General features: G+C 38.6%; 6 protein-coding genes, 3 non-coding genes and 5 pseudogenes across 30 annotated transcripts; 5 read left to right on the top strand and 9 right to left on the bottom strand.

Annotated features, from left to right (window-relative positions):
- Window positions 1–1,115: 1,115 nt before the first annotated feature.
- GOT1 (glutamic-oxaloacetic transaminase 1) lies at window positions 1,116–23,092 on the top strand. Its single transcript, XM_053582912.1, has 9 exons — window positions 1,116–1,441; window positions 7,114–7,295; window positions 15,318–15,441; window positions 15,910–16,022; window positions 16,283–16,387; window positions 18,852–19,002; window positions 19,082–19,247; window positions 19,972–20,114; window positions 22,282–23,092. The coding sequence occupies exons 1-9, from the start codon at window positions 1,324–1,326 to the stop codon at window positions 22,419–22,421; spliced, it is 1,242 nt and encodes a 413-aa protein (XP_053438887.1). The 5' UTR covers window positions 1,116–1,323; the 3' UTR covers window positions 22,422–23,092.
- Window positions 23,093–24,214: 1,122 nt separating this feature from the next.
- On the bottom strand, window positions 24,215–114,913 carry CNNM1 (cyclin and CBS domain divalent metal cation transport mediator 1). Of its 3 annotated transcripts, none has more exons than XM_053582910.1 (11): window positions 113,220–114,913; window positions 65,869–66,012; window positions 62,737–62,877; window positions 61,009–61,175; window positions 59,255–59,354; window positions 58,755–58,802; window positions 39,144–39,307; window positions 31,667–31,850; window positions 31,366–31,515; window positions 29,579–29,680; window positions 24,215–28,549 (listed from the first exon to the last, which is right to left on the bottom strand). In XM_053582910.1, the coding sequence occupies exons 1-11, from the start codon at window positions 114,802–114,804 to the stop codon at window positions 28,470–28,472; spliced, it is 2,865 nt and encodes a 954-aa protein (XP_053438885.1). In that variant the 5' UTR covers window positions 114,805–114,913; the 3' UTR covers window positions 24,215–28,469. The 3 variants fall into 3 exon arrangements, with proteins under 3 accessions (XP_053438885.1, XP_053438886.1, XP_053438884.1); XM_053582909.1 differs by having other exon boundaries at window positions 24,216–28,549; window positions 61,009–61,178; window positions 113,220–114,911; XM_053582911.1 differs by lacking the exon at window positions 29,579–29,680 and having other exon boundaries at window positions 61,009–61,178.
- Window positions 114,914–125,692: 10,779 nt separating this feature from the next.
- Window positions 125,693–155,895, bottom strand: LOC128581115 (hyaluronan mediated motility receptor-like; annotated as a pseudogene).
- Window positions 155,896–156,518: 623 nt separating this feature from the next.
- On the bottom strand, window positions 156,519–157,004 carry LOC128581461 (60S ribosomal protein L36a). Its single transcript, XM_053584329.1, has one exon. It carries the CDS (start codon window positions 156,923–156,925, stop codon window positions 156,605–156,607), a length of 321 nt encoding a protein of 106 aa, XP_053440304.1. The 5' UTR covers window positions 156,926–157,004; the 3' UTR covers window positions 156,519–156,604.
- Window positions 157,005–174,745: 17,741 nt separating this feature from the next.
- On the top strand, window positions 174,746–1,015,760 carry HPSE2 (heparanase 2 (inactive)). The gene is made up of 12 exons (XM_053585648.1): window positions 174,746–175,107; window positions 178,031–178,188; window positions 265,895–266,056; window positions 726,181–726,354; window positions 740,576–740,747; window positions 766,827–766,874; window positions 835,581–835,674; window positions 861,861–861,967; window positions 868,697–868,811; window positions 988,204–988,349; window positions 995,463–995,609; window positions 1,014,568–1,015,760. Exons 1-12 carry the CDS (start codon window positions 174,818–174,820, stop codon window positions 1,014,731–1,014,733), a joined length of 1,779 nt encoding a protein of 592 aa, XP_053441623.1. The 5' UTR covers window positions 174,746–174,817; the 3' UTR covers window positions 1,014,734–1,015,760.
- On the bottom strand, window positions 240,876–240,982 carry LOC128582702 (U6 spliceosomal RNA). Its single transcript, XR_008379149.1, has one exon. It is a non-coding gene; the product is annotated as a U6 spliceosomal RNA (small nuclear RNA).
- On the bottom strand, window positions 313,532–313,638 carry LOC128582708 (U6 spliceosomal RNA). The gene has a single exon (XR_008379155.1). It is a non-coding gene; the product is annotated as a U6 spliceosomal RNA (small nuclear RNA).
- On the bottom strand, window positions 360,497–386,927 carry LOC128582543 (alcohol dehydrogenase 1C-like; annotated as a pseudogene).
- On the top strand, window positions 429,437–430,224 carry LOC128582542 (40S ribosomal protein S4, X isoform-like; annotated as a pseudogene). Its single transcript, XR_008379068.1, has one exon. The product of XR_008379068.1 is annotated as a 40S ribosomal protein S4, X isoform-like (transcript).
- Window positions 590,548–590,654, bottom strand: LOC128582690 (U6 spliceosomal RNA). Its single transcript, XR_008379137.1, has one exon. It is a non-coding gene; the product is annotated as a U6 spliceosomal RNA (small nuclear RNA).
- LOC128582097 (zinc finger protein 277-like) lies at window positions 650,082–651,594 on the bottom strand (annotated as a pseudogene).
- Window positions 701,150–701,240, bottom strand: LOC128582977 (uncharacterized; annotated as a pseudogene).
- A 14,517-nt stretch (window positions 1,015,761–1,030,277) lies between the features above and the next one.
- HPS1 (HPS1 biogenesis of lysosomal organelles complex 3 subunit 1) lies at window positions 1,030,278–1,061,759 on the top strand. 5 transcript variants are annotated; one of them, XM_053582931.1, is made up of 20 exons: window positions 1,030,278–1,030,338; window positions 1,031,883–1,032,000; window positions 1,033,638–1,033,754; window positions 1,039,257–1,039,394; window positions 1,039,597–1,039,739; window positions 1,040,895–1,041,003; window positions 1,043,173–1,043,333; window positions 1,043,822–1,043,921; window positions 1,044,511–1,044,609; window positions 1,044,707–1,044,776; window positions 1,049,232–1,049,281; window positions 1,050,329–1,050,493; window positions 1,050,586–1,050,765; window positions 1,051,603–1,051,790; window positions 1,052,283–1,052,417; window positions 1,052,496–1,052,561; window positions 1,053,619–1,053,763; window positions 1,059,215–1,059,328; window positions 1,060,607–1,060,689; window positions 1,061,035–1,061,759. In XM_053582931.1, exons 3-20 carry the CDS (start codon window positions 1,033,638–1,033,640, stop codon window positions 1,061,195–1,061,197), a joined length of 2,226 nt encoding a protein of 741 aa, XP_053438906.1. In that variant the 5' UTR covers window positions 1,030,278–1,030,338; window positions 1,031,883–1,032,000; the 3' UTR covers window positions 1,061,198–1,061,759. The 5 variants fall into 5 exon arrangements, 4 of the variants coding, with proteins under 4 accessions (XP_053438906.1, XP_053438907.1, XP_053438908.1 ...); XM_053582932.1 differs by having other exon boundaries at window positions 1,030,294–1,030,338; window positions 1,051,701–1,051,762; window positions 1,061,035–1,061,758; XM_053582933.1 differs by lacking the exon at window positions 1,044,511–1,044,609 and having other exon boundaries at window positions 1,030,294–1,030,338; window positions 1,051,701–1,051,762; window positions 1,061,035–1,061,758.
- A 352-nt stretch (window positions 1,061,760–1,062,111) lies between these two features.
- On the top strand, window positions 1,062,112–1,106,342 carry PYROXD2 (pyridine nucleotide-disulphide oxidoreductase domain 2). 15 transcript variants are annotated; one of them, XR_008378717.1, is made up of 19 exons: window positions 1,062,118–1,064,023; window positions 1,068,282–1,068,301; window positions 1,070,736–1,070,829; window positions 1,070,919–1,070,992; window positions 1,076,642–1,076,797; window positions 1,078,619–1,078,772; window positions 1,080,597–1,080,658; window positions 1,080,755–1,080,852; window positions 1,085,155–1,085,296; window positions 1,085,684–1,085,818; window positions 1,087,024–1,087,096; window positions 1,087,332–1,087,488; window positions 1,089,574–1,089,728; window positions 1,090,351–1,090,457; window positions 1,091,893–1,092,013; window positions 1,101,018–1,101,137; window positions 1,101,251–1,101,350; window positions 1,101,638–1,101,727; window positions 1,105,962–1,106,342. XR_008378717.1 is itself a non-coding variant. In XM_053582935.1 (16 exons), exons 1-16 carry the CDS (start codon window positions 1,063,897–1,063,899, stop codon window positions 1,092,773–1,092,775), a joined length of 1,746 nt encoding a protein of 581 aa, XP_053438910.1. In that variant the 5' UTR covers window positions 1,063,448–1,063,896; the 3' UTR covers window positions 1,092,776–1,093,009. The 15 variants fall into 15 exon arrangements, 5 of the variants coding, with proteins under 5 accessions (XP_053438912.1, XP_053438913.1, XP_053438914.1 ...); XR_008378716.1 differs by having other exon boundaries at window positions 1,101,251–1,101,389; XR_008378723.1 differs by lacking the exon at window positions 1,090,351–1,090,457 and having other exon boundaries at window positions 1,062,112–1,064,023; window positions 1,101,251–1,101,389.
- Window positions 1,106,343–1,109,126: the final 2,784 nt, after the last annotated feature.

Genomic DNA, 1,109,126 nt, shown 5'->3' with positions numbered 1-1,109,126 from the left:
TGAGTAAGTTCCATCCCGGGACAAATACAGTAAATTGCAGTAATTATTTCTATGTAAAATCTATTTCACAGATATGAAATGTAGTATTTGGAGTGGAAAATGAAAGCATATGTAGTGAGAATAAGATAGAATCATTCAGGCTAGGGCTGAGAGGACACAGCTGGTCTGGTTAGTTTAGGTCTTAGTGACCTTCACTTCATGTCTCCCATTCTTACTGTTTTGTAAATTCAATTTAACCTTAAAGTGTGTACCTTCAGTAGTTTAGGACAATTGATTTAGAAGATTAACTTTTAAATTGTAATGTTATTTTGAGTCCAGGGTAATGCTGATTATTGTTTATTATGGGTTGTAGGTTATGCCGATTATTATTGTTTAAGATAAAGATTAACGTGATTTTTACTTTGAACTTTTATGTATAAAACTGTGATTTTTGGAATGGAAGAACAGAACAGTCTTAAAGAGGCTACTCTCGCTGTTCTCCAGAATCCCCGACTTCTGACAAAATTTGGTGGACCTATCCCGGTCTGTGCATACTGGAGGACAGTGACAGGCAGGAGGGACCCTCTTCATTCAACAACACAACAAATGCGTAGCGAAAATCTCAAAGAGCAGCAGAAGGGAATTCGTCGTCACCTGCCGTTGAAGGATCCCTACCGCCTAACCCGCCTGAGACCAAGGCAGGCAGCACACCCACATCTCCCTGGGGACCCGGCCCAGATGGTCAAGGTTGCCCGCACCGGCTTCGGAGCTGCACGTCCTCGCCAAGGACTCGCATCCAGAGATTTGGCTACCAGCCAAGACCGTCATAAACGTGCCCGCTGCTGGGACTGGCAACAAAAACACCTGCTCAGCGAGTACATGAAGACCTGTCCTCAGGAATTCCCGCCGGCCACCTCCCCCTGGTCTCCGGGCCACCGAAGGTTGTACAGGTTGCAATGACCGCTCGCCGGGCTCCTCCTCTCAGCCAAAGACCCAGGGAATAACAGCCTCCGCAATAGGAGCACACCCTGCCAATCAAGCCTAGCCTCCGCCCACGTCCTGGCTGGTGTAAATGGCATTGGTTGCATCATTACCGCCCCTCCAGAAGATTCTCTTCTTGGATTGGCTAATTGTATCTCCTCCCTTCTGCTCCTCCTTTGTCAGAAGCTCGCAATTGGTTAAGCGTGTTGCCAAGCTCCGTATGCTGCTCGGCCATTGGAGGCCGCCGGCCCGCCCCCGCCGGCTGGGTGAAGGTGAGAGTCTCCTCCGGTCGCCGTGGCCAGCCGGGACCGAGCTGCTCCAGGCGCAGGGTGAGAACTCTGGGCGGATTCTTGCTCTCTCGCCATGGCGCCTCCGTCAGTCTTTGCCGAGGTTCCTCAGAGCGAGCCGGTCCTGGTCTTTAAGCTTACTGCCGACTTTAGGGAGGATCCGGATCCCCGCAAGGTCAACCTGGGAGTGGGAGGTAAGGATGCAGTGCTCGGGAGAGTGAGCAGCTTGGGGAGTGTAGCGGACCCAGCCTGGGGGTGGGAAGGTGGGAGAGGCCGAGGCCCAGTTTGGCGCTGCCTGAATAGGGGGATGCCGGAGAGGAGGCAGGGTCCAGAAAGACTTCGCTCAACCTGCCCATTTTAGAGATGAGGATATGGAGTCCCTGGAAAGGGGAGATGTGTCCAAAGTCACACAGAACAGGTTTAGCAGCCAGGACACAAACTCAGGCTTTATGATTCCCCATCGTATGTTCTTCATACTACATCCTTCAAAGAAATGGGGCGGCCAGGGCTTGTAAGGAGAGGGAGGAAAATAAGAAGCCTAATAGGCTCTGGGTCCTGGGTACTGGAAAAGGGGTAAAGGAGAACTGTTAGTCCTAGGGAGCTCTGGTCTGGGCTAGTAAATATTTGGTTGACTACCAAGTATCAATCAGGGACCTTATTAAGTCTTGTGGGGAAGACTGAGGCTTGGTTTTGCTCTTGAGGATTTTAAAATCTACACTATGCTTTGAGATGGGTTAATGCTTCCTGGAAGGATCTGGGAAGACGGTTTGGCCCTCACAGATGTGGTAGGAATGGGTAGAGATGGTGGGAAGCAGTAGGAAGAAGTATGGATATGAGCATAGAACCTCACTTTCCACACATCCTTCTCTTCATTTCTTGGTTGTATTTCTTGGGCTTTGGACAGATCAGAGCGCAGGCCTCAGTTTCCCCATCTGCCAAGAAGGTTTGTATTGGAGTGCCTCTGAAATTCCTTTGATTCAGATCTTTGATGAATTTGTTATGTTTCTTTCACCATTGTTTGGATATTTGAAGTCCTATAGTCATTTTCTCCATTTGGATTTTGCCATATACAAAGACTAGCCAGAGAGATAAAAATGAGTAGGGTGAAGTCCTATGCTAGGGAACAAACTTAATACAAGGACTAGAAACTTTGAAAGAGCAAATGGAATTATATTGTTGCAGAGGGTGACATGAAGGAGGCTCCCATGGAGAATGTTTGTGTCTGTACATAGCATCTGTTAAGTCTTTCCCCAGAAGTATGAGAGAGGGGTAAAAAAACAAAAACATTAAAAAGTGATTGTTGCTGAAGCTGTTGATTTGTTTGAAGCTGGGTAACAGGCATATGGACATACATTGTATTATTCTCTTAGCTTTCGCAAAGGGTCGAAACTTTTCATAATAAAGCACTTAAAAAATAGTCAATACTATGTAGTTTCACTGATGGAGGGAAAATGATGTTTTTAGCAGGCAGCAGAGTGGGGAAAGTATTAAAAGATTGCCTCGAATTGAATTGGAATGGGCACCATTCAAGCTCTTAATTTAAATCCAATCCAGAATATCCTAAGTATTTCTTTATAGCCAGATATATACTGAAGAACTAATTCATATTGATCTAAATATATCTTTTTATAACATAAGATTTTATTGGCTCATTTACCTTTGAACTATCTTACAGGGTAGTTTACATTTAAAGTGTTTAGATCTGTGTCCGGCACATAAGTAGGATTTATCTAAGTGTTAGCTATTCTGATTATTGCTGTTTTGACATTTGGGTGAATCTCATAAAAGATGTGGAATGAGAATTTTTGGCTTAAGAACTGCAAAATGAAATAATTTGACATTGGGTCAGAAATAAGCTGCTCTTGCAGAGAAAAGACACCTTGATAGCCCAGGCCAGAAGTGCTTGACTCATAATTGTAGTCATTAGTGCACATGGCCACCTCCTCTGTGATGGAGCCTTTGTCAGGTTTTCCTGGAACTCAGAAACTTCACTCCTTACTATGAGCAAATGATTGATCCATGTAATCTCATTTAATGTTCACAGCTCTGGAGGGTTGTTTATTACTATTACTGTTTAGAGGTAAAGAAGCCAAAGCCCTGAGAGATGAAGCAGTTTGCCCCAGGTCATGTGTCCTCAGTGGTAGAGCGGAGACTCCAGGCTAGCTCTCTCAGGCCCCAGATTCTCTATCCACTCCTCTAGTTCAGGTACCTTCATCCTGTCTGGGGGTAGCCAGTGCACTATAGTGGGAAGAGCCAGGAGACTTAGGGACAGACCTACTACTGTGTTCCAATGAGGTGACCTTGGAAGGGTTATTTAATGTGACTGGGGCTCAGTCTGCTAAATGAGAAGCCAAACTGAATAACCTTTCTCTAAATTCTACTCTTAAGATTTAACTCTACTAAAAGTTTACTCCAAGATTCACTAGCATATTCTATTAATATAGTGTAGGATAATTTTACTGGCTTCATCAACTGAGGATTAAATGATAATTATGTGTGAAATGTAATGTAAATGCAAGTGATATATGTGGGTCCCAAAAGTCACCATACATAGGGAAAATGAGAAATTGGAGCTAAATGTACCTTTTTTTTTTACAAAATATTAACAAAATCTTTTGTACACGTTGGCCACCTCTTTCTACACACACACACACACACACACACACACAGTCTTCTCTCCCACTCACGGTGACCATGGTTCAAGATATTTGCCACCATACGTGTTTCCTATGTATGGCAACTTTGGGGTGCCCTGTATATAAACGTTGTTGTTAATCATCATTATGACCTTTTTATGGCTGGCAGATGTTTAGATAAGGGCCTAATGAGAGTAGAATAAAAGGTCTCTTTCTAGCTTTTGTAAGTCCTACCCTTACTTATACACATCCAAAATATACTCATTGTGAAGGAAATGTAATTACAACTGACTTTCGGGAAGAGACTCTTTTTTCCCCCCCAGTTAAGATATAAACCTTAATGGAAACTCTCCAGCTCATGTTCTAGTGATGCTGGGACATATTTAGAATAAACTGCAACTGTAATCTCAGAAAGTTTCTACTTACAGATAGTTTCCTCAGAGATTTTCTTCTTGCTGTGACAATCTCAATAATTCATATATAGTTAAACAGGTAAGTATATAACACTCAAACATAGACCTGTCCAAACTTTGGTATATCCAAGTAGTCTCCTTTGTGGCTAGTCAAAACATGCTTTTTTGTTCAAAGATTTTTTTGAAACTTTCTTTTGGAATGGCCTTGGAAGCAGGTAGGACCCATACAAGAGATCATCACTTTATAATTGTTCTCCATGAATATTATCCACTTTATTTACCCACCTTCTTCTCTGGAGATGATGCAAGTACTATTTCCAAAACTTAAATTGAGTTTCAAAGGATGAAGTGTTGGCCCTATTAAGGATATTCAAAATAATGAAATGTTGCCTTTGAAAACAATTCCAAAAGAAATTTCAAGAACACTTTGAACAATGGTAACATTGTGATCTTAGATAGGGTAATCTGTTTCCGGGAGAACTCTTACTTGGAAGTAGTTATTTTGGTATGCCTATGAGGAAACCAGCCCAAATCCCATCCGGTAAAGGAGGCCTTTTGAATTTGTTGAGAAGGAATTAGTTTGGTGGGTCTAGGGGTAGAATGTGAGTGGTATAAGAGTATTGTGAGTTAGATTCTCCTACCCTGAGACTGTTGGTTGGTAAGTGGCTATGCCAGCCTGTAGCTCCATCTGTATTTTTATTACTAGCTCAATAGGTTTCTCAGTTTGAGAAACTGAGATGACACGGATGACACAATCTTGGAGGGTAGAGTCAGCTGATAGAAGACACAAAAAATTCAAAATGATCTTATAAAGTCTTTTATTGTATACCATTTGACCTAGTAAATTTATATTTAGAGTTTTTTCCCTAAGAAAACAGTTGTGAGTATGCATAAAGATCTAAGAGCATGCATCACAATGTTTATGATAGTGAATAATTCAAAGCAAAACAATTACATGTAGGAAGGGATATTATATAATTACTAAAATGGTGTTGCAAATGGCTCATATGTATAAAAAATACCCAGTTGCATTCATAAGAGAAATGCAAATTAAAATTACCTTGGGATACCATTCGTACCCTGATAATGGCAAAAGTTCATTCAGTGGGTAAGGCTGTGTGGAAGCAGGCACTGTTATATTGTTGTTGGTGGGAATGTGAATTGATATAATTCCTATAGAGGGGAATTTGGAAATATTTGTCAAAATTACAAATACACATAACTTCTTAGCTCCCTCCTCCATTTTTCACCCTGCATGTTAACAGATACAATTGCATTCATATGAGATGACGTATGTACAAGGTTGTTCGCTAAAGTACTGCTTTAAGATTGTAAACAACTTAAATGTCCATCAACAAGAGACTGACAAAATAAAATGTGGTACATTCATCAGTTAGGCAGCTACAAAAAGGAACAAGGACATTCTGTATGCATGAATATAAAAAGATCTTCAAGTGGAAAAAGCAAGGAACAAAACCATGTGTGATATGTGATATGCTACTTTTTGTGTAAAAAGGGCATAGGGAAGAAGGTATATTTGTGTGTGCATAGAGAAATTCTGGAAGGATACATAAGAAAATAACAGTATTTATGGAGGAAGGGATTTGGAAACTAGGTAGACAGAGGATAAGGATGGGAAGGGACCTGCAAACATATCACCTATTAGAAGAATAGTTAATGATGATGAAAAAATATTGGTAATATATATTTAAGTGGGAAAAAGCACATTGCAAATTCTATATACAATATGATTCATATTTTGTAAATAAATATGTTCATAGAAAATAAAGCTTAGAAGGTTGTACCCCAAAATTTTCATATTCCTTATCTCTGAGTGCCGAGATTACATGTTAATTATGATGTTTATTATTTACTTTCTGGCCTTTTCTAATTTTTCTACAATCAGCATGTGTTGTTCACTAAACAATAAAAACTACCCTAAAAAGTGATTTTTTTCATGACAGAGATTAATACAAGATACAACTTAATCAGAATTGTTCTAAAATTTTGTTTCAGTTTCAAAGTCCCTTGCCTAAGTATAGGATTGTTGGAGACCTAAACATTTGAGCAGAGAGGCAAATGACCCCTGTCAGGAATCCTACTCCGAGAGATTATTGGCTTGGGTGCAAGGCCACAGCAGCTGTCCTCTAAAGCTATAATCCTAACATAAGCATAGAGTAGTACAGGGAAAAAGGCAGCAATAGGATAACTCTGAGCTTAGAAATTTACTATAGAGCAAGATTAAATATTGTGAGAGATCAATTTAGATCAATGGAAGGGTGAGGCAGATGAAGTGGGATAAACATTCAAAATGGTAAACATTGCCTGATGTGAAAATACAGAAAGAGGATAGAGAGGTGTGTTAGTGGATCCTGGGCTGATTGTGTAACCCAACCAGTTGTTGGACTCTTCAGTCGCAGGCATGTGCTTACCCTTCATTCTAATTCTGCTCCTCTAGGGCAAGAGGTGGGGTGGCCTGCTAGCAATATCGATGTAGCATTTAGTTTGCAGAGTGCTCTCCCATGCATCCTCTCACGTGACCAGGCTCTGTGATGTCCCAGTCTTATTTCAGCATTCTACTTTTTGGTGGTCGTATAGTTAATGACCTATACTTTTCATAAGGATGTCTGTCTTGTTTGCCCAGCACCTAGCTCATGTTTGGCCCTAATTAGGTACTCAGTGAGTGAATGAACTTTACTTCAATTCCCTTTACTGTTCTAACTGGAAGGTGTCAGAATGCTCCTTGTTCACAGTTAATAAACTCTCATTTGGACACAGACTAAGACTCCTCTGTATCAACTCTTTTCCATTCTCTAGCGTATCGCACAGATGACTCCCAGCCCTGGGTTCTGCCAGTAGTGAGGAAGGTGGAGCAGAGGATTGCTAACGACAGTAGCCTAAACCATGAGTATCTACCCATCCTGGGCCTGGCAGAGTTCCGGACCTGTGCTTCTCGCTTAGTCCTTGGGGACAACAGCCCAGCTATCAAAGAGAAGCGGGTGAGTTTTAGAAATTGTGAAAGTAAAAATAAGTTGAAAATGCGGTTTGCTTTAAAGTATTAGGTGTTATTGAGCTACCAATGAATAAGGGTTTCAGTAGAGTTAAGTTTAAGAACTTGATAGAGCACATAATGTGGTCACACACAGCATGGAATTGTTCAGTAGTAGATCATCAGATTTCAGCTGCCAGGTTTAAAGCAGTCAGTGGAGATGCCAAGTAGAGGAGATTTAAAGGAATGATAAGAGAGACCAGGGTTCTAGACCCAACTTTGCCACTATTTTGACCACAAAAATTCATTTACCCCTCTGGACCCTACAACTACATGTCAGAAAAAGACTTATAATAGTTTGTATTTTGGACCCCATAAGGAACACTTGCATAGGGGATCTTTTAAAGGGCCTCTGAGCCCCCTGAAATTATATGTAGAATTTTGTGTGTACTTAACTCCTGGGGAGAAGGTTGATTCCTTATATCAGCTTTTCAAAAGGTGTCTGTGGCCCGCAAAAGTTCAAGAGCCTCTAGTCTAGAAGCTCTTTGAAGTCCTTGCCGGTTCTAATATTCTTTAATATTTCTAGCCTTGATCTTAGCATCTCTCATTTAAGTACTTCCTGGTATGTATTCTGTGTATAACTAGAGACACATGGAGGAGGAACACGTCTGGAGTGAGGCAGGCTGTACATGACAGGAAGTGGTATGACTTTCAGTGTGATAGGAATTCATGAAGGCTGGAGATGGGACTTGAGCTGAACCTTGGCGAATGTGTGAACAAGGCCAGGACACTGGTTTTCTGGCTCAACAATAGCATCACATAGGGAGTTTATAGAAACATACGAATGGCTGGACTCTGTGGACTCCATGCCAGGCCAGTTAAATCAGAATCTTGGAGGGCACTGCCTTTCCCCTCTCTTTTTTATTCCTCCCCTTTTCCGTCCCTGCCATGGGCATGTTTTTTTAGAAGCTCCCCAGGTGATTTCAAAGTACAGCCAGGTGTGAGAACCAACCACACAGTAAGGAAGAGGGACAAAAGGAGGAGTATTCGCCTTGAGTGTTGAGAGTCCAGGGACAAAGATAAAGGGTAAGCAGATCTAGGTTGTGAAGAGACCTGGTTGACGAGAGCTGGGAACATGCTGGACAAATCAGGCAGACTGATTTTGGCAGCAAGGGCAGGAGAAGTCACCTGAAGGTTTGACAGAGAAGTTACTCAATAAAAGTGTTATTTGAAGAAGATAAAACTGATCAGATGGGTAGGAAAGGTGAGAGCTCAGATTTTTGCAATAGTCCAGTTAGGTATTGTGCAATTGCTCCCCAGGCCAGTGTTGTAGTATAGCCTATGGTTCATTTTTTGAAGGGACCACATCTTAGAGTCATCTGATTTATTCTCCACAAGCTTTTACAGCAGGTTTTTCCTTTTCTATATCATGTTACCCAGATGCCCCAATAAGCAGAATTACTGGATAAATAAAGGTTACACACATGTACATTCTTATGTGTTGAATCAGGAGGCAGGGCAGCTCTGGTGAAGATTTGGGAACTCAGGTCCATGATTAGGCAAGTAATTAATTTGAGTAGGGTTTTGTCTGGATTGTTTTGAGAGACTGATTTTCCTCAAGGAACTGAAGGCATTTGGATAGAAATGTTGAGATTATAGGTCACATTAGGAAGTTGCCCTGAAAATCCAGTGTTTCCACAAAGGTAGTGGAGAGGCCTACTGAGGTCTGAAAGTGAGGAACTGAGGCAACTGGGGGGCCTACCTTCTGAAATTCTGTAAATAAACTAGCTGAATTCTGTCGTTGATAAATGAAAACAGATTCTGTGTTTGAGAGCTTCTTCCTCTAAGATTATGCATTTCTGACACAGTTATTAACTCTGTTGGGCAGATGCTTGCTTTTTGTTGTTGGGCTCATGGATCTGTGTTTGCTCACTTAACACTGTAAGACTTGGAGCCAGTGCTTATGGTCTTGATCTAGGAACATATAGCCCTCCCTTTTAGTCTAGTTCTTCCTGTTGTGTTTTTTTTTTTTGTAGAGACAGAGTTTCACTTTATCGCCCTCAGTAGAGTGCCGTGGCGTCACACAGCTCACAGCAACCTCCAACTCCTGGGCTTAAGCGATTCTCTTGCCTCAGCCTCCCGAGTAGCTGGGACTACAGGCACCCGCCACAACGCCCAGCTATTTTTTGGTTGCAGTTTGGCCGGGGCTGGGTTTGAACCCTCCACCCTCGGTATATATATATGGGGCTGGTGCCCTACCGACTGAGCCACAGGCGCCTCCCCCTGTTGTGTTTTTGATCATAGAACAATTTTAGATGGCAGTCTTTATCATGGCAGCAAGCATTTGAAGGTACTGTTTGGACTGGTTTGGGATGCTCCCTTAGCACCTACATCACTCTCAGTTACTACTGAGTCCTGAGCCTTTCCTCTTTCCTTGGAAGTCTTTACCATCCCCAAACAGCCTCCTAATTGACTTTCCTCCCTCTAGTCTCTTCCCCATTCTAGTACATTTTGCATACTGCAGCTAGAATGACCTTTCTTAGCAAAAAAAGCTAATCATGTCTTCTATTACTTTTGACCTTGAACCTGGGGGTCCTGCCATTCTATGAGCCTTGCTGTTTTCTGGACTCACCAGGCCCTGTCATGGTTAAGAGCCTTTATCTGGCTCTTCCTTCCACTTGGAATGCCTTCCTCACCTCTCCAACTCTCCTGTCCCTACCCCCAAGCCTGTCAAGACCCATTCAGGGATCACTTTCACACTGAATCCTTACCTTCCTCAGGCAGAGCTAGTTGTTGGAGTCCTGTGAGTACTTCAGAGATTTCCAGATGTTTGAATTCACTCATTTATTTAGTCATCAGATGCTCACCATTAAAGCTGGGCACTGTTCCAGGTGCTAGAGCATGGTGGTGACCCAAACATACAGAATTCTCTGGCCTTTCTCTCAGTTATGTGGAAAGAAACATACTATAAACATAATGAGAAAATGACATAGTATATTAAAGATAATGAATGCTATGAAAATAGAGCAAGGGGAGGCATGCTAGGAGTTCTGCGGGTGGATACAGTTTTAACTAGATGGTCATAGTAGAAATAGAATAACATTTTAGCCAAAACTTAAAGGAGATGAGGCATGAATGAAAGAATGAGTGAGAAAACAAACACTATTCTTGTCTTCCCTTAGATTTTTCTAGTGCAGATTTAACATTACCAGATCCTTCACCCGCTTTGAGGGACCTGGTTTCTAGACTTCTCACTGTCCTGTATGTAGTATTAACTTTTCTACTTAAAGAATACAGGATCCAGACAATTCTGTAGGATCCAGATTTTTCATCTCCTATGTAGTGTTATTTCAGCTTCTGAAACTACTGAGCCACTGTAGATAGGATTGTTTGTGGGCTCTCACTTCTATCCAGATTGTTGCAAAAGATATATAATCTACATCTTTTTATGGCTGAATAATATTTCATGGTATACATATATCATAATTTATTAATCCATTCCTGTGTTGAAGGGCACTTGGGTTGTTTCTATATCTGTGTGATTGTGAATTGTGCAGCTGTAAATATTCAAGTGCAAATGTTTTTTATGGTAGAATGCCTTTTTTCCTTTGGGTAAATACCTATTAATGAGATTGCAGAATCAAGTGGTAGGTCTACTTTCATACTCTGTGAGGACTTTCTGCACAGCACAGGACACAGTTAACAAAGCAAAAAGACAGCCTACAGAATGGTAGAAGACATTTGCATGTTACCCATTGGATAACCAGAATCTACAAAGAACTCAGGCAAATCAAAAGAAAAAGAAAATTAAACAACCTCATTAAAAAGTGGGCAAGAGACATGAACAGAAACTTTTCTTGTGATGATAGAGTAGTAGCCAACAACACATGAAAAATGCTCATCATCTCTAATCAACAGAGAAATGCAAATCAGAGTCACACTGAGATATTACCTAACCCCAGAAAGAATGGCTTCCATCATAAAGTCCCAAAACAATACATGCTCGTGTGGATGTGCAGAGAAGGGAACACTTATACAGTATTAGTGGGACTGTAGACAGGTTTACTGTCTTCCTAAATTCTTGTAATGAATTTGCTATCTGGATTGGGGGAGAATGGATGGAGTTAGACTCAGTTGAACACAGGGGCTAGGTGTAATGACTCACGACCGTAGTCCTAGCACTTTGGGAGACCAAGGTGGAAGGCTTGAGCCCAGGAGTTCGAGACCAGCCTGGGCAACATAGCAAGACCCCATCCTGGCAAAAAATATTAAAAAAATTAGGTGTGGTGGTGTGTGTGTATACTCCCAGCTACTCAAGAGGCTGAGGTAGGAAGATCACCCAAGTCTAGGAATCGGAGGTTGTTGTGAGCTATGATTATGCCACTGTACTCTAGCTTGGGTAACACAGTAAAACCCACTCTCTTAAAAAAAATTGTCAGCTGGTGCAGTGGCTCATGCCATAATACTAGCACTCTGGGAGGCTGAGGCAGGTGGATCTCCTGAGCGCAGGAGTTTGGGACCAGCCTGAGCAAGAGCAAGACCCTGTCTCTACTAAAAATAGAAAAACTAGCTCGGCATTGTGGTGGGTGCCTATAGTCCCAGTACTTAGAAGGCTGCGGTAAGAGGATCATTTAAGCCCAAAGAGTTTGAAGTTGCTGTGAGCTATGAGGCCACAACATTCTACCCAGGGTGGTGGGGTGAGACTATGTCTCCCTTCCTCACCCCACCCCAAATAATAAATAAATAAATTGTGAAGTGCAGGAAATGAAAAATTATGCCTGTGAATGTTTTCACTGGCATCCATATGCATTGTCATATTCCCGTAACTTAAAACCATGTTGATGGGAAACCTTGCTCATTTGCATAGAAAGTATTGGCATTCTAGAAATATTACTTAAGTAATGTATGAAATTGACTTTCAATTTAGCTGGATAGCAAATCCATAAAAAATAAATGTACATTTCAGTTTTATCACCTCAATAGCAATTTGCATAAACAATCCAGGTAGACCACGATCTGGGGGCAAAATCTTTCCAGTAATGGTAGAAGACTAGTGCTTAGGATCACTGTAAAGAACAGAGAAGTTAGTGCACCAGATGTGACGTACACTACTGTTTTAGCTCCAGTCCACTGTCTTTGCTTCCCTCTGAAATGTACAGCTGTATTCAGTTCCTCATTCTTTGAATGTCAACTTTGCTTGTATTTTACACTTCAGATAGTGTTATTCCACAGACCTATAAATACAGATAGAACACTGGTGAATAGTACTGGTAATAATTTAGCATTGCTTTGCTCCTAGCTTAAATGGGATTTCTGCTCATAATTCATTGTTTATCATGAAGCTGACTTATGTGTTGAATGAATTTTTAGGAAATATCCATTGTTTTCTGTTTTAGTAAGCATTTATATGAGGAATGGCTAAGCTTTTCTTATCTGTTTTGAGGATTGTTTGAGTTTTCTCTACTAGCAGCATCACAAATTTTATAATATATCTCTTAATTACACATTCATGGGAAGACTCACTTAATCCAAGGGGTACTTTTTAAAGTATTGTTGGATTAATACTGTTCATTAATGTTTATTTGGGAAATTAGTATCAAAACACCTGAAGGAGCTAGGTCTCTCTTTCTCTCCCCTCCTCCTCTCTCTCACTCTTCTCTGTCTCTCTTTTAAAAGACAGTCTTGCTCTGTTGCCCAGGCTGTAGTACAGTGGTGTGATCATAGCTCACTGGAGCCTCAACTCCTGGGCTCAAAACAATCCTCCCACCTCAGCCTTCCTAGTACCTGGGACTGCAGGCATGCACCATTACACCCAGCTAATTTATTCAATTTTGTGTAGAGACAAGGTCTCACCATTGCCCAGCCTGGTGTCAAACTACTGATCCTTCTGACTCATCTCACTTTTCTCTACTTTTTTCCTTTTTTTTTTTTTGAGGCAGAGTCTCATTGTGTTGCCCTTGGTAGAGTGCTGGGGTATACACAGCTCATAGCAACCTCAAACTCTTGGGCTTAAGCGATTCTCTTGCCTCAGCCTCCCAAGTAGCTGGGACTACAGGTGCCCGCCACAACACCTGAATATTTTTTGTTGCAGTTGTCATTGTTGTTTAGCTGGTGGGGTTGGGTTTGAACCGGCTAGCCTCAGTGTATATAGCTGATGCCATAACCACTGTGTTACAGGCACTGAGCCTCCTTTATCATCTTTTAGCATCAGTGTAATGTTAGGTTATTAAAAAGATTTAGGAAGCCTTTCTTCTCTATCTAGGAAGACTTTTTTTTTTTTAACCTTTTTATCATGGAAATTTTCAAATGTATATGAAAGTTAAGAAAATAGGATAATGGATCAGTCCCCTATCACCTAGCTTCAACAATTGTCTGCATGTGGTCAATCTTGTATATTTCTCTCTTTTTACCCTCCTATTTCTCCCCTACTGCCACAGCTGTATTATTTCATAGCAAATCCTAGATGTCTAAATAGGTTTTAAAAATTATTATAAAATTTTACAAATAATACATGAATATATTCTTCTCATTTTTAAAAAACAACTTATAGATTAGGCTAAAGTTTCATTTGACCACTATTTCTACATCCTGGACCCCTCTTCAGGGTTGCTGCTGTTAGAAGATTGGTATGTGCCTGCCTTTTATTTAAATAGATGTTTGGCACACACCAATGTGTCTTCCTTTCTCCTTAACCCTTAGACAAATTAGGCAACATGTGGTTTATGACATTTCTTTACTGAAAGAGTTATGCTGATACCTAATTAGAATTTTGAAGGCACAAAAATCACAGTTCTATAGGCAGAAATCTTATCAATAGGCCATTGAGGAGTAACTTGATCTAGAATGGGAAGACCTGGGTTTGGGCCCAGCTTTGCCACTCACCTCCTTGTATCCTTTTGTAAATCACTTCTAAATCAGTTTCCTTATGTGTGAATTGGGGATCAAATAAGAATATATGCAGAAGCCTTCTATAAATAATAAAACACAAGACTTTTATTTTATTATTATTTTTTTTATTGTTGGGGATTCATTGAGGGTACAATAAGCCAGGTTACACTGATTGCATTTGTTAGGTAAAATCCCTCTTGCAATCATGTCTTGCCCCCATGGCACGCACCATGGCCCCACCCCCTCCCTCCTTCCCTCTCTCTGCTTTTCCTTCCCCCACCATAACCTTAATTGTCATTAATTGTCCTTTGTACTCAATTTTGATATGAAGACTTTTGTTATTGACTATACTAGGTCACTTTAAGATGAGAAGATGCTAAGAGAGGGAAGTAGTATTTGCACATTACCTTCATTTTGTTAGAACATGTGTCTAGGCTTGGAGCCTGTAGCTCAAGCGGCTAAGGCACCAGCCACATACAGAGCTGGAGGGTTCGAATCCAGCCCGGGCCTGCCAAACAACAATGACAGCTACAACCAAAAAATAGCCAGGCATGTCGTGGGCGCCTGTAGTCCCAGCTACATGGATGGCCATTGACATAACCTAACCTATCTAGCCAACATACCTGGCTAATTAAAAATAAAAAAAAAGAACTTGTGTCTAAGGATTAATAAGTGCTAGTTCTAGAGATGAGAAGGAGGAGCACAGGCAGATGTCAGTGGCAAGCTAGAAACTATTTTACAGGCTTCTGCTGGAGGGAAATTTTGATTTTGAGATGGGTGCGAAGAGATGGGTTTTCCTTCCAAGGCACATACACACACTAATGTGGCCTCTTTCTCTGTGTTCAGAAAGGAAGCGCCCCCAGACTCAGACCTCCTAGGTTGAAGAAGATCTGGCCCTCTTGCTCCGTAGCTGCTAACTTTGAGCATGGTGCTTCCCTTCGCTCGGCCTCATTTTTTTTTATTTGTAAACATGGGCAAGTAATGGAACCTTCTTCATGTAGCTGTTGCGGATTTTGGTGAGATAATGCTACTAAAAAGGCTTAGCACAGAGCGGGCAAACATAAAATGCTCTTTATTACCTAATCTTTCAAATATTATATGACTTAACCATTATCAGGCTGAGACTCTGATTCTTCTCTTTCAGGTTGGAGGTGTGCAGTCTTTAGGGGGAACGGGTGCACTACGAATTGGAGCTGAGTTTTTAGCACGATGGTACAATGGAACAAACAACAAGAACACACCTGTCTACGTATCCTCACCAACCTGGGGTGAGTCTTTCAGCTATAGTGAGAGGAGAAACAGAAGTTGGAATTATCCTCATGACTTTCACTGGTTATACAGAAAGTGTAATTCATCCCCGGAGCCACTGTCCCCTGGCAATGGCTTGAGCAGGGGATTATAACGTACATGAGAAACCTGGTGTTCAAATGCAAATTAGGAATACTCTTTCACAAGAGTTTAGGTAGACTTTCATTTTAGTCTTTGTTGAAACTCCCCAGAGGAGGCATAAAATGTAGGTGCAGGAAGTGCCATTGTAGTGGGATATAAGTTTGGCATTAATAATGACTGATTGAACTTGTTCTTGCTTAAATTCATTCTTCTATATGTTCACCCCTAGCTTCAGTAACACCAGCGGACACTGAGCCTGTGAGGGCCCTGGAAGCTAGCTGACTTGGATTCTTTCCAAGTATACCTCCTAGTGTAAAAGCATTTAACATTTTACCTTTTGCTTGCAGAAAATCATAATGGTGTATTTTCCGCCGCTGGTTTTAAAGATATTCGGACCTATCACTATTGGGATGCAGAGAAGAGAGGACTTGACCTCCAGGGTTTCCTGAATGATCTGGAGGTGGGTGATTTAGAAGAAAAAATAAAGAGAGTCCCCTGGTGTCAGGAATAGCAAGGAAAGTCTTTGGATAAGTTGATAAGTGAAAGTCTGCGATGTCTTCCCAAACCAGATACTGGTTTTTGAAATAGCGAGTAAGAGAGAGAGCCCCAAAGAGAGACATGAAAGAGCAATAAGAACACGGTTGCCCGTGGCCCTCCCTGCTGGCTGTGTCCCTCACACTGCTGCTAGTCTCAGATCTGACGTAGCTTCCTTCTCCTCAGAATGCTCCTGAGTTCTCCATCTTTGTCCTCCATGCCTGTGCACACAACCCAACTGGCACTGACCCCACCCCGGAGCAGTGGAAACAGATTGCTTCTTACATGAAGGTAACTACTATGTCAGAGCATCTCTTAAAAAAGATATATTCAAAAACAATACCCGTTTACTGAAGAATTTGGAGTATGGAGAAAAGTCCAAAGAAAAAAATATTAAGTATAAATCCTTCTACTTAAGAAAAGAAAAACATCGTTAATGTTTTGGAAGGTAGAATATCAGGCTTTGTGTGTGTCTGTGTGCGTGCACGCAGTTTTATATATGTATATATACACATTTTACAAAGATGAGATCATTTTGTCTGTACTGTTTTGTAACACTGTTTTTCATTTGAACTTTTTTATATACATGTCAGTAAATGTTTTGCAGCAACATTTTTCATAGCTATGTTATATCTCTTTCTTGGATATTTCATATTAGGATTGGGTAAATCAGGTGATGGAAATTTAGGTTTATTCCAGATTTCTTGATCTTATGAAAAGTTGCATAATAAAACTTCTTTTTATTATTTCTTTGGTATAATTTTCTAGATTGGAATTTCTAGTGTGTATATTCTTCACTGACGTGTTTGTGGAATATTTGGTGAGGAAGTGTTGTGTACTGGGTGTCACTGGGATACAGTAGTGAACACAGCAGACGTCCCTCCCCTCAGTCTGTTTGGGGAGACAGACAGGTACTAAGCAGTTGTGATACTGTGGGATAGTTATGTTGATGGGGCTTATAATGGGATCTGTAGCCCACACTTTTGGCAGCGTATATGGGGACAGATGGCAGGAGCCTTCCTAGAAGAAGGGATATTCATGTTGAGATTTTTAGGATGGGGAGGAGTTAAAAAAGCATCAGGAGGCAGGGGCGGGCAGAGAACTTTCCTTCCCTACAGAGGGAAGAAGAGCCTCGTGAAAAGCAGAGATCATACTCATGTAAGGAAGACAAAGTGATTCTTGCCATGGCCTAGAGTTCAAGGGAGTTGGGGGGTGTGAGTGAGAAAGCTAGAAGTAAATGTCCTGTGCTGGGGAGTTGGACTTTGTTCTGAGGGTAGTAGGAAGCCACTGAAATCTTTGATGTCAGGGAGTGGTGTGATCAGATGTATATTATGTTAGGGTCACCCTGATTGCATAGTAGGGACTGGATTGGAGGGAGGCCAGATTAGGCAGACTGGGGGAGCAGTCAGGGGGCTGCTTCTGTAATCTAGATAGGCATTGATGGTGCCTTGAATAGAGTAGGTGGCAGAGAAGAAAGTGAGATGCAGAAGGATTCTGGAGCTCTCAGGAAATAGGTCTCATAAGACTGGGGTGTAAAAGGACATGGAGAATCAGCTGCAGAGGTAGGAATCATGATACACCACTCACCACAGTTTCACCCAGGCTAGACACAGTTTCACCAAAGCTTGGACAGTTCCAGGGAGGGAAGTGGTGTCCGCTTAGAGATTCCAATAGCAAGAACAGGTTCACTGTGGGCAGCTCTTTGAAGAGATAAGAGTGATAAGATTAGAGACTACTCTGTCCACTTTGTCTGAATACCCAGAATATCCCTGAAGTTGTGGGGTGACCCTGAGGATACTAAGCCTACACGTGACCAAGCTTATTACACAAAGAATTCATGGAGAAGAATCCTCCAACCCAGTACATAACCACCATGCCTCAAAAACAAGCCCTTTTAGCACAGCTGCATGGTGACAAGAACGGTGTGCTTTTTTTTCTTTTTTTTTTTTTTTTTGAGACAGGGTCTTACTCTTCTGCCTGGCCTAGAGAGTGCAGTGGTGTGATCACAGGTCACTGCATCCTCAAAATCCTGGGCTCCAGCGATCCTCCTGCCCCAGCCTCCTGAGTAGCTGGGACTACAGGCATATGCCATCATGTCTGGCTAATTTTTCTACTTTTAGTAGAGATGGAGTCTTCCTCTTGCTCAGGCTGTCTCAAACTCCTGAGCCAAGCAAACCACCTGCCTCGCTCTCCCAAAGTGTTAGAATTACAGACATGAGCCACTATGCCTGGCCTACAATGTAGTACTCTTAAAAAGCAAAGTTTACAGGGCAGCACCCATACCTCAGTGGGTAGGGCGCCGGCTACATACACCCAGGCTCGTGGGTTTGAACCCAGCCCGGGCCTGCTAAACAACAATGACAATTGCAACAACAACAAAAAAACAGCTGGGCATTGTGGTGGGCGCCTGTAGTACCAGCTACTTGGGAGGCTGAGGCAAGAGAATTGCTTAAGCCCCAGAGTCTGAGGTTGCTGTGAGTTGTGATGCCACAGCACTTTACCAAGGGTGACATAATGAGACTCTGTCTCCAAAAAAAAAAAACAAAAGCAAAGTTTACAGAAATCACTACATTTGTGGTTGCTGTTTAGCTGAACAGAGAAAGAGACATAAAGTGGTGGTTGGGTGTGTATAGACGAGAAATAAAAAAGGACAGTGTTAGAAGTTCCTCCCAGGCATCAGTTGGGGAAGGAAGGTCAGTAAATGAAGTTGGTTCCAGAAGGATTTCCTTCCCTGACTCACTCTCCTTCCTTGCAGCGCCGATTTCTGTTCCCCTTCTTCGACTCAGCCTATCAGGGCTTTGCATCTGGAAACCTAGAGAAAGATGCCTGGGCTGTTCGCTATTTTGTGTCTGAAGGCTTTGAGCTCTTCTGTGCCCAGTCCTTCTCCAAGAACTTCGGGCTCTACAGTGAGTGCCCTTCCAAGTTACAGCCCCCTCCCCATATCACCCCCTATCAGCCACTCCTGATTCTCATCTCTTTCTTTAGACGAGCGAGTGGGGAATCTGACTGTGGTTGGAAAAGAAGCTGATGGCATCCTGCGGGTCCTTTCCCAGATGGAGAAGATTGTGCGAGTTACTTGGTCCAATCCTCCAGCCCAGGGAGCAAGAATCGTGGCTCTGACCCTGTGTAACCCTGAGCTCTTTGAGGAATGGTAAGGAGCACACAGCCTGTTGGGCGAGGGGTAGGAAGCAGAGTAGTCATTGTCCAGTTACATTTAACTGCGTCTCTTCCTTTGATTTGGGTAGAGGCAGGATAAAATTACTTTAACCCCTTCAAATATCAGATATTTATGTGAAACAGGACTGATACCTACCTCACATGTGTGGAACACAGCACCTGGGACAGAGGAAGAGGCACTTGGAGTGGTGGCTTCCCCACTCCCCTGCCTCCCAGGCTTCCCATAAAGTTGGAAAACTCATGAAGGAATTCTTGATGGAACAGAATATCCACCTTCAAGGCAGTATGGCAGTTTGGGGGCTCTTCATTTGTATCTCTCATTTACATTTTATCTTATTTTGGTACTGAGTTATTTTTATGTAGTAGCTAAATCTGCAATCTGTATTTAATTAGAGATAAAATATATTATCCTATCTATATCAGTACCTCAATGAAGCCTGAGTTGAAACATTGGTGTTTTACAGCAGTATACCCAAGATGGCACTAGACTCCATCAGTAAATACAGTCCTTTCCTTCCACTGCTAAGTCTGACTCTCTGGTCTGTTCATTCACCTATCCAGGCATCCACATACCTTAAAGGGCAGGTTGTGACTCCATTTTCAGCATGTAGTTTTAAGTTACAGTTTTTAAACCTACAGGTTCTCATGTACCATCTCTCCTGTCTGGACTGATACCTATGTTACTATCCATGCTTTAGGACGGGAAATGTAAAGACAATGGCTGAGCGGATTCTGACCATGAGATCTGAACTCAGGGCACGATTAGAAGCCCTGAGGACCCCTGGAACCTGGAATCACATCACTGATCAAATTGGCATGTTCAGCTTCACTGGGTTGAACCGTAAGTGGCCCCCCACCTCCTTCTGTTCCTCTTAGTTGCAGTCGCTGGTCTTGTGCTCACCTGTTAGCCATGGCTTACTGGGCAGCCATTGCTTTGGATCCAGTTAGGTTTTCTTAAGTGTCTCATCATCTCCTTAAACCCCTTGGGTCTCAGGAAAGCATTGTTGTGGTCTGCCCTGCTGACCCATAGCCAAGATATTTTCATTTTTATAGGCTGGAAAGTAGCTCAGAGCTAGCTGGGAAATAACAGGCTTTATATTTTGGTTTACGAAAAGTATCTTATAAGTGTTCAGGTATCTTTTGTCTTTACCTTAACCCTAAGAATAAATGTATTATTCAGGGATCTAACTTCTTAACAGGTCTTTCCTATTTCCACGTATTGCCTTCACAAAGAAATTACAGAGTTCTCTTTCTGTTTCATAAATAAAACCCGAGATTGGTGGTTGAAATTAAAAGCTGAAAAGTTGGTGGGGAGCCATGTGTGACCTTGGTGAGCCATAAGTAGCACATATCTGCTATCAGTAGGCTTTTGTGATGATAGAGGATTCATTTATTTAATAGTAATTCCAGAGCACTACTGGCCAAGCCACTGGTTGGGTGGTGCAGATGTGGCCACTCACCTGTTCGTCTGAGTGGCTCTAGGGTTAAGCTGGCTTGGGTTGTAGGTAGACTGTCAGAGGTCCCTAGAGATATTACAGTTGGGGCCACTAGAGTGCCAGTGTGAAGTGGACTGAGAAAAAAAGGAAATAAATGTAAGTTAAAGGTGATAGACTTTATATTATAGACCCCTCAAAATACTCTGAGGGGTAAAGTGAGGCTACCCAAGAAGTGAAGGAATATAGCTTAGTTGGCTGTAGGTGTCTTCATGTAAGTGGGACAGAGAATTAGTTGACTAGAACATGTAAAGTCATCCTTATACAATGCATTTTACATTATTCAGTGTTTAATGTAAAAATATTAAGAGTAGTGGAAATAGTCTTTCGTAGTAATATTCTTAAAGCTCACAAGATAGGGATATCTCCCCAATAAAATATCCATATCCTTCTAACTATCCAGATCAGGATATTTGTTTTATTTTTTATTGAAAAATGATGAGAATAGAACTGTACTTATAATACTAAAGTTATATTTTTATCACTTGACATCATTTATCCTTTTTAAAAACTGTTTTTTTCTCCCAACATTTTATAAAATAACATTTTATTATGAAAAGTTTTAAACATCCAGGAAAGTTTGAGGAATTATGCAGTGAATCCCCATATGCCCACCATCTAGTTTCTACAGTTTTCATGTTAAAAGCTCACTACATTTTATCTGTCAGAACAGGAGCTTTTAACCTGGAGTCTGTGGATGTACTTTAACCTGGAATCTATGGATGAAGCCTCTGAAATTATATCTTAAAAATTGTATATGTTTATATTGGCCTTTTTCTAGGGAAGGAGTCCATAACTTTTACTAATTTCTCAAATCATGATATATCCCTTCTCTCCTGAAATAGAAAAGTCTCATTTTTGTTAAAAACAAACAAACAAACAAAAAAACCCAGGGTAGGAGCCCTATAATCACAATAGGATGCATTTCTGCAAACATGGAAAAATCCTCTCGTATCTGAGAGAGTGAGATCTGATAAATGGACTGATGTTGCCAGGACAGAGAGATCTGTGTGGTTTTACTTGGTTCATTCACACAGCATTTATCAAGTGCGCTTATCAAGTATGTGAGGCTTTGTCTGATACAGAAATGTCAAAGGAGGGTTGCTTCTAGGTGCTCAGGGATAAGCAAACACTGGTCAGAAAAGGGCTAAAGGAAGCATTTCATAACCAGTTTTCATATCAATGGAATGTTCTTAAGTCTGATGGTTGTTTTGGTTCATAAGAGTGTCTGGTCAATGTAATGTACAGGCTTGATTAGAAAGTAATCCCAGATTAAAATTCCCACCAGAAGTAGCCATGTTGAAATTTCTGGGCATTAGAAAGTTAACTAATAAGAGTACTTTCTAGAATCTAGTGAGCCTATTTTCCTATTTGTCAACTGAACAAAACAGCTCCTTTTTTTTGCTTCTCTATGTTAAGGGGAAGGAAGGAAAATTTTAATTGTCCTGTAATTGCTGAGCCTCTACTACTTTACGGTTCCCTGCTGCTCTGATTATCATCTTTTGGTTTCAACAGCCAAGCAGGTTGCATACATGGTCAATGAAAAGCACATCTATCTGTTGCCAAGCGGTCGGATCAACATGTGTGGTTTAACCACCAAAAATTTGGATTATGTGGCCACCTCCATCCATGAAGCAGTCACCAAAATCCAGTGAAGAAACACCATCCCGTCCAGCACCACCAAAGCAATTCTGTCATGTGTGTTCCCTGCCTGCACAAACCTAGATGTACATATCATGGATTGGAGACCACTGAAGGACTGGAAGTTTGGTCTGGCGAGGTGGCCTTTGTTTAAATTGGTCCCACGTAAACAGAACATCCCTTGAATTTTTTGGCCTGGGGTTAGCGCCTTTTGGAGGCCAGAGCAAATTAAGGTTTTTATTTAAGAATAAAAAAGTACTTGGATCATGAGCTGTAGGTATCTTGCCCCCCTTGTTAGAGGCAGGAATGTGTGCATGTGTGCTACACGTGGCTCGACTCCGTACAAAGTCCTGTCCCAAAGATCAAGTTGTCTGAAGGAGCCAAAGTACAATTGTAGGAGTTGGTTGTGGGCATTAAAACTCATCATCTCGACCCAGAGTGTCTTTATCTCCCTGCTCTTTCTGCATGGTTGTGTCCCTAGTCCTAAACTTTAGTTCTTTAGGGTGACTGTGATAAGAAATATATTTAATCATGACACATACAAAGATACACACACATATTTAATTGAAAAAAATGTTTCACAAAACAGTATACTCTTGTTATGTGTAGTGCATTCCGGTATTTTCTAGTCTGTTCTATTGTGTTCTACTTCACTAAGAAAATAAAATAAAAATGCTAAGCAAGACCACGGAATTGATTTTGTGATCCACTAATGAGTTGTGATTCACAGTTTAAAATGAATGCTTTAGAGGGATTAACTAGTGTCTACAGGAAAAAGTAAAATGTATTCTCACAATACAGCTCCCTTTAGTGAACTCACCGTATATGACTGTTGGTTTTATGGGCTTGTCATTCAGAGGCCACCCATCATCTTATATTACTTTAGAACATGGACTTCATAGGAGGGGTAACATCACTCAGGAGAAAATATTCTCAGTGTTTATGGACTCATAGGAGGGGTAACTTCACCCAGGGTGATTCTAGTACTCCAGCTCCTCTCCTCCCATTATAGTCAGAGTTCTCTTAGTCTATTGAAACAATTAGGGCCACTTAAATATGGATCACAATTTTCAGAGGGTACAAGGGCAAATGGCAGTTTTGTATAATAGAATTTGGTGGGGTCTAATCTTATTAAAACAAGAGTTACAACTTGGAGTTTAAAAATATTTAGTTAATTCTTGTTATTTTAACAAGGTCTACTCCTTTCTAGGATGCCTTTGAGTTGTAAAATCCTAGTCTTGAGGGATGATTGGGGTCTTAGAAGTCAAGTCTATCCTCTCCCCACCCACTCACCCAGTGAAAACAGTCTCTTCCATGTTGTCCTCGAAGCCTCATCTTCAACTGGGGGTTGAGGGTGGTGGATTCTTTCAGTACTTGGTGAGGCCTCCATCCCATTCTGTTGATAGAGCCCCTTAATAATAAAGATGTTTTACCTTTGACCAGAATTTGATCTCCTTTGTCACACTCCCCTGCCCCTCCCTCCTTCCACAGGCAGTAAGTCTACTGGCACTTCAGATAACCTTTCAAATATTTGAAAGTAGTTGTTCCTTGTGAACCCTCATTCCCCCATTCTTCAGTGTTTCTGCACAGGATATGACTTCCAGATCCTGATTGGGCTGCAGCCCCAGCAGTCCTTCAGAGGACACTTGCTCTGCAGGTGAGTGGGTGGGCTGGTGGGTGTGATTAGATGCTGTCCTCACTGCCTTTTGAAGAAATCTGTTTATTCTTCCAGTTGAAAGATGCTTGTGGCTGGGCACCCATAGTTCAGTGGATAGGGCGCCAGCCACATGCTGTGGGGCTGGTGTGTTGGAACCCAGTCGCGCCTGCTAAACAAACCAAAAAATAGCCAGGTGTTGTGGTGAGCGCCTGCAGTCCCAGCTACTAGGGAGGCTGGGGCAAGAGAATCGCTTGAGCTCAAGAGTTTGAGGTTGCTATGAGCTGTGACACTACAGCACTCTATTGAGGGTGACAAAGTGAGATTCTGTCTCAATAAAAAAAAAAAAAAAAGAAAGATGCTCGTTGTAAGGGAGGCAGCCAAAATAGAAGTTGATTCTGCCTTCTGTCAGTCCTCTGTTCTCTGCATAGTTTTAAATCATGCATTTACCAAAGGGGTGATGGTACCTCCACAGGGGTAAAAGTTGGTTCTTTGAGGCAAAAAAGGCCTGATCTATTAAAGTGATATGTAGCTCTCCAAAAAACCACAAACCTGCCTGAAAAATCTTATTTCTTAGTATTTAATTTCTGCTATTAGGGCAAATTGCAATTTAATTTTTCTCTTTAGAGCAGTGGTTCTCAACCTTCCTAATGCGGTGGCCCTTTTTAATACAGTTGTAGTGGGTCACGACCCACAGGTTGAGAACTGCTGCTTTAGAGGGTACTAAAACTTTAAATGTCTTTAAACCTAAATGCCAATACCAAATAAATGCCAATACCAATACTAAAATGTTTTTGATATTTAAAAAAAGCCCCAGCGTCTCCCATTTTAGCAGCTGTAGCTAAACAAAAAAGCCAAAAAAACAAAACTTCAGTCTTGATGGGAATTTGGTCCTCTTAATTCTATTTTTACAGATACTTCGTATACTGTGGTCCCCACTGTGCTCTAGTTTCCCCTGAGTGTTTATGCAAAAAGGGCTAAGTTTGGGGAAAGCTGCAGGACTCTCTTCAGGGCCTCTAATATGCAGATATTCACCGTGAATTTCAGAGGTAGGACTGTTTCACAGATTTTGCCTGTTCACTCAGACCTCCAGGCCCTGCCAATTCCCAGTGTGTGACCTTGAGCAAGTCATCCAACCTTCAACCTTTCCGTAATACCACCTTCACAGACTAGTTTTGAGGAAGAAATGAGCTAATGGATACTTACCACAATACTTGGCATAAAGCCCTCAACAAAATAGGTATGATTATTATTATTAATGAAATGAATAGCCTTATTGAGGTTCCTGAGGAAGAATCTTAAGCCACCTAGCATTGGTCATGAACTGTCCTATTTGCTGGTTTGAGAAATTAGTAGTAGGTGTCAGATTCCAGGCTTCCTTCAGACATTAAATGCCTATCACAGCTTCCCACCTGTCTGGTTGCTCCCTCCCTCCTGTACTGGCTTAAAACTGACCAATAATCCCCAATCCCATGTTCCTCTCCTTAGCCTTTGACTGGAAACTTCTGGAGTCATACCCTCCTTTCTGAAGGGTCTGCAGAAGCAAGCCAATGTGAACAGCACATTATCTCAGGGACTTTTCTGGGTCCAGCCTCTCAGACTTTGAATTGGATGGCAACGTGTATAGTTTTTCACCTGTCACATGGGCTCAAGAAATGCCAGCCCTTCTCAAAACATTGGTCTCAGGACTCCTTGTCTTCATGCACACTCCAGGTTCTTGTTTGGGTTTTAATTCTCCCATTGCTGGCATTTGCTTCTGCAAAATCTTACCCATCTTGCTTCCCAAAGTAGAATGCCAGGACTTTACTGTAACCTTACTGCAGCCTCGCACCTGGATTTGAGAGGCACGCCTCTTCAGACAGGTGGGCAACAGGTGACATGATTACCCATCTGCGTCACCCAATCTGCATCTCCAATAAAGCATCTTTGAACTCTTGAGATTCCAGAGAAAGGAAAACAGCAACATTCCAGGAAAGGCATTTTCATTTTATTTAAAAATTATTTACAATTATTAAGCCTTCATAAATGCTTTATTTTAAAATTCTTTTTTTTTTTTAAACCTGAAGAAAATCTTTGCTGGGGATGGGGGTTACAGGGAAGGGAATGGTGACAGACTCCTTAGGGATTCTGCAAAGGGATGGATGTAATGCAACAGCAGTGGCCTGAGGTCCGTGGCCTAAGGGGTAACGAAAGGAAGACTAGCCAGGCAGCCCTCCTCCTGCCCCGGGCCATTGGCCAGCTGAGCAAGAAGACTGTATGATGGCAGTTCTTGCTCAAGACTCACCATTTACTGGATCGGGACTGAGGCACCCAACACTGAGGGCTGACACTGTCTATTCCTACCAGGAAAGACCAGGTGTCGGGAAGGGTTGCTGTGAAGTTACCTACGAGAAGTCATGCACTGCTGAGCCTCAGGCCGGGTCCGGCCAGGCAGGGGTACAGTGAAGTCAGTAATACGTTGTTGGAGAAGGCATCTCTAGTTCCAGAGCCTGCTCCCACATGCTGGGCCCTCCTGTCTGCAACACCTGCCCTGGTTGGTTTGGGGAAAGTGGGATGAATTATGTAGGGGTATAGGTTGTACAATATCTAGAATGTGCCAAAAATTTCTGAGGATTCCCACTTCTTGGTGGGTGCCAGCCTCTCTCATTGGCTAATGGTCACTTGGGAAGGCCACTCACAATTAAAAATCTGTCTCTAACTGCCCAGTATTCACTTCACTCTGCATTGCAGAAACTCTGGGCTGAAAGTTCCACTATTTAAAATAGTGGTTTTTAAAAATCCTTTGTAGGTCTGAGACTTTTGAGAACCTTATGAAAGCTTTAACGCTCTGGAAAACACACACAAGAATACATACACTAAATTCTGTTTTAGTGGTTTCACAGACCCTCTGAAGTCCAACTATGGACCCCCCTTGGGTGATGGACCCCAAGTTAAGAACCCCTGAGTTCAAGGTTCCTGTGGGTAAGCATTTTCTTTTGAGATGCAAATAACCCAGAGGAATTATCAGTCTGCAACTTCTCCAGGTGATTATTGATTGAATGGGTGTGGGGAGGTGGAAGTGATGGTTTTGGAGGAAGGGGAGGGAAGGTTTATATACCACAGGGAAACCTTTAGGAATGTTTTTTTTTTAGAGATTCAGCAGACAGCACTCGATCACTGGGTACCTGACTGAGTGAGGGCATCTAAAGGGTGGGAGATAGAAAGGGAGAGAGATGTCCCAAAGACAAACTTCACTTCCAAGATTTCCCTAAGGCTGGCTGTGGTTCCTGATTAGAACTTTTATTCTTGGAAGTAGGTATATGCAGTCTTTCTGCCATCTCCTGGTTATGCATGGAATTGCACCTGCCTCAACAGTGAATAGAAAAACCAGAGATCTAGTAAGTTCTTGGAATAAAATACACCCAGCTGATCTGCTAGGGTGTAGTCAGGGGGAGGGGGCACAGATGAATGAAAAAGTACGACTTTTGAACGTTCCTGTGTAGTGCACACTGAAGTCCCATGAGAGCATGCATCTTTCTTGGCTGACCTGGGCACTCTTTGGTTTGTCATGGCTAAACTTTCTTTTAAGGGCTTAGAATTTTTCCATGTAAGGGTTTTTGTTTCTTTGTTTTGTTTTGGTTTTGCTTTGATTTGCACTTAAAACCTGAAGTTCCATCTCTGGCTCCCACTTGGGTTTCTCTGTTCCTCGCTCCCTTTCCAGAGCAGATTTACGGATTGATCAATAACCATTGATTAGGAGCTGAAACATCTGTCCCTGGGAAAAACAGTGACTTGAGGTTCCATTTCACATTCTTTCCATTCTAGCTAAGGCTTGTACTTCCTCAGGCTGCTGGAACTCTAAACCAACAAGAAACTAGTCACTGACAGTTTTCTGTGCGTAATGTCAGTCACACGTCAACGTGGCTGAGTCCCACTGCTTTGAAGTTCCGGAGGAATTCTCGGTCCATCCCTGAACAAATCTTCGTACCTACTATTCCAGCTTCCCATATGCCTGTCTGCCAGTGGCACCTTCTGAGCTACGCTAAGCATGAAATATGATAGAAAGTTATCATTTTGTTCTGGAGGAAAGAATGGTGAGTTCCAGGACATGGGTGTCATAGGGCATCAGGGGTCCCCGTGGCACTGTCAGCGTGGGGGTCCTCTCTTCTTCAGTCCCATACTGTGCTGTTGGCAAGACCATTTCTAGCATGTTCCATTAAAGGCACTTCCTTCTGTTAGGACCACGGCAAGGCTCTGAGTCAAACTGGAGGAAAGAAGGGAAAATCTGCCAAATTGACAGTGAGGGGTGGAAAGGAAGGCAGAACATTCTGTCACCTGTGGGAGGCCTTGGGGGAAGCAGATGAAGGGAGGGTGGGTTCTCCCCCAAAGCTCTGGAATTGCACGCAGCCAGCAAATGCTGGTTTTCCTGTCATGTGATCAGAGGTGTTAAATTAGAGTTTTCCTCAGAGGTTTTCTCTCCATCTGGTGACCTCTTCCTTTTTTGACCACCTGAAAAGAAAAGGTTTGTAAGTATGAACCTATAAGATTGGGAGGACGTTCATCCTCTCTCCGTGGTCTGAGCTTTCTTCAAAAAAGAAGCAGAAGTGGAGACAAAGCCCTTGACAGCTTGGCTGAAACTAATCTGCATTGGATCCTGGTTCTGATATTGCCATGTTTACATCTTGAAGGATTAAGATGCACCTTCCACATATGATGATGTCCCTGAAAAGCCACAAACCCAGGCTAGTGTGTGGAACTGACATTTCCTGGAGGCGATTGTTGGGTAAAGCTTATGTCACACCTCAAGATCATGCCCTTCCCTCCCCCTGTGGGCCCCAGCCCCACTGGCCGCCAGATATGCTCTGAGAGAGGTTTGATCTCATCATCTTTGATGTCCCATGAGCCAGGGTGGTGGGCGTAGCTGAGAGCCATTCCCAGGGACCTGTATCCTCTAGTTCTGAGGCAACCTTCCTTCTGCATTGGGAAAGGTGGGGATAATTACCTAATTGGTCTCAAGGATGGAATAGGAGTCTGCTGTTTTTAGGAAGGAATATTTGCACCTTGTTCTGTCTCTCATTGACCTCTATGTATGGAGTGGAGGATATTGCTCTCTTTCTATTGAGTTTCCCAGACACAATTTCTTTAAAGGACAAGATAATATACATTATGGGTTTGTGGGCCACATAGTCTCTGTCATAACTACCCAACTCTGCTATTGTGGCCATAGGTAACAAATGGATCTGTCTATGATCCAATAAATATTTACAAAAACAAGTGGAGGAGGGAGGTCAGAATTGACCCAAGGGCAGGGCTTAAAGACTCCTGTCCTAGCAGACCAACAACCCAATGGGATAGATCCCCAAACTATCAAGGGTGCATGCAGGACTGGCTCAAGCCTGTCTGAGGATTTCCATGATTGCACCTCATTAGGGTTTCCAAAAGGAGTGAGTGGTTCTTCCTCCAGGAATAAGATCCTAATATGCTTTCGCTACTAACAGGCTGAAGGGTAGCTTTCATAGTGAAGAACCAGCTACTCACTCAAGGTTCTCAACAGCTTCTTGCCCATGGTTTCCTCAAAGTCGCTACTGAAAGGGCTGGTCTCTGTATCCAGGTTGATGTTACAACATTCACTATCTGATGCTGAGAGAAAGGAAAGAAGAGAGGTCTCAAGTTTTTTCAACCTATAAACTCAGCCATCAAGGCAGGATGATTCTAGGTGATATCCCTCAGCAACTGAAAGTTTAAGACAAGAGCCAAGGCAGGGATAGGCATAAGGAGGGAAGATGTCCAGGAGGTGTTGGCCCTAATAAATTAGCAAGAAGTATTTTAGTGCTACAAAAGAAACAAAGAGATGGATCGGGAATCTAATAATCCATGAAAATTCAGAAGTGATTCCCTCTCTTCAAACACTGGCAAGAGAGAGTGGAAGACAACAATATATTCTCCATCCAATGTCTTTGCCAAACAAAAAGTGCATTTGATGACAGGTGGGGATGTAGCTTTCCTCTCTTTGCACAAACCTGGAAAGCCAAAGGTCTCAATACCAATGAAGCACATGCCCGTCTTCCCCCACAGGATTCAGTGAGGAGTCAGAAGACCACAGAGTCTCAGGGCCCAGAAGGAGGCCAAGCCTTACCACCAATGCAATGCGAACCTAACCAAGAAGGCAAAGTGCCATGTTGGAAACTGCACTGCACTAAAAGCCTGAGGCTGAGTCTGCTTCAAACACAATATTTGGACTTGGGTAAGTCATTCCCCTTCTCTAAGTCTCAAAGGCCCTCATGGATCACATGAGGAGTGTGGACTAGATCCTCTCCAAAGACTACCCCATTGCCCCCATTCTTATTCCTTTGCTACATTTTCTTGCTACATGCATTAGCTACTAAATTTGGTGTGTGGGGGGAATTGAGAACATCAGTTCTAAATTCAGATTCTGGAATGGTGACTATGTGTGTCCCACATTTTTTGAGTTAGCCACAAGTTCAAACATACTGTCTCATTGACCTTAAAGATGCAGAAGTATTTGTTAAGGTCACTGCATTGGACTTGAGGGGTCTCCTACTGTGAAGCTGGTCTGAAAGTTCAGGTCAGGAGTTGTTGGTATGGGAGTGAGCATAGAGGGCTGCTGAAATCTTGGGTAAGTTTACCTTACTGAGACAATCACAGAGGATCTCAGGACTGCTGGAACCCTGGAAACTTTGAACAACACCATTGACAAGGAGGACGCGTTCAATGTCTCTGAGAGAGCTGATATGATCTGAGACCTCGAGAAAAGTCCTACAGACTACCTTTGGTCTCTGGGGCCCAGAGGAAGGGAAGAGCCCTGCCAGTAAAAGTGACTTCAGTTTCCTAATCTGTGAGGTAGGTCTAACAATAACTAATATTTACAGAGCATGCTACCAAACACTGTGATGTGACCTTTATGTGTTACCTCATTTATAATCAAAGCTACTTTATGAGATAGCTAACATGATTTATATCTATTAATACAAAGAAACTTCCGTTTCAGATAAAGATAAAGAAACTGAGTCTTCGGTTAAGATGTGCCTAAAATTGCACAGCCCCTAAATAAAGGAGTCTGGCTCTGAATCCAGGCAGAAATCTAGCTCCGAAACCTGCCCTACTAGTTTTCCTAGGAGAATGAGTTAGATGGAGCCTGGTACATGGTAGGTGGTCAGTTTCCTTTTCCTGGCGTGTAAGGAGATGGGAAATTTAACAGAGGGCTGAGGTCCCAGGGCTCCCCTCACCCAGCTCACCCTGCCAATCCCAGTACCCAAGGACGATGATCCCCCTTGCTCCTCTGGGCCCAGTCCTCCCTCTCTGACCTGCTCTCATGGGCACAGCTGCCGGTGACAGTGAGAGCTGCTGTGTGCTGGGTTCCTCAAAGTCAGTCATTTCCTCTTGGGTGAAGGCCATCTCCTCCATCCTCAGGTACACTACCTCGCCAGGGCTTCTCAGCCCATCTGAACGGCTGCCTGGGGAAGACAGTGAATGCATTACCTTTCAGCTTTGAAGAAGACTCGGGGCTCTGTGAGGTGCAAGAAACCTGCTCTGGGCAGGGCTGGGGGAGGAGGCTGGGTTGTCCTTACCCCACACCAGCCCAGCCCCTCTGTTTGACTGACTTACACGGCAGACTGTTCCTATTGCTCAGGAGCGTGATGGCAGGGTCATCCTTGGGGGTCAGAGGTGTGCCCCGAGTCGTGGGGGCCTTGGTGGAGTCTCCGTCGGTGAAGGCCTCCATGTCAGGGGACTGGGGTGAGCTGTCCATGTGGCAGGCAGTGAGTGCATTCTGATACTGCTGCCGTGTGATCTGGAAAGAGGCAGGCAGAGGCTCAGGAGGAGCCGGGCAGAGCCCTTCCTTGGTGCAGCCAGCATTTCTGAGGTCAAAAGCAGCCCCACTGGGATGCTACGGAACCCCTGGCCCCTGAGGCCTGAGATCCACAAACTGGGGGTCTTCCCAAGTTGTGGGGGGACTAAACGGGAACCCATTGCCTATTTGACACCAGTTCCCACTGTTCTTTTTATTTTTACCGGTACCTGGAAAAGCCAAGCGTTCTTTGGCTTTTGGCTGTACACGGCAGACTGTTCCTGTTTGGGGATGGATGGAGGGCATCTGCATTTAGCAGGGGGGTTGCCCATGGGGAAATTTAAAACACATTTATACTATTGGCAAGGGTCCTTTTCCCAAAAGGTCAGTCGGTGGCGACACTGCAAAACTAAGGCAGAGCTCAGGCAGGGCTGCCTTGCCCAGGTTCACTGTCAGGAATCTGAAGGCTGAGGCCAGAGAGAGTTCGGGGCATCTCTGATTTGGACTTAGCCCATCACTGGAGGTAGGATCATGCTCCTGTGATGGAAAGGTCCATGGCAGGGAAGTCTCTCAGCTATCTCCTCAAATGATGGGAGTCACACTTGTGACCTTCCTCTCAAGTGTCAAGCCTCACTCACAAGTGAGGGCATATGGAAAGCTGAGCCTCAGAGCAGACGGGAACTTCCCTAATTCCAGGCAGGAAAAGTATTCATCAAACGTCCTTGTAACAAAAATAGGAAGAAGGTGTCTCCGTCATCCCTCTTCTCTGGGTGTGTATCACAGACTAGCACTGTGAATCCTTATTTCCAGTGAAAACAGGCACTTTTTAGGCCCCACGATATAGGAAAATGATATTGCTAATCAATGATGGTCACTGGGGGAAAAATGAAAATGGCACACGGCACAATGCTCTTCCCAAGTCCTATTATCTCCTAAAGTGTTTTCATTCCTTCTTCGCTGCGTTAACCCTAGAGAGCTGGCAAAACTACACATTCTGCTCACTTTGCCTTCTCTTTCCTTTAGGGGCAGGATTACGTGTTGGAAGAGTAAAGATTTCTGGCTGGAAATAGGAGAACAGATGGCTCTGGTTTACATACTGGGACTGACAGTGGGTCTAAAGTCGGCTCGCTGGCAGGTAAAGTCTCTTCCCACAGTGGCTTCTTGACTACTGTTGACAAGACCCATTACTTTATTGAACATTATCAATCCTTTCTTCTCAAATGAACTTCAGGATATTTTGTATGAGAACCAAGCAAATCCTAAGCACTTCTAATCTAATTACAAAATACAAATTGAGAATATATGTCTTTTTGCAACACTTATGGGACACATATATGCAGAGACTCCAGGCTTCTCATCACACTATCACCCACTGGAATGTTCAAATATAGTTCTCTTGATGGTTTAAATCTCAAACCTCATTGTCGGAATTACCCAAAGGCTTATTAAAACAAGATTGCTGGGTCCAGTTCTCAAAGTTTCTAATTCACTGGGTCTGGGGCAGAGACCGAGAATTTGCATTTCTAGCAAGTTCCTGGTGATGCTGATGCTGCTGGTCTGGAGATCACACTTTGAGAACACAGACTTAAGACCTACTTGAAGTCAGACACGGGTCCTGAGTTTGCTTGGGTCAAGTTTTGGTTTTCTCCCCCTCAAGCAGAGGTTCTCAACCTGTGGGCCGCGACCCCCTTGGACTGTATTAAAGGTTCGCGGCATTAGGAAGGTTGAGGACCACTGCAGGATCTTAAAGGATAAAGAGCAACAAAGTTTAACAGTTGGAACCATGTGTTTCCACTTGGCACTTGTACCAACTCTTCAATAGTCATTGTTCTTTTTTTTTTCTTTCTTTTTTTTTATTGTTAAATCATAGCTGTGTACATTAGTGCAATCAAGGGGTACAATGTGCTGGTTTCATATACAATCTGAAATATTCTCATCAAACTGTTCAACGTAGCCTTCATGGCATTTTCTTAGTTACTGTATGTAGGCATTTGTATTCTGCATTTAGTAAGTTTCGCCTGTACCCATTCTAAGATGCACCATAGGTGTGGCCCCACCCATTACCCTCCCTCCACCCTAACCTCCCCCCTCTCTTCCCCTTCCTTGGCCCTTTCCCCATATTCTTGTGCTATAGTTGGGTTATAGCCTTCATGTGAAAGCTATAAATTAGCTTCATAGTAGGGCTGAGTACATTGGATATTTTTTCTTCCATTCCTGAGATACTTTGCTAAGAAGAATATGTTCCAGCTCCATCCATGTAAACATGAAAGAGGCAAAGTCTCCATCTTTCTTTAAGGCTGCATAATAATAGTCAGTGTTCTTATCAAAAACACCTGACTTCTGCAGTGCCTTTTGTTAGGAATTGAGACTTCATGTTCCAAAATTTTCCCCAAAGACGAGGAAATTTGGCCCTAATCCCAAAGGACAAGAACATTTCCTAAATGACAATTGATAAGCCCAACCAAGTAGCTGATCTTATTCTATTTGTGTTCTTTAAAGAAATTAGGATTGGGCGGCGCCTGTGGCTCAGTCTGTAAGGCGCCGGCCCCATATACCGAGGGTGGCGGGTTCAAACCCAGCCCTGGCCAAACTGCAAAACCAAAAAAAAAGAAATTAGGATTAGTTGAAGAATACCAAATAACCCTTTACCTAGAAAATGTGCATGAAACACACTGCCTCCTCAAGACTAAGGTTCAAGTCTCAGTTTTGCCATTTTCAAGCTGGGGACTTTGGCCAAATCATTAAAATCTCTGAGCTTGCAAAAGAGGCCCAGAGATGATGAGATCACATCCATTACTCAACCTGTTGGGAATGATTGTTTAAAACGTGTCCACACACGTCTCACAGTTTGACTTTATAAAGGGCACACATTTCAAAGTCAGGGTGAAACTTACCACTCATTACGTCTAACCCTCCATGGCACACCATGAGGTGGGCGTGAGGGAAGCAGCAGTGTCCCCTCTAACCCCAGAGCCAGTGTGACTGGAAGTGCTGTGAAGGCAAGACTGGATGTTGGGAAAGTAAACCCTTAACTGAGAAAATAAAAGAGAAAGTAGAGAAGATTGGGAAATTCCAAGTAGGAACAATGGGAAAAGGAAGATAGAGAAGAAAAGAGACAGTGAGTGAAGAGAGAAGGAAGGAGTGTGTTCTGCTTTTATTTTGAAATGGACTTACTAGCTTAGGGCTCCTATCAGTTGGCACATGGGCTGTGTCCCCTAAGCTAGAAGCCTCTTGGGAGTGACCACTGTTGCGAAATGCTCTCTCTTATTTAACTAACTTATTTATTTCTGAAAAGGTCTGCACAGGTTGTACCAGCAATGAGCTGTACCATTCTCTCCTTGTTCTCATGAAACAAAGACATGCCCCTCCAGTTACTAGAAATCAAGGGTCCAGGAGCTCTAGCCTTCTCTTTAAGCATTGTTATGGAGGAAAGGATGGGAATAAAGTATTACTTTTGGTAATAATACTGAGTAAATAGAACAGGGTTCCTCATAAGGTGCTGAGCTCCCTGTCATTGGAGGCATCCACACAGATGTTAAACCACCACTTGTCAATGATGCTAGAGAGAAAATTCAGACAGCCACAGCTAGGATCTGGTATTAGTGGGAAGAAGCTTGGCAGGGTGTGTGAGGGTGAATGTAGGGGGTGGTCAGCCAAGTAGAAAGGGAGGGACAGGAGTCGGGGGAGGGTCTTCATTGTTGGTGGATGGTTATATAAAAGCAAAGGGACCACCTAATGGTTATTTTCTCTATGTGTTTCACAGCCTTGCTTTCAAACTGCTTCCTCTTTTTAAATGGAAAAAGAAAAAAAATCATGAACTACTGCCATGTCAACACATTGCCTTAAAAGAAATTGTTGACAAGGCATGGCTCTGGAAAATGTATTCAGGAAAGCAACCTCTGCCCTGCCTCTCCCAGCTGCATTTCTAGATTATAAACATTCATCACTTCTTATCTCTTCCTTCTCTTTGTTAAAAACTTATGACAACTTCTTTTTATCTGGCATAGTACCAATAAATAGAAATATAACATAAGTCACATGGGTAATTTAAAATTTTCTACCAGTTGCATTAAAAAAGTGAAAAGAAATGGGTGAAGGTAATTTTCATATTTTATTTAATCCAATATAACCTAAATAATTTCATTTCAACATGTAATTCATTTAATATTATTAATGAGGAATTTTCTTTAAAGTCCAATACAAATTTTATACTTACAGCCCATCAATTTGGACGAGCCACATTTCACATATTCAGCCACCACTTGTGTCTGCTGGCTGCTATAGTGGACAGCAAAGGTCCAGCAGATCAGCCCAAACTGCTGTGCCCAGTTTTGGTAACCTGGCCTTGCCTGGACAGCAGTGTTTCCGCTACTCAGCAGCGCAGGGCCACTGGTCCAGCCTAGCTCCTCGCTCTTCATGGTCCCTTGAGTACGCTGTGGTAACTTGCCTTCTACACTCCTGGTTAGGGGTATACCTAATTACATCGCCTCAACTCCTCTATTATTCTTTCCTAATTCCTAAAGGTCCAGTGTATTCTCCAGCCAATGTAGTGCTTTAAAAAATGCCACATAATTTTGTAGTCAATTAGATACAACCCTGCATTGGTCACTGCTTTTTAATGTAGGCTTCTCCTCCCTAACAAGATCTTTTATCTACTTATGAGGCAGAGGATATACAGTATATTAATATTTTTATTAGGTTTACATTTCTTTAGCGTATCTCACAGTACCCAGAACCATTGTTAAGGCTCAGCTGATTTGCTGATTGAGGGAATCAAAGCCACTTTTCAAAAGGTAACATGCTTTGTTTTCTCCTCATTGCTGTAGATACAGCCATTACTAGAAATAGTTTGAATTCAAATCGTCTTCTCTTATATATTTAGACAGTTAAGAATTCAAGCACCCTCTAAATTACAAAGGAAATGGAAGTCTAATTATAATAGTCTAATAGTGAAAAGGAAGGGGTCACTTTTGGACATTGTGACTTAGCAGCCAAGGTATCCAGAAGTTAACCTTTAGGAGAATGTGGTATCTCCTGTCATTTTATGATGTTCTGCTTACATTTTCAACTTTCAGGAGGTATATTCATCCCTTAAAACATGATGCTGCAATTTAGGGATTCAGCCACCAGATGGTGATGGGCATCTTGGTCAAGGTTACATAATCCAGACTGCAAGATGTGCAAAATATACGTACACTTAGTTTAATAAAATGTGATCCTTACAGAACACATTTCAAAGAAAATTCATAAAGATTCTTTGGTGCCTTCATAATTTAATAACTACTATCTATTTAATACCTTTCCTAGATGGTCATTAGATGTACCTTTCCATCTCAGACCTTCCCCAGAAGTGGGGGTAGGGGGAAATGGGAGAAGAGAGACTCTAACATGCTGATTATTATTGGTTTGTAGTATTAGGCACATGGTTTGTGGGAAAAGAAAAGGAAAGTCATAAAATGAGTATGTGGTTCAACCAATATTTCATGAATGCCTGCTCTGTGCTTGGTATTGATGGGATAATGTGGAGAAGACAGCAAGCGGCTGCCTTTCAGAGGCTGAGATGCTAATGGGGAGAAAAATAATCAATCAATCAATCAAACAAATAATCGTAAAAATAACCAGGGTAATTTCAGGCAGCGATAAGGGCCATGAAGGAAATAAGCAGACAGTGACTGGGCAGAGAAGGAAGGAAGGCTGCTCTTGAAATGAGTGTCAGAGTAGGCTGAGAGAAGGGTGTTTTTGCAGCGACCTGAAAGGGGTGGTGGAGAGAATGTTCAAGATAGAAACATCTGCATTAGCAGTAAAAGGGCTTTGAGACTGGGAGCCCCAGGGAGGAGAGTCATGGGCTGTAGTTTTCCAGGGTTTAACTTCCTTGTCACGTGAGACTGGGTGAATGACCAGTCATGCACACCCATGAGTGTTGCTCATTAGTTCCTAAAGTCACTCCCTCCCTGCTCCTTCAGCTCTGATTTCCTAAAACTCTCTCTAAAGCAAAGTGATTTCAGGGCTTGGACTCTGGAGGCAAGAAGACTCAACTTTTAAAGCCTGGCTTTGCCACTTACTAACCATGTGACCTTACGCTCCCCAATTTTTTCATCTATAAAATGGGAATGAAGTAGTACTTACCTCTTCAGTGGCTGGCTAATTAAATGGATAATTTGGACACAGGGCTCAGCAAAGTGCCTTGGACAGAGCACTCCACAAACTATAGTTATTACCCATCCTATCCTCCAGGTTCTGTCCCTCCCTCTGGCAGCATTCTACGATTACTTGTCATGGTTACTTTTTTAAGGTAGTGTTGTTTTAGCTCAGGTGTTAGCATAATTTTGGAACAAAGAAAGCCAGTCAGCACACACTGGTCTCCAAATAATCAGAGCATGTGTTCTGGACAGAAGGGAAGGAACTTCTCCCACCTTTGTGATTTCAGTACACTTCTCAGTTTGCAACTGGGACAACAGTTACTAAGTGAGCTCACTGGGTGTTTTGTTGGACTTGGAAAAATGGGGCTCTAGCCAGATCTTAGGGCTCCTTTTAAAATGGTTTCCAGAATGCAAGGAAACAAAACAAAACAAACAAACAAAAAACACCCCAAAGCTATGGAAACAAGAGAAAGGGGGAAATTTTAAAAGACTTCTGTGCAACGCCAATCCCAGTGAAGGATATGAAGAAACAGCTCCCCTCCTCTTTAATTATAAGGTAACAACCCTTGCCGCTCTCTCCATGGCATTTGCAGAATGGTTCTTTTCAAAAACAGCTCAGTGCTGTAAAGGGGGTGTTAGTAGTTACTACAAAAGATTTCCAGTTAACATACAGGCTCAATTATGTTTTAGACTTTAACTATTAAGATGTAAAAATATACTATCATATGTAAAATTCTAGCATGGTTTCTTCCATATATGTGGTTTATTAATTACCTGGAAATTTATTTTGAAACAAAAAAATGAACAAAATCAAATGAGAGATCCCACTGGCAGCAACTTGGCAGCAACTTGTGTCACTGTCTCATGCAAGCTCACCTCCTGTGCCTCAGTTTGCTCACCTGAAAAACAATTGCTCTGTGCCTCAGTTTCCCCACATGAAAAACAGGGGTCAAGAGATCTTTAAAAAGTGACAAATTATGATCAGTAACAAAGCTTATGGAAAACAGGGCCTTTAAAAAGCTGGGAGCAATTACTACCCCACATTGCCTTGGAACAGTGGGGAGTGGATTGCACATTCAGCCTGTGATGGTGGTCTCCTCATCCTCCCCAGCCAACTCTGCCCCAAAGAGAGAGGCTCGCCCTCCCGGGGAGTTACCTTCACAAACTGCACATCACTGAGGATGTGCACCGAGTAGTCCGGTGTGTAGAGGTTGTTGTTGCTGCTGTACAGCTGCGTGTTGCTGCCCCCAAAGTCGCTGCGCTCGCGGTTTGGAGACTCAGAGCGATTCAACCCGCTGCAGCGAGAAGGGGACCGGTTTACTGCAGATGGTGAGGGAAGGGGAAGAAAAGACAGGAAGGGGTGGGTGGGGAGGAAGGAGAGGGAATGGAAAGAGGTAGAGAGAGAGGTGTTGTTTGCTGAGGTCCCAGGTGATTTGCAGGCAATAGTAATGATGTATGGTGTAAATGGCCCTCACCCCTCCCATCAGTGCCCAGGACGAGCTGAGGGGCTTTGCTGATGTTGGAGGAGCAAATACCCAAGACAGGAACTCACAGCTCCTCTCTGCTCGGGCTGTTCCCCACAACCTCAGGAGGAGGAGCTTTTGCACTTGTCTCCCCAGTCATAGGCAGAGGGGCCCGTCTTGGTTCCTGTCTTTAGGTGCAAGAGGACCTGGAATGAGATAAGCTCAGGGCTGTGAACACGGTTTGCTACCACAGGCCATGAGACCGGCAAGGTATTTTACATAAACTCTGCTCATACACTTTATTTGAGAAAGGCCAAGGTTCGCCCTCAAAACCACCTCACCAGCACAGACAACCAATCCTCGCTGTGGTGACACATGTTAGTGGGGATAACTCAGGCCTGCTGTAGCACTGTTGGGGCCTGGGGCGGGAGTACGAACAGGCCCACAGACCATATGAATAAATATTTACAAGCTATAACTCACATCAATACACTATTAAAATATGTTTTGTCTTGTCTTTGACCAATGTTTATAACAACCCAGAAGGCCAGGTTTGATTTCTTAGAATTCTATGCCAGAAAACAGGGCTGTGTGGGGGAAAGCCAGCCCTGGCCCTATGGCTTTGGCACCCTTTATCCCCCAAGGCTGTTTTGGGGATTTCTGGGATCCCAGATATCTGAACCATGGCCAAGGACATCCCTTTGGCACTACAGACTCCTTGCCTCACATAGAAGGGCAAGACTGATAAAGGCCAAACTGGGGCCCTCTACAGTGAGGATCCAGGGCTGGGCTCCCTTTTGCATGGGCCTAAGAAGGGGACTGGAGTAATCCACAGGCCTCTGTCAAAGACCTATAAATGTTTGGTCGAAGAAACACTTCTTAGCCAAGTTCAAAGAAGACAATATTACTCAGTTTCAAAATTGGACTATGAAGCCACCTTCCCCAAGAACAGCAGAAGAGAGGGTACTAAAGGTGACCTAACTTTACCTCAACCACAGAATAACCCTCAGTAAAGGACTGCAAAGCCCCTCCCTTCTGTCTCCTTTCCAACTGCTACTACTCTGCATTTCTCCCCAAAAACAGGGAACAAGAGGCTGCCAGCCTCTCATAACACAAATTTAGTTCAGGGTGCTCAAATGAAGAATCAGATTCTTCATAGATTCTGGTCCTTGCTCTTTCAGGGTAGAACCTTGGGAATCTAATTCTGTCTCTTGAGATAATGCTGCCATCAATCAAAATATTTGATTATTGGATGGGCATGGTGGCTCACACCTGTAATCCTAGCACTCTGGGAGGTTAAGGTGGGTGGATTGCTTGAGCTCATGAGTTTGAGACCAGCCTGAGCAAAAAGTGAGACCCTATCTCCGCTAAAAATTGAAAAACTGAGGCAAGAGGATCGCTTGAGCCTGAACTGGAGGTTGCTGTGAGCTATGATGCCACGAAATTCTATCAAGGGCAATAGCTTGAGTCTCTGTCTCAAAAAAAAATTTTTTTTGATTACTATCTATTTGGAATGATCCATGTACTGCTGATGATCTGTTTAGGTGCTAAACTGTTGTTGGCTGGCAAACCATGTAGCAGAAAGATTAAAATAACAACAGGTTAAAATTTTTCTCATTGCCTTGATGTGACTAAAGAATTATGGATTCCATTTCTAGCCTTCCCCCTTCTCAGTAAATACCAGTTGCTGAAACCTGAAACGTGGGGCAGAGGTTACCTTTGACTTGTTCTTCAGTCCCACAGCAAGTGCTGCTGTCTCTGTCTAACACAATGAGCCTGTCTGTCCTATCTGTTTCCACTTAAGTTCCCATTATCATCACCTTCACCTGGGCCACTAATAATTTATAATCTGTTTTTTTTCACCTCAGCTGCTAGAATCACATTTTAAAAACAAATCAGGAGGGCGGTGCCTGTGGCTCAGAGGGTAGGGCGCCGGCCCCATATGCCGGAGGTTGCGGCTTCAAACCCAGCCCTGGACAAAAAAAAAAAAAAAAAAAAAAAAACAAATCAGGAGCCACTATATCTGGGGACATCAAACTCCTTGCTGTGGCCCTTAAAGCCTCATGACATGGGTCGGAGACAAGATGGCGGACTGAAGCCAGCTTTCAACAGAGGCTCCCGTCCAGAAGGAGAGTTAAGGGACAGGAATTTAGTAAGTATCCTGGTGGACTTGAGCCTCACCAAGAGAGAAGGTTGAAGAACGCACATCAACACCGCTGAGGCAAGCTGTGATCACAAGGACGCAAACAAAAGGTACAAAATCCACCACCAAGCGGACGGGAGTCCCTCTCCCCCATGAGACCGGCTCAAGAGCCCCACAATTGAACAAGCGGGCAGAAATTAAAGGCCCTCCCACTACACTCCAGGGAGAGACCTTCTAAAAACTGGACCTACCTTCCCTACTGGGGTGCCGTGGCGTTCTCTTGCCGGGCATAAAACTGAATAAAACTTTGGGAATCCTTTGCCGGCAACCCTGAATCCCCGGCGCTCCCCTCCCGCCCACTGAGGTCTGGAGGCCTGTCCCCCAGGAGTTCAGATCCTTGGGTGATTTCTCAAGGGGAGTGGACAGTCCCGGAGTTGCGACTGGTCAGCATTGACTCTGAGGCTCGCAGAGTGAGGAGAGGGCACCGGGCTGAGGGGGAGTCACGCCTCGCGGCACTTCCCTGCGGTGCAGTCAGCAACCCTCCCCGGGCAACATTACGGGGCACAAGACTGAATAAGACTCTAGCTTCCCCGCTGAGAGCTGAGAGCCCCTACTCTCACTCGGGGTCTGAGGGCCTATCCCCCAGGAGTTCGGATCCTTGGGTGATTTCTCGAGGGGAGTGCACAGTGCCTGAGGTGCGTCAGGTCAGCGCTGACTCTGGGACACGTGAGCGAGGAGAGGGCACTCTGCTGAGGGGAAATCAAGCCTCGGCGGCACTTCCCTGCAGTGCAGTGCAGGAGCCCTCCCCGGGCCGTAGTGTTGCGTAAAACTGAATGAAACTCTAGCTTCCCCCCCTACTCCCAATCGGGGACTGGGGGCCCATCCCCCAAGAGTTCTGATTCTTGGGGGATCTCTTGAGGGGTGTGGACCCAGCACAAACTGCGGCCGCTCAGTGCTGACTCTGGGGTGCGGGACAGAGGAGAAAAGGGTCGCCTGAGTGCCCACACCAGAGCAGCAGTTCCCTGGAGGTAGATCAACAGCCGTTTTTTCTTTAACGGCAGAACGCTCACTTCTGGATATTCTGAGGCCACACCCCCTGTCTCCCTGGGCAACCAGAGGAGGCCACCGGTGAGCCGGGGATTTCCTGACACGGCTCACAAACCCAGGAAGCTTCTAGGGTGGGGCCGACCCAGAGAGGTGTTCGGACGCAAATCTCCAGCAGCAAAGACGTTTGAACTGAAAACAGCCCGTCTTCTGTAGGCGATTTCGACTGGAACAGAGAAAGAACCCCGCAAAGTTGTCTGTTCTGTTCTGTTCTGTTCTGTTAGCAGCATCCATCAGGGACGGGGCTAAGCCTGAGTGAACACCTCCTTCCCATCACCTGCATCAAACACTCAAAGATGTCAGGCCCCATCTCCTCCTGCTAGATAGCGGCAGTCTGTGGGAGCCTGGCAGACTTCCTTGCGATTCAGGCAGGTGCAAACCCCTGGAGTGTCTGTTCACTGCAGGCAACTGGGTTAGCCATCTGCAGAGATACCAGTGACTGGGTCCGACGGAGGGGCAAAGTGGGGAAGGAGACGTCAACCTTCCTAGACTGCTCTGTTTGCTGGGTGGCTCCTCCTGACTCCACGCTGCACTGGGGTGAGCCGTGTCAGAGGAGTCACCAGGCCCCTGTGATCCAGTTCCCAGAGACCTCTTGAACTCTCCCACCCGAGACAAGTGCCGATTGAGACAGTTGATTTGGACCTTTTGAACTGGGCTAATAGACTGAGGACTTTTCAGGCGGTGCCCTGGGTGTGCGATTGTAGGAAGGTTTGATTCTCCTTTTCCAACTGGGCACCTCAGGCACTGTGCACTCCCCTCGAGAAATCACCCAAGGATCCGAACTCCTGGGGGATAGGCCCTCAGACCCCGAGTGAGAGTAGGGGCTCTCAGCTCTCAGCGGGGAAGCTAGAGTCTTATTCAGTCTTGTGCCCCGTAATGTTGCCCGGGGAGGGTTGCTGACTGCACCGCAGGGAAGTGCCGCGAGGCGTGACTCCCCCTCAGCCCGGTGCCCTCTCCTCACTCTGCGAGCCTCAGAGTCAATGCTGACCAGTGGCAACTCCGGGACTGTCCACTCCCCTTGAGAAATCACCCAAGGATCTGAACTCCTGGGGGACAGGCCTCCAGACCTCAGTGGGCGGGAGGGGAGCGCCGGGGATTCAGGGTTGCCGGCAAAGGTGGGGTGACTTAATTGCTGGCGGGGTGACTTAATTGCTGATTTTTCCACACAGCTGAGACTTCAAGCCAGAGTAGAAGTTGCAATAGGATCGAACAGAAACCAGCTGAAAGCAAGACAGAACCACTTTGCTCCACCACACCAGACAGGGCCTCAGTTTCTCAGGCCACAACACTGTACGGGCCCTCGATAAAACCCCAGGGGAAAAACCAAAGGGAATAAAATAACCATGGGGTGGAATCAGCGGAAAAACTCTGGTAACATGAATAACCAGAATAGATCAACCCCCCCAAGAAAAGATACGGCAGATGTGATTGAAGATCCCATTCATAAACAACTGGCTGAGATGTCAGAAATCGAATTCAGAATTTGGATTGCAGACAAGATTAATAAAATGGAATTAGGAATTCGAGGAGAAATTCAAAAATTGTCTCAAGAATTTAACGAATTTAAAGACAAAACCACCAAAGACTTAGACACACTGAAGCAAGAACTTACAGCCCTCAAAGATATGAAAATACAGTAGAATCCCTCAGTAACAGAATGGAGCAAGCAGAAGAAAGGATTTCTGACATTGAAGATAAAGTCTTCGAACGCTCCCAATCTCTCAAAGAGGAAGAGAAATGGAGAGCAAAAACGGATCACTCACTCAGAGAACTCTCAGATAATTCGAAAAAAAGCAACATAAGGATTATAGGGATTTCTGAGAACGATGAAGTCGCCTCCGAGGGCACAGAGGCCCTTCTGCATGAAATTATGAAAGAAAATTTTCCAGACATGCCTAGAGAATCTGAAATTCAGATAGCAGACAGCTTCAGAACCCCAGCACGATTCAACCCCAATAAGTCACCCCCCAGACATGTCATAATTAGCTTCACTAAAGTTAACATGAAAGAGAAGATTCTCAAAGCAGCCCGGCGAAAGAAAACTATAACGTACAAAGGTAAGAATATTAGAATAACTGCAGATCTCTCTGCTGAAACTTTTCAAGCCAGAAGAGGCTGGTCATCAACTTTTAATCTCCTAAAGCAAAAAAACTTTCAACCCAGGATCTTGTATCCAGCTAAACTGAGTTTCATCTATGATGGAGAAATTAAATACTTCAATGACATTCATATGTTGAAAAAATTTGCCATAAATAAACCAGCTCTTCAGGATGTTCTCAGACCTATCCTCCACAATGACCAACCCAATCCTATACCACAAAAGTAAACTCACTCAGAAACTTCGGATCAAACTCCAACTTCCACACTGGCGAAAGGATTAAAAATGTCCACTGGACCTTTGAAAAACTCGATACCCAAAATTCCACCAGACTTATCAATACTCTCCATCAATGTGAATGGCTTAAACTGTCCTCTAAAGAGGCATAGGTTAGCTGACTGGATACAAAAACTCAACCCAGATATTTGTTGCATACAAGAGTCACATCTCAACTTAAAAGACAAATACAGACTCAGGGTGAAAGGATGGTCATCCATATTTCAGGCAAATGGTAATCAGAAAAAAGCAGGTGTTGCAATTTTATTTGCAGATACAGTAGGCTTTAAACCATCAAAAGTAAGGAAGGACAAGAATGGTCACTTCATATTTGTTAAGGGTAATACTCAATATGATGAGATCTCAATTATTAATATCTATGCACCCAACCAGAATGCACCTCAATTTACAAGAGAAACTCTAACAGACATGAGTAACCTGATTTCCTCCAGCTCCATAATCGTCGGAGATTTCAACACTCCCTTGGCAGTGTTGGATCGATCCTCCAACAAGAAGCTGAGCAAAGAAATCTTAGATTTAAACCTAACCATCCAATATTTAGATTTAGCAGACATCTACAGAACATTTCATCCCAATAAAACTGAATACACATACTTCTCATCAGCCCACGGAACTTACTCCAAAATTGACCACATTTTAGGTCACAAGTCTAACCTCAGTAAATTTAAAGGAATAGAAATTATTCCATGCATCTTCTCGGACCATCATGGAATAAAACTTGAATTGAGTAACAACAGGAATCTGCATACCCATACAAAAACATGGAAGTTAAATAACCTTATGCTGAATGATAGCTGGGTCAGAGATGAGATTAAGAAAGAAATCGCCAATTTTTTGGAACAAAACGACAATGAAGACACAAACTATCAGAACCTCTGGGACACCGCAAAGGCAGTTCTAAGAGGGAAATTTATAGCACTGCAAGCCTTCCTCAAGAGAACGGAAAGAGAGGAAGTTAACAACTTAATGGGACATCTCACGCAACTGGAAAAGGAAGAACATTCCAACCCCAAACCCAGTAGAAGAAAAGAAATAACCAAAATTAGAGCAGAATTAAATGAAATTGAAAATAAAAGAATAATACAACAGATCAATAAATCAAAAAGCTGGTTTTTTGAAAAGGTCAATAAAATAGATAAACCTCTGGCCAACCTAATCAGGAAAAAAAGAGTAAAATCTCTAATATCATCAATCAGAAACAACAAAGATGAAATAACCACAGACTCATCAGAAATCCAAAAAATCCTTAATGAATATTACAAGAAACTTTATTCTCAGAAATATGAAAATCTGAAGGAAATAGACCGATACTTGGAAGCACGCCACCTTCCAAGACTTAACCAGAATCAAGTGGAAATGTTGAACAGACCCATATCAAGTTCAGAAATAGCATCAACTATACAAAACCTCCCTAAAAAGAAAAGCCCGGGACCAGATGGTTTCACGTCAGAATTCTACCAAACCTTTAAAGAGGAATTAGTACCTATATTACTCAACCTGTTCCAAAATGTAGAAAAAGAAGGAAGACTACCCAACACGTTCTATGAAGCAAACATCACCCTGATCCCCAAACCAGGAAAAGACCCAACAAGAAAAGAAAATTATAGACCGATATCACTAATGAATATAGATGCAAAAATATTCAACAAGATCCTAACAAACAGAATCCAGCAACACATCAAACAAATTATACATCATGACCAAGTTGGTTTTATCCCAGTTTCTCAAGGCTGGTTCAATATATGTAAATCTATAAATGTAATTCAGCACATAAACAAATTAAAAAACAAAGACCATATGATTCTCTCAATTGATACAGAAAAAGCTTTTGATAATATCCAGCATCCCTTCATGATCAGAACACTCAAGAAAATTGGTCTAGAAGGGACTTTTCTTAAACTGATAGAGGCTATCTACAGCAAACCCACAGCCAATATCATATTGAATGGAGTTAAATTGGAATCATTTCCACTCAGATCAGGAACCAGACAAGGCTGCCCATTGTCTCCATTGCTTTTCAACATTGTAATGGAAGTTTTAGCCACCGCAATTAGGGAAGAAAAGGCGATCAAGGGTATCCATATAGGGTCAGAAGAGATCAAACTCTCGCTCTTCGCAGATGATATGATTGTGTATCTGGAAAACACTAGGGACTCTACTACAAAACTCCTAGAAGTGATCAGGGAATACAGCAGCGTCTCAGGTTACAAAATCAACATTCATAAATCGGTTGCCTTTATATACACCAACAACAGTCAAATTGAAAAAGCAGTTAAGGACTCTATCCCATTCACAGTAGTACCAAAGAAGATGAAATATTTGGGAATTTACCTAACAAAAGACGTGAAAGATCTCTATAAAGAGAACTATGAAACTCTAAGAAAAGAAATAGCTGAAAATGTTAACAAATGGAAAAACATTCCATGCTCGTGGCTGGGAAGAATCAACATTATCAAAATGTCCATACTACCCAAAGCAATATATAATTTCAACGCACTCCCTATTAAAGCTCCACTGTCATATTTTAAAGATCTTGAAAAAACATTACTTCGTTTTATATGGAATCAGAAAAAACCTCGAATAGCCAAGACATTACTCAGAAATAAAAACAAAACAGGAGGAATCACACTACCAGACCTCAGACTTTACTACAAATCGATAGTGATCAAAACAGCATGGTATTGGCACAAAAACAGAGAAGTAAATATCTGGAACAGAATAGAGAACCAAGAGATGAATCCAGCTACTTACCGCTATTTGATTTTTGACAAGCCAATTAAAAACATTCAGTGGGGAAAAGATTCCCTATTTAACAAATGGTGCTGGGTGAACTGGCTGGCAACCTGCAGAAGACTGAAATTGGACCCACACCTTTCACCATTAACTAAGATAGACTCTCATTGTATTAAAGATTTAAACTTAAAACATGAAACTATAAAAATACTAGAGGAGAATGCAGGGAAAACCCTTGAAGAAATTGGTCTGGGTGAGTATTTCATGAGGAGAACCCCCCAGGCAATTGAAGCAGCTTCAAAAATACACTACTGGGACTTGATCAAACTAAAAAGCTTCTGCACAGCTAAGAACACAGTAAGCAGAGCAAGCAGACAGCCCTCAGAATGGTAGAAGATATTTGCAGGGTATATCTCTGACAAAGGTTTAATAACCAGAATCCACAGAGAACTCAAACGCATCGGCAAGAAAAAAACAAGGGATCCCATCGCAGGCTGGGCAAGGGATTTGAAGAGAAACTTCTCTGAAGAAGACAGGCGCAAGGCCTTCAGACATATGAAAAAATGCTCATCATCTTTAATCATCAGAGAAATGCAAATCAAAACTACTTTGAGATATCATCTAACTCCAATGAGACTAGCCTATATCACAAAATCTCAAGACCAGAGATGTTGGCGTGGATGCGGAGAAAAGGGAACACTTCTGCACTGCTGGTGGGAATGCAAATTAATACATTCCTTTTGGAAAGATATATGGAGAACACTCAGAGATCTAAAAATAGATCTGCCATTCAATCCTGTAATTCCTCTGCTGGGCATATACCCAGAAGACCAAAAATCACAACATAACAAAGCTATTTGTACCAGAATGTTTATTGCAGCCCAATTCATAATAGCTAAGTCATGGAAAAAGCCCAAGTGCCCATCGATCCACGAATGGATTAATAAATTGTGGTATATGTATACCATGGAATATTATGCAGTCTTAAAGAAAGATGGAGACTTTACCTCTTTCATGTTTACATGGATGGAGCTGGAACATATTCTTCTTAGTAAAGTATCCCAAGAATGGAAGAAAAAGTACCCCATGTACACAGCCCTACTATGAAACTAATTTGGGACTCTCACATGAAAGCTATAACCCAGCTACAACTTAACAATAGGGGGAAGTGGGAAAGGGGGAGGGGGTGGGTAGAGGGAGGGGGATCGGTGGGATCACACCTGTGGTGCATCTTACAGGGGTATTTGCGAAACTTGGTAAATGTAGAATGTAAATGTTTTGGCACAGTGACTGAGATAACGCCGGAAAGGCTATGTTAACCACTGTGATAAAAATGTGTCAAATGGTTTATGAAGCGAGTGTATGATGCCCCATGATCATATCAATGTATACAGTTATGATTTAATAAAAAATAAATAAATAAATAAATAAATAAATAGTAATGGTGACAGAGGAAAAAAAAAAGCCTCATGACATGGCCCTTGCTTTCCTACCTGATCTCATCTTGGGAGATCCCTTCTCTCTTCTCCTGCTTTGCTGTAGCCCACTGGCCTCTGTGAGCACCCTCAATCACTCAAGGTTCCTCCCTCAGCAGATGCCACATTCCCTGCGCCCCTACTCCAACCCCGACCCCCAGCCCATGGCCACTTGCTTCTTAGGCATTAGCTCTCATCTGAGATTGTACCTGCTCTGAAGACCTTGCACGGCCACCCTAAGAAGATTCCCCCTGTTTTCCCCTATCACTGCTCAACCCCCGTTCAGTCCTTCAGTGCACCTTTTTCTAAGAATTAATTACACATTTTGACTTATTTGTCATGTCTACTTAATTCATCTTTAAATTCCACAAGTTCAGACACCTTTTCTGGTCATTGCCACTGTAGTCTCTAGCACAGTGCTTGGTCTAGAGAAAGTACCCAGTAAAAATGTACAGAATGAATGAATCAGCGGTTTCTTAAGGTAACACTTAAAATTTAGAATCTAAATTTTGTTCAAATCATCTTGGAATCAGGAAGTCTTTCCTTTACAACCTACAGTCATTTGAGGGAAGCTGACTTCTCCAAGAAGTTAGGAATGGAGGTCAGGAAACTCAAGAAATGCAGCTGGGTAGAGTTAAATAGTATGTAGCTGGACTCAAAGGGCACCAATAAGCCTCTGGCCTTGGCTTGGTAATGTGAAGAAGGAGCCAAAGGGAACATCAGGACTTTGTTTAATAAGGGCATCTGAAACAGGGAGTCCTGCGGTCAGGTGTCTAGGGTCCTACTTATCCACTGGGTGATGGGGGCCCAGACTCTCCTCCATGGGGTAATCAAGGACTGAGAGAGACAATGACGGTGCCATGGAGAATAGAGCAAAGCACCAGAGTAAATGGCGGTAGTGTCAGGCAGAAAAAGGTGCCTCTCATTACTGGTCCTTGTCCCTTGAAAACAAACTGGCAAGTTCACCCATCTGTGGCTGGATAGGGAAGTCAATGTTCTTCCCTACTGGCTACTATTGTGGAAAGGGAGACAGGTAGTCCTGCAGGAGGGCAGCTTCTTTGCACAAGAGCAGAATCTGGAAAACCATACCTTTACCTGGTGGGCCTTGACCTTAATTCAATTTGGACATGACCAAGGGGAGAGAGTGAGAGCAGGGCCTGAGGCTTCAGTTACCCCAAGAAGACACCATCCTTCCCCAGCGGCAACTGTGCCTGGCCAAACATGGCTTCATACACCCCATACCTGCTGTTCTACATTCTCAACCCTGATGCCACAATTCATGAAACATTCAGGAAGGATGACAGGGCAACAGCCTTATCTTATCTATTAAACTTCCATTCACAGAAACTTCTGGATCACTCCCTGTTGGAAACAGAGGTAACAATGACATCCCAGTTCCCTCCAAAGTTCTTATTGTCCCATCAGTACCCAGCACAGATATCACACACAGGGGTTTGCATGTCAAACACAAGTTGCATCACCATTATGCTGGGAGGACAAACATGTTTTTCCTTTTAAGCAAAAACAATGCTATTGAAGATTTATTCATAAAATCCTAAAGGATTCCCAACACCAATAAATACAGTTGTCTTACAAAGGCTGGGCCTATAAAAGCAATATTTAAAAGAAAAAAGAACTCTCATCTGATCACAAAGAAGCCTCTGCTCATTCGAGTATTATGCAAGATCAATGTTTTTGTATCCCAGAGTCTGACATTCCTCAATAGGTAGGATGCTGACGACTCTGCATTTTGGTAATTGTGCACATACACTCAGAGGTTCTGAGTGAGGAAAATGGAAATGCTTTTAATAAAAAAGCAGAAGAAATCAGTAACAGACGAGTGTCCCAGCAACATGGCAAACTAGTTAAAGTTGTATAATTCCCCCTTGGCATTTCCTAAGAGGGCAGAGGCACAGCTTGGGGGAGTGAAGCAAGGAAGAAAATCCCAAGTATAGTGCAAGGAGAGCTGAAAGGAGACAGATTTAACAATGACACATAAGACCAACTGCAGGACCTATTAATAGGAGGTACGCCAAACTGCCAACACATCCCTGGCCCACTCTTGTTCTTATATCATACCCTCCAGTTGGCACTGGTGTGACTGGGTGGTGGGCAGCGTGATTTTCTGTTCTAGACTCGCCCCCCAAGAGCTATGGAGAAGTGTAGCAGACCTCATTCCCACAGTCTTTGAGTAGTCTGTCTCTAAGAGGTATCTGTCCAAGGTGGCTACTTGGCGTTACTGAGGTTGGATGGAGAAGACACTGGGGTGAAATTAGAGATGGGGTTGCAGAAGACATAGAGGAAGATGTCACAGTGTAATTGGGGTTGGATGGAAACTTCTCTCCTTCTGCACTAATAGGCAGGTGCTCCCCAAAACCTATACTTAGTTCTGGGACTCTTGCTTTGTTGTGACACCTGTATTAAGGGAACTTTCACAGCCCTACCCTGGAAGCAGGACCTAAGATACAGCAATAGAATGCCCTACTCCCCTTTTCAGTATGGGGATTTGAGGGAAAAGGAGGGTTCAGTGGCTGCCTACCTGCCTACAACCTTTGGTAGCAGCAGTGAGGGGTGAGCAGAATAGCCTACTTTGGTCATGGTCACTATGCCATGGGCCATCTCTGTTCTCCAAAACAGATGGAGGAGTTCAATTGCATATGCTTATGAACGTGCAAACTAGAATTATTAAAATTCATCATTCTGGGGTAGTATTCAACATTAGACAACCAAATGCCCAAGTGGCCCTCTGTCGAAGCTACAGTGTGAATTCTGCAAGTCAGCCCAAGTCAAGATCCCAGATGAACTCACTCATGTTACATGGAGCTTTAATGGTTCCCAAATGTTCACTATACAAGAACAACCCAAAGGAAAATTTCCACTTTCCACATTTTGCAAAGTAAAAAGATTATTTTTAGGGTCTCCCTGTATAATTCTAGGAGAAAACTATCATCACTGATCTCAAATCACATTATAAATGGACAATCGAGCACTGAAATAGAAGCCTTGGTTCCAAGGTGACTCCTGTCTCCATGCTTTTGTGGATTTGAAAGGACAGTTGCTCATAACTCAAAATTATCCCCACCATCAGAAGAAAAAAGAATAAATGCATCTGGAGAGGGAATGATAACAGCAATGGGGTTGTGTACTTTCAGGGGGCCTGATCAGAAATTTCATTTATAAATGGAAGCACCTGCAAAGTTAGCAATTATACTACACTCTGGAGGTAACCCCTAAACCACTATGCTCTTCTTATTTCAAACTAAGGCTCAAATGGAAAGAATCTCCCCTCTGCGAGGCTGAGGTGGGAGGATTGCTTGAGCTCAGGAGTTCAAGACAAGTCTAAGCAAGAGTGAGACTCTGTTTCTACCAAAAAAATAGAAAAATTAGTTGGGTGTTATGGCGGGCATCTGTAGTCCAAGCTACGTGGGAGGCTGAGGCAAGAGAACTGCTTGAGCCCAAGAGTTTGAGATTGCTGTGAGCTATGATGCCACAGCACTCTACCTAGGGCAACTGAGTGAGACTCTGTCTAAAAAAGAAAAAGAATGAAAGAAAGAATAAAAGAAGAAAGAAAGAGAGAAAGGAAGGGAAGGGAAGGGAAGGGGAAGGGGAAGGAGAAGGGGAAAGGAAAGGCAGGAATCCCCTAGGGATTATGATGGCAATATTTGGTGCAGGGGATGGCTGGCCTCAAACCAGTGTGAACACCAGATTCATTAATGTGGGTACTTAAATAAATCATAGCTCTCTAAGGGAGAGTGCTTGTGTTCAGAGATGCAGCCAGTTCGCAGGCAACAGGAGACAGCAGGATCTGAGACTTGACTCCAGTCCTCATTGCTCTGCCTACTTACTACACAAAGGACACTGATTCAATGGGTTACCTTCTCAGAGCCTATTTCCTTACCTCCTGTTTTCCAACAGTAATTTCTGCCTATCTCCCAAGGTGCTTGTGGGGACCAAATAAAACAATGACAGAGTTTTCTCAATGTATCTAGATCAGAAATCAAGTACAGAGATAGAACTTTCTAAAAAAGCTGAGGCATTTTGAGACCTCTTTGGTGATTTGCAACAAAAGCAAAAGTGACAGAAATAGTAACATAGCATAGGTCTTGGGGATGTCACCAAGTCACTGGGAAGGCTTGTTGATTAGCTATAGACACCAGACACAAGAAGGTGGAAAGGAAAGAGGCGAAGGAGAAGCAAGGCACCCTCTACCTCTTGTTTCCCTGTACCTTGCATCGCTCCACCTTGCAGAGTTAAACCAAGAGTGGGAATAAGCTGGTCTTGCTCTTGCCTCTTTATTGTTGGGTTGACCCTATCTGCTGTTGGGTTGAACACCCACAGTCACAGAAAATGGAAAGAGCTCTCGGGGGCACACGGCACTGCACCAGTCAGAGTTGGATCAGAAGTCTCAGCACTTTCTGGAGGGACTGCACAGCAGTCTCTTTCTGACACTGGGTTACCATGAACGTTTTTATAATAAATACTGATGAACTAGAATTAACCTTCCTTTAACTGGAAAGTTACAATTAACCCAGTCATCTGCTTAACTGAAGGTTAATTAAAGAGGAAAATCCACCCCTGCTTTGATCCTTGTGGCTGAAAAGTTTTAAAAATATGCATCTTCCCTTTCTGCAGAACCTTCACAGACAGCATGCTGTTGGCATTCACCAAGATTCACTGCACACGAAGGACTGTGAAGGTCTACGATGTAGTCATTTCTATATTTGCTGATATACAGGAATAGATCATTTAGCTAGTGAAGGCACCAGATTGGCATCTCATACCAACTGTCCTATTCTGTAGTCACCATGAAGGCATGAACTCGCACAAAGCAAGAAAATCTTTCTTTCTTAGGGGAAAATCACCATTACCATCAAGTGAGAGAGAAAACTTTGGTGAAATTTGAGAAGGTGATTAACTTGCCTTGTATGGTTTTTGAAGGAAAAATGTCATTTGGGAAAAAACAGAAGTCACCATAAATACTTAAGAAGTTGCAAATTTGGGGGTTTTAAACATTGAGGGTCTGCTATACAGAGAAACAACTGGACTCTTAATGACTGAGGATATAATTGGGCCTCAGAATTATCCCAGCCTTGGGATAATGGGCACAGATGTACAGGGTGTAGGAAACTGGATTGTGTTCTAACTGCAGGGAAATGTAACAAATCCTAAGTTTTGTCATTCCTTGCTCTATGAACCTAAGAGAACAACCTCTAGAGAGGAAAATAATATGAACAGTTTAATTGGTCATTCAGAGTTACTGCATTTTGCAGTAAGTTATTGTGTAGCTCTATGAGATGCTTTACTTGATTAAAAGGAAACCCAGCAACTTTTATTTAATTCACAAGAGAGATTAAGCTTAATGAAAAGTTGTTTTGAAATTTTTAGATGGAGTGTCCTTTGTATGAGTGGAGCCAGAGAGAGAATGAGCATCACGTGGTAACATCTCTAGGAAGATGAGGATGAACAAAGAAATGTAAAAGGAAAACAGGTGGGAATAAAGCAGAGTATTCCATTATTTCTTCCCATTTCTCTCCTGCTGCATTCCTCATTCCTCCCCCTCTGCAGTCAGACAAATGATGACAAAAAACACTGTTTTTCCAGGTACATACGCAGATACGTCCCTGGAAGGTAAATTCACCAGTGAGGCCACTAAATCCCTGGGCTGTGTGTGCAAATGAGTGTTATTTGTGCAGCGTGTTATGCATTAGTAGTGGGAGTGCCTTTTGGAAACTAGTCCTCATGCAGGACAGTGACAAAGACCAAAGGCTTCTTGCAAACACCACTGAATCTAGGGAGACCCCAAACACCCATGCATGTTTACCTGGGGAGTCTGCCAGAGAGTCCCCTCTGCTGAAGGCGAAGGTACGAGACACAGAGACAGGCACTAAAGAGTCAGGGGCCCAGAATTTGAGAGTGGTGAAGGGAGAGATAAACACAAAAGGAGAGAGACAAAGAGCAAAGTGGGTGAGAGTCTGTTCCTGGATCTTCACAACATCACATTTCTCTGCAAAAAGGAATTTTGCCCTGAAATTCACACCTTCTTACAAAGTTACCCTTCAGAAAGACAAGAAAATAAAACAGGTTTTGCTGAAGGTCTTCTGAAAACATGTGCAACAATCTTGGAGGGAATCAGATGCCAAGGACAAGCATAAGCAGTGGCCCAGTGGGGAGCGTGTAGGCAGCACCCTTTGGGGTGCCTGTTTTGAGCCAGCAAACATGTTGGGAGCCCAGAGCTGCAGCCCCATCAGGTTCTCCCAGCCGCCATGTATCCTGCTCAACTGTAGGAGGTGCCTGCATGAGCATTCAGAGGCCTGAAAGAAAAGTACATGTTCCTGCTTGGGGCCTCCTGAGGAAGCTGGACCTGCCTTGGACCCTTAGGAGCTCCCTCTGTGGTCACAGTGCTGGTGAGGAACTCTGCATTACTAGAGAATACGGACAAAGCAAGGACAATATTTCTAGAAGTTTTCATGTGAATCATATTGATGAACTGAATCACAGTCACTTTGTAGCAGCTGTAAGTGCTCTGAAGCACCTGTCTTTCTACCACTTCTCCTTCTCTTTCCTCACAGAGTCTGAAATGGTGCTGGTTATCACTGGGGGCCTGGGTGTGAAGGGGAATGTATAGCAATAGTCCAGACCTTTCCTCATCTTGATCCTGATCACGTGGTATTTCAGCATGGGAATCTGTCTTCATTTCTCTTATCTGATCATTCCCAGAGTCCTTTTCAAGAAGCTAAATGAAGCTAATGTGCAGGTGATAACACACTGAAACAGGCAGCTTCTGCAGTCTTATTTACTGCACTAAATGAAAATTATCTATACAACCATGGGAGCAGAAGTGGAAAGCTATATAACTACCTGATAATTATTTACTCTGACTTGAAATGTTAGTGAGTATCTGAAGGGGCCTCTAATATTGTGAGACACAAGAGATTAAGAAACCCTATATTCTCAAGAAGGATCATGGTTCTTCTAGAATTAAATGTATACGCTGCCACGCAGATAGGAGACTTGCTATCTTTATGTCAGCACACCTCTGTGTGCATACATCCCAGCTACCCTGAGCTCAGGCAGGGTTTCTTCAGAGTGCCAGGCTCATCATGATCCTCCTGGGCTCCCTGGCAATCAGAACCAAGATAAAGAAGACAGGGTACATTGTGTTCCCCTCACCCCATACAGGAAAACCACAGACTTCCTTGTAGCTTCAAGTTCAACTTTGCAGCACAGGTCAGGGCCAGTTTTATGGCAAACTCATCTTCTCACTCTCAACAACTGATTAAGGCTGGGCATGGCTCTTGCCTATAATGCTAGTACTTTGGGAGGCTAAGGTGGGAGGATTGCTTGAGCCCTGGAGTTTGAGTTTGCTGTGAGCTAGGCTGATGACGCCTCTGTACTCTACCCTGGGCAACAGAGCAAGACACTGTCTCAAAAAAAATGCTGATTAAGTTGCAGGGTGGCTTCAAAGACAGGGGGAGTTGGCTAGGTCAAGACCTTATAAGAATTCATTGCCTTGAGGCTGAGGCTTAAGGTCTCTCTCCACTTATATGCTGAGGTTCTTGGCCTGTGAAAAATGCTGGGTGGCTGGACCCTGGGCTGAGTACCCACCTAGGACAACTGTGGTGTGTGACCTACCTTTGCAGTTATTTCACACTTCACACCACCAAGTAGAGGATATGTGGGGGTGGGGGGACAAAAACTGTCTCTTTACCTTTACTGGCTAACAATATTTCTTTTTTTCTCCTGAAAATTTACAAAGGTTCTCAGAAGCATGGAGAGGAAAAGAGAGGTCAATGTTCCTTTTTAGTTAACTAGCTTTAAAGCAGAGATCAGTGTTGCAAATTTAGTAAAGTCTCACTGATAAAATCAAAGGATTTTGATATAAAGACCTAGAGACAGGAAGGAAGAAAAAGAGGAAATCAAATAATTTTCCTTCTAGTTAATTTTTTTTTTTTTTTAAGGAAGGAAGATCATCTAAATTGGGTAGTCTGGGAGCCTTATGTAGGTCTTTTTTCCCCTGAGAATTCCCACCTCTTTTGATCTTCTGGAAGAGCCAGAACAGGGGACAGCATTTCTAGGTAACATGAGTAGTCCCTAATATGATGGACAATGGAAATCTCCTCTAGAGAACTAAGGTTTACCTAATCTTATTGCCTGTCCCTCACCCATTTAGAGTTCTACTGAGTAATGAGGCTTCCTTCATCAACTTCGATTGATACTTGTTGGCTTCTATAAATATAATATACACATATAATAACATACCAAAGCTTTTAAAAATTTTACAGATCTCCTTCAACTCAAGTTCTGCAGATGCTTAACTCAAATTCTGCATTCAGCCATCTGTTGGGCTAGGATGTGAAATAATACCGTAAATTGTTCCACTATTTCCACAAAGAAATTGCATTCTGGAATATGATGGATCTAAAATCTGTATTTCATTGATCTATGTGAACTAGCGAGGACACCTGATGTGTCTAGGTAAGTCACCAACTTGCTGGATGGTTTGGACCAAGTCATTTCCTTAGTTTCAGTCATGTTAAAATGATCTCTACCCTACTATGTTCCAGAGACTACCAGGTCAAGTTCTGGAACCCTCTGACAAATCCCAATATAAAACACTAAGTAAAATCTTTTTTATGATGAAAGGTAACATCCCATTTGGCCTTAAAATGGGCACTGTAAACACTAAAAGCTGAAAGCAATGCAAAATTCAGATCAATGAATCAAAAAGAAATCCAGAGAAAGAATTCTTTCTGGATCACACTTATATCACAACAAATGCCATGCTCTCTAAACACAAGTGCAATAACTCTACTCTACTCAGGAAATAGCACAGAAGGGGCAGAGCAAACATCAGCCCTGTGCCAGCCTCTACCAACAGCATGCACCGCCAGCTGGCAGACATCCCTCCACCAGCTGAGCAGTGGGGAATCGGGGAAGAGAAGCAGATAAGCCACATATTGCACCAGCCTGGGACTTAAATCCCCAAATCTTTCAGTCACTTCTTACTGAGGACAAGCGCCACAGGCACAATAGTAGCATACACAAGTTTTTAAGTTAAGGCCAGTGGATGAATTGTCACTGCGAAGAAAGAAAGGTTGAACCTTCTTGAAAGCACACAAACCACCTGCCTGCATTCCTGCCGAAGGCAATAAATGGTGCCTCCACTCACAGTGCCCTCCCTGCTACCCCAACCCCCCCAACCCCCGGCCCCACCACTATTCATCACTTGCTTGAGCAAAGATGCTGCAGAAAACATTCCAGATACACAGAACCTAAGCCCCCACGGTCTGTGACTACCTGGCAGGAAGCAGTGTTCCTGGCAGAGCATTACGAAGAGGCTGCCAGCATTTGTCTTAGCCCCAGCCCAGGCTCCAGGGCTTGGTCCAGGTCCCCAGAATGGGCAGAGGCAGAACTATGATAGGGAGGATGAGAAAGGGGATTGAGAGATACATACGAAAGACAGAGGATCCAGCCAGGCTTCCAACCTTCCGCACGTCATTATCTGAGGACAGAAGGATGCAATGGGTTTCAGAGGCAATTCAGAAAACACAGCTTCTTATAGGAAACTTCCTTCTCCCACTCTACCCCCAGGATCAATTAACCTGTAAAACCCAACAATCAAATGGAAGGGGAGGGAACAAGTGTAAAAAGCAAGAAACAAACTTGTTTTTTAACACTGAAATATACCACTCTCCATCCTTAACATTTTATAATGTGATTGCTTTTTCCAATTTAATTCTTTTCTCCCTTATTTTTTAGGCACACACTAACTCAATGAAAAGTGATTATGGTGCCTATTTTATATACTAAGAAACTAAAGTCAAGGAAGTTAAACAGTTTGTCCAGGGTAATGGGAATCAAAAAAAGAATCAAAAGAGGAGTCATGACTTGAACACAGATGTTTTTTCTATAATATCCCATTGTTTCCTCAATAAGCAATGAAAACTGGAATACCTGAGCACGCAGTGGTCATGATGGCTGGGACCCCATAATAGGTGAAGGCTCCATTCTCAAAGCGAAGGCCTTCCTTACCGACCTCCACTTCCACTTTACCCTGGAGAAAGAAGGAAGTATATGAGTGTGTATGGGCACTTCCAGTGCTGTTATTGACCAGAACCCTAAGTACTTGGATAATAAAAGGACTCGTGTTCTTACCTATCACAGGAGGATGTTAATTCTGTCCAGATTTGTGTTTCAGAAATAGCACCTTTAACTTTGGTAGCTCTTTGCTGTTGATTCATTGTTCATAAAGCAGCATCTAGTCATGAGAAACTGAACTGTCCTTGCTACTATAGTGGTCTTTCCTCAGGCAGACCTGAATACCAGCTTACTCAGGGCTCAGTATGCCTTCCCACTGGTTTAGCAGAGATTAGACCATTTCTAAGCCAGGTTGAGTTAAAAATCTAATTCTGTGTGAAGTCTGATTACTTAATGACCAAGAGCAATGACAGCTAATGTTTGGTGCCTAGTGTGTGTCTATGGACCTGATGCTGTGTTATGTGCACTGCACAGATTCTCGTGGAGTCAGTCCCACAACCCTATGACGTCCACAACATTCTTATTCCCAGTTTACAGATGAATCAATTTTGAGGCTCTGAGAGGTCAAGGTTAGTTAGGAAATGGCAGCACAGGAATTATATAGCAGACATTTCTGATTTCTGAGACTTATTACTACACTTTATTCTCTCCATATCTTATCTGAAAACTGTTACATTTGTATTAAGCACAAAACAGCAGATTGCATGTGTTCATTACGCTATTAAATAAGGTAACTGGAAACTTCTCGATTTCCAACAGTAAAGAATCTGACTCCGTTTCTAGAAAACTGAGGTCCTTTTAATTGAGGCCCTTTGGAAGGATATACATGAGGCAACTCAGAATGTAAAAGCAGAGAGGCTGGAGGTGGACTTCAACAAAGAGAGACCATTTGTAGATTAATATGAACTTAGAGATTTTAGAACAATCCCTGTATTTAGGGGCTATAAGATTCTGTAGGGAACAGATGGGGAAGCAGTGACAGAGCTAACAGGGGAGACAGGGCAGGACACCAGCAGTGTTATAAGCTGGAACCATGCCTGCACTTGCTGAAGGCAGGCCTATGCAGGCAGCCAGGGCAGAAGGTGGTCGTACTTATGTGAGTACTGGGAAGATGCTGCACTTCTTTCACTCAGTCATCTTTTTCCTTTCCTGGTCATCTTTAAGGGGAAGACAATTCCAGGGACTGCAAAGGCTGAAATGCAGCAAAGAGGATGAATGGGTCCCACATGCCTCTAGAAAGCACAGCCAGGACCAGTGTAGAAGTTATGAGGGGTAAGATTCTAGTTTGATGTTGAGTTTAAACAGGAGTTGTCTAAAGGTTAGGAGGCAGAGGACAGCTTTATTTTGAAGGATGTTCAAGTAGAGACAAGGAAGTATTAGGAACTCTGGAGGGCAGCAATTTTAAAGTTTAGAGGTAGAACCCCTCTACTGGAAAAGGGCTCACCCACCACAAACATCACTGAGTGGTCACACTAAATGCCAACAAGGATCCCACCAGTCTTCCACATCTAGTCCCCTTCTGTGGCAAATGCACGACTGCCCACCACAACCCACTATTGTCCTGAGGCAGCCAAGCCTTGGAACCTGGCACTGAGAGGGGCATGGCTGTTCCTTTTCACCTGGAGATGACTTCCTCTCACTCTTTCAAGTTCCTTGACTTTCCTACTTACCTGCAGAAGTAACACAAAGTAGTCCACAGGACGGCTGCGCTGGTAGAGGTAGTGTTCTGGGGCCTTCTTGTTCTTCTCATCAAACTTCAGCTCTTGGATCACATTGGGATGTTTCAGGAGCCGGAGGAGGATCTTTTCCGAAAGGTACAGAGACTTAAAGGGCTCCACTTCTAGGGCAGGGAGGGAGGCAGGAAGCAATTAATAACTTCCAGGTCCTAGCCATGCCAGCAGGGGCAGCTGTGGGTGTCAGCGTGCCTACTGGCCCATTCGTGCTCCTGGCACCAGGCTGGCAGGGCTTCTGTGGTCCTTCAGGGAGGGGATCCTAAGGCATCTCAGGGACTTCCTCATGCCCTCTGGAGGGTGTGTCCCTGCACTGGCATCCCAGGTCATCTTATGGAAATGTCATTTTTTTTGTTTTTAATTTTGTTTAAAACTGGGCATGGGTAATAAAGCCATGTGAACTACAAAGGCTTTACTCAAATGAAATACAAATAATTTAATCTGGCTTATTTGTATGACATATACCTGCTGAATGAAATGAAATCCCAACAATAGAGACAGGAAATTATTTAAATAATAAGTTGTTAATAATGTGAAACATCGTTGCCTCATATTTACATATTAGCAGATATTCTTACATATATTATACTAAACAGATACAGCTGGTTTGCTCTGGGAAATCAGACAGCCAGTAGTTAAAAGATATCCGTATATAGAACTAGATAATCTGTTGAAAATTCTAATTTAAAGAAGCTCCAACTTAAAATTTTCTACTTTTTAGCACCTGGAACAGTGCTAGCTCTCATTATATACTTACAAAATATATGAAAGATTAATTTTTTTTTTTTGAGATAGATTCTCACTTTGTCACCCTCGGGAGAGTGCCGTGGCATCATAGCGCACAGCAACCTCTAACTCTTGGGCTTAAGCGATTCTCTTGCCTCAGCCTCCCAAGAGGCTGGGACTATAGGTGCCCCCACAATGCCTGGTTATTTTTTTGTTGCAGTTGTCACTGTTGTTTAGTAGACCTGGGTCGAGTTCGAGTAGGCCTGGCCCTGCTGTATGTGGTGGGTGCCCAAACCATTGAGATACAGGCGCCGAGCCAAGATTAATTAATTATTGACATTGGTGATGGATATGATCACTCTAGGTCAGCACATTAACTAGGGATGGAGGTCAGAGGATTCTAAGACAAACCTCGCTTTCTTCACAAGAAGGAGTTTATCTTTGGATTCTCTCATATTTTCTTCTTTCTAAAGACCCCAAGATTCACAAGCCACTTCTGTATTTTAAGAATTCATAGCTCACAGGCCTATATGGCCTCTGGGGAGAACTGGATTTGTTGTTAGGTAGGAAAGACCTTTCCTCCCCAACAAGTACATGGTGTACCCCAACTCTAACAGGACAGGAGGTGGCCTCGTCCTCCAGTCACGAAGCATGTGGAAGAAGGGAAAGTGCAGTACTGGTTCCTCTACTTCTTTTCACAGTAGAAGAGAAAGTGGGGTTGTACTCACTTCCTCTCCTGGAAGATCAGGAGTGATCTTCACAATATGACAATAAGTGGCACCTCTATCTAAGGTGACCTCCTTCCTAGAATAGTTGTTCTCACTCCCCGCTGTACAGTAGAATCAGACTGAAAGGTATGAACAGGGATCAGTACCTGGGTCCCACTCTAGAGATTTGGCTTTAGCTACTCTGGGGTGGGGACGGAGGTCGGCAGAGTCCTACCTGTGGCCATGAAGCGGTGTGTGGCCAGCAGAAGCTGTGGTGAGATCTTCACCCGCATCTCCGTGTCAGAAAGCTTAAACAAGGAGAAGTCATGCCGTTTCCTTTCCCGGTGTGGGACTCTTTGCTTTTTCCGATTGTCAGCTGCAGGGTCACAGGGGACAGAGTGCAGCTCTCTCAGAATCATTGTTGGTCTTTGGAGCCTTTCCCAGAGCTGCAGGGGACACATCAATCCTTTGGGACTCTACATTTCTGCGGTGTCAATTCTAGGTGACATTACATCTCTTTCCCATGGAGTGGAAGGATGTTGGTGAGGGACAGGCGGTGTGAGATCACCATCATCATCTCTATGTTATGGAAACTTAGCTGGTGTATAGTGGAAAAGGGGGAATGATGCTCAAATCCAGGGTTCTGGGACTGGCAACCCTACTTACTGGTTGTGTAAGTTCTCTAACGATTCGAGTTTTTGTTTGTTTTAGTCTACACAAAGAAGTTAATAATACTTAATAATAGCTCTTCTACTCATCTTGTGTATTTATTGTAAAACTTTAACTAGAAACTACCTGTGAAAGTGGTTTTATAAAGTCATACAAACACAAAGGACTTGCATTCGTAGCATCAAGAAGGTTGGTGTGGCCAGGGATTTCTGACTTTGTCCCCTTTCTTTCCCCAGAACTAGGCTTACCTGGTCTCCTCCTCTTGATTTAAACCAGGCTCTGGTTGGTTCCTGAGGCATGCCACCCATGGCAGGAGAGTGGTCACCACCACCTCTTACTACTACAATTCTCCTGTTTGAACCCCAGCCCCTCCACTGGGAGAGAATCAGGGGAAATACAAGGAAGAGGAGAGAAGAAGAAATAAGACTGGACCTATAATCTATAAAGATGGGTCCTCTGGTTGGGGGACTCGAGTAGGGCCTGGAATCAAAGGCCTATACATTAGACACGGTATTATTGGTTAAGAAAAAAAAATTTCCAATTTAACTTCTGCACAGTTTTTTTTTTTTTTTGCAGTTTTTGGCCAGGGCCAGGTTTGAACCCACCACCTCTGGCATATTGGGCCGACGCCCTACTCCTTTGAGCCACAGGTGCCACCCCTATGCGCAATTTTTTCTTATGGTGAGGATATTTTCTTTGCTCATTTCTCTTTTGTTTTCCCTGAGTTTTGAGTAAAATTTTGAAACTTCTAGACTATCTCATTTGCACTAAGGGAATAGGGAAAGGGATTCTAAGTTTTCTCCAAACTTAGCCGGGAAAAAAAACAGTGCCAAGGGGACTTCTAGTGCAGGCAGGACCGATAGGGAATAATAGGGAATCTGGTTCCCTGGTAAGCTCTCTCTCCTTTTGGAGCTGGTGTCTGCCAGATACTTTGGGTTCCTTCCAGAAGGGGAAGAGCTCCCTTCCACCCACACAGCTCTTTTGTGGCCTGTCTCTGACTCAGCCTCCATAGTCACCTGGCCCCTGCTTTGATATTTTTTTTTTGCTCAGGATGCAACAGTGGGGAGACCCAGACCCAGATGAACAGATCATGTAAGAAGTCAGGGTCATATACAAAGAAGCCCAGTACTCTGGGCTCCTTGGCTTATTTCACAGCTCTTAGAGAATCATGTTGGCAACTTATTAATAAGAGTAGAAAATCCTTGTGTAGAAAGAGGATCACTCAGCAAGAGAGTAGCAAATACAGGTCTTACAGTAGCAAATAGTAGCTCTTTTGTTCTCAATGGTAAGCAAACTTCTGATTTATGTTTCCTGAAATATCTCCTCTCTCTCTTCCATCAGAATGACCTTTAACATTTCATCATTAGGAAATCATTCCTCTGATCTCTCCTTCATTCCTTTGATTTTAATAGTGGGTGTTGGCAGCAAGAAAGTTGTACAAACGCACTCCCTTGGAAGAGCTTATTCATTAGACTGCTATCGGCCACTAACACCTTAGCATGACTGTCTTCATTAGTTCATCTACTGAGACACTTGGGAATTCGAAAGCAAGATTGTGGATGGAGGCAAGGAAGAGAGAGGGTGTTTCTGAGCTCAATCACTGTGTGAAGACAGGCCTGGCCAGGGAGCACAGCAACACCAGGTCCCTGGAAGGGGATGCTGTGACATTCCTTTATGTCACAACTTGGTCCACTTTCTACTTATTCCAAAGGGAGGATATTCATTCTGCACTATTCACTGCCTTATACTTCAGAGTAATAAGACTCTTTCTACTGGGAGCCAGTTTCTAAACAACCGCTGCTAGCAAACTCAGGTCAGAGGCCTGAAATGTGTTATCTGAGGTGGGTGGGGTGGGGTGGGTTATGAGTGTCCCATGAGGTGAAATTCTGAGGAGGCAACATTTCTTGGCCTAGGAACTCCCATGAACTTAGATAACATTGCCATCCCAGAGACAAAGCATGCTTTTGTAATGTTTGCAAGCAAAGCTTTGATAAGGCTCAGTAACCCAAAGTCACTGTCTGCACAATAGAGTCCATATTGTTCCTGAGGCGTTTGGGTAGGAGGGTGAGAAGACCAAAGAGAGGGGGCAGGAACAGGGGAGGATGGCAGATCTAGAGGAGGGAGGGAAAATGTGAAATCCAGGGTGGTGGGGCTAAAACGTACAAGAGGCCAGAGCATGTTTAAGAAGGGATATTTAAGCTTCTGGCTTAGGTCCAGGGTGGGCAATCTTATGACAGTGTCCACTGCTCACTGACGTTCTGATGTCAGTGGACTGTGACTGGAACCCCAGGGGCTGCAGGGGTCTGAGTCTAGGTGGACAAAGAGACAGAACAGGAACAACATAGAAGACAGACCAAGGGCAGAGAGGCCTCTAAGCACCATCCTGGGTACACTTTGTTTCCTTTAGTCCCTCTTCATACAGAGGTGAGGGAGTCTCCTCTTTGGTCTTGGCTCAATTCCTCCTATTGGTTCCCCTGTGATAACCCTTGGTGAATGTGTTCCCAGTGTCTCAGGGGTAATTCTAGCTCGGGGATTCTGCCATGTCAGTACCTGGCACAGGTGGCTGACACACATCAGTGCCCAGCGCTTGCCCTGATACCCTTTCTCTATGTCAACCTGAGCTGTACTTGAGAGTCTTGGAGTCAAATAAGACAACCTTGGAGAATGACCTTGGAGAACAGCAAGGCTGTGCACTTACTGTAGAGATCGGTCTCGTCCAGAATCTCTGACTTGATGATCTCTTCTATGATGTCCTCCAGCGTGACAATGCCCATCACCTCGTAGAAAGGGTCCCCTTCCCCCTCATTATTTACCCGCTGGACAATGGCCAGGTGAGATTTTCCTAGAGAACAAGCAAAATCATTTTAAGTAACTGGGACATCTTCTGAAATCTTTCCTTGTGAGAAAATGATACAAAGTTGCTGTCTGACCAATTTCATGTCAACATCTTAAAATATGAAATTTGCATCTAATCTCAAACACATAACTTTTAGATCTCGGTTTCTTTTTTAGGGAAGTTACTAATGTAACCAAAACCAGTTAGTTTTTTTTTCTTTGAACTTTCACATATTAGCAAGCATACATTAGCTAAAAGAGGTGGGATAATCTAATTGAAAGAACAAGAATTTAGAGTCAGAAGAAGTATGTTAGAAGTTGTTTTTCCTCCTAACCCCCTTCCTCCTCCTAACTATACCAGGTACGATCCCTGGGCAAATTGTTTAATATCTACTGACTTGGAATCTCTCTTCCCGGATTAGGGAATAATCCTAGTATGGTGATTTTAAAGCATGGCCCCAAATTCTTCGCTTTGTCTCCTGTGGAGAGATGTGGTCTGCATCCCCTTCCTTGAATCTGAGCAAGCTTGTGACTGCTTCCACCAAAAGAGAATGGGAATGTCTGCTAGGCTAAGTCATAAAAGGCAGGTAGCTTTTGCTGCAAGAGCGCTGTAACAGAGGTCCCACCACCATCGAGGTCACCATGGAGGAGAGGCCACTTCTAGGTGCTTAGAAGACAGTCCTAACTGAGCCCAGTTTTCCAGGCATCCACTCTCTCTGCTGGCCCTTTGAGCTCCAGCTCAAGTGCCAGTTCTTCAAGAAAGATTTGCCCCATTCTGAACCAACCTCTCCTTGCCTTATGCTCCTACATCTTTGATAACTCCATTACAGCATTTATTAGTTTGCTGCTTCTCATAAGTAGCAATGTATATGTCCTACACTAGATACTAAGATTATGACCTCTTTTAGGACAAAGGATCATATACTTAAACAGGGTTCCTTTTAATACATCAGACAGCCAATCAGTGCCTGGTGAACTGAAGACTGAAAAAAACCCATAGTTTGTACAAAAGATGATATAAAAGCCCGATTTTTAAAAAATAAAATACTGTGTTTAAATTAAAATTTAAACTTCTGCATTACTTGTTCTAAAATTATCCTTTTTTGAAACAACTGCTTTCCATCCAACTAGACTGAAGTACTTTGTAGCTTAAATTAGATTATGTTAATTGTTAAAATGTGCTCAATTTAAAGTTTTTCATTTCCAACACATTTTTCTTAACTTATGGCACCTGTTCTCACTTTTCTGCCAACATGTGCTAGCAGATGATAAAATAAATGACTAATATAATGGAAAAACTTGGAAAAGTGATTTCTTAAAATTGTTTTCCATAATTGGTTATTTTTTTGTAATGTGAAGCCTAAAATATGTATAATACAGCTACACTTCCTGCCACTAAAATGACTAGTTCAAATGATGGAATTAAATAAATTAGCCATTTTTGATATTGTAAAATATCAAAAACTTTAAAAACAAACCACCATTGCTCTGTACTTTAAAAGTTCAATTTGGATTGTTACACGGGGGGCGGAGCAAGATGGCAGCCAAGTAACAGCTTCCTTGCATCTGGGCACCGTGAGTCTGGGGAGATAGGACTCCAGGCATCTCCGGCTGGTGGGAAATGCCTAGCATCACTCCTATGAGGATACAGGGAGTCAGCGAGAGACTTCTGGACCCCAAGTGGAGGACTAAAACAGTGGAAAACCGGCAAGTGGTTGCATGTGTTCAATCCGCCTAAACCCGCCCACAACTGTAAGTTCAGTAGCAGCGAGACTGCAAACCAGAAAGGCCTTACCTGTGAACGGTTTTGATGTCCTTGGACTTGGCACTGAGTTGAACTGCCCTGGGGAAGGCCTGAGCGGGAGTGCGGAGAACTTTGGCCGTTGTCTAGGGCCCCAGTCTGAGCCGCTGAGCCAGACGGAGCTAATAGTCTTTGGCGGTGGGTCACACGGAACCATTGCCAGTGATCTGCCCCGGCAAGCTCCGCCCTCAGGGTCGCAGAGCTAGAAACGGGTGGGAGCTTGTAACCCAGCAACAAAGTAGCCTAAGGGTGGGGTCTGAGCCGCCTTGCAGCCCTAACCCTCAGGGGCAGAGTGAGACCGGTTTTGGCACACTGGGTAAGTGGATAGCCACTTCAGCAGTGATTCCAGCGAGAAAGCTGGGAAAGCTTCTGCTCAGCAAGTTTACAAGTTCAAAGTGCCTTTTAAGTGGGCTGAAGAGAGATTTAGGGTGTCTACCTGCTGGGGTTTGAGAAATCAGCAGCCTCCAGTCGTATCAGAACTGTGACTAACATCTCATACCCCAGAAGACCACGTGTTGCCCAGACAATATTCAATAACATATACAAACTGCTTGGTTTTTGGTTGTGTATTTTTTTCTTTTTTTTTGTTTGTTTGGTTTTTTTTTGTTTGTTTATTTTGACGTTGTTGATGTTCTTTTGTTTTTTAATTTCAATCTTTTCCATACAGATCCCTTTTTCTTTCTCAATTTTTCTAGTTTAATTATAATTTCCCATTGCTGCCTTTTTTAATAACTACAACTTCATTTTTGCTAGTGTTTCTACCCCTATCATTTGGTTTTTCACCCAATTGTATCCCCGTAAAGTTTTCTGTTTGCTTGTTTTGGTTTAATTTATAGCATTTTTGTCTTTCCTCTCTACTTGGTGGAGGTGGGGTACTGTGTCTGATCAGGTTAGCAAAGAGCTGCTGACCTCAAGGGAACCACCCAACTGGGCATCCCCAGAAGGTGGGGTTTTTTAAGGTTGTGTCAAAGTACCCTACTGTATACCTATATTGCCCTGTCTCCCTCTTTCTGTACCTCTCTTCTTTTTGTCAATATTCCTTATCCCCACCCCCTCTCCTTTCTCTATCTTTCTTTTTTTTCTTATCACTCGGTCCTCCTTTCTTTCATCCCATTTTTGCTCCTCAACCTTCTCACCCTTCTGGTCCTGTAACCCTTAGTCCACAGGCACAAGAACTTAAAGAGCAAGAGGAAGTGAAAGGAAAATTAGGGCAAGGAAACAGATAAAAGAAATCACTCATGAGGAAGAATCAGCAGAAAACTCCAGGCAACATGAAGAACCAGTCCAGAACAACCCTGCCGAGGGACCATGAGGTAGCTACTGCAGAGGATTCCACCTATACAGAAATGTTAGGAATGACAGAAAGGGAATTTAGAATACACATGTTGAAAACAATGAAAGAAATGATGGAAACAATGAAGGAAACTGCTAATAAAGTGGAAAATAACCAAAAGGAAATCCAAAAACAGAATCAAATCAGAGATGAACGATATGAAGAATATAAAAAGGATATAGCAGAGCTGAAGGAAATGAAACAGTCAATCAGGGAACTTAAAGATGCAATGGAAAGTATCAGCAACAGGTTAGACCATGCAGAAGAAAGAATTTCAGAGGTAGAAGACAAAGTTCTTGAGATAACTCAGATAGTAAAAGAGGCAGAAAAGAAGAGAGAGAAAGCAGAACGTTCACTGTCAGAAGTATGGGACTTTATGAAGCGTTCCAACATACGAGTTATAGGAATTCCAGAAGGGGAAGAAGAATGCCCCAGAGGAATGGAAGCCATACTAGAGAATATTATAAAAGAAAATTTCCCAAATATCACCAAAGATTCTGACACACTGCTTTCAGAGGGCTATCGGACCCCAGGTCGCCTCAACTCTAACCGAGCTTCTCCAAGACACATTGTGATGAAACTGTCCAAAGTCAAGACAAAAGAAAAGATTCTGCAAGCTGCCAGGAGTAAGCGCGAGTTGACCTACAGGGGCAAATCCATTAGAGTGACCTCAGACTTCTCTAATGAAACTTTCCAAGCAAGAAGACAATGGTCATCTACCTTTGATCTACTTAAACAGAACAATTTTCAGCCCAGAATTCTGTACCCTGCTAAGCTAAGCTTCAAAATTGACGGAGAAATCAAATAATTTACAGATATACAAACATTGAGGAAATTCGCCACAACAAGACCGGCTCTACAGGAAATACTTCAACCTGTTCTGCACACTGACCACCACAATGGATCAGCAGCAAAGTAAGAACTCAGAAATCAAAGGACAGAACCTAACCTCCACACTGATGCAAAAGATAAAACTAAGCAATGGACTCTCACCAAATAAGACGAATAGAATACTACCACACTTATCAATTATCTCCATAAATGTTAATGGCTTGAATTTCCCACTGAAGAGACATAGATTGGCTGACTGGATTAAAAAACACAAGCCATCCATTTGCTGTCTGCAAGAAACACACCTGGCTTCAAAAGACAAATTAAAGCTCCGAGTCAAGGGTTGGAAGACAATTTTTCAGGCAAATGGCATTCAGAAGAAAAGAGGAGTTGCAATCTTATTTTCAGATACATGTGGATTTAAAGCAACTAAAGTCAAAAAAGACAAAGATGGTCACTTTATATTGGTCAAGGGAAAACTACAACAAGAAGACATTTCAATTCTAAATATTTATGCACCCAATTTAAATGCTCCCAGATTCTTAAAGCAGACCTTACTCAGTCTGAGCAATATGATATCTGATAATACCATCATAACAGGGGACTTTAACACACCTCTTACAGAGCTGGACAGATCCTCTAAACAGAAATTAAACAAAGATATAAGAGATTTAAATGAGACCCTAGAACAATTATGCTTGATAGACGCATATAGAACACTCCACCCCAAAAGCCAAAGAATATACATTCTTCTCATCACCCCATGGAACATTCTCCAAAATTGATCATATCCTGGGACACAAAACAAATATCAACAGAATCAAAAGAATTGAAATTTTACCTTGTATCTTTTCAGACCATAAGGCACTAAAAGCGGAACTCAACTCTAACAAAAATGCTCGACCCCACCCAAAGGCATGGAAATTAAACAATCTTCTGTTGAATAACAGATGGGTGAAGGAAGAAATAAAACAGGAAATCATTAACTTCCTTGAGCATAACAACAATGCAGACACAAGCTACCAAAACCTGTGGGATACTGCAAAAGCAGTTTTGAGAGGAAAATTCATCGCTTTAGATGCCTACATTCGAAAAACAGAAGAGAGCACATCAACAATCTCACAAGAGATCTTATGGAATTGGAAAAAGAAGAACAATCTAAGCCTAAACTCAGTAGAAGAAAAGAAATCTCCAAAATCAAATCAGAGATCAATGAAATTGAAAACAAAAGAATCATTCAGAAAATTAATGAAACAAGGAGTTGGTTTTTCGGAAAAATGAATAAAATAGATAAACCATTGGCCAGACTAACTAGAAATAGAAAAGTAAAATCTCTAGTAACCTCAATCAGAAATGATAAAGGGGAAATAACAACTGATCCCACAGAGATACAAGAGATCATCTCTGAATACTACCAGAAACTCTATGCCCAGAAATTTGACAATGTGAAGGAAATGGATCAATATTTGGAATCACACCCTCTCCCTAGACTTAGCCAGGAAGAAATAGAGCTCCTGAACAGACCAATTTCAAGCACGGAGATCAAAGAAACAATAAAAAAGCTTCCAACTAAAAAATGCCCTGGTCCAGATGGCTTCACTCCAGAATTCTATCAAACCTTCAAGGAAGAGCTTATTCCTGTACTGCAGAAATTATTCCAAAAAACTGAGGAAGAAGGAATCTTCCCCAACACATTCTATGAAGCAAACATCACCCTGATACCAAAACCAGGAAAAGACCCAAACAAAAAGGAGAATTTCAGACCAATCTCACTCATGAATATAGATGGAAAAATTCTCAACAAAATCCTAGCCAATAGATTACAGCTTATCATCAAAAAAGTCATTCATCATGATCAAGTAGGCTTCATCCCAGGGATGCAAGGCTGGTTTAACATACGCAAGTCCATAAACGTTATCCACCATATTAACAGAGGCAAAAATAAAGATCACATGATCCTCTCAATAGATGCAGGAAAAGCTTTTGATAAAATCCAGCATCCTTTTCTAATTAGAACACTGAAGAGTATAGGCATAGGTGGCACATTTCTAAAACTGATTGAAGCTATCTATGACAAACCCACAGCCAATATTTTACTGAATGGAGTAAAACTGAAAGCTTTTCCTCTTAGAACTGGAACCAGACAAGGTTGTCCTCTGTCACCTTTACTATTCAACATAGTGCTGGAAGTTCTAGCCAATACAATTAGGCAAGACAAGGAAATAAAGGGAATCCAAATGGGAGCAGAGGAGGTCAAACTCTCCCTCTTTGCTGACGACATGATCTTATACCTAGAGAACCCCAAAGACTCAACCACAAGACTCCTAGAAGTCATCAAAAAATATAGTAATGTTTCAGGATATAAAATCAATGTCCACAAGTCAGTAGCCTTTGTGTACACCAATAACAGTCAAGATGAGAAGCTAATTAAGGACACAACTCCCTTCACCATAGTCTCAAAGAAAATGAAATACCTAGGAATATACCTAACGAAGGAGGTGAAGGACCTCTATAAAGAAAACTATGAAATCCTCAGAAAGGAAATAGCAGAGGATATTAACAAATGGAAGAACATACCATGCTCATGGATGGGAAGAATCAACATTGTTAAAATGTCTATACTTCCCAAAGCAATCTACCTATTCAATGCCATTCCTATCAAAGTACCTACATCGTACTTTCAAGAATTGGAAAAAATGATTCTGCGTTTTGTATGGAACCGGAAAAAACCCCGTATAGCTAAGGCAGTTCTTAGTAACAAAAATAAAGCTGGGGGCATCAGCATACCAGATTTTAGTCTGTACTACAAAGCCATAGTGCTCAAGACAGCATGGTACTGGCACAAAAACAGAGACATAGACACTTGGAATTGAATTGAACACCAAGAAATGAAACTAACTTCTTACAACCACCTAATCTTCGATAAACCAAACAAGAACTTACCTTGGGGGAAAGACTCCCTATTCAATAAATGGTGTTGGGAGAACTGGATGTCTACATGTAAAAGACTGAAACTGGACCCACACCTTTCCCCACTCACAAAAATTGACTCAAGATGGATAAAGGACTTAAATTTAAGGCATGAAACAATAAAAATTCTCAAAGAAAGCATAGGAAAAACACTGGAAGATATTGGCCTGGGGAAAGACTTCATGAAGAAGACTGCCATGGCAATTGCAACAACAACAAAAATAAACAAATGGGACTTCATTAAACTGAAAAGCTTCTGTACAGCTAAGGAGACAATAACCAAAGCAAAGAGACAACCCACACAATGGGAAAGGATATTTGCATATTTCCAATCAGACAAAAGCTTGATAACCAGGATCTATAGAGAACTCAAATTAATCCACATGAAAAAAGCCAACAATCCCTTATATCAATGGGCAAGAGACATGAATAGAACTTTCTCTAAAGACGACAGACGAATGGCTAACAAACACATGAAAAAATGTTCATCATCTCTATATATTAGAGAAATGCAAATCAAAACAACCCTGAGATATCATCTAACCCCAGTGAGAATGGCCCACATCACAAAATCTCAAAACTGCAGATGCTGGCGTGGATGTGGAGAGAAGGGAACACTTTTACACTGCTGGTGGGACTGCAAACTAGTACAACCTTTCTGGAAGGAAGTATGGAGAAACCTCAAAGCACTCAAGCTAGACCTCCCATTTGATCCTGCAATCCCATTACTGGGCATCTACCCAGAAGGAAAAAAATCCTTTTATCATAAGGACACTTGTACTAGACTGTTTATTGCAGCTCAATTTACAATCGCCAAAATGTGGAAAGAGCCTAAATGCCCACCAACCCAGGAATGGATTAACAAGCTGTGGTATATGTATACCATGGAATACTATTCAGCCATTAAAAAAAATGGAGACTTTACATCCTTCGTATTAACCTGGATGGAAGTGGAAGACATTATTCTTAGTAAAGCATCACAAGAATGGAGAAGCATGAATCCTATGTACTCAATCTTGATATGAGGACAATTAATGACAATTAAGGTTATGGAGGGGGAGCAGAAAGAGGGATGGAGGGAGGGGGGTGGGTGGGGCCTTAGTGTGTGTCACACTTTATGGGGGCAAGACATGATTGCAAGAGGGACTTTACCTAACAATTGTAATCAGTGTAACTGGCTTATTGTACCCTCAATGAATCCCCAACAACAACAACAACAACAAAAAAAAAGTTCAATTTGACCTGGCTTATTGTACCCTCAATGAATCCCCAACAATAAAAAAAAAAAAAGTTCAATTTGAGGACACACTATATTATCAACAAGGTATAGAAATTTTAAGTCCTAATTATACAACATTCAAGACAATGTACAATCTATTTAGAAACCTTTTGTAGTTTATTAAGCCCCTAAGATTCCCTCTAAAGCCTGCAGGGATCTTCTGCAAACAAATGAATGCAGCAATCCTTTCTTAGGTATAGCCTAGGACAGGGATTACTATATAACTCTGTTCTAAGTGATCTAAGTGACACTCACAGGGACGAGAGAACCAGCTGGTCCCCTGATACATATACCTGAGTTAAAGAGGCTGTCCTTTAAGACTCCTATGCCTGCACCCATCCTCTTCTTGGGCCCCAGTGGTGTTGGGGTGGCCCCAAGTGAATCCAATCATTTTTTTTTTTAACACAAAATTCTTTTTATTTATTTTTGCAGTTTTTTTTGGCCGGGGCTGGGTATGAACCCACCACCTCCAGCATATGGGGCCGGCACCCCACTCCTTGAGCCACAGGCACCACCCTGAACCCAATCTTAAGACATGGAAAAGTTAATCACTCTCTTTCGCAATACTTTGTAATACTAAAAATAGAAGCTATCATTAGTACATTATTGAAGCTACCATTTGCTATACATATTCTAGAGGCCAGGTACAGTGTCAGGTCCTACATACACATTATTTTGTTCTGTCATTGTTTTCTATTTATATGTGACTCCCTCACTATGAGGTAAGTTTCCTGATGGCAACAGCTCTGTCCTACTTACCTCTGTTTTTCCAGAATCTAGACTAGCACCTGGCACATCATCATTAAGGAAATACAAATTACAATATTAAAATGCATAAAAGACAACTTTTTATGTAGGAGTGAAAACTATAAAACTCTTAGAAGAAAACATAGGCTGGGCATGGTGGCTCATACCAGTAATCCTAGCACTCTGGGAGGCCAAGGTGAGTGGATTGCTTTAGCTCAGGAGTTCAAGACCAGCCTGAGCAAGAGAGAGACCCTGTCTCTAATAAAAAATAGACAAAAAAAAAATGTAGAGCAAACCCTCTCTCCACTAAGAATAGAAAAAAACAACTTGTGGGCTTTGTGGTGGGTGCCTGTGTCCCAGTTACTATGGAGGCTGAGGCAAGAGGATCATATGAGTCTGAGAGTTTGAGGTTGCTGTAAGCTATGATGCCATGGTACTCTACCCAAGGCAACAGAATGAGACCCTGTCTCTGAAAAAAAAAAAAAAAAAAAAAAAACAAGACGAAAACATAGGAATAAATCTTTGTGACCTTAGAGTAAGCAATGGTTTCTTAGAACACCACAAGCATCAAAGAACAAAAATAGATAAATCAGACTTTACCAAAATTAGAAATGTTCATGTATTGAAGGATCTCAGTGAGAAGAAAAAAAGACAACTCACAGTATGAGAGAAAACATTTGTAAATCATCAGATAAAGGACTCATATCCAAAATTTGTAAAGAAATACTTGAACCCATAAAAAGACAACTCAATTAAAATGTAAGCAAAGAATTTGAGTAAATATTTCTCCAAGGAAGATATACAATTAGTCAATAAACACATTAAAAGATGCTTAATATCATCATCATTAGGGAAATTCCAATCAAGATGCCAATGAGGTACTACTTTATACTCATGAGGATGGTAAAGTAATAAAAGTCAGGTAATACAAATGTTGGTAAAGATGTGGACAAACTGAAATCCTCAGACACTGCTGGTGGTATTATAAAATAATTCACCTACTATGAAAAACAGTCTAGCAGTTCCTCAAAATCCTAAACATAAAATTATCATATGATGTAGCAATTACACTTTTAGAGAAATGAAAACATGCCCACACAAAAATCTGTACACAAATGCTCAGAGCAGCACTATTCCTAATAGGCCAAAGTAGAAACAATCCAAATGTTTTCAAACAAATAAGATGTGATACATCAATACATTGGGATATTATCTTACCGTAAAGAGGAATGAAGCTCATGTCACAACATGGATGACCCTTGCAAGCATTACTGAAAGAAGCCAGACAAAAGGCCAGATGTCATATGATTCCATTTATGTGAGATTTCCAGAATAGACTAATTTACAGAGAAGAAAGTAGATTGCTGGTTACCAGGTTACCAGATTGCTGGTAACCAGGAGCTAGGGGAAAGGGGACATGGGGAATGACTTCTAGTGGGCCAGGGTTTCTTTAGGGGTGAGGAAATGTTTGGAATTAGATAGTAGGAATGCTTGTACATCTCTGTATATATTAAAAACCTATTAATCTGTGCACTTTTCAAGACCATATTTTATGGTATGTGAATTTTATTTCAATAAAGCTTTTATTTTTCAAAAAGAAATCCAATTAAAAAGCTATGCCAGAATGAACAGGAAATTGGTGGGGCTGAAAGTTACAACCTACACACAAGTGAGTAAAAGTAGAGACTGCTTCATAAAAAGAGAGTAGGTTGAGATGAAAGAGCAGCACTGGTTTGGACATGGGTAGTAATGCCATTAAATATTAATTTAGAGCACACATTGTCATTTTGTGCTCTAGCATATGGAAACCAAAGTGGCACAGGTAAGCCCATTGGATCAGAAACATGTGAGAAGTCACCACTTTGTTTTCTGTGCAGGCAGAAATGGTGAACAGGGATGAAGGCTTGATCATAAATGCAAAGAAGAGACTTTGAGAACAAAGAGTCTGGGACACAGTAGGTTCACATCTGTGATTATCAGAGACCTCAGTAACTTTCAGGAATGACTTATGAGTATTTAAAACTCCTAAAATGGGTCAAAATGCAGTGGGAGCTCAAATTTCCCAAGTGTTTCCATGTTTCTCTGGGCAAATGCTGGTTTCCAATGTGCATTATTTCCCCTTCCATGCATGAAGTGTTGTGTTTACTTTCTAATGCCATACTTGGGGGAGTGGCTTAAACGTTGTCTGTTCTCCTCTTCTACCTTCCTATGAGATTCTGTGAAATAGGATCTGTGGCCTTTCCCTTGAGCCATCCCTCTACAAACCAGCAGAGATTCTCATATGCCTTCTCACAACTGTTAGTCCAACAATCTCAGTTTCCCTCCAACCTCCTAGAAAAGTGGGATGCCTGTGAAATACTTTAGGCTAACAATAATGATGTTCATTACCATCTGTACTGAACTTCATAGTTTGTCAAGACTTTATATGGGGGGAGGAAGCAAGATGGCCGACTGGAGCCAGCTTTCCACAGAGGCTCCCACCCAGAAGGAGAGTTAAAGGACAGAAGTTTAGCAAGTAAGCTGATGGTTTGGAGCTGAGCCAAAAGAGAAGATTGAAGAATGCACATCACCCCTGCTGAGGTGAGCTGCAACCCCAAGGGAAAAACAATAGGTAAAAAACCCATCACCAAGCAGATGGGAGTCCCTTTCTCCATGAGAACGGTTTGCAGTATACTTTCTACAAACAAGCAAGCAGAGTTCAGATCTCCTCCTATTTCATCCCATGGGAGAGACCCTCTAAAAACCAGAACTCCTTCCCCAGAGAGGACCCACTAGTGTGCCGTCGCACTCTCCTGTCAGGCATAAAACTGAACATATATACTCTATCTGAATAAATTCTGAACTCCCAGCACTCCCCTCCACTCTCACCCTGAGGTCTGGAAGCCTGTCTCCCCTGGAGTCCAAATTCTTGGGTATTTTCTTGAGAGGTGTGGACAGGGCGGAGGTTGTTACATGTCTGTGCTGAATCAGCAGCATGGGTGTAAAGCAGGGACTGTGGAGCAAAGGGGCCATATGGGAGAGGGAGAAATGGTGCCCTGCAGCACAGCACAGCACAGCAGCGGCAGCAGCAGTGGTGGGAACAATAGGGCTTACAGCCCTGGTGATATTTTTCCCACCTCTCTTAGCAACCAGAGGGAGCTGGGCCTCTACTCCAGTGGCAGCCACATGCTGAAAAGATCTGGGATGGAAACGCAGGCCCCTTGAGCAAAGGGTGTGCCTGAGGTGGTATTTGCCCAGGCAGGGTGTGGCGGGATGGAGACTAGAATATGCACAAGCAAAGGTGGCATACTCCCAGGGTGGGGCTGAGTTAGAATTGTGAGCCCAAGGTGAACCTGGCCCCTAGTGGAGCATAGCTGGGACAAAAGCAGGCGTAGCAGCAGCATCTGCCCAGGGAGGGGCAGGAACTGAGAGCTCTTTATGAGCTCTAACCAAGCTGGCCCCAACACAGGATGCAGCAGAGACAGAGATACCAGCTCCATGAGAATTGGTACAGTGGCAGCGGCATAGGGCAGGGCTGAGTCGCAATTTCTGTGAACTCAAACAGTGCCTGGCCCGCAGTGGAATACAGCCAGGACAGAAACGCAAATTCTGCAAGAATATAAGTGACAGCAACATCAATCTGGGGTGGGGCTGGAACTTAGTGACACTCCCTGGCTTCCATTAAGCACCCGAGATAGTCAGGCTTCAGGTCCCCCTGCTGGCTGGTGGCAGAGTGTGGAGGCCTGGCCAAAGAGACACAGATCTCCATGTGACTCAGGCAGGTGCAAATTTCTGGTGCATCTGCTCATTGAAGGGAACTGGGCCACAGCCCTATGGGGTTACTAGTGACTGGGTGTGACAGAGGTGTAAGGTGGGGAAGGAGGCATCAACCTCCCCAGACTAACTCATTTGCTGGGTGGGCCCTTCTGACTCCATGGAGTACCTGAATGAGCCACACTCGAGCTGCCATCAGACCCCTGCTATCTAGTTGCTGGAGACTTTTTGAACTCTCCCACTTGAGACTGGGTGTTGACTGGGACAATTGATTTGGAACTCTTGACCTGGGCCAATCACCCGAGGACCATCCAAGGTGTTACCCTGGTCGTGTTGTTGTGGGAAGGTTTGGTTTTCCTTTTCCAGTTGTTGCCTGTGGGGGGCAGGGTGTCTTGGTTGCTTGTATTTCTCCACAGCTGAGACTTCAACTCAGAGTTACTGATTCACTAGAATTGGACAGAGACCAGCCGAAAATAAGACAGAGACACTTAGCCCCACCACACCAAGCAAGTCCCCAGTGTCTCAGGCTGTAGTACTGTACAGGTCCTTTGCAAAGCTGTAGGGGAAAAGCTGCAGTCACCAGTCCCAGCTCTTGGGCAAAGAGCTAGTTAATCACTATTCCAGGACCCCACAATCCAATTTCACCTTATATGCTCATCTAGCCAAATGGTGAAAAATGATCATGGGATGGAATCAGTGGAACAACTCTGCAAACATGAATAATCAAAGTAGATCAACTTCCCCACAGAATGACAAGACAGACACAACAGAAGATCCCATTCACAAACAAATGGCTGAGATGTCAGAAATCAAGGTAAGAATTTGGACGGCAAATAAGATTAACAGAATGGAAGTAAACTTGGAATTAGAAATTCTAGGAATAATTCAAGAGTTGTCTCAAGAATTCACTGAATTCAAAGATAAAATCACCAAAGATTTTGACATGTTGAGAAAAGAATTTGCAGCTCTCCAAGCTATGAGACTACAATAAAATCCCTCAGTAACAGAATGGATCAGGCAGAAGAAAGAATTTCTGACATTGAAGACAAAGCTTTTGAATGCTCCCAAATGCTCAGAGAGGAAGAGAAGTGGAGAGTAAAAATGGATCACTCTCTCAGAGAGCTGTGGGATAACTTCAAAAAACTAATATTCGCCTTATAGGAATTCCTGAAGGTGACAAGGTTGCTTCGAAAGGCCCAGATGCTCTACTCCAAGAAATAATCAAGGAGAACTTCCCCCAAACGGCAAGAGATTCTGAAATTCAGATAGCAGACAGTTTCAGAAGCCCAGCACGACTTCATTCAAATAAAGCATCTCCCAGACACATTATAATTAGCTTCGCCAAACTTAATATGAAGGAGAAAATTCTGCAAGCAGCCAGATGTAAGAAAACCATAACCTACAAGGGGAAGAATATTAGAATGACTGCAGATCTGTCTGCTGAAACCTTTCAAGCCAGAGGAGGGTGGTCATTGACTTTTAATCTCCTAAAACAAAATAACTTTCAATCCAGGATCCTGTATCCAGCTAAACCGAGTTTCATTTATGATGGAGAAATTAAATACTTTAATGACACTCACATGTTGAAGAAATTTGCCACAACTAAACCAGCTCTCCAGGATATTCACAGACCTATCCTCCATAATGACCAACACAATCCACTACTACCAAAGTAACCTCACTCAGAAACTTTTGATCAAATTCCAACTTCCACAGTGGTGAAAGGATTAAAAATGCCCACTGGACTTTCGAAAAACTCAATACACAAAATACTACCAGGCTTGTCAATACTCTCAACAAATGTGAATGGCTTAAACTGTCCTCTAAAGAGGCTCAGGTTGGCTGACTGAATACAAAAACTCAGGTCAGATATCTGCTGCATATAAGAATCTCATGTTACCTTAAAAGATAAATATAGACTCAGGAGAAGGGATGGTCACCTATAATTTAGGCAAATGGAAATCAGAAAAAAGCAGGTGCTGCAATTTTATTCTCAGATACAACAGGCTTTAAAACAACAAAACAAAAGATAAGGATGGTGACTTCATATTTGTTAAGGGTAACAATCAAAATGATAAGATTTCAATTATTAACATTTACGCAACCAACCAGAATGTGCCTCAATTTATAAGAGGGACTCTAAAAGACATGAGCAGATACTGGGAGGAGACAAGATGGCTGACTGAAGCCAGCTTTCCACAGAGGCTCCCGTCCAGTAGGAGAGTTAAAGGACAAAAATTCAGCAAGTAACCTGGTGGATTTGAGCTGCACTAAGAGAGAAGGTTGAAGAACGCATGTCAACCCTGCTGAGGCGAGCTGCGACCACAAGGATACAAACAAAAGCTGAGACTTCAATCCAGAGTATCTGTTTCACTAGGGTGGAACAGAAACCAGCTGAAAACAAGACAGAACCACTTAGCCCCACCACACCAGACAGGGCCCCGGTTTCTCAGGCCACAACACTGTACAGGCCCTCGACAAAGCCCCAGGGGAAAAAAATCAAAGGGAGTAAAACAACCATGGGGCGGAATCAACAGAAAAACTCTGGTAACATGAATAACCAGAATAGATCAACCCCCCCAAGGAAAGATATGGCAGATGTAATTGAAGATCCTATTCATAAACAACTAGCTGAGATGTCAGAAATTGAATTCAGAATTTGGATCACAGACAAGATTAACAAAGTGGAATTAGGAATTCGAGGAGAAATTCAAAAGTTGTCTCAAGAATGTAACGAATTTAAAGACAAAACCACCAAAGACTTAGACACACTGAAGCAAAAATTTGCAGCCCTCAAAGATATGAAAAATACAGTAGAATCTCTCAGCAACAGAATGGAACAAGCAGAAGAAAGGATTTCTGACATTGAAGATAAAGCCTTTGAACGCTCCCAAACTCTCAAAGAGGAAGAGAAATGGAGAGCAAAGATGGATCATTCCCTCCAAGAGCTCAGGGATAATTTGAAGAAGGTGAATATCCGAATCATGGGAGTTCCAGAAACAGATGAAGTGGCCTCGCTGGGCACAGAGGCCCTTCTGCATGAAATTATGAAAGAGAATTTTCCAGACATGCCTAGAGATTCTGAAATTCAGATAGCGGACAGCTTCAGAACCCCAGCACGACTCAACCCCAATAAGACATCCCCCAGGCATATCATAATTAACTTCACTAAAGTTAATATGAAGGAGAAAATCCTCAAAGCTGCTGGGAGAAAGAAAACCATTACCTTCAAAGGGAAGACTATTAGAATGACTGCAGATCTCTCTGCTGAAACTTTTCAAGCCAGAAGAGGGTGGTCACCGACTTTTAATCTCCTAAAGCAAAATAACTTTCAACCCAGGATCTTGTATCCAGCTAAACTGAGTTTCATTTATGATGGAGAAATTAAATACTTTAATGACATTCATATGTTGAAGAAATTTGCCATAACCAAACCAGCTCTTCAGGATATTCTCAGACCTATCCTCCATAATGACCAACCCAATCCTATACCACAAAAGTAAACTCACTCAGAAACTTCGGATCAAACTCCAATTTCCACACTGGCGAAAGGATTAAAAATGCCCACTGGACTTTAGAAAAACTCAATACCCCAAACTTCACCAGACTTACAATATTCTCCATTAATGTGAACGGCTTAAACTGTCCTCTAAAGAGGCATAGGTTAGCTGACTGGATACAAAAACTCAGGCTAGATATTTGTTACATACCAGAGTCACATCTTAACTTAAAAGACAAATACAGACTCAGGGTGAAAGGATGGTCATCCATATTTCAGGCAAATGGTAATCAGAAAAAAGCAGGTGTTGCAATTCTATTTGCAGATACAATAGGCTTTAAACCAACAAAAGTAAGGAAGGACAAGAATGGTCACTTCATATTTGTTAAGGGTAATACTCAATATGATGAGATCTCAATTATTAATATCTATGCACCCAACCAGAATGCACCTCAATTTATAAGAGAAACTCTAACAGACATGAGCAACTTGATTTCCTCCAGCTCCATAATAGTCAGAGATTTCAACACTCCTTTGGCAGTGTTGGATGGATCCTCCGATAAGAAGCTGAGCAAAGAAATCTTAGATTTAAACCTAACCATCCAACATTTGGATTTAGCAGACATCTACAGAACATTTCATCCCAACAAAACTGAATACACATACTTCTCATCAGTCCACGGAACTTACTCCAAAATCGATCACATCTTAGGTCACAAGTAAACCTCAGTAAATTTAAAGGAATAGAAATTATTCCATGCATCTTCTCGGACCACCATGGAATAAAACTTGAGCTGAGTAACAACAGGAATCTGCATACTCATACAAAAACATGGAAGTTAAATAACCTTATGCTGAATGATAGCTAGGTCAGAGATGAGATTAAGAAAGAAATTGCCAATTTTTTGGAACAAAACAACAATGAAGGCACGAACTATCAGAACCTCTGGGACAGTGCAAAGGCAGTTCTAATAGGGAAATTTAAAGCACTGCAAGCCTTCCTGAAGAGAATGGAAAGAGAGAAAGTTAACAACTTAATGGGACATCTCAAGCAACTGGAAAAGGAAGAACCTTCCAACCCCAAACCCAGTAGAAGAAAAGAAATAACCAAAATTAGAGCAGAATTAAATGAAATTGAAAACAAAAGAATAATACAACAGATCAATAAGTAAAAAAGCTGTTTTCTCGAAAAGGTCAATAAAATAGATAAACCTTTGGCCAACCTAATCAGGAAAAAAAGAGTAAAATCTCTAATCTCATCAATCAGAAACAACAAAGACGAAATAACAACAGACTCCTCAGAAATCCAAAAAATCCTTAATGAATATTACAAGAAACTGTATTGTCAGAAATATGAAAATCTGAAGGAAACAGACCAATACTTGGAAGCACGCCACCTTCCTAGACTTAGCCAGAATGAAGTGGAAATATTGAACAGGCCTATATCAAGTTTTGCAATAGCATCAACTATACAAAATCTCCAGAAAAGTCCAGGGCGAGATGGCTTCACATCAGAATTTTGCCAAACCTTTAAAGAAGAACTAGTACCTATGTTACTTAACCTTTTCCAAAATATAGAAAAAGAAGGAATACGATCCAACACATTCTATGAAGCAAATATCACCTTGATCCCCAAACCAGGAAAAGACCCAACAAAAAAGGAAAATTACACACCAATATCTGTAATGAATATTGATGCAAAAATATTCAGTAAGATCCTAGCAAACAGAATCCAGCAACACATCAAACAAATTATACATCATGACCAAGTGGGTTTTATCCCAGGGTCTCAAGGCTGGTTCAATATATGTAAATATATAAATATAATTCATCACATAAACAAAATAAAAAACAAAGACCGTATGATTCTCTCAATGGATGCAGAATAAGCTTTTGATAATATCCAGCATCCCTTCATGATCAGAACACTTCCGAAAATTGGTATAGAAGGGACATTTCTTAACCTGAAAGAGGCCATCTACAGAAAACTCACAGTCAATATCGTATTGTATGGAGTTAAATTGAAATCATTTGCACTCAGATCAGAAACCAGGCAAGGTTGCCCATTGTCTCCACTGCTTTTTAACACTGTAATGGAAGTCTTAGCTATTGCAATCAGGCAAGAAAAGGCGATCAAGGGTATCCATATAGGGTCAGAGAAGATCAAACTTTCACTCTTTGCGGATGATATGATTGTATATCTGGAAAACACCAGGGATTCAACTATAAAACTCTTAGAAGTGATCATGGAATACAGCAGCATCTCAGGTTACAAAATCAATACTCACAAATCTGTAGCCTTTATTTATACCAACAATAGTCAAGCTGAACAAACAGTCAAGAACTCTATTCCTTTTACAGTAGTGCCAAAGAAGATGAAATATTTGGGAGTTTACCTAACAAGGGACACGAAATATCTCTATAAAGAAAACTATGAAACTCTAAGAAAAGAAATAGCTAAAGATGTTAACAAATGGAAAAACATACCATGCTCATGGCTAGGAAGAATCAACATTGTTAAAATGTCCATATTACCCAAAACAATATACAATTTTAATGCAATCCCTATTAAAGCACCACTGTCATACTTTAAAGGCATCGAAAAAAATAATACTTCATTTTATATGTAATCAGAAAAAACCTCAAATAGCCAAGACATTACTCAGAAATAAAAACAAAGTAGGAGGAATCATGCTACCAGACTTCACACTGTAGTATAAATCGATAGTGATCAAAACAGCATGGTACTGGCACAAAAATGGAGAGGCAGATGTATGGAACAGAATAGAGAACCAAGAGATGAACCCAGCCACTTACTGTTATTTGATCTTCAATAAGCCAATTAAAAACATTCAGTGGGGAAAAGATTCCCTATTTAACAAATGGTGCTGGGTGAACTGGCTGGCGACCTGTAGAAGACCGAAACTGGACACACATCTTTCACCACTAACTAAGATAGACTCTCACTGGATTAAAGATTTAAACTTAAGACATGAAACTATAAAAATACTAGAAGAAAGTGCAGGGAAAACACTTGAAGAAATTGACTTGGGAGAGTATTTTATGAGGAGTACCCCTAGGCAATGGAAGCAACACCAAAAATACATTACTGGGATCTGATCAAACTAAAAAGCTTCCGGACAGGCAAGAACACAGTAAGTAAAGCAAGCAGACGGTCCTCAAAATGGGATTAGATATTTGCAGGTTGTGTCTCTGACAAAGGTTTAATAACCAGAATTCACAGAGAACTCAAACGTATTAGCAAGAAAAGAACAAGTGATCCCATCTCAGTGTGGGCAAAGGACTTAAAGAGAAACTTCTCTGAAGAAGACAGGTGTATGGCCTACAGACACATGAAAAAATCCTCATCATCCTTAATCATCAGAGAAATGCAAATCAAAACCACTTTGAGATACCATCTAACTCCAGTAAGATTAGTCCACATCACAAAATCCCAAAACCAGAGATGTTGGTGTGGATGTGGAGAAAAGGGAACACTTCTGCACTGCTGGTGGGAATGCAAATGAATACATTCCTTTTGGAAAGATGTTTGGAGATCACTTAGGGATCTAAAAATAGACCTGCCATTCAATCATATAATTCCTCTACTAGGTCTATACCCAGAAGACCAAAAATCACTTTATAACAAAGATATTTGCAGAATGTTTATTGCAGCCCAATTCATAATTGCTAAGTCATGGAAGAAGCCCAAGTGCCCATCGACCCATAAATGGATCAATAAATTGTGGTATATGTACACCATGGAATATTATGCAGCCTTAAAAAAGATGGAGACTTTACCTCTTTCATGTTTACATGGATGGAGCTGGAACATATTCTTCTTAGCAAAGTATCTCAAGAATGGAAGAAAAAGTATCCAATGTACTCAGCCCTACTATGAAACCAATTTATAAGCACCCACACTTCCATAAGAAAGCTATAACCCAACTACAGCCCAAGATGAAGGGGAAAGAGAAGGGGAAAGGGAGAGGTGGGGGGAGGATGGGTGGAGGGAGGGTAATTGGTGGGACCACACTTACAGTGCATTTTACAAGGGTACATGTTAACTCTATTAAGGGTAGAATATAAATGTTTTAACACAATAACTAAGAAAATGCAGTGAAGGCTATGTTAACCCGTTTGATGAAAGTATTTCAAATTGTATGTAAAACCAGCACATTGTACCCCATAATTGAATTAATGTACACATCTATTATTTAATAAAAAAATAAATAAATAAAGACTTTATACAGAGTACAGAAGATGAGAAATGTTCTCGAGAATTTCCTGTAACTCTCACTTTGTGAATCAGAAATGACTGGACAAGCTCCCAGCTTTCTACACAATCTACTGAGAGATGTGTGTCTTATCCAAATTATTAAATGAGTTAACCTCTTTTTCAGCTACCATTAAAGAGTTCTATCTTATTTGGTGACTATTTTCTTTGGTAAGGGAGACAACTGTTTTCCTGTCAGATCATCGCTGCAAATAAGACCACACATGGAGAACAGTAAAGCCACGCTAAGTTACCGATGTTGAGGAGTAGACTAAGATAAGTGATTTGCCCTGCATATTCTGAGCCTTGAGAAAGCCCAGGCAAAATCATCACCCTTCCAGTTGCTAAAAATTCTAAAAATAAAGTGATAAACTTTAAGCTTGCTAAGTCCAAGGGCATACTGTATCTTATTAAGATACAATGGAGGCAAAAGGTACTTCTTTAGATAGAAAACTCTTGAATGGTTCTACTTTATGAGAGATGTTTACATGTCTCTTCAGCGTTCTACTGTGGCACCAAAGATCAACAGATGGGATATCTCTGTGCTGAGTTGAAAGGTAATGAAACAGCCGGTTTTATGGCAATGCACTTTCAAAAAATGAAGGCTACATTTGTCTCTGAGTTGTGAGGTTTACCCTAGAATCACTTGTGTCTTGCCTCTTTTTTTTTTTTTTTTTGTAGAGACAGAGTCTCACTGTACCGCCCTCGGGTAGAGTGCCGTGGTGTGACACGGCTCACGGCAACCTCTAACTCTTGGGCTTACGTGATTCCTTCCGAGCAGCTGGGACTACAGGCGCCCGCCACAACGCCGGGCTATTTTTCTGTTGCAGTTTGGCCGGGGTTGGGTCCAAACCCGCCACCCTCGGCATATGGGGCCGGCGCCCTACTCACTGAGCCACAGGCGCCGCCCTGTGTCTTACTTCTTAACTGGCAAGTACTGATCTCTGGCTGCTGGCTTGAATTCCTGCCATATTTCTGGTGATCAACCTCAATAGAAGCCCTGCACTGTCCCGATGGCTTGGCTTGCTGACAGTTGCCTTTCCTGATTTTTAGCTGCTGCTGGGCTTAAGCCTTGGTTTGCTTCCCTCAAGCTTGACTACTTCTTCCTAGCCTCTAGTTTTTACAGTCTCTATCTCCAATCCTGTCCATACCCTGATGAGACGCAAAGTGGAGAGTATTCACTTATGGATTGAACCTTGTTTGGACTACAGTGTTAGAACAGTTTAGAGTGCAACTGGAGAAGTTATCTTCAACAAAGCCTCAAGAGTGGGAATCATGCCTCTCCAGGTTTAAGGGAGACTCATCTTTTTTCAACAGGACCACTTTATAGTGACTCATCTTTATTCAACAGGACCACTTGGTAAGACCCTCCACTCCCAAATGCTTTGGAATGCATTCACCTCAATGGTTCTCAGTGCTGACTGTAGATTACTGATAATCTTTAAATACATTCCATAAATTGGATCTCACATACAGAGATCCGATTGCATTGGTTTGCGACAGAGCCATGGCATAAATAGCTTAAAATATTCCCCAGGTAATTCTAATAATGTTCAGCCAAAATCGAGAACAATTATCTTGGTTAATATTAATAGTTCTCAAAGTGTGTTTAGTCCCTGGACCACGAGTATCAACATCATTCAAAAACTAGTTAGAAATACACATTCACAGGTCCCACCCCAGACTTTTCTCTGGGCAAATGCTTGTTTCCAACATGCACTATTTCCCCTCCCATGCATGGGCGCTGTGTTTACTTACTAATGGCATACTTGGGGGAGTGGGTTAAATTTCTGAATCGCTGAGAGCACAGCCCAGTAATCTGTGGTCTTGATGCAGGCTAATGACTGAAAATGAAGAACACTGGTTTATGGGTAGGCTTTATGTCACTCTGATTATGATGAAGGGAAGTAAGTATTGAGATGTCTAGTAAGTACTGGTCCTTTCAGGGTCACAAAAGACAGAAATGAGCCTCCCAGAACAATGCATAGTTTTAGTGGCAAGTTGATTAATGCTTTCTCTCATACGATATGGGTGGTTATGGCATTTTCTTGGCATGGGGAAAAATGTAATTGTTGACTGCTTAACACTGGGTTTGCGAGGAAGTCTCCTGAGACTTTTGTACCCATCACCTCTGAGGCAGGCTTGAGGTACTTACTGCGCTACCTTTAAGGCTCTCGGCACATCTGAGGTCAATAAAATTCCCCATTATTTAAATTCAAACTAGTCTTTTATGTTGCCTGAAGAATTGAAAGGGCACCCCTAGTACTGGTTACTGGTAGTGCTCTGCCTAAGGCTCTGCCGCATCACCACATTACCTGTGGTATCAATATACCCAAACTACAAGTCAGATTTCTTAGCAGGACGGCGAGGTTTTCAGATGTTGCTTTTAAAGCAGTGGTTCTCAACTGGGGTTATTTGGCTGCCCAGGGGACATTTGGCAATGTCTGCAGACAATTTTGGTTGTCATAACTTGGGGCAGGTGATGTTACTGACCTTTGTGGGTGGAGGCCAGTGATGAAGCTAAACATGCCACAATGCAGAGGACAACCCCCAACAACAAAGGATCATCCAGCCCCAAACATCAATAATGCTGAAAGCTCTGCTTTAAAAAGACAAGAAATGAAGACATGGCAGCAACATCACAACTATATTTTGGTATTTGAAGAAGCTGAAAAATCCTCCAAAGGTCTTTAATAAATATAGTCTCATCTGCTTGACATGGCACATCCAGACAGATGAGCTCTCAAGGACCCTGTTAGCAAACCTCCCAGGCCTTAGGGGAAATAAAAGCAAATCATTGATTTGCCTCCTCTTTCTTTCAAAAATAGCTACAGCACTTTGGTAAGGTAACTGTTCCCAAGACAGAATACAGTAGCTGGGAGGAAAGCATATTGCTTTAAAATAGAGCATTAAGGAAAGCAGAAATCACTTTATGGTTTTATGGTTTCTGCCTCATGAATGACCTTCACCTTGTAAAATATAGTGGCTTTTGCTCTGTTCTTCTTCTCCCTGGTGTCCTTGAAGCATCTTTTATTCATTTAGTAGATAGTATTGAGTCTCTCCTCTTTCTTACTGTGGTCTTGGTGAGTTGCTGCCACTGGCATCGTGTTCCTTGAAGCAGCAGCAAAAACACTACCTGGTCATTTGTTCAAAATACAAGTTTGGGGCAGAGCCTTCCCTATAGAATTCTTCCCTATAGAATCAGGATCTTGTGCTACAGTTGGGTTATAAAATATGGGGAAAGGGCCAAGGGAGGGGAGGGAATGAGAGGGGAGAGGTTGGGGTGGAGGGAGGGTAATTGGTGAGGCCACACCTACGGTGCATCTTAGAATGGGTACAGGCAAAACTTACTAAATGCAGAATTCAAATGTCTTCATACAACAACTAAGAAAATGCCATGAAGGCTACGTTAAACAGTTTGATGAAAGTATTTCAGATTGTATATGAAACCAGCACATTGTACCCCTTGACTGCACTAATGTACACAGCTATGATTTAATAATAATAAAAAAAAGAATCAGGATCTTGGGGAAGGGGTGAATTGGGTCCCCGATAGCTGATTTAATGAGCTTTCTGGGTGATTCTTATGCATACCAAGGTTTGAGAAGTGCTGCTCTTGACATTTGGTACTCAAAGTATGGTCTTTGGGTCAGAAGCACTGGTATCACTTGGGAGCTTATGACAGATGCAGACGTTCAGGCCCGTCTTAGTTCTCTGGAACAGAATCTGCATTTCATCAAGATCTCTAGGTGATTCTTACGCACATTTGAGCACAAGAATTGGCAAGATTACCTTGGCTTTCCTCCCATTCTTATGACTGATATTTCTGTTTCCATTTTAGATTCTTCTATTTTACCTTCACCTAAAGATAAGTGTATCTTAAAGACTCCAGCTCAGCGATTCTCAACTCTGGCTGCATGTTGGAATTACCCCAGGAGTTTTCAAATTACTGTATATGTCCCACCCACAGATTACCTGTGATCTAACTGACCAGGTATGTGGTCAGGGAACTGGGATGTATAAAACTTCTTCAAGTGATTCTAAATAGATAGTTTTAGTTAAGAATTTCTGCTCTGGAATTTTGATACACTGCTCTTCTCACTCAAAGATTCCAGAAGAGTCCATCAATTTAAATGTCACCATCAACTTTCTGGGAACCAGATTTATATCTTAAAATCAGTGACTATTTTGAACTCTCATCTTGTTTTATAAATTTTGCCTGGGCTGTCCTCCTGTCTTGTCAAAATCACTGATCCAAATAGGAACTCTTGATCTTCAAGACCCACCATCACTCTCTTCCCCTCTCTTCACTACAATAAATTATACCATCAGCCTCCTAGTTACCCAGAGGCATAACCCAAGAGTCATCTTTTATCTTTTCATTTACTTCTATTTAGAAAAAAAAAAATCCCCACTTTTTCCAATTCTTCTTCCTTTATTCTTCAACAACTATTTATCAAATGCCTGCCATGTGCCAAGGATGCTTGCATGATATGCAGCAATGAACACAATGTACAAAATCATTTTCCTCCTGCAGCTTACACTCTTTTAAATGGAGGTGAGAAATAACAAACCAGATAGATACATAAAATATATAGCACAATACTAAGGAGAAGAATGACAAGGGGGAGTTTGTGAAAGTAAGTGAGCGGATGTTGACAATTTCAGGTAGGGGTGACCAGGAACAAATTTCCTCAGAAGATCATGTTTGAATAAGGCTGCAGAGGTGGTGAGGTAGGGAGATGTGTGTGTATCTGGGGAGTATCTTTGCAATAGAACAAGATGCTACAGCTGCAAATTGAGCGTGTGACTGATGTGCTTGAGGAATAGCATGGAGGCCAATGAGGTGATTATAGATTGTGGGAGAAGAGAATAGTGGGAGCCAAGGTTAGGGAGGTGAGGAGTTGGGGGATATAAAGATGTGATAGAGCCTGGAAGGCCTTCATAAAGACTTTGGGTCTTATGCTAATATAAAGAAGCCACTGTATAATTGTGTGTGGTAGTGGTGGTTTTCTTTTTTTTGCAAAAAAGTGACATGATTTGACTTATGTTTTAAAAGGAACTATCTAGCTGTATGCTAAGAATAGATACAAAACGGGCAGAGGTAAAAGCAGGGAGACCTGATAGGAAGCTTTGGCAATAATCCAGATGAGAGATGGCTGATGGCTGGGATGAGGATGGCAGTGGTGGAGGCGGGGAGATGCTGTCAGATTCTCTAGATATGTTTCAAAGCAGAGCCTACAGGAGGACTGGATATAGGGTGAGAGAAGTTTGGATTTGAACAACTAGAACACTGGAACTTCAGGTTATAGAGTTTGGGAATATCATGCAAGGAATAAGTTTGGCAAAAAGAGCAGGAGGTCTGTTTAGGACAAGTTTAAGTTTGAGATGCCCTTTTGACTGTTATGTGATAGTTAGAAATATAGTCTGGAGTTCCAGTTGATGATATCTTTGGGAGAATGAATGAGATAAATGAGAGTGAGATAAACAAGGTAGACAGAGAAGAGATCCATTTCTGAGCCCTGAGCACTCCAACATGTAGAGGTCATAGAAATGCAACAAATATGTGAGTAGCTGATATGGGTAGGCACTGTTCCAGATGCTGAGTATATATCAATAGATATGATATAGATAGAACCAGTACAGGGGATGGAGAAATGTTCAGAAGATAATAAAGTCTCAGATTTTTGTTCCCATTCCAATTCCAAGTGTTCTTAATTTCCTCACCCACATCCCATCTTGGACAATTGCACTAATATCCTAACCAATTACTAACCTCTTTTTGGATTTTCTAGCTATAATCCATTCTATACACTAAGCCAGATTAACTGTCCCCCAAACTCTGCATTTGTGAGATGTGAGTTTATTCCCCATCTCAATAATATGTACCAGTTACCAAGGAGGATAGTTTCTGAACTCTTCTTCTTTGCATTAAATGCCCCCGTGGATTTTTGGTATATACTTTGCCTTCTTTCCTACTACTTTATTGAAATATACTGTGATTATTTCTCATTCACAAAATAACTGGTTACGAAGATACTTTAATAAATGGTGGAGCCAATATTTGAACTCAGGGAACTGAATAGGCCCCATCTTGGATAGGATTTCTGGAAAGCTTCAAGACCCACTAGACAAGACTAGATTCTTAACCTCAGGCCTTTCAGACAGAGTTGGTTTTGGAGGCTGAGTAGGGGGCCAGTCTGTCTCTGTCCAGATTTAGATGCAACATAACCAGAATACCTTCTTAAAAATCACCATGATTTCCACTATTCCTTAGTATAGGAACAATGACAACAACAACAAAAAAAAAAATTAAAAAAATTTTTAATTTAAAAATCACTGGTGACTGACCCACAGTGATTTGGCTAAGGTTTGGCAGATGGTGGCATTCTCAGGCCACAAATCAACCTCAGACATGAGGAAGGCATGCTGAAAGACAGACAGGGCTGCCCTTCCTCATACAGCAGATCATTAGTTCTGGGCAGTGGTTGAACTAGGCTAGTCTCTGGAAGAGGAGAGAGGCGCAGTCTCTCAGGTCTTTATTTGAAGTAAGTTAGACACCTGAAATGACTTGAAAACCCTCCTTTTTGAAAGTTCTCATTGCAGGTAAAGACAGCCTACAGCTACTCCAATGTTCTCCATACTTTTTTTTTTTTTCAAGCCAACCCCCAAGAGCATGAGGGTCAACATTCACTCCACTTTCCAGTTTCTGCCATAGTGATGACTGAAAATAACCTACTGTACACTGGATACATATGTTGTTCTATTCTTCATAATACCTTTGCAAAATGGGGATAGGGATTGTTATTACTAATATGTAGATGAGGAAACCAAGACTTGGACAAATAAGTGCCTTGTCCATAGCTGACTGTTAGTATGAGATGGAGCAGGAACAAGCCCAGGTCTGTCTGCCTTCCCAGCCTATGCCCCTTCCAACACAAGGCAGACTCCATATTTCAGGCAAAATCCCCGGTTTACTGTCTCTGATGTGTTAAGAGAAATGCCCAGAGGCTTCAGGAAAGAATGCAGAGCTCTAAGCCCAGCACCTCACTAGTGAGTTAGCAAGGGAGGAGACAGGATTTGAACTGGGAGGGGGAAAGGAATAGCAATCCCACCTTCCCAGTATACTTCTGCCTCCTGGTCCAATCCTTCTTGTGTTTAGCCTGATATTTTATTCTAGTAGACTGCTTGGAGCTTTGAGAGGTTTTGTTCACATGGCTTTAATATTTGTTTATATATTCTTCTTTTTTAAATTTTCCTGAGATTTCTGAGGAAGGGCAGAGTGATGGGGAAGGAAACTTCATTCTCACTGATGACAGGAAAAAAATATGAGGAACCTACCACAGTTCAATTTTGGTCTACTGGGTCCTATTCAAATTAAGAATCTTCTCAATTTTGTTTTCTTGTTACATACAGTGAGTTTACATGGGCTGGATCAGAGAAAAGACTGGTTATATAAGATGACGAACTATATACAATTCAATTACCTAGTCAGGGAGTTGAATGGTGGAGTGTCTTAAGTGTTGTATGGGAATTATATTTAACCTTCACAGTAGACTTACAAAATAGTATCATTATTCCCCTTTTAACAAGAAGGAAGATAAGTCTTTAAGTGGAAAAGTGACCTGCCCTAGTCACAGCTAGTAAACAGAGATGAGTTCTCTGTACAGAGCTCTGGGACCCTGTGTGTTCGTGGCTCCATGGTCTAAGATGGGAAGTCACAGATGTGGGCTATTATTCCACCTGTGTCACTAACATTGAGCACGACACTTGAATCTTCAGATCCTAAGTGCCACATATACAAAACGGGGATAAAAAATGTTGACCTCACATTCACGGTGAGCACAAACTGAACAGCTGAATAGGAAATTTTGTTTATACAGCTGTAACATTTATTTATATGGTCACATTTTTTATTTGCCAATAAATAAATATAAAGGCCTTCCAACTATAAGGGATTATGTCATTGCTGTTTTTGTTATTTGTCCTTTCCAGGCTTCAGTTTTCTCAACCTTAAAATTAAAGGGTGGGACTACGTGATTGACAGGGTTCCTTTTCTGGCCTTACAAGTCTGTATTTTCTAAGTCTAAATAGCTTTAAGCTACAAAACAGTTTGGCTTTACAGGATGTTCTTTATAATGATAAATACTGGAATTGTAACAGTGCCAACAGTTGTAGTTTCTTTTTTTTTTCTCTGCAGTTTTTGGCTGGGGGTGGGTTCGAACTCATATGCCGGTGCCCTACTCCTTTGAGCCACAGGCGCTATAGCTTCTTGTGTTTACAAAGGGCTGTGAGATCCTAATGTTTATATCTTAATATTGAAGAATTCCTTTGGAATGGGATGAGAAAAAGCTACCCTTTGACAGCGGTTTTTATCTATACAATCAAATAAAATCATACTCTACCAACTCAAAGAGAAATGCAAAAATGTTACCTGCCAATTTTGCAGCAAGTACCTTGATTTGTTAAAGTAAAACTGCCCCATTTTCTAGCTTCAAAAGAGGGGGGAGATTCAGTTGGTAGTAACTGTTCCATTTACTTTATAGGAAATAATCAACACCTTTATCACAAAATAATTTCTTGAGCCACTAAAAGGCAATTAAAAAAAAAATGTCACCCAGAGCACCATGGTAACAAACATTACGAAGGCATGAAAAAAATAGTTAACTAGAATCTAAGCTGCTTGGCAGTTGGGCTTGCTAAGCAACACTACAAAAATAGCAGAGTAACAACCTATTATCTTGAGGTTTGATACTACATGGCTTGGAATCTGATCCTACTAGAACCGTCCCAGGTCTCTATACTAACTCCATACCCTAAGCTCTCAATCAAAACCTACTTAATCATTTATCCAGCAAGTATTGATTGAAGCGTAGCGTATACCAGGCATGTGATTCTCAACATGGGTATTTACTTGGCTTCTCAGTTAAATAGAAGCTATAAGTGAGATGAAAACAGGAATACTGCCTTTGTGAAGAGATTTGTGGAGCAGGAATTTTCTGAAGGCTGACTCAAAGAGAACTAACAGCTGTCAACCAGAAGACAGAGAAAGTACTTAAAGTAGACAGAGAACCGCTTTGCAAGCAGCATAAAATAACTGCATTTTGATCACCGTTATTCTGCATCATCAACAAGAGATTAAGTTAATTCAGGATCCTTTGTTCAGAAAAACAGGAATGGTTATAAAACATTGTAGAAATAATCATCAAAAATGGTTAAAACATACATTTTTGGCATTTGAAGGGAAGAGAAATTATGTCTAACAAATCTGTCTGCTTCATTCCCCATTTTGCTGGAAGAAAAGCAACGTCATGATTATGCTGGCTTTACCAACGTTGAAATGCAGTGTTGGCTCCTTCTCTGTCTTCATTTTTCTAGTTTAAACTCCTGTCTCAGCTGGAATGCTCTTTCCCTGCATAATTGCTTATCAGAGTTCCTCTCCTTTCAAGGCCAAGCTGAAATTCTACTTTCTCAGATCACTCAGGGACTTATTTCTTCCTTCCCTTTTCACCCACAGATGTTTTCTGGATGCCCTTGCTTCTACCCCAGGCTGCCTTGTACACGTATCTTCCCTCCTATATGGGTTCTTCCTGCATGTTCCTGGATGGAAAGGTCAACCCACATTTATAAACATGCCAGAGTCTGGTACTCAGTGCATGTTACTGAATTGAAATGCCCTGACAGTGACAGTCACTGGGGCACAGGGAAGGTTGGTTAGAGGAGGTGAGGCTTTTCCTAGTGGATGTCACACAGCCCAGGGGACCCCATGTGACACCAATACCGGCCCACCTTCCTCAGGGCCTTTGCTTGTCTGCTCCCTTCTCCTGGAGCTCTTCCTCCTCCTCTGATGAACAACTTCTCACCACCTTTAAGGATTCAGCTCGAATACCACTTGAGTGGGTCTGTCTTTATGTATAAGACCAGGTCAGGGAGCATTACATGCTCTCATAGCTTCCTATAATTTTTCATTAACTCACTTATCACAGTTTGTAATTATTTATTGGTGACCGTCTCTCTCCCTACTCAGCTGCAAGCTCCAGGAGGGTGTCTGTTTTGTCCATCTTGCACCCCCAGTGCCTAGCAGGGTAAGTATAAATTAGATTTTCTCTTAGTGCCCCTTCCAGCTCAGATTTTATTGTTACCTGGTGTTTCTTTTGCTAGGCTGAAAAGAGAAGGAATATTGTGCACTAACATTATAACAACCCTAATGAAAAAGTTTAAAGGGGGAAAAAAATAAACCCACAAGTTTACTAACTTATGAAATTTATTACTTTTACTTTTTCTCGTTTCTTTTTACTTTCTCCCTGTACATGATGAACTATGCTTCATGTATTATTTGCTCTGTTATTTAAAACCTAAATATCTCATTCTAATTTTTGATTATTATTTAGCAACATTTAAAACATTTTAAAGCACATTACATCTACTTATACCAGTAAACTGTAACTTTGAATGAAAACAAACTTTTAATTTTCTTTTAAGGAAGACAAAGAATATAGCAACAATGTTTTAGCAGGTTTTTATAAAATTAATCAATGGAATGCTTATTCTTCCTGCTAAAATATCTGACATCAGCATTTGAAGTGGAAAATAAAACACTGCTTTTTTTGACCAGATTATTCTTGGCCAGGAGCACCCATAGGCTGGTTGGACATATTTCAGGCAATAGACCACTCACAGGAAGACCAAAGATAGAAGAGAACTTTTCAGTTCCATAATGACTAGTCAATATCTGCCATGCTCACCACAGTATCCCCAGAGCCCAGTACAGTGCCTGGCTCTAAGCAGGAAATATTAAGAAAATACTTACTGAATGAATGAATCAATCAATAATGAAGAAGGACTGAGCATGAAAACTGAAACAGGCCATTTTACAACTGTCTTAGTTTATAGGGAGAGGAACCCAGCAAATGTGGGTTGTGCTGTCTTTTGTTTGGGAAGATGGTGTTACTAACCCATCTAAGCTATTTAACTGAATTAAACACCAGAACTATAATAGAGTCTTTTTACTTCAAAACACTTTTATTACTTTCCCCTGCTATTTATATAGGGCTGATTTTTTTCCTAAAAGCAATCTAATACATACAATAGTAAATTCTTTTTAAGAATTCAAATAAGATTGTTATTATGTCAAATATATTTTTAATATAAGAGTTATTATTTAAGGATGGTGAGAAGATTATCTTCAGATGATTTTCACACTTCTTCATTCTACTATTCTGTTTTAAAATTATAGAACAGAAACTTTTTAAGTACAGTAATAATTTTATAAAAGCAAAACATGCCACCTAATCATAGTTACTCTGTCCACTGTATTCTTATTGGATTTTTATATTTTTATTACATCAGTTTTGTATTAATGGTTTATGAATATCTGTATTACCCATATATTATACCTATATAGCGAGATATGACTTATAAACTGTAACGCCACTGGAAATCAGGGGCCAGGTGAGATCAGTCTGTCATCTAGCTTTGCAAAGGGGAATACTATTTTCTCACTGGGTTCTAGGCTCTTTAAAAGCAGGGATTCTATCTCATATACCTAACTCTTAGCATAGTGCTTTAAACAGGAAAAGGGACTGTTGCAATAAAGAGATGTACCTAAAAAAAGCCAGCAAAACTATAAATGCAAGTTTTCTTCTAACACTTTAAGGCTGATTTGTCTTGCTTTATAGTCCAAAATTATGGAACTGGAGATAATTAATAATACATTTACTAGAGCTCTACAGGTCCCTTCCATTATATTAAAGTTTAACTCCTTTGGTCATTCATTCAGTCTTTCAATAAACATTTACTGAAAATTTCCTGTGTCATAGCTACGATTAGCTGATGGAACTATAAAGATAGATGAGACTGCCTTGCCCTTGAGATGTTCATTATTTGGGTAAGACACACTTATAAACAAATACTGATAGGATGGCTTGTTAGTTAAATAATAGGGACATAAACTTGAAGAAACGAAGATGGGCCAAACTGGGATTTACAGGAGAAGCTTCTCACAGGTGGTAGCCCTTGAGCTGAGTGTTAAGGGAGGAGCTGCAGCTGGATGAACCAGTCAGACAAAGCATACTCCTGACTAAGAGTACAGCAAGAGTAAACAGACAAAGAAAACAAACAGCAAAGTGGTGTGCCATGGAGTTCAGTATTGCTGAAGCACGAAGTTATGGCAGGGAATGTGAACAATGAGGCTGGGGGGTGGGCAGGAAGCAGGTTATAAGGTGTGTTACCGGCTTAGATTCTCTTCTGTAAGCAATGGGGAGCTGCAGAAGGGTTTTAAGCAGGGCATGACACTACTGGAAATTATTTTGGCAATGCCACAGAACACAGAATTAAGGGAGGCAAAATTTGAAGAAGTGTAACTTCTTTTTTTTATTATTAAATCATAGCTGTGTACATTAATGCAATCATGGGGAACCATACACTGGTTTTATAGACCATTTGACACATTTTCATCACACTGGTTAACATAGCCTTCCTAGCATTTTCTTATTGTGTTAAGACGTTTATATTCTATATTTACTAAGTTTCATATGTACCCTTGGAAGATGCACCGCAGGTGTAATCCCACCAATCCCCCTCCCTCGGCCTATCTCCCCCCCCCTTTCTCCCTTCGCCCTATTCTTAGGTTGTAACTGGGTTATAGCTTTCATGTGAAAGCCATAAATTAGTTTCATAGTAGGGCTGAGTATATTGGATACTTTTTCTTCCATTCTTGAGATACTTTACTAAGAAGAATATGTTCCGGCTCCATCCATGTAAACATGAAAGAGGTAAAGTCTCCATCTTGCTTTAAGGCTGCATAATATTCCATGGTGTACATATACTACAATTTATTAATCCATTCGTGGATCGATGGGCACTTGGGCTTCTTCCATGACGTAGCAATTATGAATTGGGCTGCAATAAACATTCTGGTACAAATATCTTTGTGATAATGTGGTTTTTGGTCTTCTGGGTATATACCTAGTAGAGGAATTAAAGGATTGAATGGCAGGTCTATTTTTAGATCTCTAAGTGTTCTCCAAACATCTTTCCAAAAGGAATGTATTAATTTGCATTCCCACCAGCAATGTAGAAGTGTTCCCTTTTCTCCACATCCATGCCAACATCTCTGGTCTTGGGATTTTGTGATACGGGCTAATCTTACTGCAGTTAGATGATATATCAAAGTAGTTTTGATTTGCATTTCTCTGATGATTAAAGATGATGAGCATTTTTTCATATGTCTGTAGGCCATGCACCCGTCTTCTTCAGAGAAGTTTCTCTTCAAGTCCCTTGCCCAGCCTGCGAAGGAGTCACTTGTTCTTTTCTTGCTTATACGTTTGAGTTCTCTGTGGATTCTGGTTATTAAACCTTTGTTGGAGACATAACCTGCAAATATCTTTTCCCATTCTGAGGGCTGTTTGCTTGCTTTACTTACTGTGTTCTTGGCTGTGCAGAAGCTTTTTAGTTTGATCAGGTCCCAGTAGTGTATTTTTGCCCAGGGGGTCCTCCTCATAAAATACTCGCCAAGACCAATTTCTTCAAAAGTTTTCCCTGCACTCTCTTCTAGTATTTTTATAGTTTCATGTCTTAAGTTTAAATCTTTAATCCAGTGAGAGTCTATCTTAGTTAATGGTGAAAGGTGTGGGTCCAGTTTCAGTTTTCTACAGGTTGCCAGCCAGTTCACCCAGCACCATTTGTTAAATAGGGAATCTTTTCCCCACTGAATGTTTTTAATTGGCTTGTCAAAGATCAAATAACGGTAAGTAGATGGATTCATCTCTTGGTTCTCTATTCTGTTCTGGACATCTACTTCTCTGTTTTTGTGCCAATACCATGCTGTTTTGATCACTATTGATTTGTAGTATAGTCTGAGGTCTGGTAGCGTGATTCCTCCTGCTTTGTTTTTATTTCTGAGTGATGACTTGGCTATTCGAGGATTTTTCTGATTCCATATAAAACGAAGTATTATTTTTTCAAGATCTTTAAAGTATGACAGTGGAGCTTTAATAGGGATTACATTAAAATTGTATATTGCTGTGGGTAGTATGGACATTTTAACTATGTTGATTATTCCCAGACATGAGCATGGTATGTTTTTCCATCTGTTAACATTTTCAGCTATTTCTTTTCTTAGAGTTTCATAGTTCTTTTTATAGAGATCTTTCACGTCCTTTGTTAGATAAACTCCCAAATATTTCATCTTCTTTGGCACTACTGTGAATGGAATAGAGTCCTTAACTGCTTTTTCAGCTTGACTATTGTTGGTATATATAAAGGCTACCGATTTAAGAATGTAGATTTTGTAACCTGAGACACTGCTGTATTCCTTGATCACTTCTAAGAGTTTTGTAGTAGAATCCCGGGAGTTTTCCAGGTATACAATCATATCATCTGTGAAGAGTGCAAGTTTGATCTCTTCTGACCCTATATGGATACCCTTGATCGCCTTTTCTTCCCTAATTGCGATGGCTAAAACTTCCATCACAATGTCAAAGAGCAGTAGAGACAATGGGCAGCCTTGTCTGGTTCCTGATCTGAGTGGAAATGATTTCAATTTAACTCCATTGAATACGATATTGGCTGTGGGTTTGCTGTAGATGGCCTCTATCAGTTTAAGAAATGTCCCTTCTATACCAATTTTCTTAAGTGTTCTGATCATGAAGGGATGCTGGATATTATCAAAAGCTTTTTCTGCATCAATTGAGAGAATCATATGGTCTTTGTTTTTTAATTTGTTTATGTGCTGAATTATACTTATGGATTTACGTATATTGAACCAGCCTTGAAACCCTGGGATAAAACCGACTTGGTCATGATGTATAATTTGTTTGGTGTGTTGCTGGATTCTGTTTGTTAGGATCTTGTTGAATATTTTTGCATCTATATTCATTAGTGATATCGGTCTATAATTTTCTTTTCTTGTTGGGTCTTTTCTTGGTTTGGGGATCACGGTGATGTTTGCTTCATAGAACGTGTTGGGTAGTCTTCCTTCTTTTTCTACATTTTGGAACAGGTTGAGTAATATAGGTGCTAGTTCCTCTTTAAAGGTTTGGTAGAATTCTGACATGAAGCCATCTGGTCCCAGGCTTTTCTTTTTAGGGAGGTTTTGTATGGTTGATGCTATTTCATAACTTGATATTGGCCTGTTCAACATTTCCACTTGGTTCTGGATAAGTCTTGGAAGGTGACGTGCTTCTAAGTATTGGTCAATTTCTTTCAGATTTTCATATTTCTGAGCATAAAGTTTCTTGTAACATTCATTAAGGATTTTTTGAATTTCTGAGGAGTCTGTTGTTATTTTGTCTTTGTCGTTTCTGATTGATGAGATTAGAGATTTTACTCTTTTTTTCCTGGTTAGGTTAGCCAAAGGTTTATCTATTTTATTGACCTTTTCAAAAAACCAACATTTTGATTTATTGATCTGTTGTATATTTCTTTTGTTTTCGATTTCATTTAATTCTGCTCTAATTTTGGTTATTTCTTTTCTTCTACTGGGTTTGGGTTTGGAATGTTCTTCCTTTTCCAGTTGCTTGAGATGTCCCATTAAGTTGTTAACTTCCTCTCTTTCTGTTCTCTTGAGGAAGGTTTGCAGTGCTATAAATTTCCCTTGTAGGACTGCCTTTGCGGTATCCCAGAGGTTCTGATAATTCGTGTCTTCATTGTGGTTTTGTTCCAAAAATTTGGCAATTTCCTTCTTAATCTCATCTCTGACCCAGCTATCATTCAGCATATGGTTATTTAACTTCCATGTTTTTGTATGAGTATGCAGATTCCTGTTGTTACTGAGCTCAACTTTTATTCCATGGTGTTCTGAGAAGATGCAAGGAATAATTTCTATTCCTTTAAATTTACTGAGGTTAGACTTGTGACCTAAGATGTGATTGATTTTGGAGTATGTACGTTACGTGGGCTGATGAGAAGTATGTGTATTCAGTTTTGTTGGGATGAAATGTTCTGTAGATGTCTGCTAAATCCAAATGTTGGATGTTAGATTTAAATCTAAAATTTCTTTGCTCAGCTTCTTATCGGAGGATCTATCCAACACTGCCAAAGGAGTATTGAAATCTCCGACTATTACGGAGCTGGAGGAAATCAAGTTGCTCATGTCGGTTAGAATTTCTCTTATAAATTTAGGCGCATACTGGTTGGGTGCATAAATATTAATAATTGCAATCTTATCATATTGAATATTACCCTTAACAAATATGAAGTGACCATTCTTATCCTTCCTTACTTTTGTTGGTTTAAAGCCTATTGTGTCTGCAAATAGTATTGCAACACCTGCTTTTTTTCTGATTACCATTTGCCTGAAATGTGGATGACCATCCTTTCACCCTGAGTCTATGTTTCTCTTTTAAGGTAAGATGTGATTCTTGTATGCAGCAAATATCTGGCCTGAGGTTTTGTATCCAGTCAGGCAACCTGTGACTCGTTAGAGGACAGTTTGAGCCATTCAAATTAATGGAGAATATTGATAAGTCTGGTAAAATTTTGGGTATTTTTTTGAAAGTCCAGTGGACATTTTTAATCCTTTTGCCACGTGGAAGTTGGAGTTTGATCAAAAGTTTCTGAGTGAGTTTACTTTTGTGGTAGAGGTTTGGCCTGGTCATTATGGAGGATAGGTCTGAGAATATCCTGAAGAGCTGGTTTGGTAATGGCAAATTTCTTAAACATATGAATGTCATTAAAGTATTTACTTTCTCCATCATAAATGAAACACAGTTTAGGATCCGGGGTTGAAAGTTATTTTGCTTTAGGAGATTAAAAGTTGATGACCACCCTCTTCTGGCTTGAAAAGTTTCAGCAGAGAGATCTGCAGTCATTCTAATATTCTTCCCTTTGTAGGTAATGGATTTCTTACATCTGGCTGCTTTTAGAATTTTCTCCTTCATATTAACTTTAGTGAAGTTAATTATGATATGCCTAGGGGATGTCTTATTCAGATTGAGTCATGCTGGGGTTCTGAAACTGTCTGCTGTCTGAATTTCAGAATCTCTTGGCATGTCTGGAAAATTCTCTTTCATAATTTCATGGAGAAGGGCCTCTGTGCCTTGCGAGGCCACTTCATCATTTTCAGGGATTCCAATGAGGGGGATATTATCCTTCTTTGAATTATCCCAGAGCTCTCTGAGAGAATGATCCTTTTTTGCTCTACATTTGTCTTCCTCTTTGAGAGTTTGGGAGCGTTCAAAGGCCTTGTCTTCTATGTCAGAAATCCTTTCTTCTGCTTTCTCCACTCTGTTACTGAGGGATTCTACTATATTTTTCAGATCTTTGAGGGCTGCAAATTCTTGCTTCAGTGTGTCAAAAATCTTTGGTGGTTTTGTCTTTAAATTCGTTAAATAACTTTTGAATTTCTCCTCGAAATTCTAATTCCAACTTTTGAATTGCTCCTCGAAATTCTAATTCCAAATTTTCTCCATTCTGTTAATCTTGTTTGCAATCCAAATTGTGAACTCGATTTCTGACATCTCGGCCAGCTGTTTATGAATGGGATCTTCAGTTACATCTGCCATATCTTTCCTTGAGGGGGTTGATCTATTCTGGTTATTCAAAGTTTTTCCACTGATTCCGCCCTATGATAGTTTTACACCATTGATTTTTTCCCCTGGAGCTTTGTCGTGGACCTGTACAGTGCTATGGCCTGAGAAACTGGGGACCTGTTTGGTGTGGTGGGGCTAAGTGGGTCTGTCTTGTTTTCAGCTGGTCTCTGACCCTAGTAAAACAGTTACTCTGGGTTGAAGTCTCAGGTGTGGAGAAATACCAGCAATTAAGTCACCCCACCCCCCACAGGCAACAATTGGAAAAGGAAAATCAAACCTTCCTTCAACCACACAACCAGGGCACCACTTGAATAGTCCTCAGGCAATTGGCTCAGTTCAAAAGGTCCAAATCAATTGTCTCAGTCAGCACCTGTGTCAGGTAGAGAGTTTAAAAGGTCTCTGGCAACTGGACTGCAGGGGTCTGGTGACAACTCAGATATGACTTGCTCCAGTGCTCCATGAAGTCAGGAGGACCCACCCAGCAAATATATTAGTCTGGGAAGGTTGATGCCTCCTTCCCCACCTTGTACCTCTGTAACACCCAGTCACAGATAGCCCCACAGGGTTGTGACTCAGTTGTCTGTAGTGAACAGATACTCCAGGGGTTTGCACCTGCCGAATCACAAGGAAATTTGTATCTGCTCAGCCACACCATTGCGCTCTGCCTCTATCCAGCAGGGGGAGGTGAGGCCTGACAACCTTGGCTGCTTGATGGAGGCTGGGGGGTGTTCACTCAGTTCCAGCCCTGCCCCTGATTGATGTTACTGACAGAACAGAACAGAACAACTTTGCGGGAATTTGTTTCTGTCCCTGCTAAATTCCCCTGCAGAAGAGAAGCTGTTTTGAGCTCCCAGACCCTGCACCTCAGGCCCTGTCTTCACCTCTGCATGTTTGTATTCAGTTAGCTGTCAGTTCTAGCCTCCTGCCTTCCTTTGTCTATAGGCTGACGATCCCCTGAGGGCCGGGTACGTCTTAGGCTCAGTAAAGCGGTCCTCTGGGTCAGCCCTGCCCTGGGAATATCCCGGCTCTGTGCATGTGTTTTCTAGTCTTCACGCTCCACCCAGCCTGGTACTGCCTCAGGCAAACCCTTTACTCACGGGGGCTGCGGTTCCGTCCCAGATCTGTTCCGGGGAGACAGGGGGTGTGGCTTCGGAATATCTGGGAGTGAGCCCTTTTGTTGCCAAAATCGGCCTTTGCTCTGCGCCTTGGGGCACTGCCGCTCCAGTGTGGTTCCCTCTCAGCTGACTGACCTCTCCTAACTCCCATGCCGCAGAATCATCACTGACCAGCTGCAGTCTAGGCCCTGTCCACACCCCTTGAGAAATCACCCAAGAATCTGGACTCCTGGGGGACAGGCCTCCAGACCTCAGAGAGAATTTCAGGTAGAGAATATATACAGTTTTATACAATTTTATGCCTGGCAGGAGAATGCCGTGGCACCCTGGTAGGGGAGGTAGGTCCAGTTTTTAGAGGGTCTCTCCCGTGGAGTGTAGTGGGAGGACCTTTGAACTCTGCTCGTTTGTTTGTGGGGCACTCTGAGCTGTTCTCATGGGGGAGGGGACTCCCATCCACTTGGTGATGGATTTTGTACCTTTTGTTTGTATCCTTGGGGTTGCAGCTAGCCTCAGCAGGGTTGATGTGCGTTCTTCAATCTTCTCTCTTGGTGCAGCTCTAATCCACCAGGTTACTTGCTAAATTTCTGTCCTTTAACTCTCCTTCTGGACAGGAGCCTCTGTGGAAAGCTGGCTTCAGTCAGCCATCTTATCTCTGCCCCCAGAAGCATACCTTCTTAAGAGGCATTTGCACAAACCAGTAATAGATTTTTGTTTATATTTAAAAATCATAGCTAAAATCCACTTAGTACAAATTACGACAGGTACTAAACAAGTATTATAGTGCAATAGTCTTAAATATTTCAAATAACCTATACTGTTATCACCCTTATTTTACAGGTAACAAAACAGACATAAACTGTTAAGGAATTTGTCCAAGGCCAGTATCCCCTCAGGCATTTTGGCAAAGCTTATGTTCTTAATCACCATTCCATTTGTTTAATTTCTGTCTCTTGTATTAGAATGAAATCTCCATGCAGACAGGAATCATGGAGGTGGCATTCTCCACTGTGCCCCACAAGTATTTGTTGAATAAAATCAGTGAATAAGCTAAGTGGAAGAAATCAAATCATGACTAGATTCAAGAAATGCCACTTAATGATAGGAACATTTTCTGAGAAATCTGTCATTAGGTGATTTTGTCATTGTGTGAATATGATAGAATGTACCAACACAATCATAGATGTTATAGCCTACTACACACTTAGGCTATAGGGTACAGCCTATTGCTCTATAGCATGTTACAGTACTGAATGCTGTATGCAAAGGTAACACAATAGTAAGTATCTGTGCATATAAACATAGCTAAACAGAAAAAGTAATGTGTTTCCCTATGATACTATGACAACTACAAAAATTCAGCTCTATTATAATTGTATAAGACCACCCTCACATATGTGGTCCATTGTTGATCAAAACATCATTATGTGGCACATGACTGTAGTTTGAATGCAATATTGGCATCCAACTATTTGCTCAACTTTGCTGATTGGACTAAATATTTGTGTTCCCCTAATATTCATATGTTGAAACCCTAATCCCCAAGAGAGCCTCTAAGATGTACCGTAGTTAAGATTAAATGAGGTCATAAGTGTGAGCTCTAATCCAACAGGATTGGTATCCTAAGAAGAGAAGGAGGACCAGAGGTCTCTTTCTGTATGTGTACATGCACTAGGGAAAGGCCACTGAGAGAAGGCAGCCATTGGAAAGCCAAGAAGAGAGCTTTCATCAGAAATGGAGTTGGCAGGAACTTTCTTCATGGACTTCAAGCCTCCAACAAATGTGAGAACATAAATGTCTGTTGTTTAAACCCTCCATTCTACGGTATTTTGTTATGGCAGCCCAACCAGATTAATACAATAATCAGGCTGGGCGCGGTGGCTTATGCCTGTAATCCTAGCACTCTAGGAGGCCAAGGTGGGTGGATTGCTTGAGCTCATGGGTTCAAGACAAGTCTGAGCAAAAGCAAGACCCCATCTCTACTAAAAAATAGAAAAACTGAGGCAAGAGGATCACTTGAGCCTGAGTTGGAGGTTGCTGTGAGCTATGATGCCACGGCATTCTATCCACAGTGACAGCTAGAGGCTTGTCTAAAAAAAAAAAGAAGACAATGATCAATAGGACCAGGACCAGAGGAAGGTTTCTAGCCTGGGGGATTGGAAGGACAATGGCGTCACTAATTGGGATAGAGACCCACAAAGAGGAAGAGGAGAGATTTGCTGTGGTCACTGGAACAACACCAACTATTCTGTACTCAGAAGTTAGCTATTTAACACCATTTATCCAATAAATGTGTAATTTGTGCTTATGCTGAGAATATCAATAAGATTCATTCTTTGCCCTCAAGGATCTAACAGTCCACAGAGGAGAGAAACAATGAGAGTGGGGAGAAACGATGTTCCCTTCTGTAAAGCTAGCACACTAACTAGAAAGACCATTTTCATTTTCCCTCCTTCTAAAGACCTGCAACTCTTAAGTAAGTAAAGAGATAAAATCCCAAATGGATAAAAAACTTTGGAGTCACATGACCTGGATTTGAAGTTGGGCGTTGGGATATACTAGTTGAATGATGATCTCAGGCAGACTAAATAACCCTTCTGGGTCTTAGGGTTGTCACCTGTAACTACTGACTTGTTTTAAAGATCAGATAAGGGAAGATATATAGAAATGTTCTATAAGGTGCAACACACGTTAGCAATTATTGTAATTATAAAAGTCACATTTCTAACCTGCAGAAACTAGAGGTGAATCAGCCAGGGTAGGAAGTCAAAGGTGAAAAGGCCACCTTTGAACTCTGTGGGTGACAAGAATTCCAGAATGAAGGAAGAAACTAGACTGGTATAACAGAGAACAAAAGAAACAGGCTTTGAGGTCCACAGACCTGGTTCAAATCACAATTCAGCCAGTTATTAGCTATGGAAAGTTGAGGAAATGATGTTATCAATCTGAACTTTAGTTTCTTCATCTGTAAAATGGAGTTAATAATACCTACCCAGGAGGGTTGCTCTGAGTATATAATGGGTCTGGCATAGTTACTATTCAATTAACGGTAACTGTTGCTCTTATTAATATTATCATTATGATATTATTATGATTATTATCATTATCATGTATATTATTATATTATTAATATATCATTATATTATTAATATTATCATTTTCCTCTTTTACCTCCTAAGGGTTTGTTTAGGTGGGTAAGTTACTTGAGATAAAAAGAAGTGAAGGAAATGTAAGACTTGCTTTAAAAAGTCTTATTTTTTTATTTTTTTAGAGTCTCAAGCTGTCACCCTAGGTAGAGTGTGGTGGCGCCACAACTCACAGCAACCTCCAACTCTTGGGCTTAAGTGATTCTCTTGCCTCAGCTTCCCGAGTAGCTGGAACTACAGGCACCTGCCACAATGTCCGGCTATTTTTTTGGTTGTAGTTGTCATTGTTTGGCAGGCCCGGGTTGGATTGAACCCGCCAGCTCTGGAGTATGTTGCTGGCGCCCTAACTGCTGAGGTATAGGCGTTGAGCCAAAAAGTATTTTTAAAGGTAAAGAAAAGAAGCTCAATTCAGGTTTCTCCTCCTAAACTATAGTGCAAACATAACTCTTACAGAAACTGACCACTGCATTATGTAGACTGGAGCTTAATAGCCACCTTGTTAATTACTCCTCGTATTCTATCATAAGTAGGTCTACCAAGCACTGTTCATAAGGGTTCTCTGAAGGTAATGCTTCTCAAACTTTAATGTACACATGAGCCATCAGGGGCTTGTTAAAATGCAGTTTTCCATTTAGTAGAGTTAGGATGGGGCATTTCTAATAAGCTTTGAAGAAAGAGCAAGGTTCCGAAATATCTTCCGTGGTATGTGTGTCCATGTAATGGCCTGCTTCTTAGTGATCTACCTAACTACAAACTGAACACTGAACTACTTGTTCATATAACACTGAACAAGTTTTTTTTTTTTTAGACCAGATTAAGAAATTCTATACAGGGACTCATTCCAGTTCAATATCAACTCTTTTTGAACAGCCTACTATGCACAAGGCACTGGTGCAAGGTGCTGGGGATACAAAGGTTAATGACACAATTCTATTTTATTTTGAGACAGAGTCTCACTATGTTGCCCTGGGTAGAGTGTCGTGGCATCACAGTTCACAACAACCTCAAACTCTTGGGCTTAAGTGATTCTCTTGCCTCAGCCTCCCATGAAGCTGGGACTACAGGTGCCCGCCACAACACCCAGCTGTATTTTTTGTTGTTGTTGTCATTGTTGTTTAGCAGGCCCAGGCCGAGTTCCAACCCACCAGCCCCAGTGCATGTGTCTGGCGCCCTAACCACTGAGCTACAGGTGAACCGCACAATTCTATTTCTAAAGACGGTCTTATTTTTACACTGTATGCCCTCTAGACTATTAGCCTCATGAGGGTAGTTTTGCCTCCCCTGTTGTCTAACGCTGTAATAAATCCTCAATAAATACTGAATGAATGAATGGGTTCACTGGAGTTTCATTAAAATGTCTTCAGGCAACACAGGACCATGAGACACTACCTTTATTTTATTTTATTTTTTAGATAGGATTTTGGTCTGTTGCCCAGGCTGGAGTGCAGTGGCACGATCACAGCTCACTGCAGCCTCAAACTCCTGGGGTTAAGTGATCGTCCCATCTCAGCTTCCTGAATAGCTAGGACTACAGGCACTCACCACCATATGTTACTAACTTCGAAAATTTTTTGTAGAGATGAGGTCTCATTTTGTTGCCCAGGCTGGTCTCAAACTCCTGGCCTCAAACCATTCTCTTGCCCCAGCCTCCTAAGGTGCTGAGATTAGATGCATGAGCCACTGGGCCCAGTGGAGATACTAATTTAACTGCTCTCTGTCTTAACTATCATCTGTCAGAGGTAAAATGAGGCCATTAGAGTGGGCCCTAATTTAATCTGACTGATGTCCTTATAAGAAGAGAAAATTTGGACACATGAGGAGGAACCAGGGATGCACATACACAGAGGAAATACCATGTCAGGACATAATTAGAAGGTGGTGGCATCTGCAAGCCAAGAAGAGGGCCCTTAGAAGAAACCAAACCTGCCAGACACCTTGATCTTTGATTACCAGCCTCCAGAACTGTGAGAAAATTAAGTTTTGCTATTTTAGCCACTTAGTCTGTGGTATTTTGTTATAGCAGGCCTAGCAAATAATACAGTTTTTTCACAGCTTTTATGCCCAGATCCAAGACCCTACTTCTACAAGATACAATCACAGTATAAGCATAATTCTAAGAGAGGACAGATGAATCTCAAAGTACAGTGGGAACTATTAATGCAAGTAATAATGTCAGATAAAGGAGGGTAAAACAGCAGTCCAGATTGGACTAAAACAGCTACCATATACATATTTCTCTCCCCTTCTCATTATACCAACACAAAGCATGGAACTGTTCTCTCCTCAAATCTGACATTGAAAGTAGCTTTTAGAGTTTTTTCCTCCCTTCTCAGGGTACATTTTAATATATAACATGATTTCAAAATATTGTGTAAGGAGGAAGATCCCAGATTTCTCTCTGTAATCAACAAGATTATTTATGATGATAGGTAATGAGATAGACAAATAAGAAAACTGGGCGGTGCCTGTGGCTCAGTGAGTAGGGCGCCGATCCCATATACCAAGGGGGGCAGGTTTGAACCCAGCCCTGGCCAAACTGCAACAACAACAATAAAAAAAATAGCTGGGCATTGTGGCAGGCACCTGTAGTTCCAGCTACTCAGGTGGCTGAGGCAAGAGAATTGCCTAAGCCCAAGAGCTGGAGGTTGCTGTGAGCTGTAACACTATAGCACTCTACTGAGGGTGACAAAGTGAGACTCTGTCTCTAGTAAAAAAAAAAAAAAAAAAAATTTTAAATGCATAAATGGAAATCCTGCTAGATGCAGGGAAGCCTAAAGTAAGGGGATTGATTTTTTTAATATTGTATTTTGTTTTTTGAGACAGAGTCTCAAGCTATCGCCCTGGGTAGAGTGCCGTGGCGCCACAGCTCACAGCAACCTCCAATTCTTGGGCTTAAGCGATTCTCTTGCCTCAGTCTCCCAAGTAGCTGAGACTACAGATGCTTGTCACAAGGCCCAAATATTTTTTTTTTTTTGGTTGTAGTTGTTGTTATTTGGCGGGCCCAGGCTGGATTCGAACCCGCCTGCTCTGGTGTATGTGGCTGGCACCCTAGCTGCTTGAGTTACAGGTGCCGAGCCTTGTTTTTTTGTTAATAAACATGCCAACTGATTTGTACAGATGAGTGCCTCCTTTAGAATAATCATTCTGGAAAATCCTACCCTTATTCTACTCATGCCATTATTCTCAAATTACGTCAAGTTCTTTAAGAACTTTGTGAGATAGTCTTTTGAATGCTCTCAGTATTGACTCTTGACTCTTTTTGATTTCAAAAACAATCAAGGAGGTCGGGCCTGGTGGCTCATGCCTGCAATGCCTGCACTGTGGGAGGCGGAAGGCAGGTGGATTGCTTGAGCTCAGGTGTTAGAGACCAGACTGAGCAAGAACAAGATCCAATCTGTACTAAAAATAGAGAAACTAGCCAGGTGCTGTGGTACACTCCTGAAGTTCCACCTACTTGGGAGGCTGAGGCAAGAGGACCACTTGAGCCCAAGAGTTTGAGGTTGCTGTGAGCTATGACGCCACAGCACTGTACCCAGGGCATGGAGTGAGACTCTGTCTCAAACGAACGAACAATAAACCCAAACACTAGACCATAAAAAACAATCAGCGGTTCTCGTGGGCCAAATCTCTAGTCAACTAGAGGAGCAGTCAAACTGTGTAATGCCAAGAGGATTGAATCTAAAGTATATATCGGCTGACTTTTCTTTAGTGAATTTGTACTCAACCCCAGAAGCCAGTTTCTGAAAACAAACCCCAGACATGCGGTAAACATGTTATAGGCATGGTATCATGTTTGAGGGTGGGAGAAGGGATGGCAACTGCACTGAAGGAAACCCCACCCATTTGGATATGTTAAGTTTTCTAGGGTTTCCTTTCCCCAGAGGATTCCCTCAGGTCCAGATCTATCTTGTTTCATAGATAGGGACACATTCCCAGAAGTACAAGGACTCCACTACCTTAGTCTATCTTTTTTTTTCTTTCCAGTTTTTTCAGTTTTGGGTTTGAACCCGCCACCTCCGGCATATGGGGCCGGTGCCCTACCCCTTTGAGCCACAGGCGCTGCCGCCTTAATCTTTCTTTAAACCTCAATGTGAGTACTTACGGCAGTGGTTCTCAACCTTCCTAATGCCACGGCCCTTTAATACAGTTCCTCATATTGTAGTGACCCCCAACCACAAAATTATTTTCATTGCTACTTCATAACTGTAATTTTGCTACTGTTATGAATCATAATGTAAATATCTGATATGCAGGATGTATTTAGGCGACCCCTGCGAAAGGGTCATTCCACCCCCAATTGGGGTTGCAACCCACAGGTTGAGAACCGCTGACTTAAGATATGTTGAATGAATAACTGGTGGGAAGTTAAATATGGGGAAGAATGTCTAACTGGCTTACTCTATTGTGATGTGAAGGCCAGAACTTGGAGGCTTTGGAGACATAAATTTCTGCTTGATGTGAGGAAGACATTGTCAGCAGCTGGAGCTGTCCAGCAACGGGGTTAGTTTGCTCCAGAAATATTGAGTTTCCAGCGCTGGAAGTTTAAAGCAGAGGTTGCTTGTTATGGGAAACTGTAGATGTGCCCTCTATGATGGGTGAAGAGCTATGCAATGACCTGTAAGGACTACCCCCCCAGAGTCCAACCTACACAGTGCCTGGCACTTGGTAGGCCTTGGAAAACCCCTCATGGAATGGAATGAAAGAGCAATATGGTGCAGCTTGTGAGCCAAGCAAAGGGGAAGAGCCCTGGAGCTCAGTCAGCTGCGAGGACTGACTGAGAAGTGAGATGAAAATAGTCAGAGAGCCAAAAGGTAGGTTCTTTGAGTTTTTGGTAGAAAATAAATTGCTTTGGGTACTTAAAGCCTCACATAGTTATGAAAGGATGATAACCTTTGACGGGGATAAAAATTGGGGGAAGAGACAGACCACTGCTTACCCTTCTTAAACTCCTCCAGCACCGTGTCCAGCCGGGTGTCATTGAAGACGCAGTGCAGGGGCCGGTTGTAGAAGCGGGTCACGGTGAGGAGTGGGGTGCAGTCGTCGGGGTCCACGAAAGCCAAGTCCTTGACAAACAAAATGTCCACAATGTTGTGCCGCTGGTCGCCCTCGTACACGGGGATGCGAGTGTAGCCACTGCGCAGAATCTCTGAGACAGTGGCGAAGTCCAGCACCGCGTCTGAGCGCAGCATGAAGCAGTCTCCGAGGGGGGTCAGCACCTCCTCCACCACCTTGGTGCGCAGCTCCAGGGCACCCTGTATAATATTGAGCTCTTCCTTTACGAGGTCGTTGTAGGGGTCCGCGGCCCGCAGCGTCTCCAGCAGCTTCTCTCTCGTGTAGAAGGTGCTGATTTCCTGGCGCAGCGCCCAATCCAGCAGGCGGCCCAGCGGGTAGCACACAGGAAAGGCGGCCACCAGCAGAAGCCGGGTCAGGCACACGCTGTGTGAGGCGATGGCCAGACCGTGCCGCGAACACACAGAGTAGGGGCAGATTTCAGCCCCCAGGAACACGGCACCGGTGCACACGAGCGCCGGCAGCCATGGGAAGTGAATCGCCCCCTCGCTGTAGTCGTCTTCCTCGCCTCCGACGCCCGGCGGCAGCGAGGCGTACAGCCAGCCGGCCAGGGCCGCGTTGGCTCCCGCTTGGCCCAGGAGCAGAGTGCAGAGCAGATGGGTCCCTCTGCCGCGCACAGCCTGCACGCGGCGAGCCTGCTCCTGCTCCGCCGCCGAGCCGCTGTTCCGCAGCACACGTAACTCCACTGGATCCAGCGAGAGCAGGCTCAGGCGCAGGCCGCTGAACAGCGCGGACAGGGCGAGTAAGAGGAGCGCCCCGAGCGCCCGCAGCCAAGCGGGGGCCAGCAAGTCCCCGCCAGGGCCGTACAGCCGCGGGCGGACGCGCAGCAGGAAGCCTCCTGCGGCACCGTGGTGGTGCCACGCGCGCCCATCCCAGGCGCATAACGAGAAGAGCTTCCCGCCACCGCCCGCGCTTCCACGCTCCGCTTCGCCTTTGCGCAGCTCCCGCACCCGCACCTGGACCAGGGCTGAGCCCGCCACACCCCCGGGGCGCAGGGGCCCCAGAACCTCCACGTCCGATGCCCAGTCGCTCTGCTCACGGCAGCGCTGCGGTCCCGGGGGCCGCGTGGGGACAGCGCTGGGCGCCACGTCGGTGCCGCCTGGGGGCTCCTCGATGAACACTAGCCTCGGAGCCCAGTCGCTGGTGCCGTTCTCCCCCAGGGAGAGGGTGGGGGCGGGTACCCGCGCGGCTGGCGCCTCCGGTCCAGGCTGGAAATAGACCCGTAAGAGGAAGCTGGTGCCTTCGGCCGCACGCAGGGTACCCCCTTCCAGGGACACGCGGCCTCCAGCTGTGTCTTCGGGCCGAAGTCCCAGAAGCCAAGCGGCGGCAGCCGGAGGCCGAGGAGACAGAGAAAAGAAGAGCAGGAGCACAGCGCCCCGGCTGCAGCAATCCCGGAACCTGACACCCACTGCCGCCGCCGCCGCCGCCGCCGCCGCCGCCGCCGCCGCCATCCTGCACCCGGCGCTGCTGCACGTGATACTGCAGAAAGCTGAGCGGGAGCCGGAGGGAGGAGGAGTCCGAGCCGGGAACCCAGCCCCAGGCAGGTCACCACGTGTACGCCTCCGACGCGCGTGGGCTGGGGGTCCTTGCTGTAGGCTGGAGATGGCCACGCATCATGGCACAGTGCAGAGCGGGTACACACTTGAGTATGTCTGAGCCGCAGCCTGAGAAAGGCTCGGCTTGGAGCATGGCCTCCTACTTCGGCAGTGAGGCGCCCCTCCGCGAACTCCTACCCGGCAGTAATTCCCTGCCGGGCCCACTGCTTCCCCATTGGCCCAGGAAATTTCCCAGCTTTTCGTTTCTACTCCTGCCACTTGCATTCCCCCTTCTGGTCAAAAGATATTCTAGAGGCAAGTCTTGAATCTGAAAACTCCAGCCTCATCTTTTCTTTTTATAAAAATTTCCAAATTATTCAAGTTTGATTCTTTAAGATCCGAATGCCCATCAATAAGAAACTTTTGAAATAAATCATGACACGACTATGCAATGTGATATTATGCAGCAAGAAAAAAGAATGAGGGAGTTCCATTTGTAATGTGATATGGAAAAGTCTAAATGTAGAGAAATAGCAAGGTTTAGAATAACGTGTAATACACTACCATTTATGTTAAAAGTACCTTTGTATAAATGTGTATGTGTGTGTGTATATATACACAAACATATGTATATGTATATTTGATTTAAAATACAGAAATTACACAAGCAACTTTTAGCAGTGTTCATCTCTGGGGAGCAGGATTAGCGTCAGGAAGTTTGGTTGAGAGAGACTTTAAAATAATGATAGAGTAACAGGAAGATGCAAAGATAACACAGAGAGACCTCGTACCTTTCACTTCTTTCCCCCCAATGGTTACATCCTAACTACAGTACAATATCAAAAGCAGGGAATTGAGATTGGTATAATGTGTGTGTATAGTTTCATGTCATTTTATCACGTGTATTTATGTAACCATCACTACTATTGCAATACAGATCTATCACCACAAAGAACAGGGAAGGAAGGAGACTTTTTTCTGCATTCCATTTATGGTTTGAATGTACCATAGGCTTATATCACTTTATTTTTATTTTATGCATGTATTTTAAAAATTTATATACTAAAAATCACTTTTTGGTCTACTGTCCTATGAGTTTTGATAAATGTATATACATGTAACCCTTACAGTTAAAAATAGTACCCATTATTCCCTTTCCCCATTCTCTTACTATCTTGCTGTAGCCAACCCCTCTCTCCATCCCATCCTCTTCAAGTTAATTACTGATCTGTTCTTCCTTATAGTTTTCTTTTCCTTAATGTCATATAAATGGCCTTGACAGTCTGGCTTCTCTTACTAAATTAGCACAATGTATTTAAGATTCATCTATGTTTTTGTGTTTTTCAGTTGTTCATGCCTATGAGTTTAGCCATCTGAACAGCATTCCATTATATGGGTGTGTCACAGTTTGTTTATCCCTTCATCAAATAAAGGACGTTTATTTACAGCTTTTAGCAATATAATAAAGCAGCTATAAACAGTTGTATGAAGGCTTTGTGAGAACATAAATTTTTATTTATCTGGGTAAGTTTAGCATTGGCCTATATTTTTATCTTTTCCCCTTTAAAATGCTCTTTATATATTAAAAAGGCAGAACATCCCTCACTTAAAATATTACAGATGTCACCTTTTCTTTGTTTCCAGATTAAAATTAGAGTACATATAATTAGGTTACGTTATTTTTGTTTGTAAGGTAAAGTCCCAATTGTAGGGACTTTTTGTGTTAAATGTGTCAATTTTCGTGGGCTATAGAGTGCTCACGAAAAACTAATTGTGTTTCTCTGTCTTGTGGGCCTACGGTTGTTAAATATATTTTTAAAATATAAAAATAACAATAATTTCACATATTACCTTTGCCTAATGTAAAAAATCATTGCTATGTGTTATTTTCTGCAGCTTTTGTGAGATCTCAAAAGCCTAATACAAATGATCCCAGCTAAAAGTCACCTTTTTTTCATAACAAACTCTCATAACCTAAAGTGGAAATAGGCTTTAGTAGGTTGCTGGTCACATACCTACCTGGGTTGCCTCTCATGTTTTACAGGGTTTGTGAAACAATGTGTCATTGCCTTAGAATACCCTAGACCTTATCCCCTTAAAGCGTGTATTGCATGGACTATTTAAGAAACAGAAGGGAGGTTTAGTCTGAAGAGGGGACACTGAGGCATTTATTGGAAGTATAAGGGAAAGGGAGAACTGGAGTCAACCACATAATAGTTTTTATTAAGTGTTAGCAAAAAAGTTCTCTGTTCTTTCCTGACACTTAGACTTTTCTCCCTTCCCAACCTAAACCTCTCAGCACAAAGATACCATTATCCTAAGGGTTCCTCCTACCTCTTGTAGGCTACAGAACTTTGTCATCATTACAATACCATTTAATACCTTTATTAAGCTTTAAACTTACAAAGGAATTTATATTTATTATTCCGTACACACAAGAGCTCTGTGAAGTAGATATAATTTTCACCCATTTTACAGATCAGAGTATATGACTGATAGAACTTCTTTGGACTCTAGGTTGATGCTTCATCTACCTGGTAGAACTGATCAAAATAAACCTTTCAAAATATTAGAGAGGATTTTAGAAATCTAAATTTCTGATAATAAAGTATTATATACCATGAAAAATAAATTTTAATTCAGAAAAATAAATAAAATAAAAATAAACTATATATTTTGGTGTGCCCTTTTTAATTTTCTACATGAATAAAAATTGAGAAATACACACATACAGATATGTGCTTTCCATATACTTATATGTTGTAATTGAATAGATATTATATATACAGTTCTTGTCTAGATTTTATGTTGATTAATATAAATTTATGGACTAGATGAACAAGAAATAAAATAAAAATATTTTAATGTCATTAAATGTATCTGTTATTTAATGTATCAAGAGCTTTTCTCCAATGTAATAAAAATCCTTTCACAAATATAATTTAATTAAATCATGTATATTATATATGTATTACGTATTTTTCGAGAAACAGAACTATAAGAATGATCCTATTCCCAATGGCATCAGCTCTATTATTAGGGAAATCAATCACTTTTGTTAGCCCATTTCCTCATTTGTGAAATGCAAGACATTTTTAAGGTCCCTAACCTTTCATGAGTCAGTAAGGGTTAATGTACACTGGATGAAGATAATCTAGAGACTGAGTACTTTTCCTTTTACTGGCAAGATGTTCTGGAAAAGTACTGGGTTTCCAGAACTCTGCTGCAAATGAAAGGATTCCTGGGGACAGGTTCAGGCAGTGTGATTCTCTTAAGGCACAGCTGCCAAAAATAGCTCTCCAGAATCCGATGTTCACTGTCTTCTTAGCTAACAAGATGGGTACTTCCTCACTTTTCAGAGAGATGGAGGAAATAATACTTGCCTCTAATATAACTATGCTATTTCAAAAAGTACATGTTCAAATATTTTTGTTTATTTTATTTCTTGTTCATCTATTCCATAAATATATATTAATCAACAAAGCACCGTGCTGGGTATTTGACATATTTGACACCATACTTTCCATCTTGGAACTTAGATTCTACTGAGGAAGATTGGCATGAACTAGAAATTGCTTCCCAGGTAATTAATAAAAGAGATTTTTAATATTTTTTAAGTGTCAGGACAGTGTACGCACTTAGGAGAGTCTGTGAATACTGTTTCTAAAAATGAGATGCTATGAAAATGGAAGAATTTATTTACACTAGGAAGAATATGAAAAATATTGTATTTTATCTTCTATTCCTTTTTTGTACTACTTTTCTTTCTTTCTTTTTTTTTTTTTTTTTTGAGACAAGAGTCTCACTACATTGCCCTCAGTAGAGTACTGTGGTGTCACAGCTCACCACAACCTCAAACTCTTGGGCTTAAGCAATCCTCTTGCCTCAGCCTCCTGAGTAGCTGGGACTGCAGGCACTGGCCACAACGCCCAGCTATTTTTTGGTTTCCTTGTCATTGGTGTATAGCAGGCCCAGGCCGGGCTCGAATCTGCCACCTTTGGGGTATGTGGCCAGTGCCCTACTCATTGAGTTACAAGTGCCAAGCCTATACTACTTTTCAAACTATGACAAAGTAAGGCGATGGATATCCCAATTACACTGATTTGATCTTTACCAGTTATATTGATGTGTTAAATTGTCATATATACCCTGAAGCTATGTGTATCCATTAGTGTAAACTAGGTATACTCTTTAACATTAGTAAAATAAATAAATAAATAAATTGCACCTTTCTATCTTCATGTCCATTCCATGTAATATAATATAATATAATATTCCTAGTAATATAATCTGTTAAAATTTGTTGTTTATTAGGTATCAAGTACATTATTTCTTTTAATCCACACAATAGAAAATTGAGGATGTGATTGAGTGACTTTGTGAATGTCACCTAATTAATGGGTTGTGGAACCCAGTTGGATATACAGTCTGAGTCCAGAGCCTACAGTTTCAAAAGTTAGGAAAATAATAATAACCAGGCAACCCTTATGGAAGGTTTATTGTGAATCAGGCACAAATTAACTCATTTAATTCCCATGAGAACCTTTGAAAGTAGATATTATTATCTATCATTTCCATTTTACACAAAGAAGCTGAACTATAGAGAGACTAAGATCAAGTACATTGGTGGCCAAGATTACACACATGATGGCCAAGACACCGCCAGTATACCCCACTGCCAGTATACCTACGTGAAAGCCATCTGTTGTACTTTTGTTGTTTCCATACATCATTTTTCATAATTGCACTTACAATGTTTCTACAACTGTAATATTCTGTTTCTTTGTATCCATCATTATGGCATAAATATTTCTCTCCTTAAAACTCTAAACATATTTTTCTTTTTTCCTTCCCTCCCCCATCCTCAGTTGTTGTTGGTGGCAATAGTATTTTTTTGTTGGTTTTTACCTCAGGCACAGAGGATTGAGTTAATCAGCTTCATCAGTTGATAGTGGATGGTACACTATCATCGTGGGCTGTGAAAGGCTTCCCCGACGCCATCCTAATCCCCATTCCCATCCTCTCCCCCTTCAGGCAGCCATTCCAATATTGGTATGTTTTTAAATACGTATGTATCCTTATAAAATATTCAGTGTTGGTTTGTGTGTGTGCTTTTCTTTTATTAAGATATAATTCATATATCATACCTCTTGCTTGAGGCCGAGAATTCAAGATCAACCTGGGGAACATAGCAACACTCCATCTCTAAAAATAATAAAAGTTGAAAAAAACAAATATATGGAAAACTGGTGACAGTGGTTGCTCCCTTAGTTACTGGTAGCTAGGGAATAGGAATAAGAGAGAGACTTTAGCTTTTTGACCTTTTGAATTTTGTATAATTAATGTGTATTTCCTATTCAAAAAATTAACATTTAATTTTTAAATGCACATTCTTATATTTAAAAATAGCAAGGAGAGAATAATTCAAATGTTTCCAGCACAGAAAAAATATTTAAGGCGATGAATATCTCAATTACACTGATTTGATCTTTACCAGTTATATTGATGTGTTAAATTGTCATATATAACCTGAAGCTATGTTTACCCAGTAGTGTAAGCTATGTACACCCTTTAGCATTAGTAAAATAAATAAATAAAATGCACATTCCTATCTCCATGTCCATTCCATGTTTCTGGCATAGAACTCAAGAATCTGCATTTCAATAAGCATCTTGTGTGATTTCAATAGAGCTGATACTGGCTCACTTTTTGAGAAACAATGAGATAAAACAGTGGTTCTTATTTTTGGTTCTTATTTTGGGGGGGTGTTCCACATACCCATGAGATTCTGATCAAAGCTATGGCCATTTTCATTAGAAAACTGCATTCTGCTCAAGGACACAACAATGTGCATACAATTGCAAGAAGTTCATGGAAATCCCAGGGCATCATGTTTGTAACTTTCCGCATTAGGGACCTCTGACATAGAAGTTTTATTCATGACAAGGAGTTTTGTGGGGGTTTGGGGGGTTTTTTTGAAAGAGAGGTTCAGAGAACTATGAATATTTTAAGAGAGAGAGTGTGTGTAAGAAAAGAGCAGAGGTGATTCTCCTTTTGATTGAGCGGTTCCTTCTTCGTTTCTAGAACCAGTACCTAACTAATAAAGGAGCAGAAGAGTCCCTCAGCAATTCTCTTCTAGCTACATCCTGTCCACAACTACATTAATGAAATTTTCAGATGACCCTAAAAGAAGACAAGTTGCATGAACACCAGGAAAGCCAAAGAAATTATATAAGATATTAACTATATGGCAAAGAGAATGACACTCAACTTGGACAAACTCCAAATAGAGGCATCTAGGGAAAAGTAATTGGAAAGAAAAGTTTTCATCATGGGGAGGGCAACACCTGGAAAATTGTAATAGCTGTAAGAGGCCCAAGGGTGATGCTAAAGAGCAAATTAGATACATGTCTGCTGTAGAATACTGTGAGAAAAATAGGATGCTGGCCTCTTGTCATAAAGCAGGGAGATAATGGCTCTTTCTGTTTGGCCTTAGTGAAATAGCATCTGGGATGCTGTTTTTAGTTTTGGACACTTCATTTACAGAAAATTGTTGATTATCATTTGGGAATTTGGAAGCAAGAAAAAAGAACAATTTAAAGTGTTTATTTGATACAACTCAACCATTCAACAGGACTGGCACAAAGGGAAAAAAATAATGAAACTCTGTACTTAGAATGTGTTGCTGAGAGATCAACAAAATCAAAGAAAGATCTTTTCAATTTCAGCCTAGAACCACTGATTGTTGGAGCTGAGAGGGATTTTAATGATGAATTTTCATGACCTTTAAGTTCCTGGGTAGCTCTTAAATTTTGTTATCAGGGCAAGTTGCTCTTTCACCTAGATCTAGAAAGGGTCTTACTCAAACATAGACTTGATAATATTATTTACCTATTTAAAACCCTACAATGGATAATGTCTTGGCTATTCAAGGTTTTTTCTGATTCCATATAAAATGAGGTACTATTTTTACCAGATCTTTAAAGTATGACAATGATGCTTTAATAGGGATTGCATTGAATTTGTATATTACTTTGGGTAGTATGGACATTTTAACAATGTTGATTGTTTCCAGCCATGAGCATGGCAAGTTTTTCTATTTGTTAACATCTTCAGCTATTTCTTTTCTCAGAGTTTCATAGTTCTCTTTATAGAGATCTTTCACATCTTTTGTTAGGTAAATTCCAAAATATTTCATCTTCTTTGGAAAAACTACGGATGTTGGTGAGAGAAGGAAACACTTCTGCACTGCTGGTGAGAATGCAAGCTAATACATTCCTTTTGGAAAGAAGTTTGGAGAACACTTAGGGAACTAAAAATAGACCTGCCATTTGATCCTGCAATTCTTCTACTTTGTATATATCCAGATGACCAAAAATCATTTATAACAAAGATATTTACACCAGAATGTTTATTGCAGCCCAATTCACAATAGCCAAGTCATGGAAGCAGCCCATATGCCCATCAACCCTTGAATGGATTAACAAATTGTGGTATATGTATAGCACGGAGTACTATGCAGCCATAAAGAAGATGGAAACTGGAGAGATGTTTGGAGAACACTTAGAGATCTAAAAATAAACCTGCCATTCAATCCTATAGTTCCTTTACTAGATATATACCCAGAAGACCAAAAATCACATTATAACAAAGATACTTGTACCAGAATGTTTATTGCAGCCCAATTCATAATTGCTAAGTCATGGAAAAAGCCCAAATGCCCATCGATCGACGAATGGATTAATAATTGTGGTATATGTACACCATGGAATATTATGCAGTCTCAAAGAAAGGTGGAGACTTTACCTCTTTCATGTTCACATGGATAGAGCTGGAACATATTTTTCTTAGTAAAGTATCTCAAGAATGGAAGAAAAAGTATCCAATGTACTCAGCCCTACTATGAAACTAATTTATGGCTTTCATATGAAGGCTATAACCCAGTTATAACCTAAGAATATGGGGAAGGGGGAGAAGGAGTGGGAGGGGGAGAATGGGCGGAAGGAGGGTAATTGGTGGGATTGCACCTATGGTGCATCTTACAAGGATACATGTGAAACTTAGTAAATGTAGAATATAAATGTCGTAACACAATAACTAAGAAAATGTCAGGAAGGCTATGCTAACCAGTGTGATGAAAATATGTCAAATGGTCTATAAAACCAGTGTATGGTGCCCCATGATTGCATTAATGTACACAGCTATGATTTAATAAAAAAAAAAGAAGATGGAAACTTTACCTCTTTTATATTTACATGGATGGAGCTGGAACATATTCTTCTTAACAAAGTATCTCAAGAATAGAAGAAAAAGTATCCAATGTTCTCAGTACTATTATGAAACCAATATATAATCACCCATGCTTTCATGTGAGTGATAAAACACAACTATAGCCCAGAATGAAGGAGGAAAGAGGAGGATGAGGGGAGGAGGGAGGCCAGATCAAGAGAGGGTTATTGGTGGGACCTCACCTATTACACATAATGCAAGGGTACATGTCAAATCTATTAATAGTAGAGTATAAATGTCTTAACACAACAAATTAAGTGAGGTGAAGGCTACATTAACCAGTTTGATGTAAACATTCTAAGTTATATATAAAATCAGCACATTGTACCCCATAAATGCATTAATGTACACAGTTATGATTTAATTTAAAAATAATAAAACACAAAAACAAAAACAATAAAAAAAATAAAACCCTACAATGGCTTCTCATGGCATTTAGAATAAATCTAGCTTCCTAACAGGGTGCACAAGTTCCTGGCCTTTGCTGGCCTTTGCTTAAACCTTGGTTTTACTTGCTACCACTCTTCCCTGAGCTCACCAATCTTCAGCCACATTGCCTCCTCCCTATTTCTAGAACTCTCCAAACTCTTTCCAACGTTATGGCGTTTTCATTCGCTATTTATTCCTCCAGCTCCTTGCATTGTTATTTCTTTTCTCATTTTTCTTCCTTCCAGGAAGAAAGTCTCCATCTCCACTCCTCAGTCTGTTTCTAACATTATCACAGTCTGTAATTATCTTTATTTACTTGCTTGTTTATTATTTTTCCCACAGTTAAGATGAAGAGTCCGAGAGAGTAAGGCCCCTTTCTATCTCACTCATTCCTATGTTCCCAGTGCCTAATTTGTTCTAATTGCCAACACATTGAATTCTTGCAATATTCCTGACTCTGTTCAGTGTTGTACATGTATCAACTTTTTCAATACTTATAGGAACCCTATGAGATGGGGCTATTATTATTTACACCTTACATGTGGGAAAACTGAAGCACAGAGAGGCCTTAGCTTGATCTGACTAAGGTTACACATAAAGTAAGTTGCTGAGCCAGGATTTGCATCTGAGCAGTATGACTTGCCCAGCGTCTGGAGAGCAGGTAATGGATTAATTACTATGCACTATTATCCTCCCTCCCCATGAGAAATTTTAGTAAAGAAGAATTTGCCTCCATATTTGAGAATGTGTGATGTTGAGTCATTCCTTTTGGGGATAATGAGGAAAAGAGATAATTTAAAGAGATCAGGGACAAAAACAGGAGGTAAAACATATGGTGGAACAAGATTCAAGCTTTCTCTGATACAATCTTGGGAGAGCCATGGGAAGCTAGAAGGAAATAAAACCAGGACTTGTTTTCTGGTCGGTTAGGAAGCAGGGAATTGGGCTAATGTAGGAGGAGTTGAGGGCAGGTGTCTTGAAACAAACTTATTTATCATGGGCTGAAACAATATCTATAACCCTGTATTTGGTGAGAGAATTAAGAAATACCTATTTATCTAGGCAAAACAGACTGACTAAAGTGTGCTCAAGACTTTTCTGTATTGCATATCCAACTGACTTTGTCTCTGGGGAATCTGTGGGATCATGGATACAGGAGTCAATGACACCCTGTGTTATAAAAATCAGAAAGAAATAATTAGATGCAGGAGCCGATAGGGGCAGCATTTTAGTTTGCAGATTATCTACAACCAAGAAAAACAAATTTCCAAGCATCCAGATGTTTTCAGCAAACAAGGGATGCTAAATTGAAATTATTTGGACATACTGCTATTATTCACATAGCTGAATGCTAACATTAACTGCCTTCATTGTTTTCTTTTTTCTTAGCAGAAATAAAAAAATATATATACAGGATGGTTCACTGGTTCACTCATGGTGGCCCTAACTCCTTCAAGCCTATTTCCCCTGATTCCAGTCTTGTTTTGTTTCTTTATTCTTCACAATGCAGAAAGCAGTCTATGAAAAAACATAAATCTGATTATATCAATCTCCTGCTTAAGGCCTTCTTCTCCTGACATATAATTTATCCATTATATTATAGTCGCCAGTTTTATCTACCTCCTTGGCAAGAATTTGGATCCTATGATTTCAGGAACTGTGTTCGTTTTATGCATGCTTTATCTCCAGCATCCACCACAAAGTAAACATTGGGAATGTATTTTTTTTTTTTTTTACGGTATCAACAAACAGATTTAAATTTCCGTAATAGGCTATTTTACTCGGGGAGTTTTTAAAAACAACACTGGGAAGGGAATACTGTAGTTATTTTCTCCATTTGCGATTGTGGGAGCGATTAAAAGCACAAATGAGATAAAAGAAAAAACAGCATCTTGAAAAAAAAAAAGAGCACAAATGAGAGAGATCTCATTGGCAGTGGAGATGGTCAGGAGAAAGGGAGACGAAGATCTGGGACAGGTGGGATCGGAGCTGTTTTGCTTCTAGGGCTGTTCTTTGTGGAGAACTACTTTGTGGAGGGCGTGGGGCTGACACTGCCAGGTGGGAGGGTGCGGCGGCCAAACCGTCCCTAGGGGGCGGTACCCCCCACAGCCAGGACCCCGGCTGCGCCTCCTCGCAGCCAGAGAACGTCTGCCTTCGGGGAGCCTCCCAAGGCTCCTGGGAGGTTCGGGAACTTTCTCACAGGTCGTCGACCTTCCAGCGCGTGTTCCTCTCGTGCCCTGCCTTTCGGTGACAGGAACAGCCCACAACTCCGGACTTGAGCTGACAGAGCCAGCGGAGGAACGAAGGCTCCCGACCCGGGCCCTGAGAGGAACAAGCTCTGGCGCAAGAAGACCCCGCTGAGTCCCAGCGGGACGGCGCTGGGAGCAGCAACCCCGGGCGGGCGTGGGCCTGTGCCCTTGGACGGGGCGGAGGACGGAAAATGAAAGAGAAAAGGATGACTGGTGTCAGAGGGGCGAGAAAGCTCTACTTCCAAAGCTGAGGTGGCGACCCCCGACCCTGGGCTGAGGGACCCTGGGCAGCAGGTGGAGGCTGAGACAATAGGTAAGCAGCCACCTCTTTGAGAACTCCTAGAGGGACTATTGGGGAGGGAGTATCCCGAGAAAACATGGACTCCCTGCTAATTAGGGGTTTTGGGGTATGGCTGTGAAGGCTTTAGGTTTACCCTCGCCATTAAGGAAGACCGCGGAAAATACTGGTTGTGTTTGGACTTGGCAGTTGCTATAACCTGGTGACCCTATCTATGGAACAGAGGACAAGATTAGTGGTAGGACTCAACTGAAAAACCTATATAAAATATTAATATAAAATCACTGTAGAAATAATTACAGCACTGATTATGAATATCCAAGCTTTTTTGCTTAGCCTGAACCTAGAGAATGGAATCTGTTTATTTTCTTGGTTGCCCACAGTTCCATTCCTTCCACTTGTCCTTCTTCCCTTCTTCCTCTCCTCACTTTTTAGGCCTCCATGGATGCGTCTGTTCTCCATCATTCCTTTCATCCTTCCACTAACCCAAGTAACATATGTTACCTATACCATGTGCCAGGCACTATTCTGATTTCTTTATATTTATTAACTCTTAATCTTCTGACAACTCATGATATAGATACTATTATTATCATTTTACAGTGACATTTGAGATACAAAGTTTAAGCAATCTTTCCTAAATCACACAGTTAGTAAGTGCCAGTGTTGGGATTTGAACCCAGGCGGTTTGGCTCCAGAGGCCTCACTTTTCACAGTATACTATATTGTTTTTCCGTATAGTATACAATATATAGCTTTTTGTTATACAGTAGAGCCTTCTTTTCTTGCAGCTGTATGGTAAGAGATAGTCTTTTTCTTTACTCTCTTTCTGAGACTTTTTGGTCTAGTTGTTTGTTTATTTATTTAGAGACAGGGTTTTGCTCTGTCACCCAGACTGTAGTGCACAGGCATGATTATATCCTACTGCAGCCTTGAACTCTTAGGTCAAGTGATCCTCCTGCTCCAGACTTCTGAGTCTGGAACAACAGGCATGTGCCACCATGCTCTGCTTATGTTTATTTCATATATATATATATATTTATATATATATATATTTAGTTTTATTTTATTTATTTATTTTTTTTTTATAGTTTTTTTTTTTTAATTGTTGGGGATTCGTTGAGGGTACAATAAGCCAGGTTACACTGATTGCAATTGTTAGGCAAAGTCCCTCTTGCAATCATGTCTTGCCCCCATAAAGTGTGACACACACCAAGGCCCCACCCACCTCCCTCCGTACCTCTTTCTGCTCCCCCCCATAACCTTAATTGTCATTAATTGTCCTCATATCAAAATTGAGTACATAGGATTAATGCTTCTCCATTCTTGTGATGCTTTACTAAGAATAATGTCTTCCACGTCCATCCAGGTTAATACGAAGGATGTAAAGTCTCCATTTTTTTTAATGGCTGAATAGTATTCCGTGGTATACATATACCACAGCTTGTTAATCCATTCCTGGGTTGGTGGGCATTTAGGCTGTTTCCACATTTTGGCAATTGTAAATTGAGCTGCAATAAACAGTCTAGTACAAGTGTCCTTATGATAAAAGGATTTTTTCCTTCTGGGTAGATGCCCAGTAATGGGATTGCAGGATCAAATGGGAGGTCTAGCTTGAGTGCTTTGAGGTTTCTCCATACTTCCTTCCAGAAAGGTTGTACTAGTTTTCAGTCCCACCAGCAGTGTAAAAGTGTTCCCTTCTCTCCACATCCACGCCAGCATCTGCAGTTTTGAGATTTTGTGATGTGGGCCATTCTCACTGGGGTTAGATGATATCTCAGGGTTGTTTTGATTTGCATTTCTCTAATATATAGAGATGATGAACATTTTTTCATGTGTTTGTTAGCCATTTGTCTGTCATCTTTAGAGAAAGTTCTATTCATGTCTCTTGCCCATTGATATATGGGATTGTTGGCTTTTTTCATGTGGATTAATTTGAGTTCTCTATAGATCCTAGTTATCAAGCTTTTGTCTGATTGAAAATATGCAAATATCCTTTCCCATTGTGTAGGTTGTCTCTTTGCTTTGGTTATTGTCTCCTTAGCTGTACAGAAGCTTTTCAGTTTAATGAAGTCCCATCTGTTTATTTTTGTTGTTGTTGCAATTGCCATGGCAGTCTTCTTCATGAAGTCTTTTCCCAGGCCAATATCTTCCAGTGTTTTCCTATGCTTTCTTGGAGGATTTTTATTGTTTCATGCCTTAAATTTAAGTCCTTTATCCATCTTGAATCAATTTTTGTGAGTGGGGAAAGGTGTGGGTCCAGTTTCAGTCTTTTACATGTAGACATCCAGTTCTCCCAACACCATTTATTGAATAGGGAGTCTTTCCCCCAAGGTATGTTCTTGTTTGGTTTATCGAAGATTAGGTGGTTGTAAGAAGTTAGTTTCATTTCTTGGTTTTCAATTCGATTCCAAGTGTCTATGTCTCTGTTTTTGTGCCAGTACCATGCTGTCTTGAGCACTATGGCTTTGTAGTACAGACTAAAATCTGGTATGCTGATGCCCCCAGCTTTATTTTTGTTACAGAGAACTGCCTTAGCTATATGGGTTTTTTTCCGGTTTCATACAAAATGCAGAATTATTTTTTCCAAATCTTGAAAGTACGATGTTGGTATTTTGATAGGAATGGCATTGAATAGGTAGATTGCTTTGGGAAGTATAGACATTTTAACAATGTTGATTCTTCCCGTCCATAAGCATGGTATGTTCTTCCATTTGTTAATATCCTCTGCTATTTCCTTTCTGAGGATTTCATAGTTTTCTTTATAGAGGTCCTTCACCTCCTTCGTTAGGTATATTCCTAGGTATTTCATTTTCTTTGAAACTATGGTGAAGGGAGTTGTGTCCTTAATTAGCTTCTCCTCTTGACTGTTATTGGTGTATACAAAGGCTACTGACTTGTGGACATTGATTTTATATCCTGAAACATTACTGTATTTTTTGATGACTTCTAGGAGTCTTGTGGTTGAGTCTTTGGGGTTCTCTAAGTATAAGATCATGTCGTCAGCAAAGAGGGAGAGTTTGACCTCCTCTGCTCCCATTTGGATTCCCTTTATTTCCTTGTCTTGCCTAATTGTATTGGCTAGAACTTCCAGCACTATGTTGAATAGTAAAGGTGACAGAGGACAACCTTGTCTGGTTCCAGTTCTAAGAGGAAAAGCTTTGAGTTTTACTCCATTCAGTAAAATATTGGCTGTGGGTTTGTCATAGATAGCTTCAATCAGTTTTAGAAATGTGCCACCTATGCCTATACTCTTCAGTGTTCTAATTAGAAAAGGATGCTGGATTTTATCAAATGCTTTTTCTGCATCTATTGAGACGATCATGTGATCTTTATTTTTGCCTCTGTTAATATGGTGGATAACGTTTATGGACTTACGTATGTTAAACCAGCCTTGCATCCCTGGGATGAAGCCTACTTGATCATGATGAATGACTTTTTTGATGATAAGCTGTAATCTATTGGCTAGGATTTTGTTGAGAATTTTTGCATCTATATTCATGAGTGAGATTGGTCTGAAATTCTCCTTTTTGTTTGGGTCTTTTCCTGGTTTTGGTATCAGGGTGATGTTTGCTTCATAGAATGTGTTGGGGAAGATTCCTTCTTCCTCAATTTTTTGGAATAATTTCTGCAGTACAGGAATAAGCTCTTCCTTGAAGGTTTGATAGAACTCTGGAGTGAAGCCATCTGGACCAGGGCATTTTTTGGTTGGAAGATTTTTTATTGTTTCTTTGATCTCCATGCTTGAAATTGGTCTGTTCAAGAGCTCTATTTCTTCCTGGCTGAGTCTAGGGAGAGGGTGTGATTCCAAATATTGATCCATTTCCTTCACATTGTCAAATTTCTGGGCATAGAGTTTCTGGTAGTATTCAGAGATGATCTCTTGTATCTCTGTGGGATCAGTTGTTATTTCCCCTTTATCATTTCTGATTGAGGTTACTAGAGATTTTACTTTTCTATTCCTCGTTAGTCTGGCCAATGGTTTATCTATTTTATTTATTTTTTCAAAAAACCAACTCCTTGTTTCATTAATTTTCTGAATGATTCTTTTGTTTTCAATTTCATTGATCTCTGATTTGATTTTGGATATTTCTTTTCTTCTACTGAGTTTAGGCTTAGATTTTTCTTCTTTTTCCAATTCCATAAGATCTCTTGTGAGATTGTTGATGTGCTCTCTTTCTGTTTTTCGAATGTAGGCATCTAAAGCGATGAATTTTCCTCTCTAAACTGCTTTTGCAGTATCCCACAGGTTTTGGTAGCTTGTGTCTTCATTGTTGTTATGCTCAAGGAAGTTAACGTTTTCTGCTTTATTTCTTCCTTTACCCATCTGTTATTCAACAGAAGATTGTTTAATTTCCATGCCTTTGGGTGGGGTCGAGCATTTTTGTTAGAGTTGAGTTTCACCTTTAGTGCCTTATGGTCTGAGAAGATACAAGGTAAAATTTCAATTCTTTTGATTCTGTTGATATTTGTTTTGTGTCCCAGGATATGATCAATTTTGGAGAATGTTCCATGGGGTGATGAGAAGAATGTATATTCTTTATCTTTGGGGTGGAGTGTTCTATATGCGTCTATCAAGCACAGTTTTCTAGGGTCTCATTTAAATCTCTTATATCTTTCTGTTTAATTTCTGTTTAGAGGATCTGTCCAGCTCTGTAAGAGGAGTGTTAAAGTCCCCTGTTATGATGGTATTATCAGATATCATATTGCTCAGACTGAGTAAGGTCTGTTTCAAGAATCTGGGAGCATTTAAATTGGGTGCATAAATATTTAGAATTGAAATGTCTTCTTGTTGTATTTTTCCCTTGACCAATATAAAGTGACCATCTTTGTCTTTTTTGACTTTAGTTGCTTTAAATCCACATGTATCTGAAAATAAGATTGCAACTCCTCTTTTCTTCTGAATTCCATTTGCCTGAAAAATTGTCTTCCAACCCTTGACTCGGAGCTTTAATTTGTCTTTTGAAGCCAGGTGTGTTTCTTGCAGACAGCAAATGGATGGCTTGTGTTTTTTAATCCAGTCAGCCAATCTGTGTCTCTTCAGTGGGGAATTCAAGCCATTAGCATTTATTGAGATAACTGATAAGTGTGGTAGTATTCTATTCGTCTTATTTTGTGAGAGTCCATTGCTTAGTTTTGTCTTTTGCATCAGTGTGGAGGTTAGGTTCTGTCCTTTAATTTCTGAGTTCTTACTTTGCTGCTGATCCATTGTGGTGGTCAGTGTGCAGAACAGAGTTGAAGCATTTCCTGTAGAGCTGGTCTTGTTGTGGCGAATTTCCTCAATGTTTGTATATCCGTAAATGATTTGATTTCTCCGTCAATTTTTAAGCTTAGCTTAGCAGGGTACAGAATTCTGGGCTGGAAATTGTTCTGTTTAAGTAGATTAAAGGTAGATGACCATTGTCTTCTTGCTTGGAAAGTTTCATTAGAGAAGTCTGCGGTCACTCTGATGGATTTGCCTCTGTAGGTCAACTGGTGCTTACTCCTGGCAGCTTGCAGAATCTTTTCTTTTGTCTTGACTTTGGACAGGTTCATCACAACGTGTCTTGGAGAAGCTCGGTTAGAGTTGAGGCGACCTGGGGTCCGATATCCCTCTGAAAGCAGTGTGTCAGAATCTTTGGTGATATTTGGGAAATTTTCTTTTATAATATTCTCTAGTATGGCTTCCATTCCTCTGGGGCATTCTTCTTCCCCTTCTGGAATTCCTATAACTCGTATGTTGGAACGCTTCATAAAGTCCCGTAATTCTGACAGTGAACGTTCTGCTTTCTCTCTCTTCTTTTCTGCCTCTTTTACTATCTGAGTTATCTCAAGAACTTTGTCTTCTACCTCTGAAATTCTTTCTTCTGCATGGTCTAACCTGTTGCTGATACTTTCCATTGCATCTTTAAGTTCCCTAATTGTTTCAGTTCCTTCAGCTCTGCTATATCCTTTTTATATTCTTCATATAGTTCATCTCTTATTTGATTCTGTTTTTGGATTTCCTTTTGGCTATTTTCCACTTTATTAGCAGTTTCCTTCATTGTTTCCATCATTTCTTTCATTGTTTTCAACATGTGTATTCTAAATTCCCTTTCTGTCATTCCTAACATTTCTTTATAGGTGGAATTATCTGCAGTAGCTACCTCATGTTCCCTTGGCGGGGTTGTTCTGGACTAGTTCTTCATGTTGCCTGGAGTTTTCTGCTGATTCTTCCTCATGAGTGATTTCTTTTATCTGTTTCCTTGCCCTAATTTTCCTTTCACTTCCTCTTGTTCTTTAAGTTCTTGTGCGTGTGGAATTTTTGGAGGGACTCAAGCTTCTGTGTGAAGGATAGATGCTGGAGAGGGAAGCAGGAGCCGAGAGAGCAGTTGGCAGGCCACAGCAGAGATCCAGCCGAGCAGGGATGCCACTGACATGGCGTGGTGGTAGTGTTGGAGGTGGGACAGCAAAGCAAACAAGACTTCCCGAATGTTCGACCTGCAGTGGTTTTCAAAATGTCTTCAAATTTCTTCACATGCTTCTTACAAAAATGTGGAGATCTCTGTCCTCTCTCCTCGAATTTGGACAGGTTTGCAACTTCTTCAACCACTAACATATCATTGGGAGATATTCTTTTTGCTTTCTATTCAGGGATGTTTTCCTAAGCAGTGGCAAATATTTTCCAGATTTCCCAGAAACAGCAGGTGTCCGCCCTAGCCCAGGCTTATCCTCCACTCCCAGCCGTTCGCCCAGGGACCTGCGCAGAGTTGTGACCATCTTTATCTTTCTTTATCTTTGTTGGTTTAAGGCTAATTGTATCTACAAATAAAATTGCAATCCCTTCTTTTTCCTGATTGCCATTTGCCTATATTATAGATGTCCATCCCTTCACCCTGAGTCTATTTCTTGTATGCAGCAGATATCTGGTCTGGTTTTATGTATCCAGTAAGCCAACCTTATGTATCCAGTCAGCCTCTTTAGAGGACAATTTAAACCATTCACATTAATTGAGAGAATTGATAAGCCTGATAGTGTTTTTGGTGTCATGTTTTTCGGATGTCCAGTGGACATTTTTAATCCTTTCACCACTGTGGAAGTTGGGTTTTGTTCAAAAATTTCTGAGTGTTTTTCCTTTGAGGTAGAGCATTGTGCTGGTCATTGTGGAGGATGGGTCTGAGAATATCGTGGAGAGCTGGTTTAGTTATGGCAAATTACTTTACCATGTGTATGTCATTAAAGTATTTGATTTCTCCATCACAAATGAAACTCAGTTTAGCTGGATACAGGTTGAAAGTTATTTTGTTTTAGGAGATTGAAGGTCGATGACCATCCTCTTCTGGCTTGAAACGTTTCAGCTGAGAGATCTGAAGTCATTCTGATATTTCTCCCTTTGTAGGTGACGCTTTTCTTATGTCTGACTGCTTCCAGAATTTTCTCCTTCATCTTAACTTTGGCAAAATTAATTGCAGTGTGTCTAGGAGATGCTTGACTTGGATTGAGTCTTGCTGGGGTTCTGAAACCGTCTACTATCTGGATTTCCGTGCTTGGAAAGTTCTCCTCCATAATCTCTTGGAGTAGAGCATTTAGGACAATCCTCTTCTCCTTCAGGAATTCCTATAAGACCAATGTTTGATCTTTTGGAGTGATCAACTCTCAACTCTCTCAGGGAATGATCAGTTTTTGCTCTCCATTTGTCTGCCTCTTTGAGCGTTTGAGAATGTTCAAAAGCTTTGTCTTCAATTTCAGAGATCCTTTCTTCTGCCTGGTCAACTCTATTACTGAGGGATTTTACTGTATTTTGGAGGTCCTTGAATAACTTTTTCATTTCCTTGAACTCTGCTGTCTCTTTTCTCATTATGTCCATATCTTTGGTGATTTGTCTTGGAATTCATTAACTTCTTGAGACAACTTTAGAACTACTCTTTGGATTTCAATTTCTAACTTTTCTTCCATTCTATTCATCTTATTTTGCCATCCATAGTCTGAATTTGGGGGTGGTGCCTGTGGCTCAACGGAGTAGGGTGCCAACCCCATAAGCCGGAGCAGGAGGGTTCAAACCCAGCCCTGGCCAAAAAAAAAAAAAAACCTGCAAAAAAACCCAAAAAACAAAACTGCCCCATCTTCTGAATTCAATTTCTGACATTTCAGCCATTTGTCTATGCATGGCATCTTCAGTTGTATCTCCTTTGTCATTCCTTGGAGGTGGGTGGGTGTTGATCTACTCTGGTTATTCATGTTGCCAGAGTTCTTCCATTGGTTCTGCACCATGTTTGTTTTTCACTGTTTGATTATTAGAACTGGTAGGGTGAGATCGAATTGGGGTTCCCAGTTATTAGAGATAATCAGCCCCTTACCAAAGCGCTAGGTTTTGTAATTGTGGTTTATCCCCTACAACCTTACAAAAGCCCTTTGCAGAGTTTTGGCCAGAGACTATGAGGACCTACTTAGTGAGATAGTGCAGCTAGCTCTGTTTTGATATCAACCTCTACCCTATTTTAAGAAGCCATGGTTTTAGGTTTAAATCTTGGCTGTAGAGAGATGCAGACAGCTGTGGTACCCCACCCCCACCCTTCAGTTCTTTTCTGCTACCGAACCTCAAAGTTCAACCTCCGAGTGTCCCTGGGTGGACAGCCCCAGACACAACTTCCAATTAAATTGTCCCAGGCAGTACAAACCCTGCTCAACAGAGAGTGATTCAATGGTCTCCAATAGCACAGTTGGAGCCAGGGGTCCACGCCCCTGCCTGCCAGACTCAGTACACTCTGGTATCCACTTCTCAGCTCACCAGCCCACTTGGAGCTAGGGACCACACCCCTGCCTGCCGTTCCAGTCCACACCTGGCAAGCCTCTGCTGATGGAGTCAGGGGACCATGCCCCTGCCAACAGGTCTCAGTCCACACCTGTAGGCTTGCTGGTTCTGTTGGAGTCAGGAGACCATGTCCTTGCCTTCAGGTCTCAGTCCACACTAGGCAAACCACTCTCCCACCTATGGGTGTTGTCACAGACGGGGATTCTACATCCCCTCTTGACAGACACAGCCCCAACTGAGGGTCAACACCACCACTGGCTGGGCAAAGTCATAACCAGGACGGCTCCTCCTCCCGCTGAGTGTCGCCTTCTTCTCACACCCTCTTTCTTCCCCACTAGTCACAGATTCCATGCTGATGGTCCACACAATCCCCAGATCTTTCAGGAAAAGACCAAACATTCTGCATTCTGCAGGGGGCAGAACTTCAGACCTCCATGCTAGGGGGGAAGGGTGGATTGGGAGTTTGGAATTGTGGGGGAAAGTATTTGTTCAATTTTATATGTGGCAGGGTGGTGATTAGGTTCATAAGTGGGACCTCCCTGGAGAAAGAGACCTGGTGTTTAGTGGCTCTCTCCAGTGAGGTAAATTGAGAGGTCTTTTGTTCCTTGCTCGCTTGCAGAGAGTCGGCAGCGCGCCTTCTGTTTGGGGGAGGGGTCTCCCATCCTCTAGTCGATGGGCTTTGTACCTGTAATTTGTTTTCTTGAATTCTCTTCCTTGGAGTCACAGTTTGTTGAACTTCTTTCTTGGCTCAGCTCCCCACCCTTGGTTTCATAAAGTCTGATTCTGTTAGTTTTTCTCCCTCAGGTCATGAGCCTCTGCTGAGGGTTGCTACTAGTTGGCCATCTTCCAAGAATTCCCAGGATTTCTATCTTTCTTATTCTATATCACCTTACACTGTTTTGTTTTCTTTTTAAAGTTTTTATTTAGATTTCTTTTTTCTTTTTTTATTTTTGGAGACAAGGTCTTTCTCTATTGCCCAGGATAAAATGCAGTGGTTTGATCTTAGCTCACTATAGCCTCAAACTCCCAGGCTCAAACGATCCTCCTGCTGCAGCCTCCTAAATAGCAGGGATTACAGGTGTATGCTATCAGACACAGCTAATTTTTTAATTTTTGTAGAGATTGGGTCTCACTCTGTTACCCAGGCTGGTCTTGAACTCCTGGCCTCAAGTAATCATCTCACCTCAACCTCCCAAAGTGCTGGGATTACAGATGTAAGCCATCATGCCTGGCCTTTTGTTTTCTTTATAGCACTGAATTTTTTATTTGTTTACATTTTGCTTTTACTGCATTATATAACATAAGCTTTATGAGGGCAGGACTTTGTGTTTTTCACTATTATATACCCTCATCATCTAGAACTGTACCTTACACATATGGGCATTTAATCAGTATTTGTTGAGCAAGTAAATAAAATCCCACTTAAGAGAGAAAGAAATTGGAACTCAGGAAATCAAATTGTCTTGTTCGAGGTCATAGAGCTATGAAGTATAGGAGTTTGGATTTGAATCCTGAGTTAGAATTTTAACAACAGAATTGTACTTCTAGCTTGCAATATGAGACAGACATAATCACAGTTAACCATTAACACAGTGTGACAGGAAGTGATTGCTGTGTTACCATGTAGGTTTGGTAGTGTTGTTAGTGAATAGTTACTGAATTTGGTCAGGGATGCTTTTATGCCTCAAATTGTGACTGCTTCACCATCCCCCAGAGTTTGGGAAAGGAAAATTTTGTTGTTGTTTACTCTGATAAAAGGTGTAAAAGAGACGTTGAAGTAATCATTAGGTAATTGATCTTTGGGAGTGCATATGAATCACAAATGTCCATTTTGTTCCTTTTCTCTATTACCAGGGACATTTGAGGCTCTACTATACTGCAAATATTAGGTAAAAATAGTGTGTTTTAAAAGATGCAATGGAATTGGGTATGGTGGTTCATACCTGTAATTCCAGCACTTTGGGGGGCCAAGGTGGGAGGATTGCATGAAGCCAGGAGTTTGAGACCAGCCTGGGCAACATAGTGAGATCCTGAATATATAAAAACATCAAAAAATTTGCCAAGTGTGGTAACACATACCTGGAGTCCCATGTGCTCTGGAAGCTGACTTGGGAGAATTACTTGAGCCCAGGAGTTCCAGGTATAGTCATGTTACTATACTCTAGTATGGATAACAGAGTGAGACCATCTTATTAAAAAAAGGAGGGGACACTGGTATTTTTTGAGACAGGAGTCTCCCAGCCTCACCATTTGTTGGCAAATTAATAAACTTCTTTTCTTCTCCTCAAACTGCTTGTCCCCATTTTTCTGATATGGTTTCAGGGAACAAGTGCCAAACAGATTTTGGCATCCCTGGGTGGATCCATTGACACCCTGATGGAATGGGACCCTACAATTGCTGTAAGAGGCAGGGATCAGCCTTGGTCAAAGCCATGGATCTTTGTGGGTAGGAACAATTTATTTTTGAGGTGAGAGAGCAAGGGACAACCCCAGCAGCTGATGGAGGACTCCTGTCTCTGCCTCCACCAAAGTAGACCAAGGTCCTGCAACTCAAAACTAAGGTGAAGAGAAGGAAATGGATTTGGGAAATGTTCAGATGCCAGGCCTTTTGTTAGCCAGCTGGGGTGAACTACCAGGAGAGGCCACAGGCTATGAGTAGAACTAGTGAAAGAACCTATGCCATGGCCAGCCTCTCAGTGGCACACGGCAAAGGGGAAGGAACACCTGCTATCCTGTGGTCATCTGGGCACCATTGGAGGGCCTGGGGAGGGTGTCATCTGAACTAATTCTTTAACACCACACTCATTAGGTAGTATGATTCAGGTCAGAAATGGTCTCTCCTTATCCAAATGGGAGTTCAGTTTGGCCAGAGGGTATCCCATAGCCAGGGCAAGGCAATTAGTGTGAATCCTTCACAGCTGGTTAATATGGCCTTTAAAGTAAACTAAAAACAGTGCATGTTCTGCTAGCTATACCAGATAAGGAGCCATTGAGACAGTTGAAAGGAAACACCACCCTAGGGTAGGGTGCAATAAGTATGAATTTTTAGGGAAAAAAAAGGACCTTGGAAAGAGCTGTGCCACCCAGTTGCCAAGGCCTCCAGTTAATAAGAAACCGACAGGAAAGCAAATGATTCCTTAAGGTCTAGGCCTCAGATGACAAAGGAGGGGAGCCTGGAGCACTAATAGTTCCAACCCAAATATCCTCATAGAAGCCCAGGGCAAATTAACAGTGGGAACTTGATTAGCAGACATTTATAAATGGGAACCCAAGGCTCCAAGCCTATCCCTTAAAGCCCCAGATGCAAATCGACAGTGGGGATTTGATAGGTGCTAAGATCCCTGTCAAAACCAAAGGCTGTGGCTTTGACATTTGTAATGGCACAGTTAAATGGAGATAGAATTCTTATGGACTTGTTCTCCTACCTAAAGTTTTTTTTGGCCTCTTAGGAGATACTTCTGTAAATGAACACATTAGGGGTGTGATGGCTTAATGGATTTGGGAAACCTATTTGGAAGGACCTCATTTGCAACAAACTGTGTGCTCAAAACTATCCAAAGACAGAGAGGTAACCCACTGCACAGGGAGCTAAACATGAGGAGCCCAACCCTTTTGATGGGTTTCACTTAGTATTAGTAGATAGACTCTCAGGCTGGGTAGAGGCTTGTTCTACCTGAACAGAAAGAATTAAAGTTCCATGATGGGCTCCTACCAGGAGCTGCTGGCTTGGGATAGGGCCTTTGCCAAGTTCTTTTACATGTATGTATGCCAACATGGAGCAATAACAAGGCTCAGAGGATGATGGGATGACCATGAGCTGTCCAGGAAAAGAGGCCAAGCAGATAGAGAATGGCATGCTGTTGATGGATGCCATGGGCAAGCAGCTTAGCAACTCCTCCTTAAGGAATCTCCATGGCTGTGTCCACTGGGGGAAACCTTGCTTTCTTGATACGTACTTGGATATACTCTACAGTGTCCTGTGGTTACCCATGAGCTTATTTGAGGGAACCCTCACTAGAAACCATCCTTTGTAGCAGTGGTAACCTAGCAAGTAAACAAAGCCCTATATCTAGAACGAAAATTACACAGAACCCACCTGAAGTGGAATGAGGTATAGTCATTTGCTCTCTTCTGGCTAAGGGTAGTCCTTTAGAAGGAGGCTTAAGGTAAGCTCCTAAGAAATAGTTTAGGAAAGACCTTACCTAGCACCTGGAGGTAGACTATGTTGTCTCTCCTCCCATAGATATGGAAGGGTAAAATTGACAGTGGAGAATATGAACAGAGAATGGCTTGGGGAAGAAAAACAGGTAAAAATGTTTTTGTCTCTTCAAAATCCTCTTGTGCTTTTTTTTTTGAGGATTAAAACCTACATCCTTGCCTCAGGCCAGTGGTCAGGAGGAGGGCAGGGGAATGTCCTTTGCTCTTATTGCCACAGGAGATAGCTCAAGGGAATTGTTGGGGATGGGGGTGGGGGAGGTCACAAGATCATATTAACTATAGATGGTATTAATCCAGGCAGAGGTCACAAGATTGTTTTAGCCAGAGATGTGATGAATCTGGGCAGAGGACATGAGGTTGTCTTAGCTCTAAATGGGATTATGGGATTTATCAGAACCTTTAAAAGCTCTGTGCTTCTGTTTATAAGGGAACCTTTGAAAACTCTGTGCTGATATTTTTTTGTAACAAGAGTCTGCCAGCTTCCCCATTTGCCAGAAAATTAATAAATTTCTTTTTTCTTCAAAAAAAAAAATTGGTACATTGGCATTCAAAGCTCTTGAAGGTCTGGCCAAACCTCCCTCTTAAACCTTTTCTCTCATTATTACTAATACTGAATCCTTCTGTAGATAATCTGGTTCATTGCTGACCCTCTACTAGACCTTTCACCCTCTCTCTTCCTTGAACTCTTGCCTTATGAGGCTTATAACCCCTTTTGCTGTGAGGTTCACAAACTAATCATTTTGGAGGTAGGAGGGGTTTCGAAGAATTTTTAATCCAGAGAGGTGAAGAGACTTGTTCAAGGTCATACAACAGTTAATGGCAAAGCCGGTCAAGAACCCGGCTTTCCTGGATTGCAGCCACAGGCTCTGTGTACAGCCCCACTCTACCTTACTTTTGGATTGCTGGCAGCAGTCTCTAAAGGATATGCTGAAAGGGCCTCTGGGCTTCCTCTGACATCAACTTTAAAATATTTACCAGTGTGAATTTTCATGTACAGAGTATGGGATTTTTCAAAATAGTCACGTCTATTTTATTTACTTTGTGTAGTCCCTGACAGCAATATGCAAATATAGAATTTATTTAGTCTGCCTTCCCTGGTGACTTGCCAGTCTCTGAGGAGGGAGGAAAACATTTTATGTTTCTCATGGGTTTTGTTTGTCATAGCTCGAGTTCCCATAATGAAAAGAGCCCTGGGTAGCCTCATATGGGACAAAGCTAGAGATTATTAAATGATGCTGTCTTATGTACATTGGGCATTCATATTTACTTACGAAGTTCCTCCATGCCTTAAATTTAGAACTTCCCAAAACTGACCACACAAAAATTGGTTTCTTGAGTATTCTGATGAACCATTATATTTGACAAAGGAAAACTAGTCTTTTAGTTACTGTGTAAGAAATTGGAATCTGGATTTTAATTTACAATTTAGGAATGTCTCTTACTTAAGTATACTCCATCAGGTAAAAGCCTTGATTCTAGCTGAGAACTACAGACTCTTTCACTGCTGTTTTTATTCTGCCAACATATTCTTTATCAGAATGAATTTTCTTGGTTCAAAAATACAGTATCATCTTGTCTTGCTGTATGTAATTTGCTTGTAACATTTCTCTAAGATAGCTCATTTATGTGGTATCACTTTCCCTGGTATCAGTAAAGAACAATGGAACTCTTTCATGAAAAGAAGCCATTTTATTCCTCCTTCCTAATTGGTTCTGTCATCTATCAAAAAGAACAACACTTGCAGCCCTGTTGTTCTGAAATTATTTTTCTTTTTTTTTCTGATGATAAATAAAGATCTGGCGAATTCATATGAACTCAATGACTAGGAGAGAAATATAGTTTTTATAAATTGTGACTTTGATGACTTAATCTTTAGTAGTTTGAAATCTAGACTCTAAACAGGCATTTTTTGAAAGGGAAATACTTCTCTAGAACATTTCATTATTAGGCTATGTTAACCTTTTTGAAGGCTATGTTAACCTTTTTGATGAAAGTATTTCAAATTGTATATAAAACCAGCACAATTTATCCCACAGTTGCATTAATGTACACAACTATGATTTAATAAAAAAAAAAGAAAAAAATTATTATTACTCTTATTCTCTTTTGTGGAATATCCTCTTGGTTTTTTCACTAAGGGAATGACCTGAGCCTTTCATTTTTTGAATACCTACTGTGTGACAGCTACTTTTACATACTCTAACTCATTTTATCCCCTCAATAACATTATTAAGTAACACTTTTAATACGAATTCTTATCGATGAAGAAATAGAAGGTCAGAAACTCCAAGTAATTTACCTATAGTCACACAGTTCAGTAGAGCTGTAATTTAAAAACAGGTTTGTTGACTTCTGTGGCTTTGAATGCCAATTACCTACTGCATATTCATCCTGTTTTCTTTCTTATCAATAGAACCCGAGTTTTATTTGAGGCAGCAAAAGACAGCATTTGTCAGCCTCCTTTTCACCTAGGAGTGGCTTTGAGTAATAAGTGGAAATTATTGGATGGGACATCCATAATGACTTGGCCAGATTTTGTTTTTTCCTCTTTTTGTCTTCTTTATTTCTACATAGATTTTTTTTTGTGATGGCTGGAGTTCCAGCAGCTGTATTATGAATGGAATCTACATGCCAATAAGGATAGTGGAGTTGAAAAATAGGAATTTGAGATCTGGATGACAATATGGCATTGGCACAGCAACCTGGACTATCTACTTTCAGATTTCATGTTAATGAGACCAGGAGGTGAGATATGAGAGAGAGAGAAAAGAGAGAGGAGAGAGTGAAAGAGCGAGAGAGAGGGAGAGTGAGCAATCTATTTGTCAAATCTGTGTAACAAGCAGCTGAATAGTTCTAATAGTTCCTCATTAAAACAGACTTCAAGAACCATTCTGCATTTCTATGTTAGACTGGTAGTGTTGGTTTGTCTGCCACTTTAAAAATAGCTAAATGACTAATTTTAAATTCTGTGCAATTGAGTGTTTTACTATTTAAAGTGTGGTAAATGGACTAGCAGCATCAGCATCACCTGGGAGCTTGCAAGGACTGTCCTATCTCAGGTACTATAATGAACTTGTGAATCAGAATTCACATTTTAATAACATGCCCAGGTGATTTGTATGACTGCTAAATTTTGAGAAGTACTGGTTGTCTTATGGTCACAAGAAGTTCCTGACTGAAGTTCCTGAGTTCTACAAGGTGTATTTTTAGGTGCACCTTGCTTTATGCAACAAATGTATTTATGATAAATAGCAGATCAATCAAAATTTTATAAATGAAATCATATCAAATACACTAGGATAGAGGAGCAATTTCTTTCCTTTTCTTTTTTTTTTTGGTTGACATCTGCTATAGACCAATTGAGTTAAGCACTTTATTTGCATTATTTCTTAAAATAATCCTATGGATATACATATAATAATAAAAATTATTATTTTTACCATTTTACAAGCAAGGAAATGAGGGATCAGAGATTTTTTTTTTTTATTGTTGGGGATTCATTGAGGGTACAATAAGCCAGGTTACACTGATTGCAATTGTTAGGTAAAGTCCCTCTTGCAATCATGTCTTGCCCCCATAAAGTGTGACACACACCAAGGCCCCACCCACCTCCCTCCTTCCCTCTTTCTGTTTTCCCCCCCATAACCATAATTGTCATTAATTGTCCTCATATCAAAATTGAGTACATAGGATTCATGCTTCTCCATTCTTGTGATGCTTTACTAAGAATAATGTCTTCCACGTCTATCCAGGTTAATACGAAGGATGTAAAGTCTCCATTTTTTTTAATGGCTGAATAGTATTCCATGGTATACATATACCACAGCTTGTTAATCCATTCCTGGGTTGGTGGGCATTTAGGCTGTTTCCACAGATTCTAAGTAAGTTGCATACTGACAAACAACTAGTATATAGCAGAACTGGGACTTGAATTCAAATGTCAGACTCTAGATTGAACCTGCATTCTTTCTTTAAAAATTATTTTTGGGAGGAGTATCCCCTCCCTCAGGTTGATGTGCTGCCCCCCCAAATATTTCAATTATTAAGTGCCTTATAACATGGAGGATGGGGGAGGGCATCTAAAGTACCCTCAGAGATAGAAAGACTCATAGAGCTCTCTTGGTGGAGAACAGCTCTCTTCCACTCTTTTGATCTTTTCCTGTCTTCATTCAGTGGGACTGAGCTCACTACCTCATAAGAAATCCATTTCATCTTTGTTGAACAGCTTTACTTGGTAGATTTTTCCTTCTGTTGCCCAGAGAGATAGGGAAAGTCCTTCCAAAATATCCCCAGGGGTGTGACCTTATTGTTCCCACTGCCGCTGCTCTGTGCCAGGGGGCACCACCTCTTCCTTTCCCTGTACGGTTCCTTCAGTCCACCAGTCTCCTTACTCCCATGCTGCAGAATCAGCACAGACCTGCAACAGCCCACGTCCTATCCATACCTCTCAAGAAAATGGCCAAAAATCTGGACTTCATGGGGGACAGGCTTCCAGACCTTGGGGTGAGAGTGGAGGGGAGTGCTGGGAATTCAGAATTGCAGGTAGAGAATATATAGAGTTTTATACAGTTTTATGCCTGGCAGGAGTGTGCCATGGCACCCTAGTAGGAGAAGGAGGTCCGTTTGTTTTTTTTTTTTTTTGTAGAGACAGAGTCTCACTTTATGGCCCTCGGTAGAGTGCGGCGGCATCACACAGCTCACAGCAACCTCCAACTCCTGGGCTTCAGCAATTCTCTTGCCTCAGGAGGTCCGGTTTTTAAAGGGTCTGTCCCGTGGGATAAAATGGGAGGACTTTTGAACTCTGCTCGCTTGTTTGTAGAAAGTATACTGTGAGCCTTTCTCATGGGGGAGGGGACTCCCTTCTGCTTGGTGATGGATTTTGTACCTATAGTTTGTATCCTTGGGCTCTCAGCTCACCTCAGCAGGGTTGATTTGCATTCTTCAACCTTCTCTCTTGGCTCAGCTCCAAACCATCTGCTTAACTTGCTAAACTTCTGTCCTGTAACTCTCCTTGTGGACAGGAGCCTCTGTGGAAAGCTGGCTTCAGTTGGCCTCTGCCCCCTTCGAGATTCTTTTCTTTAATCATTTCCTCTTGAAAAGACCATAGCTTCTGCTGAAGACTAGAAGATAATTCTTTCTCTTGTTGCAGAAGTAACTCATATGTAACTCTTTTTGTTGAAGCTTTTCTTTCTTTCTTTTTTTTTTTTTGTAGAGACAGAGTCTCACTGTACCGCCCTCGGGTAGAGTGCCGTGGCGTCACACGGCTCACAGCAACCTCTAACTCTTGGGCTTAGGCGATTCTCTTGCCTCAGCCTCCCGAGCAGCTGGGACTACAGGCTTTGTTGAAGCTTTTCATATTCTTTTTCAAGAATAAACTTTTCTTTTAAGTTTTGTATCTTGGCATTTAGATTTTCATCCAGTGCTCTATTCCTGTTTACAAGGTCTTCTATTTCTTTTTCAAGCAGCTGAAATTTAGCACTAAGGTCTTCTACTTGTTTAGACAACACAATATTTTCCTCAAGTGACTGCTGAAGGCTTAAAATTTCATAATTCTTCTCTTTCAAATTTTCTTCTAACTGGGCACTATCTAGCTTGTATTTTTCTGGATGCACAAGTAATTTCTTCAATGTATGACAAGAGTTTTTCTGTTTCAGATTTTTCATCAATCTTGTCTTTCTCTGTGGAAACAAGTTTCTGAAGTTGGGCTATTTTCTTTTGAGAATCTTCAAGATTCTTCTGGGTGACTTGCAGCTTCACCTCCATGTCTTCTTCCTTACCTGTCATATTGGTCAACTTTGTTTCTCTTTTGTTTCTAAGTTTCATTAACTCCAGGCTTAGAATTTTTAAATTATTCTGGTTACCATTTTCAGAAAACTTAGATTTTAGTAGTTCATTAGTCTTTGTCAATTCAATAAGCTGTTTTTCCAGTGAAGCATTACTTGCAGAGAGTGACTTTTTTTCCTTTATGGAGGCGTGAAGCTTGGCTTCCAATTTATCCAACTCTGTTTCCAGGTCCCAGATTTTTTTGTTCTGAGCACCACATTCCTGCACAAGAACACGAATCTCTTTTTCCAGGACCCTCAAATCTTTATCATTCTTTTGAGATTCCTTCTTTAATTCCAAAGTCTTAATTAACTTTTCTAGCTGCAGTAGTCAAGGGTAGCTTCTTTGTCAACATTAGAATTTTATTGAGAGTCTTTTTGTTTTTTTAAACTCTCCGATTTCTGAAAGATATTTTGGTCCTTTCAATGCTTCTGACATTTTAACATTATAAGCACCTGGAGATGGGGCACAACCTTTGCAGGAGTAACATTTGTGTAGGCTCACTTTTGCAACTGAAAAGTTGGAAAGTTTGCATTTTGGTGTCATACAGATGAAGGTGTGGTAAATTCTTGCTTCATTGGTTCCAGTCCTCTCCCATCGCTCTTTGGATGTAAACTTTTCTGGATTTCATTTCTTTCAAACAGGTTCTGCTGGTTTCAATGGTAAATGGCCGAGATACCCCTGGGGGATACCTTGATTTGAATGGGGGATACATTCACTTTCAGCTATTTTCCAACATATTTGCTTTAAATATTTTCCCTGTAATTAGATAAAAATCCACAAGATGGCAGTCACTCTCCATTTTCTCCTCTGTCCCATTCTTTTTAGAATTGACCTGGTAATTTACAAGATTATGACTGGGTAATATAACATCATAATTTAATATTTCTGTTCTAACCAGGTGGTATAAGTGTAAATAGTGGCAGTCAGCAGCTTTTTCTTTATTTCAAATTTACAAATACATCCCACGATTCTAGTAGGATAATATTTGTATATTACAGTGTTCTTTTCAGTACCAAAATCACTTCTTAATATCTAATTTGGCACACTAGGACACTTCTATAGAAGTAAATAGCATCCCTGTGGCTTGAAAAAAATGGTTTTGCTTCTTTTGTATTTGTCTCACTATCACTGATTTAATAACTTCTGCAGATAGTAGAATTCAATATTGTTTTTTGCTTGGTGTTAGCAACTAGCAGATTATCCTGTTTGCCAGTTATGGAATTTTTAATATTCTAAGCACAGATTTAAAAAATCCAGAGTTTTAAAAATTCTGGAATGCATAAATGCAAAGACAAGTTGGACAAGGGAATGAATGCTCAGATGAATGTGATGGAGAAAAGAGGGAGGTAATAGGTTATTTGAGAGAGAGACACACACACATATATACATATGATATGTGCACACATATATACATACATGTACATAGAAGGGATTAGTGTATGGTGAAAAACCCTGGGCTAGAAGCACAATTCTTTTAAAAAAAGGTAGCTAGACAATTATGTCATACAGGTACCCAACTATGGAATTTTAACACTCGTCTGTAAGGCTTTGCATGCTAATGAAATAAGGACAGTTAGTGATACAAAGAATAGTTCTTGGGCTATACGGTAAATAGGCATTAGTAGAGAAAATGTATGAAGTACTGAGCATAGTATCTGGCTCATTGTAGTTGTTACTAAATGGAGCTATTTTGATTATTGTTCCAATCAATAATATTGCTATTTACATGTAATAAAATAGTTCAAAAATTAGTTTCATTCATTTTTCAATAAATTTTTATGGGGCACTTACTATAGGCAAAATAGTTTATGTGATAAAATGAATAAGATACTGCTGTTTTGAGCATATAAACCATAGTTAATGATTACTAATAAAACCAAATTTTTAGTATCTATATTTCGCTATTTTTCTTCATAACTATATATATGATACGACATATTTTAGTCAATCATTAATATTATCAGGATTTCACATCATATACATACCCCTTCATGTAGTTATTTATTCCCTTCATTCCCAGTAGGTTCTCTTAATCTCATATCAGTAGGGGATTTTTATGCCTTAGATCTGATTTTCCCAAATTTCAGTATTTTGATTTAGAACCCAAATTTCTTGGATTCCTTATTCTTGCCTGTCATTTGTAATTATTAAATTCTTGCCCATCATTTGTAATCATTAAATTCTTGCCCATCATTTGTGATTATTACATTCAGATGGAAAAATTATGAGGTCATGATTTTTTTTTTTTTACTCTTTCATGGAGTATTTTCAAAAGACCTCCAAAATAGAATCATGTAATGAACCCCCATGGATCTATCACTCAGATTCATTTATAACATTTTGAGAATCTCTTTTTACTTGCCTTCCTTCTCATTTCTTTTTGCTAGGGGCATATTTTCTAAGGCAAATTCCAATGTGTAATTTCATTTGTAAATACTTTAGGTACTTTAGGATGCATTTCTAACTAACCAGGACTTTCTTTTTATTTTTTTTTTAAAGTAATTACTATGTCATACAGTAATTACTATGTCCCATCTTTGACAACCTAGTTTTTGCATAAAGGAAACTTAAGAAGAGTATAAGAAATAATGGAGAAGTTAGGGTTTATAGATGAGAGCCTAGCAGTGAATGTCAGAGTTGTTGTTAAAGGGTATTTTAATTCAGATACAGGTGATCAGATAATTCAAACCTAATTAGTTGCTATTGATATTGTCATGTTATAGTTATTATTTAATCTCACTTGTAAGTAATACTCTTTTTAGGGCTTCCCATTGTTGGTCTAGGCTTTGAAGATATTTTCTTTCTTTCTGTTTTTTTTTTTTCAGTGCTTTGCTTTTGGCTAGCTGTTTATTTTGCAAGTAAAATTCAAAATCAACAGTTGGGTCCAGGGCGAACATTAAAGAAATTGTGACTTCACAATTTCTGCAGGGGCTCCATGAACCGCCTTTGCTGAGTAATTTATTTGTGATTTTCCATATATCCTTAGAACACCACATAGTATTTTTTATATATATATATTTTTATTAATATTAAATCATAGCTGTGTACATTAATGCGACCATGGGGCACCATACATTGGTTTTTTTATAAACAGTTTGACACATTTTCATCACACTGGTTAATATAGCTTTCATGGCATTTTCTTAGTTATTGTGTTAAGACAATTATATTCTACATTTACTAAGTTTCATATATACCCTTGTAAGATGCACCGCAGGTGTAATCCCCCCTATCACCCTCCCTCTGCCCATCCTCCCTTCCCTCCCTCTCCCCATTCCCCATATTCTTAGGTTATAACTGGGTTATAGCTTTCATATGAAAGCCAAAATTTAGTTTCATAGTAGGGCTGAGTACATTGGATACTTTTTCTTCCGTTCTTGAGATACTTTACTAAGAAGAATATGTTCCAGCTCCATCCATGTAAACATGAACGAGGTAAAGTCTCCATCTTTCTTTAAGGCTGCATAATATTGCATGGTGTACATATACCACAGTTCATTAATCCATTTGTGGATCAATGGGCACTTGGGCTTTTTCCATGACTTAGCAATTGTGAATTGGGCTACAATAAACATTCTGGTGCAAATATCTTTGTTGTAATGTGATTTTTGGTCTTCTGGGTATATACCTAGAAGAGGAATTATAGGATTGAATGGCAGGTCTATTTTTAGATCTCTAAGTGTTCTCCAAACATTTTTCCAAAAGGAATGTATTAATTTGCATTCCCACCAGCAGTGTAGAAGTGTTCCCTTTTCTCCACATCCACGCCAACATCTCTGGTCTTGGGATTTTGAGATATGGGCTAATCTTACTGGAGTTAGATGGTATCTCAAAGTAGTTTTGATTTGCATTTCTCTGATGATTAAAGATGATGAGCATTTTTTCATGTTTGTAGGCCATGTGCCTGTCTTCTTCAAAGAAGTTTCTCTTCAAGTCCCTTGCCCTGCGATGGGATCACTTGTTTTTTCTCTTGCTTATACATTTGAGTTCTCTGTGGATTCTGGTTATTAAACCTTTGTTGGAGACATAACCTGCAAATATCTTCTCCCATTCTGAGGGCTGTCTGCTTGCTTTACGTACTGTGTTCTTGGCTGTGCAGAAGCTTTTTAGTTTGATCAGGTCCCAGTAGTGTATTTTTGAAGTTGCTTCAATTCCCTGGGGAGTCCTCTTCATAAAATACTCGCCCAGACCGATTTCTTCAAGGGTTTCCCTGCACTCTCTTCTAGTATTTTTATAGTCTCACATCTTAAGTTTAAATCTTTAATCCAGTGAGATTCTATCTTAGTTAATGGTGAACGGTGTGGGTCCAGTTTCAGTCTTCTACAGGTTGCCAGGCAGTTCACCCAGCACCATTTGTTAAATAGGGAGTCTTTTCCCCACTGAATGTTTTTAATTGGCTTGTCAAAGATCAAATAACGGTAAGTAGCTGGATTCATCTCTTGGTTCTCTATTCTGTTCTGGACATCTACTTCTCTGTTTTTGTGCCAGTACCATGCTATTTTTATCACTATCGATTTATAGTATAGTCTGAGGTCTGTTAGCATAATTCCTCCTGCTTTGTTTTTATTTCTGAGTAATATCTTGGCTATTTGAGTTTTTTTTTTTTATTCCATATAAAACTAAGTATTATTTTTTCAAGATTTTAAAGTATGACAGTGGGGCTTTAATAGGGATTGCATTAAAATTGTATATTGCTTTGGGTAGTATGGACATTTTAACAATGTTGATTCTTCCCAGCCATGAGCATGGTATGTTTTTCCATTTGTTTTTTTTTTTTTTTTGTAGAGACAGAGTCTCACTTTATGTTCCTCAGTAGAGTGCCGTGGCATCACACAGCTCACAGCAACCTCCAGCTTCTGGGCTTAAGCGATTCTCTTGCCTTAGCCTCCCGAGTAGCTGGGACTACAGGTGCCTGCCACAATGCCCAGCTATTTTTTGGTTGCAGTTTGGCTGGGGCCAGGTTTGAACCCGCCACCCTTGGTATATGGGGCTGGCGCCTCACCGACTGAGCCACAGGCGCTGCCCTGTTTTTCCATTTGTTAACATTTTCAGCTATTTCTTTTCTTAGAGTTTCATAGTTCTCTTTATAGAGATCTTTCACCTTTTTTGTTAGATAAACTCCCAAATATTTCATCTTCTTTGGTACTACTGTGAATGGAATAGAGTCCTTAACTGTTTTTTTCATCTTGACTGTTGTTGGTATATATAAAGGCTACTGATTTATGAATGTAGATTTTGTAACCTGAGACACTGCTGTATTCCTTGATCACTTCTAAGAGTTTTGTAGTAGAATCCCTGGTGTTTTCCAGATATATAATCATATCATCTGCGAAGAGCAAAAGTTTGATCTTTTCTGACCCTATGTGGATACCCTTGATTGCCTTTTCTTCCCTAATTGTGATGGCTAAAACTTCCATCACAATGTTAAAGAGCGGTGGAGACAATGGGCAGCCTTGTCTAGTTCCTGATCTGAGTGGAAATGATTTCAGTTTAACTCCATTCAATACGATATTGGCTGTGGGTTTGCTGTAGATGGCCTCTATCAGTTTAAGAAATGTCCCTTCTATACCAATTTTCTTAAGTGTTCTGATCATGAAGGGATGCTGGATATTATCTGCAAAAGCTTTTTCTGCATCAATTGAGAGAATCATATGGTCTTTGTTTTTTAATTTTTTTATGTGCTGAATTATACTTATGGATTTACGTATATTGAACCAGCCTTGAGACCCTGGGATAAAACCGACTTGGTCATGATGTGTAATTTGTTTGATATGTTGCTGGATTCTTTTTGTTATGATCTTGTTGAATATTTTTGCATCTATATTCATTATTGATATTGGTCTATCATTTTCTTTTCTTGTTGGGTCTTTTTCCTGGTTTGGGGATCAGGGTGATGTTGCTTCATAGAACGTGTTGGGTAGTCTTCCCTCTTTTTCTATGTTTTGGAACAGGTTGAGTAATATAGGTATTAGTTCCTCTTTAAAGGTTTGGCAGAATTCTGACATGAAGCCGTCTGGTCCCGGGCTTTTCTTTTAAGGGAGATCTCATATGGTTGATGGTATTTCAGAACTTGATATGGGCATATTCAACATTTCCACTTAATTCTGGCTAAGTCTTGGAAGGTGACGTGCTTCCAAGTATCAGTCAATTTTCTTCAGATTTTCATATTTATGAGAATAAAGTTTCTTGTAATATTCATTAAGGGTTTTTTGAATTTCTGAGGCATCTGTTGTTATTTCATCTTTGTTGTTTCTGATTGATGAAATTAGAGATTTTACTCTTTTTTTTTTTCCTGGGTAGATTAGCCAAAGGTTTATCTATTTTATTGACCTTTTCAAAAAACCAACTTTTTGATTTATTGATCTGTTGTATAATTCTTTTGTTTTCAATTTCATTTAATTCTGCTTTAATTTTGATTATTTCTTTTCTTCTACTGGGTTTGGGGTTGGAATGTTCTTCCTTTTCCAGTTGCTTGAGATGTCCCATTAAGTTGTTAACTTCCTCTCTTTCTGTTCTCTTGAGGAAGGCTTGCAGTGCTATAAATTTCTCTCTTAGGACTGCCTTTGCGGTATCCCAGAGGTTCTGATAATTCATGTCTTCATTCTTGTTTTGTTCCAAAAATTTGGTGATTTCTTTCTTAATCTCATCTCTGACCCAGCTATCATTCAGCATAAGGTTATTTAACTTCCATGTTTTTATATGAACGTGCAGTTTCCTGTTTTTACTGAGTTCAACTTTTATTTCATGGTGGTCCGAGAGGGTGCAAGGAATAATTTCTATTCCTTTAAATTTACTGAGGTTAGCTTGTGACCTAAGATGTGATCATTTTGGAGTATGTTCCGTGGGATGATGAGAAGTTTGTGTATTCAGTTTTTTGGGGATGAAATGTTCTGTTGATATCTGCTAAATCCAAATGATGGATGGTTAGGTTTAAATCTAAAATTTCTTTGCTCAGCTTCTTATTGGAGGATCGATCCAGTACTGCCAAAGGAGTGTTAAAATCTCTGACTATTATGGAGCTGGAGGAAATTAAGTTGCTAATGTCTGTTAGAGTTTCTCTTGTAAATTGAGGTGCATTCTGGTTGGGTGCATAAATATTCATAATTGACATCTCATCATATTGAATATTACCCTTAACAAATATGTAGTGACCATTCTTATCTTTCTTTACTTTTGTTGGTTTAAAACCTATTGTGTCAGCAAATAGAATTGCAACACCTGATTTTTTCTGATTACCATTTGCTTGAAATATGGACGACCATCCTTTCACCCTGAGGCTATATTTGTCTTTTAAGGTAAGATGTGACTCTTGTATGCAGCAAATATCTGGCCTGAGTTTTTGTATCCAGTCAGCTAGTATGTGCCTCTTTAGAGGACAGTTTAAGCCATTCATATTAATGAATATTGATAGTGGTCTGGTAAAATTTTGGGTATCAAGTTCTTTGAAAGTCCAGTGGACAATTTTAATCTTTTCGCCATTGTGGAAGTTGGAGTTTGATCAAAATTTTCTGAGTGAGTTTATTTTTGTGGGAGAGGGTTGGGGTGGTTATTATGGAGGATAAGTCTGAGAATATCCTGGAGAACTGGTTTGGGTATGGAAAATTTCTTCAACATATAAATGTCATTAAAGTATTTAATTTCTCCATCATAAATGAAACTCAGTTTAGCTGGATACAAGATCCGGTGTTGAAAGTTATTTTGCTTTAGGAGATTAAAAGTCAATGACCACCCTCTTCTGGCTTGAAAGTTTTCAGCAGAGAGATCTGCAGTCATTTTAATATTATTCCCTTTGTAGGTAATAGGTTTCTTGTATCTAGCTGCTTTCAGAAATTTCTTCTTCATAGTGACACTAGTGAAATTAATTATGATATACCTGGGGGATGTCTTATCTGGATTGAGTCATGCTGAGGTTCTGAAACTGTCTGCTATCTGGATTTCAGAATCTCTTGACATATCTGGAAAATTTTCTTTCATAATTTCATGGAGAAGGGCCTCTGTGCCTTGCAAGGTCAGTTCGTCACTTTCGGGGATTCCAATGAGGCGGATATTAGCCTTCTTCGAATTATCCAGCTCTCTGAGAGAATGATCCGTTTTTGCTCTCCATTTCTCTTCTTCTTTGAGAGTTTGGGAGCGTTCAAACACCTTGTCTTCAATGTCATAAATTTTTTCTTCTGCCTGCTCCACTCTGTTACTGAGGGATTCTACTGTGTTTTCGGATCTTTGAGGGCTTCAAATTCTTGCTTCAGTGCATCAAAATCTTTGGTGATTTTGTTTTTAAATTCATTAAATTCTTGAGACAATTTTTAAATTTCTCCTTGAATTTCTAATTCTGACATTTGAATTGCTTTTCAGATTTCTAATTCCAAATTTTCCTCCATTCTGTTAATCTTGTTTGCAATCCAAATTCTGAATTTGATTTCTGACATCTCAGCCAGCTGTTTATGAATGGGATCTTCAGTTACATCTGCCATATCTTTCCTTGGGGGGGGTTGATCTATTCAGATTATTCATGTTACCAGAGTTTTTCTGCTGATTGCGCCCCATGATTACTTTATACTGTTTGATTTTTCCCCTGGAGTCTTGTCAAGGACCTGTGTAGTGCTACGGCCTGAGATGTTGGGGACCTATTTGATGTGTTGGGGCTAAGTGGTTCTGTCTTGTTTTCAGCTGGTCTTTGTTCGCCCCTAGTGAAACAGTTACTCTGGGTTAAAGTATCAGCTGTGGAGAAATACCAGCAATTGAGTCACCCCGCTCCCACAGGCAATAATTGGAAAAGGAAAATCAAACCTTCCTACAACCACACACCCAGGGTACCAATTGAGTAGTCCTCAGGCGATTGGCTCAGTTGAAAAGGTCCAAATCAATTGTCTCAATCAGCACCTGTCTGAGGTGGGAGACTTGAAAAGGTCTCTGGCAACTGGAACGCAGGTGTCTGGTGACAACTCAAATATGACTTGCTCCAGTGCTCTGTGAAGTCTGGAGGACCCACCCAGCAAATAGATTAGTCTGGGATGGTTGATGCCTCCTTCCCCACCTTGCAGCTCTGTCATACCCAGTCACTGTTAGCCCTGCAGGGCTGTGACCCAGTCAGTTGTCTCCAGTGAGCAGATACTCCAGAGGTTTGCACCTGCCTAAATCACAAGGAAGTCTGTATCTACTCAGCCAGGCCGCTGCTCTCTGCCTCTATCCAGCAGGGGGTGGTGAGGCCTGTGAACCTTGGGCTCTTGATGGAGGCTGGGGGGTGTTCACTCAGTTCCAGTCCTGCCCTTGATTGATGTTACTGGCACAACAGAACAACCCTATGGGGGTTTGTTTCTGTCCCTGCTGAATTCCTCTGCAGAAGAGGGGCTGATTTGAGTTCCCAGAACCTGTGCCTCAGGCCCTGTCTTTACTCCTGGAGGTTTGTAGTTGCAGCATGGTTAGCTGTCAGCTCTAGCCTTCTGTCCTCCTTTGTCTATAGGCTGATGATCCCCTGAGGTCCGGGTGCGTCTTAGGCTCAGTAAAGCGGTCCTCTGGGTCAGCCCTGCCCTGGGAGTTTCCCAGCTCTGCGTGTGCGTTTTCTAGTCCCCACGTTTGACCCAGGCCAGTACCGCCTCAGGCAAATCCTTTACTCAAGGGACCTGTGTTTCAGTCCCAGGTCTGTTCCATGGTGGTTGCCATCTGAGAAGATGCCTGGCCTCCTCTGTTTGCCCAGGGAGATAGGAGTTGTGGCTTCGGGATATCCGGGGGTGGGCCTTGTTATTGCTAAAGTCGGCTGCTGCTCTGCACCTCGGGGCACTGCCGCTCCGGTGTGATTCCCTCTTAGCTGACCGTCATTTCCTCACTCCTGTGCTGCAGAATCAGCACTGTCCAGCTGCAGTCCAGGTCCTGTCTACACCTCTTGAGAAATCACCCAAGAATCTGGACTCCTGGGGGACAGGCCTCCAGACCTCAGAGTGAGAGTGCAGGGGAGTGCTGGGAGCTCAGAATTGTAGGTCGTAACAGCAAGCTCATTGCGACCAAATAAGCAAATAAACAGATACAAAAGCTACCAGACACACAAGCCCATAAATGCACAGAGAGAGGGAGACACATGTACATACAGATAACACCCACGACAACAACATCAAAAAACAACTACAATAAAAATAGTGATAATCGTGAAATAATTGAAAAAAAGAAAAAAGTGATGTTCATAAAAAAGTTAAAAAGAAGAAAGGAGAAATCAAAAATAGAAAAAATAGAAATAAAAAATATATCTATAAATAATAAAAAATTGACAAGAGCTCCTCCAAGAAAATTGTGAGGAAAAAGCAGAACAACAATAACAAAAAAGGCACCAACCACAAAAATATTATTCTTGTATATATGTAGAAATTATACATCTATATGTATGATGTAGGGATCAACTTTCCTAGGAATATATTTATAATGCAATATACTATCTGGACACCAGGTGGCGCTGTGAGTGGTTCCCAGGCTTATACCCCATTCACAGTTTATACTGTTATCACTGTAACCAACCTACGTGGCCGATTGCCATTTTGGAGTTTCTGTAAAAGTTTGTCACCTAATTGTTGTGCAACCACAGTTGCTCTGTGCCATACGGCTTTCCTATGCGACCTCCCCAGTCAGTGCAGGAGTCCACACTTCACAGATCTTTCCACTCTGCTCCCACATTCTCCTGCAGACTGGCGACTGGAATCGGCTGTGGGGGAGGGTGATGCTGGCGGCTCATGCTGCTGGTAGCAGTCCCCAGCTAATGGCGGTCCTGCGGCTGGAGCACTCAGGGACCTTATTCTCAGTTTTGTGGTTCAGAGTTTCCCTTTTGAATGGGACCTGCCAGTTTGCTGCGCAGCCTGAACCACCAGCCCCCTCCAACATTCCCCATTGGGAATGCTCTGGTCTATTTAATCACCTTTGTCGTTCTGGGGGAAGGCATCTGCCATTTCGGATAGTTCAAAATGTCTGTTTCCTGGTGGGATCCCTTCCCTTCAATTTTCCATTGGGTTGGCCAGCTCCCAGTGGTTTTGAGTGGCTCTCCTTTCGGGTGCCACCCTCAGCTCAGGAATAAATTTTTGTCAATTGGGTTTTGCCATATTTGCAAGCTGCTGTCCTCCGTAAGGGAGGGGACTGCGGGCCAGCATGGCCAAGCAGGGAAAAAATCTCTACAACAGAGTCTGTGGTTTTAAATTACCCCTCATGTACAGTAATCCGCCAATTTTCTGAGCACCTCCAGCTGTCCGTCCACACCAATAATCCACGCCCGGGAAAGGTCTAGACCCCTCTTCCTCTCACCAGTTGACTTGGGAGAGATGGGCTACACGTCCGTCCCGTCCGCCATCATGCTCCATTATCTGAAGATATTTTCTTAAATAGTTGATTATGTATTTAAAAGATAGGGGCTCATTTTAAAAACTGTAACTATAACTACATAGTTAGATAACATATATAGCCATATTACATAAAAGACCTACTAGGTTAGTTAATGTTTTTAGACTATTTTAGTGGCTGTAACTAGGATGATTTTTACTAAAGTAAAAAACATACCCTGAATTCTTTTTTTTTTTTTTTGAATATCATCATATTTATTTCCCTACAGGTAATTTTTGTATAGCTTCAACATTTTCTCCTCAAAAAGACAAAAAGTCTCAAAGTTTAGAACTGGATCACTTGGCCCTTTCTTTTCTTATCTCCTCCCAGTTCAAAATGCTTGCATCTCTTAATGGCCAGCATCCTCTTGGATCTGCAGTTAGGCTCCACACATTCCAGCCTCAGCACAATCTTCTTTGTGGTTTTAGCCTTCTTCCGGAAAATTGGCTTTGTCTGCCCACCATAGCCACTCTGCTTTCGATCATAGCGCCTCTTTCCTTGGGCATACAAGGAATCCTTGCCCTTCTTATACTGGGTCACTTTGTGAGGCTGATGCTTGCCACACTTCTTACAGAAAGTTCTTCGGGTTTTAGGTACGTTGACCATCTCTACAGTAGAACTGTCTCTACGATGAAATCTCACCGCGAAGCTCGGCGTCCACAGCCCTTGCCTCCCGCCGCTGGCGCTCCCCCTGAATTCTTAGTAATACTCTTTATTCAAATTTAGTACTACAGGATTTTTTACTTGACCTCATTCTTTAGTTTGTTTTTTAATATTAGGTGTTCTTCTAATTCTATTTCCTTTTTTCTATTTTGGAGAACTCTAGTTCTCATGAACTTGTACATATGATAGAATAAAATAGAATATTACTTAAAAGTTCACTTGCTTTGTCCACATTATACATGTAACAGTCTAAGAATAATAGCACCAACACAATTACGATCATTAGAGAAGTATGAATTACTGTGCTTTAAAATTATTTGAAATAGTTATAGTCTGGTTATATTCCTACCTTGTTATACATTAGGTTACTTTCTTTTTATTTTCAATTTTTAGGGTCTGTGTAGAAAAAACAATTCACTTTTATATTTAAGTAAAATATTTACATGGTTTTAAAGTTAAATCAATAAAAGAAGTTATATTTTAAAAGTTCGCTTTCTCTATATAATAACTTTGTTTTTTTCCATCTGGCTTCCTGGTGTGAGCATTATTGAGATTAACGATAATTCCTTCTCTTCTTCAGTTCCTTCTTCCTAGCATGTGATTTGAAGTAATATCATTTTATTCCCTTTTGATAACTATGAGTCAATAAGCAAATTTATTCTTTTTTTATCTTCTATTTTTTGATAGTTGTACTAGATGCGCATTTAGAGCATATAGCCTTTGCCTACTGTGTTTTCTCCCTTATAATCATCATTTAGTCTTAGTTCTATAAGTAAATATAAGTCATAGGTTGCTTGACAATGGGGACATTGGTGAGAAATGCATTGTTAGGTGATTTTTGTGCAAATATCATAGAATATACTTAAACCTAGATGATATGGCATACTATACACCTGGGCTATGTGGTATAGCCCAGTGGTCAAGAACCTTTTCATGTGGGAATGCCGCATTAATTTAGCTGTAATCAAATAAGGCTGCAGTCAATTTGATATACTTAAAAATGTACATTATTTTGGGCGGCACCTGAGGCTCAAAGGGGTAGGGCGCCAGCCCCATATGCTGGAAGTGGTGGGTTCAAACCCAGCCCCAGCCAAAAACTGCAAAAAGAAAAATGTACATTATTTTGTAAAAATCTAATTACTATGTACTTAATTTCAAAAAAAGAAAAACTATTGGTTAAATTTTTTTTTTTTTACTCTTGGTTAATTTTAAAGTTAACAAAACTTTAATGACTTTGTTACGTTTGTATTTTGTTGGAAAGGATTTGGATATTTGTTTGCAGCACAGAGGTCCACAGTTTCAGTTGATCCTCTATATCTGTAGTACCAGCTGCTGGGATGCAGACCAGTAACAGCCTATGGCCTGTTAGGAACTGGCTGCATAGAGGAAGAGAGTGACTAGCAAACCAGCGAAGCTTCATCTGTATTTACAACTGCTCCCTATTGCTCCTTGGCATCACCTTCTAAGCTTTGCCTCGTGTCAGATAAGCTGCTGCCATTAGATTCTCATAGGAGTGCAAACCCTAAAAACCGTGTATGTGGGGGATCTAGGTTGCTTGCTTCTTACGAGAATCTAATGCTTGATGATCTGAGGTGGAAATGTAATACACTTGAATCATCCTGAAACCCTTTCTCCTGCCCTGATCCCTCCTGTGAAAAATTGTTTTTCATGAACTCAGTCCCTGGTGCCAAAATGTTTGGGGGGATGATGCTCTAGATCAGGCATCCTCAAACTTTTTAAACAGGGGACCAGTTCACTGTCCTCAGACCGTTAGAGAGCCGGACTATAAAAAAAAATATGAACAACAACAACAAAAAACAAAACTATGAACAAATTTCTGTGCACACTGCACATATCTTATTTTGAACTAAAAAAACAAAACGGGAACAAATATAATCATACTGCTGCATGTGGCCTGCGGGCTGCAGTTTGAGGACCCTTGCTCTAGATAGATACCAGTCATTTGTGACCTTGAGGCCATCTTGATTTGGGTTAGGTAGGAGAGTATAGATAAGCAACAAGTGGTCGAAAACAAGTAGCATTTTTTGAGCATGTCGCCACTGGTGTAGGTATTCTGCAGTTTTCCATACTTCAATGGATCTTTCTTACAGGCAATGACTTACAGGCAATGACTTAAACGTGTCATCTGCTGAGAGCTCCATCACTTCCATCTGTAGTTCTTTAGAAGCTTTGGTGATATCAACTAGATGTGGCTGAAATGCTAATTTGAGTGTGATGTCATGATTCCCAAAGTCAGTGAACCTTTCATAGTATTGCCCAATTAACAGGTCTGTAACAGCTGTATGTTCTTCCAATGACTTGCATATATCATCCTTATCAATGACCTTTGCTAACCAGGGAAAATGTTCATCCGAAATTTCTTTTTTTTTTTTTTAATTTTTATTAAATCATAGCTGTGTACATTAATGCAATTATGGGGTACAATGTGCTGGTTTTATATGCAATTTGAAATACTTTCACAAAACTGGTTAACATAGCCTTCACCACATTTTCTTAGTCGAAATTTCCTTTTGAGGAAAAAGTGTTTTGTTAGTTTTACTTTGCAGAGAAATATTCAAATCATTTTGATTTGACATGCTATCAAATAGAAATGTTGCAATCCTCTAGAAATCTTTCAATACTTCACTTTGCTGATTCTGTTCTTCATGAAGTATAATTATCTGTTCTTGCGGAGACAAAATTTGGCTAACACCTGTCACTCTGATCATCAACACAATTTAGAATGGTATGGCAAATTTACGCTGAATACCTCATTGTTCCACTTTAGCATGTTACAAAACTGACCTTGCTGTGTTGTATTTGCATGAATATAGTTAATAATATTTATAACTTGTTGCAAAGTGTCACTTAAAATAGTAGCTTTAGCACAGACATTTTGCTGATACAAGATACAATGAAAAGGAATAAGAGCATCTCCATCCCTTAATACTGTTTTTTTTTTTTTTTTTTAAGACAGAGTCTCTTACTTTGTTGCCCTGGGTAGAGTGCTGTGGCATCATAGCTCACAGCAACCTCCAACTCTGGGTCTCAAGCGATTGTCTTGCCTCAGCCTCCCGAGTAGCTGGAACTATAGGCACCCACCACAATGCCTGCCTATTTCTAGAGACAGGATGTCCCTCTAGCTCAGGGTGGTCTCGAACTCTTGAGCCTAAGAGATCTGCCCGCCTTGGCCTCCCAGAGTGCCACAATGCTTGGCCCCTTAATACTTTTTTTATCTATGCAATAAACTCTTCATGTTTATCTGTCATGAAAGGTGCATCATCTGTACATACACTCACCAACTTTATAAATTCAGTACAACTTTATGACATTTATCTTGAAAGTTATTGAAGATACCTATTCCCTGTGTTTTGTTCCCAAGAGTGCCCAAAGTGAGTAACTCTTCATAGCAAAGAAAATCTGCTATTATGACTTGAATGAGGTATAAAACCTGCACTGAGTGACTAGTATCAGTTGATTTATCTAAAGCAATTGATTAGTTATCTGTGTTCCTTTTGAAGTGTTGTATGAAGGTGTTCTGTTAAGTGGAAGCTCAGTTCATCTTACCCATCAGTTATGGTTCGCCTTGAAAGATGAGGTTGTTTGTACTCAGGGTCTAAGCATCCTGCAGCTTTGACAATGTATTCGTTCACAATTTCTAAATCAATGAATGTCTTTCTTCTCCCCCTCAAGTATATAAGCTATTTTATATGTTGGTTCAGTGGCATTATTTCCAGGTCTTATTTCTGCTTATAAGAATTGTCTTTGCTTATACTTTTCATCTTTGAATTTCTACAATACAACCTTTTCATGCCTCTCCTTCTAATTTAAAGTATTTGTGGTCCTTATGAGTGTTACAATGTGGATTAACATAGAATTTCTTTAATGTTGATATTGTAGTATCACAAAGCAAGCAAACCATCTTATCTTTAGCAAAAACAAGAGAATATTGCGACGCCTATTCCTCATTAAAAATTCATTTTCTTCTTTCAGAGTTCTTTTGGTCTTTTGTTTTTGCTTTTAACATGATGGCTATTAAGCAGACAGAATTAAAAAATGATGTTGAGATGTGCAACTATTCACAAATACCACTTCAAACAGAAACACGGTGCGTGGTTGTCAAAAACTGATAAAAGACTGGCATACTCAGCCCCCATAAACTCTTGCCAACCAGCCGTATGAGATAGTAGGATCAGTTAGGTGGGGAAGTTAGAACTGAATCAGCAGCAGTCAAGTTAGCCTTTATGGGTTACTAATGTTCTAATTTTCTTGGTCAGTCTGAGGGGATTATTTCATTAAAACTTACTTTATTCTTCTGTATTTTAAATATGTTCATTTAAAAAAATAAAACAAAAATATAAAAGATGAACAAAAATGTATTGATAAAAATGAAAGGATTTGTTCTTTAAAATTTGGATTCAGTCAAAATGTGGCACTTATGGACCTAGAAGGCCACCTGGGGTGCAGGTTCCCCACCCCTGGTTTACCCTATTTGCTCCTAGGCTATAAACCTGAACAGCATGTTATTATACTGAATATTGTAGGCAGTTGTAACACAACAGTAAGTATTTATGTTTCTAAACATCAAAAAGCTGTAGTAAAAATATGGTATTATAATCTTATGGGACTGCCATGGTGTATGTGGTCCATTGTTGACTGAAACGTCATTATGCAGTACAAGACTGTCTAGCGTTACTGCTTGCCATCTTTTCTTATATAGATATGTCTCCAGTCATTTGAGGTATCTAGAGCTTATTATCAATAGATCTGTCTGGAAGGGCTCATAGGAACAATATTCTTTGTGTTTTTACATATTCCTAATAGTTTTTCTGTGAACTTTATATTGAAAGTCAACTTGGGTTGATATAAAATTCTTGGCTCACATTTTCTTTCCTTCAGCACCTTAAGTATGTTATTTTATTGTCTCTTAGAAGTTGCTGTTGAAAACTGAAAATAAATCTGATTTATTTTTCTTTTGCTTATGCCCAAAGGATATTTTATTTTCCTTTTAATCCAGTATTTTACTAGACTATATCTAGTTATTTGTCATTCTGTGATGTAATGTGTCCTTTCAATATGTAGTTAAATTTTTTTTTTCTGGAAAGTTTACTTAATTACAGTTTTTTCTGTTTCATTACTTTGTTTTTTTTTTCTTTAGGAACTCCTATTATACATATATTAGTCTTTCTTTTTCCCTTCCCCTTCCCTTTCCCCTTCCCCTTCTCTGTCATCCATGCTGGACTGCAGTGGCCTCATCATAGCTCATTGTAACCTCAAACTCCTGGACTCAAGCAGTCCTGCTGCCTCAGTCTCCCAAGTAGCTGGGACTACAGACATGTGCCACAGTCTAATTTTTCTATTTTTTGTAGAGACAGGATCTTGGGGTCTCCCTCTTACTCAGACTAGTCTGGAATTTCTGGCTTTAAGTGATCCTCCCACCCGGGACACCCAAAGTGCTAGGATTACAGGCATGAGCCACTACACCCAGCAGAGGTTTTCTGAGATCTATTTTATGTATTTGTCACTTTCTCTAAAATTCCTTTTTCTCTTTTTCTTTCTTTCTTCTTTTTATCTTTTTTTAATTATGTTTAAGGCAGTTTTTAATATTTATTTACTCTTTCAGTTCTTTTGATCTTTATTTCTGAAATAGGATTTTTATTTTATCTCTAATTCCTGTTTAAAAACTATCACTCCATTTCAGAGTTTTTCTGGTTGTGATTTATACTTGTTAAGTACATTTTATCATTTTCTTAATTTCCTTTACTGTGTTTTGCAATATTAGGTTATAGTTTTCATAGTTCTCATGGGCATGTCTTTTCTGGCATGATTTTATTATTTCTAGGGTGATTATCAACTTTTATTTTCTTTTGCTTACAATACTTTTCATGAGGGTGATTATGATCCTTTTTTGTTGCTCATTTTTATGCAAAGTTAGTTTTTCTAAACTCTTTTTAAGAGGGAGTGGTGGGTTAGTAGAGCTTTTCCTAACTTACACAACTGTAGAGCTATAGAACTCACGTGTGTGTGTGTGTGTGTGTGTGTGCGCGTGTGCGTGCGCGCGAGAGAGGTATGGCCTATTGCTTTCTGAGACATTCTGATTTTGTTTCTGTCCTCTAGTTTTTTTCTGAGCTTTCTATTTCCTTTGCTCAGTTTTTTTTCATTTTCTTTTTTTTTTTTTTTTTTTTATTAAATCATAGCTGTGTACATTAATGCAATCATGGAGCACCATACACTGGTTTTATATACCATTTGACATATTTTCATCACACTGGTTAACATAGCCTTCCTGGCATTTTCTTAGTTATTGTATTAAGGCATTTATAGTCTATCTTTATTAAGTTTCACATGTACCCTTGTAAGATGCACTATGGGTGTGGTCCCACCAATTACCCTCCCTCTGCCCATCCTTTCCCCTCCCCTTCCTTTCCCCCGTATTCTTAGGTTATAATTGGGTTATAGCTTTCATATGAAAGCTATAAATTAGTTTCATAGTAGGGCTGAGTATATTGGATACTTTTTCTTCCATTCTTGAGATACTTTGCTAAGAAGAATATGTTCCAGCTCCATCCATGTAAACATGAAAGAGGTAAAGTCTCCATCTTTCTTTAAGGCTGCATAATATTCCATGGCTTTGCCCAGTTTTTAATGTTCTGTCAATATGGAGTCTTTTCTCAAATCTATCTTTCTTTCTTTCTTTCTTTCTTTCTTTCTTTCTTTCTTTCTTTCTTTATTAAATCATAGCTGTGTACATTAGTATGATCATGGGGCACCATACACTTGGTTCATAGACCGTTTGACACATTTTCATCACACTAGTTAACATAGGTTTCCTGGCATTTTCTCAGTTATTTTGCTAAGACCTTTACATTCCACATTTACCAAGATTCACATATACCCTTGTAAGATGCACTGCAGGTGTAATCCCATTAATCCCCCTCCCTCAAATCTTTCTTATTATGGGGTTTTACTTGTGGAAGTTTTGGCTGGTTGGTTTTATGAGTTTACAGGGCGTGTTTCTGATCCCTCAGACTTCCCATGGATATGGATATCCCTCCCACAAATTGGGATATACAAAACCTGCCCACTTTCCTGCTGCTATTTTCAAATACCCTGCTGCTCTATTCAGTGATTATGTGTTTGAGAGCAAGAAAGTGAATGAACATGTGCATGAGAATAGGGGATTTCTAGGATGACTTTTAGGGGCCAGATTCTTTATACCTTACTCTCTAATCTTAGTATGCTCAGTGAAAATGAACATAATAATAGGTATATACTTAGTTTCTATGTATTAGTAAATGTTATGTATAAAATTTAAACTCTATGGAGAAAACTAAATTATCAACTTCGCTTTTGAAAAGGAATAAAATTTGTTTATATAAAATATATGCTGTGTGTTGGCGGCGCCTGTGGCTCAGTGAGCAGGGCGCCGGCCCCATATGCCGAGGGTGGCGGGTTCAAACCCAGCCCCGGCCAAACTGCAAAAAAAAAAAAAAATATATGCTGTGTCATACAGAAGTGAGTCCCAAGGAAGTAAAGTTGATTAAAATGTTAAAAGACATGCTACATTGACTCTAACTAACTATATGACTGCAGTTAGTTGTTATATAGACTAATTCATAATATCCCAATAATTGAGAGCTTAGCCTAGAATCACAGACCTAGATTTGAATTTCCAAGCTACTATTTACTAGTTATTGACTTCTGGTGAGTTAATTAATTGCCCAAATCTTTAATTTTTTATTCTTTAAAATGGGGCAACTATAACATTTATGTCTATTGAAGTTATTATAAAGATTAAACGATGCAGTGCATGAAAATGCTTTTTATAATACCTGGTATTTAATAGATGTTTAAGAAAGCTGGTTATTTAAGTTTTATTCTTGGTTTGTGTGTATGGTTAGAAAGTTGTTTTTTTTTTTTTTTAACCAGCGACGATGAGGGAAGAGTTTACAGTGACATTATTTTCATATTGAGTCTTCCTTTAGCAATAATAGTTTTTGTCTGCTTGCACAGTCTTATGTACATATTCTTTCCCCATGATTTATTTTTTTGAGACAAGGTCTCACTTTGTTACCCTGGCATCCATGGCATTTTCATCACTGGCACTTTCAGTCTTCCCAGGTTTTTTTTTTTTTTTTTTGCAGTTTTTGGCAGGGTCTGGGTTTGAACCCACCACCTCCGGCATATGGGGCAGGCACCCTACTCCTTTGAGCCACAGGCGCCGCCGTTTGTTTTTCTAGGAACTGATGGCTGTTGGTAGATTTGACATTGCTGCCTCATCTATCATTACTCTAACAAAGATGCATAGGCACATCCGTGGACATTAATTTTCATGATATTTCTGACTAATCTATTCCATATTTTACAGTTGCTTATCCACCATCAATGACAGAAATCCTGAAATTCTGTATTCCTTGGAGTGTTTACCTGTTCAATTTCTGTTTTGTCATTGACTTTGGAACATCATTTTATTAAGACATATTGGCATTGCATATTCCTTTCTTCTCTTTCTACCATCTGTATGTAGATGCTATGTGGAATGCAAAGGTGAGTTTGACTATAATTTTAAAGAATTGAAGAAGTTACATTGATTAAAACTTATATAAATTTAGCAAAGCACAGCATAGCATGGGTGGTGCCTGTGGCTCAAAGGGGTAGGGCGCCGACCCCATATGCTGGAGGTTCAAACCCAGCCCCGGCCAGTAACTGCAAAAAAAAAAAAAAAAAAAGCACAGCAGAGGTAGGTAGTTCAGGAAGATCTTCTAAAATAATGGAGTGAGGTTATATTTAGTATCCAGGTGATGCTGAGAATGCTGGGTCTGTGGATTACACTTTGAATAGCAAGACCTTATGAGCAAAACTATGATTTGATTAAATATGCAATGAAATAGGAAAACACATTTTGCCTTCCATTTACATTTTTATGGAAATTTTATGAAATATCTTAGAGCTGGCAAATTATTTATATTAAATATAAATATCAAAGATAAATAAGAATAAGATCTCTTATTTCTAGTTTTTATCTTTATTGAGGTTGATTAGAAGCATATTTAACCTATCAATTTTTTTTGACATTGTCAGATATTTTGTTTTTACATGTACTCCAATGAATTATTATAAGAACCGTATAAGTTAGATTGCTGTATCTATTTCCATTTAAAGAAATTGAGATTCAAGAAATTTAAACAACTTCCTTAAAGCTTCTTACTATATAGTGAAGCTGGGATGAACTTAGGTCTCACATTAAAGCTAATTCTTTTTGCATTGCAGTCAGCTGCCTTCTTAAGATGGTTTTTCTGAGAAATCGTCTTTGTATTAAGGTTTTTAAATGTCTTGTGGAAGTGACCCTTTAAAGGAGCTTACATGTTTGTCTATCTGAGAAAGTTTATACAGTTTATGTTTGTGAGTCTTTACTGTATAGGGTCTGTGATCCTTACAGTAGCGATAGAAGGGTGTGTGTGTGTGAGCACATGAGGTTGCTTTCCTTTTTTTTTTTTTTTTTTTTTTTTGTAGAGACAGAGTCTCACTCTATGGCCCTTGGTAGAGTGCCGTGGCCTCACACAGCTCACAGCAACCTCCAACTCCTGAGCTTAGGCGATTGTCCTGCCTCAGCCTCCCGAGTAGCTGGGACTACAGGCGCCTGCCACAACGCCCGGCTATTTTTTGGTTGCAGTTCAGCCGGGGGCCGGGTTTGAACCCACCACCCTCGGTATATGGGGCCGGCGCCTTACCAACTGAGCCATAGGCACCGCCCGAGGTTGCTTTCCTTAAGTGAGATGAAATATTTTAAGGAGGCACTTCCTCCTTTCGGCAACCAGGAGCCTGAACTAGATGATTTCTCAGATTGCTTCAAGCCCAAACATCCTACTATGGATATGATATTTTTGTTTTAGAAAATAGATTGTGTGGTAGATTTGGTAGATGTAAAACATTTCCACCAGCAGATGGCACTCCAGCATTTCTGTAGCCGGCAATCTTTAGCTAGCTCCAAAGTAGAAACTAGGAAAAACTGGACACATAAAAACCAAAACCAAAAACAATAAAAAAAGGGAAATATTTCAGTCATTTTTGTGATACAGAATTACATATATATCAAATAACATGTTCCTATATATACAAATTGATAGTAAGTCATAATCCTTTACTGTGTTCTGCAGCATTTTTCACCATACTATTAATAGCACTTATCAAATAGATTTGTTAACCTGTTCATTTTTCCAGCTAGAACTTTGAGGTTCCCAAGGGTAGGATGTTCTTATTTATCTTTAAATCCCAGGGTCAGAGGAGAAGACACAATACCTGGCTTATAGTCAGCACTTAATAAATATTTCTCCCTTTCATTCCCCAGAAAATTGGTTAAGTATTGCCATGAATGCGGGAGAATATTTATGAACACTGGTCTGTGTAAAGCCTTTTGTTTCATATTCTTTTCAACAGTTACCTTATAGGCATCAACTCTAATATGTTTCATGACTGTTCTTTGATATTTTTGTATCCTTGTAAAATATATTTTATGTATGTATTATATTTACAATAGCATTTAGTGCTATAGATAACATTGTTTTTTTTGAGCATGTTTCTCACTTATCCTTGATTTTAAAATCTATTTTATTTTTTGCAGTTTTTGCCTGGGGCTGGGTTTGAACCCACCACCTCCAGCATATGGGGCCGGTGCTCTACTTCGTTGAGCCACAGGCGCCACCCAACCTATTTATGTTGTTTTATGTACATTTAGTTCATTGCTTCTAACAGTTGCTCATCTAATTTTACCTATTCCATTTCCCTTGTGATGGACGTCTGGGTGCCTCTGATTCCTCACCATTAAACTCAATACTTTATTGATCATCCTCATTCACATCTTTTAAAAAACCTTCTGCAAATTTTACTACTGGGGTTTATGCATGCCCAGTAGTGGGATTGCTGGCTCTCAGGGAATACAGATGCTTCACTAAATATTGCCATATCACTTTCCAGAATGGCACAATTAGTTTACAATATCATGGCATGTAAGAAGGTTTTGATCTTCCTACATTCACAATTAGTGTTACCCAATATTTCAGAATTTTCCAATCAGGTGGTATAAAGCAAAAATATTTCTTAAGTGAAAGAATCATCACTTGAAGAACCCATTAAAGCTAATAGGATGTTATGGTATTTATTTGCATAATTTTCTTCCTTAAAGGATGGTCCCTCATTACTTGAACTTTTATTGTCTAACTTTAGTAATAGAATAGATTTATATTCTATTGAGATATATCTCAATATATCCCTTAGAATCTGAATACTAACTCCTCATTACCTGAAACCTAAGAATCACATAGATTCAAATAACATGGTATCCCTGGTTGTCTAAATTGGCTCTCTGAAAATAAAAACCAAATAAAGTTGTTTAGTGAGGAATCCCAAGATGTGCTCAGGACCTACTCCAAATCAGTTATTAAAAAGCTCCTCAGATGATTTTAGTGCATAGCCAGGGATGAGAATCACTGGACTCTAACATCAACATTTCTACCTGAAAGGGAAAAAGGTTATTTTTATACTTAAACATAGGAAATACTATTTTGTTGTGATGGCCAGGCTTCATAAAATCAAAACAAGAATTTAAAGTTTAAGTGTGTGATAGAAATTAAACATACTTCCTAAGAGTCATCAGCATATGATTGTCATCGAAAGGACTGGAAGAATTAGAAAATTTTGGTGAGATTGTTAAGGCTGATAAGGTTTAACATGACCAGCATGGAAATAAAGACAGACTTGAATCTCTTTTATGTGGAGACAAAACTACTCCAAAGAATTAGGGGTCTAGATGTTAATTCTGCCAAAGGTAAAATATTAAGTTGAGTAACTATGTACTAGTAAGGTGTATCAGCTGATTTTGATTATTGAAGAGTGGATTGAATCATTGGTAAGCTTTTTATTGTCAACATTTGCTTAATTCTCACTATTATGAACTAAATACATTAGGCTGTTTAAAAAGGTCAAAGTGTGCCATTACCCTAAGGAACAAAAGAAATACAATGACAATTAGTCACTTTTTTGGATTCAACAAACAATTATGTTCTGGGCAAATGTTTTATTACAGGTCAAATTTCTCAAAGTTGAGATAAATATATGATTTATATATTATGCTTTCTTAGACATTATCTTTAGTATTAATTAATGCCTATGAATTATCTAACTAGGAAAATGGTATGTATAAACAACTTATACATATATAGTGAATGAAGTTATAAAACATGAGAAAGGCAATCTGATTTTTTTTCTCTAGGTTATCTTACATGTAAAGATAGGACTCAGCCAGGATAAATGACTTGTTTAACAAAGATCACGTTATCATCTACTAAATTGTAAATTAGATTTTAATCAGGCTTTTTCCAGACTCTAAAGTCCAGATGATTTTCGAGGCTTACCTGGATATACAAAAGGGAAAATGGGATAGGATGGTAAAAGATAAATTCTTCAATATATGTGACTAAGACTTGGATAATTTTAATATGTTTTTGTTAGTTGGTTTTTCATCTATAGCAGTTCCTCAAATAACTGTCATCCCTACCCCCAAACATGCTAAAGGATTTCATACTGAACTCATTAAACACATTTATTATGATTGTGATCTTCCCCACATATTAAGTTTACTCCTTGATGGCAGTAATGGGGACAAAGAATAATCTTATACGATGAGGTGTATCAATCACAGAGTTATAAATTCCTTTCTCCTTCGACTTTCTATATGGAGAAAATGCTGTCATCCCTTGCTCCTCAAGGCAGGTCAGAGACACAGTCTTTGACAGTAAAATAACATACTTTGTAACCAGAGTTTCCCAGCACTGTCCTTTGCCTACTCTTGTTTTGCCTCTATTAGTGAAACATTGGTGACATGTAAAGTCTACTTAACCTTTCTTCCTTTTTAAGATGTTAGTCACAAGAAGAATCCACATGGTTAAAGTATGCTATGGATTTCTTTGACTACTACATTTATTGACACCATATTATATAATAATGTTGAGCTTTTGTTTGAAGTTTACCACTAAAATATTTACATATAACAATTCTTACCATAGTCATCAATTAAGAGGATGAATTTGTGGCAAGTGTGGGAGACAGGGAATAAGTGTGAACAAAAACAAATAGCATAATGGTATAATATTTTAGAATTTATAAAACAGTTTCTTTATACATAACATTACTCAATTCTTACTCTACTCTTGGGTATTATATTAATTTTACAAAATAGGAAGCTGAGGCTTAGAACCTTTAAAAAATGTACCCAAGGACACAAAACTAGATCTGGCAAATTAGGCCTTAAACCTAAGTCCTCTTTTAATCCAAATTTGTTTTCCCATCATACATTAGTAAATTGTAGAGGATTATGCAATGTCTTAGCCACTGACAGTTGATTGTGATGATTAAGAACACAAACATAAGCTTTGAAGTCAGGGGGCTCTGGGTTTAATCTTGTGTTGCTCCTTATTAGCTGTGTACCATGAACCTATGTAAACTAGGTATAATATGGAATTATAGATAACCTCTCAGAATTATTTGAGAAAACTAGTAAGATAATATATGTAAAACCCTGAGCTCCATGCCTGAACCATAAGATCTCAGTAAATCGTAGTCATCATGGATAAATATATAAGCAGGGAGTAATGAAACAGTGGACTGGCTATTATGTCTTCATGCTTCCTTGTCCTGCTTATAGTGTGAGGTATTTTTTTCCTTGCTATTAGACAGCTAGGTGTAATTATTTAAGAAGAGGATAATAAGAATAGTGATAACTAGACTTTGAAAGTTGAAGGAAAGGGAGGAGCTCTGAGTCAAGGCATAGAGTCAATGGATTTGTATCAGGTTGAAAGTGAGAAAAAAGTATAGGAAAAGTCAAAAGACATCATTGTAGTTAAAGTGTTCACCAATAAAAAGTATATATATCTTGCAGCAACACTATATCTGACAGAGTAGAATTTAACTGTAAACACAGGATGTATCAGTAGACTCAGTCACTAGTCCTAGTACCCATGTTGTTCACTGGTATATATTTCCACTTATCTAAGATGAAATGATAAAAATTATAACATGATGATTTTTTATAAAGCTATACTTATTTAGACACTTGCTACTTATTTTCACATATCAACTCAGTTTTTCTGGAAGTTGAAATGTTCTTTTATTTTGGAAAATTAAGAGTGATAAGTAGTTGATAGTTTTTTTTAAGGTCCTTACTAGACAAAAATAAAATGTTGGCAAACGTATGTTCATTCCTCACCATTAACTAATATTTATTTTGAAACTCCAAAGTCTAGAAATCACCAAATCAGTTAATCTTCAAGTTTTCTTCCAGTTCTGGGAAACTAGGCTCCTAGATATCAAAGGAATTTATCTGTGAAGACCATTCAGTAGACACCAAGCAGAATGTTACCAAGGAGACCTCAATACATCTAGTTCTGAACAGTTCATATTTTATACAGATGTCCAATTCTTGTCCCCTAGGAAATTACAGTCTAGATAGAACAGAGATGCAGATTGTTGTCACCCAGCACACAGAAGATAGGATAGAAATATTAATATTAGTATACAGATTAATAATAAGCTTATAGCGTATAATTTAGGGCTTGGATGAGAGGCAGGACAAAATCCATGATATGATATATGTATATGTGTGTGTTGGGGATCTATTTGCAAAGAGTAGCTTTGGAGAGATCTATACCCCAAGACTAGACCAAAGGACCAAACAATCAGATCATCTTGGAGCCATCTAGGGCTGTTTGTAACTCCTTAAGTATTATTGAATTGATTTCTTTCCTCTGATGGCCTACGATTGGATGTGACTACAGAATTTCAATGGCTAGACTAGAGAAATGGTTTTTTATCAGGAATTAAGAAAGCAAATGCTTTGTTTTGTTGGCTTCTATTTCAATAGTACATACAGGTTCTGATGAAAACATTAAACACTGCTTAACTAGGCCACCATACGATTATAGAAAAGTTCAGTCAGTAAGCAAAAATTGTGAAAATTTGTAACTAAGCAGATTCCCATTATGTACCCAAGTCCATCCTTAGTCACAGGAGTAGGTATTATTGATCAGTACATTAATTATAGGTATCTAGTTAGTAAATGATTTATTCATTCATATAATCTTCCACTGGTCCCAATTAATAATATGGGTCCTAAAAGTGCATTCTCTTAAAAGCCAGGGGATGTTTAAGGCCTTGGAAAAAAAATCAGGTTTATTGTTAAAAATATATAATTTGTTTTGATTCTCAATATAGCAAATGAACTAATGGCTTTACAAGGTAAGTATTTCCTGAAGGAGATGGCTAGGAAACTGTTAATAACTAGGGAAACAAATTACTGAACAGAGAATGAAAACATACTTTACTGTGACAAATAAAAGTATTTATTTTTCATATTCTTTCAGAGAGTAGCATATGATTTCATTGTGTAGAGCATGAGTTGATTTATTGTTAAAATTATTTCACAGCTATTTATTGAGTGCTTACTGAGTACCTGGGTTTGGGGATGGAAAGATAGAAGACTTTGGTTACTAGGCTGAAACCATCTCTAAACGGTGTTCAGTACACATTTAAACATTAAAATAATTTCGGCAGGAACTTACACCACAGTGTGCGCACGTACACACACACACACACACACACACACACACATTTTAAAGTAGTAGTCTCTAACCTTTTTGACACCAGGGATCAGTTACATGGAAGACAATTTTTCCACAGATGGTGGGGAGGAGGATGGTTTGGGGATGATTCAAGCATGTTACATTTCCATCTCAGATCATCAGGCATTTGATTCATGTAAGAAGTATGCAACCTAGATTCCTTGCATGCACAGTTTACAGTAGGGGTTGTTACACCTATGAGAATCTACTGATGCTGCTGATCTGACAGGAGGTGGAATGCAGGTGGTGGTGCCATCTCGTGACAGGGAGTGGCTGTAAATATGGACGAAGTTTAGCTGCCTCACCAGCCACTCATGTCCTGCTGTGCAGCAGGTTCCTAACAGGCCACAGACTACTACCAGTCCATGGCCCCAGGGGGTGAGGACTGAAGTTTTAAAGGATCTCAGTATGTTAGAAATTCACAGGAACTAAAGGAACCAGGTCTTAGGGCTGGTAACAACATCTAATACTTCGTGTAACAGCTTGATTTTAAAAATTGTCTTTAAACAATATGACTTGGATTTTCTTTTTCCATTAGTCTAATTTTATGCAGTCCTATTTCTACAAGGTCTTCATGGTACTTTCCAGTGTAATGCAACATAATTTTTGGATTTCTTGGATGCTTAGGTTGGCAGAGGCTCTTCAGGCAATCTCTGTTGAAGGTCACTGCTCCAGCCCTTTTCAGATTTGCTAATCCTATCTAGGCAGAGGGAAGGGGAGACAGGTTGCTGTTACAGCATTTGCTGGGCTCCTAGACTGCCCCTTGTGTATCCTCTGGGGAACACCCTCGTTTTACGTTTTAGAGTTTTGTTTGTTTAATACCGAGGAGGTCCCAGGCCTCTCCTGGATGCTCACACTGGCTAAAGTAGCTCTCTTTATCTGCCAAGTAGAAGGCCCATTTTGTTCCAGAAAGAAGCTGAAAAAGGGGCCCAGCAAACTATGCCCACCCTCAAGTTTTAGAAGAGGATGCAGAGCTTAATCTCTGAGCTGTTGTGTCTTGGGGATTGATGAGCAAGGGAGGGTTATATGGCTTCCTCTGTTCCCCAGCATCCAGCAGCTACTGCCACCAGACTGAACCCCTACAGTGTCACTCTGTTCACTCTGGCACCATATGGGAACACTTCCATGCAGAAGGGTTAAGCCCAAGGATTGACCTTGAGGAGGGACTGGAGGAGCAGCTCTGCTTGTGCAGTGAAATAGAGCAGTCAAGCAGTGGCACAAATGGGCACAGAGCTGCTCTGACTAGCCAAGCACAGTTGAAGTCGCTTGGACTTGGCCAAAGACAGCTGTATATTAAAGCTTCCTGAGACCTTACGCTTCGGTTGCAGAGAGAGCACAGAAGAGCCAGGTACAAAACTGGTCCCTTTTGCCCCTTGGAGAAGCCCTTTAACTGGTCACTCTGCGTTTTTCTTCTGGCCACTCTATGCTCTTTGGAGGTCAGAAGACACTTTTGTGTGGCTGCTTAGCGCGTTGCAGAGGTCTAGGCTTTTTTCTGTTCATGGAGTCTGCTTCTGAGCTCCAAACTTGGCAAAAATCACTATCGCAAGACCCATTTGCGACTTAGCCAACCTTCCTATTGCTGCTTGAACACAAAGGGAAAGTCCCCTGGGCGGTCGATATGCCTACTGCTGTCAGGACAAACAAGCCAGCGACTAGTGCACACTTCTTACCCCAGTGCAGCGGGGGACAGTGCTGGGGCTTTCGCGTCTGGGTTAGAGCTGGAACCACCCTTCCTAGAGGAGAGAAACAAAAAACGTCTCGCCCTATACCCAAGAAGTTTCAATACTTCTGTTTGGATCCCTCTCTCGGTTTCCAGACTCCAGAGGGTTAAATGGGGGAGGGGGTACAACGCCATCCTCTCCTCCTCCTTTCCGCCTCCCCCGTTCGCCTTACCTTTAAAAAGTTAAAAAATGTCTGCAGTGGAAATCTGTTAAAGGGGCGGTGCTGGTGTACGAGCTCTCTTGGCACGAGTCGCTGGGAAGGCTGGCTAGGGGCGTGAGTTCGCTCCACCAGCACCAAAACACTGAAAAATTGAGAGCGAGAGAAAGAGAGAGAGATCAGAGTTGGGGGGTGGGGGGAAAAGCAGGCAGACACACACTTTAGATAAGGACAATTAGTCACTAGCAAAACTCAGTAGAAGAGAGGTTTGAGTCAGAGAGATTGAATGAGGGAGCTCTGTGCCTTCCCTGAAGCCATGCCCTCCAGCAACTCCCGCCCCTCTGCGTGCCTAGCCCCGGGGGCTCTCTACTTGGCTCTTTTGCTCCATCTTTCCCTTTCCTCCCAAGCTGGAAACAGGAGATCCTTGCCTGTAGACAGAGCTCCACGTTTGAAGGAAAAGACCCTGATTCTACTTGATGTGAGCACCAAGAACCCAGTCAGGACAGTCAGTGAGAACTTCCTCTCTCTGCAGCTGGATCCGTCCATCATTCATGATGGCTGGCTCGATTTCTTAAGGTAAGGCAGGGGCTTCGATGGATCATTTTGAATTTTTTTAGTAACACCCTCAACCCCTTCCTACACTCCATTCAAAAAGGGGAAGAAGAGAAGAAGAGGAAGAAGAAGAAGAAAAAAAACAAGAAGAAGAAGCTGCTGCCTCCAAAGCCAAGAGGATCTCTCAAAGAGAAGAATGGTTTTCCTTCTCCTGGAATATTTGCTGAGGCTGTAACTAGTGATTGAGAAAAGCAGTGTTTTCTATTAAGATGCACATGTTTGCAATGCAGAAGGCATTTCAGAAACTTATCAGTTATGACTGAAAAAATGTTGTGCTTACATATATTCACAATTAGCCTCCCCTTCTCCTTCTGAAAAAGAAACAAGAGGTTCAGGTCAGTTACAAATCTAAGAAAAGGTCTTCAGCAACAAAGACCCGAAAGAAATAAGTGTGTGTGTGTGTGTGTGTGTGTGTGTGAGAGAGACAGAGAGAGAGAGAAGAGAGAGAGTTCATGTGTGTCTGTGAGTGTTCAAGGCGGAATTGCATGAGAGTGGAATTTTCCACGGAAAGATCATTTTGTCAGTTCTCTCCCACTCCCAGACCGAAAATGAATTGAAGGAAAGGCTTGAGAGGTAGGCAAACTGGATCCGAGTTTTAAAATTTTATTTTATATCCTCTGTTGTCATCGCCAGACTTCAGGACTTTGTAAGGCACTTTTTATAGAAGGAATCCCACCCCTCCCCCTAGTTCCTCCTCCTCCTCCTCAAATCTCTTGCGGTAACGGCATACTTTAGTTTTTCTTTAAAAAAAAAAATTCTCGCTGGGGTCATAGCATTTATAAGGGGAACTGTAAGGGTCTTAGAAATACTCCAGAGATGTTTCAGAGGTCTGAACCCGGCGTTGGCAGATTAGCAAACTGGGAGGTTTGTGATCTCCTGTGCTCTGGGGCTTGGAATCTAACTGGGCTCACCCTTTCCCGGCTTGTCACAGTTTAGCAGTTAGGCAACCGCGATCCTTTCCCTTCAGGACAGAGTTGCAGTGTAAAAATAAATAAATAAATAAATTGTATGCAATGTCCAATCCAAGTGTTGAGTTTTTAAAAATTTCCTACAAGTTGGAGCCTCAGCTGTGGCTGCCCCCAGGCCTGAGCGCTCTCAGTCCTACTCTGCCCGGAGGCCGCGTCTACTGTGCACCTTTCGTGAGTATTTTTCAGTTCGAACTTTGCTTCTTGGGATGCGGCCGCCCTTGAGTGTCCCCCTGACAGCAGTGGGGGCTGAAGACGCGGCAGGTAGCCGGAGGCGCCACGTGGAGCGCTCCTTCCACGTGAAAGGAACGTAGCCGGAGTTTTGAGTGGTTGTCGCCGCCACGGCGGAGGCTGTTTCGGTTCCCTGCGGGTGCAGCCACTGGAAGGGCGGAACAGCTCCGCGCGGCCAGGCTTCTGCTCTAAAACGTCTTTGCCGCAGAGCTTGTCTGAAGGTCGTCCGAAGGTGGAGTGCTACAGGCGTTTTCCGAAATGCACGCCCTACTCTAGCTTCATAAACTCCGGGTTTCTTTCTTCCTTTAAAAAATCAGCCTGTTCGCGCTAAATGTTTGCCTGCCTCAGAAAAGATTCTGGAAGGCAGCTTTTCGGGAAAAGAAGCTTGGCGGGGCGCATTTGCATTGGCTGTGCAGGCTTCCGGATGGAAGGTTGTTGGAAATGCCCTTCCCGCGGGACAAGATTCGCTCAGACCTCTGTTCGGCCCACGTTACACCTCTACTGCGCCCGCCTAAGCCAAAACGGCCCCAGTGACCACACGATCTCTGGGTGGCCACGTTCTCTTTTCAAAACCTAAGATCGGAGTCGACGGTGTTTTCTTTCTGGAATACACATTCTTTATGATGCTCTTTACTTTCTACATTTGGATTTGGATTTTCAAAACCGAACCAGCAAAGCTTTGAAAGTAATGTACAGATCCGGAACTCAATAGCTTATCCCCTATTATCAGCACGTAGATCCCTCCTTCCCTACTCGTTTCCAAACATAGCAGTTAGGCTTTAAAGCAACCTACGGATGGAAATCCCGAACTTAATTACATGTAAATGATGTATTGTTCTGTTGCTTCTTGAGTTTCCTCAGACCCGCTGAGCGAAAAACTTCACTTTACCCAGCGCTTCCAAATGGCCTCAAAGGAAAAGAAAAAAAAAAAAAAAAGGAGCCCAGTGTGGGTGGGGAAGAGATGAGGATATAACTGTCTTGAGATTAGCCAAAGTGACTTTGCTGTTATTGTTAGGGGGTGGTTGGGGAAAGCGTTCTCGGAAAGGCTAGGATTTAGCCCGGAGACTCAACCCGGAATTTGGGAACAGTGAGTTTGTTACAATGTAGTGAAAAAGGAAAATAAATCCAGGCATTAAAAGAAAAGAAAATCAGAATCCACCTGACCTTGGGCGTCCTATTCGGAAGTTGCGGGGTTCCTCGGGCCAAGGAGGCAAGGCCAGCTTTCGTGGTAGAAGTTTGGCAATGGTTGGAAGCTGGCGGTCAGTGCGCCTTGCGCGTCTCCGCTAGGAGCGCTTTTCTGGCAGTGGCAGGAGCCGGGCAACTGCGCCTTGGCGCCGCGTTAGCAGCACGTATCCCCCAATCCCATACACACAACCTGTGAACGAAGACCATCTCTAAACTCTTTGGAAGTGGTCTGGATATCTGCAGGAAAGGTCGGCTGCATATGGCTGGGCGCAGGAGGCATATCCCACGGGGAACTGGGTGGTGGAGGGCTGGGCTGGTTGGGGTGCAAGGCGCACGAGAAACGTTCCAGAGCGGCGGGGGCTCGTGTGGACCATGGGCTGGGGAGGGCGCAGTGCCCCTGGCCCCGGCTAGGTCACCTGCAGAGTGGGAAGTGGGCCCTTCTCGGTCCCCCAGCACTCTCGCCTTCTCCCGGGATCCTTTCCTCTTCCCTTTCTCTACCTCTGCAGCTCCAAGCGTCTGGTGACCCTAGCCCGGGGACTTTCTCCCGCCTTTCTGCGCTTCGGGGGCAAAAGAACCGACTTCCTGCAGTTCCAGAACCTGAGGAACCCGGCGAAAAGCCGCGGGGGCCCGGGCCCGGATTACTATCTCAAAAACTATGAGGATGGTGAGAAACTTGATTACCATTCTTGCAGGGTGGGGGGAAATCTGGGTAGCGGAAGAGAGCACCGTGTGTGCGTGTGCGTGTGCGTGTGTGTGTGTGGTCTGTGAGTCTGTGTGCACAAGAGAGGCAAATTTGGAGGAGGGCCTGGTTGAAGCTCCCCTGAAAAGCTGGAAGCTGCGGGCGAGAGGATACCGGAACATGGGACCCTGACGTGATTATGAAAAAAGCGCTATTTTGTCCCCTTTCCAGCGGCTGGCGTGTCGCTGGTCAGCTAAATCTTGGAGGCTGAGAACTGGAAGCCAGAACTGGCAGGGGGTTCCGGGAACGACAAGATCAGCAAGTTTCTTGAGAAAATTTAGACAGGTTCATAGGTTACTAAAGGGTTATAGTCGCGTTTCATTCCTAAAATTGGCAAAAAGTATCCTTTTGTTTTTATTTTTTCGCCTTCCTGGGATGAGGGTACCGAGGGATTAATCCTTTTTTTTTTTTTTTTTTGGAAAATCCAATCTTAAAGTTTTAAAAAATGATCCTTTTAGATTGATCCTTTCATAAGGAAAATTTGAAAGTCCCCAAAGTGGGGTCTCCTTCAGACTGGCTAATCTCAGAATCGCATTTTTTTTTTCTTTCTGTTTTTAAATGGGATTATAAGTACCAGCCTTCTTTCCTGCCAGGATCAGATGAATTAAGTGTTGGGTGTTTAAACTTGAAATCCTTTGGCAATGTGAGAATCTGATCTTTTTTGATTTGAACAGTCTGAATTTTTACTAGGGAAAAAATGAAAGTGCTATTTAAAAATTTTTACTTAAAAGGTTTGGTGTTGATATCTATGAACTTTGTGTTTGAGTAAAGGGACATGCTTTCAAAGGGAGATGATGGGAATTGGTGTCTCTTTAGCTACTGTTAAGATTGAAAAGGAGAAGCTTTAGTATCCATTCCCAGAGGGCTATCTCTGTCCTGCCTTTTCTTCTTATAAGTAAGCTACAGTTTTATTTTTAAAGGGCTCAGGGGAAGGTTTTCAACCCCCCCTGGATTTTGTTACATCTTGTATTTATAAACAGCTAAAGGAGGAAATGTTCTTGTGTTTTCTGGGACTTTCACTGATTAGGACTTCTGGAGAGGTATTGGAATCTGTTTTAAGGGTAAATGAGGAAATATTTTTTACAGTGCCAGAATAAAGAAAGAGGGCTAGGCTGAGGCTTCTTGAATTTGAAGCAGCATGACTAGGACTTACTTTTTTATAATGTATTCAAAAGCATGCAGGTGTTTAAGGCTGTATCTTTTCAAAGGTAAAAGTCATTACCATAAAAGTGGGAGTAGATTTTGGTGTCACTCAGTGTAAATGCTGAAGCCTGATAGTAATTTGACTCAGCAACTTTTAGCTCCCAGGGTCACTGTCAGCTTTGTGATCAGACACAGAAGGGAGAATATTGATGGTTGTCCTGATAAGATTGTTCTTCTTCTAATCCATTTGTACTACTTTAGATCCTCAGGAATTTCTGGGGGAAAAGCCTATTATAAATTTAGAAATTGACTTATTTTCCCTAACCTTGTATCTGGGATTATATTACTGATTCATTTATAACATGAGATCTGCTTAAATGAAGGCTATAATTTGTTTTCCTTTGTAAAAGGGGAAACAGGCATAGGGGAGAAAAGAAATTAGTAGAAGGCTGTGCCCCCTCCATTTAACAGAATTGAAAAAATCAGAAATGGAAAAGATCTAAGAGATCGTCTTCTGCCCTACCACTTCAGGGGCCTTTATAGGATCATTCATTATGGACTCTTTTTCTTATTTTGCCCACTTGGTATTAAATATCTCTAGGAATGTAATTTTCACCACTCTGAGGGACAGAGTTCTATCCCACAGGTTTTTGCCAAAAACTTATTCCTGAATTTTCTCTTTATAAATATTTACAGTTGTTTGTAAAAATTTACAGTTATTCTTATTTTCATTTTTTAAACAACTACCTTCAAAATACTTTCATCTTTGGTATGGGTGTTAGCTTCATAAAATGGTTTTCTCATAGCTGTTTTTTATCGAGAATACCTGGACCTAAATCTTTTAAAACGTTCTTTAAAGTCAGTCTTTCTAGACAATAATCTGTTTTATTTCTCCTAGCTGAACTCCTTTTGATTTATGTTTCCCTGGTAATAAGATGCTCTGAACTATATCAGTATTTGAGGCGTTAGCAGCATTAAAGAGAATAGAATGTCCTATTTTTGCCCTTTGATGCTCACATATCCTTAAATCACCCATCCTATCTTTGTTGTTGCATGTTGCTTTGCAGAATTTAAGGCAAAAATGCTTTTGGTATAGTTTCAGCAGTATTGCAAATATTATACTTAAGTTGTCACTTTTTGTCCAGTCGTAACTGTTGTCATCAAGAACATCTTAAGATAATTAGATTTCTTAGTAAATGGCCCTGTAATAAGCACTTGTGCACAAAGACACCTTATTAAAAGTGTATTTCCTTAAACATAATATAGAATAACAAAATACATTTAGAGTAATAAGATATACTATTGGCACGTTATGAAACAATGATAGGGTAATGAGAAAATGGAATTTGAAAACCTGCATCGTAAGGCCTGGCTCCATCACTTAAGGAATGTGTGGCCCTGGGTTTACTGTTTCTCTGTAATATGTGGATAATGATACTACTGGCTGTACATTGCTTTCCCTGAGGGTTCTAGGAGGTAATGTTTATAAAATATTTTGTTGACTGAAAAACAAAAGAAAGATACTTTTATTAAAGGCAACTTCAGGAAATTTGTAACATGCATATGTGTATTTCATGTATCCAAGTGGGATTAAGAAGTGAGTAAGATTAGGTGAGAAAGAGGTAGATTTAGGGAATCATTTGAGAGGATTAAGAATATGTAGGGAGAATTATCTTTAAGGGACAGAGAATAGAACTTAAGGTGATTTTTTTTTTTTTTTGCATGTATGTATGTGTATGGTGATGAGAGAAGAGTTTAATCTTAAATTTTGTTAGATTAGTTCCAGGTTGGGCAAAGAAACCTATTTTCTGGTTTATTCATGCCTATTGCTACCTGATGTGGTTTATTATTGTTGTTTCCCTCTGAATTATTATTATTTTTTTGTTTATTTATTTATTTCCAGAGACAAAGTCTTACTCTCTTGCCCAGGCTAAGGTGCAGTGTACTGTAGCTTCAAACTCCTGGGCTTAAGTGATTCTCCTGCTTTAGCCTCCCCAGGAACTTGGGTTACACATGCATACTACCATGCCTAACTATTTATTTTATTTTATTTCTTGTAGAGACAGAGTCTTGCTTCTTGCTCAGGCTGGTCTTGAACTCTTGGGCTCAAGTGGATCCTCCTGCTGGGATTACAGGTGTGAACCACTAGGCCCAGCCTCCTTGAATTAATAATGCAATAACAAGCTTCCATTTTTCAAATATTTTTTGAGCATATTAATGCAAATGCACATATCTAACTTTGTAAAATCATTTTTTTAAAATTTTTTTTATTAAATCATAACTTTGTACATTGATGCATTTATGGGGTTCAGGGTACTGCTTCAATATACAATCTGAAATGCTTACATTGAACTAAATAACACATCCATCACAATTATACTCCTTTCTTAATAGTTTTGAAATGTACCATTGCATCATGCACATTAGGTGAGGTCCCCCCTGAATACCATCCCTCTCCTATAACCCCCTCCCCTCCCTCTCTCTCCTGTTCCCTCTACTTTCTGAACTATGGTATGTTTTGCCATCTGTATGAGTGTGTAGATTGTTATATATTGACTTCATAATAGATTGAGTACATTGGATACTTTTTTTTTCATTCTTGAGATACTTTACTAAGAAGAATATGTTCCAGCTCCATCTAGGTAAGTATAAAAGATGTGAAGTCCCCATCCTGTTTTATGACCGCATAGTATTCCATAGTGTACATATACCACAATTTGTTAATCCATTCATGGGTCGATGGGCACTTGGGGTGTTTCCATGTCTTGGCTATTATGAATTGGGCTGCAATAAACATTCTGATGCAAATGTCTTTGTTGTAAAATAATTTTTGATCATCTGGGTATATACCTAGTAGAGGAATTGCAGGATCAAATGGTAGGTCACTTTTAGTTCCTTGAATGTTCTCCAAACTTTTTTCCAAAAAGGTTGTATTAGCTTGCATTCCCACCAGCAGTGTAGAAGCGTTCCCTTCTCGCCACATCCTTGCCAGCATCTGTAGTTTGGGGATTTTGTGATGTGGGCTAATCTTACTGGAGTTAGATGATATCTCAAAGTAGTTTTGATTTGCATTTCTCTGATGATTAAGCATGATGAGCATTTTTTCATGTGTTTGTAGGCCATGTGCCTGTCTTCATGAGAGAAGTTTCTGTTCAAGTCTCTTGCCCATATAGAAATAGGGTTATTTGTTCTTTTCTTATTGATTAGTTTGAGTTCTCTATAGATTCTAGTTATCAGACCTTTGTCAGAAGCATAACCTGCAAAAATCTTCTCCCATTCTGAAGGTTGTCTGTTTGCTTTAGTTACTGTGCTCTTGGCTGTGCAGAAGGTTTTTAGTTTGATCAGATCCCAGTAATGTATTTTTGGTGTTGCTTCAATTGCCCTAGGGGTCCTACTCATAAAATATTCTCCCAGTCTGATTTCTTCAAGTGTTTTCCCTGCACTCTCTTCTAGTATCTTTATAGTTTCATGTCTTAAGTTTAAATCTTTTATCCAGTGAGAATCAGTTTTTGTTAATGGTGAAAGGTGGGGGTCCAGTTTCAGTCTTCTACAGGTTGCCAGCCAGTTCACCCAGCACCATTTGTTAAATAGGGAGTCTTTCTCCCACTGAATATTTTTGATAGGCTTGTCGAAGAGCAAATGGTGATAAGCAGCTGGGTTCATCTCTTGGTTCTCTATTCTGTTCCATAAATCTACTGCTCTGTTTTTGTGCCAGTACCATACTGTTTAGATCACTATAGATTTATAGTATAGCCTGAAGTCTGATTTGTCCTTAAATCTGAGTAATGTATTTGGTATTTGAGTTTTTTTCTGATTCCATATAAAATGAAGTACTAGTTTTTCAAGTTCTTTAAACTGTGACAGTGGTGCTTTAATAGGGATTGCATTAAATCTGTAGATTGCTTTGGGTAGTATGGGCATTTTAACAATGTTGATTCTTCCCAGCCATGAGCATGGTATGTTTTTCCATTTGTTAACATCTTCAGCTATTTCTTTTCTCAGAGCTTCATAGTTCTCCTTATAGAGGTCTTTCACATCCTTCATTAGGTAAATTCCCAAATATTTCATCATCTTTGGCACTATTGTAAAGGGAATAGAGTCCTTGATTGTTTTTGCAGCTTGACTATTGTTGGCATATATAAAAGCTACTGACTTGTAAGTAATGATTTAGTATCCTAAGACCCTGCTTTATTCCTTGATCATTTCTAAGAGTTTCGAAGTTGAGTCCCTGGGGTTTACCAGGTATAGGATCATATCATCAGCAAAAGGTGATAGTTTGATCTCCTCTGACCCTATTTGGATACCCTTGATCACCTTCTCTTTCCTGATTGCTATGGCTAAGACTTCCATTATTATGTTGAATAACAGTGGAGACAGTGGGCACACTTGCCTGGTTCCTGGTCTGAGTGGAAATGTTTTCAATTTTACACCATTCAATATGATTTTGGCTGTAGGTTTGCTGTAGGTGGCCTCTATTAGTTTAACAAATGTCCCTTATGTCTATTTTCTTAAGAATTCTGATCATCAAAGGAAGGTGGATATTATCAAAGGCTTTTTCTGCATCAATTGAGAGAATCATATGGTCTTTGTTTTTTATTTTATAGATGTGATGTATTATATTTATAGATTTGTGTATGTTGAACCAACCCTGTAACCCTGGAATAAAACCAACTCGATCATGGTGTATAATTTTTTTGATGTGTTGTTGAATTCTATTTGCTAAGATCTTATTGAATATTTTTGCATTGATATTCATTAATGATACAGGTCTATAATTTTCTTTCTTTGTTGGATCCTTTCCTGGTTTGGGGATCAGGGTGATATTTGCTTCATAGAATGTGTTGGGAAGTATTCCTTCTTTTTCTTTGCTTTGGAGAACGTTGTATAATATAGGTACTAGTTCCTCTTGAAAGGTTTGATAGAATTCAGATGTGAAGCCTTCTGGTCCTGGACTTTTCTTTTCAGGGAGATTTTGTATTGTTGATGCTATGTCAGTGGTTCATATAGGTCAGTTCAAGGTTTCTAATTCTTTCTAGTTGAAGGCGGTGTGCTTCCAGGTATTGGTCCATTTCCTTCAGATTTTCATATTTCTGAGAATAGAGATTTTTGTAGTAATCATTGAGAATTTTTTTGAATTTCTGAAGTGTCTGTTGTTATTTCTCCTTTATCATTTCTGATAGACAATATTAGAGATTTTACTGTTCTGTTTCTGGTTAGGTTGGCCGAAGGTTTATCAATTTTGTTAATCTTTTCATAAAAACCTAATTTTGTTTTGTTGATCTTCTGAATGATTCTGTTGTTTTCAATTTCATTTAATTCTGCCCTAATTTTGGTTATTTCTTTTATTCTGCTGGGTTTGGGGTTGCACTGTTCTTTCTTTTACAGTTGCTTGAGATGATCCATGAAGTTGTTGGCTTCCTCTCTTTCTGTTTTCTTGATGAAGGCTTCCAATGCTATAAATTTCCCTCTTAGGACTGCCTTTGCAGTATTCCACAGGTTTTGATAATTTGTTTCTTCGTTGTCATTTTGTTCCAAAAATTTGGTGCTTTCCTTCTTAATCTCATCTTTGACCCAGCTATCATTCAGTCTAAGATTATTTAGCTTCCATGACTTTGAGTATGAAGATTTTTGTTGCTGTTGAGTTCAACTTTTATTCCATGGTAGTCCAAGAAGATACAAGGAATAATTTCTACACTTTTAAATTTGCTGAGGTTAGACTTGTGTCCTAGGATATGATCTATTTTGGAGGATGATCCATGGGCTTATGAGAAGAATGTATATTCAGTTTTATTAGGGTGAAATGTTCTGTAGAGATCTGTAAAGTTCATTTGTTCTATGGTCAGTTTTAAGTCTAATATTTCTTTGTTTAGTTTCTTCTTGGAGGATCTATCCAAAACTGTCAAAGGGGAGTTAAAATATCCAGCTATTATAGTGCAGGAAGATATCAAGTTGTTCATATCCATTAGGGTCTGCTTTATGAATTGAGGAGAATTTTGGTAGGGTGCATAAATGTTTATTATTGAAATCTCTTCATATTGGGTGTTTCCCTTGAGAAATATGTAGTGACCTAACTTATCTTTCTTTATCTTTGTTGGGTAAAAGCCAATTGTATCTGCTACTAAAATTGCAATTCCTGCTTTTTTCTGGTTTCCATTTGCCTGTAATATACAAGTCCATCACTTTGCCTTGAGTCTATTTTTATCCTTTAAGGTAAGATGAGATTCTTGAAAATAGCAGATATCTGGTCTGAGTTTAATGTATTCAGTCAGCCAGCTTGTGCCTCTTTAGAAGACAATTTAAACCATTCACATTAATTGAGAGAATTGATAATCCTGGTTGTATTTTGGGTGTCATGATTTTCAGATGTCCATTGGACATTTTTAATTCTTTCACCACTGTGGAAGTTGTGTTTTGTTCAAAAATTTCTGGGTGAGTTTACTTAGGAGGTAGAGCATTGTGCTGGTCATTGTGGAGGATGGGTCTGGGAATATTCTGGAGAGCTGGTTTAGTTATGGCAAATAAGTTGTTTTGTTTTAGGAGACTGAAGGTCGATGTCCATCTTCTTCTGGCTTGAAACGTTTCAGTTGAGAGATCTGCAGTCATTCTGATATTTCTCCCTTTGTAGGTGATGCTTTTCTCACATCTGGCTGCTTGCAGAATTTTCTCCTTCATCTTTACTTTGGCAAAGTTAATCACAACGTGTCTAGGAGATGCTTTATTTGGATTGAGTCTTGCTGGGGTTCTGAAACTGTCTGCTATTTGAACTTCTGTATGTCTTGCAATGCTTGGGAAATTCTCCTCCAACATCTCTTGGAGTAGAGCATCTGTACCTTTAGGACCATCCTCTTCTCCTTCAGTAATTCCTATAAGATGGATGTTTGATCTTTTGGAGTGATCCCACAACTCTCTTAGGGCATGATCAGTTTTTACTTTCCATTTGTCTGCCTCTTTGAGTGTTTGGGAACATTCAAAAGCTTTGTCTTCAGTTTCAGAGATCCTTTCTTCTGCCTGGTCATCTCTATTACTGAGAGATTCTACTGTGTTTTGGAGCTCCTCAACTAACTTTATCGTTTCCTTGAGCTCTGGTATCTCTTTTCTCATTATGTCCTTATCTTTGGTGACTTGGACTTTGAATTCATTAATTTATTGAGACAACTTTAGAACTACTCATTAGAATTCAATTTCTATGTTTTCTTCCATTCTATGTATCTTATTTGCAATCCTCATTCTGAATTCAATTTCTGACATTGCTGCCATTTGTTTATGAATGGCATCTTCAGTTGTATCTCCTTTGTCATTTCTTGAGGGCGGATGGTGGTTGATCTACTCTGGTTATTCATGTTACCAGAATTCTTCTGTTGGGTCCACACCATGTTTATTTTCCACTGTTTGGTTATTAGAACTGGTAGGGTGAGATTGAATTGGGGTTCCCAGGTAGTAGAGATAGCCCCTTACCAAGTGCTAGGCTTTGTAATTGTGGCTTGTCTCCTACAAAGGCCTCTTTCAGAGTTTTAGCCAGAGATTCTGAGGACCTACTTGGTGAGATAGCACATGCTAGCTCTGTTTGATATCAGCCAACCTCTACCCTATCCTAAGAAACCACAGTATTAGGTTTAAATCTTGACTGTGGAGAAATAGAAACAGCTATGGCACCCAGCCCCGACCCTTCAGTTCTTTTCCTCTACAGAACTTGAAGATCAACCTCAGAATGTCCCCCAGTGGACAGCCCCAGACATGGGTTCCAATCAAATTGTCTCCGGCAGTGCAAACCCTGCCCAATGGACAGGGATTCAAGGGTCTCCAACAGCACAATTGGAGCCAGGAATCCACACTCCTGCCCACCAGACTCAGTCCACAGTGTTGTTCCCTTCTCTGCTCATAGGCCCAGCTAGAGCCAGGGGCCTCATCCCTACCCACCCGTCTCAGTCCACATCTAACTAGCCTCTGCTTGCCAGACCAGTTGGGGTCAGGTGACCACGCCCCCACCTGCCAGTCTCAGTGTACTGCCTGGCAAGCCTCTGTTCGCAGGCTTTGTTGGAGTCAGGGCACTGGGTCCCACCCTTTGGTCTCGGTCCTCACACAGCTAGCCTTTGCTTGCCAGAGCAGTTGGAGTCAGGGGACCATGCCTCTGCCTGCCAGTCTCAGTCCACTGCCTGGCAAGCCTCTGTTCGCAGGCTCTGTTGGAGTCGGGCACTGGGCCCTACCCTCCCGTCTCAGTCCACACACAATTAACCTCTGTTTGCCAGATGAGCTGGAGTCAGGGGACCATGCCTTCACCTGCCAGTCTCTGTCCACTGCCTGGAAAGCCTCTGTTTGCAGGCTCTGCTAGAGTCAGGGCACCTCACTCTGCCCGCAGATCTCAGTCCTCACCTGGTAAGCCTCTGCTCACCAGCCTTGCTAGAGACAGTGGGACACGCCCTAGCCCTCAGGTGTTGATTCACATCCAGTAAGCCACTGCTCGAGGGTTCTGTTGGAATCAGGGATCACACCCTAGTTCTCAGGTCATAGTCCACACTTATCAAGCCTCTGCCTGTAGGCCCAGCAGGGGCTGGGAACCAGCCCTGTCTGCTGAACTCAGTCGACATGGGCAACCTGCTGTGGGTGCCGTCAGAGCTGGGGGTTCTGCACCCCTTCCCACTAGACACAGCCCGAACCCAGGGTTAACACTACCACTGACTGGGCATAGTCATAACTGGGGGACTGCTCCTCCTCCTGCCGAGTGTCCCTTTCTTATCACACCCTCTTTCTTACCCCGTTAGTCACAGTTTCCATCCTGATGGTTGGCGGTCCACACTATGCCCAGTTCTCTCAGGACAAGACCAAACACTCTGCGTTCTGCAGGGGGCAGAACTTCAGACGGCCATACAAGGGGGAAAGGGTGGACTGGGAATTTGGACTTGTGGGGGAAAGTATCTGGTTCAATTTTATGCCTTGTGGGGTGGTGTTGAGGTTCATGAGTGGGACTTCCGTGGAGAAAGAGACCTGGAGTTTAGTGGCTCTCTCCAACAAGATAAAATGAGAGGTCATTTGTTCCTTGCTCCTTTGCAAATAGCCTGCGGCAGGTCTCCTGCTTGGGGGAGGGGTTTCCTGTTCTCTAGTCGATAGGCTTTGTACCTGTAATTTGGTTTCTTGAATGATATTCCTTGGAGTTACAGCTTGCCTAACTTCTTTCTTGGCTCAGTTCCCCATCTTTGGCTTCATAGAGTCTGATTCCATCCAGTTTTTCTTCCTCTGCTTAGGAGCCTCTGCCGAGGATTGCTACTAGTCGGCCACCTTCCTGTAAAATCACTTTTTATGTAACACCTTGGGAGTATCTCTGGTTACTGCTATAATACAGTTAACTATTTCACTCTGTGCTTAGACGACTTGAATTTCATGTAAACACAGTGATGATGGAGGAAGTAAAAATAGAGTTGTTATTCATATGCTAGGAATTTTACCTTTGTCTAACTTTCATTCTGTTTTGTGTGATGTTATACTTTACTTACTCCCAACAAAGAAATCTTGGCTTAATCTTCTTTTCTTAAATTGATTTTTTTCTAGTTTGTCCCTCTTTATTATATATTCAGTGTGCCTTATTTGTTTGTCCATTTATTTATGGCCATAGCAGTATCTTTAATGAAGATGTACATGTCACTCTTTTGCTAAAAAATATTGGGTATTTTGGGATTGCTTGTAAAAAATGTTCAAACTCCTTAACTTGACATTCAAAACCTTTCACATTTCTGTCTCAGCTTACTTTTCCACCCTGCATTTCTATATACCTGTTATTATAGCCCCATTTGATTATTCACTGTCTCCTTTGAAGTACCCCATACCTTTGTTCAGCTAGCATATCACTGCCTTGAATGTCTTTCTCTGGGCTCTGTTATTATATCATCCCATCCTATCCAGTTTTTGAAGGCCTGTTGCAAATGTTTCTCATTTGTACAAAACCTTTCTTGAACAAGTCTTTCCACAATGGTCTCTTCTTTCTCTAGACTTTTGTAGCTTTTATTCTTTATGCTGTTTCTTGGCCCCTTCTGCCTTGTTTTGCTATTTAACTTTACATATATCTATATCTATATTTAATTTATTTGTTTTACCTTTCCAAATAAAATGCAAGTTCTTACAGGAAGAGACTGTATCTAATTATTGTATATTCCTCAGTGTCTAGCATATATGAACCATGGTAGCTCTTCAGCAAATATTTTTTGGTACTTAATAGGTTAAGAACACTATGAAAGGCCCTGGGAAAATGGAAGTGACCAGTGAAGAAATGGTGAAGGCATAAATGAAGATTTTGTTAGGCTTATGTGAAGATTTTTGCTTGCAATATATATTCCAATAAAACATATTACTGATTTATTTATTTATTTGCTCGGGGCTGGGTTTGAACCCACCACCTCCGGTATATGGGGCCAGCGCCTTATTCCTTTGAGCCACAGGTGCTGCACCTGATGCTTATTTTTAATGATATTTTTTTGGTATCTTAATCATGTACTCCTTATTTTTTGTTCTCTAAGTTGCCTTAGTTTTATACTATGTATGAAATTATCATCCAATTGAAAGCCTTGCATTGAAACTCCACTATTTATTGTTTTTTTAAATTTTGTCTGTTTCTTCCTTGCTTTTACTTTTGCTTTTCCTGGTTAGTCTTATATAATTTCTATCCCTGATTTTCCAATTCCTGATATAATAATGCCTTTTCATAACTTTCAAATATCTTTTATCTCTATCTCCTAAAGATTTTTCTCTTCAGAGTTATTAAATGCTAAGTGATGAATACAAGTACACTTCAGAAACTCTAAGGAACTATACAATTATTATTGTTCTCTTTTATCCAGGAAGTTTTCCTAGTTTTCACAGGTATGGCAGTTAATTGTTTTTATTTCAATTCTCATTCTATCAGTCAAGACATATGACATAAGCACAGCACAACTGCCAAAATACATATTTATCTTGAATTTATCTATCTTTCATTATCTCATTTTATTTCACATAATGTTTCTTGAAATTCAGTACATTTAACAAATATTTAGTGATTACCTACTTTGTGTCCAGGTTCATGTTGAACAAAAATATTGCAGAATATAAAATAAATAATAGATGTTATTCAAAATCACTATTAGAACACAGCAATAATGATTACTTTAGGCAAGATCAGCTCATCAGTGTTGAAATTAGTAGGCAAAACTTTAAAATAAAAGAGGATATTTGCATAGCTTCAAAGCATCTTCCTCATAGTATTTATGAATTTATTACTGCGATGGTTTTAGTGTTGTCATAAATTTTCTTCTCCCTTAGAATATGGGTTGGATTTAATGACTTGCTTCTAAAGAGGAGAGTCTGGAACGGGGAAAAATAGTAACCTTACAGAGGGGAAACTGACAGATACCATTTCAATGGTGATTAAAGTCAGCAGCTGAGTCATATTGATATCATGGATGCCCTGATATGATGAGAAGGACACTTTATCTTGGGATATTCTTTCCTCATATCCATAACTCTCAGTATACTTGAGAAAACATCAGTCTCCAAAGGAGGGATGCTCCATAAGATGCCTGAAATGTACTCTTGAAAAGACAACATCTGTGCTGCTACTGATCTGATGGAATAGTTTGTGAGGTAATATTTATACTGATGAAAGTGAAGAGTAACAGAAAAACAATATAGAATTAAGTGATAATTGGAATATAATAGTTTGCCAGGGTGTGACTGGAAAAGCAGAGATGAATGCTGGGCAGACTGAGGTGGACACAAGAAGAGAAGATATTTTAGCTCAAGGGAAGGAACATGAGGCAGAGCCTTGTGTGTATTCGGGCAGGAAGGAGACCACCTTGGCTGTGTAGAAAGTACATGTTAGAAATTATCTAAGTTCACATGCTAGAATCATGTTGAATTCCTTTTTGTAAAAGCCTATTTGCACATTTTGTTCATTCAGAAATATTTATAATTAAAAATATATATAAAATAAAGCACATATTAGAAATTACCCCAAGTTCTTACTGCTGGAATTATGTTTAATTGACTTTTAAGACATCCTAATGTATTTTCGTTAGCTCTAAGATATGTAATTTAAAATGAAGAAGAAAGTACATGTGTCAGAATAATGGTTGGTTGGGTAAATCCAGATAAGATTATGGGAATCTTGTATTTTAGGCATAGTAATGTGGAATTGGCCCAATAGGAAAAGAGAGGCTGTTATAACTTCCTTTACTCCTTTGGAGAAGGGAAGGACATATTTTCAGCATGGGCTTTCCATGACATTTGCATTCTCTAATCCTCCCTTTCTAAATCACTGAACATGTTCATGCCCTCTAACTAAAATATGTTATATTAACTAGACCTGGCAAGATTTAAGTTATAAACCATGCCTTGAAAGACAGATGATTTAAAATTGAATTATTAATTAGATTCTTATATTATGGTTATATAATAAAGATCTTAAAGATTGCTTTATAATTTTTATGTTATCTTTCTCTATATAGTAAACATAGCCAGTATTTTATAATATTCATTTATTCATTCATTTATTTACTGAGTGAGCATTCACTTCCAGGTCCCTATTTGGCACTGAGGCTGGGAAGATGAATAATGCCCAGATATTATCATCAAATTACTTATTACTGACCTCTAAAAGCAGTTTCTAGAGACTTTTAGGCCCAAGAAAAGCCTTCATTCCAGCTTTATCATTTGGCATTTGATAATTGGTCTGTCAGTAACTTTAGAAGGATTTCATATAATTTAGTAATTGTATTAAAGAGTATCAGTAATCACCTGGAGTTTTACATATGTCTTATCCCATCTTTTCGAATAAAAATGGATGCACATCTGTAACATCATTGAAATTTGGTACCTGGGTCCTGGGTGTGAGCTGCAGATCTCTGTACCTCTGTGAATTTGAATTTGATATCATACAAAAATTTAGTCATCATGTCATTTAATCACAATTTAGTCATTTGTGGCAATGTATATAGTGCTGGAAGTGGCAGAGATCAAGAAGCACTGTTCAATTGCTTACAGAGGTGGCTTAATATTAATTCCAGTGACTCAAAAAAGTCAGTAAATAAATCTTTCAGTGTTGACTACATTTGTATAACTTATCACTTGGCCATTAGGGACAAAGGTAATCTATCAAATTTCCTGTACAAAACAAACTGTACTACTGTTGCTGATACCAAATATCATTATCTCTCCTGCTAAATTCATTTAAATTCTCTTAACTGTCCTCTCAATCCCTACTGATGGGATGTGGAAACCTCATGGGAAAAAAGCAGTTTCAAAGTTCCTGGGCCTGTTTAGCTGGCCAGTCACATGGTCTGGGCTCCTGGAGTCAGGAGCCTTTTCTGAGAATCCTTCAGCAAAATAGATCAGATGTTAAGAATCTGATAATAACTTCACTGTTTCTTAGGGCTTTAAGTTAAGCTTTCAGTTGTTTCAGGCTATGAGGCAAGGGATTTAAATGTTGAGCACTGTGTGTGTGTGTGTGTGTGTGTGTGTGTGTGTGTGTGAAGGCTGGGAGGAAAGGAAGGGAGAGACAGAATAGAATATGAAAATGAGATAATTTTGTGTTTTATCCCATGCATTTGTCAATTGATGGCAATTTAGCCAATATGAATAGACATTTTCAAACTAGTGCTTATTGCTATTTAAGGTATAGATACCTTGTACAAGTTTGTTGAACTCCTGTATCCTTTGGCTTTCGTGATCTTGTTGAGTTCAGTCCCATTCTTTCTTTACTTCAGTATGGTAAATTGTAACTTTGGTTAATTAATTAAACATTTCAATTATGAATTATATGTCAGCCTTAGTGCTAGATGTTGGAGCTATAAGAGGTCTAAAATATGACCTGTACTGCAAAATTCTGTGGTCTTATATATTTGGTGTAATTTCATAATCATCTCTCAGCTTTAATCAGACTAATCTTTGTTTAGCCATGCTGCCTCTTCCCTTCACATATACTATACCTTCTACATTGAACACACATCTCCCCTCTCCAAATTCAAAATTTTACTTGTCCTTTAAAGCTTTAAGTCTCCTCTTTCATTAAGTTTTTTGCTATGTCAATCCATATTAATCTCTCCCTCTTTCTCTAAATTTTTCCAAAATTCTTCTCTGAATATGCAATCTAATTTAGTGCAAGTGCCTGGAATTTATGTATGGCGTAAGTAGATCATTTTGACCCTAGGAATTTATAGTCTAAACACATTGGGATTGATATGCATGTACACACACAACCATATAGATATAACCATCACCATACTGCACGGAATAGACACATTAAGTCAAGCAAAGGATTATGTTATTTAAAAAACTAAGTGTTTTGTTTTTTGTGTGACAAATAATGAAGAGTGAAAGATACAAGCTCCATATTTAGAGACAATAGGGTACATGTATCTATCTATAAGTTTGTGCTGAGGGAGTTGTGAGTTAAACCAGTATCTTATTTTCATTTACTTTGGAAAGCCAAAAAAGGCTTAAAAGGATGGAAAGGGAAGTTGGAAAGATGAGAAAAAGTAAAAGATGTGGAGTATTATCTCTAAAATACTGTGGAAGACTGGATGTTTCTTTGTAGTCTATTAATAGTAATACTGTAATAACTGTATTACCTAACATTAGAGTGATTATTTTATGCCAGATACTATTTTAAGCAATTTACATGCATTAACACATTTAATCCTCTTATCAGCCCTATGAGGAAGGTATTGTTTATCACATTTGACAAATGGGAAGAGAGGTTAAGTCACTTGCTCAAGATCACTTAGATAATGTGTTGCTGAGCTGGACCCAAGGATATCAGTTAATAAGCCTAGAGTACTTATTGTCTAAAAAGCACTCCCTTGGCTATTTTTATATTGTTATTCTTCAGTAAATACTTGTTCACTGGTTATTTTCCACTTATTTGGTAGCCTAACATGCTACCTAACAATAATTTTCCATTTATTGTTCCTGATTTTAAGAAAAATATATAGGATATTTCTGGTTGGTGTTTAACATCTTTATTCACACTGTAACATGTTTGGCTTTTTATTAATTTTTTTACCAGTATAATACATGCACATTAATATACATTTAATAAGACATATATCAAATAAAAAATCTTTCTTCATGTCTAACCTCAATCCTTCTCCGTAGGTATAAACACATATAAATCCCTCTCCATAGGTTCAGCAGTCATGTATCATTTTAGAGTTTTTGCTATTCATACAGAATTACATAATGAAACAATTTTGATTTTATTAAATTAATTTTTATTTCTTTATTTTTTATTTCAATAGATTTAGTAGATACGAGTGGTTTTGGATACATGGCATAGTGGTGAAGTCCAAGCTTTAAGTGTACCTGTCACTAGAATAGTATACATTGTACTTGATAGGTAGTTTTTAATCCCCTATCCTTCTGTCACCCTCTGGCCTTCCACCTCTCAAAAGTCCCTTATTCCACTCATGTGACCATGTATACCCATCATTCAGCTCCATTTATAAGTGAGTATATGCTGTGTTTGTTTCTTGTTTCTGAGATAATGTCATTTGGGATATATCATTTAGGATTATGACTTCCATGGTTCCATCCACGTCTCTGCAAAATATATTATTTCTGTTTTTTTAAATGGCAGAATAGTATTCCATGCTCTGTGTGTGTGTGTATATATATATATATATATATTTTGTGTGTGTGTATAGAGAGAGCACATCTTCTTTATCCATTCATCAGTTGATGGGCACTTAGTTTCATATCTTTGCAACTGTGAATTGTGCTGAGATAAACATGTAGGTACATGGCATCTTTTTATTATAATGAATTCCTTTCCTTCAGGTACCAAATAGTGGGATTGCTGGATCAGAATGATAAGTCTACAACTTTTTTTTTATTGATGGGGACTCAATGAGGGTACAATAAGCCAGGTTACACTGATTGCATTTGTTAAGTAAAGTTCCTCTTGCAATCATGTCTTGCCCCCAGAAGGTGTGGCACACACCAAGGCCCTATTCCCTCCCTCCTTCCCTCTCTCTGCTTTTCCTCCCTCACTATGACCTTAATAGTCATTAATTGTCCTCATATCACAATTGAGTACATAGGATTCATGCTTCTCCATTCTTGTGATGCTTTACTAAGAATAATGTCTTCCAGTTCCATCCACGTTAATACAAAGGATGTAAAGTCTCCATTTTTTTTAAAATAGCTGAATAGTATTCCATGGTATACATATACCACAGCTTGTTAATCCATTCCTGGGTTGGTGGGCATTTAGGCTGTGTCCACATTTTGGCGATTGTAAATTGAGCTGCAATAAACCGTCTAGTACAAGTGTCCTTGATAAAAGGATTTTTTTCCTTTTGGGTAGATGCCCAGTAATGGGATTGCAGGATCAAATGGGAGGTCTAGCTTTGATATTTCTCCATACTTCCTTCCAAAAGGGTTGTACTAGTTTGTAGTCCCACCAGCAGTGTGAAAGTGTTTCCTTCTCTCCATATCCACGCCAGCATCTGCAGTTTTGAGATTTTGTGATGTGGGCCATTCTCGCTGGGGTTAGATGGTATCTCAGGGTGGTTTTGATTTGCATTTCTCTAATAGATAGTGATGATGAACATTTTTTCATATGTTTGTTAGCCATTCGTCTGTCTTCTTTAGAGAAGTTTCTATTCATGTCTCTTGCCCATTGATATATGGGTTTGTTGGCTTTTTTCATGTGGATTAATTTGAGTTCTCTATAGATCCTAGTTATCAAGCTTTTGTCTGATTCAAAATATGCAAATATCCTTTCTCATTGTGTAGGTTGTCTCTTTGCTTTGGTTGTTGTCTCCTTAGCTGTACAGAAGCTTTTCAGTTTAATGAAGTCCCATTTGTTTATTTTTGTTGTTGTTGCAATTGCCATGGCAGTCTTCTTCATAAAGTCTTTCCCCAGGCCAATATCTTCCAGTGTTTTTCCAATGCTTTCTCTGAGGATTTTTATTGTTTCATGCCTTAAATTTAAGTCCTTTATCCATCATGAATCAATTTTTTGTGAGTGGGGAAAGGTGTGGGTCCAGTTTCAGTCTTTTACATGTGGATATCTAGTTTTCCCAACACCATTTATTGAATAGGGAGTCTTTCCCCAAGGTATGTTCTTGTTTTGTTTATCAAAGATTAGGTGGTTTTAAGATGTTAGTTTCATTTCCTGGTTTTCTATTCAACTCCAAGTGTCTATGTCTCTATTTTTGTGCCAGTACCATGCTGTCTTGACCACTATGGCTTTGTAGTACAGCCTAAATCTGGTATGGTGATGCCCCCAGCTTTATTTTTATTACTAAGAACTGCCTTAGCTATACGGGTTTTTTTCTGGTTCCATACAAAACGCAGAATCATTTTTTCCAAATCTTGAAAGTACGATGTTGGTATTTTGATAGGAATGGCATTGAATAGGTAGATTGCTTTGGGAAGTATAGACATCTTAACAATGTTGATTCTTCCCATCCATGAGCATGGTATGTTCTTCCATTTGTTAATATCCTCTGCTATTTCCTTTCTGAGGATTTCATAATTTTCTTTATAGAGGTCCTTCACTGCCTTTGTTAATTATATTCCTAGGTATTTCGTTTTCTTTGAAACTGTGGTGAAGGGAGTTGTGTCCTTAATTAGCTTCTCATCTTAACTGTTATTGGTGTATACAAAGGCTACTGACTTGTGGACATTGATTTTATATCCTGAAACATTAATGTATTTTTTGATGACTTCCTGGAGTCTTGTGGTTGAGTCTTTGGGGTTCTCTAAGTATAAGATCATGTTGTCAGCAAAGAGGGAGAGTTTGACCTCCTCTGCTCCCATTTGGATTCCCTTTATTTCCTTGTCTTGCCTAATTGTATTTGCTAGAACTTCCAGCACTATGTTGAATAGTAAAGGGGAAGCACTATGTTAAAAGTAAAGGTGACAGAGGACAACCTTGTCTGTTTCCAGTTCTAAGAGGAAAAGCTTTCAGTTTTACTCCATTCAGTAAAATATTAGCTGTGGGTTTATCATAGATAGCTTCATTCAGTTTTAGAAATGTGCCACCTATGCCTATACTCTTCAGTGTTCTAATTAGAAAAGGATGCTGGATTTTATCAAATGCTTTTTCTGCATCTATTGAGAGGATCATATGATCTTTATTTTTGCCTCTGTTAGTACGGTGGATAATGTTTATGGACTTGCGTATGTTAAACCAGCTTTGCATCCTTGGGATGAAACCTACTTGATCATGACGTATGACTTTTTTGATCATAAGCTGTAATCTATTGGCTAGTATTTTATTGAGAATTTTTGCATCTATATTCATGAGTGAGATTGGTCTGAATTTCTCCTTTTTAGTTGGGTCTTTTCCTGGTTTTGGTATCAGGGTGATGTTTGCTTCATAGAACATGTTGGGGAAGATTCCTTACTCTTCAATTTTTTGGAATAATTTCTGCAGTACAGGAATAAGCTCTTCTTTGAAAGTTTGATAGAGTTCTGGTGTGAAGCCATCTGGACCAGGGCATTTTTTGGTTGGAAGCTTTTTTATTGTTTTTTTTTTTTTTGTAGAGATAGAGTCTCACTGTACCGCCCTTAGGTAGAGTGCCGTGGCGTCACACAGCTCACAGCAACCTCTAACTCTTGGGCTTATGCGATTCTCCTGCCTCAGCCTCCCAAGCAGCTTGGGCCACAGGTGCCTGCCACAATGCCTGGCTATTTTTTTGTTGCAGTTTGGCCGGGGCTGCGTTTGAACCCGCCACCCTCGGCTTATGGGGCTGGCGCCCTACTCACTGAGCCACAGGCGCCGCCCTGTTTTTTTTTTAATCTCAGTGGTTGAAAGTGGTCTGTTCAGGAGCTCTATTTCTTCCTGGCTAAGTCTAGGGAGAGGGTGTGATTCCAAATATTGATCCATTTCCTTCCCATTGTCAAATTTCTGGGCATAGAGTTTCTGGTAGTATTCAGAGATGATCTCTTGTATCTCTGTGGGATCAGTTGTTATTTTCCCTTTATCATTTCTGATTGAGGTTACTAGAGATTTTACTTTTCAATTTCTAATTAGTCTGGCCAATGGTTTATCTATTTTATTAATTTTTTCAAAAAACCAACTCCTTGTTTCATTAATTTTCTGAACAATTCTTTTGTTTTCAATTTCATTGATTTCTGATTTGATTTTGGATATTTCTTTTCTTGTACTGACAATTAGGCTTAGATTGTTCTTCTTTTTCCAATTCTATAAGATGGCTTGTGAGTTTGTTGGTGCGCTCTCTTTCTGTTTTTCGAAAATAGGCATCTAAAGTGATAAATTTTCCTCTCAAAACTGCTTTTGCAGTATCCCACAGGTTTTGGTAGCTTGTGTCTTCCTTGTTGTTATGCTCAAGAAAGATAATGATTTCCTGTTTTATTTCTTCCTGTACCCATCTGCTTTTCAACAGGAGGTTGTTTAATTTCCATGCCTTTATGTGGGGTCGAACGTTTTTTGTAGAGTTGAGTTCCACCTTTAATGCCTTGTGGTCTGAGAAGATACAAGGTAAAATTTCAATTCTTTTTATTCTGTTGATATTTGTTTTGTGTTCCAGGATATGATCTATTTTGGAGAATGTTCCATGGGGTGATGAGAAGAATGTATATTCCTTATCTTTGGGATGGAGTGTTCTATATGCGTCTATCAAGCACAGTTGTTCTAGGGTCTCATTTAAATGTCTTATATCTTTAATTTCTGTTTAGAGGATCTGTCCAGCTCTGTAAAGGGAGTGTTAAAGTCCCCTTTTATTATGGTATTAGTGGATACCATATTGCTCAGACTGAATAAGGTCTGTTTCAAGACTCTGGGAGCATTTAAATTGGGTGCATAAATATTTAGAATCGAAACATCTTCTTGTATTTTTCCATTGACCAATATAAAGTGACCATCTTTGTTTTTTTGACTTTAGTTGCTTTAAATCCACATGAATCTGAAAATAAGATTGCAACTCTTCCTTTCTTCTGAATTGCATTTGCCTGAAAAATTTTCTTCCAACCTTTGACTTGGAGTTTTAATTTGTCTTTTGAAGCCAGGTGTGTTTCTTGCAGACAGCAAATGGATGGCTTGTGTTTTTTAATCCAGGCATCAAATCTATGTCTCTTCTTTGAGAATTCAAGCCATTAACATTTATTGAGATAATTGATAAGTGTGGTAGTATTCATTGCTTAGTTTCATCTTTTGCATCAGTGTGGAGTTTAGGTTCTGTCCTTTAATTTCTGAGTTCTTACTTTGCTGCTGATCCATTGTGGTGGTCAGTGTGCAGAACAGGGTTGAAGCATTTCCTGTAAAGCTGTTGTGGTGAATTTCCTCAATGTTTGTATATCCATAAATGAGTTGATTTCTCCATCAATTTTAAAGCTTAGCTTATCAGGGTACAGAATTCTGGGCTGGAAATTGTTCTGTTTAAGTAGATTATAGGTGGATGACCATTGTCTTCTTGGTTGGAAAGTTTCACTAGAGAAGTCTGCAGTCACTCTGATGGATTTGCCCCTAGGTCAACTGGTGCTTACTCCTGGCAGCTTGCAGAATCTCTTCTTTTGTCTTGACTTTGGACAGGTTCATCACAATGTGTCTTGGAGAAGCTCAGTTAGAGTTGAGGCGACCTAGGGTCCAATATCCCTCTGAAAGCAGTGTGTCAGAATCTTTGGTGATATTTGGGTAATTTTCTTTTATAATATTCTCTAGTATGGCTTCCATTCCTCTGGGGCATTCTTCTTCCCCTTGTGGGATTTCTATAACTCGTATGTTGGAACGCTTCATAAAGTCTCATAATTCTGACAGTGAATGTTCTGCTTTCTCTCTCTTCTTTTCTGCCTCTTTTACTATCTGAGTTATCTCAAGAACTTTGTCCTGTACCTCTGAAATTCTTTCGTCTGCATGGTCTAACCTGTTGCTGATACTTTCCATTGCATCTTCAAGTTCCCTAATTGACTGCTTCAGTTCCTTCAGCTCTGCTATATCCTTTCTATATTCTTCATATCGTTCATCTCTTATTTGATTCTGTTTTTGGATTTCTTTTTGGTTATTTTCCACTTTATTAGCAATTTCCTTCATTGTTTCCATCATTTCCTTCATTATTTTCATGATGGGTATTCTAAGTTCCCTTTTAGTCATTCCTAACAGTTCTTTGCAGTAGCTACCTCATGGTCCCTTGGAGTGTTTGCTCTGGACTGGTTTTTCATGTTGCCAGGAGTTCTCTGCTGATTCTTCCTCATGGGTGATTTCTTTTATCTATTTCCTTGCCCTAATTTTCCTTTCACTTCCTCTTGCTCTTTAAGTTCCCATGCCTGTCGGCCAAGGTTTCAATTAGTCCTTTTGGTACAGGACCAGAAGGATGAGAAGCTTGAAGAGCAAGAAGGGATAAAAGAAAGGAAAAGAAGGAAAGAAAAATAGAGAGAGAGGGGGTGGGTGAAAGGGAATATTGACAAAAAGAAGAGAGGCACAGAAAGAGGTAGACAGAACAATATAGGTGTATAGTAGCATACTTTGACACAATTTTAAAAAAAAACCCACCTCTGGGGGTGCCCGGTTGGGTGGTTCCCTTGAGGTCAGTAGCTCTTTCCTAACCTGATCAGACATAGTAACCCACCTCCACCAAGTAGAGAGGAAAGACAAAAATGCTATAAATCAAACCAAAATGAACAAACAGATAACTTTATGGGATAAAATTTGGTGAAAAACCAAATAATAGGGGTAGAAACACTAGCAAAAATCAAGTTCTAGTTATTGAAAAAAGGCAGCAATGGGAAATTGTATTTAAACTAGAAAAATGGAGAAAGAAAAGAAAGAAAGAAAAAGAAAAGAAAAAATCTGTACGGAAAAGGTTGAAATTAAAAACAAAACAACAATAACATCAAAATAAACAAAAAACAAACAAACAATTAAAACAACCAAAAACAAAGCAGTATATATATCTTGTTTATATTGTCTGGGCAACAGGTGGTCTTCTGGGGTATGAGATGTTAATCACAATGCTGATACAACTGCAGGCCTCTGCTGATTTCTCAAACCCCACAGTGTAGACACCCTAAATCTCTCCTCTGCCCTCTTAAAAGGCACTTTAATCTTCTAAACTTCATAAGCAGAAGCTTTCCCAGGAAAGTGCTTGTCGCTGGGATCACTGCTGAAGTGGCTGTCCACTTACCCAGTGTGCCAAAACCGGTCTCACTCTGCCCCTGAGGGTTAAGGCTGTAAGGCGGCTCAGTCCCCGCCTTTAGGCTGCTTAGTCACTAGGTTACTAGCTCCAGTCCGATCCTTGGTCTGCAACCCTGAGGGTGGAGCTTGCCGGGGCAGTTCTCTCACAATTGCTCCCTGGGTTCCATAGCCAAACACCATTAGCTCCGTCTGGCTCAGCGGCTCAGTCTGGGGCCCTAGACAATCCCCAAATTTCTCCACACTCCTGCTCAAGCTCTCCCCAAGGCAGTTCAACTGAGTGCCAAGTCCAAAAACACCAAAACAGTTCACAGGTAAGGCCTTTCTGGTCTGCAGTCTCACTGCTACTATACTTATAGCTGCCAGTGGGATTAGACTGAGCGAACATATGTGACTACTTGCTACTGTTTTTGTCCTCCTCTTGGGGTCCAAAAGTCTCTCTGACTCCCTGTATCTTCAAAGGGATGATTATAGGCAGATCCCACCACCCAGAGATGTCTGGAGTCTTATCTCCCCAGACTCACGATGCCCTGATGCAGGGAAGCTGTTACTAGGCCGCCATCTTCAAGTCTACAACTTTTTAATAATGGTTGCTCTGACAAGAGCAAGGTGATATTTCTTAGTGGTTTTTATGGGCATTTCCCTGATGATTAATGTTGTTAAACATTTAAATTTTTAAAGTATAAGTGAAATAATATTTTTGTACAACTTGCTTATCTGGATAACCTTTTAGTTGATAATTATGGTCTGTTTTTCAGTGGCTAAAGAATCATCCATATATGGAGGAACTGTTATTTCCATACTCTTTCACTGGTACTTTTTCCTTGTTTACAAAACTTACCTGTTTGCTATTTGTCTATAGTTTCTAACAAAGCAGTGCTGTAGTATCATATTTCTCTGATTTAAATTATTTCTTTTCCTCTAATGTCTTTTTAAACACCATTATCCATCTTAATTCTTTTAATTATAATACATTCTTTTGGATAAATGTCATGAAAATGGCCACAGCAAAACTAGCTGTTAAGTGTCAAAGTATGGTTTCCTTTAATGAAGCAAGTGTGTTGTAAAGTTTTGGATACAGATGGAAAGTGACACTAAAGCTATTTTGACTTTTGGTTCAAATGGGATATCACTAAGTAATTTGTAAGAGACCCTGGCTGAGGATTTTTTGATACTCTTTGGATGTCACTTATTTCATTAAAGCTGTTCTGTGAATTTGAATACTAGTCAGTCCTCAGGGATTGATAAAGACTTGGCATAATATTTAGTTAGAAAGAAACTAAAGAAGGCAGAAGGTAGCCACTTTTGAATAGCTCTCTAATCACTTGTTGGCAAGAGCAAAAGAATTACACTTCACATTTGTAATTTTCTTTAAAGATTGTAAAGACTTCTCTCATCCTCATAGTGCAGTAACCTTATTTTAAATTGACAACTTCATTTTATAAATGAGAAAACAGACTCAAGAAAGTTTCTCAAAGTAACATGACCTTTAAGTGGCAGAGCTGGGATCAGTCTGATATTCTTAAATGAAGTCTCACAGCTAAAGGTAATTCTGCCATTCCAATGAATTAAACTGGGGTGTTTAGTACTTGTGTTTTGTGGTGGTTGTGCCAGTCTGAAACATGTTCTCTGGGAAGCTAGAATGGGATTGTGGTTTCTAGAAGGGAATACTTATGCTTTCGCCATGTTGAGGTCAGTCCTGGATTCACCCATGTTTCTGAACTGTTCCTTATTGATAAACTCCTAAACAGGCTGCAGAATGCCATTCCTGGAGACCCAGGACTTGAATTTCAAACCCTCTTTAGTATAGGCCCCAAATCTACAGGTGTAGTTAGAACCAGTCCTGAGAATGAAACAGAGGAGACGGTGAGAGCACTCTGTGAGATGCCAGAATCACGTCATGGACTCCAACAGAGATTTTTTCTTTCTTTTTTTTTTTTTTTTGCAGTTTTCGCTGGGGCTGGGTTTGAATCCACCACCTCTGCAATATAGGGCTGGCACCCTATTCCTTTGAGCCACAGGCGCCGCTCTCCAACCGAGATTTTAAAAGCCTTTTAAATGCTGACATTCATTATCTATTACTGCACACCCAGTGAGAGGGGGAAGAGTCTGTTTCATTTGCTACAGAGGAGATCCCACACTGAGTAAGCAAAGGAGCTGGAAATAGAACTTGAGTTTCCAGTGACATAGCCCGTAAACCATGCATACTTTAAAAACATGCATGTAATCACTGAGATAATTTTTTGTGTTATTTCTCACACAAAAAATTGGTTTGATAGGTATGCTATTCTCCTTTGATGTTTATTTCCTTGTAATTGTTGGAAAATCAGAACATGGACTTATTTATGTGGCCATTATAAATTTTCTTGGAAGAGTAGAGTCTGTAAATTCTGTGAGATATAGATTCAGAAAGAACTATAGGCCAGGCTTAGCCAAATTAAAATCCACAGGTGAAACTAAACATGTAACCTAAAACTATTAGAAAAATAAGAGCTATTGTTTCCTAGAACATTTATAGAAGCAAATGAATGGCACCACAGTCCAAACGTCAGGATTTTCAACAACTTGCAGCAGAAAACTTACACTTTTTAAATGTCTTCACTGGAGTTTTTGTGTTAGTGGATGACTGAGGTCTTTTGTTTTATTTGTTTTCCTCGTGGTAATAAAGTTGAAATTTAGCAAGCTTTCAAAATGAAATTTCTCAAAGAAGTTATAAGCACAGGTTTTAAGTTTTCATCACCTAAATGTGGAATAGAATGATTGAAAACTTAGGGGGAGGGGAAAGGAGCGTTGAGGACACATGTGGTGTGTATCAAGAATCAGTATAAATCAAGAAGGTATGGTAAAGGGGATTTCCTACATTACAGACTTGCTGAAATAATGCTGCCCCACGTTCCATCAATAAATTCCAAATGAAGTTGCTGACCTTTCTGATACCTTGCAGAGGTGGTTTGCCTCTTACCTGACACTCTGAGTTTTCTTTCTTTTTTTTTATATATTTTTTTTATTAAATCATAACTGTATACATTGATATGATCATGGGGCATCATACACTCGCTTCATAAACCATTTGACACATTTTTATCACAGTGGTTAACATAGCCTTTCCGGCGTTATCTCAGTTACTGTGCCAAAACATTTACATTCTACATTTACCAAGTTTCGCAAATACCCCTGTAATATGCACCATAGGTGTGATCCCACCGATCCCCCTCCCTCTACCCACCCCCCCTTTCCCACTTCCCCCTATTGTTAAGTTGTAGCTGGGTTATAGCTTTCATGTGAGAGTCCCAAATTAGTTTCATAGTAGGGCTGTGTACATTGGGTACTTTTTCTTCCATTCTTGGGATACTTTACTAAGAAGAATATGTTCCAGCTCCATCCATGTAAACATGAAAAAGGTAAAGTCTCCATCTTTCTTTAAGGCTGCATAGTATTCCATGGTATACATATACCACAATTTATTAATCCATTCGTGGATCGATGGGCACTTGGGCTTTTTCCATGACTTAGCTATTATGAATTGGGCTGCAATAAACATTCTGGTACAAATATCTTTGTTATGTTGTGATTTTTGGTCTTCTGGGTATATGCCCAGCAGAGGAATTACAGGATTGAATGGCAGATCTATTTTTAGATCTCTGAGTGTTCTCCATATATCTTTCCAAAAGGAATGTATTAATTTGCATTCCCACCAGCAGTGCAGAAGTGTTCCCTTTTCTCCGCATCCACGCCAACATCTCTGGTCTTGAGATTTTGTGATATAGGCTAGTCTCATTGGAGTTAGATGATATCTCAAAGTAGTTTTGATTTGCATTTCTCTGATGATTAAAGATGATGAGCATTTTTTCATATGTCTGAAGGCCGTGCGCCTGTCTTCTTCAGAGAAGTTTCTCTTCAAATCCCTTGCCCAGCCTGCGATGGGATCCCTTGTTTTTTTCTTGCTGATGCGTTTGAGTTCTCTGTGGATTCTGGATATTAAACCTTTGTCAGAGATATACCCTGCAAATATCTTCTCCCATTCTGAGGGCTGTCTGCTTGCTCTGCTTACTGTGTTCTTAGCTGTGCAGAAGCTTTTTAGTTTGATCAAGTCCCAGTAGTGTATTTTTGAAGCTGCTTCAATTGCCCGGGGGGTTCTCCTCATGAAATACTCACCCAGACCAATTTCTTCAAGGGTTTTCCCTGCATTTTCCTCTAGTATTTTTATAGTTTCATGTCTTAAGTTTAAATCTTTAATCCAATGAGAGTCTATCTTAGTTAATGGTGACAGGTGTGGGTCCAATTTCAGTCTTCTGCAGGTTGCCAGCCAGTTCACCCAGCACCATTTGTTAAATAGGGAATCTTTTCCCCACTGAATGTTTTTAATTGGCTTGTCAAAAATCAAATAGCGGTAAGTAGCTGGATTCATCTCTTGGTTCTCTATTCTGTTCCAGATATCTACTTCTCTGTTTTTGTGCCAATACCATGCTGTTTTGATCACTATTGATTTGTAGTAAAGTCTGAGGTCTGGTAGTGTGATTCCTCCTGTTTTGTTTTTATTTCTGAGTAATGTCTTGGCTATTCGAGGTTTTTTCTGATTCCATATAAAACGAAGTAATGTTTTTTCAAGATCTTTAAAATATGACAGTGGAGCTTTAATAGGGAGTGCGTTGAAATTATATATTGCTTTGGGTAGTATGGACATTTTGATAATGTTGATTTTTCCCAGCCATGAGCATGGTATGTTTTTCCATTTGTTAACATTTTCAGCTATTTCTTTTCTTAGAGTTTCATAGTTCTCTTTATAGAGATCTTTCACGTCTTTTGTTAGGTAAATTCCCAAATATTTCATCTTCTTTGGCACTACTGTGAATGGGATAGAGTCCTTAACTGCTTTTTCAATTTGACTGTTGTTGGTGTATATAAAGGCTACCGATTTATGAATGTTGATTTTGTAACCTGAGACGCTGCTGTATTCCTTGATCACTTCTAGGAGTTTTGTAGTAGAGTCCCTAGTGTTTTCCAGATACACAATCATATCATCTGCGAAGAGCGAGAGTTTGATCTCTTCTGACCCTATATGGATACCCTTGATCGCCTTCTCTTCCCTAATTGTGGTGGCTAAAACTTCCATTACAATGTTGAAAAGCAATGGAGACAATGGGCAGCCTTGTCTGGTTCCTGATCTGAGTGGAAATGATTCCAATTTAACTCCATTCAATATGATATTGGCTGTGGGTTTGCTGTGGATAGCCTCTATCAGTTTAAGAAAAGTCCCTTCTAGACCAATTTTCTTGAGTGTTCTGATCATGAAGGGATGCTGGATATTATCAAAAGCTTTTTCTGCATCAATTGAGAGAATCATATGGTCTTTGTTTTTTAATTTGTTTATGTGCTGAATTACATTTATAGATTTACGTATATTGAATCAGCCTTGAGACCCTGGGATAAAACCAACCTGGTCATGATGTATAATTTGTTTGATGTGTTGCTGGATTCTGTTTGTTAGGATCTTGTTGAATATTTTTGCATCTATATTCATTAGTGATATTGGTCTATAATTTTCTTTTCTTGTTGGGTCTTTTCCTGGTTTGGGGATCAGGGTGATGTTTGCTTCATAGAACGTGTTGGGTAGTCTTCCTTCTTTTTCTACATTTTGGAACAGGTTGAGTAATATAGGTACTAATTCCTCTTTAAAGGTTTGGTAGAATTCTGACGTGAAACCATCTTGTCCCGGGCTTTTCTTTTTAGGGAGTTTTTGTATAGTTGATGCTATTTCTGAACTTGATATGGGTCTGTTCAACATTTCCACTTGATTCTGGTTAAGTCTTGGAAGGTGGCGTGCTTCCAAGTATCGGTCTATTTCCTTCAGATTTTCATATTTCTGAGCATAAAGTTTCTTGTAATATTCATTAAGGATTTTTTTGATTTCTGATGAGTCTGTGGTTATTTCGTCTTTGTTGTTTCTGATTGATAATATTAGAGATGTCATCTCTCTTTTTTTCCTGATTAGGTTGGCCAGAGGTTTATCTATTTTATTGACCTTTTCAAAAAACCAGCTTTTTGATTTATTGCTCTGTTGTATTATTCTTTTGTTTTCAATTTCATTTAATTCTGCTCTAATTTTGGTTATTTCTTTTCTTCTACTGGGTTTGGGGTTGGAACGTTCTTCCTTTTCCAGTTGCGTGAGATGTCCCATTAAGTTGTTAACTTCCTCTCTTTCCGTTCTCTTGAGGAAGGTTTGCAGTGCTATAAATTTCCCTCTTAGAACTGCCTTTGCAGTGTCCCAGAGGTTCTGATAGTTTGTGTCTTCATTGTCGTTTTGTTCCAAAAAATTGGCGATTTCTTTCTTAATCTCATCTCTGACCTAGCTATCATTCAGCATAAGGTTATTTAACTTCCATGTTTTTGTATGGGTATGCAGATTCCTGTTGTTACTCAATTCAAGTTTTATTCCATGATGGTCTGAGAAGATGCATGGAATAATTTCTATTCCTTTAAATTTACTGAGGTTAGACTTGTGACCTAAAATGTGGTCAGTTTTGGAGTAAGTTCCGTGGGCTGATGAGAAGTATGTGTATTCAGTTTTGTTGGGATGAAATGTTCTGTAGATGTCTGTAAATCTAAATATTGGATGGTTAGGTTTAAATCTAAGATTTCTTTGCTCAGCTTCTTTCTGGAGAATCGATCCAACACTGCCAAGGGAGTGTTGAAATCTCCGACGATTATGGAGCTGGAGGAAATCAAGTTACTCATGTCTGTTAGAGTTTCTCTTATAAATTGAGATGCATTCTGGTTGGGTGTATAGATATTAATAATTGAGATCTCATCATATTGAGTATTACCCTTAACAAATATGAAGTGACCATTCTTGTCCTTCCTTACTTTTGATGGTTTAAAGCCTACTGTATCTGCAAATAAAATTGCAACACCTGCTTTTTTCTGATCACCATTTGCCTGAAATATGGATGACCATCCTTTCACCCTGAGTCTGTATTTGTCTTTTAAGTTGAGATGTGACTCTTGTATGCAACAAATATCTGGCTTGAGTTTTTGTATCCAGTCAGCTAACCTATGCCTCTTTAGAGGACAGTTTAAGCCATTCACATTGATGGAGAGTATTGATAAGTCTGGTGGAATTTTGCGTATCGAGTTTTTCAAAGGTCCAGTGGACATTTTTAATCCTTTCGCCAGTGTGGAAGTTGGAGTTTGATCCGAAGTTTCTGAGTGAGTTTACTTTTGTGGTATAGGATTGGGTTGGTCATTGTGGAGGATAGGTCTGAGAACATCCTGAAGAGCTGGTTTATTTATGGCAATTTTTTTCAACATATGAATGTCATTGAAGTATTTAATTTCTCCATCATAGATGAAACTCAGTTTAACTGGATACAAGATCCTGGGTTGAAAGTTTTTTTGCTTTAGGAGATTAAAAGTTGATGACCAGCCTCTTCTGGCTTGAAAAGTTTCAGCAGAGAGATCTGCAGTTGTTCTAATATTCTTACCTTTGTACGTTATAGTTTTCTTTCGCCGGGCTGCTTTGAGAATCTTCTCTTTCATGTTAACTTTAGTGAAGCTAATTATGATATGTCTGGGGGGTGACTTATTGGGGTTGAATCGTGCTGGGGTTCTGAAGCTGTCTGCTATCTGAATTTCAGATTCTCTAGGCATGTCTGGAAAATTTTCTTTCATAATTTCATGCAGAAGGGCCTCTGTGCCCTCGGAAGCCACTTCATCGTTCTCAGAAATCCCTATAATCCTTATGTTGCTTTTTTTCGAATTATCTGAGAGTTCTCTGAGTGAGTGATCCGTTTTTGCTCTCCATTTCTCTTCCTCTTTGAGAGATTGGGAGCGTTCGAAGACTTTATCTTCAATGTCAGAAATCCTTTCTTCTGCTTGCTCCATTCTGTTACTGAGGGATTCTACTGTATTTTTCACATCTTTGAGGGCTGTAAGTTCTTGCTTCAGTGTGTCTAAGTCTTTGGTGGTTTTGTCTTTAAATTCGTTAAATTCTTGAGACAATTTTTGAATTTCTCCTCGAATTCCTAATTCCATTTTATTAATCTTGTCTGCAATCCAAATTCTGAATTCGATTTCTGACATCTCAGCCAGTTGTTTATGAATGGGATCTTCAATCACATCTGCCGTATCTTTTCTTGGGGGGGTTGATCTATTCTGGTTATTCATGTTACCAGAGTTTTTCCACTGATTCCGCCCCATGGTTATTTTACTCCCTTTGGTTTTTCCCCTGGGGTTTTATCGAGGGCCCGTACAGTGTTGTTGCCTGAGAAACTGGGGCCCTGTCTGGTGTGGTGGAGCAAAGTGGTTCTGTCTTGTTTTCAGCTGGTTTTTGTTCGATCCTATTGCAACTTCTACTCTGGCTTGAAGTCTCAGCTGTGTGGAAAAATCAGCAATTAAGTCACCCCGCCCGCCCACCTCTGGCCCCAGTTGGAAAAGGAGAATCAAACCTTCCTACAATCGCACACCCAGGGCACCGCCTGAAAAGTCCTCAGTCTATTAGCCCAGTTCAAAAGGTCCAAATCAACTGTCTCAATTGGCACTTGTCTCGGGTGGGAGAGTTGAAGAGGTCTCTGGGAACTGGATCACAGGGGCCTGGTGACTCCTCTGACACGGCTCACCCCAGTGCAGCGTGGAGTCAGGAGGAGCCACCCAGCAAACAGAGCAGTCTGGGAAGGTTGACGTCTCCTTCCCCACTTTGCCCCTCCGTCGGACCCAGTCACTGGTATCTCTGCAGATGGCTAACCCAGTTGCCTGCAGTGAATAGACACTCCAGGGGTTTGCACCTGCCTGAATCGCAAGGAAGTCTGCCAGGCCCCCGCAGACTGCCGCTATCTAGCAGGAGGAGATGGGGCCTGACATCTTTGAGTGTTTGATGCAGGTGATGGGAAGGAGGTGTTCACTCAGGCTTAGCCCCGTCCCTGATGGATGCTGCTAACAGAACAGAACAGAACAGAACAGACAACTTTGCGGGGTTCTGTCTCTGTTCCTGTCGAAATCGCCTACAGAAGACGGGCTGTTTTGAGTTCAAACATCTTTGCTGCTGGAGATTTGCGTCCGAATACCTCTCTGGGTCGGCCGCCCTGGAAGCTTCCCGGGTTTGTGAACCGTGTCAGGAAATCCCCCGCTCACCGGTGGCCTCCTCTGGTTGCCCAGGGAGACAGGGGGTGTGGCCTCAGAATATCCAGAAGTGAGCGTTCTGCCGTTAAAGAAAAAACGGCTGTTGATCTACCTCCAGGGAACTGCTGCTCTGGTGGGGGCACTCAGGCGACCCTTTTCTCCTCTGTCCCGCACCCCAGAGTCAGCACTGAGCGGCCGCAGTTTGTGCTGGGTCCACACCCCTCAAGAGATCCCCCAAGAATCAGAACTCTTGGGGGATTGGCCCCCAGAGCCCGATTGGGAGTGGCGGTGGGGAAGCTAGAGTTTCATTCAGTTTTAGGCAACACTACGGCCCGGGGAGGGCTCCTGCACTGCACCGCACGGAAATGCTGCCAAGGCTTGATTTCCCCTCAGCAGAGTGCCCTCTCCTCGCTCACGTGTCCCAGAGTCAGCGCTGACCTGGTGCAGCTCAGGCACTGTGCACTCCCCTCGAGAAATCACCCAAGGATCCAAACTCCTGGGGGATAGGCCCTCAGACCCCGAGTGAGAGTAGGGGCTCTCAGCTCTCAGCGGGGAATCTAGAGTCTTATTCAGTCTTGTTCCTGCCCCATAATGTTGCCCGGGGAGGGTTGCTGCACTGCACCGCAGGGAAGTGCCACGTGGCATGACTCCCCCTCAGCCCGGTGCCCTCTCCTCACTCGCACGCCTCAGAGTCAATGATGACCAGTCGCAACTCGGGGACTGTCCACTCCCCTTGAGAAATCACCCCAGGATCCGAACTCCTAGGGGACAGGCCTCCAGACCTCAGTGGGCGGGAGGGGAGTGCCGGGAGGATTCCCAAGTTTTATTCAGTTTTATGCCTGGCAGGAGAACACCACAACACCCCAGTACGGGAGGTAGGTCCAGTTTTTAGAAGGTCTCTCCCGTGGAGTGTAGTGGGAGGGCCTTTAATTTCTGCCCGCTTGTTTAATTGTGGGGCTCTTGAGCTGGTCTCATGGGGGAGGGGGACTCCCGTCCGCTTGGTGGTGGATTTTGTACCTTTTGTTTGCGTCCTTGTGATCACAACTTGCCTCAGCGGTGTTGATGTGCGTTCTTCAACCTTCTCTCTTGGTGAGGCTCAAGTCCATCAGGATACTTACTAAATTCCTGTCCCTTAACTCTCCTTCTGGACGGGAGCCTCTGTTGAAAGCTGGCTTCAGTCCGCCATCTTGTCTCCCCTCTCACTCTGAGTTTTCTTGAAGCAGTTTGCAGCTAGAAAAAAACATCTTCTGGGAAAATGTATTATTTGATTTTGGCAGTTATCTACCTGTAGCATGGAGCCAGACTAGTATGTTTGAGCCTGTTTTTTTAAAAATCCCTGCTATAGCAGTATTTATTTCCAGGTAAAGCACTGCTACAGAAATACATTATTTCCAAGTATAATAATAAATAACTATGACTTATTGAGCACTTAAAAGTCCTAAGTACTAGGCCAAGAACTTTTCAAAGGTGATCAGATTTGGTCTTCACAACCCCATGGGGCAGGTACTATTTATTAACTGTCGCATTTGATTGAAGCTAACAGAAGTTAATGAGTGGTTCTCAATGCTAGTGGTCTGTTACTGTTAGGTAGGGGAGCTTTAAAAAATACTGGGTCCTGGCGGTGCCTGTGGCTCAGTCGGTAAGGCGCTGGCCCCATATACTGAGGGTGGCGGGTTCAAACCCGGCCCTGGCTGAACTGCAACCAAAAAATAGCTGGGCGTTGTGGCAGGCACCTGTAATCCCAGCTGCTCGGGAGGCTGAGGCATGAGAATTGCTTAAGCCCAGGAGTTGGAGGTTGCTGTGAGCTGTGTGATCCCACGGCACTCTACTGAGGGCCATAAAGTGAGACTGTCTCTACAAAAAAACAAACAAACAAACAAACAAAAAATACTGGGTCCTAAGCCAATTAGTCTTTAGGGTGGAGCTGAGGTATTATGAGTATAAAATCTCCCCAGTTACTTCTAAAGTGCACACGAGTGTAAGAACTTCTGGGTGCAGTGATTTGCCAAAGGTCTAACGGCATCCTTGCTGGTCTGTAGTGGAATTCAAATCCAGAATCCGAGGATAGCTGGTGAATCTAAAGACCAGGCATAAGCCAACCCTACTGCAGAGATGCCTAAACTTTTAATGTACTTATGAATCACATGGGGAATCTAGTTAAAAATGATATGTTGCATTTTTTTTTTTTGAGACAGAGTGTTACTATGTCACCCTAGGTAGAGTGCCGTAGCATCACAGCTTACAGCAACCTCAAACTCTTGGGATTAAGCAATTCTCTTGCCTCAGCCTCCCAAGAGGCTGGGACTACAGGCACCCACCACAACGCCCAGCTATTTCTTTTTTTGCAGTTGTCATTGTTGTTTAGCTGGCCTGGGCCAGGTTCAAACCCGTCAGCCTGGATGTATATGGCCAGAGCCCTACGCACTAAGCTATGGGTGCCACTGAGATGTTGCATTTCTGATAAACTTCCAGGTGATGTCCTCCTGCTAGCCTGGAAGCCACACTTGGAACAACAAAGCTTTGCTACTGGATACTAATATTAGTACTTATTTCTCCAGAAGGAGAAAATGTTCACTGAAAGGCAGCTACAAGATGGGGAGATGCTTAACTATTTTGCTTTTGTTATCATAGGAGGATTTCAGGCTGATATATTTAATATAAACTTCTCAGTGTTTACCACAGGTAAACAAGTTTATCCTAAACTTGCCTAGGGCTTAAATAACCTGTTGCAGGTTATCTCCCTACTCTTGAGAAGCTTGGATCTTTGAATGTGGTGAAACTCGTAATTAACTTATTGAAGGCCTTTTCATTTGTCAGGTAAAGATGTAGTTATAATTGCTAAATTGGTCAGTTGTGAAAACTCTTTCCCCCATTCTTAAAGGAGGCTGAAACAGAAATTCAGATCTGTGAAAAATTATTAGAAATCCCATGGCCAAGTATGGTAGTCCTGTAGTCCTAGCAACTTGCAGCCTGGGCAACAGAGTGAGACCCTATCTCTAAAAAAGAGATGCCAAAAAATATACAATAGAGAAATGATAGTCTTTTTAGATGGTCTTTTAGCAGTTTGTAGGAAAAACTGGATACCTACTTGCAAAAGAATGAAAGTGGGCCCTTATACCATACACAAAAATCAAGTCAAATTGGACTGAAATGTAAGATATGAAAGTTGTAATTATTAGGCAATTTATGATGTCAATTCTGGTAATGATTTCTTGGTTATGACATTCAAACCATAAGCAACAAAAGCAAAAGTCGGCAAGTGAGACTACCTTAAACTTAAAAGTTTCTGTACAGCAAAGGAAACAACATAATGAAAAGACAACTTGTAGAGTGAGAGAAAACATTTACAAACCATATATCTGGTAAAGAGTTAATATTTAAAATATACAAGGAACTCTTTGAAGTCAATAGCAAAAAATCCAAATAATGTGATTTTAAAAAGGACACAGGACTTGAACAGACATTTCTTCAAAGAAGATGTGCAGATGGCCAACAAGTATATGAAAAGATACTCAATATCACGAATCATCAGGGAAATGCAAATTAAACCACAGTAAGATATTACCTTATACTTGTTAGCATGGCTATTTTGTTTGTTTGTTTGTTTAGAGACAGGGTCTTGCTCCATCATATAGTCTTTTTTTTTTTTGCAGTTTTTGGCCGGGCCTGGGTTTGAACCTGCCACCTCCGGCATATGGGGCCGGCACCCTACTCCTTTGAGCCACAGGCGCCACCCATCTATCATATAGTCTTGAGTGCAGTGGTGCAATCAAAGCTCACTGCAGTCTTGAACTCCTGGACTCAAGCTGTCTTCCTGTTTCAGCCTCCCACATAACTAGGACTATAAATTGTGCATTGCCACGCCTGGCTAAGTTTTAAAATATTTATAGAGACAAATATTTTGCTATCTTGCCCAGGCTTGTTTCAAACTCCTGGACTCAAGTGATCCTCCCGCTATGACCTCCCAAAGTGTTGGGGTTATAGGTGTGAGCCACCATGCCTGGCTTAGGCTGGTTATTTTATATATAGAGGGTGCCAAAAAATTTATACACACTTTAAGTAAGGAAAAAATTGTATTAAATTTGTAATAATATGTAACGATTACAAAAGATGAATACAATTCACATCAAGCATCTCTTGTAATTGCCAAAGTCAAGCATAACTTGAGTATATAATGGAATGTTATTCAGCCTTGTAAAGGAGGCAGTCTGCTGTATGTGACAACATGGATGAATCTGGAGTACATTATGTTAAGTGAAACAACCCAGGGATGGAAGGATAAAAATTCCATGATTCCATTTGTATGAGGTATCTAAAATTATCAAACTTGTAGAAACAAAGAATGATGATTGCCAGAAACTGGGAGAAAAAATAAGCAGTTGTTATTCAATGGATATAAAGTTTCAGTTATGCAAAATGATTACATTGTAGAGATCTACTATACAACATTGTACCTATAGTTAACAACACTATATTGTACACTTAAAAATTTGTTAAGAAGGTGGATCTCATTTTGAATGATTTTACCTCAGTAATACAAAAAATATTTCCATCAGAATCTTCATATTATAAAATCCTAAAGTTTACTATCTATACAGAGAGTGCCAAAAATGTATATACATTTTTTTGTTTTTTGAGACAGAGTATCATTCAGTCACCCTGGGGTTAAGTGCCATGATGTCATAGCTCACAGCAACCTCAAACTCTTGGGCTCAAATAATCCTCTTGTCTGAGCCTCCTGAGTAGCTAGAACTACAGGTGCTTGCCACCATGCCTGGCTAGTTTTTCTATTTTTAGGAGAGACGGGGTCTCCCTTTGCTCAGGCTGGTCTCGAACTCCTGAGCTCAGGCAGTCCACCTGCTTCGGCCTCCCGGAATATTAGAATTATAGGCATGAACAACCACACCTGGTCTATATACATTTTAAGAAAGGAAAAACTGGCTCAGCACCCCTAGCACAGTGGTTACTGGTGCCAGCCACATACACCAAAGGTGACGAGTTTGAACCGGGCCTGAGCCAGCTAAACAACAATGACAACTGCAACAAAAAATAGCTGGGCCTTGGCAGGTGCCTGTAGTCCCAGGTACTTGGAAGGCTGAGGCAAGAGAATCACTTAAGTCCAAGAGTTAGAAGTTGCTGTGAGCTGTGATTGCCAGAGCACTCTACCAAGGACAACATAGTGAAACTGCCTCAAAACAAAAAACAAAAAAACAAAGAAAAAAAAAAGGAAAAACTGTATTACATTTGTGATACTCAAGTTATGTTTGAGTTCTGCAATTACAAGAGGGCTCAATGTGACTTGTGTTCATCTTTTGTTAGCAGTATAGTATACTGAGTATTATAATTTTAATACAGTTTTTTTCCTTCTTAAAAGGTGTATACATTTTTACGTTTTGACACCCTTTGTTTGTGTGGTGTGTGTGTATAAAGTTTTAATATGTTTTGCTATAAGTATTAGCAATAGTTGGGTCATGAGTGATGATTTGCCATTTCAATAAAATTATATCATCTGTCATATTAATTTGATGATAATTTAAATTTTATGTTTTTCAGCTTGTTTCTATTTAACTTATACATTTATTTGATTTTTGTAGTTTCTTAAGAATTATAAGTAAAGGCTGATTTTCATATTTTTTTAAATATTAAGGGAAGATGATAATGAAAATAGTTTATTTCAAGGTTGGGGGTAGTCCATGAGAATTTTTTTTTCATTGTCTTTTAAAGGGGGATATGAATCTTAGATTTGGAAGATGCTGCTAAGGAATGTCATAGATATTTTTCTCAGCCCTCTGTCGTCCTCAGTTATAGCAACATGCTACTCTCTAGGTCTAGAGATTTAAAAGGTGGACTTTCAACTTTTTTGATAGTATTGTCTGTAGTAAAAACTTAACACATTTCATTTGTGTATTTATTTTAAAATTATAATTTGTATTAATGTGTTAATTATATGGTATACTAATACAGTATATATACAAAAACAAAAATTTTAACAGATTAAGTATATAAATAGATAATATATTATTTTCTGCTCATATTCCTGGTACACAGATAACCCTTTCTGGAGACGACTGGCGTAGAAGAAATTGTTAGATTAAGTCAGAAGTCTGGGTTCTGTTTCTGGCTCTATTGCCTTAGCCAATAATTTCTTATTTCTAGGCCTCTCTGTATTCTTAAAACTTGGATTGAATTTCACAGGCTTTTTTGGGGTGGAGGTAAACAACTTATAAACAAATGTAAATTTTTATTACCAAGTTTAGGATTGTAAGAGAAAATATCAATTGTAGGAGTTACGATATTTGAACATAATTCTTGCCAACATTACCCACAATTTAGGGTAATGTTTGGATGTTTTTTTACCAAAGGATGTTTCTGTGATCTTGAATATCTTTGTATTGTCAAGCATGTTTGTGAAATATTGGGTTAAGCCAAGTTAAATAGGTTTCATCGAGGAACTTTTAATATACTAACATGCAGTGTAAATCTCTAAGAGAAGGGGTAGAGTATATTATTTCATGAGACCAGTGTTCCACAGAACATGGTTTGAGAAACTCTGGGTTTGAGAACTTTTTTGGGCGTTAAAGTGGTATAGGAGTTAAGGACATTGAGTTTAGAGTCAGAAAGACCTATCATATTCGACCTGTATGTTTTTATGGCCTCTTTTTACATTTTTTAAATTATTTTTTAATGTATTTTTAATTTTTATTATTTGGGATTAAAGGTACAAAGAATTAGGTTACACTGATTGCATTTGTTAGATAAAGTCCGTCTTATACTTGTGTCTTGCCCCCAAGAGGTGTACCATTTACTGTGACTCCCATCCTTCTCTCTCCTCTCTCCCCATTTGCTCATTCCCCTACCCTCTCCTTTCTATTAGCTCATCTACTGCCTTCATATTAGAACTGAGTATGTTGGATTCTTGCTTCTCCATTCTTGTGATGCTTTACTAAGAAGAATGTGTTCTACTTTTATCCAGGTTAATACAAAAGATGTAAAGTTTCTGTCTTTCATGGCTGAATAGTATTCTATGGTATATGTATACCACAGCTTGTTAATCCATTCCTGGATTGGTGGACATTTATACTGTTTCCACATTTTGGCTATTGTAAATTGAGCTCTGGTAAATAGTCTAGTGCAATGTCTTTATGATAAAATTATTTCCTTTCTTCTGGGTAGATGCCTAGTAATGGGATTGCAGGATCAAATGGGAGGTCTAATTTGAGTTCTTTGAGGATTCTCCATACTTCCTTCTAAAAATGTTTCCTTCTCTCAACATCCATACCAGCAACTGCTGCTTTGAGACTTTGTAATGTGGGCCATTCTCACTGGAGTTAGGTGATATCTCAGGATAGTTTTGATTTGGATTTTTCTGATGCTTTTTCATTCTGTGATGATGAGCATTTTTTGGTATGTTTGTTAGCCATTTGTCTGTGTTCTTTAGAGAAGTTTCTATTCATGTCTCTTGCCCAGTGATATATAGGATTGGTGTTTTTTTTGTTGTTGTTAATTAATTTCAGTTCTCCGTAGATCTTAGTTATCAAGCTTTTATCCAATTCATGATAAGTAAATATCTATTCCCATTCTGAAGATTGTCCGTTTGCTTTGCTTTGGTTGTTGTCTGCTTAGCTTTAGAGAAGCTTTTCAGTTTAATTAAGTAGTAATTAATTAAGTAATTATTTATTTTTGTTGTTGTTGCAATTGCTACAGAAATCTTCTTCATAAAATTTTTCCCCACTCCAATATCTTTAAGTGTTTTCCCCATGCTTTCTTTGAGAATTTTTATTGTTTCATGCCTTATGTTTAAATCTTTGATCCATCTTGAATCAATTTTTGTAAGTGGTGAGAGTTATGGGTCTGGTTTCAGTCTTTTATATGTGGTTATCCAGTTTTCCCAGCACCATTTATTGAACAGGGATTCTTTTCCCCAGTGTACATTCTTGTTTGGCTTATCAAAGATTAGGTGGCTGTTAAGATGTTAGTTTCATCTCATGGTTTTCTATTTGGTTTAACGTCTCTATTTTTATGCCAATACCATGTTGTTTTGATCACTGTGGCCTTGTAGTATAGCCTGAAGTCTGGTTGGGTGATACCTCTGGCTTTTTTTTTCTTTTTTTATTTCATTCAAATTAATATGAGGGTACAATATTTAGGTTACATTGTTCTCACTTTCAGGGTAAAGTTCCATTTGTAGAAGAGCCCCTCACCCAGGGGGAGTGTTATACACCTTCACAATGTGCACATTAGGTGAGATCCCACCTCATGCCCTCCCTACTTCTGTGATACGTTCTCCCCTCTTCCCCTGCCCTCTTCCCTTTAACCCTGAGCTGGACTATAATAGTGTTTTAGTGTTCTTAGGAACATGTAATCATTTATATATTGATTTCATAATAGTATGGAGCACATTGGATATTTATTTTTGCATTCTTGCAATACTTTACTAAGAAGAATCTATTTCAATTCCATCCAGGTAAATGTAAAAGATGTAAAGTCTTCATCATTTTTTCCTTTCTTTCTTTTTTTTTGAGACAGAGTCTCACTATGTTGCCCTCAGTAGAGTGCTGTGGTGTCACAGCTCACAGCAACCTCAAACTCTTGGGCTTAAGCCATTCTCTTGCCTCAGCCTTCTAAGTGGCTGGGACTACAGGCACCTGCCACAACGCCCAGCTATTTTTGTTGTTATTGTGTGGTTATCATTGTTATTTAGCAGGCCTGGGCTGGTTCAAAACTGCCAGTCCCAGTGTATGTGGTTGGCACCCTAACCACTGAGCTACATGTCTAAGCCAGGTCTCCATCTTTTTTAATATCTGAATAATATTCCATGGTATACATATACTACAGTTTGTTGATCCATTCATGGGTTAATGGCAACTTAGGTTGCTTTCATGACTTGGCAATTATGAACTGAGCCACAGTAAACATTCTAGTGCAAATGTGTGGTGAAATGATTTTTGATCTTTTGAGTAGATACCTGGTAATGGGATTGCAGGGTTAAATGGAAGGTTTACTTTTAGATCTTTGAAGATTCTCCATACTTCTCTCCAAAAGGGCTGTATTAGTTTGTAATCCCCCCAGCAGTGTAGAAAATTTCCCTTCTCTCTATATGCACACCAGCATCTGGTGTTCTGGGATGTTGTGATGTGGGCTAATTTTGCTGGGGTTAGGTGATATCTTTGAGTGGTTTTGATTTGCATGTCTCTAATGATTAAAGATGATGAGCATTTTTCATGTGTTTGTTGGCCATTTGTCTGTCATCTTTGGAGAAGTTTCTGTTCAAATTTCTTGGCCACTTACAAGGAGGGTTGTTTGCACTTTTCTTATCATTTAATTTGAGTTTTCTATAGATTCTATTTATCAGGGCTTTGTCAGATTCCTAACATGAAAAAATCTTCTCCCATTATGAGGGCTGTCTGTTTGTTCTGTTTGTGGTACTCTTAGCTGTGCAAAAGCTTTTTAGCTTGATCAAGTCCCAGTTATTTATTTTTGGTGTTGCTGCAATTGCTGAGGGGGGGGGGTCTTCCTCATAAAGTTTTTTCCCACACTCTCTTGTAGAATTTTTGGTGTTTTGTGTCTTAACTTTAAATCTTTTATCCAACAAGAATCAATTTTTGTCAATGGTGAGAGGTGCAGGTCCAGTTTCAATCTTTTGCATGTGGATAACAAGTTCTCCCAGCACCTTTTGTTAAATAAGGATCCTTTTCCCCATTGCATGTTTTTGTTAGGCTTATCAAAGACTAAATGACGATATGTGGTTTGGTTCATCTCTAGATTCTCTATCCTATTCCATAGATCTGTGTCTTTATTTTTGTGACAGTACCATGCTATTTTGATCACTATAGCCTTGTAATATAACCTGAAGTCTGGCAATGTGATGCCTCCAGATTTGTTTTTATTTCTGAAAACTGTATTTGCTATTCAAGTTTTTTTCTGGTTCCATATGAATCGAAGTACTATTTTTTGAAGATCTTTAAAGTATGACATTGGTGCTTTGATGAAGATTGCATTAAATCTATAGATTGCTTTGGGTAGTATGGACATTTTAATGATGTTGATTCTTCCCAGCCATGAGCATATTATGTTCTTCTATTTGTTGACATCTTCTGCTATTTCCTTTCTCAATGTTACATAATTCTCTTTATAGAGACCTTTCATGTCTTTTGTTAGATATATTCCCAGTATTTTATCTTCTTTAGTGCTATTGTAAAAGGAATAGAGTCTTTGCTTTTATTCTTGGCTTGACAGTTGTTGGTGAAGGCTACTGATTTGTGGGTATTGATTTTGTAACCTGAGATGCTGCTATATTCCTCGATCACTTGTAAGAGCTTTGTAGCTGAGTCCTTGAGGTTTTCCAGGTATAAGAACATGTCATTTGTGAAGAGGGAGAGTTTGACCTCCTCTGCCCCCATTTGGATTCTTTGATCTCCTTCTCTTGCCTGATTGTGATTGGTAGGACTCCCAACACGGGTGTTAAATACTATTGGAGACAGTAGGCATCCTTGTCTGGTTCCAGATTTGAGTGGGAATACTTTCAGTTTTACTCCATTCAATTTTATCTTGGCTGTAGGTTTGCTATTGATATTCTCTATCAACTTAAGGAATGTTCCTTCTAACCCTACTTTCTTGGGTGTTTTTATCATGAAATGATTCTGGATATTGTCAAAAGCCTTTTCTGTATCATTTGAAAGAATCGTATAATCTTTGTTTTTGATTCTATTTCTGTGGTGTATTATATTTATAGATTTGTGAATGGTGAACCAAACTTGTGTCTCTGGGGTAAAACCTACTTGATCATTGTGTATAACCCTTTTAATGTGTTACTGTATTCTATTTGCTAATATCTTGTTGAATATTTTTGCAACGGTATTCATTAATGATGTTCGTCTATAGTTTTTTGTTTTTTTAAATTGGGTCCTTTCCTTGTTTACTGACCTGGGTGATCATTGCTTCATAGAATGTGTTGGGGAGGGTTCCTCCTTTCTCTATATTTTTGAAAAGTTTAGGCATTATAGGAACTAATTCCTCTTTGAAGGTTTGATAGAATTCTGTTTTGAAACCATCTGGTTCATGGCTTTTCTTTTTTGGGAGATATTGTCGATGCTATTTTAATACTTGATATTGGTGTATTCAAGATTTTTAAATCTTTCTGGGTGAGTTTTGGAAGGTATTGTGCTTCCAGATATTGGTCCATCTCCTCTACATTTTCATATTTCTGGGAATAGAATTTTTGTAGTAATTGTTGAGAATCTTTTGTATTTCTGCGGCATCTGTTGTTATTTCCCCTTTATCATTTATGATTGTAGTTATTAGAGATCTTGTTTTTCTGTTTCTGGTTAGTCTAGCCAAGTGTATCATTTTAAAAAATCTTTTCAAAGAAGCAGCTTTTTGTTTTGCTGATCTTCTGTATAATTATTTTGTTTGCAATTTTATTTAATTCTGATCGAATTTTGGTTATTTCTTTTCTTCTGCTGGGTTTGGGAGTAGGTTGTTCTTCCTTTTCCAGTTGCTTGAGATGGCCTAGTAAGTTGCTAACTTGTTCTCTTTCTGTTTTCTTGGTGAAGTCATCTAATGCTATAAATTTCTCGCAAAGGACTGCCTTTACAGTATCCCACAGATTTTGGTAGTTTGTGGTTTCATTATCATTTTGTTCCAGAAATCTAATGATCTCCTTCTTAATCTTGTGTATGACCAAGCTATCATTCAGCATAAGGTTATTTAGTTTCCATGATTTTATTTGAATATGAAAATTCCTGTTGCTGTTAAGTTCAAACAAACTTTCATGATGGTTTGAGAAGATACAGGGGATAATTTCTGTTTTTATGAATTGGTTGACGTTAGCCTTGTTACCTAAGATATGATCAATTTTGGAGGATGATCTGTGGACTGATGAGAAGAATGTGTATTTGGTTTTGTTAGGATAAAGTGTTCTATGAATGTCTGTTAAGTCCATTTGTTCTACTGTCTTAATTCCATTATTTCTTTGTTTAGTTTCTTCTTGGAGGATCTGTTCAGTACTGCCAATGGGTGTTAAGTCCTCCAACTATTATAGTGTGGGAAGATATCATATTGTTCAGATCCGTTAGGATTTGTTATATATATCAAGGAGGATTCAGATAGGGTGCATAGATATTAACTGTTGAATCTCTTCATATTGTGTTTCCCTTGACCAGTATATAGTGTCCATCATTGTCATTATTTTTGTTGATTTGAATCTGCATACAAGATTGCAACCCCAGCTTTTTTCTGCTTTCCATTTGCCTGGAATACCCTTGCCCATCCCTTCATCCAAGGTCTTGTTTTATCTTTTGAGGTAAGGTGAGTTTCTTGTAGGCAACAGATATCTGGCCTGAGGTTTTTTTTTTTTTTTTTTTTTGAGACAGCCTCAAGCTGTCACCCTGGGTAGAGTGCCATGGTGTCATAGCTCTCAGCAACCTCCAACTCTAGAGCTTAAGTGATTCTTTTGCCTCAGCCTCCCAAGTAGCTGGGACTACTGGCGCCTGCCACAATGTCTGGATATTTTTTGGTTGCAGTTGTTGTTTGGCAGGCCCAGGCTGGATTTGAACCTGCCAGCTGTGATGTATGTGGCTGGCGCCTTAGCTAGAGCTACAGGTGCCAAGCCTGGCCTGAGTTTTTGTATCCAGATGGCCAGCCTATGCTCCTTTAAAGGAGAGTTCGAACCATTCACATTAATTGAGAGAATTGATAAATGTGGCGGAGTTCTGGTCACCTTGTTTTTCAGAAGTCCAGAGCTTAATTTTATGCTTCTCACCATTGTGGAAGAAAGGCTTTGTTTGATTTCTGGTTTACTTTGGTTGTGTACCCTCCTGTTGATTGTTATGAAGAAGGGTCTGTGTCTTATCTGTAGAGATGGTAGAGTCATGGCAAATTTCCTCACCATGTGGATGTCAGTGAAATATTTGATTTCTCCATCACAAATGGAACTCAAGTTAGCATGTTATATGATCCTGGGCTGGAAAATGTTTTGTTTAAGAAGGTTGAAGGTTGGTGACCATCCTTTTCTGGCTTGGAAAGTTTCAGCTGCAAGATCTGCAGTCATTCTTATACTTTTCCCTTTGTAAGTAATAGTTTTCCTATGCCTGGCTGCTTGCAGAAATTTCTCCTTCATATTAATATTGGCAAAATTAATTACAATTGGTCTAAGAGATGTTTTGTTTGGATTGAGTTGTTTTGGGGTTCTGAAACAATCTACTATCTGAATTTCTGTGTCTCTTGTGATACTTGGGAAGTTTTCCACCATAATGTCTTGGAGCAGAGAATTTGTGCCTTTGGAACCATCCTCATTTCCTTCAGGAATCCCTATAGTTCAGATGTTTGATGTCTTGGAATGATCTCATAACTCTCTCAGGGAATATTCTGTTCTTTTTCTCCATTTATGTGCCTCTTTGAATGCTTGGGATAGTTCAAAGGTCTTGTCCTCTATATCTGAGATTCTTTCTTTGCACTGCTAAACTCTATTTCTGAGGGACTCTACTGTAGTTTGAAGCTCCTCAGATACCTTTTTCAATTCTCTAAGCTCTGCCATATCTTTCCTCATTATGTCCATATCCTTGATGACTTTATCTTTGAAATCTTTAATTTCTTTTCTTTTTTTTTGCAGGTTTTGACTGGGGCTGGGTTTGAACCCACCACCTCTGGTTTATGGGGCCAGTGCCTTACTCCTTGATGAAATTAATTTCTTGAGACAACTTCTGAACTGTTTTGTGGTTCTCTATTTCCATCTTTTTTTCCACTCCAATTATCTTATTTGCCATCCATATCCTAAATTCTATTACTGAAATTTCAGCAATTTCTCTGTGGGTGGAATTCTCTGTTTTATTTTCTTTCATGTCCCCAGGAGGCATTGATATGCTGTGATTTTTCATGTTGCCAGAGTTCTTCAGCTGATTCCTCCTCATGAGTATTTTCAGCCTTTTGCTCTTTTTCTCCTTCTTAGTATGTTAATTATACTCTTTTAGTTAAATTGACAGGTTGTCCCTGATTTGTCCACTCCTCACCATTGTGGTGCCACCACTCCACTAACAAAGGCAGACAAGCGGTGAATCTGCAACCCCAAATGATGTTTCCAAGGGGAAAAGAATCATTAGGCAGTACTGGCCTAGAGTTCCAATCAAAGTCACTCTGCCAGTGCTGGCTCCACCCACCAAATCAAGCTCATTAGGCTGCCCACCTGACAGCGCTGGCCCAGAGTTCAGGAGAGATGCTTATGTGGTGGGTACTATTCAGCCATTTTAGTGCTGAGGACTGCAGCTCTGTGGACAGTGTAGGCCCAGAGCTCAGACAAAGTCACAAAGGCAGTGGGCACCACCTACTCAGTCAAGCTCAGGTGGCTGCCGCCTGGTGTTAGTGGGGTGCAGGTCTAAAGTTCAGATAAGAGTTGCTCCATCATCAGGCACAGCCCACCTAATGGAGCTCAGAGAGCCTCTACCCAGCAGAGAGTGTTAATCCGAAGTTTAGTTCAAAATTGCTTAAACACGGCCACACCCACCCATTTGAGCTCAGAGAGACTCTGCCCATTGGAGAGTGCTAATCCAAAATTCAGTCCAAAGTCACTTAAACCTTGGCTCCATCCACCTAATTTAGCTCAGAGAGCCTTGCCTGGTGGAGGCCAGAGGCCCAAAGTTTAGTTCAAAGTTACTGAGACATCTATCTGTCCATCCAGTAAAGCTCAGAGAGCCGTGCTTGGCATAGGGGGCAGGTCCAAAGTTCAGTCACTTGTGAAAATCATTTAAGCACTGGTCTCACCCACCCAATGGGGCTCAGAAGTTGTCCTGAAGGGCAGAAAACAGAACTGCCTGAGAATTCCTGAGGAGCTGGTGATGGGTAGTTTACCATCTTCCCCCAAACGGTTGGACTTCTGTGCTATTGTTTTCATGCTATAGCTCGGTGGTTGGCAGACTTACCAGTGAGCTCGTCAAACACTCTGGACTCTATAGGGGGCAGTCCTTCCAGCTACTAGGGTGGAGGAAGGGCGATCTGGGTACTCAGGATCGCAGGAAAAAGATTTGGTCTTTTGTGCCAATGGGGCCTAGTCTCAGTGGTGGGACCTCAATAATGAAGGAGGACTGGGACTTAGCAACTGTTCTCCCATTCGATGAGGTGAGGAGACTTTTGAACCCAGTTTGCTGGCTTACTCGTTGCTCACCATGGAGCTCCAGTCTTGGGGGATGAATCTCTATTCCTCTGGGAGCTGGGCTCGTACCTGTTTTTTTTTTTTTTTTTTCCACCTTCTTGTTTCTTCCTTTTGGTTCAGCCTGGGTGATGTGTACCTCATGCAGTCCTCTTAGTGAGGAGCTCCTCTCATTTGGCTTCCATCTGCTTCAGTCCAATATCTCTTCCTTTGGGGATGAGCCTCTGGTGAAAGCTGCTTCTAGTCAGCTATCTTCCCCCAATTCCTCCTGCCTTTTTTTTTTTTTTTTTTTTACTACGAATTGCCTTAGCTATATGGGGTTTCTTCTTGTTCTGTACAAAATGAAGAATTATTTTTTCCAGTTCTTTAAAGTATGACATTCATATTTTAATGGGGATTGCATTCAATATGGGTAGTATAGTTTTGGGTATTATAGCCGTTTTAACAATTTAGATTTTTCCCAGCCATGAGCATGGTATGTAACTTCTTCCATTTGTTAATATCCTTTGCTATTTCTTTTCTTAGTGTTTTGTAATTTTCTTTGTAGAGGTCCTTTGCCTCTTTTCTTATGTATATTCCTAGGTATTTCATTTCTTTTGAAGCTACTGTGAAGGGAATTGTTTCCTTGATTAGCTTCTCAACTTGGTTGTTATTGGCATATACAATGGCTACTGATTTGTGGAAATTAATTTTATATCCTGAGACATTGCTGTATTCTTTGATCACTACCAGGAGTCTTGTGGTTGAGTTTTTGGGGTTCTCTAAATACAAGGTTATATTGTCCACAAAGAAGGAGAGTTTGACCTCCTCTACACCCATATGAATGTCCTTTATTACTTTCTTTTGCGTGATTGTATTGGCTAGAACTTCCAACACTATGTTGAATAGTAGTGGTGATAGAGGATAACCTTGTCTGGTACCAGTTCAAAGTGGAAAGCTTTCAGTTTTAATCCATTCAGTATAATATTAGGTATAGGTTTGTCATAGATGGCTTTGATCAGTTTAAGAAATGTGCCACCTATGCCTATGTTTTCCCGAGTTCTTCTGTTTATTTATTTATTTATTTATTTTTATTGTTGGGGATTCATTGAGGGTACAATAAGCCAGGTTATACTGATTGCATTTGTTAGGTAAAGTCCCTCTTGCAATCCTGTCTTGCTCCCAAAAGGTGTGGCACACACCAAGGCCCTAACCCCCTCCCTCCTTCCCTTTCTCGGCTCTTCCTTTCCCCACCCCTCCCTTTTTCTTTCTCTTGCTGCTCTCCCCTTCGCCCACTCCCACCGTGCAACCTTAATTGTCATTAATTGTCCTCATAACAAAATTGAGTACATAGGATTCATGCTTCTCCATTCTTGTGATGCTTTACTAAGAACAATGTCTTCCAGTTCCATCCACGTTAATACAAAGGATGTAAAGTCTTCATTTTTTTTAAATGGCTGAATAGTATTCCATGTTGTACATATACCACAGCTTGTTAATCCATTCCTGGGTTGGTGGGCATTTAGGCTGTGTCCACATTTTGGCGATTGTAAATTGAGCTGCAATAAATAGTCTAGTATAAGTGTCCTTATGATAAAAGGATTTTTTTCCTTCTGGGTAGATGCCCAGTAATGGGATTGCAGGATCAAATGGGAGGTCTACCTTTGATATTTCTCCATACTTCCTTCCAAAAGGGTTGTACTAGTTTGTAGTCCCACCAGCAGTGTGAAAGTGTTCCCTTCTCTCCACATCCACACCAACATCTGCAGTTTTGAGATTTTGTGATGTGGGCCATTCTCGCTGGGGTTAGATGGTATCTCAGGGTGGTTTTGATTTGCATTTCTCTAATAGATAGTGATGATGAACATTTTTTCATATGTTTGTTAGCCATTTGTCTGTCTTCTTTAGAGAAGTTTCTATTCATGTCTCTTGCCCATTGATATATGGGTTTGTTGGCTTTTTTCATGTGGATTAATTTGAGTTCTCTATAGATCCTAGTTATCAAGCTTTTGTCTGATTGAAAATATGCAAATATCCTTTCCCATTGTGTAGGTTGTCTCTTTGCTTTGGTTGTTGTCTCCTTAGCTGTACAGAAGCTTTTCAGTTTAATGAAGTCCCATTTGTTTATTTTTGTTGTTGTTGCAATTGCCATGGCAGTCTTCTTCATGAAGTCTTTCCCCAGGACAATATCTTCCATTGTTTTTCCTATGCTTTCTCTGAGGATTTTTATTGTTTCATGCCTTAAATTTAAGTCCTTTATCCATCATGAATCAATTTTTTGTGAGTGGGGAAAGGTGTGGGTCCAGTTTCAGTCTTTTACATGTGAATATCTAGTTCTCCCAACACCATTTATTGAATAGGGAGTCTTTCTCCAAGGTATGTTCTTGTTTTGTTTATCAAAGATTAGGTGGTTTTAAGATGTTAGTTTCATTTCCTGGTTTTCTATTCAATTCCAAGTGTCTATGTCTCTATTTTTGTGCCAGTACCATGTTGTCTTGCCCACTATGGCTTTGTAGTACAGCCTAAATCTGGTATGGTGATGACCCCAGCTTTATTTTTATTACTAAGAACTGCCTTAGCTATACGGGTTTTTTCTGGTTCCATACAAAACACAGAATCATTTTTTCCAAATCTTGAAAGTACAATGTTGGTATTTTAGTAGGAATGGCATTGAATAGGTAGATTGCTTTGGGAAGTATAGACATTTTTTTTTTTTTGTAGAGACAGAGTCTCACTTTATGGCCCTCAGTAGAGTGCCATGGCATCACACAGCTCACAGCAACCTCCAACTCCTGGGCTTAAGCAATTCTCTTGCCTCAGCCTCCCGAGTAGCTGGGACTACAGGTGCCCACCACAACGCCCAGCTATTTTTTGGTTGCAGTTCAGCCGGGCCGGGTTTGAACCGGCCACCCTTGGTATATGGGGCCGGCGCCTTACCGACTGAGCCACAGGCGCCGCCCGGGAAGTATAAACATTTTAACAATGTTGATTCTTCCCATCCATGAGCATGGTATGTTCTTCCATTTGTTAATATCCTCTGCTATTTCCTTTCTGAGGATTTCATAATTTTCTTTATAGAGGTCCTTCACTGCCTTTGTTAATTATATTCCTAGGTATTTCGTTTTCTTTGAAACTGTGGTGAAGGGAGTTGTGTCCTTAATTAGCTTCTCATCTTGACTGTTACTGGCGTATACAAAGGCTACTGACTTGTGGACATTGATTTTATATCCTGAAACATTACTGTATTTTTTGATGACTTCCTGGAGTCTTGTGGTTGAGTCTTTGGGATTCTCTAAGTATAAAATCATGTCATCAGCATCGAGGGAGAGTTTGACCTCCTCTGCTCCCATTTGGATTCCCTTTATTTCCTTGTCTTGCCTAATTGTATTTGCTAGAACTTCCAGCACTATGTTGAATAGTAAAGGTGACAGAGGACAACCTTGTCTGTTTCCAGTTCTAAGAGGAAAAGCTTTGAGTTTTACTTCATTCAGTAAAATATTAGCTGTGGATTTGTCATAGATAGCTTCAATCAGTTTTAGAAATGTGCCACCTATGCCTATACTCTTCAGTGTTCTAATTAGAAAAGGATGCTGGATTTTATCGAATGCTTTTTCTGCATCTATTGAGAGGATTATATGATCTTCATTTTTGCCTCTGTTAATACAGTGGATAACGTTTATGGACTTACATATGTTAAACCAGCCTTGCATCTCTGGAATGAAACCTACTTGATCATGATGTATGACTTTCTTGATTATAAGCTGTAATGTATTGGCTAGTATTTTGTTGAGAATTTTTGGATCTATATTCATGAGTGAAATTGGTCTGAAATTCTCCTTTTTGTTTGGGTCTTTTCCTGGTTTTAGTATCAGGGCGATGTTTGCTTCATAGAACGTGTTGGGGAGGATTCCTTTTTCCTCAATTTTTTGAAATAATTTCTGCAGTACAGTAATAAGCTCTTCTTTGAAAGTTTGATAGAATTCTGGTGTGAAGCCATCTGGACCAGGGCATTTTTTGGTTAGAAACTTTTTTATTGTTTCTTTAATCTCAGTGCTTGAAATTGGTCTGTTCAGGAGCTCTATTTCTTCCTGGCTAAGTCTAGGGAGAGGGTGTGATTTCAAATATTGATCCATTTCTTTCACATTGTCAAATTTCTGGGCATAGAGTTTCTGGTAGTATTCAGAGATGATCTCTTGTATCTGTGAGATCAGTTGTTATTTCTCCTTTATCATTTCTGATTGATGTTACTAGAGATTTTCCTTTTCTATTTCTATAGAGTTAGTCTGGCCAATGTTTTATCTATTTTATTAATTTTTTCAAAAAACCAACTCCTTGTTTCATTAATTTTCTGAATGATTCTTTTGTTTTCAATTTTATTGATCTCTGCTTCAATTTTGCATGTTTCTTTTTTTCTACTGGGTTTAGGCTTAGATGTTCTTCTTTTTCCAATTCCATAAGGTGGCTCTTGAGTTTGTTGATGCGCTCTTTTTCTGTTTTTCACAAATAGGCATTTAAAGCGATAAATTTTCCTCTCAAAACTGCTTTTGCAGTATCCCACAGGTTTTGGTAGCTTTTGTCTTCATTGTTGTTATGCTCAAGAAAGATAATGATGTCCTGTTTTATTTCTTCTTGTACCCATCTGTCATTCTACAGAAGGTTGTTTCATTTCCATGCCTTTGTGTGGGGTTGAACATTTTTGTTAGAGTCGAGTTCCACCTTTAGTGCCTTATGGTCTGAGAAGTTATAAAGTAAAATTTCATTTCTTTTTATTCTGTTCATACTTATTTTGGGTCCCAGGATATGATCAATTATGGATAGTGTTCCATGGGGTGATGAGAAGTATGTATATTCTTTATCTTTGGGATGGAGTGTTCTATATGTGTCTATCAAGCACAGTTGTTCTAGGGTCTCATTTAAATCTCTTATATCTTTCTGTTTAATTTCTGTTTAGAGGATCTGTCCAGTTATGTAAGAGGAGTGTTAAAATCCCCTGTTATTATGGTATTATCGGATGTCATATTGGTCAGACTGAGTAAGGTCTGTTTTAAGAATCTGGGAGCATTTAAATTGGGTGCATAAATATTTAGAATTGGAACGTCTTATTGTTGTATTTTTCCCTTGACCAATATAAAGTGACCATCTTTGTCTTTTTTGACTTTTGTTGCTTTAAACCCACTTGTATCTGAAAATAACATTGCAATTCCTCTTTTCTTCTGAATTGCATTTGCCTGAAAAATTTTCTTCCAACCCTTGACTTGGAGTTTTAATTTGTCTTTTGAAGCCAGGTGTGTTTCTTGCAGACAGCAAATGAATGGGTTATATTTTTTAATCCAGTCAGCCAATCTGTGTCTCTTCAGTGGGAAATTCAGGCCATTAACATTTATTCAGATAATTGATAAGTGTGGTAGTATTCAGTTCATCTTATTTTATGAGGGTCTATTGGTTAGTTTCATCTTTTGCATCAGTGTGGAGTTTAGGTTCTCTCCTTTAATTTCTGAGTTCTTACTTTGCTATTTATCCATTATGATGGTCAATGGAAGAGGTTGAAGTATTTCCTGTAAAGCTGGTCTTGTTGTGGTGAGTTTCCTCAATGTTTGTATATCTGTAAATGATTTGATTTCTCTAAAGCTTATCTTAGCATGGTATGGAATTCTGGGCTGGAAATTGTTCTGTTTAAGTATATTAAAGGTAGATGACCATTGTCTTCTTGCTTAGAAAGTTTCATTAGAGATTTCTGTAATCACTTTGATGGATATGCCCCTGTAGTTCAACTGGTGTTTACTCCTGGCAGTTTGCAGAATCTGTTCTTTTGTCTTGACTTTGGACAGGTACATCACAATGTATCTTGGAGAAGCTCGGTTAGAGTTGAGGTGACCTGGAGTCTGATATCCTTCTGAAAGCAGTGTGTCAGAATCTTTCGTGATATTTAGGAAATTTTATTTTATAATATTCTCTAGTATGGCATTTTTCCCTCTGGGGCATTCTTCTTCCCGTTCTGGGATTCCTATAACTCGTATGTTGGAACGCTTCATAAAGTCCCATAATTCTGACAGTGAACGTTCTGCTTTCTCTCTCTTCTTTTCTGCCTTTTAAACTATCTGAGTTATCTCAAGAACTTTGTCCTCTACCTCTGAAATTCTTTCTTCTGCATGGTCTAACCTGTTGCTGATAGTTTCCATTGCATCTTTAAGTTCTGTAATTGACTGCTTCAGTTCCTTCAGCTCCGCTGTCTCCTTTCTATATTCTTCATATCGTTCATCTTTTATTTGATTCTGTTTTTGGATTTCCTTTTGGTTATTTTCCACTTTATTAGCAGTTTCCTTCATTGTTTCCATCATTTCCTTCATTGTTTTCATCATGCATATTTTAAATTCCCTTTTAGTCATTCCTAACAGTTCTTTATAGGTGGAATCCTCTGCAGTAGCTACCTCTTGGTACCTTGGAGTGTTTGCTCTGGACTGTTTTTTTATGTTGCCAGGAGTTTTCTGCTGATTCTTCATCATGAGTGATTTCTTTTATCTATTTCCTCGTCCTAATTTTTCTGTCACTTCCTCTTGCTTTTTAAGTTACTGTGCCTGTGGGCCAAGGTTTTGATTAGTCTTTTTGGTATAGGACCAGAAGGATGACAAACTTGAGGAGGAAGAAGGGATAAAAGAAAGAAAAAGAGAGAAAGAAAGAGGAAAATGGAGAAAGGAGAGGGGGTGGGTAATAGGGAATATTGACAGAAAGAAGAGAGGCACAGAAAGAGGGAGACAGAGCAATATAGGTGTATAGTAGGGTACTTTGACACAATCTTAAAAAAACCCCAACCTCTGGGGTTGCCCATTTGGGGGATCCCTTGAGGTCAGCAGTTCTTTGTTAACCTGATCGGACACAGTACCCCAGCTCCACCAAGTAGAGAGGAAAGACAAAAATGCTATAAATCAAACCAAAACAAGCAAACAGAAAACTTTACGGGATAAAATTGGTTGAAAAACCAAATACTAGGCATAGAAACACTAGCAAAAATGAAGTTCTAATTATTGAAAAAGGCAGCAATGGGAAATTGTATTTGAACTAGAAAAATGGAGTAAAAAAGGGAAGAAAAAGAAAAAAAGGTAAAAATCTGTACGGAAAAGGTTGAAATTAAAAACAAAACTAAAACAACAAAATAAACAAACTAACAACAACAACAAATACAACCAAAAACAAAGCAGTATATATATCTTGTTTAATATTGTGTTGGCAATAGGTGGTTTTCTGGGGTATGAGATGTTAATCACAATGATGATACGACAGGAGGCCTCTGTTGATTTCTCAAACCCCACAGTGTTGTGACCCTAAATCTCTCTTCAGCCCTCTTAAAAGTCACTTTGAACTTCTTAACTTGGCTAAGCAGAAGCTTTCCCAGGAAAGTGCTTGTCGCTGGGATCACTGCTAAAGTGGCTATCCACTTACCCAGTGTGCCAAAACCGGTTTCTCTCTGCCCCTGAAGGTTAAGGCTATAAGGTGGCTCAGTCCCCGTCTTTAGGCTGCTTAGTCTCTAGGTTATTAGCTCCCACCTAATCCTTGCTCTGCAACCTTGAGGGCGGAGCTTGCCAGGGCAGTTCTCTCACAATGGCTCTCTGTGGCCCAGACCTGAATACTATTAGCTCCGTCTGGCTCAGCGGCTCAGTCTGGGGCCCTAGACAACGCCCAAATTTCTCCACACTCCTGCTCAAGCTCTCTCCAAGGCACTACAACTGAGTGCCAAGTCCAAAAACACCAAAACATTTCACAGGGAAGGCCTTTCCAGTTTGCAGTCTCACTGTTGCTGTACTTACAGCTCCTGGTGGGATTAGACTGATGGAACACACGTAACCACTTGCCTGTTTTCCACTGGTTTTGTCCTCGTGTTGGGGTCCAGAAGTCTTTTACTGACTCCGTGTATCCTCAAAGGGATGATTATCTCCTGGACTCACGGTATCCAGTTGCAGGAAAGCTGTTACTTGGCCACCATCTTCCAGAGGAAACCTTTTACAGAGTTCTAATTAGAAAAGGATGTTGAATTTTATTGAATGCTTTTTCTGTATCTATTGAGAGGATCATATGGTCTTTGTTTTTCCTTCTTTTGATATGGTGAATTACATTTATGGACTTGTGTATGTTAAACCAGCCTTGCATCCCTGGGATGAAACCTAGTTGTTTGTGATGAATTTTTTTTTTTTTTTTAATGTGTAGCTGTAATCCATTGGCTACGATTTTATTGAGTATTTTTGCATCTATATTTATTAGTGAAATTGGGCTGTTTTTCTCCTTTATAGTTGGGTCCTGTCCTGGTTTTGGTGTCAGGGTGATTTTTGCTTCATAGAATGTGTTGGGGTAGATTCCTTTCTTCTCAATGTTTAGGAATAGTTTCTGCAACATAGGTGCAAGGTCTTCTTTGAAGGTTTGATAGAATTCTGGTGTAAAGTCATCTAGTGAAGGGCAGTTTTTTCATTGGGAGATTTTTTTATTGTTTCTTTGATCTCAATTCTTGAAATTAGTTCAAGAGATCTGTTTCTTCTTGGTTAAGTCTAGGGAGAGGTTGTGGTTTCAGGTATTGATCCACTTCTTCCACCTTGTCAAATTTCTGGGCATAGAGTTTCTTGTAGTACTCAGAAATAATCTCTCGTATCTCTGTGACATCTGTTGTTATTTCCTCTTTATTGTTTCTGATTGAGGTTGTTAGAGATTTTACTTTTCTCTTTCTAGTTAATCTAGGAAAAGGTTTACCAATTTTATTTATTTTTTTGAAAAGCCAACTTTTTATTTCGTTAATTTTCTGAATGATTCCTTTGTTTCCAATTTCATTAATCTCTGATTTAATTTTGGTTATTTCTTTTCTTTTGCTGGGTTTAGTATTAGATTGTTCTTCTTTTTCCAATTATGTAAGATTGTTTGAGGGTTTGTTGATGTACTCTTTTTCTGTTTTTCAAATGTATGCATCTAATGCGATAAATTTCCCTCTTAAGACTGCTTTTATTGTATCCCACAGGTTTTGATAACTTGTGTCTTCATTGTTACTATGTTTGAGGATAATTTCCTCCTTTATCTCTTCTTGGACCCAACTATCATTCAGCATAATATTGTTCAATTTCCAAGTGTTTGTATGGGGATGAGTGTTGTTTTTTTTTTTTGTTCTTTTTGAGACAGAATGTTGTTATGTCATCCTCAGTAGAGTGCTGTGGCATTACAGCTTGCAGCAACCTCAATTCTTGGGCTCAAGTGATTCTCTTTTCTTAGCCTCCCATGTAGCTGGGACTACAGGCACTCACCACAATGGCCATCTATTTTTTGTTGTTGTAGTTGTTATTGTTGTTTGGCAGGTCTGGGCTGGATTTGAACCTGCCAGCACCAGTGTACATGGCTGGTGTCCTAGCTGCTGAGTTACAGGTGCTGAGCTGGGATGAGTGTTTTTGTTGGAGTTGAGTTCCAGCTTTATTGCCTTGTGGTCTGAGAAGATACAAGGTATAATTTCTATTCTTTTAATTTTGCTGAGGTTTGATTTGTGTCCTTCGATGTGGTTCATTTTAGAGTACACATCTTGGGCTGATGAGAAAAATGTATTCCTATTTTCAGGATGGTTTGTTCTGTATATGTCTATCAATCCCATTTGTTCTAGGGTCACATTTAAGTTCTTTGTATCTTTGTTTAGTTTCTGTTTATAGGATGTTAAAGGGGTGTTAAAGTCCCCAAATATTATGGTGTTATGGGATAGCATATTTCTCAGACCCATCAGTGTCTGTTTCATAAATTTGGGAGCATTTAAGGTGGGTGCATAAATATTTAAAATTGAAATGTCTTTTTGTTGTATTGTTAGTTTGATTGGTATTAAGTCTACATTTTTTTCTTTCTTAACTTTAGTTGCCTTAAATCCACTTGTATCTGAAAATAAGATTGCAATTACTCCTTTCTTCTGATTTCCATTTGCTTTGAAATACTGTTTTCCATCCCTTAACCCCAAGTCTTTATTTGTCCTTCAAGGCTAGGTGTGTCTGCTGGAGACAGCCTATGTTTGATTTGTGCTTTTTTACCCAATCAGCCGGCCTGTGCCTCTTCAGTGGTGTATTCAGTCCATTGACATTTATTGAGAGAATTGTTAAGTGTGATGGAGTTCTGTTCATCTTATTTTGTGAGAGTCCATTGTGTAGTTTTATCCTTTGCTCCATTGTGGAAGCTAAGTTTTGACCTTTAACTTCTGGGTGTTTACTTTTCTGGTGGTCCATTGTGATGGTCAGTGTTGAGAATAGGTCTGAGTATTTCCTGTATAGCTGTTCTTGTTGTGGCGAATTTCCTCAGTGCTTGTATATCCGCAAAAGATTTGATTTCTCCATCAGTTTTGAAGCTTAGTTTAGCAGGATACTGAATTCTTGGCTGAAAATTGTTTTGTTTAAGTAGCAGGTACAGAATTCTCAGCTGAAAATTGTTTTCTTTAAGAATGTTGAAGTTGGATGACCATGCTCTTCTGGCTTGGAATGTTTCTGTTGAAAAGTCTGCTGTCATCCTACTGGCTTTGCCTCTGTAAGCCAGTTGGCTCTTACTCTTTGGGGCTTGAAGAATTTTTTCTTTGATCTTGACTTTGGGCAGGTTCTTTACAATGTGTCTTTGAGAGGCTCTGTTTGATTTGAGATGACATGGGGTATGACATCCATCTTACTGGAGTGTGTTGGGGTCCGGTGTCTTTAGTAAAACTTGGGTAGTTTTCATTTATGATAGTTCCAGTAGGGCTTCCATTCCTTTGGGACAATCTTCTTCCCCTTCAGGAATTCCTATTATTCAAATGTTTGAATGCTTCATGGAGTCTCATAGTTCTCTAAGCTCCTGTTCTACTTTCTCTCTCTTCTTTTCTGCCTCTTTAATTGCCTCAGTTAATTCAAAAACTTTATCCTCTAGTTCTGAGGTTCTTTCTTCTTCATGGTCTAATCTATTTTTGATACTTTCTAGTGCATCTTTACATTCCTTGATTATCTCCTTCATTTCTTTAAGCTCTGCCATATCCTTTCTATATTCTACATGTCTCTTGTCTTTCCATTTTCTTGTCCTTTTCTTTTATTGTCTTTAATATCCATATTTTAAATTCCCTTTCTGTCAAGTTTTATAGGTAGTAACTGCCTCATAGTCCTTTGGGGGAGTTCCTCTGTTTTGGCTTTTCATGTTGCCCATATTTTTCTGTTGGTTCCTCCTTATGTGTTATTTCTACTTGTTCATCTCCTTGTCCTCCTTTTTCTTCTTCACTGCCTTTTTTGCTTCAAATTACCTCATCCCAGAGCTTAGGTCTTGAAGTGGCCTTAGCCTGAGCAAAGCCAAACTCTCCCTTAAGGCCAAATAAACAGATGTCCTTGCTCTTGATGACAATATGTTTCTGGGACACCAGTTGGCCCTGTGTTTTTTTTTTTAGGAGACAGAAAGCATAGCCAGCAACCTCTGTGGTCCTTATCCCAAAGTTAGTTGCCTTCAATGATCGCCTGGTTGTTTCCCTGAGCATTCATATCCTGCTGGGTTGGGATCTTAAAGCTCCCAAGAATGTTTCAGGGGCAGGTCTCACAGTGCTCCCTGACTCCAGTTTCTGTGGGGTTCTGGAGTCCCTCAGCATCACCCAAGAATGGCGGTCTAATCCCAGCAGGCGGAATTAAGATGGCTATGCTTTTGGCCCCTGCTAACACCTTCCCATGACCTTCCCACAATGGCAGTCCCCTGGCCCTGGAGACATTCTTAGTATGGCTGCCTTGCCAGCTCCAAACCTATGGCAAATCCACTGCAACTGGAATTCAAATGTGATTTCTGTATACTGTTTGAGTCCACCCATTCTTCCAAGTTTTCCACTCAATATGCATCTTCTCCCAAGATCTGAAAACTCCAGAATGGCTTCTTTCTATCTTGGGCCTCTGTGTAGGGAGGTGGCAGCTGAACCCAGCTGGCTGTAATCACTTGCCTAATTCATCAGAGTTCCACCCCTCTGGATCATACACTGTATCCAGCTGATCACTTCCGGACAGTGCTCCCTGAGCTATGACTCTGGGTAAGGTGCCTGCATCAGATATGGGTGGTTTTCCCTCCTCCCCCAGTTGTTCTAGGCAAGCTCAGTTGGACGATCCTTCTGATCTGCCATCTTGCTCTGCCTCCTCTCAAATTCTTAACTGTGTGATCTTGGACAAATCATTTCATCTTTCTAGGCCTTAGTTTTTAAAAAAATATGTACAACAGAAATAATAAATGGCTTACATTTAGTGAGCAACTCATTAAACTTCACAGAAATTCCGTGAAAGAGTCTCTTATTATCTCTCTTTCTTAGATTGATGTGGAAACTAAGGAACAAAGAGGTTATGTGACTTTTCCAAGGTCATTCATTTTATAAATGATGAAGTGAAAAAGAATCTAACTCAAGTAGGCTGAGTCTGTGGTCTGAATTATTACTCTGTAATACCACATTCTGTTAATGTAGAATGACATCATATTATATATGTAAAGCATTAACACATTGCTCAGTACATAGTAGGTACTTAGGTAATGGTAGTGATTCTGTTCTTTTAGATGAATCACTACATGGTTGCCCCATAAAGTGATCTTTGACATGAAGGACTTGTACTGAAAGAAATTAGAAAAACCTCAGAGAGAGGGAGAGAGAGAGAGACAGACACACACAAAGGGGGAGATTAATATAGGATTATAGAAACATCTATCTAGTTCTCAGAGGGTTAGAAGTACTCTCTCTGCTGCTGAAGCTGCCCACAGTGGCCCTTGAGCCCCTGCAGGAGAAGGGAAGGGCAAGAGCTTCCTATAAGGCAGTGTGGTCAATTAATTCAGAGGTAAGTAAACACTCTAGGATCTTTCAAGAATTTACCTCTGTCTCAAAAAGGAACCACTGTTTTCTTTAAAGCCACAGTCAGAACCAATTTAGAAGATTACATTCTACAAAAACAAAAACAGTTAAATAAGACAACAGAAAAAACCCTTGTTTGACAAGGCATTGGTTATCTATACGATGTCATCAAGTGAGTTCTTTCAGGGCACTAACTTTTGCACTTCCTAATTTAGGAGTAAGCTGCAGTTCTCATGTGGATATGATGTCCTTTTTTTGTAAGCTCCCACTGGGCAATCATCAAACTTTGTAGCAGAGAGCACTTTATTAGAATTTCAACACAATGAAAACTATTTAAATAAGTTCATACTTTTTTTTTGAGATCCTCTCTCCCCAAACTTGGGTCTTTTTCTCCCCTATTGCCTACTCTGACACGTGGAAAATAAGAGAAAGGTAGGTGTTTCTGCCTTTTGGGGAAATGTGAGATCTTCCACTTAAACTTGCTCTCATTTGTGTTTTTCTTTCTTGGCTTGTTTATATAAGAAGCCAGAAGCTGTGAAAATAAAAATCATGAAGTTATCCATGAGACATGCAGAAGCAGCCTCCTTGATGATAAACAAGCTCAGCTGCAGAAAGATCTGCAGTCTGATACTTATTACTGAAAAACTTCCACTGGATGGACAGTTTGCCCAGATGAGTTAATTAATTTTAAGAGTTCTCTGTCTTCTTAGAAATATACCATTCCAGATCAGCTCAAAGCATGTTTATTTTGAACATTCATCAGTAATCTGGGTCAGCCACCCCACAGCTTGGTTTGCTTTAGTGCCAGCTGCATGTGGTAGAAAAGTTAATTAGCTGTCTCTTGTTGTGTTAAAAGGGGAAAAGTCATGTGGGGGAACAGGACTCTTGCAGAGAAGGGAGTGTGGAATTTCCAATTTTCCTCAGAACTAATAAGTCATGAGCACACAGACAAGTTCAAATGGATCCATAAGGAACTCAGACTTTACCCAAGGATAGCTTCTCATTTCTACAAATGAATTTCCATTCTGATATCCTAAAAATATTTAAACAAATTATTTCAGTTGTTCAAAGGGTTTCTATCCCAAATTTATCCTGACTTCTAAGGGCTATTTGAATCCAACTTGCTCCGTATTTTCTCGTATTGCAGTGATTTTAAGATTTTTTGTCTGATGTTCTTAAGAACTAGAAGATAACGACTATGCTCTTTTCCAATGTATTCTACTGTTTGCTGCTGTTTCAAGTGACAACCTTTGCAAATGATTATTTCAAAAATCCTTCTTCTTCCTTTTCCCCATCCCTATTTTATTGGTTAGCATTATTAAGGTACAATTTTTCAGTTTTTAAGTGTACAATTTGATGAGTTTGACAATTATGTTTCTTTGTTAACCACTACCATCACCATAGTATAGAACATTTCTATTCAGAAAGGTTTTTTTGCCGCTTTGTATTAAACCCTCCACCTTACTGTTCCTAGAAACTATTGTTCTCCTGTCTGTCACTATAGCTGGGCTGCTTTCACTTAGTGTAATGCTTTGGTGATTCATCAATATTGCATGTATTAGTAGTTGGCTCATTTTTATTATGTAGTATTTCACTGAATGTATGTGAAGCCATCCCTCAGTATCCACAGGGGATTGATTGTAGAAACCAAAATCTATGGATGCTCAAATCCTGAAGTCACCCCTATAGAATTCCTGGGTACTAATTTGCTTTCTATATAGTTTGCTTATCCATTTACCACCTGATGGAAATATGGGTTCTTTCCAGTTTTTGTCTATTTTGAATAAAACTGCTATGAATATTTATGTCTTTTCACGGACATATGTTTTTATTTCTTTGGGGCAAATACCTAAGAGGGATTTTTCTGGATTGTGTGGTAAGTGTATGTTTAACTTTTTAAGAAATCACCAAAATTTTTCCTAAAGTAGTTAGAACATTTCCATTTCCACCACCAATGTATGAGAGTTAAGGTTATTCCACATCTTCATCAAAGCTTGTTATAGTCATTCTTTCTTTTTTTTTTTTATTGTTGGGGATTCATTGAGGGTACAATAAGCCAGGTTACACTGATTGCAATTGTTAGGTAAAGTCCCTCTTGCAATCATGTCTTGCCCCCATAAAGTGTGACACACACCAAGACCCCACCCCCCTCCCTCCGTCCCTCTTTCTGCTTTCCCCCCCATAACCTTAATTGTCACTAATTGTCCTCATATCAAAATTGAGTACATAGGATTCATGCTTCTCCATTCTTGTGATGCTTTACTAAGAATAATGTCTTCCACTTCCATCCAGGTTAAAAAAATAAGGATCGCTTCACGAATTTGCATGTCATCCTTGCGCAGGGGCCATGATAATCTTCTCTGTATGGTTCCAATTTTAGTATATGTGCTGCCGAAGCTAGCACTATAGTCAGTCTTTAATGTTAGCTATTCTAAAGAGTGTATAGTGGTATTTCATTGTGTTTTCATCTGCATTTCCCTTACAATAATGAACATTGTTCTGTGTGCTTAATTGGCATCTGTATATTTTCTTTGGTGAAATTCCTATATGAATTCTTTATTCATCTTTATGTTGGGTTGTTTGTCTTATTATTGAGTTGTAAGAGTTGTTTTTTTTTTTTTGAGACATAGTTTCACTATGTTGCTCTTGATAGAGTGCCAATGGTGTCACTGCTCACAGCAACCTTTTAACTCTTGGGTTTAAGTGATTCTGTTGCCTCAGCCTCCCAAGTAGCTAGGACTACAGGCACCTGCTACAACACCCGGCTATTTTTTTGTTGCAGTTGTCATTGATGTTTAGTAGACCTGGGCTGGGTTTGAACCTGCCTACCTCTGTGTGTGTGTGTGTGTGTGTGTGTGTGTGTGTGTGTGTCCGGCACCCTACCCACTGAGCTACGGATACTGCCAAGTTTTAAGAGTTTTTATGTATTCTGAATACAAGTCCTTTGTCAGGTATTTGTTTTGTAAATACTTTTTTTCTGTATCTGGTTTGCTTTTTTATTTTTTAAGTCTCTTTGGAAGGAGAATAGTTTTTAATTTTGGAGAAGTCCAATTCATCATTAGAAGAATAATTTGTGTTTTTTTGTGTCTTAGAGTTTACAAAATACAGTTTTAAGTAACCAGGGCCTACGTTAAAATATTATATTGCTTTATGCATAGTGTAAATACCATACTTCTCTCTATATACCTCATGCTGTTGATACCATACTTTCTCTTTAATATATACTAGAAATAAAATTCATTGTTCTTATTTTTGCTTGAAATATTCAGTTAGAGTAATTAAAAATAAAAAAGTAGATTTTGTTTTATCGTCATTTATTCCTTTTCTGGCTTTCTTTAGTTTATCTTTTACATTTAAGTTTATGAGATATATCGTATTTTTTCTGCCTGAAGTCCTTTTAAAAATTATTTCTTAAGGAGTAAGTAGGAATGCTGTAAGGAATTTCTTTGAGAAAGTATTTCTCCTTCATTTTTGATGGGTATATTATGCATATTATGGAATTCTGGGTTAATAGTTTTTTCTTTCAACACCTTAGAGATGTCACTCTATTTTCTTTTCTTGTGTGATTTCTTATGAAGAGTAGGCTGTAATTCTTATTGTTATTCCTTGGTAGGAAATCTCTTTTTTTTCTTCTGGCTACTTTCAAGATTTTCTCTTTGTCTTTTTTTAAAAAAAAAAAACCTCTTCATTTCATTAGGTAATCTGTTGACCTGTAAAAAGAAAAATTTCATCTCCAGTTTTTAGCAATTTCATTATGATGTGCTTTTGTGTTTTTTGCTTCTCATTTCTTCCTCTTATAGTTCTCTGGGTTTATAGTTTTCCACCTAATTTAGAATTTTCGGCTTTTGTATTTTTTCCAAAATTTTTCTTCTGTTTCTCCCATCACTCTTTTTGGGTACCAATTACTCTTATGTGATGCCAGTTAATATTGTTGGATAAATCAGTGATGCTCTGTTAATATATTTTTCAGTCTTTTCCTCTCTGTATATTTGTCATTTTGGATAGTTTCTATTGCTGTGTCTTTAATCCTATTGATATTTTCCTCTGCAGTGTCTAAGTTATTATTAATTTATCCAGTAATTTTTCATTTTAGGTATTAAATATTTCTAGAAATTCAATTTGTTTTTTAAAATATGTTTTATAAGTCTCATCTTCATGATTGTGCTTTCCTCTATTTTCTTGAACATATGGAATATATTTTTAATAGAGTTCTCATACCTTTGTTTACTACTTCTACCATCTGCAACATTTCTGTCTGTTTATATTTATTGATTTTCTCCTTTTTATGGATCTTATTTTCTTGCTTCTTTGGATGGTAACTCCTTTTTATGGAGTAAGTAGAAGTTATCTACTTCTACCATGTGCAACATTTCTGTGTCTGTTTATAGTTATTGATTTTCTCCTTTTTATGGATCTTATTTTCTTGCTTCTTTGGATGTCTTGTAATTTTTAATTGGACGTCAGACATTTTGATTTTTGTTGAGTGCTAGATTATTTAATATTCTTTGAAATAAATATATTTTCCTTTTTCTGGGGTGAAGTTATGTTCTTGGAAGCCAGTTTGATTTTTTATTCATGGCTTTTTTCAAAATTTGTTAGAGTGGTCAAAAAACAGTTTTTAGTGTATGGCTAATTTGGCTTCTTTACTAAGGTGTCCAGCAGACCTGAAGGCAGCCCATACCTGACCCTGGCCTGATGCCTCTGCCTGACACTGCTGCAGATCTAGATTGGTCCAACCTGGTAGATGCTGCCAAAGCTTATGAGGTCCAGAGAGCCTCATTTTTTGCTGCTGGTGATGAAAACCATTGTCCCTGGAGTGCTGCATCCAACATCGATCAGCTCGAGGCCCAGGCTCTGGCCCAGAAGAAGTCTTACAGCAGCAGTAAAGATTCCTTTCCTACTCTGGCTTCTAAAGTAGACCAGCTGGAAGGCATGCTGAAGATGCTTTGGGAAGATTTGAAGAAGGAAAAAGAAGACCAAGCCCATCTTCAGGCAGAAGTTCAGCACCTGTAAGAGGACAACCTGAGGCTGCAGGAGGAGTCCCAGAATGCCTTGGACAAGCTGAAGAATTTCACAGAATGGGTCTTCAACACCATAGACGTGAGCTAGGGAAGGCTGAGGCAGGGAGGAGCAGGGCCCGGGGGTGTATTCTCCATGAGTGCCGGGGAGCTCCTCACCCATGCTAGAGAAAGCATTCTCAGAGCACCTTCCCCAGCTTCCTACCCTACCCCCTTTCAGGGAGTGTACAACAGTTGCAGATCAACAATTGTTTTCTGCCTTTTGTAGAAAAGAGAAACAAAAAAGTAAATAAAAATTTTAAAAAGTAAAATGAAAGTTTAACTGCTTAAAAAAAAAAAGTATTGGAGGCAATACCTTTCTACATTTATACCTTACTTAACACCTTGTGTGTTATGAAGTCTTTTCAGTGTGGTTGTCCAGAACATGAACTACTTGGGGTCCTGGGTGAATGGTGATTGTTTCACTGACTCCTTTCTGGTGGTTCTTTTACTTGCCTCAGTAGTTTTTTACTATGTATGTACAGATCATTACCTAAAGATGTAAAGGGACTCCTCTACAGACCTCTGGAACTCTTGTTCTTTGTGTAACTCCCTCTTCTCCCGTACTCTGTCTTGTAAGTTCTAGTTACTTAGGCCTCCCCTAACTCTGAACTCTGTTCAACTCAGTGAAGAATGTGGAATTCTGTTTAGGTTCCTCCTCCCTGTACTACAGCCTGAAAATTGTCTCTAGGTGGTGATGTGGGACACTTACAGGGCTCACTTTGTTTTTCTTTACTCAGTGATCATTGTCTGGTACTTTGTTTTCCTAAGTCTGAAATTTTGTTTCAAGTATTGTGATTTTTAAAAATTATTTAAGATATGATAGTTAATTTGGTTCCTGTTATTCCATCATTATTGTTTACCAACATTTGTGTTATAATTTTAAGTTTTCCAAATTGTCTTCCTGTCTCCAAATAGCTCTGTATTGCCTTTCAGGGTACTCATAATTTCACCTTTGTTAGAAGTATTTCATCGTCTAATGAGAGTTTAGCCTTCTGAGACTGGATCAGTCGTAGGGTGTCATTTGTGAAGATGGAAGCAATTGTTCATTGTCCTGCAACACTAAGGGGTTATAACTCTCACAGTTATTTTGAGAAGGTTATAATATAATCTTTCAGAGTTTTGAGTTTTTCGGACCCTTTCAAGTGTTTATCAAACAAATCCCAGATCTAATTTGTATCACAAATAAAATTTACTAAAGTTCTTCATTATTACTTACCTTCCCCACTTCTCTTGTATTCCCTACCTTGGTTAAGGGCATTGCTATCTAACTTGTGGCTTAAGGAAAACTTTAAACTATTTTTGACTCTTTCCTGAGTCTATTCTTCCATATTCATTTGGCTACTATTTATAGTTCTTACCTCTGGAAACCTCTTTCCTGCCTCTGTTGTGCTACTAGCTTTTCCTGGACTATTATGACAGATTAATGGGCCTTTGTGCCCCAGATCTCTAATATGTTCATTATACTGCTATTAGAGTGATTCTAGTGAATAGCCTTCAGTAGACCACTTTTCTGATTCAGAACCTCTGATATCTCTTCAGAGTGAAGAGAGAAGGCTCAAACTATAAATTTGCTCCCAGCCTCTTTTTCTTTCTTTCTTAAGCTAGGTTTAGTATTTTGAGTATAGTAGCCAGTGGAAAAGGAGTATTCTAAACAGGAAGCAGACTTATCAAAGACCTGAAATATATAACATGCTTGGATTCTCCATTAGATGGACTTCTACTTACTGTTTAAGCTTGCTGAAGATGTCATCCCCTTTATTATACATTCCTTGATTTCATCTCCTTTCTTGATATAATGCAGATTATAAGTACTTACTACATTTTTTTGCATGTTTCCATAGTAGAGTGTGAGCTCCATGAAAGTAGGGACCAATACTTATTCCTCTTTGTATTCCTAGTGTTCAATATAGTGTGTTGAGTACATTGCAGGAGGTGATCTGTTTGTTTGAATTGATCACCTACAGCATACATAACCTATACTCTTTCTTAAAAGCCCAGTCCTTTCCAGAGCTTCTAGCTCTATAGGTCCTCAGAGGCTGCCACTAGGAGGCTCCAAAGCCATCCACATGAAGAAAATTGGTTTGCCAAAATTAGGCAAGGAACTGCTGATGCTTGAGAAATTCTTGTCAATAATGAAGATGTCTAAGCCTTTGCTTTTTTAGATTTCTGTTCTGTTTTCTGGTTGACTTTGGCATTTAGCAGCTTTGGATAATACATTGCTCTTTGGAGAACTTATACCTAAATGATAAGAAGTCAGGAATATAAACATTCTACTCCTAGCTAGTCAACACATACCATAAGGGAGAGGAGTGCATCTAAAAGGCTAAAAGAGTTTTTTTTCAGGCACAGAATGAAGGCAAAGGATGCTGACTCCATAGAGCCTAAACATCAGTTTCTCTCTTCTTCCTAAAAAAATTATGTTTTTGTTTTTGAGACAGTGTTTCACTTTGTTGCCCTTGGTAGAGTGCGATGGCATCATAGCTCACAGCAACCTCAAACTCTTGGGCTCAAGCAATTCTCTTGCCTGTAGCTGGGACTACAGGTGCCTGCCACAACACCCAGCTATTCTTTTAGAATTGAGATCTCACTTTAGCTCAGGCTGGTCTCAAACTTGTGAGCTCAGGCACCCCATCTACCTAGGCCTCCCAGAGTGCTAGGATTACAGGCGTGAGCCACAACGCCAGTCCTAAAAATGATGTATTAAGTGTAATTGTTGGCTCTTGTCTTTGCCTGTCATTCATTTAACTTCCAAAGGATTTTAATATACAAGATTCCAACAGAACTTGCCATCTAAGATTATTGTTGCTCAATGGCCTAATATGCCAATATATTGGCTCTGATTGTCATTCATGATGTTACTTTGGTGCTGTCAATTCTAAACCGTTCCTTAGAAGGTTGTCTTTTAAGAGTCCTCTTGATATTTGGATAATCCTAGAGCTTCTGAGTGGCTTTAACTGTTTGGAGGTGAGAGAGGAACCTAGAGAGCTACTTTGATCTTTTCATTCACCACTGTGGAAGAGAAGTCTTTCTACATCTAAATTTGGTTTACCTTCATGGCTGAGTTTGTCTTCTATGAGGGTTTCTCCAGTCTCCTTTTTCTAAATTACGAATAACTAAATCTTGGAGTTACAAGAATTTTAGTTAATATAGTCTAATTTTCTACCCAATGTGTGGATTCCACCAAGTACCATTTAAAATGGCCCCAGATGCAGAGGGTAAACCAGTAAATGTCTTGGTTTGGCCTAGGCTGGTTTGGTGGTTGTTCTTATCTGAGTCCAGTTGTCTTCCAAGAACTACTGCTTTGCTTTCAGGCTATGTGTATCACTGTTCAGATTTTTTCCCCTGAGAATAACAAGTCATTTTATTATACATTCAGTGTAACTAGCCATAGCCAAAGGTTTTTTTTTTTTTAACTCAAACTGAAATCAGCAAGCAATTTTATTTTACTTTTCTGTTGTTTTCCCAATTCAATTCAGTTTCTTTCTTACCTATGGTCTCTTTGTTCTTTTGTGGATATATTTCAACACTGTAACTCATATTCATGGAATAAGTTCTGTAGCATTTCAGTTACATAGGCAGCCATCATTATAGCCTCTTCCATAAAGCAATTAACTCTTTTTTGTTTGTATAAATTTATGTGACAATTTTGATGTTGGGATAATATTAGAGGAATTTTGTTACATGATATTAGGATAATCCTCTGCAATTTTGTTACATGCAGAGATTGTGGAGTGTTCCAGTTAAGGCTTTAGGGTATCTATCACCCAAATAATGTACATTATACTCATTAAGTAATTTCTTATCATCCATGCCATTTTCACACCCTCACCCTTCAGAATGTCCATTGTCTTTCTACTCTCTATGTCAATGTGTACACATTTTTTAGCTTCTACTTTTGAGTGAGAGCATGCAATGTTGACTTTCAGTGTCTATTTTGTTTCACTTAAGATAACGACCTCTAGTGTCATCTATGTTGCTGCAAAAGACATGCTTTCATTCTTTTTTATGACTTAATAATACTCCATTGTGTGTGTGTGTGTATTTCTATCTATCTCACTTTTTTTTAATACAATCATTGTTGATGGATACTTGATTCTGTACCTTCGCTATTGTGAGTAGTGCTGCAATAAGCATGCAAGTTCAGGTATCTTTTTAAATATATATATTTATTTCTTTTACTTTGGGTAGACTACAAACCCAGTACTGGGATTGTTCGATTGAATGGTAGTTCTACTTTTAATTCTTTGAGAAATCTCCATACTTTTTCTTCCATAAAAGGTGTACTATTCACATTCCCACCAAGAGTGGATAAGAGTTCCTTTTTCTCTGCAGCCTCACCAAGATCTTTTCTTTTATTTTCTTTCTTTCTTTTTTAAATGTTTAAGAGACAGGGTTTTATTTTCACTGTGTCACTCAGGCTGAAGAGCAGTGGTACAATTGTACCAGAAGCTTTTTAGTTTAATTAAGTTCCATTTGTCTATTTTGTTTTTGTTGCCTATGCTTGAGGTCTTCATACAAATTCTTTGCCTAGACCAATGTTCAGAAGAGTTTTCCTTAGGTTTTCTTCTAGTATTTTTATAGTTTTGAGTCTTATATTTAAATCTTTAATTTATCTTGAGTTGATTTTTGTATATAGTAAGAGATAAGTGTCCAGTTTCATTCTGCATATGGCAATCAATTTTCCTGGTACCATTTATTGAAAAGGTTTCCATTTCTCTAATGTATGCTCTTGTCAGCTTTGCCAATGATCAGTGGGCTGTAAATATGTGGTTTTATTTCTGAGTTCTCTATACTATTGTTTTATGTGTCTATTTTCATACCAGCCCCATGCTGTTTTACCTACTATAATCTTACAATAAAATTTGATATCAAGTGCTGTGATACTTCCAGCTTCATTCTTTCCACTCAGCATTGCTTTGGCTATTCAGGTTCTATTTTAGAGATACATTAACTTTCGTTACAAAACTTTAGGTATAAAACTTTAATTTTTTTTTCTAATTCTGTTAAAAATAACTTTGGTATTTTGATAGGGATTGCATTGAATCTGTAGATTGCTTTGGGTAGCATGACCATTTTAATGACATTAATTCTTCCAATACATGAGCATGGGTTGTTTTTGCATTTGTTTGTATCATCTACAGTTTCTTGATCAGTGTTTTGTAGTTTTTCTTGTAGAGATATTTCACTTCCTTGGTTAAATTTATTCCTAGGTATTTTATATAATTTTTGTAAATACTGTAAATGGGATTGCCTTCTTGATTTAGTTCTTAGATAGTTATTGATGTATAGAAAAACTACTAATTTTTGTATGTTGGTTTTGTGTACTGTAACTTTACTGAATTCATTTATCAGTTCTAAGAGGTTTCGGGGGAGTCTTTAGATAACACTATGTCATCCCCAACGAGGGGTAATTTGACTTCCTCTTTTCCAGTTTGGCTGTGTTGTATTTTTGTCTTTTGTCTGATGGCTCTGGCTAGGACTTCCCCACCACTGAAATTTTTTTTAATGTTTATATTAGTCCTTCTTTTTCTGTGGGGGATTGGTGCAGGACCTCCCACAGATACTGAGATCTGCAGATGCTCAAGTACCTGATATAGAATGGAATAATATTTGCCTATAACCTAGGTACATCCTCCTGTGTACTTTAAAACATATCTAGCTTACTTGTATTACTTAATACAATGTAAATGTTATATCAACAGTTGTTACACTATCATTTAGAGAATAATGACAAGAAAAGCAGTTTGTATGTGTTCAGTACAGATACAATTAAAAATATATGTGTTTTCAATTTCTGGTTGATTGAATATGTGGATCTGTAACCTATGGATATAGAGTGGCAACTATACCCAGGCCTTTTATTTAGCACTTTTGTGAAGAATCAGTTAAGCCAAACAAAATATGGCTGTGGATGGAATCTCAGCAATTGCAGGTAAAAGAAATGAAATAGATGTGATACTTTGTGATACTTCGTAAAGATTAGTATTAGATATAGTTCTGCAGTGACTTTCACTTGAAAATAGGTTTCAAATTGATTGGTACACAGATGAAAAATCAGGGCTGTGGTCAATACGATGAAGAAGGCTTTAGAAATATCTGGCAGGTGATTTATGCTGATTTGTTATGCAAAGGCTCTGCTGCTAGTTTCAGCCTCCATTCTAGTTGTCTTACATGTTTTCATGAATATTCTTAAACTGGAACTATGATGTTTTTATGTGGGAATGATGCACAACTAGAGAAACAATGCAAACTGCAGAGGAAGGAGCTGGAGCAGAGACTTGAATATTTAGGGACATATACAAAGTATTCATATATATTTGCATACGTTCAGTAGAAGTGGATAAAAATACTTACTGGGTCAGATTTTACCAGCCTGTCCTTTGTTCTGTGGGGTGATACCGTGGGAAGAACATTCAGGAGATTTGGGATATAAATCTTTGTTTGGTACAAAATGTCTACAAAACCCAAGACAAATCATCCCAGGCCCCAATTTCTATATCTGTGAAATTTAAGAGTGTTCTAACCTCTCCCTATTTCTCTAGACCAAGAGTCAGCCAAGTATAGCCTACAGACCAAATCCCCCCCCCACCTGTTTTTGTAAAGTTTTATTGGACTATAACCATGCCCATTCATTTATATATATGTGGCTATTTTTGCATTGCAATAGCAGAGTTGAATAGTTGCAACAGTATGTGTATGGCCCACAAAACCTAAAATATTTATTATCTGACTCTTTATGGGAAGTCTGTCAACCCCTTGTATAGAGAATATTTGAGAAAATTGGGGGATTTTCAATCATTGACACTGGGGACATTACTGGTATCTGGTTGGGGAGGGTCAAGAATGTCAAATATCTTACATGGCAAGATATAATAAAAACTGCCTGGCTTGGAGTTCCAGTAGCTTATTTCTAAGGATTCTTTCTTCTTTGTGATTCTAAGAAAAAACCACTTTTGAAAGTTATATCAACTCTTTTAGGCCAGTAGGGCAATTATTTCACAAGTTAAATGGACTGGGAAATTTTTTAAACTGCTCTCCTTAACATGAAAAAGGGCATCCCCTTAGAAACAAAATCATTAATTATGCTTAATGGTGAACAATTACAAGCATTCTCTTTAAAATCAGTGCAGGTTACTTTTATATTGAAGGTTCTAACCATCATAATAATGCCAAAGACTAGGATAGGAAAGCTAACAAAGTTAGCCTACCAGTGTTTCATGGACGCTGGCAGAAGATATGAGACTCTTTTGTGAGAGATGCTATTTCTGTCTGCCGGGGCTGTTCACTATTTAAACAAAGTCTGTCAGTATCTCTGATCATAAGAAAAGCAGAAACACAGGAGTTCTATGTCTCGTAACAAAGAAGAAAAGTAAATAAAAAATATAAGGGTTGAGACGGAAGAAACAAAATTGTTATTAGCAGATGACATGATTATTTCCATGGAGAATTCATGAACATTTGGACATAAATAGTTAGAAATAATAGGAGCACTCACCATGATTTCTGGATTCAAGCTCTATAAACCAAAACTGGTTGCATTTTTGTAAACTAGGGGCCAAAATTTAGAACATATTATAAAAATGATACCATTTATAAAAGCATCAAAATCCAAAGTACCTATAAATAAATGTAACACATTTTGTACCATATTTTAATAGAGGAAATTGTTAAAGTTTATTGAAAAACATAAAAGAAGACCTATATGATATATTGAGATATATTATGCTATAGATAGACTAAATATCCAGAAATTGTCTCTGCATTAATTTATAAACTTGATGCAATTAAAACTCCTGTGAGCTTTGCATGTGTGTTGAATTTATTTATTAGACTAATCATCTCTATAGATGGCTGAGAAAGCATTTGATAAAATTTAATCTTTTCATGATTAAAAACTCAGCAAATTAAAAGAGTAAGATACTTCCCTGAGCAAAGTAACAAAATACTAGAAAAATATTTATGCTGAAAACTACAAAACAGTGGTGAAGGAAATCAAATAAATACAAAGAGAGGGTCAAGATGTGTTCATGTATTGGAAGACTCAATATTATTAAGACAATCAGTTCTCCTTGATGTGATCTTTACATTCAATTCAATCTTTAGATTCAATCTTTGAACTGAAATATAAACACACACAAAGGAACAAGACACAGTCTCAAGCTGTTGCCCTGGGTAGAATGCCGTGGTGTCATAGCTCACAACCTGAAACTCTTGGGCTTAAGAGATTCTCTTGCCTCAGCCTCCCAAGTAGCTGGGACTACAGGCACCCGCCACAATGCCTTAGCTATTTTTTTTGTTGTTTAGTTGGCCTGGGCTGGGCTTGAACCCTCAAGCCTGGGTGTATGTAGCTGGTGCCCTACCCACTGAGCTATGGGCACTGTCAGGAACAAGAATATGTAAAACAGTTATGAAAAGGCAGAACACAGGTGAAAGACTCACATTACCTGATTTCAGGAGAAGACAATATAAAGGTATAATAATCAAGGGACTATGGTATTTCTAAAAGTAAACACATGGATCAGTGGAGCAGAATAGAAAGCTTAGAAACAGACCCACATAGTAATGTCAACTGATTTTTGACAAAGATGCAAAGGCAACTCAGTGGAGAAATGAAGGACTTTTCAACAAATGACATTAGAAAAATTGGAAGTTCTTATGTGAAAAGATAAGAATTTATACATATCCCAAATTCACATAAAAATAACTTAAAGATCAAATACCTTTATATAAAACATAAAACTTTCAATATTTCTAAAAGAAAAAGTAGGAGAAATCTGTATGACCTTGGAATTGGTAAAAAAAGGTTTTAGATACAGTATCAAAAGTATGATCCATAAAAGGAAAAATTGATAAATTGGACTTTATCAAAATAAAAAAAAAAATTTCCCTGTGAAGGACCCTTTAAAGAGGATGAAAAAGTGAAGGCGGAGCCATAGCTCAATGGGTAGGTTGCTGGCCACATATACCCAGGCTGGTGGGTTTGAATCCAGCCTAGGGCCAGCTAAACAACAACAACAACTTCAACAAAAAAGTAGCCAGGCATTGATTGTGGTGGGTGCCTGTAGTCCCAGCTACTTGAGAGCCTGAGGGAAGAGAATTGCTTAAGCCCATGAATTTGAGGTTGCTGTGAGCTGTGACATCACAGCATTGTACCGAGGGCAACATAGTGAGACTTTGTCTCAAAAAAAAAAAAAAAAAAAGTGAAGCCATAAACCAGGAGTGGATATTTTCTGTTCACAGGAGAATCTGTATGCGGATGTTTATAGAAGCTCTATTCACTATCAAAAGCTGCCATCAACTTAGGTTTCCTTCGATGGGTTAATGGGTAAACAAGCTATGAAATAACTTTAATGAGATATTATTCAGTAACACAGAGGAAGTGATTATTGATTCTCAGTAACATAGGTGAATCCTATATGCATTTTACTAAGTGAAAGAAGCCATACCTCAAAGATGGTATGGAATCTGTTAAGACATGCTGGAAAAGGCAAAGCTATAGAAACAAACAAAAACTATGAACAGCAAATCAATGTTTGCTGGGATGAGGATGTAGGAAAGGGTTGATAATGAAGAGGTAACAGGAGAATTATTTTGTGACCATACTGTTTTGTACGGTAATGTGCTAGTGGGTACTTGATTTGTGCAGTTGCCAAAACCTATAGGAGTGTATACCACAATGAGTGAATTTTACTGTCTTCAAATTAAAAAGAAAAATCAATCAGAATGTTGGGGCAGGCAAACATGGTTGAGGCCAGTAGTTAGAGAATGGCAAATTTAGCAAATGAATTTAAATCTATTGCAGTAAATAGCACAACCACACTGAAGTCTTAGAGAAGGAGGTGAATAACTTTATTTTGAATGGATACTATAAGCCTATAGAAGAAACAACGGTACAAATACACTATACTCCACTATACTCTATGCAGTGGTTCTCAACCTCCCTAATGCTGTGATGTATTTTCATTGTTACAAAGGGGTCGCAACCCACAGGTTGAGAATTGCTGCTATAGTTGGTAAATATGTTTCTCAAAGGAGTATGGGTTAGCAATTCTGAAACTAGTTTGCATTATACTAATGTTGAACAAATAAGCAAATATATTGTAGTTGATGAGAACTGGGCTTTTTACTGTCAGAGAAAAATTATAAATAAACAAATGGGAATGCTTAAATGAATTCTTTAGTGTTGTATTGGAGTTGGAAGCATTGACATGAACTAATGTGTTCTTTTTTCCCTTTTAGTAGATATACAGATGCACATACACACATACATATATAGATACAGAGTTAAATATAGGTATGTGTGTATACATCAGTTAGTAGACATATACCATTCCTAGCTCTGCCTACTTGAGAGGGTCTAGATGTAGTGATACCCCAGTAACAGGGAGAACATATGGTAGCTAGGTCTTGATTACTAAATACCACTCTCTAACAAAACCCAGGACTCCTTAGAAAAGTGAATGATTCTAGGGTAGGGCAAGGACAACACAAGGTGAGCCTGGAACACTCATGGTGCTAGGAAGAAAGAAAGGTTGTGTTTTTTAAAGATAAGGACAAATGAAAAGGTCACAGAAGCTCACCTGAAAGAGATCTTAATAGCCAAAGCTGGAACAATGAGAATCAATTTTTGTTAGTGGGGAAATGTGAGGGTTCAATTTCAGTCTTCTACAGGTTGCTAGCCAGTTCTCCCAGCACCATTTGTCAAGTAGGGAATCTTTTCCCAAATGTATGTTTTTGTTAGGCTTATCAAAGATCAAGTGATGATATGTGGCTGGGTTCATCTCTAGATTCTCTATTCTGTTCCATGTATCTACATTATTTTTGTGCCAGTACCATGCTATTTTGATCATCATAGATTTGTAGTATAACTTGAAGTCTGGTAATGTGATGCCTCCTGATTTGTTTTTATTTCTAAGAAATATATTGGCTATTTGAGGTTTTTTCTGATTCCATATAAAAGGAAGTACTATTTTTTCAAGTTCTTTATAGTATGACATTGGTGCTTTGATAGGGATTGCATTAAATCAGTAGATTACTTGGGGTGGTATGGACATTTTAACAATGCTGATTCTTCCCAGCCATGAACATGGTATGTTTTTCTATTTGTTAACATCTTCAGCTATTTCTTTTCTCAGGGTTTCTTAATTCTAATTATGGGGATGTTTCATGTCCTTTGTTAGATATATTTCCAGATATTTCATCTTTTTTGGCACTGCAGTAAAAGGAATAGTCATTGTATTTTTGGCTTGACTATTGTTGGTATAAATAAAAGCTATTGATTTATAGTATTGATTTTGTATTCTGAGACACTGCTGTCTTCCTTGATCACTTTTGAGAGCTTTGTAGTTGAGTCCCTGGGGTTTTCCAGGTATAAGATCATGTCATCGCAAAGAGTGAGAGTTTGACCTCTTCTGACCCCATTTGAATACCCTGAATCCCCTTCTCTTGCCTGATTGCAATGGCTAGGACTTCCATTACTATGTTGAATAGCAGTAGTGACAATGGGCATCCTTGTCTAGTTTCAGATTTGAGGGGGAATGCTTACAGTTTTACTCTATTCAATATGATAGTGGCTGTAGATTTACTACAGATGGCCTCTATCAGTTTAAGAAATGTCCCAGGGTGGTGCCTGTGGCTCAACGGGTAGGGCGCCGGTCCCATATGCCGGAGGTGGCGGGTTCAAGCCCAGCCCCGGCCAAAAAAAAAAAAAAAAAAGAAAACATCGCTTAAAAAAAAAAAAAAAAAGAAATGTCCCATATACATGATTGCAAGAGGGACTTTGCCTAACAAATGCAATCAGTGTAATCTGGTTTATTGTACCCTCAACGAATCCCCAACAATTAAAAAAAATTAATTGTCTTTCCAAAAAAAACCAAAAGTCCCATATAAGCCTGTTTGCCTGTTTCCTTAAGTGTTTTTATCATGAAAGGATGCTGGATATTATCAAAAGCCTTTTCAGCATCAATTGATAGAATCTTATGGTCTTTGTTTTTTCTTTTGTTTATGTGGTGTATTATATTTATATATTTGTGTCTGTTGAACCAATTTTGTAACCCTGATATAAAACCAGCTTGATCGCGCTGTATAATTTTTTTGGTGTGTCATTGATTTCTGTTTGCTAGGTTCTTATTGAATATTTTATATCAATATTCATTAATGATATTGGTCTATAGTGTTTTTTCTTTGTTGGATCCTTTCCTGGTTTGGGGATCAAGGTGATATTTGCTTCATAGAATGTGTTGAGGAGGATTCTTTCTTTTTCTATGTTTTGGTAAAGGTTATGTGATATAGGTACTAGATCCCCTTTGAAGGTTTGGTCGAATTCTGATGTGAAGCCATCTGGTCTTAGACTTTTCTTTTTTAGGAGATTTTATATAGTTGATGCTATTTCAGTGCTTGATGTAGGTCTATTCAAAATTTCTAAGTCTTTCTTGCTGAATCTAGGAAGGTATTTCTGGCTGAATCTAGGAAGGTGGCATGCTGCCAGCTATTGGTCCATTTCCTCCAGATTATCATATTTCTGAGAATAGAGTTTTTTGTAGTAATCATTGAGGATTTTTTTGAATTTCTGTGCTGTTTTTCTTTCTCCTTTATCATTTCTGATTGACATTATTAGAGATTTTACTTTTATGTTTCTGGTTAGGCTAGCAAAAGATCTATTATTTTTATTAATCTTTTCAGAAAACCAACTTTTTGTTTCATTGATCTTCTGAATGATTTTTTTGTTTTAGTTTCATTTACTTCTGTTCTAACTTTGATTATTTCTTTTCTTCTACTGGGTTTGGGTTTGGATTGTTTTTCCTTTTTCACTTGGTTCAGATGACCCATTAGGTTGTTGATTTTCTCTGTTTTCATTTTCTTGATGAAGGCTTCTAATGCTAAAAATTTCCCTCTTCAGGCTGCATTTCCAGTATCCCACAGGTTTTGATAATTTGTGTCTTCATTATCATTTTGTTCCCCCAAATGGATAGTTTCTTTCTTAATCTCATCTTTGACCCAGCTATCATTGAACTTAAGGTTATTTAGTTGGCATGATTTTGTTTGAGTATGAAGATTTCTGTTGGCATGCTTACAAGTATTAATCTGTTTCCTTCAGATTATTGTATTTCTGAGAATAGAGTTTCTTGTAATATTCATTAAGGATTTTTTGAATTTCTGAGGAGTCTGATGCTGTTTTGTGTTTACCATTTCTGTTGATGAAATTAGAGATTTTAGTCTTTTTTTCCTGGTTAGGTTATCCAAAGGTTTATCTATTTTATTGACCTTTTCAAGAAACCAATTTTTGATTTATTGATCTGTTGTATAATCCTTTTGTTTTCAATTTCCTTGAATTCTGCTCTAATGTTGGTTATTTCTTTTCTTCTGCTGGGTTTGGGATTGGAAAGTTCTTCCTTTTACAGTTGCTTGAGATGTCCCATTAAGTTGTTAATTTTCTCTTTCTGTTCTCTTGAGGAAGGCTTGCAGTGCTATAAATTTCCTTTGTAGGACTGCTTTGGTGATATCCTAGAGTTTCTGATAGTTCGTGTCTTCATTATTGTTTTGTTCCAGAAATTTGGTAATTTCCTTCTTACTCTTGTCTGTGACCCAGCTATCATTCAGCATAAGGTTATTTAGCTTCCACGTTTTTGTATGAGTTGTTATTGAGTTCAACTTTTATTTCATGAAGGTCCAGGAAGATGGAAAAAATTATTTCTATTCTTTTAAATTTGCTGAGGTTAGACTTGTGATTTAAAATGTGATCAATTTTGGAGGATGTTCCATGGGCTGATGAGAAGAATGTATATTCAGTTTTGTTAGGATGAAATGTTCTGTAGATACCTGTTAAATCCAAATGTTGAATGGTTAATTTTTTTTTTTTTTTTTTTTTTTTGATTTTGGCCAGGGCTAGGTTTGAACCTGCCACCTCTGGCATATGGGACCGGCGCCCTACTCCTTGAGCCACAGGTGCCGCCCGTTGAATGGTTAATTTTAAGTGTAAAATTTTGTTGCTGAGTTTTTTATTGGAGAATCTATCTTACACGGTAAAAGGTGTATTTAAATCTCCAACTTATTATGGTGGTCGAGAAAATCAAGTTGCTCATGTTTGTTAGAGTCTCTCTTATAAATTGAGGCGAATTCTGGTTGGGTGCATAAATGTTAATAATTGAAATCTCATCATATTGAGTGTTATCCTTAACAAATATGAAGTGACTATCCTTATCTTTCCTTACTTTTGTTGGTTTAAAGCCTATCTTACCTGCAAATAAAATTGCAACACCTGCTTTTTTCTCATTTCCATTTACCTGAAATATAGATGACCATCCCTTCACCCTGAGTCTATATTTATCTTTTAAGTTAATATGCAGATATCTGGCCTGAGTTTTGTATACAGTCAGTCAACCTTTGCCTTTTTAGAGGACAATTTAAGTCATTCACATTGATTGTAAATATTGGCTTTGTCTGATTGCCCAGAGAGGCAGGGAATGTCTCTCCAAAATATCCCCAGGGGTGTGAGCCCTATTGTTCTCACTGCTGCCGCTGGTGCTCTGTGCCACAGGACACTGCCTCTCACTCTCCCATGTGGTTCCCTCAGTTCACCATCTTCTCCTTATTCCTGTGCTGCAGAATGAGCCCAGACCTGCAACAGCCCACACCCTGTCCATATCTCTCGAGAAAATACCCAAGAATCTGGACTCTTGGGTATTTTCTCGAGAGGGGGACAGGCTTCCAGACCTCTGGGTGAGAGTGGAGGCGAGTGTTGGGAGTTCAGAATTTCAGGTAAAGAACATGTACAGTTTTATATAGTTTTATGCCTGGCACACTGGTAGGTCCTCTCTTGAGAAGGAGTTCTGGTTTTTATAGGGTCTCTCTGATGGGATAAAATAGGCGGATATCTGAACTCTGCTTGCTTATTTGTAGAAAGTATGTTCTCATGGGGGACGGGACTCCCATCTGCTTGGTGATGGATTTTGTACCGTTTGTTTGTTTCCTTGGGGTCGCAGCTTGACTCAGCAGGATTGATGTGCATTCTTCAAACTCTGTTGGCTCAGCTCCAAACCATCAGCCTCCTTGCTAAACTTCTGTCCTTTAACTTTCTTTCTGGATGGAAGCCTCTGTGGAAAGCTGGCTCCAGTCAGCCATCTTGCCTCCACCCTCCTATTTTGTCTTCATTTTTGAATGACAGTTTTTCTGGATATAGGATTCTTGGATAACAGGAAATTTTTCTTTTAGAACTTTGAATAAATATGCCATCCTACTGTTTTCTGGTTTCCATTGTTTAAAATTGGAAGTCAGCCATTAATTGTGTTGCTGATCCTATTTAGGAGGTGAGTTTTGTCTCCCTGCTCTTACGATCTTCTTTTTGTCAAGAGCTTTCGATAGTGTAACATAAGGTGTCTAGTTGTGGATCTCTTTAGGAATGATCCTACTTGGGGCTTGTTATACTTCTTGAATCTGTAGATTAATAATTTTCATCAAATTTGGGATGTTTTTGGTTATTTTTTCAAATAAATTTTGCCATTTTTCTCTTTATCCTTTCCTTCTAGGACTTCCAGTATGCATTTTAGATTGCTTCATATTTCCTCTATTTTCAGAGACTGTGCTCATTTTTTCTTCTCTTTTTCCCCTCTGTTTTTCAGGTTATGTAATTTCTATTTATCTATCTTTGAGTCTCTCATTTTTTTCTTACTTTCTCAAATCTGCTATTAAGAACATTTAGTTTCTCTACTTTTCAACTCTAGATTATCCATTTGATTCTTTTTTTAAAATAAAACATGTTTCTATGTATTTATCTCTGTCCTCTATTGAATCATTGTCAGTTTTTCTTTATTTAAACATGGTTTCTTTCAATTTTCAAAACAGTATTTATAATATCTTCTTTCAAATCTTTTTCTGCTGCATCCATAGAGAGGTAGTTCTGTTGACTTTTTTTTTCTTCAGGTGTGGCTTGTAGTTTTATTGGAAATTGATATTTTAGGTAAGTAGTATGTCACAGCCAATCTGTAATCTTTTCTTCCCCATGAGATTTTATTAGATTTTTTGGACTTAGTCCTTTTCTCCTGTGCTACAACTGGTATTTATAGTTATAAAAATTCTTTTTTTTTTTTTTAAATTCTTATTGTTATTTTTTGGTTTGTCTGTGATCAGGGTGTGGGCTGTTGCAGGTCTGGGCTCATTCTGCAGCACAGGAATAAGATGAATGACTGTTCAGAGGTTATATTTAAAATATCTATTTGAATGGCTCATACTTTTTGCTGTTGGATTTCTGTGTGGATTGATAAATACTTTCAGCTTGTGGCAATTTAGTCTTCCTCACCCTTTCCTTTTCTTTCCTCCTGGTATCTTTGGTCTCATGTCTGTTGTGTAGCCCCCTGGTTAAGCAGTCTTGTGTTGAGTCTCCCCTACATGTGCATAGCCTGCTATTCAGCCAGGGTTGTGTGGAAAGCTTATACAGGCAGGCTCCAAGTTACAAACATCTAGCTTACATCCAACTATAATTTATGAATGGAGGCTTTTAGAAACATCTATCTAATATATGACTCACACTTAAAACAGAGGCTATTGCAAGGCTGTTCCAACTTACTACTGTTCCATCTTACAAACAAATTCAACCTAAGAACAAATCTGTAGAACCTACCTTGTTTTTACCCCAGAGACTACCTACAGCTCATTTTCTGTCTCCCCAAGTGCCAGAATCTCCCCATTGAAATGTTCGGCTGGCCTGCCAGTCTGTTGATTGTCCTAGCTATAACTGTGACCTAGTAACTGGTTAACTTATGAAAAAGATGTAGAAGAATGAATAAAGAAAAAAATGCAAATACTTCCATATTTCCATGTCCAGAAGTAATTATATCCTTGATTCTAGGGTATCAACTTCAGTGCAAAATGCTCTCTTCCTTGTTGCCTCTCATAGGGTATACATTGAATCTTTGGCATTCTTGAACTATCTGCCAGGCTAAGGATCAGGAGGGAGATGGGCAGAGGATAGGTGCTTAATATTTGGACCCAAGTTTGGAACTACGTTGTTTACGTAACAACTAAGAGTATCAGGAAGTGGGGAAGAGCTATCAGGAGGAGAGTAGAGATTTAGAGATCATCCAGGCTATCGACTTACCAGTTTGGTAGACTAGGAAAAACCAAGCCATGGGAGTTTAAATATTTAGTCTGTAGTTTCATGATTATTCGGTAAATTAGTTAAATTTATACCTAAGTCTTCTTAGGATTTTTAGTCTTTATTCTTTCTATTATGTCTTTTAAAGACAAAAGAAAAGCACACATCTTCATGGAACATAAATTCAGTTAGCTAAAAATGACCTAAAAAAATAATGCTATCCTCTGATAATAACTTTGTGCTATTATCATAATTATAACCTGTTGTTATTAGCAACCCCTAAAACAGCCAGCACTTATTGGATGCATTGTATGTTACTATCACTGTGATAAGTTCATTACAAATAAGTTTTTAGTGTACTCATTTTTAAATTTAGGGGCCAAAGATGATGGCTCATGCCTGTAATCCTAGCACTTTGGGAGGCAGAGGTGGGAGGATCACTTGAGGTCAGAAGTTTGAAATCAGCCTAAATTAGCTGGATGTGGTAGTGAGTGCTTGTAGTGTGAGCTTCTTGGGAAGCTTAGGCAGGAACATTGCTGGAGCCCAAGAGTTTGAGGTTACAGTGAGCTCTGATCATACTATTGCACTCTGGTCTGGGTGACAGAGTGAGACTCTGTTTCAAACAAAACAAAACAGAAATTTAGGAAAGGCATCAAAAGATTTTTCCTAGGACCTCTCTAATAGTAAAATTAATACAGCTGGGATCCAAGCTTGTATCTTTTTGAATTCAAAACCTAAGCCCTTATCTCATTATATTGCCTCACATAAGGTGAAACTACCTAACCCTGTGCCTAGCAGGTTTTAATTCTCATAGTGGAATAATTGTATTGTGCCTGTGTCACTCATTTTCTGTTTAAATATCTCCATGGCTGAGAATAATTACTCCTTTCTCAAGTAGCTCCTTTTCTCATATAATAGTTTCTGGTGTTAATAAAGTTTTATCATGTAGAACTAAATAGTACGTTTGTCTTTTCCATAATGTTTGGCCTTCTGGATTTACACAGAATAAATCAGCTATCTACTCTGTATGAGAGCAAAGTGTCTTTGGCTTTTCCTTTGCTAGGCTCTCAATTTTGTTTCCCAGGTAGTTTAAAAGATAAAAATTATTTTCCATCTTTGTACTTTTCTTTGGGTGCACTCTAGATTATTAGCATCCTTCCGAGATTGTTACACCTGGAAATAAACATTAATATCATAAGTAGTACACTAATAAAAATAATTATAGCTATTATTTATTAAGCTCTTATTATATTGTATGCATACTGCAAAGTCCTTTATGTACCTGCACAACAATAGTAGAAGAAGAAACTTAAAGTGGTATTTCATCTGTTATTTCTACAATAAGTAACCACTAAGATAAAATTTGAACTGGAGTCTGCTAGACTCCAAACTCTTCATTATGCTGTACTTGGCTGGCATGGAATGGCAGTATGGCTATGTTGCCTCCTGTGTTCTGGATGTTCTGGTTTTATTAATTTAGACTAAAATTGCATTTCTCTTTTTGGCAGCAGTTTCATAGCACTGAATTATATTAAGCTTATATCAACTAAAACCCATGAATCTTAACAAGATCTTAAATATATGAGCTTCTATATGGTCTTATGTAATTAATTTTCAGTATAAATGTAGGACTCTTGTTCATGTCTTCACTTTTCCTTTTGGGGATTTTAGCCCAAAATTGTCAAGATAATTTTGAATTTTTAGTCTGTTATTAACTCTTCCTCCAGATATATGACCATGTGCATCTTTGATAAATGTCCTTACTTTGTATTTGTCTAGTCACTGATACAATTTCAAACAGATTAGAATTGGAGAACAAATAATTAATAGAGCATATCTATTTTTCTCTAAAATATTTTGAAATGTACTTTTCTAGAGTTTAGGGCATGTGTTTGGCAATGTTCATTGTTTTATTTTCTTACTATAAAGATAATATGTAGCCAGGCATTGTGGTGGGTGACTGTAGTCCCAGCTACTTGAGAGGCTGAGGCAAGAGAATCGCTTAAGCCCAAGAGTTGGAGTTGTGAGCTGTGATGCTGTAGCACTCTACCTAGGGCTGACTCTGTTTAAATAGTGAGACTCTGTTTAAAAAAAAAAAGATAATATGGTTGCTTTATTATTTTATTGGAATGATGTTGAGAGTATCCGTTATAATTGTTGCTTCTGTTGCATTTTAGGCAGGAACATTGCTGGAGCAATACATTTATTAGATAGGAAATGAGAGTTTAGTAGGTGTTCTACTCAACTAATTTGACTTCTATCAGAAGATGTCAAAATAATTTAAATTTCCCTTACTCTTTATGGTGTACTTTGGTAAAAGTTTCATAATTTTTTCTGAGAAAGCATTGTCCATATTTCTTTTCCATTTATTTAGTATGCTATTCCAGTGTTACAGTATAATTGCTTTTCTTTTTAGTTTCTCACTTTCCTTATATAAACTTGTGAGTTTTCATGTAGGAGTAACTTCTGGAGGGAGAAATAAACTTCATTTTTAAATTCCCTGGATTTGGGGACTGATCAGGCTATGTAAACTTGTGCAAGTCATTTGCTTTGTGAACCTCAGTTTCCTCATATATAATATAGGGGCAATAATTCTAATAAATAACAATTTAGGATTCCAAAAAAGGTTTGGGATTTAAAAAACAGGTAACTGACTTTTAGTGGCTTATATAAATAGTGCATTTATCTCACATAACAAGAAAGCAAGAGAAGGGTAGTCTATACAAATATTGTAGGTTAATAAAGACATTAGGGATTTGGGGTTTTTACATTTTTCTGTTCAACATCCTTACTGTATAATCCTTTGCTGTCTTGCTTCTTGACTCATGGCTACCAAGTGGTTATTAAAACTCTGGGCCTCATGTCTATGTTTTAGGTATAAATAATAGGAAGTACTAAATGGCTAAAGCGGAAAACTGTTTTTTTTTTTTCTCTCCTCAATGAGGCTCTGTCTTTTAATTTGGCAAAGGAACTCCCCTTTGGGATGTCTGCCTGAAGCTCATTGGCCAGAGCCATGTTATACAACCACCCTTTGCTATAAGGAATTCTGGGAAATTATATAGTGTAACTTTTCAGTTTCTACAGTAGATGAAGGCAAAGGAAAGGGGTTGTGTTTTAAAGTTTGTGTCAACCAGTCAACAATGTCTTCCATGTTCTTTGATAGATAGGATTGTTAGAAGGATTCAGTAGGAAAAAAGTAATCAAAAGTTTTATAGACTGGGCGCCTGTAGCAAAGTGGTTATGCCTCTGGCCACATGCACTGAGGCTGGCGAGTTTGAACCAAGCCTGGGCCAGCTGAACAAAAATGACAACTGCAACAAAAAAATAGATGGGCGTTGTGGTGGGTGCCTGTAGTCCCAGCTACTTGGGAATCCGAGGCAAGAGAATTGCCTAAGCCCAAGAGCTAGAGGTTGCTGTGAGCTGTGACACTATAGCACTCTACAGAGGGCAACAAAGTGAAACTCTGTCTCTAAAAAAAAAAAAAAAGGTGTTATAGACTGTAATTTAAATAAATATGAAATATTTTTATCATTCCTAATAAAGTATCAGAGTGTGTTCTTTTTTTTTAAAGTCTTTCTTTTCTTTCTTTTTTTTAAAAAATTAATTATTTATTTATTTATTTTTGCAGTTTTTGGCCAGGGCTGGGTTTGAACCCGCCACCTCCGGCATATGGGGCCAGCGTCTGACCCCTTTGAGCCACACGCGCCGCCCCAGAGTGTATTCTTGAACTAATTTATTCTAATTTTGTATTCAAGTTTAAGAAAATTTACTTGATTAGTTACATTCAGTGAGTTCAATTTATTGATCATATTCTAGAAAATGGTATAAATGTGTTATGTCACAAACACTGCATTATTTCTAATCAGCTCTTCTGTTTTCACCTATGAATTAGTGGGAACTATTTCAGATCTGGCTAATATTTGTGTGCCATACCTCCTTACCCTCATGGTCATAGGTTTGTATTTATATCTTGGCTTTTCTTGTAGAGACCTTAAAGTAAAGACTACTTGTTCAGAACAAAGTTGCACCTTTCATGTCTCATACCCTGTTTTCTTTTAGGTGACACTGAGGATTGCTTGAAGAGCTACCTCCTTCCCATTGGTACCATTAACATGAGCGTTAGTTTTTACCCTTTTAAAACCATTTTTGTCAACAGTGGCACAGCAGTTATTTTTACTCCACCTCCTAAAATCTTTCAGTTTGCTATACAAAACTTGAGAGTTTCTAGAGTTGCCATATAGATTGCTGCTGGTGATATCAGTTGTTCCTATAAGAATCAGTTGAATCATTTGTAAAATTTGTTTTAATTTGTAAAAATTAATCAAACTTTTCAGGACATGAGAGCTGCCTGCTAATTGGGAAGCACCATATATGAATCTTTCTTTTTGAGGAAGGCTGTTTTCTGGCAAGCACATCTGCTTTGAGTGAAAATCATACTGAAGTATAAAAAGCAGCTTATCACTAGTGGGAAATAATTAATTGGAAAAAATGGGGAAGAGGCAGATCTGAAGAATGATGCTAGCCTCCTCTTTTTCTCCTCAGTCACTCAAAATATTTCTGGATTGAAAGAGTGACTACTAGTCAGAATGATGCTATAGTCTTAAAAGTACATGAAAAATAACAGGAGAAACCTTCAGCAGGTGACTCAGAATGGCAGTCCTAACTAGAGCTGAATGGGCTAGCTGGCAAGTGGTTTAAAAATGAGCCAAGTACCCTGAGTGTACATGCTGGAGCTTTCATCTGGTCCTGTGACTCAGGTAAAGGAAATGACCTTCACAGTCACTAATAATCAATGTTGTATTATTTATCCCATGGAAAATCGTAAAAGATATTAACAAAGGCTCCAGAAGATAAATATGTCCTGGAGGTGAACTAGGAAGCAGAATGGAGGAGTGAGAATCTAAAATGAGGTCAAAGAGTGCTAAGAAACAGAGGTGTCACCAAGGAATTTGGGAATGATCAGACAAACTTGCATGCCATGTCATGAAGTTGAAAATCTTCCTGGCTTATACTTTATCTCTTCAGTCTGATCAAAATATGTAAATCATAAGTATATAAATTATAAATTCTGTCATTTTTGGTGAAAGAAGACTTTGGTGTGTGTATGGTTCTTTGTTTTATTTTAGTTTTTGTTTTTACTGTCTACTTTCTTTTTTTCTTTTTATAGATATTGTTCGGAGTGATGTTGCCTTAGATAAGCAGAAAGGCTGCAAGATTGCCCAGCATCCCGATGTTATGTTGGAGCTCCAGAGAGAGAAGGCAGCTCAGATGCATCTGGTTCTTCTAAAGGAGCAATTCTCTAATACTTACAGTAATCTTATATTAACAGGTAAGGCTGTTGGAGTCAGCTGAAATCTTAGAGTGTTAAGTTGCAACTTGGTATTTGGGGGACACTGAAATGGGATCCAAATGAGCCCACATCTGTCTATCTCCACCTACTCTGTCACTTCTTAAACTGTGATGACTTGTCTTTTTAGGACAAATAATTCTTGTGGTTTGTAGATATATTTTGATTTGAAGTTATGGGTAGTTCAGCATGTGTTTTCTCAAAAGACAGAACCAATGAAAACCTACTGAAGCCTTGCAAAAATATGAACTTGTAGATGTGTGCCAGTAGATTTCAGGGAATTACTAAATTTGGTGTCTTTTAAGAAGCAACTATTTTCTTCTTTCTGTGTATCCCCTTTCTATGAACCCAGTGAATATAAAGATGAAATGAAAAGAGATAATGATCCTTAGGCAGATTTGAGACTGTTTTATTCCTAGTGGAATTTGGAAATATCTGGGGAATTTGATTTTCTTTTTAAAAGCAAAGAGACTGTGAGACTGAGGCATAGTTCCTACATCCTTGGTTCTAGGAGGAAAGTGAATATGTGTCAAAGCTACAAGGACAAACATCTTTTTGTAGGGCTGCCTACAGACTTTGCTGGTTGAGTCTGTGAGTTTCATTTCTTTTGTCAGGTTTTGGAAAAGATTGTAATAGCAGATTCTTAGGTAAGAATCATTAGAAATTGAGATGAATTAAGAAAAGTAGTCCAAGTTACTTGGATTTTCTTGAGATCATGCAAGACAGACCTGCATTATATTGATCCAAATAAACTTTAACAAATCAAAAATATGTGTTTTCTCTTATTTGTGAATATTTAACAAATACAAAGATGGAATGTTTGACAAGCTGTGCATATCTCACACTTACTTTCATAAACTCTAAGGAAAATTTTAACTCTTTTTATAGGCTTCCTGGCCTTTTCCCAGGCATTGCTCAGTGGCAACCAAATTGTTTTGCTTTAAAAAAAGCACAAGCCTCTTCCAACTTTTCATCTTGTACCTGGTGGAAAACCCAACAGCATGAGATGAAAGCCAGACTAAAAGGTGGCATTTGTGAACAGAGAAGAGGATTATGGATTCCATAAGTATAGGCTGCTTTCTGGCCTTTGATAGGTCATTAAGGAAGGAAAACTTAAAAGTAATGTATGGTCAATGAATGCATTTCCCTAAATTGGTTAATGAAACTGGGCTTAAGTTTAGATATTTAGGAAGAACAGAGATTTTTCTTTAAGTTTCTTCAATCTACCTCAAATGTATACTCTGTGTGTGTGTGTGTGTGTGTGTGTGTGTGTGTGTGGAGAGAGAGAGAGGAAAAGAGAGAGAAATGAAATGTTTTTTATTACATCCTTGTTCTAATATTTTTAGGCACATATTACAGGGGTCAGACCTCATGTTCTTTAATGTGGCATAGAAAAAGCTTAGGGTAATTCTAACCCTAAACTGTGGATCCAGAGTGTGGCTTGAAGGCTTATTATCTTTGAAAACACAAGTGCTCTATTGAGTTCAGTGGAATCTCTTCTAATTCTCAGTAACATAATCCCTTTGGATGTTTATTCGCAGTTCAAACTGTTGGAATCAACATTGTCAACTTTTACCCTGACATCTTGCTTACTTTCCACTAAACAAACTTACCCTAGAGAAGAGCCTCTTTTCCTGCTTTCACTTCTCCCAAGCTGCTTCAAAGAGTCCTCAGGCATTTTCCACATTTTTCACCTAAATGCCTATGCAGAGGTGGTACCTTGCTGCAACAGAGTAGTTTGTGTGTGCCCTAGTTTGTTTACATGAAAGTTCAAAAGGTTTTGGTCCAGGTGTTGAGAAGAGGTAGAGTCATTTCAGTTTAGCACCAATGGTAAAATTATTTTAATTTCCTTTAACTAAGTCTTTGATTTTACACAGGGTGGTTTTCTAATTGTTACAAAGTTTAATCCTTGATTTGTTGTATAAATCTTGAGAACATGGTCTCCAGACAGCTAAACATAATATTTAAACATAACTAAACTAACTTTTGTAAATATTTCCCTTTTCAGTGATGAATGTATATTGGTAAGGAGGGTGAGGTTGAAGGGGCAGAGACCTCTCAAATGAACTGACTTTCATTACCAACACATTCAGAACACCTACTCTAGATTTCAGGTTGGTGATATTCCACTTATTTTGAATAACTCTGCAGTGATAGCATTTATTTGGGAACAAAATGAAGAAACTGGGCCTCTCAAATCTCAGAGATCATTTACAGAATTTCATGTATATGGGTAGCAGTGTATAACAAGTATTTCCTGGTCAGTTAGTAGTATATTTTTTATTTAAAAAAATGGGACAACCAAGATCCCAGTATAGTACAAAAAAGAAAAAATTCAGCAATTGAAATGTCAGGTGATTAAAAGCACGTTAAAAAGATGGTTGTTGAGTTTGTTCAGCTCTACCTCACAAGTCCTCATTCTTAGATGTTCTCCCTTTAGCTGATGAGACTGTCAACTGTTCAGATGAGAGGAATGCTTCATATTCTACATTTCAGCTAATGATCCCTCCTAAACAGCTATTCCTCAAGTAAGGACAAAAGACATTCTAGCTTTGAAGGTCTGTGAACCATTTAATAAAAGGAAACAACTCTACAGTCCATAGTGATAGCCCAATTAGTAGAAACTAATACAAACTAATAAACTTTAATGCATATATTATTACACATATATATGCATATTATTATATATGCATATATAATGCATATATATATTGATTCCTCATTACATTGCATTTTTAGACAAGTAGATTATTTTCATGTATCTTTGCATGAAACTTCTCCTAAAGTTTTCATATGGATGATTTATATGATATTGGAAATAATGTTTGCCACTCTGCACCCAAGCATAGAGAGTTTTCGAAGGAAACTCTAAGGTTATAAGAAGGTAATGCTGTAATTCCAGTACAGCATCACTGATGGAATGCTTTTAAATGGTGATGAGTCATGTGCTGGACTTTTTACACTGACTCTCTAACACAGGCATGTACATTTACTGTTTGTTGAATCTGAGAGTGTTGTCACTGTGCATGTCACTTAGGGAGTGGCAAATGAGCAAAAGAATTGAGTAAGAGCCTTTAAGAAACAAAAGGGATCAGATGTCTTATACTTCTTTGTGCTCTCGTCATTCTTAATATAAAAATGTTCTGTATATTTGTTGAAATATTCTGCTATGTGCAAAAAGGATTCATTTGAAGACTACTTTTTAGGAATAGTATTTACATGTATTAAATAACTTACAGGTTCAGATTCAGTTATTTGTCTCCTTCCCCTCACCTTCTTCCCCTCTTTGAGGTATAAATTGAACTTTTTGAGGGGATCCTTGTACTATAATCAAATGAGAAATATAAAAGTTAAGTTAGTCTTATGGGGAAGTACATTTTCTAGGATTTTGTTTAGAATATAAACTCCTGGAGGGCAAGGGATATTATACCTGTGCACCATTCTGGATAGTAGGTAAAGCATAGTGAATGATCCTGAAACAAGGTCAAATTTTCTAAAAATTTATTTGTGGCATGAAAGTTACCTGGTCAATTCTATATCCAGGTAGCTTGAACCAGTAGTCATTATAAATGATGGCCTTACTCAAGACACCTACAGTATTCCTTTCTCGGTACTCTTGTCATGTTATTGCTGCCACTTTTGGTTTTCTACCTTTTCCTTGAGTAGTTATATTATAAACTGGATTGGGACTTCTGGGGTTGGGTTTACTGTGTGACTGTGGCAAATAAATCAAGCAAAAGAGGCTTGTTCTTCCTTGTTGTGGCCCATTCTATTAACTTAAATTGACCAACTGCCCAAATCAATAGTATAAGAATTGTTCTTTCAGTTAGTATAAACCATAAAGCTCAGGGGACTATTTCTAGGTAATCATAGGCTACAGTAGCCAACAAGCCAATAAGCACAAAAAATTTTTGACTAAAATTCTTCCTCTGTAGCAGTCTTCTTGATCACTGTTATTTAATAGTTGTCTGTGCCATTAAATTGGCATTTTGATAGAATTTAAAAATAATTTCTGCCAACACCTGTTGATTTTAATTATCCTTCAAAATTAATTTTTATTCCTTAGCTTTTGGGGTTGTTTTTCTAATTTTTTTAAAGATAGGGTCGGGCGGGACCTGTGGCTCAGTGAGTAGAGCGCTGGCCCCTTATACCAAATTTGGCAGGTTCAAACCTGGCCCTGGCCAAATTGCCACAAAAAATAGCTGGGCATTGTGGTAGGTGTCTGTAGTCCCAGCTACTCAGGGTGCTGAGGCAAGAGAATCACCTAAGCCCAAGAGCTGGAAGTTGCTGTGAGCTGTGACACCATAGAACTCTACCATGGGTGATAAAGTGAGAGTCTGTCTCAAAAAAGAAAAAAGAAAAGATAGGGTCTTGCTTTGTTGCCCTTGCTGGAGTTCAGGGGTGCTATTATAGCTTACTGCAGCCTCCAATTCCTGGGCTCAAGTGGTCTTCTTGCCTCAGCTTTCCGAATAGCTTGTACTATAGGCGCACACTATCACGCCTAGCTATTAAAATTTTTTGGTTTTTGGTAGAGACAGAATCTTACTATGTTGCCCAGACTGGTTTCAAACTCCTGGTTTCAAGTGATCCCACCAAAGTGCTAGAATTACAGGCATGAGCCACCATGCCCTACCCCAAATTAATTTTATTAGTGGTTTGAATAATAATTTCCATTCTCAAAATGACACATATAGCTTCTCAATAGAATGAGTCTCCTTATTGTTTCTTTTGAGATTTTGGGACATCCATTTGTTTCCATATTTTAGTTGTTCCCCTTTCCTTATTTTCTTAAGTGAATCTACTATAAATTTATCTGCACAAACTTTATCATTAAATATCTATATTTTCTTCCACTCTAATCTAGATACTTGCCTCTGCCTCATTTCTCCCATTTGCCAAGTTCTCTCTTATTGAAAAAACATCTTCAAAACCCCTTTATGTAGTAGAATCATATTTTACATTAGTCTCAGGGAACAAGGGGACATGTGCTCTGTTAACTTTCTGCTTTTTGGGGGGATGGAGAAAGCACATTTTTCTCTTAATGTGAATCCAGGTATGTGTGACTGGATGCATAACATAACCAAAACCTAAAAGAATATTTCCTATCATGTTTTTCCCTCTGGTATTTACTTCAAACTTTATCAAAGTAAAATAATGTTATAATGTTTAAAAAGACCTTGAAAAGTGATTAGTATGCATTATATACTATTTATTTGCACGTTTATTAATATTTATAGGGTGATGTGGATTATATCACCATAGCTGACCCTTCTAGAGTGCTAAAGATTGTGTCACATGTATGTATATATATTCTAAACTGTGATCTGAAACTTCCTGGGGAAGTTTTCAATATAAAAAATGTATAGAGTATACCCTCCAGTGGTTGAAAGATGTGTTTTAGAAGTAGCTGATAACATCGGTAATCCTATTCCTATAGTTCTAGCTACTCAGGAGGCTGAGACAAGAGGATCACTTGAGCCCAAGAGTTTAATGTTGCTATGAGTGATGATGCCACTGCATTCTACCCGCGCAACTGAGTGAGACTCTATCTCAGGGAAAATTTAAAAAGTAGCTGATGAATGAAATCTCTGTATTGATGTATTCTTTGCAAATACTCAAAATAGTGAGCATCCTAACTATTTAAGTATACTTGATGGGATTTTGAGTGTACTTTTGAAGTAATGTGTGCATATATTCAGCCTCTCTGAAATGATGTGTGTGGTTTTGGATTTCAGGATTCCTGAATCATGATTAAAAAGCTCACTTTGGAGTCTGTTTTAACATAAGATAAATTTCAGAGTTTTTTAAAAATCAAAAACAATGATGCCTAGATTTGGGAGGGTAAAGCTTCCTTTTTGAGGGATCAGGAGAAGGAGATTATTGTGTATTGAGATTTTTTTTTAAATTTTTATTTATTTTTTTATTAAATCATAGCTGTGTACATTAATGTGATCATGGGGCACCATACACTAGTTTTATTTTATTTTTTTTATTAAATCATAGCTGTGTACATTGATATGATCATGGGGCATCATTCACTATCTTCACAGACTGTTTGACACACTTTCATCACACTGGTTAACATAGCCTTCCTGGCATTCTCTCAGTTACTGTGCCAAGACACTTACATTCCACATTTACAAAGTTTCACATATACCCTTGTAAGATGCACCACTGGTGTAATCCCACCAATCCCCTTCCCTCTCCCCCCCCTCCCCTCCATTTCCCCCTATTCTTAGGTTGTAACGGGGTTTATAGCTTTCATGTGAAAACCCTAAATTAGTTTCATAGTAGGGCTGAGTACATTGGGTACTTTTTCTTCCATTCTTGAGATACTTTACTAAGAAGAATATGTTCCAGCTCCATCCATGTAAACATGAAAGAGGTAATGTCTCCATCTTTCTTTAAGGCTGCATAATATTCCATGGTGTACATATACCACAATTTATTAATCCATTCGTGGATCGATGGGCACTTGGGCTTTTTCCATGACTTAGCAATTATGAATAGGGCCACAATAAACATTCTGGTACAAATATCTTTGCTATGATGTGATTTTTGGTCTTCTGGGTATATGCCCAGTAGAGGGATTGCAGGATTGAATGGCAGATCTATTTTTAGATCTCTGAGTGTTCTCCATATCTCTTTCCAAAAGGAATGTATTAATTTGCATTCCCACCAGCAGTGCAAAAGTGTTTCCTTTTCTCCACATCCATGCCAACATCTCTGGTCTTGGGATTTTGTGATATAGGCTAGTCTCACTGGAGTTAGATGATATCTCAAAGTAGTTTAGATTTGCATTTCTCTGATGATTAAAGATGATGAGCATTTTTTCATGTCTGAAGGCCGTGCGCCTGTCTTCTTCAGAGAAGTTTCTCTTCAAGTCCCTTGCCCAGCCTGCGATGAGATCCCTTGTTCTTTTCTTGCTAATGCGTTTGAGTTCTCTGTGGATTCTGGTTATTAAACCTTTGTCGGAGACAACCTGCAAATATCTTCTCCCATTCTGAGGGCTGTTTGCTTGCTTTACTTACTGTGTTCTTGGTTGTGCAGAAGCTTTTTAGTTTGATCAAGTCCCAGTAGTGTATTTTTGAAGCTGCTTCAATTGCCCTGGGGGTTGTCCTCATAAAATACTCACCCAGACCAATTTCTTCAAGGGTTTTCCCTGCATTCTCCTCTAGTATTTTTAGAGTTTCATGTCTTAAGTTTAAATTTTTAATCCAATGATTAAATCCAGTAAATCTTTAATCTATCTTAGTTAATGGTGAAAGGTGTGGGTCCAGTTTCAATCTTCTACAGGTTGCCAGCCAGTTCACCCAGTACCATTTGTTAAATAGGGAATCATTTCCCCACTGAATGTTTTTAATTGGCTTATCAAAGATCAAATAACGGTTAAGTAGCTGGATTCATCTCTTGGTTCTCTATTCTGTTCCAGACAACTACTTTTCTGTTTTTTGTGCCAGTACCATGCTGTTTTGATCACTATCAATTTATAGTATAGTCTGAGGTCTGGTAGCATGATTCCTCCGGCTTTGTTTTTATTTCTGAGTAATGTCTTGGCTATTCGAGGTATTTTCTGATTCCAAATAAAACAAAGTATTGTTTTTTCAAGATCTTTAAAGTATGACAGTGGAGCTTTAATAGGGATTGCATTAAAATTATATATTGCTTTGGGTAGCATGGACATTTTAACAATGTTGATTCTTCCCAGCCATGAGCATGGTTTGTTTTTCCATCTGTTAACATTTTTAGCTATTTGTTTTCTTAGAGTTTCATAGTTCTCTTTATAGAGATCTTTCACGTCCTTTGTTAGATAAACTCCCAAATATTTCATCTTCTTTGGCAATACTGTGAATGGAATAGAGTCCTTAACTGTTTTTTCAGCTTGACTATTGTTGGTATATATAAAGGCTACCGATTTATTAATGTAGATTTGGTTACCTGAGATGCTGCTGTATTCCTTGCTGTATTCTTACAAAACTTGTAAGAGTTTTGTAGTAGAATCCCTGGTGTTTTTCAGATATACAATCATATCATCTGCGAAGAGCGAAAGTTTGATCTCTTCTGACCCTATATGGATACCCTTGATTGCCTTTTATTTTCTAATTGCGGTGGCTCAAACTTCCATTACAGTGTTAAAGAGCAGTGGAGACAATGGGCAGCCTTGTCTGGTTCCTGATCTGAGTGGAAATGATTCCAATTTAACTCCATTCAATATGATATTGGCTGTGGGTTTGCTGTAGATGGCCTCTATCAGTTTAAGAAATGTCCCTTCTATACCAATTATCTTAAGTGTTCTGATCATGAAGGGATGCTGGATATTATCTACAAAAGCTTTTTCTGCATCAATTGAGAGAATCATATGGTCTTTGATTTTTAATTTGTTTATGTGCTGAATTATACTTATGGATTTACGTATATTGAACCAGCCTTGAGCCCCTGAGATAAAACTGACTTGGTCATGATGCATAATTTGTTTGATGTGTTGCTGGATTCTGTTTGTTAGGATCTTGTTGAATATTTTTGCATGTATATTCATTATTGATATTGGTCTATCATTTTCTTTTCTTGTTGGGTCTTTTCCTGGTTTGGGGATCAGGGTGATGTTTGCTTCTTATAACGTGTTAGGTAGTCTTCCTTCTTTTTCTACATTTTGGAACAGGTTGAGTAATATAGGTGCTAGTTCCTCTTTAAAGGTTTGGTAGAATTCTGACTTGAAGCCATCTGTTCCCCGGCTTTTCTTTTTAGGGAAGTTTTGTATGGTTGATGCTATTTCAGAACTTGATATGGGCCTGTTCAACATTTCCACTTGATTCTGGCTAAGTCTTAGAAGGTGACGTGCTTCCAAGTATTGGTGAATTTCCTTCAGATTTTCATATTTCTGAGAATAAGTTTTCTTGTAAAATTCATTAAGGATTTTTTGAATTTCTGAGGAGTCTGTTGTTATTTTGTCTTTGTCGTTTCTGATTGATGAAATTAGAGATTTTACTCTTTTTTTCCTGGTTAGGTTAGCCTAAGGTTTATCTATTTTATTGACCTTTTCAAAAAACCAACTTTTTGAATTATTGATCTGTTGTATAATTCTTTTGTTTTCAATTTCATAGTTCTCCTCTGATTTTGGTTATTTCTTTTCTTCTACTGGGTTTGGGGTTGGAATGTTCTTCCTTTTCCAGTTGCTTGAGATGTCCCATTAAGTTGTTAACTTCCTCTCTGTCCATTCTCTTGAGGAAGGCATGCAGTGCTATAAATTTCCCTCTTAGGACTGGCTTTGCAGTATCCTAGATGTTCTGATAATTCATGTCTTCATTGTTGTTTTGTTCCAAAAATTTGGCAATTTCCTTATTAATCTCTGACCCAGCTATCATTCAGCATAAGGTTATTTAACTTCTATGTTTTTGTATGAGTGTGCAGATTCCTGTTGTTACTGAGCTCAACTTTTATTCCATGGTGATCCGAGAAGATGCAAGGAATAATTTCTATTCCTTTAAATTTACTTAGGTTAGACTTGTGACCTAAGATGTGATCAATTTTGGAGTATGTTCCGTGGGCTGATGAGTAGTATGTATATTCAGTTTTTTAGGGATGAAATGTTCTGTAGATGTCTGCTAAATCCAAATGTTGGATGGTTAGGTTTAAATGTAAAATTTCTTTGCTCAGCTTCTTATTGGAGGATCTATCCAACACTGCCAAAGGAGTGTTGAAAGCTCCAACTATTATGGAGCTGGAGGAAAACAAGTTGCTCATGTCTGTTAGAGTTTCTCTTATAAATTGAGGTGCATTCTGGTTGGGTGCATAGATATTAATAATTGAGATCTCATCATATTGAGTATTACCCTTAACAAATATGAAGTGACCATTCTTGTCCTTCCTTACTTTTGTTGTTTAAATCCTATTGTATCTGCAAATAAAATTGCAACACAGAATGGGAGAAGATATTTGCTGGTTATGTCTCTGACAAAGGTTTAATAACCAGAATCCACAGAGAACTCAAACGCATTAGCAAGAAAAGAACAAGGGATCCCATCACAGGCTGGGCAAGAGAATTGAAAAGAAACTTCTCCGAAGAAGAAAGGCGAGCGGCCTTCAGACATATGAAAAAATGCTCATCATCTTTAATCATCAGAGAAATGCAAATCAAAACTACTCTGAGATATCATCTAACTCCAATGAGATTAGCCTATATCACAAAATCTCAAGACCAGAAATGTTGGCGTGGATGTGGAGAAAAGGGAACACTTTTGCACTGCTGGTGGGAATGCAAACTAATACATTCCTTTTGGAAAGATATATGGAGAACACTTAGAGATCTAAAAATAGATCTGCCATTCAATCCTGTAATCCCTCTGCTGGGCATATACCCAGAAGACCAAAAACCACATCATAACAAGGATATTTGTACCAGAATCTTTATTGCAGCCCTATTCATAATTGCTAAGTCATGGAAGAAACCCAAGTGCCCATCGATCCATGAATGGATTAATAAATTGTGGTATATGTACACCATGGAATACTATGCAGCCTTAAAGAAAGATGGAGACCTCACCTCCTTCATGTTTACATGGATGGAGCTGGAACATATTCTTCTCAGTAAAGTGTCTCAAGCATGGAAGAAAAAATATCCAATGTATTCACCCGTACTATGAAACTAACTTAGGACCTTTACATGAAGCTATAACCAAGTTTCAACCTAAGAACAGAGGGAAGGGGGAAAGCGTGGGGAGGGAGGCGGGAGGTGGGTAAAGGGAGGGGGATTGAAAGGATCACACATGTGGTGCATCTTACAAAGGTACATGTGAGCCTTGGCAAATGTGGAATGTAAATGTCTTGACAAAGTAACTAGCATGATGCCAGGAGGCCTATGTCAACTAATGAGATGAAAATGTGTCAAATATTCTATGAAACAAGTGTATCATGCCCCATGATCATATTGATGTACACAGCTATGATTTAATAAAAAAAGAAATAAAATGAAAAAAAAAATTGCAACACCTTCTTTTTTCTGATTAGCTTTTGCCTGAAATATGGACAACCATCCTTTCACCCTGAGTCTATATTTGTCTTTTAAGGTAAGATGTAACTCTGGTATGCAGCAAATATCTGGCTTGAGTTTTTGTATCCAGTCAGCTAACCTGTGCCTCTTTAGAGGAAAGTTTAAGCCGTTCACATTAATGGAGAATATTGATCAGTGTGGTAAAATTTTGGGTATCGAGTTTTTTGAAAGTCCAGTGGACATTTTTTTAATCCTTTCACCACTGTGGAAGTTGGAGTTTGATCAAAAGTTTCTGAGTGAGTTTACTTACGTGGTAGAGGATTGGGCTGGTCATTATGAAGGATAGGTCTGAAAATATCCTGAAGAGCTGGTTTGATTATGGCAAATTACTTCAACATATGAATGTCTTTAAAGTATTTAATTTCTCCATCATAAATGAAACTCATAAACTTGATAAATGGTCTGTGAAGCTAGTGAATTATGCCCCACGAATATATCAATGTACACAGCTATGATTTAATAAAAAAATAATAATAAAAAATAAATGGAACTCAGTTTAGCTGGATACAGGATCCGTGGTTAAAAGTTATTTTGCTTTAGGAGATTAAAAGTGGATGACCACCCTCTTCTGGCTTGAAAAGTTTCAGCAGAGAGATTTAAAGTCATTCTAATAGTCTTCCCTTTGTAGGTAATGGATTTTGTACGTCTGGCTGCTTTCAGAATTTTCTCCTTCATATTAACTTTAGTGAAGTTAATTATTATATGCCTGGGGGATGTCTTATTGGGATTGAGTCTTGTTGGGGTTCTGAAACTCTCTGCTATCTGAATTTCAGAATCTCTTGGCATGTCTGGAAAATTCTCTTTTATAATTTTATGGAGAATGGCCTTTGTGCCTAGTGAGGCCACTTCATCAGTTTCAGGGATTCCAATGAGGCGGATATTAGCTTTCTTCGAATTATCCCAGAGGTCTCTGAGAATGATCCGTTTTTGGTCTCCATTTCTCTTCCTCTTTGAGAGTTTGGGAGCATTCAAAGGCTTTGTCTTCAATGTCAGAAATCCTTTCTTCTGCTTGGTCCACTCTGTTACTGAGGGATTCTACTGTATTTTTCAGATCTTTGAGGGCTGCAGATTCTTGCTTCAGGGAGTCAGAATCTTTGGTGGTTTTGTCTTTAGCTTCGTTAAATTCTTGAGACAACTTTTGAATTTCTTTTCAAATTTCTAATTCTGACTTTTGAATTGCTCCTCGAATTTCTAATTCCAAATTTTCCTCCATCTATTAATCTTGTTTACAATCCACATTCTGAATTTGATTTCTGACATCTTGGCCAGCTGTATATGAATGGGATCTTCAGTTACATCTGCCATATCTTTCCTTGGTGGGGTGGTGGTGGTTGATCTATTCTGGTTATTCCTATTACCAGATTTTTTACACTGATTCCTCCCCATGATTGTTTTACACCTTTTGATTTTTCCCCTGGAGCTTTGTCGAGGACCCGTATAGTGCTATGGCCTGAGAAACTGGGGCCCTGTTTGGTGTGCTGGGGCTACGTGGTTCTGTCTTGTTTTCAGCTGGTTTCCGTTTGACCCTGGTGAAATAGTTACTCTGGGTTGAAGTCTCAGCTGTGGAGAAATAGCAGCAATTAAGTCACCCAGCCCTAAAGGCAACAATTGGAAAAGGAAAATCAAACCTTCCTACAACTACACACCCAGGGCACCACCTGAATACTCTTTGGGTGATTGGCTCAGTTCAAAAGTTCCAAATCAATTGTCTCAGTCAGCACCTATCTCGGGTGGGAGAGTTTAAAAGGTCTCTGGCGACTGGATCACAGGGGTCTGGTGACTACTCTGATATGGCTTGCTCCAGTGCTGCGTGAGTCAGGAGGTGCCACCCAGCAAATAGATCAGTCTGGGAAGGTTGATGCCTCCTCCCCCACCTTGCACCTCTGTCACACCCAGTCACTGATATCCCCGCAGTTGGCTTTCCCAGTTGCCTGTAGTGAAGAGATACTCCAGGGGTTTGCAACTGACTGAATCACAAGGAAATCTAAATCTGCTCAGCCAGGCCGCTGTGCTTTGCCTCTATCTAGCAATGGGAGGTGAGACCTGACAACCTCGGGTGCTTGATGGAGGCTGGGGGGTGATCACCCAGTTCCAGCCCTGCCCCTGATTGATGTTACTGACAGAACAAAACAGAACAACTTTGCGGGAATTTGTTTCTGTCCCTGCTAATTCCCCTGCAGAACGGAAGCTGTTTTGTGTTCCCAGAGCCTGTGCCTCAGGCCCTGACTTCTCTTCTGCAGGTTTGTATTCATTTACCTGTGAGTTTAGCATCCTGTCTTCGTTTGTCTATAGGCTGACGATCCCCTGAGGGCTGGATGTTTCTTAGGCTCAGTAAAGTGGTCCTCTGGGTCAGCCATGCCCTGGGAACTTCCCGGGTCTGCGTGTGCATTTCTAGTCCCTGCGCTCCACCCAGGTCGGTACTGCCTCAGGCAAAGCCTTTACTCACAGTGCCTACGTTTCTGTCCCAGATCTGTTCTGTGGTGGTTGCCACCTAAGTACATGCCCGGCCTCCTCTGGTTGCCCAGGGAGACAGGGGGTGTGGCTTCAGAATACCCAGGAGTGAGCCCTATTGTTTCTAAATGATGGCTGCTGTTCTGCGACTCAGGGCACTGCTGGTCCAGTGTGGTTCCCTCTCAGCTGACCGTCCTCTCCTCGCTCCTGTGCCCCAGAGGCAGAACTGACCAGCCTCAGTTTAGGCATTGTCCACACTTCTCGAGAAATCACCCAAGAATCTGCACTCCTGGGGGACAGGCCTCCAGACCTCAGAGTAAGAGTGGAGGGGAGTGCTGGGAGCTCAGAGTTGCAGGTAGAGAATATATACAGTTTTATACAGTTTTATGCCTGGCAGGAGAACGCCGTGGCACCCTAGTAGGGGAGGTAGTTCCAGTTTTTAGCGGGTCTCTCCCGTGGAGTGTAGTGGGAAGACCTTTGAACTCTGCTCATTTGTGGGGCACTCTGAGCCATTCTCATGGGGGAGGGGACTCCCATCTGCTTGGTGATGGATTTTGTACCTTTTGTTTGCATTCTTGGGGTCACAGCTCGCCTCAGTGGGGTTGTTGTGCATTCTTCAACCTTCTCTCTTGTTGCAGCTCACATCCACCAGGTTACTTGCTAAATTTCTGTCCTTTAACTCTCCTTCAGGATGGGAGCCTTTGTGGAAAGCTGGCTTTAGTCAGCCATCTTGTCCTCTCTTAGTATTTCAAATCTGTGTATTGAGATTTTTAGCTGCCAATTTTCTGCCTGGTTGAGGTAATGCATGGATAATCAAAATACTTTTATTCAACAGCATTTATTGAGTGTTTACTGTATATGGCTATTTGATCCCCATTTTTACACTTCTCTAATGTTATTTCAAGGGCAGGTATTCCCTGCTACCTGGCCAGGCCTGAGAAATTCCACCCTTGTGCTTCCTGGCTCACCTACTGCAGGCCAAGGGGTGTGATCTGAAAGCCATTGACCCTGGTATCCTAGGTTCTTCCTTATCTTGATAATAACTTATTTCCTCACCTTCTCTTATATTTAAGAACTATAAGAGAAAGAAAAACTGGAACTGGAAGGAGTTCTATCAAACAAACTCTGTTAAATATTTAATTATATAAGGAGAGTTATGTACATGTGGTTGATTTCACAAGGGATATGTTGCCTCAGCCTCCAAAGTAGCTGGGAATATAGGCGCCAGCCACAACACCTGACTATTTTTTGTTGTTGTTGTCATTTGTTGTTTAGGAGGCCTGGGCTTGGTTCAAACCTGCCATCCCTTGTGGTTGTGGCTAGCACTCTAACCACTGAGCTACAGGCACCAAGCTGCTAAATGCATTTTATAATAATATTGGTATTTAATATTTAGTTTTTCAATACTTACAACATTTGTAAATTTATTTTACAAATATGGAAAATATTAAAAAAGGAAATTATCCAAAATCCCATTATTTAGAGATGACTATTGCAGTTTTGGTGTGTTATATATTTATACCTACATGTGATATAGCAAGCTAACCTATATATTAACTTATATACAAATTATATTTAAACTATAAATATGGTTTTAAAATTGGAATTAAAAATTGTTTGTAATTACTCTTTTGTAATTTTGTTTGTAATTACTCTTTTTGAAATTCCAATTTTAAATTGGAATTATTCTATAGGGATAGCTTTTGAGATTTAAATTGTTAAAGTCGAAAAATTGCATATGTTGGATTTTTTTTTCTTTTTTTTTTTTTTATTGTTGGGGATTCATTGAGGGTACAATAAGCCAGGTTACACTGATTGCAATTCTTAGGTAAAGTCCCTCTTGCAATCATGTCTTGCCCCCATAAAGTGTGACACACACCAAGGCACATGTTGGATTTTTAAAACTTTTTTTACTTTACTAGGTGTTTTAAAATTATAAAAATTAGCTGGGCATTGTGGCTAGCATTTATAATCCCAGCTACTGGGGAGGCTGAGGCAAGATGATTTCTTGAGCCCAAGAGATTGAGGTTGCTGTGAAATCTGAGGCCACAGCACTCTACCAAGGGGAACAGAGTGAGACTATGTCTCAAAGAAAATGTTATGAAAGCAATAAATGTTTAGCTTACTTAGTTAAATAATCAGAGACAAATAAGAAAAAAAGTAATCATTTCTTTTCTTGGCCTTCTCAGTTTCTAACCCTAAAAGCTAACCAGTGTTTGATGTATATACCCCACACCTTTTTAAATGCCTTATCTATTATATTTATATATAAACATTTAAAGAATTGTTCATAGTGAAAGAATTTCTAATATAATTAATATTCCATGATCTATTTTTCTCACTGCACATATCATGGTATGTCATAGACATCTCTCTAGTCAATCCATAGGCTCTAACTGATTCTTTTTAATTATTTGCATGTATTCTAATTGAGTATATCACAATTTATTTAACCATTTCCCTATTAATATACATTAGCCTAGTATACACACAAACTACATGCTCATTTATTTCTGTAGAGTAGATTTCTCAAAGTGGAATGTCTGGGCCAAAAGGTATATTTGTTTTAAAATTTTATAATTTCAGAGTTGTTGAGGTGTAATTTACATGTAGTAAAACCATATATTTTGACAGATATATCTACTGTATAGTCATGTAACCACCACCATCAAGATATTGAAGACTTGTTACTGTAAAAAGTTTTTGTGTCTCTTTGGAATCAAGTTCCTCTTCCCACTCCTATACTTTAGCTGCCTCTGAACTGACAGCTGTCCCTAAATGTCATATACAGATTGTCTCCAACTTAACAATGAGAAAACTTATGATTTTTTTTTAACTTTATGATGGTTGCATTTAGTAGAAACCATACATTAGGTACCCATACAACCATTCTGTGTTTTACTTCCAGTACGGTAATCAATAAATTACTTGAGATATTCAGTACTTTACTGTAAAATAGGTTTTGTTTTAGATATTGCCTAGCTGTAGGTAAATATTCTGAACACAGGCTAAGCTATGATGTTTAATAGGTTATGTGTATTAAATGCGATTTTGATTTTTGGTATTTTCAACTTACATTGGGTTTAATGGGACTTAACACCATTGTAATTTGAACAGCATCTGTAAATGTAATAATAAAGTGTTTGTGTATATCTGGTTTCTTTCACCTATCACCATGTTTTTTGAAATTCATTCATCTTGTTGCATTCATATCATTGTTTCATTTGTTTTATTTCTGAGTGATGATTCATTATATGGATATTCTATGTTTTGCTTATCTGTTCATTTGTCACTGGACATCAGGTTTGTTTTTGCTTTTAAATGATTATGAATAACGCTGCTAAAGTATTTTTTCTTAAATCTTAGTTTTGCCATATATTTTCATTTCCTTTAGGTAGATACTAGGAATGGGGTCGTTTGATTTTATGCTAAGTGTTTAAAGTTTTAAATGTTTTCGTAACTTTATAAGAAACTCTCAGACTGTTTTCCAGAGTGGCTGCACCATCTTGTATCCCCAACCAATGGAGTTTAAGGGTTCTAATTCCTCTACATCCTTGCTAGTACTTGGTATTGTGTCTTTTAAATTTTAGCTATTTTTGTGGGCATATATTGGTGTGCCATTGTGGTTTTAATTCACATTTCTCCATGACTAAAAATATTGAGCACCTCTTCATGGGCTTATTTGCCATCTGTAAATCTTCTTCAGTGAAATCTTTGTTCAAGTTTTTGCCCATTAAAAAGAAAAGAGTTTTGCATCTTATTATTGAGTTTTGAGAGTTCTGTATATGTTCTGGGATATAAGCTCTTTGTTGATATGTGACTTGCAAATAGTTTTTCCTGGTATGTGACTTTTCATTTTATTTTCTTAACAATTTCTTTCAAAGGGCAGAAGCTTTTAATTTTAATCAAGTATGATTTATGAATTTTTTCTTATAGTTTGCTTTTAAAATTTTAATGCAGCTTGCCATACAGTTTTCAGAAAAGATGACAGCAATTTCAATTTCTACTAGCAGGGTTGGAGCAGTTACCTCCCACATTTTCATTAGCAATGAATAGTAGTGCTCATTTTAATCATTTTCATTCTAGCAGATGAAATACATCTCATTGTTGTAGTTTTCTGACTATTGCCAGGATGCACATATTTTCACAAGTTTAATGGCGATTTGCATTTCCTTTTTGGCAAATTACCTATTTGAATCCTTGGCCTTTTTTATTGAATGTTGATCTTTTTCTTATCAGTTTGTAATTACTCCTTGTGAATTAGGAATGTTAATCCTTTGTCATATGTATCAGAAACCATTTTTCTCTCTGGATATCATTTATTTTTTGGCTCAGTTTTTAACTTGGAGCTTTAATCTTTTACTGTGATTGGAATTTATGTTTATGTATAGTATGATGTAAGTATGTAACATTGTTTTCCTACAAATGACTAGCCAGATTTGCATGCTCCGCTTTTAAAAGATTTTGCCACTGAATTGAAATACCATATGTATTATATATTATACTCCCACATACATTTGTATATATTTCTGAATATTTGTACCTATTTCTGAACTGTTTTCTATAATTTTCCTGTTCTTTTTTTCTGTGCCAATGGTATATACTCCTTCATTTTCCTTTTTTAAGGTTTTCTTGCCTATTCTCAGATAATTACTTCTTAAAATGAACTTTTCACATTTTATGTTCAAGAAAATTTATCACTGGATTCTGTCTGGAATTAAATTTACATTTACAATATAGCCTAATTCGTTAAGGTTATCATTTGTTAATATTGTCTTCCACTTAAGAACATAATATTTCTCTCCACTCATTCAGTTCTTGTTTTATACTGCTTTATAATATTTTATAATTTTCTTCTTGCATCTTTCTTATTAAACTTATTTAAAAATATTTTATAGTTTTGTTGATGTCTAGAGTGGATTTTTTTCTCTTTATAACTTATTTCTAGTATATAGAGAAGATACTGATTTTAATTATTTTTAGCTTATATTCATTCCCTTGACTAAATTTTCTTATTAATTCTAATAGCTCATCAGTAGAGTCTCTTGTGTTTTATAGGTATACAGTGCTATCAAAGATAAATGTAGAGATAAAGATAAGTAAAAAAGATTTTATTTTCTCTAAATTTTTACCAATTATTTTCCTTTTAATTTCTCAAATCTTCCAAAGCAGTACTGAAAAAGTAGTGGTGATAGCTATTTTTCACATGATTTTAATGCAAATAACTTCATTATTTCATGTGCATAAATATATGAACATTTTCCAACTAAAACTAATACCTTTGAAGTTTAAATAGGTTGATGCATTTAAAAATAGGTAGATCTTAAACTTAGAAAACCCCAGCGACTCCATATCATTAAAATGCATATGTTACCCAAAGCAATTTACAGATTTAATGCAGTTCCCATTTAAACACCATCTTCATACTTTGAAGAACTAAAAAAAATTAGTTCTTTGATTATATGGAATAGGATGAACCAATAACCAATAACCAATGTAGCTGTACAAAATAAAAATGAATCTGGAGGCATCACATTACCAGACTTCAGGTTATACTATAAGTCTATAGTGATCAAAAGAACATGGCACTTGCATAAAAATAGAGACATAAATTTATGGAACAGAATCAAGAACCTAGAGATGAAACCATCATATCATTATCTGATTTTCAACAAAGCAAATAATACCATATACTGGGAAAAAGAATGCCTATTTAGTAAATGATGGTGGGAGAACTGGAAAGCCCCGTGTAAAAGACTGAAACTGGACCCACACCTCTCACCATGTAAAAAAATTAACTCACACTGGATAAAAGATTTATATATAAGACATGAAACAATAAAAACACTAGAGGAAAATGTGGGAAAAACATTTAACGATATTGGTCTTGGGAAAGAATTCATGAAGAAGACCCCATTGGCAATTGCGGCAACAACAAAAATAAATAAATGGGATCTGATCAAGTTAAAATGCTTCTGCACAGGTAAGGATACAACCATCAAAGCAAATGCACAACATTCAGAATGGGAGAAGATACTTGGATGTTACAAATCGGACAAAGGGCTAGTGACCAGAATATATCATGCAACGAATCAAGTGGATCATCAAGAAAAAAGCGAACAACCCCATCAATCAATGGGCACCTACGTGACCAGAACCTTTTTGTCAAGAACACATGAAAAAATTCTCATCATCTGTAATCAGAAGAGAAATATATGTAAAAACCATTTTGAGATATCTAACATCAGTGAGAGTAGCCCACCTGACAAGGTCCTAAAGATACAGATGCTGGCATAAGTACACAGAGAGAGGTACACTTATGCACTGTTGGTGGGATTGCAAACTAGTACAGCCTTTGTGGAAAGAAATATGGAGAATCCTCAAAGAACTAAAAGTAGACCTCCTATTTGATCCTGCAATCCCATTACTAGGTATCTACCCAGATGAAAAAAATCATTTTACTATAAGAACATTGAATGTTAATAGTAGCTCAATTCACAATTTCAAAGATGTGGAAACAACCCAAGTTCTCATCAATCCATGAATGGATTAATAAACTGTGGTATATGTATACCATGGAATATTATGCCGGGCTAAAAAGATGGAGAATTTGCATCTTTTATATTTACCTGGATTGATATGGATAACATTTTCCTAAATAAAGTATCTCAAGAATGGAAAAGCAAGCATCCCATATACTTGGTACTAATCTGAAAATAGTAGATCAACAACTACAGGCCCACATGAGAGGAAAAATAATTAAATTCCAGAAGGGTATGAGAGGGCTTGGTAAGTTCCCACCTATAGGGTTCAAAAATGTAGGGGTATGTGGCACACTTCCTGGGTGAAGGACTCACCTGCAACTCAGACTTTGGACTTTACCTTATAAATGCTAATAATATAACCTGACCATATGTAACCGCATGTTAATCTGAAATTAAAAAACAAAACAAAACTCAGAAAATAAAAAGGAATAAAAACTAACAATATACCAATAGAAAGTACAAGTAAAATAAAGGAGAACTTCTGTTGTTATTTATGGTTGTAATAGAGATAAACATATTTTGACTACAGTTCTTCCAGACATCTCTTGATCCATACTCACAAACATAAGTAATAAACATACAAACATATACATACCCATAATTTTATATAAATCAAGTAATACAATACGTGCCTGTTACTTTGTTATTGTTTTAAAATTTTGTGAACATCTTTCTGCATCAATGAATATAAGTTCATAATATTTTTGATGACTACATTAGAATTACATTGTATGAATATATTATAATTAATCTGTTGATAGATATCACAGTTATCTCTATTTTTCATAATTATAAACAATATTGTGATGAACTTCATTGCAGATGTTATCTTTGCATAATTTCAAGAAGCGTGATTTCTGTGTCAAAGGAATGAATATTTAAAATTTTAATGTATTTACAAATAGACTTTCATAAATGTCATGCCAATTTATATTTATACCAGCAATGCACAAAGGAGGTCATTTATCTTGTCTCCTGTTAAGGGTAATTATTTTGTATTCTTTTATCTATTTAAGTATAGTTGATAATAATTGATAAAACATTGTTTTTTAAATTATATTTCATTGTTTACTAGGGAGATAAACCGTCTTTTTACATTCTTCGTTGTTTTTATTTTTTCTGTGAATCGTGTTTCTTTAGCCCACTTTTTTTTTTTGCTGTTTTTGGCTGGGCTACGTTTGAACCCACCACCTCCGGCATATGGAGCTGGCTCCCTACTCTGTTGAGCCACAGGTGCCGCCCATTTAGCCCACTTTTTATTGGGGGATTGGTTATATCTTATTGAATCATAAGATCTCTTTATATATTAAGGTTAGTAATTTTGTGTAATATATGTCACAAAAATGTATTCTCAGGCATTAAAAATTTTTTTTTGTATGTATTGTTTATTTATTTTTATTAAGTCTTTTGCACATAGATCATAAATACATTTATGCCAATTTCAGTGTGTTGATTATTTGTACAAATTGGAGTGTTTACATCATACGAATCAATATAGCTTTCACCTCATTTACCCAATTATAACATTAGGACATTTGTGCTGTACACATGATAGATCCAACTTGTACTTACAATGTGCTCCATAGTAGTGGTCCCCCTACTATCCCCTACTATCCCTCCCACCCTCTTTCTATCCCTCTCCCTCCCATTCCCTCCTTCATCTTAGGCTAAAATTGTGTTTCATTTTTCATATGCAAGTGTGAGTTATTATAAATTGGTTTCACAGTAGTACTGAGTACATTGGATATTTTTTCCCCATCCCTAAGAAACATTACTAAGAAGAATATTTTCTAGTTCCATCCATGTAAACATAAAAGAGGTAAAGTCTCCATTTTTTTTACTGCTGCATAGTATTCCATGGTATACATATATTTTGAATAGGCTTATTGAAAATCAAATAATGATAAGTGTCTTGGTCTTCAATTCTGTTCCATACATCTACCTCTCTATTTTTGTGCCAGTACCATGCTGTTTTGATCACTATCGATTTATAATAAAGTCTGAAGTCTGGAAGTGTGATTCCTCCCGGTTTGTGTTTATTTCTGAGTAATGTCTTGGCTATTAGAGGTTTTTTCTGTTTCCATATAAAATGAAGTACTATTTTTTCCAGGTCTTTAAAATATGAGAGAGGTGCTTTAATAGGGATCGCGTTAAATCTGTAAATTGCTTTAGGTAGTATAGACATTTTAATACTGTTGATTCTTCCCAGCCACGAGCATGGTATATTTTTCCATTTGTTAACATCTTCAGCTATTTCTTTTCTCAGAGTTTCATAGTTCTCTTTATAGAGATCTTTCACATCCTTAGTTAGATACACTCCCCGATATTTCATCTTCTTTGGCACTATTGTAAAGGGAATAGAGTCCTTGATTTTTTTTTCTCCTCGATTATTGTTGGTGTATATAAAGGTTACAAATTTATGAGTGTTAATTTTGTATCCTGAGATGTTACTATATTCCCTGATCACTTCTAGGAGTTTTGTAGTTTATCCCCTGGCGTTTTTCAGATATATAATCATATCGTCTGCAAAGAGTGACAGTTTGATCTCCTCTGGTCCTATTTGGTCCTTCTCTTGCCTGATCGCGGTGGCTAAGACTTCCATTATAATGTTAGAAAGCAGTAGAGACAATGGGCATCCTTGCCTGCTTCCTGATCTGAGTGGAAATGATTTCAATTTTACTCCATTCATTATGATATTGGCTGTGGGTTTGCTGTAGATGGCCTCTATCAGTTTAAGAAATGTTCCATCTATACCTATTTTCTTAAGTGTTCTGATCAAGAAAGGGTGCTGTATATTGTCAAAAGCTTTTTCTGCATCAATTGAGAGAATCATATGGTCTTTGTTTTTTAATTTGTTTATGTGATGCGTTATATTTATGGATTTACGTGTATTGAACCATCCTTGGGACCCTAGGATGAAAATGGTGTATAATTTGTTTGATGTGTTGATGGATTCTGTTTGCTAGGATCTTATTGAATATTTTTGCATCAATATTTATTAGAGATATTGGTCTATAATTTTCTTTTCTTGTTGGGTCTTTTCCTGGTTTGGGTATCAGGGTGATATTTGCTTCATAGAATGAGTAGGGAAGTATTCCTTCTTTTTGTACGTTTTGGAAAAGATTAAATAATATTGGTACTAGTTCCTCTTTAAAGGTTTGGTAGAATTCTGATGTGAAGCCATCTGGTCCCGGGCTTTTCTTTTTGGGGAGATTTCTTTCAGTTGATTGTATTTCAGAGCTTGTTATAGGCTTGTTCAACATTTCCACTTCTTTCTGGCTAAGTCTAGGAGGGTGGCATGTTTCCAAGTATTGATCTATTTCCTTCAGATTTTCATACTTCTGAGAGTAGAGTTTTATGTAGTATTCATTAAGGATTTTTTGAATTTCTGAGGATTCTGTTGTTATTTGGCCTTTATCATTTCTGATTGATGAAATTAGGGATTTTAATCTTCTACTTCTGGTTAGGTTAGCCAATGGATTATCTCTTTAATTGACCTTTTCAAAAAAACAACTCTTTGATTTGTTGATCTGTTGTATGATTATTTTGTTTTCAATTTCATTTAGTTCTGCTCTAATTTTAGTTATTTCTTTTCTTCTGCTGCATTTAGGGTTGGAAAGTCCTTCCTTTTCCAGTTGCTTGAGATGTCCCATTAAGTTATTGACTTCCTCTCTTTCTGTTCTCTTGAAGAAGGATTGCAATGCTATAAAATTTCCTCTTAGGACTGCCTTTGCTGTATCTCTGATAGTTCGTTACTTCATTATTGTTTTGTTCCAAAAATTTGGTAATTTCCTTCTTAGTCTCATCTATGACCCAGCTATCATTCAGCATGAGGTTATTTAGTTTCCATGTTTTTGTTTGCTTGTGGAGATTTCTGTTGTTAGTTCAACTTTTATTCCATGGTGGTCTGAGAAAATACAAGGAATGATTTCTATTCTTTTAAATTTGCTGAGGTTGGACTTATGACCTAAGATGTGGTCAATTTTGGAGGATGATCCATGGGCTGATTTGAAGAATGTGTATTTGGTTTTGTTAGGATTAAATGTTCTATAGATGTCTATTAGATGCAAATGTTGAATGGTTAAGTTCTAAAATTTCTTTGCTTACCTTCTTTTTTGAGGATCTATCCAACAATGCCAGAGGAGTGTTAAAGTCTCTAACAATTATGGTGCTGGGGGAAATCAAGTTGCTTATGTCAGAGTTTCTCTTATAAATTGAGGTGCATTCTGGTTGGGTGCATATATCTTGATAATTGAAATCTCATCATGTTGAGTATTGCCCTTAGCAAATAAGAAGTTACCATCATTGTCTTTTCTTAGTTTTATTGGTTTAAAGCCTATTGTATCTGCAAATAAAATTGCAACACCTGCTTTTTCCTGATTTCCATTTGCCTGAATTATGGATGACCATCCCTTCACCCTGCATCTATATTTATCTTTTAGGGTAAGGTGAGATTCTTGCATGCAGCAGATGTCTGGCCTGAGTTTTTGTATCCAGTCAGCCACCCTGTGTCTCTTTAGAGGGCAATTTAAGCCATTCACATTTATTGAGAGTAATGATAAGCCAGGCAGAGTTTTGGGTATCGAGGTTTTTGAACGTTTTTTTTTTTTAATCCTTTCACTACTATGGAAGTGAGAATTTGATCAAAAGTTTCTGAGTGATTTTACTTTGGTGGTGGAGGATTGTGTTGTTCATTATGGAGGATAGGTCTGAGAATATCCTGAAGAGCTGGTTTAGTTATGGCAAATTTCTTCAACATGTGAATGTTATTAAAGTATTTAATTTCTCCATCATAGATGAAACTCAGTTTAGCTGGGTACAGGATCCTGGGTTTAAAGTTATTTTGTTTTAAGGAGATTAAAGGTCGATGACCACCCTCTTCTAGCTTGAAAGGTTTCAGCAGAGAGATCTGCAGTTATTCTAATGTTCTTCCCTTTGTATGTAATGGTTTTCTTCTGTCTTACAGCTTTCAGAATTTTCTCCTTCATATTAACTGAAGCAAAATTAATTATAATGTGTCTATGAGAATTTTTATTTGGGTTGAGTTGTGCAGGTGTTCTACAAACTGTCTGCTATCTGAATTTCAGAATTTCTGGGCATGTCTGGAAAATTCTCTTTAATATTTCATGAAGCAAAGCATCTGCATCTTTCGCAGCAAGCTCATCACTTTCAGGTATTCCTATAAGGTGAATTTTAGACCTCTTCGAATTATCCCAGAGCTCTCTGAGAGAATCATCCATTTTTGTTCCTCTTTGAGTGTTTGGGAGCATTCAAAAGCTTTGTCTTCAATATCAGAGATCCTTTCTTCTACCTGCTTTATTCTGTTACTGAGGGATTCTACTGTATTTTTTGGATTTTTGAGGGCTGCAAATTCTTATTTTAGCGTGTCAAAATCTTTGGTCATTTTGTCTTTAAATTCCTTGAATTCTTGAGACATCTTTTGAATTTCTGCTTTAAATTCTAATTTCATCATTTCCTCCATGTTATTGGTCTTATTTGCTATCCAAATTCTGAACTCGATTTCTGACATCTCAGCCATTTGTTTGTGAATTGGATCGTGTGCAATGTCTGCTTTATTGTTTCTTGCGGAAGTTGATCTGCTCTGATTGTTCATGTTGCCAGAGTTTTTCCACTGATTCCGCCTCATAATTGTTTTTCACTGTTGGCTAGGTGGTCTGGTAAGGTGAGATTGGATTGGGGTTTCCTGGAGTTGTGGTTAACCAGCCCTTTGTTAAGGATCTGGGACTGATGACTGCAACATTTTCTCCTTTAGTTTTACCAAGGACCTGTACAGTATTACAGTCTGAGGCTGGGGAAACCTGCTTGATGTGGTGGGGTTAGGTGGCTTAGTCTTGTATTCAACTGGTTCTTGTCCGATCTTGGTCGATCAGTGACTCTGGTGAAATCTTAGCTGTGAAGAAATGCAAGCAATTAAGAAACCCCACCTCCCCTAACAACAACCAGAATGGGAAAATCAACCCTTCTTGTTACTGCGCAACCAGAGTATCATGTGAGAGGGTCCTTGGGTGATTGTCCCAAGTTATGGGTTCAGAACCAATTGACCTAGTCAGTACGAACTCTCAGGTGGGAGTTCCAGTAGCTAGATAGCAGAGGTGTACTGGCTGCTCAGATTTGGCTCTCTCCGGTGCTCTACAGAGTCAGAAAGGCCCACCAGGTAGCACAGTAGGACCAGGGGGCTGAGTGTCTTTCTCCACTTTGTTCCTTTTTCATGCCCAATTACTGGTATCCCTGCAGGGCTGCAGTCCTGCTCCCTCCAGTAATGCAAAGTGTCAGGGCTTAGGGCCTGTCAGAGTCAAAGGAAGGTTAATGCCCCTGAGGTCCGGCCACTGCCTTCAGCTACCAGCCAGCTGGGGGAGCTGAGGCCTGCCTGCCTCGGGTGTTCAATAGCCACTGGCAAGTGTTCCACTTGGGCGCAGTCTAATCCTGGGGGTACCAGGCCAGCAAATGCTTATCTCTCTCAGCCACCATGCCGTTGCCCCTGGTGATCTGCAGCACCTGTATCCCTATAGAGTGGGGTTCTGGTTCACTCTGGTAGTACACAGCATTGGTGGGGTGGGGGTTGTGTTTCTCCAAGATTAAACCCTGGCATAATCACTCTCTTGTTGCTGGATCTTTGTGGGAAGTGCCCCTGCACAGCTTCTCTGCTACTGTCAAAGCCAGAGAATTCTGGCTGTAGGAGCAGCTCCAGGAACGTGCTGCACACGGATGTGACAGCAGGGGTACGCTGCACGTGATTCTGGCAGTGTCCAGCGCCCAGTGACTTCAGCAAGGAGAACACTACTCCACTGGTGATTCTGGTTGGGTGGGGGCTTGACATGGAGGCAGGGCAGGTCTCTGGCTGGGCGGGGTCTGGCGCATGGCTTCAGTAGGTCTCTGGTGGGGTGCAGTGCGGCGTCCGGCCTCAGTGGGTGTCTGGAGGGGTGCGGCACTGCGTGCGGATCGGGACCCCCGGCGCAGTTTGGAGAAAGGGTGGGCTGAGGAGAGTGCGGACACAGGGCTCCAGGTGAGTCTGGGTGGAGGGCTGGGCACTCACTTAGGCAGCTTGGGAGGGAGAGGCACTGCTCATGAGCCTACTCCCTCAGTCTCTGCAGGGATTAGGGATCTGGTTTATCCTGTGAAGGGGGAAGGGTGGACTGGAAGTTCAGAATGGCAGGGATAATATTAGTTCAGTTTTTTCTGCCTGGTAAGAGATTGTTCAGAGTCACCTCAGGGTCCCTCTGGAGGAAGTAGTCTCCACTTCCTACTGCTCACACCCGTGTTTTGAGACAAGAGATTCTCAGTTCACTGCTTGCCTGTAGAAAACCCACAGGAGCAAACGAGGAGTGAAAGGAAAAGGAAAAAAGAACCCACAGCTTTCTTGGGTGGGGGGGAGGGTCTGGCACTTTTCCTTTTGGTTGAGTTTTGTACCTGAAGATTGTTGTCTTGGAGTCACATCTTGACTCAGCAGGGGTGACCTGGAATTATCTCACTTCTCTCTCAGCTGGGCTCCTTGTCTTCAGCTTAATTTGGGTATTTTCTGGACGTTATTCTTCTCTCTGGATAGGAGCTTCTGTCAGAGGCTGTTTCCAGTTGGCCATCTTGCCCCTCCCCCTCTGTATGTATTGTTTAATAGTCTATTTTGTGTTTCTTTTGTCTGTCTTCTCCTTCTGTGTTCACCCTTGCCAGGTGAGCTGTTTGAGGATTGTTTCTATCCTGTCCTTGGTGTTCCCAATCCAGAATCAGGTTTTACAGTGGTGTTAGGGAGCTCTTGCTGTGTGGTGATATTTTGGGGGTGCCCAGTCCCTGAGCCACATAACCTGCCTGCAGTCTGGTTGGCAGGGCTATGCATTTATCCTTATGTCCTGCATTTCCTTTCTCTCCATCTCCCTGCCAGTTCCTATCAACTGTTGCCTCTGGCATCAGGGCAGTAGTACTTTAAAAATTTTCTAATTAGTGACTGTGGCTCTGGTCCTTCATCTTTCACAGAATACTTTTTAAAATCTATATTATCTCTTAGTACAACTATTGGATGCCACTGCTGCAGTGATGAGGTTGGCAGGTTTGGAGCAAGGAGTACTTTATACATGGCAGTCAGGGAGTCCTCTCTTGGCTGAGACTTTCCAGCTGTGTAATCATTAGTATTATAAGCTTCAGCATCCCCCTCATTAATAAGTGGGCAGTAATATTTGCATTGCTTTTGTCTTGGGGTTATTTTGGGGAATCATCATCTTAGAGGGTGTCAAAGCTTCATACTCTTCAGAGAGAATTTCGGGTTGAGGAGCAACCCAGGAGTGGAGAATACAGTCTCCTTTTCAAGTGAGCCTAGCCAAAAAAAGAGTATATATTAAGCAGGAAAGCATACAGTAAACTAATGCTAATGAGCAAGCCTGTTTTCTTTTAAAATAGCTTTAAGATTATATTCTCTTAGGAGGAAAAAGCCCCAAACTAATATCCTTATGTCTTTGAGTCAGGCAATTCTTTTTATGATGTTTAAGACATGTTTGCTTATGATGCAAACTTATGTGCTAGCATATGATTTCTAGAGAACAAATTGATCTGCCTTCTTTAAAGAATTATTATTTATATTCCTATTGCTCTTCACATCACTAACTCCAGGACTATTTCCATGATCTTCCATATGAATAGATTCATAGAACTGATTGTCAGGTGAAGTCACACAACCAGTCTTGTATTTAATGGTGATGTTTACTATTTTGTTTCTTTCAATGTAATTGTATCTGTGATAACTTCACAATATTTTTTATGAACTTGCAATACCCAACCCAGTATATGGAAAAGTTTTCTTCATGTCATCTTTAATTTCCTTGTAGAGAGGAGAATGGAAGAGAAGAAAGAGGCTCACACTCATTTTGTAACTAGAACACATTCTGAAATGTTTGGTGGGTATTGAATGCTGCCACTTTGGTTCTTAAAAAGAACACTTCTCTTGAGAAGAAGAGACAGTAAAGAGACACCCCCATATAGCACAAAATTGTCCTGTTTAGCATTATTATTCCATTCTTGGAGTTGCCCAGTTCCAGCTGGGAAATAATCCATTCCACCCTGTGCCAGTTGGGAATAACTCTTTGTTTGCTGGGCTGAAGGTGTCATTTCAGCATTTAGTACTCTAGGGAAGAATCCCAAGAAATTTGTAAAAAGCTAACCAGATAAAAAATTTTCAGGGTGGTGCCTGTGGCTCGGTGAGTAGGATGCCGGCCCCATATACCGAGGATAGCAGGTTCAAACCCAGCCCCGGCCGAATTGCAACAAAAAAATAGCTGGGCGTTGTGGCGGGCGCCTGTAGTCCCAGCTGCTTGGGAGGCTGAGGCAGGAGAATTGCAGAACCCCAAGAGCTGGAGGTTGCTATGAGTCCTGTGACATCATGGCACTGTACCGAGGGCGGTAAAGTGAGACTCTGTCTCTACAAAAAAAAAAAAAATTTCAAATTAAACAAAATTTATAGCTGAAAGATTGTTAGGAGTCAAGTTTAACCCTGCCACATTATAGGTAAATAAACTAAAGCTACCTGTTCAAGGTCACACAGTTGCCTAGGTGAGACTAAAATCCAAAATTTGTTATCTTGAGTTCATTGTTTTTCTCACTACACTTTCTTTCCTGCATATGAAATAAAATTTTGCCCCATTGAAAAAGATACACAATTGAAGACAATTTGCATATGTACGCCAAAATTTTTACTGAGGGGTTTTTCTGTTGAATCTGCACAGAGGTGGATACTCACAAAATGGATCTGAGTGAATGTACTAACCTATAGGCATACTCATGACAAAACATGGAGGATAAGTGTTCTACTCTCATAGAAAGGGTAAAGTATTGTGGGAGCAAGAGTATCTCTGCTTCAAGGATAGAGGAGGGCTTCACCTCCTTACCAATGTCTTGAAGGAAGAATATGAATTGTAAAGTGCATGAGAGAAAATAATTTACTTTTATTGAAAATGCAACATACATTTAACGTTTTTTTGTTTCCTGAGACTTTCAAGTCCCCATAGTAAAAGCATCTGATTTAAGAAAACACTTCATGCTAAGAGGATTAAGTCTACAGTATAAATCCAAGAAGAATGTTTTAATTCTAAGGCTTTTATTTTTATTTTTGGTGGCTGGTGGTAGTTGCTAATATGATCTCTTTTTAGAGTAATGAGTAGATAATTGGTATGGATACAGAGTAAAATAGAAATATCCCTCTGTCATGTGCTTGTGTTTTTAATATAATTATGATTATTTATCTATGTGATGATATAAATTAGTCTTGAAATTTTACACAGAAGCTCAGCACCTGTGGCTCAGTGGCTGCAGCACCGGCCACATACACCAGGCTGGTGGGTTTGAATCCAGCCTGGGCCTGCCCAACAACAATGACAACTACAACCTAAAAATAGCTGGGTGTTGTGCTGGGCGCCTGGAGTCCCAGCTACTTGGGAGGCTGAGGCAAGAGAATCGCTTAAGACCAGGGGTTGGAGGTTGCTGTGAGGTGTGATGACACAGAACTTTCCTGAGGGCAACATAGTGAGACTCTGTCTAAAAAAAAAAAAGAAATTTTACATAGAAAAAAACTGGAAGAAACAGATTTCTGTCCTAAACATAAGGGGTGTACTGTATTACTAAGTAAACTGTGATTTTTTTCCCCCTAAATATTGTCTTTTCTTGGTCTTATTTCTTGTTGTCACAGGTCACTTTCGGTAGGCCCTCTCTTCTTATTTTATGCCTGTTAGTCTGAAATTACAAAATACCTGGTTAGTATTTTTCCGCTAATCTCTCAGAGTGCAATGAGTATTCATCAGGCTCTCAAATCCTCCAGCACAGGTCGTTTGAAACTGCCTGGTTACCTGTCTCTGTATTTCTTTGTGGTTTTTAGCTGTTTCCTGTTTAATAGCTCTGAGTGACATTATCATCCTTAAGTCTCCACTATCTCTGAAGGATCTTTTGAAGAGAAGGCACACACTGTCATTGTCTACTTCAGCTGTTTTTAATTCCTTCATGTAGAAAGGAATATAACTTATTTTTAAGAGTTAGATGGGGGATGGAGGCAAGATGGCTGACTGGAGCCAGCTTTCTATAGAGGCTCCCATCCAGAAGGAGAGTTAAAGGAAAGAAGTTTAGCAAGTAAGCTGATGGTTTGGAGCTGAGCCAACATAGAAAGTTGAAGAACGCACATCAACCCTGCTGAGGTCAGCTGTGGCCCCAAGGATACAAACAAAAGGTACAAAATCCATTGCCAAGTGGACAGGGGTCTGCGCCCCCATGAGAATGGCTCGCAGTATACTCCATACAAACAAGTAAGCAGAGTTCAAAAGTCCTCCCATTTTATCCCACGGGAGAGACCCTCTAAAAACGGAACCTACTTCCCCTACTAGGGTGCCATGGCACTCTACTGCCAGGCATAAAACTGTATATATTCTCTACCTAGAATCCTGAACTCCCAGCACTCCCCTCCACTCTCCCCACTGAGGTTTAGGAAGGCTGTCCCCCATGGAGTCCAGATTCTTGGGCATTTTCTCAAAAGGTGTGGAGAGGGCAAGGGCTGTTGCTGGTCCATGCTGATTCTGTGGCATGGGAGTAAGGAGAAGATGGTCAACTGAGAGGGAACCATACAGGAGCTGTGGTGCTCCATCCGAGGCACAGAGCAGCAGCCACAGCAATGGGAACAATAGGGCTAACATCACTGGGGATATTCTGGGGACACACTACCTGTCTCTCGGGGCAACCAGAGGAAGCTGGGCATCTTCTCCAGTGGCACCCACTGGTGGAACATATCTGGGATGGAAATGCAGGCCCCGTGAGTAAAGAGTATGCCTGAGGCAGTACTGGCCTGGGTGGACTGTGGAGACTAGAATACATGCTCAGAGACTGCAGACTCCCAGGGCAGGGCTGACCCAGAGGATGGCTTTACTGAGCCTAAGACTCAACCAGCCCTCAGGGGATCATAGCTGAGACAAAGGCGGGCAGGCAGAGGCTGGAACTGACAGGTGAGTGTGAACTCTAACTGTGCCTGCCCCAACAGAATATAGCTGAGACCAGGCAGCAGCACAGCCCTGGGGCTGAGTCACAGTTTCCGTGAACTCAAACAGCGTCTGAACTGAAGGGGAATATAGCGGGACAGAAACAAATTCTGCGAAGTTGTTCTGTTCTATCAGCAACATCAATCAGGGGTGAGGCTGGAACTGAGTAAACAGCCCCAGCCTCCATTAAGCACCTGAGGTTGTCAGGCCTCACCTCCTCCTGCCAGTTAGTGGCAGAGAGCAGCAGCCTGGCTGAGGAGACAGGAGACATAGATCTCCCTGTGACTCAGGCAGGTACAAACCCCTGGAGCATCTGCTCATTGAAAGGAACTGGGTCGCAGCCCTGCGGGGTTACCAGTGACTGGGTGTGACAGAGGTGCAAGGTAGGGAAGGAGGCATCAACCTTTCCAGACTAATTTATTTGCTGGGTGGGTCCTTCTGACCTCATGGAGCACCAGAGCAAGTCATACTTGAGCTGCCAGCAGACCGCTGCTATCTAGTTGCTGGAGACCTTTTGAACTCTTCCACCTGGGACCAGTGCTGACTGGGACAATTGATTTGGACCTCTTGAACTGGGCCAATCACCCGAGGACTATTCAGAGTGGTACCCTGGTGTGTGGTTGTGGGAAGGTTTGATTTTCCTTTTCCAATTGTTGCCTGTGGGGAGCAGGGTGACTTAATTGCTGTTATTGCTCCATAGCTGAGACTTCAGCCCAGAGTAACTGATTCACTAGGGTAGGACAGAGACAAGCTGAAAACAACATAGAGCTACCCCACCACGCCAAGCAGGTCCCCAGTTTCTCAGGTCGTAGCACTGTACGGGTCCTTGACAAAGCTCTAGGGGAAAAGGTACAGACACCAGTCTCAGCTTTTGGGCAAAGGGCTGGTTAATCACTACTCCTGGAGCCCCCAGCTAAACTTCTCCTTATCTGATCATCTAGCCAAACGGTGTAAAATAATCATGGGGCAGAATCAGCGGAAAAACTCCAGGAAAATGAATAACCTGAGTAGATAAACCCCCCCAAGAAATGATATGGTGGACACAACTGAAGATCCAATTCATAAACAGATGTCACAAATCTAATTCAGAATTTGGATAGCAAATAAGATTAATAGAATACAGGTAAAGTTGGAACTAGAAATTCAAGGAGCATTTCAAAAGTTGTCTCAAGAATTCAATGAATTCAATGACAAAATCACCAGAGATTTTGACACTTTGAGACAAGAATTTGAAGCCCTCAAAGATCTTAGAGATACAGTAGAATCCCTCAGAATGGAGGGATGCTAACAGAATGGAGCAAGCAGCAGAAAGGATTTCTGATATTGAAGACAAAGCTTTTGAACACTCCCAAACTCTCAAACAGGAATATAAATGGAGAGCAAAAATGGATCATTTTCTCAGAGAGCTCTTGAATAATTAGAAGAAAACTAATATTCACCTCATAGGAATCCCTGAAGGTGATGAAGTCGCTTCACGAGGCACAGAGGCTCTTTTTTATGAGATTATGAAGGAGAACTTTCCAGACATGCCATGAGATTCTGAAATGCAGATAGCAGATAGTTTCAGAACCCCAGCATGACTCAAGGTGAATAAGACATCCCCCAGGCACATCATAATTAACATCACTAAAGTTAATATGAGGGAGAAAATTCTGCAAGCAGCCAGATGGAAGAAAACCATAACCTACAAGGGGAAGAATATTAGAATGACTGCAAATCTCTCTGCTGAAACCTTTCAAGCTAGAAGAGGTTGGTCATCGACTTTAAATCTCCTGAAATAAAATAACTTTCAATCCAGGATCCTGTATCCAGCTACACTACTTTCATTTATGATGGAGAAATTAAATACTTTAATGACATTCACATGTTGAAGAAATTGCCATAACTAAATCAGTCTCCAGGATATTCTCAGATCTATTCTCCATAATGACCAGTGCAATCCTCCATCACAAAAGTGAACTCACTCAGAAACTTTTGATCAAATTCCAACTTCTACAGTAGCGAAAGGATTAAAAATGTTCACTGGAATTTCGAAAAACTCAATACTCAAAATTCTATCAGGCTTATCAATATTCTCAATTGATATGAATGGCTTAAATTGTTCTCTAAAGAGGCACAGATTGGCTGACTGGACACAAAAACTCAGGCAATATATCTTCTGCATACAAGAATCTAATATTACCTTAAGATGATATGTTACTCATATATCTATATATATCTATATTAAAAAATAGGTTACATAGATAGATTACTCATCTATCATATATCTATATTAAATGATGAATATAGACTCAGGGTGAAGGGATGGTCATCTATATTTCAGGCAAATGGAAATCAGAAAAAAGCAGGTGTTGCAATTTTATTCTCAGGTACAACAGGCTTTAAACCAACAAAAGTAAGAAAGGATAAGGATGGTCACTTCATATTTGTTAAGGGTAATACTCAATATGACGAGATTTCAATTATTAATATTTATGCACCCAACCAGAATGCACCTCAATTTATAAGAGAAACTCTAACAGACATGAGCAACTTGATTTCCTACAGTTCTATAGTAGTTGGAGATTTTAACACCCCTTTAGCAGTGCTGGATAGATCCTCCAAAAAGAAGCTAAGCAATGAAATTTTAGATTTAAACGTAACCATTCAATATCTGGATTTAACAGACATCTATAGAACATTTCATCCCAACAAAACTGAATACACATTCTTCTCATCAGCCCATGGAAAATACTCCAAAATCAACCACATGCTAGGCCACAAATCTAACCTCAACAAATTTTAAAAAAATAGAAATTATTCCTTGCATTTTTTCAGACCATCATGGACTAAAAGTTGAACTCAATAACAACAGGAATCTGCATACCCATACAAAAACATGGAAGCTAAACAACCTATGCTGAAGGATAGATGTGTTATAGACGAGATTAAGAAGGAAATCACCAAATTTTTGAAACAAAAAAACAATGAAGACATGAATTATCAGAACCTTTGGAATACTGCAAAGGCAGTCCTATGAGGAAAATTTATAGCACTGCAAGCCTTCATCAAGAAAACGGAAAGAGAGGAAGTTAGTAACTTAATGGGACATCTCAAGCACCTGGAGAAGGAAGAACATTCCAATCCCAAACCCAGCAGAAGAAAGGAAATAACCAAAATCAGAGCAGAATTAAATGCAATTGAAAATAAAAGAATTATACAACAGATCAATAAATCCAAAAGTTGGTTTTTTTGAAAAGATCAATAAAATAGATAAACCTTTGGCCAATGTAACTGGGAAAAAAAAGAGTAAAATCTCTAATTTCATCAATCAGAAATGGTAAAGATGAAATAACAACAGACCCCTCAGAAATTCAAAAAATTCTTAACCAATATTACAAGAAACTTTTCTCTCAGAAATATGAAAATCTGAAGGAAATCGACCAATACTTGGAAGCATGCCACCTACCAAAACTTAACCAGAACAAAGTGGAAATGTTGAACAGGCCTATATCAAGTTCTGAAATAGCATCAACTATACAAAATCTCCCTAGAAAGAAAAGCCAAGGACCAGATGGCTTTACGTCCGAATTTGACCAAACCCTTAAGAAGAACTAGTACCTATATTATTACTAAACCTCTTCCAAAATATAGAAAAAGAAGGAATACTACCCAACACATTCTACGAAGCAAACGTCACCTTGATTCCTAAATCAGGGAAAAACTCAACAAAAAAAGAAAACTATAGACCAATATCACTAATGAATATTGATGCAAAAATACTCAATAAGATCCTAACCCCCCCAAAAAAATCAGAATTAAATGAAATTGAAAACAAAAGAATTATACAACAGATCAATAAATCCAAAAGTTGGTTTTTTGAAAAGATCGATAAAATAGATAAACCTTTGGCCAAAAAAAAAAAAAAAAAAAATCCTAACAAACAGAATCCAACAACACATCAAAAAAGTTATACACCATGACCAAGTGAGATTCATCCCAGGGTCTCAAGGCTGGCTCAATATATGTAAATCTATAAATGTAATTCAGCACAGAAACAAACTAAAAAATAAAGACCATATGATTCTCTCAATTGATGCAGAAAAAGCTTTTGACAATATCCAGCATCTTTTCATGATCAGAATACTTAAGAAAATTGGTATAGTAGGGACATTTTTTAAACTGATAGAGGCCATTTACAGCAAACCCACAGCCAATATCATATTGAATGGAGTTAAATTGAAGTCATTTCCACTTAGATGAGAAACCAGGCAAGGTTGCCCATTGTCTCCATTGCTCTTTAACATTGTAATGGACGTTTTAGCCATTGTAATTAGGGAAGAAAAGGCGATCAAGGGTATCCACATAGGGTCAGAAGAGATCAAACTTTCACTCTTTGCAGATTATATGATTGTATATCTGGAAAACACCAGGGATTCTACTACGAAACTTGCAGAAGTGATCAAGGAATACAGGAATGTCTCAGACTACAAAATCAACACCCATCAATCTGTAGCCTTTATATATACCAACAATAACCAAGCCAAAAAAACAGTCAAGGACTCTATTCCTTTCACAGTAGTGCCAAAGAAGATGAAATATTTGGGAGTATACCTAACAAAGGACGTGAAAGATCTGTATAAAGAGAACTATGAAACTTTAAGAAAAGAAATAGCTGACAATGTTAACAAATGAAAAAATATACCATGATCATGGCTGGGAAGAATCAACATTGTTAAAAAAAATCTATACTACCGAAAGCAATATATAATTTTAATGCAATTCCTATGAAAGATCCATTTTCATATTTTGAAGATCTTGAAAAAATACTTCATTTTATATGGAATCAGAAAAAACCTTGAATAGCCAAAACATTACTCAGAAATAAAAATAAAGCAGGAGGAATCACGCTACCAGACCTGAGACTGTACTATAAAGCGATAGTGATCAAAACAGCATGGTACTGGCACAAAAACAGAGAAATGTATGTCTGGAACAGAATAGAGAACCAAGAGATGAATCCAGCTATTTACCGTTATTTGATCCTTGACAAGCCAATTAAAAACATTCAGTGGGGAAAAGATTCCCCATTTAACAAATGGTACTGGGTGAACTGGCTGGGGACCTGTAAAAGACTGTAACTGGATGCACACCTTTCACCATTAACTAAGGTAGACTCTCACTGGATAAAAGATTTAAACTTAAGACATGAAAGTATAAAAATAATTGAAGAAAGTGCAGGGAAAACTCTTGAAGGAATTGGCCTGGGTGAAAATTTTATGAGGAGGACTCCCCAGGCAATTGAAGCAGTATCAAAAATACATTACTGGGACCTGATCAAACTAAAAAGCTTCTGCACAGCCATGAACATAGTAAGCAAAGCAAGCAGACAGTCGTCAGAATGGGAGAAAATATTTGCAGGTTATACCTCCAATAAAGGTTTTATAACCAGAATCCACAGAGAAGTCAAACGTATTAGCAAGAAAAGAACAAGTGATACCATCTCAGGGTAGGCAAAGGACTTGAGAAACTTCTCTAAAGATGACAGACACACGATCTACAGACACATGAAAAAAAGCTCATCATCCTTAATCATCAGAGAAATGCAAATCAAAAGTACTTTGAGATTATCACCTAACCCCAGTAAGAGTAGCTACATAACAAAATCCTGAAACCAGAGATGTTGACGTGGATGTGGAGAAAAGGGCACACTTCTACACTGCTGGTGGGAATGCACACTAATACGTTCCTTTTGGAAGGATGTTTGGAGAATACTTAGAGATCTAAAAATAGACCTGCCATTCAATCCCATAATTCCTTTACTAGGTTTATACCCAGAAGACCAAAAGTCACAATATAACAAAGACATCTGTACCAGAATGTTTATTGCAGCCCAATTCATAATTGCTAAGTCATGGAAGAAGCCCAAGTGCCCATCGACCCACGAATTGACTAGCAAATTGTGGTACATGTATACCGTGGAATATTATGCAGCCTTAAAGAAAGATGGAGACTTTACCTCTTTCATGTTTACATGGATGGAGCTGGAACATATTCTTCTTAGCAAAGTATCTCAGGAATGGAAGAAAATTATCTAATGTACTCAGCTTTACTATGAAGCTAATTTATAGCTTTCATATGAAGGCTATAACCCAACTATAGCATAAGAATATGGGGAATGGGTCAAAGGTGGGGAAGCAACGGGGGAGGTTAGGGTGGAAGGAGGGTAATGGGTGGGGCCACACCTATGGTGCATCTTAGAATGGGTACAGGTAAAACTTACTAAGTGCAGAATACAAATGTCTACATACAATAACTAAGAAAATGCCATGAAGGCTATGTTGAACAGTTTGACGAGAATATTTGAGATTGTATATGAAACCAGCACATTGTACCCCTTGTTTGCACTCATGTACACAGCTATGATTCAATAATAATTTAAAAAAAATGTTTAGTGGGGAAAAGATTCCCTATTTAACAAATGGTGCTGTGGGAACTGGCTTGTGACCTGTAGAAGACTGATACTGGACCCACACCTTTCACCATTAACTAAGATAGATTCTCACTGGATTGAAGATTTAAACTTAAGACATGAAGCTATAAAAATTCTAGAAGAAAGGGCAAGGAAAACTGGTTTAATTACCAGAATCCACCAAGAACTCAAATGTATTAGCAAGAAAAGAATAAGTAATCCCATCTCAGGGTGGGCAAGGGACTTGAAGAGAAGCTTCTCTGAAGAAGACAGGTGCACAGCCTACAGATGTCTGAAAAAATCATCAGAGAAATGCAAATCAAAACTACTTTGAAATATCATCTAACTCCAGTAAGATTAACCCACATCACAAAATCCCCAAACCAGAGATGTTGGCGTGGATGTGGAGAAAAGGGAACACTTCTACACTTCTGGTGGGAATGCAAACTAATATGTTTCTTTTGGAAAGATGTTTGGAGAACACTTAGAGATCTAAGAATAGACCTACCATTCGATCCTACAATTCCTCTATTAGGTATATATCCAGAAGATCAAAAATCCAAAAATCACATTATAACAAAGATATTTGTGCCAGAATATTTATTGAAGCCCAATTCATAATTGCTAAGTCATGGAAGAGGTCCAAGTGCCCGTCGACCCACAAATGGAGTAATAAATGGTGGTATATGTACACCATGGAATATTATGCAGCCTTAAGGAAAGATGGAGACTTTACCTCTTTCATGTTTACATGGATGGAGCTGGAACATATTCTTCTTAGCAAAGTATCACAAGAATTGAAGAAGAAGTATCCAATGTACTCAGCTGTACTGTGAAACTAATTTATAGCTTTCGTGTGAAAGCTATAAGCCAATTATAGCCCAAGAATATAGGGAATGGGGAAAGGGTGGGGAGTGGAGGGGGTGGTTGGGTGGAGGGAGGGTCATTACTGGGACCATACCTATGTTGCATGTTACAAGGGTACATCTGGAACTTACTAAATATATAATATAAATGTCTCAACACAGTAATTAAGCAAATGCCATGAAGGCTATGTTAACCAGTTTGATGAAAATATTTCAAATTGTATATAAAACCAGCACATTGTACCCCATGATTGCATTAATGTACACAGCTTTGATTTAATAATAAAAAAGAGTTAGATGCATATTTTTATATCCTGTTTGAAAAAGCAAAATAGATTTAAGCTGTTAAAAAGGTCTCTTTATTGATAATCTTGGTTTGATACTCAGTGGAATATTAAAAACTGACTGGAATGCCCCCTTAGAATGATAAATCCCAGAGATACTTTGTGTTCACTTTTATTTCCCTTCCTGATTCCAAGAAAACTATGCTAAATGAGGTCTATGTTTAATATTCATCTATAAGTTAATGCAATTTCATTGAAATTCCAATAATATGGTGTTTTTATTTTGAGTAGCCATTTATAAATAATTTATTAACTGAAATGAAATGTATGTAAGGTACAATGCTATGTTCCATGGAGAAAAAGAAATTGAATACATGTTTTTGATGTCCAGGATGGCTCACATAAACAAAGTGTTAAATATTGATCTAAAAATAAATGCCAATCCAAGAATATTATTCAGAACTACAAAGTTAATAGGGAAATTTGAAATTAAATTGTTATAGTTTGTGCTTAGTATTGGTTGAATTAGAGAAGCGGTGGCTCTCTGGATAAATCACCATCTCATTTTACGAATTAGATGGGAAATATATAAATAAATTGCTAAGAAATGATAAAGTGCTATGAAAACCAATGGGAAACTTTTTTTAAAATTATAGTATCAAAGTAGAAACTGATTAATATTGAAAGGTAAGGTGAATCTTTCAAAACTAAGTGATCTATTTAAGGGGAAAAGATGCCTAGATTTTTATCAGATTAACATCAGAGAAAAGGATATGGGACATTTTTTAGAAAAATTTGGGAAAAGTTGTAAATTTTTAAAACTTAAAGGTCAGAAAGGTCAGCAGGATTAGAATGCTGACTTCTTGTCATTAAATCCCACATCAGTAGTAGGTCTTTAGAAAAAAAATCTTTTTAAGCCTCAACTTTCTTAGCTATAAAATGTGGATAATGGTAGTATCTACTTCATAAGGCTATTGTGAAGATTAAGTAATGTTTAGGGCTTAGCACAGTGCTTAACTTATAGTAATGTGTTAATTACCTGGCAAACCATATTATATGATCAAAGCTTAGAAAATAGAGTAGATGTTTAATATGTAATAATAATCTATATTTAATTTTAACATTTTTTATATTAAAACCAAAATTCATGAGAACTTGTACCAGTTTATGAGAACTCTGACACTTTAGTCAGCTTTTGTAGGTTTAAAAAATTGGTGAAATATTGTTGATAAAATATTGCTAACGCGATGTGTCACTTGTCCCTGAATCTTGTTAAAGTCTACATCAGGAAAATAATTATCTTAAGTAGAGGTAGACTATTTCAGGAAATTTTTTTATTTTTTATTTTTATTTTTAAAATTTATTTCAGATTAATATGAAGGTACATATGATGAGGTTACATTGTTTGCATTTCTTGGATAAAGTTAAAGTTATAGTTGAGTCCTTTACCCAGGGGGTGTGCTATATACCCTTACATTGTGAACATTAGATTAGAGCTTATTAAACCCTCTCCCTCCCATCCTTTTCTCTTGCCTTCTTCTGTTCTTCCCCCTCTTGAATTTAATTATGTTTAACTGTACAGTTGTGTATCTCTTGATTTTCTGTTGGTATTGAGTACATTAGATACTTCCTTTTACATTCTTGTAATATTTTACTAAGGAGAATGTTCTTCATCTCCGTCCAGGTTAATACAAATGCTGTAAAGTCTTCATCTTTTTTATGGCTGAATAGTATTCCATAATATACCTTTACCACAGTTGATTTTTGCATTTTTAATGACTCAGGTAAAAAGATAGATTTAAGAATAAATGAGGAACATAAGTCCACATCTAGTGTTTATTATACTGTCTTTTGGAAATTATATTAAGAAAGATTTAAGTTCTGGAAAATTTAGGAAGAATAAAAGGCGTTGGAATTGAAAGAAACCCTGTGTGCAAAATATAGAGCTGTCTGTCAGTATCCATGGGGATTTGGTTCCAGGACCTCCATGGATAACAAAATCTGAGGATGCTCAAGTTCCTTATGTCAAATGGCCTAGTGCTTGCATATAACCTGCATGCATTGTCCTGTAAATCATCTCTACATACTTAGAAAACCAAATATAATGTAAATGCTATGGAAAAAGTTGTGATACTATATTGGTTTTAAAATTTGTACTGTTTTATATTGCTATATTGTTAACTTTCATGTATTTATTTTCAACCCACAGTTCATTGAATCTATGGACTAGAACCCATGGAATCTGTAGATATGCAGGGCTGAATATATAGGCTATTTTAAAATGTGAAATGTTTCTAGTATATTGTGTCAGAATTCAGTGACAAAGGTCTAAGGTTGTATTAAATTTGGAAATGGACCTGTAAGAAAAACAGTATCAGTGGGAGTGATAGAACTGCAAACAGTAAGTTGCTGCAAGCCCGGCTGTGCCAGAGTCTTGACAACTTAATAAGGAGACAATAACTTTTCCTATCCACATTTTTTGAAAGCATAAAATCTGCTGTTTCAGTCCTCATTCTTCTAATTAGTAGCGTTTTCATTTTGGACGTGTCACTTGATTTTTGTGAACCCTTTTTCTTATCTGTAAAATGAAGATAATGACTTTTTAAAAAAATTCAGATTAATATATGGGTATATGCAAGCAGGCTACATTGTTTGCATTTGTTAGGTAAAGTGCAAGTTGCACTTGAGCCCTTCACCCAGAGGTATGATTTCTATCTAGCTCATAAGATTGTTTTATTATCTATCTATCTATCTATCTATATATATGAAATGTAGATAGAAATACTTTATAAATTACAAAACTCTACTTAATTGTGAGTCAGCATTACAATATAGGGATATTCCTGGATGTTAAGTATATTGTGTTCAAGGAAATCATTTACAACAATTATAATTGCAAAGTTCTTATCACTACTAAAAGAACTTTATGACAACCTTATATCATCAAATAAAATTTTATTTACCCTTTTTTGATTCAGTTACTAGAGATACTTAGATTGAAAAAAGAAAATGCTAGAATTTACTGCAAAAAGAGTGCTATAGAACGAATTGGAATGAATCAGTTATTTTTCCAGAATTTTGGAGAAACCTAAAAACACATAAAAACATGAAACTTTCTAATATTACGGAAATGACCAAATGTCTCTTAAAATGTAACAGAGGCTTTACTTTTTAGATTTGTAGGAACTTGAGAAATAGAAAAAGTTCTTTTTTTCTTTTTTTTTTGTAGAGACAGAGTCTCACTTTATGGCCCTCAGTAGAGTGCCATGGCGTCACACAGCTCACAGCAACCTCCAACTCCTGGGCTTAAGCGATTCTCCTGCCTGAGCCTCCCGAGTAGCTGGGACTGCAGGCTCCCGCCACAACGCCCGGCTATTTTTTTTTGTTGCAGTTCGGCGGGGCCAGGTTTGAACCCGCCACCTTCCGTACATGGGGCCGGCGCCTTACTGACTGAGCCACAGGTGCCGCCCGAAAAAGTTCTTTAATCAAAAGAAAGATGCCATTTTTGAAATTATGTTTTTCTATGTTATAGTGGATATAAAGGCAATGAACTAGTATTCAAGCGTATTAGGGGAGGGACACATATGCCCTGGCCTTGTGCTGGTCTTTGGATTTGCTCTGGTTGATAACTCATGAGCTGGATTTAGTGGACTTCATTCCTAGGCAATATATTGGCCTCTGCTCCTGAAGTCTTACACATGATGTAACTTGAGACTCAGTTTTGTCAAGACCTAGCCATCCATCCTTGCCCAGCATGGCTTTACCTTGGCGGCCACTGATGCATTTGTTTCACGTCTCTGCCATGCACTGCAGATAGCTCTGAGCCTACTGGCTGCCCCCTATAGTTTTGTCTTTGTATTTATTCCTCAGCATAAGAAGCCCCATGTCATGACTGCTGTAAGAGTAGTTACTGTTTCATTCTTTCCTAGGGGTATGTAGAACTTTTTGGGTTTACTCAGGAATGCTGCTGGTTTAAAAAAAAATTTTTTTTTCATGTAGGGAAAAAGGAAAAGAAAAAATTTTAGCCCAATTTCCACAATTTAGAGAAAATAGTTTAATGCCCCATAACACAGTTTGTCCCTAAATGCAAAAGTTTAATCAGTCAACCCAGAAGAGATAAACTGAGAGATGTATGAAGTATAGACAATATACAAGAATGCTTTAATAAAGTAGAAGGGAACAACTTAAGGACACTCTTTGTTTTAACTCTGAGAGCATTTAACAACTCTGGACCTCAGTTTTCTTGTCTCTAAAATAGGCAACAATTATTTACTCCAGAGATTGTTGTGAAGATTAAACAAGTAAAGCACTTAGAAGAGTGTCTCACATATGGTACTCAATAAATTTGAGTTACACTATTATTTTCATTGTTCATAAAACCTAGTAGAATGCCAGATTAAAAAAACCCAAATTTTAAAATTGTGTGCTATTGTGTAATTATTCAGTGGAATGTTATGCAGCTATTAAGTTCATGGGTTTATTTTTTATGGAAAGGAAAAATACTTGTGGCATAATGTTAAGAGAAAAACACTATATACAAACCATCTGTTGAATGATCTTAATTTTGTTTCAAAAAGGAATATATGAACTTTATAAAAATTTTGAAGAATATGTGTAAAAATTGTTTATATATGAGTGGTACATTATGGGTGATTTATGTTTTTTGTGTATGGACTTCACACATCTAATAAAAAAGTAGTTTCAGATTGCACCATAATAAATGACATGATATCACTTAATGTCATATGAGTATGCACCATGCAAGACACCATCGTGGAAGAAGAAAATGGCCTCACTGGACACTGAACCTGCTGGCACCTTGACCTTAGACTTATCAGCTTCCAGAACTGTGAGCCACAATAAATTTCTGTTTATAAATTATCCTGCCTGTGATATTCTGTGATAGCAACACAAAGTAGACCAAGACAATGCCTTTTTTATGATGTTTTGACTCTTAAACTTTGTAAATGTATAATTTATTCAAAATTTGGAAGAAAATTTAAAAGTCAGTATTATTAGTTTTTTTAAGGAAAATATTCTCAGGCAAAAACTTTAACAAGACACTTATGATTGATAGCTAGCTAATAGATCTGAGAGAGGAATTCTTGAGAGGTAAAAAGGGCAGTACTTTTCAAGAAATATCCGTTTTTGGGAAAAAAAGTGGTGGGCTAGTTTCTTTGACTAAATATTATACAATTTAAGATTCCCAGAAATGGGAGAGATTTCATGGGAACCACATAAGAAGTTAATTTATCTTTGGCGGCTCCTGTTGCTCAGTGGGTAGAGTGCCGGCCACCTACACCAAGGCTGGCAGGTTTGAACCTGAATCCATTCCTGGATTGGTGGGCATTTAAGTTGTTTCCACATTTTGGTGATTATAAAGTGAGCTGAGATAAACAGTCTAGTGCAAATGTCTTTATGATGAAAGGATTTTTTTTTTCTCCTGGGTAGATGCCTAGTAGTGGGATTGCAGGATTAAATGAGATGTCTAATTTGAGTTCTTTAAGGATTCTCCATACTTCCTTTCAAAAAGGTTTTATTATTTTTCAGTCCCACCAGCAGTTTACATCCACACCAGCATCTGCCACTTTGAGACTTTGTGATGTGGGCTATATTGGGATTAGGTGATATCTCAGGGTGCATTTATTTGCATTTCTCTGATGATCAGGGATGATTGAGTATTTTTTCAAATGTTTGTTAGCCATTTGTCTGTCTTTTTCAGAGAAGGTTCTGTTTATATCTCTTGCCCAGAGGTAGATGGGATTGTTTACTTTTTTTGTTGATTAATTTGAGTTCTCTATAGATTCTAGTTATCATCCCTTTGTCAGATTGATGCCCTGCAAATATTTTTTCCTGTTTTGAAGGTTGTCTTTTTGCTTTACTTGTTTAATTAGCTGTGCAGAAGCTTTTCAGCTTAAGTCCCATTTGTTAATTTTTTTGTTGTTGTTGTTATGGATGCTGAAGTCTTTGTCATAAAATCTTTCCCCAGTCCAACACCATAAGAGTTTTCTCCACACTTTCTTCTAAGATTTTCATTATTTCCTGTCTTAGATTTAACTTTCTTATTCATCTTGAGTCAATTTTTGTAAGGGGTAAAAGGTGTGGGCCCAGTTTCATTCTTTTACATGTGGTTATCCAGTTCTCCCAGCACCATTTATTGAATAGGGATTCTTTTCCCCACTGTATGCTTTTGTTTGGTTTATCAAAGATCAGATGGCAGGTAGAGACTGGTTTCATCTCTTGGTTTTATATCCAGTTCCATATGTCAATATCTCTATTTTTGTGCCAATACCATGCTGCTTTGATTACTGTGGACTTGTAATATAGCCTGAAGTCTGGTAGAGTGATGCCTCTGACTTTGTTTTTATTACTAAGAATAGCTTCAGCTATAGGGGATTTTTCTCTTGTTTCATACAAAATGAAGTACTATTGTTTCCAGTTCTTCAAAGTATGATGTTGGTATTTTAATGGGGAATGCATTGAACCTGTAGATTGCTTTGAGTAGAATAGACATTTTGACAATGTTGTTTCTTCTCAGCCAAGAACATGGTATGTTCTTCTATTTGTTAGTGTCTTCTGCAGTTTTTTTTCTTAGGGTTTCATAATTCTCTTTGAAAAGATCTTTCACTGGGGCGGTGCCTGTGGCTCAAGGAGTAGGGCGCCGGTCCCATATGCCGGAGGTGGCGAGTTCAAACCTAGCCCCGGCCAAAAACCAAAAAAAAAAAAAAAAGAAAAGATCTTTCACTTCTTTTGTTAGGTATAATCCTAAGTATTTCATTTTCTTTGAAGCTACAGTGAAGGGAATTGTGTCCTTGATTTGCTTCTCAACTCAGCTGTTATTGGCATACATGAAGGCTACTGATTTGTGGATATTGATTTTATACCCTGAGACATTACTGTATTTCCTGATGACTTTTAGGAGTTTTGTGGTTGAGTCTCTGGGGTTTTCTAAGTATAAGATCATATCATCAGCAAAAAAAGGAGAGAGTTTGATCTCCTTTGCCCACATTTGGATTCCCTTTATATCCTTCTCTTGCCTGAGAGAAGAACTTCCAGAATGATGTTGAATAATTGTGGCAATAGTGGACATCCTTCTCTAGTTGTGAATGGAAAAGCTTTCAGTTTTTTTTTTTTTATTGTTGGGGATTCATTGAGGGTACAATAAGCCAGTTACACTGATTGCAATTGTTAGGTAAAGTCCCTCTTGCAATCATGTCTTGCCCCATAAAGTGTGACACACACTAAGGCCCCACCCTTCTCCCTCCATCCCTCTTTCTGCTTCCCCCCCCCATAAACTTAATTGTCATTAATTGTCCTCATATCAAGATTGAGTACATAGGATTCATGCTTCTCCATTTTTGTGATGCTTTACTAAGAATAATGTCTTCCACTTCCATCCAGGTTAATACGAAGGATGTAAAGTCTCCATTTTTTTTAATAGCTGAATAGTATTCCATGGTATACATATACCACAGCTTGTTAATCCATTCCTGGGTTGGTGGGCATTTAGGCTGTTTCCACATTTTATTCCATTCAGTATGATGTTAGCTGTGGGTTTGTCATACATGGCTTCAATCAGGTTTAGAAATGTGTGACCTGTGCTTATTTTCTTAAGTACTCATGTTAGAAAGGGATGCTGTATTTTGTCAAATGCTTTTTATGTGTCTACTGAGAGGATCAGATAGTCTTTGTTTTTGCTTCTATTGATACGGTGTATTACATATATAGATTTGGTATGTTAAACCAACCTTGTATCCCTTGGATGAAGCCTACTTGATTGTGTTGTATAATTTTTTTTTTTAAATATGGAATGCTTCATGAATTTGCGTGTCATCCTTGCGCAGGGGCCATGCTAATCTTCTTTGTATCTTTCCAATTTTAGTATATGTGCTGCTGAAGCAAGCACGTTATATAATTTTTTTAATGAGTAGCTGCAATCTATTAGCTAAGATTTTGTTGAGTATTTTTTCATCAATATTCATTAGTGAAATTAGTCTGTAGTTACCCCTTTTTAGTTGGGTCCTTTCCTGGTTTTGGAATCAAGGTGATGTTTGCTTCATAGAACATGTTGGGGAAAGTTTCTTCCATCTCAATGTTTTGGAATAGGTTCTGCAGTATAGGTGTAAGCTCATCTTTGAAGGTGTGATAGAATTCTGATGTAAAGCTAACTGGTCCAGGGCTTCTTTTTGTTGGAAGCTTTTTTTATCATTTGTTTGATCTCAGTGCTTGATATTGGTCTGTTCAAGAGATCTATTTCTCCTGCTTAAGTCTAGGAAGATGGTGTGTTTCCAAGTATTGGTCCGTTTCTTCCACATTGTCAAATTTCCGAGCATAAAGTTTTTGGGAGTAGTCATAAATAATCTCTTGTATCTCTGTAGTATCGGTTGTTATTTCCCCCCTTTCAGTTCTGCTTGAGGATATTAAAGATTTTACTTTTCTATATCTGGTTAATCTGGCCAGTGGTTTATTGATTTTACTTATTTTTTCAAAGAATGAACTTTTTGTTTCATTAATTTTCTGAATGATATTTTTTTCAATTTCGTTTATTTCTGATTTAATTTTGATTATTTCTTTTCTTATGCTAGGTTTGGGATTGGATTGCTCTTTCTTTTCCATTTCTTTAATATGATTCATTAGGTTATTGATCTCTGTGTTCTCTGTCTCTTTTTCAGATGTAGGCATCTAATGCAATAAATTTCCCTCTTAGGGTTGTTTTTGCAGTGTCCTACAGGTTTTGGTAGCTGTGTCTTCATTGTTGTTATGCTCAAGGAAGTTAATGATTTCCTTTTTTATCTCTTCCTTGACCCAACTGTCGTTGCATAAGATTGTTTAATTTCCATGCCTCTGTGTGGGGATTACAATTTTTCTTGGTGTTGAGTTCCACCTTTATTGCCTTGTGGTATAATCAGATACAAGTTATAATTTCAATTCTTTTGATTTTGTGGAAGTATGATTTGTGCCCTAGAATATTATCTATTTTGAAGAATATTCTTTAGGCTGATGAGAAGAACATATATTTTTTAGCTTTGGGATGATGCAGTGTTCTGTATATGTCTATCAAGCACACTTGTTCTGGGATCATATTTAAGTCCCTTGTATCTGTGTTCAGTTTCTGTTTAGAGGATCTGTTTAGCTCTATAAGAGGAATGTTGAAGTCCCCTGCTATTATAGTATTATGGGATATCATATTGCTCAGACTAATTAAGGCCTGTTTCATAAATCATGTAAGTTGGGTGCACAAATATTTAGAATTGAAATGTTCTCTTGATACATTGTTCCCTTGACCAGTATGAAGTGACCATCTTTGTCTTCCTTAATTTAGTTGCTTTAAATCCACTGGTATCTGAAAATAAGATTCCTCCTTTCTTCTGTTTTCCATTTACCTGACATATCGTTTTCTAACCTTTTATCCTGAGTCTTGTTTTGTTTTTCAAGGTTAGGTATATTTCCTGGAGACAACATATGGATGGCTTATGTTTTTTATCCAGTGAGCCAGCCTGTGCCTCTTCAGTGGGGAAGTCAAGGCATTAACATTTATTGAGATAATTAATAAGTATGGTGGAGTTCTATTCATCTTATTTTAAGACAGTCCATTACTTAGTTTTATCTTTTGTGTCATCATGGAAGATAGATTTTGTCCTTTAGTTTCTGGGCATTTAGTTTGCTGGTGGTCCATTGTTATGGTCAGTGTGGAGAACAGGTCTAAGTGTTTTCTGTAGAGCTGGTTTTGTTGTGGTAAACCTCCTCAATGTTTGCATATGAGTAGATGATTTGATTTCTCCCTCAATTTTAAAGCTTGGCTTTGTGGGATATAGAATTCTGGGCTGAAAATTGTTTTGTGTAAGTAGATTAAAAGTAGATGACTGTTCTCTTCTGGCTTGAAAAGTTTCATTCGAGAGGTCTGTGGTCACCCTGATGGATTTGCCTCTGTAGGTCAATTGATGTTTACTCCTGGCTGCTTCCAGAATATTCTCTTGCATTTTGACTTTGACAGGTTTATGACCATGTGTCTTGGAGAAGCTCTATTTGAGTTGAGATGACCTGGTGTCCAATATCCCTCTGAAAGGAGTATGTCAGAATCTTTGATGGTATTCGGGAAATTTTCATTTGTGATATCCTCTAGTAGGGATTCTATTCCTCTGGGCTGTTTGTCTTCCACTTCTAGGATATTTATAACTCATATTTGAACACTTCACGTAGTTCCATAATTCTGTCTGTGAAATTCTGCTTTCTCTCTCTCTTTTTTCCTTTCAACTGCCTATATTTGCTCAAGAGTTTTTATGTTCTACCTCTGAGATTCTTTATTTTGCATGGTCTAATCTGTTATTGACACTTTCTACTGCATCTTTAAGTTCCCTAATTGGCTGCTTCAATTCCTTAAGCTCCATTATATCCTTTCTGTATTCTTCTTATCATTCATCTCATATTTAATTCTATTTTTGGATTTCCTTTTGGTTATTTTCCATTTTCTTAGCAATTTCCTTTATTGTTTTTACCATCCATATTTTAAGTTTCCTTTCTGTCATTTCTATCATTTCTTTATTGTTGGAATCCTCTGCAGTAGCTACCTTATGGTCCCATGGGGGGTTTCTCTGTTCTGGTTATTCATGTTGCCAGGATTTTTCTGCTGTTTCTTCCTCATGAGTGTTTTCTTTTTGTCTTTTTCCTTGCTCTGGTTTTTCCTCTCACTTCCTCCTGCTCTTTAAGTTACTGTGCCTCTGACCTAAGGTGTTGAAGTGTCCTTTTAATAAAGGACCAAATGGAAGACAAGAATGAAGAGCAAGAAAGGATAAAAGAGTAAAAAAAAAAAAGAGAGAGAGAGAAATGAAAGGAGGGGGGAGTAAAAGGCAAGATTGACAAAAAGAAGAGGAATAGAATGAGAGAGACAGGAGTAATAGTGGTGTACAGTAGGTTACTTTAACCCAGACCCACAAATTTCAATCTCTAGAAGGGCTGGGTTAGGGGGATCCCTTAATGTCTACAGCTCTTTGCCAGCCTGAGAAGACACAAGAACCTACATTCACCAAATAGAGAATAAAAACAAAAATACTATAAATCAAACCGAAACAAACCACCATGACTATTAAGGGATAAAATTGGGGGAGAAAATGAATAATAGGATAGAAAAACTAGTAAAAATGATGCACTTATTATTGAAGAGGGCAACAATGAAAAATTATATTTATATGAGAAAAATGAAGAAAAAAATCTAGGGGGAAAATGTTGAAAAAATTTTTAAATATATATATACATACACACATATCTTGCTGAGTATTGCCTAGGCAATTGGTGATCTTCTGGGGTATGAGATGTGAATCACAATGCTCATAAAGCTGTGTAAGATGGAGACTGGAAGCCTCTGCTGACTTCTTTGCCCTCAAACCCCACAGGGTTGGGAGACTGAAGCTCTCCTCAGCCCACTTAATAGACATGCTTGAACCTTTCCAAACCGTGTCCCTTTGCTATGCAGTGCCTCTCCCGGGAAAGTGTGTGTTGCTTGGATCTCGCCAGAAGGGGCTGCCTGCTTATCAGGTGCACAGGACTGGCCCTACTCTAGGACCCTGAGAGCTGAGCCTGCAAGGTAGCTCTTCCACAATGGCTGCCCTCAGGCCTATAGGTGAACAATGAAAGGTCTCCCCCTGGTGGCTCAGTCTTGGCCTCAGGGTGCTATTTAAAGTCACTTCTTGCTCACCCAAGCTCTCTCCAGGTAACTAAATAAAGTGCCCAAATCAAAAAAAAAAAAAAAAAAGGAAAAAAACCCCCGCAGGGAAGGCCTTCTCTATCTGCGAATTCTTGCTGTAGCTGCTGCTGCCACCACAGCCACCACAGCTGACAGTCAATGCCTGAATGCAAACATTGTTCACATTACCGCTTCTCCACTGCTTTGGTCCTTCTTTCGGGGTCCTGAAGTCTCACTGAAAATTCCCTGACACTTATTTGTGTCCTAAGATGTGGTCTATCTTGGAAAAAGTTCCATGATAAGAATGTATATTCTGTATTTGAAGTATAGAATATTCTGTAAATATCTCTTAGATATTTTGGGTCTTGTTTAAGTCCAGTGTGCGTTTGTTGATTTTTTTTGCCCTGATGATCTGTCTTGTTCTTTCAATGGACTTTTGAAGTCCTCCACTATTATTAAGTTGCTACTTATTTCATTTCTTAGGTGTAACAGTATATTTTTGTGAATCTGGGAGCTCTGATGTTAGGTGCATATATATTTAAGATTTCTATATCTTTGTGTTGAAATGATCTCTTATCATTATGTAATAACCATCTTTGTATTTTTTTCTTATTGATTTAAAGTATGCTTTATCTGGTATAAGAATAGCTGCTCTTGTTCATTTGTGGCTTCCATATTCATGGAATATTTTTCACCACCCATTATCTTGAGTCTGTATATCCCTTTATGAGTTATGTGGGTTTCTCATAGATAGCAGAGATTGTGATTATACCGTTTTATCTAGTCCATCTAGTCCATCAAACCACACCTTTTATGTGGGACATTTAGACTTTTTAAATTCAATGTTAATATTGATTAGTTAAATACTTTCCATTCATCAAGTTGATCATTACCTAGTTGTTTTATAATCTTCATGTTACTATTTTATGAGAACTGAGTTTTTACTTTTGAGTATGTCTGGGCTTGAAGGGAATCCTTCCACCTTACCTTTCTGAGTAGCTGGAACTACAGGCATATATTCCACCATGTCCAGCTAATTAAAAATAAAGTTGTTTTTTTTTTTTTTTTAAGAGATTAGATCTCACTATGTTGCTCAGGTTAGTTTTGAACTCTTGGCTTCAATCAAGCCTCCCACCTTAGCCTCACAAAGGGTTGGGATCAACTTTGGCACTAGCTATCACACTCTACCCAAATTTATATATTAGAAAACTATGGCCCAGAAAGGCTAAGGGTCTAGTCTGGACTTGCTATCTCCAAACTACAGTTGATTATGTTTTCAATTATTTTGTAGCAGTAGCATTTCAGAGATATCAGTGCTCAGGTGCCTAGGGTTTTCTGAAATTTTTTTTCCTATGAAATTAATTTTTTTTTTTTTGAGAGAGAATCTCACTTCGTCACCTTTGGTAGACAAAGTAGAGTGCTGTGGCATCACAGCTCACAGCAACCTCAAACTTTTGGGTTCAAGTGATTCTCTTTGCCTCAGCCTCCCAAGTAGCTGGGACTACAGGTATCTGCCACAATGCCAGACTATTTTTAGAGAGTCTGTGGGCTCAGGCAATCCACCTGCCTTGGCCTCCCAGAGTGCTAGGATTATGAGCCACCATGCCCAGCTCCTGTGATATTTCTACTAGAAATTATATCCAAGGATCAGTGGTGGTACTTTGGACCAAGCACATTAGGACTACAATTTAACTATCTTTAGAGTAATCGATTAGTTGAGTCATTACAATTAGTGACCTGATTATTAATGACAAAAAAAGTCAGTACCTATTGAGCACTTATTATCTAGTAGGCACTATATGTTTTTTGTATTTTTTAATGCTTACTGTATAGTAAAACTTCATGGGATTTTATTAGGTGTTGAGTTCAGGGAGGAGTAGTGTAGTTAAGCCGATTTGGGAAATACTGAAAGAATGTACTTTTAAAAGCACCATCTATATGGATCGGGTCAGATTGGAAAGGATTTTCAGCATCTGAGCTAATTCATGTAACAAAGATAACTTTTGAATTAAATTAAAAAATTGTAAAAGCTCATGGAGAATTAAAAATCTATGGTGAATTTTGTTTTAAGCTAATGAATAAAATGACATGTCCTTTAATAAGACAAAACATGGTAAAAGAACCAGAAAGAAAATGGTATGGAAGAACTGCAACATCAAGAACATGTAAGATAGGGACATAGTAATGATATTCATGGCCCTATAAAAGGGTAAAATAAAACCAGCAAAAGAATATACTATTATAGATATGAAGAAGCACCACAGTAGGGAATGGAGCACAGAATGCCAAGTGGAACATGCTTAGGGGATTTTATGCTCTTGTCATTTTTATTTATTTATTTATTTTATCAAAATAACTCTACTTTAGAAGGAATTAAACCAAAATCATGGCAATAGCAAGTAGTGTCTGTGGCTTTAAAGAACTCTTATTTACAAATCATTGTAGCTGTGAGTATTCTAGAAATAATGATGGAGTTAAAATCCAGAGATCTGAGTCCAGTTTTTGCTTTACAGGTACCAGCTAAGTGGCTTTGGCCAAATAACATAGTATTATTTACCTGCATTTTGTAAGGTTCAGGTTGAATAAAGTAGTGGATGTGCTTGTCTGGGTTGCATAGTATGAGTTTAATAAGTTTAGTTGTGGCTTTGTGTCTCTTTGGGTACATAAAAGAAGGTTGGGATATTTTAGAACTTCTATTTAATTTTCTAATTTTATGGGATGCTATTACAAGTTTTTTTATTAGTGAAGGTACAATCCAAGTGTTTGGATTAGAAGATTATCTGGACTCTAGGAGAGCCCTGTGGGAGAGGTTGGAACAGAAATGGCATTGCCTGTGTTGGATTTTGAGGATTGATGGACTAAAGCAATCATTTTCATTTGTAAGCATGCATTAGAATCACCTAAGAAACTCGTTAGAAAAATGCTGATTAGTAGACTATAGTCTCATGGCTCTTGAGTGGAGACAAGAAATTCCATTTTTACCAATAAGTACCTTAGACATTTTTGATGCAGATTGATCTTTAATCACATTTTGAAAAAATTGAGCTATAATCTGTATAAAACTATCCAAATAATAGAATGAGATGAAATAATGGTCTTTAGAAAATTTATTAATATTTTACATAGTTGATTACCATGTTAAAGTAAATTTCTTTTCTTTTTTTTTTTTTTTAAGAGACAGAGTCTCACTTTATCACCCTTAGTAGAATGCCGTGGCATCACAATTCACAGCAACCTCCAACTCTTGGGCTTAGGTGATTCTCTTGCCTTAGCCTCACTGCTATTTTTTGTCGCAGTTTGGCCAGGGCCGGGTTCGAACTTGCCACCCTCAGTATATGGGGCTGGCGTCCTACCCACTGAGCCACAGGCACTGCCTAAAGTAAATTTCTTAAAGCATTTTTTTCTTATCTTGCTCATGTATTTATTGTTTATGTATTTCTCATTTAATCATATATATACTTAAATTTTATTTAGCACTTAGTAGATAATTAAATTTATATTTGTGAAAGGAGAGTATTCTGATAATGATTTACTACTTTGGTAAAGCCTTGTTGCAATAGAACCTCCAAAATATTCTGGGTTCTTGTGCAAGTTCTCTTATTCATTCAGAACTTATTTATTGGGATTCTACTATGTACCAAGCACCGTTTAAATGCTGCTGAATATAATAACCATTTTAAAAGGGAAGAGAAAATAAACAAAATATATGCTGTAATACTAGCTACTCAGGAGGCTGAGGTGGGAGGATTGCCTGAGGCCAGTAGTTTGAGACCATCCTGGGCAACATAGTGAGACACCATCTCTAAAACAAAAAGTAAAAGAAAAAAAAATAAGAAAAAAATTAAAGCAAGAAAGGGGACTAGAGATTGCTGGGTAGGTATTTAATTTTAAATAGAGTGTTGAGGGGAGAGCTTATTGGGAAAGTGACATTTGAGAAACAATGAAAGTAGCTGGGAGCAGGTCATACAGCTAATAGGGAGAGTGTTCCAGGATGATGGAGTATCATGGGCGAAGACAGGTGTGAGCATGTCATCTGTATTCCAGGGACTCTGGGAACCCATTATGGCTGGGGAGGTGTGAGCAAGGGGAATGTAGGAGGGGGATATGTCCAAAAAGTTAATGAGAAGGGGGATCCAGGAATTAAGGGATGGGGGAGAACATATGATTTATGACCTTAATAGTTTTGCAAATTAGAATAATGATCTTAAAATATTCAGAAAGCTTCATAGCATTCTGAGTTGTGTTTTAATAATTTGGTTAAGAATTCCTACACAAGGTTGTTAACATACTAAAATGTCAAAAATATTTTTAAGAGCAAGGATCATGTCTTTTATTTGTTTTTGAAAATCCAGTGTCTGCGGAACATTTAATATGTATTTTGTTGAGCTGCATTTCTAAAGTGAATGGTTAGAAATGGGGTCTGAGATTGAGATGTTTCATGTTAAAACATTTTAGAAGAAATTATTTATCAATTGATTTTGATAATAAATGCCAATGTTTAGTCAAGTTTTTTCTTTGTTGCCATTGGTAGAGTGCTGTAGCATCATAGCTCACAGCAACCTCAAACTCTTGGGCTCAAGCGATTCTCTAGTTTCAGCGTCCTGAGTAGGTGAGAGTTCAGGCACCCGCCACACACCTGTCTATTTTTAGAAGTGGGGGTCTCGCTCTGTCTCAGGCTGTTCTCGAACCTGTGAGCTTAGGCAACCCAACCTGCCTCAGCCTTCAAGAGTGCTAGGATTACAGGCATGAGCCACAGGTGCCCTGCCTAAACAAGTTTTGATAACAAAATTCTTTTTTTTTTTTTTTTTGATAACAAAATTCTTGATGTAAACTTTTAGCCTTCAGATTAGTTGATTTAAGAACTTCACAATCACACAAACCAGTGGTTCTCAATGTGTAGGTCACAACCCCTTTGGGGGTCGAATGATCCCCATATCAGATATTTACATTATGATTCATAACAGTAGCAAAATTACAGTTATGAGGTAGCAATGAAAATAATTTTTTGGTTGGGGGTCACCACAACATGAGGAACTGTATTAAAGAGTCACAGCAATAGGAAGGTTGAGAACCACTGACATAAACATTCCTTTTGGATGAAAGATATATTTTTCTCTTAGTAACTTTTAAAATAGAAATAATATTATACATGTTTTAGTTTTTATTATGTATACACATTCTATGAAATAATATTTTTATTATACCTATAGGTTCTTTTGTACTTAGAAATTTAAAAATTGTAAAGAAATTAGAACTTTATTTAGTATTTCTAACTCTTACTGAACTTGATAGATGAGTTGGTAGAAGGATCTACGTAACTTTATTGAATTTTTGGGACAGTTCACATAACGGACAGTTAGGTATTACCTGAATAAAATGAAGGATGGATTTGAATGAAACCTGAATGGATTATATTAAATAAGAGTATCATTCTTAGCTTTGGAGTTTTTCTTTTTATAAAATCATAGCTGTGTACATTAATACAATCATTAGGTACAATGTGCTGGTTTTATATACAATTTGAACTGTTTTCATCAAACTGGTTAACATAGCCTTCACAGCATTTTCTTAGTTATTGTGTTAAGACATTTATAATCTATACCTAGTAAATTTCACATGTACCCTTGTAGGATGCCCCTTTCCTCTTCTTCTTGGGCTATAAAATTGGTTTCAAAATAAGACTGAGCACATTGGATACTTTTTCTTTCATTCTTGAGATACTTTGCTAAGAAGAATATATTCCAGCTCCATCCATGTAAACATGAAAGAGGTAAAGTCTCCATCTTTCTTTAAGGCTGATATTCCATGGTGTACCTATATCACAATTTATTGAGTCATTGATTGATTGGTGGGCACTTGAGCTTCTTCCATGACTTAGCAATTATGAGTTGGGCTTGCAATAAACATTCTGGTACATATATCTTTGTTATAAAGTGATTTTTTGTCTTCTGGATATATACCTAGTAGAGGAATTGTAGGATTGAATGGCAGGTTTATTTTTAGATCTCTGAGTGTTCTCCAAACATCCTTCCAAAAGGAACGTATTAGTTTGCATTCCCACCAGCAATGTAGAAGTGTTCCCTTTTCTCCACATCCATGCCAATATCTCGGGTTTTGGGATTTTGTGATACGGGCTAATCTTACTGGAGTTAGATGATATCGCAAAGTAGTTTTGATTTGCATTTCTCTGATGATTAAGGATGATGAGCATTTTATCATATGTCTGTGGGCCGTGTGCCTGTTTTCTTCAGAGAAATTTGTCTTCAAGTTCCTTGCCCACCCTGAGATAGGACCACTTGCTCTTTTGTTGCTAATACCTTTGAGTTCTCTGTGTATTCTGGTTATTAAACCTTTGTCGGAGACATAATCTGCAAGTATCTTCTGCCATTCTGAGGGCTGTTTGCTTGCTTTACTTACTGTGTTCTTGGCTGTGCAGAAGCTTTTTAGTTTGATCAGGTTCCAGTAGTGTATTTTTGATGTTGTTAGCTCAAGTGCCCATCAATCAATTGTTAGCTTTGGAGTTTTAAGAGATCTTTCTCTGGGCTCCGCGGCTGTGGCTCAAGTGGCTAAGGCACCAGCCACATACACCTGAGGTGGCGGGTTCGAATCCATCCTGGGCCCGCCAAACAACAAGGATGGCTATAACAAAAAATAGCTGGGCATTTTGGCATGTGCCTGTAGTCACAGCTACTTGGGAGGCTGAGGCAAGAGAATCACTTAAGCCCAGGAGTTAGAGATTGTTGTGAGCTGTGATGCCACGGCACCCTACCCAGGGTGACAGCTTTAGGCTCTGTCTCACAACAACAACAACAAAAAAACAAAACAAAAAAAAGAGAGCTCTCTTCCATCTGTGTGGAGAATGGGTGGTTCTCAATATAGGGAGGGGCAGGAGATCAGAACAGTAAGACTATTGCAATTGACTGGGGAGAAAAATGAACTGAGCCCAAGATAGTGGATCTGAAGAAGAAAGAAGAAACTCACTCAAGAGCTGTTAAGGCCCTAGAACTGAGAGGACGTAGTGACTGAATTATATATGTGTGTATATGTATGTGGTCAAGGTCACATACATGTTATCTGTATATGTATGTGTGAAGATCAGGCTGGAGCCTAAGATAAGTCTCATGTTTCTGGGTAGTTCCAAATCGTCACTTTACCAGTTTGTGTCCATTTATATGCAATTTTATAAACATCCTGGAATTATTAGAGTTTGAAATAAAACTCAGTTAAAAAATAAAAAAAAAGACAAAAATCTAACTTAGTGGCTAAAGACTAACAGTCAAGTTGTTTTGGTATTGGCTTTCATTCTGATACTCTTAACTCTTTTTAAAAAATTATCAGCATTGGGCGGCGCCTGTGGCTCAAGGAGTGGGGTGCCAGTACCATATGCCGGAGGTGGCGGGTTCAAACCTAGCCCTGGCCAAAAACCAAAAAAAAAAAAAAAATTATCAGCATTAATGGGAATCTCAGTTTTATTTTTTCTTTGACTAGAAGATGAATCCAGAAATGAAAAAAATTTTCTCTGGCCTTGTTGTCAGGACAATAGTAGACCCTGTAACTTAAGGGACTTAACATGTCATTCTTTTCTTAGGTCAAAAGATCCCAGCTACCTAGCACCTCATTTGATCACAACCGTCATACATCATTTCTTGTAGTGTGAGCACATTTAAGAGAAAGGGAACCAAAATCAGTCTCTGTTAACAGTCTTAACAGAGAATTTTAGCAGTCACATTAGGAATATGAAGAGAACTGTAGTCCACCCTCTGATGCACACACAGGATTTCCATTGATGTCGATACTTATTGTTCACATGTATCCAAAGGCAAGATCTGGCCCTCAGAAATTAAATTAAATAATTCTCTGTGTGGGATGCCAGTAAGTATCACAGATCTGCTGAGAGGGACAAACTATAATCACGAAATGGAAGTTTTTCTGTGGAAATGTCAAAACTGATGAATTAAAATGGCTTCTAAATGCAAAATATGGGCCCTGCCCATTACAGTTTAAGTTTACAAACATTATGGTCTGCAAATGTGTTTTCAAGAGTACACATAATTTTTAAACAAGTGGGAGATAGCGCCAATGAAATTTGCATCTTTTGCCTGCTGTATGCATTAAAATACAGTGAAATTAAAATTCTAACCCATAAGATTTTAGAATCAGTTTAATTCTGTAATTTTAGACCTAGAATAATACAGAGAAGTCCAAATGTTCTCCATACTAGCACTACATTGCATCCATTGGTGGATGCATTGTCTATAATGAAAGTGTCTGGAGTTTAAGAATTACTAGGGATCTTCTGAGCTGAACAAATAAGAAAATAATACTTTGCAGAATGTTCTAATTTGGGGGCTAGATAGAGGTCAAGCTCTTATTATTCCTCAGAAGGAGAGAATTAGTCTGTTTTTTGTATAACATTAAATGTCAAGGAATCTTCAATTTGTGACACAGTCACAAAAACATATTTGTTCTTTGAAAGAAAGATAAGATTAGGATAATTTGTTTTCCATAAGAAATCCAATTCAAATATACATAGAGGCCATCATTTCAACTCTTCAGATGAAAGTACTTTTCTGTATTGCCATATTTAGACTGTTTAATGCTAATTAATAATGTTTGATTTTTTCCAAAACCTTCAATTTGATTAGAGAAACATTGATTGTGTGACTCTTTTAACCTAGTTTGAAGATTGTCATTCTGGACTAAAAGCTCAGTCCCAGCTATTCAAGTACTCAACATCTTTTGAGGGGTGAGATATACTATACTACACACAGAAGACAGAGTGAGATAAGTTCTGTAGTAGCCATAAAACAAAATTCTGACAAAAAATGAAATGGAAGAGAGACCTCAAATATGCTTGCTGTTTTGGAAGGACCTTAAGTGGCCCTGATCATCTGTGATACACTTTGGAAATGAGTGTGGTTTTGACAGATGGCAGAAGTGTGGGCAGGATAATAAGAGTAGCATACTATGGTGCATTTTACAAGGGTTATATGTGAAATATACTAGGTGTAGAATATAAATGTCTTAACACAATAACTAAGAAAATGCTGTGAAGGCTATGTTAAGCAGTTTGATGAAAATATTTCAAATTGTATATAAAACCAGCACATTGTACCCCATAATTCCATTAATGTACACAGCTATGATATAATTAAAAAGAAATAGAAACAAACAAACAAAAAAAAGAATAGTGCTCCAAGTGGAGTGATAACCCCGAAGAAAGAATTAGGTTCTTGATATGGATATTAGGGAGCAATGAGGCATTCGGTATGGTTAGAATATAGGGTACATTGGGTGGTAATATTGGACATAAAATAATTGGGATCAACATTTGGCCCTTAAATTCTAAGCTGAGGAATCCATGTTTTGCTCTGAAAACACTTCACATTTCTTACTGTTTTTGTCTAACATCAGTATAAAGTATCCAATCATTTCTCTTAAAAATAGTCTCACAGATATCTCATAGTACGCTCAATTATATTTCTTCATTTATTTCAATATTTTTGATAAATATGATTCTTTACCTGTTCAAGAAGTTTTTAAATGTTTTGTAAAAAGATTTATGGAGCACTATAATGGATAATATGACGTGGATTCTCTTAAATGCTCTAGTTACCAAGAAAAGGAATATTATGAAAACTTTTGGATTTCACAATAGAGACACAGAAAGCAGAAACAGCTTTCAGCATATATCTTCTCATTTGAGTTTTTTTTGCTTGGAGATAATGTAGGTTTATATAGTCATGCAGCTAGCCTCAGCCTGGAAAACAGAGGTGCTGGGATATAAACTTTGTCCTTACTGTTAGCTCATGATACATAGACTTGGAAAAATTGCTAGACTTCTCTAGACCTCATTTTCTTTATTTTGAAAATGAGAGATTGGTCTAAATAAGTTCTATGTTGCCTTCCTCTTCCTTGATTCAATAGTGGGCAGTCACAGCTGCACCTAATAAGAGAGACCCCTCCTGGATTTTTCTATTCTGCAGCTGGGCAGTACTAACCTCTTATTCTGGATGCAACACAATTCCTGCATCTGGCTTGTCTTCCTCCTTCCCCTTGCCTCACACCTATAGGCCCAGTGAAGAGTAGTGGAGGAGAAAGGTGGTAGAGTGAAGGTAAGAAGTGCTAGATACAGGTGAAAGTTGGTAGTCAAAGGTGTACTTTAACCCAGAGCTGTGAAGTATGTAAGTCAGGAGAGGGAGAATGTAAAATAGGCAAAGCTGATTTTTCTCACTGCTGAGTCTGTTATTTTTTTTTATGTACTTTCTGTGTCAAGCAGGGTTAACTGGAGTAGGTTGGTGTTAACTTCTTTAGATTATAGTTACTCTGTTTGCTGGTAACCAAAGGCATATATTTACAAACTCTATCTCTGATCTTACCAGGATTTGTGTGTGTGTGTGTTTTGTTTGTTTTTGCTTTTTAGAGTTTTATGTTTTGAAGAAAAAAGTTCAAACTGTTGACCTCATGCAAATCAATTTCTAACCAGTGGAGCCAACCTGCCTGGCAAAAATGGTTCCCCAGGGAAGCTCGGCACTGGCTTTGTATGCAGAAGTATCTAACTTTAAAAATAACCCTCTGAGTATGAAGTAAAACCCATACCCTGAGAACATTTCAATCCTTCCTCTGTGAGGAACTTTGACATACCTTGTATAGTTGTTAGTGAAGGCGGGGGGGGGTGGGGGGGGCAGCAATATGTATTTGCATAGAAAAAAAGTCCGTTTTACATCTTAATTTCTTCCCAGAAGTTTTCTCAGAGGAGAAAAAAGAGCCTGAAATCACTGTTTTCTTCTTCATTCTCTAGAATTGAAAGTCTGGACTTCAGTTCTCTTAAATGCACTAGTTACCAAGAAAAGCAAATACTTCTGTATGGCATTCTGTTGACATTCTGAAGCATTACTCTGCCTAGTATTTATTTCAGGATGGGAAGGAATTGAGGTTTATGGTCCTTGTTGCAAAGGGCACAAGCCAAACGAATCTCAGACTTCTCATTTGGCTGTGAAAGGCAGCCCTTTTCCAAAAGCTATATGTTCAGTTCTTTAGCTTCAGATTGAAAATGGGATAAATGGGACTGAAATGACTCTTGGGAGAAAATCTTGAGTGGTTACTTAAAAAAAAAAAAAAAGACTTTCACACTTCCCAATATGGCTTTCGGGATGAATAATGATTTCTGACACATAGGTATTTTCAGCCTTTTGCTAAATTCACAATGTCTTCTTTGACCTTTGTTTTTTTTCCTTCAAGACATTTTCTTTTCTATTATTGGCTCCAAAAACATATTTGTTGGAGGAAAAGAAACTCAGAATCCCTCTCAAACATCTCTCTCAAGAAAAATGAAAAGATTATTGAGAAAGGATGGAGAACTTGGTTTATTTAAAACAAAACCTTAAAACCTTTTTGTTTGCTTCCCCCATCCCATTTTTTATCTTTCAAGCTTAGATAGGGTACCATGTCATACAAAAATAATGCAAAGAAATGAAATACAAGAAAACCCACCATGAATTGTGAAATATCCAAATATAAGATTTGATAAAAAATGAAAGGAAGATTTACAAAATATCTACAAACTAGACCTATTATGTGATTTACTTTAGGTACTTGGAAATGTCCTATTTTTTACAGATACTTTCAATTAAAAAATCTGTAGACGGTGCATCTTACAAGGGTACATGTGAAACTTACTAAATGTAGAATATGAATGTCTTAACACAATAACTAAGAAAATGCCAGGAAGGCTGTGTTAACCAGTTTGATTAAAATATTTCAAATTGTAGGGCGGCGCCTGTGGCTCAAAGGGGTAGGGTGCTGGCCCCATATGCCGGAGGTGCAAAAAAACAAACAAACAAACAAAAAATATTTCAAATTGTGTATAAAACCAGTGCATGCTGCCCCATGATTGCATTAATGTACGCAGCTATGATTTAATAATAATAAAAAAGAAATAGAAAAAAAAACCTTTAGAACAATGAACTTGAGGTTATGTAGTTTACCCTTTCCTTTGGGCAAAAATCCACTTAAATCATCTTAGAAAAATGGATACTTTATTCATGAAAGTTTTAGAGCAGGAGAATCTATATCTCTTTTGACAGCCATTGCTAGTATTTCACATCCCTTGAGGTGTGAATTTTGACTTTTTGATCTGAGCACCTCCTGCTATAAATGAAGGCTGTTCGTTTTGTCCCATTTTCAGTGGAAACAGGACAACTGTTCAGCACTATTCATGTAATATTCCGTTGTATTCTTGAAAGCTCACCATCTTCTCATGGAAATCTGCCTGGTCTCTAGATTTTCTATGTGGTGTCTACTTCCTGAGACTTTATTCCTCTGAACATCTTCTCAATTCTCCAAAGCTTGTTTTAGTTATAGAGCCAAAATAGGTATCTCTAAATAAAGGCTTACTCAGTGCTGTAAGATGAATTTGTATCTCTTTGCTATTCTCTCCTTTTGTGTTTATTCATGTGTTTGTTTTTTTACCAAAAAAATTATATAATTTAGTTTTTGACATTCACATATTTTTCTGTTTTAAATGTTAAGGTTTTAGGACTTAATTTAAGATCTAAGTAAATAAGAACTTCAAGGTTCCTTGAAAATAGGGTGTAGGGTGGAAATAATACCCCAACTAATGTTGTTTGTACTCCCTATGAATTAATTTTTTTATTCATTCAACAAATTATGTGTATCTAAATAATATGTGATAGAAACTAGAAATTTAGCAGTTAACAAAATATCTGACAAAATATCTGCTCTGCTAGGCTAACAAAGGAGGGAGAGGAGTGGGGCCTTGGTGTGTGCCACACCTTCTGGGGGCAAGACATGATTGCAAGAGGGACTTTACCTAACAAATGCAATCAGTGTAACCTGGCTTATTGTACCCTCAATGAATCCCCAACAATAAAAAAAAAATAATTTCTCATTCCCCAACTATTTTTGACACGGGTGAAATTTCATATTAGACCACATATAGCAGGCCCCTACTCTTCCTTCTACTGTCTCTGCCCTTTTTAAAGAAATTGTGTACAGCAACTTTTTTTTTCTTTTTTTGTGGAGACAGAGTCTTACTTCATTGCCCTCAGTAGAGTGCTGTGGCATCACACTGCTCACAGCAACCTCCAACTCCTGGGCTTAGGCAATTCTCTTGCCTCAGCCTCCCGAGTAGCTGGGACCACAGGCACCTGCCACAACGCCAGTTCAGCTGGGGCTGGTTCGAACCTGCTACCCTCAGTATATGGGGCCAGTGCCCTACCACTGAGCCATAGGTGCTGCCCTATAGCAACTTTTATAGACTGAAAATAATAGAACAGACTCTGTCATTGCCTCTAGTCATTTAAAGGCCTATGAATGAAGGATTAACCACTGTATGATTTAAAAAAGGAAACACATTTAATTCACTGTGTGGAAGGGCTTTGCCATAAAGCTGTCTGAAAATGAATTGATAGCTTCAAGAAAATGTATTATCATCATCATCCCCTTTAGTAATAGCATAGTACTCTAGTAAATACTTATTGAGTGCCTAATATGTCCAGTTTCTGTCTTCAGGGCTTTAAAAATATTATTTTTAATCTTTAGCACCATCTTCTGAGGTTTTGTTATCCCTATTTTGCAGAAAAGTAACCTGAGACTTTAGAGAATTCATGAGTTCCCAATTCAGCATCTAGGCTAAATGACAGATGACAATGTTGTAAAGAGATTGAAACATTAGAAGGAGAAGATGGATCATTATCCATCTTTATGTTATACGGTGTGAATTTTAAATAAAAATAAGAGCATTTAACATGTATGCAGAACCATAGAAATTATAGCTTGCATATGCTTATATTTCGTTCTTACCTCAACAGTGGAAATGCTGCACAAATTTACTTCAACAGTTTTTTACTTCACCTTTTGATGTATGCAGAGTCTACCAACATTCCCCACTTTTGGCTTATTGATAAAGAAGGAAAGCCTGAAAGGAAAAGGAACTATGGATTGTTCTATCTTCCCCTTTCTTTTTATGTCATCATTTTCATTGTAAGTGGTTGGCTAATAAAGGAAAGGAACATGACTAGGAAAGGATATGTTAGGTTTCTTAGAATGCTTTTGCTTTCTTCCAATGTTGGAAAAAGTTCTGATTTGAATGCAAAGTGCCTTCTCAGGTTTGTTAGTTCTAGCACCTCAGTTCAGTCTTGCTTAACTTGCTGGTATCATGGATTCTTTAGAATTCTGTGCTCACAGAGCCTCATGAAGGCCATGTATGAAAGGAGTGGCAAGGAATGGTAAAGATACACATGTTCCACATCTCCTTTACTTATGCGCATGCTCCAGTGTCCCTTTGGACCATCCTTACAAAACACAAGTTCAAAGATACAATTATTGAAAAATTCAAGAAAGCAACAGCAGAGCATTAAACCAAGCATGAAGCTCTTTTTGAGCACAGGTCCTTGAGTATAAAGTAAGAGTATCATAGAAACTGCCATGAGCACCATAAATGTTATATGCTAATGGAGAGTGAGGAACTGTGGTAGACCCACATATTGGGTACATCTCCTTTGCTTACCATGCATTTTCCATTACATCAGATTTCACTTGCAAAACACAAGTTTCAAGAAAAAAGTATTAAACATTTTAAGGTAGCAATGACAGAACAATAAACCAAGCATGAAGCCTTTCTGTGTGTAGACCCATGTGATTGCATATGTTGAAAGGTGCATTCATATCTGTAAAGAATGTCCAGGCTTTTATACTCATATTTATGGTGTCTGGGATGGGACAACTTAAAGATTGAACTCAGCTGTGCCTGTTGACTGGAGGACTTACATGTGACCTCTCAATATGACTTAGGTTTCTCCTAATATGGTGGTTTAGCTCCAAATGGTGGAACCTTTAGGCGGACTTTTTAGAGAGCAAATATTCCAAAAGAGCAAATATTCCAAATTTTTGGCCTTTAATGACCTAATCTTGGACATCACATAACATCCCTTTTGCCATATTCTACTGGTAAAAGTGGTCAAATCTTACTCAGATTCAAGGTGAAGGGACATTCTTCATGGGAAGAATGCCAAAGAATTTGGGACAATGTTTGCAAATTGCTTCAGTGCTTAAACATGTATTATTATATGTGTTATTATATATATTATTTTCTCTTCACTGCATTCCCATATTTTCCCATTTAGTTTCTTCTTTCTCCTTTATCCCTCCCCTCTTCACTATTCTTCCTCTCCTCTCTCATTGCACCATACTTTTTCTCATTGTTGAATGGGAGGAAATATTTAGAGAACTAGAGATAAACATGAAAGTAGGTGAAAGACTAAGAGAGGAGGAGAGAAAGTGGTTTTATCACACATCAGCTCATTTAGCTATGTGAATTTATGGCAGTGTTTCACAACTCTAAACATCTAGGTTATCTTCAGTCACCCAGTGTCCCAGCCCCAGTTCCATTTTAAGAGAGATATGAGATTATACATGGTTCTGTTTATTTCTAGTAATAATTTTCATCTATTTGCCTTTGAATGTAAGCACTTCTATTAGCTCTGGTTTCATGTTCTGTGCTCTTCACTTATCTAACAACCCTACAGTACTTACTGAGTCTTCTAATACTCAACAACATGGCTTCAAATATCCTATGATCAGCATTATATAAGAGACAGAAACTTATTTCAAATAAACTGAACAAAGATGTGGCTGTATGGAATTTTGGCCTATAAATGTTAAAAAAAACTCATTTGTATATGCTAAGAGAATGCATTTGGCAAGAACATATGCTTTAGTGGAAACTGATAGAGCTGGTTTGTATAAAGCATTCTTTAACCCATCTGCAACTTGAGTGGTGGTTTCTGCCTCAGTCTCCTATTTAAAAGGATCCCACTTGGTATTGCCTTAAATCTCAAACAGCACTAGTAAAATAGCACTTTGATTTGCTAAGTGGAACTAAATCAGAAAAATGTAGACTTGGCATCACTCACATTCACAAAATGATTGAGCAGTGTCAGGGTAATGCCAAGTAAAACAATGGGATGGACTCTAAATATTATTTTCTCACATACCTAAGACTAGACATTTCCAGGCTTTTCAACATCAATGCCAAAGGTTCACAAGACCTATGGCTTGAAGAAAGCAATGTACATTGGTATTTGTACTCAAAACCCTTTTCCCCACATGCTATAGACATGGTTATATTGTTTACTAACTAGTTAAGAAGCAACAGAACCATTTTATGTTAGTATTATTTGATTTTTGGCTAAGATATTTCAAACTAGACACATTGAAGTTGTGTCCCACAAGAAATATTAGGCTTCTATACTCATATTTATGGTGTCTGGGATGGGATGGTTAAGATGTTTAACCACAACTTAAAACCCAAACAAAATTTTTTTAAAGTAAGACGTTATCAAGTAAGGATGAAGGATGGGAAGCTCTGGACTCTCCTTTCTCCCTCAAACACATAATTAAATTAAATTAAAATTCATTTTTTAAGATGCCCAGAAACTAGTTGAGAGGCTTCTAGCCACAGATGAGTGTGAAACTAGCCACATTTAAACTGGTATGGAAATTCAAGACACCTTCTCACTATAATCCCTATCCTGGCACAGTTCCATATACTTGGAAGAAGATCTCTCAAACCCCAGCTTCCTCCTGGAAGGAAGAAGAGTTGGACCATACATCCAATCCCCACTTCTTCTGGGGCTCCACAAAGGACTGGCTTCTTGTCTTATCTGTCATGGGATACCGACAAGGCCTAGCATATTCTAGTAGTCTTGGGTCCATTGACATCTGAGATAGTGATTTAGTGGAGGATGTTACCCTGTTTTCCCGAAAATAAGACAGTGTCTTACTTTATTTTATTTTATTTATTTATTTTTTTTTATTGTTGGGGATTCATTGAGGGTACAATAAGCCAGGTTACACTGATTGCAATTGTTAGGTAAAGTCCCTCTTGCAATCATGTCTTGCCCCCATAAAGTGTGACACACACCCAGGCCCCACCCACCTCCCTCCTTCCCTCTTTCTGTTTCCCCCCCATAAACATAATTGTCATTAATTGTCCTCATATCAAAATTGAGTACATAGGATTCATGCTTCTCCATTCTTGTGATGCTTTACTAAGAATAATGTCTTCCACTTCCATCCAGGTTAATACGAAGGATGTAAAGTCTCCATTTTTTTTAATGGCTGAATAGTATTCCATGGTATACATATACCACAGCTTGTTAATCCATTCCTGGGTTGGTGGGCATTTAGGCTATTTCCACATTTTGGCGATTGTAAATTGAGCTGCAATAAACAGTCTAGTACAAGTGTCCTTATGATAAAAGGATTTTTTTCCTTCTGGGTAGATGCCCAGTAATGGGATTGCAGGATCAAATGGGAGGTCTAGCTTGAGTGCTTTGAGGTTTCTCCATACTTCCTTCCAGAAAGGTTGTACTAGTTTTCAGTCCCACCAGCAGTGTAAAAGTGTTCCCTTCTCTCCACATCCACGCCAGCATCTGCAGTTTTGAGATTTTGTGATGTGGGCCATTCTCTCTGGGGTTAGATGATATCTCAGGGTTGTTTTGATTTGCATTTCTCTAATATATAGAGATGATGAACATTTTTTCATGTGTTTGTTAGCCATTTGTCTGTCATCTTTAGAGAAAGTTCTATTCATGTCTCTTGCCTATTGATATAAGGGATTGTTGGCTTTTTTCATGTGGATTAATTTGAGTTCTCTATAGATCCTAGTTATCAAGCTTTTGTCTGATTGAAAATATGCAAATATCCTTTCCCATTGTGTAGGTTGTCTCTTTGCTTTGGTTATTGTCTCCGTAGCTGTACAGAAACTTTTCAGTTTAATGAAGTCCCATTTGTTTATTTTTGTTGTTGTTGCAATTGCCATGGCAGTCTTCTTCATGAAGTCTTCCCCCAGGCCAATATCTTCCAGTGTTTTTCCTATGCTTTCTTTGAGGATTTTTATTGTTTCATGCCTTAAGTTTAAGTCCTTTATCCATCTTGAATCAATTTTTGTGAGTGGGGAAAGGTGTGGGTCCAGTTTCAGTCTTTTACATGTAGACATCCAGTTCTCCCAACACCATTTATTGAATAGGGAGTCTTTCCCCCAAGGTATGTTCTTGTTTGGTTTATCAAAGATTAGGTGGTTGTAAAATGTTAGTTTCATTTCTTGGTTTTCTATTCGATTCCAAGTGTCTATGTCTCTGTTTTTGTGCCAGTACCATGCTGTCTTGAGCACTATGGCTTTGTAGTACAGACTAAAATCTGGTATGCTGATGCCCCCAGCTTTATTTTTGTTACAGAGAACTGCCTTAGCTATATGGGGTTTTTTCCGGTTTCATACAAAACGCAGAATCATTTTTTCCAAATCTTGAAAGTACGATGTTGGTATTTTGATAGGAATGGCATTGAATAGGTAGATTGCTTTGGGAAGTATAGACATTTTAACAATGTTGATTCTTCTCATCCATGAGCATGGTATGTTCTTCCATTTGTTAATATCCTCTGCTATTTCCTTTCTGAGGATTTCATAGTTTTCTTTATAGAGGTCCTTCACCTCCTTCTTTAGGTATATTCCTAGGTATTTCATTTTCTTTGAGACTATGGTGAAGGGAGTTGTGTCCTTAATTAGCTTCTCATCTTGACTGTTATTGGTGTACACAAAGGGTACTGACTTGTGGACATTGATTTTATATCCTGAAACATTACTGTATTTTTTGATGACTTCTAGGAGTCTTGTGGTTGAGTCTTTGGGGTTCTCTTAAGTATAAGATCATGTCGTCAGCAAAGAGGGAGAGTTTGACCTCCTCTGCTCCCATTTGGATTCCCTTTATTTCCTTGTCTTGCCTAATTGTATTGGCTACAACTTCCAGCACTACGTTGAATAGTAAAGGTGACAGAGGACAACCTTGTCTGGTTCCAGTTCTAAGAGGAAAAGCTTTCAGTTTTACTCCATTCAGTAAAATATTGGCTGTGGGTTTGTCATAGACAGCTTCAATCAGTTTTAGAAATGTGCCACCTATGCCTATACTCTTCAGTGTTCTAATTAGAAAAGGATGCTGGATTTTATCAAATGCTTTTTCTGCATCTATTGAGAGGATCATGTGAGCTTTATTTTTGCCTCTGTTAATATGGTGGATAACGTTTATAGACTTGCGTATGTTAAACCAGCCTTGCATCCCTGACAGTGTCTTATTTTAAGGTGTGCTCCCAAAGATGCGCTAGGTCTTATTTTCAGGGGACGTCTTATCTTTCCTGTAAGTAGGTCTTATTTTCAGAGGATGTCTTATTTTAGGGGAAACAGGGTACTATAGCCACTCCTACTAGCTCAGCACAGAGTGAATGGGTAAAAACCCTGGATCCCAGCATCACTCTTGGGAGAGAAGGAATTGGGCTATGTGTCCAATACCTCAACTTGTCTGGGGCCTGCCCAAAGGACTAGCTTATCTTACCTGTCTCATAGCACTGATGGGACCTGGTGTACTCTACCCACTTGGGGGCCAGTGAAAACATAGATAGTCATTTGGGCTAGCAGTTGCCATAGCTTCTGACTGTGGCTCAACACTGAGTGAGTGGATAAAAATACCCCAGCTTCCAGTTTCTGTCAAAGGAAGTAAAGAGTTGGATCACATATCTATTGTTCTAATTTCTCTGGATGCTAGCCAGAAGAATGATAGGAAAGAACGATATGTATCATTTTATATATGTGTGTATATATATATATCAAATATATATGTACGTATATCAAAAAAGTATATATACATAATATATATCATATGTATGTACATATATGATGTATATATACTTAATATATAAATATATGTTTTCTTGAGATGGGGTATTGCTCTATTGCCCAGGCTGCAGTGCAGTGGTGTTATCAACTCATGGGCTCGGTTGATGTTCCTGCTTCAGCATCCCAGGTAGCTGGGAATATAGGATAAGTTTTTCTGTTTTTTTTTAGGGACAGAGTCTTACTATCTTATTTAGGCTGGTCTTTAACTCCTGGCTTCATGTGATCCTCCTAGCTTGGCCTCCCAGAGTGCTGGGATTAAAGGTATGAGTCATTGCAATTGGCCACAAATGGTTTCTTTCATGACTATTTTGGAGCAATAATGGGACCAGTATATTCTTGGTACCTGGGAGCTAGTGCAAAAAAGACTGCAGTTTGAGCTGGCAGCCACCATAAGCCACTTTACCTAACTCAGCACAGAGTAAATGGGTTGAAAAAAACCCAGATCCCAGATTTTCCTTGGGGAGAGACAGAGTTGGGTAGAGTTTCCAATGATCCAGAGGGTGTCTAAGAGACTGGCTTCATTTTCACTTGTCTTGGACTACTGACTGGTCTTTTCATATCCTTGATGCCCAAAGGAAGCTAAGAACAAAGCAGATTGGACTAGTACAAAGGCTTGGAAAATCCCCAGAATTTTTGGCCAGGCTGGTGAATGCCTTCTCCTTTATAAGGCAAATCTGGGAAAGGTAACTGTTTTCCCTCAAGTGACCCTCCCACCTTGACCTCCTGGAGTTCTGGAATTATAGGTGTGAGCCATTGCCACTGGCCAGGAATATGATTGCACAGATGCAGTCACAAAGAATCAAGAAACATGGAAATATGTCCTAAACAAAGGAAGCAAATCAATCTCCTTAAATGGACCCTAATGAAATGGAGATATGATTGACTCTCTGTATCTTTCAGTTCCACATCTATAGGTTCAACCTACCACATATTGAAAATATTTTTAGAAATAAATCTGAACATGTGCAGATATGATTTGTAAAATTACTGAGAAGGTACAGACTCTTCCTTGTCACTGTTCCCTAAACAATATGGTATAACAACTCTTAACGTAGTATTTATCTTGTATTAGGTGTTATAAGTAATCTAGAAATGATTTAAAGTACATGCAGATGTTACACCATATCATGTCAGGGACTTGAGCATCCACAGATTTTGGTGTCCATGAGGGGATCCTGGAATCAATCTCTGATGAATACTGAGGGATGACTATATGTGATTGACTTGACAGAGAAGTCAAAATAATTATCATAAAGGTGGTCTTTGAGATCAGGAGAACAATATATGAATAAAAGGAAAATTTCAACAAAGAGATAAGTTTTATATGTATATGCACACCCACACATCCCAAACAGAAATCTTGGAACTGAAGAATATAATAACTGAACTGAACATTCATTAGAGGGGATTCGACAACAGATGAGATCAAACAGAAAAAAGGATTAGTAAACTCAAAAACGTATCATTGGAAATTACTCACTCAGAGGAACAAAAATACAAATGAATGAAAAAGAGTGAAGAAAGTTTCAGAGGCTTATGGGACACCATGAAGCAGACAAAGATAAACATTATGGGTGTACCCCATAAGGAGGTGAGGATGGGTAAGAGGAAGAAAGTTTATTCGAAGAAGTAATGGCTATATATATATCCCAAATCTTGTGAAGAAAATGGACATCCAGATGCTGGAAGTCCAACAGAACTCAAATAAAATGAACCCAAAGTAATCCACACCAAGACACAATTTAGTCAAATTGTTGAAAATCAAAAATAAAGAGAATAAGTTGAGGGCACCAAAAGAAAAATGACTTGTCACTTACAAATGAACCTTCACAGGACTATCCGTGTATTCTTCGCAGAAACACTTTAGGCGAGAAGCATATGGGAGGATATATCCAAAATGCTGAAAGGAAAAAAAAAGGCCAACCAAGTATAGTATATCTGGCAAAACTGTCCTTCAAAAATGAAAGAGATAAAGGCTTTCCCAAGTAAACAAAAGCTGAGAGAGTTCATTACCATCAGACTTTCCTTAAAAGACATGTTAAAATGAGTTCTTTAGTTTAACACAGAAGGATGTTAAATAGTAGTACAAAAGTATATGAAAGCATATATAACTCCCTGTAAAGATATAAAGTATAGAATAATATTATATGGTAACAGTGGTATGTAAGTATAAGAATTAAAATATAAAAGTATGAAAAATAACTATAAATATAAAAATGTTAGTGGATATACAAGATAAAAAGATGTAAATTATGATATCATTAACATAAAGTATGAGGGAGGTAGAAACAAATGTGTACAAGTTTTGTATATAATTAAAGTTGATTATTATAAACTATTATGTTATTAATAAGTTATTAATATAAACTATTATAAGTTATTTTATGTATAATATAAATCTCACAATTATCACAAAGAAAATCCTATGGAAGATACACAAAAGAAAAGGAAAAGGAACCAAACCGTATCAATATGAAAAAACCAAGCAACACAAAAGAAAAGAGCAAGAGAGGACAAGAGGAACAAAAGAACTACAAGACAGAAGACAATGAAAAAATTGGCAATAGTATGTTCTTTCCTATCACTAATTACTTGTAAATGGATTTAATTACCCTATCAGAAGATATATATTGTTTATAAGAAAGTCACATTAGACTTAAGGGCACACATAGGCAAAAAGTGAAGGTATGGAAAAATATATTCCATGCAATGGTAACCGAAAGAGAGAGCAGAAGTAGCTATACTTAACATTGGACAAAATTGACTTTAAGTTCCAAATTGTCTCAAAAGACAAAGGACATTATATGGTAATAAAAGGAACAACAGTAACAAAAAGGAATAATTCACCAAGAAGATACAACAATTTTAAATATATGTGCACCTGACTTGAGAGCACCTAGATATTTAAAGCAAACATTGACAGAACTGAAGGAAGAAATAAAGGGCAATACTATAATAGTAGGAGACTTTAACATTCAACGCTCAATAATTGATTGAACATCCAGACAGAAATCAATAAGGATATAACCAAATTGAAAACACTAAAATTAAAAAAATTAGCTGGGCATGGGGGTGAGCACCTGAAGTCTTAGGTACTTGAGAGGTTGAAGCGGGAGAATTGCTTGAGCCCAGGAGTTCAAGGTTACAGTAAGCTATAATCACATTACTGCACTCAAGTCTTTTGTGCAACAGAGTAAGACCCTATCTCTAAAACAGAAACAAAACTCCAAGAAACAAACTAAACAAAAACTATAGATCAAATCAACCTAACACACATATGTCAACCATTTAACTCAACAACAGAAAGGTATACATTATTCTCAAATGTATGGAACATTCTCCATGATAGATCATATGTTAGGCCACAAAAAAGTCTTAACAAATTTATGAAGACTAGAACCATACCTGGTATCTTTTCTGGCCATAGTGGAATGAAACTAGAAATCAATAGTAGGAAAATTGAAAAATTAACAAAAATGGTGGAAATTAAACAGCATACCCCTGGACAACTAATGGGTGAAAGAAGAAATCATACAGGGAAATTAGAAAATATCTTGAGACAAATAAAAATGAAATACAGCATACCAAAACCTTAGTATTGCTGTAAGAGTAGTACTCAGAGGATAGTTTATAGCAATAAGTATCCACATTAAATAAGAAATGTCCCAAATAGTAGACCTAATTTTACACCTTAGGAACAAGAAAAAGAAGAACACTCTAATCCCAAAGTTGAAGGGAGGAAATAATAAAGATTAGAACAGAAACAATTGAAATAGCAGAAAACAATAGAAAGAATCAGCAGAGCTAATACTGATTTTTTTGAAGAAGATTAATAAAATTGACAAACCTTTATCTAGACTAACAAAGAAAAGAGGGCTCAAATAAAATTATAAATGATAGTGAAGATGTTAGAACTGATCTCACAGAAATACAAAGGATCATGAAACCACTATGAGCAATTATATACCAAAAAATTGGATACTCTAGAAGAAATGGATACATTTCTAGAAACATCAGTCTATCAAAACTGAATTATGAAGGGATAAAAAATCTGGACAGATCAATAATGGGTAAAGAAATTGAATCAGTAATCAAAAACCTCCTAAAAAATAAAAGTTTCAGTACCAGATGGCTTCTTTGATAAATTCTACCAAATACTTAAAGAAAAATTAATACCAATCTTTTCAAACTCTTCCAAAAAATTGTATAGGAGGGAACACTTCCAAGCCCACTTTATGAGGCAATACCTTTATACCAAAGCTATGGAAGACAAGAAACAGAAAACTATAGGCCAATATTTTTGATGAACATAGATGCAAAGATCTTCAGCAAAATATTGGCAAACTGGATTAAAGAAAATATTAGGATAATACACCAAACCAAGTGGGATTTATCTCTGTGACAAAAAGACAATTCAGTATACAAATATCAAGTAATATGATATACCTCATTAACAGAATGAAGAATAAAAGTCATGTGATCATCTCAAAAGATGTAGACAAAGCATTTGACAAATTTCAACATCCTTTGATAATATAAATTCTCATAAAACTGAGAAAAGAAGGAAAGTATCTCAACATACTGAATGCTGTGTATGAAAACCTCACATTTAATACGATACTTAATGTTGAAAAACTGTGAACGTTTTTCTCTAAGGTTGGAAGTAAGGCATAATGCCCATTCTCATCTCTTCTATTTAACATTGTACTGGAAGACCTAGCCAAAACAAATAGGCAAGAAAATGAAAAGTTATGCAAATGAGAAAGGAAGAAGTAAAAATTATCTTTATTGGCAGATGTCATGATTTTATATGTAGAAAAACATAAGGACTCCACCAAAAACTTTTAGAACTAACAAATTTAGTAAAGTTATAGGATGCAAAATCCACATATAATAGTCACTTTTGTTTCCATACATTAACAACTATACAAAAGGTTATTAAGAAGAAAATTCCATTTATCATAGCTTCAAAAAAAATAGTTATAAACTTAGGAAGTAAAAAACTTGTACACTGAAAACTACAAAACATTGTTGAATGTTTTGTAGTCACAAATAAATAGGGAGATATTCCATGTTCATAGATTGGAAGACTTTTAATATTATTAAAATGTCCACACTACCCAAAGAAATCTATAGATCCAGTTGTGTCTCTATCAATCTCAATAGCATTTTTTTTTTTTTGCAAAAATAGAAAAAACTATTCCAAAATCCATGTGGAACCACAAAGGATCCTAAGTAGCCAAAACAATCTTGAAAAAAAAACACATTTCCTGAGTTCAAAATGTATTATTATAAAACTAATTAAAACAGTATGATACTTGATAGAGATAGACAAATATACCAAGGGTATGGAATTGAGAGCTCAGAAACAGATCCAATTAACTAATATATAATCAACTGACCTTTAAATTACTGTGTCAAGGATGTACAATGGGAACATAATGGTCTATTCAACAAATGGTATTGGGAAAACTGGATATCCATATGGAAAATGATGAAATTGGACCCTTTTCTTAGACCATGCACAAAAATAAACTCAAAGTAGATTAAGATTTTAACTCTAAGACCTCAAACTCCATAACTGTGAGAAGAAAACAGGAGGAAAGCTTCATAATGTTGGCCTTGACAATGATTTAGATATGACACCAAATGCATGGATAATAAAAGTTTAAATAAAGTAGGACTACATCAAACTGAAAGGCATCATTGCAACAAAGAAAACAAGAGAATAAAAAGGTAATCTATGAAGTAGGAGAAAATATTTGCAAACTATATATCTGATAAGTGTTTAATATCTAAAATATCTAAGGAACCCCTACAACTCAATGGCAGAAACTCAGTAACCTAATTAGAAAATGGACCAAGAACTTGAATAGAAAATTCTTACAAGAAAATATACAAATGGCCAACAGGTATATGAAAAGATACTCAGTATCATTAATCATCAGTGAAATACAAATCAAACAATGAGATACCACCGCATACTTGTTAGGATGATCATTATAAACAAACAAACAATAGTTAAAAAATTTCTGTGAGGAAGAAAAAAATCATTTTACTATAAGGCCATATGCCCTAGAATGTTCATCACAGCTCAATTCATAAACATAAAGATGTGGAATCAACCCAAATGCCCATCAACAGATTAATGGATTACTAAACTGTGGTGTATGTATCCCATGGAGTAGTGCTACTATTTAGCCATAAACAAGATGGAGTCTTTACATCTTTTATATTAACTTAGATGGAGTTTAAGAGTATTTTACTTAGTAAAATACCCACAAGCGAGTATCCAATGTACTCAATTCTAATATGAAACCAGTAGATGAAGAAATACATACCCACATAAGGAAAAACACAAACTCAAGTGGGAGGGAGGGGAGAAAAGGAAGGTGGGAGAGAGATTGGTGTGCTCTCAACTAACAGGCACAATGTAAGGATACATGGCACACCTCTTGGGGACAGGGCATAACTACCATAGGGACCTTACCTAACAAACACAAACATTGTAACCTAATCATTTGTAGACTCATAATAATCTGAAAAAACAAAAAAGTGTTAGTGCCTAAGAGGGAAGGGGAGAGGAAAGAAAACAATTATTTTTGTAGCATACTCTTAAATATTCTTTAAAACTGGAAAAAAGCACTTCTTTCCCAAAGATGTAGTAACCTCAAACGTAAGATATCACCTAAGCCAATAAGGACATCTAAAATATATAGAGTGATTTGATAACTGAGAGGTCTAACTCTCTTGACTTGATTGCAGTATTGGCTGTCAGCCAAAACATCCTACTATGTTACCTTATGGCCTTTTTGGGTAGCTATTTGCAATATTCACAGGAGATGGCCTAAATATTTAAAGGATTACTGAGATCTAGGTTGGCTCTAGAGCTTTCTTAACACTTAGTTGGACAACATTTCTAGCTTCCCAACTGGTCATAAGAATCTATCTGGAACTCAGAGGTATCAGAATCAATTGAGGTCTATGGTCCTGCATTTTGCTCCGACTGGGTTTAGAGAATACTCTCAGGAAAATACTGGCTTCATAGAATGAGTTGGGAAGTATTCCCTCTTTGTTGTCTACTGAAAGAGTTTGTGAAAAAGTATTTCATTGTAAATGTTTAACAAGATTTGCCAGTAAAGCCAGCTGAGTCTGGGCTTTCATTTATTTATTTATTTTTTCAAAGACATTTTTATTTATTTATTTATTTTATTAAATCATAGCTGTGTACATTAATGCGATCATGGGGCACCATACACTGGTTTTATAGACAGTTTGACACATTTTCATCACACTGGTTAACATAGCCTTCCTGGCATTTTCTTAGTTATTGTGCATCTTACAAGGGTATATATGAAACGTGGTAAATGTAGAATGTAAATGTCTTAACACAATAAAGAAAATGGGCTTTTCTTTAGAGTGAAGATTTTTAATTATTTAGTCTTTACTCATTATAGGTTTATTTAATTTTCTTTTTTTGTCTTCTTGAGTCAAGTTTGGTAATTTGTCTTCCTAGGAATTTGTTTATTTCATTCAAGTTGTCTAATTTATTGGTATAATTTTTTTTCACAATATTCCCTCATAGGTCTAAAATTTCTGTAGGATCAGTGGTAATGTGTCCTCTATCATTCTTGACTTTGGTGATCTTGACTCCTCCCTCTCCCCATTTCTCCTCTGTGTTTTTTTAGTGGACTTTGTTAAAAGTTTGACTTTTTTTCATCATTTAAGAGAGGTATTGTTTTGATTTTATTTATTTTCTCTATTGCTTTTCTATTTTTTTACTTAACTGAATTACTTGCTAACCTTTATTTTTTCTGTTCTTCTCTTTGCTTGGGTTGAGTTTACACTTCTTTCTAGATTCCTAAAGTGGAAACTTAGGTTACAGATTTCAGATCTTTTTCTTTTTCTATACAGGCATTTAAACTATAAATTCTCCTCTAAATATTGCTTAGCTAAAAATGCGTAAATTTACTGCTGATTATTTTTACTTCAGAAGACATAGTAGCAGTTTGTAATCTTGGTTTGGCAGAGACTATCCAGGTATTTGTTCTGTTTGGACATTGGGGTTGAATATTTACTGCGCTGCCAAAGCGATAATCTTTAGGGGCATATACACTGTTGCTGAGAATTCTGTTTTGCCCCAAACATGTTTCCTCCAGAAAAGTCTTACAAAACCATTTTTTTCAGCTGTTTGCCTATACTTGATTGTTTTATGCCCTCCATTTGTGGTTTTCTGTGATTTCTCGTTTTACAGTTCTGTTGTTTTCCGTGATAATGTTGAAGCTGAATTGATGAGAGGAGGAAGGAAATAGTATTCCAAATGATGAAGGGCACTGGAAGTTAGAAGACTTGGATTTTGTTGCTAACATCACAATTCATAAGGGTCAGACATATGCTTTGGAGGAACAAGGTGATTTGCTTTCAGAGGTGTCGGAAGTCATTTTTCACACTTCCTGCTTCCCACCCACTTTTGTCTGGTTAATACCCACTCACTCTTCAAACCATGGCTTAGTTATTTTTTCTAGAATTCTCTGAGCCTTTGTACTTGGTTAGACCCCCTCTCTAATAACATCCTGTCTTAATTCTATCATAGTAGCAATTACCGCACTGTAGTGTATGCTTGCTTATTTTTCTGTTGCCTGTGTTCTTTAAAGACAGGGCCCAACTTTGGTTCATAGTATATCCAATACCTGAAAATATTTGATATTCATGTTGAGTGAAAAGACTTGATTTCTAAAATTTATAAGTTATAGCTTTTTTTCCTTGTATGGTTTTTATTCACGAACATAAATTTGTTTTTCACATCCTTGCTGGAAAGCAGAGTTTGTTAGAAGGAAGAGAAGGGTATTTTGGGAGGCAGTACCAAAGGTGAACTGGGAAAGGGAAAATGGCCACACTGAAGGCAAACTGCACTGATCTAATATTTCAGATAGCAAAGCTCCATTTGCCTCTGGGCTTAACATGGTTTTTCATAATTCTGTCGTTTGATAACACTGTACCATTTTTATATTATCTTCAATGATGAAGAAAAAGAATATATTGTTAATTTGGTGACGTCACAAAATAAGCTAGTGACCTTTTACCAGGGAGAAACATGTTCAGATTTAAAATGATCTGACAAACTGAGGAAATGGAAAGATTAAAAGAAGGAAATTTAAGTTTGGTATAATTACTTTAGAAGACAAGTAGATTAGGATGGCTTCAGGTTCTAGGAAAAGTACTAATGTCTGTAATAAGCTTTAAGCATGAGATTAATAGCAGAAACAGGAAAAGAAGAAAACTTTCTCTATATTCTTTCTAAGGAGAGATATAATTCTATAATTAAAATCCAGACTTAACACATTCTTATGCATAAGGAGTGCTTTATGCAACATTTCCTTTTGGTTTTCTTTACTCTAAAATAATTTTGAGTAAGAAATTCTTATAATAATAATACTTCATGTTTGTGTATCACTTTAAGTTTCTTTTGGTTTACAAAATATAACTTTAGAATAATAACATTTGTACTTTGTTTCATAATGTGCAAGACTATCTTTTTTTCTTTAAAAACTATGAAAGAAGTTCATGTTGGTTGGAGAAAATTGCAGCTGTATAATGCATACATGTAAAAAATATATATGAAGTATAAGATTCCCCCACACTCTCCACCCATGTTCTCTAATCCTACTTTTCTGGAATAAATACAATTAACAGATCCGTCTCTATTTTCCAGACCTTTTCTTATTCATATATAAACATATTTATGTATGTATATATATAACATATGTAACAAATGTATAAATACAGAATGTCTAAATATAAGCTCACATTTATTCATCATTAATTTATTTAATAATTATTTTTATCTATATCTTTGTACATGTGCTTTTATGAAATTGTGATAGTATTTCTGATTGATAGTTTACTAGTAGTAAAATTGATAAAGATTATTCACATTTTAAATGTTACAAGTAAATTGCCTACTTAATGGTTTATACTCCCTCCAACTATGAAATTTAGTATCCTTTTCCCCAAATGCTTGCCAACATTGGGTATTATTAATCTTTTTTTCCCCTGATCTCTAATGAGATTGAGTATGTTGTATTTCTTCTGCAAATAGCCTATGTATGCCATTGTCAATTTTTCTTTTTTTAAAAGTATGTATGTATATATATAAGAGATGGTGTCTTGCTCTGTTGTACAGGCTGGAGTGCAATGGCATGATTATAGCTCATTGCAGCCTATAGCTCTTGGGTTTTGTATCCTTCTGCCTCAGCCTCTTGAGTAGCTAGAGCTACAGGCATTTTCCACTGTGCCCAGCTAATTCTCTTTTTCATTTTTTTAGACGCAGGGGTTTGTTATGTTGTCCAGGATAGTCTCTAACTCCTGGCCTCAAGCTATCCTCCCACCCCAGCCTCCGAAATAGTTGGAATCACAGGTGTGAGCCTCTCTGCTTAGCTCTATTCTTCATAATAATTTGTTAAGTTTTGGATTATTAAGAATATTAATATTTTGTTAAATATTTGTTACAAATATTTTCTCTCAGTCTAACATTTATCTTTTAATTTTGTTTATAGTATATCTTCCAAAAAATCCATTTTTTTCAAATCTCTTAAGATTTTTCATATGTGTTCTCATGTAATTCAGAAAACAAATCTATGAAGATAAGAATTCCTATCATAATCTTACAGATAAGCTAACTGAGGTTCATAGAGCTTCAGTGACTTATCCAAGGAAGAAGGGCACATCTAGGCCTATACTGCTAGTAATGCACACTGTGACAAGGGAAACTCTATGGTGTAGATGAATAGGTTAGGGAGCCACAGATCAAAGAAGGCTTTTGTACCACCCTTTCCCTTCCAGACTGATTGCTCCTCAAAGCCCAGCCATTGGTTAATAGTCTTTAAGGAGGCTATACCTAAAAGCAGCAGTAATAGTTTTGCAATGGCCTCTAGATGGTTCTGGTGATATGAGGTGTTTGTAACTTCTTTGGCTTGAATTTGACACCCATTTCCCTTCCTTGCCTCTCCCTGCCAACTTTGTTTTATGGTTCTTGGCTCAGATCTTGGATATTAACTTTGCTTATTTTGTGATTTCTGGCTCTGGTCACTGGCTGTGCCTATGGACAGATTACTGGCTCTAATCTCAGTGAATCTCCTGGTTCCAGACCTAAGGCTTTGGCCCTGGTGAAGGCCTGGTGCTGACACTGGTCTCTTAGGCCTTCTATAATAGAGTTGTAGAGATTTGGGAAAAATGCAACAGAAAAACACTATTTTAAAGTGCCCTTAAAATGTTGCGGATTTAGCTACTGGATACCAAATATCCGTGAACAAGAAGGAAAAATTTGGGAGACTGGTACATTTTATTCTTCTGTCTGACTGGAAAGAACTAGTTAAAGACTGTTTACTCTCTCAGCATGAATTAAAGTCATAAATTCTTCTTAATCATTCTATCCCCTGGAGTTGGAGAAGAGCAGGGAGACTGAAAGAAATTGGCATGTACCTCCTAGCCAATCTGAAATCTTGAAAGGAAAGCATAAAGGAGTTATCGTCAAATAAGAAGAACAAGGTACAGAACATTGTGTATAGTTTAGCCCTATTATAAAATAAAGTACTACCTTAGAATGTTATATTGATTACGATTCTAACATATAAGCAGCAAAAAACAATTCTGGCTAACTGAATAGAAAACCTCTTAGTAGAGATTTTTGAGGCAAATTGATAGAAGTCTTGGAGCAGTTGCTTTCCCTACCCATTTCTCCCTCCCTGTGCCCCCCTGTCCTCCTTACCACTACCACAAGCTTACTATAGTCACGTACAATCACTGTCTGATTCCCAACTATGGGGAAAAGCCAATATTTTCTCCCTAATGCTTCTCAGTAGATGGAAATTTCTTACTTGTAAGTTTATTTCTATTAACAAACCCTTTTATTTGTAAGCTCTTTATGTATAATATCTTATTTAATCCTTGTAACAACTCTACTTACAGGTAGGGAACGTGAGATGCAGAGAGCTTTTGTAATTTGCCCATGCTCACACAGCCAGTAAGTGGTAGAGAAGGTGGTTCCATAGTCTATGCTCTTAATTGTCTTAACTACTATACTGTGCTATACTGTCCCTCTTAGGTGAAAATATGGCAGAGGGTGAATATTTCCTTTAACAATGGCTAACATTTATTGAGTGTTTATTATATTCCAGGATATGTACTACATATTTACATGTAAAATGTTACTTAGTCTTTATGAAAGTCTTTCTTTTGTTAGATACTATTAATATCTTTATTTTACAGATAGAAAATTTAGAATTTAGAAAGATAAAATAAGTAAGTGCCATTACAATCAGTAATGGCAATGCTGAAATTTAAGCATAGATATGTGTAATGCCAGAAACTATTAAACATATATTAACTAACCTGCTATACTGATCAAAACCAAACCCTACCTATTTTGTCTTCTAAATAAATCTATCATTATAAAATCAGATATTGAAAGGTCACTTTTCAGAAATTTCTGAGAGTGTAACAGGAATACATACATATCACTTGAGGTATTAGTACAGGGACATTTTGTTGTAACGCACAGCATTCTGGGCCATGTGGGAGATGGGGCACTAGAGTCTGAGAACTGCTGCAACTCATTATGTGACCTTGCGTAAATTAGTTCTCTTGTCTGGATTGAAAATTTATCTATGGAATTAATGCATAATATCAAATAATCTCATTGGAACTTTCTGATTCTAATGCTGCAGGTAGATTACATAGAGGAGATGTTGGACTATCTTGGAGTTCTATTTTGCCTGGCTGTTCAGTTTGATTTCATGCTATCTGGGCTTTTTTGGGATTCTTTTCCAATTTGATGGATTCCCTTTGCCAGGGAAGGCAGGTTTCCTTCCTTCATAAGTTCCTCCTGCCATTATTACTCTGTATTTGGTGTGTCACCCCTTCCTCTCAACATCCGGATTTTTTTCTCTGCAGGACTATGCAGAGAGCCATCCCAGTTTACCTCTTCTGTAAACCATCACCCCAGTTCTAAGCCTTCTTAGATTAATTGTCATCTGTGCCTGTTAACAGATACTTATTTACCTTTAGTTCTTTAGTGTTACCTATTTTTTATAAAAATTTAAGCATTAGAAACTTAAACTTTTTAATAACATGGTTGAATCTACACATAAAATTATTTACCTTAATATATGCCTCAAGGACATTCTTTCATGCCCACATTATCTTTTTATTGTGTTTTTCTGTGGTTTATTTTCCATATTTTGCTATCTTTGTAATACTTGTCTTTCTTTTTGAATGATTCCTGTCTTTTATCCATGAGTTTCGTTGTTTTCTTTTTTATTATGAGGAAGTGAGGGGTTGCATTATATTATTGATTTTTATGGCACTTTTCTAATTTTGTTCTTGTTAGGCAAGAAGTATTTTTTTTCACTATATTGTTGAGAGTTGAGATTTTCCCTCATACAATTTCTCTAAGCTTTTATTTTTCTTTATGGTATTCCATATTGTCATAAATTTTCAGATATGTTGAATTATATGAAGTGTTTAGGATAATTATATTACTCTTTTATGTGTCTCTTATGCATCTACAGCGGTTCTCAACCTGTGGGTCATAACTTGCAAGAACTGTATTAAAGGGCTGCAGCATTAGAAAGGTTGAGAACCACTGATCTGCAACTAGATTGTAGTTTTTAAGGTCTGGATCAAAGCTGTAGTACCAGCTCCTGGCCCAGTGCCTTTATCTAGGTATAGGCCCTTCATTGAAAACTCTGTGAAAGGTGCTTGTCAAAACATAGTTCTAAGTTTTAAACTGCTCTTCTTATTGTATTTTTTTCCATCCAACTCTTTTTCTTCTTTCAAAATGACACATGACTTTGTTGTTTCCAGAAAATAAGTTTACTAATGTAGAGATATTAATTTATTTGGATGGAAATGTAGTTGTTTTCATTTAAAAAGAGAGAGAAAAGTACTGATGTCTGTATTAGCCTTTATCATCACCAAAGGATAGCACTAGTAGATGCTTGAAAATATTTGTGATCACTAAGAAACTACCCTTCTTTGTGCCCATGAGAATGAAATGAAATATATAAAAAGAACAGGCAAGTAGAAAATTCTTGACAGTTTAAAAATGGGGAGGGAATTTATTTTAGATATATATTTCTTTAGACTGCTAGGCATCTGATGATCCTGAGAATGAAAAGTTCACCACAGTATCCCATATAATGGAACACTTCAGCTTTTAAAAAAATCTACTCATAAGGAGTAAGCACTACATGAGACTGTTGCTATATCTGCTGTGCAATTCTGGAACTGAAATGTAGATAATGGTCTTTATGGGTATAAAATAGGATTGGTAAACTATGGCCCATGGGCCATATATGGCCTGCTATCTGTTTAGTCTGCAGACTAAGAATGGTTTTAACATTTTTAAATGTTTGAAAAAAAAATCAAAGGAAGGATAATATTTCATGATGTGAAAAGTATATGAAATCCAAATTTCAGTATTCATAAATTGGAACACAGCCATGCTCATTTGTTTACATATTGTCTATGGTTGCTTTTATGCTACAGTGATGGAGTTGAGTAGTTGTAACATAGCCCATATGGCCCACAAAGCCTAAAATAATTACTATCTGGTCTTTTACAGAAAAAGAGAAGAGGCTCCTCCTCCAAAAAGACATGGGGGAAGACCGAGACAGAATTCTTTTCCTGCTACCTTTTATTTCTTCCCTTGTCATCCTATTCTAAAATAAGCTAGCTTCTCATGTCTCCTTCAAACATCCTTGCCTGTCTGTACCCACATATTCACAAACATATTATATGTTTGTGAAAGAAAGAAATTCAAAGTCTTTCATTATTAGGAGAGTTTGTGGTTGTTTCTAATTTTTAAAATTATATTTTCCTTTATTACTTTAAATCTGGAGTTTGAACTATCTGGGAAAGAACTGAGGATCTCAGTATACAGAGTCTTCATTTGGCAACAGCTAAAGGTAGTGCTAAAACTAGTCAAGAGGGCTGAGACTGAAAATGAAGCTTAGTTGGCCTGTATTGGGAAATTTGGGCCAGATCTAACAGTTTGAGTGCCATTTTGACCACTGTACTGGGAATCCTGTTTTGTTCCACAGTATGGAAAACATTTAGGGGTTAAACTCCAAACATTGAATTCTTTATGAGGAAATAACAACACAAAACCAGAGGCTCAATTTGAAGGAGAAGCTGACACTGATTCAAACAAGATTTCATTAACTAATTTGGGGAGCATTTTAAGTTCTTCTGAGCTATACAATCCCCCCTTTTTCTCATCTCTACTGGCACTCTGAGAATCAGATCACCTGGGGAAAGCAAATTTAAAAAATTCCAGATGGTGTGTGCGATGCTCCAGCTGTGGAGAATCTCTCCCAGTCAGGCAATCTGCCTTTCTGCCGGAACCCTCTGAAACTGTGCTGCCCATTTGTCATGCTTCTCCAATTGCAGCCTTCTGGATAGCTTCTCTTTGCCTTGTCTGACTCTTCCTTTCCAGTTTTTATCATCCTGCTCCATGAGCTAATGTAGTAACATCTCTTCATTGGCTATAAATCTATACAAGAACCTGATATAAAATATGGTTTTGTGAAGGAAAATTGGAAAACATCTGTTTTTCACCCATAAGATTCAGTGTTCACTTGTCTCATATGACGACGTGACTATTTCTACATGTGTGAAAGAGAAAAGAAACAGGAAGAGAGGGAGGGAAAGGCTAGCATGAGGGTGAGCAAGAAAGAATTCATGCATGTGTTTTTGAAGCCAGCTGGACAAAATAAGTTCATTTCCATGTCAGCTTGATTAGAATCCTTGGTTAATGTTGGGAAAGGTCAGTCTTACTGACTTGAATGACCTTGATGGGGCTACCAAAGAAGTGATTTCTTCTGGATTGGTCCTGGCTGTTTCCTTGATGACAAGCTGGAGTTATTTCCATTGTACAGTGGCAAGGCCTAAAAGCTTATTGGTGTTTTTTTTTTTTTTTCTGTCTTGAGAGGCTTCAGGTGGGTCCAAACCTCAAATAATTATTATTTATTCCTCCCGTCAACTGAAGCATCACACCCTTAGACTCTTCATTCTCCCCTCACCCCCTATCCAGTCTTCATCAGTCTTGTGAATTTAATTGTTTTAGATTCTACATATAAGTGAGAACATGAGGTGTTTTTCTAGGTCTGGCTTATTTCACTTAAAATACTGCCCTATAGTTTCATCCATGGTGTCACAAATGACATAATTCTTTTATAAAGCTCAATCATACCCATTGTGTATATATACCACATTTTTTCTTTATCCATTCATTGACTGATGGACATTGGATTGATTCCATACTTGGCTTTTGTGAATAATGCTGCAATAAAAATGGGGGAGGAGATATCTGTTTGATATACTGATTTCAAACAGTTTGTATATATAATCAGAAGTAGTATTGCTGGATCACATGGTAGTTCTATCTTTAGTTTATAGAGGAATATACATTCTGTTTTCCATAATGTAACAGTATAGTACCTAAGGGCTTCCTTTTATCCACATCCTGACCAATACTTACTATCTTTCATTTTCTTGGTAATAGCCATTCTAACAGGTATGAGGTGGTATCTCATTATGTTTTCAATTTACATTTCTCTAATGTAATATTAAGCACCATTGTGTGTACCCGTTGGTCATGTTTATGTCTTCTTTTGAGAAATGTCTAGTCAGGGCCTTTCCCCATTTATTAATAGGTTGTTTGTTTCTTGCTATTGAGTTGTTTGAGTTCCTTAGGTATTTTGAATATTAACTTCTTATCAGATGTATGGCTTACAAATATTTTTCTCTGAATCTCTTCACTCTGTTGATTGTTTCATTTGCTGTATAGAAGCTAGGAATTTTGATATAATCCCATTTGCATTTTTGTTTTTGTTGCCTGTGCTTTTGGATCAAATTCAAAAATTCATTGCTCAGATTAATGTTGCATTGTTTTTTCTCCTAGGTTTTTTTCTAGTAGTTTTACAATTTTGCTTGTGGATATCCTATTTACCCAACACTTTATTGAAGGAACTATTCTCTTCACATTGTATATTCTTAGCACCTTTGTTGAAAATTATAAATGCATGGGTTTGTTTTGGGCTTTCTATTCCATTCCAATTATTGATGTGGTTATTTTTTATGCCAATAGCATGCTATTTTAATTGCCCATAGATTCATAATATGATTTAAAGTCTGGTAGCGTGATGCCACTAGCTTTTTCACTCAATTTTGCCTTTGCTATTCAGAGATATTTTATGGTTCTATAAGTATTAGGGATTGTTTTTCTCTTCCTGTAAAGAATGTCATTGGAATTTTTATAGGGATTGAATTGAATCTATAGATGCCTTTGAGTAGTGTGGACATTTTAACAATATTAATTCTTCAAATCTGTGAACATGGAATATCTTTCTATATATTTGTGTCTCATTTAATCTTTTCTTTTTTTTTTTTTTTTGCAGTTTTTTGGCCGGGGCTGGGTTCGAACCTACCACTCTCAGCATATGGGGCCAGTGTCCTACTCCTTGAGCCACAGGTGCTGCCCCTCATTTAATCTTTTAAATCAAAATTTTGTATATAGATCTTTCACTTCCTTGGTTAGATTTATTTCTAAGTGTTTTATTTTTTGTAGCTAGTGTACAAGGATTGTTTCCTTATTTTTTATAGTTTGTTGTTTTCTGTGCTGATTTTGTATCCTTCAATTTTACTGTAAGTGTTTATTAATTTTGACAGTTTTTTGATTCAGTCTTTAAGGTTTTCTCTATGTAAGATGATGTCATCAGCAACCAGTCATGATTTTACTTCTTCCTTTTATTTTTCTCTTTGCTAATTACTTAGGCAATGATTTCTAATACTATGTTGAATAGAGTTACTAGGAGTAGGCATCCTTGTTTTGTTCTTAATCTCAGGGGGTAAGCTTTCAACTTTTCACCATTGAGTTTGTTAGCTGTTGGCTTGTCATATGTGGCTTTTACTGTGCTGAAGTACATTCTTTCTCTACCTAATCTCTTGAGAGTTTTTTATCATGAAAGAATGCTGAGTTTTGTCAAAAAATTTATTTCTATTTAATGAAGTGGTCATATAGTTTTTGTCTTTTATTCTGTTAATGTGTTGTATCACATTTATAGACTTGCATGTGTAGAATCATCTTTGTATCCCTGGGATGAATCCCACTTGATCATGGCAAATGATTCTTTTTTTTTTTAATTTATTCATGGGTCTTTTTTATCTGGAGACAGGGTCTCACTATGTTGCCTAGGCTGACCCTGACTCCTGGAGTGTCCTTTTGCCTCAGTTTCTTGAGTCTCTGGGATTATGGACATATATGGCTGAATGATTCCTTTCTTGTGCTATTGAATTTGCTTTGTTATTACCGTATTTTGTTGAGGATTTTTGCATTGACATTTATTAGGTATATTGAAAGCTGTGGCTTTTTGTTGATAGAAATTTTTAAAATACTGATTTGATCTCTTTACTCATTATTGATTTGAGCAGATTTTCTATTTTTTAAGAGTCAGTCTTGGTAAGTTTTACGTTTCTAGGAATTTGTTCATTTTTCTGGGTTATATAATTTGTTGGTATATAATTGTTTAATCTCTTATGATCTTTTGTATTTTTATGATAGTACTTGTGATTTCTCCACTTTAATTTATAATTTTATTTATTTGTGTCTTCTCTTTTTTTAGTTTAGGTAAGGGCTTGCCAATTTTGTTTATCTTTTCAAAAAGCCAGCTCTTGTTTTTATTGACTTTTTCTACTGTTTTTCTAGTATCTACTTCATTTATTTATGTTCTAATCTTGGTTATTTCTTTACGGCTGTTAACTTTGTTTTTTTTTTTTCTTCTTTTTCTAGTTCCTTGAAGTATAACATTAGGTTGAGATCTTTCTTCTTTTTTTAATGTGGCATTTATTATTCTAAATTTCCTTCTTAGAATTGCTTTTGCTACATCCCATATATTTTGGTATGCTGTGCATTCATTTTTGTTAGACTTTAGATATTTTTTTACCTCCCTTTTGATTTCTTCTTTGACCCGGGGTGGTTGTTATGGTTAATTTTAGGATGTAAACTTGACTGGATTAAGGAATAGCTAGAGAATTGAACTACTTCTGCATGTGCATGTGAGGGTGTTTCCAGAGGAGATTGGTAGGGGCAGAGTGGGGAAGATTTGCCCTTCATCCAGGCAAGCACCATCTAGTCAGCTGTAACTCCAGATAGAACAAAAAAGGCAAAAAAAGGTCATTCATTCATATTCTCCTCCCACCCCCCATTCTGTTTCTCTCTCCCCTTCTCTCTCTCTCCTATGGAGCTGAGATACTTTTTCCCTGACATCAGAACTTAAACCCTCTGGCCTTTGGACCCCAGAACTAACGCCAGCATCCCTTTTAGGTTTTCAGGTCCTTGGCCTTAGACTAAGAATTACATCACCAGCTTCCCTGGTTCTAAGGATTTTAGACTTGAACTGAGTCACGCTATAGGCATTCCAGAAACTCCAGCTTGCAGATGGTCTGTTCTGGGACTTCCCAGCCTCCATCATTTCATGAGCCAAATTACCCTAATAAATCTCTTCTAATCTATCTATATGTCTGTCTGTCTGCCTTTCCACCCATCCATCCATCCATCCATCCATCCTATTCCTTATGTCTCTCTGGGGAATTTTTTTTTAAGACAGAGTCTCAAGCTGTCACCCTTGATACTGAGTGCTATGGCGTCATAGCTCACAGCAACCTTAAACTCATGGGCTTAAGTGATTCTCTTGCTTCAGCCTTCCAAGTAGCTGGGACTACAGGCACCTGCCACAACACCTGGCTTTTTTTTGTTGCAGTTGTCATTGTATTTAGCAGGCCAGGGCTGGGTTTGAACCTGCTAGCCCTGGTGTATGTGGCTGGCACCCTAATTGCTGTGCTATGGGTGCCAAGCGTCTCTGGGGAAGTCTTACTAATACACTTGTTCAGGAGCATGTTTTTAATTTCCACATATTTGTGAATTTTTCAAGATTTCACCTGTTATTGATTTCTAGTTTCATGCCATTTTGGTTAGAAAGGATAATTGATATGCTTTCAATTTTCTTAAATTTATTTTGACTTGCTTTGTAGCCTAATATTTGATCTATCCTGGGGAATGTTCACATGTGCTTGAGAAGAATGTGTGTTCTATTGATTTTGGCTGGAATGTTCTATGTATGTCCATTTAGTTTAAAGTATATTTCAAGTTCAACATTTCCTTATTAATTTTCAGTCTGAATGATCTGATCATTGTTGAAAGTTAGATATTGAAGTTCCCTCCTGCTATTATATTTCAATAATCTTTCTCCCTAGTTGGGTCTTAGGGTAGGGTGAGTGGCTAGATCTGGAGGTTAGCCATTTATAGATTCAAGCCAGGTAGAACTTGCCACCACTTCTGGGAGAAACTAGCTGAACTTTATGGGTGGGCTGTGCTATTAACTGTTATTTATTCGGGTGCTACTGCTGGCAGATACACAGAGCTACCACCAGGATCTGTATGCTGGTTAATGTGAGCTTTGACTTGTGGCTTTGTTTCTACCACTTAGGTGGTATAGCTTTGCCATTACCCCCTGTATTCCACATGAGATGGGACCAGAGTGAGATTTCAGGCAAGCATCTTGGAATGCTAGGGAAGCTGAATGTCTGCCTCCAGTTCTCTTTGCCCATTGTAGAAAACTTGAGCCCTGGGAAATCTCTCTATGTGACATTGTATTGATTTAGAATGCCACATGGTCAAAGTAAGACCATTTTTCTTACCCTTCTAATGTTGTTTTATGTATTATGAGCTACATGCAAGTATCTCAGGCTTACTGCTAAGTTTTGGGGTTTTCACAAAGGTATTCTTATCTGTGGATAATTGTTACTTTAACTGTATGTGGGGAGTTGCAAAGCCTGGGATCTCCTATTTTGTCATCTTGCTGATATGATGTCTCCAATTTTCATCTCTGAAACAGGTGTGTATGTGGGCATATGTGCAGGTGTGTATAAATTTGTGTGGGTACACTGAAGGATTAGAAAGAACGTCATTCCTTTTCTTAGATCTGTTTCTTAAAACTTCATGTCCCCCTCCTCCCTGAAGGAGTTCAGCGCAAGGAATGAAGAGACTTGACATAGATTATGTGTTTAGAGGACTGAGGAGCTCTGATGGAGTCCTTCTGAGCAAACCTTGGGTCCATAATTATTATCATAAAGCAGGAATAAATGGTTGAAAATTATTTATTAAAAAAATCAGTAAAAAGTGGGATGCGGAAAACAGCAGACAATATGTCTCCAACTTATTTTTGCAAAACCACAAACTTAAGCAAGTCCTTGCCTCCTATTATCAAGTGACCTTTGGAGACTAGAGAATCTTTTTGTTTGTTTGTTTGTTTGTTTTGATCCTTTTGGCCTGGTATTGTCATAGCACGTATGCTGCTCACATATCATTCTTGTAACTCTGCAGGTCTCTTTAGGCAGGAAACAAGTGTATGCTAAAGGTCAGGGTATGCAGAAAACAAGTTTAAATAAAAAAATTTTAGTATGGGGGATCAGGCACAATTTCTTCTACATCTTCTCCTTTCTTGTTTTTCAACATGATCATGTGGACCTAAGCAAACATCTCATTTTGTTTCTTCTACCTTTGAGTCAGGTGACACATCCATTGTCCAAGTGAGATAAAAATAATGAAGAAAAAGATCACAAAGACACCAATGCTCCCATTTTAACATTCAGTCCTGAAAACCAATGAGAAGTAGATAACACTGAAAATCTTTTTCCAAAGTGTCAAACACAGAATGTTGGTGGGTGGTTTGAGTGGCAATAGCCTATTCATGTAGCTGGTTAGATAAATCAGCTATGTCTTGAGCCATAGTGTCATTAAAGGAACTATGTAGGTGATTCTTAACCAGTTCCCAGAGATGCAGGAAACTGTTGTAAAGAACTGCTGTAACACAAATATTGGTGTTGTTAAAGTCATATTGGAGAGCAGTCCTTCTTTTAAGACTCATTGTTGCCAAGCCATTCAACAGCTGCCTCAAGGACACCAAGTCTTTGCATGACCTGATTGTCAATTTTAGCTTGTTTCATGAGTTCTTGGGTGCTGTTAGCCATCATGTTATCAACAAAATGAGCAGTTTGAACGGACTCAGTTAAGGCAGATATAGCCAGTGATGCAGATACAAGTAAAACAATAGTGGAAACCATGAAAGTGATAAGTCTCACAAAGGAACCTTTTTGGTCGTATCTTTTTCAGTATAACAATTAAGATATGTATGGTGGAGTCTGCTTGGCAGGGTTGCTTGCTAAAGCAACCTAGGCATCCCCTTTTCTTGTCATAATGAAAATAGTAGTGATGTTTAAAGTGGTAACATTATGGTGAGAAAAACAGTACTTAACCAAGCAGTAGAAATGAAAGAGTAGAAGAGTAAATTGTGTTATGAAATGAAAAAGAAGGGACTAATAAAAACACGTAAGAACCAGTAGGACATACAAGGGTTTCATAAGAAAAGTAAGTGGTTAAATTTACTGAGGACATGCCTGAGGCATGGGTGCAAATAGTACTTTGCCTCAAGGTTTAAGGGAAGAAAAGGAGAGTAACTCACCAAAGCTTAAATTAATAGGGTGAGCATAAACCATTTTGACAAACTTGCAGGACTAGGCCAGAGAGAGACATGTCCTTCTGAATAGCCTTGTTTGGAGTCCATTCAGCTTATGACTGAGACTGTCTTTCTGTTTTCTTTGTATATGAATGACACCTTCACTTGGAATAAAAATTTGTGATCACCATCATTTTCCCTAAAATTCTGTAATTCTCAGTTGTCTTGCATTTGGTATTGTTGAGAATTAATACAACTTTTGTTTAAATTTATATAATTTCTTTTCTTGCTTGGATGATTTTATGTTTATTTTTCTGTTGTTTTAGTTTCCAACTAGTATATGTCTAGGCATAGGCATTATCACATTATTTACTCTTAAATTAAAATACATTTAATGACAAAGATATGAAATCTAAATAACCAGAATAGGTTTTTTTTTTTTTTTTTTTGCAAGAAGGCACAAGAAGTTTATTTCTTCAATGAGAAAGGCGATATAAAGTAGAATGATTAAGAAGGAAGATTTACTAGTCTCAAATCCCCAGGTGATATTCAATATCTTATCTACCTCTCGCTTGCATTTTAAACATTTGCTTAAAAAATAATCTCATATCAATTTCTGTTCCTTGTGGAAAGTGCTCATGTGTAATTGGCTTATAACATCTCTGCAGAACAGAATCAATGACATTGCCCAGTTGGTGCTGTAGATGATGTGGGGTGGAGGAGGCTGAAGACTGCTGGCAAGGAAGGCATCTATATGGTCTCAAAATGTCAGGACAGTATGGATGCTTTTTCCAGAGCAAAGCAGGTCAAATACTGCATTTATTTTTTCAAAAGGTAGAACATTAGTTATTAATATATCCAATGAAAATTTCTTAGCTATAAAATCAGCCACAAGCTTGGGGACAGAATTTTTATTCTTATAGCCACCAAAGACACCTCCTTTCCAGATGTGTCCCATCAATAGCAGCATAGGGTTCATTGAGAAGTTTTGAGAATAAGGAGGGACTTCTACAATGGCACTTGTGTCACACATCTCATGCTAACATAACAGAGCAGCCATCATAGTGTCAAACCGACCAATGACCTCAAATGAAAAATCCACACTTCCATCAGTTATTTCCATTAACACCTCCTGGATGGGCTTCTTGTAGTCTTGTGGGTTGATGCATTCAGTGGCACCCACTTCCTTGGCCTTTGAAAATTTATCTTTATTGATGTCCACGGCAATGATCCTGGATGCTCTGGAAGCTTTACAGCCTATGATAATGGGCCAATTCCTCCCAGGTCGAACACAGCACAGGTGGAGCCCTGGGTGACCTGTGTTTTCAGAAAAAGCAAAAATAGATTAATGATTTTTAGAATATGCCTTAGCTTTATAAAGTGCCATGCCTTGTCCGTTATCAAGAGCTACTCAGATTTGATGTTCAATCTGCTGCAAAGAGGTCCTAAACAGAATAGTTTTAATGAAGCTCATAAAATTATATCTGAATAAAGAAGCATACCATATTACTAGAGAGGAACACTAAATATCATTTCTTCTCAAATGGTGAGTATTTTATCGTTCATCCTATCAGGTAAAACATAATATTCAGTGGCCCCACCATTAATTATACAATTCTAAGCTAAACGATTCCCCAAGCAGTTTTGAGGGGATGGAATTTGGCAAGTGGTTTTTTTTTTGTTTTTTTTTTTTTTTTTTTTTATTGTTGGGGATTCATTGAGGGTACAATAAGCCAGTTACACTGATTGGCAAGTGGTTTTAAACATTCTTTTATAAGAATAAATATTTCAGAGTAGCCAAGAAAGTTTTCAAAAATAATGTTATAATGCTAATATTTTTAAAACACTGGAATAATTGAAAATAATCAATGGCATAGTCTAGAAAAAGAAATAAGTGTATATGGGAATTTAATGTATAAAAAAGTTTGTGACACTTCAAATTAATGAGGAAGGATAGATTCAATAAGTTGTGTAATTTTAAGAATGTAAATTTAGATTTTGTTTTCTATTTCATATCACATACAAAAATAAATTCCAGATGGATTAAAAATCTAAATAGCACTTCTTTTCTAATATAGAAATACTATAAATTGTGGAAGAATATTTTTTAAATTGGGGATGTATATACAAGTCATAAAACTTAGAAATTGTAAATAAAATGAGTGGCTCATATGACTACATAAAACTACACTTCTATCTTACAAAATAATTTATAAAGTTAAAAGATGAATAACAGATTAGAAGAAAATTAATACAAAAATTGAAGACCAAATGGACATGTGTAAAAATGGACACTGTTGGTGGGAATAAAAAATGTGATAAAAATCAAAAGTCACATTCTTAATAATCCTAAATCTTAGAATTCTATTTTATGGAAAGAATATTGTAAGTATGTTAATGTTTATTTTCTTTGTAGCATAGGGGATAGAATACAAGCAATAACTTAATGTGCATCAATAGAGGAATAATTAGATAAATTTGATACAGTCATTTAGTTGAAATACACTGAACTATTAAAAGGAATGCAGTAGAACTATATGTGCCGATATGAGAAGATGCCTGTGATATATTCTTTTAAATGAAAGGTGTAATTTGAAGAACTACTTGTACAGCATGACCCCATTTTTATAAAAATAGAACTATACTGGATCAGTGCCTGCAGCACAGTGGTTACAGTGCCACCCACATGCACCAAGGCTGGTGGGTTTGAGCCCGGCCAGGGCCAGCTAAATAACAAGGACAATTGCAACAAAAAAAATAGCTGTACATTGTGGTGGGCGCCTGTCATCCCAGCTACTTGGGAGGCTGAGGAAGAGAATCACTTAAGCTCAAGAATTTGAGATTGCTGTGAGCTGTGACACCATGGCCCTCTACTAAGGGCAACATTGTAAGAATCTGTCTCAAAAAAAAAAAAAAAAAAAGGGAACTATACATGTGAAGGTCTATGTGTACACATATTAATCTATAATCTATCTATGTAATCACAGAAAAAAATTATGTAAGAATACATATATAGTCAACAGCACTTAGATATAGTTTTAATGCGTGGAGGTAGACATTTACACTCGAAAATAATTTTCTTTTTTTTTTTATTTTTATTTTGACTTTTTTTTTATTAAATCATAGCTGTGTACATTAATGCAATCATGGGGCACCATACACTGGTTTTATAGACCCTTTGACACATTTTCATCACACTGATTAACATAGCCTTCCTGGCATTTTCTTAGTTATTGTGTTAAGATATTTATACTCTACATTTACTAAGTTTCACATGTACCCTTGTAGGATGCACCGCAGGTGTAATCCTACCAATCACCCTCCCTCTGCCCACCCTCCCACTCCCTCTTCCCCTATTCTTAGGTTATAACTGGGTTATAGCTTTCATATGAAAGCCATAAATTAGTTTCATAGAAGGGTTGAGTACATTGGATACTTTTTCTTCCATTCTTGAGATACTTTACTAAGAAGAATATGTTCTGGCTCCATCCATGTAAACATGAAAGAGGTAAAGTCTCCACCTTTCTTTAAGGCTGCATAATATTCCATGGTGTACATATACCACTATTTATTAATCCATTCATGGATCAATGGGCACTTGGGCTTTTTCCATGACTTAGCAATTATGAATTGGGCTGTAATAAGCATTCTGGTACAAATATCTTTGTTATAATGTGATTTTTGGTCTTTTGGGTAGAGGAATTATAGGATTGAATGGCAGATCTATTTTTAGATCTCTAAGTGTTCTCCAAACATCTTTCCAAAAGGAATGTATTAATTTGCATTCCCACCAGCAGTGTAGAAGTGTTCCCTTTTCTCCACATCCATACCAACATCTCTGGTCTTGGGATTTTGTGATATGAGCTAATCTTACTGGAATTAGATGATATCTCAAAGTAGTTTTGATTTGGATTTCTCTGATGATTAAGGATGATGACCATTTTTTCATATGTTTGTAGGCCGTGCGCCTGTCTTCTTCAGAGAAGTTTCTCTTCAAGTCCCTTGCCCAGCCTGCGATGGGATCACTTGTTCTTTTCTTGTTTATACGTTTGAGTTCTCTGTGGATTCCGGTTATTAAACCTTTGTTGGAGACATAACCTGCAGATATCTTCTCCCATTCTGAGGGCTGTCTGCTTGCTTTACTTACGTGTTCTTGGCTGTGCAGAAGCTTTTTAGTTTGATCAGGTCCCAGTAGTGTATTTTTGAAGCTGCTTCAATTGCCGGGGGTGGGGGTGGGAGGGTCCTCCTCATAAAATACTTACCCAGACCGATTTCTTCAAGGGTTTTCCCTGCACTCTCTTCTAGTATTTTTATAGTTTTATGTCTTCAATTTAAATCTTTAATCCAGTGAGAGTCTATCTTAGTTAATGGTGAATGGTGTGCATCCAGTTTCAGTCTTCTACGGGTTGCCAGCCAATTCACTCAGCACCATTTGTTAAATAGGGAATCTTTTCCCCACTGCATGTTTTTAATTGTGTTGTCAAAGATTAAATAACGGTAAGTAGCTGGATTCATCTCTTGGTTCTCTATTCTGTTCCATACATCTACTTCTCTGTTTTTGTGCCAGTACCATGCTGTTTTGATCATTATTGATTTATAGTATAGTCTAGGTACGGTAGCATTATTCCTCCTGCTTTGTTTTTATTTCTGAGTAATGTCTCGGCTATTCGAGGTTTTTTCTGATTCCATATAAAACGAAGTATTATTTTTTCAAGATCTTTAAAGTATGACAGTGGAGCTTTAATAGGGATTGCATTAAAATTGTATATTGCTTTGGGTAGTATGGACATTTTAACAATGTTGATTCTTCCCAGCCATGAGCATGGTATGTTTTTCCATTTGTTAACATTTTCAGCTATTTCTTTTCTTAGAGTTTCATAGTTCTCTTTATAAAGATCTTTCAAGTCTATTGTTAGATAAACTCCCAAATATTTCATCTTCTTTGGCACTACTGTGAATGGAATAGAGTCATTAACTATATTTTACCATGACTATTGTTGATATATATAAAGGCTACTGATTTATGATGGTGATTTTGTAACCTGAGACGCTGCTGTATTCCTTGATCACTTCTAAGAGTTTTGTAGTAGAATCCCTGGTGTTTTGCAGATATACAATCATATCATCTGTGAAAAGCAAAAGTTTGATCTCTTCTGATCCTATATGGATACCCTTGATCGCTTTTTCTTCCCTAATTGCGATGGCTAAAACTTCCATCACAATGTTACAGAGCACTGGAGATAATGGGCAGCCTTGTCTGGTTCCTGATCTGAGTGGAAATGATTTTAATTAAACTCCATTCAATACGATATTGGCTGTGGGTTTGCTGTAGATGGCCTCTATCAGTTTAAGAAATGTCTGTTCTATACTCGTTTTTTTTTTTTTTTATTGTTGGGGATTCATTGAGGGTACAATAAGCCAGGTTACACTGATTGCAATTGTTGGGTAAAGTCCCTCTTGCAATCATGTCTTGCCCCCCTAAAGTGTGACACACACCCAGGCCCCACCCCCATCCCTCCATCCCTCTTTCTGTTTCCCCCGCCATAACCATAATTGTCATTAATTGTCCTCATATCAAAATTGAGTACATAGGATTCATGCTTCTCCATTCTTGTGATGCTTTACTAAGAATAATGTCTTCCACGTCCATCCAGGTTAATACGAAGGATGTAAAGTCTCCATTTTTTTTAATGGCTGAATAGTATTCCGTGGTATACATATACCAGAGCTTGTTAATCCATTCCTGGGTTGGTGGGCATTTAGGCTGTTTCCACATTTTGGGGATTGTAAATTGAGCTGCAATAAACAGTCTAGTACAAGTGTCCTTATGATAAAAGGATTTTTTTCCTTCTGGGTAGATGCCCAGTAATGGGATTGCAGGATCAAATGGGAGGTCTAGCTTGAGTGCTTTGAGGTTTCTCCATACTTCCTTCCAGAAAGGTTGTACTAGTTTTCAGTCCCACCAGCAGTGTAAAAGTGTTCCCTTCTCTCCACATCCACGCCAGCATCTGCAGTTTTGAGATTTTGTGATGTGGGCCATTCTCACTGGGGTTAGATGATATCTCAGGGTTGTTTTGATTTGCATTTCTCTAATATATAGAGATGATGAACATTTTTTCATGTGTTTGTTAGCCATTTGTCTGTCATCTTTAGAGAAAGTTCTATTCATGTCTCTTGCCCATTGATATATGGGATTGTTGGCTTTTTTCATGTGGATTAATTTGAGTTCTCTATAGATCCTAGTTATCAAGCTTTTGTCTGATTGAAAATAAGCAAATATCCTTTCCCATTGTGTAGGCTGTCTCTTTGCTTTGGTTATTGTCTCCTTAGCTGTACAGAAGCTTTTGAGTTTAATGAAGTCCCATTTGTTTATTTTTGTTGTTGTTGCAATTGCCATGGCAGTCTTCTTCATGAAGTCTTTCCCCAGGCCAATATCTTCCAGTGTTTTTCCTATGCTTTCTTGGAGGATTTTTATTGTTTCATGCCTTAAATTTAAGTCCTTTATCCATCTTGAATCAATTTTTGTGAGTGGGGAAAGGTGTGGGTCCAGTTTCAGTCTTTTACATGTAGACATCCAGTTCTCCCAACACCATTTATTGAATAGAGAGTCTTTCCCCCAAGGTATGTTCTTGTTTGGTTTATCAAAGATTAGGTGGTTGTAAAATGTTAGTTTCATTTCTTGGTTTTCAATTCGATTCCAAGTGTCTATGTCTCTGTTTTTGTGCCAGTACCATGCTGTCTTGAGCACTATGGCTTTGTAGTGCAGACTAAAATCTGGTATGCTGATGCCCCCAGCTTTATTTTTGTTACAGAGAACTGCCTTAGCTATACGGGTTTTTTTCCGGTTCCATACAAAACGCAGAATCATTTTTTCCAAATCTTGAAAGTACGATGTTGGTATTTTGATAGGAATGGCATTGTGAATAGGTAGATTGCTTTGGGAAGTATAGACATTTTAACAATGTTGATTCTTCCCGTCCATGAGCATGGTATGTTCTTCCATTTGTTAATATCCTCTGCTATTTCCTTTCTGAGGATTTCATAGTTTTCTTTATAGAGGTCCTTCACCTCCTTCGTTAGGTATATTCCTAGGTATTTCATTTTCTTTGAAACTATGGTGAAGGGAGTTGTGTCCTTAATTAGCTTCTCATCTTGACTGTTATTGGTGTATACAAAGGCTACTGACTTGGGGACATTGATTTTATATCCTGAAACATTACTGTATTTTTTGATGACTTCTAGGAGTCTTGTGGTTGAGTCTTTGGGGTTCTCTAAGTATAAGATCATGTCGTCAGCAGAGAAGGAGAGTTTGACCTCCTCTGCTCCCATTTGGATTCCCTTCATTTCCTTGTCTTGCCTAATTGTATTGGCTAGAACTTCCAGCACTATGTTGAATAGTAAAGGTGACAGAGGACAACCTTGTCTGGTTCCAGTTCTAAGAGGAAAAGCTTTCAGTTTTACTCCATTCAGTAAAATATTGGCTGTAGGTTTGTCATAGATAGCTTCAATCAGTTTTAGAAATGTGCCACCTATGCCTATACTCTTCAGTGTTCTAATTAGAAAAGGATGCTGGATTTTATCAAATGCTTTTTCTGCATCTATTGAGAGGATCATGTGATCTTTATTTTTGCCTCTGTTAATATGGTGGATAATGTTTATAGACTTGCCTATGTTAAACCAGCCTTGCATCCCTGGGATGAAGTCTACTTGATCATGATGAATGACTTTTTTGATGATAAGCTGTAATGTATTGGCTAGGATTTTGTTGAGAATTTTTGCATCTATGTTCATGAGTGAGATTGGTCTTAAATTCTCCTTTTTGTTTGGGTCTTTTCCTGGTTTTGGTATCAGGGTGATGTTTGCTTCATAGAATGTGTTGGGGAAGATTCCTTCTTCCTCAATTTTTTGGAATAATTTCTGCAGTACAGGAATAAGCTCTTCCTTGAAGGTTTGATAGAATTCTGGAGTGAAGCCATCTGGACCAGGGCATTTTTTGGTTGGAAGATTTTTTATTGTTTCTTTGATCTCAGTGCTTGAGATTGGTCTGTTCAGGAGCTCTATTTCTTCCTGGCTGAGTCTAGGGAGAGGGTGTGATTCCAAATATTGATCCATTTCTTTCACATTGTCAAATTTCTGGGCATAGAGTTTCTGGTAGTATTCAGAGATGATCTCTTGTATCTCTGTGGGATCAGTTGTTATTTCCCCTTTATCATTTCTGATTGAGGTTACTAGAGATTTTACTTTTCTATTCCTCGTTAGTCTGGCCAATGGTTTATCTATTTTATTTATTTTTTCAAAAAACCAACTCCTTGTTTCATTAATTTTCTGAATGATTCTTTTGTTTTCAATTTCATTGATCTCTGATTTGATTTTGGATATTTCTTTTCTTCTACTGAGTTTAGGCTTAGATTGTTCTTCTTTTTCCAATTCCATAAGATCTCTTGTGAGATTGTTGATGTGCTCTCTTTCTGTTTTTCGAATGTAGGCATCTAAAGCGATGAATTTTCCTCTCAAAACTGCTTTTGCAGTATCCCACAGGTTTTGGTAGCTTATGTCTTCATTGTTGTTATGCTCAAGGAAGTTAATGATTTCCTGTTTTATTTCTTCCTGCACCCATCTGTTATTCAACAGAAGATTGTTTAATTTCTATGCCTTTGGGTTGGATCGAGCATTTTTGGTAGAGTTGAGTTCCACCTTTAGTGCCTTATGGTCTGAGAAGATACAAAGTAAAATTTCAATTCTTTTGATTCTGTTGATATTTGTTTTGTGTCCCAGGATATGATCAATTTTGGAGAATGTTCCATGGGGTGATGAGAAGAATGTATATTCTTTATCTTTGGGATGGAGTCTTCTATATGCGTCTATCAAGCACAGTTGTTCTAGGGTCTCATTTAAATCTCTTCTATCCTTGTTTAATTTCTGTTTAGAGGATCTGTCCAGCTCTGTAAGAGGAGTATTAAGGTCCCCTGTTATTATGGTCTTATCAGATATCATATTGCTCAGACTGAGTAAGGTCTGTTTCAAGAATCTGGGAGCATTTAAATTGGGTGCATAAATATTTAGAATTGGAATGTCTTCTTGTTGTATTTTTCCCTTGACCAATATAAAGTGACCATCTTTGTCTTTTTTGACTTTAGTTGCTTTAAATCCACATGTATCTGAAAATAAGTTTGCAACTCCTCTTTTCTTCTGAATTCCATTTGCCTGAAAAATTGTCTTCCAACCCTTGACTCGGAGCTTTAATTTGTCTTTTGAAGCCAAGTGTGTTTCTTGCAGACAGCAAATGGATGGCTTGTGTTTTTTAATCCAGTCTACCAATCTATGTCTCTTCAGTGGGGAATTCAAGCCATTAACATGTATTGAGATAATTGATAAGTATGGTAGTATTCTATTCGTCTTATTTTGTGAGAGTCCATTGCTTAGTTTTGTCTTTTGCATCAGTGTGGAGGTTAGGTTCTGTCCTTTAATTTCTGAGTTCTTACTTTGCTGCTGATCCATTGTGGTGGTCAGTGTGCAGAACAGTTTGAAGTATTTCCTGTAGAAGCTGGTCTTGTTGTGGCGAATTTCCTCAATGTTTGTATATCCGTAAATGATTTGATTTCTCTGTCAATTTTTAAGCTTAGCTTAGCAGGGTACAGAATTCTGGGCTGGAAATTGTTCTGTTTAAGATTAAAGGTAGATGACCATTGTCTTCTTGCTTGGAAAGTTTCATTAGAGAAGTCTGCGGTCACTCTGATGGATTTGCCTCTGTAGGTCAACTGGCGCTTACTCCTGGCAGCTTACAGAATCTTTTCTTTTGTCTTGACTTTCGACAGGTTCATCACAATGTGTCTTGGGGAAGCTCGGTTAGAGTTGAGGTGACCTGGGGTCCGATAGCCCTCTGAAAGCAGTGTGTGAGAATCTTTGGTGATATTTGGGAAATTTTCTTTTATAATATTCTCTAGTATGGCTTCCATTCCTCTGGGGCATTCTTCTTCCCCTTCTGGAATTCCTATAACTCGTATGTTGGAACGCTTCATAAAGTCCCATAATTCTGACAGTGAACGTTCTGCTTTCTCTCTCTTCTTTTCTGCCTCTTTTACTATCTGAGTTATCTCAAAAACTTTGTCTTCTACCTCTGAAATTCTTTCTTCTGCATGGTCTAACCTGTTGCTGATACTTTCCATTGCATCTTTAAGTTTCCTAATTGACTGTTTCAGTTCCTTCAGCTCTGCTATATCCTTTTTATGTCTTCATATCATTCATCTCTTATTTGATTTTGTTTTTGAATTTTTTTTGGTTATTTTTCATTTTATTAGCAGTTTCCTTCATTGTTTCCATCATTTCTTTCATTGTTTTCAACATGTGTATTCTAAATTCCCTTTCTGTCATTCCTAACATTTCTTTATAGGTGGAATCCTCTGCAGTAGCTACCTCATGGTCCCTTGGCGGGGTTGTTCTGGACTGGTTCTTCATGTTGCCTGGAGTTTTCTGCTGATTCTTCCTCATGAGTGATTTCTTTTATCTGTTTCCTTGCCCTAATTTTCCTTTCACTTCCTCTTGCTCTTTAAATTCTCGTGCCTGTGGAAGTTGCGGGCCGGTTTAGACGGATTGAACACACGTGACCACTTGCCGGTTTTCCACTGTTTTAGTCTTCCTCTTGGGGTCTAGAAGTCTCTCGCTGACTCCCTGTATCCTCTCAGGGGTGATGATAGGCAGATTCCACCAGCCAGAGATGCCTGGAGTCCTGTCTCCCCAGACTCATGTTGCCCAGATTCAAGGAAGCTGTTACTCGGCTGCCATCTTCCATCTTGTTTCTTATTTTCAAAAATCTTTATGCTTTCTCACTGGTCAGTTTGAATCAAGCTGAAGAAGCTGGCTCCTGCTATTACAGAACTCACAGGTTTTACTGGAAGGAAGCGTCAGCCTCCAGGTCCCAGGAAATTATCTATACTCGTTTTCTTAAGTGTTCTGATCATGAATGGATGCTGGATATTATCAAAAGCTTTTTCTGCATCAGTTGAGAAAATCATATGGTCTTTGTTTTTTAATTTGTTTATGTACTAAATTATACTTATAGATTGATGTATATTGAACCACCCTTGAGGCCCTGGGATAAAACTGACTTGGTCATGATGTATAATTTGTTTGATGTGTTGGTGGATTCCTTTTGTTAGGATCTTGTTGAATATTTTTGCATGTATATTCATTAGTGATATTGGTCTATAATTTTCTTTTCTTGTTGGGTCTTTTCCTCATTTGGGGATAAGGGTGATGTTTGCTACGTAGGACGTGTTGTTGTATAGTCTTACTTCTTTTTCTATATTTTGGAACACGTTGAGTAATATAGGTCCTGGTTCCTCTTTAAAGGTGTGGTATAATTCTGACGTGAAGCCGTCTGGTCTTGGGCTTTTCTTTTTAGGGAGATATTGTATGGTTGATGCTATTTCAGAACTTGATATTGACCTGTTCAACATTTCGACTTGATTCTGGCTAAGTCTTGGAAGGTGACATGCTTCCAAGTATTGGTCAATTTCTTTCAGATTTTCATATTTCTGAGAATAAAATTTTTTGTAATATTCATTAAAGATTTTTTGAATTTCTGAGGAGTCTGTTATTTCGTCCTTGTTTCTGATTGAGGAAATTAGAGATTTTACTCTTTTTTTCCTGGTTAGGTTAGCCTAAGGTTTATCTATTTTATTGACCTTTTCAAAAAACCAACTTTTTGATTTATTGATCTGTTGTATAATTCTTTTGTTTTCAACTTCATTTAATTCTGCCGTAATTTTGGTTATTTCTTTTCTTCTACTAGGTTTGGGGTTGGAATGTTCTTCCTTTTCCAGTTGCTTGAGATGTCCCATTAAGTTGTTAACTTCCTCTCTTTCCGTTCTCTTGAAGAAGGCTTGCAGTGCTATAAATTTCTCTCTTAGGACTGCCTTTGTGGTATCTCAGAGGCTCTGATAATTTATTTCTTCATTGTCATTTCGTTCTAAAAATTTGGCAGTTTGCTTTTTGATCTCATCTCTGACCCAGCTATCATTCAGCATAAGGTTATTTAATTTCCATGGTTTTGTATGAGTATGCAGATTCCTGTTCTTACTGTGTTCAACTTTTATTCACTGGTGGTCCGAGAAGATGCAAGGAATAATTTTTATTCCTTTAAATTTACTGAGGTTAGACTTGTGACCTAAGATGTGATTGATTTTGGAGTATGTTCCGTGGGCTGATGAAAAGTATGTGTATTCAGTTTTTTAGGGATGAAATGTTCTGTAGATGTCTGCTAAATCCAAATGTTGGATGGTTAGATTTAAATCTAAGATTTCTTTGCTCAGCTTCTTGGTGGAGGATCGCTCCGACACTGCCAAAGGAGTGTTGAAACCTCCGACTATTATGGAGGTGGAGGAAATCAAGTTGCTCATGTCTGTTAAAGTTTCTCTTATAAATTGAGGTGCATTCTGGTTGGGTGCATAGATATCAATAATTGAAATCTCATCATATTCAGTGTTACCCTTAACAAATATGAAGTGACCATTCTTATCCTTCCCTTCCTTTGTTATTTTAAAGCCTATTGTGTCTGCAAATAGTATTGCAACACCTGCTTTTTTTCTGATTACCATTTGCCTGAAATGTGGATGACTGTCCTTTCACCCTGAGTCTATGTTTCTCTTTTAAGGTAAGATGTGATTCTTGTATGCAGCAAGTATCTGGCCTGAGCTTTTGTATCCAGTCAGCCAACCTGTGACTCTTTAGAGGACAGTTTGAGCCATTTACATTAATGGAGAATATTGGTATGTCTGGTAAAAGTTGGGTATCAAGTTTTTTGAAAGTCCAGTGGATATTTTTAATCCTTTCGCTTCTGTGGAAGTTGGAGTTTGATGAAAAGTTTCTGAGTGAGTTTACTTTTGTGGTAGAAGATTGGGCTGGTCATTATGAAGGATAGTTCTGAGAATATCCTGAAGAGCTGGTTTGGTTATGGCAAATTTCTTCAACATACGAATGTCATTAAAGTATTTAATTTCTCCATTATAAATGAAACTCAGTTTAGCTGGATACAGGATCCAGGGTTGAAAGTTATTTTGATTTTGGAGATTATAAGTTGATGACCCCTTCTTCTGGCTTGAAAAGTTTCAACAGGGAGATCTGCAGTCATTCTTCCCTTTGTAGGTAATGGATTTCTTATATCTGGCTGCTTTCAGAATTTCCTCCTTCATATTAACTTTAGTGAAGTTAATTGTGATATGCCTGGGGGATGTCTTATTTGGGTTGAGTTGTGCTGGCATTCTTAAACTGTGTGCTATCTGAATTTCAGAATCTCTTGGCATGTCTGGAAAATTCTCTTTCATAATTTCATGGAGAAAGGACTCTGTGCCTTGCAAAGCCACTTCTTCACTTTTGGGGATTCCAATGAGGCGGATATTATCCTTCTTTGAATTATCCCAGAGCTCTCTGAGAGAATGATCCATTTTGCTCTCCATTACTCTTCCTGTTTGAGAGTTTGGGAGCATTCAAATGCTTTTTCTTCAATGTCAGAAATGCTTCTTTTGCTTGCTCCATTCTGTTACTTAGGGATTCTACTGTATTTTTTAGATCTTTGAGGGCTGCAAATTCTTGCTTCAGTGTGTCAAAGTCTTTGGTGGTTTAGTCTTTAAATTCGTTAAATTCTTGAGACAACTTTTGAATTTATCCTCTAATTTCTAATTCCAACTTTTGAATTGCTCCTCGAATTTCTAATTCCAAATTTTCCTCCATTCTATTAATCTTGTTTGCAGTCCCCATTCTCAGTTCAATTTCTGACCTCTCGGCCAGCTGTTTATGAATGGGATCTTCAGTTACATCTTCCATATCTTTCCTTGGGGAGGGTTGATCTATTCTGGTTATTCATGTTACCAGAGTTTTTCTGCTGATTCCGCCCCATGATTATTTTAAACCATTTGATTTTTCCCCTGGAGGTCTGTTGAGGACCCATACAGTGCTACAGCACCTGAGAAACTGGGGACCTGTTTGGTGTGGTGGGACTAAGTAGCTTTGTCTTATTTTCTGCTGGTTTCTGTCCGACACCAGTGAAACAGTTACTCTGTGTTGAAGTCTCATGGGGCCTGCGTTTTCATCCCAGATCTGTTCCGCAGTTGTTGCCACCTGAGAAGATGCCCGGTCTCCTCTGGTTGCCCAGAGAGACAGGGTTGTGGCTTTGGTATATCCAGGGGTGAGCCCTATTGTTGCCAAAAATCGCTGCTGCTCTGCGCCTCAGGGCACTGCCGCTCTGCCATGGTTCTCTCTCAGCCGACCGTCTTCTCCTCACTCCTGTGCTGCAGAATCAGTACTTACGAGCTGCAGTCCAGTTCCTGTCCATACCCCTCGAGAAATTACCCAAGAATCTGGACTCCTTGGGAACAGGCCTCCAGACCTCAGAATGAGAGTGGAGGGGAGTCCTGGGAGCTCAGAATTGCAGGTAGAGGATATATACAGTTTTATACAGTTTTATGCCTGACAGGAAAGCGCCATGGCACCCTAGTAGGGGAGGTAGGTCTAGTTTTTAGAGGGTCTCTCCCATGTAGTATAGTGGGAGGAGCTTTGAACTCTGCTGATTTGTTTGTGGGGTACTCTGAGCCATTCTCATGGGGGAGGGGACTCCTGTCCACTTGGTGATGGATTTTGTACCTTTGGTTTGTATCCTTGGGGTTGCAGCTTACGTCAGTGGTGTTGGTGTGTGTTCCTCAACCTTCTCTCTTGGTACAGCTCTAATCCACCAGGTTACTTGCTATATTTGTGTCCTTTAACTCTCCTTCTGGATGGGAGCCTCCGTGGAAGACTAGCTTCAGTCACCCATCTTGTCTTTGCTCCCCTTGAAACTAATTTTCAAAGATTAATTAAGGATAAGTAAATATACAGCCCTGACTCTAATTATTTTAGTTTGGCCAGGTCAGAAGTAAGATAGGTGTACCACAGAGTTGACTTTTTTCCTTTCCCTTCACTCTTAGCATTAACCCTTCTTTCTAGTGCTTAATTCCAAGATGCACAGTTGTTTCCATTGAACTTGCTCCCTTTCTCTGTGCTACCATCCCTAATGTGCACCTTGTATAACCCATTGCAATATAATGATCTTACTGGAAGTTTCTCTCTACCAGGAAAGATGAAACACAGTATTACACACAGTTCACAGTACCTGCTGCTTCAAAGGGGAAATGGCAAATATGTGTATATTTAATATTGTATACTCATATAGGACTTTACATAACGGTAAGACATATACTATCTTCGTTGATTATTCCAGGAGTTCTGTGTTTTGGGAAAGGCGAGTATTCTCATTTTATTTATTTATTTATTTTAATTAAATCATAGCTGTGTACATTAATGCAATCATGGGGTACAATGTGCTGGTTTTATATACAATTTGAAATATTTTCATCAAACTGGTTAACATAGCCTTCACAGCATTTTCTTAGCTATTGTGTTAAGACATTTATATTCTACATTTAGTAAATTTCACATGTAACCTAGTAAGATGCACCATAGGTGTGGTCCCTCCAATTACCCTGCTTCCACCCATCCTCCCCTCCTCCTCCCTCTCTTCTTTCCCCATATTCTTGGGCTATAATTGGGTTATAGCTTTCATATGAAAGCTATAAATTGGTTTTATAGTAGAGCTGAGTATATTGGATACTTTTTCTTCCATTCTTGAGATTCTTTGCTAAGAAGACTATGTTCCAGCTCGATCCATGTAAACATGAAAAAGGTAAAGTCTCCATCTTTCTTTAAAGCTGCATCATATTCCATGGTATACATTTACCGCAATTTATTAATCCATTCGTGGGTCGATGGGCACTTGGGCTTCTTCCATGAGTTAGCAATTATGAATTGGGCTTCAATAAACATTCTGGCACAGATATCTTTGTTATAATGTGATTTTTGGTCTTCTGGATACATACATAGTAGAGGAATTGTAGGATTGAATGGTAGGTCTATTTTCAGATCTCTAAGTGTTCTCCAAACATCTTTCCAAAAGGAACATATTAGCGTGCATTCCCACCAGCAATGTAGAAGTGTTCCCTTTTCTCTACATCCCTGCCAACATCTCTGGTTTTGGGATTTTGTGATGTGGGTTAATCTTACTGGAGTTAAACGATATCTTAAAGTAGTTTCAATTTGCATTTCTCTGATGATTAAGAGTGATGAGCATTTTTTCATATGTGTATAGGCTGTGTGCCTGTCTTCTTCAGAGAAGTTTCTCTTCATGTCCCTTGCCCACCCTGAGGTGGGACCACTTATTCTTTTGTTGCTAATATGTTTGAGTTCTCTGTGTATTCTGGTTATTAAACCTGTGTCGGAGACGTAACCTGCAAATATCGTCTCCCATTCTGAGGGCTGTCTGCTTGCTTTACTTACTGTGTTCTTGGCTGTGCAGAAGTGCAGAAGCTTTTTAGTTTCATCAGGTCCCAGCAGTGTATTTTTGGTGTTGCTTCAATTGCCCGGGAGGTCCTCCTCATAAAATATTCACTCAGGCTGATTTCTTCAAGTGTTTTCCCTGCACTCTCTTCTTGTATTTTTATAGTTTCATGTCTTAAGTTTAAATCTTTCATCCAGTGAGAGTCTATCTTAGTTAATGGTGAAAGGTTGTGTCCCATTTCAGTCTTCTACAGGTTGCCAGCCAATTCACCCAGCACTATTTGTTAAATAGGGAATCTTTTCCCCACTGAATGTTTTTAATTGGCTTGTCAAATATCAAATAATGGTATGTAGCTGGGTCCATCTCTTGGTTCTCTATTCTGTTCCATACATCTACCTCAGTACCTCAAATAGCCAACACATTACTCTGAAATAAAAATAAAGCAAGAGGAATCACACCACCAGACCTCAGACTATACTATAAGTTGATAGTGATCAAAACAGCATGGTACTGGCACAAAAACAGAGAAGTAGTCCCATTTTAAAAGAGTCTTGGCATGCTTGTTGTCTGACTCAAGACAGGTGAGATAAATTGTATCAAGAGAGTGAAAGATATATCTACATATTTACTCAGAGTAGGAACATGTCCAAAAAGAAGTGAAATAAGTTTAAGAAGTAGGCAGAGCAGGGCATGTGAATTAGAAGCCTGTGACTTTAGATATTTAATTTTACCTCTTTAGACTTGCTTCATATTATTATAAAATATTTTTCAGGGTGGCAAACTCAAATGCCTTTATGATTATGTAGGAATTTAAATGAGTAGAACACAGAGTATAAAGTTATAAAGGAGTGAAAACTGGTGAACTAGAGCTTATGTATAAAGACTTTGGAATTTTAAAACAGTGTTGTTGATGCCAGTTAAAGCAAGTCTGTTGGCCAGATCCAGCCGAGGGGCTCCCAGTTGCAATTTCTAGATTAGTTGATTTGCTTCAACTCTAATCTTCTCTTACCCTTTTTATAATTTAACCAAGTGATTGAATAAATGAGGGAAGCAATTGATGGAGATTGTTAAATTTATATAATAATATTTAAAACTTTTTTATCTGGAAACATTTTGATGATTAATAATATACAGGAAGTTGCAAAGTTAGGACAGAAAAGGTCCCCTGTACTCTTTTCATTCACTTTCCTCCATTAGTTACATCTTGCATAACTGGAGTGCAATATCAAAACCAGCAAATCAACATGGTATGATCTGTATAAGTGTTATACATTTCCTCACATGCATAGAGTTGTGTAGCCACCACCGCAGTTAAGGACAAAATTATTCCATCATCACAGTAATCTCATTTTGCCTCTTTATAGTCACACCTACTTCTGTCTCTATAATCTTGTCATGAAAAAAATGTTATATAAATGGATCATATAGCAATTGATGTTTAGAGATTTGCTTATGTTGCTTAGTGTAATGCCCCTGAGATTCATCCAAGGTATGGTATTTATCAGTATTTTATTTCCCATACCACTGTTTAACTGCTCACCTATTGTTGGACATTTTGGTCTTTTCCAGTTTTTGGTTATTGCAAATAACATACGAACAATTGTGTAGAAATGGTGGGGAAGTATGTGGGGATTCTGAGGTGCTTAGGAATTTTTAGGGTTTCCTGGAATTCCTTTTGAAGAGAATCAAGTTGTAATGATTGAATAAAGTGTGATTTTCTGCTTTCATGGAAACTTTCTTGTTTGATCATTTCTTTTGATAGTTTCTTATTTGATGATTTGATACTTTTTTTTCTCATCTTTTTCCTTAAGTGGTGGGTGAACAGAAGGGGACCTCATGATCTCAAGAAGTAATGGCAGAGGTTGAAGACATTTTCTAAACATTGTCCTCTGTGTAAATGTGTGTCTGTTGAATTTAGATACAACAGCTGTTTCTCACTTTCTTACTGATATACTCCAAACATCCAGGAGTATCTGTGAAAAACACCTTTAAAATGTCATATTTATGATGTGACAACTAGAGATTAAGATTATTGTGCTTTACTTGAGCGAGATATATGTGGTGTGACTGATGTAGAAATTCAAACCCAAACTAAAACCCTCGGTTGATTTGTGCATATTTTGTGAATATTGTGATTGTTCTCCTGCTTAAGGTAGTGGAAATCCCAGGAACAAAAATTACTAATAGCTTGCCAGATTTGAATTTCGTAATTTTGTATATAAGCCTAAAATGTCCTGAGCCAGTTCCTTTTTCATTGCCAATATGCCACATTTATCCTTGAAATAAACCTACTGATTTAAGTACAAACTGTTTATCATTGTATCTGAGGACTTTATGAACCTTTTCTGCTTTGTTTCCTTATATTACTCTGTAATAATCTCAATAGCATCAAAACTGGTTGTTTTCTGGTCCATAACACGTAGTTGTATCTTTTCCTTTCCTTCATTCTACTTGGAGTTCCTCACTTTTCTTACAATTCTTTTCTATCCAACCTCAAGAAATAATGACACTGGCTCATTTTAGCCTGCTGAAAATTCAAGTATTTTTTAAATCCCAGTTGAAATTCTATCCCATTCCATGAAAAATCCTCATATTCTCTCTGACTAGGAAGGAATTTGTTTGTCTCAAAGATAGGACTGTTCCATATATCATGGAAACTTAAGCATTTATAAATTCCTAGGGATAGGGAATTTCTAATTTTTTTTTTCATTTTTAAAGACCTGCTATAAATTTTGGGTTCTTGGAAGATATTGCATAAGGTTATATGAGGTTAATATTGGAATAAAAAAACTAGGACTATTGACATGCCACACGCAGAAAATTCTTCACATATGAAAATCAACTTTTTGTGACATGTTTTGTCACAAAGAAGGTTTGTATTGTGTCATTTATTTTGTATTAATGTATTTTTATCCTTCACATATTGGCTTCATGTATTTGATATTGAATGTTCAAAGAACTAGACTATTTAAAAGAAAATAGTACATTAGTCTTCTTCATTACCTTAAAACCAAGAATGAGAAAATTCAACTCTGTTTGTTCTGAATTTGTTCTATAACTGAAAAACATCCTAGAAATTATTATTCTCTCTTAAGCTTTGGAAAATTAAGGGAAAAATAAAGTTCAGGATTCTTGTCCTACTATGGGTAATTTCCTTCTTATTGAAAACATTCTTATTTTACCCTTCAACTGCTTACATTAACCAAAGACTAGGTCTCAGATGAAATCAGATAACTCTTCTACATGTAACTTTCATTCTTCCATTTTCACTTTTTCACATGGAATGAGGGGTAAGTCTTACTTATTTTCATTCAACAAATACTTATTGAACACAAATATTTATTGAGCACCTAGGAATAGTGTCTACATATCAGTGACTAAGACACAATCTCTGTCTTCATAAAGCTATTGTTGTAATGGGGACCATTTCCAGATCATTAATCTATCATTTTCTCATTTAAGGTCCATATCCTCTCATATTCCTATTCTTTCCAAATCTTTGCTTACCACAGCTACTTTATTTGATTTATTCTACCTTCTTTCATGGCTTCACCTTATGTTTGCTGTTATATTGCATGTTAGAACACACGTTATCTGGATGCCTAACATTCTGGTCTCAGTTCAATGTCATTCTTATTTTTCATATATAGATTATGGTTTTCATGGTCGGAACCTAGATCTTGCTATCAACAGATACTGAGGACTTCTTCATCTGACCAAGATAGTGTAATGGAGACTGGATTTACCTTCCCATCTGAAACACTTATAATACTGGACAAAATATGTAAAAATAAAGTTTGAAGACAGTATATTAGGCAGTAGAGGACAGTGATCTTTGAAAGAGGGGAAACAAACAAGATAAACTTACAGTTGTACCACCTTACTGGTTAAAGAGAGTATTTGGACTTATGTGCAGGTATCAGGAACCAAGGCTGAGCTCAGCAGCTTCCTGAAATGAGGAGAGGAACTAGGAGAGCTTAGAAATGAAGATGGCTAGAGAGTTCACAGCTACACACAGAGAAGGCTTCAGAGATCTTCACAGGGTCACTATTGTCTCTACAGCTGATTCCTGGTAGGCACTGTATGCAGTGAAACTGTCTGAGGCCAGGGATGTCCACCCAAAAGAAGCAGAGGGAATAATCTGTGGGTCTTGCATGGGTTTACAGTGTCTATATTCTTACCAGCTAGAGTAGAAAACTTTATAATTAATGGGTCATCAAATAAATTATTGAAAAGGGTATTCCAATGTAGTGTGACAAAATCACTATTAGGCCAAATGTTGCTCTGGTCCTTCTTAATTAAAGAGCAAGCATCAAAAAAGGCAGACTAAGGAGGAGGAGCGTGTGAAAGTGACGGAGTTGTTATGCACTTCAGGGCTCATTCCTGAGCTAGGCAAACATGGCTTTGATCCTAAACACTATATGGAAAATTTGGAAAGTTCAACAGAGAGATAGACCCCTGATCCAGTGCCACTGGGGGGCACAAACACACAACATATTTAAATGACACTATAAAAACGTTGAAACATTGAAAACAGACTTGTGATGGATGCCATAACCCAAGGAAAGCTGATTTGAATTTATAGCCTGAACTCATCTGGATAGAACACCTAGAACAAAAATATCAGTATTCTGCATAGGATCAGACAAGATCTAGAGTTTTCATACTATTCAAATTGTCCAATTTATTATCCAAAATTTTATGGCATACAAAGAGCAAAGAAAATCTCCACTTGTACTGGAGTTCAGTCCACAATCAACAGATGCAAAAAAAAACAAAAACTGACATAGATGTTGGAATTACCTGACAAAGACTCAAATGGGAGTACTATAATAATGTCCCAACAATTAAAAGTGGATACTCTTAAAACAAATGAAAGTGTAGACTATTTACTTCAGTAAAGAAATTGTAAATATAAAGCATAAACAAATGGAAATTTTAAAACTGAAAGTTACAATAACTTAAATAAAAGAATAATGCCAGTGGCTTAGTAGGAAAGTGGAGATAACAGATGAAAGTGTTAGCAATGTGTAGATAGATCAAGATAAACTATCTGAACAACAGACAGTTGGAGGAGGAGGAGGAGGAGGAAGGAGGAGAAAACAAATTGACAAGCAATTTAACAGATCTTCAGGAACTGGGGATCATTATCAAAAGGTCCTAATACTTGTGTCATTGGTGTCTAAAGAGAGATAGGAAGAAAAGTACTGTACAGGCAAATATGTAAAGAAATAATGTGTGAAACTTATCAAATTTGCTCGAAGACATAAACCTGTGGATTCAAGAGGCTCATAGAACCCCAAATAGTATAAACGCAAAATCTGCATCAATCTGCTGAAAATGAAAAGCAATGCAAAAATCTTGAGAGCAACTAGAGAAAATGATTTAGAGAACTACAATTCATTAACTGCAGATTTCTTATCAGGAATGGTGGTGGCCAGAAAGAAGTGGAACAACATTTTTAAAGTGCTGAAAGAAAAGAACTGTATATGGAAAATTTCATATCAGGTGAAAATATCCTTCATCATAAAGGTGGAATAAATATATTTTTATACTGATGAAAATTTATTCCCAGGAGATTTTTTCTAAAAGAATTACTAGTGGAGATCCTTTAGACAGAAGAGAAATGGCACTAGAAGGAAACTTGAAAGATTGGAAATGAGGGAAACGCATAGCTATGATAAATTTTATGTGATGTGTTTTTTTTACCACAATAAAAAGCAAAAGGAAGGAAAAAGTTACACTTTTGATTACTGTATAAACAATAATCAGAAGAAAGCTGGACAGAAGCAAAAAAATGTCGTGCTAGAGACAGCCTGCCAGCATGTCATTCCCAAGGAAAGAAGTGAAAAGTGCAGCCAGCTGCCTAAATATAGATCATTCTTCTCTAAAGTAGCATTGTGAAATCACAGAGAAGCAACTCAGGACACTCAGTATGGGAAGAAAGGTGATGAGTGATAACAAGATTAGAGAATGCAAGGGAAACAATAGGAGAATAGAGTGTTGGAGCGCTGTGCTTGCCCTGCTAGTGTAGCGTGGACTGAACTGAAAGAAAGCTTCCACCACCCCCACCAACCTCTCACTTGGTCAGAGCAGGTACCTGCCTGGAGTCTGTTCTGAGACATTGCATGAGCCCCACAACAGGCAGTGGGGATCAAGCAACAGCTAAAGATATCCTGAACACTCAGGTGCATCATGCCAGGTCTACACTGTGCAAGGGAGGGAGTAGAGTAACTTGTGGCTTTCTTGCAGTTCTGTATGCCAGGAACTTGAAGTCAGGTGCTTCATCCTAGAATGCAGTGGCATCTGGGCACAGCAATTAACTGGAGTGCAACAGGCTTTGATCAAAGAGGCTTGGGGGACCACTTCAGCAGGTCCTGGATGGGGCGTGGGGAGAGCTACAACCTCTGCATGCCTGACATGGCATGCCTGACTTGGCATCCATGGGACCCCTGTGCCTGAGGAGTAGCTTGATGCTTGCTCAACCCCAAAACTGCCCTCCAGGCCTCTAGACCTCCATCCCTTCTGCCTGCTTGATCCTCCAGATTGGATTGGCCCACCATCTGCATGACCCCTTCTGGCTCAGAGGCCCTGCTCAGAGGATTTGCTTCCAGCCCTACCTTAGTTCCAGCCTGGAGGCTCCCAGGACAGAGTACAGTAGGCTCCAAACTGAGAGGCTTTGGGTGGCTGCCTTGGCAGGCTCTGAGTGGATCTTGGAGAGCTCTACAGTCCCTGGTCTGCTGCAGCCAACCTCAGCCCATTTGACTTGACATTTGCAGGACCCAAGTGTCTGTGGAGCAGCCTGCTGCTTGCTCACCCCAACTATGCCCTCTAGACCCCAACTGCCTCCTGCCTGCTTGGTGCTTATCCTGCCCTCCAGTTTGTATCAATCCACCATCTGCACAGCTCTGCTTCCAACTAAGAGGCCCTGCTCAGAGATTCTGCTTTTGGCTCCTTCCGATTTCCAGCTCTGAGGTCCTCATGCTAGAGCCTCAGACTCCCACTTTGTGCCTTCAGAACTCTTGTCAGGACAAAGACACCATCCCCAAGTCTCCAGCACTGTGCCTGGACACCAAGACCTCACCCCAGAGCCTTCACCACCAAAGTAAGGCTGGAAGAACTGTTCTAAAGTCCAGTGCCCTACCAGGGGCCCATCACCCCAGTCTCAAGCCACCGGCACACTGACCTGCTTTGAATAAACACCCACAATACTGGAATCCACAACAGCCTTATCTGGATGTTGTAGTTAACTTGTGGGGACACCTTGGGTAGAGCAATCTCCACAATACCAGCCTCAGTGAAGGGAGTGTCCATCAGTTCATGACTTGAACTCCTACAACTATCTGGGGAGTCCTGCAAAGATATTAGCCCTGAATTGAGAAAAGATGTCTCAGATGTGAAGAAACCAGTAAACAAACACAGGCAATATGAAAAATCAGAACAGATCAATACTTTCCAGTGATCACAATGGAGCTGTAGCATTGAACTCCAACTAAAGAAAATGGTTGAGGGTGGTGCCTGGGGCTCAGTGGGTAAGGTGCCAGCCCCATATACTGAGGGTAGCAGGTTCAAACCCAGCCCTGGCCAAACTGCAACAAAAAAATAGCTAGGTGTTGTGGTGGGCGCCTGTAGTCCCAGCTACTCAGGAGGCTGAGGCAAGAGAATCGCCTAAGCCCAGGAGTAGGAGGTTGCTGTGAGCTTGTGACACCACGGCACTCTACCAAGGGTGATAAAGTGAGACTCTGTCTCAAAAGAAAAAGAAAGGACATAAGAAAATGATTGAAATTACAGAAATGGAGTTCATCCATTTGTATGGATGGCAAATAAGGTAAATGGAATTGAAAAAGTTGAAAACTAACAAAAAGAAAATTTTATGAAGTTAATTGAAAAGTCACTAAAGAGCCTGACAAAATTAGGAAGATATAATAGAACTTAAAGAAATGAAGAGTCATTCAGGGATTTTCAAAATGCAGCAGAAAATTTCAGCAACAAATTAAGCCAAGGATAAAAAAGGATCTCAGAGCTTGAAGACAAGGGTTTTGAGCTTTCCCAATCATTTAAAGAAGGAAAAAAGACTGACAGGGGCAGAGCTTAGATATGGGACTATGTGAATTGAATAAACAGATGACTTATAGGTATCCCTGAAGTAGAAGAAGAAAGTGCTAAAAACATGGAAAATCTATTTGAGGAAATTATTATGGAAAACTTACCCAGTATTTCCAGAGATCCAGACATCCAAATACAAAATGGTTATCAAACTCTGGGAAGATTCATAGTAAACAGGATCTCTCCTAGACACGTTGTATTTGACCTACCCAAACACAAAGTGAAAGAAGAAATTCTATAAGCAGCTAGATATAAGCAACAACTGACCTACACATGAAATCCATCAGGATAACAGCACATTTCTCAGCAAAAGCTTTATAAGCCAGAGGGAGTAGACCCCCATCTTCAATTATTTTAAACAGAACAACCACCAGCCTAGACTTTTATATCCTGCAAAACTCAGTTTCAGTTTGATGGAGAAATTAAGTTTTTCCAGCAAATACTGAGGGAATTTGCCAAGCCCAGACCTGCCCTACAGGAAGTACTCAGACCTGAATTATGCATAGACCAGCACAATAGATGCCTGCAGTGTAAAATCATCTAAAAGCTAAAGGTCAGAACCCAGTCAGCACTATGGCTCAAGAGGTTAAATGTAACGATAAAGTGATACTCAACAGAAATCCACTCCATTTATCAAATCTTTCAATAAATGTGAATGGCTTGATCTCCCCACTCAAGAGACATAGGTTTGCTGAATGGATAAAAATATACAAGCCAAGTATCTGCTGTCTCTAGGACTAACTCACAAGGATTCAAGATGAAGAGGAGGAAAACACTATTCCATGCAAATGGAAATCAAAAGAAAGCTTATGTAGCAGTTCTCTTATCAGATAATATAGACTTCAAATCAACAAAAGTAAAGAAAGACAAAGATGGTTGTGATATAGTAGTAAAGGGAACAATTGAATAAGAATAAACAATAATTTGAAATATTTGTACACCTAACACAGGTGTACCCAGATTCACAAAGCAACTCCTACTTGATCTAAACTAAATGATAAACAGCAACACCATAATAGCTGAAGACTTCTACACCCCTCTAACAGAATGGGACAGATCTGCCAAATAGAAAATAAACAATGAAATAATTGACTTAAGTAGATCTGTAGAACAAATGGGCCTAACACACGTTTATAAAACATTCTACCCCCCAAATCACTGAATATATGCTCTTCTCCTCAGCTCATGGAACATTCTCTAACTTTGATCAGATCCTAGGCTATATAAAACATGTCTCAACAAATTTAGAAACATAGAAATTATACCATGTACCTTCTCAGACCATAATGGACTAAATTAGAAATTAACTCCAATGGAAACACTTATTTCTATGCAAAGTCATGGAAACTAAACAACCTACTGCTGAACAATAATTGAGTCAAGGAGAAAATTAAGATAGGAATCAAGATTCTTTGACCTAAATGATAAAGGGGACGTAAGTTATCAAAACATGTCAGATATAGCTAAAATGATCCTGAGAGGAAAACTTATAGCCTTAAATGCCTGCCTCCAAAGTTCGGAAATCAGGAAAACTTATAACCTTAAATGCCTACCTGCAAAAGACAGAAAGTTCACAAATCATCAAATTCATTCTAATGAATCATCTCAAGGAACTGGAAAAGGAAGAGCAAACTAATCCTAACCTCTAAAAAGAAATAACTAAAAACAGAGCATAACGAAGTGAAACTAATAACAAAAGAATCATACAGAAAATTAATGACATGAGAATTTTTTTTTACTGACAAACAAAATTGACAAGGTTTCACTAAATTAACCAGAAGCAGAAAAAAAAGGAATCTAATAAACTCATTTAGAAATGAAAAAGGAAAATCACAACTGATACCATAGAAATACAAAATATCATCTCTGAGTACTATGAACATCTCTGTGCACATAAACTTGAAAATGTGAAGGACATGGATAAATTCTTAGAAATATATGGATTCTTGGCTCGGCTCCCATAGCAGGGTAATTACAGCGCCAGCCCCATATACCAAAGGTGGCCGGTTTGAACCCAGACCAGGCAGGCTAAACAATTGCAACAAAAAAATAGCCAGGCATGGTGTTGGGTGACTATAGTCCCAGCTACTTGGGAGGCTGAGGCAAGAGAATCACTTAAGCCCAAGAGTTTGAGGTTGCTGTGAGCTGTGATGCCACAGCATTCTACTGAGGACGACATAGTGAGACTATGTCTGAAAAAACAAAAAAAAGAGAGAGAGAGAGAAATATATGGACTCTCTAGGCTTTATCAGGAAGAAAAAGAATTCCAGAACAGACCAATTCAAGCACCAAAATTGAAGTAGCAATAAAAATTATTTCAGCAACAATAAAATGTCCTGGACTAGACAATTTCACAGCCAAATTTTAATAGACCTACAAAGAATAACTGGCCCCCATACCGCAGAAATTATTTCATAGCTTTGAGAAGGAAGGAACACACCTTAATACGTTTTAAAAAGCCAATATGACCATGATACCAAAGCTAGGAAAGGATGTAACGAAAAAAAGAAAACTGCAGACCAATATCCCTTATGAATGTGGATGAAAAATTCTTTATAAAATGCTATCAAATTGAATTTAGCTCCACATTAAAAAAAACAGAAAACAAAAAACAACCTACCATGACCATGTGGACTTCATCCCAGAGATTCAATGATGGTTCAATAGACACAAATCCATAAAAGTAATTCACCACATAAATAGAATTAAAAACAAAGACCATACTATCCTCTTAATTGAAGAAAAAAGTTGATAAAATTTACCACCCTTTTATGATAAGAACACTTAATAAAAATAGGAATAGATGGGACTTACCTCAAAAGTATAAAAGCCATATATGACAAGTTTATAGGTGACATTCTACTGAATGGGGAAAAATTGAATGCATTCCTGATGAGAACTGGACTAGACAAGGATTCCCACTAGCACCATTTCTATTCAGCATAGTGCTTAAAGTCCTAGCCAGAGCAATCAGACAAGAGAAAGAAATCTAGGGGTATCCAAATAAATCAAGAAGAGGTAAAACTATCCCTTTTTCCTGACAATATGATTTTATATCTAGAGAACCCCAAAGATTCTGCTAAAAGAATTCTGCAATTGATAAATAAATTGATAAATGAGAAATAAATTTAGCAAAGTCTCTGGTTATAAAGTCAGTGTACACAAATCAGTAGCATTTGTATATGGCAACATCAGTCAAGGTGAGACTCAAATCAGAGACTTAATACCTTTCACAATAATAACAAAGAAAAAAAAATAGTTAGGAATATATTTAACTAAGGAGATAAAAGACCTGTACAGGGAGAACTATGAAACATGGAGGAAGAAGATGTAAACAAATGAAAAACATCATGCTAAGAATCACATTGTTAAAATGTCTATACTATACAAATTCATCTACAGATTCAGTGCAATCTCCTAAATTACTAAAATACCAATGTTATTTTTGTGTATATTTAGGAAAAATAGTTCTATACTTTGTATGGAACTAGAAAAGTCCATAAATAGACAAAGCAACCTTAAGCAATAGAAGCAAATCGGGAGGGATTACTAGACTTTGGGGGGCTTCAAACTATGGCCTGTGGGCCACATGTGGCAGTGTGATCATATTTGTTCCCGTTTTGTTTTTTTACTTCAAAATAAGATATGTGCAGTGTGCATAGGAATTTGTTCATAGTTTTTTTTTTAAACTATAGTTTGGCCCTCCAACAGTCTGAGGGACAGTGAACTGGCCCCCTGCTTAAAAAGTTTGAGGACCCCTGCCCAGGAAATTGCAAGGACATAGTAAACTAAACAGCATGGTACTGGCACAAAGACATAGACCTATGGATCAGATCAGAGAACACAGATACAAAACCATCCTCATACTGACATTTGATTTTTATCCAGACAAAAACATACGCTAGAGAAAAGAATCCCTATTGACTGGGAACATTGGATAGCCACATTTAGAAGACTGAAACAGGATCTGTACTTCTTATCACTCAACAAAAATTAATTCAGAATGTATAATGGACCTAAACCTAAGACATAAAACTATAAAATTCTACAAGAAAATTTTGGAACAGCACTTACAGATATTGGCCTAGGCAAAGAATTTATGAAGAAGACCCTAAAGGCAATGACAACAACAACAAAAATTAACCAATGGGACTTGATTAAGTTAAAAAGCTTCTGGACAGCTGGGCAGTGCCTGTGGCTCAAAGGAGTAAGGCACCAGCCCCATACACCAGAGGTGGTGGGTTTAAACCTGGCTCTGGCCAAAAACTGCACCAAACAAACAAACAAACAAACAAAAGGCTTCTGGACAGCAAAGGAAACACAATAGAGTGAATAGACAACCTATAGAATGGGAGAAAATATTTGCTTGATGTATATCTGATAAAGGGCTGAATAAAGAATTCAGAATAGAAACCAAACAACCCCATACAAAAGTGGGCAAAAGGCAGGACAGAAGCTTTTCAAAAGAAGATAGACTAGTGGCCAATAAAATATGAAAAAATGTTCAGTGTCTCCAAACATCAGGGAAATGCTAATTAAAACCACAAGGAGATATCACCTAACTGCAGTGAGAATGGTGTTTATCACAAAGTCCCCAAATAACAGATGGTGGCATGGATGCAGAGATAAACATTTGCATGCTGCTGTTAGGACTGCAGACTAGTACAACCTCTGTGAAAAACAGTATGGAGATATCTCAAAGAACTAAGTGTAGACCTACCAAAAACCACTACTAGGTATTTACCAAAGGGGAGAAAAAGTCCTTTTATCAAAAATACATATGTACTCGAATATTCATTTATTGCAGCACAATTCACAATGTCAAAGATGTGGAATCAATCCAATTGCCCATCAATACAAGAGTGGATTAATAAAATACGGTATATGTATACCGTGGAGTACAACTCAGTCTTAAAAAGAAAGGTGAACTAATACCTTTGGTAACAACCTATATGGAACTGGAAACCATTCTTCTGAGCAAAGTATCACAGGAATGGAAAAATAGACACCACAGTTACTTACTGTTGAATTGGAACTAATCAATCAAGACACATGTGCACATAAGAACAGAATATTATGCAGCCTTGAAGAAAGATGGAGACTTTACCTCTTTCATGTTTACATGGATGGAGCTGGAATATATTCTTCTTAGTAAAGTATCTCAAGAATGGAAGAAAAAGTATCCAATGTACTCGGCCCTACTATGAAACTAATTTATAACTTTCATATGAAAGCTATAACCCAGTTATAACCTAAGACTATGGGGAATGGGGAGAGGGAGGTGAGGGAGGGGGGAGGATGGGTGGAGGGAAGGTGATTGGTGGCATTACACCTGCAGTGCATCTTACAAGGGTACATGTGAAACTTAGTAAATGTAGAATATAAATGCCTTAACACAATAACTAAGAAAATGCCAGGAAGGCTATGTTAACCAGTGTGATGAAAATCTGTCAAATGGTCTATAAAACCAGTGTATGGTGCCCCATGATTGCATTAATGTACACAGCTATGACTTAATAATAAAAAAAAGAACAGAAACCAAGCAGGTGGGCTGGGAGCGGACAGGTAAATTCACATTAATTGATAGAGTATATGCTTTGGGGTGTTGGGTATGCTTATAACTTTGACTCAAACTGCAGAGAAGCAATCCATGTAACCAAAATGTTTATACTGCCACAATATTCTGAAATTAAAAAACAAAAGATGATGAAAAAGAAAGAAGGAACTCTGTTTATAGCATGTTCCCAGGAATAATTAGGCTCAACCATGATCTTATTTCCCTTTAACTCCAGTCATCGAAGCCGTAATTTACTTTGAATGGGACAGAACTTATATAGGAATTATTATCTGGGCACCAGAGATGGATGATGCCACAAGCCAATCTTAGCATCATAGGATTTGAGCACTAAAATGGGAAAGTGAACAAAGTGAGGTTAGCAGTTTACTGTGCTAGTTATAGAGAAAGCCAAAACAAGAACTTTACATTTGAGATTTTCCAGATGTTGGAACTCCCTTCACTTGCCCCTGACAGACAGTAGGACACCTTTGCATCTGTCACGTCTGTGCCTTTGATCACCCACTCATCATCAGGGCTCTCAGATGCATTTCAGAGAAAAAAATCAGGCACTATTTCTATCTAGGACTCTTGACCTGATTTTGGTTTGCTATTTCACCTTCTTGCAAGGCTGCACAAGCATAAGCAACAAAGAAACCTCATGTATCCTCTACTTCTCTGAAAATACAGAATCCCCTTGCAATGACCTGCTGCTCTTTACCTTTTTTTTTTTTCCTATTCTCCCTATAAGCCTTCCTTTCCCAGGATGTTTGTCTATTCCACTTCCCATCCCCCAGGAATGATGGGCATTTTTGAACAGAAAGCTCATCTAATGCTATGTTATTTTTCTAGATGAATAAATTCAGAGTAAATATGTTATTTTTCAGAATTTAGATGAATAAATTCAGAGCAAAGAAAGCTGGAGAAGTTACATTAATATCAGCCAAAGAAGACTTCAGAGAAAAGAAAATAACCAGGGATAAACAGGGGTTTTGCATAATGATAAAAGGATTAATTCACCAAGAAAACACAATGGCCCTAAATTTGGGTGCATGTAACAACAGAGTTTCAAAATATGAGAAGCAAAAACATATTAATATAAATTAATTATTCCAATTTTATAAAAGTGTACAAACTATAAATGAATCCATAGCAATAGAAATGAGGTCACTGGTTTCTTGAGGATAAGAAGATAGGATTACAAAGGGTCAGAAGGAGACTTTGAGAGGTGATGGGTATGTTCATTATCTAGACTGCAGCAAGGGTTTCTCAAGTACATACCTGTTAAAAGATTTATCAAATTGTATACTTTAAACATATGCTGATTATTGAAAATTGGTTATACATCAATATAATACTACTGAGACTTAAAATGGAGACCTAGGTTGGAATATTTTTGTTCTTCCATCATCTTAATTCATAGATTCCGTATTTTCCCCCATTCCTACTTTTCTTCCCACCAAATCTGCTCTTGGGCTTTTTTGGATTTCTGGTTTCTTACAGCTCTTCCTTTGCATTTAGTTAGCTTCTTTTTGGACATACATCAAAGAAAATCAAGAGACTGAAGGAAGTGCTGGAATGTGTGATCTTACCATTTTGACTGAGATAAAAACGATTTAATCTCAAGAGGGAGGGTTATATGAAGAACGGATACTTTGAAAAAAATTGTTTTAAGATCTTACATCTTGAAGTCACAAAACTACCAGTTATTTTTAAATTTGGCCTACTGAAAGGAAACCAAACAACGATAATCATCTACAAAAGACAAAACAAAACACAAATAATTAGCACATGAATAGATACTTCATATCATTAGTCAGTAGGGAAATACAAGTCAAAGCCAGTGAAGTATCACTTCACACCCACTAGGATGACCATAATAATAATAATAATTTAAAAATGAAAATTACAAGTATTGGTAAGGGTGTGAAGAAATTGAAATCCTAGTAAATTGTATGCTAGCAAATTGCATACAATGCTGGTAAATTGTATGCTTATAGTCTGAATGTATGATATGATTCTCTGGGATGTGATCTATGGTTTGATTTGGTTAATGTCATGTATGCTTGTATTTGTGTTGATAAAATGCCTGAAGAAGGGCTTTATAAATACAAGCTGTCTCTAGGACATTGTTAATTTGGGAGTAAAGTAAAGTAGTATAATTAGTGTTAAGCTAGTAAATTTTCTGGCAGGTTAAAGATCACTTAAGGACTATAAGACATAGATTTTGGGTTTTCTGGGTTTTCTCCCTTTCTCTAAGTCTCTTAGAACATTTAAAGTCTAAGGCAGGAGGGGCATGACAAGTCACAACTATAATCCTAGTACTCTGTGAGGCTGAGACCAGCAGATTGTTTGAGCTCAAGAGTTCAAGACCAGCCCAAGCAAGAGCAAGATCCCATCTCTACTAAAACCAGAAAAATTCGCTGGAAATTTTGGTGGGTTCCTATAGTCCCAACTACTCAGGAAGCTGACGCATGAGGATTGCTTGAGCCCAAGAGTGTGAGGTTGCTGTGAGCTATGATGCCATGGCACTCTAACCAATGTGACAAAGTGAGACTCTGTGTCAAGAAAAATAAATAAATAAAACAAAGTCCAAGGCAAACACTTGTTCCTGTCCCCAAAATGCTTATGGATGAAGAAACAACTGGAAAGTAAATTTTTGTTTGAAGACCACTGTTTTTTTCAGAGGGAAATCAATGCTGAATAAGACATGTTGGGGCCCGGGAGTGGCCCTTCAGGACAGGGTGTGTAGAGGTAATGGACAGACTTTTGTGTGTCTATTATGATGTGTATTGCACTATGTTACATACGAATTTAGAGAGAAAAACTGATGGATAAACATGAACTCATTGATATGAATGATTTGATAATAATCTTTACTCCCTAACTGTATAAACCTTGGAAATGTTATTCTAGGCTGATGTTTTTTCATCTATAAAGTAGAGATAATACTGTATGCCTCAAAGACTTTTCCAAGGATGAAAAATGATATCTACAAATTAGTTAGTATCAGACCTGATGCAAAGTAAGCAACTGGCAAGTATTAGTTATTAAAATTAATAAGCTGTCACATATGAAGAATAATATTATGTATACTGGTATTAGAAAATATGTTAGAAAACACTTCAAAGTTGAGGGATGGAAGTCACAGAGAACACCTTAAGGTAGACAGAAAGGACTTATATAAACGAGAGGCTCACCAGGGGAAATTTTCATGAGTGGACATTAGGACCATCAGAAGGGCAGCCTGACCTGAGCTAAAAGACAGGTCTTAGGAGAATTAGAGAGAAAAGAGTCTTAAGTAATTATGAAAGTAATGATGTAGAATATTCTGTGGATTTGGGATCATACATATGAAATGGTAATCCTAGGTTAACAATCTCTATGGTTAAATAGTCTGGAATGGTTTCTACTTCTGAAACCCTTAGCCTTAAAAGCCATCTTGGGCTGTTGTTGCAGGAAGCAGTCCTTTGTCTTTTGGTCAAGGGTGGGGAGATTGGGAGAATGGCTTCTCCATGCTTCCTTCCCTTTGTCTAGAAACCATAGATTTCTTCCTTTGATATCAGATAGGTGGAAAACTGATTATTTTGCTTGCTTTTACAATTTCCTCTTATTCCCAAATCCTAGAAGATTGGAAATGATTACTACTTTGTTTTGAACATAACTAGATTTGAAAACATTTGTCAACTAGTATTTGGCAATGATTAGAAAATGCCAAATGCCTCAGTTGATATAGTTTCACTTATGATTTGGTTTTGGTATATGGCTGTTAGCATTAGTTTCCTACCTAACAGCCATTTATGTCCCGCTGCCTTTATAAAAGGGCCTCAATTTTCTTCAGGAATAGATAGCTATGTGTTTCAGGGGAGGTTGATTCCTTCCCAACTTTAGATAGGTGGATCTTCATTACTTTACGACAGTCATAGTAATCTTAATCTCTTTACCAGAAATTGGTTTGGGAATGGCCAAAGAAGTAAAAAAAATGGAAGTCTACTCTCTTCTTGGAAAGGTTTCTTTCTTTCTTTTTTTCTTTTTTGCATTGGGGAAAACAACTTCTTTTCTGTCTGCAGACTTAACTGTATAAGGATGTGATGCCTGCAGCTACTGTAGCCATCTCACTACTATTAAGGGATAAGCCTGAGGAAAAAAGTCATCACTCTAAGGACAGCAGAACAGAAATTGGGAAGGACTTACATAATTAAAGATATTAGAGCTATTGAATTAACCAACCCTAAAAACACCTTACTTCAAGTCTTTTTTTCTTATGTAATATATTGCATTTATATGTTGTTATTTTACTTTGTTTTTTGTTATTTGCCACTGTAAGTGTGCTAATTAATTCAGAGTAGGACCTTTCTGTGAGAAGCACTACATCTTGTCCTGCCTAGACCCTTAAGGAGGCAGTAAATGTGATCAGGAGCATGAGTTTTGAAGTGAATCAGGTAGTTCTATATTTAAATCCTGGCTCTTCTGTTACATAAGTAAATGTCTCTAAACTTCCTTTTTTCTTGTCTATGAAATGGGAATAATAATATTAGCTATTTTACAGTGTTATTAGGATTAAGTATGATAATACATCTGTAGCTCTAATATGGTATCCCTCACATATCAAATGCTCAATAAATTATTATTATTAGTGTTCATAAATGTAGATTGATGACACTTATGCATTCAACAAGTATTGATTAGGCACATTATTTGTAGGTTGAATGTTGAGAACAGCATCCTTCTATCTTGTAGAGACAGAAATCTAAGCTGTGAGATGAGTTGTATTTATGGGAGAACATTTTATAGTTTATAGGAAACTGTAAGGCTTTTAAAGGAAGTATCAGATAGTTGAAAGTTCTTTACTTCTTTGTCCTATAAGATCCAAAAAGGAAGAAATGGACATCTGGTCTTGCTACTTTGACTTTTGAGATAGTTCTTCAGAATGCCTTTCCTCCACTCTTATAGCCAAGAAGCATCCTCCTCTGCTATCTGTTTGCCAGGTCATATCCATGGCCTATTTATTCCTTGGCCCTATAAACTGGGCTGACTTACCATTTTCAGCTAATATTTCAGTTAAAATCTGGTGTGATTTTAGAAAATCACTTGGAATGCTTTCTCTCACCTGTCCCTAGGTACACCTTTTTTTCTTTGGGGGCAGGGATCATGAAAGACCAAGTGGGCACTGATGTTTTCTTTTTTCACTGGCATAGTCTTGTGTGTTCGTCACCAAAGCTTACAAGACCTTCATTATGATGTTTACCTATAGATAATCTCTGCTTCCCCCAATACACAAACACAAGAACATATACATACCCTGCCTTTCCTTCAAGTATACCTCAGCAAAGAGTAAAGAATTATAATTGTAATAGGAAGTAAAAATAACTTGGAAAGCCCTGCTCTGGAGAAGCTACTGTGAGATTACCTTGGAAAAGAAATGTCAGATCATCTTTCTGTCCAAGGAAAGTACACTGAAATGCACTGGGGTACAGAGTAAAAAAGAACTGAGCTGGGATTCAGGAGACTAGTATTCCATAATAGACTTACTATGGGACCTTAGAAAGTCACTTTGCCCTCCAATTTTTATTTATATCCCCAGTTAATGACTATACATTCATTGAATAGTTATTTAATTTATTTAATAATTATGAGTATTATGAATTATACATTTATCTGAATAATTATTTAAAGTATGATTAATTAAATATCTCCTTATTTTACATCTGGTTCTACTTATTATTATAACTTTTAATACAATGTTTTACATAGAATAAATGCTCAAAAATAATGATGAAAAAAGTTATGACTGAAGAAACGAACCTTTAATATGAATGGTCTCCTAGGAGTGGATCCTGAAGGTCCCTTTCTGTTCTATAAATAAAAGGAAAATTATATTTTCTCACACTCTCCTTAGTGTAAAACTCAATAGTGCTTTTTTGAAAAGGAATATAAATGCCATTATATTTGAGAAGTGGAAACCGCCTCAAGATACTGGAAGCACTAGAATGAACTTTTGAGGAAATCTGGCTATTTTAACTTTACATGACTGGATTTGTCAAAGCTTTAAAGTATATGCATGCATGCACTTAAAGACCAAGGTAAGATCATGCAAAGATAAGACTATTACCTTTATTATTTGGTCTTAATCAGGAATAAGAAAAATTCCAATTCTTCATGTGTTGAGATAAATTTGGAGGCTTCCATAAAAGATTATTGGGAAACTATAGAATTCTGCAGAGAAATTGACTCCTATATGTGAGATGCTGCTGATATGAAGGACATCTTGAAGTAATATGCAACTCTTGATGACACCTCTTCAACACTTAGTAAATCTGACCTTTTCTTTCATCTGTCATTATGCTGAATCACATGGCCTACCAAGCAGCTAACACATTGCAACCGAACTTCACAATTGCAGACTGGGAACATGTGCTTCCTCAAATTGATTAGTGATATTACCAGTGTTTAAAAACATTTCCTGTCACCTTGGAGGTTACTTGACAGGAAGTCATTCTGCTGTCATCCAGCAGGGCTGCTAATGCAATTCTTTAAACTTGTCAATAAATAGAGAGGCAGCCACCTTTACTCTGGTCTAAAGCTTTTGCACATGTTGAGTAATGCAGCATTTAGCATATCATGGAAGCACGTAGTTTTGATACTGATGGAATGTTCATTTTTTTGAAATTTCTAAGTTCCCAAAGGTTATGGCAAATGCTGACATGAAAACTGTTTTAGTTAAAAAATAAGCTTATTTTATGCTTAAAGGGTCATTTTACATTAGCTATGTCTTCACACTGATTTTGAAAATCTCTTCTTTGAGGAGTGGGCAAAAAAGAAGTCCCAAGAGGCAGTCCATTTCCTCTAATAAATTCAAGCAACTTTTTATTTGTATTGAAGATATTATTTGTCATATATTTTGCTTGTCATATTGAGCATTCCCAGACCATCATTTAAAACAGATTGGTAATTTGGCCCTTAATTTTGGCACCTGTACACCTTTTAAAGCTCTGGGCTGTGTTTGGAGATTTTACTACTCTGTAAGTTAATACCCTTTTAGGGCCTAAACGCCACCATTAACAGCAAATTGGCCTCTTAGGATGCTGGATAGAACCATTTTTTATATTTATTTGTTTAATCTTTATTAGCCAAAGTTTGTCCAACAGCTCTATGGGAGTGATTTGCCCATGAGGATTGGAGGTATGTTTAAATCTTAGGGTTTGGAGAGAGTTGATCATGATAAGTACTTTAGGCTGCTTATGACTCCAACCTCTGTTTTTGGGCAGCCTTGAAAACCCAGCCATGAGCTACTCCCAGTCCCTGGTATGCTGGTCTAATAAGTTCTAGATTTTTGTAGCTTGGGAGGACCACAGAGATCATCTGGTCAAAATCCCTTAATTTATAGGTGGGAAAAACTGAAGTCCAAAGAGGGGAAATGATTAAGCTGCTTGAGTGTTAAGTTATTTTTCTTCTTAGGGGATATTTTCTTTTTAATAAAATCATATAATAGAAAACTTTCAATAACCCAGGGAAAGAATTTTTATTTATGGGGTTTTATGTACTTTTAGGTGATAAGGAGCTCTTCCGAGGCAGGGATGCTATTAAATAAGCGTCTACTCCTATGTTTCAGTACCACTCCTCCTCTGCTGGGTAATAAGAGTCTTCAAAGTTAAAGGGGACTTTGTTCCACATCATGTCAGTTTGTGTTCATTTCAGGACCACACCTAAGCACGGTGCCTGCCATGAAGTAGGCACTCAAAAATGTGTGTTGAAAGTATATACCAAAGTGGCTTTAAAGATAGATCTAGTGAAAAGTAACATTCTATTGAAGGAAGAACATTATACTTAAGAGTCCAGATTTCCATTGGTAGCTCAGTCAAGCTTCACTGATGCTTGCTGAGTTGTCAATTATGTAATAATATTCATCATTATGAGGGTTTTGTGTTTTTCTATCCTAAAGTATTTGGCTAATCTTTTACTGACTCTTGGTTGTTGAGGGCTGGGATAGGAAAGGAATCCTAGAGTTTTAGAGTTGGATGGCTTCTTACAGATTACCTAGGCCAAGCTAGTATCTTGATTTCCCTTTGCAGTACACCTGCCAAATTGTTAATAAAGTTTTGATGAAGCAGTGAAGTGTTTCTAGGATAGGTTGACCTTCCATAGCCAGTCATTTTTGAACAGACTTAGAAAGTTATGCATTTGAAAACAAATTTTTACCTTTAGCTATATGCTGTCTCCTTTAAAATTCTACCCATGATCTCTGGAATCATAGGAGTCAAGTATAATCCTTCTTCCACAAGACTGCGGTTCATTACCTGTTTTTTTTTTTTTGTTGTTGTTGTTTGTTTGTTTATTTTTCTTCCCCAAGCACAGTAGGCTGTATTGTTAACATTATTACTGCTTATAAAAGAAGATGAAGATTCCTAAACAGGCTGACTCCATGGTCATTTTTCTTACAAAGTATGTTTTGTAAGGTTCCATACTAAAATACTTTCAATAAGGTAGCCAATAAATACATTTAGTTTCCTACCTTGTCTTTTGGCTTCCTAAAACAGTGGTTTCTATATGCTGTTGTTTGTTACTTTGAATTATAAATGTTTCAGTTGATGTCCTCTTAAAGCAAAGTATCTCATTCCCTAAAGCAGCAGTTCTCAACCTGTGGGTCACGACCAATTTTTAGCAATGAAAATGCATAGGGGCATTAGGAAGGTTGAGAATCTCTGCCTTGAAGAATCTCACTGAGTTTTGGATTACTCCTTTATTGGAGAACAGCAATGGTCACCATAGATAAGGTTCTAAGGGTCTGCTATTAATAATTTGTCTTTGGATAATTCAAACTTTTTCTGTTTAAAATAAATGAGTAGACAGACAATAATATAGTGTACACTTCTCTCCTCAAAAAGTTTTGGTTGTCATGACTGTTTGCTATTCATATCTAAATGTTACAATTCTACTCAAAGTATGGTTCATAGATGAGCAGGATCATCATTACCTACCCTGTTTCCCTGAAAATAAGACAGTGTCTTATTTTAAGGTGTGCTCCCAAAGATACGCTAGGTCTTATTTTCAGGGGACGTCTTATCTTTCCTGTAAGTAGGTCTTATTTTCGGAGGATGTCTTATTTTTGGGGAAACAGGGTAGGTGCCGCGCCCACGGCATATAGCCGTAGTGAGGCAGTGCTGTCCGCGTTATAGAACGACGGGAAGGTGGTTTGTGCTCCCCGGAGCTTTGCCCCCAGCGCCCCCAGTATGCACAGCATCAGAAATGTTGCCTAGCATGCTCAGTTACCCACTTAAGTTTAAAGATTGTGGCGTCTACTCATGTGTTTGTCATTCTGTACCAGAAGTCTGTTTGTTCTGATAAACTATCAATATGTACTTTCTTAAAAATGAACACAATACACTGTTGATCCAGATATAACACCACCTCATGAGCTACTAGACTCAGTGGCACCAACAATGAGCACATAAAGATGTTTTCCCACCATAAATACCAATGAGCTAAGACGATAAGCCTAAGGACACAAAATACAAATTATCTACATAAGTTACAAAGTCACTGAAACACATCCACCCACCATGAAGTCCTGTTCAGAACATCTTACTTCACCAACTGTCACACATAATAAAAATCAATAAAAAAACTAATACTTGTCAAGAAATTTACTCTAAATCAAAATTATAATTATCAATAACAATAAGATCAAATAGTAAATGTAGAATTAGTCAAACATTAACATAAAGAAAATATCAAGCTGTTCTAAAAAGATAATAAGAAACTAAGAAAAGAGTTGGAGGCAGTAACATTCCTGAGATAGGAAGAAGCGGGCAGAGTTAACTAATAACCGCTACCCTCCGGGAAGCGGAACCTTAAGACATAACAATGCATGATAAATCACACTTACAAACACAAAGATAACCCGCGCACGTAAGCAAAAAGATTGCATTATGTAAGCTCTATAAAAATGTATAAATACCAACATGTGTACCCAGTAAATTTACAGCTGCATACTTCACCCGTAGTGTGCCAGACTGTCATTCCTGCGCCGACCTCTCAACCTTCCTTGTTCCTTCTCCCTACTTTCCCTCGGACTGGAGCCCACCGACAGGGTGGTCCGTGGCAGGTAGGAACATATTAGAAGTTTAGGTCCTAGCCCAGACCTATTGGACCAGAATCTCTTGGGATAGATCTGAGAATCTATGATCTGATAATTTTTTAGGTGATTCTTCTAAAATTTGAGATGCATTGGTGTAAACTTTTTTTTTTTTTAATTGTTGAGGATTCATTGAGAGTACAAGAAACCAGGTTACACTGATTTCATTTGTTAAGTAAAGTCCCTCTTACAATTATGTCTTGCCCCCAAAAGGTCTGGTACACACCAAGGCCCTACCCACCTTCCTGCTTCCCTCTTTCTGCTCTTCCTTTCCCCACACCTCCCTCTTTCTTTCTCTCTCTGCTCTCCCCTTTCCCCACCCCCACCGTGTCCTTAATTGTCCTCATACCAAAATTGAATATATAAGATTCATGCTTCTCCATTCCTGTGATGCTTTACTAAGAATAATGTGTTCCACTTCCATCCTGGTTAATACAAAGGCTGTAAAGTCTCCATTTTTTTAATGGCTGAATAGTATTCTATGGTGTACATATACCACAGCTTTTTAATCCATTCCTGGGTTGGTGGGCATTTAGGCTGTTTCCACATTTTAGTGATTGAAAACTGAGCTGCAATGAACAGTCTAGTGCAAGTGCCCTTATGTAAAAGGATTTTTTTTTTCCTTCTGGGTAGATGCCAAGTAATGGGGTTGCAGGATTAAATGGGAGGTCTAATTTGAGTTCTCTGAGGGTTCTCCATACTTCCTTCCAGAAAGGTTGTATTAGTTTGCAGTCGCACCAGCAGTGTAAAAGTGTTCCCTTCTCTCCAATTTCACGCCAGCATCTGCAGTTTTGAGATTTTGTGATGTGGGCCATTCTCGCTGGGGTTAGATGGTATCTCAGAGTGGTTTTGATTTGCATTTCTCTAATATATAGAGATGATGAACATTTTTTCATGTGTTTGTTAGCCATTCGTCTGTCATCTTTAGAGAAAGTTCTATTCATGTCTCTTGCCCATTGATATAAGGGATTGTTGGCTTTTTTTCATGTGGATTAATTTGAGTTCTCTATAGATCCTAGTTATCAAGCTTTTGTCTGATTGAAAATATGCAAATATCCTTTCCCATTGTGTAGGTTGTCTCTTTGCTTTGGTTATTGTCTCCTTAGCTGTACAGAAGCTTTTGAGTTTAATGAAGTCCCATTTGTTTATTTTTGTTGTTGTTGCAATTGCCATGGCAGTCTTCTTCATGAAGTCTTTCCCCAGGCCAATATCTTCCAGTGTTTTTCCTATGCTTTCTTGGAGGATTTTTATTGTTTCATGCCTTAAATTTAGGTCGTTTATCCATCTTGAATCAATTTTTTTTTGAGTGGAGAAAGGTGTGGATCCAGTTTCAGTCTTTTACATGTGGATATCCAGTTCCCCCAGCACCACTTATTGAATGCAACTCAATTTTCAATTGCCAAAATGTGGAAATAGCCTAAATGCCCCCCAACCCAGGAATGGATTAACAAGCTGTGGTGTATATATATACACCATGGAATACTATTCAGACATTAAAAAATGGAGGCTTTACAGCTTTTGTATTAATCTGGATGGAAGTGGAACACATTATTCTTAGTAAAGTTTGGTTTATCCAAGATTAGGTGGTTGTAAGAAGTTAGTTTCATTTCCTGGTTTTCTATTCAATTCCAAGTGTCTATGTCTCTATTTTTGTGCCAGCACCATGCTGTCTGGACCACTATGGCTTTGTAGTACAGCCTAAAATCTGGTATGGTGATGCCCCCAGCTTCGTTTTTATTACTAAGAACTGCCTTAGCTATACAGTTTTTTTGGCTGGTTCCATACAAAACGCAGAATCATTTTTTCCAAATCTTGAAAGTACGATGTTGGTATCTTAATAGGGATGGCATTAAATAGATAGATTTCTCTGGGAAGAATAGACATTTTAACAATGTTGATTCTTCACAGCAATGAGCATGGTATGTTCTTCCATTTGTTAATATCCTCTGTTATTTCCTTTCTTAGGATTTCATTATTTTCTTTATAGAGGTCCTTCACCTCCTTTGTTAGGTATATTCCTAGGTATTTCATTTTCTTTGAAGCTATGGTGAAGGGAGTTGTGTCCTTAATTAGCCTCTCATCTTGACTGTTATTGGCGTGTACAAAGGCAACTGATTTGTCGACATCGATTTTATATCCTGAGACATTACTGTATTTTTTGATGACTTCCCCAGGAGTCTTGTGGTTGAGTCTTTGGTGTTCTCTAAGTATAAGATCATATCATCAGCAAAGAGGGAGAGTTTGACCTCCTCTGCTCCCATTTGAATGCCCTTTATTTCCTTGTCTTGCCTAATTCTATTGGCTAGAACTTCCAGCACTACGTTGTATAGTAATGGTGACAGAGGACAACCTTGTCTGATTCTAGTTCTAAGAGGAAAAGCTTTCAGTTTTACTCCGTTCAGTAAAATATTAGCTGTGGGTTTGTCATGGATAGCTTAGAAGTTTCAGAAATGTGCCATGTATGCCTATAACTCTTCAGTGTTCTGATTAGAAGAGGTTGCTGGATTTTATTGAATGCTTTTTCTGCATCTATTGAGAAGATCATATGGTCTTCATTTTTGCTTCTGTTAATATGGTGGATAATGTTTATGGACTTGGGTATGTTAAAGCAGCCTTGCATCCCTGGGATGAAACCTACTTAATCATGATGTATGACTTTTTTGATGATAAGCTGTAATCTATTGGCTAGGATTTTGTTGAGAATTTTTGCATATATATTCATGAGTGAAATTGGTCTGAAATTCTCCTTTTTAGTTGGGTCTTTCCCCGGTTTGGGTATCAGGGTGATGTTTGGTTCATAGAACATGTTGGGGAAGATTCCTTCCTCTTCAATTTTTTTGGAATAATTTCTGCAGTACAGGAATAAGCTCTTCCTTGAAGATTTGATAGACTTCTGGTGTAAAGCTATCTGGACCAGGGCATTTTTTTTGTTGGGAGCTTTTTTTATTGTGTGTTTAGTCTCAATGCATGAAATGGTCTATTCAGAAGCTCAATTTCTTCCTGTCTAAGTCTAGGGAGAGGGTGTGATTCCAAATATTGATCCATTTCCTTCACATTGTCAAATTTCTGGGCATAGAGTTTCTGGTAGTGGTGTAAACTTTTTAAGCTGACATTCAGCATTCAATGAAATGTCTACACTTTCTTGCTCTTTCCCTATTATTTATTTTTTAAGCCTTGTCCAAATTCAAATACTTTATATTCCATTAGCAATCGTTAACTTACTCTCCTACTAATTTTTGCTCACACCATTCACTCTGTTGTTAATGTCCTTATTGCCTTTTTTCCTTAAGAGCTAGTTCAAGTTGGCCTCTTCTATAAAGATATCATGAAGTTCCTGCATTTTATGAAATTGTCATAGCAATCTGCATCTGCTGTGCATTACATTCATCACTAAATTAGAGTTTATATCTTTTTTGCAAACCTTCACCTACTTTCTTACTTCACCTTGACTATGTACTTCTTAAGAAGATCCTTTTCTTATCCTGTCTATAACCCTTAAGAAATGCTTCTTGAACAAGTAAAATAATTGGATATCAATGGAAAATCAGGATACTCGGAAGTTAGAGGTTTAGGTTATAGTCTAAGATCTGTTACCAGTTTGATTTCTTTGAGAAAGTCTCTTCATGACATAGGAAATCAGTGTTTTCATCAATAGCAAAAGTGTTGAACTAGATAATTGTTCCTAAACAATTTTATGAATGAATGTCAGTCTGTGATGCAGTTTTCAGCAATTTAGGATGAAATCAGAAAATAAGAACAAAATGATGAGTTTTTACAAAGCTAAATGTATTTAATTTTCAAGTTCCAAGTTAATGTTCTTGCTATATTTTTATTAAAATGTCTGTAACATTATTAAATGGTGTTGATAATTGATGATAGCTGTCATTTTAAATGTCTTTATTTCAAAAAATCAAATGATTGAAAAAGTGAGCAACACTATTTTTGTGCCTCCAATATTTTTATTTTTTTGAAATATTACTGATCCACAAAGTCCATAACTATGTAAACCATTAGTTTAGATGCTGTCCAAGTTTCCTCTCAGGATTGACATTCTATAGTCTATAATTTTTAGCTTAATCAAGCTTGAATATGAAATCCCTGTGGAAAACCAGCTGTTACAGGAACTGAAGTTTGAAATTCTACAATAACATGGCTTCCTTGTCCCTCTCTGGTCGTTGGTTGAATCAGAACTTGTGGATGGTGGCAAGGACATGTGCCTGCTGGTAGCCTTTCTCTCAGGTGAGATTAAAAGGTGCTCAGCCCTCTTCAAAGATCCTTCAGAACAGATCTAAAAGCTTTTTCACTGAAAACTACATAACTGAGCCAAAATGGAGATTTTCAATTATCTCAAACCCTTGCAAAGGTTTTGATTTAAGCTTGGTAAACAATAGAACTTTCAGGTTTAAGTTCAGAAAGTGATCAGTTAATAGTAAATGGCAAATCATCTACAGTGATGCATGATTTCAGATATAGGACTGAACTCTATTGCAACAATAAATGAATCATTAAGAAAAGTTTATTAAACTGTCCTTTGGAATGCTTTATTCTATTCCATTTCAGTCCCTATATCCATTCCCCTCCCCTGAACACTGAATCTGGCTGTTTCAGTACTCAAACAGACTGACTCAAGAGGCTTTCTGTATCTAATTTTACAGTAGCATATCTCTTGATTATTAACACATTAAAGGCAATAATATACTTTTAGCTTAGAAATCTGATGCTAATTGGCTTTGGAATACTGTATTTAAAAAACATTTTCCAAATGGGGCTGTGAATTATTCAGTTTCTTTATTCAGGACTAAAGGAAACATTAATTCTGCCAGGAGAAGATTGTCCAGAGGGGCAGAAACATTAGAATCTTGGAGTTTACCTGTCAATCTTGTATTTTCATGTCTTTTGTCTAGAAACAAGCCTACAAGCTAATTGACTTCTGTTCCTTTCCTTTTGGCTTCTCATTTTTCTGAACATAAAAACTCAAATTAAAACAAAGATAAAATTCCAGGGGAAGCTGGCATTAATCAAGGTTTGGATTAAATTAAATTAAATTAAATGCTTTTTATTGAACTCAGCAGTATTAGTTATTAAAACCAGAAGGCTTTATCCTTCCTAGTGTAAAAAAAGAAAACAATGACTCATACTGGGGCACAGATTTTATTGGGAAATTAAAGCACTAGTTTTCTCTTATTCCATTAAAATTTTTGCAGAAAAACACATGTAAACAAGATCAGGAGATGGAAAATAGTGAGGAGTAAGTCCTTCTGGGCTCTGCTGCTTTTTGGGTTCTAGCTCTCAGTTGCAGGAACCAGCAGCAGGGGAGAATCATATCTAGGAAGAAGACAGGATTTTCTTTTTTGGAGGGCATATGTAAGTTGCATTACCAAAGTGCTTCTTTGCTTTTGGAGTGCCTTGGAAGTATGCATGTAGGGAGAAGGGAGAGAATGGCAGTATAGTGTAGAATAAAGAGCATTATCTAGGAAGCTGGACCCTGCATCCTAGCTTTAGTTTACCACTTACAGACTTGTTGGTCTTGGGTAAGAAACTTAATCTCACTGCTTCTGCTGTCTCAGGTGTGAAATAAGATGGCTTCTATAGGCCTTGCTCTCATTTTGTCATCTATTTCAATTTTTGTTTTGTGCCTATGGGAGACAATTGTGACCTATTATGAATATGGCAATTAACCCAGATTGGAGTCAGAAAACAATGGCCCCTTGTCATAATCTGACCTTCTATCTATTATTTTGTTAAAAAGTTAACTAAAATCCAGACTGATGTCAGCAAGAGGGCAGAATTGGACTTTCTAGCATTTATCCTCTGCAGAAACAGCAATTTGAACACCTACTCATGCATGAAAATTTCTTCACAAGAGCTTGGGAAACCATGCAAGAGATTATAGTGCCTGGCTATAGCACAGAAATTTTAAAAAAGAGGGGTGGGTGGGGGGTGCAGAGGCAAGATGGCTGACTAGACAGAGGTGCCTGTCCAGAAGGAGAGTTAAAGGACAGAAGTTTAACAGGTAAGCCAATGGTTTGGAGCTCAGCCAAGAGAGAAGGTTGAAGAATGCACATCGACCCTGCTGAGGTGTGCTGCGACCTTAAGGATACAAACAAAAGGTACAAAATCCATCACCAAGAGGATGGGAGTCCCCTCCCCCATGAGAAGGGCTCGCAGTACTTCATAAAAACAAGTGAGCAGAGTTCAAATGTCCTCCCATTTTATACCATGGGAGAGATCCTCACGAAACCGGACCTCCTTCCCCTGCTAGGGTGCCACAACCTTCTCCTGCCAGGCATAAAACTGTATAAAATTGTATATATTCTCTACCTACAATTCTGAACTCCTGGCACTCCCTTCCACTCTCAGTCCAAGGTCTAGAAACCTGTCCCCCATGGAGTCCAGATTCTTGGGTGTTTTCTCGAGAGGTGTAGACAGGGCATGGACTGCTGCTAGTCAGTGGTGATTCTGCAGCATGGGAGTAGGGAGAGGATGGTCAGTTGAGAGGAAACTATACTGGAGTGGTGGAGCCCCGAGGCACAGGGCATCAGCCACTGTGGTAACAGTAGGTCTCACACCCCTGGATATTCTGGAGTCCCACCCCCTGTGTCTCTGGGCAACCAGACAAGGCCGGGCATCTTCTCAGGTGGCAGCCACTGGTGGGAAAGAAATTCAGGCTGCATAGATAAAAAGTATGCCTGAGGTGGTACCGGCCTGGATAGAGCCCAGGGATTAGAATACGCTCACGGAGAGACAGCAGACTCCCAGGGTGGGGCTGACCCAGAGGACTGATTTAGTGAGCCTAAGACTCACTCAGCCCTCAGGGGATCATAGCTGAGACAAAGGTGGGCAGGCAGGGGCTGGAACTGACAGCTGGGTGTGAGCTCTAACCAGCCCATCCAACACAAACTGTAGCACAGACCAGGCAGTGGCACAGACCGGGCCTTAGTCACAGTTTCTGTGAACTCAAACAGCATCTGATCCATAGGGGAATATAGCTGGGACAGAAACAAATTCTGCAAAGTTGTTCTGTTCTGCCAGCAACATCAATCGGGGCGGGGCTGGAACTGAGTGAACCACCCCAGCCTCCTTTAAGCACCTGAGGTTGTCAGGCCTTACAACCCCCTGCTGGATAGTGGCAGAGAGCGGTGGCCTGGCTGAGGAGACACAGATCTCCCTGTGACTCAGGCAGGTGCAAACCCTGGAGCATCTGCTCATTGGAGGGAACTGGGTCACAGCCCTTTGGGTTACCAGTGACTGGGTGTGACAGAAGTGCAAGGTGGGGAAGGAGTTATCAACCTTCCCAGACTAATTATTTTGCTGGGTGGGTCCTTCTGACCTCATGAAGCACTGGAGCGAGTCATACTTGAGTTGCCAGCAGACCCCTGCTATCTAGTTGTTGGAGACCTTTTGAACTCTCCCACTTGAGACAGGGGCTGACTGAGACAATTGATTTGGATCTCTTGAATGGGGCCAATGACCCAAGGACTATCCAAGTGGTACCCTGGGTTTGTGGTTGTGGAAAGGTTTGATTTTCCTTTTCCAATTGTTGCCTGTGAGGGGCAGAGTGACTTAATTGCTGGTATTTCTCCACAGCTGAGACTTCAACCCAGAGTAACTAATTCACTAGGGTAGGACAGAGGTCAGCTGAAAACAACACAGAGATACTTAGCCCCACCATACCAAGCACATCCACAGTTTCTCAGGCTGTAGCACTGTATGGGTCCTTGGCAAAACTCTAGGGGAAAAGGTACAGACACCAGTCCCAGCTTTTGGGCAAAGGGCTGGTTAATCACTACTCCTGGAGCCCCCAACCAAACTTCTCTTTATCTGCTCATCTAGTCAAACGGTGTCAAATAACCATGGGTCAGAATCAGTGGAAAAACTCCAGTAGTAAGAATAACCAGGGTAGATCAACCCCCCCAAGGAAAGAGATGGTGGATATAGCTGAAGATCCCATTTATAAACAGATGGCTGAGATGTCAGAAATAGAATTCAGACTTTGGATTGCAAATAAGATTAATAGAATGGAGGTAAAGTTGGAATTAGAAATTCAAGGAGCATTTCAAAAATTGTCTCAAGAATGTAACAAATTCAAAGAAAAAATCACCAAAGATTTTAAAACACTGAGACATGAATTTGCAGCACTCAAAGATATGAAAAATACTGTAGATTCCCTCAGTAACAGAATGGAGCAAGCAGAAAAAAGGATTTCTCATATTTAAGACAAAGCTTTTGAACTCTCCCAAACTCTCAAAGAGGAATAGAAATGGAGAGCAAAAATGGATCATTCTCTTAGAGAGCTCTGGGATAATTCGAAGAAGACTAATATTCACTTCACAGGAATCCCTGAGGTGACAAAGTGGCTTCACAAGGCACAAAGGCTCTTCTTCATGAAATTATGAAAGAGAACTTTCCAGACATGTCAAGAGATTCTGAAATTCACATAGCAGACAGTTTCAGAACCCCAATATGACTCAACCTGAAAAAGACATCCCCCAGGCACATCACAATTAACTTCACTAAAGTTAATATGAAGGAGAAAATTCTGAAAGCAGCCAGACATAAGAAAACCACCACCTACAAGGGGAAGAATATTAGAATAACTGCAGATCTCTCTGCTGACACCTTTCAAGCTAGAAGTGGGTGGTCACCAACTTTTAATCTCCTAAAACAAAATAACTTTGAACCCAGGATCCTGTATCCAGCTAAGCTGAGTTTCATTTATGATGGAGAAATTAAATACTTTAATGACATTCACATGTGGAAGAAATTTGCCATCACTAAACCATTTCTCCAGAATATTCTCAGACCTGTCCTCCATAATGACCAGTGCAATCCTCCACCACAAAAGAAAACTCACTCAGAAACTTTTGATCAAATTCCCAACTTCCACAGTGGTGAAAGGATTAAAAACGTCCACTGGACTTTGAAAAACTCAATACCCAAAATTCTACCAGGCTTAATAATATTCTTCATTAATGTGAATGGCTTAAACTGTCCTCCATGAGGCACAGGTTGGATGACTGGATACAAAAATTCAGGCCAGATATCTGTTGCATGTGAGAATCTCATCTTACCTTAAAAAATAAATACAGACTCAGGGTGAAGGGATGGTCATCTATATTTCAGGCTAATGAAAATTAGAAAAAAGCAGGTATTACAATTCTATTTGCACATACAATAGGCTTTAAACCAACAAAAGTAAGGAAGGATAAGAATGATCACTTCATGTTTGTTAAGGGTAATTCTCAATATGATGAGATTTCAATTATTCATATTTATGCACCCAACCAGAATGTGCCTCAATTTATAAGAGAAACTCTAACAGACATGAGCAACTTGATCTCCTCCAGCTCCATTTTAGTTGGAGATTTTAACATTCCTTTGGGAGTGTTGGATAGATCCTCCAATTAGAAGCTGAGCAAAGAAATTTTAGATTTGAACTTAACCATGCAACATTTGGATTTAACAGACATCTACAGAACATTTCATCCCAATAAAAGTGAATATACCCATTCATCTCATCAGCCCACGGAACATACTCCAAAATCAATCACATCTTAGGTCACAAGTCTAACCTCAATAAATTTAAAGGAGTAGAAATTATACCTTGCATTTTCTCAGATCACCATGGAATAAAATTTGAACTCAGTAACAACAGGAATCTGCATAGTCGTACAAAAACATGGAAGCTCAATAACCTTAATCTGGTTGATAGCTGGGTCAGAGAGGTGATTCAGAAGGAAATTACCAAATTTTTGGAACAACATAATAATGGAGACATGAATTATCAGAACCTGTGGGATACCGCAAAGGCAGTCCTAATAGGGAAATTTATAGCACTGCAAGCCTTGCTAAAGAGAATGGAAAGAGAGGAAGTTAAGAACTTAATGGGACATCTCCAGCAACTGGAAAAGGAGGAACAAGCCCAGCAGAAGAAATGAAATTACCAACATTAGAGCAGAATTAAATGAAATTGAAAACAAAAGGATTATACAACAGATCAATAAATTAAAAAGTTGTTTTTTTGAAACGGTCAACAAAATAGATAAACCTTTGGCTACCTGAACTAGGAAAAAAAGAGTAAAATCTCTAATTTAATCAATCAGAAATGGTAAACATGAAATAACAACAGACTCCTCAATAATTCAAATAATCCTTAATGACTATTACAAGAAACTTTATTCTCAGAAATATGAAAATCTGAAGGAAATTGACCGATACTTGGAAGCATTCCACCTTCCAAGACTTAGCCAGAATGAAGTGGAAATTTTGAATAGGCCTATATCAAGTTCTGAAATAGCATCTGAAATAGCATCAACTATACAAAATCTCCCTAAAAAGAAAAGCCTGGGATCAGATGGCTTCACGTCAGAATTCTACCAAACCTTTAAAGAAGAACTAGTACCTATATTACTCAACCTGTTCCAAAATATAGAAAAAGAAGGAATACTATCCAACATATTCTATGAAGCAAACATCACCTTGATCCCCAAACCAGGAAAAGACCCAAGAAGAAAAGAAAATTATAGACCAATATCACTAATGAATATTGATGCAAAAATATTCAACAAGATCCTAACGAACAGAATCCAGCAACACATCAAACAAATTATTCACCCTGACCAAGTGGGTTTTTCCCAGGGTCTCAAGGGTGGTTCAATATACATAAATCTATAAATTTAATTCTTCACATAAACAAATTAAAAAACAAAGACCATATGATTCTCTTAATTGATGCAGAAAAAGCTTTTGATAATATCCAGCATCGCTTCATGATTAGAACACTTAAGACAATTAGGTTCTTAAACTGATAGAGGCCATCTACAACAAACGCACAGCCAATGTCATATTGAAGGAGTTAAATTGAAATCATTTGCACTCAGATCAGGAACCAGGCAAAGTTGCCCATTGTCTCCACTGCTCTTTAACATTGTAATGGAAGTTTTAGCCATTGCAATTAGGGAAGAAAAGGCAATCAAGGGTATCCATACGGGGTCAGAATAGATCAAACTTTCCCTCTTTGGAGATGAGATGATTGTATATCTGGAAAACACCAGGGATTCTACTACAAAACTCTTAGAAGTGATCAAGGAATACAGCAGCATCTCAGATTACAAAATAAGCACTCAGAAATCTGTAGCCTTTATATATACCAACAATATTCAAGCTGCAAATATAGTCAAGGACTCTGTTCCATTCACAGTAGTGTCAAAGAAGATGAAATATTTGGGAGTTTATCTAACAAAAGATGTGAAAGATCTGTATAAAGAGAACTCTGAAACTCTAAGAAAAGAAATAGCTGAAAATGTTAACAAATCGAAAATTATACCATGCTCATGGTGGGAAGAATCAGCATTGTTAAAATGTCCATATTACCCAAAGCAATATATAATTCGAATGCAATTCCTATAAAGCTCCACTCTTCAAAGATCTTGAAAAAAATAATACTGTGTTTTATATGGAATCAGAAAAATCCTAGAATAGCCTAGACATTACTCAGAAATAAAAACAAAGCAGGAGGAATCACGATACCAGACCTCAAACTATATTATAAATCGATTGTGATCAAAACAGCATAGTACTGACACAAAAACAGAGAGGTATATGTATGGAACAGAATAGAGAACCAAGAGATTAACCCAGCTACTTACCGTTAGTTGATCTTTGCAAGCCAATTAAAAGTGTTCAGTGGAGAAAAGATTCCTTATTTAACAAATAGTGCTGTGTGAACTGGCTGGTGACCTGTAGAAGACCGAAACTGGACACACACCTTTCACCATTAACTATGATAGACTCTCACTGGATTAAAGATTTAAACTTAAGACATAAAATTATAAAAATACTAGAAGAAAGTGCAGGGAAAACTCTTGAAGAAATTGGCCTGAGCGAATATTTTTTGAAGAGGACCCCCCAGGCAATGGAACCAGCATCAAAAATACACTACTGGAACCTGATCAAGGAAAAAGCTTCTGCACAGCCAAGAACACAGTAAGTAAAGCAAGCAGACAGCCCTCAGAATGGGAGAAGATATTTGCAGGTTATGTCTCCAACAAAGGTTTAATAACTAGAATATACCAAAAACTCAAACGTATTAGCAACAAAAGAACAAGTGATCCCATCTCAGGCTGGACAAGGGACTTGAAGAGAAACTTCTCTGAAGAAGACAGGGATACAGCCTATAGACATGAAAAAATGCTCATGATCCTTAACCATCAGGAAAATGCAAATTAAAACTACTTTGAGATATCATCTAACTCCAGTAAGATTAGTCCCTATCACAAAATCCCAAAACCAGAGATGTTGGCGTGGACATGGAGAAAAGGGAACACTTCTACACTGCTGGTCGGAATGCAAACTAATATGTTCCTTTTGGAAAGATGTTTGGAGAACACATAGAGATCTAAAAATAGAACTGCCATTTGATCCTACAATTCCTCTACTAGGTATATAACCAGAAGACCAAAAATCACATTATAACAAAGATATTTGTACCGGAATTTTTATTGCAGCCCAATTCATTATTGATAAATCATGGAAGAAGCCCAAGTGGCCATTGACCCATGAATGGATTAATAAATTGTGGTATATGTACACCATGGAATATGATGCAGCCTTAAAGAAAGATGGAGACCTTACCTCTTTCATGTTTACATGGATGGATCTGGAACATATTTTTCTTAGCAAAGTATCTCAAGCATGGAAGAAAAAGTATCCAATGTACTCAGCCATACTATGAAACTTATTTATAGCTTTCATATGAAAGCTAAGAAAATGCCAGGAAGGCTATGTTAACCTATAGAGCCATATTCAAGAAGTCCTAGGCAATTACAGTTTGGTTTTATGCAAGATAGGAACACAGCAATTCTAGGTAAAATTATAAATCAATAAATGGAAGGTAGACATTGGTTTGATTGGAAAATCAAAGCTTATAGGTTATAGGAAGGTTTTAAGATTCTTTGACTGTAATTGTATGTAATTGAAATAAAGCTTTGTTTAAATCAGTGGTTCTCAACCTTCCTAAAGCCACAGTGTTAATGTTTGTTAAAAAGAGGTCATGACCCACAGGTTGAGAACTGCTGGTCTAAATGCTTGAAGTGTTTTAAGATAAGAAAGTTTGCTATTCAGAGACAAGCCACAATATACAGACTCAAATGATCTGTTAAGGGAACTGATGGCCTACAGGTGTGATTTAACCTTTGCCCTGAATGGCCTTGGGTCCTGTTAATAATTTAGCATTTTATTGTCACAAAGAGTACATTTTGTCAGTCTTATGATCTCTGTTCTGACATTAATGCTGTTCAACTTTGTCTAAAGTCCAAAACCAAACAGGTATAATGAGACATGTCCAACCTCCCTTCCCTTCATGACCAGGAATTTGGTTAAGGTTTTCTTGGGGTCCTCTTGGCCAAGAGGTAGTCTGCTCAGTTTGTGAGGAAATTAGGATTTTATTTTAATTTACAAATGTAAGCCCAAAGCTGGTAAAAGGAAGGAAATTAAAGAAACTGTAGAAGAAACAAATTGAAATAGAGACTAGAAAAATAGTAGAAATATCAGCAAAACTAAGAGTTGGTTTTTTAAAAGATAAACAAAATAAACCTATAGATAGGCTAAGAGAAAAGAGGGAAGACTCAAGTAAATAAAATCAGAAATGAAAAGAGGAGACATTACAACTGATACCACAAAAATAAAAGTAAGAGACTACTATGGATAATTATATGCCAATAAGTTGGATAACTTAGAGAAATGGATAAATTTCTGACCCCATAGAGTTTGCTAAGATTATTTTATGAAGAAATAGAAACTCTGAACAGACCAATAATGAGGAAGGAGATTTAGTTAGTTAGAAAAAGGTTTCCATCAAAGAAAAGCCCAGGACCTGTTGATGTAACTGCTGAATTCTATCAAACATTTAATGAAAAATTAATAATAATCTCTCAAAGTCTTCCAAAAAATGTTCCCAGAGGGAACACTTCAAATTCATTTTATGAGGCCAACATTACACTGGTACTGAATCCAGGCAAGGACTTCACAAGGAAAGAAAATTACAGGCCAATATAGCTGATGAACATAGCTGAAAATTCTCAACAAGATACTGGCAAACTGAATTTAATAGCATGTTGAAAAGATTATTTACCATGACCAAGTGGAACTTATCCCAGACATACAGGATGGTTTAGGATACACAAATCTATGAATATGGTAGACCACATTAGTAAAGGATTAAAATCATATGATCATCTCAATAGGTGCAGAAGAAGCATTTGGTATAATTCAACATCCTTTTATGTTAAAAACTCTTGACAAATTAGGTATAGATGGAATATACCTAATGCAATGTGACAAACCTAGAGCTGAAATCACACTTGATGAAAAGTTGAAAGCCCTTTCTCTAAGATAAGAAATAAGACAAGGATGCTACCTCACTACTTTTATTCAGCATAGTACTGGAAATCCTAGCCAGAACAGTTAGGTCAGAGAAAGAAAGAAAAGTCATCTAAATTAGAAAAGAAGAAGCAAATTGTCTCTGTTTGCAGATGACATGATCTTATATATAGAAGACCATAAGGAAGCCACAGAAAAACTGTCATAACTAATAAACAAATTTACTCAAGTTGCAGGATTCAAATTAACATATGAAAATCAGGCCAGGTGCAGTCACGCATGCTTATAAACCCCAGCACTTTTGGGAGGCCGGGGTTTGACACCAGTCTGAGCAATGAAGTAAGACCCTGTCTCTACAGAAAATTAAAAAAATTAGCTGGGTGTGGTGGCACATGCATATAGTCCCAGCTACATGGGAAGCAGAGGTGGCAGGAACACTTCAGCCTAGGAATTTAAGGTTACAGTGAGCTATGTGTGCCACTACACATCAGACTGGGTAACAGAGAAAGACCTTATCTCTAAAAACAAACAAACAAACAAACGAACAAACAAAAAAACATAAACTAGAGTGTTCTTTTACAATATCAAAAAACTATCTGAAAGAGAAATCAAGAAAATATTATTTATGGCTTGGTGCCTATAGTTCAAACGGCTAAGGTGCCAGCCACCTATACCAGAGCTGGTGGGTTTTAATCCAGCCCAGTCCTGCCAAACAACAATGACAGCTACAACCAAAAAATAGCTGGGTATTGTGGCCGGTGCCTGAAGTTCTAGCTACTTGGGAGGCTGAGGCAGGAGAATCACTTGAGCCAGGAGTTGGAGGTTGCTGTGAGCTGTGATGACACAGCACTCTACCCAGGGTGACAGCTTGAGGCTCTCTCTCAAAAAAAAAAAAAAGAAAGAAAAAAGAAAAGAAAATACTATTCACAATAGCTCTTAAAAAATACTTACTAATAAATTTAAACAATGAGATGAAAGACCTGTACTCTGAAAACTATAAAACACTGATGGAAGAAATTGAAGAAGACACAAATAAATGGAAAGATATCTCATGTTCATGTGTTGGAAGAATTAATATTGTTAAGTGTCCGCACTACCCACAGCAAAGTAACCCTAGCAAAATGCCAATGACAATTTTCATATATATAGAAAAAAAAATCCTAAAATTCACAGACATATAGAGCAATGGAGTAAATTTATGCGTTTATGGTCAATTGATTATTAATAGAGGTGCCCAGAGTACACAATGGAGAAAGGAAAATCTCATTGTAAATGGTGCTGGGAAAACTGAATTTCCAAACGCAGACGAATGAAATTAGAACCTATATACAAAAATACATACCATATACAAAAATCAACTCAAAGTGAATTAAAGACTTAAATTTAAGATCTGAAATTACTAGGAAAAAAACATAGGGAAAAACTTTCAAAAAATTTTTTTTCATAATTTTTTTTTAATATGACGGTTATTTTTTTGCATATGACCTCACAAGATTAAAATAGACAAATTGAATTGCATTAAACCAGAAAGCTTTGGCATAGCCAAAGAAAAAGTGAATAAAGAGACAACCTACACAATGAGAGAAAATATTTGCATACCGTCTATCTGGTGAGGGGTTAATATCTAAAATATATAGGGAACTCAACTCAATAGCAAGAAAATGGATAACCTGATTAATAAATGGGAAAAGGACCTGAATAGACATTTCTCAAAAGAAGACCAAAAATAACCAACAGATATATGTACAAAAAGGTGTCACTATCAGAGAAATGAAAATTAAAGCCATAATGAGGTATCATTTTACACCTTTTAGAATAGCTATTATCAAAAATACAAAAGATTTTAACCAATGTTGGTGAGGATGTGGAGAATAAGGGAAACACTGTCTGTGAAAATTAGTCCAGCCATTATAGAAATAGTATGGAGGCTCCTCAAAAAACTGAAGATAAAACTATCCAATTAGTGAGTATATGAGATAATTAAGTTAACTCATCCTAGAAAAAGTGCTATGTAACTCATTGCTCAATAATGACCAGATGGTCAAGGGAAATACTTTGAAGGCTACCATAGTGATGTTCAGCTGTGAAATATGTAGCACTTTTTCTAGGATGAGTTTTTGAACTTAATTGTTCAACCTTATGATGCAGTTTTGATGGCCATTCCAGAAAGGAGTTCTGAAATTGCTTTGCAGGGTGGACTAGGCACTGGCATCAGTACATAGCTTCCCAAGGAAAATACTTTGAAGGTGACCATAGTGATACTGGGCATTGGGTACGTAGCACTTTTTCTAGGATGAGTTCATGAACTTAATTCTCTGACCTTAGACATTCAAAGGAAATGAAATCAGTTGTTGAAGAGACATCTGCTCTTTTATAGTTATTGTACCATTATTCATAATAGCCAAATTGAATCAATTCAAGTGTTCATCAGTGGATGAATGGATGAAGAAAATGTGGTAAATATATCCAGTGGAATACTATTTAGCCTTAAAAAGGAAATTCTGTCATCTGTAACAACATGGATGAACCTGGAGACATTATATTAAGTGAAATAAGCCAGGCACCGAAAGATAAAGGTCATGTGATATCATATATGTAGAATCTTAAAAAGCTGAACCCATAGAAATAGAGAGTAGAATAATGGTTACTAAGGGCTAGGGAATATGGAGAGATATTGGCCAAAGTATACAAAATTCTGTTTATACAAGAGTTATAAGTTCAAAAGATCTATTGTTTAGCATGGTGAGTGCAGTTAATAACAATGTATTGTACTTTAAAAATTGCGAAGAGAGTAGGTTTTAACTGTTTTCATTTGATATGATAAAAACGTGAGGAAATGCATATGTTAATTAGCTCAATAGATCTATTCCTTAATATATACATATTTTAAAACAGAACATGGCATATGATAATTGTATATAGTTCTTATTTTTCTATAAAAACTGACCTAAAATATTAATTTAAGTCCACACTTTATTCATATTTCATTAGTTTTTTTTTTTTTTTGGAGATAGTGTCTCACTCGTCGCCTTTGGTAGAGGGCTGTGGCAGCCCAGCTTACAGCAACCTCAACTCTTGGGCTTATGTGATTCTCTTGCCTCATCCTCCCAAGTAGCTGGGACTACAGGCACCTGCCACAATGCCTGGCAATTTTTTTTGTTGCAGTTGTCATTGTTTTGCCGACCCTGGCCAGGTTTGAACACGGCAGCCTTGGTTCATGTGGCCAGTGCCATTATCACTGTGCTATGGGCACCGAGCCCATATTTCCTTAGTTTTTACATATGTCCCTGTTTTTTTTCAGGGTCTTTTCTAGCATGGTATATTATATTTAGTCATCATGTCTCTTTAGGTTCTTCTTGACTGTGACAATTTCACAAATTTCTTTTGTTTTTCATGATCTTGATAGATTTGCAGAATAATGGTTAAGGATTTTATAGTATGTCTTTTATGGGATTTGTTGATTTTTTTTATGATTAAACTGAAGTTACAGATTTTGGGAAGCCACAGAGATAAAATGTGATTCTTATTACATCATATCACAGGACTATACTATTAATGTGACCTGTCACTGTTGATGTTCACCTTGATCAACTGGCTAAGGTGGTGTTTGTCAGGTTTCTCCATGTTTTTATTACCTTTGATATTTTAGTTTCTGGAGAGAGGTTATGGTGCTGCACATACTTAAGGAGTAAAGAGTTATACTCCACCTCCTTGATGACAGAGTATCTATAGAAATTATTTGTATTTTTCTGCATGAGAAATTTGTCTCTTCTGCCCATTTATTTATCAGTTACTTATTAAACTCAGTAAGGACTATGGATGTTTAATTTACTTGTGGGGTTATACTCAGTATTACTTTAAGCTTTTTATTGTACATATTATTCTAGCTATGTCCATGTGAAGCTCTTTCAGTTTGCTCTCCTGTTCCTTTGACACTCCTCATTGTGGGTTTTGTTGTTGCTGTTGTTGAGCAATTGCTTTTGCTATCTGGGTCTATAAATAAAGTTTTATCAGAACACAGCCATGGTCAATTTACTAATTTTTGTGGCTAGTTTTGCACTACAATGACAGAGTTAAGTCACTTCAACAGAGATCATATGGCTTGCAAAGCCTAAAATATTTGGGATCTGATCATTTATTAAAGAAGTTTGGTCTAGAGTTCATTCTCTATCTTTTCTAGTATGCACTGTAGCTGTAACTTGGTGGAGTATAATTTTCAGCTTTAAATTTATGTCATATTTTTTACAGAGAATGATCTTGACCCTAAAGTATAATCACTGATGGTACCATCAGTAAGTTTTTACTAAATATTGAAAAGTTTGGTGACTTTGTTTCTTTGGCTATTACTACTTCTTTGCCTGGGTACTTGACTAGTTGCAGAGTGCCTTTTCTATGACAAATTTTCTTTGTTGAAAGAAACCTTTAAGATCTAGTTTATTGTGTCTTTATTCCTTTTCTTAATTTGGACTAAAATAATTCATATAATCATGATCTGAGTTATTAAATGCCTGTACCTGAAAAATTTTTTGTTGGTAGTTCTGGGTCTGTCTCATGTTAAGGAGATAGGTGAAGAATTTGGTGTGAAATGAAGAATGCTAAATAAAGATTTTTACAATTTCATGAAGCTTATTTTATTGGTAAATTTATTAAAATTAGAACTTAAGGGTTCGACTAGTAAAATATGAGAGTATTAGCCTACTTCTCTTAGGAGTTCTCTAAGCCATATGCTGTTGACCCCTATTGAGAAAAAATAAATCATCAGGCTCCACAGTGATTTAATATGTCTAAACATCTGGATTTAAACATAAACCTTATTAATATGGTTTTAACTTTCCATCATCATCTTACTAAATTGGTAAAGTTGTGAATAGAGACTGATTAGAAAAAAGGTGAGATTTATTTTAAATAATAAATGTATTAAAGTCTCAGTGAAGCAACATTAGTTTTAGAAATTAAAAATACTATTCAACCAGGTAACAATCCATACAGTAGTGGGGTAGACAAGGTTGATAACACTCTGGTGCATTAAAACCAATATCCTATAGAGAACCATCAACATAGGGGATAGTATTTGGCCCACAATTAGCCTAATTCAGATTATAACACACCAATGCTTTATAATAGAATTTTTCTATAAAAATAATAACTAAAATAATAGACTGAAAAAGTTATCCTAGGTACATAAAGCTTAGCATATAATATAAAATCCTTTTTTTCTTCTTGCATTGCCAATTTTTCAAATAAGTAATCTGTCCTACAGCCTCTACTTTCAATTCACACTCTTATTATCTCTCTGAAATATGCCTTTTTCTACAATTACTTGCCTGAACCTGAACTCTTGAGGTTCACCATGACCCCTTAATTGCCAAATCCAATTGTCTTTTCCCAGCCCTAGTTTCCTTAATTTGGATAAAACATTTGATGTTTTTTTTTTTTTACCTCTAGTTGTATGCTTTTTTTTTTTTTAACATCTACTTCTTAGCCCTTAGCTCTTCTCATTTAATGCAATTTTCCTTGGTGATTTGATTTTCTACCTTAGCTCCACCTCTGTCCATTTGATGGGAAAATCTAAATTTCCAGTCTGATCTTTCACCTGGGTAATTGTCTCTGCTAAACATTTCCTTGAGGTGTCTTAAGTCTTTTCAAATTTGGTATATCTTAATCTTATTATTTTTTCTTAAGTTTGGTTCTTAGCTTCTAATTTCTTATTTCTATTAGTGATGTCACTATCATTAAGGTTGTCTGGGTCTGAAATTAGAGTGATATTTGATAAACATTTTCTCTTTTTTTCCATAGCCAGTACATTAATTTCTAATGACTCTCTCCTTGCACTGCTTTTTCAAAAAATTTTCTGTATTGCCTTTTCGCAATTTATTGAGTAATATCTACCATGTGCCAAGGATTGTTTTTATCTTTCTCTTTCTTTCCATTCTTTCCTACTTCACTATTCTATATCTGCGTTACTGCAACAACCATCCTAGATAGGTTTCTCCACCCTCTTCTTTCTCCATGAACCCACCTATCATAATGCTAGATGACATTTCCTAAAAGTGAATTCCATAATGTCATTCAAAGAACTAAGTGGCTCCCTGCTATCATGAAAATAAGGTAAAACTCTTAAACTTAATGATTAAAGTATTTTTAATTCTCACTTCTTTTAGATATATTTGTCTTCCTTTAAAGCAAGCTTCCTCACAGCCCACTGACCTCATTTTTTGTTTGGGCTTTTCTACTTGAAAATCACCAGAAAGTCTAGTCTACTTATGTAAGATGGCTTTTGCATTCCATTCCACAGCACATCCTTCAAGTCCGAGCTTACATCTCACTTTCAATTATTTCAGTACACAATGGTACAAATACAAAAAGGCAGCCTGGAACCTTTGAGATTTGAACTTAGAGGACTTACTTCTGCTTGTTCCCCTATAACTTTGGACAAGTCACCTGACCTGGTCAACCTTTGTTTCCTCATCTGTAAATAGTAAAGTATACAATTCCTTTCACAAGGATGATATAGAAACTCTGGCACCCGACAAATACTCACAAATGTTTGTTGCGTCTAAGTGTCCAAAGCCAAATTGCAGTAATATTGGTTGCAAAACTTATTTTTCCTCCACATATTTATTGCCTACAATGGTATAATATGCCTTTTGTGCCTATTTGTGATTGATTTCTCATTTTCTCTCATCACACATGCACCTAGGTACTGGGTTATCTTTACTTGGACTTTCAAATAGTGAATACATAGCTATCAAAGAGGAGGCATTGACATTAAAAGTACAAATCCTTATGTAATTCTGAGAGTGATGGGGGAGTTGCTGGAAGGCTGGGTGATCTGGTTCTATTGCTGTATTTGGAAAAAAATGATTTGAAGTCAGCAACTAGAACAGTTTGGAGCTAAATGAAGGAAAATCTATGTTTCTGGGGAGTTTAAGCCAAGGTGTGATGATTATTTGCAGGCGTGTTCATGCCCTTCTTACAAGAAGCCTTCATGGGCAGATAGTACCAGCCAAAATCATATGAAGAAATGTGTGGTCTTCTTTCATCTCTTCTACATCTAGAATTCTCCTTTAGGTTCTACAAAAACTAGCTGAGCTTTCATAGGGAAGATACTTTATCACATAAGAAAAAAAAACACTCATATTTTTTTCCTTCAAAATGGCAAAGCAAAACAAAATTTTTCAAAAACTATCTAGAAGGAGAACATTTAGATGATATGTTTGCCTCTTACCCCAAATCACATTTTTCTCTAATATATTTGCATATATGGAAAATATCCAACTAAGTGTTGTCTTGACCTTCTGACTTCAGGATAAAGACCTTGTCAAAATTCAGCACAGCTAAATATGGTGTAGTGTCTGGAATGGAGATCTCAGGTGAGAATGGTTTGGGCACAGCTAGTGGGAGCATTTTTCCTGTTGTATTAGAAATAAATCATGCCCCTGATGGAAGGAAAAGGTCACTGTGCCTTCTGTGAGATGAGGCTCTGACCAGTAATGACACTTGTGCTTTTCATTACGACAGATGTGTTAACCACATCATGCTGGCTGTGCTCCAGCCCAAGCTGTTGTGTAGCCTTCTGCTTCTGCAGGCTTCCTCATCTTTGCCTTGGTTGGCTGTAGAATTCTCCACTTCCTGTCCTAAACTTTTGTGAGGTGTCATGGCTGTTAAACAGCTGCCATGTTGCAGGCCAGATGTGACTGTACTTTAGTGTGCATGAAATGTTCCTCCTATAAAATATTAGATAGTTTAAAAATGTTTTGAAGGTTTGTAAAACACTTAGGATTCCTTCAGATAAGAGGGATATTTGTATATTCTTAAGTGTGTGAAAGACATGCCAAAGTAGAACATACAAATGATAAAAATACTGTAGTCTCTTCACTTTCCTTTTTATAAATATAAGTTGCCAGCTATTTTGAGGGGGAACAAGTGGATATAATTCAATTAAATTTTCAAAATCCATAACAAACATTCTATCAAAGTCCTTTAAAATGTAGTCATTGCATTGAGTGTGGAGTGAGAAGTGACAATTTTGACTAACATAAGGACTTTATTTAGGAGCAGGAAACAAAAAGAAGGAATAAATTCATATTTACACTATTAAAATGGTTTTATTTACAGTGAAGTACAAAGATCTTAAGTGAGCTGTTTGATTAGTTTGCGTAAATTGTGTATGCTTATGTTACCCGAACCCTAGCAGCACCCAGTACATTTTTGTCATCCCCCAGAAGTTCCTTTATGATTTTTCCTAATCAGCACTCACCCAGTCTTACCTCCAGGTAATCATTGGTTTGATTTCTATCACAATATATTAAGTTTGACTATTTTAGAACTTCATGTAAATAGAATTATGTAGCATGTATGTTTTTGTGTCTGACTTCTTTCACTCAGCGTAATGCTTTTGAGATTCACCCATGTTGTATAAGGACTTCATCCTTTTTTTTTTGTTGCTAAATACTATTCAATTATATGAATATCACTGCCTATTCGTTATCCTCTTGATAGCACATCTAAGCTGTTTATTGTTTTTGGCTATTATAGATAAAGGGTCTATGAATATTTCCATGGCTTTTTATAGACATAGGGGTTTCATTTTTCTCTTGTAAATATCTAGGATTAGTATTGCTGAGTCATAGAGTAGAAAGATATATGTTAATTTTTTTTTTTTTTTTTTGTAGAGACAGAGTCTCACTTTATGGCCCTCGGTAGAGTGCTGTGGCCTCACCCAGCTCACAGCAACCTCCAACTCCTGGGCCCAAGCAATTCTCTTGCCTCAGCCTCCCGAGCAGCTGGGACTACAGGCGCCCGCCACAACGCCCGGCTATTTTTTGGTTGCAGTTTGGCCGGGACCAGGTTTGAACCCGCCATCCTTGGTATATGGGGCTGGCGCCTTACCGACTGAGCCACAGGCGCCGCCCAGATATATGTTAATGTTTTAAGAAACTGCCAAACTATTTTGCAAAGTGGTTCTATCATTTTACCCTCTTTTTTTTTTTTTCAACCTCCCCTCCCCCACCCCATTTTACACTCTTATCAGCCATGTATGTGAGTTTTGGTTGCTCCACATCCCCTTAAACGTTAATTTTTTTTTTTTTTTTGAGTTTTTGGTTTGAACCTGCCACTTCCGGTACATGGGGCCAGTGCCCTACTCCTTTGAACCACAGGTGCCACCCACATTAATTTTTTTTTTTTAAAAACTAATTCTAGTGGGTGTAGTGGTATTTCATTGTTTTGTTTTTTTTTTAACTTTTTATTTTCAAATAAGTTTGGGTTTACAAAAGAGTTGTAAGTTCCCCTAAACATTTCACTCTAGCATCCCCTAATCTTAACACCTTACAGTGATCAAAACTAAAACGTTGACAAATTGATAAAAACTAAGAAATTAACATTGTTATATTATACATATTAAGTAATCTACATATTTTATTTTAATTTTTTTCAGTTTTCCACTAATGTCTTTTTGCTGTTGTTGTTCCAGGATTCAAACCAGGACACCGTGTTGCATTCAATTTCATTGTGGTTTAAATTTGTATGTTCTTAGTGACTAATGATGATCATCTTTTCATGTGCTCCTTAGCCATTTGCAGATTTTCTTTTTTAAAGTGTCTGTCCATGTTTCTTTCCTGGTTTTGTTCTGTTTTGTTTTGAGAGGGGTAATTTTCTTTTTAAGTACTGATTTTTAAGAATTTCTTATTTACAGGTGGCGCCTATGGCTCAGTGAGTAGGGTGCCGGCCCCATATACTGAGGGTGGTGGATTCAAACCCAGTCCCGGCCAAACTGCAACAAAAAAATAGCTGGGCGTTGTGGCAGGTGCCTGTAGTCCCAGCTGCTCGGGAGGCTGAGGCAAGAGAATCACATAAGCCCAAGAGCTGGAAGTTGCTGTGAGCCATGTGACGCCACGGCACTCTACCGAGGACAGTAAACTGAGACTCTGTCTCTACAAAAAAAGAAAAAGAATTTCTTATTTATTCTGGATATAAGTCAGTTGTCAGATATATGTGTTATGAATATTTTTTCTCAGTCTGTGGCTTGTGTATTTATTTTTTTAATGATGTTTTTTGATAAGCATAAGCAAATACTTAAGGGAGAAGTATAATATTAGAGTTCATATTGATCAGAAAGAAAACTCAGATTTAGCATTTAAAAAATTAATCTAGGTGGAAGAATATGTAGTGACTTCTTCAAAGAGGTAGACTGAACTAAGTTTGTTTGAACATTTAAATAAAAACCTGCAGGAGAATGTATCAGGAATAGACCTAATAATACAGTAACAATAGTAATAATGGTAGCAGTGCTAATTGCTAATACTTGTCTGGTGCTTACTAAGTAGCAGACCTTTGCTTATTGCTTTGTAGGTATTATCAGTCCTACGAAGTGAGATTATTATAATCAACATTTAAAAGTAAAGAAACCAAAATTTTAAAGAAGGTTAATGATTTGTTCAAATTATAGTTCTAAATGGTGCATTCAGGATTTAAATGCAAGCAGTCTGACTCTAGAGCCTGCATGCCTAATTTATACATTATTTTAGAAGTTAGAAATATAATCAGTGGGGTTCAATGAGACTACAACATGGAAAATGAAAAGCTATGAAATATTCTTTCTGATATTATTGCTATGACAAAAGGAGTATATTGATAATTCTCAGGAAAACACTATTTTATCCTTATATAAAACTAGTGGCCTTCTATCTATCTCACCATGTATGATTTGTTCACTATATCTCAAAGTGATGGAATCAGAAAGGTCAACTAAAATGATACAGAGTGAGGAGGAGGAATGATGGTGATAGAGATATTGTTGAGAAACAGATTGTGCAGATTGGAAGTGAAACATGGAGCTGAGAGGAAAAGTAACGAATGCATATAAGCATCCAGACTATGGATAACATGAATTTAGTCTTAGTTGCTGTATCTCCATTTTGTAGCATAAGAGGACCATAACTGAAGTTAAAGGGAAGCTTAAATAAAAGTAAACAAAAACTCTTTTATATAACTTTAGGAACTTATTAAATGCAGAGGTAAAAATAAAAATATATTCAAAAATTTAAAATTTGAAATTGATATCTGAGGAGAGACAGCTATGTTCAATTTTAACAAATTCCATTGTTAAATTTTAGGACATTCTCTATTTATGAGTAATTTGTCCTTCCCAGAAATTTCCTATTTATGTTTTTTTTTTTTTTTGTAGAGACAGAGTCTCACTTTACTGCCCTTGGTAGAGTGCCATGACGTCATACGGCTCACAGGAACCTCCAAGCTTCTGGGCTTATGCGATTCTCCTGCCTCAGCCTCCTGAGCAGCTGGGACTACCCGCCACAATGCCCGGCTATCCTGTTTATGTTTTTTAATATGTAGTTCTTTCTTACTCAGATGCCCAAGCCTTACCCAACATTTCCAGCCAGTTAGTTACTCCCTGCTCTGTGTTGCTTGAAATTTCCTCTATTTTAGCACTGATCACATTATTTAGGCAATTTTACAGTCAAATATTCACTGATGAATGACTGGATAGATAGACCATGGCTCTAATTCAATACAACAAATATTTCGAGACAAAAGAAGGGAGTAAAAAGTACAATTCTTCTATATACCCAGAAATAGAAACTAGATATTGGTTAATTGTAGTGATTCCCAGCACAATTATTATCTCTATTGTGAAATGAAACTCAGAGAAGTTAAATAATTTATCCAAGGTTGAACAGCTGTGAAGAAGTATAGCCAGAATTGGAACCAAGTGCTGTGTAATTTCAAACCCCATGCTTTCAGATAGTACCAAATGAAGTTTGATTTCCATATCACATTTTAATTTACTCTACACATAGCTATTATTAAGAATACCTGTAGGGAGGAAAGATGTTACTTTTTCCTTAAGCACTTTGTGGCTCTTTTATAGGCATCATTCTACTTTTCCTTGTGTATACTTTCTTGCCCAATGGGATCTTTGACTCAAACCTTTTCTTGTTCTTTTTTATTCTAGCACAATGCATTGTACATAGTAGGTGCTTAATGAAAATCTATTGAATCAAATTGCGTCCTATTGTGCTCCAGTGATTTAACCCAGAGGCTGGGATGTGGCTTGAAAATAAAATCCTCATTACTTCAACTTTCCTGTAGCTCTCAGTAAATGATTGGCAGCAACGTAATCTCATGCCTGTGTTCTGGAATACATTAACATTTTCTATTTTAAAATGTCTTATTTTGGCCCTTTTAGAGAGCTATTACTAAGAAGTTCTATAAAAAAACTCAAACTGGTTACTCTGAAAAAACAACTATTTAAATTATAGAGTCAGTCTTAAAGAAGGCAGAAAGCTAAAGGGGAAAGGGACTATTCTAGTTTCGAAAAGCTCCAGGGAACAGTACAATATTTTATTCAGCAAAACGTATTTTTGTCACTTTAAACATTTCTTTTTTAAAAGTAACTTTACCCTACATGTGAGTTTATCTTGTATTTAGGAATGTGCAATAACATTTTGTTTCTATCTTTAAGAAAACTAAAATCTTATTGGGAAGACAAAATAAAGATATAGATGCTATTGATTCATTTCTACATGAGTGGAAAGCCATCAGTGCTATGTGGCTTTAGGAATGTGTATATGGAACTGATAAGACGAAAGAGGTGCTTGAAACCTGGAATGGTCAGGGAGGGGTTTGGAGACACTAGATCATTGGGTGTTGCCTGTTGCTAAAGGTCCAGAAAATAAGCTTGCTTATTTTGAAACACAATAAATAGACTTTAACTTTCATTTTAGACCTGGAAAACATATTTGACCTCAAACTTGTTCAGGCTATGACCGTGATACTAGAAGTGCTTTCATGACAAGGACCATTTCTTATTACATTGCCTGGCAATTAGTAGTAGTTAGTAAATACTGGTTATGTTGAGTGGAAACACATCCCAAAGAATTTGAATGACTTACCTTGAGATTACCCAATGGAGTGTTTCTCAAACTCTAGTCTTTCAACAGTTGTTCTGCATGTTTTCTTGAAAGCAAGTAATTCAAGAGATAACCCAAAAAATCCAGACTCTGAACTTAGATGTTTTCCCTTAACTATTAAAGTATGACAGTATTCATCGTATTAGGGTACATAGGTAAGAGAGATATACTTTGGATTAAGATGGAATGGACTAGAACTTTAAGCACTAGTTTTCCATGCTGACTAGTTTCCCTATCCTTAGTTGGTTGCTTTTTTAGAATTATAGTCTAATCCAGAATGCACAATGAATTTTTTTTTTTATTATAGTTAACTTTATCTGGAACTCTGCTTGGTTGTTACTGGAAACTTTGACAGTGGAAAGCCACATCACTTTTTAGGTGCTCAAAGGTTTTTTTCTCTTGATTATTGACTTTCCTTTATTCTTTCTTCACAAGAAAAAATAGAAACTCATTTCCTTTACCTTTAGTTAGAAAATGTTCAGTGACTTTAGCTCAAAACTGAGCCAACTATACATATGATTCTATGTAAATTCCATAGCAGTTGAAAGAGAACTTTTGATGACACTATTCAAATCAGTAGTCATTATTCTTTTTCTGAATGATCTTTTACATCTACTTAAATTTCTGATGAAGGCCCAACTTTTTTCCTCTAAAGAATATTTTAAAATGTACAATAAACAAAATGAAATAAAATCTAATTTTTTGAAAAAATCGTGAACTATTTTCTCACAGTGATAATTTGAAAACATGATTTAAAATGAGTGTGATTAGTGTGAAGTTAGAATTAATCAAGTGGATTGTTTGAGGAAAGGAAGACAGTAAGGAAGGTTCTGCTTTAAGTCAAGACTCAAATGTTAGGGTTAAGGTGGTATTAGGAAAACAGGAAAGAAATTATGAATGTGAGGATAGGATTGACTTTTAAAAAAAGAGTAGTAAGGAAGAAACTAAAATAGCTGTGGACGTAAAGCATTTATTTATTTTTATTTCAAAAAATTTAGGGGGTACAAGTGTTTTTGTTGTGGGGATAAATTGTATTATGCTGAAGTCAGGATAATACATAAATTGTATTATGCTGAATTGTATCTGTTACTAGAATAGTGTACATTGTACTCGATAGGTAGATTTTTATCCTTCATCCCCCTCCCACCCTCCTCCTTTCTTAGTTTCCAACGTCCATTACTACTCTTTAGGACTATATATATCCTTTGTTTAGTTTTCACCTATAAGTCAAAACATATGGTATCTGTTTTTCCATTCCTGAGATAATGGAATATTCCTTCCATTCACTTAGGATAATGGCCTCCGTTTCCATCTATTTTGCTGCGAAAGACATTATTTCATTCCCTTTATGGCTGAGTAGTACTCCATGGTGGTGTGTGTGTATATATATCACATTTTATTTATCTATTCACCAGTTGATGGGCACTTAGGTAGATTCCTTATGAATCATGCTATCATAAAAATAGGGATATAGGTAACTTTTTAATAAAATGACTTCCTTTCCTTTGGGTAGTAGCATTGCTTGATGGCATGGTAGTCTACTTTCAGCTCTTTGAGAAATTTCTATACTACTTTCTTTAGTGGTGGTACAGTCTACATTCCCACCAACAGTGTATAAGTTTTTTTTTTTTTTTTACCATAACTTTGCTAGCATCTATTGTTTTTGACTTTTTAGTAATGGCCATTCTGGCAGAAGTAAGGTGGTATCTATCTCATGTGATTTTAATTTGCATTTTCCTGATAATTAATAATGTTGAGCATTTTTTCATGTGTTTAGTGGCCATTTGTCTATCTTCTTTTGAGAAGAGGTTAGGGTTATTATTGTTTTTTTCAATTTTATTTTATTATTATTATTGTTATTTTAGATTTTTAAAATTAAATTATAGCTGTGTACATTAATGTGATCATGGGGTCACCATGCACTGGTTTTATATACAATTTGAAATATTTTCATCAAACTGGTTCACATAGCCTTCCTGGCATTTTCTTAGTTATTGTATTAAGACATTTATATTCTACATTTAGTATGTTTCACATGTACCCTTGTAAGATGCACCATAGTTGTGGTCCCACCAATTATCCTCCCTCCACCCATCGTCCTCCCTCCCGTCCCCTCCCTTTCCCCATATTCTTGGTTATAATTGGGTTATAGCTTTCATATGAAAGCAATGAATTAGCTAATTTTCTCGTGAACCTGAAGGCAGTGATCCTCTTTGCATGCCTAGCGCAGCCATGGCTCGTGGTCCCAAGAAGCATCTGAAGCGGGTAGCAGCTCCAAAGCATTGGATGCTGGAGAAATTGACCAGCCTGTTTGCTCCTCGTCCATGCACTGGTCCCCACAAGCTGACAGAGTGTCTTCCTCATCATTTTCCTGAGGAACAGGCTTAAGTATGCCCTGACAGGAGATGAAGTAAAGAAGATTTGTATGCAGCACTTCATTAAGATTGATGGCAAGGTCAGAACTGATATAACCTATCCTGCTGGTTTTATGGATGTTATTAGCATTGACAAGACTGGAGAGAATTTCTGTCTGGTTTATGAAATGAAGGGCCATTTTGCTGTTCATCATATTACACCTGAAGAGGCCAAGTACAAGATACGCAAAGTGAGAAAAATCTTTGTGGGCACAAAAGGAATCCCTCATCTGGTGACCCATGATGCTCGTACCATCCGCTATCCCGATCCCCTCATCAAGGTGAATGACACCATTCAGATTGATCTGGAGACTGGCAAGATTACTGATTTCATCAAGTTTGACACAGGTAACCTGTGTATGGTGACTGGCGGTGCTAACCTGAGAATTCGTGTGATCACCAACAGAGAAAGACATCCTGGGTCTTTTGATGTAGTTCATGTGAAAGATGCCAATGGCAACAGCTTTGCCACTTGCCTCTCCAACATTTTTGTTATTGGCAAAGGTAACACACCATGGATTTCTCTTCCCCAAGGAAAAGGTATCTGCCTCACCATTGTTGAAGAGAGGGACAAGAGACTGGCAGCCAAACAGAGCAGTCGGTGAATGGTCTTTACACTTGGTGACAAGTTTTAAAAGGTCTTTGTGCTTAATTAAAGATAATACAGCATGAAAAAAAAAAAAGAAAGAAAGCAATGAATTAGTTTCATAGTAGGGCTGAGTACTTTGGATACTTTTTCTTCCATTCTTGAGATACTTTGCTAAGAAGAATATGTTCCAGCTCCATCCATGTAAACATGAAAGAGGTGAGGTCTCCATCTTTCTTTAAGGCTGCATAATATTCCATGGCGTACATACACCACAATTTATTAATCCATTCGTGGGTCGATGGAACTTGGGCTTCTTCCATAATTTAGCAATTATGAATTGGGCTTCAATAAACATTCAGGTACAAATATCTTTGTTATAAAGTGATTTTTGGTCTTCTGAATATATACATAGTAGAGGAATTGTAGGATCAAATGGCAGGTCTATTTTTAGATCTCTGTGTTCTCCAAACATCTTTCCAAAAGGAACGTATTAGTTTGCATTCCCACCAGCAGTGTAGAAGTGTTCCCTTTTCTCCACATTCATGCCAACATCTCTGGTTTTGGGATTTTGTGATATGGGCGAAATCTTACTGGAGTTAGATGATATCTCAAAGTAGTTTTGATTTGCATTTCTCTGATGATTAAGGGTGCTGAGCATTTTTTCATGTGTCTGTAGGCCATGTGCCTGTCTTCTTCAGAGAAGTTTCTCTTCAAATCCCTCGCCCACCCTGAGATGGGATCACTTGTTCTTTTCTTGCTAATACATTTGAGTTCTCTGTGGATTCTGGTTATTAAACCTTTGTCAGAGACATAACCTGCAAATATCTTCTCCCATTCTGAGGGCTGTTTGCTTGCTTTACGTAATCTATTCTTAACTGCGCAGAAGCTTTTTAGTTTGATTAGGTCTGAGTAATGTATTTTTGGTATTGCTTCAATTGCCCAGGGTGGGTCTTCCTCATAAAGTATTCACCCAGGCCAATTTCTTCAAGAGTTTTCCCTGCACTTTCTTCTAGTATTTTTATAGTTTCATGTCTTAAGTTTAAATCTTTAATCCAGTGAGAGTCTATCTTAGTTAATGGTGAAAGGTGTGGGTCCAGTTTCAGTCTTCTACAGGTCGCCAGCCAATTCACCTAGCAACATTTGTTAAATAGGGAATTTTTTTCCCCACTGAGTGTTTTTAATTGGCTTGTCAAAGATCAAATAATGGTAGGTAACTGGGTTCATCTCTTGATTCTCTATTCTGTTCCGTACATCTACCTCTCTGTCTTTGTGCCAGTACCATGCTGTTTTGATCGCTATCGATTTATAGTGTAGTCTGAGGTCTGGTAGCGTGATTCTTCCTGCTTTGTTTTTATTTCTGAGTAATGCCTTGGCTATTTGAGTTTTCTGATTACATACAAAATGAAGTATTATTTTTTTGAGATGTTTAAAGTATGACAGTGGAGCTTTAATAGGGATTGCATTAAAATTATATATTGCTTTGGGTAGTATGGACATTTTAACAATGTTGATTCTTCCCAGTGATGAGCATGGTATGTTTTTCCATTTGTTAACATCTTCAGCTATTTCTTTTCTTAGAGTTTCAGAGTTCTCTTTATAGAGATATTTCACATTGTTTGTTAGATAAACTCCCAAATATTTCATCTTCTTTGACACTACTGTGAACAGAGTAGAGTCTTGACTATATTTTCAGCTTGACTGTTGTCAGTATATATAAAGGGTACAGATTTATGAGTTATTTTGTAACCTGAGATGCTGCTATATTCCTTGATCACTTCTCAGAGTTTTGTGGTAGAATCCCTGGTGTTTTCAAGATATACAATCATATAATCTGCAAAGAGTGAAAGTTTAATCTCTTCTGACCCTATATGGATACACTTGATTGCATTTTTTTCCCCCTAATTGCAATGGCTAAAACTTCCATTACAATGTTAAAGAGCAGTGGAGACAATGAGCAACCTTGCCTAGTTCCTGATCTGAGTGGAAATGATTTCAAGTTAACTCCATTCAATACGATATTGGCTGTGGGTTTGCTGTAGATGGCGTCTATCAGTTTAAGAAATGTCCCTTCCATACCAATTTTCTTGAGTATTCTGATCTAGAAGGGAAGCTGGATATTATCAAAAGCTTTTTCTGCATCAATTAAGAGAATCATATGTTCTTTGTTTTTTAATTTGTTTATGTGATGACTTATATTTATAGATTTACATATATTGAACCAGCCTTGAGACCCTGGGATAAAACCCACTTGGTCATGCTGTATAATTTGTTTGATGTGTTGCTGGATTTTGTTTGTTAGGATCTTGTTGAATATTTTTCTATCAATATTCATTAGTGATATTGGTCTATAATTTTCTTTTCTTGTTGGGTCTTTTCCTGGTATGGAGATCAACGTGATATTTGCTTCATAGAATGTGTTGGGTAGTATTCCTTCTTTTTCTATATTTTGGAAAAGGTTGAGTAATATACTAGTTCCTCTTTAAAGGTGTGGTAGAATTCTGATGTGAAGCTATCTGGTCCCAGGCTTTTATTTTGGGGAGATTTTGTATAGTTGATGTAATTTCAGAACTTGATATAGGCCTGTTGAACATTTCCACTTCATTCTGGCAAGTCTTGGAACGTGGCGTGCTTCCAAGTATTGGTCAATTTCCTTAAGATTTTCATATTTCTGAGAATAAAGTTTCTTGTAATATTCATTAAGGATTTTTTGAATTTCTGAGGAGTCTGTTGTTATTTCGTCTTTGTCATTTCTGATTGATGAAATTAGAGATTTTGCTCTTTTTTTCCTTGTTAGGTTAGCCAAAGGTTTACCTATTTTATTGACCTTTTGAAGAAACCAACTTTTTGACTTACTGATCTGTTGTATAATCCTTGTGTTTTCAATTTCATTTAATTCTGCTCTAATGTTGGTTATTTCTTTTCTTCTGCTGGGTTTGGGATTGGAATGTTCTTCCTTTTGCAGTTGCATGTGATATCCCATTAAGTTGCTAACTTCCTCTCTTTCCGTTCTCTTGAGGAAGGTTTGCAGTGCTATAAATTTCCCTGTTAGGACTGCCTTTGCCATATCCCAGAGGTTCTGATAATTCATGTCTTCATTATCATTTTGCTCCAAAAATTTGGTAATTTCCTTCTTAATCTCGTCCCGGACCCAGCTATCATTTGGCATAAGGTTACTAAGCTTCCATGTTTATGTATGACTATGCAGAATCCTGTTGTTACTGAGTTTTATTCCATGATGGTGCGAGAAGATGCAAGAAATAATTTCTACTTCTTTAAATTTACTGAGGTTAGACTTGTGACCTAAGAAGTGATCGATTTTGGAGTATGTTCCATGGGCTGAAGAGAAGAATGTGTGTATTCAGTTTTTTGGGGATGAAATGTTCTGTAGATGTCTGTTAATGGCGAATGCTTAAGTTTAAATCTAAAATTTCTTTGCTCAGCTTCTTATTGGAGGCTATATCCAACACTGCCAAAGGAGTGTTAAAATCTCCGACTATTATGGCGCTGGAGGAAATCAAGTTGCTTATGTTAGAGTTCTGATAAATTGAGATGCATATTGGTTGGGTGCATAAATATTAATAATTGAAATCTCATTATATTGTGTATTACCCTTAACAAATATGAAGTGACCATTCTTATCCTTCCTTACTTTTGTTGGTTTAAAGCCTATTGTATCTGCAGATAGAATTGCAACACCTGATTTTTCTGATTTCCATTAGCTGGAAATATAGATGACCATCCCTTCACCCTGAGTTCATATTTATCTTTTAAGGTAATATGAGATTCTTGTATGCAGCAGGTATCTTGCCTGAGTTTTTATATCCAGTCAGACAACCCGTGCTTCTTTAGAGGACAGTTTAAGCCATTCACATTAATTGAGAATATTGATAAGCTTGGGCGTATTTTGGGTATTGAGTTTTTGAAAATCCAGTGAACGTTTTTAATCCTTTCGCCACTGTGGAAGTTAGAGTTTGATCAAAAGTTTCTGAGTGAGTTTACTTTTGTGGTGGAGGATTGCGCTGGTTCTTATGGAGGATAGGTCTGAGAATATCCTGGTGAGCTGGTTTAGTGATGGCAAATTTCTTGAACATGTGAATATCATTAAAGTATTTAATTTCTCCATAATAAATGAAATTCAGTTTAGCTGGATACAGGATCCTGGGTTCAAAGTTATTTTGTTTTAGGAGATTAAAAGTTGATGACAACCCTCTTCTGGCTTGAAAGGTTTTAACAGAGAGATCTGCAATCATTCTAATATTCTTCCCCTTATAGGTTATGGATTTCTTACACCTCGATGCTTTCAGAATTTTCTCCATCATATTAACTTTAGTGAATTTAATTATGACATGCCTGGGAGATGTCTTATTCAGGCTGAGTCATGCTGGGTTTCTGAAAGTGTCTGTGATCTGAATTTGAGAATCTCTTGGCATATCTGGAAAGTTCTCTTTCATATTTTCATGAAAAGAGCCTCTGTGCCTTTTAAAGCCACTTCATTGCCTTCAGGGATTCCTATGGGGCGAATATTAGTCATCCTTGAATTATCCCAGAGCTCTCTGAGAGAATGATCTATTTTTGCTCTCCATTTATTTTCCTCTTTGAGAGTTTGGGAGTGTTCAAAAGCTTCATCTTCAATGTCAGAAATCCTTTCTTCTGCTTGCTTCATTCTGTTACTGAGGGATTCTACTGTATTTTTCATATCTTTGAGCAAATTCTTGTCTCAATGTGTCAAAATGTTTGATTTTTCTCTTTGAATATGTTAAATTCTTTTTTTTATTAAATCATAGCTGTGTACATTGATATGATCATGGGGCATCATTCACTTGCTTCACAGACTGTTTGACACACTTTCATCACACTGGTTAACATAGCCTTCCTGGCATTCTCTTAGTTACTGTGCCAAGACACTTACATTACGCATTTACCAAGTTTCACATATACCCATGTAAGATGCACCACTGGTGTAATCCCACCAATCTCCTTCCCTCTACCCACCTCCCCACACCCTCCCCTCCCTTTCTCCCTTCCCCCAATTCTTAGATTGTAACTGGGTTATAGCTTTCATGTGAAAACCCTAAATTAGTTTCATAGTAGGGCTGAGTACATTGGGTAGTTTTTCTTCCATTCTTGAGATACTTTACTAAGAAGAATATGTTCCAGCTCCATCCATGTAAACATGAAAGAGGTAAAGTCTCCATCTTTCTTTAACGCTGCATAATATTCCATGGTGTACATATACCACAATTTATTAATCCATTCGTGGATCGATGGGCACTTGGGCTTTTTCCATGACTTAGCAATTATGAATAGGGCCGCAATAAACATTCTGGTACAAATATCTTTGTTATGATGTGATTTTTGGTCTTCTGGGTATATGCCCAGTAGAGGGATTACAGGATTGAATGGCAGGTCTATTTTTAGATCTCTAAGTGTTCTCCATATGTCTTTCTAAAAGGAATGTATTAATTTGCATTCCCACCAGCAGTGCAAAAGTGTTCCATTTTCTCCACATCCACCCCAACATCTCTGGTCTTGGGATTTTGTGATATAGGCTAGTCGCACTGGACTCAGATGATATCTCAAACTAGTTTTGATTTGCATTTCTCTGATGATTAAAGATGATGAGCATTTTTTCATATGTCTAAAGGCCGCACACCTGTCTTCTTCTGAGAAGTTTCTCTTCAAATTCCTTGCCCAGTCTGCAATGGGATCCCTTGTTCTATTCTTGCTAATGCGTTTGAATTCTCTGAGGATTCTGGTTATTAAACCGTTGTTGGAGACATAACCTGGAAATATCTTCTCCCATTCTGAGGGCTGTTTGCTAGCTTTACTTACTGTGTTCTTGGCTGTGCAGAAGCTTTTTAGTTTGATCAAGTCCCAGTAGTGTATTTTTGAAGCTGCTTCAATTACCTGGGGGATCCTCCTTATAAAATACTCACCCAGACTAATTTCTTCAAGGGTTTTTTCTGCACTCTCCTCTAGTATTTTTATATTTTCATGACTTAAGTTTAAATCTTTAATCCAGTGAGAGTCTATCTTCCTTAATGGAGAAAGGTTTGGGTCCAGTTTCAGTCTTCTGCAAGTTGCCAGCAACTTCTCCCAGCACCATTTGTTAAATAGGGAATCTTTTCCCCACTGAATGTTTTTAATTGGCTTGTCAAAGATTAAATAACGGTAAGTAGGTGAATTCATCTCTTGGTTCTCTATTCTGTTCCAGATATCTACTTCTCTGTTTTTGTGCCAATACCATGCTGTTTTGATCACTGTCGATTTGTAGTATAGTGTGAGGTCTGGTACCATAATTCCTCCTGCTTTGTTTTTATTTCTGAGTACTGTCTTGGCTATTTGAAGTTTTTTGTGATTCCATATAAAATGAAGTATTGTTTTTTCAAGATCTTTAAAGTATGACCGTGGAGCTTTAATAGGGATTGCTTTGAAATTATATATTGCTTTGGGTGGTATGGACATTTTAACAATGTTGATTCTTCCCAGCCATGAGCATAGTATGTTTTTCCATTTGTTAACATTTTCAGCTATTTCTTTTCTTAGAGTTTCATAGTTCTCTTTATAGAAATCTTTCACGTCCTTTCTTAGATAAATTCCCAAATATTTCATCTTCTTTGACACTACTGTGAATGGGATAGAATCCTTAATAGTTTTTTCAACTCGACTATTGTTGGTATATATAAAGGCTAGCGATTTATTAATGTTGATTTCGTAACCTGAGACCTGCTATATTCCTTGATCACTTCTAAGACTTTTGTAGTAGAGTCCCTAGTGTTTTCCAGATATACAATCATATCATCTGCAAAGAGCAAAAGTTTGATCTCTTCTGACCCTATATGGATACCCTTGATTGCCTTTTCTTCCCTAATTGTGGTGGCTAAAACTTGCATTAAAATGTTAAAAAGCAATGGAGACAATGGGCAGCCTTGTCTCATTCCTGATTTGAGTGGAAATGATTCCAGTTTAACTCCATTCAATATGATATTGGCTGTGTGTTTTCTGTAGATGGTCTCTATCAGTTTAAGAAATGTCCCTTCTATACCGAGTTTCTTAAGTGTTCTGATCATGAAGGGATGCTGGATATTATCAAAAAAATCAAATATTATTTTTCTGCATCGATTGAGAGAATCATATGGTCTTTGTTTTTTCATTTGTTTATGTGCTGGATTACATTTATAGATTTACGTATATTGAACCATCCTTGAGACCCTGGGATAAAACCAACTTGGTCATGATGTATAATTTGTTTGATGTGTTGCTGGATTCTGTTTGTTAGGATCTTGTTGAATATTTTTGCCTCTATATTCATTTGTGATATTGGTCTATAATTTTCTTTTCTTCTTGGGTCTTTTCCTGGTTTGGGGATCACGGTGATGTTTGCTTCATAGAACGTGTTGGGTAGTCTTCCTTCTTTTTCCACCTTTTGGAACAGGTTTAGTAATATAGGTACTAATTCCTCTTTAAAGGCTTGGAAGAATTCTGACATGAAGCCATCTGGTCCCGGGCTTTTGTTTTTAGGGAGGTTTCATATGGTTGATGTTATTTCCAAACTTGCTATGGGCCTGTTCAACATTTCCACTTGATTCTGGCTAAGTCTTGGAAGGTGACGTGCTTCTAAGTATTGGTCAATTTCCTTCAGATTTTCTATTTCTGAAAATAAAGTTTCTTGTAACATTCATTAAGGATTTTTTGAATTTCTGGGGAGTCTGTTGTTATTTTGTCTTTGTTGTTTCTTATTGATGAGATTAGAGATTTTAGTCTTTTTTTCCTGGTTAGGTTAGGCAAAGTTTTATCTATTTTATTGACCTTTTCAAAAAGCCAACATTTTGATTTACTGATCTGTTGTATATGTTTTTTGTTTTCAATTTCATTTAATTCTGCTCTAATTTTTGTTATTTCTTTTCTTCTACTGGGTTTTGGTTTGGAATGTTTTTCCTTTTCCAATTGCTTGAGATGTCCCATTAAATTATTAACTACCTCTCTTTCTGTACTCTTGAGGAAGGCTTTCAGTGCTATAAATTTCCCTCGTAGGACTGCCTTTGCAGTATCCCAGAGGTTCTGATGATTTGTTTCTTCATTGTGGTTTTGTTCAAAAAATTTGGCAATTTCCTTCTTAACCTCAACTCTGACCCAGCTATCATTCAGCATATGGTTATTTAACTTCCATGTTTTTGTATGAGTATGCAGATTCCTGTTGTTACTGAGCTCAACTTTATTCCATGATGTTCCTAGCAGATGCAAGGAATAATTTCTATTCCTTTAAATTTACTGAGGTTAGACTTGTGACCTAAGATGTGATCGATTTTTGAGTAAGGTCCATAGGCTGATGAGAAGTATGTGTATTTAGCTTTGTTAGGATGAAATGTTCTGTAGATGTCCGCTAAATCCAAATGTTGTATGGTTAGGTTTAAATCTAAAATTTCTTTGCTCAGGTTCTTGTAGGAGGATCGATCCAACACTGCCAAAGGAGTGTTGAAATCTCCGACTATTATGTAGCTGCAGGAAATAAAGTTGCTCATGTCTGTTAAGTGTTTCTCTTATAAATTGAGTTGCATTCTGGTTGGGTGCATAGATATTAATAATTGAAATCTCATCATATTCATTATTACCCTTAACAAATATGAAGTGACCATTCTTGTCCTTCCTTAGTTTTGTTGGTTTAAAGCCTATTGTATCTGCAAATAAAATTGCAACACCTGCTTTTTTCTGATTACCATATTTCCTGAAATATGGATGACCATCCTTTCACCCTGAGTCTGTATTTGTCTTGTGACTCTTGTATGCAGCAAATGTCTGGCCTGAGTTTTTGTATCCAGTCAGCTACACTGTTCCCCCGAAAATAAGACATCCTCCGAAAATAAGACCTACTTACAGGAAAGATAAGACATTCCCTGAAAATAAGACCTAGCGCATCTTTGGGAGCACACCTTAAAATAAGACACTGTCTTATTTTCGGGTAAACAGGGTAACCTATGCCTGTTTAGAGGACAGTTTAAGCTGTTCACATTAATGGAGAATATTGATAAGTCTGTTGATATCTTGAGTATTGAGTTTTTGAAAAGTCCAGTGGACATTTTTAATCCTTTTGCCAGTGTGGAAATTGGAGTTTTATCTGAAGTTCTGAGTGAGTTTACTTTTGTGGTATAGGATTGGTTTGGTCATTATGGAGGATAGGTCTGAGAATATCCTGAAGAGCTGGTTTGGTTATGGCAAATTTCTTCAACATATGCATGTCATTAAAGTATTTAATTTCTCCATCATAAATGAAGCTCAGTTTAGCTGGATACAAGATCCTGGGTTAAAAGTTATTTTGCTTTAGGAGATTGAAAGTCGATGACCACCCTCTTCTGGCTTGAAAGATTCAGCAGAGAGATTTTCAGTCATTCTAATATTCTTCCCTTTGAAGGTAATGGTTTTCTTTCCCCCGGCAGCTTTGAGAATTTTCTCCTTCATATTAACTTTAGTGAAGTTAATTATGATATGCCTGGGGGATGTCTTATTGGGGTTGAGTCATGCTGGGGTTCTGAAGCTGTCCGCTATCTGAATTTCAGATTCTCTTGGCATGTGTCGAAAATTCTCTTTCATAATTTCATGCAGAAGGGCCTCTGTGCCCAGCGAGGCCACTTCATCTGTTTTAGGAACTCCAATGATTCGGATATTAGCTTTCTTCGAATTATCCTAGAGCTGTCTGAGAGAATGATCCGTTTTTGCTCTCCATTTCTCTTCCTCTTTAAGAGATTGGGAATGTTCAAATCTTTTATCTTCAATGTCACAAATCCTTTCTTCTGCTTGCTCCGTTCTGTTGCTGAGTGATTCTACTGTATTTTTCGTATCTTTGAGGGCTGAAAATTTTTGCTTCAGTGTCTCTAAGTCTTCGGTGGTTTTGTCTTTAAATTCATTAAATTCTTGAGACAACTTTTGAATTTCTCCTCAAATTCCCAATTCCACTTTATTAATCTTGTCTGCAATCCAAATTCTGAATTCGATTTCTGACATCTCTGCCAGTTGTTTATGAATGGGATCTTCAATTACATCTGCTATATCTTTCCTTGCAGGTGGGGGTTGATCTATTCTGGTTATTCATGTTACCAGCATTTTTCCGCTGATTCCGTCCCATGGTTGTTTTACTCCCTTTGATTTTTTTCCCCTGGGGCTTTGTCGAGGGCCTGTACAGTGTTGTGTCCTGGAAAACTTGGGCCCTGTCTGGTGTGGTGGGGTTAAGTGGGTCTGTGTTGTTTTCAGCTGGTTTCTGTTCCACCCTAGTGAAACAGATATTCTGGATTGAAGTCTCAGCTGTGGAGAAATATAAGCAATTAAGTCACCCCGCCCACCACATGTAAACAATTGGAAAAGGAAAATCAAACCTTCCTACCATGCACCCAGTGCAACACCTGATTTGACCTGAGGCGATTGGTTCAGTTCAAAAGGTCCAAATCAATTGTCTCAGTCTGCACCTATCTCGGGTGAGAGAGTTTAAGAGGTCTCTGGGAACTGGAATCACAGGGTCTGGTGATTACTCTGGTGTGGCTTGCTCCAGTGCTGTATGGAGTCAGGAGGAGCCACCCAGCCAATAGATCAGTCTGGGAAGGTTGATGCCTCCTTCCCCACCTTGCACCACTTCACACCCAGTCACTGATAGCCCTGCAGTTGGCTAACCCAGTTGCCTGTAGTGAACCAGGATTCCAGGAGTTTGCACCTGCCTGAATCACAAGGAAGTCTGCCAGGCCGCTGCGCTCTGCCTCTCTCTAGCAGGCGGACGTGAGGCCTGACAACCTCACGTGAGGCCTGACAATTGGAAAAGGAAAATCAAGCCTTCCCACAACCACACACCCAGGGTACCACTTGTATAGTTCTCAGGTGATTGGCCCAGTTCAAGAGGTCCAAATCAATTGTCTCATTCAGCCCCTGTCTCAGGTGGGAGAGTACAAAAGGTCTCCAGTAACTAGATATCAGGGGTCTGCTGGTAGCCAAGTATGACTCGCTTCTGTGCTCTGTGAGGTCAGAAGGACCCACCCAGCAGATAAATTAGTCTGGGAAGGTTGATGCCTCCTTCCCCACCTTGCACCTCTGTCACACCCAGTTACTGATAACCCCACAGGGCTGTGACCCAGTTCCCTCCAATGAGCAGATTCTCCAGGGGTTTGCGCCTGTGTGAGTCACAGGGATATCTATGTCTCCTTAGCCAGGCCACTGCTCTCTGCTACTAACCGGCAGGGGGATGTGAGGCCTGCCAACCTTGGGTGTTTAATGCACCCTTGATTGATGTTGCTGACAGAACAGAACAAATTTGCAGAATTTGTTTCTGTCCCAGCTATATCCCCTATGGATCAGATGCTGTTGGTGTTTGCAGAAAGTGCCACTCCATCCCGGTCTGTTCCGCTCCCCACTCTTGGCTGCTGTTTGAGTTGGGGCAGGCCAGTTATGCTGAGACTTAGCTGTCAGTTCCAGCCTCTACCTGGCCGCCTTTGTCTCAAGCAATGATCCCGAGGGATGGGTGCGTCTTAGGCTCAGTAAAGTGGTCCTCTGGGTCAGCCCTGCCCTGGGAATCTATCAGCTCTTGGCATGCGTATTCTAGTCCCCACCCTCTGCCCAGGCCGGTACTGCCTCAGGCATATGCTTTACTCAGGGGGTCTACCTTTCTGTCACCGATCTGTTCCACTAGTGGCTGCCACCAGAGAAGATACCCGGCCTCCTCTGGTTGCCCAGAGAGACAGCGGCTGTGACTGCGGAATATTCCCAGGGGTGTGAGCCCTATTGTTTTCCCCGAAGCTGCTGCTCTGTGCCTCAGGGCACCGCCACTCCTGTATGGTTCCCTCTCAGCCAACCATCTTCTCCCTATTCCCATGCTGCAGAATCAGCACTGACGAGCAGCAGTCCATGCCCTGTTCACACCTCCTGAGAAAATACCCAAGAATCTGGACTCCATGGGAGACAGGCTTCCAGACCTCAGAGTGAGAGTGGAGGGTAATGCTGAGAGTTCAGGACTGCAGGTGGAGAATATATACAGTTTTATGCCTGGCAGGAGAGTCTCAGGGCACCCTAGTAGGTGAAGTAGGTCTGGTTTTCAGAGGGTGTCTCCCATGGGTTAAAATGGGAGGATGTCTGGACTCTGCTCACTTGTTTGTATTGAGTACTGCAAGCCTTTATCATAGAGGAGGTGACTCCTGTCCATTTGGCAATAGATTTTGTACCTTTTATTTGTATCCTTCAGGTCGCAGCTCGCCTCAGCAGGGTTGATGTGTGCTCTTCAACCTTCTCTGTTGGCTCAACTCCAAACCATCGGCTTGCTTGCTACACTTCTGTCCTTAAACTCTCCTTCTGGATGGTAGCCTCTGTGGAAAGCTGGCTCCAGTGAGCCATCTTGCTTCTACCCTCCCCCCACCCACCCAGGGGTTTTTTTTTTCTTGCTGATTTGAGTTCTTTATAAATTCTGAATATTAGCCTTTCATGAAATACATAATTTATGGATATTTTCTCCCATTCTTTAGATTGTCTATTTACTCTTGATTATTTCCTTTGCTGTGCAGAAATCTTTTAGTTTAAGCAAGTCACATTTATTTTGGTTGTTGCCATATTTGCTCATGGGGTCTTACTCAAAAGTTCTCTGCCTAGGCAAATGTCTAGAAGAGTTCATGTTACCTTTTCCCTCCCTCCCTCCCTTCTGTCCTTTCTCTCTCCCTTCCTTCCTCCCTCCTTTTCTTTCCTCCATCCTTCCTTTCTTTCTTTTCTTTTCTTTCTTTCTTCTTCTTCTTTTTTTTTTTTTTTTTTTTTTGTAATGACAGAGACCCTCTATTGCCCAGGCTGTTGTCAAGCAATCCTTTTGTATCAGCCTCTTAAAGTGCTAGATTACAAGCATGAGCCACCATGTCTAGGCTCTACATTTCTTCTAGAATTTTTATGGTTTCAGGTCTTACATTTAAGTTTTTAAATCCAATTTTAGTTCATTTTATATGTGACAAAAGATTGGAATCCAGTTTCATTCTTCTGCATGTGGTTATATAGTTTTCTAAGCACCATTTATTAACTAGAGAGTTCTATCCTCAGCCTGTGTTTTTGTCTGCTTTGTCAAAAAATGTTCAAAAGATAGATGGTTTTATTTTTGGATTCTCTATTTTGTTCTGTTGGTCTATGTTTCTATCTTTGTGTCAGTACCATGCTGTTTTGGTTACTATAGCCTTATAGTATAACTTGAACTCAGGTAATGTGATGCTTTCAGATTTATTCATTTTGCTTAGATTGCTTTGGCTGTTTGGGGTCTTCTGTGGTTCCCTATGAAGTTCAGAATTATTTTTTATAGATCTGTGAGACATGATAATGGAATCTTGATGGGAATTGTATTGATCTATAAATCACTTTGGGCAGCGTGGAGATTTTAACAATGTTGTTCTTCCAATTGATGAATATGGATTTTTTCCCATTTGTTGCGTTATCAATGATATCTTTCTTCAGTGTTTTATAGTTCTGGTTATAGAGATCTTTCATTTCCTTAATAAGTATATTCCTAGGTGTTTTATTTTCTTTGTGATTATAGTAAATGCTATTGAGTTATTTTTGTTTGTTTGTTTCAGGTTAATTTGAGGGTATAAAGAATTAGGTTATAATGTTTGCATTTGTTAGGTAGGGTCTCTCTTTTTTTTTTTATTGTTGGGGATTCATTGAGGGTACAATAAGCCAGGTTACACTGATTGCAATTGTTAGGTAAAGTCCCTCTTGCAATCATGTCTTGCCCCCATAAAGTGTGACACACACCAAGACCCCACCCCCCTCACTCCTTCCCTCTTTCTGTTTCCCCCCCCATAACCATAATTGTCATTAATTGTCCTCATATCAAAATTGAGTACATAGGATTCATGCTTCTCCATTCTTGTGATGCTTTACTAAGAATAATGTCTTCCACGTCCATCCAGGTTAATACAAAGGATGTAAAGTCTCCATTTTTGTTAATGGCTGAATAGTATTCCATGGTATACATATATCAGAGCTTGTTAATCCATTCCTGGGTTGGTGGGCATTTAGACTGTTTCCACATTTTGGCGATTGTAAATTGAGCTGCAGTAAACAGTCTAGTACAAGTGTCCTTATGATAAAAGGATTTTTTTCCTTCTGGGTAGATGCCCAGTAATGGGATTGCAGGATCAAATGGGAGGTCTAGCTTGAGTGCTTTGAGGTTTCTCCATACTTCCTTCCAGAAAGGTTGTACTAGTTTTCAGTCCCACCAGCAGTGTAAAAGTGTTCCCTTCTCTCCACATCCACGCCAGCATCTGCAGTTTTGAGATTTTGTGATGTGGGCCATTCTCACTGGGGTTATATGATGTCTCAGGGTTGTTTTGATTTGCATTTCTCTAATATATAGAGATGATGAACACTTTTTCATGTGTTTGTTAGCCATTCGTCTGTCATCTTTAGAGAAAGTTCTATTCATGTCTCTTGCCCATTGATATATGGGATTGTTGGCTTTTTTCATGTGGATTAATTTGAGTTCTCTATAGATCCTAGTTATCAAGCTTTTGTCTGATTGAAAATATGCAAATATCCTTTCCCATTGTGTAGGTTGTCTCTTTGCTTTGGTTATTGTCTCCTTAGCTGTACAGAAGCTTTTCAGTTTAATGAAGTCCCATTTGTTTACTTTTGTTGTTGTTGCAATTGCCATGGCAGTCTTCTTCATGAAGTTTTTCCCCAGGCCAATATCTTCCAGTGTTTTTCCTATGCTTTCTTGGAGGATTTTTATTGTTTCATGCCTTAAGTTTAGTCCTTTATCCATCTTGAATCAATTTTTGTGAGTGGGGAAAGGTGTGGGTCCAGTTTCAGTCTTTTACATGTAGACATCCAGTTCTCCCAACACCATTTATTGAATAGGGAGTCTTTCCCCCAAGGTATGTTCTTGTTTGGTTTATCAAAGATTAGGTGGTTGTAAAATGTTAGTTTCCTTTCTTGGTGTTCAATTCGATTCCAAGTGTCTATGTCTCTGTTTTTGTGCCAGTACCATGCTGTCTTAGCACTATGGCTTTGTAGTACAGACTAAAATCTGGTATGCTGATGCCCCCAGCTTTATTTTTGTTACAGAGAACTGCCTTAGCTATACGGGGTTTTTTCCGGTTCCATAGAAAACGCAGAATCATTTTTTCCAAATCTCGAAAGTACGATGTTGGTATTTTGATAGGAATGGCATTGAATAGGTAGATTGCTTTGGGAAGTATAGACATTTTAACAATGTTGATTCTTCCCATCCACGAGCATGGTATGTTCTTCCATTTGTTAATATCCTCTGCTATTTCCTTTCTGAGGATTTCATAGTTTTCTTTATACAGGTCCTTCACCTCCTTCGTTAGGTATATTCCTAGGTATTTCATTTTCTTTGAGACTATGGTGAAGGGAGTTCTATCCTTAATTAGCTTCTCATCTTGACTGTTATTGGTGTACACAAAGGGTACTGACTTGTGGACATTGATTTTATATCCTGAAACATTACTGTATTTTTTGATGACTTCTAGGAGTCTTGTGGTTGAGTCTTTGGGGTTCTCTAAGTATAAGATCATGTCGTCAGCAAAGAGGGAGAGTTTGACCTCCTCTGCTCCCATTTGGATTCCCTTTATTTCCTTGTCTTGCCTAATTGTATTGGCTAGAACTTCCAGCACTATGTTGAATAGTAAAGGTGACAGAGGACAACCTTGTCTGGTTCCAGTTCTAAGAGGAAAAGCTTTGAGTTTTACTCCATTCAGTAAAATATTGGCTGTGGGTTTGTCATAGATAGCTTCAATCAGTTTTAGAAATGTGCCACCTATGCCTATACTCTTCAGTGTTCTAATTAGAAAAGGATGCTGGATTTTATCAAATGCTTTTTCTGCATCTATTGAGAGGATCATGTGATCTTTATTTTTGCCTCTGTTAATATGGTGGATAACGTTTATAGACTTGCGTATGTTAAACCAGCCTTGCATCCCTGGGATGAAGCCTACTTGATCATGATGAATGACTTTTTTGATGATAAGCTGTAATCTGTTGGCTAGGATTTTGTTGAGAATTTTTGCGTCTATGTTCATGAGTGAGATTGGTCTGAAATTCTCCTTTTTGTTTGGGTCTTTTCCTGGTTTTGGTATCAGGGTGATGTTTGCTTCATAGAATGTGTTGGGGAAGATTCCTTCTTCCTCAATTTTTTGGAATAATTTCTGCAGTACAGGAATAAGCTCTTCCTTGAAGGTTTGATAGAATTCTGGAGTGAAGCCATCTGGACCAGGACATTTTTTGGTTGGAAGCTTTTTTATTGTTTCTTTGATCTCAGTGCTTGAAATTGGTCTGTTCAGGAGCTCTATTTCTTCCTGGCTGAGTCTAGGGAGAGGGTGTGATTCCAAATATTGATCCATTTCTTTCACATTGTCAAATTTCTGGGCATAGAGTTTCTGGTAGTATTCAGAGATGATCTCTTGTATCTCTGTGGGATCAGTTGTTATTTCCCCTTTATCATTTCTGATTGAGGTTACTAGAGATTTTACTTTTCTATTCCTCGTTAGTCTGGCCAATGGTTTATCTATTTTATTTATTTTTTCAAAAAACCAACTCCTTGTTTCATTAATTTTCTGAATGATTCTTTTGTTTTCAATTTCATTGATCTCTGATTTGATTTTGGATATTTCTTTTCTTCTACTGAGTTTAGGCTTAGATTGTTCTTCTTTTTCCAATTCCATAAAATCTCTTGTGAGATTGTTGATGTGCTCTCTTTCTGTTTTTCGAATGTAGGCATCTAAAGCGATGAATTTTCCTCTCAAAACTGCTTTTGCAGTATCCCACTGGTTTTGGTAGCTTGTGTCTTCATTGTTGTTATGCTCAAGGAAGTTAATGATTTCCTGTTTTATTTCTTCCTTTACCCATCTGTTATTCAACAGAAGATTGTTTAGTTTCCATGCCTTTGAGTGGGGTCGAGCATTTTTGTTAGAGTTGAGTTCCACCTTTAGTGCCTTATGGTCTGAGAAGATACAAGGTAAAATTTCAATTCTTTTGATTCTGTTGATATTTGTTTTGTGTCCCAGGATATGATCAATTTTGGAGAATGTTCCATGGGGTGATGAGAAGAATGTATATTCTTTATCTTTGGGATGGAGTGTTCTGTATGCGTCTATCAAGCACAGTTGTTCTAGGGTCTCATTTAAGTCTCTTATATCCTTGTTTAATTTCTGTTTAGAGGATCTGTCCAGCTCTGTAAGAGGAGTGTTAAGGTCCCCTGTTATTATGGTCTTATCAGACATCATATTGCTCAGACTGAGTAATGTCTGTTTCAAGAATCTGGGAGCATTTAAATTGGGTGCATAGATATTTAGAATTGAAATGTCTTCTTGTTGTATTTTTCCCTTGACCAATATAAAGTGACCATCTTTGTCTTTTTTGACTTTAGTTGCTTTAAATCCACATGTATCTGAAAATAAGATTGCAACTCCTCTTTTCTTCTGAATTCCATTTGCCTGAAAAATTGTCTTCCAACCCTTGACTCGGAGCTTTAATTTGTCTTTTGAAGCCAGGTGTGTTTCTTGCAGACAGCAAATGGATGGCTTGTGTTTTTTAATCCAGTCAACCAATCTATGTCTCTTCAGTGGGGAATTCAAGCCATTAACATTTATTGAGATAACTGATAAGTGTGGTAGTATTCTATTCGTCTTATTTTGTGAGAGTCCATTGCTTAGTTTTGTCTTTTGCATCAGTGTGGAGGTTAGGTTCTGTCCTTTAATTTCTGAGTTCTTACTTTGCTGCTGATCCATTGTGGTGGTCAGTGTGCAGAATAGGTTGAAGTATTTCCTGTAGAGCTGGTCTTGTTGTGGCGAATTTCCTCAATGTTTGTATATCCGTAAATGATTTGATTTCTCCATCAATTTTGAAGCTGAACTTAGCAGGGTACAGAATTCTGGGCTGGAAATTGTTCTGTTTAAGTAGATCAAAGGTAGATGACCATTGTCTTCTTGCTTGAAAAGTTTCATTAGAGAAGTCTGCGGTCACTCTGATGGATTTGCCCCTGTAGGTCAACTGGCGCTTACTCCTGGCAGCTTGCAGAATCTTTTCTTTTGTCTTGACTTTGGACAGGTTCATCACAATGTGTCTTGGAGAAGCTCGGTTAGAGTTGAGGCGACCTGGGGTCCGATAGCCCTCTGAAAGCAGTGTGTCAGAATCTTTGGTGATATTTGGGAAATTTTCTTTTATAATATTCTCTAGTATGGCTTCCATTCCTCTGGGGCATTCTTCTTCCCCTTCTGGAATTCCTATAACTCGTATGTTGGAATGCTTCATAAAGTCCCATAATTCTGACAGTGAACGTTCTGCTTTCTCTCTCTTCTTTTCTGCCTCTTTTACTATCTGAGTTATCTCAAAAACTTTGTCTTCTACCTCTGAAATTCTTTCTTCTGCATGGTCTAACCTGTTGCTGATACTTTCCATTGCATCTTTAAGTTCCCTGATTGACTGTTTCATTTCCTTCATCTCTGCTATATCCTTTTTATATTCTTCATATTGTTCATCTCTGATTTGATTCTGTTTTTGGATTTCCTTTTGGTTATTTTCCACTTTATTAGCAGTTTCCTTCATTGTTTCCATCATTTCTTTCATTGTTTTCAACATGTGTATTCTAAATTCCCTTTCTGTCATTCCTACCATTTCTGTATAGGTGGAATCCTCTGCGGTAGCTACCTCATGGTCCCTTGGCGGGGTTGTTCTGGACTGGTCCTTCATGTTGCCTGGAGTTTTCTGCTGATTCTTCCTCATGGGTGATTTCTTTTATCTGTTTCCTTGCCCTAATTTTCTTTTCACTTCCTCTTGCTCTTTAAGTTCTCGTGCCTGTGGACTGTGTGCTTGACCACTGTCTGGTGAGTCTTCACCTTCCAGGGTTCTTTCCTTTGCTCTAGACAGGTGATGAGGTCCGGCTTAGAGACAGCAAGCCCAAGGAAGACCAGGGGTCTGTAGGTCTCTAACATGGCATCCCGATACAAATTGTGCTGAGCAGGGTCCTCGCAGTCCCACTCATCCATAGAGAATTCATTTCCCAGCTTCCGGGATGTCCCGGTGTCGTCCCTACAAATCTCCCGGCACCTGCAGGTCACAGGATAACAGAGGCGGCTCTAGAGACACCTGGATTCCACAGAACAGGCAAAAGCTGAAGAGGGCACCCCAGATCAGAGCCCAGGGAAAGAGACCAATACCTGGTAGAGTCTCTCTTATATTTGTGTCCCACCCCCAAGCGGTGTGCCATACACCCTAACATTGTGCTCATTAAGTGAGAGCACACCCATCCTCACTCCCTCCACCCCTCTCCCCACTCCTTGTTACCCTACCACCCACTGAAAATTGATGTGGGCATATATTAGATCATCTACTGGCTTCATATTAGTATTGAGTATGTTAGATTCTTGCTTCTCCATTCTTGTGATACTTCACTAAAAAGAATGTGTTTCAACTCCATCCAGGTAAATACAAAGGATGTATAGTATTCATCTTTTAATGCCTGAATAGTATTCCATGGTATGCCTATAGAACAGTTTGTTAATCAATTTAGGTTTTTCCACATTTTGCCGATTGTAAATTGAGCTGTGATAAACAGTCTAGTGTAAATGTCCTTATGATAAAATGATTTTTTTTCTTGTGGGTAGATGCCTAGTCATGGGATTGCAGGATCAAATTGGAGGTCTAATTGGAGTTCCTTGAGGATTCTCTATAATTCCTTCCAAAAAGGTTATATTAGTTTGCAATCTTTCCAATTGTAAAAGTATTCCTTCTCTTCACATTGCATCTGCAGCTTTGAGATTTTGTGATGCAGGCTATTCTCACTGAGGTTAGGTGATATCTCAGGGCAGTTTTGATTTGCCTTTCTCTGAAGATCATGGAGGTTGAGCATTTTTTTCAAATCTTTGTTAGTCATTCGTCTGTCTGTCTTCATCAGAGAAGGTTCTGTTCATATCTCTAGCCTTTGTTAGATGGGATTGTTTGCTCCCTTTTTTGTTGATTAAATTGAGTTCTTTGTAGATTCTAGATATCAAAACTGTCAGATTCATAGCATGCAAATATCTTTTCCCATTCTGAAGGTTGTCTTTTTGCTTTACTTACTGTGTTCTTACCTGTGTAGCAGCTTTTCAGCTTAAGTTCCATTTGTTTATTTTTGTTATTGTGATTGCCGCTGAAGTCTTCATCATAAAATCTTTCCCCAATTCAACATCATCAAGAGTTTTTCCCATACACTCTTCTAAGATTTTTATCATTTCATGTCTTAAATTTAGATCTTTTATACATCTTGAGTCAATTTTTGTAAGTAGTGAAAGATGTGGGTATGTTTTCAGTCTTTTACATGTGGTTATTATTTACTTCCAGCACCATTTTTTGAATAGGGATTCTTTTCCCCACTGTATGCTTTCGTTTGGTTTATCAAAGATCAGATGGCAGCTAAAGACTGGTTTCATCTCTTGGTTTTCTATTCAGTTTCCTATGTCTATGTCTCTATTTTTCTGCCAATACTTTGCTGTTTTGAAAACCATGGTCTTGTAATATAACCTGAAGTCTGGTAGTGTGATGCCTCCAGCTTTGTTTTTATTGCTAGCAGTAGCCTTGGCTATGTTTTATTTATTTATTTTTTTTTTTGTGGTTCCATACAAAACAAAGAACTATTTTTTTCCAGTTCTTCAAAGTATTGTGTTGGTATTTTAATGGGGGATTGCATTGAACCTGTAGATTGCTTTGGGTAGAAAAGACTTTTTGATGACATTGTTTCTTCTCATCTGAGAGCGTGGTATGTTCTTCCATTTGTTAATGTCTTCTATTTCTTTTCTTTGGATTTCTTAGTTCTCTTTGTAAAGGTCCTTCACCTCTTTTATTAGGTACATTCCTAAGTATTTTATTTTCTTTGCAGCTACTGCGAAGGGAATTAGTCCTTGATTTGCTTCTCAATTCAGCTGTTATTGGCAAATATGAAGGCTATTGATTTGTGGACATTGATTTTATACTCTGAGACATTACTGTATTGCTTGATCACTTCCAGGAGTTTTGTGGTTTAGTCTCTGGGGTTTTCTAAGTATAAGATCATATCATCAGCAAAGAGCAAGAGTTTGAACTTTATAGCTTTCTCTTGCCTGATTGCATTAGCTAGAACATCTAGCACTATGTTGAATAGCAGTGGTGATAGTAAACATCTTTGTTTGGTTCCAGTTCTAAATGGAAGAGCTTTTAGTTTTACTCCATTTAGAATGATATTATCTGTGAATTTTTCATAGATGGACTCAATCAGTTTAAGAAATGTACCACCTATCCCTATTTTCTTAATTGTTGTCAGACAAGGATGCTGAATTTTATCAGATGCTTTTTCTGCTTCTATTGAGAGGATCATATGATCTTTGTTTTTGTTTCTATTGATAAGGTGAATTACATTGATGCATTTGAGTATGTTAAACCAGTTTTGCATCCCTTGGATAAAGTGTACTTGATGGTGATGTACAATTTTTTTAATGTTTAGCTGCAATCTTGTTTGTTAAGATTTTATTGAGTATTTTTTCATGAATATTCATTAGTGAAATTGATCAGTAATTCTCCTTTTCAGTTGGGTCCTTTCCTGGTTTTGGTATCAGGGTGATGTTTGCTTCATGGGATGTGTTAGGGAATATTCCTGCTTTCTCAATGTTTTGGAATAGGCTCTGCCATATATACAGACTAATCTTTGAAGGTTTGAAAGAATTCTGGCCCAAAGCCATCTGGTCTAGGGTGCTTTTTTTGTTGTTGTTGTTTTGTTGGAAGCTTTTTTTAAATTGTTTCTTCAACAGCAGTGCTTGATACTGGTCTGTTCAAGAGATATGGTTCTTCCTAGTTAGGTCTAGGGAGATGGTGTGATTCCAGGTATCTCTCCATTTCCTCCATATTATCAAATTTCTGGATACAGAGATTTTTTTGTAGTAGTCAGAAATAATCTCTTGTATCTCTGTGGTTTTGTTGTTGTTTCCCTTCTGATTGAGATTATTAGAGATTTTATTTTTCTGTTTTTAATTAACCTGGCCAATGGTTTATCATTATTTATCTTTTCAAAGAACCAACTTTTTGTTTCATTAACTTTCCGAATGATTCTTTTTTTTTTTTTAATTTCATTTGTTTTTGCTTTAATTTTTGTTATTACTTTTCTTCTGCCAGGTTTGGGATTGGATTGCTCTTCATTTTCCATTTCATGAAAATGATTCATTAGGTTATTGATGTGTTCTCTTTCTGTTTTTTAGATGTAGGCATCTAATGTGATAAATGTCCCTCTTAAGACTGCTTTTGCAGTGTCCCACTGGCTTTGGTAGCTGTTGGTATGTTCATTGTTGGTATGTTTGAGGATATTAATAATTTCCTCCTCTATTTCTTCCTTTACCCACCTGTCATTCAGCTTAAGGTTGTTTAGTTTCCATACGTTGGTGTGCCTATGAAAATATTTGTTGGAGTTGAGTTTCACCTTTATTACCTTGTGGTCTGAGAAGACACAAGTTATAAATTCAATTCTTTTGATTTTGTTGAGGTTTGACTTACGTTCTAATAGATGATCTATTGTGGAGAATATTACATGGACTGATGAGAAGAATCTATATTCCTTAGCTTTGGGATGGTGTGTTCTAGCACATTTGTTCTAAGGTTGTGTTTAAGTACCTTGTACCTTTTTTTAGTTTCTGTTTAGATGATCTCTCCAACTCTATAAAAGGGGTATTAAAGTCCTCAGCTATTATGGTGTTATAGGATGTCATATTGCTCAGCCTAAAAAATGTCTGTTTCATAAGTCTGGGAGAATTTAAGTTGGGTGCATAAATATTTAGAATTGATATGTCCTCTTGTATTGTTCGCCTGACCAGTATAAAGTGTCCATCTTTGTCTTTTTTGACTTTAGTTGCTTTAAATCCATTTGTATCTAAAATGAGATTGAGACCATTTCTTCCGATTTCCATTTGCTTGAAAAATTATTTTCCATCCCTTCACCATGAGTCTTGTTTTTGCCTTCATGTCTAGGTGTGTTTCCTAGAGAGAGCATATGGTTGTTTTTGTTTTTTTTTTATACAATCAGCCAGCAAGTGCTTCTTAAGTGGGAAATTCAAGGCATTAATACTTATTGAGAAAATTGATAGGTATGGTGGAGTTCTATTTATCTTATTTTGTGAAAGTCCATTGCTCAATTTTATCCTTTGCATCACTGTAGAAGGTAGGTTTTGTCCTATTTACTTTGCTGATGGTCCATCGTGATGTTCCATGTGGAGAATAAGTCTAAGTATTGCCTGTGGTCTTATGGCCAATTTCCTCAATGTTTTCCTATCAGTTAAAGATTTGATTTCTCCATCTAATTTAAAGCTTGGCTTAACAGCGTGCAGCATTCTGGGCTGAAAATTGTTTTGTTTAAGAGGGTTAAAGGTAGATGACCATTCTCTTCTGGCTTGAACAGTTTCAGTTCAGAAGTTTGCTGTCACCCTGATGGATCTGCCTCTGTAGGTCAATGGGTGCTTATTCCTGGCTGCTTGCAGTATTTTCTCTTGACTTTGGACTGGTTCATGACAATGGGTCTTGAAGAAACTCTGTTTGAGTTGAGACAACCTGGGTTTCAATATCACTCTGAAAGGAGTGTGTTGTAGTCTTTGGTGATACTTGGAAAATTTTCATTTATGATATCCTCCAGTATAGCTGTCAATTCCCTGGGACATTCTTCTCCTCTGGGATACCTGTAAGTCCTATGTTTGCACACATTATGAAGTACCATAATTCTCTGAGCAAACATTGTCTTTTCTCTTTCTTCTTTTCTGCCTCTTTAGCTGCCTCTATGAGCTCAAGAGCTTGATCCTGTAGTTCTGAGATTCTTTGTTCTCCATGTTCTAATCTGTTGTTAATACTTTTTACTGCATCTTTAAGTTTCCTGAATTGACTGCTTTAATTCCTTAAGCTATGCTATATCCTTTATATTTTCTTCATATCTTTCATTTCATATTTGGTTCTATTTTTGGATTTCCTTTTGATTGTTTTCCACTTTTCAACAATTTTCTTCATTGTTTTTGTCATACATATTTTAAATTACCATTAAATTATAGAATTTCCCAATTCTATAATTTCTTCATAGGTGGAATACTCTGCATTAGCTATCTCATGGTCCCCTGGGGGGCATTTGCTCTGTTCTGCTTTCTCATGTTGCCAGGATTTTTCTTTTAGTTCCTCCTCATGAATGTTTTCTTTCTTTCTCTTTCTTTTCTCTTTCTTTCTTTCTCTTATTAAATCATAGCTGTGTACATTAATGCAATCATGGGGTACAATGTGTGGGATTTATATACCATTTGAAATATTTTAATCAAAATGGTTAACATAGCTTTCACGGCATCTTCACGGTTATTGTGTTAAGACGTTTATATTCTACACTTAGTAAATTTAACATGTACCCTTGTAAAATGCACCATAGTTGTGGTCCCACGAATTGCCCTTTCTCCACCCATTCTCCCCTCTCTTCTTCCCCCCTCTCTTCTTTCCCCTTCTTCTTCTGTTATAGTGGTTTCATGTTAGGGCTGAATACATTGGATATTTTTTCTTCCATTCTTGAGATACTTTGCTAAGAAGAATATGTTCCAGATTCATCTATGTAAACATGAAAGAGGTAAAGTCTCTGTCTTCTTTAAGGCTGCGTAATATTCCACGGTGTACATATACAATTTATTGAACTATTCATGGATCGATGGGCACTTGGGCTTCTTCCATGAGTTAGCAATTATGAATGGGGCTTCAATAAACATTCTGGTACAAATATCTTTTTTTTTTTTTCTTGTAGAGACAGAGTCTCACTGTACTGCCCTCGGGTAGAGTGCCGTGGCATCACATGGCTCACAGCAACCTCCAACTCCTGGGCTTACACGATTCTCTTGCCTCAGCCTCCCGAGCAGCTGGGACTACAGGCGCCCGCCATAACGCCTGGCTATCTTTTTCTGTTGCAGTTTGGCCGGGGCTGGGTTTGAACCCGCCACTCTTGGCATATGGGGCCGGCGCCCTACTCACTGAGCCACAGGCGCCGCTCTCTGGTACAAATATCTTTGTTATAAAGTGATTTTTGGTCTTCTGGATATATAACTAGTAGAGGAATTGTAGGATCGAATGGCAAGTCTATTTTTAGATCCCTAAGTGATCTCCAATCATCTTCCCAAAAGGAACGTATTAGTTTGAATTCCCACCAGCAGTGCAGAAGTGTTCCCGTTTCTCTAGATACACGACAATATCTCTGGTTTTGGGATTTTGTGATATGGGCTAAACTTACTGGAGTTAGATGATATCTCAAAGTGGTATTGATTTGCATTTCTCTGATGATTAAGGATGATGAGCATTTTTTCATGTGTCTGGAGGCTGTCCGCCTGTCTTCTTCAGAGAAGTTTCTCTTCAAGTTCCTTGCTCACCCTGAGATGGGATCACTTGTTCTTTTCTTGCTAATACAGTTGAGATTTCTGTGGATTCTGGTTATTAAACCTTTGTCAGAGACATAACCTGCAAATATCTTCTCCCATTCTGAGGGCTATCTGCTTGTTTTACTTACTGTGTTCTTGGCTGTGCAGAAGCTTTTTAGTTTGATAAGGTCCCAGTAATGTATTCTTGGTATTGCTTCAATTGCCTGGGGTGGGTCTTCCTCATAAAGTATTCACACAGTCCGATTTCTTCAAGTGTTTTCCCTGCATTTTTTCCTAGTATTTTTATAGTTTCATGTCTTAAGTTTAATCTATAATCCAGTGAGAGTCTACCTTAGTTAATGGTGAAAGGTATGAGTCTAGTTTCAGGCTTCTACAGGTTGCCAGCCAGTTCACCCAGCACCATTTGTTAAATGGGGAATCCTTTCCCCACTGAAAGTTTTTAATTGTCTTATCGAAGATCAAATAACAGTAAGTAGCTGGATTCATCTCTTGATTCTCTATTCTGTTCCATACATCTACCTCTCTGTTTTTGTGCCAGTACCAGGCAGTTTTGATCAGTATCAATTTGTAGTATAATCTGAGGTCTGGTAGCGTGATTCCTCCTGCTTTGTTTTTATTTCTGAGTAATGTCTTGGCTATTTGAGGTTTTTTCTGATTCCATATAAAACAAAATATTAGTTTTTCGAGATATTTAAAGTATGACAGTGAAGCTTTAATAGGGATTGCATTAAAATTGTATATTGCTTTGGGTAGTATGGACATGTTAACATTGTTGATTGTTCCCAGCCATGAGCATGGTATGTTTTCCATTTGTTAACATTTTCAGCTATTTCTTTTCTTAGAGTTTCATAGTTCTCCTTATAGAGATCTTTTATGTCCTTTGTCAGGTAAAGTCCCAAACAGTTCATCTTCTTTGGCACTACTGTAAAAGGAATAGAGTCCTTGACTGTTTTTTCAGCTTGACTATTGTTGGTATGTATAAAGGCTACAGATTTCTGAGTGTTTATTTTGTAACCTGAGATGCTGCTGTATTCCTTGATCACTTGTAAGAGTTTTGTAATAGAATCCCTGGTGTTTTCCAGATATACAATCATATCATCTGTGAAGAGCAAAAGTTTGATCTCCTCTGACCCTATATGGATACCCTTGATCACCTTTTCTTCCCTAGTAGCAATGGCTAAAACTTCCATTACAATGTTAAAGAGCAGTGGAGACAATGGGCAATGTTGCCTAGTTCCTGATCTGAGTGGAAATGATTTCAATTTAACTCATGTTAAATGAATGTGAATTAGTCTGGGAAGGTTGATGCCTCCTTTCCCACCTTGCACCTCTGTCACACCCAGTCACTGGTCACCCCGCAGGTCTGTGACCCAGTTCCCTCCAATGAGCCGATGCTCCAGGGGTTTGCCACAGCCTGAGTCACAGAGTGATCTTATGTCTCCTTGGCCAGGCCCCTGCGCTCTGCCACCATTTGGCAGGGGAAGCTGAGGCCTGACAACCTCAGGAAGCTGGGGCTGTTCACTCAGTTCTGGCCCTGCCCCTGATTGATGTTGCTGACACTTACATTTGCACAGAATTCGTGATTCTATCCTGGGTATGTTTCCCTGTGGACCAGGTGCTGTTTGAGTTCACAGGAACTGTGACTCAGTCCCAGTCTGTGCCGCTGCCTAGAGCTGGTGTTTCTATTTCCTCTGCAGTCTGTGTTGGAGCAGTTGTGGTTACAGCTTACACTCAGCTTTTGGTTTTCCGCTCGCCTTTGTCTCAGCTATGATCCCCTGAGGGCTGGGTGTTTCTTAGGCTCAATAAAGTAGTCCTCTGCCTCAGCCTCACCCTGGGAGTATGCCATCTCTATGGATGTGCTTTAATTCTCTGTTCCTCTGTGCTCTGCCCAGGCGGGTACCTGCTCAGGCATACCCTTTGCTCATGGGGTCTGTGTTACCATCCCAGATCTATTCCACCAGTGTCTGCCACTGGAGAAGATGCCTGGCTTTCTCTGGTTGACAGGGAGTGTCCTTTTACAATATACCCAGGGGTGTGAGCCCTATTGTTCCTGCTGCTGCCATTGCTGCTCTGTTCCTGGGGGCACCGCCTCTCCCTTTCCCGGTTCCTTCAGTCTGCCGTGTTCTTCTTACCCCTGTGCCGCAGAATCAGCACAGACCTGCAACAACTCATGCACTGTCCACAAGTCTGAAGAAAATGCCCAAGAATCTGGACTCCATGGGGAACAAGCTTCCAGACCTCAGGGTGAGAGTGGAGGGGAGTGCTGGGAGTTCAGATTTGCAGGTAGAGAATATATACAGTTTTATATATTTTTATGACTGGCAGGAGATTGCCATGGCACCCTAGTAGGGGAAGGAGGTTCAATTTTTAGAGGGTCTCTCCCATGGGATAAAATGGCAGGACATTTGAACTTTGCTCACTTGTTTGTAGAAAGTATACTGTGAGCCATTCTCATGGGGGAGAGGACTCCTGTCCACTTGGCGATGGATTTTGTACCTTTTGTTTGTACCCTTGGGGTCACAGCTCGCCTCAGCAGGGTTGATGTGCATTCTTCAACCTTCTCTCTTGGCTCAGCTCCAACCCATCAGCTTACTTGCTAAATTTCTGTCCTTTAACTCTCCTTCTGAATGGGAGCCTCGGTGGAAAGCTGGCTCCAGTCGCCCATTTTGCCTCTGCCCTGCTATAATTCTTATATTTGCTTGTTTTGCATAATCCCATACTTCTCACAGCCATTGCTCATTCTTCTTTGCTATTTTTTTCAACATTTTTTACTGACTCAATAACTTCAAAATGCTTGCCTTCAAGCTCTGGAATTCTTTTCTCTGCTTGATACAGCCTTGTGTTAATGCTTTCTGTTGTGTTTTTCAGTGCCCTAAATAACTTATTTTTTTTAAGTTCTGTTATCTCTTTTCTAATGTCATCTATCTCTTTTGTGCATTTTTTTGTTCATATCCTGAGTTCTGTTTTTGGTTTCTTTGACGTGGGCATGGCACTCACACATAGGTGGTGGGGCAGCTATTGGATAGGGCATGAAGGCAGGAGAGGAAGAATGTAGGGTGGCATACTGAGGGTACCTGTGCAGAACAGTGAAGGTCCATGGCTTTTAGATCCAAATGTAGTGGCTGTGCTGTATTTTATCCTTTTAGGCAGTGACAGTGGCAGTGGTCCAGTTGCCCCCAAAGTGGGTGGTAGGTTCTGAGGGCTATGAGCGTGTGTTCCACCCAGGTTCTATAGGAAGTGCATTTGAGCAAGATAATATAAGCTATAGCAGTGGGCATCAATCCACAGTCTTCTGCTCTGCCTAGGTCTCCTGGTGGCAGCAGCAATGTGGATGCACTTCACTTGATTATGAAGTACACATGAGTGCTGGGTTTCTCCACTCACTTTTCACCTGGCAGAGGTACAGGAGAGGTAGCGGTCACAGATCTGACCCCTTGGTAAAAATATTACAGAATTTCACAGTTGGGATATTAAAATGGCACTAGCCACAGTGCCTAGGGCCCACAGGGCAACCATCCCTTCTCTTGCAGGAGTCCTCAAACTGCGGCCCACAGGCCACATGTGGCAGTGTGATTATATTTGTTCCCGTTTTGTTTTTTTACTTCAAAATAAGATATGTGCAGTGTGCACAGGAATTTGTTCATAGTTTTTTTTTTTTAAACTATAGTCCGACCCTCCAGTGGTCTGAGGGACAGTGAACTGGCCCCCTGTTTAAAAAGTTGAGGACCTCTGCTCCAGAGTAACATAGGTGCACAGCCTCTAGTCAGACCTCTGTGTCAATCTAAAGTCCTATTGTAGTGGAGATACCCTTCCACTGCCCCAGTTACAGTGTCATCAGGGGAAGTATGGAGGCTGGATTTTCTCCTCTGTCTCTTTCCTGTGTGTGGGTGCCTTCCCTAATTACTTCCTGTCTTGCTGAGCAACTCATTCCATTTCTTCCTTCACTTCACTCCTATCCCTTCTCCATGGATTCCCAGTGCCCTCACTCAGATGATCAATCCAAAGGTGGATATCTATTTGATACTTTATTTCTTTCTTTATTTTTTTGGCCAGGGCTGGGTTTGAACCCACCACCTCTGGCATATGTGTCCAGCACCTTACTCCTTTGAGTCACAGGCACCGCCCTTCTATTTGGTACTTTCAATCTTCTCCATGAGAGCAGCATTGTACTGGCTACTTCTAGTTTGCTCTCTTGGCCCCTGGTCCTATGCAAAGTAGTTTTAGATGTATTGTTGGGGGGGGGGCGTGAAAATGGGAGAAGGGCAAAGAAGTGGAAACAGCCACTAGGCAGGTGATGAGTTGGATGAGAAGCTAGAAGAGACTTCAGTATTTGAGACAGAGTTTTGAACTTTTAGTAGTCCAGTGTTCTTTTACCTAAATACTATTTGGATCTTCTGGTAAAACCAGAACAAGAGGTAACAGGAGGAATTAACATGTCTTATACCTGTCTGTAAATCAGATAACGTGCTAATTTCATAAATGTTATTTAATTACTCTTACATTAATACTGTAAGGGTGTAAGCTTCCATCTTCAGATGAAGATGTTAAGGGACTTGCCCAGGGTCTCGTACTAGCACACCGTAGAGTCAGGATTAAACTCAGTACTGTTTATTTCCAAAGCCCATGCTCTTTGCATTTATATCCCACTTATTATGACACTTAGAAGAGGGGATATTGGAAGGAACTTTGGAAATAGAGATTAAGAAATAAAATATAAGGCAGATGGAGAGCATGAAAGAATTAAGTTGTCTTAAGAAAGTAGCTGGGTGTGATGGCACCCACCAGTAATCCCAGCCCCTTAGGAGGCTGAGATGGGAGGGTTGCTTAAGCTCAGGACTTTCAGACCAGCTTGGGCAAAATAGTGAGACCTCATCTCAAAAAAAAGTTCTCTAAGAAAGGAAATGGAGTAGCTTAGGTGGAGTGAGAATCTGACTAGTCAACCAGTAATATTTTATTCAAAATCATGTTATGTTAATGTTGAGTGTGGAATTGATTCTAGTTGATGTTTTATTTTCAATTGTCTGGTGGCCGGTATGGTTGAGTTTTCCCTTCAATATTTCTTCTGCTCAATATGTTGGAATTTTGTCACCTACTATAAACATATTCCCATCTTTGGCTAGATAGTCCATGAGGGACGAATACCAAAATTATCAGAATTTGGAAAAAATTCTAATTATAATATCCTATTATATTCCAGATTAGATACCAAAGTATAACAAAGATTGAGACACAGAGGAAAAACATTTTGACTTGAAAACCAGAATATATAACTACTAGACATAAATGTTTTCTTAATTGTTTATTTGACATTAAAAGATGGGCTGTGTGATAATGTTAGGTTCAATCATATGAAATTGCCAATCTTTTGCCATTTTTAACAACAATAATAATAAAATAATAAAAACAATAATTTATTGACATTACTAAACCTTTGTAATGTACCAAGTGATTAACATAATTATCTCATTTAGTTCTTAAAGCAAGACTGTGAGATAGGCACTATTTCCTATTCTTCAAGACATGGCTAAAAAATGTTATGAGTGATGCAAGGGCACTTAGGTTGAAAAATTGCAGTTATATTTATGCCAATATCTCTCTGACTTTAATTGCCCTGCATTTCAGTATACTAAGTTGATTCCTTACGGACAACTACAAAAATGAAGATAATTAACGTAATAATTACCTGTCTGTGCTGTTCATCTCACATGGAATATGCTATTTTCATTTTAATTAAGCAATGCAAAAATGGATATCTTACCTTTCCAGATGGGGGTGCCAACCTAATGTAGCTTCAGATTTAGAATAATATTTTTTATCCTTTCTGAGGCTAATCCAATATTGCTTTTGTTCTTCCTTGTGCAAACCCCTTCTCTGGACATTTCTGCTTTTGATATTTAAATATCTTTTTTTTTAGTGAACTACTGTAGTAGTTATGTTCTATAAAGTTGTTGCAAACACTGAGAAAATATTGAGCTCCTGGGGAAATAAAAGGTTAGGTTCCTGTGAGCTTCATATTTTTATCATCCACTCAATACATAACCTTGTTTCATGTATGTTTCTGTTTAAAGATATCTTAATATGTTTTTTTATATAAATAATTAGTTGTATGCAGTACATTTTAATAATAAAATGCCAGATGAGAAGGCTGTAATGTTTTCCTAACCTTGGGTAACATGACTGTAAATATCTTTGACTTTCAGCCTCACGACAATGCTATCCCCTATACTTTGAAAAAACTTGGTCATCATCTCATGAATTCACAAATGTAGCCACTTTTTCATCTTTTCCCTAGCTTTATCATAAACTGTAGATGTTATTTTAGCAGTCTTTGGTATGGCTTCCAGAATAGATCAGAAAATTTCTTCTTCTTTGTGAATTGTATTGTTGCTTCATTAACATTGAATTCACAGCCAACAGCAGTCTAGCTCATGCCTGAAGAAAATTTATCTATAACACATATTTTCTCTATAAGGCATATTACCACCTTCTTGCCTTGGGAACACTAGACAGCACTTAAGCACTAAAATTGAAAGCCCTTTTTAAAAGTAGAATCATGACCAAAAAGCACAAAAATATGAAAAGTATGGCACTTGGCAGGCCAAGAAAAGAACATTGTTTATAGTTTGAGAACTGAAACAAAAAGGCAGAGCAGCACCTTGTTTGATCTCAGTTGGGAACATGCGTGTCAGACAACTCCACCCTTTTTATCTCTTCATGTGTCTGCAAATGACCAGTAAAGCACCATGACTATTGACTTGGGGGTTACAAATACATTTTAGCATGTAGACAAATATGCAAATACAGAATTAGCAAAAATCAGGATCAACTATAATTGGATTTATTGCACATGACAGTTTTTATGCATTGCAATTTTCAGGACTTTTATGATACTTTGAATGAATTAGGAAGAATAAAATAACATCTTAAAGTTGCCATGTGCTTTATTTCTATATATTTCTCAAAATAGGAAATTTTTAAATTTATTATTAGGTTACTACTAGCCAAGAGATGCTGAAATAAGTAAAGTAATTATTTCTAAATCACAGAACAAGCATCTGGTTGGGCAAAATCCAACAGTGGCAAAAACAGTACATATTACCAGGTTACTTTTTGTCACTTCTGTTGATAGTACCCTATACCTCTTCCCTTTTTTTTGGAAGGCCTGTTGATGGAAGGTGATTCTTTTGAGACTACATCCTTCTTTTTTTTTTTTTTTTTTTTTATCTCTTATGCCTACTCAAAGGTGCATGTACATTTAAAAAAATACTTGCTGGTAGCTGTATTTAACACTATTTTCAAGGTGAGCATTTGTATATAGGCCTCACACCTGCAATCCTAGCACTTTGGAGACTCACACCTGCAATCCTAGCACTTTGGAGACTGAGGCAGGAAGCTTGCTTGAGGCCAGGAGGTTGAGAGCAACCTGGGTGATATACTGAGATCTCATGTCTACAAAAATATAAAAAAATTAGGCAGCTGTGGTGGCACATGCTTGTAGTCCTAGCTACTTGGGAGACTAATGTGGGAGGATTGCTTAAGCCCAGGAATTTGAGGTTACGGTAGAGTATGATCATGCCATTGTACTCCAGCCTGGGCAACAGAATGAGAGACCCTGTCTCTTAAGGTTTTTTTTTTTTAGTTTGTATAATAAGTCTGATATAGTGGTTAAAACCTTAGGCTGTGAAATTAAACCTCATTCAAATCCTAGCTTTATTTCTTTTCTTGCTGTGTGGATTTGGTCATGGTATTTATCATTTCTTGAATCTGTTATCTACTATAAATATATGAAATATAAATATATCAAATGTATAATTATACCTGGGAAATATAAAAATATATGAAATCCATGTTTTATACACCCTATAAATAACTAGTATATAATTCATATACATAAATAATTTTAGATTGTGAGAGTTGAATGAGAAAATTTGTATAAAATGCATATCACACTGCCAGGTAAACATTTTATAAGAAGTCTATGTTATTATTATAAATAAATTGTTTTGAATGACAACACAGTAACTATAATAGACAGTGTTCATATCATGTCTATTATTTATGATTTGTTTTATAATGAAGACCAGAGTAGTTAAATGACTTGCTTTCTAGACTCCACCACCATTAATTTAAGTCTGGGTTAGCTATTCTTCCTATGAATTTAAAATAAATCTTATTTTTCTACTGTTAAAATATGAATTACAAAATAATGTAATAAGTCACTTGAAATTATGTGTGGGCAGAGATCATGTCTGTTGTCTTTGTGGTTCTTGGTTGCCCAGCTTATTGCCTGGTACCTGTTAAGTCCCCCGTGTATGATTATTAAATAAATATGTTAAATGCACCATTTTTATGTTGTAAAGCAGCCTTCCTGTTTTCCATTTCCACTTTTATTCTCCAACATCATGCCATTATATTTACACATCTTAGTTAGTACCAGTCTGATAGATGGAAGGTGATGAAGATAAATAAAACATAGTTCCTATTCAAGGAACCTCTAGTGTATTATAGATAGCAGGTTTGTAGTCCATGAGTTTCCCATGGTTGCTATGACAAATTACCACAAACATGGTGCATAAAATAATGGAAATTTATCTTCTCATAGTTCTGGAGGTCAAAGTCTGAAATCGAAGGTGTCAACAGGGGCATTTTTCATTAGAAGGCTCTAAGGTAAATTCTGTGCCTTGCCTCTTATAGCTTCTGGTGACTCCAGGCATTCCTTCGCTTGTGTTTGCATCACTCTAATCTCCACGTCTGTGGTCATATTGTCTCCTCCTTTTCTTTTTTAAAAAATTATTTATTTATTTATTTATTCTTTTACAAAGCAAAAGATTATATAATTAAACAGAGAAATATATTCCTACAATAATTATCGAGAGTTCAATATCTCACTTTCAATAATGGTTAGATAAATGAGAAAATAAAGGACTTAAATAATATAATAAACCAACTAGATCTGACAGGCATATACAAACCACTCTCCCAAACAACAGCAAACACATTCTTCTCAGTGCCCCAGGACATTTTCTAGGATAGACCCTATGTTAGGCCATAAATTAAGTCCTAATAGATTTTTATTATTTATTTATTTTTTAGTTTTTTGAACCAGGTTACATTGATTGAATTTGTTAGGTATAGTCCCTCTTCTAATTGTGTGCCGCCCCCCAAAAGATGTGTCACACTCTGAGACTGCCCCACCCCCCTCCCTCCTTCCTTCTCTGTTCTCTCCTCTTCCTCTACTCCCCATCATGTACTAGGTCATTAATTGTTCTCATATCAGAATTGAGTACATATGATTCTTGCTTCTCCATTCTTGTGATGCTTTACTAAGAATAATGTGTTCCACTTCCATCCATGTTAATACAAAATACGTAAAGTTTCCATATTTTTAATGACTGAATAGTATTCCATGGTGTACCTATACCACAGCTTGTTAATATGTTCCTGGGTTGGTGGACATTTAGGCTGTTTCCACATTTTGGTGATTGTAAATTGAGGTGGGATAAACAGTCTAGTGCAAGTTTCCTTATGATAAAAGGATTTTTTTCCTTCTGGGTAGATACCCAGTAATGGGATTGCAGGATCAAATGGGAGGTCTAATTTGAGTTCTCTGAGGGTTTGCCATACTTCTTCCAAAAACGTTGTATTAGTTTGCAATCACACCAGCAGTGTAAAAGTGTTCCCTTCTCTCCACAGCCATGCCAGCATCTGCAGTTTTGACATTTTGTGATGTGGGCCATTCTCACTGGGGTTAGATGATATTTCAGGGTGGTTTTGATTTGCATTTCTCTAATAATTAGGGATGATGAGCCTAATTCATATGTTTGTTAGCCATTCATCTGTCTTCTTTAGAGAAGGTTCTGTTTATCTCTCTTGCCCAATGATAAAAGAGATTGTTGGCTTTTTCATGTTGATTTAACTTGAGTTCTCTATAGATCATATTTATCAAGTTTTGTCCCATTCAAAATATGCAAATATCCTTTCCCATTGTGTAGGTTGTCTATTTGCTTTGGTTGTTGTCTCCTTAGCTGTACAGAAGCTTTTCAGTCTAATTAAGTACCATTTATTTATTTTTGTTGTTGCAATTGCCAGGGAAGTCTTCTTCAGAAAGTCTTTCCCCGGGCTGATATCTTCAAGTGTTTTTCCCACACTTTCCTTAAGGATTTTTATTGTTTCATGCCTTAAATTTAGGTCTGTTATCCATCTTGAATCAATTTTTGTGAGTGGAGAAAGGTGTGGGTCCAGTTTCAGTCTTTTACATGTGGATATCTAGTTCTCCCTGAACCATTTATTGAATAAGGATTCTTTCCCTCAGTGTATGTTCTTGTTTGGTTTATGCCTCCTCCTCTTCTATCTATTCTCCTCTGTATGTCTCATATAAGTACAACTGTCATTGAATTGTGGGCCCACTCCTATAATCCAAAATAAATCTCATATAAAATCCTTAATTATATCTGCAAATATCCTTTTTCTAAATAAAGTAGCATTCATTGCTTCCAGGGATTTAATGTCAATATTTTGAGCAACACTTTTTTATGCCACTAAAGATAGCAGTAATTGTCAAGTCCATTTTTATGAGGGTACAAACAGTTCCTTACTTCAGGTGTGAGGAATGATTATGTTGCTAAGTATAAATAGGGAGAGGGCAGTATACATAGCACAAAACATAGCTCGGGCATGTTTAAGAGTTGTCTTTTTAGAGTACATTAAGTTCTGAGTATATTCCTAACCATCCATACTGTTATTATTAAGGAATTTAATATGAATCCTACCCCCACTCTTGGAAGGATAGTGGAATCAAATTGCTTGGCTATAAATACCTTTCCCTACTCCATCATTTACTATAGCCATTTGGCCTGGGACAAGTTTTGCCTATAAAATAAGAATTATAATAGTACTTATATCATTTTATTATTGTAAGTATTAAATGAGCAGATACATGTAAAACATTTAGAACCGTGCCTGTCACATAGTAAGTGCTTAATGTACATTAACTTTAATTAGCTATTGTTGTACTTTTTGTTGGGGTGATATAGGAGAAATATAAGACGTGGTCTCTTTCCTTGAAGTCTCTAATATCCTGTATCGAAGACAGAACTGACATGGCTGAGTTCTAGTTATAGGGTGATAGACCAAAGTCTGTCTCAGAGGTTGTTGAGTCTTGAACTGGAGCTGTGGCAAGGGAATGGAATAGAAAGATTATATAAGTGAAGAGTTTTAGAGGAAAAATGGACAAACCTTGGTAACCTTATACAACCTTGTTTTGAGGGAGGAAAATACTCTTTTCCTAGTTCCACTCTATTAATAACACCTTCATTGATTAGCCTTTTTCTCTAAGATTACTTAATTATAAGATTCCTTCCAGATATAAGGTTTTCTGAATCTGAATTCCCCTGATTTTTGAAGAACTTCCTGAGGTCCAACAGTTTATTAAGGTGAACTGCGTACCCAAAGCCTAACCTATTTCCAGCTTCTGCTGTTGTCTTAATTATTTTCTGGTGAATAATCTACCTTTACATTCACTCACTTCTTCTCTTATTGCTCTTAAAACACATAAGCTGGATCTCAAACACCTCTGATATAAAAAAAGACTTTTTTTTTTGGAGACAGTCTCACTATGTTGCCCTGCGTAGAGTGTGTGATGTCACAGCTCACAGCAACCTCACACTCTTGGGTTTTAAGCAATTCTCTTGCCTCAGCCTCCCAAGTAGCTGGGACTACAGGCACCCACCAGAACACCCAGGTATTTGTTGTTGTTGTTGTAGTTATAGTTGTCATTATTGTTTAGCAGACCTGGGCCAGATTCAAACCTGCCAGCCTTGGTGTATGTGGCTGGACCTGTAACCATTGTGCTATGGGCACTGAGCCAAAAGGAAAAAGACTTATTAAGTAAATTACACATGCTAATATTTTTCTATAAGTATTTATTCTTCTTCCACTCCATTTCTCTGGTAGAAATTCAGAGAAATATTCAGAAGAAAGACCAGAAATCTTGTGAAAAGAGGGGGCTGTTCTTTTCTAGTTAGAATACACTTACAGTAGTTTTTCTACTGTGTATGTGGCAGAGTGCGTAGTGATTCGGCCAGATACATCAACATTATAATATCGTTAACTGTTGCAATTTCTCGGTTAAATCTAATAAAATTTCATAAAAAGGCAGTCACCCAAACAAAAGTGAGACAGAATCCACTTAGGAAATAATGTTGAAGAAGATAAAACTTAAACTAAATTAAAACATTCTTACTTAATTTTCATAGTTCAGCCTTCATAAAGTTGTAATTCATTCAAAAAAGATAATTTAACATTTTACGTGTTATCTTGAGCACCAGAGGAGCAAAAGTGCTATGTTGGATATCAGAATCACAAAACTAATAGCCTTAAGTTTTTAAGCTAATGAAGGTTTGATGTTATCTTTATTCAACATCAGTTCCCTGCTTCCAAAATAATATTAGTACATCTGTAGTTAATCTTTAGTTAGCAGGAACAGATGAAGAGATACTTACTAACAGCAAAAGGGAATAAGACAATATAATTTTATAAGTAGTGTTCCGTACCTTCCATCATTATAATTAATACTTTAAAATGAATATATTGACCTAAAATTGAATAGCCATGTCTAACATGCAACTCAGAATTTTCCACAATCTTTTATAGGATTAGCAGAGAATTCTTTTGACTATAAAGTTGCCGCAGCCTTTTAAAAATCCCAGATTAAGCAAAATTAAAGATAAAACTATTTGGCATTACAAATAGTTCCATTTGCTTATTCACTCTCCCCTGTATTTCGAATCCTTTGGTCACTTTGTGTGTGTGGTAGTGTATCGGTAGTAGGCATATGGGAGATAAAGAGATGAATATAGAGTTTTTAAAGAAATTATTTCATTTTTTTCCATTTTATTCATTATAAGCCATTTGGGAAATACAGACAAGTAGAAAAGGAGGGAAAATATTACTCAGATATACTTCTGGACAATTCCAATGAAAAACATAGGCCCTTTTTCCCTGCTTGACAAAAATGTTTTGTCCTTGTTCTTAAAAGTTGTCCACAGTTGGTAAAGTAAGCTTACAACTTACCTATTGTTACAACTAAAAAGGGATCATCAAGACCATCTAGTTCACAAGTATTGTTTACATGCCAAATGCTTTTCAAAGTGTTGTAGGCCTGGGTATTTTACTTTGGAGACATCGTTTTTACTATTCATGAGAATTCATTCATTGACAAAGGCATTTGTGAGCAGGAAGTTCTATGAGCATTCTTGGATGGTAACACATTGAGGGGATATTCTGAAATTAGTAGATTAACTTGGTGCTCCTACTTGGGTAACAGCTTTTTTTTCCTGAAGTTGCTTCTTTCTTTGTGCAAAAGTTGTGACTTGTAGTTCACCTAGAAAGAAGATTGCTTATTTATTCAGGTAATTTTGACATACTTATAATCAGTTCAAACATAGAAAATTCTAAACATTGCAAATTTTGTGTTACTACTTTGTTGAGAGCTTTCTAGGCCAGGATTACTCTATCCAATTGATGAAAGGAGCAATAAGCCTTAAATATATAGTTAATTAATGTAGTTTATTATGATTCCTACTTGTTTTGTACAAATTACTGCAAAATTATGTAGTACAGTAGAAAGCACAGCAGTACTTGAAAATAATTGGACTTTTTTTGTTTGTTTGGTTGCTTAGTACAATATAGAAGAATATGCAAACAGTTCAACATGATGGTATTACTGTTATACACTTCAGGAATCAATGTATTAAAAAATTTACCATTTTGGGGTGGTGCCTCTGGCTCAAGGAGTAGGGCGCCGGCCCCATATACTGGTGGTGGCGGGCTCAAATCTGGCCCTGGCAAAAAAAACCCAAAAAACAAAAAAACTGAATAAACTTACCATCTTAAAGAAAAACTGATCATCTGTATCCAAAGAGTTTTTGATTTCAAAAACAAGGAATGTAACCACACAATGTTGCCACCCAAAGTACATGTCTTTTAAATGCATTAAGAGATGACAGCATCAACATGAAACTAAAATTATGGGAACTAAAATGCTTTCTCTGTTGCTAATTGGGGCAGGATTTGATATAAAGAAAATAGAGTTAGGATGGTTGACTTTCTTCCTTTCATTTGTAATCTTAAGTTTTTGGGGATAATGGTTGAGAGGTTAGTTGGTGCTAAGTAAGAGAGAGGGGAAGAAAGAAAGACAGTAACAAGGTTTTTTTATTAACTGCATAAATAACTTAATAATGAAGTGTTAGATAAGTAGCCCAGTGGAGCATAATGGAGAGCTCAAGGAAAGACCTATGTTTGTGTATCACTTATATATAATGAGGTAGCACCACAAATCAATTAACCTGTATGTGAACTTTATAAGTCTATAAAGTTAATAGAAGAAAAATTAAGTTAAAATTTGTGTGAACTAAGCGTTTAAAAAATGACTTTTCCACAAAAATTTAAAATAATAACCCATAAAGTAAACATTGATAAAACTAAGGATTTCAATGAAGGCTTCAGGGACAACATTAAAAGGCAGATGTAAAGAGAAAATATACTTGCAATGTCTGTAATCAATAAGAGATTAATATATAGAATTCCTATAGTCAACAAGAATACAGCAACAAGAAGAGAAAAATAGGTGAAGAACAGAAAAGGTAAATTTATTTAATAGAAGCCCTAAAAGTTAACAAAGCACTCAAAATAATTAGTAATTTTAAAGATGCAAATTATTAAAACAATAAGGTGTTACCTTCTACCTATTAGACTGGTGAAGTTAGAGAGTTTGATAATGCTAAATTTTGAAAGGCATGAGAGGATATTATTTTTAAATTAATAATAACTATAGCTACAATGATTTATTAAGGTATACATATTACAAAAATGTAAACTGTGGTATAAAAACATTTAATATGGGAGGAAGAAGAGTTAAAGAAAAGGAATATAGGAATCTTCATGCACTGTGGTGATCTTGGACACTGGTCCAGCCAATGAAGAGTATACTTACTCTCTGACTTTGAAACTCCACTTACATGTTTATACTTCTTTGGAAACTATAATGTGTGTCTATAAAGCGCAAGCACAAAGGTATTTGCTGTAGCTTTGCTTGTGGTGGGGAGAGTTGAAGCAATCTGGGTATCCAGTAGGGGAGAATGCATAGATAAAATATGGTGATTACACAACAAGTAGTGTTATGCAACAATTAAAAGTAGCCAGTTTGATGTTATACATAGTAGCATAGATGGATTATAAAAACATTATGAAATAAACAGATAGCAATATGTAATTTACATGAATTAAAATACAGACTCACACAATAATACACATTTGTAAAAGCATATGCAAGGAAAAATATATTAAACATATTTAAGAGATTGTTTTAAGGAGATATGAATGTGGTATGGATACAAAGAGAAATAAAAAATAAATGCAAGAATGGGACTTTGCAAGGATTAATAATAAAGCGTCCTAAACCGAGTAGAAGTAATGTTATCTTCTACATTTGAGGTCACAAGTAAAACAAAACAATAACAAAAACAATGTAAGAACAATAACAGATAAAAATTTTAAATTCACAATTCCTCTTCAAATTCCAAGGTTTTTGAAACAATAAATTTTAATGTTGTTCTTGTAGTCTTTGGAACTCTGATACCTTAAACATAGTAATAAGTGCTAAGTAATTTTTGTTAATTTAATGAGTAAAATGAGTGGATGAATGAAAATGAAATGAAAATGAAAAAGTACTAATTACTTTTTAGTAATTTTTTATATTCCTTGTGGTTGTCATCATCAAGTTTTAAACTGCTCTGAATGAGGAAGTAAATGTAGCCTTTCTGTTTTGATGGCTCTGTGTATCACATCACAAACTGTTTTCAGTGGTTCTCAACCTTCCTAACACTGAGACTCTTTAATACAGTTCCTTATGTTGTGGTGATCCCCAACCATAAAATTATTAGAATAATAATATTCTAATAAAAATTATTAGAATAAAAATAGAGAATGTGTAGGAGAAGAAAGTCCATATTTTTCAGTTCTATAAAGGTCTTAGTCTTTACTGTGAAAAATTCATATTTTATGTAAGGGTGAGTCATTTGTTTGACAGACTTGTTCCTAGTGTTCTCCAAGGCCTCAGAATTTCAGTCTTGAGTGGTCAAATACTCACTCCCCTTCTGCTTCTAAGCCCTGGTCAAAATTATTAGAATCATAAAAATATTCTAATAAAAATTATTAGAATAATTTTATGGTTGGGAGTCACCACAACATGAGGAACTGTATTAAAAGCTCGTGCCATTAGGAAGGTTGAGAACCACTGGTTTAAATAAAATCAGAGACTTCTTTCTCTGATGCAGGTTTGATTTACTTCCATGATTAAAAGTTTTATTGGTTTCATTTAAGCTTTTTGGGGGAAAATGGCTTTTTTTTTTTTGGCTCAGGCTGGGTTTGAACCTGCCACCTCTGGCATATGGGGCCAGTGCCCTACTCCTTTGAACCACAGGCTCCACCCCCAATTTTTTTCTTTTAATTGTTGGGGATTCATTGAGAGTACAAGAAACCAGGTTACCCTGAGTGCATTTGTTAGGTAAAGTCCCTCTTACAATCGTATCTTGCCCTATAAAACTGTGGCACACACCAAGGCCCCACTCCCTCGCTCCTTCCCTCTCTCTGCTCTTACTTTCCCCACCTCTCCCTCCTTCTTTCTCTCTCTGCTCTCCCCTTCTTCCACCCCCACCGTGTCATTAATTGTCCTAATACCAAAATTGAGTACATAGGAAACATGCTTCTCCATTCTTGTGATGCTTTACTAAGAATAATGTGTTCCACTTCCATCCAGGTTAATACAAAGGATATAAAGTCTCCATTTTTTTAAATGGTTGAATAGTATTACATAATGTACATATACCACAGCTTGTTAATCCATTCCTGGGTTGGTGGGCAGTTGGGCTGTTTCCACATTTTGGCGATTATAAATTGAGCTGCAATAAACAGTCTAGTGCAAGTGTCCTTATGATAAAAGGATTTTTTTTTTCCTTCTGGGTAGATGCCCAGTAGTGGGATTGCAGGATCAAATGGGAGGTCTAGCCTGAGTTCTTTGAGGGTTCTCCATACTTCCTTCCAGAAAGGTTGTATTAGTTTGCAGTCCCACCAGCAGTGTAAAAGTGTTCCTTTCTCTCCACATCCATGCCAGCATCTGCAGTTTTGAGATTTTGTGATGTGGGCCATTCTCACTGGGGTTAGATGGTATCTCATGGTGGTTTTGATTTGTATTTCTCTAATAATTAGGGATGATGAGCATTTTTTCATATGTTTGTTAGCCATTTGTCTTCTTTAGAGAAGGTTCTGTTCATGTCTCTTGCCCATTGATATACGGGATTTTTGGCTTTTTTTCCTGTGGATTAATTTGAGTTCTCTATAGATCCTAGTTATTAAGCTTTTGTCCCATTCAAAATATGCAAATATCTTTTCCCATTGTGTAGGTTGTCTATTTGTTTTGGTTGTTGTCTCCTTAGCTGTACAGAAGCTTTTAATTTCATTAAGTCCCATTTGTTTATTTTTGTTGTTGTGGCAATGCCACAGCAGTCTTCTTCATGAAGTTTTTCCTCAGGCTGATATCTTCCAGTGTTCTTCCTATGCTTTCTTTGAGGATTTTTATTGTTTCATGCCTTAAATTTAAGTCCTTTGTCCATCTTGAGTGAATATTTGTGAGTGGAGAAAGGTGTGGGTCCAGTTTCAGTTTTTTACATATGGATATCCACTTCTCCCAGCACCATTTATTGAATAGGGAGTCTTTCCCCCAGTGTATGTTCTTGTTTGGTTTATCCAAGATTAGGTGGTTGTAGGATGTTACTTTCATTTCCTGGTTTTCTACTTGATTCCAAATGTCTATGTCTCTATTTTTGTGCCAGTACCATGCTGTCTGGACCACTATCGCTTTGTAGTACAGCCTAAAATCTGGTATGCTGATGCCTCCAGCTTTGTTTTTATTACTAAGAACTGCCTTAGCTATATGTTTTTTTTTTTCTGGTTCCATACGAAACACAGAATTGTTTTTTCCAAATCTTGAAAGTACGATGTTGGTATCTTAATAGGGATGGCATTGAATAGGTAGATTGCTTTCGGAAGTATAGACATTTTAAAAATGTTGATTCTTCCCAGTCACGAGCATGGTATGTTCTTCCATTTGTTAATATTCTCTGCTATTTCCTTTCTGAGGATTTCATAATTTTCTTTATAGAGGTTCTTTACCTCCTTTGTTAGGTATATTCGTAGGTATTTCATTTTCTTTGAAGCTACGGTGAAGGGAGTTGTGTCCTTAATTAGCCTCTCATCTTGACTGTTATTGGCGTATATAAAGGCAACTGATTTGTGGACATTGATTTTATATCCTGAGACATTACTGTATTTGTTCATGACTTCCCCAGGAGTCTTGTGATTGAGTCTTTGGGGTTCTCTAAGTATATGATCATGTTATCAGCAAAGAGGGAGAGTTTGACCTCCTCTGGTCCCATTTGGATTCCCCTTATTTCCTTGTCTTGCCTAATTGTATTGGCTAGAACTTCTAGCACTATGTTGAAAAGTAACGGTGATAGAGGATAACCTTGTCTGGTTCCAATTCTAAGAGGAAAAGCTTTCAGTTTTACTCCATTCAGTAAAATATTAGCTGTGGGTTTGTCATAGATAGCTTCGATCAGTTTCAGAAATGTGCCATGTATTCCTATACTCTTCAGTGTTCTAATTAGAAAAGGATGCTGGATTTTATTGAATGCGTTTTCTGCATCTATTGAGAGGATCATATGGTCTTTATTTTTGCTTCTGTTAATATGGTGGATAACATTTATGGACTTGGGTATGTTAAACCAGCCTTGCATCCCTGGGATGAAACCTACTTGATCATGATGTATGACTTTTTTGATGATAAGCTGTAATCTTAATCTATTGGCTAGGATTTTGTTGTGAATTTTTGCATCTATATTCATGAGTGAAATTGGTCTGAAATTTTCCTTTTTAGTTGGGTATTTTCCTGGTTTTGGTATCAGGATGATGTTTGCTTCATAGAATGTGTTGGGGAAGATTCCTTCCTCCTCAATTTTTTGGAATAATTTCTGCAGTTCGGGAATGAGCTCTTTCTTGAAGGTTTGATAGAATTCTGGTGTGAAGCCATCTGGACCAGGGCATTTTTTGGTTGGAAGCTTTTTTATTGTTTCTTTAGTCTCAGTGCATGAAATTGGTCTATTCAGAAGCTCAATTGCTTCCTAAGTCTAGGGGAGCGGGTGTGATTTCAAATATTGATACATTTCCTTCACATTGTCAAATTTCTAGGCATAGAGTTTCAGGTAGTATTCAGAGATGATCTCTTGTATCTCTGTGGCATCAGTTGTTATTTCCCCTTTATCATTTCTGATTGAGGTTACTAGAGATTTTACTTTTCTATTTCTCGTTAGTCTGGCCAATGGTTTATCTATTTTATTTATTTTTTAAAAAAACCAACTCCTTGTTTCATTAATTTTCTGAATGATTCTTTTGTTTCAATTTCACTGATCTCTGATTTAATTTTGGATATTTTTCTTCTGCTGAGTTTAGGCTTAGATTGTTCTTCTTTTTCCAATTCTATAAGATGGCTTGTGAGTTTGTTGATGCACTCTCTTTCTGTTTTTTGAATATAGGCATCTAAAGCAATGAATTTTCCTCTCAAAACTGCTTTTGCAGTATCCCACAGGTTTTGGTAGCTTGTATCTTCATTGTTGTTATGCTCAAGGAATGTAATGATTTTCTGTTTTATTTCTTCCTGCACCTAACTTGTTTAATTCCCATGCCTTTGTGTGCAGTTGAAGGTTTTTGTTGGGAGTTGAGTTCAACCTTTTGTGCCTTGTGGTCTGAGGAAATACAAAGTAAAATTTCAATTCTTTTGATTCTGCTGAGGTTTGTTTTGTGTCCTAGGATGTGATCAATTTTGGAGACTGTTCCATGGGGCATGAAAAGAATGTATACTCTTCATCTTTGGAATGGCGAGTTCTATATGCGTCTGTCAAGCACAACTGTTCTAGGGTTTCATTTAAGTCGTTTGTATCTTTGTTTAATTTCTGTTTAGAGGATCAGTCCAGCTCTGTAAGAGGAGTGTTAAAGTCCCCTGTTATTATGGTATTATAGGATATCATATTGCTCAGAGTGAGTGAGGTCTGTTTTAAGAATCTGAGAGCATTTAAATTGGGTGCATAAATAATTAGAATTGAAATGTCTTCTTGTTGTATTTTTCCCTTGACCAATATAAAGTGACCATCTTTGTCTTTTTTGCCGTTAGTTGCTTTAATTCCACATGCATCTGAAAATAAGATTGCAATTCCTCTTTTCTTCTCAATTCTGTTTGCCTGAAAAATTATCTTCCAACCCTTAACTTGGAGTTTTAATTTGTCTTTTGAAGCTAGTTGTGTTTCTGGCAGACAGCAAATGAATGGCTTGTGTTTTTTAATCCAGTAAGCCGATCTATGCCTCTTCAATGGGGAATTCAAGCCATTAACATTTATTGAGATAATTGGTAAGTTTGGTAGTATTCTATTCATCTTATCTTGTGAATGTCCATTGCTTAGCTTTATCTTTTGCATCAGTGTGGAAGTTAGGTTTTGTCCTTTAATTTCTGAGATCTTAGTTTGATGTTGATCCATTGCAATGATCAGGTTGAAGTATTTCCTGTAGAGCTAGTCTTATTGTGGTGAATTTCCTCAATGTTTGTATATCAGTAAATGATTTGATTTCCCTCAATTTTAAAGCTTAGCTTAGCAGGATATAGAATTCTGGGCTGGAAATTGTTCTGTTTAAGTAGATTAAAGGTAGATGACCATTGTCTTCTTGCTTGGAAAGTTTCATTAGAGAAGTCTACAGTTACCCTGATGGATTTGCCTCTGTAGGTCAATTGGCGCTTACCCCTGGCAGCTTGAAGAATCTTTTCTTTTGTCTTGACTTTGAAAAGATTCATCACAATGTATCTTGGAGAAGCTTGGTTAGAGTTGAGGTGACCTGGGGTCCAATATCCCTCTGCAAAGACTGTGTCAGACTCTTGTGATATTTGGAAAATTCTCCTGTATAATATTCTCTAGTATGGCTTCTATTCCCCTGGGGCATTCTTCTTCCCCTTCTGGGGTACATATAACTCATATGTTTGAATGCTTCATAAAGTCCCATAATTCTGTCAGTGAATGTTCTGCTTTTTTTCTCTTCTTTTCTGCCTCTTTAACTATCTGAGTTATCTCAAGAGCTTTGTCCTCTACCTCTGAAATTCTTTCCTCTGTGTGGTCTAATCTGTTGTTGATACTTTCCATTGCACCTTTAAGTTCCCTAATTGATTGCTTCAATTCCTTCAGCTCTGCTATATCCTTTCTGTATTCTTCATATCGTTCATCTCTTGTTTGATTCTGTTTTTGGATTTCCTTTTGGTTATTTTCCACTTTATCAGCAGTTTTTTTCATTGCTTCCATCATTTCCTTCATTGTTTTCATCATGGGTATTCTAAATTCCCTTTATGTTATTTCTAACATTTCTTTATAGGTGGAATCCTCTGCAGTAGCTACCTCACAGTCCCTTGGAGGGGTTACTCCGGACTATTTTTTCATGTTGCCAGGAGTTTTCTGCTGATTCTTCCTCATGAGTGATTTCATTTATTTGTTTCCTTGCCCTAATTTTCATTTTGCTTCTTCTTGATCTTTTTTTTTTTTTTTTTTTTGTACAGACAGAGTCTCACTTTATGGCCCTCAGTAGAGTGGTATGGCCTCACACAGCTCACAGCAACCTCCAACTCCTGGGCTTAAGCAATTCTCTTGCCTCAGCCTCCTGAGTAGCTGGGACTACAGGTGCCCGCCACAACGCCCAGCTATTTTTTGGTTGCAGTTTGGCCGGGGCCGGGTTTGAACCCACCACCCTCGGTATATGGGGCCGGCGCCTTACAGACTGAGCCACAGGTGCCGCCCAGCTTCTTCTTGATCTTTATGTTGCTGTGCCTCTGGACTAGGGTTTCAATGAGTCCTTTTGTTACAGGACCAGAAGATGAGAAGACTGAAGAGCAAGAAGGGAAAAAAGAAAAAAGAAAAAAAGAGAAAGGGAGGGGGTGGGCAAAAGGGAATATTGACAAAAAGAAGAGAGGCACAGAAAGAGGGAGACAGGAGCAATATAGGAGTACAGTAGGGTACTTTGACCCAACCTTAAAAACCCCCAATGTCTGGGAGTGCTGAGTTGGGTAGTTCCCTTGAGGTCAGCAGTTCTTTGCTAGCCTATTTGGACATTGTACCCCACCTCCACCGAGTAGAGAGGAAAGGCAAAAATACTATAAACCAAACCAAAACAAGCAACTAGAAAACTTTATGGGATAAAATTGGGGGAAAAAACCCATATAATAGCTGTAGAAACACTAGCAAGAATGAAGTTCTAATTGTTGAAAAAGGCAACAAGGGAAAATTATATTTAAACTAGAAAAATGAAAAAGAAAAGGAAGAGAAAAAAAAGAAAAGAAAAATCTATAGGGAAATTTTTGAAATTAAAAAACACCAAAAAACAAAAAACAAAACCAAAAACAAAGCAGTATATATATCTTGCTTGGTATTGTCTAGGCAACAGGTGATCTTCTGGGATATGAGATGGTAATCATAATGCTGGTACAGCTGTATGAGATGGAGACTGGAGGCCTCTGCTGATTTCTCAAATCCTACAGGGTGGAGAACCTAAATCTCTCCTCAGCACGCTTAAAAGGCACTTTAAACTGCTAATCTTGGCTAAGCAGAAGCTTTCCCAGGAAAGCACTTGTCACTGGGATCACTCCTGAAATGATCCACTTACCCAGTGTGCCGAAACTGGTCTTACTCTATGCCCCTGAGGACTAAGGCTGTAAGGTGACTCAGTCCCCGCCTTTAGGCTATTCAGTCACTAGATTACTTGCTCCCACCCAATCCTTCCTCTGTGACCCTGAGGGCAGAGCTTGCCAGGGCAGTTCTCCCACAATGGCTCTGCCTGGCCCACAGCTGAATACTTTTAGCTCTGTCTGGCTTAGCAGCTCAGTCTGGGGCCCTAGATAATGCTTAAAATCCTCTGCACTTTTGCCCAAGTTCTCCAGGGTAGCTCAACTGAGTGCCAAGTCCAAAAAAAACCAAAACAGCTCACAGGTAAGGCCTTTCCAGTTTGCAATCTCACTGCTGCTGTACTTACAGCTGCCTGTGGGATTAGACCGAACAAACACGTGCAAACACTTGCCAGTTCTCCACTGCTTTTGTCCTCCTCATGGGGTCCAGAAGTCTCATGCTAACTCCCTGTTTCCCCAAAGGGATGTGTCTTGGCAGATCCCACCAACCAGAGATGCCTGGGGTCTTCTCTCCCCAGACTCACTGTGCCCAGTTGCAAGGAGCTGTTACTCAGCTGCCATCTTCAAAACTTAAAATTTTTTGGCTTCATTTAAGTTTTTTGAGGGGAAAAAAACTGTAGGTATTGATGATGTGATCGGGGAACCTCTCATTCAGCATGAGGATGATCGACCAGAGGCGGTCATCAAGAGATTGAAGGCTTATGAAGCCCAAACGAAGCCACTCCTGGAATATTACCAAAAAAAAAGGGGTGTTGGAAACAGTCTCTGGAACAGAAACTGACAAGATTTGGCCCCATATATATGCTTTCCTACAAATTAAAGTTCCACAAACAAACCAGAAAGCCTCAGTTACTCCATGAGGAAAAATGCATGTAACTAGTAAGATGGGCAAAATCTCTTCGTCCTTGCATTTAGAAGTTCTTTTCTTATGACTCCAGCTTGTCTGAATTCTTTGAAAATTATATTACTTTGATTTCTACTGATTTTATTCTGGATACTAATAATGTGCCAAGTGAAATAGATACTAAATTAAAAAAAAAAAAACTTATGATGCACATGATTTGGTTTCTTACTTCTTAATCTTTTTTGCCTCATCTCTTTCCTCAAGCATTCTGAGCTCTATGCCATAGGAGCATTCTTTCATTTCACAAGGGTAACATATACTTTGATGATCTTTTGCTTTACACATTCTGACCTTGCAATAATGCTATTTCATTGATTAAATTACAGGGTGGTTTCAGTTACTTGATGCAATAAGAAAAAGTCCACTTTAAGCCAGTTATTTGTGTTTGGCATTGTCCTAAATTCAAGGGATGCAATGATAAGAGAAAAGGATACATTACTTAAGCCAACGTGCTTTTTTAGTATAAGCCCACTTTGACCAGTGTTACTGAATTATTAATTTCCCACTAATATAATCCTAGCATTGCCTTCGTTGAGTCAGAAAAGTTTGCATAATTATAAAATGTCAGAGTCCTTTGAATTCACTCTAGTTTAAACACTCAGGATACTGGTTAGAGACTAAAGGCAATAGGAGAACTGACTAGTGTAACATCACAGTACATTCTGTCTTCAATAAAAGGTACTTTCATCATTCTGCTCCTTAATTAACCTCAAGAAAGGACCAAACTTATCTAGGAAGAATCACTTACCTAGGAAGATAGAATGAGAAACATGATGAACAGAGGGTTAAGGAAAAGACTTGTCCTTTTGCTACTTTGAGGCTTTGGAAATTTTTTTCTTTCCAACCAAATAGGGAAAATCTGGGCAAAAATAGTTGGCACTAGACTTCAGACTAATGTACCTATCTGATGTCGGAATGAACTGTGGACATTTCCTTTCTGATGCTGGAGAGCAGGTGGAAAAGGAAAGGTTAGTATACAAAGTCCTTGGTTACCAAGACTTTACATAAACTTGGCTTTACATAGTTTTTCATAAGCCAAGATAAATTTTTGGTGAATAAATATATACATCATGCTCAGCCTTAAGTAGTTTGTTGTGTGAGAAATGAAATGACCAGACAGGAGTCTCCCTGGGATGTCATACTTGCTCTCATTTGTTTTTAAATTATATATAAACATTTAACTATCTAGTAATATATAGTGACTTTTATTTGTGCAAAAAAGTACTTAGCTAAGAATTTCCATAATGGCAACTTTATGGAATTTAGGAAACATTAATGGTAAGAAACTTGAACAGTGTAGCTATGGAGATCCAGACAGTACTAAAGTCAAATTAAGCATATACTTAGGATGCCAGTAAAAATAGGGGCCCCAGATATTTTAAAAAGAATTTATTTTTTTAAAGGCATGCAGGTAGCCATTGTGAGGGAAAATCAGAAATCTTTCATGATTCTTTACCATTGATTTTTTCCTTTACAGGTTTGTATTGTTTTTATTATTATTATTTTTTTTTTTTTTTGTAGAGACAGAGTTTCACTGTACCACCCTCGGTAGAGTGCCGTGGCGTCACACAGCTCATAGCAACCTCCAACTCCTTGGCTTAGGCGATTCTCCTGCCTCAGCCTCCTGAGTAGCTGGGACTACAGGCGCCCGCCACAACGCCCGGCTATTTTTTAGTTGCAGTTTGGCCGGGGCTGGGTTTGAACCCGCCACCCTCGGCATGTGGGGCCGGCACCCTACTCACTGAGCCACAGGCGCCGCCCTGTTTTTATTATTTTTAATTACATGTTGGGGAATGTGTAGGAGAGGAAAGTCCATATTTTTCAGTCCTGTAAAGGTCTTAGTCTTTACTATGAAAAATTCACTTTTTATGTAAGAGTGAGTCATTTGTTTGACAGACTTCTTCCCAGTATTCTCCAAGGCCTCGGAATTTCAATCTTGAGTGGTCAAATACTCCCTTTCCTTCTGCTTCTAAGCTTTGGTCAATTTGGAAAGACACCCACCATAATTGGGTTGTTTCTGAACTTTCCCATGTTAAAATCTTACAGGGCATCTATCCATAACAAGTGGTAGTTTGGGGTCACTAGTTGTTACTCAACTGAATCATCGTCCAAATATTTTACTTTATTTGTTTTGCCAGTTCATTATTTAAATTATTTTTCTCTAAACTTAGCTTAGAGTCTGTCTGAGGCTTGACCACATGTGAAGTCAGACGTTTTTAAAGGTCAGCTGGTTTGAGTTATTTGTATGTAAGAGTCAACAGATTTGTTTTTTCTTTTTAAACAAGTAAATGTCTATTGTTTTTTCCACTTAAAAACTAAATAAAACATACAAATATCTTACACTCTTTCCTCAGAATTTCCCAGAAAATGTTTCATTTGTGTTGAAACAAAGCTCAGGGAAGTTGCAACCTCAGATGGTTTGCAGACAGTTCACATTATAATAGCTCAGGAGTTTGATAAGAGTATACCTATGGAAGATTTCTATTGGCTTAAGTGTGTGTGTGGGGGGGAAACATGACTCCTTTGTGTCTGTGTTATAGAATTCTACAATATCCTAATCTCCAACAAGGCACCATATTTGAGGCATGACTGGGGGGAGGTAGTATGGTAATATGGTAGTAGGTGCTAAGCTATTTCTGGGTATTTCTATTTCCCCTGAGCTTACATCTAGCTCCAGTATCCATATCAGCTTTGAGCATAAGTCTCCATGGAAACTGCCAGCTTAAATGCTCAGAAGAAAACTGGAGTCTCTTGCTGCCATCTCCTGTTATCTCTTCAAACCATGGTTCTATGTAGCAAAGAGTGATCTTCTTAGAATGCGAATCAGAAAATAAGCTTCATTGCATGATATTCTTAACTTCTTACCATAGTCTTGATGAGTTGTACATGATCTGAACTCAAGTCTGGAAGGATTTTAATGTCAGCTGAGTTGAGGGGGCAGGTCAAAGAAGTAGAGGGCCTGGCTATTGGTTGGTAGAAGAGCAAAAATCAAAATAAAGCACCACCATTTAACTGTCTTCTCTTTTTGTCACCTTGGAAGCTTCTGAGCTGCCACCTCTGAGGTCTTTTTATAATGGCATTAACATTGGCATTAACAATGGCTCTCATTCAATGTTACTGGTATCTTTTAAAAAAATGTGGTACTTTAGTAGAATACTCTGAGGGGAAGGAATTACTTCCCTTTTCTGCTACCTGACTTGTCTTCTCTCTGGTCCCTTTCTGTCTCTCTACCTCATATCTTTTTTCAGTTCCTTTAATTTACCAAGCTATTTCTGGCCTCAGGACCTTCACAAAACTGATCCTTCTTCCTGGAAGCTTCTCTTCCCTCTCTTTGCCTGGCCAACTTCTACTTATCCTTTAGAACTCAGTGTAACTCAGTTCTTATCAAAGAGGACTTTCTATAAATGACTGAGTTAATGAATGAATGAATGATTGGGGCATACAAAGGGGAACAATATGGATCAGTAACCCTCAAGGAACATGTAATATTTTCTAGAATGGTATGTTCTAAATACATGAAAATTTTATGATACAAGAAAACCAATAAGTTAAAGGACCTGAGTTCTTACAAGAGATTTGTGTTACAGACTTCACAGAGTAGGTGAGTTTTGAAGAGCACTCAAAGGGTAGCAATTGTGTAGGCTTCGAGGAGCAGTGTATAAGCAAGTTATATTGCTGTTTAGGAAAGAATTCCTGTTCAGGAAAGTGAATGTGTGAGTTGAACTAGAGTTGGAGTGACTGATTAGAGGAGAGAATCATTGGATTTTAGAGGTGACAGAGACCTTATATTCAGATTCAAATGATGTTGATTAAATGTTTACTGTATGCCATGTGTGTTAATATCTTTACTTAATTTATATTTATTCCAACTACATGAAAACATTGTTATTTATCTTTATATTCCAGACAAAGAAATTGACATTCATAGAGGTTAAGTGACTTGCCCAAGATCACACAATTACCAACTTGCGGAAACTGGTATTTAAATCTCTTATCTTCTTACTTGGAATCTAATAATCTTTATACTTCCCTATGCTATTTCTTACAAACAGTTCCAAAATAAGATTTTTGGGTTGGAAGTGGATTATGGAGAACTTGATGTGAAATTGGAACTTTATTCTTTAGACAATGCTACCTATTAAAGATTATTTTGATCACAAAATTACATGATGAAAATAATATTTTAGGAAGATTATATTGGCAGGCAGGTAAGGATTGGTTAGAAATGGGAGAGTCTGTTGAAAAAGAGACTAGTAAGGAAGGTATTGCATTAGTCTCCGCATAAGGTAATAAACAACCCTATCTGGAAATTTGAAACATGGGAATCAAGTTATGAATAAAGAAGAATCAACAGTATTTGGTGAAGATTAAATGTAATGGGCAAGAAAGAGAAGCCATATATGATTTCAAGGTTTTGGGTCATCTAAGGGTCATCTAAGGGAATTTCTCTCCATTAAGAGAGAAATCAGGGATTGGCATTGATTTTCGGGAAAATAATAATAAAACAGGGTTAATATGATAGTAAGACATATGTAATTAGAGATGTTCTGTAGGGGTGTTAAGAAAATATTCTGGAATGTGAGAGAAAATTACGATCTCAAGAGACTTATTTAATAATTGACTAATACAAGAGGTAGAAAATATAATGATTGCAGATGAAATCTCTAAGGAGTAGAGTGTTTTGAGCAGAGGACTGAGACTAGATCCTTAGGGAACACTAACATTCACAGGTAAGAAAGGTGAAGAGGTACTAGAAATATAGATGGTAGAGTGTTTAGAAGGTATGAGAATCAAACTAAACAGGAATACTGTGGAAAGAAAAGAAAGCACTTTAAAAGAAATTAAATGTCATCAGCAGTGTGACAGTATCAGATGATTGATACTAAGAGATTATATGGTTTCCAAGGGACCATTAATTCAATAATCAAGCTATTTGCTAGGAAAAGAGTTAAAATGAAAGTAATGCTAATGAATACCAAGTAGCTCAATCTAATTCCACTTTCAATAAACGTCTTTATTTATGTATTGGCTATTTTCCTTCAAAGAGCTTAGATGTCAGTACAGAAAACTTGTTTTTATCTTACATATTCATGAAAAGGAAAATAGAAAATAACTGGAAATAAAATGAAACAAACATATACAGGAAATGTTAGGCAGAGCAAAATCAAAATTTTGGAAGGTAATAGTCATAGATTACAGACATTGGGGTGGGGAGAAACTTCTGTGTAGATTCATTGAGCTATGCAGGTATTCCTCATTTAGTAATAGATATGCTCTTCTGAAGTTGTACTACATATGAACATTCACTTGCATTTCCCATTGACTTTATAATGTGAAATATTTTATCTCCATCTGGCATTAAGTCTGAATAATAGACCCTGCTGTTCCTAATGAATATTTTTGCTAAGACATTAACTTTATCTTGACCTTTAGTCTCTAGTCTATAAAGGGATCTCTAAAGTGTTTTTGAGCCCATACAGCCTATTGTTCTGTAACTAATTCTTAATTAGAAATGTTCACCATTGATGTTTTTCACTTAAACAAACATTTGGACACATCTCTGTAAAAACTCATTATATTTCCTTCTAAGTTATGGAATGCTTTTACTTGACAAAAGTCTGGAAGGGGACATTTATACTCATACTTTTGTATTTCTTGATGTTTCCCTACTACTAGTCACTTAAGTGGCTGGTAGAAGAAACCAAGTATGAAACGAAGTGGCACAAAAGTGAATGTGTAGATGAGTGAGAACATGAAAGCCAGAAACACTATTTAATAAATAAATGTATTGTCTATCTTGAAAATAAACCAACAAAATAGACTAAAAGAAAACACTCTAAAATGTTAATGATAGTTATTTGCAGATGTGGGAATTATGGCTTATTTTTATACCTTTTTGCTTTTGCTTTCGGTATTGTCTAAATTTTCTGCAATTACATTTTAACTTTTATAATCAGAAGAAAAGAGTTATAAAAGTTTCTTTTTTCTCCCTCACATCACAAAGGGCTTGAATGTGATAGAAAGGAAGTACATTTTGATTGCTTATTGACTGATATTTAAATAGTGGGTAATAAAAATCTCTTGCTTTGAAGAAATCTATGCTGTGTGTCATCCTGAGGGTCCTTAAAGTGATTTCCAGTATTCCATAGGTGGGATTGAGTGAATCCGGTTTCCAGTTCAACCAACATTCACAGAGAATGTACTCTGTAGAACATAATGGAGACCTTGAAAAATGAAGAAAAATTCCCTGGGTTCTTTTTCAGGAAAATGAGAAATAGATATATGGTTAATTATAATTAAAAGAAGGTGAATTCAAGCTATATAAGAAATACAGATAGAGTTGTAGGACTGTAGTGGAAGGAGAGAGTAGATCTTCTTAAATTATCTTTTTTCAGGCTATTTTTTCAACCTACTTACACAATTTTTTCTTATCTGCTTGCCATTTTTATACTTGATCCATCTTTTTAACTTTAATAATTCAAATAAATAAATTTAGAAAGTAAAATTTTACTACTATAAATGGAAAAACAGTTCACTTGCCACAAATAGGCAGTAACTAATAATAGAGTATAAACAAAATAGTGTTACTAAATTCTATCTAGGTAGCGTTGCCTGTTCCTTGGCTCTGAGACCAAGCTCAGTGAGTGTTGGTGAAGTGCTAATGACATGCTAGCATGGCACTGAGACACGTGTCTTAACAAAGCAGAAATTCAGAAAAAAAACAATTAAAAATGGAATGACTTTCTCCCTGTGTGATTTAGTGTTATTTAATGCCTTCTCTTACTACTTGTGGTACCAGTCTCAATTCTTGAGAATTGCTTTGATGAATCAGAGTTCAGATTTTAGATAATGACAGATATAGTCTCTTCATAAAAGTGGCAGAGTTTATGGAAGAAGTGGTGTCTGAGGCATTTGGTTGGCAGAATCTGAGTCAAGGCTTTCCCTGTGGAAAAACTATGCAGACGCATACTGGCTTCTATGGTGGCAGTAGAAAGAAGATTAAGAAGAGAAAGAGGGAGACTTGCTCCTATTTCATAGTTTTATTTTTCTACTTCTACAATTGATTTGGATCTAGAAGAATGAGCTAAGCATCAAGCTTTTCTATTTTTATGCTTTTTTAATGCCTTCTTGCTCGTTGTCTGGATGAAGGCCTTCATGCCTAATTGTGTGTCTGCTTTAAACTATAATTCCTCCACAGAAGTGAATAATGGGTGCCTTTTTGAATGCAAAGTTTATGTCCTGAAAATGGACTTCACCAGTGAAGTCTACTGAGTTTTATTGGCTTCAGAAATCCAATCTCTCAAATTTGGATCACTGAACACATTACTATCATTTCACAAACATCTCAGGCTCAAAAAGTGCTTTGATCCTTTGAAATCCAACATAAATGCTGTCAGTCAAGAAAGAAAGTGTTATTTCTTTATGAGCTAGACCTTTGAAGAGATATGGATGTTTGGATTTGGCAGGATATCAGCAGCCACTGGGACTTCTTTCCCACTGGCCATTTGTTTTTCAGAGATAGTTTTGACAGAAGACTGGAGAGAATCCATCTCAGTTCTGTAGGGAATATGAAATTATTAGATTTATAAGCTCTATTTTGTTTGCCTCAGAAGAGCACATTTAAGCTTGTTAAGAATTGTAATTTGTAACAGAATGCAAAGCAATAATGAAAGCACTCCCTTAGAAAGTATGAATTTACGTTTCATGCTGATGTTCACAAGACATGATCCTAGTCACCTTCTTCTTGGAATAATAAAAAATACATTGGCTGTCATATTTTTAGTGCTTTCTGTACTTACTATATGTCAGACACTGACTCCCTTCATACATGTTATCTATAATCTTTGTATCAATTCTGTAGATTTTTTTTTCCCCTACACAGATGGAGAAACTGAGGGTTTAGGGAACTGGTCAAAGACACATGGCTAGCAGTGGTGGGAGCCAGTACTTTATAATTCTGAAAGTCTGTGTCTTTAAATTTGGTTCCTAATTTGTTATGATATTTAGGGGAAGTGTAACAAGAATAGAATCCAGTAAAAATATTATAAACTTGTTTTTTTTATTTTTTATTTTATTTTATTAAATCATAGCTGTGTACATTAATGTGATCATGGGGCACCATACACTAGTTTCATAGACCGTTTGACACATTTTCATCACACTGGTTAACATAGCCTTCTTGGCATTTTCTTAGTTATTGTGCTGAGACATTTACATTCCACATTTACTAAATTTCACATATACCCTTGTAAGATGTACTGGGGATTATAAACTTGTTTTTTTAAGAGATCAGATCTTACTATGTTGCCTACGCTGAACTTGAACTCCTGGGCTCAAGCAGTTTTTCCTCCTCAGCCTCATGAGTAGCTGGGACTATGTAGTTTTTGCTGCATGTATTGGCCTCACTTTTTGATCTGAAAGGTGGGTACACCTCATAGGGATTTTGCATGAATTAGCACATAGTCAGAATGGCCAGCATTTATCTAGCTTTGTTACGAGCCACACACTGTGCCAGGTCATTTCCTTCTATTATCTCATTTCATCCTCCTGATGTCCCATGAAGAAGGTGCCACCATCATTCCTACTTCACAGTCAACATAGATTAAACTTAAATTTTCCCTTTCCCTCTCTTCTAAATCCTTTGGCATGTGTGTATTTTATAAACATAAGAAGGTATTAGAGCTCAGGCTTTAGAGTCAGGCAGGCCTGGTTCGAGTCCAGCTTTTTCACCTACTAATTCTCAGAGTTTGATAGGAATTTTAATCTCTAGTACTCAGTTTCTTTAGCTATAAGTAAAGTATGATAATAGTGCCTATCTCTTAAAGTTTAAATGAGGTAAATATTTACTTAGTACTTTACCTAGTGTGTAGTAAATGCTCAACGATAGCACAAATAGTAATCATTATCATCATTCATTCATTTCATCAAAGTTCAGCTGTTCCTATTGCATTAGATTCTCCTTTGTTGCACAGTTTTCTGAGTGACTTCTTCCTTGAATCTTTTTAAAAAATCTTATTATCTGTTTGGCTAATTCTTGACTTTGACTTGATCTTTATAATGCCCTGCCAGGTTAAACAGATGCATTAAAAATGCATCATATGCAAATTACTTGACTGTTTTAGCTATTGTATATGTATATAAATATATGTGTGTGTAGTTATGAATGTGAGTGTGTTTGTGTAAGTGACATATAGAAACACTGAAAGCCCTCTAAGACACCTTATAGGGCATCATTTTGTTAACAATCCTACTGATCACCTCTTGGGAATTCAGATCCATCTTTAAACAGCTAAACTTTCTAAGGTCAGTGACTTAGATTGTCAAAGCTTTCAGAGAGCAAATGCTGGAAGAAGAGACAACCCCTCCAGCTGTTCCCTTTCTTTTCTCTGCAGATGTGAACACTCCTCACAAACCCCTATATGAAATCTAGGAGAATCAGAAGGGAAACTGTTGAGCTGTTTATTTTACTGCAAACAAAGTTTAAAAGTGTCTTTTCTGAATATTTTTCTTGGAATACAAGAATGAAAACTTATATTACTTGACTGATATGTTTATTTTGAAGGAATTTAAAATTTAACTACCTTGTATCTCTGTTCATGACATGCCTGCATGATCTTTTAAAAACCTAACCACTCCTATGTAACAAGTGGGAAAAACTGCTAAGGAAGATGGGGGAGTAAGACTCAAGAACCAGAGTCACTTTATTGATGGACCATGTAGAATCAGAAGACTACTGTGTGGGCATGCAGTCACAACAAAGGCACTTGGATAAATCAGATGTTTGATGTCTGAAGCAAATATGGCCTTTATCCATCCTTATCGTAATGGGGGTGGCCATTATGAGGGGATTAGAAACAATACAATCTAAATGGAGAGCCATGGCTTATTATAAGGTCCTCATATGCCAATTTCCTGACTTTATGCTATCAAACTCTTTCCCTCATCCAATTTGTACCAGTACCCTAGCTTTCTTTAGATTCCAGAGATACGCAGAGTTCTTTGCCAGTTCAGGGATTTTGTACTTTTTCTTCTCTCTGATTGAAATCTTCTATCTTCGGATCTTTTCATGGCTGCCTCCTTCTCGTCACTGAGGCTTCAGTTAACAAAGCTTATAAGATGTCTTCCCTGACTTCTTTCAACTCAAACACTAGTTGTTACCAAGCTGTAAAACTATGTTTTCCTGTCTCCCTTTGAGCTGGGTGTTGCCCTGGGACTAAGTTCTAGCCAATGAAATGTAAACCAAAGTCTAATGTCGTACTTTGAAAAGAATAGCTAACAAGAAAGAGAGGCATTCCTTATTCTCCCCTTTTCTGTCTGTCCTGGTCCTTAAAATAATCTAATGTGGTGACTAGGCTTTAGCATCCATTCATTTTAGGTCATGGGGAAAGAGCATTCATTAGGTATGGTGGAGCAGAGGTCTGGAAAGTCTGAGTGCCTGATGACCTTGTGAGTCTCTAAGGTATATCTGGACTGTCTAACTCTAGGATTCTTTTAAATAAGAGTGAAATAAACTGTCTAATGTAAGCCACTGTTTTTTTTTTTTTTTTTTTTGCGTATTCAGCCAAACCTACTTCAAACCAATTTAAGATATCCCTCTCTTACTTGAACTGACACCATGCTCTATTATGCCATTATTCTCTGATTTGTCTTGTTCCTGGCACTTTTAATGGCTGGAAATTGTCATTTCTTTCTTTATTATTTTCATATGCTATCTGGAATATAAGCTCTCTGAGGAGGGAACCTCATTTTCTTTGTTCATTATCTTTTTTTTTTCAGAGAAAAAACAATGTCTAATATGGACTCAGTAAAAAATTACTGAGTAAATAAAATCATAGGCTAAAATTTCTTGTATTTATATCAGCATTTGTCTCTGTGATTTTGTTTCCATCACTGACTAGTTAATCACATCTTCTTTCTTTGGAGTAATGTGAAGTCTTTCTAGCCTTAGAATTTTATACATCATTGATGCTTTGATCCACTTACATGAATCAAATTTGGGTCATTATTAGTTTTACTGTCCTGTAACCTAAACTATCCATATAATAGAAAGAAATATAGTAGAAAATGCTTGATATATGCTGTATAAAATAATTGTTGCCTCAAATAGAATGAAAGTTTTAAATTCCGTTTATTTCTACCTGATGTGCTAAATGGAGCAAGGTTAGTGCTTTGTATAGAGCTGTGCTTCCAGAATCCCTATGGTACCATGATACTGACTGGTGTTCAGCTTGCCATCTCTTTTGACCCCATGCAGAAAAACACATTAGATCACCCTAAATATGATTCAGGGGCAACCTATGACGATAAGAGAAAACATTGATTTAGAACGCTTTGCAAGTAGTGAAAAACCAAGGTGCATTCATTGACTCTTAAGTAATTCTAATGTTTTAAGGGATGAAAATGAGGAACTACCTAGGACCAAATACCTTAATATGTATAGGCAATCTAAAAGAAGGGTTGGTAAAATATGATACCCTGTGCTTCTAAAGATAAGAATGAGATTTCTAGACCCATAAGGGTAAGGATGAATTGTGAAAGATAAGAATTTTCAGGATTTTCTTAGGAACAAGGGGGTGGTAAGGAGGATTATGAGAATAGAAGCAAATGTAGAGAATGTAAGAAGACATTATTCCAAGCACAGAGAGGGAGAGCTGTGATTGCCTCACAAAGCATTGTGTATCTTTCCCTCAGTGCCCTGAGCATTCACACCAGAGCTGTCATTAGGGGTGCTGATCACATGGTGACTTTAGTAAGAAAAGTGTAGCCTGTCTCCTCTGTGTGTGACCATCAGTGCTAATCTTATTTCACTTTTAGAAATGAGGGAAATAGTTTCTTTTATTATATTCCTTCATAAGAATCAGCAGGCTTTCTATACCAAAGTTTCAAAAGAAAACTCTCTATGCTAAAACCAATTTGAGGAGAGGCAAGATGGTTGCCCAGAGACACCAGCTCCAGATCATCTCAGGAACAAGGAGAAGTTTTAGGTGAAAAAGAAAAAACAATAAACAGTCATAGATTGTGTATAATTCCTAGGGAAATGTGTCAGAACCTATAAGAGTTTCCACAGGAAGAAGTTGTGGAACAGAACAAGAAAGAACAAGATACTGGCAAAGGACAACTCCCAAGAGGCTTGGAGTCCAACAAAAAGAGTGGGTAGAGCAGTTTATTTCTCCCTTTCTCACAACTCTGGAAGTCAGTAGGCTCCCAAGCTGCTGGAGACCCTTTCTACCCTCATGAGCCAAAAAGCTACTGCTACAGTGAGCTTCTTCAGGACAAAGCTTCTAGAGCCTGCCAGCCACCAGAGTATACTTCCCATCACCATAGACCCAAGCTGAGATGGCAGGCACTTTATTGCTTTTTGACCTACCATACACTTTGTCCCACAAAGGAAACTTCAGCCCCTTGGTTTTCATCATGCTTATTCCCACACAAAAAATTTCCAACTCTAGCCTAGACTACAAAAGCCACAGGGGGCTGCTGGGGCCCAGGGGATCTGTGTAACACCCTCCCCACCCAACCCTATATGCCTTTGGGATAGTGGGACAGAACCAAGCAGGGTTCTAGCTTTCCTCCATCCAGACTCTTTTTCTCTCCTTCCTCTGCCCTGCCTATGGCTGCTAAGAGACAATTGAGCCAGGGTTTTCAGGAGCTGCTGCTTGCCCCCTGTTGGTGAATACATCACACAAGGGCTTCAAACATTTCCTCTTAAAGACCTGCAGATGACTAAGGGATGCTTGGACTGTGAACTCCCTCCTCACTGGCCCTCCATGGTGTTGCTTTCCCAGCTGCTCCAACAGAGCAGAGTACACCCAAAAGTGGCGGAACATCAAACCTGCTTGAGCACTCCACAGGCAACTCAAGACCAGCACACTTCTCCCTGGCACAGTCAGGGATTGAACTTTAAGTACCCAGGGACAAATCAGCATGCTGGGTCCTATACCCATGGACTGATCATGTTGCTTGTGGACACAGAGGGGGCATTTGTGAATTAATCTTGGGAGCAAGGGAGCCCACGTGTGCACAATTAAAAAGAGAGTATAGTGTGAGTTCCAGCCACAACACACTTGTGGAATACCCCTACCCACACAGGAAGACCATCCTCTCAGCCTAGGGTAGGATCTGAACAGGGACGCTATCATACTGGCTGCTTTGCCATTGCAGAGGAGCTCACCTAGTTTGAACTTCCGCCTGAAGGCAGACAATGGAGAGAGAACAGGGAACGGGGGAGAGAAACTCCCTCATGACAATCAGATTGTGAATCTCAGACGGCCCCACATCCACAACAGAATTTCTGGCTGGGTGGGGTCACCTCAGCACATCTTTGGAAGCTTTCCCCAGAACCTTGGAGCAGATCTTTGACTTCCACTGAAACAGCTACTTTACTAGATTTTGTGGAGCATGAAGGAAAGCTCAGTCAACCCAGTCCTTCCCAGCCTCACTCTGCCACCTGCCTCTGCTTTGGTAGAGGGAGACAGGTTTCAGAAGAAACCAACCATGTTGACACTTTCATTTTAGACTTTTAGACTAAGATGAGAAAATAAATTTTTATTATTTAAGTAAAAAACAAAGTACCTATAGTATCCATAGTGATTTATAGATTTAATGCAATAACCATCAAAATACTAGTGTCATATTTCACTTTTCTAAAAAAAAAATAAGTTTATGCTTCATTTGGAATCAGAAAATAGCTCAGATAGCCAAAGAAATCTATAGCAAAAAGAACAAGTTTTGAGGTATCACATTACCAGAAGACTTTCTACAAGCCTATAGTAACCAAAACAGAATGATATTGGCACAAAAATAGAGATATAGACCATGGAACAGAACAGAGAACCCAGATATAAAACCATCTACATATAGCCGACTGATCTTTGACAAAGCAGACAATATACACTGGGAAAAAGAAGCCCTATTCAATAAATGGTGCTGGGAAAATTGGATAGCCACATATATAATAAGGAAACAGGATACATTTCTCTCACTACTTGCAAAAATTAATTAAAGATGGATAAAAGACTTAAATACAAGTTAAATAAGGTATGAAATCAGAAGAATGCTAGAAGAAAATGTTGGAAAAAGTCTTCCAAGAGATCAGCCTAGGCAAAGAATTTATGAAAAAGACCCCAGTGGCAATCATAGCAACAATAAAAATAAATAAATGGTAATCAATCATGTTTAAAAGCTTCTTTACAGCTAAGGAAATAATCAACAGAGAAAATAGATGGTCTATAGAATGAAAGAAAATAATCCTAAACTATACATCTGATACAGGGCTAATGACCATAATCTACAAGGAATGCAAGCAAATCAGCAAGAGAAAAAGAAACAACCTCATTAAAAGTGGGCAAAAGCCATAAACAGAAGCTTTTCAAAAGAGGATAAACAAGCGGCCAATAAATGCAAAATATGCTCAATATTATTAATCATCAGGGAAACACGAATTAAAACAATAATGAGATATCACCTTACCTATGTTAGAATGGCTCTTATTAAAAAGTCTGAAATCAGGGTGGCGCCTGTGGCTCAGTCGGTAAGGTGCTGGCCCCATATACCGAGGGTGGCGGGTTCAAACCCGGCCTCGGCTGAACTGCAACCAAAAAATAGCCGGGCGTTGTGGCGGGCGCCTGTAGTCCCAGCTGCTCGGGAGGCTGAGGCAGGAGAATCACTTGGGCCCAGGAGTTGAAGGTTGCTGTGAGCTGTATGATGCCATGGCACTCTACTAAGGGCCATAAAGTGAAACTCTGTCTCTAAAAAAAAAAAAAAAAAGGGTGGCACCTGTGGCTCAAGGAGTAGGGTGCTGGTCCCATATGCCAGAGGTGGCACGTTCAAACCCAGCCCCGGCCAAAAACCACACACACACACACACACACAAAAAAAAAAAAGTCTGAAATCAATAGGTGCTGGCATGGATGTAGAGAGAAAGGAATGCTTATACAGTATTGATGGGACTGCAAGTTAGTACCATCTCTGTGGAAACCAGTATGAAGATTCCTTAAATAACTAAAAGTTAACCTATCATTTGATCCAGCAACTCCACTACTGGATATTGATCAAAGGAAAAGAAGCCGTTTTACCAAAAAGACAACTGCACTGGAATGTTTATTGTAGCACAATTCATAATTGCAAAGCTGTAGAATCATCCCATGTGCCCGTCAACTCATAAGTGGATTAATAAAATGTGTGGTACATGTAAACTGTGGAATACTACTAAGCCACAAAGAAGGATGAATCATAGCCTTTTGCAACAATATGGATGGAACTGGAGACCGTTTTCCTAAGTAAAGTATCTGGAGAATGGAAAAATAAATACCACATGTACTTGCTATCAAATTGGAACTAACAAATGAGCACAAATGTTCACAGAGGGAAGGAAACTCAGTGGAAATCAAGCAGGGGGAGGGGAAGAGAAGGTGATGGGCAAAAACCTTCTAACAGGTACAATGAATATTATCTAGGTAATGGGAGTGTTTATAACCCTGACTCAAGCATAACAAAAGTGATCCATGTAAGCAAAACATTTATATTCCCATAATATTTTTGAAAAAAAATGGGGGGAGTAGAGAAACTGATCTGGGGATTTCTTTGTATTACAGAAAAGTAAAATCATAGAAAACCTTGAGAACCTTAAGAAATTTCAAAAAGTAATTTCAAACATATAATGACTTTTAAAGTTTGAAGCTCATTGTGTTCTCTCTATTGCTGTTTAATACTGTCATTTTGAGAAAAGCAATATTTTGTTGTCACAGGTGTTTAATCAAGAAAACTCTTTATGGCCCATACACATTTGGTGCTCTAGTGCTCCCAACAGAATTGAAAAGGGAGCAAAGATTTTGGGACTTTTCTACTTTCTTAACCATAGCACTATCCAAAATCTTAGTCCTCTTTGCCTCCTACTTCGTATTCCCTTTAAATACCAGTACCTACTATTTTAGTGCTTGTTATAGATTTGGCACTATCCTCAGCATTTTGTTTATGTCATCTTTTTAATAATGGCAAAACCATAAGAATTTGGAAGCATTATTTGCAGTTTACCAGTGAAGAAGGTGAGTGAGGCTTGGAGGAGTTTAGTAAAGAGTTCAGTGTTTGAATAGTCACATAGCCAATGTTGAATAGGCAGAGCTGAGATGAAGACTTAGGTCTACTGGGCTCCAAAGCCTGTGTTATTAATCAGTTGCCTTGTCATATGGCCATGCTATGTTGTCTCCATCATGCCTACTGTATCACTCCCTAGTTGCCATGTATCATCCAGGTATGTATTAACTATCTCCCCTAATTTTTCAAATCCAAAATAGTCCATCTCTCAGTGTGGAACTGTGTTATTGGCTCTAACAATTTTGTAGGCTCACAAACCTCAAATAGGGCTAGGTAGATAATATAGGATACTGCAGTACACAGACCTAGATTGTGGGTAGAAGGGGCCAGACTTAGGGAGCATGAGCAGAGTTTAGTGCAGTGAGATGACTGAGTCTGCCCAGTTGGGTAGAAGCATAGCAGATGGTAAGCCATCCATTTGCAATATACTTATAGTAAGAGAGAGCCCTCACCAGAGCCCTACAATACTGGCACTCTGATCTTGGACTTCCAGCCTCCAGAATTATGAGAAGATAAATGTCTGGTATTTAAACTATTCATTCTTTAGTATTTTTTTATGGCGCCCATGCTAATGCAACATCTTTATCATCAGAGCTTTTGTCTCTAGTGGCTGGTCCTTTTCCTTGGCCAGAGAAGAGCAGGAATTCTATCATTCCCTAAAAGGAAAGCCAACTGATAGAAGTAATTCACACTGAGTTGTGAATGACTGATAGGTTTAACTTGGGGAAGGAAGGATATGTATGCCATTTTAAAATGAGGCTTAATGTACCCTATCTCCCTCTCTTTCCCCACCCTCCCATCCTTGGCCCATTTTTGCTCCCCCCACACACACACCCCCACACACATTCTTGTGCATAGAGAATCCCTCCTTAGTGGCCTTTAACCTTCTTAAACACCATCTTTTCACCCACATTGGAATGGAGGAAACTGGAAAAAGAGATGATCTGCTTAGCGCCTCACTTGTGAAGTGCTAAGTGCTAAGTGTTTACCTCTAACAGTAGATTATTTTTTTCTGACCATGACAAGCAACATCCTGTAAAATGGAATTAGAAAGAGGTTACTAATGTCATTCTCTATACCTAAGAAAAGCAGTTCCAATCAGCATCATTTGCTGAAGGGGTAAGATTAGTTAAGGTTTTGGAATCAGCTACCTGGGCTTGAATGTTTGCTTCACAGTATAGCTTTATTGGACTTGGGAAAGTCACTTTACTTCCCCAAGCCTTCATTTACTAATCTATAAGATGGAGTTTATGATAATACACAAAGGGCCATGAGAATTTAGTTGTATAATCTATATCAATCTTATAGCAGAGAATCTGGCTAAGTACTGAATAAATGTTAGTTTTATTATTATTTACTAAGCACCTCCTATAAAAGACATGATACTTGAAATTGCAAAGAGAAATTAATTCTTTGTTCCTGCCCTCGGGGAGCTTGCAGGTGAAAAACAGCATGCCAGATTCCTATGAGATTAAGAGACCCTCATAGATATGTAGTCTTTTAAACATCTTCAAAATTCCAGTTTTCCAGTGAAGCTATTGCCACATTTTCCCTCACACGCAGTTTATCTGTATTCTTAAATCTTTTGAAGTTAGCTACACTAGGCTTTTTGCAGATTTCCTTTTGGCCCTGTGGACAATGTGGCCAAATATTATACCTCATGTATTATTTTTGTTGTCACTTCCCTGGTGCTTCTCCAAAGCAGACCCTTTTCTTGCCTGCAAAGGCGGAAGACTTCCTTGGAAGAACATCTAGTCCAGGGGCTCCACATATTACACATGCCGACTTTGTCATTTTTTCACAAGGATGGTATATTTTCTTTTTTTAATTTAATTTAATTTAATTTTTTTTTTATTAAATCATAGCTGTGTACATTGATATGATCATGGGGCATCATTCACTAGCTTTACAGACCATTTAAAAGCTCTGTAAAAATGATCAGGGTATCTTAATGGTACTAATTAGGATAAAAATACTTTTGCTTTCATTCTGTGTTAGAGCTGGATCTTCAGTCTTTGTATAGTCACACTGTTGTCATACACCAAGGTTATTGTAATATGCTTTTTGGTTTAAAAAAGAAAAGATGCCAATGCTTATCTTCTCATGCTGCTAAAATGACCCCTTCATCTTCTCCTTCATCTTGCACTCCTCTTCCTTCTCCAGTTAAATTAGCAGTATGAGGAAAGGAATAACCATCCCTTCTTGTCACTTGTACTTACAGACCTGACTTGGATTTCCATAACATGAACTTTCTTTCATTACAATTTAAGATGGCACAGACACCTAGATAGAGGACAGAGTATGTGTAAACAGAGGTGGCAATAGTTAGAGCAAGTAAAGAGGGGAATTATTAACAATTCTTAATGGGTTAAACATTGCAACAACACTATGTGGCTTTTGGAAGAGGTAGTACATTATCAGTTATGGCTTAATGTTTGAGTTATGGCTCATCCTCTTGTATGAGTTATTTGAGATGAGACTGTTGATTTGTCTATTGAATGAGCACCTGCCAATATTTCACTGAAAAAAAGTGCTTGTATGTCCTGCCATCACATAATATCATAGTGAAATTTCAGGTTAATTATATTTTTTTCTGTGATTAGGTATCTTTAGAAATTCAGTGTGAGGAAAGCTGGTAAGCTACAGAGATGGTCAAAAACACTTGGATAACATAACAGGAAAACTATAGTTGATTCTGTCCCAAAGATAACGTCATTTTATTTTTTTCATTATTTTAATCATTGAACAAATGATTTATTAAAATACAACCCACTGATCCCTGCATTTTGGTATTTATGGCTTGAGTAATCCTTGAGTGTGGGCTGGATCTAGTGACCTTCTTCTAAAGGACAGACTATGGCAAAACATATCAATGTCTCTTCATACAGGCTACAAAAGACTACAACTTTGGTCTTGGTAAGACTGTATTTCTCTCTCTCTCTCTGACACTCTTCTTTTCTTTCTTGCTTGCTTGTTCTGATAGAGCAAGCTGCTATGCTGTGACATGTTCTATGGAGAAGCCCATGCAAGAAACTGAAGCAGAAGACTTAGTTAAGCTGCACGTGAATACCATATAAAGAAAAAAAACACTGAGATGAAATCAGCTGTTATTAAAAATTCTCAAGAGCTTTGTTTCATCATTTAATATGAGTTAATGTCGGTTTAACTAGACATAAATACTGTTACCATTTTCTCCAGTGCCACACTTTGCCTATTGTTCAGTTTTCCCTTTTTATACATTTTTTTCCCTTTAGCTACCCTTTTCTTCCATGGTATGCAATTTGTCTGTATAAAACAGACATGTGGTAGGGCAGCACCTGTGGCTCAAAGGAGTAGGGCGCTAGCCCCATATACTGGAGGTGGTGGGTTCAAACCCAGCCCCGGCCAAAAACTGCAAAAAAAAAAAAAAAAAAAAGATGTGGCTGACGGTAAGATCATATATCCAGAAAACCTCAAAGACTACCAAAAGACTCCTAGAATGGATAAATAAATTCAGCAAAGTCTCAGGTTACAAAAATAATATACACAAATAAGTAGCATTCCTATACACCAAGAACAGTCAAGCTGAGAGTCAAATAAATGACTTAATACCATTCACAATAGCTACAAAGAAAATAAAGTACTTTGGAATATATTTAACCAAGGAGGTGAAAGATCTCTACAAGGAGAACTATAAAACACTGAGGAAAGAAACCGCAGATGACATGAACAATGGAAAAACATATCATGCTTATGGATCGGTAGAATCAACATTGTTAAAATTACCAAACTATCCATAATGATTTACAGAATCAATGCAATCCCTATCAAAATACTAGTGTCATATTTCACATATCTAAAAAAATAATAATTTTGCTCTCTGTTTGGACTCAGAAAATAGCTCAGATAGCCAAAGAAATCTATAGCAAAAAGAACAAATCTTGAGGTATCACATTACCAGACTTTCTATAAGCCTATAGTAACCAAAACAGAATGGTATTGGCACAAAAATAGAGATACAGACCATGGAACAGAACAGAGAACCCAGATATAAAACCATCTACATATAGCTGACTGATCTTTGACAAAGCAGACAATATACACTGGGGAAAAGAAGCCCTATTCAATAAATGGTGCTGGGAAAATTGGATAGCCACATGTATAAGAAGGAAACAGGATATATTTGTCTCACTGCTCACAATAATTAATTAAAGATGGATAAAAGACTTTAATACAAGTATAAATAAGGTATGAAACCAGAAGAATGCTAGAAGAAAATGTTGGAAAAAGTCTTCAAGAGATCAACCTAGGCAAAGAATTTATGAAAACCCCAATGGCAATCATAGCAACAACAAAAATAAATAAATGGACTTGATTACATTACTCAGCCATGAAGAAGGATGAAGTATGGCCTTTCGCAACACTTTTTTTTATTACTATTTTGTTTTATTTTTTGTTAAATCATTAATGTGTACATTAATGCATTTATGGGCTATAATGTCCTGAGTTGATATACAATGTGGAAAGCTTACATCAAATTTGTTAACATAGCCATCACTTTGCTTATTTGTTGTGGTAAGACATTTATACTCCACTTATGCACATTAGGTGAAATACCACCAAATACTCTCCCACTTCCCAACCTTCCCCCCTTCCTTCCCCCATCCCTCCTCTTAGACTTCCTTCGTTCTGGACTATAGTTTTATTTTATCATTTGTATAAATGTATAGGTGATTATATATTGGTTTCATAATAGTATTGAGTACATTGGATACTTTTTCTTCCATTCTTGAGATACTTTACTAAGAAGAATATGTTCCAGCTCCATCCAGGTAAACATAAAAGATATGAAGTCTCCATTTTTTTATAGCTGCATAGTATTCTGTGGTATACATATACCACAGCTTGTTATCCAGCATGGGTTGATGGGCACTTGGGCTGCTTCCATGACTTGGCAATTATGAATTGGGCTGCAGTAAACATGCTGGTGTAAATGTCTTTATTGTAAATGATTTTTTAATCATATGGGTATATACCTAGCAGAGGAATTGCAGGATTTAATATGGGTCTACTTTTAGTTCCTTGAGTATTCTCCAAACTTCTTTTCAAAAAGGACATATTAGCTTGCATTCCCACCAGCCGTGTAGAAGTGTTCCCTTCTCTCCACATCCACACCGGCATCTGTAGTTTTGGGATTCTGTGGTTTGGGCTAATGTTACTGGAGTTAGATGATATCTCAAAGTAGTTTTGATTTGCATTTCTCTTATGATTTAAGATGATAGGTATTTTTTTCTTGTGTTGCTAGGCCACATGCCTGTCTTCTTCAGAGAATCTTCTGTTCAAAACTCTTACCCACAAAGAAATGGGGTTATTTTATTGATTAGTTTGAGTTCTCTGTGGATTCTAGTTATCAGACCTTTTTAGAAACATAACCTGCAAATATTTTCTCCCATTCTGAAGGCTGTGCCCTTGCTTTACTTACTGTGCTCATAGCTGTGCAGAAGCTTTTTAGTTTGATCAGATCCCAGTAATATATTGTTGGTGTTGCTTCAGTTGCCAGGGGCATCCTCCTCATAAAAAATTCTCCCAGAATTCTTCATTTTGTATGGAACCAGAAAAAAAAAAACAAAAACAAAACCCATGTAGCTAAGGTAATTCTTACTAATAGAAAGAAAGCCAGGGGCATTAACATACCAGACCTTAGGCTATATTACAAGACCATAGTGATCAAAACAGCATAGTATTAGCACAAAAATAGAGGCATAAACACCTGAACCGAATAGAAAACCATGAGATAAAGCTAACATCTTATAGCCACCTAATCTTTGGTAAACCAAACAAGAACATACACTGGAGGAAAGAATTCCTATTCAGTAAATGGTACTGGGAGAACTGGATAACCACATGTGAAAGAGTGAAACTGGACCCGCACCTTTCTCCACTCACTAAAATTGATTCAAGATGGATATAAGATCTAAATCTAAGGCATTAAACAATAAAAATCCTCAAAGAAAGTGGGGGGAAAACACTTGAAGATATCGGCCTGGGAAAAGACTTTATGAAGAAGACTTCAGTGGCAATTGCAACAGCAGCAAAAATAAACAAATGGGACTTAAACGGAATAGCTTCTGTACAGCTAAGGAGACAACAACTAAAGCAAATTGACAGTCATCAGAATGGGAAAGGATATTTGCATATTATGAATTGGACAAAAGATTGATAACTAGGATCTACAGAGAGTACAAATTAAGGAACATAAAAAGAGCCAACAATCCTTTATATTAATGGGCATGAGAGATGAACAGAACCTTCTCTAAAGAAGATAGGCAAATGGCTAACAAACATGAAAAAATGGTCATTGTGGCCATGCAGGGTGGCTCACACCTGTAATCCTATCACTTGGGGGGCTGAGGTGGGTGGATTGCCTGAGCTCAGTGGTTTGAGACCAGCCTGATCCAGAGTGAGATTCCATCTCTAAAAAAAATAGCAGGGCATTGTGGCAGCCACCTGCAGTCCCAGCTACTTGGGAGACTGTGGCAAGAGAATTGCTTGAGCTGAAGAGTTTGAGGTTACTGTAAGCTATGAAACCACAGCCACAGCACTCTACCACTCTACCAAGGGCCACAAAGTGAGACTCTGTCTCCAAAAAAAGCTCATCGTCCCTAATTATCAGAGAAATGCAAATCAAAACCACCCTGAGGTATCACCCAACCCCAGTGAGAATGGCCCACATCACGACATCTGAAAGCTGCAGATGCTGGCATGGATGTGGAGAGAGAAGGGAACACTTTTACATTGCTGGTGGGACTGCAAACTAATACAACCTTTTTGGAAAGAAGTATAGAGAATCCTCAAAGAACTCAAGCTAGACTTCTCATTTGATGCTGCAATCCCATTACTAGGCATCTAGTAGAAAAAAAAATCCTTTTATCATAAGGACACTTACACTAGACTGTTTATCGTAACACAATTTACAATCACCAAAAATGTGGAAACAACCTAAATGCCCCCCAATCCAGAAATGGGTTAACAAGCTGTGGTATATGTATACCATGGAATATTATTCAGCTGCTAAAAAGATGGAGACTATATATCTTTTGTACTAACTTGGATGAAGGTGGAACACATTCTTCTTAGTAAAGCATCATAAGAATGGAGAAACAAGAATCCAATGTACTCCATTTTGACATGAGGACAATTAATGACCTAGTACATAGGGGGAATCGGGGATCAGAGAGAAAGAAGGAGGGCAGGGTGTGGGGGGTCACAGTGTTTGGAACACCTCTTGGGGGAGGAACACATTTATAAGAGGGACTTGGCCTGACAAATGCAGGTAATGTAACCTGGATCTTTTTACCCTCAATGAAGCCCCCCCCCAAAAAAAGAAAAAAACATTTCCCAGGCCAATTTCTTTAAGCATTTTCCCTGTACTCTCTCATATTATAGTTTCATGTCTTAAGTTTAAATCTTTTATCCAGTGAGAATCAATTTTTATTAATGGTGAAAGGTGGGGGTCCAACAGGTTGCCAGTCAGTCACCCAGCACTATTTGTTAAATAGGGACTCTTTCTCCCAGTGAATGCTTTTGATAGGTTTATTAAAGATCAAATGATGATAAGTGGCTGTGTTCATCTCTTGGTTCTCTGTTGTGTTCCATATATCTACCTTTCTATTTTTGAGCCAGTACCATGCTGTTTGATCACTATACATTTGTAGTGTAGCCTAAAGTCTGGTAATGTGATAACTCCTGATTTGTTTTTATTTCTGAGTAATGTATTGGCTATTCCAGTTTTTTTCTGATTCTATATAAAATGAAGTACTATTTTTTTATGATCTTTAAAGTATGACAATGGTGCTTTATTAGGGATTGCATTAAATCTGTAGATTACTTTGAGTAGTATGGACATTTAAATGATGTTGATTTGTAAGTATTGATTTTGTAACCTGAGACGCTGCTATATTCCTTGATCACTTCTAAGAGTTTTGTAGTTGAGTTCCTGGGGTTTTCCAGGTATAAGATTCTGTCATCCACAAAGAGTGAGAGCTTGATCTCCCCATCTGGATACCCATGATTGCCTTCTCTTGCCTGATTGCAATGGCTAAGAATTCCACTAATATGCCTTCTGCAATAATTTGGATGGAACTGGAGACCATTTTCCTAAGTGAAGTATCTGAAGAATGGAAGAACAAATACTACATGTACTTGCTATTAAATTGTAACTAATGAATGAGCATACATGTCCACAGAGGGAAAGAAAACTCAGTGGAAATAAAGCGGGGGGAGAGGGGAGAAGGTAATGGACAAAAACCTACCTAATAGGTACCATGGACACAATCTGAGTGATGGGCACCCTTATAACCCCGAGTCAAGCGTAACAAAATCAGTATGTGTAATCAAAAACATTTTTATTCCCATAATATTTTGGATTAAAATTTTTTAAATATGTATACTTATTAAAAAAAAAAAGAAAAGACATGTACTTTCAGGCCAAAGTTTATTGATTCTGTATTCTTACTTAACTTTTCTGAACATTAAGTTTCCTATTTGTAAAATAGTAATAATAATATTCGGTATTTTGGGCATGACTTTTTTATTTCAAATGATAGAAACTTAGATCAGGCTAACTTAGAAAAACAATAAAAGTGAATATTTATTGATTTGGGTAACTTCAGAAATGGGTGCAAGTGAGGCTCGAGGATTACTGACACCAGGGACTTCAGTGTCACAGGAACCATCCCTTTGCATCTATAAACTCTGCTTCTCTCTGGTTAGCTTCATTTTGTCAGGCTGGCATCTTTCATATGGCTGGAAGCTTAGTTACAAGCAGCCTTTATTTCTTACATCCGTGACATAGCTTTGCCACCCAAGAGGGACTGATTTAATCAATGATTTAGCTCCAATTTAATCAATGACAAGGAAAGACTAATTGGAACACCTTGGGTTACATTGGTTGTGAGAAGTGGCAGAGGTCAATATTTGAAAAATTTTAAGAAAACTACCTGGTTAGAATGCATATGTGGGGGCTGGTGGGTAGGGCACTATACCTTTTGTTTTGAAGGATTATTATTAGAGTTAGAAACAAAATTCTTCTTAATAACTTAGTTATATAATTATTATTTTGTATGGATGTGAAAGGAATAGTTTTATCTGTACACATCTAAAATAAAAGCTACAGTCGACCCTTGAACAATTTGGGAGTGTGAGAACCAACTTACATGCAGTAGAAAATTCACATATGACTACCTATAACACTTGACTCTGCCAGAACTTAACTACCAATAGTCTACTGCCTTATTGATAATATAAATAATTGATTAACACTTATTGTATAAGTTCTATGTATTATATATTATACATAGTTCACTATAAAAGTTTTGTGACAAACTGTGTTATGGTCCATTTCACTTTGGAGAAACATAGTCGACAGCATCCTTTCTCATTCACCTGTGCAAGTTTAAACTTCCTTGGTTTATTGGTATTGCTGGGAAGGCTTCATTTGTTTCCATCCACAGGGATTTTATAGTTCTTGCATTTTGTATATCTCAAAACTTTTGTAATGATCCATGTGTTCATAAAATAAGCTAGAGAAAATAAAATGTTATTAAGAGAATTATAAGGAGAAGAAAATATAAGTGGATCATCATGAAGGTCTTTATCCTCATAATCTCCATGCTGCTTAGGCTGAGAAGGAGGAGGAAGAGAAGGAGATGTTCTTGCTGTCTTGGGGTGGCAGAGATGGAAGAGGTAGGCAAGATTTAAGGGGAGGCAAGAGAGACAAGTACATTGTGTGTAACTTTATGGAAATACATTGTAATTTCTGTTTGACCTTTTGCTTTTGCTTTTCTTTAAAAATGTTCCCAAAACACCAAAAATTCCTTTGGTGTGGTGTCTTATAGCTCTCTAATTTCTCCAAGATCTGTATCTTTAAACTTTTCACCCCCTACCCACCTTTTTTTGGAGAAGGAATATCCACAATCTCTTTGATGATTTCTTCTATTGGCTCTGTCATAAATCCTGTGACATCATGTATAATATGTGGACACAGTTTTCTCCTCTCCAGGAATTCATTGTTTCAGACTTGATGGCTTTCTATAACAATGACAGCATTTTCAGCAGTGTCATCCTTCCAAAAGCCTATCTATTAGGCTTTTCTTGCATGGATTATTAGTGCTTTTCTTGCACTGACAATCTTTTCCATGGATTACTGTGTATAATGAGCGTTAATGGTCATTAGGAGCCTGTGATCTAGAGACTGGATTAGAGATGTTGTGTTTGGGATAAGTAGACCATTTTGATGTCTTCAATGTTGAACTCATAAGGTTCTGTGTGGCTAGGGACATTTTCCAATATCAAAAGAACTTTAAGGCAGTCCTTTACTGGTAAAGTACTTCCTGACTCCCTGGACAAAGCATCAATGGAATCAATCCAGACAAAAGGTTTTCATTGTTCAGGCCTTCTTGTATAACCAAAAGGCTGGCAGCTGGAGTTTATCCTTCCTTTAAAGCTTGGCGTTTTAGCAACTTTATAGATAAGGACAGACCTGATCAGAAACGTGACTATATTTGCACAAGAGTAGAGTTTTTCATACATGAATCCTGGTGCTTGTTTCTTTTACTTATTAATAAACATATTTCATGGCATGTTCCCGCTAGAATAGAGCCCCTTTGTCTGCATTAAAAACCTGTTCAGGCAGAGATCCTTTCTCCCCAGTGATTTTCTTATGGATCTAGGAACTTGTCTGCAGTTTCTTGATCACCAGAAGCTGCTGCTTCTGTTGTCTTGACATTTTCAAAGCCAAACCTCTTTTTAAAATCATCAAACCATCCCTTGCTGGCATTAAACTCCCCAACTTCAGATATTTTACCTTCCTATTGCTTTAAGTTGTCATATAATGACTTTGCTTTTTCTTGAATCATATACCCACATAAAAGCTACATCTTTAATAGTAGATATCTTGCAAAAAAAATTATAAAGATTGTGCTTTATGACCACTTAAGAGAAAGTGGTAGCCTTGTGCAAAGAATATTCCTTAATGAGTTTATAGTGATCCTAAACAACTTTTTCCTCTTTGATAAGAAAGCTAAATGCTCTGAAAGACCAAGAGGTTTTTTCCCAAGATCCTACTGTTAATTGGAAGCATAGTTGATTTTGGAAATCCTAGTGTTTTAGATCACAGTTCAGCAGACCTCTTTCCCTGCCTTGTTCCTGCCCTCTTGCTCTCTGACTCAGTTGCTTTAGAGACCATCACTTCATACATTTTCTGTTTGGGAACTTGATGTAATTGAACTCATGTCAATCACTCCTGAGTTCACTTCCTGCCACTACTCTTTGCCTTCCAAATTGATCTGCATTGTTGTTCTTATATCTATTTTAGCCTGTCAGCATCTTCCTTGTACTCCTTACTGCTTTTTGTTTCTCTGTCTGGGATTTTTGTCCTCAAAAATTTTTTTCTCTTAAAAAGGAAAAAATAATGTTTTTGTTAGTTGTCTAACAGATTATTCCAAAACTAAGTGGTTTAAACTATGAACATTTATCAGTTCATTTTCTATGGGGAAGGAATTGGGAGATGCTTAGCTAGACAGATCTGGTTTAAGGTCTCTCATGAGATTTCAGTCAAAATATTGACTGGGGCTATAGTCTCATCTGATCAGGCTCAACTGGGGAGAATGCATTAACAAAATCATTCACATGGTTGTTGACAGACCTAAGTTAATCACTAATTGTTGATTAAAGGTTTCAATCCTTACCACATAGGCCTTTGTACAGGTTTCCTGAGTATATTCATGATATGACAGCCAGCTTTATTCAGAGCTACTGAGCTAAGAAATAGAGATAGATAGGGCAGCGCCTGTGGCTCAGTCGGTAGGGCGCTGGCCCCATATACCGAGGGTGGTGGGTTCAAACCCGGCCCCAGCCGAACTGCAACCAAAAAATAGCCAGGCGTTGTGGCAGGCGCCTGTAGTCCCAGCTGCTCGGGAGGCTGAGGCAAGAGAATCACTTGAGCCCAGGAGTTGGAGGTTGCTGTGAGCTGTGTGAGGCCATGACACTCTACCAAGGGCCATAAAGTGAGACTCTGTCTCTACAAAAAAAAAAAAAAAAAGAAAAAGAAATAGAGATAGATAGAGATAAAGAGAATGAGATTACGAGATGGAAGCCATTATCTTTCATCACTCAATCTTGGAAGTGACATGCCATCTGCCATATGTTATTTATCACACAGACCTTCCTGGTACAGTATGGGAAGGACTACACAAAGGTATGAATACCAAGAGTTGGGGATCATTAGGGCCTATCTTGGAGACTGTCTACCACAAGAGTACTATAAGAGTGCTATTTGCAGAAATAATTAAAATGGATTTTAAAAGAGGCTGGGCATGGTGGCTTCTGTTTGTAATCTTGGCACTTAGGAAGGCTGAAGTGGGAGGATCACTTGAGCCCAGGAGCTTGAAACTACCTGGGCAACGTGGTGAGATCCCATCTCTACAAAAAAATAAACAAATTAGTCAGAAATGGTGTTATGTACCTACAGTCCTAGCTACTCAGGTGGCTGAAGCAGGATCTCTTGAGCCCAAAAGTTGAGGCCACTGTGAGCTATGATTATACCACTGCACTCTAGGCTAGGAGTCAGAACAAGACCATATCTCAAAAAAAATATTTTAAAAGCAGAAAAAACCGATACAGCTAAGGCAATTCTTACTAATAAAAACAAAGCCAGAGGTATCAGCATATGAGATTTTAGGCTGTACTACAAGGCCATAGTGGTCAAGACAGCATGGTACTAGTACAAAAATAGAGACATAGACATTTGGAATCGATAGAAAACCAGGAAATGGAACTAACATCTTACAACCACCTAATCTTGGATAAACCAAATAAGAACATACACTGGGGGAAAGACTCCCTATTCAATAAATGGTGCTGGGAGAACTGGATATCCACATGTAAAAGACTGAAACTGGACCCACACCTTTCTCCACTCACAAAAATTGATTCAAGATGGACAAAGGACTTAAACTGCATGAAACAATAAAAATCCTCAAAGAAAGCATAGGAAGAACACTGGAAGATATCACTTGGGGAAAGACTTCATAAGGAAGACTGGCATGGCAATTGCAACAACAACAAAAATAAATAAATGGACTTAATGAAATTAAAAGCTTCTGTACAGCTAAGGAGACAACAACCAAAACAAATAGACAACCTACATAATGGGAAGGATATTTGCATATTTTGAATGGGACAAAGCTTGATAACTAGGATCTATAGAGAACTCAAATTAATCCACATGAAAAAAGCCAACAATCCCATAAATCAATGGGGAACAGAGATGAACAGAACCTTCTCTAAAGAAGACAGATGAATGGCTAGCAAACATATGAAAAAAATGCTCATCATCCCTAATTATTAGAGAAATGCAAATCAAAACCACCCTGAGATATCATCTAACTCCAGAGAATGGCCTGCATCACAAAATCTCAAAACTGCAGATGGTGGCATGGATGTGGAGAGAAAGGAAAATTTTTACATTGCCGGTGGGACTGCAAACTAATACAACCTTTCTGGAAGGAAGTATGGAGAAACCTCAAAGAACTCAGGCTAGACCTCCCATTTGATCCTGCAATCCCATTACTGGGCATCTACCCAGAAGGAAAAAAATCCTTTTATCATAAGGACACTTGCTCTAGACTGTTTATTGCAGCTCAATTTTCAATCACCAAAATGTGGAAACAGCCTAAATGCCCCCCAACCCAGGAATGGATTAACGAACTGTAATCCATCATATGTTATACATACCATGGAATACTAATACTATATACCATGGAATACTAATACTATATACATCCATTATACATTATACACACCATGGAATACTATTCAGCCATAAAAAATGGAGACTTTACAGCTTTTGTATTAATCTGGATGGAAGTCGAACACATTATTCTTAGTAAAGCATCACAGGAATGGAGAAGCATGAATCTTATATATTCAATTTTGATATGAGGACAATTAATGACAATGACACGGTGGGGGTGGGAGAAGGAGAGAGCAGAGAGAGAGAAGGAGGGAATGGGTAAGGGAAAGGAAGAGCAGAGAGAGGGAAGGAAGGAGTGGGGTGGCGTCTTGGTGTGCGATAATTTACCTTTTGGGGGCAAGGCACAATTATAAGAGGGACTTTACCTAACAAATGCAATGAGTGTAACCTGGTTTCTTATACCTTCAATGAATCCCCAACAATTAAAAAAAAAGCTATTTTAATAGGTGATATATTTGTATAGTCTAAATATCAAAATAATACTGTATAAAATTCTATTTAATACAAGTCCCCTGTTCTTGCCCTGATCCTTCCCCCTTCTGACAGGTAACCATTTAATGTTTCCTATATGTTTATGATAGCAGAGTTTGTGAAACTTTAAAATAAAAGGACAATTAGAAAATACTTTAGGCTTTATGGGGCACACAGTCTCAGTCACAACTACTCAATTCTGTTTCTGTACCATGAAAGCACTTATAGATAATAATAAACAAGAGATCATGGCTGTGTGCCAATAAAACTTCATTTGTGGATCCTGAAATTTGAACTTTTAAAATAATTTTTTGTGTCATGAAGTATTATTGATTTTTTTCAGCCATTAAAAAATGTAAAAATCAGGAGGCACCTGTGGCTCAAGGAGTAGAGCACCAGCCCCATATGCCAGAGATGGCGGGTTCAAACCCAGCCCCGGCCAAAAACTGTAAAAAAAAAAAAAAAAGTAAAAATCATTCTCTGCTTGTGGGCTGTGTTAAAAAAGGCAGATTTTTTTCCACTGGCAGTTGTTTTCTAACCTATTTTCTAGATTTTGTTCATGCAAATATGAATATATAGTCTTTTTTTTCCTTCTTCATTAGGAGTATTGAACAATTCTAGGTCACTTAAGAGCAAACCTCTTATCTATAAATCTCTCAATTTGGGGTTGCTGGAAATCTTCTGGCCAATACCCTAGGTCCTCAGCAGCCATTCAACAAGCATACTTCTTTATAAAGCTGGGCTTTTCTTCCCCTTGCTCGGAATGAGTATAACTTTATTATGTAATATCCCGAATCAATAGGGGCAGGATGGATCTTGAATCTCATTTTATTTACATCCCTCCTCCTTTCTCCATTAATAGACAAGGAATGAGAGGTCTAGCGCTTTCATAATTTTATTTTATCAGAAGTAGAAGTAAAGGTCAAGGAAAGCCTTGCTTTATTGTAGGTCATATACAGTGGGAAAATGGAAAAATATAGGATCTGCAGTGTCCACACTCATTGAAGCTTCCAAGTTCTCTCTTCCTTTGCTTGGAACATTGGCAGTGGTGTGTGTTTCTAGTACTTTGTGTTTGCTATTTGTGTTTACATGGGCACATTTGATGTACTATCGGTATTTATAGGAATGTATCAGGATATTCATGGCTGCTAGGGAGTGTCAGAGGCCTGGGAGGACTCAGAGGAGAGGTGGACTTGTAGTGGAATTATGGAATTTGGTGGGAAGTAGATAAATAGAAGCTTACATTTCTCTGTCTATTTTTTCCTTTTCTTTCCTTTACAACTGAGGGACAGAGTTTCAGAGGAATGAAAAAAATAAGGATGAATAAGGCCAAGATGTACTATAACTTTTATTTCTTGCTTTATTTTTCTTTTCTTTCTTTCTTTCTTTCTTTCTTATTTTATTTATTTTTTTTGAGTTAAGGTCTTTCTCTGTTACCTAGACTGGAACACAGTCTAACTAACTCACTGCAGCCTCAAACTTCTATGCTCAAGCAATCATCTTCAACCTCAGCCTCCTGAGTAGCTGGGACTATAAGCACATACCACAATACACAATATCCAGCTAATTTTTCGTTTTTTTTTTTTTTTTTTTTTTTTTTTTTAATAGAGACAGTCTTGTTCATGCTTAGGTTGCTCTTGAAATCCTGACCTCAAGAAATACTCCCTCCTCAGCCTCCCAAAGTACTAGGATTAAAGGTGTGAGCCACCAACCCTGGCCAATTGCCTTTTTTTCCAAACCAAAACGAGCTTGATGGAAAAAGCATGTATCATATTTAATGGTGCCTTCCAGACATGTTGAAGTTTTGTTGTGTTGCAACAGTTGCCAATGCTGGAAAGAGGTTGATTAGAGGGAAGATAAGGAGAAGGTATTTAGACAAATAGATTGGTGACAATTTAAGTCGACCAAACTTTTTTCACTACCCAACAAACTAATATGGAGCACGGATTTTTTTCTGCTTCAGGTTGTTTTTGATGATCATGGGAGTAAGCAAAATCAGGATCTATCTTCATTTGTGGGTAATCCTAGCTGTATTGTACCATCACCTTCCCTCAGTTCAGCTCTGTATACTGTCTTATCATATTTTATTTTACTTTTGTTTCCCACGTTTAATTCTTATACAGACCTTTCCTTCATTCCTATTTCAAACCTCCTCCACACTGCTTAGGGTCAACTAAAAAACCCAAACTTCTTTTATTTCTTTTCTGGTAGAAATCTCTTTGTGGCTTCATAAATTCATTCAATAAGCTACTGTGGGCAGACAAAAATCCTGCCCTCCTGAGGTTTACTTTCTAGCGGAGAAAGACAGATAATAAAGAATAAACATGGTACAGGTCACTAAAAATGTTTTGAGACAGACTGTATATGGTCCATTATTTCACTTCTAAGAATAACAGTTGGCAGTGGAGTTCTTGCATTCAACCATGCAAGTTTCTATTCGGTGGGCTTCCTGGTGTTGCTGAGAGGACTTTGCTGGTTTCTCTTCACATGGCACTCAGAGTCAGCTATGGAGCTAGGAAGAGAGCACTTTCATGTGATGATTTTCTCTGATTTTAAAAGTAGACTAAAGGAGTCTCAAAGCCTTGAATGTTCACTAAGGCTTTTGGGAACCTTTATCCTTCCTGTACAACAATTTTTTGTGGTTTCAAGAATTTAGAAGAGGCCAAACTTCACTGAAAAACAAGGAGAGGTGTTGATGACTGGCAACCACCATGACTAAAGAAAACATCACCACTGTGGAAACAATTATTTGCAAAAACAACTGAGTGACATTTAAGGACATTGAAGTGGCACTACAGATTGGATCACACCAGCATTGTCAAAAAACTGCATAATTATCTTCCAGTCAGGAAGGTTTCATCCTGATGGATACCTTACCCTTTGACAGATGAACAAAAGCACATCTGTGTTGAATGGTGGGAAGAAATGCTGGTCAGATTCAACAGAGGTAAGTCTCAATGTGTTTCTGACATAAATACTGGTAATGAAACCTGAATTTATAAGTTTGATCCAGAAAAAAACAACAGTTGACAGTGACCAAGATTTTTTCTCCTAGTGAAAATTCACTAAAAAAAAATGAAGCAGCCTCAAAGTGTCAGAAAGAAAATGGTGACAAAAGTGGTTATCTTGCCATTTTTCCTCTGGAGGAACAAAGTACTGTTACTTTTCAGTGGTACACAATAGAATGCCTGCCAAAAGCTTTTGAAAGCTTCAAGAATAGTGGCCAAGGTCAGGACTTCGGGGGACTATCTTGCACCATGACAGTGCTTCTGCCCACATAGCAGCCAACATGACCATTCAGTTCCTGGAACCCAGAGAGGTTAAAAAACTTATGACTCATCCACTCTACAGTCTTGACCCAGCCCCACGTGATGTTTCCTGATACAGTAAAAAATCACCTGGGTGAAAGAATGTTCTTCAGCCCGAAGCTGTTCATGCCTCTGAAAGTGAGCTAACAGCCCTTGAAGAAAATGAGTGGAAAGAGTGTTTTCAAAAACAGTTTACAAGAATGCAAAAATGCACAGAATGTCATAGTGATAATGTTAAGAAAATATAGTAATCAAAATTATTTTACATTTCTTAATTTTTGTGTATCTCAAAACTTTTTATAGGGTCCCTCATGTCACGGAATATATACAGTATTTTAAAAGGTAACGTCACCTACATCCACTTCCAAGAAAATACTATAGATATACTTTTTCCTATTTCTCTTACTAAGTACAACTAAACATTGTGAATATTATGTGTATAAAACAAATCTCTGAAAGTTAAAAAGACGTCAAACTAGAACCCAAGGAACAATACAATGGTGAGTTGTCTGGGTTTTCTTTTTATCCTCACATGTTTGGACTTGGGGCTGAAAATGCCAACAACCTGAAAATAACAATGAATACAGATAGAAAAAGCTCCAACAAATGCCAGTGCTCTCTAGCCAAATGACTAATAAAGGAACAATCTAGCAAAACAGAACACTTTCATATAATAACCACTGTACCTCAGCCAAACATCATGAAAAAAATTTGCCCTACTCCTTACATTAATAAAGGCTTGGGTAGGGGGCAAAGATTTCTACCTCATGAAGTTCTAATGTGGTTCCCAAACACTTTTGCCAGGAAGGAATGCAAGTAGGGAGCCTGGACTTTCATCCTCATTGGCTGGTATAGAGGTGACTCCCTCCCTCCCCCTTCATTGTAATGTTAGTTGACACTATGAGAAGCTGAAACTTATACACCGGCTCAGCAATAGGAAGGAGCCCCTTCCCCAAGTAGGTGTCAAGCAAGGCTGAGTAGGCAACCTAGAGCGAACTGGCAATAACAGAGCAGTGCACTCACTTACCCTGCCAGAGTGGTATCAAAAAAGCCAATTTAAAAAAGCTAAAATAAGATCCATAGTTTCATACCATAATGTGAAAATGTCTGGGTTTCATTAGACAATTACTTGTCATATCCATAACATGAAGATCTTAACCTGAATGAAAAAGACAATCAATAGATGCCAACACCGAGATAAAAGAAAAGTTAGAAGTGCCTAACAAAAATTTTAAGGTAACATAATGGAAAGGCTTCATTGAGAAATTATGAACATACTTGAAAGAAATGAAAAACAAAAGTTCTGCAGAAAAATAGAAGGCATAAAGAGGAACCAAATGAAAATTTTGATGCTGAAAAATGCAATAACCAAAATAAAAATCTTGGTGGATATTCTTAAGAGCAGAATGGAAGAAGAAGGAGAAAGAATCAGTGAATTGGAAAATAGAATAATAGAAGTTCCTCAATCTGAACAAAAGAGAAAAAATATACTAAGACAAAAAGAAGAACAGAGACTTGGCACCTAAGGGCCTATGGCAAATAAGCTGATATTCTTATTACTGGAGTCCTGAAAGGAGATGAAAGAAGGATGAGGCTGATAAAGTACATGAAGATATAATGGTCAAAAATTAGGTGAGAGGCATAAACCTATAGATTCAAGAAACTGAATGAACCCCAAATAGGATTAGCCCAAAGAAATCCACACCAAGACACATCATAATTAGATGAAAAACAAAAAAATAAAAGAAAAAATTCTTGAAAGCACCCTGAGAAAAGTGACACTTTACCTGTGAGGAAAAACATTTCAAATAGCATTGGATTTCTCATCAGAAAACCATGGAGGCCAGACCAAATTGGCATAATATTTTTCAGCTACCGAAGGAAAAGAACTGTCAATTTAACATCCTACATCCAGTGAAAATATAATTAATGAATAAAGGAGAAATTAAGACATTCTCAGATCAAGGAAAATTAAGAGAATTTGTTACCAGCAGATCTATTCTAAAAGAATGGTTTAAGAAAATCTCTGAATACAAAAGAAATGGCAAAACAAGGAACTTGGAACATTAGGAAAGGAGACCATCATAAGCAAAAGTATGGATAAATACAATAGGCTTTTTCTCTGTTCTTTGTTTCTAAATTGTTGGACAGTTGAAATGAAATTTATAACACTAATGTTTCTAAATGTAGGTAGGGAAACAATTGTATTATAATGGAAGAGAATAAAGAGATTGAAAGAGAGGTAATATTTCTCTACAGTAGAACCTCCATCATTGCCCACCTCCCTACATTGACCACCTTCTTAAATAGACTTAATTTTCATAGACTGGACATTCACCAAATGTCAGTACATTAGGCCTAGTTATTTATGTCAACTACCTCCATATGTTGACCAGTTTGTTACAGTCCCTTGGGTGGTCAGCTTGAACTGGTAAAATAATGACACCAATAGACTGTGATAAGATATATATATATATATGTATATATATATATATGTATATATATATATGTATATATATGTATATATGTATATATACGTATATATATATATATGTATTTCTTGAAAGCACCCTGTGAAAATGACACTTTACTTGTGAGGAAAAACAATTCAGATAGCATTGGATTTCTCATCAGACAACCATGAAGGCCAGATCAAAGTGGCATAATATTTTTTAACTACTGAAGGAAAAGAACTGTCAATTTAACATCCTACATCCAGTGAAAATATAATTTAGGAATAAAGGAGAAATTAAGACATTCTCAGATAAAGGAAAATATATATATATATGATAAGTGTTATATATATACATATATATTATGTATTATCTAGAGCAACACTGAAAAAGCAATACAAAGATATACTCAAAAACAATATAGATAAAACAGAATTGTAAAACATGTTCAAGTAAACCAAAGAAAACAGAGAAACAAAGAGCAAATAACGGTAAGTAGCTGGATTCATCTCTTGGTTCTCTATTCTGTTCCAGACATATACTTCTCTGTTTTTGTGTAAGTACCAAGCTGTTTTGATCACTATCGCTTTATAGTACAGTTTCAGGTCTGGTAGAGTGATTCCTCCTGCTTTGTTTTTATGGCTGAGTAATGTTTTGGCTATTTGAGGTTTTTTCTGATTCCATATAAAACGAAGTATTATTTTTTCAAGATCTTTAAAATATGACAATGGAGCTTTAATAGGAATTGCATTAATATATTGTTTTGGGTAGTATGGACATTTTAACAATGTTGATTCTTCCCAGCCATGAGCATGGTATGTTTTTCCATCTGTTAACATCTTCAGCTATTTCTTTCTTAAAGTTTCATAGTTCTCTTTGTAGAGATCTTTCACATCCTTTGTTAGGTATACTCCCAAATATTTCATCTTCTTTGGCACTACTGTGAAAGGAATAGAGTCCTTGACTGTTTTGTCAGCTTGGTTATTGTTGGTATATATAAAGGCTACAGATTTATGGGTGTTGATTTTTTAGCCTGAGACATTGCTGTATTCCTTGATCACTTCTAAAAGTTTTGTAGTAGAATCCCTAGTGTTTTCCAGATATACAATCATATCATCTGCGAAGAGTAAAAGTTTGATCTCTTCTGACCCTATATGGATACCCTTGATTGCCTTTTCTTCCCTAATTGCAATGGCTAAAACTTCCATTACAATGTTAAAGAGCAATGGAGACAATGGGCAACCTTGCCTGGTTCCTGATCTAAGTGGAAATGATTCCAGTTTAACTCCATTCAATACGATATTGGCTGTGGGTTTGCTGTAGATGGCCTCTATTAGTTTAAGAAATGTCCCTTCTATACCAATTTCTTTAAGTGTTCTGATCATGAAGGGATGCTGGATATTATCAAAAGCTTTTTCTGCATCTATTGAAAGAATCATATGGTCCTTATTTTTTAGATTGTTTATGTGCTGAATTACATTTATAGATTTACATATATTGAACCAGCCTTGAGACCCTGGGATAAATCTCACTTGGTCATGGTGTATAATTTTCTTGATGTGTTGTTGGATTCTGTTTGTTGAGATCTTATTGAGTATTTTAGCATCAATATTCATTAGTGGTATTGGTCTATAATTTTCTTTTCTTGTTGGGTCTTTTCCTGGTTTGGGGATCAAGGTGATGTTTGCTTCGTAGAATGTGTTGGGTATTTGCTCTTTGACAAGCCAATTAAAAACATTCAGTGGGGAAAAGATCCCTATTTAACAAATGGTGCTGGGTGAACTGGCTGGCAACCTGTAGAAGACTGAAACTGGACCCACACCTTTCACCATTAACTAAGATAGACTCTCACTGGATTAAAGATTTAAACTAAAGACATGAAACTATAAAAATACTTGAAGAAAGTGCAGGGAAAACTCTTGAAGGAATCGGCCTGGGTGAATATTTTATGAGGAGGACTCCCCAGGCAATTGAAGCAGTATCAAAAATACACTACTGGGACCTGATCAAACTAAAAAGCTTCTGCACAGCCAAAGACATAGTAAGTAAAGCATGCAGACAACCCTCAGAATGGGAGAAAATATTTTCAGGTTATACCTCCGATAAAGGTCTAATAACCAGATCCACAGAGAACTCAAACGTATTAGCAAGAAAAGAACACGTGACCCCATGTCAGGGTGGGCAAGGGACTTGAAGAGAAACTTCTCTGAATAAGACAGATGCACAATCTACAAACACATGAAAAAAAGCTCTTCATCCTTAATCATCAGAGAAATGCAAATCAAAACTACTTTGAGATATCACCTAACACCAGTAAGAGTAGCCCACATAACAAAATCCCAAAACCAGAGATGTTGGCGTGGATGTGGAGAAAAGGGCACCCTTCTACACTGCTGGTGGGAATGCACACTACTGCATTCCTTCTGGAAGGATGTTTGGAGAATACTTAGAGACCTAAAAATAGACCTGCCATTCGATCCTATAATTCCTTTACTAGGTTTATACCCAGAAGACCAAAAATCACAATATAACAAAGACATCTGTACCAGAATGTTTATTGCAGCCCAATTAATAATTGCTAAGTCATGGAAGAAACCCAAGTGCCCATCGACCCACGAATGGACTAGCAAATTGTGGTACATGTATACCATGGAATATTATGCAGCCTTAAAGAAAGATGGAGACTTTACCTCTTTCATGTTTATATGGATGGAGCTGGAACATATTGTTCTTAGCAAAGTATCTCAGGAATGGAAGAAAAAGTATCCAATGTACTCAGGTCTACTATGAAGCTAAATTACAGCTTTCACATGAAGGCTATAACCCAACTATAGCACAAGACTATGGGGTAAGGGCCAAGGAAGGGGAAAGGAGGAGGGAGGTGGAGGGAGGGTAATGGGTGGGGCCACACCTACGGTGCATCTTAGAATGGGTACAGGCGAAACTTATTAAATGCAGAATACAAATGCCTACATACAGTAACTAAGAAAATGCCATAAAGGCTACATTGAACAGTTTGATGAGAATATTTCAGATTGTATATGAAACCAGCACATTGTACCCCTTGATTGCACTAATGTACACAGCCATGATTTAACAATAAAAAAATAAAATTAAATTAAAAAAAAAAACAGAACAAATAGAAATAAAAAATAAAATTGAAGACTTAAACCTTAATATATCAATAAGTATACTAATTAAAAGTCAGAGATTGGAGAAGTGGGTTTCAAAACATAACCTGACGATATGCTGCCTCCCAGAAACTCTTTTTAAATATAATAATGTAATAAGGTTGAAAGTAAAGCCATGGAAATAACTGTACCATTCAATAATTAATCAATAATAATATCAGATAAGATAGCAATGAACACGTGGACATCAAAATGAAAACTACAATTCCATTTTCAATTGCTCAAAAGAGTGAAATTCTTAGATATAAATCTAACAAAACATATATAGGACTTATGTATTGAAAATTATAAACTACAGACAAATGAAATAAAAGATCTAAATAATGGAGGAACATACCATGATTAGAAGACTCTTTCAAACATGGATGCATTAAAAGACCTGAGGAAGAAGCAAACTATTTCTGTTCCCTTTAGTTTTCCTTTCACTTCATGGAATACGATTCAGATAAGTGTGCTTTGAGTTAGACCAATGGCCCTTTAATGTGTTAGGCTTTCTCCACCCTACCCTCCACTAAGGTGTTAGGATGGGTTATAAAGAAGTAGATAGCAGCTGGGAGTGGTGGCTCACACCTATAATCCTGGGGAGGCTGAGAACAGTGGATTCTTTGAGCTCAGGAGTTTAAGAGCAGCCTAAGCAAGAGAAAGACCTCATCTCTACTAAAAACAGAAAAACTAGCTGGGCATTATGGCAGATGCCTCTATTCCCCCCTGCTGGGGAGGCTGTGGCAAGAGTTTGAGGTTGCTGTGAGCTATGAGGCCATGGCACTCTAGCCTAGGCAACAGAATGAGACTCTGCTCCCCATGCCCCAAAAAGAAGTAGATAGCATACCCTATCCTGTCATTCTTGATAATTGCAATAGTTGAGCACTTTATATGAGCACTTACTATATACCAAGAGCTGTGCTAATAACATGGGATACATTATCTCTTTTAATCATTTACTGCCCTAAAAGAAAGACATAGTTATTATTGTTCCTACGTATACAAATGAAGACACTGAATTGCAGAGAGACTAAGTGAATTGTTCAGAGCAACAAGGCCAATAAATGGAAGTGCTGAGACTTGAACCCTTGTCTCATAAAATCAAAATCTGGATAGGAAACAGTCTGGCTTTCTAGCTGAAACTACAGAACCTTCTCTAGCTAGTTTAATTATAAAATGAATTTATTAAAGGATATTAGGTAGCTCACAGAATCTCTGGAAATGCCAGGGAGGTAGGTTTGGAACTACATGGAAATAGTGCCCCAAATTGGAATGGCTCTAGCAAGGGCCCCACTGTCTTTGCTGCTGGCCATAGTTAAAGAAAATTGTATAATGCATTCATGGATTCTGAGCACTAGACATCAGACCACTATAATAGGTGTCTAAAAAAGCTGGATACCTTCACCATCACCTTTGTGAGAAAATTGATTCCATATATAGCCACCACTCCCAACTGCTATCTACTTCTTTATAACCCATGGTAACACCTTAGTGGAGGGTAGGGTGCCTGAAGGTGCCACCTTCTTCATGTTTTTCTCTTCATAATTCACATCTCATATGGTGTTTCTAATTGGCCAAGTCTGGATTACCTTCCAGTGCATTAGCTAAAGCAGAATCTGAGAAAGTGAGTTCTCTTTTTTGTCTTCATTAAATGAGACTCATTATGTGAAAGTTCCCAGAACATAGTATTCAAAATATGATAAGCAGACCCCAAATGAATAAACATCCAGAACAGTAGCTTGCTCTTTTACATAATCCTATCATTTCCTAGTCCAGCCCTCTGAAGTGCACTATTCAATCTGCTTAGCCACTGGCCACATGGAAATATTGAACACTTAAGACGTGACTAGTCCAAATTGAGATGTGCAAGTATAAAATACACATGGGATTTTGAAAATATAGTATAAAAAATAGAAAATTAAAAATTTTAATACTTTTTATATTGATTATAGAAATAAAAAAATTTACATGTATTGGTAATTAGTTAAATAACCTGTATTAATTATAATTGATTCCACCTGTTTATTTTTTCATCTGTGGTTAGTAGGAATTTTAAAATTTCAAATGTCATTGACATTTGTGACTCACATATTTCTATTGGACAGTGCAGGTTTGGAGTACAGATCTGTGATTTAGTCCTTTATTTATAGTTGACCACTTGCATCTAGCACATCAATCTTTCCCCGTGAATTGTCACCTACTAATTTATAGTTACCAACTCTTACCTTGAAAGAGGAACATGAGGACAGATGAACTCCATGAAAGATATGCACTTAATACACTACATCTGTACTCATGGGAGGACGTCTGTGACTGTACTGATTTCAGAAAATTTCCTCATAGGGCACTGGCCCCAACTTCTGGGGAATAGACTTTGAAAAAAGGAGGTCTGTGCTGATAAGTGATGTCACAGTTGGGCAAAAGAGTATGTGCTAATGAACCATGCAAAGCTCTAGTCACTAAAGTTGGGGTTTACAGATGTGTTTCTATGGATCCTTATTTACCATGAACATTTAGATGGTAATTGGAGCACAAATTGTCTGTTAAAATAGTTATTTTAGTTTTCCCCTGACCATCGTAATCTTCTGGTAATCCCCCTTTTGGCCCTTTCCAGCTGTCTGCCTCTTATTCAGAGAGAGGCCAGCTTCCCCTTTGCTGCTGTGAGTGAGGGTTGAGCCTTAATGTGTGGCCACTTACATAGCTTCTCAGCTTTCTAGTTAAAAAAAGAGGCCAGATCATTTTAATATGGCCACTGGCTTCTACAGTATGCATAAGCAACTCTGTCCATTCCCTGATCACATGCTCCTACTAACAATGACATACATAAATAATTTCTGGTTTCTGAGTGTTTAGTGTGTGCCAAGAACTATGCTAAGTGCTTTATCTGCCATGGCCCATTTAATCTTCACAACAAGCATACAACAGGTACTCAGTTTACAAATGAGGGAACTGAAGATCAGAGAGGGGGAAAAAAAACATGCTTCAAGTCACCCTATTTGAGTATGTGGTGGAGCTAGTATTTAGACCCAAAGTGTGTAGGAGTACAGAGCCTGTACACTTAACTATTATGCCATATGCCTCTCTTGATTAGAATTCTTATGTGTTGACTTTGAAACAATGTCATCCAAATATTCTGCTGGCAGCTGGATGTAGCTGCTTGCAGCAGGAAAAGCAAATTCTCCTGAGAAGGTGGATGAATGTGTACTCCAGAGGAGACTATGTTGTCTGCCTAAATTGCTTGTGCCCCTGGGGCTCAAAGAGGAGACTATGATTATTTAAGCTGAGAATTTATGCAGTTCAAAATAAAATTCTTATGGATAGAGTTTTCACTATTTTTAGTTCAATCCAGTTTTTATGGGAAGTTTAATCTAATTTAATTAAATTATATGAAATGTTAGTAAAAAGATGTTCTGGAAGTTAGAATGGAACATATGGCCCCAGGGAGGTGGGTAAATCATTCAGAATAAAATGTCTGACTGTGAGGGCTGTTAAACACGGGACTGGATTGTGCAGTCTCAGGAAAACCCACAGAATAAGCTAGATAGCTCTCTCTCAGAGTGGTTTAGGTGTGAGATTCTCTGAGATCCGACTCAGGTTTTCTTGGGTTTTTTATTCTTAATAAACTTTCTTAAGCTATTGTGTCAGTTCAGGTCCTCTGAGAAGCAGCCACCAAGAAGGGGTTATATATGGATGGGTTTTATTTGAAGAAATATCCATGCATAGTAAAGGGGAAGGGAGCTGGAGTAGGCAGGGAGTGTCTTCAGCTGGTGATGTAGGTTTGACATCTATGAAAGGAGCAGGGAAAGGAAAGAGAATTGGGCAGGAAGAGCCTCAGACCACAGTGGAGTTCTGGGAAACTCTTACCCAGAAGGTTGATGGGGAATCCTGAAACAAAATTTCCCCAGTAGAGAAATCCCACGTTGGGGTGGGGCATTACTCTACTGGGCGTTCTGTGTTTAGTCATTTCCTGGGAGCAGCACAGGGGTCAGAGTATTAGGGCTGGGGTAGAGAACATTGCCTCAGAATGAATGCTGCAGTGGATCTGAATGTACAGCAGCTGGAGGCTATCAGCTATGTTTCTAGCAGCAGGTTCTCTTGAAGGAGATGTGAGAAGGGCGCCTCCATGTCTGCCACAGTTACATATTGCCTTGCCAAACTGGAGAACTTTCTTAAAGTGTACTGCTACTGTCAAGTGAACCAGGAAGCAGACTTTCCATTTCAGTGTTATTTTTTCCTAAAAGTAAACATAAATGCCCTAACATTAAAGTGCATTGTCTATAAAATTTCTATAAAAATATCTTCATCCCATCTATAAAAATTTCTTCATCCCATCTTTTCTAGACATCATATCCAACTATGTGGACTTTTAATTTTTTCTGGAATCTGTTAAAGCTATGCCATTCTGATATCTAATAACTTCTAAATGCTTCAAATTTCTGTTCTGATGTGAGCTGAAAGAAGACACTTGTACATACTTTTCACTTTCATTTCCCCATTAATATTAATTAATCTAAAATGGTTGTTAATTTTCTCTCTCTTTTTTTAAAATTTCACATTAATATGAGAGTACAATTAGGTTACATGTTTGCACTTGTCAGGTAAGGTCCCTGTTGTAGTTGTGTCCCGCCCAGTAGGTATGCCATATACCCTTACGTTGTGCCCCCTAGGTGAAAGCAGTGATTCTCTGCCTGGTCCCACTCTTCTCCTTTCTTCCTCCCCTTATTCCCTAATTTTCTCTCTTGAATATGTTTAAAATTTATGTTTTCTTTCTGTTCCTCGTGCTGTTACATTAGCTCTGTTCTTTTATCCTCACTTCCTCAGATTATTTTAGTAGCTTTCCATCTGCTCTTCTTGCTTCTAGTCTTGTCAGTGTTTAGTTTGCTTTCTCTATAGTTACCAAACACAAACCTGGTTTTTTTTAGAGATATTCAATGGCTTACTAGCATTTGGCATGGAATAAAAAACCTAACTCCCTCGGGTTATGAAATATGAGGCATTTCATAAACTTATCTGTGCCCACCTTACAAACTTCATCTCTTTCTCTCTCCTCGCAAGCTTTCTATTTCAGAGCTATGGAACTAGTTATATGTCTGCACACTGCCTGCTTGTGTATATACTTTTTGCTTTGTGTAGAATCTGTTCTTTCTTGTCTACTTGACACACTACTACTAAAAATTTGGTCAGGTATTCCTAGTTTCTAGTCAGAACTGATCACTTCATCTTTTGTGTTCCTGCTGAATCTCCTGCCATCCTGTAATTGAAGGCTCTATGTTTTATATTATAATTATTTGAATCCTGTCCTCAAGGCCCCAGGGTGTGTTTCATTTTTCTTTACAACCCTTGCACTTAGCACAGTGCTTGACCCATAAGAAGTGCTCAATAAATATTGGCTGAACTGAATAAAAATTGAGTTACATTCTTTATATTGCCCAACAATGTCTACCACAAGAGTATTGATGAAAAAATATTTGTATAATGGGATGTAAATGAATCAAATGAAAACATATTTAAGGAACTATAAGAAACATCAAATTCTATAGTCAATAAGAAGATTTGTAGTTGTTGATGTTTACCTCTTAATCTTAACATTTTCATTACTTGACAGCAGTCACCTTCTTTGCCTTACCATGGGTCAATACCATTTGAATGTGTATCACCTATGTAAACGTATACATATGTAATGATGTAGGTTGTAAGAATTAAGGGCCTGAGTTATCTTGCAGACATGGTCCTGAACTGGTATAATTTTAATTTCTATATAATCTGTATCTGAACAATTATATTGAATTGTATCTGTAGAAAAATGTCTCTAGTGATACGTGACTGCTCTTCGTTACAATTCTCTGTGGGCATTGCCATAAGAAAGACAAATAAATTAAACTTCCTTTCTAGATTGCCTACCAAGCTCTCCTTTACAAGTGTTGTTAGATGTTTATTTGTTTCTTCCTTCATTTGTTTATTCCTTCATTATTCAACTTATAGTGGTAAGTAAAAAAAATCTATGAGAAAAATAATAATAGCAATAATAAGAGTAGATACCATTTGTTGAGTCCTTATTCAGTCACCAAACTGGGTGACAATCTTTAGAATAGCTCAATTAGGGGCAGGGTGTGGTGGCTCATGCCTGTAATTCTAGCATTCTAGGAGGCTGAGATGAGAGGATCACTTGAGCTAAGGAGTTCAAGACCCACCTGAACAAAAGTGAGACCCCTACCTCTACTGAAACTAGAAAAACCAGTGTGGTGATGGGAGTGGTGATTTAGTGGCACAGGCCTATAGTCCCAGCTATTCAGTATTAGAGGCAAGAGGATGTCTTGATCCCAGGAATTTGAAGTTGCTGTGAGCTATGACACCACAATACTTAGCCTCGGGCAACACAATGAGACTGTCTCAAAAAAATATCTCTCTTATGGAAAATATATTATTTTTCTTTTAAAGGTGAAAAATTGAATTATCAGAGAAATTAAGTTGTACAGCAGGGATTTGAAAGCAGGAATTAGTGCTTTGAAATAGTACTATTTCAGGACTGCTTTCAGAATCATCTATCCAGAATCATTCTCACCCACTCACCTGAAGATTGCTTATTTAGTTTTTTCCACCTAATACAGGAATGTGATGATACCAATTTCTTTTCTTTTCTTTTTTTATTAACCCATTAATGCAATCATTGGGTACCATGCGCTGGTTTTATATACAATTGGAAATATTTTCATCAGATGATACCAATTTCTAAATTAGATGATAGCATACAAAATAAAATTCTGGAATAACCATGATATTTATTGAAAACTTAATATATAGTTAGAATCTTTCTAAGTGGTTCTTCTTATTTTGCCTATGAGAATTGTTTCTATTAAAAATGCTAGTGGTTCTTTCTCAAATTCTTCCACTTTTCAGCAGACCAATAGTGAATGTGGGTGGTGAGGGTGTCTGCATTTAAGTTGACAATGACAAACTAGTCTTGGATGAATCTATTTGGGAAACATTTATAAAAGGCTTCCTCCTCTCCTTCTTCCCCCACCAAAAAATCAAGAATATAAAAACCTGGCATAATCTGTAATAGTTGCCAAGTCCCCATGTGAGGCCTTTATTTTACTTTTAATAAGATAGACCCCAATTTAGCCCCAGGGAAACTTCAGTCAGGCCTGGAGCAGCCTCATTTCCTCTCAATAAGAGGCATGGTGAGGAAGGAATGGTTCTGAGGATAGATGCTCTAGAGATATTCATACCAATACTAACAATGTGGAAAGGGCTGACTGAGGAGAAATTCAGAGGAGGGAATTGGAGCTATGTATAGAGGCAGGGCCAGTCCTCTTGTGTTAAGGTTAATCAGAGTAGATAATCTGACTATCTACTGGAATATAAACACCACCTTCTAAACTTAATGGTTCTCTTTATGTTAAAAGAAATCAAGAAACAAATTTTGTGTTATTTGGAATAAATCTGTGCAGATGGTAAGCAGAACCAGAAACTGTTTGAAGTTTTGTGACAAGCTGGGGCATATTTGAGTATGATAACTTTTCCTCTTTGAAACCACTTGATTTTATCAGCTTGTTTACCTATCTGTCACAATAAAGCATTCAACCAAGAAACACTTGCATAGAATGATATCTGAGAAATGTGTTCCTGGTAGTTGAAAAGAAACAAGAGAATCATATATCAGTTTTCTGTTCTTTGTTAAATAAAGTAATAAACTAGTTATTTGAAAATCACCTAACTGGATGTCAAATAGAATGTGGCAGTAGGCAGATTTATAGCAAGGAGTAGATGTTGTCTGTGTAACAAACTGTTCTCTCGCACCCGTATTTCATGCACTGTGCAGATAAATCAAAAACAATTTGTCACATTCTCAAAAATTCATTCCCATTAAAGTGTTAAACATAGTGAGTAATTTTGGTACAGAGTTTTCTATTATTTATATCTCAGCAAAAGGACACTATTTGAACCTCTGATAAGCCTGAATGCAGGCTTATTGCAACCGGAGCAGAACTGGTTAAATCTTATTCTGCCTTCCAACAGGGAGCTAAAAGTAATTGCAAAATATTTCGTCCCCCTTGGCTTTGTGTGTAGACTTAAAATTAAATTGGTTATGGTTAGCAAGCTAGAACAGGGCAACGAAATTGAATTTTCTGAGGAATGTTGTGAATCCTATATGGAAAAAAAAAACATTCAAAGTTTGTATGTTTCCTGCTATCCTTTCTTTGTAATCTACTCACTTTTGTCCATTGCACTATTTCCATACTTTTTGTTAATAAGGCCAGACTCAATTTTAATTCACTTGAAGTTTTATATTTATTTCTACTCATTTTTTCTGAAAGTGCAAGTACTTTGTTTAGTCATTCTTTCAAAATATTCTTCCTTTCCCCAAGTGCAGATTGCTCTTTCTTTTTCTTCTCATTCACACACTTTTCATGAAACAAGATTATTGGGAGTATTCTGTCAAGTTTTCACAGGGGAAAAGCAAACACAGAAAAGGCCAGAGACTGGGACATGTAAAATGTTAGGCTTTTGATTTTATCGTTAAAGCACAATCACAGTTTTTGATGACGCTGTCAGAGTAGATGATGATATATTAAAGAAGATTCTAGAGTTACTATGTTAGAACTAAGTGTTTTTCTTCCTCTCATTTTTCTTTTAACATTTATTTTCTTACTGAAAACTAATATTCACTCATTGTAGAAAATATAGAAATTTTAGAAAAGTATATAGTACAATATAAAAATTATATTAAAATTTATTGAAGTATACAGAAGTATATAGAAGAAAAAGTAATCTAACCATCAAAGACAAAAGCAATTCATGATTTGGCACATTTCCTGCCAGTGTTTTTGGTCAGTGCATGTAACTTTCTAAATTGTTGAGATTATAGTGTGTTTACACTTTTGTATATTGCTTTATCTTTGGAAAGTTTTATAATGGATTTTTCTCAAATTGATATATGAAGTAGGTGCCTCGCATTGGGGTGAAGTCCTCCACATTCCTCCTTGCCATGATTCTCCGAGTAAAGACTGAATGTTTAGCTAGCAGGGCAACCAGAATGTGATACAATTGGCTTCATTTTGACAGAAGATAGATGTTCATCTTCTATCTTACTTTTGCCCTTGAGGGCAGGCATCTTAATGCTTCCATGGTTCAGGTTTCTTATGTTCCACTAGAATGCTTTTTAATAGGACTTAGGAACTTTTCTTTTTAAAATAATTGTTTTTATTTAATTGATATATAATACTTATACATATTTATGGGGACCTGGGTAGCGTTTCTTATTAAACATTCATTCTGTATGTAAGAAGATACTAAACCAGGCTGCCTTGAATTAAGAAGTGTTTGCTATTTGGTATTTAGACAACATGTTGGAGCAATCTTAAATTTTATTTTATAGTTCCTTCCAGCAAGAAAATGTTCCAACTGATTCTAAATTGTGTGGGTTTGAGAAATTCATAGTGTTTTCTGTTTGGTTTGGTTTTGCCTCTTTTGTTGAGACTAGGTCTCACAATTCTTAAATTCTCCATTTTCACCTTCTAAAATTTCATTTCCCTAAATGATCTCATAGGAAGAAGAAAAAATATTTGCTGGCTACTTTATTCTCTAATTATTTGTGGATTTGAGTTCTACCGGTCATTCAAAATGATATTTTGCTTATATTTAGGAGTCTTCCCCTTCTTTTTAAGTTTTTAAATACTTCCCTTTCAAGAAATCTGTTTAAAACAATTTGAAGCTCCATCTCAGATGTCCCTAGGGAGAGCTTTACATTCCTTTTATTTACTCTGATTTAGGTATCTCCAAGTCCTCATGGGCAATCTGTGGCCATTATCCCTGCTCATTTTCAGTGGCTTTTAGTGAGGAAATTAATTTCCTTCAAGTATGGTTGGTCCTTGTTTCACCTTCTCTATGCGCTAACTGAAGATGCCATCGGAGGTTATAGAGACACATAATTTACTTCACTACATGAAGATTATTTATAAATTATTTCTATCCTACAATTCTTAACAGTTTCTCCTATGAAAACAAATAATTTAAAGTGGTCATTGGCTTCCACTACGTACAATTCTCAAGTTGCAGGAACAGTAATTATCTCAGTGTGGTTGTGGGACTTCTCTATGGGCTACTCAAGGTTTCACTACAAAGATATGGGTTTTTCTAGCATTTTGCAAATGATACTGCTAATTGGATTACAACTCTACCTTAGATCTAAATTATTTACAATACAATTTTTTAATTCCTGTCTTTTGAAGATCTGAAATCTTTGGGGAATCTTAACTTTAGCCAATGAAGTAGAGAGGATGTAAGAAGTAAAAGAAACTTAAACTTACAACAAATGGCATTTGCTAAGTGGTTCTCTTTTACTCAGCGTGGTGCCTAGCAGAGATAGACATTAGGAGTTCAGTGGGTTGGAATTCAAGGTGTTTATTGCAGAGAACAAAGCAGTTGTTAAGGATCTTTTTCCTCTCTCTGCATCTTTCTTTAAATACATGTCCTGTTAGTCCCCCAACTCCTGTTGATGGTAATTATCTTATAAGTGCCCATTGAGTTTTCTTATCCTTAGTGCCACTTTACTACTAATGTAATTGTTACTGACATTTATTACTTAATATGTAGCCAGTAATGTAAGACATATTATCAGATTTAATTCTCATAACAACAGCTCTGGAAAGGTAATATTATTATCTTTATTTTATAGGAGATCCAACAGAAATTTGGAGATATTATTTAGTTTCTCAAGGCCAGACAATGTGTAAGAGAAAAAGCCAGGTTTTAAACCCATATGCATCTGGATCCAAAACTATTTTACTCATTGCCTGTTCTATTTGAAATATCCTGCTAATTTTTCTAGTCTCACCTCCATCCCACTTCTATCTCTTTCCAATCATCCTATGGCAGTATTACTATAAGGTGTGACAATGAAGTTAGTGAACTGGCCATCATTTGTTCATACTGACAGTACCGTACAAACAATTTGACAAGATTTTACACCATTGGTACATCAGTATCTCACAGCTGTGTTCAGGTGGACATGTGGTGGTGTCTTGTGAGTGGTATTCATTATTGTCGGTGCATGTTTTTGTGTGCCCTTGCCAGAATGTCAGAGCTTGAATTAGAGCAATGAACAAACATTTGTAAATTTCTTGTTAAACCTGGCAAGAGTAGAAGTGAAATCAGGGACAGGTTAATCCAAGTTTATGGGGATAATGCCATGAAGGAAATTGCAGTGTACAAATGGATTAAATGTTTTTTTCCTGAGGGGAGAGAAAGTGTCACTGATGAAGAGAGTTCAGAGCAGCTCGTAATGAGAACTGATGAAAACATTGCAAAAATTCATCAAATTATGAGTCAAAATCATTGACTGACCATGAGAAGCATAGCAGAACAAGTACACGTCAAAATAAATAGGAAAATCTTGACTGAAAATCTGGCATGAGAAAGGTGTGGCTTTTGCTGCATGATGATGCAATATCTCACACAGCACTCTTCTGTCGAAAAGTTTTTAGCCAGTAAACAGATAATTTTATTGGAACGTCCTCCCTACTTCCTTGATTTGGCCCCCAAAGACTTTACATTTACCCTAAAATAAAGGAAATATTGAAAGGAAGACATTTTGATGACATTCAGGACATTAAGGATAATACGATGACAGCTCTGGTGGCCATTCCAGAAAAAGAGTTCCAAAATTGTTGAAAGGTGGACTAGGCACTGGCATTGGTGCATGGCTTTTCTAGTAAGTTCATGAACCTGATTGTCAGACCTCATATGTTAATATTGAAATATGCAAACTTTAGGGTGGCCCTCTATTACCCATGAAGGATAAGGAGCCTGCAGCCCCAAGGCCACACGTGTCCCTCCAGAGCCCCAAGAGTGGCCCCTCAACTGAATCTAAACTTTATATAGAACAAATCCCTTTATTGAAAGGGATCAGGACCAGCTCATCAGCTGGATCCCTACCCACCCATTCCCTATCTCTCTCCCTTCCAACTCCTTTATGCTTCAACTCCACCAAAACTTGTTGGCCCACATTTGTTGAGGTCCTCTTTCCCCTCTAAAATTTCTGTGTCCAACAGACTTGTTTTTTATTGCTGTCTGATGCTTTCTCCTTCTTTTGTTTTCTCCTTTCTTGGCTAAGTTCTCTTCTTGCCTTTTTGGCTTTAATTCTGTCTTCTTATTCCGATTCTTCATATTCTGCATCACAGAGACTCAAAGATCATTTTCTGGTAAAGTAAAAATGAAGGGTGGCCAGCTGAAGCTGAGCTGGCAAAAACTCCGGTTCCTTTTAATTAAGTGAAGTCTTAGAGGAGAAGGATGAGAATACCTTTATATTGTTTTTTTTGTTTTTTTTTTTCAATCCACAAATGTATTTTGTGTTGAAGTTAGTATAATGTAAAAGTAACTAGATATGATCAGGTGACTTGAGTTCAAGGTCTCTGAACTTAATATCGAGTCTTAAATGCAGTGTGTGATATAGAAGCACTTTGCAAACCACAAAGCAATAAATTGACATTGAAAGACTACTGTACTTGTTCCTCTGGGCTTATTCTCAGGCCTACGTTGAGCATTGTTCCTTCTTGCACTGCTTCTAAATCTTTCTTCTGTATTATCTAAGGAAGATGGTGTTCCTGCAATATTTTTGATATTTTGTTATTAAATATTGCATACTAGCCAAAAGTGCACAAAACATACATATACAGTTTAGCACATGAAACCATTTAACTTGCAAGAAATGGGACATTGCTGCACTACCTGAAACCTCGCCAAACCCTCCTTGTGTACTTTTGCTGATTTTTCAAACTTTTAGCACCAGCTTGTTTCCTTAAGTTGAAATTTCTTTTTCCTGGTGACTCAGAATCCTTCTTAAGTCTGATGCTATACTGAGGAGAGTGAGGGTGTGTGGTCAGGAAATGTATCTAACAAAGCAGCTCCATCTCAGTGCCCTATCTCACCAAAACTACTAACTCTGCTTCCTCACTATTGTCATATTCTTTCCTCTACAGGAAAAGGTAAGCTATACTCCCTCTGTGCCCCTCCGAGTAGCCCTGTTGTATCAGTAACATTGTTGATGTCTTTCTCTATCACAGCATAGTTATTGTTTTTCTGAATATTTTTTCTTCTTATAATAGTATTATGGTTTCTTATAGAAAACTTGGAAGATAGTATAAAGTATAGATGCATATTAGATAATCATACAGAGATATACTACATTTCTGTTAACTATTTTTTCCACATTTGAACAACTTTTAATTTTGCTTTTTTCATATAATATGATGTTGTAGACATTTGGCCATGTCATTAAAAGTCTTCATTAAAATAATTTTAATTGTTGCCTAATAGTCTGTGAAATGAATATAGTATACTAAACTTTTTTATTAATTACATTTAAATTGTTCTATTTTTAAAATTTTATAAGTTTTTGTTAGCATTTCAGTTTATTTGTTTAGGCTAAATTCCTCAAATTGAAATTACTGACTTAAGAGTCATTGTATTTCAAAAAAAAAATTTTTTTTTTTTTTACTAATCACAGAAATATTATGTTTCTTACTGACATTTTAGAAAATACAGGAAAAGAAGAAAGAAGATTATAAAAGTTACCTTATCAGTTACTGAGGTAACAAATAAACCCTGAAATGTCAATAGCTTAACACATTAGTAGTTTATATCTCCCTCAGAGAGGCTGTCTCTGTGTAAATCTCCTTCAGGCATCAGAGATCTGGAATACATCCCTTTGTCGCTTCATCATTTTGTGGCCTCTGGGTTGCCTTGATTTCACAGATGACTAATGGGGTAAAGGAAAATCTGGAAAGTCACACATAGATCTAGGCCTGGAATTGAGATATATCTCTCCAAACCACATTCCATTGGCTTAACTCAGTTACTTAGTTACATGGCCAAGCTGTTTATAAAACTACAAAGAAGAAGGTGTTTAGATCAGTAAACTTGTTTTTTAAATTAATTTTTCATTTTTTATTTTTAGGAACAGAATCTCACTCTGTCACTCAGGCTAAATCTCACTCTGGATAGTGGCACAATCATAGCTCACTACCATCTTGAATTCCTGGGCTCAAGAACTCCTCCTCCCTCAACATCTATAGTAGCTTAGACTATAAGTGTGCGTTATCACACCTGGGTAATTTTTAATGTTTTCTTTATTGTTTGGAATTTATTGAGGTACAAAGAATTAGGTTACACTAATTGCATTTGTTAGATAAAGTCCCTCTTAGAATTGTGTCCTGATGCCAAGAGAGGTATCATACACCATGTCCCCCTCCCTTCTTCCCGCAACTTCATTCCCCTACCCTACCCCTTTATTAGCTAATCTACTGACTTCATATTAGAATTAGAAGAGTACATTAGACTCTTGCTTCTCCATTCTTGTGATGCTTTACTAAGAAGAATGTGTTCCACCTCCATCTAGGTTAATACAAAAGATGTAAAGTTGCTCATGACTGGGAAGAATCAACATTGTTAAAATGTCCATACTACCCAAAGCAATCTACAGATTTAATGCAATCCCCATTATAGCACCTCTGTCATACTTTAAAGATCTGGAAAAACTAGTACTTCATTTTATATGGAAACAGAAAAAAACCTTGAATAACCAAGACATTACTCAGAAATAAAAACAAATCAGGTGGAACCATGCTACCAGACTCCAGACTATACTACTAATCTATACTGATAAAAACAGCATGTTATTGGCACAAAAATAGAGGTAGATGTATGGAACAGAATTGAGAATCAAGAGATGAATCCAGACACTTATCGGCATTTGATCTTCGATAAGCCTATCAAAAACTTAAATTGGGGGAAAGACTCACTATTTAACAAATGCTGCTGGGGGAATTGGCTGGCGACTTGTAGAAGACTGAAACTAGACCCACCTTTTGTTTTCACCTCAAACAAAAATTGACTCTCACTGGATAAGAGACTTAAACATAAGACATTAAACCATAAAGATTCTTGGAAAGAGTGCAGGAGAAACACTTGAAGAAATTGGCCTGGAAGAAAACTTTATGAGGAGGACCCCCAGGGCAATTGAAGCAATACCAAAAATACATTACTGGGATCTGATCAAACTAAAAAGCTTCTGCACTGCCAAGAACACAGTAAATAAAGCAAGTAGACTGCCCTCAGAATGGGAGAGGATATTTGCAGGTTACATTTCCAAAAAAAGTTCTGATAACCAGAATCCCCAGAGAACTCAAACTTATTATAAGAAAAGAACAAGTGATCCCATTTCACTATGGGCAAGAGACCTGACCAGAAGCTTCTCTGCAGAAGACAGGTGCGTGGTATACTGACACATGAAAAAATGCTCGTCATCTTTAATCATCAGAGAAATGCAAATCAAGTCTGTATCTTTTTTAATGGCTGAATGATACACATATACCACAGCTTGTTAATTGGTTCCTGGATTGGTAGGGATTTTGGTTGTTTCCACATTTTGGCAATTGTAAATTGAACTGCGATAAACAGACTAGTGCAAATGTCCTTATGATAGAATGATTTGTTTTCTTCTGGGTACATGCCTAATAATGGGATTGCAGGATCAAATGGCATTTTGTGTTCTTTGAGGAGTCTCCATATTTCCTTCCAAAAAGATTGTATTAGTTTGCAGTTCCACCAGCAATGTAAAAGTGTTTCCTTCTCTCCACATCCATGCCAGCACCTGTCGCTTTGAGACTTTGTGATGTGGGCCATTCTCATTGGGATTAGGTGTATCCCAGGGCGGTTTGATGTGCATTGCTCTGATGATTAGGAACAATGAGCATTTTTTTCATATTTTTGTTAGCCATTCGTCTGTCTTCTTTAGACAAGATTCTATTCATGTCTCTTGCCCAGTGATATATGGGATTTGGGAGTCTTTTTTTGTTGATTAATTTGAATTCTCTTTTTTTTTAATTTATTTTTATTAAATCATAGCTGTACATTAGTATGACCATGGGGCACCACATACTTGGTTCATAGATCGTTTGACACATTTTCATCACACTAGTTAACATAGCTTTCATAGCATTTTCTTAGTTATTTTGCTAAGACCCTTACAAGGGTATATGTGAATCCTAGTAAATGTGGATTAATTTGAATTCTCTGTAGATCCTAGTTATCAAGCTTTTGTCCGATTCAAGACAGTGTCTCACTATGTTGCCCCACCTGGTCTTAAACTCCTGGCCTCCCAAAGTACTGGGATGATCAGTGTGAGCTCACCTCATCAGTGAGCACTGATAGGTGCTCAGCCAGGAAATTTATGTTTCTAAGTTAGGAGAAAAACAAAATGGCTTGGAGAACATATAGCTACAGTAGCCGAGCCTACTGTAACACTTTTTATACCTATCAGCAATGTCTAAGAATTTCTGTTCCTCTATATCTTCACCAAAACCGAATATTGTCACTTTTTTATTTTAGTCATTTAAATAGGTATGTAGTGATACTTCATTGTAGTTTTAATTTGTATTTTCCTAATGACTAAATCTGTTTAGCATTTCTCTTTCTTTTTTTTTTTTTAATTTTATGTTAGGTGGAGGGAGATTATTCATAAGATTTCTGGGAATTCCAGAAAGGGTTTCTCCTCTTTTTAAACCATATAGGGTAACTGCTCAGAGATGCAATGGCATTTGTAAGCTGTGGTGCTGGTGGGGGTTTATTTTCCTATGCTAATACATTATAAGCAGGGTATAATGGGCAGGGAGGGTAACCTGAGGTTACTTTTTGTGGTTTTAGCTGGTTTGGGCTAAATGTTGAGCATTTTTAATAGGCTTGTTTGCTATCCATGTATCCTCTTTGGTGAAGTGTTAGTTCAAATTTTTTGCCCATTTAAAAATTTTTCTTTTTTTATATTTTTGAGTTTCAGAGTTACTTATATGTTCTGACATGAGTCCTTTATCATATATATAGTTTGCAAATATTTTCTCCTTATGTGTCCTTTGTTATTTCACTCCCTGGATTTTGTATTACACCAAGCAAAAGTTTTTAATTTTAATGAAGTCTAGTCAATCAGCTCTTTACATAAATTATGCTTTTGATCTATCTAGAGCCCGTGGGCCAAATCTGGCCTGCTGCCTATTTTTGGCAATAAATTTTTTTTTTGGAACACAGCAATGCCTACTTGTTTACATATTGTTTATGATTGCTTTTGAGCTATAAAAGCAGAGTTAAGTAGCTGGAACAAAGACCACATGGCACACAAAGTCTAAAATATTTCCTTTTTTGCCCTTTATAGAAAATTTTTCTAATTGAACATGCAGAGTTTTTTTACCTATGCTTTTTTTATATACATTTTATAATTTTAGATTTTACATTTAGATATCTGATCTATTATGAGTTGATCTCCTTTTTATGGTTAGAGATATGCATTGTAGTTTGTTGTTTTGCACATTAACATGTTCTAGTACAATTTTTTGAGAAAATTATCCTTTTTCTATTGACGTGCCGTTGCACTTTGGTCAAAATCACTTTTTCAAATATGTTTTGTTTACTTCTGGACTCTGTGGTGTTCCATTTATCCATATATCGATTGTTGTACTTTTTTGATTACCTTAGTTTTTTGATAAGTCTTAAAATCAGGTACTATTAGTTCTCCATTTTGTTCTTTTTCACAGTTGTTTGACTATTTTAGCTCCTATGCATTTTCTCATTCCTATGAAATAAAAACCTACTGGGACTTTGTTTAGGATTCATTGAATTTATTGATAAATTTTTGGAGAATTGACATTTTAACAATATTAAATCTTGCAACCGATAAACATGATATAATCTTAGTTATTTAGGTCTTTAATATTAAATAATTCTCAGTAATGTTTTATAGCTTTCAGTGTTCAAACAGTTCACTGTTTTTGTCAGATTTAGGCCTATTTTATATTATGATGGTATTGTGAGGGGTATTTTTAAATTTTTAATTTTTCATTTTATGTTGCTAATATATGAAAACTTAGTGATTATTGTATATTGATATTTTATCTTGCAACTTAGAGGCTTTTTTGTAGATTCTCCTTGATTTTCTATGTAAATGATTATGTCATCTGAGAAAAAAAGTCTTGTCACTGTTTGCTGAATCTGTATGACTTCTATTTCTTTTGTTGGCTTATTGCACTGGCTAGAACCTCCAGTCTAATAATGAATGAAGTAATGAGAATGGGCACACTTTTCTTGTTCTGAACCAAATTTTTTTACACTTTTACTGTTAATCATGTTAGTTATAGGTTACTTATAAATGCCCTTTATCAAACTGAGAATGTTTCCTTTTATTTCTAGTTTGCTGATAGTGTTTATTATGAATGGGTTTTGAATTTTGTCGATTTTTTCTGCATTTATTGAGAAGATTTTTGGGTTTTTAAAAAATGTTTGACATGGTTAATTATATTGATTGTTTTTTCAAAAGGTGAATCAACCTTGTATTCGTGGGATAAACCACACTTTTTATGATATATTATTGTTTTTATGTATTACTGGGACTTTCCTTGCGGGATACATTTAAATTACAAATGAATTTCTTTAATAGGCATAGGGTTTAATTTCTTCTTGAGTAAGTTTTGATGATTTGTGTCTTTAAGGAAATTTTCATTTCATCTAAGTTGTTAAATTGATCGACATAAAATTATTCACATTTCCTTATTACCCTGTTAATATCTCTAAAATGATGACTCCTGTTTTAGTCCTGATAATAGTAATATGTCTTTTCCTTTTTCATACTCAGTCTGGTTTAACAATTTTATTTTATTTTTTCAATGAACTAGATTTTGGTTTAATTATTTTTGTATTGTTTTCTTTTTTACAATTTTCATTAATCTCTATTATCTTGTTATCTATCCTTCTATCTACTTGTTGCTTAATTTTCCTGTTTCTTTTTTAGCATCTTAAAATGGGCCCCTATGTCATTGAGTTTGTACTTTTCTTCTTTTTCAGATAAAAATATTTAAAGTTACAAATTAAGAGCTGCTTTATCTGCATTTCACAAATTTTACTATGTTCTGATTTCTTTTTCATTCAGCGAAGATATTTTTTAATTTCCCTTGTTTTTCCTTCTTTAACCCATAAGTTGCTTAGAAGTATGTTTTTTAATTTCCGTATATTTGGGGAATTTCCTAGATATTTATGTTATTGCTAATATATAGGTTTAACACAACTCCTGCCAAATCCAGTCAAAAATAAAATGTGGTATATATACACAGTGCAATACTATTTGGCCATGAAAAAGAATGAAGTCTTGTCATTTGAAGCAACATGGATGGAACTGAAAGTCATTGTGTTAAGCGAAATAAGCCATAGTAAGACAGGTATCACAACTTCTCACTCAGGGTGGAGCAAAAAGTTGGTCTCATGGTAGTAGAGCAGAATAATAATTATCAGAGGCTAGGAAGGGTGGAAGATGAAGAGAGGTTGATTAATTTACAAACGTACAGTTAGATGGAAGGAATATATTCTAATGTTCAGTAGCAGAGTAGGGTGAGTATAGTTGACAACAATGCATTGTATATTTCAAAATTGTTAGGAGAAAGACTTGAAATGTTTCCAACACATAGAAATGATAAATACACTAGGCTATGGATGATCTAAATGCTCTGACTTTATTATTATAAATTCTATACATGTAAAAAAATATCACATGTGCCCCCCAAAATGTACAAAAATTGTGCATCAATTAAAAACAATTTCATCACGTTTTTTTTTTGTAAGGGCAGGTGTGGTGGCCATACCTGTAATCCTAGCATTTGGGGAGGTCAAGGCAGAAGGATCGCTTTTGAAGCCCAGGAGGTGACAACCAACTCTGGGAAACATAGACCCCTGACTCTACAAAAAGTAAAAAAATAAAAATAGCCAGGCATGGTGGCTTGTCCCTGTGGTCCTAGCTACTCAGGAGGCTGAGGCAGGAGGATTGCTTGAGCCCTGGAGTCTGAGAGTACAGTGAGCTACGATTGCACCACTGCACACAGCCTGGATGGCAGTGTGAGATTCCATCTCAAAAAGGAGAAAGAAGAAAAAAGAAAATGGTTTTTGTCTTGTTAATATAGACAAGATTTTTTCTAAAATTTCCATGGAAAGGCAAAGGAACTAGAATAGCTAAAGCAAGTTTGAGAGAAGAATAAAGTGGGAAGTATCAGCCTATCTAACTTTAAGGTTTATTATATTACTATAGCAATTAAGAATGTGTAGTATTTGCAGAGAGATAGACATATAGAACAATGAATATAATGGATAACCTATAAATAGGCCCACACAAATATGCCCAACTGATATTTCCTTTACTTTTTTATTCTGAACAAATTTTATACTTAAAAATAACACTGTAAAAATAATACAGTATTTCAAATATTCCTCGCCCAATTTTTCCTAGGTGAACGTCTTACCTAGCCACAGTACAATTATGACATAACACAGTACAATTATGACAACCAGGAAATTATCATTTGTACAATTTGAATTTTACCAATTTTTCCACTAACATTATCTTTCTCTTCTTGGATCTTATCCAAGGTTCAATATTACATTTAATTACTAATTCATCTTGGTCCCCTCTATTATGTAAAATCTCATTTATTTTTTGTCTTTCATAATCTTAGACTTAAAAAAAATAAACTTTTTGTCTTAGAGCAGTTTTAAATTTACAGAAAACTTGCAAAGGTAGTAGTGAGAGGAGCTATAGACACCATACACAGTTCCCTTGATTATTAATACCTTATAAATGCATGGTATATTTGTTACAATTAATGAAAACATAATTGGTACATTACTATTAACTGAAGTCCATTCTTTATACAGATTTTCTTAGTTTCAACTCACTGTCCTTTTATCCTATTTCATAATGCCATCAGAATAATACATTAGATTTAGTCATCATGTATTCTTGGGTTCTTGGCAGTGCAGTTTCTCAGACTTTCCTTAGTTTTTATGACTTTGCCAGTGATCAGGTATTTTATAGAATGTATCTCATTTGGGATATTTTTCTCGTGAGTAGACTTGGATTATGTGTATTTGGCAGAAAGACCATAGTGGTAAAGTGCCATTTTCATCACTTAATATTTAGGATATATCAACATGATTGTTGGTAGACTTTGATCACCTGGCTAGGGTAGTGTTTGTCACATTTCTCTGCTATAAAGCTATTATTTTTTCCTTTTTCTATCCTGTACTCTTTGAAAAGAAGTTATTATTTGCAGTCTACAATTAAGGATTAAGGACTGCTCTACCTCCTTGAGGATGGAACATCTGTATCAATTATTTGGAATTCTCCTGAATAAGAGTTTTGTCTCTTTTTCCATTACTTATTTTTTAATCATTTATTTACATTAGGATGAACTATTATATATTTATGTTTTGGGCTATAATTCAGTATGAATGAATTTATTTTGTTGGTCAAATGGTTCTAGCTTTTGCCATTGGAAGCTCTTTCAGTCGGCTCCTGTGTTCCTTTGAAATTTTGCTGTCGTTGGTTTTCTTTTCTTGGCACTTTCTTAAATTCTGCTATTACAGGATACTCTACAACTTATCTTGTACATTTCCTGTCCAAGTTTTAGAATCATTTATTTCAACAAGAAGCTCTGGGTTATGTATTGGAGAATGGTATTAGAAACCAAGAACTGGGTGCTATGTACTCACTACTATTGGGGTGTGTTGCTTCTAAGACTTCTCAAGTGACAGAGTAAGGAAACATACATATGCACACATACATAAATGTTTTACGTAACCACTTTTATTTATTTTGAACTAAACATGAGTTCACAATGGTTTCTTCAACACTAATCCATCACCACATTGATCATTGTAGTCTTTTCTCCTTTTTTTTCTGTACCATTCTGAAAGTGAGAAATCTTGCTCCCATCATTTTTCATCTATATACTTAATGTTCAATTTCAGTAGAAATGTTTAGTAGTATCAGAAGTGTTAACCTGTATTATGGTAAGCAATTTTATCAATTATAGTACGGTGCTGATAACAGTTTCTTTTGTCTTTAGTATTTTGCACTGTACTCATTTCCAAAGTTATTCAAATGAATACTTTTCTCTCCTACCTTCTTTGGTGAGGCTGTTTAATATATTTGTAATACAGTTAGATTGTATTGTTACATTCTGCATTTCATCTTGGGATCCTTCAATCTCCTAAATAATTCTAAGAATTTGTATGCATTCAAAGGTTTATTCTTTGTACTGTTAAATTCTATTTTTATTTTTTGTCAAATGAATAGTGTACCTACCATTGCAATATCATACAGAATCATTTCCCCACTCTAAAAAAATCCTTTGTGCTATACCTATTCAGCCTTCCATTTCTTCCTCTGATCTGCAAGAAACCACCATTGGTTTTAATTTTTTTATTATTTTGATATTTTGCCTTTTTTATAATGTCATATACATGATATTTGGGATCATATAGTATGTAGCCTTTTCATACGGGCTTCTTTTACTTAGTAGTGTGCATTTAATATCCATCCATGTCTTTTGCGGCTTCATAACTTATTTATTTTTATTATTAAATAATATTCTTCTGTATGGATGTATCACATTTTTTATACATTCATTTACTGAAGGATGGCTTGGTTGCTTCTAATTTGGGACAATTATTAATAAAGCTTCTATAACATTCACATGCAAGGTTTTATTTATTTATTTTTTTAATAAGTCAAACTTTGTACATTGATGTATTTATGGGGTTCAGTGTACTGCTTTGATATACAATGTGAAATGCTTACATTGAACTAAGTAACACATCCATCACAATTATACTCATTTCTTAATAGTTTTGAAATGTACCATTGCATCATGCACATTAGATGAAGTCCATCACCCCAAATACCCTCCCTCCTCTCATACTCCCCTCCCCCTTACCTCCCTTGTCTCTCCTCTTCCCTTCTACTTTCTGGACTATAGTTATGTAATCCATTGCTTTGGGTGGTATGGACATTTTAACAATGTTGATTCTTCCCAGCCATGAACATGGCTCTAGAGTTCTGACTCTGTTTTCAGCTTGACTATTGTTGGCATACATAAAAGCTACTGATTTGTATTGATTTTGTATCCTGAGATGCTGCTGTATTTCTTGATCACTTCTAAGTGTTTTGAAGTTGAGTCTCTGGGATTTTCCAACTATAGTATCATATCATCAGCAAAGAGTGAGAGTTTGATCTCCTCTAACCCTATTTGGATACTCTTGATCACCTTTTCTTGCCTGATTGCTATGGCTAAGACTTCCATTACTACGTTGAATAGCAGTGGAGACAGTGGGCATCCTTGCCTCATTCCTGATGTGAGTGGAAATGTTTCATCTTTACACCATTCAATATGATATTGGCTGTGGGTTTGCTGTAGATGGCCTCTATCAGTTTAAGAAATGTCTCTTCTATGCCTATTTTCTTACGTGTTCTGATCATGAAAGGATGCTGGATATTATCAAAGGCTTTTTCTGTATCAATTGAGAGAATAATATGCTGTTTGTTTTTTATTTATTGATGTGATGTATTACATGTATAGATTTGCATATGTTGAACCAACCCTGTAACCCTGGAATAAAACCAACTTGATCATGGTGTATAATATTTTTGATGTGTTGTTGAATTCTGTTTGCTCAGATCTTACTAAATATTTTTGCATTGATATTCATTAATGATATTGGTCTGTAATTTTCTTTCTTTGTTGGATCCTTTCCTGGTTTGGGGATCAGGGTAATGTTTGCTTCATAGAATGTGTTGGGAAGTATTCCTTCTTTTGTTATGCTTTGGAAAAGGTTCTATAATACAGTTACTAGTTCCTCTTGAAAGGTTTGATAGAATTTGGATGTGAAGCCATCTGGTCCTGGACTTTTATTTTGGGGGAAATTTTGTATTATTGATGCTATTTCAGTGATTGATATAGGTCTATTCAAGGTTTCTAATTCTTTCAGTTTGAGTCTAGGAAGGTGGTGTGCTTCCAGGCATTGGTCCATTTCCCTCAGATTTTCATATTTCTGGGAATAAATATTTTTGTAGTAATCATTGAGGATTTTTTAAATTTCTGAAGTGTCTTGTTATTTCTCATTTATCATTTCTGATAGATGATATTAGAGATTTTACTCTTCTGTTTCTGGTTACATTTGCCAAAATTGTTTATCACTTTTGTTAATCTTTTCAAAAAACCAACTTTTTGTTTTGTTGATTTTCTGAATGATTCTTTTGTTTTCAATTTCATTTAATTCTGCCCTAATTTTGGTTATTTCTTTTCTTCTGCTGGTTTGGGGTTGGAATGTTCTTTCTTTTCCAGTGCCTTGAGATGATCCATTGAGTTGTTGGCTTCCTCTCTTTCTGTTTTCTTGATGAAGGCTTCCAATGCTATAAATTTCCCTCTTTGGACTGCCTTTGCAGTATCCCACAGGTTTTGATAATTTGTGTCTTCATTATCATTTTGTTCCAAAAATTTGGTGATTTCCTTCATAATCTTGTCTTTGACCCCGCTATCATTCAGCCTAAGATCCTTTAGTTTCCATGACTTTGTTTGAGTATGAAGATTCCTGTTGCTGTGGAGTTCAACTTTTAGTCCATGGTGATCCAAGAAGGTACAAGGAATAATTTCTGTTCTTTTAAATTTGCTGAGATTAGACTTGTGTTCTATGATATGATCTATTTTGGAGGATGATCTGTGGGCTGATGAGAAGAATATATATTCATTTTTATTAGAATCAAATGTTCTGTAGAGGTCTGTTAAGTCCATTTATTCTAAGGTCAGGTTTAATTCGTATATTTCTTTGTTTAGTTTCTTCTTAGAGGATCTATCCAAAACTATCAAAGGGGTGTTAAAATCTCCAACTACTATAGTCAGGAAGATATCAAGTTGTTCATATCCATTAGGGTCTGCTTTATAAATTGAGGAGCATTCTGATAGGGTGCATAAAAGTTAATTATTGAAATCTCTTAATGTTGGGTGTTTCCCTTGACAAATATGTAGTGACCATCCTTATCTTTCTTTATCTTTGTTGGTTTAAGCCAATTGTATCTGCAACTAAAATTGCAAACCCTGCTTTTTTCTGGTTTCTATTTGCCTGTATATCAAAGTCCATCCCTTCACCCTGAGTCTATTTTTATCCTTTAAGGTAAGGTGAGGTTCTTGTATACAGCAGACATCCGGTCTGAGTTTGTGTATCCAGTCAGTCAGCCTGTGCCTCTTTAGAGGGCAATTTAAACTATTCACATTCATTGAGAGAATTCATAAGCCTGGTTGTGTTTGGGGGTGTCATGAGTTTTGGATGTCCAGTGGACATTTTTAATCCTTTCACCATTGTGGAAGTTGTGTTTTGTTCAAAAATTTCTGGTTGAGTTTACTTTGGAGGTAGAGCATTGCACTGGCCATTGTGGAGGATGGGTCTGAGAATATCCTGGAGAGCTGGTTTAGTTATGGCAATGTTTTTCAATGTTTGTATGTCATTGAAGTATTTAATTTCTCCATCACAAATGAAACTAAGTTTAGCTGGATACAGGATCCTGAGCTGAAAGTTGTTTTGTTTTAGGAGATTGAAGGTTGATGACCATCCTATTCTGGCTTGAAAGGTTTCAGCTGAGAGATCTGTGGTAATTCTGATATTTCTCCCTTTGTAGGTGAAGCTTTTCTAACATGTGTCTGCTTGCAGAATTTTCTCCTTCATCTTAACTTTGGCAAAGTTAATCACAATGTGTCTAGAAGGTGCTTTATTTGGATTGAGTTTTGCTGCAGTTCTGAACCTGTCTACTATCTGAAGTTCTGTATCTCTTGCAATGCTTGGGAAATTATCCTGCAAGAGCTCTGGGAGTAGAGCATCTGTACCTTTAGGACCATCCTCTTCTCCTTCATGAATTCCTATAAGATGAATGTTTGATCTTTTGGATTGATCCCACAACTTTCTCTGATTATTTGTCAGAGAGCAAAAACTGACTTGTCTACCTCTTTGAGTGTTTGGGAACATTCAAAAATTTTGTCTTCAGTTTCAGAGACCCTTTCTTCTGCCTGGTCAATTCTATTACTGAGGGATTCTACTGTATCTTGGAGCTCATCAACTTACTTTTTCATTTCCTTGAGTTCTACTATCTCATTTCTCATTATGTCCATATTTTGGTGACTTTGTCTTTGAATTCATTAATTTCTTGAGACAATCTTTGGAATTCAATTTCTATCTTTTCTTCCATTCTATTTATCTTATTTGCCATCCATATTCTGAATTTGATTTCTGACATTGCTGCCATCTGTCTATTCATGGCATCTTCAGTTGTATCTCCTTTGTCATTCTTGGGGGGGGGGATTGATCTACTCTGGTTAGTCACATTGCCATAGGTATTCTGTTGGGTCTGTACCATGTTTATTTTCCACCATTTGGTTATTAGAACTGGTGAGATTGAATTGGGGTTCCCAGGTAGTAGAGATAGCCCCTTACCAAAGCGCTAGGCTTTGTAATTGTGGCTTATCTCTTACAACTTTACAAAGGCCCCTTTCAGAGTTATGGCAAATTTCTTGGCTGTGGACTCTGAGGAGCTACTTGGTGAGATAGCGCAAGCTAGCTCTGTTTTGATATCAGCCAACCTCTACCCTATCCTAAGAAGCCATGGTATTAGGTTTAAATCTTGGCTGTGAAGAGATATAAACAGCTGCAGCACCCAGCCCCCACCCATCAGTTCTTTTCTGCTGCAGAACTTTGAAGGTCAGCCTCAGAATGTTTCTGAGTAGATAGCCCCAAACACTAGTTCCAATTAAATTGTCTCAGGCAGTGAAAACCCTGCTCAACAGAAAGAGATTCAAGGGTCTCCATATGCACCTTTGGAGCCAGGGATCCACACTTCCACCCACCAGACTCAGTCCACACTGCTGTCCACTTCTCTGCTTGCAGGCCCAGTTGGAGTCAGGGGACCAAGCCCCTGCCTGCCAGTCTCAGTCTACTGCCTGGCAAGCCTCTGTTCACGGGCTTTGCCTGAGTCAGGGCACCACACCCTGCCCACAGGTCTCAGTCCTCACCTGGCAAGCCTCTGCTCACTGCCCCACTGGAGACAGGGGACCATGCCCTTGCCCTCAGATCTCAGTCCATGCCTGGTAAGCCTCTGCTGGCAGGCCCAGCAGGGGCTGCAGACTAACCCTGCCTGCTGAACTCAGTCCACATGGGGTAACCACTTTCCCACTTTGAGTGCCATCAGAGCCAGGGGTTCTGCACCCCATCCCGCCAGACACAGCCCAAACTGAGGGTCAACACCACCACTCGCCGGCTATTGTCATAACCAGGTGACTGCTCCTCCTCCCACCAAGTGTCCCTTTTTCCCACACCCTCTTTCTTCCCCATTAGTCACAGATGCCGTCCTCATGGTTGGTGGTCCACACTATGCCCAGATCTCCCAGGAAAAGACCAAACACTCTGTGCTCTGCAGGGGGCAGAACTTCAGACCGCCATGTGAGGAGGGAAGGGTGGAATAGGAGTTTGGACTTGTGGAGGGAAAATAACTGTTCAATTTTATGCCTGGCAGGGTGGAGTCTAGGTTCATAAGTGGGACCTCCCTGGAGAAAGAGACCTGGTGCTTAGCAGCTCTCTCCAGCAAGGTAAAATGAGAGGTCTTTTATTCCCTGTTCACTCGCAGATAGCTTGCAGCAGGCCTCCTGCTTGGGGGCAGGGTCTCCCATCCTCTAGTCCAGTGGTTTTCTGCCTTCCTAATGCCACAGTGTATTTTCATTGTTAAAAAGGGGTCGCAACCCACAGGTTGAGAACTGCTGCTCAAGTTGATAGGTTTTGTACTGTAATTTGTATTCTTGAATGCTCTTCCTTGGAGTTAGAGCTTGCTTAACTTCTTTCTTCACTCAGTTCCTCATCTTTGGCTTCATAGAGTCTGATTCTGTCCAGTTTTTCTCTCTCTGGTGAGGAGCATCTTCCCAGAATCCCCCAGGTTTTTTTTGTTTTTTTTTTTATGAACAGATATGTTCGAGTTAGCAGAATAAATATCAATGAGTGTGGTGTTTGTAGGATTGTATGGTAAGACCACGTTTAACTTTATAAGACAGTTGCCAAACTGTCTTTTAAAGTGGCAGCACTATTTTGATTTAATTTGAAATATCCTACTGACAAATGATGTTAAGCATCTTTTCATATGCCTATTTACTATATATGTATCTTCTTTGCTCTGGTGTCTATTTATGTTTTCTTATTTTTTTTCATTGGGTTGAGGTTTTTGTTTCTTATTATTGATTCTTAAAAGTTCATTGGTATATTATTGGTATAGGTCTTTTATAAGGTATTTGTTTTGCAATTCTTTTCTCCTGGTTTATGGCTTTTCATTCTCCCAGTAGTATCTTTTGTTAAACGTAAGGTTTTTTTTTTGTTGTTGTTGTTGTTTATTTGTTTTTTTGAGACAGTCTCACTCTGTTGCCCTGGGTAGAGTGCTGTGGCATCATCTTAGTTCACAGCAATTTCAAATTCTTGGGCTCCAGTGATCCTCTTGCCTTAGCCTCCCAACGAGCTGGGACTGCAAGTGCTCACCATGATGCCTGACTACGTTTTTTCTATTTTTAGTAGAGATGGGGTCTCACTCTTGCACAGGCTGGTCTCCAACTTCTGAGATCCAGGGATCCACCCGCCTTGGCCTTCCAGAGTGCTAAGATTACAGGCATGAGCTACCATGCCCGGCTCAAGCAGAAGTTCTTAATTTTTTTATTTTATTTTATTTTATTATTAAATCATAGCTGTGTACATTAATGCAATCATGGGGCACCATACACTGGTTTTATATACTATTTGACATATTTTCATCACACTGGTTAACATAGCCTTCCTGACATTTTCTTAGTTATTGTGTTAAGACATTTATATTCTACATTTACTAAGTTTCACATGTACCCTTGTTAGATGCACTGTAAGTGTAATCCCACCAATCACCCTCCCTCCGCCCATCCTCCCCCCCTCCCTTCTCCAAATTCTTAGGTTATAACTGGGTTATAGCTTTCATATGAAAGTCATAAGTTAATTTCATAGTAGGGCTGAGTACATTGGATACTTCTTCTTCCATTCTTGAGATACTTTACTAAGAAGAATATGTTCCAGCTCCATCCATGTAAACATGAAAGAGGTAATTTTAAAGAAGTCTAACTTAGTCTTTTTGTCCATCATGGATCATGCTTTTGGTACTATATCTAAAACTCAAGGCCAAACCTGAAGTCTCATCTTTTTTTCTTCTATGTTTTTATCTAGTATTTGTATAGTTTTGAATTTTACATTTAAGTATATAATAAATGTTGAGTTGATTTTCGTGAAATATATAAGGTCTATATCTAGCTTCATTTTTACAATTGCATATGGATGTCCAATTGTTTCAGTACCATTTGTTGGAAAGACTACCATTTCTCCACTGAATTGCCTTTGACTCTTTATTGAAGATCAGTTGACTTTTTTATGATTCTATTTCTGGACTCTCTACTCTGCTCTGCTAATGTGTGTGACTGTTTTTTTTTTTTTTCCCCAGTTCCAAGCTGTCTTGATTACCATAGCTTTGTGCAGATTTACTGTTTAAAATGGATAGTGTAAGTCTTCTAGTGTTTGTTATTCTTCAGTATTGTGTTGGCTATTTGAGGTCTTTAATATACATTTAGAATCAGTTTGTTGATATCTACAAAATAGCTTGCTGGAAATTTTATTGAAATTGCATTGAATTTATAGATAAAGTTGGAAAGAATACACATCTTGATAATATTGAGTCTTCCAATGCAAAAACATGGAATATCCTTCTGTTTATTTAGAGGGTTTTTTGAGTCCTTTCTTTAGAATTTGGTAGGTTTTAACATATTTCATTAGATTTATTTATAAGTATTTGATTTTAGGGGTGTTATTATAAATGACATTTTTTTTTTCATAGCTCACTGCAGCCTTGAACTTCTGGGCTCAAGTGATTCTCTTGCCTCAGCTTTCTGAACAGCTAGTACTACAGGCAAGCCCAGCACCATATTTGGCTAATTTTTTGTTTTAGAGACAAGTCTCACTATGTTGCCCAGGCTGGTCTCCATCTCTCAGCCTTCAGCAATCCTTCTGTTTTGGTCTCCCAAAGTGCTGGGATTACAGGCATGAGTCACTGAGCCTGGCAGCATTGCTTTTTAAAATTCCAATTCCAATTATTCATTTCTGGAATATAGAAAAGCAATAGAGTTTCGCATATTTACCTGTGTCCTGCGTCATTGCTATCCTCATTTATTAACTCCAGGAATTTTGGTTGTTAATGATGATCCTTTGGGATTATCTACATTAGAAATCATTCCATCTTAACTTTTCTTTTATATTTCCCATCTCTTTGACTTTCTGTGCATGTTTATTACTAATTTCTTTAGTTCTGATTTCTTTTCATTAATTCTCTAAAATTTTTCTTTCCTATTTATTTAATTGAACATTTTATTTAAATGGTAATGTTTTTTCATTTCTAGAAGTTTGTTTGATTCATTTTCATATTTGTCTCATTATTTCAGTTTTAAAATATCCTCTAAACATAGAAAACATTTTTTTCATATTTTGTACCTGATAATTTCAATAGCTGAAGTCTTTCTGGGTCTGATTCTAATATTTGTTATTTTTCCTGCTGCTTCTTGCTCATGGTGCCTTGCTTTCTCTTTGTACTAATTTGAAGAAAAGTCTTTCTGTCTTGAACTGAAGGGTGATGATCCTCACAGATTATTTGAGTGTTGTTTTGCTAGGTCCTTTTGGGCACCAGCAATTCACAATTGCTTCAAAGTAAATTATAAGACTGAGATTTTTTTCCAGCCATACTACTAGTGTAAATTTATGTTACATATTTACATAAAGGCCAATTTGTGGCATGTGTTTTTAAGAAATATTGTTTTTCTCTCTATCCTTCTATTTATTTCTCTCCCTCTCTCTTTTTCTCCCAGGTTATCGTGAGGGTCCAAATGGCCAGGTCACAATTTTGAATTTGTTAGGTAGAATCCCTCTTATAGTTGTGTCCCACACCCAAAAGTTGTACCATACACCCCTTCCTTGTGCCTTTTAAGTGGGAGCACACAAATCCCCTACTACCACTCCCCCCCACTTCCTCTAACTTGAACTGGGTTAATTTTTTCTACTATGTAGGCATGTGTTCGATCATCTACTGGCTTCATAATAAGACTGTGTGCATTGGATATTTGCTTTTCCATTCTTATGATAATTTACTAAGAAGAATGTGTTTAAACTCCATCCATGTTAATATAACAAATGTAAAGTTACCATCTTTTCTTACAGCTGCATAGTACTTTATGGTGTACATATACCATAGCTTATTAATCCATTCCTGAGTTGATGGACATTTAGGTTGTTTCCATATCTTGGCAATTGTAAATTGAGCTGTGATAAACATTCTGGTGCAAATGTCTTTATGATGAAATGATTATTTTTTTTTTCTGGGTATATCTCTAGTAGTGAGATTGTGGGGTCAAATGGGAGATCTAGTTTGAGTTCTTTGAGGACTTTCCATTCTTCTTTCCAAAGAGGCTGTATGTGTTTGCAGTCCCACCAACATTGTAAAAGTGTCTCCCTCTTTCCACACCCCCACCAAAATCTGCAATTCTGGGACTTTCTGATGTGGGGTATTCTCACTGGGGTTAAATGATATGTAAGGGTGATTTTGATTTGCATTTCTGTGATGTTTGGGGATGATGAAGATTTTATCATATGTTATCCATTTTCCTGTCTTTCTCAGAGAAGGCTCTGTTTATATCTCTTGCTCAGTGACAGCTGGGATTCTTAGCTCTTTTTTGTTGTTGATAAATCTGAGTTCTTTATAGATCCTAGTTATCAACCCTTTGTCAGATTTGTAATGTGCACATAACTTTTCCTATTCTGAAGATTGTCTATTTGCTTTTATTGTTATATTCTAAGCTTTGAAAAGCTTTTCAGTTCAACTAAATCCCATTTGTGTATTTTTGTTGTTGCCATTGCCACTGAGGGTTTTTTTTTTTTTTTTTTTTTGTAGAGACAGAGTCTCACTTTATGGCCTTCGGTAGAGTGCCATGGCCTCACACAGCTCACAGCAACCTCCAACTCCTGGGCTTAAGCGATTCTCTTGCCTCAGCCTCCCGAGTAGCTGGGACTACAGGCGCCCGCCACAACGCCCGGCTATTTTTTGGTTGCAGTTTGGCCGGGGCCGGGTTTGAACCCGCCACCCTCGGTATATGGGGCCGGCACCTTACCGACTGAGCTACAGGCGCCGCCCAGCCACTGAGGTTTTCTTCATAAAATCTTTTCCCAGGCGGATATCCTCAAGAGTTTTTCCCAAACTTTCTTCTAGGATTTTTATTGTTTTATATTTTAGATTTAAATATTTAATCCATCTTGAGTCAATTTTTGTAAGTGGTAAAAAGTGCGGGTCAAGTTTCAGTCCTTTACATGTGGTTATTCTCTCAGCACTATTTATTGAATACTGGTTCTTTCCATGGTATATGCTTTTGTTTAGTTTAGCAAAGATCAGATGGCTATAAGAGACTGGTTTCATCTCTTGGTTCCTTATGTCTATGTCTTTATTTTTGTGCCAATACCATGCTGTTTTGATACTGTGGACTTGTTATATAACCTAAAGTCTGGTAGAGTGATGCTTCTGGCATTGTTTTTATTACAAAGAATTGCCTTGGCTATATGGTTTTTTTTTTGTGGTTCCATACAAAATGAAGTACTATTTTTTTCATTCTTCAAAGTATGATGTTGGTATTTTAATGGGGATAGCATGAATCTGTAGATTGTTTTGGGTAGAATAGACATTTTGACAATGTTGTTTCTTCCTAGCAAGTTCTTCCTGGTAAGTTCTTCCATTTGTTGATGTCTTCAGCTATTTCTTTTCTTAGGGTTTCATAATTCTCTTTGCGGAGAATTATTCTCTTTCACTTCTTTTGTTAGATATATTCGTAGGTATTTCATTTTCTTTGAAGCTACTGTGAAAGGAGTTTTATTTTTGATTAGTTTCTCAACTTAGCTGTTACTGGTGTATACAAAGCTACTGATTTGTGGACATTGATTTTATACTCTGAGATGTTACTATATTTCTTTTTTTTTTTTGTTACAATATTTCTTGATCACTTCCAGGAATCTTGTGGTTGAGTCTCTGGGGTTTTCTAAGTATAAGATCATATTGTTGACAGAGAGTGAGAGGTTGACCTCCTCTGCTCCCATTTGGATGCCCCTTTTCTTCCCTTATTGCATTAACTAGAACTTCCAGTCCTATGGTGAACAGTAGTGAAGATAGAGGACAGCCTTATCTGGTACCAGTTCTAAGTGGAAAAGCTTTCAGATGGACTTGTATATATTAAACCAGCCTTGCATCCCTGAGATGAAACCTACTTGATCGTAATGTCTAACTATTTTAATATGTAGTGTAATGTATTCGCTAAAATTTTATTAAGTATTTTTGCATCAATATTAATTAGTGGAATTGGTTTGTAGTTCTCCTTTTTAGTTGGGTCCTTTCCTGATTTTGGTATCAGGGTTATGTTGGCTTCATAAAACATGTTAGGGAAGGTTCCTTCCTTCTCAGTGTTTTGGAATAGGTTCTGCAGCATAATTATAATCTCATCTTTGAAGATGTCGTAGAATTGTGGTGTGAAGCCATCTGGTCCAGGGTTTCTTTTTGTTGGAAGATTTTTTATTGTTTCTTCAATCTCAGTGCTTGATATTATTCTGTTCAAGAGGTTTATTTCTTCTTGGTCAAGTCTAAGGAGATGGTATGATTCCAGGTATTGCTCCATCACCTCCACATTGTCAAATTTCTGGGCATAGAGTTTCTTCTAGTAGTCAGAGATAATCAGACTGACAAGAAAGAGATATCAGACTGACTGATAATCAGACTCCCCTGACAAGAAAGCAGCTCTCCTGGTGGGTGCATTGTTCACTCAGCTTAACCCAACGATGGCTGCTAAAGCTCAGCAGGTGCACCAAAGCCAGCCATACACTGGGACCCCACAGATTGTTCTGCCCACTCAGGTGATCTTCCAACAATGGTGTTGCCCTGTAAGCAGCCAAGCTGATGGGAGAACTATCCTGCCCAGCATTCAACCCCAGCCACTGGATGCTGTTCAAGTCTACTTGCTATTCTAGTGAACAGCTCAGTCTAAAATCAAGATACTACAGAACAGCATTTTCCCATCTCTAGCCCTCTGCCAGAGAGCTAGAGATTGGCTTCTGACCATATCAAGCTCCTGCCTTCCATATCAGTTTTCCTCAGCTCTAGACCTCAGTGGCTCCTGAACTCTCCTGGTATTTCACTGTGTCCCCAGAGTGATGTTCCTGTGCAGATTCCCCCAACAAGAGGTGACTGTCATTTACTTTGTCCTGTCTTACCATGAGTACCCAGCAAGGAAATGTCTGTAGTCCACCACTTTGCTTCATCCCCCCATCCTTCTTTTTCTTGCCAAAGTTAAGAAAGGCAGCATCTCTTGTTGCCATTTTTATGGTATTTTCTTTTTGTTTGTTGTTTAATTTTTTTTTCCAATTTAGCATTTTATTATGACATAGCCCTTTGAGGTACTGGCTTTATGCAGGGGTTTTCTCTCTGACTCCCTTCCTTGAGAGAGTCTGCCTAAACTATCTTCTGGCCTTATACTCAGCAGAATTGTAGCACAAGTGCTCAAGGTCTTCAGGAAGATGTTCCCACGACTTTTGGTTTTAGTGCTTTCTTTTCACATGGGTTCTGTAATTTCTATGCTCTCTGGTTCTCTTTTTTGCAGGTCAAATAATGCAGGGTATCTAATTCATTATTTGTCTAGAGGTGGAATTCATGAATTTTCTTTTAATAATTGATTTCCTAGCTTGTGACTTTATTATTGTAATTTGGCTTTAAAAATTCACAGTTTTTCACAGAATACATACCCCTTTATCTTCAGGTAAAAAGGATATCCTTGCTGGCTTTGTAGAGTTTATACTAGTTACTTAACCTTTTCATCCTTGTTTTAAAAATGACAGTGATAATGATACACTTCACAATATCATTTGCAAGCATTAAATGAGATAATGTATATAAAGTACTTTGAGACTAGTGTGTGGCATTTGGTAAGTACTCAACTTAGCTCTTCCTTCCTGCTGTAGGAGAGAGCACAACTATAATGGTTTAGTGCTGAAAAACAATACCAGTGTTAATGGCTTTTTAAACAATGTACTTCTCACTTCTGTCACAAACGTTAGTCATAATTCTTGGCTACAGGGATAATTAAAATCATTAAAGGGAAGTAAGAGACTTGTCATAGGCAATTTATTTTAGTTTGCAGACAGTTAACTAGTTGACAACTTAGTTTGTGGTTTTTGGAAGTCAACATAGAAACTTAACTCAGCAGAAAGGGTACTGGCCCAGTTGTATCTTGTTTGATCCTAAAGTGATCTGTAAAGGACCTCAAGGAAGTTCTGAGAGTTCATAGATTGGGATCTCTGCAGGGAAAGGCTTATATTTGTTCTTTTTGGATTGATTCCCTTTAGTTAATTCCATGCTTTACACATGAGAAACACTTAACCAACATTTGCTGGGTTAATTAAGATCGACTTTGTGATGGGTGTCAATATATTGAAGACCATTTATTCCAAAACTCATTTAGAATTTTTGGGATTGTGATGGGACCTTGGCTATCATACTAAATCTTGACTCTTGATAGTTGTGGGTTTGATTAAAAAAAAAGACATTTTTTAAAAAAGACATATTTCACCTAATCCTTAGGGCTCTCTTACCTTCTGATAACATTTAATTTACTTAAATTTTTTTTCTTTCCTTTAACTTAATTTTGAGAAAATTTTCCAACTTTTCTCATTTTTTTATGTTCCACATTCCCTGTTTGTGTTTGAAAGCTCTGTGACAAAATGCTATAAGTATAAATAATTCCTCCAACATTCTCAGTTTTAGAATGTAACTTAAATTATTAAGAGTTAAGAACTACTAATGTAATTATATTACATTCCATAAATAAGTTAGAAATAAATGTTTTTACATCTTTAGGCCTTCAGCTGAACCTAGTTTATATGGTTTGAATTATTTATTCAGTGTATTTTTAACCCTTTCATACTTATGGGATTTTGAAGTTTTGAAGACTTGCTATTCAGATGGTTTTCATTGGATATTCCTAGTTTGGATATGGTTTTTTACATTTTGCAGAAAACTTTGAGAATTAGAAACACTTTGTACTCTAGAACCTAGATCACAAAAGCTGAAAATCTTGAAGTGATCAAATTTTATAAAACAGATTGTTTTGATAGTCATAAATTTTAAAGTAGCTATAAAGTATAGTGACAACACAATTAAAATAATTTATATGGCTGGATGTGGTGGCTCATGCCTATAATCCTAGCACTCTGGGAGGCTGAGGCAGGAGGATTCTTTGAGGTCGGGAGTTTTGAGACCAGCCTAAGCAAGAGTGAGACCCCTTCTCTACTAAAAATAGAAAACATTAGCCAGGCATGGTAGCACATGCCTGTAGTCACAGATGTTTGGGAGACTGAGGCAGGAGGATTTCTTGAGCTCAGAGATTGCAATAGGCTGTGATGATGATGCCACTGCCCTCTGGCTAGGGCAACAGAGTCAGACTGTGTCTCAAAAAAATAAATAAGTAAATCATTTCTATATTCTGTGTAAACATATAAATGAAGATTCATTTGTTTGAATAAGTACAAGGAAGTTATTATATTTTGATTCTTTCTGGGTTCAATTGATATTGGGAGTAAGCACCTTGATGGAGTGATAAGGACAATTTAAAATCTAGCCCTGTTACTAAAATAGCCATGATAAAAGCATATCCTCTGATTACCCTGTGTACACAATACAGGGATGTGTGAGACTTTACCTAGCTATTGGGATGCCCTAGGCTTGGCACTGCTTTTACAATTCCAAGGGGAGTCATAAGTGTCACTTATTAATGCTCTTCTTTACTTAGAAGTATGTTTTGTTTTGTTTCATTTGTTGGTTTATGTCTACTCAGTTATTTTTAAAAATGTATTATATAACAATACCATGCTAATTTGAAAATAAGTTTTAAAGGAAAAACACAATCCATTGTATTTAAATATCAACTAATTCCATTTTTCTATGTATTTTCTTATTCTTATGTGCCTATGGCTGAAATTATAATGTACAAGTAATTTGGATAATGCTTTCTTCACCTTTCATTGTATTGGACATATTTTCCCATTATATTATCTACCCATTATAATAATTATTTCTTTTTTTAATTGAATTTCATTTTTTATTAAATCATAATTGTATATAATAGTGGGGCACAATGTGATGATTTGATGTGCAATGTGGGATGCTTAAATCAAACTGATTACATAACCATCAACTCACTTATTTTTTGTTGTAAGACATTTATAATTTATTCTTAGTTGTTTTGAAATGTACCCTTATATTGTGCACATTAGACGAGATCCCACCAAATGCCCTCCCTCCTCCTTCCTTCAGTTATCCCATCCCCCACCCCCCAATCAGGTTCGTTACCACTTTTCAGTTGTTGAACATTCAGACGTTCTGCAATTTCCTCTTATGGTTAATGATAACATATATTATCTTAAATATCTTTGTTTCTTCTTTACAATGATTTCCTAAGGATGAATCCCAGGATTTATTGGACTAAACGTAATAAAAAAATTATAGCTTGCATGTTTTCAGTAGCATTATTGGCTAGTTTATGAGTGGGGCAGGACTTTATGTGAATTTTTTTTTTTTTTTTTTTTTGAGGCAGGGTCTTGCTCTGCTTCCTGGCCTAGAGTATAGTGAGGTCATCGCAACTCACTGCAATCCTTTTAGATAGTTACGTCATTCTTTTTGTTTTACAGAGATTGCAACTTTGAGCCATTCTTTGAATTTCATATTCAAGATGTACTTTACCTACCTAATTGCCTTTCTAAAGAGTTGTAGTAATTGATAGCTGTTCTCCATCTTTTCAAGCACACTCAAGCTGTGAATGAGAGTACAGAATCTCATGAACCTTAAAACAGTTTGTACACTGTCACTCATCTTCCCATACTCTTCCCTATACTCTGTTCAGTTTTGTCAATTTAATAGAAGTAAAAGGTACCCCATAGTTAATGGTAGAATTTTGGAGCTGGAAGGAAACTCCTGGAATATCATTTTATTGATTAATAAATTGAAGTTTAGAGGAGTGAGGACATTTTTTCAAGACCAACCCAAGGCCCACTTAACTCCCTGGGCCCGTGACTTTTATAGTATACTTTGTTATTAAATAGGTATTTGTGTTTTCCTTCTATATTCTCTTTCTTGTTTTCACTTGATCTTTACCCATAGATACTAAGCCAAAGAATAAATATTTACAAACCAAAACAAAAATCCAGTCTGTAATATTGAATCAATCTCATTTCCACTTCATTTTTATTAAGGAAAAGGGAAAAAGAAAAAATAAAAATCTGAAATAAAATCTGTGTTGTTGTGAAAGAGAATCTTATTGATCTGACACTAGCATTACTGGTAAGATTACTTTTTCTGAGGATTTGAAACTAAATTACTAGTTTTCACATATGTTTTAAGCAATTTCAGATCGGAAGAAGTCTCAGATTTAAATGGCTTCCCACAACTCTTTGTTTTTGTTGAAGAACCACTATATTTATAGTTAACAAGATTTACATACCAAGGCCTTATGGAATGTAGAAAAAACACCTTCTGCTATATGAATTAGTGTGTTTCAGTATTTTTATGCCAGGCAGTTCGAAGAACGTAGGAAGAGAGAGTAATTAAGCACTTAATATATGCCAGATTTGTGCTTAACACATCTTAACTTATATAAGTCCCAAACAGAGAATATTATTGTAGTTGAAACTTCTTTGTTTTGGGTCCTTGATCTCAGAATTTGAAGAATAAAACCATGGACCATGCAAGTAAGCAAAGGGACAGAGGTTATTGAAAGATAAAGGAGGGGCGTAGCCTGTGACTCAAGGAGTAGGGTGCCAGCCACATATGCCAGAAGTGGTGGGTTCAAACCCAGCCCTGGCCAAAAACTGCAAAAAAAAAAAAAAAAAGAAAGATAAAGGAGGTAGATAAGTGGAAGACGGGGAACAGAATCTCTGACAATGGAGTCGTGGGAACCCAAGTGGGAAGTCCATGTGGGCCTTCCTTCTAGGAGTTTATATACTTGCTTTTCCTATCCTGCCAGCAGGGTATTTTGGGGATGTAGGTCTGGAACATGTCACAGTAGACCAGGAGTCTACAGGAAGAAAATAATTCTAAAATTAGCAAAGGCATCTGGCCCTTGAAGTTCTTGTCACAGGGGAGGCAGTAGGGTGTGCTCCCTACCCCAGGAGAAACCGCCCAGATGAGATACTGATCTACTTTTTTATGATCTTGCTGATGCCCAGAGAATGTAGCCTAGAAAGAGGATTTTTGTGCTTAGAAATGGGGGTCCATGATGAAACAGATTTCTGAGCTCAACCAGGCCTTGGATATGGGAGGCGCTGTCCATACCTAAATGGGGAACCCTGTATCATTATGATCCTCATTTTATAGATAAGAAAATTGAAGCCCAAAGAAATTAACTGACTTGTTCAAGGTCACAATGGATAATTGGGAGGTGAAATGGTATCTGATATTCTCTCATTGAGGCGCACTGATACTTTTTCTTAATTTTATAATAGAGAAATTGGGATAGTCAATTATATTTATAATTTTTATTAAGTAGACAAAAGTATTTATCCTTTTATGTTTTCAGTGTTGACAAAAAAGAAACCATACTCTGTAAAATAATTTAAAGAGGTTTATTCTGAGCCAAATTTGAGGACCAAGACCAGAAGCCATGCCCAAGAAACTCTGAGCTAGTGTGCTCATTGTGGTGGGGTAACAGTTTAGTTTTATACATTTCAGGGAGACAGGAATTACAGGTAGTGTCATAAATCAATACATGGAAGGGAGACATTGGTTTAGCCTGAAAATCTCAAAGTAGAGACGTGGTTTAAAGATTCTTTAGCTGACAATTGGCTGAATGAGTTAGGCTTTGAGTGGAAGAATCATCAAAAAGGAATGCTTAAAATAGGGGTCCCTTAAGCAGAAACAAAGTACTGGACATATGCACAGACCCAGTGGTTTCTCATGTATATTGAAGATCTGCAGTTATGTTTTGCATAGCCTTAGGCCTGCTAGTGAGTCATGAAGGACATCTCTAAGAAGAGAGGGGAGTCATGACGAGGCATGTCTGATCTCCCTTCTCATGGCTAGCAACTCCGTTTTAGGAATCCCCTTGGCCAACACAGAGTCAAATCAGTTAGCCTCTGGGGAGCCTTATGATTTTATTTTAGTTCACATCAGTAAAGATGATTTATAAGTAATGACCCTAAGAGTTATTCTGAAGCAATTTCCTTAACTATGAGGATATCAATGATCAAACTATACCAATAGATTTCTATGAAAAGTAAATGTAAAGATAAGGGAAGGAGCTATTTACTACATTTCCTTCTGGGCTGATTAACATGAACTACTAGGCTTTGTTTAGACCTTACCCTGGTGTGTGTGTGTATTTAAAGTCCTATCTGTATTAATTACTTCTATTGTAACTAAAGCAATTTAAAATGAATGTGTGAACATAAACCAAAAATTACCAAACTACAATAGTGTGAGTTTTAAAAAGTTTTTGGTTCATCTTCACACATTCATTTTAAATTGCTTTAGTTATATTTTCTCATGTCATATTGTTTTCACCAAGGCTTACATTTCCTTTTTTCCAAAGGAAACATTTGAACTATGTTGGGGAAATGCTTATTTTTTTCATCTCTTGACTTTACAACTTCTCTTACTTTTCTTGATGGGTTGTCCCTTTATGTCTTCCATATTGCATCATTTATGCCTCTTTTCTCTTTTTGCTTTTTATGTTAGTGTCTGGTCTGTTGAATTGTTTTTCTTCAGAGCACATCACTGTGAGTATTTCTTGAATTAATTTTACTTTACTTTTGAACCTCTCCCACATCTCAGATGTTCTTTCTTTCCTGACTTTGTGGCTTTCAAAAAGCTTCTCTTTCTACCCTCTTTCTTCCCTGTTTACTTGACTCACTGATCCTGTGTCATCCACATGGTTCATTTATTTTTGAACCAGAAACATCTGCATGGGGAGGAGATGCAAATAATAAATAATTCAATTTAGCACTTTCCATGTCTTAGACCTCTTTATCAATGTTTTTTGGTTTTCACATAAAGCAAAGCTGGTAGATATTTTTTCCCTCACTGCAGAAACAGAAGGGTTTAATGACTGAGGAAACTGAAATAAACTGAGATCTAAGTCTAGAATTCAGACATTATTAAAGCTGATATAATGATTTCTAGCCTTGACCTTAAAAAATTGTACTGTCTATTTGTGTTCTACAGACCACTAGCCACAGGTGAGGGTGTAGATCTTTTGATATAGGAAAACTCATTGCTTTGTGTCTTAGTTATTTGAAATTTGTGACTTTTTTGAGAGCTACAAGACATTCCTTTGTGCTTTCTTTGTAAGTTTACAGAAGATCTGAAATCATTAAGTCTCTGCTTTCTCTTCTTCAAAAATAAAAAGATAAGGACCTGAATAAATTGTTTGTGTTCATATTCATATAAATAATTGAAAATGAAACTTATTAAAACTTATTAACATTTAGAAACTGTTTTTAAATAGCTACATTAATATAGCTGCCAGACCCATTTATATCACTCCTCTATTTAAAAAATATTCTGCCTCCCAGTTCCCCACTGAACTAAGGAAGCACTCTTGGAGTCTTACATGGCCTATTCTGCTTTAAAATATGACCATTCTTTACTTTTCTTGTGCTTTTCTGATCCTCTCCTCCCTTACCTTCACTACTGATTAGCCTAACTGTCAGGACATTCTAGTATTTAGCACGAAGTCTATAACATAGTAAGAACTCCATAATTCTTTTGTTGAATGGCTGAATCTCAATATTCACCTTAAACTCTTTTATCTCTCTCCTTTGAACGTTCCCAACTCTTTTTTTTTTTTCCGAACTCTTGACATGAGCTTTCTCATGGTGCTCTTCCCTCCCTTTCTAGGTTTTGTATATGAGCTATTAGCATATATCTTCTCTGTCTCTTAGAAACCCTTTAACTCCTAGATAGAAATTATAGATTGTTATAATGTTAAGGCATTATATTTAATAGAAACTCCAGTTAAGCATATGTGAAAATAAAGCAATTATCTTTATTAAGTATATTCTATTAGATTAAATTGGCATGCCTTTTTAAGGCATTACTCCTAGCAAATGTGTTTTTATCTTATGTTTTGGATGTATTTGTATGTATCATAAAAATATGGAATATATATGTACAATATATGAATATTTACAATATTGTCTCTAAAGTCTTGTTTTAAAAAAAACTATGGCAGAGGATTTGTGATTGAGATATAAAAGAATTGATGGCAGAAATAGTCCTGGGGGACTAACATCTTATATGTAAACATTATTATGAACTTCTGTTTTTAAAAGTCTTAACATTGATACCTCACTAGGAACCTTTTAGTTTCATTTCATCTTAATGTTTTAACAAGATGTTCATGAATTAGTTATGCTTTTTATGCAGATAATGTGGATACTAACGGTGTGTTTATTTTTCAATAACTGGTCCTTCAATTAAACTGTCAGCATCCTTCAGGCCTTATGCTGTGCCTCCAGGGTTTCAACATAGTCCCAGAGGCTAAAGTAATTTAGATACAGGCATACCTCAGGGATATGCAAGTTTGGTTCCAGACCACAATAAAAGGAATATTACACTAAAATGAGTCACATGAATATTTTGGTTTCCTAGTGTCTATAAAAGTTATGTTTACATTACACTATAGTGTATTAGGTGTGAAGTACCATTATGTCTAAACAAGCAAGGAAGAGGCGCCAACAAGGAAGACTAGAAGTGGCCTGTACATGCTGCTTAACAGAGAGAATCAAAAGTGACAAGTTGATATTCACCTTCGAATCAGCTGTCTATGAGAGGACATTGGAAATAGGCAGAGGGGTGATAGGAGGCACTCAAAGAGAAGAGGGAAATGGAGTGATCTGCTCAGCAGGATTGGAAATACATGGGGAAAGTGCCCACAGGTGGGGAAAGGACAGAAAAGAGAAATCTGGAGCTCTACACTTCCTTTGCAGACATTGCAATCAAAGCTGTGGGAGTGCCCCTTCACTGCAGAAGACCTCTGGTCTGATACAAGATGCTGATTGAAGACTATGCAGTGGCACTGGTCCAAAGTGAAAGTAAAGCAAGGTCCAACTGGTTTCCAAACCCAAGGTACTGTGACTGGTGCCATTTTTTAGCAGATCACTGTGTCTTACCCAGGGGTCAGATTCATTGCTGCCACCTCCTGGGCCAGGGAAGGAGACTGGGAGCTGGGCACCCTAGTGTGCCCTGTGGCTGGGTACTATGGGCTCCACATCTGCCGGGAGACCTGTGCAGAGCAGGTGCCATGGACCCACTACCTACTGCTGCTGCCCGAGTGCTCCACTTAGCCGTGGCTGCTATGGGACCAGGGTGGAGAATTCACCCATGCCTCCTAACATTCACCATTGTGACTTGGGTCATGCTGCCATCATCAGATCTAGGTAGGGTAAACATCCTTGCTCCGGGTGCCACTGCCACGACTACATCTGGGCAAATTGAATGCCCGGGCTACTATGCACCAATAGACTACTGCATACCCACCACACACCTTCCATGCTCCACCCACTGGTAATAAACACAGGGGAATGGGGAGATGCAGGAGAAGAAAAGTATTAAAGACTCACAGTGGATCCACTCCTCTCCTGCATAGTCTGTTTTCTGGAGTAGAACTCAAGCACACTATCCAGGAACCACTCCCTCCTTCACTAAACAACAGAATATCTAACAGAGAAAAACAGGTATACTGCAAAACTTTCTGTTTTGAGTTGAGAGAAGAGGATCCATACAAGAAGAAATGAGCATAAAAACTCTGACGACGTGAAAAAACAGGATATTTGACACCTTCAAAGAATCATACTTGATCTCTAGCAATGGACTCCAATCAAAAGGAAGCTGTTAAGATACAGTTATGGAATTCAGAATATGGATCACAAATAAGATCAATGGGATTAATTAGAAAGTGTAAAACCAACACCAAGAAACCAAAAAATTAATTCAGGATGTGAGTGAAAAATTCAGTAAGGTATAAACTATATGAGAAAAATAGAACAGAACTCCTGAACATGAAAGAGTTATTGAGGGAATGCCAAAACACAGTGGAAAGTGTTAGCAAAAGACTAGGCCAAACAGTGGAAAGAATTTCACAGCTTGAAGACAAGGCCTTTGAATTAACCCAATCAGTGAAACAAACAAACAAGCAAACAAAACAAAGAGAGAAAAAAGAATGAAAGAAAGTCTTTAAGATATATGAGATTAGGTAAAATTTATTTAAGGGAATAATGGAGGAAAACTTTTCAGGTATTGCTAGAGATTTAGATAAGCAGATACAAAAAAGTCAAGGCATGTTCTTGCCTTGAATCTTTAGCCAAATCTTTAGCCTTGAATCTTTAGCCAAATCTTCAGTTTGGCTAAAGTCAAAATGCAGGAGAAAATCCTACAAGCCATGAGACAAAAATACCAAATAACTTACAAAGGAAAACCCTTTAGACTAAGGCAGATATCGTGGAAGAAACCTTATAACTCAGATGGGATTGAGATCCCAATTTTATTCTTCTTAAAGAGAATAATTACCAGATAAGAATTGAGAATACTGCAAAACTGTTTCATAAACAAAGAAGAAATAAAGTCTTTCCTAGACAAGCAAACAGTAGCAGAATTTGTCATCACTAGACCTATCCTATAAGAAATGCCTAAATTGCTCTAGACATGAAACAATCTATACCCACTAGTATAAAAACATATGAAAGCTAAAACTTACAGCTCTCATAAAACAGTAACAAAAATGAGAAAACAAAGTAACTAGGGAATAACCAATAGGACAAACAGAACAGTATCTCACATATTAATATGTGTACTAACATTGAATATAAATTATCTTAATGCCCAATTTAGGCATAGATTGGCTGAATGGATAAGAAATAACACAACTCAAATATCTTCTATACCCAAGAAACTCACTTAACTCACAAAGATTTAATAGATTCAAAATAAAGGAGTGGAAAAAAATATTCCACACAAATGGCAACCAAAAATAAGCAGAAGTAGCTATTTTTATATCAGATAAAACAAACCTTAAATCAACAAGAGGAAAAAAGGACAAAGATAGTCATTACATAATAAAAAGAGATCATTTCAACCAGAAGGTGTAACAATCCCTAATTTTATATGCATCTAACACTGGAGCTGCCAGATTCATAAACAAATACTGTTAGACTTAAGAAATGAAATAGACAGCAACATAATAATAGTGGGAGACTCTAACACTCCACTAATGGAATTAGACAGATCATCAAGGCAGAAAATATTTTTAAAAAGATTGACACTGGATTTAAATGGAATTGTAGAACAAATAGACCTATAAGACACAGAACATGCTACCCACAACTGCAGAATATATGTGGGATGTCCAGAAAGTATCTACCCATGTATATCTCTTTTTTTCATACTACATGCCTGGATCCTTTCTGGCCAGCTCTCATACATTCTTCCAATCAACATATGGGACATTTTCCCAGACAAATTATGTTTTAGACCACAAAAAAGTCTTAGCAAATTTAGAAAAACTGAAACCATACTGTGTATCTTCTCAGACCATAGTGGAATAAAAATAAAAATCAATTCAAAGAGGAACTCTCTAAATCACACAAATACATGGAAATTAAACACCCTATTGAGGTACAATCCTGGGGTCAATGATGAAATCAAGATAGAAATCAGAAATATTTCAAATTAAATGAAAAAGGCTACATAAACTTCCGAAATCTTGAGATTCAGTGAAAGCAGTGCTAGAAGGGAAGTTCATATTGTTAAATGCAAACACTAAAAAGCAAACCAAACCCCAAACTAGCAGGAGAAAAGAAATAATAAAGATTAGAGTAGAATTAAATGAAATGGCAACAAGCAACAACAACAAAAATACAAATGATCAGCAAAACAAAAACTTTCTTTTTGGAAAGATAAACAAAATTAATAGACCAGTAGCTATATTAACTAGAAATAGGAGAGAGAAGATTCAAATAAGCTCAATTAGAATTGAAAAAGAATATGTTTAACTGTTATCACAGAAATATTAAAGCTCATCAAAGACTACTATGAAAATCCTTATTGATGTTTCCGTTTTTTGAAATCTTTCTTCACCTTAGTATCTTCAAGTATTTCCTTTTACTTCTTTCTCCTTGCTCAGCTTTCTTGGTCCCTTTCTCTCTCAACTTTTCTTTTTTTTTTTTTATTAAATCATAGCTGTGTACATTGATATGATCATGGGGCATCACTCACTAGCTTCACAGACCATTTACCAAGTTTCACATATACCCTTGTAAGATGCACCGCTGGTGTAATCCCACCAAACCCCTTCCCTCTACTCACCTTCCCCCTCCCTCCCCTCCCTTTTCCCCTTCCCCCTATTCTTAGGTTGTAACTGGGTTATAGCTTTCATGTGAAAACCCTAAATTAGTTTCATAGTAGGGCTGAGTACATTGGGTTCTTTTTCTTCCATTCTTGAGATACTTTACTAAGAAGAATATGTTCCAGCTCCATCCATGTAAACATGAAAGAGGTAAAGTCTCCATCTTTCTTTAAGGCTGCATAATATTCCATGGTGTACATGTACCACAATTTATTAATCCATTCGTGGATCGATGGGCACTTGGGCTTCTTCCATGACTTAGCAATTATGAATTGAGCTGCAATAAACATTTTGGTACAAATATCTTTGTTATGTTGTGCTTTTTGGTCTTCTGGGTATATGCCCAGTAGAGGGATTACAGGATTGAATGGCAGATCTATTTTTAGATCTCTAAGTGTCTCCATATCTCTTTCCAAAAGGAATGTATTAATTTGCATTCCCACCAGCAGTGCAAAAGTGTTCCCTTTTCTCCACATCCACGCCAACATCTCTGGTCTTGGGATTTTGTGATATAGGCTAGTCTCACTGGAGTTAGATGGTATCTCAAAGTAGTTTTGATTTGCATTTCTCTGATGATTAAAGATGATGAGCATTTTTTCATATGTCTGAAGGCTGCGCGGTTTCTCATCCAGGTCAGTTCCATCTCCTACATGAAAAGTTATAAGTCTAAATCTATTACAGAACTAAAAAAAAAAATCCCCAGAAAACCAAAAGGCCTTTAATAGGAGGATATGTGCTGCTTCGGAGGCAGTTTAATGATCTTCTTTTATTATTTAAGGGTCGAACTCTAAGCATATCAAATATTTATTTCAATTATGTTCTCTGCTCTTCCCAAGAGAAACTGTTTGCTAAGAGAACAAACAGTTCTCTACATTGTTGTTACATCTAATATCCCTTATAGGAGTAGTTTAATATTAACATGTTTTAAAATATATTCCATTAGAAAAGAAAAGATACACAGATAAAAAAACTACCTATTTTAGAATTTTGACCCAAGTGCTAGGTATTATGCTGGAATTTCTGTTGGAATGATTAAATATGAATATTATAGTTACTTATTTTTATTTATTATGTTATCATTATACATTTTATTAGTTATTACACTAAAATATTTCTAAATATTAAGGCATCTTTTTTTAAGGGTCTCTATGTACTTTATTTTATTTTTATATTTTTCATTGTGAACTATAAAATTTATGCATAAAAGCATATAAAACATATATAATACATACACGTAAAGCATTAAAACATGTATATTTTAGATAAATAAGAAATACTGGTATATCCAATATCCAGGTCAAGAAAGGTCAAGAAATAAAAAATTCCTATTAGTCTAAAAACCTTTGACCATATGCCTCTCCCCAGTCACAACATCCCCCCTCTCTTACCCCTAAAAGTTACCCCTAACCTTATCTTGTGATAATCCTTTCTTTGCTCTTAAGCAATATAATTTAGAATTGCTTGTTTTGAACTTCATGCAAAATAAATCCTGCACATATTTTAATATCTTCTTTCTTTTGCTCGGTATTGTAATCATGACAACTATCCATGTTATTGAATACAGCTGAGTGAGCTTCATTCATCTTGGCTGCTGTAGAATATACCATCGTATGCTCATAGCACACATTTAGGTCTCCATTTTACTATGGTCAGACATTTGTGTTGGTTTCAATGTTTGGCTATCCTGAAAAATGCTGCCATGAATCTTACTATTCTAGTATGTATACCTTCCCAAATTTGGAATAAATATACCATTTTCTTAAGAAATGAGAATTTAGTCCTGACTTGAACATTAATTAATTATGTGATCTTAGATAAGTAATTTATCTTTTTCTCTGGACCAGCCTTCTTTAATGTATTGAAGGAGGAGGTACTTTCAAACTCCTACCATTCAGTTATTACAATAAGAAATCAATAGTGTATATAAAAGCAACAAAAGCCTGAATTGAAGCTTTAAGAAAGGGAAGAGAGAAGATGAATTTTTATCAAGAGTATGATTTCATTTTTGGATTGGGAAAAAGCTCTTGTAATTGCCATTTTATTTAGGGAGGCAGATCTAAAATATAAACCTAAGTGTAGTACTTTATAATGTAAAAAACTGTCAGAAAAAATGAATTATCCAGTGAATAAATGGTTAATTGTGAACGTCAATGAAATTTAAGTAGAAATCAGGAATCCAGTTTTGTTATTGTTTTTAAAATCACATTGCCTTTCAACAATTGGAGCCCAAAGTTGAATGTGTAATTTCATTGGCATCCAAGACAGCTGAGATATATGTGTCATACATACATTGAAGTCCGGAGAGTGTATGACTACAGAGGTTTGTACTGGCTTTCAGAATACTTGTTAAGCAGCAGTCAAGGCTGAAGCCATGGTGTCTCTGCGAAATTTTTCAGAAACCTGGCAAAGTAGTGGAAAAAGTATAGGCTATATAGTCTAATGTGATCGAGGTTTCCATCCTGGCTGTGGCAATTATAGTTAAGTTACTGACCTTAGGAAAGTAATCTTACTTCTTTTGACCTCAGCTCCCATATTCATCTGATGGAAATAATTCTACCTACTTTGCAGGATTATTGTCCTAGGTCAATATATGTATAGATGTTCAATAAATGGATTTTTATGTACCCACTTTATATTTTGGGGCTCTAATCTATATGTCCTCACTTTAAGACAGTTAAAACATAATCCTTTTGACAAATCCCATAATAATTGATAGGAAAAGCATAGTTAGGAGCTATACCCAAACGTGGTCCTTACTTTCTCACAGGGAACAAGATAGACCAGATGATTTTCTTCTCTACGCTCACTGAAGTGTTGGTATTATTGGATATTGGTCTTTTTAAAGAAAGGCTTATATACTTTTATCCAAAATAACTTTAGATTCTTAGGCATACTGGAAATAATTTAATAGCATTTAATGTTATTTATAATTTAGTGACATTAATGGCAAATACTTAAAGTTAAGATAATTATATTACAGATTTATATTTTGTTTAAATCATTTATTCCATGATTAAACAAATATTTATTAAAGTCATGCTGAAAACCCACTGCTGTAGTGTTTAATCAGAGCCTTGAAGGAAGGATTTGGACATGCAGATTTAGATTTAGGGTGGTCATTCCATGCAGAAAAACAGCCTAAGCAAAGGATTCTGGAAAACTGATTGCTATAGGCAAGCAGGTAAAGTGTTGCCTGTCTTTGGTAGAGTTGACAACTCTTTGAACAAAAATCCACTGTGGCGTCTTAGTAAAGTAGGAGGCTGTTTCTATTGTGCAAACAGCCTCAGCTGTAGAAGTTGAAATCTGAAAACTAGACAGGAGCTCTTTGAAGAGACAAAGTGGTAAATACAAAAACATAAATTGTGGCCCAAACTGTACAAATCTACCAATTTGCTTCTCTCTCCTTTTTTATGTTCCACCCCTATTCAGGAGACAAAAATTAAAAATCTAGGATAAATCCTTTTTCTCCTTTATATACCATTGTATTCATTGTATTAACTATTTAGGTATTTTGTTAGGTGCCTTCCTATATGAATTAGTATTAAAGAGTAGTTAGGAAAGAAGTACATAGCCTGGATCACAAAGGACTGTTTTCTACAGAGGCTTTCCCCCCTCACTAAAAAATGGGAATATAATCAAATTCTTCTAAAAAGAATGGAACACAAGGAAATTCTGCTCTATTTTGTCTTCAGTCCTATGAATACAATGATTGTCCTCCCTTCTTTCCTGTGGTAGAGAGATTACGAGGCCAAGTTCTGGTAGTCAACATGAGATATATAAGCCCCAGCATTAGGCTAAGGTGGAGTTTCTCAAACTTTAATCATTTATATATTATCTTCATGATTTTTGTTATAGCCACTTAGTATCTGTTCTATTGTCAACTTAATATTTTTCCTTAAAGCATAAAAATACTTACACTTTTTAATATAAATATTTATATATACCTCACCTAAAGTAAAAATATTTATAAAATCTCAGATTTTTGATATGCTAGTTACATTTTAATGCATAGTAAAATTGTGAGTTTGCCAATCTCTCAACCGGATTATCTCATGAGCCACCAGTGGTTAATATACAACATTCTGAGCAGTGATAATTTCTCTTCACCACTATCTTTCGATATTGTTGACTGGCATATATAAGAAAAGATCTGAAAAATACTAAGAAAACTACAGTTCTAGATATTATTTCTTGCTATTTCAGAGTATAAAGCTGTTATGTTCATCACTAATTCCTACTACCGAGAACAGTTTCTAGCAAATGGTAGATTCTCAATAAACTTTTATGAATGAATTTATGAATAATTGAAGATCAAAAGATTTGTTTATTTCCTTCCTTTTTACTCAGCAAATGTCAGAACATGGCTTTCACTGAAGGAATGTTGGTGAACCAGAGAACATTAAACTTGACTATACTTTCTTATCGTAGAGCCATCATGGACACAGGGCTCCCTATTTAACTTCACTTTATGCTGAAGTTTTGTTTCGCAAAGTATAAGACATACAATTTTATGTGATATATGAATTGATTTCATATGGGTCATGAATTTGGCATTAAGTGATACTTTAATTGTATAGAGAAAGTTATTCTTAAATTCTGTTTGCATCAAGTAAACTTTCTTAGTTTGGTATTAGTTGAAGAGCTCTCAAGTACTTCAAAAGGCAGGCAACAATATATAATTACATTTAAATAATACTATTATGTTTTCACTTTGTGTCAATATTTATAGAGCAATATATATTTATTATAATAGCTAAGCAGAAAAACTCTGGAGTTACTCAGCTCGAATTTAAAAATATCAAGTTGACTACCTATTGACTATGATGTCTTAGGTTACTTCATTATGTCTTTTTGCTGTCATCTGTATATGGGTCTAATGATGGTGCCTGCTTCATGGAGTTTATGTAAAGATGAAAAAAGCTAATACATGAAAAGCAATTAATGTAGTACAAAGCACTTGGAAGTATTCAACACATGTCAGCTATTGTTTTCATTTTTGGCAAATGATGATCATAGTTAGGAGTTAAATTTATGTTAAAATTTGATAATTTATAATGGGATTAAAAAATTAAATTTGAGAAGTAAAAAAGAAGTCAATGCTTAAAAAAATATTAGGCAATAGCTAAAATAGAAGACTATAGCTAAAATCATGAAGGTGGTGACTGATCTTTGGAAAGTGCTGTTTTATTATATTAGTTATAAGCGAGTTAACCAGTTCTAGCAGGACCCAAGAGATGGTACCCTCAAAATCAAATATTTCTTGAAAATACGCCAAAATTTCTTTGTGACTGTGATACGTAGCTTGGCACACAGCAAGAATACTATAAACATTTGCTGAATGATGAATGAATGAATTTAACACAGACTAATAGTATTTTTTTTGGTTAAAACTCATCTTTCCTGCTTTCTTTTTTTGGGAAAATACTGAGCCTATTTCCAGCTCCCCATAGCATATCTCTAGGTGGATTTTTCTAGTTATAATCATAATAAATGGTAGCTTTGCAAATGGTACATTAATATTCGAACCATATGGATTTTCTTGTAAGCAGAAGCAACAATACGGTATCTTTATTGCAGGCTCTTACTAGAGAGCTCTATCCTTGAAATGTCACTTACAGAACTGTTGCCACTATCTTAGCTGAAACTGTTAATATTAATAGTTTAAGAAGCTGAAGACATGCTCTATCTTTTTCTCACTCTACTTTTATATGAATTACAAGTTCTATTCCCAGACCAGATAGAGTCAATAAATGACTGTTTGCTTGAATGTCATTTCTAATTCTTCTGAATATATGTTTTCATTGAGTATTTTTGTTATCCCTCTGTAGTTTACTAAGAGTACTAGAAATGATCTTATTATAGTGAGTACTATTGAATATTCTGTAAAAATCATGCTCAAAAATATTGATTATTTCATTGTAAAATATCTACCTTTTAGAAGGTTATTTAGCGTCTTTCCAAATTTGTTTGACCAACTGAATCTCCTTTTTACTCCTAAGTGATGGAAAGCTTAAAACTGAAGTGAATGACCTTTTACAATAACACATATTAGCCTACATTTTTAAGGAAATATATGCTTCCTATCACTGTGACTTTTATTTAACTTTCTATTTTGATAAAATATTTTTTAGATGCCTTTTGTTATAAGCCACTTGGAAGCAGGAAGTCGTAGGGGGCAGTTTAGGTAGGTTAGACAAAGTACATATTTTACACTGTTTGTGTTCAAATCCTGGCTCCATTGCTTCTCAGCTATTATCTTGACATTTGGTTTAACCTTTCTGTGCCTCATTTTTTCATCAATAAAACGGGAATAATAACAATAGGCCTCATCTTATAAATTTCTTGAGAGGATTGTATCAGTTAATGTTTAGAATAGTGCCTGACAAAAATGATAGAAAACAAATATTATGAGGGATGATGTTGGATGGCACACCTCTTAAGGGCAGGACACAATTATAAGAGGGACTTCATTGAACAAATGCAAGCAGTGTAACCTAATTCTTTGTATCCACAATGAATCCCAAATAATAATAATAATAAAGAAAACAAATATTAGCTATATTTCAAAATAAGAAATTTGAAGTAATAAGTGGGATATAATCATTATAATTAGTAAACTGATAAATAATTGAAATAGGTAAAAATTAAATGTGAAGTTTTCTACTTTGTTTTCTTCTAAAACCAGTGTACTGATTTTTCTGTAGAATTGTAATTTGCCAAGCCCTCTGTTCTAGTAGGGCTAGAACATATCTAGCAGATATGTAATGAGTGAGAATATTTGAAGGAAGGTTTCATTCAACTTTTAATTTATTCTGTGTGTATCATTCATGTTCTTCACATGTTACTCTGGGATCTGGGGATATAGAAATGAACAAAACAAGTCTTAGCCCCATGGAAATTACTTCCCAGGGTTAAGAAGGTCTAAGAGAAGAAGGTTAACTTCAGGGGCAAATAGAATACAAACCACAGAGAATGCTAAGGGGAAGTGTGTGAATTCTAGTATTTAATACTGACCTGGAATTTTCACTTCCAGCTGATGTCATAAAAAGAAACAAAATTATCTTCTGACTTAAACAACTGAAAGCTAAACAAAATATATGAAATAGGTTTCAGATCTTTCTTTTGTATTTTTATTTTATTTTTTTATTGTTGGGGATTCATTGAGGGTACAATAAGCCAGGTTGCACTGATTGCAATTGTTATACTGTGATAACTGAGAAAAGAGAAACAGACTTCTCCAAACTGGAAGTAGTTTCCAGGTCACAGTCAATGTACAGGATGTTATAAGAATGTATAATAAAGGGATTGGATATTTTTGGAGGGAGTCAAAGAAGGCCTCCTTGAGGAAGTGACATTAATGCTGAGACTGAAAGATTTATTTATTCATTCAAGTATTTGTTGAACATCGGTCATGTGTATGCATTGTTGTAGCTGCTAAGGGTGGCAGAATTAGGCAAGACAGTCACAATAGGCACTTGATTTCATGGATTTTATTTTCTGGTGGGTGAATAAGAAATAAGCATGGAAAAACAGAGGTGAAAGAATGTTTCAAACTGAAGAAAGAGAAGGTTCAGTGACCCACAAGTTAGAGAGATCCTAGTTTGTCTAGTTTGTTAGAATGGAAATAGGAGTTGGTGGTTGAGGAGTTATGACAAAGCTGTAGAATAAGGCAAGGATCAGGGCATACAGAGGGTTGTAGGCTATGTTAAGAATATGACACTTTGGGCGGTGCCTGTGGCTCAAAGGGGTAGGGCACCGGCCCCATATGCCGGAGGTGGCGGGTTCAAACCCAGCCCTGGCCAGAAACTGCAAAAAAAAAAAAAAAAAAAGAATATGATACTTTATTATAATGGTAATGGAATGGAAGCCACTGATGTTTTATAAACAAAGAAGAGATTGAATGAATTTCATGTTATTTTTTTATTAAGTCATATACACAGATCATGAATACATTTATGCATACGTGGAGTACAATGTGTTGATTTTTTAATACAATTTGACGTGTTTACATCAAACTAATTAATATAGCTTTCGCCTCATTTACTTGATGATTGTTCTACACTTTAAGACATTTATGTTCTACACTTAATAGATTTGACTTGTACCCTTGTAATATGCTCCATAGGTGTGGTCCCACCATTTACCCTCCCTCTACCAAACCTTCCCTCCCCTCTCCTTTCCCATTCCATTTCTGTCCTTCATCCTGGGCTGTAGTTGTGTTCTATCTTTGATAAGAAAATGGAAGTAAATAGAAGTTGGTTTCATAGCAGTACTGAGTACATTGGATACTTTTTCCTCCATTCTTAAGATACTTTACTCAGGAGAATATGTTCCAGGTCCCTCCATGTAAACATAAAAGAGGCAAAATCTCCATCTTTTTTTAAGGCTGCATAGTATTCATGGTATATTTATACCACAATTTATTAATCCATTCATGGGTCGATGGGTACTTGGGCTTCTTCCATGACTTGGCTATTATGAATTGAGCTGCGATGAATAATTTGGTGCAAATATCTTTTTTGCAAAGTGACTTTTGGTCTTTTGGATATACTCCTAGTAGAGGAATTGCAGGATCCAATGGTAGGTCTATTTTTAGATCCCTAAGTGTTCTCCAAACTTCTTTCCAAAAGGAACATATTAGCTTGCATTCCCACCAGCAGTGGAGAAGTGTTCCCTTTTCTCCACATCCACACCAACATCTGTAGTTTTGGGATTTCGTTATGTGGGCTACTCTTACTGGAGTTAGATGATATCTCAAAGTGAATTTCATGTTATTAAAAGACTCTGGCTCCAAGTCAAGAATGAATCAAAAGGCAAAGACATTATTTAGGAAGCTAACACAAACGCCCCAGAGAGAGATTATAGAGACTGGATTATAGTATTGACAGTGGATAAAAAGTAGATGAGTGAGAGAGATTAGGTTGAGAGGTAGATTAAATATGAGAGGGGAAGAGAGAAGTTGAGAATTACTACCCTATTTCTCTCTTTATCAACTGAGAAAAGAACAATCTCCCTTATCAAAGAGATAATAATGAAGCAGGAGCATATTGAGGGGAGGACAAAATAGATCAACTTTGGACATACTACCTTTGAGAAACCTATGAATATCTATTGGAGATGTCAAGGTGGTGAATACAAAAGTCTAGTGCTCAGGGAAATGTTAGCAAGATATTGGAGAATTCAGCATGTAAGTGGTAGTAGAAGTCAAGGATGTAGATGCTGTCCTGCCATGTTATCTAAGTATACATTGCCCCCCTTTCTTCTCTGTATGCTCAGTAGTTATTTTAAGATGTTTTGCACACATCTGTGTTCTGTAAAAGATTCTCCTAGTGTTTGATTTCCTTTATTATTTCTGCATCTTCCTAGCTTCTGGTGTAAGCTTCTATACATACATATTACATATACCATATACATTTTTAACAGAGAAACCAGAAAACATTATTCTTGTTCTAACTGGTGACTGGTGAGGATTCACTTTTTCTCTCCAACAGGTATATCATTCCACATTTGAGGCAATGGATTTCATAGGAATTACAGGAATTTTGAAAGGCTTTTTTTCCCCCTACCATGTGTATTTTGGAAAAAATAAATATACATTCTCTTATTGGAGCAGGCATCCAGGAATGTGGAGCTCTAAGAAATCCCTGAAGTAATGAGCTCTGCAGTGTAAAGACCCATGTGAACACTTTCTAGGCACAAGTTAATTGAGCTTGTCCCTAAATTGGCAGTGGTTTTGTGGAGCATCTGTGGTGTTAGTGGGCTTCAAGAAAATAGCTGACAGTTTTGGGTTAATACTGGTGAACAACTGTAGCTGTGTGTGTATGTGTGTGCACACAGGCATGTGATTGAAATGCATTTCTACAGAATTCTGCTCCAACATGGAACATGAGTTTTACATTACAGTTGTTTGCCTTTCTGCACATGACTTTGCCTTCAGAATTTCTCTCGCTGAAGCTGCAGTGCTGGTCTACTCTGATGTTTCTTTAGTGCAGCTGGAGGCATGTCTTTTGGCAAGGTTCTGTGTTTATTATAATCTCTGTGATGTGCAAAAGTAAATTTCTTCTTTAACTTTCTCTTTAAATACTTAGAATTATCAATGTGGTTTTAATTAGGGATTTCAAATTGAAACATTTCCTTTTTCTTAGGACAGTTTTCAGTTAGAATATTTTAGGATTTTGAGAAATTCCAGATCCCCAACCCACAAAGCATTAAAAAAAATCATCAGTCACTCCCTTAAGCTGCCATGGTGTGGCTAAGATTGTAGGGCATGGATTTGAGTCATAGTCACAAAAAAGTATTCTTCAGCTCTTTTTTGTCCCCTTTAAATATCTATAATCTACTTGAAGGTTGGAAAATATTTTCTGAATCATGTTTTGGGTGTTTTTCCTTCATATAAACTCATACCTGTTAGAGGTAACTCTTATCCCAGGCCTAACTTTTCAGGTAAAATACTGGCTTTTTCTCTCTTCTGCTTACGACCTTGTCATTTAGCATCTATCTGTTAATTTTAGGAGTTTCCTATGTGTAACTCAGATGCCCTGTTTCCACCAGGTGCAAAATGAGTATTCATAATTAGATGATTCCTTATGCTTTGCTTCCTTTTGATTATCAAATATATGTAAATTAATTGCCTTTTTCCTTGGAAATGACTTTACACAGCTATTTTAACCTGCCTCAAGAGGTTGACTGGATGTAAGAGGGAATCTTTTTACATTATGCATCCTTTTGTATCACTGGATGTTTAGTCTGTATTTAAATATTACTTTTTATAAAACAACAGAGCAAGCTCAATATGAACATAAGCCCATATCTTGTGAATTGTGAGAGATTTTCTTTTTCTTACGGTTTGTCTTTCCAGATATTCCTAAAAGTGCCTTCTCAGTCCTAAGTGGTCAGTCCTCTTTACTGTTAACTTGAAGTCAGTATGCCAACAAAGGATTGCACCCTGTTGTTGTTGCTGCTTTCTCTAATGTTCTATAATGTTCTATAATGTTTCTCTGTTCATGGAAGCTCTTAGGACCCACTATTTCCTGCCCAGAAACATAGCTTTATTTGCTTCCATATTTGGGCGTCCACCCACATCTCTTCATAGTCTTTGGACTCAGCACAGGCTGCAAGCAGCTGCTCAGGAAGAACACAGAAAGAATGATGAACTCTTAGACTTGCCAGGGTTTAAGAGGTCTATTCTTGCTGGAAGCTGTCAGTTCTGTTTTTATTGGTAGGGATTCCACAACTTCCCTTGGTAGATTATATAGTCTTGTCAAGTCATTCCCTCCTATGCTGGCCATGTAGCATTTCTGTCAACGACATAGATAACAGTAGAGAATGCCTATGTGAAAGGAAGTTGGGAAGAATGTGCTAATTGATAAAATCAGGATCTGAAACTATCCAAACAGGCTACAACTAAATTAAATGTAGCAAGATGGGCCTAAATATACATATAGCCAAGTGATCTGCTAGTTGATGGGAAATGTTTGAGTATTAGTATCTATGAAAGGAAACTAGGGTTTTAGGTGACATTGATGGGACTAACAAAAACATTAAGCTTAGGATGTGTTAAAATAAGAATATAGAATGAGGAGGGGAGACAAGATGGCGGACTGAAGCCAGCTTTCAACAAAGGCTCCCGTCCAGAAGGAGAGTTAAGGGACAGGAATTTAGTAAGTATCCTGGTGGACTTGAGCCTCACCAAGAGAGAAGGCTGAAGAACGCACATCAACACCGCTGAGGCAAGCTGTGATCACAAGGACGCAAACAAAAGGTACAAAATCCACCACCAAGCGGACGGGAGTCCCCCTCCCCCATGAGACCGGCTCTAGAGCCCCACAATTGAACAAGCGGGCAGAAATTAAAGGCCCTCCCACTCCACTCCACGGGAGAGACCTTTTAAAAACTGGACCTACCTCCCCTACTGGGGTGCCGTGGCGTTCTCCTGCCGGACATAGGGCTGAATAAAACTTTGGGAATCCTTTGCTGGCAACCCTGAATCCCCGGCGCTCCCCTCCCGCCCACTGAGGTCTGGAGGCCTGTCCCCCAGGACTTCGGATCCTTGGGTGATTTCTCAAGGGGAGTGGACAGTCCCCGAGTTGCGACTGGTCAGCATTGACTCTGAGGCGCGCAAGTGAGGAGAGGGCACCGGGCTGAGGGGGAGTCACGCCTCGCGGCACTTCCCTGCGGTGCAGTGCAGCAACCCTCCCCGGGCATACGGGGCCCAAGACTGAATCAGACTCTGGCCTCCCCGCTGAGAGCTGAGAGCCCCTACTCTCACTCGGGGTCTGAGGGCCTATCCCCCAGGAGTTCGGCTCCCTGGGTGATTTCTCGAGGGGAGTGCACAGTGCCTGAGCTGCGTCAGGTCAGCGCTGACTCTGGGACACGTGAGTAAGGAGAGGGCACTCTGCTGAGGGGAAATCAAGCCTTGGCGGCACTTCCCTGCGGTGCAGTGCAGGAGCCCTCCCCGGACCGTAGTATTGCGTGAAACTGAAAGAAACTCTAGCTTCCCCCCCCCACTCCCAATCGGGGTCTGGGGGCCCATCCCCCAAGAGTTCTGATTCTTGGGGGATCTCTTAAGGGGTGTGGACCCAGCACAAACTGCGGCCGCTCAGTGCTGACTCTGGGGCACGGGACAGAGGAGAAAAGGGTCGCCTGAGTGCCCACACCAGAGCAGCAGTTCCCTGGAGGTAGATCAACAGCCGTTTTTTCTTTAACGGCAGAACACTCACTTCTGGATATTCTGAGGCCACACCCCCTGTCTCCCTGGGCAACCAGAGGAGGCCACCGGCGACACGGCTCACAAACCCAGAAGCCTCCAGGGCGGGGCCGACCCAGAGAGGTGTTCAGACGCAATTCTCCAGCAGCAAAGACGTTTGAACTCAAAACAGCCCGTCTCCTGTAGGCGACGACAGGAACAGAGACAGAACCTCACAAAGTTGTCTGTTCTGTTCTGTTCTGTTAGCAGCATGCATCAGGGACGGGGCTAAGCCTGAGTGAACACCTCCTTCCCATCACCTGCATCAAACACTCAAAGATGTCAGGCCCCATCTCCTCCTGCTAGATAGCGGCAGTCTGCGGGGGCCTGGCAGACTTCCTTGCGATTCAGGCAGGTGCAAACCCCTGGAGTGTCTGTTCACTGCAGGCAACTGGGTTAGCCATCTGCAGAGATACCAGTGACTGGGTCCGACGGAGGGGCAAAGTGGGGAAGGAGACGTCAACCTTCCCAGACTGCTCTGTTTGCTGGGTGGCTCCTCCTGACTCCACGCTGCACTGGGGTGAGCTGTGTCAGAGGAGTCACCAGGCCCCTGTGATCCAGTTCCCAGAGACCTCTTGAACCCTTCCACCCGAGACAAGTGCCGATTGAGACAGTTGATTCGGACCTTTTGAACTGGGCTAATAGACTGAGGCCTCTTCAGGCGGTGCCCTGGGTGTGCGATTGTAGGAAGGTTTGATTCTCCTTTTCCAACTGGGGCTAGAGGTGGGCAGGCGGGGTGACTTAATTGCTGATTTTTCCACACAGCTGAGACTTCAAGCCAGAGTAGAAGTTGCAATAGGATCGAACAGAAACCAACTGAAAGCAAGACAGAACCACTTTGCTCCACCACACCAGACAGGGCCCCAGTTTCTCAGGCCACAACACTGTACGGGCCCTCGATAAAACCCCAGGGGAAAAACCAAAGGGAGTAAACCATGGGGCGGAATCAGCGGAAAAACTCTGGTAACATGAATAACCAGAATAGATCAACCCCCCCAAGAAAAGATACGGCAGATGTGATTGAAGATCCCATTCATAAACAACTGGCTGAGATGTCAGAAGTCGAATTCAGAATTTGGTTTGCAGACAAGATTAATAAAATGGAATTAGGAATTCGAGGAGAAATTCAAAAATTGTCTCAAGAATTTAACGAATTTAAAGACAAAACCACCAAAGACTTAGACACACTGAAACAAGAACTTACAGCCCTCAAAGATGTGAAAAATACAGTAGAATCCCTCAGTAACAGAATGGAGCAAGCAGAAGAAAGGATTTCTGACATTGAAGATAAAGTCTTCGAACGCTCCCAATCTCTCAAAGAGGAAGAGAAATGGAGAGCAAAAACGGATCACTCACTCAGAGAGCTCTCAGATAATTCGAAAAAAAACAACATAAGGGTTATAGGAATTTCGGAGAATGATGAAGTGGCTGCCAAGGACACAGAGGCCCTTCTACATGAAATTATGAAAGAAAATTTTCCAGACATGCCTAGAGAATCTGAAATTCAGATAGCAGACAGCTTCAGAACCCCAGCACGATTCAACCCCAATAAGCCATCTCCCAGACATATCATAATTAGCTTCACTAAAGTTAACATGAAAGAGAAGATTCTCAAAGCAGCCCGGCGAAAGAAAACTATAACGTACAAAGGTAAGAATATCAGAATAACTGCAGATCTCTCTGCTGAAACTTTTCAAGCAAGAAGAGGCTGGTCATCAACTTTTAATCTCCTAAAGCAAAAAAACTTTCAACCCAGGATCTTGTATCCAGCTAAACTGAGTTTCATCTATGATGGAGAAATTAAATACTTCAATGACATTCATATGTTGAAAAATTTGCCATAAGTAAACCAGCTCTTCAGGATGTTCTCAGACCTATCCTCCACAATGACCAACCCAATCCTATACCACAAAAGTAAACTCACTCAGAAACTTCGGATCAAACTCCAACTTCCACACTGGCGAAAGGATTAAAAATGTCCACTGGACCTTTGAAAAACTCGATACCCAAAATTCCACCAGACTTATCAATACTCTCCATCAATGTGAATGGCTTAAACTGTCCTCTAAAGAGGCATAGGTTAGCTGACTGGATACAAAAACTCAAGCCAGATATTTGTTGCATACAAGAGTCACATCTCAACTTAAAAGACAAATACAGACTCAGGGTGAAAGGATGGTCATCCATATTTCAGGCAAATGGTAATCAGAAAAAAGCAGGTGTTGCAATTTTATTTGCAGATACAGTAGGCTTTAAACCATCAAAAGTAAGGAAGGACAAGAATGGTCACTTCATATTTGTTAAGGGTAATACTCAATATGACGAGATCTCAATTATTAATATCTATGCACCCAACCAGAATGCACCTCAATTTATAAGAGAAACTCTAACAGACATGAGTAACTTGATTTCCTCCAGCTCCATAATCGTTGGAGATTTCAACACTCCCTTGGCAGTGTTGGATCGATCCTCCAGAAAGAAGCTGAGCAAAGAAATCTTAGATTTAAACCTAACCATCCAATATTTAGATTTAGTAGACATCTACAGAACATTTCATCCCAACAAAACTGAATACACATACTTCTCATCAGCCCACGGAACTTACTCCAAAATTGATCACATTTTAGGTCACAAGTCTAACCTCAGTAAATTTAAAGGAATAGAAATTATTCCATGCATCTTCTCGGACCATCATGGAATAAAACTTGAATTGAGTAACAACAGGAATCTGCATACCCATACAAAAACATGGAAGTTAAATAAACTTATGCTGAATGATAGCTGGGTCAGAGATGAGATTAAGAAAGACATCGCCAATTTTTTGGAACAAAATGACAATGAAGACACAAGCTATCAGAACCTCTGGGACACTGCAAAGGCAGTTCTAAGAGGGAAATTTATAGCACTGCAAGCCTTCCTCAAGAGAACGGAAAGAGAGGAAGTTAACAACTTAATGGGACATCTCACGCAACTGGAAAAGGAAGAACATTCCAACCCCAAACCCAGTAGAAGAAAAGAAATAACCAAAATTAGAGCAGAATTAAATGAAATTGAAAACAAAAGAATAATACAACAGATCAAGAAATCAAAAAGCTGGTTTTTTGAAAAGGTCAATAAAATAGATAAACCTCTGGCCAACCTAATCAGGAAAAAAAGAGTAAAATCTCTAATATCATCAATCAGAAACAACAAAGACGAAATAACCACAGACTCATCAGAAATCCAAAAAATCCTTAATGAATATTACAAGAAACTTTATTCTCAGAAATATGAAAATCTGAAGGAAATAGACCGATACTTGGAAGCACGCCACCTTCCAAGACTTAACCAGAATCAAGTGGAAATGTTGAACAGACCCATATCAAGTTCAGAAATAGCATCAACTATACAAAACCTCCCTAAAAAGAAAAGCCCGGGACCAGATGGTTTCACGTCAGAATTCTACCAAACCTTTAAAGAGGAATTAGTACCTATATTACTCAACCTGTTCCAAAATGTAGAAAAAGAAGGAAGACTACCCAACACGTTCTATGAAGCAAATATCACCCTGATCCCCAAACCAGGAAAAGACCCAACAAGAAAAGAAAATTATAGACCAATATCACTAATGAATATAGATGCAAAAATATTCAACAAGATCCTAGCAAACAGAATCCAACAACACATCAAACAAATTACACATCATGACCAAGTTGGTTTTATCCCAGGGTCTCAAGGCTGGTTCAATATACGTAAATCTATAAATGTAATTCAGCACATAAACAAATTAAAAAACAAAGACCATATGATTCTCTCAATTGATGCAGAAAAAGCTTTTGATAATATCCAGCATCCCTTCATGATCAGAACACTCAAGAAAATTGGTCTAGAAGGGACTTTTCTTAAACTGATAGAGGCTATCTACAGCAAACCCACAGCCAATATCATATTGAATGGAGTTAAATTGGAATCATTTCCACTCAGATCAGGAACCAGACAAGGCTGCCCATTGTCTCCATTGCTTTTCAACATTGTAATGGAAGTTTTAGCCACGGCAATTAGGGAAGAAAAGGCGATCAAGGGTATCCATATAGGGTCAGAAGAGATCAAACTCTCGCTCTTCGCAGATGATATGATTGTGTATCTGGAAAACACTAGGGACTCTACTACAAAACTCCTAGAAGTGATCAAGGAATGCAGCAGCGTCTCAGGTTACAAAATCAACATTCATAAATCGGTAGCCTTTATATACACCAACAACAGTCAAATTGAAAAAGCAGTTAAGGACTCTATCCCATTCACAGTAGCGCCAAAGAAGATGAAATATTTGGGAATTTACCTAACAAAAGACGTGAAAGATCTCTATAAAGAGAACTATGAAACTCTAAGAAAAGAAATAGCTGAAAATGTTAACAAATGGAAAAACATACCATGCTCATGGCTAGGAAGAATCAACATTATCAAAATGTCCATACTACCCAAAGCAATATATAATTTCAACGCACTCCCTATTAAAGCTCCACTGTCATATTTTAAAGATCTTGAAAAAACATTACTTCGTTTTATATGGAATCAGAAAAAACCTCGAATAGCCAAGACATTACTCAGAAATAAAAACAAAACAGGAGGAATCACACTACCAGACCTCAGACTTTACTACAAATCGATAGTGATCAAAACAGCATGGTATTGGCACAAAAACAGAGAAGTAGATATCTGGAATAGAATAGAGAACCAAGAGATGAATCCAGCTACTTACCGCTATTTGATTTTTGACAAGCCAATTAAAAACATTCAGTGGGGAAAAGATTCCCTATTTAACAAATGGTGCTGGGTGAACTGGCTGGCAACCTGCAGAAGACTGAAATTGGACCCACACCTTTCACCATTAACTAAGATAGACTCTCATTGGATTAAAGATTTAAACTTAAGACATGAAACTATAAAAATACTAGAGGAGAATGCAGGGAAAACCCTTGAAGAAATTGGTCTGGGTGAGTATTTCATGAGGAGAACCCCCCGGGCAATTGAAGCAGCTTCAAAAATACACTACTGGGACTTGATCAAACTAAAAAGCTTCTGCACAGCTAAGAACACAGTAAGCAGAGCAAGCAGACAGCCCTCAGAATGGGAGAAGATATTTGCAGGGTATAACTCTGACAAAGGTTTAATAACCAGAATCCACAGAGAACTCAAACGCATCAGCAAGAAAAAAACAAGGGATCCCATCGCAGGCTGGGCAAGGGATTTGAAGAGAAACTTCTCTGAAGAAGACAGGCGCACGGCCTTCAGACATATGAAAAAATGCTCATCATCTTTAATCATCAGAGAAATGCAAATCAAAACTACTTTGAGATATCATCTAACTCCAATGAGACTAGCCTATATCACAAAATCTCAAGACCAGAGATGTTGGCGTGGATGCGGAGAAAAGGGAACACTTCTGCACTGCTGGTGGGAATGCAAATTAATACATTCCTTTTGGAAAGATATATGGAGAACACTCAGAGATCTAAAAATAGATCTGCCATTCAATCCTGTAATTCCTCTGCTGGGCATATACCCAGAAGACCAAAAGTCACAACATAACAAAGATATTTGTACCAGAATGTTTATTGCAGCCCAATTCATAATAGCTAAGTCATGGAAAAAGCCCAAGTGCCCATCGATCCACGAATGGATTAATAAATTGTGGTATATGTATACCATGGAATACTATGCAGCCTTAAAGAAAGATGGAGACTTTACCTCTTTCATGTTTACATGGATGGAGCTGGAACATATTCTTCTTAGTAAAGTATCCCAAGAATGGAAGAAAAAATACCCAATGTACACAGCCCTACTATGAAACTAATTTGGGACTCTCACATGAAAGCTATAACCCAGCTATAACTTAACAATAGGGGGAAGTGGGAAAGGGGGGAGGTGGGTAGAGGGAGGGGAATCGGAGGGATCACACCTGTGGTGCATATTACAGGGGTATTTGCCAAACTTGGTAAATGTAGAATGTAAATGTTTTGGCACAGTAACTGAGATAACGCCGGAAAGGATATGTTAACCACTGTGATAAAAATGTGTCAAATGGTTTATGAAGTGAGTGTATGATGCCCCATAATCATATCATTGTATACAGTTATGATTTAATAAAAAAATTAAAAAAAAAAAAGAATATAGAATGAGGAGTGTGATAATTCCATCCTATCATTAAATACATGAACTATTGCTTTCTTTACTATTTTTAAGGGATATAGTAACAAAGTTCATTCATAGAAAAACAGTCAAAATGAAGAAGAACTTGAATCATTGTAATGATCTTTAATTTTGATAGCTAGCATTTGTTTACCTTTTCTATGTTCCAGACATTCTTTTGAGTGCTTGTGTTAGTTTTTGCTGCATAACAGTGATAGATCATTGTTGAGTAAATATTCACTCCTCCCTTCCTCTGCATCCATTGGAAGAGTATACTTTTCCACCCCATTGTTGTTGAATGTGGCTATGTGACTTGCTTAGGACTTAGAAAACTTGCAGAGTTTACTTTCCTTCTCTTGACTTTGGACTTGAACACAAGACTTTATTTGACTAATGGTAAACTGGTAGATGTGATAGGCAAAAAAATCAAGCTTTTTTTTCTTTGTTTTCAGTGTAGTTTACCCCCTTTCATTCCTGCCTTTCACTGTGAGATGAACATGCATTGGGTAACTGCTAGTCTGAGGAAGAAGGGGCATATTTGTACTAGGCACAGACCCAGATTCGGATGTGTAGCTTTTGGAATAAATTCCAGTAAGACTAGTGTAGAGCAGTTAATCCTCAGACAACCTGTAGAGAAGGGAGCTAAAAATAAATGCTTATCATTGTACACTACTGATTTTTTTAGGTAGTTTTTTATACAGCATTATTGTGACAATAATTGATCAATATAGAACAGACAATCTCAAAGTCTCAATAGAATATAATAAAAAACTTATCTTTTTCAAAAGGCTAGAGTCATTTGTGGCTTTGCTAGATTTGGCTGTGATAGGCTAGGTTTGGCTTTAGACTGCAGATTGGATTCAAATCAGCTTTGTGTATTTTATTATTTTCCTTGTGCTAGTGACTTTCTAGAACATATGAGGTCTGACACTCAAGTTCATGAACTCATCCTAGAAAAATTGCTACATGTTATACCCTCAAGGAATCCCAAACAATAAAAGAAAAAAAAGACAGAAACATAGGAAATGGGTAAGAGGTAAAAATGGAGGCAATTAGCCCAATGAGAAAGGCTTTCCAAACCCAGGGAACTTCCCACAGGATAAAGTCAGCCGTGGGATAGCACAGCAGAGAGCTGGAAAGAGTCACTGAATCCATTAATCCTGGCCCTTCTCCTACCTCTGATTTCCTGAATTCCCACTGATAAATTTCTTTATGTGGAAAAAAATTGCTACATACCTCACTGCTGAATATCATGATGGTTGCCTTCAAAATACTCCCCTTGGAAAGCTATATACCAATGCCAGCCCCAAATCCACCCTTTAAAGCAATTTTGGAACTTCTTTTGGAATGGCCACAAAGGCTGTCATTGTATTTTCCTTGGTGGCCTGAATGTCATCAAAATGTCTTCCTTTTAATATTTCCTTTATCTTCAGGTAAAGAAAAAGTCCTCAGGGGGGCCAGATCAGGTGAATAGAGAGGGTGTTTCAATACAGTTATTACTGGCTAAAAACTCCCTTATAGTCAGTGGCATATGGTACATTGTTGTGATGTAAGAGCCATGAGTTTTTAGCCAAGATTTTCAGTTAAATTTTCCTGTTTCTCTGTTAATGTATACTTGGTCAGCTATGCTTTTAACAGTGAGCCGATGATTTTGATGCACAATTCAATGAATTTTGGCAATGTTTTTTTATCAGTTCTGCTCATTACTGGCTGCCCTTACTGCTCTTCATGAGTGACACTTCCTTGACCCTCAGAAAAAATTTTAATCCATTAGTGCAATGCCATTGTCTTCAGGGAATTATCCTCATAAATATGGACTAACAGGTCCCTGTTTAACTTCTGCTCTTGCCAAGTTTAACAATAAATTTTAAATTTTTCTTCATTTCTCTAATTCACACTCTGACATTTTCCTGATGGCACACAAAAAATGTTACAACAATAATGGACATCACCTACTAAGACACCACCATGCCTTGACACTAACACGGTTGTGAGATGCTGATATACCAAGTTGTTTGTACAGTGCTGCCAAAGTAAGCAGTGGCATGTTCATGAACTTAATTGTCAGACCTCATATTCTTATAGAATATCATAGGAATATAAGAGAGCAAGCAAACCATGCAAGTATGTTTGAAGTTTCTGATTACATTATTTCTGCTAACATTCCATTGGCTAGAGCAAGTCATTTGGCTAAATTCAATATCATCAAGAGCATCAAAGGAAGCATGCTGTATCCACAGTAGCAAACCCTGCATAGATGGTAAAGAGTACGGATGTATAATTTTAAACATGGAGGTATAAAAAGTTTGGAACATGATTGTCCATTCTAGCCTAGTGCTCTACACGTATTATTTATTTGGTTCTTTACAACAGTACTATAAATCGATACCATTTCCCTTTTATAGATGAGAAACTGAAATACGGAGAGAATAATAAGTATGGAAATATCATAGTAAGTTGTGGCTATAGGATTTGAACCCTCAGAGTATGATGTCAAAAGCTGATTTCTCACTCTGTTTCACCTTCTGTCAAACATGTCCTATGAACAAGGTCTAAAAATGTCAGAGGTGTTTTGCTTGAAGAGTAGGAGCCATGTGTTAATCAACCTCCCAAAGGGCTATAATATAAAAGAGAGAAATAAAATTTGTTTTATGTGTTATAAAAATGTAGTTCCCTTGACAGGGGCAGTGGGTAGAGAGATCGAAGGCATCTAAATTTTGGCACAATTAAAAAATCCTTTTAATACTCAAAACTTCTGCAAAATGGCATGTATCCAAGAAAATATCTAGATGACCAGTAGGCGTGGGTGATATAGAGAAGATTCTAATATCATGTGGAGATTCAGGTTAGCTTGAGAGAGGATTAAAACTTAAAAAAGAAATCCTTTCAATGAAGAAATTCTATAATTTTATGAAAAAGTAAATTGTTCTACAAATAGGTATTCACTCTCACTTAGTAGAAGTTTTTGTTACAATATCAATAAAGCAGAATCTTCCAATGTTCAAAGGGTTAGAAATTTTTTAGAACTAGCTAATAATTAAGAATTTTATGTCATACTATGAGTCAGCTGTGCCCATTTTATAATATTCCAGATAAATGGAACAGATAACTACACATGGATTATTTATGACAGTGTGGTATAAAGACAATTCCTTCATTTGGAACCACCAACTTACCTTTTTGTCCCACTTCAAGAGTTCAGTTTCTTATAATGAGTAGTGTTAGACTGTATATTTACTAACAATTTCAGTTATTTACTAACAATTTCAGTTTATCTCTGACAGTCTGTAATTTGATGTATTAAATACAAATAATTCAAGGATTTATTTACTTATTTTTATAACAAAAGTAACTTTTATAATAAAAGTAACAAAATTCACAATGTTGCTCTTTAAAAAAAAACGACAAAACACTGTGGCCATGTAGGAGAATAATGGTCATGTGAAACAAAGTATAGTCATACTTGTTTTGTTGCATTTCTTATTTTCTTCAAAGATACTGTACTTTTTACAAATGGAAAATTTGTGGCAAGAGTATATCAAGTAAGTTTTTTGGCCCCATTTTCAGAGCATGTGCTGCTCACTTTGTGTCTCTGTGTCACATTTTAGTAATTCTCACACCATCTCAAAATTTTAGATTATTTTTATATCTGTTATGGTTATCTATGATTAGTGGTCTTTGATGTTACTATTGTAACTGTTTTGGAGTGCAGCAAACTGCACTTAAGGGTAATGCTTTATGTGTTCTAACTGCTCCACCCAATAGCCATACACCCATCTCTCTCCCTTTCTACTGCCTCCCTGTTCCCAGAGACGTAACAATATTAAAATTAAGCTGACTAATAAACCTATAATGGCCTGTAAGCATTCAAGTAAAGGGAAGAGTCACAGGTCTCCCACTTTAAATAAAAAACTCAAGATGTCCTTTTGGAGGGTTTACATTACTACAATAACTTGTAGGTTGAAATTTCATACAAAATCACCTTTAGTCCTGCACTGTTAATAGCAACATACAACCTAAAGATCATTAGCATAGATAGAACTAACTCTTCCATTCTAAAACAGTCCATATAAGACAGTACTTGCAGTAGTAGACTATAGATAGTGGACTAGAAACATCAGTCATCAGATCATCCCCACAAAAAAGAAAAAGTTTAGTTGAAAAAGCATAGCCTAGGTGAAATACTAAGGGAGAGGTACCAGAACACACCATTTGTGAGAGATCTCACAATAATAAGAAGGAGGTACAGAATAAGAAGGAGCAAGATTTTGGCAGAGTGAGCACTGAGGGATTCAGAGCTCTACAGAAAGGGTAGGTGGGAGCGTTTACGTTTTCTCCTCTCGCAACCTGTGGCAGTCTTCCAGCTTCCAATCAGTCGATCTGTCAGAGAGCCCTTCTACCCTGACACATCCTGGTGTTATTTCCATTGGGTGAACTGAGAGCCTCTTGGGAGACTGCCAGGTTATGGATTCACACGGTTTTGCTCCCCCCATCACAGACCTGAGCTGAGATGGCTAGTGCCATATTTATTGCCTACACACGTTCCAGGAGCTTCTGTCAAGCCAGAGAAGTCACGACCCCTCAGTCTCCCTCAGAACATTCCCCAATATCTGCTTGGTCTGTGACAGCTACAAAGAGACAGGGAGATTCAAGAGAACAGAAGTGTTCTTGAAGTTCTGATCCGTAAAGTGGGCTGCCCCAAGGGGACTGGGAAATGTCACAAACATTTTTTAGAACAGAAGAAGGAGGAACATGCACTCTCCTGCACCACAGAGCTGCTGGCTCATGATCCAGAGTTGCCTGCACCCCTCCTACTGGAGGCATGAGTACTGAGAAAAGTCTGTAGGGTGGGAGAGTGTCCCCAACACTGACCAGAAACAGCACCAGAGCCCAGGAAGGCATGTAAAGATGGAAACTGCTCCTCCTCCAGCCACTCAATGATGTAGACATAGCTGCCTTTGCTTCCAAGCATGAACTTGTGACACAGGTGAGCTATGGGACAGAGAGTTCTAGGTTCATAGGAGCTACACTTTCAACAGTATTCTGCTCACCATACGTGGGTTCTGCACAGAGAGTGTAGCTTATTTCTTCCCCTTCACAGACAGGCAGTGTTTTTGCAGCTATTCTGACCTTGGAATCCTGGTCCTTAAATCTCTATATCACTGGATCCACAGCCAATACTCCCTAGCACCCACCTGGACAACAGAGGCCTTGGGGGACCAGTAGGTCCCAGGGGAACTGTGGGTATCTTAGAGCTTGGGCATTCAGGGTGGATGCTTCCATCTGAGAGGAGAATGTAGCTTGCCAGAGGGCCCCTTGGACCAGAGCACCAGTCCCCACTATTCAAGACCCTCTTCTCTTCCTCCCCATCTCTACCAAGTGTTACTGAGGCAGTCATAACATGAGATCTGTTTCTGCTCAGGATAAGCAAGGATTGCAGAGGAGAGACTAAGCCAGGGCACTCAGTTGCTGGGTCTCTGACAGAGGGCTTATCACACCCAGGTTTCCATGGAGCTTAGAGTTCATTAATTTCTCTCTAAAAAGCCATAGCAAGCATTTTTGTGTGGCCCAAGGACAAACGTTACTGCCTTCCTTGAGGGAGGATAGGGCTAGCATTCCTCTCCCCCTGCTGTCTCTCTTACAGGAGGAGCCTACTATCCCCTGAGGCAAGTCCCTGGCACTCCCACAACTCCCTCACTGGAGAATTTCAGCCACAGCCCATAGCCAGTCTGGTAGCAAGCACATGGTGGGTTGACATACCTCTACCACCTCTGCTGTAGCTGGGCCAGGGTGGGAGCTGAGAATCTGGGTGCTTTTGTGCCCCTAAAGGAAAGGAACTGCTGTCACTTCTGAGACAGGGAGGTGTGAGTGGCTTGTATGTTTCATAGTTGCCTGCCTCTGCTAATTTCATCCAGACGGGCCCACTCCTCCTGTCATACTCACACTGAATCTGTGTTTCTCCTCCTTGAGCATTATGCCAGGAGATCACTTGCCATTTCCCATCAGAGTCAGCCTGAACTCAGGGAGGCTTGGAGGCAAGTTTGTCAGCCTAGTATGTGTCTGATCCACTCAGGATTCAAGCATACCACACAGGGGATAGGGAAGATGAGATTAACTAACATAGTCCACTAGTGCTGGCACCTGAACACTCTCCCAGGGGTCTGAGGTCCAATCAGCAAAAAAGGCCAACAACACTACAGTGGGTAACTCCCTGCATGAACTGAAAGTTAGTGTAATTCTCCCTTTCTATACTAAATAGCAAAGTTCCTGGCTGAGGAGAACAGATGAACAACAAAGCTATTTGTTTTAAGCTGTGGGAAGAGGTGACAGCAGAGAAGGAACCAGCATAAAAACTTTGGCAATATGAGAAAGCAAAGTGACCCCCCAGCAAAGGATCATAATAGCTTTAGAGAAAGAGACTCCAAACAAAAGGAAATTTTTTAAATGTCAAATATGGGATTCAAATTATTGATCACAAAGGAGCTCAATGGGATGCATTAGAAAGTTGAAAACCAGCACACAAAAAACAAACAAAAAAAGATTCAGGACATGAATGAAAAAATTACTAAATAGATTGCTATTTTTTTTTTTTAAATATGGAACACTTCACGAATTTGCGTGTCATCCTTGCGCAGGGGCCATGCTAATCTTCTCTGTATTGTTCCAATTTTAGTATAAGTGCTGCCTAAGCGAGCACATAGATTGCTGTTTTTTTCTAACTTTCAAACTTTGAAAAAAAGTATATGAGAAATATGAGATCATGTGAACTGTCCAAATATCCCTGAGGGAGAATAAGAAAAAGCAACAAGCATGAAGAACCTATTTGAGAGAATAAAGGAGGAAAATTTACCTGATCTTTCTAGAGAGTTTCATGTCCAGATACAAGAAGGTCATCAAAACCTGGAAGAAAACAAGGCCAAAGTCAACATAAGTGAGGAAATTCTATAAGCTTTAAGATGAAAGTATCAACTAACTTAAAAAGAAATACACAACACACTAAACAGATTAAGTGTCAGCCAAGAATTTGGTGTCTTGCAAAACTATGTTTCATGAATGAAAGAGAAATAAAATCTTTCCTGGGCAAACACTAAGGAAATTTGTCACCAGTAGACCTGCCTTACAAGAAATGCTCTGAAGTTCTCTAAACACTGAAAAGAATCGTTAATATTCACCATTGTAAAAACATTTGAAAGGAAACGGTAACACCTCTTTTAAAACAGGAACACAAAGAAGAATACAAAGCACCTGGGTAACAATCAACATGATGACAAGAATAGTACCTTACCCACCAATATTAACATTGAATATAAATGTGCTCATTTAAAATACATAGTTTGAAAAAATGGGTAAGAAAGCACAACCCAAATATCTCCTATTTCCACAAAACCCTTTCAACTCATAAAAAGCCTTGTAGAAAAAACATAAGAAGGTGGGAAAAAAAAATCCATGCAAATGGAAATAAAAGTAAGGACGGGTAGCTATTCTTATATTAGATAAAACAGACTTTAAGTCAATGAAAGTAAAAATAGAGAAGGTCATTGTATAATGATAAGAGATCAATTCAACAAGAAGACAAAATAATTTTAAATATATGTACATCTAACATTTGAGCTCCCAGACTTATAAAACAAATACTACTAAACCTAAAAAATGAAATAACAGCAAGATAATTATAGTGTGGGACTTCAACAGAGCTCATGGAGGAAGAAAACCAAAAAGAAATACTGGATTTAAAGTGGACTCTAAAACAAATGGATCTAATAGACATTTTCAGAATGTTCTACCCAACAACTGCAGAATGTACATTTTTTTCATCAGCATATGAAAACTTTTCCAGGATGGACAATATATTGGACCACAAAACAAGTCCCAGCAAATTTAGAAAATGAAAATATTATATGCATTTACCTTCTTAATGGAAAAAAGTCTGGGAGGAGTTCTCCAAACTATACAAATATCTGGAAACTAAAAAACTTGCTGTTGAATAATCTTTAGATCAACAATGAAATCAAGATGGAAATTAAAAAAATAACTGACAATGGTGGCATAAGTTACCAAATTTCTGGTAACTTGATAACAAAAGCATGCTGAGAGTGAAGTTCATAACACTAAATTACTTAACCAAAAAGACAGAAGGATCATAAATTAACATCTCAATATCACATCTCAAAGAGCTAGAAAAAAAAAAAAAAAGCCAAACCCAAAGCTAGCAGAAGATAAGAAATAACAAACATAAAAGCAGAACCAAATAAAATTGAATTTAAAAAATAAGACAAAGGATCAATGAAAAGAAAAGTTGAATCTTGGAAAAGATAAACAAAAGCAATAGGTCACTAATTAACCAAGAAAATAAAAGAGATGATTCACATAAGCTTAATCAAAAATGAAAAAGTAGACATTACAACTGATACCACAGAAATAGTAAAGATCATCAGAGACTACTGTGACTACCTCTATGCTCATAATAGAGGAAATGGATAAATTTTTGAAAAAACAATCTCTAAAATTTGTATAAGGAAGAAATAGAAATCATGAATGGGCCACTAATTATTTGCAATATTGAATCAGTAGCAAAACATCACCCAACAAATAATAGCCCAGAAGTAGATGGATTCAGAGCTGAATTCAACCAGACCTACAAAGAGCTGTTAACTATTCTACTGAAACAATTCTCTAACAATAAGAGGCTGAGAATCTTCTCTAACATTTCATGAAGCCAGTATGTATCACTCTGATACTAAAGCAAGGAAAGGGCACTACAAAGAGAGAAGTCTACAGCCCATTTCCTAGGAAAGGAATATATACCTAAGACCTCAAAATGAAGTATAACAGCAATAAGCATAAATAAATGGGAGTTAACTAAACTAAAAAATTTCTTCATAGCAAATGAAAAAATCAATGGAGTAAATAGACAAAAAGAAAACACTGGCAAACTATACATCTGACAAATGACTAATTCAGAATCTACAAGGAACTCAAATCAGCAGGAAAAAAAAAACCAATAACCCCATTAAAAAGTGTGGGAAAGAATTAAAAAGATATTTTTTAAAAGAAGTGAAATGAATCACCATCAAACATGAGAAAAAATGCTCAACATTACTAATCATCAGGGAGATGCAAATTAAAACCACAATGAGATATCACATTACTCCCATTGGAATGGTCATTATGAAAAAGTGAAAAAAATCATAGACCATTGGCATGGATGTTGTGAAAAAGGAATCTTTATAAATTCTTTGTGGGAATGTAAATTAGTACAACCTTTGTAGAAAATGTATGTTGATTACTCAAAATCTGAAAGCAGACATACTGTTTGATCCAACAATCCCATTAGTGGGTATCTACCCAAAGGAAAAGAACTCTCTCTCTCTCTCTTTTTACATATATTATATATATATATATGCACTCATATGTTTATTGGGGTACAATTCACAATCGCAAAGATACGGAATCAACCTAAGTGTTCATAAACTGATGAGTGAATAAAGAAAATTTGGTATGTACATGAAGCATGAAATTCTACTCAGGAAAAAAAAGAATGAAACAATGTCGTTTTTAGCAACTTGGATGGAACTGAGAGTCATTATCCTATGTGAAACATCTCAGGAATATAAAAACAAATACCAGTGTACTCACTTGTAAGTGGGAGGTAACCAGGGGATGTACATAGTCATACAGAATGGTATAATATACTTTGGAGACTCAGAAGGTGGGATATTCTAAAATCCTTGACTTCACACAATAAAATTCATCCCATCCATGTAACAAAAACCACTTGTACCTCCTACATCTATTGAAATTAAAAAAATATATAGCAGGGCAGCGCCTATGGCTCAAAGGAGTAGGGCACTGGCCCCATATGCCGGAGGTGGCGGGTTCAAACCCAGCACTGGCCAAAAACTGAAAAAAAAATAAATAAATTATATATATATATATATATATATATATATATATAATCACTTGCAACTGTATCAGGCTTAAATCCAGAGTTTGTACCACCAACATTGCAGGTTATATACATAGAACTTTTCTTTATCCCTGGAAATAGATAATGGATATACTGTATTTTCATTTTAAAAGTTTAATAAATAAAGGTCTAATAACCAGAATCCACAGAGAACTCAAACTCATTATTAAGAAAAAAACAAGTGATCCCATTTCATTGTGAGCAAGAGACATGAACAGAAGCTTCTCTGAAGAAGACAGGCACATGGTCTACAGACACATGAAAAAATGCTCATCACCTTTAATCATCAGAGAAATGCAAACCAAAAATACTCTGAGATACCATCTAACTCCAAGTACATTTGTGTATGTCCCATGCCACTTAACCATTACAACATATCTGCTCGAATAAACTGATAGATCTACTCCAGTGTACTTGGAACAATAAATTATGAGGGAATTTCCTATCAGAAACATATTTTAGCATATTATCTTACTGAAAATTTTCATTACAACTTGAAGGGCTAAGTAGAATCTTTAAATGATAACTATCTGTATTGTAAGTTCTTTGCTTTTGATCCAACAATCAAACAATCCAACATTTACTGCCACAGTAAAATGAAGTTTGCCGCAAAATTGAGTGCAAAAGAGGAATGAGTATATGAAAAGAGAATGAGTATATGACTATGTATATTACCTAGAAGATGTACACTGTCACAGGTATGGCTTAGAGATATTGAGTATTTGGTTCCAGACTACTGCAATAAAGTGAGAATCACAATATAGTAAGTCAATACCTGTTAAAGTTATGTTTATGCTATACTATATAGTCTGTTACGTGTGAAATAGCATTGCATATGAAACAATATAATTGCCCTAATTTAAAAATATTTTATTGCTAAAAAATGCAAACAACCATCTGAGCCTTCAGCAAGTTGTAATTTTTTTGCTGGTGGAAGTTCTTGCCTCAGTGTTGATGGCTGCTGACTGATCAGGGTAATGATTACTAAAGGTTGGGGTGGCTGTGACAATTTCTTAAAATAAGACAACAATAAAGATTGCCCCATCAATTGACTCTTTCTTCCATGAAAGATTTCTCTGTGGTATGTGATGCTGTTTGATAACATTTTCCTCACAGTAGGCCTTCTTTTAAAATTAGAATCAATCCTCTCAAACCCTGAAACTGCTTTCCTAAGTTTATGCAATATTCCAAATCCTTTGTGGTCATTTCAGTCACCCTCACAACATCTTCACTAGAAGTTGAAACCATCTCAAGAAACTACTTTCTTTGCTCATCTATAAGAATCAACTCCCATTCATTACAGTTTATCATGAGATTGCTGCAGTTCAGTCACATTTTTTAGGGTCCACTTCTAATTCTAGTCCTCTTGCTATTTCTACACATCTTCAGTTACTTCCTCCACTGAAGTCCTGAACTCCTCAAAGTCATCCATAAGGGTTGGAATCAACTTCTTCCAAACATCTGCTTGCTGTTTTGACCTTCTACCATGGATAAAATGGCATCTAGAATGGTAATACCTTCCAGGAGGTTTATAATTTACTTTGTCCACATCGATCAAAAGAATCACTACCTATAGCAACTATCACCTTATAAAATGTATTTCTTAAGTAATAGGACTTGAAAGTCTCAATCACTCCTTGATCCGCTGGATGAAGAATGGGTCTTGTTCAGGTCCCAGTAGTGTATTTTTGATACTGCTTCAATTGCCTGGGGAGTCCTCCTCGTGAAGTATTCACCCAGGCTGATTCCTTCAAGAGTTTTCCCTGCACTTTCTTCAAGTATTTTTATAGTTTCATGTCTTACATTTAAATCTTTTATCCAGTGAGAGTCTATCTTAGTTAATGGTGAAAGGTGTGGGTCCAGTTTCAGTCTTTTACAGATCGCCAGCCAGTTCACCCAGCACCATTTGTTAAATAGGGAATCGTTTCCCCACTGAATGTTTTTAATTGGCTTGTCAAAGATCAAATAACGGTAAGTGGCTGGATTCATCTCTTGGTTCTCTATTCTGTTCCAGACATCTACTTCTCTGTTTTTGTGCCAAGACCATGCTGTTTTGATCACTATCGATTTATAAAGTCTCAGGTCTGGTAGCATAATCGATCACTATCGATTTGTAAAGGATTCATCTCTTGGATTCATCTCTTGGTTCTCTATTCTGTTCCAGACATCTACTTCTCTGTTTTTGTGCCAATACCATGCTATTTTGATCACTATCGATTTATAAAGTCTCAGGTCTGGTAGCATAATCGATCACTATCAATTTGTAAAGTCTCAGGTCTGGTAGCATAATTCCTCCTGCTTTGTTTTTATTGCTGAATAATGTTTTGGCTATTTGAGGTTTCTGCACAGCCAAGAACATAGTAAGTAAAGCAAGCAGACAGTCCTCAGAATGGGAGAAAATATTTGCAGGTTATAACCAGAATGCACAGAGAACTCAAATGTATTAGCAAGAAAAGAACAAGTGATCTCATCTCAGGGTGAGCAAAGGACTTGAAGAGAAATTTCTCTAAAGAAGACAGATGCATGATCTACAAACACATGAAAAAGCTCATCATCCTTAATCATCAGAGAAATGCAAATCGAAACTACTTTGAGATATCACCTAACCCCAGTAAGAGTAGCCCACATAACAAAATCCCAAAACCAAAGATGTTGGCGTGGAAGTGGAGAAAAGGGCACACTTCTACACTGCTGGTGGGAATGCACACTAATACATTCTAGAATGCACATCCTTCTTTTGGAAGGATGTTTGGAGAATACTTAGAGATCTAAAAATAGACCTGCCATTCGATCCTATAATTTGTCTACTAGGTATATACCCAGAAGACCAAAAATCACAATATAACAAAGACATCTGTACCAGAACGTTTATTGCAGCCCAATTCATAATCGCTAAGTCATGGAAGAAGCCCAAGTGCCCATCAACCCATGAATGGACTAGCAAATGGTGGTACATGTATACCATGGAATATTATGCAGCCTTAAAGAAAGATGGAGACTTTGCCTCTTTCATGTTTATATGGATGGAGCTGGAACATATTCTTCTTAGCAAAGTATCTCAGGAATGGAAGAAAAAGTATCCAATGTACTCAGGTCTACTATGAAGCTAAATTATAGCTTTCACATGAAGTCTATAACCCAACTATAGCACAAGAATATGGGGAAAGGGCCAGGAAGGGGAAGGGAGGGGGGATGTTAAGGTGGAGGGAAGGTAATAGGTGGGGCCACACCTACCATGCATCTTAGAATGGGTACAGGCAAAACTTACTAAATGCAGAATACAAATGTCTACATACAATAACTAAGAAAATGCCAGGAAGGCTATGTTGAACAGTTTGATGACATTATTTCAGATTGTATATGAAACCAGCACATTGTACCCCTTGATTGCACTAATGTACACAGCTATGATTTAACAATAAAAAATAAATAAATAAATAAATAAATAAAAGAATGGGTGTTGTATCCGCAGGCACAAAAACATTAATCTCCTTGTATATCTCCATCAGAGCTCTTGGGTGACAGGTGCATCATCAAAGAGCACTAATATTTTCAAAGGAATCTCTTTTTTTCTGAGAAGTAGGTCTCAACAGCACGCTAGAAATATCCAGTAAGCCACACTGTAAACAGATGCACTGTCATTCAGGGTTCCTTATGCCTTTTATAGAGCACAGGTGCAATATATTTAGCATAATGCCTAGAGGCCCTATGACTTTCTGAATGGCAAATGAGCATTAGCCCCTAAGAAAAGAGTCAGTCTGTCTTTTGAAGTTTTGAAACCAGGCATCTTCTGGTTGGCATCTCATCTTCTCTCAATCCCGATAGAAAACTGATTCATCTACACTTTAAATCTATTGTTTAGGATAGCCACCTTCAACAATTACCTTAACTTGATCTTCTGGAGAAGGAGAACTTGCTGCAGCTTCTACATTAGCACTTAGTGCTTCACCTTATACTTGTATGTTATGGAGACAGCATCTTTCCTTAAATCTCATGAACCATGGTTAGCTTCCAAGTTTTCCTCTGCACTTCCTCACCTCTCTCGGCCTTCAAAGAATTGAAAAAAATTAGAGCCTTTCTCTTGATTATTCTTTGACTTAAGGGAATGCTGTGACTGGCTTGATTGTCTATCCAGACCTCTAAAACTTTCTACATGTTGTCAATTAAGCTGATTTGCTTTCTTATTATTTATGTGTTAGCTGGAGTAACTCTTACAATTTCCTTCAAGAACTTTACCTTTACATTCACAATGTGGCTAACTGGTACAATAAGCCCAAATTTTGGCCCATCTCAGCTTTCAATATTCTTTCCTCACTAAGCTTAATCATTTCATGCTTTAAAAAAAAATCAGAACAAGCTTATCTTTATTAAACATTTTTTATTAAGTCATTTGTACATAGATCATGAATATATTTATGCTATTATTGGATTCAATGTGTTGATTATTTGTACAAATTGGAGTGCTTACATCCTACTAATCAACATAGCCTTCACCTCGTTTACCCAATTACAGCATTAAGACAATTGTGTTCTACATCTGATAGATTCAACTTGTATTTGCAATATGCTCCATAGGTGTGGTCCCCCTACTAACCCTCCCTTTATCGACCCACTGCCCTCCCTTCTTCTTTCCCTCCCCTTCTCTCCTTCATCCTAGGCTATAGTTGTGTTTCATTTTTCATACACAAGTGTGAGTGATTATAAAATGGTTTCACAGTAGTACTGAGTACATTGGATATTTTTTTTCTATTCCTGAGATACTTTACTAAGAAGAATATTTTCCAGCTCCATCCATGTAAACATAAAAGAGGTAAAGTCTCCATTTTTTAAGGCTGCATAGTATTCCATGGTATACATATACCACAATTTATTAATCCATTCATGGTTCGATGGGCACTTGGGCTTCTTCCGTGACTTGGCAATTATGAATTGAGCTGCAATGAACAATCTGGTGCAAGTATCTTTATTGCCAAAAGATTTTGGGTCCTTTGGATATACACCTAGAAGAGGAATTGCAGGATCAAACAGCAGGTGTACATTAAGATCCCTGAGTATTCTCCAAACTTGTTTCCAAAAGCAGCGAACTAGCTTGCATTCCCACCAGCAGTGCAATGGCATAAGTTACCCAAAACTACAAATGTTGGCATGGATGTGGAGAGAAAGGCCCTTCTTATATCTGGACATGAAACTCTCTAGAAAGATTAGGTCAATTTTCTTCCTTTATTCTCTCAAATAGGTTCTTTATGCTTGTTGCTGTCAACAGAACCACTTGCTAATTTCCTCCTGGATTAATGTCAGATGACCTTTCCCCTGTTTATATCTCTTGCATAAAAATATATCAGAGGCTGTCACTTGAATGTCAGAGAATGTTACAAGACCTAGAAACTCTTGATAGTAACAAAGTACCACCCTACACTTTATATTTTTAGGACACAGGTCTTGGGACCTGCTAGTATATTGGCATTTGCACCTTCTGTTTCTGTTGAATGTGTTCATTGGAGTAGAATTATCAATTTATTCGAGCAGATATGTTGTAATGCTTAAGTGGCATGGGCCACACAAAAATGTACTTGGAACAATAAATTATGAGAGGGATCACTCCCTGAAGTCTTTATATATTTTAAAATACCTAATTAATGATAAAAAAAATTCCCATACAAATAAATGTAAAGCATTTCAAACATTGTAGGAAATTTTTGCCTTTAATGGAGGTTTTCATTCTCTTAACCTTATCTCACCATAATGAAGGTACAGTAGTCCCTCCTTAGCCATGGGGAATATATTCTAAGACTGCCAGTGGATGTGGGATATCACAGATTGTACAAAACTTTATATACACTATTCTTTATACATAAATAGCTATGATAAAATTTAATTTATAAATTAGGCACAATAAGAGATTAACAACAATATTTAATAATAAAATAGAACAACTATAACAGTGTATTATAATAAAAGTTGTGTGAATATGGTCTCTCTCTCTTAAAATATCTTATTGTAGTATACTCATCTTTAGACTGCGGTCATAGTATACTCATTTTGGTTGAGCACAGGTAACCAAAACTGTGAAAAGCAAAACCACTGATAAGCAAAACCATAGTAACTCAGCTGAAACTGCACTCTCCTAAATTAGCTGCATGGCGTACTGTATGGTTGTGTGGCATTATTCTTCATGGTTTTTTATCATATCTAATTTTCTTGAGTATAGTTTTCAACACAAATTCCTCTGTTGAATAAGTGGTGGGATGGCATTGTTAAAAATATAAAATTATTTTAAATTGCAAAGAAAGCAAGTGTTATGCTAACTGTACAATAGTTCCCAAACAGCTTGCTTAAGGTTTAATGAACATGAATAGTGTCATTCTCAGCTTACTGACATCAGTGGCTGCTTTGTCTGTTTACCAGCTTAAATGGCAACATTATGAGACAAATTATGAGCTGTTTACACTTCATTTGGCTTGCCAGCTTTGAAACTGTGTTTCCTGACAATTTCTAAAAACCGTTACACATAAACTCAGGTTTTAGTTTATTTATATATAAACTTTTTCAGATTTGAATAACTGAAATTAGCATAAAATGCAATGGCACTATACCTATAAGCTAGTAGTAAATGGATGTATCCAGTAATTAGTCTAGGAGTTTTTGTTGGAAGATAGGAACTTCAGGATCAGAGAGTTTTCCTATTTACTATTTTATATAATGGGCTTCAGTTTCAGGTCAAAGGTGAGAACATTTACACCTGCGGACCAAATGACACAGAAATTGCAAAAATCCTCTCCCATTCTGAGCGCTATTTGCTTTACTTAGTGTGTTCTTGGTGGTGCAGCAGCTTTTTAATTTGATCAGATCCCAGTAATATATTTTTGATGTTGCTTCAATTGCCCAGGGTGTCCTCCTCATAAAGTATTCTCCCGGGCCAATTTTTTCAAGCCTTTCCCCTGCACTCTCTCTAATAATTTTTATAGTTTCATGTCTTAAGTTTAAGTCCTTTAACCAGTGAGAGTCAATTTTTTATTAGAGGAGAAAGATGTGGGTCCAGTTACAGTCTTTTATAGGTCACCAGACAATTCACCCAGCACCATTTATTGAATAGGGAATCTTATCCCCAATTTATATTTTTAATAGGCTTATCAAAAATCGAATGACGATAAGTGTCTGGGTTTACCTCTTGGTCTTCAATTCTGTTCCATACATCTGCCTCTCTATTTTTGTGCCAGTACCAGGCTGTTTTGATCACTATAGATTTATAGTATAGTCTGAAGTCTGGAAGTGTGATTCCTCCTGATTTGTTTTTATTTCTGAGTAATGTCTTGGCTATTCAAGGTTTTTTCTGTTTCCATATAAAACGAAGTACTAATTTTTCCAGGTCTTTAAAGTATGACAAAGGTGCTTTAATAGGGATTGCATTAAATCTGTAGATTGCATTAGGTAGTATAGACATTTTAACAATGTTGATTCTTCCCATAAGCATGGTATATTTTTCCATTTGTTAATATCTTCAGCTATTTCTTTTTTCAGAGTTTCATAGTTCTCTTTATAGAGATCTTTCACATCCTTAGTTAGATACACTCTCAGATATTTCACCTTCTTTGACACTATTGTAAAGGGAATAGAGTCCTTGATTATTTTTTCCCCTTGACTATTGTTGGTATATATAAAGGCTACAGATTTATGAGTGTTAATTTTGTATCCTGAGACGTTACTATATTCCTTGATCACTTCTGGGAGTTTTGTAGTTGATTCCCTGGGGTTTTCCAGATATATAAGGGATAATAGGGGGACCACACCTATGGAGCACATTGCAAGTACAAGTTGAATCTATCAGGTGTAGAACACAAATGTCTTATTGCTGTAATTGGGTAAATGTGAAAGCTATGTTGATTAGTAGGATGTAAGCACTCCAATTTATACAAATAATCAACACATCGAATCCCATACTGGCATAAATGTATTTATGATCTATGTACAAATGACTTAATAAAAAAATAAGAAGTATAAAAACAATAAAAAAATAAAAAAATAAATTGCATTCTCAAAATCAGCAAACAGATTTGATTGATCATTCTGCTCATTTAAATGTCAGCTCATACAAATGCACACTCTGGTTTCTTCTTGTTAAAATGAAATAGTGAGTAAACTCTATGATAAAATTTAATTTATAAATTAGGCACAATAAGAGATTATTCATATAAATTCTAGAGGAGTGATGTGGACCTCTTGTACCTATGACATGGAAAGCTGGGACAAGTGTCATTCCTACCCTAACAATAAGAAACAGCTAGATACTATAAAAAAATCATAACTTTTTTGAACCCATTCGAGAGAGTTCAAGAAAATCTGAGGATAGACAGGTGTTCTAAGAGAGCACTGGCTTACCTATAATAAGACATAGGAAGATGGAGCTTTTATATAAGCAGCTAAATACTGAATGAGCTAATATGAATGTTTTGAAAGCTTCATATATGAAAAGAGCTCATACATAATGGCTGGCTTTTATCCATGGACCTTTATTGGGTGCTTGAAAGAAATACTGGAGATATGACAAAGTGGAGACTGAAGAAAGCTTCCCTTGATAGTGCAGGCCTGGAGGAAAAGAGTGGCTACCACTTGAAGAAAGGTAAAAATTCCCAGCTGGATCATTTCCCCCCAAGCAGCAGAAGCCTTAAGTCACTGGTTGAAGAGCAGAAAATCTTGTCACCACAAGGCACAGGTTTGCTGTGAGTGACAGAAGAGAAAAAATAAATCTGTACTTCTTTTGATATAGGGAAAGAAATAAGCTTGTACTCAGATAATTAAAGGCCTACCACTTGTAAAAGGGCAGGATCACTGAGAAATCCTTGACTCAGAAACATAGGGCATACCTAAAACTGGGGATGGAAAAAGATAACCAAGAAACCTATCCCCAACCTCCCATCATTAGGTCAGAAAGCTCTGAGTAATAAGCAACATCAGTAGATTGCTTGGCAAGGGGTGGAGGCAAGGGCAAGTCAACTTCAGAGACTCTCCAGAGACTGTGTGGTATAGGAACACAATGAAGGCTTTGATCTCTGCATAGAGCACCAACATTGAGAAGAATCCTCCAGCAATCAACCCCACCTTGTACACAAGGTAATGCTGAAGTGATTTGAAGATGGTGTTGTTGTGAGGATAACCACAACAACAAAACTCAAACTCAAACTGCACTCTGTTCTTTACCAGATTCACTCAAGAGCCCTAGCACACTAATATCCTGGGGAGGGCCAAGGGGAAGCATCCTGTTTCCAAGGATAAATACTGTTTCCCTCAGTCTCCGTAGTTCTACAAACAATATCTGGAATTCAGTAAAACACTGTGAGACATACACACAAAGACCAGGCAACCCTCTGTCAAGAGACAAGCCAATTAACAGAATGAGAAGCACAGACGACTCAGATTTTTAACCAATCAGACATGAAATTTAAGATAATTATGATTAAAATGTTTGGGAATGATGTGTAGCATGGATGAAACAGATGAGGAATTTTGGCAGAGATTTGAGAACTATAATAAAGAGTCAAATGAAAATTCTAGAAATAAAAAAAACACATGGTAACAGAGGTAAAGAATCTGTCTTTGATAGATTCATCAATAGACTTCACATAGCCAAGAAAAGAATCAGTGAACTTAAAGACATGTTAATATAAATTACCCAAACTGAAACACAAAGAGCAAAAAATACTGAAAAAAAGAAAAATAGAGTAGAGCACCTGAAAGCTGTGAGACATATTAAATAGTCTGATGTGAGTATAATTGGAATCTGGACTGAGAAGAGGGAGAAAACAGGGTAGAAGAAACATTTGAAGATATAATAACTGAAGAGTACACCTTTTGGGGGCAGGACACAATTATAAGACGGTCTTTATCTAACAAAGGCAAACAATGTAACCTGGTTCTTTGTACCCTCAATGAATCCCCCAAAAATAAAAACAAAAGAAAGAAAGAAACAGAGCAGTTTCATTTCACATTTCATGGAGTATGTTGCCCTGAGAGAAAAGGGGCACTGGAACTATCAACTTCCATAGCTGTCTTACTTTAGTCACTTCTTGGATATTTATGGGGAATATTTTCTGACAACAGAGGTGAAGAGATATGAGAAAGAAGTCAGGGAGCAGTGCTGACTTGATAAAGGGTGAATGCTATAGTCTAAGCCTGAAATACTTGTCCTGTTACATGTTAATTTACATCTTGGAATTAAGATTTTATCTTAATACTGTAAACACATGGAAATGTTTAGTTCAATATTTTTTATAAAAGGGACCATTGCTATATATATTGCACTATTCCTAGCTAAAATTGATTCAAGAATGACTTAGGCCATATTCTGCTCACAAGAAATACATAGTGAGCTGGGTCCCATGCTATGATCCTAGCACCCTGGTAAGATGAGGCAAGTGGATCACCTGAGCTCAGGAGTTTGAGACCAGACTGAGAAAAAGGGAGACCCTTATCTCTACTAAATAATAATAATAATAATAACAATAATAATAATAATAATAATAATGAAAAGAAAAACTAGCCAGACATGGCGGCAGGTGACTATAGTCCCAGCTATTTTGGGAGGCTGAGGCAGGAGGATCTTTTGAGCCCAAGAGTATGAAGTTGCTGTGAGCTATGATGCCACAGCATTCTACCCAGGGCTGCAAAGTGAGACTTTGTCTCAAAAAAAAAAAAAAATATATATATATATATACACACACACATACACACATGTATATTTCTATATATACTTTTTAATAAATACATATATAGTATATTAGAAGGATAAAGAATACTAGTCGATATCTTTTCTCTTTAAATGCTGCAAGAGAAACAATAGTACGTTTCATCTACCAAATGCATACTATATACTAGTATCTGGGTTAACTATTTTATATTTGACTACCTATTTGACCATTATAACTAGCTCATGGCATTTATTTATAGTGAACCACAATCTGTATAGACATCACAGAATGTGGGAGCTGAAAGAGATCTCAATGATCAGCTAATCCAGTCTGTCACTTCATAGATTAGAGGGCTGAGATACAAAGATGAAAAATTATTACTTGATTAATTATTCTACATATAACTCACTCATTCAAAAAAAGATTTTCTGAGTACCTCTTATGCACCGGGAAATAGAAAAGACAAAAAAGATAACATTTCTGCCCTCATGGGGCTTAAAGTTAAAAGGAGAGCTTAAATGAGGTAATGTCTGTAAAGCACCCAGCATAGTGCTTGATACATAGATATTATCATACTTTGGTAGCCCCCAATTATATTTGTATGTAAAATCTTATTCTGCCATTCTCCTTTTCTTTTTTTTTTTTTTTTTGGTAGAGACCGAGTCTCACTGTAGCGCCCTTGGTAGAGTGCCGTGGCGTCACACGGCTCACAGCAACCTCTAACTCTTGGGCTTACGCGATTCTCTTGCCTCAGCCTCCCGAGCAGCTGGGACTACAGGTGCCCGCCACAACGCCCGGCTATTTTTTTGTTGCAGTTTGGCCGGGGCTGGGTTTGAACCCTCCACCCTCGGCATATGGGGCTGGCGCCCTACTCACTGAGCCACAGGCGCCGCCCATGCCATTCTCCTTTTCAACTCCAGAAAGGCAGTCATAACCCATTTATTTACTGATCGTGGAAGGTATGGTGGGATTTTGAAGTGACTCAGTCCTACTAAATTTTTAAATTCATTTGTTACAGCCTTTTTAATACTGTGTACTAAAAACAATGTAACATGGTTACATTGGTTCTCTTCTGTTTCTTAAAATAGGTACATCTGAGTTTATCTATCAAGACATATCATCTTATCTACTATTTATTGAAAACTCTTTTACATCTGTAACTTCTAATAACACAATAGCTCCATGAGTACCAAAGGCAGTTGTGTAGTTTATGGCAGGCTTCTTGTTTGAGACAATGGAATCAAAGAAAATTATAGCTGGAAGTGACCTTATTGTTGTACTCTTTTATTTTATAGATGCACTAACATGGGCTCAGAGAAGTAATATGTGTGTACTGATTAATGGTAGAATCAGGACTAAGATATTTACAAGATATTCCTGTTGTAAAATCCTCCTCATTAGTAACCTCAGAGAGTTATCAAGGTTTTAGGGTAATGTAGTGAAGACAGAATGTTACAAACATTATTAGATTTGGCATTTTGACAGTAGTGAAGCTGACATCTCAAGCCTAGATAAAAGGGAGTTGCTTTGACAAAGGCTGAAATAAAATTTAAAAAATTGTATGCATTTTAAAAATCCCTTTGCAACATTTAATAATCTCTTCCAAGTTTAGCCCTATTTCACCACTGTATGAACTCACATATCATAAACAATAACAGCATTATTATTGGAGACATGGAAGGAGAAAGTCCTATCTTATGACTTACCCTGTCAGTTTGGAAATCTTTGCCTTTGTAGGGTATACCTAGTAATTTTGTTGAGAGATCTTGGGATCTTGTGTTATACCCACTTACAGGAAATGAAAAAAATCTCATTGAATCTGGCATTTTCTTTGCATCAAGAATCTCACACATGTATGAGGTTGGACAATTAAGTTTGTTAATTCACCCTAGAAAAAGTGCTGTCATATTGTCAGCAAAGAGTGATAATTTGATTTCTTCTTTTCCCATTTGGATCCCCTTTATTTCCTTCCCTTGCCTAAGTTCTCATCAGAGAACTTACATTGAACAAAAGTGGCGAAAGTAGGGAATCTTATCTGGTTTCGGTTCTAAGAGGGAATGCTTTGAATTTTCACCCATTCAGTGTGATGTTGGCTATAGGTTTATTGCATATTGCCTTTATAACTTTTGAGGAATGTCCCATTTATACTGACTTTGTTGAGTATTCTTTAAAGGGTGCTGAATTTTGTCAATTGTCTTTTCTGTGTGAATTGAAAGGATCACATGGTCTTTGTTTTTGCATCTGTTTATGTGGGTAATTACATTTATATTTTTGTGTGTGTGTATATATATATATATATATATATGTTGAACCATCCTTGCATCTCAAGGATAAAACCCACTTGGTCATGGTGAATCCTCTTGGAAATTATTAATACTTATTCACATATTAAACACTCTGAGACATCCTATAGTAAGAAACTTTAACTTTTCCTTTACTCTTTTTATTTTTCTTAACATATTTTGAGTACTAGACATTCTTTTTTTATTTTACCAAATATCTTTAACATTCTTCAAAACTGGTATACCAAGGAACACAGAGAACTAAGAGAAAGGTAAAGACAAAACATTCCAAGACACAATAGGAATGTATGTAATAACCACATGGCCCTATCCACTGATGTGATTGTTAAATAATGACCCCAAAATATATCCATGCCCTAATCCACAGATCCTGTGATTGTTACCTTTTATGGCAAAAGGGATTTTGCAGATGTGACTAAATTAAGGATCTTGAGATGAGTAGATTACCCTTGGCTTATTCAAGTAAGCCTGAAATGTAATCACAGTGTCCTTACAAGAAGGATGCAGAGGGACTAACTAACATCTCTGGTGCAATGCTGCATGAATGCTGTGCAAGCAGACATCACAGTCTTGTTCCTGTTCTTAAAGGAAATTCATTTAATTGTATATGATCACTAGTTTTTTTACAGGTGGTCTTTAACAGGGCAAACAGGATCCCTTCTATTTATGGTTTGCTGAGAATATTTATCTGAAATAGAAGTTTGATTTTGTAATATGCTTTTTCTGTGTCTATTGAGATACTATACTTTTCTTTCTTAGTTTGTTAATATAGTGTATTTTATTGATTGATCATCAAACATTAAATCAGCTCTGCTTTGCTGGAATAAACTCTACTTGGTTGTGATGCACAATGTACTTAACATATTGTTGAATTCAATTTGCTAATAATTTGCTTAGAATTTTTACCTTCATATTTATGAGAGATAATGGTCTGTATTTTTCTTATAATGTGTTTGATTTTGGTATCCGGGTAATATTGGCGTCTAGAAAGAATTGGAAAATACTCCCTCCTCCTTTATCTTCTTGAATAATTTGCTTATAATTAATAGTACAATTTTCTTCCTTAATTGTTTGATAGAATTTTCCAATGAAGCCATCTGGGCCTACAGTTTTCTAAAATGGGAAGGTTTTTTAACTATAATGTAAATTTCTTTAGTAAGTACATAGGTCTTTAGGTAATCTAGTTCTACCTTTAGAATCTATAGTGAATCTCTCATTCCTATTACTAGAATTTGTATCTTCTCTCTTCTTCTCCAGATTAGTCTAACTTGTGGTTTATCAATTTTATTGATCTTCTCAAAGAATCAGCTTTTAGTGTCATTGATTTTTCTCTATTTTGTTTCCTGTGTTGTTTATTTCTGCTTTGATCTTTACTATTTTCTGTCTTCTGGTTACTTGTTTTGAATTTTCTCTACTTTTTCTATTTTGTTAATATGGAAACTAATGTCTAATATAGGCATTTAGTACTACGAATTTACTCCTAAGTACTGCTTTACTGACATCTCATAAATTCTGATTGTATTTGCATTTTCATTAAGTTCAGAATACTTTCTGATATTTCTCCCAAATGTATATACATATAAATAACATACACATACATTTTATTTTTTAGAGTAGTTTTAGATTCATAGAAAAATTGAATGGAAAGTGCAGAGTTCCCATGTGATCTTTGCCCCCACATATGCACAGCTTCCCCCACCATCAAAGTCCTACACCAGAGTGGTGCGTTTGTTATAACTGATGAACCTATTTACACATCATTATCAAACCAAAGTCAGTAGATTATATTAGAGTTCACTATTGGTGTTACATTTCTAAGTGTTTTAAAAATTGTATAATGAACTTCATTTATAATTATAATACAAAAAGAGTAATTTCACTGCCCTAAAAATGCCCTGTTCTCCACCCATTCATGCCTCCCTCCCTTCCCTAACTCATAGCAACCACTAATATTTTTACTACCAAGATAGTTTTAACTTTTCCAGAATGTCGTATGGTTGGAATCATAGTATACAGTGTTTTGAGAGAGACTTCTTTCACTTAGGAATGAATCTTTAAGTTTCCTCCGTGTCTTTTGTAGCTTCATAGCTTATTTCTTTTTAGTGCTGAATAATATTACATTGTTTTGTTGTACCATGGTTTATTTATCCATTCACCTATTGAAGAACTTTTTGGCAGTTATAAATAAGTTGGCAGTTATGAATAAAACTGATATAAAAACCTCTGTGGATATTTTTGTGTAGAATTAAGTTTTCAGTTCATTTTGATAAGCACCAACAAGTGTAATTGCTGGATCATATGTTATTTAGAAATGTTTAATTTTGTTGCCAAGTGTTTAGGATTTTTATAAGGGTATTTCTCTTATTGAGTTTCAATTTAGTTCCATTGTGCTCAGAGAGTATATTTAAACATAAATTCATGACTTGAGTTTTTGAAATTTATTGATACTTTCTGTATGCCTGGAGTATGGTCTATCTTGGTAAATGTTTTATGTGTACTTGAAAAGGATGACTAGTCTGCTGTTGTTGGGTAGAATATTCTATAAATGTCAACCAAAACATGTATTTGATAGTATTATTCAGTCTATTCTATACTTGCTAATTTTTACCCACTTGTTCTATAAATGATTGAGACTGACATCAAACTTTGCAACTATGGTTGTGGATTTGTTTATTTCTCCTTGACATTTTGTCAATTTTTTCTTCCTGTATTAAGGCTCTGATACTTGGTGCATAAATGATTAGGATCATTATTGCTTCTTGATTCGTTGACCTCTGTATCAATATGAAATGACCTTCTTTATCTCTGATAATATTCTCTATCCAGCATTCTATTTGTGTGATATTATTAATAATACCGCCATTCCAACTTTATTTGACTAGTGTTAGTATTAATGAACTTTTGTCCATCTTTTTGCTTTTAATCTATTTGTATCTTTATGTTTCTGATAGATGGCATATAGTTCGTTTTGCTTTTTATTTAGTCTGAAAATGTTTGAATTTTAATTAGGGTAAAAATTATTTTGATTATTGTTATGTTGCTAATTGTCTCATGTTTGTTTCCTTTGCTGCATTCTTTTGAATTGATCAATTTTTTAATGAATTTATTTCATAATTTTCATTGGCTTCTTAACTATAATTTTGTTTTGTTATTTTTAGTGATTGTTTGCAGGAGTGTCCCATCTTTGGTTCCTTTACTTTGCTGTCTTCTTTTGAATTGATCACTTTTTTAATGAATTTATTTTGCAATTTTCAATTCTATTTTGTCATTTTAGTGATTGCTTGCAGTAGTTTCCAAACTGTGACCTGCAGACCACATGCAAATTATTTGAGGCCTGTGTTGCTTATCTGTGGTGTTGGATATTGCAAAAATTATGCATGGTCCTCTTTTTGCTCATCAGCATTTGTTAATATTTGTGTATTTAATGTGTAGGCCAAGACAACTCTTCTTCAAATGTGCAGCAAGAAAAAAAAAAAAAGGTTGGACACCCCTGCTAGGGTTTAATTTATCATATAAAATCATCCTTAAGTGATATTATACCACTTCATATATAGTATAAGAAGTTTACAATAATATGCATCCATTTGTGCCCTCGCAGCCTTTGCACATTATTTTCATGCATTTCAGTTTTGCATATGTAACAAACTCCACAATATATTATTCTTTTTGTTTTAATATTTATCCTTTAAAGATATTTAAGTCACTAGAGAAAATATTATACATTTATCTATACACAGATGTTCCTTAATTTATGGTGGGATTCTATAAGTAAGTTTTCAACTTGTAATATTTTCATCTTAAAATGAGTTTATCCACATGTAACACTGTTGTAAATTGAGAAGCATACTAAATGTGTATTGCTTTCATTTCATCATAAAGTAAAAAAATCCTATATCAAACCACCACAAGTCAGGAACCATCTGATTACTAACTACCATATTTTCTTAATTAATAGATTCTAAAAAATACAGCTACCACGATTTGAGAAGATGAATAGAAGATATTAGAAAAGGCTCATTATACTTATTATATGTTCATAAATATACTTAAAAATGAGAGTTGGGGTTATTAGGCCAGGCATTGAAGGACTATTTAACCTTGAACATCTCTGAGATGAGATGAACTTGAAGTAGGAACATTTTAGTATGAGATTAGCAACACCATGAGATAGGGCAAAGTTTATTAACTCCATTGACCATATTGAAGAGGTTAAATAACAACTAATAAATCTAGTAAGTGGAGATGCCAAGACTTAAAAATTTTCTAAACCTCAAACTAGAGATTTTTCTAGATTTTCAGGAATTAAAATTTGGAATATATGAGACCTCTAGTTCTTACCAATTTGAAGATCTTGGATACATCATTTTAATTCTCTCCCTCTCTATTTTCTCTCTCTCTCTGGAAGAGCTACCTCTTTCTTTGGACTCTCATGTTGTGGGCCTGATCCTGCATGGGGCTTGAGCCTGAGTGCTAACTATATACACAATGATATATCTATCTGAGCCTTGGCTCCAGCCCAGCCAGTGCCCTTGTTATGGGATGAAATGGAATCATTTCTTGATGTATTTTTTAACCAATATTTAATTAGGAGCAGATAATTATTCTTCAGTTCAAGCATGGAGTTTTTCACATTGCTATTATACTAAACAAATCACCATTTCCACAAACATTAGAAAGCCTATACTTCAAAGCTCTCTGTCTCCAGGTGATATTGAAATCATGAGATACTGTGGAGAAATAAATAACAATAACCAAATTCCTTACCATTGGCGATATAAGATCAGCCTGCATCTTGAGATGTGGTCCTCTGAGTCCTTTTCTCCACATCCCTTTTTGATAGTACCCAGGGTTATTATCTTTTGATTATTTGGTGACTCTCTGATAAGGCTTTCATGTCTATTCTTTCCTGAATCCATGTATATCCTTTCCTGATACCATATCTATCAAAATTTATGTACACTTTATGTCAACAGGTAAGCATTGAATGCTATCAAGCTTCTCCCTTGCTCTGGTGAATACTGATGATATAGTAAGTATAATAGTAAAGTAATAATGAATGGAATAATGAGTGTCAATGAGTGAGCATTTATTTCAATAAGGTTTTTAAAACTAAATTGTTCTAGAAATTCTAGAGGTGCCCTAGGTGTCCCTTGGGTATAAGGATCCTAGAGGCCTCCATCCTTGCCTCTCTACATGTGATTGCTTCAATCACAAGAAAACTTCATCTAGTTCATAATTTGGATTTCCATGTAGGATTTTATTAAATAAATTAGAAGAGCACTGGCTTGACCCAAAGAAAGACTAATGTTGAGGCATCTATTTCTCTGGCTAAATCTTGTAAAAAAGAGAGCTCCCAGTTTGGCTATACTTAATGCTTGTTTCATATGGTTATGTGCGCCAGAAAAGAATGCCTTTTTTTTTTTTGTTTTTTGTAGAGCCAGAGTTTCACTTTATGGCCCTGGGTAGAGTGCCATGGCATTACACAGCTCACAGCAACCTCCAACTCCTGGGCTTAAACAATTCTCTTGCCTCAGCCTCCCGAGCAGCTGGGACTACAGGCGCCCGCCACAATGCCCGGCTATCTTTTTGTTGCAGTTTGGCTGGGGCTGGGTTTGAACCCGCCACCCTCGGTATATGGGGCCAGCGCCTTACCAACTGAGCCACAGGTGCCGCCCAGAAAAGAATGTCTTCATTATGACTCACTTTGAACAGCAAATGAAGCCAAGCTCCCTATCTTTCATAATAAGAAAATATTAGTATGTTTACCAGCTGAGGAAGTGTCACCATTAGAATGTTTTATTTAATATCAGGAGCCAGATGCTTCAGCATTCATCCTCTCAATCATCTGTAATGCATTTAAGAAGCATTAATGAAGCACCTACCCTGTATAATGTAGTGAAATGTATATTTCTTGCCCTGAATGAGCCTAAAAGCCACATTTTATTCATGTGTGTGCCTTTTGAGTGTGTGACATGTAAATTAGAGTAAAATGAACTACAATTATTTTGAACATGTGGGCATAGGAAATTTGAGAGAAAGCCTTCTTGGAAAACTTGGCATTTGAATAAAGTATTGAAAGTTGAAAGGGCTTTCAAAAGTTAAAAAGTGGTTATAACCTTGTGGTTAGTAGGTAATAACAATATCTGAGGTCATGCTAGATTTGCAGTGTTTATATCCTGGCTCTCACACTCCTACAAGTGAGTTGGAACAAGTCTTGGTCTCAGTTTCTCCATCTGTAGGTGGGCATATTAATAGTGATGATCACATTGAGATGTTGTTGAGGATTATAGTAATACAGGCAAAATTCATGAAATATAGAGAAATGCCCAATTTTGTTAACTCACAAATGTTAGCTATTTTTATTGTTTTTTTGTCCTGAGGGACGGGTAGTCCAAACTGATTGAACACCATATTCAAATTTAAGAAAATATGGTTTTGAGAGTTTTCTTCTGATATGCAAAGCTTCCACAGCTAGAAATGTCATCAGAGTTCTCAAAAGAATTGAAAGAATTGAAGGCATAGACCATGGAATGCTATTAACACCACAGCACAACCACATTTTAAAATATACTACTTTTTGCAGGCCAACCTGAAAATGTAATAATCCTTTATAATCAGGACCATTGTGTTAGTCATATTTCTCCAGGGAAACAGAACCAATAGGACATATATCGATATGTTGTTATATCGACATATATCAATATGTTGTTCTCTCTTATCCTTGGGAGATACATTCCAATACCTCCAGTGTATTCCTGAAACCACAGATAGTATCAAACCCTATGTATGTTATTTTTTTCTTATACATGCATACATATGATATATGGTTTAATTTACAAATTAGGCACAGTAAGAGAGTAACAATTATAACAAAATAAAACAATTATAACAATATACTGTACTAATAGTTATGTGAATGTGTTCTCTCTTTCTCAAAATTTCTTATTGTAATTTTAGACCACAGTTGACTGAGGGTAACTGAAACCTAGGAAAGGGGAATCTTAGATAAGAAGGGACTACTATGTATAATAGGACATTTATTATGAGAACTGGCTTATATGATTGTGGAGACTGAAAAGTCCCATGATTAGTCATCTGCAAGCTGGTGGTATAATTCAGTCTAAGTCTAAAGGCCTTAAAACCAGGGGAGCCTATGGTTAAGTCCCATAGGCTGATACTGAAGGCCTGAAAGTTTGGGAGGGAAAAGGAGGGTCAAGAACCAAGAACTATACTAGGTATATATCCAGAAGACCAAAAATCACATTATAACAAAGACATTTGTACCAGAATCTTTATTGCAGCCCAATTCATAATTGCTAAGTCATGGAAAAAGCCCAAGTGCCCATCAACCCACGAATGGATTAATAAATTTTTTTTTGAATTGATTAATAAATTGTGGTATATGTACACCATGAAATATTATGTAGCCTTAAAAAAGATGGAGATTTTACCTCTTTTTTATGTTTACATGGATGGAACTGGAACATATTCTTAGCAAAGTATCTCCAGAATGGAAGGAAAAGTATCCAGTGTACTCGGTCCTACTATGAAACCAAGTTATAGCTTTCATATGAAAGCTTTTTCATGTGAAAATCTTTTTTCATATGAAAGCTATAACCCAAATATAGCCCAAGAATGTGGAGAAAGGGAATAGGAAGGGGAGGGGGTGGATTGGTGGAGGGAGGGTAATTGGTGGGACCACACCTAAGGTGCATCTTACAAGGGTACATGTGAAATTTACTAAATGTAGAATATAAATATCTTAACACAATAACTAAGAAAATACCGTGAAGGCTATGTTAACTAGTTAAATGAAAATATTTCAAATTATATATAAAACCAGCATATTGCACCCCATGATTGCATTAATGTACACAGCTATGATTTAATAATAAAAAAGAAAAAAGAAAAAAAAAAGAACCAAGAACTATAATATCCAAGGGCAGGGTAAGATGGTTGTCTTACCTCAAGGAGAGAGAGATTTCACCCTTCCTCTACCTTTTTGTTCTATTTGGGCCCATGAGAGATTGGATGATGCTGAAAGTGCATTTTCTTTAATCAGTCTACTGATTCAAATGTTAATCTCTTCTGGGAACAACCTCACAAACATAGACAGAATAATGTTTTATCAGTCTAGTGAAGTTGACACTTAATGTTAACCATCACAATCAGGAAACTTGTAATGTAAATGGCCAGATAATGTGTCTCTACATTAGTGTTTTAGCCTTTATGAGCCATTATGATCTCTGTCAAAACTACTCAATTCTGCTGTTATGTGTGAGGGTAGCTATAGGCAATACATAAACAAATGGGCATGGTGCATTCCAATAAAACTTTATCAATGGACAATGAAAGCTAAATTTCATGTTATTTTCATGTGTCATAAAATATTAGTCATTTTTTTAACCATCTAAAATTGTTAACATTCTTAGCTTGTGGACCATATAAAAACAGTTGAAGGGCTGGATTTGACCTATGGTCCATAGTGCTAATCCCTGATTTATAACATTGTTCCCATGGTGAAAAGAATTATTCATTTAAAATAATTGACTTTTTAAAAGACTTTTAAACTACACCTTTTGAAAATACCCCTGTTTGTAAATTAGGGGCTATGTAACTCCTATATACTTCTAGCAGTCCTCTCTACTGATTGATCTTATTCATAACTACATTGTCATAAACATAGATTTCTCAGAAGTCATTCTCCTTACAAATTACAGTAGAACCTATGTAAGTTCATTACCCAAGAAACATAATAAACTGGTCAACATACAGAGGCGATCGAAATAAGGAACTAGGTTTTAATACATGTGGTACATGTCCAGTCTATGAAAATTAGGTCAATTTGAAGAGGTGATCAATGTAGGGAAGTGATCAACTCTGGATGTTATACTGTAATTTATAATATCAACTCACATTTACTAATAACATTGAGTTTGGTATCCTTCCATACGATTCCAAAGATACCTTTCCAGCAACTTTTATTCTCAGCTTTCAGCCTCTTGTACAACCCAGTGTTCCCTCTCCAAATCTGCTTTACTCTAATTTCCTGCTGATTTATTAATGAGGGTTGTGGCTTTAAAAACATGGAAGTCAATCTACTAAGTATAGGTATTAATTTCCTGTTGCAAATCTAGTTTTATATTAGTTTCCTTAAATATATTGCAGATTTGTAAAATTGACAAGAAAGCAAAGCTTAATAATCATGCCTCCATGTTTTGTTTTGCAAGCACTTACTCTATTCCAGACTATCAAAGTCAAGAGTGGCAGAATTTACAGTTCTTGGGTCAACTTTTGTCTTGATATGAAAAACCTAATTTAGTTCTCTAGAGGTTGGGAGTTGATGATTAAGACAGATTCATTCATATGGGCATTCAATAAGCATTGTTGTAGCATTGGACATACTTAAATTTTCTATGCCTCAGTTGCTTATCTAAAAAATGAAAGAATGTCTACTTTGAAGGATTGTTAAGAATTAAATGAAATGAGGTATGAAACTTCATAGCTATTGATATGTATGAATTTTATTTGATAGCCATTATCATTATTTGCCTCTAAGGCCCGTGTTTTTCCTTTATAAAACTATATTCTCCTCAAATAACAATTCAGTCTCCACACTTTTTCCTACCTTTATGCATCCCATTCACCTTAAAGTGACTATTGTTATATAGAATTCATGATAGTTGGTTGCCCTGAGATGAGTTCAAGAGACAATTTTATAGACTACTTGGATTTTTCCTGTTGTTAGGGTGAGAGCAAAGTTCTTTTCAGCTTCCTGTATCCTAAGTAGACATCAAAAGTCCAGTGAGTTAATAGCTAAAAAAATGGAAGGATTAATTTCTTCCCATTTGTTAACTTTATTGGTTACTATAGGTAAATGTGATGTATAATATTCCTTAATGGTTTAGAATAACTTCTTATAAAACTAAATGTACAAGTATAGAAAGCTTAGTTGTTCCTGCTCTTTGTCTTGTAGTGAGTGTCCCTCCCTGTTAGTGTCCATGGACCCTGGTTTTCATGTTTCTCAGTATGTTGCTTACATGTTATATGTTCTTTTCTCTTTACCAGAATTTCAACTCCCTGAGGTCAGTAGTTACATCTATTATTCATATTTGTCCTTCCTCAACTTCCCCTAGCATAGTGCCTTATGTGTAAACTGTAGGTTCATATATGTGTGCTGAATTCCAATTAAAGAAATTTACCTTCAATTATAAGTCACTATACTACCAGGTCTTTAGAGTAACATTTGAGTTCCTGAAAGAATAGTCAAAAAGTTATGAGTTGGCTTTGACAAGCAAGGTAATAAATGCTGACCTGTTATAGCCGATGATACACTTAAAATAATAGATTTCAGTTCTTTCTGTGTGAGCAGCACTTTTAGCAATTCATAATTGAATTTCTTGTAAGTGAGCCTTGATATAATTCTCTCTGCTTGATTACACAGTAAACCAGTTCTCATAAAAGAATCATCAACTCATAAAACAGTCATTACGATGCAAAGTATGCATGGAACATGCAATATAAGGAAAGCAGCCTAGAAGAAATTAAGTAGAAGAGAAGAGGGCATTTAAGAAATCTTCACTTTTAAATTTTAATTCTTACCTTTATGATCTTCAAATTCTAGAGTAAAGAAAAGGGGTAACTTTTTCTAGTTATATTATTTCAGATCAATTTTTAGTATAAAATTTCAAATTATTGAAATACACAAGCCTTAATTATTGTCTTGATATTGCTAATCAGCCTACTTAGAGAAAAGACCAAAGAGAAGACGAAGAAAATAATAATATTCACTTTCACTTGCCTTGCACATTGCAGTTTATAAAACAATTTCACATACCTCATGTGTGAGAAAGTTGAGATTTAACTGATAAAGTTGCTCAAGCTCAGAGTGAAACATTACTGGCTCAAAGTCATTCAGTTAGTAAGAAGCATCTCTTCTGTCTTAGCATCATAAATTGCCTCTTTCTAACTACTGTATTTTGGTTAGGTTTTGTATGTGCACACACATACACATATATGAATTTATACATATGTTTCAAATATATTGAATAGTTGGTCCTAAGGAAGAGATAATTGTAGGAAGGTGGGGTTCATGGGAGAGATAAAACATTCACTTTTTCTTTGCCATTTTATTCTAAACCATGCCACTTCACTATACCAAAACATATTTCATAATGATATATGTCAGAGGAAATGAAAAGAAAGGGGAATTAATAAGGAGATGAGAGGAAAAGGAAGAAAATGGAGAATAAGAAAAAGAAAGATAGGCAATAATTTTTCTTTCTTTCCACTGTCAGTATCAAAGGTATAATGTCAATAGAACTCAAATTAATCAACAATCTCATGTCTCTCTGGGCAAGAGACATGAGCATAACCTTCTCTGTAGAAGAGAGATGAATGGCCAAAAAACATATGAAAAGTCCTCATCATCCTTAATCACCAGAGAAATGCAAATCAAACCATCCTGAGATATCACTTTGCCCCAGTGAGAATAGCCTCATCACCAAGTCACAAAGCCACAGATGCTACGGCTGATGTGGAGAGAAGGGAACACTTTTACACTGTTGGTGGTATTGCATACAAATACAGCCTCTTTGGAAAAAAGTGTGGAGAATCTTTGAAGAACTCAAAATAGATCTTCCATTTGGTCCCATAATCTCATTACTCGGTATCTACCCAGAAGAGAAACAATTATTTAAACATAAGGACATTTGCACTAGATTGTTTATCACAGTTCAATTTACAATTGTCAAGATGTGAAAACAGCCCATAAACCCATGAATGGATTAATAAATTGTGATATATGTATACTGTAGAATATTATTCAGCCATAAAAAAGATGGAGACTTTACATCTATTATATTAACTGGGATAGAGTTGGAAAACATTCTATTTAGTGAAGTATCACAAGAATGGAAAAGCAAGTATCCAATGTACTCAATACTAATATGAAGCCAGTAGACAAACTAATACACTCCCACACAGGATAAAAAGCCTAATTTAATTCAAGTTTGGGGGGAGTATGGAGGAAAAAGGGGGGATTGGTGTGTTCCCACCTAATGGGCACAATGTAAGGGTATATGGCACACCTCCTGGGTACAGGACACAACCATAATAGGGTCCTCACCTAACAAACACAAACATTGTCACCTAATCATGTGCACCCTCATATTAATCTGAATTTTTTTTTACAAAAGCATTAATGTCAACTGAGGAAATGGGGATTAGAATTAATACCTCAGGGAGTTTGAGGAAGCACCTTGTTTCTCTAAAGAGGAATAGAAGAAATTGCCTCAATGCCTTATTTGACTCTGGCAGACATAGGAAAGAAAACATCTCCTCTTTATGTTTTCTTTAAAAGACTTTTGCAAATACTAAGAAATTGTAGAAGTTTTGTTATTCCTCCTCATTTAGCTATGAGAACAAAATTGCTTGATCATAATTTCCTATTGCATAACAAATTTTCAAAAAATATTAATGACAAGGATATTTATAAAAATGTCTCTGTGACTTACATTTTTGACTATTCAGATAATGTGGCTTTTGCCATTTGTATTTAATTTACTTTTTAAAACTTTTGTTTTGGAGCTCAGCCAGACAACATAGAGACCAGCAGAAGGCGTTGAAACTGTGTAAACAAATAAATGATTCAGTGAATGTTCTATGCATATGGACCACTTCTTAGTTCTTGTCCAACGTGGTCAACAGGCAAGGAAGTATAAGAGCAACAACCCATCTTGCTTCTCCCAGTTTCTTGTACTAGTTTTTTCCTTTAGTTCATAAGTTGTTAGAAAAATTTTAGGGTTACAAGGAGTATAAAATAAAACTATTTTTTTTCTGTTCTTATACAACAATAATCAACACAGAAGACTTCTATGATCAAGCATGTGGAGATTGCTCCCTAGCTACTAGCAAGGACTCTGTTCTGCAGCAGACCCTATAGGATGTCCTCCAGTTCAATTCTGTCTTCATCACTTGGAGATAGTGTTAGATCCCACAGTCTGAAGATTCAGTTCCTCGAGACCATTTCCAACTTCAGATGCCAATTGTGAACCCCAGGTTGTTTTACTAGTGTTTCTGACCAACTGGCTATAAATTAGGGATCCTACAACCCCCTCTTTGGGTTTGATTAAGTTTCTAGAACATCTCACAGAATTCAGAACAACACTTACTACTTATGTTTACCAGTTTATTATAAAGGATATTATGAAGTATTAAGATAGCGTGATACCTAGGGTAGGTGTGAGAAGGAGTGTGGCACTTCCATGCCCTCCTTGGGTACAGCACTCTCTAGGAACCACCACACCACACATTCAGCTATTCAGAAGCTCTCTGACCTTGTCCTGCTGGGCCTTTTTTGGAGACTTAATTGAATAGGCATAAATGAAGCATGTATAATCACATAGAAATGTGATTAATAAAAAGGGGGAAAGGGTGTGAACTAATACTAATACACTGAATGAGGAAATATGACAAAGCCTGTCTGTTCAGATTCTTCTTGGCCGCTCTGTATAGCCTTCATTGCTTCAGGGTGTGGAGTGGGAGGTCTTTTGAAATGGAGGTCTTATGACCTATTATCAGTCAGAGAATTTCTTTCTTTCTTTTTTTTTTATTAAGTCATTTGTACATAAATTATGAATAAATTTATGCCATTGTGGGATTCAATGTGTTGATTATTTGTATGAATTGGTGTGCTTGCATCCTACTAATTAACATAGCCTTCACCTCATTTACCCAATTACAGTGTTAAGCCATTTGTGTTCTACACCTGATAGATCTAACTTTTACTTGAAATATGCTCCATAGGTGTGGTTGATTCCCCTACTAACTCTCCCTCTATAAACCCCTCCCCCTCCCCTTCCCTCCATCATCCTGGGCTATAGTTGTGATTCATCTTTCATATGAAAGCGTGATTATAAATAGGTTTCATAGTAGTACTGAATACATGGGATTTTTTTTTCTATTCCTGAGATACTTTACTAAGAAGAATATTTTCTAGCTACATCCATGTAAACATAAAAGAGGTAAAGTCTCCATTCTTTAATGCTGCATAGTATTCCATGGTATACATATACCACAATTCATTAATCCATTCATGGGTCAATGGGCACTTGGGCTTCTTCCATGCCTTGGCAATTATGAATTGAGCTGAAATGAACAATCTGGTGCAAAAATCTTTGTTGCCAAACAATTTTTGGTCTTTTGGATATACACCTAGAAGAGGAATTGCAGAATCAAACGGCAGGTCTACATTTAGATCCCTGAGTGTTCTCCAAACTTCCTTCCAAATGGAACGTACTAGCTTGAATTCCTACCAGCAGTGCAGAAGTGTTCCCTTTTCTCCACATCCATGCCAACATCTGTAGTTTTTGGATTTTGTGATATGGGCTACTCTTCTGGAGTTAGATGGTATCTCAGAGTGGTTTTGGTTTGCATTTCTCTGATGATTAAAGATGATGAGCATTTTTTCATGTGTCTGTAGACCATATGCCTGTCTTCTTCAGAGAAGCTTCTGTTCATGTTTCTTGCCCACAATGAAATGGGATCACTTGTTTTTTCTTATTAATAAGTTTGAGTTCTCTGTGGATTCTGGTTAATGGATCTTTGTCATAAATGTAACTTGCAAAAATCCTCTCCCATTCTGAGGGCTATTTGCTTTACTTAGTGTGTTCTTGGCAGTGCAGAAGCTTTTTAGTTTGATCAGATCCCAGTAATGTATTTTTGATGTTGCTTCAATTGTCCCGGGTGTCCTCCTCATAAAGTATTCTCCCAGGCCAATGGTTTCAAGTGTTTCCTCTGCACTCCCCCCAAGAATTTTTATAGTTTCCTGTCTTAAGTTTAAGTCCTTTAGCCATTGAGAATCAATTTTTGCTAGAGGAGAAATTTGTGGGTCCAGTTTCAGTCTTCTACAGATCGCCAGCCAATTCACCCAGCACCATTTGTTTAATAGGGAATATTTTCCCCAATTTATATTTTTGATAGGCTTATCAAATATCAAATGACAATAAGTGTCTGGGTTCACCTCTTGGTCTTCTGTTCTCTACCTCTCTATTTTTGTGCCAGTGCTATGCTGTTTTGATCACTATCAATTTATAGTATAGTCTGAAATCTGGAAGCATAATTCCTCCTGGTTTGTTTCTATTTCTGGGTAATGTCTTGGCTATTTGAGGTTTCTTCTGTTTCCATATAAAATGAAGTACTAATTTTTCCAGATCTTTAAAGTATGAGGAAGGTGCTTTAATAGGAATTGCATTAAATCTGTAGATTGTTTAGGTAGTATAGATATTTTAAGTATGTTGATTCTTCCGTGCCATGAGCATGGTATATTTTTCCATTTGTTAACATCTTCAGCTATTTCTTTTCTCAGAGTTTCATAGTTCTCTTTATAGAGATCTTTCATGTCCTTAGTGAGATACACTCCCAGATATTTCATCTTCTTTGGCACTATTGTAAAGGGAATAGAGTCCTTTATTGCTTTTCCCCTTGACTATTGTTGGTATATATAAAGGCTACAGATTTGTGATTGTTAATTTAGTATCTTGAGATGTTGCTGTATTCCTTGATCACTTCTAGGAGTTTTGTAGTTGAATCCCTGGGGTTTTCCAGGGAAAACAATCATATCATCTGCAAAGGATAACAGTTTGCTCTCCTCTGGTCCTATTTGGATCCCCCTTGATTGCCTTCTTTTGCCTGATTGTGATGGCTAAGACTTCCATTAAAATGTTAAAAAGCAGTGGAGACAATGGACATCCTTGCCTGGTTCCTGATCTGAGTGAAAATGTTTTCAATTTAACTCTATACAATATTGGCTGTGGGTATGCTGTAAATGGCCTCTACCAGTTTAAGAAATATTCCTTCTATACCTATTTTCTTAAGCGTTCTTATCAAGAAAGGATGCTGAATATTACCAGAAGCTTTTTCTGCATCAAGTGAGAGAATCATATGGTCTTTGTTTTTTAATTTATTTATGTGATGTATTATATTTTTGGATTTATGTATATTGAACCATCCTTGGAACCCTGAGATGAAACCCACCTGGTTGTGATGTATAATTTGTTTGATGTGTTGCTGGATTCTGTTTGCTAGGATCTTGTTGAATATTTTTGCATCAATATTCATTAGTGATATTGGTCTATAATTTTCTTTTCTTGTTGGGTCTTTTCCTGGTTTGGGTATTAGGGTGATATTTGCTTCATAGAATGTGTTGGGAAGTATTCCTTCTTTTTCGATGTTTTGGAAAAGGTTGAGTAATATAGGTGCTAGTACCTCTTTAAAAGGCTTGGTAGATGGGCGGCGCCTGTGGCTCAGTGAGTAGGGCGCCGGCCCCATATGCCGAGGGTGGCGGGTTCAAACCCGGCCCCGGCCAAACTGCAACAACAACAAAAAAAAAAATAGCCGGGCGTTGTGGCGGGCGCCTGTAGTCCCAGCTACTCGGAAGGCTGAGGCAAGAGAATCGCGTAAGCCCAAGAGTTAGAGGTTGCTGTGAGCCGTGTGACGCCACGGCACTCTACCAAGGGCGGTACAGTGAGACTCTGTCTCTAAAAAAAAAAAAAAAAAAAGGCTTGGTAGAATTCTGATGTGAAGCCATCTGGTCCCAGGCTTTTCTGTTTGGGGAGATTTCTTATAGTTGATGCTATGTCAGAATTTGTTATAGGTTTGTTCAACATTTCCACTTCTTTCTGGCTAAGTCTAGGAGGGTTATATGTTTCTAATTATTGATCTATTTCCTTCATATTTTCATACTTCTGAGAATAGAGTTTTATGTAATATTCATTAAGGGTTTGTTGAATTTCTGAGGAGTCTGTTGTTATTTGGCCTTTATTATTTCTGACTGATGAAATTAGGGATTTTACTCTTCTGCTTCTGGTTAGGTTAGCCAAAGGTTTATCTATTTTATTGACCTTTTCAAAAAACCAACTTTTTGATTGATTAATCTGTTGTATGATTCTTTTGTTTTCAATTTCATTTAGTTCTGCTCTAGTTTTAGTTATTTCTTTACTTCTGCTGTGTTTAGGGTTGAAATATTCTTCCTTTTCCAGTTGCTTGAGATGTTCCATTAAGTTGTTGACTTCCTTTTTTAATATTCTATAAATTTCCCTCTTAGGAGTGCCTTTGCAGTATCCCAGAGGTTCTGGTTATTCATGTCTTCATTATTTTTTCCCCAAATTTGTATTTCCTTCTTAATCTCATCTATGGCTCAGTTATCATTCAACATAAGGCTATGTAGTTTCCCTGTCTTTGTATGAGTATGCAGATTCCTATTTTACTTTTATTCCATGATGGTATAAGAAAATACAAGGAATGATTTCTATTCTTTTTTCTATTTGCTGAGGTTAGACTTGTGACCTAAGATGTGATCAATTTTGGAGATTGATTCATGGGCTGATGAGAAGAACGTGTATTCAGTTTTGTTAGAATGAAATGTTCTGTAGATGTCTGTTAAATCCAATTGTTGAATGGTTAAGTTTAAGTCTAAAATTTTTTTGCTTAGCTTCTTATTTGAGGATCTATCCAACAATGCCAAAGGGGGGTGTTAAAATCTCTAACTATTATGGTGCTGGGGGAAATCAAGTTGCTCATATCTATTAGAGTCTCTCTTATAAATTGAGTCACATTCTGTTTGGGTGCATAAATGTTAGTAATTGAAATCTCATCATGTTGAGTGTTGCACTTAACAAATATGAAGTGACCATCCTTATCTTTCCTTACTTTTGTTGGTTTAAAGCCTATTGTATCCACAAATAAATTTGTAACACCTGCTTTTTTCTGATTTCCATTTGCCTGAATTATAGATAACCATCCCTTCACCCCTTCAAGTCTATGTTTATCTTTTAGGGTAAGGTGAGATTCTTGAATGCAGATGTCTGGCCTGAGTTTTTGTATCCAGTCAGCCAAGCTGTGCCTCTTTAGAGGGCAGTTTAAGCCATTCACATTAATTGAGAGTATTGATAAGCCTGGTAGTATTTTGGCTATCGAGTTTTCAAAAGTCCTGTGGACATTTTTAATCCTTTTGCCACTGTGGAAGTTGGAGTTTGATCAAAAGTTTCTGAGTGAGTTTACTTTTGTGCTATTCATTATGGAGGATGGGTCTGAGAATATCCTGAAGAGCTGATTTAGTTATGGCAAATTTAGTTATGGCAAATTTCATCAACATGTGCATGTCATTAAAGTATTTCATTTCTCCATCATAAATGAAACTCAGTTTAGCTGGATACAGGATCCTGGGTTGAAAATGATTTTGTTTAAGGAGATTAAAGGTCAACAGCCACCCACTTCTAGCTTGCAAGGTTTCAGCAGAGAGATCTCTAGTTATTCTAGTATTCTTCCCCCTGTAGGTTATGGTTTTCTTACGTTTGGCTGCTTGCAGAATTTTCTCCCTTGTATTAACTTTGGTGAAGCTAATTGTAATCTGTCTATGAGATGTTTTATTTGGGTTGAGTCATGCTGGGGTTCTGAAACTGCTATCTGAATTTCAAAATCTCTTGGCATATCTAGGAAGTTCTCCTTGATTATTTCATGAAGCAGAGCATCTGTATCCTTTGAACCAACTTCATCGCCTTCAGGAATTTCTATAAGGCGAGTATTAGATCTCTTCAAATTATCCCAGAGCTCTCTGAGAGAATGATCTGTTTTTGCTTTCCACTTCTCTTCCTCTTTGAGTGTTTGGAAGCATTCAAAAGCTTTGTCTTCAATGTTAGAGATCCTTTCTTCTGCCCGCTCTATTCCGTTACTGAGGGATTCTCCTGTATTTCTTAGATCTTTGAGGGCTGCAAGTTCTTGCCTCAATGTGTCAAAGTCTTTGGTGATTTTTGTCTTTGAATTTGTTGAATTCTTGAGACATCTTTTGAATTACTCCTTGAAATTCTAATTCCATCTTTATCTCCATTTTGTTGATCTTGTTTGCTATCCGAATTTTGAACTCGATTTCTGACATCTCAGCCATTTGTTTATGAAAGGGATCTTGTGCTGTGTCTGCCATATCTTTTCTTGGGGGAGTTAATCTACTCTGATTATTCATGTTGCCAGAGTTCTTCTGCTGATTCTGCCTCATGATTGTTTTTTACTGGTTGGCTAGGTGGGCAGGTAAGGTGAAATTGGATTGGGAATTCCTGGAGTTGTGATTAACCAGCCCTTTGTCAAGGATCTGGGACTGGTGACTGCAGCTTTTCCCCCTACAGCTTTGCAAAGGACCCATACAGTATTACAATCTGAGGCTGAGGAGACCTGCTTGGTGTGGTGGGGTTAGGTGGCTCTGTCTTGTATTCAGTTGGTCCTTTTCCAATCCTAGTGGATCAATGACTCCACTAGGATCGGAGTGAGACACTCCAATGAAGTCTCAACTATGAAGAAATACAAGGAACTAAGACACTGCACCACCCCACCACCCCAACCCCCATGGACAACAACTGGAAGAAGAAAATAAACCCTTCCCATTACCATACAACCAAGGTACCACCTGAGAGAGTCCTTGGGTGATTGGCTGTCAGAGTCAAAGGAAGGTCAGTGCCCTCTTGGCCCCACTACTCTCTGCCACCAGCTGGCTGGGAGAGCTGAGGCCTGCCCGCCTTGGGTACTCAATAGTCACTGGGGAGTGTTCCACCTGAACTTAGTCTAATCCTGAGGATAACAAGTCAGCAAATGCTTTTCTCCCTCAGCCACCATGGCTTTACCCTAGCCACTCTGCAGTACCAGTATCCCTATAGAGCAAGGTCTGGTTTCCTCTTGCAGTCCTCAGAATTGAGGAGGTATCTCTCCAAGATTAGACCTCGGTGGCATCACTCTATTGTTGCTGGATCTTTATGGGAAGTGTCTCTGTGCAGCTCCCAGGTGACTGCCACAGCCAGGCAGTTGGTTGTAGGAGCAGCTCCTGGGCACATGGATCTAGTAGCAGGGTAGGGAATGCTGCACATGGTTCTGGCAGTGCAGGGTGCCTGGTGACTTTGGCAAGGCAGGCACTTGGCCCACGGCTCTGGCAGGGCAGGGGGCACAGCTCTAGCAGGGCGGGGCACCCTGCTCTGGCAGGGTGGAGTGGGGCCTCCAGTAGGGCAGGGCACATGGTGTGCAGTGTCTCCAGGAGGGCAGGGTATGCACAGAGTGGCTCTGGTTGGGTGGAGCGCAGGGCACTTGATCTGGCAGTGTAGGGTGCACTGCTCACGAGCCTCCTCCTGCAGTCTCTGTAGGGTTTAGGCTTCTGACCATCAGGCAAGGGGAGAAGGGTGGACTGGAAGTTCAGAATGGCAGGGAAAACGTAAGTTCAATTTTCCTGCCTGGCAAGAGAGTGCTCAGGGTCACAACAGAGTCCCTCTGGGGAAGTAGTCCTCACTTCCTATAGCTCTCTTCTGTGGGGAGAGACAAGCGATCCTTAGTTCACCGTTGGCCTGTAAAAAACCTAAAAGAGCAAACAAAAAAACACAACTTTCTTGTGGGAGGGGATGGACACTTTTCCTTTGGAATGAACTTGTACCTGAAGTTTGCTTTTTGGAGTTACAGCTTGCCTCAGCAGAGGTGACCTGTAGTTATCACTCTTCTCTCTCGTCTGAGCTCCCAGTCTTCAGCTTAATTGGGTACTGTCTGGTCATTATCCTTTCCTCTGGATGGGAGCTTCTGTTGAAAGCTAGCTCCAGTCAGCCATCTTTCCCCTCCCTCCTCCCTCCCTTGGAGAATTTCTTTATGACCAACTCTAAGACAGAAAGGCAGGAGAAGATTTCTGCATAGAGGAAAAAAAGTGCAGGTGAAAAGAGGGCAGAAGGTCAAAGAGCCAGATTCTGTTTCTGAGGCCTAAAGTACTCCAACATTATAACAAAAGCCATAGGATTTATAAGCCAGGAACCATGGACAAAGACCAATATATATCTCATTATATCACACAGGTTTGCAAAACCTTCATTTAAAAAGAATTAATTCTGTGAATGTAAATGATAATGGAGACTTCTGGAGCTGGGCACCAGTACTGCTATTGACAAAATCAGTTTGATATGGATTCATGATAAATCCAAAATTCTAGAATCATTTTTAGTCTCCCTTTCTGGTTTACCTCCTAATTATAATATATGTTAATATTTCTTTTAGCTTTCTTGAAGACAAAGTAAGGGAGAAGCATTACCAACCTGGCTTTGTCTAGAACAGTTGTAAGTGATTGTTATTACTTACAAAACTTGGTTTTAGTGAAAAACGCCAGATACAATGGTCTGACCTCTCCCAATATGGAAACTTTCTTGGAGATAAAATAAAACCTGTTTGTAGCACAGTTAAAGTAAATACTGGCTTACTCTTTACCTTAATGATTCAAGAAGTCAACTTTCTAGCTAGGTTTTAAGTGAGATGTGTGTTAGATTAGGGAATTTTTTTTTTTAAGGAAGATCCCCTCAAAATGCAAAGGAATCTGGGATAGAAGATGCAGTAATAAAAAGCCATTAAGGAACTATATAGAAGGGATTATTCCATATGGAGACATTTGCTCTTTTTATAAAGGGAAGAGCAAAAGAATCCAGGAAGTGTCTCCAGGAAAAGCATGTGTTGGGTATAGAACATATTTTCTTGAGGAATACCTTCCTGGATTTTTTCTGAAGAAAAATATAAAATGTTTTCACTTTTTGAAAACTTCTGCATCAAGAGATTAAGGAAAAATATAAAGGTGGAATATTGAAGCATTCTAGAGATAAATGGCAGCAACCATAGCATCGTTAAAATTTGAAGGCCCCTCTGCTCAATGAGCCTAAGTCTTAGGTAATTTCCTGCCTTTGTCATCAAAATCTTTTAGGGATTCACTTGAAGGATTTTATAAGGCCCACAATACATGGATATCTCTCCTAAGGTACTTCTTTCCTTTAAAATTCATCTCTACCCACATGTATAGTTAGCTGTTTAAGCCATATTATTATTATGTGGAATAATCTCAAAAATACAAACTGCTAGTTTAAGATAATCTGTTTCAGTCATATTGCCAACTCATTTTGACATAGATTCACAATAAATCCTAAGTTTTAGAGTCATTTTAGTTTTATTTTCTTGTTTATCTGCCAGTTTTACACATTATATTTCTTTCAGCTATCTTAAAAGACTAAGAAAGGGAGAAGCAATTTCTACCCGGTTTTGCCTAGGCAAGTTATTCACCCTCTCTAAGATTTTTCACTTATAAAACGACAATAATAATATCCACTTTGCAGGTGTGTTGAGAAGATTAAAGTAGTATTTGTAATTCATATCATAGTAACTGGATCCCAGTAAGCACTGGAGTCTACCAGCTGGTTCCATGTAAAGTTACTTTTCCTGAAGTTGCTAGAACTCTTCCTATTGATTCTTTCCTTATCATTTCTAGTCTGTACTTCTCATGTACGTAAAAGCTTGGAATATCTGTTAATTGTTGTCAAATGGAAATATTGAATATGCAGTCCACTTCATATGGGATGATTTGTGTGGTTTTGAGAGGCCTTTTCTATCAGGAAATTTCTCTATCATTTGCTTGTATAAAACTAGCCCTTTTTACCAAAGTGATGCCATTAGTATATTTGAATTTCCCTTTTTCAGACACCGGTTGCAGGTACTTATTTTTGAATTTGACTTTCTTTTACTTTTTAAAAAAGATGGATGAACTTAATTGGTTACCTTAAAAACTTAAAATACTTAATAACCAAATATAACTTCTTTATATTTATTCATTTCTTGAAATGGAAGAATGAGTCTTCTCAATTCTCCAGTTCTCACCTTTCAACTCTCTTCAGGAGAGGCTATGGCTATATTTAAGCCTTGATTTTTATTTCCAAAGCCTTTGCTGAAGCTATTTCTTAACTTCCTGGTGATAAATCCAATACTTCTCTACCTTGGTAGACATTTAAAGAAATGTTTTTTTACACCTCTTCAATCCAGCTAGATTTCTTGTATAGTTTATCCTAAGCCTTGAAATGTATTGTCTTTTGCATGCAGAAGAATGGATATCAGATATTTTAAATCTCAGCTTACTTTTTTGCTTATTTACTCTGATTCTGTGTAATAATGGTGCTAACTTATGTTTGATTAACATTTTGAAAGGTGAAGCATATTTTTCTATATATTTAGTGTTATTCTTTACACATGTGCCTATATGTGTGCATATATATCTTTGTATCACGTATGTTCAAGCATATGTTTATTAATTATGCAACCTATTGTGAGACTTGATTCGCTAGGAGGAAAGAAGGGTATCATTAACCTTCTTTTCCCTCATTCTTTCCTTTTTGTTTCTTCTGTATTAGTCATATTCTGTATTAGATGGTTGAACTTCTTAGATAGAAGATAGTAATTTCCTGCCCTCTGTAAGAAAGTGCTTGTAAAGTACTATGAAATTACAGTGGTTTATTTTTTTTCTTTCCCACTTGACTATAGGTCTTGGAATGGCAAAGTGTAAATCTCATTCACTTGTGAAAACCTAAAGTACTTGTAATGTAGCAGGCCGTCAGCAATGTCTTGTGAGAGCAAAGAAAGAAAAGAATAAAGAAGGGAAGGAAATAAAGGATCACTGAAGTTAAGAGGAAAGACAGGAAGTTCAGGAAGAATCTTCAGTGCATTTGGTACTTTTTCTTCACTGTTGAGTTTACGGGTGAGACTTGGAGCCAAAGGAATGCCTTGCAGTTAAGGGAAAACTAACAGCCTCACTTTCCTGCCATTGTCTCAGGTCCTGAGCATTCTTACCTATTTACATGGCCTCTGAAATATATGTTCTATTCCTTGTGGCCACAAGACTAAATCTGATTCATCTGTTTTGGTGTAGCAATAAAAATTGGCAGAATATAAACAGTAAGGAAATAATTCTTTCTTAAGGATGGGTTTTATGGGTTTACTGCTTAGATCTGATTCCTTCTTTTTTTCTACTTTGCTGCTCTTTGACCTTTCTTAGTTTTGAATTCCTTTGTCCAGCTACTTTCAAACCTGAATTAACTCCCTTGCTGTCAATAAGTCTGCTTCATGTTAGTCTGAATTATTTAAAGACTGTTTTTTTACCTGCATTTTTAAAATAAATTATATGCACAGAGAACACTTAGATAATGCATAAAAATTTGTTATCAGTTTTTATTTAATAACTGATATGCTGGTTCATATTGTTCTTCCACCTTAGTTGAACCACCAGGGTTTTAGTTTTATGAGAAACTCAAAGCTGGTTCCTATTTCCCCAAAATAGTACAGGAACCATATAGTCTGAATAAGTCTAATAAAGTACCAATTAAAGAAATTCTGTTAAGTCAATAGACCATGCATTCTGGTATTAGTCTAATAAAATATGGTCACACAAAGATGTCATGGCTGGACTGCAGAGTAGATCACATATCATGCATATAGAAAGCAAGCATTAACTAAGGTGTAGTTGGCAAATAACTGAAGTGTATATTACCACTACCATTTTTCATCCCTTGCCATAGCAGACATCAATAAGTCCTCATAGTTCTTTTTTCCACTGAGCTCACACTTTGCCTAAGAATCCGGAAATGTATATCTAATTCAGGCAAATTGTAATAGGTGAAATCCAATAGTCATGCCTGGCACAGCAGTCAAAACCACAGGCTTTATTCAGTGTTAAATATATTTGAGTTCAATTGCAGCTCAACCACATATTAGCTAAATAACTTCTAATAGCCTTAATATACTTCTGTGTAAAATTGCTCCTAGACTTGTTATAAGCATTAAATGAGATCCTACGAAGTAGTCAGAAATTTTTTTTTTTTTTTTTTTTTTGCACAATTAAAGTGGCTTTTATTCCACCCAGAGTGCAGGTGGGGTGAGATTCCTAACTAGGGAGAAATCCACCAGGAAATTCTTGACACATAGCAAGTGTTCAGTAAATGGTAGTTGCTCTTTTGATTAGAATTAAAAGAGTTAACAAATGCATTTTTGAGAGGCAGTACAACCCATCTCTGATGGGAAGTCAAGAGGATATAGATTCTATTTATATAGCATTCATATAACTCTGGGAAAACATTTTACTAATTCTGACTTTGTGTCTCCTGTCTTATGTTGTCACTGAATGTGAATGGTGAACTGAAGAGATGGTTATGCCAGACTATGCAAAGAGAGCGTGGGCGAACTTTACCCATCAGTACTTTTCCTCTGTAGTTTATACTTGCTTAACTTCTCTTAGGTTATTAGGTCAGTTTGCCTCTGCATATGTACACTCTTTGACTTGCACAAAATTATATTATGGAATTTACCTCCTGAGCTCATCAGTGTGAGCTCTGTCATTGAAAATAATGTGTCACCATAGCAGTTTGGCAGCTGCGTTAGCAAAGTTCATTTAAAAGGATTTTGGGCTGCGCCTGTGGCTCAGAGAGTAGGGTGCTGACTCCATATACCTAGGGTGGTGGGTTTGAACCTGGCACCGGCCAAACTGCAACAACAACAAAAAATAATAGCCGAGCGTGTGACGGGCGCCTGTAGTCCCAGCTACTCAGGAGGCTGAGGCAAGAGAATCACCTAAGCCCAAGAGCTGGAGGTTGCTGTGAGCTGTGATATCACGGCCCTCTACCGAGGGTGACAAATGAGACTCTGTCTCTAAAAAATAAATAAATAAATAAATAAATAAATAAATGAATAAAAGAAGCATCTGTTTATTTATTTGTTTGCTTATTTTAATATGTTTCTTTGTTGACTTGAGTTTCTGTAACTTTTTGATATTTTAGGTTTATTAAAGGTGTTTTTTATTATTGATAAAGGTATTTGAATTGTACATTAGTTATTACAGAGAGAGCTTCAGCAGATGCTACCCTTATTCCTAGGTTTTCTTGACAGCAAAGAAAAAATGTGTGCAGGAGATATGTGGCAAAGGATGCCTTCAGGCTCAGCATATTCACATATACAGCCTTGCGCTGTATTTTCAAAGTTTCCTTTCTTCTAATCACAAACTTCAGAACCCAGGTTTAATTTTCTTCAGAGTCAAGTAATTGTATGTTTGATCTAAACAAAACATTTCAGATAAATAGATCTGTATAGTAATCCCAGGAGGTAGCAGGCAGAGCATGACATAGTTATCAAAAATTTAAACCTTAACTTCATCTTTTTAAAATTCTCTAAAGCTGGTATATAGGTTTTTGGTCCAGCTTTTTTCTTGTTAAGTTGTATGAAGACAAAATCACTAAGTATATAATAATATCCTATTTCCCTGCAGAATCAGCCATGACAAAAAACCCATCTGATGGTGAATAAACTTTAGCTGTAGAGAATCTGTAAAGTTATCTTGCTTGATAGGAAACAGAAATCCCACACCACATGCCAGGCCCAAGGCCCCCTATTCTGCATCTGTTCAAGGGGAAAATGCTTGGAATGGAAAAGAATTCCTATTGGTTGAGAAACACAACTACTGGTAATTAAAGGCTCTCATTCCTTTACTGAGCAGTCCCAAGACAATCAGTCAGAGCTTGTGCTCTATGTACTCCAGCTGCCTTCAGCCTGCAACTGACCTAATTCCCAACCTTATTTTAGTCCATGATACACCTGTGCACTGGTCAGGACACACTGGAGAGTAGACGGGAAGTCCCCTAACCAGGCTGCTCCCAGATACATCAGAGACACACACAGGTGTGACTGGAAAATAATGAGGTTCACTTACAAACAAAATAAGAGAATTGAACCAAGAACAGCATTTAGGCATCCAATTGAGGATTGTTCCACATAATGGTCACCATGGAAAATAAAAAATGCTGCCATCATTCATAACACTTTTAGATTGTCTCCTTAAGAATGCTCTTTAGAGATTTTGATCTTCTCAAGAAAATTTGCTCATTTTTTAATACTCACTGGTTTTTTAATACTGACTGGTATAACGTCAATCTTTTAACCAAAAACTTTGTGATTTGCTATATAGATGTGGTGCACAGAAGAGAGGCCTATACAAGAGAGAAAGAAACCATAAAAGATGTCACCACTGCCACCAACCACATATAACAAGAGTAAAAATAGTTGAGAAACTGATGTTGAAGGACATTTTAGGATGTTTACCCATCCTTTACCTGCAGCCTTGATCTGAGTGAGGTGAGAGGAATAAAGGAATGAGCGCTTCTGCCCTGATCGCATGCTCTTAATTTTAGTCCAGCAAATGGCTTTTCATTTGCCTTTCACCAAGTCTTTCTCATCCTTTCCTAGCTCCAAGGCAGAGGCAGATTGCCCAGAATTACCCCTCCTTCCTTCTTCCTAACCATGCTTTACTACCTTTCCCCTCCCAGGAACAACTTCAGGAGTTCCCCCATTTCACTTGTGTCACAGCTGGCAATACCCAGTCAGGAAATTAACATCTGGCATTTAACAGCTGCCTTACTTTGAACATAATAGAAATAAATATTCTTCATTTGACATGATTTGCATACTTAAAGGAAAGTTTAGTATGAAAGAGCATACATAAAGGATATTGGGGTTTTCAATCAGAAGATCAGGTTTAAAATTTTGGTGTTCTTAATTAATGTCACCTTTCTGAGTTTCACATTCCTTGTGTTTCAAATGGAAATAGAAACACCTAATTCACAGGAATTATTATAGTGAATAAATATTAGAAATATGTATGTAATACAAACCAACATAATGCCTAGAACGTAGTAATATTGAATATGTGGTGGCTATTATTAAAAATAAATGCTGAAGTTCAGAGAGGCTAAGTGACTTTCCTAAGGTCATATGGCTAATTGATATCCTGGTATGGACATGGATTCAGTTGTATGGAATCTATGATTACTGCTATCCCATGGTGTTGATTTTTTCATCCATTAATATTTCTCTATTGTTGTCTCTGAAACTTTCCCGTGTACAGGTCAAATATTGACAAAGGTCTGAGTTTCAATCTGCTGTCTAGTTCTAAAAAAATTCTTGTTGGACATACTGGTATCATTTAAATAATTATCAAAATCACACAAGGTATGAAAACTTTAGGATCATAAAGTGCAGCCCACAACCCCAAAATGTAAGCAGCTCTAAATTAAGATTATTTCCATCAAGAGACTGACCACTCGCACCCTAACTTGTTCTTTCTAGAAGCATTAACCTTATAGATACATTTTTGAAGAAGCATATCCTTCTGAGAAAGTATCTCTGCCCCTATTTATTCTTATGAACCCAGAATATATCTGCTCCTAGGTAAGTACACACATTGAACAAGATAGTTTCTTCTGATGACCTACTCTGTCTGTCTTGAGATTACTGAAGTTTCTGTATACTATTTTCTATTGATTTGACATGTAAAAGTAACAAATAAATATTTCTTGAGTATGTATTATGAGCCAGACAAGGAGATACAGCAGTGAGCAAAGATTAATCCCTATCAGAAATCATGGGATTTATAATCTAAGACAGTTATTTTGAGAAGACAGTTACTTTGGGTGGTGCCTGTGGCTCAGTGGGTAGGCACCAGCCCCATATACCGAGGGTGATAGGTTCAAACCTGGCCATGGCCAGCTAAAACAGCAGTGGCAATGGCAACAAAAATAGCTGGGGGTGTGGCGGGTGCCTGTAGTCCCAGGTACTCGGGAGGCTGAGGCAAGAGAATCGCCCTAGCCCAAGAGCTGGATGTGGCTGTGAGCTGTGACGCCACAGCACTCTATCAATAACGACAAAGTGAGACTCTGTCTCAAAAAAAAAAAAGAGAGAAGACAGTTACTTTGTTTCATACCCTTATGAGAAAAAGCTGGAAGAGCCCTCAGAGATCATCTTAGTCTGCTTCCTCAGTTTACAAGTAAGGAAATTTAGGTACAAGAGAGGACATGTGACTTGCCTATAGTCACATAATTTAGAAGTAGAACTAGGTAAGTTAATTCCTAATTTAAATAAGCCCCTGCCAGTGGCAACTCTTCAGAAGTACCAAGGAATTCCTGTCTTCCAAAGAAACTACCACAGTAGAATGAAAGAGAATCTATCTTTAGACAAAACTGGAATTGAAGTAATGACATTATTGACAATATTTAGCCAAAACTGGAATTGAAGTGATGACAATAAACAGAAGATATCTGTTTATCTCAAATTAAGTCATAAGACTCAGGATTTTACTTGCTTTTGCTTACCAAGCAGCTAGCTCATCATTTAGAATCTTTGGAACAAAAACATTCCAATATCCTTTCCCCAACCTGGAAAAGGAGTAATGTACAAATATAGCCATTAGCGAGAAAAGGGAGATTTATTGTTTATAGATTCATCGTAAAATGCCAGTTTTTCATGAGGGGTGATGTTATGTCTACTTTCAGCAATGAGTAGGGATGGGAACAGCTTTTAGCAGGAAGTAGGTTAGGGAATTTGAAGAACTTTTCTTTTTTTTTTTTTTTTCTTTTTTCGAGACAGAGCCTCAAGCTGTCGCCCTGGGTAGAGTGCTGTCATGTCACAGCTCACAGCAACCTCCAATTCCTGGGCTCAAGCGATTCTCCTGCCTCCACCTCCCAAGTAGCTGGGACGACAGGCGCCCGCCACAACGCCCGGCCATTTTCTTGGTTGCAGCCATCATTGTTGTTTGGCGGGTCCGGGCTGGATTCAAACCCACCAGCTCAGGTGTATGTGGCTGGCGCCTTAGCCGCTTGGGCCACAGGCGCCGAGCCAAAGAACTTTTCATTTCTTTTTCTGTTAGTCTTTATGTTATAGTTTAATTTAATTATTAAAACATCTCTGTTTTTTAACATAAATGCCCAAATCCTAAAGCCAAATACAGATGCCTTTTGAATTAGATGTATCATTATTTCACTCCAATTATGGAATAACTGAGAATGTATTGTGTTCCACACTGGATTCTTCTTTCTCATATCAACCATTTCCTATATACCTCAATATAGAATTTTAAGTTAGAAGGGAGGTTAAAGCTCAATGAATCCAACTTTATATCATTGACATGATTATAAAGTAAGGAGGCAGATTGTTTGGCAGACGCTACCGAAACCAGTTCATCCACCAGGACACTTCCTCGTATAAGAGTACAGTGTGGAGGCAGAAACTATAGCTATAACAAGCCTGGAAGCTGCCTGATGATTTTACTCTTAGGTAAGCACACACATATTAAGATAGTATCTTCTGATGACCCAATCTGTCTTTCTTGAGATAACTTAAGTTTCTGTATACTAGTTTCTATTGATTTAACATGTAAAAGTATAGATAAATATTTCTTGAGCATGTGTTATGAGCCAGACAAGGAGATACAGCAGTGAGCAAAGATTAATTGCTATCAGAAGTCATGTAATTTACAATCTACTGTAAGAAGACAGTTATTTTTTCTCACATCCTTAACAACTCTCATATTAGCATGTTACCTTAAAATCATTAAAAGGCGTCCTTATGGAGAATATACCCAGGGGAAGTTGCTGCCCATATTTCACTCCCAGCTACAGCTCTGGGAGCCAATGGATGCCTTATAGATCTGTAGAATTAAATTTTTTCTGTTCAAAGTTTTGTTTATTTTCTAATTGGATTATTTGTTTTCTACAGTGAGTTTGGAGAGTACTTTGTCTATTTGCATGTAAATACAAGTTCCTTGTCAAATATGTAATTTGCAAATATTTTCTCTCAGTCTGTTGACTAGATTTTTATTCTAGTCAGAGTCTTTCACAGAACAAAGTTTTTAATTTTGGTGAAATCCAGTCAGTTTATTGAGTTCTTATTTTTATGGATTGCATTTTGGTATAAATGTCTAAGAAATCTTTGCCTCAATCTAGTTCATGAAGACTTTCTCTTATTTTTTAAAATAAGCTTTATAATTTTACATTTTATAGGTTAATCTAAGTTTCATCTGATCTTTTTTAATATAAAGTGTAAGGTTTAGATTGATGTTCTTTTCTTCCACCCAACAGCATCTGTTAAAAGATTTTACTTTCTCCACTGAATTGCTTCTGAGTTGGCTATACTGAGTTGGGTTAATTCTGAATTCTGCTCTGTTTCTTTAATCTCTGCATCTATCCATCTACCAATATCACATTTAATAATTTTTGTAGCTATATAATTAGTCTTAGCATTGGATGCTATAATTCTTCCCATCTTTATTCTATTCTTTCAAATTTCCTTTAGTTATCCTACTTCCTTTGCCTTTCTATATAAATTTTATAATCAGCATGGCTATATCAACAAAATGTCCTATTTTTGATGGGAATTTCATCGAGTGAATAAGGTACATTCCATAAGATTACTTATAGCATGAATATAAAAAGTCCTGATATCTTTTTTTATAAAGCTAAGTACAAGTAAAACTAAGAAATAAACCTTTTAAAGTATCCTAAAATATACCTATTAGGTGTCATAAACCTATATTTTTTAAAAATACCAAAATAATCATAAATAAATTGGTCACTCAGAATAACCACTATCAGAGAAGTGGAACAGAGGGATAGGGAAAGAACATACAGGTAAATGTGTGCTATTAATATTACAGTTCTTGTATTGGGTATTGAGTTCATAGTTAATAAATCTTAATTAGTTAAACAAGTAATAATTCGAGTATGTCATAAACCAAGAATTATGATTAATTTAATACTGTCTATGGTAAGTTAAAATTTGTTTTCTTCTTAAAAGTGACAGTTCTTTAAATAGTTACACATGGCTAACATGGCTTCCTGTCATTTTGTTAGTTCCAGGCTAACCATACTAATTTTTTAAAACTATTTTTACATATCTTTGTATAACTAAAACAAAGTTTTCTTCTCATTCTTTTCTTCTGCATTTCATGCTTCAGTTGATGACACCATCCTCCTCTGACTCACTCAGGCTTGTGAATTTGTAGTCATCTCTAAATCCTCCCTCTTCCTTCAAATCCTCTCAGTTTTCAAACCCTGTGCAGTCTGTTTACCCCATGCCCACCCTGTCTTCTCTGTTCCCACCGCCATCACTCTAGTTCAGGACCTCATTATCTCACTCCTACAATACTGAAATAGCTTCCAACTGTTGTCTTTGCTTCTAGCCTATAACATCTTCCATACATTTTCAGCTTTGCTGTCAGATTTATTCTTCCTTCATGCTTTTATATTTCAAGGCATTCCTCCACTCACAATGTTTTTAATATCTCTGGATGAAGTCCAAACTCAATAGCTTGCTCTTCTAACCTTCTAAATCTGCCCCACCTATTTCCGATTTCCAACTATACTTAAGAGATGAGGTCTGGCTCTGTTGCCCAGGCTAGAGTGCAGTGGTGTCATCATAGCTCACTACAGCTTCAAACTCCTGTGGTCAACTGATTCTTCTGTCTCATCCTCTCCAGTAGCTGGGATATAGGCACAAACTACCGCACCTATCTAATTTTTAACCCTCTGTAGAGAGAGAGTCTTACTGTGTTACCTAGGCTGATCTCAAACTCCTGGCCTCAAGTGATCCTCCCACCTTAGTCTTTCAAAGTATGAGGATTATAGGCAAGAGCCACCATGCCCAACCTACTCAACTGTATTTTCTACTCTTCTCCTTTACCTAGAATATAATCCAGGCCAGCTGAACTATGAATTCACTTTTCCTTGTAAAGATTCTATGACTCCTTGCCCCATCCTGATAGTGAGGAGGTTTCCTTAAGGGTAGAACAATGGACATGAAATGAGACAACTTGAATTTAAGATCACCAGCTGTTGGATCTTAGACCAGTCACTGAATTTCTCCAAAGCACCAATGTCCTTATGTACAAAAACGAAAAATCCAACTGAAAGATTATCATAAGATTTAAATAAAAATACATTTTTTTGTATTTTTTCTTTGAGATAGAGTCTCACTCTGGTGTCCATGCTAGCCTCAGCCTAGCTCACAGCAACCTCAAACTCATGCCTCAGCCTCCCAAACAGCTGGCGTTCAAACCCAGATCTGTTTGACTCTAATGGCATTTATAGGATTTGAGCCACAGGTAGGAGATACAAATTGCTAGGGCAGGTAAGGGAAAGAAGATAATCCCAATTTGGAGTTTTAGGGATAATTTCAAATGCTTTTGATGAAATTTGTCTAAAGATAAATATGTCATATACTTTCCTGATGTCTTTTTATTTTTTATTTTTTTTTGCAGAAAAACATGCTTTATGTAAATGTATGTTTAAATTGTATGTTTTATTTAAATGACCTATGACCATAGTTAAAAATCAAATAGGTGTAAAAGGCATAGCAAAAAAATAAAATAAATAAATAAATGAAAGGAATAGCAAAAAACCCAGCAGCTACCAGCCCCAACTCTTGCTCTTCTCTGTCCTGCTTCTCTGAAGCAGCTACTGTCAACTTGACAGCTGACTTTTTCTGCTGTTTAGGTTTTAAGATGTTCACTTCAATGCCATTTTTCAGACATTTATTTTTCTAGAATAAGTCACCACCACTCCTTTCCCCATTTTCTAGTTTTCTCTACTAATTGCAATTTTCCCTTATTCCTTTAGTGGATCTATCAAGGGTACACCAAAAAATTTTCCAGTATTCCTACATGCTACATAATCTATCAGTTTCCCATCACCCCAGGAGACTTCCCTCTCCAGCACTCTGTCCCACTGCTTCAGGCTGGGCTGGCTTCTCTTTGGCTGTCCCTGAGACTTCACTTGTCTTTTGTCTGTGCTGGAGCCCCTGTTCCTGAATGCCACGGCTTCCTCTTTTGTAGTTTTGAGTTTCTGAGTCCCTCAGGTAGAGGGACCATTTACAGAAATGGTTTTACTTTCCTTTCACTTTTGATCGACTGTTTGGCTGGGTGTAAAATTCTGGGTTGAAATTGTTTTCCTTCAGAATTTTGAAAACATTTCTCCCTTGTGTTCCACTCAGTGTTTCTGGTGAGAAGTTTGATGCCCTTTCAACTTACATTCCATCAATATTCATTATGTCATTCCCTATCTGGGTGTCCAGTCTGCTGCCCATGGGCTGCATAAAGATTTTATGAGGACTTTTGCTTACCTGCAAAATAATAATTGTTTTCCTTCAAAATTTTGAAGACATTTCTCCAAGTTCCAGCTTCTCACCTGATGTCTTTTTAAGAATTATTAAATATTTGAAGCATACAGAATAATGTAAAGCAGGGGTGTCCAATATTTTTTCTTTTCTGCTGCACATTGGAAGAATAAGAGTTGTTTTGGGCCACACAGTAAATACAAAAACTCTAATGAAAGCTGATGGGGGAAGGGGGAAAGTCTGTACATACATTTTCTGGTAGCTGAGATGGCAGGTAAGCAAAAGTCCTCATAAAATCTGTATGCAGCCCATGGGCAGCAGACTGGACACCCAGATAGAGAATGACATAATGAATATTGATGTACCTACTACTCAGGTTTGTCATATATCAGTATTTTATCAATTTTTCTTCAAGGTTTTGTAGATATATGAAGGTTTCTTTTGTACTCCTCCTAGATTCAATTTTTTTCTCTCCCCAGAGCTAATCACTATCCAGATTTTAGTATTTGTTCTGAATTTGATTTTTTCGTTTCCTATGCACAGAAAATAGAAAACAGTGGCAGTGCTAAAATAATGGCAGTGGCATTGGATGATAATATTAGCACCCCACTCACAGTTTTCTGGTACCTGACTCATTCTTTGAAATAGTCAATTGTCATTTTTCCACCAGTGTAAGTCTTGTTTAAATTCTCACTCTAACCAGCTTGCTGCATCTCATGCTTTCCAACACAAAAATTCTCAAGTCACTACTGACTGAAAATAGCATACATTTCAAAAATGAGTATCATGATTCTGCTGTCTTATGCTGTGCTTGTATTTCTCATGTGTCAATTTGGCTAGGCTAAGGTCCCCAGCTATTCAGTCTCACACTAATCTAGATATTTTGATGAAGGTATTTTGTAAATGTGATTAAAGTTTGTAGTCAGTTTACTTTATTTATGGGAGATTATCTTGCATAATCTGAGCAGGTCTGGTTCCATTCAAAGTAGAGTTAAGGCGTCCTCAGAGAAAAAGAAATTCTTCTTGTGGTCAGTAGCTTGCATCAATATCAGTGAGTTCCAGCCTACCCTTACTGTTGGCAGTTTTCAGACTTGCTAGCCAGGTACCACAATTGCATAGATTTGTATAATAATACACCCTTAATATATATCTCCTATTGGTTCTGTTTTCCTGATTGAACTCTGACTTATATATATACTATATTGAAAATTCTGATAAGATGTCTATTTCTTCATTTCCTTTCTTTTTCCTTCCTTCCCTCCCTTCTTTCTTTCTATCCTTCCTTTCTTCCTTCTTTAATAATAGATATGTTAGTATTATTATTCAGTAATTCAAAAATTATTATTCTAAGTTGTTTCTCTATCTCCTCCCCCATTATAAAGCTACTTTTATGTCTTCTAGTATGTATCAGTATATTGCACTTAATAGAAACATCACAAACATTTGCTGAGTTGACAACCTATATAGTCATCTCTCTCTACTTCTAATTTTTTAGTTATAAAGTACAATGAGCTTATAAATCAGATGAAAAATTGTAAGGAAAGTGCATAAAGTATTGAATAGATAGGTTCTAAGGGACAATGTTAGGCATAGGAATCATATTTCAGGTTTGTGTTTCCTGGTTCTTGGTTTCCAGTACTGAAGAATGGTTACTGGTTCTGAGTCAAAAGAGTAAACGAGCAAGCCAAATAGATACCCTGTTTCCCCGAAAATAAGACATCCTCCGAAAATAAGACCTACTTACAGGAAAGATAAGATGTCCCCTGAAAATAAGACCTAGCGCATCTTTGGGAGCACACCTTAAAATAAGACACTGTCTTATTTTCGGGGAAACAGGGTAGATATAAGCAAGCCAGATAGTAAGAAAGGGGTGGAAAGTTTTCAGAACTGGGAATGCTCCCCTTTTCTGACCTTACAGGGTAAATTCCAAATGTTGCCATGACATTTGTAAAGTGTTTTGGTGCTGGTGAGTGTGATTTTTTCCTATGTTAATGAGAGTAGTTGATTTAGGGACACTTGTTACCTCAACTGATGGCATGCTCCAAAGAGCTTCTTCTGTAGCATATGTCTACTTTGTAGGCTTTCTGTCTCTTTCTAGCTGCATAGTTCTTGGAGACCCTCTATCATAGATTAAATATTTGTTGAATCTTTGGTAGGCCCCTTTACATATCATCTGTTCTTTCTTAGGAGCCCCTTCTGGTCAGTTTGTTCCTGCTATTACAGACAAAGCATCTCCTAGTGCCATCTGTTCCTCTCATTCCTTATCCCTACCTAACAAGAGTTAGAGAAACATCACAAAGTAGATGAGCTTTTTTGCATCTGGCTAACAAATCTGTGAATTTTTGTCAAAAGTCACTTTAAAATGTGTTAGAGTCATCATGTAATTGTTCTGCTCAGAACCTGCTTTATGCAAATCTTCTGCAGGAAAACAGATATGTAAATAAGACAAAGCATTCCAGGATCTGTGTTAGAGGTTTGAATGGGGTGCTTCAAGGGTCTGAAGGGGGCAGGAGATCACTTTATAACTCAAGTTACTGATTAACATGTCAAACACTTCATTTTCAAAGTGGTTTTAGATTCTGTAAAAGAAAAAAAAATTCAACAAATAGTTTTAAATATCTAATTGGTTTTTATTAGTGATTCATGAGTTAGACAGCATCCGTCTATGAAATAGAAAGGTGCTCTGTTGAGTTGAACAGATAGAAAAGGCTGAAGAAAACAGAAATAGAACAAAAAGCATAGCAGCCATTTCAAAGTTACTTTCCTTGTATGGGTTAAAGCTGACAGGACTTTTTTTTATCATGCTGGCTCAGGTTGACTAGGCCCCTTTTAATTGGTGGTAATGAATGTCCTGTGTTTTGGGGGAAATTGGCTTGTTTTTTAAGTTCACTATGATTATGTGGCATCTAGAGTTGATGACTCCATTCTGGTTTGGTTTGTTGGGTTCTAATACAGGAGCTCAGTCTAAGATAATAGTGTGGCTAGTTGAGATGGCTCCTGCCTGTAATCCTAGCACTCTAAGAGACCAAGGTAAGATTGCTTAAGTTCTGGAGTTTGAGACCAGCCTGAGCAAGAGAGAGACCCTATCTCTAATAAAAATAGAAAAAACTAGCTGGGCATCATGATGGGCACCTTTAGTCCCAGCTACTTGGGTGGTTGAGGCAAGAGGATTGCTTACCCAGGAGTTTGAGGTTGCCGTGAGCTATGATGATACCACAGCACTCTACCCAAGGCAACAAAGTGAGAATCTGTCTCAAAAATAGATAAATAAATAAATAATTTTTAAAAATAGCCTTTCATAAATTTAATTTAACAATTCCAGAAGGTAGTGTCAAATTACAGGAGGTGGTCAACTCTGGAGGTTCTGATGTATGTGATTAAAGAGGGGTATCTTCAAATACATCCATCAGTATAGTATAATGATTAAGCATGCAGACTTTAAACTTATTTCTATACTTGGCAAGATCAAGTGACATGCAGCTTGCCATATTTTATTGATGCTAGGAAGGACTATTCATAGGTTGATGAATTATAAGGTAAATACCTTCTTAACTACCACTTAGGTCAAGAGGTAGAACTTTTTTAATCACCGTAAATCCCCTCAACTTGCATCACCCCAAATAACCTGCCTCCAAAGTAACCACTACACTACTTTCTTATATTTTTAAATATTTTGTAATCCAGATGTGGATCCTAGATGCTGTGGTTTGGTCTTATCCAATTTTATTTTTATAAATTTCATGTTTTTGAAGTTATTTTTAATCTAATATTTCTGTCCTTTTCTGTTCCTTACAGTTTGTCTGTAGAGGAATCCAGGGCATTTGACCTGTAGAGTTTTCCATAGTCTGAAGTTTATGATTACATACTTATGTTGCAGGCTCAACATGTTCCTCTGTCCTCTGTATATCCTGAAAATCGATAGCTGGATTCAGAAGCTTCATCAGTCAGGTTCTATCTCTTTGGTAAGACCCACAGTTCTCAAACATTCTGATTTGAGAAAGAATTCCCTTTTATTTCTTCAAAGACCCCACCAAGATCTTTTACATGGGTTATATTTATTACTATTTTCTATAATTGAAAATTAAAACGGGCCATGTACAGTGGCTAGGCCTGTAATCCTAACACTCTGGGAGGCTGAGGGAGGTTAATCACCTGAGCTCAGGAGTTTGAGACCAGCCTGAGCAAAAGAGCAAAACATATCTCTTCTAAAAAACAAACAAACAAACAAACAAACTACCTGGGCATTGTGGCGGGCACCTGTAGTCCCAGCTTCTTGGTAGGCTGAGTCAAGAGGGTTGCTGTGAGCTATGACACCACGGCACTTTACCCAGGGCAACAGAGTGAGACTCTGTCTCAAAAAAAAAAAAAAATTGAAACAGAAATTAAAAAATATTTATGTAATGATTAATTTAGAAATAACAAAAATAAGCCCATTACATGCTATTATAAATAACATTTTAAAATCATGAATAACTATATTGTGCAAAAAAAAAAAACCCAAATCTGGTAAAAATAATGACATTATTTTACATTTTTTGCAAATCTCTTTTAAGTCTGGCCTAATAGAAGACAGCTGGATTATCATATATGCTTTTACATTCAGTCTGTTACATTATGTTACTTTATTTGAAGTATATGAAGGAAACCTGGCCTCATACAGATATGTAGCTGAAAATGTAAGGACCTCACTTTGAGAACCTCTGGACAAATCTATAGGTGGTTTAAGGTTTTTCATCAAGAGGGACATGATGTCTCCTTGCCTTCCTTTTTTCTATGATAGCAGCTATTGATGCTAAGTGTACAGATGCATTAATTCATTAGAGGTTGCAGAATGGTGATAGTCTATTATTTCTTTCAAATTGTTATAATACTTTTATATAATACTTTTTATAAAATCTGCTCCTCTTCATTTACTGGTTATTCACTGGTACAGTTACTATAGGAAAGATAAGATAAATAATTGATTCTTTTCCCTTTCCCTTTTTAAAAATAATAAATTGGTTCTCTATCATCATCCAGAAGTTACCAAATTGTTTTTAAAGTACCACTCTGGGTTAATGGAATAAATACAGTTCATAGGTCCTAATCAATTTAAACTATCCTTTTTAAAGCTTATATTACCCCACCTTTAATCAGAGCCTCTTTAAATTGTCTCCTGCATCCTGATAGTGAAGAAGCTAAGCCTTATCATTTCTCAAACTTAGCATCTTGTGATTTATTTCAATCAGTAGGGTGTCATTGTGTATTTGGTAACATTTTTCTTTTTTAGTTATATATAAAATAATAGTGCACATATAATCAGTACCTTCTGATTAACACAATTAAGATTTATTTCTTGCTTAAAGTTTGATTGAGGCATGTTAGGCATCCCTTCTCCATCTTGTTATGTCATCTGAAACACTGGTCTTTAAGGTTACTGTTAGCATGATTATTGAAAAAAAAACCTGAGTATTTTACCAAATTTTTTAAAGGTCTAGGCCCAAAACTAGTTTATATCACTTCTATTCATATTTCCCACTAGATGAATTTAATCAAATGATTACAATTTGAGTGCAAAGGGTGCTGGGAAATGTAGTCTTCTTTTGTGCCTAGGAAAAAGTGGTGTAATGAAAACAGCAATGCCTCTGCAACATTAAATAACTTTCTTAACATTTGTGTCTCAGCTTCCTCATCAATAAAATAAGGATAACAACACTGACTTTATAGATCTTTATAGGGTTATGTTAAGGATTGAACAATCTAGTACATGTAAAGTGTTTCGTACAGTACCTGACAAAATAGAAGTGCTCAATAAATTTTACCTATTAATAAGAATATCATTCCAATAGCAAAGTCTTAAAACAAATCCCTAATTTGTTCCAGAAGTCTGAAGCATGGTTATTCCTTAAAAGGTATTCCTCAGAACATGCTCAGATTCAAGGAGCACAGAGGCTTTGGCAGATGTATCTGTGCTCTCAACCAGTCTCTTAATGAGGCCATCTTTTTAAAATTCCACCTTGGATTGTCAGGGCAAGAAATAAAGATTTCCAGGAAGAAAACTAGTTGGTATTCATGGCTTAGTTTTTGCTTCATCCTCAAGGATTCCAATTCCATTTTTTTCTTCCTAAGATCCTCGTGGATTGTTAGGTGTTTATAAAACTGTTTCTTGACTATTTGAGAATGCTTTTAAAAGTTTCCAGAAATTGCTATTTGTTGATAAATTAGAATAATCAGGGGGAAAAAAAGAGTATTAGTGAAACTGTAAAAGTAAGAACAAGATTTTATGCAGTAGTGCCAGCTGTCATCTCACTTAGGAACACACATCATAGATTTCAGTGCGTTTCAGACATCTGCTAGCTTAGCCATATAAAACAGTCATTCTGTCAGCAAAGTCCTGGCTAAAAGAGCTCTCTTATTTCAGGAATCACATTCCCAGGCTTGCTGCCTATATCCTTTTCTATAGTTGTGAATATGGAGAAGTCACATAATAGTCTCTTGCAAAATTAGCAGATGACCTAGTACTTGTATACACATTTTCTTACCCCATGGCTAGAATTCAAGCTTCTTTCTACATTAGCTTAATATGTTGCACTAGATCAATGATATCTGATCACCCTATCTCCTAATCGGAAAAGAGTAGCCACTATCTAAATCTTTTCCCACGTGGATCATGACCACAAGTTGTCTGTAATCATCTAGTGTAGATTCTTAGCTACTTCACCTAGACTTTTGGAATTCTCCATGCTGAACTCATTCTTCATGACAATTATCTAAACCTTTAGCATTTCAAGATTGAACTCAGATCTTACAGTTTATTTCAAGCTGTTTGTCAGCTTTCACTTGAACCTAGAAACCATTGTTGTCATTTGAACTCTTTACCATCTGACGATTGAAACCAGACCCCAAGCTGGTCTTCCAAGCTTTTTAATGACAAGAGATTGAACCCAGACCTCATTCCTGACATCCAAATTCTTACATTTGAGGATTAAATTTATTCCCAAACATCATCCAAACTCCATGCCATTTGGGGACCAAACTTTAGGTCTTGGGACTTTCATCTAAGTTCTTTACAGTTTCTGGACTTAACCCATGCTCCTCATATGTTATCAAAGCATTATATCAATTGGAGGTTGACTGCACACCACAAGGCGGACAGCCAAGCTCTTTAACAGTTAGATATTGAACCCAGACCTTACTGAGGATTGTCTTCCAAATTTTGTGCCAGCTGGATTTCCAACCCAGTCTGTGGCTGCCTTCCAATCTCCTTATTGATGGGGGAAAAACAGAGGTCCCCAAACCATTTTAAGTATTCTATCCTGAGGGATCAAACCTATTGGTGGTCTTTATCCAACCTCTTTACCAGCTGTGGATTGGACTCGCTTGTCAAAAAACAAGCAGAAAGATTGGTTGAAAGCCTATTTATCTTTCTCAGCTGCTAAAGATCTAGAATGATTATATTAGTAGCTCTGAAGAGCAGTATATCTCAAAATGTGGTTTCTACCACATGTGTCAGAATCACCTGAGACTGCTTATTAAAAAGATTTCTGGTCCCTATCCCAGATCTTCTGCATCATAATTATTAGGACTGCGGACACGGAATTTGCATTTTTATCAAGCATTCTAGCTGATTCCTATGCATACTAAAATTTGAGAACCATTGCCTTTGAGCAAGGCCTCTCTTATCTGTTGAAGAACAATCCCAAATCTCCCAGCTGCCATGCAGCTGCTCACCAGCTGGGTCTGAAATACAGGTTCTTATTAATATACTCTATCAGTGCATTACTTTATTAGCTTGGATGTGTAAGCCAAGTTTTTCCTGTTATTCAGTTGTGCTGGTTTATAGGATGGGACTCATTCCCCTGGTTCAATAAATATGGGGGGAGGAAGGGGAGTAAGTTGATGTGTGGTATAGCACAGCCAACACTGCCACAGGGTTTTTATTTCTCAATCAAAAGGAGGACCACCAATACAGTACCTTGCCTTGGGGAAAGCACACTAGCAACCCCTAAGCACCTTCTTCAAGACTACACTGTTCTTCAAATATCGAAAGGCTAATACAGCTTCTGTGAAGGTGAAAACTGGTTCTCCCGCAGCTTCACTCAGGCAGACAAATGGGTCAAATTGGCATAGTAGGTGAGACCCTAAATTTCTTGCTCACCCTACTTCTTCCTGCTCTCTTGCAGTACCCCCTCATAAAAAAATTCAGAACATTTATAAACATACTGTTTTATAAGGAAATGCAGAGGGAAGGAGAATGAAAAACAGTCTGGATGTTAACATCTGGAGCAGACCAAATTAAGACTTAAGAACTCATTACTGTAGCAATTACTTACTAAATCTGGGAAACTTAAACCCAAATCTGGGTTGAAATTTTCTAAGCATTCCCTAGTATAAAAATAACTTGGGAAAAAATCTGCATAGACTATTGTGAATCAAATTAAATTTCATCTCCACTATTGAAAATTCATGGTTTGCTTTCCTATTGATTGTGAGGAGAGAATCATATTCTTCAGGGCAGAAATGTGTGCCTTTGCTTTTGAGCAGGGGATGCTAAGTTAAAGAATATTTTAAACTATAGCCTTTTTCCCACACATAAGATAGCTGTTTATTTTTTAAACTTTTTGGTTAAAATGAAACTAGAGTTCTCATAACACTGGGAGTTTTGTTATTAAGCCTTGCTTGTGTGCACATTTTTCCTATAGGATTAGATTTAGTAGGTGTCAAACACAATTCTTATAAATTCTTCACCCTCTTTCCAGGAAGGAGTAACTCCTGAGGCTCAGTGTTCTGTCATTTAACCTGCTGCTTTCAAACTGAAGCCTTTTATTTTTTAATCATGTGTATCTTTGTGCATTAGGTCACAGAAGGCATGATGCTTATCTAAAATAGTCCCCTCCTTTCCAATAGGACCTAATGATTAGGACCTAATGATTAGGTCCTGTTCCTTATCCTGCTTTCTTCTTTTTCTTCACCTTCCCCGCCTCTTCCTCTCCTTCCCCTTTTTCTCCTCTCCCTCCTATCCATTACATTTACTATTGTCATTTTCTATCTTCCTCACTAGAATGTAATATCCAATAGAACAGAGACTGCATCTGCCTTATTCACTGTTAATTTCCTTGTGCCTGGCATGTAATAGACAACAACTGCCTGACTGCTTGATTGAATAAATGAGTGAACAAATGAGGACAGAAAACAAACAAGTAACTTTAAAAATTCCCAGTGGTATTAGAGAATAGCAAAAGATAAAAATTTCATAAGTTAAGGTGGTATTAAAAAATTATTTTGAAAATACAGGATAGCTCTTATATTAAAGGCTGAATGAAGTTTGTGCTTATTCTTATTTTGGATTTTTTTTTTTTGCCAGAATACAAAAAGTCTTCATTTTATTTTCTGTTTTAGTTTTTGAAAAGAACATTCAGTTTTGAAAAATTTCACGAAGGACTAATCCTTTGTTGACCTTCAAATTTAAACTATTCTTTCATGTCTGTCTCATAAGAGAAAAACATGAAAACTACATTGCTTCTGTAGTAGTTTCTACTTTTTTAAGCACTCTCATAGTAGCAACTGTTCAAAATACTGCTTTGTTTCAAAGCATGAAGTTTAGATGTATCTTCACTGATGATGGGAACATTTTCATTTTGTTCCCGAGATGGCAGGTCACTTTCACTGTCAGATAGTGTACACAGGAGAGTGTCATTTTCATAGGTTGGAAAATAATACTCAAGTTGATCCTATGTCTTTCTCTCAGGAAGCAGTGAAGTAAGTTTAGTTTCTTGCATGTGAGTCCTTAAGTCTGCTTTGGATTTGAACTTCGTGTGGCAGCCATAACATCTACACTGATGAACTTGCCTCTGAATGAGATTGACTAGTTTCACTTGCTTATAGAAATTTAATCCAAGTTCTGATTTTATTTTGAGAAGATCAAATTCATGTGCATCCTCTATGTGGCTGTACAACTTCTCGATTGCTTCTGCTTGCTTTTCACAAAATAAGCAGACAGCAGAGGCAGGGTGTTCTTCCCAGTCAGACCAGTCCTCTTCCTGATGGTCTAGCAACTCCCGATCGTCTTCCAGCTGAACTTCTTCCCATGATTTTCTGAGTTCCAAGTAATTGATGACATAAAATCAGTCATATTCTCTGTTCTTTGGATTGATCCTACAATGCTGTTTTTTCCTCATGTGATCTTTAAGTGTATTTTTGTCCCTAAAGATTTTCTCACAGTACAAACATTGCAAACTGTCAAGCTTTTTCTGTAACATACACAGAAATTCATTTCAATTTACAATGTTGTCTGGCAATCCAGTGTTGAAAGCATGTTCTCTGGCCATGTGGTTCAAAAGAACAGATCTGTTACCAAGGAATTCTCCATTCAAAACATACAAATACCATGAAAATTGGTATCATTTTGTTCTAGCTGCTGCTGTTCTAGAATTTCTTTCAGTCTCTGTTTCTGAAGCTCCTCTCTAGGAATTCTATCTTCTGGTAAAACATTACGTAACAAAAAATAATTTTCTTGTTCTTCAAATGGAACTGTAGAATTGATTCTTATCACACTACAAAAATCTGTGATGGGTTGTTCAGTGAACCTTTTCTTTCAATATAAAATGTACCTTTGGAAATCAGCAACCAACTTGACATCAGCTATGACAAACTTATGCTCAATAATCATGTGCTTTAGAAGTTTGTCTTGTTCAGCCACAGGAAAATGTTCTTCACAGAAAATACAAGGCACCAATGAAGAACCTTCTGAAGTGGTGGTGCCGCCACCTGGACTTTCTGGCAGGGAAAGTGGCTCTAGGATACAATCCTTACTGTCCTCATAACCTACACCCGGACTTTGCTGCAGCTTCTTCTATCGTCTTCCTCCAGTTGGGCAGCAGCCCTCTGGGTCTCGGGAGCAGCCATTACTCGCCAGAGAAGAAAAGGGAGGGCCGCGGGGCCTGGCAGGGACGGGGCTGCGCCAATACAAGCGCCACTAGAGGCGAATTCGCCATTGACATGGTGTTTTTTCCCTTATTTTGGATTAAAAAAAAAAAATCACTTAAAAATTTTTTTTTTGTAGAGGGAGGGTCCTGCTCTCTGGCCCAGGCTAGAGTATGGTGGCATGATCATAGTTCACTATGATCCCCTATCTCCTGAGCTCAAGTCTTCCTGCTGCCTCACTCTCCTAGCTAAATTTTTTGTTAAGTAATTTTAGAGAAGGAGTGAGAGATAGGTCACTATTTTGCTGGAGATGGTCTCAGAACTCCTGGCCTCAAGTGATCCTCCCTCATTGGCCTCCTAAAGTGCTGGGATTACACACATGATCCACTGTGCCCAGCCTTATTTCACTTTTTAAAAAAAGTTATTTTTAATTGTGGTAAAATATCCTTAACATATTAATCACTTTCAAGTGTACAGTTCATGGGCATTAGGTACATTCACATTGTTCAACTATCATCATCATTCATCTACAGAACTTTCCATCTTGCAAAGCTGAAATTCTTTATCCATTAAACATTCATGCTTCATTCTCTCCTTCCGTTATCCCCTGGCAACAACCATTCTTATTTCTACCTCTATAAATCTGACTAAGTACCTCATCTGAGTGGAATCATGCGGTATTTGTCCTTTTGTGACTGGCTTATTTCACTTAGCATAATGTCTTCAAGGTTTATCTGTGTTGTAGCATGTGTCAGAATTTCCCTTCTTTTTAATGCCAAACAATATTCCATTGTTTGTATATACCACATTTTGTTTATTCATTTGTCTGATGCTTCTATATTTTATCAATTGTGAATAATGCTGCTATAAATCAGTGTACAAATACATACATATCTATTAAATGTCCCTACGTTCAGTTCTTTGGGTATGTATTAAAAAATGAAATTGCTAGATCATATGGTAACTCTAGTTTTAATTTTTTAAGAAACCTCCATACTGTTTTCTATAGTTGTGGTACCATTGTATATTCCTGGCAGTGTACAGGGTTCAAACTTCTCCACACTCTTTTCGTCTGTTTTTTTAAAATAGCCATCCTAATAGATGTGAAGTGGTATCTCATTTTTTTATTTACATTTTTTTAAATGATTAGTAGTGTTGAGCATCTTTCCATTTGCTGATTGACCCTTTGTATGTCTTTGGAGAAAATCTATTCAAGTCTTTTGCCCATTTTTGAATTGGGTTGTTTGTTGTTGTTTCTGTTGAGTTTTAGGAATGCATAAGGTTTATTCATGAGAATGTATGAAGCTAATACAGAAGGTAGGATAACATAGCACAAATAATCTGTATAGGATCAGATGATTATGAGGGTTCTAGCCAGGCTCTACCCTTACTTAGCTTTGTGACTTTAGAAAAATTTTTTATTCTCTACAAACTTCAGCACCCTTGAAGGTGTTTTCACTCTGTTTACTTTTCATGGTTGTGGGCATACAATAAGACAATATACACAAACATTCTTTGAAAACTACAAAGCCTATGCAAAGAGGAACAGTGTGTATTAGTCTGTGTGTATTGGTTCTACAGGGAAAAAGAACCAATAGGCTGTGTGTGTGTGTGCGTGTGTATAGAGAGAAAGAGACAGTGACAGAGAAAAAGAGAGAGTTTCTTTTAAGGAATTGGCTTATGTGATTGTAAGGCTGGCAACTCCAAAAAATCTACAGTGCTGATTTTTAGGCAGAACTACTCAGAGAGGAGTTGAGTTTGAGTTCAAAGCCAGTCTGCAGTCAGAATTCTCTGTTTACCTGGGGAGGAAAGTCTTTTTTCTTGTTGGAGCCTTCACCTGCTTAGATGAGGCTTACCCACATCATAGAAAGTAATTTGCTTTATTCAATATCTACTGATTTAAATATTAATCTCATCTAAAAAAATCCCTTCACTGAAACATCTAGAATAGTGTTTGATTTAATAGCTAGTTACCATGGTCTAGCCAAGTTGACACAAAATTAATCATCACGTGGTGACAATAGTGGGCAGGTATAGTCCTTGGTGGCATCACTGCCCCAACAATCTTAAAACAGCCTTTAGCTATTAACTTTTACCACATAAAATATTCAGTTCATCTACTCTCTCATTTCCAAAGACCTTTAATTATCTTCATAACTACCATTACTCTTTCTCCTTTATAACCAAATTTAAGCTGTCCTCTCTAAGCATCTTTTTGCCCTTTGCTGTTGAAAGTTGGTATGGTTTTCTGTTACTACATACATAACAAGCCACTTTCCCAAACCTAGTGGTATAAAAATAATAATTGAGCTCATACATTTTCAATTTGTGCAATGTTTGGCAAGGAAGGCTCATCTCTGCTCCATGTTGTATTACTCAGCTAGGTGGCTGGAGCTAGGACTTGGTGGACTCACTTTCAACATGGTTGACTTATATGGCTGGTAAGTTGTTGCTAGCAGAATGCCTGCTGGGGTTGAAGCTGAGGGATCTCATTTCCTTTCCATGTGGTCTCTTCTTGGAATATTTGTCTTCCTCGTGGCATGATAGCTAGGTACTAAGAGCAACCATCATAAGAGACAAAAAGTGGAAACTGCCAGTTTCTTAAGAAGCCTGGTCTAGAAATTATTGCATTGTCATTCCTGGAATATTCTATTGGTCAAGTAGTCACAGAGTCCAGACGAAAGAACAGAAGATATAGACCATCACCTTTAAATGGTTAAAGAATTTGATACCATGCTTTAAATCTGCCACAAAGATAACTTCCACAAATTCCCTTATTCCATTATTGTCTCTATCTTCTTTTTAATGTCACTATCTTAAATTAAAATTTTATACGTGTTTTAATGAATATAAAAAGCATTAGAGATAGAGTAAGTTGTTCTTGCTCCTACATAATACAGACACTTAAAATTCTTCGGAGTTTTCTGATATATTTATTCAACAAATATTTATTGAATATTTTCTAGGTACATGGCACTATTATAAACACTTAGAATGCAATGGTGAACAAAGTAGACAAGGTCTTTGTATTATTTGGAGCATACATATTAGGGAGTCAATAAATAGATGAAAATAAAATGACGATAGATACTATGCAGAGTATAAACCAAAATGATGTGTTAAATGACTGAAAATGAATGCTTTCAGCTGCAAGTAACAGCTGAATTTAATTAAGAGCAATTTAAATAATGAGGAGTCTGGATATAGGGTGGTTCTGGCTGGTTTATTTAGTGGTCAGAGACGTCATCAAGAACCCAGGTGCTTTCCATCTTTCCCTTCTCATAGTCATAAAATGGCTGCAGCTGTCTGGTGCTGCAGACATTCATGATTATGTTCAATGATGAAGAAGCAAAAGGAGTGTTTGTAAACTTTTCCTTTTGCATAAGTAAGAGAAATTTTCTCAGTTGTTTTCTCTCATATCTCATTGGCTAGAATTATGTCACGTGTTCATAGTTAAATTGATCTTAGCAAATGGACCACCATAACCACTTAGCCCAATTAGGATTCACTCCTCTGGGGATGGAGCCTGTCTTCCTGTAAGCACCAGTCTGCTCAGAGAAGAATAAGTAAAAGTGGGGGTTTTGTCAGCAAAGGAGGAGGAGGAACTGGCTTCAACTTCAGTGACTAAGTTGAGAGGTCAGAGAGAGAAGCTGAAATCTGACTGACAGGAAGGAGCTAGCTTTGCTCAAGAAAAAAGAAAGGGATCTTACCTAGTTCTCTCTTTTTTCAAATAATTATCCACCTATCCATCCCCCTTTTGTTTATGACATTCCCTTAGACTGTGTGATCTTCTCTCCTTTCTTTCATCATAGTAGTATTTCCCCTCAAAGCTCTGCTTACACATTATTTCTCCAGGAGAGCCAGCAGAACCTCTTTTTGCCTCACTCAACTTCATACACATCCAAAAACTAGATCAACTCTTTTTGGATTGATAAATTCTAAATAACCATGGATCTTTCTTTCATTGTATTTAGTATAGAAGAGTTTTGAGGGGAGTATGTTTACTTAAGTAGTATGTGATATTCCTACTATATCGTTGGCTGCAAAGACAGATATGCCATATACATTTTATCTTAATATCATATCCCTAATGACTAGCATATTGCCTGACACACAGTGGGTGCTTGATCAATGTTTGCAAAGTGATTGGGAAGGAGGGAGAGAGGGACAAAAGGAACTTCTACCCTTGGCTACCAAGGAAGATGGAGAAATAAGCTAATAATTTCAGTTAGGCCTGTCAAGGGCTATATCAGAAGTAAGATACAAAAAGGGTTTTTAGAGTAGAAGCAGCAACAAATACCTCTGAGTTGAGGGGTTTTCTTGAAAATGAAGCAGACTCATAATTTAATTCTGTCCTCAAGTGGACCAAGTGAATAGTTTAAAGAAATAAAATAATTTTAGTATGAGAAGCAGAATGTGACTAAACATCTACCCAATTTATAGAATCATAAAATATTATAAATGAGATGGATTTCAAAGTCATCTGAAGATTAATTCCATCATTTTGAAAATAGGTAGGTGAAGTGACCTTTCTTAACCAGGAAGTAAAAAAATGAAGAAAAAATCTTGTTATTTTAATAGCATGTTAATGAATTAACATATAGGTGCAGAAAAGTGGGGGCAGCATTAGTGAATAGCTAGATGCCTTTTTACAGTGAACACACTGTAACCATTACCCAACTCAGGATAGATCATTGCTAGCACCGGGAATGTCCCTCCATGACCATGCCCACTCACTAACCTTCATATCCTCTTTAAAGATAATCATTTCAGAGTGAAAATTTTGCCTTGGTTTGAACTTAATACATATGTAATCATAGAGTATGTGCTCTTAAGTTTGGCTTCTTTTATAATATTTACTTTTAGCTTTTCTTTCTTTTAAATTTCAGGATATTAGGGGGTATACATGTTTTCTTTACATACTTTGTTTTTGTACAGGTTGAGTCAAAGTAAATTCCAGTTAGTGGGCACCGTACCCCCTAGGTATGAATTTACCCATCCCCTCTTCCCACTTCTCAGCTTGATTTTCATTGAGATGTGCCTTTAAGTGTTGATTGATTAGTTCCAATTTGGTATTGAGTACATGTGTTTGTTTCTCTATTCTTATGATGTTACACTTAGAAGAATAGTTTCCAGTTCCATCCAGATTGTCATAAAAGGTACTAGAATGCCATTTTTTTGTGTCTGGGTAGTACTCCATAGTATGAATATACCACATTTTATTATTATGCGATTTTGTTCCTTTTAGCTATCGTTTGTTATAATTGCTATTATTTTGCTAGTTTCTTGAGATACAAGCTTAGATAAATTCTTTAGACTTTATTTTCTAATATGTTTAATAAAAGCTAAAATATTTTTCATTCCCCTCTGTATACTGCCTTGAGTTTTCATGTATTTTTTGTATTTTGTTTTATTTTTTATGTTGCATAATATAAGGGGATACAAATGTTTTTGATACATAGATAGCTTTTATAATGCTTACATTTTATTAATATATTGTTAAATTTAGGATATTTTCTAATTTCCCCTTTGAATGATTCCTTGATCTATGGATTACTTCAAAGAATGTTGCATGATTTCTAGTAATCTTTTAAAATCTTTTTAATTTAATTCCATTGTTGAGAATGTACTCTTTAATCCTTACCAATTTGTTAAGACTTGTCTTCTAACTCAGCATATACTCTATTTTGGTGAATGTTGATTGAAAAAGCATGATTTTTTTCTATTTGGAATTCTATAAACATTGATTTTTATGATGTTTACAGATTATATTCTTTAAATATTATATATTGTTGGTAGTTTGCATCTGCTTCTGAAGGTTATTGCTAGAAGTAAGTTAAAACATCCCACTGTGATTTATGGACTTGATTATGTATGCTGTTAGTTTTTTTAAAAATATATACATTTTGAGACTATGTTTTTATGGACAGGAAAATTTAGATTTATTGTATCTTCCTGGTGAATTTACCTTTTTAGTCATTATTTATCTATGGTAACCTATATTGGTTTCTATTGCTGCTGTAACAAATCACCACAAATTAGTATTTTTAAACAGCACAAATTTACTAACTTACACTTCTGAGATCAGAATTCTAAAATGGGTCTCCTAGGGCTGTATTCCTTCTAGAGCAGTGGGTTGCGACCAACCAGAACTGTATTAAAGGGCTGTGGCATTAGGAAAGTTGAGAACCACTGTGCCAGAGGATCCAAGAGAGAATGTTTCCTTGAAGTTTTCAAGTTCCAGAGGCTGCCTAAATCCTTTGGCTTATTGTTTCATTCTTCCATCTTCAAGTCCAGCACCATAACAAATTCTAATCGCTGTCTCTCTGCTACCTTTGTCACATTGCCTCTTAACTTTGACTTGTCTTATTTGTATCCCTTTTACAAAGAGACCACCTGGATAATCCAGAATAATCTCCCCATCTCAAGATTCTCAACTTAATCAGATCTTAATATCTCTTTTACCATTCAAAAGATCCAAGGGTCTGGATGTGAACGTTTTGGCTATGGGAGGGGAGCCATTATTCATCCTACCACACCATCTTAAATTTTTAATTGTCTAATAGTACATAGGTATACACAACTTTCTTTTGGTTTGTTTGCATAACATTTTCTTCCATCACATTGCTTTTGTTCTTTCCTTGTCCTTATAAAGTTTGTCTCTTTTTTTATTATATATGATTTATTTTTCTGTTTAGTTGACAGTCTTTGACTTTTGAGTTCTTAGTCTATTTCCATTAAATGTTGCTGTTATATTTGGATTTACATCTTCTTTTCCTTTATCGAATGGTATGACAAAATTCACAATGTTTATTTCATCTTCAATCTATTAGCTGATTTTAAAAAAATTATTTTATGTTTTTCTTAACAATTACCCCTGAAATTATAGCATGCATTCTTATTAGAGTATGATATTGTTAACTAAATAAAGGATTGACATGAAGGTCAGAGGATATAGCATTTACTTGGTAAGCAAAGATTTTAATTCAGGTATGCTGAGTCAGGACAGCTCTGAGTACAATCACAGAAGGCAAGCACAGGAGAGGTTTTTTAATAGAGAATTTCCACAAAAAGTTGTTTTCAGAGGTAGTTTATTGGGTAGGCAGAAATCCTAAATTGCAAAGACATTCTGACCTATTAGTTAGTACTCCTGCAGAGAGCTATTGAAGGCCAGAAGATAAACATCAGTTGTTTATTCAAGTCTTCTGGAACAGTTCATGGTTTGACCTTTAGCAGGTATGAGTTCAATCCTCTCACAATCTCCCAACTCTATTTTAGAAACCCTTAGCCATGTTACTTCATTTTTTTACAACATAAATTAATAATTTTATATTTTACTGGACAATGCAAAGACCATAAAATACTTCAAACCTGTTTTCCACTCCCCATCTCTTACATCTTGAATGTCTTGGTAACTCTATGATGACTTTCCATGCTGCTGATGTTGTCATTTGCTTTACTACTTTGTAAATTTTGAAGCCCATACTCCCAGAAGGGAGTGAGCCTAAGATAGAACCCATTTGGGTACCTTTGCACCTGTCAAGAACCACTTTGACTATAAAATAATTTTTTGGAGTGTAATAGCTGTTGCTTACCATTTGCCTTTCAAATCTTAAATACGTTCTTTTTTGGCCAACTCTAACTCAGTACTATATGGGAAAGAGGACCTGGAGAGATGTAGTACCCAGTTTAACCAAGGAAGTACAATACAAACCATCATACTCCAAATGTCGTATTCCTACAGAAATACTTATTTTGTTCCTAGCAGACAGAATAGAGGCCAATTACCTTGATCCGGGTTGTAACCATGCTCACTAGAAGCTTATTTCTGTCTTTGCGAGGACTATTTTATTACTGGTTCATTCTTATTTCTAAATTGCATCCTATTCCTAAATTGCTTCCTTTCAGGGCCCCAACAGGAAGCTCAGGTAGTTTACCAGGGCATTTCCTCCTAAACTACAAGTACTGTATTTATATCCCAGCACTGTAAGACTGTTTAAAACCATGCTCAGTGGTTTAGCCTCTTAGCTACTGCTTTCTCCATAACTATTCAGCCTCTCAGCTCTACACTGCATGTGAATCAGCAAATACTTGGAAAGTCATGAAAGAATATTCAGCTAACCTCAGTTATTCAGCTATTTCTTACATCTTGACTGTCTTGGTAACTCCATGATGACTTCAAATGGATTTTTTAAATCTGATTTTTCTAGTTATTCCTAGGAGGAAGATTGGTCTGAAACAGCATGATTTTTCATAACCAAGAATGGAAATCTTATTTAGATTAATCAACCACAATGTGTAACAAAATAATAAATTATATTGGGTGATGAAGAACAAAAGACAGAGATAGCATTAAGAAATAATAAACAGTGGTTATTTTATGGCTAGCTTCCCTATTGCTGAAGAGAATTGTCTGCCATAGTTAAATATATCTCTGCAGCTTCTCACCCCGGAGCATCATAATACATTAAGTTACCCAAATGGCAAGCAAGTCATAAATTGCATTTTGATATGTCTGCCTTTAATGTGCTCCTTAATTGGTTGTTTTCTGTCTTCTTAATAAGTGTTGCCTTTTCCTTTGGAAAGGCTGTTGTGTGGGTCTACAATTGTGCTTCACTTTCAGCTACTTGTGATGATAATTGTCTTGTTTCTTTAAGGGTTGCAAAAGTAATCCTTTGATAGACTATTAACCTGATCATAAGTCATATCGTTCAAACTTGATGAAAATTCATATGGTCATTTTTGCTTGATGTGAAACAGAGGAAAAAACCAGGCAATTATATTTACATAGATTGGATCTATAAAATTTATAAAAATACTGGTAGAATTTTTAAGTGAATACAGCTAGATTGTAGGTTATAACGTCGGTATACTAAAATTGATTATATTTCTATATGCTAGCCACAAATAACTGGAAAATAAATTTTTTCAGTAGAATAAAAAACGAAACTTAGTAACAAATTTGATAAATCGGATCTGTGAAAATTTGCCAATTTTGTTAACATTTATAAGGGTGTAGTGAAAGGAGCAAGGCCTTTGGGGTAACATAAATTCACATACTGGCTCCACCACGTATTAGCAGTTATCTTCACATAAGTTATTTAGCCTCTCTAGACTTCAGTTCCCCTTTTTTGAAATGAGAATAGTAGAAATTACCTCAAAAGGTTAAATGAGTTAACATATTTGGCACTTAGCAGGTACCTAATAAATGTCAGTAGTCTACTCTCTTTGCATAACAATGTAAGGACCATGTTCTGCTTCTGGGTTTAAAATGTTTTGTTGAAAGTCTAGCCAAATTACCTATCTTAACTTCAAGATACTAATTGATTGATTGAAGCAAAAAAATATTAAAAGAAAGAATACCATTCAAAATATAATGAGCAGAAACATTTGTTAATTCAAAATACACAGGGCACGGAGAGAGTTGCCATACTGGAAGATATTGCCTGATTAATGCTGATAGTATCAAATAAGAATATTTATGAAGAGGCTGGTATTTTTTCTTTCTTTCTTTGGGATGCCATGCCCTTCTTTTACTCTTTTTTCTCTCTCTTATCCCCCATCTCCCCTCTCCCACTCCCTGGTCTCTTTTCTCTTCTCTTTCCCCCACTCTTTTTCATCTCTCTAATATAAAATAAACTTATACTTTTCTATCCTAAAAAGATTATTTATGAAGAGTTAGTAATTTGGAACCCATGGGATAAAATATAGGATTTTCTATTTTAATACAAATTTCTAATAAAATTAATTTAATTATTAATATTTTAGGGCACTTACTGCCCCTTGGGAGGAAGGGGTAGTAAGTGCCCCTTTTTTTAATATCCTTTAACTTTTTCAGACCCATAGAGCATCAGCTATAACATGCAAAAACATATTATTGTAGCATTATAGCTCAGTGTACCTAATTTATTTTAAGTTTTCAATTGACTTTGGGAAAGCTGACTGAAAAATGCAGCATGAGCACAGGACAAAATATAATAGAGCTCATAATAGGTCATTGTATCAGTAAATTATTTGTCTTCTTCTGGTGATTATGAGAGAACCTGTGACTATAAGGGGAAGGCAACTATCATTAGAACTATAGCTACCACATACTGAGTTCTTACTAGGAGAAACCTGTGTTTGAGTGCATGCACATATGTAATTTACCTCTCATAATCCTGTAAAGCATTTTCCAGTTGAAAAAAATAAGGTTTAGAAAAGCAGATCAAATTAGCCTAGTCCGTAGCTGGTTAGCAGTGGAGTTGGGACCTAGTTTCAGACTGACTGATTCCAGAATCTATGTCCTTAAACATTATATTCTACTCTTGCATAATATTGCTTTAATTGATCTGGTTCTGTCCAACCTTTGGTGGTAGGTTTTTATACTTAGATGAGAAGGCAGTGATTTTAGGGATTCTAAGATCAGCATTTCCTATTCATCTTCACAATGTTTTGGAGCCCATGAATTGAAGTTTCTTGTTAAGGTGAGTATGGTTAAGCTAATAACTTAGACATTACCTAAAAAGGAGACAGCCTACTTGTACCTATAGGATTTAAAGACTAAATCCCACAGTTAATAAGGGGATTATCTGTAATTTCTGATTTATAGGAAGAAATATTTGAAGTTCTGGTCAGGAATCTTTGGTCTAGGTTTGAAGTGATGTGACCCAAGTCTTGTCATGAGTGATATTTATTTTAGTTGTTTACCTCTTGCTAAGAATGATAGATCAGAAAGAAGTTTTCCTGGGAGAAAGCAAGCAAGGTCATTGACAGTAATAGAAACATCCCTGAGGTAAGGGTAAGTAAACAGAATTGGGAAACTAGAGAAAGCTTAAGATTGACAATTCTTTCATGTTCTTAGATCTCTTTATCTCTTTATCATGAGTTTGACCTTATCAAGCCTATAGACAATATTTGCCTGGGAGTCCAAATAAGTTTTGCTCTATGCCCTGCTTCTGTAACTCCAAACATCTCTCAAAAGAGGAATCATCATCTGAAGTGGCACAAATTCTTCTGGTTTCTCACCCAAAGCTACTGAATTAGAATTTTTTTTTTTTTTTTTTGCAGGTTTTGGCCGGGGCTGGGTTTGAACCTGCCACCTCCGGCCTATCGGGCCGGCACCCTATTTCTTTGAGCCATAGGCGCCACCCTGCTTTAGAATTTTTAGGGGCAAAGTTTATTAATCTATATATTTAATAAGCATTTAAGCCAAAAAAAAGAGGAAAATTTAAGGTGATTGTCATCATTGAAGAAGTTGAACACTATTGCTTAAAATCTGTACTGTTCCATATAGTAACCACTAGTCACATGTGGTCGCTGAGTACCACATCAAAATGATAATATATTGGACATACTGTGCTAAAGAAAATGTATTGTTAAAATCAGTTTTATCTGTTTTCTTCTTTTTTACTTTTTAAAATAAGGCTATCAAAGAATTTTTAAATTTTGTACTCATATATGCCTTGTATGATGTTTGCTTTACTGGGCAATGTTGCTTTAGAGAGTATAGAATAGGCTAATATTCTTCAAGTATGGTTCATGGACCTCCTGCATCAGATTCACTGGAGGTGACTTGGTAGATTTCTGGTTACTAGCCCAGGAATCTCTGAGAGAATCTCAGAAATCTGTATTTTTAACAGATGTTCACAGGTGATTCCTATATATAGTAAAGTTTGAGAATTCCTGGAGAAGTCCTTTATTCCTATCTTTCCTGTTTCCAGATCATAGGAGTCAGGAAAATTTATGTGAAGTCAGGATCCCCTCGCTGCCCCCAGATAATCTCCTATGGGAAATTCTTGACTTCATCTATCATTCTTCCTGGATAATATTCCTATAGACTGTGGGTGGAACAAGGGCAGCCCATAATCAAATTGTCCTGTGGTTGAAACCTGTCTGATATTAATATAGCATTTTCTCTGGCTATTGTTAAATAGCTTTATGAGAAAGAATAACACTAATCAAATAAAAGCTAGACTGGCTTTATTAATAGCAGACAAAGCAGACTTCACAATAAGGGATATTGCCAATGGTAAAAATATGTACTACATAGTGATAAAGGAGTTGGTTCACCAAGAAAAAATAAATTAAATTCTAAATGTATAAACACGTAACAACAGAATTTCAAAATACATGAAGCAAAAACTGATAGAATTAAAAGGAGAAATAGGCAAATTCACATTTCTACTTGGTATTCCTTTCCACTTCAGTGTCCTTTCCAGTATTTGATGGGCTAAATGGATATAATATCAATGAAGATACATAAGTCTTGAAAACATTATCATCCAACTTTACTTGGTTGACATTTATAGAACATTCCATTTAACAACAGCAAAATTCATATCCTTCAAGTACACAGGGAACATTCATCAAGAGAGATCATATTCTGGGTCATAAATCCAGGCCAAAATCTTAAATCATTTAAAAGGACTTAAATCAAATACTGTATATTCCCTGACTATAAGGAATTAACCCAGAAACCAATAATAGAAGGATATTTGGAAAATTCCCTAGATACTTGTAAATTAAAACCACACATATCTAAGTAACCCATATTTCAAAGAGTAAGTCACAAAGGAAATTTAGATATATTTTAAATTGAATAAATATGAAAATAATACTATATTAAATTTGTAGGCTACAGCTAAAGCAGTGCTTAGAGGGAAATTCATAGCATTAAATGCTTATGTAAGCATCAAAGAGCTGAGCTTCAACATTTAAGGAAATATAAAAGAAGAAAAATTTAAACCCAAAGCAAGAAGGAAATAATGAAGGTGATAGTAGACATCAGTGAAATTGAGAACAAAGTAAAAATAGAGAAAAATTGAAGAAGCAAAGCTATTCTTTAAAAATATCAACAAATTGACAAACTTTTAGCCAAACTGATTAAGAGAAAAAAAGAAAGAAGACACAAATTTTATCCCCAAATTTGAGAACTTAGATAAAATGGACAAATTCCTTGAAATATATAAACTACTGAAGTTGATGTCAGAAGAAATTTATAGTCTGAATAATGCTATATTTATTAAAGAAATAAATTGAGGGTGGCGCCTGTGGCTAAGTGAGTAGGGCACTGGCCCCATATACCGAGGGTGGCGGGTTCAAACCCAGCCCTGGCTGAACTGAAATCAAAAAATAGCCGGGTGTTGTGGCGGGCACCTGTAGTCCCAGCTGCTCGGGTGGCGGAGGCAAGAGAATCACAGAAGCCCAAGAGCTAAAGGTTGCTGTGAGTCCTGTGACATCATGGCACTCTACAGAAGGCAGTAAAGTGAGACTCTGTCTCTACCAAAAAGAAGAAAGAAAGAAATTGAATTAATAAACATCTTTAAATAAAGAAGACTTCAGGACCATATTGCTTCATTGGCAAATTTTACTTAACATATAAGATGGAAATATTGCTGATTCTATACCAATTGTTCAAAAAAAATAATAGAAGATTTATGAGGCCAGCATCCCTCTGATACCAAAATCAGACAAAAACATTGTAAGAAAACTAAAGACCAGTATTCTTCATGAACCCAGAATCAGAAAGTATCAATAAAATATTGAGAAACTGAATACAAAAATGTATATAAAAAGAATCATTTATCACAAGTGGCATTTATTCTGAGAATGTAAGTCTGGTTCTATATTTTGAAAATCAATATATCTTAGGTTTGGGAGAGAATTGTCTGATCATCTCAATAGATATCATCAACTGACAAAAGTTAACACCCATTAATCATAAAAACCTTCAGCAAACTATCAATAGGAATACTGAGGAATTTTCTCTTCTTGATAAGGAGCACTGCATAAACTAACATCATTCTTAAAGGTGAAGACTGAATATTTTTTCCTCTCCAATTTTACACTCCTATTCAGCAGGACAATAGGCAAGATAAAGAAAATAAATAGCATGTAGATTAGAAAGGAATAAATAAAACTGTCTCTATTCACAGATAATGTGATTATCTAGGAAATTTTAAAGAATTTACAAAAGTGGCACTAGAACCAAGTTGGTTTAATAAGATTGTAGGATAGAAGATCAATATAAAGAAATTGCATTGCTATATCCTAACAATGAACAATGGGAAATAGAAATATAAAGATATAGTAAAATAGCACACAAAACCATAGAATAATTAGGTATAACTGTAATTGATATTTATGAGATCTGTATATTAAAAACTACTAACCACTGATAAAAATAAATCAAGGAATACCTGAATAAATGGATATTTTGCTATGTTTATGGTTGGCAATATTCATTGTTAAGATGTCAATCTAATCTTAGAGTGATCTGTAGGGTGAATGCAATTCCAATAAAAATCCAGTAGATTTTTCATAGAAATCAATAAGATTTAACCCTACTTATATTTAGGTTTGTTGTGAGGATCATATAAGATAATTAGATATAAAGAGTTTTAACAAGCAATAAATATTAGCTCTTATGAAATATTTTATTATTCTCTTTGGCCAATGGATATCTTTGATCCTAGGTACTACATTTCCTTCAATAAGGAAATGTGTTGTATCCTCTTGGACATTAGTCCTCATTCATTCATTCCTTCATTCATGGTAAAAATATTTATTGAGCACCTATTATGTACACAGCATTGTGGTAAATTGAGGAAACAATGAATAAACATTGTGACTTCTGCCTTAGTTTTTATTCCAGTAGAAAAATAGGTACTAAACTAATTTTTACAGAACACTATAATTACAATGTGAGAAGTGTTTTAAAGATGTAGGTTTGCGATGTGTGCTATTCTCACTAGAGTTAGGTGATATCTCTGGGTGTTTTTGGTTTGCATTTCTCTGATGATTAGGTATAATGAACAGTTTTTCATGTGTTGGCCATTTGTCTTCTTCAGAGAAGTTTCTGTTCGTATGTCTTAGCCCACTTATAAATGGGATGGTTTGGTCTTGTTGATTAGTTTGAGCTCTCTATAGAGTCTAGTTATCAGCCCTTTGTCAGATTTGAATATGTAAATATTTTCTCCTAGTCTGAAGGTTGTCTGTATTCTTTAGTTGTTGTACCTTTAACTGTGCAGAAACTTTTTAGTTTGATCGTGTCTCCTTCATTCATGTTGGTGTTGCTGCAGTTGCCAAAGTCATTTGTACTCTCATATTAATCTGAAATAAAAAAAACAAAAAGAAGTAGGGAATTCTGTAATTGAGGTAACTGGGAGATTTAACTTAACCTAGAAGTCTTTCTTGACAAAGTAGCATTTGAACTGAGCATTAATGGGTAGAGTTAGGATGGGAGGAGGGGTCTAGCAAAGGGAAACTTCCTCTAGACAGGTGGCAAGAAGTGAGAGAAGGCCAATGCAGTTTGGAGTACAGAAAATGAGAAAGAGAGGAGGCCAAGATACAGTTGGAAAAGAAGGCAAAGACAGGGCTATGCAGTAGTCTTTTATATTAAGAGTAATACGAAGCCACTGAAGGTTTTCCAGCAGGGGTTTTGTAGAAGGATGATTAATCTACTCATGTTCCCTTCCTGCATCATGGCTATGTTTTTTATTTCTGATTAATATGAGGGTAGAAATGATTAGACTACAATGTTTGCATTTGTTAGGTAAGGTCCCTATTGTAGTTGTGTCCTTACCCAGGAGGTATGCCATATACCCTTACATTGTGCCTATTAGATAAAAGCACACCAATCCTCCTTCCTCTTCTTCTCTCTCCCTCCATCTTCTCCCCAACTTGAAATAAATTTTGTTTTTTTTTGTGTGTGGGAGTATATTAGTTCGTCTACTGGTTTCATATTAGTATTGAATATAATAGATACTTGTCTTTCCATTCTTGTGATACTTTATTAAGACTGTTCTCCAATTCTATCCAGGCTAATACAAAAGGTATAAAGTCTCCATCTCTTTTATGGCTGAATAGTATTCCATGGTATACATATACCACACAGTTTATTAATCCATTCATGGGTTGATGGGCCCTTGGGTTGATTCCAATCATGGCAATTATAAACTAAGCTGTAATAAACAATCTAGTGCAAATGTCCTTATGATAAAATGATTGTTCTTCTTCTGTATAGATACCTAGTAATGGGATTGCAGGATCAAATGGAAGGTCTATTTTGAGTTCTTTAGGGATTCTCCATACTTCTGTCCATAGAGGCTGTATTAGTTTGCAATCCCACCAATAGTGTAAAAGTGTTCTCTTCTCTCCACTTTCACACTAGCATCTTCAGTTTTTGGGCTTTGTGATGTGGGCTGTTCTCACTGGGGTTAGGTGATATCTCAGGATGGTTTTGATTTGCATTCTCTGATGATTAGGGATGATGAGCATTTTTTCATATGTTCATTAGCCATTTGTCTGTCTTCAGAGAATCTGTTGCCTGGTGATAAATGGAATTGTTTGCTCTTTTTTTGTTGATTAATTTGAGTTCTCTGTAGATTCTATTTATCAACCCTTTGTCAGATTGATACCCTGAAAATATGTTTTCCCTTTCTGAAGGTTGTCTGTTTGCTTTAATTGTTGTGTCCTTAGGTGTGCAGAAGTTTCTTAGCTTAATTAAGTCCAATTTATTTATTTTTGTTGTGATTGTCAATGGAGTCTTCTTCATAAAATCTTTCCCCAGGCCAATATCAATAGTTTTTCTTATGATTTCTTATAGGAGTTTTATCATTTTTGTGTCTTAGATTTAAATCTTTTATCCATTGTGAATCAATTTTTGTGAGTGGTGAAAGGTATAGGCCCAGTTTCAGTCTTACATGTGGCTATCCAGTTCTCCAGCACCATTTGTTGAATAGGGATTCTTTTCCACAGTGAATGCTTTTGTTTGGTTTATCAGGTGGTGACAAGAGGCTGGCTTTATCTCTTGGTTTTCTATTCTCTTCCATATGTCTATGTCTCTATTTTTGTGTCAATACCATGCTGTTTTGATCACTGTGAACTTTTGTAATGTAACCTGGAGTCTGGTAGAGTGATGCCTCTAGATTTGTTTTTATTACTAAGTATTATCTTGGCTTTACAAGTCTTTTTCTGGTTTCATACAAATGAAGAACTATGTTTTCAAGTTCTTCAAAGTAGGATGTTGGTATTTTAATGGATATTGCATTAAGTCTGTAGATTGCTTGGGTAGTATAGACAATTTAACAGTGTTGAATCTTCCCAGATTAGGTACATTTTGAGGGCCTAAAATATTTAAGGCACTGTGCTGAGTGCTGAGGATATAGCAATAAAGAAGTCAGACATGGATTTATGATGAAGCTATTGAAGCTTATCCTTCAGGATCCATCACTTGCACCAGCCCTTGTGACCTCCAGTAATAGAAAGGGAAAGCCAGGTTACAATCAGAATACATCTGTATGTGAAGATTTCTAAAGAAATATCAGAAGAAAAGGATTAAAATCTCTAAAGCTTCATGAGTCTGTTGTGATTTCTTTCTTCATTCAACAAATTTGCATGTTATATGTTATTTGGTATTTGTGATTTTGTATTCTTTTCTTACCAAAGGCTCCCCAAATTATATCAGTTGGAGGCTGTACAAAATCTGTGTCCACATCCTGGTTACAGCCCACTTACAGGTCTTACAGGGGAATCAGATACGCAAACAAATTCATTACAGTATAATAACTGCTATGACAGGAAGATACCAGATCCAGATATGGGTGGGGAAGGAATTAAATTAGGCAGGGAAACCTGGACCTGAGGATGATTAGAATCAGCAAGCAGTACAAAAGCAAGGAGAATTACAAATTCTTTGGGGAGTGGCAGGAGTTTCTTTGGACCAAGGAGAAAGTTAGTAGCTATTGGTTGCTATGGAAACACAAATTGACTTCCATCATGATTTTACAAAAAATTATGAATTTGGACTAAACTAAAGGGCAAGAAAATCTTTTATGGTACTCCTCCATCTGCTCTGCCTGTAACAGGGAAGATCAAAGAATTGAGTAAAACCTTGCCAGAAAGTAACAGAAGGCAATCCCAGATAAGATTGTTAAGAAAAGCCCTTAGTCAATGCCTTGAGAGAAAAGGTGAGATAAATGGATTTCACCTTCAATATGTAGCATCTTTGAAGTATAGAGGTATATCATTTGTATTCCTGAGTATTTAATGTTACCAAGAATACAATCCTCCAGGTCTATCTAGCACTAAACATTTTACTTGTTAATATTATTTTCTTTATTTTTTAATGTTTAGATGTTGGTTGTAAAATTATTGAAGTATGTAGAGTAAGACATGATCATCTACTCTTATCCTTCCTAATTGCTAGGGTTAACAGTTAATTTTGTGGGTCTCTATCCAGACTTTTATCCCGTAATATATATAGCCATAAATACACATACACGGAGAGTGCCTTCAAAACCCCCAAATGGAGCCATACTCTCCTTATTGTTTATCAGCTTGCTTTCCCACTTAATAGTATATCATAGTCCTATTTCTGTGAGTACAGATTGAACAATTTTAATTATTTCTAGTGGTTATATTATGTTAATAGTGTAATTTTTAAAATTTAATTATGGAAAATATTTTAAATGTATGCCAAAAAAAGCAAAGAAAATCGTATGATGAACCCATCACTCAATTTGAACAATTTTCAACTCATGGAAATTTTGTTTCACTTATACACTCACCCATTCTTCTACCCACTTATGAATGGACATTAAAGTTATGGCAAGATTTTCCTAAGCAAATGCAGCTGTAATGAATGTAATTATAAATATATCTTTATTCCTTTTTTTTTTTTTTATAAAAACTTTGATCCCCAGAGCACTGGAGTAAGTGAATGTCATTTGGGGTATTTTTTAAAGGAAGAGTCGCATGGAGAGGTAGGTATTTGGACTATACCAGATTGCAAGAGAAAAACTAAGCAAAAAACTAAAATCTGTAAGTTAGCTGTTTTATATAGCCAGGGGCTTGGTTTTAATGGAAACCAGTCATTAAAGATAAATGTTCTTAGTTAAGATAAGCTCTAGCTTGCATGTTAAGCTAGTAAACTGGAACTTCAGAGCCATGTAACTAGGACACTAATTGGAGACTATCAAGACTGGACCGAACTTTATGACACCTTTGAAGGCTCTCTAAATGTAATAATGGAAATACACGTTTTTATATAGTGACTATAAAAATTAGGGAAATGTGAGCTCTCTTTGAGAAAGCCCAGATTGCACTCAGATTTTGTTGGTGTGATTTCTCTAAAGATTATCAGATGTTTGCATTATTCAGACCTAGTTAAAAAATAACATGCTTTACCAATAAAGAGAACTTTGTTTTTTCTGGCTCAGAGAAAGGATTTATGTCTTTTTAAACTTTCCTAAGTGTTAGTTAAAGGGATGCTGAGGCATAACTCTCTCTTAATTCCTAAAAGAGTTCAGAATTCTGGTTTCTTGATTAAACATTATACACTAGAAAGTGTATTTTATTGACTACATAAACTATTGCATTAATTTTTAATTAATTGCATTAATTGTGAAGTTGTAATGACCCCATTAGTGGAGCTGAGAAAAGAGCAGAGCAAATAAAAGAGACATTTCTAAGGAAGAATCACTCTTTGAGGAGTTGAGTTTGATTAAGGGAATAGGGATTTAAAAAATGGAAGGGATGACATGTGTACTTGATACCAAATTGGGACTAATTGATCAACACTTAAATCCACATATGTAAGTAAATCTCAATGAAAATCAAGCTGAAGGGAGGTGGAAGGAGGAGATGGGTAAATTCGCATTTATTGGGTCAGTGTACACTGTCTTGGGGAATGAAGGGCACACTTATAGCTTTGATTTAATCTGTACAAAAACAAAGTATGTGAACAAAACATGTATACCCCCTAATATTCTGGAATTAAAAAAAAAAATCCTAGCTCTATAAGAATGTGACCTTGAGAAAGTTACTCTCTGAACATCACCCTCCTTATCTGTAAAATTAAGGTAATAATAGTACTAAGATTTTGGAGGGGGGCATTGTGACAATTAAATGACAATTAAATCGATGTCAGGGTACATGTAGTGAATGTTCTACCAACTGTGTCTCCGTTGATCAGTGTTATGACTAGCACAGTGCTAGTAGCACATAAAGTGCCTATTGCTCAGTTGGAAGCCTTCTAGCCTGCTGTGCCTCCTCCCTTAGTTGTCCAGGCAGGAGCCACTATTGGGTAGGTCAAAAAAAAAGTTCTATCACAGGCTTTGTGATAGTCTGAAGTGTTTCTACTAAAGGTCACGCTAAAAACATGGTTAGCCAATGGTCACTCGTAAGGCAGAGACAACCATTTCACCATCCCAAAAATAGTTCCTCCCGATTCTCACCCTTGAAAGCAGAAGCAGCTCAGGGCCTGACCTGAGCAGAACAGGGGACAAAGCTACTAATTCCTGAAGTAAGTTACTTGTTACTCAATAATTCTATTTTTTACATGTTCTGTTGTTTGCCCCAAAGGTTCTTAAAAAGAAAAAAAGAAAAGAAAAGAAAAACAAGGCTCTGGTTTGAAGTAGTATGACCAAGAGGGTGATAATCAATCACAGAAACAGAGGATGTCTGGGATGGCAAAACAGTTTAGGGGGATGATGATGAGCTTAGTTTGGAATATGCTCTTTGAGGGGTTCTGAAGATTCTTTGAGTCAGAAAATTGTTGGCTAGAGATGTTGATTTTTGAGTACCTAATATAGAGATGTAGGCTGGAGCCATTAAATGTCATCCTTTGGTACTTACAAAAAAAAACTCAAAGCAGAGGAATAGGTCTTAGAATATCGCCCCATTTACTGTACCAAAGGATAAAATGAAGCTGAAAATAACTTGTCATTGATGAAAAAGCCTAAAGAAGTGACCCTGAAGAGGAGAGTTGCCATTTTTCTATGTCCTTCACAGTGACTCATCAATCCCTATCTTCTCTCGTTTCTTTTATTTCCTATATATTTTGGATTAAGGGATCGTTTGCTTCTCTGTTATTCCTAGTAAAAAAAAGTTCCAACTACACTTTTCTTGTTTGTTTGCTTTTAACTAGCATTCATGGAAAAATAAACAATGTACTATATTTGGAGGAAAATAATTTTTTTGAGGTCCTTTGGATTGCCACTGAATATGTAAACTAATTTCAATTTCATAAGTGCTCAACAATTCCATTTCACATTGCCTATGTAAAAGCACTTTTTTACCTAAATATCTAGTCCATTTCATATAACTATATAGATTTATATTCAAAATCACAGTTATTTTTCTTTATTGGAAGTGTGTAAACGTATCTTTTTCCTTACTATTAATAATACATTCTGCTTATTTTTTACTTTTTAAAAATATTTTTCTTTCTTTTTTTTGTTATAATGTGATTTTTCAAATTTTATTTTTTTATTAAGTCTTTTGTACATAGATCATGAATACATTTATGCCCATTTCAGTGTGTTGATTATTTGTACAGATTGGAGTGTTTATATAATACTAATCAGCATGGCTTTCATCTCATTTACCCATTTATAGCATTAGGACATTTGTGTTCTACACATGATAGTACCAACTTGTACTTGCAATGTGCTCCATAGTTGTGGTCCCCCTACGATCCCCTAGTATCCCTCCCACCCCCTCCCCTTCCCTCCTTCATCATAGCCTAAAGTTGTGTTTCATTTTTCATATGCAAGTGCGAGTTATTATAAATTGGTTTCACAGTAGTGCTGAGTACATTGGATACTTTTTTTCCCATTCCTGTGATACTTTGCTAAGAAGAATATTTTCCAGCTCCATCCATGTAAACATAAAGGAGGTAAAGTCTCCATTTTTTTTTACTGCTGCATAATATTCCATGGTATACATATACCACAATTTATTAATCCATTCATGGGTCAGTGGGCACTTGGGCTTCTTCCATGACTGGGCAATTATGAATTGAGCTGCAATGAACAATCTGGTGCAAATATCTTTATTACCAAATGATTTTTGGTCCTTTGGGTATACACCTAGTAGAGGAATTGCAGGATCAAACAGCAGGTCTACATTTAGATCCCTGAGTATTCTCCAAACTTCCTTCCAGAAAGAACGTACTAGCTTGCATTCCCACCAGCAGTGTAGAAGTGTTCCCTTTTCTCCACATCCAGGCCAACATCTCTTGTTTTGGGATTTTATGATGTGGGCTACTCTTACTGGAGTTAGATGGTATCTCAGAGAGGTTTTGGTTTGCATTTCTCTGATGATTAAAGATGATGAGCATTTTTTCATGTGTCTGTAGGTCATGCGCCTGTCTTCTTCAAAGAAGCTTCTGTTCATGTCTCTTGCCCACATGAAATGGGATCACTTGTTTTTTACTTAGTAATAAATTTGAGTTCTCTGTGGATTCTGGCTATTAGACCTTTGTCAGTAGCATAACTTGCAAAAATCCTCTCCCATTCTGAGGGCTGTCTATTTGCTTTACTTAGTGTGTTCTTGGCAGTGCAGAAGCTTTTTAATTTGATCAGATCCCAGTAATGTATTTTTGATGTTGCTTCAATTGCCCAGGGTGTCTTCCTCATGAAGTATTCTCCCAGGCCAATTTTCTCAAGTGTTTCCCCTGCACTCTCTCTAAGAATATTTATAGTTTCATGTCTTAAGTTTAAGTCCTTTAACCAGTGAGAGTCAATTTTTGTTAGAGGAGAAAGGTGTGGGTCCAGTTTTAGTCTTCTACAAGTTGCCAGCCAATTCATCCAGCACCATTTATTGAATAGGGAATCTTATCCCCAATTTATATTTTTAATAGGCTTATTGAAAATCAAATGACGATAAGTGTCTGGGTTCACCTCTTGGTCTTCAATTCTGTTCCATACATTTACCTCTCTATTTTTGTGCCAGTACCATGCTGTTTTGATCACTCGATTTAAAATAAAGTCTGAAGTCTGGAAGCGTGATTCCTCCCGATTTGTTTTTATTTCTGAGTAATGTCTTGGCTATTCAAGGTTTTTCCTGTTTCCATATAAAACGAAGTACTATTTTTTCCAGGTCTTTAAAATATGAGAGAGGTGCTTCAATAGGGATCACGTTAAATCTGTAAATTGCTTTAGGTAGTATAGACATTTTAACAATGTTGATTCTTCCCACCCATGAGCATGGTATATTTTTCCATTTGTTAACATCTTCAGCTATTTATTTTCTCAGAGTTTCATAGTTCTCTTTATAGAGATCTTTCACGTCCTTAGTTAGATACACTCCCAGATATTTCATCTTCTTTGGCAGTATTGTAAAGGGAATAGAATCTTTGATTGTTTTTTCCCCTTCACTATTGTTGGTGTATATAAAGGCTACAGATTTATGAGTGTTAATTTTGTATCCTGAGATGTTACTATATTCCTTGATCACTTCTAGGAGTTTTGGTCATTTGTTTTTTAATTTGTTTATGTGATGTATTATATTTATGGATTTACGTATATTGAACCATCCTTGGGACCGTGGGATGAAACCCACCTGGTCAGGGTGTATAATTTGTTTGATGTGTTGTTGGATTCTGTTTGCTAGGATCTTACTGAATATTTTTGCATCAATATTCATTAGAGATATTGGTCTATAATTTTCTTTTCTTGTTGGGTCTTTTCCTGGTTTGGGTGTGAGGGTGATATTTGCTTCATAGAATGAGTTGGAAAGTATTCCTTCTTTTGCTATGTTTTGGAAAAGATTAAGTAATATAGGTACTAGTTCCCCTTTAAAGGTTTGGTAGAATTCTGATGTGAAGTCATCTGATCTTGGGCTTTTCTTTTGGGGGGGATTTCTTATAGTTGATGCTATTTCAGAGCTTGTTATAGGCTTGTTCAACATTTCACTTCTTTTTGGCTAAGCCTGGGAGGGTGACATGTTTCCAAGTATTGATCTATTTCCTTCATATTTTCATACTTCTGAGAGTAGAGTTTTATGTAGTGTTCAACAAGGATCTGCTGAATTTCTGAGGAGTCCATTGTTATTTGGCCTTTATCATTTCTGATTGATGAAATTAGGGATTTTAATCTTCTACTTCTGGTTAGGTTAGCTAACGGTTTATCTATTTTATTGACCTTTTCAAAAAACCAACTCTTTGATTGGTTGATCTGTTGTATGATTCTTTTGTTTTCAATTTCATTAAGTTCTGCTCTAATTTTAGTTATTTCTTTACTTCTGCTGGGTTTAGGATTGGAAAGTTCTTCCTTTTCCAGTTGCTTGAGATGACCCATTAAGTTATTGACTTCCTCTCTTTCTGTTCTCTTGAGGAAGGCTTGCAATGCTATAAATTTTCCTCTCAGGACTGCCTTTGCTGTATCCCAGAGGTTCTGATAGTTCATTTCTTCATTATTGTTTTGTTCCAAAAATTTGGCAATTTCCTTCTTAATCTTGTCTATGACCCAGCTATCATTTAGCATGAGGTGAGTTTCCATGTTTTTGTATGCATGTGGAGACTACTGTTGTTACTGAGTTCGAATTTTATTCCGTGGTGGTCCAAGAAAATACAAGGAATGATTTCTATTCTTTTAAATTTGCTGAGGTTAGACTTGTGACCTAATATGTGATCAGTTTTGGAGGATGATCTATGGGCTGATGAGAAGAATGTGTATTCTGTTTTGTTAGGATGAAATGTTCTATAGATGTCTATTAGATGCAAATGTTGAATGCTTAAGTTTAATTCTAAAATTTCTTTGCTTAACTTCTTTTTTGAGGATCTATCCAACACTGCCAGAGTAGTGTTAAAGTCTCCAACAATTATGGTGCTGGGGGAATAAAATTGTTCATGTCAGTTAGAGTTTCTCTTATAAATTGAGGTGCATTCTGATTGGGTGCATAGATGTTGATAATTGAAATCTCATCATGTTGAGTGTTGCCCTTAACAAATAAGAAGTGACCATCATTGTCTTTTCTTACTTTGATTGGTTTAAAGCCTATTGTATCTGCGAATAAAATTGCAACACCTGCTTTTTTCTGATTTCCATTTACCTGAATTACAGATGACCATCCCTTCACCCTGAGTTTATATTTATCTTTTAAGGTAAGGTGAGATTCTTGAATGCAACAGATGTCTGGCCTGAGATTTTGTATTGAGTCAGCCAACCTGTGTCTCTGTAGAGGGCAATTTAAGCCATTCACATTAATTGAGAGTAATGATAAACCTGACAGAGTATTGGGTATCGAGTTTTTTGAAAGTCCAGTGGACATTTTTAGTCCTTTTGCCACTATGGAAGTTAGAATTTGATCAAAAGTTTCTGAGTGATTTTACTTTGGTGGTGGAGGATTGTGTTGTTCATTATGGAAGATAGGTCTAAGAATTTCCTAAAGAGCTCGTTTAGTTATGGCAAATTTCTTCAACATGTGAATGTCATTAAAGTATTTAATTTCTCTATCATAGATGAAACTCAGTTTAGCTGGATACAGGATCCTGGGTTGAAAGTTATTTTGTTTAAGGAGATTAAAGGTCGATGATGAAAGGTTTCAGTGGAGAGATCTGCAGTCATTCTAATGTTCTTCCCCTTGTATGTAATGGTTTTCTTACTTCTTACAGCTTTCAGAATTTTCTCCTTCATATTAAATTTAGCGAAATTAATTATAATATGTCTATGAGAATTTTTATTCGGGTTGAGTCGTGCTGGTGTTCTGAAAATGTCTGCTATCTGAATTTCCGAATCTCTAGGCATGTCTGGAAAATTCTCTTTAATTATTTTATGAAGCAAAGCATCTGTATCCTTCGCAGCAACCTTATCACTTTCAGGTATTCCTATGAGGCGAGTATTAGACCTCTTCAAATTATCCCAGAGTTCTTTCAGAGAATGATCCATTTTTGTTCTCCACTTTTTTTCCTCTTTGAGTGTTTGGGAGCATTCAAAAGCCTTGTCTTCAATGTCAAAGATCCTTTCTTCTGCCTGCTCCATTCTGTTACGGAGGGATTCTATTGTATTTTTTAGATCATTGAGGGCTGCAAATTCTTGCTTTAATGTGTCAAAATCTTTGGTCATTTTGTCTTTAAATTCGTTAAATTCTTGAGACATCTTTTGAATTTCTGCTTTAAATTCTAATTTCATCATTTCTTCCATTTTGTTGATCCTATTTGCTATCTAAATTCTGAACTCAATTTCTGTCATCTCAGCCATTCATTTGGGAATAGAATCTTGTACTGTATCTGCTTTATCATTTCTTGGGGAAGTTGATCTATTGTGATTGTTCATGTTGCCAGAGTTTTTCTGCTGATTCCGCCTCATGATTATTTTTCACTGTTGGCTAGGTGGTCTGGTAAGGTGAGATTGGATTGGGTTTTCCTGGCGTTGTGGTTAACCAGCCCTTTGTTAAGGATCTGAGACTGATGACTACAGCTTTTTCCCCTTTGCTTTGCAAAGGACCTGTACAGTATTACATTTTGAGGCTGGGGAAACCTGCTTGGTGTGGTGGGGTTAGGTGGCTCAGTCTTGTGTTCAACTTGTTCTTGTCCTATCCTGGTGGGTCAGTGACTGTGGTGAAATTTTAGCTGTGAAGAAATACAAGCAATTAAGAAACCCCACCTCCCCAAACAACAACTGGAATGGGAAAATCGTCCCTTCCTGTTACTACACAACCAGGGTATCCCCCTAGAGGGTCTTTGGGTAATTGTCCCAAGTTAGGGGTTCTGAACCAATTGACTCTGCCAGTACAAACTCTCAGATGGGAGAGTTTGAAAGGTCTACAGCAGCTAGATAGCACAGGTCTACTGGCTGCTCAGATTTGGCTCTCTGCGGTGCTCTACAGAGTCAGAAAGGCCTACTGGTAGCACAGTAGGACCAGGGGGCTGAGTCTCTTTTTCCACTTTGTTCCTTTTTTATGTCTAATCACTGGTGACCCTGCAGGGCTGCAGTCCTGTTTCTTCCAATAATGCGAAGTGCCAGGGCTTAGCGCCTGTCAGAGTCAAAGGAAGATCAATGCCCCCAAGGCCCGGTCACTGCCCTCGGCTACCAGCCAGCTGTGGGAGCTGAGGCCTGCCTACCTCAGGTATTCAATTTCCATTGGCAAGTGTTCCACTTGGGCTCAGTCTAATCCTGGGGATACCAGGCCTGCAAATGCTTATTTCCCTTAGCCACCACACTTTTGTCCCTATTACTCTGCAGCACCAGTATCCCTATAGAGTGACTTCTAGTTTCCTCTGGCAGTGCACAGAGTTGGGGCAGTGTTTCTCCAAGATTGGACCCTGGCATGATCAATCTATTGTTGCTGGATCTTTGTGGGAAGTGCCTCTGCACAATTCCACTACTGCTGCCAAAGCCAGAGAATTCTGACTGTAGAAGCAGCTCTAGGAGAGTGCTGCACATCGATCGGCAACAGAGCAGGGTACACTGCACAGATTCTGGCAGTATCTAGTGCCCGGTGACTTCCGCAAGATCACTACTCCACTGGCAATTGTGGTCAGGTGGGGGCCTGGCGCAGAGGTAGAGCAGGGTCAGCGCACAGCTTCAGTGGTCTCTGGATGGGCGGGGCACTGCCACACAGGCAGGGAGGCAGCGGAAGACCAACCACGCAGGGGGCAGGGTACTCGTTCAGCCAGGCTGGGAGGGAGGGGTGCTGCTCATGAGCCTCCTCCCTCAGTCTCTGCAGCGGTTAGGGATCTCATTTATCTGGTTAGGGGGGAAGGGTGGACTGAAAATTCAGAATGGCAGGGAAAATGTAAGTTTAGTTTTTCTGTCTGGTAAAAGAACAATCAGAGTCACTGCAGGGTACCTCTGGAGGAAGAAGTCCCCACTTCTTACTGCTCTCACCTGGGGGTTAAGACAAGAGGTCCTCAGTTCACTACTTGCCTGTAGAAATCCCACAGGAGCAAATGAAGAGTGAAAGGAAAAGGAAAAAAAGAAAAGAACGCGCAGCTTTCTTGGGGGAGGGGGAGGGCATTTTTCCTTTCGGTTGAGTTTTGTACCTGGAGATTGTTGTCTTGGAATCACAGCTTGCCTCAGCAAGGGTGACCTGTAGTTATCTCTCTTCTCTCTTGGTTGGGCCTCCTGTCTTCAGCTCAATTAGATACCCTCTGGACATTATCCTTCTCTCTGGACAGGAGTCTATGTCGGAGGCTGCATCCAGTCGGCCATCTTGCCCCTCCCCTATCTTTTTCTTTCTTAATAGTTAGTGACTCTTAAGATTATTTTCCAAGGCTACATTCAGGGTTTTGAACAAATAAGGAAAGAAAACCTTCTTATATTTTCCTTTGATTCATAGAAATATAGCTACATTATACTTCTAGTTTTAGAATTAACACTACATTTTTAGTATCTTTTATTTTGATGGGGGGATCTAAATAGGAACTTTTATTTACAGATTCATTTATTTATAAAGAATTTTCACATCTATGAGCTTATGTATCACAGTAGTTTTCTTTTATTAAATCGTAACTGTGTACATTGATGCATTTATGGGGTTCAGTGTACTGATTTGATATACAATATGAAATGCTTACATTAAACTGATTAACACATCCATCACAATTATATTCTTTTCTTAATAGTTTTGAAATGTACCATTGCATCATGCACATTAGGTGAGATCTCCCAAATACCCTCCCTCCTTTCATGTCCCTCCTCCCCTCCACTCTCTCTCCTCTTCCCTTTCTGGACTATAGTTATGTTTTACCATTCATATGACTGTGTAGGTGATTATATATTGATTTCATAGTAGTATTGAGTGCATTGGATACTTTTTTTCCATTCTTGAGATACTTTACTAAGAAGAATATGTTCCAGCTCCATCCAGGTAAACATAAAAGATGTGACGTTACCATCTTTTTATGGCTGCATAGTATTCCATAGTGTACATACACCATAGTTTGTTAATCCATTCATGGGTTGACAGGCACTTGAGCTGTTTCCATGTCTTGGCAATTATGAATTGGGCTGCAATAAACATTCTGGTGAAAATATCTTTGTTGTAAAATGATTTTTGATCATTATGTATATACCTAGTAGAGGAATTGCAGGATCAAATGGTAGGTCTACTTTTAGTCCCTTGAGTATTCTCCAAACTTCTTTCTGAAAAGGTCGTATTAGCTTGCATTCCCACCAGCAGTGCAGAAGTGTTCCCTTCTCTCTGCATCCACGCTAACATCTGTAGTTCTGGGATTTTGTTATGTGGACTAATCTTACTGGAGTTAGGCGACATCTCAAAGTGGTTTTGGTTTTCATTTCTCTGATGATTAAAGATGATGAGCATTTTTTCTTGTGTTTATAGGCCATGTGCCTGTCTTCTTCAGAGAAGGTTCTGTTCAAGTCTCTTGCCTACATAGAAATGGGATTATTTGTTCTTTTCTTATTGATTAGTTCGAGTTCTCTGTGGATTCTAGTTATCAGACCATTTTTATTATCTTTTAAAGCATAAACATACATTGATTTTTTTCCTAGCAAAATATATAGTTTTTTAATCCACACCCCTAGCATATTAGTAATGGGACAAACTGATATTGTGTACCCTCCTGATGCTATATTGAAAAGGATAACCTTTTCATAATTTGTATAACTTGAATCTCTTTTCAAGGAAATATCAGACAAACCCATACTACAAAATTAAATGGCTAGTACTTAAAAAAAATGTCAAGTTTGTGACAAAGGATGAGGAATAGAGTAAAGGAGATTTAAGGGGCATGAAAATTAAATGCAATGGATAATCCTAGGTTGGATCAACCAAATTTCTATAAAGGACATTTTTGAAACCATTGGCAAAATTTAGGAAAGGTTTATAAATTAGATAATACATTAATGTCATTTTTGGATTTTAACAATTATGTTATTAGCAAAAATTTTATCACTAATGTAATTGTATATTCATATTGTTCTTTAATCTTATAAAAAATACACTAAAATATTTAGGATTTAGAAAGAACAAGGCTAAAAATAATATAATTCTTGACATCCCCCATGCTTTGTACTTGCTATTTTCCCTGCCTGCACTATTCTCCTTCTAAGTCTATGCATTGCTGGCCCAGAGCCATCAGTCCTTGGCTCAAATGTGATGCCTCAGCACATCACCTCAGGGCAATAGTTTCTGACTACTCAAACAAAAGCAGTTCTTCACCCAGTCTCAATTACACTAACCTGTTTTCTTGTCTTCACTGGGACTTACCTTTCTCTTTATCTGTGTTTATTTATTGCCTGTCATCTCCCTCAACACTCACTCTTCTATTCCTACCTATTTAGAATGTAGGTCCATGACAACAGGATCTTGTCTGTCTTGATTTCTTCTAATACCTGGTGAATGGCAGGTGCTAAGTAACATTTGTTGAGTGGATGAATACATTTATATGTACAAAGATTTCATAGATGAAGACTGCAGAGATGAATAGCAGCAGAAAAGAAATCAGATGCAGGGGGTGATTTTATGTAAAACTAAAAAAAAATTACTTAATTTCATTAACCAGTTGATTTTAACAATAGAAAATTGCCCATGAACCCAGGAACACTAACACCTAAAGTGATGTCTGATGTAATGGTAGCCGTGATTGGTTACTTTGTACTTGAAGCAAGGACTCTAAGGGATAGGACATGACATAAAGATTGGAGAGAATATAGTTTCCAAACTTAACTGGCATGACAGTTTGGTGAGAACATCTGAAATCTAAATGATTGTGAACTGTTCATGGAGCAGTAGCTATGTGTCTGAGATCTCCAGATAATGGAAATAGGGCATTCACAAACTTTGGGGGGCGGGGGACAACCCATCGGCATGAGGGCTCATTCTAATAAAAAAATTTGACATTCCAACTTACCTTTTCTCTATATAGTGGGCAAATCATTATTACTTTGCCACACTTTGAGACATGCTGAAGAACTAAGGCAAGTTTTTATTTAATATAGGCACTAAATGACAACATTCCTCATTTCATCTTCTGACCTTTTCAAAGCCTTCCTTCATAGTTGTTCCCTTGAGATTGTATTTATTCCATATTAAATGACTCTCTGAGTAAATTCTTTGAGTAAAGGTCAGTCTTCACGGTGTTCTAGAAATGCAAGACTTTGGCACTATCTATAGATGTCCTTTGTACAATTGGTTGGAGCAATAACCACCACTCTTACCCCTGGGTGGCAGGAACCATCTCCCGTTCTTCATTTTTAGTAGGAATTTGTATGGGGCTAGGCTTCATTAGACCCTTTTAAATGTATAGGAATACCAACCACACTTCACAGACATGATGCTTTCAGGCACTTGGAAGTTCAAAAATATCCTTTATTCTTTCCAACTCAGTAAGAAGGCTGTTCCCATGGAGGCCTAGCCACAAAGCGAGTTTGAAGTTTTCTTTTGTTTTGCTTATATGGAGTTATTGATGAACTAGCTGTAGAAAGCCCCTCTACCTTTTTTTTTTTTCTCTTAATGTTTGGGGTAAGAGAAGTAAATGGGAAGAAGAAACTAAAGTTGTCTTAGTTTCATTCTTATGTTCAAAGGTATCCGATTTTGCTTAGATTTATACAAATACAGACACTTGATACTATTTTCACCTTGATGATTTATAAAAAAAAGAGAGAGAAATGAATGGGTAAAGATTACTTTTATTGGCAGAAAAGAACTTTTGGATTGTATGGCAGGACTGTACTCTAGTAAACTAAAGTACCTATCCAGCTGAAACAGTAAGCACAGGATTTTCTCTGCAACAGTCCTGTAGTTTCTAAGTTCCTCCTTTCAGTTCAGCTCATTTATACTCAGTTGTACACAAAGGAGTGATAATAATAAGCATATTTCCCCCTTTTGTTTTGGAGATAGGTAACTTTTAACTGTTACATATCTGAGATAGCATAGAAACTATTCAAAACAGGGTAATTTCAAAAAGTCATTATCATTTGCTGCATTCTGGAAAAATAAAGTTGATAATGAGCAGGAAATTTAAACTACAAAACAAGTGGCAAAAAGAGTAATTCAGATTATGGGATCAGAAAACTTTGATTTATAGCTCTGTTTCTGTTTAGTTGTACAATGTTTGGCAAATCTTAAGATCTTTACAGACCATGAGTGGTTCAAACATTTACTTAATGGGCAATATAATATGACGAATAGTTATGAAATTATTTTGAAAATAAATAAGTGCTATAATATTGAAGGACTAAAGGGATTATTTAAGTAGAAATATCTCTGTGACACAGTTACATTTGTTTTATAGAGATTTGTGTGTGTGTGTGAGGCAACTGCTATTTTATAGGTATTTTGGTCAAAGATTTGAAACATATATATAAGTCAAACAAACGCTTATTTGGAAAAGAATTTCTTAGAAGGAAAAAGTTCGCCTATTTTCCCTCCTTTCTCTCACAGCGGATGTGCTAACGTATAGACTATATTCACTGTGTCTGCTTTCTCAGTGCATTCTCAGTCCTCATCACCAGGCAGTCTGGCTTGCACTTCCATCACTATATTCTTAGTTTTCTTGACATTCATCAGTCAGTAACAGATTATCAAAATCTAGTAGCCTCTTGCTAAGGCTTTGTACTGAGTATCTGCAATAGCATTACATTTGTTCCTTTCCCCAGGTTCTAATGACCCCCTCCCTGCCCTTCAGTCATTTCTAGAATTCATTACATCTTCATGTTCTAAAGGGAAAAGCAATGATAATTTGTGAGAAAATAATAGCACATGAAACACAATGCTATAGGTAAATTGTGAAACATGATAGTTTCTTTGTTCTATGACAATAAAAATGTTGCAGAATGTTTATTTATAGAAACTCAGGAAAAAAGAACTATGAGTGCCATCTGGTGGCAAAGCATGCCCTACAACATCTAATTTTACATACCCACCCATCCCTACCCTCCAATATATTTGCTGTGTTCTGCCGTTCTCTATATCATTTGACACTAAAGGCCATTCTTTTGTGTTTTTATAGAGATAGGGTCTCCCTCTGTCACCCAGGCTGGAGTGAAGTGGCATGATCATACCTCATTGCAGCCTGAACTCATTGGCTCAGATAATCTCCCCCCTTCAGCCTCTCAAGAAGCTAGGACTATAAGGCATATGCACCATGTCAGGTTAATTTTTTACTTTTTAAATTTTTGTAGGTACAAGGTCTTGCTATATTTCCCAGGTTGGTTTCAAACTCCTGGACTCAAGTGACTCCTGCTTCAGCCTCCAGAAATGCTGGGCTTACAGGTGTGAACCACCATGCCCAGCCACACCACTATTTTGTAAAGAGTTTTATAAAAAGTTTTATTTTAAAATATTAAGGGGAGACAAATGGTTTTGTTACATGAATAACTTTTGTAAGGCTTAAGTCAGGGCCATAAGTATACACATTACCTGAGAGGTGTTCATTGTACTCATTAGGTAGGTTTTCACCCCTCCCCTTTTTCCCCTTCTCCATTCTTAATTTCCAATGACTTTAGTTCCCTCTGTGCACAAGTGTGCCTGTTGGTTAGTTCCAGTTTATTAGAGCATATGTGTGGTATTTGTTTTTCCATTCTTGAGCTACTTCACTTAGGATAATGGTTTGTAGTTTGATACAAATTCCTGCAAAAGGCATTAGTTAGTCTTTTTTAATGGCTGGGTAGTACTATATGGTATACATATACCACATTTTGTTAATCCACTTGTGAATTGATGGACATTTGGGTTTATTCCACCTACATTTTTGCAATTGTGAATTTTTCTGCAATAAATGTTCAAGTGCGGGGTTTTTTGTTTTTTTTTTTGTAGTTTTTAGCCAGGGCTGGGTTTGAACCTGCCACCTCTGGCATATGGGGCCGGCGCCCTATTCCTTTGAGCCACAGGCACCGCCCACAAGTACAGGTATCTTTTCGATAAATGATTTTTTTCTTTTGAGTAGAGTCTCTGAGTCGCTGAAGTACACTTTCAGTCTTTATCTTCCTTTGTCATCTTCATTTTTTATGTATAACATTGTAGAAATTTTCTTTTTTTTTTTTTGTAGAGACAGAGTCTCACTTTACTGCCCTTGGTAGAGTGCCGTGGCGTCACACGGCTCACAGCAACCTCCAGCTCTTGGGCTTATGTGATTCTCTTGCCTCAGCCTCCCAAGCAGCTGGGACTACAGGCGCCCGCCACAACGCCCGGCTATATTTTTGTTGCAGTTTGGCTGGGGCTAGGTTTGAACCCGCCACCCTCGGCATATGGGGCCGGCGCCCTACTCACTGAGCCACAGGCGCCGCCCCACAGTGTAGAAATTTTCAATCAAGCTAATTAACATATCCATACCCTACCAAGTTATCACTTTTCGTGGTGACAATATTAAAAATCTATTCTTGAGCAGCACCTATGGCTCAAAGGAGTAGGGCCCTGGCCCCATATGCTGGAGGTGGCAGGTTCAAACCCAGCCCCAGCCAAAAACTGCAAAAAAAAAAAAAAAAAAATCAGGAAAAAAAAGTCAAGTGAAACTTACTAAATGCAGAATATAAATGTCTGAACACAATAACTAAGAAAATGCCGTGAAGGCTATGTTAACCATTCGATGAAAATATTTCCAATTGTATATAAAACCAGCACATTGTACCCCATGATTACATTAATGTACACAGCTATGATTTAATTAAAAAAACTATTCTTTTAGCAATTTTGAAATATACATTACATTATAATTACCTGTGATCACCATGTAGTGTAATTGATCACTAAAACTTATTTCTGAAGTCTAATTATTATTACTTTGTACCCTTTGATAAGGATAGTCCCTTTCCTCATCCCTCCTTCACCCCTCAACCTCTGATAACCACTTTTTTACTTTCTATTTCTTTGAGATCAACTTTTTTAGACTTCAGTATAAGTGAGATAATATAGTACTTGTCTCTTTGCTCCTGGCTTATTTCATTTAACATAATGTCATCCACTTCCATCTTCTGAGTATATATCCAAAGGAATTGAAATTGACATTTTGAAGATATGTCTGCATTCTTGTGCTTATTTCCACATTATCCGCAGTTGCTAAAATATGGAAGCAACCTTAGTGTTCATCAGTGGATGATGGATAAAGAAAATGTGGTATGTATATACACACAATGGAATACTATACTGCCTTAACAAGTAGAAATTCTGTCAAACAATTTTTTGAAAACCACCTCTTTTTTTTGGGATCTCAATGCTATTACTTCACTTTCTCTCTTGGATCATTCTATGACTTCCTCTTATCTTTTCTTGACAATTCCACTTACTTTTCTTCTAACCACTGTGGCTCTACCCTGACTTAATAGGGTTGCAAATAAACACAGGACATCCAGTTAAATTTGAATTGTTTTTTAGCATAAATGTGTTCCAAACACATGGGATTAACTTATATTAAAAACTTATTCATTGTTTATCTGAAGTTCAAACTTGACACAGCATCTTGCATTTGTATTTGTGACATCCAGCAGCCCTAGTCATTAGATTATTCTTCTTTTCCCATTTATGTCAGATGTGGACTTGTACTGCTCAAATTTTCCTTCACAGAAGTTAAGTTCTACCATCTGTAGCAGTGAGGTTAGCAGATAGCCCCCAGCTGTCCACTTTTAAGGATCTGCCTCACCTGCACAGAGCCGCCTTCTTCAAGGCCAGTCCTACTCAGGGCAGCCCTCATCAGTAACTGAATAAAATGGGACTACAGAAGTCCAAACACACTGGTATAATTCAGGACAACTCTGAAAAGCAGTACTTGCTTCACAGTTGACTGAGGTGTTTTTATCCTATACTACAGTTTGACTTCTTTTTCTGTCCAGTCTACTTCCTTACCTTCCTTACAAAGGTGTTGATCCTTAAACATCTAGACTCTTATTCAGTTTTTACTCTTAAAGAACAAAACTGCAACATAGATCTCAAGTAACTCATTCTTATGACTTCAACTATGACCCTTTGACCACTTTGATGTGTCCTGAGTATACATCTGTAGATTTCTCATACCTTCATTCACAGCTGCCCACACATCTCTCCAATTGAGATATGTTTTTCGGATAGAACTAAACATCTTTTCATACATTTAGCCAACAAATACCTGTTGAGTGCCTACCATGTTCTAACCCCTGTATCACTGAGGTTATAACAACTGAACCACATACACACAGATCCATGCCCTTATGTAGCTTATAGTCTACTGGAGAAGGCAGATAATAAATAATATAAATGGGTAAAATGTAAGTTATAGAGTGACAAGTGCTAAAGAGAAGAAAAAAATAAAAGAGAAGGACAAGAAGTATGTATGTGTCAAGAATATGTGAGTGTCTGTTTTTGGTGGGGGGGTGTGGGGAGTGGTCAGAGGCTATGGAAATTTTAGAATTGGTAGCCAAGCAAAGGGTATTAATCAAAAAAGCTATGATATGCTGTAGTCCCAAATCTAGATATAGGTGGTTTAGTTCAACAAAACTTCAGTTTTTATGCATTGGAAGTCTGATATAGGTAATTTCATCACCTCAAGCTGTGACTCAGGTTTCCCGGCTTCCTCCATATTGCTGTGCTGCCATATAGACATGTTTGTTATATCTAGGGACAGAAGAATATGTAGGCAGATCAGTGCCCAGCAAATGCGTTGGCCTGGAAGTGATGCATCACTCCTATACATATTCCTGTTTCCCAAAACTAAGTCACATGCTTCCACCCTTACTGCAAGGAAGCCAGGAAATGTCCTCCAGTCTTTATAGGAAGAGGAGATGGTACGTTGATCCTTCTATTTTTTGTTTCCTGCTATAGAAGTCTTTGCTGAAAAAGAGGTATTTGAGTAAAAAAAAAAGAGAGAGAGAGAGATTTGAGTAAAGACCTGAGAAATTTTCCCAGAAACTTTGCTGCATTTTAAGATGTATTTATTTTAAACATATTATCACTCATAAACCCCTCTATTATTGAAAACTTACATTATATTGTTTTCTTTTTTCCTGTTCTCTACCTAACCAATCCCAAACCTGTCTCTTATCTATAGTATTACAATAATATCTTCTTATATATCAAACTCTTCTCTACTCTCTAACTCCTAATCCATTTTCTCTGCCATAGTTGGAATGAAAGTTCTAAAGCAAAAATCCTGTTGATTTATAATTTTCTTTAAGAACTTTTTATTGAAATAATAAACTCAAATGCATCTGTGATTTTCCCACTACTATTATTTCATGTCTTAAAAATTACAACAATGAGCAAGATTGAAAAAAAGTAATACTTAAATAAAATAAAAAACCTTCCTAATAAAAATTTAGCTATTTATTACACATTAATCATTGTTAGGACTAGTTGTTAAACTGAATTTTCTCTAAGAATTAGGGATTTTCAATCTTTTGTGCTTGATAGTGGTTTCATTTTTATGTCAGCACTTTGCAAATTTCCATCAGTTCCTAAATTGCCCATAATCGGTTAGAAAGAATATATTGCTTCCTTTCTGAGCACTTTGTAAATAGATCTCAGAACCACCTTCTGTTTCTGTTTTCCTACATACATTGTTTCTCCCCCTTTCTCTCTCCCTCCTTTCCCTTCTTACATTCTCATGGGTAGGGATGTCAAGTCCATGTTATTTTAAAATATTTTCTCAGAAAATTTTATCTTGAAGAAAAAAAAGAGTTATATTATGGCGAGACCCCTATGGTTGTAAGTAACGTGTAGTTCTCTAGTCCGTCTCTTCCAAAGCAGACAACTTCCTACCCTTTGATGACAGCCTCTTGGTAAAGACACAAGTTAACTCTAGTGGTTTGGAGTTGCAGATAAATACCACTAAAGGACAGTATTAGGGCTGGTTTCTAGTTTATGAGTTTTTTGAGAGCAGGGACTGTGTCTTATTCATGTTATATTCCCTTTACCTTATTCACTGAATGCTATGGCTAGCATTCAATAAATGTTGAATGAATAGACAAATGAATGTAAGGTATTCTTAAATGATCCTTACTAATTTTGCTTCTGAACATCTAAAAACACATTCTAAAATGAAAGTTGTGAACAATTCATATTAATTTTCTAATTCTCAAAATAATACCTGTTAGGGCTTACACAGGTAGAGCAGAGCCCATGGCATGTGTAAATACACTAGCTTTTTCTAGTATTACTAACTTGTCTGAGCACCCGCCCTGAACAAAGGTGGAAAGTGGTACCTTTTCTTTTCTTTCTTTTTTTTTAAATTTTTTTTGTGTGTGTGTGTGTGTGTTAATAACTGGCATTTATTAGGTTTTTATTTGTGCCAAGTATTTTATTTTATTTTATTTTATTAAATCATAGCTGTGTACATTAATGTGATCATGGGGCACCATACACTAGTTTCATAGACCGTTTGGCACATTTTCATCACACTGGTTAACATAGCCTTCCTGGCATTTTCTTAGTTATTGTGCTAAGACATTTACATTCCACATTTACTAAGTTTCACATGTACCCTTGTAAGATGCACCGCAGTTGTAATCCCACCAATCCCCCTCCCTCTGCCCACCTCCCTGCTCCCTCCCCTCCTTTTCCCGCTTCCCCCTATTATTAGGTTGTAACTGAGTTATACCTTTCATGTGAAAGCCATAAATTAGTTTCATAGTAGGGCTGGGTACATCGGATACTTTTTCTTCCATTCTTGAGATACTCTACTAAGAAGAATATGTTCCAGCTCCATCCATGTAAACATGAAAGAGATAAAGTCTCCATCTTTCTTTAAGGCTGCATAATATTCCATGGTGTACATATACCACAATTTATTAATCCATTCGTGGATCGATGGGCACTTGGGCTTTTTCCATGATTTAGCAATTATGAATAGGGCTGCAGTAAACATTCTGGTACAAATATCTTTGTTGTGATGTGATTTTTGGTCTTCTGGGTATATGCCTAGTAGAGGAATTATAGGATTGAATGGCAGATCTATTTTTAGATCTCTAAGTCTTCTCCATACATCTTTCCAAAAGGAATGTATTAATTTGCATTCCCACCAGCAGTGTAGAAGTGTTCCCTTTTCTCCATAACCACATCAACGTCTCTAGTCTTGGGATTTTGTGATATAGGCTAATCTTACTGGAGTTAGATGATATCTCAAAGTAGTTTTGATTTGCATTTCTCTGATGACTAAAGATGATGAGCATTTTTTCATATGTCTGTAGGCCACTTGCCTGTCTTCTTCAGGGAAGTTTCTCTTCAAATACCTTGCCCAGCCTGCGATGGGATCACTTGTTCTTTTCTTGCTTATACGTTTGAGTTCTCTGTGTATTCTGGTTATTAAACCTTTGTCAGAGACATAACCTGCAAATATCTTCTCCCATTCTGAGGGCTGTCTGCTTGCTTTACTTACTGTGTTCTTGGCTGTGCAGAAGCTTTTTAGTTTGATCAGGTCCCAGTAGTGTATTTTTGAAGCTGCTTCAATTGCCTGGGGGGGTCCTTCTCATAAAATACTTGCCCAGACTGATTTCTTCAAGGGTTTTCCCTGCACTCTCTTCTAGTATTTTTATAGTTTCATGTCTTAAGTTTAAATCTTTAATCCAGTGAGAGTCTATCTTAGTTAATGGTGAAAGGTGTGGGTCCAGTTTCAGTCTTCTGCAGGTTGCCAGCCAGTTCACCCAGCACCATTTGTTAAATAGGGAATCTTTTCCCCACTGAATGTTTTTAATTGGTTTGTCAAAGATTAAATAACGGTAAGTAGCTGGATTCATCTCTTGGTTCTCTATTCTGTTCCAGACATCTACTTTTCTGTTTTTGTGCCAGTATTATGCTGTTTTGATCACTTTCGATTCGTAGTATAGTCTGAGGTCTGGTAGCGTGATTCCTCCTGCTTTGTTTTTATTTCTGAGTAATGTCTTGGCTATTCGAAGTTTTTTCTGATTCCATATAAAATGAAGTATTGTTTTTTCAAGATCTTTAAAGTATGACAGTGGAGCTTTAATAGGGATTGCGTTAAAATTATATATTGCTTTGGGTAGTATGGACATTTTAATAATGTTGATTCTTCCCAGCCATGAGCATGGTATGTTTTTCCATTTGTTAATATTTTCAGCTATTTCTTTTCTTAGAGTTTCATAGTTCTCTTTATAGAGATCTTTCATGTCCTTTGTTAGATTTTTTTTTTTTATTTTGTGGTATCTTTTCTTATTTGTGCTCTGACTGTTCACATTGAGTGAGTTGAACTTATGGGAGGATTTCTTTTTCTAACTTAATGATAACTGATGCCATCCCACCCAAGTGTCAGTTTCAGTGTGTGAAAGGAGCTCTGAATCTTTTGGAAGAAAGAGAGAAAGAGCGAATGAGTTCAAGGTATTCCTGTAGTAGTGATTTCAGGCACTAGTCTTTCCGAGAGATTTAAATGGTTTGTCTCTGCATCTAACAGATGACAAAAAATGAAATACTATGAAACTAATATTTTCCTCTCATGGGGTACATTTCACATCAGCACATTTACATAGAATCACTGCTCCTGAGCCTGTGTTCTTACCAGTAACCAAAATAGGAACTGAATTTCATACCATAGCTTAACATTAATCTCTCAGTTAATATGTTTCATGATGTTATTTAGATATTCATTTATCACTTGATATAAATCTCAGATGACGCATCTTGCATTTCTATCATATCATAAGTGAAGTCCATTAAACCTGTTATTTAGAACTTTATCCTTTATTTGAGTTTCACAACTTATTTAAGATGATTTCTACTAAGAGGAGAAAACCTCTTCTCTACCAGAATTTAATCTCCCTTGTGATTTATCTAGAATAACTTCATAGATTCATGGAAATTGAGAACAGAGAGAAGAAGAACATTGGAGATCTCATTTGATCACCACCTTTATAGATAAGCAAAGTGAAGCTCGGTGAGGATAAAGGATTTACCCAGTAGCCAATATGGAATAAGCATAGTGAATTCTTATAATTTTCTTACTTCAGTATTAATTTTGAATACAAATTTAACTTTCTCATACCAAAAGCAGAGCTCAAGCACCCTTGACACAGTTTTCAGTTCTATGACTTCTCCCAGTTCCTCAATGTGGTTTGTCCAGATATCTACATATATAACCACCTTCTGGTGACTACTTCCCTATAGGAGAGCTAGATACAAACTATTTGACTTCTGTAGTGTAACCATACAGAACTCATGCATGCTTTCCCTACATCCCCGTGACCAATTAGAACTTCCCAGAGGAAACTACTTAGTAATAATAGCCTGAATCCCAGTAAAGGTTTTATCCCACCTCTCTCTCTCTTTCTCTCTTTCCTCTCCTTTCCTCTCTCCCTCTCCTTTGTTTTCTTATTGAGCACTCTTCAGTCTCCAGATTTCCCTTTGGCCCTCATGGGCACCCCATTTATGCTAGCATCTCTAATTAAATGCTTCTATAATTTTGTGGGTTTTGTTGTGCTGCCTTCTCTGTGTCTCAACTGAATGACACACTGAATACACCTGGGAGAGCCTCTTCCCACCCACAGCTCTCCTAGAGAATGACTGTCTTGGCTTATGGCCACTCTCAAGAGAGAAACCTCAAGACCAAATTAGAAAGAAATCATAACAAAATGAATCTCTTGACTCCTTGTATGTGTAGATTTTATCTTGGGTGATGTTGTGTCTAATATGCTTGCATTAAGCATATCTGTGCTATAAAGGGGCAGGTATTTAATTCCCTTGGGTTAAACTACTGCCAAGAAATCTTGATGGAATGAGAGAATCTGCACATATCAGTAGGTACAAGTAGTTAAGGAGGAAGGACAAGAAGCAAGGACTCATTCATACAAAACTTCTAGGTTTCTCTCCTCAATGCAATAAGGATTTTATTAGGACTTAAGATAGAGTTGTTTTTATTTAAAAAAAAATTATTTTGTTGTAAAGCAAAAGAAAATTTAGAGCAGCAGTCCCCAACCACTTTGGCACCAGGGACCAGTTTCATGGAAGACAGTTTTTTCAGACTGTGATGCAGGGTGGTGGTTTTATGTGAGTCTGTAAGTAATTGATTTGTTATGTTTTCTATGTAGTCAAACCTCTCTGGTAATGATAATATGTATTAACAGCTGCTCCTCAGTGCTAGCATCACCACCTTAGCTCTACCTCAGATCATCAGGCATTAGAGTAGCATAAGGAGCACACCACCTAGATCCCTCTAATGCACAATTCACAATAGTGAATTCATAGAAGAATCTAATGCAGCTGCTGATCTGACAGGAGGTGAAGCTTAGGCAATGATGTGAGCAATGGAGAGTGGCTATAAATACTGGTGAAGCTTCTGGTGCTTGGCCTGCCACTCACCTCCTGCTGTGCAGCCTAATTCCTAACAGAACATGGATCCATAGACAAGTACCACTACACTGCTAGAGGGTTGGGGACCACATTACAGAGGAAAAACAGCAAATTAACAATGCTAATAGAAAAGAAACAAGGATTCATCCATCTTGTTTTCAAAAAGCTTTACTCCTTAAAAATCTCTAGTATCACATAATATTATACTTTGTTAAACAGTTATAAAAACTCTAGGGATATAATTTGGTTTAATTTTCCCTTGGTTTCTCATCTCTTAAATGAAGCTAAGAATATTATTTGGTTATTATGAATATTTGATGACAGTTTACATGTTTTTATATTCTTGTGTATATTAAAAAAAAACCTGATGGTTTGAATTTAACTTGTCTATTGAAATATCTACCTACTTCTATATCTTTTTAAGTCTTAGGTTAACCTGTGTTATTGTGCTTTCTTACAAATTAAGCCTACCCAGTTTTCAGGGATGGGAATAAATGGCTTTGGTAATTTAACCTTGATGACCTCCCTACCATTTATTTTTTTAATCTCCAAGAACTTTGAATTGTTTTTATAACCTGGAAGATGTATGTATACAGTTTAGCAATGGTGACTGGCTATTTGCCTTTTTTCTTTTCCTCCACAGATTTTTTTTCATGTATACATTAATGCATTTATAGGGTACAATGTGCTGATTTCATATAAAATTAGGAATGCTTACATCACACTGGTTAATATATACCTCATCTTGTTTACTTAGTTACTGTGTTAAGACATTTATACTCTATACTAATAGATCCAACATGTACCCTTGCATTATGCACCATTGGTGTGATCCCACCTTTCACCCTCCCTTGATCTGACCTCCCCCCTCCCTTCCCACACCTCCCTCCTCGCTACTTCATCTGGGGCCATAGTTGTGATCTATTCTCATATGAAAATGAGACACTTTACTAAGAAGGATATGTTCCAACTCCGTCCATGTAAACGTAAAAGAGGTAAAGTCTTCATCATGTTTAAGGCTGCATAATATTCCATGGTATGTGTGTGTATATATATATATATATATATCACAATTTATCCAGAATACTTCCCCAAATTATATTTTATCTTGCATGACATCGACTTTTTTTTAGAGTCCAGGCCAGTTGTTTTATAGAATGCACCTAAATCTGGATTCACCTGATTATTTCCTATCATTAGATTCTGTTTAAATATGTTTGGCAAGAATACAATATAGGTGATGTGTAGATATGCTTTTTAGAAAGCTCTCCAGGCTGCAGTATAGAGAAAGATTAAAAGGTGCTAAATGGGGAGGTTGTGGCAGCAATTTGAGTAAATAACATAGTGACCTGAATTAGGGTAATGTGGCAGGGATGAAGGACAAATCTGGGAAAGGTTTATCTTGATGACCAGCTTTGGTTATAGAAGGTATAAAAAGGGAGGAATCAAGGATAATTTCTAGTTACTGAGAAATGAGTATGTGATTCACGAAATTAGGAAATTTTAAAAAAGAAAGAGATTAATTGGGGTAGCTAATGTGTTTATCTCTTACATGTACCATTTGAAATTCCCATGAGTCATTCAGATAGAGATGATTGATATGAATAGTCTGGACTTCACAAGAACCCTGGATTGGAGATTTAACTTGGGACTAAAATATTAGTATACAGGTATGGGGTAAAGCCATAAGGGATGGATCAGATTGCCTAGACAGAATATTAAGTGAAGAGAAATAGGTGACAAAGTATTCTTGGTAAAGAATTAACAGTAGCTCCTACTCCAATACTCTTTCCTTATGGTATTGTTGCTTAATTTTTAAGAATTTTAAGTTCTGAGGTTGTTCCACTGATTTCTTCTTTAGACATCTACTAAAGTCAGAATTTTGGGGCTTCATTTGCCCCAACTAGACTAGAGAATCATTGGCACTGATCCCATAATAATAATATGGTGATCATGTTTCATCTAGGCACCCTTACATAAGAGTGAGATTGTTTGTTTCTCCCAAAGGAGCCACACCCTAGTTAAGAAGGGACTGCTATGCCGGCATACCAGCAATCTGGAAGGCCAAGAAAGGTGGATTGCCTAAGCTCAGGAGTTTGAGGCCAGCCTAAGTAAGAGCGAGACCCCATCTCTAAAAATAGCCAGGCACTGTGGCAGGCATCTGTAGTGCCACCTATTTGGGAGGCTGAGGCTTGAGCCCACCAGTCTCAAGTCGCTGTGAGCTACAAACACCATGGCACTATACCAACGGTGACAAAGTGAGACCCTGTCTCAAAAAAAAAAAAAAAATCCTCAGAACTTAAAAAAATCCTTAATGAATATTACAAAAAACTCTATTCTGAGAAATACAAATATATGAAGGAAATAGACCAATACTTGGAAGCACACCACCTTCCTAGACTTAGCCAGAATCAAGTGGAAATGTTTAACAGGCCTATATCAAGTTCTGAAATAGCATCAACTATACAAAATCTCAATAAAAAGAAAAGCCTGGGACCAGATGGCTTCACATCAGAATTCTACCAAACCTTTAAATAGGAACTAGTACCTATATTACTCAACCTTTTCCAAAATATATAAAAAGAAGGAATACTACCCAACACATTCTATGAAGCAAACACTTTGAGCCCAACCAGAAAAAGACCCAACAAGAGAAAACTATAGACCAATATCACTAATGAATATTAATGCAAAAATATTCAATAAGATCCTAGCAAACAGAATCCAGCAACACATCAAACAAATTATACACCATGATCAAGTGGGTTTTATCGCAGGGTCTCAAGTCTGATTCAATATACATAAATCTATAAATATAATTCATCACATAAAGAAATTAAAAACAAAGACCATAGGATTCTCTCAATTGATGCAGAAAAAGCTTTTGATAATATCCAGCATCCTTTCATGATCAGAACACTTAAGAAAATGAGTATAGAAGGGACATTACTTTTTTATTTATTTATTTATTATTAAATCATAGCTGTGTACATTAATGCAATCATGGGGCACCATACACTGGTTTTATATACCATTTGACATATTTTCATCACACTGGTTAACATAGCCTTCCGAGCATTTTCTTAGTTATTGTGTTAAGACATTTATATTCTACATTTAGTAAGTTTCACATGTACCCTTGTAAGATGCACCGTAGGTGTGATCCCACAAATCACCCTCCCGCCACCCATCCTCCCCCCTCCCCTCCCTCTTCCCCTTTCCCATATTCTTAGGTTATAATTGGGTTATAGCTTTCATATAAAAGCCATAAATTAGTTTCATAGTAGGGCTGAGTACATTGGATACTTTTTCTTCCATTCTCGAGATACTTGACTAAGAAGAATATGTTCCAGCTCCATCCATGTAAACATGAAAGAGGTAAAGTCTCCATCTTTCTTTAAGGCTGCATAATATTCCATGGTGTACATATACCACAATTTATTAATCTATTCATGAATCGATAGGCACTTGGGCTTTTTTCATGACTTAGCAATTATGAACTGGGCTGCAATAAACATTCTGGTACAAATATCTTTGTTATAAGGTGATTTTTTGGTCTTCTGGGTATATACCTAGTAGAGGAATTGTAAGATCAAATGGAAGGTCTATTTTTAGATCTCTAAGTGATCTCCAAACATCTTTCCAAAAGAAACATATTAAATTGCATTCCCACCAGCAGTGTAGAAGTGTTCCCTTTTCTCCACATTCACGCCAACATCTCTGGTCTTGGGACATTTCTTAAAGTGATAGAGGCCATCTACAGCAAACTCACAGCCAATATCGTATTGAATGGAGTTAAATTGAAATCATTTTCACTCAGATCAAGAACTAGGCAAAGTTGCCCATTCTCTCCACTGCTTTTTAACATTATAATGGAAGTCTTAACCATTGCAATTAGTCAAGAAAATGCAATCAAGGGTATCCATATAGGGTCAGAGGAGATCAAACTTTCACTCTTCACAGATGATATGATTGTATATCTGGAAAATACCAGGGATTCTACTACAAAAACTCTTAGAAGAGATTAAGGAATGCAACAGCATCTCAGGTCACAAAATCAACACTCAAAAATCTGTAGCCTTTATATATACCAACAATAGTCATGCTGAGAAAACAGTTAAGGACTCTATTCCATTCACAGTAGTGCCAAAGAAGATGAAATATTTGGGAGTTTACCTAACAAAGGTCATGAAAGATCTCTATAAAGAGAACTATGAGGGGTGGCGCCTGTGGCTCAACAGAGTAGGGCACCAGCCCCATATGCTGGAGGTGGTGGGTTCAAACCCATCCCTGGCCAAAAACTGCAAAGAGAACTATGAAACTAAAAAAAGAAATAGCTGAAGATGTTAACAAATTGAAAAACATACCATGCTCATGGTTGGAAGAATCAACATTGTTAAAACCCAAAGCAATATACAATTTTAATTCAATCCCTATTAAAGCTCCACTGTTATACTTTAAGGATCTCGAAAAATAATACATCATTTTCTATGGAATCAGAAAAAAACTCAAATAGCCAAGACATTACTCAGAAATAAAAACAAAGCAGAAGGAATTATGCTACCAGACTTCAGACTATACTATAAATTGATAGTGATCAATTGACAAGTGATCATTGACAAGCTAATTCAAAACATTCAGTTGGGAAAAGATTCCCTATTTAACAAATGGTGCTGGGTGAACTGGCTGGCAATCTGCAGAAGACTGAAACTGGACCCACACCTCTCACCATTAACTAAGATAGACTCTCACTGGATTAAAGATTTAAACTTAAGACATGAAACTATAAAAATACTAGAAGAGAGTGCAGGGGAAACTCTTGAAGAAATTGGCCTAGGGGAAAATTTTATGAGGAGGACTCCCTAGGCAATTGAAGCAACATCAAAATACACTACTGGTGGATTAGTGGCTCAATGAGTAGGGCGCCAGCCCCATATGCTGAGGGTGGCGGGTTCAAACCCAGCCCTGGCCAAACTGCAACAACAAAAAAAATAGCCGGGCGTTGTGGCGGGTGCCTGTAGTCCCAGCTACTCGGGAGGCTGAGGCAAGAGAATCGTGTAAGCCCAAGAGTTAGAGGTTGCTGTGAGCCGTGTGATGCCACGGCACTCTACCCAAGGGCGGTACAGTAAGACTCTATCTCTACCAAAAAAAAAAAAAAAAATACACTACTGGGACCTGATCAAACTAAAAAGCTTCTGCACAGCCAAGAACACACTAAGTAAAGCAAGCAGACAGCCCTCAGCATGAGAGAAGATATTTGCAGGTTATGTCTCCAACAAAGGTTTAATAACCAGAATACACAAGAACTCAAATGTATTAGCAAGAAAATAACAAGTGATCCCATCTCAGGGTGCACAAGAGACTTGAATAGAAACTTCTCTGAAGAAGTTAGGCACACGGCCTACAGACATATGAAAAAATGCTCATTGTCCTTAATCATCAGAGAAATGCAAATCAAAACTACTTTGAGATATCATCTAACTGCAGTAAAAGTCCCAAAACCGGAGAGTTTGGCATGGATGTGGAGAAAAGGGAACACTTCTGTACTGCTGATGGGAATGCAAACTAACATGTTCTTTTTGGAAAGATGTTTGGAGAACACTTAACAATCTAAAAATAGACCTTCCATTTGATGCTACAATTCCTCTACTAGGTATATGTCCAGAAGACCAAAAATCACTTTATAACAAAGATATTTGCACCATAATGTTTATTACAGCCCAATTCATAATTGCTAAGTCATGGAAGAAGCCCAAGTGCCCATTGACCCATGAATGGATTAATAAATTGTGGTATATGTACACCATGGAATATTATGCAGCCTTAAAGATGGAGACTTTACCTCTTTCATGTTTACATGGATGGAGCTGGAACATATTCTTCTTAGTCAAGTATCTCAAGAATGGAAGAAAAAGTATCCAATGTACTCAGCCCTACTATGAAACCAGTTTATAGCTTTCATGTGAAAGCTATAACCGATTTATAGCCCAAGTAGATGGGGAAAGGGGAGAGAGAGGGGTAGGGAGGGGTGAGGATGGATAGAGGGAGAGTAATTAGTGGGATCACACCTATGGTGCATCTTACAAGGGTACATGTGAAATTTACTAAATGTAGAATATAAATGTCTGAACATAATAACTAAGAAAATGCCGTGAAGGCTATGTTAACTAGCTTGATGAAAATATTTCAAATTGTATATAAAATCAGAACATTGTACCCCATGATTGCATTGATGTACACAGCTATGATTTAATAAAAAAACAACAATAACAAAAAAAAAACAAAAAAACAAGGAACTGCCAGATGTCTTCCATTGTTACTTAGTTCAGTCCCAGAACATTCCGAGGCACTTTATGCAAATCAACCAGACATAATAAAGATGATCATGCATCAGCTGTGCATGTGCACATGTGCATTTCTGCAGTCTGGATTGTAATTCTGTGATGGAAGTATTCTTCCTTTCCTTACCTGACGTAGCAGGTAAGAAAAAAGGAAACATGAAGAATATTCTGTCAGCTCCATTTAATACTTTGACTTTATCAAATTTGTAGGCTGTTTAGCTTAGTTCTCAGTGTATGGATAAAAGACTCTCTTGAATATTATATTAGCCTCATCAAGGAGAACTGTAAAAGATGATTAGAGCATTTGATCATTTTGTTCCTTTCTCTTTTGGTCCTAGCTATCTCTGCCTTCACTGTATAGGTGTATGTTTGTATGAAGGTGTGTATGTCTATACAGATATACAAAAATATTTTTAAAATATGTATATATTTGTTTATCCCAAAGATGATCCAAATTCCCTGACATTGATTGTAATCTAAAAGGTCTCCAGTAAGGCAAGATAAAAAGCCCGAAATTGCAGCCAATGCTGAAAACTTTGAAAGCACAGCAATATTTGTTTGTTGATTTTTTTTTTTTTTTTTTTTTTTGTAGAGACAGAGTGTCACTGTACCGCCCTCGGTAGATGCCTCGTGGCGTCACACGGCTCACAGCAACCTCTAACTCTTGGGCTTATGCGATTCTCTTGCCTCAGCCTCCCGAGTAGCTGGGACTACAGGCGCCCGCCACAACGCCTGGCTATATTTTTGTTGTTGTTGCAGTTTGGCCGGGGCTGGGTTTGAACCCGCCACCCTTGGCATATGGGGCCGGCGCCCTACTCACTGAGCCACAGGCGCCGCCCTGTTTGTTGATTTTTTTTACAACAAAATACAATATATTTCTTGTTTTACAATCTACTGTTTTTCACTTACCAACATTTCTCCCATGTCAAAAATAAATTCAATAGTGTTTATTGCATTCCATTCTATAAATTTATTTATTCATTCCCTATCATTGGAGTGTCTCATTCTTTCTTGGTCTCTGCCATTAAACAAAGCTATAATGAACTTTTGCATTTAGTTATGTATATTTCTGAAGCAAAATTTTTCTCTTATTGTTGGGTATTCATTGAAGGTACAAAGAACCAGGTTACATTGATTGCACTTGTTAGGTAAAGTCCCTCTTATAATTGTGTCCTGCCCCCAAGAGGTATGTCACACATACCTTCCCTCTATCTGTTCACCCCTTCCCCCAGCCCCTACCATGTACTAGATCATTAACTGTCCTCATATCAGAATTGAATTCCAGTGCACTACACATTCAGAGAGACTTCCCTAGTAACAAACTATAGAAATGATCCCCCAAAGTATAGTCTTTGCAAAAAAAAATTTTAAGAGTGGGGTTTTTGAGTCAAAGGCTATATACTTTTTAAAGCTTTTGATATACATATATAGTATATCATATAGAGTATATATTGTCAAATGTCCTTTCCCAGAGGAGATTTAAAGTCTTTTGAAGATTATTAAATTTGCAATTTCCATATATAAATTTTCAGAGCAGAGGACTACAAATTATAGGAAAAACATTACTCTGTATTCTAAAAGTGTCTAGACCAGGATAATTGGGATAGTTATCATTGCAGACTATCAAAGATTAAGTCCTATCCACCCTTGTGGACTAACTTAGAGACAGAGAGCCAATCTAAGAACTGGTCCTCTGATTAATGGTATACTAATGGGAGAGATGAACCCATAGGATCTGAGATGCAGAAAACTAAAAGCCCAGAGTATCATTTTAAAAGATACTAGGAGAATATAAGGAGTTAATATTATAGTAGAAAAACACTTAAACTGTAAAGGAATAGATTCTTGCATATGTTCTTACTGAACTAAATACTTCTGATATACAGAATGTTCTTGATTATTGAGTGGAGGTTCCTGTTCCTCTGCCAAGGATCTTGGAAACAAATGACCATTAAGTAAACTTTCAAATGGAGTCAGACAAAGTGGAAGTAAAGGTCCTCCACAAGAAGAGGGAATAGATTGTCCCTAATCAATCGTCATTCTTTGCTGGCCTCATGAGCTTACTTCAGCCAAATGGAAGAACTCCTCTCAGAGATGGAATCAGCCCAAGTACTCATCAATAGATGAGGAGATTAATAAAATGTGGTGAATGTATACCATGGAGCACTACTCGCCCATAAAAAATGGTTAACTAATACCTTTTGCAACAACCTGGGTGGAGCTAAAGAACATTTTTCTAAGTGAAGTTTTGCAAGAATGGAAAAAGATACCGCATGGACTCACTATTATACTGGAACTAATTAATTGATTAACACCCATGATCACATTTTAGTAAAACTTAACAGAAAGCAAGCAGGAGAGAGGAGTCAAGAAGGGAGGAGTAAATTCACACCTAACTGGTACAATGCACACTACCCGTATGAAGGGTACATTTATGACTTTGACTCAAACTATACAAAAACAATTCATGTAATAAAACATTTGCACCCCCATAATATTCTGATATTTTACAAAAAAGAAAGAAAGAACTCCTCTTCCAGACTGATGTAGCAGGGGGGAGAAAAGGAAATGTATTTCCTAGAAACCTCTGGTATCTAATAAATTCTTGTTCAAAATCTCAGCCTCCTAGCAATAATTTTCACATTCAATACCTTTTGCTAATGTTACTTTTGTCTCTAGAATTAGTACACGAAGATTTTTTTGTAGCCATGTCCAAAGATAGACTCCTTCTCCTTATTTTCCACAAGTGTTCTTTTTTTTTGGAAAATAGTCGATAAGTAATCAGTCGATAAGTAATAGGCATCTAGTTTGCATTAGGTACAATTCTAGGACTTCATTTATTACCTGACCTTTATAAATTCTTATATGGGGGGCATGTTAATATTTTGGGTCTCCATGTATCACCATCCATTGAAACCCTATATTAAATATTCCTCAAAATGTCTCAGTGTTTCCTTTTTCTCAATTTATAGTCACCTAGGTAAATGACCATAGGTCTCCGTAGGGAGAGAATTATTTTAATATGTAATGGTGTAATATTACTCCTAAAGACCTGGCCATATTTTCAGTCAAGCAGTTCTGGATCTGCAAATTGGCTCAAGGCCAGGAACTAGCAAGGAATTGGCACTTTTCATTGAAGCAACTATCCTCAGTCTCCCACTTATCCATTTTTATCTTTTTGTGCTTAAGATGTTAAATAACACTCATATTGGCTGCCTATCTATTTTCCACTAGAGATTTCATGCTTTATTAATCATCTATATACCATTCCCTACTAGTCAAGTCCCATTGGCTGCCCACCCCTCTGACCTTGTCAGCCATTATGGTAATTGCAACTTTTGGCTTCCAGAAGTTAGCACAGATACCTGGGGTCTATCGCTCACCCTACTACCAACCTTCAATACTCAAGGTTATTGACAAATCCAAACTTGGCCTACAGATAATAGCCATCACTGAATTTTTTAGTAATGCTGTGCCTCTCTTACCAGCACATTCCTGATGGTCTTAGTGAATGGTGGCTTTTGGCCTCTTTCCTGAAACATAATCCTCTGCTGGGTCTTCTGGCCTTTTTAATATATCCATTCCAACACAGACTCTTCCTTCAAGTTCTTTTATATGTATCTCCCTTTATTGTCTGCTAGGGCAACTCAGGTACTTTTACTTTGCTCAACATGACTATTACTTTTTCCAGCCTTCTAAAAGTCACCCTAGTAGAGAGTGCCTCATCATGGGATCCTTTTCAGGGTGTTAAATCCCATGTCTCATGAGAGCAACTGAAAGCCACTGAGTTCTTGATTATTCAATCTTACATCCTGAGACCCTTGATTAAGCAACTTCAAAATCCAATCCTAGGAGAACATCCTTGGATCCTGTTGATACATCCTTGCTGATTCTCATAACTCTTTGACTGCATGGTATCTTCATTTTCTTGTTTGGTTATGCTGAGATTTCATCATACTTATAAGCCTGATAGCCAGGTAGAAGATGGGGTTAGCTCCTGAGGAGTCAACTATTGCTTTGCAGGGAAGAGGCTTCACAGCAGTTTCCAGCACAGAGCAGGTGCTACCTTTTATTAGGGAAGGGTGAGTCACCTTCTAAGTTCGGCTTCATGAGGGTCTTTGGCTCCAATATCTGAGGCGTCTATCTAGATGTTCCTACCCTGTATTTCTGCATTTGGGATTTTTCTATCAAGGCCTTGATAGCATAACAGATCAGCATTTATTGTGCATTCACATGTCTCTGAAGCTCTTATAGATTGGATTTTGAAGGTGCTTAATCAAGGGTATCAGGATATAAGACTGAAGTTGTTGGCTTTGCTGTTTTCTGTTCTTCTACCTCAGAATATAATGACCAGATGATTAATTAATGATCAGAAAAGTCATATGGCTCTCACACTTAGCCATTAGTTACTCATTAACTGCTCTTAGTTTCTCATTATTTTTCTTTGGGGCCTTAATACAATTCTGCAGTAACCTGAAACTCTGCTATCTTTGTAAACATTTTCTCTCCATATCTTTTAAATCCCTAAGTTATTGTGCTGTATCCCTCTATCTGGCTGTTTTCTCAGATCACCATCTGAAAACTTTAGAAAATGAGCCTTCAGGGACTCCCCATCCATGCCCACCTACCACACTCAGGATGGCCCCTGTTTCTCTGCTGTGTGGTGATTGAGCCAATCCCTAATCCACATTTTACTACCTGTTTTCTTGGACCATTTTCTCTATCACTTGTAGTAGTTTGAATCTGGTAAGAAGCAGATACTAAAATCAGATTAGATTTGCTGGAGATTGACTGAGGGCAGGAGGGAATTGGTGAAGGTAAAAAAAGTCTTCAGACAAGACTAATGTCTGTGGAAAGAAAAAAAAAGGACATGGTAGAATGAGTATTAGATTATCACACACTTCTAAAAAAGGGTTTAGGTAGGCTGATGGGAAGTCCTCAAGCCAAAATTTTCTGCAGAAGAAGCCCTAGACTTGCTAGAATGAACTTACCTTAGTATCCTTGGCTACCATGCTCAGTCATTGGAAACAGCTCATGGCAAGTGTGACCTCAGTATGAACACAGTGGTAAAAGCAGAAGAATAGTAGCTGGAGCTTTTCATCTCAGCTTTCACTGAGTTAGACTCAATGTAGGAAGAGATCGGAGTGGTGCATTTTTATGGCTGTGCCCCCTACCCCATAACACACACACTCATAGTTATACCTAGGGATCAGATGCTACTATACCATTAATATCATAATTTCTTATTCCAAATGGGTTTGTACAACACTTCTTAGCCAGTGTAAAAAATGACCCCCATTAGTAGCTTTGTTTCAATATGAAAACATGTACCAAGGTTTTCACAGCTAACTGACAAGTGGATTTTTTGGAATATGACAAAATTGTAAAGTGAGAACTTCCTATATTTATGGGAGGCAACTTGGATTATTTCTAGGTACTCTGAGATATAAATCAGCAGGTGTGTGCTCTACCACTATTCTAACAGCTTGAGGAAAGGGACTTCTCTCTTTATGCCCTTTCTGGACAGAGTCTCTTCAAATCTAGCAATAACATTTGAACCTTCTTATCTAAAAGAAAAATAATATACTATACAAGTGTGGCTTTTGCATGTGACCAATATGACTAGTGCATTTGTTTCTGTCTCATTTCCTCCCATGTTGATAATCTGCTGGTTGTGTCCAAGTTACAATGTCTCAGCCTATAAATTCCTGGAAAGCAAGGACCATGTCTCATCTTTGATTACACTTATTACCCAAGTGACTAATTCAGTGCCAACAAATACTTGATGACCTCTTTCCTTAACCCTCTCCGTCGTTCTCTAGGCCAGCTCTTTAGAGTGTCACATCAGAATCAGAATCTTTGGAGAAATGCCCAATATATTTGTATAATCATACAAATCCTGGGATGAAGCACCCACACTCTCCACTCTTGGGAGAGCTAGGTCTTTTCTAGAGCCAAAATGGTTTTAAGTCAAGTAAAAAGTATTATACTTATTACTCTACAATAAGATATATTACTTGCTCAGTGGGACCTTTGTCAAAAAACTGGTTAGTGTGTCATCATGGCATCTTAAGAAATTTCTTTCTAAGAGAACATCTTTATGATGAAAGATACCAGTTCCCATAATATCTCTACCCAAAATATCACTCCCCAACTCCTTTCTCCACCCCTCCCCCAGACTAGCAAGTCATATTCAGAAGTTTCAAGAAAAATACATGGAAATGCAATATTTTTTTATGGTCACTGTTTGGGAAAATTATACTCTATGGATGTTGAAGCAGTAATATGCTCTCTTGAGAATTCATCCCAGTATTTCAGTGGTCTCCTACATTTTTTCAATTTGTGTATACTTTCAAGAACAGTATATTGATACCTATTTTCTTGTTTAAAACTTAAAATAGCCTTGGAAAGTAGGTAAGACAGGCATTATTACTGACATTTGAAAAACAAGCAATCTGAAGTAGCATAGAGATAAATGATTTGTCCAAGGGAACACAGTAAATTTGTAGCCACAAAGACACACAAGACAGAGAGGTAAAGTGGACTATAATATTTAGGAAATAAAATAAACAATAAATATGTACTTAATACCAATTTGTGCTGGGCACTGACCCTAAACTTAGGAACACAAGGTCAAAAAAGATCTAGTCATTAAAGAATTTAGGACCTTCTTAACACAATAACTAAGAAAATGCCAGGAAGGCTATGTTACCCAGTGTGATGAAAATGTGTCAAACAGTCTGTAAAACCAGTGTATGGGGCCCCATGATCACATTAATGTACACAGCTATGATTTAATAATAAAAAAAAGAATTTAGGACCTATAAAATGATTCTCCAACTTTTCTACTATGTGATCATTTTTATTAAAACAAATAAAAATATTTGTATTATAAGTATAAATTAGCAAAATTACAAATCAAATAGTAAAGAGGAGCCCATAATGAAAAGCAAGGGTCTCATGCTCCTTTTCCTCCCACCACCGCCTCATAAGAGCCCTTCCCTCCAGAGGCAGACTTTCATTAGAACAAGTATGCTGAACTTTTTTTCTTTTAGCATTTTTATCAGGAAAAAGTAAAATTATACAAAAAGCATAGAAAATTATATAGAAAATACTTGTCATTCACCAATAATCAACTTTGTTAAGATTGATAACTCTTTATAGACATATTGACTTCTTATTTTTTAAAAAGAAATAAACATTATAGACCTATTCATTGAAACCTACTTATTTCTTTCTGATTTCATTATCTTCCCTCCTAGCACAGATGTATAGCATTCTGAATTTTTAATTTATGTTTTCCTTTACTTTCTTTTACTTATGCTGTACAAACAGTTGTATATATATTTATATCATGGTATATTATGTAATTATGTATAACTATGTTATGTATAAATACATATTATATTAAAAATATATAATTCATATGTATTTATAAAATATGAAAATTGAAATTATAGATTATATAAATATATAAATATTATACAAAATAAATATTAATATGTATTATAGATTTGTACATACTATACTGTACTATACTATACTAATAATTTGTACATACTATACTGTACATACTATACTAATAATTACATACTATCTATAGCACAGTATATATAATACATATAGTGTATTACCATAACATTATATAATATATATGTACACAGTAGAACATGAATAACATACATATTTATAAATGTATTTGTAAATGTATTTACATAAATGGGTTAAATGTAAATGTATTTCCATAATACAGGTATAGTATTTTTTTGGATGTTTTAACCATTCATATAAATCATATGATACTATATCATTGCACAACTCACTTGTTTTTCACTGTATATTATGTTTTTGAGATTTATCTCTGCTAATACATGTAGCTCTAGTTCTTTTTTGTTGAGGCAACATCTCACTGTGTCACCCAAGCTAGACTGCAGTGGCATCATCATAGCTCATAGCAACCTCAAATTTCTGGACTTAAGCATTATTTCTGCCTTAGCCTGGGAGCACAAGCTTGTACCACCACATGGCTAATTTTTCTATTTTTCTGTAGAAATGGTGTCTCGCTCTTGCTAACCTGGTTTCAAATTCCTTTCCCCAAGCAATGCTCTTATCTTGGTCTCCCAGAGTACTAGGATTAATTTGTTTTAGGTATGAGCTCCCACTCCGAGCCTGCCACAATGCCTGCCACATTTAAAACAAAATTACTTATCAATCCATAGTCTCAGCTACTAGGAAGTCAATTAGGAGGATGTCTTGAGCTCAGCAGAATAAGGCTGTAGAGAGTTGTGAGCCTGGGTGATAGATATTTAAGCTATTTCTAATTTATTCTTAATGCAAACAAGATGTAATATTCAAGTCAAGTTTGACTTCTGCAATATACAAGATAACAGATGTTTATTTTTGAACGTAAATATAGTAAATATATATTTATACATAACATGTATCTTGTACATCTTGTTAATTCATTCCTGGGTTGGTGAGCATTTAGGCTGTTTCCACATTTTGGCGATTGTAGCTTGAGCTGTGATAAACAGTCCAGTGCAAGTGTCCTTATGGTAAAAGGATTTTTTTCCTTCTGGGTAGATGCCCAGTAATGGGATTGCAGGATCAAATGGGAGGTCTAGTTTGAGTTCTTTGAGGGTTCTCCATACTTCCTCCCCAAAAGGTTGTATTAGTTTGCAGTTGCACCAGCAGTGTAAAAGTATTTCCTTCCCTCTGTATCCATGCCAACATCTTCAGTTTTGAGATCACTGGGGTTAGATGATATCTCAGGGTGGTTTTGATTTGCATTTCTCTAGTAATTAGGGACAATGAGAATTTTTTCATGTTTGTTAGCCATTAATCTGTCTTCTTTTAGAGAAAGTTCTATTCATCTCTCTTGCCCAGTGATATAAGGGATTGATGGCTCTTTTTCTGTTGATTAATTTGAGTTCTTGGTAGATCCTAGTTATTGAGTTTTCTGATTCAAAATATGCAAATATCATTTTCCATTATGTAAGTTGTCTGCTTTGGTTGGTGACTCCTAAGCTGTACGGGAGCTTTTCCGTTTAATTACGTCTCATTTCTTTATTTTTGGTATTGTTGCAATTGCCATGGAAGTCTTCTTCATAAAGTCTTTCCCTAGGCCAGTATCTTCAAGTGTTTTTCCCATGCTTTCTTTGAGGATTTTTATCATTTCATGCCTTAAATTTAGGTTTTTTATCCATCTTGAACCAATTTTTGTGAGTGGAGAAAGGTGTGGGTCCAGTTTCAGTCTTTTACATGTGGATATCTAGTTCTCCCAGCACCATTTATTGAATAGAGACTCTTTCCCCCAGTGTATGTTCTTGTTTGGTTTATCAAAGATTAGGTGGCTGTGAGATGTTAGTTTCATCTTATCGTTTTCTATTTGGTTCCAGGTGTCTTATGTTTTTGAGCCAACACCATACTGTTTTGATCACTATGGCCTTGTAGTATAGCCTAAAGTCTGATAGGCTGATGCCCCAGCTTTGTTTTTATTACTAAGAATTGCCTTAGCTCTACAGGTTTTTTTCTGGTTCCATACAAAACAAAGAATTATTTTTTCTACATCTTGAAAGTATAATGTTGATATTTTAATAGAGATGACATTGAATCTGTAGATTGCTTTGGGAAGTATAGACATTTTAACAATGTTGATTTTTTTCCCCAGCCATAAACATGGTATGTTTTTCCATTTGTTAATATCTTCTGCTATTTCTTTTCTTAGGGTTTCATAATTTTCTTTATAGATGTCCTTCACCTCTTTTGTTAGGTATAATTCCTAGATATTTCATTTTCTTTGAAGCTACTGTGAAGGGGATTGTGTCCTTGATTAGCTTCTCATCTTGGCTATTATTGGTGTGAACAAAGGCTACTGATTTGTAGACATTGATTTTATATCCTAAGACATTATTGTATTTTTTGATGACTTCCAGGAGTCTTGTGGTTTAGTGTTTGTGGTTTTCTAAGATCATATTGTCAGCAAAGAGGGAGAGTTTGACCTCCTTTGCTCCCATTTGGATGCCCTTTATTTCCTTATCTTGACTGTATGGCTAGAACTTTCAGCATGATGTTGAATGGTAGTGGAAACAGAGGACAACTTTGGTTCCAGTTCTAAGTGGAAAAGCTTTCAGTTTTACTCCATTCAGTAAAATATTAGCTGTGGGTTTGTCATAGATGGCTTCAGTCAGTTTAAGAAATGTGCCACCTATGCCTATATTCTTGAGTGTTCTAATTAGAAAAGGAAGCAGGATTTTATTGAATGCTTTTTCTGCATCTATTGAGAGGATCATATGGTTTTTGTTTTTGCTTCTTATGATATGGTGAATTACGTTTATGGACTTATGGTATGTTAAACCACCCTTGCGTACCTGGGATGAAACCTACTTGATCATGATGTATGACTTTTTTGATGAGAAGCTGTAGTCTGTTGGCTAGGATTTTGTTGAGAATGTTCGCATCTATATTCATTAGTGAAATTGATCTGAAGTCCTCCTTTTTAGTTGGGTCTTTTCCTGGTTTTGGTCTCAGGGTGAACTTCACAGAATGTGTTGGGAAAGATTCCTTCCTCCTCAATTTTTTAGAATAATTTCTGAAGTATGGGAATAACTCTTTTTTGAAGGTTTGATAGAATTCTGGTGTGAAGCCATCTGGACTAGGGCATTTTTTGTTGGGGGATTTTTAATTGTTTCTTTGATCTCAGTGCTTGAAATTGGTCTGTTCAGGAGATCTATTTCTTCCTGGCTAAGTCTAGGGAGAAGGTGTGATTCCAATATTGATCCAATTTCTTTACATTGTCAAATTTCTGGGCATAGAGTTTCTAGTAGTATTCAGAGATAATAACTTGTATTTCTGTGGCAATATCTTTTGTAATCTACTTCTCCTAACCCCATTCAAGACTCTTGCATTTTCAATATCACATGTATTTTTACTTTACCATTAGTGTTATTTACAGTTTGCTCTGCAATCTCAGCCATATCCTCTGTTTTCCATACACAGTATCCAAATATTGAAGCAATGAAGAGAATTTACATAATTATGACAATATAAATGTCATTTACTGGTCTGACAAGATCTATACTAGGTTAACATTTTCTACTTCATAACCTAATGTCACAATGCCTGGGCCACTCAAAGAATTTTCCTGTCATCAAGGTCAAATAGTCTCTCTTTACTTCATAGTCCTATAACTGCTTAAAAACATATTACATTTTAGTTTATTTTGTATTGGACTTGACCTTATTATTTGGCTCTTTTCTTTCCAAGTTTTAAATGGCTTTCTTACCTGCCTTACAAAATATGTCTTTGTCACAGTCATATATTTTTCTACCCTTTTTGTCAGAGGCTTAAAAATAAACTGTCCTGTTATAATGTAAACTGGTTCTCCTCTAGCTCTGTTGTATAGTTCTCATTCTGGAGCTTTCCAAAGCTTTGGTCATACCCAAATATTACTCTCTGGGTCTGACCTACTCCCTTTGGATCTTATGACTTCCTCGCTTGTTTGGCTGAAATGCAACCTTAAAAAATTTCTTTAAGAGAATGCATGAAAACTTCATTTCTGAACCCTTGCATTGGGGACTTTTTTTTCATATCGAGGCATTTAGGGGACACTCCACGTGATACCATTTGAAATTTTGATGCTCACAAATTAAGAAAATTACTAAGAACAGGAAGCTATTGTGAATTCAATAATGCTTTTGTAAAATAAATTGTTTTGTGTACACATGAGTGTGACATATGTTATTTATTCAATCTAAAGATTGAATACTGTCTAGGATTTTGTAAAAACTTTTCCCTATCCCTCAGGTTTGGAACCCAGTATGAGCTAAGAATGATTTTTTTATTTTTAAAGGGTTTTAAAAACAAAGAAGACTTCTACATGTGGTTAACCAGTCCTCCCAGCATCATTTATTAAATAGGGATTCTTTTCCCCAGTGTATGCTGTTGTTTTGTTTATCAAAGAACAGATGACAATGCATGCTTGGATTCATCTTTAAGTTCTCTTTTCTATTCTGTAGATCTGTATCTCTATGTTTGTGCCAGTATCGTGCTGTTTTAATCACTGTAGATTTATAGTATAACCAGAGTCTAGTAACATGATACATCCAGATTTGTTTTTCTTTCTTCTTTTTTAATTTTTTTAGTTTATTTTTTTATTAAGTCTTTGTACATAGATCATAAATACATTTATGCCATTTTCAGTGTGTTGATTATTTGTGCAAATTGGAGTGCTTACATCATCCTAATCAAAATTGGTCCTCGAATTTCTAATTCCAAATTTTCCTCCATTCTATTAATCTTGTTTGCAATCCAAATTCTAAATTCTATTTCTGACATCTTGGACAGCTGTTTATGAATGGGATCTTCAGTTACATATGCCATTTCTTTCCTTGGGGGTGTTGATCTAGTCTGGTTATTCATGTTACCAGAGTTCTTCCACTGATTCCTCCCCATGATTATTTTACACCGTTTGATTTTTGCCCTGGAGTTTTGTCAAGGACCCATACAGTGCTAAGGTCTGAGAAACTGGGGACCTGTTTGGTGTGATGGGGCTAAGTGGTTCTGTCTTGTTTTCAGCTGGTCTCTGTTCGACCCTAGTGAAATAGTTACTCTGGGTTGAAGAGTCAGCTGTGGAGAAATACCAGCAATTAAGTCACGCAGCCCCTACAGGCAACAATTGGAAAAGGAAAATCAAACCTTCCTACAACCACACACCCAGTGCACCACTTGAATAGTCCTCAGGTGATTGGCTCAGTTGAAAGGTCCAAAGCAATTGTCTAAGTCAGCATCTGTCCCATGTGGGAGAGTTTGAAAGGTCTCTGGCAACTGGATCACAGGAGTCTGGTGACAATTCAGATATGACTTGCTCCGGTGCTCCATGAAGTCAGGAGGACCCACACAGCAAATAGATCAGTCTGGGAAGGTTGATGCCTTCCTTCCCCACCTTGCACCTCTGTCACACCCAGTCAGTCACTGATAGTCCTGCAGGGCTGTGACCCAGTTACCTCTAGTGAACAGATACTCCAGAGGTTTGCACCTGCCTGAATCAGAAGGAAATCTATATCTGCTCAGCCAGGCTGCTGTGCTCTGCTTCTATCCAGCAGGGGGAGGTACGGCCTGACAACCTTGGGTGCTTGTGGAGGCTGGGGAGTGTTCACTCAGTTCCAGCCCTGCCCCTGATTTATGTTACTGACAGAACCGAATAGAACAACTTTGCGGACATTTGTTTCTGTCCCTGGTAAATTCCCCTGCAGAAGAGAAGCTGTTTTGAGTTCCCAGAGCCTGCACCTCAGGCCCTGTCTTTGCTCCTGCAGGTTTGTATTTGGTTAGCTGTCAGTTCTAGCCTCCTGCACTCCTTTGTCTATAGGCTAACGATCCCCTGAGGGCTGGGTACATCTTAGGCTCAGTAAAGCCGTCTTCTGGGTCAGCCCTGCCCTGGGAATTTCCCAGTTCTGCACAAGCGTTTTTTAGTCCCCGCACTCCACCCAGGCCGGTACCACCTCAGGCAAACCCTTTACTCACAGGACCTGCGTTTCCATCCCAGATCTGTTCTGTGGTGGTTGCCAGCCCAGCCTCCTCTGGTTGTCCAGGGAGACAGGGGGTGTGGCTTCAGAATATCCGGGAGTGAGCCCTATTGTTGCCAAAAATGGCTGCTGCTCTGTGCCTCGGGGCACCGCCACTCCTGTGTGGTTCCTTCTCAGATGACCGTCCTCTCCTCACTTCCATGCCACAGTATCAGCACTGACCAGCTTCAGTCTAGGCTCTGTCCACCCCCCTCAAGAAATCACCCAAGAATCTGGACTTCTGGGGGACAGGCCTCCAGACCTCAGAGTGAGAGTGGAGGGGAGTGCTGGGAGATCAGAATTGCAGGTAGAAAATATATACAGTTTTATACAGTTTTATGCCTGTCAGGAGAACGCTGTGGCACCCTAGTAGGGGAGATAGGTCCAGTTTTTAAAGCGTCTCTCCTGTGGAGTGTAGTGGGAGGTTCTTTGAAGTCTGCTTGTTTGTTTGTGGGGCACTCCGAGCCATTCTTCTGGGGGAGGGGACTCTCGTCCGCTTGGTGATGGATTCTGTACCTTTTGTTTGTATCCTTGGGGTCGCAGCTCGCCTCAGCAGGGTTGTTGTGCATTCTTCAACCTTCTCTCTTGGTGCAGCTCTAATCCACCAGGTTACTTGCTAAATTTATGTCCTTTAACTCTCCTTCTGGACGGGAGCCTCTGTGGAAAGGTGGCTTCAGGCAGCCATCTTGTCTCTTCCCGACCCCCGCATCCTGGGCTTTTAAGGATTTCAGGAACATAGCTTAGCCTCCTGTTCAATCACAGCTGACTGCTGAATTTCTTATTGAATATTTTTGTATTGATATTCATTAATGATATCTGTCTGTAGTTTTCTCTTTTTTTTGAATCCTTCCTTGTTTTGGGATCAGGATGATATTTGCTTCATGGAATGTGTTGGGGATAATTACTTCCTTCTCTATGTTCTGGACTAGGTTCTGCAATACAGGTACTAGCTCCTCTTTGAAGGTTTGGTAGAAATCTTATGTAAAACTATTTGATCCAAGACTTAGTTTCTAGGAAGGTTCTTAATTGTTGCAATTCCAGTGCTTAATATTGGCCTATTTGAAATTTCTAATTCCTTTAGGTTGAGTTTAGGAAGGTAGTGTGACTCCAGGTAATGGTCCATTTCCTCGATGTTCTCAAATTTCTGGGCATAGAGCTTTTTTTGTTTTGTTTCTGCTTGAGGATATTATAGATACTACTTTTCTATTTCTAGTTAGTTTGGCCAAAGCTTTTTCAATTTCATTGATCTTTTCAAAGAACCAACTTTTTGTTTTGCTGATCTTCTGAATGATTCTTGTATTCTTAATTTCATTTAATTCTGCTCTAACTTTGGTTCTTTCTTTTCTTCTACTAGATTTGGGATTGGATTGTTCTTCCTTTTCAAGCTTCTGAGATGATCAGTTAGGTTATTGACTTGCACTCTTTCTGTTTTCTGGATGTGGGCATCTAATGTTATAAACTTCCCTTTTAGGACTGCCTTTGCAGTATTCCATAGGTTTTGAAAGTTTCTGTCTGGTTGTCCACATGTAGATGTCTGAAACTGGGCCTTCACTTCTTACCACTGACAAAAATTGACTCTTACTGGATGAAAGATTAAAATTTAAGACATGAAATGATAAAAATACTAGAAAAAGGGATGAGAAAAACTTATGAAGCTATCAGCCTGGGAAAAGAATTTATGAATACTACCCCCTTGGCAATCATAGCAATACCATTAATAAATAAATAGGACATGATGAAGCTAAAAAGCTTTTGCACAGCCAAAGGTACAATAGTTAAAGCAAACAGGCAGCCTTCAGAATGGTTTTTATATTTTTTAAGGGTTTTAAAAACAAAAAAAACTTCTACATGTGGAAGTAAGAAGATATTTGTATGCCATGAATCTGGCCAAGGACTGATAATTAGAATCTACAGAGAACTCAAATTAACAAAAGCAAATAATGATTCCATTTACAAGTGGGAAAGAGGCTTGAATAGAAACTTCTCTGAAGAAAACAGACAAATGCCTACAAACACATGAAAAAATGCTCACCATCCCTATCATCAGAGTAATGCAAATCAAAACCGTTCTGAGATACCATCTAACCCTAGCGAGAATAGGCCACATTACAAAATCTCAAAGCAGCAAATGCTCATGTGGATGTGGAAAGAGGGGAACACTTACATTGATCAGTTCTTTTCCCAGGCCAATAGCTTCAAACTTAATTGTCCAACCTCATATACATATATGTGTATGTGTACATATAATTATTAATACATGCATGGATATATTACTCAGAGGGATCATATTATATATAACATTCTGGTTATTGCTTTTTTCTTTGTTTTTCATTTCTACTTTTTAAAAAAATTAATAATATATCTTGACATTCTTTTCATATAGAAGTATACAGAAGTGTTCTGTAACATTTTATATTTTAGTTTTACAGAAAAGTTTAACAAATTCTATGAACTTACAGTTCAGAGAGTTTTCATATGCTCTTTATCTAGCTTTTCCTACTGTTAGCATTTGGAATAACTGTAGTACAATTATTGAAATAAATAATTTAACATTGAAATAATACTATTACCTAAGCTATAGACCTAATTTAAATTTGGAAATTTTTCCTATTATTGTCCTTTTTTTGTGTCAGGATCCCATCCAAGATACCACATTGAATTTTATTCTCATGTCTTATTCTTATGACAGTCCTCAGTCTTTCATTATCTTTCATAGCCTTCATTCTTTTAAAGAGTCAAAGCTAGTTATTTTGTATAATATCCTTCAATTGGGTTTGTTTGATGTTTTCTCATACTTAAATTAAGGTTTTCCACTTTTGGTAAGAATACCACAGAAGTGATATTCTCTTTTCAGAGCATTGTACAAGGCAAATTATGTCAGTTTGTCTTATAACTACTAAGGTTAACTTTGATCATAAGGATAAGATAGTGTCTTCTATGTTTATCTCTATAAATTTACTAATTTTACTTTTATAATGAATTAATATTGGGGGAGACATTTTTGAGACCATCTGAATATATTTTTAATAATAATCTCCCATACTAATTTTAGCATCTGTGGTTCTTGGCTATAACCACCCTACTGAGGTGTTGCCCAATAGTACTTTTCTATTTTTCTTATTTCTCCTACATTTATTATTAATTTGTAGTCTACTGTAAGACAGAGATTTTCTTCCTTTTCTGTTTTTTTATGTAATCAATTATTTATTTCTATAGTTTGTCTTATATGTATTTTTAGTCCTGTGAGTTATACTCCAATGCTATTACTTATTTTGTTGTTCAAACTATCTTAGCTTTGGCCATTGGAGGCTCCTTCCAGTTAGCTTCTATGTCCTCCTGACATATCTTCATCATTTTTGAGCACTTCTTGACTTTATGGTAACCCAAAATATCCAAAGCACATTTTATGTTTTCTCTGACCTGGTGTCAGCCATTTCTCGAAGTTATCCCTGGTTTTTTTTTTTTATTAGAAAATGGTATTTAGAAACCAAAACCTGGGTTCTAAGTGTACTCATTAATACTGGAATGTCATTGCTTCTAGGCTTATTCAGTTATATATTTTTCTTTCTTTCTTTCTTTCTTTTTTTTTTTTTTTTTTTTTAGAGACAGCGTCTCACTTCGTTGCCTTCAGTAGAGTGCCGTGGCATCACAGCTCATAACAACCTCCAGCTCTTAGACTTAGGCGATTCTCTTGCTTCAGCCTCCCAAGTAGCTGGGACTACAGGCACCTGCCACAATGCCTGGCTACTTTTTTTTGTTGTAGTTTGGCCAGGGCCAGGTTCAAACCCACCACCCTCAGTATATGGGGCCAGCGCCCTACTCATTGAGCCACAGGCACCTCCCCAGTTATATATTTTTCTAATATATTTCCTATGTATATTAAATTCATGCATATAGACATCTTTCTCTCAATATCTGTGTATTCACAGTCTTCAACTTAAGATTTTTTAACTACAATGATGTGAAAGTAATATACTTTCAGTATAAATCATACTTTGAGTATCCATACATTGTTTTTTACATTCAATACAATTTTTAAAAAATTACTTGAGATATTCAACACTTTATTATAAAATAGGCTTTATATTAGGTGATTTTGCCCAACTGCAGGTTAATGTAAGTGTTTTGAGCACATTTAAAGTAGACTAGGCTGAACTATGCTGTTCACTAGGTTAGATCTATTAAATGCATTTTTGAATTAACGACATTTTCAGCTTTAGTGGGTTTATGGGGATATAACGCCATCATAAGTGAGGGAACATGATACCTCCAATTCCAGTACAACTTTACCAAGTTTATTACAGCCTTCTCCATTTCCTTATTTGTAATCACTTTCTACATCATATATTTTCTGTAATTGAACTAGTTCTCATTTGATAGGCATTTGAATTTTTCAGTTATTGGCTATTAAAAAGAGCACTGTAATAATATTCTTTGTACATAGAGCTTGGAGAACTTTTTCAAGTATACATATAAGAAAAATGCCTAAGAGTGATTGGGCTTGCTTGGTCTAAAGAACTGGCATTTAAATTTTTGATAAATACTTCCAAACTACCCTCTATAACTACTGTTTGCATCTTTTAAAATTAGTTTCTTCTGGGCACATTTCTTAGCCTCCTTTCTATGTCAATATCTCTTCCACTCTCTTTCTGTCACCACTTAGATGGGTTTCTGATGATATCCAGAGGTCCCATTGTATTCACTGACACTTGGTTTTCCTTTTACTCTAGTTATATTAACTAATGCAATAATTAATCTCTATCCTAGAATCTTCTGAAAGTGCTGTAATTTTTATTCACAGACATTTCCCAAATGTCATACTCCTTCAACAGCCCCTGCCAAATTATAAACATTTGCATTGATTTCTTTATACCATAGTTAAATTTTCATTGCCCTAACTAAATTGGAGATATATCCCTTTCTATTAAAATTAGCTCTCTGGAGATATCATCACTTTTTTTCTGAAATAACTGTGTTATCCTCCAAGGCAGTTTGCAAACTATTCTCTCTTAATAGCTACAATTAAAATTGCTTCCCTCATTGGTTGTACTCACCAATTGAAATGGTTCCTCATTAATTGATGGTTCTTCTCTGAATTACAAGAAGTAGACAGTTGGTTCAGAGTTTGCCTTACTCTCTTTCACTCTCACATTTCTTTTCTGACTTCTATGAGAAACTACTCTGTTCTTAAATTCTCTATTTGATGGTCACCTGTGTCTCACCAGTATAATTCACTCCAAAATGAACATTTAAAGCAATATTATTTAAATACTTTAAAAAATGAAATAATAGATATAATCTAAAGGGAATTTGCTATAATGAATAACGATAATTGATGTTGGATAGTTAGGGTACAGACAGATTGTAAGTGAAATAATACCTGTAGAAGTTAGACAATTATTAAGGTTCATTGTGTATCACACAGTTAACTGGATGCTAAAAAAGCAGACATAGTGCCTTCTTTTTGCCTACTGCTCCAATCTGCCTTTAAAGAGGGAGGCAGAGCTGAATAACAATAGCATGATTATTTGGCTGTTGCTATAAACAGGAGCAGATAAAGAGTTGGGGGAGACCAAAGGAGGGAGCCCCAATGTCTCTGTCTTTGAGATTCAGGGAAGCTATCACAGAGGAAGCCATTGACTTAGTCTATGAAGAATAAAAAAAAGTGGAAGAAAAATATTCCATTTGGAGAAAATGAGCTTAGAACCACATGGAGCCATGGAATAATGTGGTTCGTCAATGAATGATATGGCCCATTGATGTTCTAATGTGGCTCAATTTTTATCAGACTAGTGTTGGAGAAACTCTTTGGACCAAGTATAAGCAAGTATCATACACAAAAAGTATATAGTTAATTTGTTTTAAGGACTTAGTTCAATTCTGTTGTTTTCTTAATAGGCAAAGAGGATGATAACAACCCTTTGTGACTTTTTCATTCTTATGCAACCTTCACATGAAGAGATAGTGCTTTTCCTGTGTGGCTAACACTTGGGCACATGATTTTCCCTTAGCTCTTGGAGGATAATGCCGATCACTCCAAAAGGAGAGATTAGTGCTGCAACATAGTGTTTGCCTGGTTTTTAAGGTGAGCACATGAGAATATGAGCAGATTATTAAATTACATGAACAACAAAATATAGAGGCTAGACACACTTGAGCAGAACTAATACTTTGATGTCAATTCTCCAAGGCCAGCTGCTCCCTAACTCTTCCTCCCCACCAAGAAAAAAAACATGTAATGGAAAGGAGCCTATCTGGGGTAGGGTTAATACCAGGGCTGATTTCTTAAGTACTGAGTTATGAAGAAGCCATAATGCCTCCTAGTGATAGAGCTCAGGAAGCAAAGTTGGAAGCCACTTAGCAAGCAACAATTTAATACCCATGGAAAATTTGCAGCTCCATGAGGCTATAGAAAAGAAACTTAGAGGGGGACATTAATTTGAAAAGTGAGGGTGAGGGCAGTGTTTATAAGCTTTATTTGCATAGCACTTTGCATAAGAAAGAGAAGATGTCAATTGTCCCTGTCAAAGAATGGGCAGAAAAGTAGGGTAGCCATTTCTTTTGGGGAAATAAATAAACAAAAATAGAATAAACAGGTGGAAGCTAATCCTGGATAGGGAGTCAAGGTAGATGAGAATCGAGAAATAGGTGCTCTGTAGAAAGAGGGGCAGGAGGAAGGGCTGGGATAAGAAGTAAGCTATACTTTAAGGATCTTGGCATCTGTAAATTGGAAGATCCCTATGACAGCTCCTATATCCCTTCTTAATGATAAAACGTTCCCTACCTCTCCCAATCCTTCAAAATGTTTTATTCAGTTAGCTTTATATTTCTAGTCAATACCTCTTCCCTTAACTCTGGATTTGCACATTCTGTTTACTCAAATTCTTTACTCATGTGTTTATAGCATTTCAAACTTAGCATATCTCAAACCCAAACTCTACTCTTTGCCCTCCCTTTCTCCTTCTTCCAGTTTTCCCCATATCCTTCCTAAATGTTAAACTCATCTTTCTATTGCTCAAGCTGAAGACTTCAGAGTTTTCCTCAACACATTTTTTTCTCATACCTCACATCCAACCTTTCTGTGGATCTTATCAGCTCTACCTTTAAAATAACCCAGGAACACAATCACTTCTACCACTCTGCTGCTACCCCCTTGGTTCCAACCACTATGATCCCTTCCTTCAATTATTGCTATAAATTCCTAACTAAAGTCCTTGATTTCACCCTTACTCTCCTCCCTCCCTATTCAGTCTCTTTTCAGCTCAGCAGCCTAAAAGGGTGATGCTTTTAAGATGTGTTGGGTCATATTCAAAATCATATAATGATTTCCTGTGTTATTCAGGGTAAAAGCCAGGGTTCTTACCATGGCCAATAAGGTCATTAATGATGGCCCTGCTACTGCTGTGACCTCACCTCCTGCTGCTCTCCCTCCCATTCATTCTGGGGCAGCCACACTGGCCTCTTTGTTGTTCTTCACATTTATCCGTCTCATACCTGTCTTGGGTCCTTTGCTTTAATGTACCCTCTGCCTGGAATTCGTTCCATAGTTGACCACTTGACTTGTCCCTTACCTTCACTGGGTCTCTGCTCAAATGTTACCTTATTGATAATATTTATTTAAAAATAGCATACCAACTCTTACAGGTTTTACATATGCCCTATTCTGCTTTCCCTCCTCCACCAGCCACACTAGATGTAATCTCCACAAGGATAGTCTGTTTTCTGCTTTGTTCATTGCTACATACACACAAGATGCTCCCAATTTATCATGGGGTTATATCTTGATAAACTCATCATAAGTTGAGAATGTCATTAGGTCAAAATGTATTTAATAAACCTAACCTACTGAACATCATAGCTCAGCCTAGCCTGTCTTAAACTTGCTCAGAACATTTATTTTACCTTACAGTTGGGCAAAATTATCTAACACACTTTTTTTTATAATGAAGTATTGAATGTCTTGTGTAATTATTGAATTTTGCACTGAAAGTGAAAAACAGAATGGTTATGTCAGTACGCGAAGTACAGTTTCTATTGAATGTGTTTTGCTTTCACACTTACATAAAGCCAAAAAATCATTAAGTCAAACCATTGTAAGTTAGGGACTATCTGTATGTATATTATGGTATGTAATAGTGCCTGGCACATAGTGCTCAATAAATATTTTTAAATAAATCAATGAATTAATTAACATATTGTATGTTGTTTGTTGGAGTGTTTGTAAAGCGTCAAGTCCTGAAGGAACTACAGGAAATAATCCATTATTCATGCCTTATTGTAAATTCATTGAGCCTTATTTATTTCTTCCTAATATAAAGCTGAGATGAGCCTCCTTGAAAAAATGGCTTTTTTACGAAAGGGGTCTTTTCTTTTCATATTTTGTCCTTCAAAAGTCTCACGACGTTTCACAGTATCAACTATTAGCGTTGTATAGATGACTCCCAAGCCTCATTATTACATCTCTCTCAAGCCCAAGCTCCTGATAGTCAGCTGCCTGCTAGACAGTGCTCCTTACAATTATATACATGTGAAATGTCCAGGCAACCTAACTAAAAGACAAAGAAGCATTGGTTCCCTCCAGCAGAGAGAGTGAAAGCCATCTATAAGTACACTTGCTCAGATGAAACCTGAGCAAATATTCCAAGGGAAATTATATTTGTTGAGTATCTTGTAAATTCTATATATCCAAATATGTATACTTTTCTAATAAACTGTAGTGCACATCTCTAAAACCACCAATAATTACTTTAGACAAATCTTTTTTTTACCTGTTTCAGAAAGTATCTTTCTATTAAGGGTTTGGGGGTCACCAGAACAGGGAGTCTTAGCAGGAGGAACGAAGAGGCTTGACCCAAAGTCTGGGTTGGGGAACTGAAGAACTCTGGGAGGAGCCCTTCCGAGCAAGCCTCAGGTCCATACTTGTCATAAAACAGGAATAAGTAGATAAAAGCTGCTTGCCTGACATTAGCATTGATTGGGGAGGAGATGGAGAAGGTCATGTAGAATGTCTCTATCTTTGTTTTTGCAAAACTGCAGACCTGGAGCACAACCTCTGCCTTCAGCTTCAAGAGACTGTTGGAATCTAGAGAATTTTTACCATATTTATTATTGCCACACCCCACATATGCAGTTTCTCTTAGATGCCAGTTTTCTGATCTCCTGCACAGACACAACTCACATGCCAATTCTTGTGATTCTTCAGGTCTCTCAAGCAGGAAGCAAGTGTCATGCTAAATTAATTTTATTATTTCCTTTTCATGAATTTTTAAAACTTAAAAGGCAAACGTAATTAGTTTTTGTTAAGTAACTGGTTAAGCCAAAATGGGATATAATTTTCAGAGCTCAGTTTCCCCTACATTTTTTGGCCACTTTCATACAACAAAAAGGATTTGAGCTATGAGAACGCTTCTGCATGACTTTAAGGCAGAAAATTGACCTGGGTTAGATACCATGAAGGATAAAATGAGATACAGCACTAGACTTAAGGAACTTAATACTGCTTAACTGGACAAACATGGCATTCACTCAAGCATGAATTCAGGAATGGCTTTCTAGAAAAGGCAGGACTTAAACTTATTCTTAAAAGTATTTTCCAAACTGCTAGCATTTGTATTTTCCAAACTTCTATCATTTTAGTTCTTAATTTGCCATATTAACAAACCATCGATATTATTTTTCCACATGTTCTTCATGTTGACACATTTTTCCTTGTAAGTAACTTATGCCTTGCCTTAAACATTAAATCCATGAAATTATAGGTTTGATGTGCTTTGTGGTTGATGTATATTTGTGTTTTTAGTATATGTGAAACAAATACAGGAAATACTCATCATATGGGGATGATTACTTTTAAGAAGAGGCTACTTAAAGAGAATCAATCCACCTAAAAGAAATATCAGTCATTTATACTGAATTTTGATACAGATATTTTATTAGAATTTTAGTTTACAAATGAAACTAAAAATTGTAAAAATAAGAATATTTTATTAAATACTTAATAAATGTTAAGCTTTCATTGCAACAATGAAGAATTGGAATGAACAGAATATTATTTAATTGAATATTGAGTATTTTTCCTAATAAAATAATTTAATTTTCAAAAAAATTAAATTTTCATGGCATAATCAAAATGGATCTCTCTTAATATTTTCATACTCAAATGATTTTTTTGTTTGTTTATTCTTCTGCAGTTTTTGGCTGAGGCTGGGTTTGAACCCACCACCTCCGGCATATGGGGCCAGTGCCCTACTCCTCTGAACCACAGGTGCCACCCATATGATTTTTAAAGTAAACTATAATAGTAATTCTTAAGTCTCAGGGAACCTCTGGATAAAAATTCTTATATCTTAAGCTTATAATATGTTAGTGTGATTATTTATTCATAGATAAAATAATACAACAGTTGCCAAGTTGTTTCAAAAAGAAAGCGATAGTTTCCCAAGAATCTTTTTTGTTTAGCCAGTTTCTTAGCCTATTCCTCTGTATGATCTGCCCTCCTCCCCCCACATACAAAGGATACCAAGTCTGATGATATAAATATAAGTATAAAACTTCAGTTTTTCCTTTTTAAACATTTCCTGGTTGATATTTTGGTATCTTATTCAAGGATCCCTAAATGTCTTATTACAAATTTCTACTGTATGAATGCTACTGAGATATGGTATGTAGTATATGATAAGTTGAAAGTCCTATTTAAAACAAAAAAGGACTTTGTAGACAACTATGCTTGAAAAGAAAACAAGAGACGTCAATGTTCTTTCTTAAAATTAATTTTATTATTTCCTTTTCATGAATTTTTAAAACTTAAAAGGTAAACATAATTTTTTGTTAAGTAACTGGTTTAAGCCAAAATGGGATATAATTTTCTAAAGGTAGCCTTGTTAGGTTTAATTTAAATAAAGGTTATAAATTTGCTTTAATTAATGTTTTTGAATATGAAAAATGTATTAATGATGCTGAATAGTAAAGCATATAAAAGTCTATATCAGAGCAACATAAAAATTATAGCCTAGGATACAATTTTATATGACTTTAAAAACATACCATTTTCTTTCGGTGTGGCATGTAGATAATTATAAAACCATTATACACATGTGCCAGTTTCATGATCACTTTAATAGGAAAATAAATGCATTTTAATTTCAATTATTATCTTAGGACTAAAAATAAATAAATTTATTTCTTTAATGTGAAATCTGTACCTTTTATTGTTGCCAAGTTACTCAATTCTGGGTAGAATGTAAGATAAGTTGACATGGATTTAATTATCTTTTGAAATGAGATAATTTCTGTCCTTATTCTTGATACTTCTTAAAAAAAAATTCTTTCTTATGTGTGTGAAGAAGATTGAAATGGCAGCCTCCCTATATCCCACTTGGAAAATTCATAATGTACTAATCAAATGATGATGGTTTTACATGCACTTTAAAAGACTAGAATATCATATCAAAATTGCCAGTAGGGCACTTTGGTCACTTTGCATCATCTCTTCTTAGAGAACACCTAATGACCTCTTGTGGTACCCTAATATTTCATAGAACCCCATTTGTTCTGAACCCCCCTTGTTCAATGAATATACAAGAATAATGTGAACCCCATATGGAATTATTCATAATTTCAATCAGTATAACCTGGCTTATGTACCCTCAGTGAATCCCCAACAATAAAAAAAAAGAAAATTAATTATTCACCTAAAAGACTTTTCAAAACTGTATACCACCTAAAGTCATGTTATCCATCCTTGAGACATGCTTCTGAAAGGACAACAAAATCTGGATATGCTTAAAAGAGGAATAAGGGCAGGCCAAATAAGGAGAATAACTGAAGCCATGTGCAATGGGGCAGTGAGTTCTATAATAAATAAAATTGGCTGACACCAACAAAGAACTCATTGGCAAAAATAAAGAAGTATAAAGTTGGGGAAAAGATTATGGGTGAGTCGTAGAGGCCTTGAACTAAGGAAGAAAGGGGTATTTAAATTCTACTAAGATGTTTAGGAGTGAGAAAGAATGGATGGGAGTAATGGGAGGAAGATGAATTGGCAATAAAGGAAGAATCTAGAATAGACAGGCAAGTAGAGATGTTGTAAGAGCTCATGCAAGTGGAAATGATAGCCAGAAAAATAATTGTGGCAATGGAAATAAGGAATAGGTAAGAGATCCATGGTGCTAGAGTTGATGGGAAATGAGATCACCCTGACAATAAACATATTTATAGTAATGGTTATAGTATTTCCATTGTCAGAAATATTATAAATGTGGACTTGAGTGAAATTTTTTGGAAGTCCTGTTGGGCTGAGCTATTTTCCAAAACTTATCAGTGGGTCATCTTTTCTGGCCTGTACCCTGACACTATCCCTATCATGTTTTGCGGGAAGATAGACGCAGCAATGCCAGATCTTCTGACTTTTCAAGGAAAGTTAGAAATCCAGCTACTTTGTGAAATCTTCCCATTCTTAAACATCAGCAATTCAATTTTGTTATCAAATAAAACATACCATGGTCTAGACTTGGTTGCCAATTTGCAACCTCTGTCTGGAATTCTGTGTGCTGCTTTCTAAAATCACCTTGAGATATACCCTAGACCAAAAGGTAATGGTCCCTTTCAGAAGCTTGACTGTGTAATGCCTTATTAGTGGGAAGCTCATAGAAAGGCTTTTTGTAGTAGTTAATATTATCCTTTTGTTGGAATGTTGATTTGAAAGTTACAAGCCTTTCTCTGCTTCTTCCCAGCCAGGTCTCTAGACAAACTTTATAACTTTGCTGATTGCTCTGGACTCCACCTGATATTTGCTCTAAATGCACTGCGTCGTAATCCCAATAACTCCTGGAACAGTTCTAGTGCCCTGAGTCTGTTGAAGTACAGCGCCAGCAAAAAGTACAACATTTCTTGGGAACTGGGTAATGGTAAGTAAGGATGTTATTGTCTCCTCTGAACTGAATACACGTTATTTGTATCTATATCTCTAGTTATTTCATTCCAAATATGGAAGAAATGTCATAAAAAGTGGGGAAAAACATAGTAATTTATGAATAACAAACTCATATTACACCCAGTTTGCACAACCTGAGCTTCATTTTACAATGTGTGTACTGCGGAACATTGGTCCTACAAGATGATCCTTATAAAATAGTAAGTCAAAAGAGCTTTGGTTAAATATATTTAAGGACTGCCATGCAGTACAAGATGGCCATAAAATTCGTGTGCAATTTAAAATTGCATATGAATTGTATGGCCACCCATATATGAACCTCTTGAAGGTTCATGGTACACATTAGCATATAAAAAACTCTGGGAAGTGGAAAGAAATGTTTAAAAATCTTAGCATTTTTAGCCCAGCATTTCTTAAAACATTTAACCCTAATTAGTTTTAGGGGTATACAACTTATGCAGTCACATAGGGGTTCCGTGCTTAGAAGAGACCATGCTGGTTTGGTGCTCTGCCATCACTTTCTTGAAATTCTTCAGAATGTTTAACAAGGGAACCCGCACTTTAATTTTGCATAGGGCCTTGAAAATTACATAGCCAGTCCTGTTTAATCATTGAAGTGTGTATGTGTAGCATAAGTTATATTTGCTTCCATGAAGCAATATTCCACGGAATACAGTTTGTAGAAATAGTTCCTAAATCATACTATTTTCTCAATGATATATATTTAAATATGATATGTATGTTCTATAAACTTTATCACTTTAATGTTGACTCAATTAAAATGGGTTACAGTTAAACTTATGGATAGGATAAATCTGAAAAATTTTTAATTATCTAATTAAAAGACATCATTTAAGTTCTAAACCTTAGAACAAAATAATTGAGTCTAATAAACCAAGAAGTTTCTTAAATTACTGATAAAAATTGATCACAGTATTTTTGGCCATGACCTCTCATGTCTGTAGCTAACCCATATTTTTTGGAGCACTTTATGTGTCTATGAACATGCACACACATGCTTGCATATATATTTATTACATTCTAGAATTTGAAGTCCTCATAATAAAAGGGCAAGAGAGGAAGGTCTTAAGAATAAATGGCCTATTTTCCTATCAGTAGTCATTGGCTAGAATGTAACTCTTGGTTTCTTAGCTCTTACTCTGCTTTTCTCTCTTTCTAACCTGTAATGGGGAAAACTGGGGGAGACCTGTTGAGTTGCGCTGAAGATACTTTGGCTGTAGGAGGCAGAACTGGAGTAACCTGAGGTTTTTTCATATTCCATGATAAAAGCAGGAATGATGTTATCAACTTTGAACTAGGCAAAATTATAGTAGAGCCTCTCTGTAAGTTGACCACCCAAGGCACTATAACAAGCTAGTGAACATACAGAGGTGGTCACATGAAGAACTAGGCCTCCTGTACTGATATATACTTGTAGTGCATGTCCTATCTATGAAAATTAGGTCAACTTAAGGAGGTGGTTGCTGTAGAGAGGTGGTCTATGGAGGTTCTGTTATATTGCACAGTAGTAAAGTTCTTTCATGATCCCTTCCTCTCCTATCTTCTACTTCATGCTTTTTGACCTTCTTTGACATTTTATTCATGACCACCATACCTACCCTTTCTTTGCTTTAATATCAGACTCCAAACAGAGCAAACCATCTTCAAATAGGGCATCATAACTGTCATGAAGGGCCCATTAGGTATAATGTTTAAAATGGGTAGACACAAAGGAGTGGTAAGGCTTTTGCTGAAATAGAGAATACATGCTGTCCCAAAAGACTTTATTTGTTTCTTTTCCATCCCTAAATGTAATTGGTTATAAAAAAAAAAAAAAACCTCAAGTAGTTATAGATAAGTCCAAACCAATTAAAACTTATCTACAAGTGATTGATGGCAATAATTAGAAATGAAGAGTTTTGGGCATCTCTGAGGGTAGAGGCTTGTTAAACCAAATAAAGCTTCGATTGGTATAATTAGAGTAATTTGGTGGTAGGGATGGGTTAGAAGAAAAAGTATTACACCTTTCTGTATTCACTCATCTATGTTAGACAACTGAAAGCTTACTCTCCCATCTATCTCCTCTCTCAAACTATGCTGAACAGTTTGGAGATGGAGCTCCAAAGATTAAAAGAATGTTATTTGGCCACCTTAGCCCATCATCATCCTTTTAAGTGTCTCTTCAGGAGTTAATAAAACAAAGAATCATTTATGGGGAGGAGAAAAGATGCTGTTGTTGATAGAACAATAGGAGTTTAAGCAGGAATAGATAGGAAAATAATGAAATGCATAAATCTGAAAACTCTATAAAGTGGAAAATATCTGGTAATGTTTTTGTGAGCATTCTGGTTTTTAAATCTAGTCAGGAAGTCTAGTGTTAGGGTTTTTCTCTTCCCTTTTGTTTTTAAAAGTTCATTTCTGTTTTTTTTTTTTTATTAAATCATAGCTGTGTACATTAGTATGATCATGGGGCACCATACACTTGGTTCATAGACCGTTTGACACATTTTCGTCACACTAGTTAACATAGCCTTCCTGGCATTTTCTTAGTTATTTTGCTAAGACCTTTACATTCCACATAGATTCACATATACCCTTGTAAGATGCACCGCAGGTGTAATCCCATCAATCCCCTTCCCTCCACCTACCTCCCCCCTCCGTCCCCTCCCTTTCCCCCTTCCCCCTATTCTTAGGTTGTAACTGGGTTATAGCTTTCATGTGAAGGTCCTAAATTAGTTTCATAATAAGGATGAGTATATTGGGTACTTTTTCTTCCATTCTTGAGACACTTTACTAAGAAGAATATGTTCCAGCTCCATCCATGTAAACATGAAAGAGGTAAGGTCTCCATCTTTCTTTAAGGCTGCATAGTATTCCATGGTGTACATATACCACAATTTATTAATCCATTCGTGGATCAATGGGCATTTGGGCTTATTCCATGACTTAGCAATTATGAATAGGGCTGCAATAAACATTCTGGTATAAATATTTTTATTACGATTTGATTTTTGGTCTTCTGGGTATATGCCCAGTAATTTATCTAACAACTTACATTTTGGTATTTAAAGAATATTTATTTTGCTATTTCTTTAATTCATTTTGAAACTCCTAATAGTTTGTCTTGTGCTAGAATTAAGATACCTCTTAAGATATCCAATGTATAGTATTCTTCTCATAACTATTGTGTGATGTGCATTTAGCCCCTTACCCTACACCCCCCAAAAAAATTGTCTACTTGGTCATCCTCTTGGCCTAGATTTGTTTCTCTAATCTTATATCCATTTCTTCCTTGTAACCTTGTTTTTGAACAGAGGTAATAGTTTAATCATTATATCCATATTTAGGGAGGAGCATTAGAACTAGTCAGTTCCTTTAGCACTCATATATACTTATAGCCTGTTAACAAGTATTTTAACTCTAGAGCAAATGTAGCGTTAGAAAAACCGAAGTAGTTATTTCATTGCTTGTTTTTCCTAGAGTGGCTAAACTTCAATCGACTAACCTACTTTTTCCCCCATTCTCTTTTGAAATCAGTGAATTATAATGGGCTATAGACCACAAAAGCAAGATAATACCCAATATTAAGAAGCAAAGATTGAGAAAGTTTAGAATGCCAGAGTCTATGAAAGAATGATTTTCTTGATGTAAGATTTTTAAAAATTACATCCAGGGATAGGATGTAAATTTTTTTCTTAAATGTCAATAAATTGTCAACTCTGTAACTGATTAATATAATAATTGTGATTTTTTTTTTTTTTTTTTTGCGTTTCTTCCATTGGTGAATCTAAAGTCAAGACTAAGGGAATTTTGAAGATAGCAATTAGGTTCCCAGGAACTGAGTAACATAACTATCTACTGAGTAATTTGATAACATCAGTTTTCTGACCTTAGAAAGTTTACCCTTTTGGAGATGATGATTCTGATGATTCTGGCAGCCCAGCTGTATTTATTCATTCGGTCAATATTTATTAAGTTTTTAGTCTGTGTTTGTATGGATAAATGTATGGTTTATTTATGTAGATTTATGTACAATGTATAAATGTGCCTTTACACATTTTGATTGTGTATATTATAGTGATAGTCTTATAAAAACCAAACATAAGATTGAGCCACATTGCTAATTATTCATAAAGCTAGGTCATATCTCAGAGCTTTCAAGAACTATATTTTCGGGTGGCGCCTGTGGCTCAAAGGAGTAGGGCGCCAGCCCCATATACCGGAGGTGGCAGGTTCAAACCCAACCCCCGCCAAAAACTGCAAAAAAACAAAAAAGAACTATATTTTCAGAGTATAGAGTTTTGATGGTTAGGGAAGGAAAAAAGGAGAAAAGAGGAGGAGAAGGGAAAAATGAGAAGCCAAATAGTTTCTTTGCTTCTTTACTTCTCTCATTTCTCTCTCCATACCTGCTTCTCACCTGCTTCACTTTCATCTTCTTAGTTCTTTCCCCCCCACTCCCATTCATATACATACTTTCACAGTTTCTAGTCATTCTTGCATTTAATATATGCATATTGAGCACCCACAAAATATTATGCCAAGTGGAAGATGGGAGTTGGATCCTTGAATTCCTTCTCTGCCTGCTACCTATGGCTTGAGTTTATATGCAGGACAAAGAATTCCTAGTTTCCAAGAGTTTATTGTCTTAAAGGTAAATGTAGGACAAACTTAAAACACCTTGAAATATGGGCAGCACCTGGCAGCACCCACTAACTACCCCTTAGTGGGTAGAGCGCCGGTCCCAAATACTGAGGGTGGCGGGTTTGAACCCGGCCCCGGCCAAACTGCAACAAAAAAATAGCCGGGCATTTTGGCAGCCACCTGTAGTCCCAGCTACTCGGGAGGCTGAGGCAAGAGAATCGCTTAAGCCCAGGAGTTGGAGGTTGCTGTGAGCTGTGACGCTATAGTACTCTACCAAGGGCAATAAAATAAGACTCTGTCTCTAAAAAAAGAAAAAAAAACTATTAAAATACTAAATTCTCATAATACTAGAACTGGAGGGATCTCTTATACTTTGAAAGGAGTAAAGATTAAATCAGGAAGTTGTTAAATTAACAAATAATATAGAATAAAAATATGAATTAATGCATAATAGTGTTCATAAATTAGTAGTTCATACTCTTAAGCACTTAATTATCCTTTGATTATTAAGAGAAACTACTGATGCTTGAATTATATTGGTTCTTTGAGTTCATTATCATAGTGGAGAACCACATTACTTCACTAAAATTCTGTTAGTGTCATAGTTAGATAGTTAAGGAAAGCACTTATGGAAAAATTGCTATTTGTTTGGAGGTTGGATGAATCATTAGTATGACCAAGATCTTTGTTGTTCTGTTATCATTAATAAGAGCCACCATTACAGTGCAGTGGACACTTTAAGGAACATAAACAGTTGCCATCACGTTCTAGTCCTTAACAGTCCCCTTTGTTTGCTCAGAACAGGATACTATGAAAGAGATCATGTCTAACTAACATGATCAAATGAAACTTTTGCCTGCTATTTTTAAATATCTTAAAGCCTTCTAATAACTTGTAAAATCTATTGTCTTGATTTACCTCATTGATATACATTATCATATGACTCCTTCTCTAGTCATATGAGATTGAGAAAGGATAGAAAATCTGATTTGGTCATTTTTTGTACCAGTACTGATAGTTACAGGATGTAAGGCCAACTCCTTATCTCAAGTAAAAGACTGTAAGCCATGATTCTGACTATATGACATTCTGGAAAAGGCAAAAGCATATGCAGAGAGTGAACAGATTACCTATTGCCAGGATTTCTAAGGAGAGGGAGGGAACAATGAATAAATGGAGCACATGGGACTTTTAAGGTGATGAACTTCTTCTGTGTGATATTGTAATGGTGGATATATGACATTATACACCTTTCGAAATCCATACAATTGTACAACACAAACCTAAACCCCAATGTGAATTATGGACTTATAATAATGTATTATTATTATATACTTAATGTATTATTAAGTTATTAGTTTATTGATTGTAACAAATGCACCACACCAAGCCAAATTCTTTGTGTGTGTGAAGTGGGAGGACAAGTTTTGTGGGAACTCTCTGTACTATCTACTTAATTTTCTATAAACATTAAATTTCTCTAAAAGTAAAAATAAAGTCCCATTAAGTAAAGAATAAAGACTGAGCCATTCTGACCTACTTCTTAGAAATATGAGTACCATTTGTTGTGTTGTTTCACTCATATTTATGGACAACACAAGAAACAATTAAAAGAATATTACTGGTAAAACCATCTGAATAGACATATCTCCTAAGAAGATATACAAATATAAATTACCAATAAGCATATGAAAAGATGCTAAATATCATTGGTCATCATGGAAAAGCAAATCAAAACTACTACAATTAACTCTGGGAGGCCAAGCTGAGTGGATTGCCTGAGCTCAGCCTGAGCTAGAGCAAGACCCTGTCTCTAAAAAATAACCCGGGGGTGTGGTGGGCACCTATACTCCCAGCTACTCAGGAGGCTGAGGCAAAAGGATCACTTGAGCCCAAAAGTTTGAGGTTGTGGTGAGCTATGTCACCATGGCACTCTACAGAGGGCAACTAAGTAAGTCTCTATCTCAAAACAAACAAACAAACAAAAAACCTATTAAAATTAAATACCACTTCACACTTACATAAGATGGCCAAATTTAAAAAATACAAAAGAAAATAAGAAATGATGGTAAGGTAATGGAGAAATTCAAACACTCACACTTTGCTGATGGGAATGCCAAATGGTATAGCTACTTTGGAGAACAGTCTGGCAGTTTCACAAAAAGTTAAACATCAAGTTACTATTACCATGTAACCAAGCAATTGCATTCCTAAGTGTACATTCAAGAGAAAAGAAAATATCTCTCAATGTAAAAACCTGCACATGAATGTTCATGAAGTGGAAACAACCTAAATATCCATCAGATGGCGAATGGATAAATAAGATGTAGTGTATCCATACAATGAAATTTTTTTTGGCTACAAATTGGAATGAAGTACTGACACGTTCTACACCATGGGTGATCCTTGAAAAGATAATGCTAAATGAAAGAAGCCAGACACAAAAGACCACGTAGTGTATGAGTCCCCTTATTATCTTTTTATTTTAAAAGATGTAACAATGCATATTCCCTGCCACTGGCCACTGGTTGATGACAGAAATCTTAGAGTTACTTCCTCAGGAGGTTTGTATTTGTAATTATCAACAATATTGTCATCCTACATTTGCATAATATTTAGTTTATGTAGTATTTCCGAATGGACTCTTCTATTTGGACCTCAAAGTGCTAAATAAAGTGCCTGATAAAGTAAGTACCTGATTGTTAAAGGTGGAACTAACTGTTAAATCTATGTCAAGAACTTGGGAATTCTAACAAAAAGCAAGATACTTTTTTTTTTTTTGTTACTACCCTATGGTTTGTTTTTAAAATGGTATTAAGATTTCTTGGCTTTCTTCACTTCATTTAGCTTTCATTCAGCAAATATTTATTGACGCCTGAGGTGTGCCTAATACTAGGTTAGAGAAAAACAACAGTAAATAGCAGCTAAATATAGTTGCCTACACCCTTGTAGCAGAGATAGATACTAAATAGAATTGAAAACAGTTTATCATTATCTTTTTTCACACTATTTTGACCTTTAGTAATTCAAATTGAAATGTTCAACTTGCTTTCCCATAATATATTACTGCACACAGGTGGACAGTTATCAGAGCTTACTGCCCTTTTACATTATTTAGGACATTTTTGTATCTACCCTTCGTTTCTTCCCTGCCCTTTCCATACCATTTTACAATTCAATATTTCTTAGTAAGTTTAAAGACTTCTATAGCCACACTGCATTTTGGAATGTTTCCATCCCCCTTAGAAGATCCCTCATGCCAATTTGTAGTCAATCTCTGTTGCCATTTCCAGTCCCATGAAACACTAATCTGCTTTCTGGCTTCATAGATGTGTCTTTTATGACATTTCATGTAACTTGAATCATACAGTATATAGTCTTTTGCATCTGACTTCTTTTAGCACAGTGTTTTCAGGTTTATCCATGTTGTGGCATGTGTAAGTACTTTATTCCTTTTTATTGCTGAATAGTATTCCAATGTATGGATATACCATGTTTTGCTTTTCCACTCACCAGATAACAGACATTTGGTTGTTTCTACTTTTGGTTATGATAAATAATTCTGCTATAAACATTCATGCACAATCATTGTGTGGACATAAGTTTTCATTTCCCTTAGGAAGATACCTGGGAAGGAAGGGGAGTTGCTAGGAAACTGGCCGAACTATTTTCCAAAGTACTTTTCCAAAATGTTCACAGTTCCATTTGCCATTTTTATCAGCAGTATATGAGCTTCACTACAAAACTTTATGAAGAGGTGGCCAAACATGTAAAGAATATTTTGTGAGTATTTTGTAAAATTTTATAATGAATATTTTGTTCAAAAAAAAGGTACATGTAACTACAATTTCCCATTTTCCCTATGTATAGTGAATTTAGGGTGACATTTGGGATATCCTATACATCTTTACTAAAAGGTCAACCCAAAACTTTGGTTCTTTGAAGTGAGTTATTTATCTTATTATTGACTTTGAGAGTTCTTTACATATTCTGGATACAGGTTTATTTTAATGCAATGTGTGATTTACAAATAGTTTTTATCAGTTTATAACTTATCCTTTCATTTACTTAAAGGCATGTTTTAAAGTGTAAAAGCTTTAAATTTTGATAAAGTTTCAATTTATCATTTTTTATTTTATGCATCATGCTTTTGCTTTAAGCCTTTCCTTACTGGAAGATAACAAGGACTTTTCTCCCTTATTTTCTTTTAAAAGTTTACTGCTTTAGTCAAATATTTAGGAGTTCATCTTTGTGTGTGGTGTGAAGTCAAGCTCTAACCTAATCTTTTATGTGTGGATATAGTTTCTTAGCACTGTTTATTTAAAAGATTCTTTTTTCTCCATTGAATTATCTTGGTATCTTTGTGAAAAATAAATTTTAGACTCTTAATTCTCTTTCCCTGATCATATGTCTGTCTTATACTAGGACTACATTTCTTATTACAATAGCTTTGAAGTAAATGTTGAAATTGGGGAGTTTAAACCTCCAACTTTGTTTTTCCTTTTCAAAATTATTGTAGCTATCCTGGGTGTTTGCATTTCTATGTAAATTTTAGGATTACCTTGTTACTTTTTTCAATAAAGCCTGCTAGAATTTCAATAAAAATCACGCTGAATCTGTAGATCAATTTAAGAAGAATTGCCATCTTAACAATATTGAATAATCCTATACATGAGCATAAATTATTTCCCCATTTATTTCTCTTAGCAGTGTTTCGTAGTTTTCAGTGTGTTAAGTTTTGCACTTTTGTTACATTTATTCTAAGTACAGTATGTTGTTCTTTCTGATGAAGCGGGGAATGGAATTATTTTCTTAATTTTAATTTTGGATTGTGTATTGCTAGAATTTAGAAATAAAAATTGATTTTATAAATTAATCTTATGTTTTCCAACCATGCAAAATTTGTTCCTTAGGTCTTGTATTTCTTTTCCTCATGTATGTGTATTCCTTAGGATTTTTTGGACATAGGATCATGTTGTTTGAGAATGACAGTTTTACTTCTTCCTTTCAATTTGTATCCTTTTTATTTCTTGTCCTTGTCTGACTGTACCAACTCGAGCCTCGAATACAACTGTTGACTACCAGTGGCAAGAGCACACATCCTTGGTTCATTCTCAATCTTTAGAGAATGCAGTTAGTATTTCACTATAAAGTATAGTGTAGCTCTAGGTTTTTCTTTTTTCTTTTTTTTTCTCTAGGTTTTTCTTAGGTATCCTTTATCAGATCAAGGAGATTTCCTACTATTCATTGTTTATTGAAAGTATATATCAGGAATGGGTGTTGAGTTTTATCAAATGCTTTTGTGTTGTTTCATCTATTGAAATGATAAGGTGAAAAGTTTTAGTCTTTTATTCTATTAATATGGTATTTTACATTAGTTAGGTTTTGATATTAAATAAACATTGCATTCCTGACATACATTCTTTTTATGTTGTTAAACTCACTTTGTAAATATTTTGTTGGGGTGGTTGCATCTATATTTATGAGGGCTGTTCATTAGTACTTCTCTTATGATGTCTTTGTCTGGCTTCCATATCAGGGGAATATTGGCCTAATATAATGAGTTTGAAAAGTGTTTCCTCTTCCCCCATTTTCTGGAAGAGTCTATGAAAAATTGATATTTCTTGTTTTTTAAATATTTAATATAAGTCACCAATTAAACCATCTGGGTCTAAGCTTTCTTTGTAGAAAGATTAATTACTATGAATGTTGTTCTCTTGTTATTCGGATTTTTTATTTCTTTTTAGTCAGTTTTAGTAAAATTGGAAATTTTCATTTTATTTAAGTTGTCTAAGTCATTGGCATAAAGTCATTGGCATATTTGTGAGGTCCTTTAGTGGTGTTTCTTTTGGTAATGTTAGACTTCTCTCTCTCTCTTTGTTTTTCTTTTTCTGTTCAGTCTAATGAAAGATATGTCTATTTGTTGGTTTTTCTAAAGAACTAAATTTTGTTTTCATGATTTTTTTCCTATTTTTTAAATACTCTTTATTTCAACTTTAATTTTTGTTATTTCATTCCTCTTTTTTGGCTTGGGTTTAGTTTTCTCTTCTTTTTCTCTTTTTTTAAGGTAAAAGTGTAGGTTGTTGATTTGCAGTCTTTCTTTATTTCAAATATGGGAGTCTAAGGCTACATATTTCCCCCTAAGCATTTAGCTATATTCTGTATATGTTTATATATTCTATTTTTATTTCAATTGTATTCTAAATATTTTCTGATTTCTCTGTGATTTCTTCTTTGACTTGTGGTCTGTTGTTTCATTTACAAATATTTATAGATTTTCAAAATTTACTTCTTTTATTGAGGTTCTAGTTTAATTCTCTTATGTTCATGGCACATCCATTGTTCATCAGTCCTTTTAAATTTATAATATTTGTTTTATGGCCTATCTTATAGTCTGTACTGAAGGATGTACTAGGTACACTAGAAAGGAATGTGTATCCTGCTGTTGTTGGATGGAATGTTCTATAGATACCAATTAGATCAAGTTTGCTGAGAGGGTCACTCAAGTGTTCTATATCTTTGATGATTTTCTCTTCAGTTGTGTTATCTATTGAGAGTGTGGTATTGAAGTCTCCTATTGTTGGCTTTTTTGTTTCTCTCTTCAATTTTGTCAATTTTGCTTTATTTATCTTGATGTTGTTAGGTATGTTTATGTTTATAATTCTTACAGCTTCCTGATAAATTGAGAGCTTTCTTCTCATTATAAAATATCTTTTTATCATTATAAATAGTCCCATATTGTCTCTAGTAATGTTTTTGTTTTAAAGCCTATCTTATTTGATATCAATATAGTTATTGTAGTTCTCTATGACTACTGTTACATGGTTTATCTTTTTTTTTTTACCATTTTATTTTAGATCTATATATGTCTTTAAACCTAAAATGTGTCTCTTTATCTGCATCTTATTTTTTTATTTAGTCTTAAAATTTCTGCTTTTAATTGAAATGTTTAATCCATTTAAATTATATGTAATTGTCAAGCTAATTGAATTTACAAGCACCATCTTGCTGTTTTTCACTTACCTCATGACTTTTTCTTCCTCTATCTTGTGTTTATTGCTTTTTATGTAAAAGAAATACTGTCTAGGGTACCATTTTAATTTTTTAAAATTTTCTTCGCTATTTCTTATTACATCTTAATTCACTATGATCTACTTTTAAGTGATACTAACTTAATTCTAGTTTAATATAGAAACTTACTCCAGTATAGTTTCATCCCCCCTTGTGCCATTGTTATTCTAAATATTACATCTTTATATGTATAAGCCAAATAATATAGTTTTGTAGTTTTTTACACAACTGTCATATAAATCAGTTAAGAGAAGAAAAGAATAATATTTTCAACTGTTATTTATATTTATCCATGTAATTACCTTTACTGATATTTTCTAATTTTTTGTGTGGTTTTGAGTTATAATCTGGTGTCATTTCCTTTTGTTTATCTGATGGGATTTTCTTTTGTATTTCTTTATAAGGCAAGTTTCCTCACAACAAATTTTCTTCTGCTTTGTTCTGTCTATTTTTTGCTTTGTTTTGTTTTGTTTTTAAAAATCTAAATTTCACATTCAATTTTGAAGGGCAGATTGATACATATGGAAAAATTGGTTAACAGAGCTTTTCTTTTTCTTTCATTCAGCATTGTGACTCTGTCACCTATCTTCTTGCCTTAATTTTTTCCAAGAAAAACTCAGCTATTAATCTTATTCTATTTTCCCTTGTGCGCTGAGTCCTTTCAGATCAAGAATTTCTATTTGATTATTTTGTTATAGTTTCTTTCTCTTTATGTATAGAGACTATTTGCTAAGTCGTTGCCAACGACTATTTGCTAAGTCGTTGCCACTATACTGTTCTTTAAATCTTTATTATTCTCTGTAGTTCTTTGAACATATTTATAATAGCAATTTTTAAGTTTTGTCTACTATGTCTAAAATTTAAGCCTTCTAAGAAGCAGTTTTCATGATTTTTTTTCCTGTGTATGGGTTACAAATTCCTATTTTTTATTTCATGTCTCTTTTTTTTGGGGGGGGGGTCCAAAAGCTATACATTGTAGATTCTATGTTGGAGCAACTCTGAATTCTGAATCTTCCATCCCTTAGGTTGATTTTATGGTTAGCTTTTATTTGCTTAGTGACTTTCCTGAATTATTAAGGTCTGTCTCATTTGCATCATATAGCTTTAGCTATCACTTAAGTTTTATTTTTAATTTTTAAGTCATTAAAAAAATTTAAGGCTAGCCTGTTAGGGTTTGCCCTTGAGTCAGCATAGCTCAGGGGTAAGCCAAAGATTGATCAGAAATTATGGTTAATTCCTTTGAGCCAGTAAGTTTGTGTGGGTTGGGGAACCAATTAAAAATTTAGGCAGTTTAAAAGTCTAACTGGATTTTACATTCTAACATGCTTTCTTATGGCTCCTTTATGAGCGTTCTAGGTTTCACATTCATCTGTGAGTGTATGGCTGGCTAGGGATCTCTCCAGTCCCTCCAGAGAATATGCAGCATTCTAGATTACGTGGGGCATGTGTGTGTTTATTGTAGCTTATCAAAGCTTAACTGTGGCTGCCTTATTCCTCAAATTGCCCTATGAAGTTGCTTGCAAGTCTACAAGTTTATGTCTTATCCCTATTAGTATCACAATCTCAAGCTAGTTGAGATGTTGGCCTTCCCCGGATCATGTACTCCATTACAAATTAAGTTAGCCCCCTCCAGCAGTATAGCTGCTGGCTTTTAGGAATTTCCCTTTCCTTTTAGAACTACTGAGTTTATGCAAATTGTGGGTAGAGTCTTCCTCAAAATTATTTCACTCAGCTACTTTGTTTTTAATGAATAGTAAGTTTTTTCCCAACTTTTGGTACAATCACCATCTTTATGAGGATTTTCCTTTTTAATATGTGTATTAGTTTCCTGGGCCTGCCATAACAAAGAATCACACACTTGGTGGCTTGAAACAATAGATATTTATTCTCACAAAGTTCAGGAGGCCAGAAGTCTAAAGTCAGAGGAAGATTGGTTCTGACAGCTCTGAAGCAGAATCTATTCCATGACTCCCTCTTAGTTTCCATCAACTGCCAGCAATCCTTAGGATAGCAGCATCTCTCTAACCTCTGTCCATTGTTACATAGCATTCTTCCTGGTGAATTTGAATAGCTTAACTTCTACCTCCTTTGTCTTATAGACAGTAGCCTTTGGATTGAGATCCCACCCTAATCCAGTGTGACCTTATATTAACTAATTATATCTTCAAAGATTGCACTTCTAACTGAGGTCATATTCTGAGATACTGGTAAACATAAATTGGGGATGGGGCAGTAGGTACTATTCCATATAGTACACTATTCATTATGAAGTATCACCTGAAAATCAGTATGGTCCCCCTTGAGGTGATTTTTTTGTGAAGATTACTTTTTTCAAAGTAATGAATAGGACAGCATTGTTTGAGTGATTTCTCAAGTTAAGATAATTTGATTATTTTATTCATATTGTTATGAAAAAGGCCAGGAATGGGTTGGCAGAGCCTCACTCTTCTCAAGTCTGATTTACATGTCTGATTTTAATCTAGAGCCAAATAACTATCGGACCATGCATGGCCGAGCAATAAATGGCAGCCAGTTGGGGAAGGATTACATCCAGCTGAAGAGCCTATTGCAGCCTATCCGGATTTACTCCAGAGCCAGCTTATATGGCCCTAATATTGGGCGGCCCAGGAAGAACGTCATTGCCCTCCTAGATGGGTAGGTCAGATTATTTAGCTATTCTTATGACATTGCTAATTAAATGTAATGAATTAATGTATTTGTATTTTTGCTGGTTATTTTTGGTCTTAAGGAAAAAAAAGAAGGACTTTTTCCATTGTGATTTCCCCCATTCTAACTCACAGATTCCCCTCTATGGTCAGCAGGGGGTTGATCATAATCTTGAGGATGGGTTAAAAGGGATGGATAGCTTGAAAAACTACATTTAATATTACAACACTTCATAACATCATTTTATATTTTTTAAAAAGCAAAATGCATTACTCTATTTCAGTGACCTCTTACAGAGAGTATAATCTTTACAAAATCTTGGCCAATGGAGTTGGATTAGAAAGCAATAAAAAGGAACAGACTATGGATGCATGTAACCATCTGGGTGAATCTCAAAAAAATTATGCAGAATGAAAAAAAGGCAATCTCCAAAGTTATGTTTTGTATTATTCCATCTACATAACATTTGTGAAAAGGCAAAATTATAGAAATGGAAAACAGGTTACCTGAGGTTAAAGAGGTAGTGGTACACAGATCTATATATAATATAGAGTCATTGCCCCCACCAAGAAGGACCTTGGGGATGAAGGCACTGTTCAGTATTTTGACTGTGGTGTCAGATACATGAACCTACACAGATGAAAAAATTGTAAAGAACTAAACACTTATACATACATACAGATATAAATAAAACAGGTGAAATCTGAATAATATTGGTGGATTGTATCAATATGTCAGTATAAAAATCAATGTCAATATAAAAATGTCAATATAAAAATCAACACATTGTACCCCACAAATACACAAGTGTATTCATGATCTATGTGTATATGACTTAATAAAAGGAAAAAAAAAATTTTAAATATTCTGGCCATCATATTACAGTTTTCCAAAACATTACCATTGAAAAAAACTGTGCAAAATGTGTGGGAATGTCTCTGTTGTTTTTCCAACTGCGCATGTGAATCTGAAATCATCTTAACAAAACTTTCGATTTAAAAAAAAGAAAAAGAAACACTTGAAATACTTTCAGATTAAAGTACAACAGAACTGATGGACTTATTAGATATTCTGAAGAATTTCTGCCACTTGATATATTTAATTTTCACTGCATCTGACAATCATTTTTACAAGTATTGATATGGATGAGATACTATGTTAAATGTTCTCTGTCTCACTCCTGCTGGTCAGCCAGGCACAGACTGGATAATTGAGATATCCATGCAGGTTGGACTCAGTTATCCAGGGACAGAGGAAATGTCTAACCATGAATTTGTTGCCAATAAAGAGGTAGAATTTTAGGCCAAAAGAGCCATGGTGACATGAGGAAGGCTGAAGGTGTACGTTGACACTAAGGCCTAAAGTACAACTATAAATGGAACAAGAAGAGTAAGAGCAATGTGGTTGAGAGATACAAGAATCATCTGGAGCATAGTCTCTATGCACCAAGGCACACCATTTATGTGTCATCTGTCATAGTCTGGAATAGATACAGTTCTTCCTACAAACTCAAAGATGAGTTAAAACATTTCCCAGTGATATTCACAGGATGATTGTTGAAGTTAGAGGAATGTGGTACAAATACAAACAGAGATAGACAAGGAGAGGGAAACCTTGTATCGTGGATGGCCCTTGTGACTCTTTCCTCCCTTTTCTGGAGACTGAGTCTTGATCTAAGCTTATGAACATAGCAACATTAGTAAAGGGTTAAAAAGGCAGAAGGATTTCCATTGTAACAGCATTAACAACCTGAAATTAAATGTTAGGCATTTTTATCTTTACAAAAGTCCTCCAGCTCTTACTTCAACTCCTATTCTTTTCCCACCCTTCTCTTTTGTTGTTGTTGCAGTTTTTGGCCGGGGCTGAGCCCGCCACCTCCGATGTATGGCTGGCACCCTACTACTCCTTGAGCCACAGGCGCTGTCCTTCCTACTCTTCTCTTTTCTCACCTTCTCCCCCAGGAGCAACTTTCCCTCTTTTTTTTTTTTTTTTTTTGGAGACAGAGCATCAAGCTGTCACCCTGGGTACAGTGCTATGCTGTCACAGCTCACAGCAACCTCCAACTTCTTGGCTTAAGTGATTCTCTTGCCTCAGCCTCCCAAGTAGCTGAGACTACAGGCGCCCACCACAATGCCCGGCTATTTTGGGGTTGTAGTTGTCATTGTTGTTTGGCAGGCCTGGGCTGGATTTGAACCCACCACCTCTGGTGTATGTGGCTGGCACCTTTGCCACTTGAGCTACAGGTGCCAAGCCAACTTTCCCTCTTTTTTTGCAGAAAAATTTTATGGTGTTGGCCCCTGTTCACAAAAATAGCTCTCAGCTCTCTTTGCATATTGAAATTACTGAATTTTGAAATTGTTCTGTGTATATGGAGGAGAGTGGTATGGGAGGTGGTATGGATAGAATGGAGATGGAGAGGTCAGTTTCATTTTACTTATTATAATTAGGGCATAAAGATCATAAGTATAAAACTTTCCTCACATTTTGTGGTTACACAATCAAGCAAAGCTAATAACACTGTCATTTAAGTTCACATAGTTATTATTTTGAATTATTCTTTTTCTTTAATGACTTCATTAATGTATTCTCATATGATCCATAATTTTATCTTAGTATTAATCACTATATCAATCACTCATTCATACTGCAAATGTTTCGTGAGCAACTGCTATGTTCCAGGTACTAGTTTAATAATAAAACCAAATACTTTCTTTGCCCTCATAGAGTATTCACTAGGGTAGGGGAGGCATAAGATTAATCAGTGGACCTTAAAAATAAGGCAATATTAGGAAGAGGTATATAGTGCTATGAATGACTGTTAAGGGGTAGAGTTTGGCTGAGTTATAACAGTCATGGAAGAGTTCCCTAAAGAAATGACACATAAAAGAAAGAGAGATATTTAATTAAGGTAGAATCTAAAAGGTGAGTAGATTTGTCACTTTTAACTAGACAAAGTGAGCAGTGAACAGTATCTGTATTCTTAGCAAAAAGAAATGCATCTGTAATGCCCTGAGGATGAAAGAAGGGCCAGGAGGCTAGAGAAAGATAAAGTTAGAGAAATAGTTAGGACTCATGTTACACAGGAGCTTACAGGCATAAAAAGGGCTTAGAATTTTTTCTAAGTACATTTAGGAATATACTGAATGTTTTTCAGCTGGAGTAAAATGGTTTATTATACAGGGTGGCCATAAAGTTCATGTGCAATTTTAAATGAACTTTATGGCCACCCTGTATAATAAATCATGTTATGTCTACTACGTGGAAAAATGGATTGAGAAGAAAGCAGGGAAGTCAGTGATAAGACTGCTGCAATTGTGCAGAGAAAGAATGATGGGGACCTGGACTAGGGTGTTGGAAGTAGAATTCATAGGACATGATGATATATTAAATAAGCATATGATGCTGTGACATAGGAATATATAAGCAGTTGGGTAAATGGTATTGTCATAACTGAGATGGGAAGAAAATTATAACTTAGGTTTCATGTTATGTTTATTATGCTTGCATCTAAATGGAAATGTCAAGGATATCATTGAATACAAATGAAGTGATCAAGGCGTCTCTCTACCAGAGAGTCATTAGCATGAAAAAAATAATAGGAATAGAGGAGATCATTTAGGAGAGTGTAAAAGAGGAGGCAGAGGCTCAGGAGAGGGCCCTGAGGAACTTGCACATTATAAATAGGTAGGAAAAGAGAAAGAGCTTCAGAAGTGAGAGGAAAGGAAAGAATGTAGGGCACACAAAATAATAAAGGAGAGTTTTGAATTAGGAAGGAGTGCTGCTCAGAGGTCAGGAGGTCAAGTAACAGGAGGACAGTAAAGTGCCTTTGGATCTGGCATTATGTACGTGGTTGGTAGCACTGAAAAGCAGTTCAGGAGAATAGTGGGAACAAAAGTCTGGTTACTGTAGTTTAAAGAGTGAGGGGGGGTGAGAAATTAGAAATAATAATATGGGCAACAATTCTTTTTTTTTTATTGTTGAGGATTCATTGAGGGTACAATAGCCAGGTTACACTGATTGCAATTGTTAGGTAAAGTCCCTCTTATATGGGCAACAATTCTTATGGAAAGTTTTACTGTGAAGGCAGACAGAAAAATGAAGAAAAATGTGCGGTCAAGGAAAATGATGGCATTTTCTCCCTTTTATTTGGTAAATAGTAGAACACGTTTGTAGGTTATTAGGATATATCCATGAGAGAAGAAAAGCCAGATCAGCGATTTTCAACCAGTGTGCAGTGAGAGGATCCAATAAGAGGATCCTAGGTGTGCTCTAAACATTTTTAAAGATCATTAATTAAATTACTTTTAAAAGAATTTTAAAGCACAGTAAGTATATTCTTTGTTTTACTCTTTTTTTGGATCACCATTAATTTAAGTGTGCTATGGAAGTTTAACTACAAGTATCAAGTGTGCCACAAAGGGTTGAAAAATACTGAGCTAGATGATACAAGAGAATGAGGGGTAAATGAGGGGTATAGCCAAGTGAGAGGTCCTTTAGGGTTAGAAGAAATGGAATCCAGACCTTCATTACATGGAGAGGGTAATTCCCTCCAGGGTAATCATAAGGTAAGAAACAAATATTTCTCTATGTAAGAGCTAAGAAAGTCATACTTGGGAGAAGCGTCTACCATGTACATTAAGTATAGTCAGGGCATCCGGGGTTTTGTATGTGGTGTACATATAGATGCATAGAAGTTGGTTTGTTATGAATAAGTCATGACTCTTGGATATAATAATAAGCAACATATAGATATGAGCATGTGACTGTATCTCACAGCCCAAATAGTGGGCTCTACTTCCTCCATATCCAAAAATAAAAATAGGATTCAAGAGACTAGAGAAGATCACTTAGGGCTAAAAAAGATACTAATGAATCTTTTTTTCTTTTATGTGCCAGAAAGAAAAAACTGAGGATTTATATTTCTTAATGTACTAAATATACAGTGAAATATAATTAGAAGCGCATAAACATTTCCAGCAACTTGAACTAACAATAACAAAAATGTCAGCACTCTAAGTTACCAGTTCTGTAGTCTTTTCTAATCTTCTTGGTTACACAGATATAATTTTACATAGTTGTAATCATTGTATACGCATCATTTTGAGTTCTACATTTTTTACTCATTGCTTCAGTTGACCCGTTCTTTATTTCTACATTTTTCTCATATTCATCATTCTTAGTAGCAATAAACTATTCCATTATGTTAACAATGTACCAAAGTCTGCCTAAGCTTTCCCTCACTGTTGGGCATTTGGACTATTTCCAGTTTTTGCCTATAATATACAGCACAGCTATAAACATCTTTATATAAATAGTTTTTTTATTTCTTTTGAATTACATCCTTGGGCTATATTCCAAAAAGTTGGATTTCTAGGTCAAAGTCTGTGATAATTTTTATGGCTCCTACATTTTTTGCCAAATTTCTTTTCAGAACAATTTCACCAGGTTGTAGGACAGCCATGTGTTAGTGTATCTTGTCCCTCAGTATCCAACAGCAATGAGTATTGTCACTTTTTATTAATTTACTCTATTTTAATTAATACAAGATCATGCTGCATGGTTGTTTAAACTCGAATTTTATTTACTATAAATAGATCTGAGTATTTTTCAAATCCTTGTTGTCTTGTTTCCTCTTACCTCAAGTTTTGTTAGTAACACAAAAACTATTTTACTTCAGGCCCAGACCAGACACCATTTTAAATTCAGTCCTCTCCTATATCCATATACTCAATTAGTTATTAAGTTCTGTAATTTCTGACTTCCTAGTATCATTCATATATCCAATATTCTTTTCATTTTAATTTTAAACCTTTTCATTTTTCCTCCTAAGAGATTTTCTGTATCTAGTCTCAACTTTTCTGTAAAGATTTCTGAATCATTATTTTTAGACTTATTAAATTTATTTCATGTCATTATGGCCACTTTTACAGCTGTGTGGACTTGTTTCGTGGTACTGTTCAAAGAATTCATTAACAAACTAGTATTTTACATCCAAGGGTTTCAGTAGCATAGCAAAATGGAAAAGAGGTCCACAAGCCGCTGCTCGCATGTGGAACTTGGACTCGATATTTATTTAGACAGATGTCTAGAACATTATCACTTTATTAGTACTATTTTTAAGACCTAATAAATTATTCCTAGGAAACCTGTCCTGCAGGTGTTCTTCGTTGTATCTTTCTTCTGGGTTCACTCAAAATATACCTGACTTATTGGTGCCCAAGGATACCATAGGGTACCCATCTATGCAACTCTTCTACCCGGGCAGTTCTAAGGGCTGGTCAAGGCAGAATAATGCCTCTCCACGAGTACAAACATCTTCTACAGCTTCCTCTTTTCCTCCCTAGTCTTGCAGCTGGTGGGCAGCATTCCCACATGGGTCTCTATGTCACCCTTAAATTATACCTAAACAACAGGGTTCACTAAATGGGGACTAATGCTTCTTTAAAACAGAGTAATTTTCTTTGAAAATGTATCTGGTTACTCTTGCTTGAAATCCAAACCCTTTCAGATGCACTCCTGGCCTTTAGGATCTGTAGCTGCCTAAATCTGCAGTTAATAAGCAGCTATGCCCCCTTGTACAATCTTGTTTCTAGCTACAGCCTAGTACAGTATACATAAATTTTGGAAGATGACATACTCTTTTTTACTTTTGTACCTTTTTTATTTTATGTCATTTTGTTTGGAATACCACCTTCTCCTCTTGTTTTTCCTTTTTACCTAAGTCTTCTCTGAAAAGCTTAGGCTGGATTTCTTCTGACCTCCTCTGCCCTTGCATAGCACTGTGTTTATTTTACTGCTACAGCATTATCAAATTGATGATAATAGTTGCTTACATATCTGCCTCCCCTGCTGGAGTATAGACTAGGATCAAGACCCCATCTGATATATTCATTCTGTATCTTCAGATCTTAGAAATACAGTAAGTATCTTATAAATACTTGTGGAATAAGTAGTATCTCTTTTATTACTGACTCTAGGGTCATCTGACATGAAAACACCTAGCACAATTGTGATGATGAAGTATTTTAAATCATTGTATAAATAAATATTTGATAAGTTATGGTGATTTTTATAAATCATGGTGATTATTTTTAGTTTTATAGAACCAAACCAATTTTTAAGTTAAAAATTTTTTGATATGTAATAATTGTCCATTTATATATGGAATACATGTGATATTTTGATACCTGCATACAATTGTACTGATCTGATTGGGGAATTAGGATAGTCATTATCTCAAATGTTTATCAATTCTTTATGCTGGAAACATTCCAACTTTTCTCTTCTAGCTATTTTGAAATATACAATAAATTATTAAGTATTATCACCCTACTATGGTATCAAACACTAGAACTTATTCCTTCTAACTTCTATTCCATTAACCAATTTCTCTTCATCTTTTCTCCTCCCGACTCTCCCCTGTCTCCGATAACTACCATTCTACTCTCTACCTCCATGAGATTCACATTTTTAGCTCCCCTATAAGAGGGACAAGTGACATTTGTCTTTCTATGCCTGGCTTATTTCAGTTGATATAACATCTCCAGTTCCATCTCTGTTGGTGAAAATGACAGATTCATTATTTTATATGTTAAATAATATTCCATTGTGCATTTATATACAGCACATTTTCATTATCCATTTATTTGTTCATGGACACTTAAGTTGCTTCCATGTCTTGGCTATTGTGAATAGTGCTACAGTAAACAAGGGAGTGCAGATCAGATGAGTAGGGAGGGTATTCTAATACAATTATTTGTTTATTGGCAAATAACTCCTTTACTGGCAGTGCTGTGTGAGCTGGTACATTTTTGTGATGCAAGAGCATTGAGTTGTTGCCCAAGATTTTTAGTTAAGCTTTACCTATTTCTCTACTGATGTTTACTTTGTCTGCTATGCTTCTCACAGTCAGCAAGTTTTCCAGAAGGTCTAGCTAAAATAATTGATTAAGATGACTATGATACATTAATGCTGTGTATATTAATGTAATCATGGGGTACAATGTGCTGGTTTTATATACAATTTGAAATATTTTCATCAAACTGGTTAACATAGCCTTCATGGCATTTTCTTAGTTATTGTGTTGAGATATTTATATTCTACATTTAGTAAATTTCACAAATACCCTTGTAAGATGCACCATAGGTGTGGTCCCAATAATTACCCTCCTCCACCCATCCTCATTCAGTGAACCCTGTTGTTTAGGTGTAATTTAAGGGTGACATAGAGACCCATGTGTGAATACTGCCCACCAGCTGCAAGATTAGAAAAAAAAAGATGGTTATGATAAATACAGATTTTTAGTGTAGATGAAAATCTACTTTAGAAGATTTAAAGAGGATGCCACCCAAGACTTAGGGCTAGTGAGAAGTCAATGCCTAGCGTTAGAGTTTCAAAGGACAGGCTAACTCTCTACTTGGGGCTAATACAGCTGGTGACTTTAAGTTAAAGACAATGATCTCTTATTCTGAAAATCCTTGGGCCCCTAACCATTATGCTACTCCACTCATGCTCCGTAAATGGAACAAAAAGTCTAGATAATGGTGCATCTGTTTACAGTGTGGTTTGCTGAATATTTTAGGCCCACTATTGAGACCAACTTCTCAGAAGAAAAAGTTTCTTTCAAAATATTACTGCTATCGACAATGTACTGAGTCACCCAAGAGCTCTGATGAAGATGTACAAGTAGATTCATGTTGTTCTGCTAACACAACATCCATTCTGCAAACAGTAGGTGAAGGGGTCATTGTGACTTTCAAGTCTTATTATTTAAGAAATACATTTTGTAAGGCAATAGCCACTAAACATACTGATTCCTCTGATGTATCTGGACAAAGGAAATTGAAAATCTTCTGGAAAGGATTCACCATTCCAGATGCTATCAAGAACATTTGTGATTCATGAGAGGAGATAAAAATATCAACATTAACAGGAGTTTGGAAGAAGTAAAGTTCAACCTTCATACATGACTTTGAGGGGTTCAAGACATCAGTGGAGGAAGTAACTATGAATTTAGTGGAAATAGCATGAGAATAAGAATTTGAAATGGAGCCTCTCAGTAATTTGGGAAGTTGGATAATTTCTAGAGGCCAGAAGTTTAAGACCAACCTGTGCACTACAGCGAGACCCCCATCTCTACAAAAAAAATAGAAAAATTAGCCAAGCCTGGTGGCATGTACCTATAGACTCAGCTACTCAGGAGCAGAGGGATCACTTAAGCCCAGGTATTTGAGGTTGCAGTAAGCTATAATATGATGAAACCACTATACAATAGCCCACAGCAAGACCTTATCTGTAAAAAAAAAAAAAAGAAAAGAAATCAATCCTAAAGAATCGAATTGCTGCAACATCATGATAAAATTTGACCAATGAGAAGTTGGTTCTTATACAGGGCAAAGACAGTAGTTTCTTCAGATAAAACCTACTCCTGGTGAAAATGCTATGAACATTGTTGAAATGACAACAAGTTATTTAAAATATTGCAAAGCTTAGTTGGTATAACAGTGGCAGAGTTTGAGAGAATTGACTCCAATTTTGAAAGAAGTTCTAATGTGAGTAAAATGCTGTCAAACAGCATCACATGCCATAGAGAAATCTTTTGCAAAAGGAAGATTCACTTGATGGAGCAAAGTCCATTGTTGTCTTATTTTGATAAATTTCCTCAGCCACTCCATCCTTCAGCAACCACCTTCCTGATCAGTCAGCAGCCATCAACATGCAGCAAGATCCTCCACTAGCAAAGTGATTATGAATTACCAAAGGCTGAAATGAGTGTTAGCATATTTTTTAGCAAGAAAGTATTTTCAAGTTAAGGTACGTACATTGCTCTTTTGACATTATTGAACATTTAATAGGCTACAGTATAGTATAAACATAACTTTTATATGTACTGGGAAACAAAAAAAATTTGTATTTCTCTTTATTGCAATATTTGCTTTATTGTGGTAGTCTGGAACTAAACCCATAATATCTCTGAGGTATGCCTGTGCATAGCCAACTATCACAAGACATAGGAAAGAAACCATTAGCTTGAAAAGAGAAAAAAAAGAGAAAAGATAAATAATTTACCCAAAATGTTATAATTTAAGACCAGTAATTTTAAAACATAAATCTATAATTAGCATTTTTATAGAGATATAGAAAAAATTTGTACTTATAGGGTAAAAATATCATTATATGAGAAAAAGTATAATCAGAACAAAAAGATATTTTTGAAACTAAACATGAAAGACTTAAACTTAATAAAGTTTCTCCAATGATTTGTTACATATAGCACTAAACACATAAGTGATAAAAGAAAATATTGATAAATTGGACTTTATCAAAATTAATAATTGTTGAGTATCACAGAATACCATTAGGAATGTGAACACAAACAATAGGAGAAAATATTTGCAAGTAATACATTTATTTGTAAAGAACTTGTATCCAGAATATATATAAAGAACATTTATAACTCAGTAATAAAAAGAAAAAGAACTTAATTAAAATGTAAGCAAAAGGGATTTGAACATTTTTCCTAAGAAGATATGCAAATAGCCAATAAGCACATGAACAGGTGCTTAACATTGTTAGTTATTAGGTAAACATAAAACCCACAATGAGATATCATTTCATACCCTTTACGATGGGTATAATCAAAAAGACATACAGTAACAAGTATTAGAGAGAATGTAGAGAGACTGGAAGCTTTATACCCTGCTGGTGAGAATATAATATAGTGTAGTACTTTGGAAAACAGTCTGTCAATTACTTGGGTTAAACAAAATTAACATATAACTAAGCACTTTCTAAAATAAATGAAAATATTTGTATACACAAAAACATGTACACTAATATTCACAGCAGCATTGTTCTTAATAGCCACAAAAATGGAAATAATCCACATGTCCATGAACCAATGAGTGGATAAATAAAATGTAGTATATCCATATAATGGACTATTTTTAAACAATAAAAAATAAATGAAGTACGGATACATGTTATAGCATGGATGAACCTTGAAAACATTATGATCACTCAAAATGAGCCAGTCACAAAAGCCACCCATTGTGATTCCCATTACATAAAATGTTATAATAGGCAAATCAAATAGAGGCAAAAAAAAAAATAGATTAGTACTTGCTTAGGACTAGTAGAGATTGTGAGGAAATGGAGAGGGACTGATAATGAGTACAGGATTTCTTTTGGGAGTGATGAAATATTCTGGAATTAGATTTGTTAATGGTTGCACAGTCTTTAAATATAATAAAAACTTGAATTGTTCACTTACATGGGTGAACTACATGGTATATAAATTATATCTCCAAAAAGATGTTAAATGTCTAATTGTAGGATAAAATTAAGAAAATCTCCTTTACAAAGACCTTTAGATGAGACAGAAAACTGGAGATAAAATATTATTGATATGGAGGATCAATTCAGGATATATAGCAGCTGTCTTTTAAAAAAAAGATCCAGAACCAGAAACAAGGAAGTAAATATGGTTACAGAAAGAATGAAAACTTTACCAACTTTAAAAATATATAAGTAGAGGAATAGTTGACAGAAGATAAAAGATAGAAATGGAGAGAAAAAAATAATACATATGAAGGGTGATATCATTTTATAATATATGAAGATTCAGAAAATATTATCTAAATTGTTGGAATAATAAATGGAGAGGTGGAGAAGAGGAGGCTCTGTAAATGAACCACGTGGAATTTGCTTGACTCTTGCTTAGAATGACTTATGGCAGCACTTTCTTAAATGTGCTCTGGAGAATATCAAGTTCTGTAGGATATGAACATTATGTGGAGGGAAAAAAAAACATTAAAAGTTCTGTGGTTAAGTAAGTTTTAGAACTTCTGGGATTCACACAATGCTTCCCGGCACCTTTATTACATTAGTTTACATTCTGAATATCCAAGAAAGGGATTTAGCATACAGAATTTTCTGAATTTATTTGATCACAGAATTTCCTTTTCAGAGACTGTTTTGAGGAATTGGTGTTCCACTAACGTGTTTGTAACACATTTACTTAGACTATGAGTTCAGGTTCAGGTGAGGGATGGAAGTAGAAAGTAGAACAAGCATTAAAAAAAGGATTATAAATTGGAGAACTCAGAGAACCTGCGCTGTATCATTTGTGGTCCACTTGCTTTTATTCTTGTCACCTTCCAATCTATTTACTACTTAGTTACCAGAAAAAACCTTTACTAACATAATTCATATGATGTCAGTCACTTGCTAAAGACTCTTTAATGATTTTTCATTGCTCTTAGCATAAAATTTAATCTCCTTACCATGGATCACAGGGCTCTATGATGAAGGATCTGGCTTCTATCCAGCTCATCATTTTTATCTTCTACCACATTTCCTTTTGCTAACTTCACTCAGGCCACACTGGCATGCAAGGGACATGCTTACCTTCTTGAATGTTCTTCTCTCCATATGCCACATGATTGGTTTCTTATCCATTAGAACACTTCCTTGAGTTACCTAAATAAGTAATTCTCCATCTGCATACCTTGATAGTTCTCTTTATGGAATTTATTGAAATGTATAACTATATATTTATTGTTCATTTGCTTGTGGGTTACATATTATAAATTCCATATGAGCAAAAAGTATGCCTTTTATATTTACCATTGTATCTGCAGTACTGGCATAAAGCCTAGTACATAATAGGTACTCAAAGTTGTTGAATGAAGGAAGGAAGGAAAGGAAGAAAGTGCTTAGTACGGTTCATGGCACATGTTGACACCCAAATAAATGTTCCACAACTGTCAAGAAGAACAGATGTATTTCAAAGATGAAAAGACAGGATTTAGTCTCATAGCTTTTTCACATGTGACTCAGTGTAGCTTTCTAATCAGTTCATAGAATTATGTGAGGAAACGAACTAGAAAGATTAGCTACAGTAACATATCAGTATAATGAGGGTAACTGCAACTCTACTTTCCTCTTTTATGCTTGCTTATGCCACATTCTTCTTCAGTGGGAAGATACACAGCTGAGGACAATTTGGTACACCAAGTAATTATCACAATATTATTCCTAATAATTGTTCTGTTTTATTTCACCTGTGAACGAGTTATATGACTTGACCAAACTACAGGTGCAGAAAAGAGAACAATGCATTACTCTTAGTTTATAAAAAGAGAATTTTCATCTCTCTGCCTCTAGAGACAGACCAAAATTGTTCAGTACTCATTAACAAGGAAGCACTGGATACTGCAAAGTTATGCTCCCTAGCTGAGAATTGTGTTAATGATCAGTTACTTCTAAACTTGCTTTCTTTTCCTTTTTTTTTTTCCTGGAAAAGACTTCTTTCCTGATTGGAGAAGTGACCTAATTCTTTACCCAAACTCAAGCTTATGAATTATTGTCATTATTATGAAGGATGTTTCTCTCTGCTTCTAATATCAGACATCAATCTAGGATGGGAATTAGAACATTGGAGGAGGAGGCTGGACTCCTAGAAACAGATTTAGATTTGACACTTTGTAAGTAAAATGGTCTTGGGAAATATTCTTCCTCACTTTCTTCTTTTCCACCTTTTTCCTCCCTCCCCTCTTGTTTGCCTTACAACTGTACTTTTTCCTCCAAGAATGCTCTACTCTTATAGGTGCTACTAAGATCACAATTTGTCAAAGGTTTAGTTCACATGTGTTGTCCTCCTTTATTAGAAGTACCTAGAGGGATTGTTAAAAATGCTAAACCAAATATATGAGGATAGGACCCTGATACTGGCATTCTGAATAATGATCTCAAGGAATCATTTACATATCAAAGTATGGGAGAAGTGTGACCAGTTGCTGCCATCTGGATTGTTCTGTTCTGAAACAGCATTGTAAAGGCACAGAGTGACAGCACGGGACACCAGAAGTGGAAAAGATGAGAAGAGAAAGAAGAAAGCTTGAGGAGCAGTTGAAGGGGGGCATGGAAACCCAGAGTCTGCATGGGGAATTGTTGGAAATTAGGGCTGATGGAAAACCTCTGCCACTCCCCACAGTCCCAGCAGGGGCGGGCCAGGGAATGACCGAGTTCCTGGGTGGATCTGTCCCACCAGGAAGAGAGCGCAGAGTGAGGCAAATAGGAATTGCGGACACAGGACTGTTGGGTGCACTAACATTAGCCCTTTTAGGGAGGGCCAGAGAGGCAGAAGTCTGCCCTGTGACCTCTTTGGGATGGAGTCCATAAATTTCTGCTGGGCACTTCCCTCACAGAGTGAGGTCTGGGCATGGGCTCGGGAAAGCAGGAGACCCATTGGCCTACTTGGCATTGGGGAGACACAGCTTGCCACCCCAATTCAGCAAGCCACAGAGGAGGCACAGAGATTGCTGAGGCCCTAAGTCTGTTGACACTTACATGGCCCCCGTCTGTGTGGATTTCCAGGGATTCTGACTTGACTAGCCACTTCCACCTTTGGCTCTGCCCTCCAAGTTCAAACAACCATCTTTGGGCTGATTCTGCAGTTCTGCTAAGCAGAGCAGGGAGATTTAACCCTATCCACAGTCCTCCTCTCAATCTCTGGGTCCCATTTAGATAACTGAGGCACAATTCCTACTCAAGCAAAGAGACAACCCCTAAACCCCTAACTTGTTCCAGAACTAGGTTTTGATGTCCTTCAACATTCAGCCTACCCTCCAGGCCTATGGAACCACCCCTGGCATCTCTGAAAACAAGAATAGGAAACCCATCCCTCATCTCCAACCAATTGATGAATACTAGGCAACTCAAAACCAGATATAGATATTCACATTCAGAAGTAACTGTTCGTGCTGATACTGGAGTACTACCTAGTATTCTCACTAAAAAAATTAACTCTCTTGGATACCTGAAAGGATAATGGGCCATTTTAACCTCAAAACCCATAGCTAAAGAGAAACAAAAGGAAGGAGGAAAAAAGAAAGTAGGAGAAGAGAAAAAAAAAAAAAGAAAAAGTAGGAGAAGGAATGAGAAGAAGAAAACACATATGAGGAGAAACCAGAAAAAAAACCTCTGGCCACATGAAGAACCTAAACAGATCAACTCCCCCAAGAAATCACAATGGAACTACCACAGAAGATTCCAGCTATAAATAAATTATGGCAGTGACAAGAAATGGAATTCAGATTATGGATAGCAAATACGATGAAGGGCATTGAAGGGAAAGTGGAAAACCAGCAAAAAGAAGTCCAAAAGATATCCCAAGAAATTGAAAAAGTGAAAGACAAATTCTCCAAGGTTCTGTAAAAAATCAGAAATGCTGTAACTTAGCTTAAAGAATTGGAGGAGATATTCAGAGAGTTTCAAAATATACTAGAAAGTTTCAACGGATTACACTATGGAGAAGAAAGCATCTTAGACCTTGGAAACAAAGCTCTTAAGCTAACTCAGTCATTTAAAGAGGCAAAAAAGAAGAGAGTAAACGCAGAGCAATCTCTTAGACTCATTATGGGACTACATTAAGTGTGAATTAGCAGTATCCCTGAAGGTAAAGAGAGTCCCTAAAGCATGGAAGGTCTAGTTGATGATATTACAGTGGAAAATTTCCCAGATCACTCGAGATTCAGATACACACCTACTAGGTGGATATCAAGCCCTGGGTCAACTCAATTCAGAGCTTCTTCTAGACACATAATTAATCTGGCCAAAGTTAGAATGAAAGAAAAACTTGAACAGCTAACCTACAGGAACACACCCATCAGGTTAACAGCTGATTTCTCCGTGGAAACTTTACAAGCCAGAAGAGTGTGGGCTCTTACCGACAATCTTCTTAAACAAAACAATCACTAGTCTAGGATTCTGTACCCTATAAAACTAAGTTTTGTATTTAATGGAGAAATTAGACATTACTGACAGGCAAACATTGAGGAAATTTTCCACTACAAGACCTTTCCTGCAGGAAATACTCAGAGCTGTACTATACATAGACCAACAGCAAAATGAAGATTCCTGAAAACCAAAGGACAAACCCTCACTATCACAATGGCCCAGTTGGGAAAAAAATGTGGAAACAGAGCCCCACACAACAAAATGAAGAGAACTCCATCCTACCTATAAAACCTCTCAATAAATGTGAATGACTTGAATTTCCCAATGAAAAGACACAAGCTGGCTGACTGGATGAAAATATACAAGCCAAGTATATGAAGCTTCTGGAAACACATCTAACCCTCAAGGACAAATCAAGACTCAGGGTGAATGCCTGGAAAATGATGTTTCATGCAAATGGAAATCAAAAGATAGCAGGAGTTGAAGTTCTTACTGCAGAAGCAATTGTCTTTAAAGCAACTAAAGTAAAGAAAGACAAAAATGGACGTTATATACTGGTCAAGGGAATAATCCAACAAGAAGACATTTCAATTCTAAATATTTATGCAACCAACTTGAATGCTCTCGGATTTACAAAGCAAATCACATGTGGTCTAAACAATAAGACAAACAACAACATAATAGTCAGAGACTTCAACACATCACTGAACAACTGGACAGATCCTCTAAACAGAAACTAAGCAGAGAAAAATAGACAAATATAATTCTAGAACAAATGACCTTAAAAGACATATACAGAACATTTCACTGCAGTACTAAATATACATTCCTCAGCTTATGGATCATTCTCCAAGATTGATCATATCCTAGATCACAAATTCAAGTGCCAACAAATTTTTAAGAATAGAAATTATACCTTGTATCTTTACAGACCACAATGGAATGAAAGTAGAACTCAATTCCATCAGAAACACTAATCCACACATGAAGTCATGGAAACTAAACAACCTGTTGCTGAACGATGGATGGGTCAAAGAGGAGATAAAGGAGGAAATCACTAGATTCCTTGAAAATTATGATGAGGGTACAAGCTATCAAAACCTGTGGGATACTGCAAAAGTAGTCCTGAGAAGGAAATTCATTCCATTACATGTACATACACAGAAATAAGAAAAAGTGAAAATTAATAATCTAATGAGTCACCTCAAGGAACTGTAAAAGGAAGAGGAATCTAATCCCAAACCCAGAAGAAAACAATTAATAACTAGAATCAGATCAGAATTAAATGAAATTCAGAGCAAAAGAGCCATTTAGAAGATTCATGAAACAAAAAGTTGATTCTTTGAAAAGATAAATAAAATCAATGAACCCATGGCCACTGATGGGTTCAATCAGATGTTTGTTTCAAACAGAAACAAAAAAAAGGAGAAATAACAACTGATACCACAAAATACAAAATATTATCCTCAAATATTACAAAAATCTCTATGCATTAAAGTTAAAAATGTGGAAGAAATGAATGTGTACCTGGAATTACACTACCTCTATAAACTCAACCAGGAAGAAGTGGAACTCCTGAACAGACCAATATCAAGCACCAAAGTTGAAACAGTAAAAAAGCTTTCAACAAAAACAAGTCCCAGACCGGATGGTTTCATACCAGAATTCTATAAAATCTTTAAAGAGCTTATACTTATATTGCAGAATCTATTCCAAAACATTGAGAAGAAAGGAATTCTTCCCAATTCCTTCTACAAACTATATATCACCTTGATTACCAAAACAAGGAAAAGACAAAACAACATCAAGAAAACTACAGACCAATATCATTAATGAACATTGATGCAAAAATACTCTAAAAAAATCTTAGCAAATAGAATTCAGCTACACTTCAAAAAAGTAATTTACCATGTCCACATGGGCTTCATTCTAGGGATGCAAGGTTGGTTCAATTTATGCAAATCTATAAATGTAATTCACTACATAAATAGATGTGAAAACAAAGACCATATGATTTTCCTCCCAATAGACCCAGAAAAAGCATTTGACAAAATTCAGCATCCCTTTTTGATAAGAACACCTAAGAAAATTGGCACTAATTTATAGCTTTCATATGAAAGCTATAACCCAATTATAACCTAAGAATATGGGGAAAGGGAAAGGAGAGGGGAGGGGAGGGGGGAAGATGGGCAGAGGGAGGGTAACTGATAGATGGGACATACCTTAAACTGATAGACGCTGTCTACAATAAAGTCACATCCAACATCATACTGAATGGAGGAAAACTGAAATCATTCCCTCTTAGAACTGGAACCAGATAGGAATGTCCACTATCATCACTACTATTCAACATAGTGCTAGAAGACCTAGCAAATGCAATCAGATAAGAGAAGGATATCAAGGATATCCAAATGGTGAAAGAGGAGATCAAACTATTGCTCTTTGCTGATAATATGATCTTTTACCTAGAAAACCCCAAGGATTCAACCATGAGATACCTGGAATTTATAAAGAAATACAGCAATGTCTCAGGTTATAAAATCAGTGTACACAAATCAGTAGCCTTCATATACACCAACAACAGTCAAGCTGAGAATCAAATCAAAGGCACAATATCCTTCAAAGTAGCATCAAAGATACTTTAAAGATATTGAAAAAATAGTTCCACATTGATATGCAACCAGAAAAAAACCAAATAGTCAATGTAATTCTACAAAATAAGAACAAACCTGGAGACATCACTTTACCAGACCTCATATTACAAGTCTATAGTAATCAAACCTGCAAGGTATTGGCATAAAAACAGAGACAGGTATATGGAACAGAATAGAAAATCTAGAGATGAAACCAGCCTCATATAATCATTTAATCTTTGACAAAGCAAATAAAAACATACACTCTGGAAAATAATGATTCAATAAATGTTGCTGGGAGAACTGGTTACCCACATATTAAAGACTGAAACTGGGCCCACACCACACATAAAAAATTAACTTGTGATAAAAGATTTAAATCTAAGACATGAAACTATATTAACCCTAGGAGAAAGTGTGGGAAAAACTCTTAAATCTTATGGGCTCAGGGAAAGAATTTAAGAAGACCCTGGCAATCTCAGGTGAAACAAAAATAAATAAAATGGGACCTAATCAAGTTAAAAAGTTTATGTACAGCTAAGGACACAATCAGCAAAGTAAGGAGACAACCTTCAGAGTAGGAAGATATTTGCATGTTACTAAAAGGTTTTTCAGGTTATGACAAAGAGCTAATAATAAGACTGTACAAAGAATTCAAATCAACAAGAAACAACCTCATTAAAAACTGGGCAAGAGACATGGACAGAAATTTTTCTTAAGGGAACAGATGAATGGCCAACAAACACATGAAAAAATGCTCATTGTCTCTAATCATCAGACAAACGTAAGTCAAAACCACTTTGAGATATCACCTAACTTCTATGAGAATGGCCCAAGCAATACACACTGGTCTGGTTGCAAAGAAAAGGGAACACTCATGCACTGTTGGTGGGATGCAAACTAATTCAGCCTCTGTGGAAACAAGTATGAAGATTCCTCAAAGAGCTAAAGGTAGACATACCATTTAATCCTGTAATACCATTATTAGTAAAACTCATGTTACCATAAGGACATTTGCTCTCGAATGTCTATAGCAGCATAATTCACGATTGCAAAGATGTGGAAATAACCTAGGTGCCCTTCAACACATGAATGGACTAATAAATTGTGGTATGTGTATATCATGGAATACTACTCAGCCACAAAAATATGGAGATTTTGTATATTTTGTAGCAACTTGGATGGATTTGGAGAACATTCTACTAAGTGAACTATTACAAAAATGGAAACACAAGCATCACATATTCTCAGTACTAATTAGAATAAGTAGATTAACAACTATATACTCATGTGAGAGAAAAACACAATTAAATTCAAGTTAGGAGGGTTGGGTAAATTCCCACCTAGCTGGTACATTACATGGGTATATTGCACACTTCCTGGGTGAAGGGCACAACTACAACATGGACTTTAACCTTACAAAAGCAAACTTTGTAACTAATTATATGTAGCCCCATATTGATCTGAAATTTCAAAAATACATATCAAAGTATGAGAGTCATAACCCTGTAATGTAAGCAGGTAAAGTTTTATTATATTTATTTTACAGATCAAGGAATATAGATGTAAAAATATAGGATTATTTACCCAACTCAAAATCCGAAACCAGGAAAAGGAAACTAACCTTTACTGAGTGCCACAGTTACCACCTGTGTTCTTATATGTATGTTTTCTTATTTATCTTCATAACATCTTTGAGAGGTAGGTGTGATTCTGTCTGTATAACACAGGTCAAGAGGTTAAACAACTTATCCGAGGTTACATGGTTAATGAGTTGTGGATGTGAATCTGAAATCAGATATCTGACTCCAGAGCACATCCTCTTCCTGCTCTGTGGTGCTGTTTTCCTGAATCTTCTTCTTCAACTAAGCTAACATACAAAATAAAATATATTTTTCTAATATACAAAATAAAATATAATTCTTCTCCATCTCAGTTCCAGAGTGTTCACTCTCAGAGTCAGCTTCAAACCAGGGCTTGAGCTTTTGGAAAGTTTGCTTTTCTGTGTGAAATTCATAATGACATCCTGATGCATTTTTTCCTCCTTTACATCAGGCTCCACAGCCAGGTCAAATCATACCAGGTTAATTATAGCCTTCTTTGCCTGAATCCAAGTCTTTACAACTTCCTCAGCAGCATTTTGGACTGTCAAGATGTGTCTAGCATGATCTTCCCCTAGCCAGCATGTTCCAGCTCCAGACAGAGCTTTCCAGATCTCTTTCAACATCTTCTCTTACCATTTCCCATTCTCCTCCCTTTTTCTTCAGACAAACATATTTGGTCTTCCTATATATGTTTTTCTCTCACATCTGCCTCTGACTTCTTCCAGACATTGTCCTATAGCCTCCTATTCCCCAACCCTCATTAGTAGCAAGTAGGCTTCATCATGGGGGCCAATTCTGAGGCAAGTGAGAGAGTACTGAGATCTACCACGTAGGTTAGGGAAAATCACTACACATAACCCAAATTTACCATCTCTGTGAGGTTGTAACAAAAGCTTTAGACTCAGAATTGAATTCAAATCCCAGCTCTGCAACTTATTACCTGTATGATCTTGACTACAGTTTCTTTATCTATAAAGTAAAATTGATAATACCAATTTTATAGGATTATAAAATCTGTAAACTTAGCAAGTGCCTATAAATCAGCAAATGGTAAACTTATTTTTTCCTTTCTTCATTCAAGACTCTCCTTAAATTTACCATCCTGGAAATAACTTGTAACAATAGGAGAGGTTAGTTTAAAAGTCTCACCCATCTCAAATCTTGGCTCTATAAATATATAAAACCAAGGGAAATATAAGCTCAAAGGGAAGCCTAAATAGGGGTCTGCACTAGCCATTTAAGTCAACAACATATAACTATGCTATTGACTGCCAATGCACATATATTTATATATAAATAGGGGGTAAAGAGAGGAGAGAAGGGAGAGAGAAAGAGGGAAATGTCAATATTTCATTAGTTCTATGTAGCACCCAGTATAACTTAACATATAGTTAGCCATGAAAAATACCCCTTGTCCCCCATGAAAAAGTAAGTGGCTTAGGACCAAATGAAAGATGCCCCTGAATTTGTTGTTTTTATCTAGTGTTCAGCCTATTTTATTATAACTCAAGATGAGTAATTTTCTTACAACTTTTTTCTGGGCTTTCATGTAGAATGATTGTCACATCTTATTTGTGTTAGTTGCATAACCAAAGATTTTCCTTGTGGACAAGAAAGATCAGGCTGCTACACTGGTATTGAAGTATGTACTCATTCAGACATTGATTTCCCCACAAAGGATTTATCCTCTTTCCTGGGAGCAAAATTCAGAAATCAGTTTTTAGTGTTGTACTCTGTGATCCAGAAGTAGAAATCAAACCCCAAAGACTATGAATAAAGATGCCTTATTATGAGAGAGAGCTGTGATATGCCCTGGGAGAGAAGGCTCAACAATATTTCAGATATGTCATATGTGCAGGTGTATAACAGAGGAAAGAAATTCTCCCAGAGTTGGAGTCCCTGGGGGAGGAAAGGAACTCTCACAATGAAAGGAGATATTTTGTTTTCTTCTATAGCAGCATATGGACTCTAATGGGAAAGACCCCTACATACTGAAATGTCTGCCTGGCACTGGCCAATTTCATTTAGTAAATATTCCCTTTCCTCTTCCCTCTCTTATCCTTCTTTTGATGATTGGAGGTTGACATGAGGGCAAATACCCCTTGTCGCCCAAAATTATAATCTAGATTTCTGTCATCTTAATTCAGGTATGGGAACATCCAACCTTGGAAAATCAAGACCTTGCCCTCTTGTCAATATTTACATCCTGGGTCATCTTTAACTTGTATATTCATAGACTTAAATCTAGAGATTAGAATGGAGTGGATGGTTGAATAATAATAAATTTGGATAATGCCAAACTCTGAATGCAGTTTCACTTTCCTCGGTGTATTTCATTGCTGACAGCATTCTTCTTTTTTTTTTTTTTTTCTTTTTACATATACATGTGTTTATTAGGTTTCCATTTTTTTGCCTTCACAAAATTAAAAAGGCTTAAATTTTAATGACAATAACAATGTTTAAAATAAGTACTAGAAACAAAAACCTCGTAAAGAACAAACGAACATAAATACATTCAGAAAAGGAGTCAGACAATTGCTACATCGAAATATTAAGCAATAATAATAATGCAAAGAAAGTAACATTCACCTTGTCAAATAAGGGTATGTCTATTATAGAATGCTTTGACTCTGAGAGAGTGTGCCATACCCTGTGGACCCCCCCAATCCATCTCCCACCTTCCCTCTCCCAAATCCAACATTCCCCTAACCCCCCCCCACCTTGTATTAGATCATCTACTATCTTCATGTTAGGATTGAGTACATTGGATTCTTGTTTCTTCATTCTTGTGATGCTTTACTAAGCAAAATGTGTTCCAATTTGATCCAGGTTAGTAGAAAAGATGTAAAGTCTCCATCTTTTTTTAATAGCTGAATAGTATTCCATGGCATACATATACCATAGCTTGTTAATCCATTCCAGGGTTGCTGGGCATTTAGGTTGTTTTCACATTTTGGCAATTGTAAATTGAGCTGTGATAAACAGTCTAATGCAAATGTCCTTATGACAAAATGATTCTTTTTTCTTCTGGGTATATGTCTAGTAATGAGATTGCAGGATCAAATGGGAGGTCTAATTTGAGTTCTTTGAGAGTTGCCCATACTTCTTTCCAAAAAGACTATTAGTTTGCAGTCCCACGAACAGTATAAAAGTGTTCCACACCAGCATCTGCAGTTTTGAGATTTTGTGATGTGGTATTCTGATATTTTAAAATTTTCTTGACTTCTTCCAGATGAATGTTAGAATGATTTTGTAAAGTTTCAAAAATATCTTCTTTTTATTTATTTTTTGGAGACAGATTCTCACTCTGTTGTCCAGGCTGGAGTGAAGTGACATAATCATAGCTTATTGTAATCTTGAACTCCTGGGTTCAAGCAATCCTCCTGCCCCAGTAGTTAGTACTACAGGCATATGCCACCATGCTTGACTAATTTGTAATGACAACATCTCTCTATGTTGCTCAGGCTGGTCTTAAACTCAAGGCCTCAAATGATCCTCCAACTTTGACTTACCCAAGTGGTGGGATCACTGGTGTAAGCCATGACACTTGGCTGGATTTTTTTTATTAGAATTTCATTAAGCCCATAAGTGTGTTTCAAAAGAGTAATTGCTGTTCCTCTCCAGGATCATGGTAGCTCTTTTTATATATTTGATTTTAAAATATTTTTCTGTAAACTATTTAATGCTCTACTTATGGGTCCAGTATTTCATATTTAATTATAGATTTCATGAATTTCCCTTGAGGGATGTGGGAGATAGATGTGGAGAGAAAACATTAACATTATTTTAAATGCCACTAATTCTACAGTTATCTCATTATTTCTATAATATTCTTTCATGAAACAATGACTTTATTCTCATATAGCAGAACAATCAATCTCTGTTACCCAGGCTGGTCTTGAAATCATGGGTACAAGCTATCCTCCTGCCTTTGCTCCTAAAGTGCTGAGATTACAGGCATGAGCCAGAAAACCTGGCCTCTTTGTTTGTTATAGATCCCTGTACTTAAGATTATCTTGGTTTTTCTAATTTTTCGAATATCTTGGGGATGAGATATAAAGTTTCATTTTCCCTTCTTTATTTTGGGGTGAACCTACTTTTAGATTATCATCAGCATAGAACACATATGGGGCAGGAATAGTATTTTACATATTGATCTGTTTTCCATTTCTCCATTCAAGCATATAGGTGGTCGTGTGCTTATTGACTTATTGGTATCACTTGGCATGGTAGATAATGCAAATAGTGCACAAGCCTTTTTGGTTTTCGAATTCCGAAAGGGAATCCTAGAGGCATAGGGCCAGAAATGCTGAGAAGAATAGAGCTACTTTTCCAAACTCAAAAGAGATTTTTCTAGGCTGGGGAAAAGAGATATAGTAAATAGAAAGAGATTTCAAAATCAGGGTGTACCTGTGCCCTGCTTCCCAAGGAGTGCTGCCAGGGTGGGTGGCATGACCCCATAAAAATTGGCTATTTGATGTGTTATTACCACTCTACCCAGTAGGGAAACTAGTAATCTGTATGATGAGATCAATAACATAAACCTCACCAAGCAAAACAATATTGAAAATTATAAGAAATAACACATGTGGTTTGTAGTCAGTAGGTACTCAGTAAATGTTATATTCCTTCCAACCCATATTAACATTTTGACCCTGCTGGTCAAACCAGTTCCATCCCTGGATTTCCCGCATGTTCACTTTTCATGTTCTTGCTTGAGGACTATTAAATGGCACTGGAGGTAAAAAAAAAAAAAAAAAAGCAAAAACATGCATACAAGAGCTAAGCCAAAGTCAATGAAGCTTCCTTTTCCTCCTCTTCCTTTTCTCTTCTTCTCTTTTGCTTTCTCCTTCCCAGTCCCCTCCTCTCCTTCCCCTTGGTTTCTTCTTCTTTTATAAACTTCACTTTGATGCTAACCAGAGTCCTGGTATCCAGTCATATGCTTCTCTCATCTGCTCTGCAGAGAGGCTCAGTCCTCTTTTATCGTTGCTGCAGAGCCTATTTGGGCAGCACACAACAACCAACCTCTTTGCCCATGCATCTGTCTGTCAAGATTATGCTGAAGTAGGGCAGAGATAGGACACTGTCTTCACCCCACTGGAAGAGTTGTTCAGTTATGAAGCACTATTAAAGATCACTTCTCTCTGAAGAAAATTTCCCCTCCAGAGTCTCAGGGCTAAAGGAATATCTTAAAGAACTGAGATGTTCCTTTGACTTCCTGTGCCTGGGTAGCAACTCTTTCAAATAGTAGTAACAGCCGTGATAGCATATGACCTCAGAACATGTGGATGGGAAGAAAGAGGTAGGTAGATAATTGAATTATTCACAGACATGCAATTTAAGATACCCTGTGGCATCTGTGAGTTCCCATATGCATCCTCCTAGGCCTTTGGTTTTCCTGGAACCTCCAGGAACACAGGGGGGTGGGGAATTGCTAACAAGACCTTGATGTGTGCTTAACTGCACAACTGCACAGAACCGGGTCTGGTTTCCCTTTTGAATTGAGCATGCTTGTTAGATGACACTCAGTTCTCTTCTTAGCTACTCCAGGAGTAGATTTCTCTTGTGGTACTCAGGTTTCTGCACTCAGGCAGGTGTAGCAGCCCTTCACTGGGGCACATTTGATAATACTTTGTACTTGTGTACATAAATTTGGTTTTCCAGTGCTCTTTGCAGGAAAACCTGGGGTTTTTCAAAGGCATCTATTGTGCTGTTATCCTTGGGAAATATTTCTATTTGCTTGTTTCCTAGCAGAGATCATAGTCCTTTGATATAATAGGAAATGGTGCAGGTGAGTTTTGATTATACGGAAATCAATGTGGGACCCATCAGGTATGGGCTTGAGACATACATAGGACACCACATTGGGGTTCTTATTTCCAGGCAATAGGGGATGTGTGGGGAGCTGAAAGTATAGCTACCTTTACTTTATTTACAATTTGACTTCCAATAGCTGTGGATAGGCCTTGTTTGTGACTGTGGATCATCTCAGAAAGCATAGGTGCTTGTGGATTAGTTTGGTTTATCTAATTTTAACCTTGGGAATATATTACTTGACGTAGCAATATCTTTTTTTCTATTCCTTACAGATTCATGAAGGTGGCAGGAAGCACTGTGGATGCGGTTACCTGGCAACAGTAGGTATTCACTCTTTTTTCTCTTATTATCAGCTGCTGTGAAATAAAAGATAATTAGTTGCCACCAAGCTCATAACTTCCATTTAATAAGCTATCCTTTATCGTCCAAGAAAATATTTAAAACTGACACTAAAGCTATTTTTTTTATATATTGCTAACTCGTAATATTGTAGTGTTGTTTTGTCATTTTCATAAAAGCAAAACAAAACAAAAGCAAAATATTGACATGATTTGGAGAGGTCAGCTATTATGTAAACTTTTAAATTAATCTCTCATCAGTGAACTGGTCACTGGGATCTAAGCCTGCCACCATCGCCCCACGGGCTTTTCCGTTGGGAATAAACTTCCTTTTTTAAGACAGGAAATGCTTTTAATTGTTCAATGTATCATGAGAAAATAGAAATACTTTGTTATATTAATGGCAATGGTCTTAATTAGTGCCAAGTGAGCTACTAATATGAAGCTAATTAAAAAAAGGGTGAGTCTCAAGAAAATGAAGCATCTTTGAGGGAAGGAATAAACTCCAGCATTCCAGGAAGAAGCTTACAATGGCAAAGACTTATTACCCGCAGGATAGCTTGAAAAAAGATAATTACTTGATATATAAATTTAAATATTCTTTAAGTCTCCTTATGGCATTTGCACCAGAATATCTAGCATATAACAACATATCACTTATTTTATACCAGAATCCTGCTATTCTTTTCTGTAAGAAATCTATCCCACAACACCTTCCAAATCACCTCTCATTTAATATGGTGCTCACAGCTCAGACATTTGTGCTCCCATTCTGGGCCATCATAGGCCTCGACTAGCTATCTTTCTCAGTTAACTCGAACCTTCTTGCCTTGCACACAGGCTGCTTTTATCTGTTTGAAATAGATCACATTATTCACTGCAGGTTTGTGACAGATGTGAAACAAAAAAAAAAAATAAAGGAGATGAAATCTTTATTAAATATCCCCAAAGAGTTTTTGGTTTGTTGGCTATCAACAACTTCAATCATAATAAGAAATATTTTAGTTTGCTTTTATACTCTTAGTTTCGCTAAACAATTTCCAAGTGTTTTCAAAAGCTCTTTTCCTTCTCAATTTGTTTGTACACCATCGATTGAGCAAATCTGAGGATCTTGTCACTACCTTGCTTTAAACCCCACAGTGTCTTCCTTAGACCAAAGCCAAACTCTCCACTCTGTCCTTTTGTATTTGGGCTTTACTACCTCTGATCCCATCTGGTGCCACTCTGCCTTTACTCATTCTGTCCCAGAAGATTGGTAGTCTTTCATTTCCTTTTAGGTTCATGTGCATGTCTGCCTTAGGATCTTTTTTTTTTTTTAGAAACAAGAGTCTCACTTTATCACCCTCAGTAGAGTGCCATGGCATCACAGCTCATAGCAACCTCCAACTCCTGGGTTTAGGCAATTCTCTTGCCTCAGCCTCCTGAGTAGCTGGGACTACAGATGCCCACCACAACGCCCAGCTATTTTTTTGTTGCAGTTTGGCTGGGGCTGGGTTTGAACCCACCACCCTTGGTATATGGGGCCGGCACCCTACTCACTGAGCCACATGTGCCACCCTGCCTTAGGATCTTTGTATATGCTATTCCTTCAACCTTAAATGCTATTTTCCCTATTCTGTATGTGGTTAGCACCTTTTCCTCTTTTAAATCTCACCTTACATGTCATCTAAGAGAGGCCTTCCTCATTGACCCTATTCAAAACAGGTTCCCCACTTCATTCTTTTATTAGTTCTTTTTGTGTTTCATAGTACTTAAAATAACTTACAATTATTTTTTTCTTATAACTTATTTTTCTCTTCCATCAGAATGGCACTTAATCAATTTACCAAGTGCTTATTTAAGCAATTGTTTATTAGGCATTTACTATGGTGAAAAATAACAATTATAATATTAAAAAAAACATATTTTGCCATATATAATGTGCACTTTTTTGCCCTAATTTTTGAGGGAAAAATAAGGATGCATGCTGTACATGGGTGATATAAATCAGGAGTTCAATGGGCCTCCTGGGGCTGTCATGCCCTCCTACCTGGGCCTGCTGGGCACATGGGGTTCCAGTCTTGGAGGCTCTAGGATCTGATGGGAGTAGGCTAGAGAGGCTTCCGCCAAGCCCCATGATCAGGTGAGGGGACAGTGGCAGGGCTGGCAAGGTGGGCCACGGCCATGTGGCTTGAGGGCCAAGGCCTGAGGCCCAGTCATACAGAGAGCATCAGGATCCCACATAGGCCCCAAGTACCCATCTGGCTGCCCATGGGCTGAGTGGCCTCAGAAGCTCCCACCCTGCCAGCCATGTCCCCTGACATGGTGGGGAAGCAAGGGTTCCTGGGAGAGAAGGCAGGGGAAACCCTTACAGAGCAGGTGGCTATGGGAGGGAGTGGTGGTCTTCATGCTTACCAGGGGAGCATTAGCTCTCCCCAGATGTGTCTCTCCTGACCAAGAGTAGACTGCTTTCTCAAGGGGCATTTTCCTGAAAGTTTTAGCAAAAAATGTGAGTGTGCATTATGCATGATACACAGCAAAATGCAGTGTGTGCCAAGAATAGTTTTCAAACTTTATATACTTTACCATATCTGATTCTAACAACAACCAAATGAGGTAGGGACTATTTTATCTCCATTTTCCTACAACTGTAAGGAAGTTATAGAAAAACCAAAGATTAGAAAGTGATAAAGTTTTGGGAGGGAGGTGGGGCCTTGTTGTATGCCACACCTTTTGGGGGCCAGACACGATTGTAAGGGGGACTTTACCTAACAAATGCAATCAGTGTAACCTGGTTTCTTGTACCCTCAATGAATCCCCAACAATAAAAAAATTAAAGAAAGAAAGTGATAAAGTTTTGACTTAATTGTGTCTCTCTCACTCCAAGGGCTATTTTAACTGTTACTGCTTTAGTAACCAAATAATGTCCCTTTACTGTAATCCTGTTAAACGTCCTCACCAAAAAAGCTATCTGGATATTGTAGCATAAAGGCTGAAACTTGAAACATTTATAGGATTTCCAGGGAGAGATAATGAGATCAATGAAAGAAAATTATTGGCTAAGGATAAAGAAATTTGTTGGCTAAAAATATACAACTTCAATTAATCTGACTTACAGGGAAAGAGCAGAAAAAGATTTCTGTTCTATTCTAGCACTTTTCTAGGCACAAATGCAATGAAGCGAGCATTTATTTTATAATGGAAAAATATAACTTTTAATAAATGTATTTTGTGGGCGGCACCTGTGGCTCAGTGAGTAGGGCACCAGCCCCATATGCCGAGGGTGGCGGGTTCAAACCCAGCCCCGGCCAAACTGCAACAAAAAAATAGCCGGGTGTTGTGGCGGGCGCCTGTAGTCCCAGCTACTCAGGAGGCTGAGGCAAGAGAATCGCGTAAGCCCAAAAGTTAGAGGTTGCTGTGAGCCGTGTGACGTCGTGGCACTCTACCCGAGGGAGGTACAGTGAGACTCTGTCTCTACAAAAAAAAAATAATAATAATAATTAAAATAAAATAAAAAAGTATTTTGTTTACTGGCTACTTAAAAATATTACCCATGTCTCAAATATCACATTTTTGCAACTACTCCGAAAATACCCCCCAAAGCAGGCAGGGGGGCATGTTTCTTTTGGCTCCAGGATCAGCATTCATTTGCTGACAAGTAGCACCTGCAATCTACAGTTTGTCCCTTCCAGCCAAAGTTTTCAGTCAAGACTCTGAAAAGTTATGGAAGAATCCCAGGAAATCCTGGCCGAGAGGACTCAGTGAAAATTAAAGCCAAATGCCATGTTTCTTCGATTCTGAGAGATGTTGAAGTGAAGATTTCTTAATACTGTAAAGAAATCAAGAGTCACTGTTAGGGGAAAAAAGGGAACAAACACAGAATTTGTCATTTGTTACTATAGGGATATATAGATGGCCAAAAGGACCAATTCAGTAGGGGGATATTGATCTTGGAGCTAGAACCACTAGAATTATGAATCTGAAGTCATGAATAAACAGATCTCTATAAACAGACTATTTTGATTTGGAAGCATGTTCTTGGATTTGCTATATTTGAGACCAAGATATATGATAATCATGGGTCCTGCCCACCAACCCATCTAGAAAACCAAGCAAGAGTTAGTGAGATAAAGTTATTATTGCAACTTACATGCAACAAGTAGAGGAGCTTATATCAGAATAATCCTCTCATAAATAGCAATGACAAAATCTGGACAAAGCATTTTTAAAAATTCCAAAACACTGTAGAGTGACCAAAAAAGGCATAAACTAGAAGAGGGCACTCGACCCATGAAAGAAGTTAATGGTACCAGATGATACCGTACTTTTATATGACTTCTCCACTGTGGTAACGTACATGCATCATGCGGTAACTAGAACTCCAAAAGAAAGTGGCTTGAAGCCTAAGAAGGAAGGAATCAGAGGCTGGAAATTGAAAGTGAAAATATCAGAAAGTAGAAACTACAGGAAAAAAACATAAAATATGCACAGAAGCTTCCCTAAAATCTTTTTCTGATCCCTGAAATGTATATATTCATAGAAGAATTCAAGAAGCCTGGCAAAAAGCAACACCAGGAAGCCTGAAAGAGGTGAATGGAAATTTCAGCTGCTATCACATGAGAGAGAGAGGGAGATTGGAATTTGAATCTCACAAAATTTAGAGAGACTTAATAAACACCTTCTTCTTTTCTACAAAAACTAAAAGAGTTATTCCTTAGGAGTAAAATCTTTGTCTCAGGACTAAGGATGTGTCCTGAGACTTAAGTATAACCAAAACAGAGTTGCCCAAACAAAGCCTGAACAGCCATCTTCACAAGAACAAAATTATCCATCATTCATTCAACTTCCTGCTAGATTTAAAATCAATCCTCTTCTGTCTCTACAGTATATCACCTACCCTTTGCCGTATACAATAGAAGTTATTATTAGATATTCAAGGAAAACAGGAAAATGTGACCCACATCCAAGAGAATAAGCAATAAATAGGAAATGATGTTAGAATTAGCTGACGAGGATTTAAAAGAAGCTATTGTAGATATTCATAGAGTTAAGGGGGAAATGTTTATATTGCATAAGATACATGGAGAAATATCAGCAGTGAAATGGAAATTTAAAAAAAATGGAATTCTTTTTTTTCTCTCTCTCTTTTTGAGACAAGGTCTTGTTCTGTTGCCTGAGCTAGAGTGTCATGGCCTTAGCCTAGCTCACAGCAACCTCAAACTTATGGGCTCAACCAAATCCTCTGACCTCAGCCTCCCAAGTAGCTAGGACTACAGGTACACACCATCACACTTGGCTAAGTTTTCTATTTTTTTCAGTAGAGACAGGGTCTCACTTTGTTCAGGCTGGTCTTGAACTCCTGACGTCAAGCAATCTTCTCACCTTGGGCTCCCAGAGTGCTAGGATTACAGGTGTGAGCCACCACCTCTGGCCCCAAATAGAATTCATGAAGTGAAAAGAATAATAAAAGAAAAACTCACTGATGTGCTTAATAAGAGATCAGAAACCACAGAAGAAAGAGTTAAATTGTATGCTGAGCAAGAGAAATTATACAGTTTAAAGAACAGAGAGAAAAAAATATTGGGGGAAAATGTACAAAGTTTCAATGACCTCATTGCCAATATCAAGTAATCCAACATATACAATAATTAGAGTTCAGGAGGATAGGACAAAGAGAATGTGGCAAGATTTTTTTTTTTTAAGAAACCAAAGCTGAACTTTTCCCAAATTTGGTGGAAAACATTAATTTATAGATCCAAGAAGGTAGACAACCCCTAAAGGATAAATATGAAGAAAATCATGCTTGAGAACATCATCAAAGTGCTGAGAGCAAAAAGTGAGAAAAATCTTCACATCATTCAGACAAAAATGACATTTTACATATAGGAAGCAAAGACTCAAATTTGACATCAGAAACAATGGAGGACAATAGAACAACATTTTTAAACTGTTAAAGAAAAATAAGGTCAAGCCTTATTTTTAAGAATTCTATATCCAGAAAAATATTCTTCAAAAATGAAAATAAAATAAGGATGTTTTGATAAATGAAAGCCAGCAAATCTGTGCTACAAGAAATACTAAGGGAAGTTCTTCAGACAGAAAGGCAGTAACACTGGAAGGAAAGCTGAATCTCAAAACATAATGAAGAACATTGGAAATGGTACATTTGTGGCTAAATATGAAAGACTAGTTTTTAAAATTTATTTAAACAATGATTCTAGTGCAAAAATGTAAATTATATTGTGGGGTTTATAGATAAAAAATATATGGCAATAATAGCACAAAGGGTGAGGAAGGGAGGAGGCAGTAAATGGAATTATACTACTGTAAAGTTATTTTACATGAAGTAGTGCAATATTTACTTTAAGAAGACTGTGATAAGTAAGGATGGTCTATGTTCCTAGAGCATCACTTAAAAAATAATGACTAAAGGTATAACTAAACAGCCATATTGGAATTAAAATGTAATGCTACAAAATATTGAATTAACCTTAAAAAAATAGGAAAGGAGCAATAGAGAAAAAATGGGAAAAATAGACATTTAATAGCAAAATGGTAGACCTAACAACCACATTAATAATTATATCAAGTGTAAATGTTCTAAAGAGTATAAATAAAAAGCAAAGATTATCAGAATGGATGCTATATAAGACTCAACTATATTCTGCCTACACACTTTAAAGGCAAAGATAGAATGAAAATAAAATGATGGTAATTATATACCATGCTAGCAATTATAATAAAAAGCTGGTGGGATTTTATTAGTATTAGACAAAGTAAAATTTCAAAAACAGAGTGTTAAAAGGTTCAATTCATTAGGAAGACATACTAATTATAAGGTATTCATCTATGACAGGCAAAAAAGATTGATGGTTTCCCCTCCAAGGATGACCGCATCCTAATCTGCAGAACCTGACAATATGTATGCTGCATTATATGGCAAAGGGGGTTTAAGATTATAGATGGAATTAAGATTGCTAATCATCTGACTTTAAAGTAGGGTACTTAAACTGGGTTATCCAGATGGGGCCAACATAACCACAAGTGTGAAAGAGGGAGGTAGAGAAGAAGAGTCATGAAAGAGGTTAGACTACCACACTGTAAGCAGGAGCTGACCTGCCATTTTGCTGGATTTGAAGATGGAAGAATGGGTCCATGAGCCAAAGACTGTGGGAAGTCTATATAAACTGCAAAAGGCAAGAAAATGCATTCTTCCTTACCACCAGCAGAAGGAAGATAGCCCTCTCAATACTTTGATTTTAGACCAGTGAGACCCACATTCATATCTAACCTGTAAAACTGTAAGATAGGCTAGGCACCAGCCACATACACTGAGGCTGGCGAGTTGAAAACCAGCCTGGGCCAGCTGAGGCAACAAGGACAACTGCAAGAAAATATAGCCAGGCATTTTGGTGGATGCCTATAGTCCCAGCTACTTGGGAATCTGAGGCAAAAGAATTGCTTAAGCCCAAGAGTTTGAGGTTGCTGTGAGTTGTGATGTGACAGCACTCTACTGAGGGCGACATTGTGAGACCCTGTCTCAAAAAAAAAAAAAAAAAAAACACTGTAAGATATAAAGTGTGGATTGTTTTAAGCCACTGTGATAATTTCTTTGGAGCAGTAATAGAAAACTAATACAGTTCCGATTAACAGAGATTCAAAATATGCAAAGGGCCAGGATCAGTGGCTCATACCTATAATCCCAGCACTTTCAGAGGTTGCGGCAAGAGGATCACTTGAGCCCAGAAGTTCAAGACCAGCCTGGGCAACATAGCAAGACTCTGTCTCTACAAACAATAAGAACATTAGCCAGGTAGAGGTGCTCACCTACAGTCCCAGCTATGTGGGAAGCTGAACTAGGAGCCTGGGAGTTGGAGGCTACAGTGAGCTGTGATCCTACCACTGTATCGCAGTCTAGGCAACAGAGCAAAACTGTCTCACCAAACAGAAGAAACAGGGATAAAAACTGACAGGACCAACGCCGAAAAATTAGACAAAGGCATTATTATAGGTAGAATTTAAAAACACCTTTTTCAGTAATTAATACAACTATATTAAAATTAAAATAGTAAGGATATAGAACAGTGTTTTGCAACCTTTTTTATCTCACAGCACACCTGAATCTATAGTTAAACTTATGCAGCCCACTTAAATTATGTTGATCAAAAAAGGGAGTAAAAAAAAGAATATATTTACCGTGCTGAACTTGAAAACAACTTAATTAATTTATTTATTTAGTTTTGAGACAAAGTCTCACTATGTGAGACTTTGGCTCCCGGTAGAGTGCCAATGGTGTCACAGCTCACACCAACCTCAAACTTTTGGGCTTAAGCAGTTCTCTTGCCTCAGCCTCCCAAGTAGCTGGGACTACAGGCACCCACCATAACACCCCCCTATATTTTGTTATTGTTATCATTGTTGTTTAGCAGACTCAGGCCAGGTTCAAACCCACCAGCCCCCGTGCCTATGGCCAGCCCCCTAACCACTGAGCAATGGGCGCTGAGCTAATTAATGATATTTAAAAATTTTTGTGGCACACCTAAGATCTTCACACACCAGTGTTGCACAGCACACTGGTTGAAAATCATTAATATATGCTCAGCACCTGTAGCTCAGCAGCTAGGGCACCAGCCACATTGTTTATTGTTAATAGCCATACACCAGAGCTGGCAGGTTCAAACCCAGCCCAGGCCTGCCAAACAACAATGACAATTACAACAACAACGAAAAAAATAGCCAGGCGTTGCGGCAGGTGCCTGTAGTCCCAGCTACTTGGGAGACTGAGGCAAGAGAATCACGTAAGCCTAAGAGTTTTAAGTTGCTGTGAGCTGTGACGCCACAGCACTCTACCAATGGTGACGTAGTCAGACTCTGTCTCAAAAAAAAAAATCACTAATATAGAAGATGTTAATAACACTATCAAACAGCTTGACCTAATTGACATTTATAGAATATGGAATACAATTGAACACACATTCTTTCTAAGTATTCAAGGAACGTTAAACAAGATTGACCATATGCTCAGCTGTAAAACAGATCTCAATACATTTGAAAATATTGAAATTATGCAGAATATATTTTTTGATGACAAAGTAATTTTTAGATATTAATAGCAAATATACCCATAACTCCTAAATATTTAGAAATTAAATAACATGCTTCAAAATAATCTAGATCAAAGAAAAAAATCATGAAGGAAGGTAGAAAATATTTCAAAATGATTATGAAAATACATTATATCAAAATTTATGGAATTCAGTAAAAGCCAGAGATTAAAGAGAAATTTATAGGTTAATATGCTTATATTAGAAAAGAAGGAACATTTAAAATTAATGATCTCAGTTTCTATCTAAAGAAGTTATAAAAAGAACAGATTAATCCCAAACTAATTTAAAAAATGGAAATAACATAGATAAAAGCAGAAACCAATAAAACAGAAATTAGGCAAATGATAAAGAAAATTTACAAAATCAAAGTGTTTCTTTCAATAGACCAACAAATTTGAAAAACCCTTACAAAGAGAGAGAGAATGAAAAAGAAAAGTCATATCAATAATGAAGGTTCTGAAGTACATTCTAAAGAGTACTTTAAGGGAATATTATGAACAACTTTATGCTGATACATTTCACAAGTGAAGTAGGCAAATTCTTTGAAAATATGATACAACTTAGAAAAAAGACATAAGATTAAAAATCCTTACAATATCCCTGTATGTATCTGGTTTCATTTTAGAAAATTTGGTAGTTTGCTGTATAACTAAATACATACTATGCTATGACAAAGCAATTCCACCTATAGATATTTTACCCAAAGGAAATAAAAATATATGCCACAAAAAACTTTTACAAGAATGTTCATAGGAGGTTTATTGTTAATAGCCAAAAATTAGTAGCACCCAAGGTGTTCAACAGAAAGAGAATGGATGAACAAATTGTATATTCATACAATGGGGTACTACGCAACAAGATAAACAAACTGATGATATCTGCCACAACATGGATGAATCTCAAAATCATTAGGCTGAGTGAAAAAAAAAACTCATACCAAAAAATCACATTTCTGCTATTTCCATTGTATATAGTTTTGGAATAGATTTTAAAATTTACTACACAGTGCTCTGTGTGTGTAGGAGGTTGGGATGTGGATTCAGAGAGAAAGAGGCATGAGGGAATTTTCTGGAGTGATTGCAATATTCTACATCTTGATGAGGATTTGGATTACATAGGAGTACGTATTTGTCAAATGATACGCTTAAGATTTGTGCATCTCATGGAATATAAAATGTACTTAAGAAAAAGACCCATAAGCAGAATTGAATTCTAGTTAGTGGTGCACCTGATGATATGTTCAGGATGAAGTGTACCAAAGTTCACAACTTATTTTGAAATGCCTCAAAACAATGCCTCTATCCATGGATCAATGCATGGATAGAGGGATAGATAAATTGATAGATATGTAAAAAAAATAGGAAAATGTTAAATGTAGAACCTACGTGATGGATACATGGTGTTCGCTATAATTCTTTACCCTTTTCTCTAGGTTTGACATTTTTTCTAATAAAATACTGAGAAAAACCTAAACCATTACAATTAAACAAATAATCATTTATTATGAAATAAAATATTGCTGTAAAAATACATATGGAAACATAAATGGGAAAATGCTTAGTTAATAGTGCTAACCTTTGGGTGCGGGATTAGGTATCCTTTTTTGTCAGTTTTTGTTTTCTATGGTTTCCAAATTTCCTATAATAAACATGTAATGCATTTATGTTTATAATAAAAAAGTCATCAGTGCCCAGCACCCTTCCCACTCCTAAATTCCCACTCCATAAGCAACCTTCATAGTTTTAGCCACTTTGGACATTTTCTTCCATGTTTCTAAACAATCTTATGCTTCCATTTCTTGACTTTTTCCCCAATTTAAACATCTATTAATTTCCCACTATGGAAGATGAAAATATAGCTCTCATACCTCCCTAGCTCCTCACACACCAAAACATGATTACTTAATTTTCTTTATCCTCCAATATTTTATATTTTAAGTATTGGTTAGGTTAGGATTCAATGTTTTTGTTTTTATTTCTATGTAAATATGATTCACAGTGGAGACATGTGGTATGCTATGATTACATTTCACAAGTTTTTATATTGCTTGGAGTGAATAACTGCCTCTTTTTTCACTTGTTCCGCTTCCTATTAATCTTTCCTATTCATCTCTAAACTCTGTATCAGAGTGCTTAATCTTTTCTCTCTTACACACACACCTTGGGTAGCCATCAGTTTCACTTTCTCCTTGGAGATCTGCTCCTGGAGTCGTCCTTCTGTTCCCATCTGGACTGGTTGATCTCTGTATTTCCTGAACAGCTGCTGTTGTCCTGGGATTGCCCTTCACCATCATCCTGGGGATTCCTTTTGACTCTCTTACTTGTTGGATTCTTGCCCTTTTTTGAGGTTTACTCCCACATTTTGGTGGAGGATTTCTTCCAGGAACTTCCTGCAAAAAGATAAATGAGAGGTCAACATGTTGAAATCTTGCATTAGAATTTGATTTATATTTTGGATGCACATAGATTTCCCTTAGATTTTGACACTGTTTCATCTTATTCTTGCTTTCCTTGTAAGAATTGAGAAATCCAATGCCTTTTAAAATTCCCAGTGTTTTTATAGGCCGTGCGTTTTTCCTCTGTTGATACTTACAAGATCTTCTCCCTGTCCCCAGCGATCCTTCTTGTGGTTCTCTTTTTATTTTGTTCACTGGTTATGTGGTAGCTCCTCTCAATCTGAAATTCACTCCCTGAAGTTTAGAGAAATTTTCCTGAATTCTTTATTCTCTGATAGCGTCCTCCTTTCCATCTTTTGTGAAGTTCTTTTATGGTCTTTGCATTACTGCTGTTTCCTTCACATCCTTCCCTTCTCTCCCCATTTATTTATCTTAGTCACTGGCTTTCACATTAAAGCTTTTCCTCAAAAGTCTGATGAGCCTTGAAACTCTACTCTTATTAAAGAGAGAGGCATAAAGAAGTCATTGGATGATTTTGTTTCTGTACATTTCTTCTCAACTAGTGAAGGCCTATGTAGGTGATCTAGTTAGATCATTAGGGGACTACTAACTGTCTATATCTGTTGGTCTTTTCTCTTGGGAACTTCAGTTGTTCCAGAGAAGAATTATCTATTCTCCCATCTTGGAAATATAAATCTGCTAGCATCGTCAAATCTGAGAAAAGGAGCTGGATAGTGGGTCCTCATAGTGGGTCCTCAAACTGCGGCCCAGGAGCCACATGAGGCAGTATGATTGTATTTGTTCCCGTTTTGTTTTTTTACTTCAAAATAAGATATGTGCAGTGTGCATAGGAATTTGTTCATAGTTTTTTTTTTTTTTTTAACTATATTCCGGCCTTCAAACGGTCTGAGGGACAGTGAATTGGCCCCCTGTTTAAAAAGTTTGAGGGCCTCTGATTGCCCCGACCTCAGCTGTGTTTGATGGCCCTGACTGTAGCCCAATCTCTAGGTCTCTGCTGCCTTCTAAATAAGCAGTTTCCCAACTGTGTAGGGCTCAGGTTCCGCAGGGGTTTTTTGTCTTAGGACCTTTTTCCCCTCTTAAAAAATATGTAGGACTCCAAATCACACCATGGGTCATGTTTATAGATATTATACAGATAGTCCTTGACTTAAAATGATTTGAGTTACAATTTTTTGATCTTACTATGGTGCAAAAGTAATATGCTTTCAATATTAACTGTACTTTGAATTTTGATCTTTTCATGGGTTAGTGATAGGCAGAATGATCTCATTATGCTGGGCAGAGACAGCAAGATGCAGCTTCCTATCAGCCCCCATGATCATGAAGGTCAACAACCAATACTCTACAGTGTACTGTGTTGCCAGATGATTTTTCCCAACTGTAAGCAAATGTGTTATGAATAAGCTTGAGGTAGGCTAGGTTAAGCTGTGATGTTTGGTAGGTTAGGTGTATTAGATTAATTTTAAACTTAGGATATTTTCAACTTAGGGCTAGTTTTCATAGTCCCATTATAAGTCAAGGAGCATGTGTATTACAATTAAGATAAATTTTTAAATTATTTCTTATTTATTTTAAAATAATAAACCCATTACATAAATAACATATTTTATGGAAAGTATATTTTACAAAACCAGAAAAATTAGCATTATTTTATTTCTTGTAAATCTCTTTAATATCTGACTTAATTGAAAACATGTGGATTCCCATATTTTCTGCACTCTGAAAACATGTGGATTCCCATATCTTCTGCACTCTTTAGAAATATGTTGTTTTGGTTTAAGAATATGGAGAAAATATGGCCTTATAGTAAGATGTAACTGCAAAAAGGAGGAGTATTTGAATACTCTTTTTCTGATAATTGTAGCTGTTCTCATCAACAACAACAAAATTCAACAAATGATAGTTTTAATATACTAAAAGCTGAGACTTTATCATCATATTATGTGTTTATTATTCGCATAACACAATTGCAATTGTACCCCTTAAGTTTATACAAAAACAAAACCCAATAAAATCGCTTAATTCCTTCTCACTCAATTCCCTATCATTCCTTGTGTGTGTGTCTATAAACCATTCAAGTAAGAATTAAGATTTACAAGGCTTGGAGAAAGATCTTGAATGATAGTGGACCTGACTATTATATGGAATATCTAAGGCAGGTGTTTGAAATAATAAAACAGTAGCAACATGTAAAGATGAAACAAAAAGACTAATTACAGTGTGGAATATGAAATTCATATTGTGATGTGTTAAACTTTATTGGTCTTATACTTTGAATAGGCCTTTCACACATGTATGATTTTATAACATCATGAATTGATCATTTGGAAAATTTTGTATAACTGAGTTATACAGATCTTCCAAATTTTGACACACTTTATTACAACATTTTAAAAATAACATTCAATAATACCACCACTTACCTAGTCAGAATTCTAAGTTTTGAGAAGCTGACAATCTTCATGTTTTAATTTTCACTTAGCAGCTCAAACTTTATGATCAGCCATAAGTTTTGTCAGATGTTTTCCTTGACATGAGAAGCTTTAATCATTTTTGAGAAAATGTCTTCTGAAAGCCCAAGTCTAATTAACTTCTCTGTCAGTTGTTTCAAGCAAAAATGGTGTTCCATTAATACAAGACCAGTTGAGTTTGTAACTCAATCACACAAGAGCTCGTTCTCAAAACAATTATATTTTGTTAGGAAACAAGTATGCTGATTTTCCATTTCGTTATACAGAACGTTTTTGAAATGTGTACTCAAGGGTTGAAATTTAATAAAATTAATTTTATTTACTTTATCAAGAATATTATGTTTAAAAAGTATCATTTTTGTGTTATTGTAAGAATGTGACAACGATTATCAGTACAGTTTGATGCTGCTGACTTGATTTGTGCTGTTATCAGCAATTTTACCCACTATTGCTTAACACAATTAGTCCAAATGTCAATATAGTTTATCTAGTATAAGCCATAAATGACTTAACACTTTCTATATTTCATCATCACTTATACTTATTGCCAAGTATTCACATAAAAGATCCTTGATGATTAGTTAGTGTTGATACTGGGAGAAAAACAATCTATAGATTTATCCATTTTTAAGGCCAAAGTACACATTTACTAATAAGATTCTAGTATTATCTTCATATATGCAAATAAATCTTTAACAAGTTACTGTACTGTTGGGAGGTGCCCATGGTATGATTTCTTCACTGACTTTTCATCCAATGAGGATTTAACAATGTTGAGTGTACAAAGCTCTATAAATCTCTCAGCTAATTTGTGTAATTTTCTAGTTAATATAGTACATTAACTTACCCTCTAGGATGCTTTTCTAAGTATAAAAATTAGTTTTCAAAATAATTTTAAAATGTTATTGCAAAACAAGATAAACAGGTGTTCTTATTTCCATGTAGGCACAAGAAAAATATTAGGATTTCAAACTAATAACTGATTGGATAATGAAGTTACACAGGTTATATAGAAGGTATAAAAAATAGTTTATAAAGATACCATAGAAATTATTGAGAACAAACTGAGTTGATCTTTGAAAACATACCCCAAATCTATACCTTAGAAAAGTCTAGAAAATAAGAATATACAAGCACATATTCCATGAATTATCAGAGCAATGACATTGCCATATACCATATAGACCCTGGAAAATGCTGTGAGGGTGAAAAAAGCAAATAATGTCTTAATGTAATTATGATCTCTAGGATTTCTGAAGATATCTTCGGGACCCCAAGATGTTCCTGAAAACTGCTGATACAGAGTGAGGGGTGGACCTAGGGGCCTAATTGCTTTTCAGTGCTCCTGTTTCATGCATCCATCCCTTCATTCTCAAAGCCACCTGCTATTTCCAGCTCCTGAGACTTCCTGGGATTCTGCACACGAATCAACCTGCTTTTAGACTTCCCTCATCACAGGTGTACAGTTCATCTTTCTCTAGTCAGCTAAGTTAGCTATCACACTTTCTTCTGTTTTCTAATATCAACATTTTTATGGCTGTTGTCTTCATGTTCTATTATCTGTTCTCCTAGATTTTGTGGGTAAATGTCTTCCGATTTTATTTTTTATTTTTTTTGTTCTATTATCGTTGTTTTACTGGAGTTTGGGGAAAGGAGCTTTAGTTAATACCTGTATTTAAACTACCATATTTAACCTGAACTCCTACTATCTGTGTTTTTTTTTTTCCTCTTTAGGGTTATTTTTAATAAGGCAAATAAAAATTTTAATTTCTAAAACATATGAAATCTATTATTAATAAATTTATAAAGTTAACCAAACTGTGGTGTTTCAAATGCCTAGGCCATACCAGAGGCCAAAAAGATTAAAAAAAAAAAAAAAAAAAAAAGAAGTCCTGTGGTTGCATGGCCCAGACTTCAGTATTTTTAAGAAATTCATTGGACGATTCTGAACAACTACTGCCCTGGAGCCTCCTTATTCAGCCCAATGACCTCTGGGTGCTTAAACTCCATGAGGCACACTTAAAGTGTGGTTTCTAGACCAACAACATCAGCATCACCTGAGAACATGAAAAATGCAGATTTGGGGTGGTGCTTGTGGCTCAAAGGAGTAGGGCTCCAGCCCCATATACCGTAGGTGGTGGGTTCAAACCCAGCTCTAGCCAAAAACTGCAAAAAAAATGCAGATTTGGGTGCCTCACCCCAAATCTGCTAAATCAGAAACTGTGAGAATAGGACTTAACTGTATGGTTTAACAAGCCCTCCAGGTGATTCTGATATACTTTAAAGCTTTAGAACCACTGCCATAGAAAATGATTGCCTGGATCTGATTTCCAGGCATACAAACATCCATCACCATATATTTTAGCGTATAACTTTCTTCAGTAGCTTCTTTTCTGACATATGGATGGTAGAAAGATGTAAGAAAAAATTGACCTGGGAATTGGCCTTTAGAAAATTCATGTCCCTTATGGTTAAAATCATAGCTTCAAGTCATCTAATTTTCAATAAATTTTTCTGTTATGTAAAAGTCAGCATTTTTCTCTTTCTGGTCTTAGTCTGCACTTATATATATCATTCTTCACTTCTGCTGTTGCAGAAAAGCAAAATATGGTGGATATACTACAGCTATAAGCTTAAAGAGACCAATTTTAAGAGATCAATTTTGTAATTTAGATTTTTAGCTACATTTAAAGCATAAAATGAACATTTTTAAAAAGTCATTGCAAAAGCAACTATGAATTTGCTTTTACATTTACCACAATAAATGTAAGTGGTAAGCAAAATGGACTCTGATAATAGCATCTATCGGAAATTCATGAACATTTCTAGGGGTAATGGGACATTAGAATGACTTGTTAAGCAAAGATTCTGCTTAAAAGGAAAAACTGAAGAAATCCATCACATAGAAAACCAATTTTAGACTCACAAAATATGGACCCTATTTAGAAAAAAGTTTTTAAAAAATTAGACAAAGTAAATGATTCACAGAGTGTTGAAACTTATGGTTTGGTGGAAACAACAAGGTCTTTGAAGTAAAACAGGCCTGGACAGAATCCCACTGACCCTTAGTATACTAGATTTGTGATCTTTAGGAAAAATTAAATCCTTAAGACCTAGTTTTCCCATCAACAAAGTAGAGTTAATGCCCATTCCACAAAACTAAAGAAGACTAAATAAGGTAATACATGAAAAGCACTTGGCCTAATGCACATAATATCTTGAGCCATCACAAAATATGAGTTGCCTTCTGTCTCTCTATGATCCCTCACATTCCCTTACAGTCTCTCTGTATTTATCAAACTGTCCCACTGTACACATATTCTATTGCTAAGCATTTTTACAGCACTCTGCAGATGCTTCGAGGCTTTTTGTCTATGACCTTTTCTGCCAAAAACGGAAAGTGGGCAATTCTGTGGTGTAACCCTGTTGTGTTTTATTTATTAATTCATTCAAAAGGTATTTATTGAGTACCTACTATATGTAGGCACTATGCTAGTTGTTATAGTTAGCCAGGGGAGCAAGAAGAAGCATGATCCTTTCCCCTGGGAAGCATAGCAGGCTTCTAATTAGCAGGAAGTCTCTCCTATTAGTGACCATTCATTCAGGTCATGATTATTTTCTGAAAGAGAAGGTAAAAGGGAGAGTTGCTCCTGTTTGAAGAAGTAAGGAGTACAATAGTATCAAAATTCTCATAGGGCCCAGAGAGAACTATGCCTCGACAAATGTCTGCTGCAGAGGATTTAAAAAAGAAAGGACGGGGAATGAACCATTGATGACTTATGGAGTTTGGCTGATAAAAAGAGAAAGAGACAACTTTCTAAAGTAGGTTAAAGAATCAAAGAGGTCTTTGTTTTAAGAAAGACTATATACACACATGCCTGTAGGTATATATATATATATATATATATTTTATTTTAATTGGGCACTTTAGGGGGCAAGTTCTCTGCAAAGTTCTTTATAGTAATGACCAAAAGCATATGTTTTACTGTATAACAGACTTGGATTTCAGTCATTAGCATCTACTTTGTGATAACCTTGGGCATCCTGCTCACCAGCTCATTGAGCCTCAATGACTTTGTTGATTAGTGGGCTCCTTACCAATGGCTTAGCGGGTATGTAGTTTCTATCAGTGGATCCCTTTACCTCATTCACCCCCAGAGAAGCTGTCTCACAATGTCTGCTGTTGGTATAGATGAGGGAGTATAAGTATTCCCTTCATACACAAAACCTCAAAGAAGGCTCCAATTGGCATTATTTCCAAGTTCCCTGTAATAAAATCCAAATCCACAAAGTCAAAGGAGTGAAAATTGACTTTGTCAATCTACAGCCTCATGGTGTAGATCTCAAGGATGTCCCCTTATAGTGACCCCTCAGTCAGTGGAGAATGTCTCACATAAGCCATCTTCTCCACATAACTCAAAAATATCTCAGTCCTCTTTTTCCCTCTAGATCAGTGGTCTCAACCTTCCTAATGCTGCAAGGTATTTTCATTGTTAAAAAGAGGTCACAATCCACAGGTTGAGAACCACTGCGCTAGATCCTTGCCTGATTAGTTCACTGCAGGTCTTTCTTCTTAGCCAAGGGAGAAAGATCTTGCCTCATGAGCTAATTGGGTTCTTCTGGTTCATTAAGTAATGTAGTGGCCTTAAGAAACTGCAGTGGCTCTTTCCAGAGGGCTTGTGACTATACTTTCCAAAAGAGGACAGTATTTCATGAAGATCTAGATGTCAGGCCAGCAAGTATTCAAAGCCATGAGGTTAGGAAAGTTATCTCTTTCTGAATTTTACTTAAAGATAAAGAATAATGCTGGAGGGCTATAAGACTGCATGAATGTTTAAAATTCTGAGAGTTTGAGCAACCTTCAGGGGTCCACAGGTGTCTCTCCTAAGGAGGGAAAGTTTGAGAAACACTGGTGTAGGGCCTTACACATAGTTAATAACACCAGCTATTCATTAAAATTTCCCAAGTACATTATCAGAGGCATAAGTGTTAAGTGTATGGGTATTAAAAGGGCTGCTTTTAGAGACTGAGGCTCAAAATCCTTATAACACCCCTTCTATTTTTGTGCCAGGTCCCAATTGTCCTCTCAATCACACTGGAGCCCAAATGAAAGGTGCTGAATGTTTACATATATCCACCCTGCAATTTTATAGGAAATTAAAGAGTCTGGATACCAGCTTACACTTAGAAATTCCTTATGCTTACTTTCTTTATTTCTCTGCTAAACAAGTATTGTACTCATCTGGAGTCAGACTTGCTGGTTTTGAATCCTGGCTCTAAAATTATTTATCTTGGACAAGTCATTTAACTACACTGAATGTCAACTTTCATATCTATAAGGGAGGTGTTCATTCATTCAAAGAATATTAGTTGATCATCTACTCTGTACCAGGCACTGTTCTGAGTGCTTGGAATACATTACTGAACAATATAGACAGAGCTGACATTCTAGATGGGTACTGGGGCTGGGGACTGAAAGACAAATACACAGTACATATGATAAGTAAATTACATAGTAAGTTACAAAGTCAACAGTTGGAATACAGGAAGTTCTGGATGGAAGAGGGCAGACTACAGTGTTAAAACTGATCTTTCTCTAGGGCATTGGTTCTCAGCCTTCCTAATGCTGTGATGTATTTTCATTGTTACAAAGGGGTCACAACCCACAGGTTGAGAACCGCTACTTTACAGAGTGAGACTGAGCATAGATGTAAAAGAAGTGAAGGAGTTAACTAAGCAGACTCCGTGGGGAAGTATGTTCCAGGCAGAAGGAGCAGCTAGACTGAAAGTTCCAAGATGGTAGTGGAGTTTTAGAGTTGTCGTGAGGAAAATGAGCTGATGCATGTAAAAGCATTTAGTATTTCAATCACAAGTGTTTAATAATTTTTGTTTATGATTATTAATTATCATTATTATGGGAACCACATTTCTAAATGTCTATTGTAAAATCTTTAAAAATTATCCACATAGCACATTCATGTAATGGTGCCTTTTTGAAGTGGCTATTTTCTTCCATATATATTTTTTTACTTTTACACATAATACTTTGAGATGAAAAAAATAATTATTATCTCTGAATAATTTTCTTACTTGGCAAAAGAATGTTTTTAAAGGTAAAGGGAACATGTAACTACTGTTCTCATGTCTTCAGTTGCTTTTATCAAACTTTCAGAAGTTCTTATCTGAAAAGCTGCTACTGATAAAAGCACAGCCACCTTCTAGGAAGGACTTCCCAATATTTCCAACCAATTTAACCGTTTTTCTTTCCATGTCTCTTCATTTTAGAAGGAAAAAATGGGGAGAATTTATGTAATTGGAATTCTATTTTCCTGTTTCAAAATGTGAATCCTCAGAGAAATAGAAGTTCTTACATGCACATTGTTGTTTTTTGTAATATATAGTGTAGGGGTAAGGATAGTGAAAATAAAAGATAAGAACTAACATTAACCGAAAGCCTTCAATGTGCTAAATATTGTTGTAGCTTCTTTATATAAAATTGAATCCTTGAAAGAATCTTAGTACTACAGCGGGGTCCAGACCAGCAGCATCAGCATCACCCGGGAGTTACTAGAAAGGGCATACCTTGGGCTGCAACCTAGACCTGCTAAGTAGAAATCCGTATTTAACACCCCCAGGTGTTTCATATGCACATTAAATTCTGAGACTACCACCATAACAAGACAAATATCATTAACACCATCTTCCTCAGATGAGAAAAGTATGCTTCAGAGAGAGCACATAATTTGCCTAAGTACTCACAGCTAGTAAATGGCTGTCCAGGGTTTAATTGAAGTCTGTTAACAGCAGAGTCTGTGCACTTTCCACTATACTACCCCCATTGGTTCTTTTTAATAGGCATATTTTATAATGTATTTTATAGAAAAAATAAATGAAATTGGTCAGCTCCCACTCGAATGCACTTTGAAAGCATTTTCACACAGACAGGCTGAATGTAAACACCTGGTCCAAAGAGAAGAGATGGGAAGATGATAATTGAGTTTGTGTGTGACTAAGAGTAGGTGAGTCACATGCTGCCCTGCTCTCCTGAGGTAACCTGCCTTTCTTTTGAATTAGGGAACCCAAGTGTAATCATTGGCAGGATTCTTTGAAAATTCTACTCTGATGAGCAGAAGACAAGAGCAAATGCAGAAAAGGCAGAGCATGGCCTGAGGAGATGAACAATCTGGCATACGAGACAGGGAATGTCTTTTTTTATGAGCAAGGAGGTATTTTTATGATTTGCCTTGAGTGAATAGCCTCTGATGTTGGGAAAACAGACTGGGAACAGCTGGACCACACTTTGGATCAGTTGCCACAACAACTTGATACATTTGTCTCTGGTGTCATTTGATCCCTTTGAGAGCTGTATTGCCTCAATGTGGATGTTTGACTTTCAGGCATACTCTGTGCAGTGAGCATGTTTGTTTGATTGTATTCCTCAGATTACATGGAGTGTTGATTATATTCATTTGGGAGTTTGGATTCTAAGATTACAGAATATAGCAACCTCACAGGTGACTGGAACCCAGGATCTAATGGAACCATCATTTTATTTACCACCCTCAGAACTCTGATTTCAGGGACAAATCATACCACATAGCAGCTGGGAAAATTATGCAGATACTCGAAGTCATCTCCAGTTTTCATTTTCTGGCAGTATATTCCACTTTGTAAGCCACACTTTTTAAACTTGATTAAAGTACAAGTTTTTGTTAGTAGTTGTGTTTATCTTTTTATTATTTTTGTTTTGAAAAATTAAGCAAGAGACATTTACCATTTGAAGTTTTGCAAAGTAAAATTGAATGTACTTACATGATTTCAAGCACAAATTACATCTTTTTTTCTTATGAAGCTTAGAAATGACGGATGTCTTGATGACAACTTGAGAGTGATCCCGCTACTGTCATTAGAGAAAGGGGTGAGTGCTTTGCATAAAATATGAGAGGAGAAAGTGCCCATTTTCTACTTACTTTAGATGAAAACCCTCCCTTCCTATCTCCCAGTTTATGGCAGCTGACACTGAAGGGCCTGATAACGTATCTGTGCCCACCATCACCATCATCTTCCGTGAAACCCATGGCTCCATTCTGAAGAATAAGATTTATGAGAGTTCAAGAAAGCAAAAAAGAAAAAAATAATAATGTTAGAAGCTATGGAGGTTGGTTCTGAGCATGTGCAGAAAGTAATTTTGTTATTGTCTGGAGTTACATCGCTGTTTCTGGGATCATGGAGCTTCCTAAATAGAATATATTGTTGTTAGATGGCAGCATAACTGTGGTTTTTTCAGTGATATTATGGTGCGGAGAGGGATGGCTATTTTCTGTCATTGTTTTCTCCTTGTCACTTTACTTCACTTAAATAAAAGAAAATAAAGTTAGAAGTAACATAAAAAAACCACCAACAGTAAACATTTCTGTTAAAGTTCTACACTTGGTCTATACAAGTCAATGAATTCAAAATTTATGTCATCTTTTATTTATTTACATTGTGTATAATTAGTATAGTTTTTTAATTTTAACATAAGATGTTTTAATGTGTGAAACATTATGAACACTTATACATTTGCATGTTCTGCTCTGTGAGTAATTTTGTAAATTTGAGGTTAGCCTAATAGGCTAGGAGGGAGGCAGGGAGGGATTTGCTCAGCTGAGTTTTTATGGTTGCCCTAGAGACCATCCAAGGAACACATAAGGAGTCTGAGGACTCCATGTTAAGAACTAGATTTGAGTTTTGCTTCCTCCTGCCATCACACCCTCATATCACCCTAATTCCCAAGCCCAAAGTACTCTTATAATGCCCTTGAGGTAAAATGCATAAAGACCCTACAATATTAATATGAATTAATTTATTCTTGTGTAATGAGACAAGAGACAAGAGAGAGACAAGAAAGGGGTTGTGGGTGCCAGGACCAAAAAAAGAGTCTTTTTTAGTTTCACCTCAATTATTTTAGTCAATGTTTTCTTTTTAAAATAATTTTTCTATTTGTACAAATTTATGAGGTACGTGTATAGATTATATTTGTTGCATTTGTAGATTACATAGTGATCAAGTCAGGACTTTAGGGTATCCAACACCTGAATAACATACATTGGACCCAAGAAATGTACATTATCCATCCTGCTGCTCCCACCCATTGTTCATCATTCCAATCTCTGTGTCTCTGTTTACACATTTTTTAGCACTCACGTGTGATAACCTGTGATATTTGACTTTCTGTACCTGATTGTTTCACTTAAGATAATGATCTTCAGTTCTATCCATGTTGCTGCAGAAGACATTATTTCATTCTTTTGCTTTATAGCTGAATAGTATTCCATTGTACATGAGGTCAAACAATTAAGTTCGTGAACTCATCCTAGTAAAAGTGCTACATACCTCATTGCAGAATATACTATGTACTGCGGTCACCAGATGGCCAAAGGGAGTACTTTGAAAGTGACTGTAGTGATGTTTAGCAATAAGGTATGTAGCACATTTTCTAGGACAAGTTCATGAACTTAATTGCCAGACCTCATACAACGACAGCTCTGGTGGCCATTCTACAAAAAGAGTTCCAAACTGCTTTAAATAGTAGACTAGGCACTGTTATCACTGCATAGCTTTCCAAAGGGAGTACTTCAAAGGTGGCTGTAGTGATACACAGTAATGATGTATGTAGCACTTTTTCTAGGATGAGTTCACAAACTTAATTGTCCAACCTCATATATAATACCACCTTTACTTTATCTTTTCATGATGGGCATTTATGTTGACTGCATATCTTTGTTATTGAGAATAGTGCTATAGTAAATATACAAGTGCAGGTATCACTTTGGTATGTTTCTTTTCCTTTTTGTAGATACTCAGTAGTGAGATTACTGGATTAAAAGGTAGCCATATTTTTAGTTCTTTGGGAAAGCTCCATACTGTTTTCTATAGAGGTTATACTAATTTATTAGATTATTAAGTATGATAAGTCTGATTTCCTTAAGTACTAAGTTTGATAGTTGATATCTCTGACATTTCACTTTTACACTTCTTTTTTTTTTTTAATTGTGACGGTACATCCTCCTTCTTTAAAATAGCATGTTTTGGCTTGCAAGTATCTTTCAATATTTAGAGCAATGTTTTTAAACAATGGATAAGTCAAATATATGTGTTATTTTCTTTATTTCTCCTTCATTTATGAAGGTTAATCTTTGTGAGTATAGCATTCTTGGGTGGCAGGAATTTTTTCTTTTCATTCATCATTTTCAATAGCTCATCTCATTCTCTTCTGTCCTCTATAGTTGATGCTGAGAAGTACACAGCTTGTTTGGGGGGCGGGGGGATTTACAGGTGACCATATACTTTTCTCTGGCTATTCTTAGAAATCAATCTCACTTTGACTTCAGACAGTCTGATTATACCATGCCACAGTAAAGTCCTTTTTTACATTTTATGTGCCTGAGAATCACTGAGCCTCCTAAATCAGGATGTCACATCTCTCACTGAACTTGAGAAATTTTTATATTCCACTTCATAGGGTTTCTAAACTTTTTGGTTTTTCTTCACCCTTAGGAATACCAATAATTCATAAATTCAAATGCCTTGTGTAGTTCCAAACTTCTCCCTTTGTTCATTCTTTTTTACTCTTTTCTCTTTATTTTTGTCTGACCAGATGATTTCAGAATACCTCTATCATCAAGTTCTGAAATTCTTTCTTCTGCTTGTTCTAATCTTTTGTTGAAGCCTTCAAATGTATTTTTATATTTTGCATTTATTTCAGCAAATTCTTCAGTTATAGATTTTTTCTTTGGTTCTCTTTTAAAATGTCTATTTTATTTATGGTAAATTTCTCATTCATATTCCACATTGATTTTCTGAGTTCTTTGTATTTATTTTTGGATTTCTCTTGCATCTCATTGAGCCTCTTTATCTTTTTTGTTTGTTTGTTTGTTTATTGGTTTGTTTTCTTTTTATTGTTGGGGATTCATTGAGGGTACAATAAGCCAGGTTACACTGATTGCATTTGTTAGGTAAAGTCCCTCTTGCGATCATGTCTTGCCCCCAGAAGGTGTGGCACACACCAAGGCCCCGCCCCCCCTCCCTCCTTCCCTCTCTCTGCTTTTCCTTTGAATCATGTTTTAAATTCTTTGGTATTTTGCGGATATCTTTCTATTTAAGATCTATTGCTAGATAATTATTGAGTTCCTTTGTAGATATAATATTACCTTGCTTTTTCATATATCCTGAGTATTTATGTTGACATCTGCATATCTAGTGTAATGTAGCTTCTGTGTGTGTGTGTGTGCGTGTGTGTATGTGTGGCTTCTGATTTTTTAATTTACTTTCATGGAGGTCAGGGGGAAGGATTTTCCTAAAGATATGACAATGATATTGGTCAAATAGGGCCCTTTGGATTTGATTCTGTGTGCATATAGTAGTGAAATTCCTGTATTATCTCTTTGGCTATAAACAGCATTAGTGATATCTATGATTTCCTTGGTGTGTTAGGGTGGGGTTATTAGTGGCGGCTGTGGTGAAGTTGTGTTGGGGACTGCAATGCCAGATGGCCCTGTCTTCATGTATCAGTAGCAGCAGTGGTAGCCTAAGCACGTCTGTCCTTGTGCTCTGGGGCAGTATATGCTGGCTCCTGTGTTGGCAGTTCCAGACAAGCCAATTCTTGGTCTTCTGGGTGGCTTTCTCAGATACTGGTTGTAGTACCAGTATACAGGTAGTTGAGTGAACTCTTAAGCCCAAAGGCAGCCAGCATGGCATGAGTGATGATGGTAGCAATGGTGGTAAGATCTCTTCTGAGTCCCAAGTCTTGTGTGCTTGTATTGGCAATGGTTGCAATGGCCTGTGTGGGCTGGCCTGCAGATAAGTAGCTGACACTACAGGTAGGAAACCGCTGAGTGGTAGTGATAGGGTGTTTATGCCTAACCTCAGTCCCCTAGAAGAGATACTCAGGTGTGATAGGTGGTGTATTGAGTTGTAGAACCACAAGGCTGGATTGAGTTGTGGAACCCTGAGTCCTGAACTGTCTTGGGGGAGGGAGCAGACAGAACTGGACCAAGCAAGCATGCACCCAGACCCCCCAATGGTGAGTGCATGCACCAGCCATGATGAGCAGGAACAGAACAATCTTCAGGCCCCTGGTGGAATGCTTGGGTAAAGGAAAGCCACCAGTATGCTGAGGTCCTGTCAAGGGTAGTATAGGGCTAGTCCCAAGCAACCACAGCTTTGCCTGGTAATTGAGTAACTTGCATCCCTCTCACTCGCTATTCCCAGTAGGGCTTGCTTCCCTATCCCAGCTATTGCACCTGACCTGGCTGTCCCATCAAACCTGGCAGTTCTTGCCTAGCCCACAACTCAGCATCAGGCCATAGGAGTCCTCACCCCATTCAAGACCAAGCCTCCACAACAACTCTCATTCTGTTCTAGTGCCCAGGGAAATGCCTATTTTCAGCTCCAGTAGCTATCATCCACACCACACTTTCCTCTCAGTTATAGTTATGAATTCTGGCCCTCTACTTATTCTCCATTTCTACAGTCAGCAGCCCAAGTTTCCACACACCTTGGATTGGCAATACTCATTCACAGACCATGCACGGTTTGTTAAAAGCCGGGATTGGAGAATGGCATCTTGCTGTAGCTGCTTAGATTTCAGAGAGGGCATGGGAACTAGGGCATGTTCCTTCCCTAGAGCCATTCCTTCTCATAGTCTCCTGTTCACTCCCTAAGTTAGATTCAAAGATTGGGAAGGTCAAGGTGCTCTCCAGTGGCCTTTCCAGTGAGAAAATCTCACTGGATTTTCCAGTGAGAAAGTGAATCACAGAAAGACTCTCAGTCACCTTCTCCCATATTGAGGAGCGATTCCTGAGTCCTGGCTGGTCTCAGCCACACATACTGCTTATTTTCCATCTCCTTCCTAGTTTTATGGTATTTTGTATCATTTTTCTATTGAATTCCCATGATCTCCCTTGGATAATATATTTAAGGTGTGATTTTCTACCCATTATTTTGGTTCTTCTAAGTGGATGAGGCATATTTGAAATACTTTTAGTTATCCATCTAGAAAGAAAAACAATGTTTCTTTTTTTTTTTTTTTACTGTATGATTAGTGTTCAGTAAATCACTGTAGAGAGAATTTGAGATGACACATAGAAAAGACACATATAACTGAGACCAACTTCCCTTAAATCATTTATTCTGCTTGGGACTGATATTTGCCAGAGTTTGGGTTGAAGAGAAAAAAAGGCAGGAAGATGTTTCTATAATATTATGATCCATACAGCTTTTATGAATTCCTCCCTTGTAGATTCACAGAATATTGCTGGATAGCATATTCTCCTTCCCAGCACTTTTGGGAAAATCTATGGAACAAACATTATTGCTACAATTATACTAAGAATTTTAATTAACAGGAACGAACACACAACCTATATGTCAGACATTTAATTGAAATTGACAATTTAATTGAAAGATTGCAAAAATACACTGTTCTGGCACAATATCTGGCACATAATTATATTAAGACATTATATTAAGACACATTTTCAGAATCTATTCAACAATTAACAATTGCCTTCTGTTCACTCACTTCTGTGTTCAACCTCAGCTTTTTAAAAGCTACACTGTGCATGAGTTTATGCATCCTAAGGTGTGAGGGCTGTGACTAGCAGGTATAGAATACTCAGGAGGGAAGGATGAACCTGAAGCTCCACCACCTCTTATCCCATCTTGTCAAGGAAATTCTGAAGGACTGTTCTGATACATATTGAGAGGGTGGAGGTCGGGAGACAGTGCAAGCTTGGATGATATTCAGATGAAGTCTGTCATGGGGAGACAAGTGGGCAGTGCTCAGCATCTGGGCTGGTGTTCTTGTGGTCACTTCAGTTGCCTGTTTTGGTCCAAGTCCATTTTTATCAGGAAGGGTGCTGGAGAATCTAGATGGCTTCCAGAGCCCACCTCTGATTTGGGGGAGAACTAGAGTCTGAAAAAGACCTCGTCTTGATATCAGTAGGAAATTCTCAAAAGTCTGGGTAGTAACCTGGGAAGGCCTAGTGCCTAAATGCTCAATTTGAAGTCCTGGCAGAACTTACATGTTTTGTGCATGTCATTATGTTTCATTTCTCATTCTCAACTTCTTTGGAGCTGCTTAGGGTCAACCCACTCAGTCTTCACAGCCCATGCCCTTTTTAAAATTGTGTTGTTGAATTGCTATATTTTGAATTTATATATTATTTTGTGGTACACAAGAAACACCATTCTTGTTGCAATCCAGGGATCTTAGTTTTCTATCTATAATCTATTTTTTAATTGTAGGGCTTTAGGTATGTCAGTTTAATTACTCTGAGTTTTTATTTCTTCATCTGTAAAATGGGGGCAATATCATCTATCTCAGAGTAATGTAAGAGAAAAGAGAAATACATATGTTAAATAATTAGGTTGGACCATATGAAATTGCCAAATTCAACTATAATATTTCTGATGCACAAACAAGAAAATTTCATATAGTTCAATCTAATATCAAACATACATCATTGTAAATGAGAGACAGTCAATAAATGTTGAGTCTGAATCTGTTTCATGTGGAATGGAAGTGGACTTATGATCATTAAAGGTTGCTTTTAAGATAACTTCCCTAATCATATTATACAATACATGTTTTATTACTGAAGAACACCCTTAACAGTGCTGTGGGGAGACAAATCCAGGCCTATTCCATATCACAACTTGTCTTTGAGCATAAAATACAAAAAGTTTCAAGTGTTAGATAACAAGATTTTCAGGCTATCCTGAAGAGAATAAACTTAAGCACAATAATTTTTAACTTCCCAGTGGTCTGGTCAAAGTTATATTGATTGATTTAATTAATGAAAATTAATTATAGCACATATTATTAAGCATACTGATCCAGGAACTATACGTTTGGCCAATTTATTATTCTTCATTTGACCCTGAATAGGTGATGATCCTCTACCTATACAGTCAAAAATCTGTATATAACTTTTGTCTGCCCAAAATCTTAACTACTGATAGTCCACTGTTGATCAGAGACTTTTCTGATATCATAAATAGTCAATTAACACACATTTTGTATGTTCTATGTATTATATACTATATTCTTACAATAAAATAATCCATAGAAAAGAAAGTATTATTAAGAAAATCATTAAGGCATAGAAAATATATTTCCTATTCATTAAGTAGAAGCGGGTCTCCATAAAGACTTCGTGGTTTTCACATTGAGTTGGCTAAGGAAGAAGGGTAAGAAGAGGGGTTAGTCTTGCCATTCCCAAGGTGGCACAGGTGGAAGAGATGGAGGAGGTGGGAGGGGAAGCATGAAAGCCAGGCACACTTGTTGTTACTTCTATCAAAAAAATCCACATATAAGTAAACCCACACAGTTCAAACCCAGCCACAGATTCTTGCTCTCTTGCTGCCACTTTGACTTTGTGCTGTGGTGAGAGAAGTTAGAATAGGGAGATGTATTTACAGATTCTCTTCCAGCTATCCCCAACAGGGGATGGGGCCCCAGGTGCATAGATACTAGTTCAGTAGAGGTTCCAGCTAAGTTTCAGAACCAAGCTGCACTGACTCACCAGGTCAGCACTCAGAGACTCCAGTTGCAGCCCTGAAAGAGGGTTTTATGAGACTGTTATGGAAAGGCCACAAGCATAAGCTCCAGCTAATTCAGGAAAGGGTGGTTAGCTCTAGTTTCTGGAGCTCATCTGATCTCACCCCACCAGTTCTAATTGCCAATTATGTTGGCACAGTGTTTCCTAAAGGTCCCCAACTAGACTATCTCTCAATATCTATTCAGGGACAACCTATCATTCCAAGTAAAAAAGTATTTAAAAACCTGAAAATACTCATGGGGAGGAGCAAGCAGAAGAATTCTGGCAACATGAAAAATCAGAGCAGAGCAACTCCCACAAGAGATTATAGGGAGATACAGCAGAGAATACCATCCGTAGAGAAATTGCTGAAATGTCAGAAACAGAATTTAGAATGTAGATGGTAAATAAGATGATTGGAATTGAGGAGATGGAAATAGCAATTTAAAAAATAGTCCAAAAGTTGTCTCAAGAAATTAGTTTGACTTTAAAGACAAAGTCACCAAGGATAAGAACATAATGAGGAAAGATATAGAAGAGATTAAGGAATTGAAAGAGGCAGTCAAGGAGCTTCAAACTTCAGTAGAGATCCTCCAGTGCACCCACTTAACAGTACTAGACAGATCTTCCAAACAGAAGATCCTCTTCCTGCACCCCCTTAACAGTACTGGACAGATCTTCCAAACAGAAGTCTGGAGCTTTTCTTCCCTATCTGAGAAGAGAAAATCTTAGAAATAGAAGATGAGACCTTTGAATTATCCCAAGTATTCGATGAGGCAGAAAGGAGAACAAAAACAGAATAGAGAGAGTTATGGGATCATTTTATAAACTGGTAACATTTGTTGTCTTTGAGAGGGTACAGGAAGTCACCAGGACATAGAGATAGGAGGGAGACTTTTCATTGTATACCTTTTGTTCATTTTGATTTCTAAACCTTGTGAATCTATTAGCTATTCAAGAACTAAAATTAAATAAATGAAAAAGCAATCCTAGGTGATTCTGATACAATAAGGATTTGGAAACTACTGGACTATATTTTGTTCTCCTACACCAGAATCCTTAGAGACTTCATTAGTCCAAGTTTTCTCATGCTACCTGTACTGACTTTATGTATCTTTAGAAAGAGATATTTATTTTCCACCCCCTTCACCAGCCTCCTCCACTTCTCAGCCTGCCATAGGCTTGTGATTCCCATGGGAGCACTAGTACAGGTTATTCTGTGCCAGAGAAGCTCATAGAACCTTGGAGGAAGGTTGCCCCAGGGCAAGGAGGGGCTGAGGAATGGCTAGCAGTCCAGATTCAAGGTGGGTGTCCTGAGATATGAGCCATGGCCTCTGGTGCCAATTCAGCCTACTCTCTCCTTGCATTTCAATTTCCTTCTCTGGAAAGTTGGGATTATAGAGCCTGATTCAGGGAGGTTTTGATGTTCAGTGAGCATGAAGATGAAAAGGTGCTTGGCAAACAGTGGTTCCATAAAGATCGAAGAGAGAGATTTGTTGTAAGAGAAGATCACTCAAGGAGCATCAAATGACATGACCATACAATAGCATTATTTTAGGGTCTCTGGCTGTATCAATCTTTTGGAGAAAAAAAATTGCAAATTTTTTCTCTCATAAAGGAAACAGAAGATGCCCATATCTTCTTAAAACTTCTGGAGCTTCATCCTGAGTTTATAACGGACATTTTGGAGAAGCAGAAGTGCAGAGACACAGCTGATGCCAAGAATTGCTTCCCCTGTTCAAGTGGGCTCTTTTGTCAAAGCTTTGCCAATATCTTTCCTGTGGTCAATAGAGGTTATAGTGTACCAAAGGTACCTTTTAAAATCTGCCTTGTTAATACTGGCTAATTTTATAAGTAAAACTTGTAATCATTTTCAGAGGCATTGGAAGGAGGCTCAGTAATGAGTGGTATGACCTTGAACTAACAGTTGCACCTCTCTGGGACTCAGTTTCCATGTCTATAAATGAGAAGACCTTCAGGGTTATGCAGTCCTTTCTAGTTCTAAAGTAATAAAACCACCCAACACAACTGGAGAAAGGAAAAGAGAAATCCCAGGCATTTGGGCAACTCTGCACTCATACTGTCATTAAATTTAGAAAATAAATTTGCAGTGAAATGATTATCCTGAGCACCACTCCAGGATCAGCTCCCTCTTCCTCATTAACACATGACGTTCTTCGATATGATCTGCCCTACCAGCTGCACTTCCTCTCTTAATTCAGATAAACAAACAACTAACTATACTGGTAGCCAAGAATGAAATCAGTAGTAGGTGGAACAGCTTAGTTTTAATGATTTTGCAACCAATTTTAATGGAAGAAAGACTTAAATTCCCTGTTCTTAGACTATCAATGGTTAATAAGTACTCAGTGAAGTTAGTTGCACCTACTCTCCCCCAGGAGGAAAATGCTAGCACTCTTGGCATCTATCATCAGCTATCTGTCCGGTATAATTTCAATTTCACTTTAACCCAGATTGTTTCTTTATCTTTCTCATTTTTTTGATGTGAAAATTTGCTAAAAGGAGATTATTTACTGTCCCTTTTCTTGAGATTAGAAGATGATTGTCATCCATCAGACCCTCTTACTGTTACCATATGACCCAGCAATTCTACTCTTAAGTATATGCTCCAAAAAATTGAAAACAGGTATGCTAATAAGTACCTGTACTTGAATGTTTATAGCAGCACTATTCACAATAGCTGAAAGATGGAAGCAGCCCAAATGTCCAACAGATGAATGGATAAAGAAAATATGGTATATTTATTCAATGGAATATTATTCTGCCATAAAAAGGAATGAAATACTGATACATGATATAACATAAATGAACATCAGAAACATTCTGCTAAGTGAAAGAAGCCAGTCACAGGGGCCCACATATTATATGTTCCTTTTACAGTTAATCCTTGAACAACATGGGTTTGAACTGTGTAGGTCTGCTTATGCATGGATTTTTTTTCTACCAGACATAAATGGAAAATCAATATTCCTGGGATGTGAAACCCAGTATGTGAAACGCAAGGGCCAACTTTTTGTATATGCTGGTTTCAGAGGGCTAACTACAGGATTTGAGTTTGCATGGACTGTATATGCAGAGCATCCTGGAACCAATCTCCTGTGTATATCAAGGGATAACTGTATATGAAATACCAAGAAAAGGTAAATCTTCAGAGACAAGGAATAAACTAAAGAAGCTTGTGATTTCTAGGTCCTGGAGGGAGGGGAGAATGATAAGTGACTGTTTAATGGGTACAGGGTTTCTTTCTAGAGTGATGACAATGCTTTGGAACTGAATAATGATAGTAGTTGCACAAATTTGTGAATGTTCTAAATGCCACTAAATAGTGTACTTTTAAAATGGCTAATTTTGTTGTGTGATTTTACTTTAATTAAAAATAATTTAGAGAAGAATTTCAGCAGATATCAATCAAGATATATACAAAGAGGAGAGGGAGACAAGATGGCGGACTGAAGCCAGCTTTCAACAAAGGCTCCCGTCCAGAAGGAGAGTTAAGGGACAGGAATTTAGTAAGTATCCTGGTGGACTTGAGCCTCACCAAGAGAGAAGGCTGAAGAACGCACATCAACACCGCTGAGGCAAGTTGTGATCACAAGGACGCAAACAAAAGGTACAAAATCCACCACCAAGCGGACGGGAGTCCCCCTCCCCCATGAGACTGGCTCTGGAGCCCCACAATTTAACAAGCGGGCAGAAATTAAAGGCCCTCCCACTACACTCCACGGGAAAGACCTTCTAAAAACTGGACCTACCTCCCCTACTGGGGTGCCGTGGCGTTCTCCTGCCGGACATAGGGCTGAATAAAACTTTGGGAATCCTTTGCCGGCAACCCTGAATCCCCGGCGCTCCCCTCCCGCCCACTGAGGTCTGGAGGCCTGTCCCCCAGGACTTCGGATCCTTGGGTGATTTCTCAAGGGGAGTGGACAGTCCCCGAGTTGCGACTGGTAGCATTGACTCTGAGGCCCGCGAGTGAGGAGAGGGCACCGGGCTGAGGGGGAGTCACGCCTTGCGGCACTTCCCTGCGGTGCAGTGCACCAACTCTCCCCGGGCATACGGGGCCCAAGACTGAATAAGACTCTGGCCTCCCCGCTGAGAGCTGAGAACCCCTACTCTCACTCGGGGTCTGAGGGCCTATCCCCCAGGAGTTCGGCTCCTTGGGTGATTTCTCGAGGGGAGTGCACAGTGCCTGAGCTGCGTCAGGTCAGCGCTGACTCTGGGATACGTGAGCGAGGAGAGGGCACTCCGCTGAGGGGAAATCAAGCCTTGGCGGCACTTCCCTGCGGTGCAGTGCAGGAGCCCTCCCCGGGCACAAGACTGAATAAGACTCTGGCCTCCCCGCTGAGAGCTGAGAGCCCCTACTCTCACTCGGGGTCTGAGGGCCTATCCCTCCGGAGTTCGGCTCCTTGGGTGATTTCTCGAGGGGAGTGCACAGTGCCTGAGCTGCGTCAGGTCAGCGCTGACTCTGGGACACGTGAGCAAGGAGAGGGCACTCCGCTGAGGGGAAATCAAGCCTTGGCGGCACTTCCCTGCGGTGCAGTGCAGGAGCCCTCCCCGGACCGTAGTATTGCGTGAAACTGAATGAAACTCTAGCTTCCCCCCGCCCCACTCCCAATCCGGGTCTGGGGGCCCATCCCCCAAGAGTTCTGATTCTTGGGGGATCTCTTAAGGGGTGTGGACCCAGCACAAACTGCAGCCGCTCAGTGCTGACTCTGGGGCGCGGGACAGAGGAGAAAAGGGTCGCCTGAGTGCCCACACCAGAGCAGCAGTTCCCTGGAGGTAGATCAACAGCCGTTTTTTCTTTAACGGCAGAACGCTCACTTCTGGATATTCTGAGGCCACACCCCCTGTCTCCCTGGGCAACCAGAGGAGGCCACCGGTGTCACGGCTCACAAACCCAGAAGCCTCCAGGGCGGGGCCGACCCAGAGAGGTGTTCAGACGCAATTCTCCAGCAGCAAAGACGTTTGAACTCAAAACAGCCCGTCTCCTGTAGGCGATGACAGGAACAGAGATAGAACCTCACAAAGTTGTCTGTTCTGTTCTGTTCTGTTAGCAGCATCCATCAGGGACGGGGCTAAGCCTGAGTGAACACCTCCTTCCCATCACCTGCATCAAACACTCAAAGATGTCAGGCCCCATCTCCTCCTGCTAGATAGCGGCAGTCTGCGGGGGCCTGGCAGACTTCCTCGCGATTCAGGCAGGTGCAAACCCCTGGAGTGTCTGTTCACTGCAGGCAACTGGGTTAGCCATCTGCAGAGATACCAGTGACTGGGTCCGACGGAGGGGCAAAGTGGGGAAGGAGACGTCAACCTTCCCAGACTGCTCTGTTTGCGGGGTGGCTCCTCCTGATTCCACGCTGCACTGGGGTGAGCTGTCTCAGAGGAGTCACCAGGCCCCTGTGATCCAGTTCCCAGAGACCTCTTGAACCCTTCCACCTGAGACAAGTGCCGATTGAGACAGTTGATTCGGACCTTTTGAACTGGGCTAATAGACTGAGGACTTTTCAGGTGGTGCCCTGGGTGTGCGATTGTAGGAAGGTTTGATTCTCCTTTTCCAACTGGGGCCAGAGGTGGGCAGGCGGGGTGACTTAATTGCTGATTTTTTCACACAGCTGAGACTTCAAGCCAGAGTAGAAGTTGCAATAGGATCGAACAGAAACCAGCTGAAAACAAGACAGAACCACTTTGCTCCACCACACCAGACAGGGCCCCAGTTTCTCAGGCCACAACACTGTACGGGCCCTCGATAAAACCCCAGGGGAAAAACCAAAGGGAGTAAACCATGGGGCGGAATCAGCGGAAAAACTCTGGTAACATGAATAACCAGAATAGATCAACCCCCCCAAGAAAAGATACGGCAGATGTGATTGAAGATCCCATTCATAAACAACTGGCTGAGATGTCAGAAGTCGAATTCAGAATTTGGTTTGTAGACAAGATTAATAAAATGGAATTAGGAATTCGAGGAGAAATTCAAAAGTTGTCTCAAGAATTTAACGAATTTAAAGACAAAACCACCAAAGACTTAGACACACTGAAACAAGAACTTACAGCCCTCAAAGATATGAAAAATACAGTAGAATCCCTCAGTAACAGAATGGAGCAAGCAGAAGAAAGGATTTCTGACATTGAAGATAAAGTCTTCGAACGCTCCCAATCTCTCAAAGAGGAAGAGAAATGGAGAGCAAAAACGGATCACTCACTCAGAGAGCTCTCAGATAATTCGAAAAAACATAACATAAGGGTTATAGGAATTTCGGAGGCTGATGATGTGGCAGCCAAGGGCACAGAGGCCCTTCTACATGAAATTATGAAAGAAAATTTTCCAGACATGCCTAGAGAATCTGAAATTCAGATAGCAGACAGCTTCAGAACCCCAGCACGATTCAACCCCAAAAAGCCATCTCCCAGACATATCATAATTAGCTTCACTAAAGTTAACATGAAAGAGAAGATTCTCAAAGCAGCCCGGCGAAAGAAAACTATAACGTACAAAGGTAAGAATATTAGAATAACTGCAGATCTCTCTGCTGAAACTTTTCAAGCAAGAAGAGGCTGGTCATCAACTTTTAATCTCCTAAAGCAAAAAAACTTTCAACCCAGGATCTTGTATCCAGCTAAACTGAGTTTCATCTATGATGGAGAAATTAAATACTTCAATGACATTCATATGTTGAAAAAATTTGCCATAAGTAAACCAGCTCTTCAGGATGTTCTCAGACCTATCCTCCACAATGACCAACCCAATCCTATACCACAAAAGTAAACTCACTCAGAAACTTCGGATCAAACTCCAACTTCCACACTGGCGAAAGGATTAAAAATGTCCACTGGACCTTTGAAAAACTCGATACCCAAAATTCCACCAGACTTATCCTTACTCTCCATCAATGTGAATGGCTTAAACTGTCCTCTAAAGAGGCATAGGTTAGCTGACTGGATACAAAAACTTAAGCCAGATATTTGTTGCATACAAGAGTCACATCTCAACTTAAAAGACAAATACAGACTCAGGGTGAAAGGATGGTCATCCATATTTCAGGCAAATGGTAATCAGAAAAAAGCAGGTGTTGCAATTTTATTTGCAGATACAGTAGGCTTTAAACCATCAAAAGTAAGGAAGGACAAGAATGGTCACTTCATATTTGTTAAGGGTAATACTCAATATGACGAGATCTCAATTATTAATATCTATGCACCCAACCAGAATGCACCTCAATTTATAAGAGAAACTCTAACAGACATGAGTAACTTGATTTCCTCCAGCTCCATAATCGTTGGAGATTTCAACACTCCCTTGGCAGTGTTGGATCGATCCTCCAGAAAGAAGCTGAGCAAAGAAATCTTAGATTTAAACCTAACCATCCAGTATTTAGATTTAGCAGACATCTACAGAACATTTCATCCCAACAAAACTGAATACACATACTTCTCATCAGCCCACGGAACTTACTCCAAAATTGATCACATTTTAGGTCACAAGTCTAACCTCAGTAAATTTAAAGGAATAGAAATTATTCCATGCATCTTCTCGGACCATCATGGAATAAAACTTGAATTGAGTAACAACAGGAATCTGCATACCCATACAAAAACATGGAAGTTAAATAACCTTATGCTGAATGATAGCTGGGTCAGAGATGAGATTAAGAAAGAAATCACCAATTTTTTGGAACAAAATGACAATGAAGACACAAGCTATCAGAACCTCTGGGACACTGCAAAGGCAGTTCTAAGAGGGAAATTTATAGCACTGCAAGCCTTCCTCAAGAGAACGGAAAGAGAGGAAGTTAACAACTTAATGGGACATCTCACGCAACTGGAAAAGGAAGAACATTCCAACCCCAAACCCAGTAGAAGAAAAGAAATAACCAAAATTAGAGCAGAATTAAATGAAATTGAAAACAAAAGAATAATACAACAGATCAATAAATCAAAAAGCTGGTTTTTTGAAAAGGTCAATAAAATAGATAAACCTCTGGCCAACCTAATCAGGAAAAAAAGAGTAAAATCTCTAATATCATCAATCAGAAACAACAAAGACAAAATAACCACAGACTCATCAGAAATCCAAAAAATCCTTAATGAATATTACAAGAAACTTTATTCTCAGAAATATGAAAATCTGAAGGAAATAGACCGGTACTTGGAAGCACGCCACCTTCCAAGACTTAACCAGAATCAAGTGGAAATGTTGAACAGACCCATAACAAGTTCAGAAATAGCATCAACTATACAAAACCTCCCTAAAAAGAAAAGCCCGGGACCAGATGGTTTCACGTCAGAATTCTACCAAACCTTTAAAGAGGAATTAGTACCTATATTACTCAACCTGTTCCAAAATGTAGAAAAAGAAGGAAGACTACCCAACACGTTCTATGAAGCAAATATCACCCTGATCCCCAAACCAGGAAAAGACCCAACAAGAAAAGAAAATTATAGACCAATATCACTAATGAATATAGATGCAAAAATATTCAACAAGATCCTAACAAACAGAATCCAGCAACACATCAAACAAATTATACATCATGACCAAGTTGGTTTTATCCCAGGGTCTCAAGGCTGGTTCAATATACGTAAATCTATAAATGTAATTCAGCACATAAACAAATTAAAAAACAAAGACCATATGATTCTCTCAATTGATGCAGAAAAAGCTTTTGATAATATCCAGCATCCCTTCATGATCAGAACACTCAAGAAAATTGGTCTAGAAGGGACTTTTCTTAAACTGATAGAGGCTATCTACAGCAAACCCACAGCCAATATCATATTGAATGGAGTTAAATTGGAATCATTTCCACTCAGATCAGGAACCAGACAAGGCTGCCCATTGTCTCCATTGCTTTTCAACATTGTAATGGAAGTTTTAGCCACCGCAATTAGGGAAGAAAAGGCGATCAAGGGTATCCATATAGGGTCAGAAGAGATCAAACTCTCGCTCTTCGCAGATGATATGATTGTGTATCTGGAAAACACTAGGGACTCTACTGCAAAACTCCTAGAAGTGATCAAGGAATACAGCAGCGTCTCAGGTTACAAAATCAACATTCATAAATCGGTAGCCTTTATATACACCAACAACAGTCAAATTGAAAAAGCAGTTAAGGACTCTATCCCATTCACAGTAGTGCCAAAGAAGATGAAATATTTGGGAATTTACCTAACAAAAGACGTGAAAGATCTCTATAAAGAGAACTATGAAACTCTAAGAAAAGAAATAGCTGAAAATGTTAACAAATGGAAAAACATACCATGCTCATGGCTAGGAAGAATCAACATTATCAAAATGTCCATACTACCCAAAGCAATATATACTTTCAACGCACTCCCTATTAAAGCTCCACTGTCATATTTTAAAGATCTTGAAAAAACATTACTTCGTTTTATATGGAATCAGAAAAAACCTCGAATAGCCAAGACATTACTCAGAAATAAAAACAAAACAGGAGGAATCACACTACCAGACCTCAGACTTTACTACAAATCGATAGTGATCAAAACAGCATGGTATTGGCACAAAAACAGAGAAGTAGATATCTGGAATAGAATAGAGAACCAAGAGATGAATCCAGCTACTTACCGCTATTTGATTTTTGACAAGCCAATTAAAAACATTCAGTGGGGAAAAGATTCCCTATTTAACAAATGGTGCTGGGTGAACTGGCTGGCAACCTGCAGAAGACTGAAATTAGACCCACACCTTTCACCATTAACTAAGATAGACTCTCATTGGATTAAAGATTTAAACTTAAGACATGAAACTATAAAAATACTAGAGGAGAATGCAGGGAAAACCCTTGAAGAAATTGGTCTGGGTGAGTATTTCATGAGGAGAACCCCCCGGGCAATTGAAGCAGCTTCAAAAATACACTACTGGGACTTGATCAAACTAAAAAGCTTCTGCACAGCTAAGAACACAGTAAGCAGAGCAAGCAGACAGCCCTCAGAATGGGAGAAAATATTTGCAGGGTATAACTCTGACAAAGGTTTAATAACCAGAATCCACAGAGAACTCAAACGCATCAGCAAGAAAAAAACAAGGGATCCCATCGCAGGCTGGGCAAGGGATTTGAAGAGAAACTTCTCTGAAGAAGACAGGCGCACGGCCTTCAGACATATGAAAAAATGCTCATCATCTTTAATCATCAGAGAAATGCAAATCAAAACTACTTTGAGATATCATCTAACTCCAATGAGACTAGCCTATATCACAAAATCTCAAGACCAGAGATGTTGGCGTGGATGCGGAGAAAAGGGAACACTTCTGCACTGCTGGTGGGAATGCAAATTAATACATTCCTTTTGGAGGGATATATGGAGAACACTCAGAGATCTAAAAATAGATCTGCCATTCAATCCTGTAATTCCTCTGCTGGGCATATACCCAGAAGACCAAAAATCACAACATAACAAAGATATTTGTACCAGAATGTTTATTGCAGCCCAATTCATAATTGCTAAGTCATGGAAAAAGCCGAAGTGCCCATCGATCCACGAATGGATTAATAAATTGTGGTATATGTATACCATGGAATACTATGCAGCCTTAAAGAAAGATGGAGACTTTACCTCTTTCATGTTTACATGGATGGAGCTGGAACATATTCTTCTTAGTAAAGTATCCCAAGAATGGAAGAAAAAATATCCAATGTACACAGCCCTACTATGAAACTAATTTGGGACTCTCACATGAAAGCTATAACCCAACTACAACTTAACAATAGGGGGAAGTGGGAAAGGGGGGGGTGGGTAGAGGGAGGGGAATCGGTGGGATCACACCTGTGGTGCATATTATAGGGGTATTTGCGAAACTTGGTAAATGTAGAATATAAATGTTTTGGCACAGTAACTGAGATAACGCCGGAAAGGCTATGTTAACCACTGGGATAAAAATGTGTCAAATGGTTTATGAAGTGAGTGTATGATGCCCCATAATCATATCATTGTATACACTTATGATTTAATAAAAAAATTAAAAAAAAAAAAAAAAAAAAAAAAAAAAGATATATACAAAGAAAACCACATCTACATAAATCATAGTCAAATTGGTAAAAACCAAATGTGGCTATCTTAAAATGTCATTTAATTATCTTCTAGCTTCAATAGTTTGTGTTAATAAGTCAAATGTAAGTAATATGATAACTCTTGAAAGTAATGTCTTTGGTTGATTTTTGGATTTTTGCTAGTCCATACCTTATACCATATATAAAAATATTAATTCAAGGAGATCACAGTCCTAAATTTGAAAGGTAAAATAATAAAGCTTCAGAAGAAAACAGAATATTCTTATGACCTTGATGTAGGTAAAGGTTTCTTTCCACCCCCCACCCCTGAGACAGAGTCTTACACAGTTGCTCAGGCTAGAGTGCTATGACCTCAGCCTAGTTCATAGCACCCTCAAACTCCTGGGTTCAAGCAGTTCTCCTGTTTTAGCCTCTCAAGTAGCTGGGACTACCAGTGCCTACACCCACACCTAGCTTTTTTCTATCTTTAGTAGAGACAGGGTCTCACTCTTGCTCAGGATGGTCTCAAACTCCTGAACTCAAAGAATCTACCTGCCTTGCCCTCCCAGAGTGCTAGTACAGGCATGAGCTACTGTGCCTGGCCAGGCAAAAATTACTTAAATAGGACATAAAACATACTAACTCTGAAAAAATGACCAAGTAATTGGATTTTATTTCAATCAATGAGAATAATAAATAAAATCACCTAATGAGAGAAGATATTTGCCAAATTCAAATCCAGCCTATCATGGGTTTTTGTATGGCCAATGAGCTTAACATCGTGTTTTTAGCTTTGTAAATGACTGAAAAAAATCCAAAGAAGAAGAATACTTTGTGCAGTGAAAATTATATGATATTCAAATTTTAGTGTTCATAAATAAAGTTTTCTTGAAACACAGCTATGTTCATTCATTTACAAATTGTAAAATGCTTTGCTATTACAATAACAGAGTACAGAGAACATGACGCCCAAGGCCTAAATTACTTATTATCTGCCTCTGTACAGAGAAAGTCTGTGGCCCTTGGGCAAAGCTGTAGGCCTCACCAGGTGCATCACTCCCTCCATAACCACAAGACTACCTCCATTTCTCTGACCCTCTCCCACCAGCCAGATGCATACTTTGACTAAATGTGCCCTACAGTAAAGTGCTGGAATTTCTTCTTCATTGTGAAAGAATAAAGAAAGCAAAACTTTATTTTCATTTAGAAAGTTCCTGTAGGTTTCTATGGATTTCTCTGTGATCCATGGTAAAATATGTCCTGGAAATACCAGGTAGCCCTGGTAATATTAATTTTTTAACCTTACCAACTGTTGGTGTCACTTAATGTAAGGTGATCAATTCCAGCCCCAGGAAAACATAAAAATGTCTAAAAATTCTCAGAAGGGGGAATATAATTACAACAAACTAAAGGTTAATATCTTCATGATTCAATCTCAAACTATTTTATGCCAAGTGAAATATATGATTGGGTAAGAAAAGAGTGTTTTTAAACTTGAGAAGAGACTAAAGCTTACTGAATCTTTCTCCAATATCTTATAAGAGAAAAAAAAATGTATTTTTCAGGCAAGGAAATAAGACTAACAGTCTTTGCTTTGCTTTGCTTTGTGTATGTAAGGGCTTACACATATAACTGCTTAATTATTAAGTGCTTCTTTTTTTGTACACTTCTCTGAACCTTCATTCTGGTGTATAAATGAAGTATAGAAAATCATATACAAATAGGAAAATTATATTAGAACTTAGGGTAAGTCATTGTGCTTTGCTTTCCTTACATGTTAGATTTTATCTTTCTCACATCTGTTGTACAACATTCTATACAAATGTGATCGCCCTAATACTGCCTGAAATACAGGATCCATATATGTGTTGAGGGGCCAACCTATGGTATCATTCCACTGTGTGTCAAAGAAGAGACCTTGAGTCTTGTATCTGGAAAACGTCTTAGAAATCATCTTCGTCAAAATGACAAATATGTGTTAATTGTGTTTATTCATTACTGTCATAACCATGGCAGACCTCCATAATTGTTCATATTAATACACTGATTGACCATACAAAATGGAGATTAAAGCTATTTCTCAACACAAGCCTTAATGCAAATACTGTCAAAAAATCAGTGTTGGTATGTATAATAAAAATACTGTTAGTGGACTTCTGGTTTCAGCTCAAACTTATAAAGAGTGTGGAAATTCTTATTCCCATTTATACAGTTCAAAAAAGCTGAACAAACGGAAGATTAATGACTTTCTTTGGACCCATTAGAGAATTAATTTTTCAGGGCAAACCAGCACCCTGAAATCTGGAAGACAGTGACTCCGGACACCCCCAAAATCTGTTTACCAGGAGCAGAAACTGCTGAAGCTACAAACTGGTAGCCACATTTCAATAGTGATTTTGATAAATTGCTGGAGATTTAGTGTGGAATAGCTTGAGAGTAAAAAACTTTTAGGAGCTCTAGTCTTAGTCTCCACACTTTTGAGGGATCCAAAAAAGATGTCCTAGGGGCTCTGGAATGGGGAGGATAAGAATAATCATTGTGAAGCATGCCCATAGCATTTTCCATAACAAAAGCCAACTTTCCAAGGGAAAATGACATAACCAGAGCTTTATCTCTGATGGGAACAGACATTCCTCCCAATCTGTCCTTCTTAGGCCTTCCTGTCTAACATAAGGGGGGGGGGGGTGGTGCGGATTATTAAGGTCATAGTCTGAGACACAGGCCCACTATTGGACTGAGATTTAACTATAAAGTTATACAACACTTCCTTCTCTTACACTTGACTCCCACACCAACATCATCATAATGAATTACAGCTGAAAGAGCTTCCAATTACTCCTCTTTAGAGGAGGTCTCTGTTATCTACAGTCTCTGTTATCTACATGAGCAAACAGGAAACACAACCCAAATCCTTACACTAAAGGTATTTTTACTTCAGTTTTTGTCACCTAATTTAGCATGTTGACTTTCAACCAAATAATTACACAGTATGCCAAAAGCAAGAAAAAGCAGTCTGAAGAAAGAAAGCATTATTATCAGACTTATATATGACACAGTTATCAAAATTATTAGACAGGCAATTTAAAATAACTATGATTAGTATGGTAAGGGCTCGAATGGCAAAAGTAGACACCCAGCAGGAATACATTGGTAATGTAAGCAGAGAGATGGAAACTCTACAAAGGGATCAAGAGGGAAAAAAATGATAGAAATCTAAACACTTGTCAGAAATGAAAAATGTCTTTAATGGGCTCATCAGTAGACAGAGTATCACTGAGAAAAGAATCAGTGAACTTGAGGATAGGTCAATAGAAATCTCCCAACAAGAGTGAAAACCAGATTATCCATTGTAAAGTGTAGGACAATTAAAAAATATGTAATACGTATAATTGGAATGCATGAAGAAGAGAGAAGAGAGCAGATGAATAATGAATCAGTAATAGTTTGAATAATTCAAGTATTGAAGTAATAATGGCTGAGAACTTTCCAAAATTAATGACATGCACATAACCACAGATCCAAGAAGTACATAAAACAGCAAGCAGGATAAATACCAAGAAAACTGCACCCAAGCATATCATACTCAAACTGCAGAACACCTAAAGAGAAAATCTTGGGGGAAAAAAAAGAGCAGAGAAAAAAACAGCACCTAACCTATACAGGAACAAGGAAATTAAGTACAGCAAAATGAAGTAATAGGAACAAGAATATACAAAGTATCATAAGAAACTATGCAAGCATGAAGACAGTGGAATGAAATAATTAAAATGTTGAAAGAAAAAACTCACCAATCCAGAGTTCTATATTCAGTAAAATCCATGAAAAGTGAGGGAGAAATAAAGACTTCCTCAGACAAAGAAAAACTGAAAAAAAATTATCACCAGTTTTCTCTTGCATCAGAGAGTAAAAGAAATTTTTCAGGTAGAAGGAACATTAAATAGATTAGAAATTCAAGTCTATATGAAGACAGGAAAAGCTTTGGGGAAGGAATAAATGAAGATATAATAAAATATTTTCTTTTCTTCTTTTCTTTATTTTTGTGTAAAAAATAAATATTTGTAAGTAATAAGAACAATGACCTGGGTGGTTATAGCATATACATAAGTGAAATGAATGATATCAATGAAGGAAGGGATAAACTGGGAATAATCTGTTATAAAGCACCTGTACTATTTATATGTGAAGTGGTATAGCATTATTTGAAGGTACACTTAGATTAGTTTAAAGTGTATATTGAAAAGTCTAGGGAAACCACTTAAAAATTTTTAGAAGAAATATTATTGTATGGTAAGAGGGGAGATAAATGTAATTATATAAAATGCTCAGTTAAAACTTAAGAAAATAGAAAAAAAGAGACAAAGGGGAAAAAAGAATAGAAAATACTTATGAACATGGTAGATATTAATCCCCACTATGTCATTCATCACTCTAAATGTGAATGGTCTAAATATACCGATTACAAGACAAAGATTATCAAAGAGGATACTCCTCCCCCCAAAAAACCCAATCATATGTTGTCTAGAAGAAACCCAATTTGTATAAAGACTCAGGTAGGTTAAAAGTAAAAGGATGGAGAAAGATACACCACATTAACACAAATCAAAAGAAACATGAAGTAGCAATATTAATTTGAAACAAAGCAGACTTCAAAACAAGGAAAATTATCAGGGTTAAAGAGAACTATTTGGATTAATCCTCCAAGAAGGCATAACTATCTTAAACATATATACACCTAACAACAGAAGGTCAAAATACAAAGTAAAACCTGATAGAGTGCTATTAGCTGTCAGACATTCTTGAAAAAATATTTTGGTAAATGAGAAGATAAACAAGGTAAAGGAACTTGATTAGGGTCACAAGACTAACAATTAGCAGAACCCAGGCCTCCTAGCTTCTTGTCCAGATTATTATCTAATAAGTGAAAATTTTGTTCAAGGAGTTTTTACCTTACTTAATGCAAATGGAGACAGGAATTAGTACCACTGGGTAAGGAATAGAGACCAGGTGACGCTTGAGCCAAAATACCATTCAATTAAGCCTGTGCTTTGTGTGGAGAAAGCTGAACCAGTCAAGGCCTGCAAAGACCAATTGTGTAGAACTGGCAGTTTTTCCAAGAAGCGTTGCAGTGGCTGGAGAATTAAAGCCTATGCTGAAGCTTGGTTTGCCATGCAAGTGATAGAAACACTCAGGGGGTTAGAAGTAGAGGACTAATAGAGGTGCTAAAAACTGCTCTGATATTATTCATTGATGGAGGTAGGATTTGGCAGGTGGTAGTACAGAGCTATGAGAACATGGGAGTTTGCTTTTCAGGCACTCAGCAATTGGAAGAAGTAAACATCTGGAAAGGTGTGTGTGAGGCTATTTTTTTTTTAATTATTTTTTGAGACAGTCTCAGTTTGTTGCTGCTGGTAGAGTGCTGTGGCCTCATAGCTCACAGAAACCTCCAACTCTTGGGCTCAAGCAATTCTTTTGCCTCAGCCTCCCGAGTAGCTGGGATTACAAGTATTAACCACAGTGCCTGGCTAGTTTTAGAGATGGGGGTCTTGCTCTTGCTCAGACTGATATTGAACCTGTGAGCTCAGGGCAATCCACCTGCCTCAGCCTGCCAGAGTGCTAGGATTACAGGCATGAGCCACCACACCTGGCCTGAGGCTAGCTGTTGAATAGTGAGGCTTAATGCCATGCACAGATGTAAAGAACAGAGGTAAAGAGGGTGAGTTTGGTTTGGGGAAACAAAAGATCCGCAAAGCAAGATGTTGAAGTTTTCTTCCTCATCTGGCTCTCACCCTGCATTCTCTATTTTCCTTTCCCTCTTCTTTTCTTTATATATTTCCTTCCATTTTATGTAATCAGAATATATTAAATAAAGTTTTCTTTGTATTTATTCTTTTTTTTTTTTTTTTTCCGGTAGTTTTTGGCCGGGGCCAGATTTAAACCTGCCACCTCTGGTATATGGGGCCAGTGCCCTACTCCTGGAGCTACAGGTGCCACCCTGAAGTTTACTTTTTTTGATCTTTAGATAGTGAACTATCATTATTTCCCTTAAGGAAAAGAAACTGATTTTTTTTGCTTTATATTTTTGTTTTTGACAACTTTTAAAAATTGAACTATTTCTTTAAAGGGGGGCTACCCCTCTACCTAAAATACTTCAGAATAGTAACAATCAGCTTTCTTTCTCTTTGTGTTCAAACAAAATTTTTCCTTAATCACATAGAAGACAATATGTTGATGTTATCTCTGATTCTCATGTCCTTGGTTAGATAACCAATCTGACTTTTTAGGAGATTAAAAGGGAAAAACAGGGTATTTTAGAGTACTGTTCTTTGAAATTGTTTAATAGGAAGGAAACATTCTGTTACAGAGGAACATGTGAAATTTTACCTTGGAATTATGATATTAGAATTCCTCTTAGCTGAATAGATCTAACTGAATCATCTATTAGTTGTAAAAAGAGCACTAGTCCAACGAAATTAAATTTTATTTTCTGACATGTTCATATTTACTCAGCCGTAGGGCAGTGTGTGTTGTAATTAAACATCGTACAGATCTGACTGTTGCTCTCAGTCTCTCTCTGTCTCTTTTAGCACATATATACATGCATGCATGTGAGATATATTCATGGTAAATAGTTCCTTTAAAGGCTTTTTGTGCTGAGAGCTAGCTTTTCTTTTAAAATAGAGAAGTGCTCAAGGTGAGCAAGGAACTTGAAGAGAAACTTCTCTGAAGAAGACAGGTGCACAACCTACGGACATGAAAAAATGCTCATCATTCTTAATCATCAGAGAAATACAAATAAAAACTACTTTGAGATATCATCTAACTCCAGTAAGATTAGCCCACATCACAAAATCCCAAAACCAGAGATGTTGGCGTGGATGTGGAGAAAAGGGAACACTTCTACACTGCTGGTGGGAATGCAAACTAATACATTCCTTTTGGAAAGATGTTTGGAGAATACTTCAGGATCTAAAAATAGACCTGCCATCCAATCCTACAATTCCTCTACTAGGTATATATCCAGAAGACCAAAAATCACATTATAACAAAGATATTTGTACCAGAATGTTTATTGCAGCCCAATTCATAATTGCTAAGTCATGAAAGAAGCCCAAGTGCCCATCGACCCATGAATGGATTAATAAATTATGGTATATGTATACTATGAAATATGCAGCCTTAAAGAAAGATGGAGACTTTAACTCTTACATGTTTACATGAATGGAGGTGGAACATATTCTTCTTAGCAAAGTATCTCAAGAATGGAAGAAAAATTATCCAATGTACTCAGCCCTACTATGAAACCAATTTATAAGCTTTCATATGAAAGCTATAACCCATTATAGCCCAAGAATATGAAGAAAGGGGAGAAGGAGGGGAGGGAGGGTAAATGGTGGGACTACACCTACAGTGCATCTTACAAGGGTACATGTGAAATTTACTAAATGGAGAATATAAATGTCTTAACACAATAACTAAGAAAAATGCCGTGAAGGCTATGTTAATCCAGTTTGATGAAAATATTTCAAATTGTAGTTAAAACCAGCACATTGTACCCCATGATTGCATTAATGTACACAGCTATGATTTAATAAAAATAAAAATAAAATAAGAGAAGTGACAATTGTCATGAAAAGAATTGTATTGTTGTAAGATTTTCTTTTGGTGTGATATTCCATACAGTAAGCATTTCTAGCTCTAAGACATTGAATTTTCTGGTAATAAAAGTTAGGTGCAGAAACTAAAATATACAGGGTGTTGGTGAGTGTAGCTAGAGAAGTAATTTGAAGTGGGTGGGTGTGCATGCAAGCACCATTTATGAACAGTGGCTGTCTAAAAACAAGAATATCATGCAGGGTAAAGTTGAAAAATTGAACCTCTGGTTCCCTGCTTATGTGATGCATGCAAGTTAGGGCCTGTGATTTCATGTCCTCTTTGAGAAATAAGAAGAATGCCTCAATAAACATATCTCAAACTGTGGCATGTCCTCATAGTGAAAATTGAAGTATTTAGAAACCTAATAAAGAATATTAGATATAAAGTGAAAAGGCTGCCACCTACAGATATGTGGCCTTTATTAATTGACCTCTTTTCTGACATTCTAGATTCTTTGGTAATTAGTAATTATTTTGGTCACTGCATTTTACCTGAGGCTCAGTTTTTGTAGATATAGAAAAATAAAAATGATCTCTGACTTCATCAACTGTTCTCGTACAGTATTAGAATGAAAGTTATTATTTAGCCAATCATTAACAGACACCTGTTCAATTTAAACTAGAATTATAAATGATTTCTCCATTTTATTCTTTTAATTTTCATACCAAGGACCATTTCCTCTCAAAGAAAACCTCTTTATCATGAACTGTTACCCAAATAGATTGACTGGTGCAGTGGATTTTGTTGTAATGAATACCCATATACTAGTTAATGTAACACAAATTGTTTTACACTTGATCTTAGCCAAAAGGCCGAGAAGCGATAGTAACACAAATTGTTTTAACAAATAGATCTCCTAAATCTCAGTGTTCTAACAGTGGAAGTGTGTTTCTTTCAAATGTGATAGTCCAGTGCTTATGTACATGGTAAATAATGTGGTCACTCCAGGACCCAGGTATTTATCATCTTGTGGCTTCTCCTCAGAGACTTTTCCATTCATCTGGCAATGGGGCCAGACACTGTAAGGAAGACATGCTTCTTAATTTCTGCTCAGAAGTTACATACATCTCCATCTACTTCAGCCCTGAAGTGAACCATTACTTCTTACATTGCTTTGATGTGGGCCCCCCTCATGTGGGAGGAACAGAGAAATGAAGGTTCTCGCTGGCAGCTCCTTCTTGGTAGTTGCTCTGTCATGGAAGGGAAGCATGGGTTTTTGCTGGTCAGTAAACTGTCTTTACCCTATCCAGGGAGGAAGTCCAGGTGGATATGGGGCTGACCGCATCTGCCCTCCCTTCCACTAAGAATCACAGCTTGAGTTGACTACTGTTCAATTATATCATGAATGGAAGAAGAAGTACCACTTACTTTGGTTTTAACCCAGTATTTTCTAAATTTATTTGATCACAGAGCCCCTTTTCTTTATATCTGTAAAACAATTACTAAAACACTTTGAAAAACATTTTTGCAAAGAAAAGAATAGAGTCATACTATCTCCATACCTTTGCTTATCGCCTCAGGTTTTTGCTTTTGTTATTGTTTTGGTTTTGCATTGTTGTAATTGTTTCGTTTTCTTGAGAAATTTGAGCTTGGTATTGCTTAAGCCATCAGGATAATTGAAGTAGGCGAGACTGAGGCAGATGAAAAATAATTATACTTGATTATAGGGCAAAGTAGACACAGTGTTCTGTAGCCTGGACACTTGACAGCTCAAATAGAGTGGGAAAAGTTTTTGGTATCTGTTACTTAGTACCTACATGATCTCTGTTTTCTTACTAAAATTCTGTGAGCCATAGTTTAATAGTCTAATCTGCAAAACAGGGAGTATTCATTAGGTTTAAATAACTATATGTAACACAGCTAGTGAATATGAAGGAGCTTAATGTATGCATGATTCCTGCTTTCCTCTTTCTGCTTTCTATGTTCTCCTAGTTAGTAATACACTAAGTTAATTATGGCTAAGTTGTGCTATTCTGCCACAAACAATGCCTGTTATTGTATGAACACAGGCCAGAGAAAAGATGTGATAGTTATATGAGCAACTCCCAATTTACAAACACTTGAGTTTTTAAAAATACTGCACATAGATGATTGGGTTCTGGCAACTGAGACCCTGCCATTCCTGTTATTGATGTCCTATGATTGGATTTACCATGAAGCTGTGAATTAAGCTTTAGGACCCTCTCTTGCATTGATTCCTATGGGTGCAGGGAGTTGCTGGGAATTGTCGGACATTCTAGGTTGTAAGAGTAGGGGGACAGGTTGCTAGCAGGAGGCATTTCTATGTAAACATTAAATTGTATAGAGAGCTCTCAGAAAAAAGGAACTCGATTTTCTAAGTTTCTTGGAGTTCGTTGTGATTTATTTTGTCATTCTATGTAAATACTTTGGTAACTAATTTTGTTTTGTACTTTTGATTTCTTATTCTTGAAGAGGGCTCCATAAATTGTATAAGTTTCAGACCCAAAACACATGGATCCACTCTTGCCCACAATTCTGGTGCCATCACTGCTACAACTCTGAAAACTCCCAGAGATTCCTCTTCGGAGCTCATTCCAATGGCTGGAACCCACCTCTTTCATTTCCTAGCTTCCCGTAGGGCTCTCCACAGCACAGCTGGGATCAAGATACAGTTATTTGAGCCTCTACCAAGACACAGTCACTCCACATACAACTTTGAATATATGGAAGAAGATGGTCTGGGCTTGAGGCTCAGGACCCAAAGTGTACAAGGAGTTAGAAGACAGAGAAAGAGAAGATCAGCAAAAATGTAGTCCTTAGAGTGGTGGCTGTGGCTCAGAGGAGTAGGGCACTAGCCCCATATGCTGGAGGTGGTGGGTTCAAATCCAGCCCCAGCCAAAAAAAAAAAAACTGCAAAAAAAAAAAAATGTAGTCCTTAGCACAATGCTTGAGCCTCAGAGCAACATTTATAACTAATTGTGGGTTAAATCATACAGGCACTCATTCTTTCATTAAATATGTATTATTTGCCCGTGAGATTGCCCACCACCTTGACCTTCACTTGTACAATTTTTCTATAACATTCTTCCAGAATATAAACTCTTTCAAAGTCCTGAACTGCACCTCTTTAGTTGGTTGGATGTCTCCTGCGTGAATTTACATGACTGATTTAAGAAAACCATAGAAACGTCTACATTCTGTAGGACCTTTCTCTGTTAACAGTACTCATTTCATCTGAGCTTTCCTACTCAAAGTAGTTGTGAACACAGGATAGGAAGGTTGACCCATTGCAAAGATGATGAAGAATAGTGTAGCCTAAGCAGAAAAGCCTGCTGGCAAGTGAGAAGAAAAATGTGCTCAGCTGGAGCCCAGAGTGAAGGCTTTGGAGGAGGGGTGTAATTTATACAGCTTCATAGAGACTCAGGCTTCAACAGAAAACAGAACAGGTTTTATAAGTCAACAGCATTGATTATCCAAGCTTCTCCCTCTTCAGTGGGGAAGGCCCTAATTTTATGGAATTACCTGCCCAGTCGGCAGGCTGGATGTTAGAATTCAGAACCCAGACTACCCCTCCTCCTTGAAAGCAATAGGCGGCAAAATAGGTCCGGAAATTCCTGAGCTTTGGGAAGCCAGCACTAATTCAATTACCTGAAATAAAAGAAGGGGTCAGATAATAAAGGGCAAAGGGTTTTCCTTTTAAAGTAAAGGGCTAGGTAAACAAAACCAGCTGTCCCTGGAGCCAACAAACTCTCCTCATTAAATGTTTTAAGAGCCTAATGGGCATAAGTGGCTAATTGTAGTACAATCCTTAAGATGAAATCTAGGGGCCTGGGGAAGAGAGTCGGTGAGATGGGAGTGGGTTTAAAAGTTGGCTGGGGGAAACAAAAAGGAAGTGAGACCTGCTCCTGGCAGAGGATCCCTAAATGGCCAGAATGGAATTAAAGTAAGAGTTAAGATGCTTTGACTGGAAATCTCTATAATGTTTCTGTCTGCATCCCTGTGAAATGGGGCTTGGATGGGTCTCAGTTAGGGTGGTTTTGAGTTTATATGCTAGTAGACTGGGATATGGAATAAGTTTTTAAAATAATTATGGGAAATTTTATGTCTTTACAATGAAAAAGTCTGGAAGATAAACGGCAAATGTCAACAATGAGTCTCTCTACAGCAGTGGTTCTCAACTTTCATAATGCTGCGACCCTTTAATACAGTTCCTGATGTGGTGACTCCCAACCATAAAATTATTTTTGTTGCTACTTCATTACTGTAATTTTGCTACTGTTATGAATCGTAATGTAAGTATCTGATATGCAGGATGGACTTAGGCGACCCCTGTGAAAGGGTCGTTCAACGCCCAAAGGAGTCGCGACCTGCAGGTTGAGAACCGCTGCTCTAGGGGTTGGGCTTATATTGCAGATAAGTTTTAATTTTCACATTTCAATTTTATTTAAATCAATTCTCTAATTTGTTTACAATGAGCATTTATTTCTTTTATAATTAAAAGTAAAGGACAATATTTTAAAGAAAATAAGATTAAAAGTAATATACTGGAAATAAAATTGAAAACTAAGGGGGACAGAAAGGTTGGTAATTAAATCGGTAAGTGGTAAACAACTTGGACTTTATCTTACCAACACAAACAAGGTAACCTAATCATATATACCCTCATATTAACCTGAAATTAAAAAAAAAAAAATTGGTAAATGGGTCTACTCTTCCATTTTTACCACCTCCTCAGATGCATGCTTCATATGACCTGCCAATGTAAAGACAGGAATAATGGTTGCTGGCATTAAGCGAGGCAGGGCATTTGACCATGCACAAAGATTGTTCAAACTCATTGCTCTTGTAAAAGTTCCTAGAAAGGTTATTTCTGCACAGCCTTTCTTGGCTTCAGCTTTTACTTGAACAGCTCAGCTACTTGTGGTATGATCCTAAGTGATGCTGAAATTTTAAGAGAGCTTGGAGGAGAGCTATGATTTACTAAAATTGTTAGCCTAGGTGATTCTAGAACCATTTTACCAGGGTTTATGTGGAAGTTGCCAGAGAACTTACAATTGATGAATTTCCTCCCTCCCTCCCTTTTTTGTTTCCTTTCCTCAATCCTTCCTTTCCTCTCTGATTTATTTGGTCTTCAGACCAAATTTAGTAGCCCTACTAGATTGATTAAATTTTCTGGAAATGGTAAGAATCATCTTTATTCCCCAGCAAGAAGGACAGTAAAGTTGCCCCCAGATCACTGACAATCACTTGGAATCTAGCCCTATCCAGTCTTTGAAATTAATATTATTGTCATTTTTAACAATTCATTCTTACCAAATGGTCACCACTGATTTCTCCACCTCTTTCATACCCAAATCTAAAAGTTATACAGTAGAACCCCTGTAAATTGACCACCCAGGAGACTGGAACAAACTGGCCAACATAAGGAACTAGGCCTACTGCTCTGATATGTACATGTGGCACTTGTCCAATCCATGAAAATTGGGTCAACTTAAGGAAATGGTTAATGTGGGGAAATGGTCAACTATGTAGGGAAATGGTCAACTATGGGTGTTCTAAGGGCCCAGTATTTAACTGGGCCCTTCACCATAGGCAGCTGCTCTCAGAAAACCAATGCTCTGTAACAAGCAGGAATTTCAAATAGCCACAGATTATTGATGCTAGCTATTTTCTTACAATCTTCACATTTACAAAGGGCATGTGCATCAAGTTAATTGCCCAGGGTTATTCAAGAAAAAGGCCTAAGCATTTATCAAATTCAGGCCCTTTGGTTAAATAATACCGAATTCTGGGTGACCAAAGTTCATGTTCCCATATATAAATGTGGGTTTAAGGTTGCACACGTAGTGGCTAAAACTTCTCAGTATAATATGGGGATTTCTTCGACATCCAAATGTGAACAGCCACACTGAGGTTGTTAAGAGGACACTGATGGTCAGGCTAGTGGAGAAAAGTATCTTTAGCTAGGTCAAAGGAAGAAGCAGTGCCCAGGGCCAAATTTAGGAGGCATTTTAAAGGGTCTTTGACATTTCTGTTAACTTCCCTTATTCTCTTGGAGACCTCATCTACAGGCATGGCTTCACTCATTACTTATAAACTGAAGACTTTCAGGTCCACATTTTTTTTTTTTTTTTTGTCTCAGCTTTTCTCGTACCTCTTTCCCATATCTAACTACCTAGTATATATTTCCTCCTTGGTATTCTACCTTTGATATCTCACACAAAATCCTTCATCTCCTTTGACAAATTATTTCCCAGTCTGACTGTCTTTGGCACCAAAGACACCAAAAAGTGAACTCCAGGACATTCTGCCTCATAAGTCCATAGTCATCAGTCACTTCATTCCTCTCTCTTACCCTCTACAGAAGTTTTATTAGTTCTTTCTTCATAGGCTGTCACTTCCCTTTTTGTGCCCTCCCTTAGTGCCCAGATCACTTCTTGTCAGCATTGTTGAGACAAGATAACTTTGTCCACTTGTTTCCCTGCCTGTAGCTCTTCCTGCTCCAATCTAATTCAGAGCCCCTGGGAATAGCCCAAGACCAAATAAGAATAGTTAAAGCCACCTTATTTAGGTTAAAACTAGGGTCAAGAATAGGCTCTAAAAAGCTTAAGCCAAAGTTTTTACTGGAGTTCATTTTCTACACATCGCATAAAGAAGAAAATTTCTAGGTCCAGGAAATAGAATGTTAGCCATTGAGTGAACAGTAACAGGCAGCAGATTTCAGAACCATGACAGAAGAGCCTTTCATCAAATTTGAGCTATAGTTCAATGGAACAATCCTAGTAGTATATGACAGTGAATTCCCTATCCAATTCTGTCCCTGGATATGTTCAAGGAGAACCAGAAAATTACTTCTCGGATGTTCTAGCAAGCATACATGCTTTAGGCCAGCTGACTTTAAGGTCTTTTCAAACACCAAATTTTAACAGCATAATCACAGCTGTCTCCATTCTCTCTGCCTCCCACCTGCTGGGAATCCAAAGTCTCTTCTGAATGCTCTATACCTCCATCATTCCAATCCTGCGCTGAAGAACATGCTGTCCTCTAGATTCTTGCCCAAATCCCCCAGTTTAGACTTTTGCTGCTTTGGGCCTTTAAAGTAACCTGTACAGAATAGATTTGTTTATTAAATACCATTTATGTGCCTATTTCTGTGCCCAGCATTTGCTACATTTGATTAGTACACCAACCGTGTGAAACTACCACAAGTTTTGATTGTTTAAATCCCTTTTAAAGAAAGAGAAATCTAATATCATATAGGTTATAAGAAGCAAAACTGTGGGAAAACCAAGGTTTCCTATCTCCAGGTTCTAGAAACTTGAAAAAGGGATAAAAGGAAGGGTGGAAGGAGTGAAGGCACACACAACCCTGTGCCATGGATTGGATGGCCTAGGGAAGGTGTTCACAGGGAATCCTACATACTGAAAAATTACATCTGTCGTGTTCTCAATAGGTATTAAACTATTTGTGTTGCCAGCAAAAGTTATAAATACTAATGTTTAATATAGTTACTATAGAACTAAAAAAGGGAAACTATAATATATTTGATTAAATAATAAGAGAATAATTATAGTGCATTGTCAAATTGTGTATAATATGATAAGTATTCATATCCCCAAATGTGTGTTATGTTAGTGTGCATAAATTATTTTTAATTTTATTTTTAATTTTGACCCAGGATGCCTAGCTTCTGTGTAGTATGCCCTGTATCTCAACCTTTTTCAAAAATCAGAGGTTCTAATAGTGAATAGAAAGATAGAAAGAGGTTGTAAGAGGTCTTAAGGTCATGGGCATGGATATGCCCACTATTGTGTGTTGCACATAATAAATATTTATTGGCTCTGAATATCTATACTAGGTATGAGGTGAAAAGATCATGTCATCATTTTGTTTTGTTTTATTCCCTAAGTAATACCAAATTTTCAAAAACGTATATTCTCAGACACAGAAATTTCACTATTTTAAGATCCTATATTAACACACAATTTAATTAGTTTTCTGTTGGTTATAACCCATTTTTGGAAACTGAAAATAAGACAAATTAAAAAGAACTAAAAATTGTTGAGTGTCGATTGGGTGCCACTTTAGATTTGTTTTCTCATTAATTTTCAATTGATCCTGAGGAATAGATACATTGTCCCTCTTTTAAGAATAAGAAAACTGAGGCCAACAGAGACCAATATACTTGTCCAAGATTATATAGGTAGTAAATACTAGATCTGGAATTTGAATTCAGAAGTTTCTGGCTAAAAAGCCTATTCTTTTCAACATACCAATGACTTAAACACTACACTCTGTAGAAATGTCTTGAGGTGGTAAGGGAAGTCTGAGTGGGTGGAATTCATCTTTTGCCCTCAATTCAACCAGAGCAACTGCTTTACAGTAAAACAAAATTTAAAAATTAATATTCCAATATGAAGTGGCCATCATTGTTCTTTTTTACTTTAGTTGCTTTAAATCCACATGTGTCTGAAAATAAGATTGCAGCCCCTCTTTTCTTCTGAATTCCGTTTGCCTGAAAAATTGACTTCTAACCCTTAACTCTGAGTTTTAATTTGTCTTTTGACATGAGGTGTGTTTCCTGCAGACAGCAAATAGATGGCTTGTGTTTTTTAATACAGTCAGCCAATCTAAGCCTCTTCAGTGGGGAATTCAAGCCATTGACATTTATTGAGATAATTAATAAGTGTGGAAGCATCATGAAGGCTATAACCCAACTATAGCACAAGAATATGAGGAAAGGGCCAAGGAACGGGAAGGGAGGAGGGAGGTTAGAGTGGAGGGAGGGTAATGGGTGGGGCCACAACTAAGGTGCATCTTAGAATGGGTACAGGTGAAACTTAATAAATGCAGAATACAAATGTCTACATATAATAACTAAGAAAATGCCATAAAGGCAACATTGAACAGTTTGATGAGAATATTTTAGATTGTATATGAAACTAGCACATTGTACCCCTTGATTGTACTAATGTACACAGCTATGATTTAACAAAAATAAATAAATAAAATTAAGCATGGAAGCATTCTATCCATCTTGTTTTGTGAAAGTCCATTGCTTAGTTTTGTTTTTTGCATCATTGTGAAAACTAGGTTCTTTCCTTTAATTTCTGGGTGTTTACTTTGCTGAAGGTCCATTGTGATGGTCCCTGTGTAGAACAGGTTGAAATAACCTCCTGTAAAGCTGGTCTTATTGTGGCAAATTTCTTCAATGTTTGCATATCAATAAAAGACTTGATTTCTCCATCAATTTTAAATCTTAGCTTAGTGGAATATAGAATTCTGGGCTGAAAAGTGTTCTGTTTAAGTAGATTAAGATTAATTCCAAAAAATTAAGGAGGAAGGAATCTTCCCCAACACATTCTATGAAGCAAACATCACCCTGATACCAAAACCAAGAAAAGACCCCACTAAAAGGAGAATTTCAGACCAATTTCACCAATGAATATAGTTGCAAAAATTCTTAACAAAATCCTAACCAATAGATTACAGCTTATCATCAAAAAAGTCATACATCATGATCAAGTAGGTTTCATCCCAGGGATGCAAGGCTGGTTTAATATACGTAAGACTATTAACATTATTCACCATATCAACAGTAGCAAAACCAAAGATTATGTGATCCTCTCAATAGATGCAGAAAAAGCATTTGATAAAATCCAGAATCCTTTTCTAATTAGAACACTGAGGAGTATAGGCATGCATGGAGCATTACTTAAACTGATCAAAGCTATCTATGACAAACCCACAGCTAATATTTTACTGAACGGAGTAAAACTGAAAGCTTTTCCTCTTAGAACTGGAATCAGACAAGGTTGTCCTCTGTCACAATTACTATTCAATGTAGTGCTGAAAGTTCTAGCCAATACAATTAGGCAAGACAAGGAAATAAAGGGCATCCAAATGGGAGCAGAGGAGGTCAAACTCTCCCTCTTTGCTGATGATACGATCTTATACTTAGAGAACCCCAAAGACTCAACCACAAGACTCTGGAAGTCATCAAAAAATACAGTAATGTCTCAGGATGTAAAATTAATGTCCACAAGTAGTTGCCTTTCTATACGCCAACGGCCAAGATGAGAGGTTAATTAAGGACTCAACTCCCTTCACCATAGCCCCAAAGAAAATGAAATACTTAGGAATATACCTAACAAAAGGGTGAAGGACCTCTATAAATAAAATTATGAAACCCTAAGAAAGGAAATAGCAGAGGACATTAACAAATGGAAGAACATACTATGCTCATGGATGGGAAGAATCAACATTGTTAAAATGTCTATACTTCCAGGGCGGCGCCTGTGGCTCAGTTGGTAAGGCGCCGGCCCCATATACCGAGGGTGGTGGGTTCAAACCTGGCCTCGGCCGAACTGCAACCAAAAAATAGCCGGGTGTTGTGGCGGGCGCCTGTAGTCCCAGCTACTCGGGAGGCTGAGGCAAAAGAATCGCTTAAGCCCAGGAGTTGGAGGTTGCTGTGAGCTGTGTGAGGCCACGACACTCTACCGAGGGCCATAAAGTGAAACTCTGTCTCTACAAAAAAAAAAAAAGTCTATACTTCCAGAGCAATTTATTGATTCAATGCCATCCCTATTAAAATACCAACATCCTCTCAATTACTGTGCCAAGACACTTACATTCCACATTTACCAAATTTCACATAAACCCTTATAAGATGCACCGCTGGTGAGACTGCCAGGAAGGCTATGTTAACCAGTGTGATGAAAGTGTGTCAAACGGTCTGTGAAGCTAGTGAATGATGCCCCATGATCATATCAATGTACACAGCTATGATTTAACACCAACATCCTACTTTCAAGTCTTAGAAAAAATGATTCTGCATTTTGTATGGAACCAGAAAAAAAACCCGCATAGCTAAGGCAGTTCTTAGTAATAAAAACAAAGCCTAGGGTATCACCATACCAGATTTCAGGCTATATAACAAGGCTGTAGTGGTCAAGACATCATGGTACTGGCACAAAAATAGAGACATAGACACTTGGAATCCAGTAGAAAACCAGGAAATGAAACCAACAACTTTTAGCCACTTAATCTTTGATAAACCAAACAAGAGCGTCCACTGGGGGAAAGACTCCCTATTCAATAGATGGTGCTGGGAGAACTGGATATCCACATGTAAAAGACTGAAAATGGACCCAAACCTTTCTCCACTCAACTAAAATTGACTTAAGATGGATAAAGGACTTAAATTTAAGGCATGAAACAATTAAAATCCTCAAAGAAAGAATAAGAAAAACACTGGAAGATATCAGCCTGGGGAAAGACTTTATGAGGAAGACTACCATGGCAATTGCAACAACAGAAATAATAAACAAATGGGATTTTTTTTCTTTTCTTTTTTTTATTGTTGGGGATTCATTGAGGGTACAATAAGCCAGGTTACACTGATTGCAATTGTTAGGTAAAGTCCCTCTTGCAATCATGTCTTGCCCCCATAAAGTGTGACACACACCCAGGCCCCACCCCCTCCCTCTAGCCCTCTTTCTGCTTCCCCCCCCATAACCTTAATTGTCATTAATTGTCCTCATATCAAAATTGAGTACATAGTATTCATGCTTCTCCATTCTTGTGATGCTTTACTAAGAATAATGTCTTCCACGTCCATCCAGGTTAACACGAAGGATGTAAAGTCTCCATTTTTTTTAATGGCTGAATAGTATTCCATGGTATACATATACCACAGCTTGTTAATCCATTCCTGGGTTGGTGGGCATTTAGGCTGTTTCCACATTTTGGCGATTGTAAATTGAGCTGCAATAAACAGTCTAGTTACAAGTGTCCTTATGATAAAAGGATTTTTTTTCCTTCTGGGTAGATGCCCAGTAATGGGATTGCAGGATCAAATGGGAGGTCTAGCTTGAGTGCTTTGAGGTTTCTCCATACTTCCTTCCAAAAAGGTTGTACTAGTTTGCAGTCCCACCAGCAGTGTAAAAGTGTTCCCTTCTCTCCACATCCACGCCAGCATCTGCAGTTTTGAGATTTTGTGATGTGGGCCATTCTCACTGGGGTTAGATGATATCTCAGGGTTGTTTTGATTTGCATTTCTCTAATATATAGAGATGATGAACATTTTTTCATGTGTTTGTTAGCCATTCGTCTGTCATCTTTAGAGAAAGTTCTATTCATGTCTCTTGGCTTTTTTCATGTGGATTAATTTGAGTTCTCTATAGATCCTAGTTATCAAGCTTTGTCTGATTAAAAATGTGCAAATATCCTTTCCCATTGTGTAGGTTATCTCTTTGCTTTGGTTATTGTCTCCTTAGCTGTACAGAAACTTTTCAGTTTAATGAAGTCCCATTTGTTTATTTTTATTGTTGTTGCAATTGCCATGGCAGACTTCTTCATGAAGTCTTTCCCCAGGCCAATATCTTCCAGTGTTTTTCCTATGCTTTCTTGGAGGATTTTTATTGTTTCATGCCTTAAATTTAAGTCCTTTATCCATCTTGAATCAATTTTTGTGAGTGGGGAAAGGTGTGGCTCTAGTTTCTGTCTTTTACATGTAGACATCCAGTTCTCCCAACACCATTTATTGAATAGGGAGTCTTTCCCCCAAGGTATGTTCTTGTTTGGTTTATCGAAGATTAGGTGGTTGTAAGATGTTAGTTTCATTTCTTGGTTTTCAATTCGATTCCAAGTGTCTATTTCTCTGTTTTTGTGCCAGTACCATGCTGTCTTGAGCACTATGGCTTTGTAGTACAGACTAAAATCTGGTATGCTGATGCTCCCAGCTTTATTTTTATTACTAAGAACTGCCTTAGCTATACGGGGTTTTTTCCGGTTCCATACAATACACAGAATCATTTTTTCCAAATCTTGAAAGTACGATGTTGGTATTTTGATAGGAATGGCATTGAATAGGTAGATTGCTTTGGGAAGTATAGACATTTTAACAATGTTGATTCTTTCCATCCATGAGCATGGTATGTTCTCCATTTGTTAATATCCTCTGCTATTTCCTTTCTGAGGATTTCATAGTTTTCTTTATAGAGGTCCTTCACCTCCTTCGTTAGGTGTATTCCTAGGTATTTCATTTTCTTTGAAACTATGGTGAAGGGAGTTGTGTCCTTAATTAGCTTCTCATCTTGACTGTTATTGGTGTATACAAAGGCTACTGACTTGTGGACATTGATTTTATATCCTGAAACATTACTGTACTTTTTGATGACTTCTAGGAGTCTTGTGGTTGAGTCTTTGGGGTTCTCTAAGTATAAGATCATGTCGTCAGCAAAGAGGGAGAGTTTGACCTCCTCTGCTCCCATTTGGATTCCCTTGATTTCCTTGTCTTGCCTAATTGTATTGGCTAGAACTTCCAGCACTATGTTGAATAGTAAAGGTGACAGAGGACAACCTTGTCTGGTTCCAGTTCTAAGAGGAAAAGCTTTGAGTTTTACTTCATTCAGTAAAATATTAGCTGTGGGTTTGTCATAGATAGCTTCAATCAGTTTTAGAAATGTGCCACCTATGCCTATAATCTTCAGTGTTCTAATTAGAAAAGGATGCTGGATTTTATCAAATGCTTTTTCTGCATCTATTGAGAGGATCATGTGATCTTTATTTTTGCCTCTGTTAATATGGTGGATGATGTTTATGGACTTGCGTATGTTAAACCAGCCTTGCATCCCTGGGATGAAACCTACTTGATCATGATGAATGACTTTTTTGATGATAAGCTGTAATCTATTGGCTAGGATTTTGTTGAGAATTTTTGCATCTATATTCATGAGTGAGATTGGTCTGAAATTCTCCTTTTTGTTTGGGTCTTTTCCTGGTTTTGGTATCAGGGTGATGTTTGCTTCATAGAATGTGTTGGGGAAGATTCCTTCTTCCTCAATTTTTTGGAATAATTTCTGCAGTACAGGAATAAGCTCTTCCTTGAAGGTTTGATAGAACTCTGGAGTGAAGCCATCTGGACCAGGGCATTTTTTGGTTGGAAGATTTTTTATTGTTTCTTTGATCTCAGTGCTTGAGATTGGTCTGTTCAGGAGCTCTATTTCTTCCTGGCTGAGTCTAGGAAGAGGGTGTGATTCAAAATATTGATCCATTTCCTTCACATTGTCAAATTTCTGGGCATAGACTTTCTGGTAGTATTCAGAGATGATCTCTTGTATCTCTGTGGGATCAGTTGTTATTTCCCTTTTATCATTTCTGATTGAGGTTACTAGAGATTTTGCTTTTCTATTCCTCGTTAGTCTGGCCAATGGTTTATCTATTTTATTTATTTTTTCAAAAAACCAAGTCCTTGTTTCATTAATTTTCTGAATGATTCTTTTGTTTTCAATTTCATCGATCTCTGATTTGATTTTGGATATTTCTTTTCTTCTACTGAGTTTAGGCTTAGATTCTTCTTCTTTTTCCAATTCCATAAGATCTCTTGTGAGACTGTTGATGCGCTCTCTTTTTGTTTTTCGAATGTAGGCATCTAAAGCGATGAATTTTCCTCTCAAAACTGCTTTTGCAGTATCCCACAGGTTTTGGTAGCTTGTGTCTTCATTGTTGTTATGCTCAAGGAAGTTAATGATTTCTTGTTTTATTTCTTCCTGCACCCATCTGTTATTCAACAGAAGATTGTTTAATTTCCATGCCTTTGTGTGGGGTCGAGTGTTTTTGTTAGAGTTGAGTTCACCTTTAGTGCCTTATGGTCTGAGAAGATACAAGGTAAAATTTCAATTCTTTTGATTCTGTTGATATTTGTTTTGTGTCCCAGGATATGATCAATTTTGGAGAATGTTCCATGGGGTGATGAGAAGAATGTATATTCTTTATCTTTGGGATGGAGTGTTCTATATGCGTCTATCAAGCACAGTTGTTCTAGGGTCTCATTTAAATCTCTTATATCCTTGTTTAATTTCTGTTTAGAGGATCTGTCCAGCTCTGTAAGAGGAGTGTTAAGGTCCCCTGTTATTATGGTCTTATCAGATATCATATTGCTCAGACTGAGTAAGGTCTGTTTCAAGAATCTGGGAGCATTTAAATTGGGTGCATAGATATTTAGAATTGAAATGTCTTCTTGTTGTATTTTTCCCTTGACCAATATAAAGTGACCATCTTTGTCTTTTTTGACTTTAGTTGCTTTAAATCCACATGAATGTGAAAATAAGATTGCAACTCCTCTTTTCTTCTGAATTCCATTTGCCTGAAAAATTGTCTTCCAACCCTTGACTCGGAGCTTTAATTTGTCTTTTGAAGCCAGGTGTGTTTCTTGCAGACAGCAAATGGATGGCTTGTGTTTTTTAATCCAGTCAACCAATCTATGTCTCTTCAGTGGGGAATTCAAGCCATTAACATTTATTGAGATAATTGATAAGTGTGGTAGTATTCTATTCGTCTTATTCTGTGAGAGTCCATTGCTTAGTTTTATCTTTTGCATCAGTGTGGAGGTTAGGTTCTGTCCTTTAATTTCTGAGTTCTTACTTTGATGCTGATCCATTGTGGTGGTCAGTGTGCAGAAAAGGTTGAAGTATTTCCTGTAGAGCTGGTCTTGTTGTGGCGAATTTCCTCAATGTTTGTATATCCGTAAATTATTTGATTTCTCCGTCAATTTTTAAGCTTAGCTTAGCAGGGTACAGAATTCTGGGCTGGAAATTGTTTTGTTTAAGTAGATCAAAGGTAGATGACCATTGTCTTCTTGCCTGGAAAGTTTCATTAGAGAAGTCTGCGGTAACTCTGATGGATTTGCCTCTGTAGGTCAACTGGCGCTTACTCCTGGCAGCTTGCAGAATCTTTTCTTTTGTCTTGACTTTGGACAGGTTCATCACAATGTGTCTTGGAGAAGCTCAGTTAGAGTTGAGGCGACCTGGGGTCCGATATCCCTCTGAAAGCAGTGTGTCAGAATCTTTGGTGATATTTGGGAAATTTTCTTTTATAATATTCTCTAGTATGCCTTCCATTCCTCTGGGGCATTCTTCTTCCCCTTCTGGAATTCCTATAACTCGTATGTTGGAACGCTTCATAAAGTCCCGTAATTCTGACAGTGAACGTTCTGCTTTCTCTCTCTTCTTTTCTGCCTCTTTTACTATCTGAGTTATCTCAAAAACTTTGTCTTCTACCTCTGAAATTCTTTCTTCTGCATGGTCTAACCTGTTGCTGATACTTTCCATTGCATCTTTAAGTTCCCTAATTGACTGTTTCAGTTCCTTCAGCTCTGCTATATCCTTTTTATATTCTTCATATCATTCATCTCTGATTTGATTCTGTTTTTGGATTTCCTTTTGGTTATTTTCCACTTTATTAGCAGTTTCCTTTATTGTTTCCATCATTTCTTTCATTGTTTTCAACATGTGTATTCTAAATTCCCTTTCTGTCATTCCTAACATTTCTTTATAGGTGGAATCCTCTGCAGTAGCTACCTCATGTTCCCTTGGCGGTGTTGTTCTGGACTGGTTCTTCATGTTGCCTGGAGTTTTCTGCTGATTCTTCCTCATGAGTGATTTCTTTTATCTGTTTCCTTGCCCTAATTTTCCTTTCACTTCCGCTTGCTCTTTAAGTTCTCGTGCCTGTGGACTAAGGGTTACAGGACCAGAAGGGTGAGAAGGTTGAAGAGCAAAAAAGGGATGAAAGAAAGGAGGACCGAGTGATAAGAAAAAAAAATAAAAATACAGAAAGGAGAGGGGGTGAGTGAAAGGAATATTGACAGAAAGAAGAGAGGCACAGAAAGAGGGAGACAGAGCAATATAGGTGTACAGTAGGATACTTTGACACAACCTTGAAAAAAACCCACCTTCTGGGGGTGCCCAGTTGGGTGGTTCCCTTGAGGTCAGCAGCTCTTTGCTAATCTGATCCGACACAGTACCGCACCTCCACCAAGTAGAGAGGAAAGACAAAAATGCTAGAAATCAAACCAAAACAAGCAAACAGAAAACTTTACAGGATAAAATTGGGTGAAAAAACAAATAATAGCGGTAGAAACACTAGCAAAACTGAAGTTCTAGTTATTAAAAAAGGCAGCAATGGGAAATTATAATTAAACTAGAAAAATTGAGAAAGAAAAAGGATCTGTATGGAAAAGGTTGAAATTGAAAAACAAAACAACATCAACAACATCAAAATATACAAAAAAAACAACCAAACCAAAAAAAAAAAAAAAAAGCACAACCAAAAACAAAGCAGTATGTATATGTTATTGAATATTATCTGGGCGACACGTGGTCTTCTGGGGTATGAGATGTTAATCACAGTTCTGATACGACTGGAGGCTGCTGATTTCTCAAACCCCAGCAGGTAGACACCCTAAATCTCTCTTCAGCCCACTTAAAAGGCACTTTGAACTTGTAAATTTGCTGAGCAGAAGCTTTCCCAGGAAAGTGCTTGTCGCTGGAATCACTGCTGAAGTAGCTATCCACTTACCCAGTGTGCCAAAACTGGTCTCTTACTGCGCCTGAGTATATAAACTTGAGGGTTAGGGCTGCAAGGCGGCTCAGACCCTACCCTTAGGCTACTTGGTTGCTGGGTTACCAGCTCCCACCCGATTTTATCTCTGCGACCCTGAGGGTGGAGCTTGCTGGGGCAGATCGCTCACAGTGGCTCCCTGTGACCCACAGCCAAACACTATTAGCTCCGTCTGGCTCAGCGGCTCAGACTGGGGCCCTAGACAACGGCCAAAGTTCTCTGCACTTCCGCTCAGGCTCTCCCCAAGGCAGTTCAACTGAGTGCCAACTCCAGAGACACCAAAACAGTTCACAGGTAAGGCCTTTCTGGTTTGCAGTCTCACTGCTACTGAACTTACAGTTGTGGGAGGGTTTAGACGGATTGAACACATGCGACCACTTGCCGTTTTTCCACTGTTTTAGTCCTCCTCTTGGGGTCCAGAAGTCTCTCGCTGACTCCCTGTATCCTCACAGGGGTGATGATAGGCAGATCCCACCAGCCAGAGATGCCTGGAGTCCTATCTCCCCAGACTCACAGTGCCCAGATGCAAGGAAGCTGTTACTCGGCCGCCATCTTGCTCCGCCTCTCCAACAAATGGGATTTAATTAAACTGAAAGCTTCTGTACAGCCAAGGAGACAACAACCAAAGCAAACAGACAACCTACCCAATGGGAAAGGATTTTTGCATATTTTGAATCAGACAAACGCTTAATAACCAGGATCTATACATAACTTCAATTAATCCACAAAGAAAAAAAACCAACAATCCCATACATCAATGGGGATGAGAGATGAATAGAATCTTCTCTAAAGACGACAGACGAATGGCCAGCAAACATGAAAAAATGTTCGTCATCCCTAATTATTAGAGAAATGTAAATTAAAACCACCCTGAGATACCATCTAACCCCAGCAAGAATGTCCTATATCACAAAATCTCAAAACTGCAGATGCTGGCGCTGATGTGGAGAGAAAGGAACACTTTTACACTGCTGGTGGGACTGCAAACTAATACAACTTTTTAGAAGGAAGTATGGAGAACCCTCAAAGAACTCAACCTAGACCTCCCATTTGATCCTGCAATCCCATTACTGGGCATCTACCCAGGAAGAAAAAACCTTTTACTATAAAGGCACTTTTACTAGGCTGTTTATAGCAGCCCAATCTACAATTGCTGAAATGTGGAAACAACCTAAATGTCCTTCAACCCAGGAATGGATTGGTAAGCTGTGGTATATGTATACTGTGGAATATTATTCAGCCATAAAAAATGGAGATTTTGCAGCATTTGGACTAACGTGGATGGAGGTGGAACAAATTATTCTTTTTTTTTTTTTTTTTGTAGAGACAAGGTCTCACTTTATGGCCCTCGGTAGAGCTCACAGCATGGCCATACACAGCTCACAGCAACCTCCAACTCCTGGGCTTAAGCAATTCTCTTGCCTCAGCCTCCTGAGTATCTGGGACTACAGGCGCCCGCCACAACGCCCGGCTATTTTTTGGTTGCAGTTTGGCCAGGGCGAGGTTTGAACCCGTCACCCTCGGTATATGGGGCCGGCGCCCTACCAACCGAGCCACAGGCGCCGCCCGGAACAAATTATTCTTAGTGAAGCATCACAGGAATGGAGAAGCATGAATCCTATGTATTCAATTTTGATATGAGGACAACTAATGGCATGATGGGGCATGGGGGAAGGGGAGACCAGACAGAGAAGGAGAGAGTGGGTGAGGGAAAGGAAAGGAAGGAAAAAAAAAAAGACAAGAAAAGAAAATAGTGAGTAATTCTCACATAAATTGGATTTAATTTTGACCAAAGTACATTACTTAAATATTAATTTTTAATTCAACTTGTTAATATGTTGTTTGGGATATTGCATCCTCATTTATAAGTGAAATATGTTCATAATTTTCCCTTTATAATAATATATTCTCTCCAATTTTAATATCAGATGTACACAAATCAAGTAGAATGATTTTGAAGTATTCCTTCTTTTTCCATTGTCTATAAGATTTGGCATGATCTGTTTTTTGAAATTATCTTTTACTTTTATTTATAAATATTGTCTATTTTTTGAGACTTAAAAACAATCATTACAATATATTACATATTAATATAGGGATTTAACATTAAAAATCTTTTTTATATTGTTCTATAATATGTAATAATAGATGGGTGTTTCTTAAAAATGAAATAGTCTATCATTAGCTATCACCTCGGAGAATTTAGTGGATTGGAAAAGGTACTTGGCAAAGATGAGGGTTAGAGAAGGCCTGAGGTAATGAAGGTCACCTAAACCTGGGCCAGTCTCAGTTTAGTCTTCAGAATAAGGGACTCACAAAGGAAGTCCCCACAAAACCTGGGGGGGGTCTGTTTTGGTGAAATGTTCACAACATAGTATCAGCACAATTTGATATTTCACTTAAGCTATCAAACATAACCCAGTAAGTACTGACTTATTACTATTTTTAAGAGGCCCTTAGACTTTAATTTGTTCTGTTTATTTATTTGTTTGTTCTTTCATTCATTTGTTCATTCATTCTGGAGGTAGTAGACAATCGTAGGATATTTTTGTGGTAGGTTAACTATTGGGTTATTTTCTCCAGGGAAGTGAACTGGAGACTGTAAATATTTGAGACCTACCCACTGAACTGAATCAGATTTTTGCATTGGCATTTATTCTCTTATGAAAATGTATGAAAAGCTATCACAAAATTTGAGTATCCTTTCAGAACTCTCACATACCTTTTTATTATTTTAAGGTGGGGTTAAGGATGGGCATGGGATGGGTATTTTTCTAAGGAAAAAAAAAGTAAGCTTTCTCTTATTATTCAATTTGTATTATGGAGTTCCTGTCAATTCCCATAGAGCAAGCAATAGGGTTTCACATGATAAAGGTTGAAAGAAATCACAGCCCACAATTAGAGGTGGAAATGAAGAAGATAAAATGTATATTGTTTGTTTGAAAAATATGCAGGGTTGTAACCTTTCAGGATATGAAGCGCAAGTGGAACCCTGCTGTTTCCTCAGACAACAGAAACCTCTGGCTAGAGAAGTGTATTTGTAGTCCCCTGACTGAGATTTTATCTGATTATTATTTTATTTTTATTCAGTTGCTACATTGATGGCCGCGTGGTCAAGGTGATGGACTTCCTGAAAACTCGCCTGTTAGATACACTCTCTGACCAGATAAGGAAAATTCAGAAAGTGAGTAAAAGTATCCTGGGAAGAAAAAGAGTGAGTTTGGGATTAAGACAAGGGTCTCAGCTGGACTTCAGCACTGTGGAAACCAGGATAGAAAAACAGAAAATGATGCAGTCCCAAAGGGTGTGGCCCCTATAACAATTCGTGATTGCCATTCATTGTTTTTTCGAACTGAGAAGGGTTTGTGTGTGCCATGTCAAGGTTTAAAAGCATATCTATTTTCATAAGAAATATTTTTTAATAGTTTAATAGTGAGTTTAACTCACTTCTAAATTGTGAGTTTCATAAGGGAGGAATGGGGTTACTTTGTTATTTTCTTTTTTGCAGAGGTTTATTTGGGGCTATTTTAAAGGGACAATGATTACATTTATTCAGTAAAATTCTGGTCTAGGACATTGGCAATTCTGAGCCATATATACCTTATTCTTAGGTATCTTAGAATTAGCCAGGTAAGATCTTACTTTTGTAACAACAAAGGGGAAGCTAAATTATATTAAGTAATTGCATATATCTTCTATAAGCAAGATACCTTTGGTCAATGGCTCTCAGACTTGAGTATAGTCAAAACCACCAGTGATGCTCATTAAAGTTTTCAGTCTCACACCTCACATTCTCATTTAGTTTGGCTGGAGTGGATCCCAGAGATCTTTATTTTTAATAATTATCTCTTAAGTGATTCTCTATAGGGCTAACAGTCCTGGGATCACATTTTGAGATGCACTGGATTAATTAATTCAAAACTATAAGGATCTTATTAATATGTCTACAATTTCCATAAGCCTCTACAACAGTGGTTCTCTGTGGGTTGCGACCCCTTTGTAACAATGAAAATACATCCTGCATATCAGATATTTACATTATGATTCATAACAGTAGCAAAATTACAGTTATGAAGTAGCAATGGAAATAATTTTATGGTCGAGAATCACCACAACATGAGGAACTGTATTAAAGGGTTGTGGCATTAGGAGGCCTTAGGAAGGTTGAGAACCACTGCTCTACAAGATACCATACCTTTCATTACCTAGTCAAGTTCTTTTCCAGGGAATAAGGACCCTTTGAATAATCGACTGTCTTGAGCAGATTAAACAGATCTTTCCAGAAAAATTTCAAGTAGGCCCTCAATAAATACTATGGAATGAATGAAAAAATGAATGAGCAAATGGCTGGATCACATATAAAATTAGCTCTGAAAGAAATTCTATTTGAAGCAATCACAGAAAAGCACTTCAGAGAGCTAAAGTGGAAGTCTGTACCATTTTTGTATTCATACCAACGTCACACTCAAATTATAAACAGCCTCTTGGGTCCTCTGGTTTTCAAGGGATTTTAGAGGCTAAGAAGTCTAGGACTTCTGGATTGATCTTGCCAGGGATCAGGTGCATTGGCTAGCACCATTATCTGTAACTGCTTCCTTCAAAGCCTAGGAGAATAAATGCTTTGAGATATTTCTCTGTTTAACATTCATTTAGTGAAAAATATTTATTGAACACTTGGCAAATACCAGAAAAGTGCCAGATGCTGTGGTTATAAAATGGAAGGCGTATTCATTACCATGAATAAGACATGGTCTTTGCCCTCAAGGAACTCACGCAGAGTTCTTAGTTTTAATGCTTACTCTGAGGTTGAAAGCATAATGCAATAGAATGTCAATCCATTGAACACTACAGTTTTCTAAGCATATTATGCTAATCCTGTATTAGGTATGTCTCTTTAGAATGAAGGGGTAAATTTTATTTCATTCTCTCTTTTTTTATTAAGTCAATAAATATTTATTGAGTTCTTGCTATGTTTCAGACACTGTGCTAAGTGTTTATATCACAACAGTGTACAAGATAGTCAAGTTCCTGTATTTTTGGCTTTTACACTTTGAGTATGATCAAAGGTTATTGGAAATGAAATGATTCAATGGTATAATGGCACTGAGAGTGAAGGTTCTAACTATGCTTGTGTTATAATTTAAATATAGTAGGTAGCTTTATGTCAGAGCTATTGAGAGTTAGGTTCTTTCCTTTCTCCACTTCCTACACACTCCATAATTGCATATGCCTTAACCATCATAGAATGTTCAAAAACTGAAATAAGTGGCTAAGCTTACATCCTAATTTATCCAGGGCCCAAGAAACTCAAGGAAAAGGGCTAAAAATCCCACTTGAGATTCAAACCTTTAAAACATGTCTGCTGGACTTGGAAGGGGAAGACCTAAGTGTCATTGCCGGTAGGAACAGAGGAGACCCTGAGAAAAATGACCTATATGCAGAAGGCACCTGGAAGGGAAAGGTTAGACTTAGCAGCCAGCCCTGGAGTCACCTTTTGGTTATTGCAAATTGAATATGCCCAGGGGTCCCTTTAAGTTTCTATTTTGGTTATCTCCTGCTATGCAACCAATTACCCCAAACCTTGGTGACATAAAGTAAATTTGTTATGGGGAGGGAGTGTAGGGGTCAAGAATTCCCCCCAGGGCATGACAGGGATGGTTTGTCTCTGTTCTACAAGGCTGGAATAATTCAAAGGTTGACACCTGGAATCATCAGAAGCCTTGTTCACTCACATGTCTGGCAGGTGATACTGGCTGTCTGCTAGCACCTTAGTTGGGGCTGATAAGCAAAACACCTACCTGTGAACTCTATGCAGCTGGGCTTTCTTCCAAGCTCCTAAAGTCAGCTAGCCAAGAAAGAGAACCCCTTTTCTAACCTACCCACTGAAATCTCTGGGCATCACTACAAGTATACTCTATTCGCTGAAGCAGTCAGCAAGACTTGCGGCATTTCTAGGAAAGAAGAATAAACTTTCTCTTGATGGGGGAATGGTGAGATTTTGGAAAAGCATATAGGCCCAGAAATGTTTCACAGTCATTTTTAGAAAATACTATCTGCCACAGTATCATCCTCCCTGTTGCATTTAGTAGACTCAGGTCACTTCCCCAACTGGTTTTCTTTTCCCAATTCTCTTACAAAACTTTTGCCAAATACTGCTTTAAAACAATATATGCTGGATCACAGATTCACTGAGATTTTATGCACTGGAGAGATTTTTCATTGTCTACAACAGCCTGGACCCTGATGTCAGGACCTACAAGATGAGACTCCCTCTCACTACTGTGCCTCTCTCACTGTGCCAAGCACTGACCTGTTCTGGGGAGATGAGAGCTGAGAGACTAGAGCAGGGTGCTCAAACTTTGTTGAAAATTTGCTTTGGCTGTTTCTGAACTTTCTGGTGGGCAGGGAGGAGGGATCCAAGGAATTAGGGTCTAAAGTACAAAGTAGGGCAGTCTGAGAGGTTAAGGACCAAAAATGAGAAATTACTCCGGGATATGAATGGAAGGAAATCAGAGTCCAGGTTCTATGGGCAATGCAGCCTTTATTCCACTGAGTATGAGAAAGGAGTCAGCATGTGGGTTAAGGTGGATGAGAATATAAAAGTTCGGAGAGGTAGGGATTGGTGCATTCATTTCATCCTGGATGGGACATTCATTCCACTCTTTCCTTCCTGGGCAGGATGGTTCTATTTGGGCGGGTCCCTATATTGGCTCTAACACAGACTATCCTTGCATGCTCCCCAAACGAGTTCAGAGATGGGCTAAGTAAGATTTTAATGTCTATATATCTAGAATCCTCACCCAAAAGCTAGAAGTGCAATCTTTATTTCTTCTCCATTAGTAGAAATTAAGAGAAGTCCTAATTTGAAATCAGATGGCCTAAGTTGGAGCTCAGGCTTAGCTGTGAGGCTTTGGCCAAATCACTTGATGTCCCTAATTTTGTTTCTTCTTCTGTAAAGAGAACATGCTAAGGATACTATCCTCCCTCTCTCTTAGGTAGGCTAAGAAAGTCACAAGCTCCATTTTCATTAATTGCTATCCAATGCTAGTTCCCATTGCTATTTTTATTGTAAAAGTTATTTTTTTAATAATAATTTCTGTGACTAGAGTTACCTTTATCCACAACTTTTTTTTTTTTTTTTTGCTTTTCCCCTCTTTCCTCTTTCTTTGAACCCTCGGGAATATGATAGGTGATATTTTTGGCACCTGAGATGCAGTGACTCAATTGCTAAAAACAGCTGCGGTTTCCAAATTTGGACTGCCACTTAGAGAAGAATTTTTAGTCTTCTGAACAGTGGGTGAACTATCTAGTTATATGAAAATCTACATGATAGGTTTGAAAGCCAAACAAAGACATGTTTGGACAACTCTCCCCTCTGGATGATCCACACACTCTCTCCCTTCCATTAGAATGAGCATAATCATCTGTACATTGGGAGATGAGTCAAAGGAAAGAGTTGAGAATCTAACAGTATAGGGAAGAGTCAGATGGGAAAGTGAGAGATGCTTAGTGCAGATGGTATAGTGTGGATAGCTGGGCTGACTCCAAAACAATGACATCAGAACCAAGAAGAACCACTTTGGCTTAAGTCATTTGGACTCTATGATTTGTGTCTTCATCTCCTAGGAATCAGAGGAGGAAATAACACATTTTGATATTATTTTAAGCAATTCAATAAGTACAGGAAAGAGTTGGTGAAATCCCAGTCATAAGAGAAGTATTTCCAAAAGTACTATCCATATGATTGCATTTTGAATGCTAAATAAACTGAACAATTGGCTTCTTTAATATTTGAAAAGTTTCTTCCTGCCTGCCTTCCTTCTTTTTAAAATTATTTTTATTTAACACATAATAATTGTATACATTTATGAAGTGCATATGATGGTTTGAAACATGTATATAATGTGTAATATCAAATCAGTGTAATTTGTATATTCATTACCTCACATTTATCATTTCTTTGTGTCAGGAGCATTCAAAATTCTCTCTTCTAGTTATAAAAACTGTACAAAAATTATTGTTAACTATAACTCTACAGTGCTGTAAAACACTAGAACTTATTCCTTTAACCTAGCTGTAATTTTGTATTTGTTAACCAATCTCGTCCTATCTCCCCTACATCTACCCTTCTCAGACTCTAGTAACCACTGTTCTCTCTGCTTCTGTGAGATCAACGTTTTTATCTTCCATATATGAGTTAGAATATATGTGGTATTTATCTTTCTTTGCCTGGCTTATTTCATTTAACATAATGTCCTCCAAGCTCATTCATGTAGCCTCAAATGACAGAATTTAGTTCTTTTTATGACTGAATAGTATTCCATTGTCTATAGATTTCCACATTTTCTTTATCCATTCATCTAATGATAGAGACATAGATTGGTTTCATATCTTAGCTATTTTAAATAGCGCTACAATAAACACAGGAGCGCAAATATCTCTTTGACATGCTGATTTTATTCCTTTGGGTATTTACCAGTAGTGGGCTTGCTGGATCATCCTTTAATTTTATTTTTAGTTTTTTGAGGAAACTCCATACTGTTTTCCATAATGGCTGCCCTAATTTACATTCCCAACAATATATAAGAGTTCTCTTTTCTCTGTTAATGATAATATTAACTTTCTCTAATGAAGAAAACAAGAAAAAAAAACACATTACTGGGGTAAGAACAGTAATTTCACCACAATAATCAGTGTTTGATTCATCTCTGTTCTCTTTTCTCTTGCCTTTCTTATAACAGCCATTCTAACAGCTTTCCTTCCTTCTCCAATTCCTATCTTCATTTAATCAGCCATTTATTTTTTATTTATTTTTGTTTTTTTTTTTTATTGTTGGGGATTCATTGAGGATACAATAAGCCAGGTTACACTGATTGTAATTGTTAGGTAAAGTCCCTCTTGCAATCATGTCTTGCCCCCATAAAGTGTGACACACACCAAGGCCCCACCCACCTCCCTCCATCCCTTTTTCTGCTTTCCCCCCCATAACCTTAATTGTCATTAATTGTCTTCATATCAAAATTGAGTACATAGGATTCATGCTTCTCCATTTTCGTGATGCTTTACTAAGAATAATGTCTTCCACTTCCATCCAGGTTAATATGAAGGATGTAAAGTCTGCATTTTTTTTTTAATGGCTGAATAGTATTCCATGATATACATATACCACAGCTTGTTAATCCATTCCTGGGTTGGTGAGCATTTAGGCTGTTTCCACATTTTGGCGATTGTAAATTGAGCTGCAATAAACAGTCTAGTACAAGTGTCCTTATGATAAAAGGATTTTTTTCCTTCTGGGTAGATGCCCAGTAATGGGATTGCAGGATCAAATGGGACGTCTAGCTTGAGTGCTTTGAGGTTTCTCCATACTTCATTCCAGAAAGGTTGTACTAGTTTGCAGTCCCACCAGCAGTGTAAAAGAGTTCCCTTCTCTCCACATCCACGCCAGCATCTGCAGTTTTGAGATTTTGTGATGTGGGCCATTCTCACTGGGGTTAGATGATATCTCAGGGATGTTTTGATTTGCATTTCTCTAATATATAGAGATGATGAACACTTTTTCATGTGTTTATTAGCCATTCGTCTGTCATCTTTAGAGAAAGTTCTATTCATGTCTCTTGCCCATTGATATATGGGATTGTTGGCTTTTTTCATGTGGATTAATTTGAGTTCTCTATAGATCCTAGTTATCAAGCTTTAGTCTGATTGAAAATATGCAAATATCCTTTCCCATTGTGTAGGTTATCTCTTTGCTTTGGTTATTGTCTCCTTAGCTGTACCCAAAGACTCAACCACAAGACTCCTAGAAGTCATCAAAAAATACAGTAATGTTTCAGGATATAAAATCAATGTCCACAAGTCAGTAGCCTTTGTATACACCAATAACAGTCAAGATGAGAAGCTAATTAAGGACACAACTCCCTTCACCATAGTTTCAAAGAAAATGAAATACCTAGGAATATACCTAACGAAGGAGGTGAAGGACCTCTATAAAGAAAAGTATGAAATCCTCAGAAAGGAAATAGCAGAGGATATTAACAAATGGAAGAACATACCATGCTCATGGATGGGAAGAATCAACATTGTTAAAATGTCTATACTTCCCAAAGCAATCTACCTATTCAATGCCATTCCTATCAAAATACCAACATCGTACTTTCAAGATTTGGAGAAAATGATTCTGTGTATTGTATGGAACCGGAAAAAACCCCGTATAGCTAAGGCAGTTCTTAGTAATAAAAATAAAGCTGGGGGCATCAGCATACCAGATTTTAGTCTGTACTACAAAGCCATAGTGCTAAGACAGCATGGTACTGGCACAAAAACAGAGAAATAGACATTTGGAATTGAATTGAAAACCAAGAAATGAAACTAACATCTTACAACCACCTAATCTTCGATTAACCAAACAAGAACATACCGTGGGGGAAAGACTCCCTATTCAATAAATGGTGTTGGAAGAACTGGATGTCTATATGTAAAAGACTGAAACTGGACCCACACCTTTCCCCACTCACAAAAATTGATTCAAGATGGATAAAGGACTTAAATTTAAGGCATGAAACAATAAAAATCCTCCAAGAAAGCATAGGAAAAACACTGGAAGATATTGGCCTGGGGAAAGTCTTCATGAAGAAGACTGCCATGGCAATTGCAGCAACAACAAAAATAAACAAATGGGACTTCATTAATCAGCCATTTATAATATTCTTAATATCTTTCAGACCCCTTAGAAAGAAATAATGAGCAATATTGATGTGAGGCTTGCCCTCATAGTCCTTATGGTCTAATGGGAAAAATAGCTAATGAAGTAAGAAACGACAATAAGATGTGATGGCTCCTATAATAGGATGCTATTGGGGCCCGTGGTGGGAAGTATCCACCTTAGTTTATAAAGGAAAGGAAAAGGAAAACAGGGAAGTCCTCCCAGAGAAAGTGACATTTAGGCTAACACCTAAAGGGTAGACTCCCTCTAATTTATGCAGTTCTTCCTAGAGTGTAATCAGAGGATGCTGGTGGTAGCTGTGTATGGATGGAGAGCATAGTCTGTCTATACAGTTTATAACATGACCATGATCTTTCTTTTGTTAATAGCATCACTGTTTATGATTGCTTATATTTAATAGAGATCAGTTTTTTGAATTCTTAATAAATGCAGTTAATACTATGCTGTTTCTTCCAATATATCTTAGTTTAGGACCATGCATAAAAGTAAGGCAGAAGGATATGTAATCCTTTTAAATTAAAAAATGAATTTAAAAAGACACTTTGGTTACAACTAGAAACACAATTAAAGGAAGCATGAGGTTAATGATAATATTAACTTTCTCTAATGAAAAAAAACAGGAAAATAAAAACACATTACTGGGATAAAAACAGTAATTTCACCACATTCTCTTAACAAGGTGACTGCTTTGTTCAATGTGTCATTGCCTACCATAGTGCCTGTCACTTAGCAGATGCTCGACAAATGTTAGAGGGAGGGAGGAACAAGGGAATGGGCAGAGTGAAATAGTAGAAATGCAGTAGTGTCTTGTTTCTTTCACATTTATACTTACTGTCTGTGTTGTTCACATTGCAGAAGAATCTTATCTGCTGCTAACTTTATAGAATAGTGATAAAGAGATAGAAGTTAATTTATAAGCCCAGTGGGTTATGCCTACATATAGGCATAGTAGGAGAGCATATTTTGCATATGTGTTTGGGGGTAAGAAAAAGTATCTTTGTGCCCAAAATAACATTTCAGTCTACTTGTAATGCCAGATAATACATTCAAGTAATCTTTTATTCTATGTTAGGATGATGTTGCAAAATGTAAACAACCTGGGAACAGGTGAACTACCCTGGTGTAAATTCACACTAAAGTGTTAATGCCAAGTAGACGATCTTTTCCCCAGAGCAAGTTTTGATGGAAGGAAAGAAAAACACAGGCCAAGAAAGTACAGTTGGCCCTTGAACAGCACAAAGGTTAGGGACACTGACCACTCTTTGCAGTCAAAAAATCTACATAAAACTTTTAACTCCCTAAAATTTTAACTGCTAATAGCCTACTGTTTGACCAGAATCCTCATGGATAATGTGGACAGTTAATACATATTTTGTATGTTATGTGATTATATATGTATATTTTTTACAGTAAATTAAGCTAGAGAAAAGAAAAAGTCCTTAAGAAAATCATAAGGAAGAGAAAGTACAGAGGGTGCCAAAACATGCCTACACATTTTAAGAAAGGAAAATACTGTAATAAAATTGTAATACTCAGTATATACCAATAACATTTGTTATCTTGTATATTGTATCTTGTATTTCTTGTAATTGCAAAAGTTAAACATTACGATTTTAATACAGTTTTCCCCTTTTTAAAAATGTGCATACATTTTTGGCATCCTCTATATATCTAATATTCGTTAAGTAGAAGGAAGCCATCATACAAGTCTTCATCATCTTCACATTGAAAAGACTGAGGAAGAAAAGGAAGGGGGGGCTGGTCTTGCAATCTCAGAGGTGGCAGAAGCAGAATTGGAGGAGGTGGAAAAGGAGGCAAGAGAGACTGGCACACTTGGTGTAATGTTTACTGAAAAAAATCTGCATGTAAGTGGATGCAAGTAATTTTACTGAAAAAAATCTGCATGTAAGTGGATGCAAATAATTCAAACCCATGTCATTCAAATGTACTGTGTTCAGAAGAGGCAAAGGATGCCAAATACAAAGTATACCACATTAATAACTTAGGATGACAGTCATGGGTGATTCTAAGTTTTATGGAGCCTCAGATTTATACATTGGGGACCTCTTTAAGGAAAGAAAAACAAAGCAAATTTATAAATTTTAGAAATAACCTGACCATATGAACACATTAGTAGGGCCCTTCCCAGGACATTGGTGGATGCCTATGAAAGCAGGAAGCTAGAAGTTTAAGCTCCATAAACTTCCTAATAAATTAGCTTCTGCGACCTCCCTTGACTGTGCATCTGCAAATGGGAAAATATGACCTGAGGGAAACTTTTGGCTCTTTTCCTTCATATACAAGACTAATAATATTATAGGGGTAATTTAGTGTAAAAGATATGTGTATCACAAAGAAGCACCAAAGTTTCAATTATTGTCATTCCATGATCCTTGATTTCCTGATTCTTAGACATAAATATTTCCTTGAACTTAATTATAAAATGCATCATCAACTTAATAACAGCTGGGAAGGGTGAAAGTAAACAGCAGGCAAGTTTCATCCAATATTACTTATGAATGACATTCCAATTTCAAAAGCATTAAATTATTAAAAAATGCACCATTATGTTACAAAAATATAATAATTACAGAAACATAGTAAATTGTTACAAATGTCATTTATTGACTGTATCATATGTTCCTAATCCACAAAAAAAAAACAAACAAATAACTCGCTTAAGGCCACAGAGCTTGCTATATAGTAAAATTAAAATTTAACCTGAGGCCCATCTAATTGTAAAACTTGTGCTCTTGTCCATTACACTACTCTGCATCTCCACGCTTACTAACCATTTATTTTGTATGCCATACAATATTATAAATTTTGTGTGTGTTCTTTTTTTAAATTTTGTGTTTTGTTGCAATTATATTCTATTGCTTTTTGTGGTTTGAGATAACAAGTGCAGAGAATGCGATTTTAAATCCTAGGGCGGCACCTGTGGCTCAGTGAGTAGGGCGCCGGCCCCATATACCGAGGGTGGCGGGTTCAAACCCAGCCCCTGCCAAACCGCAACAAAAAAAAAAAATAGCCGGGCGTTGTGGCGGGTGCCTGTAGTCCCAGCTGCTTGGGAGGCTGAGGCAAGAGAATCGCGTAAGCCCAAGCGTTAGAGGTTGCTGTGAGCCGTGTGACGCCACGGCACTCTACCAAGGGCGGTACAGTGAGACTCTGTCTCTACCAGAAAAAAAAAAAAAAAATCACAGAAACAGAGCCATAAATTAAAACGGATCTAATACCAAAAGAAAATGAGCAAATATGGCACCCTGGAACTGAGATATGATAAAAAGAAATTATACAGAAAAAGATTAATGAAATTGAAAGATGAGCATTAAACAGAAGAAATAAATCAAGAGGAATGTGATGAGATATTGGAATTACTAAGCTCAGAATAGCCTAGTTTGTCTTACCTAAGAAGGACATGTTAAGAATGGCGGCAGTTTAGTCAACCAGAATCCTATACGTCTCCCCAAACAAGAGAATTCAGTTGGAAAATGAACAAAGCCTTGAACTGGAACTGTGAGGATTTGGTATTTGCCCTTGTGATCTTGAGGTTATTATTATAGTTATCTTCTTCAAAACTTAGCCTTTTCATCAGTAAACTATTATCTCTCATTTGTGTAACAAGTACTTAAGCAAAGTAATTGTTGAATATTTTATAGGGAGGCAAAAGAAAAAAATAGAAAACTACAATTTATTATAAAAAGGTCAAGGTCAGAGATAGGTTTAAAAATCTTTGGAACTCAGAGAAGAATTAACTTTGAAGAAAGTTTCAGAGAGAAAACAACATTTGAAATAATATCAGACAACACAGATGAGGGTTGAGTAGGGGTAATCCATAAAAAACTAAAGCAGCATTGTGTAGTTGAAAAGTGGTGATAAAACAGGTCTTGTAAGGAGGGATGGGAGAAGAGGTAGCCAAGGAGTGGTTATGAAGGGTCTTAGATGCCAATTTAAATAAAGTAGCAAGCATCTTATTCTGTGGCTCCATGGTTCTCAACTTTATTTTACCATGTCTAACATATTCCCAAAGACAAAATAGATGGTAAATTATGTGCAATTACTGACTCCTTCACTTTTTTTCCCGGTTAAGGAAACATTTCAGAGTTTTGGTGAAATATTATCATGATAACTTTGAATCCATCCTTTTCATTTTTTAAGTAGATTATTCCCAAATCACTGCTTTCAGGATTATCGAAACAAGTTACTTTTAGTACATCTCCTAACTGATCAAACAGACCTCTCTCGGGGAGCATGAATGATTGAGTACTGCTGCTGACAATGGGGAACTTCTGAACGTTCTTAAACTGGAGAGGGATTGGTCAAGTTAACAAATGGCAGCAGAGTGGAGGAGGAAGAGATTAGATGCAGGAAGACCAAGGAACAAATGATAATATCCAGAACTCAGGGAGGGACGGTGAGAAAGGAGAGGACAGAGTCAATATGAGCTTCTCTTCTTCTAATACAGCAGGTATTTGTGGAGTCAGAAAACACACAAGGATGAAAAGAAACATGGGAACGGTGTTGGACTCTCACCTTGATCACTTATAAGTGCAATGAGGCAAGAGTGTCCCTAAAAAAAGAGCTGTGTGTATAAGTAAGGTTTAAAAAGCTTCCCAAAGTTATTCAGCTCTTTGTTCCCAACTAAATAGAAGACCAGTTTTGGTTACTTAAAGAGCTGAAATCCTGGGGAAGGTTGATTTCCAAGTAGATGAGATGCTAGAATTAATGGACTCCAGCTTCTTTTGGAGGGTGGGCCTCCTGCCAGGGCTGATTAGCCCAGCTGGCCTGTCCACTATTCCTGTTTTATTGCTTCCTTTCTCATTAAGGAAGGTGTTGGGTTTGGATAACCATAAACAACATGTTTGCTGCTACAAGGCTACCATGGCTTGTCACAGCCAGTGGCTGAAGCCAATCTCTCAGGAGTCTTTTTAAAAGACTTAACTCACAGTTTTGGAGACAGGATATCAAGGAAATACAAGAAAAGGAAGCCCAGGTTTGAAAATATGCCACATAAATGGTGGTTTTTTAATTTTTACTGGGTTTCTTTTTTTTTTTTTTTAACTCAAAGAGGTAGGGAAAATAAAACCAAAAAATCTGGGGTATTGTCTCTCTGTCTCTGTGTCTCCCTCTCTCTCTCTCCCCCACCCCCACCCCTACCCCTTTGTCTCTTCCCCCTCACAATCTTTTACATGAAACAATCTTGACAGCCCTCAATCCTGAAATGTGAGGGAAAGGGAACTAGAAGGTTTTCCATTTCTACAGTTCTGCCTCTAGCAGGTCCCAGGATTCTGAGCAACTGCTGGACACTTACTGAGCTTTCTGTGGGTGCCTCAAAGCTCCCTTGACCACATGGACTGAAGTCTACCTGGGAATAAAAGAACTGTTGAAAGGCAGCCAACCACCCAGCTTCCCCCTATGCTCACTTAAGTAATTGCAGTATTTGTACCTCTCCCTCCCCAGACAATGTATCCCTTAAAATAACCTTCACTGGCACATCATTTCTCACTAGAAACTGCACCCTTTTTCCTTCCAAAGTCCTCCAATTTTTTTCTCTTTCAGCACAGGGAGAATCATATTTACTCAGAAAACCACAGTGTTGAACTATAGCCCTCAGTTTCTTAGAGTTTCACTTTCTGAGGGAATTTTGCAACTGGTTTCATTTGCTTTTCCTGGGTTTTTTCCTCTCCTCTTCTGCCCATGCTGATTTCTGGCCCAGGTTCAATAGCACCAAACTTCACCATGATGGTCTTCTCTGCTTAGGGAAGACCCAACTCCTCAAGCCTCCCATCAAGTTCCAAACTGTAAATGCTCAGAAAATATTTGTCGATATATACCAACTACTCCTAGAACACTTAACATTAATACTTTATGGGACTATTTCCCCCAAAAAAATATTTCATATAACTGGTATAGGTTTTATATCAAAGTTCTACCTCGCCATATGTTTTTTATTCATGTGGCTTGCCAAGAACTGCCCCTTTGCTAAGAGGGGATAAATGAATTACTCTAAATGATAATTATGTTTATGTGAATTTTCCTTATGCATTTTAAATTCTAAACTGATGTTTCCTGCTACTTAGCATATATCTAAACTATTACCTATCACCGCAAGTGGTATGTCTGAAGGAAAAGCAAAAAATTCTAATGTAATTTATTCAAACACACTCTCCTATGGCTTGGACAAGAAGAGTGTTCCCTTTAGTTTACACTTAGTGCTTACTATATGCCAGACACTATTTCAAGTGCTCTACACATATTAAGTAATTTAAATATCATAAGTCCTCTGAGGCAGATATTATTATTATTCCAATTTTACAGCAGAGGAAATTGAAACACAGAGGTCATGCAGTGAGTAAATGATAGAACTAGAATGCAAGTGCAGGTGATCTATCTGCAGAGTCCATGCCCCTTACCTCTACTCTGTGCTACCTCACCAATAATAATAATTTTTAAATGGTTTCCTTGCAAATCTCCCTGCAAGTTAGAAGATAATTCAGATTAACTTTTATTTAGGGTTCTGTGTATATGGTATTTTATAAATCCCACAATTTTCTGGAATCAAGTCCTCATTTAAAGGAGCTAAACTTTAAACTCCCTTTGAAATACAATCATCTCATATAAATTGCCCCACTGAGCTGAGCATACCTACTCCAATTATATACAGTAGGTCCCTGAATAATGTCATGTTGTTCAACGTCATTTTATTATCTGTTAATGAATAAAAACATCAATTTCCAGCTGAGCCACTATCTGCGTGGGTTTTCTCTGGGTAGTTTGCTTTCCTCTCACATCACAAAGATGTACACATTGGGTTACCTGGTGTCTCTGAATGGTCCATTCTGAGTGAGTGTGGGTGTGTATGAGTGTGCCTGGCAATGGAAAGGTACCTTGTCCAGGGCTGGTTCCTGCCTTGCTCCTTTAGCCTCCAGGATAGGCTCTGGCCACCTATGATTCTGAAGTGGAATTAGCAAGTTGAAAAATGAAGGAATAAATACAAATTATTTTAAAATTAAAGTTTGTGAAGTCTACAATAATCATACAAATGCACAATAAACAATGCAGTACTAAAGTGCAGTAAGGCAAGAGTAAGTGCAAGCTTGGCAAGCCCACCATAATTGTTATTGTTTTTAAGCTGCCTAGTGGTAGGAAGTGTTCCTTACAATGTTCACTTTTCAACATTGATTCCTTGATTTAACTCAACATTACTATAATTTCTATCACTCACCGATTCACCAAAAATTAGGAAAATAATTTTTGTGCCTTGGATTAATTTTTCTTAAATGAATACCTGACACTTATTTTACTTCTTAACATTAGAAGTGTTTTGTGTCTTTATTTTAGAAGTTTGGTGGTATTTTGTGGTCAGAAATATGCCATAGGAACTTGATTCTTTTTTTTTTATTATTTATTTATTTTTATTAAATCATACCTGTGTACATTAGTATGATCATGGGGCACCATACACTTGGTTCATAGATCGTTTGACACATTTTCATCACACTAGTTAACATAGCTTTCGTAGCATTTTCTTAGTTATTTTGCTAAGACCTTTACATTCCACATTTACTAGGATTCACATATACCCTTGTAAGATGCACCCCAGTTGATTCTTATTTATATCAATTAGCCAATGTAAAATTGGTTTTGTGACATGTCCTTTTGCTTAAAGTTACAGTTTATAAGAACCTACTGATGATATTAGGCGAGGACTTATTGTATAAATTTTATCAAGGAATAGGTGATGGAAACACACAATTGTCTTCTTATCTTTATCATTAGAACATTATGATGAGCTTGATACTTCATAAAATTCTTCTGGTACCCAACTCATATTAGATGGTTGGCCTTTACTGCTTCTGAGGTTATTGGATTCCGAAATATATAATGAGCCTTTTAAGCAAACTGGGATTTCTATTTTTTTCTCTCTGAAATCAAGGGGAAGGCCTGAAATCCTCAAATTCAGCAAATAAACATGTGTTGTTCCTATCTAGATCTTTCATGTTATTATAGGTTTTCATAATATGCCTATATTTTTACTGATCCTGAAAGTTGTTTTGCAATTAGCATATTGTTTTCAATTCTTTAACCAGTTTAATTCTTTTCCTTAGGTTGTATAACTTCCTTAAAGAATGGCAGTTTACTGTGAGATTATGCAAGGGCAGGTATGGGATTACCTTAACTTCTTTATCTGACTAGAGTAAAGCAAACTCCTTTTAAGCACTTACTCTGTGCCAGGCACTCTACTAGTAAGTAAATACAAAAGCAAATAAGATAGGCCCGGCCCCAAGACCCAGGCCCCGGAAGGCGAGCGTCCGTTTACCTGCTCCCCGCTCTTGCTCGCCGCCGCCGCCGCGCCGCTCACCCACGCCGCCAGGCACAAGATCTTAAAGAGCAAGAGGAAGTGAAAGGAAAATTGGGGCAAGGAAACAGATAAAGGAAATCACTCATGAGGAAGAATCAGCAGAAAACTCCAGGCAACATGAAGAACCAGTCCAGAACAACCCCGCCAAGGGACCATGAGGTAGCTACTGCAGAGGATTCCACCTATACAGAAATGTTAGGAATGACAGAAAGGGAATTTAGAATACACATGTTGAAAACAATGAAAGAAATGATGGAAACAATGAAGGAAACTGCTAATAAAGTGGAAAATAACCAAAAGGAAATCCAAAAACAGAATCAAATCAGAGATGAACGATATGAAGAATGTAAAAAGGATATAGCAGAGCTGAAGGAAATGAAACAGTCAATCAGGGAACTTAAAGATGCAATGGAAAGTATCAGCAACAGGTTAGACCATGCAGAAGAAAGAATTTCAGAGGTAGAAGACAAAGTTCTTGAGATAACTCAGATAGTAAAAGAGGCAGAAAAGAAGAGAGAGAAAGCAGAACGTTCACTGTCAGAATTATGGGACTTTATGAAGCGTTCCAACATACGAGTTATAGGAATTCCAGAAGGGGAAGAAGAATGCCCCAGAGGAATGGAAGCCATACTAGAGAATATTATAAAAGAAAATTTCCCAAACATCACCAAAGATTCTGACACACTGCTTTCAGAGGGATATCGGACCCCAGGTCGCCTCAACTCTAACCGAGCTTCTCCAAGACACATTGTGATGAACCTGTCCAAAGTCAAGACAAAAGAAAAGATTCTGCAAGCTGCCAGGAGTAAGCGCCAGTTGACCTACAGGGGCAAATCCATCAGAGTGACCGCAGACTTCTCTAATGAAACTTTCCAAGCAAGAAGACAATGGTCATCTACCTTTAATCTACTTAAACAGAACAATTTTCAGCCCAGAATTCTGTACCCTGCTAAACTAAGCTTCAAAATTGATGGAGAAATCAAATCATTTATGGATATACAAACATTGAGGAAATTCGCCACAACAAGACCAGCTCTACGGGAAATACTTCAACCTGTTCTGCACACTGACCACCACAATGGATCAGCAGCAAAGTAAGAACTCAGAAATCAAAGGACAGAGCCTAACCTCCACACTGATGCAAAAGATAAAACTAAGCAATGGACTCTCACCAAATAAGACGAATAGAATACTACCACACTTATCAATTATCTCCATAAATGTTAATGGCTTGAATTCCCCACTGAAGAGACATAGATTGGCTGACTGGATTAAAAAACACAAGCCATCCATTTGCTGTCTGCAAGAAACACACCTGGCTTCAAAAGACAAATTAAAGCTCCGAGTCAAGGGATGGAAGACAATTTTTCAGGCAAATGGAATTCAGAAGAAAAGAGGAGTTGCAATCTTATTTTCAGATACATGTGGATTTAAAGCAACTAAAGTCAAAAAAGACAAAGATGGTCACTTTATATTGGTCAAGGGAAAACTACAACAAGAAGACATTTCAATTCTAAATATTTATGCACCCAATTTAAATGCTCCCAGATTCTTGAAGCAGACCTTACTCAGTCTGAGCAATATGATATCTGATAATACCATCATAACAGGGGACTTTAACACACCTCTTACAGAGTTGGACAGATCCTCTAAACAGAAATTAAACAAAGATATAAGAGATTTAAATGAGACCCTAGAACAACTATGCTTGATAGACGCATATAGAGCACTCCATCCCAAGGATAGAGAATATACATTCTTCTCATCACCCCATGGAACATTCTCCAAAATTGATCATATCCTGGGACACAAAACAAATATCAACAGAATCAAAAGAATCGAAATTTTACCTTGTATCTTTTCAGACCATAAGGCACTAAAGGTGGAACTCAACTCTAACAAAAATGCTCGACCCCACCCAAAGGCATGGAAATTAAACAATCTTCTGTTGAATAACAGATGGGTGCAGGAAGAAATAAAACAGGAAATCATTAACTTCCTTGAGCATAACAACAATGAAGACACAAGCTACCAAAACCTGTGGGATACTGCAAAAGCAGTTTTGAGAGGAAAATTCATCGCTTTAGATGCCTACATTCGAAAAACAGAAAGAGAGCACATCAACAGTCTCACAAGAGATCTTATGGAATTGGAAAAAGAAGAACAATCTAAGCCTAAACTCAGTAGAAGAAAAGAAATATCCAAAATCAAATCAGAGATCAATGAAATTGAAAACAAAAGAATCATTCAGAAAATTAATGAAACAAGGAGTTTGTTTTTTGAAAAAATAAATAAAATAGATAAACCATTGGCCAGACTTACTAGAAATAGAAAAGTAAAATCTCTAGTAACCTCAATCAGAAACGATAAAGGGGAAATAACAACTGATCCCACAGAGATACAAGAGATCATCTCTGAATACTACCAGAAACTCTATGCCCAGAAATTTGACAATGTGAAGGAAATGGATCAATATTTGGAATCACACCCTCTCCCTAGACTTAGCCAGGAAGAAATAGACCTCCTGAACAGACCAATTTCAAGCACTGAGATCAAAGAAACAATAAAAAAGCTTCCAACTAAAAAATGCCCTGGTCCAGATGGCTTCACTGCAGAATTCTATCAAACCTTCAAGGAAGAGCTTATTCCTGTACTGCAGAAATTATTCCAAAAAATTGAGGAAGAAGGAATCTTCCCCAACACATTCTATGAAGCAAACATCACCCTGATACCAAAACCAGGAAAAGACCCGAACAAAAAGGAGAATTTCAGACCAATCTCACTCATGAATATAGATGGAAAAATTCTCAACAAAATCCTAGCCAATAGATTACAGCTTATCATCAAAAAAGTCATTCATCATGATCAAGTAGGCTTCATCCCAGGGATGCAAGGCTGGTTTAACATACGCAAGTCCATAAACGTTATCCACCATATCAACAGAGGCAAAAATAAAGATCACATGATCCTCTCAATAGATGCAAAAAAAGCATTTGATAAAATCCAGCATCCTTTTCTAATTAGAACACTGAAGAGTATAGGCATAGGTGGCACATTTCTAAAACTGATTGAAGCTATCTATGACAAACCCACAGCCAATATTTTACTGAATGGAGTTAAACTGAAAGCTTTTCCTCTTAGAACTGGAACCAGACAAGGTTGTCCTCTGTCACCTTTACTATTCAACATAGTGCTGAAAGTTCTAGCCAATACAATTAGGCAAGACAAGGAAATAAAGGGAATCCAAATGGGAGCAGAGGAGGTCAAACTCTCCCTCTTTGCTGACGACATGATCTTATACTTAGAGAACCCCAAAGACTCAACCACAAGACTCCTAGAAGTCATCAAAAAATACAGTAATGTTTCAGGATATAAAATCAATGTCCACAAGTCAGTAGCCTTTGTATACACCAATAACAGTCAAGATGAGAAGCTAATTAAGGACACAACTCCCTTCACCATAGTTTCAAAGAAAATGAAATACCTAGGAATATACCTAACGAAGGAGGTGAAGGACCTCTATAAAGAAAACTATGAACTCCTCAGAAAGGAAATAGCAGAGGATATTAACAAATGGAAGAACATACCATGCTCATGGATGGGAAGAATCAACATTGTTAAAATGTCTATACTTCCCAAAGCAATCTACCTATTCAATGCCATTCCTATCAAAGTACCTACATTGTACTTTCAAGATTTGGAAAAAATGATTCTGCGTTTTGTATGGAACCAGAAAAAACCCCGTATAGCTAAGGCAGTTCTTAGTAACAAAAATAAAGCTGGGGGCATCAGCATACCAGATTTTAGTCTGTACTACAAAGCCATAGTGCTCAAGACAGCATGGTACTGGCACAAAAACAGAGACATAGACACTTGGAATCGAATTGAAAACCAAGAAATGAAACTAACATCTTACAACCACCTAATCTTCGATAAACCAAACAAGAACTTACCTTGGGGGAAAAACTCCCTATTCAATAAATGGTGTTGGGAGAACTGGATGTCTACATGTAAAAGACTGAAACTGGACCCACACCTTTCCCCACTCACAAAAATTGATTCAAGATGGATAAAGGACTTAAATTTAAGGCACGAAACAATAAAAATCCTCAAAGAAAGCATAGGCAAACACTGGAAGATATTGGCCTGGGGGAAGACTTCATGAAGAGGACTGCCATGGCAATTGCAACAACAACAAAAATAAACAAATGGGACTTCATTAAACTGAAAAGCTTCTGTACAGCTAAGGAGACAATACCAAAGCAAAGAGACAACCCACACAATGGGAAAGGATATTTGCATATTTTCAATCAGACAAAAGCTTGATAACCAGGATCTATAGAGAACTCAAATTAATCCACATGAAAAAAGCCAACAATCCCTTATATCAATGGGCAAGAGACATGAATAGAACTTTCTCTAAAGACGACAGACGAATGGCTAACAAACACATGAAAAAATGTTCATCATCTCTATATATTAGAGAAATGCAAATCAAAACATCCCTGAGATATCATCTAACCCCAGTGAGAATGGCCCACATCACAAAATCTCAAAACTGCAGATGCTGGCGTGGATGTGGAGAGAAGGGAACACTTTTACATTGCTGGTGGGACTGCAAACTAGTACAACCTTTCTGGAAGGAAGTATGGAGAAACCTCAAAGCACTCAACCTAGACCTCCCATTCGATCCTGGAATCCCATTACTGGGCATCTACCCAGAAGGAAAGAAATCCTTTTATCATAAGGACACTTGTACTAGACTGTTTATTGCAGCTCAATTTACAATCGCCAAAATGTGGAAACAGCCTAAATGCCCACCAACCCAGGAATGGATTAACAAGCTGTGGTATATGTATACCATGGAATACTATTCAGCCATTAAAAAAAATGGAGACTTTATATCCTTCGTATTAACCTGGATGGAAGTGGAAGACATTATTCTTAGTAAAGCATCACAAGAATGGAGAAGCATGAATCCTATGTACTCAATCTTGATATGAGGACAATTAATGACAATTAAGGTCATGGGGGGGAAGCAGAAAGAGGGATGGAGGGAGGGGGGTGGGGCCTTAGTGTGTGTCACACTTTATGGGGGCAAGACATGATTGCAAGAGGGACTTTACCTAACAATTGTAATCAGTGTAACTGGCTTATTGTACCCTCAATGAATCCCCAACAATAAAAAAAAAAAATGGGGAAAAAAAAAAAAAGCAAATAAGATAGGATTCCCTGCCTTCAAAGAGCTAATGGTTCAGGATTTCTAGCAAATTTCCCAAATTTTTTACTTTGATCAAACAAAAATGGTATTTCAGAATCGTATCGCCAAACTGTAAGAATATTTGGCACTAATTTCTCTGAATTCATTCATCAACTTGGAAAGACTCACACAAATGTTCATCTGCTGGGTCTATGCCTCTTCCCATTAGCTCTCAGGATCTTCTCTGATTGGCCTAATGTTATTTATCCTTTGATAAAGCAAAGATCCTTAGCACAGTTCTGTCAGGTTACTTCTTATGGAGAAGAAATTGAAGCTCTAAATAGTCACAGAAGTAATAGAACTATAATTTGTATATTATAATTTTCATGATTTTTATATGTGATATTATAGCAGCTACAGTGATCTTTACATAAGTCAGATCAGACCATTTTCTTGCTTAAATTCCTCCAATAGCTTTCCATTATACTCAGAATAAAAACAGGACTTCTTTCTTCTCTAATCTCATTTTTAAAAATTTTTCATTCCATTACTTACTATACTCTATTTTGTCTTCTCTTGGTTCTGCAAATGGGTTGTTCCTCCAGACCCCTTAAGGGGATACAGCTCCTTCTTCGATCAGGTCTCCGCTCAGCTACCACCTTCCAGAGGAACCTTTCTTGACCATCATCTTGTTGACCCTCCTTCCTTGCCTAGTCACTTTCTATTATATTGCTCTATTTCATTTTCTTCCTAGCCCTTATTATCGTCTAGATTTCTTTTGTTTACTTTTTTATTATTATTGCCAGTGAGAGCAGACTTGTTCTGTTTCATTGCTGTAGACCTTCCCCTAGAACACTGTCTGGCTCATACCAGGTACTCAATAAATATTTGTTGAGTAAATGAACCAATGCCTTAATGTTTTGGATGAAAATGTTTAGCCCTTTCTAACTTCATTTATATATATTCTCTTTAGGCAATTTGATTTAGTTCTATGGCTTTTTATATCACTCTCATTATTTACCTCCAGCCCAGATATTTGTTTCTGATATAACCAGCTCTAAGCTGTATTTGACCTTTTTTGGTCTTCCATACTTGTTGTTTATACAATTTTAACTTCTATAATCAAAGATACTCTTGGGTGATGGCCAAGGGGACCTGTATTACTATTATAAGATACTAATAAATTTTAGCATTTTATATTTAGAGGTAATTTAGAGTTTATGTACTCCAAATTAGACTTTAAATGTACATGAAGAAATTGAAGCCCAAGATAATAACTGCTAACAGGGTCAAAGCTGGCCTGTGGTAGAACCCAGAATTTCCAGGAAACATTCTTATTTTTATGTTATGGCTATGTGCTTACTTAGACACTGCCTCTCATTTTGTTAATGTATTCTTTGATATATATTTATTTACTGAGATATAATTCACATACCATAAAATTCACTCTTTAAAAATATCAAATTTGGGGGTGGCACCTGTGGCTCAAAGGAGTAGGGCGCCAGCCCCATATGCCAAAGGTGGTGGGTTCAAGCCCAGCCCCAGCCAAAAACTGCAAAACAAAAAGTGTGTGTATATATATATATACATTATATATATATTATATATATATATAATTTTGTGTTTTTTAGTATAGTCACAGAATTTTGAAATTATCTCTGTTATTTAATTTTAAAACATATTCATCACCCCCGAAAGAAACCCCATATCATTAGTAGTCACTCCCCATATTCCCCCAACTCCCAAATTCCCACCTCTAATCTACTAACTCTCACCTAGAAATCACTAATCTACTTTGTGTCACTATGCTTTTGCCTATTTCATATAAATGGAATCATATATACATAGCCTTTGTATCTGGCTTCTGTCCCTTAGCTTTATGTTTTCAAGGTGCATGAATGTTGTAATATTTACCTTTTTGTTTTGTTTTTGTTTAACAAAACCCTATTTCTCTAACTGCCTTTAATATCTGTCTTTGAGCACAAAATATAATGCTAAATAGCAAATATCCAGAAAACCAAAGGAAAAATACAAATATATTACTAAGCTCTAGTTAGTCGTAAAGAAAGCACATAGTTTATCATGTGCACAGGTATTTTTCTAGCACTGTTTTAAGGGGAATCATAGATTTAGTCCTTTAATTTTAATCATGTGGCTCTGTCTTTTGACTACTGAAGATGTTTTTCTTGCTTTCTTACTTATATCATTTTCGGCATCCCTTAAGTTGAGCATTCTGAGCAGAATCGAAAAGGGTGAGAGGACTACCTGATGGTGTCCTCAGATGACTCTCCTCTTCCTGTATACATGACTGAATTTTTGTATTAAAGATTAAACAATGCACCAGTTTAACCTACACCATTAATTCTCAGGACTTCTCTTCCATTTTTAATCACAGTCTCCACTTTCATATCAAACTTGTGTAATATTTTTGCAACTTTATTTTCAAAAGAGTCAATAACTTTGCCAACCATGATTTAAAAATAGGTTCTAAGTAATGCATATTCTCTAGTGAATGAAAGGAAAGAGAGCAAAGAGCTGTAAAGTAAAAATGGAAATGGAATATCATTTTTTCTGATGTATACTGATGGGTTTTGCCACATATTTTATCATTGGGGGGGGCTCAGGTATAAGAATTAAATTAAAATAATACTTCTAAACTCACAACAAACTATTATCACCATGAAAAGTCATGTTTTTGTTTTAATATTTACCTTTCTCTTGTGCATATACCTTCCTACAAGTTCGATATATGTCCTTAAAATATATGTGTCTTTTTAGGGTATTTAGTGTTGTTGGGGGTGAATGAGTAATTAATATTGTGCCATAAATCTCATTCTGATCTTTTAAAAAAAAAAAACTTACTACTAAACCTTTAAAGCCTATTCATGTTATTGGATTTATATTGGATGTATTGTTCCAACTGCTGTATAATGGTCTGTAATATGTATTCACAAAATTTTACTTTTTCATTCCTCTAGCAACGGATACCCATGCTCACTACAAACAGTGCTGTAGTAGATATTCTCAAACTTGTCTTCCTAGAGACCAAAGGAAGAATTGCTTTGGCGTGTATGTCTAGAAGAGAGAGAAATTGGACCTAAATACAGCATTTTTTCCCAGCTCCTTTGTGTATAGCTGGCATCCTCTCAGTCCGACCTCCTATTCTAGCCATTGTTGCAGAGACCAGAGTAAGGCCACTTACATAGGCTACAACCATGTTGGTGGTGGAGTAATACGGTAGTACCTTACCTCTGATTTCCTGCTTTGAGACTTCTCTGAGGCAGAGATGAGGAACACTCATGGAACCTGCTTGGCTTCCACATGAAAAGGGCTGGCATGAGAAGGGATTTACAGTCACAAAGCTATGCTTGACCTTTGGTGGGTAGGAGCCAAGAGATGAGTGCTTCTCATTGTATCTCCTTGGGGGACAATTCTGAGACGCAGTTTATAAAGCTTTTACCAAGATCCCTGTGATATTGAATATAATTGCCAGCATTTGTTGTTAATATGAAAACATGTTCTTGTATTGGTTTTCCCTTCTTCCTTATTTCAGTCCCCCACTTCCTCATTCCTGCTCCTTGTTATTATATCTCAAATGAATTACTTACAAAGAAGCCTTTGACTCAGGCTCTGCCTTGAGAGTCAAGCCAGCATACAGTATTACCCCTAAACAATGCCAGGTTGCTTTCCAGATTATTTTCACCAGTATCTGGATAATTTGGCCAGTCTCCAGCTTGTGGGTCAGAGAGTACGCCATTTTAGAATCTCAGAAGGCCACCTTTGGACAAGAAGTTTTGCCTCTGCTTGGAAGGCATAAAGCTATAGTTGTGACCTGTGTGGGATTTTTCACCTGTGGGTCAGTGACTTTTTGTACTCATTGCATTATTTCCAAAATCTAGTTGCTATGTACATATCCTGGTAATTATAAAATATCTTTCCCAAACAATTGCTCTCTACCTTCTTGTGACTTATGACTTTTGATGCATGAACATTGTACATATCATAGATGTACCATGACAGTGTACTGAAAAGAACTGTTTTTCAATACTTGTTAATACAGAAATATCTTTATTTTCTAGGGAAGGGTTCTGGGATCAGTTTATGTCATAGAATATGCACTTGTTCTGCCATATTGTCAGTTGGGTTTAACTTAGGGGAAAAATAATTTTTTTATTTTTACATATACATGTGTTTATTAGGTTTCTGTATTTTTGCCTTCACAAAATTAAAAAGGCTTAAATTTTAATAATAATAACAATGTTTAAGATAAGGACTAGAAACAAAAAACTCATAAAGAACGAACGAACATAATACATTCAGAAAAGGAATCAGACAATTGCTACATTGAAATATTAAGAAATAATAATAATAATGCAAAGAAAGTAACATTCACATTGTCAAATAAGAGTATGTCTATTACAGAATGTTTTGACTCTGAGATTCAGTATGGAGTCATCAGTTAACTTCTTATTTTTTTTTTAAGTCTCAAAAAATAGATAACTAATATTTATAAATAAAAGTAAAAGATAATTTCGAAAAACAGATCATGCCAAATCTTATAGATAATAGAAAAAGAAGAAATACTTCAAAATCATTCTACTTGATCTGGGTACACCTGATATTAAAATTGGAGAAAATATATTATTATAAGGGGGAAATTACAAACATAAGTCACTTATAAATGAGGATGCAATATCCTAAACAACATATTAACAAGTTGAATTAATTAATGTTTAAGTAACGTACTTTGGTCAAAATTAAAGTGAGGGAGGGCGTGCGGGAAAGGAAAAGAAGAAAAGAAAAACAAGAAAAGAAAAGAAAATAGTGACTAATTCTCGCATAAACTGAATTTAATTTTGATGAAAAATGATAATTTCTTTGAGTGGACAAGTGTCAGTGTTAATGCTTTTTGGTATATGTGTGCCAACTCACTGTACTGCATGCATTATCCTGAAAAAAGCACAAATCAGAACCACCTGGTGGCAGGGGATCAGAAAAACTTCCTTAAGGAAATGTGTGTTGCTTCTGGTTTGGGAATAGCTTTTAAAATGTCATTATCCCCTTTTGCTCTTGTGTGAACAGGTGGTTAATACATACACTCCAGGAAAGAAGATTTGGCTTGAAGGTGTGGTGACCACCTCAGCTGGAGGCACAAACAATCTATCAGATTCCTATGCCTCAGGATTCCTGTAAGTAACACTTGCGATTTTACCTCTAGGGACTTTCAGGAGAGAAGGAACAGTGAAACTTTGACACTACTCATTATTCTACCCATTGCAGTAGTGAGGTTTGTTTCCTGTTGGAAGTCTTCATCCATGCATTTGTGTGTCTTTAACCATTTAATAAATGATGAGTGGTGCCTCCTCTAGAAACTAAAATATCAGGCACAAGTATTAGAACAAGGATAATAATAGTAGTAGTAACAGTAATGATAATAGTAATAAGAGCTTTCTTTAATATCTATAGTTTAAAACACAGTACAAACAACATACATTTCTCCTTTAATTTTCACCATAGTCCTGAGAGATAGATGGCAAGTAGGCATGATTTTTGCCCTTCAGAAACATATCACTGGAGGAACTGAAGGCAATAACTACATTGTAATTATAGGAGATTAGTGCCATAATGATAATACTGTGAAATACATAGTGCCAAGCACCTATCTGAACTGTTATGTATTTAGTAATTAAACAACTAGTGGCATTGATTGTTTTTATAAGAACTATTGTTTTTATAAGAACTTAGTGGCATAGATTCTATTATTAGCCCCATTTTACCAATGAGGAAAGTGAAATAATTTACCCAATATCGCTCATTTAGTGAGTGGCAGAGCTTGGACTCAAACCCAGGCAGTCTGTTCCAGAGTTTAGTCTCTTTACTGCTGCAGTGGACCACCTCCCTTTCTGTTTTACATGATCTATCTACAGAAGGACATTGATAGATGTGCAAAGGAATAAAGAATTTCTCTGGATGGGGAGTTATTGGGAAGACCTTCATGGGGAAGGTGGCATTTGAGTGGGACCTAGAAGGATGACTCTGATTTCTATAGCTGGAGAATGGTAGTGATGGCAAGGAGGAACACCCTAGGCCAAAGAAACATTATGAGCAAAGGCAAAATGGAAGGAGGAATTAATAATGTGACTAATGCCTTGTTATCTGCTGGAATGTAATGAGGGCTGAGACTAGGAAGGGGGTTGCCACCAAATCATGGAAAATCTCGAAAACCAGCTAAAGGAAATGAGACCCTGTTCTCTACTCACAGAAAGCTACTGAAGATTTTAGAGAAAGAAGAGAGAAAAAGAAATCTCGCATGTGTTTTAAAACTTTGGCTTTGGTCATAGTATACACAAGACTGAACAGGATGGGAAAATGAATTTGAAGGCTACTGTAATCATCTAAAGAAGTATTTTAAAGCTGGAAGTATAAGGGCCTCTGACTGGCCTGCCATTGTCAAGTGGCAGGGACAAACCCCTCATGATTAGTCATAACCAAGTGACTTACTCTTGGTCCACCAGCCCCAGCTTTTTAGCTGAGCAATGTACTCCTAATAACAGTGTAGCTTTGCACTCAAGCTATGTGTTTTGCTATTAACACCTGTTCCTAATTTTACAGAGGCCATTTCCCTCTGTCAAGGCAGCTTCCTTAATAGACTTGTTAAGGAAAAATCAGGTCATTAATGTAGACTACCTTTACAGATGGAATTCTGACACATACAGATGAAGATAGTGTCAGTGAAATGCATGGTGGTACCTTAGGTCTTCTGTTTCTGTGTCCTCAGCATTTAACATAAGGTAGCACAGAGTTGTCCAAAACAGCATGGTTCAAGTGATTGGAATGGAATGAGTCATCATTTGATACAGTGTTGCTGAGAGTCTGCTTTCAAAAATATACTCCCCACAGGTTTGATATGAGCCCCATGGCAAGGGCAAGAAGACAGGTTGGCAGTCAGTACTGTGGAGACCCCCTGGGATCAGCAGAGGAACAAGCCATCACAAAAAGACTGTGCTGCAGGGCCCAGCAAGCAGCCCACTTGTAGTGAGGGGTTTTGTGAACATTCTGCCCTTCTGGGAATGATGTGAAATGAGAAATGCCACCTTCATGAAAGAAGCAAAGACCTATCTTTTCATTATCATCAGACATTCATAGGTCTCTATACAGCCACTTTGCAAAATCATAAACATAGTTGTTTAGATTTGGGTTGTAGTTCAGATATTCAGTGTTTGGTTGACACAAATCATAAGAAAACTAGTTTATTCTGTTCCTGATCTTCTCTCTTACCTCTTTGTCGCCCATTTGGTCTCAACTCTACTAGCAGCACCAAGCAATGTGCCCTTTGAGTCCACTTACCCAATAGGTATAAATTGATTCCTATAAAAAAAAAAAGTAAAGCATTTTAGGAAGCTCTAGAAGGCATTGGAAAGAAAGCATTTTTCCAACCTTTTTTCAATATATTGTATAACTATGAGCTCACCAGGACACATAAACATGAACACATGAATGGGAATTCTTTTCTACCAAGTATTTAAGAGTAGTGTTCCCCAATCAGAGATTTGAGAGATGCTTTGATGTGCTACAAATATCCTTGGCATGCTGTTCTATCTCCAGCAGCTAGTAGTGTCTGGCACAGGATACTCAATAAGCTTTTATGGCATGGTAAATAATGGTGGAGTAGCAGCCTTGATGGGATATAGCAGTCATTGTACCAACTTTATCTACCTAAGCATAGAAGGGAGCATTGGGAGACATTTACTTCCCCCTCCCAGGAACTTGTTATTACTGGAAGAAGATAAAGATAACTTTAGCACTAACCATTCTGCTCTGAAGGCCTAGGAAAGCAGTGTTTCTGGCCATAGTCATTTTTGAATGCTCCAGATCCTGGATGCATACACATGTATATAGAAATGTGGGTGTGAAGAGAAGCATACATACTTTTACCTTTCAATTTAGAGTTTCTTCAAAAACTCCCCATGCATCAGTGATAAAATCAGGTTTACTAATTGCCTTTCTTCTATTGCGTGTATATTCTCTGCAGGGCTCTGTAGAGGTCATAAGGGAATTTGGATGTGTAAATGCAGGCATTTACATACCCAGTGCTTTACCAGTGACTTACATGGTCACACGAGAACTTTTGTATGTCTTTTCGATGCTGAGAACGACACTTTGCATGTACAGTTCATTGATTGATGTTATTGACCAGGTGTGGTGGTGCACATCTGTAATCCCGGTACTTTGGGAGGCTTAAGAAGGAGGATTGCTTGAGCCCCAGAGTTCGAGACCAGCCTGGACAACACAGTGAGACCTCCTCTGTATAAAAAAAAAAACAAAACTTAAAAATTAGCCAGGCGCTGTGGTTCCCACCTGTAGTCCCAGCTGCTTAGGTAGGTGAGGCAGGAGGATTGCAAGGGCCCAGGAGTTCTAGGCTGCACAGTGAGCTTGCCACTGTACTCCAGCCTGGATAACAGAGCAAGATACACAAATAAAGACACCAAAATATAGTCCTGTATTGACATCCAGAGTCTGGTGCATGCAGGTGCTCACATATATAATACTGGGTTTACGTGCCATTTTGTTTCATAATTCAACAAGCATAAGGATAGAAAGGTAAGACAATTTGTTTTTATAGATAAATACTTATTAGAGACAGACCCTATTTTATCTGTGCTGTTTCAACGTGGTAAGAACACTGATTTAGGAGGCATTAGCCTAGCATTCATGTTATAGTTCTACCACAGGACAGCCTTTGACAAGTTATTAATAGTATGCCTCAGTGGCTAAAGGAAAAGCTAATTTCACAGGTTATCCAAATTAATAAAAATAACAAAGGCAAGTAGCTTGGCCATATCATGTTCCAAAGTAATTTCAATTCCCTGGGTCACAATGTTCCAATTTGAAGAACAATAACAAAAAGATTCTACTCTAGTATAGTCAGATTTTCCTAAAAAATTTTTTGTTTGTGCTTTGCTTTGCTTTTTGTTTGATTTTCTTTTTTTTTTTTTTTGTTTTTTGGTTTTTTTTGCCTAAACAAATTTTTTTAATGAAAAAAATTTTAACAGACACTTCACAAAAGAAGAAGATGTATAAGTAGGCCCAGGTCAAGATGTTCAATACCAATTGTCACCAGGAAAATGCAAATTAATACTACATATATTAAAAGATCACATTTTAGCCCATAAATATAATTATTAGTCCTTAATAAAATTTTTTTAACTTTTTTTTTTTTTTTTATTGCTGGGGATTCATTGAGGGTACAATAAGCCAGGTTATGGCCTGGGGAAAGACTTCATGAAGAAGACTGCCATGGCAATTGCAACAACAACAAAAATAAACAAATGGGACTTCATTAAACTGAAAAGCTTCTGTACAGCTAAGGAGACAATAACCAAAGCAAAGAGATAACCTACACTGGGAAAGGATATTTGCATATTTTCAATCAGACAAAAGCTTGATAACTAGGATCTATAGAGAACTCAAATTAATCCACATGAAAAAAGCCAACAATCCCTTATATCAATGGGCAAGAGACATGAATAGAACTTTCTCTAAAGACGACAGACAAATGGCTAACAAACACATGAAAAAATGTTCATCATCTCTATATATTAGAGAAATGCAAATCAAAACAACCCTGAGATATCATCTAACCCCAGTGAGAATGGCCCACATCACAAAATCTCAAAACTGCAGATGCTGGCATGGATGTGGAGAGAAGGGAACACTTTTACACTGCTGGTGGGACTGCAAACTAGTACAACCTTTCTGGAAGGAAGTATGGAGAAACCTCAAAGCACTCAAGCTAGACCTCCCATTTGATCCTGCAATCCCATTACTGGGCATCTACCCAGAAGGAAAGAAATCCTTTTATCATAAGGACACTTGTACTAGACTGTTTATTGCAGCTCAATTTACAATCGCCAAAATGTGGAAACAGCCTAAATGCCCACCAACCCAGGAATGGATTAACAAGCTGTGGTATATGTATACCATGGAATACTATTCAGCCATTAAAAAAAAATGGAGACTTTACATCCTTCGTATTAACCTGGATGGACGTGTTTGATTTTCTTTTTGTAAGTCTAATTGTCAGTAAATACTTGTTTTTATGAGAATAAAATGTAATTGTAAATATTGAAAAGTTTTGAAAATATGAATAATATTTATTCATGGTACAAAAATTACTAGTGCTTTTTATTCCAGAAAGGAAAAATTTAATTCTTTTACAAGTCATGGGTTTGGAGCTCCATATGGTTTTAGATTTGGGAAATCATAACTATGTGTAATTTTTCCCTACTGTGCTGAATGGTGACTCTCAAAGTTCCTAGAATCTAATTTTGCTCAAATAAATTTCACAGCTTAATAAAGAGGATGAGCACCTAGAGTGTGCCAGGAAAGGTGATGGGTGTTTCGGGTACAAGTTCAGCCATTGTGTCTATGCTTAATGGGCTCAGAACTGATACAGGGGAAACAGAGAAATGAGTAAGTGATTCTCACGCAGTAGGCTGGCAGGGAGTATGAATGAGAGTTCTGGAGAGGCACAGAGAAAGACACTATTGTTGGCTGGGGCAGCAGGGGGCAGGAGGAGATACTATTTGATTTGGAGATGAATAAATAGGAAGAAATTTGCTAGATAAATAGAGGGGAATTAAAGGAGGATAGGAAGGGAATTCTAAGCAAAGGTTAAAACATGTATTAATATAAAGACTCAAGTAAGTGTGAGAAAGCTTTGTATATTTGGTAAACCAAGAGTAGTTTCATGTGGCTTAGAGCCTGTGGGGAATGAGGTTTAGGTTGAGAGAAGAAGGGGGAAGAAGTGACAAATGAAGGTGGGCACATATTGTGAAATACCTTATATAGAGAGAAGAATAAAGCTGTAAGTCACATTTATTACACGTACATTATTACAATTAGAAGTGTCTCTACATGTCAGAAGTAGGAGACAGAGATAGAAAGAGCAAGAGAAGCAAATGAATGCATGAATGGATGAGTTAATTGAATGTGTAAATAATGGAGGCAGAGTCAGCAGCGGGTGTTGGAAAACCCAGAGGGCCGTATTTTTGAAAGACGGCATGCCCTAGAACAGCGGTTCTCAAGCTTCCTAATGCCGTGACCCTTTAATACAGTTCCTCATGTCATGGTGACCCCCAACCATAAAATTATTTTCATTGCTACTTCATAACTGTAATTTTACTCCTGTTATGAATCATAATGTAAATATCTGATATGCAGGATGTATTTTCATTGTCACAAAGGGGTTGCAACCCACAGGTTGAGAACCGCTGTCCTGAAAAGTGAGTCTTTGGCATAGTGTGGTATATAATAGGTATGTGAACAACACAGGTCCTTTGCAGCTTATGTGTAGTGGTTGTATACTTGAATCCCTGAATAGTTAATTAAAGTACCAAGGAAAATTATTATTGCATCTAATGCTGACAGTGATACATGAGGGATGCAAATGGCTGGAATGCTCTTACATGGGTCATATGAGTGTATGAGTTAGGATTTATCAAGGTGAAAGCAGGGAGTTTGAATGATGGAATTTATAGTGTGTATGTTCCTGTGATTGTAAGTCCTATACCGAGAGAAGATGACAGTAGCTTTCAGGTGGTTAGGATATTCATTTGTTAGAATTTCAGGAGTCAAAGATGAGTCATTAACAATATCTATTTTATGACCAAGAACAATTCGTTTTACTCCCCTGGACCTCTGTTTCTGTCCCTATAAAATGAAAAGTTGGCTTTGAGAATCTCTACAGTCTCTTACAGCTATGTATTCAATGCTTAAAATAAGTTTCTCCATTAAAATACTATGGCAATTTGGTGGGAAGGTGTTGGACTATATGTTTAGGTAGGACCAATCTCTACAGAGCTTGTTACATTCCATTTAAAAATGTATTGATACAGGTTTTTTCTGTTGCCTTTTAGATGGCTGAACACTTTAGGAATGCTGGCCAATCGGGGCATTGATGTTGTGATACGGCACTCATTTTTTGACCATGGATACAATCACCTTGTGGACCAGAATTTTAACCCTTTACCAGTAAGTGTGGGAAAAAGCTTCCCAACTCCTTTTCCATATCATTCATTTTTTTTTAATTTCATACCAGGATAATTTTTCACCTCTCACTATTATGAGTTAATTTCATAAATTGCACAGAAGCATTTTTATCTTTGCTTCCTTAACCCATTTCACAGAACTTTTGGCTTCAGTGCACACACACACACATACACACACACACCTATACACACACATATTCACACAGACACATACATGTATAGTATGAATATACACATATATTCATTTACATATTTATATATTTACTGATATTATGTTTAAAAACCTTGTGCAATTGAGATTCCACATCTACTTGTGGCCTGTTTGAACTCTGCTTGAGAGTGAATTTTTCCAGATTGTTTTCTTTAATGCTAATAGGAGACATTAGTAAAAGTCAAGTGCAACATGTTGAAAGCAGATGGGGAAGTGTTAGCCAAGATCAGATACACTAGGAACCCATCTCGTGGGGAGTGGCTGAAGTGCACTTACAGTTAGAAGTTATTCCTATGTGACAGTGAGGAGATTTGCCTAGATTACTAACGTTTCTAGGAAGGTAAAGGAAAGAAAAAAATAAAGTAGAATAGCAAAAGCAGAAATCTGAGTTTGTCTAGTGACCTTACTAACCAATCAGAGAAATTCCTCTTAGTCCAGAAAAGCTATGCTTATCAAAAATATTACACAGGTTATCCTTTTGCATAGACATCATGATCATGATCAGACTCCTCTCATTAACTTATAGAATTTCAGAGGTGTGATTCTCCTTTGAGATAATCCAGTTCAGCCTCATTTAACAGAAATACTGATAGCCTGAGGTGGGGCAGGGAAGGAGGGACGGCAAGCCATCCCTGGAACCTGTTCCTGTGCTCTGGTCCAGGGCTCTCACTGCAGAACTATGGCTGCTCTCTGATCCACAGTAAACAGACCCAAACTGGCACCAGTAAGTGTCCCCACCATTTGTTTCCCTCTGCTTATTTCTACCCACTCCTTTCACCCCCAAGCCTAAGCCAGGAGCCTTCCGAGCCCAGAACCAAAAATAGCTTGTTTCTTGCCAACGATAGCATTTCCATGCTCAGAAGAACCCTATAATTATTGTATCCCTGGGTGTGCATGACTCCAATACTCCAATTAAATCACAAATATTAAAACCAACTGGCACAGTTGCTTTCATTCTCAAGGTGTGTGTGGGGGTGCTGGGGTGAGAAGGTGTGAAGAGGGAGTTTTCAGTTTGGAATCACAGAGGTTTGTTTTGTTTTAGCCTGTATACCTGTGAAAATAAAAAAAATAATTAGAAAACTATCTATGAAATGTAAGCATTAAACATATGTAATGTCACACAGAAATAAATATTTATTGACTATCAGCTCCTGAAGAAGAGACTAATAATAGGTAAACGAATAAATGAATAATACTGCAGGGGAGAAGAGGCTGACACAAAGGCTCCAAGACCGGAACACACTTGCCATTCTTTCTTTTTTCTCTTCCATCACTCCTTCACTCTTCTTAATCATGCACTGTGTGCTCATTGCTATTCCTGGTAATGGGCCACCGTGGTGAACCAAAAAGACAAGATCTCTGAATTCTTGTAGTTTATAATGTAGTGAATCATACTAGGAAATGAGCAGTAAATAAACGTATAAATAATATAATTGCAATTTGTCATAATTGCTCTGAAGACAGTCTGATGAAACAAATGTGATTACCTATACTTATTTTGCTAACGAGAAACTAAAGTTATTAAGTAACTTATCCAAGGTCAGACAGGTAATAGAGCTGAAATGCTCAGAATTTTCCAGTTCTAAATCTTAGAATTTTTTTTTCACTGTGCCATAGTATTTCTCACAGCAATTTATCTTAGGTGTCTTTGCTATGATCTGAGGCCAATTTTGCCTAAGAATTGAGTCTGAAATGAAAACAGACATGCTTGGAAATTGAAGAGAAGAACAATCTAGAAAAAGATGGTCTTAGGGTGACTAGATAGGCTTCATTTCCAGAGGTGGACAAACCTGAATTCCATATCAACCCTTTGTGTATCTTTGTATGGCCATGTGTAAATGAAAGGTGCAAGTCCTCCTGGCTTTATTCTCCCCAGATGAGGGTTGCTGCCAGTGATTTCCTTTAAAAGCTCAGCACAATAGACCTCAGTCGATAATGTGGTGGAAGCTGAGCTCATAGAAATTCATAGGAAGCAAAAACAAGTTCCATTGATTTAGCACAAAGGCTCAAATGAGCTGGGCAGCTGTATTTCTGGAAACACCAAGCTCTAATACAGAAACCGTATGTAAAAGCACTTTAAAAAGTAGCAGGCTTTCTTTTTATCCTTCTTTGCGCTAATAAATTCTGCATCTTATAAGTAGAGAACTTGGCAGCTGGGAGTGTGTCCTAAGCCTCCCCTGGAAAGAATTTACAAGAGTAGACCAGAACACCAATCTGACAGGCTTTGCCAATAGGCCCCTGGAATATGTAATGGAGACAGACCTGGGAATCCTATTGGTTGCCATTTCAGAGAATTGAGCAATTGATAACTAAATACTGCCAATAAAAACTTGCGGATTTTACATTGTCATTAAATCTTCAAAAGAGTTTGTTAACGGCTTAGGGGATTAGGAAGTTGTTTTTTGGTTGCCTCCCCAAACCAGTGCTCTTGGATAAATTCAGAAGAAGTGATGTTCATGGCTTTATGGCTCCTCAACCTATAGGCCATATCATCCTTCCCCATCCAGTCAACTTTAATCTCAGCTTGTGGCATTCCAGCCCAGTTCTGCCAGGGCCATTCCAATAGTGCCAGTATAAGGTAAGAAAGAATATGAGGATGGCCCTTTAAAAGAGAAACATCCTCAGAAAAGATAATTTTCAACTACATCCCATGTTCTTCATGGTTATTCCTCTAGAAAAGTGCCAACCCTCCTCCTATTGTGAGATTTTCCTTCTCCTGGGAAGAGGAGAATATTTAGTTCAGCCGTGCTTCATCATTTCACTCCCACCCTTTTCCCCTGACCCCCCCTGCCACTGGGAAAAAGGGGATATGTGAGTCTCCACAGCCGGTCAGTCAGTCATGGGCTCCCTTGGGAGTTAGGCGCTGTTTGTGTAGAAAAGATCTGCACATTCAGTGGACATAGTCCAGACCCCACCAGCCGTGGGCATTTCTCCACAGAGAGGGTTTTGGAATTTAGCTTGCTACTTTTTTTAAAAGCTTGATTTACAGAGCTTTCAGGGAAAGGAATGGTGAATTACTAGTCAAAATCTCTGAACTCCCACGCCAGGCTAGAAAAAGCAATCTCCACACAAATATAAATCAATTTAAAAAACATTGATGCCTCAAATGTATCTGGCTCTGTGTTAGGCATTCTAGGGACATGCACATAAATAAAATATGGCCCCTTCATCTGCAGAGATAATAATTTGGTGTGTGTTTGCAACATTACACTTTAGTTCTCTATTTAGAAAAAAATAAAAATCTTGATCACATTGGGTTACTTTTTCTACACTGGGCATAGCAATGTGGATATTTGCTGTTAGCATTCTTTTGTGCCCACTGCTTCTATTTAATAATCACATACAGTCAAATAGGCTCTTTGCATACTTGTTGAGGACCTGCTGTGTACATTATTCTGGAATATAGTCACTGGTCATGGATTGGAGTATAACTCTCTAGTCGATGGTGAAATTGAACCTCTGTGGCCCCATAGTGACATGTTCTGTGACAGGCTATCACTGTTAGGTATTATTTGGCCATTGAGAAGGAACCAACTCTTACTGGTGCCTGCCTAGCGCAGTTGGTTAGCCTAATATAAGATCCTAGGTGCCCAATTCTTGTTTCCCTCATAATGTTAGAGGCTGTACCTATTATGCACTGCATAGCCAGGGTGTGGACACAGGCTCACTGTAAATCCTTCTCTTTACTGAGGAAGAACACCCAGTTAAAATCCCATGTCTTGTTGATGCTGAATTAATGCAAGAAGACCACCACCCAATTAGGAGGCATCACAGGGAGCAGCAGGAGCCAGAAACTATGACAGATGTGTGGGTTCTAATCCTAGCTCTGCCATTAATTAGATGTGTAACTTTGTGTTCCAGTTTTACCACCACTTTAATTGGGATTCAAAATGACATCTCTGTCAACCTCCAAAAATTACTATCCTTGACAAAATTAGATATGACAATAGGTTTCAGATTTGATATATACATACACATAGAAAATTACTGAAAGGGACTACATCTAAATGTTAAAATGTTTTTTCTTTGGGTGGTGGGATTACAGGCAATTTTTATTTTTTTCTGTGGAGTTTTTTACATGTAAAGTTGCTGTAATAAACATCATTGCTTTTGAAATATGAGAAAAGTAAAGACTATTTTTTAATGAGAAAAGCAGAATATTTCAAAAGGACTAAGTGTTTTAATTAGGTAAGCAAATATAAATTTATTATTTATGTTTCATTTATTCAAAAACACTTACTACACTCATACTGCGTTATACTGAGCTAAACCCTGCAGACGCTATCCCTGCTTTAAGGAACTTAGAGTAGAAATAAAGCAAATAGCAGGGACTGTGGCAAAAATGCTTATAGTCAGAAGAGGAATACAGAGGCTAGACTGGGTGCAGGGAAAGCATAGAGCATCAAGGAAGGCTGCTGGAGCAGAAAACACCTCAGCTGGATCTTGAAGAAGGGCAAGTTAGCCACAGGAAGAAGAGTTTGGGATTTGGGAATAATCTTCCAAACAGAGGCAATAGCATGTGCAAAGGTGCAGAGACATTTATTTTCCAGTGAGTCATGGTGGATGGATTACGAAAAATTGAAGAAGCTTTTCTCATTACTATCCAGTGGCCACACAGTGTGTGTGAAAATTAAAGAATTTCAAAGCTACAGACCTGGAGGTGGTCAGGCTGGGGAGGTACAAAACCCAGCCAAAACAGCTTGTGACCTGTTTCTTGGTGTAGCCTCCTTTCTCTTTCTTTTCTTTCCCGTGGGAGCCATCAGGAAGATGAAAGAATCAGAGTATACCTGTTTAGGGGTGGCTGTGATGTGAAACCCAATCCTCTCATTAGGGGCCCTGACAAAGACTTCTCCATGTGCAGCTGCCTTTGTGGGAGCCTGCTGCTGCTGAGAGAAGGGCATCCTTGGCTGCAGGATCAATCACTGAGACTCAGGCTGGCTCCATGTCAGTGGCCAAAGCACCTGGGCTGCATGCCCAGTGGACATGACTTGCTTCTTTTCTCCTCTGTGACTCTACAATCTGGCTGGTCGGATCAGAGCCTGTGCCTTGCTCCATCTCAACAGGCAGGCAGGTCTTTCACCCCTGATGCATTTACACAGAAGCTTCTCTGATTCACTACTACCAGTTCTCCTCCCTTGCTTGTTTATCAACGTGAGCAGTGTGCATAGCATGTCAGCAATGACATTAGCATTGTAACAGCTCACCCGGACGGAAGCCAGCCTGGGAAATAGAAAGAGCTCTGGACCTGAAATGGAAAGATGCAGCCTCAAAATGTAACACCATAATTTTCTAGTTACATGAATCTTCATTTCTTCCTCTGTAAAATGGGGATAACAGTGTTCGGCTTGCGAGTGGGAAGTATTTGAATGTACTGCTTGAAAGTGTTGGCTTTGGAATCAGTTTGACTTGCGTTTCAAACTCAGCTCTACCATTTATTAGCTATGTATCCTTGGGTCTATTACTAGATCTCAGTAAGCATCAATTTTCTCACTGATAAAATGAAGACAGTAATAGAATCCACCTCTAAAGGTTGGTGGAAAGGATTAAATGAGCCAGCGCATATGTATCTTTTACCACATAGTAAATACTCAATAAATGTTAACTGCTCTTATTCTTTATAAAGTCTTTGTTAAAATTCCTTAAATCACAATGATAATCATTAATGACCTGGACATAACTGTGGTAAGATAATATAAATTTTAATATTTACTCAGATATCTGGAAATAAATTCAGGTAGATGACTAAAGTATGAAAAGTAGATTTTTTTGGTAAAAGTTAAATTACTAGAAAATTAGGAAAACAAAAAAGAAAGTTGCAACTCTGCACTTGAGAGAGATTGACTACAAATGGTTAAAGACAAACTAAAAATTATATTTTATTGTACTCTAGAGAAGATGTTGCCAACCTTTCCCAGTAAAGGCAATTAAGGCAGTAACAAGGCTGCAATGCTAGCTCTAACATCTTTATTTGGTATGTATAATGGCCCAATAAGCCCTGGAAACCATGATATGTCACATCAAAGTGCTAATGACAGCACATTATGTGAGTCACTGAGAAACTGCAATTGACAATCTCACTCTGCCATTGACCATTTGTATTGTTCCCAGATTGCAATACTGAGAGATTACAGCTACAGCAAATTGTGTGGCAACCTAAGTAAATTAGGGAGAAGAAGCAATTACAGTCTCCCTGCACTTAAGCCTAGAAGCACAGTGTGCCATCCTCAAAGCAACCAGCAGATAGTAAGGAGTGACCTCATCAGATCACCAAAAACACTAGAAATCATCTAGAAATAATCTGACAAGAAAGAAATAGAGGGAGGAAGATGAAAAGAAAGAAAGGAAATAAGTGCCCTTTAACAGGTTGGAAGACGCTTTTGTGAATGCCACAATATGAAAAATTTAAGGTTATTTCATCTGAGATATTATTTTTTTTATTGTTGGGGATTCATCGAGGGTACAAGAAACCAGATTACACTGATTGCATTTGTTAGGTAAAGTCCCTCTTACAATCGTGTCTTGCCCCCAAAAGGTGTGGCACACACCAAGGCCCCACCCCCTCATTCCTTTCCTCTCTCTGCTTTTCCTTTCCCCACCCCTCCCTCCTTCTTTCTCTCTCTGCTCTCCCCTTCCGCCATCCCCACCATGTCATTAATTGTCCTCATATCAAAATTAAATACATAGATTCATGCTTCTCCATTCTTGTGATGCTTTACTAAGAATAATGTGTTCCGCTTCCATCCAGGTTAATACAAAGGCTATAAAGTCTCCATTTTTTTTAATGGCTGGATAGTATTCCATAGTGTACATATACCACAGCTTGTTAATCCATTCCTGGGTTGGTGGGCATTTAGGTTGTTTCCACATTTTGGCAATTGTAAATTGACCGGCGATAAACAGTGCAAGTGTCCTTATGATAAAAGGATTTTTTTCCTTCTGGGTAGATGCCCAGTAATGGGATTGCAGGATCAAATGGAAGGTCTAACCTGAGTTCTTTGAGGTTTTTCCATACTTCCTTCCAAAAAGGTTGTATTAGTTTGCAGTCCTACCAACAGTGTAAAAGTTTTCCCTTCTCTCAACATCCATGCCAGCATCTACAGTTATGAGATTTTGTGATGTGGGCCATTCTCACTGGGGTTAGACAGTATCTCAGGGTGGTTTTGATTTGCATTTCTCTAATAATTAGGGATGATGAGCATTTTTCATATGTTTGTTAGCCATTCGTCTGTCTTCTTTAGAGAAGGTTCTATTCATGTCTCTTGTCCATTGATATATGGGATTGTTGGCTTTTTTCATGTGGATTAATTTGAGTTCTCTATAGATCCTAGTTATCAAGCTTTAGTCTGATTGAAAATATGCAAATATCCTTTCCCATTGTGTAGATTGTCTATTTGCTTTGGTTGTTGTCTCCTTAGCTGTACAGAAGCTTTTCAGCTTAATTAAGTCCCATTTGTTTATTTTTGGTATTATTGCAATTGCCACCGCAGTCTTCTTCATGAAGTCTTTCCCCAGGCTGATATCTTCCAGTGTTCTTCCTATGCTTTCTTTGAGGATTTTTATTGTTTCATGCCTTAATTTAAGTCATTTATCCATCTTGAATCAATTTTTGTGAGTGGAGAAAGGTGTGGGTCCCGTTTCAGTCTTTTACATGTGGATATCCAGTTCTCCCAACACCATTTATTGAATAGGGAGTCTTTCCCCCAAGTTATGTTCTTGTTTGGTTTATCAAAGATTAGGTGGTTGTAAGATGTTAGTTTCATTTCCTGGTTTTCTATTCAATTACAAATGTCTATTTGTAGTGCCAGTGCCATGCTGTCTGGACAACTATGGCTTTGTAGTACAGCCTAAAATCTGGTATGGCGATGCCCCCAGCTTTGTTTTTATTACTAAGAACTGCCTTAGCTATATGGGGTTTTTTTCTGGTTCCATACAAAATGCAGAATCATTTTTTCCAAATCTTGAAAGTATGATGTTGGTATTTTAAGAAGGATGGCATTGAATAGATAGATTGCTTTGGGAAGTATAGACATTTTAACAATGTTGATTCTTCCCAGCTATGAGCATAGTATGTTCTTCCATTTGTTAATATCCTCTGCTATTTCCTTTCTTACAATTTCATAATTTTCTTTATAGAGATCCTTCACCTCCTTTGTTAGGTATATTCCTAGGTATTTCATTTTCTTTGAAGCTATAGTGAAGGGAGTTGTGTCCTTAATTAGCTTTTCATCTTGACTTTTATTGGCGTATACAAAGGCTACTGACATGTGGACATGATTTTATATGCTGAAACATTACTGTATGTTTTAATGACTTCCAAGAGTCTTGTGGGTGAGTCTTTGGGGTTCTCTAAGTATACGATCATATCATCAGCAAAGAGGGAGAGTTTGACCTCCTCTGCTCCCATTTGGATGCCCTTTATTTCCTTGTCTTGCCTAATTGTATTGGCTAGAACTTCCAGCACTACATTGTACAGTAATGGTGACAGAGGACAACCTTGTCTGATTCTAGTTCTAAGAGGAAAAGCTTTCAGTTTCACTCCATTCAGTAAAATATTACCTGTGGGTTTGTCATAGATAGCTTAGAAGTTTCAGAAATGTGCCATGTATGCCTATACTCTTCAGTATTCTAATTAGAAAAGGATGCTGGATTTTATTGAATGCTTTTTCTGCATCTATTGAGAGGATCATATGGTCTTTTATTTTTGCGTCTATATTCATGGGTGAAATTGGTCTGAAATTCTCCTTTTTAGTTGGGTCTTTTCCTGGTTTGGGTATCAGAGTGATGTTTGCTTCATAGAATGTGTTGGGGAAGATTCCTTCCTTCTCAATTTTTCTTCTTCCTGGCTAAGTCTAGGGAGAGGGTGTTATTCCAAATTTTGATCCATTTCCTTCACATTGTCAAATTTCTGGGCATAGAGTTTCTAGTAGTATTCAGAGATGATCTCTTGTATCTCTGTGGCATCCGTTGTAATTTCCCCTTTATCATTTGTGATTGAGGTTACTAGAGATTTTACTTTTCTATTCCTAGTCTGGCCAAAGGCTTATCTATTTTATTAATTTTTTCAAAAAAACAACTCCTTGTTTCATTTGTTTTCTGATTGTTTCATTCTCAATTTCATTGAGCTCTGATTTAATTTTAGATATTTCTTTCTTCTGCTGGATTTTAGGCTTAGATTGTTCTTCTTTTCCAATTGCATAAGATGGCTTGTGAGTTTGTTGATGTGCTCTCTTTCTGTTTTTCAAATGTAGGCATCTAAAGTGATAAATTTTCCTCTCAAAACTGCTTTTGAAGTATCCCACAGGTTTTGGTAGCTTGTGTCATCATTGTTGTTATGCTCAAGGAAGTTAATGATTTCCTGTTTTATTTCTTCCTGCACCCAACTGTCATTCAACAGAAGGTTGTTTAATTTCCATCCCTTTGTGTGGGGTTGAACATTTTTGTTGGAGTTGATTTCTACCTTTAGTGCCTTGTGGTCTGAGAAAATACAAGGTAAAATTTCAATTCTTTTGATTCTGTTGATATTTGTTTTGTGTCCCAGGATATGATCAATTTTGGAGAATGTTCCATGGGGTGATGAGAAGAATGTATATTCTTTATCTTTGGGATGGAGTGTTCTATATGCGTCTATCAAGCACAGTTGTTCTAGGGTCTCATTTAAATCTCTTATATCCTTGTTTAATTTCTGTTTAGAGGATCTGTCCAGCTCTGTAAGAGGAGTGTTAAGGTCCCCTGTTATTATGGTATTATCAGATATCATATTGCTCAGACTGAGTAAGGTCTGTTTCAAGAATCTGGGAGCATTTAAATTGGGTGCATAGATATTTAGAATTGAAATGTCTTCTTGTTGTATTTTTCCCTTGACCAATATAAAGTGACCATCTTTGTCTTTTTTGACTTTAGTTGCTTTAAATCCACATGTATCTGAAAATAAGATTGCAACTCCTCTTTTCTTCTGAATTCCATTTCCCTTAAAACTTGTCCTCCAACTCTTAACTCAGAGTTTTAATTTGTCTTTTGAAGCTAGGTGTGTTTCCTGCAGACAGCAAATGGATGGCTTGTGTTTTTTAATCCAGTCAACCAATCTATGCCTCTTCAGTGGGGAATTCAAGCCATTAAAACTTATTGAGATAATTGATATGTTATCTAATTATCTTACTATGTGAGAGTCCATTGCTTAGTTTTATCTTTTGCATTGTTGTGGAAGTTAGGTTCTGTCCTTTAATTGCTTAGTTCTTACTTTGCTGCTGATCCATTGTAATGGTCAGTGTGTAGAACAGGTTGAAGTATTTCCTGTAGAGCTGGTCTTGTTGTGGCAAATTTCCTTAATGTTTGTATATCAGTAAATGATTTGATTTCTCCTAATTTTGAAATGCCTTAATTTTCCTTTCAATTTTAAAGCTTAGCTTAGCAGGATATAGAATTCTGGGCTGGAAATTGTTCTGTTTAAGTAGATTAAAGGTAGATGACCATAGTTTACTGGCTTGGAAAGTTTCATTAGTGAAGTCTGCAGTCACCCTGATGGATTTGCCCCTGTAGGTCAACTGGCACTTAGTCCTGGCAGCCTGAAGAATCTTTTCTTTTGTCTTGACTTTGGACAGGTTCATCACAATGTGTCCTGGAGAAGCTTGGTTAGAGTTGAGGCGACCTGGGTTCCGATATCCCTCTGAAAGGAATGTGTCAGAATCTTTGGTGATATTTGGGAAATTTTCATTTATAACATTCTCTAGAATGGCTTCCATTCCCCTGGGGCATTCTTCTTCCCCTTCTGGGATACCTATAACTCGTTTGTTTGAACGCTTCATAAAGTCCCATAATTCTGTCAGTGAACGTTCTGCTTTCTCTCTCTTCTTTTCTGCCTCTTTAAATATTTGAGTTATCTCAAGAGCTTTGTCCTCTACCTCCAAGATTCTTTCTTCTGTATAATCTAATCAGTTGTTGATACTTTGTATTGCATCTTTAAGTTCCCTAAATGACTGCTTCAGTTCCTTCAGGTCTGCTGTATCCTTTCTATATTCTTCATATCATTCATTTCTTATTTGATCCTGTTTTTGAATTTTCTTTTGGTTATTTTCCACTTTATCAGCAGTTTCCTTCATTGTTTCCACCATTTCCTTCATTGTTTTCATCATCTGTATTCTAAAGTCCCTTTCTATCATTTTAAGCATTTCTTTATAGGTAGAATCCTCTGCAGTAGCTACCTCACAGTCCCTTGGTGGGGGGTTGCTCTGGACTGGTTTTTCACATTGCCAGGATTTTTCTGCTGATTCTTTCTCATGAGTGATTTCTTTTATCTGTTTCCTTGCCCTAATTTTCCTTTCACTTCCTCTTGACCTTTAAGTTGCCATACCTCTGGATTAAAATTTCAATGAGTCCTTTTGGTACAGGACCAGAGGATGAGAAGATTGAAGAGCAACATGGGAAAAAAGAAAGAAAAAAGACAAAGGAGAGGAGGTGGGTAAGAGGGAATATTGACAAAAAGAAGAGCGGCACCAAAAGAGGGAGACAAGAGCAATATAGGTGTACAGTGGGGTACTTTGACCCAACCTTAAAAACCCCCTACCTCTGGGGGGTGCTGGGTTGGGTGGTTCCCTTGAGGTCAGCAGCTCTTTGCTAGCCTGTTCAGGCACAGTACCCCACCTCCACCAAGTAGAGAGGAAAGGCAAAAATGCTATAAATCAAACCAAAACAAGCAAATAGAAAACTTTATGGGGTAAAATTAGAGGAAAAACCAAATAATAAGGATAGAAACACTAGCAAAAATGAAGTTCTAATTGTTGAAAAAGGCAACAATGGAGAATTATATTTAAACTAGAAAAATGATGAAAGAAAAGCAAGAAAAGAAAAAAGAAAAGGAAAATCTATAGGGAAAATGTTGAAATTTAAAAAAAAAAAAGCAGTATATATATCTTGCTGGATATTGTCTGGGCAACAGGTGATCTTCTGGGGTATGAGATGTTAATCACAATGCTGGTACAGCTGTACAAGATGGAGACTGGAGGCCTCTGCTGATTTCTCAAACCCCGCAGGGTGAGAGCCTAAATCTCCCCTCAGCCCTCTGAAAAGGCACTTTAAACTGCTAACTTTCGCTAAGCAGAAGCTTTCCCAGGAAAGCACTTGTTGCTAGGATCATTCCTGAAGTGATCTACTTACCCAGTGTGCCAAAACCAGTCTCACCCTATGCCCCTGAGGGCTACGGCTATAAGGCATCTCAGTTCCCACCTTTAGGCTGCTCAGTCTCTAGATTACTCGCTCCCACCCAATCCTTGCCTGAGGGCACAGCTTGCCAGGGCAGTTCTCCCACAATGGCTCCAGGCAGCCCCCAACTGAACACTGTTAACTCCTTCTAGCTCAGCGGCTTAGTCTGGGGCCCTAGACAACACTTAAAGACCTCTGTACTCTTGCCCAAGATCTCCCAAGGTAGTTCAACTGAGTGCCAAGTCCAAAAAAACAAAACAGCTCACAGGTAAGGCCTTTTTAGTTTGCAATCACACTGCTGCTGTACTTACAGCTGCCAATGGGAGTAGACCAAATGAACGCACGCAGACACTTGCCAGTTCTCCACTGCTTTTGTCCTCCTCATGGGGGGTCTCACGCTGACTCCCTGTGTCCGCAAAGGGATGTTTCTGGGCGGATCATCAGCCAGAGATGCCTGGAATCTTCTCTCCCCAGACTCACCGTGCCCAGTTGCAAGGAAGCTGTTACTTGGCCACCATCTTGCTCCTCCACTCAACTTAGATATTATATTTGCAAATATCATAAGCCCAGTTATGTCTGGTTATGACCTTTAGGAACCAATAAATAAGCCTCTGATAAAAGTGACCATCAGAATCAAAGATAATACATTGATTTTTTTCTAATTCAATTGTTTTTGTGGTGCTCAGCTTAAATAAAAGCATAAGTTCTTTTAAAGATAGAAATAGAACAAATAAACATAAATTCTGTTTTTAATTATTATTTAAATGTAATGCACTATTTACAAGATTTTAGAAAACCTATTAGTCAGTAGGTACCTCACTTACTAATTTAACTTTCAACTTTTATCACTTTTTTCTTGTTTCATCCCTGATTTGGTTTTAAGCATTGAAAAGATTGAATAGAACACACCATTTTTATGTACTCTAAATTTGACTCTAGACAACATGCCTTCTACTCTAGAATTCACTACCCTCATCTTGTCACAATCCTTTTTTTTTTTTTTGAATCTCACTTTATCACCCTTGGTAGAATGCTATGGCCTCACAGCTCACAGCAACCTCCAGCTCCTAGGCTTAGGCAATTCTCTTGCCTCAACCTCCCGAGTAGCTGGGACTACAGGTGCCCACCACAATGCCTGGCCTTTTTTTTTTTTTTTTTTGCAGTTTGGCCGGGGCCAGGTTCAAACCCACCACCCTTAGTATATGGGGCCTGTGTCCTACTCACTGAGCCACAGGTGCCACCCTTATAGCCTTTCTTCATTAGAATAGTGGTTCTCAAGCCAGTCTACACATGATAGGTTTTTTTTTTTTTTTTCCAGTTTTGGTTGGGGCCGGGCTTGAACCCACCAACCCTAGTATATGGGGCTGGCACCCTACTCCTTGAGCCACAGGCACCACCCCACATGATAGTGTTTAAAAATACCTTTCCACAGAGATTCCAATTCATTTGGTCTATAGAAGATCTCAGGTGTTGGTACTTTTTCAAAGCCTAGCTAATTCTGATGTGCAGCCACAATGGAGAACCACTCAATTAGAGTCTTCCCTTTGCCATAATTAAGTTATAAATGACTTTTTCCTTTTCCTCTATGCTCTGGCACTCAACTCTTCCTTCAATTATTGGGATATTAAGAAAATATTTAGTACTGCCAATTATTCATTCATAGGACAAATATTTACTGAGTATCTATTATATTTTCTAAGAAAATAAAGCTGAAGGGGAAAGACACCATACCCTCAGTGGAGATTACAGTTTAGAAAGAAACTAAAACTAGAAAAGCAAACTAACAATTAATTATGAAACTCAGAATGCTGTGCAGGAAGAAAACAGATTGCTATGTTGAACAATGAGGAGTAGAGACCTCTTTGAAAAGTGTAGCCAAGGAAATCTTCACTGAAGAGGCAGCCATCAGAGGAGTTGCTGGAACAACACCTGCAAAGGCTGCAGGGGCAAAGAGACTTAGTCACACTGGAGAAGTCATGCGGTGCCTCTAAGACCACACATGGCAGGTACTGGGTGCCCAGCACACTGCTTGGCTCAGTTTAGCTCAAGGTCCCATCTTTTACCCTGCCCTTGCCACCAGCATTGGCAAACCCTTTTGCTTCCTATCTGCTGCCCTTTACACAGATAAAGATGGTGTATCCATCTGCCTGCTCCCTGCATCCCTGACTTAGCCTACTGTCTGCAGTGTTTCCTTGTCACTGACCTAGCCATCTCCATTTGTACCCTCTGTCACCTGTCATCAGACTTTGAAATGAAAATGGGCAGAATATTTGGGAGCTTGTTATGCAATTCTATTTTTGTATATGTTTAAAGTTTCATTGATAACCTCCTATAAGGGTGTTATGGCATGCACCAAAGAAAAGCACAGTTTTAGTTTCCAGGGAACATAGAAAATAAAATTAGCTTCCTTCTCAGCATGTGTATAATCTCTATGGGGTGATGCAGCATAAGCATCAAGCAGTAACTTGGAAAGATAGTTAGTAGGAGATATATGCTAAGGTCTGTCTTGTTCACTCAGTATCCCACAGAGCCTATCATAAGGTCCCCTGCATAGGAAGTACTCAATAAATATTTATAAAAGCAAGGGAGGGAGGAAAGGCTCCAAATGATCAATAGACAATAGGCTTTCTAAACCTCAGAGGTAGGAATATTATTACTGGCTGGAAGGGAGGAGTAGAGGAAAGAATTAGGAAAAGCTTATGTAATAAGATGTCATTAGTATAATATTCCATGGTGTACATATACCACAATTTATTAATCCATTCGTGGATCGATGGGCACTTGGGCTTTTTCCATGACTTAGCAATTATGAATTGGGCTGCAATAAACATTCTGGTACAAATATTTTTGTTATGATGTAATTTTGGGTCTTCTGGGTATATGCCTAGTAGGGGAATTATAGGATTGAATGGCAGGTCTATTTTTAAACCTCTAAGTGTTCTCCAAACATCTTTTCAAAAGGAATGTATTAATTTGCATTCCCACCAGCAGTGTAGAAGTGTTCCCTTTTCTCCACATCCACGCCAATAAGAAAGAAAGATGCAGACTTTACCTCTTTCATGTTTACATGGATGGAGCTGGAACATATTCTTCTTAGTAAAGTATCTCAAGAATGGAAGAAAAAGTATCCAATGTACTCAGCCCTACTATGAAACTAATCTATGGCTTTCACATGAAAGCTATAACCCAGTTATAACCCAAGAATAGGGGGAAGGGGAAAAGGGAAGGGAGGGAGGGGGGAGGGGGATGGAGGGAGGGTGATTGGTGGGATTATGCCTGCAGTGCATCTTACAAGGGTATATGTGAAACTTAGTAAATGTAGAATGTAAATGTCTTAACACAATAACTAAGAAAATGCCAGGAAGGCTATGTTAACCAGTGTGATGAAAATGTGTCAAACAGTTTATAAAAACCAGTGTATGATGCCCCATGATCACATTAATGTACACAGCTATGATTTAATAAATAAATAAATAAATAAATAAAAATTTAAAAAATAAAAATAAAAGAAAGATGTCATTAGTAGTCATTTATAATATTAGTTACCCAAATAATACATTTACCGCTTTCTTTTGTCATTGGAATTGTTAGGTTACTTCTGATTTCTTCCCTAAACACCTTGAAAACAGAAGTCATCTCTCCTATATTTATACCCTCCATGATACCCTGAGTACAGTCTATCCTAACAGAATTCTAAAGATGCTCAGTGACTGGGATTCTAGGGGCTGCAGTGCACTCCTTACTAATGGAAAGATATAAGGCAGCCTTTTACTGTCAGGTGCTGTGTACATGGTGTGTACAGGGAGACAGGATAGCTTGGTGATTAAGAGCTTGGGCTCTGGAGTCAGACAGAACTGGATATGACTTTCAGCTCCACTGGCTCCTTGCTGTGTCTCATTCGGCAGATTCCCTCATCTTCCATCATCTGTACAACGGCAGTGCTAGGGGTCCATACTTTATAGGATTCTTGTAAGTGCTTAAAACAGTGCCTTCCTTAGAAGGAACATAAGAATATTGCCATTGTTGTACATTCTAAATATGCTACTGATAAATTTTCAGTGACAGAGAATATTTAGTTACAACGTCAGCTTGTGCATTTACTTTTAGAATCTTCGAAATCCCGTACCTCTCATTTCATGGGTTATTTTTCAAATAAAGTCATTTTTTTACTTTATTCTTTAAAAGGCATTTTAATGTTGAGTTATAAGTGTTTTTATAATACAAGTCCTCTTTCATAAAAATGACTCTCAAATATATTCTCTAATTCTATGTGTTGTCTTTTTTAGAGTAGTTTTGGGTTCATAGCAAAATTGAGAGGAAGTTACAGAGATTTCCTAAGTATTCCCTTCACCCCACAGATGTGTAACATTTCCCATTTTTAACTTTCCCCAGCAAAGTGATACATTTATTACAACTGGTGAACCTACATTGACACATCATAATAACCCAAAGTCCACAGTTTACATTGGGGTGCTTTCTGGGTGGTGTACATTTTATTAGTTTGGAGAAATATGTATTATCTGTATCCATTTTATAGTACTGTATAGAGCATTTTCATTCCCTAGAGATCCTTTGCCTACCTATTCATCCCTCTTCCAAGAGCTACTGGCAACTATTGATCTTTTTATGGTCGCCATAATTTTGCCTTTCCTGGAAGGTCATGTAGTTGGAATCCAAGTGTTTATCCTTTTGAGATTGATTTCTTTCATGTAATAATATGCATTTAAGGTTCTTTCATATCCTCCTCTGTCTTAATAGCTCATTTCTTTTTAGTGCTAGATAATATTCCCTGGTCCAAATGGTACCACAGTTTATCCATTCACCTACATCTTCCAAGTTTTGGCAATTATGAATAAAGGTGCTATAAATATCCATGTGTGAGTTTTTGTGTGAATATAAGTTTTCAACTCATTTGGTCAAATACCAAGGAGTAGAATTGCTAGATCATATAGCAATAGTATGTTTAGTTTAAGAAACTGCCAAACTGTCTTCCAACGTGGCTATACCATTTTACATTCCTATCAGCAATAAATCAGTGTTCTTATTACTTTACATCCTTGCCAGCATTTAATATTGTCTGGGTTCCATATTTTGGCCATTCTTATGTAGTGATATATTATTGCCATTTTAACTTGCATTTCCCTGAGGACATATGATGTAGAACATTTTTAAAAATCTGCATATTTTCTTTGGTAAGGTATCTGTTAAGATCTTTGGACCATTTTTCAATTGAGCTGAGGTGTTTTTTTTTTTCTTTTTCCCCTTATCATTAAGTTTTTAGAGTTCTTTAACTCTCAAAGTTTTGAATACTAGTCCTTTATCAGATATGCCTTGTGGAAATATTTTCTCCTGCCCTATGGCTGTCTTCTCGTTTCTTGGCATTGACTTTTGCAAAGCAGTTTTAATTTTATGAAGTCTACCTTATCAATTATTTCTTTCATGGATTATACCTTTGGTGTTATATCTTAAAATGTCATCATCATAGTCAAAGTCATCTAGGATTCCTCATCTTCTAGAAATTTTATAGTTTTGCATTTTACATTTAGATCTATGATCCATTTTGAGTTAATTTTTGTGAAGGTTGTAAGGTTTGTATCTAGATTCAAGTTTTTTTGTGCTTTAAGTTTTGGAATTGGGGGGCAGTGGTTTGCATGTGGATTTCCAGTTCTTCCAGCACCATTTGTTGAAAACACTATATTTATTCCATTTTATTGCCTTTGTTACATTGTCAAAGATCAGATGATTAAATTTATGGGGTTCTATTTCTGGGCTCTCCTTTCTGTACCATTGATCCAAGTAGTTATTCTCTCATCAATACCACACTTTCTTGATTAATATAGCTTTATAGGAAGTCTTGAGGTTGGGTAGTGTCAGCCCAACTTTGTTCTTCTCTTTAAACATTATGTTGCAGAAAAAAAGATATTCTAGCAATGATATCTAATTTCATTAGCCCTTGTAAATATTGAATTACTCAATTTATTCTTAGTAAACATAAAAAGTAGTATTCATATAGTATAGTTACTTTTTTTTAGATGCTTTCTTTTTAATTGTAATGACCATTTTAACAAAGAAAATTTTAACACAAAGTGAAAGACTGGACTATGAAAATGTTACATAGATGATATATTTGAAAGAGTAGCATTAGAGTACATAAAGTCACTTTCTGCATTTATCTACTTTATACCACAACTGTACTAATTCTTTAAATACATGTAATAGCCAAACTACTAATTATAGTGTTTTAATATATTTCCAAATCATCTAACATATTTTGATTTATTTCACCTTTTACTTTTTAAAAAATTTCTATTTTATATTCAATTTATTTTATTGCTATTTATAGAGTTCAGTGTAGAATTTTGTGTTAATAATACACTACCTCTTTTGAGAGTAGGGAATTTAAGTTTTAAAAAGTCAATCTCAATTACTTACTGTGGTATGTCACACAAAACAATAAAAGCAATTAAAATTTGAATTAGCTCATATTTAATGGAATTATTTTTTGTTCTAAAACTGAATTAAAAGTTACTTCTAAAAAACTTTGTGTTGGATAATCTGAGTCTTTTGCCTCTTAATATAAATTTTGGAGTCAGTTTGTTGATATCCACAAAACAATCTGCTGAAATTTTGATTGGGATTGCATCAAATCTATAGCTCAAATTGGGAACAACTGACAACTTGACAATTTTGAGTCTTTATATCCATGAACATGAACTATTTCTCCACTTATTTATTTCTTCTTTGATTTTTCTTCGGTTTTCCTTATATAGATCTTGTACATATTTTGTTAGCTTTATATCTAGGTATTTCTTTGGGGGGTGTTTATGTAAATAGAATTGTGTTTTTAATTTCAAATTTCACTTATTTGTTGGTAGTATTTAGGAAAGCAATTGACTTTTGTATATTAATCTTGTATTCAGAAACTCTGCTATTATTGCCTATTAGTTTTAGGAGCTTTTTTGTTGTTGCTTTTTCTGAATTTTCAACATTGATAGTCATGTCATCTGCAAACAAAGATAGTTCTATTTCTTCAAATCATTGTACCCTCTTTTTCTTTTTTCTTGTCTTATTACATTAGCTGGGACTTCCACTATGATATTGAAAGTAGTAGTGAGAGAAGACATTCCTGCCCTGTTTCTGATCTAGTGGGAAATCTAATTTCTCACCATTAAGTATGATGTTCTTATAGATGTTTTTTTTCACATTGAGGAATTTTCCCTCAATTTATAATTTATTGAGAGTTTTTATTATGAATGGGTGCTGAGTTTGTCAAGTGCTTTTTTCTACATCTATTGTTATGATCATGTCATTTTTTTCCTTTTTAGACTATTGATGTCAGAGATTACTTTGCTAGATTTTCAAGTGTTGAGCCAGCCTCTATACTTGGGTAAATCCCACTTGGTCATGGTATGTCATTCTTTTTATACTCATTCCTCCCATCCATCCCTGTGTTATTACTGCCACTCAGTTTACTCATATATTAAGCATATGTATATATGATAGATACATAAACACACATAACTGAATACATTATCTTTCTATTATTATTTTGAAAAAACTATTATCTGATAGGCATTTAAGAAGAAAAATAAAAATTTGATTGTGTCTTCACTTACTCTTTTTTTCATTTTTTAAAATGTAGGTGCATGTTTCTGACCTATTTTATTTTATTTTATTTTTGCTGAATTAAGGGAACTTTATTGATGTTACACAATAAGTCCCTCAATTCCTCAATTTTTACTTTTTTAGAAAATTTATGTTTCTCCTTCACTTTTGAAGGATTTTTTTTTTTTTTTTGCAGTTTTTGCCAGGGCTGTGTTTGAACCCAACACCACCAGCATATGGGGCCAGTGCCCTAGTCCTTAGAGCCACAAGCACTGCCTTGAAGGATAATTTTATAGATTAAAGAATTCTAGATTGGTGATTTTTTACTCTCAGAGATTTAGGTATTCCAAAATACTTTTACTTAAATAACACCACTTTTTTCAGGGTTATGTGGTTTCCAAGGAGAAGTCAAATGTAATTCTTATCTTTGTTTCTCTGTGTATAAGATTTTCTCCCCCTCTGTCTTCTTTCAGAATTTTTTCTTTATATTTGATTTTCTGTACTTTGAAAATGATATGCCTAAGAATAGTTTTGGGGGAGACAAGAAAAGATTAGTTATCCTGTGTGATGTTTTCTGAATTTCCTGGATCTGTGGTTTGATGTCTAACATTAATTTTGGGAAATTATTAGTCACTTTTTTTTTTTTTTGAGACAGGGTCTTGTGTCACTGGGCTAGAGTGCCATGGCCTTAGCCTAGCCCACAGCAACCTCAAACTCCTAGGCTCAAACAGAACTCCTACCTCTGCCCCTAAGTAGCTGGGACTACAGGTGTGTGCCACTATGCCCAACTAATTTTTCTATTTTTTGGTAAAGGCAAAGTCTCTCTTTTCTCAGGCTGATCTTGAATTCCTGACCTCAAGCAATCCTCCTGTCTTGGCCTCTCAGAGTGTTAGGATTATTGGTGTGAGCCACTGCACCCAGTATTGTAGTCATTATTATTTTTAGTTATTTCTTCTATTCCTTTTCCCTTTTCTTCTCCTTCTAGTATTACAATTACGCATACACTATATCTTTTGCAGTTATCCCACAATCCTTGCATATTTGGCTCTGTTTTGTTTTTTCCAGTTTTTGTTCTCTTTGCTCTTCAAACTCAGAGATTCTTTCCTCAGCCCTGTCCAATTTGCCAATAAGCTCATCAAAGGCATTCTTTGTTTCTGATCCCTAGCATTTGTGATTCTTTCTTAGGATTTCATCTTTCTGCTTATATTACTTATCTGTATTTATATATTACCTGCTTTATCCATTAGAGCAGTGTTTTCAACCATTTTTATCTCACAGCATACTTGAACCTGTAGTTAAACTTCCATGGCACACTTAAATTATGTTGATCAAAAAAAAAAAAAAAGTAAAAGAAAAGAATAAACTTACTGTGCTTTGAACTTCTTTTGAAAATAATTTAATTAATGATCTTTAAAATTTTTCACAGTACACCTAAGATCCTCTCACAGCACACCAGTTGAAAATCATTACATTAGAGACCTTAGCACATTCATCATAGTTGTTTTAAATTTCTGGCCTGGTAATTCTAATATTCCCTCCCATGTCTAATGTTTGCTCCAGCCCTTAAAATTGATTTTTTGTTTTTCTTAGTTTTGGGGGGGATTGGGGGTTTTTTGTTTGTTTGTTTGTTTTTTGCCTTTTAGTATGCCTTATAATTTTTCTTGACAGTAATGATGTGATGTACCAGGTAAAAGGAACTATTATAAATAGGTCTTTAGTAATGTGGTAGAAAGGTATAGGGGAAGAGAAAGCATTCTATAGTCCTATAATTATTAGACTTTTAGTAAGCCCATGTCTCTGGACTGTGAATTTCACAAGTGTTTTCTTCCCCATTAGATGGGACAAGATGGCTGTAATGAACTGGAGTTGGTATTTTCCTTCTGCTGCATAAAAGGCAAGACCTGACTAGAATTGGGTATATTCCTTCTCTTGTCAGTTAGGATATAATAATAACCGAGCAATTAGGCTCTGCTTTCTTCTGAGAACATGACTTATTAAGAAGAACAAAGTATTCTGGGTATTCCAGAATGGCTTTTTCCTTTCCTCCTTCCAGAAGTATGAGGGGATTTTTCTTCAATACTTGCTGTAAGAACCAGGTAAAGCTCAGGAGGTAAACTCACTAAAGTCCGGGGGCTTTCCTATGACTGAATCCCCCAGTTTTTAATTATCAGGCTCTCCAGTCTTGGGGGGCAGCAGTTTGTCCCAGGTCCTCCCCTGCGTAATTCATCCAAGAAGAATTGTTGATTTTTCAGTCTTTTCACCTCTTTGCATGTTCTTAGAAAGTAATGGAAACTTCAAAACTTCTTACATATAGAACTGGAGACTAGCAGTCCGATAATATGTTTGTTGTCTTTCCATTTTCTTGATGGTATCCTTTTAAGGACAGTAGTTTTCAGTTGTGATGAAATCCAGTTTATTTTTTCTTTTGTCACTTATGCTTTTGATGTCCAGTTAAGGTCACAAAGGTGAACTCTTATATTTTCTTCTAAAAAGTTTTATGGTGGCCAGGAGCTGTGGCTCATGCCTATAATCCTAGCACTGTGGGGGCCCAAGACGGGTGGATTGCCTGAGCTCAGGAGTTTGAGACCAATCTGAGCACAGCAAGACTCCTGTCTCTACTAAAAACAGAAAAAACTAGGTGGATGTTATGGCAGTTAGCTGTGGTCCCAGCTACTTGGGAGACTGAGGCAAGAGAATCACTTGAGCCCAAGAGTTTGAGGTTGCATGAGTTATGATGACACCATGACACTCAACCCCAAGGCAACTGAATGAGACTCTGTCTCAAAAAAAGTTTTATGGTTATATAAACTATATTATATATATATATCTTATATTTAGTTCTTTGATCTATTTTGAATTAATTATTATATATGATATTTGCTGAGATCCAGCTTTATACTTTTACACGTGGATATAGTTGTCCCAGTACTGTTTGTTGAAAAGACTATTTTTTCCCATTGAATTATTTTGCACCCTTATTGAAAATTAATTGACCGTAAATGTAAGGGTTTATTTCTGGACTCTCAATTCTATTCCATTGATCTTTATACTTACCTTTATATCAGTACCAGACTCTCACTTTTTGGCAGCTTGGGGATTTTGTTGTTGTTATTATTTTTCTTTATATTTTCTTGATTATGTAGCTTTGTAGTAAGTTTTGGAATTGTAAGTGTGAGCTCAAAAATGAAGATGTTCTTTTTCAAGACTGGTTTGGCTGCTACTTTCAGTTTTGAGCAGTGTGGCAGCTGCTTACAGCTCAATTAAATGAATTTCCAATGTTTCAGTCTATCCCAAGCTTCATGTCAGGTGATTAAGTTCCTAATTACTGACATCATCTATTTCACTTTGAGAATGCCTTGACTCAGTTTTAGCCACATTGAATTTAGGGTGGGGTCACAGAGCTTACCATTGTTATAACAAACATCGTTTCTTCATTCACCTGGAGACAGTGAACAAAAGTAAAAATATTATTTTGGTGGTTTGTTTCAATCCTACCTCTCTATACCTCTCAAAATAATTAACTCAACATTTGTTCATTAACAGATAGGACACTGGGAATCTCTACTCCCAACTTCACTCACTTTTTTGGTGAAAGCATTTACTACCACCCCCTGGGAAATCTTATATCCTCAAAAACAGCCTGCGAAGTCCTTGTCCTTCCTCTTACTGACGGGCATCCTATTCTGAGCATCCCATTCAGTAACAAGACAGCATCCCATTCTTAGCATCATACAGCTGTCGAGAACTGTATAGAGCCTAAGATTTATCATTTTCAAGCTAGTAAGTTAGACTTTGCTGCTTTATGAATGTAGGCAGAAGACCTAGGACTCCTAGATAAGGAACAGAAATTATATACTCATGCACAATAAGCAGCATGGGCATTAGCATATTTGCATTAGTTCTCCTGGCCAAATTCCATAGGAAAAATGCAGTGGACCCAAATTCATTCTCCACATGCAATTGGTCTGAGCTGCAGTGGAGGGATTCAGGGCCAAGGGTCTAGCACCTTATAAGCAAGAAGCCAACACTGTAGCAGTAGGAAACAAGCCAGTATTCCTTCTCCCATGAGTGGGCATGTGGTAGTCATGCTGTGGTCACTTTGAACTAGTTCGTTGTCTATGTGAGTAGCTACAAAAACTCCCATTTATCAGAATAAACCTCAGCAAGAACATGCAGGAACAATCAGGGTTGGTAGCCAACTACCTCTCCCAACAATCCACCCCTCAGTCCTACATATATATTCATGGCTGTACTCAAATTTACACACTGAGTATGTCACTTTATCAGTTACTGTGATTAATAGAGACTGAGACCAAATTTGTTCTATTTGTCAAACATTATTCTAGATATTTCTATAAAGGTTATTTTTTAGATGATATTAACATTTAAATCAGTTGAGCAGATTACCTTCCATAATGTGAATGGGCTTCATCCAAGTTGAACACCTTGATAATAAAAAGACTGACCTTCCCTGAAGAGAAAGAAATCTTGTCAGCAGACAATCGTCATACTTGAACTGCAATCTTAATTATTCCCTACATCTCCAGCCTACCAGCCTAGCCTGCAGATTTTGGACTTGACAGTCGCTATAATCATGAGAGCCAATTACTTAAAATCAATCTCTTTGTCTCTGTCTCTGTCTCTGTCTCTCCCCATATATGTATGTATATGTATAAATATGCATTCTGTGCATAGATAAGCGTGTTTGTGTGTGTGTGTGTGTGTGTGTGTATCCTATTATTATTGATTTTGTTTCTCTGGAGAACCCTGACTAATACATGTAGAATTTAATTAAAGACCTTTGTTAAACTCTAACCATACTATGTTTCAGATCATTTACCTCTTTTTTTCTCTCCTTCCTCCTAAGAAGAAACATTTGAGCTGAAAGTGACTGAAATCTTGGGTGCAAAGACTTTGTTTTATCAGTCTCTGTATTCATCAAACATAATAGGCACTCAATAAAAAAGTTCATTTAATTAAAGGGGGACTGAGTATGTGAATGCATAACCAGACTTGTTTAATACCCCATAATTGCCTTCCTCAACACCTGTATCAAGCAAAAATCCTAACTATCTTTCAAAGTCCATCTCAAAAACCAACTTTCTTAGAGCTTTTCTTGAATTATTCTTAGTGAATGTTGTCTCTTCTTATAAAACTGATTAACATTTTATCTGTATCCCTTCATGAATTTAGCAAACATGGTGTTATTGCTAAAAATGTATACCCATTTTTAAATTTGTCTTTATTTCTCTTCCTGTTTCTCTTTCTTACAAGTTCTTTGAGGGAACTCATTATCCTTATATATCCTCTCACACCCAATACACATCCATACCTAATAGACACTCAAAACCTGTTTGCTGAATTGAACTATTTGAAACAAGGGTAGAGAATCATTGGTGTAAATGTGCTAATTACCCACAGCTGGTTTTAAAGGTGTTTCTTTTTATTAGCTAGCAGCTCAGATTCCCTTTAGGAAACATGACCCTTTTGCTAATGATCACATTAACCACTACACATCAATATAATGACTAGTTGCCTTTAAAATGAGCCAATAAAGAAGACTGGGAATGCATCAGCAAGATGGCAGAATAGGACTTTCTGGCACTTGTGCCCATGCAGAAACTTTCGTTTCAGCAACAGTCATGGATGAAATACCTTAACAAAAGCTAAGGAAGCCAGGTGAGAGATTGTAGCACCTGGGTGTGGCACAGAAATAAGAAAAGACATATTAATTGAAGAGGGTAGAAAAAACAGTATTACACTCCTCCCTCAACCCTAGGCTACACAATATTGAGGGAAATAACCTTTTACTTGGAGGAAAGGGAAAGAAGTGAGCAACAGACTTTGCCTCAGAACTTTACATCACGGCCACCCCAGTAAAACCCAGCAGTGATTAGGCAACCATGGTCCCATACTTTAAGCCAATATTCACAGACTGGAGCCTTCAACTCCACTTTGGCATTAGGCAAGATCCTGTTACTCCAGGCCTGCCCAAATGCTGGGCCAGTCATATGGACTCCAGAGTTCAGACTCACCCTAGTGCCAGGCCAATGCCAGGCCAGTGCCAGACCAGCCCCAGGAGACCCAGACTCTAAATCACCCCCAGGACTGTGTGAACCCCCAGGGCCCCAGGCTTCAGTACTTCCCTAGTGCCAGGCCTGCCCACATATCCCTAATCATCAGGTTAGTACACATGGCCTCAGACATTAGGCTGGCACCTACTGATACAGACTCTAGGCCAGGTTGGTGCCAAGCTGGTTCCCGTGGCCCTATCTTCCTGGTCAATACTTATGGACCCAAGTTCCAGCAGGCACAGGGTCAAAGCCTATCCCAGTAGATCCAGTGCTCACTGGACAAATCCCCATTGACCCAGTCTTTGGGATTTTCCCTGTGGACTCAGGTTCTATGGTGGCCTCCATGGCCTCAGGACCCAGGCCAGCCCACATGGAAGTAGCTTCCAGGCCAGCATCCACACACCCAACCTTCAGTTCAGTGCCAATAGACTCAAGCTCCAGGCCAGTTCCCACAGTCCTAGGCTCCAGGCAAGCCCTGAAAGACCCAGACATTATGAACCAGGCAGTACCAGGATCTAGACCAGTGGTTCTCAATCCGTGGGTCACGACCCACAGAAACTATATTAAAGGGTTGCAGCATTAGGAGGGTTAAGAACCACTAATCTAGACCATTCCCCATGTCCCAAGACTCCAGTGGACCCAGGATCCAGACCCTCTCCAACAGGCCCCACTACCAGGCCAGCTGTGGATTGAGGCTCCAGGACCATCCTCATGAGCCCAAGGACCTAGGCTTGGATTTTGGCTCTAGGCCTACCTCAGCACCAGGCCTGTCTACATGTACCCAGGACCCAGGCCTGCCTCCCATGAACCTAGGTTCTAAACTAGCTGTTATGAATACAAGATCTAAGCCCTAGGCCCACCCTCATGAACCCAATCTATAAATACACCTCAGTGGATCTAAGCTCTAGCCCCAAACCTGTGGCTCTATATGCCAGGCCTTCTCACCTACTGATCCAGATACAAGGCCAGACTCTAGCAGCGAGCCCACCATAGACCATGCCAGATAGCCTGCCCAGAATCTCCAGACAGGTTGACCAGTAATGAGTTTTCCCAGACAAAGCTGGTCTGCAACAAATGGAATACTACTTCTTCAAAATGCATGGACATCAACATAAGACAACAAGAAACATTTTTAAAAAGGAGACATAATGCCACCAGAAGAACACAATACAACAAGTTATTAATAATTTGGGAGGAAGAAGATAAAAGAATGAAAGTAATGAAGAAAATCTATGAAATTTATGGGACAGCATCAAAAAGCAAATTTTGAGGTATAGGAGTTCAGGAAGGAGAAGGGAGAGTCAAAGGAATAGAAAGAGTATCCAAATAAATAATAGCTGAAAAACATCCAAGCCTGGAAAAAATATAAATCTCTGGGTACTGGAAGGTCAAGGTCTTCAATCAAATTCAATCCACATGAGACTATACCAACACATATTATAAACAAACTGTCAAAAATGAAAGACAAATGCGAGACAGAGCAAGATGGTGGGGTAAAGACGTCTCCTTGCCAGCTGTTCTTCATGAGACAGAGGACAAAGGATTTTGGCCATCTCTGGCTAGGGGAACCTACTGAGAAACATTACCCTGGGGGCACAGTGAAACAGTAGGGGACTCCAGGAACCAATGAGGAGGTCTGGAGCTAAGGAGGACCAGCACAGAGGGCAAGTGCCAGGGTTCAAGAAGAGGTTGGCCTGAGGGCTTCTGGTGGAAGACTGGAGGTGAGAAAGGGGTATCTTGTAGTTTTTGTTTTTGTACCGGACTGCTCCCTGGACTGCCTTGGAGGGGCTTGGATGAGCAAGGAAACTCAAGCAGCTGAGACTGAGTGACTGAGTGTGGCGCAGGGTGAAGTTCCCATCAGCTTGGCTACAGGCAGACTACCATTATGGGAAAGCTGTGTGGGAGAAAGAGTCCACAGGGTCCTACTGCACAGCTGGCCCTTGTGCCTGCTAAGCTCAGGCAGCCATCCTTGGGGTGAGTTGAGCTCTCCCCCTCTCCTGGGGAAAGCCACTTTGTTATCAGGTGGCACTGTTTGAAAAGTCAAGATGTGCCACCTGAGAGATCTAGTGAGAGCTTTGGGATCCTAATCTCACGGAGACTGAATGATGGCAAAGTGACAAGGCCCTGACTGGGGGCAAGTAGGTCAGAAGAACAAGTTCAGGTTTCCTCTAAAACTATTAAACAGAGAGAACAATGAGTGTGCTTTCCTTCTCCCAATACCACAGCACCACCTATTGTCCAGGCAATATATTGAAGTTTATATATGTGTGTGTATATAAGTGTGTATATATACATATATATCTTCACACACATATTTTTCTCTCTTTCCAAATTTTTCCTTCGGTTTTTGTTGTTATTGTTTTTGGTTCAGTTTGGGTGTATTTTTATTTTTTTTCATTTTACTTTCTTTATTTTTTTTTTACTTATGTTTTTTTATTTTTTATTTTTTTATTTTCTTTTTTTATTGTTAAATCATAGCTGTGTACATTAGTGCAATCGCCTGTACCCATTGTAAGATGCACCATAGATATAGATGTGGCCCCATCCATTATCCTCCCTCCACCAAAACCTCCCCCCTCCCTTCCCCTTCCTTGGCCCTTTCCCCATAGTCTTGTGCTATAGTTGGGTTATAGTCTTCATGTGAAAGCTATAATTTAGCTTCATAGTAGGGCTGAGTACATTAGATACTTTTTCTTCCATTCCTGAGATACTTTGCTAAAAAGAGTTTGGTTATGTTTTTTTCAGCTCCTTTTATTCTTTGTTTTTTATTTCTTTCCTTTTCCCTCTCCTTTGGTGTTTTTCTACTTTTCTCATCTCATCTACATAAATTTTTCATACAACAACTAATAAATCGCTTTTTTTCCTTCAGTTTATATAACTGTATTTTTAATTTTCTTTATCTATTGTTATTATTTTATGTTTTCTCTTTGGACTGGGGAATCACAGCATTAGTCTGCTAGGAGGGGGTGAAAGCATTGGTTTGGCTCAAGGAGGCCATGAGCTCATAGTCTAGGGTGTCCTTCTAGCTTTGGCCTTTGGAAAGACAAAATTGGTGGGTCTCCACTGTAACATACTGATGAGTTTTATCTATATTTTGTGGAGGTGAGGTGTTGTTTTTGCTCAGGCTGGTAAGGAGATCCTGACCTAGAGGAACCCACCAGGATTCCAAAATCCTGGAGGTGTGGGTGTGAGTCAAAGCACCCTGCCAAACACTATGATTTCTCCTGTTTCTCTCTTTCCCTCTTTCTGTCCTTCTTCTCTCCTTTCCTTCAATTCTTTCCTTTCATCCTTCCCCTATTATTTCCATACCTTTTTCTTTCCTTTATCCCTTCTTGCTCTTTACCCATCCCTTCTTTTTGACCTTATACCTAAAGGGCACTTCAATACCAAGCTCAGGGACACTGTAATTTAAAGTGAAGGAGGCAGTGAGAGGAAAAAGTAGGGGGAGGAAGTGAATAAAAAGAAAACACACATGAGGAGGAACCAGCAGAAAAATTCTGGCAACATGAAAATCCAGAACAGAGCAACCCCTCCAAAGGATCATGAGGTAGATACCACAGGGGATTCCATCTATAAAGATTTAATGGAAATGACAGGGAATTTAAAATATGGATGGATAGCCGGGCATTGTGGTGAGTGCCTGTAGTCCCAGCTACTCGGGAGGTAGAGGCAAGAGAATCACCTAAGCCCAGGAGTTGAAGGTTGCTGTGAGCTGTGACGCCACAGCACTCTACCAAGGGTGACAAACTGAAACTCTGTCTCAAAAAAACAAAAAAAATGGATGGAAAAGGCAATAAAGGAAATTGATTTTTAAAAAGTGGAAAACAACCAAAAAAATGGAAGAAAGATATGAAGAATATAAAAAGGCTTAAGGAATTGAAGGAGTCAATCAGGGAAATTAAAGATGGAGTAGAAAGTAGCAATAACATATTAAACCATGAAGAAGAAAAAGATCTCAGAATTCGAGGATAAAGCTCTTGAGCTAATGTTATCAGGTAGTTAAAGAGGAAGAAAAGAAGAGGGAAAAAGCAGAACAGTCACTCAGAGAATTATGGGACTTCAGAAAACATTCAAACATACAAATTATAGGGATCAATGAAGGGCAAGAAGAATTTCCCAAAGGAATAGAACCCCTATTGCAGGATATCATAAATTAAAACTTCCCAAGTATCACTAAAGATTGCAAAACTCTCCTTTTAGAGGGATATCAAACTCTGGGTCATCTCAACACAAATACAGCATCTCCAAGACACATTGCAATAAACCTGTCCAAGGTTAAGACAAAAGAGAAAATTCTGCAAGCAGGCAGGAATAAGTGCCAATTTACCTACAGGGACAGATCCATCAGGGTGACAGCAGATTTTTCAGCTAAGTTTTCTAAGCCAGAAGAGAATTGTCATCCACCTTTAACCTTCTTAAGAAAAACAATTTTCAGCCCAGAATGCTGTATCCTGCTAATCTAAGCTTCAAAAATCAATGGATAAATCAAATCTTTTACGGATATGCAAACACTGAGAAAATTCACCACAACAATACCAGCTCTACAGGAAGTACTTAGACCTACTCTCCACATCAACCGTCACAATGGACCACCAGCAAAGCAAACATGCAGAAACTAAAGAAAAAAAAAAAAAAAACTAGCTTCCACAATGGCACAAAGGATAAAACCACCCAACAGGCTTTCACAAAATAAGATGACTAGGGGCCAGGTGTGGTGGCTCACACCTATAATCCTAGCACTCTGGGAGGCCAAGGTGGTATATCTCTTGAGTTCATGAATTCAAGAGCAACCTGAGCAAGAGGAAGACCCCATCTATAAAAAACAGCTGGGAATTGTGGCAGGCACCTGTAATCCCAGCTTCTTGGGAGAGTGAGGCAAGAGGATCTCTGAAGCTCAAGAGTTTTAGATTGCTGTGAGCTATAATGCCACAGAACTCTACCCAAGGCAACAAAGTGAGACTCTGTCTCAAAAGAAAAAAGACTAAAACTCCACCCCACTTGTATCTAGTCTCACAATTAATATAAATGCTTGAATTCCCCACTGAAGAGGCACAGGCTGGCCAATTAGATTTAAAAAAAAAAAAAAGGACAAGGCATCTATATGTTGTCTCCAGGAAAGATACCTAACCTCAAAGGACAAAACAAGATTTAGGATGAAGGTTGGAAAACAATATTTTAGGAAAATGGAAAACAGAAGAAAGGAGGGGTCACAATCTTATTTACAGCTATCAGTAGATTTAAAGAAAGTTAAGAAAGATAAAGATGGTCACTTCATACTGGTCACAGGAACAATGCAATAAGAGGACATATTTCAATTTTAAATATTTATGTACCCAACTTAAATTCAATCAGAGTTATGAAACAGACCTTAAATGGTCTGAGCAGTAAGATATCCTATAACACTATAATATCTTGGGACTATAACAGTCCTCTGACAGAACTGGACAGATTCTCTAAACAGAAACTAAACAAAGATACAATGGATCTAAATGCGACCCTAGAAAAATTAAACATATACAAGAACACAGCATCCCAAAGCTAAGAAATATACATTCTTCTCATCAGGCCATGGAAAACACTCCAAAACAGACCATATCCTAGGACACATATAAAACCTCAAATTCAAACAAAATTTAAAGAATTGAAATTATACTGTGTATCTTCTCAGACCACAAGGCACTAAAGTTGGAACTCAATTCCAACAAAAACTTTCATCCCCACAAAAGGCATGGAAATTAAACAACCTTAAGTTGAATGACAGTTGAATCAAGGAAGAGATAAAGTAGAAATTTATTAAATTTCTCAAATATAACAATGAAGCCACAAACCACCAGAACCTCTGGGATACTAAAAAATAAGCCCTAAGAGGAAATTCATCACATTAAATCCCTACATCTGAAAAACAGAAAGAGAGCACATTAACAACCTAATGAATCATCTTAAGGAAATGGAAAAGGAAGAATAACCAAATCTCAAACGCAGCAGAAGGAAAAAAATAAACAAAGTTAAATCAGAAATAAATGAAATTGAAAACAAAAGGATTATTCAGAAAACTAATGAAACAAAAGGTTGGTTCTTCAAAAAGATAAATAAAATAGATAAACTTTTGGTTATATTAACTAGAAACAGAAACATAAAATATCACAGATACAAAAGATTATCTCTGAATACTGTAAGAAATTCTATGCCCAGAAATTTGACAATGTGGAAGAAATGAACCAATACCTAGAATCACACTATCTCCTTAGACTTAACAAGGAAGAAATAAACCAATATCAAGCACTGAGATCAAAGAAACAATAAAAAAAAGCTTCCAACAAAAAAAAGCCCTGGACTAGATGGCTTCACACCAGAATTCTATCAAACCTTCAAAGACCTTGTACCTATGTTGCAGAATCTATTCCAAACATCAAGAAGGATGTTTGGAATAGATTCCCCCAACACATTCTATGATGCCAAACATCATACATACCAAAACCAGAAAAGGACCCAACTAAAAAGGAGAACAACAGATGAATTTCACTAATGAATATTGATGAAAAAATAGTCAACAAAATTTTAGCCAATATATTACAGCTACTCATTAAAAAAATTATACCTCATGATCAAGTAGGCTTCATTCCAGTGATGCAAGGCTGGTTTAGCATACATAAATCCATAAAGGTAATTCACCATATCAATAGAAACAAAAACAGAGACCATATGATCCTGTCAAATAGATGCAGAAAAAGCATTTGACAAAATTCATCATCCTTTTCTAACAAGAACACTTAAGAATATAGGCATAGGTGCCACATCTATTAAACTGATTGAAGCCATCTACAACAAACCCACAGCTATTATCATACTGAATGGAGTAAAACTGAAAACTTTTCCACTATGACAATGATATCTTCTATCACCACTATTTAACATAGTTCTAGAAGTTCTAGCCAATGCAATCAGACAAAAGAAGAATATAAAGAGCATCCTAAAGAGGAGGTCAAATTCTAACTTTCTGATGATAATGTGATCTTTTACTTAAAAAACTCAAACACTCAACCACAAGACTACTGGACCTGATCAAGAAATGCAGTACATCTCAGGGTATGAATCAATGTCCACAAATCAGTAGCCTTTGTATACACCAATAATAGCCATGTCAAGAAGCTAATCAGAGATGTAATTCCCTGCACAGTAACTTCAAAGGCAATGAAATACCTCAAAATATACCTGAAAAAAGAGGTGAAGGACCTCTACAAAGAGAATTATAAAACCCTAAGAAAAGAAATAGCTGAAGACATTAACAAATAGAAGAACATACCATGCTATTGGCTGGGAAGAAGGAACATTGTTAAAATGTCTATACTACTCAAAGTTCTATAGATTAAATTCAATCCCCATAAAAATACCAACATCATACTTTGAAGAACTTGAAAAAATAGCTCATTTCATAGAGAACCAGAAAAAAATCCATATAGCCAAGGCAATTCCTAGTAATGAAAACAAAGCTGGAGGCATCACTCTACCAGACTTAAGGTTATATTACAAGTCTAAAGTAATCAAAATAGCATAGTATTGATACCTAAATGGAGACATAGACATATGGAACAGAATAGAAAACCAAGAGATGAAACCAATCTCTTACTGCCATTTGATCTTTGATAAATCAAACAAAAGCATACGCTGTGGAAAAGAATCCCTATTCAATGAATAGTGCTGGAATAACTAAATAACCACATGTAAAAGACTGAAACTTGACCCACACTTTTTGCCACTTACAAAAATGGACTCAAGATGGATAAAAGATTTAAATCTAAAACATGAAATGATAAAAATCCTAGAAGAAAGTGTGAGAAAAACTCTTGAGGCTGTCAGACTAGGAAAAGATTTTATGAAGTAGAGTTCTGTGGCAATCGCAATAACAATAAAAATAAACAAATGGAACTTAATTAAATTGAAAAGTTTCTGCATGGCTGAGGACACAACAATTAAAGCAAATAGACAACCTTCAGAATGGGAAAATATATTTGCATATTACTATCTGACAAAGGGTTGATAACTAGAGTCTATAAAGAACTCAAATTAATCAACAAAAAAAAAGAGCAAGAGACATGAACAGAACCTTCTCTGAGGAAGACAGAGGAATGGCTAACAAACATTTAAAAAAATTAATCATCCTTAATCATCAGAGAAATGCAAATCAAAACTACACCCTTCTGAGATATCACCTAACCCCAGTGAGAATGGCCCATATCACAAAGTCCCAAAGTTGTAGATGCTGGCACAGATGCGGAGAGAGGGGAACACTTTTACACTGTTGGTGGGACAGTAAGTAATACTGCTTCTTTGGAAAGAAGTATGGAGAATCCTCAAAGAATTCAAATTAGATCTCCCAGTTGATCCTCCAATCTCATTACTAGTCATCTACGCAGAGGGGAAAAATATTTTACCGTAAAGACAATTGCACTGGATTGTTTATTGCAGCTCAATTTATAATCACCAAGATGTGGAAACAATCATTTTATCATAAGACATTTGCACTAGATTGTTTACTGCAGCTCAATTTATAATCACCAAGATGTGGAAACAATCTAAATGCCCATCAACCAGAAGTGGATTAACAAACTGTGGTATACATATATATTTATATATATATATATCATGGACTACTATTCAGCCATTAAAAAAGATGGAGACTTTACATCCTTCGTATTAACCTGGATGGAAGTGGAAGACATTATTCTTAGTAAAGCATCACAAGAATGGAGAAGCATGAATCCTATGTACTCAATTTTGATATGAGGACAATTAATGACAATTAAGGTTATGGGGGGGAAAGCAGAAAAAGGGACGGAGGGAGGGGGTGGGGCCTTGGTGTGTGTCACACTTTATGGAGGCAAGACATGATTGCAAGAGGGACTTTACCTAACAATTGCAATCAGTGTAACCTGGCTTATTGTACCCTCAATGAATCCCAAACAATAAAAAAAATAAAAATAAATAAATAAAAAGATGGAGACTAAATCTTTTGTATTTGCCTAAGTGGAGTTGAAACACATCCTTAGTAAAGTATCACAATAATAAGATAGCAAATATACAATGTGCTCAATACTAATATGAATCCACTATACAATTTAATACATGCCTACATAAGAGAAAAACTCAATTCAAGTTGGGGGGAGGAGGAATAGGGAGTGGACAGAGAGGAGAAGGGGAGGGGGTTTGTATGCTCCCACTTAATGGACAAAATGTAAGGGTATTGGCACACCTTTTGAGTATGGGACACAACTAAAAGAGGAACTCTACCTAACATATGCAAATATTATAACCTAGTTGGTATCCTCACATTAACCTGAAATTAAAAAATAATTAAAAATATAATAAAATAAAAACTGACTTATATTTTTAAAAAAGACAAAGGAGGGTCTTAAAACCAGCAAGAGAAAAGAAGAAAATCACAGAAGGGCATTCAAATAAGGCTAGAAGTGGACTTCTCAGCAGAAATCTTACAAGCCAGGAGATAGTAGAATGACATATTCAAAGTGCTGGAAGAAAAAAAAGAAAAACCCTGGCCAGCAAGAATACTGTATCTGGGAAAGATGCCTTTCAGAAATGAAGGAGAGAAAAAGACTTTCCCAGGTAAATATAGCTAGACTTGCAAGAAATGATAAAGGGAGTTCACCAAGCTGAAGGAAAGGATGGTAATTAGAAACACAGAAATGTATGAAAGTATAAAAACCACTGGTACAGATAAGTACACAGTCAAATTCAGAATACTTTAATACTGTAATAATGGTGTATAAATCATTTATATCTTTAATAGTATGAAGACATAAAAGACAAAACTACTAAAATAATGATAGCTTCAATAATTTATTAAACCATATATGATATAAAAATATGCAAATTGGGATATTAAAAACATAAAATGTAGGGACAGGGAGTAAAAATATAGAAGGATTTTTTTCTGAGATCAAATTTAACTTGTTCTAATATCAAAGCCAGACAAGGACACTACAAGAACAGAAAGTTATAGATCAAATCCCTGGTTAATATAGATGTAAAAATCCTCAAGAAGATAGAGCAAACAAAGTTCAAAGTTCAGTAGAACAATAAAAGATTCATTCACCATAATCAAGTGGAATTTACCCCCGGGATGCAAGTATGGTTCAACATACACCAATATAAATGTAATACACTACATTAACAGAATGAAGAACAAGAATCATATGATCACCTTGATAGATGCTTTTAAAAAATTTGACAACATTCAACATTGTTTCATGATAAAAACTCTCAGCAAATTAGGTAAAGAAGGAATGTATCTCAACATCTTAACACAATTAAAGTTGTATATGACGGAGTCACAGCTAACATCATACTCAATGGTGAAAAGTTGAAAGCTTTTCCTGAGATGTGGGACAAGGTAAGGATGCTCACTCTTGCCACTTCTATTGAACATATTTTTGTGTAAAAAGAACAAAGCTGGCGGTATAATGCTTCAAAATTTACTATAAAGTAATAGTAATCAAAACAGCATGATGATAGCATAAAAACAGACACATAGGACAGAATCAAAAGCCCAGAAATAAATCCACACATTTTCAGTTCCCTGATCTTTAACAAAGGTGCCAAGAATGCACAATGGAAAAAGGACAATAGCCTCTTCCATATACGGTATTGGGAAAACTTGTTTTCCACATGCAAAAGAATGTGGACCTTATCTCACACCAAATAATAAATCAACTCAAAATAGATTAAAGACCTACATTAAATACATAAGACCTTCAACTATAAAACTACTACAAGAAAAGAGGATGAAAGCTCCATAACTTTGGTCTAGGCAATGACTCTTTGAATATGACCCTAAAAGTGCAACCACCAACAGCAAAAATAGACAAATAGAAGCACATCAAAAATAAAAAAACTTCCATACAGCCAAGGAAACAATCAACATAGCCAATAGACAATCTATGTAATAGCAGAAAATAATTTCTAAGTATACATGTGATAAGGGGTTAATATTCAAAATATATAAGGAAATCAATAGCAAGAAAACAAATAGCTTGATTAGAACATGGGCAAAGTACCTGAATTCTGAATAGACATTTCTCAAAAGAAAACATACAAATAGCCAAAAAGATATATGAAAAAATGCTCAGCATCACTAATCATCAGAGAAATGCAAATTAAAATCACAATGAGATATTACTTCACACTTATTGTAATGGTTAATACAAAAAAGACAAAAGATGAGACATGTTGGTGAGGATATAGGGAAAAAAAGAACACTATTGCACACTGTTGGTGGGAGTAATTAGTATAGTCATTATGGGAAACAGTATAAAAATAAAAATAGAACTACCATATGATCCAGAAATCCTACTGCTGGGTGGGGTGTGTTTATATATTTACGTGTGTGTGTGCCTGTGTTTGTGTGTGTGTGAAATCAATTTGTTGAAGAAGTATCTGCACTCCATGTTCATTGCAGCATCTTTTACAGTAGCCCAGATATGGAATCAACCTAAATATTCACCAACAGAATAATGGATTAAGAAAATATATACACAATGGAATACTACTCTGCCTTAAAAAGAAAAGGAATTCTGTTATTTAAGACGACATAGATGATCCTGGATGACATTACGTTTAATGAAGTAAAGCCAGCAAAGAAAGACAAATAAGACATGATCTCATCTCTGTGTGGAATCTTAAAAGTTGAACTCATTAGAAGTAGAGAGTATAATGGCAAATACCATGAGCTTGTGGCAGGTAGTGATGTGGAAACATTGGAGCCATATTAGTCAAAGAATATAAAATTTTAATTAGATAAGAGGCATAATTTTAAGAGACATACTGCACAACATGATAACTATGTTTAATAAAAATGTATTCTTGAAAATCATCAAGTATATTTTAAGTGGTTCTTACCACAAAAAAATGAGTATGTGAGTTAATAAATATGTTAAAAAGCCTGATTTAGCAATTTCACAATATATACATACTTCAGAACACCATGTTGCATACAATAAATATACATGAGTTTTATCTATCAATTAAAAAAATTTAAATGAGGGGCGGCGCCTGTGGCTCAAGGAGTAGGGCGCCGGCCCCATATACCAGGGATGGCAGGCCAAAAACCGCAAAAAAAAAAAATTTTTAATGAGCCAATTAGTAGATATTTATATAGGTACGTGTGAAAGACCTTTGAGTAGAATATACCAAAGTAGCATAGGTATTGAATTATTCTAGAAATCTTAGTTCAAACACCTTATTATCATTTTTATCTTATGAACTACCTTGAAATGAAAGCCTACTACATGCCAGAAAAAGTCTAGGTTATTTTATACCAGTTTTTAATCCTTAAAACAATAATATATTCAGTCTATTGTTGAGGAAATGAAGGCCCAGAAGTTGTAGGTAATTTACTCAGAGATCACTCACACCCTACATATTCTTTATCTTGTTCATCTCTAAGCCCTGTGAAGTCCATATCAGTCTTGTCACAAAGCAAGCCATCCGCTGTCATTATTCTTGTCTCTGTCATCATTCAGAGCTTCTTTAGCTCTTACCTGGATCATCACAGCAGCTGTCCAGAGGGTCCTCTGCCCATAGTTTCTTTTATTTCCAATCTGTCTTCCACAGTATCGGAGTCAGAGACATACTCATGCCATTCCTCTTATTAAAAATCTTTAGTTGGATCCCCTTTGCCTACATAATGCCTCAAATTCCTAAGTATGGCATTCAAAGCTTTCTGCAATCTGAATTTGCCCTGCCTTTCTAATCCTATTTCCAACTAGCCACTCCCAGATTACATGTTTTCCACTAGATACAGTGATTTGTGATTATTTCCAACATACTCAATACTTTTCTTCAAAACCCAGCCTTATTGCCACCTTCTCTAATTGTCCCCAGGAAGAATCTCTGGTCCTCTCCTAGCACTTTGATTATATGTGACACTTGGTTCTTGGTACACAATGCTGTATATCATAGTCTAAATATACAGGTCAGTCTTTCCTTTTAAACAATGAGCAAATTGAAGGCAGAAAATATTATATCTATTGTACCTAGCACATAATATGTGCATTGTGAAAGATTATTAAATTGGCTGGAATTAAATTGAAATGAATTTGAACTTTGAGTGAATCAGCCATTAGAAGTCATACCCCACTCTGAGAAACAGTTATAGCTCCAGCCTAAAGGGAAAATGATCATAACTCTTTAATCACTCTCCATACTGTAAGACACCCATTATTCAGGCAGGTATATCAACTATAATATGGACATACTGGCATCACAGATACTCAGGACTACTTTTCCAAATGTTTTGCCAGCAGTGAAAAGCACCTGGGTGCAGTTCCTTACCAACTCAAATAAGACCTGAGAGGGGATTTGCAGGGTGAGAGAGAGATATTTTGCCAAATGGAATGTCTTAGAAACACCAATTTAAACTTATATATAAATTAATCCTAAACATGTGGATTAAATTTCCCAGAAAAGACATGTTTTGGCTCTCTCTGGACCACAAATGATTGAAAAATGATTGGAGATATTTCCTGAGCCCAAAGACTGAGAAGGAGCAGGTCTATACTTCTTTAACTGCAAATATTAATGCAATAGATAAATTATCCAAGGGGTCTGGGGAAGTTAAAACTATGGACAGGAAATAAGAAAATGAGATTCAGCTTGAAAATATTCTCCAGGTACATCTGGGTCAAAATAATCAGAAACAGAGAGATTTTGTTCTAGGGAAAGCCCAGTAACGTTATGGAGACTGTAAGACCTTCACAGTGATTTCTAGTTGGCATGGCTCATGTGATAGAAGGCTGGTGGTTCTTATTCCTGAGGATGTAAGAGAAAAAGGCCCTGAACTATAGAATATGAAATGGTACTCATTGCTCACAGAAGAACATAAAGAAGGTCTTTGCCTTTGGTTATATAAAAACGTACTTGGTATAGGAAAGGTTTAGCTAAAATCAGACTAACTTTTCCAGATAAGGAAATAAATGACTAAGTCAAAACTGTGATCTTTGAGCATGGATTCCAGAGGCGAGATGGAGTTTGAGATCCAAACAGGTTACTTTCTCTAGGGAAGAACACAACACAGTCTTTGCTTAAGGCCATACATGAATTTTGGAACATCTACAGGAGACTTTCCTAGGAATGTTTTATCTTTCCTTGTCATTTTAAAATAATTTTTGAAGAGATCATATATTCATCCAAATAGGCCAAACCAAAGTACAGTCATCACAGGCAAACTCTGACTTTGAAAATTGGACCATATTATGCAGTGTTATACATTGAAGTGAAGACCAAATGCTCTAATGCCAAGGAAATGCACAGAGATTTTCTTCAAGTCTAGAAAACATGGTTGAAAAAAATAATCTATTACTTTCTACAAGGTAGGATGTCCTGTTCTTATACATGTCTCTGGATATCCAGTGAAGTGTGAGAAAAATAATAGTGATCAATCATAGTAAAAGTCTTTTACATTTATACAGTGCTCTGTGGTTTACATAGTACTCCATGTGAATTATCTTGTAATTGTCTCAATAACTACCAGCCAATATTACTATCTCATTTTTACAGATGAAGAAACTGAAGCACAGGAATGATAATTTACTAGCTAGTGGCAGTGACAGGGATTATGTGCTTTTTCTGACCCCTAATTCAATATTCTTCCACTATCTAACTAAATTTATAGTTCCTATGTATAACTATATAGGGAAGATGACTATTGCTTATTCAAAGTATCTATATATTTCACACCCTTTATTGATTGGATCGATTGGATGATCTAAGCAATTTACATATATTGCCTCATGTACTAAAACACCACGAGGTAGATCTTATTCTTGCCCTCATTTTTTAATTCCATTTTATTTATTTATCTCTTTATTTATTTAAAGATACGGATTCAGTGTGCAGATGAGTGGATTAAAACAATGACACTAGGGAAATTGAGAAAGACAGGAATTAACTGACTTGCCCACTAGCTGGTAAATAGAGGGGCTGGAATTCAAATTCAGGTAATATGTCTTTAGGACCCACTCTCTAGCCATTGCGTATGGAATTTAAAAGCTCCTTTATCATAAATATTATTTTTCTCTCATGTGAGGAAAGCTATGTCAGAATGAAGTTTGTATTCATTTCTGGGTATATCTAATCCTGGGTTACAGATTTCAATTAACTGCACATTTCTGCACTATAGAAATATTGATGTGACGTGTTTATCAGATAAGCTCACTGTGACTCCAATCTAGACACAAAACTCTTTCTCAGCCACTATGAATCTTGAATGAAAAAAAATAATTCCAAAGTGAAAGAATAAGAAGTGCTATGTAAATAATACAGTGTTTAAATGATATGATGAAGCGTAACAGAGATTCCCATTGGCAGGATAGCTATTTCTTTCCTCTTAATAGGGAATTCATACTCTACAACTCAGATTTTTATAAAAACAAACTTTATTTCATGAACCAACTTAAGCCCTCCTTAAGAGTAAAAAATTATTGGCTCGGCGCCTGTAGCTCAAGCGGCTAGGGCGCCAGCCACATACACTGGAGCTGGCAGGTTCGAATCCAGCCCAGGCCTACCAAATAACAATGACAACTATAACCAAAAAATAGCCAGGCATTGTAGCAGGCACCTGTAGTCCCAGCTACTTGAGAGGCTAAGGCAAGAGAACTGCTTAAGCCCGAGAGTTTAAGGTTCCTGTGAGCTATGACGCCATGGCATTCTACCCAGGGTGACAGCTTGAGACTCTGTCTCAAAAAAAAAAAAAAAAGTAAAAAATTATCTTCTTTGATTAAGAGAAAGAGGATCAGGCTTTGGGGGTTGGTGCTGGAATACGCAAACACCTCTTCTTTATTCTCTTATTTTTGTATTCCTACTTTGTAGAGAAGTAGTGACCAGGTTACATGGATGCAACAGCTGACTCTCTAATTAAGCTCCTCTATTTGTTTAAATTTACCAGCTTAATGGAGACAGGACAGGAAAAATTGTGAACATCTGGATAGTTGAGTCACAGCTGCCAGTGGGCCTTTTTCTGATAGGCTAAAATCCATAGTAATTCTTAGAAGGGTTTGAGTCAAAGATGAAGATTCAAGAAAAATTAAAAGAACCATTTCAATCATGATGGAGGATGAAATTGGAGTCTTTATTAAGCAGGAATGTGCAAAAGTGTGAAATTAATGTGAAGAAAATATAGGTAGTTTGCAAGTACTTCTAGGGAGAGCAGTCTGGATAGTGAAAGGGCTATGCTTCATATGATATAACTATGGATTGAATGTTCTCTTAGAGAATGTAGTCTTAAGAAGGACAAACTCACAGAAGATAGCTAGAAGGCTGTGTAGGAGGGTGGATTTCTTCTATCCGGCATAGATTTCTTGGAAGGCACAGAAGTACACCCCTGGCTGGACGCTAAAAGGAGGAAGTTTTCAACTCCTGCTAAATAGTGAGGAGCCAGGATTTGAAGCCTGAGCCTGACCCCACAGCCCTTCATCTTGACCTCTGTGTTATTTTGAAAGAATTGCTTGAATTCACACTCTACAACTCAGATATTTATAAAACCAAACTTTATTGCATGAACTGACCACTCTTGAGCCCTTCGTTCTGCCTGAGAATTTTTTTAAAAATCTCAACAACTATAAAAATTCAAACTTGCTAGTTAAGGGTAACTCAATTTTCTCTTCCTGGTACTTTCTCAGACTTTGTAGAGTTTTGATCTCTTTCTTTTTTTCCTTTTATATGCCATCTAGGTACAAAAAGACATTTATATCATGTGCTGGCACTGGGGAGAAGCCCCATGGCTCATATGCTGCAATCTGAGTACTCACTAAAACTCAACATCCCCAGTCACTTGGTGCACCATCCTGGTATTTACTGAGGTGTTGTGGCACTGCCACGTCCTTTGGCTTCACATTGAACATGGGCATTATCATTGCTCCATGTTAAGCTCTCCATATTCTGTGACTTTCTTACACAGTCACCAGATTCCTCTAGAGCACCAGTCCCCTCAGCAGTTCTCTGTGGCTTCACAGAGCACATAGGAACTTGTGGATCTCTAAAGGCCAGGGAGACTGGAAGTTTTGACTCAGGCAGAATCACTCCAAGCTGTTGTTTCTCTGCCAGTACAGCTGCCGCCCTAGGTTGGTGTGTGAAGTCTCCCAACAGAGCTTCATATGAGAAGTGGGAAGTACCCATCCTCTTCTTTTAGTTTCTCCTCCGTGGCCTGAGAACTAAGGGGTAGATAGTGGGTCTCTTTTCCAAAATCCAGGCAACATCCTGACCCTGATCTCATCCCTTCCAAATTCTCCTGGTGTCATATCTTCAATCCTTTCTACAGTAAGATTTCTAATGAAACATCTTCAGACCTCTAAACTTTGCTATGTGAAGAAAAACTTTAAAAATCTGGGGGGAGTTTAGGCAGACTGACTTAATAAAATCAGTTTTCCAAGACTTTGCCTCACTAAATTTTTTAGGAATTTGAAACTCAGAACTGAACACTGATATTTTTGTTCTAAGTGGTATCTGACCTTCTGAAGAAGCTTGAATGTTCTTGATTCAAAATATAATGGGCAAAAGGGCAACAAAGAGAATGAAAGCAAAATTAGTTCATGTATTCTTTTGTTTCAATAAAATATTTTGTAACAAAAAATATTGTAAAACATTGGTTTAAGATCTCAAAATATTTTCAGCATACTCTACTATTTTCTGTAGTAAAAAAATAAAAAAATCAACCAGAGCATGTGAGCATAAACCTTTATTTAAAAATGTTAGGCAAGAGAAGGTTCTGAAGGAGCATTCTAACTTGTAGAAGGAGAGAAGTTTTTAAAGGGCTTCAGCTAGAGGGGTTAACTGAAGTTCAGCTAGTTTCGGGAATAGTTGGATCAAGACAGTTCTCAGAAGAGGGAGGAATTGTACTCAAGAGTTAGCCATTGTTTGGGCAATTTGAATTTGATTAAGAGGGGTAGGAAGGAACAGCTGTGGGAGACAAGGACATGCTAGAGACACAGTGGAAAATTCTCTGGCCTTAAATGTCTCTTAATTTACAAGTGGAAAAATATACTGATTGCTCTTTTCAGAATGTGCAAGCCTGTTTCCAGAGCAACTATTCTAAGGATGTAGTCATAATCTGCCTGAATACTCAATATCTTAATAAATAAATACTTTCAGGTTTGCCACCTGTGGCTCAAGCGGCTAAGGCGCCAGCCACGTATACCTGAGCTGGCAGGTTCAAATCCATCCCGGGCCTGCCAAACAACAATGATGGCTGCATCCAAAAAATAGCTGGGCATTGTGGCAGGCGCCTGTAATCCCAGCTACTTGGGAGGCAGAGGAAGGAGAATCACTTGAGCCCAAGAGTTGGAGGTTGCTGTGAGCTGTGATGTCACAGTACTTGACTGAGGGTGACAGATTGAGGCTCTGTATCAAAAAAATAAAAAATAAATAAACAAATGCTTTCAAATAATGGTATTACTCACAAAGCATTGGACACAGTAGGCATTCAATCACTGTGTGCTTTGCTGGGGTGAGAGGAGGCCTTACCTTTGAAAAACTCAACCAAACAATGGGTGAGACAGATATAAACAATTATTCTATGAAAATGAAAGTATATTTGGAGTGTTGTGAAATTTCAGGGAAGAAAATGCAGAGGGGATGATATTTTATCTATGCCTTGAAGGATGATAATAATGATATGATAAAGATAATAGTAACATAAGCTAATATTTAGTAAGACCTGTCATGTGCTAGCCACTTTATAAATAGATCATCTCAAAACCTCCAACTAGTTCTCTGAGTTAGATATTATCTACTTAAGAAATAAAAAGTGAGGGCGGCGCCTGTGGCTCAAGGAGTAGGGTGCCGGTCCCATATGCCAGAGGTGGTGGGTTCAAACCCAGCCCCGGCCCAAAAAAGAAAGAAAGAAAAAGTGAAGCTCACAGAGGTTCATGACCTGTTCAAAGCCAAACTTATAAATGGCAGATCTCAGATTTGAGACTAAGACAATCTGACTCCAAAGCCCACTGTTATTCCTCTATACTGGCGGTCCCCGATCCCCGGGGCCACAAACCAGTACAGTTCTTCTTAGGAACCTGGGTGCACAGCAGGTGAGCACCAGGCGAACAAGCAAAGGTTCATTGGTCACTGTCTCCCAACCCCCAGTTGGGACTATCTAGTTGTAAGAAGACAAGGTCAGGGCTGAACATCATTATGCATTATGGTGAGTTATATAATTATTTAGTTATATGTTACAATAGAAATAAAGTGGGCAATGAATGTCATGTGCTTGAATAATACCAAAGCCCTCCACCCTGGTCCATGGAAAAATTGTTTTCCATGAAACTGGTCCCTGATGCCAAAAATGTTGGAGACCACTACTCTATACCAGTGTTACCTACAGTGTGAGGTGTGCACCACTGATGAAAGTGGAGAGGAACCTTAATGTGCTGTGACAATGACTAAGAGAAACATGGCACAGGATTACATGACATTGAATCCCACAGTGGGAGTTCCAGTTTGATGCAGTATGTTCTTACCTCTTATCTTTTCTATTTCCCATTTTACAAAGACCGTCATATTCAGCATTTGATAGATTTCTAGCCAGAATTGAATTATGCATTTTTCCATGATATTTATTTTTATGGTTACTTTCTAATTATGGAAAATGATGCTTTTTAAATTTTTACATAATTTGATATTAAGTCTCCCATATATACCTTATTTAAGAGTAAAAGTAAATATTTAAATAAATATTAGAAAAATACTAGTGGAGATGGATTGTGAATATGTGACAGTGGCCTGTGTGAATGATGTTTAGGGCACAAAAGCACTACACCTTTTTGAATAGGAATTCACTAGATAAATAGTGATGATGGAAAAACAGCTGTTTGATAAGAAAGAAAAAAGCACCCTCTTGGAAATGACCTGTAAAATCAGAAACATCAAACTACAATGCATTTGGAAAGAGTGAACAGTTTGGAGAGCTAAGGTATGCATGGTGGAAATCTGAAGCACAAAACTAGCATAACATTATTACACATGAAGCCTTTACCTTAAAATTTCCTAATAGAGATGTGAATGAGAGTAAATAGCATCCATGTCTTTTTGTTGTCTGCTGTGAGCTCTCCTTCCCTTTATTTTAAGAAGGTGCCATAATTTTGTTTGGTTTTTGTTTTGTTTTATTTTGAGATAGTTGAACTTTGTCGCCCTCGGTAGAAGGTCATGGTGTCATAGCATCATAGGTCACAGCAACCTCAAACTCTTGGGCTCAAGCAATTCTTCTGCCTCAGCTGCTTGAGTAGCTGGAACTGCAGACACCAGCCACAACGCCCAGCTATCTTTTTTTTTTTTTTTTTTTTATGGCGGTGGTTTCGCTCTTGCTCAGGCTGGTCTTGAAATCCTGAACTCAGGTGATCTACCCGCCTTGGCCTCCCAGAGTGCTAGGATTACAGGTGTGAGCCACCACGCCTGGCAAAGCTGCCATAACTTTGATTAAATATTAGGAAAACTTCATTCTATGTAAGTAGATGAGAGATGAAGGCCTTTTAAGCAAATAAGCCCTATCATAGATTTCTGAAAGGGGGATATGGGGAAATAATGAGTCTGTTTTATGCCCCCACAGTCAGAATGCCCATCTTCTTGAAGAAATGTCTTTTTAAAACATTTTCTACCTTTCTCCAATTCTCTACCTCTGGTTATTTCAAGTAAGATAATAGTAAGAGAATTATGTGAGGATCTATATGCCAAGCAAGTTATATTCACTTTCAACTAGATAGGTTAAATCATTTCTAAGAAAGGCAAAAGAAAAAAATCAACAGAAGAATCATCAGGCTCATAAATTTGGAAAAGAGTTTTATTTCTCATGAAGGATTGCAGGCAGACCATCTGCAGGCTGGAAATCATAGCCTCTGGTAGAAACCAAAGCAGGCACTTCAAGAGAAGAGACAGGAATCCATGTTAAAGGGTCAGCTAAGTATACATATTTATTGGGTTACAGGAGGAGCTATAAATATTCCTGGTGGGGTGTATGCATGCATATTAAGCAAACACACATCATGTTACATATGTCTTGTGTTCACTTTGGGATGGAAACTTACTATTTAAATGATTAAAATTAGGCTATGTATGTCCTACACTAGCACTCTGGATATGTATGTGTGTCATACTGTGATACAGAGGTCACAGAACTATCTGGTGCACAGCTTTGTAAACTGATGCACAGTCCACAGTGGGTGGTCCCTTATCAGGAAGGAATGCCAATCAGTTGTGTAAATCAGTAGTGGAGCAATTCTTTCAAAAGGGCTGGTTTCTGTTAATGTTTAGGAAAGAAAATCTAATGGGTTACCAAGGGAGGAGCTGTAACAGGTGTGTTTGACTTCCTGTTTTTAAGGAACGCAGTTTTTAAGATTTCTGTGGGATTCCCTTAGCCAGGAGGGGATCTGTTCAGTTAATTTGGGGACTTAGAATTTTATTTTTATATCTCAAATAAAAGGCATTTGGTGACAGTTAAACCTTCTTGTGTAGAAAGCAAAGCCCAAGACACCGTTATACATACCCTGTTTCCCCGAAAATAAGACATCCTCCAAAAATAAGACCTACTGACAGGAAAGACAAGACGTCCCCTGAAAATAAGACCTAGCGCATCTTTGGGAGCACACCTTAAAATAAGACACTGTCTTATTTGGGGGGAAACAGGGTAGTTCCTGGAGAAAATTGCCCTCTGCCACTTCGATTCTCTCATCTATGATATGTACAGACAAGAAGGATTGGCTGGGTGTGATGGCTCACGCCTGTAGTCCTAGCACTCTGAGAGGCTGAGGCGGGTGGATTGCCTGAACTCAGAGGTTCAAGACCATCCTGAGCCAGAGTGAGCCAGAGTGAGACCCCATCTCTACCAAAAAATGCCGGGTGTTGTGGCAGGCGCCTGTAGTCCCAGCTACTTGGGAGGCTAAGGGCAAAAGAATCACTAAAGGAAGAAAAAAAAAAGAAAGGAAATTTAAAAAAAAAAAAAAACTTCAAACTAAGATGAGTGAAAGCAAAAGTAAAAAAAGAAAAGAAAAGGAGGATTATTGAAAGAATGGAGGTAGAAGAGGGAATTAAATCCTTCTCATAATTTAATTCAAACATTATAGGCAAGGTGAATAGACAAATATAGCAAAAGCTATGAATAATGATATTCCTAATGATGTTCTGTCTCTGAGCCAGACTTAAAGGGTGAAGATAAAAAAGTAAAGCTTAAGGCAGAAGTGTGTCTTAATTCCAGAGTAGTGACAGCTTCTACCCTTCTTACGTAATCATTAATAAATTTTCACTTACCAAAAACCTTTGTAACATAAAATATGTAGAATCAAACATCAGGCAACTGTTCCTTTAAAAATATACTACTTTAGAACAACTTTAAAAGTAAATTACTAATAGTATAATTTGCTACCTTTCTTGCTGGTAACTTTCCATGTAGCAACTAACCCAAGGTCCTGGGGTGTCCAACCTGCAGCTAGCTGGCCCTATGCTGATTTTAGAAAGACGCTTTTGCTTATCTGTGGTGCTGGATATCTCAGATCTTTTTCTTTTTGGTTTTTTTTTTTTTTTGGTTATCAGCCTTTGTTAGTGTTTGTGCATATACTGTGTGCCCCAAAACAACTCTTATTCTTCCCAGTAGAAAAGAAAAAATGTTGACTGCCTTAAGAGAAAACCAAGTGACTTAAGCCATTGTTCATGGCTTTGCCACACTCCTTCCAGCTGGTAGTAAAAGGACAAATTGGAGGGTTGTTTTGAAAGATTAAGAAGTTAATTTATTATATGATTGTATATCTGGAAAACACCAGGGATTCTACTACAAAACTTTTAGAAGTGATCAAGGAATACAGCAGCATCTCAGGTTACAAAATCAATATTCATAAATTGGTAGCCTTTATATATATCAACAATAGTCAAGATGAAAAAACAGTTAAGGACTCTATTCCTTTCACAGTAGTGCCAAAGAAGATGAAATATTTGGGAGTTTATCTAACAAAAGACGTGAAAGATCTCTATAAAGAGAGCCTGTGGCTCAGTGAGCAGGGCGCCGGCCCCATATACCGAGGGTGGCGGGTTCAAACCCAGCCCCGGCCAAACTGCAACAAAAAAATAGCCGGGCGTTGTGGCGGGCGCCTGTAGTCCCCGCTACTGGGGAGGCTGAGGCAGGAGAATTGCCTAAGCCCAGGAGTTGAAGGTTGCTGTGAGCTGTGTGACGCCACGGCACTCTACCGAGGGCAATAAAGTGAAACTCTGTCTCTACAAAAAAAAAAAAAAAGAAAAGAAATCACTGAAAACATTAACAAATGGAAAAACATACCATGCTCATGGCTGGGAAGAATCAACATTGTTAAAATGTCCATACTACCCAAAGCAATATACAATTTTAATGCAATACCTATTAAAGCCCCACTGTCATACTTTAAAGATCTTGAAAAAATAATACTTAGTTTTATATGGAATCAACAAAAACTTCGAATAGCCAAGACATTACTCAGAAATAAAAACAAAGCAGGAGGAATTAAGCTACCAGATCTCAGACTATACTATAAATCGATAGTGATCAAAACAGCATTGTACTGGCACAAAAACAGAGAAGTAGAATAGAGAACCAAGAGATGAATCCAGCTACTTACGGTTATCTGATCTTTGACAAGCCAATTAAAAACATTCAGTGGGGAAAAGATTCCCTATTTAACAAATGGTGCTGGGTAAACTGGCTGGCGACCTGTAGAAGACTGAAACTGGTCCCACACCTTTCACTATTAACTAAGATAGACTCTCACTGGATTAAAGATTTAAACTTAAGACGTGAGACTATAAAAATACTAGAAGAGAGTGCAGGGAAAACCCTTGAAGAAATCAATCTGGGCGAGTATTTTATGAAGAGGACCCCCCGGGCAATTGAAGCAGCTTCAAAAATACACTACTGGGACCTGATCAAACTAAAAAGCTTCTGCACAGCCAAGAACACAGTAAGTAAAGCAAGCAGACAGCCCTCAGAATGGGAGAAGATATTTGCAGGTTATGTCTCTGACAAAGATTTAATAACCAGAATCCACAGAGAACTCAAATGTATAAGCAAGAAAAGAACAAGTGATCCCGTCGCAGGCTGGGCAAGGAACTTGAAGAGAAACTTCTCTGAAGAAGACAGGCGCACAGCCTACAGACACATGAAAAATGCTCATCATCTTTAATCATCAGAGAAATGCAAATCAAAACTACCTTGAGATACCATCTAACTCCAGTAAGATTAGCCCATATCACAAAATCCCAAGACCGAAGATGTTGGCGTGGATGTGGAGAAAAGGGAACACTTCTGCACTACTGGTGGGAATGCAAATTAATACATTCCTTTTGGAAAGATATTTGGAGAAGATTTAGAGATCTAAAAATAGACTTGCCATTCAATCCTATAATTCCTCTACTAGGTATATACCCAGAAGACCAAAAATCACATTATAACAAAGATATTTGCACCAGAATGTTTATTGCAGTCCAATTCACAATTGCTAAGTCAGGGAAAAAGCCCAAGTGTCCATCGATCCACGAATGGATTAATAAACAGTGGTATATGTACACCATGGAATATTATGCAGCCTTAAAGAAAGATGGAGACTTTACCTCATTCATGTTTACATGGATGGAGCCAGAACATATTCTTCTTAGTAAAGTATCTCAAGAATGGAAGAAAAAGTATCCAATGTACTCAGCCCTACTATGAAACTAATTTTTGGCTTTCATATGAAAGCTATAACCCAGTTATAACTAAGAATGTGGGGAAGGGGAAAAGGGAGGGGAGGGAGGGGGGAGGATGGGTGAAGGGAGGGTGATTGGTGGGACTACACCTGTGGTGCATCTTACAAGGGTACATGTGAAACTTAGTAAATATAGATATAAATGTCTTAATACAATAACTAAGAAAATGCCAGGAAGGCTATGTTAACCAATGTGATGAAAATGTGTCAAACTGTTTATAAAACCATTGTATGGTACCCCATGGTCGCATTAATGTACACAGCTATGATTTAATATTAATAAAAAAAGAAGTTAATTTATTGAAAACCTCTCAGAGAACTTACATTCTTATAGAAAATTTAAATTATGTTTTCTGTCTTTTTTTGTGTGACTTTAAAAAAATATTCTCCTTGATAATACATGAGCCTTTTACTATTCATTCCTAGACAGATTTGACCTTCCAGTTAGGACAGCAAGACCCCTGTCCACATACATATATGCCACTTCACAGGATATCTCCAATGCATACTGTTGATAAGGCAAAACTGATTTTGTTTTTACTATTAGTCTGGGTAATATCTCTGAGTGGGATGGCACAGTTAGGCTATTTATGAGATTTTCATAGTCCGAGTGGGGGGGGTCACTTATTGCAGGGGTTTGGTTAGGCATTGGGTAAGGATCATGTTATAATAGGTAAGTATTGCTGGACAGCCAGGTGAGGATTTTGAAGTGAGAGGTTCAAAAATCTTGAGGTATGAGCTATTGTTTGCTACTTTCTGTTGAGGGTTTAATGGATCTTTTAGGGAGTTTCCTAGAATGCACAATTAAATTATTTGCAACTTCTATTTTCCTGGGCAAGAATTTTTTGGAATAGTAAAGTTACATTGAAGAAGATAGTAGAATGGTAAAGTCAGGTTACTATGGACAGTAAGTGATATAGGTATAGGTAATTTTGGTTCCACCACCCAGCAACCCAATTCCTTCTTTCTGCCTTCATATAGTTGAAGATTCAATCTGGTGAAGACTTCTTGGTCCTCAGGGCAGCACAATGAAATGTGCACAGAGTTTGACATAATGCATGTTTTACACCCAGTACTCAGCAAGTATTTATTACCTTCAACCTCTTTTTACTTAGCCTTGATTTCAAAGGCTTCTGTTAAAGTATAAAGTAGGCTTGCTCCTGTAATCCTAGCACTTTGGGAGGCAGGAGAATTTCTTGAGGCCAAGAGTTCAAGACCACCCTGAGCAACATAGTGAAACCCCCATCTCAACAAAAAACTTAAAAAGAAATTAGCTGGGCCAGTGGCACACACCTGTAGTCCTTGCTACTTAGGAGGCTGAGGCAGAAGGATCACTTGAGGCCAGGAGTTCAAGATCAGTCTGAGTGACATACTGAAAAACACCATCTCAACAAAAACTGTTTTTTTGTTTTGTTTTTTTTTTTTAGAGACAGAGTCTCACTTTGTCACCCTCGGTAGAGTGCCAAGGCGTCACAGCAACCTCCAGTTCTTGGGCTTAGGTGATTCTCTTGCCTCAGCCTCCCAAGTAGCTAGAACTACAGGCACCCGCCAAAACACGTGGCTATTTTTTTGTTGCCGTTTGGCCAGGGTGGGGTTTGAACCCACCACCCTCAGTATATGGGGTTTGAACTCACCACCCTCAGGGTCCTGCACCCTACTCACTGAGCCATAGGTGCTTCCCTCAACAAAAAACTTTTTAAAAAGTCAAGGAGCCTGGTGGCACACATCCCAGCCTTGGAGGCTATGGCAAAAGGATCACTTGAAGCCAGGAATTCAGGGCTGCGGTGAGCTATGCTGTTGCTATTACAATCCAGCCTGGGTGAGAGCATGAAACCCTGTCTCTATTTAAAAAAAAAAAAAAACAGAAGCATGACCATCTAAAAATTTATATATGAACAGTTACAAAAGCATGAATCATGATTGCTAAAAAGTGTAAACTACCCAAATGTCCATCCACTGATAAACAGATAAATAAAATATAGTATGTCCATGCAGTGGAATATTATTTAGCAATAAAAGGAACAAAGTGCTATTCTACAACATGAATGAACCTTGAAAACATTATGCTATATGAAATGTCTAGAATAGGCAAATATATACAGACAAAAAAATAGTGTCAATGTAAAATAAATATAGAGAGACTAATCTCCAAATAAAGGGTTTATTTGGGAATAATATGCAAGAAGTATAATTCAGAACATATGAGCCAGAGTAGCCACTGGGTGCGTTCAAAGAATAAAAGATGTTATTGGAGGAAAAAAGAAAGTTACCTAAGTTATTGTGGAATCTCGCTGGTGCCAGTATTGTTTTGCAAGAGCTGGCAAATTCTAATTGGTAGTAGCGCAGTTACTAGGTAAAACTTGCATCTTAAAGTCATAACAGGTCATTGCTCTTTGGATTGGGTTTGTGAGACAGCTCCTGGAATAGACTCTTGTGACTTGAGTGTTTTTCCCTATGGTCTTATTTCTGTATTTTAATTGGGTATGACAAAAATAACCTCATTTTATCTAATCAGTTTTCACAGTAGATAAGTGATTGCCTAGGGCCCAAGGGTATGGAGGAAAAGATGGGGTAGGTGTGGGGGTAGAAATAGTGAATGTTTCCCAATGATTATGGAATTTCTTTTGGGGGGTGATAAAAAAATGCTTGAAAACTGATTATAGCGATGACTACAGAACTCTGTGAACACAATGAAAACCATTGGATTGTACACATTACATGATTGAATTAAATGTGTGTGTATGTGTTTTTTAATGCTCCTATGAAATATAAATACTCTTTGGAGAGTGTCATGCTATTAATAGAGGGGAAATTTTCATCAAGGAAATCTTGAATTGGTGAAGGCTGGGGTAGAGACTGGGAAGGGGCAGGGCCTGAAGGAGGAGGCACAGGTGGGGCTGGCCTTCCCTAGCAACCAGCCAAGTTGCACAGGACATGCTCAGGGCATTCGGCACCCAAAGGGAGATTGTTTTTTAACACCTCCATCCTCAATTCTAATAGTTACTTTAGTGGTAATAACATTATTTTCTTGATTCCTCTTATAGTATTAAAACAGTCCACAATTTAAAAGAACGAACACATTTCTATTTTAAAGACTTTTCTATTTGAAGGTGCTATTCAATTTCAGTAAAATATTTTAGTATGAACTAAAATTTGCATTTGTCAGACAGAAACAGTACACCTCACAATTTGTACTCTGTTTTACTGTCTATATTTTTAATAGACAATCTCAAAGTGGTCACACAAAATGACAAAATTGAAATAACTCTGGTACTATTATATTTTCTCATCTTCAAGCTCACCATGCAATCAATGCTTATTTAGAGCCTACTATTTAAGTGTAAGGATATGTAGTTCTGCAGGGTTGGAGATGTGAAGTCCCTTTGGAAGAAAGTTATGCAACCCCAAACAGCTCCCACTGGTACAAACTTATTCACCCCAGGTGCTTGTGTCTAGAATACAATGATTACTAATGGATAAGTTATGAAAATGTGCTAATTTGAAGCTTATACATATATTATTAAAATAGTAACCACAGTGCTTGTTTAAAAATTAAGCCAATAAAAGACCTATTCAGGGAGGAGTATTTTATCACTGACAATGTTTAGAATTGTTGGCATATGATGATAATAAAAGCAGCCTGAGTTTAAGTTGGTTTTGTAATAATTTTTAAAATCTTTGAATATAATATATCCCCCCTCAGTGCTTGTTCCAAGGACAGATACTCCCACCACCCTGCATGTGGACACCACTGACATTACATTGCATCAGTCTGCAGGGATTTAACTGTATCCCTGATAAATGATTGCTTGTATATTTTAACAACTGTAATTACCATGATTCAAATAATAGCATAAAAATTCCATCATTTAAATCTAAATTCACTATTAGTCTGTTATAAGATGCTAGCCTTGGAATTAAAAAGCAAATTCTTATGAAATCTCTGAGTTCATGAGGTTCTAAAGCCCATACTAAGTTGTAGTAAGTAAAAATTAATTTAAGTAAAACATTGGTTTTGTTGATTAAGAAGACAAACTTTGTGCACTCAAATGAATCCAAAATTTAAAGAATTACTAATTTTTGTAAACTACTTATAACCAGATGTTGGGCTTTTGAGAAACCCAACACAAATCAAAAATTTTGTTTTTAAATATTAAGAATATTTTAATATACAAATAGTACTGAAAAAAAGAATAATGTCAAGCAAATAATTTTAACTATACCACATAAAAGCATTTGAAAATGCAACTTATTATGACATACTGTCTGGATTTAATCTTTTTGCAACAGAAAGGTAGTATGAACTATAAGAGGAATATAAAGAAAACAAGTCCAAGTCCAATGGACCCTATAACTTAAATCAGTAAAAATTTTAGAGACTTCTTATACAAAATATTGATATGTCAGCAATCTAAAGTTCATCTGGAAAACTAAAATGTCCCATCAACATATCTATCCACCCTAGATCCATTCTCCTTTCTTCCTGCCTTTTTGTCTCCTTTCCTTCTGTGTTTCTTTTTTCTCATTCTTTATTCATTTGGTTCCTCTATTATTCCAGGTACTGTGCAATTAAAACTATCATTTCTGCCCTCAAAAATCTCTCAATGTGGTGACAAAAAGAGACATGTAAACAACCTCTTATAATTCAGTGTTGTTAGTGCTGTGATATAAGAAACAGCAGAGAACAGCAGGAACACCAAGAGGTGTTCTTAACTCTGTACGGGCAGAGAGAAACTTCTTACAGGAGCTGACGGCTAAGCTGAGTTTTAAGGGCTGAGAAGTTCCCAGGGAGGTGATGTATACACAGGGGAAGTGGTGGTGTATTAGAAAGAAGGCATTCTACAGTCAGAATCCAAGATCTGTTTTACTCTTTTCTTTTCCTGTTTCTCAACTTTAAATTGAAGTAATTTTGACCTCAACATTCTCAATGTTTTATTGAGCAATATTCAATTAATGGGAAATTTCTGGATTATTGACATCTTACAAAGCACTAACTGATTTTGCAGAACAGTTCATCAAGCTCACTTAGGATTATCATAAATTTAAAATCTTACCCTAAAATTTCCTTTCCTTTCTGCTCAGCTCTGTTCACAACAGTGAGTTTTGGGTAAGCATTACTTTGTAATTTTCCCTATTTCCATCTTTCAGACTTAAGGGTCTTATTAATTCCCATGGTCTGAGGCTTGGCATATGAAACCTGCCTAGTCTTGTTGGTTTTCTTTAGAACAAGGTTGGGGAAGTCAAGAGCCTTCTCAGTACCACTTTCCTCAGAAAACTATTCTGGGGTGAGGAGCTTGCTTAGCCTCATTGGAAGAAAAGCACCATTAGGCCCATGCTAGGGCTGCCTTCCCTAGCCCCTAAAGTTCCCAGCAAAATCAGATTGTTTAAAAAAGGAATTCTGCTTCTAGGAAGTAGGGCTGCTTTCTCAGGGACTTAGATTGATGAAAATTTATTCAACCAAAACCCTAGAAGTATGGGCTCCATGCTATGAGGAAGCCCAAACTAGCCCACACAGACCACATGGAGATGCCACATATAAGTGTTTCAACCAACAGTCCAGCTATGATCCCAGCCAAAAGCCAAGATCAACCACTAGACATGTACCTACAGATGATTCTAATCCCCAGCCTTCGAGTTCTTATAATTATTTTATTAACATTTTAGTTTCTAAATTGATCTGATACCATTATCCTATAAATCTATATGACCTAGAATGCTAAAATAGCCTAAAGTATGGATTTACCATGACAATTTATGCTTCCAGGTATGTTGGGTGATTTTAAGGTAGTATACACTATAATGGGAACTGTTGCCTAAAGATCTTTTTAAGGAAAATTCTTTTCCTCATGTCTTCCCTGTTCACATCTTAAGGAGGTAGGGGAAAAGCTAATCTAGCTATTGCACCCTCTCCTGAGATTATAGTGCTTTCATCATGGCTGGGAGTCTGCAAGCTGCAAATGGAATCAATGTGAATGAAAGGAACCCTGCATGTCAGACTACAAGCCCAGGATTTGAACTGGACACTCCTTCATACCCTTCACTTTCCGCCTCTACTCAGCAGGGCAAGTTGCCTGATTATCCACCTGGCTTCAGCATAACCAGTCTCCTGTTCTTCACCTTTCCTATTGGTCAACCTAAAAGAATGGCCGGATAGATAGAAGTTTTAGGAGGTGAGAGGAGAAAGAAAAGTTGGTATGTCTGTGGTTCTTGGAATAATAACAACCTACCTCAAATTTGTCTACCCTTTGCCATTTTAAATGCAGAGGATGCAAAGAAACTGCATCTCTCATACTTTGCTGATTGGGAATGTGAAATAGTATGATCATTCAGGAAAAATTTCAGCAGTTTCTTAAAAACCAAACACATACCCTACAACCTAGAAATCATACTTTTAAGCATTTATCCCAAAGAAATGAAAACTTTTTTTCACGTAAAAACATGCAGACAACTGTTTATAACAGCATTATTAATAATAGGCAAAATTTAACAATCAAATTATTTCTCAGTAAGTTATAATTGTTCTATTTATTTTGTTATTAGTTATTATTGTTAATTTCCTGGTATACCTAATTCATAAATGAAACTTTATTATAAATATGTATATATAGGAAAAAATATATCACATTTGATACTGTATATAATTTCAGGCATCCCTGGGGGTCTTGGAACTTTCCCCTGTGAGTAAGGGCAACTACTGTATATCTGGATTGTGGTAATGGTTCACAAATGTACACATGGGATAAAATGGATGTAGTTATGTATAACCATATTATTAGCATTAGTTATTTGTACAAATGTCAAATATCTGATTTTGATATTGTGCTTTATACACATAGTTATGTTAAGATGTACCCACTGGGGAAAATTAAGGGAAGGGGTATACAGAACATTGCTGTACTATCTTTGCAATTTCCTGTGAATCTGTAATAATTTCAAAATAGAAACTTTTTTAAATGCTTCATACCTTTAATCTTACTCTCTTAAAAGTTTTTTCAGATATGTAAGCATTTGATATTCTCCCTATTTTTTTTATAAATGGAAGAATTGAGTCTGAAAAAAGGTCTGACTTACCTAAAGCCATACAGTTAAGTTAATTCTAGACCTGGTACCTAAACTGGGTTTTCTGACTCCAGTCTTAGTGCTCTCTCATTCAGGTTCTGGTAAAAACCACTTTAGCTTTAAGAAATCAGAAGCTTAAACTTTTGTTCTGGATTCATTAGTGCTTCATTTTGTAAGCATCACATCATTTATTCAATTGACTTTGTCTTCCACCTGAATTTACTAGATTCTATATCATTTCTATGAAATAACCACTTATAGTTCTTTAAAATTAATTCCTTATTTATGTGAGTGAAAAGAAATGTTACAGAATCAAAATAACATGAAATATCTACTTGAGTACTAAGGTTGAACTTAAGATTCTTTTGGTGGGCCTCCCTAGATCAAAATATTCAACTTAGTTTTCATGGAAATAACACTCTCTTTGCATTTAATTAATTTTCACAACATGACATAAAGAGATTTGTGGGAAAAACACAACTCTTCTTGAAAGGTATTCAATTCAGCTGATAAGAGCAGGAATGTGGGCAAACCAGGGTGTATCCTTATGGCCATGAGCATGTAGTATGTCATGAGCACCAGTCATTGTGCTTCTGCAAGGGAATGGAACACATCCATTAATCCACTAAACTGGTTGATATCAGTCAACCTCCAGTGTATATATCCAAAAACTAGCACATCAAGTTATGTGCTTATATTATATATTAAGAGTTGGAACAGTTAAAATATAAGGACCTCTTATAGACCCTGTCTCTACTAAAAATAGAAAAACTAGCCAGTTGTTATAGCAGATCCCTTGTAGTCCCAGCTACTTGGGAGGCTGAGGCAAGAGGATCATTTGAGCCCAAAACTTTGAGATTACTATGACCTAGGCCAATGGCCATGGCACTCTGCCAAGGGTGACAGAGTGAGACTCTGTCTAAAAAGAAAAACAAACAAACAACAAAAAAAAAAAGCAGAATATATCCTAAAACTGAATATGTCCCTGAGTTGAAGGGATATAAAAGGTCTTAACATTTTAAGGGCCTAGAAAACTCTGAGCACAATGAAATAAAACCAATCCTCATGTAAACACATCACTGAAAAAACCTTTTAAAAGCAAGAATAAAAATATGTTAAAACCTTTCATAGAGAAAAATCAGCCAGGCTAGAATTGGCATCAACTCTCTTATCAATAACATGAGAAGGTAGAATACGATGGAGCAATACTTTCAAAGCTCTAAGGACAGTTAGCTTTCAACTCAGAAATGTATACCTCATCTGACTTTCAGTCAAGTGTAAGAGAAGAATACTGACATTTTCAGACATGAAAGTCCAAAAATTACCCACTGAGTAGCAAACTTACAGAGCAGAAAGTCTAGATTGGGCCAAAAGAATGGAGGACTCCAGCAAGAAGGCTCTCTGGAGAAAATGACAATTTGATGAAATAGGGAGTTTGTTGGAAATTTCAGGAAAAAACTGAGAACATGGTAAAGGCATAGAGTTCAAGAATAAGAGAAAGGCATTTTAGAAACTGTGAAGTAGAGGGGAAGGGTAAAAACTAAATAAGAAAGTCTTAATTCAAATATGAGCAAACTAAAAGTTGATAGGACTTTCTGTAGGTAGTTTTCAACATTTAGAATATACATTTTGACAAAGAACAGAGGTAACCATGGTTATAGAATAGATTATAAATTCCATCAGTCTTGGAAAAATGTAAAAGTCAAGCACAGCTCATAGACTTGGGAGGTGGAAGGTGGAGGAAAGGTTGTGGGAAAGATTGTTGAACTAATGACCTCCTCTTACAAAGTGGACTTATATGCCACCTTGCTCCTTGAAAATACCAGCATAATGACCTGGTGCCCAGGCAAGGCTAAGTAGATTGCTTACCACAATAGGAAGCCTTGCAAGCCTACCTTGGCAAGCCTTGCTCTGTTTTCAATCTTCAGTTAGTTGTTAGCAATCTGTCAACTGGACCCTTCCTAATTCTTAATATTAAATCCTCTATTTCTAGTTCAACGCCATTTACAAAAGTGAAGAGAGACTAGAGCCTCAGGATCTTTTCCTGAATGCTGCCCAACAGTGTTAAAGAGCTTCCAGGTCTTTTAAGTCATTCCTACAGCCTTACCATACTGCCTTCTCCCTTCAATTTTTGCCTCTAACATTTCCACTAACATACAAGCCAATTGCTATAGATCTAATATGCTCACATTATACACAATTGAAAATATTCTAAATTCTTCTGTACATTTCACAATACCTTATCCAGGCTTTGGAAAGGCTTTTTTCCCCAATGGTTCTCAGCTCAGATTTAGACCAAGAATTAAAAGCCAGGGATTTTTTTCTGTTCCAAAAGGGGTTTAACTTTAGGGGCAATTAAGTTGTAGGGTTTCTGTCAGCCAGGAATTAAGGGGAATTGATCTTAAAAAGCAATAGAACTAAAGAGAAATGGAAAGGCATAGGATAGGAAGAGGAATGGTAAGATGAAGGCTATTTATTTCAAGTTATGGGTTGTGGGGGGTATCTAAAAGAAAGATAGTTTGAAGTGTTTCACATTTTTCCTTTGCCTTGGCCAAAGAATCTATTAAAGAAAACAAATTGGAATTCGAATTTCTTTTGGATGCTTTTTCATACCCATCAAAAGATGCAGACTATTTGATATTTAATCTCTTTTTCATTCTAAGATGTTTCTCAAATGAACATTTTTTTGTTCATATCAAAAATTCTGTCATTCTAAATTATCCTCAGTGAATTATGCCATTTAGCAAGTTAAACTCATGGATTTGAATTTTATGTCCATGTAAGAAGCAAGAGTGTGGTCTGGAAGATTGAAGCATTAGATTCAGACTGGAAAAAAAAAATGAGGGCATGGAAATGGTTGAAAGTGTCGTTGTGCACCTCATGACTTGGGTCCCCATCCAAAAGGCTGGGCCATCTCCAACGGAAAATTTTATGAATTTTCAGTTCCCATGGGACAGAAGGTTTAGAGAGGAGATCTCTTCCAGAACCAGAGTCTCATAGACAAAATAGCAACAGTGAGAAAAGTTCTTATAAGGCTTTGAAAACTGACCCAAAGCACAGTTTTTCCAGAGGCTGCTGGTCAAGAAGAAACCTCTGAACGTTTTAGTCCTTGGAATTATCTTGAAGAATAAATTCTGAGTCTTTGTCCTCTCCTCTTTGAACTTCCCTCTTAAAAATACGCAAGAAATGGTGAAGACAGAAACAAAGAGTAACACAAATAATAAGGCAGATTTCCACCAGGGCTGAAGGTTTTCCCAGTCTTATCAGATAATCAAAGAATTCCTAAAAAGAGTTTTTTAATCCTGGAACACAAAATAAACTGAGCATTTGGAGAGGTCAAAGAAATGAAATAAAAAGAAATCAGAGGCCAGAACCAATACAGGACTTGTAAGATGTGTTGTGAAAGTGGGAGAGATTCCAGGAGAAGGCTGCAGTACTCAGGGGAGCATTGTTTTTTTAATTGAGAGTCTTGGATAGTGTTAATGTGGAAGTCCCAACTGAATTTCAGTGGGATTGCCCACTGGAATTGTTGAATGTTAGCTCCAAAATACTACCAAGGCAAAGTTAAGTTTATTGCTTCCCTGTGGTAAAAGAGAAAAATACCTGGAGGCACCTGTGGCTCAGTGAGCAGGGCGCCGGCCCCGTATGCCGAGGGTGGCGGGTTCAAACCCAGCCCCGGCCAAACTGCAACAAAAAAATAGCCGGGCGTTATGGCGGGCGCCTGTAGTCCCAGCTACTCGGGAGGCTGAGGCAGGAGAATCACCTAAGCCCAGGAGTTGGAGGTTGCTGTGAGCTGTGTGACGCCACGGCACTCTACCGAGGGCAATAAAGTGAAACTCTGTCTCTACAAAAAAAAAAAAAGAGAGAGAAATACCTTTATTAAGTTTTAGTAGCATCTCATAAGACAGAGGGCAAAGTCAAAATATTTATGAGTCTTTTTTTGAGGTCTGGCTTAAAGTAGATCTTTCAGTACAGGGGCTTGGTTAGGACAGGGTAAGTATCATGATATAATACCCTGTTTCCTCGAAAATAAGACAGTGTCTTATTTTAAGGTGTGCTCCCAAAGATGCACTAGGTCTTATTTTCAGGGGACGTCTTATCTTTTCTGTAAGTAGGTCTTATTTTCGGACAATGTCTTATTTTCGGGGAAACAGGGTAGTACAGGATTGGTGGACACCACAAAGCAAGAATTTTAAGGTGTTTCAAAGAGTCTTAGAGAGTAAATTGTAATTTGATACCATCTACTGAAAACTTGCGCAGTCTCATGTTCATTTTAATAGAGTTTTCAAGAAATTCCTAAAACAAACAATAAACATTTTCAAGTTGTATCTTCCTGGGCAAGAGCTTCTTGGAATAGTAACATCATATTGATGAAGATAGTGAAGTAAATAATCAGTATGCTGCTTGCCTGTAGATGTTTTCCATTCTCGGTGGAGTATTATAGATAACTATATATGGTTTCTAACAAAAGAATTATAGGTTTAAATATGCTGTTTGAAATTGCAGAAGTGAACAGAAGAGAAAATGAGAATAGAATGATATTGAGAGAAAAAAGAGAGAATAGAAAATGACAGCTTATGAAGAGCTACATCCTCATCTTTCATACCAGAAATTGGGGATAATTTTTAAAAGTTATAAGCAAGAAACAGTAGTAATCTGATCAGAGAAGCAGTGGTCATCATGAGAAACCCCTTGGCATTTTTTAACCCTTTGAATATATTACTTTGGTAATTTAGAAAAGTAAAATGGAAAAGAAAGGGCTGATTGGCAATTGAAAGTTCAGGAGCAAGGCTACAGAAAATAGGGGGTGTGATTAGAGAAGGGGTACTTGGTGATCTCAAGGGTCAGGAGAGAATGGGGGATGGGGAGAGGGTGGAAGGAAAGGGCTTCTGGAGAAGCTTTCGGATCCAAGGAAACAAGGAAGTAGGATAGTCCTGAGGAAAGGAGGGAGAGGTGACTGAGACCCTGCTGAGCTTCCTTTTCTCGCTCCTGCCCTCCCGCCCCACTCCCTCCCTCTCTGCTTCTCCTTGGCCTGAAACAGTTTTTATTACAGTTTTTGGTGTATTTATTGAGTATAGTTTTATGTTTCCTGTTCATAATTGAAAAAGCAGATGAGTTCAACATTTTCTGTTTCTCACACACAAAAAAAATATATTAAACCAAATTGAGTTGCTTTTTATTCTCTGTGGTCTTCAGTTGACTTCATTCAGTGGGTGAGTGGTCTTCAAAGATTAGACCCTCCCCCTTCCCCCAGCCTACCCTTTTCCCTTTGGTAAATGTAATCCACCTTCTCATATGCCAGAATTTTTATTGTTTCCCTAGTGATTTGTGCTCTTCTATGACATCTTTGATTATTTTAACCTACTATAGTTTTTATCTGAGATATTTTATAAGTTGGTCATTTTGTATCTTAGTATATATGATGCAAATTATTTCTGAACTCATTTTTTACTTTTGACCATTATTTATATTTCTTACAGTAAAGAGGGAAGCAGGGGATCCATTCTATTAAGGAGTCAACTTCAATTTTAGGCTAAAAAGTGACAATAAACACCTGAATTATAAGTATCAGTGTATATATTCAAACACTAACTAGGGCTTCACACAGGATGACTGAAATTCTATCAGGTAATTATTTATTAATATAACCTCTTATCAGATGAACTTAGTGCTAATACACAACTTAAAAATGACAATAAAAAGTTTGAGTAGTCTGTTTTCAAATTGGAAGCTGTGGGAATTAAAGATTTTTGTGGTTGAATTAATAGGGGGGGCTGGGAAAAGAAATTCAAGGAGTGGTATCATGGTATGGTGATAATATTAGACTGGAATGAGAAGCCATAATGTCTAGTGCTGGCCTCTCACTAGCTGTGTGACTATGCAAATTACTTAATCTCTGCAAGCTTCCATTACTTCATTCGTAAAGTAAGGATAATGATAGAATCTACATTATAAGGTTGAGGATTAAAATAATGAATATGAAATACTTGGGATAGTACTTGGCATATACTGAGTACTTAATAAATATTAACTATTTTATTGTCAGTATTGTTATGACTATTGGCACTACAGCTAAAAATTACCATTTGCTTTCAATCAAGTGACTTTACCTATTAAGGCACTTATTAGAATTAGTTCTTACCTCTGTTTTTTTGTGACACTCCAATTTGGTGATCTTCCACCTAAAATCCACCATTTACCACCACAGCCATGTGGTGCTCTTGGAAAATGGGTACACTGAGAACGACCATTCACATTCTACCCCTAGATAGGTGGGTAGCAAACATTCTTTCTAACATTATTACATGAGAAATTCAGTTATCTTGAGGTCTTAAGTGACATCAGAGTCTCAGGATCCATAATTAGTTGCTTAAACTCAGGATTCTGTCCAATGTCTTTCCCTTTTCTAGGTTGCACAGACTGCAGTGACTAACTACAGCATTATCCTGCCCAGCTTTCCTCTTCCCTGCTCTCCCAGAAAACAGTAAAAAGAAAAGAAAAAGAGAAAAGGTCCCCTTTTTCCCCTTCTGTTTCAACAACTACTTTACTTATCCGTGTGGAGACCACTGAGGTCAAAGTAGTTTCCGTGGTTCTATAAATTGGATCCCCTTCTCAGTGTGTGTGGTGGATACTGAGTATCCTGGGCAGTGCTGTCCCACCCTGCTGCTATTTCCTCCATCTTGACAATCTCTCTCTCTGCTCTCACTCCTCGGTCTTCCCACCACTTCCCTTTACATTAGCAAGACACTGAGAACAACTTATATTGTCCTGTGTTTGAAGTAGACATTATTCCTGACTCCAGGCACAAAGAGGATCATAATCCCTTGGGGTTTGCTCGTGGTGTGAATATTATCCAGGAAGTTTTTCTGCATGTTGAATAGACTGGATGGGCTTGTGGTATTAGAATGGTTCCAAATTCCTCAGTAGATCAGGGCACCTAGAACTTCCGGCCCAACTTCCTTCTGTGGCCTTCCAAGGAAAGCTCTTGCTTCTCTTTCTCTTATTTCTAATGGTCTTTTTTAAATTAATTTTTAATTGTAAAAGTAATGCATGAATAATTACCCTTGAAAAACTTAACATACTCTAAATAAGGAGAGTTCTTTTTGTACTCTATTCCTAATCTTATTCCTGGAGGTCTCCATTTTTATCATTTTGATGTATATTCTTCAAGATTTCATGTTTGTGTGCATATATTAGAGACTTTTATTAAAATATGTAGATCTACCTAACTTTTTAAAGTGCTGTACTAATCCACAGTGTAGCTTTACTTTGCTTTATGTAGCAATTCCTCTTTTGACAAACATTGACTATACCTCTGTCCTTAAGAAATATAATAGTACTAAATGAAAGAAGCCAGTCACAAAGGACCATATATTATGTGACTCCATTTATATGAAATGTCCAGAACAGGCAAATCTTCAGAGACAGAAAGTCAATTAGTGGTTTCCCAGACCTGGGGGTGAGGAGAAGAGTTGGGGAGTGCAGGGTTTCTTTCTAGGGTAATGGAAATGTTCTAAAATTGATTGTGGTGATGAATGCACAACTCTGTGTTAAAATAAAAGCCATTGAATTATACACTTTAATGGGTGAATTGTATGGGATGTGCATTATATCTCAGTGAAGCTGTATAAAAGACAAAGAAATATAGTAATAATTTAATTAGGTATGCATCATTGAGACTAATTAAATTAGAGGCCATCTGCAGTGAATGCCTAATAGTGCTAGTGGTTTTTAACCACAGGTCCTCATCCACAGAGCTGAGGTATTCTATGATGAGCCTGATATCCCTAGCAGATAAAGTCTCTTTAGGTTTGAGCCATGACCTATGTGACCCATGGCCTTTGTGAAAACAGTGAGGGGAGAAATAGAGTTTGAGAATCTGAATTCCTGCTGGTTTCCCTTAGAAAAGAGCAGGAGTCAAGCAGGAAATGTTCTCACCCCATTCACCTGTGGTTCTGTAATGGACAGCAGCAAATCCAATGTCTTCCCCTTTACCCTTGTGGCCCTGAGAAAGGAACAACCTCTCCCAGAGCTCTCCAAAAAGTCTTTCTTTAGTTGCCTCATGGTAAAAATGGGCCCTTTGGGAGTGAGTAGAAAGATGGCCTCAAGTTAGGCTCTCTATTAGCCTGAAATCATTTCTTTTTCATATGTAGTAAAGGAATTTCTGAAAGCTTTACTACAATAGAAGTGAGTTCTAGATTTTATATGGCTGACTCTAAGAGTCCTAATAGTAAATGCTGCTGTTACTTTTTAATATATTTTTAATAAGAACAATAAAGAATTAAGTACCATCTGTTGAATGTCTAGTCTGTAACTCTTGCACTAGTGAAGAACCCCTAGGAGGTAGGTGCTATCCGCTTTTGCAGTTGGAGAAAATAAAATAAAGTAACCGGCCCAGGGTCACTCAGATCTGATGTCTCATAGCCAATGCCCTTTCTGCTACATCATGCTGTCATCTGTGAATATTAGTCTTGAATGTCATGCAAAGGACCTTCAAACTCTTTGAGGTCAGAAACCTTACTCAATTAATTCCCATCTCATTTACCGGTCCTAGCAATGTACTCAGCACTCAGTTGGCTCCTAGTAACTATCCAGTAGGAATCCATTCTCAAAACCTTCTGCTTTATTTTGTCTGTGCAGGCCTTGCTTGATCATGGCCAGGTACCACCTGAGGTGTCTGAGCCTTGTCAGGGGAGTTCACACAAGAGGCCTTGTGGAGCCTCTGACTAACTCCAAGAAGGGATTTTCTTTTTAAAAAGAGGATGTTAAGAAGAGTCTAAAGGGAAATGTTAGGAAATTAAAATCTGTGGAATCAGCATGAAGGCTGCTTATGGATTGCATTAGTCATGGAAGGTGAGTTCACTCTGGAGAAAGCAGAAAAGCAGAGAGATGGGGAGGATGTGGTTGGAAGAATGCAAATGACAGGTACGAGAGCCACAAAGTACCTTCAGAAGGAAGAAACCCAACCCCAGTCATCCCTAATGCACGTGTGCATGTGTGGATCAAGTTAAGAAAGAGAAATTTGGAACAAGTGGCCAAAGCTAAAAGGCGCACATTGAGATATGAATATATATTTGTGGGAATAAATAAAGTTGATCTCTGGAACATGCAGATGCTATCTCTGGAGAAGAAATAAATCATCAACTATAGCATCTTGCCTTAATGGAAAGGAGATACTATATCCAGAACTGGATGTTATACCCAGAAAGCAGGTTTTGGTTGGTTTGTTTGTTTTTTTAATTACAAGTAAAGGAAGGTAATAAAGGAAAAGGAATAAAGGAATCCTGTTACTCTGAATTGGAACTCTAAGGACTTAGTGACCCAGAGTAGATAAAGTCCTGGTGAGACTCACAGATCTGAAAATAACCCTGGCCTAACTGCCAGTATCTGGAATGAATCAGACTGGGCTAAAAGACTCTTCTTTGCCTAGCAGTTATTTCATGTGAGATTTTTATGGAACTTTGTCTTTGGAGGCATCTTTGAATGCCCTTGCTTCTGCTCAAATCTCCTGAAATATGCCAGCAGCCCATGAAATTCTAATTCCAAAATTGAAGTAAGTAAATCTTAAATTCAGCCCTAGGTCTGCTATGAACATACTAAGAGACACATGTCAGTTTTTTTTCATTTTTCTGTTCCTCAGTTTCTCATTTTATAACAGAGATAATATAATTGTAATGGCCAGTTACCTCAAAAAAATGCTTTTTAAAAATTTATAATTATTTTACTTTTTTGAAACTCATTCAACAATCATTCATTGAATATTGGCCTCCACTGGTCACTGCGGTTCATGCTTATAATCCCAGCACCTTTGGAAACTGAGGTGAGAGGATCCCTTGAGACCAGGATTTTGAGTCAAGCCTAGGCAACACAGAGATCCAGCTTCTACAAAAAATGTTTTAAAAATACCAAGCATGGTGGCACGTGTCTGTAGTCCTTAGCTACTCCAGAGGCTGAGGCAGAAGGCTCCCTTGAGCCCAGGGGATCAAGGCTACAGTGAACTTTGGTTCTGTCACTGCACTCCAGCCTGTTTGGAGAAAGAAAGAAAGAAAAAAGAAGAAATATTGTTCTCCTCTGTGCAAGGTACAGGGTTAGAGTCTGTGCAACATGATCCCATGCTTAATCCACAGGATTATTGTACCAGGCAGCAAATGGACCAAGCACTGACATATATTAGGTATTTCTACTTTCTTTTCTAGAAATATCTCTCCTGGAATCTGACTCTGGAATGTCCTGACTTTTCAAAGTTTAGATAATAAATCTCCCATTGCACTAGTATAACTTAATGCCTTTATTTGCCTGAATTATAATTTAAAAAGAAAGTTGTAGTTCCAGTGCCCTCAGTGAGACTACAATAAGCATGTCCTTAGATTTATATACTAGAGACTTTACACTGTACAGTACTAAGAACTTTAAACATACAATAATTAATACTCCACAGTTGAAAACAGAATCTGGGAAGGAATAGCATTTTTTAAGACAGGATAGATCATTTCAAGCCTCAAACTTAGGGTCAGAAGACACAAGGGAGAGTTTTAAAGAAGAGACTCCAGTTGACCTATCCTGGTTAGTTGTCCACCCCTCACCCCTTTATTTGTGGTTACAGCCAGGATCACACTGTACAGTGAGCTGCTTCTGTGGTAACCATCTGGGTGGCTCTGCTTTCTAAAGTGAAAAAGCTAAGGGAATTGCTAGATGGGAGCTAACTGCTAGTTTTCCTACTCTTAATAACGAGGTCAGAAAAAGAAAACAAATAGTAAAGAAATATAGTCCCCATTGTGCTTAACACATGGACAATTCACAACTAATTAATTGATCAATTATCAGAATAAAACCAAACAAAACCACAGAAACATTTTCTCTTAGACCAAAGGCCTTACTCCAGAGCTCTGAAGCAGGCAGGGGTTTTCTCTTAAAGGAGGAAAGTCAGGTCAGTGGCATTCACATAATATGATGCTCTGTACTGAAAACAGTGAAGGTGTAAAAGCAATGGGAGCCGGGCCATGCAGAAAGTATGAGAAAGGGGGAAATAATAGACTATGAACTGAGCACAGGAAGAGCTGGCAAGTGAAATAAGTCTCCTTAGGGGAAGACTTCCCTCAAGAAGAAGGAGTGCTCAGCTCTGGTTTTAGAAAGAGGAAAGGAACAAGGAGGATTGGGAGCAGCTTGGGGTTGAGAATTCCACCTGCCAGGAAAAGCCTGGCTGGAGTGCAGTGGGCATGGTGTGAGGCCAGAAATGCCAGTGAGCTAAAAAACACCTAGGTCGTAGAAGGCCCTTTAATGCTTAGATGGACCCCATAAGTAAATGGAGTCATGTTGAGTTCTTAATGAGAGGAATCAAGTATGAGGAAATTCTTTCATAGCAGCTGTTTGAGAGTCACTGAGGTGGGAAGACCCAGAAGGCAGGAAGGTGGGCTGGGTATTAATCCTGGTCTGAGATGGAGACTGGGGACTTTTCCTGGAAGAGGTGAATGAGAGAGACTTCTGGGAGGAAGAGATCCTAACAGTGATAGTGTTAATACCCTCCTTCACCCCCTCATCTCTTCACCTTAGAACCTAGTCCTAGTCCCATGAGAGGCAGATAAGAATGATTTTGCACAGATTTTATAAGCGATTAGAAAGGGGAGACTTGTTGATGGAGACCAGGAACGTCTTCATGGGAGAAATCTAGAAATATGAATTGCATAGTACTTGAGGACGAAAGATGAGAGAGAAAGAGAATGAACATGGATTTGGAGAGATACAGGGGGCATTTAATCTTAGTTTGAAATACTGGATGATATATATATGGATTTTTATACTTTAATTAAATTTATATTTTAAACTTGTAATTTAAATGTATAATTACATTACATTTTAATCAAGACTGGAGAAGGACAAGAAAAACGGAAAACTAACCAAATAGTCCAACCTAATTTCTATAATAGCTTTATTGAGATAGAACTCACAGTCTATAAAATCCATCCTTTTAAAGCTTAGAATTCAATAGTTTTTAGCATATTTATATAGTTAAGGAACCATCACCACTATCTAATTTTAGGACGTTTTCATCACCCCCAAAAGAAACCCCATACCCATTAGTAATAGTCTGACCTATTCTTAATTTAAGTCACAAATACAATGAGTACTGAGGCCAGGAATTCTGTCTTCCCTACAAACCTTAAATGACTCATTACTCCTCGAGTCCCATGTCACTGCTACTCTAACGCAGAATATCCTGGAGTGGCTAGGCTGTGGGGAGGATGTGAGAAGAAAGGATCTGGAGCCCAGAAAGGAAGGATGAGTAAAGGGAACTTCAAGGGAAAGAAAAGAGTTGTTGGGACCCAACAGAAAGAGGAGCCAACTAGGGTTGCAGAGAAGATCCAAGGCAGCACCTTTCCTGGCAGTCCCAGCAACCTGAGACTCTCAAAGGACAATCTTGCAACTGCGTATCCCCACAGATTTCTGGGGCTTGGCTGCCAGGAAGTTATTTCCCTTTTTCTACCCCTCCTCCAGAGAGCAGTACTCATTTCCCCCTTTCTTTCAAACTCCTACTACTATGGCTATTCCTCATTTTTTATAGATTAAAAAACTGAAGTTTACAGAAGCTAAAGTAACATGCTCAGGATCTTACACATACACTTGGTAAGTGCCAGAACTGATTTCAAACCAAGGACTTCGACCAGCACTCGGTTAGCTTCTGGATCTGTTCTGTGACTGCCTCAGTGAGGTTGACATGACTTCATCTAAAGAGTTTAATTATTCTGTACCCAGCTTGACACTCTGGGGCAGAGAACCAGGGGATGGGAAAAAGTCTACTACCCAAGTCTGATAAAAGTACTATGGTGTATAAGGTTATAAAAACCTTTGAACTCTGCACTGATGTGTTTCAGAGCTAGATGGTCTTCCCAGCAGTGTCTTTTCTGTGTTAGCCCTTTGCACATCTGGCATACTTGATCCCAGATGTGTAGTTTTCATCCCCTGGGATGGGGCCACAGTACTGGAGATCCTGCCGGCTCAGCTGTGTTAGCAAAGGCCTGTTTCTTTGACAGGACCTGCAGGAGGTGGCTAGTGCTGGTTCTGTAACCCCTGATTTATTACTGTCTCTAGCCAGAGACAAGTGCTACACAATTTCGTACACACGCGTGCATGCACGCATACACACCCATGCAGGCACACACGTGCCATCCATTTGGTGAGAAACACGAAGAAGGAAACATTCACGAGGCCTTGCCGTTGATTTCTCTTTTCTCCCATATCACTTGGTCTAACTTCTCCCTGTTGCCTCCTTTGCCTGTGGTCTGTCAGCTGGAGGTGATGACAAGGAATATTTCAGACTCTTTCCCCATCTGCTCCAAACACCAGGAAGCTGCAGGCCTGCTTCCCTCCAGGCCAGCTTAGAAATCCTGGTGTCAGGATAGAGCAGGCTTCCAAAGCCAACCACAGAACATTTAATACCTGTGCAAACCCCACGCAGAATTCATATGCCACAGGGTCACGGCTTTATGAGTGTTTCCATGACATGGTATTATTACACCCCAGATCTCTCACTTCATATGTCACTCAAGCATTCTCTGTCAGGAAACTAAGAAATAAACATCCAAAAAGAAGATTAATATTAGAGAAACTAAAAGAGTAAAGTTCACCCCACCATCTGGTTCAGCTCAGAAGGGGTGGCGTGTGAGCCCTTCTCTTTCTCCTTTAGCCCCTGCCTGACACCTCATCCTGTCTCACACTCCACAGGAATCTCTTCACAGCAGTGTCGCTTGGGCTACCTGTGTCAGAGTCACTGGGGAAGTTTGTAAAAAGGGCAGATTCATAGGAATCATAATTTCTGGGACATGACATAGGCATCTGTATTTCATAAGCTCCCCAAGAGATGTTTGTGCACTACAGACCACTTTCTGCCCTCATTGGGAGACACATCTACTCCTATTTGAGTATGTTGAGTCACACAGAACTCACTACTTTCTTGAGCAGCTAAATTTAATGGAAGATGATGATAATATAATGAAGGGAAGAATATCTTTCATTGAGTGGAATTTGACCTTCTATAATGCTTATGCATTTTTTCTTTCCCCTCTGGAGCCACAACAACTAAGTCACCTCCCTTCCATGGGGAGAACCTCTAATTCAGACCCTTCTATGTCCTACCCAGGAAGCAGGGAATTGAACCCACCTCCTTGACATGAGCACAGTGTCTCCAGGGGCAAGTTTTCCCATGGTTCTCTGGCTCAAATGCTCCCTCACAGCCTCCCTGGGCATATGTATGGGTAATTAGTGTCCTAAAGCGCTGCTTTTGCATAAAGTCTTGGAGAAAATGCACAGAAAGCCTTTCTACTTGGAAAACAAATTTGGCTTTTTAAAAAATATAGTTTCTTCCACATCCCTATGTCTTTAGCATGGCCTTATAGACAACAGGTAAAGAATTTATTAATATGTAGGAAGTATGGTTTAAAGTTCTTTCTATCCCCAAAGGCCTCACATTGTGTTTGGCACTCTGTTTAAAGATCTTCCCTTTTTGGTGCACTTTTCCATTCCAGGACTTCTCAGTTAAAATGGAAATAGGCACAAAGAAGATCACATGTTAAATCATTAGCAGTTTGGGAAAAGAGCAGTCAGGGTGGTACCCTGGGTCATAGGCCTAGCTATGCCATTCCTTCCCTGTAGCTTAAGTTTTCTTTCTGAGCCTCAATTTTCTCAATTTATTAAATGGGAGAAATAATAACCTTCACTGATTAAAGAAGATAATGTGCATTTCATACCCCTATTGTTCTGCAAAGTTTTTATTACAATGTGGTACTATAGAGATAGCCACTCTGGGCTCTGCACTGCGGTGAAAGGTCTTGTCCTGCCAGGGTCCTACAAGAGGCCTTGGAGGAGAGTGTCTTGGCTACGAAATCCTATTCTGGGTGGATTCTGGCAGGTGGCCTTAGGTGAGATATTCTCTGACTCTCTGTCTATCTCTCTCCCTCTGACACATTCCTTCATTTGCAAAGCAAAGATGATGATGATGATACAGGTTTTTGTGAAGATTAAATAATATATACAAAGTACTCACTAGAGTGCCTGCTACATATTAAGTATTCTATAAGTATCATCTTGGGGTCCTGCTGCTTTTTCTCCATTCTGCAAATTTATCCCCTCATCCAAAAGTAAAAGCTTAAGAATATAAGTTTGTTGTGTAGACCATGGGAACTAGCTGTTCTTTTCTTCTGAGTACCAAGTAATATGATGTGGACCACACCTATGACAGGAAGGATTGCTACACAGGAGGGTGACCGTGTGTCCAAGTCCACTCAGAATTGTTCCAGTTTATTCCAGTGGTGATTATTAAATATCCTGGTTTGGATTATAAATTGTAGAGTCACACCAGACATTAGATTTTCAGAAGAACTTTTGGTGAGAGTTGGAAACATTAAGGTAGGTTACTGAGAGAGCTTGTGAAATTTTCTTCCTTGGAAATATTTAAAACATGCCCATCTGGCTGACATGATTTAGAACTACTGCAAATAAGTATTCATTTATAAGGACGCTAAAATGCTTTATTTGGTTCGGTTTAACTAAACTGCCTTGCTCTGCCTCCAGGAGCTACGTATGTAATAAAATTAATGGAAACAACATTCTTAACTACTCAATTTGCCAAACCAAAAAAAAAAAAAAAATGGTTTTGCTATGGGCTAATGGATGTGGATGAGCAATCATTATTAATCTGGAGCCACTAAAATTCTGCTTTGGATTATAGGAAGAAAATACTGTAGGTGTGGAAGTTAACAAATACTTGCACAACTAAAACTTTGAAAGAAGAATGTAGAACACAATGCTATGTAGTTAATAACAGACAAGGTTCTTCACGTACAGGGTGTCCCAAAAGCTACCACAGGTAGAGAAAATGGGAAATTATAGCTAAATGTACCTTTATTTACAAAATATTCATTATAAAAATTTTGAAAAATATTTCCACAATATTCTGTATGAGTTGGCCACCTCTTTCTACACATACACGAAGTCTTCTCTCCCATTCATGACAAACATGTTTCAAGATATGTGTTGTTATGCAATTTTTCCTATGTATGGAGACTTTTGGATCAACCTATATATTAACACATTTCTTCCTCAAAAAATCTTCTACATCTAGTACTGCTATCATACATATTTACAGATGAGAAAGCTGAGTCAGAGTTAAGGAACTTGCTCAATTTAATGGCAGAATGAGAATTTTGTCCTGGGAGGTTTGGATCTAGAGCCTAGGCTCTCAGCTACTATGCTCTGCACTCCTGGGAAAGAGGTTCACTTTACTTTAAATGAAGAGGAAGAGTGAAGGACACACCCAGCTAGTTTGCAGTCTCTTGTAGCTGGCTGGTGAGAGCAGTCTGCCCTGCAACTGAGGAAACCAGATTGGAACAGAAAGACCACAAAGAAAAATAGTATGTATTGCATTAAATCTTATGACATCATGGAAGGAAGGTGTCACATTTCCATTTTAAGGATAGAGGGGTTTAGAGAGATTAAGAAATTTGTGTAAGGCTCACGGTAAATCAGAGGCAGAAGCAAGATTCCTACCCAGGAATCCTGTGTGACCTCAGGTCCCCTGCTCTTAGCATCTGTGAAAAGTGCCTATGATTCATATTAATCCAAACAAGCAAGCTACAGACTCAAAATACAGAAAATGTGTGTGTACTCACACACATGTGCATGTGAATATTTAGGAAAAAAATAAAGTATGGCAGAAATGTTTACAGTACTTATCTCAAGGTTATAGAATAATGCGTAATATATTTCTTCTCTACGTATTTCTTTATTTCCTAAGTTTTACTTAACAAACATCTATCTTTCATTATGGCTTTATTTGAATTGTAATTTACAAGACATATAATTTACCCATTTAAATTGTACAATTCAATGGCTTTTAGTATATTCATAGAATTGTGCAATGATCCCTTTCAGTACACTTTGATCACCCTAAAAGAAACCCCATAATTATTAGCACTTATTCCCTATTTGCCCCCAACACTTCTACACTTAGGTAACCATAATATAATTTCTGTCTCTATAGAATTGCCTGTTCTGCACATTTCATATAAATTGAATCATACATATATGGCCTTTTGTTAATGGCTTCTTTCACATAGCATAATGTTTTCATACATGTTATAATATGTGCTCATACTTCATTTATGTTTATTGCAAAATAGTATTTCATTACAGAGATATGCATTTTATTTATTCACCCATCCATTAACGGACATTTCAATTGTCTCCACTTTGGGGGGATTAAAAATATTTGTATACAAGCTTTTGTGGGGATATATGTTTTCATTTCTCTTGGGTATATATCTTAAGAGTAAAATTGCTGGATCATGTGGTAATTCTATGTATAACCTTTTGAGAAACTATTTTTTAAAGCCAGGGCCCCAGGAACCACTTATATCAGCAGTTCCTAACTTTTTGATACGAGGGACCAGGTCCATAGAAGACATTTCTTCCATAGATGGAAGGAGAGCATGATTTTAGTCTGCAAGCAATTGATTTATTATGGTGTCTGTGTATTCAAACCTCTCTGCTAATGATAATCTCTATCTGCAGCCACTTCCAGTGCTAGCATCACCACCTCAGCTCCACCCCAGATCATCAGGCATTCGATTCTCATAAGGAGCCTGCAACCTAGATCCCTCACATGTGCAGTTCACAGTAGGGATTGCATGCCTATAAAAATTTAATGATGTTGCTGATCTGACAGAAAGTATAGCTCAGGTGGTGATACAAGCCATGGGGATCGGCTGTAAAACAAGGGAAGCTTTGCTTACCTCCTTCTCTGAGGCCTGGTTCCTAATAGGCCAAGGACCCATAATATTCAACAGCCCTGGGTGTAGGGGACCACAGAGTTAACATGATAGACCAGTGAAGATTTTCTTAAAATTAGATTTTCTATATCGTGCCTCTTGTAAAATCAAATCATCCAAATAAAAAGGGAAAAATAAAAAGTATGAAATGAATTCTCAGAGAGATTTGTACAGTTTATACTACAAATTGTTTGTTTATACTACAAATATTTTAAAGTATCTGTTATATACAAAATGGACCAGTGGATTTTTGAAGTCAGAAGACCTGATCACTATCTTTCCAGGCTCTCTCAAAGGGTGTCTGGAAGGATCCGATACCATGAAGAACAGTCATGGTTGGTTAACAACAAGGAGATTTTCAGAGAGATGCACCAGTAGCAATTTCATCATTGTACGAACACTGTGGAATGTGTTTACATGAATCCAAATGGTATCGCCTCCCATATACCTAGGATATACAGTCTAGCCTATTGTTCCTAGGCTGCAAACCTACATTTTACTGTACCGAATGCCATAGGCATTTGTAACACAATAGCAAGTATTTATGTACCTAAGCATATCCTAAATATAAAAAGAGTACAAAATATTATATAAAAGATAAAAAATGGTACTGCTATGAGGCAGCGCATGTGGCTCAGTGGGTAGGGTGCCAGCCCCATATACCAAGGGAGGCGGGTTCAAACTTGACCCCAGCCAAACTGCAACAACAACAACAACAACAACAACAACAACAAAAAATAGCCGGGTGTTGTGGCAGGTGCCTGTAGTCCCAGCTACTTGGGAGGCTGAGGCAAGAGAATCGCCTAAGCCCAAGAGCTGGAGTTGCTGTGAGTTGTGACACCACAGCACTCTACCAAAGGCAATAAAGTGAGATTCTGTATCTAAAAAAAAAAATGGTACTGCTATATAGGGTACTTACCATAAATGGATCTTGTAGGACTAGAAGTTGTACTAGATGAGTCTGTGAGTAAGTGTGAAAATCTAGAACACTCCTGTGCACTACTATAGACTTTGTAAAGAACACTCAGGCTATACCAAATTTATTCTTAAAAGGTTTTTCTTTCTTTAATAATAAACTAAGCTTACTGTAATTTTTTTTTTTACTTTATGAACTTTTTAATTTTTTAAAACTCTTGGACTCTTTTGTAGTAACAGTTTAAAATGCAAGTACATTGTACAGCTATACAAAAAAAAATTTTCTCCACTTAGTGGAGAAGAAAAAGGCCTGAGTGGCAAAAAGGAAGGTGGGCCATGAGAACAGGACTGGGCTCTAGTCTCAGGCTTCTCAGGGTTCATCGGAAAATCCCCAAGGGAAGGACAGAGCATAGGACTAACCATCCATGAGATGCATCTCAGGGCAGAGACAAGTCCTGTGTGGCTTTGCCCCTTCTTGAACCTGCTTGTTTGTACAGTGAAATCTGTTTGGAAGAAAAGGCAACTTACCTAGTCAAATTTTGAAGAGAACCACAGCTTATGAGCAAAGGAGAAGAGAGAAAGTAGTGGGTGGTGACGATAGTTCCCAATCCCTAGGATCTTCTGTGCTGGCTGGGGGAAGAGATTTTCAAGGATATATGGAGATGAGATTGGCAATAATAAGAGGTGGCACTTAAGGGAGTCAGAGAGAGTGAGAGACAGAAGCATGGATGACCTAGACTCTATAACCCTGGCTCTGCACTCTATTTTTTAAAACCTTTTAATTGTCTGCACTACCTATACAATCAAATCCTTAGTGAGGCCTCCATGACCCTCCCTGGTCTGACCCCAGCTTAATTTTCCAGCCTTACTTCCTACTGCTCCCCTTCAGGACAAGCAAGCACACTGACATACTTACTTTTGCCCACATGAAACCAGAACGCAGCCTTTTTCTGAAGTAGTCTTCTTTACTCTATGTGAATCCAAATAATTGCTAATTCTTCCAATTGAAGCTCACAAACCAGCTCTTCCACAAGGGCTTTCCAGAACCCCCACACTCTCCTCCCCGACAGAATTAATCTCAGACTTGCCATGTTCTCACAATGCTTTATCTATATAGTGATTCTTACAGGTTGTCTTTACTTCTCATCAGAGGGTAGGCCCCTTGGGGCAAAGACTGTCCCTTAATTCTCCTGCCCTCAAAATAGAATCTGGCACATAATAAGTACTCAATAAATGTTTGTTGAATCAGCAAGTAGATGAATTAGTGACATAAGGGTGTGGATAAGGGGAGAGCATGAAGGGCTTTGGAGAATGTGAAGATAGACACAATCCCAGACGCATGGTGCGCAGACCAGGAGAGAAGGCTTCAGGTTAAGATGGCTGGAGAGTGTTGAGGGTCAATCACCATGAGAGTGGAGATGGGGGCAATCATGGGCAGGAGGAAAGAGTATACAGGGAAAAGAGTAACTCTAGCCTGGGGACTTAGACTTGAGCTAAGAAGATAGACTGAGCAGCTTTGGTTTCCCAGGGACAAAAATCAGATGCCTACAGAGGCAAAATAGAGAACATTAATGAGCAAAGTTGAGTAGAGAGTGATGTGTGCTCTATCTGAAGGGTACAGCCTCTGCTCAACTTCAGGATTCTTGGAAGCAAGCCACCATGAACAGATCTTCAATTTTTTTTAAGAGAAGCCTGAAATGTGTATATTTTGGCAAAATCTCCCATTTGTGCAATTTTAGAAACAATTAAGGTTTTAAAAATCTGCTCATGGAAACATAACACACACAGAGAAATGTATACTTACCCTAAGTGAACTTTCAGTGGATTTTTACAAATTGAACATGCCCATGTAACCAGCATCCTGATCAAGTATCAGAATATTACCAGCAACCCAGAAGCCCCACTCCCCATGGGCTCCCTCTCTGTCATTACTATCTTCATAGTAACCACTATCTTACAGCTCGTATCATAGAATAATTTTGCCAGTTTTATACTCTGTAAATGGAATCATAGTGTATTTATTATTTATGTGTGTGGGTTTTTTCACTCAGCATTCAGTTTGTCAAGAACATCCACATTATTGGGTATAGTTGCAGATTGCTCACTTTCATTTCTGTACAATCTCCCACTGTGTGAAGAAACCACAATTTATATATCCATTTTACTGCTAGGACACTTAGAGTTTCAGTGTTTTAACTATTATTCATAGTGCTGCTACAGATATCTAGTAGATAGATGTCTTTTCATAAGCATATGTACACTTTCATCTTATTTTATTTTATTTTATTTTTTGGTGACAAAGGCTCACTGTGTGGCCCTGGATAGAGTGCCAGTGCATCGTCATATCTCACAGCAACCTCAAACTTTGGGGCTCAAGCAATCTTCTTGCCTCAACCTCCCAAGTAGCTGGAACTACAAGCACCTGCCACAATGCCCAGCTAGTTTTTCTATTTTTAGTAGAGACAGGGTCTCGCTCTTGCTCAGGCTGGTCTTGAACTCCTGAGGTCAAGCAATCCACCTGCTTCAGCCTCACAGAGTGCTGGGAATACAGGTGTGAGCCATCATGCTCAGACTTAATAGCCCATTTCTATTGAATATATCTCTAAGAATAAAGTAGCCGGATCAGAGAGAGAGAGTTCAGCTTTAATAGATACTACCAAAGGGTACAAATTTATATTTCCACCAGCAATGAATAAAAGTTTTGGTTTCTCTACAACTTCATCAGCACTTGATTTTTTTCATTTTAGCCATGATTGTGGATATGTAGTGCCCTGATAACAACTAAAGTTGAGAATCTTTTTCTATGTTTATTTGCCATTTGGATAATCACTTTTATGAGGTGTCCAAGTTTTTTGCAGATTTTTCTATCAAATTGTCTTTTTCTTTGTATGTTCTAGATATGATCCTTTGACAGACACATGTACTATTTATCTTTTCTTCCATTCAGGAACTCCTTGCTTTTTCTTTCCTTTAAAGGTGTCTTTATAAACATACATTCTTAATTTAAATATTGTCCAGTTTATCAATATTCTCTTTCTGATCAACATTTTTTATGTCTTGTCTACGAAATATTTGCATATCCACTGTCACAAGATGTTCTCCTGTTTTCTCTAAAAGCTTTCTTGTTTTACCTTTTATATTTAGAACTGCAGTAGTTCTAGACTGGTTTTATTATATATGGTACAAGGTAGGAATCAATTAATTTATTTAAAAAGTTCATCCTTTCCCCAATGTACTACATTGGTACCTTTCTCATAAATCATGTTATCAAATATATGTGAAATTCTGTTTCTGGATGCTGTATTGTGTTTCATTTGTTGGTTTGTCTATTCTTACACCAAAATCTCTGTGTCTGAATTACTATCCCTTTATAAGAAGTGTTCATATGGTGATTAAATCTCTTCCACCTTTATTTTTCTTCTTCAGGATTACCTTGAATATTTTTGGCTTTTTTCATTTTCATATAAATTTTAGAATCAGCTTGTTAATTTCTGCAAAGAACTTGCTGAAATTTTGACCGAGATTGCTTTGAATTTGGAGTTTAATTTAGGGCAAATTAATATCTATACAACATTGAGTTTTTCACTCCATGTATATGGTAAATCCTTTCATTTATTTTGATTTACTGGTTCCTCTTAATAATGTTTTATAGTTTTCAGAGTAAAGGTCTTACCTTTCATTAGATACAGTCTTAGGTATTTTTTTCTTTTTAGTCTTAGGTATTTGATGTTTGTGGAAGTTATCTTTCTTAAATTTTTATTTTCTTTGTAGTTATTGCTAGTAGATAGTATCAAATGAATTTTTTGTATGCTGATGTTATATGCAATGACCTTGCAAAATTCACTTATTAATCCTAATAGTTTATAGATTCTTTTGAATTTCCTACATACATAATAGTATTGTCAGCAAATAATAACAGTTTTATTTCTCCTATTCTGATTATTACTCATTTTTGAATGGGGCCATCTAATTGCTAAAGGAGTATGTGTATGGGGGGCGTGTACTATTTCTATTAGGATTTGTTGTTCAAACCTTCTTCCACCAAGTTCCTACCCCCCAGCTTTGAGAGTATACTCCTCTTTGTTCTCTGCATTCCAAGGGTCGGTGTAGCTCAAAGCAGTTTCTCTTAGGTGTAGACTCTCTGTGTTGCTTTCTTGTGAGCTTACCCCTATCCGTCCTTTTTAGCTAGAGGTGCACGTGGTAAATAATAAAAGTGGGAGTCCAGCATGGTTTCTTCAACTCAGTCTTTTCTGTGGTGAGGAGCGAAGTCTCCATAGGGCCATTCTCCACTTCCCTGATGGACCACTTATGCCCTTAGATTTCTTAGATGCTTTTAAGGCTGTGACATCTTTTCAGGACTCTTTATTCTGCCTCAAGCAAGTGAGCCTAACACTTGATTCCTGTAGTTTAAAATGATAGTGTTGGCGTGGTGGCTATTTCCTCATTTCATTGCTAATGGGCCCTCTTACTGCTGCTTTCCATTCTTTTTGTTGTTGTCACATGGATTTGTAAAGCAGAGAATGAAGTCAAAATGCCTTTATTCCATCGTCTGCAACCAGATATCCTCTTCACATTTTTTAAAACTAAAATTTATAGTTTTTCTTATTATAAACTTTATGCATGTGCATTAAGGAAAGTATAGAAAATAAATGGAAATGCACAGAAGAACAGTTAAGAATAGAATGGTGTGGGCTTCTTTGCTTGAGGCGAAGGCAGCAAAGACTTTGGTATAACTGCAAGACAAGAGGTGTTAATGGACAAACCAATCCCACAGAGAGCCAGACTTGCCAAAATATACAGCCCTCAAAGGGAAGTTTAGTTAGACAAGTGCACAGGACAAGCCGAGTGTGCAAACATAAACAGCCCTCAGAGGGGAGATCTGGGCAAGCAGACACATACAGGGCCCTGCAGGAAAGCAGAGGCTGAAGAAAAAGCAGAACGTGCAAACAGCACTGTGCTCAGAGGGGAGGCATAAAGAGTGTGGAATCCCAGTCATTAGAGGTGCTGGAAGGCTTATTAAGTTACGTTCTATTCCCTGAGGCTTATGCTGAATCAGGCCAGTTAAAGATTCATTTAATGCATTTTGCTAAATGGCTCAAAAGGGGGCATGACTTCCCCAGAGAAGAGTTGAAAGCCCTTAAAGCTGAAAGGACTTCAGGGAAAGTCTAGGCCAGAACCTCTCAAAGCATGGTCCATGGGCCACCCACTAGTGGCATAATAAGTTATTCTAATGGTACACACATTTTTATTCTTCCTTTAACAGTTATATTTAATTTATATTAACAAAACATTATAGCCACCAGGATGAAACCACAATGTCACAGATATTTTTTAGCATGGGGTTAAAGTTGTTAGTAATGTTAGGTAGTAAAGGAGTGATTTAAGAAAAATATTAAGCAAATAAAGCCAGGTATAGTGCAGATGCTGCAAAAACTAAAAAGGTTTGGGAAATGGTGATCTAGAGCAACCGCCACATCTCAGCTATGAGGACATTAAGCCAGAGAGGAAATAAGACCCATCCAAGGCAGAACCAAGATAAATATCCAAATCTCTTAATTTTCAGACCAGTGTACTTTCTTCTGCAACTGACAGACTTCCTTGTTAATTTGAGAGAATTCAAAATTGGAAGGGTTTCCAGGTATTCAGCTTACCTTCTGGACTACTACTTACTTTCATAATACTTCTATCATTATAAACAAACTCTCTGTCTTCATGCAGCCATCCATTTAATAAACATTACAAAGCATTGTAGGGGGACATTAATGTAAGGAATACTGAGATAAAATGGGGTTGCTGACCACAAAGAACTTAGAATTCTATGGGGAATTACATATTTAAGTGCAAATAATTGTTCTAGACACAATAAATAAGTACAGATAGAGCAATGCAAGAAAAGTATTGTAGAAGAACAGAGAGACGAGTGACTCGTAGAGGCTGAGTGACTTTGTGAAGGAAGTGTTGCTTGAGTCAGGCTTGATGAATGAGTAGGATTTCAATGGCCAAAAAGGAAGAAAGAAAACCTAGGCTTAGGTCCATCACACATCTATATTCCCGTTTATTTAACACTAACAGCGCTCAAAGTACCTTGGATCCTGGATGAGTTCTGTGGAGGAGACAGTATTCAATGAACAAGATCACGATGCCAGATTATACTATAAAAAGGATCAGGGGTTAGAGGAATGTTTGGACAGAAACACACTTGACTGTTCACCTAGAGAAAAATCCCATTGAGGATGAAAAGCCACCTCAAAAACCAAAACAGGAAGAGCTATAGAAAATCAAAATAGCAATCATTGGTGATAGTGATTAAGTTCCTCTTCCCTATTGTGACACTGGAGAGGCTTCAGTGACCTGGAGCCTTGAAAAGAAGGGACGCCAATGACATCATAGAATCTGAAGATCCAGAAAGTGAGAGATGAAATGAGGGTTTGAACAACACAGTGGCAGGACCAGAAATGGTGAAGGGAAGGATGGTAGCAAGTTCTGGAACACACAAAGAGACTTGTTCTGTGCAAAGTGTAGGCTTAGGGAGGAGATAAGCCTTTACTTTAATAACAATGTATGCCTGAGGGTGGTATTGACCCTTAGAGATCCTAAAAGAAAGAACACACAAGTAATAGCCACCCAAAGTCCCACATGTAAACCAGGGAAGGGACTAAAGCTTCATTAACAGGTAGAAAGAACATACAGTGCAAACTAAGATCATGTAGAAAGAAACTGTGCAATTGTATAGTTAATTATTAATATGTGTGTAAACACTGTTCTTAGTTCTCAGTATAACTTTGTGTAAGATTTATGGTCCTATCTATCACATATTCCCAGGAATGCTGGGAATATGTTTTCAAGAAATAGTTCATGTAATCAACTACCTGGGGAATTCACATCATAAACGCTTTGAATCAGATGTAATGTTAGTAATCTGAAAACATGTGTTTATGCATGTCAAATTAACTAGGACAAGTTGGGCAAGGTGGCTCATGTCTGTAATCTCAGAACTTTGGGAGGCCAAAGCAGGAGGATCACTTGAGGCCAGGAGTTGGAGATCAGCCTGAGCAAGAGTAAGACCCCATCTCTACAAAACAGAATGGGGTGGACATGATGGTGCATGCCTGTAGTCCCAAATACTCTAGAAGCTAAAGCAAAACGATCACTTGAGCCCCAGAGTTCGAGGGTACAGTGAGCTCATATGATTGTGCCACTGTACTCCACTCCAGCCTGAGCAACAGTGTGAGATGAGACTCTACCTCTAAATGAATAAATAAATAAATTTGAAAAATTAAAAAAGAGATATGAACAGCAATGAGGCTAATTGCAAAATATCAGAAATTCTAAAAATAATTTATACTCTGCTTTGGAATTCAGTTTAACACAAGCGATTTTTGTAGAGGGACTTCTCATGTGAAACTATTTAGTGTATTCTTAGAGAAACAAAACAGACAGAGAGACTTCTTGATCTTTGTAAACCTTACAGTCCAGTAGTTAATGAACAACTCTAATATAGGGCAAACTAAAATAAATATTACAGGAGAGGCTCATATATAGTGTTTTAGAAGTTGGAAGAAGAGGGATCACACTTCTCATCTCTCATCAAATCTACGATGCTATCCACTAAAGGAAAAATCACTATCTTATGCACCACTAAAAAAGAAATAACTCTGATAATTAAACTATGACGTATCACTGATGGCAAGAGGCATCCCTTTTCCAGAGATGTTAAAAATATGGGGGAATAGGTGGTGCCTGTGGCTCAGTGAGTAGTGCTCTGGCCCCATATACCGAGGGTGGTGAGTTCAAACCCAGCCCGGGTCAAACTGCAACAAAAAAAATAGCTGGGCATTGTGGCAGGTGCCTGTAGTCCCAGCTACTCGGAAGGCTGAGGCAAGAGAATCACCTAAGGCCAAGAGCTGGAGGTTGCTGTGAGCTGTGACCCTACAGCACTCTACCGAGGGTGACAAAGTGAGACTCTGTCTCTAAAAACAAACAAAAAAAAATATGGGGGAAAAAGGTCATAATAGAATTGATAAAATGTGATAATTGAAGAATTTTGGTAGGTTAAAATAAGAGGAAAAGCCCACCAAGAAAAGGGTCCTTCTGTTTCTATATACTATGATCACTCACTCTATACTCATGACTCCCAAGTCTTAACATCCTTCCAGAAATTCTTTCCCTTTTATCCAACTATATTTCATTCATTTCTTTAATAGTTACTTAGTACCTATCATGTTCTATAGTGCTTTATATAAAATCCTATGACTAAGTATAATTATTATTATGAGTGTGATTATTATTATCCCCATTGTACAAAGAAACAAAGTAACTTCCCAAGATCACACATCCAGCAAGTGGTGGAAGCACTTACTACCTACACATTTTTCCTTGAATGTCCCAAAGTATCTAAAAAATCAACATATCCCCAAACTGAATTCATTATTCATTATCCCCCATAAACATGCTTCCCTTCAGGTTTCATAGTCATCATACTCACAACCAGTGAAGCCAGTCCCCTCTTCCTCATTCACCATATGCAACTTATCACTACATCTGTCAGGTTTTTTTTCCTTTTTCTTTTCCTACCATCTTTGCCTCAGTTCAGTGTTTGACAAATTCTCCTGGTTATTAAAACTTACCAGAGAAAATTGATTAATGATAAAGATTCTTAGTCCTTTCCCCTGGAGTTCCTGATTCACTAATTTTGGTTGGGGTAGAATCCAGAAATATGTATTTTTAACAAGCACTTTACATTCAAACAAGTTTAGGATACAGTCAGGGGTCTTGAGTTACAGACAACAGAAACCAACTCTACCTAACTTAAGTGAAAAAAGGAGTTTATTGGTAAGATATAGGTAGCACATAGACAATTTTAAAAAGGGAGAAGGAGGGAGAGAGGGGAATTGGTGTGCTCTCAACTAGTAGGCACAATGTAAGGGTATAGGGCACACCTCCTGACTGAGGACCACAACTACAACTTGGGCTCTACCTGACAAATGTAAACAATGTAACCTAGTCGTCGGTACCCTCGTATTCAGCTGAAATTTTAAAAAAAAGAAGGGGAAGGAGATTGTGGTCGATGTTCAATTGCCAACATTAAATGTAGAGTGGGAGGAAGAATGACCAAGAAAAGCCCTCACATTCGGAAGGGGGAGGCTTACCAGAGATGAGAAAGTTCAGGAACACTTTCATCAGATTGAAACTAGTGGGAAACTAATGGGCTGGTGATTTCAAAAGGATACAGAGGTTCTAGATAACTTTTCCAAGATGTTTATCAGTGCTGTGAGGAGAATCCCAGTGCTATAGCAGGAATGAGGAAAAACAGGCTTGTTTGTACACATAGAATGGAATTTTGAAATAAAGGGGGAATAGATCTAACCAACATAAGTAAGGATATGAGACATAGAGAATTAAAGGTGCCAGCTTAGAAGGAGGCCAGAAAAAAAAGGGATCCTTAACAAACAAGTTTCTCTTCATTCTAAGCAATGAGGGGATGGATAATAATGGTAGTTATTATTTTTTTCACTTTTGTGAAGCAATGGGGACTATTCTAAGTAGTTTAGAAATATTTATTTTAATCTCATTAATGACTCTATAAAGTAACTACTATTATTTTTCTCATTTTAGACATCAAAAAAACAGAGCCTCAGTTTTAAACAACTCACCTAAGGTCTGGCTTTGGCCAAAGTAAGTGGTATAAGCAAGATTTATTTCCAGGTAACTTGATTTCAGAATCTTTCCTCCCAACCAGTACACTGTAAGATGATAAAGATTTTGAGGTTGTTGGAATGGAAATTTAGGATACTTATATCAGAAGGCCTAAAACTTTGTATGAAAATGGAATTTAAGGGCATCTACCACAAGTGAGTAAAAGAAGGTGAGGTTGGGGGCTCTGTGGGTACAGAGATGTTATCAAAATCTACTGTGTGAGAAATTCAAAATGGATCTAATGGATGAAGTAAAAGACCAATCTTCTTTCTTGCCACAGTGAGAGAAATATGAGTATCACAGTAAGATTAATGTGCTCGTTTTTCCTGACCCTTTCAAGATGGATCCAGATGCTGAAATACTTTGTTGTAGAACGAAGGGGAAAGAGAATGGGCCTAATAGCTCAGCTTCACAGGGGGCTCAAACAGGATCTCTACTGTGGTATGCCTGTGTCAGCACACAAAGAAACTTTTGCTCACCTCCGCATAAAGGTTGGAAATAGTAACTATCTATCTCTGAATCTTTGAAATTACACAAGGAGATGGAGGGGAAAAGGAACTTGCCAAGCTGTTGTCAACAACACACTTTCTTCTCTCTAACACCATCACTAACTCATCAGATAATCAAGATTACAGCCAAAGTTTTATAAGAGCTTTTAAAAGTGAATAATATGTCCTTCTCTGCAGCTATAATGCTTTGTCCTTTTATGGAATATAGAACTGGCATTATATTATAATGATTTGTGGGCTTTTTTTTGTCCCCCTGTGAGGCCATCAGCTTTGGAAAACAGGGACTATGTGTTATCCATATCTGTATTTCCAGTACCCACAGCAGTGCCTGGAATCTCATAAGTGCATAATAAATCTTAAATTGAATTATTTTAGGAGAGAAAGACTTTCTTGCCCAACTTCTTGGAAATTGTGTCTAGTTCAAATAATTCTGAATTTAAATGCTTGGACATGGACAAGTCAGTTTCAATATTCTCACTTTAGTTAAGTAATTTGTGAAGACAGTCATGACGTTTTAGTAAAGGTAATGCTTCTGCATGGTTCTGTATGACATTTAAGAGGAATAAAGTTTACCTTTGAAAAACTGAATTGGACAATTAAACTCTAGAGTCTCAGTCTAAAGATAGCCTAATGCTAAAGCCTTTTTAATTATAATTGAAAAGGAGAAAACTATTTTTACAACTACAAGGATTCTAAACATTTACCCCACACCTAATTTTACACTAAACCTGTTGCCTAATAACATAAAGGAAATTAATAAGTAATTCTCTATCTAATGAGTCATCTGAGTCCTAAATAAAGATTATTTCTAAAAGAAAAGCTACTCTTCTTCCTCACATAGTTCTTGCTTCTCCTTTTTAATTTGATACAGTTTATATTATATTCACACAACCTTAAATTTAATTATCCTGATAGTTCTTTTTTATATTTAGAATCTAATTGTATCATGGTGAATGCATCTGAAATGGCTATGCATTTCAAATTTGCTGTTTCCTAACTTGATTATAAGTCTAAATGTGCCATGGATTGGGTGCTTTTGTATACTTAATTTTCTTGCTGTTTAACTTTCCCTCCATTTTACAAAGTGTACTTTCAGAGAGCAACCATTATCTATTTCATATATTTATTTAACTTTTGAAGGAGTTTATGTTTTATGTCTTTGATTTATTGCTCCAAGATCCTTTGCATTCTGTTCTCTATTCATGTAGTCTATTTTTAAAAAATGATTCTTTTGTTTTGTTCGTATGCTCTTCATTTCCTCAAAAATGTGCTTAAGACACACTTTTACATGGTTTTAGAGAATGGTCAAGCCAACCATAATTGCATTTGGCCTATCACATCTTTATGGTCCAACAATGGCCAAGGTCATGAGTTCTTACCACATGGGCCAATTTATGTCACACCATTACAGATGACAGACCTTGCTCATGACTTTGTTCAAAATTCTGGTGGAAGACAAAGCTAAGGAAGGTATACCAAAGGGTGGATAAAACCAGGAATGAGCATGAGGTTAAAAGAAAAAGGAAGACATAAAGTGTTTAGAGAAAACTAAAAGAGGCAAATCTGTGGGAGAAAGAGAAGAAAAGAGAAGGAAATGAGAGGAGAGTGAAGGAGGGTGGTGTGGGGCAGAGAGAGCCAGAAACAAAGAGAGAAGGAGAAGTAGAAAAGGTAAGAAAGAGGTAGAGGGGAAATTTCCTAAAGTAGAAGGCCAGCCACGCTCTTCTAATAACATGAGTAAAATGTTAAAAATAGGATCACACAAACAGCTTCCCTAACACACCTGTTAAGGAAGGGTAAGCATTGGGCCTTGCAGTTACCAGATTATTAAATATTGCAGAGTTGATAAAATTATTTGACAAGGGAGGGCCAAAACCAGATTTCAACCTCTTCACCACTTCCTGTACTTAATATTAAGCAGTTACTCATTACTTTTCCTCAAGTAGTAGGTCAGTAATTCTATAGAAAAGGATTTTCATTTTCTGTTTGGTGCTGCTACCAGAAATCCAGCCTCTGTCACTGGTCACCTATGGACAACATAGACCAGTGTGCCAAGGTACTCAACAATACACATGAATCCATCTCCTGTGACCCCACCATTGTCTTTGTTATCCCCACAAATGGGCAATCTCATCCTTCTGATCTCTTGCAACCCTCAAGAGCGGGCTCAAAATTTTCACTTCTTCCATCAAGCTAAACAAAGCAGTTCTCTAGAGATTAATGTATATCCTTTACTAGGAGACATCAATGCAAAATCAAAAGCCACCTTAATTAAGTACGATCTGGTCTGTTGTTCTCAAGCTTGGCTACACATTTAGAATCACCTGCAGAACTTTTAAAAATTCCATTTCCCAGGCAAGAAAATCAGGATTTGTGGAGGATATGACCCATCTATCAGGGGTTTTACGTATTTGTTTATTTTTCTGAGACAGAATCTCACTCTGTTGCCCAGGCTGGGGGGGTGGATGGCGGGGGGAGGGTCATGGCATCAGCCTAGCTCACAGCAACCTCACACTCTTGGGTTCAAGCCTCAGACTCCAAAGTAGCTGGGACTACAGGTGCCCACCACAACACCCAGGTAATTGTTCTAATTTTAGTAGAGACAGGGTCTCCCTCTTGCTCAGGCTGGTCTCCCTCTTAAGCTCAAGTCATCCTCCTGCCTCAGCCTCCCAGAGTGCTACAATTATAGGCAGGAGCCACTGCACCGGGCCATTTATCAGTACTTTTGAAATCTCCCCATATGATTACAGCCAAGGTTGAGAACCACTGACATAGGCCTTCTAAATGAGATATGCTGGAGGACTTTACACAGACATAGAGAATAAATAAACTGGCTTGTTTGCTTCCATCTGCCCAAAGAAATCAATGTAAAATATTAACAAATACATAGCTAAATCTACTGGTTACATTAAGTAAACCTAGTTTCAGGAAGGTTCAAGACTGTCAGCCCCCCCAGGATAATGAAGAAAGCCCAAAGGAAAGCCACCATTATTTCCTGGCTTTCTGCCTCCCTGTCCGGCTATACTTCATTTCCCTCTGTAAGGTCTTCTTCCTCTACACATCTATAAATATTCTCAGGGGCTTTTCCTAGGCCTATGTCTTTCCTTATTCCATATATACCCTATGTAAGCTCATTTACTCACAAATCTTTAATTGTTGTCTATTTGTTGATCACTCACATGTGTATGTCTTGCCAGTTTTTCTCCCATGACCTTCATCATCTTACTGGAAATAGCAGGTTGGATATTTCAGAGGCATGTCTAAATGTAAACTTAACATCTCCATTCGTTTGCCATGAATTTGCATCTCCTCTAGTGTCCATATATATACAAATGGCATCACCAGTGCTCACTTGTCTGAGCTAGAAACCTTAACTTAACTCCTTCATCTTACTGCCCAAGTCTCCTTAGCTTATTTCTGCCTTTCTGCCATGCCTCTCTTTCAGTCTATTTTCCATACGGAAGCCAAATTGATTTTTTAAGACAAGTGCTTGTTAACACCTTCTTAAAACCCTTCAATTCATTGCCTGTGGAATAAAATTCGGATTCCTTTAAATGTTCCACAGACACCTGCATGGTTCGGCCTTTACCACATCTCTAGCCTGATCACTTGCCATCTTTCTTCTTAAACTATGTTCTCTCACCAGACAGAATTTATTTTAGTCCTGGAATATGGTTTATTTCTTCTCTCTTTTGCATTCTTTTCACCAATCCCAGTGCCTACCTCAGCCCCTGGTGCAGAATAGCACCTAGGAAGCACTTGTGGCCCAGGTAGGCACATGTTAGAGTTTCAGGCACTGAAAGCCTTAGATGTCCTCCTCCAGCACTCAGCTATTGATTCTTAGCTGTAATGCTTCTCTTGCCTTACCTGACTATGATCTGTTTTTCTTGGCCTTAGGTGGCAAACCTAACTCTGAATCCCTATACTATTGACCTCATTCCTGATGTTTCACCACCAACCATAGATTTCCCCTTTTTCCACATCTCTGGTAAAATTCTTCTCCATTTAACTTTGTCTTAATAGTTCAGGAGATAGGACCATCTCCATTCATGTCAGAGGTGCTCTCTCTTTCCAGCATCACACCTCTATCTAGATCTATTTCCAGATTTATCTATTTCCACCTGATCTCTTTCTTTAGCAGTTTCATTTAGGTTCTCCACTAACCCAAAATAAAGCAATAAAGAAATAATTATATCTTAAATGATTTTTCTAATGATAAACTCAGCGTACCCTTTCAGCTCTGCCTTAGCTCTGATTCTCATTGGACCTTTGCTTTTGTAACAAATGGGACTTTTCTGTTGTCCATTTCAGCTGAGGCCCCAAAGCTGAGGACAATGTACATAAAACAGCCATATATCTTAAAGAGAGATTAGGGCTAGGACTTCCAAAGGGGTAATCCCAAACCAGTTCTGGACCCAAACAAGATGGTACCCATTTCCCATCTCCTGTCTGCATGTAAGAGAGGGCTGGGAGGTTGATGAGAAACATTGTGCCTGTGTCGGAAGAGAGTCATGTCCACCTGGCAATAGAGACAGGACCAAGCCCAGTGATTGTGTTCCTTGGCCCCAGGAGCACTATAAGAGAATATCAGGAGATTCTTGGAAGGACTGATGTGCATACCCTGAAGTTTGCCAGACACGAAGTCCAGTCTCGCCTAGAAATGTCTAATGAAGAGGCAGGCTGGAGCTGTCCCTAAGAACTGAGGTAAGAATATTATCAGGTTACATCTCTCCTGAAGGCAGAACCAAGGTGCCTACTTCCCTTGGGTTACAGTAGATACCACAGAAGGTAACCAAGCTTCATTTGTCTTAAAAGAATCACACCCCAACATAAAGGCTATAAGAAATCTATCTTTAGTACAGTTTAGAGGAGTTTTAAATGGTCAGCCATAGAGTATATTGCCTGGAAGGAAAGAATATAACATGGAGATTCCCAGCAGGAAAGTATTGGAAGAACCACAAAAATGTCCCATAAGAGAAGGGTCCATGATTTGGCATCTCCCTCAGAGAGTACACCAAAGCCAGATTCCCAACACAAACCAATCAGGCATTTTTATCCCCATTTTACTTTTCTTCTTCCCTTCTGCTCCCTCAGAAATTTGTATATAAGAGGATTAAATAAACAAATAAGCAATCAAATAAACAAAAATATGAAGCCCCTTCCCCCACTACAGTTTTTTTTTTTTTTTTTTTAATGTCAAGCCTAACCTGGCCAAGATGTGAATTAAATTGAGTTAAAAAGTAGTTTTGACAGAATATTGGCTGGACTTTCTAAAAACCTGAAAATAAAATTTTTCATTAAGACCTAAAAGGTAATCTGCTTTGATACAACATTCAGGGGTAGGAACATGAGTTTAAAAGCAGTAGCAAAAAAAAAAATTAGTGTAAAGTTGTTTGGGGGGGGACCCATGAAGTTGAATTCTTTCAATAAAGGCATTTACACTGTTAACATCTAAGCGGAAGTTGAAGTGAGGGACAATGTCACATATAAATTAAGCTTGGGAGGTAACATGTTAACATTTTATCAAACATTCCAGGACCTATATAGCCAAATGAAGGAAATTCTCTTCAAGAAAAGTCACTTCAGACAGCTCTAAAGTTCTTTTATCAAAGTTACCTTTGCTCAAAATATCTGGAAATTTCTTTAGGAATTGCTTTCTAAGTTTAGAGCACCTTAACCATCACTGTTATCTGTTAGTGGTGAGTCAGATTTTTTGAAATAGCCAAAAGTTATTAGGAGCCAAGACTAATAAATAGAACAAATAATTAAATTGAGAAATTTCACTTGAGGTAAAAAAAATCCCAGGTTATGACTATGAGGTGGATTTCTTCCATGACTTATACTGGCTCAAAGGGCAATTCCAATTTAAATTTCCAAACGGTTGTGAGTCATGATAGTGTTATTTGAAGCACCAAGTAGGAAGGAACTTTAAGAATCAAATTGTCCTTAATGTCTTGGTAGGATAACATGGGTGGTGATTGTCAGATCTTCAGAGCAGATGCCACCCATTCCTCAGTATCATGGTTTTTGCCAGTTCTTCTAACTGTAATGTCCTGGCATTGAAAGCCTTATGTCTAACCCTTATTTCTGTTACTTTTTAAACTGTAAATTTCTGCTTGTCCTGAAAGACTAAGTCAACTCCCAGCCTCCTTTTCTTCAGACAAAACAACAAGCACAGTTGTTGGATACCAACAAAATGTCTGGTAATTGCTCTCTGAGGACTGAGTGAAACTGTTTCACATCATTAGAAAAAAATGAAAATGGTCATTTTGAAATTCGGAATGACTATTAATGACCAACAAAATCAATATGTTCTCCATCTGCATTTAAAGTCCCCATGAAAGGGTTCTCACATTGGCTTCCATTGTTTTGTCCAATTTTCAAATTTCCAGATCCTACCAATGTCTGCCGGACAGTTTCCTAACTCTCTCCATTCCTTAGAGTGAGCAGTGTTCACTAAACTATCCCAGGCCCTCATGCCTTGCTTCAGGGAGTAAGTCTTCCTCTGCTTACCCCATTGCTCATCTAAGGTTTCCTCTTCATTGTGAATACCAATCAGAACCACCTCTGGAGAAAAAACAAAATCAAACCCTAATTTCATCAAAGAGTTAACTGGTGTTTGGAACCAACAGGTCTATTCAATATAAAAAACATATGTTTAAAATTGACATTTGGACCAATTTTTGCATCCATTAGATCCCAGATTTAGGAGAATTGCATGTGATTAACATTACGAAACATAAACACTGTGTTCCAGTGACTCAAGAGAAAGCCAGGAAATTTTGTATTAAGGCATTATTATATCTTCAGAATGTCCCATTGTGTCTTCCATAAATGTCTCCAAAAGTCTACCTTCTGTAACATTCGACTTTATTTTCTTTGAACTTCCAATTATGGTGATGCTTCTTGACATCACAGCTGCTTCATTTGCAGTCGTAGACATTGGATGAAATCTTTGTTGCCCACACTGCTCTTAAATGCATCCAGCTTTGTAGCAGTGAAAGCCAAATATCATCTAAAAAAGAGTACCAGTTAAGTAAGACCCACAAACTCATAAGACATTAGAAAGAACTTTATAGATCATCCATTCCCAACAACTGAGACCCAGAAAGGGGGCATAACTGGTCCTATGTCCTCAGTGGATGTAAAGATAGCAAAGGATCACAGCACACCCAGAACATCTGCTAAAATAGAAATATATTCAGGCCCATGGAAGAGGAAGAACTAGATCAGCCCTCATCCCTGAACATCAGTATGGCTAGAAACAATGAAGGTCAAAACAGACAACAAAAGAAAGATTTTTCAGGGTCTGCAGTCTGTTCTCTGAATCCCAGAAGGAAAGAGAGACCCGGGAAGAATCTTTTGAGGTCATCCCCTCCTACTCCTTTATTTTAAAGAAAAGGAAACTGAGGCCCCAACACCCCAAGACTATTAACGACACATTTGAAGTATCTAGTGACACTATACAACTATCACTTCAACTTTTTGTCTGGTCTTATTTACATTATGCTACAAAAGCTAATATTATTGAGTTTTTATTATACCCTAAGAAGTATACTAATAATGCTTTACACAAAATATATTATTTAGTCCTCTTAACAACCCCTTGAGGTAGGCACTTTTATCAGCTCCACTTTTTTCAGATAAATAAAAAGAGAGGCAGATAATGGTTAAGGTACATGCCCAAGATCACAAAGCAGAGGCAGAGTTCAGATCCAGGCTGACTCAAGAGTCCATGAGCTTATCATCCCATACTCCCTCTGCAAGAGACAACTCAAGACTTCTGTGTTGGTCATTTGTGTTGTAAATTTCCCCTCAGGATCTTATGTACCTTCTCTTCTACTTTTTGAAGCTTTGTACCTGATAAATAATTTGGGGGAGGTATTGAAGACTAGAGACTCACAAGAAGTTTGAAAAAAGGAGAGTTTTCCTTTTCAAGATTCAAATACCCAAATAGCTGCTCAACCATAGAAATAGATCAGGGGTCTACTTTGTTGAACAGGCAAAATTGTACAGGACTATCTTAGGAAGGGGCCTCATGAAATCCAGAAAATAATTCTGAATTGAAGACATAAAAATAGAAATGTGAGCCTTGTAGGGCCAATTTACCTTTAAATGTCAATTTATTGAAGACAAACCTAATAGTTATTGAGTGCTTACATGCATTAATTTATTTAATTCTCACAACCTCTCTATGAGTTTAATTACTATTCTGATCCCCATTTATGGATGAGGAAAATTGAAGCACAGAGAGAAAAGTAACTTGCTAAACATCACACAATTAGGAATCAGATAGGAGAGCAGAAGTTCAGAGTCACCAGAAGGCTTTCTGCATTGCATTGTCATCTTAAATATCCAAAAAAAATACTTGCTCTATTTCCCATGTCATGGGGTATAGTTTAAAAAAAAATCCCACATATCTGGTATGCTGAAGTATGGGAAAGACAAAATGTATAAGATTAACTTGTTGCCCTACATTTGGAAAATATGGATATCTTTCCCAGAAAAGACCCTTTTTGAGATTTTAGCCATCAATATTAGTCATAGGCTTCCCCTATTATTAGCCTGCATGTGCAATATGGTTGTTTGGATACTAGGCCCAGAGTAAAATAGACCACAGCAGTAACTATAAATCTAGGAAGTAGACTACTACAAGGGAGGGCTGAAGTTAGAAAGATCTGATGCTCTTGATGGCTCTAAGCAAAATCTTGGAAATACACTATTTCCCCATTTCCCTTCCCCAACTCCCATAGCACAGAGAGGCACCATAGTAAGGAAAGAGCCTAGTATGTTCTGTTCCCCAAAGCACAGACTGCTTGTTCTTCCTGTTCTCTTCCTGTGGCCAGTTAAAATGGCACTCTCTTTTTCAAGACTTCTAATTTTTCTGATCAGAATTCATTATCCCTACCTCTGTGCTCCCTATATTCCCACGTATTTTCATTTTAGCACCTATTGCTTTTAATCTTCCAAGGTAGGCCCTTAGCTGTCTACCTCCCCCCTGCTGGAGAGTGAGGACAAAGTTTTCTATATTTGTTGTCCCTAACTTCCTGGCAAAGAAAATATAATGAGTTAATGTTGATGAAAGGAAAAGAAGAAAATGATGAGGTGGGAGTTGAAGAAAACAGCAGAAATGAGTTACTGACACATCAGGGCCCTTTCCCACAGATCTGGACCCCTTCTTTCAGCAACATGCCTCACTAAAGAGTCCCTCTACTCACTCCTGGAGATTCTCCAGTACATCACTTTGCAGGTGGAGAGTATGATGTCCGTGAGGGGATGATAATGCAGGGATGCAACCTCTCCCACAGGTGACACCCTAAATTCCTACTAGAGGTTATGTATAGAATATTGTGTATACACTGCAGGGTTGGGAGCTGACACCCTGGAGCCACTCCAAGGCAGAGTACAGATATTCCAAACAGCTACTTGCCGCCTCTCTAAAGCAGAAATTGCCAGGAGTTTGTCAGGTAGTGAAATCAAAGGCTTTTGACTGAGTGCTAACGAGGATGGATGCTTTCTTGTATGTCTTCATGACACTTGTTTCAGGATCTCTTGTACATGGAGAAAGGAGAGTCAAGATTACTCCATTAAAGCAGCAGCTCTCAAAGCAAAGTTCCAGACCATCAGCATCACCTGAGAACCTATTAGAAATGCAAATTCTTGAGTCTTACTGAATCAGAATCTCTGCCGGATAGGACCCATATATATGGGTTTTTACAAGCCCTCCAGGTAATCCCTTATGTATACTAAAATTTGAGAACCACCAGAAAATATAAAGTCCTCCAAGTGAGAGACGAACACACAAGTGAACCAAAGTAAATCTGGCTGGATTCAGTACCCAACCCCACATTCATTTCCATGTCCATGTACTCCTCCATTATGTTTGTCCATAAATACAGATGAAGCAGCCAGAAGGAAACCAAAAGGAGCCAGTGGGTGTCAATTTGGTCTGAAGGTTTTTCTGATCAGATGAAGCCCTGGTATTTGGTGAGGATTCATAAAGTCTGTGCCAGAAGCACCAGGGATGACTCCACTCATCCAAACACTTTATAACAGAGCAGTCTATAACTGGTATGGTATAAACCTTTTTAAAATACCATGTTCTGCAGTTTTCTTTTTTCATTTAATATATCCTGGAGAGCTGTCTGTATCTACACAGATACATCCACTTCTTAGTATTCTACGGCTATGCAATGATTTATATAACATTTCACTTATTAATAGACATTTGTTTACATGGCTTGCTATTATAACAATACTACAAAAAACATTCTTGAATTTATTCATTCATGTATTTAAATATTCATCAATATTTATTGATCTTCTACATGGCATACCACAGGAAGGGCTGGGTATAGATATGTGAATAATGATTCTCATCTTGTGGAGCTTACAATCTAATGACAGAAACACACACAATAAACAAGGAAGTAAATATATGATTATACACTGTGGTGTTATGAAAGAAGTGAAGCATATCGTGGTAAAGTAACAGGAAACACCTGGACAGCAGAGCCAGAAAAGGATGTTTTGAGAAGTGGACCAAAGGATGGCAGGGCTTTCTAGGCATGGGAACAGCATTTGCAAATCCCTAGAAGGGAAAGCACTTGGCATTTTCCAGGAATCAAAGAGGCCAATGTGGCTGGAAGATGATGGATGAGAAAGAGTGACATGAAATGACATTGGAAAGTTATGCAGAGACCAATTATTCAAGATCTTGTAAGCCATGGTAAGGAATTCGGGTTTTATCTAAAGCATTATGTGAAGCAGTTGGGAAATATTATGCAGAGGAGGGATGTGATCCTATATATTAAAGATCACTCAGCTACTCTGTGGAGAACAGATTGGAAGGAGCAAAGGTGGATGTGAGAGCTGGCAGGAAACTATCTCAGTAGTCCAGACAAGGTGATGATGGGTGGTTTGGGCTAGGCTAATGGCTATAGAGAGAGACAGATTTGAGACATGTTACAAGGTAAATACTGACACGAATAACAGGAAAGGATGTGTCAAGAAGAGAGACCTGACCAAATAGTGAGTGGTGAAGCCATTCACTGTCATGGGAAGACGGGAGAAGGAGAAGAGGATTGTGAGGGGAAGGACGAATCAAGAGTCCACTTTGAACATGTTAAGTTTCAGACACTTGTGAGACATCCATGTGGAATATCAACCATGCAGATAACCACAAGTATGGAGCTCAAAAAAGATGACCGGGCTAAAGATTTAGATGTGTAAGTATATCTAAGTCCAGGTGAAGGTTACAGGAGTGACAATACAGGAGAGAAGCAGTATGACAGATGACACACACAAAGCCTAACCTGCTTACGGAGAACAGCACTTAGCACTTCCATCTTGTACAGGAAGCAAGAAAGGGGTAGGGTGGCAACCATGCCTAGACTGGGTGGTGGAAGGAGAAGGGAGGTCCCAAACCACAGTTTCCAGTACTGCTTGAAGCGTAAGACAAGGTCACTGTGTGAGAGGAAGGGAAGCGAGTGGAGAAGAGATTTTGAAGAGAAAGGAAATATGCAAAATCGTCATATGAGAGACACACCATAGGATGACTAGCACTGAAAGCACATTTAAGGTTTGAGAACACGTTAAGTGAGGTGAAACCTGTCTGCCTGAATGTGTGCATTCCTCCAGTTATTTTCAGCTGCTTGGGTATAAAAATGGAGGCGATGGATGGATAAGAATGTCTTTGTAGATTTTCCAGGTATATAATAAAAATATCTAGAAATAGGATTACTGAGTCAGGGGTATGTGCACTTTAACTGTTGCTAGTTATCAATTAATATTTTCAGATTTAACTGGAAAATTTTTTAAATACTGTTTTTATTCCTGTTAGTCTATTTCAACACAACAAAAAATAGAGACATTAACTGATGAATAGAATTAGTAAGACAGCTCAGACATCCCAAAACACAAAAAGAATAATGCAATTTAAGAAGGGAAAGAAAATTTGCTTGCATAATTCATCTTGTGCATGTGAGGTTACTACTGATGTGTGTTGGTGAGGAAGGAGTTTGGAAAGTGTGTGTGTGCGTGTGCATGTGCGTGTGTGTGTAGTTGAAAATGGAAGGTAACCTACTTTGCCCTGAACAGATCCAAAAAAATCATGAGTGAGCCCAGGGTGTACCATAAGTGGTTTGCGGTTATTACCACTTATTTTTCACAATGTCTTCCCACTGTGCAAGTCTCTGTCAGGAAAATAGAGTGGTTTGGCTAGACATGACTGGGATTTGCTATGAGTGGGGTGGAGCTGTCAGATTTATATGGCTTTTTCTCTTAAAAATATATGGCCTTACTTTTTCACTTGCAGCAACTGTAAAAACCATTTGGGGATGTTGCTTTCCAATCACTTGGCTCCCCTTGTTATAATGAATGCACAGCACCTCTCTCTGCCCTTCCGGCAGACACATCAGATAGGAAACTCAGAGTGGTTTGGTTCTGAAATTCGTTCTGGGTGTCCATGTTTCCATAGTCCTTGCCTTTCACTTACCAGTCAAAGGTCAGTATAACTAATTAGGTGTCTGCTTCACCAGCTCTCCCAGTTTGATCTGTACACACCGTGCTTCACTGATGGAATCACCATGTGGCCTGGGGAATGAGTGGTGATCAAAGCACTGTCCATCCTCCTGCTTTCCTAGTCTTTTTAAAAAAAATTCTAGCTCTAAAACTAGCATCATATGCTTTTTTGATAAAATGACATGACTCAGAAAATGTAAGAGTCTAGAATTATATAAAGTTCAGCTTTCAAAACTTCAGTGTGTTTGAATCTAAGCCACTCAAATGAACTAAAAGTTGGCTGGGGGAAGGCAAACACAGGAGAGTGATGAGTGGCTGTGGGCTAAGCAGGGGGTGCCTGCTGGGAGGTTGTCAGGGATGAGGAACACTTTAATTGTTGTCTCTTTCATCATAGTTTGAGATCTCGAAGACAGAGAAGGCAGAGAGCCTAAAATAGGAAGCTGTTACCTCAACTTAGGGTAACGGCAATGAAGAGGACAGGAAGGGGAGAGATGAAAGTATGTTAGGACATAGAAACAAAAGGACACAGATGGATTATCCAATGCTGCATAAACCACAAAACACTAAGCTCTCCTTTTCTGTTTCCACCTCTCCCCAGGCAAGGGTAGACGGGCTAAAAAATCTTTGTAAGGGATTTGATGTTAGCATAGTTCGGCCCAAAATGCTATGCCCCAGAAATTTATACCAGCTTCACTCACCCCCCACAAGCCCAGTGAGCCCTGATTCTAATCTAGTCATGATCACACAGAGCCAGTCCTTCCCCATCATTTGTTTTTATGGTTAAGATGTTCTCTCCAGGCCTCAATCCTGCATTTATTCCTGTTTGGAATTCTTATCCCACCCTTCTTACCATTAGTGCCATCTGTAAACTTAATGATGACCATGTTCTGTATTTTCGCCTTCAGGTCCTTTAAAAACAATGTACTCTGTGTCTATCTTTGAAGTCGTGAGCAGATGGCCATGCTGCATGAGCACAAGCCCTGAAATTTGAACCAAAGAAATGGGATTTTGGAATGAGACTGGCTCCCCCTCACTAGTGCTAGACTTTATACTCTAGAAATTTAATTTCTATTTCATAGCCACATCAAAGTTGTAATTTTCCTTATAACTATGCAAATGCCAACTGACAGTAAAAGACAAAGGCCATATCAGGCCTTCCTTCTAACCTTTGTACCTATAGGGCTGAGGTTTCTCTGACTGCACTCCTGTACCTTCCACCCCTCCCCAGCATCTGAAGGTAGCACGCCATTTTCCACATCTAATCATACAAGAGGGCGAGAAACAGCGGAAGCTCTAGCTTCCAAGGAGGTGGGCGTTTTGTGTAAGGAATGATGGCAGTTATATCCCTGTTCTATGGTGTAACCAGGGTGGGAAATACATCTTCGACAACGCATTCTTTGATATTCTTCACGTAATGTTGCCTTCTGCTCATGGGAGCCTCTAATAGGATAGGTACTGTCCCTGGAGTGTTATAGCAAAAAATTTAAGCTGATGTATTATTTGCGGTTGGTGTTAAAAAACTGCCAAAACCGTTTTCCTCATGCTGCCATATTTCTGAATTCTTTTATGGAGGTAAAACATTGATGAGTCTTTCTCCCTTCTGAGGTCACATGCCTCCCAACTCAGGTTTTACTTCTTGCCCTTCTGCGATCCAGAGGCCCCACACAGGTAAATACATGTATTGGTGACCACAACATCCCACAGGCCTACTTTGCTTCCTCAGGAACTTGTGATCTCACACAGCAAACTCAATTTTCACAAGAGGACGATCTTCCCATTTCCCTTAATTAGCAAATATGGCTTTTCCTTTAATAGCCAAAAAGCCACCTTGGAGCTCCCTGAGGCCTGTCTTACCCGCAGGTTCAGCAGGTACTTGCAGTCTATGACTACGATTATGCCCGTATAATAAGAAGGGGCACCATTGTGATGGCAGAGAGTTGTTAAGGAAGTGAGGGCTGGACAGGATATAAAAATATGGAGCCTCTACTTTCCAAAAAGTGGCATTAAAGGTACTAAAATGTAAAGCTTTTTCCTTTCTTATAGTCTCTCCCTTGGTTTGTCATGGTATTTTTTATTTGCTATTTAACATTGATTGTTCTAAGTAAAGAAATATTAAAACTTTAAAGAATTGGCATGAATTTTATCATTTTCTTTATATCATGCATATAAGATTTAAATGCTAACTTAAGAGCATTTGTGTGTGAACTTATACAATTTGTATTTTACAGCTTGTACGGTACACACATATATGTTTTATCTTTCACCAGCCTTGTACTCATGTGAGTCGTACTAGACTCCCGTGTATCACAGCTCCACCAGAACTCTGTGCTCGTGGGCAATGCAAACACTCTGTGTTAATGTGATAGCAAGAACTTCAGAGGCTCATACTGTTCACCTCTCTTCTGCTCCGTGCTCATGCTCCCCTGGACTTAATTACAAAACACAAGTTCAGAGATAAAATCATCAAGAATTTTAAGAGGACAACAGCAGATCATGAAGCTAAGCACAGGGCTTTCTGAGCATGGCCCTGGAGAAGGCAGGTGCAGCAGGAACCCTTGACTCTGCCAAAAGAAATCCCACATTATATTATGAGAGCTCCCTAACCTATTAGGCTTTCTGGTCTAATTTCTGTTAAGAAAATGTGAAAATTTTGTTTATATCTTTGGCTAAAGAGGTAAAAAAGAGAGGAGGGGGCTCTGCCAATTTTTTCATTATAGTTAACAAGGAAATTTCTCTGAGGCAGAAATGAGAGGCCAAGCTGTGAATCTGTATTATATAGACTTTAATTCCTAACTGTAAGGTGAAATTTTAAATATCCCTTTTCAGTATCACACTTATAGTTTTAAAATAACTGCTAGCACTTCAAATTGCAGGATGGTAATCAGAGCAGAATTAGGATAAAATTTTCCATATAGCTTATTTTGTGTAGAGAGTTTGACTTGGTACAATTCAAGACTTGTGTCATTATGTTTTTGAAAATGCAGAATTATCAAATTATGTATGAAAATTATATTTGGGATTCAACAAGTTATTTTCCAGCCCCACGGTTTTCTGAAATTGGACCTTCCTTTGAATCTTTAAAATTTTGCACATTTCAAAGAGTTCATATTTTATTTCATACTGGGTTTCTGTACCAAGGTTGTTTTTTCCAACTTTTGCATCAACTAATACTTCCTGATACAATATCTGTAAAACTCCATAAATGAAACTCCTCAGGTTTATAATGATTGATTTCCAATATTTGGGAGGTTGTGTATGAAAAGATCAAAGGTAGTTACAAAAATATATATTGGCGGGGCAGTGCCTGTGGCTCAGTGTGTAGGATGCCGGCCCCATATACCAAGGGGGGTGGGTTCGAACCCAGCCCCGGCCAAACTGCAACAACAAAAAAATAGCAGGGCATTGTGGTGGGCACCTGAAGTCCCAGCTACTCAGGAGGCTGAGGCAAGAGAATCGCCTAAGCCCAAGAATTGGACGTTGCTGTGAGCTGTGACACTCAACAAACAAAAAAAAGCAGAAGAAGAAAAAGAATATATATTGACAAAGCACCTGCTCCAAAGTGTTCCCTATCACTAACCCACAGTCACCTCCTGAATAGTAAGGAGAAGGCTGACAATGAAGGCCATTTCCATGGCTGGGGACTGTAGAGAACTACTTGTTATCCCTGCTCACTAGGCAGCATCCACATAGAAAGAATTGAGCCACACCAAGAAAAATCCCACTGTACAGATAACTACTTTTGTTAATTTTGCTTCTAGTATAATTTTGCTTCTGTAAGTTGACCACCAAAGGGATTGTGATAAGCTGGTCAATATATAGATGTGGTCAACATAAGGAACTAGGCCTACTGTACTGATACGTATGTGTGGTGCATGTCGGTTGTGTGAAAATTAGGTCAACTTAAGGAGGTGTTCAATGTAGGGAGGTGATCAACTATGGAGGCTCTACTGTATTTTCTATTTGGAATGATATAGTTTGGCCATAATTGGTTGCCTCCTCCTCACTGGGTGCCAATAAAAACGGTCACCATAATGATAACCACGTGCAACATTCAGGATAAGATACAGGGCTTCCACCTTTCCTCTCTACTGCCTCTGTCTTCTCTTTTTGCAATTCCCTGATAGAGGGGGACCTCATTCATTACACAAGGCCTGTTTTCTCTCTCTGAACTGCCTAACACATCTCACATACTTCTTTGCTCTTCATAAATAGCAAAGTACTTCTCAGCTTCCATTATAGGAGATGGAAAAGAACAAAGATTCTTTGCCTTTCCCCAACTTGATTCTTTATTTTCTTCTTCATATTTCTACACTCACCCTCTGGCTTTGGGGTGTAATAATATACTTTGAAGCCTGCAAGGATAACTATCATTTTAAAATCACATAAAGCCTGATAGCAAGAAAACATTCTAAAAGCCATTAGATATAGAGATTCTTCTGAAAGGATGGGTCTTACTTTGCATCTTGAAGCCCACTTTAAGGCTTAGATCCCCTTGATTTTGGGCTTTAGAGAGCAGAGTTTGGAGTCCAGACAACCTTAGCTAGATTCTATAAAAGCAGAGACAATATATTCTACATTTAAAAAGGAAAATGTGAGGTTACTTGGGACCATTTCCTTAAAATCAGTTTTTCAGTCACATTGTAGATGGCACATGGGTCTGTAAGTTGTAGCCTGTCTAGCAATTGAAGTTATACCTATGAGTTAGGCAAGAGATGGAGGAACTTACTTAGTTATCTGCAGTCAACATCTTTTCCTCAGGAAAAATTCTGAACTTAGTAGTGCCTCAATGGGCTTGGGCACCATGACTTATACTTGTAATCCCAGCATTTTAAGAGGCCAAGTCAGGAGTATCTCTTAACCCTAGGAATTCAAGACCAGCCTAAACAATATAGCAAGATCCTATCTCTACAAAAAATTAAAAATTGAAACCAGCATCATGGTGGCATGCACCATAGTCCTAGCTACTTAGGAGACTGAAATGGGAGGATCACTTGAACCCAGGAGTTCAAGACTACAGGAGATATGATTGTGCCACTGCACTCTACCTTGGGTGACAGAGTGAGACCCTGTCTCAGAACAAAAGGGGGTTGGGGGGACTCAAGACTGAAATTCCCTTCTCTGTTCAGTAAAAGTAAAGGGAGATGGCACCTTCTCCCTGCCCCACTGGAGCTTTGGGTATATTTGTCTTGCAGAGGGTGAACTGATAGTCAGAACTACTTTGGTCCTGCTTTCCCACCAGTTACACATTGTAGCCATTTCAGGTTCAGCCATGCATGCCAGATTGAATTAAATGCATTTTAAAACGTCTCTAAAGCAGGAAAACATCTTTCTCAGACTAGTATTTTTTTACATATTTGTTAGTGAGGGTCTGCACAATAAAGATGTGGTCTGTAGTTTGTTTTCCAAGGAGGAATCCAATTTGGCTCTCATGGATGTTGTTGCTACTCAAATATAGTTTAATTCCTTAATTGAAGCAGCTGCAAAATAGCTTGTGGACAACGCAATGTTCGCAGGCTTTCCTGGAGCTGTCTGAGTGAAGACCACCTTCACTTGTGTGTTCTGAATCCCCTGAGCTCTCAGCATGGCTGTCAGGAAAATGCCTCCTTCAGGGTTTGGTTGACCCTGCTGTTGACCTGTTAAAGCTGTGGTTAAGTCTGCAGCTGACTTCGCAGACTCAAATCTATTCTTTGGCATCAGAAGACTGCTAGCATGGTGCTGCCCTGGGCAGAGGAATCTGCCAACTTCTCTCCAACTGGCCTGCTCCAGGGGGCTCAACTTCTGTCATTTGTCCAGAAGTCAGTGGTTATTATGAAATCTCTTCTTTAAACACCTCACATGTACTTTAACTTTCCTGACTTGTACAAATACTTTTGGTGCAGAAAAGCTTAGGTGGTAAAGAGGGCAAGAGTAGTTGGGGAGAAAACACACTTGCTTACGACCATAGGAATCTGCATTCCTCTGCCCAGCAGCATCCTAAGGATAAGTCCACTAAGGAGGGAAATAAGAGACCTCAGGGTTATCTCAAAAGGTCTTCTCAGAGACTCTCCTGGCTTTGGGCTAACTAAACTATGAGCTCTTCCAAGTCTAAGACTGTGTCTTACTTATTTCTATGTGTCCAGTGCTTCACAGGTGCCCACCAAATGTTGGCTAATAATGATTATAACAATGATAATAATGATGATGATATCTAACCAAAAAGTCCTTCTAACATTTGTCCATTAATTTCTAGTCAAATTAGGGCCTTGCCCCTACCCTGACTTTAAGACTTTGAGGCACGTACTTAATTGGTCCCTAGCTTTCACAAAAGTGCCACTATTCAGCCATTTGACAGTTTTGTAAGTAGAGGAAAAATGAGTTGGAGGGTATTTCATTCCCTTTAGAAATGGCAGAAGGGGAAATGGTAGCTTTTAAAACTTCCGAAGATGCTTAAGCCACATGGCAACTTTCTGGATCTGCTTGCCGCTCCCCCTTGTGGAGGAAATCAGACAGCAGGGTTCTTTCCCTTACATGTTAGCTCTGACATCCTGCCATATTTGGTGCAAAAACCAACGGTCATGTTCCTCCTTATTTCTTCTTGCCTCTCCAACATCAAATATCTAGATGAAGAGTGGCTACTAGTATAGCATTTATGCCTAGTGAAGCACAAGATTTTTATGAGTTTCTAAGTTAAGCAAGAAGCCCCAGGAAGGAAAAATATTTGTCATTTTGTCATCCTACTTCATTATATGTATACTTCCCAGATGCAAAATTATTGAAACTAAACAAGCTCAGGCACCTGCAGCAAGACCTATCAGTGCAGAGGAAAATCATAACCTTTGAACTTTGCAAAGTTATCATTTAATTCTCATGCAGCCCTAGAAGACTTTTCATCAGCTTAAGGAGATGAATCATAATTTGATTATTCATTCAATCAAAGAACATTTATTAAATAATAATATATATGGCACTGGTAATGCAAAGCTCAAGGAGCTTCACTCTAACCATCCTTAAGCTTCCCAACACACACACAACCCAGTCATGTTTTCAGGGCAACTTGAAACATAACTGCACAAACAGTAGTATGTTTTCATGAGGCTAAAAAAAATCTTTTAAAGAATAAACAAAAGAATATGCAACATATATTACTTTTTTCTAGATATACTATCTCATAAAATCCCTATGAGAAAATGAAGGTTTAGAGACAATAAGTAATGTTCTAGAATTTGAATGTATCTCTTTCAACTCTAAGCAAATTACTTCTCCACTTTGTTTCTCTGTGAAACCTTCTTAAAATTCCTCCAGTAATGAAAAATAGTTTCCTCTTCTGAATTCCCAAAGTACTACAAGTGGTTTTTGCTCATGTGGTGTTTATTTTAGTCAGGCTTATTTTATAGACAGTTGTTTACATGTGTCTTTGCCCTGAAGTCCCTTCATGACAGGAAGTTGTCTTGTTCATCTTTGCACCCCCAGATTGCACAGAATACCCTACATACCACGAATATATACTCAGAAAATGCTTACAAAATGAAAAGATCAACTAATGTATTCACCACTCTCAGTGAGTTGGTCAGAGCCTAGAGTCAGGGTCAAGGGCTACAGCCCAACCACCCTGCTTCTCACCCCCAGCTCTGTAGAATATCATCAAGGGTCTCCTGGGCCTATGGTTCAAACAGCCCAGTCTGTAAACCCAAACCTTGGTCACACCTCCATAAGCAGGTTCCCCTTGCCACTTCTGGCCTAGCAGTGCACACTCAAGAGCTATGGTCTTTTCCAGGAAGCTGGACTCCAGGTTGTAGCCCATGCAGGTCCTAGCAACAAGCCAGGGACTATCTGAGCAGAGAATTCTGGGGTCTCGAGTACCCAGAGAATGGTGTAGAAAGGAGAACTAGCTCAAGGTTGGCATGGGCCCTTGGCTCTGTGGGCTTTCTGCCCCATGGACATAGGTGCCACTGAGGGAGAGTCCTCTGAAACAAGTATCCCCTTGCCCAGGCCTAGATTATTGGAAGTAGTGAATGTAAGAAATAATGAGTAAAGTAAGTGGACAAAGGCAAAACATTTCAAAAATATACATCAGATTCATATGCAGTAAAAATGATAAAAAAGAAAATTCAGAACTACAGTCCAAGACACATCTTGCATATTTTTTGTTACTACTATTACTCTATTTGATTCTTTTTTCTTTTAATGTGTTCTTGACTTATTTATCCCTGGCATGGCTTAACAACACTGTTTGTGGGCTGGGTTGGGTTAAGAGAAGGTGGAATTGAGGATGGAAGGGTAATACAGTAAAACCTCCGTAAGTAACAAATTGGTGAACATGCAGAAGTGGTCAACATACAGAACTAGGCCTACCATACTGATATGTACATGTGATGCTTGTTCAGTCTTAGAAAATTAGGTCGACTTAAGAAGGTGGTCAAGGTAGGGAGGTGGTCAGCATGGAGGTCCTCCTGTACTACTGCTGTTGGTGTGCTGCCAATAGCCATAGCATCCTCCAGAGTTAAGGATTTGAGCATTTATAAAGCTATGAATCCTGTTTCAGACTCTCATTCTCAAACTCACACTCCTTCCCCCCCAGAGTTGGTCACGTGTTCTATTACATGCCTGCTCCCCTCCTCCATTACCATTAGCACTATTGAAGCTAATTAACTTCCTACCTCATTGGCTTAGGAACCATCTTTCTTACTGACTTAGAAGCTTCATGACGGCAAGAACAATATTTGTTTTGCCTAGCACAGAGCCTTAAACGTAATAGGCATTCTATAATTGAATACTAGTACCTGCTTTAGGCCTGGTACTCTACACTAGGCTATAGGAATTGGTGGAACAGTCTCAGACTCAAGGAACACACAGTTCAGCAGTTAATCCAGCAAATTCCATAACCTTCTGTCAGTTTCTCTTTTCCCATTTATTTTGGTTCAACTCACTCTTTCTACTGCCTTGTCTAGCTTTTAGATACCAATTGACTTTTTGACAAATACTAAAGAAAGAAAAGATTTAAAACCTCTGTCTTCTTCGTGTCATCTGCTATTAGTTTTCCCTCTCCCACTAACAAATGGACACTATTTTTCTTCAACCTCTTCTTATGTCTGATACATTTAAAGAATGTCATTTTGTGTCTCTCTTTCTCCTTTGAAAATTGTAATGCATTTCTTCCTTTGGATTTTTTTCTATTGTTGACATAAAAAGCCATTGTATTCATCTTCCTTCTTAATGACTCTTACTGTCTAAAAACTTTCATTCCATCATTCATGCAATGTCTTTTCTGTTCTTCCCGTTAGATAGATACATGTATTTTTTAATTTTTTCCTATTTGTGCATAAATATAACTTTTTCAGTGAAACATTCGAGATTCATTTCATTTGTTTAGTTTTATTTATGATTATATAAATGGCACATATTTTCTTTTTTTTTTTTATTGTTGGGGATTCATTGAGGGTACAATAAGCCAGGTTACACTGATTGCAATTGTTAGTTAAAGTCCCTCTTGCAATCATGTCTTGCCCCCATAAAGTGTGACACACACCAAGGCCCCACCCCCCGCCCTCCTTCCCTCTTTCTGTTTCCCCCCCATAACCATAATTGTCATTAATTGTCCTCATATCAAAATTGAGTACATAGTATTCATGCTTCTCCATTCTTGTGATGCTTTACTAAGAATAACGTCTTCCACGTCCATCTAGGTTAATACAAAGGATGTAAAGTCTCCATTTTTTTTAATGGCTGAATAGTATTCCATGGTATACATATACCACAGCTTGTTAATCCATTCCTGGGTTGGTGGGCATTTAGGCTGTTTCCACATTTTGGCGATTGTAAATTGAGCTGCAATAAACAGTCTAGAGCAAGTGTCCTTATGATAAAAGGATTTTTTTCCTTCTGGGTAGATGCCCAGTAATGGGATTGCAGGATCAAATGGGAGGTCTAGCTTGAGTGCTTTGAGGTTTCTCCATACTTCCTTCCAGAAAGGTTGTACTAGTTTGCAGTCCCACCAGCAGTGTAAAAGTGTTCCCTTCTCTCCACATCCACGCCAGCATCTGCAGTTTTGAGATTTTGTGATGTGGGCCATTCTCACTGGGGTTAGATGATATCTCAGGGTTGTTTTGATTTGCATTTCTCTAATATATAGAGATGATGAACATTTTTTCATGTGTTTGTTAGCCATTCGTCTGTCGTCTTTAGAGAAAGTTCTATTCATGTCTCTTGCCCATTGATATATGGGATTGTTGGCTTTTTTCATGTGGATTAATTTGAGTTCTCTATAGATCCTAGTTATCAAGCTTTTGTCTGATTGAAAATATGCAAATATCCTTTCCCATTCTGTAGGTTGTCTCTTTGCTTTGGTTATTGTCTCCTTAGCTGTACAGAAGCTTTTCAGTTTAATGAAGTCCCATTTGTTTATTTTTGTTGTTGTTGCAATTGCCATGGCAGTCTTCTTCATGAAGTCTTTCCCCAGGCCAATATCTTCCAGTGTTTTTCCTATGCTTTCTTGGAGGATTTTTATTGTTTCATGCCTTAAATTTAAGTCCTTCATCCATCTTGAATCAATTTTTGTGAGTGGGGAAAGGTGTGGGTCCAGTTTCAGTCTTTTACATGTAGACAAAATGGCACATATTTTCAATAAAATAAAAGAAAGAATAGAAGAGGAGGGAAGGAAGAAAAGAGAAAGAGAAAAAGGGAGAAAAGGGGAAGGAAATGTAATTTGATTCTGCTGAGAGCTGGTTTGCATGAGAAAGAGATAGAGGCAGAGAGGTCTCTATTTCACACAATACCCCCAGATCAATTGTAGAGCAGTTAAATACATAATCATGAAAGAAAAAAGCTTTTAAAGTTTTAAAAGAAAATACAGAATATCTTTATGTACCATATATAGGGAAGGACTTCTGAACACACAAAAATAGCTAGACATTTTATGCCTACTAGATTGACAAAAGTTGAAAAGTATGAGAATAATGACTGTTAGCAAGGGTGTGGGTGGAGCGGAGACCATACAGACACTGCTGGAGGGAGTATAACTTGAAATACTTGAAACCGCTCTGAAAAATAGTTGGCCTTTTGCCTGTGAAGTTGAGTATTTGTATACTGTATATGACACAGCAATTCCACCCTTACGTATACAACAGAAACATAAAGGTGGCCACACAGTTGGTTGTTGTTTTTTTTTTTAACACTTAAAACAGGTGAATTTATGATAGGTAAGTTATATCTCAATAAAGCTTTTTTTTTTTTTTTTTTTTGGAGACAGAGTCTCAAACTGTTGCCCTGGGTAGAATGCTTTGGCGTCATAGCTCACAGCAACCTCCAACTCAGGCTCAAGCGATCCCCTTGCCTCAGTTTCTGTATTTTTAGTAGAGACAGGGTCTTGCTTTTTCTCAGGCTGGTCTCGAATTCCTGAGCTCAAGTCAATAAAGCTTTTCCAAAAAGAGTACCCATATCACACAGATACTGTGAAAATAAAAATGTAAACTGTCCAGCGCTATGCCTGACACATAGTAAACACTCAATAAATATTAGTAATTAGTATAACAGAGATTAAAGAATACAATAAAAGTATGTAAATTTTTTAAGAAACAATTAAGGAATTATTGGGCTGGTTGAAACTTCAGAGATCATTTAGCTGACCACCCCTTTTACAGATGAGAATGTCAGAGATCAGCAGGTGAAGTACCTCATTCAAGGTTTAGCTCTAAGACGAGACTCTAGACCTGCTGGATCCCCCTTAATGCAATTCCTGCTACCACTTACTGTCTCAGAAACATGGGCATATGAAAAAGAGTGTGTTTCCTTAAAAAAGGAATAACATATAGGAGAATGCAGGAAACCTATGTAGAAATGTTGAAGAAAGAATTTCAAGGCCAAGGAGCAAACCAAGAGCAAACCAAGGCTGTCACATCCTGGCCTATCAGCCAGGACCAACAACAATGGGATCCAAGTCATGACACCATAGTGCTTTAGCAATGCCTTTGTGAACCAGCTCAGCTCTCTGGCCAAGTACCTGACAGAGGTGAAGCCACAGAGTTCTCTGCTACTTTTAGTCACTGTCCCCACTTGAGGGTTGCTCTAACTGTTGCCAACTATTCTGGATTCAGTTTTGACCCCAGCTCCTGCCACTGCTGACAGATCTTATGTCAGGAAGTGGCCACACAGTTTTAAGGTCCCACCCCTGGAAACTCTGCGTTAGTAGGCCTGGGTATGCTCTGTGAATATGCATTTCTTTGAAGCATCCAGGTGGTGAAGTTGCTGCTATTCTCCAATCACAGAGTAACCGTCTGCTAAATTTTTTCCCCTATGTGTATCAGAAAATAGGAAAAAGAATTTCAAAACCACATGGCATGTAAGATCAAAAATCTGGGCACAAAGTAAATATATAGCAATAGGAAAATAAGTGAATAAATTGTGGCTTGTACACACAATGAAGTATTGCACAAAATTGAAAACGGAAGAACTGGAAGTGCATATAACCTGGATGAAACTTAAAAGCATAAAGTTAGGTGAAAAAAGTCACAGAAAATTACATACAGCATGACACCACTTTTATAAAGCTTACACATTAAATAATATATTGCTAAGGATCAAATACACGGATAAAGCTATAAAATATAAGGAAAGAAAATTAAAAACAGCAATGGCAAAGGAAAGAGTCGTATAACGCCGTGCTGTAGTATGGCTCTAATGGCAGCGTTTAAGGTGATACTGACTTTTCACGTGCTTCAGAACTGTCCTGTCAGTCACATATATTTTCCTATATGTAGAAACACATAATCCAGGGTGGACATAATTCATGTGCAATTTAAAATAGTTTAACATAGTAAATTACACACGAACTTTATGGACACACTGTATACATAAAATGGGAAAAAAATATTTAAACGAGAACCAGACAATAAGGTGAGCTAAAGAAAACAAGAAAAGGTTACAGAGAATCTAAAATTATAACAATAATTAAGATACTCCACATCTTGGCAATTGTACGTTGATCTGTGATAAATAATCTTGTGCAAATGTCCTTATGATAAAATGATTTTTTTTTCTTCTGGGTAGATGCCTAGTAATGGAATTGCAGGATCAAATGGAAAGTCTATTTTGAATTCTTTGAGGATTCTCCATACTTCTTTCCAAAGAGGCTATATTAGTTTGCAAGTATCCAAAGTACTCAGTACTAACATGAAAGCCAGTGGATGAACTAATATATACTGACACAAGAGAAAAACTCACTTCAGTTCAAGTTGGGGAGGGGAGAGAGAAAGAAAGGAGGATTGGTGTGCTCCTACCTAACGGACACAAGTAGGGGTATATGGTATACCTCCTGGGTGCAGGACACGACAACAACTGAAGCTTTACCTCACAAATGTAAACATTTAACCTAACTGTCTGTATCCTCATGTTAATCTGAAATTTAAAAAAAATACTTGGTGGACATAGTAAATAACTGAAATGATCCTGGAGAAAATGGGTATAGCAGTGTGGAGGAAAAACTTCAACCATCCTTTTGCAGAGTCTGAAACAAAATGATTGAAAACGATGAGGAGATAGTAGATGTGTAGGCTCAGAATGGAGATATAACAGACTCCTACAACAGAGACTGAAACAAATGAAAAGAAGAATTCGAACTATATTTAAAGAAAATTCTCACAGACTGAAGAAAGGTCTTACTTAGTCTTTCTGCTAAAAAGTACTCCCCCAAATACTGGAAAATTAATGCAGCAACCCACATTGACACATGCCTGGTAAAATTTCATACATCAAGGATAAAGCATAACTCTTATAAGCATCCAGGCAGAACACAAAAACTAGAAAATAAACTGACTACCCACAGATAGAACAAAAATCATGCCAGCTTTTATCTTCCCTGCAATAACACTACAGGAAAATGATTTCAAAGTTAATTTGGAAAAATAAATAAATGTGAGGTAATAGATATCCCAATTACACTGATTTGATCATTACAAATTATGTGGTTGCATTAAATTATTGCATGTATTCTAAAAGTATTTACATCTATTATATATAAATTTTTTAATGAAAAAATTAATTAATATGAATAATTAAGAAAAGTTTGAAGAAAGAAAAGATATAATAAATGGACTTAAGCCTCTAGATATTAAAATATAAATTATAATAATTTAAATAATGTGAAACTGATTTTAAAAACAGTTCCGTGGAAGAGAATAGAAAATCCAGCCATAGAATTACATATAACATTTCTTATCAACATATCATAAAATATCATATATGTATTTATATATACACATACATACACTCAAAATAGTCCTCACTTAATGTCATTGATAGGTTCTTGGAAAAAGAAGCTTTAAAGGAAATAAAGAATAACAGGTCCTCAAATAACGTCCCTTCATTCAATGTCATTTCATTATGCTGTTGATGAGGGAAAAACAGTTGGTTTTATGTTGTTTAGCTTAAAATTAAAATTTACAAGAACCTATCAATGAACATTCAATGAGGACTTACTATAAACTTACTGCATGATAGAGATGGGTTCAGGGATATGTTATTTACTATATTATACTATAAAAACTATTAAATTACTTAGAGAATTAAGTTAGTGCTATACATCAAATCATTTCCAATGAATTAAAAGGTTGATTTTTTTTAAATAATAATATAAGAATAACTAGAAGAAATATGAGTTAAGATGTATCTGAGCTCTGTATGTGAATAAACTTGGAAGAATAAAAGAAGATGAAATCAAAAGAAAAACATTGATATATTTTCGTATAATTGTTTTTAATCCTCTTGAAAAAAATCACAAAAAGTGATAGAAGTTGAACTACAAACTTGAACAGAATATTGTATCATATACAATGAAAGGATTCTCCATACTGCTATGAAAAGATAAGTTACCGAGCATTCTGGGAAGATGGCAAAGTAAGAAGCACCAGGAATCTGTCTCATCACCTGAACAATAATTGCCCTGGCAGAATCTGTCTACTGTTAAGTATTTTGGAACTCTGGGATCTATTAAAGTCTTATAACTTTCAAGGGAAGACTTGAATGGTGAGTTGCAGTTAATTTTGGACAATTTTAACTCTTAGCTCCATTTTGGCTACCCATCCTCCACCCCTCAGCCCCATAGCTGGCAGGTGTGCTTGTGTTCCTGAAGCAACTTATATACAGCTTGCAGGAGCCAGGGTGGGCAAAAAAGATCCTGCCCTCCAAATACCAGGGATCTCTGCTCTGGTCTCTGATTGCAGCTTCTGATCACAGAGGTACAGATAAAGACGCAGGTAGACATTGTTGTATCCCCCTCTGGCCAAAGTGACTGCAGAAGACTTAAAGGGCTGATGCCCTTTTTTATTTTTACTCCTTTTTCTTTTTCTCTTTTTCCTTTTTGGGAGCCAGGCATCAAGACAGGAACATTCACAAGCCACTGCATATACAGGGAAAATTCAGAAAGTGATCATGCATACCCAAGAAAAGATGCAGATTCAAAAAAGAAACAAAACAAAAACAAGACCTTATGTTTATGCCTCAGACTGATCTTTGGCACAGAGCCTACAACAGTTTAAAAAAGTAAGCAAAAGATGGGTGCTGTGGCTCACGTCTGTAATCCCAGCACTTGGGAGGCTGAGGTGAGTGGATGGCCTGAGCCAGAATGAGACCAGATCTTTAAAAAATAGCTGGGCATTGTGGCAGGCACCTATAGACCCAGCTACTTGGGAGTCTGAGGCAAGAGGATCACTTGAACCCAAGAGTTTGAGGTTGCTGTGAGCTAAGACGTCACGGCACTCTACCAAGGGTGACCAAGTGAGACTCTGTCTCAAAAAAATAAAATAAAATACGGGTGGCACCTGTGGCTCAAGCAGTAGGGTGCCGGTCCCATATGCTGGAGATGGCGGGTTCAAACCCTGCCCCGGCCAAAATAAATAAATAAATAAATAAAATAATAAGCAAAAACAACCAAAATACTGCAAACCTTAGGAAAAGGGAGTGATTTTCAGAGTTACTACATTATTAGATTCAAAGGTCAGTTTCAACAACAAAAAATCACAAAGCATACAAAGATACAGGAATGGTCCATTCAAAGGAAGAAAATAAATCATTAGAAACTATTTTTGAAAAAGACCTGATGGCAGATCTACTAAAAAAAGACTTTAACTGTCTTAATATCCTAAAAGAAGCTGTGGAGAGAGTCAAGAAAATAGTGTATGAGGAAAATGAAAATATCAATAAAGAGATTGAAAACCTTAAAAGAACAAAAAAGAAATTCTTAGGCTGAAAAGCACAGTGACTGAAATAAAAAGTTAGTAGAGGGATTCAAAGACAGATTTGAGCAGCCAGAAGAAGAATCAGCAAACTTAAATGTAGGACAATGGAAATTATCAAGTCTAAGGAACAGAGAGAAAAAGAAAATTGAAGGAAAGTGAACAGAGCCTAAGGGACCTGTGGGATACCATTAAGGGGACCAACATAAGGATTGTGAGAGTCCCAGAAAGAGAATAAAGAAGAAGAAAGAATACACAATGATATAATGGCTAATAACTTTTCAAATTTGATAAAAATACATGAATAGAAACATCTAAGAAACTCAATGAACTCCAAGGAAGATGAACCTAAAGAGATCCACACCAAAACACTTTACAATGAAACTTTGAAAAGCCATAGAGAATTGAGAGCAGCAAGAGAGAAGTGACCTATCACACACAAAGGATGCTCCATAAGATTATTTTTGGAGACTTCAACACCCTACTCTCTATAACAGAAAAATCTGACAGAAGATGACTAAGGAAGTAGAGGCATTAAACAACATAATAAACCAACTAGATCTAACAGACATATACTGAACACTCTACCTAACAACAATAGCATCCACTTTCTTCTTGTTTCACATGAGGCATTTATAACTCCATATGTTAGGCCACAAATTAAATCAATTGTGATATAGTGGTCTATACACACACACAGTGGAATATTATTAAACTGTAAAAATGACATATGCTACAACATGGATGAACCTTAAGTGAAATAAGCCAGTCACAAAAAAGACAACAACATGAGTCCATTTATATGAAGTACTTAGAATAATCACAGAGACAGAAAGTAGAATAGTGTTTACCAGTAGCTGGAGGGAAGGAGGAATGAGGAATTAATATTTAACCAGTATAGAGTTTTAATTTTACAAGATGAAAATAGTTATGGTGATAGATGGTGGTGGCAGTTATGAATTTATGTAATACCACTGAACTATACATTTAAAAATGGTTAAGATGGTAAGTTCATTAGGATGGTAAGTTATTTTATGTATCTATCTTAAAACTTCTTTAAAATTTTACCCAGGTATCCTCATCTCTTTTCTTAAAGAATGGTCTGGCCTTCACATAGTGGAAAACAGATTGTTACCATTCAATAATGGTTAGGATTATTTAAGTTGATATCTCTGAAGCTTTTTTTTTAATCTTTACATAAGTGTTGAGAGTTAAACATAATAAATATCTCTTTCACCTAAATATGAATGTCTTCCTTACATGCATGTCTTCCTTTAAGTAAAAATTGCCATGACACAAAGATCACGGCCATGCCTAAATGCAAGTCTGAGAGCAAGTCTGTTTAGTGTTTTTGCCTAAATAAAAACCAGAATGTTCATGATAAGACATTGCAATGTAGGATAAGAAAAAGAGGAACAAATTATAGTAAGTTGAAATTGGAATAAATAAAAGTGTTTTCTTGTCTTCTAAATGCTTTGAAAATGCAAAAATCAGAAATTAAATCATAGTACTTTGTACTAAAACTAAAGATCCTTTCTAATTTCTATACCTTCCCTCTATGTTGAACTCCTTGTTTGTCAGCTGCTTATTGCCTTTATATAATATAACTTTTTATTTCACAGAGTGAATGAAAGTGTTGTACAACTATTGGAGACCATTGGATCCCTGTTTGCTTTCATGATCTACCATTCAATAGTTTGGCAACCTAAGATGTATCTTAAACATTCTGAACCCATGTCCATATCTGTAAAATATGTCCATAAAATAAGAATAATCCCTATTATTGTTGTTATTATTGTTGTATCAGAAGACTTACTGAGAAAATACCAGGCTAATAGTAGCCAACTTAAATATTAAAGTTTTTACTTTTCGTTACTTAAAAGAAGGTACAAGCGGTCCCAGGTTGTAAATGAGATTGTTTCCATAAGTTTGTTCTAAGTAGAATCTGTATGTAAGTTGGAACGGGTACATTTACCTGTTACCTATAATAGCCTCCATTTGTATGTGTGAGTCGCACATCATTCAGGGGGTTGTAACTCGGTGACTTACTGTAACAGCCTCCATTCATACATGCAAGAAAAGGGTGGAAATCCCATTGAGTCATGATAATCACTTTACAAAGTAATAATCAAAAGCACAGAAATTACAATCAAAGAAGAAAAAAATTAAACCAATGATATTTTTTCCATCATATGATTGACAATGATTAAATATTTGCCTTTTGTTTTTGAGACAGTCTTACTCTGTAGCCCAGGCTACAGTGCTATGGTGTCATCAATCTTGTTCATTTCAGAGCAACCTCAATCTCTTGGGTTCAAAGGATCCTCCTGCCTCAGACTCCCAAGTAGCTGGGACTACAGGTGCCCACTACAACATCTGGCTAATTTTTCTCTTTTTAGTAGAGATGGAGTTGTGCTCTTGCTCAAGCTAATCTTGAACTCTTTAGCTCAAGCAATCCTCCTGCCTCAGCCTCCCAAAGGGCTAGGATTACAGGCATGAGCCACTGAGCCCAGCCAACATTTGCCATTTTAAATATTGGGAGACCATATTTAATAGTCATCCTAGGGCCACTTAAAATTAAGATAAATGATTGGACAAGGCTACTCAGGGCAGATTTGGAGCTATTCTAGTGGCAAAGGGGCTTTGAGATTTTGTTCTAAGCTATACAATTCAGCAGACATTTTAAAGTCGCTAACGTTATAAATGACCACACAAGAATTAAAATGTCATCGGAAGGCATTTACCACAAAAGATGAACGAATAAGACATGGATGATATCTATAAGATATTAAGAAGCAGGTACTAAACTGTATGTTCACCAAATTCTAGAATTGGCGGGGGGGGGGTGGTCCTAAACAAATTGGGACATCCTGGGTTTTTGTTTTTGTTTTTGTTTTCTGAGACAGAGTCTCACTATGTTGCACTCGATAGAGTGCTATGACATCACAGCTCACAGCAACCTCAAATTCTTTTCTCTTTGTCTCTTCCACTCTGGAATTGAACACTCTGGTCTCCTGCCTAGAGTTTCATCTCCTTCCCTCTGCTCTGGTAGTCTTTAGGGACAGTGTTTTGAGAATGACATTTTGGATTCTCACATTAGTAACAACCCTAAGAAATGGAAATCTATTCTACAATTAGACAGAAGTCATAAGTATAAAAGTAAAATCATAGGAAAAGAAAGTATAATATTTAAGGCCCCAAATGGTTTTATTTCATATATGACTTTGATTCATTTGTTCATATACTCTTCTGAGTCTGCTTCACTTACCCATCTCCATTTAGTTTAAAAGGTCCCTTTAGGCCAGGCCTGGTGGCTCATGCCTGTAATACTAGTATTCTGGGAAACTGAACCAGGAGATCGCATGATCTCAGGAGTTCAAGACCCACCTGAGCAAGAGCGGGTCCCCATGTCTACAAAAAACAGAAAAATTATCTTGGCCTGGTGTTGTGTACCTGTAGTCCCAGCTACTCAGGAGGATGAGGGAAGAGGATCGCTTGTGCCCAATTGAGGTTACAGTGAGCTGTGATAGTGGACACCACCGCACACTAGCCAGGGCAACAAAGGAAGACTTTGTCTCAAAGTAATAATAATAGTATTAATAAAAAGGCCACCATAGAAAGTACCCACTTCATTATCAACCCAGAGTCAGTGCTACATTGGGGTGACCGTGCTTGTAGGGTTAGGATCTCATTAGCTGTGACGCACTGTGCTCCTGGTAGAAAGTGATTTCTTGCCTGTGTGTTTGTCATGTTTACTCAGAACATCTGCACATCCATTCTTGCCTTGACTTTGTGCCTCTCTATTCCCCTCAGGACTATTGGCTCTCTCTCCTTTACAAGCGCCTGATTGGCCCCAAAGTCTTGGCCGTGCACGTGGCTGGACTCCAGCGGAAGCCACGGCCAGGCCGAGTGATCCGGGACAAACTAAGGATTTATGCTCACTGCACAAACCACCACAAGTAAGTCTTCACAGAGGTGGCACAGAAAGGCCACCCCGGAGGGGCTTTGGTCTCTCTTAGAATTTCAGGCCATTTGAGATCACTTCAAAATTCATCTCCACTTATCTTTATTCAAAACTGTTTTGGCAATGGCCATACCTTCTTTTTACGGGTTTTAAATAATTTCTGATAAATAGCTTTTTCTCCAATAAACTCCTCTTCTCATACTTACAGGATTTATTCATAAAAGGTTCATAAAATACATGCCATTTGTCTAATTATTTATTCATCTAATAAATTTTTATTGGGCATTTTCTCAGTGCCAATTGATACAAAGCCCATGAAGCTTTTTGTGTGACTAAGGCTGAGCCAAGGCAAGTGGTATAAAATGTTTTCCTATGATCCACTAGCAGAGCTTGAGAAAATAAATCTCCATTTCTAAGAGGCATGCTAGAGAGTGATACCACTGTAAATCCAGGCCTAGATCAGATGACCCTGGAGCAAAAGGAGTGTCCAAAGGTGGTCATGAGAGCTTTAGAGCCCATTTCAGTATTTCAAAAATCTTTTCAGCTCTTTTAAAGGTAAAAGGCTGAATGAAATCTGGGCTTGTTTTTTGCCAGGCTGAACTTACAACAACCCAGTGTGATAATGTGTGATTATCCTCTTTTTGATCTGAAACACTGATTGTCATTAGAGTTATCTTTAAAACAAACAGGAAAAGTAAATATCAGTAAAGTTTAGCAGACGAAAAATTTAAAAACATGAAGACCATAAGGGAAAAAATTTAAACTGGGCCTAAAGCAAAACCTATCTAGCCAAATATGGCTTTCTTACATCACTTCATGTTTAAGGCAGAGTAGGTTGTCCTGGAAAAGAGAATTCTTTCTCTTAAAATAGAGAAAACCTGGGAGACTTGAGGGGAGTGGGTAAGCAAGTACCTCCAGCCAGACCTTCATTCCATCCCAAGCCTATCAGGGACTGATCAAGAGACGTGGATGACACAAAGAGCTCGGAGAGGTCAGGTTACAACAGATGCGCCTTCTCCTTCCTTGATGATAGAGGAGCCAAGCCAATTAATTTATCATGATAAGATTTTTCAAAGAATCGCTCTGAGCAGAGGGGGCCCAGGGGCCAGTTATCTAGTCCATAGATACAAGTGCCTATTGTGGATGAGGGGAGGCTGGTTTGGGCAGAGGCCAGAGGCTTTCAACATGCCTTTTACTCAACAGGAAGCTCAATCCAGTACCTGACAGAGAGTGACTGCTTTATGGCCTTGGCCTGGAGTTATCTGATCATCACACAAGGAAACATTGTATTCCTTGTCTCTGTCCTGGCTCTGAGGTAACCACCCAAAAGGTGGACCCTCAGCCTCAAGAGAGAAAAATTATTCTTGGCACCTTCTATCCCTGTTGGAAAGTAAATCAGTCTGTAAGCCTTTATGCTACTAGTCTGAAGACCCAGGGAAAAAGTATCTATAGCCATGGGCTTCGCAGGATTTGTGTGTCCTCATAGATGCCTTATCGCATAGTCTCATTCCGGTGTTTATCCTAATGTTCTTTAACAGTAGGAAGTTGTTAACAAAGTTGTTAACATTGGGAAGTTGTCATTAATATTCTGAGTCCATAAACTGAGGGTCAGTGTCTCATTCATTTTGGTATTTTTGTTGTCTGATATAGTGACGGGCATGAAGAACATCTTAGTAAAGAACCCAGGTTAATGAATAACTGAATGAATGAATAAATGCAGAAATAGGACATCGAGACTTTACTGTTGGTGAAGTTACAGCTTTCTTCCTCTCTGATATTACCACACCAGCCATATGGCGGGAGTGTGGTATTCTGGTTTGGAATTCTATCATTCCTTAGATGAGGCCTGAAACAAGTTACTAAAATCATCTGGATTCAAGACTCTCTACATCACCAGCTCCCCTACATTCTGTGGGAAGTTGTTCCAGAACCTCCCTTAGGAAACTGGTCACCAAACTTATATCAGTACAACCTCTCCCTTTCCCTGTTAAAAAGAAAAAAAAGATTTGTATTCGTTCTACACATGATCCTAATGGGTGAAGGTCTTTATTCCTATCAGAGCCATAAGGAAAGTCTCCAACAACTGCACTGAGCTGGCTGAGGTTGCAGGCTGCTTCAAGTCAGTAGTGTCAGACGCTCAGACAGAAGGGCACAAAGATAGAAGTGTCTGTTCTCCAATCTGAGAAGCCACGTGCCTTGTCTGTGGCCCTATTTCTGCCACAACAGACATAAGGAAGCACTACAGATTCATTAATTTTCTTTGTGGTCAATGAGGCCAAAGTCCCAGAATTCTCTAAGAATGAGCATGGCTGCTTCATGCTCTTCAACCCTAACCAATACTCTGAAAATATACGTCCTGAAAAAAAACAAGGATTAGGTAAGAAAGTATAAACTTACTAGTAGAACAATCCAGAGAAATGTCTATTAAAACAACTCTGCACTCCAGTGTGTATTGAATACTTGCTTTGTGACCAGCATCCTATCAGATATTTGCATTTACAGTGTTTCTCAACCTGTGGGTCGCGACCCCTTTGTAACAATGAAAATACATCACGGCATTAGGAAGGTTGAGAATCACTGATTTATGTTACTGGATTCCAAAGGTTCTATGGTATCACTCCTGTATGCAAATAACGATATTAATGATACAAAGAATTTTACATTTGTGAAGAGCCCGTAGGCATAATTTGGCCCAGCCAATGTCCTAGTCAACTCAAGAATCCATTTTACATCTCTCTGATGCTCATGCAACCTCTACTTGGATGCCACAGCACTTCTCATGGCAGCCTCATACATTGCAGGTCATTTCTGACCTAGTGAGCATTGTCCCTAATGATTGATTTAGGAGAGGAAGTTGATACTTATATACCAGCAGGTGTTTTTCTGCTTTCTGTTCTGGAGTTAACAAATTAGGACACTGGCAGGCAGAATGGCAGATTTCACCCTGGACTTTCCTGTTCAGAGAACAATCAAGTTTTGACAAGGAAATCTCTCTTATAAGCTGTTCTGCTGAGACAATGTATGTTTCTGGGGTGGAGCTAAGGTCCTTAAGCCAAGTTCAGAACCAATTGGAACCCAGTGGAGTTTGAAGCAAAATTGAGCCTTTTCAGGTTCAAGTTCATTTATTGTTGGCAAAAAATGACTTCCTGTTTTTCAGAGAAAGTTTTTTTTAAAGACTCATAAAAAAGGTTCCTGAGGCTTCTTGGACATCAAATGGCTCTTACAAAACAATATTTTGATGAGTTAAGTGTAAATGAATCAGAAACATGTGGATTAAATTTCCCTTAAAATACACAGGGGCTTTAAAATTAAGGGAGAAAAAATGTTTGGCAAAACATGGCCTGACTTTTACCGAACCTAAAACCTTTGAATTAGATTTGGAGACAATAGATCAACCCAGGTTCAAGCATATTGACTTTCACTGGGAATGACCATGGACTACAAAGCATTGTCTTCCTTTCCCTTTCCTAGCCTCCAAGCCTTACTGGAGACATTTCTAGAACATGACTGTTTTCTGTCTGGAAGTCAGGATACGCCTCCCCATATGACATTCCCTGCCTCTTACATGGAGAATATTCCAATTTCAGCCTCCCTTCCCTGACTCACATCCTCCTCTTCCCATGGCAACACAGAGAAGATGTCAGGGAGGAAAAGACAGCCAGAAAAGATGAACTCCAGTTACATGGATTCTTTACTGGTGAAAAAAATCTCACTGTGATTTAAGACACAGGGCAAGATAGATGTTCTACCCAATTTCTCTCCAGAAAGGGGCATTCACTAAGATAATCAAAAGCCACCTGGACTTGACAACATCAGGACAGCAATTTGCAAACTAAAGTTTCAGACATCATTTTCTCCAAGATTCTTCTTCTGTGGCAAGAAGAATTGCCAATATTCTTCAGGAATCTGGATTCTCAACACAGTATCTTGAGGGTGGCGTTGCACTCCCCAGCCAAAACGTCTGCTTGATATCTTTGCCCACTAGCCAAGCAGGGAGAAGGATGGCTGAGGCAATCTTCAATGCCAATTCCCACCTGAGGAGGCTGTGGGAGTTCTGTGAGAGCCTCTGCACGTTGGTCTCTGGGCTTGTACTGGTTTGTCTCCCTCAGGGGAACTATGTAAATGGAATCAGACCATTGCCAAACAGCTTGAAAAGACAGCTTTCCCTACAGCAGTGCTGTGATTTCAGGTCTCCCTCCCACCCACTATTTCCCCACATCCCACCCTTCTCTGCTGCAGTCTCCCAGGGCTCATTCTGCCCCAGCTCTGCAGAAGAAAAACTCATAAATGCAAGCACGTGGCTCTCTCCTCCTCCACTGCTGGCCTTTGAGAGTGTTGTTTGATGGTAGCTAGCTAAAAGGTGTACTGCAGTCTGACAAAACTGATACCCATCCATGCCTATTTTGCTCCCACTCTGAAGCCCAGAGAACCTGTAATTAATGGTATTTTCCTTAATTTTGCACATAACTAAGCTAAGGAAAAGCCTACCAGTGGAATAGAGTCAATGTATTTTAATGATGGTCAACATCAACACAAAGCTGCCAGAATCCTTATTCAGAGTTCTGGGGACACAAATCTGCCCAAATCAATTGATGTTCTCTTTGTGACCAAACTCTTTTGGTTACAAAAGCAGTTCACATGCTGTAAGACATTAACAAGGACCAGACGAGGAGGGACTGAATAGGGAAGTCATTTAATAATTTAACAAAACACAAATGCAGACATCCAGAAAACCTTGAATACAGTAGTGCCCTCCTACAGATGCAAGAAAAGTCATGTGGTGCACAGCCAGCAGGATGTACTTTGGGATTTCTTCTCATAATCTTAATGGATTATTCTAAGCAAGCGACTCCCAAACCCAACTCATCTGCCAAATAATACAGAAAATTTTTTTTAAATATAGATTTTCAGGCCCTAATCCCAAATGGTTTGAATGAAAATCTCCAGGGAAGAGCTGTGGAAACTATACTTGTTTAAAAACCCAAGTTACCGTACTGACCTGCCCTTGGTCACTCAACTCTTAATTAGCACCTTTAGAAGCAGAGATGAGTGACCTGGAGATTGACGGGTACTATTTCTGCAAGGAATGATGTTTTCCTCTGGGCAAAGTTGACTTAGAGTTTCTCTGAACTCCTCCTTTGAGGGCGGGACTGGGCCATTTTTTCTGTTTCCTCTCATTAACCCATCCAGATGGGGCCCTACGGGACCCTTTAGAAACGAAGTCTTTTTTTCCTACAGAGAGAAGGAAATCATTATAGTTTTGTTGATACATGCTGAAAAGCTCTTGCATGTAGGCATGTAGTTCTCCTGGCTTCTGAACATCCTGTGCTGGTTTAAAATGATTCCAAAATGGTGAATGGTTTTATAATCTTGGAGTAGGTAAAACAGCAAAAGCAGAAATCAAAAAGATAAGTCAATTTATAAATTTAACTACATAAAAGTTTTTAACTTTTATATATTAGTATATGTTATAAATAAACTGAAGTGACCAAAGAAAACAGGAGGAAAATTTTTAACATACATACAGACAAGATTGCTATCTTTAACAAATAAACAGTTTCTATAAATCAATAGAAATATGGGCAAAAACATGAACAGGCAGTATACAAAAGAAGGAAATAATATGACAAAGGAAAAAACTTGCTGTATGTCAGGATTAATTATAAAAAATAGAAAGTAATGCAACATTGAAATCCCATTCTGAACTCTCAGGTTGATAAAAATATTTTAAAAGATTAATATCCAGTTTTCTGAAGGGTATGAGGAAATGAGTGCTTTCATACTTATTAGGTGGGAGAAAATTAATACAAACTTTTACAGAGTTAATATCCATACCATCAAAATTTGTGTATCTGTCAAGATAGTTGAGGTTACTCTGTGACAAAGAAGAACCCCAAAATTTCCATGACTTACAATAAAAAAACATTTTCTCATTTGCACTGCTTATCCATCATGGCTCTGCATAGCTGTGCTCCTCATCATCTCCATCCCAGCATCCAGGGGCAGCCTGTGTCAAGAACAATCTTCTAGCAAAGGGAAAAGAACATGGCATAACACAACTGGGTCTTAAACCTTCTGCCACAGGTTCTAACATGTCCACCCACATTCCACTAGACAAAGCAAATCACGTGTTCACAGAGCAGGAACATAAATTCTTCCCACAGGGAGGGACACCACTGGGAATGGACTAGAAAGTTTGGTGAAGAATCATACAATGTCTATTACCATTGACCTAATGATTCCAACTTCTGTGATTTTCTCCATCAGAAATAATCATGACATTCAAAAAGTTTATATATAATGAAGCTCTTCATAACATAATTTATAATGAAAAAAGTTTTAAAACACCATTAAGCCTTTAAGTGACATTAGTGAAAAAATTATGTTACATTTCTATGCCTGAAAAATGTAGCATTCTTCTACAAGTAGAAGAATATATAATAACATGGGAATACATTTAAGATAGTCATTAACAGGGCAGCACCTGTGACTCAGAGGAGTAGGGCGCCGGCCCCGTATACCGGAGGTGGCGGGTTCAAACCTGGTCCCACCAAAAACTGAAAAAAAAGATATTAATTAACAGAAAAAAGCCCTATAAATAATGTGATCCTAATTATGTAAAAAACTGGATAAGATATATGTATGTGTCAAAGTACCCAATAAATATTTGTCAAGTTAACAAACTAAAAAAATACTAGAAAGATGTTTACCAAAATATTATTGTCTCTCAAGAGATGAGGATTATGGGGAATTTTTTTTCTTCTTTGTATTTCTCTATATTTTTCTTTTTTTTTTTGCAATTAGCATGTTTTATTTCCATACTAAATAAATAATGTAAAATATACATTATGTTTTCTAAAATAATTGTAATAAATTTAAAGAAAATCAAAAGGAGTGTGGTGGGAAATGGGTGTCTTCTTTGCAAGAAACCACAGTAACAGGACTTTCCTGTCTTTCCTGACTTTCCTTTCCTGTAGTGGCCAACTTTCATAAAGTAAGTGTCCCTTTCTTGGGTTGTCCTGTTATGTACAGTCTTTAAATTATTCAAGAACATCTAACTGACCACTTTGTTTCCATGTGTTTCCTTCTCTCTCTCTCTCCATCTCAGCCACAACTATGTTCGTGGATCCATCACACTTTTTATCATCAACCTGCATCGATCAAGAAAGAAAATCAAACTGGCAGGGACTCTCAGAGACAAGCTCGTGCACCAGTATCTGCTGCAGCCCTATGGACAGGAGGGCCTAAAGTCCAGGTACGTGACAACCTGAAAATAGTTTAGGAGCAAGTGCAACAGGAGTTGGGGGAGTAGGGAGCAGGAGTCACCCCTTCGCTGAAGGCACCAAGGTTGCTACTGATTCACCTAAAGGCTCAGGGGGATAGTGTAGGACAAGGAGTGGTCTAGAGGCAGGAGACTGCTGACTCCTTTTGGGAACCTGGTCCAGCCCCTATCTCTGGGCTTAGATTCCTCAATTGTAAAGTTGAATGGTGGACAAAATATTTCTCAAAAAAGATACTCTTGCTATTAGAGCAAGAAATTTCTTCATTATGGAGGATTATGACATCACAATCTATTTAGCATCTGTAGTCCCTGCCCACTAAGTGCCAATAAGCACCCCCTGCCCATGTGATAATCAAAAATCCTGGTAGATGAGGACCATGGCCCTACCAGCTATAACATTTCGTAATCCTATAACTCCTTTTCTGTCACCATCTACAAAGCTCCAGGGGCTTAGAGGAGAGATCACTGGGCAAAGGGTAAAAAGTTCAGAGACCAAGAGTCAGTTCTAGCCCGAACTTCATAACTTCAGGCACATCACTACTCCATCTTACTTTCTTCAACTGAACAATAGGAGAGAGTTATTATATTCTAGGGGCTCTGTAGCCCTTCAAACTCGGAAAGTACATGATTCTGTAACTCTTGCTACTCCCTCAGTTTCTCCTAGAGACTATTGACAACACCACTTGCTGCCAACAGAACCACTCTAGGGCACAGTGAGAAGGACCTTGTCAAGGGCAAGGCCACCCCAGTTCCCCAAGCAAGGCCTCTTGGGAAGGGTATGGGATTCTGTACAGACCAGAAGAACAGTTCCCATTCCATTTTTAATGTTTACCAAGTTTAACAAAGCTGTAAACTTGTAGCAGGTGGCTTGCACTCCAACAGCTGCCCACAAATATTTGTGCTATAATTGTTCACTATTTCACTGCAACCTTGGTGGCTTGCATTTGGCATTGCATGTGCAATGGAAACAAAAGACGATCTGGGAAGTCACTTACTGAATCTCTTTAGCACTCTCTAAATCTGTATTTTCCGTCTTAGTTCACATACTGGCTCTATTTTCTGGCTACACATACATTGTTTCTACTTTTCTTTCTTTTCAATCCTACCTACATCAACAGGCTTCTCTTGAGTATTTTGTCCCCTGTCTTTCACCTCCAAATAGTTCATGACTGCTGTGCTGAATTCTTGGCCTTCATCCTAGGCAGGAGACCCAGTTCTGGTTCCAGCTTCACCACTAAATACTCATAGTACCTGGGCAAATTATGCTAATCCGTTGGCCTTATTTTTCTCATCTGCAGTATTCGGGCTGCTGTGCATTTGGTAAGGTCCCATCCAGTCTAAAACTCTCATCCTGGGTCAGATTTTCTGAGGACCATGAATCCATTTAAGTCTTCTGTTGTCATTCAATAATGACCTGCAAAGCCAATTTTGGAACTGAAGAGCTTGGGAGTTGTCCCAGTGTCAGGAAGGCCCCGTGGAAGGGACTGGCCAAATGCTTTAGTCTCATAGGCCAAGGTTTTCATCTCTGCTCTGCCACTTGCTGGCTGTGTGTCCATGGGCAAGGCTCAGTTTCCTCATCTGTAAAACCTCTCATGTGGAGCAGAGTAAATGAGGCAATCTGTGCGAAGTTCCTGACACACAGTAAATCCTCCATAAACGTTGCTGCCTTCCTTTTCCTCAATTCAGAACTCTAGCTCATTGGGAAAGAGTGAGGAAACAACTGCTCTTCCTAAGAATGTCCTTCAAAAGAGGTGTCTTCTCAGATTTTTAAGATAATGTGTGGACAGGATACTTGTTAAGATTATGACAAAAAGTCATGCTAAGAGTTACATAAAAGCAAACCATGTAACAGGAGGAGATGGTAGTCAGAGGGAAGCATCTTTCTATGAGCTTATTTCCCCTCCAACTGAGGGGACAGGCCTCCAACCCTACTCACCCCATTGCTGTGTCCCTCCCTCCAAGATTATCTCCTGTAATTTGAACCTGGCCACAACCTGGCCCCTGTCCTTTCTATACTGTCCATAAGAGTGAATGAAGTGACTCACTCTCACTGGCTAGGGCTATGCCATGTTCAAATTGTGCTGTCTGGTATCTCACCTTATCACCATATTAGTGAGGAGTTGTGTTACAACTTTGTTAAGGATGTAGAAAGACAAGAACAGAGAGAATTTCTTTCCTCAGGGATCTTTAAGAAGGTTTGGTAACACCCACTGAGATCAAATAATAATGTCATGTAATTGGAAGAACTGGGGTCGGAAGGCCTGGATCTGAATGCAGATGCTACCACTTATCATTGTGCTCAACTTCAGTTTCCTTACCTGTCACCTGGCATTATTGTGAGAATCAGATTGGAGGACATGGTTGAAATAAAGCCTTCTACGAGTGTAAATTCCAAACACCCATGCATACACCTACATTTATAAATATAAATACAAATACATACGTACAATTATGCATGTGTTATTATTAGATAGTGGATTGGAAGCCAAAAGAACTGGATACCAGCTCCTGATTCTGCCCCTGATTCACTGGGAGACTTTGGGCCCTTCACTCTTTCGAGTTGTTCCTCTCCTATAAACCACTGCTAAAGTGAACACTTCTCCTATTCCAGACCTCAGTGGTCAACGCTGTTCAGTGCCATGTTAGACTATAAGCTGTCAGACAAGAACTGTCATGTACAAGCTCAAGACCACATCAAGTATTCTGCTTAGTAACTACTAAGGAGCAGGAGCCTTCAGTGGTTCTGGGAAGGGGGTCTCAGAGGAAGGGTGTGGTTTCACTGAAGCAGGCTATGCAGAAAATGATGAAAGGAAATGTAAGGAAGTGATTTCAGCCTTTGGTGTCTCTTTCTCTCTTTTATAAGCCTCTGAGGCCAGACTCCGTGTTCTATGTCTGCTAATTCCTTACTACAGCCTGAAGTCATATAAGCTCACAAGAGGGTGGAAAGTTCTGAGAGCAGGGGAATGGGAGAGAATGGAGAGCACATCTGTGCCCCCTCTCAAGCCACCCATTGGTCATTTTGGTCTTGTGTTTCAGAAGTTTGGTATGCCAGTAAACTTTTGGAGTCAATTGAAGACATGGGTGAATTCTCATTCTCTTAGAATTGCCATCAGGATGGGGAAGCTTGAAATCTCTGAAAGGATATTTCTATGTGAACTCAGAGCTAAGGTATGTCAGGTGTCACACAGGAAGACGCCTGAGGCCACTAGTCGGCCATAGGCTAGGCATCCAGGTCACAGGATTCCTGATTCCCCTCTCAGTGAGTGAGCCACGTGTAAGAACCCTGCTCAAGCCTCAACTCCCTGCTGAGAGATTGTTCTCTCTCCAGTCCCCATTCCTCCCACTTTACTTCACTTTAGGAGCCTGTGGTCTCTATAGTCCCCAGCAAAGTCACTCTATTCCCCATAGGACAGATGTTTTAGAAAACTGCAATGTGTACAGAGAATCGTATTCTGCATCTGGAATACGTATTCTTTAAGGAATGGCTGAAGGAAATGGGGAAGTTTCATTCAGAGAAAAAAGTAAGGTAAGTTGTAAGGACTTTCTTCAGATATTCACAGGACTGCCAAGTGAAACTAAACAGATTTGGCCTAAAATGCTCCAAAATGACAGAAAACCAAGGGGCACAACTTAAAAGAGATCGATTTCACTTCAAAATGAGCTCATTTTCCAAAGGCTTGCCTGGTCTGACCGAGGTCAGGATAGGCTTTCCAGGAGGTAGCCTATTAATCAGAGGGTGAGCAGCCATCTCAGAGGTGCTCTAAGATTCCTTCCTCAGTGGGAGGTTGGAGAAAAGATGCTTCCCACGGAGCTCTGAAATTCTATTATTCTCTTCTGGTCCCTCTTCGTCCCACTTTACTTCACTTTAGGAGCCTGTGGTCTCTATGGTCACCAGCAAAGTAGCTGCTACATTATGCCACTAAAAGGCCACACGAACGGCCAGGGCTGAGGGGGAGGTGGTGGCAATATCTGGCTAGTTGTTTCCAGAAGACACCCAGTTGTGGGTCTCTCCCTTGTCATATTTTCTGGTTTCTTGACTTTCTGGGAGGTTCACGTCACTACTATTCTGGGTAAGTGAGAGGAGGAAAACACCTTTGGGGAAGCTCTACCATCTGCAAAAGAGAGAATCTGCCTGCTGCCTCACATGATCAAGTCAATAAACATTATTCTCTAGGGAATCACTCTACCTGGAACATAAATACCTCCAATGTCTTTCAACAAAAGAAAAGCAACACAAAGTTGAGCCAAATAAGTCAACTTGCATCCAAAAGCAAAAGGACTCACTTTTCCAGGGACATATCAAGCCAAGAACAGGTGTTAGGTCTGATCCCAGGGTTCTTCCTCATGCGTCTTGTTCAATTCCCTTTGGAGGGAAAACACTCCAAAAATCAGAAAAGAAGGAAGCGACTTTCATCACATTAGCCATGCTATTCTGACACACTGACCTAAGGGAACCCGCAGATGCTAAGAATCCTGGGGTGGAATGATATTTTGAGGTGATCTGGTTCATTCCCCTGCCCTCAGACAGTCTGTGGCTAAGCCATCTGGACCACAGGATATCCCACATTTAGACACCTTGGGGAAAGAGTGGCTACAATTTCAATCCTGTCTGAACACTAACTTTTCTTCACAAGTCCTAAATTCAGATGCTTTTTATAAAGTTCTTCTCTTGAGATACTCCTTAGACTACCTTCAATCACAGAATTCTAGTAAAAGCAAATTTTCTTTCACAGCAAAATTAGGGAATTTCCTTCTCTTTCTTCTATTCTTTCCTCAAAACAAAAGGATTAATAAATACTAGTAATGACCTAAATTGGTTTAATTTGGTTTACAAAAATCAATCTCAATATATTACATTCCAATTCCATATGCACAGGAAATACCAGCTCCCCTCCACCTAATAGAAGCCACCCTGAGGGTATATTTCTGAGGGAAAGATGCAAACATGGAGACTTCCCAAAGAAACTGAAAAGTATTTCTCTTCATCCATGCACCAATTTTTATTGAGATCCTACTCTGTGCCAGACATAACTTGTTTCTCTTCAACAGTGACTAAGACTTTAAAAGAATTATAGTTCCATAACTGTAAGTATTCAGGAATTCTAAGTAGAACTATTAGGAAAAATGTCTGACTGTAAAGTTCAATGTGAATGCTTCAGATCACAGTGTCTCTTGATCTTCCTAATGCTAGTCCATGTCCTCACCCAGCCTTCAAGAGCTATTTAATATGGGCTACTTAGGGTGGGGCTGGAGAAGGGGATTCTGAAGTTTTTGCCCTCAAAGAGCTCATCCCTTGGTGTTAGAAACAAACAACTAACAGGAAGCAGCCTGTGGGTGGCGCCATAATAGAGGTGCAAAGTATTTCTGCTTCAGGGCTAAGAGGTTCCATATTAATGTTTAAATCCCATATCTGCATGAGCCACTCCTTTAGCTGCCATGACATTAGCTGAAAAAAATGTCAAGGCTCTTAGGAACCAAGAATCTTATTGCCTATTCTCTGAAGAAATGGCCTTTTTTTTTTTTTTAACTTTTTCCACATAGGCTCATTTTTTCAGTTCTCTGGGATATAACTTTTTCTTTGATTTCACCCTCAGTAAATCCTGTATCAAAGAAAAACATTGGCATCTAACTGCATGACTTTAGAAGTGTCATTTGATGTTATCTAAACAGAATCATTCTGAAAATACTCAAGTAACTTGAGTGCTAAGACTTTAAAAATATCTTCATGTCTCTGTTGAAACAGACCATATTATGAAATTTTATCCCTGAATTCAGAGCTTGATTAATGTGAAAAGTCCTAAGGGCTGAGCTGGCCACCACCTGACCCACCACACTCTCTTCACTAGTGATAGCTGGAAGTACCATGTTTAGTTTTTGGACAAAGATCAGGTAAAGGAGCTTTGGGAAAACCTTAATGCCAAGAATTCTATATTAAGACTTCTTCATCACATTCCCCCCAAAACTTAAAGATCTGTTCACTGGACCAGTGGGCCATTAGTCCATTTATCCCAATAGACGCAAGACATCTTAAGTGTTTAAGTTCTATGCTGATGTTAGTTGGTACCTGGATTTTTGAACTATGGTTAACCAGATGTACTCCCTAACGATTTCTATTATTTACTTACCTAGGATTATTTAAATTAGTTTCTTTCTAAAATAAACTACTTTATGGTAGTTCTGTAGTTATTAAAAGATGGCTTTTTAGAGTAAAAATTCCGAAGGACTCACATGGGTCAGAGGTTTCTTCTATAACATCTGTGACCTTTCAGCTTCTGTCTGATGGACTTTAATGGAGTGGCATGAGGAGTCTCATAAGTTAGCCCACGCTAGGACCAGACAGCTCTGACTGTAGGGAAAATTCTCCTCATATGAGGCCAAAGAGTGTTTTCTTGCCCTTTCTACTTTTACTTTAGAAAAATTAAGCAAAGTAGATCTATACCTTCTTCTTTACAACAATTTTTCAATGTATCTCCCCTGAATGTTCTAGTGTACAAGCTAAACAATCTCAGATCCTTCAGCTGTTCCTCAGACAGCCTGGTTTTCAGACTACTCACCTTGGAATCCTGTTCACCTTAGAACAATTGAGTTAGTTATAGGATCTTCTCACAGGATTAACCTTTCAATTTTCTTACCTCTGCCAAGCTTAGTTGAAGTGATCTGAGAAGGAGGCAATGTAAGCGTGTTATTACAATTACCTCACCAACACAATACAATAACATTTTTACTTCTCTGCCAACTTCATGATGGAAAATGGTCTTAATTTAACTTATATTCTTTAATTATTAGTGAAATTGAAGATTTTCCTTATCTATTACATTATATTTCTGTTATGAATTTTCTGTGCCCTTTGCTTAATTGCCTTTTGGGGTGTTAGTCTGTTTTATTAATGATTCATAAGTTTGCTTTCATATGGGCATAAGGCAGTATATTACTTGCTATTTTTTCAATTACTAAATTTTTAGGGTATTATCTTGACATACAGAGGTGTTCCCTTTTGTATAGATACATATATTTATCTTTTGCTTTGTGGTTTCTTCCATTCCATTCATATATGTTTGTATTTATATTCCTAAAATCAGATAAATATTCATCTTTATTTTCTTTCAGTTTTTTTTTGTTTCACTTTTATTCATTTTTTTAATTCATTTAGAATTTGTTCTGATATATGGTAAGAGGTAAAGAGACTCAACACCTGTAAAGTTCGGGCTGAAAATATGTGAGGAAACCTGTTAACCCATGCAGTCTTTGGGTGCCACTTTTAAAATTTCAGGAAAAAGGAGGGTCCTTTTTTATAAAACAAGACTTAGATGGAGACCTCTATTACCTGGAGGAAAAGTCCCTGCTGGTGCTGATCAGCCCCATTAGCTGCAGCCCTTTCCATGCAGAGCCCTCAGGAGGCAGGACAAGCTGCAGAGGCCACGAGCACCGAATGGCAAGAAGGTGCCTGGAATTGGGGAGATTTATGAGCTGGCTGTGAGTGCATAGGAAAGTAAAGTGGTACTTATTCTAAACACTAACATCCAAGTTGGTCCCCAGTTCAGAAAGTCTGAAATAGACACCATAAAAAGCAGGAATATAAATATATATGTATGCATATTTATAAATACTTTTACTTAAGGTTCTGAGGCCAGTATGTAGAGAAAAAGAGAGATAGAGAGAACTAAGCCTTGTAAAACTTCAGTTAATATAAGCTTACTCATTAAAACTTGGAGAAGCTTGGACTCATTTAACCCTTTTGCTTTTGGGGGTGTTTGATATAGTAGCTATAACCAATGCATATAGTTGTCTAATTAACAATTACATACATATCTGAAAATTATTGTGAGGGTACTGAATGGCGTATTCTTCATTCTCTCTTGCCTGAAGAGAACTTCAACCAGCATTTATCAATAGGGAGCTCTGTGACGCAGCCCGGGGACTTGAGAGAAATCTAAATGATTTTATAGAACTTGCAGTTATAACAAAGAAAACAGTTTTTCTTTTCAGTGGTAAAGAAATGCAGAGCTGGTTAAGGGCACAGTGCTCCATCTGCTTTGGTCCTTTATACTTCCTGTAAGGTGCGACACACAGACGCCCCTGCTACCTGCTGAGGAGCAGATTCTTCTCACAGCTGCAGGGGTGAACAGTAAATGCAGCAGCAGTTCCACCGGAACAGCAAAAATGCTCGCTTCAGTCCTTTCCATACAAATACTTGGCCTTTGAAAAGTTCACATCTTCCTTTTCAGTTAAAAAATGTGGCCTCCTGACGTGGTACTCCAAAAAGTAAGAAAAGTTCTTTCTACTCAAAACAAATTCAGAATGTAATGATTAGAGAGGCATTTGATTCCCTTCCACTCCCACCTGCAAATATATTCCCTCCCCTTCTACACTTTGCACTTTGAATCAACTGGGGAGCTCTAAAAACCCCAATGCCCAAGCCGCACCCCAGACCAATTAAACCAAAATCTCTGGGCTGGGACCCAGGCACCAGTATTTTTTAAAGCTCCCTCGGGTGATTCAAATATGTGGCCACAGTTGAGAACCACTGTCCCTCTATAAACTGCTGGAATAAGATCCCAGGGGATTTGCTTCTTTGATTTCTCCCAGATTATATTCTTCATCAGGCATCAAGCCATTTTGCCAAAGGTGTGAACATGCCTTGATCCCCTGGGAGTTCTCCACAACTGAGTGGGAGGATGAGTACTGGCTCCTCAAAGGTTTTATTGTTTGTTTTGTTTCAACTCCCAGATTAGTAATGTGGAGATCACTGTGCAGATTAAAGGATTATAAAATGCTTTTATATTTTACAGTGACTTGACATCTTAAACCAAGATGTTTAGGAATCTAGGCTTTTTGCTGTTGTTTTCCAAGATTTTTTCATTTGTTCTCAGCTCCAGAATATATTTTCTCCCAGTTTACTCCCAACAGCTGGAAATTCTCTGCATAGCTGTCCGTTAAGGCTGTGGTCTCCTTGCTATCACCCCCCCCACACACACACACACTGGGGACCCTTGTAGCAAGCAAGGATCTCCATTCTATCCCAGGGGATGCCGATGAAACACTGGTAAATGAGTACTTTAGGGTACAGCGAACATGTTTCTTAACAGTTGATTCAAAATTAAGGGTCAAGGGGGCAGTAGGCAGTTCTGAGGGACTGTAGAGAAATAGCCCTTGTCTTTTCCCTTCTCTATGCTTTCCAGAGGCCATGGTTTGTGGATGGACATCTTGGTTTAAGATGTCAAGTTTCTGTAAGCCTCAAGGAACCGAAAAGTTCTAATCTAACCATCCCCTGAACAGAGCCTCACCCCCAGTCAGTGTTTCTTTGCCTGCCAACCAACCATCAGGAAGCCTGGGGCATTTTTGTGGCTCATTCCAGACAACAGGCCTAGAGCACTCCATTGTGGATCCACTGCCAAATGTCAGTAATCACTTTGAAAACTATTCCTTCCCTGCTTACCTTTGCAAGAATGATTCAGAGACACCACACACCTTGCATTTTGACATCTGTGGGCCCTGGAACAGAACCTGTGCCACCTGGGACATCTTACTTTTCCTTTTTGGAGGTTACACCAATGGACCTGATATTATAGGGAACACTTTGTCAAAAGCTAATAAAACTGAGATATTTATCTCTTTAAATAGGTATCCAGAAAGCCATGACCATGGAGTATGGAACTAATTTGGGGTATGGCTTATAGACCATATCTCAGAATCTTACCTATGGAAAGCTTGTCTGTGCACATGTTGGGTACACACATGCACACAAACCCTTAGCCCCCTACTGAATTCTCTTCACTCCACCCTTTCTGTAAACTGCCTGTAAAGCGATGCTTCTCGCCTCCACACTGCCCCCTCCAGCTCCACACAATTAGGGCTGTTATGAGGGTTAATATAGGAGTTTGGGAGCATGAGGAAGGGAGAGACAAATTCTGACTTGAAAATCTGGGAAGTCCTTGGGGCTGAGCGCTATTAAGCTGGGGGTAGAAGGATGAGCCATGTTTCTAGGAAACTCTGTAGGGAAAGAAACTTCAAGCAACAAGATGAGCTCACTAAAGATTTGGAAGTACGGGCTCATTTTGTTTGGGAGGTAACAAATCCTCTCATGTAACTTGAATATAAGATGCTTTGTGGGGTGATAGGGAAGACCACAAAGATATATTAAGGCCAGACGGTGGAAGGCATCGAAATCCAGACCAAGTTTGATCTCCCTTCTTTCCTGTTCTTTGTGGAATGTGTTTATTATGTTTATTATGGTGTGTCTGGTCACATATTTACATATTTCAGTGTTTTCTGTCTTACAAGGCAAGGACTAAATCAGTTATAATTGAATTTGTACAACAGAAAGAATAGTGAGGATGTGAGTAATGCCCCTTAAACGCCACTTGTAAATGTTGATGTTGATGGCACCAGTTCTTTACAGTGGAAAGGGAATATAGTTAACCACATACTAAAGTCTCCATGGGTTTTATAGCTGGTTCCTATTGTGTCCTGTGGTTTGAGTGTAATATGCCTATGACATGGTGCTCTGAGATGGTTGCAGAATCAAGTTTTCTTCACAAACAGCCCCCAGATGATTCCCTCATCTGTTGGGAGTTAACATCAGTATAAATCCAGGTTCCTTAGCTAGGGGGTTATCTTGCCTGCCAAGTGTGCTATGTTATTTTAAGCCATTAGAAGCACATGGTGGAATCCCACTAAGGCTTGGACCACTAATACACAGTCTTGGACAGAACCCAGATCAAATTCTGACCCCTACACCAATTACATACAGAAAGTCTGTATCTCTACCAACTTGACTACAATCCCCCCAACTCTACTTGTATAAAGGAGTCCTAGTATTTTTCTCTCGTCAGTGACACAGAAGCTAGATCAAAACTCTTCATTTCAGTATGCCCCTCAGAGGGTAAAATGAAGGGCAAATAATCTCAACAAGCCCCCTCCCCCAATGTCTCTGATCAGGAACCTCAAAGAGAGGGTATTCTGTTGGAGGGGTAACAGGAACAGGACACTTTCTCATTTTCTCTCTCTTTACAGTCCCCTCTCTTTAGCAGTAGTAATGATCACAGCACTTTAGGAGGCTGAGGATGGAGGATCACTTGAGACCAGGAATTCAAGGCCAGCCTGGGAAACACAGCAAGACCCCATCTCTACAAAAAAAATTTAAAAATTAGCTGGATGTGGTGGTGCATGCCTGTGGCTGAGGCAGAAAGTATTCTTGAGCCCAGAAGTTCCAACTTACACACAGTAAACTATGATCAGGCCACTGCACTTGAACGTGAATGACTAAGGAAGATCCTATCTCTAAAAACATAAATAAGTAAATAAAGTGCCATTGGTTGAGGAAAAAAAGATTGGTAGTTACAGCCAGATACATTGAACTCCTAGAAAGGCTAATTGAGTGGAACTCAACAGCATTAATTGAACTGCTATCAGAGGCAAGAAGGCACTGAGCCAGCACTGCTGAAAATTAAAACAAGTCAGTGTAGCTGACAAAAATGTCCCCAAGCACTCAGATGAAAGAAGGCTGAGAGGGACCTAAACGGGAGCTACAGATGATGTGCCTTTCTCTTCCAGGATGAGCGTATCAAAGCCAGGGGAGCAGGCTGCGTCTGATGGGGCTAAACAGGGGTTCTGTTGGTTTTTATTTGTTTTGTGACAGATTCTACTAGGTTCCAAGTAGAGTCAAATGCTTCAGGAGAAAAGCTGCAGGACACACTAGAAAAAAGTAATCCCGCCCCCCCATGACTCCTGAGGAGTGTGAGGGCCCCGAGAGTATCCCGGAGCCCTTGCCCGTGCCCTGCATGCGTAGGACCAGGACGGTACCTGCGCGGGGGGCGCACCTCAGACAGCGCACCCCAGACAGCGCTACTCAGCCCGGTAGTCATCACTCGTGGCAATTTCAAACGCACTTCCTCTCTCAGCTTCCCGGATGTACACCCTTTTCTGGAGTAGGAGAGGGAACCAAATTCCCCCTGACTTCAAACCTGGCTGGGCCCCCTCTGGACTCTAAACTGCCCCTGACCTGGAGAAGGGCAGGGCAGCTGCACATGCTAGCTTCCTAACTCAGCGAGCGGGCACTGTGGGCCTGCAAAGCACAAACAGATGCAGGGCCCACGGGGTTGGGGAAGGGGCGGCTGTGAACCCCGAACCCGAGAGAGCCCGGCACCTAATTGCGCAGGCGCCGCCGACCCGCAGGTGCGCGGGGAGCGGCTCTCTGCACACTGGCCGGGAAGCCGGCACCCCGGCAGGAATTACAGTCCAGCTTCGCACGTTTTCTAAATGTTAGGCCACATTCCAGATGAGTCGCCTGCCAAGTGGACCGCAACGATGTTTTGGTTGGGATTTGATTGATACGGTAATTTGTTCCTCCGGGAGGCCAAACTGAGGGCACATCTCCCAGCCTTCCCGGGACTGCAATGCGGGCTTGGGGACAGGCGGCCGCGTTTCGGCTTCCTGGGATCCACTGCGGAGTCTGGCAGTCCCGGCACCGTTGTGTAGGACAAGAGTGACCTCTGGTGGCCCAGAGGAAAGCACGCTGGAACTGACTCAGAGGTAGAATGTGCTGATTTTTAAGGAGCAAAAGGAGCTGGTCACATAGCCCCTGCTCCACGCCCATACACACACACGTTCAGATTCTTTCTCTCCTCCCTCCATTTCTCTTCTCCACACACCCCTCCCTCCCTCTCACTCATTTAACAATTCAGAAACCGAGACCAAAGTGACTGCGAATATACCCAGACCTGCACGTTTATTGTCCAGAAGCTTCAGCCGCCTTTTCCTTCTAGGTGGTAGTTCTCCTTCCCACATATTAATATCCAAACGTGCCTTTTATTGACCATCTCCTGTTTGAGTGGGTGGAGAGGAGCGTGAATGTTGAGTGAGACAAATACTTGGTCTTCCTCTCTAACGGGAGAGGACGAGCAATCAGCTCAAGACCACATGACAGGTGTGGAGACTCAAGAAATGATGGCTAATATGAGAGCACCAATGGCCTGAAGGACGAGTAAGAGTTTTCCAGAAGGAAACTGGGAGGGAAGGGAGAGAGTGTGGAGAAAGTTCCAGCCAGAGGGAAAAACATGTTAAAAGCCTGAGATTAGAGAGACAGTGATTGGAGAAATGAAAGGACACTGGATGGAGGGGAGCTGGAAGGGACAGAATCTAGAGCAAACCGTCAGGGGGCTGGAGAAGTAGAGAGAAAGGTCTATTCACAGGGACTTAGACAAGGTTATTGACCAATGAATATTAGGTTAATGTCATGATCATATTTCTGCTTGTACAGGATCACCATAAATGTGGCATTAAACTTTGCCTCGGGTTAACTGTTAGGGGTAGGCAACCTGCCGGAAACATAGTTATACTAGAAGGGACTTTAGGGTTCATCTGGTCTGTCACTCCTCACCTTACAGATGGAGGAACCTAGGTTCAGAGAAGGCAAATAACTTTCTCAGAAGGGCTGAGGCAGACTGGTTTTCTTTAAAGAAAGACAGACACCAGCTCCCAGGGCTGCTCCTGATAAAACACATACTCTCCCCCAAAAGTCCCCACTGGGCCAGACCAGAGTTCAGCAAATCTTCAAGACTGGGAAAGGATATGCTCATTAGACTTGCTTCCTTGAGACCTCAGAATAATAAAAACTTTGCTTAAACATCCATGGCAGTGGAGAACCATGATAAGACGTGAAGACCAGAAATTGTAGACAGGCGGGAGGCAGATGTGACCGGGCCAAGGGGCTCCCATGGAGACCTGGGGACCAGAAGTCTTGACTCCAAAATGACACATAGAATCCCTTTTCAAATAACATATAAAATTAAGAAAACAGATTTAAGAATTAAAGGGTAACTCACACTTTGTGAAAACAGATGGCTATAAAATACAGTTGTCCTAATATTTGGATAATTTACCCTCAGCAATTCAGACAAGTTTCAGAATTGAGAGAAATAGTTCAGCCTTAGACTGGATCATTTAGCATTTGGTTTGAAAAGTCTTGGGCCAGTAAGGTGGGCCCAGAATATGATGAAAATATGATAAGAAAGATTTTCAAAGAAAGAAACGTGATCCTGATGAGCACCACCTGGAATTTGGAGAAATAACATGAAATAGTAGAAAGAAGTCAGGAGGCCAGAATTTGAGACCTTGCTTAGCTACTTGTTAGCTATGTGACCTTGCTGAGGCCACCTAACCTCTCTGACCTCATCTCAGTAGTAAAGTTGCAATAATAATAGTACAGCCCTGTGTTGCCCAGGACTCTTTAGCAATTACAATAGGGCAAGGAAGGCCAAATAGGACTGTGGTTAAAGGCATCAGTCAGGTATCTGCTTTGATGCTTTCTGGCTATGCAATCAGGTGAATTCTAGACACCTCTTACTTTGATTTACTCATTTGTAGTATGGGGATGCTAACACCTACCTCAGGTAGTTCTTGTAAGGGCTAGAGGACATAGTCAAAGTAAATTGTAACATAGTGCCTTTTCCATAAATAGTGTTCCATAATCAGTGATTTTCATCTTTAATATGATTGTGTGCAAACTTAACCCGTTCAATGTATATAAATGAAAAATTGTTGTTATACTCTGCTTGATATGACTTCATTGGGTAATAAGATAAATATTAAAAGAAAAACATAAGCAAGAAGAATATAATGGAGTGATAAAGCCTGTTGTCCATCTTTATAATGAAGGGACTTTGTAGTTAAGGACATATGATGACTCAAGGTCTCACAAAACCTTCCTCACAAAACTAACTCACATTGGCTTAGCCAGGAGATGGTCGTATAGATCTTTTCCAAGGATGAAAAACACTAGCATGATCATATTAATGTACACAGCTATGATTTAATAAAATAAAAAAAAAGAAGAAAAAAAAGAAAAACACTAGCAATGATCAATGGCCTAGTGTCAGGCTGGGATAAGGTATCTAGTGAGTGACTGTGAGAATAAGTGATAATTCAGATCTTATCTAACATCTCCACGCCTGAGAGAAAGAGTAATTAATACGTTAATGAATTCTGTAAAGACACTGGCAAACCTCCAGGGAGTTGCTTTAGAGCTGGAGAAATTCAATCCAGGAAGATCAGAAGTAATGCAAAAGAGCCTCAAAAGTCCATTAATTATCCAGAAAATATCTAGTCTTTGCTCTATGCCAAGCGCCTTTTAGGCACTGAGGATGCACAGCCCTGTGGGGAGCAGGGCAAGTAAATCCCAATTCAGTGAGGTAGAGACCATGCTCAGGGGTAAGTTTGGAGTGCTAAAAGAGCCTACAGGGGGCTCCGAACCCAATGCAAGGGTCAGAGAAGGCTCCCCAGGGAAGGCAACCCCTTAGCAGACTCCATAAGTGTCCATTGTGGAGAGCCTGGAACAGGAAGCTTGGCCGTGTTCCAGGGGAGGGCAGCACCATATGCAATGACCTGGAAGCAAAAATGTAAGTCATTTAATTTGGTCATGCTGGGCAAGGGTGTTCAACCTCTTCAGTCTGAGTGTTCCTTTTAAATGTCAACAAATGTCATGGCCTTTCCACATTATAGCAATTGTCCATTTAAATTCTCTTTCTTTTTTTTTAAATTCTCTTTCTTGAAAGAAGTATCTAATACCTCCCTCCCTCCTCCACCCAAAATTGGGAGCTGTACAACAGTTTTAGATAAACTTGTGTCTTTTTAATCCCAACGGTGTCAACTAGCATTTAGATTTGAAAAATGTTTACTACACTTTTAACTGAACTTGTGTTTTCTAATCCCAATAATATCTACTTATATTTTCGTTTGAGAGATATTTACCTCATATATGTGAAAGGCATTATTTTTTCATTCTAAACCAATCTTCATGTATACGTACATTAATGAAAGCCTTACAATAACTGCTAACTCATCCCATGCTCATTCCCAGAGGAATGATCCACAGTAAGTGTTGGAGTAAGGGGAATGGGTAGCCTGAGTCTGAAGAGGCAGCTAGAGCTGGTCATCATCCATATTTAGGTGGGACGGGGAGTTGTTGAAGCAGTGCAGTGACAACAGACTGCTGTGTCAGCAACATGGCACAGAGACAGGTTAGGAGGCAAGTTCTGTACTAAAATGAATGGAGGAAATGGAGCAGATTTGAAAAATGTTAAAAGGTAAAATTGATTTGCCTTAGTGACCTCAGACGTGGGAATTGGAAAACTCTCAGAAGACTCCCAGCTTTCTAGCTTGGGTATTCGGATAAATGGTGGTGTTATCACAAAGATTTTTTTTTTTTTTAAAGCAGTGGTAAGGACAAAATCTGAGGAGATTTTTAATTTAGACACAGTGACTTTGAAGTTCCTGTGGATAGCTGAGTGGGGATACATAAGTTCAGAAGGATCTAGGCTTGAGATACAGGTTTGGGAAGCATCGGCGTGTGGGTAGTAATCAAAGTCATGGGTGTGGATACCAGCACAGAATGTGAGGAGAGATGAGTCCCAGGGCAAAGCATCAGGAAGCCTCGCTTATGAGAAGCACGTAGAGGGGAAAAATCCCCCCACAAAAGAGGAAACATCCGGAAATGGAGGAGGAAAATTTAGAGAAAGAGTAAGAGAGAAAGTTTATGGGAGCCAATGGAAGAGGTTTCCAGAAGGGAGCTATGCAAAGTGTCAGTGCAACCAAGGACCAAAAAGTGTACCTGTCCACAACAATGGAAAGAATAGGCACAGTGGCTCATGCCTGTAATCCTAGCACTCTGGGAGGCCAAGGAGGGTGGGTCACTGAGCTCAGGAATTCAGGAACAGCCTGAGCAAGAGCAAGACCCTGTCTCTAAAAATAGCCAGGCATTGTGGCAGCGGCCTATAGTCCCAGCTACTGGGGAGACTGAGGCAAGAGGATTGCTTGAGCCCAAGAGTTTGAGGTTTGAGGTTGCTATGAGCTGTGATGCCACAGCCCTCTATCCAGGGCAACAGAGTGAGAGACTCTGTCTAAAAAATAAAAATTAAAAAAAGTAATGAAAAGAATAACAAAATGCCATCTCTTACTTACACGGCTCATTATGCTTTCAAAGCACTTCCATACTTTTTTTTATTTCATTGCACTGCAGCCTAGATAACAATCTTACAGATGCAAAGGCTGCAGGGCAGTGAGATTAAGGGATTTGCCAAAGCCATCTAGCCAGTTAATGACCTGGCTCTAGGAATTAGAGATTTCAGCCTGGTTCCACTCATACCCACATCAGCTTTTTAACCAACCAATAAGGAAATCAGAGTGAGGTCTGTTCCGGAATAACTGCTCATTATTAGTATAGATTTTAAAGGTTTGCTTATCACACTTTGATTTGCATTCCTCAAAACCCCAAAATGCCGGTACTCTGGGATCATCTTAATCTTTAGGGACCGGGTTTACATCTAATTCTATACAGAGAAAAGACCACTGAAGGTTTTCAAGCCAAGAATTGATGAAAATTTGAGTATGCTTTGGAAAGGTTAATCAGTATTATTGAACTTGTATTTATTTGGCTAAGCATATGTCTACAGGTTGAATATTCACCATAACCTGAAACAAAATAATGAGAATACATTAGGAAGACACATCTTGGTTTCTTTTATAACTAAACCTCTCTACCTCCCAATACAAAGAATGATGCTCTCTATTTTCACTAGAGAGGGTCATTCCTCACATTTGGAAGTAAAAGCTTGAATATTTGATGCAGTCATCACCAGCCTTCGGCTTTCAATTCTCCCTGGTCCACACACACACACCTTCCAGAGGTAGGCCTGGGTCTGCACAGAAGTCTCCTGCTCACTCATTTATTTCTCAGTCATTACAACAAGAGGTGCGGGGTGGAAGCTGCTCCCTCTGGCCTGGCAGATCTGGCTCCAGCCCAAACGTGGCCTGGTGGGACCAGGCCTGGAGCTCTTCTCTGCCTAGTTCTCCACTGAGAGCAATTTACAACTCTCTTACCTCTAGGCACTCATTGCTCTATTGGGCATGCATCTGATTATCTCTCTATAAGTCTGTCATTCATTCACAGCACAGGAGGAACACTGAACAAAGACCTCTATATCAATTTATAACATTTTATTCTCTTTACAGCTTGGATGATATCACTGCAATGTTATCGCACTGAAGGTTGGACAAGGCCCAGAAACCATCATCACTATGCAGTGTTGATTTTCTGACTCACAACCTTATTTCCAGCTGGTGGTCTGGTTCTGGCCTTTTCTACTGACCCACAAAGCTGAGCTTCTCCCTGGGTACATGGCTGTCAGGAATAGCAAGGACACTGGCTTCTGTACCATAGACCAGTAATAGGTGGCATTTCCTTCATCCAACCTAACATGGCCTGTTTCTCTTTTCTAAGTTTGTTATGTATGTGGTCCACTTTCTTAGGGTGACTGCACAGAAAGAATAAAAGTAAGAAAGATAAGTGCATTGTGACCTCAAATACCTACTTTATCCACTACTTTGTTGTGTTGCTAAAATAGAAATATCTGCTAAACATTAAATATACTTATCCTTAGATTAGAAAAACTTGAGTTGTTAAATATGTCTCTGTCTCCCCTCAGAAGAACCCTAGATGACTACCATGATCCCAATTCTCTAATATGGCAAATTCATGGAAGATAGTAGTTATGTAGGCTATTTCCAAAACAATCTTAAGTGCATGCATCATTCCACAGGTGAAAACTCTTTAGGTGGAAAAGTGAAACTGAGTTGCCAGCTAGACAACCTGGGTTCAAATCCTGGCTCCCAGACCTCTGAGCTGTATGACCTTGGGCAAGTCACTTAGCCACTCTATATAACATGGGGATAACGATAGTTACTTACTGAGAGTGTTGTTCGGATATTTGAATGAGTTATTAAAGTAAAGCACCCGGTTAGAACCCAGAGCACAGCCAGTGTCAGTGTCAGTGTGTGTGTCAGACAGACTGGCAGGCGACCTCGGGCTACCCGGCCTTGTTGTGCTGGCTCCCTTACAATGCAATAATGAGTCCAAAACTGTTTTTCCTCACCATAGGTCAGTGCAGCTGAATGGCCAGCCCTTAGTGATGGTGGACGACGGGACCCTTCCAGAATTGAAGCCCCGCCCCCTGCGGGCCGGCCGGACATTGGTCATCCCTCCAGTCACCATGGGCTTTTATGTGGTCAAGAACGTCAATGCTTTGGCCTGCCGCTACCGATAGACCACCCTCACACTCACGCGCTACCGTGGGCCTGCAGGACCCTCCACTCTTTCACCCTAGTAGTCGCCTTATTTTTCAGACACCTTAGCAACCAAACTCTGCAGCCCCATCCTGCTGGAATCAACATAGACTCACTCTCCGAAGAAACTAAATATCATAGCGTGAACTTAGCCTGAGTAGGACACATCCATCCCAAAAGAAAATGTAGACATCCTCTGTACTATGTAAGGATAAAGTGTGTGTATGAGCTGAGTGTTGCCATTTACGTGCACCCTGAGCATAGACTGCCAGCACACTCCAACAGCTACCCGCCATGCTGGGCACGTAACAATGTAACTACAAAACCCCAATTGTAGCCTATTGCTGCTGCCCTCAGCAAATGAGGAAGGAAAAAAACTGGGTGGACTTGAAAGAACACTCCTCTCCTAACTCCTTCTCCTTTGTCTGTTTCCTGCTGCTGCCCTGGGTTTCCTGATATGTCTCCTTCCATAGGGGAGCAAATGGGTGAGTCAGCGCTGGCCTGCTGGGTGAGCTGTTTATGTAACTTCCTGGCTGATATATGAATGTGTGCATCTGGGTTTCTGACAGTGGCATCCATCACTGGCTATTCCTCTGGGACACGGGTGCTTCAAAAGTAAAATTACAATCATACTCCAGATTTTGTAAGAATTCCTCTGTGAATCCAGATTCCCTCAGGGTTAGAATGGGAGTCAGGTAACAATATTCATTGAGTGGAAAGCAATGTATTAGGCATCACAAAAAGCAATCTTTATCCTTCACATTGCTGTGAGGGAGAGATTTATTACTAGTACAAAGAGAAAGCACACTTAAACATCAAATAGACACACACACACTGCCCCAACTGAACAAAGCAAATCAGACCTTCCACCAAATGAAGAGAATATTAAAGGCTTCACAGGGTAAGCCTTTAATCATTCGGTTGACCAAAACAATTAATAAAAAGAAAAAAGTGTGAATCCAAGGTCTTCACTGTAAGACACTAAATCTAACCTTTCTGCCTCTTCCCCTAGTAGCTGTGTGTCTCTTCAATGGCATTTACTAGGCAGAAATCCAATCTGGTTATTAAAGATGCCAGATCCATACTATCCCAGACCAGCTTCTCTGAGCATAGGACAAAGTTTTCAGTTAGCCCTTCTGGGAAAGAATGGAGAATCTGGGGACTGGAGTATAGCAGCAAGCTGTGGAATGGTCAGTGGAAGCTTCTGACTTGGGCCTGTGGAAAGTGGAGTGAAATAAAGTTCTGGAGGCCCTTCCATGTGGTTCAGAGGAGTGCGTACATTTTCCCAAAAAAAAATGTAGACATCCTGTGTGCTATGGTCGGTGGAAACAAGCTGTGGCTAACAAGCTGCAACTGAAATGACTTCTCTTCTGTGGATGATTTTCATTCTCAGAATGAATGACACGAATGATGCTTTTTCTTTAGAAGGAGGAGGTATTTGACAATGTCCTAAGATTCCAATTAAGACAGCGACACAATTTCTGCTGTTGTGAAAGGATAGCAATGGGATTACAGGGCATTTTAGGGCAGGGTTGCTGAGAGCAGAGGTTGTGGAGACTGCCTGAGATGCTAAGATTTGGGCCAAGACTGCAAAGTGAGAGCCAGGAGCAAGATTAAAAAACAGAGGAGGTAGAGAGTTCTCAGTATGGAGAACTGAGAACTGGGAGAATGAAGCCAGCGAGCTGCTTTTGGAAGACGGAGGACTCTGGTTCTGACATGCTTCTTGTTGGGCACGGGAGGAACAGCACACGGGAGGTACGCTGCAGCCAGCAGCAAAGGAGAGGCCTGGGAGCAGGCTGGACCTGGTCACTGGCCGTGCTCAGCATGGAAGCAACTGGAGAGAGGGCCAGGCCCTGAGACTGCGCATAGGCTGCTCAGGAGAACCTTTTCTTTGTGGAACCAGGCACCTCCCACTCTGGAGGGCAGGAGAGTGAAGTACTAACACTGGGGGTAGAAAGAGGGAAAAGAAGAAACAGGTGGATAGACCAAAGTGAGGAAGAGAAAGAAGAGAAATGAGACAAAAAAGTGGTTTCCACAAACTTTTAAAAATTCGTACAGATATCAAAATCTCTTCTACCTGCCAGTGTAGGTACAGGCAGTTTTAGGGCCCCCTGATAATAACAAGAGTGACCAGAGGCCCCAAACGGTAGTTTGCTTTGCTTACCTACCAGTCCCATGATGGCGTGACTATTGTTATCCCCATCTTCCTATGACACAGAGTCTGTGTCTTGCCCAGGGTCACCCAGGGGAATGGGTTGCTGAGTGCAGAATCATCCAGAGCCTGCCTACTTAACCACCAACCTCAGTGTCTACCCAGGTCATAAAGACCCCCTACATCTCTGTGTAAGTCCTTCCCATTTAGTACAGCCAGGGCTTCCAGAGCTCCATTCAAACACACTTTCTGTAAGTAAGTGTTCATTCTTCACTCAGCCTTGCAGAAGGTAGGTAATCCCTGCTTCTTTTGTCTTTCTCTGTGTATTAAATGCTGCTCCCAAGAGGTTCAAGTTTTTCTATTTTTAGTTAATAAAAAAGGAAGAGGGATTATTGAAAATTATCTTTGGAGTTCTTCAATTCTGTCTTTCCAACTGTCTCCGGGAAGAAGTATTTGCGTTGTTTAAAGGATACTGAAAAACTCACTCTGACCTCACATTGCAGAGACTTTAGCACAGGGCATCTGACCTGAGTGGGTGGAGGGTTACCAGACCAGTATGGATTGCTCTTCATAGGAATTCTCTGTCACTTACCCCAAAGACAGCCTGTGGCAAAACTAAGCATCACAACCCACATCAAGGGCGCAGTTTGCCATCTGTAACTGGGGCGGGAGAGCCAAGAGCTCATCAGCAGCTGCCCCAGATCAGATATTTCCTTACTAAAAAAGATGTGGCCATGATAACCTGATACTTAAAAGCCGCTTTATTTTTGCCTTTAGGAATCATTTCCTTTCTCATTTCTTGTATCACAGAGGCTCAGAACAAATTCTCGTTGTTATTTAGAGAGAAACTCCCAATTCTTCTAGGGCCCTGAAAAATCCTGTAACTGTAGGATGTTACTGTTCTCTCTGCTGGAAAAAAAACTTGAAAATGACAGAATTGGGCTACAGTGAGACTAACGTCTGGGACTCCCAGAACCTCAATTCCCCAAATCCTACTAGCCCTGGGCAGCCCAGCACCCCCTCCTGCCGGCAGATGGGCCCAAAGCCCTACTCTCTCCAACATGACTGAGATTGTTATAGGGCTCTGCCTGAGAGGCCCTCACCTGCTGTCAGCACCGGGGAGTCTCTGGGACCTCCTGGGAGTGAGGACTCAGCAGGGCTGTTAACTGCAGAGCTGCCAGTGTGGTCCAGGAAGGTCAGCTTCTGCAGGTGTGCTCCAGGCCCCAGTAGGGATGGACGCAGCTGCAGGACAGTGGCTTTATTTCTGAAAGCAAAAAGACAATGTTTAATCTCTATAGGAGCAAAGATGAACCAGGTGGATCATTATAATGATAAAAATGCTAGGATAGGGAAGGACTTTTAACATTTTGAAATATCAATAGAGCAACCCAAAATATAATAATAGAGATACAGCAAGGGAAGAAAGAGCACAAACACTTCTGTGGCATGACTTCCCATCCCCCTCCAGCCTTAGCACAACTGCCCCCATCTGGATGCTGCAATTGCACTTTCCCACTAATGCACTCCCCAGTTCCACAGCCCCCCTCTACCAGCCACTCTATCCCCATTCAGGAGCCCAGGGACATCTGCTGTATCGAGATGGAGTTAAGTTTCAATTTTAGAATTGTTTGTAATCTTTTCTCAGGATATACCAGAATGGAAAAGAAGATCAGTACTCCAAAGACAGACTAAGCTCAAATGAAGAATTTTATTGCTGTTATAAGATCCAAACAACTAGAGGACCTTCCCTTCCAGGTCACACTAAGCGTGGCACAGAGGCTTCTCTGACTGGCCTTCCTTTCTTGACTGCCTTCCTCTTAGCAGACGTATTGTTCCATTTAATCTTCAGAGCAATCCCGGGTGGTATGGTGAGTATTTAGACCCAATTATAGGTAGGGAGGATCAGAGAAAGACCGTGCCCACTGCTACACAGCTAAACAGAGTTGAAGCATTGGGATTTGAACCCAGGTCTGTTGGATTCCAAAGCCTGTGCTTATTACACTGGGTGACTTTCCTCCACCCAATTATAGCCAACATTTTTCTCATATCTGTGTTGCCCACAGCTGGTTTTCTTCATGTCCTGTGTGAGTCTTACAGAGAACCCTAGCAGTACCTTCCCCCAGAACAGTCGATCTCTGGTTTGGGGAAGCCAGCTAGCAGCTCTGATGAGCAGTAAGTAGGGTTGTGTAGTAAGTAGCCTTGGCTGTGGAACTTTGAGTCCAGGCTCACTGTGGCCCTCCACTGGCCTTCCTGGTCTGCTCCTCTGTGTTTTCCTATAAAACAATTTAAGGATCACTGCCACCACACCACTGACCACAGATGATGGTTCTTGGTGTCCCTAACTCTTGGGAGGCAGGTGGCAGCGCCAGTGGGTACTCACACACAGCCTCCAAGAATGCTGCTCTTCTGCCCCCACCACCCAGAGGCTTGGAAATCTCTGTTCATGTTTCCAGACTAAATAAAAAATCCAGTAACTATTGTCATAGAAGTAATATTTGCAAATGCCACTCTATAACAAGAAAGGCAAAATCTAGCAAACCAAATCTTTGGCATCACCTCCTTCCAAACAAAAAGCAGCCCCTGTGATTGCAGGGAGCATTGGGAGGAGCTGACCAAGTTCCATGTGACTAGATCATGAAGAATCCCAGGGCCCTGTACACCCAACAAAGAAAAGGACCCTTCCTATATGAAAGTTACTGTTCCAATTACTCATCAAAATATTCTAGGATTCTTTTTCAAGTAGTAAATGTTATGTAATAAATGATATTTTTGGAAGAAGCAAAAAAAAAAAAGCTTAGTTTAGTTTTATTCACCTGGAAGTTGAATGTGAGTGCAGGAACATCTCCCAGAAAAAGATTCTTCTCTGTGCAAGGGATCTTAACAGATGTTAATATTTTCTTCCAGAAAACAGATGATATTATGGTTTATATGAGCCTGGTGCATGTAGAGAGTTGGGGTCCATGAGGTAGTTTATATTGTGAGTTGTTTTATAAGAAATAAAATGCGACTACTATATAACTTTCATTTCTCAGGGTGTTCTGTGGGGAAAGGCGTCCACACTATATCTTGACCTTAGGTTTGATTGCTTGATGAACTAACACATGCTGAGGATCTTTGGTTTCACTGGGTGCTGGCCTCTCCTCCTCCACAAGCTTTGCTTCAACTACTTTAAGGAGAAATTACATTTTATAAGTCAAGTTAGATGTCATTCACTATAATAACAGGTAAACCCCAGAATCTCATTGGCTTAACACAGAAGTCTTTTTCTTGCTCATAACTCATGTAAAGTTCAATTGGTAGCAATAGAGGCAGTGGTTCTGTTCCCAGTAGTCATGTAGGGATCTGGCGCTTCTGTCCAAGGCTGCTCTGCAGCTGACACAGAGAGCATGCAGGATCGCATAGGAGTAGTTAGGGTCCTGACCTGGGACTGGCAGGAGTCCTCTCCACTCGATTCCATTTGCCAGCAGTCAGTCACGTGGTCCCTTCAAAACAGCAGGGTAAGAAGTGAAGTCCTTAGCAAGGCAGCCACTCTCCAACAACTGTATTTCATGGCAGGGGCACACCACAATGTGATGGATACTCGGAGACTAGAGAATACAATAATGTTAGGTCCTTCTAGTTGATTTCACATCAAGTAAATGATACATATAGTTTGTGTGTGGCAGGATCTAAATCCACAGGCTTTTCTGCACACTCCATAATGACCCAAGGAGCTTTTTCTTCATCCCCCCTATAAAGTCTCACCTCTCTTCATGCTTGACTGATTTTTATCAGAAAACAATCTCTGTTGCTCCACTGCTATCAGTTAGTATGTATGCTGTACGTTAGCATTAAATGCTGCACGTTCTACTGGACACTTCAAAAATTATAATCTGGAACCTCAAATAGCAAAGGGGGTTAAAGGGTCACTGAGTATCAGAGGCCACAACTCTTTGAGGAAAAGAACATCCCATCGAGAGGGCACAACAACTCCATTTCATTGATACTACCCACCTTGGGAAACAAGTGGCTGAGTCGTCTCTGGAAGGCTCAGTCCCTCAGCCTCTGTGTCCTCATCAGTAAAATGAGAACTTTGGTTTAAGTGAACTCGAAGCTCACCTGAAACTCCCTGTTGTCCGCTTCTTTGTCAGATGGTCCCCGTTCCAGCTGCTGCTGTTTTCCTATTTCTTCCTCACATTGACTGATATATTAGATACATCCTTTTGAGAAGTTTTAAAGTTAGCTTTAATTTTTGTTGCTATTTCTACATAAATGTCATGTGCCTTTTAGAACACATTCTTGTAAAATTCAACACAGACAGCAAGATTTGAAGATCCCCTCACCCCCAGGGATAAGGTCATGATTTTTCTTTGTTAATTACTTGACTCTTGCCATCCAGATGTCTTCCAAGCAGTGATTTAGTGAAAATTTAATGTAGACTAAGCATACCCTAAGGTATACTCACCTTATTAGGTTATTAAAAGAAAAAGATTGACCTTGCTTTGGGAAAATTAGCTAAACTGAACTTTAAGATAAGTACATGGGATTATCCCAGCAGCACCTGAAATGTACACAGTAGGATTTCATCAGGTATGTACCTAATGTCCTGGAGCTCAACTATGTCTGGGTGGGGGCGGGCAGTGGGAGGAGTGAGAGAATCAGAGAGGCAGTGAAAAGAAAGATGGAGAGAGAGGCAGAGAGAGAAAGAATGAACAATCAAAATAATGTTAAGGGAGATGCAGAATACGATGAAGAGCAACGTAAAGAGTCATTATCTGGGAAAACCTCAATGAACATCAAGCAATACTAATAATGTCTCACGGGATTTAAAATATATATGGAATTAAAAATATGTTACAGTAATAGTTTATATACTGAAAGCAGATAAGCAGAAGGTATTCTAACAGCCTTCTATCTTCAAGGAAGAAGTAAAAGTACTAATTTATATTAAACTTTGATAAAATCAAGGACACACGTTTTAATCTCTAGGGTAACCACTAAAAGAATATTAAAAGAGTATATTCTAAGTCCATGGGGGGGAGTGGAAACATGACAAAAATACTTCATCTAAAAGAAAGCAAGGAAGAAGAGAAAAATACCAGAATAGGTAGATAAAGTAGAAAGCAGATACTATAATGAGGTGATTTATTTAAAACCAAATTTATTTGTAATGCTATTAAATGAAAATGGAACAAGTTATCCAACTAAATAACAAAGATTGCTAGACATGATAAAATATAACAAAGTCTGGCCAGGCGTGGTGGCTCACCCCTGTAATCCTAGCACTTTGGGAGGCCCAGGCAGGAGGATAGCTTCAGGCCAGGAGTTCAAGACCAGGCTGAGCAAAAGTCAGACGCCATCACCCAACTCTACAAAAGCTAGGGAAAAAATAGCTAGACATAGTTGTGAGCATCTATAGTCCCAGCTACTCAGGAGGGTGAGGCAGAAGGATCACCTGAGCCCAAGAGTTTAAGGTTGCAGTGAGCACTGATGATACCACTGCACTCTAGCCTGGGCAACAGAGAAAGACCCTGTCAAAAAAGAAGAAGAAGAAAAAAAAAAAAAAAACAAGGTCCAACTGAAAGTTATTTCTAAAAAAACATAAAAAATATAAGAAATTAAAAGGATTGGCCAGGCGCAGTGGCTCATTCCTGTAATCCTAGCACTCTGGGAGGCTGGGGCAGGTGAATTGCTTGAGCTCACAGTTTGAGACCAGCCTGAGCAAAAGCAGGACTCTGTCTCTACTAAAAATAGAAAAGCTGAGGCAAGAGAATCACTTGAGCCCAAGACTTGGAGGTTAACTATGATGATGCCATGGCACTCTACCCAGGGAAACAGCTTGAGACTCTGTCTCAAAAAAAAAAAAAAAATTAAATTAAAAGAATTAAGAAAAAGACATGCCATGCAACAAAAGTTATGTACTTATATTGGTATGAGACAATAAATGCTTTTGTAAAACAAATAGCATTGCTACTGATAGGGACATTTCAGAAAGATGAAAGTTTAGATTTAACAATAAAATATATAATTAAAAATCCACATGTACCCAATGACATATCCTATATATAAAGCAAAACCTCACAAAATGAAAAGTAGAAATAGACAAATTCACAATTATGATGGAAGATTTTTAACATATTTCCCTTAGAAAATGAGGGGAAAAAGACAAAAATCAGAAAGAACAGAAAAGACTTAAACAACACATTTCTCCTAAATAATATATACAGAAAATCACAGCCAACAAATTAATACAGAGTCCTTTTTTTAACAGCACGTGTGAATATTTATAAAACTAGATTATATGCTGTGATATAAGGTTTAGAAAACGCCAAAATAAATGATAACATACAATGTGTCTCTGACAACAGTGGAATACAAATTGAAATTTTAAAAAATTTATAACTATAGGATGGCGCCTGTGGCTCAGGGAGTAGGGCGCCGGCCCCATAGGCCGAGGGTGGCGGGTTCAAACCCAGCCCCGGCCAAACTGCAACAACAAAAAAAAAACAATAGCCGGGCGTTGTGGCGGGCACCTGTAGTCCCAGCTACTCGGGAGGCTGAGGCAGGAGAATCGCCTAAGCCCAGGAGTTGGAGGTTGCTGTGAGCTGTGTGATGCCATGGCACTCTACCCAGGGCCATAAAATGAGACTCTGTCTCTACAAAAAAAAAAAAATTAAAAAAAATTTATAACTATAAAATCTATCTACCCTTGAAAATAAACACACCTCTAACTAATCCATGAGCAAATCCCAAAGCATTGCTAGTGATGAGAAAAACTTAGCCACAGTCCCGGTGGCTGCAACAGTGTCTATAATGTAGAGCAAGTTCAATAAATAATCATTAACTATGGGCAGGTTGAGGTGGAAAAGAGAGTATGCTGCAGGAGAAACACAGGGCATGTTTTGGAAACTTTGAGAATAACTTCTAGCCTGAGTAAGAGGGTGTGAGGAATGGTGTGAATAGTAAATAAAATGTTCTAAAATACATATGAAGACTTTTTAAAAAAATTTTATATTAAATCACAACTGTGTACATTAATGCATTTATGGGGTACAATGTGCTGATATACATTTTGGAATGCTTACATTCAACTGGTTAACATCAAAAAATAATAATCATTAACTAAATAAAAAAAAAAAAACAGAAAATATTTTAAACTAACTAGAAAATACTACATATCAAAATTTGCAGGAAGAACTTACAACTTCTGGTAATATTAAAGTTAAATCAGACTGACCCTTGTTCCAATAACAATTATAAATCTTGAACAAACTTTTAAAAAACAACTCTTCAAAGGCAATGGAGAGCAGCTGGGGGGTGGGGTAAGAAACTGCAAGGAGTATGGCTCTTGAATGAAGGGGATCATCGTGGGTAAGATCCACATTTGTCTGGCTTCTCCTCCAAAAAGTTTCTCTAGATTACAACAAAAAGTAACGTCAAGCAGAAAGCAGCTGTTTTACTGGGCCACAAAGTGAGAGTGGTGTCCAAGACTGACAGAGGAACTGAAAATTGAACAGGGAGGGAAAGGGAACAACAGTGGGAGGAGTTTAAAAAGCTAGCACCAAGTGCCCTCAAATATGTGGCTGACCTCTGAACTGTGGGTTCAAAGAATGAGACTACAAAATACCTAGCAGAAAGAAATAGCTAGAAGGCTGAAGAGCATAGCAGAGATAAAAGTTGCTGCCCAGTGCTGGGGAGAGAGAGTTTGAGTTCAAGTCCCCTGCCAAGTTCCAGAGACTTGGTAAACACCTGTCTTTCCATTGAAATTCCAGAAGGACCATACTTTAGAAAGAAGGATCATAACCTCTGAAATATGCCCATTCTAACACAGCCTCAAATCAAGACTCACCAAGATCAAAGTGAACTGCCAATAATACAGCTGCCTTCATAACAAAACTCAATGTTCTTCACGGGAAAAAAACGGAATGTAAAGTCTTTGTAATGCGTCATCCACAATGTCCAGAATAAAATACAAAATGAATAGACAAGCAAAAAAGAAACAAGAAAATGTTACCCGTAGTCAGTAATAGTGTTTTACTGAGTTATACTGGAAGCTGAGGCCAAACTTAAAATAGAAATGTTGATTATGTTTTTTATTTAAAACTCTGACATCTTGTTCATCATGGATTTTTTGCATTAATTTTGACTTTTTAAAATATTACATTAAAATTTTTATCTTGACTACCAAGTTTTTTGATGTCCCTTTAAATTTTGCAAACAAGGTTTCCTCACCCTAGTCTTGGCCCTGAAGTGAATAAAAGAGGTAAATGGAATCATAAAAAATACTCAATATGCTTTTTAAGAAGCAGAAAAAGAATAAAACAGAAACAAAGAAAAGATAGAAAACAAATAGCAAGACAATAGACTAATAGACTTCAGCCTAACCATTTTAATAATCCCATTCACGTGAGGGTGCAAACATTCAATCTGGCAATTCGGTTTGGCAGAAATTGTCAGACTTGGCTCAGTGCCTGTGGTTACGGTGCTGGCCACATACACCAAAGCTGGCGGGTTTGAACCCAGACAGGCCAGCTAAGCAACAATGACAACTGCAACAAAAAATAGCTGGGCATTGTGGTGGGTGCCTGTAGTCCCAGCTACTTGGGAGACTGAAGCAAGAGAATCACTTAAGCCCAAGAATTTGAAGTTGCTTCAAGCTGTGATGTCACAGCACTCTACCGAGGGCAACATAATGAGACTTTGTCTCAAAAAAAAAAAAAAAGAAAAGAAATTATCAGAATGGATAAAATATTAAACCCAACTACATGCTATCTACAAAAAAATGCACATTAAATATGAAGTCAAAAGTAGATTACAATAAAAGCATAAACAATTACATGCCACGTAAACATTAATGAAAAAGCAAACTGTAGTGGTAATACTATCATCAGGCAAAGTAGATTTAAAGCAATGAATATTGGTAAGGGTTAAAAGATCATTTCATAATGACATAAGTGTTAATACATCAAGAGAATTTAATAATCCTAAATGTTTATGTATCTAGTAACAGAGCTTCAAAATGTATGAAGCAAAAGTTGACAGAACAGCAGAGATAGACAATTTCATAATTTTAGTCAAAGAATTTAATGATATTCTCCCAAAATTTGATAGCGTAAGTACACAGAAAATCATTGAGATAAAGAAGACTTGAATATTCTATCAGCCAACTTGACCTAATTGACATTTATAGGTCACACATTCTTTTCAACTACCCATAGAACATTTACCTAAGACAGACCATATTTTGAGCTATGGATACATTTTAAAAGATTCAAGTTATGCAAAAACAGTTCTCCGACCATAAAGTAGCTAAAATAGAAATCAATAACAGAAAACTATCTAAAAACCTCCAAATACTTGGAAATTAATAACATATTTCTAAATAACCCAAGATCAAAGAAGAACTCAAAAGAAAATTATCATATCAAACTAATCGAAGATGAAAATATCACAGATTAATAGTAGGAGGGCCAGGTGTGGCTCCTGTAATGCCAGCAATTCAGGAGGCTAAGTCAGGAAGTAGGAGGATTGTTTGAGCCCAAGAGTTCAAGACCAGCCTGGGTGACAGTCAAGACCTGTTTAAAAAAAAAAAAAAAGTTGTGGGATGCCAATAAAGCAGTACCTTGGGGAAAATTTATAGCACTCAACTCCGTTTGAAAAAGCAAAAGGTCTCAAATCAATGGCTTCCATTTCTACCTTAAGAAACTATTTAAAAGAAGAAAAACATTAAACCCAAAACAAACAGAAGATAAGAAATAGCAAATATCAGAAGTTATTGAAATAAAAAGCAGAAAAACAATGAAAATCATAAAACTAAAACCCACTTATTTGAGAAAATCAATAAAATCCTTTGTGTGACACAATCTTTTTAAATTTAAATTTAAACTTACTGAACAGAATAAAATCTGAAAACAGACCCACACGTATATAGTCAATTAATTTGATACAAATGTGCCAAGGTAATTCAACGGAAAAAAGATACTTTTTAAACAAAGGATGCTAGAAAGAAAGGGTGTTTATATGCAAAAACAACAACAAGAAAACTCTCACACCATACACAGAAATCAACTAAAAACCTATCATAGACCTAAAGAATGAAACCTAAAACAATGAAACTTATGGAAGAAAACACAGAAGAAAATCTTTGTGACCCAGCTTAGGCAAAGATTTTTAGGTGAAACACAAAACACGTAAAGATTGCTGCTCTTCATAAATCACTGTAAAATAAATAAAAAGACAAAAGCCACAGACTGGCAGGAAAAAAAAAAGTAAAAGAGATATCTGATAAAGACCTGTATCCAAAAGAAGGCAAATACTAAGAAAAATAATCCAATTTTAAAATGTGCAAGTGAGTTGAACACTTTACTGCAGAAGAGACACGAATGGTATAGGCACATGAGAAGTTCAATGTCATTAGTCATTAAGAAAATGAAAATTACCCACCTAATGTGCCCAATGTAAGAGTACATGGCACACCTCCTGGGTGTGGGACACAGCTGCAACAGGGACTTAACCTAACAAATGCGAACATTGTAACCTAATTGTTTATAGCCTCATATTAATCTGAAATAAAAATAAAATAAAATGAAAAAAAGAAAATTAAAATTAAAACCACATTGAGAGACTACTACATACCTACTAGAATAGCTAAAGTTTAAAAAGGACAATATCAAGAAGTTACAGAGCAACTAAAACCCTCAATGTTGCTAAGGAGAATGTCTCCCCTTTGGAAAACAGTTCAGCAGTTTAATATACATTTAAACATAGACTTACCATTCTTTGGTATTTACCTGAGCAATCCCATTCCTAGGTATTTTACCCAAGAGAAATAAAAACTTACATTGCACTGTTTCACAACCATGACTACTATAAAAATATATATATATATATTTTCCCCAAACAAGTGTTGGCAAGAATATAGGGAAATTGGAACCCTTGTGCACTGTTGGTGAGAATGTAAAATGATGCAACCACCATGGAAAACAGTAGGGTGATTCTTAAAAAATATTTTTTAAAATTACTATATGATCTGGCTCAGCACCCGTAGCTCAGTGGTTAGGGTGCCGGCCAACATGCACCAGGACTGGTGGGTTCGAACCCTGCCTGGGTCTGCTAAACAACAATGACAACAACAACAACAAAACTAGGCGCCTGTAGTCCCAGCTACTTGGGAGGCTGAGGCAAGAGAATCGCTTAAGCCCAAGAATTTGAGGTTGCCGTGAGCTGTGACACCACAGCACTCTACCAAGGGTGACATAGTGAGACTCTGTCTCAAAAAAAAATAATAATAAAATTACTATATGATCTAGCAATTTTGTTTCTGGACATAATCCCAAAAGAAAGAATTGAATCTCAAAGAGATATCTGTACAGTCATGTTCATAGTTTCATTATTCATAGTAGCTAAAATGTGAATGCAACCCAAGTATTCATGGATGGATGAATGGATAAGCAAAAAGTAGTATACACATTCAATGGAATATTATGCAGGCTTAAAAAGAAGGATTTCCGCACATGCTACAATGTGAGCAAACCTTGAAAATACTATGCTAAGTAAAACAAACCAGTCGTAAAAAGATACTGTATGATTCCACTCACACGAAGTACTTACAGCAGTTAAGTTCATAGAGACAGAAGCAGCACAGTGGTTGCCATGAGCTTGGGAAAAAAATTATTGTTGAATGAGTATAGAGTTTGAGTTTCACAAGATGGAAAGTTACAGAGAAGGATGGTGAAACTGCACAGCATTATGAACCTATTTAATACCACTGAACTGTGCAATTAAACATGGCTAAATGGGAAATATTATATTATGTGTATTTTACCACAATAAAAAAAATTTGAAAAAGAAGCTTACGTTATCAGAGAAAACATGTATGTAACTACAAATAGACTAAATTGGATTACATCAAAATTAAAAAGTTTGTTGCTACAAATGACGCCATTAAGAAAGCAAAAAGACAGCCACATAAAGGGAAAAAAACTTTTGCAAATCACATATTTGATAAGGAACTTGCATCCAGTATATAAAGAACTTTCATAACTCAATAAGAAAGACAAATAATATAAAAATGGATGAAAGACTTGAATAGACATTTCTCCAGAAAAAGAATATACAAATGGGCAAAAAGCACCACAAAAAAAAAAAAACAATGCTGAACAGCATTACCATTAGTAAAATGCAAATTAAAGTCAGACAGTACCATTCCATACTCACTAGGATGGCTTTAATAAAATAAGATGGACAATAACAAGAGTTGTGGCAGGGCCTGTAGTCCCAGCTATTTGGAGGCTGAGGTAGGAGGATCACCTGAACTCAGGAGTTTGAGGTAGCAGTGAGATAGGCTGATGCCACAAAACTCTACCTTGGGCAACAGAGTGAGACTCTGTCCCATAAACAAACTAACTAAAAAATAACAAGCATTGGGGTGGCACCTGTGGCTCAAGATGAGTGAACAATCAGTCTCAACTGTGGGCAGGGGAGAGAGATGCCTATGATGGCGTTATGTGCTGTCAACACAAAGTTGGAAATTTTTTCTCTAATGTGAGCTGGGAGGTGTGAGTAGTTGGGGGAAAAGGAGGTGAGTGATGCCCATTTGGATAGTACCCAGAATCTGGAGGTGGTGGTGGAGGCTCAATCTGTGTATCCCTGCAGACATCTCCCAGTGGGCTGGGCTCAAAATTCCCAGATGGCACCAAGGTGTGCCTTGTGTGAGGATTTAGCCCTTGTCATGGTCTACATCAGCAGCCCCCGTTGGCTACCCCAAATACTCATACAATTTTATAAATGTTGAAAAGCCAGGTTCAAGATAAAACTAATGTGCACTTCACTCCACAAATGGATTGAGAACCTTTATAAAGAAATTCCAGCCTCGGCACTCTGAGGCAACTGGACCCTTCCTCAGGGAAAGCAGTCACAAATGGACAGCTCTCACCCCCAAACTGCAGTACAACAAGTATAGCAAGTATAGTATAGAAGTGAGAAAGAGCCCAGCGGGGCAGAGGAAAGCTGGATTCCTATCCCAGTTCCACCCCTGAACAAGTTATTTCTTCTTTCTGGGCCTCAGTTTCCTCTTCTGTAAAATGGGTATAAATTGAGATGGTCCGGTGCCTTGGCGGGGAATCGCTTGAGCTAAGGCTAGTGGAAGGGCCAAGCACAGTGCCAGATACATAGAGGGTGCCTATGACGGCCGCGTCGCGTCCCCAGACTCTTTGGGCCGCGGTGCCCTCCAACTTTACAGGAGGCATGTGGCCGCGGGACGGCCAGGGTACTGAGCAAGAGCGCAGGGCTCAGGCAGCAGGGGCGGGGCTCGAACCCGCGGATAGAAAGGAGAACAGCCCCCTCTCCCCCGCTCGCGGGGGCCGGCCCGGGGTGATCACGTGATGCAGTCACGTGGTCCTTCCCGGAAGCGCGCCGGGCTCCAGCCGGGCCTGGCAGTGCGCGGGCTGCGATCTGGTACGTTGTATTTCCAAGCTGTGTTACAGCAGCCCTCGGCTGTCCCCTCCGTGGGCAGGGGGCGTCCTCCGGGAGCCCCGCGCAGCCCTCCCGGAAGTGGGCGGGCCTTGGGGGTGGCCGGGAGCCGGCTCCTATCCGCCGCGGGCGCCCGGCGGTGGGCGGGTCGTTTCTCCTCTCCGAGCCAAAGTTCTTGCATTTGGGAGGTGGGGCGGTGTCACGAGTCAAACCCCTTTCCCAGGGTCGCGGTGAGGTTCGAGGGTAGGGGAGAGGTGGACATTTTGGTTTGAAACTGGGCAGAAGCAAGGGCAAACATGAAGGCTACTGTCGGATGGGCGCCCCTCGGTGGCCATGCTCCTCCCGCTCTGCAAGAAACGCCCTGCTAAACTGATCTGCGGGGCAGCGGCTGATCTGCGAAGGCCGCAGGGGAAGTTCGCTGGGGACCGGGGCAGGGCCCAGGCTCCAGATGGTGACAGTGGGCACTGGGGCTTTTGTTCCCTCAGGTTGGCCCAGTGCCGTGTGGGGCTCCCTTTACCAGTGAATCCCCTTTGAGTTCCCCATCTAGAGCAGGCCAGCGAGAACTCAGAAATCACAAAAGGACACCGGCCAGGTTCTCTCTTCATCAGCCTTTGGGGGCAAAAAAGGGAACCTAATGTCTACTGAAAAGCATCCCCATGTTTCGGGAAATGTGGTGTAAGGGTCAGTCGTGCAGGTGGTGGGGTTGGTCTCAGGTTGCAGAAGATGCTGAACCCCTAACAGCCGCCGTTTCTCTGTGCCTAGGAGTTGCTTTCCTCCTGTTTGCTTATGGTGCTTGAGTTCCTAATTAAGTTTAATGTGGTTCCTGCCTTTTATCAAAATCTGAATGATTCTGGAACCAGTTTTCGTGTATCCTGTTATTTGAAGGAGGGAAGCTGGAAAACAATAGTCACCCCCCACATCACACAGGACAACAGAGTTTGCTGAGGTTGCTCAGCATCTTGCCAGGTCACTCCTGTGACTTACTCTAATGCTGGAGGGGGCCGGGGTGGAGGGGTGGGAAGGGCTTGCGCCTTCTCACAGCAGAGGTTTTAGGTTCAGGGAGGTTTAAGCAACTTGGCAAAGCCAAAACTAGGATCTGGTCCTGCTGCCTTTTCTGCTAGAGTTGTGGCACTGCTGTTGGTTCTGTCATTGGTGCATCAGTCCAGATACCTGCTAAGCTTCTCTGGGACTGCTTCTCTGCGGGCCTGGGATGCTGCCTCCCATCAGTCTCTTAGAGCAGGCTCCTGGGACTGCTCGGGAGCTCAGAGTGACCCACAGAGAAGTGAGTGCTCATAAGGAACAGAAGCAGGAGTGAATGGGGGCACCTGCTCTGTGCTGTGTGGATGGCGGTGCTGGCTGGGTTCCTCATGTTCTCCGTCATGGGAAGTGAGGGGCGGGAGCTGGGATGTGTTCTGAGCACACTGCATGGGGCCTGCACTCCATGCAGCTCTTGTCCTCTCCCAGAAAGCGGAGTAGTGGGGGCTAGCACGTCTCTGACTACCCTTACATCACACTCTTTCTGTTTTAAGCATTTGCAGGACTGAGAATGCTGTGGTGCTCTTTCCATGAGCTGGTCACCAAGTCTGTCTACTGCAGCCCTTCTTGATCCTCTGGCTGTGTGGAGGCTCCACTGTGCTCCTCACCAAGGTAGATGATCTTGCCCCACCTCGGACAGACAGGAAGGCAGGCAGCACCCACCACCCTGGGGCTGTGGGAGGCAGCAGAATGAGGTGGGCAGTAGACTGAGCACACTGGGCTCTCTTGGCTCTCTCATCCCTACCCCCCACCACAGTTCTGCGTCCTGATACCACTTTCATGCTGGTGCAGAATGTCCTTCCTTCCTTGCATCTGGGTGGTCATCGAGGCTTGCTAGGTCACTTAGCTACAGCTCTTGAATTGGCCCCTTCTACACTCTTCCAGTCCCACCAAGGAGTGATCACTTATTACCTCACAACAAGATGACCAGCCTCCATGACCTTGACCTCACCCGCCTGCAGCCAGCCTGTCCACAGCCTGCCTTTCCCCAGACCACACGTTTCCATCAGGCTGAGCCCATAAGCCCCCCTCCGCCTTTGTCTCACTCTGTGGGAAGTCCCAGAGCAGCCTCTTCAGATCCACCTGCTCTGTTCCAGCAACCTCTTCTCCACACCTGTGCCTTCTCTGTTCCTGCCTTAGTGTTCAACAATATCCCTGTGCTGTTAGATCTCCCCACATTCGCCTGTGAACACCTTGAGGCAGGTGCTCAGAGTTAGCTTTTGGGAGGCATTCACTAAGCACCACTAAGCTGGATACAGGGATCCTGAAGATGACAGAGCACAAGCCCCGGAGATGCTGTGATCCTTCCAAGGAGCCTAGACGGCCACTCGTGTGAGAGTTAGAGCAGAGCTTCTTAATTGCTGTTGTGCTGAGCATGCGTACCACATGATCACACCTGTGTCACGCTCTGAGGCACATGAGAGGGTTTGAAGCCCCTGCCTGAGGCCTCTCTGCTGCAAGCTGCCATCTGGAGCTCTGGCCTCGCCTTGCTGTACCCAAGGGGCCAAGGCACAGTGCAGGAAGCTTTGTATTGAGAATCTGCCATGGGTAATAGTAAACTGCATTTCTCATACAGCCAAGCATGGGGGGGTGGGGGGAGGTGAAGTCAGGAAGAGCTAACAATACAGGTGGACATGGCCAAAGAAGCAGCTGCTAAACAGGTGCAAGAAGGGACAGGGGACAGGGTCCTTAGACAACTCCATTTCTACCAAGAGCAGGGGGAGCTTTTAAATGGAATTTCTGTTATGCTGAGATAAACTCCACATGGACTTTGAGGCCCATCTCCTTGAGCTGTTTTGTTCTTTCTTGAGGGCAGGATCTCTGGGCTGCGCAGAGGTGAAGATACACTCTCCGGCCTCCGTTCCAGACTAGGCTCCCCGGGCAGTAGGTTCCATGTCCAGAACAAGAACGCGGTCCCGTCTTTACACAGTGTGGTTCCAGTAGGCCCCATGGTGGGTCTGATGTTGTGGTGGGAGGAGCCAGATAACAGAAAAGAGCCCCGGCCTAGGCATCAGACAGGTCTGGATTCGGATCCCACCTCCCTCCAGCTATGCCTGTGTCCTCTGTAACGTCCTACGTTCTCAGGTTGTGAGGGTGTAATGTGGTGACACCAGGAGAGCCCTCTAAGTGGAACCCCGTGTGCACAAAGTGTCAGTGAATGCTTGCTGTGGTTGGGATCCTCCTCGATACTCAGGCTGAGCTCATGGACAGAGGGGCTGGGGTGACCTTGACTTGCTTCTCACTGGCAGATGAAGTGTGTGTTGGTGGCCACTGAGGGTGCAGAGGTCCTCTTCTATTGGACAGACAAGGAGTTCGAAGAGAGCCTCCGGCTGAAGTTTGGGCAGTCAGAAAATGAGGAGGAAGAGGTGAGTATAGAGTGGGCGGTCTCAGAAGGGCGGGTGGCAGGGAACGGCACAGCAGAGCCTGTGTTCACCCCTCCTGGGCCAGCACGAGGGAGTAGCAGAGAGGTGTGCGTGGTTCACCGTCATTCATACCTGGTCGCCTGTCCTTGGAGGTCGGCCTCCTGAGGCTCTAAGTGCAGTCTCCCCACCCCACCAGTGCTCACTGGACTAAATTAGGACAAGAGGAGTTGAATTCTAATCACCCAGCAGAGAAACATAGCGTCGGTAGTTTCTCTACTTAAAAAGCTAAACAGGGGCGGCGCCTGTGGCTCAGTCGGTAAGGCGCCGGCCCCATATACCAAGGGTGGCGGGTTCAAACCCGGCCCGGCTGAACTGCAACGAAAAAATAGCCGGGCGTTGTGGTGGGCACCTGTAGTCCCAGCTACTCGGGAGGCTGAGGCAAGAGAATCACTTAAGCCCAGGAGTTGGAGGTTGCTGTGAGCCATGTGACGCCACGGCACTCTACCGAGGGCCATAAAGTGAGACTCTTGTCTCTACAAAAAAAAAGCTAAACATAGTCTCTGCATCAATTTTTTAAATTGCTCTCTTAGGGTATAATTGACATACCATGAACGGTGCTTATTTAAAGTGCACAGTGTGCTGTGACATGTATAAACACCTCTGATTCCATCACAATCAACAGAACAGGCATATCTACCACCCCAAAGGCATAAGCCCTCCTTCACCACCCCCACCCCGTAGCAACCACAGATAGATTTCCAGCTGATAGATTAGCTTGTATGTTATAGACTTTTCTATAAATGGAATTATACAGTGTGTACTTGGGTTTAGTTTGGTTTTGTCCGGCTGCTTTCGGCATGGTTGTTGATTCATCCATGTTGTCGCAGGCATCAGTGGTTCATTGATGGTAGTAATCTGTTGTATCAATATGCCACGATTTGTTTATTCATTTACTGGTTGAGGGACATCTGAGTTGTTTGCAGGTTTTGGCTGTTACAGATAAAGCAGCTGTGAACATTTACGTACAAGTCTGTGTATGGACACATGCTTTCATTTCTCATGGTCAGATACTTAAGAGTAGAATGTCTGGATTGTGCAGGTGTGTGTTTAACCTTTTAAGGAACTCCAAACATTTCCGTAGTGGTTTTGTAATTTTCCATTCCACCAGTACTAGTGTTTGAGAGTTGCAGTTCATCCATATACTAACACAGTCTTCTTAATTTTAGACGTTCTAATAGATGTCTACTAGAATCTTGTTGCATTTCAATTTTTACTTCGTTAATGACTAATGATTTTGAGTACCTTTTCATGTACTTATTTGTCACATTTTTTTCCTGTTTTTTATTTGGGTTGATTGTTTCTTCTTACTATTCTCATTGAGTTTTGAGAGCTTTGAATATATTTTGCATTCACATCTTCTATTAGCTGTTTTGCAAATATTTTCTTCTAGTTTGTGGCTTTTCTTTGTATTCTCCTAGTAGTATCTTTCAAAGAGCAGAAGTTTTTAATTTTTGACAACTCCAATTTATCCATTTTGCTTTTATGGATCATGGTTTTAGTGTCATATCTAAGTAATGTTTGCCCAACCCAAAATCACAAAGAGTTTTTCCTATATTTTCTTCTGGAAATTTATCATTTTAAGTTTTACATGAGGTCTAATGATCTCCCTTGAATTTTTGTATATGGTATAAGGTATGGATCAAACTTATTTTTTTGCATCTGGACATACAATTTAATGTTTTATTTGTTGATTTCAGTTTAATATGAGGGCATAAATGATTAGGTTACATTGTTTAGCACTTAGGACAATTCAGAAATATTTGTCATTTTTGCTTATGTAATTTCCACTCTACATTCTAAAAGAGTAATTTATTTTGACAATTTTTCCAGATTAATTTTGGGCTAAAAAATTTAACTGGGGGATGTAATAGAGAGACTTCTTGATTTCTGCAGTAGATAGACCACTCACATCTCTTGTTCTTCTTGCTCTAATGGGCAGGGTCGTCTGACGGATGAACGAGCCAGTTCCCTTCCCCGTCAGCAGGGTGGTCACCGTCAACGTCACCAATGTTCTTGTCACAGTCTTTAGGAGAAGACGAGACACCAGAGATTATAGACATTAACCATGTAGTGGTTTCATTTAAGCTGAAAAATACAAATGTGTATTTGGTTCTTTTATTTTTTACCAACTAATACATACAATTTTTAAATTAAGAATTTTTAGGTATTTCAATTTTAGATATTTTCTATTGTTTCAACTAGATCAATTTAAAAGAAAACCATCTGGCAGCCTTTCTCTTCCTCTTCATTAAAAATCTGGTAAAGAAACAAATCCCTGATTTTTCAGTTCCAAAATGTCTAGTGTAAAGGGAAAAAGTCTTTGGTGGTGTGCGTGCAGGTGGTATCCTGGCATGGAGGGAGCACTGTGGGAAGGTTGGTTATTCTTTATTTGAAAAGCAGACTTAGCAAAGTATACTGGTCATAGACAGTTCCATCACCTACTAGATGCATGCTAGGGACACCCACAGATGCCCCTCTGTCCTCCTTGAGCTAGCCGGCTCCAAGGTGGCCAGGTGCAGCTGTGCAGGTTGTGCAGGGGTAGGGAGTGTGGGGCTGCCAGGGCTGTAGGCAGGGGCTGGGCTCAGGAGCTGTACAGGGGCAGGGATGGGGCCATGTAGGGGTGGGGCTGTGGGCTGTGTGGGGCCAGGGCCAAAAAAAGGAAACCCCCCCCAAAAAAAGAAAAGAGATTCTTTAAAGTTTTATTTTTTTATTTGCGACACCTTTTTTTGATCATATTAATAACATAATTATAGGAAATTTGGAAATACAGAGAAATTGTTTTTTAATGACCTGTACTTCTACTTCCCCAGATCTATATATTAGATTTTTGATAATGCTTTCTTTGGATCTTTATCTTTTCTGTGTATTTGAAATCACACCACATTTACCAGTTTTAGTTCCTATTTTTTTTCATTTGCCTTTATATCAAGATCTTTCTTCCACTTTGTTGAATATTCTCAAAAGCGTAATTGTTAACAGAAGCATCATATTCTAGTATGTGAATAAATGTATCATTTATTTAACCATTTTCCCAATACTGGACATACATACTGCTCTAGATTGCTATCCCTATTACTGTGAGGAACATTTGTGCTTGAATGTTATCCCTTCCCTGATTATTTCCTTAGGATAAGTTCCTAAAAATAGAAATATTGAGGCAAAAACCATTCTAAGATATCGTATCACTTTATAATTCCACCCCATAATATATGAGAAGGCCCCTTTACACCCTACATACACCAAAAGTCTTCATCTCTCCTCACAAAAAAAAAAAAAGTTATATATCTACAGAAAACACCTCAATCATGCTTCTCTTAATGATGGGGATATTTTTGGGAGAAGTACATCATTAGGTAATTTTGTCATTGTGCAAATGCCATAGGACATACTTAACACAAAGTCCGATGGTGTAGCCTCGTACACTCCAGGGCTGTGTGCTGTAGCCCTTTGCTCCTGGCTTCGAACCTGCATTGCATGTATTCTGCAGGCATTTATAACACAGTGATAAGGATGTACGTATCTAAACGTAGTTCAACACAGAAAAGGTACAGTGAAAATACAGCCTTATGATCTTATGAAACTGTCTTTGTATATGTGATCCCTCATGGACCAAAACATTGTTTCATGGCACATGATCATCCTGCCTCTAAGATGAGTAGCTACACAGAATCTAGATTTTTTTTTTTATTATTAAATCATAGCTGTGTATGTTAATGCGATCATGGGGCACCATACACTAGTTTCATAGACCGTTTGACACATTTTCATCACACTGGTTAACATAGCCTTCCTGGCATTTTCTTAGTTATTGTGCTAAGACATTTACATTCCACATTTACTAAGTTTCACATATACCCTTGTAAGATGGACCAGAGATGTTGGCATGGATGTAGAGAAAAAGAATCTAGATTTTTAAGTGACTTTTCTATTGATATAATTTGTTTATGACAGTTCAAGAAAGTCATGTGAATAACTTAACATTTATTCTTGCCTATATGGGGGATAGTCCTTCAACAGATTTTAACTGAAGGAAAGTAGTGAACCAGCCTGTGAGGGTAAAGCAGTGAACTTAGCAACACAATTCCTGCTTTCATGAAACTTAGAGTCTAAAGAGGGACAATGTACAGCGAACCAGATGGCAAGTAAATACCATGAGTTCAGTAGTGATAAATGGTCTGAAGAAGTTACCCAGGGCATGGGATGGGGGTGGTTGAGTGGGGTGGCCTGAGGATGTCAGCAAAGGAGCCCTCTGAGCTGGGACTAGAAGGTGAGAAGGACCCACCTTGGAAGGCTGACTGGGAGACCCCAGGAGCATGCACAGTCCTCAGCTCCTGCGTGTTGGCAGGAAAATAGTGCCATGTCCACTAATCTTTTAAATGCCACACATTACCATTGGCCAGTTGCCTATTTTTCTTTTCAGGGCAAAGTCTTACTCAGCTGCTTGTAGACATCTCCAGCTCCAAGTTAAGACTCTGCCACCCCCATATTTCATCCTTGTCTCCTGAAATCCACTCAGGGAAGGTCTGCTGTTTTCTTCCCTTTTTTATTCTCCTATGAAGAATTTGAGTTGTTACCATTCCACTGGCTTTATTCCATTTTATTCACAGATTTTCAACAAATTCGTCAAGTTCCTTTTGGTTTTTGTTTATGTGTTTTGTTCCTTCTTTTGGAGGGTGGAGAGAATGGATATGGGAAACCTTATCAATGTAAATGCATAGGTGTTATGGAAAATAGAGACGGTGCAGAAACAAAAAGAGAAAAATTACTCATAATCCTTCTATCCAGAAGTGATAACTATAGCAGTGTTCCCTTGCTTAGTATTTCTCAATCTGTTGTTTTTTTCCATGCATTTTTAAATACAGAGCATTCATACAATTTTCTTTTTATTACAACATTGTATCAGAGGAATTTTCCATGTCGTTGAAAATCTCCAACATTTTCAGTGGCTATTGACTCTTCCATCATTTAGATGTACTGTAATTTATTTAGCTGTTTCTCTGGTAGTGGACCTTTATGTTTTTTTCCAGTTGTTTATAATAAATTGTGCTGTAGCGAACATCTTTGTACATGTGGCTTTGTCCTCCTCTCTGGTAATTTTCCTTAAGATAAATTCTCCAAAGCAGACTTACTGCAACAAACAGTGGGGACTTTGGCATCTGTAGTAAACTTCCTTCCTTGGCCAGTTCTCAAGTCAGTACTCCACACATTCCCCTTTTGGAATGTTTCCCTCTAGATTCTGAGCCTGAACAGCACAGTTAGCTGGTGACCCTCCCCAGCCTTCCTAACCACCACCCGGGGTGTCACCCTCCTTGTTAGGACAGCGAAACTCTCCCAGGTCTGTCTGGCCCTGTGGAACCCTGTATATCCGAGCCTGGGTCTTGTGTCTGTTCCTCCGTCCCTGGCGTCCGGCCCGCTCTAAGCAGTATCCTTGTCTCCCTTCTGCAGCTCCCCGCGCTGGAGGACCAGCTCAGCACCCTCCTTGCCCCAGTCGTCATCTCTTCCATGACCATGCTGGAGAAGCTCTCAGACACATACACTTGCTTCTCAACAGAAAATGACAGCCACCTCTATGTCCTTCATCTGGTGAGTATGCCCCTCTCCCTTCCACTCTGTGGAGAGTCCAAGGCCTCTCCTTTATCTTGGACTTTAGCCTCCTTTAGAAGGCAGAAGCTACATCTTGTCCAGGTTCCTTGAGACCCGAGCTTCCCTTACCTATCCACCGACGTCAGCGAAGGTGAAGGGAGGCCCCAGGGGCTGGCTGACATTGGCCTGGCTGTGCCTGCAGTTTGGAGAGTGCCTGTTCATTGCCATCAATGGAGACCACACAGAGAGTGAGGGGGACCTGCGCCGGAAGCTGTGCGTGCTCAAGTACCTGTTCGAGGTGCACTTCGGCCTGGTGACCGTGGATAGCCAGCTCATCCGAAAGGAGTAAGTCCTCGAAGCTGGTTCCCTCATGTCCTCTGCTGATCACCCTCACTCAGGCAGCAGGTGCTCTGCCTCTATGAAGCTGCCTTTCCATGCTGTGCCCCCGGCGGGGTCCCTTAGAGAAGCAGAGCTCAAAGGGCCCTTGAAAACATCTGATCCATCTCTCTCATTTTACATATGGAGATACTTGGGGGCATAGGATTTAAATAACTTGCCCAGGAATGTCCAGCTGCTCAGGGGCAGCATCCAGCCCAGAGATCTGAGCTCAGGACTCTCAGCCCAGTGTTCTTCCCATCCCCGCACATGAGTCTCTTATCCTTACAAACCTGGTCTGAGCCAGTCCTCTCTGGCTTCTCAGAGGACCTTTAGACTCGCTCCAGAACAACACATGCCAACATACACTCGTGCGATCTTGGGAATGTTTTCTGAGGGGACAGACCCCAAAACCTATCTCTAGGCTCACAGTAAAGAAGTCAGGGAAAGAGAATGAAGGTTCATAGTATACGCCAAGCTAGGAAGCACCCCACGAAAGAAACGTGGTTGAAATGCAGACCCAGAAGCAAGGGTGGGATCACCCCTGACTCCTCCACGTAGATTGCTTGAGAACTCTGGGTCTTCTGAATTTTGTCGTGATATGAGCAAATGCCCATATGGAAACACTTGTCAAATAAGCCAACATTGCACGCATTGTTTTATCCAAGTGGGTCACAGTCTCATTGTGGCAGGTCATGGATGCCGGTAACCCCTGCTGGCCAGTGCAGGTCTCATCAGCATTGGAGATGGCTGTGGCCCCATGCATGGCTCTGGTGATAGACTAGAGTTTTCTGTCTCAGTGATCTATAGAGGATATGAGAAGCATAGAAAACTCAGGTACCACCCTGGCTCGCTCTGGCTGGCTTTGTGTGATATGCCTGCATGGGAAGCGAGGTGCTCAGGTGCTGGCCTTTTGGCTTCATGTTCCCCCGGCCTACCCCACAGCTAGGGTCCAGCTAGAAACACAGCCTCATCTGTGCTGTGTGGCTGTCTGTGCTAGTTGCGTGGTCACGTCACATGAGCTTACCCACCTCTGACGCTGAGCTGGGTCTGTGCTCTCTTATTTGAGGTTAGGGAGACAAGCTTTCTCGTGGTCTCTCCCACTCTGTCTGGCTCTGCCCCCAGGCTGCGGCCCCCAGACCTGGAGCAGCGTGTCCGGGTGTGGGAGCACTTCCAGAGCCTGCTGTGGACCTACAGCCGCCTACGTGAGCAGGAGCAGTGTTTCGCTGTGGAGGTGATTACTGGGTGTGGGTGTCCTCAGGGCTCAGAGGTGTGGTTGAGCAGGGGGCATCCAGCTTTAAGACCACATTTTGTCAATAATGAATGAATGCACAAGCCAACCTCAAAACTCATGTATTTACAGAGTAATTGTTTCTGTCCACATGGTGAGTGGGGCTGTCTATGGCCTCCCATAGCTAGATCCTGGATAACACAGACATTTAAATGTTTTGGAGTTCACTATAAATTGTAGAAATCTCTGAAGATAATCACTTCAACCCTGCTGTCCTTCCCCCGCAAGAATTATATTGAGCTGAAATTAGAGTGGAAAGCAGTGGGGAGAAAAGCAGCACTAAAGACAAAATTGCCTTGAGTCCTAATGATACCAACACTAGAGTCACAAATAGCCTCAGGCCAGCAGCAACATCGAGGAGCAGAACCTGCAGCTCTTAGTGAGGACCAGACCCAGGATGCTCACAGGGCCTTGGTCAGTAGCACTCCCTGGCTCCCTGTGGAGGCAAACGCAAATTCTGTCTACATCAGTGCTTCTGTTACTCCAGTATGCATCAGAATCATCTTTAGGGTTTGTTAAATACAAGAAACACTGGGCCTCACCAGTGTTTCTCAGTTAGTGGATTTGGAATGGGGGCTCTAAAACTGACATTTCTAAAAAGTTCCCAGTTGATATTGATTATGTTTGGTCCAAGAACCATCCTTTGAAAACCACTGCTTTGAAGGACATATTAATATCAAATGCATAGGAGCTCACAATTAAAGGTTAAATACACAAGCAAATAAACTACCATGAGTGAGAGTCAGGGGACTCAATCACCAAGGTTTAGATCCCAAGGAGCTTTATGTATTATTAGGTACAGAATAGAAAATAATTGAAACATATAGACTCACATAAAGGAACAAATTGCAAGAAACTCAAAAATGACCAGATAGATTTGTGAAAGAATTCATATACACATTTAAAAATGAAAACATAATTGTTAAAAACTCGAGTGTATTAAATAGCCAATGAGACATAGCTAGAGAGAGAATTAGTAAACTAGAAAATAGATCTGAAGGTATTATTTCTCACACCTTCATTTATTCACTCATCTAGTAAACTCACCTATCTTAGGCTAAGAGGTGTGCCAGGCCCTGTGAATACAGAGATGAATAAATAATCCCCGTTCTTGAGAAATCAGCCATACGTAAAAAAATAATAGTAAAGAATCCTGAGTGCCATATTAGGTTTCTCATCAAAAACCACGGTGGCATGTGAGATGGACTAGTCAATTCTTTCTGAGGCAAAATTCAAACTACTTCCTGAGCCTACCAGCCCCTGTAGGATCTGTTACTGTCTTTCTCACCCTCGCCTCATCTCATGCCTCTCTCGTCCTTGCTCACTAAGCACTGGTCACATGGGACTTCTTTCAGTCCCAGGAATACTCTATGTGTAGGTCTGTCCAGTGTGGTAGTCATGAGCTACCTATGGCTGTTAAACATTTGAAATATAGCTAGTTCAAATTGACTTGATCTATATATGTGAAATAAACACCAGGTTTTTGTAACTTAGCACACAAAAAAGTGAATCATTATTATGTTGATAATATTTTAGACATACTGGGTAAAAATAAAATATATTATTAAAACTAAGGTCATCTGTTTCTTTTTACATTTTTAATGTGATTACCAGAAAAGTGCAAATTACACGTAGGGCTTGCCTTATATTTCAGTTGGACGCCTTTGCTCCACACTTTCTCCCCACCTCAGAGCTGTTGCTTATGCCATTTCCTGGGCTTACAATGTTCTTCCTCTCCTTCATTCTCTGGCAGGCTGTCCAATTCTTTAGATATTTACTTAAAGGTCACCTCAGGGACATTTCTTGGGACATCCTATCCAAGTAGATCTCTCTGTTTCTCTCTAGTGCTGTACGTTTTCTACTCAGTACTTACTACGATTGGCACTTAGACTTTGCCTTTCTTTGCATACTGTCTGCCTGTCCACCAGCGTCTCGTGACCAGACTGTGAGCCCGAGGAAAGCTGGGACCCAGTTAGCCTTAGTCTTCCTCTTCTCAGGTATCTAGTCATGGTATGAGTTCAGTGGTTCTCGTACTCCTGTGAACATACCCATGACCCCAGCAGGGGAGGGCAGCTGATGACGTGGCTTCCTCTTCCTGCGCACCCTGGTCAGGCTCTGGAACGGCTGATTCACCCCCAGCTCTCTGAGCTATGCATTGAGGCGCTGGAGCGGCACGTCGTCCAGGCTATCAATGGCAGCCCCGAGCGGGGTGGCGAGGAGGCTTTGCACGCCTTCCTGCTTGTGCACTCCAAGCTGCTGGCCTTCTACTCCAGGTGAGCCCAACACTCCTGTCTGTGGTACTCACAGGCCCCTGGCTCCCACCCTCCCCACTTCTTCCCTCTGAAAAGCACCGTTTCCTATGCCAGAAATTCCTGCCAGACCCCACTCCTCCAGGAAGCCTTTCCAGATTCTGCTCTTTGGGCCCTTTAGCTCACTCATCTTTGGATTATTTCTTCTTGGAATGCTATCTTAGAGTCTCAGTTTAGGAGAACTTCCTTTTATGCTATTATTGGTCCCTGGTGCTTACCTTTTGGTAAATATTTTTCTTTCCTTTTTTTTTAATCAACCAAGTTTTATCTTAAAAATCGGTGAGTTAATTTTATTCATACCTTGCCTTTCTCCAGAAAGGATTAAGTCTGCTGGCACATTTGCAAGCTTCTGGAGGGCGGGGCCCGGCTCCAGACTCCCTTGATCTGCCTTGCCCCTGTCTGCTACCCCCTGCCAAGCATGTTCTCACGGGCTGCCTTTCCTGTCTCTGCAGCCACAGCGCCGGCACTGTGCGCCCAGCAGACCTGCTCACCCTCATCCTCCTGATTCAGGACCTCTACCCCAGCGAGAGCACAGCGGAGGACGAGGCTCAGGTCTCAGAAGGCTCTCCAGGCAGTGGGGGCTATTAGGACTATGGCTCAGCAAACCTGCCTGGAGGGTAGTGGATGGGTTCTCCTGAGGACACCGTGTTTTTTAAATCACAATTCTTTCTGGGCATGTGGTCAGGCATGACTTTTTTCCTGCAGTTTTCAAATGTAAGGGGCATTCTGGTATGAACAAGGGCTAACAAGTTTTTTGGAGTCAGCCCTAGTTGGAAACGCAGCTTCACCACTTAGCTGTGTGAGCTGAACACATACCTGCCCTCATGGGGTAACAGTGGCCTGTGCTACTGGGGTTGTTGGTAGGGTGGAGTCTCACAGTGTTGGCCACCACATCGTTGTCGTCCACCAGTGGTAGTGGTGGTTTGGATATCTATGTGTTGGGACTTAGGGAATTTCAGTTTTTCTGGAGAAAAAACAGACCACCTAGAATTGAAGAATCCCGAGGATGTCTAAGGACTGTACACCCAGGCTGTGCGCGGAGCAGGGGGTACAGGGCATCTCTGTGCAGGGCTGTGAGACATAGGACACTAGGCGGAGGAGCAGGAGCAGACAGGCCTAACCAACCTTTTCCCCATTGCAGCCTTCCCCTCGCAGGCCCCAGGGCAGCCACAACATCCCCATGCAGCAACCCTGGAGCCCTCAGCCCTCAGGCTCGTCCCGGGGCAGTTCTGCGGAGATGGTGTGTGCTATGTGCTTCCTGGAGGATAGGAGGGATCTGCTTCTCCCTTTGGCCCAGCCCAGAAGGCCTCAGCCTGGGCACCTTTACTCCCTTCTAGGAGACAGACAGCTTCTCCCTGCCTGAGGAGTACTTCACACCAGCTCCTTCGCCTGGCCAGCAGAGCTCAGGTGAGGCCTGAGGATTGGGGAGGAGGCTGGAGGCAGAGGGGGCCCTGGGGAATTGCCTCTGGATTCAGTGGATCTAAGGGATCAGTGGGTCCAGCACTTGGAGAACACAGGAGGGTGTGTGCAGCTCGCTGCCCATCGTCCTCCCTGCTGCTCGAGCTTGAACTCAAGGATTGTTAAAACCACTGACATGATCCCTAAAGCTTTTTATGACAAATTGATTTCAGTTAAAAATTCTGTATGTGTATTCTCAGCCTCATCTTTCTTTTTTATAATTAAGTAATAATCATGTGATTTCAAGTACCTTTTAAAATACAAATAGTCTTGATACGTACTTGTTTTTCCAAAGAATGTGTTAAAACAATGAACTATAACTATTCAAAATGTTGTTAACCATAAAAATAGGCAGCACTGCTTAGAGAAGTAGATAAGCCACGATCCCGACTGTCGCAGTCTCTGAACGAGCAGCACGTTCATCACATTTTATCTCTGAAATTTAGGGGGAAAGGAAGGGGCTGGTGCAGGGTGGGAAAACCTGCAGCCTTGGGGCCACATGTGGCCTGCTGCCTTGAGTACAGCCTTTTAACTGAATCCAAATGTATAGAGCAAATCCTTTTAATAAGTGGATATACTCTGTGAAGTTTGGATTGCTTGAGGGACCACACTTTGGGATCTGGAGGGCCACATGGACCTTGAGGCCGCAGGCTCCCCATCAACTGACAGAAAACAGAAGCCCAGGGCCTAGAAGGAGAGACTTCTTGGCGACTAAGTTTGGAAAGGAATTTGATGTGTGGCTCTTAACCTTGGCTGCACACTGGAATCCAGGGCAGGGCCAACCAGCCGGGCCAGGTGTTAATACTAGAAAGTGTTCCCACGTGGGCCCATGGTGAGAAGCTCTGTACCGCCGCGTGTGGATGTAGATGTGAGAGGCTCCGCACCGCGTGTGTGGATGTGGGTGTGAGAAGCTCTGCCCTGCCGCGTGTGGATGTGGGTGTGAGAAGCTCTGCATGCCGCGTGTGGATGTGGGTGTGAGGAGCTCTGCACCGCCGCGTGTGGATGTAGGTGTGAGAAGCTCTGCCCTGCCGCGTGTGGATGTGGGTGTGAGGAGCTGTGCACTGCCGCGTGTGGATGTAGGTGTGAGAAGCTCTGCGCCACCGCGTGTGGATGTGGGTGTGAGAAGCTCTGCACTGCCGCGTGTGGATGAGGGGTGAGAAGCTCTGCACCGCCGCGTGTGGATGTGGGTGTGAGAAGCCCTGCACCGCCGCGTGTGGATGTGGGTGTGAGAAGCTCTGCACCGCCGCGTGTGGATGTAGGTGTGAGAAGCTCTGCGCCGCCGCATGTGGATGTGGGTGTGAGAAGCTCTGCGCCGCCGCGTGTGGATGTAGGTGTGAGAAGCTCTGCCCTGCAGCGTGTGGATGTAGGTGTGAGGAGCTCTGCACCACCACGTGTGGATGTAGGTGTGAGAAGCTCTGCACCGCCGCGTGTGGATGTGTTTGTGAGGAGCTCTGCACCGCCGCGTGTGGATGTAGGTGTGAGGAGCTCTGCACCGCCGCGTGTGGATGTAGATGTGAGAGGCTCCGCACCGCCGCGTGTGGATGTGGGTGTGAGAAGCTCTGCACTACCGCGTGTGGATGTAGATGTGAGAGGCTCCGCACCGCCGTGTGTGGATGTGGGTGTGAGAAGCTCTGCACTACCGCGTGTGGATGTAGGTGTGAGAAGCTCTGCACTGCCGCGTGTGGATGTAGGTGTGAGAAGCTCTGCACCTCCGCGTGTGGATGTGGGTGTGAGAAGCTCTGCCATGCCGCGTGTGGATGTGGGTGTGAGGAGCTCTGCACCGCCGCGTGTGGATGTAGGTGTGAGAAGCTCTGTGCCGCCGCGTGTGGATGTAGGTGTGAGAAGCTCTGCCCTGCCGCGTGTCGATGTGGGTGTGAGGAGCTCTGCACTGCCGCGTGTGGATGTAGGTGTGAGAAGCTCTGCGCCACCGCGTGTGGATGTGGGTGTGAGAAGCTCTGCACCGCCGCGTGTGGATGTGGGTGTGAGAAGCTCTGTGCCGCCGCGTGTGGATGTGGGTGTGAGAAGCTCTGCACCGCCGCGTGTGGATGGAGGTGTGAGAAGCTCTGCACCGCCGCGTGTGGATGTGGGTGTGAGAAGCTCTGCACCGCCGCGTGTGGATGGAGGTGTGAGAAGCTCTGAGCCGCCGCGTGTGGATGTGGGGGTGCGTAGCTCTGCGCCACCGCGTGTGGATATATTTGTGAGAAGCTCTGCCCTGCCGCGTGTGGATGTAGGTGTGAGAAGCTCTGCGCCGCCGCGTGTGGATGTAGGTGTGAGAAGCTCTGCGCCGCCGCCTGTGGATGTAGGTGTGAGAAGCTCTGCGCCGCCGCGTGTGGATGTAGGTGTGAGAAGCTCTGCACCGCCGCGTGTGGATGTAGTGTGAGGAGCTCTGTGCCACCGCGTGCGGATGTGGGTGTGAGGAGCTCTGCGTCAGCGCGTGTGGATGTAGGTGTGAGAAGCTCTGCACGGCCGCATGTGGATGTAGGTGTCAGGAGCTCTGCACCGCAGCGAGTGGATGTGGGTGTGAGAGGCTCTGCACCGCCGCGTGTGGATGTGGATGTGAGAGGCTCAGCACCGCCGCGTGTGGATGTAGGTGTGAGGAGCTCTGCGCCACCGCGTGTGGATGTAGGTGTGAGAAGCTCTGCACTGCCGCGTGTGGATGTGGGTGTGAGAAGCTCTGCGCCGCCATGTGTGGATGTGGGTGTGAGAAGCTCTGCGCCGCCACGTGTGGATGTAGATGTGAGAAGCTCTGCCCTGCCGCGTGTGGATGTAGGTGTGAGAAGCTCTGCACCGCCGCGTGTGGATTTAGATGTGAGAAGCTCTGCCTGCCGCGTGTGGATGTGGGTGTGAGAAGCTCTGCACTGCCGCATGTGGATGTGGGTGTGAGAGGCTCTGCACCGCCGCGTGTGGATGTAGGTGTGTGAAGCTCTGCACCGCCGCGTGTGGATGTGGGTGTGAGAAGCTCTGAACCGCCGCGTGTGGATGTGGGTGTGAGGAGCTCTGCACCGCTGCGTGTGGATGTAGGTGTGAGAGGCTCTGCACCGCCGCGTGTGGATATGGGTGTGAGAAGCTCTGCGCCGCCGCGTGTACATGTGGGTGTGAGGAGCTCTGCACCGCCGCGTGTGGATGTAGGTGTGAGAGGCTCTGCACCGCCGCGTGTGGATATAGGTGTGAGAAGCTCTGCACCTCCGCGTGTGGATGTGGGTGTGAGAAGCTCCGTACTGCCGCGTGTAGATGTAGGTGTGAGAAGCTCCGCACCGCCGCGTGTAGATGTAGGTGTGAGAAGCTCCGCACCGCCGCGTGTAGATGTAGGTTAGAGCAGTCTTCTCACCACCAGCCTCATGTTGGACTCAACTCGTCATCTTTAAAATCTACTGTTAACCTGGGCCAGAACCCAGAGATTCTGACTTAACTGGTCTGAGCCTGGCTTGAAGGATTTTAAAAGGTTCCTAAGTGATTTTCATGTGTAAACAAATATGAAAACCACTGGGTCATATGTTCTCCACTGTAGGTCCTTGGACTGGCGGGATCCTGGCTCCCCAGAGAGTGTGTGCCAACGCATACATGCTTGCACACTTTTCCAGGGTTACTGGTTATTTGTATTTTAAAAGGTTCATAGCAATCTTCAGATTCTAAGCTTTCCATGAGCCCTCGGCGTGCTGAGAAGTGCCACTTTGGGCTGCTGTCCAAAGTTCTCCTTCCCCCCCCTCCTTACTCGTCAGGATCCTCCTTCCAGCCCCGTTCCCTCAGTTGTGGCTTTTTTACGCCTCAGAACTGTAAGTAATGATGTTCCACCAGGCACAAAATTCACAGCCATTTGTAAGTCAGGTGTTTGAAATGTAGAAATATGTATTCCCCCAGAGAAACATGATTATAAATGGGAGTTTATTTGTAGTGAAATCTAAGAGGTAATAGAATTATTGCAAGTTTGTAGTATTTCAGGTTTGTGAGCTATGCTAGGAAGGAACTCTAGCTCAATTCCCAGCATGCAGTAGGTGCTCTGTAAAGTTTTCTGATTGAATGGGAGAGTGGGGAAATGTGGATGGTGTGTGGCTGACTCCTAGGAAGGGGGAGTGTGGAGGAATGGAGAAGGCAGGGACAAGGAGGGGATCAAGAGGCCAACAGGGGCTGCCGAGGAAATGCCCCATCGCGGCTGAGTCTGTGGTCAGGAGCTCCATTCCCGCAGCTGGCTCTGTAGGAAACTGCCCAGACCCAGCCACTTCAGACCAGAGACTGCAGAGTTCGCCTTGTGCCTGCCCCCTGGGAGAGGAGAGACACTGTTCTAGCCACACCACAGCAACTCTGCCCACTTGGCACTGCTAATGGGGCTGGGCTGCCTAGGTACCACCCTCATGCTGTTAGCTGTCATTTACATTCTGTTGTTACAATATGACCTGTGGCCCACAGGTAGCACCGTCTGGCTGGAAGGGGGTACTCCGCCCACTGACACATCCCAGGTGAGTTTCTCCTGATTCAGCTTGGGCACCAGCTGGTGACACTGTGAGTACTGGGAGATCTGCTCCAGACTCGCCCTGCCCACCTCAGGGCTGGTCAATACAGGGCCTGTCCCTGTGCCAGAGCTCAGCCAGGGTGGGAGATGCAAGGATGACCCTGCCCTGCCCTGCCCCTAGGTTCTGGGCCTCAGCTCTGAAATCCCCAACACCTCCCCTACACACACACACTGCTCTTGGGAATGAAGGTCCAAGGCAATTTTTGGTGTGTTTTAAAAATAAGAATATAAACATACTGTAGAAAAATTGGGAAATGTAAAATATGGAAAAGAATAAAAATTTACTCTCAATCCCTTCCTCAAAGTGAGATTAACATGTTTGTTTCTGTCTAGACCTTTTTCCTGTGGTTTTATACATGTGCACACACACACACATACTACATGTCTGTGCACATACATATTTGTCCTTTTATCAAATTTGGATCCTAATGTGCTTTTTATTTAACCATTTTCCCATTTACTCAGCATTCTTCAATGTATGGTTTTTAATCATTCAAGAGTCTGTTTCATGCACGTTACTGTTTGTTTAGCAAATTCAAGAACAACCAGTACGTTGTGTCCAAAGGCTGGCATCTTCAATCCAAAATGAATTTATTCATTTTGTGCCGCCTTTTCCCCAGCTTGGGTGGCTGCCTGGATGTTCTGGGGGTGGCTGGATAACAGGCACATTCGATTTCAGTCCTCCATCTAGTTAAAAGCAGGGGAGGCAGCCTCTTCCCGTTCCACCTGCATGTGTCTTTCCTGCCTTCTCTGGCCCGATCCAGCTGCTGTGCCCTCCCCACTGCCCAGCTTGGCCTCCAGGCCCAACCCCAGACAGAAAGGCCCAGAAAAGCTGGGAGAGGCGGCAACGGAGCTGGAGCTGCCAGGGGAGCTCTAACAGCGTGCAGGGACTTAAGACCTAGGAGTTCTTGGAGCTCAGTTTTTATTTCTCGTGGTCCACAGGTAGGGCAGCAGTGGGTGGGCTGTGCCCACCACAGTTTTCCTTCCTCTGCAGATAGCTGAGGAGACCCTCCAAGCCCTGGTGCCACCCCCGGCACCTCCCAGCCCCAGACGGATCTTCCTTGATGCCAGCATGAAAGACAGCTACTGCCCCCTGGTGCCGCACACCATGTACTGCCTCCCCCTGTGGCCAGGCATCAACATGGTGCTCCTGACCCGGGTATTAGAGCCTGCTCCCTGCCCCTGCGTGCTCAGCCCAGAACAGCTCCTTGGGATGGCCCCACCCACCACCCCTCTGCCTATTTCCCTCAGAGCCCCAGCATGCCCCTGGCGCTGGCCCTGTACCAGCTGCTAGACGGCTTCTCCCTGCTGGAGAAGAAGCTGAAGGAGGGCCCAGAGGCTGGAGGCACCCTGCGGTCCCTGCCTGTCCTGGGAGACCTACGCCAGAAGATGGACAAGTTTGTCAAGAATCGCAATGGACAGAAGATTCAGGTGAGAACCAGAGCCTGGCCCACTCGGTCTGGGAAGGGGAGAGGCAGGCAAGGGGCTGATAAGTCTGGGCCCCTGCACCTGCCCCACCATGGGTTTATGATTCTTGTTCTCCCCAGTATGAAATAATAACAAAAACACAGCAGCTCGTTAAGTTTTCAGAAACTTTTAGTGTGTTTGGCAGAGCATGAATAATAATTCCCATGTTTTAGGTGGGGAAACTGGTAATAAATTGTAACAGCTCATGAACTATAGAGCCAGAGCCCAGTTCAGTGATTTGGTGTAAGCCAGTGATCCGCCCATGATGGGGCATCCCCCTGCAGTGTGGCCAGGACATCTGGGCACCAGAAGCCACATGGAGAAGTGCAGGACACAGCTCCAGCCCATCCCCAGGGAGCTGAGACTGAGAGATGTGGCACAGTGTGCAAGCCTTAGGAGCAGTGTGTCCCGACACAGTCCACAGGGGCCTAGGTGGAGCTTCACAACGTGTCCCGACACAGTCCACAGGGGCCTAGATGGAGCTTCACAGCGTGTCCCGACACAGTCCACATGGGTCTTAGTTGGAGCTTCTAGGGAGGCAGGAACCACTGGGCTAAGGCTATACACACAGGAACGACTGGGGTAAGGCTGTGGATGGGTCTGTGTGAGGAGCTGTGTTGTCTGAATATAGCAAGATTGGAGGAGGCAAAGCAGTGATGGAGGCCCCAGACCGCCCATCTTTGTGGAGTTAGAAGGCAGTGCGGCATCCTGCAGGGCCTCCAGTCACCAGACAAGCCTCCCTGTTAGAATACCAGTGCCAAGTACATGTCCTCTATGGAGAGTAGCCCATGCCCTCCCCAGGCCACTGCAGTGGCCGTTCTCCACACAGAGCAGCCCCTGTCCTGCGGGAGCACAGAGGACAATGCACAGAGCAGACCTACCGTCTGTCATCCTTACAGAGCACCTGGCTGGAGTTTAAGACCAAGGCTTTCTCTAAAAGTGAGCCAGGATCCTCCTGGGAGTAAGTGGTGGGCCCTGAGGACAAAGGGGTGAGTCGTGAGGGTGGGGTGGGGGCTATTCCTAAAGAGACCACATGTCCCCCAGGCCAAGAGGGAGAGAAAGCTCAGGAAGGAGCTTCTGAATAAAAGGAACCTCCTAGGGACCCTGAGAGGCCAGCCCCTGAGGGGGTGGGAGGGTATCAGGAACAGGAGAGTGAGGACTCCCCCTGGGGCAGCCCTCAGCCTGGGCCCCGTTGCAGCACTGATTGGTGCCACCTTGAGCAAGTCACTGACCCTCATTTATCAGCAAACTAATTTCAAGCATGAAGATTTTGTCCCACATACACGAGCACCGTACGGGGAGGTGGGAGGCTGCTTCTTGGCCACATGATCAGCTGTGGCCCACACATGGGGCCACAGGATAAGGGGCTCCCTTAGGTCTGCCTGTCTGTCCTGGGTGCAGGCATGGGGTGGCCCATACAGGGAAAAGGGGATTTCCTGGGTATCCCTTCTGATGTGATGCCCTCATCTCCTGGTGCCCAGGCTGCTCCAGGCATGTGGGAAGGTGAAGCGGCAGCTGTGCGCCATCTACCGTCTGAGCTTCCTGACCACGGCCCCAGGCCGGGGAGGCCCGCACCTGCCCCAGCACCTGCAGGATCAAGCCCAGAAGCTCATGCAGTGAGTGCAGTGGGGCCCCTGGATCTCCCAAGTGAGCGGGATGGGCACACACCTCCCAGCAGCTGCTTCCTCCTGCAGGGAGAAGCTACTGGACTGGAAGGACTTCCTGTTGGTGAAGAGTAGGCGGAACGTCACCATGGTGTCATATCCTGGTGTCCAAGCCCTGCCCCGTAAGCCTCTGGGGTCCACTGTGCCCTCCCCTGCTCCCTGGGAGGACTGTGGGCCCTGGGGAGGGAAGATAAATATTCCACCACCTCAGCTGCTTTTCTCTTATGGAAAGTAAGTGTCCGTAAGAAGTTAGTATGCCTGTGCCTTGTCCGTGGGAACACTTCACACTGAGTTCAGAAATTCTTGCTGTCCCAAAGTTAATTCATAAAAGCCTTAAAGATCCTTGATGTCAGCGTTGCCATCTGGCAGAATGATAATGGGTATCCCACAAGGGGCAGGGAGAGGCTGGGGCTCCTGTTGTCTGGTTGGTTTGAGGGGGCCGTGTTCTCAGATCATCACAGTGCCTGGCAGTGTGCAAAGGCTCTGAGAAGGCCTGCAGTAAATGTTTTTCTCTGTTCCAAAAACTATCTCTAAGACTCATTTGACTCTTTAATTATGGAACATTAGTTTTATTGAATACTGATTTTCCATGGAATTTTATATAGAGAGGATTTTCTTGTATTAAAATGCCTAAAGTGTCGGCCTCCCTCCCCTGATTCTTTGATCTTCTGTAGGCAGGTAAAAGGCATGCCAGGGGGGCGTCTTTAGCCACCTGCCCTTTCCTGGGTATCTGTTCCCCTCAAATGGGAGTCTTCCATTCTCCCTAGGTCAAATGTAGACATTAACAAATGACAGTAAGCTGGGTAGGCCGGGCGCTCAGTGGTGCTCACTCATCAGCATGGGCTCTGCTTGCACTGCAGCCTCACAGTAGGTCTGACTCAAGTTCTATCCTCATGAAAACAATCATCTGTGAACATACCATGTTCCTGCAGGACCAGAACTGTCCATGTTAAATGTGCAGGTGTCAAAGGTCTTAGAACTTCCCAAAGCTGGGGCATTGGGAAGTAGCGAGAGACATGGGGCTGTGGGCATACTGAGGGCTTGGATGAAGTGGGAGCCAGGGAAGAAAGATAGACCCAGCCCTCCCCACACCAGTGCTGCGCCAAGCTGGAAGCTGGGCTCTGGCTTTTAAGCACCTTAACTCAGACCTTACCTACCTGGAAGACTTCCCAGGCTTGGTGCACTTCATCTACGTAGACCGCACAACCGGGCAGATGGTGGCTCCATCACTTAGCAGCAGTGAAAAGACTTCATCAGAGTTGGGCAGGGGGCCCCTGGCTGCCTTCATCAAAACCAAGGTAACCATTTCCTGGCCCCGGGCACTCCTCACCACCCACTGAATGGGGTGTCCTGAGATCTGCTCCCTGCCCAGGAAAGCAAGCTCCTCAGTCCCCTGGGCTCCTGGGAGTCTCTTAACAGCCCTGCCGCACCTCCTGGACTCCGTCAGCATCTGACACCAGGCTCCTCAGGAGCTCATCTTGAGGGTCCTGGGGCCCTGGGCCAGGTGGGCAACCCCTCCAGCGGTGCCCCACATGTCTGGGCAGCTGGTCAGAGGAGGTGACCGTGCCGGCATAAATACTAATAAATGTTCAACTAGTATTTATTGAGTTGGAAAGAGCTGCAAGGTAAATCAGGCATCAAAATTTAAAACTAGGTGGTTTCTACTAAGGCAGGGGTCCTCAAACTTTTTAAACGGGGCCAGGTCACTGTCCCTCAGACCGTTGGAAGGCTGAACTATAGTTTTAAAAAAAAAACTGTGAACAAATTCCTATGCACACTGCACATATCTTATTTTGAAGTAAAAAAACAAAACGGGAACAAATAAAATGTTTAAAATGAAGAACGAGTAAAGTTAAATCAACAAACTTACCAGTATTTCAATGGGAACTATGGGCCTGCTTTTGGCTAATGAGATGGTCAATGTCTGGTTCCATATTTGTCACTGCTAGTTGTAACAAGTGATGCAAGTGTATATCAGTTAGTCTAGATCTGGTTGGAGATTTCAGATGTTTCATTCTGGAAAAAGTCTGTTCACAGGCCCCATATGCCAAGGGTGGTGGGTTCAAACCCAGCCCCGGCCAAACTGCAACAAAAAAATAGCCGGGCGTTGTGGCGGGCGCCTGTAGTCCCAGCTGCTCGGGAGGCTGAGGCAAGAGAATCGCGTAAGCCCAAGAGTTAGAGGTTGCTGTGAGCCATGTGACACCACGGCACTCTACCCGAGGGCGGTACAGTGAGACTCTGTCTCTACAAAAAAAAAAAAAAAAAGTCTGTTCACAGACATAAGTGCTGCCAAAGATGGTTGCCATTTTGAGTGCATGGTTCCTGAGATTAGGATATGTCTCAGAGGGGAGAGATGCATAGAAATTAGGAAGGCTGCTTGACTTGAATGCATCTTTCAGAGAGTCACAATTCTGTAGTTCAGCCAGTTCCATTTGGTAAATCATATCCACATTTTAAAATGTCAATAGAAAATGGGTTATGGAAAAGCTGTATGTCCTGTTAATGGAGATGAAACTCTTTAAATCTAAATTGGAACTCCTTTTGCAACTTTTCCAGTGAATCCACATGTTTTATTTGGGAATGCAACCAATGGATTTTCTGCCAACAGATTTTGAGTTGTGGGGAGATGGCAGAAATTTTCCTCCTTCATTTGTTTGATGAGGAGGCCTAATTTTACTTCAAATGCTTTCACATGTGATTGCATATCACAGATGAGCTTCCCCTTTCCTTGAAGTTGCACATTGAAACTGTTGAGTAGCTCTGTTACATCTGTCAGAAAGGCAAGGTGCCATTTCCATTCTGCATCACTGAGCTCTGGTACTTCTTTGTTTTTTGAAAGCAGAAAAGCTATAATCTGTGGAAATAAGTCATAAAAATGTTTCAAAACTCTCCCTCGACTCAGCCAACAGACTTCTGTGTGTTACGGAACATCTTCACAGGCAACATTTAGCTCAGATAGAATTTCCTGTGGATTACCTCTAATGAAGTTAACACAAGATACCACAGTTTTCAAACAGAGTCCCACTTCAGTGATTTGCTACACAGAGCTTGTAGGTGGATGAGGCAGTGTATGGTTATTGGACGAGAATGGTTTGTCCATCTCTTGGTTAATGCGAGCAATTACTCCTTTCTTAGACCCCACCATGCTAGGAGCACCATCAGTTGTCACACTGGTTAGTTTTGCCCAGTCCAGCACCAAACCATTCACAGTTTGGCAAACCTTTTCATAGATATCCTCTCCTGTAGTTGTTCCTTTGATGCTTTGCAGTGCAGCAAGTTCTTCTGTGACTTCGAAATACTCATTCATCCCATGAATAAAAATTAGAAGTTGTGCAGAATCACGAACATCATTACTTTCGTCGAGTGCCAAGGAAAAATAGGAAAGTTTTTTTGCAGAGTTTTGCAAATGCTGATGCAAATTGTCTCCTGTTTCTTTAATCCTTCGTGTAATTGAGGGTCCTGAAAGACTCACTATACTAAATAAATCGGCCTTCTCTGGACACATCTCTTTGGCAACAGAAAGAAGGCATTCTTTAACAAATTCTCCCTCCACGAATGGTCTGCCAGTGCACGCTATTAGCTTGGCAACTTGAGAACTTGCTCGCAGTGATGAAGTATTTAGCTGTTTCTGCCTCACAAAAGTATTTTGCTGAGTTGTCAATGTGTATTTCAGCTTTAATATTTTATCTTTTCTCACTTCTCCAACCAAACAATCATATTTATCTTTATGTTGAGTTTGATAGTGTCAACACAAATTGTATTCTTTGAACACAGACACTATATTCTGGCATATCAAACACACAGCTCTTTCCTTGTACTGCATGAAAAAGTAATCATAAGTCCACTGTTCTTTGAATATCCTACACTCCGAGTCAATTTTTCTCTTTCTTGATATCATTGTTTCCTAGGGATTCCAAATTGCTATTAGTAAAATACCAATATATATATATATATACAGTGCTCCAAAAACAATATACAGCAAAAACTTTGCCCACACAGAGACATATAGACTGCACTGCCCATCAGTACAATCTGATCAGTGCCCATCAGTGCAGCCTTGCCAGTCCACATCATTTCAGCCTCACCAGTGCCCATATTGGTGGAACTCCGCTTTTACCTCAGGCTCACACTGGTGTAGTGTGGGAACAGGCATGATTACAGAGCCGGTTCCCCCACCACCTTTCCAGTTCACACTACCCTGTGCAAACCGCACTGCGATCTGTGAACTCACACAGGAATCTGATCGCATGGGTGAGAAGACCCATGTGATCAGATTCCACTGCAGGAAAAAAGAAGGCACATATGCCTTTTTTCTTCTGAATCTAAGAAACACTGCTCAGAGATCACAACGGTGTGAACCGGGGCTTACACAGCACACAACATACAACATCATACACAACTGAATAGCAATCCGAATATAAATGCACTTACTGTCAATTAAATTGGGTTTCCTACTCCTTGGCTGTCTGCAGAGCCGGATTAAGTTCCCATGGGGCTCTAGGCAAATTACCAGTTTGGGGCCCACATGTGATAACACTGAGCACTGACCATTTGCATTAACACTGACCGCTGACCATTTGTGATAACACTAACTGCTGACAAGTGATAACACTAACTGCTGACAATTTGCATTAACACTGAGCACTTAACAATTATCATTACCACTGAGCACTGACTATTTGCATTACCTCTGAGCACTGACAATCTGCGTTAGCACTGAGCGCTGACTATTTGCGTTATCACTGTGATGCAACCCCCCCCAGAAACCACCCCCAACCAACTAACCAACTTAAAAAAAAAAGGCTCTCCTAACTTCAAAAAAAGGCTCTTCTCACTTCAAAAAAAAGGTGCCCCCATCTGCAAAAAAAAGACCTCCTAACTTAAGAAAAAAAAGGCCCTACTAACTTCAAAATTTAAAAAAAATATATATAGACCTCCTAACTTAAAAAAAAATAAATCCTAACTTGTTCTTACGTCTGTCCTTAGGTGGCAGCAGGCTCTGCACAGGCAACCTGGGGACTCCTCCAATTACACCAGAGACTGACAGGAGGAGTCAAGAGACAGAGAGAAGGTGGGGTGGGGAGAGACAGAACGAGCAGAGTCGGAGAGTTGCACACGTTCCACACATGCGCACTGCAGCCCAGGACAAGTCGGCTGCTAAGCCAGACAGGCAGCTGTGGCAAAAACACCCGGCAGGCTGGATAAATCTCCTGGGTGGTTTGAGGACCCCTGTACTAAGGAAACATTCTCTGGAAGTTCTTTTATTTCCCTGACTTAGGTGCTTTTTCATAGCAAGCTTGTACTTTTGGTGAAGGAGGAAGGCCTCTGCCAATTTCTAATATATGTGGTGTTTTTTGGTCCAGATATAATATATCTGAATGGTTAAAACAAGATGGTGATGGAGGCGCATGCTGGAAACCCAGCCTCCCACCTCCCTCCCCCCATTAGCCATGCAGCTTGGGCGTTAGAGCTTCAATTTCCTCATCTATAAAAGGAGACAGTAATACTATTTACATCATGGGATGATTGCAAAGATTACATGATGCATGTAAAATATTTAATGCAGTATGTGGCACAAAATATAGATACTGCAAGTCATTGGGCATTTACTGGTACCATCATCATCATCTTCTTCCGCATCCTTATTTCCAGAGATAGGTTTTCTTGGTACGTTTCTTTTCGTTGTTTCTCTGTGTGGTTTGTTGCAGTTGAGATTGCTGTGTGCAGTTGTGTTTACCACATTTTCACTTCACATTATATCAGACGCATTTCCTCATGCCATTAATTCTTTATAAACACAATTTTTAGCAACTCCATCATGTGAATATAGCATAATTTACTTAACCATTTCCCCAACGTTTGAACATTAGGATGCTTCCAGGCTCTCACTGTTATAAATAATTGCACAGTACACACCTTTTGTGCATACATCTGTGTTCTCATCTCTGATTACTTCTGCAATACGGATTCCCAGAAATGGAATTACTAAGTCAGATGGAGAGTATGTTTTTAAGGTTATTGATGCATGTTGTCAAATTGCTTTCTAATCCATGTGTTTTCAGATTTAAGTAGATACTAGATTGTGACAGGTTTGGAGTGGATTGAGTATCCCTCCCACCAAGGCTTTTGGTGAGAGTGCTCACCAGGGCTCTTCCCAGCCCTCAGAGGTGGGGGAGCTGACCATCCCCACTGCCTGCCTTCTCAAGCAGCATTGGTGACAGTCCCTGCATTCGGCAGGAGAACACCCCTGAAAAGAGCTCAGGCATGTGGCCCCGGGGGTCCCGTGTTTCCATCTGACCTTTGGTGAGCCCGGGTTTGGACTTCACCCCAGACCGAGGCCATGCCTGGCTCGGGTGCTCCACACAGTTGAACACACTTCCCCAGCACCTTCCCAGCCAGGGCCTGTGCCATCACTACCCTGCCCTGTAGGGGAGGGCCACCCCTCATCACCCACTGTGTAATTAACAGTGTCTCTGGCTGTTTGCTGACCTCTGGCATGTGTATAGTAGTAAAGTTATACAAAGTGGTTTTGTGTATATCTTGTCCCCACTGTGACTGGAGGGATGGTCCATCCTTCCAGTATTGATTTGTTACTGAGCCTTCTGCTCCATCCCAAAGCAGTGCCCTGGGCACTGGCGGGGCGGTGAGGGGGAGGAGGAGTGCTCCCGCCTTCCCAGAGCTCTCACCAGGCTTTTCTTCCTCCCAGAGGTGGGACGGCACTCAGGCCGGCTGTGCTCTCCTGTCCGCAGGTGTGGTCCCTGATCCGGCTGGCACGCAGGTACCTGCAGAAGGGCTACACCACGCTGTTGTTCCAGGAGGGTGACTTCTACTGCTCCTACTTCCTATGGTTCGAGAATGACATGGTGGGTGTGGCCAGGCCCCTGGGACAGGAACGTCTGGAAACACTTTCCATCCCTGTAACCCCTGGATTCCTTTCTTCTGAATCGTGTTCCGTCTCTCTCTCTCCTTCCCTTCTTGCCCATGGTAGAATGGCAGGTAAGCACTGCAGGTTGGGGCCTAGAAGTCAGAGGTCACATCTTTTCCAGGGGCATTTACCTTTGCTTTGAAATCCCTCCGTCCCGTTGTCAAACTCTCACCATTGTTCACCCAGTGTCCAAGCACGCATGTGAGCACATAGACGCCTGCCTTTCTGCAAGATGCATGCGTCAGCAAACTGCCGCTCCCAGCTGCACAAGGTGACACTGACAGTGTGGCTGGGGTCTCTGCCTCCGAGCCCTGGTCTCCCGTAGACCTCCCTGTCACTACAGCATAAGCACAAGTGACGGGGATTTACTGCCAACCGCCAGCTGCTGGTCTCTTCCCTCCTCCTTTCTCTCTCCTTTCCTTCTCTTTCTGGTTTTCACCTCACTTGTCACCTTTACTCATTATCCCAGCTCTCAGAAGTGTTCCTTCTGCTCTTCACACTCTGGTCTCCTGGTCCTGTTCACTACACCCTCCCTGCCCACTGAGGGTGCCAGCCCGCCTTGCTGTAGTGCAGGGTAGTTATTGGGACCTTTCATGCACTCTGTCAGCTCTCACAGCCCCGTGCACTTGGAGCAGGAGTCATTGACCCTTTTTGTAGATGGAGATACTGATGCTCTAGAGATGACACACTATGGCCAGGACCACAGCTCATGAGGAATGAAACCAGGGCCTGAGCTCAGCTCTCATGACCTGCAGGCTCCCATCTTCCCTCTGCGCCCCCAGAAGTGTCCAAGTTGTGTGTCGATGCCTGATTGTGCCTGGCACATAGGACCTTAATTCCTGTCCCCACCTTTTCTAACAGGAATCCATTTCTTTCAAAGCAGACCCATGGGCCTTTTGATAATGCTTTCCTCCTTGAGGGGCCACATGATGCCCATGTTCCCCCTGATGTGCTCATTGTGGGTCCAGACAGGCTCACTGATGGTGGTGAGAGCTAGTAAATGCCAGGCCCTGCACTGGAGATTTCTAAGTGGTATCTCTAGTTCATAATGAGATCGTTGTTATTCCCATTTCACACTTGACGAAATGGCTAAAAAGGTCCACTTGTTTTCCCAAGCACCAAGCACACACACAGCAGGGCTGAGCAAGCTTCTAAGTATGTCTAACTCGAGCTGGGTTCTTCCCCCCACATCCACCTCCACATCCTCCCTCTGCAGGGGTATAAGCTCCAGATAATCGAGGTGCCTGTCCTCTCCGATGACTCGGTGCCCATCGGCATGCTGGGAGGAGACTACTACAGGTGACCTGGCTTGGGAGGCTGTCCAGGAGGGCCATGCACCAGATATAGGTGATGGAGCGGGGCCCTCCTCCTTCAGGAGCGCCCTCCCCAAAGGAGTGGTGTCCAGTGGGGGAGGTGAGGAGTACAGGGCACATTCGTGTTCCCCCCACTTCCTGCTGGCACAGTTTGGCAGCATGGGGAGACGTGTGCTAAGCCCCACAGCTGGTCAGTGGGGAGGAGGCGGAGGCATCACGGCTGGGAGCGGGGACCTGGTGATGTGACCGATGGGACAAGCATTTGCCTGTGAGGAGCCTGGAGCGGTTGTGGGGCCTTGCTCCTGAAGCCCGCACTGTGTTTCCTCCCCAGAAAGCTCCTGCGCTACTACAGCAAGAGCCGCCCAGGCGAGGCTGTCAGGTGCTATGAGCTGCTGGCCCTGCACCTGTCGGTCATCCCCACGGACCTGCTGGTGCAGCAGGCAAGCCAACTGGCCCGGCGCCTCTGGGAAGCCTCCCGTATCCCACTGCTCTAGGCCAGGTGTCTGCCAGGGCACCCCGTCCTCTACCCCCTTGCCAACATTCCCCATGGCAAGAGCCTCCTCCTGAGGATGGGCAGAGCCCTCAGGCAGCCCAGGGCCTCCTAAACTCCACCAAAACCACCCATCATGTGGAATTCTGAGCCCACCAGTCCTTCCCTCCAGAGGGAGAGGAAGGCCAAGGGTTCTCAGAACTGTGGTGGCTGTCAGCTTAGAGCTGGCAAGGGCTCCTCTGCCAGAGCTTCTCCCTGCCGCCCTGGTCCCCAAGGCCTAAGGCTGTCTGAAGTCACCCCTTTCTGCTGTCCTCTGAGTGGGGAAAGCTCACTGGGCAAGCCATTTCCTACCCTAGGTCAAAGGTATGCCTTTCGCTGCTGTGAATTCCAGCTCTGCCACCTCTTTTCTGTGGCCCTGGGCAAGTTTCTCAGACTCTAACCCCCTTCCTCACATGTAAAGTGGTTACACCTCCCTCTCAGGGTAGGTCTGAGGATCGCTGAACACATGGCAGGTGCTCAATAAACGTTGGTTATTGTTGTCATTCAAACCCAGCGTGCTGTGCTTCTGGGCCCTTGCTTAGTCTTGGCACCTTGATACCCCCGCCGCCTCACCCCACCTGGCATCTGCCCTTGGGCTGGAGTTCCTGAGCTCCAGGACCTGGCCCTGCGATCCAGATTTACTTGGTCAGCTGGAGCTCAGGCTTTGATGTTTTTAGAAGCTTCCCAAGCAATCTGCTGTGCCCTGATTGAGAACTGCTGCCTGGGGGAGAGGGGGGAAGTAATAGCCCCTCTCTTCTAACCAAGATGTTTGTATCCCAGAATGGATGCAAGGACAAGAGACCCTCAGAACACTGGGACTGGGAAGTGTCTGCTCCTCTCGGGCCAAGAGGTCTGTGCAGGGCCAGAGAGAAGTGACGCACAGATATCAGCACCCACTGCAGCAAAGGAACAGACCCCACCTTCTGTGTTTTCAGTCGAAACTGAGCTGAAATTCATGCAAGGAAAACTTGTATTTCCCTTGCAGGAAACAGCTTGGGGAGAACAGAGGTGCTGAGGTAGCTGGAACCACACCTTGGGCTGAAATCCTTAGAAGGCAACCTCAAGGAGATGTCCCTGAGAGGTCCATATCTGTGTTCCTCCTTAATATCAGGATTTTATGGATGGAAATTAAGAAAAATGTTGCCTGTGGAAAATACAGAAGAGCAGAAAGGAAAAAGGCCAAACCTGGAAGCCCACCACTGTTTAGGACACCCACTTTTGTCACCTCATATTTTCCCTTAATTTTTAGCAGCTGCATGATGTGATATGTATAGTTCAACCAATCTCCCTGATTTTTCTATATGATATGGGGGTTATTACGAAAGTTTTGAGATACGTGAAAATCAAGAAACGTGGAATCCGTGCAGACGGAAAGGAAGCCCTCCGAGCAAGGTGAAACTTGCACGGATAAATTGGAAAGGACTCTGTTCACTGCATTTCTTGGAAGTAGAACAATGGACCGTAACACAGTCTGCATCAAAACTTTCATAGTGAGCTACGTAAATACTGGTGTGACAAACGTCCTGAATCAGATTTAGCAGGCAGAGTCCCATGTGGCATAAACCTTCCCGGCTGTGTGGAGAGTTGAGAGCAGAGGGGTGCACAGCCCTCTTACTCAGAATCTTCTTTCTACATACTCGCCCAATTTTGAGATGCATTTCTTATAGCAGGTTTCTGTAACACTGACAGATGTCAGAGCAGTGCAGAAATCCTTAACTCCAGGGGTGCAATTTTTCCCTGCAAGGGGAAAGGTCTGCTCACTAATGGGCACAGAACAAAGGGGCTCCTAATTCAAGACAGGCCAAAGGGAGAGTAAGAAAGCATTTTAGCTGAAGGTATTTACAGATGTGATCTCTGGTCCTCGAGGACTCTTGGAAAATGGGAAAGGTGCCAAAAGACAGCCAGGAAATGTCCAGGCCTGCAAAACAAAAAGGCAGATCCCAAGAATTCCAGGCAGTGAACTTGCCCCCTGAGACCTGAGATTCTGCAGCAGCCTATTAAGTGGATGTGTTTATGCATCTGGGAGAAAACCCCAGCACCCCACCCCACCTCCAACAAGATAGGGCCACCTCTGCCGTGCTGCTGAAGGGTCTGGGTGTGGTGGTGGTGCTCTGAAGGGTTTGGCGGGCATGGCTCCTGGAGATGTCTGCGGGTACAGGGCAGTCACCACCCTTAGGACTGTGTCAGACTCACCACCCTACCCAGCCGGGAGGTTGTGGAATCAAGCAGAGTCTGGCAGGAGAGTCTCTGTTCTGCTTGTTAGGACTTTGCATTCCTTGGTGAGAAGTGATACAGGGGAGGAGGGGGACCTTTGAAACATTGTTCTGGCTTTAGTCCCTGCTCTCTGCCCTCCTGAGCCTTAGCACCCTCATCTGTAACAAGAAGTCCTGTGTCCAGCACAGCACCTGCCTGGCCCACAGGAACCCTAGTGAACTATCAGTTTGGTCTTTACTCTCCAGTGTCCTGGAGTTGGCAACCCCTTCCCTCCACTGCCCTGTACAGATCCAGCAGGGAGGAGCTTGGCCCAAGGCTAAGAACTTAGCAGCTGGACTGCAGCCCCTCCTCTGGCCTCACTTTCTCCTGGCTCCTCCCCCTGCCTGGGAGGGCACAAAAAGCTGATTGTGAGCAAATTCTTGGCCTAGCTCTGCCCAGCCTGGGGCAGAAATGGCTGCCTGTGGCAGAGGTCTCTGCAGGGCAGTGGGCGCCTCTCCCCGCCCTGCTTGGAGACAAGCTCACTGGGAAGCCAGGGGCGACCTGAAGCCCGAGTATGACGCAGTGGTCATAGGAGCAGGTAAAGTGGGCTGAGCCAAGGCTGGGGCAGGGGCAGCCTGAGCAGATCCTGGAGGGGCCCTTCACTGAGCCCCAGCGTTCTGTCTCCCTGGGCACCACCTGGCCAGGAGCTTGGGCACGAACAGGGGCTGTGATGGGCAGCCTGGAAGGTCTGGGGCTGGCTCTGCTGTTGACTTGCTGTGTGGTGTGGCAAACAAATGTTTGCCCTCTCTGGGCTTCTCATCTAGAATGACAAAGGACGAATAGGTGACCTCAGGAGTTTCCCCTTACGTCCTGCAAAATTACCTAGTTGTGCCAAGTTCTCTGGACACCTATGATACGTAAGGCTGGAAAGAAAGAGCCCTGAGACGACAGACCAGTAAAATCCATCCACTCCAACTGCCCTGAGTTCTGGCCAACACCTCCTCACCACTGAGGTTGCCTACCCCAAAGGGAAGTAGAATCCTGTCTATAGAGCAGTTAGGAAAAAAATAGAACTCAGTCCCAGAGGTCCCACTGCCTGTTCACAGAGGGTGACAGCTACCTCCCCCCATTACCTTGCACCTCTGGGTCATTTAGGGAGTCTGTGCAGTGATGGGGACCAGGGACCAGGTTGCCTTCCCTGGGGGTCTTTCAGGGGCACTAACAAAGGGCCCCAATGCATCAGTACCAGCGGGGGTCTATAGGGGCAGTGACAGGTTTGAAGCAGGTGATGCTTGTCAACAACTTCACAGTTGCATCTGTTCTGACATTTCTTCACTTTTGTGTGTACTCGGCATTCTTGAACTAACTGGTAGATGTTTAACAGTTGCCTTCCCAGAGGAAAATATGTGATGTATGTGTGTACCGGTGTGCATACATGTACACACATTTATTATAAATACTGAAAAGATGTGTAGCACAGTTTTACAAATAAAACATGCACTACTCTTAAATTCTGTGCAGTCAAGTGATTCTTACCAAATGCTTTCTTTGGTTTTTGACAAACTCAGCAGCCATTGGCTTGCAATGACGAATGAGGCTAGTTCCAGAAGGAATGTGTTCAGTGTTTTCATGTACTTTAGAAAAGTAGGATGAAGGTAACAGAAGTGAAACAACAAAGACAGATGTCCCAATTTCATTTCTTCTTTAATGATGGGAACAACTTTGCTCAGATAGTACTTTTCTAATAGTAGAAGAGTATTTATTCCACTTTTTGTGCTATTTAATCATAATGTAACAGCTAAAGACAAGGTAAATTTAATCTGCATTATTAGCATTTTCCTATCACTTTCTTCAGCCTAACGATCAACAGAACAATGAATCAAGCCCTGATGTGTACTGTTGGATGATTGCAGTGGTATAAATTCTCCCCTCATAGCCTTTCTTGTTCCCAACATGAGGTCACTGAATGTGGGACATTGGGAGGGGCATGCAGTTGTTGTAGGTCACATCCATCATCAAAATATGTACATAGAGGCAAAAGACTGCAAGACTATAGATAATAGTCAAATGTAGTAAAATAATTAGGAGTGGTAACTTTTGAGTATTACTCTTGTTTTTAATTAATTTATTCAATTCTAAGTTCATATCATTTAGTTTATAACAAGAGCTGCTTAACAACCAGCGCGCAAACACTCTGGGCTGGTAGGAACCTTCTCCAGCACCCCAGGACTGGGCTCAGGAAATGAAAGTGCCCTAGGCCTCTTAGCCTCAGGGAGGGCCCCCACCTCCTCCTGCCCTTGGGCACAGCTTGCCCCTGCTGTCTCCTAGCAGGGAAGCTTGACTCCAGGTCACCAGCTGCCCATAAGCCTGAGTCTCAGTGTGAGAGCTTGTCATTGCCATGGTTTCTTTAATCGCTAAACATAACATAAAGCCTGGTTTGTGGGCATTTGGGGTCTGTGTGAGGAACAGAGGGACATCTTCTAAGATAAAGTTTATCTCTGCTTCCCTGAAGTTGTACTGGTACTCAAAGCCTCCTTGAAGGTGACTCAGATCTAGTTATTTGACTGAATAAGCATGAGAATGACAGAGGAGCCTGTTAAAATGCAGGTTCCAGCCCTCATCCCTGGTGGTTAGAGCCACCAGGTGTACAGAGCCACCCTCTTTGAATGATTCTGCAGATGGCTGCTGCCCAGGCCCCCTGGAGGCAGCCCAAGGACGAGCTGAGTCTGCAGCTTCAGACCCCTTGCCAGGGTAGCAGTCTCACCAGAAGCCACAGGAAGGCTCCGCCAGGCCTTGGTTTGCTGGCCCTCAGCTTTTGTCGTTTGAGGTCTGTGCATCCGTGGGCTACATGCCATAATTAAACTGGACCCAGCTGCTTGGGTCTATTCATTTTCTAAGATTGGTGATTGGTACCAATTAAATGATAAACAGCTGCCATTTATTGTGGTGACAGCCACTTCACCAGGTCCCTGGTGCCCCCTCTGTTTTATATGTAAAGAAGCATAACACTCAGGGCAGCTGAATGACTCCCAGGGTCTTGCCCTGGTGAATGGCGGGAGCCGGGTATCGTATGAATTTGAGCGGAGGGCTTTTCAAACCTCAGGGTCAATCTACTCATGAGTACCAACCAACATATTGTTTTAACTTTCTCATGAACATTTTCAAAAGTGCATAAAAATAGAGTATATCAACCAGCACGTTTTAAGATGAAATATAACCAAACAGACCATCACATGCTTCTCACCTGGTAAGAGTTAACATTACTTTATGAAACTTTATACGTACGTGTGTGCCGGGGCACAATGTAAAACGCATTTCTTCCTGTGGATTGTGGTTAAAGAGGTTTGGAAAACTTCGTTTTAGACATCCCTTTACTAGATGAGACGTTGGCTTCATGACCTCTCAAGTTGTAGGAGTCTCCATGTGGGAAATTTAAACCAAAATTGACTCATGAAAATCCATCATGTGGGCCATTGCTGCTCCCCTGTTTATGGACATCAGCCAAGTTAATAGCTGAGCATTTGATCTGAGTCAATGCTGGGCTCAGGTCAGCACTCAGAGAACATGGTCATCTATTGACATCTTCAAAGACACAGTGACCATCTGTCACCAAGGAGAAAGTGGGCCAGGTGTTCCAGACAAGGCCTGCCCCCCACCCCCTTGCTGAAAACCACTGGGGCCTGTTCTCTGCCTGCCAGTGATTCTCCACCAGCCACTAAGTGGAAGGGAGGCAGGTGGTGTGCACAGCATGTGGCTCTGAGGCCACCTGCATCAGAATTTCCTGGGAGCTTGCAAAAAATCAGGTTCCAGGTCCCATCCCAACCTGCTGAGCAGACTCCTGGGGAGGGGCCTAGGAGTTGACATTTGCACAACTTCCCAGGTGACTTTGAGCTTTTGGAAGCTGGGGAAGCGCTTGCCACCCACAGGCTTGGTGTTGAACATGGATCCCAAAGCCTAATTCAGGGCTCCTAGCCCAGAGGTGTGCCTGAGCACCCCTGGTTACTCTAGCACACATCGAGGCTGTATGTGTTTACTTCATTTTGAAGTGTTCATATTTTATTTTGGAATGCTGGGGTTTGATAAAACAAGTGCATGTGAACAAAGCCTTCTTGGGCCCTGGGTAGAGTGCAGTGGTGTCATAGCTCACAGCAACCTCAAACTCTTGGGCTTGAGCAATCCTCTTGCCTCAGCCTCCCAAGTAGCTGGAACTATAGGTGTGTGCCACCACACCAGCTAGTTTTTCTATTTTTAGTAGAAATGGGGGGGTCTCACTCTTGCTCAGACTGGTCTCGAACTCCTGAGCTCAAGCAATCTACCCACTGCGGCCTCCCAGAGTGCTGGGATTATAGGCATGAACCACCACCCCACCCTTCTTTGGCCCATTATGAACTATTATGCCCATTATGAACCACACATGGACAAAACAAGCTACTCTGGACAACATTTCCCCATATGACCCATGCTCCCCAGATGGCCATTTATTCTGGGAGCTGGGATATATGACACCAGCATGCCAGGTGCTGCCACATAAATTGCAATGCTCCCTGAGACACAGTTGCCTGCTCCTCCCCAAGCGATGCAGACCCTGGTGATGCTTTTATCAGACGATCATGGCTTTCTTTTTGCCCCTCACCCCGCATAGAGCCTCTGACCAAGCCAGGGAGAGAGGACTCCCAGCAGGGCAAGGACCAGAGTTTCTGACTCCTCACAACCCAGGTGTCCGTGGGGTCAAGCTAGATGCTTCTCCAACAAGTGGGCAGGAGCAGGGAGGGAGGGTGACCACAATCCTCCAGGATGGTGTCTGTCTGCCCACTGACCAGTGATGCTGTCCTCTCCTCTCCCCTGTCTCATTACAGGACACAATGGGCTGGTGGCTGTGAGTACCTCCTCCCGGATTCCCCCTTCAGTAAAAGGGGTCTCTGCAACTGTGGCAGGGGCGTGACGGGGCAGGTGGGATGAGGGCCCCAGGGAAAAGGAAAAGGTGCTGAGGGGGCCCGGTTGAGTGTGCATCTGCAGTCAGCTGAGGAGCTCATCACATTCTCTCCTCAATGTGGAAACGTGGTTCCCCTGTGGCCTGTGGGAGAGTCAGGAGCTTCCAGAAGCAAGCCTATGAAAAGGTGGGGGAGCAGGTATCTGGCATAGCCTGGGAGCAGGTTGGAGGGGGGAGTTGTCAAGCCCTTGTGTGGAGAACCAGGTACCCCCAGCTAGGTCCAGGCCACATGCCCAGCTGGAGTGCACAGCTGCCATGCATCCAAAGGGTGCCCTGGAGACAACGAGGAGCCCAGGCTGTGTCCCAAGACCTATGTCCCCAACACAGCTGGCTTCCAGATCCCCAGCTGAGCTGGGCCATCACCCTCAGGCTGTGCTTTCCAGTCCATTTTCCTCTGGGAGGGCCCCGAGGCATCAAGGCCACACCCATGGAGTATTGTCTTAAACCAATGGCAGCTCTAGAATATCAATGGGGAGGGACTTAGGGGTCTAAGGGACTTATGTTAATACTGTACCTGACCTATCAGTTTTTCTTTAACATTTTATAGAAATCTGATCAGTAATTTTGAACGTTGATTTTGTATTCATATATAAACACGGGTTCATCCCCCAATTCTTCCATTTTCCACCTGTGAAGACTCAGGTGAGTCATTTAGCCTGCCCAAGCCACAGTCAAGTGAGAACAAGGGCACCCGCCCCACAGAGCTGCGGTGATGGTAGTGGGCCATTTGCTGTAAGGATCTGGCGCCTTCACCCCTGCACAAATGGTGGCTCTTATCATTGGAAGTTCCCAGTCCAAGGAGAGCCAGTTCCAGTGTCAGTGTCAGTGGCCTTCAACCAGAGAGCACCAGGAACACACGCATAGTTCACCACGGCGGCTCAGCACAGGAGAGAGAATGCACCTCTGGGGCCTCTGTAGGAAGGAGGTAGAAGGAACCTACCCTTCAAATCAGTGGTGATTGGGGAAAGGTCTAAGAAAATGGGGATTTACTGCAGAGTAAATGCCGTCTGGAAGTGGGGACAGCCCCATAACTGAGCATCTCCATAAACCAGCGAGTGATTGAAGAGAGAGCAATCACTTGTTTCTCCAAGAAGGTAGGTTAGTATTTTGTGGGTGGCATAGAGACCTTGCTTCTGTTTGTGCTCAGACAAAAGTGAGCTTGCTTTGTCTCATTTTATCATGGTCTCAGAGTAGCCTTGTTTGAGGGTGTCACTCTGCAAAATAGTTTTATCTAGTAGAATACCACAGCCTACCTCTGTGTGCCAGGCCAGCCCCCAAGTGCCAAGGGCTGCTTGTTTGTCTTTCTCAGTAAGATATCTTAGGAATGTAGATCCAGCTTCAGACTGTCTGGTTTTAATTCTCAACACCTCCACTCCCCACCTCTGTGAGCCTGAGGCACACTTGCACACTCGCACCCTCCCTGAGCCCCGATTTTCCCATCTGTAAAATGGAGAGAATCACGGTGCCTGCTCCAGGCTGGTGGGGCAGATTAAATGAGCTGATGCTCTCACAGGGTCTTGCATATCACAGTTACCAAGTGAACTTGTTAAAAAGTCTGACTTCTAAATGACACCGTCCCTGTTGTTGATGCTAGTAGTGGTGGAAAGACCAGCACTTTAGGTCTATAGACTCTTGGCTAGCTCAGTTCAACAAATATGTACTGATTTTCCACTGAGTACTAGAGAAGAATTAATAGGAACCCTTGCATCATTTTTTCCCCAAAATAAAGTTCTGCTATAAACAGCTTCGTATACTGAGCATGTCCTATGTGCCAGGGGCCATTTTAAGCCCCATTTAGAGATGAGCTCCAATTAATCCTTGCAGCAGCCTTATAAATGCCAGGACCATTATCATCAGCCTCATTTTTGCATATGAGGAAACTGAGGCCAGGTGGGTCAGGCACTGAGGCTGCAGTGGGAGGAGAAAATGAGGAGCTGGCCCTGAGCAGTCTGGTTCAGCATGTACAGGATCAGCCGCAAAGTGTGGCCTCTTGCTGTGCTTGTAGGAGAAACAAGGCTGGCTATCTGCCTGGGGGACGGGGTCATCCTGGGCAGGGTGGCAGCATGCAATATTAGTTCCCAGAGATGACAGGCCTCTAAAAAGGGAAGGTCTCCTTCAGCTGGCAGGTGGAGGGGTAGGAGCAGGCATGTTGGACCTTACATGAAATAAAAGACAGCTGGAAAAGTCGGTAGCAGGAAGAGGAAGCAAAGGGAACGGCATTCCCAGATGCAGGAACAGCATGAACCCTTAGTCTCCAGGCCAAGCCTAGGGGAGCCCGGACATTCCTGAGGGATAAGGAGGGCCCTGTGTACCCCACCAGGCAGCGTACCTGCAGAGACTGGGGGTGAGCACAGCAGTCTTCGAGAGGCGCCATGTGATCGGGGGTGCAGCTGTCACTGAGGAGATCATCCCAGGTGAGCCCCAGTGTAGTTGGGGGGGGTACAAAGGGGGTGACCTCTGGTGATGACCTTCATCTGATGACCTTCATCTGATTTGGTTTCAGGGTTTAAGTTCTCCCGAGCGTCCTACCTCCTCAGCCTGCTGAGGCCGCAGATTTACACGGACCTAGAGCTGAAGGTAGAGCCCCCCATGGCCCCACGGTGGGGGGGCAGGTGGCAATTCTATCTTCCCAGCAGGTGGAGGCTCCACTGTGTGCTGGAGGTAACCCACGCCCAAGGTCTCTCTTCCATCTGAGGGTTTGTCAATCCCCATGTGGTTTCCTTGGCACAGTCCCATAGTCCACCCAGTGTCTTAAAAGTTGGGAATCTTATACAACATCAGACCTCTTTGGAAGAGTGAGCTTTGCCAGCCCAGGCACACGTGGCCTTCCCCCAGCGCCGTTTCTGCCCTGGGGAGCCTTCCCAGCAGTCTGAGCGGGAGGCTGCACTGGGGACTTTCTCCTCTCCTGGCTCCTGGGCCGTGGGGAGGGGTCCCCCGAGCAGGCATCTGCTCTTACTCGCCTCTTTCCGTCCGTCCGCTGACCTCTGTCCACAGGCATGCCCCACCTTATCCCCTCCCACCTCTTTCCTAAACTCCATCCCCACATTCCTGAAGCTGACTTGGCTTCTCCCTGCTTGGTGCCTCTGTCACCTGCCACTGAGAGGAAATGATCCTTGGGGCCGTCTGTCCAAGCAGCTGCCACGCACAATACTGCGGCTTTGCTCTAAATTCTAAGTTTGAAGTGAGTAAGATGTCCTGCCACCGTTCCCAGCTCTGTCTGCTCTAACTGGCTCACATTAAGTTCATTGAGCCCCTGAGAGAGGGTACACCCTGGTGCCAGGTCTGGATGAAATCTGGCCAAGGCCCCGCGGTGGGCTGCTGGTCTTCAGTCTGAGACAGGGAAACAGCAGGTCCTGCTTGGTAAAGAATCACACAACCCGAGCCAAGGTCTCTGATAAGACCTGAGAAGGTGGAGACACCGGACAAAACCATCCAGCACCCAGATGGCCATGAACTATGACCGCAGGTTCCCCTCACTGCTCATTATACCTCACTTGTGACATTTTAGCTACTGAAAGAAACTCCCACCAGTGACAGTTTATCAATGCCATGGCAACTCCCAGAAGTTACCCTATAGGGTTTAACAGGGGGAGGGCCCTCAGTTACTGGAACTCTCTACTCCTTTCCCAGAAATCTTACGAATAATTCTCCCTCCACTTAACATAAAATTAAACAGAAAATATAAAATAAGACCCCAGAAATTCACAAAGTGCTGTTCTACGTTGCTGTCAAAGAGAGCCACTGCCCTGTCTGTGGAGTAGCCCCCTTTTTCTCTTTTCTTCAGTAAATTTGCTTTCGCCTTACTTTGTCAGCTTGCTCTTCAATTCTTTCCTGTGTGAAGCCAAGAACCAACTTGGCCTGTAGGCCTGGTCCCAGTCTCGGGCTCCACTTCCTGTATAAAGTCTATGCTAGACTACAGCAGAAGACAATTTGCAAACACGCCATTAGTCAGATGTTGAGGAGTGGTGGATGGGGCTGGCCCTTCTTTTGACAAACGTAACTTAGGAAAATCAAGACTCACAGAATATAAAAAAAAAAAGAAAGAAAAAAAAAGAATCACAGAATAGACTATCACCAGATAGTCTTTATTTTAAAAACAGAAAAGATAAGGAGGTGCCTATGACACAGTGGGTAGGGCACCGGCCCCATATACCGAGGGTGGCGGGTTCGAACCTGGCTCCAGCCAAACTGCAGAAAAAAAATAGCCAGGCCTTGTGGCGGGCACCTGTAGTCCCAGCTACTTAGGAGGCTGAGGCAAGAGAATTGCTTAAACCCAGGAGTTGGAGGTTGCTGTGAGCTGTTTGATGCCACAGCACTCTACTGAGGGCGACATAGTGAGATTCTGTCTCTAAAAAAAAAAAAAAAAAAGTATTTGCCATAGTGTTCCTTTAACTACAGAGTGTCCCAGAAGTCACCCATAAAGTCACCATTTATAGGGAAAATGGGGAATTGTGGCTAAATGTACCTTTTTTTTTTTTTTTTTTGAGACAAGAGTCTCACTGTGTCACCCTCAGTAGAGGGCCATGGAGTCACAGCTTACAGCAACCTCAAACTCTTGGATTTAAGCAATTCTCTTGCCTCAGCCTCCCAAGTAGCTGGGACTACAGGCACCTGCCACAATGCCTGGCTATTTTGTTGTTGTAGTCATCATTGTTTGACAGGCCCTGGCTGGGTTCAAACCCACCAGTTCCAGTGTTTGTGGCTGGTGTTCTAGCTGCTGAACTACAGGCGCCGACCCAGCTAAATGTACAAAACATACATTACAAAATTTTACAAAGAGGTGGCCAACGTGTACAGAATACTTTGTAAATACTTTGTACAATGTGAGATGGGGAAGGTGCTAGTGCCTGCCTCCTGAGGCTCTCGACCATGGCATTGTTTGCTAGTTACCAGCACAGAGTCTGGTGCAGAATGAGGAGCTGTAACTGTCCACTGTCATTTTTAATCCAGGCTGCCTATCCGGAATGCCTCTGGTTTGGGGCAACTCCAGCTGTAATTGTTGGAAAAGCTTTTTTGTTTGTTTTGTTTTTGTTTTGTAAAACTTCTACCGACAGATATCATTTCTGTCCTCTGTCTGCAACATAGATTTGTTTGTTCAGTCAACAGAATAACTTACTGACTGCACTGTACCCATGTGTAGGGGACACAGCTGTAAGGTAAACAGACAATGCCCCTGACCTCATAGAGCTTACATTCTACTGGGCAGGAAGAACAAAAACTAAATATGTGATCAGCTGTGTGGTGACAAGTGCTTTGGAGAAAAATAATGCAAGGAGTGGGGGCAGAGAGCGCTGAGGTGGTGCAGGGAGGCCTGGCTGATGGGGCAGCTTCTGAGCAGAAACCTCAAAGAATGGGGAGCAGGCCGCCGACCTGGAGAAAGAAGGCTCTAGACAGGCAGGACACTGGGTCTGTCTGTGGAGGTAGCACAGGCCCCTTTTGTTTTCTCGGTGCCTCCTTTGAAGAAGTGGATGTGCTCTTGGAAAGTTCTGTACACTGATCAAATATTTGTAAATCATATTTTAAGTGCATCGAGGGAACTTCCATTTGAAGTGACCCTGGAGTAAATGAGTCTCAAAAGTAAATAAAATTTTCTGATGTGAATAATTTATCTACTTTGTAAGTATGGATTTTCACATAACCATTGCTTTATTGTGTCTTTCTAAATTTTAATTATTTATTTCTGAAATGGGGTAGTTATAGACTAGTGCTGAGAGCCAAGGCTTTGGAGTCACAGAGTTGTGGTTTTGAAACACAGATTTGCCTCCTGAAGTGAACGTGGGACAAGTTATTTAACTTCTCCGAGGCTCATTTGTTCTGTCTGTACAGTGAGGATAGTAGTACCGTTGCATATGTCATGCACTGTGCAAGGACATTTCAAAGGTAGACCGCATACGCAATGGGGTCCCCTGAGGTTCTGATGGGTCAGAAAACTCCTGTTGCCTAGCGACATCGTAGCCCTTGTAATGTCAGTGCAACACATTCCCCCTGTGTTTGTGGTGTTGCTGCTGTGAACGAACCCACTGCACTGCCAGCCATATAAAAGTATAGCACGTACAATTATGTACAGCAAATAATACTTGATAGTGATAATAAACAACTTCATTACTAGTTTATGTATTTACTATATATACTTCTTATTGTTATTTTAGTATGTACTCCTTCTACTTATTAATAAAAAAAAAAAGCTAACTGTAAACAGCCTCAGGCAGGTCCTCCAGGAGCTATTCCGGAATAAGACATGTTATCACAGGAGATGGGAGCTGCCTGAGTGTCACTGCCCCTGAAGACCTTCCAGTGGGACGAGATATGGAGGTGGAAGATGGTGATACTCATGACCTTGACCCTGCATAAGCCTAAGATAACATGTGTTTGTGTCTTAATTTATAACAATAAAGTTTTAAAAGTCAAAAATTTAAAATTTTTGAAAATAAAAGCTCATAGAATAAGAATATAAAGGAAGAGGCTGGGCAAGATGGCTCAAGCCTGTAATCATAGCACTCTGGGAGGCTAAGGTTGGAGGATCACTTGAGCTCAGGAGTTCAAAACCAGCCTGAGCTACAGCAAGACCCTGTCTCTACTAAAAACAGAAAAATTAGCCAGGCATTGTAGAGGGCACCTGTAGTCCCAGCTACTTAGAAGGCTGAGACAGGAGGATCCTTTGACCCCAAGAGTTTGAGGTTGTTGTGAGCTATGATGCCATGGCACTCTAGCTTAGACAACTCTAGCCAGAGTGAGACTCTGTCTCAAAAAAAAAGTATATGAAGAAAAAGATATTTTTGTGTAGATGTACAGTGTGTGCTTTTAGCAAATGTTAAATGTCTATAAAGTGAAAAACTCACAATAATCCAAGTGAACTTATTATTGAAGAAAGGAAACATGTTTTACAAATTTACTGCAGCCCAAATGGAGTGTTTGCAAAGTCTAGAGTACAGTGCAGTGATGTCGGAGCCTTCACATTCACTCACTGACTCACCAGGGCAACTTCTAGTCCTGGAAGTGCCCTATTCACGTGTGCAATTTACCCTTTACACTGTTATTTTTATGGTGTTTTTTCTATGTTTAGACATGTTTAGATAGAGAAAACTTACCATCTACAGTAGTCAGCCCAGTCATGTGCTACACAGGTTTGTAGCCAAGGGGCAGCGGCCACACCACACAGCATAGGGGCGTAGCAGGCGACACCGTCCAGGTTTGTGTGTGTGCATTCCATGACGTTCACACGGTGACGCATTTCTCAGAACTCATCTCCATTGTTAAGCAACACATGACTGTACTTACAAAGCCATTGTGAGGTGATCACTGTAAACCTTATACAGTACCTGGCATAGAGTGAGCATGATACGTGTGGTGTGGTATGATGTGGTGTGCTGTGGTATGATGTGGTGTGGTGTGGTCTGATGTGACGTGGTGTGGTATGATGTGACATGGTGTGGTATGATGTGGTGTGGTGTGGTATGATGTGACATGGTGTGGTATGATGTGACATGGTGTGGTATGATGTGGTGTGGTGTGGTATGATGTGGTGTGGTCTGATGTGATGTGGTGTGGTATGATGTGGTGTAATGTGGTATGATGTGGTGTGGTGTGGTATGATGTGATGTGGTATGATGTGGTGTGGTGTGGCATGATGTGACATGATGTGGTATGATGTGGTGTGGTGTGGTATGATGTGATGTGGTATGATGTGACGTGGTGTGGTATGATGTGGTGTAATGTGGTATGATGTGGTGTGGTGTGGTGTGGTATGATGTGACATGGTGTGGTATGATGTGGTGTGGTATGATGTGATGTGGTATGATGTGACGTGGTGTAGTATGATGTGTTGTGGTGTGGTATGATGTGATGTGGTATGATGTGACATGGTGTGGTATGATGTGACATGGTGTGGTATGATGTGGTGTGGTGTGGCATGATGTGACATGATGTGGTGTGGTATGATGTGATGTGGTATGATGTGACATGGTGTGGTATGATGTAACCTGGGTGGCACAGTGTAATGTGGTGTGGTGTGGTGTCGTGTAATGTGCTATGTTCCACCCTAGGGTGCCTGGGCAAGAGAACTTTTAATACATATAAACTTATATTTTAAAAAACAGGAACCAGGACCACATTCCTTGAGAACCTGCCCAGAGTTACCTAAAGGTCACACCAACACACTCAGAGAAAGGTTGCAGGCAGATGCCACAGATCCCTTAACATTTTGCCTTTGCTGTTGGTGTTCTGCAGAAACACGGGCTGAGGCTTCATCTTCGAAACCCCTACTCCTTCAGCCCTATGCTGGAGGAGGGCACAGGGAGCAAGGCACCTCGCTCCCTTCTGCTGGGTGCAGACATGGCGGAGAACCAGAAGCAGATCGCCCAGTTCTCACGGAAGGATGCCCAGGTAGGGTATGCAAGCTGTGAATGAGCTGCTCCTCCCTCAGACCCTGCAGGTGGCTCTTTAGAGAAAGTGGGCCTGGTTAGATCATCTGAGAACACTTGTCTAAAAGCCATGGGGGCTTGGACAGGACACTCCACCTTCCTAGAGGGCTCCGGTGTGTGCCAGCTCTTGATTTCAGACTCTACAAAGAGAAAGGAAGGGAGAACAGTGATTAAGACCCTCGGGCACGGGAGGCCCTCACACCCGTGTGTGGTCAGATGGCCTCCACGTGCTGGATTTCAGAAGGGCACCTACTGGGGTGTTCTTAACACGGTGTGTGCTCATGTCCCTCCTGCTTTCATACAGAATTCCCAGCAGTCATCCACACACAAGCCAAAAGGGAGGATGAGAGATGATCAATTAAGGATAGAATGAACTGGATCAGGAACTTAGGACGAGAAACTTGCAGTAATATTCATTCAATTTGGCATCTCAAGGCATCATCCTGGCAGCTTAATGCAGGAACGTATCCGTGAGGGCGTACCAAGCTGGTGAAAGGCAGAGCACACATGGGATGGAGAGGGTACATTTTTGGTGCATTTTTTTTCCTTGGGAAATGTACCCAAGGGATTTGTTGGTAGCTTTGTCTAGATGAGTCACTGGATTCTGGAATGGGCCTGGTACCATTGGTTCAAATGGCCATGTTTGTACCAAGGCTGGATACAAGCTGAAGGCATAGCATTAAATCATATCTCGGTAGGGACGGTTTCCTGAGAAGCAGGTAGGTTACGTGATCTGTGTGCATTGCTTTCTGTCATGTTAATCTAACGTTGGCTATATCTTAGAGAACACAGACACTCAGCGGTTTCATAATCATCTGGGGAGCTCAGCTTTTTGGAAATGCTTCTTCCGTGATTCTTGTGAGCAGAAGCCGGGGACCACCATCCCCACCCTCTCCTCCACATCCGGCCTGTCTCAGGTGTGCTGGAGAGAATTCGGTACAAGTCCTGCAGGACATTGGCTGTGGCCCTATCACTAGTGACCACACAGGCAGGAGGAAAGGGCTCCCTTCCCATCGTGGAAAGTAAGGAGCCTGATTTCCAGGGTTATCTTTGTATGTTGTCTTATTAAAAGCCACCCCTAGAGAAAGCTGTTTCACTTCATTTTTACCAAGACTTCTCAAATGTATTTCAGCATGGGCCTTTTCTTTATATAACATTTGTTAAAATGCTGTGGATATATCCATGGGTAGAGATAGACCAAAATTTAAAGTTCTGGGCTATGAATCAAGGTCGGGCCCTCAGAGGCACAGGCACCATCCCTGCTCCTGTGCCTGTCAGGGAAGGAAGGCTCTGTGGTGGGAGTTTGATGAGTAAGAGGAGGCTTCTATTACTGTGTGTGATGAGACAGAAAGTGAGACTTAAGGACTGGATGAGGACAGCTATCATGCTGGGGGGACAGGTGCTTTTTACCAGCAATACACATTTATAAAAGTACAGAAGGACAGAAAGAAGAAACTTCTAATTGGTTTTATGGTGATCACAGAGACCATGCGTTGGGCTACTTTCTGGTTTTCTGTGGCTGACAACATGTTGGCTAGCATTAGCCCTGGCTCCCTGTCACTACCCCAAGCTCTGCCATTACCTGGGATCTCTCTGACCTCCCCTGCCACTCTCTTCCTTGTGTCGATGGACACAGAGCCAGGCTGAGCCACAGTGCAAGTGAGGCCTGTGGAATAGTCAAGGTTCAGCCATGGGGTGCAGCAGGCTGTATGGAGGACCCAGAGTTGGGGCAATGTCCTTGTGGGGTTCTGGACAGTGGGACTGACTTCAAGTTTTCTTCCAGGCCTTTCCCAGATACGAGGAGTTCATGAATTGCTTGGCATCAGCCATTGATCCTCTGTTGGATGTGGCCCCCGTGGACCTGGCGGCCTTCCAGCGTGGCCCCCTGCTGCAGAGGGTCAGGTCGCTTGCCACTCTCAAACCGCTGCTGCAGGCAGGTGAGTCCACAGTGCAGGCCGCAGGGCATGTGTGACCTTCATGGTGGTGAGCCCATTCTCCATGCCAGTACGTAAGCCTGAACTGCCAAGGCAGCCTGCCAGCTGTGATCAATTAAGGGTGGCCTGGAGCACTTTATTGAGAAGGTCTGATGTGCCCTAAAAATAGATCGTGAGACAAAGGTTTACAGGTACAAGCAGTTTATTTTGAAGGGCGCTCCCAAGGCACAAAAATAGGGGACAGGAAGAGGGAAAATGGACAGAGAGAAAGTCAGTACCAGGGTGTGGCATCGCACTGGCCACCACTGTGGATACCAAGGTGCTGGACCCTGCCGCCCACTCTGAGAAGCCTTATGAAATGCATTTGAGAAACGTTCTCAGGAGAAGGAAAGGAAAATACTTATCCATTGGGTTCTATCCCCCTACTAATACCCACACATCTGGGCTGTGCACCTGTGGGTGCCAAGTAGGTTTCCTTGGGGGTCCTGTCATGGTGCCAGTGAAACCCCAGGAAAGAAAACCAAGAGATGCCTTTTTCAGGACTGATGTGAGATGCTCTGGGGTTGCACTGTGCGACAGTGATCAAAGCCTGCAAGGAGCTCATCACCATGGCCAGGTCTAGAATAGGAGGTAGGGTCCAAGAAAAAATTGAAGAGCTGCAACCATAAGAGAAGTGTGCTAGATCTGGGCTCAGCAAGGAAAAGATTTGGTATCAATTAGTAATGTCTGCCATGGGTAGGGGAAGGGAAGGTTCACCAAGGATGCTATTATTTTCTACCACCTACTCCTCGAGGGGATACTCACTATCAATAACCAATCAGTGAGCTATGGCTAAAAAAAAAAAGAAAAGAACACAAAACTCCAGTGGCATATAAACATTTGTTTCCTACACATCTGCATGGTAGCTGGCTCAGCTGACCTGGCCTGGCCGCAAGCGTGTTTGTGGCTGCTCCAGGTACTTTCGTCCTGCTCTCAGAAGCAGCCTGCTGGTCTTGGCATGGACTTCTCACATCAGTGACAGGAGATCACTGATGTGAGAAACACAGAGGTTAAACCCAGTGAGGAGGCCTGTTTCAAGCCTCAGCTTGTGTCACATCTGCAAACAATCTGTTGGCCAAGCTAGTCACAAGAATTAACCCAGAGTCAAGGAGCAGGCAGGCCAGCCCAACTATGGTGGGGGGGGAGCACTGCAGAGTGGTGGCAGTGGAGTCCTCCACAAATGCCACAAGGAGACAGTGCAGCTCAGTGGGCTGTCCAAGGAGTTTGGTGCAAAAACCATGCCATAAACGTTACTGAGCTCCTACTATTTGTCAGATCCGAGGCACAGGGGATACCATGACAGGAGATTGTGATCCCTGCCCTCAGGCCTTAACACCTAGTTACTCTCTAAAACTGTCTAGATCAGGGTCAGAGGAATAGACTAGCCATACTGGCTACTCCCAGGGCATGTGCCACACAGAACTCCAAGTGAAGGAATAAGGTATAAGTTAAAAATTTTCCAAAAGTGCTGCTAACAGCCAAAATGCATTACTAAGTGCCTGTGCACTTGCAAATGTTTTACGTATCTCAGTGCTCACAGTAGTCCTTGGGGCTATAAAACATTACTGCCTATTTTACAGATAAAGAAGCAAGTACAGAGATATTAAAATCATGCCCAAGGCCATGCAGCTTGTGAGAGGCAGGGCAGGACTCAAACCACCTGTCCCCCACTACTCGGGCCTCCCATCAGAAAGACACTGCTCCTGTCGTTCTTTTATCCCCTGGGATCAGCTCAGAGTTTTTCCTTATTGCTGTCCAAGTTCACATTTTGTGGATCTTCTCTTTCAGGCCGCATCCTGGGGTCCCAGTTTCCCCTCTATTATGAGGTCCTCACGGCCCCCATTGCCAAGGTGAGCAGCTGCCCAGCCTCCAGCCCAACCAGAAATGAGGGGACCCACCTCCCATTGAGGCCCCTGAGCCCTTCTTCCTGCTGGTTTGCTGTCCAGGTGCTGGATCAGTGGTTCGAATCAGAGCCTCTAAAAGCCACTCTAGCAACAGATGCTGTGATTGGGGCCATGGCGAGTCCCCACACTCAGGGGAGCGGGTGAGTGGGGGCTTCATGTGGGGCACAGGTGGGCACAGAAGCAGAACACATTCCCCAACAGAGGAGAGAGCAGTGAGCTCACTCACTGAGCCAGGCTCTAATCACTTCTGTGTGATTAACTTAACCCTCAAGCAACATCCAGCATCCTGAACTATGGTTCAGAGAGGGGAAGCGTCTTGCCCAAAGTCACACAGCTATTGAGTGGCAGAGCTGACTTACAACCCGGCTATCTAAACTCCCTTTCTTAGCAACTGCTCTCTGCTGCTTCACTAAGAAAAGCCTTTCCTCCACCTCCCACTGTGATATCTCAAAATTAATGATTGTCTTCTTTCCTCCCCTCTCTTCCTTCCCCCAGCAACTCCCACAAAAGCCCGCACTATCTGCTCCCCTGCTGCTCCATTCCTGGGCCCTGGGACACTCACGCACAGAGACACCCCTGTGTCGACGGGGAGCTGCCTTTCTCTTTGTGGGCTGGGGTGTGTTTACAGCCCAGTCCCAGAGGTGGCAGTCAGACACGGTGAAGTCGGAGCCTTCACAGGGACGGGAATGGGAGGGGAGGTGTGTGTCGTGGGTATGTGTGTGGTGTGTGTATGGTGTCTGTGTAGTGTGTAGTGTATGTGTGTTTTGCATGGTGTGTGGTTTGTGTGTAGTGTGTGTGGTGTGGTATGTGTGTTTTGCATGGTGTGTGGTTTGTGTGTGGTGTGTGTGGTGTGGTGTGTGTGTGTGATGTGTGTGTATGTGTGTGTGATGTGTAGTCTGTGTGGTGTGTGTGTGGTAGATATGTGGTGTGTGGCATGTGTGGTGTGTGGTGTGTGATGTGTGTGTGTGATATGCGTGTGATGTGTGTGTGATATGTGGTGTATGGTGTGTGTGGGGGGTATGTGTATGGTGTTTGTGTGTGTGTGTTAGTGTGTGTGCTGTGTGTTAGTGTGTGATGTGTGGTATGTGTGGTGTGTGGGGGAGTATGTGTATGGAGTGTGTTTGTATGTGTGTCTGGTGTGTGTGTGATGTGTGTGTGCGTGTGATGTGCGGTGTGTGTACGTATGTGTGTGTGATGTGTAGTGTGTGTGGTGTGGGGGGGATGTGTATGGGGTGTGTGTATGTGTGTGTGGTGTGTGTGTGCATGTGATGTGTGGTGTGTGTATGGTATGTGTGTATGTATGTGTGTGTGATGTGTGGTGTGCATGGTATGGAGGAGTATGTGTATGGGGTGTGTGTGTATGTGTGTGTGCGTGTGATGTGTGTGTGTATGTGCGTGTGATGTGTGGTGTGTGTATGGTATGTGTGTGTGATGTGTGGTGTGTGTATGGTATGTGTGTGTGTATGTGCGTGTGATGTGTGTATGGTATGTGTGTGTGCATGTGATGTGTGGTGTGTGTATGTGTGTGATGCGTGATGTGTGTCTGGTGTGTGTGTGTATGTGTGTGTGATGTGTGGTGTGTGTATGGTATTTGTGTGTATGTGCGTGTGATGTGTGGTGTGTGTTTGGTATGTGTGTGTATGTGCATCTGATGTGTGGTGTGTGTGTGTATGTGTGTGTGTATGTGTGTGTGATGTGTGGTGTGTGTGTGTATGTGTGTGTGATGTGTGTGTGATGTGTGGTGTGTGTATGGTATTTGTGTGTATATGTGCGTGTGATGTGTGGTGTGTGTATGGTATTTGTGTGTGTATGTGCGTGTGATGTGTGGTGTGTGTACGGTATGTGTGTGTATATGTGTGTGATGTGTGGTGTGTGTGTATGTGCCTGTGATGTGTGTATGGTATGTGTGTGTATGTGCGGGTGATGTGTGGTGTGTGTATGGTGTGTGTGTGATGTGTGTGTATGTGCGTGTGATGTGTGGTATGTGTATGGTTTGTGTGTCTGTATGTGCATGTGATGTGTGGTGTGTGTTTTGTATGTGTGTGTATGTGTGTGTGATGTGTGGTGTGTGTATGGTATGTGTGTGTGTATGTGCGTGTGATGTGTGGTGTGTGTATGGTATGTGTGTGTGTATGTGCGTGTGATGTGTGTTTGTGTATGGTATGTGTGTGTATGTGCGTGTGATGTGTGGTGTGTGTATGGTATGTGTGTGTGTATGTGCATTTGATGTGTGGTGTGTGTATGGTATGTGTGTGTGTATGTGCGTTTGATGTGTGGTGTGTGTTTTGTATGTGTGTGTGTATGTGTGTGATGTGTGGTGTGTGTATGGTATGTGTGTATGTATGTATGTGCATGTGATGTGTGGTGTGTGTATGGTATGTGTGTGTGTGTATGTGCGTGTGATGTGTGTGTGTGTATGTGCGTGTGATGTGTGGTGTGTGTATGGTATGTGTGTGTGTATGTGCGTTTGATGTGTGGTGTGTGTATGGTATGTGTGTGTGTATGTGCGTTTGATGTGTGGTGTGTGTTTTGTATGTGTGTGTGTATGTGTGTGATGTGTGGTGTGTGTATGGTATGTGTGTATGTATGTATGTGCATGTGATGTGTGGTGTGTGTATGGTGTGTGTGTGTGTATGTGCGTGTGATGTGTGGTGTGTGTATGGTGTGTGTGTGTGTGTGCGTGTGATGTGTGGTGTGTGTATGGTGTGTGTGTGTATGTGCGTGTGATGTGTGGTGTGTGTATGGTATGTGTGTGTGTATGTGTGCGTGTTATGTGTGGTGTGTGTGTGTGCACATGCGTACCCGGATGGAGGCTGGTTCTGTGTTGGGCCGTTTCCAGCGCACCAGAAGATGCAGCTAGAAGCTGTCAATGCGGGTTTTCTCTCGAGGGATGAGAACGCCCTTGGTGGTGGTTTTCAGCAGACCTTCAGCCAGCCCCCGATTCCCCAGGGCCACAGAGAAGGGGGGTTGGCAGCAGTTGCTCCACCTTGGCCAATCTGGGTCTTCCAGCTGGGGCCTCCTGTCCTGTCTGCAGGTCTCAGGGAGGCTCTGCAACTGCTCGGTTTGTGAAGCATGCCTTTAAGTCATTTGCTTCTTCATGAATTCTCTCAAGAAATATTGATAGGGGCGGCGCCTGTGGCTCAGCGGGTAGGGCGCCGGCCCCACATGCCGAGGGTGGTGGGTTCAAACCCGGCCCCGGCCAAACTGCAACAAAAAAATAGCCGGGCGTTGTGGCGGGCGCCTGTAATCCCAGCTACTTGGGAGGCTGAGGCAAGAGAATCACCTAAGCCTAGGAGTTGGAGGTTGCTGTGAGCTGTGTGACGCCACGGCACTCTACCAAGGGTGATAAAGTGAGACTCTGTCTCTACAAAAAAAAAAAAAAAAAGAAATATTGATAGAGCACTTACCTATGCTAGGTACTAGGGACAATGCGCAAGGGGCTGGTGGTGAACCGAGTCTAAATCCTAATGGGAGAGACACAGCACGTGATGATGGTGAAGTGGTGTGAGCCTGTGACAGGAGGCCCAGCAGGGAAACAGCCTGGTGCAGGGCCTGGAAAGGCCTCCACAGGGAAGACCCATTTGTTCTGAGACTGGAAGGACTAGAAGGAGTTAGCAAAACAAAAGATGAGGAGGGGACAGAACAGCAGGTGCAAATGCTGGGATTCAGGGAACGTGTGCTCCATCAGAGGAATGAGAGTCCAGCTTGTAGGTGTGTGTGGTGTGAGGGTGTGATCAGGGGCCAGCTGGCCAGCAGGCAGGAGCCCTGGAAGCCACTTAGGGGACTGGCATTCCCCTGAGAGCAGCTGAGGCGGGGGCTTTGGAAGGAGGTGAAGAGCCAGGAGCATGGTTGGGTTTTGAGATAAGGCCCCTGTGTGGACAAAGGTCCGCAGGGGAGGCAGAGGGGGAGAAGGTGGTCAATGAGGGCGTTGCTGCTGCAGTGCGAGGAGGAGGAACGGCGGCAGGGCTGGGCTGTGTGCAGGGTCTGTGGAGGGTGGAGGGGGCACGTTGCTGGATGTACGTGAGGAGGAACTAGCAGGGCTCAAGGCTGACGCGTGGGTTTCAGTTGGAAACTGAAGGCACCTTTCTCTAGGACAGGGAGGACTAAAGGAGAAACAGGAATGGGGAAACACTGGGGCTTTATGATGCCTGCCAGAAAAGCTCCCGAATGTGGGCAGCTGCACATAGGGCTGGGGCTCCGGAGAGCCCTGGAGCAGCAGGTTTGGTGTCACTGCCAAGTTATCAGTGATAAAGCTGCACACATAGATCCATTTGTCTGGGGAGAGGGTGCAGCGAGAGAAGGCAGAGGGCTTTCTTGAGTACTTGGGCTCATTGAAGGCCAATGGAAGAGGGCTGGGTGGGGCAGGGACAGCCAAGGTCAAGATGGAACTCCATGAGATTAAATCCTACCTCCAGGCCCTGACTCAGGTGGTCTGTCCTCAGGTATGTGCTGCTGCATCACGTGATGGGGGGCCTAGAAGGGATGCGGGGGGCCTGGGGCTATGTCCAGGGGGGCATGGGTGCCCTTTCCAATGCCATCGCCAGTTCTGCTACCACACACGGAGCAAACATCTTCACTGAAAAGGTGAGAGGCCTCCCTACCCCAACCCTCCCCACTTAGTGGCAGGATCCAGGATAGAACTGGGATTTGGAAGCTTCCTTGTTTTGCTGGTGAATGAGATGGGGTCTGAATCCAGGGACTAAGGTTGCACGGGCTGTTAGTGACTGAGCAATTGCCAATGAGGTCTCAGTTCTTCTGACCATCCCCTTCGAGTTTGCTGGTCACTAACAAACATTTGGGCTGAGCTACATGTTGGAGGGGATGGGCTAAAGCTTTGTCAAGAAACTGCAGAACCTGGTGGGGTGGATTGGGATGTGGAAGCTGTGAGTGCCTGACAGCAGCATAGACCATGGACGTCCCATGAGATCCTGCCAGGATTCCCCTTCCTGGGTGTTTTCTGGTGGGCTCTAGGCGGTGGCTAAAGTGCAGGTGAGCAGTGATGGCCATGTTCAAGGAGTGGTGCTGCGAGACGGCACAGAAGTGAGAAGCAAAGTGGTGCTGTCCAATGCGTCGCCTCAGGTCACCTTCCTGAAGCTGGCACCGCAGGTGAGGAGGGTGTGTGCAGGTTAGATGTTGCCATGACAGATTGGAAAACCGGTGCCTCAGGGTGCCGGATTCGGTGCAGCTTCTGTACTTGGGGAAGCAGGCAGGCACTGGGCAGGTGGCAAACAGGAAAGAAGCTTCACAGGTGAGGAGAAAGGGACAAGAGGTGAGGTGACTGACGTCTGACTTTCAATCCACAGTTATTTCCACAACCTCCCTACTATCCTGATGGCTTCCCTCTCACCAACTCTAATTTCACTGTTTGTATTGATTATCTATGGTAATATAAATGATTATTAAATAATCAGTTAACAACCACAAAATTTCTGGGCATACAACAAGAAATATTAGCATCCAGATCTAGAGAATTTGGTCAATCTTGCCTGAATCCACCTACTCTGGGTTTGTTCATGCCTGTGTGGTCAGCTGTGGGTCAGCTAGTCAGCTCTGCTGATCTTGGCGGGACTCATTCATTTGGTTGACAGTGGCTGGTCCAGGATGGTTTCTGCTGGAACAACAGGGGTGACTCAGCCCCACTCCATGAGTCTTTTCATCCTCTAGCTCAGTAGTCCAGGCATGTTCTCGGGCTCTGGCAGAGGACAAAAAGCAAGCAAGCTCAATCACACAAGCATTATATTGCTTGATCTCTTAACATCATATTTGCTAGCATTGGCTAAAGCTAGTGTCATGGCTGAGCTTAGAGCCAGAGTGGGAGGGGGCCATAAAGTTACATGGAAGAGGGACGTGAATACGGGGAGGGTAAGTGTTTTGGGCAATTTGTGCAGTTGACTATACCTTTCCTGTCCCTCAAAGACATAATAACATATATATGAGCATAAAGCTCCCAACCATTCCTGGTGCTGGTTTTTGGAGTAGGGCATGACTTTTCTGAGTGACTTCACTAATACAATTGAACAAATATCAGTGCAAAGAAAAGATGCTTGCAAACCACTGGCCCTATCCCAGGCAGGAAGAGGTGTGAGCTATCTCACAGTCAGGACTGCTGGCAGAGCCCAAGGAAGAAGTTGTTGGCACTGAGCAGGAAGGGACCAGGAAGGTCTCACAGAGGAGGTGGTTTCAGCTGAGCTCTGAAGGATAAAGAGCATTTCTGGGGCAAAGGGTGAGGGATCTCACAGAGCAAAGGAGGAAGGCATCTTCCCACATGGGGCCTTGGATATCTCAGGCCTTTCTCAAGAGAGTTCTTTCAGGAGTGGCTTCCTGAGGAGTTTGTGGAAAGAATCTCTCAGCTGGACACCCAGTCTCCTGTTACCAAGATCAACGGTAAGAGCACAGCAGGCTGAAGGACTGTCTCTTTTGACATATGTGAGTGGGGAACCTCCACGTCTGGCCAGTGGGACTTGTCCTCGCCTCCATTCCCCCCTCCAGACTGCCCCCAGTTTGAAGGTGAAATACTTGCTCATGTTTTCCCACTCCTAGTCCTCCGCTTGGGGGAGCAGGTGCCTGCTGCAGAGGGAGGACCCTGCAGCTGACACCTGACTCCTCTTTGGCCCCACAGTGGCTGTAGACAGGCTGCCCAACTTCCTGGCAGCCCCCAATGCCTCTGGGGGGCAGCCACTGCCCCATCACCAGTGCTCCATCCATCTGAACTGTGAAGACACCCTCCTCCTCCATCAGGCCTTTGAAGACGCCATGGATGGCCTGCCTTCCCGCAGGTGGGGGCCCTGGGCTCACTGTCCCCAATGTTGTCCCTCCTGGGCCTGGGGTGGCAGATGGCTGTCTGTGTTTAGACACAGAAGAGAGTGGCCTCTTTCATCCCGTGTTAAATTTTCACAGTGACTTAGGATCTGCCTAAATCCATATTTAATTCTAGGGATAGGAGTACATCTCAGGCAAGAAATCTGAGGAGCAGGGCAGGTGAGGGGTGAAGAACAGGACATGCCAGGAGTAACACAGGTTAGTGGAAAGGGCATAGCGCTGCAGGGGACAGCACTGGCATTGGGGAAAAGAGAAGAAAGTGCATCCTGGGGGAGAAGAGGACTTACAGCCCATCAGAGGGTACACCCCCACGGTTCACTGTTCCGTGTCATCTCTTATTTCTGATAAGCTGCTCCTATGCAAAACTTCCAAGAGCATTTCCTGTCTCCCACTATCCTCTGGAAACAGTCAGGGATGGATGCTGTAGGCGCAAGCATCTTTCCATCCTGCCCGTTGTCTAATAATCTGTTCTGTGCCAGGCTTGGTCCTAGGTATGGGTTGGGGAACTGGGGTGGAGGAGGGGCACAAAATCAACACAAAGCTTCTGATAAGACAGGTGTTCATAGCACATGATGAAGGTGTGTGCCTGGAAAGAAGGGAAGAGGGCGAAGTTCATTTATCCCTTCATAACTACTGTGAGGCACCTCCTCTGTGCCAGCCTTGCTTGGCTTGGGTACCTAGACACAGGGCAGCCAGCAAAGTCAACAAGGCCTCTGCCTCAGGTCACTGACCTCCTGGGGGGAGGCAGGATTTTTAACAAGCAGGCAGAAGGAAGGGAGAGTACAGATCTTGTGGGCATCTGGGGAAGAGTGTCAAGATAGAGGGAAGGTCAGGTGCAAAGCCTGAGGCAGGAGTGTGCTGCTGTGCTGGGGGCCTAGGGATGAGACCAGAGGGGCTGGAAAGAAAGAATTTGGAGTGAAGGGTCTAAGAAACTGCCTCTGCCCTGTTTCCCCGAAAATAAGACATTCTCCGAAAATAAGACCTACTTACAGGAAAGATAAGACGTCCCCTGAAAATAATACCTAGCGCATCTTTGGGAGCACACCTTAAAATAAGACACTGTCTTATTTTCGGGGAAAATCCTGCGAGATGTCGTCAACTACTCTCGACTTTTAGTCCAGGGGAGTTTGGGCAAAGCCTGACTCCTGCTGTAAAATGGCCACTCTGGCCACTGCATGGAGAAGGCTGAGAATCTGATGCAACTGGGTTCTGCTGCAGAATCCAAGGGAGAGAGGACAGTGGCTTGGGCCAGGAGTGGTGGGCAGTGGAGGTGGTGAGAAGTGGCTGGATACTGGCTGTGCTAGAGAGGTGAAGCCTACAGGGTTTGCTGCTGGACAGCAAATGGGTGAGAATGAAAAAGAGGCGTGAAGACTGTAGGGGAGGGTACCGGGCACAAGGGGTTGAACAAGTTACCTGTGCCTTTTGCCTGGTGGACTCCCAGTTCAGACAGGGCAGTGTGACTGTGGAGTGCAGGTGAAGGGGCCCTTCACATGGCCTTGTAGAATGATCGTATTTGGAGATCAGAGGGGAGGATGTGCTCCAGATAGAAAAGGTGTGGCAGCCAAATGTGGGAGGGGCAGGTCACGGTTCTGCTGGGTGTTGGGGCAGCCCTAGCAGCTGTTTTATTTGGTTTGCTCAGTTAAAGGTAATCAGGCAGCTTCAGCTTGGTTGAAAGCTGGCTGCCTGAGCCCCTGTGTCCTAGGCCTAGCCCCTCTACACTTGGGTTTGTGTTGCCCATCTGGACCCTGGAGACATTTGGTTTGGGAGCCATGATTGGAGCACAGGCTGTGTGGTGAAGGAAGGCAAGGACAGGATATGCACCCAGGGGCTGGACATGGGCAGGCTTCTGAGACACTTCTGCCTCAGTGTGCTAGTGGCCACTAAGCCCGGCAGTGAACAAACGCTATGGCCATACAGTGATAATCACCCAGCACTGGTGTCCTCTCAGGGCCTTCACTGTATCCAGAGCCATCTCAGAGCCCCTTCCCCCAGGACAGTGCTGCTCATTGCACCTGACCTTCTATCTTCCCTGCTGGCCACAGGCCTATGATTGAGCTGTGTATCCCCTCCTCGCTGGACCCCACCCTGGCTCCCCCCGGCTGCCACGTCATCTCCCTCTTCACTCAGTACACGCCCTACACGCTGGCTGGAGGCAAGGTCTGGGACGAGCAGGAGAGAAACGCTTATGCAGACAAAGGTAAAGGGGCCACACTCTCCTGTCTCCAGAGCATCTGGGGGCCAGGCAACCTGCTGGGCCCTCTCCTCCTTACTGCCCGATCAGGACTGACACCTGTGGGTGCTGTCCCACTGAGAGAGGAGGGCTCCAGGCAACCTCGGGTCAACATAGTGAGTGTCTGCTAGAGTCAGGTGCTGGGGCAACAAGCCAAAAAGACTATGCCTCATTGACATAGTTATGCCCTCAAGTTGTGCATAATCTACTGGGGGAGACTAATTAATAAAGATTTTAAAGGATGAATAGGAGTTGGCCAGGCAAAAGAAACAGCTTGAGCAAAGCTATGAGATGACAAATTCTTCAAATATTCAAGAGTAGACAAGTGATTTTGTGTTTAGGGTTGGGTGAGGGAGTAGGAAAGACTGGGGGGCTGGCCTGGCTCACTCCTAGATCTTTGGGATAAATTATTTATTTGCCTGGGGATTGATCTTTGATTTTAATTTTTTACTTATTGAGGTATAATTTGCATATGATAAAATGAACCCTTATTGATAACAATGCAAGTTAGTAAATTAACCAAGTTGTACAATTATAACACATCTTCCTCTTCCTCCCACCCTTCACTTCTTTGCTGTGTGGCCCCCAGTGTTTGACTGCATTGAGGCCTACGCCCCTGGCTTCAAGGCCTCTGTGGTGGGTAGAGACATCCTCACGCCACTAGACTTGGAGAGAATCTTTGGGCTTCCTGGAGGGGTGAGTGTGAGCCTGGAGATCTCCCCGTATCATCTATCTGCACCCCCACTGCCTAGCTGTGCCCTCTTGGCTCTATCTTGTCCCTCCAAAGCCAGCTTGCATCAGGAAGGGAGGACAATGGCTGATGCCAGGCCTGAGAGGGGACAGTGAGGTGACCAGATCTAGGGAAGAGGAAGAAGCAGGGACACATAGATCCAGACCACACGGACCTAAGTCCCTGGGACCACGGCCCTCTGCCTCAGCACCCACAATACCTCTCCCGTCTGGCCTTCATCAGAGGGAGTGCCTTCCTGGAGACAGCATGTGCTCAGATTCCTCTTCAGTTTATCGACATCCAGAGACAGGAGGCAGTGGGCGCCGTGCCTAAGGAGCCATGTCTAACAGCCTCACGTGGCTACTGAGTGCTGAGCAGGTCCTAGGCCAAAGTGAAATGTGTTGTCAATGTAGAATGCACCCAGCCGGCAGAGACATAGTATGGAAAATATCTTGTTAGTGGTTTTCATATTGATTACATGTTGAAATGGTAATTTTTAAATATATTCGGATATTAAATAAGATGTATTACTGACATTAATTTCACCAGTCTGCTTCTCCCTTCTGAATGTGGCTGAAATTACATATGCGGCTCTGCGTCTCACTGGACATCACTGTCTCACATGTAGAGCAGCAAAGCCGGGCGGCAGGGGGGAAGGCTCAGGTCGGGGTGGAGGGTGGGGCAGGTGGCTCGAGCAATCTGGAGGGGCCATCTGTGAGGGAGCTGAGGGGAGGAAGAGGGTGTCAGCCACTGAGGCACGGAGATGGGGGAGAGGGACTCAAGGAAAGGCCATGGGTCAGCTGGGACAAGGTGGGGGCAGGGAGGGACAACCCCATGACGACATCCCGCAGACTTTGGTCATCTTGTCCAGACCTCCCCTCAGGTCTGATCTTCCTCTCACCCCACGCTGCCTCCCTCTTGTCCTGGGGCTTGTCTGAGCCAGTGGCGCAGACCCTCACATCTGCCTTTTACTGTGACCTTGCTGGAACTTGGACACCAGGGGTCAGGCCCAGGTGGACACCTTGGCCAAAGAAACACGTTCCAGCAAAGCGTGTGCCAGCAGCCAACACAAGTCAAACTCTTATTTTTCATCAGAATGAGGGAGATTCACAGTCCACAGAAAACCCTTACAATCACTTTTTTTTTCCCCATTCACTTTCCTCATCCTCTGAAGATGTGTCCCACCCTTCTTTCTTCCTGAGAAATGCCCCTGGAAATCCCCCACCGCAGTCCTAGGACATGTGTCCAGTCTCTCTCATCCCCTTACCTTTCCTCGTTTTAATAACCAAAAAATACCCTGGAAGGAAAAGAGCTTTCCTTGGAGGGCAGTGGAGGAAACCCAGCCAGGGCAATGAGGGCTGCAATGCTCCTGTGTTAATGACAGTGGCCCTGCCTCCACAGAACATATTCCATGGTGCCATGTCCCTGGACCAGCTCTACTTCGCCCGCCCTGTGCCCCTGCACTCCGGCTACCGCTGCCCTCTCCGGGGACTGTATCTCTGTGGCAGTGGAGCCCATCCCGGTGAGTGACCCAGGGCCCCACTCCCCTGTGTGGGCTAGGGGCTCATACTGGTCAGAGTCATATGGGGGAGGGAGGAGATGACCAAGGAGGGAGAAAGGGAGGGAGAGTGGGAGTGCGGGCCCACAGCAAGCCCCTGTGCTCAGAGTTCTCTGTACACAGTGAGCACACAGCAGCACCCCTGCCGACCAGCTGTCCCCCGCTGCACTCGTACATCCCCTCAAGAGGCCCGGGGTGTGTCCCTGCGGGGCCTCTCCACATTCCAATTGTTGGTTGTGAGAACCGCATATCCCTAAGCTACCTGTCGGTATGTTAGACCAGGAAGGATCTTTCTGGAACATGTTCTAAGCCTAACTGCTCTCACTGGGGCTACCTTTTGCTTCACATGGACACTTTCTCTGAGCTGTGTGGGCATCAGCCTCCCAGAAAGGGTCTGTGCTTCTCCCCTCGGGGCCTTATTCTCACATTGTAATTTCTCCAGCTAAGTGTCCAACCATCCAGCGTGTAGACTCTCAGACTTTGACCTATGCACCTGGACCCCTTTGGAGCAAGAAACCTGGAGGGGGCCTAGGATCTGCTGTAATAGGTGTCCCAGGTGATCCCACTGCACCATCACTGGCCGTCTGTAAGCCCTGCCCCCACTGTCCCCAGGGGGTTTTAGCAGGACCTTGTTTCACAGCTGATTCCCTTCCAGGAGGAGGTGTCATGGGAGCCGCTGGACGAAATGCAGCCCACGTGGTCTTTAGTGACCTTAAGAGCATGTGACCTTGACCCAACTCTGACCCAGAAAGAATTCGCCCGTAAATTCTAAGTGCTCCACTGGTCACCTTCCCAGGAAGCTCAGCTACAAAGGATATTGCTTGACGCAGCCAAGTCCTCCAGGCTCAAGCCATTATTTTAGAAGAAACTTAAGTTACTTTTAGTCCAAGTTAACCTTGAGCCCCATGCCTCCATGAATGAACTAGTGTGTTTTATTAAAAACAATATTTCATACAGTTAGTTTGCTCGTATTTTTTCCTTGTAGGACTATGTAATTATAGGTGGGTAGACTTGTTTGGGATACTCAGCATTCTCATGAGATCAGCTCAAAACAGTCCATGTCACGGTGGCCCATGCACCTCCTTCTCACTGGCTGGGTTCCTACTACCTGCTACTGAAGGACTGTCCTGGTGAGGCCCAAAATAATTTTTTGATACATGTGTATATTAAATAAGATGAAAAAAGGGAAAGCAAGAGAGGGGCCTGAGGTTCAGGTCCAGCTCCACTGCCGCCACGGGGCTGGCAAACCAGAAGAGTGAACCCAGTTTCCCAGTGATCCACAAGGTCACCCGAGGGGGCCATCGGCCCAAACAATGCTTGGTGCCTCCAGCCATCAGAGCTTCCAGTCAGGCAAACAGCAGTCAAGAGTGACTGCACAGTGGGTTCCACTGAGGCCACCTGGCCCCCGACCATTCCTAATTCCAGAGCATTCAGCCTCCAGCTTCTCACAAGCTAAGCCTATTACAACACTAAATACCTTTCAATATAAAACTATATAATTTCAAAGTGAGTTGGGTTGTCACTCTGGGTCAGAAAGGTCCATACATGTGTCCCCCTGGTAACACAGTTCCCCCAGCTGGCTGCTCCAGCAGCCAAGGGCACAGTACCAAGCAGCCCTTCTGCAGATGAGGCAGACACTTACCTGGGGAGGCACCTTCCATTCTCTGGGCAAATTTATACAGATTAAGACATACTCACCTCATGAGTTAATCTGATGAACTCATATTTCTCATCAGCAAAAGAGTTGTTTTAAAGACCAAATGAGACAACAGATCCTGCCTTGGTGCAGTGTCTGGCACCTCATAAGCACTCAGATCCTGCTGGGGGTGTCGCTGCAAACATGGTTGGGGAAGATGTTATCGTCATTTTTGTATTTTTTTCAATAGAATGTACTTTAACCTGACACCCAGAACTGAAACTAGCCTACTGGAAGCACATGACTGACACAGTGCACCAGCAGTGTCTGAGTCCATCACGATTTTTCCAAACTAGGGTCCTCCCCACCATTCAGCATCATATGTCTGACTTCTTCAGCTTATGGAAATTTTGGTTTTGGTCAGAATTGCCAGTTTTCTGGAAGAAAAGAAGGGAGGGAGAGAAAAATGAAGGAAGGAATAGAGGAGGGGCTGAGGTCCAGGGATGACTGATATCTTTTATAAGATGTGTCTTGGTAACCTGGGAGGGCAATTGCTGCCTTCCTACAACCCTTGGCCTTAGCAGCAGACCCATCCCAGAGATAATTAACAGTTACCAGTTTATGACATTTTCAGCTAGTCTTTCACGTAATTGGGATCACATTCTATATTCTGTATGTGGGCTTTACATCTTTCGTTCATTTTACTTCGTGGCATAAGCATTTCTCAGTGTCATAAAAATTCTTTGAAAACATAATTTTTAATAGCTGCCTAATTTTCTCTTATAAGGATGGACCATAATTTATTATGTAACTTATTTAAGTTCAGCTTGGGCATTGATTACTAATTAGCACCAGACAGGCTGGGTGTGGTGGCTCATGCCTATAATTCTAGCACCTTGGGAGGGTGAGGTGGGTGACTTGCTTAAGCTCAGCAGTTCAAGACCACCCTGAGCAAGAGCAAAACCCCATCTAGACTAAACATGGAAAAATTACCCAGGTGTGGTGGGGCACCTACAGTCCTAGCTACTTGGAGGCTGAGGCATGAGGGTCGCTTGAGTCCAAGAGTATGAGGTTGTTGTGAGTTATGATGTCATGGCACTCTACCCAGGGTAACAGTCTCAAAATAATAATAATAATTATAATAATAATAACAATAATTAGCACCAAAGGCCCTGAAAGCTACTCTTTTTTCATCTCTGCTCCTTTTCTAATGACTCCCTATCACATCTGGGATCACAAGGCACAGCTGTTGTCCCAGCAACATTTCCTCTAAAGGAGGAAGAACCCAAAGGGGGCCAGGGAGGGGCAAAGAGCAGGTTTAGCATCTAGAGGAAGACCTCCCACCGTCTGGTGATTCCTATAACATGCCTCATGTCTCTGAAAGATGACAGTTGGTTCAGACGAAAGCAGGCTTAGCACCATGGGGTGCCTCTGCCCTACATGCCCCAGCACATGCGGACCCACTGAGCAAGGGGGGTTAGTCTTACCCAAAGTGTTATGTAAATCGGCCATAAATTGAGCAAATGGGTCCCTTGCTGACTCAGGTACTTAAAACTCTTACAAGGATAAATAAGTCAAGGCCATATTATTACCTGATTTACAGTCGCCCGTTTCCCCCAAAGCAGTAGGGAACCCTTCCTCCAAGGTACAATCCTGTAAAAACCGGAAGTGCGCTGGAACCTTCCCTGGTTAAGTCATTACCAGCAGGCCCTCTGCTCTCGTGCCCCCCAGGGGGATGGTCAGAGGCTCAGCAAGATATGAGGTTTATGGCCCTGGGAAGAATTCAACCATCCTCCTTGAAGGAATGACAGATGTGCTGATTAGACCAGCTGTAGGCTCAGAAGCAAAATAGAGAATTAGTTAAATTAATCATGATAACTGCATGTGATGGAATATTAAACAGAAATTTAAAAAATTACATTTTTGAAAATACTCTTTTTGGATCATCTTGAAAAATACTAATAAAAAATAGGATTTAGTAGATCAATTTTCTTGATAAATAGGAAGATAGATAGAGCTATATCTTTCTTTCATATAACCGTAAGGTATACACAGTAGAACCTCTATAGCTGACCACCTCCATACATTGACCTCCTCCTTAAGTTGACCTAATGTTCATAGACTGGACATGCACCACATGTACGCATCAGTACAGTAGGCTAAGCTCCTTATGTTGAAAACCTCCATACATTGACCACTTTGCTATGGTCCTTTGGGTGGTCAACTTACAGAGGTCCTACTATCTATTATACATCTTGATATCCATAGATAGAGAAACAGGGAGAAAAGAGACAGATGGAGAAGAACAGAAACAGAGACAAATGGGAAAGAACAAAGTATAGGCTATTGGCAATAGCCTGAAGTCTTTCTGGCCACTTGGTGGCAGCTTGGAAAATGTTCCTACTACCGTCCTAGAAACCATTGTAGCTTAGGAACAAGCCCAAAGTAAATGGATGGGGCTTTGAAATGTTTAAAATGATGGTCTGGGCCTGGTCCAAATGGCTTATGAATGACTCGTACGTTGATCTATAGTTATTGGTCATAAGTCAGAAGATCTCAGACACAGCCTGGGTCTTAGTCATCCTCAGTGGATGTGTGAAGTTCTCAGTTGCTTGCAATTCCCGTAACAGCACAACAAGGAAGGTCAGTGCATTTTCAGTGTTTCAAGAGCACAGAAGACATCCTGTGTTTTGTAAGGCAGCTTCAGAGATGAACCTGAACCTGGACTTTCTCAGGTTTTATATAAAATTATAGCAACAGTGTAATGCAGGCTGTCGGACCAGCAGCCCTGCAGTGGGTTAGATTAGTCTTTGATTAATGAGAGAACGGGAAGATGAATCAAATGGTACTGTGCAAAGGACATTTGCTTGGTATGCAAAAATTCAGAACAATGTGTCTCTTAAGAAAAAGTAATAAAATAATGGAGAAGATTATCATAAACAGAGGAGCCAGGCCTACACTTTCTCCACCATACCAGTTGGCTCATCCTCCTATTTGACCTTTCAGGATGTGTGAAGAAAGTAGCCCCAAAGACAGTTGCATAAGGAGGAAATAAGGATATCTCCCAACAGAGGGGAGTGAGGGTAAGATAGAGAGAAACATAGCTCACCCAAACATGCATGCTGCATAGCCCAGCAAGTCCATGCCCAAGTAGAGTAAAGAGAAATGCTTAGCTGCATATTTTTCATAAACTGAATATACCCACGTAATCAGCACACAGATCAATCAGATGGATGTTACCAGCAATCCGAAGCCCTCCTCTGGCTTCCTTCTAGATCCTAACCACCTCAGAGGTAAGTTTAGCCACACAGCCATGCACATAGTGGGTACAAAATATGTTGACATGAATGGACATTTTGCCCCTTTCACTGAAAGACACATACTCAGCTGCTCCCAGAAGCACTGTTTGTACAACGATACCCCCCAAACTGGAGGCAACCCAAAGGCCTGTCAGCAGTAAAATGGCCAAGTGCATTGTGGACATTCACAGGGTGAACTTCCAGTCAGCAGTGAGAGTGATGAATATTACAGAGGTCCTCAAACTTCGGCCCACAGTCCACATGAGGCGGTGTGATTTTATTTGTTCCCATTTTGTTTTTTTACTTCAAAACAAGATATGTGCAGTGTGCATAGGAATTTGTTCACAGTTTTTTTTAACTGTAGTCTGGCCCTCCAATGATCTGAGGGACAGTGAACTGGCCCCCTGTTTAAAAAGTTTGAGGACCCCTGAAAGCACATGCAATCAGGGCTATGTTGAGTCAAAGACGGCAAACGCAAAATAACACATGCTATGGAATGTCACTTATAAAATGTTAAAAATCAAAAATAAAAACCAGGCTAAACTTACCTCTGAGGTTGTTAGGACCTAGAAAGAAGCCAGAGGAGGGGTTTGGATTGCTGGTAACATCCATCTGGTTGATCTGTGTGCTGGTTACGTGAGTATGTTCAGTTTACGAAAAATTCATCAAGTTCTACACATGCAATGTTGCAGCTTCCTGTGTGTATGTTATACTTCAATAGAAGGTTCTACAAAATTAGCTTAGTGTCTGGAACATAGTGATACTACTTACTAACGTCATTACTATAAAGCTCTTATTTACTGGCAAAGCCCTATGTCTGAGTCCAGGCTTACAATTGGGAATGAAGGAGGGGTGAGAAAGGAAAAGAAAGAAGGGAAAGCAGCAGAGGGGTGTGGTGGACAGACCCTGAAGGTGCCCATGATCCCAGCTTTCTGGTGTCCATGGCCTGGAGTGACCCCCACCCTTGAGTGTGGGTGATGTCTATGACTTGCTTCTAACCAATAGAATGTGATAAAGGTGGCAAGATACATGTGATTGTGTCATGTGAGAGGATAACACTATCTCACAGAAATCTCTCTCTCCCTGGCTGCCTGTGAATAAGCAAATACTGTGTTGGGAAACTACACGTGGCAAGTAACTGCAGCAGCCTCCAGCTGACCAAAGTTCTCAGTCCTACACCCTCAGAGAACTGCAGGCTGCCAACAACCACATTAGCAGGAGAGTAGATACTTTCCCAGCTGAGCCTCCAGATGAGAACACAGCCTGGCCAACACTTTGACTACAGCCTTGTAGGATCAAGAGCTGAGGATCCAGCTGAGCTCTGCCTAGATTCCTGAACTACAAAAACACTGAGATAATGCATGTACTTGTGTGTTGTTTGAAGCTGCTAAGTTTGTATTAATTTATCACACAGAGACAGATAACTACGTGAAGGAGAAGGCCACATAGCCATGCACATGGTGGGTACAAAATATGATGACATGAATGGACACTTTGCCCATAGATTTCAAAGTATTCCCACTTAAACTGACCCTGCAACCTGAACTTTGCTCCCCTAGTGGCTGACCATCTGCCCTGCAGTGGGGCAAAACCAAGAGTCTGCCAGCACTGAGGGTGTCAAGTCAGACACTCCTGGGTTTGGACCTTGGCTATACCACCATTTGACATTTTGCAAATTCCTTAACTCTTCCAAGTCTTCCTTCTTAAGGCTGATGGGGAGGGTGTTATTTTGCCTGGCACAAGGCACACAACAGAGACTCATTTTCTTTTGTCCTTACAAAACAACATGCTACTACACTCAGACACAGAGGGTTCAGACAGAGTCAGAGGCATTCTGGAGCATTCTGTGCCCACCTGAAAAAGGAAATTGAAACCACCACAAAGAGAAATGGAGCAAGATTCCCGTCAGTTTAAGGCCTGGGCCATCCCTCAGTGAGAAGGCCCCATGCTGGGAGCTTTCCCCCTGAGCCGGGGGCACACGTCCAGGCACCCCTGTGCACCCCTCTGTGGTGAACTGAACTGGCTCACTCACACAGATCAATACGCCAGGGCGAGAGAGAAGGAAGCACGCAGGGCAGTGTGCCAAAGGCAGAACCGGGGGTGGGCTGGTGAGCCGTGTTTCTGGTCCCATGAATCAATCTACCTTGAGAGGGCTCCTCCACCTTCATGAGTGTGATTGGAGCTACCTTCCTCAGGGGCTGTTTGTTATGTCCAAGGTCAGGTGGAAAGCCTGGTTTTCAGAATCTTGCATGGTCACTCTGCGTCTGTCTCTGGAAACAGCTCTGCAATTCTTAGGGGATTAGCTAAGAATGAGTCTTTCTGCAGGCTGTTGAGGAGTTGGGAGAAATGTGATTGGGTTAGCCTTTGACTGCTCTCCTCGTTGGATTTCCAAAACTCATTTCAGCATTCTCTCTAGGGTGTCTGCCCTAAAACCAGGATTTACCTGCATTAATGTGATGTTTGTGGAGCCTCACAAACAAGGCACCAGCCCAAAAAAGAACCAGATAATAATGGCTTCTGTTTATTGAGCTACTGATTCCGTGCCAGGCACTGTACCAACCAAGCATTTCACGTGCATTACTTCATTTACGTCTACAGCAAACCTGGGAGCCAGTTACAAAGAGTCTCTGTTTTTACAGTTGGGGATATAAGCAGCAGGTGGTTAAACATTTGTCTAAGGCCACAGAGCTAGCAGTTGGCACAGATAAGTTTTGAACTGAAGTCTTTCAGACATCAAAATTCATGTTCTGAGCAAGAAGCTACACTCTGCATCCAGCTAGCAGACAACTGGAGGTGTGGTCAAGTCCCACTGATGGTTGACTGCCCTCCGTGTAGGACTAGACGTGAATGTGAAGCAGCTGTTTCTCCTCTCAGAGTATTTACAGCCAGTGGGGGAGACGGGTATTCATGTAAGGATCACTGACAGCTCCAGGGCCGAGGGAATCTGTATGAGCATGCTAGTTAAATTTGAGGGACAGACAAGCTAAGCTGCCTGTGAACTCATGGGCTCAGGAAATCCTTCCTACAGCAGAGAGGATGGGGCTAGGGTGAGATGGAGGATGGGGTAGACTTGATGAGCAAAGGAGGAGGAGGACAGTCAGGTTCTTCCAGGTGTCACACAGCAAAGGTGGGGAGGTGGGTGGGCAGAGAGCTCAGGAGCCCCCGCTGGATGGGATGAGTACTTGTGAAGCCCAATGGCAGGGATGAGGCCAGGCAAGAGGGTCACACTCCTGAGCCCCCTATGCCTGCCTAAAGATACCTTCATTCTACAGGCAGCCAGAACTTTCTGGAGAAGGTGGCGGGGATTTTACATGTGTTAAGGATGCTCAGTCCCCTAACTTGTTGAAGTGGCCACCTTCACAATGTTAGCAGAGGCCAAGAGGCAAACTCTTGGGCTGCGCCTTTACCACCTCCCCTGGCTCTCTCCCAAGGGCCCAAATGAGCTGCTGAGAGGCGGAAGCAAATTAAAACTGGAGCTTGTCACCAGGAGACTAGACCCAGATGTTCGGAGCGTCACGCCCCGCTGTTGGCCCCACCAGGAGCTCAATGTAGAGGGCCCCAACAGGAGTTCCGTGTGGCTCTTTCTCCTCTCTTTGAAAGAGCCTTGTTACAAGTCACCTCTGGCTCGCCTCTGCCAAAGACACACGAGGGTCCCTGGATCTGGGACACTTCAGCCAGCAGGTAGTCCCTGCTTTCTGTTAGAGATGTTCTTAACACCTTAATATCCCCCAGAGCATCCCAGACACCTCACCACTTTGGGACTGTGTGGTGACCTGCATTTCATCAAGGATTGAGGACAGATGGGAACCCAGGGCTGGGTTTCGGCTTGAGAAGCCAGAGACCGCTCGTGTGCGAGCTACAGAAACTGGAGCAGTCCATATTTGGAGCTGGGAAGAGGTTTAATAATAGTACACAAACTTCCTTGGAAAGGGCTCGCCAGAAGGGGAACTGGTTATTAGGAGAAAAACACCAAGACTGTTTTTATAATAACCCTCCTCTGTCTATAATGAGAAAACCTCTCTTCTGGGTACAGCAACCTCCTAATGTGAGTCACCCAGACCCGGCTTCCAACCACTGCCCTTAGCGCAGGAAGCAGGAGCACAATGGAGCAGTCAGGTGTGAATTCCAGGAGCCGGCCAGGGCAGGAAGCAAGGTGAGTTATAATAGCAGAGCGAATTAATTTCACATAAGTGGGATTAGCAGTTAAATATACAGCAGTCCCACTGCTAACCCTGTCTGGAATGCTGAGTGTCTGTCTCCTGCCAGGGCCCAGAAAAAGCACATGGCTGAGCAGGAATCAGGTTGCACCCCGTCACCTACCCACTGTTAAGGATGTCTCCTCTGGAAATACAAGGCAGAAATGCTAGTATATTGGAAAATGCATTCCAAGTTGGGCAAAGGAATGGTATGTGGGGAAAAGCTGCTTACCGCTAATGGCTCAGTCACTGTTTATAGTGGCTGTGGCACCCTGGGAGACACTGTGCCCTAAGTGCAGTCCAAACAGTAGGGAGGTGTCATCCAGGATTTGGGGTAAACTGGGGACAATGAATTCTAAGGATGGAGCTATCAGATGCTTCCATTCCAGGATGAGTTCATGTTAGTTTTATTTTTAAATTGTCTGTTCGTAATTGTTTATTTCTTTTAAATTGTCAGAAAGCTCTTGCTTGTTTGGGCTTTTTAAAGCTCTATCCCTTTCAGTTTTCAAGTGACCTCTGGTGAGGTGGGGAGCGTGGAGCAGACCAGGTGAGCCAGGTCGAGGCAGCCGGGTTCTTGATCTACAAAGTGGGGTCGGTAATACTTCATAGCATTGTTGTGTGAACCGGGTTAAATTATCAAAAGCAAAAAGCCCCTAATCAGAGTTCTGACATGCTAAAGAAAAATATGTAAATAAATGTCCACTGTTTTCTTCTCTCCAGTCTTGCTGTCCATGGTGGACACTGTCCAGAGGAGGTTAGACTTGAAATCTTTTTAAGGAAGGGAGAATTGCCTGCCTAAGGTGGGGAGTTTCAGTAAGGACCTCCAGAGTTGCTTCATGAAGCTGACTCTTGCTTTCTGAATTTTCTTAGAATCTTCTCTCTCTTTTTTTATTCTTTTCTATTTTTTGAACTTTATTTAGAAACTTTATTTTTTGGAAGAGTTTCAGAGTTACAGAAGAGTTGCAAAGATAGCACAGAGTTCCTTCCTGTATACCCAACACCCTCTTCCCTCATTACTGACATCTTACATCAGTATGTGGTACATTTGTTATAATTTAATGAAGCAATATTGACATATTGTTACTAAAGTTTATTTTTTATTCAGATTCGGAATGTCTTTGCCTTTTATGACCTTGACAGTTTTGAGGAGCACTGGTTGTAGAGTATGGTAGACTATCCCCCTGAAAGGGTTTTTCTGACATTTTTCTCATAATTAGAACAGGGCTCCATTTGCTTAGAATCTCGAGCTAGATCAAGGTAGATCTTCAACCATAGACTGAAGGGGATGGGGAGGCTCTATGAGTCCTTAAACCAGGGGTTCCTCAGCCTATACCCACTTGAATGGGGCCAAAAAACACCAACATTCCACATATTCCCCTTCTCTCCCAAGTTTGGTAATTACTTGGAAGAGAAGTAATTCCACTTGGGGCGGAGCTTCGGAGAAGGAAGTGGGAATTACAGAGGAATCAAAAGGATAGGTGGCCTTGCACCTGTGGCTCATGTGATACACATGATTCCTATTTATGTTAAAGGAGGAGAGCCTACCATTATACACTCAATTTCACATTATAAATGAATGCCCTATGATCTCAAAATAACCTTACTAATTGTATTTTGCTAACCTTGATTGTAAAACAAACATTATTAAAACAGTACAAATCCACAGCTGAACAATCCACTGGTGATGTGTCCCTACATAATAGGGTGACCAACCATACCAATTGCTCAGGGTTTTCCCAGTTCAAACATCGAAAGTTCTGTGTTCTGGCAAACTGCTAAGTCCTGGACAAACCAGGATGATTTGTCACCCTGCTGTACAAATGGCAGGGATTATGGGATTATGTAGATATCTTCTTTAGCAGTAGGAATATGTGAATGATTAGTTATTGAACTATAATTCATTTACATATAATGAATTATAGATATTGGACAGATATTGGACAGTTTTATAGGCCCAAAATTCTCTTGAAGTTCGTACTCATTACTACCTACTCTAGGACAAACCAAAAACTCTCATCAGACTAAATAGATAATGAGGGCACAAAGCCAATAGTAATTTATAAATAAAAAGTATGAATAACAGCAATTGAAAACCACAACAGCTCAAAACAACTGCTGAAGAGCTAACTAAAAAGCATCCTTCCAAACATTGGAGGAATCCTGCCTATGTAAAGTATAGCATAGAATAACAAATTTGAGTCCTCAGTAAACCCCAGGGACACTAATTTTAGTTTCTGAATACCACATTTTTGTGGGTTGCTAGAGAGTGGCCTTTAATTGTACATAAAAAGGGAAATCCATGGGACTTGTGTAGGAACCACAGGAGAGACTTAACGTTCAAGGTCAGTTCACAGTCACCAAAAGGGCATTCAGTTCCCACCAGGGTGTTAAGGGCAATACTTAGGTAGCCACTGCTTCACCCCATTTAATAAATGAGAAAACTGAGGCCCAGGGGAGTTAACAACTTTTCCAAGGCTACCGTTGTGGATCCCCAAAAAGAGGATAACAGAAGCATCTTAAGGCAGCAGATTCTGTCCTACTTAATCACTACATCCAGATACCTCTGCAATCATGTGAGATTTCATTTCATTAGCTTCTGTTAGAGCCTATTAATGGGTTGAATTGTGACCCCCCCAAAAGGCATGTTGAAGTTTGAACCCTTGCTACCTGTCAATGTGACCTTATTGGGAAAGAGGGTCTTTGAAATCAGGTTCAGATGAAGTCCCTAGGGTGGTCCCTAATCCAATGTAACAGCACTAGTGTCCTGACAAGATGAGGGACAGTGGGACACATGCACAAAGCATCAGGGGAAGACACTAACTCAGAGGGAAGAGGCCACGTGAAGATGGAGGCAGAGGGTGGAGTGACGCCACTGCGAGCCAAGGACATGCTGGGTGACTAGACTTGGAAGAGGCAAGAGAACACCCCCCACTAAAAGTTTTAGAAGGAGTATGGTCCTATGAACACCTTGACTTTGGTCCTCTGGCCTCCAGAACTGTGAGAGAATAAATTTAAGTCACCGTGCTTGTGGTACTTTGTCACAACAGCCCAAGGAAAGGAATACAAGGCCTCTAAAGGGCTCCCACTCCCCAGGGCTGGGTGTTCCCCTCTCTGCAGCTGGTTGGGAGCAAGAGCTAGGAGAGAGGGAGAGCCTCATCTGTTCCTCCTTGCTGTGTCTTTCCCATCCCTGCCACCGCAACACCAGAGAGCACATGGCTTGAGCATGGAGAGGTGGCGTGGTGTCAGAGACTGTGTCAGGCACTGGGAGGGCAGGGGAGCCTGGTCGGCACTCCTTTCCTTCTTTCTGAGGGCACAAAGGAAGATGGGCACCTGTTCCCAGTCAACCGCCTTTGGCAGGGACATTTGACATTATCCTGTCCACACATCATTTGGCAAGGGGAAGACCATCAGTGAACCATCTTGACCTTCACTATCTTGTCTGGGCTAAAAGCAAATAGCTCATTAGGTTACAGAGGAAGAGGTCTGCCTCTGCGGAAACTGAGCAGGTTTTACCTTTAACATTTCTTATAGATGCAACATATAGACTCGGAGTTCAAGGTCAGATTGGGCAACATAGTGAGACGCCATGTCTAAAAATATTTTGAAAAAAAGGAAACATCAAAATCTTGTCTATCCAGGGTAGAATTATAAATGGTATTTAATTTGGTTTATCTCTCCTCTAATATTGCTATAATAAACAAGAAGAAGGATGTAATAAAAACTAGCAAAAAAAATTGCCTATGGTTATGGCTCTTGAGCACAAATTTTGTTACTATTTTGATGCCTGATAGATAAATAAAAATACCAAAAGAGAGAGAGATAATGACATAGCTACTTACAAAACATAACATTAACCTTTTCTTACTCCAGAGAGGAATAAAGAGGGCTTTTTCCAGTGAAACATTTTTTCCTCTGGTTTTGATCACCTGTGTTTGTAATACTGTGGTTTCACATAACAACCTAACAAGCATTTCACCATGTTGTTCAAAACCCTCCCATTCATAATAATCATAATATTTAATAAGTGCACAATAGTCCATTAAGCACATAAACCTTCATTTATTTAAACAGCTCCTATAATTGGACCTTTTAATTTTAGATTTGGAATTTTTAATTAGGAATTTTCTGTTTTACTTCTAGGTCCAAAATTTAGAGGGACAAGGCAATTTACAAACTGTATTATCTCTCTTTATCCCACTGGTTTATTTTGATAAATGAGCAATAATTTACTTTGTAATTTTTATGGTACATATAAGCATATATATTTATTTATGTCTTATTACAGTATTCTTTTCCTTTCTTAAAATTTCAATTTTTTTAATTACAACTTTTTAAATGTTTTCAATGTTTTGTTCTGTTTCTGAGGATCCAATTTGATTTGCCCTCATGGAATGGCAACTTCCCTTCTGTGAAAGCTGAGAGACCATTTGCAGAAATGTGTTTGGAGCAAGATTCTCATAACATGTCTGGCCCATAAAGTTCACTGCACCTGGCCAAGGGAGGAGGGGGCGGGTGGTCTGTCGCTTTCCCGTCACATGTGCTGATACTCACAGAATGGAAATCAGCTGGAATCTCAGTTGATTGTTTTGCCAACATTTGGATTTAGACCTGTACTGCCTCAGACCAGTCATACCAAGGTCAGGCATTCTTGCTCACATTTTTCAATTTGCTACTAACCATGTTGGCTTGAAATTTTTTCAAATATCAATTGATAATATGTAAAAGAACACTATTTATGCCACCAAGTTTCCATTTTCCTAAAATACCAATGTTCTTTTCAGGTTGAATCCTTCCCTCTCCTCACTCACGTGACATCCCCACTTTTCTACAAAGAGGACAAATGTGTGGCGGAGACCTCATCACTCCTCGTTCTTGTTTGTGGCCAATGTCACCAAATGATCACTGCATTCTTTCAGGCAAAACCTAGACACAGCATTGAATGGTGCTGGCACTTGGGATAAAAAACTATTTGCTGTCCCTGGACTTAGTAATGCTTAGTATCTCATAGCTGGGCACGGGGATGGAAGTGGGAGGATCACTTGCGCCCCGGAGTTTGTGTCTGCAGGAAGCTATGATCACACCGCTGCACTCCAGCCTGAGTGACAGAATAAGACTCCATCTCTAAAATGTAAAACAAAATAGAATAAAATAAATAACATTTTTTTTAATGTCTCTGTCATTACTAACACAAATTCTGACAGAGGAATCCCAGTACGTAAAAGGACCTGACCAGGATAGAGCGGGAACAGCTTGGAAGGTGGGATACGAGGACCAGCGACACGTAGACAATAAATCCAAACCAGGTGGAAACAGAGACACTTCCTTAGCCACACTTAGCTAAGGATTTTCATTAACCCGTGGTGAAGAGTGACTGGAAATTAATATCGGGATCCCACGGTGTTTCTGTAGTTCACAATATGTAATTATGCTTAAGTTTACTTTACAGTAAACCATATGTCATTCTCGTTCCCCAGTGTTGGTTCATTCTCAAACAATTCTTTCATTGTCTTTAGAAGCTCTGTGGTGAAAACCTTACTGGATAACATTATAATTAAAAATCTCTAAGGGAGGCCCCTCCACCACTCAAGTGACTCTGTCAACAAGATGCCAATTCCCAAAGTCAAGGGCCAGGTAAATAAATCCCTGTCACAAATATTGCTTTAATAACGCTTAGTTTTGACTGGGGGGAGTAGTGTTACAGCAGCAGCAGACAGCCGGCACACGCAGGCCTGTGGACACATGTGCGTTTTATAAGCATTTGCTGAGTGCCTGGGCTAAGTGCTTGGGGTATAGCAGAAAATAAAGTCCACAGCCTCCCAAAGCCTCCAGAAAGTGAGGGAACAATGAAGATATGAGCAGTACTAGGATCTGAAGAGAAAGTCTAGAACAACCACGATAAATTACTAAAAGGACCGATGTGAGACCAAGCTTCATATTATTACAGACCACGTCCATGGAATCGGCATTAAACATTTAGAACCAGGGGACAAAGAGGGCTAGTCTTTCTGTTCCACACCCAGGAAGGGAAGCATAAATAGTATAAATCGTGTGATTCTGGAGGATGTGGATGGGTTTGGGCATCGGATGTTAGTGGCAAGCAGTGTGTGTGCAGATGGCTTGAAGTGGGACGGGTGCATGAGGAGAGGAATCAAGTCTTCCTGGATTAGGGGGATGGAGTTATTAGGGGGCAGCGAGTGAAAGGCTGGCCTCGGAGCACAGCTGCAGGGAGGTGCGCCAGCGAGGCACACAGGGCTGTTTCATCAGCTTCCATCTCTGTGCAATGCCAACCCGGAAAGGAAAAGAAGGGAGGCTTGGAGACAGCCTGGCTTTGTGAATGCTCAGCCTCCAGAAGCTTAATTGCCAGGAAAAGCTTAGCGGTTGGGTTCTCAGTAAAGAAGACAGCGCTTAGATGAGACTAATCAGAGCTTTTGAAGTTACCAGTTGAATTTTATACCTCTGCCCTCAGGCCATTTAGCCCTGGGGTGTGTGAAGGGATGCAGGGGAGCCTCATCTGTTCATGGAGGCTCAGCTCTGAGAACAAGCTGAAAGTTCAAGTGCGGCCTCACCTCCTCAAACCTCTGCTCATGTGACTGTGTTCTGTATCTGCCCTGCCCGCCTCCATTCACGTACCCAGGACAGACTGCTCTCAACTGATTACGGTGAAAATGTTAACAATGCCTCTTTGTATCTGAATATATTTTACAGTGCATAAGCTTATGACAATTTTTATTTCATTTCTAGAACAACATGTAGATGGAAACAGAATACACGTTCCTCACCCCAATTTTACAGCAGAAAAAACTGAGGCTCAGAGTATAGGGGATATTTTCTCAGAGTCTCTCAGTGATAATGGTGCTAGAATTTCATCTCGAAAAGCGGGACTCTAAAGACCCTGCCTTATGAGGTGTCTCTGTAAGACCGTGTGTCCATGCTGTTGATTGTAAGCGGCTGATTGATTGGGCAGGCTTATTGCATGGAGTTTCTGAATGAGGACTAATTCTTGAGAAAAGGAGAAATGCTCCCTCCCAGCTGGCCCCTCTCTGATAGACAGAGATGATGATAATGGTGGTGATAATCCCAATGTCGTGAATGAGACTCAACTGCCCAGCCCTGCCCCAGCCCTATGCAGTTTGCAGTGGCCAGAATCTTAGCCCCCACTACAGGGAGGCAGCACTAAGAAGTTCTGACGTGGTCGTCATTAATTGTTTGGGTGCTCAGCATCCATCTCCCTTCATTTGATGGCAGCATTTGGAGCAGTAGATACCGCTTCTCCTTATGGGCCATCTTGGTGCTTTTATCTCCCCTAGGTACAACCAATCAGACTCTCTCCTGGGACTTGGACTCTTGCACAGAGGGTGAGGGTTGTGGTTGGACTACATTTATTCCAAAGCAGAACCCCAAAATCTGTCAGTCAGTTCTTCCTGCCCAGGCCCCACAAAGCCCTTTTCAAAGCCCTTTCCTGTCCTTTTCAAAGCCCTGTTCTCCTATAGTCCTTTGGGTTCTGAAATCCTCCCGGTGGCCCTCCCATAAAACCCTTTCCATCTAAGGTAACCAGCATCAGTTTCTGTTGCTTACAACCAGAGGACGGTCAACCAACTCCACCTCCTTCCTCTCTCTCCATCATCTGCTGTTAGGAAAGCAGAAGAGTAAAGAGGATAAAGCGGTGGTTCTCAACCTTCCTAATGCCGCAACCCTTTAATACAGTCCAAAGGGGTCGCGACCCACAGGTTGAGAACTGCTGGTATAAAGGGAAGAGCCCTGGAATTGCAGCCAAAAGTCTCAGTGTGAATCTAGTCTCTGCCATCTCGTAACTGAGTGATCTCAGACAAGACTATTTGACCCTGCTGAACACTAGTCCCCTCATCTGTTCGCTGTAAGGGTTAGATGAGATAATATATAAAGGCCCATCCCGGTACCCGACACATAGTAGGTGCTTTCCTTCCTTC

The sequence above is a fragment of the Nycticebus coucang genome, chromosome 3 (genome assembly GCF_027406575.1).
Source record: "Nycticebus coucang isolate mNycCou1 chromosome 3, mNycCou1.pri, whole genome shotgun sequence".
In the NCBI taxonomy this organism is placed as follows: Eukaryota; Metazoa; Chordata; class Mammalia; order Primates; family Lorisidae; genus Nycticebus; species Nycticebus coucang.
Note: the sequence above shows the minus strand (reverse complement) of the source record. Positions and strands in the feature narration are given on the sequence as shown.

Coding starts and splice junctions, on each gene's coding strand:
- HPSE2 (XM_053585648.1), top strand. CDS start 174,818: ATGAGGGAGCTCTGTGCCTTCCCTGAAGCCATGCCCTCCAGCAACTCC. Junction 178,189..265,894: donor TCTCAAAAACTATGAGGATG/GTGAGAAACTTG, acceptor TTCTTTTTATAG/ATATTGTTCGGAGTGATGTT. Junction 726,355..740,575: donor TTCTTGGGAACTGGGTAATG/GTAAGTAAGGAT, acceptor ATTTTAATCTAG/AGCCAAATAACTATCGGACC.
- LOC128581461 (XM_053584329.1), bottom strand. CDS start 156,925: ATGGTCAACGTACCTAAAACCCGAAGAACTTTCTGTAAGAAGTGTGGC.
- GOT1 (XM_053582912.1), top strand. CDS start 1,324: ATGGCGCCTCCGTCAGTCTTTGCCGAGGTTCCTCAGAGCGAGCCGGTC. Junction 7,296..15,317: donor CAGCTATCAAAGAGAAGCGG/GTGAGTTTTAGA, acceptor CTTCTCTTTCAG/GTTGGAGGTGTGCAGTCTTT. Junction 16,388..18,851: donor AGATTGCTTCTTACATGAAG/GTAACTACTATG, acceptor CCTTCCTTGCAG/CGCCGATTTCTGTTCCCCTT.
- PYROXD2 (XM_053582935.1), top strand. CDS start 1,063,897: ATGGCTGCCTGTGGCAGAGGTCTCTGCAGGGCAGTGGGCGCCTCTCCC. Junction 1,078,773..1,080,596: donor CAAACCGCTGCTGCAGGCAG/GTGAGTCCACAG, acceptor CTTCTCTTTCAG/GCCGCATCCTGGGGTCCCAG. Junction 1,080,659..1,080,754: donor TCACGGCCCCCATTGCCAAG/GTGAGCAGCTGC, acceptor TTTGCTGTCCAG/GTGCTGGATCAGTGGTTCGA.
- HPS1 (XM_053582931.1), top strand. CDS start 1,033,638: ATGAAGTGTGTGTTGGTGGCCACTGAGGGTGCAGAGGTCCTCTTCTAT. Junction 1,041,004..1,043,172: donor AGCAGTGTTTCGCTGTGGAG/GTGATTACTGGG, acceptor CACCCTGGTCAG/GCTCTGGAACGGCTGATTCA. Junction 1,059,329..1,060,606: donor TATGGTTCGAGAATGACATG/GTGGGTGTGGCC, acceptor CTCCCTCTGCAG/GGGTATAAGCTCCAGATAAT.
- CNNM1 (XM_053582909.1), bottom strand. CDS start 114,804: ATGGCGGCGGCGGCGGCGGCGGCGGCGGCGGCGGCGGCGGCAGTGGGT. Junction 58,803..59,254: donor CATGACCACTGCGTGCTCAG/GTATTCCAGTTT, acceptor TTCTGTCCTCAG/ATAATGACGTGCGGAAGGTT. Junction 29,681..31,365: donor AGCTGTGCCCATGAGAGCAG/GTCAGAGAGGGA, acceptor CCTTTCTCTCAG/CATCAGATAGTGAATGTTGT.